Source organism: Phyllobates terribilis, unplaced genomic scaffold (genome assembly GCF_046119375.1).
Source record: "Phyllobates terribilis strain yellow unplaced genomic scaffold, ASM4611937v1 Scaffold_3__8_contigs__length_932513732, whole genome shotgun sequence".
NCBI lineage: Eukaryota > Metazoa > Chordata > Amphibia > Anura > Dendrobatidae > Phyllobates > Phyllobates terribilis.
Genome location: NW_027362763.1, coordinates 450,723,580 through 451,877,012, shown reverse-complemented (window position 1 = coordinate 451,877,012; position 1,153,433 = coordinate 450,723,580). Strand labels below are relative to the sequence as shown.

Below are 1,153,433 nucleotides of genomic sequence, written 5' to 3'. Positions count from 1 at the left end.
GTCGTTTCCTGCCTCCACTAGTTCGGGGACCGGTCTCCCCCTTTGGCCTGACCCCTCCACGCAGGTGGATTCGGGCGTGCGGTGGCGACTCGCCCGTCCGCACCCCTGGGATCCCTTCATTCCTCGTTCCTGGAGCCTTCTCCGCTCCTCTTCCTTCCTTCTCCCTCTTGCAGGCCTGGGCCTCTGTTACTAGGCCCGCCTCCGGAGCAGAGCTCATGCAGAGCCCCTGCTCCCTGCCACTTCTGCTCAGACTTCTCTGCACTGAACTAAGATGGTGCCCACCTTTTATACTCCCTTCTCAATGCACCCAGGAACTGCTTCCTCCCTGCTCCTGCACTGCAGGGTTCCCCTTCCTCAGTGTTCCCTCCCCCCACTCCAGCCAGGGACAGGGACTGTCGTGCCCATCTCAGGGGCATATTGGTCGCCCTGCCCCACGGCAATGTGGTGTAATGCATGCAGGTGTCGGGTCCTGATCCACACTCCATCCTTATCTGAGAGTGAGATATCACACCTCTGGGTGAGGTGCAATACGTCTGTAGCAACTGAGCCCTCGGTGCTACAGTTCCATTTATCTTCAGCCTAGGTGACGTATTGTGATACAGGGCCGTGATTTTGGCTATAAAAGGGTCCCCTAGACCCCTACCCCAAGCTTTTTAAGAGAATCATATATGGCGTGCCAGGAGACTCTATGGAATGCTTTCTCAGCATCCAACGAGAGTATCTACTTACAAATTTTTAACTGCATCTAGCCCAGGAAATACTTTGTGCCTAGTAGCAGTGTCTGCTAGTCAGCGGATTATCCCGGCTGTTAAGCAAGCTACACCACCTGTAGTTTGGACACTTAATTTTTTCAAAGGAAATGCTTCGGGACCACGGGATACTTAGTGAAGAGAATCAGGAGGCACCCCAAGGCATAGGGGCTGGGACTGGCACTAGGATGCCTTGCGGTGGACAGCCGAGCTCGATCCTTATAAAAGCTTTTTAACTGCAGCAGCTTTAGTGGACGCTACTGGAGCTGGAATTACGCGGCTGCTGGCATGAGACTTGCCCTCCAATAGATCCTTGTAAATGGATTTAAAGTGTATTCATTCAAATTAGAGGGACAATTTAAATTAAAAAGCTTAGAGCTGCCTCCACCACAGGGGGGCTCTCTCGACCCACCAGCGGACAGGCACCAGTATTGGGAGAGGGGGGCTGGCCGTCAGGGTTCACCGCGGCTCTGGCACAAACCCGGCGACACGGAGGTGGCACGGGCAGGAGCGGACTGGCCGTCTCGGCTTCTCACTTTTTGGATTTTAGAAGGGCATGACATGCCTATATCTGTGTCTCCCCCTCCTTTTACTCCTCCACCTCTTTTCTTTTCGCATGACTATATGTACTTGTCACTTTTCCATGTGTTAGTTGTGTCTTCTGAGCAGTTTGTCAGCTTTTGGACACCTTTGAAGGTGTTTTCTATGTGTTTCTATGTGTTTTTGTTTGCCTGCCATTGGTTTTAACGGTGTTCGAAGGTGTTCGACGAACAGTTCGACGAACAGTTCGGCGAACACACGGGTGTTCGACGAACCGAACCGAACTCGAACACTACGGGGGTGGCTCAACACTAATCTTGACGTTCCTTTGTCTACAGAGAGCAACATAATCAAGAAGTTTACAACCCATGGCACTGTAGCTAAACTCACTGGACGTGGACGGCAGAGAAAAATTGATGTAAACTTGCAATGCTGGATAGTCCGGATAGTGGATAAGCAGCCTCAATCATATTTAATAGAAATTCAAGCTGTCATGCAGGCTCAGGGTGTATCAGTTTCAGTGCAAACTATCCATCAAAATTTGAATTAAATGAGATGCTATAGCAGGAGACCCAGGAGGACCTCACTGCTGACACAGAAACGTAAAAAAGCAAGACTGCAGTTTGCCAAAATGTAAATGAGTAAGCTAAAATCCTTTTGGGAAATCGTCTTTTAGACAGATTAGACCAAGATAGAGCTTTTAAGTAAAGCATTTCATTCTACTGTTTACTGAAAACAGAATGAGGCCTACAAAGAAAAGAACACAGCGCCTACAGTCAGATATGGTGGAGGTTCAAAGATGTTTTGGAGTTGTTTTGTTATCTCTGGCATTAAGTACCTTGTCTGAGTGCAAGGCATCATGAAATCTGAAGATTATCAAAGTATTTTGGGTTACAATATAGTGCCCAGTGTCAGAAAGTTGAGTTTACGTTCTAGGTCATGGGTTTTCCAGCAGGGCAATGACTTCAAACATTCTTCAAGAAGCACCCAGAAATGGATGGAAACAAAGCGCTGGAGAGTTCTGAAGTGGCCAGCAATGACTCCGGGTCCCATTGAACGCCTGTGGAGAGATCTTAAAATTGCTGTTGGAAGAAGGCACCCTTAAAATATAAGAGACCTGGAGCTGTTTACAAAAGAAGAGTTGTCCAAAATTCCAGTTGAGAGGTGTAACAAGCTTGTTGATGGTTATAGGAAGCAATTGATTGAAGGTATTTATTCCAAAGGGTGTACAACCAAATATTAAGTTGAGGGTGCCAACAATTTTGTCTGGCCAATTTATGGGGTTTTGTGTGAAATTATGTTCATTTTGCCTTTTATTTCTTTTTTCTTGAGTTGTTCCAATATACACAAAGGAAATAAAAATGTGTATAACAAAACATGTGTGATTGCAATTATTTTCTGGGAGAAATACTTCATTTTCTGGAACAATTTCAAAGATGCCAACACTTTTGGCTATGACTGTAAACCAGTCCTATAGTGGTGGGTACATACCATATTTACTATGGTTTAAATTACCAACTTAAAGTTGCAATTATAATTTTTATTTACTTGGACTGATTGTTAATATTGGTTTACCTCCAAAACAATCACACTCACTAGACCCCAAACAATTACGGTAGAGTTGGCAATTGGATGGGCTCTCGCACACAAATTTGCATCACTGTCAGGTCCCCCTAACAGCGGGTGGATACTCCTGGTGACCAGAAGCAGAAAGAATGCATGCACTTGGGAGTGGAGTGATTCTGGTACCCGATCTGTGTATGAAGCTGCAGTGCAATGCAGCCGGAACGGTGAGGGACCTGACAGTGACACAGATCTCTGTGTAAGAGCCAATCCACCATCAGCACTTGCCAACTCTAATTGTTCTGGGGTCTGGTAAGTGCATTTTTTTTGCATTGATCAATATTAAAGGTGCTGTCCACCACTTAGACAACCCTTTCTCATTCTTCATGTTTAGTCCCATTAAAATAAAAACACCTATACTCTCCTCCTATGCTGGCGTCATTCTAGTGGTGTCAGCACTCGCATTACCTGAGCTCATGTGTGGTTGTGATGCCACAGGAGCCCTGCTCCAAATCATCACCGGCTTCACTGTTCCCGCCAGTATTGCGGCATATGGAAAATTTCACTGTCTCCTATGAACGTCAGCCAGGGATTAATTTCACAGGAGTGCCGTCATGGCAATACATCGGCGTCATGGGATTGCATGGCGGGCATGCCGATAAGCGGTTAGAACGGAGCGACCCCCTGCCGACACAATGTAAATGCTACTGTTACAGATTGAGAGCAGCTGTTAGAGGCAGGTGATGGCTTGTGAGCCCATATCAAAGTCAGCGAGCCTGTACCAACGTCATATGGCATACAGAGTATGCTCAGCAAACCTCTTAGAAGTGGGCAGCTCAGGAGACTGGACTATGACTTTCTACTGCATCCACACTGCGCTGTGTACATTTTCCTGAGATTCGCATTTCAAACTTGTTTTTGGAGTCTCAGGACTACATCTCCCACTGATCTGCTCAAAATTAATGTGCCTAAAACTAGAAAAAAAATCTCCCAAAATTTTAGTTACACTTTAAAGTGCTTTTACACTGCGGCCGATAATCAAAAGCCGAATATCGGCCGCTCTAAGCTGGATATCAATCACTCGATACATAAATAAAATGTTTTGCTGTGTGATGAAATGATTTTTATGCATGCTTAAATATTTCCATTCTCTGCAGCACATCATCCTGTCTAAACATTTGCTGCCGAGAACAATGCTATTCCTATGCGCACAGGACGATCCTGTTACCGATCGTTCTGGGTACATGAAAGTTTTGTCACAGCCTGTCTAAACAGGTTATTAAACAACTGCCGGTCGGCTTCATATAGCAGATCAGCGTTTGTATAAAGGCTGAAATTGGTCAATGTAAATGCTCCCTTACATCCAGGTACTTTATAGATGACATCTTCTCTGATTGGAATACTGCTCATTCTTTCTTATTAATCTGGTCGTAGCGCCGTGATGATTTTTCACAGCGTGAACATGCCTCTGCAGATTTCTATCTTCCCCAGTCTTCTGCAGCACATTTTGATATGGTGCTCATAAAAATAGCAGCGTCATTATAATATTCCTGAATAAAAATAACCACCCATTCGCAGGCCTAAATAAGCTGTGTGTTGTGCCCCTGAACAAATAATTGCCCTTCACTGCACTCCCTGCATAAAAAATGACCCCCACATTGTCACTCTTATTCTACATAGTGTCTACACTGTACCCTCTAGTGTTGAGCCACACCCCGTAGTGTTCGAGTCGAACACCCGTGTGTTCGTCGAACTGTTCGTCGAACACCTTCGAACACCGTTAAAACCAATGGCAGGCAAACAAAAACACATAGAAACACATAGAAAACACCTTCAAAGGTGTCCAAAAGCTGGCAAACTGCTCAGAAGACACAACTAACACATGGAAAAGTGACAAGTACATATAGTCATGCGAAAAGAAAAGAGGTGGAGGAGTAAAAGGAGGGGGAGACACAGATATAGGCATGTCATGCCCTTCTAAAATCCAAAAAGTGAGAAGCCGACACGGCTAGTCCGCTCCTGCCCGTGCCACCTCCGTGTCGCTGGGTTTGTGCCAGAGCCGCGGTGAACCCTGACGGCCAGCCCCCCTCTCCCAATACTGGTGCCTGTCCGCTGGTGGGTCGAGCGAGCCCCCCTGTGGTGGAAGCAGCTCTAAGCTTTTTAATTTAAATTGTCTCTCTAATTTGAATGAATACACTTTAAATCCATTTACAAGGATCTATTGGAGGGCAAGTCTCATGCCAGCAGCCGCGTAATTCCAGCTCCAGTAGCGTCCACTAAAGATGCTGCAGTTAAAAAGCTTTTATAAGGATCGAGCTCGGCTGTCCACCGCAAGGCATCATACTGCCAGTCCCAGCCCCTATGCCTTGGGGTGCCTCCTGATGCTCTTCACTGAGTATCCCGTGGTCCCGAAGCATTTCCTTTGAAAAAATTAAGTGTCCAAACTACAGGGGGTGTAGCTTGCTTAACAGCCGGGATAATCCGCTGACTAGCAGACACTGCTACTAGGCACAAAATATTTCCTGGGCTAGATGCAGTTAAAAATTTGTAATTAGATACTCTCGTTGGATGCTGAGAAAGCATTCCATAGAGTCTCCTGGCACGCCATATATGATTCTCTTAAAAGCTTGGGGTAGGGGTCAAGGGGACCCTTTTATAGCCAAAATCACGGCCCTGTATCGCAATACGTCACCTAGGCTGAAGATAAATGGAACTGTAGCACCGTGAGGGCTCGGTTGCTACAGAGGTATTGCACCTCACCCAGAGGTGTGATATCTCACTCTCAGGTAAGGATGGAGTGTGGATCAGGACCCGACACCTGCATGCATTACACCACATTGCCGTGGGGCAGGGCGACCAATATGCCCCTGAGATGGGCACGACAGTCCCTGTCCCTGGCTGGAGTGGGGGGAGGGAACACTGAGAAAGGGGAACCCTGTAATGCAGGAGCAGGGAGGAAGCAGTTTCTGGGTGCATTGAGAAGGGAGTATAAAAGTTGGGCACCATCTTAGTTCAGTGCAGAGAAGTCTGAGCAGAAGTGACAGGGAGCAGGGGCTCTGCATGAGCTCTGCTCCGGAGGCGGGCCTAGTAACAGAGGCCCAGGCCTGGAAGAGGGAGAAGGAAGGAAGAGGAGCAGAGAAGGCTCCAGGAACGAGGAACGAAGGGATCCCTGGGGTGCGGACGGGCGAGTCGCCACCGCACGCCCGAATCCACCTGCGTGAAGGGGTCAGGCCAAAGGTGGAGACCGGTCCCCAAAACTAGTGGAGGCAGGAAATGACCCTTAGCTAGAAACCGGAGGCTGTGACATTTTATGTGGCGCAGCCCCTTGCTACACCCGCTAGGAAGGCGCCACATAGGGTCAGGGAAACTGGCGCCAAGTTTACCAAGAGGAGGCCCGAGGCAGCCGGACAGAAGGGTTGGTAAGAAAGGCCAGACAAAGGACACACAAAGGGGGTCCTGTGAAGCGCTCCAAAGTTATCTGGGAGTTGTCTAAGCCCCTCACCTGGTGAGCACAGTACGACGTGGGCAGCCGTTACCTGCAGACGTGGTCTGGATAATAAGAACTGTGAGTAAAGGCCCTGGACTGCATCACTGACTCCGCGTCGTTACTGCTGCTGCCCTGCACCATCACCCCCATCCTCCGCATACACTGCCCTGAGGCTATACTCCTCCCGTGGGGAGTTATGCTACGCTCTGCTGCACCCACAACACCAGCCTCAGAGGTCTGCCCTGCAGCGGCGGTTCACTCTGACCGCAAACCACGGGTGGCGTAGTCGGACATTTAACATCAAAACCACATAAATAGTTCCGCCACTGGTTTGACTGCCCTGAGCCACGGAACCGGGTCGCCGCCACGGAGACTACAACCACCAGCATCCACCAAAAAGGGTCCGGCTCCGGGTGTCCCAAGGCCCAGGGGGTGCATCAGAACATTTTCATCACCTTTCACAATCACCAATGGGACAAGGCAGGGATGTCCTCTGTCCCCTCTCTTATACATCCTAGTGACGGAGCACCTGCTCTCATCAATTCGCCATAACCCCAATATTAGGTGGATTGAGGTGGGAGGCACCGAGTACAAGTGCTCTCTATTTGCTGATGATGTCCTAGTATATGTCACTCAATCACATATATCCATCCATGCTGTTATGGCTGAAATAGATCACTTTGTTACATGGTCAAATTTTAAAATCAATGCAGCGAAGTCTGAGGCCCTCGATCTCTCCCTCCCCAAATCCATACAGGATTCCATCCAGTCCAACTTTCCCTTTGCCTGGCCCTCACAGGGTATCAAATACTTAGGAATTCCTATTCATAGAGACCTCTCCCATCTATGTTATCTTAATTTTGACCCTTTATTGAACAACTCCATACAGACCACGGTTGGCAAGTTAGAACTGTAAAATTCACTACGTGAACCACTGGTGTTTTGTGGAAAAACACATGTACACTGTGTTCCAAATTATTATGCAAAAAGTGTTTAGGAGTGATAAGGGAAGAATTTGTTTGTTTGTCAGTTAAACTCATTGATGGTGATGTGTGTCAGGGCTCTTTATATCACTGTAAGCAATTGCAGACACCTGTGCTAATTAGTTTGGCAGGTGTGTCCAACGAATGGCAAGACTACTTAAGAAGGCTGTCCCACATTATTAAGCAGCCTACATTTTCTGCCAAAATGGGAAAGAAAAAGGATGTGTCGGCTGCTGAGAAGCAACAAATTGTGGAGTGTTTAGGTCAAGGCATGAATACAATCAACATTGTGCGATGATCAGGATGAAGTGTCTTGGCAATCAAGAAGTATGTAGCTGATTCACAGTACACACGTGTGCGTGCTGATAAGGGCAAATTGAGGACTCTTTCCTACAGGCAATTACGTCAGGTTAAAAGAGCAGCGGCAAAAAAGCCTTGTCATAGCAGCAGACAAGTTTTTGAAGCTGCTGGTGCTTCCAACGTCCCCCGAACAACAAGATGCAGGGTCCTTCAGAGGTTTGCAGCTGTGCATATGCCATCCTGTCGACCTACTCTATCCACTTCACACAAGCAGAAACGACTCCAGTGGCCCAAACATTACATGAAGACTGATTTCAAAACTGTTTTGTTCAGGGATGAGTGCCGTGCAACGCTCGATGGTCCAGATGGATGGAATGGAGGATGGCTGGTTGATGGACACCCTACGCAAACACGGCTACAGCGCCAACAAGGAGGAGGTGGAGTAATGTTTTGGGCTGGAATCATGGGGAGAGAGATTGTCGGCCCCTTTAGGATCCCTGAAGGGGTAAAGATGAACTCCATAATGTATGTGGACTTTCTCAAACAGCACTTCCTGCCATGGTTCAAGAAGAAGAACCGTGTATTCCACAGCAAGATCATTTTTATGCATGATAATGCACGATCTCATGCTGCACATAAAACATATGCATCTCTGGCTGATATGGGCATAAAAGTGGACAAACTTATGGTGTGACCCCCATGCTCCCCTGACCTCTACCCCATTCAGAACCTCTGGAGCATCATCAAAAGGAGTGTCTATGATGGCGGGAGGCAGTTCACATCTAAGCAACAGCTCTGGGAGGGTATTCTGTCCTCATGCAAAACAATTGAAGCAGAAACCATCCAAAACCTGACAAATTCAATGGACGAGAGAGTTCAGAAGCTCCTTTCGAACAAGGGGTCCTATGTGAAAATGTAACATCACGTAGAATAAAGTTTTGAGTTGAAAACTGTTTGATTTCAGTTTCTAATAACCTGCTAATGCTTATAATTTCAAAAATGACCATTTTTTTGGTCTTTATTAAAATGAAAAGGTTGATCGAAAAGTTTGGGGGATCTAAGAGTGTGGCAACCCAGTAGTCAGGATTACTTTGAATTCTGACAATATGAGGGTCATGTTGCAGGTAGTGCAGCAAGAAGGCACTTATGTGTCTTGCGCATCTCGGAGCCCCAAAAATATTTTCCGGGCTAGATGCAGCTAAAAATTATTATTAATTTTAAATCTGGTGGAGCTTAGTATAGATGGCCTAATAGAATCAGTACTGCACACTGCTACAAAGCCCAAATTATTTTCCAGCCAAGATACAGATAAACATGATTAGTAATTTTAAATCTGGTGGAGCTTATTATAGATAGCCTAATAGAATTAGTGCTGCACACTGCTACAAAGCCCAAATTATTTTCCAGCCAAGATACAGATAAACATGATTAGTAATTTGAAAGCTTAAAATAGTTGGTGAGGTGATTTTAACCAATCATCAAGCTTTTACTCTCCCCAGGATGACACAGGGGTATAAAAGTCGTTTCGGATCCATGATTTGTTCATCTTTATGAACGTGAGTCTGTCTACATTATCAATGGAGAGCCGCGTGTGCTTATCTGTCAGCACACCACCAGCAGCGCTGAACACACGTTTAGACAGAACGCTGGCTGCGGGGCATGACAAGATCTCCAAGGCGTAAGTGGCTAGCTCCGGCCATTTATCCAGATTGGAAGCCCAAAAAGAGCAAGGGTCCAGTGACACAGTCATGGCTTCAATATTTACTTGGAGATACTCCTGTACCATCGTCTCTAGGCGTTGACTATGTGTCAGACTTCTTGTCTCCTGTGGCCTTGCAAAGGATGGGCTAAAAAAGTGGTGAAATGATTCCGCAAAATTGATGTTACCAGCAGTTACTGTGATTCTGTTATGGTTTGAGTGCTGAACTCTCGACGGTCCAACGGTTGGCAAGTTGGAACTGTGAGATTCACTGAGTGCACCACTGGTGTTTTGTGGAAAAGCACATGTAAGATTCTGCAACAGTCTATTCTGATACTCCTGCATGCGTGCATCCCTTTCTATGGCAGGAATAATTTCTGCAAATTTACTTTTGTACCGGGGATCTAACAGTGTGGCAACCCAGTAGTCAGGATTATTTCTAATTCTCACAATTCGAGGGTCATGTTGCAGGTAGTGCAGCAAGAAGGCACTCATGTGTCTTGCGCATCCAGGAGCACCAAGTCCCTGTTGTGTTGGTGGCGAGGTAACAATCATGCTTCCTTCCTCTGTCCTCTCCCCCCAACCTCGCACAACAGAAATGTGATCAAGGTCTCCCTCATCTGATGAGTCTTCCATCAGTTCGTCCTCCACTTCTTCCTGGGCTCCTGCACCTTTCTCACTAGTTTGGCTGCTACCATGCGCCCTGGTAAAACCATCTCCCCCACCCTCACATGCCTGCCGCCTTGGTGCTGCCGACCGTCTGGACCTTGCAGATGTTAGCCCTTCCGCATACAACTCCTCCTCCTCTACTTCCTCCACCTCCTCTTGTGCCACCACCTGACTCCGAATTCTGTTTAACATGTGCTCCAGCATGTAAATCACCGGAATAGTCATGCTGATAATGGCATCGTCAGCACTAAACATCTTCGTCGCCACTTCAAAACTGTGCAGAAGGGTGCATAGGTCCCTGATCTGAGACCACTCCTCCAGCGTGATTTGCCCCACCTCTGGATCTCGTTGGCCCAGGCTATACATTAGAACGTTTTGCACCAGGGCTTGTCGGTGCTGCCACTGTCGCTGCAACATGTGCAGAGTTGAATTCCACCGGGTAGGCACATCGCATTTTAGCCGGTGAAGTGGCAGGCCCAACGACTTCTGTAGAGATGTAAGTCGCTGAGCTGCGGGATGCGAACGGCGGAAGTGAGCACACAGCGACCGTGCCCTCAGCAGAAGGCCACCTAGTCCGGGATAGTGGGCTAAAAATTGCTGGACAACCAGGTTCAACACGTGAGCCATACAAGGCACGTGTGTGACATTGCCCCGGCGAAGGGCCGCACCCAGGTTTGCAGCATTGTCGCACACGGCCTTCCCTGGTTTCAGGTCCAGTGGAGACAACCATTCATGAAATTGGTTCTCCAGAGCTGACCACAACTCCTCAGCTGTGTGAGTCACATTTCCCAGACATTTCAAAGTAAAAACCGCCTGCTGACGTTGAGCCCTACTGCCAGCATAGTAAGGAGGTGTGAAGGATCCCTTCTGTGCAGTTAGAAAGCTTGTGGCATGACCAGACAGGCTTTGGGTGCAGGTGAAGGACCGAGAGGAGGTTGAGGAGGCAGAAGCAGTGGAGGAACTTTGAGATAAAGAGGATTGACGCACAACTCGTGGGGACGGCAAGACTTGGACAGCAGCCCCTTGTCCTGCTGTCACCATAGTTACCCAGTGCGCAGTCAGCGACATGTAACGCCCCTGTCCATGCCTACTCGTCCAAGCGTCTGTGGTGAAATTCACCCTGTCACACACAGAGTTTCTCAAAGAAGCGGTGATGTTGTGTGCTACATGCTGGTGGAGCGCAGGCACACCTTTCTTTGAGAAGTAGTGCCGACTGGGCATCTGGTACTGGGGCACTGCGATGGACATAAGGTCTCAAAAATCCTCTGTGTCCACCAGGCGGAAAGGCAGCATTTCTGTAGCCAAGAGCTTGCAGATGGTGAAATTCAACCGCTTAGCTTTCTCATGGCTAGGAGAAAATAGTCTTTTACTTGTCCACATCTGAGGGACCGAGGGCTGGCTATTGTGCTTAGACGGGGTTGATAAGGGTGTCCCCGGCAAACTGCCGGTCTGTGAGGAAGATGCAGGCGGACATGTTAGGTTGCCTTAATCCAAAGGTGGTGCTATCGATGTCGGACAGCGCTCAACACCATCTGGTGTTACCACCTCCAAAGAAAATGATGACCTGCCAATCACGCTGGCTGTTGCGGGTAAAGAGGTGGCAGGTCTGCGCCCCAAAACAGGTGTGACTGCTGTCCCCCCAATCACAGAGGATGAAGAGGCCGCGGATGCACAAGATATGGCAGACGGTGGTTGGCTCGGCCGGCTAGGCCGCATTGTAGCACAGTGAGCTTCCCACTGCAACTTATGCTTCATGTCCATGTGCCGGTTCAAGCATGAAGTACTCAAACTATGTATTTTTTGGCCTCTACTTAGCTTTTGCTGACAAATGTTACAGATAACACGAGTTGGGTCATCTTTATCGATCTGAAAAAATGCCCAGGCTATGCAAGGGTTAGCACCCATGCGACCTGAAGAGCCACCACGACTTGTGGTGAGAGGCAGAGTTGTGTTTGAGGATGCAGTTGTTGACGTGCTTCCAGTACTACGTCTCTGTCCAGGAAGGAGCATCTTGACCTCGTCATCACTAGCATCCTCCTCTGCTGACCTCATCTCTTGGCTGACTGTGGGTTGACAGTAAGTGGGATCTCCAACCTCATCATCATCACCGTGTGCGTTATCACACCCGTCGTCCTCAGAGCCAACCTGTTCCTGCCCTGACAAAAAACTAAAGTTGTCGCTCCAATCAGGTATTTGAGTCTCATCATCATCTTCCTCATTGTCTCCACCAACAGGAGTTACAGTTTGGGAACGAGGGTCTACATTATGGTCAGAACCTTCTGCGTCTGGTCCTTGATCCGACTCATAAAGATTCTGGGCATCAGTGCAGATCATTTCCACGTCTGGATTCACAGAAGCGCTGGAGTCGACCTCTGATTCCCAGGCTATAGTATGAGTAAACAGCTCTGCAGACTCAACCATCTGTTCTACCTCATACTCAGATGGGCAGCTGGAGATTTGGGAGCTGTGAGGAAGCAAGTGCAATTGGGGTGACACCTTTGAGGACTGGAGTATTTGTGATGTTGAAGTTGATGTGGAGGAGAGCCCACTTAAAGGAACACTTGATATCCGTTGAAGCACCTGCAGTTTTTGTGCCTCATCTGGAATTTGTAGCGATTGGCGTGGCCGTAAGAAAGGTATCTTATCACATTGTCCGCTAAAAGAAGTAGACATTTTAGTTTGGCTGGAAGATGGTCTTTCTTCTGCAGATGCTACTGTGGCTTTAACACCTACCCCACGGACACAACCTTTTTCACCTTCCCAACACGCCTATTCCCCTTTCCACCAGCAGCAGGCCTTTTTCCACTCATTTTGGTGGTTAACTAATTCACAACTCTGGAGTTGTTTGCACAAAAAACAATGGATGGGAACCGAGCAGAGCTGAGTGGCCAAGCTGTGGTATTAGGCCAAAACTATTGGCTGGGTTAGATGCAGAAAAAAATTATATTCAATTTGCAACCTGATGGAGGTCAGTATAGATGGACTAATAGAGAAAGTCCCACACACTGCTACAAGGCCAAATATTTTTTCAGAGGTAGATGCAGAAAAAAATATATTCAGTTTGCAACCTGATGGAGGTCAGTATAGATGGACTAATAGAGAAAGTCCCACACTGCTAGAAGGCCAAATATTTTTTCAGAGCTAGATGCAGACAAAAAATTATTTTTAATTTGCAACCTGATGGAGGTCAGTATAGATGGACTAATAGAGAAAGTCCCACACACTGCTAGAAGGCCAAATATTTTTTCAGAGCTAGATGCAGACAAAAAATTATTTTTAATTTGCAACCTGATGGAGGTCAGTATAGATGGACTAACAGAGAAAGTCCCACACACTGCTAGAAGGCCAAATATTTTTTCAGAGCTAGATGCAGAAAAAAATTATATTCAGTTTGCAACCTGATGGAGGTCAGTATAGATGGACTAATAGAACAAGTCCCACACACAGCTAGAAGCCCAAATATTTTTTCAGAGGTAGATGGAGATAAAAATTATTTTTAATTTGCAACCTAATGGAGGTCAGTATAGATGGACTAATAGAGAAAGTCCCACACACTGCTAGAAGTCCAAATATTTTTTCAGAGCTAGATGCAGACAAAAAATTATTTTGAATTTGCAACGTGATGGAGGTCAGTATAGATGGACTAATAGAACAAGTCCCACACACTGCTAGAAGGCCAAATATTTTTTCAGAGCTAGATGCAGATAAAAATTATTTTTAATTTGCAACCTGATGGAGGTCAGTATAGATGGACTAATAGAGAAAGTCCCACACACTGCTAGAAGGCCAAATATTTTTTCAGAGCTAGATGCAGAAAAAAATAATATTCAGTTTGCAACCTGATGGAGGTCAGTATAGATGGACTAATAGAACAAGTCCCACACACAGCTAGAAGCCCAAATATTTTTTCAGAGGTAGATGCAGATAAAAATTAGTTTTAATTTGCAACCTGATGGAGGTCAGTATAGATGGACTAATAGAGAAAGTCCCACACACTGCTAGAAGGCCAAATATTTTTTCAGAGCTAGATGCAGACAAAAAATTATTTTGAATTTGCAACGTGATGAAGGTCAGTATAGATGGACTAATAGAACAAGTCCCACACACTGCTAGAAGGCCAAATATTTTTTCAGAGCTAGATGCAGAAAAAAATTATATTCAGTTTGCAACCTGATGGAGGTCAGTATAGATGGACTAATAGAACAAGTCCCACACACTGCTAGAAGCCCAAATATTTTTTCAGAGCTAGATGCAGAAAAAAATTATATTCAATTTGCAACCTGATGGAGGTCAGTATAGATGGACTAATAGAGAAAGTCTCACACACTGCTAGAAGGCCAAATATTTTTTCACAGCTAGATGCAGACAAAAAATTATTTTGAATTTGCAACGTGATGAAGGTCAGTATAGATGGACTAATAGAACAAGTCCCACACACTGCTAGAAGGCCAAATATTTTTTCAGAGCTAGATGCAGAAAAAAATTATATTCAGTTTGCAACCTGATGGAGGTCAGTATAGATGGACTAATAGAACAAGTCCCACACACTGCTAGAAGCCCAAATATTTTTTCAGAGCTAGATGCAGAAAAAAATTATATTCAATTTGCAACCTGATGGAGGTCAGTATAGATGGACTAATAGAGAAAGTCTCACACACTGCTAGAAGGCCAAATATTTTTTCACAGCTAGATGCAGACAAAAAATTATTTTGAATTTGCAACCTGATGGAGGTCAGTATAGGCGGACTAATAGAACAAGTCCCACACACTGCTAGAAGGCCAAATATTTTTTCAGAGCTAGATGCAGAAAAAAATTATATTCAGTTTGCAACCTGATGGAGGTCAGTATAGATGGACTAATAGAACAAGTCCCACACACAGCTAGAAGCCCAAATATTTTTTCAGAGGTAGATGCAGAAAAAAATTATATTCAGTTTGCAACCTGATGGAGGTCAGTATAGATGGACTAATAGAACAAGTCCCACACACAGATAGAAGCCCAAATATTTTTTCAGAGGTAGATGCAGAAAAAAAATATATTCAGTTTGCAACCTGATGGAGGTCAGTATAGATGGACTAATAGAGAAAGTCCCACACACTGCTAGAAGGCCAAATATTTTTTCAGAGCTAGATGCAGACAAAAAATTATTTTTAATTTGCAACCTGATGGAGGTCAGTATAGATGGACTAATAGAGAAAGTCCCACACACTGCTAGAAGCCCAAATATTTTTTCAGAGCTAGATGCAGAAAAAAATTATATTCAATTTGCAACCGGATGGAGGTCAGTATAGATGGACTAATAGAATGATGCTATGCCCAAAAGACTTTACTTCACTAGGTGCAGTAAAAAAATTGGTATTCTATACACAGGTGGTATATCTTGCAACACAGATAGGCTACTCCACTGACTAACACACTCTGCAATAGGCCAAAAAGGATTAGCTTTGCTAGATTCAGCCAAATGCTGTGAAAAAAATTTGCACAGCACTGGCACAGACCTGCCTGACAATAACTGATAGGAACTGATGTAACCTAGCCCTGAAAAGGACTGCAATTACAATTAGTCTTTACTCCCAACCTATCTATTTAAGAGCACAGACCTGCCTGATAAAAGTCGTAGGAAATGCTGTAACCTAGTCCTTAAAAGGACTGCAATCACAACTATTCCCTACTCCCAAGCTATCTGTAGATTTGTGCGAAAACTGGCTTGAAATTAACAAGGTATAGCGCACACAGCAACAGCAGTGCCGTCTAACACGCAGCTGCAGCAGTGAGAAAATGGTGGCGACGGGGAAAATGGCTTGGTCTTATAGGGCAAGGACATGTGACATACACTGCTAATGACACATGCCCTTGCTTGTGTGAAAAAAAGCACTTCGCTCCGTGTGTGTGCTGCTGATAGGCTGACAGATTGCACCTCCCCACTGTAAATGCGGGAAAGAGAAAAAAAAATGGAGATCTTCATTATTCCTGCAGAGATCCATCCCCTGCCCCTCCCCCCGCCCCGCTGTACACTCAAACTGCGTATTAACATTAATTTTCATCATTACTGAGAAAAAATCCAGTTATGATTTTGGTGCACGAACAGTTATCGAACATAACCTCGAACAGCCAAATTTTTATCAAATCGTTCGTGTTCGCCGAACGGCTCGAACACCGCCCAAAACAGCTCGAATTTGAGATTGGCGAACAGTTCGAGTCGAACAATGCTCATCTCTAGTCCCCTCCTACAAACTAATCCCACCTTTTATACTATGACCACCACCATAGTGTAAGGAAGCATGAACTACAACCACCACACTGTCCTCACTTATACGTTATACCCACCACACCTTAATTCCTTATGAACTATAACCTCCACATTGTTTCCCCCAATGCTGACTCACCACTATGCCTCCATTCCATATTGAGCCCCCTCTTCACACGGTCCTCCCACTCCATACCAAGCTTCCTCTTCACACTGTCCTTCTAATGCTGCCCTTTCTCCTTAATGATTGGCATAATGCCCCTTCTTCATAAACAGCCCCCATACTCTCCCATCTTCAGTCACAGGCTCCCCATACTTCCCAATCTTTACACCAAGTGCCAACATACTGCCCCAATTCCATACAGAGCCAGCCCCCATTCTGCCCCATCTCCATACTGTCTCTGTGGTGCTCTGGTGACATCTGTAGCATGAAGAGATGAACTCATCGCACTGCACGTTGGGTGGGGAGCTGATCCCAGAACTGCAGGTGCTCGTATCTTCATTTGTATTCACGTCTTTACTGACATGAATACAAATGAATGTCAGCAGACTGTGCACTGCCCCCCGCAATCCCCCCGGCACAAATGCCAATCCAGCTGAGGAGGGGGGAATTTTATTATTTTTTTTTACAATCCAATGCCGTCCCCTGTAACCCTGTGAGAGTGTGAAATGTGATAACAGCAGGAGAGCACTAGGACCCTGTGACTTTTGCCTGGCTGGGCTCAGAGGAGGGGCAGTGCTAGAAACTGTGTGTATTCTGAGAGCGTCTGATGTGTGAGTCTAGACAGGAAGTCTGTGAAAATAAGCTGCAAGAAGACGCTGTCTTTACACTCCTCCATGTGGAGATTGTTTATCCCTTTTTTTCTGCTTAAGGACAAGTCCTGAGCTGGGGAAGCTGTGTGGCTCTGTGGAGTTTTGTGGAGGTCCATGCTGAGTGGATTATAGACTTTGTGCTGAAGGAGTCACGTGTCGAGTGATGAAGGGACTGAATAATCCATTTCTGTGACGGAGCACGTGGATGGTGTACTGGATAACAGTGAGAGACTTTGGGAGGAAAGAAGGTTTCTGGTGCCATTTCCACTGAGAGGATATTGACAAGACTTTGTGAAGAGATCTTCCCAGACCTTAATCTGAGGCTACAGGACTAAAGTCCCCGGCGTGTGGGCTCGGCATCGGCCGACAAGACAAGGAATTTTTGCTGTTTTGTGAACTTTGTTTTTGTTTTGGCGCCAAAGTTTTCCGGGACTAGCTGCAGCTACCGTGATTCACAGGCCTGTGATAGACTGCATCTGAGGTTAACGGTACCATAACTTTAAGATATCCGGATAGCCTGATAATAAGGGTATAAGAGCAATTGTTATAGTTTCATGCATTATTATTGCTCATAGTGGTAGGATTGTATGCAGTGTGCCATCTCAGGGGGTCCCCATAAACCGCCCTCACTAGACTGACACGTTGTTTAGTTAAAATTGTTCCAGATCTCTAGAATAATTCACATAAGCTGGAAACCTTAAGATTGGCACATTGATTTCAGCTTTGGCTGATTGTGTGTATTTAATTGAGACAGTGTCCCAGGCAGAACCTGAGACTGAATCATGCAATACTGAGTTTTAGTATAATCCCTGTTTTAGTAAAGAAAGTGTTGTTTATTTCTGTCTCTGTCTCGGTTTGTGACACACTGGATCTCTCTCGGACCTCCGGTCATTACAACCCACTGCCCTTTTCGGCTGACCTATTGTGCTTAGTGAAAAATACGACCCTGATTACAATATCTTTCAACAATAGCAATAGCAGCCGCTCTAAAGCCTTAAAGCAGTCACTAGGGTGTCAAAACACCTTTACTTAGGGGTAAGTGTAGAACAGGTCTTGGATCTGTGATAACTGACAATACTATATGCGCCTTTGCACAGAAAATATGCCATTGTATGTATATAGGGTTGCTGCTCAAGTTATTGTTATTTTGCTGTTTGCATTACTTCAGTTTAGTTACTGTTAACTAGATTGACGACTTATTTGTGAGACTTCTATATGGCTTGATTCATTTTATTTATTCCTGTGGAGATAAGTAGTATTTATAGATATGTAAATGATTAGTGAATTTAGAAACTAAGACAGAAATAGAAAATTGACATATGTCACACTCACTAATTTGCATAATAGTTAATATGTTAAACCATGATCCTGATGTTGATATATATTTTTAAATAGGTAATATATTTCAAAACTTCTTAAAAAATGTTTTTATTTAAAAAAAACACAATAATTTTGTTTCAAGTAATAAAAACACTCACTCTATCTAAAATATTAGTTGTTACACTTTTCATCTACACTAATCAATTGTTACACTAAGGCAGGAGCGGACATACCATTGGTGCAACTTGTGCAGCTGCACTGGGGTCCAAGAGGTAAGGGGGCCAGTGGAATTGCATATTATGTTGAGCTACTGGACTGTAAAGGGCCCATTTACTGGTCTTGCACAGGGGACCTCTTCTGTGTCCATGCTTGTACTAAGATTATTGTTTATGCTAGGGTGTGTCCACATTGGACATTGGTGGCCATTAAAGAACCTCTGATTGGCTATATAGAAGCCAATTATTTAACAGTCTGTTTAGACAGGTAATTTCCATTTCCCGTACGCACTAAATGTTCTATAATCCTGCATTGTCATTGTTCTCGGTAGCACATATCCTGTTTACACAGGAAAATGTGTTGCCAAGAACGATGATTTATCAGCAAAAATAGTTTTTCACTTTTTCATTCGGTGATCGGCAAACTGATTACACTAGCCAATTATCAGGAAACGGGCTTCACCAGGAATGCTCATTTCCTGATGATCAGCCAGTGTAAATGCAGTCTTAGGCGGCATGCACACAATGCTTATGTGCTATGGGTGATTTTTTACAGTCAATTATAAACCAATGGTGCTGTTTGTTCACATTTTATAATAAGCCAAAAAAGGTGAAACTGGAGAGCATCTGCTTCTATAAGAGGCAAGCCACTTCTGTAATTCCACCGTAAAAAACACAAGAACTGTTTGTTTTCAGTCTGGCAGCAGTATGTGAATGTGGTCTTCTAAGTCAGCAAGAGCCTAGCTATGGGCATGTTGGGCCATTTGAACTGGTGTTGTATGAAGAGGAAATCAGACAGGTCAAAATGCTCTGACAAGGACATGATGCTCTGAATTATGTGTTTACTCTGTTATGTCTTTATTGTCTTTAGAAGTGCCCTCTGAATTGTAAAGTGCTGCGGAATAAGTTCGAAAAATAGAAAAAATAATTATTATTATTCTTCAGGCAAGAGAGAGGACCCCATTGACCAGAAGAGCTTACACTCTACAGGTGAGAGAGAGCACCCTGCTCACCATAAGATCTTACACTATACATGAGAAAGAAAGAGAGGACCCCTTTAACCATAAAAGCTTCCACTCTACAGGTGCATTCTAATCTCGCAGTTAAATCCGCATGTGTTCGGTGAACAATGTAAATTTACTGCATCTAATAACATTCTATTGTGGAAATTTCTGTAGCGGAGATTAACGTCTCCGCTACAGAATTTAACATGCTGCGGCTCGTAAACCTGCACCGTCGGTGAGTTTACATGGCATTAAATAGAAGCACACTGGGCATGGGATTTCTAGAAATCCCATCCACCATGCTCTTAATGTAGAAAGCAGCGTTTTGGATGCAGCACAAATGCGCTGCTTTTAAAACGCTGCTCTTCCAAATCGTGGGCACATAGCCTTAATCCATTCAGAATTTGTTTCTCCAGATAACCCAATTACATTTGTGGTCACCAGTTGGAGAATTATAACATAATACAGAATAATGCTGTCTGAAGAGCAAGATATCCAAAGCTTGGCTTGGCTATACAGCAGATAGGGCAGCCCACTCTAGTTATCATACTAATTTTTATATGGAACACAGCTGATGTTATATTAATTTGTTTGATTTAGATCTGAAAAATATATATATATGAGTATAGTTTGAAGTTAAAGTTATAAAGTTTAACTTTTTTAATTGCTACCATAATGTTACATTCTGTCTTAAATCTTCATTTCATTACACTGCCAACTAATTTCATCCCATGTTTTCCTCTTCCTTCCCAGAAATGTTCTTACTTCACCTTGTGTACTTTTAAATGCATTATTGTTAAGCATCTTAAATTTGGCAAGATTGCTAAAAATCTTTTGTTTAAATTGGTAATTAACTTTGGTATATCTAGCAGGTGCTACATTAAAATGAACTACTGAAGCATCGCCTAATTTTTTTGAGATCTGAGATGAACACAAATCTATCATTACATCTAACAAATCTCCACCTGAACATATTAGGACGTACGCCAGCAGAACATACTGTGAAAAAACACGTTCCTCTAGAGAGGAAACTTTCTCACCCTTACTTCTTTATCACATCTAATGATCCCTACGCCTGAACACTGTCACCCATCTGATATAAGTATTTCATGACATATTTCTCTTCTTAACCTTCTAGATAAGAAAGCCGTAAACATTTAAAATGACAAATTCTCCATGGATATTTTCAGACTTTCATCAATAGGAAAGAACTCTTTTACTGAAAGCTGGTCTTCAATACTTCAGGCTATTGTACTGATGATTTATGGTATACTAAATATCAGAATGTGTGGGGCAATTTTAATTAGCTTGAATGCAATATATATTTTTGACAAACATGTAATTTTTTATTTTTAAAGGGAATCTGTCCCCAGGTTTTTTTATTTTATCTGAGAGCAGCAAGATGTAGGGACAGAGGCCCTGATTCCATCAATCTGTTAGTTACTTGGCTACTGGGTGCAGTTTTGATAAAATCACCATTTTCTCTGCTGCAGATCTAGTGGTTCTAAAATGCTGAGCTCTGTATAACCCCGCCCACATCACTGATTGGTGGTTTTCTGCATACATTGTACATTGGTAGAAAGCTGTTAATCAGTGGTGTGATTGTGGTTGTACAGATATGACATGAGACAAGTAGTCCTCTAGTAATAATCTCCTGATGATAAAACAGTGATTTTATTGAAACTGCACCAAGTAGCTCAGCAGGTGACACATCACTGGAATCAGGGTCTCTGTTCTTACGTCATGCTGCTTTCATAATAAATAGCAAAAACCAGATTCCCTTTAAACCCTTACCGACGTGGTGCATATTAGTAGGAAGCTTATCACTGATGCCGCCCATCGGTGACCCCGTCACGTGATCGCGGGTCACAGATGGGTGGTTGTCATGTCTAGATTGCTATGAGTGCCACCCAGTGTTTGGCTCTCTTAGCAAGTAAGCATTTCTGCTACACAGAGGCGATCTGCTCATCGCCTGTGTGTAACAGAAATGATCAGATAACTGTACTTTGTAGTCTCCTATGGAGACTATTGAAGCATGCAGAAAGTGTAAAACAAATGTTTTTAAAAATATTAAAAAAATAAAAAAATATAAAAGTTTTAATCACCCCCCCCTTTCGCACCATTCAAAATAAAACAATAAAAAAAAAACACATACACATATTTGGTATTGCTGCGTTCATAATCGCCCGATCTATCAATATAAAAAAATTAATTCATCTGATCGGTAAACGGCGTAACGAGAAAAAAATTCTAAACGCCAGAATTACGTTTTTTAGGTTGCCACAACATTGTAATAAAATGCAATAACAGGTGATCAAAACGTCAGATCTACCCCAAAATGGTATCAATAAAATTTCAGCTCGGCGCGCAAAAAATAAGCCCTCCCTCGGCCCCAAATCCCGAAAAATGGAGATGCTACGGGTCAGTTTTAGCATTCAGTGAACATGATAAAAAAATAATAATAATAAAACAACTGTGGTATTGCACTTTTTTTGCAATTTCACCGCACTTGGAATTTTTTCCCATTTTCCAGTACATGATATGGTAAAGCCAGTGATGTCGTTCAAAAGTGCAACTCGTCCCGCAAAAATAAGCCCTCATATGGCCATATTGACGGAAAAATAAAAAAGTTTTGGCTCTAGGAACAAGGGGAGCAAAAAACAAAAACAGAAAATGCTTTGGTCATTAAGGGGTTAAATCATACATTTTTTTGTGTGTATAAGTGTGTGTGAGTATAGGTCGTATGTGTGTGTGTATAGGTCGTATTTAAGCTTGCATTGTTATAGACTATTTTTATATGCTACTGTTTTCCATCTGGCCCCACTTTTACCATCTATCAGCAGGTTAGCAAGAATAGGGATCACAGTATAACATGACTGCAGGATCAAACTGCAGTACACAAAAATTGCTTGTAGTTTGTAACCATATAGACTCATAGGTCTGTATTGGAGGCATAGAAAATGTAAAAAATTCATAACCTATACTATTTGCACAATTCCATTATATTTAAATAAGATGCAGTAGAGAAAATATTATGCTTACTGTACTCAAAATCTTTCGTACAATTTTTGCAATGCAATGGGTATATTTTACAGCTTTACATTGTAGAACACTTCTAGAAGCCGAATCTCTAGGGCAACTGGATTCGCAGAAATGAGCATGCCCAAAAAAGCAGAATTCCACTCCGACAAAATAATGAAGGCTGCAACCAAACAACAGTAGCTGATTGACTGCAGTGGTATAGTGACATTGTTTATATAATGTGACCGGCTTGAGACACAGAGTGGTGATTGAAGGAACAGTGCCAGTCAAAGAGGTATACAGTGACTGATAGGGGGTTGTCAAGTAGTCAACAATCTCCCATCAGTCAAGGCAATTTAGTCTTGACTGATTTTGCATGTTTTAAAAAAAATGCCATCAACAGAAACAAAAAATAACTTCATCAAATAAAGTAGTATGTGGTAATGTTTTACATTATCTAGCTTATGTAAAATATTATGAGCATAATAATAATTGCATGAATAAATCTAAACCAATTAAAGAGGATTTATCAAGTCAGAAAAAGTATTGACAAATTGTCAGGGTTTTCTAAGTGAAGTTGAAGGTAAATATCCTTGTACAGTGTCCATTTTAGGACATGATCAGATATCAAAATCAAACATCAGAATGATGTCAGTTTGAGGCTAAGTACCCTGTCCGACAAGTGATCCTGACAAGTGACTTTGATAAGTGACTTTTACAACTGTAATAATAATAAAAATAAATGGTACTGTTTGCTGATGGGACTTAAACCCAAAATTCTGCATCTAGAAAGCAGTGCACTAACCACTGAGGTATTAACTCAGTTGAAGAAACCTAGGAGTTATATTTGGCTATATGTTTTTCAGTGCAAACCTGATTGAAACTCATTGGGACTTATGCACAGACTGCAAGCAAGCCAAATTCAAATGATGTTTGATTTTGATGTGTGAGTCTGATGTGTGACTTTCTTCAAACATCAGAATCAGAATCACAATGACTTTTAGTCACCCTGAGTATTTTCATGGTTGATCTCATAAGACAAGAAAAACTGTAAGTCTCTATTACTTGACTAGATAGCTCAATGGTAAGGCATCAGCCTCTGAAACTGCAGTGTCATGGTTCAAATCCCATTAAGAGTTCTTGGGTGGATGGAAAGAAAAATTGACAATAAAGAAATTTTATCATTTGACCCCTTTAAGAAATTATGCAAATGTACAGTCACTTGGAATTAGATATATAGTAAATTAGTGCCTCCCAATTTACTTTGGCTATGTAAATTACCATGCAAATAGATAGGGTGTCTGAAACTCTTAACACGTCAGGATGACAATCAAAATGTCAGATATTAAAAGTAAAACACCCCTGTAGTTTGTGTCCTAAACAGGCATAATTAAAAAAAAATAATAATAATAACAATATTTCTATTGAGATTTAAACGATGACACTGTAGGTTCCAAGGCTGATGCCTTACCATTGAGCTAGCTAGTCAAGTGATAGTAGCTGGTAGCTTTTTTTGTCTTATGAGATCAACCATGAAAATATTCAGGGTGACTAAAAGTCATTGTGATTCGGATTCTGACGTTTGAAGAAAGTCACACATCAGACTCACACATCAAAATCAAACATCATTTGAATTTAGCTTGCTTGCAGTCTGTGCAATGAGTCCCAATGAGTTTCAATCAGGTTTGCACTAAAAATCATATAGCCAAATAGAACTGTTACATTTATTCAACTGAGTTAATAGCTCAGTGATTAGTGCACTAGTTTCTGGACACAGAATTTTGGGTTCAAGTCCCATCAGCGAACGGTGACTTTTTATTTATTATTACAGTTGTAAAAGTCACTTGTCAGAATCACTTGTCAGGATCACTTGTCAGAATCACTTGTCAGACAGGGCATTTAGCCTCAAACTGACATCATTCTGTTGTTTGATTTTGATATCTGATCATGTCCTAAAATGGACATTGTATCCTTGGCTGCCAGTCCTTTTTATGCAGTTCCTGAATACTCAGCTTCCATGCCAATAGATGGTCAGGAATTAGTGAACCTTGAAACATAATCTCTAATCTTTTCTGATTATTTTTCTGCAGTGCTGGCTGTAGAGATATATACATTTAAAGGGGATAAGGCAGCTCTCCTTACATGCTTGTTTTATACATACTTGCAATTATATTTATTATATTTATATTATATTTCAGAGAATCTTACCTTTTGTGCCATTTCTCTGATTTTCATCCCAAAAATGTATACATAAACTGATAATTGTTTTTACTATTCTCGTAGTCAGTAGAGTGTGCTTTTACACAATTTAACATTGTGAGCACTGACTCGACAATGACAGACTGTGTAGGAACAAAACATTTTCACAAGGGAAATGGTTATGCCTAGTGATGAGCGAACACTAAAATGCTCGGGTACTCGTTGCTCGGGTCGAGCAAATTGGAATACTCGGTTGCTCGACTCAAGCAACAAGCCCAATGTAAGTCTATGGGAAACTCGAGCATTTTCAGGTAGCTCCCCCTGGCGGTCTGCAGAGGGCCTAAAAATTGCCCAAATCGATGGGAACAGTGCTCAAATGACATGGGAACAGCATGGGTAAGACCCCTGGAAGCATCTCTGACTCCCAGATCACTGCTGTCAGCAACGTGGTCAGAGTATTACGCCATTTTTACGGACTCAAAATAAGACATACAAAAATGAAACCAAAATGTATTTTCCAGGGAAATATGTTAAGGAACATCCTTTCCAGGGTAATGACTTGTATACAAGGCAAAATAAATAGCCAAAAACAAAAATACTCCTCCACAACTTGGGCTATGTTCACACGTAGCGTTTTTCATGCATTTTTGCACTTTTGAATTGCTTTCAACCAAGACAAATGCATTCACCAGGAAATGTCATTTTAACATTTTACAACCTTATCTGGCCATGTGGTGTGTGACACATCATCAGACACATGCATACAGTGCTGAAAAGACATGGGAACAGCATGGGGAAGACCTCTGGAAGCATCTCTGACTCCCAGGTCACTGCCTAAAAGTGTGCCCATCATAAGTGATCCTTGGCGTATGCGAAGATGCCTCCCGCCATGTACCTGTCATTGCAGACTTGCAACAATCACCGGCCACGTCCTTGTTCCACTGCAGCGTTCAGTTGTACCTATCCCATTCCTTGGAATGCAAGAGCAAGTATGCAGGCAGCCACCCACAGGCTGCAATACTATACTGCCAAATTTCTGACAGCTGCTTGCACTTGAAATGTGGAATTTTAGGCTCGTGGAGGCAGAAGCTTTTCATAACCTCATGCCGGCGGCAGCCGGGTGTCCATAATCGGTCCCCAGTCGCCACTATATTTCCCGGTATCACCTCCGCCTTCCACAAGCACAGGTCCCACAACATTACACGTGCTCTCCCCAGTGCACTTACTGGGAAGGACTGCCTAATCACAAACTCGTGGACAGGTGAATGTGGCCAGGGACGGTACAGAGCCAGTTCACAACTTTTTTGGCTGAGAGTTGCATTTAGCTCGGAGAAAGGACTAGCATAGAGGGAAAACATATGTACCTTGCGTGTCATTTCTCCCAGGAAGTCCTGTAATTGAGCTTGTTGCAGAAGCAATGGCAGCCCGTCCAACATCAACTCGCACTTGTCGGTGGTGCTTTGAAACACACACACATCTTTCTTTGCGCATTTAATTTCTTGAATACAGAGTTGGACAATGGCCTGATCAGTAATGCGTTTTGAGAAATAACATGCATAAGCATGGCCGATCCACATTAAAAAAGCAGCCATAGAGTGTCCGGGAACCTTCCCCTACACTTTTCTTAGCCAGGGCTGCTTTTCGGCAGGTTTTAGACGGGCCCACCAGAGAACCGAAGACTCCTCCGGCGGGCCATGGCTTCTCCTTCAGGAGAGTTCATAGTGCCGAGGTGAGGCCATGATGATGATAGAGGCCACCATCTGCTTAGTTTTCTGTTACTTGCAATGCAAGTGCAAGTATGCAGCCAGCCATCCATCCACCCACAGGCCACAACACTAAATTGCCAGATTTCTGGGCAGCTCTTTGCACTTGAAATATGGCCTTTTAAGCTTGTGGAGGCGGAAGCTTTTCACAACCTCATGCCGGTGGCGGCCGGGTGTACATACTCAGTCCCCAGCCGCCACTATATTTCCCAGTATCACCTCCGCTTTCCACAAATATGAGTCCCACAACATTACCCGTGCCCTTCCCAGTGCACTTACTGGGAAGGACCGCCTAACCACAAACACGTGGACAGGTGAATGTGGCCAGGGACGGTACCGAGCCAGTCCACAACTTTTTTTGCTAAGAGTTGTAGTTAGCTCGGTGAAAGGACTGGCATAGAGGGAAACAGTATCTACCCTGCGTGTCATTTCTCCCAGGAAGTCCTCTAAAGCTGCTTGCACTTGAAATGTGGCCTGAACATTACTGCTGTTACTTTTCTGTGGGAATTTGCTTGCTCCCTACCAGCCTGGAATATTTCCAGCAAGCTATGGTACGACGCCATGGTATTAGCACTGACCCCAGTACCAGTAGCAAAGCCATCCCCAATCTCCTTCTCAGGAATTTTATTTGGTAGACTGAGTGGCTGCCCAAATACATTTTCTCACAAAGGAGCTGAAGATAGAGTGGCAGTAGGTGCAAGTTTCTCCAGCCTGTTAGATATTAGAGGGTGAACGGCAGCACATTGGATCAGTGGTTAGCACTGAAGCCTTGCCGAGCAGGGATCCTGGGTTCAAATCCCAGCAAGGAGAACATCTGCAAGGACTTTTTATGTTCTCCCTTTGTTTGCATGTGTTTCCTCCTCAGTAAAAAAGCAGCCATAGAGTGTCCAGGAACCTTCCCACACACTTTTCTTAGCCAGGACTGCTTCTCGGCAGGGTTGGACGGTGCCACCAGAGAATCCTCTGGTGTACCTTGGCTTCTACCTCAGGAGAGTTCATGATAGCGCTAACTTTTCAGTTGCTATGGGGCTCTTGAGCGGGTGAGAAAGGTTAGCCCTCAGAATCAAATCCTCTGGTTGGCACAATGTTTTTCAATCAGAAACAGCTTCTCAGTGGGAGTTGTATTTCACCACAGCCATATTCTTTAGCTCGGTGAAAGGACTGGCATAGAGGGAAACCGTATCTACCCCAGCTGTCATTTCTCCATCACCAGGTTCCGCCCATTGTCACACACGACCATGCCTAGTAGTAGTTTCAGCGGTGAGAGCCACAGATCAGGCTTCTGTGTTACAGCTTTCAACAACTTTGCAGCGCTGGGCGGTTTGTCAATTAAGCATTAAGCATGTTATCTTCAGCACAGCCTGTAGCCGCTTGGCCAAGGCAGTGCTGCAGTGCTGTCAGCTTGTGACTGATGTGGTCATTTCGGAGATGGAGGAGGAGGTACATGAGCTGAACAATGTGATTACATTGAGGTTAAATTGGTGACGCTGTTTTTTATATTAAAGAAAGATCCTATTGTTTTGTTTTTTTTATCTTATTTTTCAAGACAAATGCATTCACCGGGAAATTTCATTTTAACATTTTACAACCTTATCTGGCAATGTGGTGTGTGACACATCATCAGACACAACCTTTTTCATTTATGATGGAGGGACTCTGAAAGTCATAAATAGAGTTGAGCCACCCCCGTAGTGTTCGAGTTCGGTTAGTCGAACACCCGTATGTTCGCCGAACTGTTCGTCGAACTGTTCGTCGAACACCGTCGTACACGGTTAAAACCAATGGCAGGCAAACAAAAACACATAGAAACACATAGAACACACATAGAAAACACTTCAAAGGTGTCGAAAAGCTGACAAACTGCTCAGAAGACACAACTAACACATGGAAAAGTGACAAGTACATATAGTCATGCAAAAAGAAAAGAGGTTGAGGAGTAAAAGGAGTGGGGGACACAGCTATAGGCATGTCATGCCCTTCTAAAACCAAAAAAGTGCGAAGCTGACACGGCCAGTCCGTTCCTGCCAGTGTGACCTACGTGTCGCCGGGTTTGTGCCAGAGCTGCGGTGGACCCTGATGGCCAGCCCCCCTCCCAATACTGGTGCCTGTCCACTAGTGGGTCAAGCGAGCCCCCCTGCGGTGGAGGCAGGTCAAAGCTTCTTAATTTAAATTGTCTCTCTAATTTGAATGAGTACACTTTAAATCCTTTTACAAGGATCTATTGGAGGGCAAGTCTGATGCCAGCAGCCACGGGAATTACAGCTCCAGTAGCGTCCACTAAAGCTGCTGCAGTTAAAAAGCTTTTATAAGGATCAAGCTTGGCGGTGTACTTCAAGGCGTCCTACCGCCAGTCCCAGCCCCTGTGGCTTGGGGTGCCTCCCGATGATCTTCACTGAGTGTCCCGGGGGCCCGAACCATTTCCTTTGAAAAAAATTAAGTGGCCAAACTACAGGTGGTGTAGCTTGCTTAACAGCTAGGATAATCCGCTGACTAGCAGACACTGCTACTAGGCACAAAGTATTACCTGGGCTAGATGCAGTTAAAATTTGTAATTAGATACTCTCGTTGGATGCTGAGAAAGCATAAATAGAGTCTCCTGGCAATCCATATAGTATTCTCTTGAAAAGCTTGGGGTAGAGGTCTAGGGGACCCTTTTATAGACAAAATCACGGCCCTGTATCGCAATACGTCACCTAGGCTGAAGATAAATGGAACATTTTCATCACCATTCATAATCACCAATGGGACAAGGCAGGGATGTCCTCTGTCCCCTCTCTTATACATCCTAGTGACGGAGCACCTGCTCTCATCAATTCGCCATAACCCCAATATTAGGTGGATTGAGGTGGGAGGCACCGAGTACAAGTGCTCTGCATTTGCTGATGATGTCCTAGTATATATCACTCAATCACATATATCCATCCCTGCTGTTATGGCTGAAATAGATCACTTTGTTACATGGTCAAATTTTAAAATCAATGCAGCGAAGTCTGAGGCCCTCGATGTCTCCCTCCTCAAATCCATACAGGATTCCATCCAGTCCAACTTTCCCTTTGACTGGCCCTCACAGGGTACCAAATACTTAGGAATTCGTATTCATAGAGACCTCTCCCGTCTATGTTATCTTAATTTTGGGCCCTTCATTGAACAACTCCATACAGACCACGGTTGGCAAGTTAGAACTGTAAGATTCACTACGTGAACTACTGGTGTTTTGAGGAAAAGCACATGTACACTGTGTTCCAAATTATTATGCAAAAGGTGTTTAGGAGTGATAAGGGAAGAATTTTTTTGTTTGTCAGTTAAACTTATTGATGGTGATATGTGTCAGGGCTCTTTATATCACTGTAAGCAACTGCAGACACCTGTGCTAATTAGTTTGGCAGGTGTGCCAAATGAAAGGCAAGACTACTTAAGAAGGCTGTCCCACATTATTAAGCAGCCTACATTTTCTGCCAAAATGGGAAAGAAAAAGGATGTGTCAGCTGCTCAGAAGCAACAAATTGTGGAGTGTTTAGGTCAAGGCATGACTACAATCAACATTGCCAAGACACTTCATCCTGATCATCGCACAATCAAGAAGTATGTAGCTGATTCACAGTACACACGTGTGCGTGCTGATAAGGGAAAATTGAGGATTCTTTCCTACAGGCAATTACATCTGGTTAAAAGAGCAGCGGCAAAAAAGCCTTGTCATAGCAGCAGACAAGTTTTTGAAGCTGCTGGTGCCTCCAACTTCCCCCGAACAACAAGATGCAGGGTCGTTCAGAGGTTTGCAGCTGTGCGTATGCCATCCTGTCGACCTCCTCTATCCACTGTACACAAGCAGAAACGGCTCCAATGGGCCAAACAGTACATGAAGACTGACTTCAAAACTGTTTTGTTCACTGATGAGTGCCGTGCAACGCTCGATGGTCAAGATGGATGGAGTGGAGGATGGCTGGTTGATGGACACCCCATGCAAACACGGCTACGGCACCAACAAGGAGGAGGTGGAGTAATGTTTTGGGCTGGAATCATGGGGAGAGAGATTGTCGGCCCCTTTAGGATCCCTGAAGGGGTAAAGATGAACTCCATAATGTATGTGGAGTTTCTCAAACAGCACTTCCTGCCATGGTTCAAGAAGAAGAACCGTGTATTCCACAGCAAGATCATTTTCATGCATGATAATGCACCGTCTCATGCTGCACATATCACATCTGCATCTCTGGCTGATATGGGCATAAAAGGGGACAAACTTATGGTGTGACCCCCATGCTCCCCTGACCTCAACCCCATTGAGAACCTCTGGAGCATCATCAAAAGGAGTGTCTATGATGGCGAAAGGCAGTTCACATCTAAGCAACAGCTCTGGGAGGGTATTCTGTCCTCATGCAAAACAATTGAAGCAGAAACCATCCAAAACCTGACAAATTCAATGGACGAGAGAGTTCAGAAGCTCATTTCGAACAAGGGTCCTATGTGCAAATGTAACATCACCTAGAATAAAGTTTTGAGTTGAAAACTGTTTGATTTCAGGTTCTAATAACCTGCTAATGCTTATAATTTCAAAAATGACCATTTTTTTGTTCTTTATTAAAATGAAAAGGTTGATCGAAGAGTGTGGGGGATCTAAGAGTGTGGCAACCCAGTAGTCAGGATTATTTCGAATTCTGACAATCTGAGGGTCATGTTGCAGGTAGTGCAACAAGAAGGCACTCATGTGTCTTGCGCATCTAGGAGCCCCAAAATTATTTTCCGGGCTAGATGCAACTAAAAATTATTATTAATTTGAAAGCTGGTGGAGCTTAGTATAGATGGCCTAATAGAATCAGTACTGCAAACTGCTACAAGGCCCAAATTATTTTCCAGCCAAGGTACAGATAAACATGATTAGTAATTTTAAATCTGCTGGAGTTTAGCATAGATGGCCTAATAGATTCAATACTGCACACTGCTACAAGGCCCAAATTATTTTCCAGCCAAGATACAGAGAAACATGAGTAGTAATTTTAAATCTGGTGTAGTTTAGTATAGATGGCCTAATAGAATCAGTACTGCACACTGCTACAAGGCCCAAATTATTTTCCAGCCAAGATACAGATAAACATGATTAGTAATTTGAAAGCTTAAAACGGTTGGTGAGGTGATTTTAACAAATCATCAAGCTTTTACTCTCCCCAGGATGACACAGGGGTAGAAAAGTTCTTTCGGATCCATGATTTGTTCATCTTTATGAACGTGAGTCTGTCTACATTATCAGTGGAGAGCCGCGTGCGCTTATCTGTCAGCACACCACCAGCAGCGCTGAACACACGTTCAGACAGAACGCTGGCTGTGGGTCATGACAAGATCTCCAAGGCGTAAGTGGCGAGCTCCGGCCATTTATCCAGATTGGAAGCCCAAATAGAGCAAGGGTCCAGTGACACAGTCATGACTTCAATGTTTACTTGGAGATACTCCTGTACCATCGTCTCTAGGCGTTGACTATGTGTCAGACTTATTGTCTCCTGTGGCCTTGCAAAGGATGGGCTAAAAAAGTGGTGAAATGATTCCGCAAAATTGATGTTACCAAGAGATACTGTGTTACTGTTACGTTTTGAGTGCTGAACACTCGACGGTCCCATGGTTGTCAAGTTAGAACTGTGAGATTCACTATGTGCACCACTGGTGTTTTGTGGAAAAGCACATGTAAGATTCTGCAACAGTCTCTGCTGATACTCCTGCATGCGTGCATCCCTTTCTATGGCAGGAATAATTTCTGCAAATTTACTTTTGTACCGGGGATCTAACAGTGTGGCAACCCAGTAGTCAGGATTATTTCTAATTCTCACAATTCGAGGGTCATGTTGCAGGTAGTGCAGCAACAAGGCACTCATGTGTCTTGCGCATCCAGGAGCACCAAGTCCCTGTTGTGTTGGTGGCGAGGTAACAATCATGCTTCCTTCCTCTGCCCTCTCCCCCCAACCTCACACAACAGAAATGTGATCAAGGTCTCCCACATCTGATGAGTCTTCCATCATTTCGTCCTCCACTTCTTCCTGGGCTCCTGCACATTTCTCACTAGTTTGGCTGCTACCATGCGCCCTGGTAAAACCATCTCCCCCACCCTCACATGCCTGCCGCCTTGATGCTGCTGACCGTCTGGACCTTGCAGATGTTAGCCCTTCCGCATACAACTCCTCCTCCTCTACTTCCTCCACCGCCTCTTGTGCCACCACCTGACTCCGAATTCTGTTTAACATGTGCTCCAGCATGTAAATCACCGGAATAGTCATGCTGATAATGGCTTCGTCAGCACTAAACATCTTCGTCGTCATTTCAAAACTGTGCAGAAGGGTGCATAGGTCCCTGATCTGAGACCACTCCTCCAGCGTGATTTGCCCCACCTCTGGATCTCGTTGGCCCAGGGTATATGTCAGAACATATTGCACCAGGGCTTGTCGGTGCTGCCACAGTCGCTGCAACATGTGCAGAGTTGAATTCCACCGGGTAGGCACATCGCATTTTAGCCGGTGAAGTGGCAGGCCCAACGACTTCTGTAGAGATATAAGTCGCTGAGCTGCGGGATGCGAACGGCGGAAGTGAGCACAAAGCGACCGTGCCCTCTGCAGAAGGCCATCTAGTCCGGGATAGTGACCTAAAAATTGCTGGACAACCAGGTTCAACACGTGAGCCATACAAGGCACGTGTGTGACATTGCCCCGGTGAAGGGCTGCACCGAGGTTTACAGCATTGTCGCACACGGCCTTCCCTGGTTTCAGGTCCAGTGGAGACAACCATTCATGAAACTGGTTCTCCAGAGCTGACCACAACTCCTCAGCTGTGTGAATCACATTTCCCAGACATTTCAAAGTAAAAACCGCCTGATGACGTTGAGCCCTGCTGCCAGCATAGTAAGGAGGTGTGCAGGATCCCTTCTGCGCAGTTAGAAAGCTTGTGGCATGACCAGACAGGCTTTGTGTGCAGGTGGAGGACCAAGAGGATGTTGAGGAGGCAGAAGCAGCGGATAAAGAGGATTGACGCACAACTCGTGGGGACGGCAAGACTTGGACAGCAGCCCCTTGTCCTGCTGTCACCATAGTTACCCAGTGCTCATGTCAGCGACATGTAACGCCCCTGTCCTACTCGTCCAAGTGTCTGTGGTGAAATTCACCCTGTCACACACAGAGTTTTTCAAAGAAGCGGTGATGATGTGAGCGACATGCTGGTGGAGCGCAGGCACACCTTTCTTTGAGAAGTAGTGCCGACTGGGCATCTGGTACTGGGGCACTGCGACGGACGTAAGGTCTCGATAATCCTCTGTGTCCACCAGTCAGAAAGGCAGCATTTCTGTAGCCAAGAGCTTGCAGATGTTGAAATTCAACCTCTTAGCTTTCTCATGGCTAGGAGGAAATGGTCTTTTACTTGTCCACATCTGAGGGACCGAGGGCTGGCTGCTGTGCTTAGACGGGATTGAGAAGGGTGTCCCCGGCAAACTGCCGGTCTGTGAGGAAGATGCAGGCGGACATGTTAGGTTGCCTTGATCCAAAGGTGGTGCTATCGATGTCGGAGAGCGCTCAATACCAGCTGGTGTTTCCACCTCCAAATAAAATGATGTCCTGGCAATCATGCTGGCTGTTGTAGGTAAAGAGTTGGCAGGTCTGCGTCCCAAAACAGGTGTGACTGCTGTCCCCCCAGTCACAGAGGATGAAGAGGCCGCGGATGCACAAGATGTGGCAGACGGTGGTTGGCCCGGCCGGCTAGGCCGCATGGTAGCACAGTGAGCTTCCCACTGCAACTTATGCTTCATATCCATGTGCCGGTTCATGCATGAAGTACTCAAACTATGTATTTTTTGGCCTCTACTTAGCTTTCGCTGACAAATGTTACAGATAACACGAGTTGGGTCATCCTTATCGATCTGAAAAAATGCCCAGGCTATGCAAGGCTTAGCAGCCATGCGACCCGAAGAGCCACCACGACTTGTGGTCAGAGGCAGAGTTGTGTTTGAGGATGCAGTTGTTGACGTGCTTCCAGTACTACGTCTCTGTCCAGGAAGGCACAACCTGACCTCGTCGTCACTAGCATCCTCCTCCACCTCCTCTGCTGACCTCATTGACTGGCTGACTGTGGGTTAACAGTAAGTGGGATCTCCAACCTCGTCATCATCACCCTGTGTGTTATCACACCTGTCGTCCTCAGAGCCAACCTCTTCCTGCCCTGACAAAAAACTCAAGTTGTCGCTCCAATCAGGTATTTGAGTCTCATCATCATCTTCCTCATTGTCTCCACCAACAGGAGTTACAGTTTGGGAACGAGGGTCTACATTATGGTCAGAACCTTCTGCGTCTGTTACTGGATCCGACTCATAAAGATTCTGGGCATCAGAGCAGATCATTCCTCGTCTGGATTCATAGAAGCTCTGGAGCCGACCTCTGATTCCCAGGCTATAGTATGAGTAAACAGCTCTGCAGACTCAACCATCGGTTCTACCCCATACTCAGACGGGCAGCTGGAGATTTGGGAGCTGTGAGGAAGCAAGTGCGATTGGGGTGACACCTTTGAGGACTGGAGTATTTGTGATGTTGAAGCTGAGGTGGAGGAGAGCCCACTTAAAGGAGCACTTGATATCCGTTGAAGCACCTGCTGTTTTTGTGCCTCATCTGGAATTTGTAGCGATTGGCGTGGCTGTAAGAAAGGGATCTTATCACATTGTCCGCTAAAAGAAGTAGACATCTTAGTTTGGCTGGAAGATGGTCTTTCTTCTGCAGATGTTACTGTTGCTTTAACACCTACTCCATGGACACAACCTTTTTTTCCCTTCCAAACATGCCTATTCCCCTTTCCACCATCAGCAGGCCTTTTTCCACTCATTTTGGTGGTTAACTAATTGACAACTCTGGAGTTGTTTGCACAAAAAACAATGGATGGGAACCGAGCAGAGCTGAGTGGCCAAACTGTGGTATTAGCCCAAAAGTATTGGCTGGGTTAGATGCAGTAAAACTATTTTATTACATATACAGCTGGTGGAGCTTAGTATAGATGGACTAATAGAACAAGTCCCACACACTGCTAGAAGCCCAACATTTTTTTAAAGAGCTTGATGCAGAGAAAAATTATTTTTAATTTGCAACCTGGTGGAGGTTAGTATAGATGGACTAATAGAACAAGTCCCACACACTGCTACAAGCCCAAATTTTTTTTCAGAGCTAGATGCAAATAAAAATTATTTTTAATTTGCAACCTGGTGGAGGTTAGTATAGATGGACTAATAGACCAAGTCCCACACACTGCTACAAGCCCAAATTTTTTTTCAGAGCTAGATGCAGATAAAAATAATTTTTAATTTGCAACCTGGTGGAGGTTAGTATAGATGGACTAATAGAACAAGTCCCACACACTGCTACAAGCCCAAAAATATTCAGAGCTAGATGCAGATAAAAATTATTTTTAATTTGCAACCTGGTGGAGATTAGTATAGATGGACTAATAGAACAAGTCTCACACACTGCTACAAGCCCATTTTTTTTCAGAGCTAGATGGAGATAAAAAATTTTTTTTATTTGCAACCTGGTGGAGGTTAGTATAGATGGACTAATAGAACAAGTCCCACACACTGCTACAAGCCCAAATTTTTTTTCAGAGCTAGATGCAGTTAAAAATTATTTTTAATTTGCAACCTGGTGGAGGTTAGTATAGATGGACTAATATAACAAGTCCCACACACTACTACAAGCCCAAATTTTTTTTCAGAGCTAGATGCAGATACAAATTATTTTTAATTTGCAACCTGGTGGAGGTTAGTATAGATGGACTAATAGAACAAGTACCACACACTGCTACAAGCCCCAATTTTTTTATAGAGCTAGATGCAGATAAAATTATTTTTAATTTGCAACCTGGTGGAAGTTAGTATAGATGGAGTAATAGAACAAGTCCCACACACTGCTACAAGCCCAAATTTTTTTCAGAGCTAGATGCAGATAAAAATTATTTTTAATTTGCAACCTGGTGGAAGTTAGTATAGATGGACTAATAGACCAAGTCCCACAGACTGCTACAAGCCCAGATTTTTTTTCAGTGCTACATGCAGATAAAAATTATTTTTAATTTGCAAACTGGTGGAGGTTAGGATAGATGGACTAATAGAACAAGTCCCACACACTCCTACAAGCTCAAATTTTTTTTCAGAGCTAGATGCAGATAAAAATTATTTTTAATTTGCAACCTGGTGGAGGTTAGGATAGATGGACTAATAGAACAAGTCCCACACTGCTACAAGCCCAAATTTTTTTTCAGAGCTAGATGCGGATAAAAATTATTCTTAATTTGCAACCTGGTGGAGGTTAGTATAGATTGACTAATAGAACAAGTCCCACACACTGCTACAAGCCCCAATTTTTTTTTCAGAGCTAGATGCAGAAAAAAAATATTTTTAATTTGCAACCTGGTGGAGGTTAGTATAGATGTACTAATAGAACAAGTCCCACACACTGCCTCAAGCCCAAATTTTTTTTCTGAGCTAGATGCAGATAAAAATTATTTTTAATTTGCAACCTGTTGGAGGTTAGTATAGATTGACTAATAGATCAAGTCCCACACACTGCTACAAGCCCCAATTTTTTTTTCAGACCTAGATGCAGATATAAATTATTTTTTATTTGCAACCTGGTGGAGGTTAGTATAGATGGACTAATAGAATGATGTTATGCCCAAAAGGTTTTACTTGGCTAGGTGCAGTAAAAAAAATGTATTCTATACACAGGTGGTGTAGCTTGCAAAACAGATAGGCTACTCCACTGACTAACACACACTGCAAGAGGCCAAAAAGGATTTGCTTAGCTAGATTTAGCCAAATGCTGTGAAAAAAACTAGCACAGCACTGGCACAGACCTGCCTGGCAAAAAGTCCTAGGAAATGCTCTAACCTAGTCCTGAAAAGGACTGCAATTACAAGTAGACCCTACTCCCAACCTATCTATTTAAGATCACAGACCTGCCTGGCAAAAAGTCCTAGGAAATACTGTAACCTAGTCCTCAAAAGGACTGCAATCACAACTATTCCCTACTCCCAAGCTATCTGTAGATTTGTGCGAAAATTAGCTTGAAATGAACACTCAAAGTATAGCGCACACAGCAACAGCGGTGCCGTCTAACACGCAGATGCAGTAGTGAGAAAATGGTGGCTACATGGAAAATGGCTGGGTCTTATAGGACAAGGACATGTGACATACACTGCCATTGACACATGCCCTTGCTTGTGTGAAAAAAAGCAGTTCGCTCCGTGTGTGCACTGCTGATAGGCTGACAGATTGCACCTCCCCACTGTAAATGCGGGAAAGAGAAAAAAAAATGGAGATCTTCATTATTTATGCAGAGATCCATCCCCTGCCCCTCCCCCCGCCCCGCTGTACACTCAAACTGCGTATTAACATTCATTTTCAGCATTACTGAGAAAAAAATCCAGTTATGATTTTGGTGCACGACCAGTTATCGAACATTACCTCGAACAGAAGGATTTTTTTCAAATCGTTCGTGTTCGCCGAACGGCTCGAACACCGCCCAAAACAGCTCGAATTTGAGATTGGCGAACAGTTCGATTCGAACACCGCTCATCTCTAGTCATAAAGCCTATTCTTATAGGGACATCAGACGGCCCTTACTATTCTTAAAAGGCCAGCATTCGGCACTAGCTATTGTTAAAAAGCCATCAGCCGGCTATGCTTTGTTGTTTCCATTATTAACAAGTGGGTCTCCTATACTTTTATTGCATATACAGTGACTGCAAGGGCTGCCAAAAATTTGGACGTAACCCAATACCCCTTTGATGAGACATAGAGGAGGGTCTCAGTAAAACAAATGTTCCCATTATAAAGGAGCGGGTCTCCTATAGTGGTAATGCCCATGCTGTGACTGCAAGGGCTACCAAAATTTGTGAAAAACCCCACTAAGAATTTAAAGACACACAGAGCAGGACCACAGTAACAAGGTACGACATGTTCCCATTAGAAAGGAGAGGGTCTGCTACACAGTTATAAGGTATGCAGTGAGTCCAACGGCTGACCAATTTTAGGAAAAACACCACTAAGAATTTAATGACACATAGAGAAGGGCCACAGTAACAAGGTATGACATGTTCCCATTGGAAAGGAGAGGGTCTGCTATACAGTTATAGAGTATGCAGTGAGTCCAATGGCTGACCAATTTTAGGAAAAGCCCCACTAAGAATTTAAAAACACACAGAGCAGGGCCACAGTAACAAGTACGACATGTTCCCATTAGAAAGGAGAGGGTCTGCTATACAGTTATAGGGTATGCAGTGAGTCCAACGCCTGACCAATTTTAGGAAAAACGCCACTAAGAATTTAAAGACACATAGAGCAGGGCCACAGTAACAAGGTACGACATGTTCCCATTAGAAAGGAGAGGGTCTGCTATACATTTATAGGGTATGCAGTGAGTCCAACGGCTGACCAATTTTAGGAAAAACACCACTAAGAATTTAAAGACACATAGAGCAGGGCCACAGTAACAAGGTACGACATGTTCCCATTAGAAAGGAGAGGGTCTGCTATACAGTTATAGGGTATGCAGTGAGTCCAACGGCTGACCAATTTTGGGAAAAACCCCACTAAGAATTTAAAGACACACAGAGCAGGGCCACAGTAACGACAAATTCCCATTAGAAAGGAGAGTCTCCCATAGTGTTGGCCTATGCAGTGAATGCAAGGGCTGCCAAAAATTTGGAGGCACTTCAATGCCCCTTGGAAGAGACGTGGAGGAGGGCCTCATAAAAAAATGTTACCATTAGAAAGGAGCGGGCCTCCTACACTTGTAATGCCCATGCAAGTGTATGGGCTGACAAACACTTACCCCTGGGGGGTATACATGAACATACTGTTTAAAATTTTTTATTTGCGGGCATCATAAACACCCTTTAAAAAAATTATGTGGATGTTGCATCACGGACCACGGTCACCCTGGTGATATGGTGGTGGAGGATGAGGAGAAGGAGGAGGACAAGAGCAAATAGCCAAAATCAGGAAGCGTATACCCATGTGTGGGTGTGAAAAGGTGCATGGGAATACACCTCCCAAGAAAACATATTGGATTTGAGTTTATGTTACGCTGCTATCATTCGGTGGTGTTGAGAAGTCTGGCCCAATGCAGCCCCTGTTCAATTTTATAAGAGTCAGCCTGTCAGCATTTTCAGTTGACAGGCGGATTCGCTTATCAGTTATAATTCCACCAGCGGCACTAAAAACCGGCTCTGATAAAACGCTGGCGGCAGGCCAGGCAAGGACCTCCAAAGCATAGAGAGACAGTTCATTCCACGTATCCAGCTTGGATACCCAAAAGTTATAAGGCCCAGAGGAATCACGGAGGACGTTGCTACGGTCAGCAAGGTACTTTCTCTGCATCCTCCCAAACTTTGCACTCCTTGTGAGAGTACCCCGCATCTCAGGGCCTGTGCTATGGATGGGTCTGAGAAAACTCTCCCAGAACTTTGAAAGTGTTCTCCTGCCTCTGCTGGATTGAAGTTGTGTCTCTCTCGCCTGTACTCTTTGGTTGTCCAACAAAGTATGCCCTCTGCTGCCAGCGTTTTCAGATGGGAATTTTTTTAATAGTTCCGCAACAAGGGCCTTCTGGTACTGCCCCATTTTTGTAGACCTGTCCGCCTCAGGAATAAGAGATATAAAGTTCTCCTTGTAGCATGGGTATAGAAGTGTCACCAACCAGTAATAACTGTCACCCAAAATTTTGAGAACGCGAGGGTCATGGGAAAGGCAGCGTAACATAAACTCAGCTATGCGTGCCAGACTACTAACAGGCAAGACTTCCGTGTCCTCACCAAGAGGATGACTGACTATGCTCTCCTCCTCCTCCTCCTCTCTGTCCTCTGGCCATCCACACTGAACAGACGGTATGACCGCTGTGCAGGTAGTACCGTCTATAGTGCATGAAACAAGCTCCTGTCCTTCCTCCTCCTCCTCTTCCTCATTGTCACCCAATCCACATTGGGAAGAGATGAGGCTTGTCTGTGTGTAATCACCCTGCATGGCTCCTTGCTCCATCTCATCGTGCTCTGCCTGCAATGCATCCTCTTTGATTGTGAGCAGAGAGCGTTTCAGAAGACAGAAAAGCGGGATGGTGACGTTAATTATGGCATCATCGCCGCTCACTATCTTGGTGGAGTCCTCATAATTTTGGAGGATGGTACATATGTCTGACATCCATGTCCACTCCTGAGGTCTTATGTGTGGAGTCTGAACTGAATACTGACGGCCTTGTTGATGTTGGTACTCAACAACTGCCCTCTTCTGCTCACAAATCCTTCTCAACATCTGCAGTGTAGAGTTCCAATGCGTGGGGACATCACACATCAGTCTTTGAGCTGAAAGCTGCAAACGCTGCGGAAACACTGCAAGGGCGGCGGAAGCTGTAGCTGACTCTCTAAAATGAGCACACAGGCGGCGTACTTTAACAAGCAAATCCGGCAGCTCCGGGTAGGATTTGAGAAACCACTGAACCACGAGGTTAAGCACATGGGCCAGGCATGGTACGTGTGTGAGCTCGCCTCGCCTCAGAGCCGCCACCAGGTTCCGGCCATTGTCACACACGACCATGCCTGGCTGTAGGTTCAGCGGTGTGAGCCACAGATCTGACTGCTCTTTCAGAGCTGTCCACAACTCTTCAGCATTGTGCGGTTTTTCACCTAAGCATATTAGCTTCAGCACAGCCTGTTGCCGCTTGGCCGAGGCAGTGCTGCAGTGCTTCCAACTTGTGACTAATGTGGTCATTTCGGAGAAGGAGGCTGAAGAGAAGGAGGAGGCTGAGGAGGATGAAGTGTAGGAGTTGTAGACCGTGGGGGCAACCCTGATTGACCTAGGGCCCTCAATCCTTGGCGTCGGGAGGACGTGTTCCATCCCAAAGTCCGACTGGGTCCTGGCTTCCACTATGTTAACCCAGTGTGCCGTCAGCAAGATGTACCGTCCCTGCCCACAAGCACTTGTCCACGTGTCCGTGGTTAGGTGGACTTTTTCGGTAACTGCGTTGTTGAGAGCATGGCTAATGTTTTGGGACATGTGCTTGTGTAATGCAGGGAAGGCACATCGGGAGAAATAGTGGTGGCTGGGGACCGAGTACCGAGGGACGGCCGCCGCCATCAGGTTGCGGAATGCTTCCATCTCCACTGACCTAAAAGGCAACATTTCGAGCACAAGAAGTCGTGAAATGTGAGAATTTAGTAGTGTGGCCTGTGGGGCGTTGGCTGTATATTTGCGCTTGCGTTCCAAGGACTGGGGTATGGACAACTGAACACTGCACTTTGACAAGGACATGGACGTGCTTCCTGACGCTGCTACTTGAGAGTGTGCAACGACAGGTGCAGGGCAGGAGGCGTCTTCGCATGCACCATGGACAGGGGATTGGCTTGCATGTACAACAGCGGAAGAAGCAATGGTGCCACCCACAGACACTGATCCTGGACACTGGGGTTCGGCCCACAAAGTCAGGTGCTTTGTGCCATGTGCCTGATCATGCTGGTGGTGGTCAGGCTAGTTGTTTTGCGACCCCTGCTGATGCTGGCCTGGCAGGTGGTGCAAATGGCCTTTTTGGGGTTATCGGCAGAGTCTTTAAAAAACAACCAGACTCGGGAAGACCTAACAGTTGTACTGGCAACTTCCTTCATGTTGGTGTTACGGGGAACGGTAGCCTGCCTTCTGTCTGTGGCCACCACACTGCTTCTTCCTGCCTGTTGGGGTGCTCTGCCTCCCTCCCCCTGTGTGCTGCTGTCCTCGCTCTGCATGTCCTCCTGCCAGGTTGGGTCAGTTACTATATCATCCACCACCTCGTCTTCCACTTTCGCACCCTGGTCCTCCTCCTGACTTTCTGGCAACTGTGTCTCATCATCGTCCACCTCTTGTGACACTTTCCCACCGTCGCCTTCGTGTGACCGTGGCTGCTCAAATATTTGGGCATCGCTACACGTGATCTCCTCTTGCCCCTCTTCAAGTGGACCGGGCGAGAGGCCCGAATCTATAAATGTAAAAGTGAATAGCTCTTCAGAGTGTCCAAGTGTGGGATCAGTTGACTCTGGGTACTCGGCATGGTGGGAGGAAGGAGGATCAGGGTGAGGAATATGCGGTCCAGACTCACAGCTACTGAGACTTGACCGTGTGGAAGACAGGGTGGTGGCTAAGTGACTGGAAGCATTATCCGCTATTAAACCAACAACCTTTTGACACTGCTCTGGGTTCAATAGTGGTGTGCTGCAGTCCCTTAGAAATTGGGACAGGAAGGTCAGGCGAGAAGATGAGGATGTTTGTTGTGGCACAATTTCGGCTTGCCCACGGCCTTGTCATCGGCCTCTGCATGCACCATTACCATCACGTCCAGTTCCCCGTTCCTTGCCACGTGCCTTGCCCATTTTAAATGGAGGACAGTATCTTCCACGCTCACTGCAAATGACTGAGTTTGGAGTGAACTTATATGTGATCCGTGTGATGGAGAAAACAGAGTATTAAATACCTGGCCTGTAGGTAAGTAGTTTGACCAGCAAACTGCTGTGAATTGCTTCAATGACACACTAAAGGAAATTTTTAATGGAGGCCAGAAATGGCAGTAATTTCTGACAACGTATATGTGATCCGTTTGACGGAGAAAACACAGTTTTAAATACCTGGCCTGTAGGTAAGTAGTTTGAACAGAAAACTGCGGTGAATTGCTTCAATGACACACTAAAGGAAATTTTTAATGGAGGCCAGAAATGGCAGTATTTTCTGACAACGTATATGTGATCCGTTTGGCGGAGAAAACACAGTTTTAAACACCTGACTTGTAGGTAAGTAGTTTGAACAGCAAACTGCGGTGAATTGCTTCAATGACACACTAAAGGAAATTTTTAATGGAGCCCAGAAATAGCAGTATTTTCTGACAACGTATATGTGATCCGTTAGACGGAGAAAACACAGTTTTAGATAGCTGGATTTCTAGCTCTCTAATATGGAAAGGACCTGACTGTAGTCTGCATTGCCAACAAGCAAATGGCGCAGAAAAAATGGTGTTCTCTGGATTACTTTTTAAGCAAATAATGAGGATTAAGATCCAAAGAAAAGTATTCCTGACCCCAGAGACCTGGGCCTTTGTATAGAAATATCTAACAGCAGCAGAAGGCAGAATTGGAATGGAGCCTCTTGTGCTATATGCACTGCAGTCTGCTATGTACACTGCCTGCCTATACACCTTGTCTGCCTGATATCTCTGCAGATGGATTAGTCCTCAGAAGGACTGTTTGTTAAGATGGATATGTGTAATGCATGGTTTGTCTCCCTACACTACCTAATGCACAAGCAAATCTGTCCCTGACGCAGCAGCACCTCTCCCAAAACAAGCAAATGGCGCAGAAAAAATGGTGTTCTCTGGATTGCTTTTTAAGCAAATAATGAGGATTAAGATCCAAAGAAAAGTATTCCTGGCCCCTGAGACCTGGGCCTTTGTATAGAAATATCTAACAGCAGCAGAAGGCAGAATTGGAATGGAGCCTCTTGTGCTATATGAACTGCAGTCTGCTATATACACCGCCTGCCTATACACCCTGCCTGCCTGATATCTCTGCAGATGGATTAGTCCTCAGAAGGACTGTTTGTTAAGATGGATATGTGTAATGTATGGTTTTTCTCCCTACACTACCTAATACACAATCAAATCTCTCCCTGACACAGCAGCAGCTCTCCCTACACTGTCTGATCCGGAGTGACTGTGACGAGCATGGCGGTGCCAGGTCTGATATAGACCTGATGACGCTGTGCGGCCAGCCAATCACTGTAATGCCCACAACCAACATGGCTATGGCATTACAGTGCATGGCAGGCAATCCCTGCATGTTCATTGGCTCTCTAAAGAGCACCAAACATGCAGGGAGGGGACCCGAGTTCCCACCCGAGCAACCCAGAAATACTCGGCAAGCTCCGAGCATTTCCAGCAGTGAGAAGCTCGGGCGAGCACCGAGCAGTAGCGAGCATGCTTGCTCATCACTAGTTTTACCCTTTGTCAGGGAATATAAAAAAGGAATAACACAAGGCAGTATTTTAAAAAAAGATGTTCTAAAATTGTTATTGTACAGGGAAAAGTTATAGTTACTAAATCAGATTTGTAGAGGGAGCTGACGGATCACTTGAAAGTGGTTTCTTTTCTTTAGGTCCAAGTAACGGCAAGTAGCAAACAATGCCAGAGTAGCTATTATTGGCCATCTTAGCTCCAATTAACCCCTTAAGGACCGTGCCATTTTGTAAGCTAATGACGGGACCTAATTTTACAATTCTGACCAGTGTCACTTTATGAGGTAATAACTCTGAAAAGCTTCAACTTATTTCAGTGATTCTGAGACTGTTTTTTCATGACATTTTGCGCTTCATAATAGTTCCAAAATTTGCTCCATATATCTAGCGTTTATTTGTGAAAATATCGGAAATTTGGAGAAAATTTCACAATTTTCAAAATTTTAATTGTTAGGTAGTGTTGAGCAAGCACTAAAATGCTCGGGTGCTCGAAACTCGGGCCGAGCTCACCGTGATACTCGGGTGCTCGACCCGAGCAACGAGCCCAATGTTAGTCTATGGGAGACCCAAGCATTTTTGCGGCGGCACCCCCGGCAGTCTGTAGAAAGCCTAAAAAGTGCCCAAAATGATAGTGACAGTGCTCAAAAGACATGGGGACAGCATGGGCATCGCCCCAGGAAGCATTTCTGCCCCCCAGGTCACTGCTGTCAACAACGTGGACAGAGGTATTAAGCAACTTTTTCGGGCTCACAATAAAACGTTCAAAAACGAAACTGAAACGGTTTTCCTGTGAAATATGTTAAGGAACTTCCTTTCCAGGGTAAAGACTTGTGTATAAGGTAAAATAAATAACCCAAAACAAAAATACTCCTCCACACCTTGGGCTATGTTCACAAGTAGCATTTTTTATGCGTTTTTGTACTTTTTTATTGCTTTCAACCGTGACAAATGCATTCACCGGGAAATGTCATTTTAACATTTTACAACCTTATCTGGCCATATGCTGTGTGACACATGCACACAGTGCTGAAAAGACATGGGAACAGCATGGGGAAGACCCCTGGAAGCATCTCTGACACCCAGGTCACTGCCTAAAAGTGTGCCCATCATAAGTGATCCTTGCCGCATCAGAAAATGCAGACTTGCAACTATCCCAGTGCAAGTCCTTGTTCCAGGGCAGTGTTCAATTGTACCTACCCAATTCCTTGCAATCCAAGTGTAAGTGTGCAAACTGCCACCCACCCACCCCCAGGCTGCAATACCATACTGTTAGCTTGTACTTGAAATGGGGCCTTTTAGTTTGGAGGAGGCCGAAGCTAGCCACTACCTCATGGCTGCTTCGGCAGCGAGGTATCCATACTCAGTCCCCAGCCGCCAGGGGGCGGCCGGGTGTCCATACTCGGTTCCCAGCCGCCCCGCGGCCGGGTGTCCACACATGGTCCCCAGCCACCTGGGGGTGGCCGGATGTCCATAAACGGTCCCCAGCCGCCCCTATTTCTCCTGGGAACTTCCCCCACACTTTTCTTAGCCTGGCCTGCTTTAGGACAGCATTGGACGAGCCCACCAGAGAACCAGACTCCTCCGGTGGGCCCTGGCTTCTCCATCAGGGGAGTTGAGAGTGCCAAGGTGAGGAGCATGATGATGATGATAGAAGTTAGCATCTGCTTTGTTTTCTTGGAATGCAAGCGTAAGTGTGCAACCTGCCACCCACCCACCCCCAGGCTGCAATACCATACTGCTAGCTTGCACTTGAAATGGGGCCTTTTAGTTTGGAGGAGGCTGAAGCTGGCCACTACCTCATGGCTGCTTCGGCAGTGAAGTATCCATACTCAGTCCCCAGCCGCCCGGTGGCTGGGTGTCCACGCTCGGTTCCCAGCCGCCTGGGGACAGCCGGGTGTCCATACTCGGTCCCCAGCCGCCCCACGGCCAGGTGTCCACACACGGTCCCCAGCCACCCCTATTTCTCTTTGGAACTTCCCCCACACTTTTCTTAGCCTGGCCTGCTTTAGGGCATCATTGGACGAGCCCACCAGAGAACCAGACTCCTCCGGTGGGTCCTGGCTTCTCCATCAGGGGAGTTGAGAGTACCAAGGTGAGGAGCATGATGATGATGATAGAAGTTAGCGTCTGCTTTGTTTTCTTGGAATGCAAGCGCATGTATGTAGTAGCGGCTAGGCCTGAGGTGGTCAGCGTTTTGGCGCATATCCTACCTCCTCCGAGGATTGCTGGATGTTTTCCTGCTACTATCCCAGTTCTATGACTCCCGTTAAAACAATGCATACCAAAAATTTCGAGGCACTCCAATGCCCCTTGGAATAACATGGAGGTCAGAGGGCCTTAACTAAACCGTTTTTTCCATTTATAGCAACTGGGTCTCCTGTGCACTGTTGGCCTAAGCAGTGAAGGGAAGGCTTTCCAAAAATTATGAGGAACTGCAATGCCCCTTGAAACAAACGTGGATTACAGCATACTAAAAACCTTCTACCCATTATTGGGGAGTGGGTCTCCCTTAGTATTCGCCTATCCATTGAAAAGCAAAAGCTGACTAAAATTAGGAGAAAATGCAATGCCCGTTGGGAGAATGGTGGAGGTCGCAGAGGAATAAACAGACAATATCAATGCCCCTTGGAAAAGTGGTGGAGGTCGCAGTAGCTTAACAAGACGGTTTTAATGCCCCTTGGAAGAGACGTGGAGGTTGCAGTAGCTTAGCAAGACTGTTTTAATGCCCCTTGGAAGAATGGTGGAGGTCGCAGTGGAATAAAAAGACAATATCAATGCCCCTTGGAAAAGTGGTGGAGGTCGCAGTAGCTTAGCAAGACGGTTTTAATGCCCCTTGGAAGAGACGTGGAGGTCGCAGTAGCTTAACAAGATGGTTTTAATGCCCCTTGGAAGAATGGTGGAGGTCGCAGTGGAATAAAAAGACAATATCAATGCCCCTTGGAAAAGTGGTGGAGGTCGCAGTAGCTTAACAAGATTGTTTTAATGCCCCTGGGAAAAGTGGTGGAGGTCGCAGTAGCTTAACAAGATGGTTTTAATGCCCCTTGGAAGAGACGTGGAGGTCCCAGTGGAATAAAAAGACAATATCAATGCCCCTTGGAAAAGTGGTGGAGGTCGCAGTAGCTTAACAAGACGGTGGTTTTAATGCCCCTTGGAAGAGACGTGGAGGTTGCAGTAGCTTAACAAGACAGTTTTAATGCCCCTTGGAAGAATGGTGGAGGTCGCAGTGGAATAAAAAGACAATATCAATGCCCCTTGGATAAGTGGTGAAGGTCGCAGTTGCTTAACAAGACGGTTTTAATGCCCCTTGGAAGAGCCGTGGAGGTCGCAGTAGCTTAACAAGAAGGTTTTAAAGCCCCTTGGAAGAGACATGGAGCAACAGTTAGTGTTGAGCCATAGAACACATAGAAACACATAGAAAACACATAGAAAACACTTCAAAGGTGTCCAAAAGCTGAAAAACTGCTCAGAAGACACAACTGACACATGGAAAAGTGACAAGTACATATAGTCATGTGAAAAGAAAAGAGGTGGAGGAGTAAAAGGAGGGGGAGACACAGATATAGGCATGTCATGCCCTTATAAAATCAAGAAAGGCTGGAGTAAAAATCTAAAATCAGCCTACCAACACCCAGACGTCGTGACCAGAAAATTAAAAAAATAAATATCATTAGGTAGAATGGCGGCTCCATTCAGAACACTTTCCTTACAAGACGTAGTGGTATCCCCATTGTGAGTTGTGCCAAAAACGGAACCCAATACATTCGGACTAATCCACCATTTGTCATATCCAAGGGGCAGGTCCGTAAACGACAACATCGATGCGGAACCAAGTACAGTAGTATATACTGTACATCCTTTGACAAGGAAATCAGGCGGATCAAGAAGTTGGGAAGGGTCACCCTAATGGCCAAAACAGACATTGATGCAGCGTTCCGGTTACTTACTACCTGTGCCTCCGAATAGTGTCCACCTATTGGGCTGCTTCTGGGAAGAAGCATACTATATAGATCGCTGTTTGCCCATGGGGTGCTCCAAATCCTGCTCACTCTTTGAGCCGTTTAGTTGCTTCCTCGAATGGGTTGTAATGGACGTTTCTAAGGGGGCACATATTATCCATTACCTCGACAACTTCTTATGCCTGGGCCCAAAAGATTCGCCACAGTGTGAATACACGCGGTAGTCCACCTGTGAGAAGGAGAGAGCTGGAGGGAGAGAGGACACCATAGAGCCGAGGGGTTAGATGGAGAACGGAAGAAGGAAAGAGGGCGAGGGAGGTAAGGGAGTACAGTGGAAGGTCGACCTGAGCTCCCCCACGTTCCTGCTGAGCGGGGAACAGCCCTGGGAAGAAAAGCCGCTTGCGCATCCCTTTGAGGTTATGGGCGCGAGAAAGCAGAGGGACTACGCTGGAGTGCGAAGCCGACACGGCCAGTCCGTTCCTGCCCGTGTGATCTCCGTGTCGCCGGGTTTGTGCTAGAGCCGCGGTGGATCCTGATGGCCAGCCCCCCTCTCCCAATACTGGTGTCTGTCCGCTGGTGGGTTGAGCCCCCCCAGGGTGGGGGGGGGAGTAACATCTGCAGAAAAAAGACCATCTTCCAGCCAAACTAAGAAGTCTACTTCTTTTCGTGGACAATGTGATACGATCCCTTTCTTACAGACATGCCCATCGCTACAAATTCCAGATGAGGCACAAAAACAGCAGGTGCTTCAACGGATATCAAGTGCTCCTTCAAGTGGGCTCTCCTCCACCTCAACTTCAACATCACAAATACTCCAGTCCTCAGAGGTGTCACCCCAATCTCACTTGCTTCCTCACAGCTCCCAAGTCTACAGCTGCCCGTCTGAGTATGGGGTAACACAAATGGTTGAGTCTGCACAACTGTTTACTCATACTATAGCCTGGGAAACAGAGGTCTGCTCCAGAGCTTCTGTTAATCCAGATGAGGAAATGATCTGCACTGATGCCCAAAATCTTTATGAGTCGGATCCAGGACCAGATGAAGAAGGTTCTGAGCATAATGTAGACCCTCGTTCCCAAACTGTAACTCCTGTTGGTGGAGACAATGATGAAGACAATGATGAGACTCAAATACCTGATTGGAGCGACAACTTGACTTTTCGGTCAGGGTAGGAAGAGGTTGGCTCTGAGGACGACCGGTGTGAGAACACACAGGGTGATGATGACGAGGTTGGAGATCCCACTTACTGTCAACCCACAGTCAGCCAGTCAATGAGGTCAGCAGAGGAGGTGGAGGAGGATGTGACTAGCCCAGGTGATGGGAATGACTCGATACCCGGGCCTTTGCCTGGCCTTGGGGATGTCGCGGTGGTCGGCTCCCAGGCCCGTACCCTGGGGTCACTCTTTAAAAGGGTGGATAATTGTTAATTTTATAAGAGTTCGTGATGCCACCTGTGGTATCTGGTGAGAAGCACCAGCGCTGCAGCAATCCACTGAGGCCGGGGATAAGGCAGCTCGATGGTATAGCTCCCCACAGGTGGAGCTAGGCCTCAGAAAAGCGTATGCAGGGGGAATGCAGGACAGGCGAGACCCAGCTGGGTCAGAGCAAGAATGGGAACAGACACGGTAGTCACTTCAGTACCTTTTACTGGAGGAAATTCAGGCACATCCCGGAGCACTGTAGGGTGAAGGGTGCATATCAGGATCCTCCCCAATGAGCGGGTGTAGGGCTTCCTGTTTCTTGCCTCTGCATAGTAAGTTTCTCACCTGCCTGAAGCTAGGCCTAACTTTGTCTCTGTCCTGCGCTGGCTGACCTTGTGGTAGGGCCTTGTCTTGGAGTTCACACTCCCAGTATGCGGGGCCTAAGCATCTCCTGGCTCTGTTACTTATCAGCACCTTAGCGATCCTGGGACTTGTAGTTCTCCAGGCTTTCCGGTTATGCCTTACTGGGTCATAGAGATCCCGATAAGCTCGGATCTGGTGTCCGGTAAATTCTTTATGGGGTGAGCAGGTTAAGCTCCTCTGCCCCCTATGTACTAACTCTCCACTCGCCTTCGGCCTACTCGGGCCCTCACTAGGCTATACACATTAACGGCAGCTTGCCGCGCTTCACCGATCTTATGGCGCCGGCACACCTTAAGCTCTAATTGGGCTCCCTGAATCTAGCTAGCAGGAGCCTCGTGCTCCACTGCTGAACTATTAACTGAGTTCTCTAGACTAGACTGAGCTCCACTGCAGACTGACCTCTCTTAGGCTTCTCTACTGCAGGAACTCTTCAGAGGAACTGAACTGCCTAGCTCCACCTTCCCTATTTATATCCCTAACGGGCTCCCTCTGCTGGTCTGAGGTGGAAGGTGGAGATGTGTGAATGTTTATGGGGGCCTCTTGTGGAGGATTCCATCAATGGACTCTTTTAGGATCTGTGATACCAAGCGCAGCTGGGCGTCACAGATGCTATTGACGACGAGGTTAGGTTGCGCCTTCCTGGACAGAGACGGAGTACTGGAAGCACGTCAACAACTGCATCCTCAACCACAACTCTGCCTCTGACCACAAGTCGTAGTGGCTCTTCAGGTCGCATGGGCTCTAAGCTTTGCATAGCCTGGGCATTTTTTCAGATCGATAAGGATGACCCAAATCAAGTTATCTGTAATATTTGTCACCAAAAGCTAAGTAGAGGCCAAAGAATCCATAGTTTGAGTACTTCATACATGAACCGTCACATGGATATGAAGCATAAGTTGAAGTGGGAAGCTCACTGTACTACAATGCGGCCTAGCGGGCCGGGCCAACCACCGTCTGCCCTATCTTGTGTATCCGCGGCCTCTTCATCCTCTGTGACTGGGGGGACAGCAGTCACACATGTTTTTGGACGCAGACCTGCCACCACTTTACCCGCAACAGCCAGTGTGATTGGCAGGTCATCATTTCATTTGGAAGTGGAAACACCAGCTGGTGTTGAGCACTCTCCAGCATCGAGAGAACCACCTTTGGATCAAGGCAACCTAACTTTTCCCCCTGCATCTTCCTCACTGACCAGCAGTTTGCCAGGGACACCCTACTCAACCCCGTCTAAGCACAACAGCCAGCCCTCGGTCCCTCAGATGTGGACAAGTAAAAGACCATTTCCTCCTAGCCATGACAAAGCTAAGAGTTTGAATTTCACCATCTGCAAGCTGTTGGCTACAGAAATGCTGCCTTTCCGCCTGGTGGACACAGAGGATTTTTGAGACCTAATGTCCGTCGCAGTGCCCCAGTACCAGATGCCCAGTTGGCACTACTTCTCAAAGAAAGGTGTGCCTGTACTACACCAATATGTCGCACACAACATCACCACTTCTTTGAGAAACTCTGTGTGTGACAGGGTGCATTTCACCACAGACACTTGGATGAGTAGTCATGGACAGGGGCGTTACATGTCGCTGACTGGGCACTGGGTAACTATGGTGACAGCAGGACAAGGGGCTGCTGTCCAAGTCTTGCCGTCCCCACGAGTTGTACATCAATCCTCTTTATCTCGAAGTTCCTCCACTGCTTCTGCCTCCTCAACCTCCTCTCGGTCCTCCACCTGCACCCAAAGCCTGTCTGGTAATGCCACCCGCTTTCTAACTGCGCAGAAGGAATCCTGCTCACCTCCTTACTATGCTGGCAGCAGGGCTCAATGGCATCAGGCGGTGTTTACTTTGAAATGTCTGGGAAATGTAAGTCACACAGCTGAGGAGTTGTGGTCAGCTCTGGAGACCCAGTTTCATGAATAGTTGTCTCCACTGGACCTGCAACCAGGGAAGGCCGTGTGCGACAATGCTGCAAACCTCGGTGCAGCCCTTCGCCCGGCAATGTCACACACGTGCCTTGTATGGCTCACGTGTTGAACCTGGTTGTCCAGCAATTTTTAGCCCACTATCCCGGACTAGATGGCCTTCTGCAGAGGGCATGGTCGCTGTGTGCTCACTTCCGCCTTTCGCATCCCGCAGCTCAATGACTTACATCTCTACAGAAGTCGTTGGGCCTGCCAGTTCACTGGCTGAAATGCGATGTGCCGACACGGTGGAATTCAACTCTGCACATGTTGCAGCGACTGTGGCAGCACCGACAAGCCCTGGTGCAATACGTTCTGACGTATAGCCTGGGCCAACGAGATCCAGAGGTGGGGAAAATCACGCTGCAGGAGTGGTCTCAGATCAGGGACCTATGAAGTTGACGCGCCCCCTGGGCCGTGGGGTACCCGGAGCCGGGCCGGTAGACGCTGGGGGTTGTAGTCACTGTGGCGGTGACCCGGTCCGTGACCCAGGGCGGTCAATCCAAGGGTAATTTGTATATATGGGTTTTACAATGTCCGACTACGCCACCTGTGGAGTGCGGCCAAAGGGGCCGTTGCTGCGGAACAGTCCTCTGAAGCTGGTGGTTTTGCAGCAATAGTATTATTACTCCCCACAGGAAGAGTGTAGCTTCAGGGCAGTGTGGGTGGATGATGGTGGTTGTAGTGCAGGGAGTCAGTAATGAACACTGAGTCCGTGTGATGCAGTCACAAGATCTTTACTCACAGTTGTTGCCGTCCAGATTACAGGTACCAGAGCAATCTCCCTTCGTGCTGTGCGTACTCAGTGAGGGGCTCAGTGCACCCCCAGACAGCTCCGGAGTACTTAGCAGGACACCCTTCTGTGTGTCCTTTCTCTGGCCTTCTCCCTGCACCTTACACCCAGTGACACTTCTATCCGGTATCCTCGGGCCTTGGCGGGCGACGTGTGTTCCGTACCCTGGGTCCTATGTGGCTACCTTCTTAGTGAGACTGGTGTGGACTTTGGCCTGCAGTACATGAAATGCTGCAGCCTCCGGTTTCTAGATGAGCCTTGCTGTTTCTCCGCTAGTTGAGGGACCGGTTCCCCTTATCTGGGCTGACCCCTCAACCTCCTGGTAGCAGCGGGCGTACGGGTGGCCTTCTGCACGGCCCGTACCCCTAGGGTCCCTTCGGTTCCTGGAGCCTTCCTGCTCCCACTCCTCTCTTCTCTCCTTCAGTCCTGGGCCTCCCAGGCTAAGCCCGCCTCCGGAGCAGAGCTCATGCAGAGCCTCTGCTCCTGTCACTTCTCCTCCTCTGACTGGCTTGCTCTTTCTAAGATGGCTTCCTATTTATACTCTCCATGTCATGTGCTCCCCTAAGCTGCTTTCTCCACCCACACCCACTACATAGGACCCTCCCGCCAGCTAGGGACCTGGGACTGTGCTCTCCCTTAGGAGCAATCTCGCCCTACCCCCCACTGCGGGTATGTGTTGGATGCAGGTGTTAGGGTCCCGAGCCATACTCCTTCCTTACCTGAGTGTGAGATACCACACCTCTGGGTGAGATGCAGTACCTCTGTGGTGACTGAACCCTCAGGGGCGCCACACACCCTTCTGCACAGTTTTGAAATGGCGACGAAGATGTTTAGTGCTGACGATGCCATTATCAGCATGACTATCCCGGTGATTTACATTCTGGAGCACACGTTAAACAGAATTCAGAGTCAGGTGGTGGGACAAGAGGAGGTGGAGGAAGTAGAGGAGGAGTCGTATGCGGAAGGGATAACATCTCCAAGGTCCAGACGGTCGGCAGCACCAAGGCGGCAGGCATGGGAGGGTGGGGGAGAGGGATTAACCAGGGTGCATGGTAGCAGCCAAACTGTTGAGGAAGGTGCAGGAGCCGAGGAAGAAGTGGAGGATGAACTGGCGATGGGCATGTAAGACTCATCAGATGAGGGAGACCTTGATCACATTTCTGTTGTGTGAGGTTGGGGGGAGAGGGCAGAGAAAGGAAGCATGATTCTTACCTCGCTACCAACACAACAAGGACTTGGTCCTCCTGGATGCGCAAGACACATGAGTGCCTTCTTGCTGCACTACCTGCAACATGACCCTTGGATTGTCAGAATTCGAAGTAATCCCGACTACTGGGTTGCCACACTCTTAGATTCCCGGTACAAAAGTAAATTTGCAGAAATTATTCCTGCCATAGAAAGGGATTCACGCATGCAGGAGTTTCAGCAGAGGCTGTTACAGAATCTTACATGTGCTTTTCCACAAAACACCAGTGGTGCAAGTAGTGAATCTCACAGTTCTAACTTGCAAACCGTGGGACTGTCGATTCTTCATCATTCAAACCATAACAGTAACACAGTATCTGCTGGTAACAGCAATTTTGTGGAAACGTTTCACCACTTTTTTAGACCATCCTTTGCAAGGTGAAGCGTCGGCGTCCCTGCCTCCTGCTAGGCAGGGGCGCCGTTCCGCTCACCTCTCCGCTCCGTGCCCGGCAGCTTCCTCCCGCTCTGCTGGCAGCGCGCGCTGCTTCCCGGCCTCTGTGTTTAGGGCGCGTGCGCTCGCGCTCCCCTTCTCTTAAAGGGACCGCGTGCGTCGTCCTAAGGAGTCCCCGGCCAATGGCCGGAGGACCTCACCATATATAAGGCACCTCCTCCAAAATGGAGGTGCCCGAGCAATGTTGTTGCAAAGCCTTTCAACTCTGCTTCAGCCCTCAGGTCCCGTTACCAGATACCTGCCAGTTACCTGCCAGATCTCTGCTTGATACCTACCTGATTCCTGTCTATCTGCTTGCATTCCTGCGGTCTGACAGTCTGCCTTCCAACACCTGTCAGTCTGTCTATGGATCTGCCCGCCCGCTCACCTGGGAGCGCTCACCTGCTACCTGCCTGCTAGCCTACCTGGAGGCTCTGCCGTCACTTGCCGTGACCTCCTGCCTGTCCAGAGACTCCTGCCCGCTCACCTGGGAGCGCTCATCTGCTACCTGCCTGCTAGCCTACCTGGAGGCTCTGCCATCAGTTGCCGTGACCACCTGCCTTTTCAGAGACTCTTGCCCGCTCACCTGGGTGAGCTCACCTGCTACCTGCCTGCTAGCCTACCTGGAGGCTCTGCCGTCACTTGCCGTGACCACCTGCCTGTCCTGAGACTCCTGCCCGCTCACCTGGGAGCGCTCATCTGCTACCTGCCTGCTAGCCTATCTAGAGACTCTTTCCCTGCTGTCACTTGCCGTGACCACCTTCCTGTCTAGAGACTCTTATCCTGCTGTCACTTGCCGTGACCACCTGCCTGTCTAGAGACTTTTACCCTGCTGTCACTTGCCGTGACCATCCAGCCTGACAAGAGACTGTCCCCGTCACTTGCCGTGACCTCCTGCCCTTCTACCCAGAGACTGTCCCTGTCACTTGCCGTGACTACCTGCCCGCCTTCCCTGGGAGCCACCCGCTTCCTTACAAGGACTACCCCTTTGTATAGTTGCTCTGTGGTTCCACCTCCCAGACCCGTTACAGTTTGCTCGGGCCATGCAACCCGGTGGCACCCAAGCTCCCTCGCTCTCGGACCTATGTCATGAACTTTCCCGTCAGAGGTCCCAACAGGAGTCCATCCTGAGTCACCTGCGTAGTGTTAACTCCCGCCTGGACACACTGACTACCTCTTCGGGACCTGCTTCCAGTCGCACGACTCCTACCCCGGCAGCGGCCCTGCCCATCAATTCCATGGCATCTCTTCCCTGTCCTCGCCTCTCCGCCCCTCCTCGTTTTTGCGGAGATCCTGGTCAGGCACGGGGCTTCATTAACCTGTGCACTCTGCACTTCGAACTGTTGGCACACCAGTTTCCTACCGACCGAGCCAAAGTAGCCTTCATCATGTCCCATCTCACGGGGGAGGCGCTGGCTTGGCTAAATCCTCTATGGGAGAGAGGAGACCCCCTGGTATTCAACCTGCCAGCCTTTCTCACGGCTTTCCGGAATGTCTTCGACGAACCAGGACGGAAGACCTCATCAGCCTCATCTCTGCTACGCCTCCGCCAAGGAATTCTCACCGAGGGTCAATATCCCATACGGTTCCGTACCCTTGCTTCGGAGCTTGCCTGGGACAATGACGCCCTGGTGTCCGTCTTCTGGGAGGGTATGTCCGGCCGTATTAAAGATGAACTCGCCGGTCGGGACATTCCTACCACTCTCGACGACTTAATTACACTTGCCACCCTGATTGACATCCGGTTCCAGGAGCGCACCAAAGAGGCCACCCGTGAGAGGAGGTTTCCACGCCTTGCCCCTACCTTCCAGAGACCCGTCACTTCCTCCGTTACTCCCCTGGTGCACTCACCCGAGCCTATGCAGGTCGACCAGACCAAGATGGTCAAGACCCGTCAAGAATTACGCTGTGCCGAGGGGAGCTGCTTCTACTGTGGCAGTAAGGAGCACCGGATCCGTTCCTGCCCGGAGAGGTCGGGAAACGCCTGTGTCTAGGATCGCTCAGAGAGGTCGCCCTAGACAGAAATAAACCCTCTCCATCTCTAATGCTGTCGGTCTCTATCATCTGCGGGGAGAACCGTTATTTTGAAGTGGCTCAACTTGACTCTGGTGCTGCCGGAAATCTCATTTCTCAGTCCCTGGTAGAGAAATAGCGCATTCCCACCAAACCTCTGGCTGTACCCTTATCTGTCGCCGCCGTGGATGGGGGCCTCTTACCACATCCCATCCAACTCATCACCGAATCCATAACTCTGCAGGTGGGAATGCTGCACTCTGAGAGCATCTTCTTTCATGTTCTGCCTGGACTCTCTCACGCCCTCTTGCTAGGCCTACCTTGGCTTCAGAAACATGCACCCGTGCTTGATTGGCAGACCGGAGAAGTCCTTCGCTGGGGACAGGACTGCCATAAGGCTTGTTCAGTTCCCGTTCATCCTGTCCATCCTTCTCCTACACCAGCCAATCTACCCGGCCTACCGGTTCCCTATTGGTCTTATGCGGACGTCTTTAATAAAAAAGAAGCAGAAACATTACCCCCTCATAGACCATACGACTGCCCAATCGACCTGATACCCGCCGCTACTCCTCCCCTTGGGCGTATTTACCCTTTGTCCACTGCTGAGACCCGGTCCATGTCTGAATATATTGAGGAGAATCTGTCCCGGGGATTTATCCGGAAAACTACCTCCCCGGCGGGAGCAGGCTTCTTCTTCACCAAAAAGAAGGACGGCTCACTCCGTCCCTGTATAGACAATAGAGGCCTTAACCAGATCACGGTGAAAAATAAATACCCCCTTCCGCTCATTCCTGAATTATTTGACCGTGTAAGGGGGGCTAGAATCTTCACCAAGCTGGACCTCCGTGTGGCGTATAACCTGGTCCGTATCTGTCAGGGGGATGAATGGAAGACGGCATTCAACACCCGGGACGGCCACTATGAATACCTTGTAATGCCCTTCGGTCTCTGTAACGCTCCCGCCGTCTTTCAAGAGTTGGTCAATGACATCTTCCGTGGCCTTCTCTACTCCTGCGTGGTGGTGTACCTGGATGACATCTTGGTCTTCTCTCCGGATCTCCTCACTCACCGGAAGGACGTTCGTTAGGTTCTACTCAGGCTCAGGCAGAACCACCTCTACGCTAAATATGAGAAGTGCCTCTTTGAGCAGACCTCGCTTCCTTTTCTGGGCTACATAATCTCTCAGACCGGCCTACGAATGGATCCTGAGAAACTGTCTGCCATCCAGAAATGGCCCCGACCAGAGGGGTTGAAAGCTCTTCAGCGGTTCCTGGGCTTCGCCAACTACTACCGCCTCTTCATTCCGCACTTCTCTTTCCGGACTGCCCCTATCTCGGCGTTCACCGGTAAGGGCGCTAATCCCAGAGAATGGCCGCCCGAAGCAGAAGAAGCCTTCCTTTCCTTAAAACAAGCTTTTTCGTCCGCCCCTGTGCTGCATCGTCCAGACGGCAACAAACAATTCTTCCTAGAAGTCGACGCTTCCTCCTCCGGAGCCGGAGCGGTACTTACCCAAAAGTCGTCTTCCGGAAGAATGGTAACCTGCGGCTTCTTCTCCAAACTCTTCTCCTCTTCTGAGCGCAATTATTCTATAGGAGACCGAGAATTGTTGGCCATTAAGCTGGCACTGGAGGAGTGGCGTTACCTGCTCGAGGGGGCTCTTCACCCGGTAATAATTTACACGGACCACAAGAACTTGGCTTACCTCCAGAGTGCCCAGAGACTTATCCCGCGCCAAGCCCGGAGGTCCTTGTTCTTCGCCCGCTTTAATTTCATTCTTCATTTTCGCCCGGCTGACAAAAACATCAAAGCTGATGCCTTGTCCCGATCCTTTTTGGTCTCTGATCTTGAGGAGGAGCCTAAACACATCATCGACCAAGCCAAAGTAATGCAGGTGGCCCCCGTGAATTTAAATCGCCCTCCACCCGGTAAGACGTTCGTAACTGTACCTGATCGTGAGAAGGTTCTACACTGGGGACACTCGTACAAGCTAGCTGGCCACGCTGGTCAGAAAAAGACCCTCCAGCTTATTACCCGGCATTACTGGTGGCTTACCCTGCACAAGGACGTAATAGACTTTGTTTCTGCCTGTGTGTCCTGCGCCCGCAACAAGGTTCCGAGACATCTGACAGCCGGCCGTCTCCTTCCTCTTCCTGTACCTGCTGCCCCGTGGCAGCATATAGCTATGGACTTTATAACGGACCTCCCTGTCTCTGCCAGCTGTACGGTCTTTGGGTGGTCGCTGACCGCTTTTCCAAGATGGCTCACTTTATTCCCCTGCCGGGTCTCCCGTCTGCATCTGAGTTAGCTAAAGGCTTTATCCATCATGTCTTCCGTCTTCATGGTCTTCCTCTCCACATCGTATCCGACCGAGGGGTTCAGTTCACCTCTCGCTTTTGGCGAGCCATGTGTAAACTGCTGGGGGTCACCTTGGACTTTTCTTCTGCTTATCACCCACAGTCCAATGGCCAAGTAGAACGGATCAACCAAATTTTAACCAGTTTCCTCCGGCACTTTGTTAATGCTCACCATTCCGACTGGGTGGATCTTTTACCGTGGGCCGAATTTTCCTACAATAATCACGAGAGCGAATCTTCCTCCAAATCCCCGTTTTTTGTAGTCTTCGGTCAGCATCCTCGGATCCCGTTTCCCGTCTCCACCTCGGTGGACAATCCGGCTGCGGAATCTCTCGTTAACGAATTTTCCTCCATTTGGGAAAGTACCAGATCCGCACTTCTTCAGTCATCCGAGCGGATGAAAAAACAGGCTGACAAAAGACGTCTGGGTCCACCACAATTCCGTCCTGGAGATAAGGTCTGGCTCTCGTCCAAATATGTCCGGCTCAAGATTCCTTCCTACAAGTTAGGGCTTCGGTTCATCGGTCCACTGGAAGTTATCAAACAAATCAACACGGTGGCCTATAAATTGAAACTCCCGGCCAATTTGCGGATTCCTAACTCCTTCCATGTATCTCTACTCAAACCCGTGGTACTTAACTCTTTTTCCAAGTCTACAGGTACGCCTCCTGCTCCGGTTTCCGCTGAAAACGAGTTTGAGGTAGAGAACATTCTGGCCACCAAAAGGGTAAGAGGAAAGTCCTTTTTTCTAGTGGATTGGAAGGGGTTTGGTTCTGAGGAGAGAACATGGGAGCCCCGGGAGAACATCCATGCCCCTCTCATCCTTGATAAATTTCTATCTGGCCTAAAAAAGGGGGGCCTAAAGGGGGGGGTACTGTAGCGTCGGCGTCCCTGCCTCCTGCTAGGCAGGGATGCCGTTCCCCTCACCTCTCCACTCCGTGCCCGGCGGCTTCCTCCCGCTCTGCTGGCAGCGTGCGCTGCTTCCCGGCCTCTGTGCTTAGGGCGCGCGCGCGCGCTCCCCCTCTCTTACAGGGGCCGCGCGCGCCGTCCTAAGGAGTCCCCGGCCAATGGCCGGAGGACCTCACCATATATAAGGCACCTCCTCCAAAATGGAGGTGCCTGAGCAATGTTGTTGCAAAGTCTTTCAACTCTGCTTCAGCCCTCAGGTCCCGTTACCAGATACCTGCCAGTTACCTGCCAGATCTCTGCTTGATACCTACCTGATTCCTGTCTATCTGCTTGCATTCCTGAGGTCCGACAGTCTGCCTTCCAACACCTGTCAGTCTGTCTATTGATCTGCCCGCCAGCTCACCTGGGAGCGCTCACCTGCTACCTGCCTGCTAGCCTTCCTGGAGGCTCTGCCGTCACTTGCCGTGACTACCTGCCTGTCCAGAGACTCCTGCCCGCTCACCTGGGAGCGCTCATCTGCTACCTGCCTGCTAGCCAACCTGGAGGCTCTGCCGTCACTTGCCGTGACCAACTGCCTGTCCAGAGACTCTTGCCCGTTCACCTGGGAGCGCTCACCTGCTACCTGCTTGCTAGCCTATCTAGAGACTCTATCCCTGCTGTCACTTGCCGTGACCACCTGCCTGTCTAGAGACTCTTATCCTGCTGTCACTTGCCGTGACCACCTGCCTGTCTAGAGACTCTTACCCTGCTGTCACTTGCCGTGACCATCCGCCTGTCAAGAGACTGTCCCATTCACTTGCTGTGACCTCCTGCCCTTCTACCCAGAGACTGTCCCTGTCACTTGCCGTGACTACCTGCCCGCCTTCCCTGGGAGCCACCCGCTTCCTTACAAGGACTGCCCCTTTGTATAGTTGCTCTGAGGTTCCACCTCCCACACCCGTTACACAAGGCCACAGGAGACAAGTAGTCTGACACATAGTCAACGCCTAGAGAGGATGGTACAGGAGTATCTCCGTGAACATCGAAGCCATGACTGTGTCACTGGACCCTTGCTCATTTTGGGATTCCAATTTGGAAAAATGTCTGGAGCTCGCCACTCACACCTTGGAGATCTTGTCATGCCCTGCAGCCAGCGTTCTCTCTGGATGTGTGTTCAGCGCTGCTGGTGGTGTGCTGACAGATAAGCGCATGCGGCTGTCCACTGAGAATGTAGACAGACTCACGTTCATAAAGATGAACAAATCATGGATCCGCAAGGACTTTTCTACCCCTGTGTCATCCTGGGGAGACTAAAAGCTTGAGGATTTGGTAAAATCACCTCACCAACCGTTTTAAGCAACTCTGGGGCAATTGATGCCACTTAAGTGGTGTCTGTGCCACGATTTTTTTAAAAAATGGAGACTCTTTTTGGAGTCCCCTTGCTGTGCTTTACGTGACGTTGGCATCGTCAATTACTGGTGGGTTGGGTCGCCCCCCCTGGGTTGGGTCGCCCCCCCTGGGTTGGGTGGCCCCCCCCCTTTTAACTGTAAGAAACTACATACACTATGGCTTGGGGTAACACAGATGGTTGAGTCTGAAGAGGTGTTTACTCAGATGTCTGCTCCAAAGCTTCAGTGTCTGCTAGTCAGCGTAGAATTTTTAACTGCATCTAGCCTAGGCAATACTTTGGGCGTAGTAGCCCAGCTGCGAAGCAAGCTGCACCGCCTGTGTATCTAATAAGAATTTTTAAATGCATCTAGCCTGGGCAGACTGTGGGGACCCCCAACCAAACCCAGACGCTCAGCCCCCCTACCGCCCCCCTTTCCTTGACAATACAATAATGTAACTCTTACAACTGGATGGGTGAGGATCGGTCACAGCTTTATTAACTCTTTATACTCATTTCATTAGAAAGGCATTTTATTTCTAAAATAATTCAGCTTGTTGCAGCATGCCCTGGGTCTCCACACCGGCAAGTTGGCCAACAAGTGTAACTCTCCAACATGTCCTTTCTATTTCCAGGCCACAGAGGATCCTGCGTACTCGTATGCATGACTCTGACCCCCCATTCATCACTCTTAACGCTTGTTCCACTCGGTCCTGGAGTCCTGACAGGAATATGTCCAGTTCAATATCCATTAAGTGAACACCGTCGAGCCGTATGAGGCCTGCTTTATCTCCTTCCAGTTGTCGGTGTTGTATCACTACACCGTCTCTGTCTCTTCTAAAATTTGCCATCCGAATATTTATTACTTGCCTTCTCCGTTCGATGGCCGTGATGTCTCGCGCACCTTGCCATACCGCCATCGGCACAATCTCTGACCATACTATAGTTAGTTTTGTGAAAAATTCTCTGAAGCGCTCAGTGTCTAGTTTCATTATTGCCATTAGTTATGCGCTCTTGTGATGACCTAGGTCGCTTCCCCCGGCCTGTATAACTAAGATGACCGGACCTCTTGCCTCTCTCCCTACATTGAGTACCTGTGGCCATAGCATGCCTCTAATACCTCTCCAGTTGAAATATGTGTTATAAAACTCTAATTTCTTCCCGCCTGGGCGGACTTTCGCCCTTTTTTCTGCCCAATATATATATGAGTGGCCTATCACCCACACTGTTGGCTTAGCGTCACCTGTAAAAGAAACAAACCATGTTAGGATAACAAGTCCGGTCTTATGTATCTCGCCAAACACGTGGATCGCAAACTCCCTATCCTCTGAACTTCCGTTTCTGACAGTCCTGCTCTTGCTGCTTCCGTGGCCGCGCCTATGCGGAATGAGTGTGTCCCATACTCTTTGGGGTGGTTCCCTGCTGATGTTATGCATTTATTAAATATAGCTTGAAACTGGTATCTTGATAATGGCATTCCATCAATGTGTGATAGGAAGAAATTACTTTGTGATCTGATGGTTATATATGTTTTTACTATTGTTACCCGACTCAGTGTACCGCTTGTGGGTTGTAGAAGTACCCAAGTGCCCCAGCCCGCTGGAACCGTTTTCGATTGGTGTATGCATAGACGTATAGCATTATTGGCTATGACTACGTCCTGGTGTATTAAGCCTCCACTGGTGGTAGTTTTGGATTGAGGGACTAATTCGCTTATGCATAGCGCCCCGAAGAAGGCGATCGCAAATGCAGTAGACAGTAGTGTTGCTTCAAATTGTGAGAGTCATGTTAATGGTGCTAGGGATATGATGTGAGAAATCAGTTTTAGTGACATGGGACGGGACGTCTACAATCCTGACTTGGCTGACCCCTTTTACACCCTTTTATTGATTGTCTGATGATGAATCTCTTTGTCACATCTCCCCAATTCAGTAGTTGGAAGCGAAATGCTACTCCGGTCAGACACCGCTGCGCTGACGCCCCTGATATGCCCCTCATCATTAGCTGGTGGAGAAATTCTTTGGTGACTTGTAATCTGACTTGTTCACATTGGTCAATCCGTCTGCCTGCTACTAGTCGTGTCCACTGTTCCCATGCCTTACCGTATGCTTGCCACGTCGACAGGGCAACTGACGCTCTGAATAATGGCATCAACTATTCGCCTCTAGATCCTATAGGGAGGGTGGGCAACTGTTGCCCGATGGGTGGGCGTTGGGGAGGAGCTCTGTGAAAATCTGCCAATTGAATTGTGATAAAGCGTTAGCAGCAGCTTTAGACCCCTCAGCATCGTGGCTAGCGCGGACCCATACATTGTGTTTTAGGCACAGGAATGCTAGCCGGCATAGTAGGCCTAGCACTGGGAGAGACGATGATGCCATCTTATTAATGCAATGCGCTAGGCTGGTGTTTTTTGTTATGAAGCATATATTTTTGCTAGCCAGGCGCGCGCCCCATATTTCTATTGCTACCACTATTGGGAAGAAAAATAATTTTCCGGGCTAGATGCAGCTAAAAATTATTATTAATTTCAAAGCTGTTGGAGCTTGGTATAGATGGTCTAATACAATGAGTACCACACACTGCTACTATGCCCAAAATTATTTTCCAGGCAAGATGCAGCTAAAAATTATTAGTAATTTGAAAGCTGGTGGTGCCTAGTATAGATGGCCTAAAAGAATGAGTATCACACACTGCTAATATGCCAAAATTATTTTACAGGCTAGATGCAGCTAAAAATTATTATTAATTTCAAAACTGGTGGAGCTTGGTATAGATGCCCTAATACAATGAGTACCACACACTGCTACTATGCCCAAAATTATTTTCCATGCAAGATGCAGCTAAAAATTATTAGTAATTTAAAAGCTGGTGGAGCTTAGTATAGATGGCCTAATAGAATGAGTACCACACACTGCTAATATGCCCAAAATTATTTTACAGGCAAGATGCAGCTAAAAATTATTATTAATTTCAAAGCTGGTGGAGCTTGGTATAGATGGCCTAATAGATTGAGTACCACACACTGCTACAGGCCAAAAAGGTTTTACTTGGCTAGGTGCAGTAAAAAAATTGTATTACATACACAGGTGGTGTAGCTTGCAACACAGATAGGCTACTCCACTGACTAACACACACTGCAAGAGGCCCAAAAGGATTTGCTTAGCTAGATTTAGCCAAATGCTGTGAAAAACACTTGCACAGCACTAAAACAGACCTGCCTGGCAAAAAGTGATAGGAACTGATGTAACCTAGCCCTCAAAAGGGCTGGAATTACAACTAGTCACTACTCCCAACCTATCTGTCGATTTAAGAGCACAGACCTGCCTGCTAAAAGTGCTAGGAACTGCTGTAACCTAGCCCTCAAAAGGGCTGCAATTACAAACTAGTCCCTACTCCCTAAACGTTTCTGTCTACTTAAGAGAAAATTCGCTTGCAATTCAGTTACACAATATAGCGCTAACAGCAGCAGCAGTGCCGTCTAACACTCAGCTGCAGCAGTGAGAAAATGGTGGCGACGGGGAAAATGGCTGGGTCTTATAGGGCAAGGACATGTGACATACACAGCCAATGACACATGCCCTTTCTTGTGTGAAAAAAAGCACTTCGCTCCGTGTGTGCGCTGCTGATAGGCTTACAGACTGCACCTCCCCACTGTAAATGCGGGAAAGAGAAAAATAAATGGAGATCTTCATTATTTCTGCAGAGATCCATCCCATGCCCCTCCCCCCGCTGTACACTCAAACTGTGTATTAATCTTGATTATCAGCATTACTGTGAAAAAATCCAGTTACGATTTGGGTGCACGAACAGTTGTCGAACATAACCTCGAACTGCCGGATTTTTTTCAAATCATTCGGGTTCGTCGAATGGCTCGAACACCGCCCAAAACAGCTCGAATTTGAGATTGGCGAGCAGTTCGATTCGAACATCGCTCATCTCTAGTCGCAGTAGCTTAACAAGACGGTTTTAATGCCCCATGGAAAAGTGGTGGAGGTCGCAGTAGCTTAACAAGACGGTTTTAATGCCCCTTGGAAGAGACGTGGAGTTCAGAGTAGCTTGAAAAAACAGTTTTCATGCCCCTTACAAGAGCCATGCAGTACAGCATATTAAAAACAATATTCCCATTATTGGGGAGTGGGTCTCCCATAGTGTTATGATCTGCAACAAGAACTAAGGAAAGATAGGGGAAAGCTGTCCCTACAGTAAGACTAAGCTGAATCCCTACGATGTAGCGGGCTGCCTGTTCCTTGTAAACAAAGAAAATGACAGCACTTCCACTACAAGAAATAGGTGTGAACAGGTGCTTACTAAGAGGAGCTACCTCCATATACAATGAACAAATAATGTAGCACACTGTAACGCTGAGTATGTAAATATGAAATATAAAATATGAATAGCATAGCTGCTGTAGAAAATAGAAATACATGAGAAATTTTACAGCATGTAAATATGAAGTATGAAATATGAATAGCATTACTGCTGTAAAATATAGAAATAAATGAGAAATCTTAGCGCTTAAATTGGCCAATTCATGTGTACCTGACAGCCGTGGTAAGGCGTTTTTCGATGAGTTTACATACTCAGCCTTACAGTGTGCTACATTATTTGTTCATTGTACATGGAGGTAGCTCCTCTTAGTAAGCACCTGTTCACACCTATTTCTTGTAGTGGAAGTGCCGTCATTTTTTTTGTTACTAGATTTAAGCTTTGACTGAGTACTCCACCCCCATGCTGCAGGTGGTTTTAAATGCATCAGCAACTGACTTTCCCACAGATAAGCAGACGGAGGTCTCTTAGAGAGGTATTCACATGGTTAGGTCCTGACATCGAGAAACGCCTTACCGCGACTGTCAGGTACACATGAATTGGCCAATTTATGTGTTAAGATTTCTCATTTATTTCAATATTTTACAGCAGTAATGCTATTCATATTTCATACTTCATATTTACATGCGCTAAAATTTCTCATTTATTTCTATTTTCTACAGCAGCTATGCTATTCATATTTCATATTTACATACTCAGCGTTACAGTGTGCTACATTATTTGTTCATTGTTCCTTGTGAACAGACCCGCCTTAGTCCTCGGCTAGTCTGAACGAAGACCTATAGAAATAAGGGAGGGGTCCCTAAAAGATCTTAGGACTGGGACAAAAATGGGACACCACCTAAACAAAAATTGTTGTAGAACACAAAAGACAAACTGACAAAAAGTACTAGAGGTCCCAGAGGACCAAGCAAACTGACAGAGATAGGCACCGAAGCACCAGGCTAGCAAAACAGTCATGCCAAGAGAATGCAAAACAGTCATCAAAGCAAAAGGTGGCTACTTTGAAGAACCTAGAATATAAGACATATTTTCAGTTGTTTCACACTTTTTATTAAGTATATAATTCCACATGTGTTAATTCATAGTTTTGATGCCTTCAGTGTGAATGTACAATTTTCATAGTCATGAAAATACAGAAAAATCTTTAAATGAGAAGGTGTGTCCAAACCTTTGGTCTGTACTGTATATCACACAAAATAGTTAGTAAATAACATTTCCCACATGTCTACTTTATATCAGCACTATTTTGTAAACATATTTTTTTTAGGAAGTTAGAAGGGTTATAAGTTGATCAGCAATTTCCCATTTTTCCAACAAAATTTACAAACCATTTTTTTTAGGGACCACATCACATTTGAAGTGACTTTGGGGGACCTATATATGAAATAAAATACCCAAAAGTGGCACCATTCTTAAAACGGCACCCTTCAAAGTCCTCAAAACCACATTCAATAAGTGCATTACCCTCCTGGTGCTTCATATTAATTAATGCAATGTGGAAGGATAAAAGGAACATTTTACTTTTTTTCATGAAAGTTTTTATTTTGCCCTAAATTTTTTATTTTCACAAGGGTAATAGGAGAAAATGGACCTCAAAATTTGTTGTTCAATTTCTTTTGAGCACGCCGATACCCCATATGTGGGGGAAAACTACTATTTGGGCGCATGGCATGCCTCGGAATGGAAGGAGTGCCATTTGACTTTTGGAGCACTAAATTGGCTGGAATAATTTGCGAACGCCATGTTGCATTTGCAGAGCCCCTGATATGCCTAAACAGTGGAAACCCACCAAAAGTGACCCCATTTTGGAAACTTGAACCCTCAATGAATGTACCTAGATGTGCAGTGAGCACCTTGATCCCCAAAGTGTTTCACAGATGTTTATAAGGTAGAGCCGTGAAAATAAAAAAATAAAAAAAAAATTCCCTCAAATATGCTTTTTTATCCCCAAATTGGCATGGCGCAATTTTTTTTGCAATTTCTTATGAGTGTGCCAATATCCCATATATGATCGAAAACTACTTTTGAGGAACAATGCAAAGTTCAGAAGGTAAGAAGTGCCATATTGGACAGATTTTGCTGGAATGGTTTGAGGGTGCCATGGTACATTGGCCGATCCCAAGAGGTGCCAGAACAACTGAAACCCCCCAAAAGTGACATATCTACAAAATACACCTCTCAATGATTCCATCTAGGGATGCAGTGAGCCTATTGACACCACATATACCTCACAGAAATTTATTCCATTGGTGAAGAAATAATAATTAAATTTTTTACTACTAAAATGTTGTTTTAGCACCAAGTTTTTAATTTTTATAAGAGCTATTAGGAAAAAATGGACATCTCAGTTTATTTTTCAATTTCTCCTGATTGTACTAATACCCGTCATGTAATCAGGAATTTCTTTTGAGGCACAGCACAAAGCTCAGAAGTAGCACCATATTGAAGTGCATATTTTACTGTTATGGTTTGCGGGTGCCATGACCCACTGGAAGAGCCCTTGAGGTGCCAGAACAGCAGAAGCCCCTATAAGTGACTCCATTTTCCAAAGTACACCTCTCAATGAATTCATCTAGGGATGCAGTGATCATATTGACACCACGGGTGTGTCACAGAATTGTATTCCATTGGGAAGTGAAGAAAAAATAATAGAATTTTTGCTACAAAAATGTTGTTTTAGCCCCAGATTTTACATTTTCACATGGCAAAATGGGTACAAGGGTACAAATGGCACCAGAATTTTTCACACAATTTCTGATGAACGTGGCAATAGCCAATGAGTTACTGTACAGTACTGCTTAGCCACACGGCGAGACTCGGGGGACGGAGCACTGCTTGCCTCCTGGAGCACAGATTTTCCTAGAATAGTTTGCGAACTCCATATACAGAGCCCCTATGTGCTAGAGGAGCAGAATGCTCCCCTCAAGTGATCCCATTTTGGAAATTTTACCTTTGGCAAACATGCGGATGCTAAATGTGGTTTAGGTACACTGTGGGGCTCAAAAGGGAGGGGCACATTTGGATTTAGGAGCTCAGAATTTGTGGAATTTCTTTTGGGGGGGGGGGGTGAGGAACCATATGGCGTTTCCAGAGCCTTTGTGCTACCTGTAACATGGAAGCCCCCTATATTTCCATTGACAGATGATGGACCTGAGTGGGGGACTTTGCTTTTGTTGTGGAGTGATTTGAAACTTTCATTGGGAACATTTTACATAATGTTTGGGATAACATGTATGCTCTATGCTGAGCATTTACATTGGGGTTTAAAACTAAATCTCCTAATGATGTGATTCAGATGAAACCCCCGAGGGATTCATTCACTATAATGAGACAGCAGAGTTACTCTGGACTCTGTCTGGCCACTGTTCAGCGGTGTCCTTCTTTTCAGAAATGCACAAAATTGTGGTCGACTGCGCTTTTATTTACACCTATAAAGATGGACAGCGCCGGATCACAGGCCAGACAACGTCCACAGTGCCTCCATCTGCCTCATTATAGGGAACTTTCCATCAAGGGTTCCATCAGAATCACGTATTTCAGAGACTGAAATCCCGGTGTAAGCGCTCAGTGTAGAGTGCAGAATAGATGTGCGCAGAGCTTTACTGTGATGTCTGTGAGACAGAATGAAAAAAACTACAGCAGGTGAAGAATTGGTTTTATTTATTTAATTTTAAGCCTTTCATTGTGTGTTATAAGTGATTAGATGATTTTATTCTTTGGGCCTGTGCCAATACAGTTATAGAAGATTTATATAGTTTTTTTCTGTTTGGCTGCTGTCACACACTAAAAAACTAGTTTTTGCATCATCATATTTTGAAATCTATAATTTTTCTATATTTCTGCCAACAGAGTCATGTGAGGGTTTGTTTTTTGCTGGATGAGTTGACAATTTTATTGATATAATTTTCGCGCATAAGACATTTTTTGATCGCTTTCTATTTCGATTTTTGGGAGGCAGAATGAACATAAAACAGCAATTCAGAAGTTTTTTTTATGCCGTTCCGCGTGTTGTAAAATTGTTAAGGCAGCTTTATTGTTCGTATCAGTATGATTACAGCAATACCATATTTATGTAATTTTTTTTTTTGGGCTCTTTTACATAATAAAAACTTTTATCGAACAAAAAAATTATTTTTGCATCACTGAAAGCTATAACTTTTTAATTTTTCTCCTGATGGAGCTGTATGGTGGCTTGTTTTTTGAGGGACAAGAGGATGTTTTCAGCAATACCATTTTTAATTACATTCGTCTTTTTGATCGGGTTTTATTCCACTTTTTTTCCAGCGGTATAATGAAAAAAAAAAAATAATAATTTTATATATATATATATATATATATATATATATATATATATATACAGGTGCATCTCACAAAATTAGAATATCATCAAAAAGTTAATTTATTTCAGTTCTTCAATACAAAAAGTGAAACTCATATATTATATAGTCATTACAAACAGAGTGATCTATTTCAAGTGTTTATTTCTGTTACTGTTGATGATTATGGCCTACAGCCAATGAAAACACAAAGGTCATTATCTCAGTAAATTAGAATACTTTATAACAACAGCTTGAAAAATGTTTTTAAAATCTGAAATGTTTGCCTACTGAAATGTATGTTCAGTAAATGCACTCAATACTTGGTTGGGGCTCCTTTTCAATCAATTACTGCATCAATGTGGCATGGAGGCGATCAGCCTGTGGCACTGCTGAGGTGTTATGGAAGCCCAGGTTGCTTTGATAGCAGCCTTCAGCTTGTCTGCATTGTTGGGTCTGGTGTCTCTCATCTTCCTCTTGACAATACCAAGGTCAGGCGAGTTTGCTGGCCAATCAAGCACAGTGATACTGTTGTTTATAAACCAGGTATTGATACTTTTGGCAGTGTGAACAGGTGCCAAGTCCTGCTGGAGAATGAAATTTCCATCTCCAAACAGCTTGTCTGCAGAGGGAATGGCTATGTATATATATATATATATATATATATATATATATATATATATATATATATATAGATATAGATATATATATATATAGATATATAGATATATATATATATCTATATATATATATATATATATATACATATACAGTATATATATGTATATATATACATACAATATATATTTATTATTTTGTATATCTTTTAATATATTTACTATTTTTTTTTACTTTATTTTAACTTTTGTACTTAGTTACGTTATGGGACTTTCACTTTTTCACTTTTTTCCACAGGTATAATGCAATGACTGTGTCTGACCAAAAATAACATACTAAGAAATGCAAGGAAGGTACAGGTCCAAAAAGCCAACACCTGCAACAAGGTGCTGTATTGGTGTGGCATGTACGGATGTAAAATTTGATTAGTAAAATAGATGTGCTAAAAAATTGTAGAGGTAGAATATCTCTGTTAAATATCTGGATTTGATGGAATTTTCTTTTGTATTTAAAAAAACAATTATTCCTCCCTTCACAAACAGAATTGCACAAGAAATGTAACATTTTAGTTTCTTGTGAAAAGCAAGCACACCACCTCTGATACTTATTTCATATTCTTTTTATGTAAAAAAGTATTGTGCTGGCTTACTGGTTTCTAGCACATTAAGAATAAAGTAAATAATGTGTATTGTAATTCTATCCATTGAGTCAACCCACTATTCTAATTTTAAATAGAAGGACCAATGCATGTTTTTTAACAGGTGGTTAATTTTAACATGAAAAAATACCAAGGCAACCATTAAACCAGTTATGATTTTAATAGGGTATTAAGGAGCTGGATCAGTGCTATATGTTGTGTTTTTAATCCAGCTCCTCAGTTTTGCAATACAAATTGTGCAAAAAAAGGCTGGTGACAAACTAAATCCATTTTTACATCAGTTGTGAACAGATGAGGCACAGGAACACTGATTCTGAAGTCAAAAATACAGTTGAAACCAGAAGTTTACATCCACTACATAAAAAGACACATATGCATGTTTTTCTCAATATCTCACATGAAATCAGAATAAACCTTTCCTGTTTTAGGTCAATTAGGATTACCATAATCTTTAATATTTGCCAAATGCCAGAATAATGAGAGAGAGAATGTTTTAAGTCATTTTTATTACTTACTGCAAAGTCAAAAGTTTACATACACTAAGGTTACTATGCCTTTAAACAATTCTGAACTGCCCATATGATGATGTCATGTGTTTGGAAGCTTCTGATAGTTTTTTTGGCAACATCTGAGTTAATTAGAGACACACCTGTGGGTGTATTTTAATGCACACCTGAAACACACTACTTCTTTGTGTAGCATCAAGGGAAAGTCTAAGGAAATCAGCCAAGATATCAGGAAAAGAATTGTGGACTTGCACAAGTCTGGCTCATCCTTGTGTACAATTTCAAGATAACTGAAGGTGCCTCGTTCATCTGTACAAAAAATTATATGCAAGTACAAACAAGATGGGAATGTCCAGCCATCATACAGCTCAGGAAGGAGATGGGTTCTGCGGCCCAGAGATGAACATGCTTTGGTCTAATGAAATGTATGTAAACTTTGACTTTGCAGTAACTAATAAAATGCGTTAAAACATTTTCTTTCTCTCATTATTCTGGCATTTGGCAAATATTAAAAATTATGGTAATCCTAACTGACCTAAAATGGGAAAGGTTTATTCTAATTTCATGTGAGATATTGAGAAAAACATGCATGCGTGTCTTTTTATATAGTGTATGTAAACTTCTGATTTCAACTGTAAATTAATCCCACAGAACAAATTCATAAAATACAAAATTTTGTACATTTTTATTTTTGGACTTCATAGGAGTCCATGATTTTTTACTATGAATTGCAGTACATAGTGTAGTTTTGAGATAAACAAATTTAGTTGAGTGAAATTGAATAAGTTTTGACAATATGGATTTTTGGTAATTCACTTTGCACAGATTCAGCAAAAAGGAATGTGACATGCATTGAGCTCTGGCCTAAAGTAAGTGAGCCACCCTGGCCTGGATGCCACAAGTGTAATTAAAGCTGTGTCTGAGAGCAAGGGGGAGGTTCTCTGGTCAGGGGAACATTAGCATACAATGAATGCCTCCTGTCTCAGGCCAGTAGGGGGAGCAGGCTGCCCCTATAAAAGCTGGTACTGGGGGCAGGGTTAGAGGAAACTTGATGGCCTGTCTCAGGACTGAGACTTGTCCCAGAGCAGAGCAGGGACAGACAGTTGCACTGCACCTAAGAGGAAGTGTGGCAGGAGGAGAGCCACAAGCCAGAGACAAGAGGCGAAGCAAGCCTGTCTTGGCAGATAAGAGACTGACTTTACCAGACTTTGGTGTCTGAGGCTGGGAGGATTCTACATCCTCCAGCAGAGAACCAGTCCGCAGGGGACTGTATATTCCTTGGCCTAAGAAGCCTGGAGGCCCTGCCACAACCGAAGGGACCAGTAAAGCCGTACAAGGCTGGGAGCAGAAAGGAACCCACGTCGCAGGCCATACAGGCGAGAGTACACGGAAAGCTCGGAAACGTGGGCTGTTACCCTATAAGGAGGAGATAGCCAGAAGGAGCACAGAAAGCACGGTAGGCCTACACCCTCACCCTGACCAGGGCCAATTTCCCCGTTGCTCTCAGACATCCAGGTCCCCTCCTAGCTGGGACTGTTTGTGGGTCAGTTTACCTGTTCTAGTAAAGACCCTGGACTGCAACCTGTTGTCTGTGTGCTCCTTGCTCCTCCTGCACTATTAACACTGGGACTCTCACTACCATCACTCCCACCATCCATTATACTGCCTTGGGGCCGCACTCTTCCCGTGGGGAGTCACACCATCCCAGCTGCACACCTCATCAGCCCCAGCGGTCTGCCTTGCAGCGGCGGTACCTAATGACCGCAAATCCACGGGTGGCATAGTCGGACATTATCAGCAGAATGTAGCAGACTACCATTGGCCTGACCACCCTGAGCCACGGAACCGGGTCACCACTACTACCCCCATCGTCTCCCTATTGCCCGGATCCGAGTGCCCCACGGCCCAGGGGGCGAGTCATAAGCATGTCAAAGAAGTCGCAGTGGACAAAAAAGGACCAGACAGCAGTCAGTGTTTCTTGCTGCCCACCATCCTTAGGGCCTCTTCTACCAGCTGCGATCAGGCATCAGTAATAACTGTGTGTTGCACGTCCAAGATGTCATGACGTGCAACATGCAGTGACTTCCAAAGCCTTGTCGAGGCCAGAAATTCAGGCCTGGAGTCAATCTGGAGATACAGAGAAAGATGTGGCTCTGAGGACCAGACTGTGGCAGTGAGCACTAGAGGGGTCAAATATATGAGCGCTGAGGGGAGTATAAAGTTTTGCTGTTTTTATTATATCCAACATAGTAATGGACTTAAATTTTGGAGAATAACTTAGTTGAAAATCGTATTTACAGGAAAATCCATGTGATTTAGTGAATTAGAATTTTATCACATTGCTCATTTCTAGTGCTAGTGACCGTGTGGTCACAGGTTCTATTCCGTTAAGCAGGCTAAAAAATTAAAGTAAACAGTAGAACAAAAGCTTTAAAAAATATTAAAACATATAGAAAATATACTACATTTGAATTATCCCTCTTTTTCCCCACAGTAAACACCATAAAGAGAGACAAGATTGAAACCAAAATGATAAAAAGGTGTCACAAGAACCATTTTTCAATATGACAATGCCAGACCTACTGTGAGCAGCCTGTTTGGACTAAACATGTTAACAAGACCTGCAGTGTCTTTGTCCTTGTCTACCATCACATACATCTGGGACATCATTGGTCAGCAATTGCAAAGGGAGCGGCCAGTAGTGGATCTTGATCTGCCCAAGTGAAGCGCATTCCTACACCCATTAAAAGGAACCTGTAAGTAGGATCCAACCCTCCAAAGCCATCTAGATAGGCATGCAGATCATAGAAACTGAAAATAATGATACATTTATATTTGCGATCTGATGTTTTATGCCAGAGAAATCCACATTTCTCTTTTATGTAAATGAGCTGTTCAGAATTATGGGCCAGACACAGATCTGCATGAGAATATGCTTTCCGTGCTTCTTTTAAATGAAAAAGGGCTTTATCAGTGTGAGAAATATAGCTATCATAGAACAGTAGAACTAAACTTTGTCTCATAATAAGCACGTTAGCAGCTGCAGCTCTCACAGCTCTGTTGTATTGCAGCAATATTGAAACACTGGCTGCCTGTGAGATGGAAGCTGAAGCAATCAGAGGACAACTACAGATTGTGTTTAAAGTTATTCTATGTATGTCAGTTAGAATGATACACATTTATGCAGTGAGATCAGGAGTAGGGATGAGCGAAACCATGGATGTTTGGGTCCGTCAGGTTTGGCAGAACTTTATAAAAATGGTACCCGAACTTGATGCCGAACCCTAACCACATTCACGTGAATGGGGGTCCAGAACATCTAGTGGTTCCCACGCTGTCGTATATGTGACAGCGTGGGAAACACCGGCTCAGACCAGTGGTAATCTTACTGAAGTCACCGCTGGCCATGGCCACTGGGTATCGCAGACAGCTGTCGGTTCCCACACTGTCACACAAACGACAGTGTGTGAGCCAGCAGCTGTGACCGGTGGTGAAAAGGTTACTGATGGTCAAGGTCGTCTGATGACTACTACTGTCATCAGCAATGCCTGCTCTTGCAGCAAGAGCAGTTGACGCTGATGAAAGGATTCACCAGCCGGTGCTGGGCATAGTAAGAAATATGTCAGAGAGATATACAATTAGTGAAATGCATGTTTAGCTTACTGTTCATGTATTTAGCTAATGAATAAAGAAATAAAAAAAAATGGTGTGAGGTCCCCATTATTTTTAATACCCAGCTGAGAGAAATTAGACAGCTGGGGACTGGTGTTATTCTGGGAAGAGTCCAAAATCCGTGAAGCTTCCCAGGCTATTAATATCAGCCCCCAGTTATCTTTGTAGCCTTTACTAGTTAATAAATTGGGGGACCCCCAAAAAAATGATGTCAGGCCCCCCCTATTCCTAATAACAAGCAAAGGCTAAACAGACAGCTGCGGGCTGATATTAATAGGCTGGGAATAGGTCATGGATATAGACCCCCCACCAGAGTAATAACACCAGCCCTCAGCCATTTCAGAAATGACATATCCATTAGATGCACCAATTCTAACACTTACCCTCGGTTCTTCCCACTTGCCCTGGTGTGTCGGCAAGTGAGGTAATGGTTTTGGGGTTGATGTCAGCTGTGTAAAGTCTGCTGACATCAAGGCCAGGGGTTAGTAATGGAGAGGCGTCTATAAGACATCCCCATTCCTAACTTCATAATCAAAAACAATAAACACACACATACAGAAAAGTCCTTTATTCGTACAAAGCACTCACCGATCCTCTTTTACCCATTTTTTACCTTTAAAAAATAGAATAATCTAAAGGGGTCTGCTGTAAATCCATCCCAAGTCCCATGACAATTCTTGACTCTGCTACATCCTGATGCAGTGCTGAGCGGTGACATCAGTAATATGACCCCTTAGCTCGGCCACCGGAACACACTGACAGTAGTGTGTGAACCCGGCTGCTGTGACAAGCACTGACATCAGTCATGTTATCGCAGTTCAAAGCTGATGAACTGTGGTAACCTTACTATCGTCACTGCTTGCTATGATGCAGCCTTTCAACAAGCTTTATTAGACTTCTGGACCTGAACAGGAAGCCGAAAATACAGTAAGTAGTCCGTGTTTGGGGTCTGGTACCAAACACTAGGTGTTCGATACGAACATCGAACTTTCCAGTTCGAGTTCGCTCATCCCTAATCAGGAGAACAGAAAGTAGCCATTACACATAACACTTGTAACTCTCCTTTTTATTTAAAACAAGCTCTGGTGGCAGATTCTCAAGGAGATCAGTATCCGGCCCATAGATCTTAACAGCTTATTGACATATAAGAAAAATGTGGATTTCTCTTGAATAAGACATCCTACTAACAGATGCCATTTAATAACCTCTAACCTCATTGATAGCATGCAAAGGCATGTAAGAGCAAGTTTTTCTGCTTGCGGCACTCATACTTGATACTGAACAAAAGGAGATGTTTTGGAAACTGTTTCCAGTTTTTCATCATTTGCATATAATTAACCTGTCTATTAATCCTGTGATTTCCATAAATCCACAACTTTTCCTTCATGGTGCTGTAATTCAGTATTGAGAGTGTAGATTATCTGACAGTTTTCTGAAAACTATCACATACTATATTACATTACATTTTCTTTAATTCATTTTTTTAATACTTTTTAATTTAATACTATTCTTATTAAATGATAGAAGCACATGAGAATATTAGGAGTAAGAGTAAAATGATTTTGTGTGCGATCTTAAACTTGTGAAGCTGTTTCATATTGCACATCTGCTCCATTATTATGAAAATATTTCGATTTTTCAATAAAGCTTTTCATGTGATTTTTCCTACAGTAAGTAGTTAAATAAGGAGCCTGATTGTACAATTAGATCAGCATATTTTCCTTCCCATGTTTAAAGTGCTTATCATCTTTCATTGATGGAGTCATTGCACTGGAAAGCAATGTGCACACGAGTTGAAATTATTTGACAGATCTGTAATTTTATCAGCATTTTTCTAAATCTCAAAAACTGCAATCAGATGATTTGCCAAGGGTGCTGAGGCTTTCGGAAATGTTACTGTTTCCACCATCTGGCTTTGAATATATTGATTAAATAATTTACGTGAAAATAATTTTCCCTTTCTCAAACACGACATGCTTAGATTGAACATTAGTGATCTGAAGCAGAAGCCAGTGGATAATCATTAGCCTGTACTTTGCTACAATTTAAAAGTATATTACCTTTCTGGGTCTGTTCTATAGACCATTACAATGTTCATGAAGTATAGAAACAATTTGCATAAAATATGTTTCTGGTTGAGGGCGGTCTATGAGCAGATAGCTAATTTATCCTATATCATACCTACAACCCCTGGCAAAAATTATGGAATCAACGGGCTCGGAGGATGTTCTTTCAGTTGTTTAATGTTGCTGAAAAAAAGCAGATCACAGACATGGCACAAAACTAAAGTCATTTCAAATGGCAACTTTAGGGCTTTAAGAAACACTAAAAGAAATCAAGAAAAAAAATGTGGCACTCAGTAAGGGTAATTTTTTTTTCAGACCAAGCAGAGGGAAAAAATTATGGAATCACTCAATTCTGAGGAAAAAATTATGGAATCACCCTGTAAATTTTCATTTCCAAAACTAACACCCGCATCAAATTAGATCTGCTTGTTAGTCTGCATCTAAAAAGGAGTGATCACACCTTGGAGAGCTGTTGCACCAAGTGGACTGACATGAATCATGGCTCAACACGAGCGATGTCAACTGAAACATCAAGACCGGAAACTTAAAGCAATATGTCTCCAAAACAGGAAATGCACAACAAAACAAATGAGGAACAAATGGGAGGAAACTGGAGTCAATGTCTGTGACCGAACTGTAAGAAACCGCCTAAAGGAAATGGGATTTCCATACAGAAAAGCTAAACATAAGCCATCATTAACACCTAAACAGAAAAAAACAACGTTACAATGGGCTAAAGAAAAGCAATTGTGGACTGTGGATGACTGGATGAAAGTCATATTCAGTGATGAATCCCGAATCTGCATTGGGCAAGTGATGATGCTGGAACTTTTGTTTGGTGCAGTTCCAATGAGATTTATAAAGATGACTGCATGAAGAGAACATGAAAATTTCCCCAGTCATTGATGATATGGGGCTGCATGTCAAGTAAAGGCACTGGGGAGATGGCTGTCATTAAATCTTCAATAAATGCCCAAGTTTACATTGATATTTTGGACAGTTTTCTTATCCCATCAATTGAAAAGAAGATTGGGGATGATGACATCATTTTTCAAGATGACAATGCATCCTGCCATAGAGCAAAAACTGTAAAAACATTCCTTGAAAGAAGACACTAAAGGTCAATGTTGTAGCATCGGCGTCTCTGCCCCCTGACAGGCAGAGACGCTGTCCCCCTTACCGCCACGCTCCTGGCCCGGCGTCTTCCGGCTCTCCTGCTGCTGCTGGCGCGCGCAGCTTCCTGGGCACTGCGCTTAGGGCATGCGCGCGCTCCCTCCCTCTTAAAGGGGTCGCGCCGTGTTAGGAGGGCGGTTGCAGACAACTTTATTTAAATGGAACACAACCGACCCCGGGGTCCACAATGCAGCCAAATGGACTGCTACCGAACACTTTCCGGGTGGAAAGGAAAAGCGACAACTGAACAGATAACCCATTAATGTTAACAGCACACCGGACCGGGTAAAGCGGTACGCTCTATCTCCGTTAACTGCACGGAGGTGAGAGCGACAGGCGACGCACCTAACAATTATCTTAACGCTTCGTGTAAAGGCACACGGAAGGGTAAGACGGTTCGCACAATCTCCAAGAACCGCAGAGAGACGTGCGACCGTGGGAACAGCAGTAGCCCTGTCTTTGATACAGGTGCTACGCTATGGGGATTGGCGCTAAAGCGGTTCACACAATCTCCAAGAACCGCAGGGAGACGTGTGACCGGACTAGGAGCAGTAGCCCTGTCTTCGGTACAGGCGCTATGCTATAGCAGTTGGCGCTAGTATGTGGGTGTGATACCCGCCGGGTATTTGTGCACTCAGCCGGCGAGCTACCGGACGTGAGCAGACCCGCTCTATATGGCTACCTGCCTGCATAAAGCTATGGCTCTTAGAGGAGCCCAAGAGTTTCAGCGTGCACACCACAAACAACCAGCTCAAATGATCTGAGCGCGCCGCCATGTTTGTGGGCGGGTCTTTTAAAGATTAAGCCCTGCCCCACTGTCGCACCATTGGTGACGACACCCGTGACCAATCAGGCGGTGCCAGATCACCGGGTCAGGTGGGTGCCAAACCACCAATTATGACCCGCCAGGTCACGGACATGCTCAGAACGGCAAACTCTGGACTTAGACTCCGCAAGCACTGTCTCCATCTGCAACCCAGGCTTAACATTGTTAGGCACAACTACCTGGGAGATAAACAGTGCTCGCGGACCAGCTAGGCGTTGGAGCTGACGACGATGCTGAGCAGCATCAGCCCCAGCTGGACTGAAATGGGAAACCACAGAAGGTCCTGGACCTATTTCGAATCCAGCACCAGACCGACGCCTAATATTATCCCCCCCTCTAAAATCCCCCTCCACTTGACGCTCATTTTCCTCCATGAGCCGGGGGGCAAGAATGTGGTCCACCGGGTCACAGAAAGGATTCACGGAACTGTGACCCCTCTGGTGTACAGGGTACCCTTTTTTGGGGCGGGAAGCAGGATGGCGAGAAATGACAACTGGTTCTCCATGTGTGGGATCCCTCATGGGTGACAGAGAGACAGAACCCGCCGGTCTCTGGCAGAAAGATTTATCTCTCGCACAGACGGGACATGCGTTTACAAAGTCCTTGAAGTCATGGCGCCACCGGGGCCACCAATAGGACCGCTGAAGGGACTTAGTGGTACGTTTGATCCTCAGGTGAGCTCCTTTAGGGGCATGAGCCCAGGAGAGCACCATATTCTGTAGATTAGGTGAAACAAACGTCCTGCCCGACGGAACCGAGTTAGAGGACACTGCCGCCACCCTCTCTTCCTGAGAGTTCTTTACGACATAATCTGACAAGACCCGGGTCCTGGGGACAGACAAAGAATCTGTACCGGATGCCACAATGGTAGGGGGATCAGAGACTACCCTCCGGGTGACTTTGACCATACACTGTGATGCACAATTCTCACTCCAGGAAGAAATTCTCCCTGTATTCCAGTCAATGTGTGGAGCACGACAACGTAGCCAGGCGAGATCCAATAACACCTCGTCTAAACCACCGGGAATAATAAGAAATGAGATGACCTCCCGGTGGCCCTGAGGGAATGGCATGGTGAGGGGTATCGACTGGTGGGTGATTTGCGCGTCCAGGAGAGAACTATTGGCAACACTACTGTTCATTGGTCTGGAGATTAACTCAATAGGGATGGCGTGCCTCTGGGCAAATGCAGATGATAAAAAATTGCCCTCAGCACCAGAGTCCACCCACGCCTTGGCAGCAGTTGTAGATTTACCAAGGGACAATGTCACATCAAAAGATAATTTGGAGGAAGAAGTCCCAGACTTTAATACACCTCCTCCAACGGTGGTAAGACCTACTCGTTTTACCGACTGCCTGGAACCCTTATTTACGGGGTGCTCCAAGAGATGTGCGGGTCGGGAATGAGAGGAACTAGACTCAGTCCGGGATATATCCATAGCCTCAGGCTCCGGGTCGAGAGTCTTGGGTTTAAAGACACCTGGTGCCAACAGATGCTGAGGTCTGGCAACCTCCAGCTCTAACTTATGTTCAGCATGACGCAAGTCAATACAGTCAGCGAGAGATATTAACTCCTCCAGAGAGGTTCCAATCTCTCTGGTAGATAAGGCATCCTTAATATGCCCAGTCAGACCCCTCCAGAACACTGGGATAAGCGACCGCTCAGACCCATCCAGTTCAGCCGCTAGGGTTCTGAACTGGACGGCATAGTGACTGGCGGTGGCCGAACCCTGGACCAACGCAAGAAGCTTAAGAGCCGTATCATGCGTGACCTGAGGACCCAGGAAAACACTTTTTAGGGTCTTAAGGAAAAGACCCGCGTTTACTACCACCGGGTCGTTCCGCTCCCAGAGAGGAGTAGCCAACTCCAGAGCCCTGTGGGAAAGCAATGAGATCATATATCCCACTTTGGCTCTTTCGGAGGGGAACCGTGCCTCCATCATCTCCAAATGAATGGAGCATATGTTAATAAACCCCCTACAGAGTTTACTGTCCCCAGAAAATTTCTCCGGGAGAGCAAACTGGGGTAATGGGGAACTTGCAGTGGTTGCAGTATTCACCGCAGCTGAATTTATAATGTTGGCTGCTAGAGTAGCCGCCTGTGAAGCTACTGCAGTGATATCAGCAACTGGAGCAGTTTGTTCCAGAGTTCTAAGTCTGGCCTCCAGTTGCTGTACGTAACGCTGCAGTTGCTGGTTGTCGGCCATGTTCGGCAAGACCCTGGTGCTCAGATACTGTTAGGAGGGCGGTTGCAGACAACTTTATTTAAATGGAACGCAACCGACCCCGGGGTCCGCAATGCAACCAAATGGACTGCTGCTGAACACTTTCCAGGTGGAAAGGAAAAGCGACAACTGAACAGATAACCCGTCCGTGTTAACAGCACACCGGACCGGGTAAAGCGGTACGCTCTATCTCGGTTAACTGCACGGAGGAGAGAGCGACCGGCGACGCACCTAACAATTATCTTAACCCTTCGTGTAAAGGCACACGGAAGGGTAAGACGGTTCGCACAACCTCCAAGAACCGCAGGGAGACGTGCGACCGTGGGAACAGCAGTAGCCCTGTCTTTGATACAGGCGCTACGCTATGGGGATTGGCGCTAAAGCGGTTCACACAATCTCCAAGAACCACAGGGAGACGTGTGACCGGACTAGGAGCAGTAGCCCTGTCTTCGGTACAGGCGCTACGCTATAGCAGTCGGCGCTAGTATGTGGGTGTGATACCCGCCGGGTATTTGTGCACTCAGCCGGCGAGCTACCGGACTGAGCAGACCCGCTGTATATGGCTACCTGCCTGCATAAAGTTATGGCTCTTAGAGGAGCCCAAGAGTTTCAGCGTGAACACCACAAACAACCAGCTCAAATGATCTGAGCGCGCCGCCATGTTTGTGGGCGGGCCTTTTAAAGATTAAGCCCTGCCCCACTGTCTCACCATTGGTGACGACACCCGTGACCAATCAGGCGGTGTCAGATCACCGGGTCAGGTGGGTGCCAAACCACCAATCATGATCCGCCAGGTCACGGACTTGCTCAGAACGGCAAACTCTGGACTTAGACTCCGCAAGCACTGTCTCCCTCTGCAACCCAGGCTTAACATTGTTAGGCACAACTACCTGGGAGATAAACAATGCTCGCGAACCAGCTAGGCGTTGGGGCTGACGACGATGCTGAGCAGCATCAGCCCCAGCTGGACTGAAATGGGAGACCACAGAAGGTCCTGGACCCATTTCAAATCCAGCACCAGACCGACGCCTAACACGCCATCCTAAGGAGTCTCTGGCCAATGGAGGTGCCCATGCAAGGTTGTAGCTTTGTCCACTTACCTCTGCTACAGCCCTCAGGTCCCGCTGCTAGCCTGACTACCAGTCCAGTCTGTCAGTTGGACTACTACTCCAGCTCGACAGTCTGCCTACTGTCCAAACCCACCAGTCTGTCTATGGGCCAGGCTATCCTGCCTACTCGGAGAATGTACAAGTTACCTGCTGTGCCTACCAGCCAGCTTACCTGGAGGCTCCTGCCAGTTACCTGTGGTGTCTGCCAGTCCATCTACCTGGATAACCTGCCAACCAGCCTGCCATGCTCTTCTGCTGTACTGGTCAGTCCCTGCCTTCTTAGTCATGGGAGTCATCTGCTCTCATACAAGCACTGGTCCAGAGTATCACCTGGTCCCTCTGCTCGGTCCTACCATGGTTCACGGAGTCGATTGAGCCGCCGAGCGACCTTGGTCAGTCCGAGTTGATACCTAGTTACGCCCCTCTGGTCCCTCCTTGCACCGCAGCACAGAGGTACCACCACCTGGATCCGTAACAAATGTCATGGCCTGCAAATAATTTGGATCTCAATCCAGTTGAAAATCTTTGGTAGAAGTTGAAGAAAATGGTCCATGACAAAACTTCAACCTGCAAAGCTGATCTGGCAACAGCAATCAGAGAAAGTTGGAGCCAGGTTGATGAAGAGTACTGTTTGTCACTCATTAAGTCCATGCCTCAGAGACTGCAAGCTGTTATTAAAGCCAGTGGTGGTGCAACAAAATACTAGTGATGTATTGGAGTGTTCCTTTGTGTATTTGGTTTTCATGATTCCCTAATTTTTTCCTCAGAATTGAGTGATTCCATAATTTTTTCCATCTGATTGGTCTGAAAAAATTACCCTTACTGCTTACCACATTTTTAATTTTGATTTCTTTTAGTGTTTCTTAAAGCTCTAAAGTTGCCATTTGAAATGACTTTAGATTTGTGCCATGTCTGTGATCTGCTTTTTTTCAACAACATTAAACAACTGAATGAACATTCTCTGAGCTCGGTGATTCCATAATTTTTGCCAGGGGTTGTACAAGAAATGTGTATATGTTAGCAATAGTACCACTGCAAGAATAGTACTGTATAAGACTGAGATCACACGTTGCGTTTTTGCAGTAGTTTTTTTGCAGGGTTATTATGCAAATTAAAAGCTCCTTTTTACAGTACCAGCAAAAGCTGTGAGATTTCAGAAATCTAATTCACACACTTGTTTTTTCCCTGACTGAATTGGAAGACTGTTGTGTTTTTTAAATCTGCAGCATGTCAACTCTTTTAGCGTTTTTGCAACGTATTTGCAACATTTTTTCATCAATAGAAAGCAGTGAGTCAGTGCAAAAATGCAGCAATCATGCTGCTATCAGTTTTTGCTGTGTTTATGGTAAAAATAACGCAGGTACAGCAGGATGTGAAATCTATTTTTGCGATTTTCCCAAGTATAAACCATAATGTCTTGGCTTCTTTTTATGAGCATGGAAGTTCCAGACTTAAAGCGGTTGTCCACTACTAGAACAACCCCTTCTCACTCTGAATGTTTGCCCCCCGTTAAAATAAAAACACTTAAACTTACCTCCCGTGTCGGTGCCTTTCCAGTGGTGTCGGCACTTGCATTCCCGGGGCTCACGTGAGGTGTTATGACATGTGACGCCTGCGCCCAATCAGCGCTGGTGTCACTCTCCCTGCTTTCAGACATATGTAATTAAAAGGAAGTGAGAATAAGTGTCCTAGATGTGGACAACCCCTTTAAGTATTTTTTTTTATTGTAATGTAATTCGCACTATTTTTTTTAAAGCAATCCTTTTCTTTCTCCCCATTCTAACCATAGTTTAATTAAATTAGTGATATATTTTAAAGTAGACAATGCCCTACCAATTCATTTCCTCTTGCTTTCATGTTTGCAATTGTGTATTCTTTTATGCACTCATTAATGTTAGTTAACAACTGTGCTTCAGATTTTTTGCTCAGAATTGTCACTAGTAATAATATGTTATTATTATTAGTTATACACTGCTCAAAAAAATAAAGGGAACACTTAAACAACACAATGTAACTCCAAGTCAATAACACTTCTGTGAAATCTACCTGTCCAGTTATGAAGCAACACTGATTGTGAATCAATTTCTCCTGCTGTTGTGAAAATGGAACAGACAACTGGTAGAAATGATTGGCAATTAGCAAGATACCCGCTGTAAAGGAGTGGTTCTGCAGGTGGTGACCACAGACCATTTCTCTGTTCTCATCCTTTTTGGCTGTTGTTTTGGTCACTTTTTCATTTTGCCATTGCTCTCATCCCTAGAGGTACAGTAGCATGAGGTGGTGTCTACAGTATAACCAACAGAAGTTGCTCAGGTAGTGCAGTTCATGCAGGATGGCACATCAGTGCGAGCTGTAGCAAGAAGGGTAGCTGTGTCTGTCAGCACAGTATCTAGAGCATGGAGCAGATACCAGGAGATGTGGAGGGAGCCACAGGAGGGCAACAACCCAGCAGCAGGACCGTTACCTCCTCCTTTGTGCAAGGAGGAACTGGGGGAGCACTGCCAGAGCCCTGCAAAATGACCTCCAGCAGGCCACAAATGTGCATGAGTTGGCACAAATGGTTAGAAACCGACTCCATGAGGGTGGTATGAGGGCCCGACATCCACAGATGGGGGTTGTGCTCATTGCCCAACACTGTGCAGGACGTTTGGCATTTGCCACAGAACATCAGGATTGGCAAAGTCGACACTGGCGCCCTGTGCTCTTCACAGATGAAAGCAGGTTCAAACTGAGCACATGTGACAGATGTGACAGAGTCTGGAGACGCCATGGAGAGTGATCTGCTGCCTGCAACATCCTTCAGCTGACCGGTTTGGCAGTGGGTCAGCAATGGTGTGGGGTGGCATTTCTGTGGATGGCTGCACAGCCCTCCATGTGCTCGCCAGAGGTAGCCTGACTGCCATTAGGTACCGAGATAAGATCCTCAGACCCCTTGTGAGACCATATGCTGGTGCAGTTGGCCCTGGGTTCCTAATGCAGGACAATACCAGACCTCATGTGGCTGGAGTGTGTCAGCAGTTCCTGCAAGATGAAGGCATTGAAGCTATGGACTGGCCCGGCCGTTCCCCAGACCTGAATCCGATTGAGCACATCTGGGACATCATGTCTCGTTCCATCCACCAACGTCACGTTGCACCACAGACTGTCCAGGAGTTGGAGGATGCTTTAGTCCAGGTCTGGGAGGAGATCCCACAGGAGACCATCCTCATCCTCATCAGGAGCATGCCCAGGTGTTGTAGGGAGGTCAAACAGGCACGTGGAGGCCACACACAATACTGGGCCTCATTTTGACTTGTTTTAAGGACATTACATCAAAGTTGGATCAGCCTGTAGCGTGTTTTTCCACTTTAATTTTGGGGGTGACTCCAAATTCAGGCCTCCATTGGTTAATAAATTTGATTTCCGTTGATGATTTTTGTGTGATTTTGTTGTCAGCACATTCAACTTTGTACTGAACAAAGTATTCAATGAGAATATTTCATTCATTCAGATCTAGGATGTGTTATTTGAGTGTTCCCTTTATTTTTTGAGAAGTGTCCTATTATTAATGGTAATTAGGGATGATTGAACGTGCTCAGTGATACTTGGATATCACTCGAGCATCTGGGTGCTCGGCATTCGATGAGCATTGGTTGGTGTTCGGATTTGAAACTTGAATATCCACCCCGATTGCCAGTCACTGTAATGTCATAGCCATCTTGGTAGTGGCATTACTGCGATTGGCTGGCCACATGACCTCATCAGAGGTTACAAAAGGACAGGCACCGCCATGCTTGGCACACTGACATCATTGCACAGCTCAGTGACAGTTGTGATTGGAGGGTGAGAGCAGTTATCCAGTACTGTGTGTGTACAGTTTAACTAATCAGAGTCTTCTAGTGTTGATACTGGTGCTGATGATGAACATGATGATGATACTAAGGCCGGAGTCACACTACACGTAGACACAATCGTTCTGATTCTCAGTGCCGAGAGTTGCACGAGTGTTGTTTGTATGGTAATCCGTGTGCAATGCAATTGCAAATGCGATGATGCAATATTTTCTCGTATGACATCTGTATGGCCTCACATTTCCCACATATTTTTCCAATGTAACGTCAAATTTAAATTTAATTGGTCTGAAACTTATAGAAACCCAATGAACAAGGTTATACACTGGGTCCACAAGAAGTTTTGTCTTCAAATCTTTCACATGTACCCATGCTGGTGTTGTCCTGGTTTGCTTATAACATGTCTGACAGGCTTACCTTAAATACAACTGAGCGGGTTCTTTTACAATGGGTCTTGTCTCAACGGTTTGGGGAGCCATACCCAGTTATTGTTGATCCTAGGAGCACTTTTGATGCGATGGGTCACTAAAGGACATTTCCATTGTCTATATGTGGCTCTAAGCAGTCATCCTGACAAGTTTTATGGATAATGTTGGATTTACATCTCCACTTTTGATATTCTTTTGGAGGCCGTGAGACCAGGGATAACATTCAAGGATACAAAGATGCGCAAATGTATTTCACCAGAGGTGCATCTTTTACTTACATTACGGTATGTATTTATTACAAATGTTTGGATCTATTCATTGATGTTTTTAATGCACGTTCCACCCATACGTTGTTAGAAAATATTGTGTGATACTTTATTGCATCTTTATTGCCAAATAATTTTTGGTTTTGGTCATTATCACTCCCTGATGTCATTCCAAACTTTTGTATCCTTTAGCATGTATTTCTGATGTTTACTGGTGACCAAGTGGTTATGTTGTTTTTCTACTTTAATTTGCTTGATGCAAATTGTGATTATTATATATGTGAATGACATCATGTTGTGTATGCGTATTTATTTCATGCCACACAACTTTACAGCATTCTCACTGTTCAGACAAATTGTTGATTATTGTTATTTTGGACTACACTGTTAATGTTATGTGTGAAGATGTTATTTATATGTTTGTTAGCAATGTATCTTATTTTTCCAAAGGATAAGGTGAATTTATTATTTAAAACACATTTGTAAGTCTTTTTTCTAAGTTAATTTGCCACTTATAGGTTGTTATTATATTTTAGGTTTCTATCCACCGGTATATCCTATGCGGCACTTCATCTGGAATTTCTTCTTGGGAAATCTATCATCTCAAGAATTGTCATACAATTTGTACAGAAATCTAGTTCTGTAGCATCGGCGTCTCTGCTCCCTGACAAGCAGAGACGCTGTCCCCCTTACCGCCACGCTCCAGGCCCTGTGTCCTCTGGCCCTCCTGCTGCTGCCGGCGCGCACAGCTTCACGAGCACTGTGCTTAAGGCACGCGCGCTTTCCCTCCCTCTTAAAGGGGCCGCACGCGCCGTACTAAGGAGTCCCCAGCCAATGGCCGGAGGACCTCTCATATAAAAGGCACCTCCTCCAAAATGGAGGAGCCCATGCAAGGTTGTAGCTCTGTGTGCTAAACTCTGCTTCAGCCCTCAGGTCCCGCTGCTAGCCCCACTACCTGTCCAGTCCGCCAGCCTGACTACCAGTCCAGTCCGCCAGCCTGACTACCAGTCCAGTCCGCCAGTCTGTCTACCTGTGTCCGCCTGCCAAGTACACTCTCCAGCCCGACGGTCTGCCTACAGTCTTAATCCGCCAGTCTGTCTATGGGCCAGGCTTGTCTGCCTACCCGGAGAACGTACCAGTTACCTGCCGTGCCTACCATGAGCAGACCTCTCTTCAGTTCCTGGGCTATATTATCTCTAAGACTGGTCAACGGATGGACCCCGAGAAGGTCTCCGCCATCTTAAAGTGGCCCGACCGGAGGGGTTGAAGTCGATTCAGCGATTCCTGGGCTTCGCTAACTATTACTGCCTCTTCATCCCGCATTTCTCTTCCCGGACTGCACCCATCTCTGCGCTCACCTGTAAGGGTGCTAATCCTAAGGAATGGACGTCCGAAGCGGAGGAGGCCTTCCTCTCCTTAAAACAAGCCTTCTCTTCTGCCCTGGTGCTGCACCGTCCGGATTGCAACAAACAGTTCTTTCTGGAGGTTGATGCTTCCTCTTCCGGAGCCGGAGCGGTGCTCACCCAGAAATCTCCGCCCGGGAGAAAGGTAACCTGCGGCTTCTTCTCCAAGCTCTTCTCCTCGTCCAAGCGCAACTATTCCATATGAGATCGTGAACTGCTAGCCATCAAATTGGCGCTGGAGGAGCGGTGTTGCCTGCTAGAGGGGGCTTTGCACCCAGTGGTTATCTATACTGACCACAAAAACCTGGCATATCTACAAAATGCCCAAAGACTTAAACCGCGTCAGGCCTGGTGGTCTTTGTTCTTCACCCGTTTCAACTTTACCCTACATTACCGCCCTGTGGACAAGAACGTTAAAGCCGACGCTTTGTCCCGATCCTTCCTGTCTTCTTATCAAGAGGAGGAGCCTATGCATGTCATCGATCCCTCCAAAGTGATGAATGTGGCTCCCTTGGACCTGTTCCGTCTCCCACCCGGTAAGCCGTTTGTAGCGGTTTTGGATCGCAAGAAGGTTCTTCACTGGGGTCATTCATCTAAACTAGCCGGCCATGCTGGCCAGCGGAGGACCTTCCTGCTCATTACTACTGGTGGCTTTCCCTGCGCAAGGATGTTGTAGACTTCGTCATGGCCTGTTCATCCTGTGCCCGCAACAAGGTTCCCAGACGTCTTCCAGCCGGCCGTCTCCTGCCTCTTCCCGTACCTGCTGCCCCATGGCAACACATTGCTATGGACTTTATTACTGATCTCCCTGTTTCTGCCGTTTGTACTGTCATTTGGGTGGTCGCTGACCGCTTTTCTAAAATGGCATACTTTATCCCTCTGCCTCGTCTTCTGTCTGTATCTGTGCTGGCTAAGGACTTCATCCATCACATCTTTCGTCTCCATGGCCTACCCCTCCACATTGTGTCTGATCGAGGGGTCCAGTTCACTTGGCGCTTCTGGAGAGCTACGTGTAACCTGCTGGATGTCTCTCTGGATTTCTCCTCTGCTTATCATCCTCAGTCTAATGGCCAAGTGAAACGTATCAACCAGATATTTACCAGCTTCCTCTGGCACTTCGTCAACGCTCACCACACCGATTGGGAAGAGCTCCTACCATGGGCCGAGTTCTCCTATAATAACCATGAGAGCGAATCTTCTTCCAAGTCCCCATTCTTTGTGGTCTACGGTCAACACCCCCGGATTCCGTTTCCTGTCTCCGCTTCAGTAGACAATCCTGCCCTGAGTCTCTGGTCAGTGAGTTTTCCACCATTTGGGAGGACACTAGATCTGCACTTCTTCAATCCTCCGAGTACTGGCAACGTCCCTCGTGTTGGTGTTACTGGGAACGGTTGCCCGCCTTCTGTCTGCGGCCACCACACTGCTTCTTCCTGCCTGTTGGGGTACTCTGCCTCCCTCCCCCTGTGTGCTGCTGGCCTCACTCTGCATGTCGTCCTGCCATGTTGGGTTAGTTACTAGATCATCCATCACCTACTCCTCTTCCACTTGCGCACCACGATCCTCCTCCTCATTTCCTGGCAATTGTGTCTCGTCATCGTCCACCTCTTGTGACAAATTGCCAGCGTCAACTTCCTGTGGCCGTGGCTGTTCAAATATTTGGGCATCGCTACATGGGATTTCCTCTTCCACCACTTCAAGCAGAGCAGGCGAGGGGCACAAATCTGGAAATGGACCAGTGAACAGCTCTTCAGAGTATCCAAGTGTGGGATCAGTTGCTGTCTGATGACACTCGGCATGATGGGAGGAAGGAGCATCAGGGTGAGGAGGAGTATGCGGTCGAGACTCACGGCTACTAAGAGTCGACCGTGTGGAAGACAGGCCGGAGGTGGTGGTGCCCAGGTAACTGGAAGTATTATCTGCTATCCAATTAATAACCTGTTCACACTGATCAGTTCGCAATACTGGTGTTGTTCTGTGCTTCCCTAGTAATTCGGTCAAGAAGTGGGAGTGAGAAGATGTGGCTGTTGGTTGTGGCACATTTTCACCTTGGCCACGGCCCCGTCCTCTGCACGCACCATCACCAGAACGTCCAGTTCCACATCCCTTGCCATGCGCCTTGCCCATTGTAAAGAAAGAAAAATAGCTTACACTCGCACTATCAATGGAAGAAGGGTAATAAAAAGTAGAAGTGGAAAACCACAGTTCTATTTCTCTGGCCTATACCCGACTCTTTTAAACAATCTGAACAATCAGGGAGAAAATATTACTGTTTTTTAGTGTTGAGCCACCCCCGTAGTGTTCGAATTCGGTTCGGTTAGTCGAACACCCGTGTGTTCGCCGAACTGTTCGTCGAACTGTTCGTCGAACAACTTCGAACACCGTTAAAACCAATGGCAGGCAAACAAAAACACATAGAAACACATAGAAAACACCTTCAAAGGTGTCCAAAAGCTGACAAACTGCTCAGAAGACATAACTAACACATGGAAAAGTGACAAGTACATATAGTCATGCGAAAAGAAAAGAGGTGGAGGAGTAAAAGGAGGGGGAGACACAGATATAGGCATGTCATGCCCTTCTAAAATCCAAAAAGTGAGAAGCCGACACGGCCTGTCCGTTCCTGCCCGTGCAACCTCCGTGTCGCCGGGTTTGTGCCAGAGCCGCGGTGGACCCTGACGGCCAGCCCCCCTCTCCCAATACTGGTGCCTGTCCACTGGTGGGTCGAGCGAGCCCCCCTGTGGTGGAGGCAGCTCTTAGCTTTTTAATTTAAATTCATAGAATCATAGAATCATAGAATCATAGAATGGTAGAGTTGGAAGGGACCTCCTGGGTCATCTGGTCCAACCCCCTGCTCAAAGCAGGATTCACTAGATCATCTCAGACAGATGTCTGTCCAGCCTCTGTTTGAAGACGTCCATTGAAGGGGAACTCACCACCTCTCGTGGCAGCCTGTTCCACTCATTAATCACCCTAACTGTCAAAAAGTTTTTTCTAATATCTAATCTGTGTCTCCTCCCATTTAGTTTCATCCCATTGCTTCTAGTCTTTCCTTGTGCAAATGAGAATAAAGATGATCCTTCTACAATGTGACAGCCCTTGACATATTTGTAGACAGCTATTAAGTCTCCTCTCAGTCTTCTTTTTTGCAAGCTAAACATTCCCAAATCCTGCAACCGTTCCTCATAGGACATGGTTTGCAGACCAGTCACCATTCTGGTCGCTCTTCTCTGAACTTGCTCCAGTTTGTCGATGTCTTTTTTAAAATGTGGTGCCCAAAACTGTACACAGTATTCCAGATGAGGTCTGACCAAAGAGGAGTAAAGACCGATAATGACTTCACGTGATCTAGATTGTATGCTTCTGTTAATACATCCCAGAATTGTATTTGCCTTTTTTGCTGCTGCATCACACTGTTGTCTCTCTAATTTGAATGAATACACTTTAAATCCTTTTACAAGGATCTATTGGAGGGCAAGCCTCATGCCAGCAGCCGTGTAATTCCAGCTCCAGTAGTGTTCACTAAAGCTGCTGCAGTTAAAAAGCTTTTATAAGGATCGAGCTCGGCTGTCCACCGCAAGGCATCCTACTGCCAGTCCCAGCCCCTATGCCTTGGGGTGCCTCCTGATGCTCTTCACTGAGTATCCCGTGGTCCCGAAGCATTTCCTTTGAAAAAATTTAGTGTCCAAACTACAGGTGGTGTAGCTTGCTTAACAGCCGGGATAATCCACTGACTAGCAGACACTGCTACTAGGTATAAAGTATTTCCTGGGCTAGATGCAGTTAAAAATTTGTAATTAGATACTCTCGTTGGATGCTGAGAAAGCATTCCATAGAGTCTCCTGGCACGCCATATATTATTCTCTTAAAAAGCTTGGGGTAGGGGTCTAGGGGACGCTTTTATAGCCAAAATCACGGCCCTGTATCGCAATACGTCACCTAGGCTGAAGATAAATGGAACTGAGGGCTCGGTTGTTACAGAGGTATTGCACCTCACCCAGAGGTGTGATATCTCACTCTCAGGTAAGGATGGAGTGTGGATCAGGACCCGACACCTGCATTCACTACACCACATTGCCGTGGGGCAGGGCGACCAATATGCCCCTGAGATGGGCATGACAGTCCCTGTCCCTGGCTGGAGTGGGGGGAGGGAACACTGAGGAAGGGGAACCCTGTAGTGCAGGAGCAGGGAGGAAGCAGTTCCTGGGTGCATTGAGAAGGGAGTATAAAAGGTGGGCACCATCTTAGTTCAGTGCAGAGAAGTCTGAGCAGAAGTGACAGGGAGCAGGGGCTCTGCATGAGCTCTGCTCCGGAGGCGGGCCTAGTAACAGAGGCCCAGGCATGGAAGAGGGAGAAGGAAGGAAGAGGAGCAGAGAAGGCTCCAGGAACGAGGAAAGAAGGGATCCCAGGGGTGCGGACGGGCGAGTCGCCACCGCACGCCCGAATCCACCTGCGTGGAGGGGTCAGGCCAAAGGGGGAGACCGGTCCCCGAAACTAGTGGAGGCGGGAAATGACCCTCAGCTAGAAACCGGAGGCTGTGACATTTTAGGTGGCACAGCCCCTTGCTACACCCGCTAGGAAGGCAACACATAGGGTCAGGGAAACTGGCGCCAAGTTTACCAAGAGGAGGCCCGAGGCAGCCGGACAGAAGGGTTGGTAAGAAAGGCCAGACAAAGGACACACAAAGGGGGTCCTGTGAAGCGCTCCAAAGTTATCTGGGAGTTGTCTGAGCCCCTCACCTGGTGAGCACAGTACGACGTGGGCAGCCGTTACCTGCAGAAGTGGTCTGGATAATAAGAACTGTGAGTAAAGGCCCTGGACTGCATCACTGACTCCGTGTCGTTACTGCTGCTGCCCTGCACCATCACCCCCATCCTCCGCATACACTGCCTTGAGGCTATACTCCTCCCGTGGGGAGTTATGCTACGCTCTGCTGCACCCACAACACCAGCCTCAGCGGTCTGCCCTGCAGGGGCGGTTTACTCTGACCGCAATCCACGGGTGGCGTAGTCGGACATTTAAACATCAAAACCACATAAATAGTTCCGCCACTGGTTTGACCGCCCTGAGCCACGGAACCGGGTCGCCGCCACGGAGACTACAACCACAAGCATCCACCAAAAAGGGTCCGGCTCCGGGTGTCCCAAGGCCCAGGTGGCGCATCAGAACATTTTCATCACCTTTCATAGTCACCAATGGGACAAGGCAGGGATGTCCTCTGTCCCCTCTCTTATACATCCTAGTGACGGAGCACCTGCTCTCATAAATTCGCCATAACCCCAATATTAGGTGGATTGAGGTGGGAGGCACCGATTACAAGTGCTCTCTATTTGCTGATGATGTCCTAGTATATATCACTCAATCACATATATCCATCCCTGCTGTTATGGCTGAAATAGATCACTTTGTTACATGGTCAAATTTTAAAATCAATGCAGCGAAGTCTGAGGCCCTCGATGTCTCCCTCCCCAAATCCATACAGGATTCCATCCAGTCCAACTTTCCCTTTGCCTGGCCCTCACAGGGTATCAAATACTTGGGAATTCCTATTCATAGAGACCTCTCCCGTCTATGTTATCTTAATTTTGGGCCCTTTATTGAACAACTCCATACAGACCACGGTTGGCAAATTAGAACTGTAAGATTCACTACGTGAACCACTGGTGTTTTGTGGAAAAGCACATGTACACTGTGTTCCAAATTATTATGCAAAAAGTGTTTAGGAGTGATAAGGGAAAAATTTGTTTGTTTGTCAGTTAAACTCATTGATGGTGATGTGTGTCAGGGCTCTTTATATCACTGTAAGCAATTGCAGACACCTGTGCTAATTAGTTTGGCAGGTGTGTCCAATGAAAGGCAAGACTACTTAAGAAGGCTGTCCCACATTATTAAGCAGCCTACATTTTCTGCCAAAATGGGAAAGAAAAAGGATGTGTCGGCTGCTGAGAAGCAACAAATTGTGGAGTGTTTACGTCAAGGCATGACTACAATCAACATTGTGCGATGATCAGGATGAAGTGTCTTGGCAATCAAGAAGTATGTAGCTGATTCACAGTACACACATGTGCGTGCTGATAAGGGCAAATTGAGGACACTTTCCTACAGGCAATTACGTCAGGATAAAAGAGCAGCGGCAAAAAAGCCTTGTCATAGCAGCAGACAAGTTTTTGAAGCTGCTGGTGCCTCCAACGTCCCCCGAACAACAAGATGCAGAGTCCTTCAGAGGTTTGCAGCTGTGCGTATGCCATCCTGTCGACCTCCTCTATCCACTGCACACAAGCAGAAACGGCTCCAGTGGGCCAAACATTACATGAAGACTGATTTCAAAACTGTTTTGTTCACTGATGAGTGCCGTGCAACGCTCGATGGTCCAGATGGATGGAGTGGAGGATGGCTGGTTGATGGACACCCCACGCAAACACGGCTACAGCGCCAACAAGGAGGAGGTGGAGTAATGTTTTGGGCTGGAATCATGGGGAGAGAGATTGTCGGCCCCTTTAGGATCCCTGAAGGGGTAAAGATGAACTCCATAATGTATGTGGAGTTTCTCAAACAGCACTTCCTGCCATGGTTCAAGAAGAAGAACCGTGTATTCCACAGCAAGATCATTTTCATGCATGATAATGCACCATCTCATGCTGCACATAACACATCTGCATCTCTGGCTGATATGGGCATAAAAGGGGACAAACTTATGGTGTGACCCCCATGCTCCCCTGACCTCTACCCCATTCAGAACCTCTGGAGCATCATCAAAAGGAGTGTCTATGATGGCGGGAGGCAGTTCACATCTAAGCAACAGCTCTGGGAGGGTATTCTGTCCTCATTCAAAACAATTGAAGCAGAAACCATCCAAAACCTGACAAATTCAATGGAGGAGAGAGTTCAGAAGCTCCTTTCGAACAAGGGGTCCTATGTGCAAATGTAACATCACCTAGAATAAAGTTTTGAGTTGAAAACTGTTTGATTTCAGTTTCTAATAACCTGCTAATGCCTATAATTTCAAAAATGACCATTATTTTGGTCTTTATTAAAATGAAAAGGTTGATCGAAGAGTGTGGGGGATCTAAGAGTGTGGCAACCCAGTAGTCAGGATTATATCGAATTCTGACAATCTGAGGGTCATGTTGCAGGTAGTGCAGCAAGAAGGCACTTATGTGTCTTGCGCATCTCGGAGCCCCAAAATTATTTCCGGGCTAGATGCAGCTAAAAATTATTATTAATTTTAAATCTGGTGGAGCTTAGTATAGATGGCCTAATAGAATCAGTACTGCACACTGCTACAAAGCCCAAATTATTTTCCAACCAAGATACAGATAAACATGATTAGTAATTTTAAATCTGGTGGAGCTTAGTATAGATGGCCTAATAGAATCAGTACTGCACACTGCTACAAAGCCCAAATTACTTTCCAGCCAAGATACAGATAAACATTATTAGTAATTTTAAATCTGGTGGAGCTTAGTATAGATGGCCTAATAGAATCAGTACTGCACACTGCTACAAAGCCCAAATTATTTTCCAGCCAAGATACAGATAAACATGATTAGTCATTTGAAAGCTTAAAACGGTTGGTGAGGTGATTTTAAAAAATCATCAAGCTTTTACTCTCCCCAGGATGACACAGGGGTAGAAAAGTCGTTTCAGATCCATGATTTGTTCATCTTTATGAACGTGAGTGTGTCTACATTATCAGTGGAGAGCCGCGTGCGCTTATCTGTCAGCAGACCACGCATTCAGACAGAACACTGGCTGCGGGGCATGACAAGATCTCCAAGGCGTAAGTGGCTAGCTCCGGCCATTTATCCAGATTGGAAGCCCAAAAAGAGCAAAGGTCCAGTGACACAGTCATGGCTTCAATGTTTACTTGGAGATACTCCTGTACCATCGTCTCTAGGCGTTGACTATGTGTCAGACTTCTTGTCTCCTGTGGCCTTGCAAAGGATGGGCTAAAAAAGTGGTGAAATGATTCCGCAAAATTGATGTTACCAGCAGATACTGTGTTTCTGTTACGGTTTGAGTGCTGAACACTCGACGGTCCCACGGTAGGCAAGTTGGAACTGTGAGATTCACTACGTGCACCACTGGTGTTTTGTGGAAAAGCACATGTAAGATTCTGCAACAGTCTCTGCTGATACTCCTGCATGCGTACATCCCTTTCTATGGCAGGAATAATTTCTGCAAATTTACTTTTGTACCGGGGATCTAACAGTGTGGCAACCCAGTAGTCAGGATTATTTCTAATTCTCACAATTCGAGGGTCATGTTGCACGTAGTGCAGCAAGAAGGCACTCATATGTCTTGCACATCCAGGAGCACCAAGTCCCTGTTGTGTTGGTGGTGAGGTAACAATCATGCTTCCTTCCTCTGTCCTCTCCCCCCAACCTCGCACAACAGAAATGTGATCAAGGTCTCCCTCATCTGATGAGTCTTCCATCAGTTCGTCCTTCACTTCTTCCTGGGCTCCTGTACCTTCCTCACTAGATTGGCTGCTACCATGCGCCCTGGTAAAACCATCTCCCCCTGCCGCTGTGGTGCTGCCGACCGTCTGGACCTTGCAGATGTTAGCCCTTTCGAATACAACTCCTCCTCCTCTACTTCCTCCACTTCCTCTTGTGCCACCACCTGACTCCGAATTCTGTTTAACATGTGCTCCAGCATGTAAATCACCGGAATAGTCATGCTGATAATGGCATCGTCAGCACTAAACATCTTCGTCGCCATTTCAAAACTGTGCAGAAGGGTGCATAGGTCCCTGATCTGAGACCACTCCTCCAGCGTGATTTGCCCCACCTCTGGATCTCGTTGGCCCAGGCTATGCGTCAGAACGTATTGCACCAGGGCTTGTCGGAGCTGCCACAGTCGCTGCAACATGTGCAGAGTTGAATTCCACCGGGTAGGCACATCGCATTTTAGCCGGTGAAGTGGCAGGCCCAACGACTTCTGTAGAGATGTAAGTCGCTGAGCTGCGGGATGCGAACGGCGGAAGTGAGCTCACAGCGACCGTGCCCTCTGCAGAAGGCCATCTAGTCCGGGATAGTGGGCTAAAAATTTCTGGACAACCAGGTTCAACACGTGAGCCATACAAGGCACGTGTGTGACATTGCCCCGGCGAAGGGCCGCATCCAGGTTTGCAGCATTGTCGCACACGGCCTTCCCTGGTTTCAGGTCCAGTGGAGACAACCATTCATGAAATTGGTTCTCCAGAGCTGACCAAAACTCCTCAGCTGTGTGACTCACATTTCCCAGACATTTCAAAGTAAAAACTGCCTGATGAAGTTGAGCCCTACTGCCAGCATAGTAAGGAGGTGTGCAGGATCCCTTCTGCGCAGTTATAAAGCTTGTGGCATGACCAGACAGGCTTTGGGTGCAGGTGGAGGACCGAGAGGAGGTTGAGGAGGCAGAAGCAGTGGAGGAACTTTGAGATAAAGAGGATTGATGCACAACTCGTGGGGACGACAAGACTTGGACAGCAGCCCCTTGTCCTGCTGTCACCATAGTTACCCAGTGCCCAGTCAGCGACATGTAACGCCCCTGTCCATGCCTACTCGTCCAAGTGTCTGTGGTGAAATGCACCCTGTCACACACAGAGTTTCTCAAAGAAGCGGTGATGTTGTGTGCGACCTGCTGGTGGAGCGCAGGCACACCTTTCTTTGAGAAGTAGTGCCGAATGGGCATCTGGTACTGGGGCACTGCGACGGACATAAGATCTCGAAAATCCTCTGTGTCCACCAGGTGGAAAGGCAGCATTTCTGTAGCCAAGAGCTTGCAGATGGTGAAATTCAACCTCTTAGCTTTCTCATGACTAGGAGGAAATGGTCTTTTACTTGTCCACATCTGAGGGACCGAGGGCTGGCTGTTGTGCTTAGACGGGGTTGATAAGGGTGTCCCCGGCAAACTGCCGGTCTGTGAGAAAGATGCAGGCGGACATGTTAGGTTGCCTTGATCCAAAGGTGGTGCTATCGATGTCGGACAGCGCTCAACACCAGCTGGTGTTACCACCTTCAAAGAAAATGATGACCTGCCAATCACGCTGGCTGTTGCGGGTAAAGAGGTGGCAGGTCTGCGTCCCAAAACAGGTGTGACTGCTGTCCCCCCAGTCACAGAGGATGAAGAGGCCGCGGATGCACAAGATGTGGCAGACGGTGGTTGGCCCGACCGGCTAGGCCGCATTGTAGCACAGTGAGCTTTCCACTGCAACTTATGCTTCATGTCCATGTGCCGGTTCATGCATGAAGTACTCAAACTATGTATTTTTTGGCCTCTACTTATCTTTTGCTGACAAATGTTACAGATAACACGAGTTGGGTCATCTTTATCGATCTGAAAAAATGCCCAGGCTATGCAAGGCTTAGCACCCATGCGACCTGAAGAGCCACCACGACTTGTGGTGAGAGGCAGAGTTGTGTTTGAGGATGCAGTTGTTGACGTGCTTCCAGTACTACGTCTCTGTCCAGGAAGGCGCAACCTGACCTCGTCGTCACTAGCATTCTTCTCCACCTCCTCTGCTGACCTCATCTCTTGGCTGACTGTGGGTTGACAGTAAGTGGGATCTCCATCCTCATCATCATCACCCTGTGTGTTATCACACCCGTCGTCCTCAGAGCCAACCTGTTCCTGCCCTGACAAAAAACTAAAGTTGTCGCTCCAATCAGATATTTGAGTCTCATCATCGTCTTCCTCATTGTCTCCACCAACAGGAGTTACAGTTTGGGAATGAGGGTCTACATTATGGTCAGAACTTTCTGCGTCTGGTCCTGGATCCGACTCATAAAGATTCTGGGCATCAGTGCAAATCATTTCCTCGTCTGGATTCACAGAAGAACTGGAGCCGACCTCTGATTCCCAGGCTATAGTATGAGTAAACAGCTCTGCAGACTCAACCATCGGTTCTACCTCATACTCAGACGGGCAGCTGGAGATTTGGGAGCTGTGAGGAAGCAAGTGCGATTGGCATGACACCTCTGAGGACTGGAGTATTTGTGATGTTGAAGTTGATGTGGAGGAGAGCCGACTTAAAGGAGCACTTGATATCCGTTGAAGCACCTGCTGTTTTTGTGCCTCATCTGGAATTTGTAGCGATTGGCGTGGCCGTAAGAAAGGGATCTTATCACATTGTCCGCTAAAAGAAGTAGACATTTTAGTTTGGCTGGAAGATGGTCTTTCTTCTGCAGATGCTACTGTGGCTTTAACACCTACCCCACGGACACAACCTTTTTTCCCCTTCACAACATGCCTATTCCCCTTTCTACCAGCAGCAGGCCTTTTTCCACTCATTTTGGTGGTTAACTAATTCACAACTCTGGAGTTGTTTGCACAAAAAAACAATGGATGGTAACCGAGCAGAGCTGAGTGGCCAAACTGTGGTATTAGGCCAAAACTATTGGCTGGGTTAGATGCAGAAAAAAATTATATTCAATTTGCAACCTGATGGAGGTCAGTATAGATGGACTAATAGACCAAGTCCCACACACTGCTAGAAGCCCAAATATTTTTTCAGAGCTAGATGCAGAAAAAAATTATATTCAATTTGCAACCTGATGGAGGTCAGTATAGATGGAGTAATAGACCAAGTTCCACACACTCCTAGAAGACCAAATATTTTTTCAGAGCTAGATGCTGAAAAAAATTATTTTTAATTTGAAACCTGATGGAGGTCAGTATAGATGGACTAATAGACCAAGTCCCACACACAGCTAGAAGCCCAAATATTTTTTCAGAGCTAGATGCAGAAAAAAATTATATTCAATTTGCAACCTGATGGAGGTCAGTATAGATGGACTAAAAGACCAAGTCCCACACACTGCTAGAAGCCCAAATATTTTTTCACAGCTAGATGCAGAAAAAAATTATTTTTAATTTGCAACCTGATGGAGATCAGTATAGATGGACTAATAGACCAAGTCCCACACACTGCTAAAAGCCCAAATATTTTTTCACAGCTAGATGCAAAAAAAAATTATATTCAATTTGCAACCTGATGGAGGTCAGTATAGATGGACTAATAGACCAAGTCCCACACACAACTAGAAGCCCAAATATTTTTTCAGAACTAGATGCAGATAAAAATTATTTTTAATTTGCAACCTGAAGGAAGTCAGTATAGATCGACTAATAGAACAAGTTCCACACACTGCTAGAAGCCCAAATATTTTTTCAGAGCTAGATGCAGAAAAAAATTATATTCAATTTGCAACCTGATGGAGGTCAGTATACATGGAGTAATAGACCAAGTTCCACACACTCCTAGAAGACCAAATATTTTTTCAGAGCAAGATGCTGAAAAAAATTATTTTTAATTTGAAACCTGATGGAGGTCAGTATAGATGGACTAATAGACCAAGTCCCACACACAGCTAGAAGCCCAAATATTTTTTCAGAGCTAGATGCAGAAAAAAATTATATTCAATTTGCAACCTGATGGAGGTCAGTATAGATGGACTAAAAGAACAAGTCCCACACACTGCTAGAAGCCCAAATATTTTTTCAGAGCTAGATGCAGAAAAAAATTATATTCAATTTGCAACCTGATGGAGGTCAGTATAGATGGAGTAATAGACCAAGTTCCACACACTCCTAGAAGACCAAATATTTTTTCAGAGCTAGATGCTGAAAAAAATTATTTTTAATTTGAAACCTGATGGAGATCAGTATAGATGGACTAATAGACCAAGTCCCACACACAGCTAGAAGCCCAAATATTTTTTCAGAGCTAGATGCAGAAAAAAATTATATTCAATTTGCAACCTGATGGAGGTCAGTATAGATGGACTAAAAGAACAAGTCCCACACACTGCTAGAAGCCCAAATATTTTTTCAGAGCTAGATGCAGAAAAAAATTATTTTTAATTTGCAACCTGATGGAGGTCAGTATAGATGGACTAATAGACCAAGTCCCACACACTGCTAGAAGCCCAAAATATTTTTTCAGAGCTAGATGCAGAAAAAAATTATATTCAATTTGCAACCTGATGGAGGTCAGTATAGATGAACTAATAGACCAAGTCCCACACACAACTAGAAGCCCAAATATTTTTTCAGAACTAGATGCAGATAAAAATTATTTTTAATTTGCAACCTGAAGGAAGTCAGTATAGATGGACTAATAGAACAAGTTCCACACACTGCTAGAAGCCCAAATACTTTTTCAGAGCTAGGTGCAGAAAAAAATTATATTCAATTTGCAACCTGATGGAGGTCAGTATAGATGGACTAATAGACCAAGTCCCACACACTGCTAGAAGCCCAAATATTTTTTCAGAGCTAGATGCAGATAAAAATTATTTTTAATTTGCAGCCTGAAGGAGGTCAGTATAGATGGACTAATAGAACAAGTCCCACACACTGCTAGAAGCCCAAATATTTTTTCAGAGCTAGATGCAGAAAAAAATTATATTAAATTTGCAACCTGATGGAGGTCAGTATAGATGGACTAATAGACCAAGTCCCACACACTGCTAGAAGCCCAAATATTTTTTCAGAGCTAGATGCAGAAAAAAATTATATTCAATTTGCAACCTGATGGAGGTCAGTATAGATGGACTATTAGAACAAGTCCCACACACTGCTAGAAGCCCAAATATTTTTTCAGAACTAGATGCAGAAAAAAATGATATTCAATTTGCAACTTAATGGAGGTCAGTATAGATGGACTAATAGACCAAGTCCCACACACTGCTAGAAGCCCAAATATTTTTTCAGAGCTAGATGCAGATAAAAATTTTTTTTAATTTGCAACCTGAAGGAGGTCAGTATAGATGGACTAATAGACCAAGTCCCACACACTGCTAGAAGCCCAAATATTTTTTTAGAGTTAGATGCAGATAAAAATTATTTTTAATTTGCAACCTGATGGAGGTCAGCATAGATGGACTAATAGAACAAGTCCCACACACTGCTAGAAGCCCAAATATTTTTTCAGAGCTAGATGCAGAAAAAAATTATATTCAGTTTGCAACCTGATGGAGGTCAGTATAGATGGACTAAAAGACCGAGTCCCACACACTGCTAGAAGCCCAAATATTTTTTCAGAGCTAGATGCAGATAAAAATTATTTTTAATTTGCAACCTGATGGAGGTCAGTCTAGATGGACTAATAGAACAAGTTCCACACACTGCTAGAAGCTCAAATATTTTTTCAGAGCTAGATGCAGAAAAAAATTATATTCAATTTGCAACCTAATGTAGGTCAGTATAGATGGACTAATAGACCAAGTCCCACACACTGCTAGAAGCCCAAATATTTTTTCAGAGCTAGATGCAGATAAAAATTATTTTTAATTTGCAACCTGAAGGAGGTCAGTATAGATGGACTAATAGAACAAGTCCCACACACTGCTAGAAGCCCAAATATTTTTTCAGAGCTAGATGCAGAAAAAAATTATATTCAATTTGCAACCTGAAGGAGGTCAGTATAGATGGACTAATAGAACAAGTCCCACACACTGCTAGAAACCCAAATATTTTTTCAGAGCTAGATGCAGAAAAAAATTATATTCAATTTGCAACCTGATGGAGGTCAGTATAGATGGACTATTAGAACAAGTCCCACACACTGCTAGAAGCCCAAATATTTTTTCAGAGCTAGATGCAGAAAAAAATTATATTCAATTTGCAACCTAATGGAGGTCAGTATAGATGGACTAATAGACCAAGTCCCACACACTGCTAGAAGCCCAAATATTTTTTCAGAGGTAGATGCAGATAAAAATTATTTTTAATTTGCAACCTGAAGGAGGTCAGTATAGGTGGACTAATAGAACAAGTCCCACACACTGCTAGAAGCCCAAATATTTTTTCAGAGCTAGATGCTGAAAAAATTATATTCAATTTGCAACCTGGTGGAGGTCAGTATAGATGGACTAATAGACCAAGTCCCACACACTGCTTGAAGCCCAAATATTTTTTTAGAGCTAGATGCAGATAAAAATTATTTTTAATTTGCAACCTGATGGAGTTCAGTATAGATGGACTAATAGAACAAGTCCCACACACTGCTAGAAGCCCAAATATTTTTTCAGAGCTAGATGCAGAAAATTTATATTCAATTTGCAACCTGATGGAGGTCAGTATAGATGGACTAATAGACCAAGTCCCACACACTGCTAGAAGCCCAAATATTTTTTCAGAGCTAGATGCAGATAAAAATTATTTTTAATTTGCAACCTGATGGAGGTCAGTATAGATGGACTAATAAAACAAGTCCCACACACTGCTAGAAGCCCAAATATTTTTTCAGAGCTAGATGCAGAAAAAAATTATATTTAATTTGCAACCTGGTGGAGGTCAGTATAGGTGGACTAATAGAACAAGTCCCACACACTGCTAGAAGCCCAAATATTTTTTCAGAGCTAGATGCAGAAAAAAATTATTTTCAATTTGCAACCTGATGGAGGTCAGTATAGATGGACTAATAGAATGATGCTATGCCCAAAAGGTTTTACTTCACTAGGTGCAGTAAAAAAATTCGTATTCTATACACAGGTGGTGTAGCTTGCAACACAGATAGGCTACACCACTCACTAACACACTCTGCAATAGGCCAAAAAGGATTAGCTTTGCTAGATTTAGCCAAATGATGTGAAAAAAACACACACAGCAACAGCGGTGCCGTCTAACACGCAGCTGCAGCAGTGAGAAAATGGTGGCGACGGGGAAAATGGCTGGGTCTTATAGGGCAAGGACATGTGACATACACTGCCAATGACACATGCCGTTGCTTGTTTGAAAAATAGCACTTCCCTCCGTGTGTGCGCTGCTGATAGGCTGACAGGTTGCACCTCCCCACTGTAAATGCGGGAAAGAGAGAAAAAAATGGAGATCTTCATTATTCCTGCAGAGATCCATCCCCTGCCCCTCCCCCCGCCCCGCTTTACACTCAAACTGCGTATTAACATTAATTTTCATCATTACTGAGAAAAAATCCAGTTATGATTTTGGTGCACGAACAGTTATCGAACATAAACTCGAACAGCCGAATTTTTTTCAAATCGTTCGTGTTCGCCGAACGGCTCGAACACCGCCCAAAACAACTCGAATTTGAGATTGGCGAAAAGTTCGAGTCGAACAACGCTCATCTCTACTGTTTTTCTTTACGGAAAAAATACCCAAAGCTGAATAATAGAGATTTTTTACCGTGGAACAGCAAAACCACAGTTATAATATACTGGTGTATACCAGACTTTTTTAAATATATATATATTTGCGGCTGAACAGTGAGCGACACACTCAAACTGTTTTTTTTAGATACAAATGGCCCACAAGTGGATAATACAGAAGTTTGAACCGTGGAACTGCAAAACCACACTTGTATTTCTCGGGCCTACACCAGACTATTGTCAACAGATATATTTGTGTCTGAACAATCAGGAGACACTATTATTTATTTTTTAAGGCCAAAAATTGCGAAAAGCAGGATAATACAGAGATTTGACCCGTGGAACTGCAAAACCACACTTGTATTTCTCGGGCCTACACCAGACTATTTTCAACAGATATATTTGTGTCTGAACAATCAGGAGTCACTATTTATTTTTTACGGCAAAAAATGCCAAAAGCAGGATAATAGAGATTTTTTACCGTGGAACAGCAAAACCACAGTTATAATGTACTGGTGTATACCAGACTATTTTCAACAGATATATTTGTGTCTGAACAATCAGGAGACACTATTATTTATTTTTTACGGCAAAAAATGCCAAAAGCAGGATAATAGAGATTTTTTACCGTGGAACAGCAAAACCACAATTATAATTTACTGGTGTATATCAGACTATTTTCAACAGATATATTTGTATCTGAACAATCAGGAGACACTATTATTTATTTTTTATGGCAAAAAATGCCAAAAGCAGGATAATAGAGATTTTTTACCGTGGAACAGCAAAACTACAGTTATAATTTACTGGTGTGCGTATACCAGACTTTTTTAAATATATATACAGTATATTTGCGGCTGAACAGTGAGCGACACACTCAAACAGTTTTTTTTAGATACAAATGGCCCAAAAGTGGATAATACAGAGGTTTGAACTGTGGAATTGCAAAACCACACTTGTATTTCTCGGGCCTACACCAGACAATTTTCAACAGATATATTTGTGTCTGAACAATCAGGAGACACTATTTATTTTTTATGGCAAAAAATGCCAAAAGAAGGATAATAGAGATTTTTTACCGTGTAACAGCAAAACCACAGTTATAATTTACTGGTGTATACCAGACTTTTCTAAATATAAACTGTATATATTTGCGGCTGAACAGTGAGCGACACACTCAAACAGGTTTTTTTTAGATTCAAAAGGCCCAAAACTGGATAATACAGAGATTTCACCCGTCGAACTGCAAAACCACACTTCTATTTCTGTGGCCTATACCAGACTCTTTTCAACAGATATATTTGTGTCTGGAAAATCAGAGACACACTTTTTGATTTTTTTGTGGGGGGGGGACACCAATAGGTTAATAAGACAGGTATTTGTACAGTGTGAAGGAGGAAAAAAAAAAGAGGATTAAGATGAAAAAAAAGAATTTTTCCTGGCCCCCGAGACCTGGAGCTAAGTGCAGCAATTTCAGAAACAGGAGCACACAGGACTGTAATGCAGCATTTGCTGGTATAACCACTGCATCTCCCATACAGCCTGCCTGCCTACCTGCCTGCCTGATATCTGGGATGGATATTAGTCCTGAGAAGGACTGTTTGTTTGATCTGGCAGCCTTTACAGACCCTACACTAAATATTTTGCAGGATAAATCTCTCCCTAGCTCAGCAGCGCTGTCCCTACAGTGTCTAATCTGGAGCGACTGTGTCCAAGATGGCGGCGCCCGGTTTTAAATACTCGAGGTGACGATGTGCGGCCAGCCAATCACTGTAATGCCCACAAACAACATGGCTGTGGCATTACAGTGACTGGCTGGCAATCCCTGCATGTTCATTGGCTCTGTAAAGAGCGCCAAACATGCAGGGCGGAGACCCGAGCTCCCGCCCGAGTAACCCGGAAATGCTCGGTGCTCGCCGAACATCCCGAGTAGCGTGATGCTCGGGCGAGTACCGAGCAGTGTCGAGCATGCTCGCTCAACACTAATTGTTAGATCTGCATCTTAGCACACCTGCAGCAAGCAGCAAAATCCTCATCTCGCTGTCTATCAAAAAGGAAGGGATAGATAGATTACGTTACATTAAAGCATTGCACACACTCAAGATGTAGCAGAGTTGGTCAAGGTCTGCTGATATGAGTTTGTTGTCTGGCTTGTGCACTGCAACTTTTAACCTGAAAAAACAAGCTTTGGAAAAAAAAGAAAAAAAAATTCCCCAAAATGCAATTTAATATATGATACCCAGATAGGGGTTGTTTTAGATATGAAACTGAAAGCACCAGACAATACTCTTGAACTTTGGCAAAAGGTCAAAAAGCGAAAATCTAAAGTGGTTTCCACCTAGCAATGCACCCTCGCCTGTGCCATCCACCCATTGAGAACATAGGGACAAGGACACCCCTTAGAAAGACATGTTGTCAACCACTGAACATCTGAAAATCCACAAATCTGCAGTTTGTTGTAGCTGCAAGCCATGCATTAACTCCGTCTGTTTAGACATGCCCGCCCCCACTCCCCATGCTGTTCCCATGCGCCTCAAGACCATAGGAGGGTGGAGGACAACTTAATGAACGAAAGAGCAGCTGTCTTTCCTTTAGCACGGCTGTTCCTCACTTAACTGCAGATTCTTCTGAAGACTAAAATGGCCCTTGCGAGGCATCTAGATAAAGGCTAGGGACTCATTGTTACACACGCAGTGTTCCATTCCTTCATTCCAACCACTACCAGCTGCCTGGCTGGCTGAAATACACTTGGTTGCTCAGGTAGGCAGACATAGGCAGAAGTTTACACCTACAGCAAGCAGCAAAATCCTTGTCTCACCATCCATCAAAAAGGAAGGGACAAAAAGATTACATTACATTATATTAAAACAATGCACACACTCAAGATGTAGCAGAATTGCTTAAGCTCAGCTGAAATTACTATGTTGTCTGGCTTGCGCAATTTTTAACCTGAAAAGGCAAGCTTCGGAAAAAAAAGATAATGAAAATTTCCAAAAAATCCATATAATACAGTTGTGCTCAAAAGTTTACATACCCCAGCAGAATTTTTCCTTTCTTGGCCTTGTTTCAGAGAATATTAATGATAACAAAAAACTTTTTCTCCACTCATTGTTATTGGTTGGGTGAAGCCATTTAATGTCAAATGACTGTGTTTTCTCTTTTTAAATTTTAATGACAACCATAAAATTCCAAAGGACCCTGATCAAAAGTTCACATACCCTGGTGATTTTGTCCTCATAACATGCACAGAATTTAACACAAATGGGTTTGAATGGCTACTAAAGGTAACATCCTCTCCCGTGACCTGTTTGCTTGTAATCAGTGTGTGTGCATAAAAGCTGAGTGAGTTTCTGGGATCCAGACAAACTCTTGCATCTTTCATCCAGCCACTGATGTTTCTAGATTGTGAATCATGGGGAAAGCAAAAGAAATGTCAATGGATCTACGAGAAAAGTTAGTTGAACTGCATAACACAGGAAAGAGATACAAAAAATATCCAAGGAATTGATAATGCCAATTAGCAGTGTTCAAACTGTTATTAACAAATGGAAAATCAGGGGCTCTGTAAAAACCAAATCATGGTCAGGTAGACCAACAAAAATTTTGGCCACAACTGCCAGGAAAATTGTTCGGGATGCAAAGAAAGGCCCACAAATAACATCAGCTGAAATTCAGGACTCTCTGAAAACTAGCAGTGTGGCTGTTTCAAGATGCACAATAAGGAGCCGCTTGAAGAAAAATGGGCTGCATGGTCGAGTCACCAGAAGAAAGCTATTACTGCACAAATGCCACAAAGTATCTCACCTACAATACGCCAAACAGCACAGAGACAAGCCTCAAAACGTATGGTACAAGGTAATTTGGAGTGATGAGATCAAAATTGAACTTTTTGGCCACAACCATAAACGTTACATTTGGAGAGAGGTCAACAAGGCCTATGATGAAACGAACACCATACCTACAGTAAAGCATGGAGGTGATGTTTTGGGGATGTGTGAGCTACAAAGGCACAGGAAACTTGGTAAAAGTTGAAGGAAAGATGAATGCAGCACGTTATCAGCAAATACTCGAGGCAAATTTGCACTCATCAGTCCGGAAGCTGCGCATGGGACGTACTTGGACGTTCAAACATGACAACGATCCAAAACACAAGGCCAAGTTGACCTGTCATTGGCTACAGCAGAACAAATTGAAGGTTCTGGAGTGGCCATCTCAGTCTCCTGACCTCAAAATCATTGAGCCACTCTGGGGAGATCTCAAGCGCGCAGTTCATGCTAGACAGCCCAGGAATTTACAGGAACTGGAGGCTTTTTCCCAAAAAGAATGGGCAGCTTTACCATCTGAGAAATTAAAGAACCTCATCCACAACTACCACAAAAGATTTCAAGCTGTCATTGATGTTAGAGGGGGCAATAAACGGTATTAAGAACTCGGGTATGTGAACTTTTTATCAGGGTCATTTGGATGTTTTTGTTGTCATTAAAATTTAAAAAGAGAAAACACAGTAGTTTGACAATAAATGGCTTCACCCAACCAATAACCATGAGTGGAGAAAAAGTTTTTTTTGTTATCAATCATACTCTCTGAAACAAGGCCAAGAAAGGAAAAATTCTGCCAGGGTATGTAAACTTTTGAGCACAACTGTATTTGGTACCCAGATAGGGAACATGTAAGATATGAAACTGATAACAGCAGACAATACTCTTGATCTTTGGAAAATGGCCTAAAAGCGAAAATCTGAATTGGTTTTGGCCTAGCAACACACCCTCACCTGTGCCATCCACCCATTGTGGACATAGGGACAAAGCCTTAGAAAGATAAGTTGTGAAACACTAGACTCCTGAAAAACCACCAATCTGCAATTTGTTGAAGCTGCAAGCCACGCATTAACTCCGCCAGTTTTGACATACCCGCCTCCCCCCCATGCTGTTCCCATGCTCCTCAAGATCAGGAGAGGGAGGGAGGAGGACAAATTAATGAACAACCAGGTGTGAGTTTTTTTGCTACATCCAAAATGCTTCTTTCTAATGCTGCACTTGTTTTGTCAGTACATGCGGCTCCTTCGCATGTAATGACATTTCAATTGGTCAAAATTTGCAGCGGAAATAAGTCTCCACTACAGAAATTGACATTCTTCTGATGAGTTTATGCAAGCACAGTGGGCATGGTTTTTTTGTTATAAATGAAATAAAATGAAGAATTAAATAAAAAAAATGGCATGGGCTCCCGTGTCATTTTCATAACCAACAGAGAGAAAGACGACCACTGGGGGCTCATATTACTAGCCGGGGAAGGGGCCATTAGCCAAAGATGTTACCTGGCTATCAATAACAGCTCACAGCTGTTTGCTTAGCCTTTACTGGCTAAATTACAGGGGAACCCCAGAGAAAAATTGACGTGGGGTCCCCGTATAAAATATAACCAGCAAAGGCTAAACAGATAGCTGTGAGCTGATATTAATAACCAGGGAAGTGGCCATGGATCCTGGCCCCCTCCGAGGCTAATAATATCAGTCCTCAGCCGCCCCAGAAATGGCATATCCATAAGATGCGCCATGTAGTGCTGGAGAGTGGGGTAATAGGGTGGGTTTCATGTCAGCCTTGCATTGGCAGCTTACATGAAGCCCAGGTTAGTAATGGTGAGGCGTCTATAAGATGCTTCCATTACTAGCCCTGCAGTAAGGTTTATGATGCTTTTTAAATAAAACACGGCCAGAGCAAAGTCTTTTATTTAAATAAAATTTCACACGGTTTTAATAATTTATTTAACAATAAAAAATACAGTATACTCACCTAATGCCCAGTTCTCGAAGCCCTTTTTTCCTGTGAGAAACCAAAAATAAAAAACAACAATATCCCTCACCTGTCCACTGTCATGACGTAATCCCAGTATTCCACAGCGATCTGGGTCACTTCTAGAGCAGCCACATCAGCAATCACTGGTATGACTGATGTAGATGACAGCACTGTATGCACTGACAGGAGTGTAATCACTCCTGTCAGTGTATTGTGCTGCACTGCTGGGGCTGAGTTCACCAGAGTTCAAACAGCTGATGAGCAGCTGAGAGCTCCGGGACCTCACTTATGGCATCAGTGTTGCCTGTGAAAATTCTCACACAGCATTGGTGCCGTAAATGAGGTCACGGAGCTCTCAGCTGATTTTCAGCTGTTTGAACTCTGGTGACCTCAGTGCCAGCAGCTATTCGCTATACAGTGCAGCAGCGAGTGCTCTCCTGTCAGTGTATTGCCGGCTGCCTGATAGGATGGTCACATCTCCGGATGTGGCTGTGCTATCAGTGAGATCGTCGTGGGACACTCGCTATATATACTGCAGCGGACAGGTGAGGATTATGGTGGTTTATTATTTTACCTTTATTAAAGGGGACAATGGCTTTGGGGATTATGTGTAAGGTGAGTATATGGTGTTTTTTTATTTTTTATTTTTTATAGGGGACGAGACCATCAGACACAAGGTGTAGGTAAGTGGTAGGTGAGTATATTGTGTTTATTATTTTGATTTACATAATTATTTATTTAACTTTTTTTTTACTTTCACTGCGCAAGTGCCAGCTGATGAGAGATTACTCCTCCCATCAGTGGCACTTCCGTACAGTGACAGGAGGCGCCGGATGATAGGGGTAGTAGCCCCATCAGCTGGCACCTATGACCCGTGGTAAGCTTTTTGCTGCTGGTCACTGTCACAGCTGTGGTGGGATCATGGTGACTCCTGACAGTGTGATCCTGCAGTAGCGATCTTACAGCCCCTGTTTACCACGCTGTCAAGCTATGTTCGGGGTCCTGTTTGGGTTCGTGATCGGGTACCCGAACACGAACATCTTTTTGATGTTTGGGTTTGATCGCCGAACCCGAACATCAAAACATTCACTCATCTCTAGTCTCCATCTGCTGGGTTGGCTGTAGTTGAAGAGATGTCAGTCCTAATTATACTATTTCTACTCTGGTGAAATTAATGCCACTTTGGTGGTGTCAGCCCCTAATTTTTGGAAATGGGGAGACTCCTGGTTGGGTCTCCAGCTTCTGGGTTGGCTGTAGTGGAAGAGGTGTCGGTTCCCATTTTAGTAGTTCTACTCTACTGAAATTGATGCTACTTTGGTAGTGTCTGCCCCTAATGTTTGGAAATGTGAACACTCATTGTTGGGTCTCCTTCTGCTGTGTTGGCTGTAGTGGAAGAGGTGTCGGGTCCTCATTATACTAGTTCTACTCTACTGAAATTAATGTCACTTTGGTGTTGTAAGCCCCTAATTTTTGGAAATGTGAACACTCCTGGTTGGGTCGCCATCTGTTGGGTTGACTGTAGTGGAAGTGGTGTCAGTCCTAATTATACTATTTCTACTCTGGTGAAATTAATATCACTTTGGTGGTGTCAGCCCCTAATTTTTGGAAATGGCGAGACTCCAGTTTGGGTCTCCTTCATGTGTGTTGCCTGTAGCAGTAGGCCTCCAAGACTGGCAGACCTCCACTTTTTTTCAGTCAACTACCCATGTTACTATCCCTAAATTTTTATACCAATACTAATCTATGAAACTGATTTTTCTGCCATCTGAGTGTTGCTGAGCATAAAACCAGGTTGATTGCGGTGTGATGTTGCATGTGGTATCAGGGCTCCCAGCACAGCAGACCTACACCGATCTATCACCCACCTCGTCTTAATTTGAAGTTCAATTCAAAGCTGTAAATGTTGGCCAAGACCCTGATACCTCATGTATGGCCCATGGCTGATTGCTGCTGTGCCATTATAAAATTTGTACTGTGGGTCAATTGATGCTACTTTCCTTGTGTCTGCCCCTAATTTGATCTGTATTGGCAGCTTTTGGGTCTATTTGAAGGTGTTGTGTATGCGTTTGGTCTTGCCTCTGCCTTTGAATCCAATGAAGTTCGGTACGTTCAAACTTGAATGAACCGAACATTGAAAGGTTCGCTCATCTCTAATCTTAATCATCATTTTTTGAATATATATCATAGCGCTAATATTTTTTGTTCTTGACCAGAAGCTTGGTTGTTTCAAAAATGGCTCACAAAGGACATGATTTCAAGAAAAGGCACAGAAGAATAGCCTTACCAACTCCAGGTCAGATTACCAATACATTAGCAGGATGCAGCGGACCCACATGATAAAGGTGGGGGTCGCACAGGTGCAATATTCTGATAAAGAAACCACTCACAGACCTACCAACTCAAGGAGGGGGTGGTTGCAAAGTAATAAAATTGCACATAGATGAGGCTTGCATAGGGTGTCAGTCTCACAGATACATGTGATGCATAGTGTCTGACTTACAGCCTATTGATGACGCCCATACTATTAGATCAGGCGGGCTGCCCAGCACTATATAAGTGCACCCCACATGACAGACACCCCAAATCCCCCATCCAACATTAAAGAGCCTGGCTGCACCTTGCAAAAACATGGAAAAATGAGATGAAAAAAATGATGTATAAAATACATGAGATATTGGTCGATATTTTGTCCAAAATACGCAAGCTCGCAACCCATGTCAAGGATCCCCATACTTGCGAGTCACTTGTGAGTGTTTTTTCTTGAATTCATGTCCTTTGTGAGCCATTTTTATATTTAGGGACTCCCAAGAATTAGGACCCTTGACATGGGTTGCGAGCACAGGCTTGTTTATTTTATGGGAGAGGCTTGACGAGTGCTATGGCTCCTCAGAGATGATAGAAGAATTCCTATTTAAAAGTTTGGAATACTTTTCTAAAATCTCTAACAAAAGCTTTCACAAGTTAAGAGAATAGCGTGACCTCTTGGTAGAACTCCAAGTCGCCAAGTCTAACGGCAGTCTTCACATCCCTAGACACAGCCAGAGGTATCAAATCCATAATGCATAAGTTACCTTACAGTTTGCAAGAGAAATGAGTCAACCAGGGCTCAGATTTCAAACAAACGTGCTGTTCCCTCCATTCTGCTTTTTCATAGACTTTGTGAACCAGAAGGCTAAGATCAGGACTAATCCCAGCTTCAACCTTTCCAATGTAGATTCTGCCAACCCAAGAACAGGTCAGCCTGCTTCAGCCCATCAAAACAGAGACACACCTATCTCCATGCAGAAAATTAATGTGTCTTCTACAGATTCATCATAAAAGACCTGCAGTACAGCAAAAACTGAAGGTTCACTAATGAAAGACCCAATCAGGGAATGCCCCCTACATAAAATATCTCTTAAAAACTGTACAACCTTCCTCAAAGAGAACAGCTTATGCTGCAAGTGTTGTTCAACTACATTTCACTTATCTATAGACTGCAAAGCCAGTATTACTTGTTCGGAGTGTTGTAGCCAAGAGCACAATATAGTTCTACACTCAGGGCCAGTGGCACAGACTCCCTCACCCATAGACTGACCTACAGAGCATGGCGGGGAGGGAAAAGACAGTGCACCCCCTGAAGTGTCAACCCAGGGTTGTGGGAAGGTAATTTTAACAAATCCTGCTCGAAGATCTGTCTTGTTTCAGTTTACCCTATAAGCCACAGTGAAAAGGCTGTTAAGCTCTACGCTATCCTTGACAATCAAAGCAACAGATCTCTTGCCATCTCAGCTTTCTTCAACATCTTTAAAATCGAGGGACTTAGTTCATCCTACTCACTTAAAACATGCACAGGGATGATTGAAGAATCAGGGAGAAGGGCCACAAGTTATGAAATCGAATCCCTAAATGGGCAGACATCCTTACTCCTTCCTAAATTAATTGAGTGTAATTCGATCCCAAACAATAGAGAAGAGATCCCCACACCAAAAGCAGCTCACCATATCACTTTAGCACATATGAAAAACATCTGTAGTAATGTGGTCATCAAGATCTGCTCACTGTGGCTCCAAATCTAAACATATTTAATCCAGAAAAAAAGCATAATAGACGTGGCACTCCGATAGATGAAGATTAATGATTTTTTCTGTAGGATAGCAATATAAACAAAAACACAAATGTTTTGGTCTGTATTAGACCTTCATTGCATGCTCAAAACTGTGTCAGCTCCTTCAAGTTCGATGGTTTCCTCTGAACAGCAACCTTCAACTCTGACCACAGATTCTCAATTGGACTAAGATTTGGGCTTTGTCTAGGCCACTCCACAACATTTACACATTTCACCTTAAACTCTTTGAGTGTTGCTTTAGCAGTATGCTTTGGGTCATTGTCTTGTTAGAAGGTGACCTCCATCCCAGTCTCAAATCACTGACAGACTGAGACAGGTTTTGCTCAAGAATATCTCACACCATCCATCTAACCCTCGACTGGAACCATTGCAGCCTCTGTGGCCTTTCAGAAAAGGTATGTATATACTGACAGACCATATGACATTTAGATTGCACACATGTGGACTTCCTTTCACTAAGCATATGACTTATGAAGGCAATTGCTTGCACCATAAATATTTAGGTGTTTCATTGTAAAAGGGGTGAATACATATGTACATGCCAATTTTTAGTTATTTGGATCCCATAAATTTAATTTATGCCTATATTTTTCTCACTTCACTTCACCAACTTAGACTATTTAGTGCCAATGCATCACACACAAATCGGATTACAAAAATATTTAAACACAGGTTGTAATGTAACAAAACAGGTAAAAAGTAGTGATGAGCGAGCATGCTTGCCACTGGTCGGTACTCGCCCGAGCATCTCAGTACTCGAGATGCTCGGAGCTCGCCAAGTACTTTCGAGATGCTCGGGCGGGAGCTCGGTTCCCTGTCCTGCATGTTTGGCGCTATTTAGAGCACCAATCATGCAAGGATTGTCTGCCACTCACTGTAATGTCACAGTCATGGTGGTTGTGGCATTACAGTGATTGCCCAAATCGAAGGGAACAGTGATCACAGTGAAACATGCCTGCTATCCGCAGTGTCTCTGAAGGATGACAAGCTGGATGGCAGCGTTCTGCTACCATCCAGCCTGCCATCTCAATGCCGTCCCATCGTGGGAGAATTCTCCTGCTTAAGCGGTGACGTCATTTGCCGGCACCGCATGCGCAGGAGAATTCTCCCATGCTGTCAGTGACGTGCATGAGGTGAGCTGAGTTCATTGGACATGAACTCGGCTCATCTGGATGCCGTCACAGCCAGACACTGAGGAGCTTTACTGAGGAGCTTCTCAGTGTCTGCGGCATGGCAAGCTGGATGGCAGCCTTCTGCTGCGATCCAGCCTGTCATGTCAATGTAGCAGAGCTGAAGCCATCCTGGGAACCATGGAAAGGTAAGGATGAGGTTGGTTAATTATTTTACTTTTATTGCAGGAGATCGTTGGCTTCAGCTGGAATGGGCGTGACAGTAAGTAGAGTTTAATTTAGAACATTAAAGAATTGTGTCTTTATTTCAATTAAAGGACTTTATTCTGTGTGTTTGTGTTTTTTTTAACTTTCACTATGGGGTTAGTAATGGGGGTGTCTTATAGACGCCTCTCCATTACTAACCTGGGCTTGATGTCAGCTGGCATTATAAGCTGACATCAACCCCAACCCTATTACCCCACTGCCACCGCTACAGGGCAGTGGGAAGAGCGAGGCTAAGTGCCAGAATTGCCACATCCTATGGGGCCATTTCTGGGGCGGCTGACGACTGGTGTTTCTAACCTGGGAGGGTGCCAATATTTATGGCACCCTTCCTGGGCTATTAATATCAGCCCCCAGCTGTCTGCCTAGCCTCTGCTAGCTATTAAAATAGGGGGGACCCCACGTCATTTTTTTTTGGGATCCCCCATTTTAATAGCTAGTAAAGGCTAGGTATTCAGCTGGGGGCTGATGTTAGTAGCCTGGGAAGCTCCGTGGATATTACTCCCTTCCCAGGCTTCAAACATCTGCCCCAGCCATCTGCTTAACCTCCGCTAGAGACTAAAATTACGGGGAACCCCACGCCAATTTTTTTTTTTAATAAATCCTTTATTTTAACACTAAATGACAAGTACAGTAACCAACACTGTCACTGTACTTATTATATATGTGACTGACATATTTATATCTATCTTATCTATGTGTGATGCTTTATTCTTTCTGTTCTAAATTGTCGGGTACCGATGTATGCCACTGCTGAATTGCCGGCTGGCTTTTTTAAAGAGACAAAATCACTATTATTTTTTTTTAATAAATCCTTTATTTTAACACTAAATAACAAGTACAGTAACCAACACTGTCACTGTACTTATTATATATGTGACTGACATGTTTCTATCTATCTAATCTATGTGTGATGCTTTATTTGTTCTGTTCTAAATTGTCGGGTACCGGTGTATGCCGCTGATGAATTGCCGGCTGGCTTTTTTAAAGAGACGGGTGCATGAAAATCGGAGGGCACTAGTGTGTTCCAAGTGCTCTGCTATGTTTTTCATGCACCCTCCTATATACCCTGCCTGCCTGTCTGCCTATATATTCTGCCTGCCTGACGTTTAATTGAGCACTTTTCCCATCGATTTCGGCAATTTTTGACCTTCTGCAGACAACAGGGGGGGACCGCCAGAAAAATGCTCGAGCTTCCCATAGACTTACATTGGGCTCGTTGCTCGGGTTGAGCACCCGAGTATTCCAATGTGTTCGAACCGAGCTTCGAGCACCCAAGCATTTTAGTGCTCGCTCATCACTAGTAAAAAGCCAAGGGGGTGAATAATTTCACAAGACACTATAAATATACATGCAGCTCTGAAACAACTCTGCTGCATACACACAAACACAGCTCTCCTACATATACGGTGTTGGACTGGGGTATACTTGACTAACCAGTATAATTGATTCTGAGAGTCCACCTTCCATAGACACAATAACAATTATGTTGTGACATCACCTTTGGGACCTGCTCCTGACATCAGTTGCCATTGTATTAATTTTGCTAGCAGCACTGGTGATGAGAGAGACATTGGACCAGAAGCTCTGGCCAGCACCAGCTCCATACAGTCACTAAGACTAGGGTGGCTGGAACCTGTTTTGCTGTCCAGTCTAGCAGTGTGGACATGTGTGTTGTCCTGCTGGAGTAATCAACTACTTGCCATGGCCTGTTGGACAGCCCTACACCATGCTTTTACTCTCTAGTTGTAATTGAGTGGTTTATATCTCAAGATTTCAGCTTCTCATGCTGTAGTACTTTTTCCTGTTAAAGAACTTAGCCCTTTCCCTGACTACTCTTCTGTCTTATGAGTTTGTACCTTCATTGCATTCCTGGTTCTGAAACCGCTTCTTGATCACTCCACCCATTCTACACCAATAGACAACAGCTGACTCCATAGACCCAATCCAGGGGCCACTGTGTAAGTCCAGATCTCTGTAGAGGGGCAAGTGTAAAAGCCAGGGCAACCCCAAAATGGAGTGGCTTGTGCTAAGTATGGCCGTGGTAGATATTATTAGAGCTGCCAGGATACTAGAGATAGACCTATGTTATAAATGTTCAATATTAGTTGTGAATTATTACTGACCTAAATTAAGCTTTTATTTCAACTTTGCTCAGATATTTAATAAAGTAAATAATCTCACATAAATTCTAAATGTAAACAGCACTTTAAGCTCCTTTTACGCATGATTGCTACAGACAATCATTGAACTCAGCGGTCTAGTGCCAGCTACCTCAGCAGAGATAATTCTAAGGAGAGAGAAAATAAAAGCATCACCTGACAAGAAGACATTTACCATAGTTTACATGTTGTTGTGACTAGCCTGATATCATTACTCCAATCGCACAACAATTTGAAGCACTTTTATTATTTGGGCAGTTTGCTGCCAGCAGATCATTCCTAAAACAATTTAGAGCAGAGTCACTGGAGAAAATATTAACCACTTATAGCCACTCATGCCCTGTGTCAGTGACTACTGCCACTTATGGAATGATTTAAAGGGAATCCATCACCAGATTATTGGTATCTTATCAGAGAGCAGCATAATGTATGGGGAGAGACACTGATTCTATAGATGTATTACTTACTGGTCTGCATAGTGTAGTTTTCATAAAATCTGTTATATTCAGCAGGAAATTATTACTAGTGGATTATTTGGCCTGTTGCCAGGTAGTCCACTACCAGTGATTGGCAGTTTTCTGCTTATGCACAGTGTACACAGAAAGCTTACAATCAGTGGTGTGGGCGGGGTTATATAAAGCTCAGCATTCAGAGAACTGCTAGATCTATAGCAGAAAAAACAGCTATTTATCAAAACTGCAGCACAAGGTAAAAGTAAGGGATAAGTCACTGGAATCAGGATCTCTGTCCCTACACCATGCTGCTGTAAGATGAGGTAGCCAAAACCAGGTGACAGATTTCCTTTAATGTAGCTTTGCCTGGTATGTTACTGCAAGCTGATTGACTTGATGTATCTCACTTGTCAGGAATGACAAAGAAGTAGATTATTGTAGTACATTTAAAATCACTAGTTACAGATCTGGACTGGTGTTATTCACCTGATGAAGGAGCCATTCCAGCTCTGAAATAAAATATTCTGTTACAATACAAATGATGGTCCCACTAGATGAAAACCAGATGGGAATTCATGTTGTTGCAGAATTTTGTGGTAGACATGCTGGATAAGTGTGCCTTCATTTTGTAATGAATCAACAACAGTCCTAACACAATCTCACCTTCTCGTCCATGCTTCATGCTGGGCGCCACACATGTAGAAACCTTTTCTGCATCTCACAAAGACACAGTGATTGATATAAAAAATCACAAATTTTTACCTATCAGACTATAGAACAAATTTCAAATGATGTAATGTCTAGTCTTTGTGCTGCTTAGCCCTAACATGTCACTTCCTGTTCATGGCCCTCAGTAGTGGCTTCTTAGCAGAAATTTGACCATAAAGGCCTGCTTTGCGCTATCTCCTCTGGATAGTTGATGTTGAGATGTGTCTGCTGATTGATGTTGGTGAATCATTTCTGAGGGATGTTATCTGTTTGTTACCTGAAGTGCTGTCAGTTTTCATTTTCTGAGTCTGGAAACTCTAATGAACGTATCCTCTGCAGCAGAGGTCATTCTTCTTCTCCATTTGCTGGAGCGTACTCATGACTAGTGTTGAGCATTCCGATACTGTAATATCGGGTATCGGCCGATATTCGCGGTATCGGAATTCCGATACATAATTCCGATACTTTTACAATATCGGATACCGGAATCGGAAGTTCCCATAATGCCTGCGCTCTGCAGTGTCTGTGAAGGATGACAAGTTGGATGGCAGCGCGATCCAGCCTGTCATCAGAATGCCATCCCAGCGGGGGAGAATTCTCCTGATTGTTTAAAAGCCGGCGGGCGGTAAAAAGCCGCCGGCTTTTAAACAATCACACAGCCCCATACTGCTTCCCCGCAGCCTCCCACCCCGATCCTCCGCTCCCCTCGCCACCTCCCATCCCGATTGTAAGTTAGGACCGGGCGGGGAGCGCAGCTCCAAGGAGCGGGGAGTGAAGGACCCGGGCGGGGAAGCCGGCAGTGAAAAGACTTCACCGCCGGCTTTCCCGTTCTGTGCTGCGCTTTCCCGCCGGTTATTTCAAATGAACAGCTGAGGTATCAGCTGATGCCGATCAGCTGTTCATTTGAATTAGCCGCGGTGCCCTCAGAGGGTTCATGTGAGTTCATGCTTGACTGCATGAACTCACATGAACTTTCCCACGGCCGCACAGGTCAGCCTCACCTCCCAGACGATCAGACCGTCATGATTAGTGTGTGTGCGGGGTGTGTGTGCGGGGTGTGTGCGCGATGTTTGTGCGGGTGTACGCGGTGTCTGTGCGATGTGTGCGGGTGTGTGCGGTGTCTGTGCGGGTGTGTGCGTGCAGGCAGACATAGGCCGATGTGACACTACTACTCCCATCGGCCTATGTCTGTCCCCCGTCCACTCCTGCCAGCAGGATCAGCTCGATGGGAGCAGTAGTTCCCATCAGACTGATCCTGCTATTTAAATTGCCCTACTGTGTCCCCAATAAATTTTAAATACATGTCATTGGTGGCCAGTGGTTACCTAAAAGAAATTAGTTCATACATTACCTGTCCCCGCCGATCGCCACCTAAAATAAAGTAAAAAATAAAAAACTACACCTATACTCACCAAGACACCTAATTCCCCGAAGCCATCGATCTCCTGTAATAAAATATAAAATAATAAACCACAACCTTATCCTTACCCCTCCGTAGCAGTCCACGAGTGTCCCACGAAGATCTCCAGTTCAGAGCAGCCACATAGAATGTGACCGCTCTGAACCGCTGCCGCCGCTAGAATGACGGGGCCGTAAGGGTTCACCGGAGTTCAGGCAGCGCTGCTCCGGTTAGCTCCTTTACGGCCCTGCTGTATCGTGAGAAATTCCCACGGTACAGCAGTGCCGTAAAGGAGGTCTCCGGAGCTGCGCTGCCTGAATGCACTCCGGTGACCTCAGTCAGTGGCTCCCGCTGCCGGGAGCGGACGTGTTCCCGGCAGCGTGAGCTTACAGCAGCCATGCACAGCTGTCACCATCTCCAGATGTGACAGCTGTGCATGGGAGATCAGCGCAGGAACGTGGACAGGTAACTATTATTTTTAGTAAACTAAGAATTAAATAAAATTGTGTGTTTTATTTCAAATAAATTATTTTTTTCTGGGTGTAGTGTGTTTTTTCTTTTTAACACTTTGTAGGTTAGTAATGGGGGTGTCTTATAGACGCCCATCATTACTAACCTGGGCTTCATGGCAGCTGGCGCTGACATGAACCCCACCACTATTACCCCCTGCCACCGCACCAGGGCAGCGTGGAAGAGCGAGGCTAAGTGCCAGAGTTGGCGCATCCTATGGATGCGCCATTTCTGGGGCGGCTGACGACTGGTGTTTCTAGCCTGGGAGGGGGCCAATATTCATGGCACCCTTCCTGGGCTATTAATATCAGCCCCCAGCTGTCTGCCTAGCCTTTGCTAGCTATTAAAATAGGGGGGACCCCATGTCATTTTTTTGGGGGGGTCCCCCATTTTAATAGCTAGTAAAGGCTAGGTATTCAGCTGGGGGCTGATATTAGTAGCCTGGGAAGCTCCGTGGGTTTTACCCCCTTCCCAGGCTTCAAACATCTGCCCCAGCCGTCTGCTTAACCTCCGCTAGAGACTAAAATTATGGGGGATCCCACGCCATTTTTTTTTTAAATAAATCCATTATTTTAACACTAAATGACATTTGAGGAGTTAATAAAGATGCAGTCCCTAAATTATTATTTATTTTTTAATTAATTTTTCCCAAAACTTTTGACGTGGGCTTCGCCATATTTTTGTATGCCAGCCAGGTACAGCATCCAGCTTCTATGAACGCGCCATTTTCCGGGGCGGCTGCGGACTGCAATTTTCAGCGGGGGGCAGAAAGCTTGGGCCTCCCTGCGATGCAGATTCCATCCCCCAGCTGCCTAGTTGTACCTGGCTGGACACAAAAATAGGGAGAAGCTTCAAGTATTTTTTTTTTTTAATTATTTCATGAAATTCATGGAATAATTAAGAAAAAAAGGGCTTCCCTATATTGTTGTGTCCAACCAGGTACAAATAGGCAGCTGGTGGTTGGGGGCAGCCCGTTCCTGCCTGCTGTACCTGGCTGGACCCAAATATAGTGCAAAGCCCCACGTCAATTTTTTTTTAATTATTTCAGGAAATTCATGAAATAATTAAAAAAAAATTATGTGGGGCTTCGCCCTATATTTGTATCCAGTCAGGTACAGCAGGCAGGAACGGGCTGCCCCCAACCACCAGCTGCCTATTTGTACCTAGCCGGACACAACAATATAGGGAAGCCCTTTTTTTCTTAATTATTCCATGAATTTCATGAAATAATTAAAAAAAAAATACGTGGGGCTTCGCCCTATTTTTGTGTCCAGCCAGGTACAACAAGGCAGCTGGGGGCTGGAATCCGCAGCGCAGGGAGGCCCAAGCTTTCTGGGCCCCACCCGCTGCAAATTGCAGTCCGCAGCCGCCCCGGAAAATGGCGCGTTCATAGAAGCGCCATCTTCTGGCGCTGTACCCAACTCATCCAGGGCCCTGGTGCGGTGGCTCACTGGGTAATAAAGGGGTTAAGGCCAGCTTGGCATTATCAGCTGGCCCTAAGCCCGAAATTCATGGGGTCACGCCAATATTAGACATGACCACCATGAATTTCTAGTAAAGTATTTAAAAAAAACACAAACACCCAGAAAAAAGTCCTTTAATTGAAATAAAGACACAATTCTTTATTGTTCTAAATTAAACCATACTTACAGTCACGCCCATTCCAGCTGAAGCCAACGATCTCCTGCAATAAAAGTAAAATAATAAAGCAACATCATCCTTACCTTTCCATGGCTCCCACGACAGCTTCAGCTCTGCTACATCGAGATGACAGGCTGGACCGCAGCAGAACGCTGCCATCCAGCCTGTCATCCCGCAGACACTGAGAAGCGCAGGCATACTTCCACTCCTCAGTGTCTGGCTGTGACGGCATAAAGATGAGCCGAGGTCATGTCCAATGAACTCAGCTCACCTCATGTACGTCACTGACAGCGTGGGAGAATTCTCCTGCACTCAGCACTTCAGCGTGAGAATTTTCCCACGCTGTCAGTGACGTGCATGAGGTGAGCTGAGTTCATTGGACATGACCTCACCTCATGTATGTCACTGACAGCGTGGGAGAATGCTCACGCTGAAGCGCTGAGTGCAGGAGAATTTTCCCACGCTGTCAGTGACGTGCATGAGGTGAGCTGAGTTCATTGGACATGAACTCGGCTCATCTGGATGACGTCACAGCCAGACACTGAGGAGTGCAAGCATGCCTGCGCTTCTCAGTGTCTGCGGCATGGCAAGTTGGATGGCAGCGTTCTGCTGCGGTCCAGCCTGTCATCTCGATGTAGCAGAGCTGAAGCTGTCGTGGGAACCATGGAAAGGTAAGGATGAGGTTGCTTTATTATTTTACTTTTATTGCAGGAGATCGTTGGCTTCAGCTGGAATGGGCGTGATGGTAAGTATGGTTTAATTTAGAACAATAAAGAATTGTGTCTTTATTTCAATTAAAGGACTTTATTCTGGGTGTTTGTGTTTTCTTTTAACTTTGACTATGGGGTTAGTAATGGGGGTGTCTTATAGACGCCTCTCCATTACTAACCTGGGCTTGATGTCAGCTGGCATTATAAGCTGACATCAACCCCAACCCTATTACCCCCTGCCACCGCACCAGGGCAGCGTGGAAGAGCGAGGCTAAGTGCCAGAATTGGCGCATCCTATGGATGCGCCATTTCTGGGGCGGCTGACAGCTGGTGTTTCTAGCCTGGGAGGGGGCCAATATTCATGGCACCCTTCCTGGGCTATTAATATCAGCCCCCAGCTGTCTGCCTAGCCTGTGCTAGCTATTAAATTAGGGGGGACCCCACGTTATTTTTTTTGGGGGCGTTCCCCCATTTTAATAGCTAGTAAAGGCTAGGTATTCAGCTGGGGGCTGATATTAGTGGCCTTGGAAGGTCCGTGGGTATTACCCCCTTCCCAGGCTTCAAACATCTGCCCCAGCCGTCTGCTTAACCTCCGCTAGAGACTAAAATTAAGGGGAACCCCACGCCAATTTTTTTTTAAATAAATCCTTTATTTTAACACTAAATGACAAGTACAGTAATCAACACTGTCACTGTACTTCATATATATGTGACTGACATGTTTCTATCTATCTAATCTATGTGTGATTCTCTATTCTTTCTATTCTAAATTGTCGGGTACAGATGCTGAATTGCCGGCCGGCTTTCTTAAAGAGACGGTGCATGAAAACACTATTATTTTTTTAAATAAATCCTTTACACTAAATGACAAGTACAGTAAGCAACATTGTCACTGTACTTCATATATATGTGACTGACATGTTTCTATCTATCTAATCTATGTGTGAAGCTCTATTCTGTCTGTTATAAATTGTCGGGTACCGCTGCTGAATTGCCGGCCGGCTTTTTTAAAGAGACGGTGCACGAAAACACTAATATTTTTTTTAATAAATCCTTTACACTAAATGACAAGTACAGTAAGCAACACTGTCACTGTACTTCATATATATGTGACTGACATGTTTCTATCTATCTAATCTATGTGTGATTCTCTATTCTTTCTATTCTAAATTGTCGGGTACAGATGCTGAATTGCCGGCCGGCTTTCTTAAAGAGACGGTGCATGAAAACACTATTATTTTTTTAAATAAATCCTTTACACTAAATGACAAGTACAGTAAGCAACACTGTCACTGTACTTCATATATATGTGACTGACATGTTTCTATCTATCTAATCTATGTGTGAAGCTCTATTCTTTCTGTTGTAAATTGTCGGGTACCGGTGTATGCCGCTGATGAATTGCCGGCTTTTCATGTCATTCTACATTATTCTTAGTTGTTTTCCTTCATGTAGAATTAACCTACAAGGAAAGAAAGGGTTTATTTTCATTCCGATATTTGTGTCCCATTGACTTGCATTGGTTTCCGGTATCGGAATCGGCGATATCCGATACTTTTTGGGTATCGGCCCGATCCAATCCGATACGATATTTCCTGATATCGGAAGGTATCGCTCAACACTACTCATGACCTAAGAGTCATTTATAAAAACAGCCTAAAAGTATTTATAATTTATGAGAGATTTTTTTAATTTATTATATATGTGACCATTGTTGAAAAAATTGCTTGACTTAGGGCAGTAATAATTCAAAGCTAATGAGAGCCTGTTTCATAATCATTATTGATGGTTTAAATAACTGCACTTGATACCTTCAAGATTTTAGAAATTTTCCCAATTGACTGACCTACATGTCTTAATATAATGATGGACTGTTGTTTCTCTTAGTTGAGTGGTTGTTGTCATATTCTGATTTTGAAGAGCTATGGAAGAGGATTTAGCACTGAATGGAACTGGGTAACCTCTGCAAAACATACAGGATAGTTGAAAAACACTTACTGAAGGCCGTTGATTCCACGAATGACATCTTGATGAGTTATAATAACTGTCAATTGCAAGCCATTCTAGGTGATTACCTGATGAAGCTGCTTGAAAGACTGCTAAGTTGGAGTAAAGCTGTCATCAGAGTAAAATGGGTAGAACAAAATGAATATTATTATATTGATGAAGAAAGGAGTGTCTAAGAAGAGAAATGATATGTGTAGTACTAATCGATATGGGGACCTTAATTTTATACTCCTGATTTGCCCTCCCCTATTCTAATAAGAGATAAAGCTGTCCTTTCTATTCTTTCCCCTCTTACATCTAGGACTTGATGAGAAAAAAGAGAAAAGAATATTGAAAGTAAAATCATAGAATAGAATAGTTAATAAGAATTAACTCTTGGTTAGGTGGGAAATTGTAGTTTCCATTTAGAGGCAAGTTAATACCAATACCTGTTGTTGTGTTGTTTCTGGTTAACAAGCATCAATATGCATGAATACCATGATTATCTATATAATCAATTTGTAACTATGTCTATTGTTTTTTTTTCTTAATTCTTCTTTTTCCTATTCTCATTATTTGAAAAAAAGAAAATTGCACGTAAAGGGGTTTTGTTTAATAATTATGATGATTTAAAAAAAATGGGTACTGTGAAGAAGCTAACATTTAAATCACATTCTGGTTTGTTTCAAATGTGTTTGTTTACTCTTTGTTTCTATTTGTGTTCCTTCATGGTTTTGCTACTTTCCAGTAATTGGGCTTGCTCCCACTTGCAATGCAATCGGACGAGTGCAATCCGATAAAAAATTGGATTGCACTTAGCCGAATGTTAACTTATGGGTAGTGTTGAGCCACCCCCGTAGTGTTCAGGTTCAGTTCAGTTCGTCGAACACCGGCATGTTCGTCGAATGATTCGTCGAAGAGTTCATCGAACACCGTCGAACACCATTAAAACCAATGGCTGGCAAACAAATACACATAGAAGCACATAGAAAACACATAGAAAACACCTTCAAAGGTGTCCAAAAGCTGTCAAACTGCTCAGAACAGAATAGAATAGAATAGAATAGAGCATCACACATAGATTAGATAGATAGAAACACGTCAGTCACATATATAATAAGTACAGTGACAGTGTTGGTTACTGTACTTGTCATTTAGTGTTAAAATAAAGGATTTATTAAAAAAAAACTTGGCGTGGGGTTACCCGTAATTTTAGTCTCTAGCGGAGGTTAAGCAGGCAACTGGGGCAGATGTTTGAAGCATGGGAAGGGGGTAATACCCATGGAGCTTCCCAGGTTACTAATATCAGCCCCCAGCTGAATACCTGGCCATTGCTAGCTATTAAAATGGGGGACCCCCTATTTTAATAGCTAGCAAAGGCTAGGCAGACAGCTGGGGGCTGATATTAATAGCCCAGGAAGGGTGCCATAAATATTGGCACCCTCCCAGGCTAGAAACACCAGCCGTCAGCGGGGCCAAAAATGGCGCATCCATAGGATGTGCCAATTCTGGCACTTAGCCTCGCTCTTCCCACTGCCCTGTAGCGGTGGCAGTGGGGTAATAGGGTTGGGGTTGATGTCAGCTTATAATGCCAGCTGACATCAAGCCCAGGTTAGTAATGGAGAGGAGTCTATAAGACGCCCCCATTACTAACCCCATAGTCAAAGTTAAAAAAAACACAAACACCCTGAATAAAGTCCTTTAATTGAAATAAAGACACATTCCTTTAATGTTCTAAATTAAACCCTACTTACCGTATTGTCCATTCCAGCTGAAGCCAATGTCTTCTGCAATAAAAGTAAAATAATGAACCAACCTCATCCTTACCTTTCCATGGTTCCCAGGACGGCTTCAGCTCTGCTACATTGACAAGCCAGGCTGGATCGTAGCAGAACGCTGCCATGCTCGGGTGCTATCAGAGTATCTTCGGGTGCTAGAAAAATATGTTTGCGTCGCTGTGGCTGCATGTCTTGCGGCTGTTAGACAGCCGCATCACGTGAAAGTATTGCTTGTTTGTTAGATAATCCCTGCATGTGGTGAGGCTGTCTAACAACCGCAAGACATGCAGCCCCGGAGAGGCGAACATATTTTTTGAGCACGCCGAAGATACTCTGTTAGCACCCGAGCATGCACGGATAACATCTTATCCGAGCACGTTCGCGCAACACTAGTCCTCACATTTGCAAGACCCTACACTAAAATTTATAGCAAATTAAATTCTCCAAAAAATTCAAGAATTAATACCGCAAAAAAGGACAACAGTATTTACCTGGCCAGGTCACTTTTTTACTTTGTTATGTCTAGAACTATTCACAGTTTGTTGAGCTGGATCCTTTTTCTTCCTCTTTAAAAAATATATACCCTGTTTACATGTTCATGAGCAACAGGTATTCTTCTTTGCCAGGGAAATTCTATTATTAAATACAATGTCTAATGATGTTACAAAGTAACTACCAGTCAGTTCTCCATGGTAAGCAGGTTAGGCACACCATAAATATTTTATGGTTATTGCTTAGAATATATTCTGAGTAAAATACATCAGAGCTGTAGAAAAATGCATTTCATACTGTTTCTATTATATTTGTTTATTGTAGGAGATTTTTATCTAGAGGGTTCTTTTTAGTAAGATAAGAAATAATGTTTAATAAAACTAATACATCAACATTGTTGAAGTGTAACTGTGGTGTCACATAGGCCTCAAAACTGCTTGCTCAAGTGAACAATTGCTAATCATGGTAATCTATGTATAATTGTTGATTCTGACAAACAATGTAAGACCTGACAATGCAGCAATTCCCAGTGCACATTCAACTGTTGATTGGAGAAGAAAAACAACCCTTGCATGCAAATCATTGAGCTATGAGTTTTTATCTGTCTGCTGACACTACTAAAAAAGTCAATGTTCCATGGGAGATCAAGAATAGAGGACCCGGCATAAAAATATGAATAATTTATTAAACATACCTGGAAAACCAACTGTGAAATAACAACAAAGCTAAATTGGAAACTAGCCCATTAATGTTATGGTACATAAGAAATTCCAGAAAGTTAACAAATACGGTTTTATTACTTTTTTATGGTGAAAGATACTACTACTTGGATCTTCTATTTAAAAGAGCATTTGGACTGCAGATCAACTATAATGAGACAATATAAGCAGCTGTTGAGTTTTGCATAGGAAGTTGAGGTTTGACTATTTTGTCTTAAAGCACCACTCCAGTGTTTTTTTATTACAGCGCTAAAGTGGTGCTTCTAAAATAAGGTCCTTGACCCCCCCAGTCTTACCTGCGACCATCTTCACTTTCTATCGGCGCCACTCCTTTCGGTCTTCAGCAAGTTTTGACTAGCCAAATTGCTCCAGTGTTTGCTGGAGAGTGGCCGGAGGTCATTTTTCAATATAAGTCTATGAGAGCATTGTTCTGGCTCTCATAGACTTATACTGAGAGCTTGTAGCCGTTACTTCTTGTCAGTCAGGATTTGCAGTCACAAGGTGGTGCTGATACAAGGTGAAGTGCCAACGGGTAAGTATAAGACTACAGGAAGGGATCTTAGATAAGAAGCACCATTCAAGGGCTGAAAAAAAAAGAAAAACTCTGGAGTGGTGATTTAATAAAAGAATACTGTATGAACACCATTATGTCTATATATCCTATATAATATAATAATATATTGTAAAATATATTATATTTTTAATGATTAGTTAATGGACATAATGCACAAACAATGGCCAGTAATGTCCATAGCATCATATCCAAATGGATAGTATGTGTAGCTTTAATTATCTAAAACATTTCTGTATTAAATTAGATGTTAATTATCATTACATTACAATACTGTACACCTGCAGAAGGTTGTTATGGCAGGTAACATAATTATAGAATCAAAAAGCTAACTGTTTTGTGGTTTTATCGAGATAGATATTGATATTTGTGGCTGATTCTTAATTAAATATTCTGAATAATGCTTAAATTAAAGGAAAAATAATATTACGTGCACATAATGGATGTAATTTCTGTTTAACAATTATATTTGCTAGTATCCTTTTTCTCTTCATATGTCATCCTAAAGCTTTTACTTTGAATAGGTGTGACATGATGCATTGTCACTAAATAGAGGAAACATTGAAGAAATCTCTTTATACATTTAAATAGTCCCCATACCTCTAGATATTATATTTACATTAAAATTATTTATTTCATCGACAAAATATGGATTTGACAGTAACTGTGAGCCAATGAAGTCCAAAATACAATTCCTTCTAGTAGGCAATTGAAAGAACAGTATTTATTTTTGCCTACTACTTTTTTTATCGGACCTCAAATAACTTTCTAATTTTTTTCATCAACATAGCTAATTAAAATCGCCTTATTGCTCATGACGAGCTGTTTTGCATTCTACCATTTAGTTTACCATATAAAGTACTGAAAGAGGGGAAAAATTTTTTCGACTGTTAAATTGTTAAATAATGAAAAAACTGCCCATTATTGTTTGGGTTTTCATTTTTACACTGATATGCAAAACAACACAATAAAATCTATGAGCTGGAAATAACATACACATGAAATAGTATTTACTTTTTGTGCAATTGGTAGTAGTGACATACTGCTAAGCCACGTAAACCATTCATAGCAATTACTCAGTAATAAATTCTAAATATACCGAGTCATTAGGACATGTGTAGGTGTTAGCACCCTCCTGTTTGTTTTTTCCATCTTGTGTTTTGCGGTCACGTGACCATCTGCCTTTATATTCCACCTCCGCCCTCCTGGCTGTGCTGGACTTCAGTGTTTGACTGTTTCTCTAGCCTGGTGCTTCGGTGCCGTTCACTGTCAGTTCGCTTGGTCCTTCTGGGACCTCTAGTACCTTTTGTCTGTTTGTCTTTTTGTGTTCTGCAACAACTTCTCTGCTTAGGAGGTGTCCCATTTTGGTCCCAGTCCTTAGTTCTTTTAGGGACCCCTCCCTTAATGCTATACGTCTTCGTTCAGACTAGCCGAGGACTAAGGCGGGTCTGTTTGCTAGGAACAGGCAGCCTGCTACATCGTAGGGATTCAGCTTAGTCTTACTGTAGGGACAGCTTTCCCCTATCTTTCCTTAGTTCATGTTGCAGATCATAACAGTAAGTCCAGCCCAAAAAACTAAAAGGAAAGAAATTCGGGGATCAGTATGGTTTCCGTCCAGGATTTGGCTCAACGCCTGCAGGGATTGTCTCTGGAGGTGGCCGAGCTAGAGCAACACGTGAGTAGCTGTTCTGGAGCGCATTTTGTGGAACCCAACCCTACCTGATGTTTTTTATGGTAAACAGCAAGATTTTTTTTCCTTTAAAAATGCTTGTTTGTTATATTTTCGTTTGAGACCAAGGTCCTCTGGGAATGAATCACAGTGCATTGGTTTTATTATGTCACTTTTGCACAATGAACCACAGGGGTGGGCCTTTACTCTCCAACCTAATGATCCGTGTTTAAGGTCTGTTGAAGAATTTTTTTCTTCTATGGGGCTATTATATGATGATCCTGATCGAATCTCATCTGCGGAGGCAGAACTCAGGCGTTTGAATCAGGGGTTAGGTGATGTTGAAAATTATTGCACACACTTCAGGAGGTGCTTATTTCTTGCTGGTCTGAGTGAAAGGGTTAAGGATTTGCTAATTGCATTCTCTGCACCTGTGACTCTGCAGGATGCCATGCAATTAGCTGCTCATGTGGATAGGAGACTGAGATTTAGACAGAATGAGGTAAAGACTCCTGTAATGTCAGTTCCTAGTCCCCAGAAAATCTGCTCAGACGGCGGAGAACCGATGGAGGTTGGGGCGATGTCACTCTGCTCTCAGGAAAGAGATCAGAGGTTAGCCGAGGGATTGTGTCTTTATTGTGGTAAAGCTGTCCATTTGATTAAGTATTGTGAGCGTAGTTTAAGTAAAGAAAAAAAAAAGGTCAGTTACGCCCGTATAGCTTGTTTACGTTCTGCAGGAGTATTTCTTTCTGGTAGTACTACTTTGCAGGGAGATTTGATTGAATTTCAGGGATTTGTGGATTGTTGTTCAACACTTAATGTGATTGATAAAGGTTTTTTGGAAAACCTTAAATTGAAATCCAAACCTTTGTCATCACCTATTTCTGTGATTGCAATTGATAACACTCCCTTGAAACGTATTACTCACAAGGTTTCTGCATTTCCCCTCACTATCAATAGAGTTCACCAAGAAATTTTGGACTTGGTTGTTTTAGATAATTTACCCTCTCCAGGTGTTCTAGGATTGCCTTGGCTAAAACTGCACAATCCTTTACTGGACTGGTCTACTAATGTGATTAAGTCTTGGAGTCTGAAGTGCTATGATAAATGTTGTAATGGTCGCATTTCGGCTGTGGAAAAAGGGGAAATACCTGTACCTATTCAAGATTTTTTGGAGGTTTTTTTCGGAGGAGGAGTCGCAAGTTTTACCTCCTCATAGGGATTGATTGCGCCATTGAGATTTTTCGGGGAGCTACTCTTCCCAAGAGTCGCTTGTTTAATCTGACTATCCCTGAAAGAAAGTCTTTGGAGGAATACATACAGACTAGCCTGGCTGCTGGTCACATTAGACCTTCTAAATCGCCTGTTTGGATTTTTCTTTGTTAAAAAAAAGGACGGGGGTTTACGTCCATGTCTGGATTTTCGTGAAATTAATAAGATTACCGTACACAATTCCTACCCATTGCCGTTAATTCCTGACTTGTTTAACCAGTTAGTGGGGACCAAATGTTTCTCTAAAATTTATCTCCGGGCATGCAATTTGTTACGAGTGAAGGAGGGTGATGAATGGAAAACTGCTTTGAACACTCCGGTAGGTCATTTTGAGAATCTGGTGATGCCTTTTGGTCTTACCAATGCACCTGCATTTTTTCAGAACCTTATTAATGACATCCTGAGACCTTTGATTGGTAAGAATGTGGTTGTGTATCTGGATGACATTTTGATTTACTCACCAGATCTAGATTGGCAGAGTGTACATGAAGTTTTGCAGTTATTGAGTGATAATTCACTCTTTGCTAAGCTGGAGAAATGTGAGTTCGCTGTGCAGGAAAATAGTTTTTTCGGCTACATTATCTCCAGCGAGGGCTTTGAGATGGATCCGGTGAAGGTTCAGGCTGTGCAGGAATGCCTAGGCCTATTGGTTTGAAATCTATACAGAGATTTTTGGGTTTTGCCAATTATTACAGGAAATTCATTAAGAATTTTTCTATAATTGCTAAACCTCTAACCGATCTCACCAGGAAAGGTGCGAATACGGCCCAGTGGACTACTGAGGCCTTTGAAGTGTTTGAGTATCTCAAAGAGAGGTTCAGTTCTGCCCCTATCCTTATGCAGCCTGATGAGACCAAGCCTTTTTTGGTCGAGGTCGATGCTTCATTGGTGGGGGTTGGAGCAGTTTTGTCTCAGGAGAACAAGGGTGGAGTACATCCTTGTGCCTTCTTTTCGAAAAAAATTTCGGAAACCGAACTGAATTATGATGTTGGAAATCGGGAGTTGCTGGCTATTAAACTTGCGTTTGAATATTGGCGTCATTTTTTGGAGGGCGCTAGATTTCCTATTCAGGTTTTCACAGATCATAAGAATTTGATCTATCTGGATGCTGCCAAGCGCTTGAATGCCCGTCAAGCTAGGTGGGCACTTTTTTTTTCTCGGTTTCATTTTTCTGTTACCTATATCCCTGGTACTAAGAATGTTAAAGCCGATGCTTTATCTCGCAGCTTCTCTCCTACGGTCGGTGCCGAGGAGGAGGAGAGCATTTTACAGAAAGAAGTTGTGGTGGCGGCATTGGACTCCATTTTGGAGAATGGGATTCTGAAAGCTCAAGATGATGCTCCATCTAACACTCCCCATGGGAGGTTGTTCGTGTCTAGAGCCTTTAGGAGAGATTTGTTTGTGGAGTGTCATGAGTCTCGGTTGGCAGGTCATCCAGGAGACCCCTGGAGCAACTAGGGAAAGAGGGAGTGGAGATCCCTAGGTAGATCTTACAACACTCTGGCTCCCCTATCATCCCTAAATAGGTTCCTCACTTATTGGCGAGCAGCAAACCTAATCCCTACTGACCCTAGAGCTAGGCCCTAGGTAGGGAGGGGAAGGAGTGAGCACTAGTCAGCTCCACTACAACTAAAGACATACAACATAAACAGGCAAGGGATTACACTTAGCTTAGAGAAGACACCAGAGCGATCACAACAATGATCAAAAAGGAACTCCAAGAAGAAACTAGCCGACTGCTAGAACTCCAGGCCTGAATAGAGAAAAATACTTCTTTCACCGGCAACTCTTTGGAGACACTGAGGGTTTTTATATATCCAGCAAGGGTGTGTTAATTAGCAGCAGAAGGTGGGGATCACCGCTGGGTCCTAGTGAGAGAAGGATGATGCAAAGATCAAGAAGGTGTCTGCAAAGCCAAGTGCAGCGACCTTCTACAGCCGGATATAGAACGACTGTCTGTCAAACCTGATACACCCGTGACATTAGGTCAGTCAATTTTTGGGTTTGGAAAGGAGTCTACAAAATTGGCGAAGAAATTATTTAATCAAAAAGAAATGTTCAGGGATGAAGGGAAGTTTACCGTTAATTCCAACTCCCTTGCCCCATGGGCTTAAATTGTGAGACTGAACTATTTGCTTTCAAAAATATTTTTTGAACCTTGGGATAATTCCACCCTGATAGCTAGTCTAAAAGTAATTACAAAAGAAGAAGGCAGCACACCATTTTGGTAAGAATAGAAACATGTGTTTTAATACCCCATTTGGGGCTCATCAATGCTTCAGTTCAACTGAGAACCTTTTCCAAGCAGTGTACATGTGAAAAACAAGCTTCATATAGGTACATCTATTCCAATTCATTCACAACTGTGCATAATCACAGAGGTTTTCAATTTCAACAATATACAGTGGGTAAGGAAAGTATTCAGACCCCTTTACATTTTTCACTCTTTGTGTCATTGCAGCCATTTGGTAAATTCTAAAAAGTTATTTTTTTTTTCATTAATGTACACTCTACACCCCATCTTGACTGAAAAAAACAGAAATGTAGAAATTTTTGCAAATTTATTAAAAGAGAAAAAAAAGGTTTTTGTGCTCTGCACTGAGAAGCTCTGCAGAGTCTGCAGACAGATGAATTTCAACCCCACAAAATCAAAAGGTGGGCTACAAGGGCGTGCTTGCTTTATCACATTAGCAAGTGCAAAAATACAGGTGCATCTCACTAAATTAGCATATCATCAAAAAGTTAATTTATTTCAGTTATTCAATATAAAAAGTGAAATTAATATATTATATAGAGTCATTACAAACAGAGATTTATTTCAAGTGTTGATTTCTGTTAATATTGATGATTATGGCTTACAGCAAATGAAAACACAAAAGTCATTATCTCAGTAAATTAGAATACTTTATAACAACAGCTAGAAAAATGTTTTTAATATTCGAAATGCAGGCCTACTGAAATGTATGTTCAGTAAAAGCACTCAATACTTGGTCGGGGCTCCTTTTGCATCGATTACTGCATCAATGTGGTGTGGCATGGAGGTGATCACACTGTGGCACTGCTGAGGTGTTATGGAAGCCCAAGTTGCTTTGATAGCAGCCTTCAGCTCATCTGCATTGTTGGGTCTGGTCTCATCTTCCTCTTGACAATACCCCATAGATTCTCTATGGGGATCAGGTCAGGTGAGTTTGCTGGCCAATCAAGCACAGTGATACTGTTGTTTTTATACCAGGTATTTTTACTTTTGGCAGTAATTTTGCCAAGTCCTGCGGAGAATGAAATTTCCATCTCCAAAAAGCTTGTTGGCAGAGGGAAACATGAAGTGCTCTAGCATTTTCTGGTAGACGGCTGCGCTGAATTTGGTCTTGATAAAACACAGTGGACCTACACCAGCAGATGACATGGCTCCCCAAACCATCACTGATTGTGGAAACTTCACTCTAAACCTCAAGCAGCTTGGAATGTGTGCCTCTCCACTCTTCCTCCAGACTTTGGGACCTTTGTTTCCAAATGAAAATTGGAACTCTGGGACCTTGTGGAGTGTGTCAATGACTGCCTTCTGGACATCTGTCAAGTCAGCAGTCTTTCCCATGATTGTGGAGCCTACTGAAACAGACTAAGGGACCTTTTTAAAAGCTTAGGAAGCCTTTGCATGTGTTTTATGTTAATTAATGTAATTTACTGAGATAATGACTTTTGTGTTTCCATTGGCTGTAACCCATAATCATCAACATTAACAGAAATAAACACTTGAAATATATCACTCTTTTTGTAATGACTCTATATAACATATGAGTTTCACTTTTTGTATTGGAGAATTGAAATAAACCACCTATAGATTGAAGGTATACTCGTGCATACAGCATAATACAAGCAATACACAACTCTGTTTTATGGCATGGAAACTGCTGTTTCTGTCTGAATCTCAGTAATTGCACAAGAAAAAAAAATGTGCTGCAAGGACGATTTCACAAGTACACAGCAGAGGAGTTATCTACACTATCTGACTTCCAAACAAACAACCATCTATCTAACTAACATCGCTCATTACACAGGAGCAGGATGCAGGATCAGCGTCAATCACCGGAGGTGTGACATGCATAAAATGGCGCTGAGGGAACATGGCCACTTTTTATATAGAGAGGACATGTGATTTCAGCAGCCAATGGCAGAAGCACTTCTGTCTTGACAGTGTGGATTCTTCCCGCACTCTGATTAGCTAGCGGCGCTTTCCTCACTTAAAGTTACAGGGAAAAAAAAGAGCTATCAACAGCTTATCACTCATCTAACACGTCCCCAAGCTCATCATACACAAGTTGTATGCTAGCCAAACTGTTAAAAATGCTGTAGTTGTCTCGCAATCACGTTCCCGCACTTATTCGCCGAACTGTGCCGATTTTCCCGAATTTAAGAAAAAATGCTCGCCTTTCCGATCAAAAATGCAAATTTGCACATTCGTGTCGAACTTAAGTTTGAAGATTGGATTTCAAAAATATTCGCTCATCACTATTCCCTACTATTCATCAGTCTCCACACCCTCCATGCACACGATAACTGCACTTGATACTTTATTATTGCACTTTAACACACTGGCTGATGACCGGATCATGCAGCTCTATATGAAAATCCCTATTTATTATAATTGCTAGACCTGAAATAACAAGCACTTGGGTCTAGAAGTGAGATCAATCAGTAATTACTGTTGGCCAAAATGCGTACAATATGAGGGTCACTGGAAAGGCAGAGGTACAAAAACTCATCCATGTGTGCCCAACTAGGAACAGCCAAGTCTTCCCTGTCCTGACCAAGAGGATGACTGTCCATGCTCTCCTCCTCGTTCTCCCTTTCCTCAGGCCATCCACGCTGAACTGACGGTATGACAGTTTTGTGGGTAGTACTGTCTGTAGCGCAGGAAAACAGCTCCTAATCCTCCTCCTCCTACTTTTCCTCATTGTTACCCAATCCACATTGGGATGAGAGGAGGTTGGGCTATGTGGCATCACCCTGTATAGTTCCTTGATCCATCTCATCATGCTGTGCCTGCAATGCCTCCTCTTTGATTGTGAGCAGTGAGCGTTTCAGTAGACAGAAAAGTGGGATGGTGACGCTAATTATGGCATCATCGCCGCTCACCATCTTGGTGGAGTCCTCAAAGTTTTAGAGAACGGCACAGATGTCTGACATCCATGCCCACTCATCAGCTCTTATGTGCGGAGGCTGACCTGACTAACGACAGGCGTGTTGAAGCTGGTACTCAACAACTTCCCTCTGATGCTCACAAATCCTTCCCAACATCTGCAACGTTGAGTTCCAATGCGTGGTGACATCGCACACCAGTCGGTGAGCAGGAAGCTGCAAATGCTGCTGAAGCACTGCGAGGGTGGCGGAAGCTGTAGGTGACTTTCAAAAATGGGCACACATGCGGCATACTTTGACAAGCTCCTTAGGCAGATCCAGGTAGGTTTTGAGAAACCACTGAACCACAAGGTTGAGCACATGCACCAGGCATGGTACGTGTGCGAGCTCGCCTAGCTTTAGAGCTGCCACCAGGTTCCAGCCATTGCCACACATGACCATACCTGGCTGTAGGTCAGCAGCAGCTCTTTTACAGCTGTCCACAACTCTTCAGTGGTTTGCAGTTTGTCACCTAAGCATATTACCTTCAGCACAGCTTGTTGCCGCTTGGCAGAGGCATTACTGCAGTGTTTCCAGCTTGCGACTGATGTGGTCATTTTGGAGATGGATGCTGAAGAGGAGGAGGAGGAGGAGGTGCAGGAGCTGTAGAATGTGGGGGAAACCCTGATTGACCCAGGGCCCGCAATCCTCAGCATCGGGAGGACGTGTTCCGTCCCAAAGTCCAACTGGGTCCTAGCTTCCACTATGTTAACCCAGTGTGCCATCAGCGAGATGTACTGTCCATGCCCACAAGCACATGTCCACGTGTCCGTGGTTAGGTGGACTTTCCGGTAACTGCGTTGTTGAGGGCACAGCTAATATTGTGGTACACCGGTAGAAATAGTGGCGGCTGGGGACTGAGTACCGAGGGACAGCTGCCGCCATCAGGTTGCGGAAAGCTTCCATCTCCATGAGTCTAAAAGGCAACATTTTGAGTTCAAGCAGTCTGTGAGGCCTGTGGGGCGCTGGCTGCGTATTTGTGCTTGCGTTCCAAGGACTGGGGTAGGGACAACTGAATGATGCGCTGGTACAAGGATGTGGACGTGCTTGCTGATGGTGCTAGTTGAGAGTGTGCAACAACAGGTGTAGGGCAGGAGGAATCTTTGTATGCGCCATGGACAGACGATTGGCTTGCACGCAAAACAGCGGAAGAAGCAGTGGTGTCACGCGCAGACACTGTTCCTGGACCCTGGGGTTCGACCCAATTAGTCGGGTGTGTTGCTGCCATGTGCCTGATCATGCTGGTGGTGGTCAGGCTGCTAGTTTTGCTACCCCTGGTGATGCTGGCCTGGCAGGTGGTGCAAATGTCTTTTTGGGGTTATCGGCAGAGTCTTTAAAAAACAACCAGACTCAGGAAGACCTAACAGTTCTACTGGCAAGTTCCGCTGTGGTGACGTTACGGGGAACAGTTGCCCGACTTCTGTCAATGGCCACCGCACTGCTTCTTCCTGCCTGTTGTGGTGCTACGTCTCCCTCCCCCTATGTGCTGCTGTCCTCACTCTGTATGTCCCTCTGCCAGGTTGGGTCAGTTAATATATCATCCACCATCTCGTCTTCAACTTCCGCACCCTGGTCCTCCTGCTGACTTTCCGGCAATTGTGTTTCATCATCATCCACCTCTTGTGACAGTTTCCCATCGTCGCCTTCATGCGACTGTGGCTGCTCAAATATTTGGGCATCGCTACAAGCGATCTCCTCTTGCCCCGCTTCAAGTGAACTGGGCGAGAGGCCCGAATCTATAAATGGAAAAGTGAACAGCTCTTCGGAGTGTCCAAGTGTGAGATCAGTTGAGTCCGGACACTCGGCATGGTGGGAAGAAGGAGGATTAGGGTGAGGAATAAGCAGTCCAGACTCACGGCTAGTGAGACTTGACCGTGTGGACGACAGGGAGGTGGTGGCTAAGTGACTGGAAGCATTTTTTGCTATCCAACCAACAACCTTTTCACACTGCTCTGTGTTCAATAGTGGTGTTCTGCGGTCCCCTATTAATTGGAACAGGAAGGTCGAGCGAGAAGATGTGGGTGTTTGTTGTGGCACAATTTCAGCTCGCCACCGGCCTCGGCCTCTGCATGCACCATCATCACCATCACGTCCACTTCCCAGACCCTTGCCACGCGCCTTGCCCATTTTAAATGGAGGACAATATTTTCCACGTTCAGTACAAATGGCTGGATTGGAACCGCAGTGATATGTGATACGTGTGATGGAAAATCACAGTTTTAAATAGCTGGCCTGTAGGTAACTATTTTTAACAGTGACCTCATGTCAATAACTTCACTGACACACTGCAACAAAATTTCAATGGAGGCCAGAAATGGCAGAATTTTCAGTGCAATTATATGTGATCCGTGTGACGGACAAAGACAAACCACAGTTTTAAATAGCTGGCCTGTAGGTAACTTTTTTTAACAGTGACCTCGTGTCAATAACTTCGCTGACACACTGCAACAAAATTTCAATGGAGGCCATAAATGGCAGAATTTTTAGCACAATTATATGTGATCCATGTGACGGACAAACCACAGTTTTAAATAGCTGGTCTGTAGGTAACTATTTTTAACAGCGACCTCGTGTCAATAACTTCGCTGACACACTGCAACAAAATTTCAATGGAGGCAAGAAAAGGCAGAATTTTCAGCACAATTATATGGGATTCGTGTGACGGACAAACCACAGTTTTAAATAGATGAATTTTTAGCGCTGTAATATGGAAAGGATCTGGCTGTATTCTGCAGTGCCAACAAGCAAATGGAGCAGAAAAATTATGTTCTCTGGATTGCTTTTTAAGCAAATAATCAGGATTAAGATGCAAAAAAAATTTATTCCTGGCCCCTAATACCTGAGGCTATTTCTAGAAATATCTGTAACAGCACCAGCAGACAGAACTGGAATTAACCCTCTTGCTATATGCACTGCAGTCTGCCACATACTCTGCCTGCCCGCCTAGCACTGATATCTATGCCGCTGGATTAGTCCTCAGAAGTACTGTTAGTTGAGATGGATATGTGTATAATACAAGCAAATCTCTCCCTATCTTAGCAGCACCTCTCCCTACACTGCCTGATTCCAGAGAAGACTGTGATGAGCATGGCGGCGCCAGGTCTGATATAGACCTGATGATGCTGTGCGGCCAGTCAATCACTGTAGTGCCACAACCAACATGGCTGTGGCATTACAGTGTGTGGCAGACAATCCCTGCATGTTCATTGGCGCTCTAAAGAGTGCCAAACATGCAGGGAGGGGACCCGATCTCCCACCGAGCAACCCCGGAAATACTCGGCGAGCGCCGAGCACCTCGAGCAGGGAGATGCTCGGTTGAGCACCAAGCAGTAGTGAGCATGCTCGCTCATCACTACCAGTTATAAATGCAGCTGGATTAGTCCTTAGAAAAACTGTTAGTTCAGATGGATTTATATCTTGCTGTGGAATACCTATACCTAACTAATAAACCGTCAATTCTGTCCCTCACTCAGCAGCTCTTCTCCCTTCTCTGCCTGTCTGAAGGGTAGAATGCGATGAGCATAGGGTCACCAGGTCTTATATAGACCCGATGACGCTATGCGGCCAGCCAATCACTGTAATGCCACAATCAACATGGCTGCAACATTACAGTGAATGGCATGCAATCCATGCATGTTAATTGGCTGTCTAAAGCGCGCCAAACCTGTGGGGCGTGGACCCAGGCTCCCGCCTGAGCATCCTGGAAGTACTCGCTGAGCATCTCAAGCAGTGAGATGCTCAGGTGAGTACCGAGCAGTGGCGAGCATGCTCACTCATCACTAATAAATACTACTTGCATACTCCAGAGCAATTGTATGACATATACGGAAGGTAAAAATAATAATGCTAATCTGACAGTCTGATTATATGGCTAAAGTAGAAATATACACTAAAGAATTCATATGAAATAAGAGTGATATCATAGTGAATGTAATTAATTGAATAGTAATCTTCTTGATGATTAAGTAATTAATATGTAATGTATGGAGATATCCCTTTATATGGGAAGTCATATGAAACATTGGTCAAACAGATTAGACCTCTGCCTTTGTCACCACAATAGCATAGATTGATTCTGAGCAAATGGTTCAATGCCTTTATTCTATTTTTTCCCTTATAATACAATTCAATAGAGGGATAAATTCTTGCATACATTCTTTACTTAATGCAGGAGGAGAGACGAACGGAGTCCGTGTCCTACAGAGGCGCGGAGATTTAGGACGGTATGCGTCTGTCCAGGTGCAGTCTCCCTCTGACATGAGAGTAGTACTGACGCATATGGTCCACAGGAAAATGGAGGATACTTGAGATGCAAGAGGCATGATGCCTCTCCGGTGACCTGACATAACGGTGGACTACAGAATAAGGAAGCATGGGTAAAGGTAAGTTGGAACACTTAATGCACTAGCTGGGAATGTTTATTCTTTTCTACCTATCTGAAGATGGGACATTCTCATTTCCTCGAGAGTGACCTACTACATCGCTAACCGGCATTTAGTAATGGTATTGGCCAGCATAAGTAGATATGTGAAAATAAGTGTGACTGGCTGACACTTTTTGATGATGTCATTGAGCAAACCTTTAAAAAGTCAGACTGTCGGGCAGCCAGCCTACTATAGCCTCATTCCCCTGATGATGCCTTCGGATGAAACAAGTTAGGGAGGCAAATGGCTGGCTAGCTTAAAATAGCATGTGCTAGTGACTCGCCCCCTGGGCCATGGGGCACTCGGGACCGGACTTCAGGGCAATGCTGGGAGACGATGGGGGTAGTATTGGCGACCCGGTCCCGTGGCTCAGGGTGGTCAGACCAGTGGTAGTCTATGATGTGCTGTAAGTAATGTCCGACTACGCCACCCGTGGATTGCGGCTATTATGAACCACCGCTGCAAGGCAGACCGCTGAGGCTGATGGTGCTTGCAGCTGAGGTAGTGATTCTCCCCATGGGAAGAGTGCAGCCCCAGGGCAGTGTAGAGGATGGTGGGGGTGATGGTGCAGAGAGTCACAGTGCCATTAGTGCTGGAGGAGCAAGGAGTACACAGACAACGTACTGCAGTCCAATGGCTTTTACTCACAGTTCATATGCTCCGGGTCACTTCAGCGCAAGCAGTGACCACCCAAGCCATGCGGTGTCCACCAGGTGAGGGACTCGGTCAACCCCCAGGCACTTCAGGAGTATGGTTCAGAGCTCCTTCCTATACTTCCTTCGGCTCATGCCCCGCCAGTGACCAAGCTTTTGTCCAGCTCCCGCGGGTCTATGCGGGCAAACGTGGGCCCCATTTCCCGCTACCCTATATGGTATGCCTTCCTAGCAAGGTTTAGCAAGGGGTCGCACCAAGTGATGGCCGCGACCTCCGGTTCTTGGCTGAAGATTATTAGCTTCCACCAAATTGGGATCCGGTACCCTCTTCTTGCCTGACCCGTCACCCGATTCACGTTGGTCCTTAGGGTCCCTTCCACCTTCTTGTTCCTGAGTCCTTCTGTTTCTTGGCCACTTCTTTCCCTTCTCCTGTTCCTTCTCTTCTCCTCTGTTCCTTCTCTTCTCTGTCCCCGGCCTTTTCTCTAGGCCTGCCTCTGAGCAGAGCTCCTACAGAGCCTCTGCTCCCTGTCTTCTCCTCTGCATTCTCCACCGAACAGACCGACCCCGAACTGAACTTAACTGAACCCCGATCTAAGATGTTGCCCACCTTTTATACTTCCCTCTAGAACTTGAGCCCTGGTGACCAGAAACCAATGGGCTCCTACCTATGCTCAGGACTGCTCCTACATCACAGGGTTTTCCTCCCCCCTCCCCACTCCAGCCAGGGACATGGTCTGCCGTGCCTGCATTACTATTTAAATGGAAGCACCATTGAGCTGTCCCCCGGAAATGGGGTGTGTGTGCTGCATGCAGCTACCTGAGCCCTGGTCCATACTCCATCCTTACCCGGGAGTGGAATATCACACCTCTGGCAGAGGTGCAATACCTCTGTAGCGACCGAGCCCTCGGGGCGCTACATTCCCCCCCGGTAAAGCACAGCACGTCCTCGGGCTGGAACAGAGCAAAAACAATTAAGTACAGGACATGCAAAACTTTTTCAAAACTTTTCACATTAGAAAACGGACGACACAGTTCAATTCCCTTCATGGGAAACACTTTCCTCACTTGTTACACTATTGTAAAACACTTTGCTAATGCCTCCGGAACTCTTTTGTCATATGAACATTATAGAAAACTTTCACATTATTATTTAGCAGCATATAAAACTTTTTCTACATAAAACATTTGCAAGAAAAACATTTTCAAAACACATTCTTGAACTCTGGCCGCTGGGCAACTTGTGACCAGGTGTTCAATCATCTTTTAAGTGCAAAAACTTCAGTAAACTGTTAAACTTGAGGGACTCTCTGTCCCGAGGTAGACGTTGCAGTCTTGTTATAAAACCAGCAGGGGGCGCTTTAGGAAGCGCAACTATTACAGGGGATTGGCCGTTCCCAGTCCTCGGCCGGTTGGAAAGGGGAAATGGCTGCTCTCAGTCCTCAGCCAGGTAGGGGAAGGGGGATGGCTGTTCTCAGTCCCCAGCCAGACAAGGGATAAGGGGCAACTTTCAAACAGGTAACAGTCTCATAACAGTTCCTTTACCCTGACGGGCAACTATTTACACTTGTGCGCTGCCACTTTTCAGTAGCGGTGTCCTCCTTGCGCACCTTCCTCAGGATAGTCTTCAGACCCGTCCGGGCCCTCTAGGCTGTCCTCGTAGCCGTAGTGCCGCAGTTCATCCTCGGTAAGCCAGTGGACTTGGAGGGCGAACGGTCCTTTGGCACCCTTGTGCCGGGTATAGGTGACCACATCACCAGGGTATAGGTCACGTCCACGGTGTCCCTCTGGCAGATGGCTTTCGACGTCCCTGCGGGTCACAAAGACGTCACTGGCGGTTTCCGGGTCCCTTATAAAGCCCCAGCCATTCTCCATCTGGAACTTTATCACGGTCCCGGTGGCTTGGGGACCGCGGGCGGCTCGGGGGTCTTGATAGGCCTTGCGTTTCTGCTCGGCACTCTGGGCCTGAAGCCGCACCTCTCTAACTCGCCTCTCTCGCCGTTCCTGCTCAAAGGTCACCAGCTGCTGATGACAGGACTCCAGACGACGGGTTGCGTCTGCCCGGGTCTCCTGAGTGAACCCCATTAGGTTTTCGCCAGTGGGGTCCCACTCAAATTGGGCGTCCTCTAGTGGGGGCAGAGTGACTTCTACGGGCTCCGGAGCAGGTATCAGGGGCTCGCGCGGGGGCTGGGTCTTCCATGGTCGACCGCTGGCCAGCTCGGCCGGCCACAACAACGGCAGTCCATCCGGACCAGTGTGCTGGGCAAACAGGTCCGCGCCCAGCGGTGGTATAGCGGGGGGCCCCGGTTTGGGAGCAGCGCCCGGAGGCACTCCGCCTTGCAACCAGGCGGGGGTCTTCTGGTTGAGCCCGGTGGCGGCCCAGTCCAGGAGGGGGGCGCTGGTGGGGTAACGGCGCCAGGGTTCACTAGGCCTTGCGACCCGGCCGGTGACGCCTCCTTCTTCATTGCGCCCGAGGTTGGGGGGCGTGGCGCAGAGCGGGGCGTGGCCGCGGCTCCTGCTGCTTGAGGACTAGCCGGGAGTAGTGACGGCGCGGCAACAGGTACGGTGAGTGGGGTTTCGGGCTCTGCGATGGGAGGCTGGGGCAGGCTTGCAGCTGCTGGGCCTGGGGTGGTAACGTCCCCTTTACCTGCCTCAGTCCTCGTGGCTCCCTCCGCGCCGTCGTCTCCGGCCTTCACTCCTCCTTCACCGTCCTCAGAGGCAGGCGTACTCCAGGGTGCGGGTGATGCCTGCCGCTGGCGGGTTCCAGCCTGCCGGGCCAGTTCTTCTCTCCACCCGGCAAGCGCATCCCGCTGCGCCCGGACCATCCTCCGATCCAGGTCTTCCAGTGCAGCTTGCGCACGCTCCGGATCTCTGGGGAGCTGCGCCAGGATCTCCGCCAGGCTGCATGGCGGTTCAGCCTGCAGCAGGCTCCGGGTCAAGGTATTGGTGCTGCTGAATGCTTCCTCCATTCCCGGGTGCCGTCTGTCTAGACTGATCCAGACCGCGCCCTGCCCCACAGTTTTCTTCTCTTTCCGCCCCCATTAGGGGTGGTCTTGGGGCAAACTGCTGACAATCACTTTCAGGGGCAGCACTCCCACCTTGATGGACATCTCCACAGCCGCGCTCATGGCTGTTGGGGGTGGGCTCCTTCTTTGGCGCCATTCCGGTACCTGGCCCACGATGGGAGGTGGCTTCCTGTGGTCTTTTGGCGCGCACATTATGGCGCTCGTTTTTCTGGGGCGGGCGCCATCTTTAGTACAGTGAAACAGTCTCTTTTTAGGTGCGCAATACCCGTTTGTGGCGGGTTGGTCACGAATCCTGCCGACTACGCCAAAGCTGACTCGTCCCCTGGGCCGTGGGGCACTCGGGACCGGACTTCAGGGCAATGCTGGGAGACGATGGGGGTAGTAGTGGCGACCCGGTCCCGTGGCTCAGGGTGGTCAGACCAGTGGTAGTCTATGATGTGCTGTAAGTAACGTCCGACTACGCCACCCGTGGATTGCGGCTATTATGAACTGCCGCTGCAAGGCAGACCGCTGAGGCTGATGGTGTTTGCAGCTGAGGTAGTGTTACTCCCCACGGGAAGAGTGCAGCCCCAGGGCAGTGTAGAGGATGGTGGGGGTGATGGTGCAGAGAGTCCCAGTGCCGTTAGTGCTGGAGGAGCAAGGAGTACACAGACAACGTACTGCAGTCCAATGGCTTTTACTCACAGTTCATATGCTCCGGGTCACTTCAGTGCAAGCAGTGACCACCCAAGCCATGCGGTGTCCACTAGGTGAGGGACTCGGTCAACCCCCAGGCACTTCAGGAGTATGGTTCAGAGCTCCTTCCTATACTTCCTTCGGCTCATGCCCCGCCAGTGACTAAGCTTTTGTCCAGCTCCCGCGGGTCTATGCGGGCAAACGTGGGCCCCGTTTCCCGCTACCCTATATGGTATGCCTTCCTAGCAAGGTTTAGCAAGGGGTCACACCAAGTGATGGTCGCGACCTCCGGTTCTTGGCTGAAGATTATTAGCTTCCACCAAATTGGGATCCGGTACCCTCTTCTTGCCTGACCCGTCACCCGATTCACGTTGGTCCTTAGGGTCCCTTCCACCTTCTTGTTCCTGAGCCCTTCTGTTTCTTGGCCACTTCTTTCCCTTCTCCTGTTCCTTCTCTTCTCCTCTGTTCCTTCTCTTCTCTGGCCCCGGCCTTTTCTCTAGGCCTGCCTCTGAGCCAAGCTCCTACAGAGCCTCTGCTCCCTGTCTTCTCCTCTGCGTTCTCCACTGAACAGACCGACCCCGAACTTAACTGAACTGAACCCCGATCTAAGAAGGTGCCCACCTTTTATACTTCCCTCTAGAACTTGAGCCCAGGTGACGAGCAACCAATGGGCTCCTACCTACGCTCAGGAACCGTCCCCTTCTGCTCCTGCATCACAGGGCCCCCCCCCTCACCACTCCAACCAGGGACATGGTCTGTCGTGCCTGCATTACTATTTAAATGGGAGCACCATTGAGCTGTCCCCCGGAAATTGGGTGTGTGTGCTGCATGCAGCTACCTGAGCCCTGGTCCATACTCCATCCTTACCCCGGAGTGGAATATCACACCTCTGGCAGAGGTGCAATACCTCTGTAGCGACCGAGCCCTCAGGGCGCTACACTAGGAATGGTTAGCATGTGATATTGAATGGTTAAGCAGAGTAGCCGATACAATCAATCCTTAATCATATATCAGCAAGTTAGCTTGAACTGGGACACTTTCAATAAGAGGGAAGTAAATCCTATTGAAAGAGAGGGTTCAGTAAGATTGCTGCAAGAAGTGTTATTAGAAAGCCAATTCTGTTCTTGATATAAGCTAGCATAATGGTGAACTGTATATGCGAGTAGGCAGCATGAGTCAGACAATAATGAAATAAGAAGTTGGTGGATGCTAGGAACCTGAATGTACATGTGATAAGAGGAATACTAGTGCCCCCTCCTTACACTTTCCGCTACATATAGTCAGCATATATCCCTGTTCATATCATTAGTAAGCATAAGCACTTTATGTTTTTACTCACAGCAATTAAGTGAATACTAATACCATTCCATAGCAATATGTGTTTTTAAGGATTTTTGTTTAATGATAAAAATAAAAGTTATGCTTTATTAGGGTCTTTAATGAGGGATCTTTATTTGCCTATGACAATTTGTGTGTATAGTTAATTTCCTCATGCTGAACTATAACAGTAAAATTCTAGTGTTTAAAAACTTGGTTAGGCATACCACTACCACAGACACGGGTGCAGAGTACAAAAAAATTGGTTATAGGCACACTACTCCCACAGACACAGGTGCAAAGTAGAAAAAATTGGTTAGACACACTACTTCCACAAACAGAGGTGCAGAGTAGAAAAAAATTGGTTGTAGACACACTACTCTCACAGACAGAGGTACAAAGTAGAAAAAAATGGTTAGGCACACTACTCCCACAAACAGAGGTGCAGAGTAAATAAAAATTGGTTGTAGACACACTACTCTCACAGACACAGGTTCAAAGTAGAAAAAATTGGTTAGACACACTACTCCCACAAACAGAGGTGCAGAGTAGAAAAAATTGGTTGTAGGCACACTACTCTCACAGACACAGGTGCAAAGTATACACAGAAAGCCTTTTTTGAAAATTGCGCACACAAAAAAACCTAATACTGTCCCTCACTCCAGCTGCATCCTGTCCCTACACTAAGCAGAGTAGAATGGTTGCGGCAGCCGTGATCCAGCATTTACACAGTCACATGGTGTGCCCACCAATCACAGCCATGCCAATACTTCACATGACTGTGATGGGTCTGGAAGTGCCCACAGCCTAAAAGCTTGTTGATTGGCTGCACTGCAGCCTTTCAAAAAATGTTATTAGGCATCAGAATCTGAACAGTTAACCGGACTTCCGGTAAAAAGTCAGTGTTCAGGGTTCAGTATGGGACACTAGGTGTCCAGTATGAACCCCAAATTTTGCAGTTCGGGTTCGCTCATACCTAGAAAATACCAGTCACTCTATATGACAGCAGACTTCTGATTTCTCACAGCATACACAGTGCTTGCTGTCAGAATTCTCTGGTGCCGGTGATGGGAGTGGACAATTATGTGACTGCAAGCATGTGATTTGCATACTGACAGCCACATTTTACCCAGATGTTACTGGCCTCACACAATTCAGTTGTATTGAGCGAGGCTGCACATGTCTAGTAGTGTTGAGCGAACATGCTAGACACTGCTCGGTACTCGCCCGAGCATCATGCTACTTGGGATGTTCGGCGAGCACCGAGTATTTCCGGGTTACTCGGGCCGGAGCTTGGGTCTCCGCCCTGCATGTTTGGCGCTCTTTACAGAACCAATGAACATGCAGGGATTGCCAGCCAGTCACTGTAATGCTGCAGCCATGTTGGTTGAGGGCATTACAGTGATTGGCTGGCCGCACAGCGTCACCTCGAGTATTTAAAACCGGGCGCCGCCATCTTGGACACAGTCGCTCCGGATTAGACAGTGTAGGGACAGCGCTGCTGATTTAGGGAGAGATATAAACTGCGAAATAGTTAGTGTAGGGTCTGTAAAGGCTGCCAGAACAAACAAACAGTCCTTTTCAGGACTAATATCCATCCCAGATACCAGGCAGGCAGGCGGTATAGGAGACACAGTGGTTAAACCAGCAAACGCTGCATTACTGTCCTGTGTGCTCCTGTTGCTGAAATTGCTGGACTTAGCACCAGGTGTCGGGGGCCAGGAAAAATCCTTTTTTTTTCAACTAAATCCTCCTTTTTTTTTCCTCCTTCACACTGTACAAATACCCGTCTTATTAACCTTTTGGTGTGTCCCCCCCCCAAAAAAAAAGCGTGTCTCTGATTTTTCAGACACAAATATAACTGTTGAAAATAGTCTGGTGTAGGCTAGAGAAACAGAAGTGTTGTTTTGCACTTTCACGGTTCAAACCTCTGTATTATCCATTTTGGGCCATTTGTATATAAAAAAAAAACAGTTTGAGTGTGTCGCTCACTGTTCAGCCGCAAATATCTCTATTTAAAAAAGTCTGGTATACCCCAGTAAACAATAATTGTGGTTTTGCCATCCCACGGTAAAAAATCTCTATTATTCAGGTTTTGGTATATTTTCCGTAAAGAAAAACAGTAGTGTCTCCTGACTGTTGTGACACAAAAATATATCTGTTGAAAATAGTCTTGTGTAGGCCCGACATCCCAGTGTGGTTTCGCAGTTCCACGGGTCAAATCGCTGTACTATTCAGTTTTGGGCCTTTGGTATCTAAAAAAAAGAGCAGTTTGAGTGCGTCGCTCACTGTTCAGCCGCAAATATCTCTATTTAAAAAAGTGTGGTATACCCCAGTAAACAATAACTGTGGTTTTGCCATCCCACGGTAAAAAATCACTATTATTCAGCTTTTGGTAGTTTTTTCCGTAAAGAAAAACAGTAGTGTCTCCTGACTGTTGTGGCACAAAAATATATCTGTTGAAAATAGTCTTGTGTAGGCCCGACATCCCAGTGTGGTTTCGCAGTTCCATGGGTCAAATCGCTGTACTATCCAGTTTTGGGCCTTTGGTATCTAAAAAAAAGCAGTTTGAGTGTGTCGCTCACTGTTCAGCCGCAAATATCTCTATTTAAAAAAGTGTGGTATACCCCAGTAAACAATAACTGTGGTTTTCCTCTTCCACGGTTCTAATCTACTCTTTATTACCCTTTTTCCATTGATAGTGTGCGTGGCAAGGGACGTGGAAGTGGACGTTCTGGTGATGGTTCGTGCAGAGGATGGGGCCATGGCCAAGGTGAAAATGTGCCACAACCAACAGCCACATCTTCTCTCTCCCACTTCTTGACCGAATTACTAGGGAAGCACAGAACAACACCAGTATTGAGAACTGATCAGTGTGAACAGGTTATTAATTGGATAGCAGATAATACTTCCAGTTACCTGGGCACCACCACCTCCGGTCTGTCTTCCACACGGTCAACTCTTAGTAGCCGTGAGTCTCGACCGCATACTCCACCTCACGCTGATGCTCCTTCCTCCCACCATGCCGAGTGTCGTCAGACAGCAAGTGATCCCACACTTGGACACTCTGAAGAGCTGTTCACTGGTCCATTTCCATATTTGGGCCCCTCACCTGATACGCTTGAAGTGGTGGAAGAGGAGATCCCATGTTGTGATGCCCAAATATTTGAACAGCCACGGCCACAGGAAGTCCATGTTGGCAATCTGTCACAAGAGGTGGACGATGACGAGACACAATTGCCAGGAAGGCCAGCAGCACACAGGGGGAGGGAGGCAGAGTACCCCAACAGGCAGGAAGAAGCAGTTTGGTGGCCGCAGACAGAAGGCAGGCAAACGTTCCCCGTAACACCAACACGAGGGACGTTGCCAGTACAAGCCGTAGGTCTTCCAGAGTCTGGAATTTTTTTAAAGACTCTGCTGATAACCCCAAAAAGGCCATATGTTCCACCTGCCATGCCAGCATCAGCAGGGGTGACAAAACTACCAGCCTGACCACCACCAGCATGATCAGGCACATGGCAGCAAAGCATCCGACTTTGTGGGGCGAAACCCAGGGTCCAGGACCAGTGTCAGCGGGTGTCACCACTGCTTCTTCCACTGTTGTGCGTGCAATAGAACCCCCTGTTGTGTGTGCAAGGCAATCCCCTGTCCATACTGCATGTAAAGATGCCCCCTCTTCTCAGTCTTCACTTGTTATGGCAGTTTCTCAAGAAACAGCATCAACGTCCAAGTCCACGTCCCACCTCAGCGTTCAATTGTCCATATCCCAGACCTTTGAACGAAAGCGGAAATTTGCAGCTAACGCCCCACTGGCCACAGTCCTAAATTCGCACATTTCACGACTGCTTGCATTGGAAATGCTGCGTATTAGGCTGGTGGAGACGGAATCCTTCCGCAATCTTATGGCGGTGGCCATCCCTCGGTACTCGGTCCCCAGCCGACACTATTTTGCCCGGTGTGCCATCCCCGCACTACACAAGCACGTGTCCCAAAGCATCTGCCGTGCCCTCAACAACGCAGTTACTGGGAGAGTCCACCTGACAACGGACACGTGGACAAGTGCTTGTGGCCAGGGACGGTACATCTCTTTGACGGCACACTGGGTAAACATAGTGGAAGCCGGGACCCAGTTGGACCTTGGGACGGAACACATCCTCCCCACACCGAGGATTGCGGGTCCTATGTCAATCAGAGTTGCCCCCACAGTGTACAGCTCCTGCGCATCCTCTTCCTCCTCCTCCTCCTAATGTTCAGCCTCCATCTCAGATATCACCACATCAGTTGCAAGCTGGAAGCATTGCAGTACTGCCTCTGCCAAGCGGCAACAGGCTGTGCTGAAACTCATAAGCTTAGGTGATAAACCTCACACTGCTTGTGAGTTGTGGACAGCTGTGAAAGAGCAGGCAGATCTGTGGCTGAGACCGCTGAACCTACATCCAGGCATGGCCTGTGTGACAATGGCCGTAACCTGGTGGCGGCTCTGAGGCGAGGTGAGATCACACACGTACCATGCCTGGCTCATGTGCTTAACCTCGTGGTTCAGCGGTTTCTTAAATCGTACCCCAAGTTGCCAGATCTGCTCGTGCCTGTCAACTCATTTTCGCACTTCGGCTACAGCTTCCACCGCCCTTGCTGTGTTGCAGCAGCGTTTGCAGCTTCCGGCACACCGACTGGTGTGTGATGTCCCCACATGTTGGAACTCTACCCTCCACATGTTGCAAAGGATTTGTGAGCAAAAGAGAGCAGGTGTGGAGTACCAGCTGCAACAAGGCCGTCGATATTCAGGTCAGACTCCACACATAAGACCTAAGGAGTGGACCTGGATGTCTGACATATGTACCATCCTGACAAACTTTGAAGAGGCCACCAAGATGGTGAGTGGCGATGAAGCCATCATTAGTGTCAGCATCCCACTTGTCTGTCTTTTGCAACGCTCTCTGCAGAGATTTAAAGAGGAGGCATTGCAGCCAGAGTATGATGAGATCGATCAAGAAGCCGTAGCGGGCGATTACACACAGCCCAGCCTCATCTCATCCCAACGTGCATTGGGGGACAATGAGAGAGAGGAGGAGAAGGAGGAGGAGGAAGAACAGGAGCTGCTATCATGCGTTGTAGACGGTAGTACCTGTACAAGTGTCATACCGTCGGTTCAGCGTGGGTGGCCTGAGGACAGGGGGGAGGAGGAAGAGGAGGAGGAGGAGGAGAGCATGGTCAGTAGTCAACTTGGTGAGGACACGGAAATCTTGCCCGTTACCAGTCTAGCACGCATGGCTGACTTTATGTTACGCTGCCTTAACCGTGACCCTCGCGTTGTCAAAATGTTGGGTGACAGTCATTACTGGTTGGTGACACTTGTAGACCCCCGCTACAAGGAGAACTTTCACTCTCTTATTCCTGAGGTGGAGAGGTCTACAAAAATGGGGCAGTACCAGAAGGCCCTGCTGCAGAACTCTTAAAAAAATTCCCATCTGAACACGCTAGCGGCAGAGGTCACAGTTCGTTGCCCAACCAAGGCGTACAGGCGAGAGAGATGCAACTCCAATCCAGCAGAGGCAGGGGAACACTGTCAATGTACTGGGACAGTTTTCTGACACCCGCCCAGCTTACAGGCCCTGAGGCGCGGGGTACTCTCACAAGGAGTGGAAAGTTTCAAAAGATGGTGAGGGAGTACCTTGCCAACCGTACCAGCGTCCTCCGTGATTCCTCTGTGCCTTTTAATTATTGGGTATCCAAGCTGGACACTTGGAATGATCTCGCTCTGTATGACTTGGAGGTCCTGGCCTGCCCTGCCGCTAGCGTGTTATCGGAGCGTGTTTTTAGTGCCGCTGGGGGAATTATAACTGATAAGCGCACTCGCCTGTCAACTGAAAATGCTGACAAGCTGACCCTTATCAAAATGAACAAGGGCTCGATTGGGCCAGACTTCTCATCACCACCAAATGACAGCAGAGTAACATAAAGTCAAATCCACTATGTTATTTCGGGAGGAGTATTCACATGCACCGTTTCACACCCACACATGGGTATACGCTTCCTCGTTTCGGCTGTTTTATCATCTTCTCCTTATCCTCAGCCTCCACCACCACTATACAACCAGGGTGCCAGCATTGCAAGTTGCTCCGTCCTAATTTTTGGCAGCTTTTGCTTGCAAGGCATAAGCAAATACTATGGGAGACCCACTCCCCAATAATGGTACTTATGTTTGTAATATGCTGTACTGCATGGCTCTTGTAAGGGGCATTGCAAGTTGCTCCGTCCTAATTTTTGGCAGCTTTTGCTTGCAAGGCATAAGCAAATACTATGGGACACCCACTCCCCAATAATGGGACTTATGTTTGTAATATGCTGTACTGCATGGCTCTTGTAAGGGGCATTGCAAGTTGCTCCGTCCTAATTTTTGGCAGCTTTTGCTTGCAAGGCATAAGCAAATACTATGGGAAACCCACTCCCCAATAATGGGACTTATGTTTGTAATATGCTGTACTGCATGTGACGCGCCCCCTGGGCCGTGTGTACACGTGTGTGGGATACCCGGTGCCGGGACTCTGGGGTCTGTAGTCTCCGTGGCGGTGACCCGGTCCCGTGGCTCATGCTGGTCAAACCAGTGGCAGTCTTTCTTAGGTTTTGAGGTTAATTGTCCGACTGCTCCACCCGTGGATTGCGTTCAGGGAGTACCACCGCTGCGAGGCAGACCGCTGAGGCTGGTGTTGTGTGCGCAGCAGAGAATGGGATAGCTCCCCACGGGAGGAGTATACCCTCAGTGCAGTGAGTGTGGATGATGGGGGTGATGGTGCACGAGCGCAGCAGGAATGACTCAGAGTCTTTGCAGTGCAGTTCAGGGTCTTTACTGATGATTATAAGGTAGACCCTCCCAGGAGTACTGGCTAGCATAAGAGGCCTGGTCAGTCTGTGAGCAAGCAGGAGTTCCCCTGGCCAGGTGGAGTTGTAGGCCTCCCCGTCTGTCTGCACTCTTCCTGGCTACCTTGCTGTAAGCGGGTAGAAGTAGCCCACGTCCCTGAGTGTACCGTGTAGTGCTCACCCGTATGGCTGGTGACTTGGGGCCTTCTGTTAGCCTCCGCTCCACGACGGCGGTGCTGGTCCCTTGCTTGTGACTGAGCCTCCGGGCTTCTATGGCCAGAGGACCTGAAATACCCTGCCGGCTGGTTTCTGCTGCTGGATATATAAGTCCTCACAGCCTCGGACTCCTGTGTCCGGTTCCTATAGTCTTCTGCCAGGGCGAGCTCTGCTTAGCTTCCAGCCCCTGGTCTTTAGCTCCTAGCTCCTACAGAGCTCCTTGCTGTTACTTTCCCTTGCACTCACTCTGACTCTGACTGTTCTCACTCAACCCCGCCACAGGTCCTGTTTATAAGGGCAGAATTCTCCCCTCCCAGGACTGGGGCAGGAGGATGTTGCATGTTTAAGGGATCCTGACCAGGAAACCTCCCACTTGCTCTCCGACGTAATATCTCTATTACTGTGGTGACCAGACCCCTGGGGTGCCACACATGGCTCTTGTAAGGGGCATTGCAGTTCCTCATAATTTTTGGAAAGCCTTCCATTCACTGCTTAGGCCAACAGTGCACAGGAGACCCAGTTGCTATAAATGGAAAAAAAGGTTTAGTTAACACCCTCTGACCTCCATGTCATTTCCAAGGGGCATAGGAGAGCCTCGAAATTTTTGGTAGGCATTGCACTCACTGTATGCCCTATAACTGTGTAGCCGAACCGCTCCTTTTGTTACAGAAACATATCCTACAAGACATATCTGGTTGACTGGCCTGATATTGATGTGAATGGTCCCTGTTCCTCCTGCTCTTTCTCCTTAGCCACTACCTCATCCATCATTTATCACCTGAAGCTTTGTTTTAACGGGAGTCATAGAACTTGGATAGTAGCAGGAAAACATCCAGCAATCCTCGGAGGAGGTAGGATATGCGCCAAAACGCTGACCACCTCAGGCCTAGCAGCTACTACATACATGCGCTTGCATTACAACAAAACAAAGCAGATGCTAACTTCTATCATCCTCATCATGCTCCTCACCTTGGCAATCTCAACTCCCCTGATGGAGAAGCCAGGGCCCACCGGAGGAGTCTGATAGTCCGGTGGGCTCGGCCAATGCTGCCCTAAAGCAGGCCAGGCTAAGAAAAGTGTGGGAAAGGTTACCGGGACAAATAGGGGTGGCTGGGGACCAAGTATGGACACCCGGCCACCCCCTGGAGGCTGGGGAACAAACGGGGACTGAGTATGGATACCAGGCCGCTGACACAGCCATGGCGTGGTGGCCAGATTCCACTCCACATGCCTAAAAGGCCCAATTTAAAGTGCAAGCAAGCAAGCAGTATGGTATTGCAGCCTGGGGGTGGGTGGGTGGCAGGCTGCATACTTGCGCTTGCATTGCAAGGAATGGGAGAGGTACAATTGAACACTGCCCTGGGACAAGGACTTGAATGGGGATAGTTGCAAGTCTGCAATGACAGGTGCAAGGTGGGAGGCATCTTCGCATGTACCATGAACAGGGGTTTGGCATGCACACACTACAGCGGAATAGGCTCTCCTTCCCACTAAATGCACTGAGGAGGGCACAGGTAATGTTTTGGTATATGCGCTTAATCTTATGTATAAGGCACACCAGGACAAATAGGGGCGGCTGGGGACTGAGTATGGATACCTTGCTGCCGAAGCAGCCATGAGGTAGTGGCCAGCTTCGGCCTCCTCCAAACTAAAAGGCCCCATTTCAAGTGCAAGCTAGCAGTATGGAATTGCAGTCTGGGGGTGGGTGGGTGGCAGGCTGCACTCTTACACTTGCATTAAAAGAAAACATAGCAAATGCTAACTTCTGTCATCATCATCATGCTCCTCTCCTTGGCACTCTCAACTCCACCGATGGAGAAGTCAGGGCCCACCGGAGGAGTCTGGTTCTCTCGTGGGCTCGTCCAATGCTGCCTAAAGCAGGCCGGGCTAAGAAAAGTGTGTGGGGGGATGTTCCAAGGAGAAATAGGGGCGGCTGGGGACCATTTATGGACACCCGGATGCCCCCAGGCGGCTGGGGACCGTGTGTGGACACCCGGCCGTGGGGCGGCTGGGGACCGAGTATGGACACCCGGCCGCCGGGCGGCTGGGGACTGAGTATGGATTCCAGGCCGCCAACACAGCCATGACCTGGTGGCCAGATTCCGCCTCCACATGCCTAAAAGGCCCAATTTCAAGTTCAAGCAAGCAAGCAGTATGGTATTGCAGCCTGGGGGTGGGTGGGTGGCAGGCTGCATGCTTGCGCTTGTATTGCAAGGAATGGGGGAGGTACAATTGAACACTGCCCTGGGACTAGAACTTGCATGGGGATAGTTGCAAGTCTGCATCTTCTGATGCGGCAAGGATCACTTATGATGGGCACACTTTTAGACAGTGACCTGGGAGTCAGAGATGCTTCCAGGGGTCTTCCCCATGCTGTTCCCATGTCTTTTCAGCACTTTACGCATGTGTCACACAGCACATGGCCAGATAAGGTTGTAAAATGTTAAAATGACATTTCCCGGTGAATGCATTTGTCATAGTTGAAAGCAATACAAAAGTGCAAAAACGCATAAAAAATGCTACTTGTGAACATAGCCGAAGGTGTGGAGGAGTATTTTTGTTTTTGGTCATTTATTTTAACTTCTACACAAGTCTTTTCCCTGGAAAGGATGTTCCTTAACATATTTCACAGGAAAAAAGTTTCTCTTTCGTTCTTGAACGTTTTATTGTGAGCCCGTAAAAGTGGCTTAATACCTCTGACCACGTTGTTGACAGCAGTGACCTGGGGGTCAGAAATGCTTCCTGGGGCAATCCCCATGCTGTCCCCATGTCATTTGAGCATTGTCACTATCGTTTTGGGCACTTGTTAGGCTTTTAAAAGACTGCCGGGGGTGCCACCGCAAAAATGCTCGAGTCTCCCATAGACTAACATTGGGCTCGTTGCTCGGGTCGAGCACCCGAGTATCACGGCGAGCTCGGCCTGAGCTTCGAGCACCCGAGCATTTTAGTGCTCGCTCAACACTAATGTCTAGTCATCACGTGACTGTATGTATGGAAATCGCATACTTGCAGCCTGGCGCCCACCCATTCCCAGTGCTGGAAAATCCTAAAAGCACACAATGTGCATGAAGTAAGGATTCACAAGTCTGTAGGTACAGAGAGTGACTACTGACTTGAACCCCAAGCCTGGATAACCCCTTGAAATGTTGGGGATAATCCTCATTGAAATATTACTTATATGTTGTCTATTACTGTAAAAAATGTGTCAACTGTATGCAGTAAAACTGTTCTGTAATAATATCAATCTCACTTTTTAGTGACATTTCATATTTCCAGAGTTGGATTACTGTATCTATTCTCTGAAGAATACTAGAAATTCAGCTGGAAAGCTTGTTCATAAGCTGTGAACACCTTCTTAGTTTTATATTTACCTTGGTAGACTGATCAATGTTTCTGCTAAAAATGGAAAGACAAATATAAAATGGTACAATAAGCAGAGATGGCTTCTGTTATAACTCTCGATGCACTGCAGATATCAATTACTTTGACCTGTATGGACAAAATTTATTATAGTGTGACATAATTATATATTCACAGTAATAAAAGCTAATAAACTGGCAGTTTTTAGCCTGCAATTTCAAAAGCTTTTAGGTGATAGACTTGAACATACTTATTGAAGGAGAAGTGGGTAGCAGGCTTACTATCAATGATGGAATAACATTTATAAAACATAGCATTTGTATATGTAAAAAAAAGAACATTTGCACTTTTCTCAAAATTATATGGGTGAGAGCAAACGTGGCAGATGTTGTTGCCATTATTTCTGCCTCTTGCCTATTCATCTCTAAGGGAATTTTAGAAATCCATGTTGTTGCGGCAAAAAATAAAAAAAGTAAGCAAAAAAAAGAGATCAATAGAATTGTTGGCTGCGTAAATTTCTGCAAAAAAATCTCATTCATATAAATTCTCCATAATTTATGAAATTTCCTTTCCTTCTGAAGTATTAACTTGTGAGAAGGTTACAAGGTGGATGATTGCATGCTGGTTCACCTACAGAATTACGAATGTGTGATATCCATGAACCCTTGATATTTGTCCCGATTCTGTTGTCAGATTACCCAGGGCCAGGGGCTCCTTCCCTGTCCCTAATGTTAGGGGCTCTTTAGCTATCCCTGCTCCCCAGATTACTTCTGATGGTGAAGATGCTGGGGGCTACATATCCTGCTGAACTCCTGAATCAGCCCTATATTTATGTCCTCCTCCCCCTCACCCAGGGAATTGGGGAAGAATAGTGAATGTATATACACAAACCAGACAAACAAGAAAGGATGTACAGGGATAAATGAAAATATCAATCTTACAAATATGCACTCACAGACAACAGAGAGGAACATTGGGGAGAAAAGGAAGGGAAACTAAATAGCAGAGGATGAGTGTTTGGACACAGCTGAAACACCTAACAACAGTCATAGATAATCACTCTTAAGGCCTCTACCAACAACCGACTAATCTACTCCTCACCAGGCAGTAAAACACTTAAAATTACAGGGGGTCTAATCTATCAACTGGAAAGTTCTTCAATATGAGATCGGTGGGGGTCCGGCACCAGCACACCCACCTACAAGCTGAAAACTTCTCCAGCTAAGCAATGTAGGGGTGAAACACATCAGCCCCACACATTACTTAGTAGACAAGTACTGAGCTGTAGCTCTCATTGTAGTTAATGTACTGCAGTATTCAGGCAGCGGCCACCAAGTAATGTATGGGGTTGCTGTATATAGAAGGCAAATTGCTTAAACTAGGTGCACACTGCGTCTTTGCACCTAGCCTACAGTATAAATCTGGAAACTTTTCTAGACTCATACTGCAACGTTATCATGCCCATCCATTCACCAGACACAGGCTAAAAGTGTGTTTTTTTAGCCTCTATCTGTCCGGCATGCACATACAGTACAGACCAAAAGTTTGGACACACCTTGTCATTTAAAGACTTTTCTGTATTTTCATGACTATGAAAATTGTACATTCACACTGAAGGCATCAAAACTATGAATTAACACATGTGGAATTATATACTTAACAAAAAAGTGTGAAACAACTTAAAATATGCCTTATATTCTAGGTTCTTCAAAGTAGCCACCTTTTGCTTTGATGACTGCTTTGCACACTCTTGGCATTCTCTTGATGAGCTTCAAGAGGAAGTCACCGGAAATGGTTTTCACTTCACAGGTGTGCCCTGTCAGGTTTAATAAGTGGGATTTCTTGCCTTATAAATGGGGTTGGGACCATCAGTTGTGTTGTGCAGAAGTCTGGTGGATACACAGCTGATAGTCCTACTGATTAGACTGTTAGAATTTGCATTATGGCAAGAAAAAAGTAGCTAAGTAAAGAAAAACGAGTGGCCATCATTACTTTAAGAAATGAAAGTCAGTAGTCCGAAAAATTGGGCAAACTTTGAAAGTGTCCTCAAGTGCAGTTGCAAAAACCATCAAGCGCTACAAAGAAACTGGCTCACATGAGGACCGCCCCAGGAAAGGAAGACCAAGAGTCACCTCTGCTTCTGAGGATAAGTTTATCCGAGTCACCAGCCTCAGAAATCGCAGGTTGACAGCTGCTCAGATTAGAGACTAGGTCAATGCCACACAGAGTTCTAGCAGCAGAAACATCTCTACAACAACTGTTAAGAGGAGACTTTGTGCAGCAGGCCTTCATGGTAAAATAGCAGCTAGGAAACCACTGCTAAGGACAGGCAACAAGCAGAAGATACTTGTTTTGGCTAAAGAACAAAAGGAATGGACATTAGACCAGTGGAAATCTGAGCTTTGGTCTGAAGAGTCCAAATTTGAAATCTTTGGTTCTAACCACCGTGTCTTTGTGCTACTCAGAAAAGGTGAACGGATGGACTCTACATGCCTGGTTCCCACCGTGAAGCATGGAGGAGGAGGTGTGATCGGGTAGGGGTGCTTTGCTGGTGACACTGTTGGGGATTTATTCAAAATTGAAGGCATACTGAACCAGCATGGCTACCACAGCATCTTGCAGCGGCATGCTATTCCATCTGGTTTGCGTTTAGTTGGACTATCATTTATTTTTCAACAGGACAATGACAACAAACACACCTCCGGGCTGTGTAAGGGCTATTTGACCAAGGAGAGTGATGGGGTGCTACGCCATATGACCTGTGACCTGGCCTCCACTGTCACCAGACCTGAACCCAATCGAGATGGTTTGGGGTGAGCTGGACAGCAGAGTGATGGCAAAAGGGCCAACAAGAGCTAAGCATCTCTGGGAACTCCTTCAAGATTGTTGGAAGATTATTTCCGCTGACTACCTCTTGAGGCTCATCAAGAGAATGCCAAGAGTGTGTAAAGCAGTTATCAATGCAAAAGGTGACTACTTTGATGAACCTAGAATATTAGACATATTTTCAGTTGTTTCACACTTTTTTGTTAAGTATATAATTCCACATGTGTTAATTCACAGTTTTGATGCCTTCAGTGTGAATGTACAATTTTCATAGTTATGAAAATACAGAAAAATCTTTAAATGAGAAGGTGTGTCCAAACTTTTGGTCTGTACTGTAACTGCATAGCTAAGCATAGAAGACTAATTTCCTATACAGTGGGACACTGCAAAGAGTTTAATTTCATACAGTATATGTCTTTTTACAGTGGGTCCCTCTGATGTATGGATTCTTCAGGATCCATACTGACAGTGCACATTGCAGGACTCACACCTCCTGAGTCCTGAGCATATACACCCAACAGTGTTCACAAGCGCAGTGTTGACCTAGCCTTAGTTCAGGTCTCTGCAGGAGCAGTTTCAGCTGGTCATGGGAGTGTTGGACCCAGACCAATCTTATAATGAGATGAGTTATCAAATGTTAGGTCTTGAACAACACTTTTAACAATCTATGTGGCATAGGTCTCAGGAAGCACAAGCCGGGCACTTTGTGTTGGGAATAGTGTTGAACGATACCTTCCAATATCGGGAAATATCGGATCGGATTGGATCGGACCGATACCCAAAAAATATCGGATATCGCCGATTCCGATACAGGAAACCAATGCAAGTCAATGGGACACAAATATCGGAATGAAAATAAACCCTTTCTTTCCTTGTAGGTTAATTCTACATGAAGGAAAACAACTAAGAATAATGTAGAATGTATTACATGAAAAGCCGGCAATTCAGCAGTGGCATACACCGGTACCTGACAATTTAGAACAGAAAGAATAGAGCATCACACAAAGATTAGATAGATAGAAACATGTCAGTCACATATATAAGAAGTACAGTGACAGTGTTTCTTACTGTACTTGTCATTTAGTGTTAAAGGATTTATTTAAAAAAAAAATTGGCGTGGGGTTCCCCGTAATTTTAGTCTCTAGCGGAGGTTAAGCAGACGGCTGGGGCAGATGTTTGAAGCCTGGGAAGGGGGTAATACCCACGGAGCTTCCCAAGCTACTAATATCAGCCCCCAGCTGCATACCTAGCCTTTACTAGCTATTAAAATGGGGGACCCCCCAAAAAATGACGTGGGGTCCCCCCTATTTTAATAGCTAGAAAAGGCTAGGCTTCTCAGTGTCTGCGGCATGGCAAGCTGGATGGCAGCTTTCAGCTGCGATCCAGCCTGTCATATGAATGTAGCAGAGCTGGAGCCGTCGTGGGAACCATGGAAAGGTAAGGATGAGGTTGCTTTATTATTTTACTTTTATTGCAGAAGACATTGGCTTCAGCTGGAATGGGCGTGATGGTAAGTATGGTTTAATTTAGAACAATAAAGAATTGTGTGTTTATTTCAATTAAAGGACTTTATTCTGGGTGTTTGTGTTTTTTTTTTAACTTTGACTATGGGGTTAGTAATGGGGGTGTCTTATAGATGCCTCTCCATTACTAACCTGGGCTTGATGGCAGCTGGCATTATAAGCTGACATCAACCCCAACCCTATTACCCCACTGCCACCGCTACAGGGCAGTGGGAAGAGCAAGGCTAAGTGCCAGAATGGGGGCATCTTATGGATGCGCCATTTCTGGGGCGGCTGACGGCTGGTGTTTCTAGCCTGGGAAGGGGCCAATATTCATGCCACCCTTCCTGGGCTATTAATATCAGCCCCCAGCTGTCTGCCTAGCCTTTGCTTGCTATTAAAATAGGGGGGACCCCACGTCATTTTTTTGGGGGTCCTACATTTTAATAGCTAGTAAAGGCTAGGTATTCAGCTGGGGGCTGATATTAGTAGCCTGGGAAGCTCAGTGGGTATTACCCCCTTCCCAGGCTTCAAACATCTGCCCCAGCTGTCTGCTTAACCTCCGCTAGAGACTAAAATTACGGGGAACCCCACGCCAATTTTTTGTTTTAATAAATCATTTATTTTAACACTAAATGACAAGTACAGTAATCAACACTATCACTGTACTTCTTATATATGTGACTGACATGTTTCTATGTATCTAATCTATGTGTGACGCTCTGTTCTTTCTATTCTAAATTGTCGGGTACCGATGCTGAATTGCCGGCCGTTTTTTTTAAAGAGATGGTGCATGAAAACACTATTATTTTTTTTAATAAATCCTTTAACACTAAATGTCAAGTACAGTAAGCTGAGCGCTGCCATCCAGCTTGCCATCCTTCAGAGACACTGCAGAGCGCAGGCATTATGGGAACTTCCGATTCCTATATTCGATATTCTAAAAGTATCGGAACTCAGTATCGGAACTCCGATACTGCGATTATCGGTCGATACCCGATATTCCAGTATTGGAATGCTCAACACTAGTTGGGGACTAAAATGGCTATTAAACTAAAATTGCTATTTTCACTTTGCAACTTCCATTGCACACAAATTTCTAGAAAACATCATTGGCGTGAAAATAGTCACTAAACCCCTAGATGATTTTCCTGAATGTAATTTGCAATATATCATTATTTTTGTTGGATTTTGGCTGTTTTGGAAGCTTAGAGGTTCTCCAAAGAGTGTCCACAAACTAGTCCAGGAAACTCTGCTCTCTAAAAGTCAAATGGTACTCACTCTCTACTGTGCCCTGTCATGCACCCAACCAGAAGTGTATAAACACATATAGGGTATTTCTGAATTTGGAAAACATTGATTTATCCATTATAAAATTAAAATTTTGGGGCTAAAACAACATTTTTGTATTATAAAAAAATGTTTCATTTTTTCATCCCAATATTATAAAGTTCCGTGAAGAACCTGTGCATTCAATATACTCATTACACCCCTAGAAAAAATATTTGAGAGATGTAGTTTTCAAAAGGGTGTCACTTCTGGTGGGTTTATGCTAATTTCTAACAAAAAAAAACCTATGTTTAAAAATTGATGGTGATGTCAAGTCAAAATGTAGTAAATGTTATTTATTAACTATTTTGTGTGGTACAACCATCTGGTTTAAGGGCATAAAAATTCAAAGTTTGAAAATTGTTACATTTTCAATCTTTTTGTAAAATTTTAGATATTTTCATGAATGCAAATCTTATCGACTAAAATTTACCACTAACATGAAGTACAATTTGTCACGAAAAAGCAATCTTAGAATTGCCTGGGTACGTTGAAGAATTCTAGAGTTATTACCACATAAAGCAACACTGGTCAGAATTTAAAAATTTGGCCTAGTCGGGAAGGTGAAAACAGGCTTCGGGGTGAAGGGGTTAAAATAGAGGCAGCTGATTTGAGGGACAGATTTCTTAACTGTAGCTATCCTGTGGGTATTCTAACTCCAAGATAAATGCATTTGATAAAGAAAATGAAACTTTCTAGACATCCAAAAGTGAAAATTGTTGAGATGTGAAACTCACAGATACAAGGATCATTGGTACTTAATGAAGTATCTGTAATTAGGCATATATCAGATAAGTACTGAAATACACTTTAATTAATTGAGAGGAGGTAATTGGGAAATCCTCCTCCGACAAAAGGAGACAAACTGGATTTTTAGATTTGGCTCGCACCAACAAAATGAATTAAATGAGGTTCTTTACTATAACAGTTTTTTTTACAATCCTTAGCTTCAAAACCATTTTTATCTGATTCTTTATTTTTTCTAACTTTTTATCCAAGCTATCTAAAACACGGTTATTGTTTGCATCGTTTTAATACACTCTTTGGGAGACATATAGTACCATTTCAGACCTATAGTGACTGGGACACAAAGTGTTTCTATATTAAGGTTATAGCAGTTGTCATCCTTTACCTTGCTGGACAGCTCCTTAAGCTTTGTTGTCAATGAGCACTATGGATTGTTTACTGCTCATGTGTTAATTTGTTTCTGGCCTTTCAGGCATTCATGTAATTGTTAGTTTAAGTGGACGTTTGATTTGCTAATGATAAGAGAAAAGAGTCTGTGTGACAGTTTTTGAGCATTTAACACATGTGTGTTTTCATTAGTTAGAAGATGCCTTGGATTTTGTTCAGAGCACCACCATGGGATGGTCTGGTGGAGGAAGGGGTGTGTGATGCAATATTGATGCCTTCCCAACATGACTGTTGACTGATTATGACATGCATAACTTCAATTGGTTAATTTTGGGTGACAGCTTTGCAAAGCAATCAGTAAACCTGCTAGACAGAACTGCTAGACACGCAATCACGATGTGTTGCTTTATTATTGGCTAATCGGGTGTGTCCTAAAAAAAAGTCATGAAAGCAAGGTAGGACATTGCTGCATAATGATTCTATTCCTGTGGTGGATTCATTTCCAAGTTTAAGTTACTCCACCTCTATTTTAACTAAGAAAAGTTTGGCTTTCCTTTACACATAGGGAAGTGGTCTGATCAATATGATTGGTTACAAACACTATACTGGCATTTATTTATTTTCCTTCTAACTATAATGTATCAGGTTTTTGATCCTTGTTTTAATCTATTCAAAATAAAGATGATGTTCTTTTATTATTGTTTGGAACTCTTCATTTTTTCTGGGGTTAGTTGTCCCCAGGAAAATATGTTTGAATTGAGAAAAACATGCATATGTGTCTTTTTTAAAGTGTAGCTAAACTTCTGATTTCAACTGTATATATATATATATATATATATATGTATATACAGTACAGACCAAAAGTTTGGACACACCTTCTCATTTAAAGATTTTTCTGTATTTTCATGACTATGAAAATTGTACATTCACACTGAAGGCATCAAAACTATGAATTAACACATGTGGAATTATATACTTAACAAAAAAGTGTGAAACAACTAAAGATATGTCTTATATTCTAGGTTCTTCAAAGTAGCCACCTTTTGCTTTGATGACTGCTTTGCACAATCTTGGCATTATCTTGATGAGCTTCAAGAGGTAGTTACCGGAAATGGTCTTCCAACAATCTTTAAGGAGTTCCAAGAGATGCTTAGCACTTGTTGGCCATTTTGCCTTCACTCTGCAGTCCAGCTCACCCCAAACCATCTCGATTGGGTTCAGGTCTGGTGACTGTGGAGGCCAGGTCACCAGGCGTAGCACCCCATCACTCAACCTCTTGGTCAAATAGCCCTTACATAGCCTTGAGGTGTGTTTGGGTTCATTGTCCTGTTGAAAAATAAATGAGGGTCCATCTAAACGCAAACCGGATGGAATAGCATGCCGCTGCAAGATGCTGTTGTAGCCATGCTGGTTCAGTATGCCTTCAATTTTGAATAAATGCCCAACAGTGTCACCAGCAAAGCACCCCCACATCATCACACCTCCTCCTCCATGCTTCACTGTGGGAACCAGGCATGTAGAGTCCATCCATTCACCTTTTCTGCATCGCACAAAGACACGGTGGTTGCAACCAAAGATCTCAAATTTGGACTCATCAGACCAAAACTCAGATTTCCACTGGTCTAATGTGCATTCCTTGTGTTCCTTAGCCCAAACAAGTCTCTTCTGCTTGTTGCCTGTCATTAGCAGTGATTTCTTTGAAGCTATTTTACCATGAAGGCCTGCTGCACAAAGTCTCTTCTTAACAGTTGTTGTAGAGATGTGTCTGCTGCAAGAATTCTGTGTGGCATTGACCTGTTCTCTAATCTAAACTGCTGTTAACCTGCGATTTCTGAGGCTGGTGACTTGGATAAACTTATCCTCAGAAGCAGAGATGACTCTTGGTCTTCCCTTCCTGGGGCGGTACTCATGTGAGCCAGTTTCTTTGTAGCGCTTGATGGTTTTTGCAACTGCACTTGGGGACACTTTCAAAGTTTGCCCAATTTTTCAGACTGACTGACCTTCATTTTTAAAAGTAATGATGGCCACTTGTTTTTCTTTACTTAGCTGCTTTTTTCTTGCCATAATACAAATTCTAATAGTCTATTTAGTAGGACTATCAGCTGTGTATCCACTAGACTTCTGCACAACACAACTGATGGTCCCAACCCCATTTATAAGGCAAGAAATCCCATTTGTTAAACCTGACAGGGCACACCTGTGAAGTGAAAACCATTTCCGGTTACTACCTCTTGAAGCTCATCAAGAGAGTGCCAAGAGTGTGCAAAGCAGTCATCAAAGCAAAAGGTGGATACTTTGAAGAACCTAGAATATAAGACATATTTTCAGTTGTTTCACACTTTTTTGTTAAGTATATAATTCCACATGTGTTAATTCATAGTTTTGATGCCTTCAGTGTGAATGTACAATTTTCATAGTCATGAAAATACAGAAAAATCTTTAAATGAGAAGGTATGTCCAAACTTTTGGTCTGTAATGTATGTATACAATATATGAAACAATTTTATTACTGAGATTAATGCACAGTATTAAAATTAAGTTTTATGGGATTTTGTATTATTATTATTATTATTATTATTATTATCATTATTATTATTTATATAGCACCATTGATTCCATGGTGCTGTACATGAGAAATGAGTTTCATACAAAATACAGATATCGCTTACAGTAAATGAACTATCAATGATAGACGGGTACAGAGGGAAGAGACCCTGCCCTTGCTGGCTTACTTTCTAACGGATGATGGTGACGGAGACAGTAGGTTGGTAATTGCAGTAGCTCCAATGGTGTTGAGGTGGCAGCGTGGTCACTTCAGGTTGTAAGCTTTCTTGAAGAGATGGGTTTTCAGGTTCCATCTGAAGGATCCAAAGGTGGTTGCTAATCAAATGTGTTGGGGCACAGAATTCAAGAGGAAGTGGGATTTTCGGGAAAAGTCTTGGAGGTGATTGGGTGAGGAGTGAATAAGTGTGGAGGAGAGAAGGAGGTCTTGGTAGGACCGGAGATTGCGTGAGGGAAGATATCTGGAGATTAGTTCAGAGATGTATGGAGGAGAAAGGTTATGGATGGCTTTGTAGGTCAGTGTTAGTAGTTTGAACTGGATATGCTGGGGAATTGTGAGCCAGTGAAGGGATATGCAAAGGGGGGTAGCAGAGGAGTAGCGAGGAGAGAGATGAACTTGAGAAACGAATGGATTCTGGAAGTATTGTTGAGCTGGAAGCAACAGGAGTTGGCGAGAGCTTGGATCTGCAGTTTGAAGGACAGGGCAGTTTCGGGAGGGTTGTGAAGTAGGCCTGTTTAGCCAAGGTGAGAGCTGATTTGAATGCGAGCATTGCTTGTTTGAATGCGGTAAACTCATCTTGCGAATGTGTTTTCTTCCAACGCCACTCCACAACCCTGAACACTTGCTGAAGCTTTTTAGTGAGATTATTGTGACTGGGATGTCTATTGATTCGTCACACTCTGCCATGGACGAGAGGGGCAACCGAGTTAATAACTGATGCGAGAGTGGCATTATAGAAAGCAGTGGTGCTGTCTGTGTCGTGGAGTGAAGATATGAATGTCAGTGGTAGAATAGAGTCAGTGAGTTTGTTTGTCTAGATGTGTGAGGTTTCTGCACGGGGGCGCTAGTTGCTGGGCATGGGTGACAGGTGAGGAGGACAGGGATGAGAACATGAGTAGATGGTTGTCATATAGAGGGAGAGGGGAGGTTGTGAGTTTAGATAGGGAGAAGAGTCGGGTGAAGATAAGGTCCAATGTATGTCCATCTGTGTGAGTTGATGAGGAGGACTACTGAGTAAGTCCAAAAGATGAAGTAAGCGACAGGAGTTTGGAAGATGCTGACTGGTGAGTGTTAGTGGAAATGTTGAAATCACCCATGATGATGGTGGGAATGTCAGCAGAGAGAAAGTGAAGAAGCCACGTGGAGAATTGGTCAATAAAGTCAGTGATCAGGCGCGGAGGTCGGTATATGACGGCCACTTGAAGGTTGGAGGGAGAGTAGATGCGGACAAAGTGGACTTCAAAGGAAGGGAGGATGAGGAATGGTAAAGGTGGGATTGGGTTAAAGGTGCAGTTGGTAGAAAGGAGAAGACCCCCTTCTCCACCATGTCTGTTGCCAGGGCAAGGAGTGTGGGTGAAGTGGTGGCCACCATAACACAGCACAGCAGGGTAGGCAGTGTCGGAAGGTGTCAGCCATGTTTCAATGAGGCACAGAAAGGAGAAGTTACGAGAGGTAGAGAGGTCATGAGTGACATGGAGTTTATTGCAGACAGAGCGGGCGTTCCAGAGTGCTCCAGAGAGAGGGAGCAGAGGGGTGGGAGTCATGGTCACGGATTTTACATAGGAAAGGTTGCGGTAGTTTATATTCGATTAGGAGCGATAGGAGGGAGAATTAGTGGAAGGTATCAGCTGTGGGGGTCCAAGATTGGGAGATATGTCGCCAGCAGTGAGAAGAAGCAGGGAGAGGGAGAATAGGTGGGAGAAGGAGAGTGTCCGGCTTTTATGTTTGAGTGGGGTAGATCTGAGGTTGAGTAGCAGGTCTGCAGATGAGCTCAGGTAGAGAGGTAAGAGGGAGGGAGAAATTATTATTTGGTTAGAGGGTGCTGGGGTTGGGTATAGCGAAGGAGAGCTAGGATTAGTGGAGCAAAAACTGTAAGTAAACATGGTGAACGAGTAAGTGTAAGGAAAAAAGAGAAGCCAAGTACATTTAATAAATGGTTACTTGTACCCTCTGGTCATTTCTGGCCCATTTCCGGCCTATTTCAACTGCACACTTAAAAGCCAGACTTTGGAGACAGACCACGGTACCCTCCAAAGCTCTGCCTAATTGCTTCTACAATAGGACTCAACCAATCCATCCTTAGCTATACCCATGCATTTCTACAAATCTTTTGTGGTGTGATTCTCTCAGAAAGAATTAAAGCAAACTATTGACACAGGAAGTTCTGAAACATGTTTATGCTCATTAGTTAGTCATTATTCATGCATCACTCATTAAATAATATTATAGCACTGTATCATATTGTCATTGTGTAAAGTACAGCTTTTTACATACTTTTTTATACTGCTTAGGAGAAATCATTTTGAGTTGCCTAAGTGACATTTAATTTACAGATATTACACATAATATTAAATGAATTAGCCTAGAATTCTTTGGAGAACACAAGAGTAAACCTCCCACAGGCACATATTGAAATGTTTCCTTATTTGCTTTTAACAGAGCAGGTAACAATCTGTTCTTTTTCTTATTAAGATATAAATAGGATCATTCACATTTGAGGGAAGAATTCCCATTACCGCGAAATAAAACTGTCTAAGTATTTCAAGAGGAAATGAAAAAATGGAACACATACTGTATGTGTGAAGCATTGTTTTGCTTGTAAAATATATTTGACTTTAGGAGAGCAGATTAGTGTAGAAAGTAGCAACAAGCTAATGGTAGCAAATGATAGAAGGTTTGGAATAAATGCATAGAGCAAAGCTGAGCTTGAGTATACTGTATTATCAGATTCGATTTGGTTCCAATTAATTTGATCCAAATCGAAAGTGCTGAGATGGAGTTAGAACTGAAAGATATTACTACTGAATTAGCACTGGAAAATATTCCAAACTGCAAGACAAGATGAGTAGATGTCTGGTTAGAGAGTAGAGATGAGCGTTGTTCGACTCGAACTGTTTGCCAATCTCAAATTCGAGCAGTTTTGGGCGGTGTTCGAGCCGTTCGGCGAACACGAACGATTTGAAAAAAATTTGGCTGTTCGAGGTTATGTTCGATAACTGTTCGTGCACCAAAATCATAACTGGATTTTTTCTCAGTAATGATGAAAATTAATGTTAATACGCAGTTTGAGTGTACAGCGGGGCGGGGGGAGGTGCAGGGGATGGATCTCTGCAGGAATAATGAAGATCTCCATTTTTTTTTTCTCTTTCCCGCATTTACAGTGGGGAGGTGCAATCTGTCAGCCTATCAGCAGCGCACACACGGAGCGAAGTGCTTTTTTTCACACAAGCAAGGGCATGTGTCATTGGCAGTGTATGTCACATGTCCTTGCCCTATAAGACCCAGCCATTTTCCCCGTCGCCACCATTTTCTCACTGCTGCAGCTGCATGTTAGACGGCACCGCTGTTGCTGTGTGCGCTATACCTTGTTAATTTCAAGCCAATTTTCGCACAAATCTACAGATAGCTTGGCAGTAGGGAATAGTTGTGATTGCAGTCCTTTTAAAGACTAGGTTACAGCATTTCCTACGACTTTTATCAGGCAGGTCTGTGCTCTTAAATAAATAGGTTGTGGGAGTAAAGACTAATTGTAATTGCAGTCCTTTTCAGGACTAAGTTACATCAGTTCCTATCAGTTTTTGCCAGGCAGGTGTGTACCAGTGCTGTGCTAGTTTTTTTCACAGCATTTGGCTAAATCTAGCAAAGCTAATACTTTTTGGCATATTGCAGAGTGTGTTAGTCAGTGGAGTAGCCTATCTGTGTTGCAAGCTACATCACCTGTGTATAGAATACCAATTTTTTTACTGCACCTAGTGAAGTAAAACCTTTTGGGCATAGCATCATTCTATTAGTCCATCTATACTGACCTCCATAAGGTTGCAAATTGAATATAATTTTTTTCTGCATCTAGCTCTGAAAAAATATTTGGCCTTCTAGCTGTGTGTGGGACTTGTTCTATTAGTCCATCGATACTGACCTCCATCAGGTTGCAAACTGAATATAATTTTTTTCTGCATCTACCTCTGAAAAAATATTTGGGCTTCTAGCTGTGTGTGGGACTTGTTCTATTAGTCCATCTATACTGACCACCATCAGGTTGCAAATTGAATATAATTTTTTTCTGCATCTAGCTCTGAAAAAATATTTGGCCTTCTAGCAGTGTGTGGGACTTGTTCTATTAGTCCATCTATACTGACCTCCATCAGGTTGCAAATTAAAAATAATTTTTTGTCTGCATCTAGCTCTGAAAAAATATTTGGCCTTCTAGCAGTGTGTGGGACTTGTTCTATTAGTCCATCTATACTGACCTTCATCAGGTTGCAAATTCAAAATAATTTTTTGTCTGCATCTAGCTCTGAAAAAATATTTGGCCTTCTAGCAGTGTGTGGGACTTGTTCTATTAGTCCATCTATACTGACCTCCATCAGGTTGCAAACTGAATATAATTTTTTTCTGCATCTACCTCTGAAAAAATATTTGGGCTTCTAGCTGTGTGTGGGACTTGTTCTATTAGTCCATCTATACTGACCTCCATCAGGTTGCAAATTAAAAATAATTTTTATCTGCATTTAGCTCTGAAAAAATATTTGGCCTTCTAGCAGTGTGTGGGACTTGTTCTATTAGTCCATCGATACTGACCTCCATCAGGTTGCAAATTAAAAATAATTTTTTTCTGCATCTAGCTCTGAAAAAATATTTGGCCTTCTAGCAGTGTGTGGGACTTTTTCTATTAGTCCATCTATACTGACCTCCATCAGGTTGCAAACTGAATATAATTTTTTTCTGCATCTACCTCTGAAAAAATATTTGGCCTTCTATCAATGTGTGGGACTCATTGTATTAGGCCATCTATACCAAGCTCCACCAGCTTTTAAATTAATAATAATTTTTAGCTGCATCTAGCCCTGAAAATAATTTTTCTTCCCAATTGTGGTAGCAATAGAAATATGGGGGGCGCTCCTGGCGTACAAAAATATACGCTTCATAACAAAAAACACCAGCCTAGCGCACTGCATTAATAAGATGGCATCATCGTCTCTCCCAGTACTAGGCCTACTACACAGGCTAGCATTCCTGTGCCTAAAACACAATGTATGGGTCCGCGCTAGACACTATGCTGAGGGGTCTAAAGCTGCTGCTAACACTTTATAACAATTCAATTGGCAGATTTTCACAGAGCTCTTCCACAACGCCCACCCATCGGGCAACAGTTGCCCACCTTCCCTATGGGATCTAGTGGCGAATAGTTGATGCCATTAATCAGAGCATCAGTTGCCCCGTCGACGTGGCAAGCATACGGTAAGGCATGGGAAGAGTGGACACGACTAGTAGCAGGCAGACGGGTTGACCAATGTGAACAAGTCAGATCACAAGTCACCATAGAATTTCTCCACCAGCTAATGATGAGGGGCATATCAGGGGCGTCAGCGCAGCGGTGTTTGACCGGAGTAGCATTTCACTTCCAACTGCTGAATTGGGGAGATGTGACAAAGATTCATCATCAGACAATCCATAAAAGGGTGGAAAAGGGGTCAGCCAAGTCAGGAGTGTAGACGTCCCGTCCCGTGTCACTAAAACTGATTTCTCACATCATATCCCTAACACCATTAACATGACACTCACAATTTGAAGCAACACTACTGTCTACTGCATTTGCGATCGCCTTCTTCGGGGCGCTATGCATAAGCGAATTAGTCCCTCAATCCAAAATTACCACCAGTGGAGGCTTATTACACCAGGACGTAGTCATAGCCAATAATGCAATACGTCTACGCATACACAAATCAAAAACGGTTCCAGCGGGCAGGGGCACTTGGGTAATTCTACAACCCACAATCGGTACACTGAGTCGGGTAACAATAGTAAAACATATATAACCATCAGATCACAAAGTAATTTCTTCCTATCACACATTGATGGAACGCCATTATCAAGATACCAGTTCCAAGCTATATTTAATAAATGCATAACATCGGCAGGGAACCACCCCAAAGATTACGGGACACACTCATTCCACATAGGCGCGGCCACGGAAGCAGCAAGAGCAGGACTGTCAGAAACGGAAGTTCAGAGGATAGGGAGATGGCGATCCACGTGTTTGGCAAGATACATAAGACCGGACTTGTTATCCTAACGTGGTTTGTTTCTTTTACAGGTGATGCTAAGCCAACAGTGTGGGTGATAGGCCACTCGTATATATATTGGGCAGAAAAAAGGGCAAAAGTCCGCCCAGGCGGGAGGAAATTAGAGTTTCATAACACATATTTCAACTGGAGAGGTATTAGAGGCCTGCTATGGCCACAGGTACTAATGGAGGTAATCAAGGTAGGGAGAGAGGCAAGATGTCCGGTCATCTTAGTTATACAGGCCGGGGGAAACAACCTAGGTCATCACAAGAGCGCATAACTAATGGCAATAATGAAACTAGACACTGAGCGCTTCAGAGAATTTTTCACAAAACTAGCTATAGTATGGTCAGAGATTGTGCCGATAGCGGTATGGGAAGGTGCGCGAGACATCACGGACATCGAACGGACAAGGCGGGTAATAAATATTCGGATGGCAAAATTTAGAAGAGACAGAGGCGGTGTAGTGGTACGACACCGACAACTGGAAGGAGATAAAGCAGGCCTCATACGGCCCGACGGTGTTCACTTAATGGATATTGGACTAGACATATTCCTGTCAGGACTCCAGGATGGAGTGGAACAAGCGTTAAGAGTGATGGGTGGGGGTCAGAGTCCTGCATACGAGTACACAGGATCCTCCGTGGCCTGGAAATAGAAAGGACATGTTGGAGAGTTACACTTGTTGACCAAGTTGCCGGAGTGGATACCCAGGGCATGCTGCAACAAGCTGAATTATTTAAGAAATAAAATGCCTTTCTAATGGAATGAGTATAAAGAGTTAATAAAGCTGTGACCGATCCTCACCCATCCAGTTGCAAGAGTTACATTATTGTATTGTCAAGGAAAGGGGGGCGGTAGGGGGGCTGAGCGTCTGGGTTTGGTTGGGTGTCCCCACAGTCTGCCTAGGCTAGATGCATTTAAGAATTCTTATTAGATACACAGGCGGTGCAGCTTGCTTCACAGCTGGGCTACTACGCCCAAAGTATTGCCTAGGCTAGATGCAGTTAAAAATTGTATGCTGACTAGCAGACACTGAAGATTTGGAGCAGACCTCTAAGTAAACAGCTCTTCAGACTCAACCATCTGTGTTACCCCAAGCCATAGTGTATGTAGTTTCTTACAGTTAAAAGGGGGGGGGGAGCGACCCAACCCACCTGGAATTGACGATGCCAACGTCACGTAAGACACAGCAAGGGGACTCCAAAAGAATCTCCATTTTTTCCCAAAATTGTGGCACAGACACCACTTAACCCTAGAACGCATACCTGGGGCCTCGCAGTCCCGCCCTGTTAATTGTTTTCTATTTTCTGCAAGATTACTTTAGTTAGAATTTTTAAACTCTAGGTATTCTTCATGTATATAGTCGTTTGTCATTTGAGTTTGAGTTATTCCATGTTATTTGCACACGGGCTTTAAAGGCCCCAGGTATATGAAAGTGCAGATTTTTATGGTCATGCGTTCTAGGGTTAAGTGGCATCAATTGCCCCACAGTTGCTTAAAACGGTTGGTGAGGTGATATTACCAAATCCTCAAGCTTTTAGTCTCCCAAGGATAGCACAGGGTTAGAAAAGTCCTTGCGAATCCATGATTTGTTCAACTTTATGAACGTGAGTCTGTCTACATTCTCAGTGGACAGCCGCGTGCGCTTATCTGTCAGCACACCATCAGCAGCGCTGAACACACGTTCAGAGAGAACACTGGCTGCAGGGCATGACAAGATCTCCAAGGCGTGAGTGGCGAGCTCCGGCCATTTTTCCAGATTGGAATACCAAAATGAGCAAGGGTCCAGTTCACTTGGAGATACTCCGGCACCATCCTCTCTAGGCATTGACTATGTGTCAGACTTCTTGTCTCCTGTGGCCTTGCAAAGGATGGTCTAAAAAAGTGGTGAAACGATTCCACAAAATTGCTGTTACCAGCAGATACTGTGTTACTGTTACGGTTTGAGTGATGAAGACTCGACAGTCCCATGGTTGGCAAGTTAGAACTGTGAGATTCACTTCGTGCACCACTGGTGTTTTGTGGAAAAGCACATGTAAGATTCTGCAACAGCGTCTGCAGATACTCCTGCATGCGTCAATCTCTTTTTATGGCAGGAATTATTTTGGCAAATTTACTTTTGTACCGGGGATCTAAGAGTGTGGCAACCCAGGAGTCGGGATTACTTCGAATTCTGCAATCTGAGGGTCATGTTGCAGGTAGTGCAGCAAGAAGGCAGTCATGTGTCTTGCGCATGCAGGAGGACCAAGTCCTTGTTGTGTTGGTAGTGAGGTAAGAATCATGCTTCCTTCCTCTGCCCTCTCCCCCCAACCTCGCTCAACAGAAATGTGATCAAGGTCTCCCTCATCTGATGAGTCTTCCATGCCCATCGCCAGTTCATCCTCCACTTCTTCCTCGGCTCCTGCACCTTCCTCAACAGTTTGGCTGCTACCATGCGCCCTGGTTAATCCCTCTCCCCCACCCTCCCATGCCTGCCGCCTTGGTGCTGCCAACCGTCTGGACCTTGGAGATGTTATCCCTTCCGCATACGACTCCTCCTCTACTTCCTCCACCTCCTCTTGTCCCACCACCTGACTCTGAATTCTGTTTAATGTGTGCTCCAGCATGTAAATCACCGGAATAGTCATGCTGATAATGGCATCGTCGTCAGCACTAAACATCTTCGTCGCCATTTCAAAACTGTGCAGAAGGGTGTGTGGCGCCCCTGAGGGTTCAGTCGCCACAGAGTTATTGCATCTCACCCAGAGGTGTGGTATCTCACCCTCAGGTAAGGAAGGCGTATGGTTCGGGACCCTAACACCTGCATCCAACACATAACCGCAGTGGGGGTAGGGTGAGATTGCTCCTAAGGGAGAGCACAGTCCCAGGTCCCTAGCTGGTGGGAGGGTCCTATGTAATGGGTGCTTAGGGGAGCAGCTTAGGGGAGCACATGACAGGGAGAGTATAAATAGGAAGCCATCTTAGAAAGAGCAAGCCAGTCAGAGGAGGAAAAGTGACAGGAGCAGAGGCTTGGCATGAGCTCTGCTCCGGAGGCGGGCCTAGCCTGGGAGGCCCAGGACTGAAGGAGAGAAGAGAGGAGTGGGAGCAGGAAGGCTCCAGGAACCGAAGGGACCCTAGGGCTACGGGCCATGCAGAAGGCCACCCGTACGCCCGCTGCTACCAGGAGGTAGAGGGGTCAGGCCAGATAAGGGGAAGTGGTCCCTCAACTAGAGGAGAAACAGCAAGGCTCAACTAGAAACCGGAGGCTGCAGCATTTCATGTACTGCAGGCAAAAGTCCACACCAGTCTCACTAAGAAGGTAGCCACATAGAACCCAGGGGACGGAACACCAGTCGCCCGCCAAGGCCCGAGGATACCGGATAGAAGTGTCACTGGGTGTGAGGTGCAGGGAGAAGGCCAGAGAAAGGACACACAGAAGGGGGTCCTGCTAAGTACTCCGGAGCTATCTGGGGGTGGACTGAGCCCATCACTGAGTACGCACAGCACGACGGGTGAGATTGCTCTGCTACCTGTAATCTGGACTGCAACAACTGTGAGTAAAGATCTTGGGACTGCATCACACGGACTCTGTGTTCATTACTGACTCCCTGCACTACAACCACCATCATCCACCACACTGCCCTGAAGCTACACTCTTCCTGTGGTGAGTAATAATACCATTGCTGCAAAACCACCAGCTTCAGAGGACTGTTCCGCAGCGGCGGCCCCTTTGGCCGCACTCCACAGGTGGCGTAGTCGGACATTATAAAATCCATATATACAAATTACCGTTGGATTGACCGCCCTGGGTCATGGACCGGGTCACCGCCACAGTGACCAGAAACCCCAGCGTCTACCGGCCCGGCTCAGGGTACCCCATGGCCCAGGGGGCGTGTCAACTTCATAGGTCCCTGATCTGAGACCACTCCTGCAGCTTGATTTGCCCCACCTCTGGATCTCGTTGGCCCAGGCTATACGTCAGAACGTATTGCACCAGGGCTTGTCGGTGCTGCCACAGTCGCTGCAACATGTGCAGAGTTGAATTCCACCTTGTCGGCACATCGCATTTCAGCCGGTGAACTGGCAGGCCCAACGACTTCTGTAGAGATGTAAGTCGTTGAGCTGCGCGATGCGAACGGCGGAAGTGAGCACACAGCGACCGTGCCATCTGCAGAAGGCTATCTAGTCCGGGATAGTGGGCTAAAAATTGCTGGACAACCAGGTTCAACACGTGAGCCATACAAGGCACGTGTGTGACATTGCCCGGCGAAGGGCCGCACCCAGGTTTGCAGCATTGTCGCACACGGCCTTCCCTGGTTTCAGGTCCAGTGGAGACAACCATTCATGAAACTGGGTCTCCAGAGCTGACCACAAGTCCTCAGCTGTGTGACTCACATTTCCCAGACATTTCAAAGTAAACACTGATGCCGTTGAGCCCTGCTGCCAGCATAGTAAGGAGGTGTGCAGGATTTCTTCTGCGCAGTTAGAAAGCAGGTGGCATTACCAGACAGGCTTTGGGTGCAGGTGGAGGACCGAGAGGAGGTTGAGGAGGCAGAAGCAGTGGAGGAACTTCGAGATAAAGAGGATTGACGCAAAACTCGTGGGGACGGTAAGACTTGGACAGCAGCCCCTTGTCCTGCTGTCACCATAGTTACCCAGTGCCCAGTCAGCGACATGTAACGCCCCTGTCCATGCCTACTCGTCCAAGTGTCTGTGGTGAAATGCACCCTGTCACACACAGAGTTTCTCAAAGAAGCGGTGATGTTGTGTGCGACCTGCTGGTGGAGCGCAGGCACACCTTTCTTTGAGAAGTAGTGCCGACTGGGCATCTGGTACTGGGGCACTGCGACGGACATAAGGTCTCGAAAATCCACTGTGTCTTCCAGGCGGAAAGGCAGCATTTCTGTAGCCAACAGCTTGCAGATGGTGAAATTCAACCTCTTAGCTTTCTCATGGCTAGGAGGAAATGGTCTTTTACTTTTCCACATCTGAGGGACCGAGGGCTGGCTGTTGTGCTTTGACGGGGTTGAGTAGGGTGTCCCCGGCAAACTGTCGGTCTGTGAGGAAGATGCAGGCGGACATGTTAGGTTGCCTTGATCCCAAGGTGGTGCTCTCGATGTCAGAGAGCGCTCAACACCAGCAGGTGTTTCCACTTCCCAATGAACTGACGACCTGCCAATCACACTGGCTGTTGCAGGTAAAGAGGTGGCAGGTCTGCGTCCAAAAACATGTGTGACTGCTGTCCCCCCAGTCACAGAGGATGAAGAGGCCGCGGATGCACAAGATGGGGCAGACGGTGGTTGGCCCAGCCTGTTATGCCGCATTGTAGCACAGTGAGCTTCCCACTGCAACTTATGCTTCATATCCATGTGACGGTACATGCATGAAGTACTCAAACTATGGATTTTTTTGCCTCTACTTAGCTTTTGGTGACAAATATTACAGATAACACGAGTTGGGTCATCCTTATCGATCTGAATAAATGCCCAGGCTATGCAAGTCTTAAAGCCCATGCGACCTGAAGAGCCACTACGACTTGTGGTCAGAGTCAGAGTTGTGGTTGAGGATGTAGTTGTTGACGTGCTTCCAGTACTCCATCTCTGTCCAGGAAGGCGCAACCTAACCTCGTCGTCAATAGCATCTGTGACGCCCCGCTGCGCTTGGTATCACAGATCCTAGAAGAGTGTATTGATGGAATCCTCCACAAGAGGCCCCCTTAAACATTCACACATCTCCACCTTCCACCTCAGACCAGCAGAGGGAGCCCATTAGGGATATAAATAGGGAAGGAGGAGCTAGGCAGCACAGTTCCTCTGAAGAGTTCCTGCAGTAGAGAAGCCTAAGAGAGGTCAGTCTGCAGTGGAGCTCAGTCTAGTCTAGAGAACTCAGTTAATAGTTCAGCAGTGGAGCACAAGGCTCCTGCTAGCTAGATTCAGGGAGCCCAGATAGAGCTTAAGGTGTGCCGGCGCCATAAGATCCGTGAAGCGCGGCAAGCTGCCGTTAGTGTGTATAGCCTAGTGAGGGCCCGAGTAGACCGAAGGCGAGTGGCGAGTTAGTACATAAGGGGCAGAGGAGCTTAACCAGCTCACCCCGAAGCATTTACCGGACACCGGATCCAAGCTTACCGGGATCTCTATGACCCAGTAAGGCATAACCGGAATCCCTGGAGACCTACAAGTCCCAGGATCGCTAAGGTGCTGATACGTAACAGAGCCAGGAGACGCTTAGGCCCCGCATACTGGGAGCGTGAACTTCAAGAGAAGGCCCTACCACAAGGTGAGCCAGCGCAGGACAAAGACAAAGTTAGGCCTAGCTCCAGGCAGGTCAGAAACTTACTACGCAGAGGCAAGAAACAGGAGGCCCTACACCTGCTCATTGGGGAGGATCCTGATATGCACCCTTCACCCTACAATGCTCCGGGATGTGCCTGAATTTCCTCCAGTAAAAGGTACTGAAGTGACTACCGTGTCCTTTCCCCTTCTTGCTCTGACCCAGCTGGGTCTCGCCTGTCCTGCATTCCCCCTGCATAAGCTGCCCTGAGACCTAGCTCCACCTGTGGGGAGCTATACCATCGAGCTGCCTTACCATGGGCCTCAGTGGACTGCTGCAGCGCTGGTGCTTCTCACCAGATACCACAGGTTGCGTCACGAACTCTTATAAAATTAACAATTATCCCCCCTTTTAAAGAGTGACCCCAGGGTACGGGCCAGGGAGCCGACCACCGTGACATCCCCAAGGCCAGGCAAAGGCCCGGGTGACCTCATCGACTGGCTGACTGTGGGTTGACAGTAAGTGGGATCTCCAACCTTGTCATCATCACCCTGTGTGTTATCACACCCGTCGTCCTCAAATCCAACCTCTTCCTGCCCTGACCGAAAAGTCAAGTTGTCGCTCCAATCAGGTATTTGAGTCTCATCATCGTCTTCATCATTGTCTCCACCAACAGGAGTTACAGTTTGGGAACAAGGGTCTACATTATGCTCAGAACCTTCTTCATCTGGTCCTGGATCCGACTTATAAAGATTCTGGGCATCAGTGCAGATTATTTCCTCATCTGGATTAACAGAAGCTCTGGAGCAGACCTCCGTTTCCCAGGCTATAGTATGAGTAAACAGCTCTGCAGACTCAACCATCTGTGTTACCCCATACTCAGACGGGCAGCTGGAGACTTGGGAGCTGTGAGGAAGCAAGTGTGATTGGGGTGACACCTCTGAGGACTGGAGTATTTGTGATGTTGAAATTGAGGTGGAGGAGAGCCCACTTGAAGGAGCACTTGATATCCTCTGAAGCACCTGCTGTTTTTGTGCCTCATCTGGAATTTGTAGCGATGGGCGTGTCCGTAACAAAGGGATCGTATCACATTGTCCACGAAAAGAAGTCGACATGTTAGTTTGACTGGAAGATGGTCTTTCTTCTGCAGATGTTACTCCCCCCCCCACCGCGGGGGGGCTCGACCCACCAGCGGACAGGCACCAGTATTGGGAGAGGGGGGCTGGCCGTCAGGGTCCACCGCGGCTCTGGCACAAACCCGGCGACACGGAGGTGGCACGGGCAGGAACGGACTGGCCGTGTCGGCTTCTCACTTTTTGGATTTTAGAAGGGCATGACATGCCTATATCTGTGTCTCCCCCTCCTTTTACTCCTCCACCTCTTTTCTTTTCGCATGACTATATGTACTTGTCACTTTTCCATGTGTTAGTTATGTCTTCTGAGCAGTTTGTCAGCTTTTGGACACCTTTGAAGGTGTTTTCTATGTGTTTCTATGTGTTTTTGTTTGCCTGCCATTGGTTTTAACGGTGTTCGAAGGTGTTCGACGAACAGTTCGACGAACAGTTCGGCGAACACAAGGGTGTTCGACGAACCGAACCGAACTCGAACACTACGGGGGTGGCTCAACACTATTAGAAAGCTACCGTGTCAGGAGAGGAGGACAGTTAAATATAATATTATACTCTTTTTTTAACCCCCTACCTTGCCCTTAGCCCCTTCACCACTTGGCGATTTTCCGTTTTTGGTTTGGTTTTCTGCTCCCCTTCTTTCAATAGCTATAACTTTTTTATTTTCCCGTCAATATAGCTGCATTAGGGTTTTTGTTTTGCGGGACGAGTTGTACTTTGTACTTTTGAATGAGAAAGAGTTGTACTTTTCAATGACACCATTGATTTTACCATAAGCTGTACTAGAAAATGGAAAAAAAAATAAAAGTTAGTATGATATTAGTCAGCGACCAAGTGTGAATAGGTTTGAACAATACTAGAAAATGGAAAAAAAATTAAAAGTTAGTATGATATTAGTCAGCGACCAAGTGTGAATAGGTTTGAACAACACACAACTGACAAACTTTAACTGGAGTGTAATATTTGGCACGCTTCAAAAAATGTCAAGATTATAACCGCAGTAATACGGGATCACGTCTGATGACTACGGTTTTAGGCAGAAGCATTAGAGATATGGTATTGATCAGTGACTAAGTGTGAATAGGTTGAACAACACACAACTGGCAGACATTAATTGGAGTGTAATATTTGGAATGCTCCAAAAAATGTCACGATTATTACCGCAGTAATATGGGATCACGTCTGATGACCACGGTTTTAGGCAATGGTCTATTAGTATGATATTGGTCAGCGACCAATTGTAAATATGTTGAACAACACACAATAGCAGACTTCAACTGGAGTGCAATATTTGCCATGCTTCAAAAAATGTCACTATTATTACCGCAGTAATATGGGATCACATCTGATGACCTCAGTGACCTATTAGTATGATATTGGTCAGCTACCACGTGTGAATAGGTTTGAACAACACACAAGTGGCAGACTTTAAATGGAATGTAACATCTGGCACGCTCCCAAAAAATTCTGGATTATTAGTGCAGTAATATCAGATCCCATTTGATGACCATGGTTTTATGCAGTGGCGTTAGAGATATGGTAGTGGTCAGCGACTAACTGTGAATAGGTTGAACAACACACAACTGGCAGACTTTAACTGGAGTGTAATATTTGGCATGCTACGAAAACTGTCATGATTATTACAGCAGTAATATCGGATCATGTCTGATGATGGACAAGTTTCTCTGCTTCCACAATACAGCAATGTGAATAAAATAAAAAAAATCTGGCTGTATTCTGCTAACAAGCAAATGCAGCAGTAAAATGGTGTACTGTATTGCTTTTCAAGCAAGTAATCAGTATTAAGAGCAAAAAAAAATTTAGCACTGATAGCTAGGACTATGGATATCAGTAACAGCAGCAGATAGAACATGCAATGGACCCTATTCTGCTGTATACAGTGTCCACAAACTCTGCCTGCCTAACTTCTGCTATCACCTGTAATTAATATATGCATCTGAATTAGTCCTTAGAAGGACTGTTAGCTTAGATCTATATTACTGTGGAATACCTGACTAATCAACTGTCAATTCTCTCCCTCACTCTGCTGCAGCTTTCCCTACTCTGCCTGTCTGAAGGGTAGACTGACGAGCATAGGGTCACCGGGTCTGATAAAGACTCGATGACGCTATGCGGCCAGCCAATCATTGTAATGCCACATCCAACATGGCTGCGGCATTTGAGTGAGTGGCAATTCCTGCATGTTTATCTGCTGTTAAAACAGTGTCAAACATATGTGGCAGGGACTCAAGCTCCCGTCTGAACATCCCGGAAGCATACGTTGAGCGCCGAGCATCTTGATCAGTTAGATGCTCTGGTCAGAACCAAGCAGTTGCGAGCACACTCGCTCATCATTAATTATAATTAAAAGTGATACATATGTACTTGTGATATGAAAACATCAGTTGCATTCACTGTGAACTGTAAAATGATGGTAATTACAGTCACAATAATCTGATTAAGTTTCTTCAGCTTCAAAATTTTATTTTTTTTATGGACAGGTCAAAAAAGTACCCTATTTTTACGGACTGTGCTGGAATTTCTGGACAGTTGCCAACCCTGCTCCTACTTGCTCTGTCCTTTCTCTTCCATTCTTAACACTAGATAGACTACACATCCGCCATACTATATACAATAAAGCTCTTTCTAAATAATATACCAACTTTTCTCCCCTACTCACTTATCTCCCAAATAACTTACCCACCCACTTGAAAATCTGTCATAAAACAGAAACTACCGTTCGGGCTAGTAGCTGTCCCAAGTAGACTCTACTTAAACGTTCTACTCTCACCTAGATTGTGGTATGAAAGAAAAGATTAGCAGATAGTATAAAAGATAATCTTTATTTAATATAGTTTTATGATGAAACATTATTTTATGCAAAAAGACAGTTAATAGAGACATAAAGTATATGTGCACTAGAAGGTATTACATTCTATAGTGAAATAAATCAAATAAATTGCAAAGTAATCTCAGAAGTAGTTAATCAGCCCCAATGGTTATAAATAAGAAGTCGTCAATAAACATGAAAGATACAAGCAATGTACATACTGGCCTTGGACCCCTAAAATTTATACTGTCTGCTGGTCTTTTTCTTATATAGGGATAATACATTAATTCATCAACAGATTATTTCTATGGGTTATTGCTAATTTTTGGAGATGTACCAATAGACATTGGGTAAACCACCTAACTTCTCACTTCTTTTCCTTAAAGTCACCAGGTGTTTATATATCTTCTCAACATCTGGATACTTTGTAACCTAACTACCTCCTTACTGGACATTAATGAATTCAGCAACTTGATCTTATTCTAAACTTCCAAAGAACATGCAATCAATCCACATCCTCAACTGGACACAAGGGAATTTAATCTTATTCCTATTCCTATTCCAAGTGGGATTCCTAAGTGTAATTTATTTATCAAATTTCACCTATGTGCCGAACATCAGAGAATATATTTAACTTCCTATTCCTTATGAATGTCGGAAGCTTATTTTTTTTCTCTATCTGAGTAAAACATGCCTGCAGCCTATTAAGGTACACAGAATACAACTTTCTCCACCACCACTGAACATTTGTCTATCACACTACATGTCTAGATGTTAATAAGTGAGATAACTAAGTGAATAACACTGCCAGAAGCAAAAGAAAGTCCTCACTATATCACAGCATGTGATCCTAATCTTTATAACTCAGTGGCTGCCTACTACTATATACTGAGTACATACAGTACCAGTATATACCACTATATACTACCACTATATACAGTACTAGTATAAACCACAACGGTCCCGGTATACTTTCCCAATAGTACACTAAAGACACAAGAACTGCCACAAATAAGTGCAGCTTTAACCGGAAAGCATAAAACTCATAATTAAAAATATGATTTTATTAGGGTATACATATAAAAGATAAACAAAACATAAAAATTGCTAAAAAAGCAGGAACCCTTGAGTTCCCTACAAAGTAGCTCACTGAACCAAATAATGATAGTAATAAATCCAATGTTTAGGTAGGAGTATATCCCCTTACAAATAACAATCATAAGCAATGCAAATACATGTGCTCAAAATTCACATTAGTAATAGATCCTTAAAAATATAAAGTGCTAGTGCAAAATAGAGGACATTCATACCTAGCAAGGGCATATGTACTGAGAAATAGCATTAGTAATAAATCCTTAATTGTGTAAGGTGCTAGTGCGTATAGAGGATATTCATACGTAGTAAGTGTAAGATGCTAGTGCATATAGAGAATACTCATACATAAAAATAAGGTGACCAGGTAATAAGATTAGCTTAGACACAATGATAAGTCTTAATGCTTCAAAAGAAAGAAAGTTAAACATATAAGAAGAAGAAGCACTCGCGAAACGGCGTCGTCGGGGTGGTTCCCTACAAGCTCTCTCCTCTGGCAAGTAATATATCCTTACTCTTGGACATTCCATATACACTCTATATATACTTGTATTCTTATATGTTTAACTTTCTTTCTTTTGAAGCATTAAGACTTATCATTGTGTCTAAGCTAATCTTATTACCTGGTCACCTTATTTTTACGTATGAGTATTCTCTATATGCACTAGCATCTTACACAATTAAGGATTTATTACTAATGCTATTTCTCAGTACATATGCCCTTGCTAGGTATGAATGTCCTCTATTTTGCACTAGCACTTTATATTTTTAAGGATCTATTACTAATGTGAATTTTGAGCACATGTATTTGCATTGCTTATGATTGTTATTTGTAAGGGGATATACTCCTACCTAAACATTGGATTTATTACTATCATTATTTGGTTCAGTGAGCTATTTTGTAGGGAACTCAAGGGTTCCTGCTTTTTTAGCAATTTTTATGTTTTGTTTATCTTTTATATGTATACCCTAATAAAATCATATTTTTAATTATGAGTTTTATGCTTTCCGGTTAAAGCTGCACTTATTTGTGGCAGTTCTTGTGTCTTTATATACAGTACTAGTTGTCACCAGGGTATTAGTAAGAGCTTTTGTATTATGCATATGTGTCCTGTGTATAGCTTTTACACTGTGAAACACTTGATTTGTTGAGAGAAAGGCACAGAAGTAAGAAATGTTTCTCTGGTACAGACTGCAAGGAAATAACAATATCCTGAGTATACATTAAAAATCTACAATTTAGAAATGCTTTTCTTTTGTATTCCTTTCCCTAGAAAATGACTAGATAAATTAGAAAAGAAAGAAGACATAAAAAGATTCATAAACTTGAATGTGAAAGAGGTTAATTGCCAGTGTCCTAGCTCCCTCTTAATATTTGTATATGGAGCCTGTATTATACAGGGAAAATGGAGTTTGCATGCCTAAATGTAGAAGAGGGAGCTATAAAGGAGTCTTCATGCAGTAGTCTACCGAACCACTAACAACACTGGGTAGGATCTTTAAAAACAAGTGGGAATATCCCTTTTTTATTATTCATAGCACTAGCTAAAAAAAAAACAACTTTATTCAAATATTTTAATTTGCTGGCAACTGTCAGTGCAGTTCCTAACGAGGCAAGTGCACTCCCATTACTAAAACCTTCCAAAATATTACCCTTTAATGCTACGGGCAAGAATTTCATTTAAGTCACATTCAATTGTGCGTGTTTCAAATTTGTGTTCTATCAGTGATTTTTACGGATACCCATTATAGTCTATAGGGCTGCTTCCTTTTTTTTTTCCATACGTGAGAATCACTGATGAAACTCTGATGGTAAAAACTGGGATCCAAAATATTGATGACACTTCTACATTTTTTATGTACATGAAGAATCACAGATGTCTGAATGAGGCCTAAAACAAAGATCTCCACCTGTTATCAATCCCCCATCCAGGTGATGATAGGCAGAAATCTGTTGACAGATTCCTTTTAAAGATAGGAAATTTAGATTGTGAGCCTTAATGGGAACAGTGATGATAATATCTGCAAAAGTGCTGTGGAGTATAATATACGCTATATAACGGAGGCTTATTTGTTAGCACTGCAGCTTTGGGTTCAAATCCCACCAAGGGCAACATCTGCAAGGAGTTTGGATGTTCTCCCTTTGTTTGCGTGGGTTTCCTCCGGGTTCTCTGGTTTCTTCCCACACTCCAAAGACATACTGATAGGGAATCTAGATTGTGAGCCCAGATGGGGACAGCGATGATGTCTGTAAAGCACTATTGAATTAATGGTGCTATATAAGTGAGTAAAATAAATAAAATATATGTGGACAGATAGATATGAATAAAATAAAGAATTAAAAAAAAAAGTAATAAATATAGTCTTGACACATTTAGCTCCACATTGTAAACCATATGTGATCTAAATTGTAGTGCATAAAAACATAGAGATCAGACTTGTATATACAAGCTGTTTGGAGCTGTAAATGTCATTCTCCAGAAGGATTTGGCACTAGTGTTGAGCCACCCCCGTAGTGTTCGGGTTCGGTTCGGTTCGTCGAACACCGGGATGTTCGAGGAACTGTTCGTCGAACTGTTCGTCGAACACCTTAGAACACCGTCGAACACCGTTAAAACCAATGGCAGGCAAACAAAAACACATAGAAACACATAGAAAACACCTGCAAAGGTGTCAAAAAGCTGACAAACTGCTCAGAAGACACTCTGTTTAAAAAAGCCGGCCGGCAAATTCAGCAGCGGCATACACCGGTACCCGACAATTTAGACAAGAAGGAATAGAGCATCACACATAGATTAGATAGATAGAAACATGTCAGTCACACATATAAGAAGCACAGTGACAGTGTTGGTTACTGCATTTGTCATTTAGTGTAAAGGATTTATTAAAAAAAATATTAGTGTTTTCATGCACCGTCTCTTTAAAAAAGCCGGCCGGCAATTCAGCATCTGTACCCGACAATTTAGAACAGAAAGAATAGAGCTTCACACATAGATTAGATAGATAGAAACATGTCAGTCACATATATAATAAGTACAGTGATAGTGTTGCTTACTGTACTTGTCATTTAGTGTAAAGGATTTATTTAAAAAAATAATAGTGTTTTCATGCACTGTCTCTTTAAAAAAGCCGGCCGGCAATTCAGCAGCGGTACCCGACAATTTAGAACAGAAAGATAGAGCATCACACATAGATTAGATAGATAGAAACATGTCAGTCACATATATAATAAGTACAGTGACAGTGTTGGTTACTGTACTTGTCATTTAGTATTAAAATAAAGGATTTATTATTAAAAAAATTGGCGTGGGGTTCCCCTTAATTTTAGGCTCTAGCGGAGGTTAAGCAGACGGCTGGGGCAGATGTTTGAAGCCTGGGAAGGGGGTAATACCCACGGAGCTTCCCAGGCTACTAATATCAGCCCCCAGCTGAATACATAGCCTTTACTAGCTATTAAAATGGGGGACCCCCCCAAAAAAAATGACGTGGGGTCCCCCCTAATTTAATAGCTAGCAAAGGCTAGGCAGACAGCTGGGGGCTGATATTAATAGCCCAGGAAGGGAGCCATGAATATTGGCCCCCTCCCAGGCTAGAAACACCAGCCGTCAGCCGCCCCAGAAATGGCGCATTCATAGGATGCGCCAATTCTGGCACTTAGCCTCGCTCTTCCACGCTGCCCTGGTGCGGTGGCAGGGGGTAATAGGGTTGGGGTTGATGTCAGCTTATAATGCCAGCTGACATCAAGCCCAGGTTAGTAATGGAGAGGCGTCTATAAGACACCCCCATTACTAACCCCATAGTCAAAGTTAAAAAAAACACAAACACCCAGAATAAAGTCCTTTAATTGAAATAAAGACACAATCCTTTATTGTTCTAAATTAAACCATACCTACCATCACGCCCATTCCAGCTGAAGCCAACGATCTCCTGCAATAAAAGAAAAATAATAAAGCAACCTCATCCTTACCTTTCCATGGTTCCCACGACAGCTTCAGCTCTGCTACATCGAGATGACAGGCTGGACCGCAGCAGAACGCCGCCATCCAGCCTGTCATCCCGCAGACACTGAGAAGCGCAGGCTTGCTTGCGCTGCTCAGCGTCTCTCTGTGACGACATCCAGATGAGCCGAGTTAATGTCCAATGAACTCGGCTCACCTCATGCACGTCACTGACAGCGTGGGAAAATTCTCACGCTGAAGCGCTGATTGCAGGAGAATTTTCCCACGCTGTCAGTGACGTGCAGGAGGTGAGCTGAGTTCATTGGACATGAGCTCACCTCATGCACATCACTGACAGCGTGGGAGAATTCTCCTGCACTCAGCACTTCAGCGTGAGAATTTTCCCACGCTGTCAGTGACGTGCATGAGGTGAGCCGAGTTCATTGGACATGACCTCGGCTCATCTGGATGCCGTCACAGCGAGACAGTGAGGAGCGCAAGCAAGCCTGCGCTTCTCAGTGTCTGCGGCATGACAGGCTGGATGGCGGCGTTCTGCTGCGGTCCAGCCTGTCATCTCGATGTAGCAGAGCTGAAGCTGTCGTGGGAACCATGGAAAGGTAAGGATGAGGTTGGTTTATTATTTTTCTTTTATTGCAGGAGATCGTTGGCTTCAGCTGGAATGGGTGTGATGGTAAGTATGGTTTAATTTAGAACAATAAAGAATTGTGTCTTTATTTCAATTAAAGGACTTTATTCTGGGTGTTGTGTTTTTTTTAAATACTTTACTAGAAATTCATGGCGGTCATGTCTAATACTGGCGTGACCCCATGAATTTTGGGCTTGGGGCCAGCTGATAATACCAAGCTGGCCCTAACCCCTTTATTACCCAGTGAGCCACCGCACCAGGGCCCTGGATGAGTTGGGTACAGCGCCAGAAGATGGCGCTTCTATGAACGCGCCATTTTCCGGGGTGGCTGCGGACTGCAATTTGTAGCGGGGGGGGGCCCAGAAAGCTTGGGCCTCCCTGCGCTGCAGATTCCAGCCCCCAGCTGCCTAGTTGTACCTGGCTGGACACAAAAATAGGGCGAAGCCCCACGTACTTTTTTTTTAATTATTTCATGAATTTCATGAAATAATTAAGAAAAAAAGGCCTTCCCTATATTGTTGTGTCCGGCCAGGTACAAATAGGCAGCTGGTGGTTGGGGGCAGCCCGTTCCTGCCTGCTGTACCTGGCTGGACACAAATATAGTGCGAAGCCCCACTTCAATTTTTTTTAATTATTTCATGAATTTCATGAAATAATTAAGAAAAAAAGGCCTTCCCTATATTGTTGTGTCCGGCCAGGTACAAATAGGCAGCTGGTGGTTGGGGGCAGCCCGTTCCTGCCTGCTGTACCTGGCTGGACACAAATATAGTGCGAAGCCCCACTTCAATTTTTTTTAATTATTTCATGAAATTCATGAAATAATTAAGAAAAAAAGGGCTTCCCTATATTGTTGTGTCCGGCCAGGTACAAATAGGCAGCTGGTGGATGGGGGCAGCCCGTTCCTGCCTGCTGTACCTGGCTGGACACAAATATAGTGCGAAGCCCCACTTCAATTTTTTTAAATTATTTCAGGAAATTCATGAAATAATTAAAAAAAAATTGACGTGGGGCTTCGCACTATATTTGTGTCCAGCCAGGTACAGCAGGCAGGAACGGGCTGCCCCCAACCACCAGCTGCCTATTTGTACCTGGCCGGACACAACAATATAGGGAAGGCCTTTTTTTCTTAATTATTTCATGAAATTCATGAAATAATTAAAAAAAAAGTACGTGGGGCTTCGCCCTATTTTTGTGTCCAGCCAGGTACAACTAGGCAGCTGGGGGCTGGAATCTGCAGCGCAGGGAGGCCCAAGCTTTCTGGGCCCCCCCCCCGCTACAAATTGCAGTCCGCAGCCACCCCGGAAAATGGCGCGTTCATAGAAGCGCCATCTTCTGGCGCTGTACCCAACTCATCCAGGGCCCTGGTGCGGTGGCTCACTGGGTAATAAAGGGGTTAGGGCCAGCTTGGCATTATCAGCTGGCCCTAAGCCCGAAATTCATGGGGTCACGCCAATATTAGACATGACCACCATGAATTTCTAGTAAAGTATTTAAAAAAAACACAACACCCAGAAAAAAGTCCTTTAATTGAAATAAACACACAATTCTTTATTGTTCTAAATTAAACCATACTTACCATCACGCCCATTCCAGCTGAAGCCAACGATCTCCTGAAATAAAAGAAAAATAATAAAGCAACATCATCCTTACCTTTCCATGGTTCCCATGACAGCTTCAGCTCTGCTACATCGAGATGACAGGCTGGACCGCAGCAGAACGCTGCCATCCAGCCTCTCATCCCGCAGACACTGAGAAGCGCAGGCTTGCTTGCGCTCCACAGTGTCTCTCTGTGAGGGCATCCAGATGAGCCGAGTTAATGTCCAATGAACTCGGCTCACCTCATGCACGTCACTGACAGCGTGGGAAAATTCTCCTGCACTCAGCGCTTCAGCGTGGGAGAATTCTCACACTGAAGCGCTGAGTGCAGGAGAATTCTCCCACGCTGTCAGTGACGTGCAGGAGGTGAGCTGAGTTCATTGGACATGAGCTCACCTTATGCACGTCACTGACAGCGTGGGAGAATTCTCCTGCACTCACCGCTTCAGCGTGAGAATTTTCCCACGCTGTCAGTGACGTGCATGAGGTGAGCCGAGTTCATTGGACATGAACTCGGCTCATCTGGATGTCGTCACAGAGAGACGCTGAGCAGCGCAAGCAAGCCTGCGCTTCTCAGTGTCTGCGGGATGACAGGCTGGATGGCGGCGTTCTGCTGCGGTCCAGCCTGTCATCTCGATGTAGCAGAGCTGAAGCTGTCGTGGGAACCATGGAAAGGTAAGGATGAGGTTGCTTTATTATTTTTCTTTTATTGCAGGAGATCGTTGGCTTCAGCTGGAATGGGCGTGACAGTAAGTATGGTTTAATTTAGAACAATAAAGGATTGTGTCTTTATTTCAATTAAAGGACTTTATTCTGGGTGTTTGTGTTTTTTTTAACTTTGACTATGGGGTTAGTAATGGGGGTGTCTTATAGACGCCTCTCCATTACTAACCTGGGCTTGATGTCAGCTGGCATTATAAGCTGACATCAACCCCAACCCTATTACCCCCTGCCACCGCACCAGGGCAGCGTGGAAGAGCGAGGCTAAGTGCCAGAATTGGCGCATCCTATGAATGCGCCATTTCTGGGGCGGCTGACGGCTGGTGTTTCTAGCCTGGGAGGGGGCCAATATTCATGGCTCCCTTCCTGGGCTATTAATATCAGCCCCCAGCTGTCTGCCTAGCCTTTGCTAGCTATTAAATTAGGGGGGACCCCACGTCATTTTTTTTGGGGTGTCCCCCATTTTAATAGCTAGTAAAGGCTATGTATTCAGCTGGGGGCTGATATTAGTAGCCTGGGAAGCTCCGTGGGTATTACCCCCTTCCCAGGCTTCAAACATCTGCCCCAGCCGTCTGCTTAACCTCCGCTAGAGCCTAAAATTAAGGGGAACCCCACGCCAATTTTTTTAATAATAAATCCTTTATTTTAATACTAAATGACAAGTACAGTAACCAACACTATCACTGTACTTCATATATATGTGACTGACATGTTTCTATCTATCTAATCTATGTGTGAAGCTCTATTCTGTCTGTTATAAATTGTCGGGTACCGCTGCTGAATTGCCGGCCGGCTTTTTTAAAGAGACAGTGCATGAAAACACTATTATTTTTTTTGATAAATCCTTTACGCTAAATGACAAGTACAGTAAGCAACACTGTCACTGTACTTCGTATATATGTGGCTGACATGTTTCTATCTATCTAATCTATGTGTGAAGCTCTATTCTGTCTGTTATAAATTGTCGGGTACCGCTGCTGAATTGCCGGCCGGCTTTTTTAAAGAGACGGTGCATGAAAACACTATTATTTTTTTGATAAATCCTTTACGCTAAATGACAAGTACAGTAAGCAACACTTTCACTGTACTTCGTATATATGTGGCTGACATGTTTCTATCTATCTAATCTATGTGTGAAGCTCTATTCTTTCGGTTCTAAATTGTCGGGTACAGGTGTATGCCGCTGCTGAATTGCCGGCTTTTCATGTTTCACTGTTGGCACTGTTCCCATCGATTTGGGCAACCACTGTAATGCCACAACCACCATGGCTGTGGCATTACAGTGAGTGGCAGACCATCCCTGCATGATTACTGCTCTAAATAGCGCCAGACATGCAGGACACGCTTTTGGTGCACGAACAGTTATCGAACATAACCTCGAACAGCCGAATTTTTTGCAAATCGTTCGGGTTCGTCGAACAACTCGAACACCGCCCAAAACAGCTCGAATTTGAGATTGGCGAACAGTTCTAGTCGAACACCGCTCATCTCTATTTGGCACCTGTCCACACTGCCAAAAGTACCAATACCTGGTTTAAAAGAAACAGTATCACCGTGTTTGACTGGCCAGCAAACTCGCCTGACCTTAACCCCATAGAGAATCTATGGGGTATTGTCAAGAGGAAGATGAGAGACACCAGACCCAACAATGCAGACGACATGAAAGCTGCTATCAAAGCAACCTGAGCTGCCATAACACTTCAGCAGTGCCACAGGCTGATCGCCTCCATGCCACGCCGCATTGATGCAGTAATTGATGCAAAAGAAGCCCCGACCAAGTATTGAGTGCATTTACTGAACACACATTTCAGTAGGCCATTATTTTGGATATTAAAAACATTTTTCAAGCTGTTGTTATAAAGTATTCTAATTTACTGAGATAATGACTTTTGTATTTTCATTGGCTGTAAGCCATAATCATCAACATTAACAGACATAAACACTTGAAATAGATCAGTCTCTTTGTCATGACTCTATATAATATATGAGTTTCACTCTTTGTATTAAAGAAATTAAATTAACCTTTTGATGATATTCTAATTTAGTGAGATGCACCTGTAGAGCTATACATTATTCACATAGAAAGTTGTGTTTTTTTCTGTTCCTTTTATTGGCATTTATAGGCTTTAAACATTGTACAGCAAAGAAAACCTTTATGTATCTTGATTTATCCATGTATCTCTGATACACAAAATATATTTTTTTAAGTAGAAAAACACACAGATGAAAAATATTCTTAGAGATGTAAAGCAGATCAATCTATTTGCCTGTGTCTTCAGCCTTGCTGCATTCCAAAGCTTTTCTTATTACCATCCTCTTTGTGATACAAGAAACGCCTTGCTTTGGTGAACAGCTACAAGGCTCACTGCCTGCAGATTTGCTTGTCCATTCAGTACACAGTAGCAGGCACTGCTCTCTCCTGTCACTGTGAAGTACTAAGGTTACTAGCACTTCTAGCTGACACTGAGCTGCATGGTAATATTGACTATATTTAGAGCTGCTACAAAAAAAATATTTAACTTCTTTGGATAATGTTGGATAACAAAATGAATTTACCTCTTCCTTCCTGAGATATTCAACAGACTGGCAATTCCAATTTGCATGCTGTACTTCACATCTTACTCTCCGAAAGAAAGGTAGGTAGCAACATATGCTTTGGAATTTTTCAAAGACTCAGTGTTTAGAGTCTATCAGTTCTATATGTTCCTTTTTGTATTTTAGGTGAAATGATAATATATTCATGTAATGTAATAATAAATGGAATGAAAAGCATTTATATGTTTTATGCAAACAATGATTTTATGATATTTACAGAGAAAGACTGTAGATGTGATAAAAGTGTTTGAACTCATTTCCTTGTTGGTGTAGTTATAAGGGTTTCAAAAAGAAGTCGCTGAAAGGTATAAAAAACATTAGTTTCTGCATGACTTTCAGGTACACTGAATTGTTTCATCCTATGAAAGTATGTGTCAAAGGTGAATTAAATAGATAGATAGATAGATAGATAGACAGATAGATGGGCATATAGATAAATTGATCAAATAAGCTAATAAAAAAGCAATATCTACTTAAAGTGGAATTCCCTTGAAAAAAATTATAGTATTTAAGGGTCCTAAAAATAAAGTATTGTTAATGAAGTGCTGAAGTATTGCTTTCTGCTGAGACTATATTTGCTCAGAATTTGTCATTGGAGGAGCTATGACCTTGGAGAAGCTTTTTATTAGATAAGTGACGGCGTAGGTGTACTCTCCATTTATTGTAACACCATACTAATTAGAATGATTCAACTTAGATTGATTCTCTGCTCACGTCTTTTTGGCTAAATTAGACGTATACTACTGAATATTCCCTGATGTATGCTGCCTACTTTTCATTAAGCCCCTTTGCACTTAGGATATGACCAGATCATGGCTTTTTACCATACACTGAAGTACATTGAAATTTGCATATATATATTTATATTTTTTTTGTTGTGTAGGGAGTTACAATGAGAGGCAACGCAAGATGTATATCGTATAAAACATATACTGTCTTCTTCTATAAGAGAGATACGGACATACTCCCAACATATATCTCTGTTTTCAACATGAGAAGAGAATGTAGCTTTAGTTGCAATATGGAAGTAGCATTCGGACTGGATAAACATATCACACAAATAAATGGTTGCAGAAGGTCATTAAAATATTAAGCATTGTAACGGAAGATACTGGAGGGTACTGTAGGGAAAATATAGTATTGAAAGATTCCCAATATAATGGATCAGCAAAAATGTAATACATAGTCACACTAAGTCATCCAGAGCAGAAGTAGCTCTTTGTAGCATCTCTCCACTCTTTGTAATTGGGAGAGGTGTAAATCAGGACACTCCCATCGATGATGGTCATTTAATTTCAGGGGATAACTCTATTCAAAAGGCTTTTCCAGTTTAAGCACATAAAGGTTATAATTTTTTATGCACCTTTTGTATAATTTTCTCTTAGTCAAGATTTTTGCTAGAAACAAAATTTTTTGCTTCTACTGAATAAAAGTTTTCCAGGTCATGAAATTGATGTAGAGGTGCCTAACTCAATATCAAATAACCTAATAACAATTTCCATTCCTTCACCAACCACAAGACAATTAAATAAAAATTATTGGATCCCTAGCTGGTTCTTAAAGAAAAATCATATTGGTAACCATTAACATTTTGCTAATGAGCATGTTCAGATATATTTATATGTTGATATAGCAATAAGTGCCTGCAGTGCAAACCACCACTTGTTTAGGACCATGGTAAAACCTAACCTTTATGCCTCCCCAACACATTTAGCCGCAAACTGATGATTGGTTTTCTGAGCAATAAGAGTATCCGATAATTCAGCTACAGCTGTTATTGGTCACTTATATTTTCAACTGGATATTGCAAACTCCCTGCATCCAAATGAACTTATGATTAGTCAAAGCTGATGGGGAGGGGGTTTAGAAGTTAATTCATGACATACTGTAATAGCGTCCTGTGCTGTAGCCCTTGAAACCCCTTAAAGGAGTTGTCCGGTCAAAATTGATGTCTGCAGTCACTCTGTAATTTCATATGCTTGTACATCAAAAAAACTTTGTAAAAAACAAATTTTTGTGTTGACATATTCTGGGAGACATAACCTTTTTATTTTTCTGTTAATAGAGCTATATGAGTGCTTACTGTATGCAGGACAATTACCGTATTTTTCGGACTATAAGACGCACTGGACCATAAGACGCACCCCCAATTTTGGGGTGGAAAATAGGAAAAAAATATTTTTTTATAACATGGGGTCCGTCTTATAGTCTGATTAAGTATCTTTCCTGGGGGGTGGTAGAGCAGGAGGCAGGGTCCTTCAGGAAACCAGCCCAGCGGAAGTGGAGGAATGCTGCGGACCCTGGATACATGAAGCCGGTGCTCCAGCAGCTGTGAGTTGCGGTGATGGTGGAGCAGGATCGCAGGTCCCTCCGTTCCCTGCCTCAGGAACCCAGTGGCAGTAGAAAAGGTGAGATGCCAGGTGACTGGTTGGGGCCTGTGGACCGGCTGGGGCCTGTGGACTGGCCTGGGGCCCGTGGAATTGCCTGGGGCCTGTGGACTTTGCTGGGGCCTGTGGGCGGGCCTGGGGCCTGTGGACTTGCCTGGGGCCTGGACCTGTGAGTTGCATCCGGCGGTGAGGCAGAGGAGCCGGGGCCTCTGCCGGGCTGTGAGCAGTGTCCGGCGGTGTGGCAGAGCAGCGTATGCAGCTTCCGGTGGCCGAGGCCATCTTCCTGAGGCTGTGATCTACAGGAAAATGGCCGCCACAGCTCTGGGTCAGCTCCGGTGGCCACTTTCCCGTGGATCACGGCCTCGGGAAGATGGCCGCGGCCACCGGAAGCCGCACACGCTGCTCTGCCGCACCGCCGGACACCTCTCACAGCCCGGCAGAGGCCCCGGCTCCTCTGCTTCACCACCCGACACCAGCACAGGTACAGGCCCCGGCTCCAACTGCATCTCACCTGCGATCCCCGCTCTACCACCACCGGTAAAGTAACGTTCGGACCATAAGACGCACACCCCCATTTTCCATCCAAACTTTGGGGAAAAAAAGTGCGTCTTATGGTCCGAAAAATACGTTAGTAGTTTTCATGGGTATTATTTTGAGCATATATAACTTTTTAATTTCTTTTTATCGTTTGTGAGACAAGATGACATAAAAATAGCAATTCTGACATTGATTTTTTATAGTGTTCACTGTGTGGACTAAATAGAATTCTCATTTCATAGTTTGGGTCACTATGGACACAGTCATATAAAATATTTATCATTCGTGTATATTTTATTAGTTTTTACAATAAAATCCAATAAAAAAATAAAAATGTGTTTATTTTAAAACATAACTTCATTATTCTTTTATTACTTGGCTGTGTTAGTTTTTTTTGCAAAATGAACTGTAGTATTTATCAGTATCAATTTTCTATTCATGAGACTTTTCAATATATTTGCATTCATTATTGAAATGATCAAGCAAACTGATATTAAGTTTTGCGTATTATTATTTTGTTGTTGTTTTTTATGGTGTTTGGGTCATATGGACATGGGGTTACCAAATCTGTAAGTTTATTTACACTTTAATACTATAAAGTAATACCATGCCGGTGGAGGAGAATTCTTATCTTCAGGGTAGGTACACACTACTGTTTTCTCTCCGTCCGAGAAAAACAGTCCGATTTTCCTAAGTAGACTCTGATCAAAGTTTAAACTGAGTGGAATAAGTTTTTCTCAGAGGTGAAGAGAAAAAAAAAATCTCGACCTTCTCCATTATATGGAAAATTCAGACATGTGTATAGAATAACATAGGTACGAGTGCAATCCATGAAAACCACAGAGAGCACTTGTCCGATATTATTGGTCATGTGCACGAGCCCTTAACCACTTCGCCATGGTACTTCACCAAGTAATATCATGTCGGAGGAGGGAAATTCTTATCTTTTGGAGCACAAATTTGGCTTGAATAGAAAGCGAACATCATGTCAAATTACAGAACCATTGATGTGCCTAACCAGTGAAAAAACCTCACAAGTGACCCCATTTTTGAAACTACACCCCACAAAGAACTTATCTAGTAGTGTGCTGAGCACCTTGAACCCATAGGTGCTTCACAGAATTTTATAACACTGAGCCATGAAAATGAAAAAATATTTTTTTTCCCTAAATATGTTGTTTTACCTCCAAATGTTTCAATTTCACAAGTGGAACAGGAAAAAATGTTGAGTGATGTCTCTTGAGTATGCCTACATGTTTGGGTACATGGCAGGGCTCAGAGAAGGGGCACCAAATTAATTCTGGAGCTCGATTTTCACTGGCATAGATTGTGGATACCATGTCACATTTGAAGAGCCCATTACATGCCAAAACAGCAAAAACTCCACAACAGACATCATTTTGGAAACTACACCTCTTGAGCAATTAATATAGGGGTATAGTAAGCATTTTTAACCCTCAGGCAATGCTCAGAATTGTATAACATTGGGCTGAGTCAATGGAAAATTACTACTGATGGGCGAGCACTAAAATGCTCAGGTGCTCGATGCTTGGGTCGAGCACATTGGAATACTCGGGTGCTCGACCTGAGCAACGAGCCCAATGTAAGTCTATGGGAAACTTGAGCATTTTTTAGGTGGCTCCCCTTGGCGGTCTGCAGAGGGCCTAAAAATTGCCCAAATCGATGGGAACAGTGCTCAAATGACATGTGAACAGCATGGGGAAGATCCCTGAAGCATTTCTGACTCCCAGGTCACTGCTGTGAACAACGTTGTCAGAGGTATTACACCACTTTTAAGGACTCATAATAAAACATGCAAAAATGAAACCAAAATGGATTTTCCTGGGAAATATGTTAAGGAACATCCTTTCCAGGATAATGACTTGAATATAAAACAAAAAAAATAACCAAAAACAAAAATACTCCTACACACCTTGGGCTATGTTCACACTTAACGTTTTTGATGCGTTTTTGCACTTTTACATTGCTTTCAACAGTGACAAATACATTCACCAGGAAATGTCATTTTAACATTTTACAACCTTATCTGACCATGTGGTGTGTGAGATATCATCAGTCAAAATTTGTAAAGTGCTGCGGAATATGTTGGCGCTATAAAAATAAAAATTATTATTATTATTATCAGTCATATCGTGTTTCATTTATAAAGGAGGGACTCTGAAAGTCACAAGGCCTATTTTTATTGGGCCATCAGGCGGCCTTTACTATTTTTAAAGGGCCAGCAGTCGGCCCTCACTATTCTTATAGAGCCAACAGCCGGCTATTCTTTATTGCTCCCATTACTAAAGAGTGGGTCTCCTACACTGTTATTGCTTATGCAGTGAGTGGCAGGGCTGCCCAAAATTTGGACGCACCCCAATACCACTTTGAATATTTGGACGCACCCCAATACCCCTTTGAAGAGACTGAGAGGAGGGCCTCCTGAAAACAATGTTCCCATTTTTATGAAGTGCGTCTCCCATTGTGTTTGCCTATGCAGTGAATGAAAGGGTTGCCCAAAATTTGGAGGCACTCCAATGCCCCTTCGAAGAGACGTGGAGGTCAGAGGGCCTCCTGAAAACAATGTTCCCTTTATTAGGAAGTGGGTCTCCCATTGTGTTTGCCTATGAAGTAAATGCAAGGGTTGCCAAAAATTTGGAGGCACTGCAATGCCCCTTGGAAGAGACGTGGAGGTGAGAGGGCCTCCTGAAAACAATGTTCCCTTTATTAGGAAGTGGGTCTCCCATTGTCTTTGCCTATGCAGTGAAAACAAGGGTTGCCAAAAATTTGGTGGCACTCCAATGCCCCTTGGAAGAGACGTAGAGAGCCTCATGAAAAAATGTTCCCATTATTAGGAAGTGGGTCTCCCATAGTGTTTGCCTATGCCGTGAATGCAAGGGCTGCCAAAAATTTGGAGACACTCCAATGCCCCTTGGAAGAGATGTGGAGGAGGGCCTCATAAAAAATGTTCTCATTAGAAAGGAGCGGGTCTCCTATACTTGTAATGTCCATGCACTAAGTGTATGGGTTGACAAACATTTACCCCTGGGGGTATACATGAACATACTGTATAAAAAATTTATTTTACAGGCATCATAAACACCCTTTAAAAATATGATGTGGGTTTGCATCTCGGACCACGGTCACCCTGGTGATATGGTGGTGGTGGAGGATGAGGAGAAGGAGAAGGACAATAACAAATAGCCAAAATCAGGAAGCGTATACCCATGTGTGGGTGTGAAAAGGTGCATTGGAATACACCTCCCAAAAAAAGACACTGGATTTGAGTTTATGCTACGCTGCTATCATTTGGTGGTGTTGAGAAGTCTGGCTCAATGCAGCCCTTATTCATTTTTATAAAAGTTAGCCTGTCAGCATTTTCAGTTGACAGTCGGATGCGCTTCTCAGTTATAAATCCACCAGCGGCACTAAAAACCCGCTCTGATAAAGCGCTAGCGGCAGGGCAGGCCAGGACCTCCAAGGCGTAGAGAGCCAGTTCATTCCATGTATCCAGCTAGGATACCCAATAATGATAAGTCACAGAGGAATCATGGATGATGTTGGTACGGTCGGCATCTTCCCAAACTTTGCACTCCTTGTGAGAGTACCCCACGCCTCAGGCCCTGTGCGATGGGAGGGGCTGTAAAAATTCTCCCAGAACTTTGACAGTGTTCCCCTGCCTCTGCTGGATTGGAGTTGTGTTTCTATTGCCTGTACTCCTTGGTTGTCCAACGAACTGTGACCTCTGCCGCCAGCGTTTTCAGATGGGAATTTTTTTAACAGTTCCGCAACAAGGGCCTTCTGGTACCTCCACATTTTTGTACACCTGTCCGCCTCAAGAATAAGAGATAGAAAGTTCTCCTTGTAGCGTGGGTCTAGAGGTGTCATCAACCAGTAATGACTGTCAACCAAAATTTTGAAAACGCGAGGGTCATGGGAAAGGCATTGTAACATAAACTCAGCCATGCATGCCAGACTGCTAACAGGCAAGACTTCCATGTCCTCACCAAGAGGATTTCTGACCATGCTCTCTTCCTCCTCCTCCTCCTCTCTGTCCTCAGGTCATCCATGTTGGGATGAGATGAGGCTGGGCTGTGTGAAATCACCCTATATGGTTCCTTGCTCCATCTCATCGTGCTCCGTCTGCAATGCATACTCTTTGATTGCGAGCAGAGAGCGTTTCAGAAGACAGAAGCGGGATGGTTATGCTAATTATGGCGTCATCGCTGCTAACCATCTTGATGGAGTCCTCAAAGTTTTGGAGGATGGTACATATGTCTGACATCCATGTCCACTCCTGAGGTCTTATGTGTGGAGTCTGAACTGAATACCGATGGCCTTGATGATGCTGGTACTCAAACACTGCCCTCTTCTGCTCACAAATCCTTCCCAATATCTGCAGTGTAGAGTTACAACATCAAACACCAGTCTGTGGGCCGGAAGCTGCAAATGCTGCTAAAACACGGCAAGGGCGGCGGAAGATGTAGGTGACTTTCTAAAATGGACACACTGGCTGCGTATTTTAACAAGCAGATCCGGCAGCTCCAAGTAGGATGTGTTTGAGCTCGCGTCACCTCAAAGCCGCCACCAGGTTCCGGCCATTGTCACACATGACCATGCCTGGCTGTAGGTTCAGCGGTGTGAGCCACAGATCTGCCTGCTCTTTCAGAGCTGTCCACAACTCTTCAGCATTGTGTGGTTTGTCACCTAAGCATATTAGCTTCAACACAGCCTGCTGCCGCTTGGCCGAGGCAGTGCTGCAGTGCTTCCAGCTTGTGACTGATGTCGTCATTTCGGAGATGGCGACTGAAGAGGAGGAGGCTGAGGAGGATGAGGTGCAGGAGCTGTAGACTGTGGGGGCAACCCTGATTGACCTAGGGCCTGCAACCCTTGGTGTTGGGAGGACGTGTTTCGTCCCAAGGTCCAACTGGGTCCCAGCTTCCACTATGTTAACCCATTGTGCCATCAGCGAGATGTACCGTCCCAGGCCACAAGCATTTGTCCGTGGTTAGGTGGACTTTCCCGGTAACTGCGTTGTTGAGGACACGGCTAATGTTTTGGGACACGTGCTTGTGTAATGCGGGCGCACTGGGAGGAATAGTGGCGGCTGGGGACCGAGTACCAAGGGAAGTCCACCACTATCAGGTTGCAGAAAGCTTCCATCTCCACAAGCCTAAAGGCAACATTTTGAGCGCAAGCAGTCGTGAAATGTGGGAATTTATTAGTGTGGCCTGTGGGGCGTTGGCTGCGTATTTGCGATTGCGCTCCAAGGACTGGGGTATGGACAACTTAACAATGCACTGGGACAAGGACGTGGACATGCTTCCAGATGCTGCTACTTTAGAGTGTGCAATGACAGGAGCAGGTCAGGAGGCATCTTTGCTTGCACCATGGACAGGGGATTGGCTTGCATGCACAACAGCGGAAGAAGCAGTGGTGCCACCCGCAGACACTGTTCCTGGACCCTGGAGTTCGGCCTACAAAGTCGGGTGCTTTGCTGCCATGTACCTGATCATGTTGGTGGTGGTCAGGCTGGTAGTTTTGCCACCCCTGCTGATGCTGGCCTGGCTGGTGGTGCAAATAGCCTTTTTGGGGTTATCGGCAGAGTCTTTAAAAAACAACCAGACTCGGGAAGACCTAACAGTTGTACTGGCAACTCCATTTGTGTTGGTGTTAAGTGGAACGGTTGCCTGCCTTCTGTCTTCGACCACCACACTGCTTCTTCCTGCCTGTTGAGATGCTCTGCCTCCCTCCCCCTCTGTGCTTCTGTCCTCTCTCTGAATGTCCTCCTGCAAGGTTGGGCCAGTTACTATATCATCCGCCACCTCGTCTTCCACTTCCGCACCCTCCTGACTTTCTGACAATTGTGTCTCATCATCTTCCACCTTTTGTGACACTTTCCCACCGTCGCCTTCGTGTGACCGTGGCTGCTTAAATATTTGGCCATTGCTACATGCGATCTCCTCTTGCCCCGCTTCAAGTGGTCTGGGCAAGAGGCCCGAATCTATAAATGGAAAAGTGAACAGCTCTTGGGAGTGTCCAAGTGTGGGATCAATTGTCTCCGGGCACTCGGCATGGTGGGAGGAAGGAGGATCAGGGTGAGGAATATGCAGTCCAGACTCACGGCTACTGAGACTTGACTGTGTGGAAGACTGGGTGGTGGTGTCTAAGTGACTGGAAGCATTATCCACTATCCAACCAACAACCTTTTGACACTGCTCTGGGTTCAATAGTGGTGTGCTGCGGTCCCCTAGGAATTGGGACAGGAAGGTCGGGCGAGAAGATGTGGGTGTTTGTTGTGGCACAATTTCAGCTTGCCCACGACCTCGACCTCGGCCTCTGCATGCACCATCACCATCACGTCTAGTTCCCTGTCCCTTGCCAAGCGCCTTGCCCATTTTAAATGGAAGGCAATATTTTCCACGCTCACTACAAACGGCTGTATTTGGAGCAAAGTTATATGTAATCCGTGTGATGGAGAAACCACAGTTTTAAATTCCTGGCCTGTAGGTAACTATTTTGAAAAGCAAACCGTTGTCAAAAACTTTGCTGACACACTGAAAAAAAATTAGAATGGAGGCCAGAAATGAGTAGGTAACTATTTTGAACAGCAAACCGGTGCCAAAAACTTTGCTGACACACTGAAAAAAAATTAGAATGGAGGCCAGAAATGGCAGTATTTTCAGAAAACGTACATTTGACCCGTGTGACGGACAAGCCACAGTTTTAAATACCTGGCCTGTAGGTAACTATTTTAAATGGCAAACCAGTGTCAAAAACTTTGCTGACACACTGAAAAAAATTAGAATGGAGGCCAGAAATGGCAGAATTTTCAGCACAATTACATGCGATTCGTGTGACGGACAAACCACAGTTTTAAATACCTGGCCTGTAGGTAACTATTTTAAACAGCAAACCAGTGTCAAAAACTTTGCTGACACACTGAAAAAAATTAAAATGGAGGCCAGAAATGGCAGAATTTTCTGAAAACGTATATGTGATCCCTGTGATGGACAAACCACAGTTTTAAATACCTGGCCTGTAGGTAACTATTTTGAACAGCAATCCGGTGTCAAAAACTTTGCTGACACACTGAAAGAATATTAGAATGGAGGCCAGAAATGGCAGTATTTTCAGCGCAATTATATGTGATCCGTGTGACGGACAAACCACAGTTTTAAATAGCTGGATTTTTAGCACTGTAATATGGAAAGGACCTGGCTGTATTCTGCAGTGCCAACAAGCAAATGGCGCAGAAAAACTGCGTTCTCTGGTTTGCTTTTTAAGCAAATAAGGAGGATTAAAATGCAAAAAAAATTATTCCTGGCCCCTGAGACCTGGGTCTTTGTCTAGAAATGTCTAACAGCAGCAGAAGGCAGAACTGGAATGGAGCCTCTTGTGCCATATGCACTGCAGTCTGCTATATACACTAACTGCCAGCCTATATACACTGCCTGCCTGATATCTCTGCAGATGGATTAGTCCTCAGAAGGACTGTTTGTTGAGAAGGTTATGTGTAATGTACTTGTTTTCTCCCTACACTACCTAATACACAACCAAATCTCTCCCTAGCTCAGCAGCACCTCTCCCTACATTGCCTGATTGTGGAGTAGACTGACGAGCATGGCAGCGCCAGGTTTGATATAGACCTGATGACGCTGTGCGGCCAGCCAATCACTGTAATGCCACAACCAACATGGCTGCGGCTTTACAGTGAGTGAAAAGCAATCCCTGCATGTTGATTGACGCTCTAAAGAGCACCAAACATGCAGGGAGGGGTCTCGAACATTCGCCCGAGCATCTCGAAAGTACTCTGCGAGCTCCGAGAATCTCGAGTACTGAGATGCTCGGACGAGTACCGAGTGCTTGGGAGTATGCTCGCTCATCACTAAAAATTACTATTTTTTCCACTAAAATGTCGCTTTGGCCTCAAGTTTTCAATTTTCAAAAGTGATTATAGGAGAAAATGGACAGTACAATTTTTTACGGAATTTCTACTAAGTATGCCAAAACCCTATATGTAGTCAAAAACTCCTTTTGAGGAACAGTGCAAAGTTCAGAAGAGAAGGAGCTTCACAATGGAGTTCAGATTTTGCTGGAATGGCTTGAGCAAGCTGTTAGGTGTCAGTCTGGTGCTGGATTTAAATTGGGTCCAGGACTTTCTGTGGACACCCATTTCAGTCCAGCCAGGGCTGATGCTGCTCAGCATTGCCATCAGCCCCAATGCCTAGCTGGTCCGCGAGCACTGTTTGTCTCCCAGGTAGTTGTGCCTAGCAATGTTAAGCCTGGGTTGCAGAGGGAGACAGGGCTTGTGGAATCTAAGTCCAGGATTTGCCGCACTGAGCATGTCGTGACCTGGCGGATCATGATTGGTGGGTTGGCACCCACCTGACCCGATGACCTGGCACCGCCTGATTGGTCGACGGGTAACGTCACCAATGGCGCGTCGGTGGGCAGGGCTTAGTCTTTAAAAGGCCCGCCCACCAAGATGGCGACGCGCTCAGATCATTTGAGCTGGCTGTTTGTGGTGTGCACGCTTACTCTTGGGCTCCTCGTAGAGCCATAGCTTTAGTTAGGCAGGTTAGGAAAAGTAGGCAGGTAGCTTTGCCTTGCAGACTGGCTCTGACCAGGGGGTTCGCCTTACACCCCGAGCTGTCTGCAGTAGCCGTTCTCTCTGTTCCGCCTGTGAGCTATATAGAGCGGGTTTGCTCTGTCCGGTAGCACGCCGGCTGAGTGCTCGAATACCCGGCGGGAATCACACCCGCACGCTAGCGCCAACTCCTATAGCGTAGCGCCTGTATCGAAGACAGGGCTACTGCTTCTCCCACGGTCACATGTCTCCCTGTGGTTCTTGGAGATTGTGTGAACCGTTATACTAGCGCCAAACCCCATAGCGTAGCGCCTGTATCAAAGACAGGGCTACTGCTTCTCCCACGGTCGCACGTCTCCCTGCGGTTCTTGGAGATTGTGCGAACCGTCTTACCCTTCCGTGTGCATTAACACGAAGGGCTAAGATAGTTGATAGGTGCGTCGCCGGGCGCTCTCCCCCGTGCAATTAACGGAGATAGAGCATACCGCTTTACCCGTTCCTGTGTGAAGAAACACGGAAGGGTTTAACATTTAAGTTGTCGCTTGCCTTTCCACCCGGAAAGTGTTCGGCAGCAGTCCTCCAGGCTGCATCGCGGACCCCGGGGTCGGTTGCGTTCCATTAAACTAAAGTTGTCTGCAACCGCCCGCCTGTCACAAGCCATGTCACATTGGCAGAACCCGAGGTACCAGAAGAGCAGAACCTCTCCATAAGTGACCCCAATTTACAAACTATACTTTTCAATTAATTCATCTAGGGGTGCAGTGAGTGTATTGACACCACATTTAATTCACAGAATTTTATACCGTTGGGTGGTGAAGAAAGAATAATTACATTGTTACCACTAAAATGTTGTTTTAGACCCAGGTTTTATATATATATTTGTTGGTTTGAAATAAAAACAATATTTGCTTGCTACAGGTTTAGAAATTTGGTTGTTCAAAAATTGTCCATTGTTATACGAGTGTATAGCGTCAAACTTATTTTCTGCAAAATTGATTTGAAATAAAACCAAAAATTTGTCCTGCTACAGGCGTAGAAATTTGGGTGTTCCAAAACTGACGATTCTCATATATACTCTAGAACTTGGTTTGTGTGAAATTTTGTTGTTTTGAAATAAAAAGCCAAATTGGCCTCATACAGGTGTAGAAATTGTTGTTCAAAAATGTACTATTGTCATGTATGCTGTGGAACTTGGTTTGTGTGAAATTTCATTGGTTTGAAATTAAAAAGTAATCATTTGCATGAATAAAAATATAGTGGTGTGCATTAGAAATGAGTGAATAAATTTGAGTGGAATTGAATTCTCAAATTTTATAAATATCAACATTCGTCAAAATGCAGATTTTTTGTAATTTTCTTCTCCACGGACTCAACAAAATGGCAGCTGCAGGCAACCATTTTCTGTACCATCAAAGGCCATCAAAATATTAGTAATTAAAAGAAACCTTATACTCATCTCTCTGGCCCCTCCGCTACTCACTGCCACTCGTACAGTCATTGTCGCATCTTTGATGCTGAAATCTCCCAAGGCTTCTGAGTTTGCGGGCCATGATGTCACATTGTGTGATACTGTGTGTGTGCACAGAACCCTCTCTGACCCAGAAAACTTGGAAGCCTCGGCCTAGCGACTGAGGACCTGAGGATTTCAGCGCCACTGACACCAATGTTAAGATGCAACGAGGACCAGGCAAGTGGTGGTGAGGAGCGGAGGGCAGAATAGGTGAGCGGTGAGGTGGGCATATAGATTTTTATTATCTTTTGCATATTATTGTTATTATGCCCTGGGTTCTGGGGAGACCCCAGAGCATAATAATGGACATAAAATTTGGGGAGAATAACTTCTCAAATTGAATCCTACAGAAAAAAAAACATGAACAGGTGAATTAGAATTAGAACTAAATGTTCGCTATGGAAACATTTTAAGGAACATACTGGAATTGGATATAACCACTGAATGTAAATGTTTTTCTCACTGTGTGCATGTAAAATAAATATTGGTTGCAAATACTTTAATTCAGCTAAAATGTCTGTATTTTCTATGACCCTTCCCCCAAAGTACCATATAGTGTGCAGATACCTCTACCCAGGGTACTGATCTTAATTTATAGGTATAGCATTACTACTGCAATCTCTCTTCCTGTGTTGTCAGAAAGCACATGGACAATTTTGCCAGTCTCACTGCACAGGGTTAGATTACACGGTGTCAGTCACAAAAGATGCTTGCTTATGCAGAATACATCATTGCTTTCAGTAGATACTGCATACAGCTAAAGCCCAACATGGGCTTGAGGGATACCAGTGAACCTATCAATGAGTAAAATGACTTATTACATGGGTATAAATTGGCCAAGCAGGTGCTGCTATCTTGGAGAAAATACAGAGGAAAATGTAGTTTTCCAGCCTGAAATATCATTCATCTAAGAACCACCCACTATATGGAACAAGGAATTGTATTCATGTCAAACAGTGTGAACCTTTTTTTTATTCAATTGGCACTGTCTGGAAATTTTTCATTAACGCCCACAGTGTGGATTTTTTTTAACCTCCCATTCCCATAAAATAATAAATAAACAGAAACTGCTTTTCTAATAGACTTTTCTAGAAGAGATCCCTTTTCAGCAGTCACCTCGTTATCATAACAAGCAGGATTACAATGAGAGATAACAGAATTCAATATTCACAGTCTGTAGTGTCACATCTCACCTCTTCCCCCTTCCTGCATAATGCCATAGGCATGTCACTAAACACGAGAACATATATAGAAAACTCTCCCAAGGAAATAAAGTCCCCTATAATGTCTTGTGTTATATATACATGCATATGTTCACTGCATATATCTCCAAACAGGCAAGAGAGCAGCTTCCATAAATGTACAGAAAACAGAATACAGTAATCTGTAACAGAAATACAGATTATAAAAAAATATTAAAATTTGATTTCAATTAGTTTAAAAAATGTATGTGACTCCCTTGAAGAAAAAGAAATAAAAATATGTCTAAAAAGAGTATTGGATATTTTAAGAAATGTTTAGTAGGTTAGAGTAGAGTAGGGCCCTGCCAAAAGAATCTACCTTGTAATGGTGGCAGGCTTAAAAAATCTTTTTGGCCAAAACAAAAGCTGATGTCTATTTATGTGTGATTGGTGAGGATGTGGTACAGAAGGGGAGATTTTTCCAAGAGTGGGCGTTGGAACTGTGGAAGGATCGACGGGTGGAGGTGGAGTTGAGGCGGAGCTGGGGTGGAGCCTGGGCAGAGTCTCAGGAGGCATATGGGGCCCTGAAATTCCTGGTGGCAGCCCTGGGTACCATTCTTGTTTGTAGAACAACAGCTACAAAAATAACATTAACATTTTTAATGTCAGACTGAGAGCTGTAGTTTCATGTTGTACAAGCTTACATGGCAGGGGTTAACCTGAGTTTGCAATTCATCTTGGTACTCACTGGCATAACTTGAAGATCATGGACCCCAAAGCAAATATCTAACAAGGCCCCTAACTATCATAGATCTTTAGTATTGGTCTTCTCATATGAGACAAAGGGACCTTTTGGGCCATCTTGAGCTTCTTGGCCCCAAGTGCAACTATTACCTCAGTACACACTATAGTTATACCCCTGTTAGTTCTGCTCAGTTTTGAAGACATATTTATGCTTTGAGTTTTGTCTTGTTGCTATATTTATGCACTGTTGTGAGTTTTGGTACATTCGGCTTGATTCTGATACTGTGTTTGTATTGGCATAAAGATGAGAGGTTTGCTGCACAATTTTCCATCTTATGCACAGCTCATACATGTATAAAGTCCACATGTTTCTCCAGCACATCCTACACATATTTAATTGGATAAAAAATCTGGGAATTTATAGGTCAAGTCAACATCTTAAAATCTTTGTTTGTCGTTTGCCACCTACTATAATGATCTTCATATTTTGAACTTTAATAAATGCTATTGTATATGCAAAATGGAAAAAAAATATGAAAATTATCCTAAAAAATACATAACCAAGTTAAAATATAAAATAACATCCATTAAATAATAAGAAAACATTTACATTATTATCCTGTTTTAACTGTTGGTTTGATCCACTTTAACAACTTAACACTTTGCTTAGCAACAGCATTTTATTAAATTAGATACATAATTGCAAAAAAAACAATTTACTAGCATTGTTAGAGCTTGTTAGTATTCAGATGGAAATAGTCTGAAAGGGTGATAAAGAATGATCCCAATTAAAGGGAATCTTTCAGCAGGTTTTTGTAATCTGAAGACAGCAGGAGATAGAGGCCGAGACACAGAATTCAGGGATGTGTCACTTGTCAAAGTGCGTGCTGTTGTTTAGTAACTGTGAAGGATTTATCACTAATAGATTAACGTTGCCAGACTAGTCAGCAACTAAGCACTTCACTGTCTATGGACTTTGTACATGGAGAGCCTGGTGTGAGCAGGGTCAGCTCTGCTTAATTTTAAATAAAAAATCTCTGATTGTGTGAGAACGACTGCACTCAGTAGTCTAAGGCTGTGTGCCCACGATGCGCTTTTGAAGCGTTTCCGCAGCGGCAAAAATGCTGCTGAAACGCTTAAAAAACGCATGGTAGAAGGCCTGTCATGTCCCCCAATGATAATCCGCATGTGCTGTGCACATGCTGCGGAAATTTCCGCTGCGGATTATCATTGCGGAAAAAAACGCATCACTACCAATTATTTAGCGGAAGTGCTGCGTTTTCGCCGCCATTGACTTGCATTAGAACGCACCAATTCCGCAAGACTGCATCTGTACTTGCGTAATTGGCGCGTTCTAATGTGCGGATGGTACCCTGGTGTAGAGGAGAGGAGAGTCTCATCCACACCCAGGTACCATTAAAAAAGCTGTAAAAAAAGAATTAAATAAAAAATAAATATATACTTACCTTCTGGCGGCCCGTGCTGCGCTCCTCCTTGCTTCCCGGCACTTCGCGATGGAATGAAGGCCCTTCGCTGACGTCGGAGTCATGTGACGGGTCACGCGACGCTGATGTCGGCAGGTCCTTCCATCCACCTCTGCTGGCAGCCGGGACAGTGAAGCAAGACAGCGCGGGCCATCGGAGGGTAAGTATATATTTATTTTTTTTGTTTTTTGACATTCTCTCGGTCACACTATATAAATCCATGCCGTTTGCATGGATTTATATCGTGTGAACAAGTTGTCAAGCACTTTCCAAGTGATGCTAAAATCGCTTGGAAAGTGCTTGACAGCCCGCATGCGGAAATGCAAGTGAAGAACGCTTCACTTCCGCATGTCCCTGCCAGGAAAACGCATGTACAATCCGCATGCGTTTTTTTCTGCCATGGAGATGCAGAAACGCTCAGGAAAAAATCCTGAGCATTTCTGCATCGGGGGCACATAGCCTAAGTGATACATCCTTGGATTCAGGGTCTCTTTGCCTACATGATGCTGATCTCAGACGAAGTAGCAAAAACCTGCTGACAGACTCTCTTTAAACCATTATTCATACAAGGTTGTTGCCATCATCCACATATTAAACTGAAACTGTTTTTATGTCCATATTCTTAATCTATCACTGCTTTTGTACACTGCAGATACAGTTAGGTCCATATATATTTGGACAGAGACAACATTTTTCTAATTTTGGTTCTAGACATTACCACAATGAATTTTAAACAAAACAATTCAGATGCAGTTAAAGTTCAGACTTTCAGCTTTCATTTGAGGGTATCCACATTAAAATTGGATGAAGGGTTTAGGAGTTTCAGCTCCTTAACATGTGCATCATGAGACAGTAATCAACCAATGGCTGAGCAAAATAAAAAAAAAATGCTGTTCTACACTATACAATCTAATCAAAAGCATTGAATACTTTGAGAATGAAAGAATAGTTTATCTGCTACATACCTGTAAAGATGAGTTTTCAGAGCTCTGACATTTATACATGTTCTCTCCAGCTGTACTGAAAGTGATATAACTGTATAGACTAGTGTGGTAATAATTGTCTACTGATAAGATCACAGAAAACAACACCCTTTAGCACAAGGTAGCCCAAAGTAAAACAAACACATTTGTTAAACAGAATTTATTAGTGCTTTTTTCAGCATTACACTGTTATGTTCTGCAACTTAGAACTAAGGAATAGGAGGGAAAAGCTGTCCCTGCACTGAAACTCAGCTTTACCCTACACTGGGGTGGGTGCCCTATTCCTTATGTATAGCCCCACCGAATCTCCTGCACTGAGCTCAAACGAAGACCTGTAGGAAGGGGAAAAGGGGTCCCTAAAAGATCTAAGGACTGGGAGCAAAAGCAGGAGACCTCCTAACAGAAAAGCTAGTTGCAGAAACGAAAATTAAAGGAAACAAAACTGGTGGAACAAGAAGTCCCAGGATAACAATAGTCCAAAGCAAGAAGAACTAAACAAGGCTACTTAGCCAGAGCACGAGGGTTACAACATTGTTGTCCAGCAGGGAATGGGGGCCAGGTTCTAGCTAATAAAGAGTGCAGAGAAAAAGCAACCCAGCACCAGAAGAAAAGACTAGAAAAAAGCAAACCACAACAAGATGACCGATGGTAAAACAACATAGATTCAAACAGTACCTCCCCTTTTACGAGGATCCTCCGGACTCTCTAGGTCGAGCCTTACCAGGAAATCTCCTGTGAAAAGCCTTAATTAGCCTTGAGGCCGAGACATCCTCTGCCTTCACCCAGGAATTATCCTCGGGGCAGAAAGCTCTCCAGGACACAAGATACTGTAATCTTCCTCTATGCCACCTGGAATCTAAAATGCGAGAAATCTCAAATTCACCGTCCTCATCAACAGGAGGAACAGTAGGCTTATCAGGAGTGTGCGCCTTCTTAAGTAATGACACATGAAACACAGAATTAATCCTCCAGGACGAGGGAATGCCCAAGCTCACAGCTGCCGAGTTGACAATCTGAACAACTTTGAAAGGACCCACAAATTTAGGCCCCAGTTTTTTAGAAGAAATTTTTAAACGAAGATTCCTAGAGGACAACCAGACCATATCCCCAACAGCAAACAAGGACTCCTTTCTCTTTTTGCCAAAATACCTTTTTGATCTGTTAGCCTCTTTAAGGTTCAGGCGTATACTGGTCCAAACCCTCTTCAAATCCCCAGAAAAATTGTCCTCCTCTGGTACAGCAGCCCCAACTTTGGAAAATGGACCAAAAGATGGATACCTGCCAGTACAACAAAAAAAAAGGAGAACAACCAGCCGAGGAAGAAGTATGATTATTAAGGCCAAACTCCGCAAGTGGTAGAAATTCTGACCACATTTCCTGATTGTCTGCAACAAAACATCTCAAAAACTGCTCGACATCCGGGTTCTTCCATTCAGTTTGTCTATTGGACTCAGGATGATACCCCTACGAGAATGACAAATGAATTTCAATTTGTCACAAAAAGCACGCCAAAAGCGAGCTACAAACTGTGGTCCTCTATCGGAAACAATGTCCGTGGGAACACCATGGAGCCTGACTATCTCCTTCGCAAAAGCCTTAGCAAGAGTCTTGGTAACTTGTTGAACAGAACCAGATGACACATTTTACTAAACCGGTCCACAACAACCCAGATGACAGAAAAACCCTCCGATAAAGGCAGATCGGTGATAAAATCCATGGCAAGGTACGTCCACGGCCAACTAAGAACTTCCAAGGGGCATAGCAACCCCGCAGCCGGAGCGTGAGAGACCTTCGACCTAGCGCACACAGAACACTGATGCACCCACTTGATGACTTCCCTTTGCCATCCTGGCCACCAGAAACTCCGACCGATAGACTTCCTAGTTTCCGAAATCCCTGGGTGACCCGCCAACCGAGTCTCATGACATTCAACAAACAATGCTCTCATCAAGGCTCTAGGCAAAAACAATTTACCACACGGAGTGTTAGTTGGTACCGCACTCTGAGTTCCTAGGATGCTATTCTCCAATTCAGAATCCAATACGGCCACCACCACCCCTCTCTGCAAAATACACTCCTCCCTCTCAGCGTTCACCGCTGGAGAGAAACTATGAGACAAAGCATCAGCCTTAACATTCTTTGTCCCTGGGACAAAGGTTATGGAAAAATTTAACCGGGCAAAATACAGTGCCTACCTAGCCTGACAGGCATTCAAACATTTAGCTGCGTCCAGATAAATCAAATTCTTATGATCAGTGAAAACCTGTATAGGATGTCGAGCTCCCTCCCAAAAATGTCGCCAATGCTCGAACGCAAGTTTAATAGTCAACAACTCATGATTTCCAAGATCGTATTTGAGCTCTGTCTCTGGGAGCAAAAGCAGGAGACCTCCTAACAGAAAAGCTAATTGTAGAAATGAAAATTAAAGGAAACAAAACTGGTGGAACAAGAAGTCCCAGGATAACAATAGTCCAAAGCAAGAAGAACTAAACAAGGCTACTTAGCCAGAGCACAAGCGTTACAACACTGATGTCCAGCAGGGAATTGGGGCCAGGTGCTGGGTAATAAAGAGTGCAGAGATCACGTGACCAAGAAGCCCAGCACAAGAGGAAAAGACTAGAAACAAGCAAACCACAACAAGATGGCCGATGGTAAAACAACATAGATTCTAACATACACAGTAATAGAACTAGCTAACACAAGGAAAATAAGAAAATCTTTTCATTTACAATGTGAAATGTTGACAACTGAATTCAACTATTTCTATATGAACCGCAGGGTAAATAAGATACAGCTAAAACATTTTGCATATAACTATACTGGAAGCGAAGTCATCTGCTGTATCGTAATTTGAAAATGCATGTATGTGTAAATCTGCACGGACCAAAAGGACATAGATAAATTGATAAATAGTAGTAGATGCAATATATAGTCCAAAATGAGATTAGAACTCCTTTATTTTACTCAAAAAATGGCTGGAAATTAGTATAAAAGGCTATCGGTCATTTTTGACCAAACAGTACAAGTGTAAAAAAAACGTGAAGCAAAAAGTAAATTAAAAAAAAATACCCATAGTAAGAACCCCTCAAATGAAGAAAAGTCAATTAACCACAAGTTGAAGAACCACATAATGAATATTTTAAAAAATATCAGATTTCAAATTCGGTCATTTTTGACCGAACAGAAGAGCAGGGTTAATATATTGACTCCTCAGGGGTAATATACCAGATGACAAAGAAAATATTTCTCCAATAGCACAACAGTCACTAAGAAAAATTTCCATGGGCTCTACCTGCCCACTCAACCAATCATTATGCTGTCTTATTTAGTGGCAACATATTATACTGTTAGTACTAAACTACTGATTAGATATGTGGATCTACAGACTCATGTTTGGAAGTGTTAGGCTAACCAGTGTTTACCTAAGAAAAGTTTTAAAAAATGTTAAAAAATTAAAACACTAAAATATTTTCTACCCATATTATATCCCTTATAGCACAAAAGATCTTTAGTCCTGATCTGAAGTGAACCAAATTCAATTCAAATTTCACCAAATTCATTCAAATCCAGCAACTGGCTGCCATTTTGCTGGATTAATTTTAGAGCATGTAAGAAGTTTAAAAAATTGTGCTCTCCTTGCCCTGACCCTCATTTGAAGACATGTTGGTCCTCCCAAGAAGCTAGCTCCCTCCAGTCTGGCCTTATCTTCACAGAGGTCTGCAGTGCCTCTTGCACTCAGTAAATACAGAAAAGTACTGTGAAGACATAAGATCTAAGAGAGCATGTTTGAACCAATCTGACAAGTTTGAAATTTGGCAGATTTGCTAATCTCTAGTAGTTTGCAGTTTATGAATTGTCCATTTTCATGCAACTCTATGTAAATAAATAGGAATAGAAGTATGAGGAGGAGGAGGTAGACAACACTATTTTTTGGGGGGTTCTCTGAAAACAGGCAGTGTAATAATCTGTGATTTATTTCTCACCTGTAATTGGGTATGGGGGGTTCAAATATGCACGTGAGTCTTTGATACACAGTGTAACATCCCTGGCGGCGTGCTTGCATAGTGCACCACCTCCCACTATGCAAGACCGCAATCTTACCTGTCAGTCGTGCCTGTAAATCTTGCTCCAGTTCATGCTGTGTGCATGTCTCCTGACTGACTGCTTAGGGCGGTGGCCCGGTTACTTCCTGATTCTTATAGCTGCTGTGGGTGCACCCCTAATGCGTCTCCAGCCTATTGCTGTGAGTCACTGGATATTTAAACCCCCTCCACCCAGTAGGAGGTGCCTGAGCAACACTAACATTCAGTGTGCTCCTTGACTCTGAAGTTGCCAGGTCCAGCTCTGCTTCTTGTCTGTTTCCGCCATCTCTGGGGGCTGCATACCCAGACCTGTTATCTGTGACTTCTTGTCCGTTTCCACCATCTCTGGGGGCTGTATACCCAGGCCTGTTATCTCTGACTTCTAGTCTGTTTCGCCACTCTGGGAGCTGTATACCCAGGCTCGTTCTTGTATCTCATTGCAGTATCAGTTTCTGTCTGAACTGTATCCTAGCCTGTTTCCTGTTTTTCTCTATGTCCGTACCTTCCCTTTTCCTGCCGTATCTGAACCTGCACCTAACTCCAACTCGTTGTCTCTGTACTTCTATTTGTGAGTTTTGTGTCCACTCGCTACTTCATAGTAAGTACCTTGTGTGTATCTGGTTCTGCTTGTCCCTTTTCCCTTCCTCCTTATCCACCTCCTGTGTTCTAGCCATCTTCCTGCATTTTCCAGTCTGTTCCATGTGAACAGAGCCCTGTCCTCTCTGCCTGCACCATCAGCCCTGTTCTGCCCTGCCTTGTCCACCGCACCTGCGGTTTCGCTCCACTCTGTCTTACCCACCGCTCCGGCGGCTTCTCTCTGCTCTGACTTACCCTCCGCTCCGGCGGCTTCTCTCTGCTCTGCCTTGCTCACCGCACCAGCGGTTTCTCTATGCTCTGAGTTGCCCACCGCTCCGGCGGTTTCTCTTTGCTCCGACTTACCCACCGCCTCGGCGGTTTCTCTCTGCACTGACTTGCCCAACGCTCCAGCGGCTTCGCTCTGCTCTGCCTTACCCACCGCTCCGGCGGCTTCTCTCTGCTCTGCCTTGCCCACCGCTCCGGCGGTTCTGCTCTGCTCTGCCTTGTCCACCGCACCTGCAGTTTCTCTCTGCTCTGCCTTGTCCACCACTCCGGCGGTTCCGCTCTGCTCTGCCTTGCCCACCGCACCTGTGGTTTTCGCTTTACTCTGCTTGTCTACCGCATCTGCGGCTCTGTACCTGTCTCCCAGTCTGTACTGGACCCTATCCAGCCTGTGCTCCAACCTGCTAGTACCTCCCTGTCTGCACTCCAGCCGTGCTTGCCAGTATCTCCCTGTCTGCATACCAGCCATGCTTGCTAGTGCCCACCTGTCTGAATACCAGCCGTACTTGCCAGTACCCACCTGTCTGCATACCAGCTATACTTGCCAATACCCACCTGCCTGTATGCCAGTCTAACCTGCCTGTTCCTGCATTCCCCGGTGTGGGTCAACAACTGTGACCGGGGTCTGACCTGGAGTCACACCTGGTCCCTCTGCTCGGTTCCTCCTTGGTCCATGGAGTCGACTAAGCCACCGTGGGACCTTGGTCGGACCGGGTTGATACTTAGTTACGCCCTCCTGGCACTCCTCGGTTCATGGTACAGTGGGATCACTAATCACGCTCACGCCAGTCAGTCCGGGCGTGAGCGTAACAGTCTGCTCTGAAAAAGAAATCTATCTACGTTCGAAACGCGTTTGCGGTACCTACCATGGATTTTTACTATTTGTAGCTGTCTTGGAAATAAACTTGGATGCTTTCATCTATGAAGCTGGATTTTTTCTCCCTTTTGTCTGTTACATTGCCAAGTGGTTCCTTGGAATCCTTGCTTCAGGCGCCAGAAGTCCAGGTGAGCTGGTAATCTTTCTATTTTTGCATTTTTGGACTTTTTTACTGTGCACACCCGGTCATTCGGCTATTTATGCATGCATTAAATTTGCTTATATTTTTGGTAGTTGAAACATTACCTCATTTGAATTTTGAATGACATTTTTGTTCTTCCATTTTTTATTTCCATTGAAATGACTGAATTTGTTCGAGACAGAGTCCGAAAGGCTGCACAGGTGTTTGCCATGGACATTGGTGATGGTTCCTTCTCAAACAACATACATGCTGACTTTGACAAATTAGAGAAATTATTAACATCAGAAATGAAAGTATGGTGGGATCATACAACGCTTGAAAACTATACTGCAAAAAGTATGATAACTAGAGGTTTGCGGGTAAAAAAGATCCCTACCACCATTTATTCCTCTACTTTTGTAGAAGCTTGAAATCAGCAACTGTCGAATTGCTCATTGGAGCTCATGAAATTAGTTATTAAATAGGAGGAAACCAAAATGTCCAAACTCCAAGAGGAGATACATTCTATGGCAGGTCAATCTTATTGAATATGACACATTACTCCAAAGAATCTAAACCAACATTAATAAAATGAAGGATATTATTGTTGCTAGGAAAAGGAGCAAATTCCAAAGAGACAATAATGATTAGCTGAAAAAACAGGTGTATGAATGGGGGAGAAGGGAGAAATCTCCCAGACCACCTAAATCAATTTTAAAAAATGCTCCAGCCCAAAATAAATCCTCCCAAAGGCTTCATGTCAGCTTTAGTTCTTCGGATCCAGAGACCTCAGACAGCAATACCAATGATATTGAATCAAGCAATATGCAGGAGGATTTTTCCTATTATCGCCGAAAGAAAAATCGCACCAGAAACGCGACGGAGCGAAGCACTCAAAATTCCACAGGCATGGTAACCCACTGCAGGAAACTTTTTGAATAAAGAGCATTCATCTAATGTTTCCAAACTTGTTTCAATTAAATGTTTTGTCATATGGTTTGAACTTTGTGGCAGATAAAAAGTTCAATCTGTTAAATACCCTTACTGACATTAATAAATTTGTCAGAAATTTGACAGTGAAGAAATACTTTTTTTCAGAGGACTGCACTTGTGTCACCCAGGGGGAATATAGGGGACTCGGTCACGGCAGTCGGCTCCCAGGCCCGTACTCTGGGTCTCTCTTTAAAAAGGGGTTTTAGAATACTGTTTGTCTTGTGATGCCACCTGTAGTTTCCGGTAATGGTTACCGGCGCTGCTGCAGACCTCCGGGGGTGATGGGATGGCAGCTGGGATGTTCTTGCTCCCCACAGGCGGAGCAGGCCCCCGGGGCAGTGTAGGTGCAAATGGTGATGATTCTGGGGCTTGCAGTGCAAGAAAGATGGCTCAGCAGGAGTAACTGACAGAGACCGGAGATTCACTTCAGTACCTTTACTGCTGCGGATGTCAGGTACGGTCCAGGGTACTCGATAGGAAGGGTGCACTTCAGGACTTCTCCCCAGTGAGTGGGTATAAGGCCTCCTGGTCCGTGTCTCCCTTTCTCTAAGCTCCTGGCCAGCCTGCAACTGGGCCTAGCTTCTGTGTCGTGCTGTTCCTTCACCTGTCGCTTGTTAATAGGACCTTTTTCTGGCAACCACTATCACTGGACGCCGGGGCCTTCATGGTTCCTAGTCCTGTCAAGGGTTTAGCTTCAGGTCAACCAGGGATTTGTAGTCCTCCTGGTATGCCGGTGATCCCTACTGGGTATAAAGGACCCTGTAGGCGCGGACCCGGTGTCCGGTTCATGTCTTGTGGTGAGCCTATGATGCTCCTCTGCCCCCTGAACTTCTCTCTCCTCTCCTCGTTGCCTCCGGCCACACTCGGGGCCCTCAATACAGCAGAAAACGTGCTGCGTCTTCACTGCTCTCAGTGGCAGCACACTCTCTGACTAAACTAACTTCTAACTAACTGCCTGGCTCCACCCTCCATATATATATCCCTATGAGGGCTCTCTCTGGTGGTATGAGGTGGAAGGGTGGAGGTGTTTGTTTGTAGTGAGGGCCTCTTGTGGAGAAGTCCATCCATGCACCCCTATTGGGCCCTGTGGTACCTGTGAACAGCAGGGTGCCACATTCCTCCCTAGTACAATTCAGTACTCCTGGACTGAAGCATTTTGTAACAGGTTACAACAATAACAGTAATTATAATAACAATAACTATAATTAAGTTACAGTAAGCCCCGTAACCAGGTGTCCATTTCACCGATTAAAGTGCAAAATGAGTAACTTGAGGGACCCGCCTGAAAACCCTCAACATAGGCCCTGGGCGTGGCTACAGGGCATAAGTGATCCAGGTGTTGGACCATGTCTTCGGCCACGCCAAACGGGTTTTTGTTTGGTGGTCAAATAAGGGGGCATTTTTGATGAGTGCCACTATTAACAAAGACAGTCTTTGGCTGCTCACAGTCCTCAGCCTACAAGTTTTTGTACCCTTACGGGTAACTAAATGCACACATTAATTTCAATTTACACAATAAACAATAGGCAATACCCAACTGGGTAACTATTTATACTTTAGGCATTTGGTATTTTAATCCCTAAACCTGGCAGGGATTTGGCCTTGTGTGCTGCGTGTGGACCTTCGTAGCACTGGGGTGATACTGGTGTCTGTGCATGCACTCTCTGCTAACCTATCAGGTGTAAGTGCTGGTAGATTATAAAACTGCCTCAATTTCTCTATGGCACTGGCAAGTGTACTGATTACTGGGCCTTCAGGCTCTGCTTCAACGGGTGATTCTCCTCTGACTGGGGACTCTTCCTGTTCCTGAGCAGGCTCTTCTAGGGCGCTCACAGGTTCTTCTTGAGGTTGATAGAAGTGTATTACTGGTATAATAACTGCTCCATCAAGTTGAGGCCAGTCCGCAGGGAAATCTCCTAGAACTGTGTGAAGCACATCTTCCTTGGGTTCATCCGGTGCTACAGGAGGTACTTCTCCGTTGTCTTCAGTAGACCTGGGCACACCTTCAAGTGGTCTCTTGAGACTGTTGCGGTTGTCTTACCTCCATCCTTACTAATCAGGCAGGTTTTACTGTTGTCAAATCAGGAGTTTAGCACAGTGTAGGGCTCTCTTTCCCACTGGTCATCGAGCTTGTGACCTCTTCTTTTCCGCTTCAGCAATATATCTCCAGGTGCCAAGGGTTCTGCTGGTGCATGTTTATTGTACTGCTCTTCCAGTCTTTCCCTCACCTTCTTTAGACTGTCTTTGACACAGGCCTGTACCTTCCTGTACTGCTCTTGCTGACTTGTGTCCCAATCTTCAGTGGATGTATCTGCAGCAGGTTCTACCACTCCGAGTTCCAGGTCCATAGGCAATTTTACAGGTCTTGCTCTCGTGAGGTACGCTGGGATACAATTTGTAGAACTCACGGGTATGTGGTTATACAGGTCCACTAGGTCAGGTAGCTTTTCTGGCCACTGGTTCCTTTCTTCCAAGGGTAGGGTTTTCAACAGGTCTATAATGATGTTGTTCATTTTCTCGCACATACCGTTGGTTTGCGAATGATATGGCGTAGTCCGGATCTTCTTGCATTCATACAGGTGGCAGAATTCCTTGAATAGCTCAGCTTCGAAAGCAGGGCCTTGATCTGTGAGCACCTTTTCCGGATATCCATGGGGTCTGCAGAAGTAGGCTTGGAACATTCTTGCTGCAGTTTCTGCTGTCAGGTCCTTGACAGGGACTACCACCAGGAACCGGGAATAGTGATCCACCATGGTCAGGGCATAGGAGTAGCCTGATCTGCTGGGTGACAGTTTGACGTGATCCAGAGCGACAATCTCCAGGGGTTGGGTTGTTTTGATGGACTGCAAGGGTGCTTTCTGGCTGCAGTAGTCTTTCCTTCTGAGGCTACAGGGTCCACAATTCCGGCACCACCTTTCTATGGAACTCCGCATTCCAACCCAATAGAACCGGTCCTTCAGCAGGGTTTCCAGCTTCTTCCAGCCAAAGTGACCTGCTTGGTCGTGGTAGGCCTCTAACACCATCTGTATATCTGTCCTAGGTACAACAATCTGACTCACCATTTCATGGGTCTTGGGGTTGACATGCCTTCTGCACAGCTTCTCTATGTAGATGAACAGCCGGCTTCTCTCATTCCACAGGTGCTTGGGTTGTGGGGGCGCATCCTTCTCCAGGTGAGAACCTTCTTGGGTTATCAATCTTTTGATGAGGCTGACAACCGGGTCACTGTCCTGGGTCTCCTTCCAGCTGTGATGAGGTAGAGGGTTTGGCGTCCTACCATGACATGGCGTGTTGCTCGTGGACCATTCCATTTCTGTGGAAAGCTGGTAGTTCAATTTCTTCGAGATCATCCACTTCATCCTCGGTGTCCGACTGGTGAGGCATCCTTGACAAGGCATCAGCATTGGTATTTTTGTGACCCACCCGGGACTTGATTGTGAATTTATAATTCAACAACCTGGCTACCCAACGCTGTTCAATGGCTCCCAACCTGGCTGTCTCCAGGTGTGTCAAGGGATTATTGTCGGTAAAGGCTGTGAATTTGGTTGAGGCAAGGTAATGCTTGAATCTTTCAGTGATAGCCCAGACCAAGACCAGGAACTCCAGCTTGAAGGAACTGTAATTCTCCGGGTTCCTCTCAGTAGGGCGAAGCTTCCTACTGGCATACGCAATTACCTTTTCTCTGCCATTTTGCTTCTGGGACAACACAGCTCCCAGTCCCTCATTGCTGGCATCGGTGTACAACTGGAAAGACTGGCTGTAGTCAGGGTAAGCCAGGATTTCTTCACCAGTTAGGACTTCCTTCATTACTGCAAAGGATTCAGCCTGTTCCTTACCCCACTGGAATGGGGGATTTTTACCTCTCTTGGACTGTCCTACCAGGAGATCTTGTAAAGGTGCTGCCTTTTTGGTGTAATCCTTTATGAACCTCCTGTAGTACCCGACCAGTCCCAGAAACTGACGTACTTCCTTGATGTTTTTCGGTTCAGGCCACATCTGGATGGCAGTGACCTACTCTGGGTTCGGTTATACTCCCTCTGAGCTGACTATGTGTCCCAGGTACTGAACCTTCTGCTTGAGCAAGTGACATTTAGAAGGTTTTAGTTTCATCCCATGCCAGGACAATGCTTCAAATACCTCCGCCAGGTGCTTCAGATGATCTTCATACATCCTCGAGTACATGATAACGTCATCTAGGTACAGCAGCACTGTCTCAAAGTTCCGGTGACCTAATCAACACTCCATCAGCCTCTGGAACGTTCCAGGGGCGTTGCAGAGCCCAAACGGCATACTGTTGCACTCGCATAATCCCATCGGGGTAGTGAAGGCTGTCTTCTCCCGGTCTTCCTCAGCAACAGAGACTTGCCAGTACCCGCTAGTGAGATCCAATGTAGAGAAGTAATTGGCAGATTTTAGTGCAGCCAGGGATTCCACTATACGGGGCAAAGGGTATGCATCTTTATGTGTTATTCGATTAATTTGTCTATAATCTACACACATCCTCATGCTACCGTCCTTCTTTCTGACCAGGACCAGGGGAGCTGCCCAGGGGCTAGCGCTATCCCTTACTACCCCTGCCTTTTTCATGTCATGCAACATTTCCTTGGTTTTTTGGTAATGTGCTGGTGGTACGGGTCTGTAACGCTCCTTAATGGGTGGATGATTACCGGTGGGTATGTGGTGTTGTACCCCTTTAACTCTTCCAAAATCAAGTGGGTGCTTACTAAACACTTGTTCATATTCCTGAACCACTCTGTAGACACCGTGTTTTTTATGGACAGGAGTGGCGTCAGTTCCAACATGGGGCTGTTGACACCAATCCTCCAGCTGAGCTTCGGAGTCATTGTCCTCCACTGTTTCTGGTGGGGTCAAGGATTCCTCTGTGTGTATGGCATCATTATTCACAGTATACAATCTGGCAATGTAACTTCCTCCTCCCCACAATTTTGGAGACGTACAGGTACCCTTCCATTGCGTACATCAACTACCCCTCTAGCAGTTAGGACTGTAAGTCTGTGCTCTGAGCTAATGGGCTCCACTACCACCTGGTAGTTCTGACCCTTGAGACCTATTGATGCCCTTCACCAAATCAGCATTTCACGCATCGGGGGAATCACAATGGGTATCGGGTCTGTCACCTGTACATTACCAATCTCACCAACTGTTAGTTTTACCTGTTGCTAGTACATGAGGGCTCAAATTTCTTTCTGGAGCACCTTCCTCTGCCCTGGTTTGGCAGTGTTAGACATCTGGAGGAGTAAGAACAACACTTCTCCCAAACAGTTACCAACTACATTTGTACCAAGTATCATATACAAGTCTGTATCACCAGGGTTAGACTCCACTACAATCAGCCCTTGGTCCTTTAGTTCCGCTATCCCCACCTTCACTGTCACGTCCTTAACCCCTACTAGGTTAAGAGGAAGGCCGTTAGAGGCATACACAGAGACTTTCAGGGCTGGCGGGTGGAGTTCATCTATGGACCAGTACCTTTTGTAGAGGACATCAGGTATGATGGTTACCTGTGATCCTGTGTCCAGTAGTGCAGGTGTTGCTATTCCGTCCAGCATGATGGACAGGAAAGGCCTTCCTCCTACAAACTGGTGGTACCAGCTTGATGGGCCTGGTTGGTCTACTCCTGGGTGTCGGCCCTCGGCCCCAGGGTTTGCCCGTTTACAGGATAGTTCCGCGCGGTGTGGCCTGCCTTGTGGCAAAGGTAGCAGATGAAGTCCTGGAGTGCGTCGTTTGTCGTTAGTCCTCCCACGAGGTGGCGTTGTCCACCTACGGGGTGGTGTTGTCCTCCTTCTTCTCCTCATCCATGGGACACCTTCAGGACTGTCTGCGAGTAGGATCCTTCCTTCAAGCTCAGGCTCCGTCTGTAGCTGCAGGGTGCTCAGGACAGTGGCCAGGGTTTTACTTAGCTGACGCACTTCAGAGCGCAGGCTGTCCAGCTCGCTAGGGGGCACTGTTTGCATCTTTGTTTCAGCCGTTAATGAAGGAGCAGTGGGTGCTGCGGGCACTGGGGTGGCCCCACCCTGGCAACGCTGGATAGCAGTATCTGATGGTTCCAGGGGCTGCAGACCCTTAATAGCCATGTCCTTCAGGGCATCAAAGGTGGCATTTGGATGATATAAGGCCCACCACCGTACGGTTCTGCTCTCCTCCTGGGACATTAACCCCCGGATGAACTGTTCTGTCAGCATTTTGTCCTCACCATGTATGCTGGTTGGACTAACCTGTTTCAGGGCCCGCATGGCTTCCTGTAAGCGCTAGGCATAATCCCGGATACTGTCTTCAGGTTTCTGGGCACAGTGCGGTTTTCAAAGACAGTTTGCAGTGTCTTAAAGATAATGGATACTGATTCCTGGTCTGCGGCTGACCAGGTTTAACTACCCGCTCTGCAGCACCAGTCAATTGTCCCAACACAACAGCGGCTCTCTGTTTACCAGTCATTGAGTACATATCTAGTACACCGCATATTTTCCTTTTGAATCCAGACACCTGTACATTACCAATCTCACCAACTGTTAGTTTTACCTGTTGCTAGTACATGAGGGCTCGAATTTCTTTCTGGAGCACCTTCCTCTGCCCTGGTTTGGCAGTGTCAGACATCTGTTGGAGTAAGAACAACACTTCTCCCAAACAGTTACCAACTACATTTGTACCAAGTATCATATACAAGTCTGTATCACCAGGGTTAGACTCCACTACAATCAGCCCTTGGTCCTTAGTTCCGCTATCCCCACCTTCACTGTCACGTCCTTAACCCCTACTAGGTTAAGAGGAAGGCCGTTAGAGGCATACACAGAGACTTTCAGGCCTGGCGGGTGGAGTTCATCTATGGACCAGTACCTTTTGTAGAGGACATCAGGTATGATGGTTACCTGTGATCTTGTGTCCAGTAGTGCAGGTGTTGCTATTCCGTCCAGCATGATGGACAGGAAAGGCCTTCCTCCTACAAACTGGTGGTACCAGCTTGATGGGCCTGGTTGGTCTACTCCTGGGTGTCGGCTCTCGGCCCAAGGTTTGCCCGTTTACAGGATAGTTCCGCGCGGTGTGGCCTGCCTTGTGGCAAAGGTAGCAGATGAAGTCCTGGAGTGCGTCGTTTGTCGTTAGTCCTCCCACGAGGTGGCGTTGTCCACCTACGGGGTGGTGTTGTCCTCCTTCTCCTCATCCATGGGACATCTTCAGGACTGTCTGCGAGTAGGATCCTTCCTTCAAGCTCATGCTCCGTCTGTAGCTGCAGGGTGCTCAGGACAGTGGCCAGGGTTTTACTTAGCTGACGCACTTCAGAGCGCAGGCTGTCCAGCTCGCTAGGGGGCACTGTTTGCATCTTTGTTTCAGCCGTTAATGAAGGAGCAGTGGGTGCTGTGGGCACTGGGGTGGCCCCACCCTGGTAACGCTGGATAGCAGTATCTGATGGTTCCAGGGGCTGCAGACCCTTAATAGCCATGTCCTTCAGGGCATCAAAGGTGGCATTTGGATGATATAAGGCCCACCACCGTACGGTTCTGTTCTCCTCCTGGGACATTAACCCCCGGATGAACTGTTCTGTCAGCATTTTGTCCTCACCATGTATGCTGGTTGGACTAACCTGTTTCAGGGCCCGCATGGCTTCCTGTAAGCACTAGGCATAATCCCGGATACTGTCTTCAGGTTTCTGGGCACAGTGCAGTTTTCAAAGACAGTTTGCAGTGTCTTAAAGATAATGGATACTGATTCCTGGTCTGCGGCTGACCAGGTTTAACTACCCGCTCTGCAGCACCAGTCAATTGTCCCAGCACAACAGCGGCTCTCTGTTTACCAGTCATTGAGTACATATCTAGTACACCGCATATTTTCCTTTTGAATCCAGACAGGGTGTCTGGTTTGCCGTCATACTGGGGAAGCCATTTTGCTCCAATTATATACGGCAGGGCCATGGGTATCAACGGAGTCATGACCCCTGTTGGTGGGGCGGCCGCTCCAGCTTGAGCAGCGCCGGGCGCGAGTTGAGCATCAGGAGCGTTAACCGGTGCTCCGGCATTTTGCTGGTCGTCGGCCATGGTTACGCCCCCCTAGTAAACCGTAGCCTACCTCCTTTACTTTAATCGGGTAGGCCGCAGCCCCGCAGACGATGGTCTCCTTCCTGGACCTGACGCATCCTGGTGCTGCGTCAGAGCGCGAGGCAGGGCTTGAGCTTCGCGCGATTCCAACAGTCACGCCTCTCTGATTTCCACGTTTACACCCCTCTTCCCGCGCGGCGATGCGGTAATGGCGGCGATGTTCACCACAGTTAAAACACAGTTCAACGGGCACGAAATCCTGTTCATGACGCCAGGAAAGAGAGATGTGTCACCCAGGGGGAATATAGGGGACTCGGTACCCGGACCTTTTACCTTGTTTAGGAGGTCACGGCAGTCGGCTCCCGGGCCCGTACTCTGGGTCTCTCTTTAAAAAGGGGTTTTAGTTTACAGTTTGTCTTGTGACGCCACCTGTGGTTTCTGGTAATGGTTACCGGCGCTGCTGCAGACCTCCGGGGGTGATGGGATGGCAGCTGAGGTGTTCTTGCTCCCCACAGGCGGAGCGGGCCCCCGGGGCAGTGTAGGTGCAAATGGTGGTGATGCTGGGGCTTGCAGTGCAGAGATGGCGCAGCAGGAGTAACTGACAGAGACAGGAGATTCACTTCAGTACCTTTACTGCTGCGGATGTCAGGTACGGTCCAGGGTACTCGGTAGGAAGGGTGCACTTCAGGACTTCTCCCCAGTGAGTGGGTATAAGGCCTCCTGGTCCATGTCTCCCTCTCTCTAAGCTCCTGGCCAGCCTGCAACTGGGCCTAGCTTCTGTGTCGTGCTATCCTTCACCTGTCGCATGGTAGTAGGACCTTTTCTGGCAACCACTATCCCTGGACGCCAGGGCCTTCGTGGTTCCTAGTCCTGTCAAGGGTTTGGCTTCAGGTTGACCAGGGACTTGTAGTCCTCCTGGTATGCCGGTGATCCCTATTGGGTATAAAGAACCCTGTAGGCGCGGACCCGGTGTCCGGTTCGTGTCTTGGGGTAAGCCTATGATGCTCTTCTGCCCCTCAACAGCTCTCTCCTCTCCTCCTTGCCTCCAGCCACACTCGGGGCCCTCAATACAGCAGAAGACGTGCTGCATCTTCTCTTCTCTCAGTGGCAGCCCACTCTCTGACTAAACTAACTTCTAACTAACTGCCTGGCTCCACCCTCCATATATATATCCCTATGAGGGCTCCTTCTGGCGGTATGAGGTGTAAGGGTGGAGGTGTTTGTTTGTAGTGAGGGCCTCTTGTGGAGAAGTCCATCCATGCACCCCTATTTGGTCCTGTGGTACCTGTGAACAGCAGGGTGCCACACACTGAAGATACAAGGCCAAGTAATATCTTCCAACCTAATGAATATCGATTAATTGATTTTCAGGAACAACTATCTATCTTGCACTTACAGGAGCTGCAAGGAATTAACAATTGAAAGGTCATTCCCCCAAACTTTATAGGTTCCTCTGTAGACTCAGTCTAAGATTTCAATGACCCCTGACCACCCGAAAATGATTGTGTCTTTTTATGTCTGACGTAGACGGCAGTCCACTTGGATAGTTAGTGACATGGCCTCCTCCAGGAAAATTGGGGTCTCATACAGAGCAAAAGCATCCTTGACCCTCTCAGAAAGCCCCTGACTGAACTGACTAGAGAGCGTGGGGTCATTCCAGCTAGTATCTATAGACCACCTATGGAATTTGAAGCAATACTCTTCCACAGGCCGATCTCCTTGCTGCAGCTGACACCAGAGAAACACGGTTGGCGTCGTCATAGTTAAGACCCAGAGCCATAAAAAATTCCTCAACCATCTGAAGCGACTGAGAATCAGACTGGAGAGAAAATGTCCAAGCTTGACAGTCACCCTGGAGAAGAAAGATTACGTTACCCACTCGTTGATCCTCGGTACTGAGGAATGAGAATAATCTAAAATAAAGTTTGCAGGCTTCAATGAAAACCATAAACTTATCTCGACTCCCAGAGAACGTATCCGGCAAAGCGATCTTGGGCTCCACAAGGGTTTGCCCAGGAGCCACTGGTCCTAAGCCTGCAATCAATGGGCGCTGTAAAGCAAGTGTGCCACCTTCAGGCAGAGTTGTTGTAGCTGTCCTGCCAGAGCAGCGACAGGATCCATAATGGATCCAAAAAGGTGGGCCAGTGTTAATGTCACATAGTGACAAGGGACTATGGGCACTTACTCGATCCCTCGAACTAGGGGTGCCCTAGTCTATTTCAGTCCTCCAGATTACCCTAGATAGTGGAGATGTTCAGAGGAAGAGATCACGCTGCACCAGCTACACAGCAAACAAGTGAACAAGGTGCAAAAGTTTTGAGGTCGGTCCCGAGCCATTAAGTTGGCTGCTACTGCGCACTGCTTCCAGCCCTTAGCTGTTTCTCTGTCTATATTGCCTCCTTCTCCTACTCCACCTCCTCCACTGTATCCTCATCCTGTCAGAAAGTGCTGCCCACAGTGCACGCTTTTGGCATTCTCACTCTGCTGCTGGTCACCTGTCTGCGGTGCAGCGTCACTTCAGCCTCCCTGCTCCCCACCTCATATGCGACGTACCCACAAGGTAGTGAGGTGTAAATGTTCTTAACCTGAGCACCACATGCATGACGAGGCACCTGAATGCAAAGCATGAGCTGCTCCCTCTTTTGCTGCAGTCTCTGCCTTTTCCTCTCCTATTGCAAGCAACAGGGCCACCTGGCTCTCTACAAAGAGAGGATGTGAGAGCACCCCCAGTAGTAGTGTCACCAAGTATGTCCACACCATCCCATTAAAGCGTTCAGCTGTACATCCCCCAAACACTGGATCCCATATTTTACATGTGGCCTTACAAGTGATTTCTAAAGGGGTAACAATATGTTGAGTCATGGGAACCACAGTATGTTTTTCCCAGTCGCCTCTACTTTTCCAGGTGACCCATCCCCACCCTGCACGTGCATGTCACAGACAAAATCAGGTGTGCACTGCTCAAAGGCATCAGTGCAAAGGTCCACATAGCCACTAATACATGGACCAGTAAGTAAGGGCAAGGACATTATATCTCTCTATCTGTCCACTGGGTAAATGTTGTGGCAGCAGGGCTTTACCACAACAGAGAATAGCTGTGCTTTTTGGATGTTTCTTTGTCCATGTTGCTTCCTTCTCCTACTCTGTTTCCTCCAACGCCTCCTCATCTGGTCAGCATAACACCTTCACCACCAACTTCAGCACAGCCAGGGGTATACTACAGCAGGCTGCTCTGAAACTCATTTGTTTGTGGGAAAAATCTCATACCGTGCAGGAGCTGTGGATGGGGATCAAAAAACAGACAGATCTGTGGTTAGTGCCGACATATGTCAAGCCCGGTCTGGTCACAGACACGGTTGCAGATTAGAAAAAAAAAATTACGCACAGTACTCCAACAGAGGCTTTTTGGTGCAGTACGAACAAAGGCTTTTTGGCATAGCACACACAGCATTTTGGTAAAGTGCAAGCAGAGGCTTTTTGTCATAGTACACACAGAGGCTTTTCAGCACAGTACTCACAGAAGCTATTTGGCACAGTACTTCCACAGACTTTGGGTACAGTACAAACAGAGGCTTTTGGTACAGTATTCCAGGAGACTTTTTGGTACAGTACAAACAGAGGCTTTTTGGCACAGTACTCCCACAGACTTTTTGGCACAATACAAATCGAGGCTTTTTAGCACAGTACACAGATGTTTATTGGCACCGTACTTCCAAAGGCTTTTTGGTACAGCACAAACAAAGTCTTTTTGGCACTGTACCCCCAGAGGCTTTGGTATAATATGAACAAAGGCTTTTTGGCCCACAAATGGGAAAGAGACGACTGCATGCTTTAATTTTTTTTTAAACACACTACTCACAAAAAAGACGACTGCCCCCTGTTTCTGTACTTCCTCAGAGGGCGTGGTGACTGCTGGTCACCTGTTTACTTTCACTAAGTATGTCTTACTTAACCCTTTCCATGTGATGTTTGTACTTTTTATGTGTTGCTGAAAAAACCTCTGATGGTTGTTTATACTGTGACTTGTTATAGGTCACTTGATCTATGTTATTTAACTTTTTCTGCACACATTGTCTGTGGCTAATGGATTGTATGGGTTGGACTATGTGACCTATTATAGGTCCAATGTGAATTTGATACCAGCTGTGTCTCTATCTATTCCCTGCTGCCTCACATGCCCATGTTATGTCTTTTCACACATGTTATTTATACCTATGTGTTATTTCTTAAAAAATACATAAATAAAGCATTTATCTCTTTTAGTCAACATATGGTATTTTAATTATGTTATTTTGGGGGTTTGAAAATGCCTATGGTTTCTCTGGTTTATATATTATATTAAAAAGTCATCTGTTATTCTGTTATTAAAAAGGAAGGATTTATAAAAAAAAAAAATGTTAATTACAAAGTTGTGTGTTTGTACCCAAACTTTATAATTGTACCCGTTTACCAAGATGAGACTAGATTAAACAGGTTCACAATGCAATTTATATTAATGACCAATCTTTATTATTGGTCATTAAATACTGATTAAAGGTGATTTGATACCAAACAATCCCATCTATCAGTTGCTAGCATCTCCATTGGTGGCCGGATGCAAACAGTGAATTCATTCTACAGATCTATTTTATATGTAACAGCCTCTGCTATTTACTGCAGATAAACTCATTCGCTTGTAACGTAGAACTGATAACAGCAATTTTTGATATTGGATATGGTCCAGAGTCTTCTTAATCATTCTAATGCACATGCATGGTGGGTTGGGCCAATATCGTCATGACAGTGCTGTATATACAGTTATATGAAAAAGTTTGGGCACCCCTACTAATCTTAAGCTTAATATTTTATAAAAATTGGTGTTTTTGCAGCAGCTATTTCAGTTTGATATATGTAATAACTGTTGAAAACAGTAATGTTTCTGCCTTGAAATGAGGTTTATTGTACTAACAGAAAATGTGCAATCTGCATTCAAACAAAATTTGACAGGTGCATAAGTATGGCCACCCTTATTATTTTCTTGTTTTAAATACTCCTACCTACTTTTTACTGATTTACTAAAGCACTTTTTTTGGTTTTGTAACCTCATTGAGCTTTGAACTTCATAGCCAGGTGTATGCAATCATGAGAAAAGCTACTTAAAGTGGCCACTTGCAAGTTGTTCTCCTGTTTGAATCTCCTCTGAAGAGTGGCATCATGGGCTCCTCAAAACAACTGTCAAATGATCTGAAAACAAAGATTATTCAACATAGTTGTTCAGGGGAAGGATACAAAAAGCTGTCTCAGAGATTTAACCTGTCAGTTTCCACTGTGAGGAACATAGTAAGGAAATGGAAGAACACAGGGACAGTTCTTGTTAAGGCCAGAAGTGGCAGGCCAAGAAAAACATCAGAAAGGCAGAGAAGAAGAATAGTGAGATCAGTCAAGGACAATCCTCAGACCACCTCCAGAGAGCTGCAGCATCAACTTGCTGCGGATGGTGTCACTGTGCATCAGTCAACTATACAATACACTTTGCACAAGGAGAAGCTGTATGGGAGAGTGATGCGAAAGAAGCCGTTTCTGCAAGCATGCCACAAACAGAGTCGGCTGAGGTATGCAAAAGCACATTTGGAGAAGCCAATTTCTTTTTGGAAGGTCCTGTGGACTGATGAAACCAAGATTGAGTTGTTTGGTCATACAAAAAGGCGTTATGCATGGTAGCAAAAAAACACAGCATTCCAAGAAAAACACTTGCTACCCACAGTAAAATTTGGTGGAGATTCCATCATGCTTTGGGGCTGTGTGGCCAATGCCAGCACCGGGAATCTTGTTAAAGTTGAGGGACGCATGGATTCCACTCAGTATCAGCAGATTCTTGACAATAATGTTCAAGAATCAGTGACAAAGTTAAAGTTACGCAGGGGATGGATCTTTCAGTAAGACAATGATCCAAAACACCACTCCAAATCTACTCAGGCATTCATGCAGAAGAACAATTACAATGTTCTGGAATGGCCATCCCAGTCCCCAGACCTGAATATCATTGAACATCTGTGAGATCATTTGAAGATGGCTGTCCATGCTCGGCGACCATCAAACTTAACTGAACTGGAATTGTTTTGTAAAGAGGAATGGTCAAAAATACCTTCATCCAGTATCCAGGAAATCATTAAAAGCTACAGAAAGGAACTAGAGGCTGTTATATTTCCAAAAGGAGGATCTACTAAATATTAATGTCACTTTTCTGGTGAGGTCCCCATACTTATGCACCTGTCAAATTTTATTTGAATGCAGATTGCACATTTTCTGTTAGTACAATAAACCTCATTTCAAGGCAGAAACATTACTGTGTCCAACAGTTATTACATATATCAAACTGAAATAGCTGTGGCAAAAACACCAATTTTTATAAAACATTAAGCTTAAGATTAATAGGGGTGCCCAAACTTTTTCATATAACTGTAAATGACATCTCCAAGGTTTTCAGGACTTCACCTGTTTGCGGTTTCCAGTAACCCTGCTGCCTGTCAGTAATCTTCAGGACTTCACCTGTTTGTGGTTTCAAGTAACCTTGCTGCCTGTCAGTGGATGACTTGACTTGCTTATCTATGGTTTCCAGTAACCTTGCTACCTGACAGGCATCTTCAGGACTTCAGCTGTTTGTCTGCGGTTTCCAGCAATCTTGCTACCTAACAATGGAGGACTTTGCCTACTTGCCTGCAGTTTCCAGTATCGCTACCCACTTTCCTGTGGTTTCCGGGAAGTATTTCTGGCTGTCTGCAGCTTCCAAGGTATTCAGAATTTCTAGTTACTCTGGAGATCTGTCTGCTACCTGTCCCCTATCTTCTAGGATGTCTTCTACATGTCTTCCTGGCTATGTGCGACTTTCATGGTATTAGACTTTCTTGTTACTCTAGAGTTTTGTCTGCTGCCTGTTTGCAGTTCACATCTCCATGATGCTTCCTGCCTGCCTACATTCTTCAATAACTCTGCTATCTGTCCGAGGTCCTCAGTAACTCTGCAACCTGTTTGTGATTTCCAGGACTTTATTAAACTTTTAGTTTGCATTCTATATGTCCATGTTCTGCATGCTCCAGCTGGCTGTTGCACCAATGCCTGTGTACCAACCGAGACCTTGGGCTTAGAGGATCTACCTCACCATATAAGCCCGTTATGTGTAACAATTTATATGTATTATTACTATTTACTTACAACAAGGTATATGCACATTTAGTTTTTTTCTTGCATTTTGTCTGTAAAATGGTAACAGTGTGAACATGCTTCTACACATTGCTCGTATACTAACTTATGCTTTGGCTCATTTCTTTGGTTTTGCTTTATGGCTATACAGTAGGTCATTTTAAAGCTTTCATAAATCAGCAACCATAAATCCTTCTCTTCTGAAGTACTGGTTAATGTAAAGCTGAAATTATGAAACTGATACAGAGGATTCCATTTTCTTGAATGCATTATTTTTGCTTTGTATTCAATAAAAAGATAAACTTTACAGCCACATGAAGGAATATCATGGCAGTTGCCCACTTACTGGCAAATAACATTTAAAAAACAACAGGGCTCAGTAATGATCTATGACCTACTGTAAATCACCTATAATTACTAACTATAAGACGCACCTAGGTTTTAGAGGAGGAAAATAGAAAAAAAATTTTAAGCAAATAATGTGGTCATGATGCACTGTTAAGGGGGAGGGAGCCTGCTGCTGACACTGGTATAGGGGTAATGTCCCCCAATTCTGTTAATATCCCCCATCCTGGTATGGCCCCCTCATCCTGTTATATGTGGCCCTCATCCCCATCCCGATATGCATGGTACCCCTCATCCCCATCCTGGTATGCATGGCACACCTCATCCCAATCCTGGTATGTATGGCACCCCAATCCCCCATCCTGGTATGCATGGCACCCCAATCCCCCATCCTGGTATGCATGGCACCCCAATCTCCCATCCTGGTATGCATCGCACCCCCTGATCCCCATCAAACTGCACACAAAAAAGCAAACAATTATACTCATCTCCTCTCTGCTCCAGCGCTGCACCCCGCTCTGCTGCTGACACTCTCACAGTGTGAGCCACGCATGGCGTTACTGCCATGCACTCTCACACTGTGAGATGCTCTGCCGGAATAGTCACTGCTCCCCATGCCGGGACTGCATGCGTGGGGAGCAGTGACTTTTCTCACCTTAATAGCGTGCACAATGTCCCCTGCAGCGTGACTCCTGCAGCGGCTTGGCGATCATGTGTGCCCACTATTAAAGAGCATGAATATTCACTACAATCCATGGGATTGCGGGTACAGTATACACGCTATTAAGGAAAATTAATATCACTGCTCATGGGCACGGGGAACAGTGAATATTAATTTTCTTTAGTAGCTTGCACAGTGTAGGCTTCAGCAGGTGGCTGCTGCCTCCTCCTGTGCCCCGCTCATCCCCCCCACCACCCACAGCCATAGTATGTATACATATATATTCGGACTATAAGATGCACCAACTACTTTCCTCTAATATTGTGGAGGAAAAAACTGTGTCTTATAGTCCTAAAAATACGGTAATCTCTCTTTAGAATGCAATTATTAGGCAAATAGTTTTGAAGATAAAATTATTTTTAAAAAGACTCAGACTGGAAGAAAAAAACAAGAAATATTTACCCTCACTAAAGCCCTTACAGCACATCCTGTTCCCTTCTTAACAAACCATAAATCACTGGAGATGCCTGTTCAATAGTGTTGAGCATTCCGATACTGTAATATCGGGTATCGGCCGATATTCGCGGTATCGGAATTCCGATACTTAATTCCGATACTTTTACAATATCGGATACCGGAATCGGAAGTTCCCATAATGCCTGCGCTCTGCAGTGTCTGTGAAGGATGACAAGTTGGATGGCAGCGCGATCCAGCCTGTCATCAGAATGCCATCCCAGCGGGGGAGAATTCTCCTGATTGTTTAAAAGCCGGCGGGCGGTATAAAGCCGCCGGCTTTTAAACAATCACACAGCCCCATACTGCTTCCCCGCAGCCTCCCACCCCGATCCTCCGCTCCCCTCGCCACCTCCCATCCCGATCGTAAGTTAGGACCGGGCGGGGAGCGCAGCTCCAAGGAGCGGGGAGTGAAGGACCCGGGCAGGGAAGCCGGCAATGAAAAGACTTCACCGCCGGCTTTCCCGTTCTGTGCTGCGCTTTCCCGCCGGTTATTTCAAATGAACAGCTGAGGTATCAGCTGATGCCGATCAGCTGTTCATTTGAAGTCGCCGCGTTGCCCTCAGAGGGTTCATGTGAGTTCATGCTTGACTGCATGAACTCACATGAACTTTCCCACGGCCGCACAGGTCAGCCTCACCTCCCGGACCATCAGCCCGTCATGATTAGTGTGTGTGCGGGGTGTGTGTGCGGGGTGTGTGCGCGATGTTTGTGCGGGTGTGCGCTGTGTCTGTGCAATGTGTGCGGGTGTGTGCGTGCAGGCAGACATAGGCCGATGTGACACTACTACTCCCATCGGCCTATGTCTGTCCCCCGTCCACTCGTGCCAGCAGGATCAGCTCGATGGGAGCAGTAGTTCCCATCAGCCTGATCCTGCTATTTAAATTGCCCTACTGTGTCCCCAATAAATGTTAAATACATGTCATTGGTGGCCAGTGGTTACCTAAAAGAAATTAGTTCATACATTATCTGTCCCCGCCGATCGCCACCTAAAATAAAGTAAAAAATAAAAAACTACACCTATACTCACCTAGACACCTAATTCCCCGAAGCCATCGATCTCCTGTAATAAAATATAAAATAATAAACCACAACCTTACCCTTACCCCTCCGTAGCAGTCCACGAGTGTCCCACGAAGATCTCCAGTTCAGAGCAGCCACATAGAATGTGACCGCTCTGAACCGCTGCCGCCGCTAGAATGACGGGGCCGTAAGGGTTCACCGGAGTTCAGGCAGCGCTGCTCCGGTTAGCTCCTTTACGGCCCTGCTGTATCGTGGGAAATTCCCACGGTACAGCAGTGCCGTAAAGGAGGTCTCCGGAGCTGCGCTGCCTGAATGCACTCCGGTGACCTCAGTCAGTGGCTCCCGCTGCCGGGAGCGGACGTGTTCCCGGCAGCGTGAGCTTACAGCAGCCATGCACAGCTGTCACCATCTCCAGATGTGACAGCTGTGCATGGGAGATCAGCGCAGGAACGTGGACAGGTAACTATTATTTTTAGTAAACTAAGAATTAAATAAAATTGTGTGTTTTATTTCAAATAAATTATTTTTTTCTGGGTGTAGTGTGTTTTTTCTTTTTAACACTTTGTAGGTTAGTAATGGGGGTGTCTTATAGACGCCCATCATTACTAACCTGGGCTTCATGGCAGCTGGCGCTGACATGAACCCCACCACTATTACCCCCTGCCACCGCACCAGGGCAGCGTGGAAGAGCGAGGCTAAGTGCCAGAGTTGGCGCATCCTATGGATGCGCCATTTCTGGGGCGGCTGACGACTGGTGTTTCTAGCCTGGGAGGGGGCCAATATTCATGGCACCCTTCCTGGGCTATTAATATCAGCCCCCAGCTGTCTGCCTAGCCTTTGCTAGCTATTAAAATAGGGGGGACCCCACGTCATTTTTTTGGGGGGGGTCCCCCATTTTAATAGCTAGTAAAGGCTAGGTATTCAGCTGGGGGCTGATATTAGTAGCCTGGGAAGCTCCGTGGGTTTTACCCCCTTCCCAGGCTTCAAATATCTGCCCCAGCCGTCTGTTTAACCTCCGCTAGAGACTAAAATTATGGGGGATCCCACGCTATTTTTTTTTAAAATAAATCCATTATTTTAACACTAAATGACATTTGAGGAGTTAATAAAGATGCAGTCCCTAAATTATTATTTATTTTTTAATTAATTTTTCCCAAAACTTTTGACGTGGGCTTCACCATATTTTTGTATGCCAGCCAGGTACAGCATCCAGCTTCTATGAACGCGCCATTTTCCGCGGCGGCTGCGGACTGCAATTTTCAGCGGGGGGCAGAAAGCTTGGGCCTCCCTGCGCTGCAGATTCCATCCCCCAGCTGCCTAGTTGTACCTGGCTGGACACAAAAATAGGGAGAAGCTCCACGTTTTTTTTTTTTTAATTATTTCATGAAATTCATGGAATAATTAAGAAAAAAAGGGCTTCCCTATATTGTTGTGTCCAACCAGGTACAAATAGGCAGCTGGTGGTTGGGGGCAGCCCGTTCCTGCCTGCTGTACCTGGCTGGACCCAAATATAGTGCAAAGCCCCACGTCAATTTTTTTTTAATTATTTCAGGAAATTCATGAAATAATTAAAAAAAAATTATGTGGGGCTTCGCCCTATATTTGTGTCCAGTCAGGTACAGCAGGCAGGAACGGGCTGCCCCAACCACCAGCTGCCTATTTGTACTTAGCCGGACACAACAATATAGGGAAGCCCTTTTTTTCTTAATTATTTCATGAATTTCATGAAATAATTAAAAAAAAAAATACGTGGGGCTTCGCCCTATTTTTGTGTCCAGCCAGGTACAACAAGGCAGCTGGGGGCTGGAATCCGCAGCGCAGGGAGGCCCAAGCTTTCTGGGCCCCACCCGCTGCAAATTGCAGTCCGCAGCCGCCCCGGAAAATGGCGCGTTCATAGAAGCGCCATCTTCTGGCGCTGTACCCAACTCATCCAGGGCCCTGGTGCGGTGGCTCACTGGGTAATAAAGGGGTTAAGCCAGCTTGGCATTATCAGCTGGCTCTAAGCCCGAAATTCATGGGGTCACGCCAATATTAGACATGACCACCATGAATTTCTAGTAAAGTATTTAAAAAAACACAACACCCAGAAAAAAGTCCTTTAATTGAAATAAACACACAATTCTTTATTGTTCTAAATTAAACCATACTTACCATCACGCCCATTCCAGCTGAAGCCAACGATCTCCTGCAATAAAAGTAAAATAATAAAGCAACATCATCCTTACCTTTCCATGGCTCCCACGACAGCTTCAGCTCTGCTACATCGAGATGACAGGCTGGACCGCAGCAGAACGCTGCCATCCATCCTGTCATCCCGCAGACACTGAGAAGCGCAGGCATACTTCCACTCCTCAGTGTCTGGCTGTGACGGCATCCAGATGAGCCGAGGTCATGTCCAATGAACTCAGCTCACCTCATGTACGTCACTGACAGCGTGGGAAAATTCTCCTGCACTCAGCACTTCAGCGTGAGAATTTTCCCACGCTGTCAGTGACGTGCATGAGGTGAGCTGAGTTCATTGGACATGACCTCACCTCATGTATGTCACTGACAGCGTGGGAGAATTCTCACGCTGAAGCGCTGAGTGCAGGAGAATTTTCCCACGCTGTCAGTGACATGCATGAGGTGAGCTGAGTTCATTGGACATGAACTCGGCTCATCTGGATGACGTCACAGAGAGACACTGAGGAGCGCAAGCATGCCTGCGCTTCTCAGTGTCTGCGGGATGACAGGCTGGATGGCAGCGTTCTGCTGCGGTCCAGCCTGTCATCTCGATGTAGCAGAGCTGAAGCTGTCGTGGGAACCATGGAAAGGTAAGGATGAGGTTGCTTTATTATTTTACTTTTATTGCAGGAGATCGTTGGCTTCAGCCGGAATGGGCGTGATGGTAAGTATGGTTTAATTTAGAACAATAAAGAATTGTGTCTTTATTTCAATTAAAGGACTTTATTCTGGGTGTTTGTGTTTTCTTTTAACTTTGACTATGGGGTTAGTAATGGGGGTGTCTTATAGACGCCTCTCCATTACTAACCTGGGCTTGATGTCAGCTGGCATTATAAGCTGACATCAACCCCAACCCTATTACCCCCTGCCACCGCACCAGGGCAGCGTGGAAGAGCGAGGCTAAGTGCCAGAATTGGCGCATCCTATGGATGCGCCATTTCTGGGGCGGCTGATGGCTGGTGTTTCTAGCCTGGGAGGGGGCCAATATTCATGGCACCCTTCCTGGGCTATTAATATCAGCCCCCAGCTGTCTGCCTAGCCTGTGCTAGCTATTAAATTATGGGGGACCCCACGTTATTTTTTTGGGGGGGTTCCCCCATTTTAATAGCTAGTAAAGGCTAGGTATTCAGCTGGGGGCTGATATTAGTAGCCTGGGAAGCTCAGTGGGTATTACCCCCTTCCCAGGCTTCAAACATTTGCCCCAGCTGTCTGCTTAACCTCCGCTAGAGCCTAAAATTAAGGGGAACCCCACGCCAATTTTTTTTTAAATAAATCCATTATTTTAACAATAAATGACAAGTACAGTAAGCAACACTGTCACTGTACTTCATATATATGTGACTGACATGTTTCTATCTATCTAATCTATGTGTGATTCTCTATTCTTTCTATTCTAAATTGTCGGGTACAGATGCTGAATTGCCGGCCGGCTTTTTTAAAGAGACGGTGCATGAAAACACTATTATTTTTTTAAATAAATCCTTTACACTAAATGACAAGTACAGTAAGCAACACTGTCACTGTACTTCTTATATATGTGGCTGACATGTTTCTATCTATCTAATCTATGTGTGAAGCTCTATTCTGTCTGTTATAAATTGTCGGGTACCGCTGCTGAATTGCCGGCCGGCTTTTTTAAAGAGACGGTGCACGAAAACACTAATATTTTTTTTAATAAATCCTATACACTAAATGACAAGTACAGTAAGCAACACTGTCACTGTACTTCATATATATGTGACTGACATGTTTCTATCTATCTAATCTATGTGTGAAGCTCTATTCTTTCTGTTGTAAATTGTCGGGTACCGGTGTATGCCGCTGATGAATTGCCGGCTTTTCATGTCATTCTACATTATTCTTAGTTGTTTTACTTCATGTAGAATTAACCTACAAGGAAAGAAAGGGTTTATTTTCATTCCGATATTTGTGTCCCATTGACTTGCATTGGTTTCCGGTATCGGAATCGGCGATATCCGATACTTTTTGGGTATCGGCCCGATCCAATCCGATACGATATTTCCTGATATCGGAAGGTATCGCTCAACACTACTGTTCAACCAATAATTGGTCACAGTGGTGACTGAGATTGGGTGAGCAGGCACTTCATGCCTTTTCTGCTGTTTGGAGATGAGATCAGGAAGTAGAGACCAGCTAGGGTATGGTTAATTCGTGTATGAAAATTTGTATCATATATATGACGTAGCTTGTGAGTATTTTTTTTTTTTTTTAAATAAAATTTTGTACTTTATGTTGTAGGGTCCTAGACATATTGCACTGTGTTCTCATGATTTTGCCTACGAAAGAGATTCTTAGGTAGATTGTTTTTTGCTTCTGTAATCAGAACATCGATCAAACACAAGGACTGACAAATTTTCAAATGACAAATGAATGCCAATCTTTTTTTCTTTTTACTTTATGAGCTTAACAAATTTTAATTTTCTAATAGAATTATCAATTTAAATATGTTAAATGTATTTCTTAGCTTATTATGGTTAGGAAGGAATCAAATATGGAGTTGCAAACTCTTCAGTTGCCAATTCCATCAGATTTGCTGTTTGCTTGACTACTTCATCTTATATGTGTATACATTTAAAGTGTGGTGCTGGAAGGGGTTAACCAGTTCAGGACAGTGGCGTTTACTCCATTCCTAACCAGAATCATTTTCAGGTTTAATCGTACATGTGTTAAAGGCTCTAAAAATTTTCCTCATTCGGATATTCAAATAATTTTTGAAACTCTCTTTCATGATTCATGGAGCTTAGTATTTTTATTTTTGTCACCTTTTTTTACGACCACAAAGGACCACTAAAAGCATTTTAAACTGTCTTCCACTTTCCATAGAAAATATTTCTATATATTGGACATATTTATTTTTTACAGGATGGGGAGAGGAGGGCAGCGTTAGAAACAGAAATTTAGACTGGCAACATTCCCTTGTAACCAATGCTGACATATTAGCCGCAGTTACAGCAAATTCAAACTCCTGCCTGCATAGCAAAATGTCTGTGTCTCCCTACACCCAATCATCACATTATCAATGGGTCAGGAGAAGGAAGCATTATCAATGCTTACTATTCTGTATATACAAGCGCTAGTTCAAAGCTGTGTCTACAGCAATCAAGAATAGAATATATACTGTGGATACGAAAAGTATTCAGACCCCTTAAAATTTTTCACTCTTTGTTTCATTGCAGCCATTTGGTAAATTCTAAAAAGTTCATTTTTTTTCTCATTAAATTACACTCTGCACCCCATCTTGATTGAAAAAAAATAGAAATGTTGAAATTTTTGCTAATTTATTAAAAAAGAAAAACTGAAATATCACATGGTAATAAGTATTCAGACCCTTTGCTCAGTATTGAGTAGAAGCACCCTTTTGAGCTAGTACAGCCATGAGTCTTTTTGGGAATGATGCAACATGTTTTTCACACCTGGATTTGGGGATCCTCTTCCATTCTTCCATGCAGATCCTCTCCAGTTCCGTCTGGTTGGATGGTGAACGTTGGTGGACAGCCATTTTCAGGTCTCTCCAGAGATGCTCAATTGGGTTCAGGTCAGGGCTCTGGCTGGGCCAGTCAAGAATGGTCACAGAGTTGTTCTGAAGCCACTCCTTTGCTATTTTACCTGTGTGCTTAGGGTCATTGTCTTGTTGGAAGGTGAACCTTTGGCCAAGTCTGAGGTCCAGAGCACTCTGGAAGAGGTTTTCATCCAGGATATCTCTGTACTTGGCTGCTTTCATGTTTCCATCACTTGCAACCAGTCATCTTGTCCCTGCAGCTGAAAAACACCCTCATAGCATGATGTTGCCACCACCATGTTTCACTGTTGGGATTGTATTGGGCAGGTAATGGGCAGTGCCTGATTTTCTCCACACATGTCGCTTAGAATTATCACCAAAAAGTTCTATCTTCATTTCATCAGACCAGAGAATCTTATTTATCACAGTCTGGGAGTCCTTCATGTGTTTTTCAGCAAACTCTATGCGGGCTTTCATATGTCTTGCACTGAGAAGATTCCGTTGGGCCACTCTGCCATAAAGGCTCGACTGGTGGAGGGCTGCAGTGATAGTTGACTTTGTGGAACTTTCTCCCATCTCCATACTGCATCTCTGGAGCTCAGCCACAGTGATATTGGGGTTCTTCTTTACCTCTCTCACCAAGGCTCTTCTTCCACGATTGCTCAGTTTAGCTGGATGGCCAGGTCTAGGAAGACTTCTGGTGGTCCCAAATTCTTCCATTTAAGGATTATGGAGGCCATTGTGCTCTTAGGAACCTTGAGTAATGCAGAAATTCCTTGGTAACCTTGGCCAGATCTGTGCTTTGTCACAATTCTGTCTCTAGCTCCTTGGACAGATCCTTTGAGCTCATGATTCTCATTTGGTCTGACATGCACTGTGAGCTGTGAGGTCTTATACAGACAGGTGTGTGCCTTTCCAAATCAAGTCCTATCAATTTAATTAAACACAGCTGGACTCCAATGAAGGAGTAGAACCATCTCAAGGAGGATCACAAGGAAATGGACAGCATGCGACTTAAATATGAGTGTTTGAGCAAAGGGTCTGAATACTTATGACCATGTGATATTTCAGTTTTTCTTTTTTAACAAATTTGCAAAAATTTCTACATTTCTGTTTTTTTTTCAGTCAAGATGGGGTGCAGTGTGTACTTTAATGAGAAAAAAATGAACTTTTTAGAATTTACCAAATGGCTGCAATGAAAAAAAGAGTGAAAAATTTAAAGGGGTCTGAATACTTTCCGTACCCACTGTAAATGTTTATCTTGTTTCTGAAAAATATTTAGATTTGAGAGTCCTCAGTGGTTTATACCTTTTAATGGCTAACTGAAAAGATGGTAAAAGATTGCAAGCTTTCGAGACTACTCAGGTGTCTTCATCAGGCTAGTATAACCCAAAATCTGAAGAATCACATATTTATACACAATAGGGCACAGAAATAATGCAATAGATGAGACAGGTGATGAAAAGCAGAGCTATTACTATTGGAAAGATAAACATTTCTGGCTGTAAATATTTTAGCAGTTCATAGATATCAAGTCTTCTGTCTGGATCCCAGAAACTCACTCAGCTTTTATGCACATACGCTCATTACAAGCAAACAGGTCACAGGTGAGGATGTTACCTTTAGTAGCCATTCAAACCCATTTGTGTCAAATTCTGTGCATGTTATCAGGCCAAAATCATCAGGGTATGTGAACTTTTGATCAGGGTCATTTTGATGTTTATGGTTGTCATTAAGATTTAAAAAGAGAAAACACAGTAGTTTGACAATAAATGGCTTCACCCAACCAATAACCATGAGTGGAGAAAAACTTTTTTTGTTATCATTCATATTCTCTGAAACAAGGCCAAGAAAGGAAAAATTCTGCCGGGGTATGTAAACTTTTGAGCACAACTGTATGTGCATATTTTTAAAAATGTAGTAATCACAGCTTGCACCTCTTTTGCAGATAGTAAATGCTCATTAAAGTCTATGGAAAGTCTTCAAATTCAAAACAAGCTACTGTATATGTGATTCGTATTGCATCAGCATGTCATCCGTATTTCATTGTTTTGCATCAGTTTCATGGGAAGCTGACAGCTGGTCATGCTGTCCGAACCGCAGGCAGAATGAATTAGACACTAACTGCCTTATTGCAGTCATGTATGTTGTATACTGAAACACTGCAGCGTTTTAGAGAAAACATACTTTGAAGAGCAAATTGAGACTATAAATTTTAGATGACTAGTCCTAGGTAGGTGCCTGGTTACTTCTCCCTGTCCTGCTTCCCTAGACTAACAGGCCTGTCCCCAAGTCCTAATTCAGACACCATTGTTTTTTCAAGTACACAAAAAATGCTTTGTGTTATCAGTGTTTGGATCTGAGTATTCTCAGAGTTTCATCAGTCATTATTATCAGAGTGTCATCAGTGATTCATTAGTAGTGGCTCAGTGGTTAGCCCAGTTGCTTTGCAGCGCTGAGGTCCTGGGTTCAAATCCCATTAAGGACAACATGTGCATGGAATTTGTATGTTCTCCCCCTGTTTGTGTGGGTTTCCTCCATGGTATCCGGTTTCCTCCCACATTTCAAAGACATACAGATAGGGAATGTAGATTGTGAGTCCCAATCGGGACAGTGCCCATAATGTCTGTAAAGCGCTGTGGAATTAATGGCTCTATATAAGTGAGTAAAATAAATCAGTGTTTTTCATTTATGGATAAATAATTATATTATGGATAATAATTAATTACAAATACAAGTCTTTTTTGCTTTATTAATGCTATGAATAACCAAAAAGGAATGTTCCCATTTGTCTTAAATATCTTAGCCAGTGTTTTTAGTGGTGTGATAGGTGGACAACTGCAAACAGGCTCCTTTATTGCTCGTTCTTCTAGAATGAGTCATAAAAACTCCTGCATCCCTATGTAATTAAGGCTCTATATACAAAAACTGAGAATGAACTAGCTCTTTTATATTATACTAACCTCTTTTATATTACATAGCTTAAAAATGGAGGGGATAGCTATTAATTGGATTGTCTAGGGCGCCGTGTCCCAGAGAACTAGCACAGCATGAGAGAAGTCTTGGCAACAGAAGTGGGAGGTTTGAATTATGGAGGATGTTGCAGTTGCAGAAGGGAGAGCACAGATAGTGATAGACAGAGTTGAGGAAGGAGATCTATGTGTAATGCACACGCCCGGACTGACTTGCGTGTGCGTGTTTATGTAGTGATTCCACTGTGCCATGAACCGGAGAGTGCCTGGAGGGGCGTAACTAAGTATCTGCCCCCAAGGTCGCACGACGGCATATGACGCCAGTGCACCAGGGAGGAACCGAGCAGAGGAACCAGGGTCTACTCCAGGTCAGACTCCGGACACGGCTGTTGACCCACACCGGGGAATACAGGAACAGGCAGACTAGAGCGCAGGCTAGGTAGGGTCCAGTACAGACTGGGAGACAAATTCGAAACCGCAGACGCGGTGGACAGGGCAGAGCAAAGCGAAAACCGCAGACGCGGTGGACAGAGCTGAGCAAAGTGAAAACCGCAGACGCGGTGGACAGAGCTGAGCAAAGCGAAAACCGGAGACGCGGTGGACAGAGCTGAGCAAAGCGAAAACCGCAGACGCGGTGGACAGAGCTGAGCAAAGCGAAAACCGCAGATGCGGTGGACAGAGCTGAGCAAAGCGAAAACCGCAGACGCGGTGGACAGAGCTGAGCAAAGCGAAAACCGCAGATGCGGTGGACAGAGCTGAGCAAAGCGAAAACCGCAGACGCGGTGGACAGAGCTGAGCAAAGCGAAAACCGCAGACGCGGTGGACAGAGCTGAGCAAAGCGAAAACCGCAGACGCGGTGGACAGAGCTGAGCAAAGCGAAAACCGCAGACGCGGTGGACAGAGCTGAGCAAAGTGAAAACCGCAGACGCGGTGGACAGAGCTGAGCAAAGCGAAAACCGCAGACGCGGTGGACAGAGCTGAGCAAAGCAAAAACCGCAGACGCGGTGGACAGAGCTGAGCAAAGCGTAAACCGCAGACGCGGTGGACAGAGCTGAGCAAAGCGAAAACCGCAGACGCGGTGGACAGAGCTGAGCAAAGCGAAAACCGCAGACGCGGTGGACAGAGCTGAGCAAAGCGAAAACCGCAGACGCGGTGGACAGAGCTTAGCAAAACTAAAACCGCAGACGCGGTGGACAGAGCTGAGCAAAGCGAAAACCGCAGACGCGGTGGACAGAGCTGAGCAAAGCGAAAACCGCAGACGCGGTGGACAGAGCTGAGCAAAGCGAAAACCGCAGACGCGGTGGACAGAGCTTAGCAAAGCGAAAACCGCAGACGCGGTGGACAGAGCTGAGCAAAGCGAAAACCGCAGACGCGGTGGGGACAGGGCTGAGCAAAGCGAAACCGCAGACGCGGTGGGGACAGTCATCTGTTCACTCGGAACAGACTAGAAGGGAAAGGCAGAACCAGATACCCACAGGGTACTTGCAGAGAAGTAGTGAGTGGACCACAAACTCACAAACGGAAGTACAGTGACAACGAGCAGGAGTTAGGTACGAGTTCAGACTCTGCAGAAAAAGGGAAAGTACGGACATAGAGAAAAACAAAACAGGCTAGGAGAGTATTCAGACAAGAACAGACACAGCAGCAAGATACAGGAGCGGGTACACACAGGCCTGGAAATACAGCCTCCAGGATAGGCAGAAAACAACAGGCTAGAAGATAATACAGACAGGACACAGTTCAGACACGGGAACTGATGCCAAAGGCAGGAAACACAAACGGGACCTGGCATATCAGTGACCAAAGGCCAACTGACAGAACACAATGCTCAGGCAGGGATTCATTGGAGCAGCTGGGTTAAATACCAGATGACAGACAGCAATAGGCTGAGGACGCACAAGGGGTGTGCCTGCAGCAGGTACAAAAAGCAGGAAGTGATCGGGCGCCGCCCTTAAGCAGCAGACACAGAGGCAAACAGACAGCATGGAGGGAAGCCAGGCTAGCAGACTGGACTGGAGATCAAGTGCGCGCTCTTGCACAGTGGGAGATGGACCACTATGCAAGGACGCCGCCAGGTATGTTACACTATGGCAGTTGCAGATCTGTGGAGAACTTTGTGGATGAGAGGGATAAATTTATATTGTACTCTGAAAGTGATGGGCAACCAGTGGGCAATGACTGGCACAGGATAGAGGGATCTTTGTAGCGGCTATCCAAAAATGTGACCCTTGCTGTTGCATTCAGAATGGATTGGAGAGTAGAGAGTTTAGTAAGGGGGAGACCAATGAGTAGAGAGCTGCAGTAGTCCAGACGAGAATGAATAAGATCGACAGTAAGTCTTTTTGCGGTTTCAAAGGTGTAAAAAGATTGGATTTTGAATTGGATATAGGGAATAAAGTTCTGTGTCAAATATGACCCTATGAGAGCGAGCCTGCTGTTTGGGAGTTACGGTTGAACCACCCAAGGAAATTGCAATATATCGATTCAGTAGGTTAGTAGAGGGAGTAAACACGAGAAGTTCAGTATTGATCCTTTATATCCATGCTGTTGGTAATAAAAAGGAAATGTATCTGTGATTTTTCCATGGACACATGGTTCACAAAAAAACATGGATATGACTATATTGCATAGGTCTTTTATCTGTGAAAGATATAGATAGAACACATACTGTACATGCAACATGAGCGTCTGAATGAGCCTATGTATGCATATAGAGATTCACCCATATGTTAGCATATAAAATAGGGAGACACCTGTCAGTTTAGGGGAGTGGGCGGGGGAGAAGTCACCTGGGATTGGCTTCAGCGTAGTCATCCAAGACGCATTGCTTCCGGCTGGCTTTTTGAAGTGTGTTTGCTCTGAAATATTGCAATGCTTCAAAGTAAAGAGAGCAGCGCTGCAATAACACAGCCAGACTTTGATTCATTTTGCCGCTCGTTCTGGCAGCATGAATCTCCTGTCATGTTCCTAAGTGGCTATATTACTGTGTGTAATTCAATTTCTGCCTAGAAGACAACCCATCATTGTTCCTGATTTGTAAAACTAAAAAAATACTGATATTACAGTGATGGCATACTGATGAAACGTCATATATAGTACATCTGTGGTACAGATGTTTAGCTTACCAATATACTAATATGAAAACACCTATTCTGAAATTCAAAGACAAATGCTTTCCAAGTATACTTTAGCTTTCTAGTTTGCCTGTAAATATTTGACTTTTTCTCATTTGTGTTTTGCTGGTACAACAATAACGCAAGATATAATAAACCCTCTCAATTATAGCTCATGCATATTTTCCATTGAGAACATTTCTAAAATGAATCTCTGCAAACATTATGATACAGAAACTGCATCCCTCCCCTAGTGAATCATTTGTAATATAAGATAAAAGTAACGCTCAATAAAATTATGCAAGGAAATAAAACTCCTGCTCCTGCTCAAAATCTATCTACACATACTTTAACTTATTTTTAAAATCTAGTTGGACCTAGTTGAAGGGAAGAAAACTATAATTGGTTATATGAATTATTAGGCCACATAGATTAAATATTTTTTTTATATTAGAAGCCAGTACCAGTAGCAGCTATTTCTCCTAAGAAGCAACTTACACACATATAAAATATTAGCCTTCATATATACTGTATAGAGCCTCAACCTTTACATAACACATTTACAGAATAAATTCATGCTTATTGACTTACGAGTAATCTAAAGAATAAAGAACTCTACCAGACAAACTTTATAATCTTTAAACAAATTACAAGATTTTAGAATAAAAACTGCATTCATTATTAAATAGATTTTTTAGACCTGATGAGGTTAGTGCATTTACTATGAAGAGCCAATGACTGTATAATCCCAATATTAAAATGAGCATTTTAGCCGTCCAGCTATATATAGCGTGAGAGCGCTCTTATGTCCAAGTGTATTAAGTCACTGCCCACCCTGGCTGACTGACAGCGTGAACTAGGCAATGTGATATTTCACCAACAGGAGATAGCACATCAGTGTATCAACCAGGTTAAATTGAGTTTAAAAATAATCATACAATAACTATAAAACAATTCATACAATACCTGTAAAAGTAAGTATACCAGCCTCGTCAGGTCTAAAAGATTGATTTAATAATGTATGCACTTTTTATTGTGAAATCTATTGACAGATGAGCTTTAAAAGAGAAGACCTTTCTTGATACAGAAGATATTTTTTTATCTAAATACAGTAGGTCCTACTTTCTGTGCTGATTAATGTCTTAACATATAGTAGCTTTACAGAAGTTAGCAGGTAATTGTATTCTAGGGGTTAATTCTGCGCTGCCAGTACAGAAAATAGAAAAAAGAGAGGGGTCGCTCACTGGTCTATTCGGGTGCTCTGAAGAAAAAAGTAATCTCAATTGCAAATAGAACTTCGGCACTCCATACATGAAAATATAAGAAATATTGTATCTGGACTAATGTCACTTTGAAAAATGAAGGTTTTTTGCGCATAATTTGGCCAATTTATGTGTGCCCATCAACCACGGCAAGGTCACCTTCGTATCATGGGAAACTACGCTACACTACCACTGGATATGCCACTCTTGGGCTGTAAGCCTGTATGGACAATATGTCTCTGCTTGGGCTTTTAACCTACAATGTATAGGCTGGTAGAGCTAGTTAAAACCACCTGTGACTGAATGGGAGGGACACATGGTCAGAAAAAAGGCTGTCAAACTTCTAATAGTGTGAACACGTACCTGCTGCAATGCTCCAGGAGCGGGATCCCAAAAATGATTAATAGAAAAAAGAGAGGGGTAGCTCACTGGTCTATTCGGGTGCTCTGGAGAAAAAAGTAATCTCAATTGCAAAAAGAACTTCGGCACTCCATACATGAAAATATAAGAAATATTGTATCTGGACTAATGTCACTTTGAAAAATGAAGGTTTTTTGCGCATAATTTGGCCAATTTATGTGTGCCCATCAACCACGACAAGGTCACCTTCGTATGATGGGAAACTACGCTACGCTACCACTGGATATGCCACTCTTGGGCTGTAAGCCTGTATGGACAATGTGTCTCTGCTTGGGCTTTTAACCTACAATGTATGGGCTGGTAGAGCTAGTTAAAACCACCTGTGACTGAATGGGAGGGACACATGGTCAGAAAAAAGGCTGTCAAACTTCTAATAGTGTGAACACGTACCTGCTGCAATGCTCCAGGAGCGGGATCCCAAAAATGATTAATAGAAAAAAGAGAGGGGTCGCTCACTGGTCTATTCGGGTGCTCTGAAGAAAAAAGTAATCTCAATTGCAAAAAGAACTTCGGCACTCCATACATGAAAATATAAGAAATATTGTATCTGGACTAATGTCACTTTGAAAAATGAAGGTTTTTTGCGCATAATTTGGCCAATTTATGTGTGCCCATCAACCACGACAAGGTCACCTTCGTATGATGGGAATCTACGCTACACTACCACTGGATATGCCACTCTTGGGCTGTAAGCCTGTATGGACAATATGTCTCTGCTTGGGCTTTTAACCTACAATGTATGGGCTGGTAGAGCTAGTTAAAACCACCTGTGACTGAATGGGAGGGACACATGGTCAGAAAAAAGGCTGTCAAACTTCTAATAGTGTGAACACGTACCTGCTGCAATGCTCCAGGAGCGGGATCCCAAAAATGATTAATAGAAAAAAGAGAGGGGTCGCTCACTGGTCTATTCGGGTGCTCTGAAGAAAAAAGTAATCTCAATTGCAAAAAGAACTTCGGCACTCCATACATGAAAATATAAGAAATATTGTATCTGGACTAATGTCACTTTGAAAAATGAAGGTTTTTTGCGCATAATTTGGCCAATTTATGTGTGCCCATCAACCACGACAAGGTCACCTTCGTATGATGGGAAACTACGCTACACTACCACTGGATATGCCACTCTTGGGCTGTAAGCCTGTATGGACAATATGTCTCTGCTTGGGCTTTTAACCTACAATGTATGGGCTGGTAGAGCTAGTTAAAACCACCTGTGACTGAATGGGAGGGACACATGGTCATAAAAAAGGCTGTCAAACTTCTAATAGTGTGAACACGTACCTGCTGCAATGCTCCAGGAGCGGGATCCCAAAAATGATTAATAGAAAAAAGAAAGGGGTTGCTCACTGGTCTATTCGGGTGCTCTGAAGAAAAAAGTAATCTCAATTGCAAAAAGAACTTCGGCACTCCATACATGAAAATATAAGAAATATTGTATCTGGACTAATGTCACTTTGAAAAATGAAGGTTTTTTGCGCATAATTTGGCCAATTTATGTGTGCCCATCAACCACGACAAGGTCACCTTCGTATGATGGGAAACTACGCTACACTACCACTGGATATGCCACTCTTGGGCTGTAAGCCTGTATGGACAATATGTCTCTGCTTGGGCTTTTAACCTACAATGTATGGGCTGGTAGAGCTAGTTAAAACCACCTGTGACTGAATGGGAGGGACACATGGTCAGAAAAAAGGCTGTCAAACTTCTAATAGTGTGAACACGTACCTGCTGCAATGCTCCAGGAGCGGGATCCCAAAAATGATTAATAGAAAAAGGAGAGGGGTCGCTCACTGGTCTATTCGGGTGCTCTGAAGAAAAAAGTAATCTCAATTGCAAAAAGAACTTCGGCACTCCATACATGAAAATATAAGAAATATTGTATCTGGACTAATGTCACTTTGAAAAATGAAGGTTTTTTGCACATAATTTGGCCAATTTATGTGTGCCCATCAACCACGACAAGGTCACCTTCGTATGATGGGAAACTACGCTACACTACCACTGGATATGCCAATCTTGGGCTGTAAGCCTGTATGGACAATATGTCTCTGCTTGGGCTTTTAACCTACAATGTATGGGCTGGTAGAGCTAGTTAAAACCACCTGTGACTGAATGGGAGGGACACATGGTCAGAAAAAAGGCTGTCAAACTTCTAATAGTGTGAACACGTACCTGCTGCAATGCTCCAGGAGCGGGATCCCAAAAATGATTATAAGAAAAAAGAGAGGGGTCGCTCACTGGTCTATTCGGGTGCTCTGAAGAAAAAAGTAATCTCAATTGCAAAAAGAACTTCGGCACTCCATACATGAAAATATAAGAAATATTGTATCTGGACTAATGTCACTTTGAAAAATGAAGGTTTTTTGCGCATAATTTGGCCAATTTATGTGTGCCCATCAACCACGACAAGGTCACCTTCGTATGATGGGAAACTACGCTACACTACCACTGGATATGCCACTCTTGGGCTGTAAGCCTGTATGGACAATATGTCTCTGCTTGGGCTTTTAACCTACAATGTATCGCCTGGTAGAGGTAGTTAAAACCACCTGTGACTGAATGGGAGGGACACATGGTCAGAAAAAAGGCTGTCAAACTTCTAATAGTGTGAACACGTACCTGCTGCAATGCTCCAGGAGCGGGATCCCAAAAATGATTAATAGAAAAAAGAGAGGGGTCGCTCACTGGTCTATTCGGGTGCTCTGAAGAAAAAAGTAATCTCAATTGCAAAAAGAACTTCGGCACTCCATACATGAAAATATAAGAAATATTGTATCTGGACTAATGTCACTTTGAAAAATGAAGGTTTTTTGCGCATAATTTGGCCAATTTATGTGTGCCCATCAACCACGACAAGGTCACCTTCGTATGATGGGAAACTACGCTACACTACCACTGGATATGCCACTCTTGGGCTGTAAGCCTGTATGGACAGTACAGAAAATAGAACAGAACGATATCCAGGAATGCGGTTTATTAGTCAACGCGTTTCGAATTTCTAATCTTTCTCATCAGGACAAACCACAAAGACACTGTGTTCGATACATAAAATAATTGCTATATAATTTTGAACATATTTTAGTAGTCCTTTATGAATGTAAAGAAAAGTTTAGAAGATGTCAAAAATAGTCACATTTTCTTTTTTTAATATTTTTCCCCCCAAAAAAGAAAAAAAAAGTTATAAAAATTAGGCTCCATGCATCTCGTGTATGTACATCACGGCGGCACAACATTGTGTCCTTGCATGCACTTGTTCAGAACCCTCCTGGGCCTCATCAGAGCCGGAGGTCCTGACTGAGCGTGAGAGGCCCGGGGATTTCAGTGCGTGAGGCAAAGATCACAAGACTGGAAACGGACGTATGACAGTAAGGAGTGGAGTGACTGGGAAAATGAGAGGTGAGTATAAGTATTTTTTTTATTTCTTTAAATCTTATGTTTATTATGCTTTGGGGTGTGGAAAGACCCTGGAGTGTAATAAGGGACATTACAATTGCGGGAGAATAACTTCTCCACAAATCAAATTTTCTGGGAAAATCTGCGCAAACAAGTGAATTCAAATTTTGACTGATCCGCTCATCTCTACTCTAGATCCTTATCATACACATACAGTTACTGTAAACCAGGGAATTTAGAATTACTGCATGCCCTTTTTAAATTGAAATTAATAATAAAACAGTATGCTGTAAACTGCAAAGCTCTCTAATGATATGACTGCAGGCAACCAAAATGTATTTATCTTTTTGTCTATGCAGAGGACTGGAGCTCTGAATGTTGCACCTAAAAATCATTATTTGTTAAAAGTTAGAAACTAACTTCAAGCCATTACTATCCAAACACCTAATACATTTAAAGAAGCACCCCCATCAATTGTTTTACCATCTTAAAATACTGTAGTCATCATATTAAATGGCACTATGTACTTACATTTGCTAATTTGTCCCTTCTACCCAGTTAATTTTTCTCTTTCCATTATGTATATGAAATCACATGATTATAAAAAGACTAGCTAAGCTCTATAAAGAAACAAGAAGTATATTTTCCCTGCATGAATCAGCACTAGAACTATAATTCTACACACTGTAAAGTTTTTGGCAGTACCTATTATTTCCAGAAAAACTTCATGAAAAAAAGGGAAACAGAAGTTCAAAACATTTTTTCAAATATAAAGTGGAATATTTCTTGCATAATTAAATGATGAATCCTCTGTCATTTTAAGAAAGGGACACTGGAGGTTGCTGAAGTTCGGTCTAGGAATGTGCTGTTTGGAAACAGAGGGGTGATCTGTACTGTTGTTATATCATGCTTACTGCTACATGGAAAGCTATGTGTTGATTCCTGTGTATTATTGAGTATCAGGAATGGGAGGCTAAATAAATCAGCAACAGAGGTAAAATCAGTCTTCATTGGACGGCCGAGCTGTTAATCAAAACACCAACAGCTCAGTACACCCCTGCACCAGACTGGACACTGAGCTGTCAATCAAAGTACTGACAGCTTTAGCACGCTCATGTACCAGATTGGATAGCTGAGCCATCAGTAACTGCATCCTAGACCTAGGATGGAATCGTGACACAGCATCTCTATGACTTTGCCTAGAGATTTCTGTTACTAAAAATCAGACATAAGCACCTTCATAGAGACATTACCTTCATTAAAATAACTATTCTCAAGTCGTGCCTTGAGCAGCATACAGCTTTCCTGCCACCTTACTTTCTTGTTGCTGGGGTGGCCACTCCCCTTGAAAGACAGTTCTGGTTAGTTTCCTTCTACTGAACTTATGTTGCTGTGATGCATTAACATTATGTCAGTGCACTTATTCTGGATTCTACACTGTTATCACTTTATTTGCATGTAGAGATAACAATGCATTTAAACATAGCACTGAATAAAAGAACTACTCTGGAAAATGCAGATGTTGAGGGCTTTTGATTTTGAAGGACTGATAACAGGTTAGGAGCTGAGTGGGAGAGGAAAGGAGATGAAGAGCTATCTGCTGTTTAGAAGTCAAAGAGCTAGAGAGGGCTGATTGTGATTTTAGGAATTAACTCCTCAGCCTATAAAATAACTACTCAGCCAAGCTCTGGTGGTCGATCTCCTTGGCAACAAGCTGTACACTATGTAAGATGTAAGCTTTCATTGCAGGGCCAATTGCAAAATTTCTTATTTTCATTGCGTCTAACAAACTAAAGCATTTTAATAACATGACTATACTCCTTTAATTGATGCTCCTAAAAGCTTTTGTGATCATATGTAGTCACCACAATTCACTGCTGTCTCAAGTGTTTCAAACTGTACAAATGCACTATAATAATCAATGCAAGTAATGCTGCAGCAGTTTTTAAAAAAGCTTTAGGTTTCGAATTTCCTTTGAAGAATGGTACAATGATATTTCCAGGATTTCACATTGTGCAGCTGTTCAAATTAGTACTACTTAAATCTCCACACAATTCTGTTTCAATTTTACTTGAAATAAAGTATTTAATTCATGTGGGCTTGTATCTTTCTTTACTTCACACATTTTTTTTAAGTGAATTTGATATATATTCTGAGCAAGTGCCTTCCTGGGGCCCATAAAATCACCTTTTTGTCAGTGATAGTCAGTTGTAAGTATGGCCAGTTTCACAGATCAGTTTTTTCTCTCATACTTAAAAAATTGACTGTGTTTTTATTCCAGAGTGCTGGACTAATTTTTGGTCTGAGTCAATTGTATAATCTTTGTTGCAACCATTTTTTTTCGATAGGAAGAAAAAAGTTCTTAGCTTTTCTTACCCATTAAAAACAAAATGCACAGAGCATTTGTATAATATCTGCGTGCTGTCTATTTTTTCACGGCACCTTAACAGAAGAAACAAAACACAGGAGAAAATTCCAACCATTCAAGAAATTGAAATGTGACTTTCTTCCTCAGAGTGTGAAAGTTTTAAAAATGTTTTACATATTTTTTCACACTTGTTTCAATAGCGCAAGATTCTACTTCTACACCTCATATAAATACAGCAAACTGCTGTAGGTGCTGTTTTTTGGGACTAACCTAGCTTTTCTTGTTACATCCTTTTTGTAAAAGGGGGCTGTTATTTTTAAAAATAAAACCTATTTAAAAAAAAGTACATATATTACATTTTACATACCGGTTTTACTAATACAATTGCTCTGTGCTATTGCTGCACATTCTTTTTCAGACAGCACCTCCTTAGCAACATAGCTTTTGATGGGGGGAAATTAAAAAAAAGGTAGAACCCCTTAGTGACCACCAATTTGTCTTTATACTGACCTGAGATATAAGAGAATAGCATCCCCTGATGGGTGAAAATGAAGCAGCTTTAAACAGTACACTATAGCTGACACCCTTCTGCAACAGTCATGATCGGTGTTGGCATCGACCATGGCTTTTTCACCCCTTAGATGCTTCTGTCCATAGTGACTATGGCATCTAGATGGCAAACAGAGCATGGGGGCTCCCTCTTTAACCCCAATAGCACCCTAAGATCATAATTGAGTGGTCTTGATGGTTGCCATGGCAATTCACAGTCAAATAACGGTCTAAGAGTCTGCTAGCTATAGTGCCTGTTCAGAAGTTAGCAACATTTAGACAGTGAAAATTAAATTTTTCATACCTGTTGTACCACTTTGTATTAATTCCTGTAAAGCATCTGATGGATTAATAAACTTACTGACAGCAGTTTTGAATATATTGAGGTGTACTCTTTTTAAAATAATACCACTTTTGGGTTTTTCCCACTATATCGATCCCCCAAAATCATTTCACAATTGAAAAGGTCCCTAAAAAAATAGGTTTTGTAAATGTCCTTGAAAAAAATGAAAAATTGCTATTACAGTTTTAAACCTTCTAACATCCTAACGAAATAAAAGAATATTTCAGAAATGGTACTAATCTAAAGCAGACATAACATAAGTGGTGCTTATTAATTATTTTATGTGATATGACAATTTGAACTAAAGGCATAATCATTGATAGTTTGAATATTGCTAATTTTTGGACATTTTTGTCAAATTACTGATATTTTTATAAATAAATACAAAACATATTGGCCTAAATTCGCCATTAACATACAGTATAATGTGTCGCGAAAAAACAGTATCAAAATCACTGGGATATGTTTAAATATTCCAGAGATATTGCTACATGAAGTGACACGTCAGATTTGAAAATTTAGGCCTGGTCACTAAGGGGTTAACATTTTCAACTCCCATTTTACTAGTCCAGTTTAACAACCATAATGCACCACAACAATACTGTAGTCTTTTGCTGCATCTTCCTTTCTATATGTCCATTACATCTTCATCAAGAGGACTTAAAGGGATATTCCGATCTCCAAGATCCTATCCCAATATGTAGTAAGTGTAATAATAATAATATTAGCAAATACCTCCAATTAGAAATGTAGTATAGTTCTTCTGAACCGCTATGTCACTTACCCCATGTGCAGGGGTATTGCAGCAGCTTATGTACCCATGGAAATGACCATTCATAGTGACAGTTAGTTAGTTGTTAGTGGTAGTAACCATGGATACCTAAGCTACTGCAATGCCCTGCACATGGGGTAAGTGACATAGCAGATATTATGGACATGTGGTTGCATTATGATTTTGCGCAATCAATTGTGCTATACGTAGCGTTTTTGTTGATTCCACAATTTAAGGTTTTTCAAAGTGTAGTCAAAACACACGGAGTGTCTACTTACGTGACAACATGGGCCATTAAGACCAAAATTTTGGACACACCTTCTCATTTAAAGATTTTTCTGTATTTTCATGACTATGAAAATTGTACATTCACACTGAAGGCATCAAAACTATGAATTAACACATGTGGAATTATATACTTAACAAAAAAGTGTGAAACAACTGAAAATATGTCTTATATTCTAGGTTCTTTAAAGTAGCCACATTTTGCTTTGATGACTGCTTTGCACACTCTTGGCATTCTCTTGATGAGCTTCAAGAGGTAGTCACTGGAAATGGTCTTCCAACAATCTTGAAGGAGTTCCCAGAGATGCTTAGCACTTGTTGGTCCTTTTGCCTTCACTCTGCGGTCCAGCTCACCCCAAACCATCTCGATTGGGTTCAGGTCTGGTGACTGTGGAGGCCAGGTCATCTGGCATAGCACCCCATCACTCTCCTGCTTGGTCAAATAGCCCTTACAAAGCCTGGAGATGTGTTTGGTGTCATTGTCCTGTTGAAAAATAAATGATGGTCCAGCTAAACGCAAACCGGATGGAATAGCATGCCGCTGCAAGATGCTGTGGTAGCCATGCTGGTTCAGTATGCCTTTTGAATAAATCCCCAACAGTGTCACCAGCAAAGCACCCCCACACCATCACACCTCCTCCTCCATGCTTCACGGTGGGAGACAGTCATGTAGAGTCCATTTCACCTTTTCTGCGTCGCACAAAGACCTGGTGGTTGGAACCAAAGATCTCAAATTTGGACTCATCAGACCAAAGCACAGCTTTCCACTGGTCTAATGTCCATTCCTTGTGTTCTTTAGCCCAAACAAGTCTCTTCTGCTTGCTGCCTGTCCTTAGCAGTGGTTTCCTAGCAGCTATTTTACCATGAAGGCCTGCTGCACAAAGTCTCCTCTTAACAGTTGTTGAAGAGATGTGTCTACTGCTAGAACTCTGTGTGGCATTGACCTGATCTCTAATTTGAGCTGCTGTTAACCTGGGATTTCTGACACTGGTGACTCGGATAAACTTATCCTCAGAAGCAGAGGTGACTCTTGGTCTTCCTTTCCTGGGGCAGTACTCATGTGAGCCAGTTTCTTTGTAGCGCTTGATGGTTTTTGCAACTGCACTTGGGGACACTTTCAAAGTTTTCCCAATTTTTCGCACTGACTGACCTTCATTTCTTAAAGTAATGATGGCCACTCGTTTTTCTTTACTTAGCTGCTTTTTTCTTGCCATAATACAAATTCTAACAGTCTATTCAGTAGGACTATCAGCTGTGTATCCACCAGACGTCTGCAAAACAAAACTGATGGTCCCGACCCCATTTATAAGGCAAGAAATCCCACTTATTAAACCTGACAGGGCACACCTGTGAAGTGAAAACCATTTCCGGTGACCACCTCTTGAAGCTCATCAAGAGAATGCCAAGAGTGTGCAAAGCAGTCATCAAAGTAAAAGGTGGCTACTTTGAAGAACCTAGAATATAAGACATATTTTCAGTAGTTTCACACTTTTTTGTTAAGTATATAATTCCACATGTGTTAATTCATAGTTTTGATGCCTTCAGTGTGAATATACAATTTTCATAGTCATGAAAATACAGAAAAATCTTTAAATGAGAAAGTGTGTCCAAACTTTTGGTCTGTACTGTATATTTTTAAAATATTTAGAAAACCAAGTCAGAAAATTGTGACATGCATTTATATTCATGTCAATACTTTGTAGGACTACCTTCGCTGCAATTACTGTTACAAGCCTTCTGGGGTATGTCTCTACAAGCTTTGCATATCTAGAGGCTGACATTTTTGCCCATTCTTCTTTGCAAACTAGCTTTAGTTCAGAGAGATTGGATAGAGAGCATCTGTGAACAGCAATTTTCAATCTTGCCATACATTTTCAATGGGATTTAGGTCTAGACTTTGACTGGGCCATTAAAACACATGAAAATTCTTTGATCTAAACCATTCCATTGTAGCTCTGCCAGTATGTTTAGAGCCATTGTCTTGCTGGAAGGTGAACCAACACCCCCAATTGCAAGTCAATTGCAAGTCAATTGTAACCTCTAATAGGTTTTTCTCCAGGATTGCCCTGTATTTAGCTCCATCTAATTCCTATCAACTCTGATCAACTTCCCTGTCCATGCTGAAGAAAAGCATCCCCACACCATGATGCTGCCACCACACTATTTGACTTTTCAGGGTGATTTGCAGTGTTAGTTTTCATCTACACAATGCATTTTGCATTTAGACCAAAAAGTTACACTTTGGTCTCATCGTACCAAAGGACAGTCTTCCACACTCTATCTGTATCCCCTACATGACTTTTTGCAAACTACAAATGGGACTTCTTATGGCTTGCATTAAAAAATGGCTTTCTTCCTGCCTCTCTTCCAGTAAGAAAATTTGTGCAGTATATAACTAATAGCTGTCCTGTGGACAGATTCTCCCAAATGAGCTATGGATCTCTGCAGCTTCTCTAGAGCGGCCATGGGTCTCTTGACTGCTTCTCTAATTAGTGTTCTGTTTGCTTGTGACAAGGCCATGTCTTGGTAGGATTGCAGTTGTGCCATTCAATTTTTGGATTGAACAGTGCTGGGTCTGACAGTAAAAAGTGTGGAAAAGTTCACAGGGTATAAATACTTATTCATGGCATTGTACCTGAGTTTCACAGGCCCACTAGGCAGGCTCGGCGTCAGCACGCGGCACACCCGGGCAAGTGCCGGGGCCCTGGGCAGGCGGGGGCGCCCACTCACCGTCGGGCACCCCTGCACGCTATGGGACACGTGAGCAGTGCGGCGCGGTGCCGGTGCCAGTGCCCGCCACACCCCCCCGATTGCTCAGTGCCCCGGAAGCCGGCACAATACTTACCTCTCCGCAGCAGGTCTGGTGTCTTCCGCGGCTGCTGCACTGTGACGTCTCAGGTCAGAGGGTGCGCCGACGTCTTTACACCACGCTCTCTTCTGAGCCATCACAGGCAGCACAGAGCGGGAAGACGCCAGCGACGCTAAGGAGTCCGGAGCAGCGGCAGCAGGTGAGAAGTGAGGTGAGTATTTGATTTTTTTTTATGTATGGAGGCATGGGGCATTATATGGGGGGAGGGAACAAGTGACATCCTGCATGGGGCATTATATGGGGGGGTGAAGTGACATCCTGCATAAGGCATTATATGGGGGGCAACAAGTGACATCCTGCATGGGGCATTATATGGGGGGGGCAAGTGACATCCTCCATGGGGCATTATATGGGGGGGAAACAAGTGACATCCTGCATGGGGCATTATATGGGGGAGAGAGGTGACATCCTGCATGGAGCATTATATGGGGGGAGAGATGACATCCTGCATGGGGCATTATATGTGGGGAGGTGACATCCTTCATGGGGCATTATATGGGGGGAGAGGTGACATCCTGCATGGGGCATTATATGGGGGGAGAGGTGACATCCTGCATGGGACATTATATGGGGGGAGAAGTGACATCCTGCATGGGGCATTATATGGGGGGAGATGACATCCTGCATGGGGCATTATATGGGGGGGGGAGGTGACATCCTGCATGGGGCATTATATGGAGGGGAAGTAACATCCTGCATGGGGCATTATATGGGATGGGGGAAAGTGACATCCTGCATCTGGCATTATATGGGGGAGAGAGGAGACATCCTGCATGGGGCATTATATGGGGGGGTGACCTTCTGCATGGAGCATTATATGGGGGGGAGAGGTGACATCCTGCATGGGGCATTATATGGGGGAGAAGTGACATCCTGCATGGGGCATTATATGGGGGGGAGTGACATCCTGCATGGGGCATTATATGGGGGGAGTGACATCCTGCATGGGGCATTATGTGGGGGCACAGCCTGCATGGGGCATTATGTGAGGGCCAGTATCCTGTATGGAGCGTCATAAGGGGGCCAGTATCCTGTATTGAGCGTTATCTGGGGGCCAGTATCCTGTATAGAGTGTTATAAGGGGGCCAGTATCCTGTATGGAGCGCTATAAGGAGGCCAGTATCCTGTATGGAGCATTATATGGGGACCAGTATCCTGTATGGAGCGTTATATGGGGACCAGTATCCTGCATGGAGCGTTATATGGGGTCCATTATTCTGTATGGAGCAATATATGGGGCCCATAATACTGTATGGAGGACTATGTGATGCCCATAATACTGTATGGAGGACTCTAATGTCCAGTCTGCACTGTGCACTGCGAGGATTCGCCGGTTTCTGATCTATTGTAGAATTTACAATAGATATCCCTCATATAATGTAAGAAGTGAAATCTTCGGCATTGTACTATATATATATTTCTCTGTGGTATCTGTGCATCATGAATTGTGGTATGTGTTAAAGGGGCCCACTGAGAATATTTCGCCCACGGCCCACAAAAACCTAGGTGAATGTCTTAAGTGACAGCGATGCACTGCCTCAACTAGGACAGGTGGTGAAGTCTCCATGACTGTGATATGAATCGGCTTTTTGTCTGGTATGCTGTTACTGATGGCTCTGCCATCCATTCTGGTACAGGGACGTGCTGAAGCTGTCAGTACTTTGATTGAAAGCTCAGTGTCCAGTCTGGTGCAGGGGCATGCTGAACTGTCGGTGTTTTGATTGACAGCTCCAGGTGTTCATTGTCCCAGGTGATTGCCCGGCTACTTAGCTGGGCTGTTAGTCACAGACTTCTGCCAGATGTAGCTTCAGCTAAGTCCGGTTGGTTTTCAATGTGTCTAGTGTTTTGCTTAATCTTTTATTGCCTGACCTTGGACCTCATTCTGACCCTCCATCTGTTTAACCCATTTGCTCTGATCTGCTATCCTCCTGGTATTTTGACCTCAGACTGTTACCTGACTACACCTTTGTCTCTTCCCTTTGTTTATGATGTACTCTTCTGGATTTTGACCTCAGATTCCTTGACTATCCCAACTCATGGCTTGTCTGTGAGAAGTGACTCAGTGTCACATTACGTCTGGTCTATACATTTTTCTTTTTTGCTAATATGGATCCTGTTCACACACTTAGTGACCAGGAGGCAAATTTGATGCAGATGACTCAGGATCTGGCTAAGGAATGCAAAAGTCTCGAGTCATCACAACATCAGCTGCAGGGTCAGATAATTAATTTTATGAATGCTTCTTATAGCCCTCAACTGCTTGCAGTGGCTTTGACGTCAGTGCTCTCTGACGTACAGTTATAATCCAAAGAACCTGTAATTGTCCTACCTGATAAGTTTTCAGGACAGAAAGACCAGTTTAGGGTGTTCAGGGAGAGCTGTAAATTATTTTTTACCCTGCGTCCACAGTCGTCAGGGGATGAGATCCAGCAGGTGGGAATAATCATGTCCCTACTGAAAGGGGTCCTCAGACCTGAGCATTTTCCTTGTCCCCTCAAGCCCCAGAACGATCTTCTTTAGATGCCTTTTTCTTTAATTTTAGGTCAGATCTATGACAAACCCAACAGGATCCAGGTCGTTGAGGCTAAGATCATGAACCTGGCAGAGGGAGTCACACAGATGAGGACTACTGCACTGAGTTCCAGCAGTGGTGCACTGAAATTCTGTGGAACAATGCAGCTCTCAGGTGCCAGTTCCACAGAGGCCTTTCTAAAACAATTAAGGATGCACTGGTCCTTCATGATGCTTCTTGTTCTCTGGTGGAAATCATAACCGAGGCCATATGCTTGGACCGCAGAACCGTGAGAAACATGGTGAACAGCAGGCTGCCCGTTATACTTCCCCGGAGTAGGTCCATTTACTGGAGGTGGAGTGATTGGAGGTTAGAGTTGCCAGTCTTCATGTTGTGGAGAAAAAACATAGACAATATCTTGGGCTGTCTGTACTGTGGTCTCTTTGGACATTTTCTCAAGAATTGCCCAACTCATCCTCATGACAAGCAAACCATCAGGAGAACGTCTGAGTCTGGGTGAGGGCCAAGGAAGTCATCTAGAATCTCTGGTACCTTTTTATTCCTCTGTTAAAGTACTGATAAATATGGTATTATCCTTGAAGAACGAGGTGTTATCAACATTGGCGTTCATTGACTGTGGGACTGCTGCTAACTTTATTGATTCGGGACTGGTTCTGAAGTATTAGGGACAGTTAGTTTGGGAAAATCCATACAAATTTTCGCCATTGACAAGACACCGTTAGCCCAGAATTTGGTCAAGAGGGTAAAGGTATATTTCACTCTCCAACTGGAAGCACTCCACTCTGAATCCATCTCCTGTTTTCTTTTGGACAATTTATCTGCTGGATTGGTATTGGGGCTTCCATGGCAGCATATTCATAATCCTGTTATTGATTGGTGTCAGAAAGAGATTGTTAAATGAACCGCAAATTGTTTCAAGAAATGTCTAATGTCTATACATATATACTCTGCTAGACTGAAGGGTCTGCCGGGTTACCTGAAGGACTTCGGAGATGTGTTCTCGTAAAAAGACACAGAGGTACTACCTCCCCATCGTCCTAATGATTGTGCTATTAATCTTGTCCCTAACGCCAAATTACTTAAAGCTCATCTTTACCATTTGTCTGGGACAAAACTGACCGCCATGAAAGAATATGTTACCGAAAGTTTATGGAAGGATCGTATCAGCCCATCCTCCTCCCCTTTATCTGCCTGATTTTTCTTTGTAAAGAAGAAAGATGGGGGTCTCCGTCTTTGCCTTGATTCCTGAGAACTAAACAAAATCATGGTTAAAAATACTTACCCACTTTCACTCATCCCCAACCTACCGTATATAATCAGCTTCTGGGGTCCAGGAGGTTTTCTAAACTTGATCATAGATGGGCTTACAATTTGACACGCATCAGTGATGAGTGAAAAACAGCGTTCAAACATCTGAGGGTCTATTTGAAAATCTTGTCATGCCATTTGGGTTATCCAATGCACCTGCTGTTTTTCAAAATTATCTGAATTGTATTTTCTCTGATTGCATTGGAAGATATGTTGTGAGTTACCTGGATGATATCCTAATTTTCTCCTTGGACTCTCACCAGGAACATGTCTATGCTGTATTACAAAGGTTGAGGAAGAACTATTTTTTTTTTGCTAAATTAGAGAAATGTGTTTTTTCTGTTCAGGAAATGTTATTCTTGGGATTTATCTTGTCAGCAGAAGGGTTTAAGATGAGCTGCAGGCCATAATTGATTGGGAGAAAAGGGGAGTGGTGGCGCTAATAGGTAGAATTTTGATCTGTTGTAAGGGAGACAACTACCACAGTTGTCTAGTGGGTAGATAACAGATGAAAAATATACATATATATATAATTATATATAAACCTGCGCTAGTTTCAAAGTTTGTAAGGTATGCTTAATTCTAGGGTATAAAAGAGGAGATGTTGGCTGTATAAAATACGAATTTATTTAGAACAATAATAATCGGATAAAAAATATGTTGATAAGAGCAAAGGATAAATAGAGTTATAGGCAAATCCTGATGATCCTAAGTAAAGTGCTTTGTGCTTCTTAGTTTTGTAGTGGTTGGTTCCACATGGAGATAATATCCTATGGGAGGAAAGAAAGATAATAAATAAAAGTATTCTAGTGGGTGGCCTAATTGGGGGTGAAATTATAAGAAGATATTTACCTGAAAATTGGGGTTGGAGAGATATGATAGGTCAGTAGAGGATCAGTTTGAAGGATGATTCTGTTCTAAAAATCAAAGTAGATGTTTAGGATTTAGGTTCTTAATTCTTGAATTTATGGCGAGTATATTTACCTGAGTTGGTGGTAGAAGGATAATTTTTGGCCCAGTTTAGTGTTGGCATTCCCCTGGAGCTGTGGATAGTTGGATTAGCTTTTTTAGGGTCTCTGTTTAAATGATGAATTAGGAATATACCAGACTTGGAGGATAGGTGATGTACCTCTGTGGTTATGGTCCTATTCAGGGTGCAGGGAGATACAGAGAGGAGGGCGTACCTGGTAATGGGCATGTACCAGTTGGATACCTCTATCTTATGATCTTAAAGCTTTACAACATTTTTTGGGATTCACCAACTGTTATAGGAAATTTATCAAGTTTTTTTCTTAGATTGCTGAACCTCTTACTGATCTTACACATAATAGAGCGAAACCTCAAGGTTTGGTCGCCAGATACTATCAGGGCTTTCGAAAAATTAAAACATTGAATCAGCTAAACGGCTAACAAGAAAGTTTTTGTAGTCTTTGGAGCCACAGGATCTCAGGAGGATCAGTTGCTGTTGCTTCCCTGGATGATGGTACCTTTGAAGTAAGGGCAGTGACTCGAGACACTAGCAAACCAGCAGTTGCAAAGCTAAACGAGGCCGGAGCGGAGGTTGTGTCCATGGATCTGAACTATGAGAAGAGCCTGGAGACTGCACTGAGTGGGGTGTGTCTTTTGTGATCACCAACTTCTTGGAGCATTTCAGTGAGGAGAAAGAAGTCAATCTTAAAAGTACTGACAGCTTCAGCATGCCCCTGTACCGGATTTGACGACTGAGTCATCACTAACTGCATCCCAGACACACTGAGGGGTTGGACCGTTACACTTTCATTGACAGTCAATGGTTTTCTGTCTCACCTCTACACATCTTCTTCAACAGATATAACCACATCTCCTATAGCTGGGCTGTTACAAGCACAAGCATAGGGCTGTTACAAGCACAAGCATATGGGACAAAACCCATATGATAGATGAGTTGTTGCAATGCATCATGCAGCAAATCTCACACTGGATGGCTTCCCGTTATTGACTGCTATGCACTTTTATGAGAGACATTGTCGCTACTTTTGACAAGTGTACAGTAGCCAGAATGTATCTCACACTCCCTGCATGGCAGATGTCCTTAATTTAATTGTGTAAGATTTCTTAAATATAAGGTGTTGGCCAAGAAAGTGTTTGCTAATTTCAACCATTCTTCTGCGTAGAAACACACTTTCCAAACTTTAAAAAAGCAGAACGGTCAATCTGAGGGTCGCCTGATTTGTGAGGTCTCAATTTACTTAAATCTAATGTGGAATATGTTGTAGCATCTGTACGAGTAGTGTAAAGCAGTGACAGGCAATATAATGCAAATTCCAAATTGGAGAGTAGGTTATTTTGAGAGCTGCCATTGGCACCTAATGAGATATACTGCAGAAGTCCTTTGAAGAGACAAATAAATGTGTCACTAGGGACAACTGTTGCATCATCTACAGTATGTCATCCCCCGTAATATTTATCATGGAAAAAACACTCACCAGGATTTGACAAGGTCTGGAGGAAGAACAGTAACTTGTACCTGCTCATTGCCACACTTGGGCTTTAGAGAACCCTGAAGGTCTAAGTTACATGCAGTAGGATATTGAGGAGAGCAGCAGCTGGTAAATGTGAAGGAGAACATTGACTTATACCAAGCACAGTTAGGAGATGAGGCTTACAATCATATTAAAAATTATAATGACGACGCAGGCCATGAAGACCAAGTATCACAGTGGGTAAAGAGTGAACTAACAGGGCAATCATGTAAAGCTGTATGCTGAAATGCTTGCAGGTTGACAGGCATATTGTTACCATCAAGCAGAGAGTTGACCATTGGATATCAATGCTTCAGACCCTGACTATATTTACTCTATACTTTAGAGCTTCTGCAGCTGCCATTGCCACTGCCACTGGACAGCCACATCAACCACACATCCCATGCCTGACTATTGTGTTTTATAGTGCTATATTTTACTGCTGCTGCAGCCAGGACTGCCAGAGTTAGATATATACTGCCAGATACAGTATCTCCATGCCTGTCCCATATTATGCTACATTGCTGCCGCTGCCTGTGCTTGTTCAGTCCAGTGTGTTATATAACTATGAATATCAATATTAAGCCCCTCACTAACCTAGATTACCAGTAATATTAGGCAATACTAGGTATCACCCCCTTAACACTGCATGAGTAGTTGTTAATTAGCACTTCATGACAGATATATAAGGTATGTGATTGTGCGAAAACTACTTCTGTACAGATGTTGTCAGCTACACAAGTAAAACTGTGCACTCTGTTAACCCAATTGCCAGCCCAGCTGCGCAATTGCGGTGTACCAATGGATTTTATTGCAACTAGAGGATTCTTATCAATCTAATAAAGACAGGATAAGGGTATGCATAATCAATTCTTTATGGATAGCACTCCTGGATAAAAATTCAAGTGCTCAGTGGTAGGAATGGCTTACAACAATATTTTGATAAATATAAATACTTAGAGTGATTTGATTATGCAAGTAAGATGAGAGGCATATGTCTTTTAAATAAATGTATAATTGTGACACAGAAAACATAAAAAAAACATTTTGTTCCTCCCAGTCCTTGTTCACATTGGTATTCTCCAATAAATGAAGATGTATCAAATTGGTGAACAAAATTACATAGAAAATAAACATCTTTCTACCACTATAAATCAAAGATAAATGTCACATGAGCAGAACCAAAGTCAGCATTAATACATAAAGACCCGCTTAAAAGTAAAATATGAAAAATATAACATTAAGGTATACCTGAAAGAATCCCACATGTAACCATAAATACAGTCATTAGCTATATAATCAAAGAAGACAGACCACATTTCAAAACATATCAGAAAAATAAAGTAATAAAAAATATAATAAGCGTGGACACTGAAATAATATCAAAGATATAAATTGTAACAGAATAAATTAAATGGACAGAAAGGTTTAAAAAGGAACCAACGTAAAAATAAAATAAATAAAAATATAATAAAAGGTAGCTAGGTAAAAAGAAAAGTATAATAAAAGGCAGCAACGTAAAAAGAAAAGAGAAATAAGGATAATGAAATAAAGTACCTGACAATAAGACACAAGTCCAATAAACTTTCTTGATGCATTTGTACAGATGGATAGCAGGGGTACTATATCTTTTGAGCTTTTTAATAAACCAACACACCATAATTGTGTTTTATTATATAGTAGCAATCGTCCACGTAAGACCTAATATTCTCTTTTTCGTTCACAGATTCAAAGGATACAACATATTGTCAGTAACCCTGAAAGACGTGAACAACAATTTGATGAGTTGACTATCTTTTACTCACATAGGAGTTACCCACTAAAACTATATCATAGAGAGACAGATTGCCTGGAAACCCTAATCATTGCCTTGGAATATATCACCTTGTATAGCTTTTATTAATACTTAGTATCCACTTATGCCTGAGGTGACAGTGGTATGAGAGGAGAGCTTATAGAAGGCTTTACGTGTCACTGCTAAACTCAGCTGTGCTGTCCCTGCCCCACATGGACTGCTGGGACCTTATCTGAAAGCAGTTAGTCATCTGTGCTCTGCTCCAAGCACTTTCTAATCACGCACCAGGTTAGACCAGGAGACCAAGGTTGTTTGACATTATCCATCTCACACAGTGAGAAACCTGCTCTAAGCTATTGTGAAGACATGTTATTTTTATGCAGTGTGTTGCTGACTGCTTATAATTGGGCAACATCATGTAGGAGGAAGAAGTACATGTCTCATAACACCCACTTGGACTTAAAGAAGAACTCCCATCAAACTTTTTGTCCTCTTAATATATTGCAGTCATATTATATAGCACTATGCACTTACAATTTCTCTTTTTACCCTTCTACCAAGCAAATTCCTTTCTCTTCCATTAGGTCTTTGACATCACTTGATTAAAAACTGATTAGCTGAATCCTTATGTAGAAACAGGAAGTCAATTTTCCCTGTTTGAGTCATGAGTCACTGTAAAGGTCCCTCACAGTGGGAGGAGCGGAGCAGTTGGGTCTGGAGTTGAAGAGGGGAATGATAAATGCAGGGACACGAGGCTTCCTGTTTCCACACAGAGCAAAGAAAATAGAAGAACCTTGCTGGGTAGTAAGGCAAAATTAGCAATTGTAAGTACACAGTTCCATATAATATGATGAATGCAATATATTAAGAGGGTAAAAACTTTAATGGGAGTGATTTTTTAATGAAAATTAACTAATCAGGGATCAAATATTAATACCCACATTGGTTCTGTTCAAGTGACACATATATTTGATTTATAATGGTAGAAAGGTGTTTATTTTCTATAAAAATTTGTTCACCTATGATACGTGTTCATACAGAATACTAACGTGATCAAGGTCCAGGAGTACCAATTTATTCTTTTAAGTATTCTGTGTCAAGTTTATAGAATTATTTAAAAGATATGTTATTTTCATCCTATTTGCATACTAAACTCACTCTAAGTACAACTATAAGTGCCATTTTTATCTGCATAAGGTAATGTACTGCACTACATGAGTAGTGTAGTGTGTTACCTATGTGATCATATGAATGTTATGTTAAAGTCTCCTTGATGGATTAATAAATGTTGTAAAACAAACATGTGAAAAAAATGTTTACAAGTGTTTCAAAAAAGTAAAAATCCCTCCCCAAAATCCTAGTTTTCTAAATGTAATATGTTAATTCACAGTAAATTAATTCACAGTAAAACGATATCATTACCTATGCTGCATGGTAAATGCCAAAAGTAAAAGAATTGCTGTTTCTTAACTCCGCCTCAAAAAAAAGAAAGAAAAAGTGATCAATGAGTCATATTCATCTCAAAATTATATTAATACAAACTTATCACAGAGTGCTGTAAATGAAAACAATGAAAAAAAGTAATGGCTCTCAGAATATGATGGGAAAAAAAACAATTTCTTAAAAAGTTGATATTTTACCTGAACGGTGTTGGAAGAAAAAAGCATTAGGAGTAATGAATTTCAACATCCTTTGTTCTTGAAGGTGATAAGTGCTTTCGGAGGTGTCTGGCAACAGCTTACTTTTCATTAATAACACATGCAGACTAAAACCCAGTGTATATACAGTATGTATACAGCAGGGTTCACAATTTTTCCAGAGGGCCACATGAGAAACCATGACTGTTGTAGAGGGCCACATCAACTGGCCTAATTCTGCTTACTATTGTTTTATATTAATTTTCATCACTTAATATTGAGCAGAATTAAGAATGGTGACTGGCTGCTGCTGTTAATACATGTTATGATACATGACAAGGCTTATCGTAACGTGTATTCTTACCTATGGCAGCAAATCAATACCATATGATTCACTACTTTTTATAAAATGCATATAAATTAGTAAATCATACTGCTCCTGTTATGAAGTCATGGTACCTTGATCAACAGCTCCCAGCACAATAAAATGCCCCCACAGTCTCCACACACAGTATGATGTCCCCACATATTATGATGTCACCACACAGCCTCTCAAACAGTAATATGTCCTGTCAAACAGTATGATCTCCCCTCAAAGCCCCCTTCGCAGTATTACTATATGTCTACACAAAGTCTCACTACACAGTATTTTGTCTCCACACAGCCCCCTTACACAGTATCATGTCCCCACACAGCACCCCTGCAGTCTCCAAAACATTGGGAACCCCCTATAGTTCCAGTGACAGATGACGGACCTTAGTGGGGGCTGGTTTTGTACGGGTTATGTTAGGGTTCTTATTGGTAACATTTTTGGGTACATTTTTTGATTGATTTCAGTATAAGGCTGGGATCACATTACTGTGTTTTACGCTAAGCGCTTACTTTAGGGTTTTCATGTAAATCTTGCAAAAATATGATTTAGACAAAACCACATTTGTGTGCTAAAAAGATCCAGAAAAATATGAGACATCGCTGGAGCAGAGACCAGACGGAGTGCAAAGTGACTCCATCTGCTTCATACATGAGTAGTTTTGTCTGAATCACATTTTTTGGTATTTACATGGAAACCCTAACATAAAAATGCTCAGCGGAGAGCACAGGATAAATGTGAACCAAGCCATATCCCAATTTTTGGGAGGTACAATGAACAAATAGACAACAGTGCAAGAATAGTTCTTTTTTTTATTTTTGCGCTGTTCACCATGCAGTATAAGTGATAAGACAGCTTTATTTTTAGGGTCAGTGAGATTACAGCGATACCAGATTTATATTGGGGCTTTGTTTTGCTGCTATAACACAGTAAAAATGCTTTTTTAGAAAAAAAAAATAGTTTTTTCGTCGCCATATTCTGAGAGCTGTAACTTTTTTATTTTTTGGTGAACAGAGCTGCATTAGGGCTTATTTTTGTGTGACAAGTTGGACAGTTTTTAGGTGCAATTTTGAGGTACATAATGTTTTTATAGCTTTTTAATCAAATTTTTAAGACCCAAAAAACAGCAAATCGGTCACTGATTTTTTTTTCACTTTTCACCATGTGGTAAAGGGAATAAGACTGATTTATTCTTCGTGTCAGTATGATTAGAGCGATATTAGATTTATATAGTTTTTTATGCTTTGCTACTTTTACAGATTAACCCCTTTCTGACCCAAGGCGTACTAATACGTATCTGTGCCCTGGGCCTTATGGGCCAGATACGTATTAGTACGCCCTGGCGATTTCGCCCGCACAAAGGCTGTGCGGGTGCGATTGCCGCTGGGTTTCAGCTGATAGTACCAGGTGTCAGCTGTGACAATGTGCAAGGAGTGGTGCCGCACCGCTCCCAGCACATTAACCCCCAAAATGCTGCAATCGAAGTTGATCGCAGCATTCCGGGAGCAAGGGGATGTAAGCGCTGCTTACTTACCTCCTCTCCGGGGTCCCGCGCTGTCTCTGCCGGATCCTGGTGGTTGTCATGATGATCCAATGTTGTCATGATGACATCTGGGTCGCCAGGAGGCAGGAAGTTACTTTGGTCATGCTCAGTACGCGACCAAAGTAACTTCTGCATGCAGCGCTTACAGGCTGTATATAGCATAGAGATGCTGCTGCATCCCTATGCTATATAAGCAATCAGGCTGCAAAAAGTGAAAGTCCCATAGTGGAACATAGTGTACAAGTAAAGAAAAAAGTGGCAGAAAGTGAAAAAAAAAATTGTAAAAATATAAAAAAAAATGTAAAAAAATAATCCCACAAAAAATAAAAATATACTGTACCCATAAGTACATATTATTATGGAAAATATGTCCCACTTCAGTGAACACGGTAAAAAATAAAAAACAAAGCAAAAAACGATGCTTTGTCATCAAACAGAAAATGAAATAAAACGCGATCAAAAAGATGAATGTAAATAAAAATGGTACAGCTGAGAACGTCATCTTGTCACAAAAAATAAGCCGCTATACAGCTCCATCAGCTGAAAAATAAAAACGTTATAGCTCTCAGAATAAAGTGATACAAAAAATCTTTTTTTCTATAAAATATGGTAGTTTTTATTGTTTAAAAGCGCCAAAATATAAAAAACTATATAAATGCGGTACCGCTGTAAACGTACTGACCCAAAAAATAAAGCTGCCTTATGAATTTTACCACACGCAGAAAAAAAAAAACAGTTCCTGAATTGTTGTTTTTTGTTTACTCTGCCTCCCAAAAATCGGCATAGAAAGCGATCAAAAAAGTCACGTGCCCGAAAATGGTACCAATAAAAATGTCAACTTGTCCCGCAGAAAACAAGCCATCAGATGACTGTTGGCCGAAACATGGAAAAATTATAGCTCTCAAAATATGGCGATGCAAAAACTAGTCTTTGCAAAAAAAAGTTTTTCTTAGTGTGTGACAGCTGTCAATCGCAAAAATCCAATATGAATCTGGTAACGCTATAATCACACCAACCCGAAGAATAAAGTCATCTAATCACTTATACCACATGAGGACAGGTGTAAAAAATAAACTCTATGGTTAGGGTTTTGTTAGGGCTAGGGCTGTGCTAGGGTTAGGGTAAGGTTTTGGCTAGTGTTAGAGTTGGGCTAGGGTTAGGGTTGGACTAGGGTTAGTGTTGGGCTATGGTTGTGCTAGGGTTAAGGTTAGGGTTGGGCTAGGATTAGGCTTGTGCTAGGGTTAGGGTTGGACTAGGGTTAGGGTTGGGCTAGGGTTAGGGTTGGTCTAGGGTTGTGCTAGGGTTAGAATTAGGGTTAGACTAGGGTTAGGGTTGTGCTAGGGTTTGGGTTGGGCTAGGGTTAGGATTGGGCTAGGGTTGAGATTGGGCTAGGGTTGTGATTTTTTCAAAAGTAAAGAAAAAATGACAACGATATGGCCACAAGTGTTGAGTGCAAGTACTTGCTACTTGAGTTTGAATCGGGTGCTCGGGTATGCACAGAGTATCGCGGGTGCTCACGTGACATGCTCGAGTCTCCGCCCGATATATTTTGCAGCTGTTTTACAGCCAAAAACCTTGTTGGGATTGCCTGCCATGTATGAGCGATCTCCGCATGTTTTTTAGGTGTCTAATAACAGTGAGACATGTGGGACGGGGACTAGAGCATCCGCGATACATGGTGCATACCCGAGCACCTGATACAAACTCAAGTAGCGAGCACTTGCACTCAAGGCTAATGACAACTTATTTAATATGATGACCTAATCTTATCAAATTCTGTGTCGTACCTCTGGGTTCAAAATGTTCACCATACCCTTGATAAAATACTTGAGGGGTGTAGTTTACAAAATGGGGTCACATGTGGGGGGTTTCCACTGTTTATGCACATCAGGGGCTCTCCAAATGCGACATGGCGTCCGCTCTCGATTCCAGCCAATTTTGCATTCAAAAAGTCATACAGTTCTCCTTCCCTTCTGAACCCTGTCGAGTGCCCAAACAATGTATTTTCCCCACATATGGTGTATTAGCGTACTCAGGAGAAATTGCACAACAGTTTTTGTGATCCATTTTCTCCTCTTACCCTTGTGAAAATAAAAAATTTGGGGCTAAAAGATAATTTTTGTGGAAAAGGTTTGATTTTTTTATTTTCACGGCTCTACGTTATAAACTTCTGTGAAGCACCTGGGGGTTGAGGGTACTCACCACACATCCCCCTGAGGGGTCTAGTTTCCAAAATGGTGTAATTTGTGGGGGGTTTCCACTGTTTAGGCACATCAGGGGCTCCCCAAACGCGACATGGCATCCGCTATTTATTCAAGCAAATTTTACATTCAAAAAGTCACATCGCGCTTCTTCCCTTCTGAGTCCTGCGATGTGCCCAAAAAGTGTTTTTTCCCAACATATGGGGTATCTGCATGCTCAGGAGAAATTGCACAACAACTTTTGGCGTCCATTTTTTCCTGCTACCATTGCAAAAAAAAAAAAAAATCTGGGTCTAAAGTAACATTTTTGTGAAAAAAAGTTAAATGTTAATTTTTTTTCTTCCACATTCCAAAAATTCCTGTGAAGCACCTGAAGGGTTAATAAACGTCTTGAATGTGGTTTTGAGTACCTTGAGGAGTGTAGTTTTTAGAATGGTGTAACTTTAGGGTATTTTCTGTCATAAAGACCCCTCAAAGTCACTTCAAATATGATGTTGTTCCATAAAAAATGTTTTTGTAAACTTTGTTGGAAAAATGAGAAATCACTGGTCAACTTTTAACCCTTACAACTTCCTAACAAAAGAAACATTTTGCTTCCAAATTTTGCTGATGTAAAGTAAACATGTGGGAAATGTTATTTATTAACTATTTTGTGTGACATATCTATCTTAACGGCATGGAAATTTAAATTTTGAAAATTGCAAACTTTTCGCCAAATATCTGTTTTTTTCACAAATATACGCAAGTGATATCGAATAATCATGAAGCACAATATGTCTTGAAAAAATATTCTCAGAATCAGTGGGATCCGTTGAAGTGTTCCAGAGTTATTACCTCATAAAGTGACAGTGGTCAGAATTGTGAAAATTGGCCTGGTCATTAACGTGCAAACCACCTTGGGGGATAAAGGGGTTAAAAACAATATTTTACAAAAATGAATTTGTTTTTGCATCGCCATATTCTGAGAGCGGTAACTTTCTTATTTTTTTGCTGAATGAACAATATTAGGGTTTGTGTCTTTCGGGACAGTTTGGCGTTTTCATTTTGTGCCATTTTTTATTAACATAACTTTTTGATTGCTTTTTATTACATTTTTTGCGTGTCAGTGTAATTAAAAAGCGTCATTTTTTGGCGTGTTTTTATTTTTTTTTACAGTGTTCGCTGTATGGAATAAATAATGTGACATTTTTATATTTTGGGGCTCCGGACGCAGTGATGCCATCTACATGTATGTTTTTTTTGTTTATTTTTGTTTCAACACAAACGCTGCGTTTTTAGGGTCAAAACGTCTTTGCGTAATTTATGTGCACTTTTTTGTCTGTTTTCACTTTTTTATATATTTTATTTTACTTTTTTTCACTTAGTACATGTATAATTTTTACTTTGATCACTAGTCTCATGCATTCAGTGCATGATACCTGTCAGTGAGTCATTGACCTCGGGGTACAATGGCAATGATCCTGTTAAATGAGATCTTTTAACCCCCTTTTAATCACTTAGATACCATTGTCGCGATTGACAGAGGTCTTTATTGGGTTAAACCGATTGGTAACAAAACCAGCAGGGACGATACAGCAGGGTGTCAGCTGTCATATACAGCTGTCATTTGTGGGACATTAAAATTAGCACTGTGGAATAAGGCCCCATAATGACCGGCTACAAAGGCGTACTGGTAGTCGTTAATGGGTTAAATTTTTATTATTATGTCTAACACCTGCAGCAATATGTTTATATTTCCAATCCTTTAATTTTTCCAACATTTCGTACACCATTTTTTAATATCCCATCAAAACACTGTAAGGAAGACGTTGATAGAGTTATTTCAATTTATTTAATGTAATCAGCTACGCAATTTGTTTTTGTTGATGACTTCAAAAACGCTTTGTAAGCTCTAGGCAAAGAAATGATAGACAACATTATTGTTTGTTTATACAAACTAGTTGCATTTTACAAATTTAATGTGCGTTTATTTTCCCTTTTGTAAATGATATTCTAAAACTACACTCAAAGCATAAAAGTATTGGTGTTCATATATCATCCAGGTATATAACATGCATAGGGTTTCAAGATGCTGAAATATAAGGAATCATTTGGTGAGGTTATCGCATCATTTTGCTCAATACTGGCATATCCAGTGTGCTTTAGAGACCTTGAATGTTGTCCTTGATTCCACTAAAGGGCCTCATATCAAATTCAATGAGGAATAGTTTAAAGCAGTGGTCCCCCACCTTTCTGATCTTAAGAGCCACATTCAGCTCTGAGTGAGAGTCGTGAGCCACAACCAGCTCCCGCCCCCTCACAGTAGTGACAATCAGAGCCCCCATTACTGGTGTTAGGAAAACCAAAACCTTTCCACAGAAAGCACACTGAGGCAGGACAACAATATCCAATAGTTCCCACAATACCAACAGTCAGTATTTTTAAAATAAAGCACTCCCACCGCACTGTCAAATCCAGCTTCAAGCACCTCCTCTGACAGGTAGTATCTTCCTTTCGCCAGCTTACCATACTTACCTCTAAACCCCAAGACCAGTAAATATGAATCCAGATCTGCTCCTCTGTGCGAGGCTACTCAAAAAAGTCACCATCTGGAGACCTGCACTTCAAAGCTCTTTGCTAGACCTTGTGCTAATGAGCTAATCTGGCAAACAGCCGCGAGCCACACATCATGGGCCTACGAGTCACATGTTGGGGACCCCTGTTTTAAAGGATATGCATTTATACACACATTAGTGACCTGTCTGAAACATGACACAGGCCCATAAACCATTCTCTGTACTGCAATATTATATTTTCTGATTAATAGCCATCAATGCCTTTATTATATAAGCATCTAGCCCTTTTTAAAATGCTGATATAATGTAGCATTTTCATTTCTACCACTTGCATTAGGGAACCCCATAGTTTAAACTACTGTACCTGCTGTGACAGAGTCACTGGTGATGTATGTGAGGGGAGATATATTTCACTGCTGCTGTTAGCTTCAGTGAACTGAACCTAGAAGTTCTCTTCAGCATGTTAGGTGCTGAAGAGGTTAATCAGCCATTTTGGGTCAAGTTTTTTGTCAGTAGGTGTGAGATGGGCAGGACACCAACTCACCATATCTCCACCTCAAGGTTGTGGCTGGGGAAGTTAAATCTCCAAGCATCCAGTTTTTCGCTCTCTGGGGGTGGTTTGGAGAAGGAAGTCTATAAACTGTGTGTGTGGAAGCCAGATAGCTCCACAGAAGGACTTTGTGGTGAAACTTTATTGTGCTACCTGGGGAGGGGGGCGAAATCCCATTCATCAATAAACAGTACTATACTTAATCTTTTTGTTTTCCCGTTATCACTGAGAGGCTGTGTTTATTTTGTGGAACCCTGCCGTGGTTTATGCCGTGTATCAATAAACCAGTAGGAAGTTAACCCAAGAAGTGTTTCCTGTGTCTGCCTCTGTGTGAGCCGAGCGAGTTGCTTTACCATACTGTAAACAGCCTTTTCCTTTATGGATGTCTAAATCATCTTTCATATAAACATAATAAATGTCTTCTGGTCCTTTGTAAACTCCTATAAAAGTAAATTGTGTTAAAGTCCTATGCTTTGCATTGACTACACATAGATGTAATATCACTTACATGTATAAATGTAAGTAATCTTTCTTCTAAGCCAAACAAGCTCAACTTTTTTTTTCGTACAGGCCGAAACGGAATCCCACATTCAAGTTGTGGTATTGCAAGTGATTTAAGGAAAAGCGACATACTGCTGCGTCCAAAAGGCTTAAAAAAAATGAAAGACATACTCTTCTCATTGATTCCTCATTATTAGTGTTGAGCCACCTCCGTAGTGTTCGGGTTCGGTTCGGTTCGTCGAACACCGGGATGTTCGAGGAACTGTTCTTCGAACTGTTCGTGGAACACCTTAGAACACCATCGAACACCGTTAAAACCAATGGCAGGCAAACAAAAACACATAGAAAAAAACTTCAAAGGTGTCCAAAAGCTGACAAACTGCTCAGAAGACACTCTCTTTAAAAAAGTCGGCCGGCAAATTCAGCAGCGGCATACACCGGTACCCGACAATTTAGACAAGAAGGAATAGAGCATCACACATAGATTAGATAGATAGAAACATGTCAGTCACACATATAAGAAGCACAGTGACAGTGTTGGTTACTGCACTTGTCATTTAGTGTAAAGGATTTATTAAAAAAAATATTAGTGTTTTCATGCACCGTCTCTTTAAAAAAGCCGGCCGGCAATTCAGCAGCGGTACCCGACAATTTAGAACAGAAAGAATAGAGCTTCACACATAGATTAGATAGATAGAAACATGTCAGTCACATATATAATAAGTACAGTGACAGTGTTGCTTACTGTACTTGTCATTTAGTGTAAAGGATTTATTTAAAAAAATAATAGTGTTTTCAGGCACCGTCTCTTTAAAAAAGCCGGCCGGCAATTCAGCAGCGGTACCTCACAATTTAGAACAGAAAGATAGAGCATCACACATAGATTAGATAGATAGAAACATGTCAGTCAGATATATAATAAGTACAGTGATAGTGTTGGTTACTGTACTTGTCATTTAGTGTTAAAATAAAGGATTTATTAAAAAAAAAATTAGCGTGGGGTTCCCCGTAATTTTAGTCTCTAGCGGAGGTTAAGCAGACCGCTGGGGCAGATGTTTGAAGCCTGGGAAGGGGGTAATACCCACGGAGCAACCCATATCAGCCCCCAGCTGAATACCTAGCCTTTACTAGCTATTAAAATGGGGGACCCCCCAAAAAAATGACGTGCGGACACCCCCATTACTAACCCCATAGTGAAAGTTAAAAAAACACAAACACCCAGAATAAAGTCCTTTAATTGAAATAAACACACAATTCTTTATTGTTCTAAATTAAACCATACTTACCGTCATGCCCATTCCAGCTGAAGCCAACGATCTCCTGCAATAAAAATAAAATAATAAACCAACATCATCCTTACCTTTTGATGGTTCCGAGGACAGCTCCAGCTCTGCTACATCGAGATGACAGGCTGGACCGCAGCAGAACGCTGCCATCCAGCCTGTCAACCCGCAGACACTGAGAAGAGCAGGCTTGCTTGCGCTCCTCAGTGTCTCGCTGTGACGGCATCCAGATGAGCCGAGGTCATGTCCAATGAACTCGGCTCACCTCATGCACGTCACTGACAGCGTGGGAAAATTCTCACGCTGAAGCGCTGAGTGCATGAGAGTTCTCCCACGCTGTCAGTGACGTGCATGAGGTGAGCTCATGTCCAATGAACTCAGCTCACCTCATGCACATCACTGAAAGCGTGGGAAAATTCTCCTGCACTCAGCACTTCAGCGTGAGAATTTTCCCACGCTGTCAGTGACATGCATGAGGTGAGTTCATGTCCAATGATCTCAGCTCACCTCATGCACGTCACTGACAGCGTGGGAGAATTCTCACGCTGAAGCGCTGAGTGCAGGAGAATTTTCCCACGCTGTCAGTGACGTGCATGAGGTGAGCTGAGTTCATTGGACATGAGCTCACCTCATGCACGTCACTGACAGCGTGGGAGAATTCTCCTGCACTCAGCGCTTCAGCGTGAGAATTTTCCCACGCTGTCAGTGACGTGCATGAGGTGAGCCGAGTTCATTGGACATGACCTCGGCTCATTTGGATGCCGTCACAGAGAGACACTGAGGAGCGCAAGCAAGCCTGCGCTTCTCAGTGTCTGCGGGATGACAGGCTGGATGGCAGCGTTCTGCTGCGGTCCAGCCTGTCATCTCGATGTAGCAGAGCTGAAGCTGTCGTGGGAACCATGGAAAGGTAAGGATTATGTTGCTTTATTATTTTTCTTTTATTGCAGGGGATCGTTGGCTTCAGCTGGAATGGGCGTGATTGTAAGTATGGTTTAATTTAGAACAATAAAGAATTGTGTCTTTATTTCAATTAAAGGACTTTATTCTGGGTGTTTGTGTTTTTTTTTAACTTTGACTATGGGGTTAGTAATGGGGGTGTCTTATATGTCTGCTTCTCCATTACTAACCTGGGCTTGATGTCAGCTGGCATTATAAGCTGACATCAATCCCAGCCCTATTACCCCACTGCCACCGCTACAGGGCAGTGGGAAGAGCGAGGCTAAGTGCCAGAATTGGCGCATCCTATGGATGTGCCATTTCTGGGGCGGCTGATGGCTGGTGTTTCTAGCCTGGGAGGGGGCCAATATTCATGGCACCCTTCCTGGGCTATTAATATCAGCCCCCAACTGTCTGCCTGGCCTTTGCTAGCTATTAAAATAGGGGGGACCCCACGTCAATTTTTTGGGGGGTCCCCCATTTTAATAGCTAGTAAAGGCTAGGCATTCAGCTGGGGGCTGATATTAGTAGCCTGGGAAGCTCCGTGGGTATTATCCCTTTCCAGGCTTCAAACATCTGCCCCAGCTGTCTGCTTAACCTCCGCTAGAGCCTAAAATTACGGGGAACCCCACGCCAATTTTTTTTAAAATAAATCCTTTATTTTAACACTAAATGACAAGTACAGTAATCAACACTGTCACTGTACTTCATATATATGTGACTGACATGTTTCTATATATCTATGTGTGATGCTCTATTCCTTCCATTCTAAATTGTCGGGTACCGCTGCTGAATTGCCGGCCGGCTTTTTTAAAGAGACGGTGCATGAAAACACTAATATTTTTTTTAATAAATCCTTTACACTAAATGGCAAGTACAGTAATCAACACTGTCACTGTACTTCTTATATATGAGACTGACATGTTTCTATCTATCTAATCTATGTGTGATTCTCTATTCCTTCCATTCTAAATTGTCGGGTACCGCTGCTGAATTGCCGGCCGGCTTTTTTAAAGAGACGGTGCATGAAAACACTAATATATTTTTTTAATAAATCCTTTACACTAAATGACAAGTACAGTAAGCAACACTGTAACTGTACTTCTTATATATGTGACTGACATGTTTCTATCTATCTAATCTATATGTGAAGCTCTATTCTTTCGGTTCTAATTTGTCGGGTACCGGTGTACGCCGCTGCTGAATTGCCGGCTTTTCATGTTTCACTGTGAGCACAGTTCCCATCGATTTGGGCAATCACTCTAATGCCACAACCACCATGGCTGTGGCATTACAGTGAGTGGCAGACAATCCCTGCATGATTGGTGCTCTAAATAGCGCCAGACATGCAGGACACGCTTTTGGTGCACGAACAGTTATCGAACATAACCTCGAACAGCCGAATTTTTTGCAAATCGTTCGGGTTCGTCGAACAACTCGAACACCGCCCAAAACAGCTCGAATTTGAGATTGGCGAACAGTTCTAGTCGAACACCGCTCATCTCTACTCATTATTACCTTTTAGATACTTTCTGACACCCTATAATCTCTGTACTTTCTGCTCCATCCATGATATTCCAACAGGGATATGTGACCAATTCAGTCAGTCACTGGATGCTACATCCGGCATAACAACCTCTCTATCAGAAAAGCGACACAAGAAATGCTACATCTAACCTGACTAGTGTTGAGCGAGCACTAAAATGCTCGGGTGCTCGAAGCTCGGGTCGAGCTCGCCGTGATACTCGGGTGCTCGACCCGAGCAACGAGCCCAATGTTAGTCTATGGGAGACCCGAGCATTTTTGCGGCGGCACCCCCGGCAGTCTTTTAAAAGCTTAACAAGTGCCCAAAACGATAGTGACTGTGCTCAAATGACCTGGGGACAGCATGGGGATCACCCCAGGAAGCATTTCTGACCCCAGGTCACTGCTGTCAACAACGTGGTCAGAGGTATTAAGCCACTTTTAAGGGCTCACAATAAAACGTTCAAAAACGAAACTGAAACTGCTTTCCTGTGAAATATGTTAAGGAAGTTCCTTTCCAGGGTAAAGACTTGTGTATAAGGTAAAATAAATAACCAAAAAAAAAATACTCCTCCACACCTTGGGCTATGCTCACAAGTAGCATTTTTTATGCATTTTTGCACTTTTGTATTGCTTTCAACCGTGACAAATGCATTCACCGGGAAATGTCATTTTAACATTTTACAACCTTATGTGGCCATGTGCTGTGTGACACATGCATACAGTGCTGAAAAGACATGGGAACAGCATGGGGAAGACACCTGGAAGCATCTCTGACACCCAGGTCACTGCCTAAAAGTGTGCCCATCAGAAGTGATCCTTGCCGCATCAGAAGATGCAGACTTGCAACTATCCCCGTGCAAGTTCTTGTCCCAGGGCAGTGTTCAATTTTACCTCCCCCATTCCTTGCAATGCAAGCACAAATATGCAGCCAACCACCCACCCACCCCCAGGCTGCAATACCATACTGCTTGCTTGCACTTGAAATTGGGCCTTTTAGGCATGTGGAGGCGGAATCTGGCCACCACGTCATGGCTGCGTTGGTGGCCTGGTATCCATACTCAGTCCCCAGCCGTCCGGTGGCCGGGTGTCCATACTCGGTCCCCAGCCGCCCCGCGGTCGGGTGTCCACACACGGTCCCCAGCATCCTGGGGGCAGACGGGTGTCCATAAACGGTCCCCAGCCACCTCTATTTCTCCTGTCAACTTCCCCCCCACACACTTTTCTTAGCCCGGCCTGCTTTAGGGCAGCATTGGTTGAGCCCACCAGAGAACCAGACTCCTCCGGTGTGCCCTGGCTTCTCCATCAGGGAGTTGGGAGTGCCAAGGTGAGGACCATGATGATGATGATACAAGTTAGCATCTGCTTTGTTTTCTTGGAATGCAAGCATAAGTGTGCAGCCTGCCACCCACCCACCCCCAGGCTGCAATACCATACTGCTTGCTTGCTTGCACTTGAAATTGGGCCTTTAGGCATGTGGAGGCGGAATCTGGCCACCACGTCATGGCTGCGTTGGCGGCCTGGAATTCATACTCAGTCCCCAGGCGCCCGGCGGCCGGGTGTCCACACTCGGTCCCCAGCCGCCAGAGGGCGGCGGGGTGTCCATACTCGGTCCCCAGTCGCTCCGCGGCCGGGTGTCCACAAACGGTCCCCAGCCACCTGGGGGCAGCCGGGTATCCATAAATGGTCCCCAGCCGCCCCTATTTCTCCTGTCAACTTCCCCACACACACTTTTCTTAGCCTGGCCTGCTTTAGGGCAACATTTGACTAGACCACCAGAGAACCAGACTCCTCCGGTGGGCCCTGGCTTCTCCATCAGGGGAGCTGAGAGTGCCAAGGTGAGGACCATGATGATGATGATACAAGTTAGCATCTGCTTTGTTTTCTTGGAATGCAAGCGTAAGTGTGCAGCCTGCCACCCACCCACACCCAGGCTGCAATACCATACTGCTTGCTTGCTGGCACTTGAAATTGGGCCTTTTAGGCATGTGGAGGCCGAATCTGGCCACCACGTCATGGCTGCGTTGGCTGCCTGGAATCCATACTCAGTCCCCAGCCGCCGGGCGGCCGGGTGTCCACACTTGGTCCCCAGCCGCCAGGGGGTGGCCGGGTGTCCATAAACGGTCCCCAGCCGCCTGGGGGCAGCCGGGTGTCCATAAATGGTCCCCAGCCGCCCCTATTTCTCCTTGGAACATCCCCCCGCACACTTTTCTTAGCCTGGCCTGCTTTAGGGCAGCATTGGATGAGCCCACCAGAGAGCCAGACTCCTCCGGTGGGCCTTGGCTTCTCCATCAGGGGAGTTGAGAGTGCCAAGGTGAGGAGCATGATGATGATGATACAAGTTAGCATCTGCTTTGTTTTCTTGGAATGCAAGCATAAGTGTGCAGCCTGCCACCCACCCACCCCCAGGCTGCAATACCATACTGCTTGCTTGCACTTGAAATTGGGCCTTTTGGCATGTGGAGGCGGAATCTGGCCACCACGTCATGGCTGCGTTGGCGGCCTGGAATTCATACTCAGTCCCCAGGCGCCCGGTGGCCGGGTGTCCACACTCGGTCCCCAGCCGCCAGAGGGCGGCCGGGTGTCCATACTCGGTCCCCAGTCGCTCCGCGGCCGGGTGTCCACAAACGGTTCCCAGCCACCTGGGGGCAGCCGGGTGTCCATAAATGGTCCCCAGCCGCCCATATTTCTCCTGTCAACTTCCCCACACACACTTTTCTTAGCCCAGCCTGCTTTAGGGCAACATTTGACTAGACCACCAGAGAACCAGACTCCTCCGGTGGGCCCTGGCTTCTCCATCAGGGGAGTTGAGAGTGCCAAGGTGAGGACCATGATGATGATGATACAAGTTAGCATCTGCTTTGTTTTCTTGGAATGCAAGCGTAAGTGTGCAGCCTGCCACCCACCCACCCCCAGGCTGCAATACCATACTGCTTGCTTGCTGGCATTTGAAATTGGGCCTTTTAGGCATGTGGAGGCCGAATCTGGCCACCACGTCATGGCTGCGTTGGCTACTTGGAATCCATACTCAGTCCCCAGCCGCCGGGTTGCCGGGTGTCCACACTTGGTCCCCAGCCGCCAGGGGGTGGCCGGGTGTCCATAAACGGTCCCCAGCCACCCCTATTTCTCCTTGGAACATCCCCCCGCACACTTTTCTTAGCCCGGCCTGCTTTAGTGCAGCATTGGATGAGCCCACCAGAGACTCCTCCGGTGGGCCCTGGCTTCTCCATCAGGGGAGTTGAGAGTGCCAAGGTGAGGAGCATGATGATGATGATGATAGAAGTTAGCATCTGCTTTGTTTTCTTTTAATGCAAGCGTAAGTGTGCAGCCTGCCACCCACCCAGCCCCAGGCTGCAATGCCATACTGCTAGCTTGCACTTGAATTGGGGCCTTTTAGTTTGGAGGAGGCCGAAGCTGGCCACTACCTCATGGCTGCTTCGGCAGTGAGGTATCCATACTCAGTCCCCAACCGCCCATATTTGTCCCGGTGTGCCTTATACATAAGATCAAGCGCGCATACCAAAACATTACCTGTGCCCTCCCAAGTGCATTTAGTGGGAAGGACAGCCTATTCCGCTGTAGTGTGTGCATGCCAAACCCCTGTTCATGGTACATGCGAAGATGCCTCCCACCCTGCACCTGTCATTGCAGACTTGCAACTATCCCCTTTCAAGTCCTTGTCCCAGGGCAGTGTTCAATTGTACCTCTCCCATTCCTTGCAATGCAAGCACAAGTATGCAGCCTGCCACCCTCCCACCCACCCCCAGGCTGCAATACCATACTGCTTGCTTGCTTGCACTTGAAATTGGGCCTTTTAGGCATGTGGAGGTGGAATCTGGCCACCACGTCATGGCTGCGTTGGCGACCTGGTATCCATACTCAGTCCCCAGCTGGCGGCAGCCGGGTGTCCACACACAGTCCCCAGCTGCGTGGGGGCAGCCGGGTGTCCATAAACGGTCCCCAGCTGCCCCTGTTTCTCCTTGGAACATCCCCCCACACACTTTTCTTAGCCTGGACTGCTTTAGGGCAGCTTTGGACGAGCACACCAGAGAACCAGACTCCTCCGGTGGGCCCTGGCTTCTCCATCAGGGGAGTTGACAGTGCCAAAGTGAGGAGCATGATGATGATGATAGAAGTTAGCATCTGCTTTGTTTTCTTGAAATGCAAGCGCATGTATGTAGTAGCTGCTAGGCCTGAGGTGGTCAGCGTTTTGGCGCATATCCTACCTCCTCCGAGGATTGCTGGATGTTTTCCTGCTACTATCCCAGTTCTATGACTCCCGTAAAAAACAACGCTTCAGGTGATAAATGATGGATGAGGTAGTGGCAAAGGAGAAAGAGCAGGAGGAACAGGGACCATTCTCATCAATATCAGGCCAGTCAACCATATATGTCTTGTTGGATATGTTTCTGTAACAAAAGGAGCAGTTCGGCTACACAGTTATAGGGCATACAGTGAGTGCAATGCCTACCAAAAATTTTGAGGCACTCCAATGCCCCGTGGAAATGACATGGAGGTCAGAGGGCCTTAACTAAACCATTTTTCCATTTATAGCAACTGGGTCTCCTGTACACTATTGGCCTAAGCAGTGAATGGAAGGCATTCCAAAAATTATGAGGAACTGCAATGCCCCTTGAAACAGACGTGGATTTAGCATACTAAAAACCTTCTACCCATTATTGGGGAGTGGGTCTCCCTTAGTTTTCGCCTTTGCATTGAAAAGCAAAAGCTGACTAAAATTAGGAGGAAATGCAATGCCCGTTGGAAGAGTTGTGGAGGTTAGAGGTAATTAAAAACAACATTTCAATGCCCCTTGGAAGAGCTGTGGAGTTCAGAGTGGCTTAAGAAAATGCTTTTAATGCCCCTTTGAAGAGACGTGGAGGTAACAGTAGCTTAACAAGACGGTTTTAATGCCCCTCGGAAAAGATGTGGAGGTCCCAGTAGCTTAACAAGATGGTTTGAATGCCCCTTGGAAGAGACGTGGAGGTCTCAGTAGCTTAACAAGACGGTTTTAATGCCCCTCGGAATAGTGGTGGAGGTCGCAGTAGCTTAACAAAACGGTTTTAATGCCCCTTCCAAGAGCCATACAATACAGCATATTACAAACATTATTCCCATTATAGGGGAGTGGGTCTCCCATAGTATTTGCTTATGCCTTCCAAGAAAAAGCTGCCAAAAATTAGAACGGAGGAACTTGCAATGAACCTTACAAGAGCCATGCAGTACAGCATATTACAAACATTATTTCCATTATTGGGGAGTGTGTCTCCCATAGTCTTTGCTTATGCATTCCAAGAAAAAGCTGCGAAAAATTAGAACGGAGGAACTTGCAATGCCCCTTACAAGAGCCATGCAGTACAGCATATTACGAACATTATTCCCATTATTGGGGAGTGGGTCTCCTATAGTATTTGCTTATGCCTTCCAAGCAAAAGCTGCCAAAAATTAGGAGGAAATGCAATGCCCGTTCGAAGAGTCATGGAGGTTAGAGTTAATTAAAAACAACATTTGAATGCCCCTTGGAAGAGCTGTGGAGTTCAGAGTGGTTTAACAAGACGCTTTTAATGCCTCTTGGAAAAGTGGTGCAGGTCGCAGTAGCTTAACAAGATGGTTTGAATGCCCCTCGGAAAAGTGGTAGATGTTGCAGTAGCTTAACAAGACGCTTTTAATGCCCCTTCCAAGAGTCATACAGTACAGCATCTTAAAAATATTATTCCCATTATTGGGGAGTGGATCTCCCACAGTCTTTCCTTATGCCTTCCAAGCAAAAGCTGACAAAAATAAGGACGGAGGAACTTTCAATAATGGCAATACGGACCATGGTCACCCTGGTGGTATAGTGGTGGTGGAGGCTGAGGAGAAGGAGAAGAACATAAAACAGCCGAAATGAGGAAGCGTATACCCATGTGTGGGTGTGAAGCGGTGAATGTGAATGCACCTCTCAAAATAACACAGTGGATTTGACTTTATGTTACTCTGCTGTCATTTGGTGGTGATGAGAAGTCTGGCCCAATGCAGCCCTTGTTCATTTTGATAAGGGTCAGCTTGTCAGCATTGTCAGTTGACAGGCGAGTGCACTTATCAGTTATAATTCACCCAGCGGCACTAAAAACACGCTCCGATAACACGCTAGCGGCAGGGCAGGTCAGGACCTCCAAGGCATACAGAGTGAGTTCATTCCAAGTGTCCAGCTTGGATACCCAATAATTAAAAGGCACAGAGGAATCACGGAGGACGCTGGTACGGTCGGCAAGGTACTCCCTCACCATCTTTTGAAACTTTCCACTCCTTGTGAGAGTACCCTGCGCCTTAGGGCCTGTAAGCTGGTCGGGTCTCAGAAAACTGTCCCAGAATGTTGACAGTGTTCCCCTGCCTCTGCTGGATTGGATTTGCCTCTCTCTCGCTTGTACGCCTTGGTTGGTCAACGAACTGTGACCTCTGCCTCTAGCGTGTTCAGATGGAAATTTTTTTAACAGTTCTGCAGCAAGGGCCTTCTGGTACTGCCCCATTTTTGTAGACCTCTCCACCTCAGGAATAAGAGAGTGAAAGTTCTCCTTGTAGGGGGGGTCTAAAAGTGTCACCAACCAGTAATGACTGTCACCCAACATTTTGACAACTCGAGGGTTATGGTTAAGGCAGCGTAACATAAAGTCAGCCATGCGTGCCAGACTGGCCACCCACGCTGAACCGACGGTATGACAGTTGTACAGGTACTACCGTCTACAGCGCATGATACAAGCTCCTGTTATTTCTCCTCCTCCTCCTCTCCCTCATTGTCCCCCAATTCACGTTGGGATGCGATGAGGCTGGGCTGTGTGTAATCGACCGCTACGGCTTCTTGATCCATCTCATCATACTCTGGCTGCAATGCCTCCTCTTTAATTCTCTGCAGAGAGCGTTGCAAAAGACAGACAAGTGGAAAGCTGACGCTAATGATGGCGTCATCGCCACTCACCATCTTGGTGGACTCCTCAAAGTATGTCAAGATGGTACATATGTCAGACATCCAGGTCCACTCCTGAGGTCTTATGTGTGGAGTCTGACCTGAATATCGACAGCCTTATTGCAGCTGGTACTCCACAACTGCACTCTTCTGCTCACAAATCCTTTGCAACATGTGGAGGGTAGAGTTCCAACGTGTGGGGACATCACACACCAGTCGGTGTGACGGAAGCTGCAAATGCTGCTGCAACACAGCAAGGGCGGCGGAATCTGTAGCCGACTTGCGAAAATGAGCTGACAGGTGGCGTACTTTGACGAGCAGATCTGGCAACTCGGGGTGCGATTTAAGAAACCGCTGAACCACGAGGTTAAGCACATTAGCCAGGCATGGTACGTGTGTGATATCGCCTCACCTCAGAGCCGCCACCAGGTTACGGCCATTGTCACACACAACCATGCCTGGATGTAGGTTCAGTGGTCTCAGCCACAAATCAGCCTTCTCTTTCACAGCTGTCCACAACTCACAAGCAGTGTGAGTTTTCTCACCTAAGCTTATGAGTTTCAGCACAGCCTGTTGCTGCTTGGCGGAGGCAGTACTGCAGTGCTTCCAGCTTGTAACTGATGTGGTGATATCTGAGATGGAGGCTGAACATGAAGAGGAGGAGGAGGATGATGCACAGGAGCTGTACACTGTGGGGGCAACTCTGACTGACATAGGGCCCGCAATCCTCGGTGTGGGGAGGATGTGTTCCGTCCCAAGGTCCGACTGGGTCCCGGCTTCCACTATGTTTACCCAGTGTGCCTTCAGGGAGACATACTGTCCCTGGCCACAAGCACTTGTCCACGTGTCCATTGTCAGGTGGACTCTCTCAGTAACTGCATTGTTGAGGTCACGGCAGATGTTTTGGGACACGTGCTTGTGTAGTGTGTCGATGGCACACCGGCAAAATAGTGTCAGCTGGGGACCGAGTACCGAGGGACGGCCAGCACCATAAGGTTGCAGAAGGATTCCGTCTCCACCAGCCTAAAAGGCAGCATTTCCAATGCAAGCAGTCGTGAAATGTACGAATTTAGGACTGTGGACTGTGGGGCGCTAGCTGCGAATTTCCGCTTTCGTTCAAAGTTCTGGGATATAGACAAATGAACGCTGCAGTGGGACGTGGACGTTGATGCTGTTTCTTGAGAAACTGCCATAACAAGTGAAGACTGAGAGGAGGGGGCATCTTTGCATGCAGTATGGGCAGGGGATTGCCTTGCACACACAACAGGGGGTTCTATTGCACGCACAACAGGGGGAGAAGCAGTGGTTACACCCGCTGACACTGGGGTTCGCCCCACAAAGTTGGGTGCTTTGCTGCCATGTGCATGATCATGCTGGTGGTGGTCAGGCTGGTAGTTTTGTCACCCCTGCTGATGCTGGCATGGCAGGTGGTACAAATGGCCTTTTTGGGGTTATCAGCAGAGTCTTTAAAGAAATTCCAGACTCTGGAAGACCTACCGGTTGTACTGGCAACGTCCCTCGTGTTGGTGTTACGGGGAACTGTTGCCCGCCTTCTGTGTGCGGCCACCACACTGCTTCTTCCTGCATGTTGCGGTACTTTGCCTCCCTCACCCTGTGTGCTGGTGGCCTCGCTCTGCATGTCCTCCTGCCACTTTGGGTCAGTTACTAGATTATCCACCACCTCCTCCTCTTCCACTTGTGCGCCACGATCCTCCTCCTCACTTCCTGGCAATTGTGTCTCGTCATCGTCCACCTCTTGTGACAAATTGCCAGCATCGACTTCCTGTGGCCGTGGCTTTTCAAATATTTGGGCATCGTTACATGGGATCTCCTCTTCCACCACTTCAACCGGAGCAGGCGAGGGGCACAAATCTGGAAATGGACCAGTGAACAGCTCTTCAGAGTGTCCAAGTGTGGGATCAGTTGCTGTCTGACGACACTCGGCATGGTGGGAGGAAGGAGCATCAGGGTGAGGAGGAGTATGCGGTTGTGACTCATGGCTACTAAGAGTTGACCGTGTGGAAGACAGACCGGAGGTGGTGGTGCCCAGGTAACTGGAAGTATTATCTGCTATCCAATTAATAACCTGTTCACACTGATAAGTTCGCAACACTGGTGTTGTTCTGTGCTTCCCAAGTAATTCGGTCAAGAATTGGGAGCGAGAAGATGTGGCTGTTGGTTGTGGCACATTTTCACCTTGGCCACGGCCCCGTCCTCTGCACGCACGATCACCAGAACGTCCAGTTCCGCGTCCCTTGCCACATGCCTTGCCCATTGTAAAGGAAGTAAAATAGCTTACACTCGCACTATCAATGGAAAAAGGGTAATAAAAAGTAGATTAGAACCGTGGAAGAGGAAAACCACAGTTCTATTTCTCTGGCCTACACCCGACTCTTTTAAACAATCTGAACAATCAGGGAGAAACTATTACTGTTTTTCTTTACGGAAAAAATACCAAAAGCTGAATAATAGAGATTTTTTACAATGGAATGGCAAAACCACAGTTATTGTTTACTGGGGTATACCAGAAAATTTTAAATAGATATATTTGCGGCTGAACATTTGCAGCTGAATTTTTTTTAGGTAAAAATGTCCCAAAAGTGGATAATACAGAGATTTGACCCATGGAACTGCAAAACCACACTTGTATTTCTCGGGCCTACACCAGACTATTTTCAACAGATATATTTGTGTCTGAAAAATCAGGAGACACTATTATTTTTTTTTTACGGCAAAAAATGCCAAAAGCAGGATAATAGAGAGTTTTTACCGTGGAACAGCAAAACCACAGTTATAATTTACTGGTGTATACCAGACTATTTTCAACAGATATATTTGTGTCTGAACAATCAGGAGACACTACTACTGTTTTTCTTTACGGCAAAAAATGCCAAAAGCAGGATAATAGAGATTTTTTACCGTGGAACAGCAAAACCACAGTTATAATTTACTGGTGTATACCAGACTATTTTCAACAGATATATTTGTGTCTGAACAGTGAGCGACACACTCAAACTGTTTTTTTTTAGATACAAATGGCACAAAGCTGGATAATACAGAGGTTTGAACCGTGGAACTGCAAAACCACACTTCTATTTCTCTAGCCTACACCAGACTATATTCAACAGATATATTTGTGTCTGAAAAATCAGAGACACACTGTTTTTTGCGGGGGGGAGGGGGGGACACCAAAAGGTTAATAAGACGGGTATTTGTACAATGTGAAGGAGGAAAAAAAAAAGAGGATTTAGATGAAAAAAAAAAGGATTTTTCCTGGCCCCCGAGACCTGGAGCTAAGTCCAGAAATTTCAGCAACAGGTGCACACAGGACTGTAATGCAGCATTTGCTGGCATAACCACTGCTTCTCCTATACAGCCTGCCTGCCTGATATCTGGGATGGATATTAGTCCTGAGAAGGACTGTTTGTTTGATCTGGCTGCCTTTACAGACCCTACACTAACTATTTCGCAGGATATATCTCTCCTTAAATCAGTAGCGCTGTTCCTACACTGTCTGATCCGGAGCGACTGTGTCCAAGATGGCGGCGCCCGATTTTAAATACTCGAGGTGGCGCTGTGCGGCCAGCCAATCACTGTAATGCCCACAAACAACATGGCTGCGGCATTACAGTGACTGGCTGGAAATCCCTGCATGTTCTTTGGCTCTGTAAAGAGTGCTAAACAAGCATGGTGGAGACCCGAGCTCCCGCCCGAGTAACCCGGAAATGCTCATCCCGAGTAGCATGATGCTCGGGTGAGTACCGAGCAGTGTTGAGCATGCTCGCTCAACACTAAACCTGACATATTATATTGGGACAAAGTCTAGCAAGACATTTTTCACATGAAGAATGTATTTTGGGGCACATTCAGCAAAGCATAATATATGGACATGTGCTGTAACAATCAGACAACACACGAACTAATGTAATTCAATAGAGCTGATCAGATGACCACTTTATCTTCTGTATCTTGCATTCTCATTAGTATGACATTAGATTTTTGTGGATGCATTACATTTTTTAACATAGTAATCTCTATTCGATCATGTACATTTTCAAATGTTGATGTAGAAATAGGGATACCACACGGAAAGCACACAGACATAAATTACAGACCTACAAATAGAACACAGATGACATTAGGGATGAACATCGTTTGAGTTTTCTTGCTGAAAATAAGATGATTTTTCATACACTTGTCTGGTCTGGTCCTAGTCTTAAATTTCGAATGTTATTTTAAGGTCTCAAGCAAAAATACATGTATGTAAATGCATGCACGTATGTAAATGAATGCAAATACAAAATTAGATAATCCATACTGTATTCAATCTATGAGGATAGCAGTTTGACAAGATTAATCTGGGTCAAAGCAAATAATACATTAAAAAAGAATGAATGTCCCATGCTGAAAAAGTATTTGGAAATTTGAAAAGAATTAATTTGCAGGTATAAAATAAGGTCTTGTCCATGATATGAATGTAAACTTATTTACACAGTAAATTAGGAGAATAATGTAAATTAGATTTTTAACCCCTTTACAACACAAGGTGGTTTGCACATTAATGACCAGGCCAATTTTTACAATTCTGACCACTGTTACTTTATGAGGTAATTACTCTGGAACACTTCAACGGACCCCCTCTGATATTGTTTTTTCGTGACATATTGTACTTCATAATTGCGTTTATTTGTGAAAAAAATGGAAATTTGGCGAAAATTTTTAAAATTTTGAAATTTTTACAATTTTAATTTTTATTCCCTTAAATCAGAGAGATATGTCACACAAAATAGTTAATAAATAACATTTTCCACATGTCTACTTTACATCAGCACAATTGTGGAACCAACAATTTTTTTTATTAGGGAGCTATAAGAGTTAAAAGTTGACCAGCGATTTCTCATTTTTCCAACAAAGTTTACAAAACCATTTTTTTGGGACCACATCACATTTGAAGTCACTTTGAGGGGTCTTTATGACAGAAAATATCCAAATGTGACACCATTCTAAAAACTGCACCCCGCAAGATGCTCAAAACCACATTCAAGGACTTTATTAACCCTTCAGGTGCTTCACAGGAATTTTTGGAATGTGGAAGAAAAAAAATTAACATTTAACTTTTTTCACAAAAATGTTACTTTAGACCCAAATTTTTTTATTTTCGCAGGGGTAACAGGAAAAAATGGACCACAAAGTTTGTTGTGAAATTTCCCCTGAGCATGCAGATACCCCATATGTGGGAAAAAAACACTGTTTGGGCGCACGGCAGGGTTCAGAAGGGAAGGAGCACCATTTGACTTTTTGAATGTAAAATTTGCTTGAATAATTAGCGGACGCCATGTTGCGTTTTGGGAGCCCCTGATGTGCCTAAACAGTAGAAACCCCCCACAAGTGACACCATATTAGAAACTAGACCCCTCAGGGAACTTATCTAGATGTGTAGTGAGCACCTTGAACCCCCAGGTGCTTCACAGAAGTTTATAACATTGAGCCAGAAAAATAAAATTTTCATATTTTTCTCACAAAAATGTTTTTCAGCCCCCAATTTTGCATTTTCATAAGGGTAACAGGAGAAATTGCACCATGTAGTTTGTTGCGCAATTTCTCCTGAGTAAGCAGATACCCCATATTTGGGGGAAAACTACTGTTTGGGCGCACGGCAGGGTTCGGAAGGGAAGGAGCGTCATTTGACTTTTTGAATGTAAAATTTGCTTGAATAATTAGCGGGCGCCATGTTGCGTTTGGGAAGCCCCTGATGTGCCTAAAGAGTGGAAACCCCCCACAAGTGACACCATTTTGGAAACTAGATCCCTCAAGGAATTTATCAAGGGGTATAGTGAACATTTTGAGCCCAGAGGTACGACACAGAATTTGATAACATTAAGTCATCATATTGAATAAGTTGTCATTAGTCTTGAGCGCAAGTGCTCGCTACTTGAGTTTGCATCGGGTACTCGAGTGACATGCTTGAGTCCCCGCCAGCATGCTTCGCGGTTATTGGACACCCAAAAAAAAACATGCGTGAAACATATGGGGCGGAGACTCGAGCATGTCACTCTAGCACCCGCGATACTCAGTGCATACCCGAGCACCTGATGCAAACTCAAGTAGTGAACACTATTCACCATATCTTCATCTTTCTTTTTTTTTACTTTTGAAAAAAATCCCAACCCTAACCCTAGCGCAACCCTAACCCCAACCCCAACCCTAACCCTAACCCCAACCCTAACCTTAACACAACCTTAGCGCAACCCTAACCCTAGCCCAACCCTAGCCCAACCCTAACCCTGACCCAACCCCAACCCCAACCCTAGCTCAACCCTAACCCCAACCCTAGCTCAACCCTAACCCCAACCCTAACCCTAACCCTAGCACAACCTTAACCCTAGAGTTTATTTTTTACGCCATTCCTCGTGCAGTATAAGTGATTAGACGACTTTATTCTTCGGGTCGGTGCGATTACAGCGATACCAGAATCATATCGGGTTTTTAATGACTGACAGCTGTCACACACTAAAAGACGCATTTTTTTGTAAAATCTAGTTTTTGCATCGCCATATTTTGAGAACTATAATTTTTACATACTTTGGCCGACAGAGTCATGTGACAGCATGTTTTTTGCGGGATGAGTTGACATTTTTATTCTTGCCATTTTCAGGCATGTGACATTTTTTGATCGCTTTCTATTCCGATTTTTGGGAGGCAGAATAAACAAAAACCAACAATTCAAGAATTTTTTATTTTTTATTTTTTAATGCTGTTCTGCGTGTGGTAAAATTGATAAGGTAGCTTTATTCTTCGGGTCAGTACGTTTACAGCGGTACCACATTTATATTGTTTTTCTATGGTTTGGCGCTTTTACACAATAAAAGCTATTTTATAGAAAAAAATATTTTTTTTGCATCGCTTTATTCTGAGAGCTATAACTTTTTTATTTTTCAGCTGATGGAGCTGTATGGCAGCTTTTTTTTTGCGGGACAAGATGACGTTTTCAGCGGTACCATTTTTATTTATATTCGTCTTTTTGATCGCGTGTTATTCCATTTTTTTTTGGCTGTATGATGATAAAGCATTGTTTTTTGCTTAGTTTTTTTTTTTTTTTTTTACCGTGTTCACTGAAGGGGCTAACTAGTGTGACAGTTTTATAGGTCAGGTCGTTTCGGACGTGGCGATATCAAATATGTGTACTTTTATTGTTTTTTTTTTTCATAATAATAATATTTATTGATGGGTACATTATATTTTTATTTTTGGTGGATTATTTTTTTTAATTTTTTTATATATTTTTACAATTTTATTTTATTTTTTTTTCACCTTCTGACACTTTTTTTTACTTTTATACTTTGCCCCACTATGGGACTTTCATTTTTTTTATTCTGATTGCCTGCATAGCATAGGGATGGAGCACCATCCCTGTGCTATGCAGGCTGTCAGCGCTGCAGATGTAGAAGATACTTTGGTCATGCACTGCGCATGACCAAAATATCTTCCTGCTTTCTGGTGACCCGGATGTTGTCATGACGACATCGGGTCGTCATGGCAACATCCGGGAAGCTACGGCAGACATCGCTGGACGCCTGCAGGAGAGGTTAGTATCCCAATCACCTACCCTTGCCCCCAATGCTGCGATCGCTCCCAGCACGTAGCACCGGGTGTCAGCTGTGACAATCAGCTGACACCTGGCGGCATTCGCGCCCGCACAGCCTGTGTGCAGGCGCGATCGCAAAGACGTACTAATACGTATCAGGCTCTTAAAGCCCAGGGCGCAGATACATATTAGTACGTCTTGGGCTTTAAAGGGGTTAAAATAGATATATGGCATAAATGGCATAAATACTGTTTATAGCTGAATAGGAAAATTTCTTTACATATAACTGCAATTAATTTTCTGCAATTAGCTTATCTTTGACAATAAGGTACAGAATATGTCAAGTATTGGAAAAAAGTTAATTCAGAATAACCTAATGGCCATGAATGTTTATATTGTGCACAGTTAGAAGAAAGTGGAAAAAGTTGTAAACATGGTAGATTATATTGTTTTTTATGAATTTGATAAATAGTATTGTATTCCCCTTTTGACATCCTTTGAGGGGGTGAGATAGAAAAAAAGCGAGAGGGGTATTCCATGCTTAAGCAATGTACAACGTTATTTTTATATGGTTCACTATTTTATAATTGAAATAAGACACAAGTGCATCTAGTTTCACCTATAACCGAACATGTTGATACAGAAAAAGGCAAAACTTTATTTTCCCATATTAGGGGAGCTATACTTTCTGATTTCAAATGTGATATCCCTGGATCAACGTCCTATCCCAAAGTTCAGTACCCATGGATTGCATGGATTTATATAGTGTGACCAAGTTGACAAGCACTTTCCAAGTGATGCTAAAATCACTTGGAAAGCGCTTGACAAACCCGCATGCGGAAATGCATGTGAAGAACGCTTCACTTCCGCATGTTCCTGGCAGGAAAAACGCATGTACAATCCGCATGTACAATCCGCATGTACAATCCGCATGCGTTTTTTCTGCCAGGGAGATGCAGAAACGCTCAGGAAAAAATCCAGAGCATTTCTGTATCGTGGGCACATAGCCTGACATTGTTAGGATCAGTCTATAATTACCTTTTAGGCTATGTTCACACATTCAGCAGTTGGTCAGTATTTTACATCAGTATTTGTAAGTCAAAACCAGGAGTGGAACAATCAGAGGAAAAGTATAATAGAAACACGTCACCACTTCTGGATTTATCACCCACTCCTGGTTTTGGCTTACAAATACTGAGGTAAAAAACTCACCAAAAACTCAATGTGTGAACGTGGCCTAACCCTCAGGTAGGGGAAACTAGCAGAAACAAGTGAACTGACTTAGATACATCTATAGCACCTTGGTAAATGTTCAGGCATGTAAAAATACTTTCAAGTAATTAACAAATGCCTGTAAGCAAGCTCCCAAGCAAGGTAAAAAATTTAGGATTTATCAATTTGGATGAATCAGTACTTTCCATTTCCTTCAAATAGAATTCCTTATAATCCTAACCTGCATTTTGTATTTAAGTTCTATATTGGGAGAAATATTGTGAAGATAATGAGACATGTAAATGCTTATTACATGCTATTTCCAGTATCTTAGACTGCTGCAATTAGGTTTCTTAATGCTAGCTATTTTTAGCAGATAGTTCACATTCAATGTTTGATCCATGAGTTATGCATAAGAAAGTCATATACGGGCTTACCATGTCTATATTTTCACACATGTTTTCCATATTCGTGGGTGCCACTATTGTTGTAGACTTCCAACTTGGTAAATTTTTGCAGATTAAAGCAACACAAAAATTTACAAATGTCAAAAAAAAATTAAAATCCTCATGGCATGGTGTGAAAATTCACTGATTCATTAGTGAAATTTAAGACCAAGCCATTTGAATTAAAAATTTTTTTCTATTCCTTATGGAAAATCATTAATAAAGTATTATTATTGTTTTACTCACTTATATAGTGCAATTCCACAGCACCTTACAGACATTATGGGCACTGTCCCCATTGTGGCCCACATTCTAAATTCCCTATCAGTATGTCTTTGGAGTGTGGGAAGAAACCAGAGAAGCCCCACACAAACTCCTTGCAGATGTTGTCCTTGGTGGGATTTGAACCCAGGAATGTGGCACTGCAAGGCTACAGAGTTAACCACTGAGCCACCGTGCGGCCCATGTCTTTTTTATGAGATTTGTGGATGTACTGTTTTTCTTCAATCTGCAAAAACTTACCAAGTTGGATCCATGAGTATTTAAGGTTGTTGTTGATAAAATAAGAGACATAAGTGAACAACACAGCATTTATTAACCCTTTCATGACATCCGCCATACATGTTCTGTACTGCAGGAGGTGCGTCCCTGCAAATCGCTACATGTGTGACGATCAACCGGGCTCACGCCGAACGCTGGCACATTCAAAAGCAAGTGACAGCATTATGTGAGAGCTGACACCCTGCAGCAATGCCCACAATCAGTGCTAGCACCAATTGTGGGTGTTTAACCCCTCTGATGCTGCTGTCAATAGTAACAGCGACATTGATCAGGTTTCAGAGGGAGGGAGCTCCCTCTCTGCTCTGATCGGCACAATGCAATTGCAATTACATTGTGCTGATGGTCTTCATAGTGACCCCAAGCTGAAAGGTGGCCATGGGGTTACCCAGGTACCATGGCCTGTAAGTTCCTCCTCAGAGCAGGAGCAGACATGCCTTCTTCCTGTGTGTGATGCAAAGATTAACTGCCCTGCAATGGAAAAGTATTGCAGAGTAAGAAAAACAAACCACCATACAGCTCCATCAGCGGAAAAATAAAAAAGTTAAAAGTTATAGTGCTCAAAATAGAGAGATGCCAAAATATTTTTCTTTTATATAAAATAGTTTTTATTGTGTAAAAGCTGCCAAACATTAAAAAAATATAGAAATGTGGCATTGCTGTAATCGTACTGACCAAAAGAATAAAGCTGTCTTACCAATTCTACTACTTGGTGAACAGCATTGCTGGTTTTTGTTCATTCTGCCTCCCAAAAATCGGAATAGAAAGCTATCAAAATTTGTATGTAACCTAAAATGGTACCAATAAAAGCGCTAACTCACACTGCAAAAAACATGCCCTCACTTGCCTCTGTCGGCAGAAATACAGAAAAATTATAGCTTTAAAAAATGGCTATGCAAAAACATATTTTGCTAAAAAGAGCGTTTTTTAGTGTTTGATAGCAGCCAAACATAAAAAAATATCTAAAAATGGTATTGCTGTAACTACATTGACCCAAAAACAAAGCTGTCTTATCACTTATAACTCACAAGGAATGGCGTAAAAAAAATAAATAAAACTAATTCTTGACCTGCTGTTGATTTGTTCATTCTGCCTCCCAAAAATCACAATGAGGCTCAGCTCGCTTGTATCCTGATCGCTTAAATCAGGGTTACAATGTAAATCTAAAAAACGTGATTCAGACAGAACAACTGACGGAAAACTCCCTATTATGAGGCAGATGGAGACACCTTGGACTATGATGTGAAGGTGTCTGTCTTTTTAAGCTTGCATAAAAGTGCGTACAGCCACAGTTTTGTACACCTCTGAAAAGAAAGAAACCACTCAGCCTCATCAAAGTGAATGCATCCATTGGGGATTTCATCTAAATCACGTCATTTGGAGAATTAGATGGAAACGCCGATGTAAGTGCTCAGCATAAAGCACATGATAAATGTGATCCAAAATGTTATGTAAAATGTTCCCAATAAAAGCTTCAACTCAACCCACAAAAGAGCAAGTCCCCACTTGATGGAAATATAGGGGGCTTCCATGTAACTGGTAGCACAAAGGCTCTGGAAAAGCGCTATGGCTCCTTGCCCTACCCCCCCCCCCCCCCCCATAAAAGAAAATCAGTGAATTCTGCGTTCCCTAATCCAAATACAGTACAGACCAAAAGTTTGGAAACACCTTCTCTTTAAAGATTTTTCTGTATTTTCATGACTTTGAAAATTGTACATTCACACTGAAGGCATCAAAACTATGAATTAGCACATGTGGAATTATATACTTAACAAAAAAGTGTGAAACTACTGAAAATATGTCTTATATTCTAGGTTCTTCAAAGTAGCCACCTTTTGCTTTGATGACTGCTTTGCACACTCTTGGCATTCTCTTGATGAGCTTCAAGAGGTAGTCACCAGAAATGGTTTTCACTTCACAGGTGTGCCCTGTCAGGTTTAATAAGTGGGATTTCTTGCCTTATAAATGGGGTTGGGACCATCAGCTGTGTTGTGCAGAAGTCTGGTGGATACACAGCTGATAGTCCTACTGAATAGACTGTTAGAATTTGTATTATGGCAAGAAAAAAGCAGCTAAGTAAAGAAAAACAAGTGGCCATCAATATTTTAAGAAATGAAGGTTAGTCAGTGCGAAAAATTGAGCAAACTTTGAAAGTGTCCCCAAGTGCAGTTACAAAAACCATCAAGCACTACAAAGAAACTTGCTCACATGAGGACCGCCCCAGGAAAGGAAGACCAAGAGTCACCTCTGGTTCTGAGGATAAGTTTATCCGAGTCACCAGCCTCAGAAATCGCAGGTTAACAGCAGCTCAGATTAAAGACCAGGTCAATGCCACACAGAGTTCTAGCAGCAGACACATCTCTTCACCAACTGTAAAGAGGAGACTTTGTGCAGCAGGCCTTTATGGTAAAATAGCTGCTAGGAAACCACTGCGAAAGACAGGCAACAAGCAGAAGAGACTTGTTTGGGCTAAAGAACACAAGGAATGGACATTAGACCAGTGTAAATCTGAGCTTTGGTCTGATGAGTCCAAATTTGAGATCTTTGGTTCCAACCACCGTGTCTTTGTGCGATGCAGAAAAGGTGAACGGATGGACCCTTCATGCCTGGTTCCCACCATGAAGAATGGAAGAGGAGGTGTGATGGTGTGGGGGTGCTTTGCTGGTGACACTGTTGGGGATTTATTCAAAATTGAAGGCATACTGAACCAGCATGGCTACCACAGCATCTTGCAGTGGCTTGCTATTCCATCCGGTTTGCGTTTAGTTGGACCATCATTTATTTTTCAACAGGACAATGACCCCAAACACACCGTCAGGCTGTGTAAGGGATATTTGAACCAGAAGGAGAGTGATGGGGTGCTACGCCAGATGACCTGGCCTCCACAGTCACCAGACCTGAGCCCAATCGAGATGGTTTGGGGTGAGCTATATCTCAGAGTGAAAGCAAAAAGGCCAACAAGTGCTAAGCATCTCTTGGAACTCCTTCAAGATTGTTGGAAGACCATTTCCGGTGACTACCTCTTGAAGCTCATCAAGAGAATGCCAAGAGTGTGCAAAGCAGTCATCAAAGCAAAAAGTGGCTACTTTGAAGAATCTAGAATATAAGACATATTTTCAGTTGTTTCACACTTTTTTGTTAAGTATATAATTCTACATGTGTTAATTCATAGTTTTGATGCCCTCAGTGTGAATGTACAATTTTCATAGTCATGAAAATACAGAAAAATCTTTAAATGAGAAGGTGTGTCCAAACTTTTGGTCTGTACTGTACCTCCTCCCTTCTGAGTACTACACAGTGTACCTAAACGACATTTTAGCATCCACATGTTTGTTATCTTCTTTGTAGTGAGGAGAGCTCGCTTAATTTACGGGGGCCATGTCTCTATAAGCATGAGGTGGGAACAATGTATGGGCACTATAACATACTGGGCTCTACAACATACTGGGCACTGCAATGTACTGTAAGCTTACTACAGTGGCAGATTTGCAATTTTTACTCAACAAGATTCACTACTGCTTGTTTCAGTAAGGAACCAATTGCGTCAAAATCATCACTACAGTTGTAGATAAATACCCAGAGGGGTGTAATTTCCAAAATGGGGTCACTTGAGAGGGGAGGATCTGCTCTTCTGGTGTTTAGGCACTCTTTATATGGAGTCTGCAAACTATTCTATTATAATTTGTTTTCCAAGAGTTGAATAGCACTCCTTCCATTCCAAGACTCGCCGTATGGCTAAGCAGTACTATACAGCCACATATGGAGTATTACCATGTTCAGCAGAAATTGTGTGACAAACTTTGTTGCCATTAATACCAATTTCACGTGTGAAAATGTAAAATCTGGGTCTAAAACTAAATTATTGTGGCAAAATGTAATTATTATTTCTTTACCGCCCAATGGTATAAAATTCTGTGACACTCCCGTGGTGTCAAAATGATCACTGCACCCTTGGATGAATTCATTGAGAGATGTAGTTTGTAAAATGAGGTCACTTAAGTGGGTGGAATTCTGCTGTTCTGGCACGACAGGGGCTTTTTCAGTGTGACATAGCACCCTCAAACATAGCAAAATGTGCAACGCAATATGGTACTCCTTCCCTTCTGAGCTTTGCACTGTGCCTCAAAAGTAGTTTTTGACCACATATGGGGTATTGGCACACTCAGGAGAAATTGCGTAACAAATTGTAAAATTTATCTTAACCTCATCCTTATTGAAAATTGAAAACGTTGGGTCAAAGCAATATTTTAGTAGAAAAAAATGTAATTTTCCATTGACTCAGTCCAAAGTTAGACAATTATTTTCACACACCCCCAGACCTTAGAGCAGAAAAGGTGGAGATGTTGGTCTTCTCCTTTCATCTCAATGTGCTTTCCAGGTCTTCCCCCTTGTTTCCTCACTTATGTTTACTGCCTTAGAAGTCCATACCGTTAGACTCTTCAAACCCTTCTCCCTGCGAGTGATGGTTGTGTATTGCCTTCCAGGCTCCTCCCATCAGTTTCTGGATCACTTTGCCACTTGGCTTCCACACTTCCTATCATGTGATATTTCCACTCTAATCATGGGGGATTTTAACATCCCCATTGATGAGCTGCTCTCACCATCTGCCTCGCATCTTCTTTATTTAACTTCCTCCTTTTGCCCTTCACAGCTTACTAACTCTCCTTTACATGAAGACAGGAATACTCTGGACCTGGTCTTCTCATGACTCTGCTCGCTGCATGACTTTGCTAACTCCCCTCTCCCACTCTCTGACCACAACCTTCTTTACATTTCTGTCAAGAACGGTCTCAACACCCAAGACACCCCCACTTACCACATGCCATGAATACCCAGCAGCTTATGAACAATCTACAAATATCTTTAGCTCTCATCTCCTCCATCTCATGTCCAGACTCAGCATTGTCACATTGTAACAATACATTGCAGAGCACCCTGGATAAAGCAGCAGCTGCTACATGCTGAACAACCTGGCATAGATGGCAGCCCTGGCACACACTGCAAACATGTTTTTTCCAGCGCTGCTCAAGGTGTGCTGAGCATCTGTGGAAAAAAATCACTTTCAGCAGAAGACCTCATCCACTATAAGTTCATGCTTAAAACTTATAAACTGCTGTCCATCTGATTAAACAAGTCTACTTTACTACCCTTATCATATCTCTAGTCAACAATCCAAAACGACTCTTTGAAACCTTCCACTCCCTCCTGAGCCCTAAAGTACAGACCCCCATCACCAACCTAAGCGCTGATGATATGGCCACTTATTTTCTACAAAAAATCAATCATATTTGTCAAGACATTTTTGCACAATCCCTCAGAGCCTGGATCCCCTTCCCTTCTGCACCTCAAGTTCACTTTACATTTTCGAGCAAATCACAGAAGAAGAAGTGACCAGACTCCTCGCTTCTTCTCGCCCTACAACCTGCAGAAGTGACCCTATTCCCTCACATCTCTTTCAATCCCTCTCCTCAGCTATCACTACCCACCTAACTAAAATACTTTACTACTCTTTTTCTTCGGGTATCTTTCCCTCTTCATTCAAAATGCAATAATAACCCCTTTACTTAAAAATCCATCCCAGAACTACTGTGCTGCTAAATACAAACCGGTCTCTATTCTTCCTTTCATCTCATTGGAAGAAAACACATTTGCAAGATGACTTCACCGCACTCAAACAAGCCACACTCGCATTCAAATCAGCCCTCACCTCTGCTAAACAGGCCTGCTTTGCAACTCTTGTATCTTCTTTATCCCGCAACTTCAAACAGTTATTCAACACTTTTAACTCCCTCCTCTGCCCCCCACTGCACCTTTCGACCTCCCTCATCTTTGCTGAAGACTTTGCCACACACTTCAAAAATAAGATTGACCAAAAAAGGCAAGTCTTTATTGTTCGACCACCACAACCCCTTTGTATACCAGACCAATGCCCTTCCCCTATAACTTCCCTCTCCAATATCACTGAATGAGACCTTACTCATCTCCTTTCCAAATCACACCTCACCACTTGAGCACTTGACCCCATCTCATCCTAGCTACTTCCCTACCTCACCACCACAATTATCCCATCCCTAACCCATCTCTTCAATCTATCACTAACTTCTGGTACCTTCCCTTCTGCTTTCAAACATGCCCCAATCACGCCTATCCTCAAAAAGCCATCCCTCGACCCGACCGATATTGCCCCATATTGCTGCTCCCATTCTCTTCCAAACTCCTTCATGCTGAACTTTTCTCCCACCTTACATTTAACTCACTCTTTGACAACCTAAAATCTGGCTTCCACCCCCACCATTCCACTGAAACTGTCCTGACCAAAACTACTAATGACTTACTTTCAGCCAAAGCTACCAGACAATTCTCTATAGTTCTCTTTCTAGACCTGTCCTGTGCCTTTAACACAGTTGACCACTGCCTCCTACTACAGATCCCCTCTTTCTTTGGCGTCAAAGACCTTGACCTATCCTGGATCTCCTCATACCTTTCCAACCGCACATTTAGCGTTTCCCACACTACCTCCTCATCCTACCCTCTTTCTGGCATCCCTCAAGGCTCTGTCCTCGGACCCCTACTCTTCTCCATCTATACACTTGGCCTGGGAAAATTTATAAAGTCCCATGGCTTTCAGTATCACTAATACGCTGATGACACTCAGATCTACTTCTCTGGCCCAGACGTCAACTCTCTGCTGTCTAGAATCAGTGAGTGTCTATCAGCCATATCCTCCTTCTCCTCTTGCTTCCTCAAGCTCAATGTGACCAAATCTGAACTCATTATCTTTCCTCCATCTCGTGTATCTTCCCTACCTGATCTATTTATCACAATAAATGACATCATGCTTTCCCCTGTACCGTAAATCCGCTGCGTAGGAGTAACCCTTGACTCTGACCTGTCCTTCAAACCGCACATCCAAGCTCTCACCACAACCTGTCGCCTCCTGCTCAAAAATATCTCCAGAATCCATCCCTTTCCTCAAACCTCAATCTACTAAAATGCTTGTGCATACCATCATCATCTCCCGCCTCGACTACTGCAACATCTTCCTCTGTGGCCTATCTGCGAAAAATCTCGCACCTTTCCAGTCTGTCCTTAACTCTGCTGCTCTACTAAGCCATCTCTCTCCTAGCTACCCCTCCACTTCTCCCCTTTGCTAAATCCTTCATTGGCTCCCAATTGCCCAGAGTGTCCAGTTCAACACTGGCCTACGTAGCCATCCATAACTTGTCTCCTCCGAACATCTCAGAGCTAATCTTCTGATATCTTCCCTCAAGTAATCTTCAGTCCTCCAAAGTCCTCCTTCTCTCCAAAACACTTATTTGTTCCTCACTCAAACACCTCCAAAACTCTTCCCGAATATCCACCATCCTCTGGAATTTTGTGCGCCAACATGTCCAATTATCAACCACAGTCGGATTCTTCAGACGAAACCTGAAAACCCGTATCTTCAAAAAAGCTTACAGTCTGCAATGACCCCCGCTGCCTCCTCACCACCACCAGAGCTGCTGCAATGCCCGAACCTACTGTCTCTTTCCCCATCATCGTGTAGAATATAAGCCCACAAGGGAAGGGCCCTCTTCCTTCTGTACCAGTCTATCATTGTTAGTTTGTTTACTGTAAGTGATATCTGTATTTTGTATGTAACCCCTTCTCACTATGCTCCGCTCTATTGGCCACAATGACACCGTTCTCTCCTGGTTCTCCATCTAGAACTCTGACCGCTCTTTCACGATATCTTTTGCCGGTTCATTTTCCTCTAATCTTCCCCTTACTATCGGGTTTCTCAAGGATTAGTCCTAGGCCCCCTCCTCTTCTCCTTATATACTGCCCCTATTGGACAAACCATCAGCAGATTTTGTCTCCAGCATCATCTCTATGCTGATGACACCAAACTATGCACCTTTTCACGTGATATCACCCACACATTAATACAAAATACCAGGGATTGTCTGCCTGCTGTCTCTAATATCATGTCCTCCCTATTTCTGAAACTGAATCTCTCCAAAATAGAACTCCTTGTGTTTCCTCCCTCTACTAATCTATCTGTAACCGACTTTGCAATTTCCTTAGTTGAGGCAACCATAACTCCCAAGCAGCAAGCTCGCTGTTTTGGGGTTATATTTGACATAGAATTTTCATTTTATTCACCATATGCAATCACTCACTCTCTCTTGTCACCTGCATCTTTAAAACATCTCAAGAACTCAACCTTTTTCACCTTTGAAGCTGCAAAAACGGTTACTGTCCCTCTTATTCACTTTAGTCTGGACTAGAGATGAGCGTTGTTCGACTCTAACTGTTCGCCAATCTCAAATTCGAGCTGTTTTGGGCGGTGTTCGAGCCGTTCGGCGAACACGAACGATTGGAAAAAAATTCGGCTGTTCGAGGTTATGTTCAATAACTGTTCGTGCACCAAAATCATAACTGGATTTTTTCTCAGTAATGATAAAAATTAATGTTAATACGCAGTTTGAGTGTACAGCGGGGCGGGGGGAGGGGCAGGGGATGGATCTCTGCAGGAATAATGAAGATCTCCATTTTTTTTTCTCTTTCCCGCATTTACAGTGGGGAGGAGCAATCTGTCAACCTATCAGCAGCGCACACACGGAGCGAAGTGCTTTTTTTCACACAAGCAAGGGCATGTGTCATTGGCAGTGTATGTCACCTGTCCTTGCCCTATAAGACCCAGCCATTTTCCCCGTCGCCACCATTTTCTCACTGCTGCAGCTGCATGTTATACGGCACCGCTGTTGCTGTGTGCGCTATACCTTGTTAATTTCAAGCCAATTTTCGCACAAATCTACAGATAGCTTGGGAGTAGGGAATAGTTGTGATTGCTATCCTTTTAAGGACTAGGTTACAGCATTTCCTACGACTTTTATCAGGCAGGTCTGTGCTCTTAAATAGATAGGTTGGGAGTAAAGACTAATTGTAATTGCAGTCCTTTTCAGAACTAAGTTACATCAGTTCCTATCAGTTTTTGCCAGGCAGGTCTGTGCCAGTGCTGTGCAAGTTTTTTTCACAGCATTTGGCTAAATCTAGCAAAGCTAATCCTTTTTGGCCTATTGCAGAGTGTGTTAGTCAGTGGAGTAGCCTATCTGTGTTGCAAGCTACACCACCTGTGTAAAGAATACCAATTTTTTTACTGCACCTAGTGAAGTAAAACCTTTTGGGCATAGCATCATTCTATTAGTCCATCTATACTGACCTCCATCAGGTTGCAAATTAAAAATAATTTTTATCTGCATCTAGCTCTGAAAAAATAGTTGGGCTTCTAGCAGTGTGTGGGACTTGGTCTATTAGTCCAGCTATACTGACCTCCATCAGGTTGCAAATTAAAAATAATTTTTATCTGCATCTACCTCTGAAAAAATATTTGGGCTTCTAGCAGTGTGTGGGACTTGGTCTATTAGTCCATCTACAGTGCCTACAAGTAGTATTCAACCCCCTGCAGATTTAGCTGGTTGACACATGCGGAATTAACTTGGCATTGTGACATTTGTACTGTATATCAGCCTGGAAGTGGGAAATGCACTGCAGCAAATTTTTTTTTTTTTTTTTAAAAACGTTAAAAGTTAATTCAGAGTGTCATTTATTATTCAACCCCTCAAACCACAAGAATTCTGTTTGGTCCCCCTAAAGTATTAGGAAGTAGTTCAGGCACCAAGAATAATGAGCTTCACATGTGTGGATTAAAGATCTCTTTTGCCAGCCTTTTCTGACTATTTAAGACCCTCCCCAAACTTGTGAACAGCACTCAGACATGGTCAACATGGGAAAGACAAAGGAGCATTCCAAGGCCATCAGAGACAAGATCGTGGAGGGTCACAAGGCTGGCAAGGGGTACAAAACCCTTTCCAAGGAGTTGGGCCTACCTGTCTCCACTGTTGGGAGCATCATCCGTAAGTGGAAGGCTTATGGAACTACTGTTAGCCTTCCACGGCCTGGACAGCCTTTGAAAGTGTCCTCCCGTGCCGAGGCCAGGCTTGTCCGAAGAGTCAAGGCTAACCCAAGGACATCAAGGAAGGAGCTCCGGGAAGATCTCATGGCAGTGGGGACATTGGTTTCAGTCAATACCATAAGTAATATACTCCACCGCAATGGTCTCCGTTCCAGACGAGCCTGTATGGTACCTTTACTTTCAAAGCGTCATGTCAAGGCTCGTCTACAGTTTGCTCATGATCACTTGGAGGACTCTGAGACAGACTGGTTCAAGGTTCTATGGTCTGATGAGACCAAGATCGAGATCTTTGGTGCCAACCACACACGTGACGTTTGGAGACTGGATGGCACTGCATACGACCCCAAGAATACCATCCCTACAGTCAAGCATGGTGGTGGCAGCATCATGCTGTGGGGCTGTTTCTCAGCCAAGTGGCCTGGCCATCTGGTCCGCATCCATGTGAAGATGGATAGCACGGCCTACCTGGAGATTTTGGCCAAGAACCTCCGCTCCTCCATCAAGGATCTTAAGATGGGTCGTAATTTCATCTTTCAAGACAATGACCCAAAGCACACAGCCAAGAAAACCAAGGCCTGGTTCAAGAGGGAAAAAGTCAAGGTGTTGGAGTGGCCTAGTCAGTCTCCTGACCTTAACCCAATTGAAAACTTGTGGAAGGAGCTCAAGAATAAAATCCACATGAGACACCCAAAGAACCTAGATAACTTGGAGAAGATCTGCATGGAGGAGTAGGCCAAGATAACTCCACAGACCTGTGCCGGCCTGATCAGGTCTTATAAAAGACGATTATTAGCTGTAATTGCAAACAAGGGTTATTCCACAAAATATTAAACATAGGGGTTGTATAATAATTGACCCACACTTTTATGTTTAAAATTTAATAAAATTCAACTGAGCAACATAACTTTTTGGTTTGTAAGATTTATGCTTCTGTTCATAAAACCTACTCTCGTTTGCAGTTTGAAGGCTCTAACTTATTTGCATCTTATCAAGCCAGCTAAATCTGCAGGGGGTTGAATATTACTTGTAGGCACCGTATACTGACCTCCATCAGGTTGCAAATTGAATATAATTTTTTTCTGCATCTAGCTCTGAAAAAATATTTGGGCTTCTAGCCGTGTGTGGGACTTGGTCTATTAGTCCATCTATATTGACCTCCATCAGGTTGCAAATTGAATATAATTTTTTTCTGCATCTAGCTCTGAAAAAATATTTGGGCTTCTAGCAGTGTGTGGGACTTGTTCTATTAGTCCATCTATACTGACCTCCATCAGGTTGCAAATTGAATATAATTTTTTTCTGCATCTAGCTCTGAAAAAATATTTGGGCTTCTAGCAGTGTGTGGGACTTGTTCTAATAGTCCATCTATACTGACCTCCATCAGGTTGCAAATTGAATATAATTTTTTTCTGCATCTAGCTCTAAAAAAATATTTGGGCTTCTAGCAGTGTGTGGGACTTGGTCTATTAGTCCATCTATACTGACCTCCATCAGATTGCAAATTGAATATAATTTTTTTCTGCATCTAGCTCTGAAAAAATATTTGGGCTTCTAGCAGTGTGTGGGACTTGGTCTATTAGACCATCTATACTGACCTCCATCAGGTTGCAAATTGAATATAATTTTTTTCTGCATCTAGCTATGAAAAAATATTTGGGCTTCTAGCAGTGTGTGGGACTTGGTCTATTAGTCCATCTATACTGACCTCCATCAGGTTGCAAATTGAATATAATTTTTTTCTGCATCTAACCCAGCCAATAGTTTTGGCCTAATACCACAGTTTGGCCACTCAGCTCTGCTTGGTTCCCATCCATTGTTTTTATGTGCAAACAACTCCAGAGTTGTGAATTAGTTAACCACCAAAATGAGTGGAAAAAGGCCTGCTGCTGGTGGAAAGGGGAATAGGCGTGTTGGGAAGGGGAAAAAAGGTTGTGTCCGTGGGGTAGGTGTTAAAGCAACAGTAACATCTGCAGAAGAAAGACCATCTTCCAGCCAAACTAAAATGTCTACTTCTTTTAGAGGACAATGTGATAAGATCCCTTTCTTATGGCCACGCCAATCACTACAAATTCCAGATGAGGCACAAAAACAGCTGGTGCTTCAACGGATATCAAGTGCTCCTTTAAGTGTGCTCTCCTCCTCATCAACTTCAACATCACAAATACTGAAGTCCTCAGAGGTGTCACCCCAATCGCACTTGCTTCCTCACAGCTCCCAAATCTCCAGCTGCCCGTCTGAGTATGAGGTAGAACAGATGGTTGAGTCTGCAGAGCTGTTTACTCATACTATAGCCTGGGAATTACAGGCCGGCTCCAGCGCTTCTGTGAATCCAGACGAGGAAATGATTTGCACTGATGCCCAGAATCTTTATGAGTCGGATCCAGGACCAGACGCAGAAGGTTCTGACCATAATGTAGACCCTCATTCCCAAACTGTAACTCCTGTTGGTGGAGACAATGAGGAAGACGATGATGAGACTCAAATATCTGATTGGAGCGACAACTTTAGTTTTTTGTCAGGGCAGGAACAGGTTGGCTCTGAGGACGATGGGTGTGATAACACACAGGGTGATGATGATGAGGTTGGAGATCCCACTTACTGTCAACCCACAGTCAGCCAAGAGATGAGGTCAGCAGAGGAGGTGGATGAGAATGCTAGTGACGACGAGGTCAGGTTGTGCCTTCCTGGACAGATACGTAGTACTGGAAGCATGTCAACAACTGCATCCTCAAAAACAACTCTGCCTCTCACCACAAGTCGTGGTGGCTCTTCAGGTGGCATGGGTGCTATGCCTTGCATAGCCTGGGCATTTTTTCAGATCGATAAAGATGACCCAACTCGTGTTATCTGTAACATTTGTCAGCAAAAGCTAAGTAGAGGCCAAAAAATACATAGTTTGAGAACTTCATGCCTGAACCGGCACATGGACATGAAGCATAAGTTGCAGTGGGAAGCTCACTGTGCTACAATGCGGCCTAGCCGGCCGGGCCAACCACCATCTGCCACATCTTGTGCATCCGCGGCCTCTTCATCCTCTGTGACTGGGGGGACAGCAGTCAAACCTGTTTTGGGATGCAGACCTGCCACCTCTTTACCCGCAACAGCCAGCGTGATTGGCAGGTCATCATTTTCTTTGGAGGTGGTAACACCAGCTGGTGTTGAGTGCTGTCCGACATCGATATCACCACCTATGGATCAAGGCAACCTAACATGTCCGCCTGCATCTTCCTCACAGACCGGCAGTTTGCCGGGGACACCCTTATCAACCCCGTCTAAGCACAACAGCCAGCCCTCGGTCCCTCAGATGTGGACAAGTAAAAGACCATTTCCTCCTAGCCATGAGAAAGCTAAGAGGTTGAATTTCACCATCTGCAAGCTCTTGGCTACAGAAATGCTGCCTTTCCGCCTGGTGGACACAGAGGATTTTCGAGACCTTATGTCCGTCGCAGTGCCCCAGTACCAGATGCCCAGTCGGCACTACTTCTCAAAGAAAGGTGTGCCTGCGCTCCACCAGCATGTCGCACACAACATCACCGCTTCTTTGAGAAACTCTGTGTGTAACAGGGTGCATTTCACCAAAGACACTTGGACGAGTAGGCATGGACAGGGGCGTTACATGTCGCTGACTGGGCACTGGGTAACTATGGTGACAGCAGGACAAGGGGCTGTTGTCCAAGTCTTGCCGTCCCCACGAGTTGTGCGTCAATCCTCTTTATCTCAAAGTTCCTCCACTGCTTCTGCCTCCTCAACCTCCTCTCGGTCCTCCACCTGCACCCAAAGCCTGTCTGGTCATGCCACAAGCTATCTAACTGCGCAGAAGGGATCCTGCACACCTCCTTACTATGCTGGCAGTAGGGCTCAACGTCATCAGGCGGTTTTTACTTTGAAATGCCTGGGAAATGTGAGTCACACAGCTGAGGAGTTGTGGTCAGCTCTGGAGAACCAATTTCATGAATGGTTGTTTAAACTGGACCTGAAACCAGGGAAGGCCGTGTGTGACAATGCTGCAAACCTGGGTGCGGCCCTTCGCCGGGGCAATGTCACACATGTGCCTTGTATGGCTCACGTGTTGAACCTGGTTGTCCAGCAATTTTTAGCCCACTATCCCGGACTAGATGGCCTTCTGCAGAGGGCACGGTCGCTGTGTGCTCACTTCCGCCGTTCGCATCCCGCAGCTCAGCGACTTACATCTCTACAGAATTCGTTGGGCATGCCACTTCACCGGCTAAAATGCGATGTGCCTACCCGGTGGAATTCAACTCTGCACATGTTGCAGAGACTGTGGCAGCACCGACAAGCCCTAGTGCAATACGTTCTGACGTATAGCCTGGGCCAACGAGATCCAGAGGTGGGGCAGATCACGCTGGAGGAGTGGTCTCATATCAGGGACCTATGCACCCTTCTGCACAGTTTTGAAATGGCGACGAAGATGTTTAGTGCTGACGATGCCATTATCAGCATGACTATTCTGGTGATTTACATGCAGAAGCACATGTTAAACAAAATTCGGAGTCATGTGGTGGCACAAGAGGAAGTAGAGGAGGAGGAGTTGTATGCGGAAGGGCTAACATCTGCAAGGTCCAGACGGTCGGCAGCACCAAGGCGGCAGGCATGTGAGGGTTGGGGAGATGTTTGTTTTTTTAGCAGCCAAACTAGTGAGGAAGGTGCAGGAGCCCAGGAAGAAGTGGAGGACGAACTGATGGAAGACTCATCAGATGAGGGAGACCTTGATCACATTTCTGTTGTGCGAGGTTGGGGGGAGAGGACAGAGGAAGGAAGCATGATTGTTACCTCGCCATCAACACAACAGGGACTTGGTGCTCCTGGATGCGCAAGACACATGAGTGCCTTCTTGCTGCACTACCTGCAATATGACCCTCGAATTGTGAGAATTATAAATAATCCTGACTACTGGGTTGCCACACTGTTAGATCCCCGATACAAAAGTAAATTTGCAGAAATTATTCCTGCCATTGAAAGGGATGCACGCATGCAGGAGTATCAGCAGAGACTGTTGCAGAATCTTACATGTGCTTTTCCACAAAACACCAGTGGTGCACGTAGTGAATCTCACAGTTCCAACATGCCAACCGTGGGACCGTCGAGTGTTCAGCACTAAAACCGTAACAGAAACACAGTATCTGCTGGTAACATCAATTTTGCGGAATCATTTCACCACTTTTTTAGCCCATCCTTTGCAAGGCCACAGGAGACAAGAAGTTTGACACATAGTCAACGCCTAGTGACGATGGTACAGGAGTATCTCCAAGTAAACATTGAAGCCATGACTGTGTCACTGGACTCTTGCTCTTTTTGGGCTTCCAATCTGGATAAATGGCCGGAGCTAGCCACTTACGCCTTGGAGATCTTGTCATGCCCCGCAGCCAGCGTTCTGTCTGAACATGTGTTCAGCGCTGCTGGTGGTGTGCTGACAGATAAGCGCACGTGGCTCTCCACTGATAATGTAGACAGACTCACGTTCATAAAGATGAACAAATCATGGATCCGAAACGACTTTTCTACCCCTGTGTCATCCTGGGGAGAGTAAAAGCTTGATGATTGGTTAAAATCTCCTCACCAACCGTTTTAAGCTTTCAAATTACTAATCATGTTTATCTGTGTCTTGGCTGGATAATAATTTGGGCTTTGTAGCAGTGTGCAGTACTGATTCTATTAGGCCATCTATACTAAGCTCCACCAGATTTAAAATGACTAAACATGTTTATCTGTATCTTGGCTGGAAAATAATTTGGGCTTTGTAGCAGTGTGCAGTACTGATTCTATTAGGCCATCTATACTAAGCTCCACCAGATTTAAAATTAATAATAATTTTTAGCTGCATCTAGCCCAGAAAATAATTTTGGGGCTCCGAGATGCGCAAGACACATAAGTGCCTTCTTGCTGCACTACCTGCAACATGACCCTCAGATTGTCAGAATTCGAAGTAATCCTGACTACTGGGTTGCCACACTCTTAGATCCCCCACACTCTTCGATCAACCTTTTCATTTTAATAAAGACCAAAAAAATGGTCATTTTTGAAATTATAAGCATTAGCAGGTTATTAGAAACTGAAATCAAACACTTTTCAACTCAAAACTTTATTCTAGGTGATGTTACATTTGCACATAGGACCCCTTGTTTGAAAGGAGCTTCTGAACTCTCTCATCCATTGAATTTTTCAGGTTTTGGATGGTTTCTGCTTCAATTGTTTTGCATGAGGACAGAATACCCTCCCAGAGCTGTTGCTTATATGTGAACTGCCTCCCGCCATCATAGACACTCCTTTTGATGATGCTCCAGAGGTTCTGAATGGGGTAGAGGTCAGGGGAGCATGGGGGTCACACCATAAGTTTGTCCCCTTTTATGCCCACATCAGGAAGAGATGCAGATGTGTTATGTGCAGCATGAGACGGTGCATTATCATGCATGAAAAATGATCTTGCTGTGGAATACACGGTTCTTCTTCTTGAACCATGGCAGGAAGTGCTGTTTGAGAAACTCCACATACATTATGGAGTTCATCTTTACCCCTACAGGGATCCTAAAGGGGCCGACAATCTCTCTCCCCATGATTGCAGCCCAAAACATTACTCCACTTTCTCCTTATTGGCGCTGTAGCCGTGTTTGCGTGGGGTGTCCATCAACGAGCCATCCTCCACTCCATCCATCTGAACCATCGAGCGTTGCACGGCACTCATCCGTGAACAAAACAGTTTTGAAATCAGTCTTCATGTAATGTTTGGCCCACTGGAGCCATTTCTGCTCGTGTGCAGTGGATAGAGGAGGTCGACAGGATGGCATATGCATAGCTGCAAACCTCTGAAGGACCCTGCATCTTGTTGTTCGGGGGACTTTGGATTCACCAGCAGCTTCAAAAACTTGTCTGCTGCTACGACAAGGCTTTTTGCCGCTGCTCTTTTAACCTGACGTAATTGCCTGTAGGAAAGAGTCCTCAATTTGCCCTTATCAGCACGCACACATGTGTACTGTGAATCAACTACATACTTCTTGATTGCCAAGACACTTCATCCTGATCATCGCACAATGTTGATTGTAGTCATGCCTTGACCTAAACACTCTACAATTTGTTGCTTCTCAGCAGCCGACACATCCTTTTTCTTTCCCATTTTGGCAGAAAATGTAGGCTGCTTAATAATGTGGGACAGCCTTCTTAAGTAGTCTTGCCTTTCATTGGACACACCTGACAAACTAATTAGCACAGGTGTCTGCAATTGCTTACAGTGATATAAAGAGCCCTGACACACATCACCATCAATGAGTTTAACTGACAAACAAATTCTTCCCTTATCACTTCTAAACACTTTTTGCATAATAATTTGGAACACAGTGTACATGTGCTTTTCCACAAAACACCAGTGGTTCACATAGTGAATCTTACAGTTCTAACTTGCCAACCATGGTCTGTATGGAGTTGTTCAAAAAAGGGCCCAAAATTAAGATAACATAGACGAAAGAGGTCTCTATGAATAGGAATTCCTAAGTATTTGATACCCTATGAGGGCCAGGCAAAGGGAAAGTTGGACTGGATGGAATCCTGGATGGATTTGGGGAGGGAGACATCGAGGGCCTCAGACTTCGCTGCATTGATTTTAAAATTTGACCATGTAACAAAGTGAAATATATTAGGACATCATCAGCAAATAGAGAGCACTTGTACTCGGTGCCTCCCACCTCAATCCACCTAATATTGTGGTTATGGCGAATTGATGAGAGCAGATGCTCCGTCACTAGGATGTATAAGAGAGGGGACAGAGGACATCCCTGCCTTGTCCCATTGGTGATTATGAAAGGTGATGAAAATGCTCTGACGTGCCCCCTGGGCCTTGGGACACCCGGAGCCGGACCCTTTTTGGTGGATGCTGGTGGTTGTAGTCTCCGTGGCGGCGACCCAGTTCCGTGGCTCAGGGCGGTCAAACCAGTGGCAGAACTATTTATGTGGTTTTGATGTTTAAATGTCCGACTACGCCACCCGTGGATTGGGGTCAGAGTGAACCGCCGCTGCAGGGCAGACCGCTGAGGCTGGTGATGTGGGTGCAGCAGAGCGTAGCATAACTCCCCACGGGAGGAGTATAGCCTCAGGGCAGTGTATGCGGAGGATGGGGGTGATGGTGCAGGGCAGCAGCAGTAACGACACGGAGTCAGTGATGCAGTCCAGGGCCTTTACTCACAGTTCTTATTATCCAGACCACTTCTGCAGATAACGGCTGCCCACGTCATACTGTGCTCACCAGGTGAGGGGTTCAGACAACTCCCAGATAACTTTGGAGCGCTTCACAGGACCCCCTTTGTGTGTCCTTTGTCTGGCCTTTCTTACCAACCCTTCTGTCCGGCTGCCTCGGGCCCCCTCTTGGTAAACTTGGCGCCAGTTTCCCTGACCCTATGTGGTGCCTTCCTAGCGGGTGTAGCGAGGGGCTGAGCCACATAAAATGTCACAGCCTCCGGTTTCTAGCTGAGGGTCGTTTCCCACCTCCACTAGTTTCGGGGAGCGGTCTCCCCCTTTGGCCTGACCCCTCCACGCAGGTGGATTCGGGCGTGCGGTGGCGACTCGCCCGTCCGCACCCCTGGGATCCCTTCGTTCCTCGTTCCTGGAGCCTTCTCCGCTCCTCTTCCTTCCTTCTCCCTCTTCCAGGCCTGGGCCTCTGTTACTAGGCCCGCCTCCGGAGCAGACCTCATGCAGAGCCCCTGCTCCCTGTCACTTCTGCTCAGACTTCTCTGCACTGAACTAAGATGGTGCCCACCTTTTATACTCCCTTCCCAATGCACCCAGGAACTGCTTCCTCCCTGCTCCTGCACTACAGGGTTCCCCTTCCTCAGTGCTCCCTCCCCCCACTCCTTCCAGGAACAGGGACAGTCATGCCCATCTCAGGGGCATATTGGTCGCCCTGCCCCACGGCAATGTTTTGTAATGCATGCAGGTGTCGGGTCCTGATCCACACTCCATCCTTACCTGAGAGTGAGATATCACACCTCTGCGTGAGGTGCAATACCTCTGTAGCAACCGAGCCCTCAGGGTGCTACAGTTCCAATTATCTTCAGCCTAGGTGACGTATTGCGATACAGGGCCGTGATTTTGGCTATAAAAGGGTCCCCTAGACCCCTACCCCAAGCTTTTTAAGAGAATCATATATGGCGTGCCAGGAGACTCTATGGAATGCTTTCTCAGCATCCAACGAGAGTATCTAATTACAAATTTTTAACTGCATCTAGCCAATGAAATAGTTTGTGCCTTGTAGCAGTGTCTGCTAGTCAGCGGATTATCCCGGCTGTTAAGCAAGCTACACCACCTGTAGTTTGGACACTTAATATTTTCAATGGAAATGCTTCGGGACCACGGGATACTCAGTGAAGAGCATCAGGAGGCACCCCAAGGCATAGGGGCTGGGACTGGCAGTAGGATGCCTTGCGGTGGACAGCCGAGCTCGATCCTTATAAAAGCTTTTTAACTGCAGCAGCTTTAGTGGACGCTACTGGAGCTGGAATTACACGGCTGCTGGCATGAGACTTACCCTCCAATAGATCCTTGTAAAAGGATTTAAAGTGTATTCATTCAAATTAGAGAGATAATTTAAATTAAAAAGCTTAGAGCAGCCTCCACCACAGGGGGGCTCGCTCGACCCACCAGCGGACAGGCACCAGTATTGGGAGAAGGGGGCTGGCCGTCAGGGTCCACCGCAGCTCTGGCACAAACCCGGCGACACGGAGGTGGCACGGGCAGGAACGGACTGGCCGTGTCGGTTGTCACTTTTTGGATTTTAGAAGGGCATGACATGCCTATATCTGTGTCTCCCCCTCCTTTTACTCCTCCACCTCTTTTCTTTTCGCATGACTATATGTACTTGTCACTTTTCCATGTGTTAGTTATGTCTTCTGAGCAGTTTGTCAGCTTTTGGACTCCTTTGACGGTGTTTTCTATGTGTTTCTATGTGTTTTTGTTTGCCTGCCATTGGTTTTAACGGTGTTCGACGAACAGTTTGACGAACAGTTCGGCGAACACACGGGTGTTCGACGAACTGAACCGAACTCGAACACTACGGGGGTGGCTCAACACTAGTCTGGACTACTGCAACTCTCTTCTGATCCGTCTCCCTCTAACCAAACTCTATCCTCTCCAATCTCTCCTGAATGCAGCAGCTATCGCCGTATTTCTATCAATCCACTTCTCTGACGCTTCTACCCTGTGCCAGTCATTGCACTGGTTACTCACTCACTACAGAATACAACACAAACTCATCTCTCTCACCCACAAAGCTCTCCACAGTTCCGCACCACCGTATATCTCATCCCTCATTTCTGTTTAATGCCTGCTACGGGTGTGTCAGATGTGACAGACAGTCGCCCTGCAGTTGATTGCAGAAGATCTCTTCGTTTGGCATTACAGACACCTTCTTAGCTTTTTCACTCTAGGACCCAGCAGCTACCTCCTTCCTGCTAATTGACACCCTGGCCTTGGTGTTTTAATAGTTTCACTTTGCAGCAGGAAGGGACCGGTGATACTCACATGTTTCCTTGTGAATGCTTGGAGCTCTCAGACTGCTATCTTCCACTGCGATGCTAGGAGGATGCTTGGAGTTCTCTCTGAAGTCGGCTAAAGGTAAGCAACTTTCCCCCCGTGTTTGTCTCCCCTGTTGTTTTTAGTCATTAGTGGGGATCGACTAGTGTTCATCCCCCCTTCCTGTCCAGGGCCAAGTGCTACGGAAATACAGGGTTTAGGTTCACATTCAGTGATTGGTAAGGAATCAAAATAGGGATGTTAGTGGAGACAGGTTGATATCAGATCAGCTTAGGAGGTCTTCACTACCCCCATTCCCTAGAGTATTAGTTCCCTTTCCCCTTTCCCTTTGTGTTGCACTTAGTCTTTCACACACCTTGCGTGACATTATCACCGGTCGTGCACATTTAGGAAAAAAAAAAAAACAAACTGACACTTGGGTTTAATTGTGTGTTTTTTTTTTCGGGCATAGTTTTTTTTTTCTCATTGGTATGGGTTCAGTTGCAGAGCTCGCAGAGTGGCTGCGCAGTCTGTCTCTGGAGGTGAATGACCTCCGCTGTGAGGTTCAGCAACAGCATCAGTGGCTACAGGTCGCTAATATAGGGGTCTTTGCAGGTAGGCCTGTTCAGCCTGAACCCAAGGTTGCCCTCCCGGATAGGTTTTCAGGAGGTAGGGACAAGTTTTTTTTTATTTAAGGAGGCCTGCAAACTGTATTTTAAACTTAGTCCTTACTCCTTCGGAAGTGAGGAGCAACAAGTAGGAATTGTGATCTCTCTACCTCAGTCCTAGGCATTTTCTTTACTGCAGGATTTGATTTGTCTCCAGTCTGTAGAGAGGTTTTTCAGGGCTCTGGCTTTCATCTATGATGACCCTAACCAAGTCACCTTGGCTGAGTCTAGGCTATGTTGCCTTCAGCAGGGAAATCCATCAGTGGAGACGTACAGATCTGAATTCCATAGATGGGTAACGGATTCTAAATGGAATGACTCAGCCCTTAGAAGCCAATTTTGTGAGGGTCTTACTGAAAGATTGAAAGATGCCTTGGCAGTATACGAAACCCCTCAGTCCTTGGAGGCTGTCATGTCATTGGCCATACATCTTGATAGACACCTTCAGGATAGACGGGTGAGACCACCTTCTCCGGGGCCTTCTTGTCTGGGTTATGTACCTTTGCCAGGGGGGCAGTCTGGCGGTAAACCAGTAGTGTGGGAAGTGGAGAAACCCATGCAGTTAGGGGGTGCCTTTACATCATACATTTCACTGGAGATTCGCAAGGAAAAAGGTATATGTTCTTTTTGTGGGAAGAATTGACATTTTATTGGGACCCTTCCATCAATTCCTAAACAAAAGGAGACTCGATTAACTCTTGGTAGTCCAGAGTTGGATAAGCAAGGGGTGAATTTGTCGCCTACCTGCAGTTCCCGCTTTGTCCTGACAGCAGAGGTGCTACTAGAGAGCAAAATCGAGAACATTTCTGTGTTTGTTGACAGTGGAGCTGAAGTCAGCATGATTGATGCTGAGTTTGGGAAAACTCATGGTCTTGCCTGCTGTACTTTAGCTAAGCCTATTTCCATCTTCACCATCGACTCAGCGACACATGCACAGAAAGCATTTACTCAGATTGTACATTATGTAAAACTGAGGGTGGGGTCAGTTCATTGTGAAATAATCCCTTGCTATGTCCTGGACAGTCTTCCCACCCCAATTGTTTTGGGTCTTCCCCGACTGGTGAAACATAATCCGTTGGTAGATTGGCAAACAGGGGAGATTATTGAATGGGGAGATTACTGCCATGAGAACTGTTAAGATATTTCCCTTGCCTCTTCCCTTGTCTCTATGGAAATATTACCTGCTTTTCTCTCTGGTTTTGAGGACGTTTTTCCAAGAGTGGTGTCAGGATTTACCTCCTCATCGTGCATATGACTGTCCTATTAACCTGACCCCTGGAGCTAAAATACCGAAGTACAGACTGTATAATCTTTCTGGCCCTGAGAGACAAGCCATAAAGGATATCATTTTGGAAAGTCAGGAGAAGGGACACATTAGGCCTTCATCTTTGCCTGTGGAAGCAGGGTTCTTCTTTGTGAAGAAAAAAGATGGCGGTCTGCGTATCTGTTTAGATTTCCCGGAATTGAATCAAATTACCATCAGAGATCCATACCCTCTTCCACTGATTCCTGATTTTTTCAGCCAGGTTGTAGGAGCTAAGGTATTCTCCAAGTTGGATTTAAGGGGAGCTTACAATATGGTTAGAATCAGAGAAGGGGACGAATTGAAAACAGCGTTCAATACCCCTGAAGGGCATTTCGAGAGTCTGGTTATGCCTTTCGGTTTGACCAATGTACCTGCGGTGTTCCAGCATTTCATAAATTATATTTTCCATCATTTGGTGGGTTGATCTGTGGTGGTCGATCTAGACGATATTTTAATTTACTCACCTGATTTGGAGACACATCGGGGGCATGTTAAACAGGTGCTCCAGATATTAAGGGATAACAAACTTTATGCCAAACTAGAAAAATGTCTTTTCGCCATTCAGGGGGTGCAGTTTTTTGGGTACTTGTTGTCATCTTCAGGTTTTTGGATGGATCCGAAGAAGATCAGTGCAGTCCTTGATTGGGACCAATCCGAGAACCTGAGGGCTCTACAACATTTTCTGGGCTTTGCTAATTTTACCGGAAAGTTATTCAAAATTACTCAGTAATTGTGAAACCCCTTACTGACATGACTAAGAAGGGGTCTGATTTTTCCAAATAGTTGGATGCCTCCCTCCAGGCTTTTTCTTCCTGAAAGAATTATTTTGCCACTGCACCTATGCTCAGTCAACCTGATGTTCCCCAACCCCCTATTGGGGAAGTTGATGCGTCGGATGTGAAGGTTGGGGCTGTTTTGTCTCAGGGTCCATCCCCTGGTAAATGGCGTCCATGTGCCTTCTTTTTTAAATAATTGTCTTCGGCTGATAGAAATTAACGTGGGTAATAGGGAACTTTTGGCGATCAAATTGGCGTTCGAGGATTGGCGTCATTGGTTGGAGGGGGCTGTCCATCCTATTACTGTTATTGCTGACCATAAGAACCTGTCATATCTCCAGTCAGCTAAACGTCTCAACCATAGGCAAGCCAAATGGTCCTTGTTTTTTACTAGATTCAATTTTGTTGTCACTTTTCGTCCAGGGATCAAAAATGTCAAGGCTGATGCTTTGTGCCGGGAGCTTCCCTGGTGGTGGTGACCACAAGAACCCTGCCCTGATATTACAGAAGGGGGTAGTCATTTCGGCATTATATCCTGATCTGGAGGGTGAGGTGTTAGAGACTCAGGGGGACGCCCGTGCCTCTTGCCCTTCAAGAACGTATTTGTACCATCTAATCTGTGCTGCAAAGAAATTAAGGAGCATCATAAGATTGTGCTTGGTGGTCATCCAGGTGGTAAGCAACTGCAGACCTCTTCTCTCATCATTTTTGGTGGCTGGGGTTGCATCAGGATGTGATTGAACACATATCTGCTTGTAGTATTTGCGCGCTTTCTAAGGTTTCGCATACCCGTCCGTCTTGTACTCTTCTTGCGCTACTTATCCCTAGTAGGCCATGGAAACACTTGTCCATGGATTTTATTACTGACCTACCGGTTTCTGTAGGCAAAATGGTGGTTTTGGTGGTTGTAGATAGGCTCAGTAAAATGGTTCACTTCGTCGCATTACCTGCACTTCTAAATGCCAAAACACTTGCTCAGGTGTTCATGAATGAGATCGTGAAGCTTCACGGGGATCTCTCCGATGTGGTGTCAGATTGGTGGACCCAGTTTGTTTCCAAGTTCGGGAAGGCATTCTGTTCTCAACTGGAGGTGCAGCTGTCCTTTTCCTCTGCCTTCCACCCTCAGTCGAATGGACAGACCCAGCGCAATCTGAATTTTGAGACCTACCTCAAGTTTTTCATTTCCGAAAAACAGGAAGATTGGGCATCCTGCTTACCGCTGGTAGAATTTGACATTAATAATCATCGTCAAGAATCCACTGGCAGGTCACCGTTCTTTGGTGCATACAGTTACCATCCACAGTTTGGTACCTTTAGTGGGGGTGAAGCTTCAGGAGTTCCTGAGGAGGATCGTTTTTCTTCGTCGCTCTCCTCGGTGTGGCAGGGGGTTCTGAGTAATTTAAAGATCATGGGAGACAGGTATAAACGTATGGATGAAAATACTTGCCAGGTCCAGACCTTAATGTGAATGACTGTGTGGTTGTCTACCAGGAATATAAAATTGAAAGTTCCTTCTTGGAAGTTGGGACCTAGGTTTATTGGTCCCTATAAAATAACCGCCGTCATTAACCCAGCAGCGTTTCTTGTTGAGCTTCCTCAGGCCCTTAAGGTCCACAATGTTTTCCACAGGTCCTTACTCACGAAGTATGTGGAACCTCTTGAGCCCTCACCTCTGCACCTCTACCGCTGCACCCAGTAATAGTTGATGGTAATCTGGAGTTTCAGATTTCGAGGATTGTAGATTCTCGCCTCCAACGTCGTTCTCTACAATACTTGGTGCACTGAAAGAGTTATGGTTCAGAAGAGATGATGTGAGTTTCAGCATCAGACGTGATCGTGCTCAGGTAGGTTGGCTCATTTCACACCTCTTATCCTGAGAAACCTGGTCCTGAGTGTCCGGAGGCCACTCGTAAGGGGGGGGGGTACAGTCACAGGTGTGTCAGATATGACAGACAGTCGCCCTGCAGTTGGTTTCAGAAGATCTCTTCGTTTGGCATTACAGACACCTTCTTAGCTTTTTCATTCTAGGAACAAGCGGCTACCTCCTTCCTGCTAATTGACACCCCTGCCTGGGTATTTAAATAGTTTCACTTTGCAGCAGGAAGGGGCCGGTGATACTCACATGTTTGCTTGTGAATGCTTGGAGCTCTCAGACTGCTATCTCCCTCTGTGGTGCTAGGAGGATGCTTGGAGTTATCTCTCTGAAGTCTGCTAAAGCTAAGCTTCTTTCCCCCGTGTTTTTCTCCCTTGTTGTCTTTAGTCGTTAGTGGGGATCGACTAGCCAAAATTGCGCTCCATAATTCAATTGGCGCTCCTGCCCTTCCAAGCCCTGCTGTTTTCCCAAGCAGTAGTTTTCCACCACATGTGTGTACTCAGGACTAGAGAGGAGTGAACATGTTCGAAAAACGTTCACCAATTTCAAATTCGACAGGATTCGTGGTCAGAAATTATTGCTACTACAGTGTTTTTATAACTTTGGCTAGGATAGTAGTGCTGTATGATGAGCGGGGGGTATGTGTTTGATGAGGGGAGGGGGTGAAGAGAGGTCAGAGGAGCGGCGTGCTTGTAATCTTTTTTTTCTCTCCTAACTTTGTGTTCTAATTGCGACTAGCCAATCAGGGCACAGGAACCATCCACAATGTCCAGTCACGGCTTGTGCCTTTGGCTGCTGAAATCACATGTCCCTCTCTATATTAAGAGCGGACTTGTTTTTTTAGCGCCATTTTGTCAGTATAACAGGTCAGAGAGGATGCTCCTAACGCTGCTCCTGGATACTGAGAGATTTTAGCTAGTTAACTAGGCGGTTGCTTCTATGTCAGATAGCTTAGATAGCAAATGTCCTGTATGGCTGTGAAATCGACCTTCCAGCAGATTTTTTTTCTTGAGCTATTAGTGCGGTCCAGACAGATAGCAGGGCAGATTTCAGCATTGAACTTTGTTGTGCACTTCTATTATACTCCATGCATGAATAGACCTTTAAAAATCTAATTTTGCCTGCTACTAATGTGATACAGCACGCCATATCTCACCTTGTAATTTTCTGGCAGTGAAATTCAGCAGTATGCAGAGCTTGTGCAGAGTAAAAAAATCTATTTTTTCTGTTACTAACGTGATACAGCAGGGGAGATCTCAGTTTGAAATTGTTTGGAGCATATATTTTATTTAATACAGGCCTCATCCACAGTAAAAAAAAAATATTCTGTTACTAACGTGATACAGTAGGCCAGATGTCAGTTTGAAATTGTTTGGAGCATATATTCTATTATATACAGGCCTCATTCACAGTAAAAAAAAATAGTTCTTCTGTTAGTAATGTGATACAGCAGGCCAGATGTCAGTTTGAAATTTTTGGGTGCTGATATTGTTCTCCATACAGGGGTACACATGATAAAATCGATATTGGTTTTCTTACTACAGTGATACATACAGCAGACCACATTTCAGCTTGTAATTTACTGGTGCTGAGATTCTGGTGTATAGAGGAGTTATCCACAGTAAAAAAATCTAATTTCTTGTGTTACTAACGTGATACAGCAGGCAACATCTCCGCTTGTAATTTTTTGGTGATAATAATTTGCTCCATCCAGGGGTTCACATTATTAAATCAATATTTGCTGCTACTACAGTGTTACACAAACTAGGCCACATTTGAGCTTGTAATTCTTTGATGCTGATATTCTGCTCCATCCAAGGGTTCGCATTACTAAATCTCAATATTTGTTGTTACTACAGTGCTACACAAACTAGGCCACATTTGAGCTTTTAATTCTTTGATGCTGATATTCTGCTCCATTCAGGGGTTCACATTAGTAAATCTGCTGCTACTGCAGTGCTATGCAAACTAGGTCACAGCTGAGATTTAAAATCTTTGGTGTTGATATTCTTCTCCATATAGGGGTTGACATGATAAAATATAAATTTGTTCTGTTACTACCGTGCTACAAAAAGTAGGCCATATCTGAAGTTGTATTTTTTTTGCGCTGAAATTCTCCTGTATCCAAGGCTTGTCCACAGTAAATAATCACATTTTTTATGTTACAACCGTGCTGCATAAAGCAGGCCACATTTTATCCTTTAATCATTTTGTGCTAGTATTGTGCTCTAGCCAGGAGTGCACATTTCACAATATAAATTATTTGTGCTAATAGCATTGTCCTGAAACCATGTCACATTTAAGCATTGGACAGGGCTTGGAGCAGCATTTCTTGCTGAAAATTTGATCAGTAACTGGTAGATGAGTGACAGGTGTCGGCCTGGTGCTCTGAGAGCTCTGCCAAATTCAGGCAACACAAATGAAGGAGACCCAAATTGGAGACCAAACATTTCCAATAATAATGGGCAGATACCACTACAGTGGCATAAATTTTTATTTATTTATTTATTTTACTCACTTATAGAGTGCCAAAAATTTCACAGTGCTTTACAGACATTTACAGACATTAGTGGCACTGTCCTCATTAGGTCTCACAATCTAAACTTCCTATCAGTATGTCTTTGGAATGTCGTTAGAAAAATGAGTACCTGGAGAAAGCCACCGCAAACATGGGGAGAACAGACAAACTCCTTGCAGATGTTGACCTTGGTGGTGTTGGAACCCAGGACCCCAGTGCTGCAAGGCTCCTAATGTTTTTGCACTGATGCCTCAACTCTCCCGGGTTAGAAGTCTATCACTGCGATGCACACTGTTTGCCTTACTGCTGTCTTTGGGAAACCACTCTCAAGATTGTCTTCAAGTATGTCTTGATATTGCAGCATGATCGCGTCCCTTTCCAGGGTGGAAAGCAACTGGTAAAATTTACTTTTATACCGTGGATTGAACAGAGTGGCAACCCAGCAGTCAGCACTATTTCTAATCTTAACAATATGGGCAACAATCAAGTTGCAGATAGTGCTGCAAGAAGGCTGTCATGGGTTGGTCTCTTTCATGAGGTCCAAGATCATAGTGGGTTGGTGGCGGGATAACACTCAAGCTTGCTTCCTCCATCCCCTGCTGGCAACCACGGACAACAGAGAGGGAATCATTATCCTCCTCATCTCTTAACTGTTGCGCGGTCGTCACGTCCTCCTCCTCATCCTCTTCCATTTGTACCTCCCATGGCAACCACCTGTGGGACCACTATCTCCTCCCGCAGACTATTCAAAGTGTGCACCAGCATGTAGATGACCGGAATAGTGATATTGATAACAGCATAGTCAGCTCTAACCATCTTAGTAGCCATTTAGAAAATGTTCAGAAGGGTGCAGAGGTCCTTCATCTATGCTCACTCCGCAATTGTGATCTGCACCACATCAGTATTGCGTTTGTCCTGGCTATACGACATGACTTACTGCGTCAGGGATCATCGCTGCTGCCACAGTCACTGCAACATGTGCAGAGGTGATTTACACCATGTCAGCACATCGCATATCAACCGGTTAACTCTGCAGTGTCGCAAGTCGATGGCCCGTGGGTTGCGAATGGTGGAAGTGAGCACACAGACCATTGTTTCTGCAGCAGTACATCCAAACCTGGATAGTGGAGGAGAAATTGCTATACCATATGGTTGAGGACGTGCAAGGCACGTGTGCATAGGGCCGCCACGAGGTTCACATCTTTATCGCACACAGCCTTTCCTGGCTTCAGGTTCAGTTTAACCAACCATTGCTCAAACTCTCCATGGATAGATGTCCACAACTATTGATAAGTTTGACTGTGATATCTAAGGCATATTAATTGAAACTCTGCCTGCTTGCAGTGAGCCCTGACTGCGCAGTACGGAGGTGGGGGGATTCTATCTGCACTGTTGGAATGTTTGTCTCATTAAGGCAGAGGTTGAATGCACAGGTGGAGGCCCTAGAGGAAGTGGAGGAGGCAGAAGCCGTGGAGGAAGTGTTAGATACAGAGGTTTGTACAGCAAGTCTTGGGGATTCCAAGACTTGGTGTCTAGTGACACCTTGGTATCTAGTGCTTTAGTTCTCTATCCCCTGGTGTGTAGTAGTTTAGTTTTCCAACCATAGCTGTTTAGTTGTTTAGTTCTCCAACCCCTGTGGTCTGTTAGTTTGGTTCTCCATGTTCTGGTGTGTATTTGTTTCGTTCTCCAACCCTTGGTATTTAGTAGTTTAATTCTCCAACCCCTGTTTTCAAGTAGTTTAGTTCTGCATCTTCTGGTGGGTGGGGAGTGGTTTAGTTCTCCATCCCCAAGTGCCCTGCAAGCTTTGGGGATTCCAAGACTTGTGGAGCAGCCCATTCCCTGTGCGCCCTCACAGCCACCAGAGTCGCCTAGTGCCCAGTCAGTGAGATGGAAGACCCTTGCCATACTTGCTTGTCCGTGTCAGTGGTGAAATGCACCCTGTCAGACCTAGATTTTTTCAAGGAATGGGTAATGTTGTCTGCAACATGCTGGTGTAGTGCAGGCACAGCTTTCTTAGAGAAGTAATGGTGACTGTGCAACTGGTACTGGGGGACTGTGACGGCCATCAGCATTCAGAAGCCGTCTGTATCCACCAGGCAGAAAGGCAGCATTTCTGTGGCCAACAGATTGGAGATGTTTAAGTTCAAGTTCTTTGCTTTGGCATGTGTAGGAGGAAACAATCTTTTTGTAGCCACAACTGTTGGAATTGAGGGCTGGTTGCTGTGCTGAGAGTGAGTGGGGTAGGGTGAACACTATGAGAAAGGTGCAAACAGAGATGTTACGGTGGATTGAGAAAGATGGTGTGTTCTCGGTGTCTGAGATCAGTCAGAAACAGCAGGCATGCCCACTTACGTAACAGCTGACGGGCTCTCACTCTCCTCGACTGTAGCAGGTAAACAAGTGGAAGTTCTGCGGATGGAGACCTGTGTGAGAACACTTGCCACGGTAACAGAGGAGGAAGAATCAGAAGATACGGTTGATGGGACGGCTAGTGGTTGGCATTAGTCTGCATTTTAGCACAGTGAGATTCTCAGATTAACGCATGTTGATAGCACATGTGCCAATTTATGCATGTAGTAGTCAAAGTATTGCATTTTTTTACTCTATTCTGTAGTTTTTAATAAAGATGGCAGATAACTTGAGTTGTGTAATTTTTTGCAGTCTAAAAAATGTCTCAGGCTAGGCAACTGCAGACCCGCGAACGCTGCTGGCCACTGCCAGAGTTGGGGCTGAGAATGCAGTGCTTATTGTGGTTGCATAATTCTGTGTCTGTTCAGGAAGCCGCAACGTATCCTCCTCGTCTTCCTCCTCCTCCACCTCCTCTTCTGAGCTACTCACCTGCATGCCTCTGGGATCACACCAATTGGGATCTACAACATCACTGTCATCCTCTCTGTTCTCCCAATCCTCGCCCTGAGAGTCACCCTCCTCCTCTTCCTGCCCTGACAGCACAGTACAGTCTGCGTGCACCTCAGGTATCTGAGTCTCATCAGGATCACCTCCATCCCCAGGGGTTAACGTCTGGTGACGAGGGTTTGGATTCTGCTCGGACTCTAGTTCATCCGGCCCCGGATCTAACTGAAAAAAATTTTGAGTCTGTATATCTTTGGATCAGACCTCTGATGTCCGGAATAGAATGTGTGAACAGCTCTGCAGACTCGCCCATCCTATGGTTCCCCACAGTCAGTTGGGCAGTTGGAAAGTTGTGACATGGGAGAAAATGAGGGTAATTGGGGTGCCACCTCTGAGGACTGTACTAAGTGTAATATTAAGGTGGACAAAGAGGAGGAAAGGCCACTTGAGGCATCGCTTGCCATCTACTGGAGCACATGTTCTTTCTGGCCCTCATCTGCAAAGCTCACCGCTGTGCGGCTGACTAAGAAAGGGAGTGGAGTCCAGTAAAAGAAGTTGTAAAAATGCTGCACAATTTCTCACTGCAGCAAAACAAACCTACTCATCTTGCTTACCATACCTGTCTCACAACCCTAAACAGCTACTCAGTACTTTCAATTTTCTCCTTAATGTCCCCACAGCCGCTCCTCATAACTACTCAACTCTCCTCCAAAACCAGCTTCTCCGCCATCACGAAAGATCATCTTTACTCTCCAAATCACATCTCACCACCTATGAACTTGACCCAATACCGTTCTACCTCATTTCAAACCTTACCGCAATCTTCATCCCAAATCTAAACCACCTCTTCAACCTGTCACTAACAACTAGTGTCTTCCACTCACACTTCAAACATACATCAATCACACCCATCCTCTGTGTTTAGCTATCACCCCATCTCACTTCTCCCCTATGCCTCCAAACTACTGGAACAACATGTCTATTTTGAATTGTCCTCCCAACTCTCATTCTGCACCCTCTTTGACCGCTTACAATCTGGCTTTCTACCACAACATTCCACTGAAACTACCCTGACTAAAGTCGCAAACAACCTACTAACAGCCAAATCCAAGCTACACTAGTTTGTCGCCCTCCTCCTCCTTGACCTGACATCTGCCTTTGACACAGTGAACCATTCCCTCTTACTACAGACTTTCTGATCTCTTGGCATTACAGACTTGGCCCTTAGTTGGATGTCCTTATACCTAACAGACAGGACATTCAGTGTCCCCCACGCACACGTCATCTCTTCATCTCGCCCCCTATGTGTCGGTGTCCCCAAGGTTCAGTTCTAAGATCTATCTCTTCTCCATCTACACCTTCAGCCTGATACAGCTCATAGTCTCATGGCTTTCAGTATCACCTCTATGCTGATCACACACAGATCTTCCTCTCTGGACCTGACATCACCTCCTTACTAACCAGAATCCCACAATGCGCTATTTCATCTTTCTTCTCTGCTAGATTTCTAAAACTCAACATAGATAAAACCGAATTCATCATCTTTCCACCATCTCATTCATCCTCCCCAACTGACCTATCCATCAAAGTCAATGGCTACTCACTCTCCTAAGACCCGCAAGCTTGACTCCAAAATATCTCCGGGATCCGCACATTCCTCAACCATGAATCAACAAAAACACCAGTGCATGCCCTCATCATCTCAGTCCTTGACTATTGCAACCTCTTGATCTGTAGCCTCCCTTCTACCCATGTCACACCCCTCCAAACTATCCTAAACTGTGATGGCCTACTAATCCACCTGTCACCCCACTATTCCCCAACTTCTTTCTTCTGTCAATCCCTGTGCTAGCTACCCATTGCCCAGAGACTCCAGTTGAAAATGGCATACAAAGCCATCCAAAACCTGTCTCCTTCATACATCTGTGACCTAGTCTCCAGGTACTTACCTGCGCGCAACCTCCCATCCTCACAAGATCTCCTTATCTACTTCCCTCTTATCTCTCCTTGCCACAATCACATGCAAGATTTGTCCCATGCATCTCCCCTACTGTGGAACTCTCTACTCCAAAACATCAGACTCTCACCTACTAAGGAAATTTTCAAAAGGAAGCTGAAGACTCACCTCTGACAAACCTCACTTCACCATACCGATGCACGACCAGCTCTACCCTCACCTACTATATCCTCACCCATCCATTGTAGATTGTTTGTGAGCCCTCACGAGCAGGGTCCTCTCTCCTCCTGTATCAGTCAGTGACCCCTTTTCACATGTAAAGCGCCATGGAATAAATGCCGCTATAATAATAAATAATAATAATTATACTACTTGTACTGTGGATCAATTGATGTCACTTTCCTGGTGTCTGCCCCTAATTTGATCTATTTTGGCAGCTTTGGGGCTGTTTGAAGGTGTTGTGTATGCATTTGGTGTTGCCTCCCATTGAATCCAATGGGGACCGGTATGTTCGGGGAATTATTCGATAAATTATTCGGCAAACATTGGAAAGTTTGGTGAACTGGAACAAACCGAACATTGAAAGGTTAGCTCATTTCTACTCAGGACAAATAGCTAAACAAATTGCCTGGTCCATTTTCTCCTGTTACCATTGTAAAAATGAAAGATTTGGAGCTGAAGCAACAATTTTGCGGGAAAAATTTGTTTTTTTCATTTTCACGATGCAAGGTTATAAAATTCTGTGAAGCATATGTGAATCCAAGGTCCTCACTACACTTTTAGATAAGATCCTAGAGGGGTGTAGTTTCTAAAATGGGTTCAATTCTTTTGGATTTCCACTGTTTAAGCACATCAGAGTCTCCGCAAACGTTACATGGCGTCCTCTATTCCGTCAATTTTGCGCTACAAAAGTCAAATGGCTCTGCTGCCATTCTGAGCCCTGCAGTGAGCCCAAGAAGTAGTTTTCAAACACATATGGTATCAGCATACTCAGGAGAAATTGCACAACAAATTGTATGGTCAATTTTCTCCTGATACTCTTGTGAAAATGAAAAATTTGGGGCTGGAGCAACATGTTTGTGGGAATAATGTTTTTTACATTTTCTCGGCTAACGTTATAAAATATTTTGAAGCACGTGTGGATCACACCTCTAGGTAAATTCCTTGAGGGGGTATAGTTTCTAAAATGGGGTCACTTTTGGGGGTTTACCACTGTTTAGGCATGTTAGGGGCTCTGCAAATGCGACATGGCACCCGCCTTTCTATTCCAGTCAATTTTGCACTCCAAAAGTCAAATGGTGGTGCTTCCATTCTGAGCCCTGCCCTGCACGCAAACAGTGGTTTTCCATGACATGTGGGGTATTGGTGTACTCAGGAGAAATTGCACAACAAATTGTATGGTCAAATTTCTCCTGTTACCCTTGTTAAAATCACAGAATATTACAGCTGGAGGGGACATCCAGGGTCATCATGTCCAACCCCCCTCTACACTTTGACATCCCTTCAGATATTTGTAGAAAGATTTTAAATCTTCTCTTAACCTTCTTTTATGCAAGCTAAAAATGAAAAATTTGGAGCTAAAGCAACGTTTGTGGCAAAAATGTTTTTCATTTTCACGACTCAACATTATAAAATTATGTGAAGCACCTGTCACACCTTTAGGTAAATTCATTGAGGGTTGTAGTTTTCAAAATGGGGTCACTCGTGGAAGGTTTCCACTGTTTAGGCATATCAGGGGATTTGCAGACCAACATTGCATCCGCTATCTATTCCAGTCAATTTTGCGCTACAAAAGTCAATTGGGGCTCCTTCCCTTCCAAGCCCTGCTGTTCTCCAAAACAGTAATTTTCCTCCACATATCAGCATACTCAGGAGAAATTGCACAACAAAATGTATGGTTCATTTTCTCCTGTTACTTTTGTAAAAATGAAAAATTTGGGGCTAAATGAACATTTTTGTGAGAAAAATTAAATGATTAATTTTTTTCCTTCCATATTGCTTTAATTCCTGTGAAGCACCTAAAGGTTTAGCAAACTTCTTGAATATGGTTTTGAAAGCTATGTGGGGTGAAGATTTTGAAAATGGTGTCACTTTTGGGTAATTTCTGTCACAAAGGGCCCTCAAAGTTACTTCAAATGTGATGTGGTCCCTAAAAAATGGTTTTGAAAATTTTGTTGGAAAAATGAGAAATTGCTGATAAACTTTTAACCCAAACTTCCTAGCAAAAAAAATTGTTTAAAAAATGATGCTGAAAGTAGATGTGTGGTAAATGTTATGTATAAATTATTTTGTACTGCTTGACTAACTAATTTAAGGATATAAAAATTAGAAAGTTTGAAAATTGCAAACATTTTCAAAATAGTCACCAAAATTCTGTTATTTTCACAAATAAAAGCAAAAAAATTCAACCTAAATTTACCACTAGCATAAACTACAATGTGTCACAAAAAACAGTGTCAAAATCAATTGGATTCGTTTAAGCGTTCCAGAGTTATTACCACATAAAGTGATACTGATCAGAATTGTAAAATTTGGCCTGGTCAGGACGGTGAAAACAGGCTTCAGGATGAAGGAAAAAAGTAACTATTAAAGTTAAAGAGGTGGCCCGAAGGCAAAGTCATTTTAATTCTCAATCCCTATCTATTTAAAGACATAATCTAAACTATTTTTAATATTCATGCATTAAAAATTCCCTACCGTTCCCACACTATACTTTCTAATTGCTTTTCTATTCACTGGCGCAGCCCCTTCCCACTCCCTGAAATTAAGCATCATCAGTGACGTTCATTTCAGGGACTGAACTTTAAACTGCTCTGTCGCTGCATGCTGTGCATTGTGCAATGTGCACAATGACACCATGCTCTCTGTTGTTGACTCAGATCAGCAGTAATGAGCTGGCAACAGAGCGGCATCGAAATACCCGCCATACAGAGACAAGTGATGTCACTTGCAGGGGCACTTACTTATGTTCATTTTGTTTCGGTCTTAGGTTTTGTCTTTTTAATGCCCAGTATGAACATGTGCCTATATTTTGCATGCATACCGACATATACTCCAGTTAATTTTTTTCAGTTAAGTTTCAATAAAATTTGCATAAATCAATGGTATAGATAATTACTAGTGATGAGCGAACATGCTCGCCACTGTTCGGTACTCGCCCGAGCATCACTGTGCTCGACAAGCTCGGTGCTCGGCGAGTATTTCTGGATTGCTCGGGTGGGAACTCGGGTCCCTTCTCTGCATATTTGGAGCTCTTTAGAGAGCCAATGAAAATGCAGGGATTGCCTGCCATGCACTGTGATGCCGTAGCCATTTTGATTGTGGGCATTACAGTAAATGGCTAGACGGACAGCATCATCAGGTCTATATAAGACCTGGCGCCGCTATGTTCATCACAGTGTATCCCGGAATCAGGCAGAGTAGGGAGAGGTGCTGCTGCGTCAGGGAGAGATTTGCTTCTTTATAGTTAGTATAGGTATTCCACAACATATATATATATATATACTCAACTGAACTAACAGTCCTTCTGAGGACTAATCCAGCTGCATATGTTCAGTGGTGATAGCAGAAGTTAGGCAGGCATGATACAGCACAAGAGGGTCCATTGAACGTCCTGTTAGTATAGGTATTCCACAACATGTATATATATCCATCTGAAATAACAGTCCTTCTGAGGACCAATCTAACTGCATATAATCAGTGCTAGGCAGGCAAGCAGTGTATGTGGCAGACTGCAGTGTATGATACAGCACAAGAGGGTCCATTGAATGTCCTGTCTGCTGCTGCTGTAATAATTACAGATATTTGTAGACATAGCCCCAGATATCAGGGGCCAGGGCAATTTTTTTTTTTTTATCTTAATCCTGGTTATTTGCTTAAAAAGCAATCCAGAGTACACAATTTGTGCTCCATTTGCTTGTTCTCACTGCTGAATAAAGCCATATTTGTTTCATATTTCAGCAATAAAAATCCAGAAATATAAACTGAACATGGAAAATATTGGCCTCCTTTTCCATTCTGTTGCAGTGTGTCGGTCAAGCTATTCACACTAGATGTCTGTGTAGAATAGTACTAGTAAATTACAGGCCTGCTATTTAAAACAGTGGTTCTCTGTCAGACATATCACCTATAAGACTGTTCCAAAATCAGTCATTTCTTCATTTTCCATTCTGTTGCAGTGTGTCAGTCAAGTTATTCACACTAGGTCTCTGTGTGGAATAATATTATTACGTTACAGACCTGATATTTAAAATTGTGGTTCTCTATCAGACGTATCACATATAACTACGTTCCAATATCAGCCATTTCTCATGAACGTGGAAAATATTTTCCTCCATTAAAAATGGGCAAGGTGCGTGGCAAGGGACGGGGAAGTGGACGTGATGGTGATGGTGCATGCAGAGGCCGAGGACGTGGACGTGGGCAATCTGAAATTGTGCTACAACAAACACCCACATCTTGTTGTTCGACCATCCTGTCCCTATTACTAGGGGACCTGTAGTACACCACTATTGAACCCAGAGCAGTGTCAAAAAGTTGTTGGTTGGATAGCAGATAATGCATCCAGTAACTTTGCCACCACCCCCACCACCCTGTCTTCCTCACGGTCAATTCTCAGTAGCCATGAGTCAGGACCGCATATTCCTCACCCTGACCCTCCTTCCTCCCACCATGCCGAGTGCCCGGAGACAACTGATCCCACACTTGGACACTCAGAAGAGCTGTTCACTTTTCCATTTGTAGATTCGGGCCTCTCACCCGGCCAGCTTCAAGCAAGTCAAGAGGAGAACGCGTGTAGCGATGCCCAAAATATTGGAGCAGCCATGGTCACACGAAGGCGACGGTGGGAAAGTGCAATTGCTGTCGCAAGAGGTGAATAATGATGATGATGATGAGACACAATTGCCAGAAAATCAGGAGGAGGACCAGGGTGCAGAAGTGGAAGATGAGGTGATGGATGATATAGTAACTGACTCAACCTGGCAGGGGGACAGCAGCACACAGGGGGAGGGAGGCGTAGCTCCACAACAGGCAGGAAGAAGCAGTGTGGCCCCAAAAAGGCCATTTGCACCACCTGCCAGGCAAGCATCAGAGGGGGTAGTAAAACTAGCAACCTGACCACCACCAGCATGATCAGGCACATGGCAGCAAAGCACCTGACTAAGTGGGCCGAACCCCAGGATCCAGCAACACCCTCTGCATGTGACACCACTGCTTGTTCCACTCTTGTGCGTGCACGCCAAGCCCCTGTCCATGGGTCATGCCAATATGCCTCCTGCCCTGCACCTGTCGTTGAACACTCTCAACTAGCACCATCATCAAGCACGTCCACGTCCTTGACCCAGATTGCGGGCCCTGGGTCAATCAGAGTTGCCCCCACATTCTACAGCTTCTATACCTCCTCCTCCTCTTCAGCCTCCATCTCTAAAATGACCACATCAGTCACAAGCTGGAAGCACTGCCGTACTGCCTCAGCCAAGCGGTAACAGGCTGTGCTGAAGCTAATATGCTTAGGTGACAAACTACACAACGCTGAAGAGTTGTGGACAGCTATGAAAGAGCAGGCAGATCTGTGGCTGATATCACTGACCCTACAGCCAGGCATGGTCGTATGTGATAATGGCCGGAACCTGGTGGCGGCTCTGAGGTGAGGCGAGCTCACACACGTACCATGCCTGACCCATGTGCTTAACTTCGTGGTTCAGCCGTTTCTCAAAACCTACCCGGATCTGCCAGATCTGCTTGTCAAAGTACGCTGCCATTGTGCCCATTTTAGAAAGTCAGCTACAGCTTCCACCGCCCTTGCAGTACTTCAACAGCATTTGCAGCTTCAAGCTCGCTGACTGATCTGTGATGTCCCCACGAGTTGAAACTCTATATTGCAAATGTTGGGAAGGATTTGTAAGCAGAAGAGGGGAGTTGTTGACTACAAGCATCAACAAGGTCGTTGGTATTAAGGTCAGACTCCACACATAAATCCTCACGAGTGGACATGGATGTCAGATATATGTACCATCCTCCAAAACTTTGAGGACTTCGCCAAGATGTTCAGCGGTGATGGCGCATAAATAGCGTCATCATCCCGCTTCTCTGTCTTCTAAAATGCTCTCTGCTCGCAATTAAAGAGGATGCATTACAGGCAGAGCACTGTGAGATGGAGCAAGGAACCATACAGGGTGATTCCACGCAGCCTAGCCTCATCTCATCCCAATGTGGATTGGGTGACAATGAGGAAGAGGAGGAGGAGGAAGAACAGGAACTAGTATCCTGCGCTATAGACGGTGCACCCTGCACAACTGTCATATCGTCTGTTCAGCGTGGATGGCCTGAGGACAGGGAGGAGGAGGAAGAGAAGGAGGATGAGGAGGAGAGCATGGTCAGTTGTCCTCTTGGTGAGGTCACGTAAGTCTTGACTTTTTGCAGTCTGGCACACATTTCTAAGTTAATGTTACACTGTCTTTCCCGTGACCCTCACATTGTTCAAATTTTGGGTGACAGTCATTTTTGGTTGGTGACACTTCTACACTCACGCTACAAGGAGAACTTTTTGTCTCTTATTCTCGCGCAGAACTGGCCTAATAAAATGGGGCAGTACGAGAAGGCCCATGTTGCGGAATTATTAAAAAAATTCCCATCTTAAAATGCTGGCGGCCGAGGTCACAGTTCGTTGGACAACCAAGGAGTACAGGCGAGAGAGACACAAATACTTTCCCACAGAGGCAGAGGAACACTGTCAAAGTTCTGGGACAGTTTACTCAGACCCTCCTATCGCACAATCCCTGGTGCGTGGGGTACTCTCCCAAGGAGGGAAAAGTTGTGGAAGATGCTGAGGTAGTACCTTGCCGACCGTACTAACATCCACCATGCTTCTTCTGTGCCTCATAATTATTGGGTATCCAAGCTGGACACGTGGCATGAACTTGCTCTCTATGTCTTGGAGATCCTGGCCTGCCCTGCCGCTACCATTTTGTCAGAGCTGGTTTTTAGTGCCGCCGGCGGAATTATAACCGATAGGCGCATCCGCCTATCAACTGAAAATGCTGATAGGCTGACTCTTATAAAAATGAAGAAGGGTTGGATTGGGCCAGACGTCTGAACATCACCGAATGATAGCAGCGTAACATAAACTCAAATACAGTGTCTTTTTTTTAGGAGGTCTAACTCTATTCCTATACAGCTCTGTCTTCACCCCCGGACAAGGGTATACGCTTCCTGATTTTGTCTATTTGCTCTTGTCTAGTGTTGAGCGAATTTGTTCGGCATTTCAAATTTGGGTTCGTGTTCGGGATTCCGGCTTGTTTGCGTCAAAAAATCGGTTCCGCCCATGAACATTCCTGATTTGCCACACTGTCACGCAGATGTTATCTGAGGAATCTGCTCCAAAGACAGTGAGGGCATCAGGCATATGATCTTACATGGATATTGGGACCATAAAATTTTCACACCACTAATCTAATCTAATTAGGGACTCACTCTCTAAGATCAGTTTTGTTTATTTAAATGTCTATTTATTATGCCATGCACCTGCTTTTCTTTGCTTTTTTGTGTGCATATGTTTGTGTTTCTTCATACATCTTGTTATACCATGCCTGAAGAAGGGGCCTAAGTTGTCTCAAAAGCTTGCCTTGTAACATCATTTATTTTTTTTTGTTAGCCATTAAAAGATTTCATAACTACAAGATTATTTTGTTTTTCCCACTGAGAGCAATCTTTTTTCCTTCAGTGAAGACAGATTTCTACATTATCAAGGTAGAAGATGGTAGATGCTGATAACATTCTATGTAGAAGTGAAACGGAAGTAGGAGAGAGGAGCTCTGCCTTTAGCCACAGCATCCAGACCTCCCATACGATCTTATGAGTAGCAATTGTCCTTGAAAACCTGTCTTCACTGGATACAAATTTAACCCCAGAACTGAGAATTTTGAAAATGAATGATCAGTTCAGGAAGAAAAAGATGTAGATTTCTCTGAAAATATACATTACAACATACTCTTTATATGCAGAATTTCAATTTACTACAGTTCATCTTAAAACTAACATAGATGTGGTTAAAAGTAGATTTGTTTAATTACTACCCTAGAGGGTAGAAAAAAGCAATAAACTATTTTTATTGGATTATTGTATTAAATGTTTACTCAATATTTATATCTGACATTTTGTATCAAGCTTTTATCACAAATTAATAATATGAAATACTACTGTATTTGACTCATGTCTGAATAAGATACAATGTCTAAAATTTAGAATTTAAAATGATCAGGGACCGGTATTTTCAGTAAGAAAGACATTAGTGAATCTACACAGCTACGCCATAGTATAATGCTTCTTTAAAAAGTAGGCTACAATCTTCTCTGCTCTGTCTAATTTTACCATATTATTGTCATTATCTGAGATAAAAATGTGTCACTTGATAAAAGGATGTTTAAATGAGCAGATAAAGGCTTACTAATTTAAGAGGTGTATCACTGTGCTTCAAAAGAAAGTTTTCTGCAACAGCTAAAACATAAATGAAGCTATAACAGTGCACAGAAAGATTTGAATAAAAAGAAAAGATATACTCAATAAACTGGAAAAACATTTGTCAACAAACAAAACAATCTCAGTCTGAAGGTGACTATTGAAAATTATGTACTTTTTATAGCAAGGCTTTTGAAGAACAATTAAACAAATTTAGCAAATAGTAGCGAAAACTAAAAAAAGATAGACATTGTAAAAATTCAAAGGAAGATAAAACTATGATTAGAACAATATTCTTGTTGCTATTATGAATATTTTATAGTTACGAGTTATTATGGGCAGCATGGTGGCTCAGTGGTTAGTATTGCAGCACTGGGGTCCTGGGTTCAAATCCAACAAAGGACAACATCTGCAAGGAGTTTGTATGTTCTCCCCGTGTTTGCGTGGGTTTCCTCCGGCTTCTCCGGTTTCCTGCCACATTCCAAAGACATACTTATAGAAAATTTAGATTGTGAGCCCCAATGGGGACAGTGCCCATAATGTCTGTAAAGCGCTGTGGAATTATATAAGTGAGTAAAATATAATAAATTATAGATATCTGCCTTTAAGAGACGGTGATATTTTTTTTCTAGAGTGGTTCCCCATTAAGACAACTGCAGAGTAATGTAATTCAAACAATACAACTTTTACTTGAACACAGCATCTAATGCAGTTCCACATGAAAACTTTTTGGTTACTGTCACTATAAAAGTCATAATAAGCTACTTAGTTTCAGTTGTCTTATGGGCCACCGAATCTTAAAGCACAGTACCCACACTCACCAATGGTTCCCTCATCAAGCTGACTATTTCTACAGCCATAGCAGAACTTCTAGTACAGCTTACTACTACTGCATAGCTTACAGGGCTACAACAGAAAACCTCTAAGGCAATCTTTTACCTGACTAGACTCACTCATGCCACTATATATTAGTTCAACATTTTCTTCATGACACATGCTCCAAGCCCTGCAAGGTAGATGAATGACTTCCCTGTTAAGGCTTGCCTCCACTAGGCATAAACTCTTCTCCCAATTTACACACAGGTCCAACACCACAACTCGCATCCTCTAATACACCACCTTTAAAATTTCAGCTTCCAGTCTTCCCTGCCTCACAGCAAGGGGACACATTTCAAACTCTGCTAAGAAAGTATGTACAGTACAGACCAAAAGTTTGGACACACCTTCTCATTTAAAGATTTTTCTGTATTTTCATGACTATGAAAATTGTACATTCACACTGAAGGCTTCAAAACTATGAATTAACACATGTGGAATTATATACTTAACAAAAAAGTGTGAAACAACTGAAAATATGTCTTATATTCTAGGTTCTTCAAAGTAGCCACCTTTTGCTTTGATGACTATGTTTGAGGGTGCTATGTCACACTGAAAAAGCCCCTGTCGTGCCAGAACAGCAGAATTCCACCCCCTTCAGTGACCTCATGTTACAAACTACATCTCTCAATGAATTCATCCAAGGGTGCAGTGATCATTTTGACACCACGGGAGTGTCACAGAATTTTATACCATTGGGCGGTAAAGAAATAATAATTACATTTTGCCACAATAATTTAGTTTTAGACCCAGATTTTACATTTTCACACGTGAAATTGGTATTAATGGCAACAAAGTTTGTCACACAATTTCTGCTGAACATGGTAATACTCCATATGTGGCTGTATAGTACTGCTTAGCCATACGGCGAGTCTTGGAATGGAAGGAGTGCTATTCAACTCTTGGAAAACAAATTATAATAGAATAGTTTGCAGACTCCATATACAGAGTGCCTAAACACCAGAAGAGCAGATCCTCCCCTCTCAAGTGACCCCATTTTGGAAATTACACCCCTCTGGGTATTTATCTACAACTGTAGTGACGATTTTGACTCAATTGGTTCCTTACTGAAACAAGCAGTAGTGAATCTTGTTGTGTAAAAATTGCAAATCTGCCACTGTAGTGAGCTTACAGTACATTGCAGTGCCCAGTATGTTGTAGAGCCCAGTATGTTATAGTGCCCATACATTGTTCCCACCTCATGCTTATGGAGACATGACACCCGTAAATTAAGCGAGCTCTCCTCGCTACAAAGAAGATAACAAACATGTGGATGCTAAATGTCGTTTAGGTACACTGTGTAGTACTCAGAAGGGAGGAGGTACAGTACAGACCAAAAGTTTGGACACACCTTCTCATTTAAAGATTTTTCTGTATTTTCATGACTATGAAAATTGTACATTCACACTGAGGGCATCAAAACTATGAATTAACACATGTAGAATTATATACTTAACAAAAAAGTGTGAAACAACTGAAAATATGTCTTATATTCTAGATTCTTCAAAGTAGCCACTTTTTGCTTTGATGATTGCTTTGCACACTCTTGGCATTCTCTTGATGAACTTCAAGAGGTAGTCACCGGAAATAGTCTTCCAACAATCTTGAAGGAGTTCCCAGAGATGCTTAGCACTTGTGAAATACAAAAAAATATATATTATTGAGAGAATATAAAATATCAACATTAATGCAGTACCCATTTATTTTATTTAATATATATTAGGTATGTGGGTTTTGTATTATTGCTGATATTTTGTATTGATGGTGTTTTGAAGGAAAAGGGTGGTCAGTAACTGGTTACACCAAAATTTGTCTTTATTTTAGACTTCTCCATTGTTCAGTAACTTACCGTAGTTATTTGATACAAATAAAACATAAAACACTTCTATTTTTTAAGGCATTTTTATTTTGTTATTTTTTTTCCACATCTTCCAAAAACTTTTGTCCATATCATAACAAATAAGGAGGTGAGTAGTTCTTCAGATGAACTAGTACTTCACTCTTCTTAATCTTCACATACAGGTGCTTCTCACTAAATTAGAATATCATCAAAAGCTTAATTTATTTCAGTTCTTTAATACAAAAAGTGAAACTCATATATTATATAGAGTCATTACACACAGAGTGATCTATTTCAAGCGTTTATTTCTGTTAATGTTGATTATGGCTTACAGCCAAAGAAAATACAAAAGTCATTATCTCAGTAAATTAGAATACTTTATAACAGCTTGAAAAATGTTTTTAAAATCTGAAATGTTGGCCTACTGAAATGTTTGTTCAGTAAATGCACTCAATACTTGGTCAAGGCTCCTTTTGCATCAATTACTGCATCAATGTGGCATGGCATGGAGGCGATCAGCCTGTGGCACTGCTGAGGTGGTATGGAAGCCCAGGTTGCTTTGATAGCAGCCTTCAGCTCATCTGCATTGTTGGGTCTGGTGTCTCTCATCTTCCTCTAGACAATACCCCATAGAATCTCTATGGGGTTAAGGTCAGGCGAGTTTGCTGGCCCCTCAAGCACAGTGATACTGTTGTTTTTAAACCAGGTATTGGTACTTTTGGCAGTGTGGACAGGTGCCAAGTCCTGCTGGAGAATGAAATTTCCATCTCCAAAAAGCTTGTCGGCAGAGTGAAACATGAAGCACTCTAAAATTTCCTGGTAGACGGCTGCGCTGACTTTGGTCTTGATAAAACACAGTGAACCTACACCAGCAGATGACATGGCTCCCTAAACCATCACTGATTGTGGAAACTTCACACTAGACCTCAAGCAGCTTGGATTGTGTGCCTCTCCACTCTTCCTCCAGACTCTGGGACCTTGATTTCCAAATAAAAATTGGAACTCTTGGACCTTGTGGAGTGTGTCAATGACTGCCTTCTGCACATCTGTCAAGTCAGCAGTCTTCCTCATGATTGTGGAGCCTACTGAAACAGACTAAGGGACCTTTTTAAATGCTTAGAAAGCCTTTGCAGGTGTTTTCTGTTAATTATTTTAATTTACTGAGATAATGACTGTTGTGTTTTCATTGGCTGTGAGCCATAATCATCGACATTAACAGAAATAAACACTTGAAATAGATCATTCTGTTTGTAATGACTCTATATAATATATGAGTTTCACTTTTTGTATTGAAGAACTGAAATAAATTAACTTTTTGATGATATTCTAATTTAGTGAGATGCACCTGTACTTGTGATAGTCTGCAAAACAAGGCTAATTTTATATAATGTGTAAAATAACAGTAAATGAGTTAGCCTTAATATAGGCTCGAAGATGATCAGTGGTGATCATTGATGAAGTGATGGCTTTATTTGCATTATTTTATTTAAATTATGAAATAAAAGTTAAGCTTACGGTGCTAAATAGAATTCAGTTTTAGCGCAACCTTTAATATGAATAAGAGTTCTTAGGCAGAGAAGTACCCATTGCTTGTATGGTAGTCCAGGGAGGCTGTATGGCTCCTGACTAGAGATGAGCGAACATTTCAATGTTCGTTTCGAAAATGTTCGCCGAATATTTAGACATTCGCCGAATTTATTCGTCGATTAATCCGTCGAACATTACTGAACGCCATAGGATTCAATGGGGGTACAAAAAAAAAAGCATATGCAACACCTTCAATTGGGCCTGAAAGCTGCCAAAACACATCAAATAAGGGGTAGATAGCAGGAAAGTGCCATCAATTGACCCAGAGTACAAGTACTATAATTAGTATTACTATTACAGCTACATTTAGCGCATTACATGTGAAAAGGAGTCACCGACTGGTACAAGAGGAGAGAGGACCCTGCCCGCGAGGGCAAACAAATTATCTACAAGGGATGAGTGAGGGTACAGTAGGTCAGGGTACAGTTAGTCGTGTAGTGGTATGCTGGAGCGAGGCTTATCGCAGATTGTACGCTTGTCACAAGAAGTGGGTCTTCAGCTTCCTTTTCAAGCTTTTCACGGTAAACGACAGTCTGATGTGTTGGGGTACAGCGTTAGCACAGTAGGGGAGATGCACGGGACAAATCTGCTGAGAGCCTAAATCACGGAAAGCTTCCAGGAGCTCACAACTGAGCAGATTAATCCCTGCACCGATTAATATGAAGGCGAAAGACTTCTAATGAGTGCCGGAGTGAGAGGTATCAGACGCTGTGGTCTTCTGGCTCCTCTCTGTCCCGGTAAACCTGTGAGACCTTGCAAGCTTCAACACAATGTTCACAAGGTAGACAGCAGGGGTGGTCAGTCTCCTAGACAATAAGAACTCCTTTATGATGATAGAGGACAACATCTGCAAGTAGTTTGTATATTCTTCCCCTGTTTGCGGTGGATTTCCCAAGGTTCTCCGGTTACCTCCTCAGAAAAAATCAGCCATACAGGAGTGTTCACAGTTCAAAAAATTAGGGCCTGACACCACCATTTCCATGGCCAACAGATTGGAGATGGTGGAGTTCCACTTCTTAGCTTTGTCATGTGTGGGAGGAAACAATCTTTTACGTGACCACAACTGTGGGACCGAGAGCTGGCTGCAATGCTGAGAGAGGGCGGAGTACAGGGAAATGGACAAACTTCTGGACCGTGAGTGAGGTGCAGGCGCAGATGTTATGGTGGATTGAGAAACATGTGGTGTGCTTGGTGAAACAAACACAGCAGGCATGTCCGCTTCCGTTACAGCTGACGAGCTCGCACTCAGCCTGACTGGAGTGGGTAGAGAACCAGAAATTCTGTGGTGGGAGACTTGCGTGACAATACTTGGCATGGTAACAGAGGAGGAGGAAGGATCAGTGGATGTGGTTGATGAGGTGGCTGATGGTTGTTGAGGTCCACATTTTATCACAGTGAGATTGCCAGAGTAACGCATGTTGATTGCGCATGTGAAAGTTCATGCATATAGTAGTCAAATTAATGCACTTTCCCTCTACTGAGTTTTTTATCGCAAAGTTTGCAATTAACGTGAGCTGGCTCATCCTTTGTGGTCTCAAAAAAGGCCCAGGCTAGGCAACCCTTGCCACCCCTGAGAGCTGCAGACCCGTGACTTCTGCTGGTCACTGCCACAGTTGTCGCTAGGGATGCAGTGCTCCGGGTGCTTGCATCACTCCGTGTCTGCACCACAGGATGCAACCTAACCTCCTCGTCTTCCTCCTCCTCCACCTCCTCAGATGAGCTACTCAGCTGCGTGCCTCTGGGTTCACACCAAATTGGATGTACAACCTCATCATCATTAAATGTGTTATCCTATTACTTGCCCTCAGAGTCACCCTCCTCCTCTTCTTGCTCTGACAACACGTACAGCCGAGGGTCAGGAAGCTGCTCGTACCAACCCCTTTTTTTTTTGCTCCTCTATGGAGAACAATATCTGCCCCAAACAATTTTAAACGGAGATGTAGTCTGTTTTACTGTATATACCAATTTTGAGTATATCAGGTCTGTGTACCCCTGTGTGGAGAAGAATATCTGGACCAAAAAATTAATTTCACTAGAGTATAACTAGTATAACTATTGTAAAGGAGACCAAAACCTCTTCCCCTATAGCCAACCCAGTAGATGGAGATGCAATCAGGAGTGTTCACATTTGAAAACATTTGGGCCTTTCAGTACAGTTCAAATTTTCAGTACAGTAGAAATTGTAAAATTAGGAATAACACCTCTCCCACTACAGACAACCTAGGAGATGGAAACCTAACTTGGAGTGTTCATGTTTCCATAAATTAGTGCCTAGCACCAGAAAAGTGGCATCAATCTGAGTACAGTAGAAATTGTAGAATTAGGAACGACACCTCTTCCACTATAGCCAATCCAATGGATTGAGAGACCAAATCTGTATTCTCCACATTTCAAAAAATTAGGGCCTAAAGCCTGCAGCAACAGCAAGAGCAGGCACACAAGCCATAAAACAGACTGCAATTCCGCAAGATCAATGCAGCACACTAAAAACTACAACATTGCCTAGTCTGTTCAGTCTGGAATTGGGGTGCAAAAGTCCTTTGAGATCCATGACTTGTTCATTTTGATGAAAAAGTTAATTAGAAAGACTACAGCTGCAATGCACACTGTGTGCCTCACTGCTATCTTGGGGAAAAGCTTTCTTAAGGTTGCTTAAAAGCTTGTTTAGATACTCCAACATTAGCGGGACCCTTTCCAGGGCGGGAAGCAACTGCCAAAATTTACTTTTATATCGTGGATCTAACAGAGTGGCAACCCAGTAGTCAGCATTATTTTGAATCCTAACTATACAGGGATCATGTTGCAGCTAGTGATCAAGAAGGCACTCATATGTAAGGCTCTTCCAGCTGTTCCAAGGCTAGGCTCTATTGTTGGCTGCATAACACTGATGCTTGTTTCCTCAGTCCCCTCCTGCCAGCCACGTTCAACAGAGAGGGGATGATTATCCTCTTCATCTTCTGACTGTTGCTCGCCCTCATCACCTCTTCCTCCTCCATTTGTTCCTCGGCTCTTGCACCTTCACTAACAGTATGTCTGGAGTCACCAAACTCCCCCGATCTCAGGAATCCACCATCACTTGGCATCCGCCTGTGTGACGACAGTCTGGAACTTTCAGACATTCTTATCCCTTCCGCATCCTCCTCTTCTTCTAGGACAACCACCTCATGCTGCATGCTAATCAAAGTCTGCTCCAGCATGTAGATGACCGGAATATTGATGCTGATGACAGCATCATCAGTGCTAACTAATTTAGTAGCCATTTCAAAACTGTGCAGAAGGGTGCAGAGGTCCTTAATGTGCTCCCACTCCATAAATGTGATTTGCTTCACGTCCGTACTGCGTTGTCCCAGGCTATACAACAGGACATACTGCGTCAGGGCTCGTTGCTGCTGCCACAGTCGCTGCAACATGTGCAGAGTGGAATTCCACCACGTCGGCACATTGCATATAAACCTGGCATGGAGAAAGACCTCTGTATCTATGCAAGTTGATGACATGAGGGGTGCGAACAGCATAAGTGAGCACACAGTTTCCATACTTTCAGAAGCAGCTCATCCAGGCCGGGATAGTCCTGGTGAAATCGCTGAACCACCAGGTTGAGGACGTGAGCCATGCAAGGCACGTGTGTTAGCTTGCCTCAGCATAGGGCCGTCAACAGGTTCGCTCCGTTATTGCACACGGCCTTCCCTGGCTCCAGGTTCAGCGGAGACAGCCATTGCTGTAACTGAGCGTGGAGAGCTGTCCACAACTCTTCAGCTGTATGACTGCGATCTCCAAGGCATATTAATTTGAAGACTGCCTGATTGCGGTGAGCCCTGGCTGCGCAGTACAGAGGTGGTGTGGATTCGCTCTGCACAATTAGAACGCCTGTCTCATTAACATAGTAACATAGTAACATAGTTTTTAAGGTTGAAGGAAGACTAAGTCCATCTAGTTCAACCAATAGCCTAACATGTTGATCCAGAGGAAGGCAAAAAAGACCCATGTGGCAAACACTAAGCTCCACATTGGGAAAAAAATTCCTTCCTGACTCCATACGATAAGCAGACTAGTTCCCTGGATCAATGCCCTATCAAGGAATCTAGTATATATAACCTGGTGAATCACTCATTACAACATCATGCGGCAAAGAGTTCCATAGTCTCACTGCTCTTACAGTAAAGAATCCACGTCTGTGATTATGATTAAACCTTCTTTTCTCCAGACATAGAAGATGCCCCCTTGTCCCCGTCTCAGGCCTCAGAGTAAAAAGATCAGTAGAAAGGTCTTTGTACTGTCCCCTCATATACTTAGTAATAAGATCACCCCTAAGATTTCGTTTTTCCAAAATAAATATCCCCAAGTGTAATAACCTGTCTTGGTATTGCAGACCCCCAAGTCCTCTAATAACCTTGGTCACTCTTCTCTGCACCTGCTCTAGTTCAGCTATGTATTTCTTATACACCGGAGATCAGAACTGTACACAGTATTCTAAGTGTGGTCGCACTAGTGACTTGTATAGAGGTAAAATTATGTTCTCCTTATGAGCATCTATGCCTCTTTAAATGCATCCCATTATTTTATTTGCCTCTGCAGCAGCTGCCTGACACTGGCCACCAAACGTGAGCTTGTCGTCCACCAATACACCCAGGTCTTTTTCAGTTACAGTTTTGCCCAGTGTTTTACAATTAATCATATAATTATACATTTTATTTCCTCTGCCCAAGTGCATTACCTTACATTTATCCCCATTAAAGCACATTTGCCATTTATCAGCCCAAGCTTCTAGTTTACATAGATCTTCCTGTAATATAAAATTGTCCTCCTCTGTATTGATTACCCTGTTGAGTTTAGTGTCATCTGCAAATATAGAAATACTACTCTGTATGCCCCTTACAAGGTCATTAATAAATGTGTTAAAAATAAGCGGGCCCAATACTGACCCCTGTGGTACCCAACTGTTAACAGAGAACCAGTCAGAGTGTGTTCCATTAATAACCACCCTTTGTTTCCTATTACTGAGACAGTTCTTAACCCACATACATATATTTTCACCTATCCCCTTTGTTCTCATTTTATGTATCAACCTTTTGTGTGGAACCGTATCAAAAGCTTTTGAAAAGTCCATATACACAACATCCACTGCATTTCCTTGGTCCAGTTCGGAACTTTCCTCCTCATAAAAGCTGATCAGATTAGTTTGACAGGAACGGTCCCTTGTAAACCCATGTTGATATAGGGTCATGAGTTTATTCTTCTTCAGATACTCTAGTATAGTATCTCTTAGGAAACCCTCCAGGATTTTACACACAGATGAGGTTAAGCTTACTGGCCTATAATTTCCAAGTTTGTTTTTTGTCCCCTTTTTGAATATTGGCACCACATTTGCTGTATGCCAGTCCTGTGGTACAGACCCTGTTATTATTTAATTTTTAAAGATTAAAAATAATGGTCTTTCTATGACGTTACTTAATTCCTGCTGTACTCGCGGGTGTATCCCATCCGGGCCCGGGGATTTGTCAACTTTAATGATTTTTAGACGCCACCGTACTTCCTGCTGCAAGCAAAGTGACATTTAATGGAGAATTTTTGTCATCACTAATCATGTTTTATGTCATGCGATTTTCTTGTGTAAATACTGTTGAAAAAAAACATTTAGCATATTGGCTTTTTCCTCATCCTCATCCACCATTTCACCCAGACTATTTTTAAGGGGGTCAACACTATCATTTTTTAGCTTTTTACTATTTATGTAGTTAATGAATCTTTTGTGATTATTTTTACTTTGTCTGGCAATGAGTCTCTCTGTCTCAATTTTTGCTGCCTTGATTTGGTTTTTACAGAAGGCAGAGGTTGATTGCGCAGGTGGAGGTGTAGCACCCCGAGGGCTCGGCTGCTACAGGAGTATTGCACCTCAAACCAGAGGTGTGATATTCCACTCCCGGGTAAGGATGGTGTGTGGACCTGGACTCAGTAAGCTGCATGCACCACACACACCCCATTTCCGAGGGACAGCTCAACGGTGCTCCCACAGAAGTGCAGGCACAACAGCTTCTGTCCCTGGCTGGAGTGGGGAGGGGGAGGAAAACCTAGTGGTGTAGGAGCAGATAGGGGTGGGTCTCTGGGCATACGTAGGAGCCCATTGGTTGCTAGTCACCTGGGCTCGGGTGCTAGAGGGAGGTATATAAGGTGGGCACCATCTTAGAGAGTTGAGTTCAGTCCAGTCCAGTCAGGAGAAAGAAGAAGAAGTTGAGTCTGAAAGAAGTGACAGGGAGCAGAGCTGCGGCATGGGCTCTGCTCCACGGGCAGGCCTTGTCAGGAGGCCGGTGCCTGAGAGAGAGAGAGAGGAGAAGGAACAGCAAAGGAAGTAAGAAAGGAAACAAGGAACTGGAACACAGAGAAAGGCCCAGAGACACGAAGGCAGAAGGAACCCCAAAGGCCCAGGAGATTGCGGGTGAAGGGTTGGCAGAGCAGGGTACCGGGACCCAAATTGGTGGAGGCAACAGATTCCTCAGCCAAGGACCGGAGGTTGTGACCACATCTTGGTGCGACCCCTCACTACATCCACCAGGAAGGCATACCACGTAGGGTCAGGGAAATCAGAGATAGGTTTCGCCAAGAGAAGGCCCGAGGAAGATGGACAAAGGTGGGTCACTGGTGAGGACGGCCAGAGAAGGGAAGAGAAGGGAGCCCTGTGCCACGCTTTGGAGTTGCCTGGGAGTTGGTCGAGCCCCTTGCCTGGTGAACGCAGCTCAGGCTGTCCTTCATGAGCACAAGTGACCTGGATGAGAACTGTGAGTAAAGCATTGGAACCTGCACCACACGTCTCTGTGTTTCATCGCCGCACCAGTACCATTAGTACTGGGACGCACACACCATCACTCCCATCATCCACACTAGCTGCCCTGAGGCAATACTTCTCCCGTGGGGAGTTATCCCATACTCGGCTGCGCAAACAACATCAGTCTCAGCGGTCTGCAGCGCAGCGGCGGTCCCCACTGACCGCAATCCATGGGTGTCGTAGTCGGACATTTGTTATTACACTAAGACTGCCACTGAATTGACCACCCTGGGCATGGACCGGGTCAGCGCCGCGGAGACTACAATCCCCAGAAGCCCGGTTCCGGGTGCCCCTCGGCCCAGGGGGCGAGTCAGAGGCCCTAGAGGAAGTGAAGGAGGCAGAAACAGTGGAGGAAGTAGGAAATACAGAGGTTTGTTCTGCAAGCCTTGGGGATTCCAAGATTTGTGGAGCAGCCCCTTTCCCCGCCCGCCCGCACAGCCACCAGTCACCCAGTGCCCAGTCAGCGAGATGTAACGCCCTTGACCATACTTACTCGTCCAGGTGTCCCTGGTGAAATGCACCCTGGAAGACATATATTTAGTCAAGGAGCGGGTGATGTTGAGTGCGACATGCTGGTGTAGCGCAGGCACAGCTTTCTTACTGAAGTAATGGTGACTGGGCAACTGGTACTGGGGGACTGCGACGGCCATCAGCTATCAGAAACCGTCTGTATCTACCAGGCGGAAAGGCAGCATTTCCGTGGCCAACAGATTGGAGATGGTGGAGTTCAACCTCTTAGCTTTGTCATGTGTAGGATGAAACAATCTTTTACGTGACCACAACTGCGGGACCGAGGGCTGGCTGCTGTGCTGAGAGAGGATGGAGTACAGTGAAATGGACAAACTGGTCGACCGTGAGTGAGGTGCAGACGCAGATGAAAAGCAGGCATGTCCGCTTCAATTACAGCTGACCGGCTCTCACTCAGCCTGATGGGAGCGGGGAGAGAACAAGAAATTCTGCAGTGGGAGACCTGGCACAGTAACAGAGGAGGAGAAAGAAGCAGCGGATGCGGTTGATGGGGCAGCTGATGGTTGTTGAGGTCCGCTGGTCCGCATTTCAGCACGGTGAGATTCCCAGTGTAACACATGTTTTTTGTGCATGTGAAAGTTCATGCATGTAGTAGTCAAATTATTGCATTTTTTCCCTCTACTGAGTTTTTTATCACAAAGTTTGCAGATTACGTGAGTTGGCTCATCCTTTGCGGTGACAAAAAAGGCCCAGGCTAGGCAACCCTTGCCGCCCCTGCAAGCTGCAGACCCGTGACCGCTGCTGGCCACAGCAACAGTTGTGGCTAAGGATGCAGTGCTACTCATGCTCGCATCACTCCGTGTCTGCACCATAGGGCAAAAGGTAACCTCCTCGTCTTCCTCCTCCACCTCTTCAGATGAGCTACTCGGCTGAGTGACTCTGGGTTCACACCAAGTAGGATCTTAAACCTCATCATCATCCAATGTGTTATTCCATTCCTCACCCTCAGAGTGACCCTGCTCCTCTTGTTGCCCTGACAGCATAGTACAGGCCCCATGACCCTCAGGTATCTGAGTCTCATCAGGATCACCTTTCTCCCCGGTGGTTAATGTCTGGTGACGAGGGTCAGGAACCTGCTCACACCCTACTCCGTCCTGCCCCGAATCCAACCTAAAAAAAAATTGGGCATAGTTGGAGATGCTTTCCTGCTCTTCTTGACTATGTGAATATTTGGAGTACACTTCTGATGCCCATGGTATAGAATGGGTGAACAGTTCTACAGACTCACCCATCTGTGGAACTTGGACAGTTGTGCCTCAGGGGAAACAAGGGTAATTGGGGTGCCACCTCTGTGGATTGTACTGTGGGTGATGTTGAGGTGGAGGAAGAAGAGGAGAGGCCACTTGAAGCAGCGCTTGCCATCCATTTGAGCACCTGCTCCTTCTGGCCCTTAACAAGGTGTATCGCTGTGTGGATGCCAAAGACTGGGAGTGGAGTAGCCCGTCCACTAACAGAAGTTGTCAGTTGTCTTTGGATAGGACATGACGGTGTTGGTTCATGTCACGGGTGTGTCAGAGGTGACAGTCGCCCTGCAGTTGGTTGCAGGAGATCTCTACGTTTGGCATTACAGACATCTTGTTAGAGGTTGGCTGTCTCTAGGACCAAGGGGTTACCTCCCTCTGGCTAATTGGCTCCCTGCCATAGGTGTATTAATACCTGGTGTGTCTGCGAGGGAGGTGCCAGCAATATTCATTTCTACTTGTGAAGGCTTTAGCAAGAGCAGTACTTCATCCTCTCTGGAGCTTGAGGCCGTGTGCGCATTTGTTTGGAGTCTTCTAAAGCTAAGCAATTCCCCCCTGTTTGTCTACCCTTGTTGTCTATAGAGTTTAGTGCTCATCTCCTTCCTTCCCTAGCCTTAGCCATACGCCAGGGAAAGTCACGGTGAGGCACACGTGCGGTGATTGGTGAAGAGCCAATATAGGGATGGTAGTTGAGACATTGTGACACTAGACCAGACTAGGAGGTCCCCACTCCCCCCTTTCCCTAGTGTCTGGGCTCCCTTTCACTCTTCCCTCTTTGTTGTACTAAGTCTTTGTCACACCTTGCGTGACAGTGCACTAGTGCTTTCACTAAAATTACAACCTACCCTACGTATACCTTGAACACCAAGCCTACTTCCCCTTCCACCATGACCTCTCTTTTTCCTACTCATGTTGCTCAGATACTGTGGTAGGAGCACGCTATTAGCAAAACAAAATGAGATTTTTTCCTCTGCAACAGTTCTGCACACACCTGAATTTCAGCGGCACTAAATGTCAAGGTAAGATATGGCTTGCTGTATAACGTTAGGAACTGAACAAAGTATTTTTTTAGTGTGGATGAGGCCTGTATAACATAGGAGATATACTCCAAACTATTTCAAACTGAGATATCCCTGCTGTATAACGTTAGGAACTGAACAAAGTATTTTTTTAGTGTGGATGACGCCTGTATAACATACGAGATATTCTTCAAACTATTTCAAACTCAGATCTGGTGCTGTATCCTGTTAGGAACAGCAAAAAATAGATTTTTTTACTCTGCATAAGCTCGCAATACAGCTGAATTTCACCATCACTAAAAGGACTAGATGGCTTATAGCAGAGTGTAACACTGGACAGAAAAAAATATTTTTTGGACTCTGCCTAGCAACAGAAAAAATATTATTTTTACTCTGGAAACAGCTGAAGTTCACCGCCACTAACGTAGTATCTGACGTATAGCACGTATCACATTTGCGACACAAAAAAAACTTTTGTGGACTCTGCCTGCCAACAGAAAAAATGTATTGGTTTTACTGTGCATACAGCTGAAGTTCACCCACCAAAAAATGACAAACTGGGCTAACACAGCTTGCACTATCACATTAGCAAAAGAAAAAAAAAAAGATTTTGTGCTCTGCACTCAGAAGCTTTGCACTAACAAGCTCTGCAGACAGCTGAGTTTCAATCCCACAAAATGAAAAAGTGGCCTACAAGGGCTTGCTTGCTTTATCACATTAGCAAGTTCAAAAATAGATTGAAGGTTTACTCCTGCATGGAGCACAATACAAACGATGCACAACACTGTTCTATGGCATGGGCCCTGTTTTTTCTGTCAGAATCTCAGTAATTGCAAAAGAAAAAAAAAGTGCTGCAAGGTCGATTGAACAGGTACACAGCAGAGGACTTATCTACACTATCTGACTTTCAAACAAGCGCCCAACTTCCTAGCTAATATCTCTCAGTACACAGGTACACATTGAGCAGCGTCTGTCTCCAGCAGTGACATGGATAAAATGGCGCTGAGGGAACATGGCCGCTTTTTATATTTAGAGGACATGTGATTTCAGCAGCCAATTGCAGAAGCCCTTGTGTCTGGACAGTGTGGATGCTTCCTGCACTCTGATTGGCTAGTCGCGCTTTCCTAGCTTAAAGTTACCGCCTAGAGTACGAAAAAAAATTACAAGCTCACCACTGATCTGACCTGTTCTGAGCTATCACCAGCCCCCCACTCATCTACCATATACCCCCGCTCATCATACACAAGCACTATGCTAGCCAAACTGTTCAAAACACATTAGTTGCAATCACGTTCCCGCGTTTATTCGCCAAACGTTGCAGATTTTTCCAGAATTTAAGTAATTTTGCTTGCATTTCCGATTGCGAATCCGAACGTGCTATATTCTTGTCGAATTTAAGTTGTAAGTTTGGATTTCGAACAAATTCTCTCATCACTACTCCGGACAGACTATATAAGGTGTTATATAGGCTCCCTGAAGTGATGTATGTCCTGGGATATTCATCTTTAAAAGAAAATGCATACTGTATCCAATGAAGTGGTACTTTACTGACACCATTCATCTCTATAGAATTCCTATTACAGATGTAGACAAAACAGAACCATAATCCTGGCATAGGGCATACCTCAGTTCTCTATAACACATATACCTTGAATTATTACAGTATGTCTTACAAGAAAGCTAGCTTGGCTCCGAACGCAACATCCTACAATGAACTATTCAATAGTCACACTGCTTTTGTAATAAAAAAAATACATTTAAATGGAGTTTCAGCTTAAAAATTAAATAGTTTGCAAATACCAACATGTTTTGTATGCCTATAGTGACTCTGAACATTTTTGTTTGAGTCTTTATTTTAACATATTAAATTATTCAATATTATAATATATAAATTATGACGTTACTTATGTGCAAGAAATAATAAAGATTTATTTTACAAATGCAGCCCACTGTCTAGTATGTTTTACAGCTCATTTATTCTTATCTTTTTATATCGCTTGAGATATCAGTACTTTAGCATCCTCTCTTCCAAGATCTTATTTTAAGCTATCAATTCACTTTCTCCCTCAAAATTCTATTTTTCTTTGTACATAGAAGTAACAAATATCCTGAGGTAGTATTTTGATTAATATATCTCTGCAAGGTCAAGCTGTTCAAATGAAGCTACTTCAACAGTTTATGTGAAACTTTATAGAAACACTGATTCATAGCAGAAAATGATTTTGAATGTTGTTGTAAGTACATTTATACACATACAAAAAGATACACAAATGGAAAATGTGAACTTTACTATGGTGAGTCAGTGACAACATATTTTTGGAATTAATTTACATGAAAATCTAATGTAATCATAAGTATAGCACCTGTTATAGCACTGCGGTATTTCCTTCACTCATAAATCTTACACTGGGTCATGAGTTACTCTTGGTCATGAGTTATCTTTGTCCAATAAATAATATATAGCTTACTTATATGCTTTATTTAGGGACCTTGGTTGTAGAGATCTTGGCTCCAGGTCAGAAAGATAAAGATGAATGCATATACAAAATCATATGGCACAAAGAAATTAAGTAGCCCTTGATCACAATAGCTTTCTCCTGCTATCTTCTACATGAATAAAAACCCTCTTCACAGACATTACAATGTAAAATGCATAAAAAACATGAATACACAAAGTGTCCTCCTATATGTATGCAGACCATAAGGAAATGAGATGATCAGATGAAACATATTGGCATGCCAATGCCAGAATGTTCTACTGTGTGTTGAAATCAAACAGCAGGATTACTACAAAAGGTAGTTGCTTGGTTGAAAAGAACTTATAATAAATAGGACAGAGAAGGTAGGACTGAAATGCCTTTATGGTAGTTAGATTATTACTAGAGATGAGCGTTGTTCTACTCGAACTGTTCGCCAATCTCAAATTCGAGCTGTTTTGGGCGGTGTTCGAGCCGTTCGGCGAACACGAACAATTTGAGAAAAATTCGGCTGTTCGAGGTTATGTTCGATAACTGTTCGTGCACCAAAATCATAACTGGATTTTTTCTCAGTAATGATGAAAATTAATGTTAATACGCAGTTTGAGTGTACAGCGGGGTGGGGGGAGGGGCAGGGGATGGATCTCTGCAGGAACAATGAAGATCTCCATTTTTTTTTCTCTTTCCCGCATTTACAGTGGGGAGGTGCAATCTGTCAGCCTATCAGCAGCGCACACACGGAGCGAAGTGCTTTTTTTCACACAAGCAAGGGCATGTGTCATTGGCAGTGTATGTCACATGTTCTTGCCCTATAAGACCAAGCCATTTTCCCCGTCGCCACCATTTTCTCACTGCTGCAGCTGCGTGTTAGACGGCACCGCTGTTGCTGTGTGCGCTATACCTTGTTAATTTCAAGCCAATTTTCGCACAAATATACAGATAGCTTGGGAGTAGGGAATAGTTGTGATTGCAGTCCTTTTAAGGACTAGGTTACAGCATTTCCTACGACTTTTATCAGGGAGGTCTGTGCTCTTAAATAGATCGGTTGTGGGAGTAAAGACTAATTGTAATTGCAGTCCTTTTCAGGACTAGGTTACATGAGTTCCTATCAGTTTTTGCCAGGCAGGTCTGTGCCAGTGCTGTGCAAGTTTTTTTCACAGCATTTGGCTGAATCTAGCAAAGCTAATCCTTTTTGGCCTATTGCAGAGTGTGTTAGTCAGTGGAGTAGCCTATCTGTGTTGCAAGATATACCACCTGTGTATAGAATACCAATTTTTTTACTGCACCTAGTGAAGTAAAATCTTTTGGGCATAGCATCATTCTATTAGTCCATCTATACTGACCTCCATCAGGTTGCAAATTAAAACTAATTTTTATCTGCATCTACAGTACCTCTGAAAAAATATTTGGGCTTCTAGCAGTGTGTGGGACTTGTTCTATTAGTCCATCTATACTGACCTCCATCAGGTTGCAAACTGAATATATTTTTTTCTGCATCTACCTCTGAAAAAATATTTGGCCTTCTAGTAGTGTGTCGGACTTTCTCTATTAGTCCATCTATACTGACCTCCATCAGGTTGCAAATTAAAACTAATTTTTATCTGCATCTACATTTCCTCTGAAAAAATATTTGGGCTTCTAGCAGTGTGTGGGACTTGTTCTATTAGTCCATCTATACTGACCTCCATCAGGTTGCAAACTGAATATATTTTTTTCTGCATCTACCTCTGAAAAAATATTGGGCTTCTAGCTGTGTGTGGGTCTTGTTCTATTAATCCATCTATACTGACCTCCATCAGGTTGCAAACTGAATATAATTTTTTTCTGCATCTAGCTCTGAAAAAATATTTGGCCTTCTAGTAGTGTGTCGGACTTTCTCTATTAGTCCATCTATACTGACCTCCATCAGGTTGCAAATTAAAACTAATTTTTATCTGCATTTACAGTACCTCTGAAAAAATATTTGGGCTTCTAGCTGTGTGTGGGACTTGTTGTATTAGTCCATCTATACTGACCTCCATCAGGTTGCAAACTGAATATATTTTTTTCTGCATCTACCTCTGAAAAAATATTGGGCTTCTAGCTGTGTGTGGGTCTTGTTCTATTAATCCATCTATACTGACCTCCATCAGGTTGCAAACTGAATATAATTTTTTTCTGCATCTAGCTCTGAAAAAATATTTGGCCTTCTAGTAGTGTGTCGGACTTTCTCTATTAGTCCATCTATACTGACCTCCATCAGGTTGCAAATTAAAACTAATTTTTATCTGCATCTACAGTACCTCTGAAAAAATATTTGGGCTTCTAGCTGTGTGTGGGACTTGTTGTATTAGTCCATCTATACTGACCTCCATCAGGTTGCAAACTGAATATATTTTTTTCTGCATCTACCTCTGAAAAAATATTTGGCCTTCTAGTAGTGTGTCGGACTTTCTCTATTAGGCATCTTCCTCACAGACCGGCAGTTTGCCGGGGACACCCTTATCAACCCCGTCTAAGCACAATAGCCAGCCCTCGGTCCCTCAGATGTGGACAAGTAAAAGACCATTTCCTCCTAGCCATGAGAAAGCTAAGAGGTTGAATTTCACCATCTGCAAGCTCTTGGCTACAGAAATGCTGCCTTTCCTCCTGGTGGACACAGAGGATTTTCGAGACCTTATGTCCGTCGCAGTGCCCCAGTACCAGATGCCCAGTCGGCACTACTTCTCAAAGAAAGGTGTGCCTGCGCTCCACCAGCATGTCGCACACAACATCACCGCTTCTTTGAGAAACTCTGTGTGTGACAGGGTGCATTTCACCACAGACACTTGGACGAGTAGGCATGGACAGGGGCGTTACATGTCGCTGACTGGGCACTGGGTAACTATGGTGACAGCAGGACAAGGGGCTGCTGTCCAAGTCTTGCCGTCCCCACGAGTTGTGCGTCAATCCTCTTTATGTCAAAGTTCCTCCACTGCTTCTGCCTCCTCACCCTCCTCTTGGTCTTCCACCTGCACCCAAAGCCTGTCTGGTCATGCCACAAGCTTTCTAACTGCGCAGAAGGGATCCTGCACACCTCCTTACTATGCTGGCAGTAGGGCTCAACGTCATCAGGCGGTTTTTACATTGAAATGTCTGGGAAATGTGAGTCACACAGCTGAGGAGTTGTGGTCAGCTCTGGAGAACCAATTTCATGAATGGTTGTCTCCACTGGACCTGAAACCAGGGAAGGCCGTGTGCGACAATGCTGCAAACCTGGGTGCGGCCCTTCGCCGGGGCAATGTCACACACGTGCCTTGTATGGCTCACGTGTTGAACCTGGTTGTCCAGCAATTTTTAGCCCACTATCCCAGACTAGATGGCCTTCTGCAGAGGGCACGGTCGCTGTGTGCTCACTTCCGCCGTTCGCATCCCGCAGCTCAGCGACTTACATCTCTACAGAAGTCGTTGGGCCTGCCACTTCACCGGCTAAAATGCGATGTGCCTACCCGGTGGAATTCAACTCTGCACATGTTGCAGCGACTGTGGCAGCACCGACAAGCCCTGGTGCAATACGTTCTGACGTATAACCTGGGCCAACGAGATTCAGAGGTGGGGCAAATCACGCTGGAGGAGTGGTCTCAGATCAGGGACCTATGCACCCTTCTGCACAGTTTTGAAATGGCGACGAAGATGTTTAGTGCTGACGATGCCATTATCAGCATGACTATTCCGGTGATTTACATGCTGGAGCACATGTTAAACAGAATTCGGAGTCAGGTGGTGGCACAAGAGGAGGTGGAGGAAGTAGAGGAGGAGGAGTTGTATGCGGAAGGGCTAACATCTGCAAGGTCCAGAAGGTCGGCAGCACCAAGGCGGCAGGCATGTGAGGGTGGGGGAGATGGTTTTACCAGGGCGCATGGTAGCAGCCAAACTAGTGAGGAAGGTGCAGGAGCCCAGGAAGAAGTGGAGGACGAACTGATGGAAGACTCATCAGATGAGGGAGACCTTGATCACATTTCTGTTGTGCGAGGTTGGGGGGAGAGGACAGAGGAAGAAAGCATGATTGTTACCTCGCCACCAACACAACAGGGACTTGGTGCTCCTGGATGCGCAACACACATGAGTGCCTTCTTGCTGCACTACCTGCAACATGACCCTCGAATTGTGAGAATTAGAAATAATCCTGACTACTGGGTTGCCACACTGTTAGATCCCCGGTACAAAAGTAAATTTGCAGAAATTATTCCTGCCATAGAAAGGGATGCACGCATGCAGGAGTATCAGCAGAGACTGTTGCAGAATCTTACATGTGCTTTTCCACAAAATACCAGTGGTGCACGTAGTGAATCTCACAGTTCCAACTTGCCAACCGTGGGACCGTCAAGTGTTCAGCACTCAAACCGTAACAGAACCACAGTATCTGCTGGTAACATGAATTTTGCGGAATCATTTCACCACTTTTTTAGCCCATCCTTTGCAAGGCCACAGGAGACAAGAAGTCTGACACATAGTCAACGCCTAGAGACGATGGTACAGGAGTATCTCCAAGTAAACATTGAAGCCACGACTGTGTCACTGGACCCTTGCTCTTTTTGGGCTTCCAATCTGGATAAATGGCCGGAGCTAGCCACTTATGCCTTGGAGATCTTGTCATGCCCCGCAGCCAGCGTTCTGTCTGAACGTGTGTTCAGCGCTGCTGGTGGTGTGCTGACAGATAAGCGCACGCGGCTCTCCACTGATAATGTAGACAGACTCACGTTCATAAAGATGAACAAATCATGGATCCGAAACGACTTTTCTACCCCTGTGTCATCCTGGGGAGAGTAAAAGCTTGATGATTGGTTAAAATCACCCTACCAAACGTTTTAAGCTTTCAAATTACTAATCATGTTTATCTGTATCTTGACTGGAAAATAATTTGGGCTTTGTAGCAGTGTGCAGCACTGATCCTATTAGGCCATCTATAATAAGCTCCACCAGATTTAAAATTAAAAATAATTTTTAGCTGCATCTAGCCCGGAAAATAATTTTGGGGCTCCGAGATGCGCAAGACACATAAGTGCCTTCTTGCTGCACTACCTGCAGCATGACCCTCATATTGTCAGAATTCGAAGTAATCATGACTACTGGGTTGCCACACTCTTAGATCCCCCAAACTTTTCGATCAACCTTTTCATTTTAATAAAGACCAAAAAAATGGTCATTTTTGAAATTATAAGCATTAGCAGGTTGTTAGAAACTGAAATCAAACAGTTTTCAACTCAAAACTTTATTCTAGGTGATGTTACATTTTCACATAGGACCCCTTGTTCGAAAGGAGCTTCTGAACTCTCTCGTCCATTGAATTTGTCAGGTTTTGGATGGTTTCTGCTTCAATTGTTTTGCATGAGGACAGAATACCCTCCCAGAGCTGTTGCTTAGATGTGAACTGCCTCCCGCCATCATAGACACTCCTTTTAATGATGCTACAAAGGTTCTGAATGGGGTAGAGGTCAGGGGAGCATGGGGTCACACCATAAGTTTGTCCCCTTTTATGCCCATATCAGCCAGAGATGCAGATGTTTTATGTGCAGCATGAGATGGTGCATTATCATGCAGAAAAATGATCTTGCTGTGAAATACACGGTTCTTCTTCTTGAACCATGGCAGGAAGTGCTGTTTGAGAAAATCCACATACATTATGGAGTTCATCTTTAGCGCCTTCAGGGATCCTAAAGGGGCCGACAATCTCTCTCCCCATGATTCCAGCCCAAAACATTACTCCACCTCCTCCTTGTTGGCGCTGTAGCCGTGTTTGCGTGGGGTGTCCATCAACCAGCCATCCTCCACTCCATCCATCTGGACCATCGAGCGCTGCACGGCACTCATCCGTGAACACAACAGTTTTGAAATCAGTCTTCATGTAATGTTTGGCCCACTGGAGCCGTTTCTGCTTGTGTGAAGTGGATAGAGGAGGTCGACAGGATGGCGTATGCACAGCTGCAAACCTCTGAAGGACCCTGCATCTTGTTGTTCGGGGGACGTTGGAGGCACAAGCAGCTTCAAAAACTTGTCTGCTGCTATGACAAGGCTTTTTTGCCGCTGCTCTTTCAACCTGACGTAATTGCCTGTAGGAAAGAGTCCTCAATTTGCCCTTATCAGCACGCACACGTGTGTACTGTGAATCAGCTACATACTTCTTGATTGCCAAGACACTTCATCCTGATCATCGCACAATGTTGATTGTAGTCATGCCTTGACCTAAACACTCCACAATTTGTTGCTTCTCAGCAGCCGACACATCCTTTTTCTTTCCCATTTTTGCAGAAAATGTAGGCTGCTTAATAATGTGAGAGAGCCTTCTTAAGTAGTCTTGCCTTTCATTGGACACACCTGCCAAACTAATTAGCACAGGTGTCTGCAATTGCTTACAGTGATATAAAGAGCCCTGACACACATCACCATCAATGAGTTTAACTGACAAACAAACAAATTCTTCCCTTATCACTCCTAAACACTTTTTGCATAATAATTTGGAACGCGGTGTACATGTGCTTTTCCACAAAACACCAGCGGTTCACGTAGTGAATCTTACAGTTCTAACTTGCCAACCGTGGTCTGTATGGAATTGTTCAATAAAGGGCCCAAAATTAAGATAACATAGATGGGAGAGGTCTCTATGAATAGGAATTCCTAAGTATTTGATACCCTGTGAGGGCCAGGCAAAGGGAAAGTTGGACTGGATGGAATCCTATATGGATTTGGGGAGGGAGACATCGAGGGCCTCAGACTTCGCTGCATTGATTTTAAAATTTTACCATGTAACAAAGTGATCTATTTCAGCCATAACAGCATGGATGGATATATGTGATTGAGTGATATATACTAGGACATCATCAGCAAATAGAGAGCACTTGTACTCGGTGCCTCCCACCTCAATCCACCTAATATTGGGGTTATGGCGAATTGATGAGAGCAGGTGCTCCGTCACTAGGATGTATAAGAGAGGGGACAGAGGACATCCCTGCCTTGTCCCATTGGTGATTGTGAAAGGTGATGAAAATGTTCTGACGCACCCCCTGGGCCTTGGGACACCCGGAGCCGGACCCTTTTTGGTGGATGCTGGTGGTTGTAGTCTTCGTGGCGGCGACCCGGTTCCGTGGCTCAGGGCGGTCAAACCAGTGGCGGAACTATTTATGTGGTTTTGATGTTTAAATGTCCGACTACGCCACCCGTGGATTGCGGTCAGAGTGAACCGCCGCTACAGGGCAGACCGCTGAGGCTGGTGTTGTGGGTGCAGCAGAGCGTAGCATAACTCCCCACGGGAGGAGTATAGCCTCAGGGCAGTGTATGCGGAGGATGGGGGTGATGGTGCAGGGCAGCAGCAGTAACGACACGGAGTCAGTGATGCAGTCCAGGGCCTTTACTCACAGTTCTTATTATCCAGACCACGTCTGCAGGTAACGGCTGCCCACGTCGTACTGTGCTCACCAGGTGAGGGGCTCAGACAACTCCCAGATAACTTTGGAGCACTTCACAGGACCCCCTTTGTGTGTCCTTTGTCTGGCCTTTCTTACCAACACTTCTGTCCGGCTGCCTCGGGCCTCCTCTTGGTAAACTTGGCGCCAGTTTCCCTGACCCTATGTGGTGCCTTCCTAGCGGGTGTAGCGAGGGGCTGCGCCACATAAAATGTCAGAGCCTCCGGTTTCTAGCTGAGGGTCGTTTCCTGCCTCCACTAGTTCGGGGACCGGTCTCCCCCTTTGGCCTGACCCCTCCACGCAGGTGGATTCGGGCGTGCGGTGGCGACTCGCCCGTCCGCACCCCTGGGATCCCTTCATTCCTCGTTCCTGGAGCCTTCTCCGCTCCTCTTCCTTCCTTCTCCCTCTTCCAGGCCTGGGCCTCTGTTACTAGGCCCGCCTCCGGAGCAGAGCTCATGCAGAGCCCCTGCTCCCTGCGACTTCTGCTCAGACTTCTCTGCACTGAACTAAGATGGTGCCCACCTTTTATACTCCCTTCTCAATGCACCCAGGAACTGCTTCCTCCCTGCTCCTGCACTACAGGGTTCCCCTTCCTCAGTGTTCCCTCCCCCCACTCCAGCCAGGGACAGGGACTGTCGTGCCCATCTCAGGGGCATATTGGTCGCCCTGCCCCATGGCAATGTGGTGTAATGCATGCAGGTGTCGGGTCCTGATCCACACTCCATCCTTACCTGAGAGTGAGATATCACACTTCTGGGTGAGGTGCAATACGTCTGTAGCAACCGAGCCCTCATGGTGCTACAGTTCCATTTATCTTCAGCCTAGGTGACGTATTGCGATACAGGGCCGTGATTTTGGCTATAAAAGGGTCCCCTAGACCCCTACCCCAAGCTTTTTAAGAGAATCATATATGGCGTGCCAGGAGACTCTATGGAATGCTTTCTCAGCATCCAACGAGAGTATCTAATTACAAATTTTTAACTGCATCTAGCCCAGGAAATACTTTGTGCCTAGTAGCAGTGTCTGCTAGTCAGCGGATTATCCTGGCTGTTAAGCAAGCTACACCACCTGTAGTTTAGACACTTAATTTTTTCAAAGGAAATGCTTCGGGACCATGGGATACTCAGTGAAGAGCATCAGGAGGCACCCCAAGGCATAGGGGCTGGGACTGGCAGTAGGATGCCTTGCGGTGGACAGCCGAGCTCGATCCTTATAAAAGCTTTTTAACTGCAGCAGCTTTAGTGGACGCTACTGGAGCTGGAATTACGCGGCTGCTGGCATGAGACTTGCCCTCCAATAGATCCTTGTAAATGGATTTAAAGTGTATTCATTCAAATTAGAGAGACAATTTAAATTAAAAAGCTTAGAGCTGCCTCCATCACAGGGGGGCTCGCTCGACCCACCAGCGGACAGGCACCAGTATTGGGAGAGGGGGGCTGGCCATCAGGGTTCACCGCGGCTCTGGCACAAACCCGGCGACACGGAGGTGGCACGGGCAGGAGCGGACTGGCCGTGTCGGCTTCTCACTTTTTGGATTTTAGAAGGGCATGACATGCCTATATCTGTGTCTCCCCCTCCTTTTACTCCTCCACCTCTTTTATTTTCGCATGACTATATGTACTTGTCACTTTTCCATGTGTTAGTTGTGTCTTCTGAGCAGTTTGTCAGCTTTTGGACACCTTTGAAGGTGTTTTCTATGTGTTTCTATGTGTTTTTGTTTGCCTGCCATTGGTTTTAACGGTGTTCGAAGGTGTTCGACGAACAGTTCGACGAACAGTTCGGCGAACACACGGGTGTTCGACGAACCGAACCGAACTCGAACACTACGGGGGTGGCTCAACACTAATTATTACCAAATGTATGGAACAAGCATACTTCCTCTAATTATTATAATTAGTATACTGACTCAGTTCTGAAGAAAAGAATTCTGGCTTCTTCTCCTAGGAAAACGAAGAACACAATTGTGCTGAAATTTGAAGTAAACAAAATGATTGCAACTTTCACTTTACATAAACATCAGGGACCAAACATATACAGTATATATTGTTTCTGTTCCTTTTTGAAATATAAATTCCTTTTATCTGTTGACATTAAAATCAATTAGCGGAAAGCCAAATGACACATATACTATGTAAACAAAATGCACAAAAACCTTATACGGTGCCATCTAAGCTATAATTAATTCATTCTGCAGCTGAAGGTGAAATTATTTGTGCCTTAAACTAAATCAATGAAAATCCATGGTTTACTTGGTATGAAACTTGTCAGAATGAAAACAACAATGCCATGTAATAAATATAGTTCCTATCAAATAACACTTCAAACTACTTACGAAGTTGAGATCTCTACGAAGATGTCTTTGTGTTACATTTACTATCTCAAATAGCTCATCTCTGGTAAGTTGCCTGTTTACATGCTGTCAAAAATATTGAAATGGTAGACCACCTTGGAAAACCTGTATAAGCAGAAATCATACAAGATACTCTATATGCTTTAAAAGTTTCCAGTTTCCTTTTGCTTTATTTTTCTGTTCCTGAAAGTGCAATACTTATTTCTTTCTTGATGCAAAGGAAACTGCTTTACTTTCCTTTTATGTTGAGATATCATCAAGTCAGGTGCCGAAAAACATTTTATTATCCTTTGCACTGCTTTCTAAGCAACGTGGTTTTGGTCCTTGTTCTCCTGGGTCATCCACCGCATCCTTATTAGCATATTCACTTGAGCTGCAAAGCTACCCGAATGCTATACCTCTGTTCTTTTCCTCCCCACTTGTTCAATTCAGGCATTTGGTATACAGGCGATACAGCTTCACATACTGAAATAGCATTTGAACACTACTTAGGACAGACATTATAATACTATAGAGAAAATACACAAAATTTGAGCTTGGTTTAAATTGTTATACATGCAGCACATAAATGCATGTTTCACAATGGCCATGAATCAGAAAATCCTACAAGAAGCAAAAAACCCTACTGAAAATAAAAAAAAGCAAGTGCATTTAAATAAAATGGGGTTCATACTAATACTGTTTTTGATCAAAAATAGTATAAAAGCTTTCCCACCGCAACAAGGTGAACCCATTCGGGAAAGCCCTACACTGTCTAATATTAAAAACCTTAAAATTAACATGTGTCAAAGTTGACCTGTGTGTGAATAAGGGCAGACAAAGGACTGGGTCCCCTACATCCAGCCATTGGAACTTTCCAATCCTCTTTTTGAGTCCATTAAAATCTGCCTTTTTGATGTCCAATCTTAAAGTCTGAGTCCAGGTCTTCCTTCTCTTGTAATCCAAAATTTGAGAATAACATGATCGCTGCCTCCTAAATTCCCAGCCTCCTTTACTTCCTCAACCATTTCCTCCCTGTTGGTAAGAATTAGGTCCTAGATGACAGATTCTCTTGTTCTCTCTTTTACCTTTTGAAAGAAAAAGTTGTCCGAGAGAGAAGATAAATATTTTCTGAACTTTTTACTTTTACCTGAGAGAGATTTCCAACAAATGTCTGGATAGTTAAAATCTCACATGATCACTATATCATACTTTTTTTAGAACAAATGCATCTGATATACAAAGAGTTCATCCATATCTTCAGTCTGTCCAGGTGGCCTATAGTAAACACCTACAATAGTGTCCTTTCTGTTCTTCTCTCCTTACATTCTTACCCCAACTTTTCTACACAGCTACCATTCTCTGAAGCTTGGACCTCTGAGGAGATATATACTTTCATAGAATCATAGAATCATAGAATGGTAGAGTTGGAAGGGACCTCCTGGGTCATCTGGTCCAACCCCCTGCTCACAGCAGGATTCACTAGATCATCTCAGACAGATGTCTGTCCAGCCTCTGTTTGAAGACGTCCATTGAAGGGGAACTCACCACCTCTCGTGGCAGCCTGTTCCACTCATTAATCACCCTAACTGTCAAAAAGTTTTTTCTAATATCTAATCTGTGTCTCCTCCCATTTAGTTTCATCCCATTGCTTCTAGTCTTTCCTTGTGCAAATGAGAATAAAGATGATCCTTCTACAATGTAACAGCCCTTGACATATTTGTAGACAGCTATTAAGTCTCCTCTCAGTCTTCTTTTTTGCAAGCTAAACATTCCCAAATCCTGCAACCATTTCTCATAGGACATGGTTTGCAGACCAGTCACCATTCTGGTCGCTCTTCTCTGAACTTGCTCCAGTTTGTCTATGTCTTTTTTAAAATGTGGTGCCCAAAACTGTACACAGTATTCCAGATGAGGTCTGACCAAAGAGGAGTAAAGACCGATAATGACTTCACGTGATCTAGACTGTATGCTTCTGTTAATACATCCCAGAATTGTATTTGCCTTTTTTGCTGCTGCATCACACTGTTGACTCATGTTCAGTCTATGATCTATTAGTATACCTAAGTCTTTTTCACATGTACTGTTGCTTAGCTCTATTCCTCCCATTCTGTATATGCTTTTTTCATTTTTATTGCCCAGATGTAGTACTTTGCATTTTTCCCTGTTAAAAACCATTCTGTTGGTTGCTGCCCACTGCTCCAGTTTATTTAGGTCTTTTTGAATCCTCTCTCTCTCTTCTCTAGTATTAGCTATCCCTCCTAGCTTTGTGTCATCAGCAAATTTAATCAGTTTACCCTCAATTCCTTCATCTAAATCATTGATAAAGATGTTGAACAATACAGGTCCCAGGACAGAGCCCTGTGGTACCCCACTTGAGACATTCATCCAGCTGGATGTGAAGCCATTTACAACCACCCTTTGAGTCCGATCACTAAGCCAGTTATGAATCCACCTAACAGTTGCCTGGTCCAACTAACTTTCCTAACATACAATGCAACACCCCCTCCCCTCTTAACCCTGTTTCTTATAAATAAGTTGTAGCCTTCAAGGTTTGTATTCCAATCATGTATATCATCCCACCAAGTTCCAGTGATGCCTATGACATCATATCTCTCTTCCTGAGTTAACATCTCCAATTCTCCTTGTTTGATTCCCATGCTCTGTGCATTTGTAAAGACACATTTCTTTTTGTAGTCAGTTTCTCTTTCTCCTCTATTTTCATTTGGAATTTGTTGTCTTTGTTCTTTATTTCCATTTCTAATAGCAGGGTTCTAAAAATAATCCATTAACTGCATATTTTTTAATGGCCGTATATATTTCCATCCCATATTGCTCTAATGTAAAGCTCTTTTGATGAGTTTAGCAAGGCGTCTACAAAATATATGTTTTCCTGTTTTCATAAGATTCAACCCATCTGTAGCAAGGAGTCCATCATACAAGTATTTCACTCCATGTTCAAGAAACCTAAAATGTTGCTGATGGCTCCATCGACATTGTTCACCTGTAGAATCCTGTTCAATCTCCTTGTCCATGTCCATCCACTTTGTGGCAGTTTAAAGGAAATATATCAGCAGTTTTTTATACCTTATCTGAGAGCAGCATGATGTTGGCAAAGAAACCCTGAATCCAATGATGTATCACTTAGAACTGCTTCACACAGTAAACTAACACAATCAGAGTTTTTAGATTTAACATCAGACCCTGTATATACATTGTCTATAAACAGTGAGCTGCTTATAAGAAAAGGGGGCAGAGTCAAACTTGCAATTTCCCGCCAGCTAGTCACCCCAATGTTAATCACCAGGTGATAAAACCTGGTAAGTAAATAAAAGAACACAGTTTGTCATGTGATACATCATTGAATTCAGTTTTAACTGCTACCTCATGCTGTCCTCTGATTACATAGCAAAAGTCTGCTTACATATTCCCTTTAAATAATTTTAACCCATGAATGGCCAAGCCTGTTAAATTAATGGTGATGGGGGCTGATGAGTTGGTAGAGTGAACCTCCACCTTCAGTCAAATACTTTAAATGCTATGGGCACTAAGGTTTAATTGCTGTTATCGAAGGTGTGAAGACACGGGGGTCTCCTATGGGCAGAATACTACTCACAGCAACACAGGGTGAGGGTAAAACAGTGTGGAAATAATTTATTGAGCCACAAAACAGACAATAACATATAGAACAGTCCCAGGAAATACACAAGATGGTTCAAATTACAGAGTCTCACCCTTCCGCTGACCCACCAGGATTAGAGCAGCTGCGACTTCAAGGCTTCCAGGGCCAACTACCACAACCATGGGCACCCCGCTATGGGCGGACACCCAGAGAGAGGAGATAGTGGCAAGCTTAGGAAGCTGACAGTACATGGAGGTACGTAGCCGGTGACCTCATTGTCCCCACCTGAATTCTTCAAAATGTCACCGACGGTTTAGCGATGGTCAATGAAGCAGATCAGTTTTATTCCAGCTGAGGCCATGGTCCCTAAGCTAACATTCTGTAGAGTCACTTGGAACAGAGACATAGACCCCTTTATATGGTTCACAACTGTCCTTCAAGCCAACATCCACAGGTCAAGAAAAAGGGATGATGATATTAACTCGAATTGCCTGAGTATCCATAGTTTATCCCCAATGATGATTTGCAAACATTGTCCTATAACCCCCCAAACAATGCAAGTCAACATGGGTTGGTATAATGTGTAATCAACATATTAGCAAACAGTATTGTTTAATGACCCTGTGTCCCTGTCTTGCAAATATAACAGTAAAATAAACTACAGTAGCTGATATAAGAGGTAAATAACAGTTATCAATTTACAAAGACCAAGTCAACCTTCAAGAAAAGTTAACATCCAGACTCATGAATAATAGTTAATTATGTCTCTATGCCTACTGAATTTATGTCTGGCATAATTAAGAATAAATGCTGTGCCATCACAGAAGGGTATTCTAGTGATGGCAGCTGCAATTGGGGCCTGGATGTATATTACATTTTTGTATATTACATTATTTTGAGTACAGTGGGCAGCACTTGCAAGATCATCATGATGGACATATGGGTTCTATAAAGGGAACCTTTCATGCTATTAACCTGTAGATGTGAGGATAATTTGCAGGTTAATAGCATCACAAAAATGTCTGGTCGTCATGCTGATTTATTCCTCCTGGGAGCCCTCCAACCTTCAGCCACACAGGCATGTCGGCGTGGCGGCAGTCACCGCTCACAGCACTGTTTTTACCTATTGAACCTATCTATAGGATAGGGGATAACTTACTGATCATTATGGCTTCAAACTCTGGGACCTCCAATAAGTTGGTATATGCAACAGTTGTGAACTTCTTTGTTGATGTGAAGGAGGACTTTATGCTGATCTAACAGTAGATGGCGATGATGTGTAGTTTCCTTGTTTACTGTATTGTAAAAGAAAAAAGTCTCTCTTGTTTTTTCTGTTTTGTTCTTACTTCCTTGTGCAGTACTGTGTGACTGTGCGTTTTTTCCTTTACCTCATGTTCTGAGAAGTAAAAGCTTGTTATCCCATGTAATCTGCTCTGTGAAGTTTCTCCCGAAACTGTGGGGATCCAGAAGCTGTGCAACAGGTTATGGGCCCAGGCACCGAGGATCCCAGACACCCAGGGCACTGGAATTCACTGCAACACCCTGATGAATGCAGAAGAATTCTTCAGTACAATTCTCTCCAAACAAGTAAGACAAGTTAAAGATGACAAGTAGCACATAGCTAAAACTCACAGTAGCTAAGCTGAATAATGAGAATTATCAGTTATGGAAGTTCAAAGTAGAAATGTTATTGTCTAAAGATGATTTATGGGAAGTAATCACTACATATAGACCTGATGAGGATAATCAGACATGGGATAAGAAAAATAGACAAGCAAGAGCTACCATCAGTCTATTAGTGGATGATGCTCAAGACCTGAAACAGATATTACATTAGAGTTTATGAAGACCAGACTCATAGATGATAATCAAAGAAGGAAAGAACAAATGATTATTCTACAGAAAAAGATAATGGAAATGCTCATAAAGCTACAGAATCAAAAAAACCCTATAATAAAGAGACAAGAGAATGTTTCAGATGTTTCAGATGTAAGAAAAAAAAGACATTTAAAGAAAGACTGTACTATATGGAAAGCATAACAACAGAAATTACATCATAAAGAGAATACACAGAAGGTTAAAAGCACAATTTCTGATTCATGTGAAAATAATTGGAATGGCACATTTAAAGTGACTGATAAGAAATCATCGTTGGGTTGGTTTATTGACTCAGGAGCAACAAGTCACATGACAAGTAATAAAAATTTCTTTACTGAGCTTAATTTAAATAAGAAGGAAGCCATTTATCTTGCAGATGGAAGCAAAATAACTGCAGAAGGTGTTGGACAAGGAATGCTAAATTGTTCTAACAAGTGTTATATGTTCTAGGATTAGAAGGAGGATTGTTATCTGTAAAACGTCTAACAGCTAAAGGACTTACTGTAAAATTCACAGATGATGAGTGTACAATCCTAACAGGAAACAAGGTAATAACCAATGTCAAGGCAGATGAACAATTATATAATCTAGACACATTAATGGTACAGATGAAGTTGTGTACACATGATAACAAGAATTGAATTCACATGTGGCATAGACGTGTAGGACACAGACATCCTGAAAGTATAATGGAGCTACAAAGGAAAGAATTGACAAAGGATCTATTGATATCTGATTGCTCATTTACCGTAAGATGTGAATGTTGTATAAAATCCAAAGCCACAAGGATATCTATTCCTAAAGGAAGTGAAACGAAAAGCACAAGACCACTTGATTTGGTGCATACTGACGTATGTGGACCCATGAAAGTGACTACATCAGAAAGCAATAGCTATATGGTGACTTTTATAGATGACTACTCAAGATACAAAGTCACATACTTGATCAAGAACAAAAGCGAAGTTTTCAATAAACTAGTAGACTACGTGACAAAGTCAAATAACAAATTTCAGAGGAAGCCAATTGTCATTAGAAATGATAATGGAGGTGAATTCACAGGACACCAAATCGAAAACTACTTAAGAAAAAATGGTATATAGCATTAAAAGACTGTTCCTTACACACTTGAACAAAATGGAGCAGCAGAAAGGAAAAACATAACACTGAAATGATAAGGTGTATGCTGACAGATTCCAAACTGTCAGAGAAATATAGGGGTGAAGCAGCAATGACAGCTCCATATCTACAGAACCAACTTTTTTATAGAAAACTGAAAAAAGAAAAAAACCCATATGAACTGTGGCAAGGTATGAAGCCAAGTGTAAATCATTTAAGAGTTTTTGGTTGGAAAGTTTTTGTATTCATTCCAACAGAAAAACGTTCCAAACTTCAAAATAGGTCCATGGAACGATTATTTGTTGGATATAGTGAAAATTGCAAAGGATATAGAATCCTAGATCCCAAAATAGACAGAGTTATGGTGAGTAACAGTGTGACATTCATTGAGGATCTAAATGAAGACACTATAATTTCACTGAAAACAAAAAATGAGAAAAACAGCAATGATATAGCTGAAGGAATATCTGATGAAAAAGAAGTTGAAATTAATAAAAAACAGAATACTGAAAGTGAAGAGAAACAACTACAAACAGACACAGAACCAAGACGTTCAATAAGAGAAAACAAAGGAAAACCACCAATATGCCTTTCATACAAGGAAAGTGCAAGTAAAATTTATTAGCCTACCTCTTGGGAAGACATATCTCGACTTCCTGAAGAAGAAGCCTATAAATGGATAGAGGCAACAGAAATAGAAATAAAATCCATGCATGACTCAAAAACATGGACACTAACAGAATTACCAGGAGGAAGAAAAGCTATAGGATGTAAATGGGTTTTTAAAGTAAAGTACCGAACAGATGGCACAGCTGAACGATACCGAGCAAGACTCGTAGCTAAAGGTTATTCTCAAAAATATGGAGAAGACTATGATGAAACATTTGCTCCAGTTGTCAAACATACTACAATAAGAACTTTGTTTGCAGTTGCAGCAATGAAACAAATGGAACTGAAACATCTGGATGTAAAAACAGCATTTTTGAATGGAAGTTTAACAGAAGATATTTACATAGAACAACCTCCAGGATTCAAAGATAAAAGTAACCCAAACATGGTTTGCAAATTACAGAAAAGTATATACGGTTTAAAACAAGTTGCTAAAGTGTGGAATGATAAAATCACGGAGGTGCTCACAAACAAAAAATTTAAAAGAAGCAAAGCTGATCCTTGCCTGTACACAAAAAGACTAATGGACAGATGGATCTATGTACTCATATATGTTGATGACATTGTAGTTTGTTTGAAAAAGAAAGGGATAAAGAGGACATACTAAAAATTCTGAATCAACATTTCGAGATCAAAGACTTGGGAAATGTGAAACAGTACTTAGGAATACAGATAGAAAGAGAATAAGATGGAAGTTTCCTACTTAATCAAAATCACATGATTCAAGACATAACCGAAACATTTGGATTGAAGGATGTAAAGCCAGCAAAGTCTCCAATGGAAACTAATTATCTTAAAGAGATGAGTAGTGAGAAAAATGTGTTACCAAATAATGAAGAGTACAGAATGGAGATAGGAAAATTACTGTATCTAGCGACTGTTACAAGGCCAGACATTGCAGCAGCAGTAGGAATTCTGAGTAGAAAAGTCTCCAAGCCAAATAAAGCAGATTGGAATGTTGTGAAGAGAGAAATACGTTATTTGAAAGGAACCAGCAATGTTAAACTGAAACTGCCTACAAGTGATAAATGCATTTTAACTGGATACGTTGATGCAGATTGGGCTGGAGATCCAACTGACAGAAAATCTACCATTGGCTATCTTTCTTCCTCTCCTGGGGACCAATTAGTTGGACTAGTAAAAAACAATCAATAGTAACACTGTCGTGAACAGAAGTAGAATATGTTGCAGCAGCACATGCAAGTCAAGAAGTTCTATGGTTAACACAATTGCTAACTGACCTAGGACAAACACAGTTGGAACCAGCAAAAATAAATGAGGAAAATCATGGATGTCTTGTTCTTGCTCAGATGGAAAGAGTTAAACCAAGCACATTGATGTGAAGTATCATTTCTTGAGGGACCATCAGGAACAAGGAATCCTGAAATTAGAATATTGTCCAACTGAAGATATGACATCAGACATTTTCACAAAGACATTGAATGTTGAAAAACATCAGAGACTAATGAAGAAATTGGGTTTGACTGAATAAGTCCTAACTGTTGAGAAAGGGTGTTGGTATATGCAACAGTTGTGGACTTCTTTGGTTGTGTGAAGCAGGACTTTATGCTGATTTGACTGTAGATGGCAATGTTGTATAAAGTTTCCTTGTTTACTCTATTGTAAAAGAAAAAAGTCTCTCTTGTTTTTTCTGTTTTGTTCTTTCTTCCTGGTGCAGTACTGTGTGACTGTGCGTTTTTTCCTTTACCTCATGTTCTGAGAAGTAAAAGCTTGTTATCCCATGTAATCTGCTCTGTGAAGTTTCTACCGCAACTGTGGGGATCCAGAAGCTGTGCAACACAATGATCCTAAGAAGAGTCCTTATTCCCTGTCTGAATAGTGCAGAGATTAAGCATGAACAACACAAATTCAATCACAGTCTATGTGATTGCTGGAGATAACAGAGCCTCGTTCTTGGGATCTTGGGGATGCCAGTAGTCAGACCTTCAGCAATCAGAAAGTTATCACCTATACTTGGGATAGATAATTACTGACCTGGGTTTGTATATACTAATATTAAAAATGTAGTTTATTGTGTTGAAGCACAATGTATGAATGTTCTTCTATGTATGAATGTTTGAAAGCATTGAGCTTATTTTTTAAATGTGTTATGAACCTATCCTAAGCTAATAAACAAATTTAATTTATATTTAATCAATATACTATCCATACAGCTCTGGCAAAAATTAAGAGACCACTGCAACATTTTCATTTTCTCAGATTTTTCTCTTTATAGGTTTAATTTTGAGTAAAATGTACATTGTTGTTTTATTGTATAAACTACTGACAACATGTCTCCGAAATTCAAAGCTAAAAATTTTGTATTTATTTGCAGCAAATGATAAAGCGTCAAAATACTAAAAAAGAAACAGTGCTTTCAGACCTCAAATTACTCATGTTTTATCTCAGGAACAGTTCAGAAATCAATATTTGGTGGACTAACCATGATTTTTAATCACAGCTTTCATGCGTCTTGGCATGCTTTCCACCAGTCTTTCCATGCTTTCCAATAGAAAACTGTTCAGTGGTCTCTTAATTTTTGCCAGAGCTGTATGTTTCTACTATTGAATATTTCCAACTATGCAGAAGTTTGAAGTACATATGGTAAAAAAGCTCTAATTAATGTCACTAGTTAGAGCGAATCGCAGCACAGGTGTGGAGAAAACAGAGAACTTAATTTTTCCATCTTCTCCATTGACTCTGTGCAAGTACAATGGTGTATCAATATCCCACTCACACCCATAGACTTGAATAGGTGAGCGTGATCGGATTAGATACACTCACAGCATGCTGCAATTTTTTTTCTTAAGCCAAATCTGCCTGAGAAAATGAACATTACATTCTGAAGCTTTCCTTATTTCCCACAGTGATAGTTAAATAGTAAGCTGTTTTTAATATTCCTTCCAAATATGATATAAATATGCAAAATAAATCTGTGTTTCATAAAAATACTTCTCTGAGTGAAAACTGTCTAAAACACTATCCGAACACTTCGTATCTTTTATATCTAGTAGAATCATTGTGCAGCTTCAACTAAAGAGCACAGATGAGAGATTTCAGATCCATCAGCGTGTCACTGAGCAATCATCTGTGACATGTAAGTGTATACTTCTACATCTATTACAAGACATTTCAGCTGATTTTCTGACACACAGGTCACTCAGCATATAGCTGATGGCAGGATTTTCACATTTGTTCCTTGACAATTTAATATACTATTCCATATGTTACATCCTTTTTTAAGTGATGACATAATGCGTTTGTCAATCATGTCACACCACTGAAAACATGTTTGATGGAGATTTGAGGAAAATGCTAAGAAAGAAAATTGCTAATGATACAAATGCCTTTGTGTAGACAGGCTTGATTTTTCTATGCAAGCAACATATAGTTGTGATATGCTGTAGGTGCATTATACCAGAAAAGTCTTTTTAAAGGCATAACTTAGAGCTTTAACGAGTCAATGCAAAAATTGTAATTGAGAGGGGAGGCCTCCTCAATTGCAATTTATAATGCTGGTGTCTTTCTGTGATGGAGAAGGACCCTTAAAGGGGTTTTCCCATGAACAAAGTATATTTTAATTAATAGATCTTAGAATAAAAATACGTTTTGCAATTGAATTTGTTATGTGTTAAAAAAGATGTTCTTGTTCTGAGATAATCTTATAAATGTGGCCCTATGTATTGAATGTGTCTGATCATGCAGGAACATGGTCGGAAATACTACAGCTCCCGCGCAGGCAGTTTCTATTAACCCTGGGGTTAATAACACCAGGGTGCTCCCGATAATTACCTATCTTATGGCAGCTAAATGAATCTCTTAGAGTGGAAACATTATCGCATTGGAGTCTTTTATACTGACTGTCATAGAAGGTATGAGCAAAGAGGGGAAGAGAGTGGAACTTCTCAGTAGTAACTTGTGTTCTGTGTGTTGGTCTGATATTTTTAATATATTTTACAGGCCTGTTTTTCCTTCTTGTGTGGAAATGAATCTCTTTGGTGTGGATTATTACCAATGACTTGACTGAATCCAGTAGGCAAACAGCCATTATCTAAATTCATAACACCAATTGTTTTATGCTTTATTAGAGTCTGGAGGGTTTTTTTTTAAGGAAAAATCCTACAATTATTCTGAAATCCAAAATCTCTGAGCTTTTTAATTTTTTTTGTCACTAAATATAAATTCACTTTCCTTAAGTATACTTATGACTAGTGTTGAGCCACCCCCGTAGTGTTCGAGTTCGGTTCGGTTCGTCGAACACCCGTGTGTTCGCCGAACTGTTCGTCGAACTGTTCGTCGAACACCTTCGAACACCGTTAAAACCAATGGCAGGCAAACAAAAACACATAGAAACACATAGAAAACACCTTCAAAGGTGTCCAAAAGCTGACAAACTGCTCAGAAGACATAATTAACACATGGAAAAGTGACAAGTACATATAGTCATGCGAAAATAAAAGAGGTGGAGGAGTAAAAGGAGGGGGAGACACAGATATAGGCATGTCATGCCCTTCTAAAATCCAAAAAGTGAGAAGCCGACACGGCCAGTCCGCTCCTGCCCGTGCCACCTCCGTGTCGCCGGGTTTGTGCCAGAGCCGCGGTGAACCCTGACGGCCAGCCCCCCTCTCCCAATACTGGTGCCTGTCCGCTGGTGGGTCGAGCGAGCCCCCCTGTGGTGGAGGCAGCTCTAAGCTTTTTAATTTAAATTGTCTCTCTAATTTGAATGAATACACTTTAAATCCATTTACAAGGATCTATTGGAGGGCAAGTCTCATGCCAGCAGCCGCGGTAATTCCAGCTCCAGTAGCGTCCACTAAAGCTGCTGCAGTTAAAAAGCTTTTATAAGGATCGAGCTCGGCTGTCCACCGCAAGGCATCCTACTGCCAGTCCCAGCCCCTATGCCTTGGGGTGCCTCCTGATGCTCTTCACTAAGTATCCCATGGTCCCGAAGCATTTCCTTTGAAAAAATTAAGTGTCTAAACTACAGGTGGTGCAGCTTGCTTAACAGCCGGGATAATCCGCTCACTAACAGACACTGCTACTAGGCACAAAGTATTTCCTGGGCTAGATGCAGTTAAAAATTTGTAATTAGATACTCTCGTTGGATGCTGAGAAAGCATTCCATAGAGTCTCCTGGCACGCCATATATGATTCTCTTAAAAAGCTTGGGGTAGGGGTCTAGGGGACCCTTTTATAGCCAAAATCACGGCCCTGTATCGCAATACGTCACCTAGGCTGAAGATAAATGGAACTGTAGCACCCTGAGGGCTCGGTTGCTAAAGACGTATTGCACCTCACCCAGAGGTGTGATATCTCACTCTCAGGTAAGGATGGAGTGTGGATCAGGACCCGACACCTGCATGCATTACACCACATTGCCGTGGGGCAGGGCGACCAATATGCCCCTGAGATGGGCACGACAGTCCCTGTCCCTGGCTGGAGTGGGAGGAGGGAACACTGAGGAAGGGGAACCCTGTAGTGCAGGAGCAGGGAGGAAGCAGTTCCTGGGTGCATTGAGAAGGGAGTATAAAAGGTGGGCACCATCTTAGTTCAGTGCAGAGAAGTCTGAGCAGAAGTGGCAGGGAGCAGGGGCTCTGCATGAGCTCTGCTCCGGAGGCGGGCCTAGTAACAGAGGCCCAGGCCTGGAAGAGGGAGAAGGAAGGAAGAGGAGCGGAGAAGGCTCCAGGAACGAGGAATGAAGGGATCCCAGGGGTGCGGACGGGCGAGTCGCCACCGCACGCCCGAATCCACCTGCGTGGAGGGGTCAGGCCAAAGGGGGAGACCGGTCCCCGAACTAGTGGAGGCAGGAAATGACCCTCAGCTAGAAACCGGAGGCTCTGACATTTTATGTGGCGCAGCCCCTCGCTACACCCGCTAGGAAGGCACCACATAGGGTCAGGGAAACTGGCGCCAAGTTTACCAAGAGGAGGCCCGAGGCAGCCGGACAGAAGTGTTGGTAAGAAAGGCCAGACAAAGGACACACAAAGGGGGTCCTGTGAAGTGCTCCAAAGTTATCTGGGAGTTGTCTGAGCCCCTCACCTGGTGAGCACAGTACGACGTGGGCAGCCGTTACCTGCAGACGTGGTCTGGATAATAAGAACTGTGAGTAAAGGCCCTGAACTGCATCACTGACTCCGTGTCGTTACTGCTGCTGCCCTGCACCATCACCCCCATCCTCCGCATACACTGCCCTGAGGCTATACTCCTCCCGTGGGGAGTTATGCTACGCTCTGCTGCACCCACAACACCAGCCTCAGTGGTCTGCCCTGTAGCGGCGGTTCACTCTGACCGCAATCCACGGGTGGCGTAGTCGGACATTTAAACATGAAAACCACATAAATAGTTCCGCCACTGGTTTGACCGCCCTGAGCCACGGAACTGGGTCGCCGCCACGAAGACTACAACCACCAGCATCCACCAAAAAGGGTCCGGCTCCGGGTGTCCCAAGGCCCAGGGGGTGCGTCAGAACATTTTCATCACCTTTCACAATCACCAATGGGACAAGGCAGTGATGTCCTCTGTCCCCTCTCTTATACATCCTAGTGACGGAGCACCTGCTCTCATCAATTCGCCATAACCCCAATATTAGGTGGATTGAGGTGGGAGGCACCGAGTACAAGTGCTCTCTATTTGCTGATGATGTCCTAGTATATATCACTCAATCACATATATCCATCCATGCTGTTATGGCTGAAATAGATCACTTTGTTACATGGTAAAATTTTAAAATCAATGCAGCGAAGTCTGAGGCCCTCGATGTCTCCCTCCCCAAATCCATATAGGATTCCATCCAGTCCAACTTTCCCTTTGCCTGGCCCTCACAGGGTATCAAATACTTAGGAATTCCTATTCATAGAGACCTCTCCCATCTATGTTATCTTAATTTTAGGCCCTTTATTGAACAACTCCATACAGACCACGGTTGGCAAGTTAGAACTGTAAGATTCACTACGTGAACCACTGGTGTTTTGTGGAAAAGCACATGTACACTGCGTTCCAAATTATTATACAAAAAGTGTTTAGGAGTGATAAGGGAAGAATTTGTTTGTTTGTCAGTTAAACTCATTGATGGTGATGTGTGTCAGGGCTCTTTATATCACTGTAAGCAATTGCAGACACCTGTGCTAATTAGTTTGGCAGGTGTGTCCAATGAAAGGCAAGACTACTTAAGAAGGCTCTCTCACATTATTAAGCAGCCTACATTTTCTGCCAAAATGGGAAAGAAAAAGGATGTGTCGGCTGCTGAGAAGCAACAAATTGTGGAGTGTTTAGGTCAAGGCATGACTACAATCAACATTGTGCGATGATCAGGATGAAGTGTCTTGGCAATCAAGAAGTATGTAGCTGATTCACAGTACACACGTGTGCGTGCTGATAAGGGCAAATTGAGGACTCTTTCCTACAGGCAATTACGTCAGGTTGAAAGAGCAGCGGCAAAAAAGCCTTGTCATAGCAGCAGACAAGTTTTTGAAGCTGCTTGTGCCTCCAACGTCCCCCGAACAACAAGATGCAGGGTCCTTCAGAGGTTTGCAGCTGTGCATGCGAAATCCTGTCGACCTCCTCTATCCACTTCACACAAACAGAAACGGCTCCAGTGGGCCAAACATTACATGAAGACTGATTTCAAAACTGTTTTGTTCACGGATGAGTGCCGTGCAGTGCTCGATGGTCCAGATGGATGGAGTGGAGGATGGCTGGTTGATGGACACCCCACGCAAACACGGCTACAGCGCCAACAAGGAGGAGGTGGAGTAATGTTTTGGGCTGGAATCATGGGGAGAGAGATTGTCGGCCCCTTTAGGATCCCTGAAGGCGCTAAAGATGAACTCCATAATGTATGTGGATTTTCTCAAACAGCACTTCCTGCCATGGTTCAAGAAGAAGAACCGTGTATTTCACAGCAAGATCATTTTTCTGCATGATAATGCACCATCTCATGCTGCACATAAAACATCTGCATCTCTGGCTGATATGGGCATAAAAGGGGACAAACTTATGGTGTGACCCCCATGCTCCCCTGACCTCTACCCCATTCAGAACCTTTGGAGCATCATTAAAAGGAGTGTCTATGATGGCGGGAGGCAGTTCACATCTAAGCAACAGCTCTGGGAGGGTATTCTGTCCTCATGCAAAACAATTGAAGCAGAAACCATCCAAAACCTGACAAATTCAATGGACGAGAGAGTTCAGAAGCTCCTTTCGAACAAGGGGTCCTATGTGAAAATGTAACATCACCTAGAATAAAGTTTTGAGTTGAAAACTGTTTGATTTCAGTTTCTAACAACCTGCTAATGCTTATAATTTCAAAAATGACAATTTTTTTGGTCTTTATTAAAATGAAAAGGTTGATCGAAAAGTTTGGGGGATCTAAGAGTGTGGCAACCCAGTATTCATGATTACTTCGAATTCTGACAATATGAGGGTCATGCTGCAGGTAGTGCAGCAAGAAGGCACTTATGTGCCTTGCGCATCTCGGAGCCCCAAAATTATTTTCCGGGCTAGATGCAACTAAAAATTATTTTTAATTTTAAATCTGGTGAAGCTTTAGTATAGATGGCCTAATAGGATCAGTGCTGCACACTGCTACAAAGCCCAAATTATTTTCCAGTCAAGATACAGATAAACATGATTAGTAATTTGAAAGCTTAAAACGGTTGGTAGGGTGATTTTAACCAATCATCAAGCTTTTACTCTCCCCAGGATGACACAGGGGTAGAAAAGTCGTTTCGGATCCATGATTTGTTCATCTTTATGAACGTGAGTCTGTCTACATTATCAGTGGAGAGCCGCGTGCGCTTATCTGTCAGCACACCACCAGCAGCGCTGAACACACGTTCAGACAGAACGCTGGCTGCGGGGCATGACAAGATCTCCAAGGCGTAAGTGGCTAGCTCCGGCCATTTATCCAGATTGGAAGCCCAAAAAGAGCAAGGGTCCAGTGACACAGTCGTGGCTTCAATGTTTACTTGGAGATACTCCTGTACCATCGTCTCTAGGCGTTGACTATGTGTCAGACTTCTTGTCTCCTGTGGCCTTGCAAAGGATGGGCTAAAAAAGTGGTGAAATGATTCCGCAAAATTGATGTTACCAGCAGATACTGTGGTTCTGTTACGGTTTGAGTGCTGAACACTTGACGGTCCCACGGTTGGCAAGTTGGAACTGTGAGATTCACTACGTGCACCACTGGTATTTTGTGGAAAAGCACATGTAAGATTCTGCAACAGTCTCTGCTGATACTCCTGCATGCGTGCATCCCTTTCTATGGCAGGAATAATTTCTGCAAATTTACTTTTGTACCGGGGATCTAACAGTGTGGCAACCCAGTAGTCAGGATTATTTCTAATTCTCACAATTCGAGGGTCATGTTGCAGGTAGTGCAGCAAGAAGGCACTCATGTGTGTTGCGCATCCAGGAGCACCAAGTCCCTGTTGTGTTGGTGGCGAGGTAACAATCATGCTTCCTTCCTCTGTCCTCTCCCCCCAACCTCGCACAACAGAAATGTGATCAAGGTCTCCCTCATCTGATGAGTCTTCCATCAGTTCGTCCTCCACTTCTTCCTGGGCTCCTGCACCTTCCTCACTAGTTTGGCTGCTACCATGCGCCCTGGTAAAACCATCTCCCCCACCCTCACATGCCTGCCGCCTTGGTGCTGCCGACCGTCTGGACCGTCTGGACCTTGCAGATGTTAGCCCTTCCGCATACAACTCCTCCTCCTCTACTTCCTCCACCTCCTCTTGTGCCACCACCTGACTCCGAATTCTGTTTAACATGTGCTCCAGCATGTAAATCACCAGAATAGTCATGCTGATAATGGCATCGTCAGCACTAAACATCTTCGTCGCCATTTCAAAACTGTGCAGAAGGGTGCATAGGTCCCTGATCTGAGACCACTCCTCCAGCGTGATTTGCCCCACCTCTGAATCTCGTTGGCCCAGGCTATACGTCAGAACGTATTGCACCAGGGCTTGTCGGTGCTGCCACAGTCGCTGCAACATGTGCAGAGTTGAATTCCACCGGGTAGGCACATCGCATTTTAGCCGGTGAAGTGGCAGGCCCAACGACTTCTGTAGAGATTTAAGTCGCTGAGCTGCGGGATGCGAACGGCGGAAGTGAGCACACAGCGACCGTGCCCTCTGCAGAAGGCCATCTAGTCTGGGATAGTGGGCTAAGGTTCAACACGTGAGCCATACAAGGCACGTGTGTGACATTGCCCCGGCGAAGGGCCGCACCCAGGTTTGCAGCATTGTCGCACACGGCCTTCCCTGGTTTCAGGTCCAGTGGAGACAACCATTCATGAAATTGGTTCTCCAGAGCTGACCACAACTCCTCAGCTGTGTGACTCACATTTCCCAGACATTTCAATGTAAAAACCGCCTGATGACGTTGAGCCCTACTGCCAGCATAGTAAGGAGGTGTGCAGGATCCCTTCTGCGCAGTTAGAAAGCTTGTGGCATGACCAGACAGGCTTTGGGTGCAGGTGGAAGACCGAGAGGAGGTTGAGGAGGCAGAAGCAGTGGAGGAACTTTGACATAAAGAGGATTGACGCACAACTCGTGGGGACGGCAAGACTTGGACAGAAGCCCCTTGTCCTGCTGTCACCATAGTTACCCAGTGCCCAGTCAGCGACATGTAACGCCCCTGTCCATGCCTACTCGTCCAAGTGTCTGTGGTGAAATGCACCCTGTCACACACAGAGTTTCTCAAAGAAGCGGTGATGTTGTGTGCGACATGCTGGTGGAGCGCAGGCACACCTTTCTTTGAGAAGTAGTGCCGACTGGGCATCTGGTACTGGGGCACTGCGACGGACATAAGGTCTCGAAAATCCTCTGTGCCCACCAGGCGGAAAGGCAGCATTTCTGTAGCCAAGAGCTTGCAGATGGTGAAATTCAACCTCTTAGCTTTCTCATGGCTAGGAGGAAATGGTCTTTTACTTGTCCACATCTGAGGGACCGAGGGCTGGCTATTGTGCTTAGACGGGGTTGATAAGGGTGTCCCCGGCAAACTGCCGGTCTGTGAGGAAGATGCAGGCGGACATGTTAGGTTGCCTTGATCCAAAGGTGGTGCTATCGATGTCGGACAGCGCTCAACACCAGCTGGTGTTACCACCTCCAAAGAAAATGATGACCTGCCAATCACGCTGGCTGTTGCGGGTAAAGAGGTGGCAGGTCTGCGCCCCAAAACAGGTGTGACTGCTGTCCCCCCAGTCACAGAGGATGAAGAGGCCGCGGATGCACAAGATATGGCAGACGGTGATTGGCCCGGCCGGCTAGGCCGCATTGTAGCACACTGAGCTTCCCACTGCAACTTATGCTTCATGTCCATGTGCCGGTTCATGCATGAAGTACTCAAACTATGTATTTTTTGGCCTCTACTTAGCTTTTGCTGACAAATGTTACAGATAACACGAGTTGGGTCATCTTTATCGATCTGAAAAAATGCCCAGGCTATGCAAGGCTTAGCACCCATGCGACTTGAAGAGCCACCACGACTTGTGGTGAGAGGCAGAGTTGTGTTTGAGGATGCAGTTGTTGACGTGCTTCCAGTACTACGTCTCTGTCCAGGAAGGCGCAACCTGACCTCGTCGTCACTAGCATCTTCCTCCACCTCCTCTGCTGACCTCATCTCTTGGCTGACTGTGGGTTGACAGTAAGTGGGATTTCCGACCTCATCATCATCACCCTGTGCGTTATCACATCCGTCGTCCTCAGAGCCAACCTGTTCCTGCTCTGACAAAAAACTAAAGTTGTCGCTCCAATCAGGTATTTGAGTCTTATCATCGTCTTCCTCATTGTCTCCACCAACAGGAGTTACAGTTTGGGAATGAGGGTCTACATTATGGTCAGAACCTTCTGCGTCTGGTCCTGGATCCGACTCATAAAGATTCTGGGCATCAGTGCAGATCATTTCCTCGTCTGGATTCACAGAAGCGCTGGAGTCGACCTCTGATTCCCAGGCTATAGTATGAGTAAACAGCTCTGCAGACTCAACCATCTGTTCTACCTCATACTCAGACGGGCAGCTGGAGATTTGGGAGCTGTGAGGAAGCAAGTGCGATTTGGGTGACACCTTTGAGGACTGGAGTATTTGTGATGTTGAAGTTGATGTGGAGGAGAGCCCACTTAAAGGAGCACTTGATATCCGTTGAAGCACCTGCTGTTTTTGTGCCTCATCTGGAATTTGTAGCGATTGGCGTGGCCGTAAGAAAGGGATCTAATCACATTGTCCGCTAAAAGAAGTAGACATTTTAGTTTGGCTGGAAGATGGTCTTTCTTCTGCAGATGTTACTGTTGCTTTAACACCTACCCCACGGACACAACCTTTTTTCCCCTTCCCAACATGCCTATGCCCCTTTCCACCAGCAGCAGGCCTTTTTCCACTCATTTTGGTGGTTAACTAATTCACAACTCTGGAGTTGTTTGCACAAAAAAACAATGGATGGTAACCGAGCAGAGCTGAGTGGCCAAACTGTGGTATTAGGCCAAAACTATTGGCTGGGTTAGATGCAGAAAAAAATTATTTTGAATTTGCAACCTGATGGAGGTCAGTATAGATGGACTAATACAAATAGTCCCACACACTGCTAGAAGCCCAAATATTTTTTCAGAGGTACTGTAGATGCAGATAAAAATTATTTTTAATTTGCAACCTGATGGAGGTCAGTATAGATGGACTAATAGACCAAGTCCCACACACTGCTAGAAGCCCAAATATTTTTTCAGAGCTAGATGCAGATAAAAATTATTTTTAATTTGCAACCTGATGGAGGTCAGTATAGATGGACTAATAGACCAAGTCCCACACACCGCTAGATGCCCAACTATTTTTTCAGAGCTAGATGCAGAAAAAAATTATATTCAATTTGCAACCTGCTGGAGGTCAGTATAGAAGGACTAATAGAACAAGTCCCACACACTGCTAGAAGCCCAAATATTTTTTCAGAGCTAGATGCAGAAAAAAATTATTTTTAATTTGCAACCTGATGGAGGTCAGTATAGATGGACTAATAGACCAAGTCTCACACACCGCTAGAAGCCCAACTATTTTTTCAGAGCTAGATGCAGAAAAAAATTATATTCAATTTGCAACCTGCTGGAGGTCAGTATAGAAGGACTAATAGAACAAGTCCCACACACTGCTAGAAGCCCAAATATTTTTTCAGAGCTAAATGAAGAAAAAAATTACTTTTAATTTGCAACCTGATGGAGGTCAGTATAGATGGACTAATAGACCAATTCCCACACACTGCTAGAAGCCCAAATATTTTTTCAGAGCTAGATGCAGAAAAAAATTATTTTTAATTTGCAACCTGATGGAGGTCAGTATAGATGGACTAATAGACCAAGTCCCACACACTGCTAGAAGCCCAAATATTTTTTCAGAGCTAGATGCAGAAAAAAATTATTTTTAATTTGCAACCTGATGGAGGTCAGTATAGATGGACTAATAGACCAAGTCCCACACACTGCTAGAAGCCCAAATATTTTTTCAGAGCTAGATGCAGAAAAAAATTATTTTTAATTTGCAACCTGATGGAGGTCAGTATAGATGGACTAATAGACCAAGTCCCACACACCGCTAGAAGCCCAACTATTTTTTCAGAGCTAGATGCAGAAAAAAATTATATTCAATTTGCAACCTGCTGGAGGTCAGTATAGAAGGACTAATAGAACAAGTCCCACACACTGCTAGAAGCCCAAATATTTTTTCAGAGCTAAATGAAGAAAAAAATTATTTTTAATTTGCAACCTGATGGAGGTCAGTATAGATGGACTAATAGACCCAGTCCCACACACTGCTAGAAGCCCAAATATTTTTTCAGAGCTAGATGCAGAAAAAAATTATATTCAGTTTGCAACCTGATGGAGGTCAGTATAGATGGACTAATAGAATGATGCTATGCCCAAAAGATTTTACTTCACTAGGTGCAGTAAAAAAATTGGTATTCTATACACAGGTGTTATATCTTGCAACACAGATAGGCTACTCCACTGACTAACACACTCTGCAATATGCCAAAAAGGATTAGCTTTGCTAGATTCAGCCAAATGCTGTGAAAAAAACTTGCACAGCACTGGCACAGACCTGCCTGGCAAAAACTGATAGGAACTCATGTAACCTAGTCCTGAAAAGGACTCCAATTACAATTAGTCTTTACTCCCACAACCTATCTATTTAAGAGCACAGACCTCCCTGATAAAAGTCGTAGGAAATGCTGTAACCTAGTCCTTAAAAGGACTGCAATCACAACTATTCCCTACTCCCAAGCTATCTGTATATTTGTGCGAAAATTGGCTTGAAATTAACAAGGTATAGTGCACACAGCAACAGCGGTGCCGTCTAACACGCAGCTGCAGCAGTGAGAAAATGGTGGCGACGGGGAAAATGGCTTGGTCTTATAGGGCAAGGACATGTGACATACACTGCCAATGACACATGCCCTTGCTTGTGTGAAAAAAAGCACTTCGCTCCGTGTGTGCGCTGCTGATAGGCTGACAGATTGCACCTCCCCACTGCATATGCGGGAAAGAGAAAAAAAAATGGAGATCTTCATTGTTCCTGCAGAGATCCATCCCCTGCCCCTCCCCCCACCCCGCTGTACACTCAAACTGCGTATTAACATTAATTTTCATCATTACTGAGAAAAAATCCAGTTATGATTTTGGTGCACGAACACTTATCGAACATAACCTCGAACAGCCGAATTTTTCTCAAATTGTTCGTGTTCGCCGAACGGCTCGAACACCGCCCAAAACAGCTCGAATTTGAGATTGGCGAACAGTTCGAGTAGAACAACGCTCATCTCTACTTATGACTAGAGCCTCACCATAACAAATTAAAACATTTTCCATAGATTTCGCCAGGGTTTTTTCATCCAACTCCCTTCTTTTAAGTATTATTTGCCGCATGAATTCCTTACTACAATTGCCCAATCCTTCCCTCCACTTAGTGCAAAAGATGTCATCATTTTCAAAGTTTGCTTTTAGAGAAAAACGCAGTCCTGACCCTAAGAAAAAATATTAACAAACATAGATATAACACAAAACATAAAGTAAAAAAACAGTGTATCTAACCATTTTTTGATAATACATGGTGGCGATTTCAGCTGTCTTAAAGTAATACCAAAAGAACAGGTCCTGCACTCCCTTTGAAGGTTTAAAGATTTGTGCAGGAGAGAGATGTTATGGATTTTCCGCCTGGACTGTTTGACACTTAAAGGGTTAAATATCTCAGTAGAAAAAAATGTTTAATGGTTTATTTCTAGTGATGAGCGAGCACTAAATTGCTCGGGTACTCGTTGCTCGGGTCGAGCAAATTGGAATACTCGGGTACTCGAGCCCAATGTAAGTCTATGGGAAACTCGAGCATTTTTCAGGCGGCTCCCCCTGGCGGTCTGCAGAGGGCCTAAAAATTGCCCAAATCGAAAGGAACAGTGCTCAAATGACATGGGAACAGAATGGGGAAGACCCTTGGAAGCATTACTGACTCCCAGGTAACTGCTGTCAACAACGTTGTCAGAGTATTGCGCCACTTTTGCGGACTCACAATAAAACATACAAAAATGAAACCAAAATGGATTTTCCAGGGAAATATATTAAGGAACATCCTTTCCAGGGTAATGACTTGTATATAAGGCAAAATAAATAACCAAAACCAAAAATACTACTCCACATCTTGGGCAATGTTCACACGTAGCGTTTTTGATGCGTTTTTTCACTTTTGCATTGCTTTCAACCAAGACAAATGCATTCAATGGGAAATTTCATTATAACATTTTACAACCTTATCTGGCCATGTGGTAGGTGACACATTATCAGACACATGCATACAGTGCTGAAAAGACATGGGAACATCATGGGGAAGACGTATGGAAGCATTTCTGACTCCCAGGTCACTGCTTAAAAGTGTACCCATCATAAGTGATCCTTAGCGCATGCGAATATGCCTCCCGCCATGCTCCTGTTGTTGCAGACTTTCAACAATCACAGTCCACGTCCTTGTCCCAGTGCAGTGTTCAGTTGTCCCTACCCCATTCCTTGGAAAGCAAACGCAAGTATGCAGCCAGCCACCCACCCACTCACAGGCTGCAATACTATGCTGCCAATTTTTTGACAGCTGTTTACACTTGAAATGTGGCCTTTTAGGCTCGTGGGGGCGGAAGCTTTTCATAACCTCATGCGGGAGGCGGCCGGGTGTCCATACTCGGTCCCCAGCAGCCACTATTTCTCCCGGTGTCGTCTCCGCCTTCCACAAGCACGGGTCCCACAACATTACCCATGCCCTCCCCAGTGCACTTAATGGGTAGGACTGCCTAACCACAAACACTTGGACAGGTGAATGTGGCCAGGTATGGTAGGAAGCCAGTCCACAGCTTTTTTTGCTGAGAGTTGTATTTAGCTCGGTGAAAGGACTGGCATAGAGTGAAACCGTATCTACCATGGGTGTCATTTCTCCCAGAAAGTACTCTAATGCAGCTTGTTGCAGAAGCAATGGCAGCCCGTCCAACATAAACTCGCACTTGTCAGTGGTGCTTTGACGCAAAAACATCTTTCTTTGCGCATTTAATTTCATGAATACAGAGGTGGACAATGGCCTGATCTGCAATGCGATTTAAGAAATAACATGCATAAGCATGTCCGATCCACATTAAAAAAGCAGCCATAGACTGTCCAGGAACCTTCACCCACACTTTTCTTAGCCAGGGCTGCTCCTCGGCAGGGTTGGATAGGCCCAACAGAGAACCTGAGATTTCTCCGGTGGGCCCTGGCTTCTCCTTCAGGAGAGTTCATAGTGCCAAGGTGAGTCCATGATGATGATGGAGGCCACCATCTGCTTAGTTTTCTGTTACTTGAAATGCAAGCGCAAGTATGCAGCCAGCCAGCCACCCACCCACAGGCCGCAACTCTAAACTGCCAGATTTCTGGGCAGCTGCTTGCACTTGAAATATGGCCTTTTAGGCTCGTAGAGGCGGAAGTTTTTCACAACCTCATGCCGGTGGCGGTCGGGTGTCCATACTTGGTCCCCAGCCGCCACTGTTTCTCCCGGTGTTGTCTCCGCCTTCCACAAGCATGGGTCCCACAACATTACCCATGCCCTCTCCAGTGCACTTACTGGGAAGGACCGCCTAACCACAAACATGTGGACAGGTGAATGTGGCCAGAGACGGTACGGAGCCAGTCCACAGCTTTTTTTGATGAGAGTTGTATTTAGCTCTGTGAAAGGACTGGCATAGAGGGAAACCGTATCTACTCTGGGTGTCATTTCTCCGTCACCAGGTTCCGCCCATTGTCACACACGACCATGCCTGACAATATGTTCAGCGGTGAGAGCCACAGATCAGGCTGATGTGTTACAGCTTTCAACAACTCTGCAGCACTGGGCGGTTTGCCAATTAAGCATTAAGCATGTTATCTTCAGCACAGCCTGTTGCCGCTTGGCCAAGGCAGTGCTGCAGTGCTGTCAGCTTGGGATTGATGTGGTCATTTCGGAGATGGAGGAGGAGGTGCAGGAGCTGAACAATGTGATTACATTGAGGTTAAATTGGTGATGCTGTTTTTTATGCTAAAGAAAGATCCTATTGTTTTGTTTTTTTACGTTATTTTTTAAGATAACTGCATTAACCGGGAAATGTCATTTTAACATTTTACAACCTTATCTGGCAATGTGGTGTGTGACACATCAGCAGATACATCCTGTTTTATTTATGATGGAGGGACTCTGAAAGTCTATTTTTATAGGGCCATCAGACGGCCCTTACTATTCTTAAAAGGCCAGCAGTCGGCCCTCGCTATTGTTAGATAGCCATCAGCCGGCTATGCTTTGTTGTTCCCATTATTAACAAGTGGGTCTCCCATACTGTTATTGCGTATCCAGTGACTGCAAGGGCTGCCAAAAATTTGGACGCAACCCAATACCCCTTTGAAGAGACATAGAGGAGGGTCTCAGTAAAAAAAATGTTCCCATTATAAAGGAGCGGGTCTCCTATAGTGGTAATGCCCATGCTGTGACTGCAAGGGCTGCCAAAATTTGGGAAAAACCCCACTAAGAATTTAAAGACACATAGAGCAGGGCCACAGTAATGACAAATTCCCATAAGCAAGGAGAGAGTCTGCTATACAGTTATAGGGTATGCAGTGAGTCCAAAGGCTGACCAATTTTAGGAAAAACCCCACTAAGAATTTAAATACACACAGAGCAGGGCCACAGTAACAAGTATGACATGTTCCCATTAGAAAGGAGAGAGTCTGCTATACAGTTATAGGGTATACAGTGAGTACAAAGGCTGACCAATTTTAGGAAAAACCCCACTAAGAATTTAAAGACACAGAGCAGGGCCACAGTCATGACAAATTCCCATTAGCAAGGAGAGAGTCTGCTATACAGTTATAGGGTATGCAGTGAGTCCAAAGGCTAACCAATTTTAGGAAAAACCCCACTTAGATTTTAAAGACACACTTAGCAGGGCCACAGTAACGACAAATTCCCATTAGAAAGGAGAGAGTCTGCTATACAGTTATAGAGTATGCAGTGAGTCCAACGGCTGACCAATTTTAGGAAAAACCCCACTAAGAATTTAAAGACACATAAATCAGGGCCACAGTAACGACAAATTCCCATTAGAAAGGAGAGAGTCTCCCATAGTGTTGGCCTATGCAGTGAATGCAAAGGCTGCCAAAAATTTGGAGGCACTTCAATGCTCCTTGGAAGAGGCGTGGAGGAGGGCCTCATAAAAAAATGTTCCCATTAGAAAAGATCCGGCCTCCTATACTTGTAATGCCCATGCACTAAGTGTATGGGCTGACAAACCTTTACCCCTGGGGGGGTATACATGAACATACTGTATAAAAATTTTTTACAGGCATCATAAACACCCTTTAAAAAAATTATGTGGGTGTATCACGGACCACGGTCACCCTGGTGATATGGTGGTGGAGGATGAGGAGATGGAGGAGGACAAGAGCAAATAGCCAAAATCAGGAAGCATATACCCATGTCTGGGTGTGAAAAGGTGCATTGGAATACACCTCCCAAGAAAAGACACTGGATTTGAGTTTATGTTACGCTGCTATCATTCGGTGGTGTTCAGAAGTCTGTCCCAATCCAGCTCTTGTTCATTTTTATAAGAGTAGACCTGTCAGCATTTTCAGTTGACAGGCGGATGCGCTTATCAGTTATAATTCCACCAGCGGCACTTAAAACCCTCTCTGATAAAATGCTGGCGGCAGGGCAGGCCAGGACCTCAAAGGCTTAGAGAGCCAGTTCATTCCACGTATCCAGCTTGGATACCCAATAATTATAAGGCACAGAGGAATCACGGAGGACGCTGGTATGGTCAGCGAGGTACTCCCTCACCATCTTCCGAAACTTTGCCTGTGCGATGGGAGGGTCTGAGAAAACTCTCCCAGAACTTTGACAGTGTTCCCCTGCCTCTGCTGGATTGGAGTTGTGTCTCTCTCGCCTGCACTCCTTGGTTGTCCAACGAAGTGTGCCTTCTGCCGCCAGTGTTTTCAGATGGGAATTTTTTTAATAGTTCCGCAACAAGAGCCTTCTGGTACAGCCCCATTTTTGTAGACCTGTCCGCCTCAGGAATAAGAGATATAAAGTTCTCCTTGTAGCGTGGGTCTAGAAGAGTCACCAACTAGTAATTACTGTCACCCAAAATTTTGAGAACGCAAGGGTCATGGGAAAGGCAGCGTAACATAAACTCAGCCATGCGTGGCAGACTACTAACAGGCAAGACTTCCGTGTCCTCACCAAGAAGATGACTGACCATGCTCTCCTCCTCCTCCACCTCCTCTCTGTCCTCTGGTCATCCACGCTGAACAGACGGTATGACAGCTGTGCAGGTAGTACCGTCTGTAGTGCATGAAACTAGTTCCTGTCCTTCCTCCTCCTCCTCTTCCTCATTGTCACCCAATCCATGTTGGGATGAGATGAGGCTTGGCTGTGTGTAATCACCCTATATGGTTCCTTGCTCCATCTCATCGTGCTCCGCCTGCAATGCATCCTCTTTGATTGTGAGCAGAGAGTGTTTCAGAAGACAGAGAAGCGGGATAGTGACGCTAATTATGGCATCATCGCCGCTCACCATCTTGGTGGAGTCTTCAAAGTTTTGGAGGATGGTACATATGTCTGACATCCATGTCCACCCCTGAGGTCTTATGTGTGGAGTCTGAACTGAATATCGACGGCCTTGTTGATGCTGGTACTCAACAACTGCTCTCTTCTGCTCACAAATCCTTCCCAACATCTCCAGTGTAGAGTTCCAATGTGTGGGGACATCACACATCAGTCTGTGAGCCGGAAGCTGCAAACACTGCTGAAACACCGCAAGGGCGGTGGAAGCTGTAGCTGACTTTCTAAAATGGGCATACAGGCGGCATACTTTAACAAGCAGATCCGGCAGCTCAGGGTAGGATTTGAGAAACCGCTGAACCATGAGGTTAAGCACATGGGCCAGGCATGGTACGTGTGTGAGCTTTCCTCGACTCAGAGCCACCACCAGGTTCCGGCCATTGTCACACACGACCATGCCTGGCTGTAGGTTCAGCGGTGTGAGCCACTGATCTGCCTGCTCTTTCAGAGCTGTCCACAACTCTTCAGCATTGTGCGGTTTTTCACCTAAGCATTTTAGCTTCAGCACATCCTGTTGCCGCTTGGCCGAGGCTGTGCTGCAGTGCTTCCAGCTTGTGACTGATGTGGTCATTTCGGAGATGGAGGCTGGAGAGGAGGAGGAGACTGAGAAGGATGGAGTGCAGGAGCTGTAGACCGTGGGGTCAACCCTGGTTGACCTAGGGCCCACAATCCTTGGCGTTGGGAGGACGTGTTACGTCCCAAGGTCCGACTGGGTCCCGGCTTCCGCCGCCATCAGGTTGTGGAATGCTTCCATCTCCACGAGCCTAAAAGGCAACATTTCGAGCGCAAGCAGTCGTGAAATGTGAGAATTTAGTAATGTGGCCTGTGGGGCTGCATATTTGCGCTTGCGTTCCAAGGACTGGGGTATGGACAACTGAACGCTGCGCTGGGACAAGGACATGGACGTGCTTCCTGATGCTGCTACTTGAGAGTGTGCAACGACAGGTGCAGGGCAGGAGGCATCTTCGCATGCACCATGGACAGGGGATTGGCTTGCATGCACAACAGCGGAAGAAGCAATGGTGCCATCCGCAGACACTGTTCCTGGACCCTGGAGTTCGGGCCACAAAGTCGGGTGCTTTGCTGCCATGTTCCTGATCATGCTGGTGGTGGTCAGGCTGGTTGTTTTGCCACCCCTGCTGATGCTGGCCTGGCAGGTGGTGCAAATGGCCTTTTTGGGGTTATCGGCAGAGTCTTTAAAAAACAACCAGACTCGGGAAGACCTAACAGTTGTACTGGTAACTTCCTTTGTGTTGGTGTTACGGAGAACGGTTGTCTGTCTTCTGTCTGCGGCCACCACACTGCTTCTTCCTGCATGTTGGGGTGCTTTGCCTCCCTCTCCCTGTGTGCTGCTGTCCTCGCTCTGCATGTCCTCCTGCCAGGTTGGGTCAGTTACTATATCATCCACCACCTCGTCTTCCACTTCCACATCCTGGTCCTCCTCCTGACTTTCTGGCAATTGTGTCTCATCATCGTCCACCTCTTGTGACACTTTCCCACCGTCGCCTTTGTGTGACCGTGGCTGCTCAAATATTTGGGCATCGCTACACGCGATCTCCTTTTGCCCCGCTTCCAGTGGACCGGGCGAGAGACCCAAATCTATAAATGTAAAAGTGAACAGCTCTTCAGAGTGTCCAAGTGTGGGATCATTTGTGTCAGGCAAAAGGTATTTTTGCCCGAGTTTTAAAAAATGAGAGATGTTTTAAAAAGGAAAAAAAAACCCACCCCCTATCTGTTTGTAAGAGAAGACATAGAACTCACTTTTGCTTTTCCCCAAACCAGGAATTTTTATGACCCGCCATAAAACCTCAGTCCAGGGCAAGCACTGGAACAAACCGGAAAATCCCTCCAAAAAATCCCATTGCTTAATTGTACAAACGTTTTATGCCAATTTTAATCACGCACAGGTCTGACAGAAACATCGGAACCACGTTTTTTGAATGCTTACCTTTTTCCCATTACAATAGTATAACTTGCATAACTGAGGAATGACCGGGAACTGAGATAATGGATTCTGAGCATCATAGAGGTTTCATATTTAATATCTATCATCATGAATATTGGTGACGGTCAAGATGATGTCTCCCTCTTGGATGTGGGACCCCCCCACACCAAGATATGGAATCTGAAGGATTTTTTAGGTCTTCTGCAGCTGGGTGGGCTCGCAAAGCCGAGCCCCCTTATAAGGTAAATAAGGGGTGTTCCCCAGAGTTTTGGCTGCTTGCTAAAAACCAGATCGGCCATTTTTCAAGCCATTCCAACCAGGGACGCAGACGCATGCACTACACGCTGCGTGAAGGAATCAAGTCTAATTTCCGGGGAGCAGTCCCCCCCACAGAATCTGAGACCATCACCTTGTGAAGCAGGTTTTGCTATTACTTATCCCTTTTATTTTAATAACTGTTTATGCATACATGTAAATTGTCTCCTTTATAATATCTTGTATATATTTTGTAAACACTGCCCCCTTTTGGGAGTAAATCATTAATTATTTACCAGTTTCTTTCTTCTTGTCCTATGTCGAGTAAACACGTTCCTCACTCGCTAATTCACGTTACCTACCAGGTACCCGATCCACCTGTCAAGCGATCGGTGGTGGCAGTATACCAGTATTTATGTGATATTGTGGTTTGAGGGTGGCTGGTCGGAGGTATATATACGTTCCTGGAAGGAACTGGTGGTATATATACGTCCTGTCACATCACGTGCCGCAATAGTCGACATAAATTAGAGCAGCTGCACCCGTGCTTATCCTCTGTCAATACCGTGTTTGACCAGCAGGATAAGGGGGCGCCAGAGAGCTGCAAGGTCTGACCCAAGAGTGGGTGTCGTTTTCATGACAAATTGGTGGCAGCGGTGGGATCATAGGACATTAGTGATCTGGTTTGAGCAATCATTCCTCTCACTAAAAACTTGCACAAAAGTTTTGAAGATCGAACTCAGTGTTTATTAGATCTGAGACAATACTGTATGTGTAGCAGTTACCCCTACCCTTCTTCGATTTTTCTTTTCTATTTTTATTTTGGTGATCATGGTCGTAGTTGGGGAGTCCTGGTATCACCAGCAGAAAAAAGACACTCTTACTGGAATATGTATAATCAAAGGCATTGACCCCCACGGCAAAAGCAAAGAACAAATGATTTCTGAACTGTTACAAGATGCTGCAGAGCCCGTCCAACAGCAGAGCCCTGATGAGGGGGCGGCCAGCCAAGGCCCGGATGGCGCTGCTGCCGGGGTCCAACCGGTGATTGCCAGCCATACCCGCAACCAGGGTAGTGTGGACCCCCACCTGCAGATGGCCTTGGAGGAGCTCGCCACAGACGATCATGATGGACGACTGCAGCTGATCCTGAAATTCCAGGAGCGGGCTGAGCGACAAGCCCAAGCTGACCGAGAGGCTGCTGAGCGACAAGCTGACCGACAACACCAGCTGGAGCTAGCCCGGATTCAGAAGGAGTTGCCCTCTACGCAGACCCGTGAGTCCAACAGTGCCAGCTGCTTTAAACCTCGTCCTGAGCACTTCCCTGTGATGGAAAAGGATGGGGACTTGGACACATTTCTGCGAGGCTTTGAAAAGGCCTGCAGGCAGTATCAGCTGCCCATCGACCAATGGGCAAGATATTTGACTCCAAGGCTCCGAGGAAAAGCTTTGGAGGTGTTTGCTTCCCTCCCTCGAGAGCAGGATGGAGACTATGAGGCCGTCAGGCAGGCCCTGATAAAAAAGTACCAGCTGACTCCGGAGGTTTACCGGAAAGAATTCAGAACCCTCCAACGTGGACCACATGACACCTACCGTGATGTGGTAGACGGGCTCAGAACCAACTTTGAGCAGTGGATCCAAGGACTGTCAGCGGCCACCTTTGAGCAGTTAAAGGACCTGATGGTGAAAGACCAGTTCCTGCATCTGTGTCCGACTGAGGTACGGCAGTTCGTGATGGATCGGGAGCCACCTGATGCCAATAAAGCAGCGCAGATCGCAGACACCTACGAGGCCAACCGGAGACCAGAGGTGCGGAAGCCGGTCGTCGCCAGCTGGAAAGGGGGTAAGCCATCAACCACCATCCCTGCCCCTGCCAGCCGACCTTCCGGAGGCCTTTTTCCCGTTGCCAAGGCCCTGCCTGCATCCGATGCCCGCAGGTGTTATTCCTGCAACCAGACTGGTCATCTCAGCGCCACTTGCCCAGAGAAGCAGAGGAAGAACCCCCCATCCATGGCCCTAGGGCCTAATGCCTCAGTTCTTTTGGTGGGTGGGCCGGTTGGGAGGGCCTGTGAAATCTTTCAGTCTGTCAGGGTGGGGAACACTCTCACTGTAGGCCTCAAGGACACTGGGGCCGAACGAACCCTCATCCGACCCGAACTGGTGTCCCCTGAAGCGCTTATTCCAGGAAAGACCCTGACTGTCACTGGGATTGGGGGCGTCCGATGCCCCTTGCCCATGGCCCGGGTTTTTATTGATTGGGGTGCGGGGAGTGGGGTGAAGGAAGTGGGAGTATCCAAAAACCTACCTGCAAATGTTTTGTTGGGAACTGATTTGGGGAGGATGTTTGCTTATTATGTCCCTGACACCCCTCCCCGATCTGATACGGTTGGTAAGGTTAATGCTGATAATGTGAATGTCAATGCTTTACCTGATGATGATGATGATGATGATGATGATGATGATGTTGTATTGGAAGGTGCAGGAGAACTCAGCCATGTCACTCTGCGGGGTGATGTTGCTGAGGATCCCCTAGCAGGAGCAAAGGTCAGTGCCAAGGGTAATGGGGAGAGGCACGAGGACCATGGCGCAAGTGGTGCTGTGCCAGTGACCAGTGTCACAACAGATGGTGACCTGGCTGATAGTCGCTGCCCCATACGTAGCACTGTGCCTGAGGTAATGGAGGATGATGGAGAAGTAGTTCTCATGGCCTCGCAGGCTAATGAGACGGGGTTATTCCCCGGGGAGACGGCCTATATAGCCGCTGTTACCCGCAGTCAGAGTGCCCAGAACGCAAGTAACGCCCTGCCTTCTGGACCCTCCTCGGACAGAGGAATAACAGAATCAGTTATGGACCCAGAGCCGGTCCCAGAGGGTCCCAGTGAGGACGTGGCCTTAACCTCACTTCTGGCTTCCTCCAGCCAGGAGTTTCAGGCAGCTCTGCACTCAGATGCTAGCCTGGAGACGTTAAGGAGCCTCACAGAGAAACCCATCTCCGAGTCGGATAAGGAGAGGATATTCTGGGACCAAGGGAGGTTGTACCGGTAGACAGTTCCCTGTACACCCCAACAGGAGTGGCTGAGGGAAAGACAGCTGGTCGTCCCCTACCAATTCAGGGATGAGTTGTTGCGGATCGCCCATGAAATTCCACTCGCTGGACACTTGGGGGTCAGCAAAACCAAGGCCCGGCTGTCTCATCACTTTTATTGGCCCAAAATGAGGACAGATGTGGTGAACTACTGTCGATCCTGTACCACGTGTCAAAGAGTGGGAAAGTCAGGGCCGGCCCCCAAAGCCCCCCTGATCTCTTTGCCAGTGATAGAGGAGCCTTTCCAGAGGATTGCTGTGGACATTGTGGGACCACTGGCCATACCCAGCAGCTCTGGAAAACGATTCATCCTTACCGTGGTAGACTATGCTACCCGGTATCCGGAGGCAGTAGCCCTGTCCTCAATTAGGGCGGATAAGGTGGCGGACGCCCTCTTGGCCATCTTTTCGCGAGTAGGATTTCCCAGGGAGATGCTTACCGACCAGGGGACTCAGTTCATGTCACGCTTAATGGAGGCCCTATGTAAGAAAATGCAGGTGCAGCATCTGGTATCGAGTGCGTATCACCCACAGACCAATGGTTTGTGTGAGCGATTCAACGGTACCCTCAAACAGATGTTAAAAATGCTGGTTGAGACCCAGGGTCGCGACTGGGAGCGTTACCTCCCACACCTGCTATTTGCTTACAGAGAGGTTCCACAGGCCTCGACGGGGTTCTCCCCCTTTGAGCTCCTGTATGGCAGGCGTGTCCGAGGACCCCTTGGGTTGATAAGGGAATTCTGAGAAGAAGAGCCGAGCTCCCCAGGAGTGTCCATCGTGGAGTATGTCATGCGCTTCCGTGACAAGATGCAGACCTTGTCGCAGTTGGTGCATGACAACATGGCGCAAGCCCAGGCTGACCAGAAGCATTGGTACGACCAGAACGCCCGAGAACGGACCTACCAGGTGGGTCAGAAGGTGTGGGTGCTGGTCCCCGTACCAAAGGACAAGCTTCAGGCGGCCTGGGAAGGCCCGTACCTCATTCACCAACAGCTCAACCCGGTCACCTACGTGATCACACTTGACCACGAGCGGGGTAGGCGGAAGGCGTTTCACGTTAATATGATGAAGGCTCATCAAGAACGTGGAACCTGCGTCCTACCGGTCTGCAACCTGCCCGAGGATGGGGAGGATGACCCCCTCTTGGACATGCTCGCCCAAGCGAAGGCCAGCGGGTCCCTAGAGGATGTAGAGCTAAGCGACTTGCTATCCGCAGACCAGAGGTCTCAGATGCAAGCAGTGCTGAAACCCTTCCAAGCAGTGTTCACCAACCTGCCTGGCAGGACTGAAGTGGCGGTCCATGAAGTGGACACCGGGAATCATGCCCCACTCCGGCAGACAGCCTATCGAATCTCCGACGAGGTGCAGCATGTCATGCGCCAGGAGGTCGAGGAGATGCTGCAGTTGGGGGTGATTAAGCGGTCCAAGAGCGCGTGGGCCTCACCTGTAGTCCTGGTGCCTAAGAAGGACCGGACCACCTGGTTCTGTGTGGACTACAGGGGGCTCAACGCTATCACCGCCTCTGACGCACAACCAATGCCACGCATTGAGGAGCTGCTGGAGCGGTTAGCCAGCGCGAGCTATCTCTCCATTATGGATTTGAGTCGGGGATATTGGCAGATTCCCTTGAGCCCCGGGGCCCAGGAGAAGTCCGCCTTTATCACCCCCTTCGGATTGTATGAATCCACGGTCATGCCCTTCGGCATGAAAAATGCCCCTGCCAAGTTCCAGCGAATGGTCAACCACCTGCTCCAGGGACTGGAGAGGTACGCAGTGGTGTACCTGGATGACATTACCATCTTCAGTCCCACCTGGGAGGATCACCTCGAGCATCTGCAGCAGGTGCTCGGGCGCATTCACCAGGCGGGCTTGACCATCAAGCCGGGAAAGTGCCAGATGGGCATGAACGAGGCCCACTACCTGGGGCACCGGGTAGGTGGGGGTACTCTGAAGCCAGAGCCTGGGAAGGTGGACGCTATCGTGTCCTGGCCCACCCCCAGGACCAAGAAGCAGGTGCAGTCCTTCTTGGGCACCGCAGGGTACTATAGACGCTTTGTGCAGGACTATAGTAGCCTTGCGAAGCCCTTGACAGACCTCACCAGGAAGAGCCTATCCCATTCCGTCAAATGGACGGATGAATGCGAGGTGGCCTTTAGGGCTTTGAAGACTGCCCTGAGCAGCTCTCCTGTACTAAAGGCGGTCGACGGCACACGGCCACTCTTAGTACAGACCGACGCCAGTGAGTTTGGCCTCGGTGCTGTACTCAGCCAGGTCGACTCGGGGAACCAAGAACACCCCGTGTTGTACCTAAGCCGGAAACTGCTGCCGAGGGAAGTGGCCTATTCCACCATTGTATGGGCCCTCAACCGCTTACAGCCTTACTTGTACGGGCACCCCTTCACTGTCGTGACTGACCACAACCCCCTGAGTTGGCTGCACACCATGTCAGGTGCCAACGGAAGGTTGTTACGCTGGAGCCTCACCCTCCAGCAGTACGACTTTACCGTTCAACAACGCAAGGGCAGCGAGCATGGCAATGCCGATGGGTTGTCCCGGCGAGGGGAGCCTCCAGACATACGCTTGGAGGAGTACCAGAAGGTCCTACCTCCATAGCGCAGTCTAAAAGGGGGAGGTGTCAGGCAAAAGGTATTTTTGCCCGAGTTTTAAAAAATGAGAGATGTTTTAAAAAGGAAAAAAAAACCCACCCCCTATCTGTTTGTAAGAGAAGACATAGAACTCACTTTTGCTTTTCCCCAAACCAGGAATTTTTATGACCTGCCATAAAACCTCAGTCCAGGGCAAGCACTGGAACAAACCGGAAAATCCCTCCAAAAAATCCCATTGTTTAATTGTACAAACGTTTTATGCCAATTTTAATCACGCACAGGTCTGACAGAAACATCGGAACCACGTTTTTTGAATGCTTACCTTTTTCCCATTACAATAGTATAACTTGCATAACTGAGGAATGACCGGGAACTGAGATATTGGATTCTGAGCTTCTGAGCGTCATAGAGGTTTCATATTTAATATCTATCTTCATGAATATTGGTGACGGTCAAGATGATGTCTCCCTCTTGGATGTGGGACCCCCCACACCAAGATATGGAATCTGAAGGATTTTTTAGGTCTTCTGCAGCTGGGTGGGCTCGCAAAGCCGAGCCCCCTTGTAAGGTAAATAAGGGGTGTTCCCCAGAGTTTTGGCTGCTTGCTAAAAACCAGATCGGCCATTTTTCAAGCCTTTCCAACCAGGGACGCAGACGCATGCACTACACGCTGCGTGAAGGAATCAAGTCTAATTTCCGGGGAGCCGTCCCCCCCACAGAATCTGAGACCATCACCTTGTGAAGCAGGTTTTGCTATTACTTATCCCTTTTATTTTAATAACTGTTTATGCATACATGTAAATTGTCTCCTTTATAATATCTTGTATATATTTTGTAAACACTGCCCCCCTTTTGGGAGTAAATCATTAATTATTTACCAGTTTCTTTCTTCTTGTCCTATGTCGAGCAAACACGTTCCTCACTCGCTAATTCACGTTACCTACCAGGTACCCGATCCACCTGTCAAGCGATCGGTGGTGGCAGTATACCAGTATTTATGTGATATTGTGGTTTGAGGGTGGCTGGTCGGAGGTATATATACGTTCCTGGAAGGAACTGGTGGTATACATACGTCCTGTCACATCACGTGCCGCAATAGTCGACATAAATTAGAGCAGCTGCACCCGTGCTTATCCTCTGTCAATACCGTGTTTGACCAGCAGGATAAGGGGGCGCCAGAGAGCTGCAAGGTCTGACCCAAGAGTGGGTGTCGTTTTCATGACAATTTGTCTCTGGGTACTCGGCATGGTGGGAGTGACGCGCCCCCTGGTCCGTGGGGTACTCGGTGCCGGGCCGGTTGATGCTGGGGGATGTCACAGTGGCGTTGACCCGGTCCGTGACCCTGGGCGGTCAATAAAAGGGGATATTTACAGGAGATTTATAGTTTTTATATACAGTTTGTGACGCCACCTGTGGTATGCGGCTATATGGAGCCGCCGCTGCGGTGCTGAACCTCTGGAGCCGATGTTAGTGCATCAGAATAGGTTCAGCTCTCCACAGGCAGAGCTCAGCTCCAGGGCAGGAAGTAGTAATTTTATAGGTGTTGCAGTGCGGTGCAGTGCAGAGGATGGCGCAGTTAATAATCAGTCCACAACTTAATGGCGGTTTCCTCTTATCTTTACTTGCGGTGGTTAGGCTGACCGGGGCACGGGTACTAACTGGTAGTAGAGGTCTGGGCGGCCTGGAAGCAAGTTGGGAATCCACCTCGCCAGGTGAAGTTGGAGGCCTTCTCTTTGCGCTAATCTCTTTGGCCCTGCCGCTTATAGCTGTGCTGTGGCCCTCGTCCCTGAGTAAAACGTCTTTGTGCTCACCCGTATGGCAGGCAGCTCGGGCCTTCCTTATGTGTCGCTCCCACGTGGCAGTGCTGGGCCCTATGATGCTGCTGAGCCTGTGGGTGTCTGATGGGGCCAGGAGACCTGCAGTCTCCTGCCCTCCGGTTTCTGCTACTGGGCTTTCAGTGCCCCACAACCTTGGATTCCGGTGTCTGGTTCTTCTGCGCTTTCCTCTGGGTTGAACTGCCGTGCAGCTCCACTCACTAGGTCTTTCCTCGTCGACGTCCTGACTTCAACTCATATCTGCTCTCCTCAGACTAACTAACCCCACCTCCAGTTCCAGTTGCTAAGGGGAGGAGCTCCCCTTGCTGGTCTGGAGCCAGGAAAGTGTTGCATGCTAGCAAAACCTGCTTAGGGGACCCCTGCTTGCTTCCAGGCATGGCATCACCCGCTTGTGAGGGAGGCAATGCCACTGTGGCAACCGGACTCCTGGGGTGCCACAGGAGGAAGGAGGATCAGGGTGAGGAATATGCGGTCCAGACTCATGGCTACTGAGACTTGACCGTGTGTAAGACAGGGTGGTGGTGGTGGTGGCTAAGTGACTGGAAGCATTATCCGCTATCCAGCCAACAACCTTTTGATACTGCTCTGGGTTCAATAGTGGTGTGCTGTGGTCTCCTAGAAATTGGGACAGGAAGGTCAGGCGAGAAGATGTGGGTGTTTGTTGTGGCACAACTTCGGCTTGCCCACGGCCTTGTCCTCGGCCTCTGCATGCACCATTACCATAACGTCCAGTTCCCCGTCCCTTGCCACGTGCCTTACCCATTTTAAATGAAGGACAGTATCTTCCATGCTCACTACAAATGACTAAGTTTGGAGCGAACTTATATGTGATCCGTGTGATAGAGAAAACAGAGTTTTAAATACCTGGCCTGTAGGTAAGTAGTTTGAACAGCAAACTGTGGTGCATTGCTTCGATGACACACTAAAGGAAATTTTTAATGGAGGCCAGAAATGGCAGTATTTTCTGACAACGTATATGTGATCCGTTTGATGGAGAAAACAGAATTTTAAATACCTGGCCTGTAGTTAAATAGCTTGAACAGCAAACTGCGGTGAATTGCTTCAATGACACACTAAAGGAAATTTTTAATGGAGGCCAGAAATGGCAGTATTTTCTGACAACGTATATGTGATCCGTTTGATGGAGAAAACACAGTTTTAAATAGCTGGATTTCTAGGGCTCTAATATGGAAAGGACCTGGCTGTATTCTGCAGTGCCAATAAGCAAATGGAGCAGAAAAAAATGGTGTTCTCTGGATTGCTTTTTAAGCAAATGATGAGGATTAAGATCCAAAGAAAAGTATTCCTGGCCCTTGAAACCTGGGCCTTTGTATAGAAATATCTAACATCAGCAGAAGACAGAATTGGAATGGAGCCTCTTGTGCTATATGCACTGCAGTCTGCTATATACACTGCCTGCCTATACACGCTGCCTGCCTGATATCTCTGCAGATGGATTAGTCCTCAGAAGGACTGTTTGTTAAGATGGATATGTGTAATGTCTCCCTACACTACCTAATATACAAGCAAATCTGTCCCTGATGCAGCAGCACCTCTCCCAAAACAAGCAAATGGCGCAGAAAAACAGTTTTCTCTGGATTGCTTTTTAAGCAAATAAGGAGTATTAAGATCCAAAGAAAAGTATTTCTGGCCCCTGAAACCTGGGCCTTTGTATAGAAAGGTTTTTCTCCCTACACTACCTAATACATGATCAAATCTCTCCCTGACACAGCAGCAGCTCTCCCTACACTGTCTGTTCCGGAGAGACTGTGACGAGCATGGCGGCGCCAGGTCTGATATAGACCTGATGACACTGCCAGCCAATCACTGCAATGCCCACAACCAACATGGCTATGGCATTACAGTGCATGGCAGGCAATCCCTGCATGTTCATTGGCTCTCTAAAGAGCGCCAAACATGCAGGGAGGGGACCCGAGTTCCCGCCAGAGCAACCCGGAAATACTCGGTGAGCGCCGAGCATCTCGAGCAGTGAGAAGCTCGGGCGAGCACCGAGCAGTAGCGAGCATGCTCGCTCATCACTACTTAGCAGTAGTGCATAATGTTGTATAAAGAATGCTTCCTTACCACCACTGAAGAATCAGATACTGCCAGGTTTTAGGGAGGACAAAGTGATTGTTTATAGTGCAGGATTGCGCCTCGGCGTGCGTTTCGCCGCCAGGAGACCGGCTTTCTCAAGAGGCGATAAGGGAATAAGGAAAAGGACCGGATTTTATGTAAATCGACTGGCCACGTGACCGCCGCATGATGAGTCACGTGGTCATAATGGGAACTGCCCAGTAGGTGTATTACGCCACGCGCCCCTCTGGCCATCAAATACGCCACTCGTGTGCAGAGCCCGGTGGTTGTTGTCCGGCCATGATCCAAATGTGATGATGTGATGATGTGGAGGATGCACCACGGACATTAATGACAGCAGGAAAGTAGTAGCACAGAAGGAGACCAGGTGGATTACCACCTTGGACACAATGACTCCCCGGGGATTGAATGAATCGCTTAGTTTTTCCTCTTTTTTATAAATAAATTCTGCCTAGGACTGTATGAAACCACTGTCCTTCAATTTGATTCCTATCCTCTTTATGTGACATTCTTGCTCTTTGTAATGCGCCACTCGTGCATTTATGATCACCCTCTTCAATATATCTATGTTTTAGTGCTTTTTGCATTGTTTTTAATTTTATTGTTTTGTCATTTTAATCAACATAGGGTCTAAAGGCCCCGTCACACTAAGCAAGATTGCTAGCGAGATCGCTGCTGAGTCACAAGTTTTGTGACACAACAGCGACCTCAGTAGCGATTTCGCTACGTTTGACACATAGCAGCTACCAGGCCCCTGCTGTGAGATCGCTGGTCGTGTCGGAATGGTCTGGACATTTCTTTGATCGTTGAGGTCCCGCTGGGTAGCATGCATAGGTGTGTTTGACACCTTACCAACGACCTAGTTGACGACTCAGACACAGAAACACATAGGCGTGCATCGTTATACAGATCGTTACGGGTCGCCGCATCGTTGCTGGATCGTTGGGAAGATCTGACTGTTTGACATCTCACCAGCAACCCATAGCAACGCAGCAACGATCCCTGACAGGTCATATCATTGTCAGGATCGCTGTAGCGTCGCTTAGTGTGACGGGGCCTTAATCCGGTGATGGACCTTTTCTTCTTTCCCACTACTTTCCTGCTATCATTAATGTCCTCTGTTAGGAGTTGTGGCTCATTAGCAGCCTGCAGGAGCAGAGCTGCTAATTTGATTATGCCATTGGCCTCTTGTTTTTTAGTATTTAAATTAAGGCCGTGTGCGATAACGTTGCAAATCAGGTGGCGGCCCTATGCCGGGGAAACCTAACACACGTGCCTTGCATGGCCCAACCATGTGGTATAGCTTTATTTCTGCCATTATCCCAGCCTGGAAGCGCTGCTGCAGCAGAAACCATATTCGCTGTGTGCTCAGTTCTGCCGTTCGCAACCCGTGGTTAATCGACTTGCATCTCTACAGGGATCTTTCGGCCTACCGGTTAACCGGTTGATATGCAATGTGCCAACATGGTGGGATTCAACTCTGCAAATGTTGCAGCGACTGTGGCAGCAGCAACAAGATCTGGTGCATTATGTCATATAGCATGCTGGGGCCAACCCAGTACAGGCATAGTGCAAATCACAGTTGCGGAGTGGGCACAGATGAAGGACCTCTGCACCCTTCTGCACAGTTTTGAATTGGCTAGTAAGATGGTTAGCGCTGACGATGCCATCATCAGTATCACTGTTCCACTCATCTACGTCCTGAAACACACTTTGAATAGCCTGCGAGAGGAGGCGGTGGTCCCAGATGAAGAGGTGGAAGCAGAGCAGAATGAGGAAGTGACAACAATATCTCTAAGTTCCAGAGTGTTGTCACACAGGTAGGAGCCAATGGATGGTGAATTATAGCGATTGAGGGGGCTTATGGTACTAACAAATTGTTAGTAAAGGTGCAGAAGCCGAGGTAGAAATGGAGGAGGACGAGGAGGAAAGTGATAGCCGCACAAAAGTCAGGAGAGGAAGAGGATAATGATCCACTCTCTGCTGTCTGTGGTTGGCAGGAGGGGATGCAGAAAGCAAGGTTGAGTGTTACCGCTCCACCAGCACACCATGGACTTGAACCTCATGGGAAGCACCTGACACTTGAGCGCCTTCTTGCTGCACTATCTGCAACCTTATTGTTGCCCGTATTGTTAGGATTAGAAATAGTGCTGACTACTTGGTTGAAACTCTGCTTGATCCATGGTACAAGAGTAAATTTTGCCAGATGCTTCCCCCCATGGAAGGGGATGCACGCATGCTGGAGTATCGAAACACAGTTGTAGACAATCTTAAGAGTGGTTTTCCCCAAGATAGCAATGAGGCACACAGTGTGCATCACACTTCAAGACTTCCAACCCCGTGAACGTAGAGTCGTTAAAGCAAAAACGTTAGCAGCAACAGCTCTGTGGTCCTGGGTTCCAACCCCACCAAGGACAACACCTGCAAGGAGCTAGTATATTCTCCCCATGTTTGCATGGATTTCTTCTGAGTACTCCAGTTTCTTCCCACATGCCATAGACTTACTGATAGGAAATTTAGATTATCAGCCCCAATGGGGACAGTATCAATAATGTCTGTAAATGTCTGTAAAGCGCTGTGGAATTTATGGTGATGTTTGAGTAAAATAAATAAAATAAAAAATTTAACAATTTCTGTGAGTTGTTTCACTCCTTTTTTAGACCAGACCGTCCACCAGCACAACAGAGTACAAGTCTGACACGTAGTGAATGACTGGAGAAGATGGTGTAGGAATGAGTATCTCAAGGTCAATATCAATGCTATCAGGGGGGAGTTTGGACCCTTTTGAATTTTTTGTCTAGAAAAATGGAAGAGTGGACTGAGCTCGCGTATCACGCATTGAAAGTTTTATTATGGCCGGCAGCCAGCGTTCTCTCAGAACGTGTTTTCAGCACTGCTGGTGGTGTCCTGATGGATAAGCACATCCAGCTGTCCCCTGAAAGTGTAGACTGCCTTACTTTCTTCAAGATGAACAAGTCATGGATCTCCAATAACTTTTGCACTCCAGTCACAGCCTGGACAGACTAGGCGACGGTGTAGTTTTTAGTGTGCTGCATTGATCTCGCATTATTGCAGTCTGTGACGCCTTTGTCATGGCTTCAGTGCCTGCTGTTGCTACTGCTGCTGATGTTACTAATAGAGATGAGCGTTGTTCTACTCGAACTGTTCGCCAATCTCAAATTCGAGCTGTTTTGGGCGGTGTTCGAGCCGGTCGGCGAACACGAACAATTTGAGAAAAATTCGGCTGTTCGAGGTTATGTTCGATAACTGTTCGTGCACCAAAATCATAACTGGATTTTTTCTCAATAATGATGAAAATTAATGTTAATACGCAGTTTGAGTGTACAGCGGGGCGGGGGGAGGGGCAGGGGATGGATCTCTGCAGGAACAATGAAGATCTCCATTTTTTTTTCTCTTTCCCGCATTTGCAGTGGGGAGGTGCAATCTGTCAGCCTATCAGCAGCGCACACACGGAGCGAAGTGCTTTTTTTCACACAAGCAAGGGCATGTGTGATTGGCAGTGTATGTCACATGTCCTTGCCCTATAAGACCAAGCCATTTTCCCCGTCGCCACCATTTTCTCACTGCTGCAGTTGCGTGTTAGACGGCACCGCTGTTGCTGTGTGTGCTATACCTTGTTAATTTCAAGCCAATTTTCGCACAAATATACAGATAGCTTGGGAGTAGGGAATAGTTGTGATTGCAGTCCTTTTAAGGACTAGGTTACAGCATTTCCTACGACTTTTATCAGGGAGGTCTGTGCTCTTAAATAGATAGGTTGTGGGAGTAAAGACTAATTGTAATTGCAGTCCTTTTCAGGACTAGGTTACATCAGTTCCTATCAGTTTTTGCCAGGCAGGTCTGTGCCAGTGCTGTGCAAGTTTTTTTCACAGCATTTGGCTGAATCTAGCAAAGCTAATCCTTTTTGGCCTATTGCAGAGTGTGTTAGTCAGTGGAGTAGCCTATCTGTGTTGCAAGATATAACACCTGTGTATAGAATACCAATTTTTTTACTGCACCTAGTGAAGTAAAATCTTTTGGGCATAGCATCATTCTATTAGTCCATCTATACTGACCTCCATCAGGTTGCGAACTGAATATAATTTTTTTCTGCATCTAGCTCTGAAAAAATATTTGGGCTTCTAGCGGTGTGTGGGACTTGGTCTATTAGTCCATCTATACTGACCTCCATCAGGTTGCAAATTAAAAATAATTTTTTTCTGCATCTAGCTCTGAAAAAATATTTGGGCTTCTAGCAGTGTGTGGGACTTGGTCTATTAGTCCATCTATACTGACCTCCATCAGGTTGCAAATTAAAAATAATTTTTTTCTGCATCTAGCTCTGAAAAAATATTTGGGCTTCTAGCAGTGTGTGGGACTTGGTCTATTAGTCCATCTATACTGACCTCCATCAGGTTGCAAATTAAAAATAATTTTTTTCTGCATCTAGCTCTGAAAAAATATTTGGGCTTCTAGCGGTGTGTGGGACTTGGTCTATTAGTCCATCTATACTGACCTCCATCAGGTTGCAAATTAAAAATAATTTTTTTCTGCATCTAGCTCTGAAAAAATATTTGGGCTTCTAGCAGTGTGTGGGACTTGGTCTATTAGTCCATCTATACTGACCTCCATCAGGTTGCAAATTAAAAATAATTTTTTTCTGCATCTAGCTCTGAAAAAATATTTGGGCTTCTAGCGGTGTGTGGGACTTGGTCTATTAGTCCATCTATACTGACCCCCATCAGGTTGCAAATTAAAAATAATTTTTTTCTGCATCTAGCTCTGAAAAAATATTTGGGCTTCTAGCAGTGTGTGGGACTTGGTCTATTAGTCCATCTATACTGACCTCCATCAGGTTGCAAATTAAAAATAATTTTTTTCTTCATTTAGCTCTGAAAAAATATTTGGGCTTCTAGCAGTGTGTGGGACTTGTTCTATTAGTCCTTCTATACTGACCTCCAGCAGGTTGCAAATTGAATATAATTTTTTTCTGCATCTAGCTCTGAAAAAATAGTTGGGCTTCTAGCGGTGTGTGGGACTTGGTCTATTAGTCCATCTATACTGACCTCCATCAGGTTGCAAATTAAAAATAATTTTTTTCTGCATCTAGCTCTGAAAAAATATTTGGGCTTCTAGCAGTGTGTGGGACTTGGTCTATTAGTCCATCTATACTGACCTCCATCAGGTTGCAAATTAAAAATAATTTTTTTCTTCATTTATCTCTGAAAAAATATTTGAGCTTCTAGCAGCGTGTGGGACTTGTTCTATTAGTCCATCTATACTGACCTCCATCAGGTTGCAAATTAAAAATAATTTTTTTCTGCATCTAGCTCTGAAAAAATATTTGGGCTTCTAGCAGTGTGTGGGACTTGGTCTATTAGTCCATCTATACTGACCTCCATCAGGTTGCAAATTAAAAATAATTTTTTTCTGCATCTAGCTCTGAAAAAATATTTGGGCTTCTAGCAGTGTGTGGGACTTGGTCTATTAGTCCATCTATACTGACCTACATCAGGTTGCAAATTAAAAATAATTTTTTTCTGCATCTAGCTCTGAAAAAATATTTGGGCTTCTAGCGGTGTGTGGGACTTGGTCTATTAGTCCATCTATACTGACCTCCATCAGGTTGCAAATTAAAAATAATTTTTTTCTTCATCTAGCTCTGAAAAAAATTTGGGCTTCTAGCAGTGTGTGGGACTTGGTCTATTAGTCCATCTATACTGACCTCCATCAGGTTGCAAATTAAAAATAATTTTTTTCTGCATCTAGCTCTGAAAAAATATTTGGGCTTCTAGCAGTGTGTGGGACTTGGTCTATTAGTCCATCTATACTGACCTCCATCAGGTTGCAAATTAAAAATAATTTTTTTCTGCATCTAGCTCTGAAAAAATATTTGGGCTTCTAGCGGTGTGTGGGACTTGGTCTATTAGTCCATCTATACTGACCTCCATCAGGTTGCAAATTAAAAATAATTTTTTTCTGCATCTAGCTCTGAAAAAATATTTGGGCTTCTAGCAGTGTGTGGGACTTGGTCTATTAGTCCATCTATACTGACCTCCAGCAGGTTGCAAATTGAATATAATTTTTTTCTGCATCTAGCTCTGAAAAAATAGTTGGGCTTCTAGCGGTGTGTGGGACTTGGTCTATTAGTCCATCTATACTGACCTCCATCAGGTTGCAAATTAAAAATAATTTTTTTCTGCATCTAGCTCTGAAAAAATATTTGGGCTTCTAGCAGTGTGTGGGACTTGGTCTATTAGTCCATGTATACTGACCTCCATCAGGTTGCAAATTAAAAATAATTTTTTTCTTCATTTATCTCTGAAAAAATATTTGGGCTTCTAGCAGCGTGTGGGACTTGTTCTATTAGTCCATCTATACTGACCTCCATCAGGTTGCAAATTAAAAATAATTTTTTCTGCATCTAGCTCTGAAAAAATATTTGGGCTTCTAGCAGTGTGTGGGACTTGGTCTATTAGTCCATCTATACTGACCTCCATCAGGTTGCAAATTAAAAATAATTTTTTTCTGCATCTAGCTCTGAAAAAATATTTGGGCTTCTAGCAGTGTGTGGGACTTGGTCTATTAGTCCATCTATACTGACCTCCATCAGGTTGCAAAATTGAATAAAAAAATTTTCTGCATCTAGCTCTGAAAAAATATTTGGGCTTCTAGCGGTGTGTGGGACTTGGTCTATTAGTCCATCTATACTGACCTCCATCAGGTTGCAAATTAAAAATAATTTTTTTCTTCATTTAGCTCTGAAAAAATATTTGGGCTTCTAGCAGTGTGTGGGACTTGTTCTATTAGTCCTTCTATACTGACCTCCAGCAGGTTGCAAATTGAATATAATTTTTTTCTGCATCTAGCTCTGAAAAAATATTTGGGCTTCTAGCGGTGTGTGGGACTTGTTCTATTAGTCCATCTATACTGACCTCCATCAGGTTGCAAATTCAAAATAATTTTTTTCTGCATCTAACCCAGCCAATAGTTTTGGCCTAATACCACAGTTTGGCCACTCAGCTCTGCTCGGTTACCATCCATTGTTTTTTTGTGCAAACAACTCCAGAGTTGTGAATTAGTTAACCACCAAAATGAGTGGAAAAAGGCCTGCTGCTGGTGGAAAGGGGAATAGGCGTGTTGGGAAGGGGAAAAAAGGTTGTGTCCGTGGGGTAGGTGCAGAAGAAAGACCATCTTCCAGCCAAACTAAAATGTCTACTTCTTTTAGCGGACAATGTGATAAGATCCCTTTCTTACGGCCACGCCAATTGCTACAAATTTCAGATGAGGCACAAAAACAGCAGGTGCTTCAACGGATATCAAGTGCTCCTTTAAGTGGGCTCTCCTCCACATCAACTTCAACATCACAAATACTCCAGTCCTCAAAGGTGTCACCCAAATCGCACTTGCTTCCTCACAGCTCCCAAATCTCCAGCTGCCCGTCTGAGTATGAGGTAGAACAGATGGTTGAGTCTGCAGAGCTGTTTACTCATACTATAGCCTGGGAATCAGAGGTCGACTCCAGCGCTTCTGTGAATCCAGACGAGGAAATGATCTGCACTGATGCCCAGAATCTTTATGAGTCGGATCCAGGACCAGACGCAGAAGGTTCTGACCATAATGTAGACCCTCATTCCCAAACTGTAACTCCTGTTGGTGGAGACAATGAGGAAGACGATGATAAGACTCAAATACCTGATTGGAGCGACAACTTTAGTTTTTTGTCAGGGCAGGAACAGGTTGGCTCTGAGGACGACGGGTGTGATAACGCACAGGGTGATGATGATGAGGTCGGAGATCCCACTTACTGTCAACCCACAGTCAGCCAAGAGATGAGGTCAGCAGAGGAGGTGGAGGAAGATGCTAGTGACGACGAGGTCAGGTTGCGCCTTCCTGGACAGAGACGTAGTACTGGAAGCACGTCAACAACTGCATCCTCAAACACAACTCTGCCTCTCACCACAAGTCGTGGTGGCTCTTCAGGTCGCATGGGTGCTAAGCCTTGCATAGCCTGGGCATTTTTTCAGATCGATAAAGATGACCCAACTCGTGTTATCTGTAACATTTGTCAGCAAAAGCTAAGTAGAGGCCAAAAAATACATAGTTTGAGTACTTCATGCATGAACCGGCACATGGACATGAAGCATAAGTTGCAGTGGGAAGCTCAGTGTGCTACAATGCGGTCTAGCCGGCCGGGCCAACCACCGTCTGCCATATCTTGTGCATCCGCGGCCTCTTCATCCTCTGTGACTGGGGGGACAGCAGTCACACCTGTTTTGGGGCGCAGACCTGCCACCTCTTTACCCGCAACAGCCAGCGTGATTGGCAGGTCATCATTTTCTTTGGAGGTGGTAACACCAGCTGGTGTTGAGCGCTGTCCGACATCGATAGCACCACCTTTGGATCAAGGCAACCTAACATGTCCGCCTGCATCTTCCTCACAGACCGGCAGTTTGCCGGGGACACCCTTATCAACCCCGTCTAAGCACAATAGCCAGCCCTCGGTCCCTCAGATGTGGACAAGTAAAAGACCATTTCCTCCTAGCCATGAGAAAGCTAAGAGGTTGAATTTCACCATCTGCAAGCTCTTGGCTACAGAAATGCTGCCTTTCCGCCTGGTGGACACAGAGGATTTTCGAGACCTTATGTCCGTCGCAGTGCCCCAGTACCAGATGCCCATTCGGCACTACTTCTCAAAGAAAGGTGTGCCTGCGCTCCACCAGCATGTCGCACACAACATCACCGCTTCTTTGAGAAACTCTGTGTGTGACAGGGTGCATTTCACCACAGACACTTGGACGAGTAGGCATGGACAGGGGCGTTACATGTCGCTGACTGGGCACTGGGTAACTATGGTGACAGCAGGACAAGGGGCTTCTGTCCAAGTCTTGCCTTCCCCACGAGTTGTGCGTCAATCCTCTTTATGTCATTTTTCCACCACTGCTTCTGCCTCCTCAACCTCCTCTCGGTCTTCCACCTGCACCCAAAGCCTGTCTGGTCATGCCACAAGCTTTCTAACTGCGCAGAAGGGATCCTGCACACCTCCTTACTATGCTGGCAGTAGGGCTCAACGTCATCAGGCGGTTTTTACATTGAAATGTCTGGGAAATGTGAGTCACACAGCTGAGGAGTTGTGGTCAGCTCTGGAGAACCAATTTCATGAATGGTTGTCTCCACTGGACCTGAAACCAGGGAAGGCCGTGTGCGACAATGCTGCAAACCTGGGTGCGGCCCTTCGCCGGGGCAATGTCACACACGTGCCTTGTATGGCTCACGTGTTGAACCTGGTTGTCCAGCAATTTTTAGCCCACTATCCCAGACTAGATGGCCTTCTGCAGAGGGCACGGTCGCTGTGTGCTCACTTCCGCCGTTCGCATCCCGCAGCTCAGCGACTTACATCTCTACAGAAGTCGTTGGGCCTGCCACTTCACCGGCTAAAATGCGATGTGCCTACCCGGTGGAATTCAACTCTGCACATGTTGCAGCGACTGTGGCAGCACCGACAAGCCCTGGTGCAATACGTTCTGACGTATAGCCTGGGCCAACGAGATTCAGAGGTGGGGCAAATCACGCTGGAGGAGTGGTCTCAGATCAGGGACCTATGCACCCTTCTGCACAGTTTTGAAATGGCGACGAAGATGTTTAGTGCTGACGATGCCATTATCAGCATGACTATTCTGGTGATTTACATGCTGGAGCACATGTTAAACAGAATTCGGAGTCAGGTGGTGGCACAAGAGGAGGTGGAGGAAGTAGAGGAGGAGGAGTTGTATGCGGAAGGGCTAACATCTGCAAGGTCCAGACGGTCGGCAGCACCAAGGCGGCAGGCATGTGAGGGTGGGGGAGATGGTTTTACCAGGGCGCATAGTAGCAGCCAAACTAGTGAGGAAGGTGCGGAGCCCAGGAAGAAGTGGAGGACGAACTGATGGAAGACTCATCAGATGAGGGAGACCTTCATCACATTTCTGTTGTGCGAGGTTGGGGGGAGAGGACAGAGGAAGGAAGCATGATTGTTACCTCGCCACCAACACAACAGGGACTTGGTGCTCCTGGATGCGCAACACACATGAGTGCCTTCTTGCTGCACTACCTGCAACATGACCCTCGAATTGTGAGAATTAGAAATAATCCTGACTACTGGGTTGCCACACTGTTAGATCCCCGGTACAAAAGTAAATTTGCAGAAATTATTCCTGCCATAGAAAGGGATGCACGCATGCAGGAGTATCAGCAGAGACTGTTGCAGAATCTTACATGTGCTTTTCCACAAAATACCAGTGGTGCACGTAGTGAATCTCACAGTTCCAACTTGCCAACCGTGGGACCGTCAAGTGTTCAGCACTCAAACCGTGACAGAACCACAGTATCTGCTGGTAACATCAATTTTGCGGAATCATTTCACCACTTTTTTAGCCCATCCTTTGCAAGGCCACAGGAGACAAGAAGTCTGACACATAGTCAACGCCTAGAGACGATGGTACAGGAGTATCTCCAAGTAAACATTGAAGCCACGACTGTGTCACTGGACCCTTGCTCTTTTTGGGCTTCCAATCTGGATAAATGGCCGGAGCTAGCCACTTACGCCTTGGAGATCTTGTCATGCCCCGCAGCCAGCGTTCTGTCTGAACGTGTGTTCAGCGCTGCTGGTGGTGTGCTGACAGATAAGCGCACGCGGCTCTCCACTGATAATGTAGACAGACTCACGTTCATAAAGATGAACAAATCATGGATCCGAAACGACTTTTCTACCCCTGTGTCATCCTGGGGAGAGTAAAAGCTTGATGATTGGTTAAAATCTCCCTACCAACCGTTTTAAGCTTTCAAATTACTAATCATGTTTATCTGTATCTTGACTGGAAAATAATTTGGGCTTTGTAGCAGTGTGCAGCACTGATCCTATTAGGCCATCTATACTAAAGCTTCACCAGATTTAAAATTAAAAATAATTTTTAGCTGCATCTAGCCCGGAAAATAATTTTGGGGCTCCGAGATGCGCAAGGCACATAAGTGCCTTCTTGCTGCACTACCTGCAGCATGACCCTCATATTGTCAGAATTCGAAGTAATCATGACTACTGGGTTGCCACACTCTTAGATCCCCCAAACTTTTCGATCAACCTTTTCATTTTAATAAAGACCAAAAAAATGGTCATTTTTGAAATTATAAGCATTAGCAGGTTGTTAGAAACTGAAATCAAACAGTTTTCAACTCAAAACTTTATTCTAGGTGATGTTACATTTTCACATAGGACCCCTTGTTCGAAAGGAGCTTCTGAACTCTCTCGTCCATTGAATTTGTCAGGTTTTGGATGGTTTCTGCTTCAATTGTTTTGCATGAGGACAGAATACCCTCCCAGAGCTGTTGCTTAGATGTGAACTGCCTCCCGCCATCATAGACACTACTTTTAATGATGCTCCAAAGGTTCTGAATGGGGTAGAGGTCAGGGGAGCATGGGGGTCACACCATAAGTTTGTCCCCTTTTATGCCCATATCAGCCAGAGATGCAGATGTTTTATGTGCAGCATGAGATGGTGCATTATCATGCAGAAAAATGATCTTGCTGTGAAATACACGGTTCTTCTTCTTGAACCATGGCAGGAAGTGCTGTTTGAGAAAATCCACATACATTATGGAGTTCATCTTTAGCGCCTTCAGGGATCCTAAAGGGGCCGACAATCTCTCTCCCCATGATTCCAGCCCAAAACATTACTCCACCTCCTCCTTGTTGGCGCTGTAGCCGTGTTTGCGTGGGGTGTCCATCAACCAGCCATCCTCCACTCCATCCATCTGGACCATCGAGCGCTGCACGGCACTCATCCGTGAACAAAACAGTTTTGAAATCAGTCTTCATGTAATGTTTGGCCCACTGGAGCCGTTTCTGCTTGTGTGAAGTGGATAGAGGAGGTCGACAGGATGGCGCATGCACAGCTGCAAACCTCTGAAGGACCCTGCATCTTGTTGTTCGGGGGACGTTGGAGGCACAAGCAGCTTCAAAAACTTGTCTGCTGCTATGACAAGGCTTTTTTGCCGCTGCTCTTTCAACCTGACGTAATTGCCTGTAGGAAAGAGTCCTCAATTTGCCCTTATCAGCACGCACACGTGTGTACTGTGAATCAGCTACATACTTCTTGATTGCCAAGACACTTCATCCTGATCATCGCACAATGTTGATTGTAGTCATGCCTTGACCTAAACACTCCACAATTTGTTGCTTCTCAGCAGCCGACACATCCTTTTTCTTTCCCATTTTGGCAGAAAATGTAGGCTGCTTAATAATGTGAGAGAGCCTTCTTAAGTAGTCTTGCCTTTCATTGGACACACCTGCCAAACTAATTAGCACAGGTGTCTGCAATTGCTTACAGTGATATAAAGAGCCCTGACACACATCACCATCAATGAGTTTAACTGACAAACAAACAAATTCTTCCCTTATCACTCCTAAACACTTTTTGTATAATAATTTGGAACGCAGTGTACATGTGCTTTTCCACAAAACACCAGTGGTTCACGTAGTGAATCTTACAGTTCTAACTTGCCAACCGTGGTCTGTATGGAGTTGTTCAATAAAGGGCCCAAAATTAAGATAACATAGATGGGAGAGGTCTCTATGAATAGGAATTCCTAAGTATTTGATACCCTGTGAGGGCCAGGCAAAGGGAAAGTTGGACTGGATGGAATCCTATATGGATTTGGGGAGGGAGACATCGAGGGCCTCAGACTTCGCTGCATTGATTTTAAAATTTTACCATGTAACAAAGTGATCTATTTCAGCCATAACAGCATGGATGGATATATGTGATTGAGTGATATATACTAGGACATCATCAGCAAATAGAGAGCACTTGTACTCGGTGCCTCCCACCTCAATCCACCTAATATTGGGGTTATGGCGAATTAATGAGAGCAGGTGCTCCGTCACTAGGATGTATAAGAGAGGGGACAGAGGACATCACTGCCTTGTCCCATTGGTGATTGTGAAAGGTGATGAAAATGTTCTGACGCACCCCCTGGGCCTTGGGACACCCGGAGCCGGACCCTTTTTGGTGGATGCTGGTGGTTGTAGTCTTCATGGCGGCGACCCAGTTCCGTGGCTCAGGGCGGTCAAACCAGTGGCGGAACTATTTATGTGGTTTTCATGTTTAAATGTCCGACTACGCCACCCGTGGATTGCGGTCAGAGTGAACCGCCGCTACAGGGCAGACCACTGAGGCTGGTGTTGTGGGTGCAGCAGAGCGTAGCATAACTCCCCACGGGAGGAGTATAGCCTCAGGGCAGTGTATGCGGAGGATGGGGGTGATGGTGCAGGGCAGCAGCAGTAACGACACGGAGTCAGTGATGCAGTTCAGGGCCTTTACTCACAGTTCTTATTATCCAGACCACGTCTGCAGGTAACGGCTGCCCACGTCGTACTGTGCTCACCAGGTGAGGGGCTCAGACAACTCCCAGATAACTTTGGAGCACTTCACAGGACCCCCTTTGTGTGTCCTTTGTCTGGCCTTTCTTACCAACACTTCTGTCCGGCTGCCTCGGGCCTCCTCTTGGTAAACTTGGCGCCAGTTTCCCTGACCCTATGTGGTGCCTTCCTAGCGGGTGTAGCGAGGGGCTGCGCCACATAAAATGTCAGCGCCTCCGGTTTCTAGCTGAGGGTCGTTTCCTGCCTCCACTAGTTCGGGGACCGGTCTCCCCCTTTGGCCTGACCCCTCCACGCAGGTGGATTCGGGCGTGCGGTGGCGACTCGCCCGTCCGCACCCCTGGGATCCCTTCATTCCTCGTTCCTGGAGCCTTCTCCGCTCCTCTTCCTTCCTTCTCCCTCTTCCAGGCCTGGGCGTCTGTTACTAGGCCTGCCTCCGGAGCAGAGCTCATGCAGAGCCCCTGCTCCCTGCCACTTCTGCTCAGACTTCTCTGCACTGAACTAAGATGGTGCCCACCTTTTATACTCCCTTCTCAATGCACCCAGGAACTGCTTCCTCCCTGCTCCTGCACTACAGGGTTCCCCTTCCTCAGTGTTCCCTCCCCCCACTCCAGCCAGCGACAGGGACTGTCGTGCCCATCTCAGGGGCATATTGGTCGCCCTGCCCCACGGCAATGTGGTGTAATGCATGCAGGTGTCGGGTCCTGATCCACACTCCATCCTTACCTGAGAGTGAGATATCACACCTCTGGGTGAGGTGCAATACGTCTTTAGCAACCGAGCCCTCAGGGTGCTACAGTTCCATTTATCTTCAGCCTAGGTGACGTATTGCGATACAGGGCCGTGATTTTGGCTATAAAAGGGTCCCCTAGACCCCTACCCCAAGCTTTTTAAGAGAATCATATATGGCGTGCCAGGAGACTCTATGGAATGCTTTCTCAGCATCCAACGAGAGTATCTAATTACAAATTTTTAACTGCATCTAGCCCAGGAAATACTTTGTGCCTAGTAGCAGTGTCTGCTAGTAAGCGGATTATCCCGGCTGTTAAGCAAGCTGCACCACCTGTAGTTTAGACACTTAATTTTTTCAAAGGAAATGCTTCGGGACCATGGGATACTTAGTGAAGAGCATCAGGAGGCACCCCAAGGCATAGGGGCTGGGACTGGCAGTAGGATGCCTTGCGGTGGACAGCCGAGCTCGATCCTTATAAAAGCTTTTTAACTGCAGCAGCTTTAGTGGACGCTACTGGAGCTGGAATTACCGCGGCTGCTGGCATGAGACTTGCCCTCCAATAGATCCTTGTAAATGGATTTAAAGTGTATTCATTCAAATTAGAGAGACAATTTAAATTAAAAAGCTTAGAGCTGCCTCCACCACAGGGGGGCTCACTCGACCCACCAGCGGACAGGCACCAGTATTGGGAGAGGGGGGCTGGCCGTCAGGGTTCACCGCGGCTCTGGCACAAACCCGGCGACACGGAGGTGGCACGGGCAGGAGCGGACTGGCCGTGTCGGCTTCTCACTTTTTGGATTTTAGAAGGGCATGACATGCCTATATCTGTGTCTCCCCCTCCTTTTACTCCTCCACCTCTTTTATTTTCGCATGACTATATGTACTTGTCACTTTTCCATGTGTTAGTTATGTCTTCTGAGCAGTTTGTCAGCTTTTGGACACCTTTGAAGGTGTTTTCTATGTGTTTCTATGTGTTTTTGTTTGCCTGCCATTGGTTTTAACGGTGTTCGAAGGTGTTCGACGAACAGTTCGACGAACAGTTCGGCGAACACACGGGTGTTCGACGAACCGAACCGAACTCGAACACTACGGGGGTGGCTCAACACTAGTTACTAACAATTTTTTTACATATGGAGTCTCCAATTTGGGTCTCCATCTGGTCAGTTGCCTGTAGTGGAAGGGGTGTCAGAGCCCCATTATACTATTTCTAATCTGGGTACTCTGGGGAAATTGATAATGTCTTTAAAGCACTGTGGAATTAAAGGCGCTATATCAGTGAGTAAAATAAATGATTAAATAACAATTGCTGCCATATCTGCCCATAATTCCTTGAAATGTTTGGACTCCAAGTTGGGTCTCCTTCACGTGTGTTGCCTGAATTTGGCACAGGTCTCAGAGCACCAGACCTACACCTGTCACTCATCCACCTGTTACTCATCAAAATTGAAGGTAGAAATGCTGGTCCAAGCCCTGTCCCATGCTGAAATGTGGCCTGTAGTTTCAGGACCACGCTATTAGCAGAAACAATTTAGATTATGAAATCAGGACCCCTAGATGGAGCAGAATATCAGCAAAAAAAATAATTGAAAACTCAAATGTGGGCTACATTCTGTAGCACGGTATTAGCAGAAAAAAAAATAGATTTTCTAATGTGAACTCCTGGATGGAGCAGAATATCAGCACAAAAGAATTAAAAGCTCAGATATGGCCTGGTTTATGTAGCACTGTAGTACCTGACACAAATTTAGAATTTCTAATGTGAACTCCTGGATGGAGCATAAGTTCAGCAAAAAATAATTAAAAGCTCAAATGTGGCCTGGTTTATGTAGCACCGTAGTACCATACACAAATTTAGATTATTAATGTGAACTCCTGGATGGAGCAAAATATCAGAACAAAATAAATAAAAGCTCAAATGTGGCCTAATTTCTGTAGCACGGTAGTAACAGACACAAATTTAGATTTTCAAATGTGAACTCCTACCTGGCCAAAAAGATTACCAGCACCAAATTTTTCTATGCACAAATGTGGCCTTGTTGCAGCACGACGTTATTATAGAAAGAATTTAGATTTTCTAGTCTGAACTCCTGCCTGGCCAAAAAATTACCAGCACCAAATTTTTCTATGCACAAAACTGGTCTTGTTTCAATGCCATATTATTAGCAGAAAGAATTCAGATTTTCTAATGTGAACTCCTCCCTGGCTAAAAAAATGTACCAGCACCAAATCTTTCTATGCACAAATGTGGCCTTATTTCAGGACCAAGGTATTAGCAGAAAGAATTTAGAGTTTGAAAGGTGTACTCCTGCATAGAACACAATATCAGCACAATAGTGTTATATGCTGAGATGTGGTCTGGTGTCTGTCTGGACCACACTATTAGCAAAAACGATTGATCTGCTGGAAGGTCGTATTCCCAGCCGCACAGGATCCTATCAATCTAAACTAGCTGACTGACAAGAAACCGCCTAGCTAACTATCTCACTATCCAGTAGCAGCAGGAGAAACCTCTCTGAGCTGTTACACTGCCAAAATGGTGCCAAAACATTGCACACATTAAGTTAAGAAAAAAAAAAACTATTAACAGTCCGCAGCTCCTCTGACTTCTCTCCACCTCCTCCCCTCATCAAACACACTCCCCCCGCGTATGATACAGCACCACTATCCTAGTCAAAGTCCTAAAAATACTCTAGTGGAATTGTGATCATTTACCACACCTTGGCCGAATTTTGCCAATTTTGAGTAAAAACGCACAGGGGTCCGATCACGAATCCAAATGTGCAAAGCTTGTGCCGAATTTGAAATTGGCAAACATTTTCTGAACATGTTTGCTCATCTCTATTAGTGATGAGCAAGCCTGCAAACCACTGCTCGGTACTCGCCCAAGCATCACTGTACTCGACATTAGTTATGAGCGAACGTGCTCGCCACTGCTCGGTGCTCACCCGAGCATCACTGTGCTCGACGAGCTCGGCGAGTATTTCCGGGTTGCTCGGGCAGGAACTCTGGTTCCCTCCCTGCATGTTTGGCACTCTTTAGAGAGCCAATGTACATGCAGGGATTGCCTGCCACACACTGTGATGCCGTAGCCATGTTTGTTGTTGGCATTACAGTGATTGGCTGACCGTACAGCGTCATCAGGTCTATATAAGACCTGGCACCACTATGCTCGTCACAGTGTACCCCGGAATCAGGCAAAGTAGGGAGAGGTGCTGCTGCGTCACGGAGAGATTTGCTTCTTTATAGTTAGTATAGGTATTCCACAACATATATATATATATATCCAACTGAACTAACAGTCCTTCTGAGGACTAATCCAGCTGCATATATTCAGTGATGATAGCAGGAGTTAGGCAGGGAGGCAGGGCATGTGGCAGACTGCAGTGCATATAGTGCAAAAAGGGTCAATTGAGTGTCCTGATTGTATAGGTATTCCACAACACACACATATATATATATATATATATATATATTATATATATATATATATATATATATATATATATGTATATATACACACACAGTACAGACCAAAAGTTTGGACACATCTTCTCATTTAAAGATTTTTATGTATTTTAATGACTATGAAAATTGTACATTCACACTGAAGGCATCAAAACTATGAATTAACATATGTGGGATTATATAGTTAACAAAAAAAGTGTGAAACAACTGAAAATATGTCTTATATTCTAGGTTCTTCAAAGTAGACACCTTTTGCTTTGATGACTGCTTTGCACACTCTTGGCATTCTCTTGATGAGCTTCAAGAGGTAGTCACCGGAAATGGTTTTCACTTCACAGGTGTGCCTTGTCAGGTTTAATAAGTGGGATTTCTTGCCTTATAAATGGGGTTGGGACAATTCAGAAGTCAGGTGGATACACAGCTGATAGTCCTACTGAATAGACTGTTAGAATTTGTATTATGGCAAGAAAAAAGCAGCTAAGTAAAGAAAAATGAGTGGCCATCATTACTTTAAGAAATGAAGTTCAGTAAGTCTGAAAAATTGGGAAAACTTTAAACGTGTCCCCAAGTGCAGTTGCAAAAACCATCAAGCGCTACAAAGAAACTGGCTCACATGAGGAACGCCCCAGGAAAGGAAGACCAAGAGTCACCTCTGCTTCAGAGGATAAGTTTATCCAAGTCACCAGGCTCAGAAATCGCAGGTTAACAGCAGCTCAGAATAGAGACATGGTCAATGCCACACAGAGTTCTAGCAGCAGACACATCTCTTCAACAACTGCTAAGAGGAGACTTTATACAGCAGGCCTTCATGGTAATATAGCTGCTAGGAAACCACTACTAAGGACAGGCAACAAGCAGAAGAGACTTGCTTGGGCTTAAGAACACAAGCAATGGACATTAGACCAGTGGAAATCTGTGCTTTGGTGTGATGAGTCCAAATTTGAGACCTTTGGTTCCAACCACCGAGTCTTTGTGCGACGCAGAAAAGGTGAACGGATGGACTCTACATGCCTGGTTCCCACCGTGAAGCATGGAGGAGGTGTGATGGTGTGGGGGTGCTCTGCTGGTAATATTGTTGGGGATTTATTCAAATTTGAAGGCATTCTGAACCAGCATGACTACCACAGCATCTTGCAGCGGCATGCTATTCCATCCGGTTTGCGTTTAGTTGGACTATCATTTATTTTTCAATAGAACAATGACCCCAAACACACCTTCAGGCTGTATAAGGGCTATTTGACCAAGAAGGAGAGTGATGGGTTATTACGCCAGATGACCTGGCCTCCACAGTCACTAGACCTGAACCCAATCGAGATGGTTTGGGGTGAGCTGGACCGCAGAGTGAAAGCAAAAGGGCAAACAAGTGCTATGCATATCTGGGAATTCCTTCAAGATTTTTGGAAGACCATTTCCGGTGACTACCTCTTGAAGCTCATCAAGAGAATGCCAAGAGTGTGCAAAGCAGTCATCAAAGCAAAAGGTGTCTACTTTGAAGAACCTAGAATATAAGACATTCTTTCAGTTGTTTCACACGTTTTTGTTATGTATATGATTCCACATTTGTTAATTCAAAGTTTTGATGCCTTCAGTGTGAATGCACAACTTTCATAGTCATAAAAATACAGAAAAATCTTTTGGTCTGTAATGTATATTCATCTGAACTAACAGTCCTTCTGAGGACTAATCCAGCTGCATATAATCAGTGCTTAGACAGGCAGGCAGTGTATGTGGCAGACTGCAGTGTATGATACAGCACAAGAGGGTCCATTTAACGTCCTGTCTGCTGCTGCTGTAATAATTACAGTTATTTGTATCAGGGGCCTGGGCAAATTTTTTTTTATCTTAATCCTGGTTATTTGCTTAAAAAGCAATCCAGATTACACCAATTTTCTGTTCCATTTACTTGTTTTCACTGCAGAATAAAGCCAGCTCTGTTTCATAATTCAGTAATAAAAATCCAGAAATTTAAACTGAACATGGAAAATATTGGCCTCCTTTTCCATTCTGTTGCATTGTGTCAGTCAAGCCATTCACACTAGGTGTCTGTGAAGAATAGTATTAGCAAATTACAGGCCCGCTATTTAAAACCATGGTTCTCTGTCAGACATATAACCTATTTGAGTGTTCCAAAATCAGACATTTCTTCCATTTTCTTTTCACTGCAGTATGTCAGTCAAGCTATTTACACTAAGTCTCTGTGTAGAATAGTATTAGTAAATTACAGACCTGCTATTTAAAACCGTGGTTCTCTGTCAGACATATTACATATAACTGCATTCCAAAATCAGCCATTTCTCGTGAACGTTGAAAATATTGTCCTCCATTAAAAATGGGCAAGGTGCGTGGCAAGGGACAGGGAAATGGACGTGATGGTGCATGAAAAGGCTGAGGCCGAGGATGTGGCCGTGGGCAAGCTGAAATTGTGCCACAACAAACACCCACATCTAGTCACTCGCCCTTCCTGTCCCAGGGGACCGCAGTACACCACTATAGAACCCATAGCAGTGTCAAAAGGTTATTGGTTGGATAGCAGATAATGCTTCCAGTCAATTTGCCACAACCAACACCACCCTGTCTTCCACACGGTCAAGTCTCAGCAGCCGTGAGTCTGGACCGCATATTCTTCAACCTGATCCTCCTTCCTCCCACCATGCCGAGTGCCCGGAGACAACTGACCCCACACTTGGATACTCAAAAGAGCTGTTCACTTTTCCATTTGTAGATTCGGGCCTCTCGCCCGGCCAGCTTCAAGCGAGTCAAGAGGAGAACGCGTGTAGCGATGCCCAAATATTAGAGCAGCCATGGTCACATGAAGATGATGGTGGGAAAGTGCAATTACTGTGGCAAGAGGTAGATGATTATGAGACACAATTGCCAGAAAATCAGGAGGAGAATCTGGGTGCGGAGGTGGAAGACGGGGTGGTGGATGACATAGTAACTGTCCCAACCGGGTAGGGGGACATACAGAGCAAGGATAACAGCACACAGAGGGAGGGAGGTGAAGCACCACAACAGGCAGGAAGAAGCAGTGTTGTGGCCACAGACACAATGCGGGAAAGCGTTCCTCGTAATGCCAACACGACGGAAGTTGCCAATACAACTGTTAGGTCTTCCCGAGTCTGGTTATTTTTTAAAGACTCTGCAGATAACCCCAAAAAGGCCATTTGCACCACCTGCCAGGCCAGCATCAGCAGGGGTAGCAAAACTAGCAGCCTGACCACCACCAGCATGATCAGGCACATAGCAGCAAAGCACCCGACTAAGTGGGCCGAACCCCTCTCCATGGCGCATGCCAAGATGTATCCCACCCTGCACCTGTCATTGAACACTTTCAACTAACAACATCAGCAATCATGTCCACATCCTTGTCCCAGTCCTTGGAATGCAAGTGCAAATACACAGCCAACGCCTCACAGGCCACACTACTAAATTCATACATTTCGCGAATGCTTGCGCTTGAAATGTTGCCTTTTTGGCTCATGGAGATGGAAGCTTTCCGCAATCTGATGGTGGCGGCCGTTCCTCGGTACTCAGTCCCCAGCCACCACTATTTCTCCTTGTGTACCGTCCCCGCATTACATGAGCACGTGTCCCACAACATTAGACATGCCCTCAACAATGCAGTTACTGGGAAAGTCCACCTAACCACGGACATGTGGACAACTGCTTATGGGCAGGGATGGTACATCTCGCTGATGGAACACTGGGTTAATATAGTGGAAGCCAGGACCCAGTCGGACTTTGGGACGGAACACATCCTCCCGACGCCGAAGATTGCGGGCCCTGGGTAAATCAGGGTTTCCCCCACATTCTACAGTTCCTGCACCTCTTCCGCTTCTTCAACCTCCATCTCCGAAATGGCCACATCAGTCGCAAGCTGGAAGCACTGCAGCACTGCCTCGGCCAAGCAGCAACATGCTGTGCTGAAGCTAATATGCTTAGGTGACAAACCGCACAACGCTGAAGAGCTGTGGACAGCTCTGAAAGTGCAGGCAGATCTGTGGCTGACACCGCTGACCCTACAGCCAGGCATGGTCGTGTGTGACAATGGCCGAAACCTGGTGGCAGCTCTGAAGCGAGGCAAGCTCACACATGTACCATGCCATGGCAAAGTCATTCACAGCTTCTGCCACTCTTGCTGTGCTTCAGCAGCATTTGCAGCTTCCAGCTCACTGACTGGTCTGCGATGTCCCCACACTTTGAACCTCTACATTGCTGATGTTGGGAAGGATTTGTTAGCAGAAGAGGGCAGTTATTGACTACCAGCATCAACATGGCCGTCGGTATTCAGGTCAGACTCCACACATAAGACCTCAGGAGTGGACATGGATATCAGACATTTGTACCATCCTCCAAAACTTTGAGGACTCCACCAAGATGGTGAGCGGCGATGACGCCATAATTAGCATCACCATCCCTCTTCTCTGTCTTCTGAAACGCTCTCTGCTCACAATTAAAGAGGATGCATTGCAGGCGGAGCACAAAGAGATGGAGCAAGGAACCATACAGGATAATTCCACATTGCCTAGCACAACGTGGATTGGGTGACAATGAGAAAGAGGAAGAGGAAGAAAAGGAGCTAGTTTCCTGCGCTATATACGGTACTACCTGCACAAATGTCATATCGTCTATTCAACGTGGATGGCCTGAAGACAGGGAGGAGAAGGAAGAGGAGGAGGAGGACAGCATGGTCAGTTGTCCTATTGGTGAGGACACGAAAGGTTTGCCTCTTCGCAGTCTGGCACACATGGCTGAGTTTATGTTATGCTGCCTTTCCCGTGACCCTCGCTTTGTCCAAATTTTGGGTGACAGTCATTATTGGTTGGTGACACTTCTAGACCCACGCTACAAAGAGAACTTTCTGTCTCTTATTCCCATGCTGGACAGGCCAAATAAAATAGGGCAGTACAAGAAGGCCCTTGTTGCGGGATTATTAAAAAAAATTCCCATCTGAAAACGCTGGCAGCAGAGGTCACAGTTCATTGGAAAACCAAGGACTACAGGCGAGAGAGACACAAATGCAATCCAGCAGAGGCAGAGGAACACTGTCAAAGTTCTGGGACAGTTTTCTGAGCCCCTCCCATTGCATAAGCCCTGATGCGCCGGGTACTCTTCCAAGGAGGGAAAAGTTGTGTAAGATGGTGAGGGAGTACCTTGCCGACCGTACCCAAGTCCTCAGTGATTCCTGTGTGTCTTATAATTATTGGGTATCCAAGCTGGACACGTGGAATGAACTGGCTCTCTATGCCTTGGAGATCCTGGCCTGCCCAGCCACTAGTGTCAGAGTGGGTTTTTAGTGCCGCCGGTGGAATGATAACCAACAGGCGCATCCGCTTGTCAGCTGAAAATGCTGACAGGCTGACTCTTATAGAAATGAACAAGAGCTGGATTGGGCCAGACTTCTCAACACCACCGAATGATAGAAGCATAATATAAACTCAAATGCAGTGTCTTTTTTTGGGAGGTCTAACTCTATTCCCATGCAACTCTGTCTTCATACCCAGACATGGGTATACGTTTCCTGATTTTGTCTATTTGCTCTTGTCCTCCTCCTTCTCCACATCCTCTTCCTCCACCACCATATCACCAACATATGTACCATATCAAAATATCTACGTCTCTTGCAAGGGGCATTGTAGTTCCTCCAAAATTTTGGCAGCCTTTGCTTCACTGCATAGGCAAACAGTATGGGAGACCCACTTCCTAATAATGGGAACATTGTTTTGAGGAGGTCCTCTACCTCTACGTCTTTTGCAAGGGGCATTGGATTGCCTCCAAATGTTCAACAGCCATTGCAGTCACTGCAGAGGCAAACAGTATGGGAGACACTCTCCTTTCTAATGGCAATATGTCATTCTTGAGGCCCACCTCTATGTGTCTTTAAATTGTTAGTGGGGTTTTTCCTAAATTTTGGCAGCCATTGGACTCACACTGCATACCCTATAACTGAATAGCAGACCCTCTCCTTTCTAATGGGAACATGTCATACTCATCACTGTGGCCCAGCTGTATGTGTCTTTAAATTTTTAGTGGGGTTTTCCTAAATTTTTGCAGCCCTTGCAGTCACAGCATGGACATTACCACTATAGGAGACCCACTCCTTTAGAATGGGAACATTTTTTTACTGAGACCCTCCTCTATGTCTCTTCTATGGGGTATTGGGTTGCGTCCAAATTTTTAGCAGCCCTTGCAGTCACTGCATACACAATAACATTATAGGAGACCCACTCATTAATAATGGGAACAACAAAGCATAGCGGGCTGATAGCTCTCTAACAATAGCGAGGGCTGACTGCTGGCCCTTTAAGAATAGTAAGGGCTGCCTGATGGCCCTATAAAAATAGGCTTTGTGACTAGTGTTGAGCCACCCCCGTAGTGTTTGGGTTCGGTTCGGTTCGGTTCGTCGAACACCGGGATGTTCGAGGAACTGTTCGTCGAACTGTTCGTCGAACACTTTAGAACACCGTCGAACACCGTTAAAACCAATGGCAGGCAAAAAAAAACACATAGAAACACATAGAAAACACCTTCAAAGGTGTCCAAAAGCTGACAAGCTGCTCAGAAGACGCTCTCTTTAAAAAAGCCGGCCGGCAATTCAGCAGCGGCATACACCGGTACCCGACAATTTAGACAAGAAGGAATAGAGCCTCACACATAGATTAGATAGATAGAAACATGTCAGTCACACATATAAGAAGCACAGTGACAGTGTTGCTTACTGTACTTGTCATTTAGTGTAAAGGATTTATCAAAAAAAATAATAGTGTTTTCATGCACCGTCTCTTTAAAAAAGCCGGCCGGCAATTCAGCATCTGTACCCGACAATTTAGCATAGAAGGAATAAAGAATCACACATAGATTAGATAGATAGAAACATGTCAGTCACATATATAAGAAGTACAGTGACAGTGTTGATTACTGTACTTGTCATTTAGTGTAAAGGATTTATTTAAAAAAATAATAGTGTTTTCATGCACCGTCTCTTTAAAAAAGCCGGCCGGCAATTCAGCATCTGTACCCGACAATTTAGAATAGAAAGAATAGAGAATCACACATAGATTAGACGTGGATGGCCTGAAGACAGGGAGGAGAAGGAAGAGGAGGAGGAGGACAGCATGGTCAGTTGTCCTATTGGTGAGGACACGGAAGGTTTGCCTCTTCGCAGTCTGGCACACATGGCTGAGTTTATGTTATGCTGCCTTTCCCGTGACCCTCGCTTTGTCCAAATTTTGTTTGACAGTCATTATTGGTTGGTGACACTTCTAGACCCACGCTACAAAGAGAACTTTCTGTCTCTTATTCCCATGCTGGACAGGCCAAATAAAATAGGGCAGTACAAGAAGGCCCTTGTTGCGGGATTATTAAAAAAAATTCCCATCTGAAAACGCTGGCAGCAGAGGTCACAGTTCATTGGAAAACCAAGGACTACAGGCGAGAGAGACACAAATGCAATCCAGCAGAGGCAGAGGAACACTGTCAAAGTTCTGGGACAGTTTTCTGAGCCCCTCCCATTGCATAAGCCCTGATGCGCCGGGTACTCTTCCAAGGAGGGAAAAGTTGTGTAAGATGGTGAGGGAGTACCTTGCCGACCGTACCCAAGTCCTCAGTGATTCCTGTGTGTCTTATAATTATTGGGTATCCAAGCTGGACACGTGGAATGAACTGGCTCTCTATGCCTTGGAGATCCTGGCCTGCCCAGCCACTAGTGTCAGAGTGGGTTTTTAGTGCCGCCGGTGGAATGATAACCAACAGGCGCATCCGCTTGTCAGCTGAAAATGCTGACAGGCTGACTCTTATAGAAATGAACAAGAGCTGGATTGGGCCAGACTTCTCAACACCACCGAATGATAGAAGCATAATATAAACTCAAATGCAGTGTCTTTTTTTGGGAGGTCTAACTCTATTCCCATGCAACTCTTTCTTCATACCCAGACATGGGTATACGTTTCCTGATTTTGTCTATTTGCTCTTGTCCTCCTCTTTCTCCACATCCTCTTCCTCCACCACCATATCACCAACATATGTACCATATCAAAATATCTACGTCTCTTGCAAGGGGCATTGTAGTTCCTCCAAAATTTTGGCAGCCTTTGCTTCACTGCATAGGCAAACAGTATGGGAGACCCACTTCCTAATAATGGGAACATTGTTTTGAGGAGGTCCTCTACCTCTACGTCTTTTGCAAGGGGCATTGGATTGCCTCCAAATGTTCAACAGCCATTGCAGTCACTGCAGAGGCAAACAGTATGGGAGACACTCTCCTTTCTAATGGCAATATGTCATTCTTGAGGCCCACCTCTATGTGTCTTTAAATTGTTAGTGGGGTTTTTCCTAAATTTTGGCAGCCATTGGACTCACACTGCATACCCTATAACTGAATAGCAGACCCTCTCCTTTCTAATGGGAACATGTCATACTCATCACTGTGGCCCAGCTGTATGTGTCTTTAAATTTTTAGTGGGGTTTTCCTAAATTTTTGCAGCCCTTGCAGTCACAGCATGGACATTACCACTATAGGAGACCCACTCCTTTAGAATGGGAACATTTTTTTACTGAGACCCTCCTCTATGTCTCTTCTATGGGGTATTGGGTTGCGTCCAAATTTTTAGCAGCCCTTGCAGTCACTGCATACACAATAACATTATAGGAGACCCACTCATTAATAATGGGAACAACAAAGCATAGCGGGCTGATAGCTCTCTAACAATAGCGAGGGCTGACTGCTGGCCCTTTAAGAATAGTAAGGGCTGCCTGATGGCCCTATAAAAATAGGCTTTGTGACTAGTGTTGAGCCACCCCCGAAGTGTTTGGGTTCGGTTCGGTTCGTCGAACACCGGGATGTTCGAGGAACTGTTCGTCGAACTGTTCGTCGAACACTTTAGAACACCGTCGAACACCGTTAAAACCAATGGCAGGCAAACAAAAACACATAGAAACACATAGAAAACACCTTCAAAGGTGTCCAAAAGCTGACAAGCTGCTCAGAAGACGCTCTCTTTAAAAAAGCCGGCCGGCAATTCAGCAGCGGCATACACCGGTACCCGACAATTTAGACAAGAAGGAATAGAGCCTCACACATAGATTAGATAGATAGAAACATGTCAGTCACACATATAAGAAGCACAGTGACAGTGTTGCTTACTGTACTTGTCATTTAGTGTAAAGGATTTATCAAAAAAAATAATAGTGTTTTCATGCACCGTCTCTTTAAAAAAGCCGGCCGGCAATTCAGCATCTGTACCCGACAATTTAGCATAGAAGGAATAGAGAATCACACATAGATTAGATAGATAGAAACATGTCAGTCACATATATAAGAAGTACAGTGACAGTGTTGATTACTGTACTTGTCATTTAGTGTAAAGGATTTATTTAAAAAAATAATAGTGTTTTCATGCACCGTCTCTTTAAAAAAGCCGGCCGGCAATTCAGCATCTGTACCCGACAATTTAGAATAGAAGGAATAGAGAATCACACATAGATTAGATAGATAGAAACATGTCAGTCACATATATATGAAGTACAGTGACAGTGTTGATTACTGTACTTGTCATTTAATGTTAAAATAAAGGATTTATTAAAAAAAAAATGGGCGTGGGGTTCCCCATAATTTTAGTCTCTAGCGGAGGTTAAGCAGACGGCTGGGGCAGATGTTTGAAGCCTGGGAAGGGGGTAATACCCATGGAGCTCCCCAGGCTACTAATATGAGCCCCCAGCTGAATACCTAGCCTTTACTAGCTATTAAAATGGGGGACCCCCCCAAAAAATGACGTGGGGTCCCCCCTATTTTAATAGCTAGCAAAGGCTAGGCAGACAGCTGAGGGCTGATATTAATAGCCCAGGAAGGGTACCATGAATATTGGCCCCCTCCCAGGCTAGAAACACCAGCCGTCAGCCGCCCCAGAAATGGCGCATCCATAGGATGCGCCAATTCTGGCACTTAGCCTCGCTCTTCCACGCTGCCCTGGTGCGGTGGCAGGGGGTAATAGGGCTGGGGTTGATGTCAGCTTATAATGCCAGCTGACATCAAGCCCAGGTTAGTAATGGAGAGGCGTCTATAAGACGCCCCCATTACTAACCCCATAGTCAAAGTTAAAAAAAAAAACACAAACACCCAGAATAAAGTCCTTTAATTGAAATAAACACACAATTCTTTATTGTTCTAAATTAAACCATACTTACCACCACGCCCATTCCAGCTGAAGCCAACGATCTCCTGCAATAAAAGAAAAATAATAAATCAACCTCATCCTTACCTTTCCATGGTTCCCAGGATGGCTTCAGCTCTGCTACATCGAGATGACAGGCTGGACCGCAGCAGAAAGCTGCCATCCAGCCTGTCATCCCGCAGACAATGAGAAGCGCAGGCATGCTTGCGCTCCTCAGTGTCTCTCTGTGACGGCATAAAGATGAGCCGAGGTCATGTCCAATGAACTCAGCTCACCTCATGCACGTCACTGACAACGTGGGAGAATTCTCACGCTGTAGCGCTGAGTGCAGGAGAATTCTCCCACGCTGTCAGTGACATACATGAGGTGAGGTCATGTCCAATGAACTCAGCTCACCTCATGCACGTCACTGACAGCGTGGGAAAATTCTTACGCTGTAGCTCTGAGTGCAGGAGAATTCTCCCACGCTGTCAGTGACGTGCATGAGGTGAGCTGAGTTCATTGGACATGAGCTCACCTCATGTACGTCACTGACAGCGTGGGAGAATTCTCACGCTGAAGCGCTGAGTGCAGGAGAATTTTCCCACGCTGTCAGTGACGTGCATGAGGCTGATATTTAAATTTGGCGCACAAATCGGTGATTGGTTGCGGGCAGCGTCCGCGACCAATCAGCACGGTAGTGTTTAACTTTGGCGGCAAGATCAGTGATTGGTCGCGCGCCAAGACCGCGACCAATCACCGATTTGGGCGCCACATTTAAATATCGGCCGCGACCAATCAGCACAGCGTTGTTTAAATGTGGATCCAAGATCGGTGATTGGTCGCGGCCGATATTTAAATGTGGCGCCCAAATCGGTGATTGGTCGCGGTCTTGGCGCGCGACTAATCACTAATCTTGCCGCCAAAGTTAAACACTACCGTGCTGATTGGTCGCGGACGCTGCCCGCAACCAATCACCGATTTGTGCGCCAAATTTAAATATCCGACCAATCAGCACAGTAGTGTTTAACTTTGGCGGCAAGATCAGTGATTGGTCGCGGTCAAGACGGCGGCCAATCACCGATTTGTGCCGCACATTTAAATAGCGGCCGCGACCAATTGGATGTCAGCGCCGCTGCCTGTGCGGATACTTCCGCTGCGAGAACCCGGGACATGAGCGGGCGCTCGCAGCAGAAATATCCGGACCCGCAGCGCCGCTCCCCGGTCCTCCCTTCACACGCTAGCCGCTGATGTCCCCACAGTATCCGCATGGTGTTACAAAGGTCCGGACATTTGTGTTAACATTCGCTGATTGGTCGCTGGCGCTGCCCGCGACCAATCACCGATTTGGGAGCCAAATTTAAATATCAGCCGCGACCAATCACTGATTTGGGCGCCAAATTTAATTATCCTCCGCGACCAATCACCCATCTTGGCTCCACATTTAAACACCGCTGTACTGATTGGTCGCGGACGCTATTTAAATGTGGCGCCAAAATCGGTGATTGGTCGCGCCCAGCGTCGGCGACCAATCAGCACAGCGGTGTTTAAATGTGGAGCCAAGATTGGTGATTGGTTGCGGCCGATATTTAAATCTGGCGCCCAAATCGGTGATTGGTCGCGGGCAGCGCCCGCGACCAATCAGCGATTTTTAACACAAATGTGCGGATCTTTGTAACACTATGCGGATACTGTGGGGACATCAGCAGCTAGGGTGTCAAGGGAGGACCGGGGAGCGGCGCTGCGGGTCGGGATACTTCTGCTGCGAGCAGTCGCTCATCTCCCGGCTTCTCGCAACGGAAGTATCCGACCAGGCAGCGGCGCTCCCCGGTCCTCACCAATACGTTTAGCTGATTGGTCGCGCTCTCCGCACGCGACCAATCAGTGATCTTGGCGCTAAAGTTAAACACCGCTCTGCTGATTGGTCGCGGACGCTGCCCGAAACAAATCACCGATTTGGGCGCCACATTTAAATAGCGGCCACGACCAATCAGCGAGCTTGGCGCCAAATTTAAACAACGCTCTGCTAATTGGTCGCGGATGCCGGCCGCGACTAATCAGCATTATTGGCGCCAAATTTAAACACCGCTCTGCTGATTGATCGCGGTCGCCGTCCGCGACCAATCAGTAGTATTGGCGCCAAATTTAAACCCTGCTCGGCTGATTGGTCATGGTTGCCGGCCACGACCAATCAGCAGTATTGGCGCCAAATTTAAACCCCGCTCTGCTGATTGGTCACAGTTGCCTTCCGCGACCAATCAGCGATTTTGACGCCAAATTTAAACCCCGCTCTGCTGATTAGTCGCGGCCGGCGCTCACGACCAATCAGCAGAGCAGGGTTTAAATTTGGCGCCAATAATGCTGATTGGTCGCAATCGCCGGCCGCGACCAATCAACATTGTTGCCGTCAAATTTAAACACCGCTCTGCTGAATGGTCGAGGTCGTGACCAATCACCATTATTGGCGCCAAATTGAAACACCGCTTTGCTGATTGGTCGCAACCACAACCTATCAGCATTATTGGCGCAAAATTTAAACCCCGCTCTGCTGATTAGTCGCGACCGCCGGCCGTGACCAATCAGTGATATAGTCGCGAAATTTCAACACTGCTTTGCTGATTGGTCGCGGTTGCTGGCCGCGACCAGTCAGCGATTTTGGCGCCAAATTTAAACACCGCTCTGCTGATTGCGCCGGGTCTGCCGCATACATATTCTAGAATACCCGATGCGTTAGAATCGGGCCACCATCTAGTTTCATGAAATAATTAAAAAAAAACTTGACGTGGGGCTTCACACTATATTTGTGTCCAGCCAGGTACAGCAGGCAGGAACGGGCTGCCCCCAACCACCAGCTGACAATTTGTACCTGGCCGGACACAACAATATAGGGAAGCCCTTTTTTTCTTAATTATTTCATGAATTTCATGAAATAATTAAAAAAAAAAATACGTGGGGCTTCGCCCTATTTTTGTGTCCAGCCAGGTACAACTAGGCAGCTGGGGGCTGGAATCTGCAGCGCAGGGAGGCCCAAGCTTTCTGGGTCCCCCCAGCTGCAAATTGCAGTCCGCAGCCACCCCGGAAAATGGCGCGTTCATAGAAGCGCCATCTTCTGGCGCTGTACCCAACTCATCCAGGGCCCTGGTGCGGTGGCTCACTGGGTAATAAAGGGGTTAGGGCCAGCTTGGCATTATCAGCTGGCCCTAAGCCCGAAATTCATGGGGTCACGCCAATATTAGACATGACCACTATGAATTTCTAGTAAAGTATTTAAAAAAAACACAACACCCAGAAAAAAGTCCTTTAATTGAAATAAACACACAATTCTTTATTGTTCTAAATTAAACCATACTTACCGTCACGCCCATTCCAGCTGAAGCCAACGATCTCCTACAATAAAAGTAAAATAATAAAACAACCTCATCCTTACCTTTCCATGGTTCCCAGACAGCTTCAGCTCTGCTACATCGAGATGACAGGCTGGACCGTAGCAGAACGCTACCATCCAGCCTGTCATCCCGCAGACACTGAGAAGCGCAGGCATGCTTGCACTCCTCAGTGTCTCTCTGTGACGGCATCCAGATGAGCCGAGGTCATGTCCAATGAACTCAGCTCACCTCATGTACGTCACTGACAGCGTGGAAGAATTCTCCTGCACTCAGCGCTTCAGCGTGAGAATTCTCCCACGCTGTCAGTGACGTACATGAGGTCAGCTGAGTTCAATGGACATGAATGAGCTCACCTCATGCACGTCACTGACAGCGTGGGAAAATTCTCCTGCACTCAGCGCTTCAGCGTGAGAATTTTCCCACGCTGTCAGTGACGTGCATGAGGTGAGCTCATTCATGTCCAATGAACTCGACTCACCTCATGCACGTCACTGACAGCGTGGGAAAATTCTCACGCTGAAGCGCTGAGTGCAGGAGAATTCTCCCACGCTGTCAGTGACGTGCATGAGGTGAGCCGAGTTCATTGTCGGCTCATCTTTATGCCGTCACAGCGAGACACTGAGGAGCGCAAGCATGCCTGTGCTTCTCAGTGTCTGCGGGATGACAGGCTGGATGGCAGGCTGGATGGCAGCGTTCTGCTGCGGTCCAGCCTGTCATCTCAATGTAGCAGAGCTGAAGCTGTCCTGGGAACCATGGAAAGGTAAGGATGAGGTTGCTTTATTATTTTACTTTTATTGCAGGAGATCGTTGGCTTCAGCTGGAATGGGCGTGGTGGTAAGTATGGTTTAATTTAGAACAATAAAGGATTGTGTCTTTATTTCAATTAAAGGACTTTATTCTGGGTGTTTGTGTTTTCTTTTAACTTTGACTATGGGGTTAGTAATGGGGGTGTCTTATAGACGCCTCTCCATTACTAACCTGGGCTTGATGTCAGCTGGCATTATAAGCTGACATCAACCCTAGCCCTATTACCCCACTGCCACCGCACCAGGGCAGTGGGAAGAGCGAGGCTAAGTGCCAGAATTGGCGCATCCTATGGATTCGCCATTTCTGGGGCAGCTGACGGCTGGTGTTTCTAGCCTGGGAGGGGGCCAATATTCATGGCACCCTTCCTGGGCTATTAATATCAGCCCCCAGCTGTCTGCCTAGCCTTTGCTAGCTATTAAAATAGGGGGGACCCCACGTCATTTTTTGGGGGGGGGTCCCCCATTTTAATAGCTAGTAAAGGCTAGGTATTCAGCTGGGGGCTGATATTAGTAGCCTGGGAAACTCCGTGGGTATTACCCCCTTCCCAGGCTTCAAACATCTGCCCCAGCCGTCTGCTTAACCTCCGCTAGAGACTAAAATTACGGGGAACCCCACGCCAATTTTTTTTAAAATAAATCCTTTATTTTAACACTAAATGACAAGTATAGTAATCAACACTGTCACTGTACTTCATATATATGTGACTGACATGTTTCTATCTATCTAATCTATGTGTGATGCTCTATTCCTTCTATTCTAAATTGTCGGGTACAGATGCTGAAATGCCGGCCGACTTTTTTAAAGAGACAGTGCATGAAAACACTATTATTTTTTTTAATAAATCCTTTACACTAAATGACAAGTACAGTAAGCAACACTGTCACTGTACTTCATATATATGTGACTGACATGTTTCTATCTATCTAATCTATGTGTGATTCTCTATTCTTTCTATTCCAAATTGTCGGGTACAGATGCTGAAATGCCGGCCGACTTTTTTAAAGAGGCGGTGCATGAAAACACTATTATTTTTTTTAATAAATCCTTTACACTAAATGACAAGTACAGTAATCAACACTGTCACTGTACTTCATATATATGTGGCTGACATGTTTCTATCTATCTAATCTATGTGTGAAGCTCTATTCTTTCGGTTCTAAATTGTCGGGTACCGGTGTATGCCGCTGCTGAATTGCTGGCTTTTCATGTTTCACTGTTGGCACTGTTCCCATCGATTTGGGCAATCACTGTAATGCCACAACCACCATGGCTGTGGCATTACAGTGAGTGGCAGACAATCCCTGCATGATTGGTGCTCTAAATAGCACCAGACATGCAGGACAAGCTTTTGGTGTACGAACAGTTATCGAACATAACCTCGAACAGCCGAATTTTTTGCAAATCGTTCGGGTTCGTCGAACAACTCGAACACCGCCCAAAACAGCTCGAATTTGAGATTGGCGAACAGTTCTAGTCGAACACCGCTCATCTCTATTTGTGACTTTCAGAGTCCAACCATCATAAATGAAACAGGATGTGTCTGATGTTGTATCACACACCATATGGCCAGATAAGGTTGTAAAATGTTATAATGACATTTCCCGGTGAATGCATTTGTCTTGGTTTAAAGCAATGCAAAAGTGCAAAAACGCATCAAAAATGCTATGTGTGAAAATAGCCCAAGGTGTGGAGGAGCATTTTTGTTTGTGTAAATTTATTTTGCCTTGTATATAAGTCATTACCCTGGAAAGGATGTTCCTTACCATATTTCCCAGGAAAATCCATTTTGGTTTCGCTTTTGTATGTTTTACTGTGAGTAGAGATGAGCGTTGTTCTACTCGAACTGTTCGCCAATCTCAAATTCGAGCTGTTTTGGGCGGTGTTCGAGCCGTTCGGCGAACACGAACAATTTGAGAAAAATTCGGCTGTTCGAGGTTATGTTCGATAACTGTTCGTGCACCAAAATCATAACTGGATTTTTTCTCAGTAATGATGAAAATTAATGTTAATACGCAGTTTGAGTGTACAGCGGGGTGGGGGGAGGGGCAGGGGATGGATCTCTGCAGGAACAATGAAGATCTCCATTTTTTTTTCTCTTTCCCGCATTTGCAGTGGGGAGGTGCAATCTGTCAGCCTATCAGCAGCGCACACACGGAGCGAAGTGCTTTTTTTCACACAAGCAAGGGCATGTGTCATTGGCAGTGTATGTCACATGTCCTTGCCCTATAAGACCAAGCCATTTTCCCCGTCGCCACCATTTTCTCACTGCTGCAGCTGCGTGTTAGACGGCACCGCTGTTGCTGTGTGCGCTATACCTTGTTAATTTCAAGCCAATTTTCGCACAAATATACAGATAGCTTGGGAGTAGGGAATAGTTGTGATTGCAGTCCTTTTAAGGACTAGGTTACAGCATTTCCTACGACTTTTATCAGGGAGGTCTGTGCTCTTAAATAGATAGGTTGTGGGAGTAAAGACTAATTGTAATTGGAGTCCTTTTCAGGACTAGGTTACATGAGTTCCTATCAGTTTTTGCCAGGCAGGTCTGTGCTAGTGCTGTGCAAGTTTTTTTCACAGCATGTGGCTGAATCTAGCAAAGCTAATCCTTTTTGGCCTATTGCAGAGTGTGTTAGTCAGTGGAGTAGCCTATCTGTGTTGCAAGATATAACACCTGTGTATAGAATACCAATTTTTTTACTGCACCTAGTGAAGTAAAATCTTTTGGGCATAGCATCATTCTATTAGTCCATCTATACTGACCTCCATCAGGTTGCAAATTGAATATAATTTTTTTCTGCATCTAGCTCTGAAAAAATAGTTGGGCTTCTAGCGGTGTGTGGGACTTGGTCTATTAGTCCATCTATACTGACCTCCATCAGGTTGCAAATTAAAAATAATTTTTTTCTGCATCTAGCTCTGAAAAAATATTTGGGCTTCTAGCAGTGTGTGGGACTTGGTCTATTAGTCCATCTATACTGACCTCCATCAGGTTGCAAATTAAATATAATTTTTTTCTGCATCTAGCTCTGAAAAAATATTTGGGCTTCTAGCGGTGTGTGGGACTTGGTCTATTAGTCCATCTATACTGACCTCCATCAGGTTGCAAATTAAAAATAATTTTTTTCTGCATCTAGCTCTGAAAAAATATTTGGGCTTCTAGCAGTGTGTGGGACTTGGTCTATTAGTCCAACTATACTGACCTCCATCAGGTTGCAAATTAAAAATAATTTTTTTCTGCATCTAGCTCTGAAAAAATATTTGAGCTTCTAGCGGTGTGTGGGACTTGGTCTATTAGTCCATCTATACTGACCTCCATCAGGTTGCAAATTAAAAATAATTTTTTTCTGCATCTAGCTCTGAAAAAATATTTGGGCTTCTAGCAGTGTGTGGGACTTGGTCTATTAGTCCATCTATACTGACCTCCATCAGGTTGCAAATTAAAAATAATTTTTTTCTGCATCTAGCTCTGAAAAAATATTTGGGCTTCTAGCGGTGTGTGGGACTTGGTCTATTAGTCCATCTATACTGACCTCCATCAGGTTGCAAATTAAAAATAATTTTTTTCTGCATCTAGCTCTGAAAAAATATTTGGGCTTCTAGCAGTGTGTGGGACTTGGTCTATTAGTCCAACTATACTGACCTCCATCAGGTTGCAAATTAAAAATAATTTTTTTCTGCATCTAGCTCTGAAAAAATATTTGAGCTTCTAGCGGTGTGTGGGACTTGGTCTATTAGTCCATCTATACTGACCTCCATCAGGTTGCAAATTAAAAATAATTTTTTTCTGCATCTAGCTCTGAAAAAATATTTGGGCTTCTAGCAGTGTGTGGGACTTGGTCTATTAGTCCATCTATACTGACCTCCATCAGGTTGCAAATTAAAAATAATTTTTTTCTGCATCTAACCCAGCCAATAGTTTTGGCCTAATACCACAGTTTGGCCACTCAGCTCTGCTCGGTTACCATCCATTGTTTTTTTGTGCATACAACTCCAGAGTTGTGAATTAGTTAACCACCAAAATGAGTGGAAAAAGGCCTGCTGCTGGTGGAAAGGGGAATAGGCGTGTTGGAAAGGGGAGAAAAGGTTGTGTCCGTGGGGTAGGTGTTAAAGCAACAGTAACATCTGCAGAAGAAAGACCATCTTCCAGCCAAACTAAAATGTCTACTTCTTTTAGCGGACAATGTGATTAGATCCCTTTCTTACGGCCACGCCAATCGCTACAAATTCCAGATGAGGCACAAAAACAGCAGGTGCTTCAACGGATATCAAGTGCTCCTTTAAGTGGGCTCTCCTCCACATCAACTTCAACATCACAAATACTCCAGTCCTCAAAGGTGTCACCCAAATCGCACTTGCTTCCTCACAGCTCCCAAATCTCCAGCTGCCCGTCTGAGTATGAGGTAGAACAGATGGTTGAGTCTGCAGAGCTGTTTACTCATACTATAGCCTGGGAATCAGAGGTCGACTCCAGCGCTTCTGTGAATCCAGACGAGGAAATGATCTGCACTGATGCCCAGAATCTTTATGAGTCGCATCCAGGACCAGACGCAGAAGGTTCTGACCATAATGTAGACCCTCATTCCCAAACTGTAACTCCTGTTGGTGGAGACAATGAGGAAGACGATGATAAGACTCAAATACCTGATTGGAGCGACAACTTTAGTTTTTTGTCAGGGCAGGAACAGGTTGGCTCTGAGGACGACGGGTGTGATAACGCACAGGGTGATGATGATGAGGTCGGAGATCCCACTTACTGTCAACCCACAGTCAGCCAAGAGATGAGGTCAGCAGAGGAGGTGGAGGAAGATGCTAGTGACGACGAGGTCAGGTTGCGCCTTCCTGGACAGAGACGTAGTACTGGAAGCACGTCAACAACTGCATCCTCAAACACAACTCTGCCTCTCACCACAAGTCGTGGTGGCTCTTCAGGTCGCATGGGTGCTAAGCCTTGCATAGCCTGGGCATTTTTTCAGATCGATAAAGATGACCCAACTCGTGTTATCTGTAACATTTGTCAGCAAAAGCTAAGTAGAGGCCAAAAAATACATAGTTTGAGTACTTCATGCATGAACCGGCACATGGACATGAAGCATAAGTTGCAGTGGGAAGCTCAGTGTGCTACAATGCGGCCTAGCCGGCCGGGCCAATCACCGTCTGCCATATCTTGTGCATCCGCGGCCTCTTCATCCTCTGTGACTGGGGGGACAGCAGTCACACCTGTTTTGGGGCGCAGACCTGCCACCTCTTTACCCGCAACAGCCAGCGTGATTGGCAGGTCATCATTTTCTTTGGAGGTGGTAACACCAGCTGGTGTTGAGCGCTGTCCGACATCGATAGCACCACCTTTGGATCAAGTCAACCTAACATGTCCGCCTGCATCTTCCTCACAGACCGGCAGTTTGCCGGGGACACCCTTATCAACCCCATCTAAGCACAATAGCCAGCCCTCGGTCCCTCAGATGTGGACAAGTAAAAGACCATTTCCTCCTAGCCATGAGAAAGCTAAGAGGTTGAATTTCACCATCTGCAAGCTCTTGGCTACAGAAATGCTGCCTTTCCGCCTGGTGGACACAGAGGATTTTCGAGACCTTATGTCCGTCGCAGTGCCCCAGTACCAGATGCCCAGTCGGCACTACTTCTCAAAGAAAGGTGTGCCTGCGCTCCACCAGCATGTCGCACACAACATCACCGCTTCTTTGAGAAACTCTGTGTGTGACAGGGTGCATTTCACCACAGACACTTTGACGAGTAGGCATGGACAGGGGCGTTACATGTCGCTGACTGGGCACTGGGTAACTATGTTGACAGCAGGACAAGGGGCTGCTGTCCAAGTCTTGCCGTCCCCACGAGTTGTGCGTCAATCCTCTTTATGTCAAAGTTCCTCCACTGCTTCTGCCTCCTCAACCTCCTCTCGGTCTTCCACCTGCACCCAAAGCCTGTCTGGTCATGCCACAAGCTTTCTAACTGCGCAGAAGGGATCCTGCACACCTCCTTACTATGCTGGCAGTAGGGCTCAACGTCATCAGGCAGTTTTTACATTGAAATGTCTGGGAAATGTGAGTCACACAGCTGAGGAGTTGTGGTCAGCTCTGGAGAACCAATTTCATGAATGGTTGTCTCCACTGGACCTGAAACCAGGGAAGGCCGTGTGCGACAATGCTGCAAACCTGGGTGCGGCCCTTCGCCGGGGCAATGTCACACACGTGCCTTGTATGGCTCACGTGTTGAACCTGGTTGTCCAGCAATTTTTAGCCCACTATCCCAGACTAGATGGCCTTCTGCAGAGGGCACGGTCGCTGTGTGCTCACTTCCGCCGTTCGCATCCCGCAGCTCAGCGACTTACATCTCTACAGAAGTCGTTGGGCCTGCCACTTCACCGGCTAAAATGCGATGTGCCTACCCGGTGGAATTCAACTCTGCACATGTTGCAGTGACTGTGGCAGCACCGACAAGCCCTGGTGCAATACGTTCTGAAGTATAGCGTGGGCCAACGAGATTCAGAGGTGGGGCAAATCACGCTGGAGGAGTGGTCTCAGATCAGGGACCTATGCACCCTTCTGCACAGTTTTGAAATGGCGACGAAGATGTTTAGTGCTGACGATGCCATTATCAGCATGACTATTCCGGTGATTTACATGCTGGAGCACATGTTAAACAGAATTCGGAGTCAGGTGGTGGCACAAGAGGAGGTGGAGGAAGTAGAGGAGGAGGAGTTGTATGCGGAAGGGCTAACATCTGCAAGGTCCAGACGGTCGGCAGCACCAAGGCGGCAGGCATGTGAGGGTGGGGGAGATGGTTTTACTAGGGCGCATGGTAGCAGCCAAACTAGTGAGGAAGGTGCAGGAGCCCAGGAAGAAGTGGAGGACGAACTGATGGAAGACTCATCTGATGAGGGAGACCTTGATCACATTTCTGTTGTGCGAGGTTGGGGGGAGAGGACAGAGGAAGGAAGCATGATTGTTACCTCGCCACCAACACAACAGGGACTTGGTGCTCCTGGATGCGCAACACACATGAGTGCCTTCTTGCTGCACTACCTGCAGCATGACCCTCATATTGTCAGAATTCGAAGTAATCATGACTACTGGGTTGCCACACTCTTAGATCCCCCAAACTTTTCGATCAACCTTTTCATTTTAATAAAGACCAAAAAAATTGTCATTTTTGAAATTATAAGCATTAGCAGGTTGTTAGAAACTGAAATCAAACAGTTTTCAACTCAAAACTTTATTCTAGGTGATGTTACATTTTCACATAGGACCCCTTGTTCGAAAGGAGCTTCTGAACTCTCTCGTCCATTGAATTTGTCAGGTTTTGGATGGTTTCTGCTTCAATTGTTTTGCTTGAGGACAGAATACCCTCCCAGAGCTGTTGCTTAGATGTGAACTGCCTCCCGCCATCATAGACACTCCTTTTAATGATGCTCCAAAGGTTCTGAATGGGGTAGAGGTCAGGGGAGCATGGGGGTCACACCATAAGTTTGTCCCCTTTTATGCCCATATCAGCCAGAGATGCAGATGTTTTATGTGCAGCATGAGATGGTGCATTATCATGCAGAAAAATGATCTTGCTGTGAAATACACGGTTCTTCTTCTTGAACCATGGCAGGAAGTGCTGTTTGAGAAAATCCACATACATTATGGAGTTCATCTTTAGCGCCTTCAGGGATCCTAAAGGGGCCGACAATCTCTCTCCCCATGATTCCAGCCCAAAACATTACTCCACCTCCTCCTTGTTGGCGCTGTAGCCGTGTTTGCGTGGGGTGTCCATCAACCAGCCATCCTCCACTCCATCCATCTGGACCATCGAGCGCTGCACGGCACTAATCCATGAACAAAACAGTTTTGAAATCAGTCTTCATGTAATGTTTGGCCCACTGGAGCCGTTTCTGCTTGTGTGAAGTGGATAGAGGAGGTCGACAGGATGGCGCATGCACAGCTGCAAACCTCTGAAGGACCCTGCATCTTGTTGTTCGGGGGACGTTGGAGGCACAAGCAGCTTCAAAAACTTGTCTGCTGCTATGACAAGGCTTTTTTACCGCTGCTCTTTCAACCTGACGTAATTGCCTGTAGGAAAGAGTCCTCAATTTGCCCTTATCAGCACGCACACGTGTGTACTGTGAATCAGCTACATACTTCTTGATTGCCAAGACACTTCATCCTGATCATCGCACAATGTTGATTGTAGTCATGCCTTGACCTAAACACTCCACAATTTGTTGCTTCTCAGCAGCCGACACATCCTTTTTCTTTCCCATTTTGGCAGAAAATGTAGGCTGCTTAATAATGTGAGAGAGCCTTCTTAAGTAGTCTTGCCTTTCATTGGACACACCTGCCAAACTAATTAGCACAGGTGTCTGCAATTGCTTACAGTGATATAAAGAGCCCTGACACACATCACCATCAATGAGTTTAACTGACAAACAAACAAATTCTTCCCTTATCACTCCTAAACACTTTTTGTATAATAATTTGGAACGCAGTGTACATGTGCTTTTCCACAAAACACCAGTGGTTCACGTAGTGAATCTTACAGTTCTAACTTGCCAACCGTGGTCTGTATGGAGTTGTTCAATAAAGGGCCCAAAATTAAGATAACATAGATGGGAGAGGTCTCTATGAATAGGAATTCCTAAGTATTTGATACCCTGTGAGGGCCAGGCAAAGGGAAAGTTGGACTGGATGGAATCCTATATGGATTTGTGGAGGGAGACATCGAGGGCCTCAGACTTCGCTGCATTGATTTTAAAATTTTACCATGTAACAAAGTGATCTATTTCAGCCATAACAGCATGGATGGATATATGTGATTGAGTGATATATACTAGGACATCATCAGCAAATAGAGAGCATTTGTACTCGGTGCCTCCCACCTCAATCCACCTAATATTGGGGTTATGGCGAATTGATGAGAGCAGGTGCTCCGTCACTAGGATGTATAAGAGAGGGGACAGAGGACATCACTGCCTTGTCCCATTGGTGATTGTGAAAGGTGATGAAAATGTTCTGACGCACCCCCTGGGCCTTGGGACACCCGGAGCCGGACCCTTTTTGGTGGATGCTGGTGGTTGTAGTCTTCGTGGCGGCGACCCAGTTCCGTGGCTCAGGGCGGTCAAACCAGTGGCGGAACTATTTATGTGGTTTTCATGTTTAAATGTCCGACTACGCCACCCGTGGATTGCGGTCAGAGTGAACCGCCGCTACAGGGCAGACCACTGAGGCTGGTGTTGTGGGTGCAGCAGAGCATAGCATAACTCCCCACGGGAGGAGTATAGCCTCAGGGCAGTGTATGCGGAGGATGGGGGTGATGGTGCAGGGCAGCAGCAGTAACGACACGGAGTCAGTGATGCAGTTCAGGGCCTTTACTCACAGTTCTTATTATCCAGACCACGTCTGCAGGTAACGGCTGCCCACGTCGTACTGTGCTCACCAGGTGAGGGGCTCAGACAACTCCCAGATAACTTTGGAGCACTTCACAGGACCCCCTTTGTGTGTCCTTTGTCTGGCCTTTCTTACCAACACTTCTGTCCGGCAGCCTCGGGCCTCCTCTTGGTAAACTTGGCGCCAGTTTCCCTGACCCTATGTGGTGCCTTCCTAGCGGGTGTAGCGAGGGGCTGCGCCACATAAAATGTCAGAGCCTCCGGTTTCTAGCTGAGGGTCGTTTCCTGCCTCCACTAGTTCGGGGACCGGTCTCCCCCTTTGGCCTGACCCCTCCACGCAGGTGGATTCGGGCGTGCGGTGGCGACTCGCCCGTCCGCACCCCTGGGATCCCTTCATTCCTCGTTCCTGGAGCCTTCTCCGCTCCTCTTCCTTCCTTCTCCCTCTTCCAGGCCTGGGCCTCTGTTACTAGGCCCGCCTCCGGAGCAGAGCTCATGCAGAGCCCCTGCTCCCTGCTACTTCTGCTCAGACTTCTCTGCACTGAACTAAGATGGTGCCCACCTTTTATACTCCCTTCTCAATGCACCCAGGAACTGCTTCCTCCCTGCTCCTGCACTACAGGGTTCCCCTTCCTCAGTGTTCCCTCCCCCCACTCCAGCCAGGGACAGGGACTGTCGTGCCCATCTCAGGGGCATATTGGTCGCCCTGCCCCACGGCAATGTGGTGTAATGCATGCAGGTGTCGGGTCCTGATCCACACTCCATCCTTACCTGAGAGTGAGATATCACACCTCTGGGTGAGGTGCAATACGTCTGTAGCAACCGAGCCCTCAGGGTACTACAGTTCCATTTATCTTCAGCCTAGGTGACGTATTGCGATACAGGGCCGTGATTTTGGCTATAAAAGGGTCCCCTAGACCCCTACCCCAAGCTTTTTAAGAGAATCATATATGGCGTGCCAGGAGACTCTATGGAATGCTTTCTCAGCATCCAACGAGAGTATCTAATTACAAATTTTTAACTGCATCTAGCCCAGGAAATACTTTGTGCCTAGTAGCAGTGTCTGCTAGTGAGCGGATTATCCCGGCTGTTAAGCAAGCTGCACCACCTGTAGTTTAGACACTTAATTTTTTCAAAGGAAATGCTTCGGGACCATGGGATACTTCGTGAAGAGCATCAGGAGGCACCCCAAGGCATAGGGGCTGGGACTGGCAGTAGGATGCCTTGCGGTGGACAGCCGAGCTCGATCCTTATAAAAGCTTTTTAACTGCAGCAGCTTTAGTGGACGCTACTGGAGCTGGAATTACCGCCGCTGCTGGCATGAGACTTGCCCTCCAATAGATCCTTGTAAATGGATTTAAAGTGTATTCATTCAAATTAGAGAGACAATTTAAATTAAAAAGCTTAGAGCTGCCTCCACCACAGGGGGGCTCGCTCGACCCACCAGCGGACAGGGACCAGTATTGGGAGAGGGGGGCTGGCCGTCAGGGTTCACCACGGCTCTGGCACAAACCCGGCGACACGGACGTGGCACGGGCAGGAGCGAACTGGCCGTGTCGGCTTCTCACTTTTTGTATTTTAGAAGGGCATGACATGCCTATATCTGTGTCTCCCCCTCCTTTTACTCCTCCACCTCTTTTATTTTCGCATGACTATATGTACTTGTCACTTTTCCATGTGTTAGTTGTGTCTTCTGAGCAGTTTGTCAGCTTTTGGACACCTTTGAAGGTGTTTTCTATGTGTTTCTATGTGTTTTTGTTTGCCTGCCATTGGTTTTAACGGTGTTCGAAGGTGTTCGACGAACAGTTCGACGAACAGTTCGGCGAACACATGGGTGTTCGACGAACCGAACCGAACTCGAACACTACGGGGGTGGCTCAACACTAATTGTGAGTCCGTAAATACCTCTGACAAAATTGTTGACAGCATTGACCTGGGAGTCAGAAATGCTTTCATGGGTCTTCCCCATGCTGTTCCCATGTCACTTGAGCACTATTCCTATCGATTTTGACAATATTTAGGCCCTCTGCAGACCGCCGGGGTGAGCCGCTGGAAAAATGCTCCAGTTTCCTATAGACCTACATTGGGCTCGTTACTCAGACTGAGCACTCGAACATTCCAATTTGCTCGACTCGAACAATGAGTACCCGAGCATTTTACTGCTCGCTCATCACTACTCGACATGCTCAGCACTCGGCGAGTATTTCCGGGTTGCTCGGTTGTGAGCTCGGGTCCCCACCCTGCATGTTTGGTGCTCTTTAGAGAGCCAATGAACATGCAGTGATTATCTGTCATGCACTGTATAGCCATATCCATGTTGATTATGGCATTACAGTGATTGGCTGGCTGCATAGCGTCATCGGGTCTATACAAGACCTGGTGCCCCTATGCTCATAACAGTCTAACCCAGAAACAGGCAGAGTAGGGCAAGATGCTGCTGAACTACAGAATTGGTGGTGTAATAGTTAGATATAGGTATTCTACAGCAAGATATATATCCATCTGAACTAACAGTCCTTCTGAGGACTAATCCAGCTGCATATATACAGTGGTGAAGGTGATAGCAGGAGATTGTCAGGCAGGCAGGGTTTGTGGTAGTGTATACAGCACAAGAGGTTTCATTGCACTTTCTGTCTGATCCTGCTGTTACAGATATCTATAGACATAGCCCCAGATATCAGGGGACAGGGCTAATTTTTTTTTTTTATCTTAATCCTGATTGGATTGCTTAAAAAGCAAACCAGAGTACACCATTTTACTGCTCCATTTGCTTGTTAGTGCTGCAGAATACAGCCAGATCTTTTCCATCATCAAACGTGATCCCATATTACAGCGATAAAAATCCCAAAATTTGTAGTGAACGTGGAAAATATTGTCCTCCTTTTTGAGTTTGTAGCAGTGTGTCAGTGAAGCTATTTACACGTGATCACAGTGACAAATACTAAACTACAGGGCGGCTATTTATACCTGTGGGTATTCCTCAGACCTATCACATATAACTGCGGTACAAATCAAGCAATTTCTGTCCTCCATTTACAGTTTGTAGCATTGTGGCAGTGAAGGTATTCACACGTGGTCGCTGTCAAAAATAGGAAACTACAGGGCCGCTATTTAAAACTGTGGGTGTCCGTCAGACGTATCAAATTTAAATGTGGTACAAATCCAGCCAGTTCTGTCCTCCATTTAGAGTTTGTAGCAGTGTGTCAGTGAAGCTATTCACATGTGGTCACTGTGACAAATAGGAAACTACAGGGCTGCTATTTAAAACTGTGGGTGTTCTTCAGACGTATCATATAACTGCGGTACAAATCCAGCCATTTCTGTCCTCCATTTATAGTTTGCATCAATGTGTCCGTGAAGCTATTCACAAGTGGTCACTGGCAATAATAGGAAACTACAAGGCAGCTATTTAAAACCGTGGGTGTCCGTCAGGGTCAGATGTATCACATAATTGTGGTACAAATCCAGCCATTTCTGTCCTCTATATACAGTTTTGCATCAGTGTGTCAGTGAAGCTATTCACACGTCGTCGCTGTGACAAATAGGAAACTACAGGGCCGCTATTTAAAACCGTGGGTGTCCATCAGATTAATCACATAAAACTGCAGTACAAATCCAGCCATTTGTAGTGAATGTGAAAAATATTGAATGTGGAAAATATTGTCCTCCATTTACAGTTTGTAGCAGTGTGTCAGTGTACACCATTTTACTGCTCCATTTGCTTCTTCGCAGAATACAGCTAGATATTTTAATTGTATTCACATTACTGTATTGTAAAAGCAGAGAAACTTTTTTCAATGATTAGACATGATCCATATGACTGCCATGGTATAGAAATTTTGTGGAGCATGCCAAATATTCCACTCAATTTAAAGTCAGCCAGCTGTGTTCTGTTGAACCAATTGAAACTTGGTCGCTAACAAATACTATAATATTAGGCGACTGCCTGAAACCGTGGCCATCAGAAGTTATCCCATATGACTGCCCTAATAATCCAGCACTTTTTGGGAGCGTCTCAAATATTACACTCTATTTAAAGTATTGAAGTTGTGGGTTCAAACCTATTCACAGTTGGCTGCTGACATAGCATATCTGTTAACAATGTTGTCAGAGTATTACGCCACTTTTACGTACTAAAAAAAAACATACAAAAAACAAGGCAAAATGGAGAAAATGTTAAGATACATTCTTTCCAGGGTAATGACTTGTATATGAGGCCAAAGAAATACAAAAAAAAAATTATGGACTGTGGAAGACATTAATGCGACCAGAATTTACATTCATCTGGAGCTGATGATACCACCTAGCTGGGACTGGGACAAACAATGGGACACCTCCTATACAGAGAAGTAGTTGCAGAACACTAGAGATGAGCGGTGTTCAAATCGAACTGTTCGCCAATCTCAAATTCGAGCTGTTTTGGCGGTGTTCGAGCCGTTCGACGAACCCGAACGATTTGAAAAAAAAACGGCTGTTCGAGGTTATGTTCGATAACTGTTCGTGCACCCAAATCGTAACTGGATTTTTTCACAGTAATGCTGATAATCAATGTTAATACACAGTTTGAGTGTACAGTGGGGCAGGGGGAGGGGCATGGGATGGATCTCTGCAGAAATAATGAAGATCTCCATTTTTTTTCTCTTTCCCGCATTTACAGTGGGGAGGTGCAGTCTGTCAGCCTATCAGAAGCGTACACACGGAGCGAAGTGCTTTTTTCACACAAGCAAGGGCATGTGTCATTGGCTGTGTATGTCACATGTCCTTGCCCTATAAGACCCAGCCATTTTCCCCATCGCCACCATTTTCTCACTGCTGCAGCTGAGTGTTAGATGGCAGCAGTGTGTGGTACTCAATCTATTAGGCCATCTATACCAAGCTCCACCAGCTTTCAAATTAATAATAATTTTTAGCTGCATCTTGCCTGGAAAATAATTTTGGGCATAGTAGCAGTGTGTGGTACTCATTGTATTAGGCCATCTATACCAAGCTCCACCAGCTTTCAAATTAATAATAAGTTTTAGCTGCATCTTGCCTGGAAAATAATTTTGGGCTTAGTAGCAGTGTGTGGTACTCATTGTATTAGGCCATCTATACCAAGCCCCACCAGCTTTGAAATTAATAATAATTTTTAGCTGCATCTAGCCCGGAAAATAATTTTTCTTCTCAATAGTGGTAGCAATTGAAATATGGGGCGCGTGCCTGGCAAACAAAAATATATGCTTCATAACAAAAAACACCAGCCTAGCGCACTGCATTAATAAGATGGCATCATCGTCTCTTCCAGTGCTAATCCTTCTACGCCGGCTAGCATTCCTGTGCCTAAAACACATTGTATGGGTCCGAGCTAGCCACGATGCTGAGGGGTCTAATGCTGCAGCTAACGCTTTATCACAATTCAATTGGCAGATTTTCACAGAGCTCCTCCCCAATGCCCACCCATCGGGCAACAGTTGCCCACCCTCCCTATGAGATCTAATGGGGAATAGTTGATGCCATTAATCAGAGTGTCAGTTGCCCCGTCGATGTGGCAAACATACGGTAAGGCATGGGAAGAGTGGACACGACTAGTAGCAGGCAGACGGGTTGACCAATGTGAACAAGCCAGATTACAAGTCACCATAGAATTTCTCCACCAGCTAATGATGAGGGGCATATCAGGGGCGTCAGCGCAGCGGTGTCTGACCGGAGTAGCATTTCACTTCCAACTACTGAATTTGGGAGATGTGACAAAGAGATTCATCATCAGACAATCCATAAAAGGGTGGAAAAGGGGTCAGCCAACTCAGGAGTGTAGACATCTCGTCCCGTGTCACTAAAACTGATTTCTCACATCATATCCCTAATACCATTAACATGACACTCACAATTTGAAGCAACACTACTGTCTACTGCATTTGCGATCGCCTTCTTCGGGGCGCTATGCATAAGCAAATTAGTCCCTCAATCCAAAACTACCACCAGTGGAGGCTTATTACACCAGGACGTAGTCATAGCCAATAATGCAATACGTCTTCACATACGCCAATCGAAAATGGTTCCAGTGGGCAGGGGCACTTGGGTACTTCTACAACCCACAAACGGTACACTGAGTCAGGTAGCAATAGTAAAAACTTATATAACCATCAGATCACAAATTAATTTCTTCCTATCAGACATTGATGGAACGCCATTATCAAGATACCAGTTCCAAGCTATATTTAATAAATGCATAACATCGGCAGGGAACCACCCCAAAGATTACGGGACACACTCATTCCACATAGGCGCGGCCATGGAAGCAGCAAGAGCAGGACTGTCAGAAACGGAAGTTCAGAGGATAGGGAGATGGCGATCCACGTGTTTGGCGAGATACATAAGACCGGACTTGTTATCCTAACATGGTTTGTTTCTTTTACAGGTGACGCTAAGCCAACAGTGTGGGTGATAGGCCACTCGTATATATATTGGGCAGAAAAAAGGGTGAAAGTCCGCCCAGGCGGGAGAAAATTAGAGTTTCATAACACATATTTCAACTGGAGAGGTATTAGAGGGCTGCTATGGCCACAGGTACTAATGGAGGTAATCAAGGTAGGGAGGGAGGCAAGAGGTCCGGTCATCTTAGAAATACAGGCCGGGGGAAACAACCTAGGTCATCACAAGAGCACATAACTAATGGCAATAATGAAACTAGACACTGAGCGCTTAAGAGAATTTTTCACAAAACTAACTATAGTATGGTCAGAGATTGTGCCGATAGCGGTATGGCAAGGTGCGCGAGACATCATGGCCATCGAACGGACAAGGCGGGTAATAAATATTCGGATGGCAAAATTTAGAAGAGACAGAGGCTGTGTAGTGATACGACACCGACAACTGGAAGGAGAAAAAGCAGGCCTCATAAGGCCCGACGGTGTTCACTTAATGGATATTGGACTGGACATATTCCTGTCAGGACTCCAGGATGGAGTGGAACAAGCGTTAAGAGTGATGGGTGGGGGTCAGAGTCCTGCATACGAGTACGCAGGATCCTCCATGGCCTGGAAATAGAAAGGGCATGTTGGAGAGTTACACTTGCGGATCCATGATTTGTTCATCTTTATGAACGTGAGTCTGTCTACAATCTCAGTGGACAGCCGGTATCTGTCAGCACACCACCAGCAGCGCTGAACACACATTCAGAGAGAACGCTGGCTGCAGGGCATGACAAGATCTTCAAGGCGTGAGTGGATTGCTCCGGACATTTTTCCAGATTGGAATCCCAAAATGAGCAAGGGTCCAGTGACACAGTCATGGCTTCGATGTTCACTTGGAGATACTCCTGTACCATCCTCTCTAGGCGTTGACTATGTGTCAGACTTCTTGTCTCCTGTGGCCTTGCAAAGGATGGTCTAAAAAAGTGGTGAAATGATTCCACAAAATTGCTGTTACCATCAGATAATGTGTTACTGTTACAGTTTGAGTAATGAAGACTCAACAGTCCCACTGTTGGCAAGTAAGAACTGTGAGATTCACTACGTGCACCATTGGTGTTTTGTGGAAAAGCACATGCAAGATTCTGCAACAGCCTCTGCTGATACTCCTGCATGCATGAATCCCTTTCTATGGGAGGAATTATTTCGGCAAATTTACTTTTGTACCGGGGATCTAAGAGTGTGGCAACCCAGTAGTCGGGATTACTTCGAATTCTGACAATCAGAGGGTCATGTTGCAGGTAGTGCAGCAAGAAGGCACTCATGTGTCTTGCGCATCCAGGAGGACCAAGTCCTTGTTGTGTTGGTAGCGAGGTAAGAATCATGCTTCCTTCCTCTGCCCTCTCCCCACAACCTCGCACAACAGAAATGTGATCAAGGTCTCCCTCATCTGATGAGTCTTCCATGCTCATCGCCAGTTCATCCTCCACTTCTTCCTCGGCTCCTGCACCTTCGTCAACAGTTTGGCTGCTACCATGCGCCCTGGTTAATCCCTCTCCCCCACCCTCCCATGCCGGCCGCCTTGGTGCTGCCGACCGTCTGGACCTTGGAGATGTTATCCCTTCCGCATACGACTCCTCCTCTACTTCCTCCACCTCCTCTTGTCCCACCACCTGGCTCTGAATTCTGTTTAATATGTGCTTCAGCATGTAAATCACCAGAATAGTCATGCTGATAATGGGATCGTCATCAGCACTAAACATCTTCGTCGCCATTTCAAAACTGTGCAGAAGGGTGTGTGGTGCCCCTGAGGGTTCAGTCGCCACAGAGGTACTGCATCTCATCCAGAGGTGTGGTATCTCACCCTCAGTTAAGGAAGGAGTATGGCTCGGGACCCTAACACCTGCATCCAACACATACCCGCAGTGGGGATAGGGCGAGATTGCTCCTAAGGGAGAGCACAGTCCCTGGACACTAGCTGGCGGGAGGGTCCTATGTAGTTGGTGTGGGTGGAGAAAGCAGCTTAGGGGAGCACATGACATGGAGAGTATTAATAGGAAACCATCTTAGAAAGAGCAAGCCAGTCAGAGGAGGAGAAGTGACAGGAGCAGAGGCTCTGCATGAGCTCTGCTCCGGAGGCGGGCCTAGCCTGGGAGGCCCAGGACTGAAGGAGAGAAGAGGGAGTGAGAGCAGGAAGGCTCCAGGAACCGAAGGGACCCTAGGGGTATGGGCCGTGCAGAAGGCCACTCGTACGCCCGCTGCTACCAGGAGGTACAGGGGTCAGGCCAGATAAGGGGAACCGGTCCCTCAACTAGCGGAGAAACAGCAAGGCTCAACTAGAAACCGGAGGCTGCAGCATTTCATGTACTGCAGGCCAAAGTCCACAAAAGTCTCACCAAGAAGGTAGCCACATAGGACCCAGGGGACGGAACACACGTCGCCCGCCAAGGCCTGAGGATACCGGATAGAAGTGTCACTGGGTGTGAGGTGCAGGGAGAAGGCCAGAGAAAGGACACACAGAAGGGGGTCCTGCTAAGTTCTCCGGAGCTATCTAGGGGTGGACTGAGCCCCTCACTGAGTATGCACAGCACGACGGGGGAGATTGCTCTGGTACCTGTAATCTGGACTGCAACAACTGTGAGTAAAGATCTTGTGACTGCATCACACGGACTCTGTGTTCATTACTGACTCCCTGCACTACAACCACCATCATCCACCCACACTGCCCTGAAGCTACACTCTTCCTGTGGGGAGTAATACCATTGCTGCAAAACCACCAGCTTCAGAGGACTGTTCCGCAGCAGCAGCCCCTTTGGCCGCATTCCACAGGTGGCGTAGTCGGACATTCTAAAACCCATATAAACAAATTACCCTTGGATTGACCGCCCTGGGTCACGGACCGGGTCACCGCCACAGTGACTACAACCCCCAGCGTCTACCGGCCCGGCTCCGGGTACCCCACGGCCCAGGGGGTGCGTCAACTTCATAGGTCCCTGATCTGAGACCACTCCTCCAGCGTGATTTGCCCCACCTCTGGATCTCGTTGGCCCAGGCTATACGCCAGAACGTATTGCACCAGGGATTGTCGGTGCTGCCACAGTCGCTGCAACGTGTGCAGAGTTCAATTCCACCGTGTCGGCACTTCTCATTTCAGCCGGTGAACTGGCAGGCCCAATGACTTCTGTAGAGATGTAAGTCATTGAGCTGCGGGATGCGAACGGCGGAAGTGAGCACACAGCGACCGTGCCCTCTGCAGAAGGTCATCTAGTCCGGAATAGTGGGCTAAAAATTGCTGGACAACCAGGTTCAACACGTGAGCCATACAAGGCACATGTGTGACATTGCCCCAGCGAAGGGCCGCACCCAGGTTTGCAGCATTGTCACACACGGCCTTCCCTGGTTAGAGGTTCAGTGGAGACAACCATTTATGAAACTGGGTCTCCAGAGCTGACCACAACTGCTCAGCTGTGTGACTCACATTTCCCAGACATTTCAAAGTAAACACCGCCTGATGCCATTGAGCCCTGCTGCCAGCATAGTAAGGAGGTGTGCAGGATTCCTTCTGCGTAGTTAGAAAGTGGGTGGCATTACCAGACAGGCTTTGGGTGCAGGTGGAGGACCGAGAGGAGGTTGAGGAGGCAGAAGCAATGGAGGAACTTTGAGATAAAGAGGATTGACGCACAACTCGTGGGGACGGCAAGACTTGGACAGCAGCCCCTTGTCCTACTGTCACCATAGTTACCCAGTGCCCAGTCAGCGACATGTAACGCCCCTGTCCATGCCTACTCGTCCAAGTGTCTGTGGTGAAATGCACCCTGTCACACACAGAGTTTTTCAAAGAAGCGGTGATGTTGTGTGTGACATGCTGGTGTAGCGCAGGCACACCTTTCTTTGAGAAGTAGTGCCGACCTGGAATCTGGTACTGGGGCACTGCGACGGACATAAGGTCTCGAAAATCCTCTGTGTCCACCAGGCGGAAAGGCAGCATTTCAGTAGCCAACAGCTTGCAGATGGTGAAATTCAGCCTCTTAGCTTTTCATGGCTAGGAGGAAATGGTCTTTTACTTGTTCACATCTGAGGAACCGAGGGCTGGCTGTTGTGATTAGATGGGGTTGATAAGGGTGCCCCCGGCAAACTGCCGGTCTGTGAGGAAGATGTAGGCGGAAAAGTTAGGTTGCCTTGATCCAAAGGTGGTGCTCTTGATGTCGGAGAGCGCTCAACACCAGCTGGTGTTTCCACTTCCAAATGAAATGATGACCTGCCAATCACACTGGCTGTTGTGGCTAAAGAGGTGGCAGGTCTGCGTCCAAAACCATGTGTGACTGCTGTCCTCCCAGTCACAGAGGATGAAGAGGCTGCGGATGCACAAGATGGGACAGACGGTGGATGGCCCGGCCCGCTAGGCCGCATTGTAGCACAGTGAGCTTCCCACTGCAACTTATGCTTCATATCCATGTGACGGTTCATGCATGAAGTACTCAAACTATAGATTTTTTGGCCTCTACTTAGCTTTTGGTGACAAATATTACAGATAACACGAGTTGGGTCATCCTTATCGATCTGAAAAAATGCCCAGGCTATGCAAGGCTTAGACCCCATGCGACCTGAAGAGCCACCACGACTTGTGGTCAGAGGCAGAGTTGTGGTTGAGGATGCAGTTGTTGACGTGCTTCCAGTACTCCGTCTCTGTCCAGGAAGGCGCAACCTAACCTCGTCGTCAATAGCATCTGTGACGCCCAGCTGCGCTTGGTATCACAGATCCTAGAAGAGTGCATTGATGGAATCCTCCACAAGAGGCCCCCATAAACATTCACACATCTCCACCTTCCACCTCAGACCAGCAGAGGGAGCCCGTTAGGGATATAAATAGGGAAGGTGCAGCTAGGCAGTTCAGTTCAGCTAGGCGGGGCTCGACCCACCAGCGGACAGGCACCAGTATTGGGAGAGGGGGGCTGGCCGTCAGGGTCCACCACGGCTCTGGCACAAACCCGGCGACACGGAGGTCGCACGGGCAGGAAAGGACTGGCCGTGTCGGTTTCGCACTCCAGCGTAGTCCCTCTGCCCGCTCGCGCCCGTAACCTCAAAGGGATGCGCAAGCGGCTTTTCTTCCCAGGGCTGTTCCCCGCCCAGCAGGAACATGGGGGAGCCCAGGTTGGACTTCTACTGTACTCCCTTACCTCCCTCGCCCTCTTTCCTTCTTCTGTTCTCCATCTAACCCCTCGGCTCTGTGGTGTCCGCTCTCCCTCCAGCTCTCTCCTTCTCACAGGTGGACTACCACGTGTATTCACAGTGTGGCGAATCTTTTGGGCCCAGGCATAAAAAGTTGTCAAGGTAATGGATAATATGTGCCCGCTTAGAAACGTCCATTACAACCCATTCGAGGAAGCAACTAAATGCCTCAAATAGTGAGCAGGATCTGGAGCACCCCATGGGCAAACAGCGATCTATATAGTATGCTCCTTCCAAGAAGCAGCACAATAGGTGGACACTATTCGGAGGCACAGGTAGTAAGTAACCGGAACGCCGCATCGATGTCTGTTTTGGCCATTAGGGTGACCCTTCCCAACTTCTTGATCCTCCTGATTGCCTTGTCAAAGGATGTACAGTATATACTACTGTACTTGGTTCCGCGTCGATGTTGTCGTTTACTGACCTGCCCCTTGGATATGACAAATGGTGGATTAGTCCGAATGTATTGAGTTCCATTTTTGGCACAACTCACAACGGGGATACCACTACGTCTTGTAATGAAAGTGTTCTGAATGGAACTGCCATTCTACCTAAAGATATTTCTTTTTTTAATTTTCTTGTCACAACGTCTGGGTGTTGGTAGGCTGATTTTAGATTTTTACTCCAGCCTTTCTTGATTTTAGAAGGGCATGACATGCCTATATCTGTGTCTCCCCCTCCTTTTACTCCTCCACCTCTTTTCTTTTCGCATGACTATATGTACTTGTCACTTTTCCATGTGTTAGTTGTGTCTTCTGAGCAGTTTGTCAGCTTTTGGACACCTTTGAAGGTGTTTTCTATGTGTTTCTATGTGTTTTTGTTTGCCTGCCATTAGTTTTAACGGTGTTCGAAGGTGTTCGACGAACAGTTCGGCGAACATACGGGTGTTCGACGAACCGAACCAAACTCGAACACTACGGGGGTGGCTCAACACTACAGAACACAAAAAGACAAATTGACAAAAAGGTACTAGAGGTCCCAGAAGGACCAAGCGAACTGACAGAGAAAGGCACAGAAGCACCTGGCTCAAGAAACAGTCAAACACTGAAGTCCAGCACAGCCAAAAGGGCAGAGCTGGAATATAAAGGCAGATGGTCACGTGACCGCAAAACACAAGTTAGCAAAAAACAAACAGGAGGGTTCTAACAGTACCCCCTCTTTTATGAGGATCCTCTGGATCCTCAATGCCCAGGCCTATCCGGAAACCTCTTGTGGAAAGCTTTAACAAGCCTAGGAGCTGAGACATCATCCGTCCTTACCCAGAAGTTGTATTCGGGACTGAAACCCTTCCAGAAGATGAGATACTGTAATCTCCCTTTATGCCATCTAGAATTCAAGATACGAGAAATTTCATATTCGCCATCTTCCACCACAGGAGAAACTGTGACAGTGGCGTCCCTATCAGATACATCAGTCTTTTTCAACAAGGAAACATGAAACACAGGATTAATCTTCCCGGAAGTAGGGACATCCAACCTAACAGCAGACGGGTTAACAACCTGAAGCACTTTAAATGGACCCACAAACTTAGGACCCAGTTTTTTAGAGGGAATCCTCAACTGCAGGTTCTTCGAGGACAACCAAACCATGTCACCCACAGTAAACAAAACCTCCTTACGTTTCCTGTCAAAATACTTCTCGTTAGCCTCTTGAAGGTTGCAACGTACATTAGTCCAAACTCTCTCCAAATCACCGGAAAAATTCTCCTCCTCCGGCACCACCGACCCCAATTTGGAGAACAAACCAAAAGACGGAAGTCTCCCAGTACAACAAAAAAAAGGAGAACACCCAGCAGAGGAGGATGTATGATTGTTAAGAGCAAATTCTGCGAGAGGCAGAAACTCAGACCACACCTCTTGATTGTCTACCACAAAACAATGCAAAAACTGTTCAACATCCTGGTTCTTTCTTTCAGTCTGTCCACTAGACTGAGGATGATAACCAGACGAAAATGACAAATGGACTCCCAACCTGTCACAAAAAGCACGCCAAAAGCGAGCCACAAACTGAGGTCCTCTATCAGAAACAATATCTGTGGGAGCGCCATGGAGCTTGACAATCTCCTTAGCAAAATCCTTAGTGAGTGTCTTGGCGCAGGGCAACTTAATGAATGGAACCAAATGACACATCTTACTAAAACGGTCCACGACCACCCAGATGACAGTAAAACCCTCGGACACAGGAAGATCAATAATAAAATCCATTGTGAGATGAGTCCAAGGTGCACTAGGAACCTCCAGAGAGCAAAGCAACCCCGCAGCAGGAGTATGTGAAGCCTTTGACCTAGCACACACAGTATATTGACGCACCCACTTGATGACTTCCTTCTGCGATCCAGGCCACCAAAAACTGTGACTGATAAGTCTCTTAGTCTCTGAAATTCCTGGATGACCTGCCAACCGAGACTCATGACACGCCACAAACAAATATCTCCTAAAGGCTCTAGGCACGAACAACCTCCAATGGGGAGCATCATCTTGAGCTTTCAGAATCCCATTCTCCATCACGGAGTCCAATGCCGCCACCACTACTCCTTTCTGTAAAATGCTCTCCTCCTCCTCGGCACCGACCGTAGGAGAGAAGCTGCGAGATAAAGCATCGACTTTAACATTCTTAGTACCAGGGATATAGGTAACAGAAAAATGAAACCGAGAAAAAAAAAGTGGCCACCTAGCTTGATGGGCATTCATGCGCTTGGCAGCATCCAGATAGATCAAATTCTTATGATCTGTGAAAACCTGAATAGGAAATCTAGCACCTTCCAAAAAATGACGCCAATGTTCAAACGTGAGTTTAATAGCCAGCAACTCACGATTTCCAACATCATAATTCAGTTCAGTTTCCGAATTTTTTTTCGAAAATAAGGCACAAGGATTAACTCCACCCTTGTTCTCCTGAGACAAAACTGCTCCGACCCCCACCGATGAAGCATCGACCTCGGCCAAAAACGGCTTGGTCTCATCAGGCTGCATAAGGATAGGGACAGAACTGAACCTCTCTTTGAGATACTCAAATGCTTCAATAGCCTCAGTAGTCCACTGGGCCGAATTTGCACCTTTCCTGGTGAGATCGGTTAGAGGTTTAACAATTACAGAAAAATTCTTAATGAATTTCCTGTAATAATTGACAAAACCCAAAAATCTCTGTATAGATTTCAAACCAATAGGCCTAGGCCATTCCTGCACAGCCTGAACCTTCATCTCAAAGCCCTTGCTGGAGACAATGTAGCCCAAAAAACTAATTTTCTGCACAGCGAACTCGCATTTCTCCAGCTTAGCAAAGAGTAAATTATCTCTCAATAACTGCAAAACTTCACGTACACTCTGCCAATGGGACTCTAGATCTGTTGAATAAATCAAAATGTCATCCAAATACACAACCACATTCTTACCAATCAAACGTCTCAGGATGTCATTAATAAGGTTCTGAAAACATGCAGGTGCATTGGTAAGACCAAAGGCATCACCAGATTCTCAAAATGACCTACCGGAGTGTTAAAGGCAGTTTTCCATTCATCACCCTCCTTCACTCGTAACAAATTGTATGCCCCCCGGAGATCAATTTTAGAGAACCACTTGACCCCCACTAACGGGTTAAACAAGTCAGAAATTAACGGCAATGGGTAGGAATTGCGTACGGTAATCTTATTAATTTCACGAAAATCCAGACATGGACGTAAACCCCCATCCTTTTTTTTTAACAAAGAAAAATCCAACTGCCACAAGTGACTTAGAAGGTCTAATGTGACCAGCAGCCAGGCTAGTCTGTATGTATTCTTCCAAGGCTTTTCTTTCAGGAATAGTCAGATTAAACAAGCGACTCTTGGGAAGAGTAGCTCCCGGAACAAACTCAATGGTGCAATCATAATCCCTATGAGGAGGTAAAACTTGCGACTCCTCCTCCGAAAAAACCCTCCAAAAATCTTGGATAGGTACAGGTAATTCCCCTTTTTCCACCGCCGCAATGTGACCATTACAACATTTATCATAGCACTTCAGACTCCAAGACTTAATCACATTAGTAGACCAGTCCAGTAAAGGATTGTGCAGTTTTAACCAAGCCAATCCTAGAACAACCGGAGAGGGTAAATTATCTAAAACAACCAAGTCCAAAATTTCTTGGTGAACTCCATTGATAGTGAGGGGAAATGCAACAACCTTGTGAGTAATACATTTCAAAGGAGTGTTATCAATTGCTATCACAGAAATAGGTGATGACAAAGGTTTGGATTTCAATTTAAGGTTTTCCAAAAACCCTTTATCAATCACATTAAATGTTTTACCACAATCCACAAATACCTGAAATTCAATCAAATCTCCCGGCAAAGTAGTACTTCCAGAAAGAAATACTCATGCAGAGCATAAACAAGCTATACGGGCGTAACTGCCCTTTTTTTTTCTATACTTAAACGAAGCTCACAATACTTAATCAAATGGTCAGCTTTACCACAATAAAGACACAATCCCTCGGCGAACCCCCGGTCTCTTTCCTGAGAGCGGAGTGACATCGCCTCAACCTCCATCGGTTCTCCGCCATCTGAGCAGATTTTTAGGGGATTAAGAACTGACATTACTGGAGTCTTTACCTCATTCAGCCTGAACCTCAGCCTCCTGTCCACACGAACAGCTAATTGCATGGCATCCTGCAAAGTCTCAAGTGCAGGGAATGCAATTAGAAGATCCTGAACTCTTTTACTCAGACCAGCAAGAAATTAACATTTCAGTGCAGGATCATTCCATTTAACTTCTGAGGCCCATCTCCTAAAGTGTCTGCAATAATTTTCAACATCACCTGACCCCTGATTCAAACGTCTGAGTTCTGCCTCAGCAGATGAGATTAGATCAGGATCGTCATATAATAGCCCCATAGCAGAAAAAAATTCTTCAACAGACCTTAAACACGGATCATTAGGTTGGAGAGAAAAGGCCCACCCCTGTGGTTCATTGCGCAAAAGTGACATAATAAAACCAATGCGCTGTGATTCATTCCCAGAGGACCTTGGTCTCAAACAAAAATATAACAAACAAGCATTTTTAAAGGAAAAAAAATCTTGTTGTTTACCATAAAAACCATCAGGCAGTCCTACCTTGGGTTCGACAAAATACGCTCCAGAACAGCTACTCACGTGTTGCTGAATCTCGGCCACCTCCAGACTCAATCCCCGCAGGCGTTGAGCCAAACCCTGGATGGAAACCATACTGATCCCCAAATTTCTTTCCTTTTAGTTTTTTTTTGGCTGGACTTACTGTTATGATCTGCAACATGAACTAGGGAGAGATAGGGGAAAGCTGTCCCTACAGTAAGACTAAGCTGAATCCATACGATGTAGCGGGCTGCCTGTTCCTAGCAAACAGACCCGCCTTAGTCCTCGGCTAGTCTGATTGAAGGCCTATAGCATAAAGGGAGGGGTACCTAAAAGAACTAAGGACTGGGACAAACAATGGGACACCTCCTATACAGAGAAGTAGTTGCAGAACACAAAAAGACAAACTGACAAAAAGGTACTAGAGGTCCCAGAAGGACCAAGCGAACTGACAGAGAAAGGCACAGAAGCACCTGGCTAGAGAAACAGTCAAACACTGAAATCCAGCAAAGCCAAAAGGACGGAGCTGGAATATATAGGCAGATGGTCACGTGACCGCAAAACACAAGATGGAAAAAACAAACAGGAGGGTTCTAACAGTAAATGCATCTAACAGCATTATTAATAGGGAATAGAACAGATTTTACATTTTTTTGGGGCAGCAACAGCAGCACGCAGTATAAGGCGATAATACCTGGCTGGATTGCTGTAATATGCTATCCATACTGTGATACCTAGCCCGTAAACAAATTTCAGATAAGACATTTAATATTCTAGAATATATATATACTGTTATTGCATATACAACAATTTCAAGGGCTGCCAAAAATTAGGTCGCCCTTCAATACACATTTGAAGAGACGTAAAAATAAATAAATAAAAACATAGTAGGATCTTTGTTTAGTATAAAAACAAGACTCGCCAATGAAACCTCAATGTAATCACATTTTTCAGCTCCTGCACCTCCTCCTCCTCCTGTTCGGCCTCCATCTCTGAAATGACCTCATCAATCACAAGCTGGAAGCACTGCAGTACTGCCTTGGCCAAGGGGCAACATGCTGTGCTGTATATAATATGCTTAATGCTTAGGTGACAAACCACACATGGCTGCAGAGTTGTTGAAAGCTGTAACACAGCAGGTAGATCTGTGGCTCTCACTGCTGAACATACAGCCAGACATGGTCATGTGTGACAATGGGCAGAACCTGGTGGTGGAGAAATGACAGCCGGAGTAAATACGGTTTCCCTCTATGCCAGTCATTTCATCCGACCTAAAGAATATAGCTGTGGTGAAATACAACTCTCTCTGACAAGCAGCCCTGTCTAAGAAAAGTCAGTGTGAATGTTCCCGGACACTCTATGGCTGCTTTTTTACTGTGTATTGGACATGCTTATGCATGTAATTTCTTAAACCGCATTGCAGATCAGGCCATTGGCTAACTCTGTAGTGATTAAATTCAAGGCGTAAAGAAAGATCTTTGTCTGTGACCAAGCACCACCGATAAGTGTGAGCTGATGTTGGACGGGCTGCCATTGGTTATGCAACAAGCTGCATTTGAAGACTACCTGGGAGAAATGACAGCCGGAGTAGATACAGTTTCCCTCTATGCCAGTCCTTTCACCGAGCTAAAGAATATGGTTGTGGTCAAATACAACTCTCATCAAGAAGCAGTGTCAGACTGAAGAACATTGGGCCCACCAGAGGATTTGATTCTGAGGGTCCGCCTTTCTCCCCCGCTCAAGAGCCCCATAGCAGCTGCAAAGTTTGCACTATGATGAACTCTCCTGAAGGAGAAGCCAGGGCCCACCGGAGGAGTCTCTGGTGGGCCCATCCAACCCTGCCGAGAAGCATCCCTGGCTAAGAAAAAGTCTGTGGGAAGGTTCCCGGACACTCTATGGCTGCTTCTCTTGTGTGGTCTGCCTCCAGCAATCTATAAGATTGCAAACTATAAGATCCCTTCACTGGCTTCCCATTGCCCAGAGACTCTAGTTTTAAACCCTAACCATGACATGCAAAGCCATCCACAACCTGTCTCCTCCATATATCTGTGACCTAGTCTCCCGGTACATACCTGCATGCAACCTCTAATCCTTACAAGATCTCCTTCTCTACTCCTCTTCTCACAATCAATTACATTCAAGATTTTTCCCTTGCATCCCTTCTTCTCTTGAACTCTGTACTCTAACATTTTCATCTACTGTTGAAACCCTCAAAAGGCACCTGAAAACCCACCTGTTCTGAAAAGAGTACAACCTGCAGTAACCCTCGCTCCACCATACCGCCGCACGACCAGCTCTATCCTCACCTACTGCATCCTCACCCATCCCTTGTAGACTATGAGCCCTCACTGGCAGGGTCCTCTCCTATCCGGCACCAGTCTCTGTCACATTTTGATTCAAGATTATTGTAATTGTTTATGTGATGTATACCTCTTTTTCACATGTAAAGTGCCATGGCATAAATGGCGATAAAGTAATAATAATAATGTGGTCCAGACTCAAGGCTATTGAGACTGGACCATGTAGAAGACAGGGTGGTGCTAGTGGCAAACTTACTGGAAGCATTATCTGCTATCCAATTAATAACTTTTTCACACTGCTCTGGCTTATATAGTGGTGTTCCGCGGTCCCCTAGAAATTGGGACCGGAAGGTAGTTCGACATGATGTGGGTGTTTGTTGTGCTCCCTCAGCAGGCACAGTTTCATCCTGCCAACGGCCTCGGCCTCTGCGTGCACTATCACCATCACCATAGCATCCACTTCCCCGTCCCTTGCCACACACATTGCCCATTTTAAATGGAGTTTATTATTTGTCATGTTGTCACGTTGCCAAAAATGTCTGTATTATTACCGCAGTAATATAGGATCAGATGCTTCCAGGTGTCTTCCCCATGTTGTTCCCATTTATTTTCAGCACTATATGGATGTGTCTGATCAGGCGTTGCACACCACATAGGAAAATAAGGTAGTAAAATGTAAAAATTTACTGGGAAACGTATTTTTCACAGTTGAAAGCAATGCAAAAGTGCAAAAACCCATCAAAAACACTACGCGTGAACATAGCCCCAGGTGTAGAAGGGCATTTTTGTTTTTGTTTATTTATTTTGCTTTATATACAAGTCATTACCCTGGGAAAGATGTTCCTTAACATTCTTTCCAAGGAAAATCCATTTTGATTTAGTTTTTGTATGTTTTATTGTCAGTCCGTAAAAGTGGCATAATACTCTGACAACATTGTGGACAGCAGTGAGATGCTTCCATGGATCTTAACCATGCTGTTCCCATGTCATTTGAGCACTGTTCCTATCGATTTCGGCAATTTTTAGGCCCTCTGCAGACCTCTGGCATGGGGGCCGTTGGAAAAATGCTCGAGTTTCCCATAGACTTACATTTGGCTCGTTGCTCGGATCGAGCACTCAAGCATTCCAATTTGCTCGACTCGAGCAACGAGTACCCAAGCATTTTAGTGCTCGCTCATCACTAATCTCTATTCATAAGTACAACGATACCCTATATGTGGTTGAAAACTGCAGTTTGCATACATGGCAGGGCTCGGAATGGAAAGAGCGCCATTTGACTTTTGGAGCACAAAATTGGAAGGAGTAGATAGCGTAAGCCGGGTCACGTTTGCAGAGCCACTGATGTGCCTAAACAGTGGAAACCACCCACAATTGACCCCATTTTGGAAGTTACACCCCTCAAGGAACTTATCTATATGTGTAGTGAATACCTTGGACTGACAGGTGCTTCACAGAATTTAACGTTGAGCCGTGAAAATGAAAAAAAAATATTTTTCCCACAAATATGTTGCTTCAACCCCAAATTTTTATTTTTCACAATGGTAACAGGAGGAAATGATCCATAAAATTTGTTTTACAATTTGTCCTGACTATAGTGATACCCCATATATGGTGGAAAACTACTATTTGGGAACACGACAGGGCTTAGAAATGTAGGAGCGCTATTTGACTTTCAGAGTGCAAAATTGTCTGGAATAGATAGTGGATGCCATGTCACGTTTGCATAGCCTCTGATGTGCCTAAACAGTGGAAATCCCCCACAAGTGACCCTATTGTGGAAACTGAACCCCTCATGGAATTTATCTAGAGGTGTGGTGAGCATCTTCAACTCACAGGTGCTTCGCAGAATTTTAAAACATTGGACTATGAAAATTAAAAAGGCCATTTTTTCCCCAGAAATGTTGTTTTAGCTGCAAATTTTTAATTTTCACAAAAGTAACAGAAGAAAATGGACCCCAAATATTTGTTACGCAATGTATCCTGAGTATGGCAGTGCCCCATATTGTGATCATATTGACACCACACGTGTTTCACAAAATTGTATACCATTGAACGATGAAGAAAAAAAATGCATTTTTACCAGTATAATGTTGTTATAGCCCCAGATTTTACATTTTCACATGGAGAAATAGGTAAAAATGACCACATAATTTGTTGCACAATTTCTCATGACAGAGGCAATACCCCATATGTAGCTGTAAAGTACTGTTTGGCCGCACGGCGAGACTTGACAGAAAGAAGGGAAGGAGCTCTATTTGACTCTTGGAGAAAAAATTTTCTTAGAATCATTTACAAACTTCATATATAGAGACCCTAAGTGCCAGAAGAGCAGAATCCCCCTCAATTGACCCCAACTTGTAAATTACACCCCTCTGGGAATTTATCTACAGGTGTAGGGATGATTTTGATTCTACTGTTTTACAGAAATGAGCAGCAATGGATGTTGCTAAGTGAAAATGCAAATACGCCATTGCAGTGCCCAGTACATCGTAGTGCCCATACATTGTAGTGCTCGTACATTTAGTGCCCGTACATTGTAGTAACCGTACATTGTACCCAGCTTGTGCTTCTGGAGACACGCAGCCTGCAAATTAAGTGGGCTCTCCTTGCTACAGTAATGCCAAAGATGTGGAAGCTAACTGTGGTTTAGTCACACAATGGAGCTCAGGAGGAGGGGGGGCATTTGGATTTGGGAGTGCAGAATTCACTGGATTTCTTTTGCTGGGAGCCACGTCACTTTTCTAGAGCCTTTGTGCTACCAGTAAAGTTGATAGCCCCTATATTTTTGTTAACAGATGACAAACCTGAGTGGGGATTTTTTTTGGGGGGTTCAATAGAGGCTTTAATTGTGGCATTTTGGGGTACAGAACATTTTGGATCATATTTATTCTGTGCTCTATGCTGAGCACTTACATAATGGTTTCCATCTAAATCTACAAAATACGTGATTGGGATGAAATCCCTGAGGGATCCATTCACTAATGATGCAGGAGAGTTACTCTGGACTCCATCTAGCTTCTTTTTGGCAGTATACGGCAGTATATTGCAGTAAAACTGTGTCCAGCTGCGCTTTTATACACGCCTAAAAAGACGGACACTGCTGGATCATAGGCCAGATGGCGTTGACAGTGCCTCATTATAGGACATCTCCAGTCAGGGGTTCTGTCTGAATCACTTAATTCAGTGATTTAAAAGGAAACCCTGGAGGAAGCGCTCAGTGCAGAGCACAGGATAGATGTGAGTTGAGCCTTACTGCGATCAACAAACAAATCATCAGTAGTTCAAGAAATAGTTTTATTTATTTTTTACACCAGTCCACATGCAGAAAAAGTGATTAGACAACTTTATTCTTCGGGTCGGTGCAATTATGATACAAGTTTTATATAATTTTTTTATGTTTGGCTGCTGTCACACACTAAAAGACGCTTTTTTTTGAAAAATAAAGTTCTTTTGCATTACCATATTTTTGACAGCTATAATATTTCCATATTTCTGCTGACAGAGTCATGTGAGGGCTTGGTTTTACGGGAGGATTTGACGCTTTTATTGGTACTATTTTTGGGTACATAGAATTTTTTAATCGCTTTCTATTCCGATTTTTGTGAGGCAGGATGAACAAAAACCAGCAATAGTTTTTTTTTATTTAATGCCGTTCACTGTGTGGTAAAGATAATAAGACAGCTTTATTCTTCGGGTCAGTATGATTTCAGCGATACCACATTTATATAATTTTTTTAATGTTTTGGTGCTTCTACACAATCTATTTTATAGAAAAATATTGTTTTTGCATCGCTATAACTTTTTATTTTTCCACTTTTTTGCTGGACAAGATTACATTTTCAGCTATACCACTTTTATTTATATTGGTCTTTTTGCTCACGTTTTGTTTCACTTTTTTTCCAGTTGTATGATGAAAAATCATAGTTTTTTGCCACGTCTTTTTTAAATTTTCTTACAGTGTTCATTGAAGGGGTTAACTAGTGGGACAGTTTTAGGGTATGTGCACATGATCCAGAGCTGCTGCCGCTTTGACGCTGGGTGCTTGTGCAACATCAAACCGGCAGCTGCCAGATGTTAGAGCATAGCGGATGGGATTTCTACAAATCCCATGTCCACTATGCATCTCTGTGCACCTGCAAATCACCCGCGCAAACTGACATGCGGCACGTCTTTCAGACCCGCAGCATGTCAATTTCTCTTGCGGGTCCGCATGTGAACTTTCCCCATAGACTAACCTCTATGAGGAAAGTCTGCAGGTGGAAAAAAATGGCACCTGTCATTTGCATAATGAGCAGAAGCCGCTGGCGGCTATTCAGCAGCATCGGGCCGCAGGCTAGTACGCATCGTGGGCACTTACCCTTATAGGTCTGATCATTCCAGACGAGGTGATACCATGTGTGTGTACTTTATTTTATTTTTGCTTTTACATCATGCATTGCAATGCACCAGCATTGCAATTCAAGAGACCTGTGTGATTACACAGGCAGCTCTCTAGTTACACTATACCTGGTGCACCAGGAGGTCATTGTTTGACCTCCAGGTGCCATGATAATGATGGACTCCCTGGGGTGCTGATGGGAGTCAAAGAGGGAGCCCCCTCCAACTCACAACCTTCCAAATATCATGATCATTCTTGATTGTGGTATATGAAGGGTTCATGGACCAGAGGCCGTGCTGGCACCATCCCTGTCTCCTACTACAGGAGCTCGACTGATAGCCTCCCCGAGTTCCTGTGGTGATCGCACAAGGTACTGATATTCATCAATATACAGTATGTAAGGCGGCGGTGTTCACACCATGCAGTAACTGAGGCAGCGACCCAAAACAAGTCCAATATAAACAGCTTTTATTCAGCAACTCACGGGTAAACAGAAAGTCCTCCGGTTCGCAGTCGGGTTGACATGAGTCCATAAACAACGGTTGCCCGGGACAACGGCCGCGCCGGGCCGCTCAGAGCCTGACAGGTGCAGAGCCTTCCTAGGCAGTGGTTCAGCCACCCTCAATCCTGCTGAGCTTTCCTGCTGTGCTCCTAGCAGGTTGCAACATAGAACAACACTAATCCTTAGTGCAGGAGTTTTAAAGGACCTGTGGCAAGAGCCACTGGAAAACCCGGGTTGGAGGGAGGAGGCCGCCCCACTGCCTCCTGTGACCTCCTCCAAGAAATGAAGGCCCTGCCGGGTTTTACTTAATCTGCCTTAGCCAGGTAGTCTGACCAGGTCATTGCTCACCTTCATTCCTGCATTGCAGCCGCAGCTGTGTGTGTGACTGCAATGCACTCCAATGGGTTTAATAGGTCTCTGTACACATTCTGGGGGATATATAACGTCCCTTTTATACGATCCCGGTCACTGCCTCACATGTATGTTGATAATATAACATTTTAGTGGTAAAAATTTAATTTTTTATTTCCACATTAAGGTTATAAAATGTTGTTAGCAGCTGTTTTATCAAAATATTCATGACACTTCTAGATTAATCACTTTAGTGATGTAGTTTCTGTTTCTAAAATAGCTAACTTGTGGGGGTTTGCTCTTCTGGCACCTGATGGGCTCATCAAATGGCACCTACAATCTATTCAAACAAAATCTGCTTTCCAAAAGCTAAATGATGTTCCTTCTGTTTCTATGCCAACGATGTGTCCAAACAATAATGTATGTAAAAATAACCTTGGCACTCACTATTTTTACATAGCAATGGGTTCGGCCCCTACTTGAGCACCATTTGGCAGCAGTGCAGTGATTCTTTTGTATCAAACAATAATGTATAACCACATGAAGGGCATTAACGCATTCATTATATATTACATAACAAATTTAGGGTCAATTTTCTTTTATTGCTCCTTGTGAAGATGAAAAATTTGAGGCTAAATGTAATTTTTTAATTTGCCGGACCAATATCATAAAATTCTGTGAAGGACCTGTAGGTTCACAATGCTCCCATTCATTCCTAGATGAATTGGTTGAGGCGTCTAATTTCCAAAATGAAGTTCATATTTTTTTTGCTTTGGTACTTCAGGGACTCTACATGTACAATATGGTGTTCACAATCAACTTCAGCCAAATTTGTGCTCCAAAAATAAAATGCCGTTCTTTCCTTATCGAATGCTGTCATGTACCCAATCATTAGTTTTTGACACATATTGAGAAATACAATGATTAGGAGAAATTGCATAACAAATTTCTTGGTCTATTTTCTCCTATTATTCCTTATAAAAATTATTATTATTATTATTATTATTATTAATTTATAAAGCGCCATTGATTCCATGGCGCTGTACATAAGGGGTTACATACAAAATAAGAATATTACTACAGTAAACAGACTAACAAAGATAGACTGGTACGGAGGGAAGAGGACCCTGCCATTGCGGGCTTACATTCTACGGGAATGGGGAGGAGACAGTAGGTTGGGGGGGTTGCAGTAGTTGTAGCTTCGGCGTTGTTGAGGAGGCAGCGGGGTCATGGCAGGCTGTAAGCTTGTTTGAAGAGATGGGTTTTCTGGTTCCGTCTGAAGGATCCGGATGTGGTGGATAATCGGACGTGTTGAGGCACAGAATTCCAGAGGATGGGGGATATTTGGGAGAAATCTTGGAGGCGATTGCGTGAGGAACGGATAAGTGTGGAGGAGAGAATGAGGTCGTGGGAGGACCGGAGGTTACGTGAGGGAATATATCGGGAGATTAGTTCAGAGATGTACGGAGGAGAGAGGTTATGGATGGCTTCGTAGGTCAGTGTTAGTAGTTTGAACTGGATGCGCTGGGCAATTGGGAGCGATTTGCAAAGGGGCTTAGCAGAGGAGTAGCGAGGCGAGAGGTGAACGAGTCGTGCAGCAGAGTTGAGGATGAACTGGAGGGGTGCGAGAGTATCAGCAGGGAGGCCACAGAGGAGGATGTTGCAATAGTCGAGGCGAGAGATGATGAGGGCATGCACAAGCAGTTTAGTAGAGTTAGGGTTGAGGAAAGGACGGATTCTGGAAATATTTTTGAGCTGGAGGCGACAGGAGGTGGCGAGAGCTTGGATGTGGGGTTTGAAGGACAGGGCAGAGTCAAGGGTTACTCCGAGGTTGCGGATTGTCGGTACAGCAGAAAGAGTGATGTCATTTATTGTGATAGATAGATCAGGTGGGGAAGATATGCAAGATGGGGGAAAGATAATGAGTTCAGTTTTGTCCACATTGAGCTTGAGGTAGCAGGAGGAGAAGAAGGAGGATATGGCTGCTAGACATGCTGGGATTCTGGACAGCAGAGAGGTGACGTCTGGGCCAGAGAGGTAGATCTGGGTGTCATCAGCGTACAGATGGTACTGGAAGCCATAGGATTTTAAGAGCTGTCCCAGGCCAAGGGTATAGATTGAGAAGAGTAGTTGTCCTAGGACAGAGCCTTGAGGGACTCCAACAGAGAGGGAGTGGGGTGAGGAGGTAGCATGGGAGTGGGAGACGCTAAATGTGTGGTTAGAGAGGTATGAGGAGATCCAGAATAGGGCAAGGTCTTTGACGCCAATGGAAAAGAGGATCTGCAGTAGGAGGCAGTGGTCAACTGTATTGAAAGCAGAAGACAGGTCAAGTAGAAGGAGTACAGAGAATTGTCTGTTAGCTTTGGCTGTAAGTAAGTCATTGGTGATTTTGGTAAGGGCAGTTTCGGTGGAATTGTGGGGGCGGAAGCTGGATTGTCGGTTGTCGAAGAGAGAGTTAGATGAAAAGTGGGAGGAAAGTTCAGCGTGAACGTGTTGCTCAAGGAGTTTGGAGGCAAATGGGAGCAGCAATATGGGGCGATAGCTGGACAGGGCGGATGGGTCGAGGGATGGCTTTTTGAGGATGGACTTGATTGTGGCATGTTTGAAGGCAGCAGGGAAAGTACCAGAGGATAGTGATAGGTTGAAGAGGTGGGTTAGGGATGGGACGAGTGTGGAGGTGAGGTTACTATGTTACTATGATGCGAGAGTGGCATTGTAGAAAGCAGTGGCGCTGTCTGTGTCATGGAGTGAGGATATGGATGTCAGTGGTAGAACAGAGTCAGAGAGTGTATGAGTGTCTAGATGTGCAAGGTTTCTGCGGGGGTGTGCTAGCAGCTGAACATGGGTGACAGGTGAGGAGGACAGAGCTAAAAATGAGAAACTTTGGGCTTAAACAAAATTTACTGGAGAAAAACGTATTTTTTCATTTTCATGTCCTAATGTTATAAGGTTTGACAAAGCACCTGTGGATTCAAAATGCTCACCACGCCTCTAAATGAATTCCTTGGATGTATAGTTTCTAAAATGGTGTCACTTGTGATGGGTTTCTGCTGTTGTACCTCGGGGACTCTGTAAATGCCACATGATGAGCACAATCTATTCCAGCACAATTTGTATTCCAAAAATCAAATAGCGCTTCTTTGCTTCTGAGCTCTGCCATATACTTAATCAGCTGTTTTTGACCACATATTGGTTATTGCTACATTGAGGAAAAGTTGCGTAACACATTGTGTTCATTTTCTCTATTAACCCTTGTGAAAATTAAAACTTTAAAGCTAAAACAATTTTAGTGGAAAAAATATATTTTCATTTTTTTTTGTTCCACATTCAGTAAAACCAAAAAAGTTTTGAATAATTTAAAGTGTATAGTTTTTAAATTAATGTAATTTAGGGGTTTTCCGATATGTAGGCCCCTCAAATAGCTTAATAGTTCCATAAAAATTGGATTTCAAAATGCCCTTGTGAAAATGAAAAATTGTTGCTAAATTTAATTTTTTCTAACATCCTAACAAAATAAAAATCCATTTCAAAAATGAAAAAAGATATACTGAAAATGTTGCCAACTAACTAGTTTGTGTGGTATGACTAATTTAAGAGTATAAGGATTCAAAGTTAACAAATTGCTTACTTTTCAAAATTGTTTTTATACAAAACATATCAGTCTAAATTTACCACTAGCATCAAGGACAATGTGTAACAAAAAAATACTTCAGACTAATTGGGATATGTTGAAGTATTCCACAGTTATTACTACACAAAGTGATAAAATTCAGATTGAAAAACTGGGCTTGGTCATTAAGGTTAAAATTAGCTCAATAACTAAGGGCTAAAATCACACACAGTACTGAAAAAAAACCCTCCGCTCTACAAACTTATTGAAATAAATGCTATGGCATTTTAGTTTGCAGTATACAATAACAATTTTTCATTATTTGATTATTTGACAGGAACATCTGTTCATCAGTAGAACAAAACATATTTACCCTTCCCTATTACATTAATTAAAATATTCCCCGAAGATGGATATAGTGATCAAGAATTAGTAATGGGATGGTATGAAGAGGGAAAAAAATAATTACATTGTAAAATTGTATATTCAGAATGGAATGGAGCATATTGTGTGTTTCTTTTTAATTTCATTATATTCAAGTTTGTTGTAGTGAACTATTTGGGAATTTATGACTTAAAGAGGACCTCCCACTGGATTTCTTAAATTAAACCGAGTACCTCCTCTAATTGGTACTGCACTACTAATTCTGTTTTTTTCCTCTGTGCTCTTCTGTTCCAAAGTCATACCCTATAGCAAGGCCTTATTTGCCACTAGGTACTGGAAGGTCGGTGCCTAGGTCGGTAGGTTGCCGAGGAAGCACATGTTGGTTGTAACAAATTAACATATATTGTTTATGACAGCTACTGCTCCTAACCCCCCACCAGAGAAGTTATTTAAACAGTGTTTTTAATCAAGAATGGGTTTGACTCCCGGCACGCTCACACGCACTCCACCCCATTCACACGCATAGAGGGTAGGACAGTGGGCATTGGAATACAGGAAGCCATGATTTCTTGAAGTTTGTGTGATGGTTGCAAGGAGGTGGTATGGTAACACATATCAATATGTGTCTCCATCTTTTTTCTAGTTCAGTTACAATTAGAGAAAAGAGCTGTTGGAGACTACAAAGACTTAGCTGTTTGGAGGCTGCACTGTTTCAAACTGCTAATAGAGTCAGTGATTCTTGCTGTCTTCTGCCTAGGAGAGCTGATTAAAAGCGAGTCTTTCAGTACTTCTGGGATGCGGTGAGTGCAGGAGAATTTTCCCACGCTGTCAGTGACGTGCATGAGGTGAGCTGAGTTCATTGAACATGACCTCGGCTCATCTTTATGCCGTCACAGCCAGACACTGAGGAGCGCAAGCATGCCTGCGCTTCTCAGTGTCTGCGGCATGGCAAGCTGGATGGCAGCGTTCTGCTGCGGTGCAGCCTGTCATGTGAATGTAGCAGAGCTGAAGCTGTCGTGGGTACCATGGAAAGGTAAGGATGATGTTGCTTTATTATTTTACTTTTATTGCAGGAGATCGTTGGCTTCAGCTGGAATGGGCGTGATGGTAAGTATAGTTTAATTTAGAACAATAAAGAATTGTGTGTTTATTTCAATTAAAGGACTATATTCTGGGTGTTTTGTGTTTTTTTTTTAATTTTGGCTATGGGGTTAGCTATGGGGGTGTCTTATAGACGCCTCTCCATTACTAACCTGGGCTTGATGTCAGCAGGCATTATAAGCTGACATCAACCCCAGCCCTATTACCCCACTGCCACCACTACAGGGCAGTGGGAAGAGCGAGGCTAAGTGCCAGAATTGGCGCATCCTATGGGGGCGGCTGACGGCTGCTGTTTCTAGCCTGGGAGGGGGCCAATATTCATGGCACCCTTCCTGGGCTATTAATATCAGCTCCCAGCTGTCTGCCTAGCCTTTGCTAGCTATTAAAATAGGGGGGACCCCACATCATTTTTTGGGGGTCCCCCATTTTAATAGCTAGTAAAGGCTAGGTATTTAGCTGGGGGCTGATATTAGTAGCCTAGGAAGCTCCGTGGGTATTACCCCCTTCCCAGGCTTCAAACATCTGCCCCAGCCGTCTGCTTAACCTCCGCTAGAGACTAAAATTACGGGGAACCCCACGCCAATTTTTTTTTTAATAAATCCTTTATTTTAACACTAAATGACAAGTACAGAAATCAACACTATCACTGCTCTTCTTATATATGTGACTGACATGTTTCTATCTATCTAATCTATGTGTGATGCTCTATTCTTTCTGTTAGAAATTGTCGGGTACCGCTGCTGAATTGCCGGCCGGCTTTTTTAAAGAGACGGTGCATGAAAACACTATTATTTTTTTTAAGAAATCCTTTAACACTAAATGACAAGTACAGTAAGCAACACTGTCACTGTACTTCTTATATATGTGACTGACATGTTTCTATCTATCTATCTAATCTATGTGTGATGCTCTATTCCTTCTTGTCTAAATTGTCAGGTACCGGTGTATGCCGCTGCTGAATTGCTGGCCGGCCTTTTTAAAGAGAGTGTCTTCTGAGCAGTTTGTCAGCTTTTGAACACCTTTGAAGGTGTTTTCTATGTGTTTCTATGTGTTTTTGTTTGCCTGCCATTGGTTTTAACGGTGTTCAACGGTGTTCAACGGTGTTCTACGCTGTTCGATGAACCGAACCGAACCCGAACACTACAGGAGTGGCTCAACACTAGTTATCAGGTCTATATCAGACCTGGCACCGCTGTGCTCGTCACAGTCACTCCAGAATCAGGCAGAGTAGGGAGAGGTGCTGCTGCGTCAGGGAGAGATTTGCTTGTGTATTCGGTAGTGTAAGGAGAAAAATCATACATTACACATATCCATTTTAACAAACAGTCCTTTTGAGGACTAACTAATCCATCTGCAGAGATATCAGGCAGGCAGGGTGTATAGGCAGGCAGTGTAGATAGAAGACTGCAGTGCATATAGCACAAGAGGCTCCATTCCAATTCTACCTTCTGCTGCTGTTAGATATTTCTATACAAAAGCCCAGGACTCAGGGGCAAGGAATACTTTTTTTTGGATCTTAATCCTCATTATTTGTTTAAAAAGCAATCCAGAGAACACCGTTTTTCTGTGCCATTTGCTTGTTAGCACTGCAGAATACAGCCAGGTCCTTTCCAAATTACAGCGCTAGAAATCCAGCTACTTAAAACCGTGTTTTCTCCGTCACACGGATCACATGTACGTTTCCAGAAAATAATGCCATTTTTGGCCTCCATTCCAATTTTTTTTCACTGTGTCAGCGAAGTTTTTGACACCAGTTTGCTGTTCAAACTACTTACCTACAGGCCAGGTATTTAAAACTCAGTTTTTTCCGTCACACGGATCACATATACGTTGTCAGAAAATACTGCCATTTCTGGCCTCCATTACAAATTTCTTTCAGTGTGTCAGTGAAGCAATTCACACCAGTTTGCTGTTCAAACTAGTTACCTACAAGGCCAGGTATTTAAAACTCTGTTTTCTCTGTCACACGGATCACATATACGTTGTCAGAAAATACTGCCATTTCTGGCCTCCATTAAAAATTTCCTTTAGTGTGTCAGTGAAGCAATTCACACCAGTTTGCTGTTCAAACTAGTTACCTACAGTCCAGGTATCTAAAATTCTGTTTTCTCCGTCACACGGATCACATATACGTTTTCAGAAAATACAGCCATTTCTGGCCTCCATTAAAAATTTCCTTCAGTGTGTCAGTGAAGCAATTCACACCAGTTTGCTGTTCAAACTACTTACCTACAGGCCAGGTATTTAAAACTCTGTTTTCTCCGTCACACGGATTACATATAAGTTCACTCCAAACTCAGTCATTTGTAGTGAGCGTGGAAGATACTGTACACCATTTAAAATGGGCAAGGCACGGGGAACTGGACTTGATGGTGATGGTGCATGCAGAGGCCGAGGACAAGGCCGTGGGGAAGCTGAAATTGTGCCACAACAAACACCTACATCTTCTCGCCCGACCTTCCTATCCCAATTATTAGGGGACCGCAGCACATCACTATTGAACCCAGAGCAGTGTCAAAAGGTTGTTGGTTGGATAGCGCATAATGCTTCCAGTCACTTAGCCACCACCGCCACCCTGTCTTCCACACGGTCAAGTCTCAGTAGCCATGAGTCCGGACCACTTATTACTCACCTGATCCTCCTTCCTCCCTTCCTCCCACCATGCCGAGTGCCCAGAGACAACTGATCCCACACTTGGGCACTCTGAAGAGCTGTTCACTTATTCATTTATAGATTCGGGCCTCTCGCCCGGTCCACTTGAAGCGGGGCAAGAGGAGATCGCGTGTAGCGATGCCCAAATATTTGAGCAGTCATGATCACACAAAGGCGATGGAGGGAAAGTGTCACAAGAGGTGGACGATGATGAAACACAATTGCCAGGAAGTTAGGAGGAGGACCAGGGTGCGGAAGTGAAAGTCGAGGTGGTGGATGATATAGTAACCGACCCAACCTTTTGGAGGACATGCAGAGCAAGGACAGCAGAACACAATGGGAGGGAGGCAGAGCACCCCAACAGGCAGGAAGAAGCCGTGTGGTGGCTGCAGAAAGAAGGCAGGCAACCGTTCCCCATAACACCAACACAAAGGAAATTGCCAGTACAACTGTTAGGTCTTCCCGACTCTGGTTGTTTTTTAAAGACTCTGCCGATAACCCCAAAAAGGCCATTTGAACCACCTGCCAGGCCAGCATCAGCAGGGGTGGCAAAACGACCAGCCTGACCACCACCAGCATGATCAGGCACATTGCAGCAAAGTACCCGACTTTGTGGGCCGAACCCCAGGGTCCAGGAACAGTGTCTGCGGGAGGCACCATTGCTTCTTCCTCTGTTGTGCATGCAAGCCAATCCCCTTTCCACGGTGCATGCAAAGACGCCTCCTGCCCTGCACCTGTCATTGTACACTCTCAAGTAGCAGCATCAGGAAGCACGTCCATGTCCTTGTTCCAGCTCAGCGTTCAATTGTCCATACCCCAGTCCTTGGAACGCAAGCGCAAATATTCAGCCAACGCCCCACATGCCACACTACTAAATTCTCACATTTCACGACTGCTTGCGCTCGAAATGCTGACTTTTAGGCTAGTGGAGACGGAAGCATTGCGCAACCTGATGGTGGCGGCCGTCCCTCGGTACTCGGTCCCCAGCCGCCACTATTTCTCCCAGTGTGCCATCCCCGCATTACACAAGCACGTGTACCAAAACATTAGCCTTGCCCTCAACAACGCAGTTACCGGGAAAGTCCACCTAATCACGGACACGTGGACAAGTGCTTGTGGGCAACAGGCGGTGCTGAAGCTAATATGCTTAGGTGACAAACCGCACAATGCTGAAGAGTTGTGGACAGCTCTGAAAGAGCAGGCAGATCTGTGGATCACACCGCTGAACCTACAGCCAGGCATGGTTGTGTGTGACAATGGCCGGAACCTGGTAGCGGCTCTGAGGCGAGGCTAGCTCACACGTACCATGCCTGGCCCATGTGCTTTACCTCGTGGTTCAGAGGTTTCTCAAAACCTACCCGGAGCTGCTGGATCTGCTTGTTAAAGTATGCCACCTGTGTGCCCATTTTAGAAAGTCAGCCACAGCTTCCGCTGCGCTTGCCGTGTTTCAGCAGCGTTTGCAGCTTCCGGCTCACAGACTGGTGAGTGATGTCCCCACGTGTTGGAACTCTACACTACAGATGTTGGGAAGGATTTGTGAGCAGAAGAGGGCAGTTGTTGAGCACCAGCATCAACAAGGCCGTTGGTATTCAGTTCAGACTCCACACATAAGACCTCAGGAGTGGACATGGATGTCAGACATATGTACCATATGTACATATTTACCATATTTATCATCCTCCAAAACTTTGAGGACTCCACCAAGATAGTGAGCGGCGATGACGCCATAATTAGCGCCACCATCCCGCTTCTCTGTCTTCTGAAACGCTCTCTGCTCACGATCAAAGAGGATGAATTCAGGTGGAGCACGATGAGATGGAGCAAGGAACCAAACAGGGTGATTACACAAAGCCCAGCCTCATCTCATCCCAACGTGGATTGGGTGACAATAAGGAAGAGGAGGAGGAAGAGGAAGGACAGGAGCTAGTTTCATGCACTATAGACGGTACTACCTGCACAGCTGTCGTACCGTCTGTTCAGCGTGGATGGCCAGATGACAGAGAGGAGGAGGAAGAGGAGAGCATGGTCAGTCATCCTCTTGGTGAGGACACAGAAGTCTTGCCTGTTAGTAGTCTGGCACTCATGGCTGAGTTTATGTTACGCTGCCTTTCCCATGACCCTCGCGTTCTCAAAATTTTGGGTGACAGTCATTACTGGTTGGTGACACTTCTAGACCCACGCTACAAGGAGAACTTTATATCTCTTATTCCTGAGGCGGACAGGTCTACAAAAATGGAGCTGTATCAGAAGGCCCTTGTTGCGAAACTATTAAAAAAATTCCCACCTGAAAACACTGGCGGCACACTTCGTTGGACAACCAAGGAGTACAGGCGAGAGAGACACAACTCCAATCCAGCAGAGGCAGGGAAACACTGTCAAAGTTCTGGGAGAGTTTTCTCAGACCCTCCCATCGCACAGGCCCTGAAACGCGGGGTACTCTCACAAGGAGTGCAAAGTTTGAGAAGATGCTGAGGGAGTACCTTGCCGACCGTACCAACGTCCTCCGTGATTCTTCTGTGCCTTATAATTATTGGGCATCCAAGATGGATACGTGGAATGAACTGGCTCTCTATGCCTTGGAGGTCCTGGCCTGCCCTGCCGCCAGCGTTTTATCAGAACGGGATTTTAGTGCCGCTGGTGGAATTATAACTGATAAGTACATCCGCCTGTCAACTGAAAATGCTGACAGGCTGACTCTTATAAAAATGAACAATGGCTGGATTGGGCCAGACTTCTCAACACCACCGAATGATAGCAGCGTAACATGAACTCAAATCCAGTGCCTTTTCTTGGGAGGTGTATTCCCAAGCACCTTTTCACACCCAGACATGGATATACGCTTCCTGATTTTGGCTATTTGCTCTTGTCCTCCTCCTTCTCCTCATCCTCAACCACCATATCAGAAGGGCGACCGTGGTCAGTGATGCAACACCCACATAATTTTTTTAAAAGGGTGTTTATGATGCCTGTAAAAAAATTTTTTTATACAGTACGTTCATGTATACCCCCGGGGGTAAATGTTTGTCAGCCCATACACTTAGTGATTGGGCATTACAAGTATAGGAGGCCCGCTCCTTTCTAATGGGAACATTTTTTATGAGGCCCTCCTCCACGTCTCTTCCAAGGGGCATTGGAGTGCCTCCAAATTTTTGGCAACCCTTGAATTCACTGCATAGACCAACACTATGGGAGACCCACTTCCTAATAATGTGAACATTGTTTTGAGGAGGCCCTCTGACCTCCATGTCTCTTCCAAATTTTTTGGCAGCCATTGCATTCACTGCATAGAGCTGCCAAAATTGGAGACTCTCTCCTTTCTAATGGGAGTTTGTCGTTACTGTGGCCCTGCTCTATGTGTCTTTAATTTCTTAGTGGGAGTTTTCCTAAATTTGATCAGCCGTTGGCCTCACTGCATACCCTATAACTGTATTGCAGACCCTTTCCTATCTAATGGGAACATGTCGTACCTGTTACTGTGGCCCCGTTCTATGTGTCTTTAAATTCTTAGTGGGGTTTTTCCTAAATTTGGTCAGCCATTGGACTCACTGCATATCCTATAACTGTATAGCAGACTCTCTCCTTTCTAATGGGAACATGTCGTAGACATTACTGTGGCCCTGCTCTATGTGTCTTTCAGAGTCCCTCCATCATCAATGAAACAGGATGTGTCTGATGATGTGTCACACACCACATTGCCAAATAAGGTTGTAAAATGTTAAAATGCCATTTTCCGGTGAATGCATTTGCCATAAAAAATAACGCAAAAAAAAAAACAGTATGATCTTTCTTTAGTATAAAGACAGAGCCGCCAATGTAACCACAATGTAATCACATTGTTCAGTTCCTGCACCTCCTCCTCCATCGCCGAAATGACCACATCAGTCACAAGCTGAAAGCACTGCAGCACTGCCTTGGCCAAGCGGCAACAGGCTGTGCTGAAGATAACATGCTTAAAGCTTAGTTGGTGAACCATCCAGCGCTGTAGAGTTGTTGAAAGCTGTAACACAGCAGTTTGATCTGTGGCTCTCACTGCTGAACATACAGCCAGGCATGGTCATGTGTGACAATGAGCGGAAACTGGTGACGGAGAAATGACAGCCAGAGTAGATACGGTTTCCCTCTATGCCAGTCCTTTCACCGAGCTAAAGAATATGGCTGTGGTGAAATACAACTCCCACTGAGAAGCTGTTTCAGATTGAAAAACATTGTGCCCAACAGAGGATTTAATTCTGAGTGTTCACCTTTCTCCCCCGCTCAAGAGCCCCATAGCAGCTGCAAAGTTAGCGCTATCATGAACTCTCCTGAGGTAGAAGCCAGGGCATACCAGAGGATTCTCTGGTGGGACCGTCCAATCCAGCCGAGAAGCAGTCCTGGCTAAGAAAAGTGTGTGGGAAGGTTCCCGGACACTCTATGGCTGCTTTTTTTGCTGAGGTGGAAACCCACGCAAACATGGGGAGAACATACAAAGTCCTTGCAGATGTTGTCCTTGCTGGGATTTGAACCCAGGATCCCAGCGCTGTAAGGCTTCAGTGCTAACCACTGATCAAATGTGCTGCCATTCACCCTATAATATCTAACAGGCTAGAGAAACTTTCACCTACTTCCACTCTATCTTCAGCTCCTTTGTGAGAAACTAATGTATTTGGGCAGCCACTCAGTCTATCAAATAAAATTCCTGAGAACGAAATTGGGAATGGCTTTGCTACTGTTACTGGGGGCAGTGCTAATACCATGGCGTCATACCATAGTTTACTGGACATATTCCAGGCTGGTAGGAGGCAAGCAAATTCCCACAGAAAAGAACCAGCAGTAATGTTCAGGGACCCGCGCTTTTAGAAGGCGGAGACAACACCGGGAGAAATAGTGACGGCTAGGGGCCGAGTATGGACACGAGGCATGAGGCATGAGGTTGTGAAAAGCTTTCGCCTCCATGAGACTAAAAGGCCACATTTCAAGTGCAAGCAGCTGCCCAGAAATCTGGCAGTTTAGCATTGCAGCCTGTGGGTGGGTGACTGGCTGCATTCTTGCGCTTGCATTCCAAATAACAGAAAACTAAGCAGATGGTGGTCTCTATCATCATAATGGCCTCACCTTGGCACTATGAACACTCCTGAAGGAGAAGACCGGGCCCACCGGAGGAGTCTCCGGTTTTCTGGTGGGTCCGTCCAATCCTGCCGAGAAGCAGCCCTGGCTAAGAAAAATGTGTGGGAAGGTTCCCAGACACTCTATGGCTGTTTTTTTTAATGTGGATTGGATGTGCTTATGCATGTTATTTCTCAAACCGTATTGCAGATCAGGCCATTGCCCAACTCTGTTCTCATGAAATTAAATGCGCAAAGAAAGATGTTTGTGTGTCAAAGCACCACCGAGAAGTGCGAGTTGATGTTGGATGGGCTGTCATTGCTTCTGCAAAAGCTGCTTTAGAGGACTTCCTGGGAGAAATGTCACCCAGAGTAGATACAGTTTCCCTCTATGCCTGTCCTTTCACCGAGCTAAAGAATATGGCTGTGGTGAAATACAACTCTCAGCAACATAAGCTGTGGACTGGCTCCGTACCGTCCCTGGCCACATTTACCTGTCCACGTGTTTGAGGTTAGGCTGTCCTTCCCAGTAAGTGCACTGGGGAGGGCATGGGTAATGTTGTGGGACCCGTGCTTGTGGAAGGCGGAGACGATGCCAGGAGAAACAGTGGCGGCAGGGGACCGAGTATGGACACCTGGCCGCCGCCGGCATGAGGTTATGAAAAGCTTCCGCCTCCACGAGCCTAAAGGGCCACATTTCAAGTGAAAGCAGCTTTAGAGGACTCCCTGGGAGAAATGACAGCTGAGTAGATGTGGTTTCTCAAGTCTTTTCACCAAGCTAAAGAATATGGCTGTGGTGAAATACAATTCAGCAAAAAAAGCTGTGGACTACCTGCGTACCGTCCCTGTCCACATTCTCCTGTCCACGTGTTTGTGGATAGGCGGCCCTTCCCTGTAAGTGCACTGGGGAGGGCATGGGTAATGATGTGGGACCCATGCTTGTGGAAGGCGGAGACGATACCGGGACAAATAGTGGCAGCTGGGGACCGAGTATGGATACCCGGTCGCCGCCGCCATAAGATTGTGGACAGCTTCCGCCTCCACAAGCCTAAAAGGCCACATTTCAAGTGCAAGCAGCTGTCAAAAATTTGGCAGTATAGTATTGCAGCCTGTGGGTGGGTGGATGGCTGGCCGCATACTTGCGCTTGCATTCCAAGGAATGGGTTAGGGACAACTGAACGCTGCACTGGGACAAGGATGTGGACGGTGATTGTTGCAAGTCTGCAATGACAGGTGCATGGCGGGAGGCATCTTTGCATGCGCCAAGGATCACTTATGATGGGCACGCTTTTAGGCAGTGACTTGGGAGTCAGAGATGCTTCCAGAGGTCTTCCCCATGCTGTTCTGATGTCTTTTCAGCATTGTATGTATGTGTCTGATGATGTGTCACCCACCACATGGCCAGATAAGGTTGTAAAATGTTAAAATGACATTTCCTGGGGAATGCATTTGCCTTGGTTGAAAGCAATGCAAAAGTGCAGAAACGCAACAAAAACGCTACGTGTGAACATAGCTCAATGTGTGGAGGAGTATTATTGTTTTTGGTTATTTATTTTGCCTTATGTACAAGTCATTAGCCTGTAAAGGATGTTCCTTAACATATTTCCCAGGAAAATCCATTTTGGTTTTGTTTTCGTATGTTATTTTGTGAGTCCGTAAAAGTGGCGTAATTCTTTGACAACGTTGTTGACAGCAGTGATCTGGGAGACAGAGATGCTTCCAGGGGTCTTCCCCATGCTGTTCCCATGTCATTTGAGCACTGCTCCCATCGATTTGGGCAATTTTTAGGCCCTCTGCAGACCGCCGGTGGGAGCCGCCTGAAAAATGCTCGAGTTTCCCATAGACTTACATTGGGCTCGTTGCTTGGTCAGACCAAAAGGCATAACCAGACTATTGAAATTCCTTTCAGGGGTATTGAACGCAGTTTTCCATTCATCCCCCTTTCTGATTCTAATCTGATTCTAATCAGATTGTAGGCTCCCCTTAAATCCAACTTGGAGAATACTTTAGCTCCCACAACCTGGCTGAAAAATCTGAAATCAGAGGAAGAGAATATGGATCCCGGATGGTAATTTGATTTAATTCTCGGAAATCTAAACAGAGACGTAGACCGCCATCTTTTTTCTTCACAAAGAAGAACCCTTCCGCTACGGGCTTAGATGAGGGTCTGAAATGTCCCTTCTTCAGACTTTCCGCTGTGAAATCCTTCATGGCTTGTCTCTCAGGGCCAGAAAGATTATACACTCTGGACTTTGGTAGCTTAGCTCTGGGGGTCAGGTTAATAGGACAGTCATATGCACGATGAGGAGGCAAATCCTGACACCCCCTCTCAGAAAAAATGTCCTTAAAACCAGAAAAAAATGCAGGTACGGTCTCTGTAGTGACGGTAGAAAGGGAAATATTTAAACAGTTCTCATGGCAGTAATCTCCTTGCTCAATGATCTCTCTTGATTGCCAATCCACCAACGGATTATGTTTCACCAACCAGGGTAGACCCAGTACAACTGGAGTGGGAAGACCGTCCAGGACATAGCAAGGAATTATCTCACAATGGACCGATACCACCCTTAGTTTTACACCATGTACATTCTGAGTCAGAGCTCTCTGTGCAAGTGGCGCTGAGTCGATGGCTAAGATGTGAATGGGCTTAGCTAAAGTACAGCAAGCAAGACCATGAGTTCTCACAAACTCAGCATCTACCATGCTGACTCCAGCTCCACTGTCAACACAGAAATTTTCTTGGTTTTGCTCTCTAGCAACACCCCTGCTGTCAGGACAAACCTGGAACTGCAGGTTGACGATAAATGCACCCCTTGCTTATCCATTTTCAGACTACTTAGGTTAATCAAGTTTCCTATTGCTTAGGAATTGAAAGACAGGTTACAATAAAATGTCCCCTTTTTCCACAAAAAAACACATGCCTTTCTTTTTGCTTATCTCCCGGAAAATGTAAGATGCAGAGGCATCCCCTAACTGCATGGGTTCTTCCAACTCCCCCCAAAGGAGCATTACCCTGAAAAGAAGGCTCCGGAGAATGTGGTCTCACCAACCTAACCTAAAGGTGTCTATTAACACGTATAGCCAACCACATGGCAGCCACCAAGGACTCTGGTGTTTCATACACTGCCAAAGCAACTTTCAACTTTTCAGTAAGGCCCTGACAGAATTGGCTTCTAAGAGCTGGGTCATTCAATTTTGTATCAGTTGCCCATCTGCGGAATTCGGAGCTGTACGTCTCCACTGACTGATTACCCTGATGACGGCAACGCAACCTTGACTCAGCCAAGGAGATTCGGTCAGGGTAATCATAAATGAGGACTATAGCCCCGATAACCCCTCCAAAGACTGGAGACAAACCGAACCCTGCGGCAAAGAGAAAGCTCAGGATTGAGGATCTCCTTACAGGAGTGAGTTCACAATTCCCACTCGTTGCTCCTCATCTTCGGAGGAGTAAGGATGAAGTTTAAAATACAGTTTGCAAGCTTCCTTGAACATCAAAAACTTGTCCCTGCCTCCTGAATATCTGTCCGGGAGGCCAAGCTTGGGTTCAAGCTGGACCGGCCTACCTGCAGAGACCCCAAAATTAGGGACCTGGAGCCGCTGTTGCTGCTGCTGAACTTCATAGCGGAGGTCAGTCACCCCCAGAGACAGCCTGTGCAGCTGCTCTGAAAGCTCAGCAATGGGATCCATGAATCAACAAAAAGAACCACACCCAAAAAAACACACACACACAAAAAAAACACCTGTGTTTTTTTTTTTTCTTATATATGCACAGCCGGTGATAATGTCACGCACAGTGTGGGAAAGACTAAGTGCAACGTGAAGGGATGAGGGGAAGGAAGCCCATACAGTAGGGAAAGGGGGAGTAGGGACCACTAGGCAGATCTAATAACACCCTGCCTACCCTACCGTCCCTATATTGGTTCCACAACAATCGCCGAGCAGGAAACCTAAGCCCTGTATATCCCTAGAGCTAGGCCGTAGCTTGGGAGGGGGGGGTGAGCACTGGTCAGTCTCCACTATAAACTAAGGACAACAAGGGAGACAAACAAAGGGGGGAAAACTTAGCTTGAGAAGACACCAGAGGGATAACACCAAACATCCTCAAGGGCACCAGAGAGGAATCTAGCCGACTGCTATAGCGCCAAGCCTTCACAAGGTAAAATGAGAATATCACCGGTGACTCCCTGAAGCAGACTGAGAGTTTATAAACACCCAGACCAGGGTGTGTCAATCAGAGCAGGAGGGAGGTTGCCGCTGGGTCCAAAAGTCAGAAGGATTAAGAAGGCATCTTCAATGCCAAATGCAGAGACCTTCTGCAGCCAGATGCAGAGCGACTGTCTGTTACATCTGACACACCCGTGACACTGTCACACCAAATATTGATTTTATTAAGATATCTCTTTTGTTCAATTACTTTGCATTTTTTTAAGTGATAAAAATAAACTATTAACACTTCTATTTTTGAAAGCATTGTTATTTGCAGCATTTGTTTCACAGCCATGTGGAATAAAAAAGAAATACCTCACATAAAACATTACTGGGTGGCACTCATTCTTCAGCATCATTGCACAATTGAATTACCTGTGTACTATAAAGGTGCAGATTGAATTGACTATATAATTGGGGGGTTAGAGAGACGCAAATGGCTTCTTTCTTAGTGCCCTGCACAAATCAAGGTTTGTTTTTCTTTTCCAGGATGTATCAGCATCTTTTGTTAGTTTTAACAGCATGTCTGTTGGGAATCACTGGTGTAACTAGTGCAACTAGTGGTAGATAGTGTTGTTCTTCTTTATTTAAGCCTACAAGTACAATAGATCTGTCATCTTGACATTAAATCCCCTGCCCTGCAATGATAATGAAATGTCTTGGCTTTCCATACCGCTGTGTAAAGAACAATCCCTAAAATGTAGCTACAGAAAGTCAAAAGTACCAGTTTATTGTGTGTGCTTCAATGGCTGGAAGGTAGAATATTTTAGAAAATTTATATTGATAGATAGTAATATAAAAAAATCTCAGAATTATTTAAAAAGAATTACATTTTCTCATTCTACTTTCCTTTTAGGCTAACTATGAATATTTACTAAGGTGACAATCCAATCACTTATGGAAATGTTTATGATAAGAATTTTGTGCTTCATGCTTGAAGGAATGGCCAATAAAATACTTGTGAATGGAAACTTCTCAACGAGTGGTTCTTTCTGTAGAATGCACAAATAAAACTTCCCAAAATGTTGAAAAAATGCAATTCTTAATATACTTCCATTTAGTATATGACTGTAGTTGACTTGTCCATTCATATGAAGTGTCATCCCTATTGACAACACTTCATGACCCTTATCATTTTCGGGGGGTGAAGGAGGAATGGTGAATAATTTTAAAAGTTTTATTATTTTAACATCTTGTGCACCTTAACGTTATTTTCTAATTCCTAGAAATTCCCTCTTACAAAATTTTTCATGCATTTTCTTCCATGAGTACAATACATGTGCTATTTTGCGGTGCTCAAATCTAATCAATGGGGAAAGATGAAAGATACAGTGATTAGAGGGTAAGAGTTACAAATGATTTCTAGCAGATTATTTATTAGTTAATTCAGCAACAATTAAGTAGGTTCACAATAGTGCCGTATTACATTGACAATGCATGAGACTTTTTTTAAATGCAAATTTATTGGCCACTGGGAATAACTAGAGCTATTTTTTTAAAGAACTCAGATTGAATATGTATTTTATTGTTGCAGATCACAGTAGCATAATGAATGGAATCCAAATCACATCTTGGAATAGTACTGGAAACTTATCGAATGAATCGTGGACTATGAGAAATGAATATCATCTCATTAATACTGCAGAAACTGTTATTCTCCCTTCCTTTATTGGAATTATCTGTTCAACTGGATTAGTGGGAAACATTTTAGTATTGGTCACTATTATAAGGTAAGCAACAAAGATTGCTATGAAGCCAAGACATTTGTGTGCTATTAAAAATAATGTGCCAATATTAATGATTGAAAGTCAACTTATCAAATTTTCACAGGCATTTTCTTTAAATATCAAGTGCTGGGCTCCTAAACTACTAATATGAAAGTGAAATTTTGATCCTTGTAGCTAGAGATGATCTAACTGTTGTGTTGGATATTCAGATGTACCAAATAGTTTAATTAAAGGGGTTGTCCGGTCAAAACTTATAAGTCTGCAGTCACTCTGTGTGACTGTAGACTTATGAATCCCACCAGCGCACGCATTGTGCGCTGAAAGGATTCGTTGGTATGAGACCCGGGACCGGAGGGTATGTAAGCGTGATACAAACTCCGGGCCAGTGTGCTTGGCCTCACTCTCCATACACTTGTATTGAGTGAGGCCTCGCCTTCTAGTCAGACGTGCCCACTAGCCGTCATGTTGCTAGGCGGGGCGTGACCTTGCTCCTTACAAGTGTATGGAGCGAGGCGGCGCTGAATGGCCGGGGGTATGTATAACTTATACATACCCTCCGTTACCGGGTCTGAAACCGGTGAATCCCTGCAGGGCACTGTGCCTGCGCTGGGGGGATTCAAAAGTCTGCAGTCACACATAGTGACTGCTTACTTATCACTTTTAACCAGACAACCCCTTTAACTCCAAATCTCAATACAGCAAAGCATCTAATTGCCATGAAATGGATATAAAACACTGGGGGTCTCCTATGGCTATATAAATTCTCTCTCTTTTGAGATCTTTAATGCTCAAGTGACCTCAACCTATCTGTCTAGGTGAAAACAGATGATAGCTGATAGAAAACAACAGGATATTTAAGATCACACTGTGGTATCAGCCTTGTTAAGCTACTAACATTTTATAACCGTTCCAAAAAATATGCCTTTTTATTTTTTATATACAGGTGGGTGTATATAAAATGGCTGAAGTAGTACAACCCTTGGAAAAAATTATGGAATCACCGGGCTCGGAGGATGTTTATTCAGTTGTTTAATGTTGTTGAAAAAAAAGCAGATCACAGACATGGCACAAAACTAAAGTCATTTCAAATGGCAACTTTATGGCTTTAAGAAACACTAAAAGAAATCAAGAAAAAAAGTGTGGTACTCAGTAAGGGTAATTTTTTTCAGACCATGAAGAGGGAAAAAGTTATGGAATCACTCAATTCTGAGGAAAAAATTATGGAATCATTAAAAACAAACACACAAAAGAACACTCCAATACATTACTAGTATTTTGTTGCACCACCTCTGGCTTTAATAACAGCTTGCAGTCTCTGAGGCATGGACTTAATGAGTGACAAACAGTACTCTTCATCAATCTGGCTCCAACTTTCTCTGATTGCTGTTGCCAGATCTGCTTTGCAGGTTGGAGTCTTGTCATGGACCATTTTCTTCAACTTCCACCAAAGATTTTAAATTGGATTGAGATCCGGAATATTTGTAGGCCATGACATTGACCTTATGTCTCTTCTTTCAGGGAATGTTTTCACAGTTTTTTCTCTATGGCAGAAAGATGATGTCATCATCCCCAAACATCCTTTCAATTGATGGGATAAGAAAACTGTCCAAAATATCAATGTAAACTTGGGCATTTATTGAAGATGTAATGACAGCCATCTCCCCAGTGCCTTTACCTGACATTCAGCCCCATATCATCAATGACTGTGGAAATTTGCATGTTCTCTTCATGCAGTCATCTTGATAAAATCCTTGAGGGGTCTACTTTCCAAAATGGAGTCAATTGTGGGGGGTTTCCACTATTTAGGCATATTAGGGGCTCCCAAAAAGCAACATGGCGTTCGCTCTTGATTCCAGCCAATTTTGCGTTCAAAAAGTCACACAATGCTCCTTACATTCTGAACCCTTATGTTCGCCCAAAAAGTGTATTTTCCCAACATATTGGGTATTGGCATACTCAGGAGAAATTGCACAACAGTTTTTAGGTTCCATTTTGTCCTCTTACCCTTGTGAAAATAAAAAAATTGGAGATAAAAGATAATTTTTGTGGAAAAAGTTAGATTTTTTTATTTTCGCGGCTCCATGTTACAAACTTCTGTGAAGCACCTGGGGGTTAAGGGTGCTCACCGCACATCTAGATAAGTTCCCTGAGAGGTCTAGTATCCAAAATGGTGTCACTTATTGGGGGTTTCCACTGTTTAGGTGCATCAGGGGCTCTCCAAATGCAACATAGCATCCGTTAATTATTCAAACAAATTTTACATTCAGAAAGTCAAATTGCACTCTTTCCCTTCCGAACACTGCCGTGCGCCCAAGCAGTGTTTTTCCCCCACATATGGGGTATTAGTTTACTTAGGAGAGATTGCACAACAAGTTGCATGGTGCAATTTCTCCTATTACCCTTATGAAAATGCAAAACTGGGGGCTGAAAAACATTTTTTAGGGAAAAATGTGAAAATTTTATTTTCAAGGCGCCATGTTATAAACTTCTGTGAAGCATCTGGGGGTTCAAGGTGCTCACCACAGATCTAGATAAGTTCCCTGAGGGGTCTAGTTTCCAAAATGGTATTACTTGTGGGGGTTTTCACTGTTTAGGTACATCAGGGGCTCTCTAAACGCAACATGGCAACCGCTAATTATTCAAGCAAATTTTACACTCAAAAAGTCAAATGGCACTCCTTCCCTTCTGAGCCATGCCGTGCGCCCAAACAATGTTTTTTCCCCATTCATAGGGTATCTGCGTTCTCAGGGGAAATTGCACAACAAATTTTGGGGTCCATTTTTTCCTGCTACCCCTGCAAAAATAAAAAAATGTGTGTCTCATTTTTGAGAAAAAAGTTAAATGTTTAATTTTCCTTCCCCATTCCAAAAATTCCTGTGAAGCACCTGAATGGTTAATAAACTTCTTGAAGGTGGTTTTGAGCACCATGAGGGGTGCAGTTCTTATAAAGGGTATTTCCTGTCATAAAGGCCCCTCAAAGTCACTTCAAATGTGATGTGGTCCTTTAAAAAATGGTTTTGCAAATTTTGTTTTAAAAATGAGAAATCGCTGGTCAACTTTTAACCCTTATAGCTTCCTAATAAAAAAAAAGTTGGTTCCAAAATAGTGCTGACTAAAGTAGACATGTGGTAAGTGTTATTTATTGACTATTTTGTGAGATATATCTCTCTGATTTAAGGGCATAAAAATTCAAATTTTGAAAAATGCTAAATTTTCGAAATTTTCGCAAAATTTCCGATTTTTTCACAAATAAACGCATGTGATATCGAATTACTTTTACCATTATCATGAAGTACAATATGTCACGAAAAAACATTCTCAGAATCAGCAGGATCCGTTGAAGCGTTCCAGAGGTATTACCTCATAAAGTGACAGTGGTCAGATTGGTAAAAATTGGCCCAGTGCAAACCACTTTCGGGGGTAAAGGAGTTAAAAAAAATTAGCACTGTTTTGTGAGCTGTTTGATGTTTCTGTACCCTCTAAACAGCACATTTTCGCATCAGCAAAACAACTCTATCACTATAAAATACAGTGTGCAGCCAAGAGATGTGTTGGCTATGCAGTGGCGTGTCAGTTTTAGCAGCAATAGATGAGGATGATAATGGGGCTGATGACAAGGACAAGGCAGGTGCCTTGCAGGTGCTGAATGGTTAGGAAGATGATCACAAGGAGAATAATAAAAAATAATAAATCTTGAGCCTTCCTCATCCTTCTGGTCTGATTTCCCTATTGTAGGTGATGCCGTTTCATGTGCTGATGGAGTGATGTAGTTACATATGTGCCAAAATTTACCCAGATTATTTTCTAACAGACCAGCCTGCACACTGCAATGGATTGAATCTCTTGCAATGTGGAAAAGAATTCCTACACACTAGATGCCCGCACATAAGAGATACCATCACCTTGACCACCGCCCCAATTTTCAAGCATCACCTGCTTCAAAAATTTCTGCAGAACAAACAAATTTTGCCCCAGAGGATCTCCTAGCCACATGTTGGCTGTGCTGTGTGTCGCCAGAGCTAACACCCTTATCCACTGATGACATCACCTCTTCTGCACCCCTGTCTGGTTCTGAAATCTTGTCCACCACAAAATCATAATTACGGTTATCGCAGATTTGTTGACAGCTGCTTCTATGTAGGTAATGGCATGAACTCCTAGTCCACGCACCTACAATCACTGCCAGTGCCCCTACCTCCATTACTCACAGAGCCAGCAACACAGCTTGGCATTAGAATTTGGTCTTTCATCCCCTCTGGTCACATGTTTTCCGAATACAAAGGCTGACTGTTCATCTCTTCCAAAAAATTGAATGAAAGAATTTGTTCTGATATAGTTTCTTCCTTAGTCCCCAGGTTTCTGCTGTGCATTAGGTGACTACAGGGTAGAATAGATGAAGGTGTAATTGACAGAGTAGAAATTGCACTCTGCATGACATTAACTGTTCGGCAGCCGATAAAGTGGGATTTGCAGAACACTGATTGCAGCTGATGGTGCCACCCTTAGAGGCTACATGTAGCAGCAATGGACATGGTAGTGTGAGTGAAAAAAACATCTGTACCACAGCAGAAACCACTAGCAACACCCCAGCACTGCTTTTAACAACCAACCCAGGAGTATGATTTCCAAACATAGGTTACAATTGGTCTTCTTTGCCTTTGGCAGCCATATTAGGGGGGAGGAAATTAAGAGTGTAATGGAATATCTGCCTCATCACTAGTGTTGAGCATTCCGATACTGTAATATCGGGTATCGGCCGATATTCGCGGTATCGGAATTCCGATACTTAATTCCGATACTTTTACAATATCGGATACCGGAATCGGAAGTTCCCATAATGCCTGCGCTCTGCAGTGTCTGTGAAGGATGACAAGTTGGATGGCAGCGCGATCCAGTCTGTCATCAGAATGCCATCCCAGCGGGGGAGAATTCTCCTGATTGTTTAAAAGCCGGCGGGCGGTATAAAGCCGCCGGCTTTTAAACAATCACACAGCCCCATACTGCTTCCCCGCAGCCTCCCACCCCGATCCTCCGCTCCCCTCGCCACCTCCCATCCCGATCGTAAGTTAGGACCGGGCGGGGAGCGCAGCTCCAAGGAGCGGGGAGTGAAGGACCCGGGCGGGGAAGCCGGCAGTGAAAAGACTTCACCGCCGGCTTTCCCGTTCTGTGCTGCGCTTTCCCGCCGGTTATTTCAAATGAACAGCTGAGGTATCAGCTGATGCCGATCAGCTGTTCATTTGAATTAGCCGCGGTGCCCTCAGAGGGTTCATGTAAGTTCATGCTTGACTGCATGAACTTACATGAACTTTCCCACGGCCGCACAGGTCAGCCTCACCTCCCAGACGATCAGACCGTCATGATTAGTGTGTGTGCGGGGTGTGTGTGCGGGGTGTGTGCGCGATGTTTGTGCGGGTGTGCGCGGTGTCTGTGCGATGTGTGCGGGTGTGTGCGGTGTGTGTGCGGGTGTGTGCGTGCAGGCAGACATAGGCCGATGTGACACTACTACTCCCATCGGCATATGTCTGTCCCCCGTCCACTCCTGCCAGCAGGATCAGCTCGATGGGAGCAGTAGTTCCCATCAGACTGATCCTGCTATTTAAATTGCCCTACTGTGTCCCCAATAAATGTTAAATACATGTCATTGGTGGCCAGTGGTTACCTAAAAGAAATTAGTTCATACATTACCTGTCCCCGCCGATCGCCACCTAAAATAAAGTAAAAAATAAAAAACTACACCTATACTCACCAAGACACCTAATTCCCCGAAGCCATCGATCTCCTGTAATAAAATATAAAATAATAAACCACAACCTTATCCTTACCCCTCCGTAGCAGTCCACGAGTGTCCCACGAAGATCTCCAGTTCAGAGCAGCCACATAGAATGTGACCGCTCTGAACCGCTGCCGCCGCTAGAATGACGGGGCCGTAAGGGTTCACCGGAGTTCAGGCAGCGCTGCTCCGGTTAGCTCCTTTACGGCCCTGCTGTATCGTGAGAAATTCCCACGGTACAGCAGTGCCGTAAAGGAGGTCTCCGGAGCTGCGCTGCCTGAATGCACTCCGGTGACCTCAGTCAGTGGCTCCCGCTGCCGGGAGCGGACGTGTTCCCGGCAGCGTGAGCTTACAGCAGCCATGCACAGCTGTCACCATCTCCAGATGTGACACCTGTGCATGGGAGATCAGCGCAGGAACGTGGACAGGTAACTATTATTTTTAGTAAACTAAGAATTAAATAAAATTGTGTGTTTTATTTCAAATAAATTATTTTTTTCTGGGTGTAGTGTGTTTTTTCTTTTTAACACTTTGTAGGTTAGTAATGGGGGTGTCTTATAGACGCCCATCATTACTAACCTGGGCTTCATGGCAGCTGGCGCTGACATGAACCCCACCACTATTACCCCCTGCCACCGCACCAGGGCAGCGTGGAAGAGCGAGGCTAAGTGCCAGAATTGGCGCATCCTATGGATGTGCCATTTCTGGGGCGGCTGACGGCTGGTGTTTCTAGCCTGGGAGGGGGCCAATATTCATGGCACCCTTCCTGGGCTATTAATATCAGCCCCCAGCTGTCTGCCTAGCCTTTGCTAGCTATTAAAATAGGGGGGACCCCACGTCATTTTTTTGGGGGGGGGTCCCCATTTTAATAGCTAGTAAAGGCTAGGTATTCAGCTGGGGGCTGATATTAGTAGCCTGGGAAGCTCCGTGGGTTTTACCCCCTTCCCAGGCTTCAAACATCTGCCCCAGCCGTCTGCTTAACCTCCGCTAGAGACTAAAATTATGGGGGATCCCACGCCATTTTTTTTTAAAATAAATCCATTACTTTAACACTAAATGACATTTGAGGAGTTAATAAAGATGCAGTCCCTAAATTATTATTTATTTTTTAATTAATTTTTCCCAAAACTTTTGACGTGGGCTTCGCCATATTTTTGTATGCCAGCCAGGTACAGCATCCAGCTTCTATGAACGCGCCATTTTCCGGGGCGGCTGCGGACTGCAATTTTCAGCGGGGGGCAGAAAGCTTGGGCCTCCCTGCGCTGCAGATTCCATCCCCCAGCTGCCTAGTTGTACCTGGCTGGACACAAAAATAGGGAGAAGCTCCACGTTTTTTTTTTTTTAATTATTTCATGAAATTCATGGAATAATTAAGAAAAAAAGGGCTTCCCTATATTGTTGTGTCTAACCAGGTACAAATAGGCAGCTGGTGGTTGGGGGCAGCCCGTTCCTGCCTGCTGTACCTGGCTGGACCCAAATATAGTGCAAAGCCCCACGTCAATTTTTTTTTAATTATTTCAGGAAATTCATGAAATAATTAAAAAAAAATTATGTGGGGCTTCGCCCTATATTTGTGTCCAGTCAGGTACAGCAGGCAGGAACGGGCTGCCCCCAACCACCAGCTGCCTATTTGTACCTAGCCGGACACAACAATATAGGGAAGCCCTTTTTTTCTTAATTATTCCATGAATTTCCTGAAATAATTTAAAAAAAAAATACGTGGGGCTTCGCCCTATTTTTGTGTCCAGCCAGGTACAACAAGGCAGCTGGGGGCTGGAATCCGCAGCGCAGGGAGGCCCAAGCTTTCTGGGCCCCGCCCGCTGCAAATTGCAGTCCGCAGCCGCCCCGGAAAATGGCGCGTTCATAGAAGCGCCATCTTCTGGCGCTGTACCCAACTCATCCAGGGCCCTGGTGCGGTGGCTCACTGGGTAATAAAGGGGTTAAGGCCAGCTTGGCATTATCAGCTGGCCCTAAGCCCGAAATTCATGGGGTCACGCCAATATTAGACATGACCACCATGAATTTCTAGTAAAGTATTTAAAAAAAACACAAACACCCAGAAAAAAGTCCTTTAATTGAAATAAAGACACAATTCTTTATTGTTCTAAATTAAACCATACTTACAGTCACGCCCATTCCAGCTGAAGCCAACGATCTCCTGCAATAAAAGTAAAATAATAAAGCAACCTCATCCTTACCTTTCCATGGTTCCCAGGACAGCTTCAGCTCTGCTACATCGAGATGACAGGCTGGACCGCAGCAGAACGCTGCCATCCAGCCTGTCATCCCGCAGACACTGAGAAGCGCAGGCATGCTTGCGCTACTCAGTGTCTCGCTGTGACGGCATCCAGATGAGCCGAGGTCATGTCCAATGAACTCAGCTCACCTCATGCACGTCACTGACAGCGTGGGAAAATTCTCCTGCACTCAGCGTTTCAGCGTGAGAATTTTCCCACGCTGTCAGTGACGTGCATGAGGTGCGCCGAGTTCATTGGACATGACCTCACCTCATGCACGTCACTGACAGCGTGGGAAAATTCTCACGCTGAAGCGCTGAGTGCAGGAGAATTCTCCCACGCTGTCAGTGACGTACATGAGGTGAGCCGAGTTCATTGTCGGCTCATCTGGATGCCGTCACAGCCAGACACTGAGGAGTGGAAGTATGCCTGCGCTTCTCAGTGTCTGCGGTATGACAGGCTGGATGGCAGCGTTCTGCTGCGGTCCAGCCTGTCATCTCGATGTAGCAGAGCTGGAGCCGTCGTGGGAGCCATGGAAAGGTAAGGATGAGGTTGCTTTATTATTTTTCTTTTATTGCAGGAGATCGTTGGCTTCAGCTGGAATGGGCGTGATGGTAAGTATGGTTTAATTTAGAACAATAAAGAATTGTGTGTTTATTTCAATTAAAGGACTTTTTTCTGGGTGTTTGTGTTTTTTTTAAATACTTTACTAGAAATTCATGGTGGTCATGTCTAATATTGGCGTGACCCCATGAATTTCGGGCTTAGGGCCAGCTGATAATGCCAAGCTGGCCTTAACCCCTTTATTACCCAGTGAGCCACCGCACCAGGGCCCTGGATGAGTTGGGTACAGCGCCAGAAGATGGCGCTTCTATGAACGTGCCATTTTCCGGGGCGGCTGCGGACTGCAATTTGCAGCGGGTGGGGCCCAGAAAGCTTGGGCCTCCCTGCGCTGCAGATTCCAGCCCCCAGCTGCCTAGTTGTACCTGGCTGGACACAAAAATAGGGCGAAGCTCCACGTTTTTTTTTTTTAAATTCATGAAATTCATGGAATAATTAAGAAAAAAAGGGCTTCCCTATATTGTTGTGTCCGGCTAGGTACAAATAGACAGCTGGTGGTTGGGGGCAGCCCGTTCCTGCCTGCTGTACCTGAATGGACACAAATATAGGGCGAAGCCCCACATCAATTTTTTTTAATTATTTCATGAATTTCCTGAAATGATTTAAAAAAAATTGACGTGGGGCTTCGCACTATATTTGTGTCCAGTCAGGTACAGCAGGCAGGAACGGGCTGCCCCCAACCACCAGCTGCCTATTTGTACCTGGTTGGACACAACAATATAGGGAAGCCCTTTTTTTCTTAATTATTTCATGAATTTCATGAAATAATTAAAAAAAAATAATACGTGAAGCTTCTCCCTATTTTTGTGTCCAGCCAGGTACAACTAGGCAGCTGGGGGATGGAATCTGCAGCGCAGGGAGGCCCAAGCTTTCTGCCCCCCCCCCCCGCTGAAAATTGCATAGAAGCTGGATGCTGTACCTGGCTGGCATACAAAAATATGGCGAAGCCCATGTCAAAAGTTTTGGGAAAAATTAATTAAAAAATAAATAATAATTTAGGGACTGCATCTTTATTAACTCCTCAAATGTCATTTAGTGTTAAAATAAAGGATTTATTTTAAAAAAAATTGACGTGGGGCTTCGCCCTATATTTGTGTCCAGCCAGGTACAGCAGGCAGGAACAGGCTGCCCCCAACCACCAGCTGCCTATTTGTACCTGGCCGGACACAACAATATAGGGAAGCCCTTTTTTAAAAAAATTATTTCATGAAATAATTAAAAAAAAATTGACGTGGGGCTTCGCACTATATTTGTGTCCAGCCAGGTACAGCAGGCAGGAATGGGCTGCCCCCAACCACCAGCTGCCTATTTGTATCTGGTTGGACACAACAATATAGGGAAACCCTTTTTTTCTTAATTATTCCATGAATTTCATGAAATAATTTAAAAAAAAAATGCGTGGGGCTTCGCCCTATTTTTGTGCCCAGCCAGATACAACTAGGCAGCTGGGGGCTGGAATCCGCAGCGCAGGGAGACCCAAGCTTTCTGGGCCACCCACGCTGCAAATTGCAGTCCCCAGCCGCCCCAGAAAATGGCGCGTTCATAGAAGCGCCATCTTCTGGCGCTGTACCCAACTCATCCAGGGCCCTGGTGCGGTGGCTCACTGGGTAATAAAGGGGTTAAGGCCAGCTTGGCATTATCAGCTGGCCCTAAGCCCGAAATTCATGGTGTCACGCCAATATTAGACATGACCACCATGAATTTCTAGTAAAGTATTTAAAAAAACACAACACCCAGAAAAAAGTCCTTTAATTGAAATAAACACACAATTCTTTATTGTTCTAAATTAAACCATACTTACCATCACGCCCATTCCAGCTGAAGCCAACGATCTTCTGCAATAAAAGTAAAATAATAAAGCAACATCATCCTTACCTTTCCATGGCTCCCACGACAGCTTCAGCTCTGCTACATCGAGATGACAGGCTGGACCGCAGCAGAACACTGCCATCCATCCTGTCATCCCGCAGACACTGAGAAGCGCAGGCATACTTCCACTCCTCAGTGTCTGGCTGTGACGGCATCCAGATGAGCCGAGGTCATGTCCAATGAACTCAGCTCACCTCATGTACGTCACTGACAGCGTGGGAAAATTCTCCTGCACTCAGCACTTCAGCGTGAGAATTTTCCCACGCTGTCAGTGACGTGCATGAGGTGAGCTGAGTTCATTGGACATGACCTCACCTCATGTATGTCACTGACAGCGTGGGAGAATTCTCAAGCTGAAGCGCTGAGTGCAGGAGAATTTTCCCACGCTGTCAGTGACGTGCATGAGGTGAGCTGAGTTCATTGGACATGAACTCGGCTCATCTGGATGACGTCACAGAGAGACACTGAGGAGCGCAAGCATGCCTGCGCTTCTCAGTGTCTGCGGGATGACAGGCTGGATGGCAGCGTTCTGCTGCGGTCCAGCCTGTCATCTCGATGTAGCAGAGCTGAAGCTGTCGTGGGAACCATGGAAAGGTAAGGATGAGGTTGCTTTATTATTTTACTTTTATTGCAGGAGATCGTTGGCTTCAGCTGGAATGGGCGTGATGGTAAGTATGGTTTAATTTAGAACAATAAAGAATTGTGTCTTTATTTCAATTAAAGGACTTTATTCTGGGTGTTTGTGTTTTCTTTTAACTTTGACTATGGGGTTAGTAATGGGGGTGTCTTATAGACGCCTCTCCATTACTAACCTGGGCTTGATGTCAGCTGGCATTATAAGCTGACATCAACCCCAACCCTATTACCCCCTGCCACCGCACCAGGGCAGCGTGGAAGAGCGAGGCTAAGTGCCAGAATTGGCGCATCCTATGGATGCGCCATTTCTGGGGCGGCTGACGGCTGGTGTTTCTAGCCTGGGAGGGGGCCAATATTCATGGCACCCTTCCTGGGCTATTAATATCAGCCCCCAGCTGTCTGCCTAGCCTGTGCTAGCTATTAAATTAGGGGGGACCCCACGTTATTTTTTTGGGGGGGGTTCCCCCATTTTAATAGTTAGTAAAGGCTAGGTATTCAGCTGGGGGCTGATATTAGTAGCCTGGGAAGCTCCGTGGGTATTACCCCCTTCCCAGGCTTCAAACATTTGCCCCAGCTGTCTGCTTAACCTCCGCTAGAGCCTAAAATTAAGGGGAACCCCACGCCAATTTTTTTTTAAATAAATCCTTTATTTTAACACTAAATGACAAGTACAGTAATCAACACTGTCACTGTACTTCATATATATGTGACTGACATGTTTCTATCTATCTAATCTATGTGTGATTCTCTATTCTTTCTATTCTAAATTGTCGGGTACAGATGCTGAATTGCCGGCCGGCTTTCTTAAAGAGACGGTGCATGAAAACACTATTATTTTTTTAAATAAATCCTTTACACTAAATGACAAGTACAGTAAGCAACACTGTCACTGTACTTCATATATATGTGACTGACATGTTTCTATCTATCTAATCTATGTGTGAAGCTCTATTCTTTCTGTTGTAAATTGTCGGGTACCGGTGTATGCCGCTGATGAATTGCCGGCTTTTCATGTCATTCTACATTATTCTTAGTTGTTTTACTTCATGTAGAATTAACCTACAAGGAAAGAAAGGGTTTATTTTCATTCCGATATTTGTGTCCCATTGACTTGCATTGGTTTCCGGTATCGGAATCGGTGATATCCGATACTTTTTGGGTATCGGCCCGATCCAATCCGATACGATATTTCCTGATATCGGAAGGTATCGCTCAACACTACTCATCACTCATCTCAGTTTCAGCAGTGGTGTAATCTTTGACAGGAACACCATCATCATAAATCACTGCTCTGCACAGATCTCCTTCTCCACTGTCATAGCACTTCATATTGCACATTCTAGCAATAACATCAGTATTTGTTGTGCCTCAGTCCCCGAATGTACAGCACTTTGGGGAGCAAGAAAGATACTACAACAGAACAACTGATTCCTGTTAATTTAAATATGAACAGTCAGCTTTTTTTATTCAGAGGACATAGGGCCAGAGGGAATGAAGGACATAATTCTAAGGTCAACCCGTGTTGCTAGCTCTGTGAGCCATATAAATAGGGGCACTGACTGTCATGGTAGTAATAGCAATTTTAACCCAGGCAAATGTTAAGGTAGAAATTAAGTGAGGTGTTAAGTAGCTTAGTTCATTTCCCGCACAGAGGCAATGGTGAGCCGAATCAGGGATAATGATGATGATTATGATTCTGTGGTGGACAAGAACTGTGAACCAGATAAGGGCACAAAGGAATTCATGTATTTAAAAGAGAAAAGTGTTGGGCTCAGCCACACATGGCACAGGCAACATATGGGTAAAAGATTACCTTGGAAAAAAACTGCTTGTTGTGAATTCAGCTCTGGAGCAGAAGATGATACACAAGCTGTTGGTTTAGAAAGTGCAACAGCTCTTGAAAGGTCTCGTCATGGCGAGTTGTATTTGCAGGCATCTCATGTGGGAGAGTTCTTTTGATTGTAACTGCCTAATGATTCTTTGAAAGTCTGCAGGCTGTTCAGAAGTAAAATAAGCCATGTAATTTGACTATTTTTACTTGAAAGGGAAAAGACCTCCCGGTCCAAGAATTAATTAGACTGGATCAATATTGAATTAAGGAATATATAAAAGAAGGTTCAACAGAACAGTCTCTATTCCTTTTTTTTTTTTTTTTTATTTGTATAGAGGTTTTTTTTGTATATTTACAAAAAGCATGCTTTTTTAAAAAATAAATTATCTAGACTGATACTCAGCAATGTCTACTAAAACCATTTTTTTGCGGTTATTATCTACCTTCCTCTTGTCCATTGAGTGCTGCTCACTAGATTTTTAAAAAAAATATTTTTGTAAAATTGCAATTTCAAAATGTTGAGACACTGTGTAAAATGTAAAGAAAACAACAATACAATTATTTGTAAATCTCTTATATCCATATTTTATTCACAGCAGAACATAGAACACTTTAGAAGTTGAAAATTAGGCATTTTACCATTTCAATCATAAAAAGTAACTCATTTAAAAATTGATGGCAGCAATGCATCTTATAAAAGTTGATACAGGTCCATGTCTACCATTGTGTAGTATCCCCGCTTATTTATAACTGTCTGTAAATGTCTGGGATGTGAGGAGACCATTTTTTAGAGTTTTGAGAGAGGAATGTTGTTCCATTCTTTTCTAATGTAGGATTCTAGCTTCTTTGTTACATTTTTCGTTGCATAATGCATCAAATGCTTTCTATTGGTGAAATGTCTGGATTAGTGCAGAATTTGGACTGAGGACCCCACCAGCATGTTGGTCAGATGTATGGGCCCCTGTAATAACGTCCTCCATTCTGGCTACTATACTATAATAATGTCCCCCATCCTGTAATAATGTCTTGCATTCTGTAATTTCCACAGTCCTGGCCACCATCCTTGGCCCTTACTGTAGTAATGTCCACAATTCTGGCTCCTTCCAGAAATGATGTCCCTCTTCCTGGGCCCCTTCCTGTGATAATATTCCTCAACCTGGTGTTCTACTCAAACACATTTAAACACAAAAAATAAACGATTTTTCTTCTGTAAACACGCTCCCACAGTGACAATTGTCCTCTTACTGGACCACAGCCAGCACAATGGTGCAGGTGATGCATAGTAGTGATGTAATGCGTTACCCACAACGGGCACGCCAATGTCAGCTTCAGGCCACTGATTGGCCGGTGGCCACTATAGCTATTGCAGCTCAGGGATCTGGTGGCTCTCTGTGCCACAATACATCTGAATATGCATATCATCTCAACTCCTCACTTAGATTTTTTATGCTCTTATCAACTGTGCTGCTTTTCACTTTTTGCAACTCCAGGTCATCTTCTATAATCTCTTGTCCAAAATTTAATTTTATTTAATATAATTTTTCTTTCCTAGACTATTTTTTCCACAATCAACTATTAAATTAATTTGTTACTTAATTTGAATTAGTATAAAGGTTATTTTTGATACTGAACCCATTTAAATTTTATCCACTTTTAACATTAAACAACAGATGGCAGTAATCAAATATAACATAAGTTCGCTGAATTGCTATTATGGGAGCTACTACCACAGTGAGAAGCACATTGACAGAATAAAGACTAGTTGAATTTGCATCTGTATTCTTTTGAGAATTTTACATCTTAACAACTCTGTTTTGTTTGTATTAGATCACTCCAACTTAAAAAGGAATCAGTTCTGTGAGCAACACTATGTTTGGGAATTGCATGTTTTACATACGATCTTTAAGAAAGGAATCTTGGGCGAAAGATTAAGGGGTTTTCGCCGCAGAATATTTGACTCTTCTTTTTGTCAACAATACATTTAGTATTATCAACAATTTAACAATAATGCTCAGTCTAATTATCCTAAAATGATTTTATATATTGAAAAGGCATTTTATCTTATTGACAAACCAATTCAAAGCGCAAAGGTCAATGTGATATAATTTCCAGTCCCTAACACTTCTTGTGTGTAAGTATCGTCTGCAACTATAAGTTTGGACTGTTTGCATGCATGCTATGTCTAAGGAAGGGGAAGTCCTTACTCCCAGAAGCGCATTACAGGGACTTTTATTGTAATTTTCTACATATAATAAATACACTTTTGAAGCAAGCTATACTTCGAGGATCACTGGTGGAGTGCCAAATATCGGTATGTGTAAAAACCTCTTCAATTTGGATACAAAGACAATTGGACCCTGAGGGTAATGAGCAATCCAGGAAGGGGGTAAGTTGATGTGTATCTACTACCTCTTATACTGGAGTAAGCCACCATCAAACTTACCCGGATTTATGGTTGTACTCTGTCTCTGAGCCCTGGATATTTCTTTTTTTTTTTTTCATATCTTTATATTGATACATTTGTTTGTGGCTGGGCTTGGAAACTGCAGCTCATAATTATTCACTTGAATATGATTGCACTACAGTAACTTGCAGTACTTAAAGGAATAATCCCATCTCCAAGATCCTATCCCAATATGTAGTAGGTGTAATAATAATAATAATATTAATAATAATAACAATAATAATAATAATAATAATAATAATATTAGCAAATACATCCAATTAGAAAAGTATTATAGTTTTTCTGATTCGCTTTGTCTTTTTTCTCATGTGCAGGCTTTGCAGGACCTTAGGTATCCATGGTTACAACCACATATATAGTTACAGTTAGGTAACTAGTTGCTAGTCGTTGTAACCATGGGGATCTAAGGTCCTGCAATGCCTGCACATGAGCAAAGAGACATTGCGAATAAGAAAAACTATAATACTTTTCTAATTGGAGGTATTTGCTAATATTATTACATATACTACATACAGTACAGACCAAAAGTTTCGACACACCTTCTCATTTAAAGATTTTTCTGTATTTTCATGACTATGAAAATTGTACATTCACACTAAAGGCATCAAAACTATGAATTAACACATGTGGAAATATATACTTAGCAAAAAAGTGTGAAACGACTGAAAATATGTCTTATATTCTAGGTTCTTCAAAGTAGCCACCTTTTGCTTTGATGACTGCTTTGCACACTCTTGGCCTTTTCTTGATGAGCTTCAAGAGGTAGTCACCGGAAATGGTTTTCACTTCACAGGTGTGCCCTGTCAGGTTTAATAAGTGTGATTTCTTGCCTTATAAATGGGGTTGGGACCATCAGTTGTGTTGTGCTGAAGTCAGGTGGATACACAGCTGATAGTCCTACTGAATAGACTGTTAGAATTTGTATTATGGCAAGAAAAAAGCAGCTAAGTAAAGAAAAACGAGTGGCCATCATTACTTTAAGAAATGATGTTCAGTCAGTCCGAAAAAATTGGGCAAAATTTGAATGTGTCCCCAAGTGCAGTTGCAAAAACCATCAAGCGCTACAAAGAAACTGACTCACATGAGGACCGCCCCAGGAAAGGAAGACCAAGAGTCACCTCTGCTTCTGAGGATAAGTTTATCCGAGTCACCAGCCTCAGAAATCGCAGGTTAACAGCAGCTCAGATTAGAGACCAGGTCAATGCCACACAAGAGTCCTAGCAGCAGACACATCTCTTCAACAACTGTTAAGAGGAGACTTTGTGCAGCAGGCCTTCATGGTAAAATAGTTGCTAGGAAACCACTGATAATGACAGGCAACAAGCAGAAGAGACTTGTTTGGGCTAAAGAACACAAGGAATGGATATTAGACCAGTGGAAATCTGTGCTTTGGTCTGTTGAGTCCAAATTTGAGATCTTTGGTTCCAACTACTGTGTCTTTTCTGCAACGCAGAAAAGGTGAACGGATGGACTCTACATGCCTGGTTCCCACCATGAAGCATGGGGGAGGAGGTGTGATGGTGTGGGGGTGCTTTGCTGGTGACACTGTTGGGGATTTATTGAAAATTGAAGGCATACTGAACCAGCATGGCTACCACAGCATCTTGCAGCGGCATGCTATTCCATCCGGTTTGCAATTAGTTGGACGATCATTTATTTTTCAACAGGACAATGACCCCAAACACACCTTCAGGCTGTTTAAGGGCTATTTGACCAAGAAGGAGAGTGATGGGGTGCTACGCCAGATGACCTGGCCTCCACAGTCACCAGACCTGAACCCAATCGAGATGGTTTGGGGTGAGCTGGACCGCAGAGTGAAGGCAAAAGGGCCAACAAGTGCTAAGCATCTCTGGGAACTCCTTCAAGATTGTTGGAAGACCATTTCCGGTGACTACCTCTTGAAGCTCATCAAGAGAATGGCAAGAGTGTGCAAAGCAGTCATCAAAGCAAAACGTGGCTACTTTAAAGAACCTAGAATATAAGACATATTTTCAGTTGTTTCACACTTTTTTGTTAAGTATATAGTTCCACATGTGTTAATTCATAGTTTTGATGCCTTCAGTGTGAATGTACAATTTTCATAGTCATGAAAATACAGAAAAATCTTTAAATGAGAAGGTGTGTCCAAACTTTTGGTCTATACTGTATTGGGATAGGATCTTGAAGATGGGAATACCCCTTTAAGTATTAAAGTCATTTTTGGGTAAGACTAATTCATCTCTTGACATTCCTGCTTATTAAGTTCAAGTAAAGAATACTAAAAGAACTTGTAGAAAAAATAGCATTTATACTTTGAAATTGCAATCCATCTAAAAAATTAGATGTATATTCCAAACAAATCTACCCAATAAATGAAGTACATACAATATTCTAACAAAAAATCCAACAATGGTGAAAAATGTGGATTGATCTCACTATGGTTGTATCATTTGAAGTCGGTCTCCACCTCTACTGTCCTTTAAGCTAATCCAGAGAGGCCCTGAAAACATAAGGGCCACACTGTAACCATACTTTAAAAATGTATAGCATCTCATACCAATGTCCCCTACATTTGCTCCAATCCTCCATATAATTGTAATCCTTTAGATATGAGGAATATACATTAGTGTGCCCAGATACTGAACAGAAGTACATCTTTAAAGGTTTGCGATAATTACATACCATACAATGCTTTTAGTAGACTTCAACAATTATAGTGGATATAAAAAGTCTATACCACTGATAAAATAACAGGGTTTGTCATTAAAAATAATCATCATTCCAAGAAGAATCATTTTTGAACATTTTCAACCTTTAATGTTAGCAATAGTCTGTACAATTAAATTTCAAAGAAAACTGAAATCTTTTCAGAAGGAAAAAGAAAAATAAAGAAGTAAAATAATGTTTATTGCATTAATAGGTACACACTTAAACCAATACTTTGTTGAAGTAATCTTTGAATTTATGACAGCATCCAGTCTTTTTTGGGTAGGAGTCTATCAGCATGGCACATCTAGAATAGGCAAACTTTGCCCACTCTTCCATGCAGTAGAGCTAAAAAATCTGTTAGATTGCTTGGTAATCCAGAGTACAACCCTCTTAAGGCAAGCCACCGATTTAACAAAACACAAAAATAAGGCCAGACAGAAAACAGGGACACGCTCACACTTGTAGCTAAAGAAAAAAAATGTAAAAGTACTCAGAAATAAAAAATTATTAATTTTATTTAAAAAAAAAAATAAATTCTACTACAAACTGCAAAATACCTTTGCAAAATCAACAAACATGGAGCAAGAAATGATCAGTCGAAATTACAAAAATGAATTACTTTAATTCATTTGGTGATCACCCACCATAGAATATAAATTAAACTCGCTATACATAGCAATGTTACTTTGTCATATACACAAGTTCCAATCATTGAATAAAATATCACTAATTCACATACACATCAAGCAAGATTGACCTCCCATCCATCTGCAAAATGATACCACCCATAAAAAATATGTAAGAAAATTATGATTCAAGATTATATGAAGTTTCATAGGCAGGATATATGGAAAATTCATAAATAATCAAGATTGGTAAAAAATATATGTATATATACAGTAATTATACAAGATCCATAGGAGATACAGTGGGTACGGAAAGTATTCAGACCCCTTTAAATTTTTCACTCTTTGTTTCATTGCAGCCATTTGGTAAATTCTAAAAAGTTAATTTTTTTTCTCATTAAAGTACACTCTGCACCCCATCCTGACTGAAAAAAACAGAAATGTAGAAATATTTGCAAATTTATTAAAAAAGAAAAACTGAAATATCACATGGTCATATGTATTCAGACCCTTTGATCAGACACTCATATTTAAGTCACATGCTGTCCATTTCCTTGTGATCCTCCTTGAGATGGTTCTACTCCTTCATTGGAGTCCAGCTATGTTTAATTAAAATGATAGGACTTGATTTGGAAAGTCACACACCTGTCTATATAAGACCTTACAGCTCACAGTGCATATCAGACCAAATGAGAATCATGAGCTCAAAGGAACTGCCCAAGGAGCTCAGAGACAGAATTGTGGCAAGGCACAGATCTGACCAAGGTTACAAAAGAATTTCTGCATTACTCAAGGTTCCTAAGAGCACAGTGGCCTCCATAATACTTAAATGGAAGAAGTTTGGTACCACCAGAAGTGTTCCTAGACCTGGCAGTCCAGCCAAACAGAGCAATCATCGGAGATGTGCCTTGGTGAGAGAGGTAAAGAAGAACCCCAAGATCACTGTGGCTGAGCTCCAGAGATGCAGTAGGGAGATGGGAGAAAGTTCCACAAAGTCAACTATCACTGCAGCCCTCCACCAGTCGGGCCTTTATGGCAGAGTGGCCCAACGGAAGCCTCTCCTCAGTGCAAGACATATGAATGCCCGCATAAAGTTTGCTCAAAAACACATGAAGGACTCCCAGACTATGAGAAATAAGATTCGCTGGTCTGATTAGACAAAGATAGAACTTTTTGGTGATAATTCTAAGCGGTATGTGTGGAGAAAACCAGGCACTGCTCATCACCTGCCCAATACAATCCCAACAGTGAAACATGGTGGTTGCAGCATCATGTTATGGGGGTGTTTTTAAGCTGCAGGGACAGGATTACTGGTTGCAATTGAAGGAAACATGAATGTGGCCAAGTGCAGAGATATCCTGGATGAAAACCTCCTCCAGAGTACGGCACCAACTAATACTGCTTGTATACATTTTTTGATCAAAAATAGCTCACTAAGTACCCTATATTTAATATGCAACTTTGCTTTACATTTATATATAATGATGGTAGGGTATGAGATATATTTTTTGTCTTTTGCAGGTTTTGCTTCTTTTTGCTAGTGTGAACATGTTCCTATTTCTTGCATGTGTACCATCTTAGACCTCAGTTCACATTGCTTGAATGATCATCAGGAGACAAAGAAAATGCCCAGATTTGTGGTTCCTTATGCAATAGAGACATAATAATTCCTACACGCTGTAGTTCACGACCAGAAGATCTAGGTCTGAGCTGAAAATGCAACAAGCAAGCATTTTTCAATGAATAAAATCCTGTCATTTCCCTGAGAAACACTCAGGTAATCCTACCTTAGGTTCTTCATAGCGTTCTTCAGGGTATTTACTCATGTACTGCTGAAGATTGGCAACCTCCAGAGTCAGCCCTTGCAAGTGTTGAGCAAGCTCCTAGATGGTACACATACTAAAGAAAATCCAGGAAGAGGAGCGGAGAAGAAAAATAAACAAAAACAAAAAACAGCTTTTTTTTTTTTTTTTTAATGCGGTTGGACACACTGTTATGTACTGCAACTTAGAACTAAGGAATAGGAGGGAAAAGTTGTCCCTGCACTGAGACTCAGCTTTACCCTATGCTGGGGTGGGTGACCTATTTATTGTGAATAGCCCCACCGAAACTCCTGCACTGAACTCAAGCGAAGACCTGTCGGAAAGGAAAAGGGGTCCCTAAAAGATCTAAGGACTGAGAGCAAAAGCAGGAGACCTCTTAACAGAAAAGTTAGCTGCAGAAACAAAAATTAAAGGAAACAAAACTGGTGGAACAAGAAGTCCCAGGATAACAATAGTCAAAAGCAAGAAGAATTAAACCAGGCTACTTAGCCAGAGCATGAGCGTTACAACACTGATGTCCAGCAGGTAATGGGGGCCAGGTGCTGGGTAATAAAGAGTGCAGAGATTACGTGACCAAGAATCCCAGCACCAGAGGAAAAGACTAGAAGCCAGCAAACCACAGCAAGATGGCCGATAGTAAAACAACATAGATTCTAACATTTAGTTTCAAAAATGGGGTCACTTGTAAGGGGTTTCCACTGTATAGGCACATCAGGGGCTCTGCAAATGAGACCAGACATGGCATCTGCTATCTATTCCAGTACATTTTTCTCTCCAAAAGTCAATTGGTGTTGTTTCCCTTCCAAGCCTTGCCGTGCACCCAAACAGTTGTTTTCCACAACATATGAATCAAGAGAAATTACACGACAAATTGTATAGTCCATTTTCTCCTGTTACCCTTCTGAAAATGAAAAAGAAAGCAACATTTGTGTTGGAAAACATAACATTATAATTTTTTCCTTCCACGTTGCTTTAACTCCTATAAAGCACATAAAGGGTTAATAAACTTCTTGAATGTGATTTTGAGCACTTTGATACGTGCCATTGTTAAAATAGTTCCACTTTTTATGTATTATAAGTCACATAGACTCCTTAGTCACTTTAAATGTGATGTGGTTCCTAAAAAAATGGTTTTGAAAATAATGTAAAAATAAAAAAATGCTGATTAATTTTTAACCCTTCCTACTTTCTTACAAAAAAAATTATGTTTCAAAAATTATTCTGGTGTAAACATGTGGTAAATATTATTTTTTAACTGTTTTGTGTGGTGTAACTATCTGATTTAAAGACAAAGGCATAAACATTTAGAAATTTTATAATTTTTGTCACATTTTTTATATTTTCATAAATAATGCAAATCATATTGACCAAAATTTACCACTAAAATCAATTACAATGTGACACTGGTCAGAATTGTAAAATTTATCCTAGCCAGGAAGGTGAAGACAGGCTTGTGGATGAAGGAGTTAAGTGACTTCAAATACTCTATGCTCAATAATGTGAAATTAAAATATGCAAAATAATGGTATATCTATAAACTTATTACTTTTAATAATCTCTATATTGTCCTCATTACTATGTTATGAAAATATGCACTCAATTTAATTAATTGAGTACAAATGTGGACTTAATGTTCGCATAGACCAATTGAAACTTTAATGCTCTAGTTTTTAAACAACTTCAAAAGAGAAAGTTCATTCTCTGCCACCTGCTTCCTAAAAATAAGACCCTTTCTATTGCAAATTCAAACCCATAATAAATTACATGTAAGATGACTCACTATACTGAACTCTAGAAATAGACTAGTTGGGACTGACAGCAGCATTCTACATGCTATATTTCACACTGAACACTTACGTATAATGGAATGCAGATGTACGAGTGAAATGCAAATCTGATTTTCTGAAAAAAAGCATTCTACATTATTTAGAATATATCTTTTCAAAACAGTACATCAAATATCAGCCATAAAAGTACATTATTCATATATTACTTTCTTAGTTCACTCTTGGATCATGTGAGGGTTTTATCAAGCATTCATGCAAACTACTATATTTATTGTAATTTCTTCCCTTTAGTCCAGTAATAGTTTAGGTCTAAATGGCTAAAATAATTTGCAATAGAGATGATGCAAGCATCTGAAATTTTATGTCACTGGCTTCACACCAAATCTCAATTGTGAAGAAGTAGAAGATTTTTAAACTTGGTAGTAGTACATGACTTTTTCTAGTCTGACAGCTTCTGTGTGAATGTATGTGAATGTGTCTTATCTCCTACTTTTCCTATAAGGCTGGCCACCTAATGCACTTTTTCCTTCTCTTTTTGTGTTGCCAGCTAGGAAAATATATATGTATAACAATTTGTTTAAATAGTGTTTATAGGTAACAAATTCACTTACGTGCACTGGTCCAGGGGCAGCAAGGTGTGTCTGCTCTGACATTATAGGAGTCAGGCCAGCAGACTTCTGGTGTTATATAGTGAACTAGCTATTGAACCAGTTCTACGCTCGCGTGGTGAGCATTTTTATTGGTACATTTTTAATTTTTTTAATGGCGCCGGAGTCAGCACGTGTGCGCATACAGCGCTATCCTGCGCCATTTTTAAAGACACTGTCTGTGAATTCGCATATACAGTGTCTTCAATAAATTGACGCTGTAGTGCGGTTTGCACACGTGCTGACTCCGGCGCCTCACTGCATAGGAGCCTCCCTGAGCAATGTATGTATAATGTACTGAGAATACTGGGGAGTGTGCTCACTTACGCTGAGCGCTGTATGTATAACGTACTCACTTATGTTGAGCGCTGTATGTATAACAAACTGAGAATACAGGGGTGTACTCACACTGAGCGCTGTATGTATAATGTACTGAAAATACAGATGGGTGTACTCACTTACGCTGAAGGCTGTATGTATAACTTACTGAGAATGCTGGAGGGTGTACTCACTTATACTGAGCGCTATATGTATAATATGCTGAGAATACAGGGGGGTGTACCCACTTAGGCTGAACGCTGTATGTATAATGTTCTGAGAATACAGAGGGGTGTACTTCACTTACGCTGAGCGCTGTACATATAACGTACTGAGAATACAGGGGGTGTACTCACTTACGTCTTGCGCTGTATGTATAATGTACTTAGAATACAGGGGGGTGTACTCACTTACGCTGAGCGAAGTATGTATAACGTATTGAGAATAAAGCGGGTGTACTCACGCAGAGCGATGTATGTATAATGTACTGAGAATACAGAGGGTGTACTCACTTTCAGTGAGCTCTTTATGTATAACGTACTGAGAATACAGGGGGGTGTACTCACGCAGAGCACTGTATGTATAACATGCTGAGAATACAGGGGGTGTACTAACTTACTCTGAGCGCTGTATATATAACGTACTGAGAATACAGAGGGGTGTACTCACTTACGCTGAGCGCTACATGTATAACATACTGAGAATACAGGGGGTTGTACTCACGCTGAGCGCTGTCTATATAACGTACTGAGAATACAGGGGGTGTACTCACGCTGAACACTGTATATATAACGTACTGAGAAAACAGGAGGGTGTACTCACTTACCCTAAGCACTGTATGTTTAATGTACTGAGAATACAGGGGGGTGTACTCACTTACGCTGAGCGCTGTATATATAATGTACTGTGAATACAGGGAGGTGTACTCACTTACACAGAGCACTGTATATATAACATACTAAGAATACAGGGGGTGTACTCCCTTACGCTGAGCGCTGTACATATAACATACTGAGAATATCGGGGGGTGTACTCACTTACGCTGAGCGCTGTATATATAATGTACTGTGAATACAGGGAGGTGTACTCACTTACGCAGAGCACTGTATATATAACAAACTAAGAATACAGGGGGTATACTCCCTTACGCTGAGCACTGTATATATAACGTACTGAGAATACAGGGGGTGTACTCACTTACGCTGAGCGATGTCTATATAATGTACTGAGAATACAGGGGGGTGTACTCATTTACGCTGAGCGGTGTCTATATAATGTACTGAGAATACAGAGGGGAGTACTCACTTACGCTGAGCGCTGTATATATAACATACTGAGAATACAGGGGGGTGTACTCACTTATGCTGAGCGCTGTATATATAGTGTACTAATAATATGGGGTGTACTCACAAATTTGTATTTCTCTTTCTCTCGTCCTGGATATATTGTCGTCATGTTGCCCTTCTGAGCATGCTCAGTCTATAGCGACTTCGGACAGAAGGACACATCCCTGGTTATATTATAGACTAGCTATTGAACCCGTTCTATGCCCGGGTGGCGAGCATTTTTATTGGTATATGCTCCCCCCTCCTGTTACGTGCCGCCCCCATCCTGTCACGTGCAGCCCCATCCTGTTATGTGCAGGCCCCATCCTGTTATGTGCAGCTCCATCCTGTTATGTGCAGCCCCCATCCTGTTACGTGCAGCCCACATCCTGTTACGTGCAGCCCCCATCCTGCGCCCCCATCCTGTTATGTGAAGCCCCATCCTGTTATGTGCTACCCCCATCCTGTTACGTTCAGCCCCCATCCTGTTATGTGCAGCCCACATCCTGTTACGTGCAGCCCCCATTCTGCTATGTGCAGCCCCCATCCTGAGCCCCCCATCCTGTTAAGTGCAGCCCCCATCCTGCTATGTGCAGCCCCCATCCTGTTATGTGCTGCCCCCATCCTGTTATGTTCTGGCCCCATCCGGAGGCCGGGGCAGGAGTGTGGCTCCAGAGTACGTGTGTGCCCATACCGCGCTGTCCAGCGCCAATGTGTCTTCACTAAAATGGCGCTGGATGGCGCACTATGCGCATGCGCCGATCCCGACGCGGCACTTCTCCCCCGGACTCCGGCCAAAACAGAGGTAATGCGGCAACATTCCTTTGGGTCAGGTATGTACTTATGGAGCCGGAGCTCAAGATATACATTCAGTGTCTACGCATACCGCGATCTCCAGTGCCATTTACTACTCTTACCTGTAACGACTGGATGCATTCTTCTGTCTGGAGCCAGCCTGCGCAGGCGTGTCGCGCATATGCAGTCTATAGAGGCTTTGGACAGAAGGACACATCCCTGATTATATTATATATGTCCCCCAATTTTGTTAATATTCCCCATCCTGGTACACGGCACCCCTCCATCCCAATATGCATGGCACCCCTCCATCCCGGAGTGCATGGCACAGTACCATTCCTGGTATGCATGGCACCCCTCCATCCCGGTATGCATGGCACCCCTAATCCCCATACTGGTATGCAAGCCACCCTTCATCCTTATATGTAAAGCCCCCATCATCCTTATATGCAAGGCCTCCATCATCCTTATCCTGGTATGCCATTCCTCCCTCATCCCTATCCTGATATGCATGGCACCCCTCATCTTTATCCTGGTATGCATGGCACCCCTCATCCCCAATCCTGGTATGCATGACAGTCCTCATCCCTATTCGGGTATGCATGGCCCCCCTCATCCTTATCCTGGTATATATGGCACCGCTCAACCCCAATCCTGGTATGTATGGCACTCTTCATCCGTATCCTGGTATGCATGGTACCCCCTCATCCCCTATCCTGGTATGCATGGCACCCCTCATCCCCCAATCCTGGTATGTATGGCACCCCTCATCCCTATCCTGGTATGCATGGTACCCCCTCATCCCTATCCTGGTATGTAAGGCCCCCTCATCCCTATCATGGTATGTATGGCCCCTAATCCTTATCCAGGTAAGCATGGTACCTGTCATCCCCCAATCCCGGTATGTATTTCCCCTCAACCATATCCTGGTATACATGGCCTCCTCATCCCTATCCTGCTATGTTTGGCACCCCTCATCCGTATCCTGGTAAGCATGATACCCATCATCCCCCAATCCAGGTATGCATGGTACCCCTCATCCCCAATCCTGGTATGCATGGTACCCCCTCATCCCAAAACCTTGTATGCATGGTACCCCCTCATCCCCAATCCTGGCATGCATAGCCCCTCATCCCTATCCTGGTATGTATGGCAACCCTCATCCCTATCCTGCTATGTTTGGCACCCCTCATCATTATCCTGGTATGTATGGCCTCCTCATCCCCCAATCCTTGTATGCATGGCAATACTCATCCCCAATCATGGTATGCATGGCCCCTCATCCATATCCTGGTATATATGGCCCCCCTCATCCCTATCCTGGTATGTATGGCCCCTCATCCGCATCCTGGTATGCATGGCCCCTCATCCCTATACTGGTATGTATGGCACCTTCATCCCTATACTGGTATGCATGGTACCCCCTCATCCCCTATCCTGGTATGTAAGGCCCCTCATCCCTATCCTAGTAGGTATGGCACCCTCATAACTATCCTGGTATGTATGGCACCCTTCATCCCTATCCTGTTTATGCATATCCTGGTCATCCCCCAATCCTGGTATGCATGGCACCCCTCATCCCCAATCCTGGTATGCATGGTCCCTCATCCCTATACTGGTATGTATGGCCCCTTCATCCCTATCCTGGTATGCATGGTACCCCTTCATCCCCAATCCTGGTATGCAAGGCCCCTCATCCCTATCCTGGTAGGTATGGCACCCTCATAACTATCCTGGTATGTATGGCACCCCTGATCCCTATCCTGGTATGTATAACCTCCTCATCCCCCAATCCTGGTATGCATGGCACCCCTCATCCCCAATCCTGGTATGCATGGCCTCTCATCCGTATCCTGGTATGCATTGCCCCTCATCCCTATCCTGATATGTATGGCCCCCCTCATCCCTATCCTGGTATGTATGGCCTCCTCATCCCCTAATCCTAGTATGCATGGCAATTCTCATCCCCAATCCTGGTATGCACGGCCCCTCATCTGTATCCTGGTATGTATGGCCCCCTTCATCCCTATCCTGGTATGTATGGCCCCTCATCCCTATCCTGGTATGCATGGTACCTCCTCATTCCCAATCCAGTTATGCATGGTACCCCCTCATCCCCAATCCTGTTATGCATGGTAGCTAGTGACAGGCGAGCAGTAAAATGCTTGGGTGCTCGATGCTCAGGTCAAGCAAAATGAAATGCTCGGGTGCTCGACCTGAGCAACGAGCCCAATGTAAGTCTATGGGAAACTCGAGCATTTTTCAGACTGCTTCCCCCAGCGGTCTGCAAAGGACCTAAAAATTGCCCAAATCGATGGGAACAGTGCTCAAATGACATGGGAACAGCATGGGGACGACCCCTGGAAGCATTTATGATTCCAAGGTCACTGCTGTCAACAACGTTGTCAGTGGTATTACGCCACTTTTACGGACTCACAATAAAACATACAAAAATGAAACCAAAATGAATTTTCCTGGGAAATATGTGAAGGAACATCCTTTCCAGGGTAATGACTTGTATATAAGGCAAAATAAATACACAAAAACAAAAATACTCCTCCACATCTTGGGCTATGTTCACACATAGCGTTATTGATGCATTTTTACATGTTTGCAGTGTTTTCAACCAAGACAAATGCATTCACTGGTAAATTTAATTTTAACATTTTACAACCTTATCTGGTCATGTAGTGTGACACATCAATAGACATATCCTGTTTCATTTATGATGGAGGGACTCTGAAAGTCACAAAGCCTATTTTTATAGGGCCATCAGGCTGCCCTTACTATTCTTAAAGGGCCAGCAGTCGGCCCTCGCTTTTGATAGAGAGCCATCAGCCGGCTATGCTTTGTTGTTCCCTTTATTAACGAGTGGGTCTCCTATACTGTTATTGCGTATGCAGTGACTGCAAGGGCTGCCAAAGATTTGGAAGCACTCACATGCCCCTTGCAAGATTGTAGAGGTCATGAGAGTCAGCCAGTCAGCATTTTCAGTTGACAGGCGGATGCGCTTATCAGTTATAATTCCACCAGTGGCACTAAAAACCTGCTCAGACAAAACGCTAGCGGCAGGGCAGGCCAGGACCTTCAAGGTGTAGAGAGCCAGTTCATGCCACGTGTCCAGCTTGGATACCCAATAATTATAAGGCACAGAGGAATCACGGAGGATGTTGGTACGGTTGGCAAGGTATTCCCTCACCATCTTCTCAAACTTTGCACTCCTTGTGAGAATACACCACGCCTCAGGGCCTGTGCAATGGGAGGGTCTGAGGAAACTGTCCCAGAACTTTAAGTGTTCCCCTGCCTCTGCTGGATTGGAGTTGTGTCTCTCTCGCCAGTACTCCTTGGTTGTCCAACGAACTATGACCTCTGCCGCCAGTGTTTTCAGATGGGAGTATTTTCAATAATTCCGCAACAAGGGCCTACTGGTACTGCCTTATTTTAGTAGACCTGTCCTTCTCGGGAATAAAAGATAGAAAGTTGTTCTTGTAGTGTGGGTCTAGAAGTGTCACCAACCAGTGATGACTGTCACCCAAAATTTTGAGAATGCGAGGGTCAAGGGAAAGGCAGCATAACATAAATTCAGCCATGCGTGCCAGACTGCTAACAGGCAAGACTTCCGTGTACTCACCAAGAGGACGACTGACCATGCTCTCCTCCTCCTCCCTGTCCTAAGGCCATCCATGCTGTACAGACGGTATGACAGTTGTGCAGGTAGTACCGACAATAGCACCTGAAACTAGCTCCTCTTCCTCCTCTTCCTCCTCTTCCTCATTGTCACCCAATCCACATTGGGATGAGATGAGGCTGGGCTGTGTGTAATCACCCTGTATGGTTCCTTGCTCCATCTCATCGTGCTCTGCCTGCAATGCATCCTCTTTGATTGTGAGCAGAGAGCATTTCAGAAGACAGAGAAGCGGGATGGTGACGCTAATTATGGCATCATCGCCACTCACCATCTTGGTGGAGTCCTCAAAGTTTTGGAGGATGGTACATATGTCTGACATCCATGTCCACTCCTGAGGTCTTATGTGTGAAGTCTGAACTGAATACCGATGGCCTTGTTGATGCTGGTACTCAACAACTGCCCTCTTCTGCTCACAAATCCTTTCCAACTTTTGCAATGTAGAGTTCCAATGCTTGGGGACATCACACACCAGTCGGTGAGCTGGAAGCTGCAAATGCTGCTGAAACACGGCAAGGGCGGCGGAAGCTGTAGGAGAGTTACTAAAATGGGCACACTGGCGGCGTACATTGATAAGCAGATCCTGCAGCTCAGGGTAGGTTTTGAGAAACCACTGAACCACAAAGTTAAGCACATGGGCCAGGCATGGTACGTGTCGCCTCACCTCAGAGCCGCCACCAGGTTCCGGCCATTGTCACACACGACCATGCTTGGCTGTAGATTCAGTGGTGTCAGCCACAGATCTGCCCACTGTTTCAGAGCTGTCCACAGCTCTTCAGCGTTGTGTGGTTTGTCACCTAAGCATATTAGCTTCAGCACAGCCTGTTGCCGCTTGGCCAAGGCAATATTTCAGGGCTTCTAGCTTGCGACTGATGTGGTCATTTCGGAGTTGGATGCTGAAGAGGAGGAGGTGGAGGAGGTGCATGAGCTGTAGAATGTGGGGGCAACCCTGTTTGACCCAGGGTCGCAATCCTCAGTGTCGGGAGGACGTGTTCAGTCCCAAGGGGTGACTGGGTCCCAGCTTCCACTATGGTAACCCAGTGTGCCATCAGCGAGATGTACCGTCCCTGCCCACAAGCACTTGTCCACGTGTCCGTGGTTAGGTGGACTTTCCCAGTAACTGCGTTGTTGAGGGCACAGCGAATGTAGTGGGACACTTGCTCATGTAATGTGGGGACGGCACACCAGGAGAAATAGTGGCAGCTGGTGACCGAGTGCCGAGGGACGGCCTCCGCCATCAGGTTGCAAAAGCTTCCATCTCCACGAGCCTAAAAGGCAACATTTTGAGCGCAAGCAGTCGCGAAATGTATGAATTTAGTAGTGTGGCATTTGGGGTGTTGGTCGCGTATTTGCACTTGCCTGCCAAGCACTGGGGTAGGGATAACTGAATGCTGCGCTGGGACAAGGACGTGAACGTGCTTGCTGATGGTGCTAATTGAGAGTGTGCAACGACAGGTGCAAGGCAGGAGGCATCTTTGCATGCGCCATGGACAGAGGATTGGCTTGCACGCACAACACACAACAGCTAAAGAAGCAGTGGTGCCACATGCAGACACTGCTCCTGGACCCTGGCGTTCAGCCCACTTAGTCGGGTGATTTGCTGCCATGTGCCTGATCATGCTGATGGTGGTCAGTCTGGTAGTTTTGCTACCTCTGCTGATGCAGGCCTAGCAGGTGGTACGAATTGACTTTTTGGGGTTATCGGCCGAATCTTTAAAAAACAACCAGACTCCGCCTCGTCCTCTGCATGCACCATATCACCATCATGTCCACTTCCCTGTCCATTGCCACGCGCCTTGCCCATTTTAAATAGAGGACAATATTTTTAACAGCAACCTCGTGTCAATAACTTCACTGACACACTGCAACAAAATTTCAATGGAGGCCAGAAATGGCAGAATTCTCATCGCACTTATATGTGATCCGTGTGAAGGACAAACCACAGTTTTAAACAGCTGGCTTGTACGGAACTATTATTAACAGCGAACTGGTGTTAATAACTTCACAAACACACTGCAACAAAATTTAAATGGAGGCCAGAAATGGCAGAAATTTGAAGGCACTTATATGTGATCCATGTGACGGACAAACCACAGTTTTAAATAGCTTGCCTGTAGGTAACTATTTTAAAAGCGACCTCATGTCAATAACTTCACTGACACACTGCAACAAAATTTCAATGGAGGTCAGAAATGGCAGAATTTTCAGCACACTTAATTATGATCCATGTGACAGACAAACCACAGTTTAAATAGCTGGCCTGTTGGTAACTAATTTTAACAGCAACCTCATGTCAATAACTTCACTGACACTCTGCAACAAAATTTCAATGGAGGCCAGAAATGACAGAATTTTCATCGCACTTATATGTGATCCGTGTGACGGACAAACCACAGTTTTAAATAGCTGGCCTGTAGGTAACTATTTATAATAGCAACCTCATGTCAGGAACTTCACTGACACACTGCAACAAAATTTCAATGGAGGCCAGAAATGGCAGAATTTTCAGCACTTATATGTGATCCGTGTGACAGACAAACCACAGTTTTAAATAGCTCCCCTGTAGGTAGCTATTTTTAACAGCAACCTCATGTCAGCAACTTCACTGACACACTGCAACAAAATTTCAATGGAGTCCATAAATGGCAGAATTTTTATCGCACTTATATATGATCCGTGTGACAGACAAACCAGTTTTAAATAGCTGGCCTATAGGTAACTATTTTTAACAGTAACCTCATGTCAATAACTTTACTGACATACTGCAACAAAATTTCAATGGAGGCCAGAAATGGCAGAATTTTCAATGAACTTATATGTCATCCGTGTGACGGACAAACCATAGTTTTAAATAGCTGGCCTGTAGGTAACTATTTTTAACTGCGACATCGTGTCAATAACTTCATTGACACACTGCAACAAAATTTCAATGGAGGCCAGAAATGGCAGAATTTTCAGCACACTTATATGTGATCCGTGTGACGGACAAACCACTGTTTTAAATAGATGTTTTTTTAGCGCTGTAATATGGAAAGGATCTGGCTGTATTCTACAGTGAAAACAAGCAAATGGAGGAGAAAAACAGTATTCTCTGGATTGCTTATTAAGCAAATAATCAGGATTAAGATCCCAAAAAAATATTCCTGGCCCCTGATAACTGGGGCTATTTCTAGAAATATCTGTAAAAGCACCAGCCGCAGACAGAACTGGAATGGACCCTCTTGCTATATGCACTGCAGTCTGCCACATACACTGCCTGCCTAGCACTGATATCTATACAGCTGGATTAATCCTCATAAAGGACTGTTAGTTGAGATGGATATGTGAATATTATATGGTGGTATAGCTACACTAACTAAGAAACAAGCAATTCTCTCCCTAGCTCAGCAGCACCTATCCCTATACTGCCTGATTCCGGAGTAGACTGAGACAAACATGGCAGCACCAGGTCTGATATAAACCTGATGACGCTGTACGGCCAGCCAATCACTGTAATGCCACAACCAACATGGCTACGGCATTACAGTGTGTGGCAGACAATCCCTACATGTTCATTGGGGCTGTAAAGAGCGCCAAACATGCAGAAGGGGACCCAAGCTCCCAATGAGCAACAACGAAAATACCCGGCGAGCGACGAGCATCTCGAGCAGTGACATGCTCGGGCGAGCACCGAGCAGTAGCGAGCATGCTTGCTCATCACTAACGATAACCCATCATCCCCAATCCTGGTATGCATGGTACCCCCTTATCCCCAATCCTGGTATGCATGGTACCCCCTCATACCAAAAACTGGTGTGTATGGCCCCCCATCCCCAATCCTGGGATGTATGGCCCCCCTCATCTCCAATCCTGGCATGCATGGTACCCCTCATGCCCAATCCTGATATGTATGGCCCCTCATCCTTATCCTGGTATGCATGGCCCCTCATCCCTATTCTGGTATGCATGGCCCCTCATCCCTATCCTGGTATGTATGGTACCTCTCATCCCTATCCTAGTATGCATGGTACCCCTCATCCCTATCCTGGTAAGCATGGTAAACCTCATCCCCAATCCTGATAAGCATGGTCCCCCTCATCCCCATTCCTGGTATGTATAGCAATCCTCATCCTTATAATGGGATGGATGGTACCCCTCATCCCTATCCTGGTATGTATGGCCCCTCATCCCTATCCTAGTATGCATGGCCCCCCTCATCCCTATCCTGGTAAGCATAGTAACCCTCATCCCCAATACTGATAAGCATGGTACCCCTCATCCTCAATCCTGGTATGTATAGCAATCCTTATCCCTATCCTGGTATGTATGGCCCCCCTCATCCCCAATTATGGTATGCTTGGCCCCTCATCCCTATCTTAGTATGCATGGCCCCCCTCATCCCTATCCTGGTATGCATGGTACCCCCTCATCCCTATCCTGGTATGCATGGTACGCCTCATCCTCCAATCCTGGTATGCATAGCACCCCTCATCCCTATCCTGGTATGCATGGTATCCCCTTTTCCCTATCCTTGTATGTATAGCACACCTCATCCCTATCCTTGAATGTATGGCACCTCTCATCCCTATCCTGGCATGTATGGCCTCCTCTTCCCCCAATACTGGTATGCATGGCACCCCTCATCCCCAATCCTGGTATGCATGGCCCCTCATCCGTATCCTGGTATGCATGGTCCATCATCCCTATCCTGGTAGCCTCCTCATCTGGGTCCTGGTATGCATGGTAACCCTCATCCCAATCCTGGTATGCATGGAACCTCCTCACCCCCAAATCCTGGTATGCATGGTACCTCCCCATCCCCATTCCTGGTATGCATGGTGCTCCTTCATCCCCAATCCTGGTATGCATGCTACCCCCTCATCCGTATCCTGGTAAGCATGCTAGCCCTCATCCCCCAATCCTGGTATGCATGGTATCCCATCATCCCCAATCCTGGTATGCATGGAACCCCCTCATCCCCAATCTTGGTATGCATGGCCCCTCAACCCTATCCTGGTATGTATGGCACCCCTCATTCCTATCCTTGTATGTATGGCACCCCTCATCCCCAAATCCTGGTATGCATGGCACCCCTCATCCCCAATCCTGGAATGCATGCTACCCCCTCATCCGTATCCTGGTAAGCATGGTAGCCCTCATCCCCCAATCCTGGTATGCATGGTATCCCATCATCCCCAATCCTGGTATGCATGGAACCCCCTCATCCCCAATCTTGGTATGCATGGCCCCTCAACCCTATCCTGGTATGTATGGCACCCCTCATTCCTATCCTTGTATGTATGGCACCCCTCATCCCCAAATCCTGGTATGCATGGCACCCCTCATCCCCAATCCTGGAATGCATGGCCCCTCATCCATATCCTGGTATGCATGGTCCCCCGTCCCCCATCCTGGGATGTATGGCCCCCCTCATCTCCAATCCTGGCATGCATGGTACCCCTCATCCCCAATCCTGATATGTTTGGCCCCTCATCCTTATCCTGGTATGCATGGCCCCTCATCCCTATTCTGGTATGCATGGCCCCTCATCCCTATCCTGGTATGTATGGTACCTCTCATCCCTATCCTAGTATGCATGGTACCCCTCATCCCTATCCTGGTAAGCATGGTAAACCTCATCCCCAATCCTGATAAGCATGGTCCCCCTCATCCCCATTCCTGGTATGTATAGCAATCCTCATCCTTATAATGGGATGGATGGTACCCCTCATCCCTATCCTGGTATGTATGGCCCCTCATCCCTATCCTAGTATGCATGGCCCCCCTCATCCCTATCCTGGTAAGCATAGTAACCCTCATCCCCAATACTGATAAGCATGGTACCCCTCATCCTCAATCCTGGTATGTATAGCAATCCTTATCCCTATCCTGGTATGTATGGCCCCCCTCATCCCCAATTATGGTATGCTTGGCCCCTCATCCCTATCTTAGTATGCATGGCCCCCCTCATCCCTATCCTGGTATGCATGGTACCCCCTCATCCCTATCCTGGTATGCATGGTACGCCTCATCCTCCAATCCTGGTATGCATAGCACCCCTCATCCCTATCCTGGTATGCATGGTATCCCCTTTTCCCTATCCTTGTATGTATAGCACACCTCATCCCTATCCTTAAATGTATGGCACCTCTCATCCCTATCCTGGCATGTATGGCCTCCTCTTCCCCCAATACTGGTATGCATGGCACCCCTCATACCCAATCCTGGTATGCATGGCCCCTCATCCGTATCCTGGTAAGCATGGTAGCCCTCATCCCCCAATCCTGGTATGCATGGTATCCCATCATCCCCAATCCTGGTATGCATGGAACCCCCTCATCCCCAATCTTGGTATGCATGGCCCCTCAACCCTATCCTGGTATGTATGGCACCCCTCATTCCTATCCTTGTATGTATGGCACCCCTCATCCCCAAATCCTGGTATGCATGGCACCCCTCATCCCCAATCCTGGAATGCATGGCCCCTCATCCGTATCCTGGTATGCATGGTCCCTCATCCCTATCCTGGTATGTATGCCCCCCTCATCATTATCCTGGTATGTATGGCCCCTTATCTGTATCCTGGTATGCATGACCCCCTCATCCCTATCCTGGTTTGCATGGTGCCCCTCATTCCCCAATCCTGATATGCATGGCCCCTCATTCATATCCCGGTATGCATGGCCCCTCATCCCTATTCTGGCATGCATGTCCCCTCATCCCTCTCCTGGTAGGTACGGTACCCCTCATCCCTATCCTAGTATGCATGATACCCCTCATCCCTATCCTGGTAAGCATGGTAACCCTCATCTCCAATCCTGATAAGCATGGTACCCCTCATCCCCAATCCTGGTATGTATAGCAATCCTCATCCTTAAAATGGAATGGATGGTACCCCTCATCCCTATCCTGGTATGTATGGCCCCTCATCCCTATCCTAGTATGCATGGCCCCCCTCATCCCTATCCTGGTAAGCATAGTAACCCTCATCCCCAATACTGATAAGCATGGTACCCCTCATCCCCAATCCTGGTATGTATAGCAATCCTTATCCCTATCCTGGTATGTATGGCCCCCCTCATCCCCAATTATGGTATGCTTGGCCCCTCATCCCTATCTTAGTATGCATGGCCCCCTCATCCCTATCCTGGTATGCATGGTACCCCCTCATCCCTATCCTGGTATGCATGGTACCCCTCATCCTCCAATCCTGGTATGCATAGCACCCTTCATCCCTATCCTGGTATGCATGGTATCCCCTTTTCCCTATCCTTGTATGTATAGCACACCTCATCCCTATCCTTGAATGTATGGCACCTCTCATCCCTATCCTGGTATGTATGGCCTCCTCTTCCCCCAATACTGGTATGCATGGCACCCCTCATCCCCAATCCTGGTATGCATGGCCCCTCATCCATATCCTGGTATGCATGGTCCATCATCCCTATCCTGGTAGCCTCCTCATCTGGGTCCTGGTATGCATGGTAACCCTCATCCCAATCCTGGTATGCATGGAACCTCCTCACCCCCAAAACTGGTATGCATGGTACCTCCAGATCCCCATTCCTGGTATGCATGGTGCTCCTTCATCCCCAATCCTGGTATGCATGCTACCCCCTCAACCGTATCCTGGTAAGCATGGTAGCCCTCATCCCCCAATCCTGGTATGCATGGTATCCCATCATCCCCAATCCTGGTATGCATGGAACCCCCTCATCCCCAATCTTGGTATGCATGGCCCCTCAACCCTATCCTGGTATGTATGGCACCCCTCACTCCTATCCTTGTATGTATGGCACCCCTCATCCCCAAATCCTGGTATGCATGGCACCCCTCATCCCAAATCCTGGAATGCATGGCCCCTCATCCGTATCCTGGTATGCATGGTCCCTCATCCCTATCCTGGTATGTATGCCCCCCTCAACATTATCCTGGTATGTATGGCCCCTTATCTGTATCCTGGTATGCATGACCCCCTCATCCCTATCCTGGTTTGCATGGTGCCCCTCATCCCCCAATCCGGATATGCGTGGCCCCTCATTCATATCCCGGTATGCATGGCCCCTCATCCCTATTCTGGCATGCATGTCCCCTCATCCCTCTCCTGGTATGTACGGTACCCCTCATCCCTATCCTAGTATGCATGGTACCCCTCATCCCTATCCTGGTAAGCATGGTAACCCTCATCCCCAATCCTGATAAGCATGATACCCCTCATCCCCAATCCTGGTATGTATAGCAATCCTCATCCTTATAATGGAATGGATGGTACCCCTCATTACTATCTTGGTATGTATGGCCCCCCTCATCCCCAATTCTGGTATGCATGACCCCTCATCCCTATCCTAGTATGCATGGCCCCCCTCATCCCTATCCTGGTAAGCATAGTAACCCTCATCCCCAATCCTGATAAGCATGGTACCCCTCATCCCCAATCCTGGTATGTATAGCAATCCTCATCTCTATCCTGGTATGTATGGCCCCCCTCATCCCCAATTATGGTATGCATGGCCCCTTATCTGTATCCTGGTATGCATGACCCCCTCATCCCTATCCTGGTTTGCATGGTGCCCCTCATCCCCCAATCCTGATATGCATGGCCCCTCATTCATATCCCGGTATGCATGGCCCCTCATCCCTATTCTGGCATGCATGTCCCCTCATCCCTCTCCTGGTATGTACGGTACCCCTCATCCCTATCCTAGTATGCATGGTACCCCTCATCCCTATCCTGTTAAGCATGGTAACCCTCATCCCCAATCCTGATAAGCATGGTACCCCTCATCCCCAATCCTGGTATGTATAGCAATCCTCATCCTTATAATGTAATGGATGGTACCCCTCATCCCTATCCTGGTATGTATGGCCCCCCTCATCCCCAATTCTGGTATGCATGGCCCCTCATCCCTATCCTAGTATGCATGGCCCCCCTCATCCCTATCCTGGTATGCATGGTACCCCCTCATCCCTATCCTGGTATCCATGGTACTCCTCATCCTCCAATCCTGGTATGCATAGCACCCCTCATCCCTATCCTGGTATGCATGGTATCCCCTTTTCCCTATCCTTGTATGTATAGCACACCTCATCCCTATCCTTGAATGTATGGCACCTCTCATCCCTATCCTGGTATGTATGGCCTCCTCTTCCCCCAATACTGGTATGCATGGCACCCCTCATCCCCAATCCTGGTATGCATGGCCCCTCATCCGTATCCTGGTATGCATGGTCCATCATCCCTATCCTGGTAGCTTCCTCATCTGTGTCCTGGTATGCATGGTAACCCTCATCCCAATCCTGGTATGCATGGAACCTCCTCACCCCCATTCCTGGTATGCATGGTACCTCCCCATCCCCAATCCTGGTATGCATGCTACCCCCTCATCCGTATCCTGGTAAGCATGGTAGCCCTCATCCCCCAATCCTGGTATTCATGGTATCCCATCATCCCCAATCCTGGTATGCATGGAACCCCCTCATCCCCAATCTTGGTATGCATGGTCCCTCAACCCTATCCTGGTATGTATGGCACCCCTCATTCCTAACCTTGTATGTATGGCACCCCTCATCCCCAAATCCTGGTATGCATGGCACCCCTCATCCCCAATCCTGGAATACATGGCCCCTCATCCGTATCCTGGTATGCATGGTCCCTCATCCCTATCCTGGTATGTATGCCCCCCTCATCATTATCCTGGTATGTATGGCCCCTTATCTGTATCCTGGTATGCATGACCCCCTCATCCCTATCCTGGTTTGCATGGTGCCCCTCATCCACCAATCCTGATATGCATGGCCCCTCATTCATATCCCGGTATGCATGGCCCCTCATCCCTATTCTGGCATGCATGTCCCCTCATCCCTCTCCTGGTATGTACGGTACCCCTCATCCCTATCCTAGTATGCATGGTACCCCTCATCCCTATCCTGGTAAGCATGGTAACCCTCATCCCCAATCCTGATAAGCATGGTACCCCTCATCCCCAATCCTGGTATGTATAGCAATCCTCATTCTTATAATGGAATGGATGGTACCCCTCATCCCTATCCTGGTATGTATGGCCCCCCTCATCCCCAATTCTGGTATGCATGGCCCCTCATCCCTATCCTAGTATGCATGGCCCCCCTCATCCCTATCCTGGTAAGCATAGTACCCCTCATCCCCCAATCCAGGCATGTATGGCACCCTTTATCCCTATCCTAGTATGCATGATACCCCCTCATCCCTATCCTGGTATGTATGGCCCCATCCCTATCTTGGTATGCATGGCCCCTCCTCCGTATCCTGGTATGTATGACCTCCTCATTCCTATCCTGGTATGTATGGCACCTCATCTGTATCCTGGTAAGCATGGTACCCATCAACTCTATCCTGGTAAGCATGATACCCCTCATCCCCAATCCTGGTATGTATAGCAATCCTCATCCTTATAATGGAATGGATGGTACCCCTCATCCCTATCCTGGTATGTATGGCCCCCCTCATCCCCAATTCTGGTATGCATGGCCCCTCATCCCTATCCTAATGTGCATGGCCCCCCTCATCCCTATCCTGGTAAGCATAGTAACCCTCATCCCCAATCCTGATAAGCATGGTACCCCTCATCCCCAATCCTGGTATGTATAGCAATCCTCATCTCTATCCTGGTATGTATGGCCCCCCTCATCCCCAATTATGGTATGCATGGCCCCTTATCTGTATCCTGGTATGCATGACCCCCTCATCCCTATCCTGGTTTGCATGGTGCCCCTCATCCCCCAATCCTGATATGCATGGCCCCTCATTCATATCCCGGTATGCATGGCCCCTCATCCCTCTCCTGGTATGTACGGTACCCCTCATCCCTATCCTAGTATGCATGGTACCCCTCCTCCCTATCCTGGTAAGCATGGTAACCCTCATCCCCAATCCTGATAAGCATGGTACCCCTCCTCCCCAATCCTGGTATGTATAGCAATCCTCATCCTTATAATGGAATGGATGGTACCCCTCATCCCTATCCTGGTATGTATGGCCCCCCTCATCCCCAATTCTGGTATGCATGGCCCCTCATCCCTATACTAGTATGCATGGCCCCCCTCATCCCTATCCTGGTATGCATGGTACCCCCTCATCCCTATCCTGGTATCCATGGTACCCCTCATCCTCCAATCCTGGTATGCATAGCACCCCTCATCCCTATCCTGGTATGCATGGTATCCCCTTTTCCCTATCCTTGTATGTATAGCACACCTCATCCCTATCCTTGAATTTATGGCACCTCTCATCTGTATCCTGGTATGTATGGCCTCCTCTTCCCCCAATACTGGTATGCATGGCACCCCTCATCCCCAATCCTGGTATGCATGGCCCCTCATCCGTATCCTGGTATGCATGGTCCATCATCCCTATCCTGGTAGCCTCCTCATCTGGGTCCTGGTATGCATGGTAACCCTCATCCCAATCCTGGTATGCATGGAACCTCCTCACCCCCAATCCTGGTATGCATGGTACCTCCCCATCCCCATTCCTGGTATGCATGGTGCTCCTTCATCCCCAATCCTGGTATGCATGCTACCCCCTCATCCGTATCCTGGTAAGCATGGTAGCCCTTATCCCCCAATCCTGGTATGCATGGTATCCCATCATCCCCAATCCTGGTATGCATGGAACCCCCTCATCCCCAATCTTGGTATTTATGGCCCCTCAACCCTATCCTGGTATGTATGGCACCCCTCATTCCTATCCTTGTATGTATGGCACCCCTCATCCCCAAATCCTGGTATGCATGGCATCCCTCATCCCCAATCCTGGAATGCATGGCCCCTCATCCGTATCCTGGTATGCATGGTCCCTCATCCCTATCCTGGTATGTATGCCCCCCTCATCATTATCCTGGTATGTATGGCCCCTTATCTGTATCCTGGTATGCATGACCCCCTCATCCCTATCCTGGTTTGCATGGTGCCCCTCATCCCCCAATCCTGATATGCATGGCCCCTCATTCATATCCCAGTATGCATGGCCCCTCATCCCTATTCTGGCATGCATGTCGCCTCATCCCTCTCCTGGTATGTACGGTACCCCTCATCCCTATCCTAGTATGCATGGTACCCCTCATCCCTATCCTGGTAAGCATGGTAACCCTCATCCCCAATCCTGATGAGCATGGTACCCCTCATCCCCAATCCTGGTATGTATAGCAATCCTCATCCTTATAATGGAATGGATGGTACCCCTCATCCCTATCCTGGTATGTATGGCCCCCCTCATCCCCAATTCTGGTATGCATGGCCCCTCATCCCTATCCTAGTATGCATGGCCCCCCTCATCCCTATCCTGGTAAGCATAGTACCCCTCATCCCCCAATCCAGGCATGTATGGCACCCTTTATCCCTATCCTAGTATGCATGATACCCCCTCATCCCTATCCTGGTATGTATGGCCCCCATCCCTATCTTGGTATGCATGGCCCCTCCTCCGTATCCTGGTATGTATGACCTCCTCATTCCTATCCTGGTATGTATGGCACCTCATCTGTATCCTGGTAAGCATATTACCCATCAACTCTATCCTGGTAAGCATGGTACCCCTTATCCCACAATCCTGGTATGCATGGCACCCCCTCATCCCTATCATGGTATGCATGGTACCCCCTCATCCCTATATTGGTATGTATTGTCCCTCATCCCTATCCTGGTAAGCATGGGACCCCTCATCCCCCTATCCTGATATGTATGGCCCCTCACCCTTATCCTGGTATTTATGGCCTCCTCATCCCTATCCTGGTATGTATGGCCCCTCATCCATATCCTGGTATGTATGGCCTCCTCATCCCTATCAGAGTAAGTATGGTACCACTCATCCCTAGCCTGGTAAGCATGGTACCCCTCATCTGTATCCTGGTATGCAAGGTATTCATTATCCCCCAATCCTGGTATGCATGGCCTCTCATCCCCATCACACTGCACACACACAAAAATCAAACACTTCTACTCACCTTTCTTCCCTCTGCTCCATCCCGTTCTGACGGAGGTCGAGGGAGGAGTGTGGTGCCGGAGTTCGCAAGTTCCCATACCGCGCTGTCCAGCACCATTTTGTTGAAGACGCACTGCAAATGTGTCTTCAGTACAACAATGACGCCGGATAGCGCGCTATGCGCATGCGCCGATTTTGACGCCAAAGTCCTCCCCCAGCCTCTGGCCAGAACAGAGGCGCCCCGGCAACACTCCTCCGGGTCAGGTAAGTATGTTCTTATAGCGCCAGAGATCGCGGTGTGCGTTCAGTGACTATGCATACCGCGATCTCTGGCACCATACACTCCTCTTACCTGTAACGGCAGGTTGCTGTCTTCTATCTGGAGCCAGCCTGCGCAGGTGCGTCGCGCTTGCGCAGTCTATAAAGGCTTTGGACAAAGAGACGCATCCCTTTTTGTATTATAGATGCTGCAAAGAATTGTGGGAGTTTTCATGCGTATAAAAGGTCACAATTAACAGCATTCAGTGTGGATAGTTTTGAGGTCTTGTTTTGTGATCATGGTAAATGGAGTTACAACAGCCTGATGTCAAAGACTTACTGTAGGTTGAGCAAAATGTGGATTTTTACTTAATGTTACTTTGTTTTGCTGAAGAAAAGGACTTAAAATAAATGTTTTTGGAATTTTTGCATTTATCAAAGACTGTCATCTTTAATGGTCTCTAATAGTGCGCACAAAGACCGCAGAGCGGCAGCAGCAGGAGCCGCGCCGCGGCTACAGTGTGCACACTATTAAGGAGAATGAATGGTCACTACTCCCCACACACACAGTCCCGGCGTGGGAGGCAGTGACTATTCCGGCACAGCATCTCATAGTGTGAGGGCGCATGGCAGTTACGCCATGTGCGGCTCACACAGTGAGATCCTTGTTGGCAGCAGAGCAGGACACAGCGCTGGAGGAGAGAGGAGGTGAGTATAATTGTTTATTTTTTGTGTGCAGCATGATAGGGATCATGGGGTGCCAAGCATACCAGGATGGAGGGGTGCCAAGCATACCAGGAAGAAGGATAAAAGGGCCATACATACCAGGAGGAGGGATGAAGGGTGCCATACATACTAGGAGCCGCGCTGCAAGTACAGTGTGCGTGCTATTAAGGAAAATGAATATTCACTGCTCTCCACGCCCATGGGTTTGGGGAGCAGTGAATATTTATTTTCTTTAGCAGCGGGCAAATTGTAGGATGCAGCAGCGGGCTACTGTCTCCTGTGCCCTGCTCCTCCGCCGCGGCAGCTCCCCCCACAACCCCCACCACCAACAGCCACAGTATATATATACATATATATATATATATATATATATATATATATATCGGACTAACCTCTGCAGCAATACTGGCAGTGCTCATACATATATTTTGAAGAGATAACCTCTGGATATGATGCTGAGCACATGCACTCAACTTCATTGGTCAACCATGGTGAGGTTTGTTCTGAATGGAACCTGTCTTGTTAAACCACTGTATGCTCTTGGCCACCATGCTACAACTCAGTTCCAGGATGTTGGCAATCTTCTTATAGCCTAGACCATCTTCATGTAGGGCAAAAATAATTTTTTTAATAATATGATTAAAATAAAAGCTTAATTTAAACAATTGGTCATTTTCTGATGGCACATTCCCTTCAATGTTTCAAAATGGTTAGCGTTATGCCACCTGAATGATTAATTTATTTGGGTTATAGTTATGAAATCTCATTTGTGGTCAAGGTTAGCAATGTATTTACAATGAAAAGGCACTACATGTCATTCAGGTTAGGCTTGAAGGATATAAACATGGTACATATGTAATGAAATGTAAAAAAAAAACACAGCATTTACAGACACTTTTTTTTTGGGGAGGGGTGTTAAGTGTTTGCCCCTCATCAGTGCAAATCAGGAGGAGTCCACTTCTTTGACCCGTTTTGTAAATTTTTATAACAAAAAATCTTACATTTTGTTAAAACAACTAATGTAAAATAAATTTAGAAAAATATCTAAAAGATTAGTGATGAGCGAGCACTAAAATGCTCGGGTGATCGATGCTCGGGTTGAGCAAATTGAAATGCTCGGGTGCTCGACCCGAGCAACGAGCCCAATGTAAGTCTATGGGAAACTCGAGCATTTTTCCGGAGGCTCCCCCGGAGGTATGTAGGGGGCATAAAAATTACCCAAATCGAGGAGAACAGTGCTGAAATGACATGGGAACAGCATGGGGAAGACCCCTGGAAGCAGCTCTGACTCCCAATTCACTGCTGTGAACAATGTTGTCAGAGTATTAAGCCACTTTTACGACCTCACAATAAAACATACAAAAACGAAACCGAAATGGATTTTCCTGGGAAAAATGTTAAGGAACATCCTTTCCAGGGTAATGACTTGTATATATGGCAAAATAAATAACCAAAAACAGAAATGTTCCTCCACACCTTGGGCTATATTCACACCTAGTGATTTTGATGCGTTTTTGCACTTTTGCATTGCTTTCAACGGTGAAAAATGCATTTAACAGAAAATGTCATTTTAACATTTTACTACCTTATTTGCCCATGTAGTGTGTGAGACATGATCAGACCCATCCTGTTTCATTTATGAAGGAGGGACTCTGAAAGTCACAAAGCCTATTTTTATAGGGCCATCAGGCGGCCCTTAGTATTGTTAAAGGGTCAGCAGTCGGCCCTCTCTATTGTTAGAGGGCCATCAGCCGGCTATGCTTTGTTGTTCCCATTATTAAGGAGCTGGTCTCCTATACTGTTATTCCTTATGCAGTGACTTCAAGGGCTGCCAAAAATTAAGAAGCACCCCAATACCCCTTTGAAAAGACGTAGAGAAGGGACTCCGAAAACAAAATGTTCCCATTATAAAGGAGTGGGTCTCCTATACTTTTATTGCGTATGCAGTGAGTGGCAGGGCTTCCAAAAACTTGGACGCACTCCAATACCCCTTTGAAGAGACATATAGGAGGGCATCAGTAACAAAATGTTCCTATTATAAAGGAGCGGTTCTGCTACACAGTTATTGCGAATGCAGTGACTGCAACAGCTGCCTAAATTTTGGAAAAACCACAATACCAATTTAAAGACACATAGAGGAGGGCCTCAGTAACAAAATGTTCCCATTATAAAGGAGCAGTTCTGCTATACAGTTACTGCGTATGCAGTGACTGCAAGGGCTGCCTAAGTTTTGGAAAAAAAAATAATACCAATATAAAGACACATATAGGAGGGCCTCAGTAACAAAATGTTCCAATTATAAAAGAGCGATTTTGCTATACAGTTATTGCGTATTGCAAACACTTCAGCCAACATAGTAAGAATCACGGGTAGGTGGTGTGGAAGAAGCACAGCTCACACCCCATAGCCGTGAAGTATTGCCTACTCAAAGATATGTTATAAGTTATAAGTTATAGTTTATAAGTTATTGCGTATGCAGTGAATGCAACAGCTGCCTAAATTTTGGAAAAACCCCAATACCAATTTAAAGACACATAGAGGAGGGCCTCAGTAAAAAAAAAAATTCTCATTATAAAGGAGCGGGTCTCCTATACTGGTATTGCCTATGCAGTGAATGCAAGGGTTGCCAAAAATTTGGACGCATCCCAATACCCCTTTGAAGAGACATACAGGAGGGCCTAAGTAAAAAAATGTTCCCATTATTAGGAAGTGGGTTTCCTATACTGTTATTGCCTATGCAGTGAATGCAAGGGCTTCCAAGAATTTGGACCCATCCCAATACCCCTTTGAAGAGACATACAGGAGGGTCTCAGTAAAAAAAAATATGTTTCCATTATAAAGGAGTGTGTCTCCTATAGTGGTGATGCCCATGCAGTGAATGCAAGGGCTGGCAAAAAATTGGACGCACTCCAATACCCCTTTGAAGAGATGTAGAGGAGGTCCTCATTCAATATTTTTTTACCATTGTTAAGGAGTGGCTCTCCTATACTGGTAATGCCTTGCACTAAGTGCATAGGCTGAAAATCATTTACCCCTGGGGGTATACATGAACATTCTGTGTATCCTCACCCATCCCCTGTAGACTGTGAGCCCTCGCGGGCAGGGTCCTCGCTCCTCCTGTACTTGTCGCTGACTCGTTTTGTTAAGATTATGTAAATGTTTTTGCTATGTATACCCCTATCACATGTAAAGCGCCATGGAATAAATAGCGCTATAATAATAAGTAATAATAATAATAATAATAATATCATACAGAATGTTAGAGGTAGGCCTCTAAAAAAAATTCCTATGGGCATCATAAAAACCCTTAAATAAATTAAGTGGGTGTTGCATCACGGTCACCCTGGTGATATGGTGGTGGAGGATGAGAAGAAGGAGGAAGATAACAGAAAATAGACAAAATCAGGAAGCATACACCCACGTCTGTGTGTGAAGAGGTGCATGGGAATACACTAGAGATGAGCGTTGTTCGACTCGAACTGTTTGCCAATCTCAAATTCGAGCTGTTTTGGGCGGTGTTCGAGCCGTTCGGCGAACACGAACGATTTGAGAAAAATTCGGCTGTTCGAGGTTATGTTCGATAACTGTTCGTGCACCAAAATCATACCTGGATTTTTTCTCAGTAATGATGAAAATTAATGTTAATACGCAGTTTGAGTGTACAGCGGGGTGGGGGGAGGGGCAGGGGATGGATCTCTGCAGGAATAATGAAGATCTCCATTTTTTTTTCTCTTTCCCGCATTTACAGTGGGGAGGTGCAATCTGTCAGCCAATCAGCAGCGCACACACGGAGCGAAGTGCTTTTTTTCACACAAGCAAGGGCATGTGTGATTGGCAGTGTATGTCACATGTCCTTGCCCTATAAGACCAAGCCATTTTCCCCGTCGCCACCATTTTCTCACTGCTGCAGCTGCATGTTAGACGGCACCGCTGTTGCTGTGTGCGCTATACCTTGTTAATTTCAAGCCAATTTTCGCACAAATCTACAGATAGCTTGGGAGTAGGGAATAGTTGTGATTGCAGTCCTTTTAAGGACTAGGTTACAGCATTTCCTACGACTTTTATCAGGCAGGTCTGTGCTCTTAAATAGATAGATTGTGGGAATAAAGACTAATTGTAATTGCAGTCCTTTTCAGGACTAGGTTACATCAGTTCCTATCAATTTTTGCCAGGCAGGTATGTGCCAGTTCTGTGCAAGTTTTTTTCACAGCATTTGGCTGAATCTAGCAAAGCTAATCCTTTTTGGCCTATTGCAGAGTGTGTTAGTCAGTGGAGTAGCCTATCTGTGTTGCAAGATATACCACCTGTGTATAGAATACCAATTTTTTTAATGCACCTAGTGAAGTAAAATCTTTTGGGCATAGCATCATTCTATAAGTCCATCTATACTGACCTCCATCAGGTTGCAAATTGAATATAATTTTTTTCTGCATCTAGCTCTGAAAAAATATTTGGGCTTCTAGCAATGTGTGGGACTTGTTCTATTAGTCCATCTATACTGACCTCCATCAGGTTGCAAACTGAATATAATTTTTTTCTGCATCTAGCTCTGAAAAAATATTTGGCCTTCTAGCAGTGTGTGGGACTTGTTCTATTAGTCCATGTATACTGACCTCCATCACGCTGCAAATTCAAAATAATTTTTTGTCTGCATCTAGCTCTGAAAAAATATTTGGCCTTCTAGCAGTGTGTGGGACTTTCTCTATTAGTCCATCTATACTGACCTCCATCAGGTTGCAAATTAAAAATAATTTTTTGTCTGCATCTAGCTCTGAAAAAATATTTGGCCTTCTAGCAGTGTGTGGGACTTTCTCTATTAGTCCATCTATACGGACCTCCATCAGGTTGCAAATTCAAAATTATTTTTTGTCTGCATCTAGCTCTGAAAAAATATTTGGCCTTCTAGCAGTGTGTGGGACTTTCTCTATTAGTCCATCTATACTGACCTCCATCAGGCTGCAAATTAAAAATAATTTTTATCTGCATCTACCTCTGAAAAAATATTTGGCCTTCTAGCTGTGTGTGGGACTTGTTCTATTAGTCCATCTATACTGACCTCCATCAGGTTGCAAACTGAATATATTTTTTTTCTGCATCTAGCTCTGAAAAAATATTTGGCCTTCTAGCAGTGTGTGGGACTTTCTCTATTAGTCCATCTATACTGACCTCCATCAGGTTGCAAATTAAAAATAATTTATGTCTGCATTTACCTCTGAAAAAATATTTTTTCCTTCTAGCAGTGTGTGGGACTTTCTCTATTAGTCCATCTATACTGACCTCCATCAGGTTGCAAACTGAATATAATTTTTTTCTGCATCTAGCTCTGAAAAAATATTTGGCCTTCTAGCAGTGTGTGGGACTTTCTCTATTAGTCCATCTATACTGACCTCCATCAGGCTGCAAATTAAAAATAATTTTTATCTGCATCTACCTCTGAAAAAATATTTGGGCTTCTAGCTGTGTGTGGGACTTGTTCTATTAGTCCATCTATACTGACCTCCATCAGGTTGCAAACTGAATATAATTTTTTTCTGCATCTAGATCTGAAAAAATATTTGGCCTTCTAGCAGTGTGTGGGACTTTCTCTATTAGTCCAACTATACTGACCTCCATCACGCTGCAAATTCAAAATAATTTTTTGTCTGCATCTAGCTCTGAAAAAATATTTGGCCTTCTAGCAGTGTGTGGGACTTTCTCTATTAGTCCATCTATACTGACCTCCATCAGGTTGCAAATTAAAAATAATTTTTTGTCTGCATCTAGCTCTGAAAAAATATTTGGCCTTCTAGCAGTGTGTGGGACTTTCTCTATTAGTCCATCTATACGGACCTCCATCAGGTTGCAAATTCAAAATAATTTTTTGTCTGCATCTAGCTCTGAAAAAATATTTGGCCTTCTATCAGTGTGTGGGACTTTCTCTATTAGTCCATCTATACTGACCTCCATCAGGCTGCAAATTAAAAATAATTTTTATCTGCATCTACCTCTGAAAAAATATTTGGCCTTCTAGCTGTGTGTGGGACTTGTTCTATTAGTCCATCTATACTGACCTCCATCAGGTTGCAAACTGAATATATTTTTTTTCTGCATCTAGCTCTGAAAAAATATTTGGCCTTCTATCAGTGTGTGGGACTTTCTCTATTAGTCCATCTATACTGACCTCCATCAGGTTGCAAATTAAAAATAATTTATGTCTGCATTTAGCTCTGAAAAAATATTTTTTCCTTCTAGCAGTGTGTGGGACTTTCTCTATTAGTCCATCTATACTGACCTCCATCAGGTTGCAAACTGAATATAATTTTTTTCTGCATCTAGCTCTGAAAAAATATTTGGCCTTCTAGCAGTGTGTGGGACTTTCTCTATTAGTCCATCTATACTGACCTCCATCAGGCTGCAAATTAAAAATAATTTTTATCTGCATCTACCTCTGAAAAAATATTTGGGCTTCTAGCTGTGTGTGGGACTTGTTCTATTAGTCCATCTATACTGACCTCCATCAGGTTGCAAACTGAATATAATTTTTTTCTGCATCTAGATCTGAAAAAATATTTGGCCTTCTAGCAGTGTGTGGGACTTTCTCTATTAGTCCATTTATACTGACCTCCATCAGGTTGCAAATTAAAAATAATTTTTATCTGCATCTACCTCTGAAAAAATATTTGGCATTCTAGCAGTGTGTGGGACTTTCTCTATTAGTCCATCTATACTGACCTCCATCAGGTTGCAAACTGAATATATTTTTTTTCTGCATCTACCTCTGAAAAAATATTGGGCTTCTAACAGTGTGTGGGACTTTCTCTATTAGTCCAACTATACTGACCTCCATCACGCTGCAAATTCAAAATAATTTTTTGTCTGCATCTAGCTCTGAAAAAATATTTGGCCTTCTAGCAGTGTGTGGGACTTTCTCTATTAGTCCATCTATACTGACCTCCATCAGGTTGCAAATTAAAAATAATTTTTATCTGCATCTACCTCTGAAAAAATATTTGGGCTTCTAGCTGTGTGTGGGACTTGTTCTATTAGTCCATCTATACTGACCTCCATCAGGTTGCAAACTGAATATAATTTTTTTCTGCATCTAGCTCTGAAAAAATATTTGGCCTTCTAGCAGTGTGTGGGACTTTCTCTATTAATCCATCTATACTGACCTCCATCAGGTTGCAAATTAAAATTAATTTTTATCTGCATCTAGCTCTGAAAAAATATTTGGCCTTCTAGCAGTGTGTGGGACTTTCTCTATTAGTCCATCTATACTGACCTTCATCAGGTTGCAAATTAAAAATATTTTTTTGTCTGCATCTAGCTCTGAAAAAATATTTTACCTTCTAGCAGTGTGTGGGACTTTCTCTATTAGTCCATCTATACTGACCTCCATCAGGTTGCAAATTAAAAATAATTTTTTGTCTGCATCTAGCTCTGAAAAAATATTTGGCCTTCTAGCAGTGTGTGGGACTTTCTCTATTAGTCCATCTATACTGACCTCCATCAGGCTGCAAATTAAAAATAATTTTTATCTGCATCTACCTCTGAAAAAATATTTGGCCTTCTAGCTGTGTGTGGGACTTGTTCTATTAGTCCATCTATACTGACCTCCATCAGGTTGCAAACTGAATATAATTTTTTTCTGCATCTAGCTCTGAAAAAATATTTGGCCTTCTAGCAGTGTGTGGGACTTTCTCTATTAGTCCATCTATACTGACCTCCATCAGGTTGCAAACTGAATATATTTTTTTTCTGCATCTACCTCTGAAAAAATATTTGGGCTTCTAGCTGTGTGTAGGACTTGTTCTATTAGTCCATCTATACTGACCTCCATCAGGTTGCAAACTGAATACAATTTTTTTCTGCATCTACCTCTGAAAAAATATATGGGCTTCTAGCTGTGTTTGGGACTTGTTCTATTAGTCCATCTATACTGACTTCCATCAGGTTGCAAATTGAATATAATTTTTTTCTGCATCTAACCCAGCCAATAGTTTTGGCCTAATACCACAGTTTGGCCACTCAGCTCTGCTCGGTTCCCATCCATTGTTTTTTTGTGCAAACAACTCCAGAGTTTTGAATTAGTTAACCACCAAAATGAGTGGAAAAAGGCCTGCTGCTGGTGGAAAGGGGAATAGGCGTGTTGGGAAGGGGAAAAAAGGTTGTGTCCGTGGGGTAGGTGTTAAAGCAACAGTAACATCTGCAGAAGAAAGACCATCTTCCAGCCAAACTAAAATGTCTACTTCTTTTAGCGGACAATGTGATAAGATCCCTTTCTTACGGCCACGGCAATCGCTACAAATTCCAGATGAGGCACAAAAACAGCAGGTGCTTCAACGGATATCAAGTGCTCCTTTAAGTGGGCTCTCCTCCACATCAACTTCAACATCACAAATACTCCAGTCCTCAAAGGTGTCACCCCAATCGCACTTGCTTCCTCACAGCTCCCAAATCTCCAGCTGCCCGTCTGAGTATGAGGTAGAACAGATGGTTGAGTCTGCAGAGCTGTTTACTCATACTATAGCCTGGGAATCAGAGGTCGACTCCAGCGCTTCTGTGAATCCAGACGAGGAAATGATCTGCACTGATGCCCAGAATATTTATGAGTCGGATCCAGGACCAGACGCAGAAGGTTCTGACCATAATGTAGACCCTCATTCCCAAACTGTAACTCCTGTTGGTAGAGACAATGAGGAAGACGATGATGAGACTCAAATACCTGATTGGAGCGACAACTTTAGTTTTTTGTCAGGGCAGGAACAGGTTGGCTCTGAGGACGACGGGTGTGATAACGCACAGGGTGATGATGATGAGGTTGGAGATCCCACTTACTGTCAACCCACAGTCAGCCAAGAGATGAGGTCAGCAGAGGAGGTGGAGGAAGATGCTAGTGACGACGAGGTCAGGTTGCGCCTTCCTGGACATAGACGTAGTACTGGAAGCACGTCAACAACTGCATCCTCAAACACAACTCTGCCTCTCACCGCAAGTCATGGTGGCTCTTCAGGTCGCATGGGTGCTAAGCCTTGCATAGCCTGGGCATTTTTTCAGATTGATAAAGATGACCCAACTCGTGTTATCTGTAACATTTGTCAGCAAAAGCTAAGTAGAGGCCAAAAAATACATAGTTTGAGTACTTCATGCATGAACCGGCACATGGACATGAAGCATAAGTTGCAGTGGGAAGCTCAGTGTGCTACAATGCGGCCTAGCCGGCCGGGCCAACCACCGTCTGCCATATCTTGTGCATCCGCGGCCTCTTCATCCTCTGTGACTGGGGGGACAGCAGTCAAACCTGTTTTGGGGCGCAGACTTGCCACCTCTTTACCCGCAACAGCCAGCGTGATTGGCAGGTCATCATTTTCTTTGGAGGTGGTAACACCAGCTGGTGTTGAGCGCTGTCCGACATCGATAGCACCACCTTTGGATCAAGGCAACCTAACATGTCCGCCTGCATCTTCCTCACAGACCGGCAGTTTGCCGGGGACACCCTTATCAACCCCGTCTAAGCACAATAGCCAGCCCTCGGTCCCTCAGATGTGGACAAGTAAAAGAACATTTCCTCCTAGCCATGAGAAAGCTAAGAGGTTGAATTTCACCATCTGCAAGATCTTGGCTACAGAAATGCTGCCTTTCCGCCTGGTGGACACAGAGGATTTTCGAGACCTTATGTCCGTCGCAGTGCCCCAGTACCAGATGCCCAGTCGGCACTACTTCTCAAAGAAAGGTGTGCCTGCGCTCCACCAGCATGTCGCACACAACATCACCGCTTCTTTGAGAAACTCTGTGTGTGACAGGGTGCATTTCACCACAGACACTTGGACCAGTAGGCATGGACAGGGGCGTTACATGTCGCTGACTGGGCACTGGGTAACTATGATGGTGACAGCAGGACAAGGGGCTGCTGTCCAAGTCTTGCTGTCCCCACGAGTTGTGCGTCAATCCTCTTTATGTCAAAGTTCCTCCCCTGCTTCTGCCTCCTCAACCTCCTCTCTGTCTTCCACCTGCACCCAAAACCTGTCTGGTCATGCCACAAGCTTTCTAACTGCGCAGAAGGGATCCTGCACACCTCCTTACTATGCTGGCAGTAGGGCTCAACGTCATCAGGCGGTTTTTACTTTGAAATGTCTGGGAAATGTGAGTCACACAGCTGAGGAGTTGTGGTCAGCTCTGGAGAACCAATTTCATGAATGGTTGTCTCCACTGGACCTGAAACCAGGGAAGGCCGTGTGCGACAATGCTGCAAACCTGGGTGCGGCCCTTCGCCGGGGCAATGTCACACACGTGCCTTGTATGGCTCATGTGTTGAACCTGGTTGTCCAGCAATTTTTAGCCCACTATCCCAGACTAGATGGCCTTCTGCAGAGGGCACGGTCGCTGTGTGCTCACTTCCGCCGTTCGCATCCCGCAGCTCAGCGACTTACATCTCTACAGAAGTCGTTGGGCCTGCCACTTCACCGGCTAAAATGCGATGTGCCTACCCGGTGGAATTCAACTCTGCACATGTTGCAGCGACTGTGGCAGCACCGACAAGCCCTGGTGCAATATGTTTTGACGTATAGCCTGGGCCAACGAGATCCAGAGGTGGGGCAAATCACGCTGGAGGAGTGGTCTCAGATCAGGGACCTATGCACCCTTCTGCACAGTTTTGAAATGGCGACGAAGATGTTTAGTGCTGACGATGCCATTATCAGCATGACTATTCCGGTGATTTACATGCTGGAGCACATGTTAAACAGAATTCGGAGTCAGGTGGTGGCACAAGAGGAGGTGGAGGAAGTAGAGGAGGAGGAGTTGTATGCGGAAGGGCTAACATCTGCAAGGTCCAGACGGTCGGCAGCACCAAGGCGGCAGGCATGTGAGGGTGGGGGAGATGGTTTTACCAGGGCGCATGGTAGCAGCCAAACTAGTGAGGAAGGTGCAGGAGCCCAGGAAGAAGTGGAGGACGAACTGATGGAAGCCTCATCAGATGAGGGAGACCTTGATCACATTTCTGTTGTGCGAGGTTGGGGGGAGAGGACAGAGGAAGGAAGCATGATTGTTACCTCGCCACCAACACAACAGGGACTTGGTGCTCCTGGATGCACAACACACATGAGTGCCTTCTTGCTGCACTACCTGCAACATGACCCTCGAATTGTGAGAATTAGAAATAATCCTGACTACTGGGTTGCCACACTGTTAGATCCCCGGTACAAAAGTAAATTTGCAGAAATTATTCCTGCCATAGAAAGGGATGCACGCATGCAGGAGTATCAGCAGAGACTGTTGCAGAATCTTACATGTGCTTTTCCACAAAACACCAGTGGTGCACGTAGTGAATCTCACAGTTCCAACTTGCCAACCGTGGGACCGTCAAGTGTTCAGCACTCAAACTGTAACAGAACCACAGTATCTGCTGGTAACATTAATTTTGCGGAATCATTTCACCACTTTTTTAGCCCATCCTTTGCAAGGCCACAGGAGACAAGAAGTCTGACACATAGTCAACGCCTAGAGACGATGGTACAGGAGTATCTCCAAGTAAACATTGAAGCCATGACTGTGTCACTGGACCCTTGCTCTTTTTGGGCTTCCAATCTGGATAAATGGCCAGAGCTAGCCTCTTACGCCTTGGAGATCTTGTCATGCCCCGCAGCCAGCGTTCTGTCTGAACGTGTGTTCAGCGCTGCTGGTGGTGTGCTGACAGATAAGCGCACGCGGCTCTCCACTGATAATGTAGACAGACTCACGTTCATAAAGATGAACAAATCATGGATCCGAAACGACTTTTCTACCCCTGTGTCATCCTGGGGAGAGTAAAAGCTTGATGATTGGTTAAAATCACCCTACCAACCGTTTTAAGCTTTCAAATTACTAATCATGTTTATCTGTATCTTGGCTGGAAAATAATTTGGGCTTTGTAGCAGTGTGCAGCACTGATTCTATTAGGCCATCTATAATAAGCTCCACCAGATTTAAAATTACTAATCATGTTTATCTGGATCTTGACTGGAAAATAATTTGGGCTTTGTAGCAGTGTGCAGCACTGATCCTATTAGGCCATCTATACTAAGCTCCACCAGATTTAAAATTAATAATAATTTTTAGCTGCATCTAGCCCGGAAAATAATTTTGGGGCTCCGAGATGCGCAAGACACATAAGTGCCTTCTTGTTGCACTACCTGCAACATGACCCTCATATTGTCAGAATTCGAAGTAATCATGACTACTGGGTTGCCACACTCTTAGATCCCCCAAACTTTTCGATCAACCTTTTCATTTTAATAAAGACCAAAAAAATGGTCATTTTTGAAATTATAAGCATTAGCAGGTTATTAGAAACTGAAATCAAACAGTTTTCAACTCAAAACTTTATTCTAGGTGATGTTACATTTTCACATAGGACCCCTTGTTCGAAAGGAGCTTCTGAACTCTCTTGTCCATTGAATTTGTCAGGTTTTGGATGGTTTCTGCTTCAATTGTTCTGCATGAGGACAGAATACCCTCCCAGAGCTGTTGCTTAGATGTGAACTGCCTCCCGCCATCATAGACACTCCTTTTGATGATGCTCCAGAGGTTCTGAATGGGGTAGAGGTCAGGGGAGCATGGGGGTCATACCATAAGTTTGTCCCCTTTTATGCCCAAATCAGCCAGAGATGCAGATGTTTTATGTGCAGCATGAGATGGTGCATTATCATGCAAAAAAATGATCTTGCTGTGAAATACACGGTTCTTCTTCTTGAACCATGGCAGGAAGTGCTGTTTGAGAAAATCCACATACATTATGGAGTTCATCTTTAGCGCCTTCAGGGATCCTAAAGGGGACGACAATCTCTCTCCCCATGACTCCAGCCCAAAACATTACTCCACCTCCTCCTTGTTGGCGCTGTAGCCGTGTTTGCGTGGGGTGTCCATCAACCAGCCATCCTCCACTCCATCCATCTGGACCATCGTGCGCTGCATGGCACTCATCCGTGAACAAAACAGTTTTGAAATCAGTCTTCATGTAATGTTTGGCCCACTGGAGCCGTTTCTGCTTGTGTGAAGTGGATAGAGGAGGTCGACAGGATGGCGTATGCACAGCTGCAAACCTCTGAAGGACCCTGCATCTTGTTGTTCGGGGGACGTTGGAGGCACCAGCAGCTTCAAAAACTTGTCTGCTGCTATGACAAGGCTTTTTTGCCGCTGCTCTTTTAACCTGACATAATTGCCTGTAGGAAAGAGTCCTCAATTTGCCCTTATCAGCACGCACACGTGTGTACTGTGAATCAGCTACATACTTCTTGATTGCCAAGACACTTCATCCTGATCATCGCACAATGTTGATTGTAGTCATGCCTTGACCTAAACACTCCACAATTTGTTGCTTCTCAGCAGCCGACACATCCTTTTTCTTTCCCATTTTGGCAGAAAATGTAGGCTGCTTAATAATGTGAGACAGCCTTCTTAAGTAGTCTTGCCTTTCATTGGACACACCTGCCAAACTAATTAGCACAGGTGTCTGCAATTGCTTAAAGTGATATAAAGAGCCCTGACACACATCACCATCAATGAGTTTAACTGACAAACAAACAAATTCTTCCCTTATCACTCCTAAACACTTTTTGCATAATAATTTGGAACACAGTGTACATGTGCTTTTCCACAAAACACCAGTGGTTCACGTAGTGAATCTTACAGTTCTAACTTGCCAACCGTGGTCTGTATGGAGTTGTTCAATAAAGGGCCCAAAATTAAGATAACATAGATGGGAGAGGTCTCTATGAATAGGAATTCCTAAGTATTTGATACCCTGTGAGGGCCAGGCAAAGGGAAAGTTGGACTGGATGGAATCCTATATGGATTTGGGGAGGGAGACATCGAGGGTCTCAGACTTCGCTGCATTGATTTTAAAATTTGACCATGTAACAAAGTGATCTATTTCAGCCATAACAGCATGGATGGATATATGTGATTGAGTGATATATACTAGGACATCATCAGCAAATAGAGAGCACTTGTACTCGGTGCCTCCCACCTCAATCCACCTAATATTGGGGTTATGGCGAATTGATGAGAGCAGGTGCTCCGTCACTAGGATGTATAAGAGAGGGGACAGAGGACATCCCTGCCTTGTCCCATTGGTGATTGTGAAAGGTGATGAAAATGTTCTGATGCACCCCCTGGGCCTTGGGACACCCGGAGCCGGACCCTTTTTGGTGGATGCTGGTGGTTGTAGTCTTCGTGGCGGCGACCCGGTTTCGTGGCTCAGGGTGGTCAAACCAGTGGCGGAACTATTTATGTGGTTTTGATGTTTAAATGTCCGACTACGCCACCCGTGGATTGCGGTCAGAGTGAACCGCCGCTGCAGGGCAGACCGCTGAGGCTGGTGTTGTGGGTGCAGCAGAGCGTAGCATAACTCCCCACGGGAGGAGTATAGCCTCAGGGCAGTGTATGCGGAGGATGGGGGTGATGGTGCAGGGCAGCAGCAGTAACGACACGGAGTCAGTGATGCAGTCCAGGGCCTTTACTCACAGTTCTTATTATCCAGACCACGTCTGCAGGTAACGGCTGCCCACGTCGTACTGTGCTCACCAGGTGAGGGGCTCAGACAACTCCCAGATAACTTTGGAGCGCTTCACAGGACCCCCTTTGTGTGTCCTTTGTCTGGCCTTTCTTACCAACCCTTCTGTCCGGCTGCCTCGGGCCTCCTCTTGGTAAACTTGGCGCCAGTTTCCCTGACCCTATGTGGTGCCTTCCTAGCGGGTGTAGCGAGGGGCTGCGCCACATAAAATGTCACAGCCTCCGGTTTCTAGCTGAGGGTCGTTTCCTGCCTCCACTAGTTTCGGGGACCGGTCTCCTCCTTTGGCCTGACCCCTCCATGCAGGTGGATTCGGGCGTGCGGTGGCGACTCGCCCGTCCGCACCCCTGGGATCCCTTCATTCCTCGTTCCTGGAGCCTTCTCCGCTCCTCTTCCTTCCTTCTCCCTCTTCCAGGCCTGGGCCTCTGTTACTAGGCCCGCCTCCGGAGCAGAGCTCATGCAGAGCCCCTGCTCCCTGCCACTTCTGCTCAGACTTCTCTGCACTGAACTAAGATGGTGCCCACCTTTTATACTGCCTTCTCAATACACCCAGGAACTGCTTCCTCCCTGCTCCTGCACTACAGGGTTCCCCTTCCTCAGTGTTCCCTCTCCCCACTCCAGCCAGGGACAGGGACTGTCGTGCCCATCTCAGAGGCATATTGGTCGCCCTGCCCCACGGCAATGTGGTGTAATGCATGCAGGTGTCGGGTCCTGATCCACACTCCATCCTTACCTGAGAGTGAGATATCACACCTCTGGGTGAGGTGCAATACCTCTGTAGCAACCGAGCCCTCAGGGTGCTACAGTTCCATTTATCTTCAGCCTAGGTGACGTATTGTGATACAGGGCCGTGATTTTGGCTATAAAAGGGTCCCCTAGACCCCTACCCCAAGCTTTTTAAGAGAATCATATATGGCATGCCAGGAGACTCTATGGAATGCTTTCTCAGCATCCAACGAGAGTATCTAATTACAAATTTTTAACTGCATCTAGCCCAGGAAATTCTTTGTGCCTAGTAGCAGTGTCTGCTAGTTAGCGGATTATCCTGGCTGTTAAGCAAGCTACACCACCTGTAGTTTGGACACTTAATTTTTTCAAAGGAAATGCTTCGGGACCACGGGATATTCAGTGAAGAGCATCAGGAGGCACCCCAAGGCATAGGGGCTGGGACTGGCAGTAGGATGCCTTGCGGTGGACAGCTGAGCCTGATCCTTATAAAAGCTTTTTAACTGCAGCAGCTTTAGTGGACGCTACTGGAGCTGGAATTACGCGGCTGCTGGCATGAGACTTGCCCTCCAATAGATCCTTGTAAATGGATTTAAAGTGTATTCATTCAAATTAGAGAGACAATTTAAATTAAAAAGCTTAGAGCTGCCTCCACCACAGGGGGGCTCGCTCGACCCACCAGCGGACAGGCACCAGTATTGGGAGAGGGGGGCTGGCCATCAGGGTTCACCGCGGCTCTGGCACAAACCCGGCGACACGGAGGTGGCACGGGCAGGAGCGGACTGGCCGTGTTGGCTTCTCTTTTTGGATTTTAGAAGGGCATGACATGCCTATTTCTGTGTCTCCCCCTCCTTTTACTCCTCCACCTCTTTTCTTTTCGCATGACTATATGTACTTGTCACTTTTCCATGTGTTAGTTATGTCTTCTGAGCAGTTTGTCAGCTATTGGACACCTTTGAAGGTGTTTTCTATGTGTTTCTATGTGTTTTTGTTTGCCTGCCATTGGTTTTAACGGTGTTCGAAGGTGCTCGACGAACAGTTCGACGAACAGTTCGGCGAACACACGGGTGTTCGACGAACCGAACCGAACTCGAACACTACGGGGGTGGCTCAACACTACTAATTATATAATCCTCTGTGTTCTGAATGAACTGAGGCTGATTATTTGAACCGTATATACTTGGGACTTGGCATTTTTGAGGTGTGGTATGCATGCATACACGGCTATTAGCTGGTGATGGTATTCAGAAGACCCAGTGTTCAATATACGGCTTTTTGGTCTTGTCGAATAAATTTTAATATATATCAATTAAACGTTATATTTAACTACTTTGTCTTTATATAGCATCCCTTCTCTGCACTTCGTTACTGGCAACATTTTCTGGTGAATGTAAACTTAGGAGATCCAGATCTTTATCTTAAAGGTTTACCTTGCTGGGTAATCTCCATTTGTATACTTACAGTAAATTGTTTTGCTTTCCCTCCCAGCATCTTTTCCTTTTATCACTGATAGATTCTTGCAAGGTCATTTTGTTCCTTTTATTTTTGGTTCTCCTTAACTTTCACCCCTCCACCTTAATTGAATGTGCCTTCGTTCCTCACCTTGGGTTCTCATATCTCTCCTCACACTTTCCTTTCCTCTTGTTGGTAGCGTGTTGCTGCCCCCCCTCAGGTACAAGAAATCCCTCGACGGCCTTTTAGGGAGCCAGGTCCGAGGTGGTGGTTTTTACTTGTGCGGTCAGGGCCTTTCTAGTCTGTACAGGGACCAGTTGGGTGTAGGTGCCACTTTTCCCTGGTGTGAGTGTGAACACATTCATAACACTATAGCCAGCCCGTTAGTGCGTTCTGAGGAGTCAACATGGACCCAGTAAACGCTTTGGCCACAGAACTGCAGACTTTATTCCTGGAGGTTGCGAATATCAAGCAACACCAATAGCTCGCAGGTTCTCCTGTTATGAAGGACTCAGGCCTGCAGAGCATCATGATCAAGGCCAAGTAAAGTTGCCGGATTGCTTTAGTGGGGACAGTTTTCAACTTTTTCTGCCTCGAGTAAATTATACTTTCGCCTATGTCCTGTACCCCTGGGTCCGAGAATCAATAAGTAGGCATAGTTTTGTCTTTACTTCATGGAGATCCACAGAATTGGGTATTCTCTTTGCCTAGGGATTCCCCAATGTTTTCCTCTGTATGGACATTTTTCTTGGCTCTTGTCCTCATTCATGATGACCTAGACAACTTTGCTCTGGGTGAATCCAAGATCTGTAAGTTGATTCAGGGAGGCCATAAAGCTGAGGACTACTGCTCAGAATGTATCTGCTGGGCAATAGAGACCTCCTGGATTGACCCCACTCTTTGGAGTCAGTTATGCCAGGGACTTTCAGATCAAATTAAGGATATGCTGATCTACAGTTCCTGGTCACAGTCCCTGGAGGAGGCTTTGACTCTTGCTGTTCATTTAGATATAGACACCTGAGATCTAGAGATATGCTTAAAGGCTTTTAAGTGGCATACTTACTTTCAGGTGAAACTTGGGATCCTATGAAAATTAGTGCTTGGAGAGATCCCAGGTGTCCCTAGAGACTAAGTCTGTTTTCTTATTTACTTCTGCATTTGTGGATTCAGGTTCTGCCTTTAATATAATTGATCATGATTTCACTTTAAACTGTGGTTATGTTTTCTATACTCACAGTCTTTCCATTCCAGTTTCCGCAATTAATAACTCTCCTCTTTCACAAAGTCACGTTACCATGAAGGTAGAGAATTTATGTAGGAAAGTTGGAGTGTTAGATATTGAATCAATTTCATTCGTGGTTTTTCCTTCTCCACCTGCAAAGTTAGTGTTAGGCTTGACATGGCTAGTTAAGCACAATCCTGTAATCAACTGGGAGACTCAAGAGATCAGGTCATGGAGTGAATCTTGTTTTACTGGATGTCTATGAAGGTCTTTGGCTTCCATGAATAAGACTTACCTTCCAGAATTCATGCAGGACTTCATTGAGGTTTTTTTATGAAGCTGAGTGTGATGTTCTTCCGCTGCATCTGCATAGGTCATGTGAATGTGCTATTGACTTCATACCAGGAGCTAAGATGCTTAAAACTCGTTTGTTTATCTTTTCTCTTCCAGAGAGGGAGGCTTTAAAAGAATATATTGAAAAGAGTCTTGCTGAGTGTCACATATGGCCATCCACCTCTCCAGTTGCCGTGGGGTTCTTTTTTGATAAGAAAAAGATTAGGGTTGTGTCTGTCCTTGGATTTTAGAGAGAATAAAAAAAAATCACAGCACGCACTCCTTACCCTTTCACCCTTATACCTGATCTTTTTAACCATTTATCTGGAGCTAAATGGTTTTCTAAACTTGACTTAAGAGGGACATATAACATTATAACGTCAGGGTGACGAAGAGAAGAAAACATTCAATACACCTGAAGGTCATTTTCAAAATTTGTTGATGCCATCTTTTAAAATTTCATAAATTAATTTTTTCCCCCTGGTGGGTAGATATGTGGTAATTTATCTGGTTGACGTATTGATTTACTTGTGTGCTCAAGAAGAGTATCGTGAGTATAGTTCACTTATTTGCTAAAGTAGAGAAATGTTAATTTGAAGCACATCAGGTCCAGTTCTTAGGATATTTGGTTTCTGCATCAGGGATTTGCATGGATCCTGCTAATGTGCAAGCAGTCCTTGATTGGGTCCAGCCAAGTAACTTAAAAGCATTTCAGAGATTTCTTGGTTTTGCAACTTTTTTTGGGAAGTTCATTAAGAATTTTTTTGGTCATAGTCAGTCCTTTAACTGACATGACCAGGAAGGAAACAGATTTTTCTTTATGGTTAGCCGAGGCGGTAAATGGTTTTTCGGCTCTCAAGACAGCTTTCTCTAAGGCTCCTATTCTCATCCAACCTGAAATTGATCAGCCTTTCTTTGTCAAGGTAGATACTATTGTCATAAGAGCTGTGGATATCTTCATTCTTGTGCTTTTTTCCCTGAAGTTCTCTCAAGTTGAGTCTAATTACGATATAGGTGACCAAGAGCTTCTGGCAGTTAAGAAAGCCTTTGAGGAATGAATACATTGGTTGGAGGGGGCAGTACATAAGGTTACTGTATTTCCAGATCATAAGAACCTGTTGTATATTGACGATGCTACGTGCTTAAACACCAGACAGGCTCACTGGGCCCTTTTTTTGCCCGGTTTGATTTTGTTGTTACTTATATCCCCAGATCTAAGAATATCAACGGGCTGACACTTTGTCCCATTGTTTTGTCCAAGAGATGAGGGAAGAATATTTTGTCAAGATTCTTAGTAAGGGGGTGGTGGTTGATTCTCTGGAGATAAATCTCAGGCAGAGCATTTAGGATGCCCATGACAGTGCCCCGGAAGGTTTACCTATGAACAAATATTATGCACCTCCCTCTTTATGCAAAAATGTTCTTAATGAAGTACATGATTTCATTTTAGCTGAGCATTTGTGTTTGTCTGCCGCTTGGAGGTCTCTTTCTAGGTCCTTTTGGTGTCAGAATGTTCACAGGGATATTAAAGAGTATGCCCTCTTTTTTTTTCACATGTTCAATTCCTTTTCTCTAAGTAATTTCTCAATATTACACATACAATGGGTGAAATAAGTATTGAACACGTCACCAATTTTTGAAGTAAATATATTTCTAAAGGTGCAATTTAAATGAAATTCTTACCAGATGTTGGTAATATAACCCATCAAATCCACACAGTTAAAGAAATAAAACCATAGATGTCCATAAATTGTTATGTGGAATAATGAGAAATCACACAGGGAAAAGTATTGAAGACACGAAGAAAGAGAGGTGGAAAAAGCCTTGGACAGTCATGGTACCAGCAGAAATATATCAATAATTAGAAAGCAATCCTGCCACTTAGTGAAAAATAACATCAACTGGTTCAACTGATGGCCTATTGTCAAGATTATCACAGCCTGGGAAGGTCACGCCAAACCACCAGCTGTGATCTCTTCAGCGAACAGCTCTCTGCTGCTCCCAATCATCCGGACAATTACACGATTGGCCGACGATCAATGTAGGAAGCAGCAGGCTGTTTGCATTAACAGGCTAGTTATTGGAAAACTAACAGTGCGCGTATGATATATACACTTCCGGATTCCAACACATGGAATATATGTATATACCCCCGTACGATCACTACTAACTTCACGATAACCCAAGAAAGATTATTAGCTGACACCACCAGTGGGGTATTTACTGGCTGACTGGATGCCTGATTCTGGTAGTGCATGGCTTCGGGGTACAGTTTACAGAACACAAGGAACAGAATTATTAAAGTTTATATTTAATCCAGAATGATAGGCAGTGTTTATAAAAGTATACAAATTTTTTTACAATGGGGACAAAACAATACAGAATATACAGCTGCACAAAATTAAAGGATAAATCAAGAAAATTACTAGACCTGTCTTCACATATATGGCTTCAGGTATATGGAGGGAGGCTTCTCCAGAAAAATGGACAGAACCTACAGTGAACTGTGCCTAAAAGTTGGAATTTGCCTTTTATTAGCTCCTAAGTTACACCCACACCGCCTCCCATCCTTATTCCTGCAGGGTTGGACTTTTCAATTTCAGAAAATGATGATATTCCCTAAATTGACTATATCTTTGCTTCGGAACATCGCATGTGCTTGATATCAACTTCATCTTTTGTATCATGATTTTAACTTTACATAGAGACCAAGTACGCCAGGTGTAGGCTTGTGTATCAGCTCTTTATTCAATTGACATGATTCTGGTCAGCGTGCAGTGACTTGAAATGGTGCTTTGTATTCGCCACTTCATCACGTTTCCAAAAATATGATTTTCCTATCTATTGGATCGACGCAGTTCATGCAAATCTCTCTTCTTATTTTTCTGGTGAGCAGACAAAGAGAATCCCAAATGTTTCTAAATCTCGATCATAAATCGAATACATATTCCTGAATCCCTCACATCTGTTCAGACCCTCACAATAGCTGTTTTGCACCTCCTGCACTTCAACAGAACCCATTGAAGTGCAGGAGGTGCGAAGCGGCCGTTTTCCGACATGTGCTCCATAGACTCCCCTGCATCCATGTTTTAAACGTGATACAAAAAGAAGCATTTTTTATATTGGATGGTGAGTGCCATATTTTTTCTACTTTCATGGACAAATGTGTAATTGTTTTTTCTTCTGGGTAGGCACTCGAGATCCCCAGGGTCCGGTATAGTTGACTATCCCTGGAAGTATAATTAGACTGGCAACAGGTGCAACAGTGATGCTGGTCTCTTCACCTTGTCCATTGCTTATACAGAATTATCAGAAGATTTATCCAAGAGCAAAGGATCACTATTGGAGAACTGCAGAAAGACCTAGAATCAGCAGGTACAATTGTTTGAAAGAAAACTATATAAGAAATGTACTCTGGCCTATATGTACGCTCACCACTCAAGACTCCATTGCTGAACAAAAAGCATGTTCAAGGGCATTTAAAGTTGGCTCAACAACATTTAGACAAGCCTGTGAAATAATGGGAGAATATAGTATGGTCAATGGGACCAAAATTTAACATTTTAAATGCCATATTACACACCATGCTTGGAGGTCAAAAGGCACTGCATATCACCCCAAAAACACCATATCAACAGTGAAGTTTGGAGGTGAGAACATCATGGAGTGGGGTTGTTTTTCAGCATATGGCACTGGCAAACTTCATTTGATTGAAGTAAGGATGAATGGAAAAATGTATCAAGACATTCTTGATAAAAAGCTGCTGCCATCTACCAGGATGATGAAAATGAAACAAGGGTTGATATTTCAGCAAGACAATGATCCAAAACACACAGTCAAGGAAACTCTCAATTGTTTTTTTGAGAAAGAAAACAAAGGTGCTAGAATAACCCAGCCAATAGAAAATGGTCCAGCCAATAGAAAATGTATGGAAGGAACTAAAGCTTATAATTCATTAATTCATAGAAGGAGCCCACAGAACCTTCAGGATTTGAGGAGAGTTTGTGTGGAAGAATGGGCAAAAATCACACCTGAGCAATGCATGGACTTGTTTCTCCATAAACGAGGCACCTTGAAGCTATTATCACCAGCAAAGGCTTTTGTACTAAATATTATATTTCAGTAAGCATGTACAATACTTTTTTCCTGTGTCATTTCTCATTATTACACATAACTTAATTTATGGACATCCGATGGGTTGTTAAGGACACCTGGTGAGAATTTCATGTCAATAACACCTTTAGAAATATATTTACTTAGAAAATCGGTGACATGTTCAATACTTATTTCACCCACTGTAATTAAATTATGGACATCTATGGTTTGATTTCTTTACTAGTGTTGACTGGATGGGTTATTACCGACATCTGGTGAGAATTTCATGTCAATAGCACCTTTAGAAATATATTTACTTAGAAAATTGGTGACATGTTCAATACTTATTTCACCCACTGTAACTTAAATTATGGACATGTATGGTTTGATTTCTTTACTTGTGTTGATTGGATGGGTTATCCAAATGCGCAAATACCGGGAGAACATGCAAACTCCTTGTAGATGTTGTCCTGACATTTGAACCCAGGACCCCAGTGCTGCAAAGCAACAATGCTAACCACTGAGCCACTGTGCTGCCCTAATCTTTTGCTATCTTTATTTCATTAATTAATACCTCCCTCATGAAGGCCTTCATGCCATCCCTTACCACATTTATGGGTGCCAAGCTCAAATTGGTAGAAAAGAATTCTAACATTGTTACAGTTAATCATTTTAAGCCAAAACAAATTGAGCTTACAAGCCAGAAAAAAAGCTAGCCCCTTTTCGGGTCTACTTTTGTCAAAAAGAAGAGAGGAGACTGTTCTGATAGAGATCCAGGGGAATATTCAATGTCAGTAAGCACCGGAACCATGTGAGAATTACATAGTAACAGGTCAATTCTAGATAGAGATTGATAAGTTTATAAGGCACAAAAGAAAACCCTTGAATTAGGAAACATCTCCTTGCAAATATTAACAAGGCCCAACTCATTAAAAAAGTGACCAAAAGGAGATATAGAGTGGCTTCACCCCCCGGAAATTTGCCTCTAAAAGGGTTACAAATATTATTAAAGTCTACCATAATTATAGGAATATCTTGCCAATCTGATAGTTTCACTGATATTTTTTTAGAGGGATGTTTGAGTATGGAGGAGGAACATACACTAACACAATCGAGAATTCAAAATGATTAAGCAAACCTACCCTCATATTCTCTAAAGGAGTCAATGCATGTAAATGGAATATTTTTATGCACGATAAGGCTAACACCTCTGGAGTAATTGGAATGTAAAGAGTGCTGGCTAAAACCCATCCAGGACCTGTGCATTACATTTATGGAATCATTTGTCAAAGGTATCTCCTGAAGCCGTATTATCACTGGGTTGATCTTATACTCAAAAATTGCATTCTTTTGGAACTATCCGTCAAACCTTGTATATTCCAGGACATGAGCTTAATTTTTACATCCATTTTCATAAACAATAAATAAAAGAAAATATCCCTGTTAGTATCACATATTCCAAAATTGTAACCCTTAAAGAGAGCCAAAAGCTAGTATCACTCTCACCCACAAAGCACTCTATGATTCAGCACCACTCTACATCTCCTCCCTCATCTCAGTCTACCACCCTAGCCATGCCCTCCGTAGTGCTAATGACTTAAAACTGAAATCCTCAATAATCTGAGCCTAAAATTTCTGTCTCCAAGACTTCTCGCATGCTGCGCCAATTCTTAGGAACGCACGACCCAGGACAATTTGATTAATTTGCAATACCTATAGTTTTAAGCGTTTCTTAAAAAAGCATTTCTTTAGACTGGTTTATCACCCCACCTCACTTATATAACTATCCCCGTTTTGCCCATACAAAATTTTCTTCAAAATCATGACCCTCATAGCATCTGTTCACACACTACACCCTTCTTGCACTTAATAACCCTCTGTGTCTTTACTTGTACACCTACTTGCTGGTGACCAGTTCATGCAGCGTTATGTGCATACCCTATTTAGTATATTATGGCTGGACCTTACAATATAAGCACATTTTACCATTTACCTTTCATGTCGCCTCTATTTCCTCATAGACTTTAAGCTTGCAAGCAGGGCCCTCACTCCTTTTGGTATCTGAGTTATGTGTTATTCTGTAATGTCTTTATTGACTGTACAATTCCCCTCTAAAATTGTAAGGTGCTGCAGATAATGTTGGTCCTATAAAAATAAAAATGATTATTATTATAGTAGTCAGATTGGCCTGTCAATGTGATCAATGTGGAGTTTCATTTATTAACTGCATTCAGCACATCCAATAATGAAGGGGACCCTCCTAAGGAAATTTCACCATGGACGCACCCCTTAGTCCTGGGGTCAGCCCTGCATTACTGTGCTCTTGGGATGTTGATGTCATTGCAGGAGGCTCATCTTCCTCCTCATCCTCTTTGGCTAATGCAGAGAAATGAGACTCATTTGGGTACATTCTATTGATCTCTACGTACCAATCATTGATCTCTGACTCTTTGGGCTGTGAGTGTGTGCTCTGTGAGCATATTGCTCCAGTTTGGCAGCTGTATCCCCTCCTATATCTCTCTGCCTCCTGCCAGAGGATGTGCAGTCATCATCTTGACTGTGACAGCGCCACTCCGCCTTCTCTCTGCCAACCTTCCTGCTCTGAATCATCTCACCACTGCAGCCTAGAAAATGCACCCCCAGCCTCTGGATAAGTATCATTCTGCCCAAAATCGTGCCACAGGATTGTCTTATCAGGATGACTGCAATTGGACCTTACCGTGGACATGTCCTCGCCACATGCATGCTGGGCCACATCCTTACAACAATGTTTAGTTAGTGGTACATGTTAAAGTATCATCCACATGAATGCTCAAGGTTACCTTTAGATGATACTTACCCGCTACCAAAACTATAAAAAGGACTATGGTTGTCCTATACCTTCCCACACTGTAAAAACTATTCAGGAATGATTTGAAGACTATACTGTAACAAATAATTTAAGAGGTTTACTTCGCCTATACATTTCCCAAATATCAATCCCATTGAGCCTATGTTGATATTTGCGATTGAGTCTAGTTCTCGAAAAATCCACGTTTTCTTATATGCACATGAGATGTTAAGATCTATGGGCCGGACACAGATCTCCCTGAGAATCTGATTGCAGAGCTTATTTTAAATGAGAGGGGGCAATTAATAGAGTGAACCAAGTAATGATTGACATTTTGGCCTCATATTCACACACAGCTCTGTAGTGAGATCAGAGCTAGCACAATATAGCACAGCTAACACAATATAGCAAGAGTGAACAATAGGCGAGTATAATTTTTTTAACCTTTTCATGGCCCTTTAAGCTTCAGAAAAATGGTGGCAAGCGTTGGTGAATGTGGATTTTTGTAATATTTTAGTTGAATTGAAACTTGAAATTATTCACTCATCTCTAATTAGTTGCATAAAAAAAAACAATGCACAGTTGAAAGCATGATTATAGTTCAACTATTATTTAAACTATATATCCACTTCTGCATCCTCCTGTTTATTGTGGCAATAAGTTAAACCTCCCTGACACTGTTGGTTATCTCCTACCTTTTACTAAGTATGTCCTATTTAGCTTAACCTATGTGATATTTGCATTATTGTGTGTTGGAATGTATGACTTTTGGTCGTTTGCACTGACTTTACATAGATCATATGACTAATGTTACTGTGACTTTTTCAAAACACATGTTACTGTTACCAATGAATTGTATTGGTTAAGCTATGTGACTTCATATGTTGTAGGCTTGGTTTAAAATTGATACCAACTGTGTCTCTATCTACCCTCTGTTGCTACACCTACCCATGTTATGTCTCGTATTATATGGAACTTATACAATATGTGTCTTCTTGAATACATTTAATAAATTATGAAGTCTTTTTTTACTAGGGCGATATGTTGTGCGTGCATGCCAATGCCCTGTAAATGGCGCATGCAAACCTGCCTCCCACCCTGCACCTGTCTTTGCAAACTTGCAACCACCACCATCATCAACCAAACCACATCCTTGTCCCAGTGCAGCGTTCCCAGTCCTTTGAACACAAGCGCAAATACGCAGCCAACCAACCACAGGCCACACTACTAAACTTCCACATTTCAAGATTGCTTGCACTTGAAATGTTGCCTTTTAGGCACATGGAGATGGAATCTTTCCACAACCTGAAGGTGGCACCGTCCCTCGGTACTCGGTCCCCACTGGGTTAACATAGTGGACCCTGGGACGGCACACGTCCTCCCGATGCCGAGGATTTCGGGCCCTGGGTCAATCAATATTGCCCTGATAATCTACAGCTCCTGTACCTCCTCCTCCTCCTTTTCAGCCTCCATCTCCGAAATGACCACATTGGTCGGAAGCTGGAAGCACTGCAGCACTGTGTTGGCCAAGCGGCGACCGGCACTGCAGAAAATAATATGTTAGGTGACAAACCACACACCGCTGAAGAGATGTTGACAGCTCTAAAAGAGCAGGCAGATCTGTGGCTGTCACCCCTGAACCTACAGCCAGGCATGAATGTGTGTGACAATGGCCGGAACCTGGTGTGTGCTCTGAAGCGAGGCGAGCTCACACACGTACTATGCCTGGCCTATGTGCTCAACCTAGTGGTTCAGAAGTTTCTCAAAACCTACCCGGATCTGCCTGATCTGCTTGTCTAAGTATGCCACGTGTGTGCCCCTTTTAGAAAGTCAGCTACAGCTTCCGCTGCCCTTGCCGTGCTCCAGCAGCATTTGCAGGTTCCAGCACACCGACTGGTGTGCGATGTCCCCACAAGGATTTGTGAGTAGCACAGGCCGGTTGTTCAGTACCTGCTTCAAAACAAAAATTGGTATTCAGGTCAGCCTCCGCACATAAGAGCTCAGGAGTGGGCATAGATGTTAGACATCTGTGGCGTCCTCCAAAACTTTGAGGACTCCACCAAGATGGGGAGCGGCGATAATGCCATAATTAGCATCACCATTCACTTCACTGGGTACTGAAACGCTCACTGCTCACAATTAAAGAGGAAGAATTGCAGGTGGAACATGATAAGATGGAGCAAGGAAAAATACAGGGTGATTACACACAGCCCAGCCTCATCTCATCCCAATGTGGATTGGGTGACAATGAGGAAGAGGAGGAGGATGAGGAAGAACAGGAGCTATTTTCCTGCGCTGTAGACTGTGCTACCCATACAACTAACATACCGTCTGTTCAGCGTGGATGGCCTGAGGAGAGGGAGAACAAGGACAGGGAGGAGGATGAGGAGGAGAGCATTGGCAGTCGTCCTCTTGGTGAGGACACAGAAGTCTTGCCTGTTAGCAGTCTGGCTGAGTTTATGTTACACTGCCTTTCCCATGACCCTCGCATTGTCCAAATTTTGGGTGACAGTCATAACTGGTTGGTGACACTTCTAGACCCACGCTTCAAGGAGAACTTTCTATCTCTCATTCCTGTAGCAGAGATGTCTACTAAAATGGTGCAGCACCAGAAGGCCCTTGTTGCGGAATTATTAAAAAAATTCCCATCTGAAAACGCTGGCGATAGAGGGCACAGTTCATTAGAACACCAAGGAGTGCAGGCGAGAGAGACACAAATACGATCCAGCAGAGGCAGGGGAACACTGCCAAAGGTGTGGAACCATTTTCTCAGACCCTCCCCTTGCATAGGCCCTGATGCGTGGGGTACTCTCACAAGAAGGGATAATTTTTCGAAGATGCTGAAGGAGTACCTTGCTGACCGTACCAAAGTCCTCCGTGATTCCTCTATGCCTTATAATTATTGGATATCTAAGCGGGACATGTGGCATGAACTGGTTCTCTTCACCTTGGAGGTCCTTGCCTGCCTTGCCGCTAGCGTTTTGTCAGAGTGGGTTTTCAGTGCGGGCGGGGGCATTATAACTCATAGGCGCATCCACCTATCAACTGAAAATGCTGACAGGCTGACTCTTATAAAAATGAACAAAGGCTGGATTGGGCCAGACTTCTCAACACCACCAGATGATAGCAGCAGAACATAAACTCAAATCCAGTCGCTTCTTTTGGGAGGTGTATTCTAGTGTTGAGCCACCCCCGTAGTGTTCGAGTTCGGTTCGGTTCGTCGAACACCCGTGTGTTCGCCGAACTGTTCGTCGAACTGTTCGTCGAGCACCTTCGAACACCGTTAAAACCAATGGCAGGCAAACAAAAACACATAGAAACACATAGAAAACACCTTCAAAGGTGTCCAAAAGCTGACAAACTGTTCAGAAGACATAACTAACACATGGAAAAGTGACAAGTACATAAAGTCATGCGAAAAGAAAAGAGGTGGAGGAGTAAAAGGAGGGGGAGACACATAAATAGGCATGTCATGCCCTTCTAAAATCCAAAAAGCGAGAAGCCGACACGGCCAGTCCGCTCCTGCCCGTGCCACCTCCGTGTCGCCGGGTTTGTGCCAGAGCCGCGGTGAACCCTGACGGCCAGCCCCCCTCTCCCAATACTGGTGCCTGTCCGCTGGTGGGTCGAGCGAGCCCCCCTGTGGTGGAGGCAGCTCTAAGCTTTTTAATTTAAATTGTCTCTCTAATTTGAATGAATACACTTTAAATCCATTTACAAGGATCTATTGGAGGGCAAGTCTCATGCCAGCAGCCGCGTAATTCCAGCTCCAGTAGCGTCCACTAAAGCTGCTGCAGTTAAAAAGCTTTTTTAAGGATCGAGCTCGGCTGTCCACCGCAAGGCATCCTACTGCCAGTCCCAGCCCCTATGCCTTGGGGTGCCTCCTGATGCTCTTCACTGAGTATCCAGTGGTCCTGAAGCATTTCCTTTGAAAAAATTAAGTGCCCAAACTACAGGTGGTGTAGCTTGCTTAACAGCCGGGATAATCCGCTGACTAGCAGACACTGCTACTAGGCACAAAGTATTTCCTGGGCTAGATGCAGTTAAAAATTTGTAATTAGATACTCTCGTTGGATGCTGAGAAAGAATTCCATAGAGTCTCCTGGCACGCCATATATTATTCTCTTAAAAAGTTTGGGGTAGGGGTCTAGGGGACCCTTTTATAGCCAAAATCACGGCCCTGTATCGCAATACGCCACCTAGGCTGAAGATAAATGGAACTGTAGCACCCTGAGGGCTCGGTTGCTACAGAGGTATTGCACCTCACCCAGAGGTGTGATATCTCACTCTCAGGTAAGGATGGAGTGTGGATCAGGACCCGATACCTGCATGCATTACACCACATTGCCGCGGGGCAGGGCGACCAATATGCCCCTGAGATGGGCACGACAGTCCCTGTCCCTGGCTGGAGTAGGGGGAGGGAACACTGAGGAACGGTAACCCTGTAGTGCAGGAGCAGGGAGGAAGCAGTTCCTGAGTGCATTGAGAAGGGAGTATAAAAGGTGGGCACCATCTTAGTTCAGTGCAGAGAAGTCTGAGCAGAAGTGACAGGGAGCAAGGGCTCTGCATGAGCTCTGCTCCGGAATCGGGCCTAGTAACAGAGGCCCAGGCCTGGAAGAGGGAGAAGGAAGGAAGAGGAGCGGAGAAGGCTCCAGGAACGAGGAACGAAGGGATCCCAGGGGTGCGGACGGGCGAGTCGCCACCGCACGCCCGAATCCACCTGCGTGGAGGGGTCAGGCCAAAGGGGGAGACCGGTCCCCGAAACTAGTGGAGGCGGGAAACGACCCTCAGCTAGAAACCGGAGGCTGTGACATTTTATGTGGTGCAGCCCCTCGCTACACCCGCTAGGAAGGCACCACATAGGGTCAGGGAAACTGGCGCCAAGTTTACCAAGAGGAGGCCCGAGGCAGCCGGACAGAAGGGTTGGTAAGAAAGGCCAGACAAAGGACACACAAAGGGGGTCCTGTGAAGCGCTCCAAAGTTATCTGGGAGTTGTCTGAGCCCCTCACATGGTGAGCACAGTACGACGTGGGCAGCCGTTACCTGCAGACGTGGTCTGGATAATAAGAACTGTGAGTAAAGGCCCTGGACTGCATCACTGACTCCGTGTCGTTACTGCTGCTGCCCTGCACCATCACCCCCATCCTTCGCATACACTGCCCTGAGGCTATACTCCTCCCGTGGGGAGTTATGCTACGCCCTGCTGCACCCACAACACCAGCCTCAGCGGTCTGCCCTGCAGCGGCGGTTCACTCTGACCGCAATCCACGGGTGGCGTAGTCGGACATTTAAACATCAAAACCACATAAATAGTTCCGCCACTGGTTTGACCGCCCTGAGCCAGGGAAGGGTCGCCGCCACGGAGACTACAACCACCAGCATCCACCAAAAAGGGTCCGGCTCCGGGTGTCCCAAGGCCTAGGGGGCGCGTCAGAACATTTTCATCACCTTTCATAATCACCAATGGGACAAGGCAGGGATGTCCTCTGTCCCCTCTCTTATACATCCTAGTGACGGAGCACCTGCTCTCATCAATTTGCCTTAACCCCAATATTAGGTGGATTGAGGTGGGGGGCACCGAGTACAAGTGCTCTCTATTTGCTGATGATGTCCTAGTATATATCACTCAATCACATATATCCATCCCTGCTGTTATGGCTGAAATAGATCACTTTGTTACATGGTCAAATTTTAAAATCAATGCAGCGAAGTCTGAGGCCCTCGATGTCTCCCTCCCCAAATCCATACAGGATTCCATCCAGTCCAACTTTCCCTTTGCCTGGCCCTCACAGGGTATCAAATACTTAGGATTCCTATTCATAGAGACCTCTCCCATCTATGTTATCTTAATTTTGGGCCCTTTGTTGAACAACTCCATACAGACCACGGTTGGCAAGTTAGAACTGTAAGATTCACTACGTGAACCACTGGTGTTTTGTGGAAAAGCACATGTACACTGTGTTCCAAATTATTATGCAAAAAGTGTTTAGGAGTGATAAGGGAAGAATTTGTTTGTCAGTTAAACTCATTGATGGTGATGTGTGTCAGGGCTCTTTATATCACTGTAAGCAATTGCAGACACCTGTGCTAATTAGTTTGGCAGGTGTGTCCAATGAAAGGCAAGACTACTTAAGAAGGCTGTCCCACATTATTAAGCAGCCTCCATTTTCTGCCAAAATGGGAAAGAAAAAGGATGTGTCGGCTGCTGAGAAGCAACAAATTGTGGAGTGTTTAGGTCAAGGCATGACTACAATCAACATTGTGCGATGATCAGGATGAAGTGTCTTGGCAATCAAGAAGTATGTAGCTGATTCACAGTACACACGTGTGCGTGCTGATAAGGGCAAATTGAGGACTCTTTCCTACAGGCAATTACGTCAGGTTAAAAGAGCAGCGGCAAAAAAGCCTTGTCATAGCAGCAGACAAGTTTTTGAAGCTGCTGTTTCCTCCAACGTCCCCCGAACAAAAAGATGCAGGGTCCTTCAGAGGTTTGCAGCTGTGCATACGCCATCCTGTCGACCTCCTCTATCCACTTCACACAAGCAGAAAAGGCTCCAGTGGGCCAAACATTACATGAAGACTGATTTCAAAACAGTTTTGTTCACGGATGAGTGCCGTGCAACGCTCGATGGTCCAGATGGATGGAGTGGAGGATGGCTGGTTGATGGACACCCCACGCAAACACGGCTACAGCGCCAACAAGGAGGAGGTGGAGTAATGTTTTGGGCTGTAATCATGGGGAGAGAGATTGTCGGCCCCTTTAGGATCCCTGAAGGGGTAAAGATGAACTCCATAATGTATGTGGAGTTTCTCAAACAGCGCTTCCTGCCATGGTTCAAGAAGAAGAACCGTGTATTCCACAGCAAGATCATTTTTATGCATGATATTGCACCGTCTCATGCTGCACATAACACATCTGCATCTCTGGCTGATATGGGCATAAAAGGGGACAAACTTATGGTGTGACCCCCATGCTCCCGTGACCTCTACCCCATTCAGAACCTCTGGAGCATCATCAAAAGGAGTGTCTATAATGGCGGGAGGCAGTTCACATCTAAGCAACAGCTCTGGGAGGGTATTCTGTCCTCATGAAAAACAATTGAAGCAGAAACCATCCAAAACCTGACAAATTCAATGGACGAGAGAGTTCAGAAGCTCCTTTCGAACAAGGGGTCGTATGTGCAAAGGTAACATCACCTATAATAAAGTTTTGAGTTGAAAACTGTTTGATTTCAGTTTCTAATAACCTGCTAATGCTTATAATTTCAAAAATGATCATTTTTTTGGTCTTTATTAAAATGAAAAGGTTGATCGAAGAGTGTGGGGGATCTAAGAGTGTGGCAACCCAGTAGTCAGGATTACTTCAAATTCTGACAATCTGAAGGTCATGTTGCAGGTAGTGCAGCAAGAAGGCACTTATGTGTCTTGCGCATCTCGGAGCCCCAAAATTATTTTCCGGGCTAGATGCAGCTAAAAATTATTATTAATTTTAAATCTGGTGGAGCTTAGTATAGATGGCCTAATAGAATCAGTACTGCACACTGCTACAAAGCCCAAATTATTTTCCAGCCAAGATACAGATAAACATGATTAGTAATTTTAAATGTGGTGGAGCTTAGTATAGATGGCCTAATAGAATCAGTACTGCACACTGCTACAAAGCCCAAATAATTTTCCAGCCAAGATACAGATAAACATGATTAGTAATTTGAAAGCTTAAAATGGATGGTGAGGTGATTTTAACCAATCATCAAGCTTTTACTCTCCCCAGGATGACACAGGGGTAGAAAAGTCATTTCGGATCCATGATTTGTTCATCTTTATAAACGTGAGTCTGTCTACATTATCAGTGGAGAGCCGCGTGCGCTTATCTGTCAGCACACCACCAGCAGCGCTGAACACACGTTCAGACAGAACGCTGGCTGCGGGGCATGACAAGATCTCCAAGGCGTAAGTGGCTAGCTCCGGCCATTTATCCAGATTGGAAGCCCAAAAAGAGCAAGGGTCCAGTGACACAGTCATGGCTTCAATGTTTACTTGGAGATACTCCTGTACCATCGTCTTTAGGCGTTGACTATGTGTCAGACTTCTTGTCTCCTGTGGCCTTGCAAAGGATGGGCTAAAAAAGTGGTGAAATGATTCCGCAAAATTGATGTTACCAGCAGATACTGTGTTTCTGTTACGGTTTGAGTGCTGAGCACTCGACGGTCCCACGGTTGGCAAGTTGGAACTGTGAGATTCACTGCGTGCACCACTGGTGTTTTGTGGAAAAGCACATGTAAGATTCTGCAACAGTCTCTGCTGATACTCCTGCATGCGTGCATCCCTTTCTATGGCAGGAATAATTTCTGCAAATTTACTTTTGTACCGGGGATCTAACAGTGTGGCAACCCAGTAGTCAGGATTATTTCAAATTCTCACAGTTCGAGGGTCATGTTGCAGGTAGTGCAGCAAGAAGGCACTCATGTGTGTTGCGCATCCAGGAGCACCAAGTCCCTGTTGTATTGGTGGCGAGGTAACAATCATGCTTCCTTCCTCTGTCCTCTCCCCCCAACCTCGCACAACAGAAATGTGATCAAGGTCTCTCTCATCTGATGAGTCTTCCATCAGTTCGTCCTCCACTTTTTCCTGGGCTCCTGCACCTTCCTCACTAGTTTGGCTGCTACCATGCGCCCTGGTAAAACCATCTCCCCCACCCTCACATGCCTGCCGCCTTGGTGCTGCCGACCGTCTGGACCTTGCAGATGTTAGCCCTTCCGCATACAACTCCTCCTCCTCTACTTCCTCCACCTCCTCTTGTGCCACCACCTGACTCCGAATTCTGTTTAACATGTGCTCCAGCATGTAAATCACCGGAATAGTCATGCTGATAATGGCATCGTCAGCACTAAACATCTTCGTCGCCATTTCAAAACTGTGCAGAAGGGTGCATAGGTCCCTGATCTGAGACCACTCCTCCAGCGTGATTTGCCCCACCTCTGGATCTCGTTGGCCCAGGCTATATGTCAGAACGTATTGCACCAGGGCTTGTCGGTGATGCCACAGTCGCTGCAACATGTGCAGAGTTGAATTCCACTGGGTAGGCACATCGCATTTTAGCCGGTGAAGTGGCAGGCCCAACGACTTCTGTAGAGATGTAAGTCGCTGAGCTGCGGGATGCGAACGGCGGAAGTGAGCACACAGCGACCGTGCCCTCTGCAGAAGGCCATCTAGTCCAGGATAGTGGGCTAAAAATTGCTGGACAACCAGGTTCAACACGTGAGCCATACAAGGCACGTGAGTGACATTGCCCCGGCGAAGGGCCGCACCCAGGTTTGCAGCATTGTCGCATACGGCCTTCCCTGGTTTCAGGTCCAGTGGAGACATCCATTCATGAAATTTGTTCTCCAGAGCTGACCACAACTCCTCAGCTGTGTGACTCACATTTCCCAGACATTTCAAAGTAAAAACCACCTGATGACGTTGAGCCCAACTGCCAGCATAGTAAGGAGGTGTGCAGGATCCCTTCTGCGCAGTTAGAAAGCTTGTGGCATGACCAGACAGGCTTTGGGTGCAGGTGGAGGACCGAGAGGAGGTTGAGGAGGCAGAAGCAGTGGAGGAACTTTGAGATAAAGAGGATTGACGCACAACTCGTGGGGACAGCAAGACTTGGACAGCAGCCCCTTGTCCTGCTGTCACCATAGTTACCCAGTGCCCTGTCAGCGACATGTAACGCCCCTGTCCATGCCTACTCATCCAAGTGTCTGTGGTGAAATGCACCCTGTCACACACAGAGTTTCTCAAAGAAGCGGTGATGTTGTGTGCGACATGCTGGTGGAGCGCAGGCACACCTTTCTTTGAGCAGTAGTGCCGACTGGGCATCTGGTACTGGGGCACTGCGAAAGATATAAGGTCTCGAAAATCCTCTGTGTCCACCAGGCGGAAAGGCAGCATTTCTGTAGCCAAGAGCTTGCAGATGGTGAAATTCAACCTCTTAGCTTTCTCATGGCTAGGAGGAAATTGTCTTTTACTTGTCCACATCTGAGGGACCGAGGGCTGGCTATTGTGCTTAGACTGGGTTGATAAGGGTGCCCCCGGCAAACTGCCGGTCTGTGAGGAAGATGCAGGCGGACATGTTAGGTTGCCTTGATCCAAAGGTGGTGCTATCGATGTCGGACAGCGCTCAACACCAGCTGGTGTTACCACCTCCAAAGAAAATGATGACCTGCCAATCACGCTGGCTGTTGCGGGTAAAGAGGTGGCAGGTCTTCGCCCCAAAACAAGTGTGAATGCTGTACCCCAAGTCACAGAGGATGAAGAGGCCGCGGATGCACAAGATAAGGCAGACGGTGGTTGGCCCGGCCGGCTAGGCCGCATTGTAGCACAGTGAGCTTCCCACTGCAACTTATGTTTCATATCCATGTGCCGGTTCATGCATGAAGTACTCAAAATATGTATTTTTGGCCTCTACTTAGCTTTTGCTGACAAATGTTACAGATAACACGAGTTGGGTCATCTTTATCGATCTGAAAAAATGCCCAGGCTATGCAAGGCTTAGCACCCATGCGACCTGAAGAGCCACCACGACTTGTGGTGAGAGGCAGAGTTGTGTTTGAGGATGCAGTTGTTGACGTGCTTCCAGTACTACGTCTCTGTCCAGGAAGGCGCAACCTGACCTCGTCGTCACTAGCATTCTCCTCCACCTCCTCTGCTGACCTCATCTCTTGGCTGACTGTGGGTTGACAGTAAGTGGGATCTCCAACCTCATCATCATCACCCTGTGCGTTATCACACCCGTCGTCCTCAGAGCCAACCTGTTCCAGCCCTGACAAAAAACTAAAGTTGTCGCTCTAATCAGGTATTTGAGTCTCATCATCGTCTTCCTCATTGTCTCCACCAACAGGAGTTACAGTTTGGGAATGAGGGTCTACATTATGGTCAGAACCTTCAGCGTCTGGTCCTGGATCCGACTCAAAAAGATTCTGGGCATCAGTGCAGATCATTTCCTCGTCTGGATTCACAGAAGCTCTGCAGACTCAACCTTCTGTTCTACCTCATACTCAGACGAGCAGTTGGAGATTTGGGAGCTGTGAGGAAGCAAGTGCGATTGGGGTGACACCTTTGAGGACTGGAGTATTTGTGATGTTGAAGTTGATGTGGAGGAGAGCCCACTTAAAGAACGCTTGTTATCCGTTGAAGCACCTGCTGTTTATGTGCCTCATCTGGAATTTGTAGCGATTGGCGTGGCCATAAGAAAGGGATCTTATCACATTGTCCGCTAAAAGAAGTAGACATTTTAGTTTGGCTGGAAGATGGTCTTTCTTCTGCAGATGTTACTGTTGCTTTAACACCTACCCCACGGACACAACCTTTTTTCCCCTTTCCAACATGCCTATTCCCCTGTCCACCAGCAGCAGGCCTTTTTCCACTCATTTTGGTGGTTAACTAATTCACAACTCTGGAGTTGTTTGCACAAAAAAACAATGGATGGGAACCGAGCAGAGCTGAGTGGCCAAACTGTGGTATTAGGCCAAAACTATTGGCTGGGTTAGATGCAGAAAAAAATTATATTCAATTTGCAACCTGATGGAGGTCAGTATAGATGGACTAATAGAAGAAGTCCCACACACAGCTAGAAGCCCAAATATTTTTTCAGAGGTAGATGCAGAAAAAAATTATATTCAGTTTGCAACCTGATGGAGGTCAGTATAGATGGACTAATAGAACAAGTCCCACGCACAGCTAGAAGCCCAAATATTTTTTCAGAGGTAGATAAAGAAAAAAATTATATTCAGTTTGCAACCTGATGGAGGTCAGTATAGATGGACTAATAGAACAAGTCCCACACACTGCTAGAAGGCCAAATATTTTTTCAGAGCTAGATACAGACAAAAAAATATTTTGAATTTGCAACCTGATGGAGGTCAGTATAGATGGACTAGTAGAACAACTCCCACACACTGCTAGAAGGACAAATATTTTTTCAGAGCTAGATGCAGAAAAAAATTATATTCAATTTGCAACCTGATGGAGGTCAGTATAGATGGACTAATAGACCAAGTCCCACACACTGCTAGAAGGCCTAATATTTTTTCAGAGCTAGATGCAGACAAAAAAATATTTTTAATTTGCAACCTGATGGAGGTCAGTATAGATGGACTGATAGAACAAGTCCCACACACTGCTAGAAGCCCAAATATTTTCTCAGAGGTAGATGCAGAAAAAAATTATATTCAGTTTGCAACCTGATGGAGGTCAGTATAGATGGACTAATAAAACAAGTCCCACACACTGCTAGAAGCCCAAATATTTTTTCCGAGGTAAATGCAGAAAAAAATTATATTCAGTTTGCAACCTGATGGAGGTCAGTATAGATGGACTAATAAAACAAGTCCCACACACTGCTAGAAGCCCAAATATTTTTTCAGAGCTAGATGGAGAAAAAAATTATATTCAATTTGCAACCTGATGGAGGTCAGTATAGATGGACTAATAAAACAAGTCCCACATACTGCTAGAAGGCAAAATATTTTTTCAGAGCTAGATGCAGATAAAAATGATTTTTAATTTGCAACCTGATGGAGGTAAGTATAGATGGACTAATAAAACAAGTCCCATACACTGCTAGAAGGCCAAATATTTTTTCAGAGGTAGATGCAGAAAAAAATTATATTCAGTTTGCAACCTGATGGAGGTCAATATAGATGGACTAATAAAACAAGTCCCACACACTGCTAGAAGCCCAAATATTTTTTCAGAGGTAGATGCAGAAAAAAATTATATTCAGTTTGCAGCCTGATGGAGGTCAGTATAGATGGACTAATAGAACAAGTCCCACACACTGCTAGAAGGACAAATATTTTTTCAGAGCTAGATGCAGAAAAAAATTATATTCAATTTGCAACCTGATGGAGGTCAGTATAGATGGACTAGTAGAACAAGTCCCACACACTGCTAGAAGGCTAAATATTTTTTCAGAGCTAGGTGCAACAAAAAATTATTTTTAATTTGCAACCTGATGGAGGTCAGTATAGATGGACTAATAGAACAAGTCCCACACACTGCTAGAAGCCCAAATATTTTTTCAGAGGTAGATGCAGAAAAAAATTATATTCAGTTTGCAACCTGATGGAGGTCAGTATAGATGGACTAATAGAACAAGTCCCACACACTTCTAGAAGGCCAAATATTTTTTCAGAGCTAGATGCAGACAAAAAATTATTTTGAATTTGCAACCTGATGGAGGTCAGTATAGATGGACTAATAGAACAAGTCCCACACACTGCTAGAAGACCAAATATTTTTTCAGAGCTGGATGCAGATAAAAATTATTTTTAATTTGCAACCTGATGGAGGTCAGTATAGATGGACTAATAGAACAAGTCCCACACACTGCTAGAAGCCCAAATATTTTTTCAGAGCTAGATGCAGATAAAAATACTTTTTAATTTGCAACCTGATGGAGGTCAGTATAGATGGACTAGTAGAACAAGTCCCACACACTGCTAGATGGCCAAATATTTTTTCAGAGCTAGATGCAGACAAAAAAATATTTTTAATTTGCAACCTGATGGAGGTCAGTATATATGGACTAATAGACCAAGTCCCACACACTGCTAGAAGGCCAAATATTTTTTCAGAGCTAGATGCAGACAAAAAAATATTTTTAATTTGCAACCTGATGGAGGTCAGTATAGATGGAATAATAGAACAAGTCCCACACACTGCTAGAAGCCCAAATATTTTTTCAGAGCTAGATGCAGACTTAAAATTATTTTGAATTTGCAACCTGATGGAGGTCAGTATAGATGGACTAGTAGAACAAGTCCCACACACTGCTAGAAGGACAAATATTTTTTCAGAGCTAGATGCAGAAAAAAATTATATTCAATTTGCAACCTTATGGATGTCAGTATAGATGGACTAATAGATTGATGCTATGCCCAAAAGGTTTTACTTCACTAGGTGCAGTAAAAAAATTGGTATTCTATACACAGGTGGTGTATCTTGCAACACAGATAGGCTACTCCACTGACTAACACACTCTGCAATAGGCCAAAAAGGATTAGCTTTGCTATATTCAGCCACATGCTGTGAAAAAAACTTGCACAGCACTGGCACAGACCTGCCTGGCAAAAACTGATAGGAACTGATGTAACTTAGTCCTGAAAAGGACTGCAATTTCAATTAGTCTTTACTCCCACAACCTATCTATTTAAGAGCACAGACCAGCCTGATAAAAGTCGTAGGAAATGCTGTAACCTAGTCCTTAAAAGGACTGCAATCACAACTATTCCCTACTCCCAAGCTATCTGTAGATTTGTTCGAAAATTGGCTTGAAATTAACAAGGTATAGCGCACACAGCAACAGCGGTGCCGTCTAACACGCAGCTGCAGCAGTGAGAAAATGGTGGCGACGGGGAAAATGGCTGGGTCTTATAGGGCAAGGATATGTGACATACACTGCCAATGACACATGCCCTTGCTTGTGTGAAAAAAAGCACTTCGCTCCGTGTGTGCGCTGCTGATAGGCTGACAGATTGCACCTCCCCACTGTAAATGCGGGAAAGAAAAAAAAAAATGGAGATCTTCATTATTCCTGCAGAGATCCATCCCCTGCCCCTCCCCCCACCCCGCTGTACACTCAAACTGCGTATTAACATTAATTTTCATCATTACTGAGAAAAAATCCAGTTATGATTTTGGTGCACGAACAGTTATCGAACATAAACTCGAACAGCCGAATTTTTCTCAAATCGTTCGTGTTCGCCGAACGGCTCGAACACCGCCCAAAACAGCTCGAATTTGAGATTGGCGAACAGTTCGAGTCGAACAACGCTCATCTCTAATAATTAGGTGTTAACCCTTATTGATCCTGGTTGACATTTGTACTAACAATTCTAAAGATATACTGTAAAAATGCTCAAAGGGGTATATAATATGTCATAATTATATTCAACAACTGAGCACATATAATTCCTGCAGCTAATCTCACAGGAGTGTATATAATATGTTCAAAAACCTTAGGTATGTAAAGAAATCCCACATGCCCTTTATACAAAAAGGTACTGTGGACTACGTCAGGGAAAATTATCAAAGCCTCATTGCGACATTCTTAGGTTTATTGCTATAAAAAACATAATGAAACAGTCTCACCCAGTCCTATAGTGTATCATGGCTTGATTCATGCTGGTCTAATGTCATCCTTCTATATTTCAACACCAAGGAATAATGGAGGTATCCTGCTCCCAACGCGTTTCCTCCCAAATAGATTCATCAGGGGAGACTAAAAAGGGACTGAAGGTCTACACCATTAGTATCAGCCATTATCCTCCTCTCTCTGGTTACATTCAGAAGACCCAGAGTTCCAACACTCACTACCTATACAGAGTCTCCTTTAAAATCATCCGCGCTATCACCATGCCGCTACGTCACATCCGGTCACGTGGGCTGGTATATCCGGTATTTGGAATGCATCCACCTCAAGCTGGAACGCATACAGCATCTCACAGATGTCACATCCGGTGACATCATCCCCATATCCTGTTGCTGGAATGCATGTATGCATAAATGAAGCGCATATTGAGCACCACACTGGCACTTCACGAGTACAGAACTGCCCATCCAAATCTGGAGCTTGCAAAATGGCGGTTGGGGAGGGAGGACAGACCAGGCAATCCACCCCAAAAGTCAAAAGAAAGGGGGATATATATTAATATACCTCCTCACCTCCACTCAATCATATCTGCCATATTAATTATCACACAGCAAATATTAGGTATCAGGAACAACTTATTCATAGCACATCAACTTTTTAAGAAAAAAGGAAACAACCATCGCCCCACCCCTTAAGGGTTATGCATGGCCTCCCACCATAGACTATCTTGACCAGACAGCTAAGCTGGCAAAAATAGAAGGAAAAAATGCTCCTTCCCACATATATTTGTCCACATCAGAAACAATTTAAAACCTGAACCCCAAGGTCCAGCATCTGAAGTAGAGGATAGAAACGGGCAGAAAAAAAAAAGATATAGAACAGACAGATCAAAAAAAGTAAATTTTGAGGGACCCTGGCGAAATGGAAGGCACTGTTATTGTAAGGCCTAAAAATGGATAGAAAGGGTGCACACTGCATCTCAACTACACAGAATCTAGGCCTCTCTCCCTGCCTAACAGTGGAGGTTGGCACCCTAAAACCTGTGCAGTGGCGCCCCCACTCAACGGCGGCTGTCCCTACACTCCTTTCCCTAAATAGTCCTTCATCCTATAGAAAACATTTATATGAGACTTGTTCATTGAGTCCACTAGGTGCCAGTGTACGTAGATAATGTATCCATTTGGCCTCTCTTTGGAGTAGAGCTCTATCCCAATCACCACCTCTCTGTGGAATCTTGACCTTATCAATACCTATAAACCTAACGCAATCAACTTTACTCTCATGCATGATGTTGACATGTTTGGCTAGGGGTGCGTCCTTTTTATTAACAATGTCACGTAAATGTTCACCTATATGCTTCCTGAGTTCTCTTTTCGTTTTACCCACATATTCGATGTTGCACTGGCATATGGCCTTGTAGATAATCCCTTTTAATCTGCAGTTGATGAAGGAATTAATGTGATATATTTCACCAGTCACCTTGCTCTCAAACGTTTTACTTTGTGTAATCACCTTACATGCTACACAACCACTACATCTAAAGCATCCCTTGACAGTGGATCTAAGCCAGTCGGTACCTGCTTTACAAACGTAGTGGATATGTACAAGCCTATCACGGAGGGATCTACCCCTTCGGTATGTAATCTGTGGGGTGGAATTGACATAACTCCATATATATGCATCCATCTGAAGAATCTTCCAATGTCTCTGGAGAATTTTTCTGACTTCATGTACCTTATTAGAATAAGTAGTAATCAATCTACATGTGTCAATCTCCTCCTGATCCTGTGGGTATGGGTAAAGAAGAGTAGTGCGATCCTTCGCCAGGGTTACCTCATAGGCCTTAGACAAAACTTTTTTAGGGTATCCTCTTTCAATGAATCTATCCCGTAATTCAGAAGCCTGCTGATCAAAAACCGCATCATCTGAACAGTTTCTACGGACTCTCAAAAACTGGCCCTTTGGAATCCCTTTTTTCAAGGGCAAGGGGTGATTGCTCTCCCATTTCAATAATGAATTTGTGGCTGTTTTTTTACCGTATGTACGAGTAGAAGTACTACCGCCCTCTTTCTTACACAACAAAATGTCCAGAAATGGTAAGGTATTAATACCCATCTCACAGGTAAACCGTAGATTAAGACTGTTTTTATTGAGCGCCCTCACAAAAGTATCAAATTGTTCAGAGTCTCCCTTCCAGAAAATTAGGATATCGTCGATATACCGTATCCATAGGGATATTCTCTCACTACCTTAAACAGGATATTCCCCAAACACAACCGTTTCCTCCCACCAGCCCAGGTAAAGATTGGCGTACGATGGGGCGCAAGGACTCCCCATCGCTGTCCCCCTGAGCTGGTGGAAGTACTCATTGTCAAACAAAAAAATATTTCTGTTCAGGCAAAACTCAACAGATTTCATAATGAACTTATTGTGGTTGGCAAATTGATGGCCTCTGCTGCGCAGGAAGTAGTCGACCGCCTCCAAACCCTGTTCATGGGGAATAGATGAATATAAGGATTCTACATCAATACTATCCAGCATTATGTTAGGATCCACAGATGTACCATCCAATTTTCTCAATAGGTCACTGGTATCCCTAATGTATGAATTATGGCCAATAACAAATGGTCTCAAGATTTTGTCCAGATAAACACCCAAATTTTGGGTAAGACTGTCCACCCCTGCCACTAAATCATCCTTTCAAAGGATTCGTCCCCTTATGCACCTTAGGGAGGCTATAGAAAGTGGTGATTATAGGGAATTTAGGGCAGATAAAATCAAATTTAATAACCCCACTTGTCAGGTGCTCCGATGCAAGCAATTTCAAATTGTCCATATATTCACCAGTAGGATTACCCTTCAGGACCCTATAGCAGTCTTTATCGCGCAAAAGATTCAGACACATTTGATGGTAATTTTTAGAATCCATCACCACAACATTGCCCCCTTTATCTGAGGGCTTAATACTTATTGGCTGATCCCCTTCCAGATTGCATAAAGCCTCCATCTCAAGTTTTGTCAGATTATATTTAGATCTAGTTTTTAGCCCTTCTAAGGTGGTCAAGTCTCTTGTGACAAGATCCAGAAACACATCAATGGGGCCAATATCAGCCTGTGGTGGCAGCATATTAGTGCTTTTCAAATGTAGATCAGTAAAGGGACCCCTGCCCTCCAAGTTAGGGTCTGGTAAACTCAAATCAAAAAGAGTTCTGATGTCAATCAGTAAATCATCTGATACCCCCAGATCAGAGCAAGTTAGTTTGTTCATACGGACAAAATGTTTCCTCCATTTAACCTTACGGATAAACAGGTTCACATCCTTCACTGCATCAAATGATTTATAATCAGTTGTCGGTACAAAAGTAAGCCCCTTACTTAGAACCCCCATCTCAGGTGCGTTAAGGGTTTTGGAAGAGAGATTAATAACCTGCAGGTTATTTACAGGCCCTGTGGGTTGGATAGATTGAAACGACTCCTGAGTGGATAACCCTCTTCTAAAAAATGCCCCCTAACTGGGGACCTCCTGTTGTTGTTCCTATTTCTATTGCCTCTGCCCCTTTGTCTTCCCCTCTGTGATTTATATGTAGTCTCGGGGTTGGAGGCTTCCGTATCTGTGGACGAAATATCAGTCTCTTGATACCTGGAACCCCTATATGTTGGAAAATGATATGCTTTGTTCTCTTTAAATTCTTGGAGATCTCTCACAATGCATTTATGTTTATGTTCTTTTAAATGGTACTGAAATTTCCCCAGAGTGTTCTGTAGGGTAGTCTCCTTGGATGCAAAGTCAGGTTCAGAAGCAAATTTCTTTGTAATCTCTGTGTTTTAAGAGAGTCGTTCAGGGCTGTAAGTGTCTGCTTTTCTTCTTCCAAAAGCAACCTCATGAATTTCAAAGAACTTTCTGTTGCTTCCCTCTCCCACCTGTTTAATAGATTAGGGTTCTTATATTTAAAGGAGGGTTGGAGCGAAATTCTCAAATGTCTGGGAACAATCCCTGCCTTTAGATAGCTTTCTAGAGTTTATACCTCCCACCATGACGTGGTTTGATCTTTAAATGCTTTCGTGAGATCCTTGAAAGCCGCAGTGAAAGATGGAGTGTATTTTTTTTGGACAAATATATGATCGGAGAAAACCTCCCTGGCCTTTGTTGCCCAGCTGCTAGTATCCACACCCGTGGTTAGGAAACCTGCCATACCCAAGATTCAAAATAGTAGAAAGCTATCGGGGATAACCACCAAAGTAGTCAAATTGTATAAGCAAAGTAGTTAAAATATAAGGTTTAATAGATATATATTAAAATTTATTCGCCAAGACCAAAAAGCCGTATATTGAACTCTGGGTCTTCTGAATACCATCACCACAATAACATGTATGCATAAATGAAGCGCATATTGAGCACCACACTGGCGCTTCACGAGTACAGGTTTTTGAACATATTACATACACTCCTGTGAGATTAGCTGCAGGAATTATATGTGCTCAGTTGTTGAGGCTTTGATCATTTTCCCTGACGTAGTCCACAGTACCTTTTTGTATAAAGGGCATGTGGGATTTCTTTACATACCTAAGGTTTTTGAACATATTATATACACTCCTGTGAGATTAGCTGCAGGAATTATATGTGCTCGGTTGTTGAATATAATTATGACATATTATGTACCCCTTTAAGCATATTTACGGTATCTTTTTAGAATTGTTACTACAAATGTCAACCAGGGTCAATAAGGGTTAAGACCTAATTATATAATCCTCTGTGTTCTGAACGAACTGAGGCTGATTATTTGAACCCTATATACTTGGGACTTGGCATTTTTGAGGTGTGGTATGCATGCATGCATTGCTATTAGCTGGTGATGGTATTCTGAAGACCCAGAGTTCAATATACGGCTTTTTAGTCTTGTCGAATACATTTTAATATATATCTATTAAACGTTATATTTTAACTACTTTGCTTATATAATTTTACTATTTTGGTGGTTATGCCCGATAGCTTTCTACTATACTATATAAAGACCCACCCAGAACGTGATAGGGCAAACCAAAATGGGAAAATGGAAAACACCTGGAAAGGAGAAAACCAAGAAGGGATAATAAGGACATAATAAGGACAAAGGAACAATCAACATTTGCACAGGGAAGGAAAAGAGCCATTGCTCAACATGCAGAAGATTCAACTATGAAGCAACAGGTCACTGGATTGAATCCCCAAACCGAGCTATGACAGTGCCGCACAACAAACATCTTATGATAGGTAAAAACAGTGACCTTTCAACCTTATTTTTGCAAAACATACTGATGGCATTGATTACAGAAGATTTTCTAAACCACTGAAGATTCCAGTGAGCACTATTGGGGCCATAATCCAGAAGTAACATAATTTTACCATAAAACAACCACGGCCAGGTTCTCTTTGCAAGATTTCAGACAGAGGAGAGAAAATAATTATCAGAATATATATATATATATCAATTGAGAGATGTGGAGGGTAATGAAATCACCCGGACTCCTGGGATATTTCAGATTCTACATAGCTTTTACTCTAATTTGTATTCTTCTAGGGTTAATAGCTTACAGAAAGATTTGTCAAATTATTATTTTTTGGGATAGGCCTCCCCTCTAAGGGGGATATGGATAGGAATTTTCTGGACTGGCCGATTTCCCTAGAAGAAATCCAATAAACTGTGAGGAAAATGTCAAATGATTAGGCCCCAGGATCAGATGGCCTTCCAATAGAAATTTATAAGCATTTTGCGGTGAATTATTGATGAACTAATTAGAAATGATTAATAATACATTCTTGTCTGGGGAGCTCCCAAAGTCTTTATATGAGGCGATAATTGCTGTTCTGCCTAAGGAGGTGATAGACAAAGAACTACCTGATTCTTACAGACCTAAAACACAATTGTCGTCAAATGTTACGGTTCTTGCTAAAATCCTTTCAACTCAAGTGAGCACTGTTATTGATATTAATCCACCCTGGTCAGGCAGGATTTATGCCCTCAAAATCAACAGGTAAAAACCTGGTTAGGTTTTTTTAAATTTACAAGCGGCTCAAACAGATCCCAGTCATAAAGCTATTTTATCCGTAGATGCTACAAAAGCATTTGATAGTGTGAAGTGGGGCTATATTTGGGCTGTACTAAAATGAATGGGTTCTGGCCTTAATTTAATCAAGTGGAGTAACTTTCTACATAGGGCCCCAACCACTAAGATAAGAGCAAATGGCGATTTATCTGAAAGTCTTTATAGGTGACCTAGAGAACTAGAGAAGGCTGTCTGATATCACATCTTCTATTTGCTCTAAGGCTGTGTGCCCACGATGCGTTTCTAATGCGTTTTTGCAGCTGCGGAAACGCATTAAAAACACATGGTAGAAGGGCAGCAATGTTCCCCAATGATAATCCGCATGTGCTGTGCACATGCTGCGGAAATTTCCACTGCGGATTATCATTGCGGAAAAAAACGCAGCACTACCAATTATTTTGCGGAAGTGCTGCGTTTTCGCCGCCATTGACTTGCATTAGAACGCGCCAATTCCGCAAGACTGCATCTGTACTTGCGTAATTGGCGCGTTCTAATGTGCGGATGGTACCCCGGTGTAGAGGAGAGGAGAGCCTCATCCACACCCAGGTACCATTAAAAAATCTGTAAAAAAAAGAATAAAATAAAAAATAAATGTATACTTACCTTCCGGCGGCCCGCGCTGCGCTCCTGCTTGCTTCCCGGCACTTTGCAGTGAATTGAAGGTCCTGCGCTGACGTCAGAGTCATGTGACGGGTCACGCGACGCTGACGTCGGCAGGTCTTTCAATTCACCGCTGCTGGCAGCCGGGACCGAGCGAAACAAGCCAGCGCGGGCCATCGGAGGGTTAGCATATATTTATTTTTTTATTTTTAACCACTCTCTCGGTCACACTATATAAATCCATGCCGTTTGCATGGATTTATATAGTGTGACCTAGTTGTCACAAGCACTTTCCAAGTGATGCTAATCCGCATGCAGAAATGTCAGTGAATAACGCTCCATTTCCGCACGTCCCTGGCAGGAAAACGCATGTACAATCCGCATGTACAATCCACATGTACAATCCGCATGCGCTTTTTTCTGCCAGGGAGATGCAAAAACGCTCAGGAAAAAATCCTGAGCATTTCTGCATCGTGGGCACATAGTTGAACCCCTAGCTTGTGTTATTAGATAACATTCCGGGTTTTAGGGTTGTAAATATGGAGATAAAGAGGAACAAATTGCTCTTTATGCAGATGACCGGATACTTATTTTCAACATCATAAATAATTCACTTCCTATTATTATGGAGATTATGGAGAGGTGCAGCATTTTCTCAGAAATAACCATAAACTGGTAAAAATTTGCTCTGCTTCCCCTGGAGGATAGAGATTTTTTTTTATACATTTCAATAAATTATTTTTACATCTTTATTACAAAAGAGACAAAGGATTATATCCCTTTAAATTTGACCCCCTTGGTGACCAGGTCCAGAAATAAAGTTTTAGTGTGAGGGAAATTGCAACTCTCAGCTTTGGGGAGAAGAAATCTTATAAACCGGTGCCTTATGCCCTGCATTCTTTAAGTCTTACTGATACTGATTAAGGGCAAGGGCACACAACTGTAGATTTTCTCATCTGAGAGAATCGCATCACATATGCAAAACACACTATGATCAGAGTTTGATCAGAGTGTCAGCATAGTTTGATCCAATTCTTTCTGATTATAGAATCGAAACACACTGCGAGGAGAAGATGAAAAATTTTTTTGAATGTTCTCCATTGTGCCAGGGAGGAGAAATTTGACTGCACTCAGATATCATGGTAAAATTTCTTTGATATCACTTGCGTTTATTTGTGAAAAAAGTGGAAATTTGGTGAAAATGTTGAAATTTTTTATCCCCTTAAATCAGAGAGATATGTCACACAAAAGAGTTAATAAATAACATTTCCCACATGTCTACTTTACATCAGCACAATTTTGGAACCAAATTTTTTTTTTATTAGGGGGCTATAAGGGTTAAAATTGACAAGCGATTTCTCATTTTTCCAACAAAATTTACAAAACCATTTTTTAGGGACCACATCACAGTTGAAGTCACTTTGAGGGGTCTTTATGACAGAAAATACCCAAAAGTGACACCATTCTAAAAACTGCACCCCTCAAGGTGCTCAAAACCACATTCAAGAACTTTATTAACCCTTCAGGTGTTTCACAGGAATTTTTGGACTGTGGAAGAAGAAAAATAACATTTAACTTTTTTCACAAAAATGTTACTTTAGACCCAATTTTTTTTATTTTCGCAGGGGTAACAGGAAAAAATGGACCACAAAATTTGTTGTGCAAATTCCCCTGAGCACGCAGAGACCCCATACATGGGAAAAAAACACTGTTTGGACGCACGACAGGGCTCGGAAGAGAAGGAGCGCCATTTGACTTTTTCATTGTAAAATTTGCTTGAATAATTAGCTGATGCCATGTTGCATTTGGCGAGCCCCTGATGTGCCTAAATAGTGGAAACCCCCCACAAGTGACACCATTTTGGAAACTAGACCCCTCAGGGAACTTATCTAGATGTGTGGTGAGCACCTTAAACCCCCAGGTGCTTCACAGAAGTTTAGAACATTGAGCAGTAAAAATAAAATTTTCACATTTTTGCAATAAAATGTTTTTCAGCCTTCAATTTTGCATTTTCATAAGGGTAACAGGAGAAATTGCACCACGCAATTTGTTGTGCAATTCCTCCTGAGCACGCCGATACCCCATATGTAGGGGAAAACCACTGTTTGGGTGCACGGCAGGGCTCAGAAGAGAAGGAGCGCCATTTGACTTTTTGAATGTAAAATTTGCTTGAATAATTAGCGGACGCCATGTTGCATTTGGAGAGCCCCTGATGTGCCTAAACAGTGAAAAAAACCCACAAGTGACACCTTTTGGAAACTAGACCCCTCAGGGTACTTATCTAGTTGTGTGGTGAGCAGCCTGGATCCCCAAGTGCTTTACAGAAGTTTATAACTTGTAGCCGTGAAAATAAAAAAATCTAACTTTTTCCACAAAAATTATGTTTTAGCCCAATTTTTTTATTTTCACAAGGGTAAGAGGAGAAAATGGACCCCAAACATTGTTGTGCAAATTCTCCTGAGTACGCCAATACCCCATATGTGGGGAAAATACACTGAATGGGCGCACGGCAGAACTTGGAAGGGAAGGAGCACTGTGTGACTTTTTGAACGCAAAATTGGCTGGAATTGAGAGCGGATGCCATGTCGCGTTTGGAGAGCCCCTGATGTGCATAAATAGTGAAAACCCCCCACAAGTGACCCCATTTTGGAAACTACACCCCTCAAGAATTTTATCAAGGGGTATAGTGAACATTTTGAACCCAGAGGTACAGCACAAAATTTGATAACATCAGGTCATCATATTGAATAAGTTGTCATTAGTCTTGAGTGCAAGTGCTTTCTACTTGAGTTTGCATTGGGTACTCGGGTATGCACCATGTATCGCGCATGCTCGAGTGAAATGCTCGAGTCCCTGCTCGCATGTTTCACGGTTATTAGACGCCCAAAAAAAAACATGCGGGGATCGCTCGGGCATGGCAAGCAATCCCCGCAAGTTTTTTTTGGCCACGAATCATATGGGGCGGAGACTCAAGCATGTCACTTGAGCACCCGCGATACTCAGTGCATACAAGAGCATCCGATGCAAACTCAAGCAGCGAGCACTTGCGCTCAACACTAGTCGCCATATCGTCTTTTTTTTTTTACTTTTGAAAAAAATCCCAACCCTAACCCCAACCCTAATACAACCCTAGCCCAACCCAAATCCCAACCCCAACCCTAACCCTAGCTCAAACCTAACCCCAACCCCAGCCCAACTCTAACCCCAACCCTAACCCTAGCCCAACCCTAACCCCAGCCCTACCCTAACCCTAGCCCAACCCTAGCCCAACCCTAACCCCATTGCTAACCCTAACCCCAGCCCAACCCTAACCCTAACCCTAGACCAACCCTAACCCTAGCCCAACCCTAACCCTAACTCCCAGCCTTAACCCAAGAGTTTATTTTTTACGTCATTCGTCGTGCGGTATAAGTGATTAGAAGACTTTATTCTTCGGGTCGGTGCTATTACAACGATACCAGAATCATATCAGTTGTTTTTGATTGACAGCTGTCACACACTAAAAGACGCCATATTTTGAGAGCTATAATTTTTCCAGATTTTGGCCGACAGAGTCATATGACGGCTTGTTTTTTGCAGATGAGTTGACGTTTTTATTGGTACCTTTTTCAGGCACGTGACATTTTTTGATTGCTTTCTATTCCGATTTTTGGGAGGCAGAATAAACAAAATCCAGCAATTCCGGAATTGTTTTTATGTGTTTTTTTTATGCTATTCTGCATGTGGTAAAATTGATAAATCTTACAGCAAAGAAAGTGAAAAACCTGCACCACCTGCAAGCAGCTGCAATAGTCAGTGCAAAGCTGAACATGTACAATGCAGACACCTAAATTGGACTTGGTAACATTTCAGGTGCAAAAGCTCATAAAAAAAGTTTAAACAGTCCAAAATAACCATAAGAAAGAAAAATGAGCTGCATTTACCAGTCCTTAAAAGCAATATCTTTATTCCATAAGGATAAAAGGTCCGGCAAGCAGGGAGAGCGGGGAAGAAAAAAGCAGACAACAGCTGTTTCGCGTGAAAACGCTTCTACAGACCTTTTAAGGACTGGTGAGTGCAGCTTATTTTTCTTTCTTATGGTAAAATTGATAAGGCAGCTTTATTCTTCGGGTCAGTACGTTTACAACAGTACCACATTTATACTGTTTTTCTAGGTTTTGGCGCTTTTACACAATAAAAGCTATTTTGTAGAAAAAAATATTTTTTTGCATCGCTTTATTCTGAGAGCTCTAACTTTTATATTTTTTGACTGATGAAGTTGTATCGTGGCTTGTTTTTTGCAGGACAAGATGACGTTTTCAGCGGTATCATTTTTATTTATATTTGTCTTTTTGATCGCATGTTGTTCCATTTTTTGTTTGGCGGAATGATGATAAAGCATTGTTTTTTGCTTTGTTTTTTATTTATTTTTTTATCGTGTTCACTAAAGGGGTTAACTAGTGGGATAGTTTTATAGGTGAGGTCGTTCCGGACGCGGCGATGACAAATATGTGTACTTTTTTTGTTTTTTTTGTTTTATTTCTTAATAATATTTATTGATGGGTACAATATATTTTTATTTTTGATGGATTTTATTATTTTTTTTAATATTTTTCAAATTTTTTTTTTTAAAGTTTTTAACACTTTTTGGACTTTTATTCTGTGACCCACAATAGGACTTTCACTTTTTTTATTCTGATCGCCTGTATAGCATAGGGATGGAGCACCATCCCTGTGCTACACAGGCTGTCAGCGCTGCAGATGCAGAAGATTCTTTGGTCATGCACTGCGCATGACCAAAATATCTTCCTGCTGTCTGGTGACTCGGATGTTGTCATGGCAACATCCGGGAAGCTGCAGCAGACAGCGCTGGAGGCCGGGAGAGGAGGTGAGTATTGCGATCACCTCCCCTTGCCCCCGCAAAGCTGCGATCGACTTCGATCGCAGCATTGAGGGGGTTAATGTGCTGGGAGAAGTGCGGGACCACTCCCTACACATAGCACTGGGTGTCAGCTGTGACTATCAGCTGACACCCGGCGGCGATCGCCCCGCACAGCTTGTGTGTAGGCTCGATTGCCATATGACCTAATAGTACGTCATTGATCCAATCGGCCCAAGTCACCATGACATACTATTAGGTCACACATCAGAAAGGGGTTAATATATAATTCTCTGTTATTAAAGATCCTTGGAGATCCTATGGCATTAGTTAAAGAAACCATCAAAGTTTTTTAGCCTCTTAATATATTGTAATTATCATAATATATGGCACTGTGTACTTACAATTGCTCATTTTGCCTTTCTACCCAGCAAATTATTTTCTTTTCTCTGCTGTATGTAGAAACAGGAAGTCCCTTGTCCCTGCAGAAATCATTCCTCTCTTCAACTCCTGACCCAGCTTCTCTGTTCCTCTACCCTGCCATAGACTTTTGCAGTGACTCATGACTTGTGCAGACAAAATTGACCTCCTTTTTCTATATAGAAGGATTCAGCTAGTCTGTTTTTAGTCATGTAATGTCATAGACCTAATGTCATAGCAAAAGAATTATCTGGGTAGAAGGGCAAAATGAGCAATTGTAAGAAAACAGTGCCATATGATTTGTTGACTGAAATATATTAAGAGGATAAAATTTTTGTTGGGAGTGCTTCTTTAAATCTAGTTGGGAGAGAGATGTGATATATATTACTCCCAAAGAGTGGGAGGACATATTGGAGTCATCAGGAAAAATGTTGATAATTATGGCACAAAGAAGATTTCAATTATTTCTCATACATAGATTATACAAAACCCCAAAACCACTATATAGGATGGGCCTGCGAATGGATTAAGGTTGAACACCCTGCATGGAGGAAGGTGCGGATTTAGTCCATATGTTTTGGTCATGCTCTCATTTACAGTAGCTGGACTGTGAGAAGTTGTGGACAGATTGATCTCAGAGGTTTTCAGCATCCAAATTCTCCTTAATACCAAATCTTGTGTGTTAGACTATGTTGGAGATATTGGAGGATCAACATCATTACAATTGGCTATAGCCAAAATAATGCATCAAACCAGAAAGTCTATCGCTAAACACTAGCTGACGAATACTGCTTCCTCAATAGATGAGGTTGTGAGTTTTCTGAATTTTAATGGATAAAAAGATATACATCAAAAGGGAGGCTACTGCTAAATTTGGGAAACAATGGATGAATTGGATGAGGTGCCCAACAATAGTGTTGGAGGCATTTGCAGGTGATGTTATTTTCAGTTTACTTGTCCTTTAATAGCTGTATACTATTTCATCTGTAAGAAACTTTATTAGTTTGCTACTTTCTCTTTCTGCATGATTTAGATATTATACTATATTGTTGTTTTTATTATGCACATCTGGGGGTGGGCAGAGAGGGTAAGTGGGGGAAGTTGGGGATTAAATGTTTAGGTATTAATACTTAATACCTAATAATTAATATAAAGAAAAATCATTGTTGCAGACCAAGTATAATATTTAATGTAGTGTCGTTCTCTAATGGCAGTTACTTCTTTCCATTGGATAATGCGCCCATATTACTGTAAACAAGTACGCAGATGCAACGGCACAGAAGATGAAGACTCCAGAACCAGAACCAAGTGATTATTTATTTACAACAAACAATTTAAGTGAACAGAAAAGAAATGTCTAAAGGTTTAATGATTTACCAGAAACATTAAATTAGTTCACATTACTGGTTGTTATTATTATAGGTATATAAACAGTATCTTTGTTTCACAACACAGTTTTAAATCACAAAGCTAACTAACTAATATAGCAAACAATATTTCTACTGATACCTTAGTCTGTGGTATGTTAAAGTCCGTGGGGTAGTCATCACTGTCGTCACCTAAACACTAAATCTGTCATGGTAGTCACTGTAACAGGCCTCAATGGAAATAATCTCTACTTCTCTATTTCTTTGTTAGGCTGCAATTCTATCACCATAATATACTGATGAGTCACTTCACCAATGTGTCATTCCGGCTACCTCCATCTCCTACAGCACAGGTCCTCTTTGTATCATTGACCTAGGTCTCCATATTTCAGCTCACCGGGTAATCCCGATCTTCAACAGCTCACTGGATTGTCCATTTCCCTTTAAGAAGGCTTCCTGCACTTCGGGCTCACACGACCACCCATGCTTTTTTGAAGGCCTCCTACCTTTAACTAGTCACAAGGTCTTCCGTTCCTTCAAGGAGGCTTCCTGCCTTTAACTAGGCTTCTTCTTAGTCTGGGCCAGAGATCTCATCCTACTGTTCTCAACCCTCTTGGATTTGGCTGTAAGCCAGTTCATTAGATTTTACCCCCTTTAAACATTTTTTTCATGTGAGATGAACTGTGGCAAAGGTGTCTATCAGATGTCCTATCTCTATTGAACTGAACAACATGCATGCTCCAAGAATACAGGTTTATGTAACAGTTGGGTGATATGGCTGTCAGTCACAGCATTTTCTGAGATTTATAGTTCATATCAAAGATAAAACTCTCTGATGGGAAATGAAAGAAAGCCTAAGCTAGCACAATGCCAGTGAGTTTGTCACGCAGAATTTATTTGATCTGCTAGTTCTTTTGTTCCACACAATGTTTATTTCTCAATATATATGATTCAGTCCATGCCAGCAGTGTTTATTCATTTTTTTTACTTCGAAAAAGTTTTTATTTACCCTTTACTTATTTATATTAATCCTAGTTCAAATGTTTAGTAGTCAATAAGAGGTAAAAAGATGCATATATTTGTCATTTACATATCTATAAAGTCCTTTGCAATACATTTATGTTGTAAATTAAAGTAAGAGATAAAGACAATAAAACATTAAAAAACAAACAATGGCAGAATTGCAGTTTATCATATTTTGAAGATATGACTGTTACGCTCATCTGGTGAGGTGAATCCAAAAAGCCACTAGTCAGAGTGAACGCATGGACCTGCGTTGTCACAGCAGGCTGTCAGGCATGTGGTTGCGATGAGGACTAGGAAAACAGGAAATGTGGACAATAGACAAACTGTCAATGCAGGAAACACTGGAAGCCACAGAAGAAGGATGACCCAAGTAGGAAGATGGCAGATCTGAAGTAAGTACACAGCTGTAAGTAATGCGAACAGTCTCCAATAACAATTCAGGATGTTCACATCAGGTAGTGGTTAACCGCTTAACAACCGCCGATACGTCTTTTAACGGCGGTCATTAAGGGGCCTAATTACTCACTGCCATTTTTTAACGACACTGAAGAATAAGTGAATAGCGCCGCCCTGCGGCTGAACTTCCCACAGGTGACCGCTGTACATAACAGCTGACACCCTGCGGTATCGGTCCATGGCCGTTTTGAAACCAATCGGGGCTGATTAAGCCATTAAATAACGCTGTCAATCGTGAGGTTGAAAGGTATGAGGTTAAAAGGGGGTTAAAAGACCCCTGATGGCAGGATCAACTCCCGCAATAGTAATTGCGAGTGACGATCATGGTACCATGGTACCGTATGGTGAACATCGTAAAAAAAAAATTATAAAAAAATTTTGCTTTTTCATCATACTGACACACATAAACATGAATAAAAAGCAATAAAAAAAAGTCATAGATAGAAAAAAAATTACACAAATGAAAACGCCAAACCATTCCACAAAAATAAGGCCCTAATATGGCTCATTTGACAAAAAAAATAAAAGTTACAGTTCTCAGAATATGGCAACGAAAAAGCTTTTTTTTAATGAAAAAAAGCATTTTTACTGCGTGATGGCAGTAAAACAAAAAATATACATAAATCTGGTATCGCTGTAATCACACCTACCCAAAGAATAAATCTGCCTTATCACTTATACTGCACAGGGAACCACTCAAAAAGAACTGTTCTTGCTCTGTTGTCTATTTGTCCATTCTGCCTCCCAAAAATCGGAATAAACCTCGGCTCACAGTTATCCTACACTCTCCGCTTAGTGCTTAGAACATAAATCCCCAAATTCACGATTCAAACAAAACCCCCCATGGAACCTCTCACTTGTGAGGCACATTGAGTCATTTTGGACTCTGGTCTCTGTTCTGACGGTGTACCTTTTTTACGCATCTTTTTAATGCACAATGAGTTAGGGGTTTTGTCTGCAACATTTTGGGATGCACAGAAGTGTGGTCGACCACAGATCTGTGCACCCCAAAATGTTACAGACAAAAACCCAACTCATCCCACACAAAACCAGCCCCCACTCAGGTCCATCATCTGTCATTGGCAATATAGGGTGTTCCCATATCACTGGAAGAACAAAGACTCTGGAAAAGCAACACGGCTCCTGATACCCCCTTAGATAAAATCAAGTGAAATCTGTGCTCCCAAATCAAAATGGCCCCTTCTTTGGAGCTCCAGTGTGCCTAAATCACAGTAAGTGGCCTCATGGTTGGCATTATTGTAGTGGAGAGAGAGCACTTAACAATTTACGGAGTGTGTGTCGCCAGAATCACAGGCTGGGCACAATGTATGGGTGCGCTACACAGTATAGAAGCAAAATGTGTGGGTGCTAAATTGGCAGATTTATAATTCTCCAGAAAAAAATCAAGGTGTGGAAGTTACAAAATAGTTGCTGCAGCTGTAGATGAATTCATTGAGAGGTGCAATTTCTGACAAAGTGACAATGGAGTCACTTTTTTTTCTGCTGTTCTGGCAACTTAGGGGCTCTGCAAATGTTGCCCACAAACTATTTCAGCAAAATCTGTTCTCTAAAAGCCAAATAGCACTCCTTTCTTCTCAGCCCTGACGTGTGGCCTAACAGTAGTTTCTGACAACATATGGGGCATTACCACATTTGGCAGAATTTGTGTAATAAATTGTGAGGTCCAGTTTCACCTCTAACCCTTATGTAACTGACAAATTTGCAGCAAATAAAAAAAATTACAAGTAAAATATTATATTTCCATGTCCTAATGTTCTAAAATTCTGTGAGGCACCTGTAGGTTCAATATACTCACTACACCCCCAGATAAAATCCTTAAGCAGGAGGTTTCCAATATAAGGTCAGTTGGGGGGATTCTGCTGTTCAGGGGCTCAGCTAATGGAGCCCAGAATTTATTCAAACGGAATCTGCGTACTAAAATCCAAGTAGTGCTCCTACCCATCCAATTCCTGACATGTGCTCAAACAGCAGTGAACTTATCGGGTACTGCCACATTCGGTAAAAATTGCATATTAAATTATCTATTTAACATTACCATTTTCTCCTATTACCCCTCATGGAAATTATAAATTTTGTTCTAAAACAGTATTTTAGTGGAAAAAATGTAATGTTTTGCTTTCACATCTAAATGTTGTAAAGTTGTGTGAATCACCTGTAGGTTAAAATGTTCAGTACACCCCTAGATGAATTCCTTGAGGAATCTATTTTGTAAAATGGGGTTACCTGGGGGTGGGGGTTTCTGCTGTTTTGGCATGTCAGGGGCTCTGCAAATGCGACTTGGCATTCACAAGCTATTCCAGACAAATATATGCTTCAAAAATCAAATAGCGCTCTTTCCATTCTGAGCCCTGCAATGTGCCCAAACAGAAGTTTTTCACCACATATGGGGTATTATCGCATTCAGGAGAAATTGCGTAACAAACTATAGGGTCTGTTTTCTTCTATTATCGATTAATAAAAATACAAATTTGGGGCTAGATTTAGAGATAAAATTTAAATGTATTTTTTTTTTCATTCCACTTAGCATCAATTCCAATGGAGCACCTGAAGGGTTAAAAATTTTCCTGACAGCAGTTTTGAAGTATTTGAGGAGTGCGGTTTTTAAAATGTTATCACTTTTGGGAAGTTTCAAAAATATAGGCTCCTCAAAGTCTGTCTAAATATGAATAGCTCCCTAGAGAAGCAGGTTTTTGTAAATTTCTTGAAAAAATGAGAAATTGCTGCTAAACTTTTAACCCCTCTAACATCTGAACAAAATAAAATGATGTTTGAAAAATGATACAGATGTAAAGTAGACATGTGGTAAATGTTATTTATTAATTATTTTGTACAACATGACTAACTGGTTTAAGGGTATCAAAATTGAAAGTTTGAAAATGTAAAATTTTTTAAAATTGGGTCCATCGCTAAGGGATTAAACGGCAATAGGTGAAGTGCAGGCATTGCAAGTAGATTTCAATAATAGTTCAAGAAGCATACAGCAAGGGATGAGGTAACCTGCTGGAATGATGAAGAGTTCAAAGGGGGAGGTTGTCAAAAATTGTTCTAATTAACTAATGGTGGCCAGTCAAGCAAATTGCAGCCGAATACCATATTGGTGCTCCAACTGATGTGCTCCAACTGAATTCTCAAAAGGTCTATAAGAGCAGATGAAATGACCAGTCTGAGCAACTGTTCCTATCTAAGAGAAACAGAAAGGCAAATTAATCCATATTTTTGTTGCACCATGCTGATGGAGAATTCTGCATTTGCTATAAGCAACATGAATTGACAAAATCTTCCTATCAGGTGTTTGCAAATCAGCATGGTGGAGCTGGCATTACGAGAGGTGGAGAATGGCAGAGGTGGCAACTGTGAGAAGCTATACTATCCACATTGGCCAATAGTACTGTAGAATGATTAAAATGCCTAGTGGAATCTATCCCACCACAAATTGCTGTGGTTCTGAAGATGAAAGAAGGTTAATGTTCTTCTAGATTTAAGTTTCCAATAAAGTGGTGATTAACTGTATGTACAACAAGAACATATACAATTTGTTCCACAAAAACCAAGCATGGAAATGGCTACATAGCTGTAAAAACAAAAAATATGGATGCCGAAATGTGGGAAAGCAAAAATTCCCTTGGCTGTTAAAAAAGTTCTTCATCAAATTTCTCCATACTAAAGTAATACAAACACTAGGAAGTACACTTAATTTTTTTTTAAATATATAACTTTTGTGTTGCAGATCTACTTACCATTGTCAAAAAAATGTACTTTATTTTTTATTCATATGAAGTTACAAGTGATTATTGGTGTCTGTCCTGTAGCTTATGTCAGTAAGATCTCCAAATATGTCTCATCCTATATTGATTGATAATGCCTGTATAGGCTGTTCTCCTTGGCTATAAAATCCTTTGCCTGTGTCAGATGTTCCTTGTATGGCTCATGTGTGGCGCCCCTGAGGCTTCGGTCGCCACAGAGGTACTGCATCTCACCCAGAGGTGTGGTATCTCACTCTCAGGTAAGGAAGGAGTACAGCTCAGGACCCTAACACCTGCATCCAACACATACCCGCAGTGGGGGTAGGGCGAGATTGCTCCTAAGGGAGAGCACAGTCCCGGGTCCCTAGCTGAGGGGAGGAACTATGTAGTAGGTGTGGGTGGAGGAAGTAGCTTAGGGGAGCACATGAGAGGAAGGTATAAATAGAGAAGCCATCTTGTTTAGTGAGATCAGAACAGTGAGCAGTGAGTGAGAACAGTCTACAGTGAGAGGAGTGGAGCAGGGCTCTGCAGGAGCTCTGCTCAGGCAGAGGGCCTGAGGAGAGGCCCAGGACTGAAGAAAGAGGAGAGGGAGCAGGAAGGGCTCCAGGAATGGAAGAAGGGACCCCAGGGGTACGGGCAGTGCTGGAGGCCACCTGTATGTCCGAATCTACCGGGAGGTGGAGGGGTCAAGCCACACAAAGGGGACCGGTCCCTCAACTAGCAGAGAACTTTATGACTCAACTAGAAACCGCAGGCTGCAGTATTTCAAGTCCTGCAGCCAACAGTCCATATCAGTCTCACCAAGAAGGTAGCTATAGAGGACCCAGGGGACGGAACAGACGTCGCCCGACAAGGCCCGCAGGTGCCGGATTGGAACACTTGGTATGAGGTGCAAGGAGACGGCCAGAGAAAGGACACAGAAGTACTCCGGAGATACATGAGGGTGGACTGAACCCCTCCCTGAGTAAGCGCAGCACGACGAGGGAAGTTACACTGGTACCTGTAACTTGGACTGCAATAACCGTGAGTAAAGACCCTGAGGACTGCACCCCCTGTCTCTGTGATTATTATCTGCACCATCACCCCCGCACTTCAAATCCCATCACAACCTATTACATCTACACTGCCCTGGATCTAAGCTCTACCTGTGGAGAGCCACACTATCCCTGCTGCAGTAACATCAGCTCCGGAAGACCTGTTCCGCAGCGGCGGCTCCCTTAGCCGCATACCACAGGTGGCGTCACGAACATTGTACATAATTCCCCTGTAAATAATCCCCTATTGAATGACCACCCTGGGTCACGGACCGGGTCGCCGCCACTGTGACATCTCCCATAGCAACGACCGGCACGGCACCGAGTACCCCACGGCCCAGGGGGCGCGTCACATGCACAGTACTTAACTGGTTTGAGACTGTCCAAAAAGCCCTGTATCCTTTGCTATTCTTTTTAACTCTGCAAATGATTTTCTTGTAGCATTTTTTGGATATTAATAATGGGTAATTAGTGGTGATTTATTGAATATTGGCTGTTTATTTTTATTGGGAATTAGAGCAGATTTGGAATCATTGTTGGAAACTGATCAAATGCAAATTTGGGCATACCATATATGTGACTTTAACTTATGCAATACATATAATAAAATTCCTGAAAAATAGCTTGCAGTATGTTATTCTGTAGGACTAGTTAATATTACAAATAACATTATCTTTAGTACAGGTAAAATATATATCTTTTTACCGTGTACATCTAATGTGGTGTACTTAATTACATGTAGCAAATGTCCAACTGAAGGTCATTGGACAGGGCAAAAACTTAGAACAATAATGAATTCTCATCGCCACACAATAAAAGAAAAAAAGAATAGATCTATCTGTTGCCAAAAATGTTTGTATCCCTGATCACAGCTCCATGGATATGAAATTATTGGTATTAAAAGTTAACTTCAAATCTCAGAGAGACAGGAGAGTCTGGGAATATACTCATGACAACCTTTGACACACTCAGTGCAGGAATGTGTCGCATGGATTTATGTGGAATGTGCTCCTCTGACCATGTGTGGGCATCACAATCATGAACTAGAACTCAATCACACTCCTTATTTATGAACTGGTCCAATATTTACAGCCACAACTGTTTATCCCTCTCCTATAATGATAGTTCTACTTCAAGTCACTTGTCTAATCTATTGACCCCAAAAATAATTGATGTTGGGCACCCCTATAACTAATAACCAGAAAAGGCTAGTCAGACAGCTGCGGGCTGATATTAATAGCCTAGGAAGGAGCCATGGATATAGGCCCTCTGCAAGGCTAAAAACATGAGCTCTCAGCCACCATAGTGCATTCCCCTGCTCTTCCCTCTTGCCCTAGTGCAGTGGCAAATGGGGTAATAGGGTTGAGGTTGATGTCAGCTTTGTATTGGTGTTGAGGGAGGGCAATAACCCTTCACGGTTGACCAAGTGAGTGTCAAATTATTATGTTTATTGCGCAATCCACAGAAAACCAAAGGGAGGCAATGCGTGCTCTGTCTTGGGAGGATTTAAAGAATCTCTGATCCCGTTTATTTTGCTTAGCATTTTATATTGTTTTGAGTTTATTAATGTCCAATCATCTACTGCCGTACTACAGGCTTGAACCAATGTTAGTACAATTATTATGGAAACACATATATGGTCATATTATCATCGTTAGTTCGAAGCACTATGGAAATTTTACAAGGTCAATCCTGGCCTAAACTAGTTAGATAACAGGAGCGGAGTGTCTGACAAAATACAAAATGTTCTTGTGAGAAAAAGTTTGTGGGAAAGATGCATGTGAACAGAAGAAAAGAATGTATGTTATGCAAGGAGTGATAATAACATGATTTTAAAGCAAGCAGACAAAATGTAGTTGCTGTAGCATGAGTATCAATATGTCCTTTACATTCCCCCCTAAAAATTATGTTATTATCAACAATAGAGGTGGGTGCTATCCCACGGTCATTCTTTGAGCCTGAGGGACATTGGTCTTCACTCAATTAGTGCCCTTGTTACCAATTGAGGCTGTCGCGGCATGTCCATCCCACCTTGTTAGTTGATATAATCATAAAGCTCTGATCTTCAGACGTGAGGTTTGTTGGGGCATGCTGGTAAAGGTCATCATTCCCTTGTCATCCAGGTCCTCAATGCTGGTTACATCTGAGAGGTCTGTGTATAGTAACACTGGATGTTGGTTGACAGTGTCCTCCTTGCTCTCTGATGACTGGCAGGCTTTCCTCATGCAAAATGGGATACAATAAAAGACTAGTTTTAGTAAAACATATATTAACAAGATGCAAGCAGCAATATGCAACACTCCTTGCAATATTCCAGCAATCCATCCATCAAACCCTTTAAACCAATTAGCAGGATTCAAAAAGGAAAATGCATCAGACCACCAATTGTCTTTGGTCAATTCGTTATTAGAGATGAGCGGTGTTCGACTAGAACTGTTCGCCAATCTCAAATTCGAGCTGTTTTGGGCGGTGTTCGAGTTGTTCGACGAACCCGAACGATTTGCAAAAAATTCGGCTGTTCGAGGTTATGTTCGATAACTGTTCGTGCACCAAAAGCGTGTCCTGCATGTCTGGCGCTATTTAGAGCACCAATCATGCAGGGATTGTCTGCCACTCACTGTAATGCCACAGCCACGGTGGTTGTGGCATTACAGTGATTGCCCAAATCGATGGGAACAGTGCCAAAAGTGAAACATGAAAAGCCGGCAATTCAGCAGCGGCATACACCTGTACCCGACAATTTAAAACCGAAAGAATAGAGCTTCACACATAGATTAGATAGATATAAACATGTCAGCCACATATATACGAAGTACAGTGAAAGTGCTGCTTACTGTACTTGTCATTTAGCGTAAAGGATTTATCAAAAAAAATAATAGTGTTTTCATTTCTCCGTCTCTTTAAAAAAGCCGGCCGGCAATTCAGCAGCGGTACCCGACAATTTAGAATAGAAGGAATAGAGAATCACACATAGATTAGATAGATAGAAACATGTCAGTCACATATATAAGAAGTGCAGTGACAGTGTTGATTACTGTACTTGTCATTTAGTGTAAAGGATTTATTTAAAAAAATAATAGTGTTTTCATGCACTGTCTCTTTAAAAAAGCCGGCCGGCAATTCAGCAGCGGTACCCGACAATTTATAACAGACAGAATAGAGCATCATACATAGATTAGATAGATAGAAACATGTCAGCCACATATATACGAAGTACAGTGACAGTGTTGCTTACTGTACTTGTCATTTAGCGTAAAGGATTTATCAAAAAAAATAATAGTGTTTTCATGCACCGTCTCTTTAAAAAAGCCGGCCGGCAATTCAGCAGCGGTACCCGACAATTTAGAACAGACAGAATAGAGCTTCACACATAGATTAGATAGATAGAAACATGTCAGTCACATATATATGAAGTACAGTGATAGTGTTGGTTACTGTACTTGTCATTTAGTATTAAAATAAAGGATTTATTATTAAAAAAATTGGCGTGGGGTTCCCCTTAATTTTAGGCTCTAGCGGAGGTTAAGCAGACGGCTGGGGCAGATGTTTGAAGCCTGGGAAGGGGGTAATACCCACGGAGCTTCCCAGGCTACTAATATCAGCCCCCAGCTGAATACATAGCCTTTACTAGCTATTAAAATGGGGGACCCCCCCAAAAAAATGACGTGGGTCCCCCCTAATTTAATAGCTAGCAAAGGCTAGGCAGACAGCTGGGGGCTGATATTAATAGCCCAGGAAGGGAGCCATGAATATTGGCCCCCTCCCAGGCTAGAAACACCAGCCGTCAGCCGCCCCAGAAATGGCGCATTCATAGGATGCGCCAATTCTGGCACTTAGCCTCGCTCTTCCGCGCTGCCCTGGTGCGGTGGCAGGGGGTAATAGGGTTGGGGTTGATGTCAGCTTATAATGCCAGCTGACATCAAGCCCAGGTTAGTAATGGAGAGGCGTCTATAAGACACCCCCATTACTAACCCCATAGTCAAAGTTAAAAAAAACACAAACACCCAGAATAAAGTCCTTTAATTGAAATAAAGACACAATCCTTTATTGTTCTAAATTAAACCATACTTACCGTCACGCCCATTCCAGCTGAAGCCAACGATCTCCTGCAATAAAAGAAAAATAAAAAGCAACCTCATCCTTACCTTTCCATGGTTCCCACGACAGCTTCAGCTCTGCTACATCGAGATGACAGGCTGGACCGCAGCAGAACGCTGCCATCCAGCCTCTCATCCCGCAGACACTGAGAAGCGTAGGCTTGCTTGCGCTGCTCAGCGTCTCTCTGTGACGACATCCAGATGAGCCGAGTTCATGTCCAATGAACTCGGCTCACCTCATGCACGTCACTGACAGCTTGGGAAAATTCTCAAGCTGAAGCGGTGAGTGCAGGAGAATTCTCCCACGCTGTCAGTGACGTGCATAAGGTGAGCTCATGTCCAATGAACTCAGCTCACCTCCTGCACGTCACTGACAGCGTGGGAGAATTCTCCTGCACTCAGCGCTTCAGCGTGAGAATTCTCCCGCTGAAGCGCTGAGTGCAGGAGAATTTTCCCACGCTGTCAGTGACGTGCATAAGGTGAGCTCATGTCCAATGAACTCAGCTCACCTCCTGCACGTCACTGACAGCGTGGGAGAATTCTCCTGCACTCAGCGCTTCAGTGTGAGAATTCTCCCACGCTGAAGCGCTGAGTGCAGGAGAATTTTCCCACGCTGTCAGTGACGTGCATGAGGTGAGCCGAGTTCATTGGACATTAACTCGGCTCATCTGGATGCCCTCACAGAGAGACACTGTGGAGCGCAAGCAAGCCTGCGCTTCTCAGTGTCTGCGGGATGACAGGCTGGATGGCAGCGTTCTGCTGCGGTCCAGCCTGTCATCTTGATGTAGCAGAGCTGAAGCTGTCATGGGAACCATGGAAAGGTAAGGATGATGTTGCTTTATTATTTTTCTTTTATTTCAGGAGATCGTTGGCTTCAGCTGGAATGGGCGTGACGGTAAGTATGGTTTAATTTAGAACAATAAAGAATTGTGTGTTTATTTCAATTAAAGGACTTTTTTCTGGGTGTTGTGTTTTTTTTAAATACTTTACTAGAAATTCATGGTGGTCATGTCTAATATTGGCGTGACCCCATGAATTTCGGGCTTAGGGCCAGCTGATAATGCCAAGCTGGCCCTAACCCCTTTATTACCCAGTGAGCCACCGCATCAGGGCCCTGGATGAGTTGGGTACAGCGCCAGAAGATGGCGCTTCTATGAACGCGCCATTTTCCGGGGTGGCTGCGGACTGCAATTTGCAGCGGGGGTGGCCCAGAAAGCTTGGGCCTCCCTGCGCTGCGGATTCCAGCCCCCAGCTGCCTAGTTGTACCTGGCTGGACACAAAAACAGGGCGAAGCCCCACGTCAATTTTCTTTAAATTATTTCATGAAATAATTAAGAAAAAAAGGGCTTCCCTATATTGTTGTGTCCGGCCAGGTACAAATAGGCAGCTGGTGGTTGGGGGCAGCCCGTTCCTGCCTGCTGTACCTGGCTGGACACAAATATAGTGCGAAGCCCCACGTCAATTTTTTTTAAATTATTTCATGAATTTCCTGAAATAATTTAAAAAAATTTAAGTGGGGCTTCGCACTATATTTGTGTCCAGCCAGGTACAGCAGGCAGGAACGGGCTGCCCCCAACCACCAGCTGCCTATTTGTACCTGGCCGGACACAACAATATAGGGAAGGCCTTTTTTTCTTAATTATTTCATGAATTTCATGAAATAATTAAAAAAAAAGTACGTGGGGCTTCGCCCTATTTTTGTGTCCAGCCAGGTACAACTAGGCAGCTGGGGGCTGGAATCTGCAGCGCAGGGAGGCCCAAGCTTTCTGGGCCCCCCCCCCGCTACAAATTGCAGTCCGCAGCCACCCCGGAAAATGGCGCGTTCATAGAAGCGCCATCTTCTGGCGCTGTACCCAACTCATCCAGGGCCCTGGTGCGGTGGCTCACTGGGTAATAAAGGGGTTAGGGCCAGCTTGGTATTATCAGCTGGCCCCAAGCCCAAAATTCATGGGGTCACGCCAGTATTAGACATGACCGCCATGAATTTCTAGTAAAGTATTTAAAAAAAACACAACACCCAGAATAAAGTCCTTTAATTGAAATAAAGACACAATTCTTTATTGTTCTAAATTAAACCATACTTACCATCACACCCATTCCAGCTGAAGCCAACGATCTCCTGCAATAAAAGAAAAATAATAAACCAACCTCATCCTTACCTTTCCATGGTTCCCACGACAGCTTCAGCTCTGCTACATCGAGATGACTGGCTGGACCGCAGCAGAACGCTGCCATCCAGCCTGTCATCCCGCAGACACTGAGAAGCGCAGGCATGCTTGCGCTCCTCACTGTCTCGCTGTGACGGCATCCAGATGAGCCGAGGTCATGTCCAATGAACTCAGCTCACCTCCTGCACGTCACTGACAGCGTGGGAAAATTCTCCTGCAATCAGCGCTTCAGCGTGAGAATTTTCCCACGCTGTCAGTGACGTGCATGAGGTGAGCCGAGTTCATTGGACATGAACTCGGCTCATCTGGATGTCGTCACAGAGAGACGCTGAGCAGCGCAAGCAAGCCTGCGCTTCTCAGTGTCTGCGGGATGACAGGCTGGATGGCAGCGTTCTGCTGCGGTCCAGCCTGTCATCTCGATGTACCAGAGCTGAAGCTGTCGTGGGAACCATGGAAAGGTAAGGATGAGGTTGCTTTATTATTTTTCTTTTATTGCAGGAGATCGTTGGCTTCAGCTGGAATGGGCGTGATGGTAAGTATGGTTTAATTTAGAACAATAAAAGATTGTGTCTTTATTTCAATTAAAGGACTTTATTCTGGGTGTTTGTGTTTTTTTTAACTTTGACAATGGGGTTAGTAATGGGGGTGTCTTATAAACGCCTCTCCATTACTAACCTGGGCTTGATGTCAGCTGGCATTATAAGCTGACATCAACCCCAACCCTATTACCCCCTGCCACCGCACCAGGGCAGCGTGGAAGAGCGAGGCTAAGTGCCAGAATTGGCTCATCCTATGAATGCGCCATTTCTGGGGCGGCTGACGGCTGGTGTTTCTAGCCTGGGAGGGGGCCAATATTCATGGCTCCCTTCCTGGGCTATTAATATCAGCCCCCAGCTGTCTGCCTAGCCTTTGCTAGCTATTAAATTAGGGGGGACCCCACGTCATTTTTTTGGGGGGGTCCCCCATTTTAATAGCTAGTAAAGGCTATGTATTCAGCTGGGGGCTGATATTAGTAGCCTGGGAAGCTCCGTGGGTATTACCCCCTTCCCAGGCTTCAAACATCTGCCCCAGCCGTCTGCTTAACCTCCGCTAGAGACTAAAATTAAGGGGAACCCCACGCCAATTTTTTTAATAATAAATCCTTTATTTTAATACTAAATGACAAGTACAGTAACCAACAATATCACTGTACTTCATATATATGTGACTGACATGTTTCTATCTATCTAATCTATGTGTGATGCTCTATCTTTCTGTTCTAAATTGTCGGGTACCGCTGCTGAATTGCCGGCCGGCTTTTTTAAAGAGACAGTGCATGAAAACACTATTATTTTTTTAAATAAATCCTTTACACTAAATGACAAGTACAGTAAGCAACACTATCACTGTACTTATTATATATGTGACTGACATGTTTCTATCTATCTAATCTATGTGTGAAGCTCTATTCTTTCTGTTCTAAATTGTCGGGTACAGATGCTGAATTGCCGGCCGGCTTTCTTAAAGAGACGGTGCATGAAAACACTAATATTTTTTTTAATAAATCCTTTACACTAAATGACAAGTGCAGTAACCAACACTGTCACTGTGCTTCTTATATGTGTGACTGACATGTTTCTATCTATCTAATCTATGTGTGATGCTCTATTCCTTCTTGTCTAAATTGTCGGGTACCGGTGTATGCCGCTGCTGAATTTGCCGGCCGGCTTTTTTAAAGAGAGTGTCTTCTGAGCAGTTTGTCAGCTTTTGGACACCTTTGCAGGTGTTTTCTATGTGTTTCTATGTGTTTTTGTTTGCCTGCCATTGGTTTTAACGGTGTTCGACGGTGTTCTAAGGTGTTCGACGAACAGTTCGACGAACAGTTCCTCGAACATCCCGGTGTTCGACGAACCGAACCGAACCCGAACACTACGGGGGTGGCTCAACACTATTCGTTATGTTTGTTATACTCTTCCCTGAGTTTCCTAATGTCTTCAATTTTAGTCTTTAACCATATGGTACAGTCGGGGTCAATATAGTGACAACAGGCTGGGCCTATAACCTGACACATCCCTCCTTGAGCTGCTGTCAAATAGTCCAGCACTAAAGTATGTTGATTGGCCACTATGAAAAGCTGATTCTGCACCGCAACAGTAGTATTAATTACTTCCAAAATATTCCAAATCTGGTCATCTAAGTAATCAGTGACTTCCACTAATTTGTCCCACATTTGTGTTACCATAGGGTAGAGGAAGACAGTACTGGCTATCTTATTGGGTATACTCATTTGTACTAAATGAGGTCTTCCTGATGGGCGTGGGGTGTTTTCTTTAGCACGTTTATAGATGGCATGAAGAGGGATGGCTCTCATATCTACTTTACTATGGGGAATAAGATAAGTGGCTGGAGTTAGCCGGGCCAACGTACAAGTCCCCCCTACTCAAACTGGGAGCCATTTGTATGCATTATTCCCACAGACCCGATATGTGGCTGATGGCAGGTCCCATAAAGCAGAGTGCTGTAATACTAATTTATGTACCAAATCGATAAAAACTGTGTTATTTGATAACATACACCATGAAGGCATTTGTCCCAGGGGGCTACAATATCCAACATTCGGATTGCCACATGTTGGATCACTAGACTTATATTCAGAAAATTAATGTTTTACTGCTGTTGCGGTTGTCAGGAGCACTTGATATGGTCCGTCATACAGTGGTTCTAGTCCATGTTTCCGAACAAGCTTCTTCACATACACATAAGCTCCAGGCTTGAGGGTATGACAACCTTCTGCATCAGCTGGATCTGGAATAGAAGATGATACTAACGCATGGGTGTTAGTTAAGGCTTTGGCAAGCTGAATTACATATTGCACAACATAATCTGTTTCATCTGTTAATTGTTGTGGGGTAAATCTAGCTATAGCTGGTTGTGACCCAAATAGTATCTCATAGGGTGACAGTTTGTGTTTCCCTATGGGGGTGGTGCGTATGTGATATAGTGCAATGGGAAGGAGCTCAGGCCACTGGGCCGTAGTCTCCTGCATCATTTTGGTTAACTGCCTTTTCAGTGTGCCATTCAATCTCTCCACCTTGCCGCTTGACTGTGGATGATAAGGAGTATGCAGCGCCACTGTTGATCCGATCATGGTAAGTATTTCTTGATATACACATGAGGAAAAGGCTGGTCCTTGATCACTTTCGATAACTTCTGTGACTCCATACCGGCAAACAACTTCAGAGATCAGCTTCTTGGCGGTAGTCTTGGCAGTCATGTTTGGAACGGCGAATGCTTCTGGCCAACTGGAAAACATATCCACTACCACTAAGCAGTATTCATAGCGTCCTGCTTTAGGGAGAGTGCTGTGATCAACTTGCAATCGTTGGAACGGATACTCTGGTTTGGCAAGGTGTTTTGCCGATGCATTCTGTAATCTACCTGGGTTGCAGGTTTGGCATTAGAGATGAGCGTTGTTCTACTCGAACTGTTCGCCAATCTCAAATTCGAGCTGTTTTGGGCGGTGTTCGAGCCGGTCGGCGAACACGAACAATTTGAGAAAAATTCGGCTGTTCGAGGTTATGTTCGATAACTGTTCGTGCACCAAAATCATAACTGGATTTTTTCTCAGTAATGATGAAAATTAATGTTAATACGCAGTTTGAGTGTACAGCGGGGCGGGGGGAGGGGCAGGGGATGGATCTCTGCAGGAACAATGAAGATCTCCATTTTTTTTTCTCTTTCCCGCATTTGCAGTGGGGAGGTGCAATCTGTCAGCCTATCAGCAGCGCACACACGGAGCGAAGTGCTTTTTTTCACACAAGCAAGGGCATGTGTGATTGGCAGTGTATGTCACATGTCCTTGCCCTATAAGACCAAGCCATTTTCCCCGTCGCCACCATTTTCTCACTGCTGCAGCTGCGTGTTAGACGGCACCGCTGTTGCTGTGTGTGCTATACCTTGTTAATTTCAAGCCAATTTTCGCACAAATATACAGATAGCTTGGGAGTAGGGAATAGTTGTGATTGCAGTCCTTTTAAGGACTAGGTTACAGCATTTCCTACGACTTTTATCAGGGAGGTCTGTGCTCTTAAATAGATAGGTTGTGGGAGTAAAGACTAATTGTAATTGGAGTCCTTTTCAGGACTAGGTTACATGAGTTCCTATCAGTTTTTGCCAGGCAGGTCTGTGCCAGTGCTGTGCAAGTTTTTTTCACAGCATTTGGCTGAATCTAGCAAAGCTAATCCTTTTTGGCCTATTGCAGAGTGTGTTAGTCAGTGGAGTAGCCTATCTGTGTTGCAAGATATAACACCTGTGTATAGAATACCAATTTTTTTACTGCACCTAGTGAAGTAAAATCTTTTGGGCATAGCATCATTCTATTAGTCCATCTATACTGACCTCCATCAGGTTGCAAACTGAATATAATTTTTTTCTGCATCTAGCTCTAAAAAAATATTTGGGCTTTTAGCGGTGTGTGGGACTTGGTCTATTAGTTCATCTATACTGACCTCCATCAGGTTGCAAATTAAAAATAATTTTTTTCTGCATCTACCTCTGAAAAAATATTTGGGCTTCTAGCAGTGTGTGGGACTTGGTCTATTAGTCCATCTATACTGACCTACATCAGGTTGCAAATTAAAAATAATTTTTTTCTGCATCTAGCTCTGAAAAAATATTTGGGCTTCTAGCGGTGTGTGGGACTTGGTCTATTAGTCCATCTATACTGACCTCCATCAGGTTGCAAATTAAAAATAATTTTTTTCTGCATCTAGCTCTGAAAAAATATTTGGGCTTCTAGCGGTGTGTGGGACTTGGTCTATTAGTCCATCTATACTGACCTCCATCAGGTTGCAAATTAAAAATAATTTTTTTCTGCATCTAGCTCTGAAAAAATATTTGGGCTTCTAGCAGTGTGTGGGACTTGGTCTATTAGTCCATCTATACTGACCTCCATCAGGTTGCAAATTAAAAATAATTTTTTTCTGCATCTAGCTCTGAAAAAATATTTGGGCTTCTAGCAGTGTGTGGGACTTGGTCTATTAGTCCATCTATACTGACCTCCATCAGGTTGCAAATTAAAAATAATTTTTTTCTGCATCTAGCTCTGAAAAAATATTTGGGCTTCTAGCGGTGTGTGGGACTTGGTCTATTAGTCCATCTATACTGACCTCCATCAGGTTGCAAATTAAAAATAATTTTTTTCTGCATCTAGCTCTGAAAAAATATTTGGGCTTCTAGCAGTGTGTGGGACTTGGTCTATTAGTCCATCTATACTGACCTACATCAGGTTGCAAATTAAAAATAATTTTTTTCTGCATCTAGCTCTGAAAAAATATTTGGGCTTCTAGCGGTGTGTGGGACTTGGTCTATTAGTCCATCTATACTGACCTCCATCAGGTTGCAAATTAAAAATAATTTTTTTCTGCATCTAGCTCTGAAAAAATATTTGGGCTTCTAGCAGTGTGTGGGACTTGGTCTATTAGTCCATCTATACTGACCTACATCAGGTTGCAAATTAAAAATAATTTTTTTCTGCATCTAGCTCTGAAAAAATATTTGGGCTTCTAGCGGTGTGTGGGACTTGGTCTATTAGTCCATCTATACTGACCTCCATCAGGTTGCAAATTAAAAATAATTTTTTTCTGCATCTAGCTCTGAAAAAATATTTGGGCTTCTGGCAGTGTGTGGGACTTGGTCTATTAGTCCATCTATACTGACCTCCATCAGGTTGCAAATTAAAAATAATTTTTTTCTGCATCTAGCTCTGAAAAAATATTTGGGCTTCTAGCAGTGTGTGGGACTTGGTCTATTAGTCCATCTATACTGACCTCCATCAGGTTACAAATTAAAAATAATTTTTTTCTGCATCTAGCTCTGAAAAAATATTTGGGCTTCTAGCGGTGTGTGGGACTTGGTCTATTAGTCCATCTATACTGACCTCCATCAGGTTGCAAATTAAAACTAATTTTTTTCTGCATCTAGCTCTGAAAAAATATTTGGGCTTCTAGCAGTGTGTGGGACTTGGTCTATTAGTCCATCTATACTGACCTCCATCAGGTTGCAAATTAAAAATAATTTTTTTCTGCATCTAGCTCTGAAAAAATATTTGGGCTTCTAGCAGTGTGTGGGACTTGGTCTATTAGTCCATCTATACTGACCTCCATCAGGTTGCAAATTAAAAATAATTTTTTTCTTCATTTATCTCTGAAAAAATATTTGGGCTTCTAGCAGCGTGTGGGACTTGTTCTATTAGTCCATCTATACTGACCTCCATCAGGTTGCAAATTAAAAATAATTTTTTTCTGCATCTAGCTCTGAAAAAATATTTGGGCTTCTAGCAGTGTGTGGGACTTGGTCTATTAGTCCATCTATACTGACCTCCATCAGGTTGCAAATTAAAAATAATTTTTTTCTGCATCTAGCTCTGAAAAAATATTTGGGCTTCTAGCAGTGTGTGGGACTTGGTCTATTAGTCCATCTATACTGACCTCCATCAGGTTGCAAATTGAATAAAAAAAATTTCTGCATCTAGCTCTGAAAAAATATTTGGGCTTCTAGCGGTGTGTGGGACTTGGTCTATTAGTCCATCTATACTGACCTACATCAGGTTGCAAATTAAAAATAATTTTTTTCTGCATCTAGCTCTGAAAAAATATTTGGGCTTCTAGCGGTGTGTGGGACTTGGTCTATTAGTCCATCTATACTGACCTCCATCAGGTTGCAAATTAAAAATAATTTTTTTCTGCATCTAGCTCTGAAAAAATATTTGGGCTTCTAGCGGTGTGTGGGACTTGGTCTATTAGTCCATCTATACTGACCTCCATCAGGTTGCAAATTAAAAATAATTTTTTTCTGCATCTAGCTCTGAAAAAATATTTGGGCTTCTAGCAGTGTGTGGGACTTGGTCTATTAGTCCATCTATACTGACCTCCATCAGGTTGCAAATTAAAAATAATTTTTTTCTGCATCTAGCTCTGAAAAAATATTTGGGCTTCTAGCAGTGTGTGGGACTTGGTCTATTAGTCCATCTATACTGACCTCCATCAGGTTGCAAATTAAAAATAATTTTTTTCTGCATCTAGCTCTGAAAAAATATTTTGGCTTCTAGCGGTGTGTGGGACTTGGTCTATTAGTCCATCTATACTGACCTCCATCAGGTTGCAAATTAAAAATAATTTTTTTCTGCATCTAGCTCTGAAAAAATATTTGGGCTTCTAGCAGTGTGTGGGACTTGGTCTATTAGTCCATCTATACTGACCTACATCAGGTTGCAAATTAAAAATAATTTTTTTCTGCATCTAGCTCTGAAAAAATATTTGGGCTTCTAGCGGTGTGTGGGACTTGGTCTATTAGTCCATCTATACTGACCTCCATCAGGTTGCAAATTAAAAATAATTTTTTTCTGCATCTAGCTCTGAAAAAATATTTGGGCTTCTAGCAGTGTGTGGGACTTGGTCTATTAGTCCATCTATACTGACCTCCATCAGGTTGCAAATTAAAAATAATTTTTTTCTGCATCTAGCTCTGAAAAAATATTTGGGCTTCTAGCAGTGTGTGGGACTTGGTCTATTAGTCCATCTATACTGACCTCCATCAGGTTGCAAATTAAAAATAATTTTTTTCTGCATCTAGCTCTGAAAAAATATTTGGGCTTCTAGCGGTGTGTGGGACTTGGTCTATTAGTCCATCTATACTGACCTCCATCAGGTTGCAAATTAAAACTAATTTTTTTCTGCATCTAGCTCTGAAAAAATATTTGGTCTTCTAGCAGTGTGTGGGACTTGGTCTATTAGTCCATCTATACTGACCTCCATCAGGTTGCAAATTAAAAATAATTTTTTTCTGCATCTAGCTCTGAAAAAATATTTGGGCTTCTAGCAGTGTGTGGGACTTGGTCTATTAGTCCATCTATACTGACCTCCATCAGGTTGCAAATTAAAAATAATTTTTTTCTTCATTTAACTCTGAAAAAATATTTGGGCTTCTAGCAGCGTGTGGGACTTGTTCTATTAGTCCATCTATACTGACCTCCATCAGGTTGCAAATTAAAAATAATTTTTTTCTGCATCTAGCTCTGAAAAAATATTTGGGCTTCTAGCAGTGTGTGGGACTTGGTCTATTAGTCCATCTATACTGACCTCCATCAGGTTGCAAATTAAAAATAATTTTTTTCTGCATCTAGCTCTGAAAAAATATTTGGGCTTCTAGCAGTGTGTGGGACTTGGTCTATTAGTCCATCTATACTGACCTCCATCAGGTTGCAAATTGAATAAAAAAAATTTCTGCATCTAGCTCTGAAAAAATATTTGGGCTTCTAGCGGTGTGTGGGACTTGGTCTATTAGTCCATCTATACTGACCTCCATCAGGTTGCAAATTAAAAATAATTTTTTTCTGCATCTAGCTCTGAAAAAATATTTGGGCTTCTAGCAGTGTGTGGGACTTGGTCTATTAGTCCATCTATACTGACCTCCATCAGGTTGCAAATTAAAAATAATTTTTTTCTGCATCTAGCTCTGAAAAAATATTTGGGCTTCTAGCAGTGTGTGGGACTTGGTCTATTAGTCCATCTATACTGACCTCCATCAGGTTGCAAATTAAAAATAATTTTTTTCTTCATTTATCTCTGAAAAAATATTTGGGCTTCTAGCAGCGTGTGGGACTTGGTCTATTAGTCCATCTATACTGACCTCCATCAGGTTGCAAATTAAAAATAATTTTTTTCTTCATTTATCTCTGAAAAAATATTTGGGCTTCTAGCAGCGTGTGGGACTTGGTCTATTAGTCCATCTATACTGACCTCCATCAGGTTGCAAATTAAAAATAATTTTTTTCTGCATCTAGCTCTGAAAAAATATTTGGGCTTCTAGCAGTGTGTGGGACTTGGTCTATTAGTCCATCTATACTGACCTCCATCAGGTTGCAAATTAAAAATAATTTTTTTCTTCATTTAACTCTGAAAAAATATTTGGGCTTCTAGCAGCGTGTGGGACTTGTTCTATTAGTCCATCTATACTGACCTCCATCAGGTTGCAAATTAAAAATAATTTTTTTCTGCATCTAGCTCTGAAAAAATATTTGGGCTTCTAGCAGTGTGTGGGACTTGGTCTATTAGTCCATCTATACTGACCTCCATCAGGTTGCAAATTAAAAATAATTTTTTTCTGCATCTAGCTCTGAAAAAATATTTGGGCTTCTAGCAGTGTGTGGGACTTGGTCTATTAGTCCATCTATACTGACCTCCATCAGGTTGCAAATTGAATAAAAAAAATTTCTGCATCTAGCTCTGAAAAAATATTTGGGCTTCTAGCGGTGTGTGGGACTTGGTCTATTAGTCCATCTATACTGACCTCCATCAGGTTGCAAATTAAAAATAATTTTTTTCTGCATCTAGCTCTGAAAAAATATTTGGGCTTCTAGCAGTGTGTGGGACTTGGTCTATTAGTCCATCTATACTGACCTCCATCAGGTTGCAAATTGAATAAAAAAAATTTCTGCATCTAGCTCTGAAAAAATATTTGGGCTTCTAGCGGTGTGTGGGACTTGGTCTATTAGTCCATCTATACTGACCTACATCAGGTTGCAAATTAAAAATAATTTTTTTCTGCATCTAGCTCTGAAAAAATATTTGGGCTTCTAGCGGTGTGTGGGACTTGGTCTATTAGTCCATCTATACTGACCTCCATCAGGTTGCAAATTAAAAATAATTTTTTTCTGCATCTAGCTCTGAAAAAATATTTGGGCTTCTAGCGGTGTGTGGTACTTGGTCTATTAGTCCATCTATACTGACCTCCATCAGGTTGCAAATTAAAAATAATTTTTTTCTGCATCTAGCTCTGAAAAAATATTTGGGCTTCTAGCAGTGTGTGGGACTTGGTCTATTAGTCCATCTATACTGACCTCCATCAGGTTGCAAATTAAAAATAATTTTTTTCTGCATCTAGCTCTGAAAAAATATTTGGGCTTCTAGCAGTGTGTGGGACTTGGTCTATTAGTCCATCTATACTGACCTCCATCAGGTTACAAATTAAAAATAATTTTTTTCTGCATCTAGCTCTGAAAAAATATTTGGGCTTCTAGCGGTGTGTGGGACTTGGTCTATTAGTCCATCTATACTGACCTCCATCAGGTTGCAAATTAAAACTAATTTTTTTCTGCATCTAGCTCTGAAAAAATATTTGGGCTTCTAGCAGTGTGTGGGACTTGGTCTATTAGTCCATCTATACTGACCTCCATCAGGTTGCAAATTAAAAATAATTTTTTTCTGCATCTAGCTCTGAAAAAATATTTGGGCTTCTAGCAGTGTGTGGGACTTGGTCTATTAGTCCATCTATACTGACCTCCATCAGGTTGCAAATTAAAAATAATTTTTTTCTTCATTTATCTCTGAAAAAATATTTGGGCTTCTAGCAGCGTGTGGGACTTGTTCTATTAGTCCATCTATACTGACCTCCATCAGGTTGCAAATTAAAAATAATTTTTTTCTGCATCTAGCTCTGAAAAAATATTTGGGCTTCTAGCAGTGTGTGGGACTTGGTCTATTAGTCCATCTATACTGACCTCCATCAGGTTGCAAATTAAAAATAATTTTTTTCTGCATCTAGCTCTGAAAAAATATTTGGGCTTCTAGCAGTGTGTGGGACTTGGTCTATTAGTCCATCTATACTGACCTCCATCAGGTTGCAAATTGAATAAAAAAAATTTCTGCATCTAGCTCTGAAAAAATATTTGGGCTTCTAGCGGTGTGTGGGACTTGGTCTATTAGTCCATCTATACTGACCTACATCAGGTTGCAAATTAAAAATAATTTTTTTCTGCATCTAGCTCTGAAAAAATATTTGGGCTTCTAGCGGTGTGTGGGACTTGGTCTATTAGTCCATCTATACTGACCTCCATCAGGTTGCAAATTAAAAATAATTTTTTTCTGCATCTAGCTCTGAAAAAATATTTGGGCTTCTAGCGGTGTGTGGGACTTGGTCTATTAGTCCATCTATACTGACCTCCATCAGGTTGCAAATTAAAAATAATTTTTTTCTGCATCTAGCTCTGAAAAAATATTTGGGCTTCTAGCAGTGTGTGGGACTTGGTCTATTAGTCCATCTATACTGACCTCCATCAGGTTGCAAATTAAAAATAATTTTTTTCTGCATCTAGCTCTGAAAAAATATTTGGGCTTCTAGCAGTGTGTGGGACTTGGTCTATTAGTCCATCTATACTGACCTCCATCAGGTTGCAAATTAAAAATAATTTTTTTCTGCATCTAGCTCTGAAAAAATATTTTGGCTTCTAGCGGTGTGTGGGACTTGGTCTATTAGTCCATCTATACTGACCTCCATCAGGTTGCAAATTAAAAATAATTTTTTTCTGCATCTAGCTCTGAAAAAATATTTGGGCTTCTAGCAGTGTGTGGGACTTGGTCTATTAGTCCATCTATACTGACCTACATCAGGTTGCAAATTAAAAATAATTTTTTTCTGCATCTAGCTCTGAAAAAATATTTGGGCTTCTAGCGGTGTGTGGGACTTGGTCTATTAGTCCATCTATACTGACCTCCATCAGGTTGCAAATTAAAAATAATTTTTTTCTGCATCTAGCTCTGAAAAAATATTTGGGCTTCTAGCAGTGTGTGGGACTTGGTCTATTAGTCCATCTATACTGACCTCCATCAGGTTGCAAATTAAAAATAATTTTTTTCTGCATCTAGCTCTGAAAAAATATTTGGGCTTCTAGCAGTGTGTGGGACTTGGTCTATTAGTCCATCTATACTGACCTCCATCAGGTTGCAAATTAAAAATAATTTTTTTCTGCATCTAGCTCTGAAAAAATATTTGGGCTTTTAGCGGTGTGTGGGACTTGGTCTATTAGTCCATCTATACTGACCTCCATCAGGTTGCAAATTAAAACTAATTTTTTTCTGCATCTAGCTCTGAAAAAATATTTGGTCTTCTAGCAGTGTGTGGGACTTGGTCTATTAGTCCATCTATACTGACCTCCATCAGGTTGCAAATTAAAAATAATTTTTTTCTGCATCTAGCTCTGAAAAAATATTTGGGCTTCTAGCAGTGTGTGGGACTTGGTCTATTAGTCCATCTATACTGACCTCCATCAGGTTGCAAATTAAAAATAATTTTTTTCTTCATTTAACTCTGAAAAAATATTTGGGCTTCTAGCAGCGTGTGGGACTTGTTCTATTAGTCCATCTATACTGACCTCCATCAGGTTGCAAATTAAAAATAATTTTTTTCTGCATCTAGCTCTGAAAAAATATTTGGGCTTCTAGCAGTGTGTGGGACTTGGTCTATTAGTCCATCTATACTGACCTCCATCAGGTTGCAAATTAAAAATAATTTTTTTCTGCATCTAGCTCTGAAAAAATATTTGGGCTTCTAGCAGTGTGTGGGACTTGGTCTATTAGTCCATCTATACTGACCTCCATCAGGTTGCAAATTGAATAAAAAAAATTTCTGCATCTAGCTCTGAAAAAATATTTGGGCTTCTAGCGGTGTGTGGGACTTGGTCTATTAGTCCATCTATACTGACCTCCATCAGGTTGCAAATTAAAAATAATTTTTTTCTGCATCTAGCTCTGAAAAAATATTTGGGCTTCTAGCAGTGTGTGGGACTTGGTCTATTAGTCCATCTATACTGACCTCCATCAGGTTGCAAATTAAAAATAATTTTTTTCTGCATCTAGCTCTGAAAAAATATTTGGGCTTCTAGCAGTGTGTGGGACTTGGTCTATTAGTCCATCTATACTGACCTCCATCAGGTTGCAAATTAAAAATAATTTTTTTCTTCATTTATCTCTGAAAAAATATTTGGGCTTCTAGCAGCGTGTGGGACTTGGTCTATTAGTCCATCTATACTGACCTCCATCAGGTTGCAAATTAAAAATAATTTTTTTCTTCATTTATCTCTGAAAAAATATTTGGGCTTCTAGCAGCGTGTGGGACTTGGTCTATTAGTCCATCTATACTGACCTCCATCAGGTTGCAAATTAAAAATAATTTTTTTCTGCATCTAGCTCTGAAAAAATATTTGGGCTTCTAGCAGTGTGTGGGACTTGGTCTATTAGTCCATCTATACTGACCTCCATCAGGTTGCAAATTAAAAATAATTTTTTTCTTCATTTAACTCTGAAAAAATATTTGGGCTTCTAGCAGCGTGTGGGACTTGTTCTATTAGTCCATCTATACTGACCTCCATCAGGTTGCAAATTAAAAATAATTTTTTTCTGCATCTAGCTCTGAAAAAATATTTGGGCTTCTAGCAGTGTGTGGGACTTGGTCTATTAGTCCATCTATACTGACCTCCATCAGGTTGCAAATTAAAAATAATTTTTTTCTGCATCTAGCTCTGAAAAAATATTTGGGCTTCTAGCAGTGTGTGGGACTTGGTCTATTAGTCCATCTATACTGACCTCCATCAGGTTGCAAATTGAATAAAAAAAATTTCTGCATCTAGCTCTGAAAAAATATTTGGGCTTCTAGCGGTGTGTGGGACTTGGTCTATTAGTCCATCTATACTGACCTCCATCAGGTTGCAAATTAAAAATAATTTTTTTCTGCATCTAGCTCTGAAAAAATATTTGGGCTTCTAGCAGTGTGTGGGACTTGGTCTATTAGTCCATCTATACTGACCTCCATCAGGTTGCAAATTGAATAAAAAAAATTTCTGCATCTAGCTCTGAAAAAATATTTGGGCTTCTAGCGGTGTGTGGGACTTGGTCTATTAGTCCATCTATACTGACCTACATCAGGTTGCAAATTAAAAATAATTTTTTTCTGCATCTAGCTCTGAAAAAATATTTGGGCTTCTAGCGGTGTGTGGGACTTGGTCTATTAGTCCATCTATACTGACCTCCATCAGGTTGCAAATTAAAAATAATTTTTTTCTGCATCTAGCTCTGAAAAAATATTTGGGCTTCTAGCGGTGTGTGGGACTTGGTCTATTAGTCCATCTATACTGACCTCCATCAGGTTGCAAATTAAAAATAATTTTTTTCTGCATCTAGCTCTGAAAAAATATTTGGGCTTCTAGCAGTGTGTGGGACTTGGTCTATTAGTCCATCTATACTGACCTCCATCAGGTTGCAAATTAAAAATAATTTTTTTCTGCATCTAGCTCTGAAAAAATATTTGGGCTTCTAGCAGTGTGTGGGACTTGGTCTATTAGTCCATCTATACTGACCTCCATCAGGTTGCAAATTAAAAATAATTTTTTTCTGCATCTAGCTCTGAAAAAATATTTTGGCTTCTAGCGGTGTGTGGGACTTGGTCTATTAGTCCATCTATACTGACCTCCATCAGGTTGCAAATTAAAAATAATTTTTTTCTGCATCTAGCTCTGAAAAAATATTTGGGCTTCTAGCAGTGTGTGGGACTTGGTCTATTAGTCCATCTATACTGACCTACATCAGGTTGCAAATTAAAAATAATTTTTTTCTGCATCTAGCTCTGAAAAAATATTTGGGCTTCTAGCGGTGTGTGGGACTTGGTCTATTAGTCCATCTATACTGACCTCCATCAGGTTGCAAATTAAAAATAATTTTTTTCTGCATCTAGCTCTGAAAAAATATTTGGGCTTTTAGCAGTGTGTGGGACTTGGTCTATTAGTCCATCTATACTGACCTCCATCAGGTTGCAAATTAAAAATAATTTTTTTCTGCATCTAGCTCTGAAAAAATATTTGGGCTTCTAGCAGTGTGTGGGACTTGGTCTATTAGTCCATCTATACTGACCTCCATCAGGTTGCAAATTAAAAATAATTTTTTTCTGCATCTAGCTCTGAAAAAATATTTGGGCTTCTAGCGGTGTGTGGGACTTGGTCTATTAGTCCATCTATACTGACCTCCATCAGGTTGCAAATTAAAACTAATTTTTTTCTGCATCTAGCTCTGAAAAAATATTTGGTCTTCTAGCAGTGTGTGGGACTTGGTCTATTAGTCCATCTATACTGACCTCCATCAGGTTGCAAATTAAAAATAATTTTTTTCTGCATCTAGCTCTGAAAAAATATTTGGGCTTCTAGCAGTGTGTGGGACTTGGTCTATTAGTCCATCTATACTGACCTCCATCAGGTTGCAAATTAAAAATAATTTTTTTCTTCATTTAACTCTGAAAAAATATTTGGGCTTCTAGCAGCGTGTGGGACTTGTTCTATTAGTCCATCTATACTGACCTCCATCAGGTTGCAAATTAAAAATAATTTTTTTCTGCATCTAGCTCTGAAAAAATATTTGGGCTTCTAGCAGTGTGTGGGACTTGGTCTATTAGTCCATCTATACTGACCTCCATCAGGTTGCAAATTAAAAATAATTTTTTTCTGCATCTAGCTCTGAAAAAATATTTGGGCTTCTAGCAGTGTGTGGGACTTGGTCTATTAGTCCATCTATACTGACCTCCATCAGGTTGCAAATTGAATAAAAAAAATTTCTGCATCTAGCTCTGAAAAAATATTTGGGCTTCTAGCGGTGTGTGGGACTTGGTCTATTAGTCCATCTATACTGACCTCCATCAGGTTGCAAATTAAAAATAATTTTTTTCTGCATCTAGCTCTGAAAAAATATTTGGGCTTCTAGCAGTGTGTGGGACTTGGTCTATTAGTCCATCTATACTGACCTCCATCAGGTTGCAAATTAAAAATAATTTTTTTCTGCATCTAGCTCTGAAAAAATATTTGGGCTTCTAGCAGTGTGTGGGACTTGGTCTATTAGTCCATCTATACTGACCTCCATCAGGTTGCAAATTAAAAATAATTTTTTTCTTCATTTATCTCTGAAAAAATATTTGGGCTTCTAGCAGCGTGTGGGACTTGTTCTATTAGTCCATCTATACTGACCTCCATCAGGTTGCAAATTAAAAATAATTTTTTTCTGCATCTAGCTCTGAAAAAATATTTGGGCTTCTAGCAGTGTGTGGGACTTGGTCTATTAGTCCATCTATACTGACCTCCATCAGGTTGCAAATTAAAAATAATTTTTTTCTGCATCTAGCTCTGAAAAAATATTTGGGCTTCTAGCAGTGTGTGGGACTTGGTCTATTAGTCCATCTATACTGACCTCCATCAGGTTGCAAATTGAATAAAAAAAATTTCTGCATCTAGCTCTGAAAAAATATTTGGGCTTCTAGCGGTGTGTGGGACTTGGTCTATTAGTCCATCTATACTGACCTCCATCAGGTTGCAAATTAAAAATAATTTTTTTCTGCATCTAGCTCTGAAAAAATATTTGGGCTTCTAGCAGTGTGTGGGACTTGGTCTATTAGTCCATCTATACTGACCTCCATCAGGTTGCAAATTAAAAATAATTTTTTTCTGCATCTAGCTCTGAAAAAATATTTGGGCTTCTAGCAGTGTGTGGGACTTGGTCTATTAGTCCATCTATACTGACCTCCATCAGGTTGCAAATTAAAAATAATTTTTTTCTTCATTTATCTCTGAAAAAATATTTGGGCTTCTAGCAGCGTGTGGGACTTGTTCTATTAGTCCATCTATACTGACCTCCATCAGGTTGCAAATTAAAAATAATTTTTTTCTGCATCTAGCTCTGAAAAAATATTTGGGCTTCTAGCAGTGTGTGGGACTTGGTCTATTAGTCCATCTATACTGACCTCCATCAGGTTGCAAATTAAAAATAATTTTTTTCTGCATCTAGCTCTGAAAAAATATTTGGGCTTCTAGCAGTGTGTGGGACTTGGTCTATTAGTCCATCTATACTGACCTCCATCAGGTTGCAAATTGAATAAAAAAATTTTCTGCATCTAGCTCTGAAAAAATATTTGGGCTTCTAGCGGTGTGTGGGACTTGGTCTATTAGTCCATCTATACTGACCTCCATCAGGTTGCAAATTAAAAATATTTTTTTTCTGCATCTAACCCAGCCAATAGTTTTGGCCTAATACCACAGTTTGGCCACTCAGCTCTGCTCGGTTACCATCCATTGTTTTTTTGTGCAAACAACTCCAGAGTTGTGAATTAGTTAACCACCAAAATGAGTGGAAAAAGGCCTGCTGCTGGTGGAAAGGGGAATAGGCGTGTTGGGAAGGGGAAAAAAGGTTGTGTCCGTGGGGTAGGTGCAGAAGAAAGACCATCTTCCAGCCAAACTAAAATGTCTACTTCTTTTAGCGGACAATGTGATAAGATCCCTTTCTTACGGCCACGCCAATCGCTACAAATTCCAGATGAGGCACAAAAACAGCAGGTGCTTCAACGGATATCAAGTGCTCCTTTAAGTGGGCTCTCCTCCACATCAACTTCAACATCACAAATACTCCAGTCCTCAAAGGTGTCACCCAAATCGCACTTGCTTCCTCACAGCTCCCAAATCTCCAGCTGCCCGTCTGAGTGTGAGGTAGAACAGATGGATGAGTCTGCAGAGCTGTTTACTCATACTATAGCCTGGGAATCAGAGGTCGACTCCAGCGCTTCTGTGAATCCAGACGAGGAAATGATCTGCACTGATGCCCAGAATCTTTATGAGTCGGATCCAGGACCAGACGCAGAAGGTTCTGACCATAATGTAGACCCTCATTCCCAAACTGTAACTCCTGTTGGTGGAGACAATGAGGAAGACGATGATAAGATTCAAATACCTGATTGGAGCGACAACTTTAGTTTTTTGTCAGGGCAGGAACAGGTTGGCTCTGAGGACGACGGGTGTGATAACGCACAGGGTGATGATGATGAGGTCGGAGATCCCACTTACTGTCAACCCACAGTCAGCCAAGAGATGAGGTCAGCAGAGGAGGTGGAGGAAGATGCTAGTGACGACGAGGTCAGGTTGCGCCTTCCTGGACAGAGACGTAGTACTGGAAGCACGTCAACAACTGCATCCTCAAACACAACTCTGCCTCTCACCACAAGTCGTGGTGGCTCTTCAGGTCGCATGGGTGCTAAGCCTTGCATAGCCTGGGCATTTTTTCAGATCGATAAAGATGACCCAACTCGTGTTATCTGTAACATTTGTCAGCAAAAGCTAAGTAGAGGCCAAAAAATACATAGTTTGAGTACTTCATGCATGAACCGGCACATGGACATGAAGCATAAGTTGCAGTGGGAAGCTCAGTGTGCTACAATGCGGACTAGCCGGCCGGGCCAATCACCGTCTGCCATATCTTGTGCATCCGCGGCCTCTTCATTCTCTGTGACTGGGGGGACAGCAGTCACACCTGTTTTGGGGCGCAGACCTGCCACCTCTTTACCCGCAACAGCCAGCGTGATTGGCAGGTCATCATTTTCTTTGGAGGTGGTAACACCAGCTGGTGTTGAGCGCTGTCCGACATTGATAGCACCACCTTTGGATCAAGGCAACCTAACATGTCCGCCTGCATCTTCCTCACAGACCGGCAGTTTGCCGGGGACACCCTTATCAACCCCGTCTAAGCACAATAGCCAGCCCTCGGTCCCTCAGATGTGGACAAGTAAAAGACCATTTCCTCCTAGCCATGAGAAAGCTAAGAGGTTGAATTTCACCATCTGCAAGCTCTTGGCTACAGAAATGCTGCCTTTCCGCCTGGTGGACACAGAGGATTTTCGAGACCTTATGTCCGTCGCAGTGCCCCAGTACCAGATGCCCAGTCGGCACTACTTCTCAAAGAAAGGTGTGCCTGCGCTCCACCAGCATGTCGCACACAACATCACCGCTTCTTTGAGAAACTCTGTGTGTGACAGGGTGCATTTCACCACAGACACTTGGACGAGTAGGCATGGACAGGGGCGTTACATGTCGCTGACAGGGCACTGGGTAACTATGGTGACAGCAGGACAAGGGGCTGCTGTCCAAGTCTTGCCGTCCCCACGAGTTGTGCGTCAATCCTCTTTATGTCAAAGTTCCTCCACTGCTTCTGCCTCCTCAACCTCCTCTCGGTCTTCCACCTGCACCCAAAGCCTGTCTGGTCATGCCACAAGCTTTCTAACTGCGCAGAAGGGATCCTGCACACCTCCTTACTATGCTGGCAGTAGGGCTCAACGTCATCAGGCGGTTTTTACATTGAAATGTCTGGGAAATGTGAGTCACACAGCTGAGGAGTTGTGGTCAGCTCTGGAGAACCAATTTCATGAATGGTTGTCTCCACTGGACCTGAAACCAGGGAAGGCCGTGTGCGACAATGCTGCAAACCTGGGTGCGGCCCTTCGCCGGGGCAATGTCACACACGTGCCTTGTATGGCTCACGTGTTGAACCTGGTTGTCCAGCAATTTTTAGCCCACTATCCCAGACTAGATGGCCTTCTGCAGAGGGCACGGTCGCTGTGTGCTCACTTCCGCCGTTCGCATCCCGCAGCTCAGCGACTTACATCTCTACAGAAGTCGTTGGGCCTGCCACTTCACCGGCTAAAATGCGATGTGCCTACCCGGTGGAATTCAACTCTGCACATGTTGCAGCGAGTGTGTCAGCACCGACAAGCCCTGGTGCAATACGTTCTGACGTATAGCCTGGGCCAACGAGATTCAGAGGTGGGGCAAATCACGCTGGAGGAGTGGTCTCAGATCAGGGACCTATGCACCCTTCTGCACAGTTTTGAAATGGCGACGAAGATGTTTAGTGCTGACGATGCCATTATCAGCATGACTATTCCGGTGATTTACATGCTGGAGCACATGTTAAACAGAATTCGGAGTCAGGTGGTGGCACAAGAGGAGGTGGAGGAAGTAGAGGAGGAGGAGTTGTATGCGGAAGGGCTAACATCTGCAAGGTCCAGACGGTCGGCAGCACCAAGGCGGCAGGCATGTGAGGGTGGGGGAGATGGTTTTACCAGGGCGCATGGTAGCAGCCAAACTAGTGAGGAAGGTGCAGGAGCCCAGGAAGAAGTGGAGGACGAACTGATGGAAGACTCATCAGATGAGGGAGACCTTGATCACATTTCTGTTGTGCGAGGTTGGGGGGAGAGGACAGAGGAAGGAAGCATGATTGTTACCTCGCCACCAACACAACAGGGACTTGGTGCTCCTGGATGCGCAACACACATGAGTGCCTTCTTGCTGCACTACCTGCAACATGACCCTCGAATTGTGAGAATTAGAAATAATCCTGACTACTGGGTTGCCACACTGTTAGATCCCCGGTACAAAAGTAAATTTGCAGAAATTATTTCTGCCATAGAAAGGGATGCACGCATGCAGGAGTATCAGCAGAGACTGTTGCAGAATCTTACATGTGCTTTTCCACAAAATACCAGTGGTGCACGTAGTGAATCTCACAGTTCCAACTTGCCAACCGTGGGACCGTCAAGTGTTCAGCACTCAAACCGTAACAGAACCACAGTATCTGCTGGTAACATCAATTTTGCGGAATCATTTCACCACTTTTTTAGCCCATCCTTTGCAAGGCCACAGGAGACAAGAAGTCTGACACATAGTCAACGCCTAGAGACGATGGTACAGGAGTATCTCCAAGTAAACATTGAAGCCACGACTGTGTCACTGGACCCTTGCTCTTTTTGGGCTTCCAATCTGGATAAATGGCCGGAGCTAGCCACTTACGCCTTGGAGATCTTGTCATGCCCCGCAGCCAGCGTTCTGTCTGAACGTGTGTTCAGCGCTGCTGGTGGTGTGCTGACAGATAAGCGCACGCGGCTCTCCACTGATAATGTAGACAGACTCACGTTCATAAAGATGAACAAATCATGGATCCGAAACGACTTTTCTACCCCTGTGTCATCCTGGGGAGAGTAAAAGCTTGATGATTGGTTAAAATCACCCTACCAACGGTTTTAAGCTTTCAAATTACTAATCATGTTTATCTGTATCTTGACTGGAAAATAATTTGGGCTTTGTAGCAGTGTGCAGCACTGATCCTATTAGGCCATCTATACTAAAGCTTCACCAGATTTAAAATTAAAAATAATTTTTAGCTGCATCTAACCCGGAAAATAATTTTGGGGCTCCGAGATGCGCAAGGCACATAAGTGCCTTCTTGCTGCACTACCTGCAGCATGACCCTCATATTGTCAGAATTCGAAGTAATCATGACTACTGGGTTGCCACACTCTTAGATCCCCCAAACTTTTCGATCAACCTTTTCATTTTAATAAAGACCAAAAAAATGGTCATTTTTGAAATTATAAGCATTAGCAGGTTGTTAGAAACTGAAATCAAACAGTTTTCAACTCAAAACTTTATTCTAGGTGATGTTACATTTTCACATAGGACCCCTTGTTCGAAAGGAGCTTCTGAACTCTCTCGTCCATTGAATTTGTCAGGTTTTGGATGGTTTCTGCTTCAATTGTTTTGCATGAGGACAGAATACCCTCCCAGAGCTGTTGCTTAGATGTGAACTGCCTCCCGCCATCATAGACACTCCTTTTAATGATGCTCCAAAGGTTCTGAATGGGGTAGAGGTCAGGGGAGCATGGGGGTCACACCATAAGTTTGTCCCCTTTTATGCCCATATCAGCCAGAGATGCAGATGTTTTATGTGCAGCATGAGATGGTGCATTATCATGCAGAAAAATGATCTTGCTGTGAAATACACGGTTCTTCTTCTTGAACCATGGCAGGAAGTGCTGTTTGAGAAAATCCACATACATTATGGAGTTCATCTTTAGCGCCTTCAGGGATCCTAAAGGGGCCGACAATCTCTCTCCCCATGATTCCAGCCCAAAACATTACTCCACCTCCTCCTTGTTGGCGCTGTAGCCATGTTTGCGTGGGGTGTCCATCAACCAGCCATCCTCCACTCCATCCATCTGGACCATCGAGCGCTGCACGGCACTCATCCGTGAACAAAACAGTTTTGAAATCAGTCTTCATGTAATGTTTGGCCCACTGGAGCCGTTTCTGCTTGTGTGAAGTGGATAGAGGAGGTCGACAGGATGGCGCATGCACAGCTGCAAACCTCTGAAGGACCCTGCATCTTGTTGTTCGGGGGACGTTGGAGGCACAAGCAGCTTCAAAAACTTGTCTGCTGCTATGACAAGGCTTTTTTGCCGCTGCTCTTTCAACCTGACGTAATTGCCTGTAGGAAAGAGTCCTCAATTTGCCCTTATCAGCACGCACACGTGTGTACTGTGAATCAGCTACATACTTCTTGATTGCCAGGACACTTCATCCTGATCATCGCACAATGTTGATTGTAGTCATGCCTTGACCTAAACACTCCACAATTTGTTGCTTCTCAGCAGCCGACACATCCTTTTTCTTTCCCATTTTGGCAGAAAATGTAGGCTGCTTAATAATGTGAGAGAGCCTTCTTAAGTAGTCTTGCCTTTCATTGGACACACCTGCCAAACTAATTAGCACAGGTGTCTGCAATTGCTTACAGTGATATAAAGAGCCCTGACACACATCACTATCAATGAGTTTAACTGACAAACAAATTCTTCCCTTATCACTCCTAAACACTTTTTGTATAATAATTTGGAACGCAGTGTACATGTGCTTTTCCACAAAACACCAGTGGTTCACGTAGTGAATCTTACAGTTCTAACTTGCCAACCGTGGTCTGTATGGAGTTGTTCAATAAAGGGCCCAAAATTAAGATAACATAGATGGGAGAGGTCTCTATGAATAGGAATTCCTAAGTATTTGATACCCTGTGAGGGCCAGGCAAAGGGAAAGTTGGACTGGATGGAATCCTATATGGATTTGGGGAGGGAGACATCGAGGGCCTCAGACTTCGCTGCATTGATTTTAAAATTTTACCATGTAACAAAGTGATCTATTTCAGCCATAACAGCATGGATGGATATATGTGATTGAGTGATATATACTAGGACATCATCAGCAAATAGAGAGCACTTGTACTCGGTGCCTCCCACCTCAATCCACCTAATATTGGGGTTATGGCGAATTGATGAGAGCAGGTGCTCCGTCACTAGGATGTATAAGAGAGGGGACAGAGCACATCACTGCCTTGTCCCATTGGTGATTGTGAAAGGTGATGAAAATGTTCTGGCGCACCCCCTGGGCCTTGGGACACCCGGAGCCGGACCCTTTTTGGTGGATGCTGGTGGTTGTAGTCTTAGTGGCGGCGACCCGGTTCCGTGGCTCAGGGCGGTCAAACCAGTGGCGGAACTATTTATGTGGTTTTCATGTTTAAATGTCCGACTACGCCACCCGTGGATTGCGGTCAGAGTGAACCGCCGCTACAGGGCAGACCACTGAGGCTGGTGTTGTGGGTGCAGCAGAGCGTAGCATAACTCCCCACGGGAGGAGTATAGCCTCAGGGCAGTGTATGCGGAGGATGGGGGTGATGGTGCAGGGCAGCAGCAGTAACGACACAGAGTCAGTGATGCAGTTCAGGGCCTTTACTCACAGTTCTTATTATCCAGACCACGTCTGCAGGTAACGGCTGCCCACGTCGTACTGTGCTCACCAGGTGAGGGGCTCAGACAACTCCCAGATAACTTTGGAGCACTTCACAGGACCCCCTTTGTGTGTCCTTTGTCTGGCCTTTCTTACCAACACTTCTGTCCGGCTGCCTCGGGCCTCCTCTTGGTAAACTTGGCGCCAGTTTCCCTGACCCTATGTGGTGCCTTCCTAGCGGGTGTAGCGAGGGGCTGCGCCACATAAAATGTCAGAGCCTCCGGTTTCTAGCTGAGGGTCGTTTCCTGCCTCCACTAGTTCGGGGACCGGTCTCCCCCTTTGGCCTGACCCCTCCACGCAGGTGGATTCGGGCGTGCGGTGGCGACTCGCCCGTCCGCACCCCTGGGATCCCTTCATTCCTCGTTCCTGGAGCCTTCTCCGCTCCTCTTCCTTCCTTCTCCCTCTTCCAGGCCTGGGCCTCTGTTACTAGGCCCGCCTCCGGAGCAGAGCTCATGCAGAGCCCCTGCTCCCTGCCACTTCTGCTCAGACTTCTCTACACTGAACTAAGATGGTGCCCACCTTTTATACTCCCTTCTCAATGCACCCAGGAACTGCTTCCTCCCTGCTCCTGCACTACAGGGTTCCCCTTCCTCAGTGTTCCCTCCCCCCACTCCAGCCAGGGACAGGGACTGTCGTGCCCATCTCAGGGGCATATTGGTCGCCCTGCCCCACGGCAATGTGGTGTAATGCATGCAGGTGTCGGGTCCTGATCCACACTCCATCCTTACCTGAGAGTGAGATATCACACCTCTGGGTGAGGTGCAATACGTCTTTAGCAACCGAGCCCTCAGGGTGCTACAGTTCCATTTATCTTCAGCCTAGGTGACGTATTGCGATACAGGGCCGTGATTTTGGCTATAAAAGGGTCCCCTAGACCCCTACCCCAAGCTTTTTAAGAGAATCATATATGGCGTGCCAGGAGACTCTATGGAATGCTTTCTCAGCATCCAACGAGAGTATCTAATTACAAATTTTTAACTGCATCTAGCCCAGGAAATACTTTGTGCCTAGTAGCAGTGTCTGCTAGTAAGCGGATTATCCCGGCTGTTAAGCAAGCTGCACCACCTGTAGTTTAGACACTTAATTTTTTCAAAGGAAATGCTTCGGGACCATGGGATACTTAGTGAAGAGCATCAGGAGGCACCCCAAGGCATAGGGGCTGGGACTGGCAGTAGGATGCCTTGCGGTGGACAGCCGAGCTCGATCCTTATAAAAGCTTTTTAACTGCAGCAGCTTTAGTGGACGCTACTGGAGCTGGAATTACCGCGGCTGCTGGCATGAGACTTGCCCTCCAATAGATCCTTGTAAATGGATTTAAAGTGTATTCATTCAAATTAGAGAGACAATTTAAATTAAAAAGCTTAGAGCTGCCTCCACCACAGGGGGGCTCGCTCGACCCACCAGCGGACAGGCACCAGTATTGGGAGAGGGGGGCTGGCCGTCAGGGTTCACCGCGGCTCTGGCACAAACCCGGCGACACGGAGGTGGCACGGGCAGGAGCGGACTGGCCGTGTCGGCTTCTCACTTTTTGGATTTTAGAAGGGCATGACATGCCTATATCTGTGTCTCCCCCTCCTTTTACTCCTCCACCTCTTTTATTTTCGCATGACTATATGTACTTGTCACTTTTCCATGTGTTAGTTATGTCTTCTGAGCAGTTTGTCAGCTTTTGGACACCTTTGAAGGTGTTTTCTATGTGTTTCTATGTGTTTTTGTTTGCCTGCCATTGGTTTTAACGGTGTTCGAAGGTGTTCGACGAACAGTTCGACGAACAGTTCGGCGAACACACGGGTGTTCGACGAACCGAACCGAACTCGAACACTACGGGGGTGGCTCAACACTATTTGGCATATTGTGCAACCTTTGATCTGTGCACTCAACACGGTGGAAATTCCTGGAGCCCAATACAGCTTCTGTACCAGTAGCAAAGCTTGATTCTTCCCTCGATGTACCGGTCCATGGGATCAGGCCGCGACGGCTGGATATAGAAGTCGAGGCAAACAATACAGTTGTTCCTTCTTCTATAGCTCATCTATCAACTTAGCACCCACCTCCTTCCACGACTGGCTTTCTTCTTTAGAGACTTTTTGCTGCGTGGAGCGTAGCTTTGTGATTGGAGGGACCGGTTGATGCTCTTCTGCACGTTGATCCTGGGTTGGCACAGAATGTAGCTGTTTGGCCTGTTGCCACGTAACAGCCATGGACATGGATGTCGGAAGAAGAGCTGCTCGCTTAGCATTGAGATCAGCAAGTGCATTACCTCTTGCTTCAGGGGTATCTGGTCGGGTATGAGCTTTTACCGTTATGACAGCCAACTGTCTTGGTAGTTGTACCGCTTCCATCAATTGTCTAACGCTTTCAGCATTTTTCACTGGAGAACCTGCAGTCGTGACGAAGTCTCTCCTTGCCCAGATTTCCCCAAAATCATGTGCAATCCCGAATGCGTATCTCGAGTCAGTAAATATATTCACACGTTTTCCTTTGGCCTGTATCTTCATCTGTATCTTCAGCTGTGACAGCATATCCAGTATGAAACCTGCCAGAGGTGTCAGCATATCTGGATCCATCCATATATAACGTAAGTTCTGGGTCATCCAAGGGTACTTCCCCCACTAGAACAAGTGGAGTTGACTCCACAGTAATTTGTTCCGGACAATCATGCGGTGGAGCCTCTTTCCCCTCTCCTTCAGGTGCTGGTAGCAGGGTGACTGGGTTGATGGTGGTGCACCGGTGTAATTCCACATTTTCTGGCAACCGGGTCCAGATGCGCTGAGTAATAACCGACTGGGCACTGCTTTGTACAGTGTTTCTGCATGAGTACTCCGGCTGCATGTCCTCCTGTCTCAGAGACATACAAATGGAAAGTTTGAGCATAGTCCGGGTTTCCAAGGGCAGGGGCTGTCATTATCCTTGACTTTAGTTGCTCAAAGGCTGGTTGCAGCTGTTCTTAGTGGTCTTTGCTGTTTACATCAGCCAGAGTGTCTTCTTTTAATGCATCATATAGGGGCTGCATCAGACGTGAGGCGTCTGGGATCCATTGTCTGCAATATGTACATAGTCCGAGGAACCGTTGCAGCTCTATGGGATCTTTTGGGAATGGTAGGGCATAGATCGCCGTCTTCCTTTCTTCTGTAAGATGTCTGGCACCCTGAGTAAGGCAGTGGCCTAAGAAGACCACTTGACCGAGGCAGAACTGAAGTCTCGAGGCTGAGACTCAACAATTCAGTTTTGCTAGATGCTTGAGGAGGCTAACACTGGCCCTGATGGACACTTGCTCCATGGGGGCCCACAAAACAAGATCATCCACGTATTGTAAAAGTACTACCTCAGAGTTGTCCAGCTGCCACGGCAGCAGACAGCTAGACATGTTCTTTGCAAACTGATTAGGGCTATTCTGTGCACCCTGTGGCATCACCGTCCAAGTTATTTGCCTGCCCTGATATGTAAATGCAAACAGAAACTGACAGTCTTTGTGTAGTGGAATGCTAATAAAAAAAAACTAAAACGTTTGCTAAATCAATTACTGTAAACCAGACAACGTGTATGTGCATCTATTAGAAACTTAAGGATATATGACCATCTAGAAAATTACTTTACATCACCATATTTTAGCCCTAATGTCAAAATCGACATAAATATGTGCTGTTGAGGGTAGTGGATTGATCAGCCAACTTATCCTGAGCCCATATTTTAGGGGCTTGACAGAAGTTAACCCCACTTTCATACGTATTGGTGTCAAATGCTCTGTCACACACTGATCATGATGATCTTCCTCATACACATTCTGGGTGTAGTGTGTATTGCTGCCTGTATTCCGGGTGAGCCAAGATGGCCGCCACCAGAAGCAAGCATACTACAGGAAGGGTGCACCAATATGGCTGCCACCAAAGGGACATCTGGTCAGAGGCCGGAGGTGATGCAATGGGTGTAGTAACATGGCCGCTGCAGGAAGGGTTGGAACTTTGGGCGGACATAGGTATAACAGAAGAGGATGGGGCACTAGGAGTGGCTTTGGTAGTAACGAGGGGTGGGCCTTCTGGACCCTGGATGGGGTGCGTGACATGCAACACAATAATCTGCTGACAATGGATTCTGCTGGCCACAATTAGAACATTCCCAACAATTCATTACTCCGCCATTATCGGAGAGCAGTATCTTTGTAATACACATAACATAGCATCTTTCCCTTATTGCCTGTATTTTCTTCCTCCATTCACCCTTTTTTTTTTTTTGACAAATTCTCTGCTGTTCCGTATCAAGCCAAGGCCGTTTTGCTATGCTAGCAGCTGTAACTGGGCGCTTATCTGGCAGCGCGCATATTTCAGTTAACCATTTAAGTTCCTCCACATATCCACATACTTTTTCCTTCTGTCAACAAACTCAGCGCAACCCTTTTTTCACATGCATTCACTTTATTTTTCAACAATCCATTATTTCTTCCTTGCTGCATTTAACATCTTCTACTGTAATTTACAGTACAACCCACACACGTTACTCTTTTGGTTTTCTCTACATGTATAACAAACTGACATGATAGCTGTCCGGCTCTTGTAGCCATCACCTCTCCTTCTCTTAACGGACCATGGTCATGGATGTAATAATTAGATGCAGCTTGTATTGTAGGTCCCCCAATACAACATATCTCTGCAGCTAGCCCCCACCCATGCTGCAGTTTCACATTTGCTGCGCTTACAATGATCCCAACTTGCTGTTGTGGTATACTCCCCATGCCTATTCTCAGTATAGTGGAGAATTCCGAAGGACCATTCAGTAAAACAGACGCCACCTCCTGATACTCGTGTCCATGTTCTATTTCCCCAGTTTGGGAGAGGGTGAATAGGGAAGAGTTCAGAGGACCCTGGGTCTCTCTGAATGGAGTATGGACCATGGCAGGGGCAGGTGGGGGTAGTGATTTATAATACCCCCCCGTCAGCGTTAAGTAATGGGCAGGTTGGTGCTACAACACCGGATTTACTTGCTCCATAATTATAGCACGTCTTGCGCCATCCTGGATTAGTGACCCAACACACATTACAGAGCCAACCGTCTGGGTTATATGATGGTGGCTGGCTCTCAGTGGTAAGTGTAGGGTATTTAATCTCCTTAGGTAAAAATTGCTCAGTTTCCGGATTGAGGGGCCTGGGTACTGCTACATTTGTGGGGGTAGGGGATGCTTCTTTAAGGGTTCGGAGTTGGTTTGTGGACACATAAGTTGGGAAGGGGAATGTACTTCCGCCTCTATTTTTTTCCCATCAGCTTCATTTTGTAACACAAAACAGTCAGTCTTCGTTACAGGGCTAGATAATTTTCCCTTCTTTACATAAAAATAATTGAAATTACCAGGCTTCATCTCCTCCACTATTTCTACATATCCTTCATCACAAATCTCATGTGCGACTTTCCTGAACTTCTTAGTGTCTTCCAACAATCCACAGTCAACTAATCTACCCCTTTGCTGCCGGATGTCTTCATCCCACAACACAGGCTGAAGCCTCCCCTCCACAGGAAAATTTAACACCTTAAACACTTTTGGTGCATTCTTAAAAGATCTTTTCCCTTCTCGACCGATCATGATATTCATCACATCCTCCCCCTCCTGCAGGGGAGACAAATTTTTTCTGCTCCACGGAAACATTGATTAATCACTACAACTGACAAAAAAATCCTTAATTTGTGCACAGCACGAGTCCGGACCTCAGCTGCTGTTTCACTGACTTTATTTCACCCCTTCCCATCGGGGAGTCTCGAACGGCCAGATGAAAGGAGGAGAGCTCTTGCCTGCAGCTCTCGGGACACTAGATATACATATATCTGGGTGCGTGCCCTACCCAATCTTCGATCACTTGCCGTGACCGAACCTAACAGTGTTCAGTCTCCTAAGGATTTTTGTCAGAAGTTGAGAAAGATTCACACAATATTCACTTGTCAATCCGAGGTGATACTGCTTTGAAAGTAAATAATATCAGACCCCTAATGCGACTACACCCCTTATAGTCTCACCTTTGACTATATCCAACCAAGACGTCCGGAGATACTGCAAACAACCACACACCATGTGGAAACCACACCAAACGGTCAGTGTCACTAGTAAAGAACTTGTGCACTTACCGTGGCTTTTTGTGGGGGATGATCAGTCCCAATTCCAGTGGGGGAGGCTGAAAGCAGGTCTCTCTTTGTGGACGTCCAGAGGTGGAGCGGCGTCCCTGGTTAGGGATCTGAGTCACGGCACCAGCTGTTGAGGGAGGGCAATAACCCTTCACGGTTGACCAAGTGAGTGTCAAATTATTATGTTGATTGCGCAATCCAAAGAAAACCAAAGGGAGGCAATGCGTGCTCTGTATTGGGAGGATTCAAAGAATCTCTGATCCCGTTTATTTTGCTTAGCATTTTATATTGTTTTGAGTTTATTAATGTCCAATCATCTACTGCCGTACTACAGGCTTGAACCAATGTTAGCACAATTATTATGGAAACACATATATGGTCATATTATCATCGTTAGTTCGAAGCACTATGGAAATTTTACAATGTCAATCCTGGCCTAAACTAGTTAGATAACAGGAGCGGAGTGTCTGACAAAATACAAAATGTTCTTGTGAGAAAAATTTTGTGGGAAAGATGCATGTGAACAGAAGAAAAGAAGGAAAGAATGTATGTTATGCAAGGAGTGATAATAACATGATTTTGAAGCAAGCAGACAAAATGGAGTTGCTCTAGCATGAGTATCAATATGTCCTTTACATTGGCAACTGACATCAAGTCCAGGGGTTATTAATAGAGAGGCGTCTATAAGACGCTCCTAATATAAGTCCCATTATCAAATTGTTAAATAAAACACAACACAGAATAAAATATTTTATTTGAAATAATGACACTGACTCCTTTATTTAATCTACATTTATCAAAAAGTCATATACTTACAATAACGCCCATTCCACTGAACCCCATGTCTCCCGTAAAAAAACAGAAAATAATAAACAACAAAAATACTCACTTAACGCCCATTCCATTTGAAGCCATTTTCACTTGTAAAAAATCCAAAATAAAAAGCAACCATATCCCTCACCGATCCAAAGTGATGAAATAATCCAGAGTGTCCCACAAAGATCTGGGTCAGTTGTAGAGCAGTCACATCAGCAGTCACTGATAAGACTGCTCTACAGGGCAGCCGGCTATACACTAACAGGAGTGTAATCACTCTAATGTCAGTGTTTAGCACTGAGCTGCCATGAGATAGGTCACAGAGGTTCAATCAGTTGATGTGTCTTTTATATTTAATTGAATACTTATTTATTAAGTTTAACTTTTTTTTTACTTGGAGCACAGGTGCCCAGCTGATGAGAGACTACTCCTCCCAACAGCGGCATCTGCGCTCGCTGTTTACGGTGACAGCAGGTGCCAGCTAAAGGGGGTAGTAGTCTCCACAGCAGGCGCTTGTGACCTTTCGTTAGCTTTTTACTGCAGGTCACAGTCATAGGTGTGGGATCACGCTGACATCTGACAGCATGATCCCACAGAACTCTGACCCACGATAACAATGCCAATCATACCTCTGTTTACTGCGCTGTCACGCAGATGACAGTGCAAGAAACCACGGTTGTTCGAGGACCCATTCGGGTTTGTGTTCGAGATCAGGTGCCAGAACTCAAAGGGGTAAAGTCTACGAACCCGAATATCAAAAGGTTCGCTCATCATTACTATTCAAATTTTAATATTTTATTATCTTAATTAGTGCCATAACTAGTCTTGAGCGATACCTTCCGATAACGGGAAATATTGGATCGGATTGGATCGGACCGATACCCAAAAAATATCGGATATCGCCGATTCCGATACCGGAAACCAATGCAAGTCAATGGGACACAAATATCGGAATGAAAATAAACCCTTTCTTTCCTTGTAGGTTAATTCTACATGAAGGAAAACAACTAAGAATAATGTAGAATGTATTACATGAAAAGCCAGCAATTCAGCAGGCATACACCGGTACCCGACAATTTAGAACAGAAATAATAGAGCATCACACATAGATTAGATAGATAGAAACATGTCAGTCACATATATCACAAGTACAGTGACAGTGTTGCTTACTGTACTTGTCATTTAGTGTTAAAGTATTTATTTAAAAAAATAATAGTGTTTTCATGCACCGTCTCTTTAAAAAAGCCGGCCGGCAATTCAGCATTCTCCCACGCTGGGATGGCATTGAGATGGCAGGCTGGATCGCAGCTGAACGCTGCCATCCAGCTTGTTATCCTTCAGAGACACTGCAGAGCGCAAGCATGCCTGCGCTCTGCAGTGTCTATGAAGGATGGCATGCTGGATGGCAGCGCTCAGCTGCGATCCAGCCTGTCATCTCAATGCCATCCCAGCGTGGGAGAATTCTCCTGCTCAAGCGCTGAGCGCAGGAAAATTCTCCCACGCTGTCAGTGACATGCATGAGGTGAGCTGAGTTCATTGGACATGAGCTCACCTCATGCACGTCTCTAATAGCGTGGGAAAATTCTCCGGCGCTCAGCGCTTCAGCAGGAGAATTCTCTCACGCTCACTGCAAGCGCAGGAGGATTTTCCAACGCTGTCAGTGACATGCATGAGGTGAGCTGAGTTCATTGGACATGACCTCGGCTCATCTGGATGCCGTCACAGCCAGACACTGCAGAGCGCAAGCATGCCTGCGCTTCTCAGTGTCTGCGGCATGGCAAGCTGGATGGCTGCTTTCGGCTGCGATCCAGCCTGTCATGTGAATGTAGCAGAGCTGGAGCCGTCGTGGGAACCATGGAAAGGTAAGGATGATGTTGGTTTATTATTTTACTTTTATTGCAGAAGACATTGGCTTCAGCTGGAATGGGCGTGATGGTAAGTATGGTTTAATTTAGAACATTAAAAAATTGTGTGTTTATTTCAATTAAAGGACTTTATTCTGGGTGTTGTGTTTTTTTAAATACTTTACTAGAAATTCAAGGTGGTCATGTCTAATATTGGCGTGACCCCATGAATTTCGGGCTTATTGCCAGCTGATAATGCCATGCTGGCCCTAACCACTTTATTACCCAGTGAGCCACTGCACCAGGGCCCTGGATGAGTTGGGTACAGCGCCAGAAGATGGCGCTTCTATGAACGCGCCATTTTCTGGGGTGGCTGCGGACTGCAATTTGCAGCGGGGGGGACCCAAAAAGCTTGGGTCTCCCTGCGCAGCAGATTCCAGCGAGGCTAAGTGCCAGAATTGGCGCATCCTATGGATGCGCCATTTCTGGGGCGGCTGACGGCTGGTGTTTCTAGCCTGGGAGGGGGCCAATATTCATGGCACCCTTTCTGGGCTATTAATATCAGCCCCCAGCTGTCTGCCTAGCCTTTGCTAGCTATTAAAATGGGGGGGAACCCACGTCATTTTTTTTGGGGTCCCCCATTTTAATAGCTAGTAAAGGCTAGGTATTCAGCTGGGGGCTGATATTAGTAGCCCGGGAAGCTCTGTGGGTATTACCCCCTTCCCAGGCTTCAAACATCTGCCCCAGCCGTCTGCTTAACCTCCGCTAGAGACTAAAATTACGGGGAACCCCACGCCTATTTTTTTTTTAATAAATCCTTTATTTTAACACTAAATGACAAGTACAGTTTTCAACACTATCACTGTACTTCTTATATATGTGACTGACATGTTTCTATGTTTTTAATCTATGTGTGATGCTCTATTCTTTCTATTCTAAATTGTCGGGTACCGATGCTGTATTGCCGGCCGGCTTTTTTAAAGAGACGGTGCATGAAAACACTATTATTTTTTTTAATAAATCCTTTAACACTAAATGACAAGTACAGTAAGCTGAGCACTGCCATCCAGCTTGTTATCCTTCAGAGACACTGCAGAGCGCAGGCATTATGGGAACTTCCGATTCCTGTATTCGATATTCTAAAAGTATCGGAACTCAGTATCGGAACTACGATTCCGCGAATATCGGTCGATACCCGATATTTCAGTATCGGAATGCTCAACACTAGCCATAACACAAAGATCATTTCCAGATTAGCAGTTTGTAGTATTGAGTCAATTACTTTATTATTTAGAAATGGCTCCATATAAATAGTTTCAAAGGATAGAGGGTAAAAGTAGGAATACAGAAATAAGATTAATGATGAGAAAACATTGAAGAAAAAGCAATATACATAAATATATAAAGCATGTACATTATTTATATGTTAACATTCAACTGGTGAGGTGGGGTTTTTGTCACGCAACTGGTGATTTGGGGTTTCCTATACCCCATTGTTTAGAAATCTTTTATTTTTACAGAAAATGCAAAGATCACGTTTGTTTTAATCGTTTTCTTATTGGCGATTGATTGCACATAAGTATAACAAATTTTTGACACCCACAAATGGATGGAAGCTAGTGAGACACGTATCGTCAAACCAGCAATTTTCAATGAATGGCAGCCGAACAAAAATTCCCTGGGGTGTGGCATACCCCACCTCACCAGTTGAGGGTTAAATTAAAGGGCATTGTCGCTGTGTGCCATAAGACTAGAAATTACAGTATAGAATATGTTGAATTACAAGACTGTGTCCAAAATAGAATTATTGCTAAGAGAATAGTTTCTTACCAAGTAAATCTCAGGAGGAAAATAAAATCAATGCTTTCACTGTTATATTTCAAATGAAATATCCTACAGCTGATAACCAAAGATACTAACATTGTTAGAATATGAAGCTAAAAGAAAAGGATTTTCTACAAGTGTAGAATACTGAAAATCAACCTAGATGCCTAGAGATATATACTTTTAATCGACCTGGATCAAGGTCAGGAAACAGAATTACTTTTTAAGACAAATTCATTCAGGATTTTACTCTTCCTGCTTCTACCTTTTAGCATATGGAACTGTCTGATAATAAATGAAATAGGAATTCACGCAGAAAAATGGTCAATTTTTCCTAATTTAAAGTAGTCTGGCAAATATGGACTAAAATTGTAAAATCCATTCTATGGTAATATGAAAGGATTTTCAAGTTTGATATTATGTACAGTATTGATTTAAAGGGAACCTGTCAAGTGAAAAAAAAGCTATTAGCCTGCAGTTATTGGGTTAATCTGCAGGTTAATAGCATTTTGAACCCGTCGGGCGCCTGAACTTAAACCCCAGCCGCCGGGAGGAAATTAACTTTATTCCCCCGGCAGTGTTCGGGTTTCAGTTGCAGGGTTGGTGCCAGCAAGGGTTTCGGACACGACTCTGTGTATACAGAGCAGCGGCTGTAACCATGCGCCCTGGAACTGACTGATAGCTTGCTCATCATTAGGTCTGGTTGTTAGCCAGTGCTGGGGGTGCGGTTACAACCGCCGTTCTCTATGCAAAGAGGGGTAACAAAACCCACGCCTTAACTGAGGGCTTATTTTTTGTGGATGATTTGTATTTTTGAATGACATCATTCATTTTATGACGTGATGTACTGGAAAGCAGGAAAAAAATTCCAAGTGCGAGGAAATTGCGAAAAAAAATGCAATTTCAAATTGTTTTTTTTTATTCACCATGTTCACTAAACAGTAAAAATGTCTTGGCAATATGATTCTCCAGGTCAGTATTATTACCTGGAAACCAAACATGCATATTTTTTTTTATTTAGGTGGCAAAAAAAAACTTTGGAAATTTGTACATAATTTTTTTTTTGCTTGTGTCGCCATTTTCCTAGACATGTAACGTTTAGTGATGAGTGAACGTGCTTGTCACTGCTCGGTACTTGCCCGAGCATCTCACTGCTCGAGATGCTCGGTGCTCTGCGAGTATTTCCGGGGTTGCTCGGGGCCCTCCCTGCATGTTTGGTGCTCTTTAGCGAGCCAATGAACATGCAGGGATTGCCTGCCGTGCACTGTTTGCAGTAGCCATGTTGGTTGTGGCATTACAATGATTGGCTGGGCACATAGCATCATCAGGTCTATATTAGACCTGGCGCCGCCATGCTCATCACAGTCTACCCCGGAAACAGGCAGTGTAGGGAGAGATGCTGCTGAGCTAGGGAGAGATTTGCTTGTTTATTAGTTAGTGTAGGCATACCACAACTTCTATATATATCCATCTGAACTAACAGTCCTTCTGAGGACTAATTCAGCTGCATCTATTCAGTGGTGACAGCAGGAGTTAGGCAGGCAGGCAGTGTATGTGGCAGACTGCAGTGCATACAGCACAAGAGGCTCCTTTCCAGTTCTGTCTGCTGCTGCTGTTACAGATATTTCTAGAAATAGCCCCAGGTATCAGGGGCCAGTGATAACTATTTTTTATTCTAATCCGGATTATTTGCTTTAAAGCAATCCAGAGAACACTGTTTTTCTGCTCCATTTGTTTGTTGTCACTACAGAATACAGCCAGATCCTTTCCATATTACAGCGATAAAAATCCTGGAATTTGTAGTGAACGTGGAAAATATTGGCCTCCATTTAAATTTTGTTGCAGTGTGTTAGTAAAATTATTGACACCAGGTTGCTGTGAAAAATACTAATTTACAGGCCAGCTATGTAAAACTGTGGTTTTCTATTACATGTATCACATATAAATTCGCTCCAAATTCAACCATTTCTGGCCTCCATTTAAATTTTGTTGCAGTGTGTCAGTGAAGTTATTGACACGAGGTTGCTGTGAAAAATAGTAACCTACAGGCCAGCTATTTAAAACTGTGGTTTTCTGTCACGCGTATCACATATACGTGTGTTCCAAATTCAGACATTTCAGGCCTCCATTTAAATTTTGTTGCAGTGTGTTAGTGAAGTTATTGACACCAGGTCGCTGTGAAAAATAGTAACCTACAGGCCAGCTATTTAAAACTGTGGTTTTCTGTCACACATATCACATATAAGTTCGCTCAAAATTCAGCCACTTCTGGCCTCCATTGAAATTTTGATGCAGTGTGTCAGTGAAGTTATTAACACGAGGTCCCTGTGAAGAATAGTAACCTACAGGTCAACTTTTTAAAACTGTGGATTCCGTCACATGTATCACATATAAGTTCGCTCCAAATTCAGCCATTTTTGGCCTCCATTTAAATTTTGTTACAGTGTGTCAGTGAAGTTATTGACATGAGGTTGCTGTGAAAAAGAGTAACCTACAGGACAGCTATTTAAAACTGTGCTTTTCCCTCACACGTATCACATATCACTGCGGTTCAAATCTAGCCATTTGTCATGAACGTGGAAAATATAGTCCTCCATTTAAAATGGGCAAGGCTCACGGCAAGGGACGGGGAAGTGGATGTGATGGTGCATGCAGACGACGTGGCCGAGGTCATGGGCAAGCTGAAATTGTGCCACAACAAACACCCACATCTTCTCAGTCGACCTTCCATTCCCAATTAATAGGGGGCCGCAGAACACCACTATTGAGCACAGAGCAGTGTGAAAAGGTTATTGGTTGCTTAGCAACTAATGCTTCCAGTCACTTAGCCACCACAACCACCCTGTCTTCCACACGGTCAAATCTCAGTAGCCGTGAGTCTGGACTGCATATTACTCACCCTGATCCTCCTTCCTCCCACCATGCCAAGTGCCCAGAGACAACTGATCCCACACTTGGACACTCAGAAGAGCTGTTCACTTTTCCATTTATAGATTCAGGCCTCTCGCCTGGTCCACTTGAAGAGAGGCAAGAGGAGATCGCATGTAGTGATGCCCAAATATTTGAGCAGCCACGGTCACGCGAAGGTGACGATGGGAAACTGTCACAAGACGTCACAAGAAAGTCAGGAGGAGGACCAGGGTGCGGAAGTGGAAGATGAGGTGGTGGACGATGAAGTCAATGACCCAACCTGGCAAGTTGACATGTAGAGCGAGGGCTGCTTCACACAGGTGGAGGGAGGCATAGCACCACAACAGGCAAGAACAAGCAGTGTGGTGGCCACAGATAGAAGACAGGCAATCATTCCCCGCAGCATCAACACAACGGAAATTGCCAGTGCAACTGTTAGGTACAACTGTTAGGTCTTCCCGAGTCTGGTTGTTTTTTAAAGACTCTGCCGATAAATCCAAAAAGGCAATTTGCACCATCTACCAGGCCAGCATCAGCAGAGGTAGCAAAACTAGCAGCCTGACCACCACCAGCATGATCAGGCACATGGCAGCAAAGCACCCAACTAAGTGGGCCGAACCCCAAGGTCCAGCAACAGTGTCTGCGGGTGACAGCACTGATTGTTCCGCTGTTGTGCGTGCACGCCAATCCCCAGGCCATGGCACATGCCAAGATGTCTCCTGCCCTGCACCTGTCGTTGAACACTCTCAACTAGCACCATCAGCAAGCACGCCCACGTCCTTGTCCCAGTGCAGCGTTCAGTTGTCCCTACCCCAGTCCTTTGAAAGCAAGCGCAACTACGGAGCTAATGCCCCACAGGCCACACTACTAAATTCACACATTTTTCAAATACTTGCGCTCGAAATGTTGCCTTTTAGGCTCTTGGAGACGAAAGCTTTCTGCAACCTGATGACGGCAGCGATCCCTTGGTACTCGGTCCCCACACTACACAAGCACGTGTCCCACAACATTAGCCTTGCCCTCAACAACGCAGTTACTGGAAAGGTTCAGCTAACCACTATGGGCAGGGACGGTACATCTCGCTGATGGCACACTGGGTTAACATAGTGGAAGCCGGGACCCAGTCGGATCTTGGGACGGAACACGTCCTCCCAACGCCGAGGATTGCGGGCCCTAGGTCAATCAGGGTTGTCCCCACATTCTACAGCTCCTGCATCTCCTCCTGCTCTTCAGCCTCCATCGCTGAAATGACCACATCAGTCAAAAGCTGGAAGCAATGCAGCACTGCCTCGGTCAAGTGGCAACATGCTGTGCTGAAGCTAATATGCTTAGGTGAAAAGACGCACAATGCTGAAGAGTTGTGGACAGCTCTGAAAAGGCAGGCTGATCTGTGGCTGACACCGAGGAATCTATAGCCAGGCATGGTCGTGTGTGACAAAGGCTGGAACCTGGTGGCAACTCTGAGGTGAGGTAAGCTCACACACGTACCATGCCTGGCCCATGTGTTTAATCTCGTGGTTCAGCGGTTTCTCAAACCTACCGGAATCTGCCAGATCTGCTTGTCAAAGTATGCCACCTGTGTGCCAATTTTAGAAAGTCAGCTACAGCTTCCACCACCCTTGCCGTGCTTCAGCAGCATATGCAGCTTCCGGCTCACTGACGGGTGTGTGATGTTCCCACGCATTGGAACTTTACACTGCAGATGTTGGGAAGGATTTGTGAGCTAAGGAGCGCAGTTATTGACTACCAGCATCAACAAGGCAGTCGGTATTCAGGTCAGACTCCACACATAAGACCTCAGGAGTGAACATGGATGTCAGACATCTGTACCATCCTCCAAATCTTTGAGGACTCCACCAAGATGGTGAGTGGCGATGATGTCATAATTATAGCGTCACCATCCTGCTTTTCTGTCTTCTGAAACGCTCTCTGCTGTCAATTAAAAAGGATGCATTGCAGGCAGAGCACGATGAGATGGAGCAAGGAACCATACAGGATGATTACACACAGCCCAGCCTCATCTCATCCCAACGTGGATTGGGTGACAATGAGGAAAAGGAGGAGGAAGAGGAAAAACAGGAGATAGTTTCCTACGCTATAGACGGTACTACCTGCACAACTGTCATACCGTCTGTTCAATGTGGATGGCCTGAGGACAGGGAGAAGGAGGAAGAGGAGGAGGATGAGGAGGAGAGCATGGTTAGTTGTCCTCTTGGTGAGGACACGGAAGTCTTGCCTCTTTGCAGTCTGCCACACATGACTGAGTTTATGTTACGCTGCCTTTCCCGTGACCCTCACATTGTCCAAATTTTGAATGACAGTCATTACTGGTTGGTGACACTTCTAGACTCACGCTATAGGGAGAACTTTATGTCTCTTATTTTCTTTCAGGACAGGCCTAATACAATGGTGCAGTACGAGAAGGCCCTTGTTGCGGAATTATTCAAAAAATTCCCATCTGAAAACGCTGGCGGCAGAGGTCACAGTTCGTTAGACAATCAAGAGAGCCACAAATGCAATCCAACAGAGGCAGGGGAACACTGTCAAAGTTCTGGGACAATTTTCTCAGACCCTCCCATTGCACGGGCCCTTAGGCACAGGGTACTCTCACAAGGAGTGCAAAGTATCAGAAGATGGTAAGGGAGTACCTTGCCGACCGTACCAACATCTTCCGTGATTCCTCTGTGCCTTTTTATTATTGGGTATCTAAGTTGGACACGTGGCATGAACTGGCTCTCTATGCCTTGGAGGTCCTGGCCTGCCCTGCCGCTAGCATCTTGTCAGAGCTGTTTTTTAGTGCCGTCGGTGGAATTATAACCTATAGGCGCATCCACCTGTCAACTGAAAATGCTGACAGGCTGACTCTTATAAAAATGAACATGGGCTGGATTGGGCCAGACTTCTCAACACCACCGAATGATAGCAGCGTAACATAATCTCAAATACAGTGTTTTTTTGGGGGGAGGTCTAGCTCTATTCCCATGCACCTCTGTCTTCACACCCAGACATGGGTATACGCTTCCAGATTTTGCCTATTTGCTCTTATCCTCGTCCTTCTCTGCATGCTCATCCTCCACCACCATATCACTACCATATGTACCATATCAACGTCTACATCTCTTGCAAGGGGCATTGGAGTTCCTCCAAACTTTTGGCAGCCGTTGCTTCACTGCATAGGCAAACACTATGGGAGATCCACTTACTAATAATGGGAACATTGTTTGTAGGGGGCTCTCTGACCTATACGTCTCTTGCAAGGGGCATTGGAGTTCCTCCAAATTTTTGGCAGCCGTTGCTTCACTGCATAGGTAAACACTATGTGAGACCCACTTCCTAATAATGGGATCATTGTTTTTAGGAGGCTCTCTGACATTTATGTCTCTTGCAAGGGGCATTGGAGTTCCTCCAAATTTTTGGCTGCCGTTGCTTCACTGCATAAGCAAACAGTGTGGGAGACCCTCTCCTTTCTAATGGGAATATGTCATTACTGTGGCCCTGCTCTATGTGTCTTTAAATTGTTAGTTGGATTTTTCCTAAATTTTAGCAGCCGTTGGACTCACTGCATACCCTATAACTGTATAGCACACCCGCTCCTTTGTAATGGAAACATGTCATTACTGTGGCCCTGCTCTATGTGTCTTTAAATTGTTACTGGGGCTTTTCCAAAATTTTGTCAGCCCTTGCATTCACAGCATGGGCATTACCATTATAGAAGACCCGCTCCTTTATAATGGAAATTTTTTTTTTACTGAGACCCTCCTCTATGTCTCTTCAAAGGTGTATTGGGTTGTGTCCAATTTTTTGACAGGCCTTTCAGTCACTGTGTATGCAATAACAGTATAGGAGACCCACTCGTTAATAATGGGAACAACAAAGCATAGCCGGCTGATGGCTCTCTAACAATAACGAGGGCCGACTGCTGGCCCTTTAAGTATAGTAAGGGTCGCTCGATGGCCCTATAAAAATAGGTTTTGTGACTTTCAGAGTCCCTCCATCATAAATCAAACAGGATGTGTCTGATGATGTGTCACACACCACATGGCCAGATAAGGTTGTAAAATGTTAAAATGGCATTTCCCGGTGAATGCATTTGTCTTAACAAAAAGCGTAAATAAAAAAAACACAGTAGGATCTTTCTTTAGGATAAAAAACAGAGTCGCCAATGTAACCTCAATGTAATCACATTGTTCAGCTCCTGCACCTCCTCCTCCAGTTCGGCCTCCATATCCAAAATGACCACATCAGTCACAAGCTGAAAGCACTGCTGCACTGCCTTGGCCAAGCGGCAATAGACTGTGCTGAAGATAACATGCTTAATGCTTCGATAACAAACCACCCACCTCTGCAGAGTTGCTGAAAGCTATAACACAGCAGCTTGATCCGTGGCTCTCACCGCTGAACATACAGACAGGCATGGTCGTGTGTGACAATGGTCGGAACCTGGTGATGGAGAAATGACAACCAGAGTAGATACGGTTTCCCTCTATGCCAGTCCTTTCACCGAGCTAAAGAATATGGCTGTGGTGAAATACAACTCCCACTGAAAAGCAGTTTCAAACTGAAAAACATTGGACCCACCAGAGGATTTGATTCTGAGGGCTCACCTTTCTCCCCCACTCAAGAGCCCCATAGCCGCTGCAAAGTTTGCGCTATCATGAACTCTCCTCACAGAGAAGCCAGGGCCCAACCGACCATTCTCTGGTGGGACTGTCTAATCCTGCCGAGAAGCAGTCCTGGTAAGAAAAGTGTGTGGGACGGTTTTAGGACACTCTATGACTTCTTTTTTACTGAGATGGAAACCCACGCAAACACTGGGTGAACATACAAAATCCTTGCAGATGTTGTCCTTGCTGGGATTTCAACCCAGGATCCCAGCGCTGCAAGGCTTCAGTGCTAACCACTGAGCCAATGTGCTGCCGTTCACACTCTGATCTCTAACAGGCTGGAGAAACTTGCACCTACAGCCACTTTATCTTCAGCTCCTTTGTGAAAAATGAATGTATTTGGGCAGTCACTCAGTCTACCAAATAGAATTCCTGAGAAGGGAATTGGGGACGGCTTCGCTACTGGTACTGGGGGCAGTGCTAATACCATGGCATCATACCATAGTTCACTGGAAATATTACAGGCTGGTAGGAGAAAAGCAGATTCCCACCGAAAAGTACCAGCAGTAATCTTCAGGTACCCTTGCTTGTGGAAGGCGAAAACGATACCGGGAGAAATAGTGGCAGCTTGGGACCGAGTATGGACATTCAGCCACCGTCGGCATGAGGTTGTGAAAAGCTTTGGTCTCCACGAGCCTAAAAGGCCACATTTCAAGTGCAAGCAGCTTTAGAGGACTTCCTGGGAGAAATGACAGCTGGAGTAGATACGGGTTCCCAAGTCCTTTCACCAAGCTAAAGAGTAAGGCTGTGGTGAATTACAACTCTCAGCAAAAAAAGCTGTGGACTGGCTCCATACCGTCCCTGGCCACATTCACTTTACCACGTGTTTGTGGTTAGGCGGTCCTTCCCAGTAAGTCCACTGGGGAGAGCACGGGTAATGTTGTTGGACCCGTGCTTGTGGAAGGCAGAGACGACATCTGGAGAAATAATGGCGTCTGAGGACCGAGTATGGAAACCCGGCAGCCACCACCATGAGGCCTCCAAGGCCACATTTCAAGTGCAAGCAGCTGTCAAAAATGTGGCAGTATAGTATTGCAGTCTGTGGGTGGGTGGCTGGCTGCATACTTGCACATGCATTTCAAGGATTGGGGTAGGTATAACTGAACGCTGCACTGGGACAAGGACATGGATGATGATTGTTTCAAGTCTGCAACGACAGGTGCATGGCGGGAGGCATCTTCTCATGCGCTGAGGATCACTTATGATGGGTACACTTTTAGGCAGTGACCTGGGAGTCAGAGATGCTTCCAGGGGTCCTCCCCATGTCTGATAATGTGTCACACACCACATAGCCAAATAATGTTGTAAAATGTTAAACTAACATTTACCAGTGAATGCATTTGGCTTGGTTGAAAGCAATGCAAAGCTGCAAAAACGCATCAAAAACGCTACGTGTGAACATAGCCCAAGGTGAGGAGGAACATGTTTTTTTGGTTATTTATTTTGCCTTATATACAAGTCATTACCCTGGTCAGGATGTTCTTTAATATATTTCCCAGGAAAATCCATTTTGGTTTGTGTTTTTGCATGTTTTATTGTGAGTCCGTAAAAGTAGCATAATAACTCAGACAACATCATTCACAGCAGTGACCTGGGAGTTAGAAATGCTTCCAGGGGTCTTCCCTTGCTGTTCCTACGTTATTTGAGCACTGATTTCTGCAAATTCTAGGCCCTCTGCGGACCGCCGGGGGCGCCGTCGGCAAAATGCTTCAGTTTCCCATAGACTTACATTGGGCTCGTTGCTCAGGTCGAGCACCCGTGCATTTCAATTTGCTCGACCCGAGCAACGAGCACCCCAGCATTTTAGTGCTCGTCCATCACTAGTAATGTTTTAAATTTTTGGTCGATGGAACTGTGTGAGGGTTCATTTTTACACCCAGATCTGAAATTTCTATTGATATTATTCTAGAGTAGATGCAATGTTTTGATCTCCTCTTATTGCATTTTTTTTGCAGTGTTGTGGCGTCCAAAAAAAATGTAATTCTGTTGTTTTAGATATTTTTTTCATTACACTATTTACCAACCGGGTTAACTCCTTTTATATTTTGATATATTGGACCTTAGAAATGTAATGATACCAAATATGTTTAATTTAATTTTTTTTTTTACTTCTGTGTTTTAAATGGGGCCGAGTAATCTCGAACTTATCTATCTGGAATATTTCAAAGAAAAATATACTTGGCTGCAATCACGCAGCCAGGGTCTAATTCCTGCTCCCTGCAGTTTGGACAGCATGAATCACATGACAGGTTCCATTTAAAGGTTTTTTTTTCAACTGCATGTAAAAAAATGCCTTTTTTCTCCTATGAGCATTATTATGTTCAATGTGCTTATCTATGTATTTTTGCGTCATGTGAGGAGATTCTTCCCTCTTTTTTTCTGCTAGACAAATTTTATTCTTTATTGCTGAATAAAGAAAATCAGATGTAAAATTGTGTTACTTAACACTGAATTCTTATTTTACCAGCCTATCTCAACTGTAACTATAATATGAACACCAAATCAACACTATATCATGCAAGTCATGAAAAGTTTTTGTTTCATTTTTCTATGTCTTCTTTTATTACAGATCTAGAAGAAAAACAATACCTGACATCTACATCTGTAATCTAGCTGTGGCAGATCTTGTTCACATCATTGGGATGCCATTTCTCATCCATCAGTGGGCACGAGGAGGAGAATGGGTGTTCGGAAGTCCTCTTTGTACTATAATTACATCTCTGGATACCTGCAACCAATTTGCCTGCACAGCCATTATGACAGCAATGAGCTTAGACAGGTAAACAAATAATTCATCATCTGAACATTACATTTGAATCAAAATTTGGAATATATAATAAAAAATGCAAGGTTAAAAGAAAAATTGGAAAAATATTCAGAAGACAAGGTGATGGTAGGAAGGAGAGCAAAACTAGCAAGAAATTGGAGGATCCAATAGTAATTCCACTTAGTTAAAAGCATATACAATAAATGAAAAGTGTTTAAAGGACATGACAATAATAAATTAGATACAAAAATATTGTGACCAATGAAAGGGACATATGCAATGAAATATTAAGCAAAAAATATAGAAAAAATAGATTTTTGTATCGATGATCTTTTTTTGACTTCTAGGAATAGCACTTTTAAAGCTATTATTATGCATTATGGATATTACTACTGTCTAATACAGTGTAATATAAATGTATATGCCATAAATGTTTGATCTTTAATGGCCCTGAGCCCTGTTTATTAAAAGAAAAACCTAGATGAGAAAAACAATCACTTGGTTGCCTTTTTGTTGGCACCTATTATTAAAATGTATGGCATTTCAATTAGTTGTATAGATAAACAGTTAAAGGGTGTTTCCCTTCTTCACAATTGGGTATTGTCAAATAACAATTGTAGATACAAGCTGTTTTGCATTTTATTACAATTTTTAGCCATACTTGAGATATTAACACTTTTACCACCTTTCATAAACAGCTGAGAAATTTAATAAACAGTAAATTGCAAAAATACTTGTTTTAACAAGGACTATCTGACAATAGTAGTCCATGAAGATAAGAGAAACCTTTTAAGAAACCTCTACAGGAGATCAAGTAAAATATGTAAAAACTGAATTGCATAATGAAGCTCAGTAAGGCTGTGTGCCCACGATGTGTTTTTTAAGCGTTTCCGCAGCAGCAAAAATTCTGCATAAATGCATGATAGAAGACCTGCCATGGTCCCCAATGATAATCCGCATGTGCTGTGCACATGCTGCGGAAATTTCCGGTGCGGATTATCATTGCGGAAAAAAACGCAACACTACCAATTATTTTGCCGAAGCGCTGCGTTTTCGCCGCCATTTACTTGCATTGGAAGGCTTGGATTCCGCATCACTGCATATGTAGATGCGGAATCCAGGCGTTTCAATGTGTGGATGGTACCTGGGTGTGGATGACAGGAGACTCTCCTCCGGACCCGGGTACCATAGAACCTGTAGAAAAAAGAATAAAATAAAAAATATACATTATACTTACCTTCTGATGGCCCCCGGTCTCCTTGTCTTTCCTTGCAGACAGATCGCAGTGTAGTGTACCGCGATCTGCTGGCAAGCCAGGATGGAGCGAAGCAAGACTCCGGGGGCCATCAGAAGGTAAGTATAGATTTATTTTTTAACTTTTAAAATTCTTTCGGTCACACTATATAAATCCATGCCGTTTGCATGGATTTATATAGTGTGACCAAGTTGTCAAGAACTTTCCAAGCGATGCTAAAATCGCTTGGAAAGCGCTTGACAACCCGCATGCGGAAATGCCAGTGAAGAATGCTTCACTTCCGCATGTCCCTGGCAGGAAAACGCATGTACAATCTGCATGTACAATCCACATGCGTTTTTTCTGCCAGGGAGATGCAGAAACGCTCAGGAAAAAATCTGGAGCTTTTCTGCATCGTGGGCACATAGCCTAACACTGTTTAATTGTTTGTTTCTTCTACTGGACCTTTCAAAACAAGAACATGTAAAATAAATAGAGAGACAGAGGGAACTAAACTAAACTGACTAAAATATCACTATTTAACCAGCTATGTGTTAGGATGTACCTACCATTCTGACGTATTCAGAAAATAGTCAGAAAATAGAGCTGTACGCATCTGTAATATGGTATTTTAGAGAAAAAATACAATAGTGGACACTAATGCTTAAAAATGCATAGTACATTTAGCGGAGCTTTCTGTGCAGAGTTAACCCCTTAATGACCATCAATATATTTTTTTATTGGCTTGAGATATAAGAGACTAGCATCCGCCGACAGGTAACATTCCTGCAACTCTCAGCTGTACACTATAGCTGCCAACTTGCTTCATCAGTGTTGGCACTGACCATGGCCATTTAATCCCTTAGATCAGGGGTGAGGAATCTTTGGCCTGCCAAGGGCCATTTTGATATTTACACCATCCTTTGGGGGCCTTGCAAATTGTGCGCTAACTCCAACAAAGTACATCCTGATGCTTGCACTAGTGTCAGGATATAATCTTTCATTGCATGCCCCTCTGCGTTCAGTAGTGAATACTGCATGCTCATGCTCACAGAGCAAGAACAAATTAATGGTCTGGCGGCCATCAAAATTTAGTTGAAGACTCGAGCACTGCGGTCCCAGGGAATCTGCCCGAGGGCCAGATAAAATGTTCCTGAGGCCATAAACGGCCTGTGGGCCTGAGGTTCCCCCACCCCTGTCTTAGATGCTGCTGTCAATAGTGACTAGAGCATTTAAATGGATAACAGTGTGTGGGGGCTCCCACTTTGACCTCATGGGCACCCTAAGATTATGATTGTGCAGTCTTGATGTTTGCCAGGGCAATTCACGGCCAAAAATGGCCTTAGAGTCTGCCGGTTATATGGCCAGTTCAGAAGTTAGCAACATTTAGGTGGTAAAAATTATTTTTTTCACTCATGTCATGCCACTTTGCATGAACTCTTGAAATTCACCTGAAGGGTTAATAAACTACCTGAAAGCAATTTTAAATATGTTGACTAAAGCTGTTTTTAAAATGGTATCACTTTTTCCAATATATAGTACTCCCAAAGTCACTTCACAACAGAATAGGTCCTTAAAAAAATAATTTCGTAAAACGTAACATCTCACCTGTAGCACTTTCTACTAATTAATGTCAGCATTTAAGGTACCCTCCCTTCTGCTTGACACACATTTACACCAAGTCTAAGAACGTGTTTGACATTCAAAACACGTCTGTCAGTAACTATTTATAACCCTTTGTTCCCCCACTTCTTCCAGTATGGATTATAGTTCCACATACCTATAAATATGTACCAGGACATTTACTGTTTTTATAATATGAATTTGAAATAAAGAAATCATCTTTTTTTACCTTGACGTTGCGTCCTGGGAGCTGAATCAATTTCTCCTTCTTGATTTCTGTGTGCCCTGTTGGGTGAATAATAATGATTAGTTTTCATACATGAAGAAAGCGAGGTGGCACACCGATGTAATAGAATCTTCTTTTATTCCATTTCCATTAAAAATGCAGGGAAGCGGCACCTTTTGCAGACGACGGTCGTTTCGCGTGTCTATCACGCTTCCACGAGTCCAGGCTTCATGCCACCTCGCTTTCTTCATGTATGAATTGTGACTTACTTTGTTTCTGGAGGGAGTTGCGCCCGATGGTAAGATTGATTGCTCCAGCTGACAATGTCGAGCTTCTGGAGTCTCTGCACAAGGACTGAGTCGCTGCAGTGCTGGTTGCATGTGCATTTGTAATAATGATTAGTGCCAAATAGAAACAAGGATACCCTCACTTTGTCTCCCATTTTGGAGAAAATAGGAAGGTATCATGAATAGTGTTGAGCGAACATGCTCGACACTGCTCAGTACTCGCCCGAGCATCACGCTACTCGGGATGTTCGGCGAGCACCGAGTATTTCCAGGTTACTCGGGCGGGAGCTCAGGTCTCCGCCCTGCATGTTTGGAACTCCTTACAGAGCCAATGAACATGCAGGGATTGCCAGCCAGTCACTGTAATACCGCAGCCATGTTGGTTGTGGGCATTACATTGATTGGCTGGCCGCACAGGGAGAGATATATACTGTGAAATAGTTAGTGCATGGTCTGTAAAGGATGCCAGATCAAACAAACAGTCCTTCTCAGGACTAATATCCATCCCAGATATCAGGCAGGCAGGCTGTATAGGAGACGCAGTGGTTATACCAGCAAACGCTGCATTACAGTCCTGTGTGCTCCTGTTGCTGAAATTGCTGGACTTAGCTCCAGGTCTCGGGGGCCAGGAAAAATCCTTTTTTTTTCATCTAAATCCTTTTTTTTTTCCTCCTTCACACTGTACAAATACCCGTCTTATTAACCTTTTGGTGTCCCCCTCCCCCCCCCAACAAAAAAAAGTGTGTCTGTGACAGTTCAGACACAAATATATCTGTTTAAAAAAGTCTGGTGTAGGCCAGAGAAACAGAAGTGTGGTTTTGATGTTCCACGGTTCAAACCTCTGTATTATCCACTTTTGGGCCATTTGTACCTAAAAAAAAACAGTTTGAGTGTGTCGCTCACTGTTCAGCCACAAATATATATATTTAAAAAAATTTGGTATACACCAGTAAATTATAACTGCGGTTTTGCTGTTCCACGGTAAAAAATCTCTATTATCCTGCTTTTGGCATTTTTTGCCGTAAAAAAAAAACTGTAATAGTGTCTCCCTGATTGTTCAGACACAAATATATCTGTTTAAAATAGTCTGGTGTAGGCCAGAGAAACAGAAGTGTGGTTTTGCAGTTCCACAGTTCAAACCTCTGTATTATCCACTTTTGGGCCATTTGTATCTAAAAAAAACAGTTTTTAGTGTGTCGCTCACTGTTCAGCCGCAAATATATATATTTAAAAAAGTCTGGTATACACCAGTAAATTATAACTGTGGTTTTGCCATCCCACAGTAAAAAAATCTCTATTATCCAGCTTTTGGTATTTTTTCCATAAAGAAAAACAGTAATAGTTTCTCCCTGATTGTTCAGATTGTTTAAAAGAGTCGGGTGTAGCCCAGAGAAATAGAACTGTGGTTTTCCTCTTCCACAGTTCTAATCTACTTTTTATTACCCTTTTTCCATTGATAGTGCGAGTGTAAGCTATTTTACTTCCTTTACAATGGGCAAGGCGTGTGGCAAGGGACGTGGAACTGGAAGTTCTGGTGATGGTGCGTGCAGAGGACGGGGCCGTGGCCAAGGTGAAAATGTGCCACAACCAACAGCCACATCTTCTCACTCCCACTTCTTGACCGAATTACTAGGGAAGCACAGAACAACACCAGTATTGCGTACTGATCAGTGTGAACAGGTTATTAATTGGATAGCAGATAATACTTCCAGTTACCTGGGCACCAACACCTCCAGTCTGTCTTCCACACGGTCAAATCTTAGTAGCCGTGAGTCTCGACCGCATACTCCTCCTGACCCTGATGCTCCTTCCTCCCACCATGCCGAGTGTCATCAGACAGCAACTGATCCCACACTTGGACACTCTGAAGAGCTGTTCACTGGTCCATTTCCATATTTGTGCCCCTCACCTGCTCCGCTTGAAATGGTGGAAGAGGAGATCCCATGTAGCGATGCCCAAATATTTGAACAGCCACAGGAAGTCGACGCTGGCAATTTGTCACAAGAGGTGGACGATGACGAGACACAATTGCCAGGAAGTAAGGAGGAGGATCGTGGTGCACAAGTGGAAGAGTAGGAGGTTGTGGATGATCTAGTAACTGACCCAACGTGGCAGGAGGACATGCAGAGCGAGGCCAGCAGCACACAGTGTGAGGGAGGCAGAGTACCTGAACAGGCATGAAGAAGCAGTGTGGTGGCTGCACACAGAAGGCAGGCAACAGTTCCCCGTAACATCAACATGAGGGACGTTGCCAGTACAACCTGTAGGTCTTCCAGTGTCTGGAATTTTTTTAAAGACTCTGCTGATAACCCCAAAAAGGCCATTTGTACCACCTGCCATGCCAGCATAAGCAGGGGTGACAAAACTACCAATCAGCCTGACCACCACCAGCATGATCAGGCACATGGCAGCAAAGCACCCGACTTTGTGGGGCGAATCCCAGGGTCCACGATGAATGTCAGCAGTAGTGTTGAGCCACCCCCGTAGTGTTCGGGTTCGGTTTGGTTCGTCTAACACCGGGATGTTCGAGGAACTGTTTGTCGAACTGTTCGTCGAACACCTTAGAACACCATCGAACACCGTTAAAACCAATGGCAGGCAAACAAAAACACTTAGAAACACATAGAAAACACCTTCAAAGGTGTCCAGAAGCTGACAAACTGCTCAGAAGACGCTCTCTTTAAAAAAGCCGGCCGGCAATTCATCAGCGGCATACACCGGTACCCGACAATTTAGACAAGAAGGAATAGAGCATCACACATAGATTAGATAGATAGAAACATGTCAGTCACATATATATGAAGTACAGTGACAGTGTTGGTTACTGTACTTGTCATTTAGTGTAAATGATTTATTTAAAAAAATATTAGTCTTTGCATGCACCGTCTCTTTAAAAAAGCCGGCCGGCTATTCAGCAGCGGTACCCGACAATTTACAACAGAAAGAATAGAGCTTCACACATAGATTAGATAGATAGAAACATGTCAGTCACATATATATGAAGTACAGTGACAGTGTTGGTGACTGTACTTGTCATTTAGTGTTAAAATAAAGGAGTTATTATAAAAAATTGGCGTGGGGTTCCCCATAATTTTAGTCTCTAGCGGAGGTTAAGCAGACGGCTGGGGCAGATGTTTGAAGCCTGGGAAGGGGGTAATACCCACAGAGCTTCCCAGGATACTAATATCAGCCCCCAGCTGAATACCTAGCCTTTACTAGCTATTAAAATGGGGGACCACCCCCAAAAAATTACGTGGGGTCCCCCCTATTTTAATAGCTAGCAAAGGCTAGGCAGAAAGCTGGGGGCTGATACTAATAGCCCAGGAAGGGTGCCATGAATATTGGCCCCCTCCCAGGCTACAAACACCAGCCGTCAGCCGCCCCAGAAATGGCGCATCCATAGGATGCGCCAATTCTGGCACTTAGCCTCGCTCTTCCCACTGCCCTGTAGCAGTGGCAGTGGGGTAATAGGGTTGGGGTTGATGTCAGCTTATAATGCCAGCTGACATCAAGCCCAGGTTAGTAATGGAGAGGTGTCTATAAGACACCCCCATTACTAACCCCATAGTGAAAGCTAAAAAAAACACAAACACCCAGAATAAAGTCCTTTAATTGAAATAAAGACACAATTCTTTATTGTTCTAAATTAAACCCTACTTACCGTATCGCCCATTCCAGCTGAAGAAAACGATCTCCTGCAATAAAAGAAAAATAATAAAGCAACATCATCCTTACCTTTCCATGGTTCCCATGACAGCTTCAGCTCTGCTACATCGAGATGACAGGCTGGACCGCAGCAGAACACTGCCATCCAGCTTGCCATGCGGCAGGCACTGAGAAGCGCAGGCATGCTTGCGCTCCTCAGTGTCTCGCTGTGACGGCATCCAGATGAGCCGAGGTCATGTCCAATGAACTCGGCTCACCTCATGTACGTCACTGACAGCGTGGGAAAATTCTCCTGCACTCAGCGCTTCAGTGTGAGAATTCTCCCACGCTGTCAGTGACGTGCATGAGGTGAGCTCATGTCCAATGAACTCAGCTCACTTCATGCACGTCATTGACAGCGTGGGAAAATTCTCCTGCACTCAGCGCTTCAGCGTGAGAATTTTCCCTCGCTGTCAGTGACGTGCATGAGGTGAGTTCATATCCAATGATCTCAGCTCACCTCATGCACGTCACTGACAGCGTGGGAGAATTCTCACGCTGAAGCGCTGAGTGCAGGAGAATTCTGCCACGCTGTCAGTGACGTGCATGAGGTGAGCCGAGTTCATTGGACATGACCTCGGCTCATCTGGATGCCGTCACAGCCAGACACTGCAGAGCGCAAGCATGCCTGCGCTTCTCAGTGTCTGCGGGATGACAGGCTGGATGGCAGCTATCTGCTGCGGTCCAGCCTGTCATCTCGATGTAGCAGAGCTGAAGCTGTCGTGGGAACCATGGAAAGGTAAGGATGATGTTGATTTATTATTTTTCTTTTATTGCAGGAGATCGTTGGCTTCAGCTGGAATGGGCATGATGGTGAGTATGGTTTAATTTAGAACAATAAAAAATTGTGTGTTTATTTCAATTAAAGGACTTTATTCTGGGTGTTGTGTTTTTTTTTAAATACTTTACTAGAAATTCATGGCGGTCATGTCTAATATTGGCGTGACCCCATGAATTTCGGGCTTAGGGCCAGCTGATAATACCAAGCTGGCCCTAACCCCTTTATTACCCAGTGAGCCACCGCACCAGGGCCCTGGATGAGTTGGGTACAGCGCCAGAAGATGGCGCTTCTATGAACGTGCCATTTTTCGGGGTGGCTGCGGACTGCAAGTTGCAGTGGGGGGGGGGGGGGGGGCCAGAAAGCTTGGGCCTCCCTGCGCTGCAGATTCCAGCCCCGAGCTGCCTAGTTGTACCAGGCTGGACACAAAAATAGGGCGAAGCCCCAAGTATTTTTTTTTTAATTATTTCATGAAATTCATGAAATAATTAAGAAAAAAAGGCCTTCCCTATATTGTTGTGTCCGGCCAGGTACAAATAGGCAGCTGGTAGTTGGGGGAAGCCCGTTCCTGCCTGCTGTACCTGGCTGGACACAAATATAGTGCGAAGCCCCACGTCAATTTTTTTAGATTATTTCAGGAAATTCATGAAATAATTAAAAAAAAAATTGACGTAGGGCTTCGCACTATATTTGTGTCCAGCCAGGTACAGCAGGCAGGAACGGGCTGCCCCCAACCACCAGCTGCCTATTTGTACCTGGCCGGACACAACAATATAGGGAAGCCCTTTTTTTTTTTAATTATTTCATGAAATAATTAAAAAAAAATTGACGTAGGGCTTCGCACTATATTTGTGTCCAGCCAGGTACAGCAGGCAGGAACGAGCTGCCCCCAACCACCAGCTGCCTATTTGTACCTGGCCGGACACAACAATATAGGGAAGGCCTTTTTTTTTAATTATTTCATGAAATAATTAAAAAAAAATTGATGTGGGGCTTCGCACTATATTTGTGTCCAGCCAGGTACAGCAGGCAGGAACGGGCTGCCCCCAACCACCAGCTGCCTATTTGTACCTGGACGGACACAACAATATAGGGAAGCCCTTTTTTTTTTAAATTATTTCATGAAATAATTTTAAAAAAATTGACGTGGGGCTTCGCACTATATTTGTGTCCAGCCAGGTACAACAGGCAAGAACGGGCTGCCCCCAACCAACAGCTGCCTATTCGTACCTGGCCGGACACAACAATATAGGGAAGCCCTTTTTTTTTTAATTATTTCATGAAATAATTAAAAAAAAATTGACGTGGGGCTTCGCACTATATTTGTGTCCAGCCAGGTACAGCAGGCAGGAACGGGCTGCCCCCAACCACCAGCTGCCTATTTGTACCTGGCCGGACACAACAATATAGGGAAGCCCTTTTTTTTAATTATTTCATGAAATAATTTAAAAAAAATTGACGTGGGACTACGCACTAAATTTGTGTCCAGCCAGGTACAGCAGGTAGGAACGGGCTGCCCCCAACCACGAGCTGCCTATTTGTACCTGGCCGGACACAACAATATAGGGAAGCCCTTTTTTTTTTTAATTATTTCATGAAATAATTAAAAAAAAATTGACGTAGGGCTTCGCACTATATTTGTGTCCAGCCAGGTACAGCAGGCAGGAACGGGCTGCCCCCAACCACCAGCTGCCTATTTGTACCTGGCCGGACACAACAATATAGGGAATAGTGTTGAGCCACCCCCGTAGTGTTCGAGTTCGGTTCGTCGAACACCCGTGTGTTCGCCGAACTGTTCGTCGAACACCTTCGAACACCGTTAAAACCAATGGCAGGTAAACAAAAACACATAGAAACACATAGAAAACACCTTCAAAGGTGTCCAAAAGCTGACAAACTGCTCAGAAGACACAACTAACACATGAAAAAGTGACAAGTACATATAGTCATGCGAAAAGAAAAGAGGTGGAGGAGTAAAAGGAGGGGTAGACACAAATATAGGCATGTCATGCCCTTCTAAAATCCAAAAAGTGAGAAGCCGACACGTTCAGTCCGCTCCTGCCCGTGCCACCTCCGTGTCGCTGGGTTTGTGCCAGAGCCGCGGTGAACCCTGACGGCCAGCCCCCCTCTCCCAATACTGGTGCCTGTCCGCTGGTGGGTCGAGCGAGCCCCCCTGTGGTGGAGGCAGCTCTAAGCTTTTTAATTTAAATTGTCTCTCTAATTTGAATGAATACACTTTAAATCCATTTACAAGGATCTATTGGAGGGCAAGTCTCATGCCAGCAGCCGCGTAATTCCAGCTCCAGTAGCGTCCACTAAAGCTGCTGCAGTTAAAAAGCTTTTATAAGGATCGAGCTCGGCTGTCCACCGCAAGGCATCCTACTGCCAGTCCCAGCCCCTATGCCTTGGGGTGCCTCCTGATGCTCTTCACTGAGTATCCCGTGGTCCCGAAGCATTTCCTTTGAAAAAATTAAGTGTCCAAACTACAGGTGGTTTAGCTTGCTTAACAGCCGGGATAATCCGCTGACTAGCAGACACTGCTACTAGGCACAAAGTATTTACTGGGCTAGATGCAGTTAAAAATTTATAATTAGATACTCTCGTTGGATGCTGAGAAAGCATTCCATAGAGTCTCCTGGCACGCCATATATGATTCTCTTAAAAAGCTTGGGGTAGGGGTCTAGGGGACATTTTATAGCCAAAATCATGGCCCTGTATCACAATACATCACCTAGGCTGAAGATAAATGGAACTGTAGCACCCTGAGGGCTCGGTTGCTACAGAGGTATTGCACCTCACCCAGAGGTGTGATATCTCACTCTCAGGTAAGGATGGAGTGTGGATCAGGACCCGACACCTGCATGCATTACACCACATTGCCGTGGGGCAGGGCGACCAATATGCCTCTGAGATGGGCACGACAGTCCCTGTCCCTGGCTGGAGTGGGGGGAGGGAACACTGAGGAAGTGGAACCCTGTAGTGCAGGAGCAGGGAGGAAGCAGTTCCTGGGTGCATTGAGAAGGGAGTATAAAAGGTGGGCACCATCTTAGTTCAGTGCAGAGAAGTCTGAGCAGAAGTGGCAGGGAGCAGGGGCTCTGCATGAGCTCTGCTCCGGAGGTGGGCCTAGTAACAGAGGCCCAGGCCTGGAAGAGGGAGAAGGAAGGAAGAGGAGCGGAGAAGGCTCCAGGAACGAGGAATGAAGGGATCCCAGGGGTGCGGACGGGCGAGTCGCCACCGCACGCCCGAATTCACCTGCGTGGAGGGGTCAGGCCAAAGGGGGAGACCGGTCCCCGAAACTAGTGGAGGCAGGAAACGACCGTCAGCTTGAAACCGGAGGCTCTGACATTTTATGTGGCGCAGCCCCTCGCTACACCCGCTAGGAAGGCACCACATAGGGTCAGGGAAACTGGCGCCAAGTTTACCAAGAGGAGGCCCGAGGCAGCCGGACAGAAGGGTTGGTAAGAAAGGCCAGACAAAGGACACACAAAGGGGGTCCTGTGGAGTGCTCCAAAGTTATCTGGGAGTTGTCTGAGCCCCTCACTTGGTGAGCACAGTACGAGGTGGGCAGCCGTTACCTGCAGACGTGGTCTGGATAATAAGAACTGTGAGTAAAGGCCCTGGACTGCATCACTGACTCCGTGTTGTTACTGCTGCTGCCCTGCACCATCACCCCCATCCTCCGCATACACTGCCCTGAGGCTATACTCCTCCCGTGGGGAGTTATGCTACGCTCTGCTGCACCCACAACACCAGCCTCAGCGGTCTGCCCTGCAGCGGCGGTTCACTCTGACCGCAATCCACGGGTGGCGTAGTCGGACATTTAAACATCAAAACCACATAAATAATTCCGCCACTGGTTTGACCACCCTGAGCCACGGAACCGGGTCGCCGCCACGAAGACTACAACCACCAGCATCCACCAAAAAGGGTCCGGCTCCGGGTGTCCCAAGGCCAAGGGGGTGCATCAGAACATTTTCATCACCTTTCACAATCACCAATGGGACAAGGCAGGGATGTCCTCTGTCCCCTCTCTTATACATCCTAGTGACGGAGCACCTGCTCTCATCAATTCGCCATAACCCCAATATTAGGTGGATTGAGGTGGGAGGCACCGAGTACAAGTGCTCTCTATTTGCTGATGATGTCCTAGTATATATCACTCAATCACATATATCCATCCATGCTGTTATGGCTGAAATAGATCACTTTGTTACATGGTCAAATTTTAAAATCAATGCAGCGAAGTCTGAGGCCCTCGATGTCTCCCTCCCCAAATCCATATAGGATTCCATCCAGTCCAACTTTCCCTTTGCCTGGCCCTCACAGGGTATCAAATACTTAGGAATTCCTATTCATAGAGACCTCTCCCATCTATGTTATCTTAATTTTGGGCCCTTTATTGAACAACTCCAGACCACGGTTGGCAAGTTAGAACTGTAAGATTCACTACGTGAACCACTGGTGTTTTGTGGAAAAGCACATGTACACTGTGTTCCAAATTATTATGCAAAAAGTGTTTAGGAGTGATAAGGGAAGAATTTGTTTGTTTGTCAGTTAAACTCATTGATGGTGATGTGTGTCAGGGCTCTTTATATCACTGTAAGCAATTGCAGACACCTGTGCTAATTAGTTTGGCAGGTGTGTCCAATGAAAGGCAAGACTACTTAAGAAGGCTGTCTCACATTATTAAGCAGCCTACATTTTCTGCCAAAATGGGAAAGAAAAAGGATGTGTCGGCTGCTGAGAAGCAACAAATTGTGGAGTGTTTAGGTCAAGGCATGACTACAATCAACATTGTGCGATGATCAGGATGAAGTGTCTTGGCAATCAAGAAGTATGTAGCTGATTCACAGTACACACGTGTGCGTGCTGATAAGTCAAATTGAGGACTCTTTCCTACAGGCAATCACGTCAGGTTAAAAGAGCAGCGGCAAAAAAGCCTTGTCATAGCAGCAGACAAGTTTTTGAAGCTGCTGGTGCCTCCAACGTCCCCCGAACAAAAAGATGCAGGGTCCTTCAGAGGTTTGCAGCTGTGCATACGCCATCCTGTCGACCTCCTCTATCCACTTCACACAAGCAGAAATGGCTCCAGTGGGCTAAACATTACATGAAGACTGATTTCAAAACTGTTTTGTTCACGGATGAGTGCCGTGCAGTGCTCGATGGTCCAGATGGATGGAGTGGAGGATGGCTGGTTGATGGACACCCCACGCAAACACAGCTACAGCGCCAACAAGGAGGAGGTGGAGTAATGTTTTGGGCTGGAATCATGGGGAGAGAGATTGTCGGCCCCTTTAGGATCCCTGAAGGCGCTAAAGATGAACTCCATAATGTATGTGGATTTTCTCAAACAGCACTTCCTGCCATGGTTCAAGAAGAAGAACCGTGTATTTCACAGCAAGATCATTTTTTTGCATGATAATGCACCATCTCATGCTGCACATAAAACATCTGCATCTCTGGCTGATATGGGCATAAAAGGGGACAAACTTATGGTGTGACCCCCATGCTCCCCTGACCTCTACCCCATTCAGAACCTCTGGAGCATCATCAAAAGGAGTGTCTATGATGGCGGGAGGCAGTTCACATCTAAGCAACAGCTCTGGGAGGGTATTCTGTCCTCATGCTAAACAATTGAAGCAGAAACCATCCAAAACCTGACAAATTTAATGGACGAGAGAGTTCAGAAGCTCCTTTCGAACAAGGGGTCCTATGTGAAAATGTAACATCACCTAGAATAAAGTTTTGAGTTGAAAACTGTTTGATTTCAGTTTCTAATAACCTGCTAATGCTTATAATTTCAAAAATGACCATTTTTTTGGTCTTTATTAAAATGAAAAGGTTGATCGAAAAGTTTGGGGGATCTAAGAGTGTGGCAACCCAGTAGTCATGATTACTTCGAATTCTGACAATATGAGGGTCATGTTGCAGGTAGTGCAGCAAGAAGGCACTTATGTGTCTTGCGCATCTCGGAGCCCCAAAATTATTTTCCGGGCTAGATGCAGCTAAAAATTATTATTAATTTTAAATCTGGTGGAGCTTAGTATAGATGGCCTAATAGGATCAGTGCTGCACACTGCTACAAAGCCCAAATTATTTTCCAGCCAAGATACAGATAAACATGATTAGTAATTTTAAATCTGGTGGAGCTTATTATAGATGGCCTAATAGAATCAGTGCTGCACACTGCTACAAAGCCCAAATTATTTTCCAGCCAAGATACAGATAAACATGATTAGTAATTTGAAAGCTTAAAACGGTTGGTAGGGTGATTTTAACCAATCATCAAGCTTTTACTCTCCCCAGGATGACACAGGGGTAGAAAAGTCGTTTCGGATCCATGATTTGTTCATCTTTATGAACGTGAGTTTGTCTACATTATCAGTGGAGAGCCGCGTGCGCTTATCTGTCAGCACACCACCAGCAGCGCTGAACACACGTTCAGACAGAACGCTGGCTGCGGGGCATGACAAGATCTCCAAGGCGTAAGTGGCTAGCTCCGGCCATTTATCCAGATTGGAAGCCCAAAAAGAGCAAGGGTCCAGTGACACAGTCATGGTTTCAATGTTTACTTGGAGATACTCCTGTACCATCGTCTCTAGGCGTTGACTATGTGTCAGACTTCTTGTCTCCTATGGCCTTGCAAAGGATGGGCTAAAAAAGTGGTGAAATGATTCTGCAAAATTGATGTTACCAGCAGATACTGTGGTTCTGTTACGGTTTGAGTGCTGAACACTTGACGGTCCCACGGTTGGCAAGTTGGAACTGTGAGATTCACTACGTGCACCACTGGTGTTTTGTGGAAAAGCACAAGTAAGATTCTGCAACAGTCTCTGCTGATACTCCTGCATGCGTGCATCCCTTTCTATGGCAGGAATAATTTTGGCAAATTTACTTTTGTACCGGGGATCTAACAGTGTGGCAACCCAGTAGTCAGGATTATTTCTAATTCTCACAATTCGAGGGTCATGTTGCAGGTAGTGCAGCAAGAAGGCACTCATGTGTGTTGCGCATCCAGGAGCACCAAGTCCCTGTTGTGTTGGTGGCGAGGTAACAATCATGCTTCCTTCCTCTGTCCTCTCCCCCCAACCTTGCACAACAGAAATGTGATCAAGGTCTCCCTCATCTGATGAGTCTTCCATCAGTTCGTCCTCCACTTCTTCCTGGGCTCCTGCACCTTCCTCACTAGTTTGGCTGCTACCATGCGCCCTGGTAAAACCATCTCCCCCACCCTCACATGCCTGCCGCCTTGGTGCTGCCGACCGTCTGGACCTTGCAGATGTTAGCCCTTCCGCATACAACTCCTCCTCCTCTACTTCCTCCACCTCCTCTTGTGCCACCACCTGACTCCGAATTCTGTTTAACATGTGCTCCAGCATGTAAATCACCGGAATAGTCATGCTGATAATGGCATCGTCAGCACTAAACATCTTCGTCGCCATTTCAAAACTGTGCAGAAGGGTGCATAGGTCCCTGATCTGAGACCACTCCTCCAGCGTGATTTGCCCCACCTCTGGATCTCGTTGGCCCAGGCCATACGTCAGAACGTATTGCACCAGGGCTTGTCGGTGCTGACACACTCGCTGCAACATGTGCAGAGTTGAATTCCACCGGGTAGGCACATCGCATTTTAGCCGGTGAAGTGGCAGGCCCAACGACTTCTGTAGAGATGTAAGTCGCTGAGCTGCGGGATGCGAACGGCGGAAGTGAGCACACAGCGACCGTGCCCTCTGCAGAAGGCCATCTAGTCTGGGATAGTGGGCTAAAAATTGCTGGACAACCAGGTTCAACACGTGAGCCATACAAGGCACGTGTGTGACATTGCCCCGGCGAAGGGCCGCACCCAGGTTTGCAGCATTGTCGCACACGGCCTTCCCTGGTTTCAGGTCCAGTGGAGACAACCATTCATGAAATTGGTTCTCCAGAGCTGACCACAACTCCTCAGCTGTGTGACTCACATTTCCCAGACATTTCAAAGTAAAAACCGCCTGATGACGTTGAGCCCTACTGCCAGCATAGTAAGGAGGTGTGCAGGATCCCTTCTGCGCAGTTAGAAAGCTTGTGGCATGACCAGACAGGCTTTGGGTGCAGGTGGAAGACCGAGAGGAGGTTGAGGAGGCAGAAGCAGTGGAGGAACTTTGACATAAAGAGGATTGACGCACAACTCGTGGGGACGGCAAGACTTGGACAGCAGCCCCTTGTCCTGTTGTCACCATAGTTACCCAGTGCCCAGTCAGCGACATGTAACGCCCCTGTCCATGCCTACTCGTCCAAGTGTCTGTGGTGAAATGCACCCTGTCACACGCAGAGTTTCTCAAAGAAGCGGGGATGTTGTGTGCGACATGCTGGTGGAGCGCAGGCACACCTTTCTTTGAGAAGTAGTGCCGACTGGGCATCTGGTACTGGGGCACTGCAACGGACATAAGGTCTCGAAAATCCTCTGTGTCCACCAGGCGGAAAGGCAGCATTTCTGTAGCCAAGAGCTTGCAGATGGTGAAATTCAACCTCTTAGCTTTCTCATGGCTAGGAGGAAATGGTCTTTTACTTGTCCACATCTGAGGGACCGAGGGCTGGCTATTGTGCTTAGACGGGGTTGATAAGGGTGTCCCCGGCAAACTGCCGGTCTGTGAGGAAGATGCAGGCGGACATGTTAGGTTGCCTTGATCCAAAGGTGGTGCTATCAATGTCGGACAGCGCTCAACACCAGCTGGTGTTACCACCTCCAAAGAAAATGATGACCTGCCAATCACGCTGGCTGTTGCGGGTAAAGAGGTGGCAGGTCTGCGCCTCAAAAACAGGTGTGACTGCTGTCCCCCCAGTCACAGAGGATGAAGAGGCCGCGGATGCACAAGATATGGCAGACGGTGGTTGGCCCGGCCGGCTAGGCCGCATTGTAGCACACTGAGCTTCCCACTGCAACTTATGCTTCATGTCCATGTGCCGGTTCATGCATGAAGTACTCAAACTATGTATTTTTTGGCCTCTACTTAGCTTTTGCTGACAAATGTTACAGATAACACGAGTTGGGTCATCTTTATCGATCTGAAAAGATGCCCAGGCTATGCAAGGCTTAGCACCCATGCGACCTGAAGAGCCACCACGACTTGTGGTGAGAGGCAGAGTTGTGTTTGAGGATGCAGTTGTTGACGTGCTTCCAGTACTACGTCTCTGTCCAGGAAGGCGCAACCTGACCTCGTCGTCACTAGCATCTTCCTCCACCTCCTCTGCTGACCTCATCTCTTGGCTGACTGTGGGTTGACAGTAAGTGGGATCTCCAACCTCATCATCATCACCCTGTGCGTTATCACACCCGTCGTCCTCAGAGCCAACCTGTTCCTGCCCTGACAAAAAACTAAAGTTGTCGCTCCAATCAGGTATTTGAGTCTCATCATCGTCTTCCTCATTGTCTCCACCAACAGGAGTTACAGTTTGGGAATGAGGGTCTACATTATGGTCAGAACCTTCTGCGTCTGGTCCTGGATCCGACTCATAAAGATTCTGGGCATCAGTGCAGATCATTTCCTCGTCTGGATTCACAGAAGCGTTGGAGTCGACCTCTGATTCCCAGGCTATAGTATGAGTAAACAGCTCTGCAGACTCAACCATCTGTTCTACCTCATACTCAGACGGGCAGCTGGAGATTTGGGAGCTGTGAGGAAGCAAGTGCGATTGGGGTGACACCTTTGAGGACTGGAGTATTTGTGATGTTGAAGTTGATGTGGAGGAGAGCCCACTTAAAGGAGCACTTGATATCCGTTGAAGCACCTGCTGTTTTTGTGCCTCATCTGGAATTTGTAGCGATTGGCGTTGCCGTAAGAAAGGGATCTTATCACATTGTCCGCTAAAAGAAGTAGACATTTTAGTTTGGCTGGAAGATGGTCTTTCTTCTGCAGATGTTACTGTTGCTTTAACACCTACCCCACGGACACAACCTTTTTTCCCCTTCCCAACACGCCTATTCCCCTTTCCACCAGCAGCAGGCCTTTTTCCACTCATTTTGGTGGTTAACTAATTCACAACTCTGGAGTTGTTTGCACAAAAAAACAATGAATGGGAACCGAGCAGAGCTGAGTGGCCAAACTGTGGTATTAGGCCAAAACTATTGGCTTGGTTAGATGGAGAAAAAAATTATATTCGATTTGCAACCTGATAGAGGTCAGTATAGATGGACTAATAGAACAAGTCCCACACACAGCTAGAAGCCCAAATATTTTTTCAGAGGTAGATGCAGAAAAAATATTTATTCAGTTTGCAACCTGATGGAGGTCAGTATAGATGGACTAATAGAGAAAGTCCCACACACTGCTGGAAGGCCAAATATTTTTTCAGAGCTAGATGCAGACAAAAAATTATTTTGAATTTGCAACCTGATGGAGGTCAGTATAGGTGGACTAATAGAACAAGTCCCACACACTGCTAGAAGGCCAAATATTTTTTCAGAGCTAGATGCAGAAAAAAATTATATTCAGTTTGCAACCTAATGGAGATCAGTGTAGATGGATTAATAGAACAAGTCCCACAAACAGCTAGAAGCCCAATATTTTTTCAGAGGTAGATGCAGAAAAAAAAATATTTTTAATTTGCAACCTGATGGAGGTCAGTATAGATAAACTAATAGAGAAAGTCCCACACACTGCTAGAAGGCCAAATATTTTTTCAGAGCTAGATGCAGAAAAAAATTATATTCAGTTTGCAACGTGATGGAGGTCAGTATAGATGGACTAATAGAACAAGTCCCACACACAGCTAGAAGCCTAAATATTTTTTCAGAGGTAGATGCAGATAAAAATTATTTTTAATTTGCAACCTGATGGAGGTCAGTATAGATGGACTAATAGAGAAAGTCCCACACACTGCTAGAAGGCCAAATATTTTTTCAGAGCTAGATGCAGATAAAAATTATTTTTAATTTGCAACCTGATGGAGGTCAGTATAGATGGACTAATAGAGAAAGTCCCACACACTACTAGAAGGCCAAATATTTTTTCAGAGCTAGATGCAGAAAAAAATTATATTCAGTTTGCAACCTGATGGAGGTCAGTATAGATGGACTAATAGAACAAGTCCCACACACAGCTAGAAGCCCAAATATTTTTTCAGAGGTAGATGCAGATAAAAATTATTTTTAATTTGCAACCTGATGGAGGTCAGTATAGATGGACTAATAGAGAAAGTCCCACACAATGCTAGAAGGCCAAATATTTTTTCAGAGCTAGATGCAGAAAAAAATTATATTCAGTTTGCAACCTGATGGAGGTCAGTATAGATGGACTAATAGAACAAGTCCCACACACAGCTAGAAGCCCAAATATTTTTTCAGAGGTAGATGCAGAAAAAAATTATATTCAGTTTGAAAGCTGATGGAGGTCAGTATAGATGGACTAGTAGAACAAGTCCCACACACTGCTAGAAGCCCAAATATTTTTTCAGAGCTAGATGCAGAAAAAAATTATATTCAATTTGCAACCTGATGGAGGTCAGTATAGATGGACTAATAGAATGATGCTATGCCCAAAAGATTTTACTTCACTAGGTGCAGTAAAAAAATTGGTATTCTATACACAGGTGGTATATCTTGCAACACAGATAGGCTACTCCACTGACTAACACACTCTGCAATAGGCCAAAAAGGATTAGCTTTGCTAGATTCAGCCAAATGCTGTGAAAAAAACTTGCACAGCACTGGCACAGACCTGCCTAGCAAAAACTGATAGGAACTGATGTAACCTAGTCCTGAAAAGGACTGCAATTACAATTAGTCTTTACTTCCACAATCTATCTATTTAAGAGCACAGACCTGCCTGATAAAAGTCGTAGAAAATGCTGTAACCTAGTCCTTAAAAGGACTGCAATCACAACTATTCCCTACTCCCAAGCTATCTGTAGATTTGTGCGAAAATTGGCTTGAAATTAACAAGGTATAGCACACACAGCAACAGCGGTGCCGTCTAACATGCAGCTGCAGCAGTGAGAAAATGGTGGCGACGGGGAAAATGGCTTGGTCTTATAGGGCAAGGACATGTGACATACACTGTCAATGACACATGCCCTTGCTTGTGTGAAAAACAGCAGTTCGCTCCGTGTGTGCGCTGCTGATAGGCTGACAGACTGCACCTCCCCACTGCAAATGCGGGAAAGAGAAAAAAAAATGGAGATCTTCATTATTCCTGCAGAGATCCATCCCCTGCCCCTCCCCCCACCCCGCTGTACACTCAAACTGCGTATTAACATTAATTTTCATCATTACTGAGAAAAATCCAGTTATGATTTTGGTGCAGGAACAGTTATCGAACATAACCTCGAACAGCCGAATTTTTCTCAAATCGTTCGTGTTCGCCGAACGGCTCGAACACCGCCCAAAACAGCTCGAATTTGAGAATGGCGAACAGTTCGAGTAGAACAACGCTCATCTCTAGAGCTGAGTTCATTGGACATCAGCACACCTCATGCACGTCACTGACAGCGTGGGAGAATTCTCACACTGAAGCGCTGAGTGCAGGAGAATTTTCCCACGCGGTCAGTGACGTACATGAGGTGAGCCGAGTTCATTGGACATGACCTCGGCTCATCTGGATGCCGTCACAGTGAGACACTGAGGAGTGCAAGCATGCCTGCGCTTCTCAGTGTCTGCGGCATGGCAAGCTGGATGGCAGCGTTCTGCTGTAGTCCAGCCTGTCATCTCGATGTAGCAGAGCTAAAGCTGTCATGGGAACCATGGAACGGTAAGGATGAGGTTGCTTTATTATTTTTCTTTTATTGAAGGAGATCGTTGGCTTCAGCTGGAATGGGCGTGATGGTGAGTATGGTTTAATTTAGAACAATAAAAAATTGTGTGTTTATTTCAATTAAAGGACTTTATTCTGGGTGTTTGTGTTTTTTTTAACTTTCACTATGGGGTTAGTAATGGGGGTGTCTTATAGACGCCTCTCCATTACTAACCTGGGCTTGATGTCAGCTGGCATTATAAGCTGACATCAACCCCAACCCTATTACCCCACTGCCACCGCTACAGGGCAGTGGGAAGAGCGAGGCTAAGTGCCAGAATTGGCGCATCCTATGGATGCGCCATTTCTGGGGCGGCTGACGGCTGGTGTTTGTAGCCTGGGAGGGGGCCAATATTCATGGCATCCTTCCTGGGCTATTAATATCAGCCCCCAGCTGTCTGCCTAGCCTTTGCTAGCTATTAAAATAGGGGGGACCCCACGTCATTTTTTTGGGGGGGTCCCCCATTTTAATAGCTAGTAAAGGCTAGGTATTCATCTGGGGGCTGATATTAATATCCTGGGAAGCTCTGTGGGTATTACCCCCTTCCCAGGCTTCAAACATCTGCCCCAGCCGTCTGCTTAACCTCCGCTAGAGACTAAAATTACGGGGACCCCCACGGCAATTTTTTTTTTTATAAATCCTTTATTTTAACACTAAATGACAAGTACAGTAATCAACTCTGTCACTGTACTTCTTATATATGTGACTGACATGTTTCTATCTATCTAATCTATGTGTGATTCTCTATTCATTCTATTCTAAATTGTCGGGTTCTGATGCTGAATAGCTGGCCGGCTTTTTTAAAGAGACGGTGTATGAAAACACTATTATTTTTTTTAATAAATCCTTTACACTAAATGACAAGTACAGTAAGCAACACTGTCACTGTACTTCATATATATGTGACTGACATGTTTCTATCTATCTAATCTATGTGTGATTCTCTATTCTTTCTGTTCTAATTTGTCGGGTAACGGTGTATGCCGCTGCTGAATTGACGGCCTTTCATGTTTCACTGTGAGCACTGTTCCCATCGATTTGGGCAATCACTGTAATGCCACAACCACCATGGCTGTGGCATTACTGTGAGTAGCAGACAATCCCTGCATGATTGGTACTCTAAATAGCGCCAGACATGCAGGACACGCTTTTGGTGCACGAACAGTTATCGAACATAACCTCGAACAGCCGAATTTTTTGCAAATCTTTCCGGTTCGTCGAACAACTCGAACACCGCCCAAAACAGCTCGAATTTGAGATTGGCGAACAGTTCTAGTCGAACACCGCTCATCTCTAGTCAGCGGGTGTCACCACTGCTTCTTCCGCTGTTGTGCGTGCAATAGAACCCCCTGTTGTGTGTGGAAGGCAATCCCATACTGCATGCAAAGATGCCCCCTCCTTTCAGTCTTCACTTGTTATGTCAGTTTCTCAAGAAACAGCATCGACGTCCAAGTCCACGTACCACCGCTGCGTTCAATTGTCCATATCCCAGACCTTTGAATGAAAGCGGAAATTCGCAGCTAACGCCCCACAGGCCACAGTCCTAAATTCGCACATTTCATGACTGCTTGGTTGGAAATGCTGCCTTTTAAGCTGGTGGAGACGGAATCCATCCGCAACCTTATGGCGGTGGTCGTCCCTCGGTACTCGGTCCCCAGCCGACACTATTTTGCCTGGTGTGCCATCCCCGCACTACACAAGCACGTGTCCCAAAACATATGCTGTGCCCTCAACAACGCAGTTACAGGGAGAGTCCACCTGACAACGGACACGTGGACAAGTGCTTGTGGCCAGGGACGGTACATCTCCCTTACAGCACACTGGGTAAACATAATGGAAGCTGGGACCCAGTCGGACCTTCTGACGGAACACATCCTCCCCACACTGAGGATTGCGGGCCCCATGTCAGTCAGAGTTGCCCCACAGTGTACAGCTCCTGCGCATCCTCCTCCTCCTCCTCCTCATGTTCAGCCTCCATCTCAGATATCACCACATCAGTTACAAGCTGGAAGCACTGCAGTACTGTCTCCGCCAAGCGGCAACAGGCTGAGCTGAAACTCATAAGCTTAGATGAGAAACCTCACACTGCTTGTGAGTTGTGGACAGCTGTGAAAGAGCAGGCAGATCTGTGGCTGACACCGCTGAACCTACATCCAGGCATGGTCGTGTGTGACAATGGCCGTAACCTGGTGGCGGCTCTGAGGCGATGCGAGATCTCACATGTACCATGCCTGGCTCATGTGCTTAACCTCGTGGTTCAGCGGTTTCTTAAATCATACCCCGAGTTGCCAGATCTGCTCTTCAAAGTACGCAAACTGTCAGCTCATTTTCGGAAGTCGGCTACAGCTTCCGCCGCCCTTGCTGTGTTGCAGCACCATTTGCAGCTTCCGTCACACCGACTGGTGTGTGATGTCCCCACATGTTGGAACTCTACCCTCCACATGTTGCAAAGCATTTGTGAGCAGAAGAGAGCAGTTGTGGACAACCAGCTGCAACAAGGCCGTCGATATTCAGGTCAGACTCCATACATAAGACCTCAGGAGTGGACCTGGATTGCTGACATATGTACCATCTTGACAAACTTTAAGGAGTCCACCAAGATGGTGAGTGGCGATGACGCCATCATTAGCGTCAGCATCCCACTTGTCTGTCTTTTGCAACGCTCTCTGCAGAGAATTAAATAGAAGGCATTGCAGCCAGAGTATGATGAGATGGATCAGGAGGAGGAGGAGGAGGAACAGGAGGAGGAGGAACAGGAGGAGGAGGAGGAACAGGAGGAGGAGGAACAGGAGAAGGAGGAGGAATAGAAGGAGGAGGAGGAGGAACAGGAGGAGGAACAGAAGGAGGAACAGGAGGAGGAAGTGGAGGAACAGGGGGAGGAGGAGGAGGAACAGGAGAAGGAGAAGGAACAGGAGGAGGAACAGGAGGAGGAGGATTGAGAGGAGGAGGAGGAGGAACAGGAGGAGGAAGAGGAGGAACAGGAGGAAGAGGAGAAATAGGAAGAGGAGGAAAAGGAGGAGGAGGAACTGGAGGAGGAGGAGGAACAGGAGGAGGAGGAGGAGGAGGAGGAGGAGGAACAGGAGTAGGAGGAGAAGGAGGAACAGGAGGAGGAAGAGGAGGAACAGGAGGAGGAGGAGAAGGAGGAAGAGGAGGAACAGGAGGAGGAGGAACAGGAAGATGAACAGGATGAGGAGGAGGAACAGGAGGAGGAGGAGGAACAGGAGGAGGATTAGGAACAGGAGGAGGAACAGGAGGAAGAGGAGGAGGAACAGGAGGATGAACAGGAGGAGGAGGAGGAGGAACAGGAGGAGGAACAGGAGTAGGAGGAGGAGGAACAGGAGGAGGAGGAGGAACAGAAGTAGGAGGAACAGGAGGAGGAGGAACAGGAGAAGGAGGAGGAACAGAAGGAGGAGGAGGAAAAGGAGGAGGAACAGGAGGAGGAACAGAAGGAGGAACAGGAGGAGGAAGAGGAGGAACAGGGGGAGGAGGAAGAGGAACAGGAGGAGGAGAAGGAACAGGAGGAGGAGGAGGAATGAGAGGAGGAGGAGGACAGGAGGAGGAAGAGGAGGAACAGGAGGAGGAGGAAAAATAGGAGGAGGAGGAAAAGGAGGAGGAGGAACAGGAGGAGGAGGAGGAACAGGAGGAGGAGGAACAGGAGGAGGAGGAGGAAGAGGAGGAGGAGGAACAGGAGTAGGAGGAGAAGGAGGAACAGGAGGAGGAAGAGGAGGAACAGGAGGAGGAAGAGGAGGAACAGGAGGAGGAGGAGGAGGAGAAGGAGGAACAGGAGGAGGAAGAGGAGGAACAGGAGGAGGAGGAGGAGGAACAGGAGGAGGAGGAGGAACAGGAGGAGGAACAGGAGGATGAGGAGGAGGAAAAGGAGGATGAACAGGAGGAGGAGGAGGAACAGGAGGAGGTGAAGGAACAGGAGGAGAAGGAGGAACAGGAGGAGGAGGAACAGGAGGAGGAGGAACAGGAGGAGGAACAGGAGGAGGAGGAGGAACAGGAGGATGAACAGGAGGAGGAGGAGGAGGAACAGGAGGAGGAACAGGAGTAGGAGGAGGAGGAACAGGAGGAGGAGGAGGAGTAACAGGAGGAGGAAGAGAAGGAACAGGAGGAGGAGGAGGAATAGGAGGAGGAGGAACAGGAGGAGCGACAGGAGGAGGAACAGGAGGAGGAGGAGGAACAGGAGATGGAACAGGAGGAGGAGAAACAGGAGGAGGAGTAACAGAAGGAGGAGGAGGAACAGGAGGAGTAGGAGGAACAGGAGGAGGAACAGCAGGGGGAACAGGAGGAGGAGGAACAGGAGGATGAACAGGAGGAGGAGGAGGAACAAAAGGAGGAGGAACAGGAGTAGGAGGAGGAACAGGAGGAGGAGGAGGAGGAACAGGAGGAGGAGGAGGAACAGGAGGAGGAACAGGAGGAGGAGGAGGAGGAACAGGAGGAGGAAGAGGAGGAACAGGAGGAGGAGGAATAGGATGAGGAGGAACTAGAGGAGGAGGAGGAGGAGGAACAGGAGAAGGAGGAGGAACAGGAGGAAGAGGAGGAGGAACAGGAGGAGGAGGAGGAAGAGGAAGAGGAGGAACAGGAGGAGGAGGAACAGGAGATGGAACAGGAGGAGGAGGAACAGGAGGAGGAGGAGGAACAGGAGGAAGAGGAGGAGGAACAGGAGGAGGAGGAGGAACAGGAAGAGGAAGAGGAGGAACAGGAGGAGGAGGAGGAATAGAAGGAGGAGGAGGAATAGGAGGAGGAGGAACAGGAGGAGGAGGAACAGGAGGAGGAAGAGAAACAGGAGGAGGAGGAGGAACAGGAGAAGGAGGAAAAGGAACAGTAGGAGGAGGAGGAGGAAGAACAGGAGCTGGTATCATGCACTGTAGACGGTAGTACCTGTACAAATTTCATACCGTCGATTCAGCGTGGGTGGCCTGAGGACAGGGGGGAGGAGGAGGAGAGCATGGTCAGTCATCATCTTGGTGAGGACACGGAAGTCTTGCCCGTTACCAGTCTGGCACGCATGGCTGACTTTATGTTATGCTGCCTTAACCGTGACCCTCGCGTTGTCATAATGTTGGGTGACAGTTATTACTGGTTGGTGACACTTTTAGACCCCCCACTACAAGGAGAACTTTCACTCTCTTATTCCTGAGGTGGAGAGGTCTACAAAAATGGGGCAGTACCAGAAGTTCCTTGATGCAGAACTGTTAAAAAAATTCCCATCTGAACACCCTAGCGGCAGAGGTCACAGTTCGTTGCCCAACCAAGGCGTACATGCGAGAGAGACGAAACTCCAATCCAGCAGAGGCAGGGGAACACTGCCAACGTTCTGGGACAGTTTTCTCAGACCCTCCCTTCGGACAGACCCTGAGGCGCGGGGTACTCTCACAAGAAGTGGAAAGTTTCAAAAGATGGTGAGGGAGTACCTTGCCGACCGTACCAGCATCTTCCGTGATTCCTCTGTGCCTTTTAATTATTGGGTATCCAAGCTGGACACTGGGAATCAACTCGTTCTGTACACCTTGGAGCCTGTTTTTAGTGCCGCTGGGGGAATTATAACTGACAATGCTGACAAGCTGACCCTTATCAAAATGAACAAGGGCTGGATTGGGCCGGACTTCTTAGCACCACCAAAATGACAGCAGAGTAACATAAAGTCAAATCCACTGTGTTATTTCTGGAGGTGTATTCACATGCACCGCTTCACACCCACACACGGGTATACGCTTCCTCATTTTGGCTGTTTTTTGCTCTTCTCCTTATCCTCAGCCTCCACCACCACTATACCACCATGGTGACCGTGGTCCGTGTTGCCATTATTGAAAGTTCCTCCATACTTATTTTTGTCAGCTTTTGCTTGGAAGGCATAAGCAAAGACTTTGGGAGACCCACTCCCCAATAATGGGAATAATGTTTGTAATATGCTGTACTGCATGGCTCTTGTAAGGTGCATTGCAAGTTCCTCCGTCCTAATTTTTGGCAGCTTTTGCTTGGAAGGAATAGGCAAAGACTATGGGAGACCCACTCCCCAATAATGGGAATAATGTTTGTAATATGCTGTACTGCATGGCTCTTGTAAGGTGCATTGCAAGTTCCTCCGTCCTAATTTTTGGCAGCTTTGGCTTGGAAGGAATAGGCAAAGACTATGGGAGACCCACTCCCCAATAATGGGAATAATGTTTGTAATATGCTGTACTGCATGGCTCTTGTAAGGGGCATTGCAAGTTCCTCCGTCCTAATTTTTGGCAGCTTTTGCTTGGAAGGCATAGGCAAAGACTATGGGAAACCCACTCCTCAATAATGGGAATAATGTTTGTAATATACTGCACTGCATGGCTCTTGTAAGGGGCATTGTAAATTCCTCCATCCTAATTTTTGGCTGCTTTTGCTTGGAAGGCATAGGCAAAGACTATGGGAGACCCATTCCCCAATAATGGGAATAATGTTTGTAATATGCATTAAAATCGTCTTGTTAAGCTACTGGGACCTCCACGTCTCTTCCGAGGGGCATTAAAACCGTCTTGTTAAGCTAATGGGCCCTCCACGTCTCTTCCGAGGGGCATTAAAACCGTCTTGTTAAGCTACTGTGACCTCCATCACTTTTCCAAGGGGCAAGATACTGTGACCTCCACGTCTCTTCTGAGGGGCATTAAACCTGTCTTGTTAAGCTACTTTGACCTCCACCACTTTTCCAAGGGGCATTAAAACCATCTTGTTAAGCTACTGCGACCTCCACGTCTCTTCCGAGGTGCATTAAAACCGTCTTGTTAAGCTACTGCGACCTCCACGTCTCTTCCGAGGGGCATTAAATCCGTCTTGTTAAGCTGCTGTGACCTCCTCGTCTCTTCCCAGGGGCATTAAAACCGTCTTGTTAAGCTACTGGGACCTCCACGTCTCTTCCGCGGGGCATTAAAACCATCTTGTAAAGATACTGTGACCTCCACCACTTTTCCAAGGGGCATTAAAACCGTCTTGTTAAGCTACTGTGACCTCCACCACTTTTCCAAGGGGCATTAAAACTGTCTTGTTAAGCTTCTGGGACCTCCACCACTTTTCCAAGGGGCATTAAAACCATCTTGTTAAGCTACTGCGACCTCCACCACTTTTCCAAGGGGCATTAAAACCGTCTTGTTAAGCTACTGCGACCTCCACGTCTCTTCCGAGGGGCATTAAAACCGTATTTTTTGGCTACTGGGACCTCCACGTCTCTTCCGAGGGGCATTAAAACTGTCTAGTTAAGCTACTGCGACCTCCACGACTCTTCCAACGGGCATTGCATTTCCTCCTAATTTTAATCAGGTTTTGCTTTTCAATGCATAGGCGAACACTAAAGGAGACCCACTCCCCAATAATGGGTAGAAGGTTTTTACTACCCTTTAATCCACGTCTGTTTCAAGGGGCATTGCAGTTCCTCATAATTTTTGGAAAGCCTTCCATTCACTGCTTAGGCCAACAGTGCACAGGAGACCCAGTTGCTATAAATGGAAAAAATGGTTTAGTTAAGGTCCTCTGACCTCCATGTCACTTCCAAGGGGCATTGGAGTGCCTCTAAATTTTTGGTAGGCATTGCACTCACTGTATGCCCTATAACTGTGTAGCCGAACCGCTTCTTTTGGTACAGAAACATATCCTACAAGACATGTGTGGATGACTGGCCTGATATTGATGTGAATGGTCCCTGTTCCTCCTGCTCTTTCTCCTTTGCCACCACCTCATCCATCATTTATCACCTGAAGCTTTGTTTTAACGGGAGTCATAGAACTGGGATAGTAGCAGGAAAACATCCAGCAATCATTGGAGGAGGTAGGATATGAGCCAAAACGCTGACCACCTCAGGCCTAGCCGCTACTACATACATGCGCTTGCATTCCAAGAAAAAAAGCAGATGCTAACTTCTATCGTCATCATGCTCCTCATCTTGGCACTCTCAACTCCCCTGATGGAGAAGCCAGGGCCCACCAGAGGAGTCTTGTTCTCTCGTGGGCTCGTCCAATGCTGCCCTAAAGCAGGCCAGGCTAAGAAAAGTGTGGGGAAGGTTACTGGGACAAATAGTGGTGGCTGGGGACTGAGTATGGAGACCTCGCTGCCGAAGCAGCCATGAGGTAGTGGCCAGCTTCAGCCTCCTCCTATCTGAAAGGCCCCATTTCAAGTGCAAGCTAGCAGTATGGTATTGCAGCCTGTGGGTGGGTGGGTGACAGGCTGCATATTTGCACTTGCATTGAAAGGAATGGGGAAGGAACAACTGAACACTGCCCTGGGTCAAGGACTTGCACGGGGATAGTTGCAAGTCTGCATCTTCTGATGTGGCAAGGATCACTTCTGATGGGCATACTTTTAGGTAGTGACCTGGGTGTCAGAGATGCTTCCAGGGGTCTTCCCTATGCTGTTCCCATGTCTTTTCAGCACTGTATGCATGTGTCACACAGCACATGGCCAGAAAAGATTATAAAATGTTAAAATTACATTTCCCGGTGAATGCATTTGTCACAGTTGAAAGCAATACAAAAGTGCAAAAACGCATAAAAAATGCTACTTGTGAACATAACCAAAAAAAAAAATACTCCTCCACACCTTGGGCTATTTATTTTACCTTATACACAAGTCTTTACCCTGGAAAGGAACTTCCTTAACATATTTCACAGGAAAGCAGTTTCAGTTTCGTTTTTGAATGTTTTATTGGGAGCCCTCAAAAGTGGCTTAATACCTCTGATCACGTTGTTGACAGCAGTGACCTGGGGGTCAGAAATGCTTCCTGGGGCGATCCCCATGCTGTCCCCATGTCATTTGAGCACTCTCACTATTGTTTTGGGCACTTGTTAGGCTTTTAAAAGACTGCCGGGGGTGCCGCCGCAAAAATGCTCGGGTCTCCCATAGACTAACATTGGGCTCGTTGCTCGGGACGAGCACCCGAGTATCACGGCGAGCTCAGCCCGAGCTTCGAGCACCCGAGCATTTTAGTGCTCGCTCAACACTAATCATGAAGCTTAAAAAGTTGTGATAGAGAAAACCCGAGGTCACTTTTCGATTCAGAAGCCGAAAGTTAGTGAACATCAAGTGTCAAATCTAAATCAATGAAAATTGTGTTCTCCAGTATTAATGCTAAAAAAAATATTTGTGGGGTAAAAAGTAAACAATATTTTCATCAGTAATGCAAAGAATTCTCTTCAGGCAAAAGGGCATACTGTCAATAAAAAGAGGCATCTGAGTAATTGCTGCTTTGCAGTAATAAGAATATTCCTTATATTGCTAACTGACATTTTTTTAATCATTGTGAAGGTCAAACATAAAATGTTATGCTATCTTGTTCAGAAAAATGACAGAAAATGAGTTGCAGAACAAAAACCACAGTGAGCTATATTTATATATTTAAGTCTGCCCTGACACTGATTTGCAGGATGTATTGCAAGACACTTTTCAGCATTGTTGTGAAACATGATACCCTCAGACACTGCAAAAGGTCATGCTGTTGCTTATAATTACATTTTACAGTGACAGTTTTATCTAAATTAATCTGATACTCATTAGATGGTCACTGTCATTTCAATGAACTGCATTAATGAACAGTACAGGCGAATGTAACAAACTTTGTAGTTTATCTTATCGGAAAAATAAGCTTACAGTCACTTTTTCCAACCTTCTTGTCTCCTGAACTCACCATTTACTCTGAAAAGCAACTGAAATACATCTTGATCAAAGCAAGTTTGACTGCCAGGTAACTGAGGCGTCAGGTTACATATTCTATTATACTTTATGGAGAGTGGAGGGTGTGTATGAGAGTATTCAGCACTCAGCACAGTGAGAGATAGGCAGACAGGGGCAGATCAAACTGTAACTTTCTTCCTTCCCTACAGTGCTAGATTCACAGCAACACAGCTAAGTACTGCTGAATAATGACTTCCATGCTGCTGTTGCTGCTTTGCTCTGTATGCTACAGAGAAATAAGGGCAGGAATCCATCTCTCTATGTGCTGTGCTGTGCATAGGAGGCATCATAGCAGCTAGCCTCCAACTTTCAACTCAGAAGTAACTGAAAATTAGAGCTAGAGCCTACAGAGGGAAAAATGGAGAAAAATGTAGGATACAAGTCCAATAATGCCCAGAAAAAGTGTTACTCCTCATGCACACACACATAACAGCCTATTCTGAAAAGTTATCTGAAATATCAGGCACGTTTTAAAGTTTTCATGTTGTGGCAAATCTATTTTTTCCCTCTAAAACCTAGAATTAGGGTAATTACAATTGTAGTATCTGGTAACTGTAATTTAACTGGGCTTTATTAAAATAATGCACGATCCTTACCATCACTACAAGCTATCCATCATTCTCTTGGTATTACAATAAAGGATTTATGTTTAGGGAACACATTTAAAGGTTAGGTAAAGGTTTTTTTTACTCATTGTTGTGAAATGAGTAATTACATGACACTTGCCATAATAACCATATGATTGATAGGCAGTCAGTACAGTTAAACAAAAGTTCTCAATGTGTTAACACAGCTTCTTATGCAAAATCTTTGGAAAAGAGCACTCCTACATGTGCTATGAAGTATAAAATTACTGTATGTGAATTATTTTATACTGCTTAGCGTGAAATTTACTGCAATTATCCTGTTTTAACTTGCAGTTCATAATGATAATTCTCATAGGTAAGCAATTCCCATGATTGCCACCATTGTAGGGAAAAACTTTGTTCCACTTGACTACTTGTTTCATTCCCTGTATGAAAGTAGTCCAAACACTATTATTATTTATTTAGGCTGAAGCTGTCATCTTGTAAAAGTTTACTTGTATGACCTGGCTGATACCTTTGTATCCATTTTACAAGACACATTTTAATAAATCTTTCCATCTTATACAGTGTCCCTTGTGCCTAAACAGTTGGAACATTTTCAGGTAGCAATTATGATATTACATTTCACAGTAAGTGCATATTGTACAACAGAAATACTTACCACTCCAGTTTTAGCTATTATCAACATATTACTTTTGTCCATAATCTCGGAAATATTCAGTTTTGTACCCAGAAGTAATTTGGTCCCGCCTCAGCATTCATTCTTGATATTAATAATTTGGAATTATTAGTTTGATTCAGATATATAGTGCTATGTTTTTAAAATATTTATCTACAATATTTAGTAAAATCCCTATAATATGCCATGGCAGTTTAATTAGGACAAAATAATAAAGAACCCAGCCAATAACCAGAACTAAGTGACTGAAGCTACTGGGAAGAAATTGAGGCCACTTCCCTTTTTTTCATTTGAATACGGCTATGCTAAAATATTATGATACCACATTGGTAACTGTACAAAGAGGACCTTCAGGTACTTGTGCTTTGCACCGGTAAGTATCCTTAAGACCTATTGATATGGTGTCTATGTAATTTTTAAAAAAATATTATGATGTAGATATTACATACTTATATACAGTAACATAGTGGTTTAAAAAGTTCACTTTTATTTACTTACAAACCCAAGTTGATTGACCGGTAAAACACTAAACCACACAGAACAATTTACTATAGAGAGTATTTCATTTCTAGCATTTCAAAGGATCAATATTCTACATTAAAGTGAGAAATATTGAATATTTAGTTTTTTAAGATAGATATCAAACCTTTAATAAATGTGAATCCATACTTACGCCTTTACCAATTCCTGCAGGGACAGGTTTCATATCCAGGTCATATGGGAAAGTTTCAAATACAATTACCCTTCCTTTGACTACAAACTGTGACTGTTCTTTGATCTTAAAAATGAGTAACTTATCACAATGTTTTTTTCAAGCTATGATAATCTGTAAGATGTCATAGCTGCAGGACATTATGGGGAGGCTCGCAATGCAAAATTATGTTATCCTGCTCTTTGATGCTTCACTTGTGCAGTGTGGAAAATGTGCAGGGCAAAATATGAATTCCAATATGGCGCTTCTTCCCTTCTGAGCTTTTCACTGTGCCTCAAAAGTAGTTTTCAACCACATATGGGGTATCGACTTACTCATGAGAAATTGAACAACATATTTTGGGGTCCATTTTTTCCTGTTATTATTGTGAAAATGAAAATATTGGGGGCTAAAACAACATTTTTGTGGGAAGAATATACTTTTTTCATTTTTACAGATCCACGTTGTAAAATTCCGTGACACACCTGTGGGTTCAAGGTGCTCACCACACATCTAAATAAATTCCTTAAATGGTCTAGATTCCAAAATGGGGTCACTTGGTGGGGTTTCAACTGTTTCGGCACATCAGGGACTCTCCAAACACGATATGAAGCCCGCAGGCCATTCCATCAAAGTCTGCGTTTAAAAATATCACTCCTTCCTTTCTGAGCCCTGCCATGCACTTAAAAAATAGTTTTCCCCACACATATGGGGCATCTGCATGCTTAGGAGAAACTGCACAACACATTTTGTGGTCCATTTTCTCCTGTTACCCCTTTGAAAATAAAAAATGTGGGGCTAAAAAACATTTTTGTGGGAAAAACTGGATTTTTTTATTTTCACGGCTCCATGTTATAAACTTCTGTGAAGCAGCAACATGACAGTTGTGCAGGTAGTACCATCTATAGCGCAGGAAACTAGCTCCTGTTCTTCCTCCCCCTCCTCTTCCTCATTGTCACCCAATCCACATAGGGATGAGATGAGGCTGGGCTATGTGGAATCACCCTGTGTGGTTTCTTGCTCCATCCCATCGTGCTCTGCCTGCAATGCATCCTCTTTAATTGTGAGCAGAGAGCGTTTCAGAAGACAGAAAAGCGGGATGGTGATGCTAATTATGGCATCCTCGCCGCTCACCATCTTGGTGGAGTCCTCAAACTTTTGGAGAAAGGTACAGATGTCTAACATCCATGTCCACTCCTGAGGTCTTATGTGCGGAGTCTGACCTGAATATCGACAGCCGTGTTGAGGCTGGTATTCAACAACTGCCATCTTCTGCTGACATATCCTTCTCAACTTCTGCAATGTAGAGTACCAATGCATAGGGACATCGCACCCCAGTCGGTGAGCTGAAATCTGCAAACGGTACGTGTGTGAGCTCGTCTCGCTTCAGAGCCACCACCAGGTTCCAGCCATTGTCACACATGATCATGCCTGGCTATAGTGTCAGTGGTGTCAGTCACAGATCTGCCTGCTCTTCCAGAGCTGTCCACAACTCTTCAGCATTGTGCGTTTTTTCACCTAAGCATATTAGCTTCAACACAGCCTGTTGCCGCTTGGATGAGGCAGTGCTGCAGCGCTTCCAGATTTTCACTGATGTGGTCATTTCGGAAATGGAAGCTGAAGAGGAGGAGGAGGTGCGGGAACTGTAGAAAGTGGGGGCAACCTCGATTGACCCTGGGCCCGCAATCCTTGATGTCGGGAGGACGTGTTCCGTCCCAAGGTCTGACTGGGTCCTGGCTTCCACTATATTAACCCAGTGTGAAACACGTGCTTGTGTAATGCGGGAATGACACACTGGGAAAAATATTGGCGGCTAGGGACCAAGTACCGAGTGATGGCCTCCGCCAACAGGCATGAAAAGCTTCTGTCTCCACAAGCCTAAAAGATAACATTTTGAGCGCAAGCATTCGCGAAATGTGTGAATTTAGTAGTGTGGCTTGTGGGGTGTTGGCTGCTTATTTGCGCTTATTTTCCAAGGACTGGGGTAGGGACAACTGAATGCAGTGCTGGAACAATGACGTGGACGTGCTTGCTGATGGTGCTAGTTGAGAGTGTGCAATGACAGGTGCAGGACGGGAGGCATCTTCACATGCGCCATGGACCGTGGATTGACGTGTGCACACAACAGCGAAAGAAGCAATGGTGTCAACCGAAGACACTGTTTCTGGACCCTGGGATTCTGCCCACTTAGTTGGATGCTGCTATGTGCCTGATCATGCTGGTAATGGTCAGGCTGTTAGTTTTGCTACTCCTGCTGATGCTGGCCTGGCAGGTGGTGCAAATGGCCTTTTTGGGGTTATCTGCAGAGTCTTTAAAAAACAACCAGACTCGGGAAGACCAAACAGTTGTACTAGCAACCTCTGTCGTGTTGGTGTTACGGGGAACGCTTCCCCGCTTTGTGTCTGCTGTTCTCGCTCTGCATGTCCCCCTGCCAGGTTGGTTCAATTACTATATAATCCAACACCTCGTCTTCCACTTCCGCACCCTGGTCCTCCTCCTGACTTTCTGGCAATTGTGTCTCATCATCATCCACCTCTTGCGACAGTAATTGCACTTTCCCACCATTGCCTTTGTGTAACCGTGGCTGCTCAAATATTTGGGCATCACTACACGCGTTCTCCTCTTGACCCGCTTGAAGCGGGTAGTGAGAGGCCCGAATCTATAAATGGAAAAGTGAACAGCTATTCTGAGTGTCCAAGTATGGGATCAGTTGTCTCCGAGCACTCGGCATGGTGAGAGGAAAGAGGATCAGGGTGAGGAATATGCGGTCCAGACTAATGGCTACTGAGACTTGACCGTGTGGAATTCAGGGTGGTGATGGTGGTGGCAAAGTGACTGGAAGCATTATCTGCTATCCAGACAACAACCTTTTGACACTCTTTGTTCAATAGTGGTGTTCTGCGGCCCCCTAGCAATTGGGACAGGAAGGTCGAGCAACAAGATGTGGGTGTTTGCTGTGGCACAATTTCAGCTTGCCCACGGCCTCAGCCTTTGCATGCACCATCACATCCACTTCCCCATCCCTTGCCATGCACCTTGACCATTTTAAAGGATAATATTTTCCATGTTCACTACAAATGGCTGGATTTGAACCGCAGTTATATGTGATACGTCTGACGGACAACCACGGTTTTAAATAGCGGGCCTGTAGGTTACTATTCTTCACAGCGACCTCATGTGAATAGCTTCACTAACACACTGCAACAAAATGTAAATGGAGGCCAGAAATGGCTGAATTTGGACCACAGTTTTATGTGATACGTCTGTCGAACAACCACGGTTTTAAATAGCAGGCCTGTACTTTACTAATACTATTCTTCACAGCGATCTTGTGTGAATAGCTTCACTGACACACTGCAACAAAATATAAATCGAGGCGCTGAATTTGGGCCGCAGTTATATGTGATACTTCTTATGGACAATCACAGTTTTAAATAGCGGGCCTGTAGGTTACTATTCTTCACAGCGACCACGAGTGAATAGCTTCACTGACACACTGCAACAAACTGTAAATGGTGGCCAATATTTTTCATGTTCACTACAATAGTCTGGATTTTTATCGCTGTAATATGGAAAAGATCTGGCTGTATTCTGCAGTGTTATCAAGTAAATAGAGCAGAAAAAATGGTGTACTCTGCATTGCTTTTTAAGCAAATAAACATGATTAAAATAAAAAAAATTAGCCCTGGCCTCTGATACCTGGGGCTATGCTTACCAATATCTGTAACAGCAGGATCAGTCAGAACGTGCAATGGACCCTCTTGTGCTGTGCACACTGTCTGCCACAAACCCTGCCTGCCTTGCGTTTTAAGTTAATAACCAGGATTAAGAAAAAAAAAATTAGCCCTGGCCCCTGATATCTGGGGCTATGTCTGCAAATATCTGTCACAGCAGGATGAGTCAAAACGTACAATGGACCCTCTTGTGATGTATGCACTGCAGTCTGCCACAAACCCTGCCTGCCTGCCTAACTCCTGCTATCACCACTGAATATATGCATCTGGATTAGTCCTCAGAAGGACTGTTAGTTCAAATGGATATATAGTTATGCTGTGGAATACTTTTACTAACTATAAACAAACAAATCTCTCCCTGACTCAGCAGCAGCTCTCCCAACACTGCCTGTTTCCGGGGTAGACTGTGACGAGCCTAGAGTCACAAGGTCTTAAATAGACCCGATGATACCATGCGGCCAGCCAATCACTGTGATGCCACAACCAACATGGCTACGGCATTACAGTGCGTAGCAAGCTATCCCTGCATGTTCATTGGCTCTCTAAAGAGCTCCAAACATGCAGGGCGGGGACCCGAGCCCCCGCCCGAGCAACCCGGAAATACTCACCGAGCACCGAGCTTGTCGAGCACACTGATGCTCAGGTGAGTACCGAGTAGTGGCGAGCACATTCGCTCATCACTACTGCTGATATATTCCCCTAAGTGTTTCTTTTATGTCCATTTTTATATAGTGTTTTAATGTATTTATGTTTGAAAGTTTTTGTTTCTATATATGTATTCGTTAATCTGGAAATAGAGCGCATTGATGCTTGCAGGCTGGGCTAGAGAAAGCGTTAGTGACCACAAAATGGCCGTCATCTGCTTTACACCCTTTTACTCTCCCCTGTGCAGATGTAATCTTCTATATGCGATTTAACATTAGAGAAGATTTTTTGCCATTTGGCGAGTGCCACATTTTTTTTCCCACCTTTTCTTGTTATTTGATTTATACTTTTATATGGAAATGCAGAGCATCAGCATTACTGATGAATTTTATGCTATAGCTTTTATTTTATGGACTCTATGAACACTTGAGAGCATTGCTGATAGCGTTCCTCTTTTGCATATTTTTCACTGCAATGTTCTCACTTTCTTCAGATGAACCTTGGACTTCCAAAGGAAGCGATAGCACAGCAGTCCAATAGGAACCGCCGAATGGCTGCAGTGCTAATGTGGCATAACAATGTTACGCAGGCTTCTGGAAGCCTTGCGCTGACCAGCATTGGTTCGGGAGCTACATGGTGATTTTAGTTTATATTGCGGAATATAAAATTTAAGAAGGTTAAATTTCAGAAGGGTTTGCCTTAGTAGTGGACAACCCCTTAATAGTGAAAAAGCAACAACACACTGTCCCCTCCTTAATTGGAGGCTGATCCACTGTAACAAGCCAAGCAGATGTGTAAAAATGACATAGTTCGAAATGCAATTAAAGATGTTCAATACTGTGAGAAATTGACAGAGTAAACTAGGAAGCAACATTATTTTTTATTATGAGATGATTACATTTATATGACTGTGGAAACACTTTGACAAGTCATTCTAGTTGTTATCATTCTCTATTAGCTTTGATAATGGAAGGCAATTTGTTTTACAAAGACAATACACTTCATGTGTCAATTAAGTCACTTTGTTCTTCATAACATTTTCAAATTGAGAGCATACAAATCAGAAGGTGGCAAAACTTGAACATAAATTTTGACATAAATTCACACAACAGATATAGAAACAAGCAGCCCCACATTTCACGGAAATAACAGGCTTTTAGACTTGCCTATAAAACCTATGGAATCAGTGCCCTCCTGTCGCTGCCCAAGATTATTTCTGGCATTTTTTTTATTTAGAAAAAATAGATGAAAGAGAAGTTATACAGAACATAAAAGAAGAAGATGCAACTGACTCAAAAAGTAACAAATTTGTTCTTGCTTTTTTGTGCCCTTTAGAAATACTTTTCTCAAGAAGCAAAAATAGTACTTATACTACTAAATATTATACCTTGAAGTAATTTTACAGGGAGTATTGGCTTATTTACTCAAAAAGTATTGTAATTGTATTGGAATTATAACATTTATTATTGCATCACCTAATTGTAACTTGTTCATTTCAACTGTATGAAAGTGATACTTACAATCTTTATGCAAACATATTTAAAAATTATGTCTCATACATTTCAATACTGCAGCCATCTTTAATAGCACTGACAGAAGCTTGGTGCTCCATGGTTTATTAATAGTAATGAGTGAGCACTAAAATGCTCAGGTACTCGTTTCTTGGGTCGAGCAAATTGGAATGCTCGAGTAGTCGGTCAGAATAACGAGCACAATGTAAGTCTATGGGAAACTCGAGCATTTTTCCGGAGTCTCCCCCCGGGGGTCTGCAGAGGGCCTAAAAATTGCCCAAATTGTTGGGAACAGTGCTCATATGACATGGGAACAGCATAGGGAAGACCCCTGGAAGAATTTCTGACTCCCAGGTCACTGCTGTCAACAATGTTGTCAGAGGTATTACGCCACTTTTACGGACTCACAATAAAACATACAAAAATGAAACCAAAATGGATTTTCCTGGGAAATATGTTAAGGAACATCCTTTCCAGGGTAATGACTTGTATATAAAGCAAAATAAAAAAACAAAAACAAAAATACTCCTCCACACCTTGGGCTATGTTCACACGTAGCGTTTTTGATGCATTTTTGCACTTTTGCATTGCTTTCAATGGTGAAAAATACATTCACCAGTAAATGTCATTTTAACATTTTACAACCTTATCTGGCCAAGTGGTGTGTGAAACATCATCAGATGTATTTTCATTTATGAAGGAGGGATTGTGAAAGTCCCAAACACTATTTTTACAGCCTTACTATTCTTAAAGGGCCAGCAGTCGGCTATGCTTTGTTGTTCCCATTATTAAAGGGGTTGTCCACTACTTTAGATTTCCCCCTCAATGTATCCCCCCGGGGCCCCTAAGACTTTTTGTATATACCTTCCGTTGCAAATAATGCCTGTGAGTGGTGCTATCACTGGCCGCTCACAGGCATCACGTGACCCCTGGCTGCAGCCGGATCTGACATCTGCTGATCTCACGACAAGTGCTGGCAGCAGCCAGGGGTCTTTGTCTTCCTGGCTCCACGGTGGATGCCAGGCTGTGGGCGGGGTTACCCCTCGTGTCACATCCGGCATCCACCGCGCGCTCTGCATCTCCCCATTCATTGGGAAAGTGCGTGGTAGATGCTGGGTGTGACGCGGGGGTAACCCTGCCCACAACCCAGCAGCCACCGCGGGAACCCCAGCGCTGAGTCACGCCTCACTTGTTGTAATGTCAGTGCGGGTTTACGTGATGCCTGTGAGCGGCCACTGATAACGCCTCTCACAGGCATCATCTGCAATAGAAGGTATTTACAAAAAGTCTTAATGGCCCCTGGGGGATACATTGGGGGAATAATATAAAGTCTTGACAAACAAGGAAAGGGAGAAGGGGAGAAAAAAATCAGCTCACCCGATCATTAACAGCTGGAGGCTCTGTGTGAGTTGATCCGACAGCGGAATAGCCCTGGTTCCAGGCACTCTTTTAGAACAGGAAAAAGAAATGTGGTGCTCCAGCGGATCTTCGATAAAATTAAGCTTTTATTGGGAACATATAAAAGCAGCCATGTCACAAGGACAATTCACGGGATACAAAGAACAAGACATGATAGTCCCAACGCGTTTCAGCTAAGTATTAGCCTTAATCATGGGATAAAGTCACTGTGGGACATAATGGTATATATAGCTATGCATACAAACATGGCTCCACCTAAACACAGATGGTAAATAATTAATTAATTACTAGGTAGGAGTTGAATTAAAAGTGACAAGCCAGTAGAACAAAATACAAAATAAAACAAATATATTTCACTGACACTACAAAAGAAAAACAGTTGTACAGAGTATATATATATGAATCATGAAACAGTACAATCTGAAAAAAGTACGAGAGTTACCTTAAATGAATAGAATTATTTAAGAAATCTGGTATTGATTTTCTACTACAACATTATCGATTCTGATTGAGAATTAGTATGAATAACTTCTCTTTGAAAATAAATATTTCATAAATTTAGCTATAAGCATATACATTTCTTTGTAATAATAGAGTCTCATCTTCATACCAAATTCTCCCCCAGAGATATATGGAATATCAGGAAAAAAAAAAAGGGAAAAAAAGGAAATATTGTTTTAAAATTTTTATGTTACGCTGATATCATTCGGTAGTGTTGAGAAGTCTGGCCCAATCCAGCCCTTGTTAATTTTTATAAGAGTCAGCCTGTCAGCATTTTCAGTTGACAGGCGGATGTGCCTATCGGTTATAATTCCACCGGCGGCACTAAGAACCCACTTTGACAACACACTAGCGGCAGGGCAGGCCAGGATCTCCAAGGCAAAGAAAGCCAGTTCATGCCACGTGTCCAACTTGGATACTCAATAATTTTTAGGCACAGAGGAATCATGGAGAACTTTGGTATGGTCGGCAATATACTCCCTCATCATCTTCCAAAACTTTTACCTCCTTGTGAGAGTACCCCGCGCCTCAGGACCTGTGCGATGGGAGGGTCTGAGAAAACTGTCCCAGAACTTTGACAGTGTTCCCCCACCTAGGTAGGTAGGAGAATTCTCTGCAGACCTGATAGTAGCTCCAATAGATGCATCTCAGAAAAGGACAAAGGCCAGCTAAATCATAATGACAAAAGTAATAACTTAGGAATCTTCAACTTATCAGATCACAATTTAACTAAAGATGAAGCCCTACTACTTGAATGGGGTTTATCCTTTAGTCCTAACTCTCCAACCAATTTTTTCTCCCTTTATCTTGATCTTAATAATTTTTTTTTAGAAAACTTACTAAACAACGACATTTTCTGTTGGAAGAGAGGAGAAAAAAGTTTACCACTCCATCCCAACAAAACCCTCCTCATATAGGTAATCCAGATATCGAACCTGAACATGTAGATGTATCTGGACATTCGAGTAAATTTTACCCGTTACATCATAAAGGTTCCCATATTGAAACATTCCAACAACTCATCCTAAAAGACATTCGGTCTTTTGAGCATTTGAAAATTAGGGACAATTTGAGCCCCGGAGAGAGACGAGCTGTCACTTGACTTAGGGACAACCAGAATATTATTATCAAGAGTGCGGACAAAGGGGCTGGTGTAATACTGATGAATAGAGGTTGATATCTTGGGGAGGGACGAAGGATCTTGAATGATCAGGAGTATCATGAAATGTTGCCTCATGATCCCTCTATTTCCATTTTCTTGAGATACAAAGAACTTGTGAAAACAGCATATGCCAATGGCCTCTTAAACAAAAAAGAGAAGAAGTTCCTGGATATAACACAATTCAGGGTTTCCTTCTTTTATTTCCTCCCCAAGATACATAAAAGCCCTACTACCCCCCCCCAGCCGTCCAATAATCTCAGGAATTGGTTCCATCACCAGTAATCTTTCCCATTATGTTGACCTTTTCCTTCAAAAATATGTTCTCAAACTTGACTCGTATCTAAGAGACTCTTCCCAATTGATCAAACTTTTAAGAAGTCTCCCCCCATGAACAATTGTCTTATCCTGACTCTTGATGTCACTGTATAGTAACATATCCCTTGATTTGGGGTTAAAAGCAGTCGATCACTATTTGATGACAGATAATAATATTCAAATAGAACAAAAGAATTTCCTTAAGACGTCATTTATGTTCATAATGAACAATAATGTGTTCACATTTGAAGGGTTGGTCTACCACCAGTTGAGGGGCTGTGCGATGGGGACGAGATTCGCCCCGAGTTACGCCAATCTGTTTATGGGGGTATTTGAGTCTGTCTTCATCGCACAGTTCCCTATGGCGGCGAAACATGTGGTCTTTTATCGTCATTATATAGATGATCTATTCTTCCTGTGGAGGGGTACAAGCGAGAGTGCACTTAAATTTGTTGATAAGCTTAACTCCAACTCCTGGGGCCTATCCTTTACAGCAACCATTTCTGAAACTGCCCTCTAATTTCTGGACCTAATGGTACAGTTTGACACTATGGGAAGACTCCTGACGCAGCCACGCAGGCGAAACGCACGTTGAGGCGTGCTATCAGTCCCCCGTTGGCTGTGCCTGCACACCGCATATTCAACATGTCTCAAGGTAATGTTGTCAGTACCATTATTATGTATCGTCCATAGCCTTTATGACATTTTCATACGCATATTGTGTTGCTTCAAGTGTGATCATTTCCGGCTGCCTAGCGATACCAAGGGGCTCTGTTATATACCACTGATTTGTGGTTCACATATGCCAGGTGACTCATTGACGTTATCATTGATGGCATTATAGCCTTATCTCAGCCTTGCTAGGATACCACTGTTCTGATTTCCACAGCATTGATCATTTAATCAACTACAGTTACATGATATTTGTACTACCTGACCTTAGTTAGTCTCAATGCAATTCTTCTTTTTCATATATACGTATGTCACATACTTATGCGGTTGTTGTCTGGGCCGGCCTATAGGGGATTAGTCTCCTTCTTTTGCTTCCCTTCATCTGCTTTATCTAGTCGTGCTTCTCACCGTAACCACTTTTTACTAGAAGTAATTTTATACTACTTGTCTGATACTTGTTCTATTGTAGGTCTAATAAAACGTACAATTATTTAATGGCTTTTTTCTCTGGCTGCCTCTTTTCGGGATTTGGTGTCCATTATTTGGCTTGCATTTTTCCCATACAATCCCCCTTTTCTTGGTACTATGGGAAGACTGTTCACGTCAACTTTTTTTAAACTGGTGGATGTAAACAGTTATCTGAGGTTTGATAGTGGACATCTCCCAAAATGGATCACCAATGTCCCTTATGGACAATATTGGAGGGTCCGAAAAAATTGCACTAGAGATTCTGAATTTCTGGTAGAATCAAAAATATTGAGGAAACGGTTTATACAGACAGGCTACCCTAAAAGACTGCTAAATGATGCTTTCTCCAGGACCAGAGTACTGACTCAGGACATCTGCATTGACAGGATAGAATCATCTACGGGTAAAAATAAAGCGTTCTCGGAAATGGCTAGGTGGAGTATGGTCACCACATTTAGTCAATCCAGAGTTACCGTTCAAAATATTCTGAATAAATTTTGGTTCATTTTAAAGGGGGAACCAATTTTAGGGCCATGTATACCCAACAAACCAAGAATCATCTATAGAAAGAGTAAAAACCTACTAAGTTTAATTGCACCAAGTAATACATCTTTGAAGTCAAAAACACAGTTATCACAGGACAGTTCCTGTTTGGGTTGCCATTCCTGTAACACGCCAAAATGTTTGTGTTCCAAAACTATTCAAAATGGTACCCAAAATATGTTTTCATCACAAACTACAGGAAAAAATTTTTCTATTAAACATGATGTGAATTGTCAATCAACACATGTAATTTACTTATTGGAATGTACATGTGACGTCCAATATGTGGGCCGGACGATAAAAACTATGCATGCACGCCTTAATTAACATAGACATAATATACGAATAGATTATCAACTACATAGTGTATCCAAAAATTTTAGTATTGTCCATCAAAAGGATCCAAAATTTATGAGGCTCACTATTCGTGATAAGCTCGCTACTAGTCGGTGCTCGCCCAAGCATCTCACTACTCGAGATGCTCGTCGCTCGCCGAGTATTTCCGGGGTTGCTCGGCGGGAACTCGGGTCCCCTCCCTGCATGTTTGGCATTCTTTCTGGCCTCCATTAAAAATTTCTTTTAGTGTGTCATTGAAGAAATTCACAGCAGTGTGATGTTCAAACTACTTACCTACAGGCCAGGTATTTAAAACTCTTTTATCTCCATCACACAGATCACATATACGTTGTCAGAAAATACTGCCATTTCTGGCCTCCATTACAAATTTCTTTCAGTGTGCCAGTGAAGCAATTCACAGCAGTGTGCTGTTCAAACTACTTAACTACAGACCAGGTATTTAAAACTCTGTTTTCTCCGTCACACGGATCACATATTCGTTGTCAGAAAATACTGCCATTTCTGGCCTCCATTAAAAATTTCCTTTAGTGTGTCAGTGAAGCAATTCACACCAGTTTGCTGTTCAAACTACTTACCTACAGGGCAGGTATTTAAAACTCTGTTTTCTCGGTCACACGGATCACATATACGTTGTCAGAAAATACTGCCATTTCTGGCCTCCATTAAAAATTTCCTTTAGTGTGTCAGTGAAGCAATTCACACCAGTTTGCTGTTCAAACTACATAGATATTTAAAACTCTGTCTTCTCCGTCACACGGATCACATATAAGTTCGCTCCAAACTCAGTCATTTGTAGTGAGCGTGGAAGATACTGTCCTCCTAAAATGGGCAAGGCACGTGGCAAGGGACGGGGAACTGGACGTGATGGTAATCGTGCATGCAGAGGCCAAGGACAAGGCCGTGGGGAAGCTGAAATTGTGCCACAACAAGCACCCACATCTTCTCGCCTGACCTTCCTGTCACAATTTCTAGGGGACCGCAGCACACCACTATTGAACCCAGAGCAGTGTCAAAAGGTTGTTGGTTGGATAGCGGATAATACTTTCAGTCACTTAGCCACCACCACCACCCTGTCTTCCACACGGTCAAGTTTCAGTAGTCGTGAGTCTGGACCGCATATTCCTCACCCTGATCCTCCTTCCTCCCACCATGCAGAGTGCCCAGAGACAACTGATCCCACACTTGGACACTCTGAAGAGCTGTTCACTTTTCCATTAATAGATTCGGGCCTCTCGCTCAGTCCACTTGAAGCGGGGCAAAAGGAGATCGCGAGTAGCAATGCCCAAATATTTGAGCAGCCACGGTCACACAAAGGCGACGGTGGTAAAGTGTCATAAGAGATGGACGATGATGAGACATAATTGCCAGAAAGTCAGGAGGAGGACCAGGGTGCGAAAGTGGAAGATGAGGTGGTGGATGATATAGTAACTGACCCAACCTGGCAGGAGGACATGCATAGCGAGGACATCAGTACACAGGGGGAGGGAGGCAGGGCACCCCAACAGGCAGGAAGAAGCAGTGTGGAGACAGAAGGCAGGCTACCACTCCCCGTAACAGCAACACAAAGGAAGTTGCCAGTACAACTGTTAGGTCTTCCCGAGTTTGGTTGTTTTTTAAAGACTCTGCCGATAACCCCAAAAAGGCCATTTGCATCACCTGCCAGGCCAGCATCAGCAGGGGTGGCAAAACGACCAACCTGACGACCACCAGCATGATCAGGCACATGGCAGCAAAGCACCTGACTTTGTGGGCCGAACCCCAGGGTCCAGGAACAGTGTCTGCAGGTGGCATCATTGCTTCTTCCACTGTTGTGCATGCAAGCCAATCCCCTGTCCATAGTGCATGCGAAGATGCCTCCTGCCCTGCTCCTGTTGTTGCGCACTCTCATGTAGCAGCATCAGGAAGCACGTCCATGTCTTTGTCCCAGTGCAGCGATCAGTTGTCCATACCCCAGTCCTTGGAATGCAAGCGCAAATATGCAGCCAACGCCCCACAGGCCACACTACTAAATTCTCACATTTCACGACTTCTTGCGCTCAAAATGTTGCCTTTTAGGCTTGTGGAGACGGAAGCATTCCGCAACCTGATGGCGGCGGCCGTCCCTCGTTACTCGGTCCCCAGCCGCCACTATTTCTCCCGGTGTGCCGTCCCCACATTACACAAGCACGTGCCGCAAAACATTAGCTGTACCCTAAACAACGCAGTAACCGGGAAAGTCCACCTACCTACGGACACGTGGACAAGTGATTGTGGGCAGGGACGGTAGATCTCGCTGACGGCACACTGGGTTAACATAGTGGGAGCCGGGACCCAGTCGGACTTTGGAATGGAACACGTCCTTCCGATGCCAAGGATTGGGAACCCTAGGTCAGTCAGGGTTGCCCCCACGGTCTACAGCTCCTGCACCTCATCCTCCTCTTCCTCTTCAGCCTCCATCTCCAAAATGACCACATTAGTCACAAACTGGAAGCACTTCAGCACTGCCTCGGCCAAGTGGAAACAGGCTGTGCTGAAGCTATTATGCTTAGGTGACAAACCGCACAATGCTAAAGAGTTGTGGACAGCTCTGAAAGAGCAGGCAGATATGTGGCTCACACCGCTGAATCTACAGCCTTCTCAAAATTTTGGGTGACAGTCATTACTGGTTGGTTACAATTCTAGACCCACGCTACAAGGAGAACTTTATACCTCTTATTCCTGAGGCAGACAGGTCTACAAAAATGAATAAGTACCAGAAGGCCCTTGTTGTGGAACTATTAAAAAAATGACACCTGAAAATGCTGGCAGCAGAGGGCACACTTCGTTGGACAACCAATGAGTACAGGCGAGAGAGACACAACTCCAATCCAGCAGAGGCAGGGGAACACTGTCAAATTTCTGGGAGATTTTTCTCAGACCCTCCCTTCGCACAGGCCCTGAGGCGCGGGGTACTCTCACACGGAGTGAAAAGTTTGGGAAGATGCTGAGGGACTACCTTGCCGACCGTACCAACTTCCTCAGTGATTCCTCTGTGACTTATAATTATTCGGTATCCAAGCTGGATATGTGGAATGAACTGGCTCTCTATGCCTTGGAGGTCCTGGCCTGCCCTGCTGCCAGCGTTTTATCAGAGCAGGTTTTTAGTGCCGCTGGTGGAATTATAACTGATAAGCGCATCCGCCTGTCAACTGAAAATGCTGACAGGCTGACTCTTATAAAAATGAACAAGGGCTGTATTGGGCCAGACTTCTCAACACCTCCGAATGATAGCAGCGTAGCATAAATTCAAATCCAGTGTCTTTTCTTGGGAGGTGTATTCTAGTGTTGAGCCACCCCCGTAGTGTTCGAGTTCGGTTCGGTTCGTCGAACACCCGTGTGTTCGCCGAACTGTTCGTCGAACTGTTCGTCGAACACCTTCGAACACCGTTAAAACCAATGGCAGGCAAACAAAAACACATAGAAACACATAGAAAACACCTTCAAAGGTGTCCAAAAGCTGACAAACTGCTCAGAAGACACAACTAACACATGGAAAAGTGACAAGTACATATAGTCATGCGAAAAGAAAAGAGGTGGAGGAGTAAAAGGAGGGGGAGACACAGATATAGGCATGTCATGCCCTTCTAAAATCCAAAAAGTGAGAAGCCGACACGTTCAGTCCGCTCCTGCCCGTGCCACCTCCGTGTCGCCGGGTTTATGCCAGAGCCGCGGTGAACCCTGACGGCCAGCCCCCCTCTCCCAATACTGGTGCCTGTCCGCTGTTGGGTCGAGCGAGCCCTCCTGTGGTGGAGGCAGCTCTAAGCTTTTTAATTTAAATTGTCTCTCTAATTTGAATGAATACACTTTAAATCCATTTACAAGGATCTATTGGAGGGCAAGTCTCATGCCAGCAGCCGCGTAATTCCAGCTCCAGTAGCGTCCACTAAAGCTGCTGCAGTTAAAAAGCTTTTATAAGGATCGAGCTCGGCTGTCCACCGCAAGGCATCCTACTGCCAGTCCCAGCCCCTATGCCTTGGGGTGCCTCCTGATGCTCTTCACTGAGTATCCCGTGGTCCCGAAACATTTCCTTTGAAAAAATTAAGTGTCCAAACTACAGGTGGTATAGCTTGCTTAACAGCCGGGATAATCCGCTGACTAGCAGACACTGCTACTGGGCACAAAGTATTTCCTGGGCTAGATGCAGTTAAAAATTTGTAATTAGATACTCTCGTTGGATGCTGAGAAAGCATTCCATAGAGTCTCCTGGCACGCCATATATGATTCTCTTAAAAAGCTTGGGGTAGGGGTCTAGGGGACCCTTTTATAGCCAAAATCACGGCCCTGTATCACAATACGTCACCTAGGCTGAAGATAAATGGAACTGTAGCACCCTGAGGGCTCGGTTGCTACAGAGGTATTGCACCTCACCCAGAGGTGTGATATCTCACTCTCAGGTAAGGATGGAGTGTGGATCAGGACCCAACACCTGCATGCATTACACCACATTGTCGTGGGGCAGGGCGACCAATATGCCTCTGAGATGGGCACGACAGTCCCTGTCCCTGGCTGGAGTGGGGGGAGGGAACACTGAGGAAGGGGAACCCTGTAGTGCAGGAGCAGGGAGGAAGCAGTTCCTGGGTACATTGAGAAGGGAGTATAAAAGGTGGGCACCATCTTAGTTCAGTGCAGAGAAGTCTGAGCAGAAGTGGCAGGGAGCAGGGGCTCTGCATGAGCTCTGCTCCGGAGGCTGGCCTAGTAACAGAGGCTCAGGCCTGGAAGAGGGAGAAGCAAGGAAGAGGAGCGGAGAAGGCTCCAGGAACGAGGAATGAAGGGATCCCAGGGGTGCGGATGGGCGAGTCGCCACCGCACGCCCGAATCCACCTGCGTGGAGGGGTCAGGCCAAAGGGGGAGACCGGTCCCCAAAACTAGTGGAGGCAGGAAACGACCCTCAGCTAGAAACCGGAGGCTGTGACATTTTATGTGGCGCAGCCCCTCGCTACACCCGCTTGGAAGGCACCACATAGGGTCAGGGAAACTGGCGCCAAGTTTACCAAGAGGAGGCCCGAAGCAGCCGGACAGAAGGGTTGGTAAGAAAGGACAGACAAAGGACACACAAAGGGGGTCCTGTGAAGCGCTCCAAAGTTATCTGGGAGTTGTCTGAGCCCCTCACCTGGTGAGCACAGTACGACGTGGGCAGCCGTTACCTGCAGACGTGGTCTGGATAATAAGAACTGTGAGTAAAGGCACTGGACTGCATCACTGACTCCGTGTCGTTACTGCTGCTGCCCTGCACCATCACCCCCATCCTCCGCATACACTGCCCTGAGGCTATACTCCTCCCGTGGGGAGTTATGCTACGCTCTGCTGCACCCACAACACCAGCCTCAGCGGTCTGCCCTGCAGCGGCGGTTCACTCTGACCGCAATCCACGGGTGGCGTAGTCGGACATTTAAACATCAAAACCACATAAATAGTTCCGCCACTGGTTTGACCACCCTGAGCCACGGAACCGGGTCGCCGCCACGAAGACTCCAACCACCAGCATCCACCAAAAAGGGTCCGGCTCAGGGTGTCCCAAGGCCCAGGGGGTGCATCAGAACATTTTCATCACCTTTCACAATCACCAATGGGACAAGGCAGGGATGTCCTCTGTCCCCTCTCTTATACATCCTAGTGACGGAGCACCTGCTCTCATCAATTCGCCATAACCCCAATATTAGGTGGATTGAGGTGGGAGGCACCGAGTACAAGTGCTCTCTATTTGCTGATGATGTCCTAGTATATATCACTCAATCACATATATCCATCCATGCTGTTATGGCTGAAATAGATCACTTTGTTACATGGTCAAATTTTAAAATCAATGCAGCGAAGTCTGAGGTCCTCGATGTCTCCCTCCCCAAATCCATATAGGATTCCATCTAGTCCAACTTTCCCTCTGCCTGGCCCTCACAGGGTATCAAATACTTAGGAATTCCTATTCATAGAGACCTCTCCCATCTATGTTATCTTAATTTTGGGCCCTTTATTGAACAACTCCATACAGACCACGGTTGGCAAGTTAGAACTGTAAGATTCACTACGTGAACCACTGGTGTTTTGTGGAAAAGCACATGTACACTGTGTTCCAAATTATTATGCAAAAAGTGTTTAGGAGTGATAAGGGAAGAATTTGTTTGTTTGTCAGTTAAACTCATTGATGGTGATGTGTGTCAGGGCTCTTTATATCACTGTAAGCAATTGCAGACACCTGTGCTAATTAGTTTGGCAGGTGTGTCCAATGAAAGGCAAGACTACTTAAGAAGGCTGTCTCACATTATTAAGCAGCCTACATTTTCTGCCAAAATGGGAAAGAAAAAGGATGTGTCGGCTGCTGAGAAGCAACAAATTGTGGAGTGTTTAGGTCAAGGCATGACTACAATCAACATTGTGCGATGATTAGGATGAAGTGTCTTGGCAATCAAGAAGTATGTAGCGGATTCACAGTACACACGTGATAAGGGCAAATTGAGGACTCTTTCCTAAAGGCAATTACGTCAGGTTAAAAGAGCAGTGGCAAAAAAGCCTTGTCATAGCAGCAGACAAGTTTTTGAAGCTGCTGGTGCCTCCAACGTCCCCCGAACAACAAGATGCAGGGTCCTTCAGAGGTTTGCAGCTGTGCATACGCCATCCTCTCGACCTCCTCTATCCACTTCACACAAGCAGAAACGGCTCCAGTGGGCTAAACATTACATGAAGACTGATTTCAAAACTGTTATGTTCACGGATGAGTGCCGTCCAGCTCTCGATGGTCCAGATGGATGGAGTGGAGGATGGCTGGTTGATGGACACCCCACGCAAACACGGCTACAGCGCCAACAAGGAGGAGGTGGAGTAATGTTTTGGGCTGGAATCATGGGGAGAGAGATTGTCGGCCCCTTTAGGATCCCTGAAGGCGCTAAAGATGAACTCCATAATGTATGTGGATTTTCTCAAACAGCACTTCCTGCCATGGTTCAAGAAGAAGAACCGTGTATTTCACAGCAAGATCATTTTTTTGCCTGATAATGCACCATCTCATGCTACACATAAAACATCTGCATCTCTGGCTGATATGGGCATAAAAGGGGACAAACTTATGGTGTGACCCCCATGCTCCCCTGACCTCTACCCCATTCAGAACCTCTGGAGCATCATCAAAAGGAGTGTCTATGATGGCGGGAGGCTGTTCACATCTAAGCAACAGCTCTGGGAGGGTATTCTGTCCTCATGCAAAACAATTGAAGCAGAAACCATCCAAAACCTGACAAATTCAATGGACGAGAGAGTTCAGAAGCTCCTTTCGAACAAGGGGTCCTATGTGAAAATGTAACATCACCTAGAATAAAGTTTTGAGTTGAAAACTGTTTGATTTCAGTTTCTAATTACCTGCTAATGCTTATAATTTCAAAAATTACAATTTTTTTGGTCTTTATTAAAATGAAAAGGTTGATCGAAAAGTTTGGGGGATCTAAGAGTGTGGCAACCCAGTAGTCATGATTACTTCGAATTCTGACAATATGAGGGTCATGTTGCAGGTAGTGCAGCAAGAAGGCACTTATGTGTCTTGCGCATCTCGGAGCCCCAAAATTATTTTCCGGGCTAGATGCAGCTAAAAATTATTATTAATTTTAAATCTGGTGGAGCTTAGTATAGATGGCCTAATAGGATCAGTGCTGCACACTGCTACAAAGCCCAAATTATTTTCCAGCCAAGATACAGATAAACATGATAAGTAATTTTAAATCTGGTGGAGCTTATTATAGATGGCCTAATAGAATCAGTGCTGCACACTGCTACAAAGCCCAAATTATTTTCCAGCCAAGATACAGATAAACATGATTAGTAATTTGAAAGCTTAAAACGGTTGGTAGGGTGATTTTAACCAATCATCAAGCTTTTACTCTCCCCAGGATGACACAGGGGTAGAAAAGTCGTTTCGGATCCATGATTTGTTCATCTTTATAAACGTGAGTCTGTCTACATTATCAGTGGAGAGCCGCGTGCGCTTATCTGTCAGCACACCACCAGCAGCGCTGAACACACGTTCAGACAGAACGCTGGCTGCGGGGCATGACAAGATCTCCAAGGCGTAGGTGGCTAGCTCCGGCCATTTATCCAGATTGGAAGCCCAAAAAGAGCAAGGGTCCAGTGAGACAGTCATGGCTTCAATGTTTACTTGGAGATACTCCTGTACCATCGTCTCTAGGCGTTGACTATGTGTCAGACTTCTTGTCTCCTGTGGCCTTGCAAAGGATGGGCTAAAAAAGTGGTGAAATGATTCCGCAAAATTGATGTTACCAGCAGATACTGTGGTTCTGTTACGGTTTGAGTGCTGAACACTTGACGGTCCCACGGTTGGCAAGTTGGAACTGTGAGATTCACTACGTGCACCACTGGTGTTTTGTGGAATAGCACATGTAAGATTCTGCAACAGTCTCTGCTGATACTCCTGCATGTGTGCATCCCTTTCTATGGCAGGAATAATTTCGGCAAATTTACTTTTGTACCGGGGATCTAACAGTGTGGCAACCCAGTAGTCAGGATTATTTCTAATTCTCACAATTCGAGGGTCATGTTGCAGGTAGTGCAGCAAGAAGGCACTCATGTGTGTTGCGCATCCAGGAGCACCAAGTCCCTGTTGTGTTGGTGGCGAGGTAACAATCATGCTTCCTTCCTCTGTCCTCTCCCCCCAACCTCGCACAACAGAAATGTGATCAAGGTCTCCCTCATCTGATGAGTCTTCCATTAGTTCGTCCTCCACTTCTTCCTGGGCTCCTGCACCTTCCTCACTAGTTTGGCTGCTACCATGCGCCCTGGTAAAACCATCTCCCCCACCCTCACATGCCTGCCTCCTTGGTGCTGCCGAACGTCTGGACCTTGCAGATGTTAGCCCTTCCGCATACAACTCCTCCTCCTCTACTTCCTCCACCTCCTCTTGTGCCACCACCTGACTCCGAATTCTGTTTAACATGTGCTCCAGCATGTAAATCACCGGAATAGTCATGCTGATAATGGCATCGTCAGCACTAAACATCTTCGTCGCCATTTCAAAACTGTGCAGAAGGGTGCATAGGTCCCTGATCTGAGGCCATTCCTCCAGCGTGATTTGCCCCACCTCTAGATCTCGTTGGCCCAGGCTATACATCAGAACGTATTGCACCAGGGCTTGTCGGTGTCGCCACAGTCGCTGAAACATGTGCAGAGTTGAATTCCACCGGGTAGGCACATCGCATTTTAGCCGGTGAAGTGGCAGGCCCAACGACTTCTGTAGAGATGTAAGTCGCTGAGCTGCGGGATGCGAACGGCGGAAGTGAGCACACAGCGACCGTGCCCTCTGCAGAAGGCCATCTAGTCTGGGATAGTGAGCTAAAAATTGCTGGACAACCAGGTTCAACACGTGAGCCATACAAGGCACGTGTGTGACATTGCCCCGGCGAAGGGCCGCACCCAGGTTTGCAGCATTGTCGCACACGGCCTTCCCTGGTTTCAGGTCCAGTGGAGACAACCATTCATGAAATTGGTTCTCCAGAGCTGACCACAACTCCTCAGCTGTGTGACTCACATTTCCCAGACATTTCAAAGTAAAAACCGCCTGATGACGTTGAGCCCTACTGCCAGCATAGTAAGGAGGTGTGCAGGATCACTTCTGCGCAGTTAGAAAGCTTGTGGCATGACCAGACAGGCTTTGGGTGCAGGTGGAAGACCGAGAGGAGGTTGAGGAGGCAGAAGCAGTGGAGGAACTTTGACATAAAGAGGATTGACGCACAACTCATGGGGACGGCAAGACTTGGACAGCAGCCCCTTGTCCTGCTGTCACCATAGTTACCCAGTGCCCAGTCAGCGACATGTAACGCCCCTGTCCATGCCTACTCGTCCAAGTGTCTGTGGTGAAATGCACCCTGTCACACACAGAGTTTCTCAAAGAAGCGGTGATGTTGTGTGCGACATGCTGGTGGAGCGCAGGCACACCTTTCTTTGAGAAGTAGTGCCGACTGGGCATCTGGTACTAGGATGAAGAGGCCGCGGATGCACAAGATATGGCAGACGGCCGTTGGCCCAGCCGGCTAGGCCGCATTGTAGCACACTGAGCTTCCCACTGCAACTTATGCTTCATGTCCATGTGCCGGTTCATGCATGAAGTACTCAAACTATGTATTTTTTGGCCTCTACTTAGCTTTTGCTGACAAATGTTACAGATAACACGAGTTGGGTCATCTTTATCGATCTGAAAAAATGCCCAGGCTATGCAAGGCTTAGCACCCATGCGACCTGAAGAGCCACCACGACTTGTGGTGAGAGGCAGAGTTGTGTTTGAGGATGCAGTTGTTGACGTGCTTCCAGTACTACGTCTCTGTCCAGGAAGGCGCAACCTGACCTCGTCGTCACTAGAATCTTCCTCCACCTCCTCTGCTGACCTCATCTCTTGGCTGACTGTGGGTTGACAGTAAGTGGGATCTCCAACCTCATCATCATCACCCTGTGCGTTATCACACCCGTCGTCCTCAGAGCCAACCTGTTCCTGCCCTGATAAAAAACCTAAAGTTGTCGCTCCAATCAGGTATTTGAGTCTCATCATCGTCTTCCTCATTGTCTCCACCAACAGGAGTTACAGTTTGGGAATGAGGGTCTACATTATGGTCAGAACCTTCTGCGTCTGGTCCTGGATCCGACTCATAAAGATTCTGGGCATCAGTGCAGATCATTTCCTCGTCTGGATTCACAGAAGCGCTGGAGTCGACCTCTGATTCCCAGGCTATAGTATGAGTAAACAGCTCTGCAGACTCAACCATCTGTTCTACCTCATACTCAGATGGGCAGCTGGAGATTTGGGAGCTGTGAGGAAGCAAGTGCGATTGGGGTGACACCTTTGAGGACTGGAGTATTTGTGATGTTGAAGTTGATGTGGAGGAGAGCCCACTTAAAGGAGCACTTGATATCCGTTGAAGCACCTGCTGTTTTTGTGCCTCATCTGGAATTTGTAGCGATTGGCGTGGCTGTAAGAAAGGGATCTTATCACATTGTCCGCTAAAAGAAGTAGACATTTTAGTTTGGCTGGAAGATGGTCTTTCTTCTGCAGATGTTACTGTTGCTTTAACACCTACCCCACGGACACAACCTTTTTTCCCCTTCCCAACACGCCTATTCCCCTTTCCACCAGCAGCAGGCCTTTTTCCACTCATTTTGGTGGTTAACTAATTCACAACTCTGGAGTTGTTTGCACAAAAATACAATGGATGGGAACCGAGCAGAGCTGAGTGGCCAAACTGTGGTATTAGGTCAAAACTATTGGCTGGGTTAGATGCAGAAAAAAATTATATTCGATTTGCAACCTGATGGAGGTCAGTATAGATGGACTAATAGAACAAGTCCCACACACAGCTAGAAGCCCAAATATTTTTTCAGAGGTAGATGCAGATAAAAATTATTTTTAATTTGCAACCTGATGGAGGTCAGTATAGATGGACTAATAGAGAAAGTCCCACACACTGCTAGAAGGCCAAATATTTTTTCAGAGCTAGATGCAGAAAAAAATTATATTCAGTTTGCAACCTGATGGAGGTCAATATGGATGGACTAATAGAACAAGTCCCACACACAGATAGAAGCCCAAATATTTTTTCAGAGGTAGATGCAGATAAAAATTATGTTTAATTTGCAACCTGATGGAGGTCAGTATAGATGGACTAATAGAGAAAGTCCCACACACTGCTAGAAGGCCAAATATTTTTTCAGAGCTAGATGCTGAAAAAAATTATATTCAGTTTGCAACCTGATGGAGGTCAGTATAGATGGACTAATAGAGAAAGTCCCACACACTGCTAGAAGGCCAAATATTTTTTCAGAGCTAGATGCAGAAAAAAATTATATTCAGTTTGCAACCTGATGGAGGTCAGTATAGATGGACTAATAGAACAAGTCCCACACACAGCTAGAAGCCCAAATATTTTTTCAGAGGTAGATGCAGATAAAAATTATTTTTAATTTGCAACCTGATGGAGGTCAGTATAGATGGACTAATAGAGAAAGTCCCACACACTGCTAGAAGGCCAAATATTTTTTCAGAGCTAGATGCAGAAAAAAATTATATTCAGTTTGCAACCTGATGGAGGTCAGTATAGATGGACTAATAGAACAAGTCCCACACACTGCTAGAAGCCCAAATATTTTTTCAGAGCTAGATGCAGAAAAAAATTATATTCAATTTGCAACCTGATGGAGGTCAGTATAGATGGACTAATAGAATGATGCTATGCCCAAAAGATTTTACTTCACTAGGTGCAGTAAAAAAATTGGTATTCTATACACAGGTGGTATATCTTGCAACACAGATAGGCTACTCCACTGACTAACACACTCTGCAATAGGCCAAAAAGGATTAGCTTTGCTAGATTAACCAAATGCTGTGAAAAAAACTTGCACAGCACTGGCACAGACCTGCCTGGCAAAACTGATAGGAACTGATGTAACCTAGTCCTGAAAAGGACTGCAATTACAATTAGTCTTTACTCCCACAATCTATCTATTTAAGAGCACAGACCTGCCTGATAAAAGTCGTAGGAAATGCTGTAACCTAGTCCTTAAAAGGACTGCAATCACAACTATTCCCTACTCCCAAGCTATCTGTAGATTTGTGCGAAAATTGGCTTGAAATTAACAAGGTATAGCGCACACAGCAACAGCGGTGCCGTCTAACACGCAGCTATAGCAGTGAGAAAATGGTGGCGACGGGGAAAATGGCTTGGTCTTATAGGGCAAGGACATGTGACATACACTGCCAATGACACATGCCCTTGCTTGTGTGAAAAACAGCAGTTCGCTCCGTGTGTGCGCTGCTGATAGGCTGACAGACTGCACCTCCCCACTGCAAATGCGGGAAAGAGAAAAAAAAATGGAGATCTTCATTATTCCTGCAGAGATCCATCCCCTGCCCCTCCCCCCACCCCGCTGTACACTCAAACTGCGTATTAACATTAATTTTCATCATTACTGAGAAAAAATCCAGTTATGATTTTGGTGCACGAACAGTTATCGAACATAACCTCGAACAGCCGAATTTTTCTCAAATCGTTCGTGTTCGCCGAACGGCTCGAACACCGCCCAAAACAGCTCGAATTTGAGATTGGCGAACAGTTCGAGAAGAACAACGCTCATCTCTAGTGTATTCCCATGTACCTTTTCACACCCACACATGGGTATAAGCTTCATGATTTTGGCTATTTGCTCTTGTCCTCCTCCATCTCCTCATCCTACACTACCATATCACCAGGGTGACCGGGGTCCATGATGCAACACCAACATAATTTTTTTTAAGGGTGTTTAATGCCCTTAAAAAAATGTTTTTATAAAAATTTATACAGTATGTTCATGTGTACCCCCCAGGGGTAAATGTTTGTCAGCCCATACACTTAGTGCATGGGCATTACAAGTTTAGGAGGCCCTCTCCTTTCTAATGGGAACATTTTCTTATGACGCCTTCCTCCATGTCTCTTCCAAGGGGCATTGAAGTGGCTCCAAATTTTTAGCAGCCCTTGCATTCACTGCATAGGGCAATACTATGGGAGACTCTCTCCTTTCTAATGGGAATTTGTCGTTACTGTGGTCCTGGTCTATGTGTCTTCAAATTCTTACTGGGGCTTTTCCTAAAATTGTTCAGCCGTTGGACTCACTGCATACCCTATAACTGTATAGCAGACCCTCTCCTTTCTAATGGGAACATGTCGTACTTGTTACTGTGGCCCTGCTCTGTGTGTCTTTAAATTTTTAGTGGGTTTTTTCCTATAATTGGTCAGCCTTTGGACTCATTGCATACCCTATAACTGTATAGCAGACTCTCTCCTTTCTTATGGGAATTTGTCATTACTGTGGCCCTGCTCTATGTGTCTTTAAATCCTTAGTGGGGTTTTTCCTAAAATTGGTCAGCCATTTGACTCACTGCATACCCAATAACTGTGTAGCAGACTCTATCCTTCCTAATGGGAGTTTGTCATTACTGTGGCCCTGCTCTGTGTATCTTTAAATTCTTAGTGGGGCTTTTCCTAAAATTGTTCAGCCGTTGGACTCACTGCATACCCTATAACTGTATAGCAGACTCTTTCCTTTATTATGGGAATTTGTCGTTACTGTGGCCCTTCTCTATGTGTCTTTAAATTCTTAGTGGGGTTTTTCATAAAATTGGTTAGCCGTTGGACTCACTGCATACCCTATAACTGTTTAGCAGACTCTCTCCTTTCTAATGGGAATTTGTCGTTACTGCGGCCCTGCTCTATGTGTCTTTAATTTCTTAGTGGGGTTTTTCCTAAAATTGGTACGTTTGGGTATTTTCTGTCATATAGACCCCTCAAAGTCACTTCAAATATGATGTGGTCCCTAAAAAAATGGTTTTGTAAATTTTGTTGTAAAAATGAGAAATCACTGGTCAACTTTTAACTAGTGATGAGCGAGCACTAAAATGCTCGGGTGCTTGAAGCTCGGGTTGAGCACATTGGAATACTCGGGTGCTCGACCCGAGCAACGGGCCCAATGTAGGTCTATGGGAAACTCGAGCATTTTTATGGTGGTCCCCCCCGGCGATCTGCAGAAGGTCAAAAATTGCACAAATCGATGGGAACGGTGCTCAATTAAACGTCAGGCAGGCAGAATATATAGGCAGACAGGCAGGCAGGGTATATAGGAGGGTGCATGAAAAACATAGCAGGGCACTTGGAACACACTAGTGCCCTCCGATTTTCATGCACCCGTCTTTTTAAAAAAGCCGGCCGGCAATTCATCAGCGACATACACCGGTACCCGAAAATTTAGAAATGAAAGAATAGAGCATGACACATAGATTAGATGGATAGAAACATGTCAGTCACATATATAAGTACAGTGACAGTGTTGGTTACTGTACTTGTTATTTAGTGTTAAAATAAGGGATTTATTTAAAAAAAATAAGAGTGTTTTTGTCTCTTTAAAAAAGCCGGCCGGCAATTCATCAGCAGCATACACCGGTACCAGACAATTTAGAACAGAAAAAATAGAGCATCACACATAGATTAGATAGATAGAAACATGTCAGTCACATATATAATAAGTACAGCGATAGTGTTGATTACTGTACTTGTCATTTAGTGTTAAAATAAAGGATTTATTTAAAAAAAAATTGGCGTGGGGTTCCCCGTAATTTTAGTCTCTAGTGGATGCGCCAATTCTGGCACTTAGCCTCGCTCTTCCCACTACCCTGTAGCGGTGGCAGTGGGGTAATAGGGCTGGGGTTGATGTCAGCTTATAATGCCAGCTGACATCAAGCCCAGGTTAGTAATGGAGAGGCATCTATAAGACACCCCCATTACTAACCCCAAAGTCAAAGTTTAAAAAAACACAAACACCCAGAATAAAGTCTTTAATTGAAATAAACACACAATTCTTTAATGTTCTAAATTAAACCATACTTATCATCACGCCCATTCCAGCTGAAGCCAACGATTTCCTGCAAGAAAAATAAAATAATAAAGCAACCTCATCCTTACCTTTCCATGGCTCCCAGGACAGCTTCAGCTCTGCTACATTCACATGACAGGATGGATCGCAGCCGAAAGCTGCCATCCAGCTTGCCATGCCGCAGACACTGAGAAGCGCAGGCATGCTTGCGCTCCTCAGTGTCTGGCTGTGATGGCATCCAGCTGAGCCGAGTTCATGTCCACTGAACTCAGCTCACCTCATGCACGTCACTGACAGAGTTGGAAAATTCTCCTGCGCTTGCTGTGAGCGTGAGAGAATTTTCCTGCACTCACCATATGCGCAGGAAAATTCTCCCACGCTGTCAGTGACGTGTATGAGGTGAGCTAAGCTCATTGGACATGAATTCGGCTCATCTGGATGCCGTCACAGCCAGACACTGAGGAGCGCAAGCATGCCTGCGCTTCTCAGTGTCTGCGGCATGGCAAGCTGGATGGCAGCTTTCGGCTGCGATCCAGCCTGTCATGTAAATGTAGCAGAGCTGAAGCTGTCCTGGGAACCATGGAAAGGTAAGAATGAGGTTGCTTTATTATTTTATTTTTATTGCAGGAGATCGTTGGCTTCAGCTGGAATGGGCGTGATGGTAAGTATGGTTTAATTTAGAACATTAAAGTATTGTGTGTTTATTTCAGTTAAAGGAATTTATTCTGGGTGTTTGTGGTTTTTTTAACTTTGACTATGGGGTTAGTAATGGGGGTATCTTATAGACACCTCTCCATTACTAACCTGGGCTTGATGTCAGCTGGCATTATAAGCTGACATCAACCCCAGCCCTATTACCCCACTGCCACCGCTACAGTTCAATGGGAAGAGCGAGGCTATGTGCCAGAATTGGCGCATCCTATGGATGCGCCATTTCTGGGGCGGCTGACGGCTGGTGTTTCTAGCCTGGGAGGGGGCCAATATTCATGGCACCCTTCCTGGGCTATTAATATCAGCCCCCAGCTGTCTGCCTACCATTTGCTAACGATTAAAAAGGGGGACACCACGTCATTTTTTTGGGGGGTCCCACATTTTAATAGCTAGTAAAGGCTAGGTATTCAGCTATGGGCTGATATTAGTAGTCTGGGAAGCACTGTGGGTATTACCCCCTTGCCAGGCTTCAAACATCTGCCCCAGCCATCTACTTAACCTCCGCTAGAGACTAAAATTACGGGGAACCCCACGCCAATTTTTTTTTCAGAAATCCTTTATTTTAACACTAAATGACAAGTACAGTAATCAACACTATCACTGTACTTACTATATATGTGACTGACATGTTTCTATCTATCTAATCTATGTGTGATGCTCTATTTTTTCTTTTCTAAATTGTCGGGTACCGATGTATGCCGCTGATGAATTGCCGGCCGCCTTTTTTAAAGAGACGGGTGCGTGAAAACACTATTATTATTTTTTTAATAAATCCTTTATTTTAACACTAAATAACAAGTACAGTAACCAACACTGTCACTGTACTTATTATATATGTGACTGGCATGTTTCTATCTATCTAATCTATGTGTGATGCTCTATTCTTTCTGTTCTAAATTGTCGGGTACCAGTGTATGCCGCTGCTGAATTGCCGGCTTTTCATGTTTCACTGTGAGCACTGTTCCCATCGATTTGGGCAACCACTGTAATGCCACAACCACCATGGCTGCGGCATTACAGTGAGTGGCAGACAATCCCTGCATGATTAGTGCTCTAAAATGCAACAAACATGCAGGACGGGGACCGGAGCTCCCGCCCGAGCATCTCGAAAGTACTCGGTGAGCTCCGAGCATCTCGAGTACTGAGATGCTCAGGCGAGTACCGAGCAGTGGCGAGCATGCTCGCTCATCACTACTTTTAACCCTTCTAACTTTGTAACAATAAAAAATGTTGTTTCCAACATTGTGCTGATGTAAAGTAGACATGTGGGAAAAGTTATTTATTAACTATTTTGTGTGACATATATCTCTGATTTGAGGGCATGTAAATTCAAAATTTAAAAATTGTCTATATTTTCACCAAATTTCCATTTTTTCACAAATAAACGCAAGTCATATCGAATAAATTTTACCACTATCATGAAGTACAATATGTCACAAAAAAACAATCTCAGAATCTGTGAAATCCGTTGAAGCATTTTAGAGTTCTTACCTCATAAAGTGAAAGTGGTCAGAATTGAACAAAATGGCCTGGTCAGGAAGGTGAAAACAGGCTTGGGGTGAAGGGGTTAAGCAAATAACCAGGGTTAAGATTAAAAAAAATTTGCCATGGCCCCTGATTAGAGATGAGCGTTGTTCTACTCGAACTGTTCGCCAATCTCAAATTCGAGCTGTTTTGGGTGGTGTTCGAGCCGTTTGGCGAACACGAACGATTTGAGAAAAATTCGGCTGTTCGAGGTTATGTTCGATAACTGTTCGTGCACCAAAATCATAACTGGATTTTTTCTCAGTAATGATGAAAATTAATGTTAATACGCAGTTTGAGTGTACAGCGGGGTGGGGGGAGGGGCAGGGGATGGATCTCTGCAGGAATAATGAAGATCTCCATTTTTTTTTCTCTTTCCCGCATTTGCAGTGGGGAGGTGCAGCCTATCAGCAGCGCACACACGGAGCGAACTGCTGTTTTTCACACAAGCAAGGGCATGTGTCATTGGCAGTGTATGTCACATGTCCTTGCCCTATAAGACCAAGCCATTTTCCCCGTCGCCACCATTTTCTCACTGCTGCAGCTGCGTGTTAGACGGCACCGCTGTTGCTGTGTGCGCTATACCTTGTTAATTTCAAGCCAATTTTCGCACAAATCTACAGATAGCTTGGGAGTAGGGAATAGTTGTGATTGCAGTCCTTTTAAGGACTAGGTTACAGCATTTCCTACGACTTTTATCAGGCAGGTCTGTGCTCTTAAATAGATAGATTGTGGGAGTAAAGACTAATTGTAATTGCAGTCCTTTTCAGGACCAGGTTACATCAGTTCCTATCAGTTTTTGCCAGGCAGGTCTGTGCCAGTGCTGTGCAAGTTTTTTTCACAGCATTTGGCTGAATCTAGCAAAGCTAATCCTTTTTGGCCTATTGCAGAGTGTGTTATTCAGTGGAGTAGCCTATCTGTGTTGCAAGATATACCACCTGTGTATAGAATACCAATTTTTTTACTGCACCTAGTGAAGTAAAATCTTTTGGGCATAGCATCATTCTATTAGTCCATCCATACTGACCTCCATCAGGTTGCAAATTGAATATAATTTTTTTCTGCATCTAGCTCTGAAAAAATATTTGGGCTTCTAGCAGTGTGTGGGACTTGTTCTATTAGTCCATGTATACTGACCTCCATCAGGTTGCAAACTGAATATAATTTTTTTCTGCATCTAGCTATGAAAAAATATTTGGCCTTCTAGCAGTGTGTGGGACTTGTTCTATTAGTCCATCTATACTGACCTCCATCAGGTTGCAAATTAAAAATAATTTTTATCTGCATCTAGCTCTGAAAAAATATTTGACCTTCTAGCAGTGTGTGGGACTTTCTCTATTAGTACATCTATACTGACCTCCATCAGGTTGCAAATTAAAAATAATTTTTATCTGCATCTACCTCTGAAAAAATATTTGGGCTTCTAGCTGTGTGTGGGACTTGTTCTATTAGTCCATCTATACTGACCTCCATCAGGTTGCAAACTGAATATAATTTTTTTCTACATCTAGCTCTGAAAAAATATTTGGCCTTCTAGCAGTGTGTGGGACTTTCTCTATTAGTCCATCTATACTGACCTCCATCAGGTTGCAAATTAAAAATAATTTTTATCTGCATCTACCTCTGAAAAAATATTTGGGCTTCTAGCTGTGTGTGGGACTTGTTCTATTAGTCCATCTATACTGACCTCCATCAGGTTGCAAACTGAATATAATTTTTTTCTGCATCCAGCTCTGAAAAAATATTTTGCCTTCTAGCAGTGTGTGGGACTTGTTCTATTAGTCCATCTATACTGACCTCCATCAGGTTGCAAACTGAATATAATTTTTTTCTGCATCTAGCTCTGAAAAAATATTTGGCCTTCTAACATTGTGTGGGACTTTCTCTATTAGTCCATCTATACTGACCTCCATCAGGTTGCAAATTAAAAATAATTTTTATCTGCATCTAGCTCTGAAAAAATATTTGGCCTTCTAGCAGTGTGTGGGACTTTCTCTATTAGTCCATCTATACTGACCTCCATCAGGTTGCAAATTAAAAATAATTTTTATCTGCATCTACCTCTGAAAAAATATTTGGGCTTCTAGCTGTGTGTGGGACTTGTTCTATTAGTCCATCTATACTGACCTCCATCAGGTTGCAAACTGAGTATAATTTTTTTCTGCATCTAGCTCTGAAAAAATATTTGGCCTTCTAGCAATGTGTGGGACTTTCTCTATTAGTCCATCTATACTGACCTCCATCAGGTTGCAAATTAAAAATAATTTTTATCTGCATCTACCTCTGAAAAAATATTTGGGCTTCTAGCTGTGTGTGGGACTTGTTCTATTAGTCCATCTATACTGACCTCCATCAGGTTGCAAATCGAATATAATTTTTTTCTGCATCCCAGCCAATAGTTTTGGCCTAATACCACAGTTTGGCCACTCAGTTTTGCTCGGTTCCCATCCATTGTTTTTTTGTGCAAACAACTCCAGAGTTGTGAATTAGTTAACCACCAAAATGAGTGGAAAAAGGCCTGCTGCTGGTGGAAAGGGGAATAGGCGTGTTGGGAAGGGGAAAAAAGGTTGTGTCCGTGGGGTAGGTGTTAAAGCAACAGTAACATCTGCAGAAGAAAGACCATCTTCCAGCCAAACTAAAATGTCTACTTCTTTTAGCGGACAATGTGATAAGATCCCTTTCTTACGGCCACGCCAATCGCTACAAGTTCCAGATGAGGCACAAAAACAGCAGGTGCTTCATCGGATATCAAGTGCTCCTTTAAGTGGGCTCTCCTCCAAATCAACTTCAACATCACAAATACTCCAGTCCTCAAAGGTGTCACCCCAATTGCACTTGCTTCCTCACAGCTCCCAAATCTCCAGCTGCCCATCTGAGTATGAGGTAGAACAGATGGTTGAGTCTGCAGAGCTGTTTACTCATACTATAGCCTGGGAATCAGAGGTCGACTCCAGCGCTTCTGTGAATCCAGACGAGGAAATGATCTGCACTGATGCCCAGAATCTTTATGAGTCGGATCCAGGACCAGACGCAGAAGGTTCTGACCATAATGTAGACCCTCATTCCCAAACTGTAACTCCTGTTGGTGGAGACAATGAGGAAGACGATGATAAGACTCAAATACCTGATTGGAGCGACAACTTTAGTTTTTTGTCAGGGCAGGAACAGGTTGGCTCTGAGGACGACGGGTGTGATAACGCACAGGGTGATGATGATGAGGTTGGAGATCTCACTTACTGTCAACCCACAGTCAGCCAAGAGATGAGGTCAGCAGAGGAGGTGGAGGAAGATGCTAGTGACGACGAGGTCAGGTTGCGCCTTCCTGGACAGAGACGTAGTACTGGAAGCACGTCAACAACTGCATCCTCAAACACAACTCTGCCTCTCACCACAAGTCGTGGTGGCTCTTCAGGTCGCATGGGTGCTAAGCCTTGCATAGCCTGGGCATTTTTTCAGATCGATAAAGATGACCCAACTCGTGTTATCTGTAACATTTGTCAGCAAAAGCTAAGTAGAGGCCAAAAAATACATAGCTTGAGTACTTCTTGCATGATCCGGCACATGGACATGAAGCATAAGTTGCAGTGGGAAGCTCAGTGTGCTACAATGCGGCCTAGCCGGTCGGGCCAACCACCGTCTGCCATATCTTGTGCATCCGCGGCCTCTTCATCCTCTGTGACTGGGGGGACAGCAGTCACACCTGTTTTGGGGCGTAGACCTGCCATCTCTTTACCCGCAACAGCCAGCGTGATTGGCAGGTCATCATTTTCTTTGGAGGTGGTAACACCAGCTGGTGTTGAGCGCTGTCCGACATCGATAGCACCACCTTTGGATCAAGGCAACCTAACATGTCCGCCTGCATCTTCCTCACAGACCGGCAGTTTGCCGGGGACACCCTTATCAACCCCGTCTAAGCACAATAGCCAGCCCTCGGTCCCTCAGATGTGGACAAGTAAAAGACCATTTCCTCCTAGCCATGAGAAAGCTAAAAGGTTGAATTTCACCAGCTGCAAGCTCTTGGCTACAGAAATGCTGCCTTTCCGCCTGGTGGAGACAGAAGATTTTCGAGACCTTATGTCCGTCGCAGTGCCCCAGTACCAGATGCCCATTCGGCACTACTTCTCAAAGAAAGGTGTGCCTGCGCTCCACCAGCATGTCGCACACAACATCACCGCTTCTTTGAGAAACTCTGTGTGTGACAGGGTGCATTTCATCACAGACACTTGGACGAGTAGGCATGGACAGGGGCGTTACATGTCGCTGACTGGGCACTGGGTAACTATGGTGACAGCAAGACAAGGGGCTGCTGTCCAAGTCTTGCCGTCCCCACGAGTTGTGCGTCAATCCTCTTTATGTCAAAGTTCCTCCACTGCTTCTGCCTCCTCAACCTCCTCTCGGTCTTCCACCTGCACCCAAAGCCTGTCTGGTCATGCCACAAGCTTTCTAACTGCGCAGAAGGGATCCTGAACACCTCCTTACTATGCTGGCAGTAGGGCTCAACGTCATCAGGCGGTTTTTACTTTGAAATGTCTGGGAAATGTGAGTCACACAGCTGAGGAGTTGTGGTCAGCTCTGGAGAACCAATTTCATGAATGGTTGTCTCCACTGGACCTGAAACCAGGGAAGGCCGTGTGCGACAATGCTGCAAACCTGGGTGCGGCCCTTCGCCGGGGCAATGTCACACACGTGCCTTGTATGGCTCACGTGTTGAACCTGGTTGTCCAGCAATTTTTAGCCCACTATGCCAGACTAGATGGCCTTCTGCAGAGGGCACGGTCGCTGTGTGCTCACTTCCGCCGTTCGCATCCCGCAGCTCAGCGACTTACATCTCTACAGAAGTCGTTGGGCCTGCCACTTCACCGGCTAAAATGCGATGTGCCTACCCGGTGGAATTCAACTCTGCACATGTTGCAGCGACTGTGGCAGCACCGACAAGCCCTGGTGCAATACGTTCTGACGTATAGCCTGGGCCAACGAGATCCAGAGGTGGGGCAAATCACGCTGGAGGAGTGGTCTCAGATCAGGGACCTATGCACCCTTCTGCACAGTTTTGAAATGGCGACGAAGATGTTTAGTGCTGACGATGCCATTATCAGCATGACTATTCCGGTGATTTACATGCTGGAGCACATGTTAAACAGAATTCGGAGTCAGGTAGTGGCACAAGAGGAGGTGGAGGAAGTAGAGGAGGAGGAGTTGTATGCGGAAGGGCTAACATCTGCAAGGTCCAGACGGTCGGCAGCACCAAGGCGGCAGGCATGGGAGGGTGGGGGAGATGGTTTTACCAGGGCGCATGGTAGCAGCCAAACTAGTGAGGAAGGTGCAGGAGCCCAGGAAGAAGTGGAGGACAAACTGATGGAAGACTCATCAGATGAGGGAGACCTTGATCACATTTCTGTTGTGCGCGGTTGGGGGGAGAGGACAGAGGAAGGAAGCATGATTGTTACCTCGCCACCAACACAACAGGGACTTGGTGCTCCTGGATGCGCAACACACATGAGTGCCTTCTTGCTGCACTACCTGCAACATGACCCTCGAATTGTGAGAATTAGAAATAATCCTGACTACTGGGTTGCCACACTGTTAGATCCCCGGTACAAAAGTAAATTTGCCGAAATTATTCCTGCCATAGAAAGGGATGCACGCATGCAGAAGTATCAGCAGAGACTGTTGCAGAATCTTACATGTGCTTTTCCACAAAACACCAGTGGTGCACGTAGTGAATCTCACAGTTCCAACTAGCCAACCGTGGGACCGTCAAGTGTTCCGCACTCAAACCGTAACAGAACCACAGTATCTGCTGGTAACATCAATTTTGCGGAATCATTTCACCACTTTTTTAGCCCATCCTTTGCAAGGCCACAGGAGACAAGAAGTCTGACACATAGTCAACGCCTAGAGACGATGGTACAGGAGTATCTCCAAGTAAACATTGAAGCCATGACTGTGTCACTGGACCCTTGCTCTTTTTGGGCTTCCAATCTGGATAAATGGCTGGAGCTAGCCACTTACGCCTTGGAGATCTTGTCATGCCCCGCAGCCAGCGTTCTGTCTGAACGTGTGTTCAGCGCTGCTGGTGGTGTGCTGACAGATAAGCGCACGCGGCTTTCCACTGATAATGTAGACAGACTCACGTTCATAAAGATGAACAAATCATGGATCCGAAACGACTTTTCTACCCCTGTGTCATCCTGGGGAGAGTAAAAGCTTGATGATTGGTTAAAATCACCCTACCAACCGTTTTAAGCTTTCAAATTACTAATCATGTTTATCTGTATCTTGGCTGGAAAATAATTTGGGCTTTGTAGCAGTGTGCAGCACTGATTCTATTAGGCCATCTATAATAAGCTCCACCAGATTTAAAATTACTTATCATGTTTATCTGTATCTTGGCTGGAAAATAATTTGGGCTTTGTAGCAGTGTGCAGCACTGATCCTATTAGGCCATCTATACTAAGCTCCACCAGATTTAAAATTAATAATAATTTTTAGCTGCATCTAGCCCGGAAAATAATTTTGGGGCTCCCAGATGCACAAGACACATAAGTGCCTTCTTGCTGCACTACCTGCAACATGACCCTCATATTGTCAGAATTCGAAGTAATCATGACTACTGTTTTGCCACACTCTTAGATCCCCCAAACTTTTCGATCAACCTTTTCATTTTAATAAAGACCAAAAAAATTGTCATTTTTGAAATTATAAGCATTAGCAGGTTATTAGAAACTGAAATCAAACAGTTTTCAACTCAAAACTTTATTCTAGGTGATGTTACATTTTCACATAGGACCCCTTGTTCGAAAGGAGCTTCTGAACTCTCTCGTCCATTGAATTTGTCAGGTTTTGGATGGTTTCTGCTTCAATTGTTTTGCATGAGGACAGAATACCCTCCCAGAGCTGTTGCTTAGATGTGAACTGCCTCCCGCCATCATAGACACTCCTTTTGATGATGCTCCAGAGGTTCTGAATGGGGTAGAGGTCAGGGGAGCATGGGGGTCACACCATAAGTTTGTCCCCTTTTATGCCCATATCAGCCAGAGATGCAGATGTTTTATATGCAGCATGAGATGGTGCATTATCATGCAAAAAAATGATCTTGCTGTGAAATACACGGTTCTTCTTGAACCATGGCAGGAAGTGCTGTTTGAGAAAATCCACATACATTATGGAGTTCATCTTTAGCGCCTTCAGGGATCCTAAAGGGGCCGACAATCTCTCTCCCCATGATTCCAGCCCAAAACATTACTCCACCTCCTCCTTGTTGGCGCTGTAGCCGTGTTTGCGTGGGGTGTCCATCAACCAGCCATCCTCCACTCCATCCATCTGGACCATCGAGCGCTGCATGGCACTCATCCGTGAACAAAACAGTTTTGAAATCAGTCTTCATGTAATGTTTAGCCCACTGGAGCCATTTCTGCTTGTGTGAAGTGGATAGAGGAGGTCGACAGGATGGCGTATGCACAGCTGCAAACCTCTGAAGTACCCTGCATCTTGTTGTTCGGGGGACGTTGGAGGCACCAGCAGCTTCAAAAACTTGTCTGCTGCTATGACAAGGCTTTTTTGCCGCTGCTCTTTTAACCTGACCTAATTGCTTGTAGGAAAGAGTCCTCAATTTGCCCTTATCAGCACGCACACGTGTGTACTGTGAATCAGCTACATACTTCTTGATTGCCAAGACACTTCATCCTGATCATCGCACAATGTTGATTGTAGTCATGCCTTGACCTAAACACTCCACAATTTGTTGCTTCTCAGCAGCCGACACATCCTTTTTCTTTCCCATTTTGGCAGAAAATGTAGGCTGCTTAATAATTTGAGACAGTCTTCTTAAGTAGTCTTGCCTTTCATTGGACACACCTGCCAAACTAATTAGCACAGGTGTCTGCAATTGCTTACAGTGATATAAAGAGCCCTGACACACATCACCATCAATGAGTTTAACTGACAAACAAACAAATTCTTCCCTTATCACTCCTAAACACTTTTTGCATAATAATTTGGAACACAGTGTACATGTGCTTTTCCACAAAACACCAGTGGTTCACGTAGTGAATCTTACTGTTCTAACTTGCCAACCGTGGTCTGTATAGAGTTGTTCAATAAAGGGCCCAAAATTAAGATAACATAGATGGGAGAGGTCTCTATGAATAGGAATTCCTAAGTATTTGATACCCTGTGAGGGCCAGGCAAAGGGAAAGTTGGACTGGATGGAATCCTATATGGATTTGGGGAGGGAGACATCGAGGGCCTCAGACTTAGCTGCATTGATTTTAAAATTTGACCATGTAACAAAGTGATCTATTTCAGCCATAACAGCATGGATGGATATATGTGATTGAGTGATATATACTAGGACATCATCAGCAAATAGAGAGCACTTGTACTCGGTGCCTCCCACCTCAATCCACCTAATATTGGGGTTATGGCGAATTGATGAGAGCAGGTGCTCCGTCACTAGGATGTATAAGAGAGGGGACAGAGGACATCCCTGCCTTGTCCCATTGGTGATTGTGAAAGGTGATGAAAATGTTCTGATGCACCCCCTGGGCCTTGGTACACCCGGAGCCGGACCCTTTTTGGTGGATGCTGGTGGTTGTAGTCTTCGTGGCGGCGACCCGGTTCCGTGGCTCAGGGTGGTCAAACCAGTGGCGGAACTATTTATGTGGTTTTGATGTTTAAATGTCCGACTACGCCACCCGTGGATTGCGGTCAGAGTGAACCGCCGCTGCAGGGCAGACCGCTGAGGCTGGTGTTGTGGGTGCAGCAGAGCGTAGCATAACTCCCCACGGGAGGAGTATAGCCTCAGGGCAGTGTATGCGGAGGATGGGGGTGATGGTGCAGGGCAGCAGCAGTAACGACACGGAGTCAGTGATGCAGTCCAGGGCCTTTACTCACAGTTCTTATTATCCAGACCACGTCTGCAGGTAACGGCTGCCCACGTCGTACTGTGCTCACCAGGTGAGGGGCTCAGACAACTCCCAGATAACTTTGGAGCGCTTCACAGGACCCCCTTTGTGTGTCCTTTGTCTGGCCTTTCTTACCAACCCTTCTGTCCGGCTGCCTCGGGCCTCCTCTTGGTAAACTTGGTGCCAGTTTCCCTGACCCTATGTGGTGCCTTCCTAGCGGGTGTAGCGAGGGGCTGCGCCACATAAAATGTCACAGCCTCCGGTTTCTAGCTGAGGGTCGTTTCCTGCCTCCACTAGTTTCGGGGACCGGTCTCCCCCTTTGGCCTGACCCCTCCACGCAGGTGGATTCAGGCGTGCGGTGGCGACTCGCCCGTCCGCACCCCTGGGATCCCTTCATTCCTCGTTCCTGGAGCCTTCTCCGCTCCTCTTCCTTCCTTCTCCCTCTTCCAGGCCTGGGCCTCTGTTATTAGTCCCGCCTCCGGAGCAGAGCTCATGCAGAGCCCCTGCTCCCTGCCACTTCTGCTCAGACTTCTCTGCACTGAACTAAGATGGTGCCCACCTTTTATACTCCCTTCTCAAAGCACCCAGGAACTGCTTCCTCACTGCTCCTGCACTACAGGGTTCCCCTTCCTCAGTGTTCCCTCCCCCCACTCCAGCCAGGGACAGGGACTGTCGTGCCCATCTCAGAGGCATATTGGTCGGCCTGTCCCACGGTAATGTGGTGTAATGCATGCAGGTGTCGGGTCCTGATCCACACTCCATCCTTACCTGAGAGTGAGATATCACACCTCTGGGTGAGGTGCAATACCTCTGTAGCAACCAAGCCCTCAGGGTGCTACAGTTCCATTTATCTTCAGCCTAGGTGACGTATTGTGATACAGGGCCGTGATTTTGGCTATAAAAGGGTCCCCTAGACCCCTACCCCAAGCTTTTTAAGAGAATCATATATGGCGTGCCAGGAGACTCTATGGAATGCTTTCTCAGCATCCAACGAGAGTATCTAATTACAAATTTTTAACTGCATCTAGCCCAGGAAATACTTTGTGCCTAGTAGCAGTGTCTGCTAGTCAGCGGATTATCCCGGCTGTTAAGCAAGCTACACCACCTGTAGTTTGGACACTTAATTTTTTCAAAGGAAATGCTTCGGGACCACGGGATACTCAGTGAAGAGCATCAGGAGGCACCCCAAGGCATAGGGGCTGGGACTGGCAGTAGGATGCCTTGCGGTGGACAGCCGAGCTCGATCCTTATAAAAGCTTTTTAACTGCAGCAGCTTTAGTGGACGCTACTGGAGCTGGAATTACGCGGCTGCTGGCATGAGACTTGCCCTCCAATAGATCCTTGTAAATGGATTTAAAGTGTATTCATTCAAATTAGAGAGACAATTTAAATTAAAAAGCTTAGAGCTGCCTCCACCACAGGGGGGCTTGCTCGACCCACCAGCGGACAGGCACCAGTATTGGGAGAGGGGGGGCTGGCTGTCAGGGTTCACCGCGGCTCTGGCACAAACCTGGCGACACGGAGGTGGCACGGGCAGGAGCGGACTGAACGTGTCGGCTTCTCACTTTTTGGATTTTAGAAGGGCATGACATGCCTATATCTGTGTCTCCCCCTCCTTTTACTCCTCCACCTCTTTTCTTTTCGCATGACTATATGTACTTGTCACTTTTCCATGTGTTAGTTGTGTCTTCTGAGCAGTTTGTCAGCTTTTGGACACCTTTGAAGGTGTTTTCTATGTGTTTCTATGTGTTTTTGTTTGCCTGCCATTGGTTTTAACGGTGTTCGAAGGTGTTCGACGAACAGTTCGACGAACAGTTCGGCGAACACACGGGTGTTCAACGAACCGAACCGAACTCGAACACTACGGGGGTGGCTCAACACTACCCCTGATATCTGGAGCTATGTCTACAAATATCAGTAATTATTACAGCAGCAGCAGATGGGATGTTCAATGGACCCTCTTGAGCTATATGCACTGCAGTCTGCCACATACACTGCCTGCCTGCCTAACTCCTGCTTAGCACTGATTATATGCAGCTGGATTAGTCCTCAGAAGGACTGTTAGCTCAGATGGATATATATACAGTGCATTGTGAAAGTATTTGGCCCCCTTCAACTTTTCTACCTTTTGCCACATTTCTGGCTTCAAACATAAAGATATAAAATTCTAATTTTGGGGGGAAGAATCAAAAACAAGTGGGACATAATCGTGAAGTGGAACGAAATTTATTGGATATTTTAAACTTTTTTAACAAATTAAAAACTGAAAAGTGGGGCTTGCAATATTATTCGGCCCCTTTACTTTCAGTGCAGCAAACTCACTCCAGAAGTTCAGCTAGGATCTCTGAATGATCCAATGTTGTCCTAAATAACTGGTAATGATAAATAGAATCCACCTGTGTGTAATCAAGTCTCCGTATAAATGCACCTGCTCTGTGATAGTCTCAGGGTTCTGTTTCAAGTGCAGAGAGCATCATGAAGACCAAAGAACACACCAGGCAGGTCCAAGATACTGTTGTGGCAAAGTTTAAAGCTGGATTTGGATGCAAAAAGATTTCCCAAGTTTTAAACATCTCAAGGAGCACTGTGCAAGCGATCATATTGAAATGGAAGGAGTATCAGACCACTGCAAATCTACCAAGACCTAACCGTCCCTCTAAACTTTCATCTCAAACAAGGAGAAGACTGATCAGAGATGCAGCCAAAAGGCCCATGATCACTCTGCATGAACTGCAGAGATCTACATCTGAGGTGGGAGAGTCTGTCCATAGGACAACAATCAGTCGTACACTGCACAAATCTGGCCTTTAAGGAAGAGTAGCAAGAAGAAAGCCATTTCTCAAAGATATCCATAAAAAGTCTCATTTGAAGTTTGCCCAAGACACCTGGGAGACACACCAAACATGTGGAATAAGGTGCTCTGGTCACATGAAACCAAAATCAAACTTTTTGGCCACAATGCAAAACGATGTGTTTGGCATAAAAGCAACACAGCTAATCACCCTCAAAACACCATCCCCACTGTCAAACATGGTGGTGGTAGAATCATAGTTTGGGCCTGCTTTTCTTCAGCAGGGACAGGGAAGATGGTTAAAATTGATGGAAAGATGGACAGAGCCAAATAAAGGACCATTCTGGAAGAAAACCTGTTGGAGTCTGCAAAATACCTGAGACTGGGATGGAGATTTATCTTCCAACAAGACAATGATCCCAAACATAAAGCAAAATCTACAATGGAATGGTTCAAAAATAAACGTATCCAGGAGTTGGAATGGCCAAGTCAAAGTCCAGACCTGATTCCAATCGAGAATCTGTGGAAAGAGCTGAAAACTGCTGTTCACAAACGCCCTCCATCCAACCTCAATGAGCTCGAGTTGTTTTGCAAGGAAGAATGGGCAAGAATTTCCACCTGTCGATGTGCAAAACTGATAGAGACATACCCCAAGTGACTTGCAGCTGTAATCACAGCAAAAGGTGGCGCTACAAAGTATTAACACATGGGGGCCGAATAATATTGCACTCCCCACTTTTCAATTTTTAATTTGTTAAAAAAGTTTAAAATATCCAATAAATTTCGTTCCACTTCACAATTGTGTCCCACTTGTTGTTGATTCTTCCCCAAAAAATTAGAATTTTATATCTTTATGTTTGAAGCCAGAAATGTGGCAAAAAGTAGAAAAGTTCAAGGGGGCCAAATACTTTCACAATGCACTGTATATGCTGTGGAATACCTATGCTAACTAAAAACAAGCAAATCTCGCCATGACTCAGCAGCACCTCTCCCTACTCTGCCTGTTTCCTGGGTAGACTGTGATGAGCATAGCAGCTCCAGGTCTTATATAGACCTGATGACGCTGTGCGGCCAGCCAGTCACTGTAATGCCACAACCAACATGGCTACAGCATTACAGTGCGTGGCAGACAATGCCTGCATGTTCATTGGCTCTCTAAAGGGCATAAAACATGTAGGGAGGGGACCCAAGTTCCCGCCTGAGCAACCCGGAAATACTCGCCGAGCTTGTCGAGCACCGTGATGCTCAGGCGAGTGCCAAGCAGTGGCAAGCACGTTTGCTCGTCACTATTTATTAACAAAATCTGCAATCTTTCCCAGATTTTACTTTGTTACATTGTGCAAAACATGACTGCATCTTTCTTCCACCTTCTTATCCACAACATTTAGAAACAACCCTAACAGAAAATCATACATCTACAGAATAAGACTCATTGCTCTTCGAAATATTTATATGGATATATTAATTAAAGATGAGTGAATTGCTTTGATGTGAATAAAATTCTCCTTGAATTTCAGAAGAAAAGTTTTTACAATTCAATTCTCTCGAATCCTGTAAAATGTCAGTCCCTTAGGATACTGACGCTTGGCAGTGTGCTTATGCTCATTCATTTAATGTGTCAATTGTTTTTCAAGTGCAGTTATTCTTAAAATATACATTTATACACAGTTTAACGCACTGTTGCACCCTTCTTTGATTGCACAGAAATTATCGTATAGCATATAACTATGTGGAACATTTATAGTTACTGTATAATGCTTACTGTATAGAAAATAACTTTCCTGTGCGTATAAATACCGTACTTTTAAAAAGTCACACATATTTTTACATGAAGATGCCTGCAAATAGGCACAGACATAATGATATATATTACACACAAATAATAACGCCCATGTATAGAGCTGTGCAATGTGTATTGTAGGGATGTTACTTACTTGTGTGCGTCGGGAGGCAAACAGGAGGCATTTTCACTTCAAATGTTCACAACGGTTTATTTGCTTCATAAACCTGTCAAAACAAAATGCAAACAACCTTTAGTGCAGGCAAAATTAAAAGAAAACAGTCCTTTAAGCAAAGTCTCTGGTAAACCGGACTTGGGGTCACACAGGCTGGTAAGCATCCAGCACACAGCTCAGTTTGGAGACAACATACAGGAGGCTTTCTCCTTCCAAACACAGACCATGTGCCAAACAACAGCGTCCATTATATACAGTGGATATGGAAAGTATTCAGACCCCTTTAAATTTTTCACTCTTTGTTTCATTACAGCCATTTGGTAAATTCTAAAAAGTTCATTTTTTTTCTAATTAAAGTACACTCTGCACCCCATCTTGACTGAAAAAAAACAGAAATGTTGAAATTTTTGCAAATTTATTAAAAAAGAAAAATTGAAATATCACATGGTCATAAGTATTCAGACCCTTTGCTCAGACACTCATATTTTAGTCACATGCTATCCATTTCCTTGTGATTCTCCTTGAGATGGTTCTACTCCTTCATTGGAGTCCAGCTGTATTTAATTAAACTGATAGGACTTGATTTGGAAACACACACACCTGTCTATATAAAACCTCACAGCTCACAGTGCATGTAAGACCAAATGAGAATCATGAGCTCAAAGGAACTGCCCAAGGAGCTCAGAGACAGAATTGTGGTAAGGCACAGATCTGACCAAGGTTACAAAAGAATTTCTGCAGTACTCAAGGTTCCTAAGCGCACAGTGGCCTCCATAATCCTTAATCCTGGCCGTAGAGGCAAACTGAATATGGCCCAACGGAAGTCTCTCCTCAGTGCAAGACATATGAAAGCCCACATAGAGTTTGCTGAAAAACACATGAAGGTCTCCCAGACTATGAGAAATAAGATTCTCTGGTCTGATGAGATGAAGATAGAACTTTTTGGTGATAATTCTAAGCGCCATTTGTGGAGAAAACCAGGCACTGCTCATCACCTGCCCAATAAAATCCCAACAGTGAAACATGATGGTGGCAGCATCATGCTATGGGGGTGTTTTTCAGCTGTAGGGACAGGATGACTGGTTGCAAATAAAGGAAACATGAAAGCAGCCAAGTACAGAGATATCCTGGATGAAAACCTCTTCCAAAGTGCTCTGGACTTCAGACTTGGCCGAAGGTTCACCTTCCAACAAGACAATGACCCTAAGCACACAGCTAAAATAACAAAGGAGTTGCTTCTTAACAACTCTGTGACCATTCTTGACTAGCTCAGCCAGAGCCCTGACCTAAACCCAATTGAGCATCTCTGGAGAGACCTGAAAATAGCTGTCCACCACCGTTCACCATCCAACCTGTCGGAACTGGAGAGGATTTGCAAGGAAGAATGGCACAGGATCACCAAATCCAGGTGTGAAAAAACTTGTTGCATCATTCCCAAGAAGACTCATGCCTGTGCTAGCTCAAAAGGGTGCTTCTACTCAATACTGCGCAAAGGGTCTGAATACTTATGACCATGTGATATTTAAGTTTTTCATTTTTAATAAATTTGCAAAAATTTCTACATTTCTGTTTTTTTTCAGTCAAGATGGTGTTCACGATTAGTGTTGAGCCACCCCCGTAGTGTTCGGGTTCGGTTCGGTTCGTCGAACACCGGGATGTTCGAGGAACTGTTCGTCGAACTGTTCGTCGAACACCTTAGAACACCGTCGAACACCGTTAAAACCAATGGCAGGCAAACAAAAACACATAGAAACACATAGAAAACACCTGCAAAGGTGTCCAAAAGCTGACAAACTGCTCAGAAGACGCTCTCTTTAAAAAAGCCGGCCGGCAAATTCAGCAGCGGCATACACCGGTGCCCGACAATTTAGACAAGAAGGAATAGAGCATCACACATAGATTAGATAGATAGAAACATGTCAGTCACACATATAAGAAGCACAGTGACAGTGTTGGTTACTGCACTTGTCATTTAGTGTAAAGGATTTATTAAAAAAAATATTAGTGTTTTCATGCACTGTCTCTTTAAAAAAGCCGGCCGGCAATTCAGCATCTGTACCCGACAATTTATAACAGACAGAATAGAGCTTCACACATAGATTAGATAGATAGAAACATGTCAGTCACATATATAATAAGTACAGTGACAGTGTTGCTTACTGTACTTGTCATTTAGTGTAAAGGATTTATTTAAAAAAATAATAGTGTTTTCATGCACTGTCTCTTTAAAAAAGCCGGCCGGCAATTCAGCAGCAGTACCCCACAATTTAGAACAGAAAGATAGAGCATCACACATAGATTAGATAGATAGAAACATGTCAGTCACATTTATAATAAGTACAGTGACAGTGTTGGTTACTGTACTTGTCATTTAGTGTTAAAATAAAGGATTTATTAAAATAAAAATTGGCGTGGGATCCCCCATAATTTTAGGCTCTAGCGGAGGTTAAGCAGACGGCTGGGGCAGATGTTTGAAGCCTCGGAAGGGGGTAATACCCACGGAGCTTCCCAGTCTACTAATATCAGCCCCCAGCTGAATACTTAGCCTTTACTAGCTATTAAAATGGGGGACCCCCCCAAAAAAATGACGTGGGGTCCCCCCTATTTTAATAGCTAGCAAAGGCTAGGCAGACAGCTGGGGGCTGATATTAATAGCTCAGGAAGGGTGCCATGAATATTGGCCCCCTCCCAGGCTAGAAACACCAGCCGTCAGCCGCCCCAGAAATGGCGCATCCATAGGATGCGCCAATTCTGGCACTTAGCCTCGCTCTTCCCACTGCCCTGTAGCGGTGGCAGTGGGGTAATAGGGCTGGGGTTGATGTCAGCTTATAATGCCAGCTGACATCAAGCCCAGGTTAGTAATGGAGAGGCGTCTATAAGACACACCCATTACTAACCCCATAGTCAAAGTTAAAAAAAAACACAAACACCCAGAATAAAGTCCTTTAATTGAAAATAAAGACACAATTCTTTATTGTTCTAAATTAAACCATACTTACAATCACGCCCATTCCAGCTGAAGCCAACGATCCCCTGCAATAAAAGAAAAATAATAAAGCAACATAATCCTTACCTTCCCATGTTTCCCACGACAGCTTCAGCTCTGCTACATCGAGATGACAGGCTTGACCGCAGCAGAAAGCTGCCATCCAGCCTGTCATCCCGCAGACACTGAGAAGCGCAGGCATGCTTGCACTCCTCAGTGTCTGGCTGTGATGGCATCCAGATGAGCCGAGGTCATGTCCAATGAACTCGGCTCACCTCATGCACGTCACTGACAGCGTGGGAAAATTCTCACGCTGAAGCGCTGAGTGCAGGAGAATTTTCCCACGCTGTCAGTGACGTGCATAAGGTGAGCTCATGTCCAATGAACTCAGCTCACCTCCTGCACGTCACTGACAGGCTAGGCATTCAGCTGGTGGCTGATATTAGTAGCCTGGGAAGCTCCGTGGGTATTACCCCTTCCCAGGCTTCAAACATCTGCCCCAGCCGTCTGCTTAACCTCCGCTAGAGACTAAAATTATGGGGGATCCCAAGCCAATTTTTTTTTAAATAAATCCTTTATTTTAACACTAAATGACAAGTACAGTAATCAACACTGTCACTGTACTTCATATATATGTGACTGACATGTTTCTATCTATCTAATCTATGTGTGATGCTCTATTGCTTCCATTCTAAATTGTCGGGTACAGATGCTGAAATGCCGGCCGGCTTTTTTAAAGAGACGGTGCATGAAAACACTATTATTTTTTTTAATAAATCCTTTACACTAAATGGCAAGTACAGTAATCAACACTGTCACTGTACTTCTTATATATGTGACTGACATGTTTCTATCTATCTAATCTATGTGTGATTCTCTATTCCTTCTATTCTAAATTGTCGGGTACCGCTGCTGAATTGCCGGCCGGCTTTTTTAAAGAGACGGTGCATGAAAACACTAATATTTTTTTTTATAAATCCTTTACACTAAATGACAAGTACAGTAATCAACACTGTCACTGTACTTCTTTTATATGTGACTGACATGTTTCTATCTATCTAATCTATGTGTGATGCTCTATTCTTTCGGTTCTAAATTGTCGGGTACCGGTGTACCGCTGCTGAATTGCCGGCTTTTCATGTTTCACTGTGAGCACAGTTCCCATCGATTTAGGCAATCACTCTAATGCCACAACCACCATGGCTGTGGCATTACAGTGAGTGGCAGACAATCCCTGCATGATTGGTGCTCTAAATAGCGCCAGACATGCAGGACACGCTTTTGGTGCACGAACAGTTATCGAACATAACCTCGAACAGCCGAATTTTTTGCAAATCCTTCGGGTTCGTCGAACAACTCGAACACCGCCCAAAACAGCTCGAATTTGAGATTGGCGAACAGTTCTAGTCGAACACCGCTCATCTCTATTCACGATCCTCTTCTAAATCAGTGCAACATGCTCGATGATGCTTCTGTGGGGAGTGACTTCAGCTTCCCAGGTTTCCTTGGCTATATCCAGGAGACCTGATGGATGTCAGCCATACAAAAGTTTGAATGGTGAGAACCCTGTAGAGGCCTGTGGAACCTCTCAGATGGAGAACAACAGATACGGGAGGTGACAGTCCAAGTCTCTACCATCCTTTTCTATGGCCTTCCTTAGCTTACTCTTTAGCGTTTTATTAAACCTTTCCACTAGGCCATCTGTCTGAGGATGGTATACTGAAGTCCTCAGTTGGGAGATTTGCAAGACCTTGCATAACTCCCTCATCACCTTACTCATAAAAGGTGTTCCCTGGTCGGTCAGGATCTCCCTTGGTAAATCTGTCCATGAAAAAATGTAGACCAATTCGCGGGCTATACTCTTTGCGGAGGCGTTTCTCAGTGGAATTGCTTCTGGATAGTGTGTGGCATAGTCCAGGATGACCAAGATATATTTGTGCCCACGAGCAGATTTGACCAGGGGACCAACCAAGTCCATTGCAATTCCCTCGAATGGCACTTCAATAATGGGCAATGGCACGAGGGGACTTTGAAAGTGAGAGGTGGGGACCGTTAACTGGTACGTAGGGCAGGACCTGCAATATTTTAATATTTCCTGGTGACATCCGGGCCAATAGAACCTCAGCATAATCCATTTCTGTGTTTTTCCACCCCTAGATTCCCTCCAAGATATACGAATGGGCCATGTCCAACACCTTCTGTCTATAGTGACCGGGCACTATTAACTGTTCTACCAGCTCTTCCCTCACCTTTATCACCCGGTACAGCAATTCCCCACTTATCATAAAATAGGGAAACCTGGTGTCAGCTCCTGGCTCCTGTGCCACCACATTTATGACCGTGACATTATTGAAGGCTTCCTTCACAGTTAGGTCCCTATGTTAGGCAGGCCACAAATTCTCACTGGTCACCCCTAACTCTGGAATGTCAGACTCAGGGGACCCTACCTCCTCATCCCCCACAAGGACGCAAAAGGGAAACCCGTCTGACTCTGGGTGTGGTGATACTTCTTCAGGGATACCTGGTTTATTAACCGCGCCAGCGAACCCTGAACCCTTCCCCCACAGATCCCAAAATAAACAAAAGTCCTAGCCTATAATGATAGGGTGCAGCAAGTCTTGAATGACGCCGACCTCGTTGGGCTCAGTACCGTGGGCCATTTCAATGTCCACTCTGGCCATAGGATAGTCCTTTGCATCGCCATGAATGCACCGTACGCCAACTTTTTCCCCCGGGATCAGTTGGAGAGGAAGAATGGCCCTCACAAGGGACACCAGACTCCCGGAGTCTAGCAGTGCTGTTACATGCTGCCCATTCACCTTCATGGGACACGCTTGTGGCCCCTCGCTGGGTGGACAGTTCACACTGCAGGCCCGATACGCGTAAAATGAACAGCGACGTCCTATACTGCAGTCCATCTGCTCGGGGGTCAGAGGACAATGGGCTGCTATATGGCTTAGGGGGTGGCCCCTCCAGCAGATCACATCACCCGTAGGGACCTTGGGCACCACCTCCCCCGCACCTTTGGACCTTGGATGACCCACCCCCTTTTGGGCCTCCGTCCCCTGTGTGGACCCCCAGTATAGAGTGGGCTGCCTTCCCAAGAAACCTTCAACCCCTTGGTATCTCTCGACCAGTCCGACCAGTTCATCCAGTATTCCGGGGATCACCCTGGGCAACCCAAGTCTGTATGGGCCTCCTTCAGCCAACAATTATCTAATGTTTAGGGGGCCAATGACCATAATTGTTTCATGGGCAATGTTCTGGATGCTGCTGTCGTGTTGTGTGGAGTGGGGAAGGAACACCAGAAGTCATTTGCTTTTCTCAGGATATCAGGAGGACACCATCAACATAAACTATAAACACAACTATTTTTGTTTATAGAACAGATAAAACCATATAGTATAATTATGTTGTTCCCTATTCCACACATTGTACTGCAGTACAAATGCTGTTATGTCAAATAATATTTCCAGTCCATGTGATGTTAGCTAAGCAAATGTGTGGCCCTTGCAACTATATAATCATATGGCTTAGAAATATTTTAGATTATTCATTATGTTATGCTGCCAGGCATTGAATATTGGATTATTCATCCAAACAATATCCAGATATGTTTTGTTTTTATATCCACATATAATTGCTGTAGTTAATACTAGTTTTATAAAGCACAGTATTATTATGTCTCCTCATTATATCATTATCTTTTCTGAGACATTCTTGTAAAATAGATGGTGATTCGTATAGCAGCCCTGAGTTGATGATTGTATATTCCATTAAAGTTACTTGTATGGTCATCCCTTGATGTTAATGGCACTATTTTTCACAAAGCTGCTCTGTACATGTATCCAATATAAAGCCAAGCCGATAAGTCTCTATTCCTGAATGCTCTTGGTACACTCTGCCTTGATGCTCATTGGATAATTTGCGTGTGGATCATGCTTTGTACGTGTGCTAGATACACTGCTCATGTGCTAGATACACTATGCTTTTTTGACCGATCAGTTCTGTGCACATGCATGTCAGTTGGAGGTGGATTCCGCAGTTCATTAGCAGGAATAGGAGTCTGAATTAGGATTCATTTTTATGCTGAGTTTATCCCCCTATATTTGAATCAGTATATCTAAAGTCTAATCAGACTATCCTGATCGACACATTTCAAGATGATACTCATCCTCTTTCTCAAAAGCAAATGATGTGTCTTTCAAACCCCCCCCCCTCTTTATATCACTTGAAAACTTGATTAGCTTATTTATATAGGATCAATTAACCTCAAAATGAATTCTATTGCACAAAATTACTTTGATAGTTTTTTCAATGAAATATCACCATACATTTTTTTCCATTAATCTTTCATTAAAGCACGACTCCAGTGTTTTTTTCCATTTCAGAGCTGCAGTGATGCCACTAATGTAAGTTCCCTTACACTAGTATTATACTCACCATCTGCTGTCTTCAGCTCTTCCTGATGCTGCCATATTGTGACCGCAACTTCTTATTGACAGGAAGTCAGAGGTAATGGACACAAGCTCTAAATGTAAGCGTTCTGGCTTTGTTCTGGCTTTCATAGACTTACATTGAGTTGTGACCTCAGGCTTGGTTATTATAATACTGGGGGCAGGGAACTTAGGTTTGTAACACCACTCCAGTGCGGAAATAAAAAATGTTGGAGTGATGCTTTAATACAATACTGAGACACCGATATGGATATAACTATATTACAATGTTCTTCTAATATTATTATTTGACCTTAAGCTCTTCACTACATGGCGAATATCCACTTTTTAATTTTTGTTTTTTCCTCCCCTTCTTCCAAGAGCCATAACTTTTTCAATTTTCTGGCCATACAGACATGAGGGCTTGTTTTTGCTGGACGAGTTGTACTTTTGAATGAAACTATTCATTTTATCATATAGTGTACTGGAAAACAAGAAAAAAAGTGCTTCAAATTGCAAAAAAGTGCAATTCAACAATTGTTTTTTTTTTTGTTTTTTTTTTATTTACCATGTTCCCTATATGGTAAAACTGACTTGCCAATATGATTCCCCAGGTCAGTAGGAATATGTAGATACCAAACATTCAATGTTGTTTTTTTTATTTAGGTGGTAAAAAAAAATTGCAAATTTGTAAAAAAATTTAATATTTTGCTTTTGTTGCAATTTTTCGAGACCTGTAACATTTTCATTTTTCATGATATGAGACTGCGTGAGGGCTTATTTTTTACTCCCTGGGCTGATGTTTTTAATTATACCATTTTGGGGTAAATACAATGTTTTGATTGCCTCTTATTGCAATGTAATTCTGTCATTTTGATTTTTTTTTCTCATTATGCTGTTTATTGATTGGATTAATTTATTTTATATTTTGATAGATTGGACATTTCTGAATACAGAAATAGCAAATATTTATTTTTAATGGGGCAAAAGGGGAGTGATTTGAACTTTTGATTTTTTTTTCATATTTTTTACATTTATTATTGTCTTTAATAGTCCCCTTAGGAGACTTGAAGCTGCGATCGTCTCATCGCATGTGCTATACATAGCAATGCTTCAGCACTGCTGTGTATAGCAGAAATCACAGTCTTCTATGAATGCCGGAGTCTTCACAGGGACTTGTAATGACAGACACGGGGGTCATGAGCAGACCCCCGGCTATCATGACTACCCATCAGCGCCCAGCGATCACATGACAGGGGTACCGATGGGCTTGATATATTATGCACTCCCGGTCAGCACGTGTTTAATCCAGCTGTCAGAGCCAACACTAGGCTTTTAGAGGCACTTGATGGCTGATTAAATCAGCCATCAAGTGCATGGAAGGATATAGGATCTACGTGTGAACCCACATCAAAGGCAGGGACATTACCTTTGACGCACATGTATGTCAAAAGTAGTGAAGGTGTTAAGGACATGCTTATATGCGGCCTTTAGGGAACAGCATTTCTTAATTTCTTTTTTTATCATGGTTTTCCAGAAGCCTTAATAATTTGAATTGTTTTGCTGGCTTATCTGTACATGGAAAGAAAAAAAAACACCGCAATTCTGCAGTTGTTTTTTGTCATTTTAATTTTTATGGTTCACATGCTGCACAAATACGATAAATGATCAACTTTATTCTGCTGGTCTCCCTAATTATGGCCAAACCAAGTACGTGTAAAAAATGTTAGGTTTTATTACTTTTGTACATCAATGCATTGTTTTTGTGCTACCATATTCTGAGAGCCATATGTTTTACAATTTTTGCTTGATAGAACTTTATTAGTGATGAGCGAGCACTAAAATGCTCGGGTACTCGTTGCTCGGGTCGAGCAAATTGGAATACTCAGGTGCTCGACCAGAGCAACGAGCCCAATGTAAATCTATGGCAAACTCGAGCATTTTTCAGCGGGCTCCCACCGGCGGTCTGCAGAGGGCCTAAAAATTGCCCAAATCGATGGGAACAGTGCTCAAATGACATGGGAACAGCATGGGGAAGACCCCTGGAAGCATCTCTGACTCCCAGATCACTGCTGTCAGCAACGTGGTCAGAGTATTACGCCACTTTTATGAACTCACAATAAAACATACAAAAAGGAACCCAAAATGGATTTTCCTGGGAAATATGTTAAGGAACATCCTTTCCAGGGTAATGACTGGTATATAAGGCAAAATAAATAACCAAAAACAAAAATACCCCTCGACAAATTGGGTATGTTCACACGTAGTGTTTTTGATGTGTTTTTGCACTTTTGAATTGCTTTCAACCAAGAGAAATGCATTCACCAGGAAATTTCATTTTAACATTTTACAATCTTATCAGGCCATGTGGTGTGTGACACATCATCAGACACATGCATACAGTGCTGAAAAGACATGGGAACAGCATGTGAAGACCTCTGGAAGCATCTCTGACTCCCAGGTCACTGCCTAAAGGTGTGCCCATCAAAAGTGATCCTTTGTGCATGCAAAGATGCCTCCCGCCATGCACCTGTCATTGCAGACTTGCAACAATCACCATCCACGTCCTTGTCTCACTGCAGCGTTCAGTTGTCCCTACCCCATCCCTTGGAATGCAAGCGCAAGTATGCAGGCAGCCATCCACCCACCCAGAGGCTGCAATACTATACTGCCAAATTTTTGACAGCTGCTTGCACTTGAAATGTGGCCTTTTAGGCTCGTGGAGGCGGAAACTGTTCACAACCTCATGCCGACGGCAGCCGGGTGTCCATACTGGTCCCCAGCCGCCATTATATTTCCCGGTATCGCCTCCGTCTTCCACAAGCACGGGTCCCATAACATTACCCGTGCCCTCCCCAGTGCACTTACTGGGAAGGACCGCCTAACCACAAACACGTGGACAGGTGAATGTGGCCAGGGACGGTACGGAGCCAGTCCACAACTTTTTTTGCTAAGAGTTGTATTTAGCTCGGTGAAAGGACTGGCATAGAGGGAAACCGTATGTACCCTGCGTGTCATTTCTCCAAGGAAGTCCTGTAATTGAGCTTGTTGCAGAAGCAATGGCAGCTCGCACTTGTTGGTGGTGCTTTGACACACACACACACATCTTTCTTTGCGCATTTAATTTCTTGAATACAGAGTTGGACAATGGCCTGATCTGTAATGCGTTTTGAGAAATAACATGCATAAGCATGGCCGATCCACATTAAAAAAGCAGCCCTAGAGAGTCCGGGAACCTTCCCCCACACTTTTCTTAGCCAGCTTTTCGGCAGGGTTGGACGGGTCTACCAGAGAACCGTACGACAAGTTCCCATTAGAAAGGAGAGAGTCTACTATATAGTTATAGGGTATGCAGTGAGTCCAACGGCTGACCAATTTTAGGAAAAACCCCACTAAGAATTAAAAGACACATGGAGCAGAGCCACAGTAACAAAGTATGACATGTTCCCATTAGAAAGGAGAGGGTCTGCTATACAGTTATAGGGTATGCAGTGAGTCCAATGGCTGACCAATTTTAGGAAAAACCCCACTAAGAATTTAAAGACACATGGAGCAGGGCCACAGTAACAAGGTACGACATTTTCCCATTAGAAAGGAGAGAGTCTGCTATACAGTTATAGGGTATGCAGTGAGTCCAACGGCTGACGAATTTTAGGAAAAAACCCACTAAGAATTTAAAGACACACAGAGCAGGGCCACAGTAACAACAAATTCCCATTAGAAAGGAGAGAGTCTCCCATAGTGTTGGCCTATGCAGTGAATGCAAGAGCTGCCAAAAATTTGGAGGCACTTCAATGCCCCTTGGAAGAGACATGGATGAGGGCCTCATAAAAAAATGTTCCCATTAAAAAGGAGCGGGCCTCCTATACTTGCAATGCACATGCACTAAATGTATGGGCTGACAAACATTTATCCCTGGGGGGTATACATGAACATACTGTACAAAAAAATGTTTTCACGGGCATCATAAACACCCTTTAAAAAAGTTATGTGGGTGTTACATCACGGACTACGGTCACCCTGGTGATATGGTGCTGGAGGATGAGGAGAAGGAGGACACTTTATTTACAATATTTATTAGTCCCAGAGGGGGACTTGGATATACGTTTTTATAATGACATAGGTAATACTCTGCACTGCTTATGTAGTGCAGTGCAATATGTAGTCTGTCAGTATTGACTGATAGGCAACTTATCAGACCCTGCCTGTGGCAAGATCTGAAAGGCTAAAATATATGGCAGACACAGAAGTCATTGACCGCCGTTTCCATAGCAATCTATCAAGACTCCGCAATAGTGCTGCTGTGGCACTGATGATCTGACAGTTGAAGCTAGTATTTTAGGTAGATTGTTAATAACACCCTCCACATTTAACCCTTTTACAACCTTTGACGTATATTTACATCAAAGGTCGTGTACTTGCCTTTGAAGTGAGCTCACACGCCGTGCCCCATCTTTCTTTGCACATGATCACGTTGCTATATGCAACAGTTGTGGACTTCTTTGTTTGTGTGAAGGGGGACTTTATGCTGATCTGACAGTAGATGGTAATGTTGTGTAAAGTTTCCTTGTTTACTTTATTGTAAAAGAAAAAAGTCTCTCTTGTTTTTTGTGTTTTGTTCTTACTTCCTGGTGCAGTACTGTGTGACTGTGCGTTTTTTCCTTTACCTCATGTTCTGAGAAGTAAAAGCTTGTTATCCCATGTAATCTGCTCTGTGAAGTTTCTACTGCAACTGTGGGGATCCAGAAACTGTGCAACAGGTTATGGGCCCAGGCACCGAGGACCCCAAGCACTGAGGACCCCAGACACCCAGGACACCGTAACTCTCAGCAAGACCCTGGTGAATGCAGAAGAATTCTTCAGTACAATTCTCTCCAAACAAGTAAGACAAGTTAAAGATGGCAAGTAGCACAGAGCTATAACTCACAGTAGCTAAGCTGAATAATGAGAATTATTAGTTAAGGAAGTTCAAAGTAGAAATGTTATTGTCTAAAGATGATTTATGGGAAGTAATCACTACAGACAGACCTGATGAGGATAATCAGACATGGGATAAGAAAAATAGACAAACAAGAGCTACAATCAGCCTATTAGTGGATTATGCTCAATTAATCCACATAAGGAATGAGGATACAGCAAAGGGAATGTGGGATGCTCTAAGAAAGCTACATGAAAGACCCAGCTTAAATCACAAGTTATTTCTTCTAAGAAAGCTTTACAGTGTGAGACTAAGTGCAGACAATGACATGCAGAAGCATATATTCTCTATTATGGAAGTAATATCACAGCTGATATCTTGGTGAAGAGATTAAGGAAAGCCATGTAGCAGCAATATTATTGTGCAGTTTACCGGATTCATATACTGCTTTGATAAATGCACTAGAAACAAGACCTGAAACAGACATTACATTACAGTTTGTGAAGACCAGACTCATAGATGAATATCAAAGAAGGAGAGAACAAACAAATGATTCTTCTACTGAAAAAAGATAATGGAAATGCTCTTAAAGCTACAGAATCAAAAAGACCCTATAATAAAGAGACAAGAGAATGTTTCAGATGTAAGAAAAAAAGGACATTTAAAGAAAGACTGTACTATATGGAAAGCAAAACAACAGAAATTACATCATAAAGAGAATACACACAAGGTGAAAAACACAATTTCTGATTCATGTGAAAATAATTGGAGTGGCACATTTAAAGTGACTAATAAGAAATCATAGTTGGGTTGGTTTACTGACTCAGGAGCAACAAGTCACATGACAAGTAATAAAAATTTCTTTACTGAACTTAATTTAATTAAGAAGGAAGCCATTTATCTTGCAGATGGAAGCAAAATAACTGCAGAAGGTGTTGGACATAGAATGCTAAACTGTTCTAACAAGTTTTGGCATAATTCAAAAATACTTGTACAGGATGTGTTATATGTTCCAGGATTAGAATGAAGATTGTTATCTGTAAAATGTCTAACAGCTAAAGGACTTAGTGTAAAATTGAAAGATGATGAGTGTACAATCCTAGCAGGAAACAAGGTAATAACCAATGTCAAGGCAGATGAACAATTATATCATCTAGACACATTAAAGGAACAGATGAAGTTGTGTACACATGATCATAAGAATTGTATTCACATGTGGAATAGACATCTAGGACACAGACAAACTGAAAGTATAATGGAGCTACAAAGGAAAGAATTGACAAAGGATCTATTGATATCTGACTGCTCAATTACTGTAAGATGTGAATGTTGTATAAAATCAAAAGCCACAAGGATATCTATTCCTAAAGAGAATGAAACGAAAAGCACAAGACTACTTGATTTGGTGCATACTGACGTATGTGAACCCATGAAAGCGACTACATCAGGAGGCAATAGATATATGGTGACTTTTATAGATGACTACTCAAGATACACAGTCACATACTTGATCAAGAACAAAAGCAAAGTTTTCAATAAACTAGTTGACTACGTGACAAAGTCAAATAACAAATTTCAGAGGAAGCCAAATGTCATTAGAAGTGATAATGAAGGTGAATTCACAGGACACCAAATAGAAAACTACTTAAGAAAAAATGGTATAGAGGATCAAAAGACTGTTCCTTACACACCTGAACAAAATGGAGTAGCAGTAAGGAAAAACAGAACTCTGACTGAAATGATAAGGTGTATGCTGACAGATTCCAAACTATCAGAGAAATATTGGGGTGAAGCAGCAATGACAGCTACATATCTACAGAACCAACTTTTTTCTAGAAAAATGAAAAAAAACATATCAAGTCAAAACTAAAAAAAAAGCAGTATTACACATAACTTAACTTAATTTATGGACATATATGATTTGATTTCTTTGCTTGTGTAGCTTGGATGGGTTGTTACCAACATCTGGTGAGAATTTGATGTCAATAGCACCTTTAGAAATATATTTACGGTGACTTGTTTAATACTTACTTCATCCGTTGTACATATAAAAAGCAAATAAAAAATGTATTAAAAAAAATGTTGGTGGGTACTGCTCTTGAATATCAGAACATAAATGTAGATAGTCTTCCATGTGACTTGAAGCAGTGTGCATCATTTCATAAATCCTTCAGCTTGTTATTTCGTACACAGGATGGATGATTGCCTTCACCCAAACTTTTTGTGCTACCATGAGTCTAAGCAAGACTAACCCATAAAATTTGTTGGTTTTATTTAAAATTAGGCACATGAGGATGGAACTAATTAGGTAGGAGGACTATACCCCTTTAAAGTCAAAGCTAGTAAAGCAAAAAATGGGATGAAATAATAACTTTTATTGATAAGTTTAAAAGAAACTATTCAAATAACCATGGGCAAAGTGAATGGTGAAAATATAGTAAAAACAAGCAGCATAAATTACTAGGTATCTATTTCCGTCTTATCCCAATAGGTATGTAGATCAACCTTATATAGGCACCAAAAATGGGGTTCTACTTTCGGGTAAATGGATTACTCTTTAGTTAAATAGGTAAACAACCAGACTGCTTTAGGGAAGAGAAACAAGCCACATACCTAGAGAAACAATTTTTAGGTTAATATTTGTTCTTTACCATGTTCATCTAGAGAGCAACATTAAAGTTCATATCACTCAAATCAATTCTCATGCACAGTATATGTATATATAACAAGTCTGTGGTGATCCCACCTATCGTTCTAGAGATCTAGAGATACTGAATGCTGGCATATAATATGACAGTTACCTCATTTTATAATCACTGCGCTATGCTCTGGCGGTCACATGGTGTTCGTCTTGTGTGACGTCACATCTGTATCGTGGACCGCATATCCGGGACTTGGAGGACATGTCCAGGTCTTGAGTCATGCAGCATCAGTGGTGAGATGCACACGTCACTTCTGATGCAAGCGCCAGCATGCCTGGCTTATTAGCATATAGGACATCACCCAGTTTACCGGGGGAGGAAAAATACTCAAAGCAAAACAAGACTTCCTCATATCGCTAGGGGAGTGTCTTTATGATGAAAACCTTGCCAAGTGTGTTGTTCAGACACTATTTAAAGTTGAACTCACGTAAGTAAATTAACAAGCCAATATCAAGAAGTGACCACAATAGTTTTGGTGATCCATAACTCTGGGCCGCTCAATCAATGCCAAGTATTGTACAGGAGTAATATTTAAGGAATTATAATATAAAGCCAGGGAATACAATAGAGGTATATGATCATAAAAGGTCCAAGAGTGTCTCCACGTGCCATGAATGGTAACACTAGAAACGATATTAGATATGATATGAAACATAAACAAATAAAGCTCCATAGGAGTTATAAGGGAGAAAAATATGCATGAATCCCCATACTTGCAACACAACAAATATGAATATACTGTAGGTGATTTTAGAAGTAAGACTGGGGGTAGAAGGGTGGGTGGGTGTGATATTCTATAAGGTGAACTAGATGCCCCTAAACACAAGCTAGCCTGCTGACTGTACCCTTCCTCACCATAGGGGTTGGCACCCTATAAATGTAAAAGAAAGTATTTTTTAAACTTACCACTAAAAGTTATTTTTAATGCTATTTTGAGGATGAAACTATGAGATATGAAATCATTATTGTCTTCATGTTTTTATGAAACTTTTTTAGGATATTACTTAGTTTGGATAATAATTATGATAATGCTTATCTATCTGACTAAATTATATTTATCACATATATATCAGAAAACATATTTATCACAGTTGTTTCTCCAATACATCTCCCATAGGTTATAGATGTGGAAACACAACTATAGATAAATTGATGGGGTCAGTAAATCAAACTTCTAAATTCTATATTTTTCCACACTTTGACTCCACTTCCAGCTCTGACTTTAACTTTTCAGAAATAGCTCATGTCATGTGTAATAGTTAGTAATAACAAATGTACTTATTTAAATAGTAAATAAAGGCCTTAAAGTGGTAATTCAGTACATAAAATGTCCTTTAAAGATATCTGTGTTTATATCCTAACTTTTTTAATTAGTTGATTATGCCTACACTTCTCACTATCTAGCTAATCCCTAAATGTGTTTTTTTTACTTTGCTTCCTGTCACGTTTCGTTTGAGAGGCATCTCAAACAGAACATAACAGGATGCTAGGGCTGCACTCACTTCCCCGTAGTGCATATAGATGCTCCTTGAACAGGACATCATCAGGGTGGAGCGATGCAGTTACTTACTACAGTATCTTAAATAGCAGCCCTCTGAAAACATACTGGATTCATGGTGATTAACACTGTGGGAGAAGTGAGTGCAGTGCTAGCACTCTACTTCTATCTGTGCCACCACATCTTCTAACTGTGAAACAAGACATTTTCAGGGAGTGGAGATAGAAGCAATGAGTCATACCAGCGATGCCTCACAACTTTTTGCACTGCCCTCACACAAATCGTTATCGGGTGGGCTCTGGTGTCACTCACTGCTTCTGTCACTGCCTCTTGATGACTATTCATTTGGTGGTGGTGCTAGAAGCTGTGAATCAGCGCTGGTGTCACTCAATGCCACTATCTCAACCCCAGATGATGTCACAGTTAGAAGATGCAGTGGTGGAGACAGAAGCAGAGTGGCAGGACTGCGCTTACTTCCCCCGCAGCATTTATTACTATAGATCCAGGACATCTTCAGAAGGTGGAGATGCAAAAGCCTGTAGCAAGTAACTGCAGTGCTGCCCCCGATAATGTCCTGTTCCAGGAGGGATGATAGACACTGCAGTAAAGTGATTGCAGCCCCTGCCTCCTGTGACTTCCTGTTGGAGACTCCTCTCAAACAAATGTCACAGCAAGTGAAGTACAACAAAAACTCATTGAGGGGCTAGCTGGTTAAGGAGAAGTGTAGGGTATGTTATAATAAAGCTAATTGCAAAAGTGGTTATTTAGATAGATATTTTGAAAATACATATTAGGAACAAACCTTTAAATTGATACTTATGTTTTAAACGTCTAACTTTCCTAAATTTCTAATAAAAATAAGTATGCAAGCTATGCATTTAATAAATCATCTGCACAATATTATTAATATATAACATTTAATATTATAATTTTGAAAATACAGTTGAAGTCAATACATTTTCCATCCCAGGTCATGGGAGCAAGGCTATTTTCTAAAAGGTTTCAATGATTCATCTGAACGTATTATTATTAGTGTTGAGCGAGCACTAAAATGTTCGGGTGCTCAAAGCTCGGGCCGAGCTCACCGTGATGCCCAAAACGATAGTGACAGTGCTCAAATGACATGGGGACAGCATGGGGACTGCCCCAGGAAGCATTTCTGACCCCCAGGTCACTGCTGTCAACAACGTGGTCAGAGGTATTAAGCCACTTTTAAGGGCTCACAATAAAACGTTCAAAAACTAAACTGAAACTTTTTTCCTGTGAAATATGTTAAGGAATATCCTTTCCAGGGTAAAGACTTGTGTATAAGGTAAAATAAATAACCAAAAATAAAAATACTCCTCCACACCTTTGGCTATGTTCACAAGTAGCATTTTTTATGCGTTTTTGCACTTTTGTATTGCTTTCAACCGTGACAAATGCATTCACCGGGAAATATCATTTTAACATTTTACAACCTTATCTGGCCATGTGCTGTGTGACACATGCATACAGTGCTGAAAATACATGGGAACAGCATGGGGAAGACAAATGGAAGCATCTCTGACACCCAGGTTACTGCCTAAAAGTGTGCCCATCAGAAGTGATCCTTGCCGCATCATAAGATGCAGACTTGCAACTATTACCATTCAAGTCCTTGTCCCAGGACAGTGTTCAATTGTACCTCCCCCATTCCTTGCAATTCAAGCGCAAGTATGCAGCCTGCCACCCACCCACCCCCAGGCTGCAATACCATACTGCTTGCTTGCTTGCACTTGAAATTGGGCCTTTTAGGCATGTGGAGGCGGAATCTGGCCACCACTTCATGGCTGCGTCAGCGGCCTGGTATCCATACTCAGTCCCCAGCCGCGTGGGGGCCGGGTGTCCACGCTTGGTCCCCAGCCGCCAGGAGGTGGCCGGGTGTCCATACTCGGTCCCCAGCCGCCTGGGGGTGGCCGGGTGTCCATAAACGGTCCCCAGCCGCCCCTATTTGTCCCGGTATGCCTTATACACGAGTGAGCATACCAAAACATTACCTGTGCCCTCCCCAGTGCATTTAGTGGGAAGGACAGCCTATCCACAAACAAGTGGACAAGCGAACGTGGCCAGAGATGGTCTATCTCACTGACACCTTCACACTGGGTTAATATTGTGGAAGCTGGGACACAGCTGGACACTGGGATGCAACACGTCCTCCAGACATAGAGGATTGCGGGTCCTGGGTCAATCAGGCATCAACACAAAGTTCAGAAGGTTGACAGCAGCTGTGGTCAGCCTCCTACACAACGAGTCAATTATTCATGATCATGAGGCCATCCATCTCCTCAGCTTTCTGTTCCTTGGAATGCAAGCGCATGTATGTAGTAGCGGCTAGGCCTGAGGTGGTCAGCGTTTTGGCGCATATCCTACCTCCTCAGAGGATTGCTGGATGTTTTCCTGCTACTATCCCAGTTCTATGAGTCCCGTTAAAAAAAAGCTTCAGGTGATGAATGATGGATGAGGTGGTGGCAAAGGAGAAAGAGCAGGAGGAACAGGGACGATTCACATCAATATAAGGGCAGTCAACCACACATGTCTTGTAGGATTTGTTTCTGTACCAAAAGGAGCGGTTCGGCTACACAGTTATAGGGCATACAGTGAGTGCAATGCCTACCAAAAATTTTGAGGCACTCCAATGCCCCTTGGAAGTGACATGGAGGTCAGAGGGCCTTAACTAAACCGTTTTTTCCATTTATAGCAACTTGGTCTCCTGTACACTGTTGGCCTAAGCAGTGAATGGAAGGCTTTCCAAAAATTATGAGGAACTGCAATGCCCTTTGAAACAGACGTGGATTACAGCATACTAAAAACCTTCTACCCATTATTGGTGAGTTGGTCTCCCTTAATGTTCACCTATGCATTGAAAAGCAAAAGCTGACTAAAATTAGGAGGAAATGCAATGCCCGTTGGAAGAGTCGTGGAGGTTAGAGGTAATTAAAAACAACATTTCAATGCCCCTTGGAAGAGCTGTGGAGTTCAGAGTGGTTTAACAAGATGGTTTTAATGCCCCTTGGAAGAGACGTGGAGTTCAGAGTGGTTTAACAAGACGGTTTTAATATCCCTTGGAAGAGACGTGGAGGTCCCAGTGGAATAAAAAGACAATATCAATGCCCCTTGGAAGAGTGGTGGAGGTCCCAGTGGAATAAAAAGACAATATCAATGCCCCTTGGAAGAGTGGTGGAGGTTGCAGTGGAATAAAAATACAACATCAATGCCCCTTGGAAGAGACGTGGAGGTCACAGTAGCTTAACAAGATGGTTTTAATGCCCCTTGGAAGAGACGTGGAGTTCAGAGTGGTTTAACAAGACGGTTTTAATGCCCCTTGGAAGAGACGTGGAGGTCCCAGTGGAATAAAAAGACAATATCAATGCCCCTTGGAAGAGTGGTGGAGGTTGCAGTGGAATAAATAGACAATATCAATGACCCTTGGAAGAGTGGTGGAAGTCGCAGTGGAATAAAAAGACAATATCAATGACCATTGGAAGAGACATATAGGTCACAGTAGCTTAACAAGACGATTTTAATGCCCCTTACAAGAGCCATGCAGTACAGCATATTAAAACATTATTCCCATTATTGGGGAGTGGTTCTCCCATAGTCTTTGCCTTTGACTTCCAAGCAAAAGCTGCCAAAAATTAGGACGGAAGAACTTGCAATGCCCCTTACAAGAGCCATGCAGTACAGCATATTAAAAACATTATTCCCATTATTGGGGAGTGGGTCACTCATAGTCTTTGCCTATGCCTTCCAAGCAAAAGCTGCCAAAAATTAGTACGGAGGAACTTGCAATGCTGGCAACACGGACCACAGTCACCCTGGTGGTATAGTGGTGGTGGAGGCTGAGGATAAGGTGAAGAGCAAAAAACAGTCGAAATGACAAAGTGTATACCCATGTGTGGGTGTGAAGCGGTGCATGGGAATACACCTCTCGAAATAACACAGTGGATTTGACTTTGTTACTCTGCTGTCATTAGGTGGTGATGAGAAGTCTGGCCCAATCCAGCCCTTGTTCATTTTGATAAGGGTCAGCTTGTCAGCATTGTCAGTTGACAGGCGAGTGCGCTTATCAGTTATAATTCACCCAGCAGCACTAAAAACACGCTCCGATAATATGCTAGCGGCTGGGCAAGCCAGGACCTCCAAGGCATACAGAGCGAGTTAATTCCATGTGTCCAGCTTGGATACCCAATAATTAAAAGGCACAGAGGAATCACGGAGGACGCTGGAACGGTCGACAAGGTACTCCCTCACCATCTTTTGAAACTTTCCACTCCTTGTGAGAGTATCCCACGCCTCAGTGCCTGTAAGCTGGGCAGGTCTCAGAAAACTGTCCCAGAACGTTGACAGTGTTCCACTGCCTCTGCTGGATTGGGGTTGCGTCTCTCTCGCCTGTACGCCTTGGTTGGGCAACGAAGTGTGACCTTTGCCACTAGCGTTTTCAGATGGGAATTGTTTTAACAGTTCTGCAGCAAGGGCCTTCTGGTACTGCCCCATTTTTGTAGACCTCTTCACCTCAGGAATAAGAGAGTGAAAGTTCTCCTTGTAGCGGGGGTCTAAAAGTGTCACCAACCAGTAATGACTGTCACCCAACATTTTGACAATGCGAGAGTCACAGTTAAGGCAGCGTAACATAAAGTCAGCAATGCGTGCCAGACTGATAATGGGCAAGACTTCCGTGTCCTCACCAAGATGACGACTGACCACGCTCTCCTCCTCCTCCTCCTCCTTCCCCATGTCCTCAGGCCACCCATGCTGAACCGACGGTATGACAGTTGTACAGGTACTACCGTCTACAGCGCATGATACCTGCTCCTGTTCTTCATCCTCCTCCTCCTCTCCGGAATTGTCCCCCAATGCACGTTGGGATGAGATGAGTCTGGGCTGTGTGTAATCGCCCGCTACGGCTTCTTGATCCATCTCCTCATACTCTGGCTGCAATGCCTCCTCTTTAATTCTCTGCAGAGAGCATTGCAAAAGACAGACAAGTGGGATGCTGACGCTAATGATGGCGTCATCGCCACTCACCATCTTGGTGGACTCCTCAAAATTTGTCAGGATGGTACATAAGTCAGACATCCAGGTCCACTCCTGAGGTCTTATGTGTGGAGTCTGACCTGAATATCAATGGCCTTGTTGCAGCTGGTAATCCAAAACTGCTCTCTTCTGCTCACAAATCCTTTGCAACATGTGGAGGGTAGAGTTCCAACTTGTGGGGACATCACACACCAGTCGGTGTGCCGGAAGCTGCAAATGCTGCAGCAACACAGCAAGGGCAGCGGAAGCTGTAGCCGACTTCCGAAAATGAGCTGACAGGCAGCATACTTTGACGAGCAGATCTGGCAACTCGGGGTACGATTTAAGAAACTGCTGAACCACGAGGTTAAGCACATGAGCCAGGCATGGTACGTGTGTGATCTCGCCTTGCCTCAGAGCCGCCACCAGGTTACGGCCATTGTCACACACGACCATACCTGGATGTAGGTTCAGCGGTCTCAGCCACAGATCTGCCTGCTCTTTCACAGCTGTCCACAACTCACAAGCAGTGTGAGGTTTATCACCTAAGCTTACGAGTTTCAGCACAGCCTGTTGCCGCTTGGCTGAGGCAGTACTGCAGTGCTTCCAGCTTGTAACTGATGTGTTGATATCTGAGATGGAGGCTGAACATGAAGAGGAGGAGGAGGATGATGCGCAGGAGCTGTACACTGTGGGGGCAACTCTGACTGACATAGGGCCCACAATCCTCGGTGTGGGGAGGATGTGTTCTGTCCCAAGGTTCGACTGGGTCCCAGCTTCCACTATGTTTACCCAGTGTGCAGTCAGGGAGATGTACCGTCCCTGGCCCCAAGCACTTGTCCACGTGTCCGTTGTCAGGAGGACTCTCCCAGTAACTGCGTTGTTGAGGGCACGGCAGATGTTTTGGGACACGTGCTTGTGTAGTGCAGGGATGGCACACCGGGCAAAATAGAGTTGGCTGGGGACCGAGTACCGAGGGACGGCCACCGCCATAAGTTTGCGGAAGAATTCCGTCTCCAGCAGTCTAAAAGGCAGCATTTCCAAAGCAAGCAGTTGTGAAATGTGCAAATTTAGGACTGTGGCCTGTGGGGCGTTGGCTGCGAACTTGCGCTTTCGTTCAAAGGTCTGGGATATGGACAATTGAACGCTGCGGTGGGACGTGGACATGGACGTTGATGCTGTTTCTTGAGAAACTGCCATAACAAGTGAAGACTGAGAGGAGGGGGCATATTTGCATGCAGTATGGACAGGAGGTTGCCTTGCACGCACAACAGGGGGTTCTCTTATATGCACAACAGCGAAAGAAGCAGTGGTGACACCCGCTGACACTGGTCATGGACCCTGGGGTTCGCCCCACAGTCGGGTACTTTGCTGACATGTGCCTGATCATGCTGGTGGTGGTCAGGCTGGTAGTTTTGTCACCCCTGCTGATGCTGGCCTGGCAGGTGGTACAAATGGCCTTTTTGGGGTTATCAGCAGAGTCTTTAAAAAAAATCCAGACTCTGGAAGACCTACCGGTTGTACTGGCAATGTCCCTAGTGTTGGTGTTATAGGGATCGGTTGCCCGACTTCTGTCTGCGGCCACCACACTGCTTCTTCTTGCCTGTTGGGGTACTTTGCCTCCCTCCCCCTGTGTGCTGCTGGCCTTGCTCTGCGTGTCCTCCTGCCACGTTGGGTCAGTTACTAGATCCTCCACCACCTCCTCCTCTTCCACTTCCGTACCACGGTCCTCCTTCTCACTTCGTGGCAATTGTGTCATCGTCCACCTCATGTGACAAATTTCTAGCGCCGCCTTCCTGTGGCCGTGGCTGTTCAAATATTTGGCCATCGCTACATGGGATCTTCTCTTCCACCACTTCAAGCGGAGCAGGCGTCGGGCCCAAATATGGAAATGGACCAGTGAACAGCTCTTCAGAGTGTCCAACTGTGGGATCAGTTCCTGTCTGACGACACTCGGCATGGTGGGAGGAAGGAGCATCAGGGTGAGGAGGAGTATGCAGTCGAGACTCACGGCTACTAACTGTTAGAACCTTGCTCTTAGGTTTTTTCCTTTGCTGGTCACATGACCTTGTTGGCCTATTTAATCCTGCTCCGCCCTTCTGGCTTTGCTGGACTTCATTGTATAACTACTTGCTAGCTAGCCTGTGCTCTGTATCTAACTCTGTTAGTTTGCTTGGTCTACGGACCTCTTTGTTCTATATATTTTGTTTGTTCGTCTGTCTGCTACTATTTCTGTTAGGAGGTGTCCCATTTTCCTCCCAGTCCTTAGTACTTGTAGGGATTCCTTCCCCACATCTATAGGTCTCCGTACAGACTAGCTTAGGACTTTAGCAGGTCTGATCGCAGGATCAGGTCCCCTGTTACATCGTAGGGATTAAGCTGAGTTCTATCGTAGGGACAGATCTCCTCTCTTTCCTTAGCTCTGGTAGCAGAACATAACAGTAAGTCCAGCCTGCAAATTCTCTAAGGAAAGATTTTTCTGTTCCATCATGGTGTCGGTTCAGGATTTGGCTCATCGCCTGCAGGGACTCTCTCTGGAGGTGGCCGAGCTCCGTCAGCACGTGAGTAACTGTCCTGGAGCACATTTCTTGGAGCCTAAGGTATGTTTGCCGGATTTATTTTTTGGTGAACACCGAGAATTTTTTTCATTTAAAAATGCTTGCTTATTGTATTTTCGTTTGAGACCCAAGTCCTCTGGGGATGAATCCCAGCGCATAGGGTTCATAATGTCACTTTTGCGCAAAGAGCCTCAGGAGTGGGCCTTTTCTTTGCAACCTAGTGATACATGCTTCAGATCAGTGGATAGTTTTTTTTCTGCTTTGGGACTGTTGTATGATGATCCTGACCGTGTCTCATCAGCTGAGACTGAGTTGAGGCGTTTGAGACAGGGATCAGGAAATGTGGAAAAATATTGTACTCATTTCCGTCGTTGGTCTACTCAAACAGGGTGGAACGATTCTGCTCTGAAAAGTCTATTTCTTGCTGGGCTCAATGAAAGGGTTAAAGACCTGCTAATTGCTTATCCTACACCTGAAGATTTGCAACCGGCTATGCAATTAGCTATACGGGTGGATAGGAGACTGCGTGCAAGGGTTAATGAGAGCAAATCCTCTGCTATGTCAGTTTCTGGTTATGAGAATGTGTGTACTAACAGTGGTAAACCGATGGAGATTGGATCGGTGGCACCTCGCTCTCAAGAAAAAGACCGTAGATTTTCTGAAGGCTTGTGTTTCTATTGCGGAAAATCTGGTCATTTGATTAAAGGCTGTGAACTTCGTATGAAGAAAGAAAAAAAAATGGTCAGTCATGCCCGTATTGCCTGTTTAAATTCCAAGGGTGTATTTTTAGCTGCTTCCACGATTGCTCAGGAAAAATTAATGGAATTTCGGGTGTTTGTTGATTGTGGGTCTACTCTGAATGTAATTGATGGGGGATTCTTGGAAAGACTCAATTTAAAACCCGAACCTTTATCATCCCCCATTGCTGTGGTTTCTGTGGATGGTTCCCCTTTGAAGAATATTACTCTCAAGGTCTGTGAATTTCCTCTCACTATTAATGGTGTTCACCATGAGAAATTGGATTTGGTAGTTTTGAATAACTTGCCTTCTCCAGTAATATTGGGATTGCCCTGGTTAAAATTTCACAATCCTGTACTGGATTGGTCTACCAGTGAAATTAAATCCTGGAGCCATAAATGTTATGACAAGTGTTGTAACGGGCGTATTGCAGCTTTGGGTAGGGGAGAATTGCCTGTTCCTATTCAGGATTTTTGGAGAGTTTTTTCTGAGAAGGAATCGCAGGTTTTGCCTCCCCATAGAGACTATGATTGTGCTATTGAATTTGTCCCTGGAGCGACTCTTCCTAAAAGTCGTTTATTTAACCTTACTATTCCTGAGAGGAAGGCTTTGGAGGAATACATACAGACAAGTTTGGCCGCCGGTCACATTAGGCCCTCTAAGTCTCCTGTGGCGGTTGGATTTTTTTTTGTAAAAAAAAAGGACGGCGGTTTACGTCCTTGTCTGGATTTTCGTGAGATTAACAAAATTACTGTACGCAATCCTTACCCACTGCCATTGATTCCTGATCTGTTTAACCAGTTAATGGGGGCCAAGTGGTTCTCTAAAATTGACCTTAAGGGGGCATACAATCTGTTGCGCATGAAGGAGGGTGACGAATGGAAGACTGCTTTTAACACTCCTGTAGGTCATTTTGAGAATCTGGTTATGCCCTTTGGTCTTACTAATGCTCCTGCATTTTTTCAGAATCTTATTAATGACATCCTTAGACCTTTGATCGGCAAAAATGTGGTTGTGTATTTGGATGACATTTTGATTTATTCGCCGGATCTGGAGTCTCATTGGCGGAGCGTACGTGAGGTATTACAGTTATTAATGGACAATTCGCTTTTTGCTAAGCTGGAGAAATGTGAGTTCGCTGTACAGAGAATTAGTTTTTTGGGCTACATTATCTCCAGCGAAGGTTTTGAGATGGACCCGGTTAAAGTTCAAGCTGTACAGGAATGGCCTAGGCCTATTGGTTTGAAATCGATACAGAGGTTTTTAGGTTTCGCCAATTATTACAGAAAATTCATAAAAAAAAATTCTAGTATTGTCAAACCTCTGACCGATCTCACCAGGAAAGGTGCTGATGCGGTTCAGTGGTCTTCTGAGGTCATTGAAGCTTTTGTGTATCTCAAGGAGAGGTTCACCTCTGCTCCCATCCTTATGCAGCCTGATGTGGCTAAGCCGTTTTTGGTTGAGGTTGATGCTTCCTCTGTGGGGGTTGGCGCAGTATTGTCTCAGGATAACGGGGATGGATTACATCCCTGTGCCTTTTTTTCAAAAAATTTTTCGGAGACTGAACTGAATTACGATATTGGTAATCGGGAATTATTGGCTATTAAACTCGCATTTGAACACTGGCGCCACTTCTTGGAAGGTGCGGAATTTCCCGTTCAGGTTCTTACGGATCATAAAAATCTGATATATCTTGATGCTGCCAAGCGCCTGAATGCCCGTCAGGCTAGGTGGGCACTGTTTTTTTCGCGGTTTAATTTCTCCGTTACTTACATCCCTGGTACTAAGAATGTTAAGGCGGATGCCTTGTCTCGCAGTTTTTCTCCCATAGTCGGTGTTGAGAAAGAGGAGAACATTTTACAAGAAGGTGTTGTGATAGCTGCTTTGGACTCCGTTTTGGAAGATGAGATTCTTAAAGCACAGGAGAATGCCCCATCTAACACTCCTCATGGGAGGTTGTTTGTGCCTGGGACCTTTAGGAGAGATTTGTTTGTTGAGTGTCACGAATCTCGGTTGGCAGGTCATCCCGGAATCTCTGAGACCAAGAGACTGGTGGGTCGCAGTTTTTGGTGGCCTGGATGGCAGAAGGAAGTCATTAAGTGGGTGCGTCAATGTACTATATGTGCTAGATCTAAGTCCTCACATACTCCTGCTGCGGGGTTGCTTTGTCCTTTGGAGGTTCCCAGTGCTCCTTGGACACATTTGGCTATGGACTTTATAACTGACCTTCCCCCCTCTGAGGGTTTTACTGTCATCTGGGTGGTCGTGGACCGTTTTAGCAAGATGTGTCACTTGGTTCCCTTCGTCAAACTGCCCTGCGCTAAAACTCTCGCTAAGGCCTTTGTCAAGGAAATTGTCAGACTTCATGGCGTTCCTACTGACATTGTTTCTGATAGGGGACCTCAGTTCGTGGCTCGTTTGTGGCGTGCCTTTTGTGACAGGTTGGGAGTTCATTTGTCGTTCTCGTCCGGATATCATCCTGAATCTAATGGCCAGACAGAAAGGAAAAACCAGGATGTTGAGCAGTTCTTGCGTTGTTTTGTGGCAGACAATCAAGAGGGGTGGTCTGAGTTTCTGCCACTTGCTGAATTTGCTCTGAACAATCATACATCTTCTTCTGCTGGTTGTTCGCCTTTTTTTTGTTGTTCTGGGAGACATCCGTCGTTTGGGTCGTTCTCCAAGTTGGGATCTGCCGTGCCTGAGGAGGAGAATTTTTCCGGTGATTTGGAGAGAGTTTGGACGGATGTGTGTGGTAATCTTCAGGAGGCCAACAGAAAATCTAAAGACTACTTTGATAGGAAACGACAGGAGGTTTTGTTCGCTGTTGGAGACATGGTTTGGTTGTCCTCTAGGAATCTGCGGTTGAGGATTCCTTCTAAGAAATTGGGTTCCAAGTTTGTAGGGCCCTTTAAGGTGCTTCAGGTTGTCAACCAATCTGCTGTTAGGTTGGAGGTTCCTACCTCCTGGAGAATTAATCCGGTATTTCATGTCTCTCTGTTGAAAAAAGCTGTTGTATCGGATTGTGACGCCTCTGCCTCTGTTCCTCCGGTGGTGGAGGACGGGGAATATGAAATTTCTCGCATCCTTAACTCTAGACGGTATAGAGGTAGTTTGCAGTATCTTGTGGCCTGGAAAGGTTTCGGACCCGAGGATAACTCTTGGGTGAGGTCGGATGATGTTTCCGCGTCCAGACTTATCAGAGCGTTTCACAGGAGATTTCCTGATAAGCCTGGTCCTAGGGGATCCGGAGGATCCTCTTAGAAGGGGGGGTACTGTTAGAACCTTGCTCTTAGGTTTTTTCCTTTGCTGGTCACATGACCTTGTTGGCCTATTTAATCCTGCTCCGCCCTTCTGGCTTTGCTGGACTTCATTGTATAACTACTTTCTAGCTAGCCTGTGCTCTGTATCTAACTCTGTTAGTTTGCTTGGTCTACGGACCTCTTTGTTCTATATATTTTGTTTGTTCGTCTGTCTGCTACTATTTCTGTTAGGAGGTGTCCCATTTTCCTCCCAGTCATTAGTACTTGTAGGGATTCCTTCCCCACATCTATAGGTCTCCGTACAGACTAGCTTAGGACTTTAGCAGGTCTGATCGCAGGATCAGGTCCCCTGTTACATCGTAGGGATTAAGCTGAGTTCTATCGTAGGGACAGATCTCCTCTCTTTCCTTAGCTCTGGTAGCAGAACATAACACTAACACTTGACTGTGTGGAAGACAGACCGGAGGTGGTGGTGCCCAGGTGACTGGAAGTATTATCTGCTATCCAATTAATAACCTGTTCACACTGGTCAGTTTGCAATAGTTGTGCTGTTGTGTGCTTCCCTAGTAATTCGGTCCAGAACTGGGAGCGAGAAGATGTGGCTGTTGGTTGTGGCACATTTTCACCATGGCCACGGCCCCGTCCTCTGCACACACCATCACTAGAACGTCCAGTTCCACGTCCCTTGCCACGTGCCTTGCCCATTGTAAATGAAGTAAAATAGCTTACACTCGCACTATCAATGGCAAAAGGGTAATTAAAAGGAGATTTGAACCGTGGAAGAGGAAAACCACAGTTCTATTTCTCTGGCCTACACCAGAATCTTTTAAACAGATATATTTGTGTCGGAATAGTAAGCGAGACACTCAAACTGTTTTTCTTATGGAAAAAAGGAAAAAAAGTTGATAATACAGAGATTTGAAACGTGGAACTGCAAAACCACAGTTCTAGTTATCTGGCCTACACCAGACTCTTTTAAACATATATATTTGTGTCTGAACACTCACAGACACACTCAATTTTTTTTTTTGGGGGGGGGGGATACCAAAAGGTTAATAAGACGGGTATTTGTACAGTATGACTGAGAAAAAAAAAAAAAAAGAGGATTTAGTAGAAAAAAAAAAGGATTTTTCCTGGCCACTGAGATTTGGGGCTAAGTCTAGCAATTTGAAAAGCACCACACAGGACTGTAATGCAGTGTTTGTTGGTATAACCACTGCGTCTCCTATACAGCCTGCCTGCCTGCCTGCCTGATATCTGGGATGGATATTAGTCCTGAGAAGGACTGTTTGTTTGATTTTGCAGGCTTTAGAGACCCTACACTGCCTATTTCACAGTAGAAATTTCTCCCTAGCTCAGCAGCACTCTCCCTAAACCGTCTGATCCTGAGCGAATGAGTCCAAGATGGCGGCGCCCGGTTTTAAATACTCAAGGTGACGCTGTGTGGCCAGCCAATCACTGTAATGCCCACAACCAACATAACTGCAGCATTACAGTGACTGGCTGGCAATCCCTGCATGTTCATTGGCTCTATAAAGAGCGCCAAACGTGCAGGGAGGAGACCCGAGCTCCTGCCCGAGTAGCCCGAAAATGCTTGGTGCTCGCCGAACATCCCGAGTAGTGAGATGCTCGGGCGAGTACCGAGCAGTGTCGAGCATGCTCGCTCAACACTAATTATTATTATTATTTATTTTTATAGCGCTATTTATTCCATGGCGCTTTACATGTGAAAAGGGTATACAAAGCACAAGCAATTACAATCATTTTGAACAATACAAATCAGTGACTAGTACATGAGGAGAGAGGACCCAGCCCGCGAGGGCTCACAATCTACAAGGGATTGGTGAGCATACAGTAGGTTGGGGTAGAGCTGGTCGTGCGATGGAGCGGTGGTTACTGCAGGTTGTACACCTGTCAGAAGAGGTGGGTCTTTAGGTTCTTTTTGAACATATCCACGGTATGCGAGAGTCTGTTGTGTTGGGGTAGAGAGTTCCAGAGTAGGGGGGAAGCACGGGAGAAATCTTGTATGCGATTGTGGGAAGAGGAGATAAGAGGGGAGAAGAGCAGGAGATCTTGTAAGTATCGGAGGATGCGTGCAGATAAATACCGGGAGACTAGGTCACAGATATAAGGAGTAGATAGGTTGTGTATGGCTTTGTATGCCATGGTTAGGGTTTTGAAGTGGAGCCTTTGGGCAATGGGGAGCCAGTGAAGGGATTGATAGAGTGAAGAGGCCAGGGAATAGCGGGGGGCAGGTGGATTAGAAAGGCAGCAGAGTTTAGGATAGATTTGAGGGGTGCGAGAGTGTAAGAGGGGAGGCCACAGAGCAGGAGGTTACAGTGGTCAAGGCGGGAGATGATGAGAGCGTGCACAAGTGTTTTTGCAGATTTGTGGTTGAGTAATGTGCGGAACCGGGAGATATTTCTGAGTCGGAGTCGGTAGGAAGTGGAAAGGGCTTGGATATGTGGTTTGAAGGAGAGATTAGAGTCCAGGGTTACCCTGAGTCAGCGAGCTTGCGGGACAGGGGAGAGTGAGCAGCCACTGACTTTGATGGATAGGTCAGATGGGGGGGTTGAGTGAGACAGTGGAAAGATGATGAATTCTGTTTTATCTATGTTAAGTTTTAGAAATCTGTCAGAGAAAAAGGATGAAATAGCGAACAGTCATTGTGGCATTCTGGTTAGTATGGAGGAGATATTGGGTTCTGAGAGGTAGATCTATGTGTTATAAGCATAGAGGTGATACTGAAAGCCTTGGAACTCTATGAACTGTCCGAGGCCAAAGGTGTAGATTGAGAAGAGCAGGGGTCCTAGGACTGAACCTTGTGGGACACCGACAGATAGGGGGCGAGATGAGGAATTGGTGTGTCAGTGGGAGACACTTAAAGTCCGGTCTGTTAGGTATGAGGAGATCCAAGATAGGGCCAAGTCTGTGATGCCGAGAGATGAGAGAGTCTGTAGTAAGAGGGATTGGTCCACTGTGTCAAAGGCAGATGATAGGTCGAGGAGGAGGACAGAGTTGTGTTGCTTGGATTTGGCGGTTAGTAGGTCATTGGTGACTTTAGTCAGGGCAGTTTCAGTGGAATGATGCGGTCAGAAGCCAGATTGTAAGCAATCACAAAGGGAGCATGAGGCGAGGTGGGAGGACAGTTCAAGGTGGACGTGTTGTTCCAGTAGTTTTGAGGCATAGGGGAAATTTGTATGGGGCGATAGCTAGTCAGAGAGGAGGGGTCAAGGGAGGGCTTTTTGAGGATGGGTGTGTAATCAAGGCATGCTTGAAGCATGAGGGGAAGACACCAGTTGTGACAGGTTGAAAAGGTGGGTTAGGGTTGGGATGAAAACTGTGGTGAGGTTAGGGATGAGGTGGGACGGGATTGGGTCAAATTCGTAGGTGGTGAGGTGTGATTTGGAGAGTAAAGAGGAAACTTGATCTTCCGTAATGGTGGAGAAGCTGGTTTTGGAGGAGGAGGGTTCAGTAGATATGAGAAGTGGGGACTTTAGGTGAAAGCTTTGCCTGATGGTGTCAATCTTCTGCTTGAAGAATGAGGCAAAGTCTTCGGCTGAGAAGAGAGGCGAGGGAGGAAGCGCTGAGAGGCGGAGGAGAGAATTGAAATTGTTTAATAGCTGTTTAGGGTTGTGAGACAGGGGGGATATGAGAGAGAAGTATGTTTTTTTTGCTGCAGTGAGTGTAAGTTTAAAAAAAAAACATTTGGATATCACACCACCATTGTTACATGTATTGAATTGATTAGTATATGTTATCATTATGTTTTAGTAGTAGTTTCTTTTTATGTTACAGATATATGGCTCTTGTCCAGCCTTTTCGTCTTACAAGCTTGAGGACAATATCAAAGACAATCCGTGTTAACATATTTCTGTGGGCAGCATCTTTTGTAGTTGTGTTTCCTGTCTGGGTCTATTCTAAGGTTATCCAGTTCAAAGATGGGTTGGAAAGTTGTGCATTCGATCTCACAACCCCAAATGATGTTCTCTGGTAAGTATGAGACCATTTATTCAGCCTTTTCTAATGTTTAATGCATTTTAAGTGTGATACTGTTTTGTATTTACACATTTTTCAAGAATAATTATCTTCATATAAAATGACAAATGAATTTCCTAAACATTAACCTTTTAAAACAAGCTGCATAAAAAGATATGTTAAACTACATGAATCTCTGCAGTTTGTGACTTTTCTTTATATTTTTTTAAATAAAAATAATGAAACTTGGGGCGTTTGATTTCTTTTTGTCCTATTTTCCCTAAGCTTGCATAATATCTTTTAATGGTACTGAGCTAGATAAAAAATAAACTGTGGCTCTAGTTTAATAGTTAAACCTAGAAAATCATGCAGCAAAAGTCTCACTGGAGAGCAATAAACTTAAGTGCTGGCACCTTGAATAAAACTAATTTACACGGTTAGAGAATGCAAAATGTAACAACTTTTCAATTAGAACATGTTTTTAAAAATACCTTAGTCTAACTATTGCTTTTACAAACTTATTAGAGAATAGAAGAAAGGCTATTCCAGAGAATACCAGACAATAGAAGAAAGAAAGAAATTCCAGCAAGAGAAACTCCTGCTACATGACTTTGATAAATTAGAATGGCCCCTTAAGGAGAACATTTCACTAGTTTTAGCATATAAACACGTCATATCATAGAATAGTGGCAGCAAAAATGTCATTTTTATTTCTTAATTTCTCATCTCCATTGATGAGATATTAGCTTGTAAAGTGATTTTCTAATCTAATTTTTGCTAAGACCAAAGGGTAATCAGCAGAAATTAGCCTCTGCATACAGTTACTTTTTCCCCCTGCAGGACATTGATCAATCATAAGCAGGATGCATGCAGGAGGGGGCAGGGAAATACCCCCCCCCCCCCAAGAGAATGTCAGACTTGGCTTCCTCTATGTGAGATATATAATGACATACAGCTCTGAGCTCACAGATCTCACAGCTGACATTTACTATGATTAGAAGACGAGGACGACAGTAAAGCAAAGCTGTGTGTCATTACAAACACCTCTTGCAGCTCTTATCTCACAGCAGTCAGTGTGGGTGGTGGTGGAGTAGAGCAGAACTGAAAGCTCTGTGAGAGGAGAGCTGCAAGAGATGTTTTTAATGACACATAGCTTTGCTCTACTCCCCACCCCCAATACTGACTACTGTGAGATGAGAGCTGCAGATGCAGGTGTTTGTAATCACACACAATTTGGTCTACACCCCTTCCCTCGTGACGCCTCCTGTTTATGATTGGTCAATTTCATTCAGGAGAAAAAATAACTACACTCAGAATCGAATCAATGCTAATGCCTCCTTGAGCTCACCATGGGAATAGAGAAAGAATCTGCTTATATAATTGGAGACACCATTCCAACTGCTAAACAAAAGTGTAGTGTACTAACAAGAATAAAAGAAAACACTAATAGTTTGATAAAAAAAATATCAAAACAACAGTACACATCAGAAACCATTGTTTCTGAATTAAATCAATGCTAATGCCTCCTTGGTTAGAATCTAATCTTTACAAGATTATTATTATTATTATTTATTATTATAGCACCATATATTCCATGGCACTTTACATGTGAAAAAGGGGTATACATAGCAAAACAATTACAATAATCTTGAACACAATGTGACAGCGACTGGTACAAGAGGAGCGAGGACCCTGCCCGCGAGGGTTCACAATCTAGAAGGGATGGGTGAGGATACAGTAGGTGAGGCTAGAGCTGGTCATGCAGCGGTATGGGGGAGCGAGGGTTACTGCAGGTTGTAGGCTTGTCGGAAGAGGTGGGTCTTCAGGTTCCAGAGTAGGGGGGAAGCACGGGACAAATCTTGTATGCGATTGTGGGAGGAGGAGATAAGAGGGGAGTAGAGAAGAAAATCTTGTGAAGATCGGAGGTTGCGTGCGGGTATGTAACGGGAGACTAGGTCAGACATATATGGAGGAGACAGGTTGTGAATGGCTTTGTATGCAATGGTTAGGGTTTTGAACTGGAGTCTCTGAGCAATGAGGAGCCAGTGAAGAGATTGACAGAGAGGAGAGGCCGGGGAATAGCCGGGAGACAGGTGGATTAGTCGGGCAGCAGAGTTTAGGATGGATTGGAGGGGTGTGAGAGTGTTGGAAGGGAGGCCATAGAGCAGGAGGTTGCAGTAGTCAAGGCAGGAGATGATGGGGGCGTGCACTAATGTTTTTGCAGATTCATGGGTGATGAATGTGCGGATCCGGGAGATATTATTGAGTTGGAATCAGCAGGAAGTGGAAAGGGCTTGGATATGTGGTTTGAAGGAGAGTTCAGAGTCCAGGGTTACCCCAAGGCAGCGAGCTTGAGGGACTGGGGAGAGTGGACAGATATTGACATTGATAGATAGGTCAGTTGGGGGGGTTGAATGAGATGGCGGAAAGATGGTGAATTCTGTTTTGTCCATGTTAAGTTTTAGAAATCTAGCAGAGAAGAAGGATGAAATAGCAGACAGACATTGTGGGATTTTGGTTAGTAAGGAGGTGATATCGGGTCCAGAGAGGTAGATCGGTGTGTCATCAGCATAGAGGTGATAATGAAATCCGTGAGACTCTATGAGCTCTCCCAGGCCTAAGATGTAGATGGAGAAGAGTGGGGGTCCTAGAACTGAACCTTGGGGGACACCGACAGATAGGTGGCGAGATGAGGAGGTGGTGTGTCAATGGGAGACACTGAATGTCCTGTCTGTTAGGTATGAGGAGATCCAGGATAGGGCCAAGTCTGTGATTCCGAGAGATGGGAGACTCTATAGTGAGAGGGAATGGTCCACTGTGTCGAGGACAGATGACAGATCCAGGAGCAGGAGAACAGAGTAGTGTCGCTTGGATTTGGCAGTTAGTAGGTCGTTGGTGACTTTAGTCAGTGCAGTTTCAGTAGAATGGTGCGGTCGGAAACTAGATTGTAGGCGGTCGAAGAGGGAGCAGGAGGAGAGGTGGGAGGACAGCTCAGAATGGACGTGCTATTCCAGTAGTTTTGAGGCATAGGGGAGAAGTGATATGGGGCGATAGCTAGTCAGAGAGGATGGGTCAAGATAATATCTCCGCAACACAGATGAAAAATTAAAAAATAAGAAGAATATTTTATTCTGCTCTGCAGCCACTATTCCACGGTGTGGCCAGTTTAACATGCTAAAACTGATGAAAAGTCATTTTTAATGAATAGATACAGTACAATAGGACTGTATAATAATATGTTTAACTTATCCTATTCCATAACATGCTGCCTGGGGATCAAACTACATGTTCAAACTGATAAATTTACAAATATACTGTATTATAAGATTTATATATAATTTCAGTATTGTTAGGTTCCTGAATCATATTGTAGCTGATTGATCCTCATTTCTACATGAAAAAAAAGTAACCCTTTTTCTGAAAATGTTTATATTTCATCTTCCAACTTCGGCCCTGTTCTGTTTCTGTTACAGATGACATTTATAGCTGGCTATACATATGAAATAAAATTAACCCAACAGATTAATATTAATATGATTAGCAGTCAATTTCATACACATATGGGTTTGCAGACCTTGGCAGATATTCCAAGAAAGAAAGATGGGACATGTTGGATTTCAAAATGCATGACCTTTGTTCCAGCAGGGAATAAGGCTCTTCCATGTAAGTCTGGCACTGACTTATTCCTCTCTCCTGCAAAAATAAGCAGTCATACTCAATGGCCAACAGTTAAATAATGTACAGTACAGACCAAAAGTTTGGACACACCTTCTCATTTAAAGATTTTTCTGTATTTTCATGACTATGAAAATTGTACATTCACACTGACAGCATCAAAACTATGAATTAACACATGTGGAATTATATACTTAACAAAAAAGTGTGAAACAACTGAAAATATGTCTTATATTCTAGGTTCTTCAAAGTAGCCACCTTTTGCTTTGATGACTGCTTTGCACACTCTTGGCATTCTCTTGATGAGCTTCAAGAGGTAGTCACCGGAAATGGTTTTCACTTCACAGGTGTGCCCTGTCAGGTTTAATAAGTGGGATTTCTTGCCCTATTAATGGGGTTGGGACCATCAGTTGTGCTGTGCAGAAGTCAGGTGGATACACAGCTGATAGTCCTACTGAATAGACTGTTAGAATTTGTATTAAGGCAAAAAAAGCAGCTAAGTAAAGAAAAACGAGTGGGCATCATTACTTTAAGAAATGAAGGTCAGTCAGTATGAAAAATTGGGCAAACTTTGAAAGTGTCCCCAAATGCAGTTGCAAAAACCATCAAGCACTATAAAGAAACTGGCTCACATGAGGACCGCCCCAGGAAAGGAAGACCCAAAGTCACCTCTGCTTTTGAGGATAAGTCTATCCGAGTCACCAGCCTCAGAAATTGCAGGTTAACAGCAGCTCAGATTAGAGACCAGGTCAATGCCACACAGAGTTCTAGCAGCAGACACATCTCTACAACAACTGTTAAGAGGAGACTTTGTGCAACAGACCTTCATGGTAAAAGAGCTGTTAGGAAACCACTGCTAAGGACAGGCAACAAGCAGAAGAGACTTGTTGAGCTAAAGAACACAAGGAATGGACATTAGACCAGTGGAAATCTGTGCTTTGGTCTGATGAGTCCAAATTTGAGATCTTTGGTTCCAACCACCGTATCTTTGTGTGACGCAGAAAAGGTGAACGGATGGACTCTACATGCCTGGTTCCCATCGTGAAGCATGGAGGAGGAGGTGTGAAGGTGTGGGGGTGCTTTGCTGGTGACACTGTTGGGGATTTATTCAAAATTGAAGGCATACTGAACCAGCATGGCTACCACAGCATCTTTCAGCGGCATGCTATTCCATCAGGTTTGCGTTTAGTTGGACCATCATTTATTTTTCAACAGGACAATGACCCCAAACACACCTCCAGGCTGTGTAAGGGCTATTTGACCAAGAAGGAGAGTGATGGGGTACAACGCCAGATGACCTGGCCTCCACAGTCACCAGACCTGAACCCAATCGAGATGGTTTTGGGTGAGCTGGACCGCAGAGTGAAGGCAAAAGGGCCAACAAGTGCTAACCATCTCTGGGAACTCATTCAAGATTGTTGGAAGACCATTTCCGGTGACTACCTCTTGAAGCTCATCAAGAGAATGCCAAGAGTGTGCAAAGCAGTCATCAAAGCAAAAGGTGGCTACTTTGAAGAACCTAGAATATAAGACATATTTTCAGTTGTTTCACACTTTTTTGTTAACCCATTACATGCCAAATTAGCAATTTTCATTTTTTGTTTTTTTTGGACCTAATTAGAAAATCTTAGTTGCTAGAAGCAAAAATTTAGGCGTCCCAAAAAAAGGACATTGGTAGATAATGGGTTAAGTATATATTTCCACATGTGTTAATTCATAGTTTTGAGGCTTTCCGTGTGAATGTACAATTTTCATTGTCATGAAAATTCAGAAAAATCTTTAAATGAGAAGGATTGTCCAAACTTTTGGTCTGTACTGTATATTTAGGATTTTACAGTATTGCTGACAGTGTAATTCCATTCTATCAAGTTTAAAGCCACTCGAAGGTGGAGTTTTACTTTCACGCATAACAGAAGTGAATGCCATTCTGTGTTCTTTTACTATTTTGTTTTTCAGGTATACGCTGTACTTGACAATCACAACATTCTTCTTTCCTTTACCACTAATAGTAGCCTGCTACATATTAATTTTGTGTTACACATGGGAGATGTATCATCAAAACAAGACAGCAGGACGGTATGTTAAAACTGTTCATGAATTTACATTTTCATTTTCTCTAAATATCTATTTATTATGCAAAAAATAGTGAGCTGCTGGGTTAGCCAAAAATTATCTATAAAATGCAAATGGGTTATTCCCAAAATCACAAATTGGGTCTTGTAATTATGTAAATATTCATTTTTGTCAATATAGCTTATTTTGAAATATGCCCTATTTTTCACATTTCACACCCCTACACTCTAGTTATGCCCAAAGAGGCTTTACTTATCCAGCTGTCATTAGATCAAGGCCAGCCTTAGGGGATACCAAAAAGGGCTCTCATTCCTTTACAATCCCAAACCTGAACAGAGAATGCCATTCCTACATTATCAGTGCCATTTCTGAGGTTAGACATACACCAGGACCGTTGCTGACATTATGGTCATGTAATTTCCTCCGCCCTTTTGGATTCTGGAGTAACCAGAGAGGTGATAGCCTAAAATATTAATAGAGCTCACCATATGACTAGAGCAAGAATTCACTAATATTATTGGAGACGCCATTCCAACTGCTAAAAAAAAAGTGTGGTCTACACACGACAATGAAAGAAAACACTAAGAGTTTGATCAAAAATGGCAAAACGACAGTAAACACCAGAAACCATTGTTTCCAGATGTATACAATTTTATATCATGACAAAAATGTAAACAAAATTGTGAAAGAGGGTTAAGGGTGTGTAACAAGCAAAGTATTTAGGTAATTTTTATCCTCATAGTATGCACTGAGATCAGAGATAAGAGGCTCAATAAGCTGTGAGTCAACTTCAAGTCAAATTTTCTAAAATTCGCAGGTCCCGGTAAATTTGAAATAGGCAATTCAATTCATGAGAATGAGGAAAAAAATGTCCAGTGCTGTTTCACACACTGCTGAACATCGCATCAGCTAGAGAGAAAGCTCATGACATCAGGAACATTCTGGCAGGCTTATGATTGGGCAAAGTAACTTACACACCTATGTGGCACACGCCCTTGTGCAACATTTCTTTCAATAATTTATCCATTGGATAGAGATGATGCTATGGACAGGAAAGTTTCCTCTCTGCACTGCCAAAGCATAGAACCCATGGTTTACCAAGAAAACCTTCCACTTCCACTAGTATGAATTGCTGACACCTGACAGGAAGATTGTCAATTCATATTACTAACAACAAATTCTGAACTTTTTATTATTAAGGTGCAAAAAAAAAATCAGGATTAATCTAACAGAGCAATATTTTTATGGTGTACTCTTTTGCTCACTGGAGTCTTGATGTTTCTCTTAGATTTGCTCTTATAGCCCTTACATGCATTCAGACATATTAACTGGAGCACAAACATTGCATTTAACTGCAATTTGCTTTCCTCAGCAGCACTTGTTTATCAGAACAACTCTTTACATTTTCCTCTGATCCCATTAGTCGACTGGATCCATACTTCCACAAAATCTTATTTGTCTGGAAGATGTTTCCTTACTTACATAATTCTCAATATATTCTTCTTGACACCATTCCATTTGACAACACTATAATATTTCAAATACTGGTCCAGACTAATCTAGCACTGATGACCATACCTCATTTGAAGTCTCTCATACCATTCAATTTTTCTATTAAAATGTGAAGTCACACCATACCTCAAATCATTTTATCCAGTTCTCCAGGGGCATGCATTTCATTTCCATACTCGGAAACGTGAATCAACAAAGAGCAGGTGTCTCTAATAAAGTAGATATTTAGTGTATAGTAGGATTAAATTAAAATCTTATCTCTGGAATACAATAAACAAAAATTCTGCTATAAATATTTTTTTTACATTTTTTATGATCTTTAAAGGGGTTGTCTCGTGACCAAAGTACATTTTAATCAATACATTTTGGAATAATAGCAAGCTTCACAATTGTATGTGTTATAAAATGATCCTGAGCTTACATTATCTTTTAAATGTGCCCCTGTTATGTACGGTGTAACCCCATTACAACATCCACCATACATGTACGGAGCTGCGGGAGGTGCGCTCCCGTACACCACCGTACATTTACGGCGTGACAAAGACATCTGGCTGTGTTACATTTGAAGACCCCGTGTATAGTGTAACAGAATCACTGGTGTTATATGCGAGGGGTGGTATACAGTACAGACCAGAAGTTTGGACACACCTTCTCATTTAAAGATTTTTCTGTATTTTCTTAACTATGAAAATTGTACATTCACACTGAAGGCATGAAAACAATACATTAACACATCCCACAGGAGACCATCGGCAACCTCATCAGGAGCATGCCCAGGCATTGTAGAGAGGGCATACAGGTGCATGGAGGCCACACACAATACTGAGCCTCATTTTCACTTGTTTTAAGGACATTACAAAGCTGGATCAGCCTGTAGTGTGTTTTTCCACTTTAATTTTGGGGGTGACTCCAAATCCAGGCCTCCATTGGTTAATAAATTTGATTTCCATTGATGATTTTTGTGTGATTTTTTTGTCAGCACATTCAACTTTGTACAGAACAAAGTATTCAATGAGAATATTTAATTCATTCAGATCTAGGATGTGTTATTTGAGTGTTCCCTTTATTTTTTGAGCAGCGTATACAGTACAGACCAAAAGTTTGAACACACCTTCTCATTTCTCATTTAAAGATTTTTCTGTATTTTCATGACTATGAAAATTGTACATTCACACTGAAGGCATCAAAACTATGAATTAACACATGTGGAATTATATACTTAACAAAAAAGTGTGAAACAACTGAAAATATGTCTTCTATTCTTGGTTTTTCAAAGTAGCCACCTTTTGCTTTGATGACTGCTTTGCACACTCTTGGCATTCTCTTGATGAGCTTCAAGAGGTAGTCACTGGAAATGGTCTTCCAACAATCTTGAAGGAGTTCCCAGAGATGCTTAGCACTTGTTGGCCCTTTTGTCTTCACTCTGCGGTCCAGCTCACCCCAAACCATCTCGATTGGGTTCAGGTCTGGTGACTGTGGAGGCCAGGTCATCTGGCGTAGCACCCCATCACTCTCCTTCTTGGACAAATAGCCCTTACACAGCCTGGAGGTGTGTTTGGGGTCATTGTCCTGTTGAAAAATAAATGATGGTCCAACTAAACACAAACCGGATGGAATAGCATGCCGCTGCAAGATGCTGTGGTAACCATGCTGGTTCAGTATGCCTTCAATTTTGAATAAATCCCCAACAGTGTCACCAGCAAAGCACCCCAACACCATCACACCTCCTATTCCATTCTTCACGGTGGGAACCAGGCATGTAGAGTCCATCCGTTCACCTTTTCTGCGTCGCACAAAGACACGGTGGTTGAAACCAAAGATCTCAAATTTCGACTCATCAGACAAAAGCACAGATTTCCACTGGTCTAATGTCCATTCTTCTGCTTGTTGCCTGTCCTTAGCAGTGGTTTCCTAGCAGCTATTTCACCATGAAGGCCTGCTGCACAAAGTCTCCTCTTAACAGTTGTGGAAGAGATGTGTCTGCTGCTAGAATTCTGTGTGGCATTTACCTGGTCTCTAGTCTGAGCTGCTGTTAACCTGCAATTTCTGAGGCTGGTGACTCGGATAAACTTATCCTCAGAAGCAGAGGTGACTTTTGGTCTTCCTTTCCTGGGGCGGTCAACATGTGAGCCAGTTTCTTTGTAGTGCTTGATGGTTTTTGCAACTGCATTTAGGGACACTTTCAAAGTTTGCCCAATTTTTCGTACTGACTGACCTTCATTTCTTAAAGTAATGATGGCCACTCGTTTTTCTTTACTTAGCTGCTTTTTTCTTGCCATAATACAAATTCTAACAGTCTATTCAGTAGGACTATCAGCTGTGTATCCACCAGACTTCTGCACAACACAACTGATGGTCCCAACCCCATTAATAAGGCAAGAAATCCCACTTATTAAACCTGACAGGGCACACCTGTGAAGTGAAAACCATTTCCGGTGACTACCTCTTGAAGCTCATCAAGAGAATGCCAAGAGTGTGCAAAGCAGTCATCAAAGCAAAAGATGGCTACTTTGAAGAACCAAGAATATAAGACATATTTTCAGTTGTTTCACACTTTTTTGTTAAGTATATAATTCCACATGTGTTAATTCATAGTTTTGATGCCTTCAGTGTGAATGTACAATTTTCATAGTCATGAAAATACAGAAAAATCTTTAAATGAGAAGGTGTGTCCAAACTTTTGGTCTGTACTATATGTCACTCTGGCTGCTAGCCTTTGTGAACTGAAACCTACAAACTTTCCTCAAGCATGTTATATGTTGGGGGTTAATTCACCTAAATAGTTTGGTTTTATGTGAATGGCATAGAGGGTGGGAATTCATACACCCTACCTCACCTCAGGGTGTGACTGAGCAAGCTTAAATGCTCAGTCACTATTTTTTTTCTGCTGTTGTGTTTGGAGAGGCAAGGTCTCCAGACTGGACAGCATTGGCTCAGGAAGGAGCAGAAGGCTGGGCTACAACCTGTGTGGGCGAACACCACACTCCTATGGACTGTGCTATTGTTTATCTTTTGTTTTGTTGTTTTGCCAGTAAGGACGTGTTTATTTTGCTGGAACTGCAGGGCTTCATGCTATACAATAAAGGCTGCAGAGAAAACCCGGTTCCTGAGTCTACTTCCAAAAGCGGTGAGTTGTCTTACCACAGTTGGTGCGAGAGTATGTACAAGATTCCAGGAACACGTGTGCCTCATACAGAGACTGATGGATGTCCTGGGTGAAGGCTGCCAGCCAGCAGGAGACATCTGGCAGCATGGAAAAGCTAATTAAGCAACTAGTGCAGAGTCAGCAGAGCATGCAGCAGCATCGGCAGAGCCAACAGACCATGCAGCAGAGCCAGCAGAGCATGCAACAGCCGCACCGTGAGCAGCTACAGCAGCATCAAGAGATCACTAAGCTGCTGATGCTACAGGTTCAGCTCCTGAAACAGCAGCAACAGGATCAGCATCATCAACAGCAGCAGAAGATCGAGCTACTTGCAGAGGCGATCCGTGGCAAGGCGATAATTCCGACAAGTTCAGGTGATGACACATACACCAGGAAGACGGTAAGGAGAGCATTACAGAAAATGAACCCGGGGAATGATGTTGAGGCATTCCTGACTGTTTTTGGGAGTGTGGCGGAATGGGAGAGATTGCCGCTGGAGCAGTGGGCAGAGTTTCTGGTGCCATATTAGACCGGGGAGCCGCAGAAGGCCTATTACGTTCTGACTTTACAGAACGCAAAGGAATATGCCAAATTAAAAACTGAGATATTGGCACGCTCCGAAGTGACTATGTCTGTCAAAGTGCAAAGGGTACCCCACTGGGCGTAAGCTGGCTTACAGATGTTCGACTTGCTACATCTAGTCCAGAAGTGGCTGAAGCCAGAGTCTTCCCCTCCTGCCCAGATGGTTGAGCATGTGGTGATGGACAGGTTCATCCATTCCCTACCCAGGCTGGTGCAGGCCTGGATTGCCCAGAGTGACCCTCAGAACGCGGACGACCTGATGGGCCTGGCAGAGAGGTACCAAGTGGTCGAAAAATCCCTAGGGAAACCCGACATAGTCACCTCCCCATACTGGTGTGCCAAAAAGGGGGCAGGTTCACCATGGAAGGGTTTCAGAGCCACAACTGCAGGGCGTCCCACTTTCACTGAAGGTGCTGCAAGGACTGTTGTTAAGGATGTGATCTGTTGGCGGTGTCACAATCCAGGACACGCAACCGCCCAGTGTCATATGTCTGCTGAGCCATTGGATTGCAGCCTAGGCAGACGATGTTGATATTATGCTTACCCAGCCTGCAGTGTGGACTGACAATCCGGCGAGGGGCCACAGGCGTGTGTCATATCTGTTAATGGAGTGATGGTCCTGAGTCTGTTGGACTCCGGAAGTCTGGCAACCTTAATCAGTGCCACCCTTCCCCACCAGCTGATCCCTACCAAATCTGTGGGCATCCGCTGCATACATGGGGATGCCAAGAACTACCCGGTGGCCAGAGTGAGTCATAACACACTGTGGCACTCAATCCCACGAAGTCGGGTGGTCAAGGACCTGATACATCCTGTCATATTGGGGCACAATTTTCCCTTGTTCTGGGACTTGTGGGGGAAGAGATCCAGACTGAGTCACATGGACAAAAGCCAGGACCCGAGAGAAATACCCCGGTTGACATCAGAAGTGGAAGAGTTCCCTCTGTGTGTCCTTGCTGGCGATGAGGACGAGACTGTGACCGAGGTGGCTGACCTCCCTGAATTAGAGGTGCACGGAGAGAACTTTGGGTCAGGTCAAGTTCGGGATTTGACCTTGAAAGGGGCGTGGGACAATGTTACTGTTTGTAATGGTGTTGCTCAAGAGCCGGGGGTGGACAACAGGTACCCACACTTTGCAGTTCTGGGGGAGCTATTATACCCAGTGACTAAACTAAAAGAGGTAGTGGAACAGCTGTTAGTTCCAGGGTCATACCGTCAGAGAGTATTAGACATGGCCCATTCACATATTCTGGGGGGACACCTAGGGGTTGAGAAAACCCAGGAGAGAAAAATGAGGAGGTTCTATTGGCCAGGATGTTACCGGGAAATCTTAAACTATTGTAGGTCCTGCCCCACCTGCCAGATAACCACGCCCACCTCCCACTTCTGTGGTCCCTTAGTTCCACTACCTGTGATCCAGGTTCCCTTTGAGAGGATTGCCATGGACCTCATGGGTCCCTTTGTTAAATCAGCCCGGGGCCATCAATTAGTGATGAGCGAGTACCGTAATATTTGGAATCGCTATACTCGTAACAAGTACTTTGTAATAATCATGTGTTCGTTCTGAATAGCGAGTATAATGTAAGTCAATGGGAAATGCGAGTAATTTTCTGCTGGACCCTACAAAGGGGTCTGGGGCCTGAGAAAAAGGCTGAAATGGATGGGAAAGTGATGAAACATAATGAGAAGAGCCTGGAGAATGTGCCTGCATGCATTTCTGACTCACATATGGTTTCTGGGAATAAGTTTGTCGCAGTATAATGCCACTTTTACAGACACACAAGAACAGCTACCAAATCTAACCTAAATTGCATTTAACAGGCCAAAAAGGTTAAGAAACAGTTTTTCCTGCACAATCACTTGTATATAAGGCTAAATAAACCAGAGACACCAAAAAAATATCCCTTTTAGCCTTTGTTCACACATACTGTTGTGGCTTATTTTCACCTTTTACAATTGGGAAGGCCCTGACTTATACATTTTGTAGGTTCCTCTGTCATACATAATTTTTAGTTCGCTATTCCCCAGCACTTTACAAGCACAGTTAGAAAGTACAAGTAGGTATGTTGATCTTTGACCTGAGAGGCCTCAGGTGGCTCTGTAACATGTGTTTTGGAGGGACAGCTGTTACTTAAACATTTGGGCGGTCCCTCTATCATTGACACTCAGATAGTGGAATACATATTCAATAGCATTTTACAATGTACCCACTGTAGCGTTGGGCTGGACCCTTCTCCTCCTCCTCCCCCATCACCATGTTATACTGCGGCCCTAAATTCAATTGTTCAGAGGCCCTGCAGTAGGCAAGAAAGCTGTGTTTTGTGAGAGCCCTCATGTGGCCCTGTAACATACATTTTGAAGTGCCCTCCTCTAAAAATTTTGGAGGTCCCTCTGGTCTACAATACTTTTGGTGAGTGCCCTCACTTATTCATGTTGTAGTGCCCTCACTCTATTATTTAACTCATTTAATGGCAGAGACTAAAGATAAAAAGGCTAAGAGACATGAAGAACTAGAAGGTAGCAGTGAGTGCGGCCTGTGATCCTCTGGTATGGCTGAACTCTGTGAACCGGATAAATAAAGCTGCACTAGTCAACTGGATGATGAGCTCAAATATATCACTTGTGCAAGTCAAAGGACAAAGGATATATGGTACCCCTCTCCAGGATGGGTTGGAGAAGCTTCTCCAAATGGCTCAGAGATTTTGATTGTTAATATTCCCCAGATTATATAGGAAGAGAAGACTTCTTGATACTGCACTACTTGGACCAGTGTATAATGTGCATAGTGTGATGAACCTGTAATACGCTGCTTGAGGGACTTGAAGGGTACGCGGCTGCGTACTTGGACGATATTGCAGTCTTCAGTCCCACTTGGGAGGATCACCTAGAGCACCTGCGGCAGGTGCTCGGTCGGATCCACCGGGCAGGCTTGACCATCAAGCCGGAAAAGTGCCAGCTGGGCATGAGTGAGGTCCTCTACCTGGGTCACCGGGTAGGCGGGGGGGTTCTGAAGCCAGAACCGGGGAAAGTGGATGCCATCGCATCCTGGCCCACTCCTAGGACCAAAAAGCAGGTGATGTCCTTCTTGGGGACCGCCGGGTACTATAGGAGGTTCGTCCCACACTATAGCACCCTGGCCAAGCCCCTGACGGACCTCACCAAGAAGAAGCTGCCCGTCGCAGTCGACTGGACAGTCGCCTGCGAGACAGCTTTCGGGGCACTCAAGGCCGCCCTAAGTAGCTCCCCTGTACTGCAAGCTGCCGACTTCGACCGGCCGTTTGTGGTACAGACCGACGCCAGTGACTTTGGCCTCGGTGCTGTGCTAAGTCAGGTCAACACGACAGGCCAGGAACATCCTGTCTTGTACCTGAGCAGGAAGCTACTGCCCCGGGAGGTGGCTTACTCCACGGTGGAAAAAGAATGCCTGGCAATTGTATGGGCCCTGCAGCGTCTGCAGCCCTACTTGTACGGGAGCCATTTCACCGTGGAGACGGACCACAACCCCCTCAGCTGGTTACACACGGTCTCTGGGTCGAATGGCAGGTTGCTACGCTGGAGCCTCGCTCTCCAGCAGTACCACTTCTCCATTCGCCACAGAAGAGGCCGTGACCACGGTAACGCTGACGGGTTATCCCGGCAAGGGGAGGGTGCAGAAGGACGCACGGGGGAACACAGGAATGTGCTACCCCCTCGCGCCATCGTATAGGGGGAGGTGTGATGAACCTGTAGCCGCCATCTTGGTAATGATAAATCATATCCAGGGATGGCCACACTTCAGCAGCCCCCACCCTTGGGACCTTCTGTTAAAACGTCAACTAGATAGTTTCCCCCCATCCAGGCTCCTGTAAGATAAGAAGCCTACTTAACACTTGAATGCTAGGAGCTTCAAAGACTTCGAGAGGAAACACAGCCAGCAGGGGGGGGTGCTTCGTCTATCTGTACCTGACCATTTGTCCCATAGGACTAGTTTCTTTGTCTGTCACAAGCATGGAGGCATAAGATATAGAAACATGAATAGTACACGCATGTTGCGTGGGATGGGCCAATAAAAAAATATCACGGCGTCCCGGAGCCATTGCGCACACAAGCCTCCGCGGTAGACGTTTGTACGTGCTCTGGAAGCCAAGATATAGCGCGGAGCCATTCCTGAGGACCGTATGGTATCATAATTGATATCAAAAGGTCGGTTACGGCGGCCCGAATCCATGGGAACCCCTGGGGGTATCATGAGACCATCCCAGAAGAAGTTATTGGGTTCCATAGAATTTGGGCTTCTGATCGAAGTTAGACCTGAGGGTGGAGACTGAGCCAGCTGACCTCACCAGCAGTGGGCGGGACGGGGCAGGTAAGATAGCAGGACAGACAAGAGACAAGTCAGTCTTGACCCAAGAGTGGTGTGCTGAACATCTGAGCACCAGCTGAGGCCACCAAGGGGAGGAGCAGTTTGACCATGCGGTGGTAGGCCTCAGCCTGTAACAAAGAACCGTGCCTGCGATCGCAGAATCCTCTCCCTGCGTCACAAGAAAATCAAGAAACCGGTAACTGATATGCTGTGGTGATTCTGTGTGTTGTATTCCATTGTTGTATAATTTAGCCTGACCTTATACCTGTGTATATTTAGTTGTATATCGTGTATCTAGTGTATTATTATAATCAATTACCTCAAGTAATTGTGGGCCTGCCTTTTATTCTGCATAACGAACGCATGTCCGTGTGAGCTCGGCTCAAGCCAAAACGCTACCCAGGGTTGGTTCCTGACCCGATATAGGCCCATTCACGGACTGGGCGTATATCTAAAATAGGGACTGGTGGCAGCATACCAACTGGGGATTGGGGAAGGCTGGTAGTGACGGTCGGAGGTTCAGATATATATATTCCTGGCGCGGCCAAGGAAGATATATATACCGCCCTCACTACAGAGGGCCCCGATACCCAGTAGGTTACAGGACAGTCTCCCTGGCGACCGCTTATCCTAGGTGCAGTTCCTTGACTGACCTGAGAGGTAAGGGGGCGCCAGAGAGCTGCACCCACCGGCCGGCTTTCATCACACATAGTATTTCCAAAAATTACTCCTGGGGGCTGTGTCTTAGGCGCAGGGAGATTCCATGACGCAGGGAGTACTGTAGTAGTTGTGGCCCTCAATTCAAGCTTTCAGAGGGCCATCAGTCGGTCATCAACAGTCAGTGTAAATTTCTATTGAATATGTATCCCCTATCTCAGTCACAATGTGGCATAACCTGTGACAAGGGCCTCCAATGACAAATATTAGTTTGGTAGGACCACTGTACATTCCAGATTTGTCCACTGCACAATGTGCATAGGGTTTGTAAAAATGAGCCCTATGGCTGAGTCATGGTTGATGTAGGTAGCCACCATTCCAAGGGCATCCAATCACAAATAGTAGTTAGGCTGGAGTAGGAATACTGTCCTGGTTTGTTCACTGCACAATGTGCATAGGGTTTGTAAAAATTAGCCCTATGGGTTGAGTCATAGTTGACACAGTAAGCCACCATCCCAAGGGCCTCCAATCACAAATAGTAGTTAGGCTGGAGTAGGAATATTGTCCTAGTTTGTCCAGTGCACAATGTGCATAAGTTTTGTAAAAATTAGCCCTATGGGCTGAGTCATGGTTGACGTAGGTAGCCACCATCCCAAGGGCCTCCAATCACAAATAGTAGTTAGGCTGGAGTAGGAATACTGTCCCGGTTTTTGTACTGCACAATGGGCATAGGGTTTTTAAAAATCAGTCCTATGGGCTGAGTTATGGTTGATGAAGGAAGGAAACGGGTTTTTATGGGAAGGGGATGACGTTAACAGTAGTGTTGAGCCACCCCCGTAGTGTTCGGGTTCGGTTCGGTTCGTCGAACACCGGGATGTTCGAGGAACTGTTCGTCGAACTGTTCGTCGAACACCTTAGAACACCGTCGAACACCGTTAAAACCAATGGCAGGCAAACAAAAACACATAGAAACACATAGAAAACACCTGCAAAGGTGTCCAAAAGCTGACAAACTGCTCAGAAGACACTCTGTTTAAAAAAGCCGGCCGGCAAATTCAGCAGCGGCATACACCGGTACCCGACAATTTAGACAAGAAGGAATAGAGCATCACACATAGATTAGATAGATAGAAACATGTCAGTCACACATATAAGAAGCACAGTGACAGTGTTGGTTACTGCATTTGTCATTTAGTGTAAAGGATTTATTAAAAAAAATATTAGTGTTTTCATGCACCGTCTCTTTAAAAAAGCCGGCCGGCAATTCAGCATCTGTACCCGACAATTTAGAACAGAAAGAATAGAGCTTCACACATAGATTAGATAGATAGAAACATGTCAGTCACATATATAATAAGTACAGTGATAGTGTTGCTTACTGTACTTGTCATTTAGTGTAAAGGATTTATTTAAAAAAATAATAGTGTTTTCATGCACTGTCTCTTTAAAAAAGCCGGCCGGCAATTCAGCAGCGGTACCCGACAATTTAGAACAGAAAGATAGAGCATCACACATAGATTAGATAGATAGAAACATGTCAGTCACATATATATGAAGTACAGTGATAGTGTTGGTTACTGTACTTGTCATTTAGTATTAAAATAAAGGATTTATTATTAAAAAAATTGGCGTGAGGTTCCCCTTAATTTTAGGCTCTAGCGGAGGTTAAGCAGACGGCTGGGGCAGATGTTTGAAGCCTGGGAAGGGGGTAATACCCACGGAGCTTCCCAGGCTACTAATATCAGCCCCCAGCTGAATACATAGCCTTTACTAGCTATTAAAATGGGGGACCCCCCAAAAAAAATGACGTGGGGTCCCCCCTAATTTAATAGCTAGCAAAGGCTAGGCAGACAGCTGGGGGCTGATATTAATAGCCCAGGAAGGGAGCCATGAATATTGGCCCCCTCCCAGGCTAGAAACACCAGCCGTCAGCCGCCCCAGAAATGGCGCATTCATAGGATGCGCCAATTCTGGCACTTAGCCTCGCTCTTCCACGCTGCCCTGGTGCGGTGGCAGGGGGTAATAGGGTTGGGGTTGATGTCAGCTTATAATGCCAGCTGACATCAAGCCCAGGTTAGTAATGGAGAGGCGTCTATAAGACACCCCCATTACTAACCCCATAGTCAAAGTTAAAAAAAACACAAACACCCAGAATAAAGTCCTTTAATTGAAATAAAGACACAATCCTTTATTGTTCTAAATTAAACCACACCTACCATCACGCCCATTCCAGCTGAAGCCAACGATCTCCTGCAATAAAAGAAAAATAATAAAGCAACCTCATCCTTACCTTTCCATGGTTCCCACGACAGCTTCAGCTCTGCTACATCGAGATGACAGGCTGGACCGCAGCAGAACGCCGCCATCCAGCCTGTCATCCCGCAGACACTGAGAAGTGCAGGCTTGCTTGCGCTGCTCAGCGTCTCTCTGTGACGACATCCAGATGAGCCGAGTTCATGTCCAATGAACTCGGCTCACCTCATGCACGTCACTGACAGCGTGGGAAAATTCCCACGCTGAAGCGCTGATTGCAGGAGAATTTTCCCACGCTGTCAGTGACGTGCAGGAGGTGAGCTGAGTTCATTGGACATGAGCTCACCTCATGCACATCACTGACAGCGTGGGAGAATTCTCCTGCACTCAGCACTTCAGCGTGAGAATTTTCCCACGCTGTCAGTGACGTGCATGAGGTGAGCCGAGTTCATTGGACATGACCTCGGCTCATCTGGATGCCGTCACAGCGAGACAGTGAGGAGCGCAAGCATGCCTGCGCTTCTCAGTGTCTGCGGGATGACAGACTGGATGGCAGCGTTCTGCTGCGGTCCAGCCAGTCATCTCGATGTAGCAGAGCTGAAGCTGTCGTGGGAACCATGGAAAGGTAAGGATGAGGTTGGTTTATTATTTTTCTTTTATTGCAGGAGATCGTTGGCTTCAGCTGGAATGGGTGTGATGGTAAGTATGGTTTAATTTAGAACAATAAAGAATTGTGTCTTTATTTCAATTAAAGGACTTTATTCTGGGTGTTGTGTTTTTTTTAAATACTTTACTAGAAATTCATGGCGGTCATGTCTAATACTGGCGTGACCCCATGAATTTTGGGCTTGGGGCCAGCTGATAATACCAAGCTGGCCCTAACCCCTATATTACCCAGTGAGCCACCGCACCAGGGCCCTGGATGAGTTGGGTACAGCGCCAGAAGATGGCGCTTCTATGAACGCGCCATTTTCCGGGGTGGCTGCGGACTGCAATTTGTAGCGGGGGGGGCCCAGAAAGCTTGGGCCTCCCTGCGCTGCAGATTCCAGCCCCCAGCTGCCTAGTTGTACCTGGCTGGACACAAAAATAGGGCGAAGCCCCACGTACTTTTTTTTTAATTATTTCATGAATTTCATGAAATAATTAAGCAAAAAAGGCCTTCCCTATATTGTTGTGTCCGGCCAGGTACAAATAGGCAGCTGGTGGTTGGGGGCAGCCCGTTCCTGCCTGCTGTACCTGGCTGGACACAAATATAGTGCGAAGCCCCACTTCAATTTTTTTTAATTATTTCATGAAATAATTAAGAAAAAAAGGGCTTCCCTATATTGTTGTGTCCGGCCAGGTACAAATAGGCAGCTGGTGGTTGGGGGCAGCCCGTTCCTGCCTGCTGTACCTGGCTGGACACAAATATAGTGCGAAGCCCCACTTCAATTTTTTTAAATTATTTCAGGAAATTCATGAAATAATTTAAAAAAAATTGACGTGGGGCTTCGCACTATATTTGTGTCCAGCCAGGTACAGCAGGCAGGAACGGGCTGCCCCCAACCACCAGCTGCCTATTTGTACCTGGCCGGACACAACAATATAGGGAAGCCCTTTTTTTCTTAATTATTTCATGAAATAATTTAAAGAAAATTGACGTGGGGCTTCGCCCTGTTTTTGTGTCCAGCCAGGTACAACTAGGCAGCTGGGGGCTGGAATCCGCAGCGCAGGGAGGCCCAAGCTTTCTGGGCCACCCCCGCTGCAAATTGCAGTCCGCAGCCACCCCGGAAAATGGCGCGTTCATAGAAGCGCCATCTTCTGGCGCTGTACCCAACTCATCCAGGGCCCTGATGCGGTGGCTCACTGGGTAATAAAGGGGTTAGGGAGAGCTTGGCATTATCAGCTGGCCCTAAGCCCGAAATTCATGGGGTCACGCCAATATTAGACATGACCACCATGAATTTCTAGTAAAGTATTTAAAAAAAACACAACACCCAGAAAAAAGTCCTTTAATTGAAATAAACACACAATTCTTTATTGTTCTAAATTAAACCATACTTACCATCACGCCCATTCCAGCTGAAGCCAACGATCTCCTGAAATAAAAGAAAAAAAATAAAGCAACATCATCCTTACCTTTCCATGGTTCCCATGACAGCTTCAGCTCTGCTACATCGAGATGACAGGCTGGACCGCAGCAGAACGCTGCCATCCAGCCTGTCATCCCGCAGACACTGAGAAGCGCAGGCTTGCTTGCGCTCCACAGTGTCTCTCTGTGAGGGCATCCAGATGAGCCGAGTTAATGTCCAATGAACTCGGCTCACCTCATGCACGTCACTGACAGCGTGGGAAAATTCTCCTGCACTCAGCGCTTCAGCGTGGGAGAATTCTCACACTGAAGCGCTGAGTGCAGGAGAATTCTCCCACGCTGTCAGTGACGTGCAGGAGGTGAGCTGAGTTCATTGGACATGAGCTCACCTTATGCACGTCACTGACAGCGTGGGAAAATTCTCCTGCACTCAGCGCTTCAGCGGGAGAATTCTCACGCTGAAGCGCTGAGTGCAGGAGAATTCTCCCACGCTGTCAGTGACGTGCATAAGGTGAGCTCATGTCCAATGAACTCAGCTCACCTCATGCACGTCACTGACAGCGTGGGAGAATTCTCCTGCACTCACCGCTTCAGCTTGAGAATTTTCCCACGCTGTCAGTGACGTGCATGAGGTGAGCCGAGTTCATTGGACATGAACTCGGCTCATCTGGATGTCGTCACAGAGAGACGCTGAGCAGCGCAAGCAAGCCTGCGCTTCTCAGTGTCTGCGGGATGAGAGGCTGGATGGCAGCGTTCTGCTGCGGTCCAGCCTGTCATCTCGATGTAGCAGAGCTGAAGCTGTCGTGGGAACCATGGAAAGGTAAGGATGAGGTTGCTTTATTATTTTTCTTTTATTGCAGGAGATCGTTGGCTTCAGCTGGAATGGGCGTGACGGTAAGTATGGTTTAATTTAGAACAATAAAGGATTGTGTCTTTATTTCAATTAAAGGACTTTATTCTGGGTGTTTGTGTTTTTTTTAACTTTGACTATGGGGTTAGTAATGGGGGTGTCTTATAGACGCCTCTCCATTACTAACCTGGGCTTGATGTCAGCTGGCATTATAAGCTGACATCAACCCCAACCCTATTACCCCCTGCCACCGCACCAGGGCAGCGTGGAAGAGCGAGGCTAAGTGCCAGAATTGGCGCATCCTATGAATGCGCCATTTCTGGGGCGGCTGACGGCTGGTGTTTCTAGCCTGGGAGGGGGCCAATATTCATGGCTCCCTTCCTGGGCTATTAATATCAGCCCCCAGCTGTCTGCCTAGCCTTTGCTAGCTATTAAATTAGGGGGGACCCCACGTCATTTCTTTTGGGGGGTCCCCCATTTTAATAGCTAGTAAAGGCTATGTATTCAGCTGGGGGCTGATATTAGTAGCCTGGGAAGCTCCGTGGGTATTACCCCCTTCCCAGGCTTCAAACATCTGCCCCAGCCGTCTGCTTAACCTCCGCTAGAGCCTAAAATTAAGGGGAACCCCACGCCAATTTTTTTAATAATAAATCCTTTATTTTAATACTAAATGACAAGTACAGTAACCAACACTATCACTGTACTTCATATATATGTGACTGACATGTTTCTATCTATCTAATCTATGTGTGAAGCTCTATTCTGTCTGTTATAAATTGTCGGGTACCGCTGCTGAATTGCCGGCCGGCTTTTTTAAAGAGACGGTGCATGAAAACACTATTATTTTTTTTGATAAATCCTTTACGCTAAATGACAAGTACAGTAAGCAACACTGTCACTGTACTTCGTATATATGTGGCTGACATGTTTCTATCTATCTAATCTATGTATGATGCTCTATTCTGTCTGTTATAAATTGTCGGGTACCGCTGCTGAATTGCTGGCCGGCTTTTTTAAAGAGACGGTGCATGAAAACACTATTATTTTTTTAAATAAATCCTTTACACTAAATGACAAGTACAGTAATCAACACTGTCACTGCACTTCTTATATATGTGACTGACATGTTTCTATCTATCTAATCTATGTGTGAAGCTCTATTCTGTCTGTTATAAATTGTCGGGTACCGCTGCTGAATTGCCGGCCGGCTTTTTTAAAGAGACGGTGCATGAAAACACTATTATTTTTTTTGATAAATCCTTTACGCTAAATGACAAGTACAGTAAGCAGCACTTTCACTGTACTTCGTATATATGTGGCTGACATGTTTATATCTATCTAATCTATGTGTGAAGCTCTATTCTTTCGGTTCTAAATTGTCGGGTACAGGTGTATGCCGCTGCTGAATTGCCGGCTTTTCATGTTTCACTGTTGGCACTGTTCCCATCGATTTGGGCAATCACTGTAATGCCACAACCACCATGGCTGTGGCATTACAGTGAGTGGCAGACAATCCCTGCATGATTGGTGCTCTAAATAGCGCCAGACATGCAGGACACGCTTTTGGTGCATGAACAGTTATCGAACATAACCTCGAACAGCCGAATTTTTTGCAAATCGTTCGGGTTCGTCGAACAACTCGAACACCGCCCAAAACAGCTCGAATTTGAGATTGGCGAACAGTTCGAGTAGAACAACGCTCATCTCTAGTTAACAGCAGTAGCATGAATCTGCATTTTTGGTGTATTTAGGTTGGCTTGCTGTCAACTGGAGGGATAACAAACTGTGGAGATATCCAGTCCTTGTTGAATTTAATCAGAGTAAGTCTGTCTGCATTTTCCGTGGAGAGGTGTGTGCGCCTATTAGTGATGATTGCCCCAGCGGAACTGAAAAGACGCTCAGACACCACACTAGCAGCCGGGCAGGCCAGCACCTCCAAGGCATATAAGGAGAGGTCGGGCCAAGTGTTCAGCTTAGACACCCAATGATTAAAGGGTACTGAAGCATCAGAAAGGATGCACGTATGGTCATTTAACTACCCCTTCTGCAACTATATCCCTCTTTGGCATTGTTATAGGCACAGATAGCCCTTGCTGTTGTGCTGGTTTATTGAAAATTGCCCAATTTGTGCACATTTTCCCTCCACCTCTGTAGAAGCTGGTGTTCGTGTCTCTCCCCATTATCCCTTGGTGTTGAAAAGAGCCATTACCTCTGCCACCAGCATTGTCTGAGGGTGATGTTTTCAGCAACTGATCTACCACGCCCTCTCAAACGATTCCATTGTAAAACTCTTTAGTGACTCCAAAAGGAGGAAATTTCTCCTTGTACCGTGGATCGAGAAAGATGGCCAACCAGTATAGGTTGTTGGATAAAATATGTATCATGCGGGGGTTTTGCCACAGACACCTACACATGAACTGTGCCATGTGGGCAAAGCTGCAAAAAGGCAAATGTTCTGTGTCCCCAACGGCAGAAAAAGTACCCATCCTCTCCTCACGCTGATTCACCTCCTCCTTCTCCACCTCCTCGTCCTCCTCCCCATTCCATCCAGCCTGGACAGACATGAAGCTTGGGTTGAGTGTCCCCTCTGTAGCATTACGAGTCCCTTTGGTAGAACAGAAAAACAAGTCTTCTCCCTCCTCATCCTCTTCATCTTCCTCCTCATCACCCATTGTTGCCTCAGAATATTGGCTGGGCTGGGTAGTAACACCCATTGGGAAATATGGCTCCATACCAACATGCTGGTCACTCAAAGCTTCCTCTTTGAGATTATGCAGTGATTGTTTCAAGAGACACAGCAGCGGGATGGTTAAGCTGATAATAGCCTGATCACCCCTCACAAGGTTGGTGCAGTACTCAAAGTTCTCAAGAACCTCACAAATGTCAGCAATCCACACCCACTCGACAGTTGTTATGTGTGGTGACTGACTCTCAGTCTGACTGGCATGCTGAAGTTGGTATTCAGCTACTGCCCTCTGCTGTTCACTAATCCTCGCCAACATATGATAGGTGGAGTTCCACAGCGTGAGCAGGTGGAAAAATGAGTCGATGACTTGGCAAATTCAGCAAAAGCGGTAGAGGAATGGCGGAAATGGGTACTAATATGGTTCACCTTCTCAAGTAGGTACGGCAAGTTATGGTATGTTTTCAGAAATTTCTGAAGAATTAGGTTCAGCACGTGAGCAGCCATGCATGGCACGTATAACAGCTTTCCGACCTTTAAAGTCGCCACCAGGTTACGCCCATTATCGCAGATGACCTGACCTGGTTGGAGGTGAAGCGGGAGAGCCACTGATCGGTCTGTTGTTTTAAAGCTTGCCACTCCCCTGTTGCAGTGTGTGCTTTCTGACCTAAACATATCAGCTTCGGCAGATCATGTTGCCGTTTTGCCGATGCGCTGCTGCACAGGTCCCAGCTTGGCAGTGATGGGGAGGGTAATTCAGCAGAGGATGAGGAGCAGGAGGGGGGGGGGAGAAGAAGTGCCCCCCCCCAAAATAAGAAAGTGGATGTGGTTGATATTTGTTGTGTGTGAGCAACCGCAGTTGTGGGTAGAAGGTATGAGCGCCTGCTTCCTGAAAAGCAGATTCTGAAGGACATAGCTCAGGCAACATGGCATTGGTTTTACCCGCAGACACAGATTTGGTACCCTGGTGTTCCGCCCACCTACTTGGGTACTTGGCTGCCTTGTGATTTCGCATACTGGTGGTGCTTAGGTTTCCTTTGCCCTGGCCTCTGCTCAACTTGGTATGGCAGATGCTACAGACTACAATGTTTTTCTTTGAATGACTTTTAGAAAAAAATTCCACACTGCAGCTGAACGCCCCCTTGCCCTGACTTGGCACACAGCAGGGGTGCTCTTGGGAACAGTTGACCCAGTTCTCACTCTGGGAGAACCACGACCCCTTGGTGCCTGTGTTGGTGCTACATATCCATCTTCCTCTTTGTTGCTGTCATGGCTATGCGTGCCAATGGTCCAGGTCGGATCAGTGGACTCATCATCGACCACCTCATCTTCCATCTCATCCTCCTTCCCAGTTGACATGTAGGCTGACCTGATGGCAACTGTGTCTCATCATCATCAGCCTCCACCTCTTGAGACAGTAAATGAAGTTCCGCCAAGTGAATTTCTTCTGGCCGTAGGTCATCAAATACTTGAGCATCAATGCACGCCACCTCCTCTTTCCCTCTTCAATGCTGCACGGCGATAGGCCAGAGTCAACCAAAGGATACGTACCAAACAGATCCTCGGAGTGGCAAAGCTTGGGGTCATATGTCTCCTGTGACTGATAATGGTGGGAGGAAGGAGAACCAGCTTCAGGATTGGATGGGCCAGCCTTCTGTGTATCCACAGTAGACTGTGTAGTCATGGAAGATTTGTTTTGCTTGACAAATGCTATCCAAGACAGAATCTGCTCTCACTCTTCTGGCTTCCACACACGTTTACGTTCCAGACCGGGAAATTTTTCCAGGAACTTAGTGGATGCATCAAGCTTCTTCTGACCTGACCCAGACTGAATGCCTTCTCGCGTACCACTGACAACACCACGTCCCTTAGCAACAGTTTTTTTGGGCATTTTAGGTTTTGTTGACAGATTTTCAAATATTGATGGCACAAGCCAAGCTAGCTGTCACAGCCAAAATAGTGGTTAAAATGGGCTGGTGCGTGCTTTGTAGCAGGCAGTAGGAAATATTCGGACTACTGCTTTGTGCAGGGCTCTCAATAATTTTGTAAGTGGACTAATATGGACAGAAGACAGGCTGACATCCCAAAATAGTGGTTAAAATGAGCTGGTGTGTGCTTTGTAGCAGGCAGTAGGAAATGTTTGGACTACTGCTTTGTGCAGGGCTCTCAATAATTTTTTAAGTGGACTAATAAGGCCAGAAGGCAGACTGACACCTCAAAATAGTGGTTAAAATGGCCTGGTGCGTGCTTTGTAGCAGACAGTAGGAAATGTTTGGACTACTGCTTTGTGCAGGGCACTCAATGATTTTTTAAGTGGACTAATAAGACCAGAAGGCAGGCTGACACCCCAAAATGGTGGTTAAAATGGCCTGGTACGTGATTTGTAGCAGGCAGTAGAAGATGTTTGGATGACTGCTTTGTGCAGGGCACTCAATGATTTTTTTTAAGTGGACTAATATGGACAGAAGGCAGGCTAACACCTCAAAATAGTGGTTAAAATGGCCTGGTGTGTGATTTGTAGCAGGCTGTAGGAAATGCTTGAACTACTGCTTTGTGCAGGGCACTCAATGATTTTTTAAGTGGACACATATGGACAGAAGGCAGGCTGACACCCCAAGATACTGGTTAAAATGGGCTGGTGCGTGCTCTGTAGCAGGCAGTAGGAAAAGTTTGGACTACTGCTTTGTGCAGGGTACTCAATGATTTATTTAAATGGACAAATAAGGCCAGAAGGCAGGCTGACATCCAAAAATAGTGGTTAAAATTCGCTGGTGCGTGCTTTGTAGCAGGCAGTAGGAAATGTTTGGACTACTGCTTTGCGTAGGGCACAAAACGTTTTTTTAAGTGGATTAATATGGGCAGAAGGCAGGCTGACTCCCCAAAATAGTGGTTGAAATGGCCTGGTGCGTGCTTGGTAGCAGGCAGTAGGAAATGTTTGGGCTACTGCTTTGCGTAGGGCACCAAACGCCTTTTTAAGTGGACCAATGTGGACAGCAGGAGCCAGGCTCTGACCCCTAAAACAGCAGGACCAGTGCTTAAAAAAAAAAGGCAGCACAAAATGCTACTTCTGTGTGTACTGGAAAAATATTGGTTTGCCTCTGACAAGAGCTGTTTTAAGATGGACACTGGAAGAACACTTTATCCTCTCCCTATCTAATACACATTTTGGAAACTAGACCCCCCAAGGCACCTATCTAGATGCATAGTGAGCACTTGGAACCCCCAGGTGCTTCACAAATTGATTTGTAAAAATGAAAAAGTGAAAAAAAAACACTTTTTCATTTTTATGAATCAATGTGTGAAGCACCTGGGGGTTCCAAGTGCTCACTATGCATCTAGATAGGTGCCATGGGGGGTCTAGTTTCCAAAATTGGGTCACTTGTGGGGGAGCTCCAATGTTTGGGCACACAGGGGCTCTCCAAACGCAACATGTTGTCCGCTAACAATTTGAGCCGACAATTTGTTAGCGGATACCATGTTGCATTTGAAGAGTCCCTGTGTGTCCAAACATTGGAGCTCCCCCACAAGTGACCCCATTTTGGAAACTAGACCCCCCAAGGCACCTATCTAGATGCATAGTGAGCACTAGGAACCCCCAGGTGCTTCACAAATTGATTCATAAAAATGAAAAAGTGGGTTTTTTTTCACTTTTTCGTTTTTACGAATCAATTTGTGAAGCACTTGGGGGTTCCAAGTGCTCACTATGCATCTAGATAGGTGCCTTGGGGGGTCTAGTTTCCAAAATGGGGTCACTTGTAGGGGAGCTCCAATGTTTGGGCACACAGGGGCTCTCCAAACGCAACATGGTGTCCGCTAACAATTAAAGCCGACAATTTGTTAGCGGATACCATGTTGCATTTGAAGAGTCCCTGTGTGCCCAAACATTGGAGCTCCTCCACAAGTGACCCCATTTTGGAAACTAGACCCCCAAAGGCACCTATCTAGATGCATAGTGAGCACTTGAAACCCCCAGGTGCTTCACAAATTGATTCATAAAAATGAAAAAGTGTTTTTTTTTTCACATTTTCATTTTTACGAATCAATTTGTGAAGCACCTGGGGGCTCCAAGTGCTCACTATGCATCTAGATTGGTGCCTTGGGAGGTCTAGTTTCCAAAATTGGGTCACTTGTGGGGGAGCTCCAATGTTTGGGCACACAGGGGCTCTCCAAACGCAACATGGTGTCCGCTAATTATTCAAGCAAATTTTACAATCAAAAAGTCAAATGGCGCTCCTTCCCTTCCGAGCCCTGCCGTGCGCCCAAACAGTGTTTTTTCCCCACATATGGGGTATCTGCGTGCCCAGGGTAAAATGCACAACAAATCTTGGGGTCCATTTTTTTGGTACCCCTGTGAAAATAAAAAAAATTGAGCCTAAAGTAACATTTTTGTGAAAAGTTAAATGTTCATTTTTTTCTTCCACATTCCAAAAATTCCTGTGAAGCACCTGAAGGGTTAATAAAGTTATTGAATGTGGTTTTGAGCACCTTGAGGGGTGCAGTTTTTAGAATGGTGTCACTTTGGGGTATTTTCTGTCATAAAGACCTCTCAAAGTGACTTCAAATGTGATGTGGTCCCTAAAAAAATGGTTTTGTAAATTTTGTTGGAAAAATGAGAAATCGCTGGTCAACTTTTAACCCTTATAGCTCCCTAACAAAAAAAAATTTTGGTTCCAAAATTGTGCTGATGTAAAGTAGACATGTGGGAAATGTTATTTATTAACTATTTTGGGTGACATATCTCTCTGATTTAAGGGCATAAAAATTAAAATTTAGAAAATTGCAAAACTTTCAAAATTTTCACCAAATTTCCATTTTTTTCACAAATAAACTCAAGTGATATTGAAGAAGTTTTACCACATACATGAAGTACAATATGTCACGAAAAAACATTCTCAGAATCAGGGGGATCAGTTGAAGCGTTCAAGAGTAATTACCTCATAAAGTGACAGTGGTCAGAATTGTAAAAATTGGCCTGGTCATTAACGTGCAAACCACCCTCGGGGGTAAAGGGGTTAAGAAAGACACTTCAGAGATTGGCCTGGAAGCCGTCCTCTCTCAAGAGATAAATGGGGAAGATCAACTTATTCTCTATCTGAGCCGGAAGCTCTCGTCCTGTGAGAAGAATGACGCAATAGTAGAAAAAGAGTGTTTAGCGATAAAATGGGCCGTAGATACACTAAGATATTACCTACTAGGCCGGAAGTTTAAATTGCTGTCAGGCCATGCCCTTTTGAGATGGTTGAGGGAAAAGAGGAGTAAAAATGGCAGGGTAACTAGATGGTTCTTAGGTCTTCAGGACTTTAATTTTCACGTGGAGCATAGGCCCGGGAACTTACACGGGAACACTGATGCCCTCTCTAGAATTCCCTGCCTGGTGTCTGAAGGTGCCCAAACCCCGGCTTTGGGCAGAGGGGAGGAATATGTGACAGAGTCACTGGTGTTATATGTGATGGGAGGTATGTGTCACTCCGGCTGCTAGCCTGTGTGAACTGAAACCTACAAACTTTCTTCCAGCATGTTATATGTTGGGGGTTAATTCACATAAAGGGTGTGGTTTTATGTGACTGGACAGCTATAGCTCAGTATGGAGCTGAAGACTGGACTACAACCTGTGTGGGCAAACCCCACACTCCTAAGGGCTGTGCTATTATTTATCATTTGTTTTGTTGTTTTGCCAGTAAGGCCGTGTTTATTTTGCTGGAGCTGCAAGGCTTTATGCCATACAATAAAGCCTGCATAGAAAACCCGGTTCCTGAGTCTACTTCTGAAAGTGGCCGAGTGAGTCGTCTTACCACATTAGGTTCCTTCAGACTTCAAATGAGAAACAGTTGGGTCTGAAGGAACCTATTCACGGGGTCTTCAAATGTAACACAGTCAGGTGCCTTTGTTGTAGGTCTATTACGCACTACTTTTATGTCCACAAGTATAATGAAAATTACCCAATAAGGAGTTTTTTCACATGCCAATCTAGCTTAGTCATCTATCTAATACATTGTCCTTGTAAAAAGCAATACAAAGGGAGAACAGTTCAGCCCCTACACAAAAGACTGAACAGTAGAGATGAGCGGTGTTCGACTAGAACTGTTCGCCAATCTCAAATTCGAGCTGTTTTGGGCGGTGTTCGAGTTGTTCCACGAACCCGAACGATTTGCAAAAAATTCGGCTGTTCGAGGTTATGTTCGATAACTGTTCGTGCACCAAAAGCGTGTCCTGCATGTCTGGCGCTATTTAGAGCACCAATCATGCAGGGATTGTCTGCCACTCACTGTAATGCCACAGCCATGGTGGTTGTGGCATTACAGTGGTTGCCCAAATCGATGGGAACAGTGCCAACAGTGAAACATGAAAAGCCGGCAATTCAGCAGCGGCATACACCTGTACCCGACAATTTAGAACCGAAAGAATAGAGCTTCACACATAGATTAGATAGATAGAAACATGTCAGCCACATATATACGAAGTACAGTGAAAGTGTTGCTTACTGTACTTGTCATTTAGCGTAAAGGATTTATCAAAAAAAATAATAGTGTTTTCATGCACTGTCTCTTTAAAAAAGCCGGCCGGCAATTCAGCAGCGGTACCCGACAATTTATAACAGACAGAATAGAGCTTCACACATAGATTAGATAGATAGAAACATGTCAGTCACATATATATGAAGTACAGTGATAGTGTTGGTTACTGTACTTGTCATTTAGTATTAAAATAAAGGATTTATTATTAAAAAAATTGGCGTGGGGTTCCCCTTAATTTTAGGCTCTAGCGGAGGTTAAGCAGACGGCTGGGGCAGATGTTTGAAGCCTGGGAAGGGGGTAATACCCACGGAGCTTCCCAGGCTACTAATATCAGCCCCCAGCTGAATACATAGCCTTTACTAGCTATTAAAATGGGGGACCCCCCCAAAAAAATGACGTGGGGTCCCCCCTAATTTAATAGCTAGCAAAGGCTAGGCAGACAGCTGGGGGCTGATATTAATAGCCCAGGAAGGGAGCCATGAATATTGGCCCCCTCCCAGGCTAGAAACACCAGCCGTCAGCCGCCCCAGAAATGGCGCATTCATAGGATGCGCCAATTCTGGCACTTAGCCTCGCTCTTCCACGCTGCCCTGGTGCGGTGGCAGGGGGTAATAGGGTTGGGGTTGATGTCAGCTTATAATGCCAGCTGACATCAAGCCCAGGTTAGTAATGGAGAGGCGTCTATAAGACACCCCCATTACTAACCCCATAGTCAAAGTTAAAAAAAACACAAACACCCAGAATAAAGTCCTTTAATTGAAATAAAGACACAATCCTTTATTGTTCTAAATTAAACCATACTTACTGTCACGCCCATTCCAGCTGAAGCCAACGATCTCCTGCAATAAAAGAAAAATAATAAAGCAACCTCATCCTTACCTTTCCATGGTTCCCACGACAGCTTCAGCTCTGCTACATCGAGATGACAGGCTGGACCGCAGCAGAACGCTGCCATCCAGCCTCTCATCCCGCAGACACTGAGAAGCGCAGGCTTGCTTGCGCTGCTCAGCGTCTCTCTGTGACGACATCCAGATGAGCCGAGTTCATGTCCAATGAACTCGGCTCACCTCATGCACGTCACTGACAGCGTGGGAAAATTCTCACGCTGAAGCGGTGAGTGCAGGAGAATTCTCCCACGCTGTCAGTGACGTGCATAAGGTGAGCTCATGTCCAATGAACTCAGCTCACCTCCTGCACTTCACTGACAGCGTGGGAGAATTCTCCTGCACTCAGCGCTTCAGCGTGAGAATTCTCCCACGCTGAAGCGCTGAGTGCAGGAGAATTTTCCCACGCTGTCAGTGACGTGCATAAGGTGAGCTCATGTCCAATGAACTCAGCTCACCTCCTGCACGTCACTGACAGCGTGGGAGAATTCTCCTGCACTCAGCGCTTCAGTGTGAGAATTCTCCCACGCTGAAGCGCTGAGTGCAGGAGAATTTTCCCACGCTGTCAGAGACGTGCATGAGGTGAGCCGAGTTCATTGGACATTAACTCGGCTCATCTGGATGCCGTCACAGAGAGACACTGTGGAGCGCAAGCAAGCCTGCGCTTCTCAGTGTCTGCGGGATGAGAGGCTGGATGGCAGCGTTCTGCTGCGGTCCAGCCTGTCATCTCGATGTAGCAGAGCTGAAGCTGTCCTGGGAACCATGGAAAGGTAAGGATGAGGTTGCTTTATTATTTTTCTTTTATTTCAGGAGATCGTTGGCTTCAGCTGGAATGGGCGTGATGGTAAGTATGGTTTAATTTAGAACAATAAAGAATTGTGTGTTTATTTCAATTAAAGGACTTTTTTCTGGGTGTTGTGTTTTTTTTAAATACTTTACTAGAAATTCATGGTGGTCATGTCTAATATTGGCGTGACCCCATGAATTTCGGGCTTAGGGCCAGCTGATAATGCCAAGCTGGCCCTAACCCCTTTATTACCCAGTGAGCCACCGCACCAGGGCCCTGGATGAGTTGGGTACAGCGCCAGAAGATGGCGCTTCTATGAACGCGCCATTTTCCGGGGTGGCTGCGGACTGCAATTTGTAGCGGGGGGGGGCCCAGAAAGCTTGGGCCTCCCTGCGCTGCAGATTCCAGCCCCCAGCTGCCTAGTTGTACCTGGCTGGACACAAAAATAGGGCGAAGCCCCACGTACTTTTTTTTTAATTATTTCATGAATTTCATGAAATAATTAAGAAATAAAGGCCTTCCCTATATTGTTGTGTCCGGCCAGGTACAAATAGGCAGCTGGTGGTTGGGGGCAGCCCGTTCCTGCCTGCTGTACCTGGCTGGACACAAATATAGTGCGAAGCCCCACGTCAATTTTTTTTAAATTATTTCATGAATTTCCTGAAATAATTTAAAAAAATTGAAGTGGGGCTTCGCACTATATTTGTGTCCAGCCAGGTACAGCAGGCAGGAACGGGCTGCCCCCATCCACCAGCTGCCTATTTGTACCTGGCCGGACACAACAATATAGGGAAGCCCTTTTTTTCTTAATTATTTCATGAATTTCATGAAATAATTAAAAAAAATTGAAGTGGAGCTTCGCACTATATTTGTGTCCAGCCAGGTACAGCAGGCAGGAACGGGCTGCCCCCAACCACCAGCTGCCTATTTGTACCTGGCCGGACACAACAATATAGGGAAGGCCTTTTTTTCTTAATTATTTCATGAAATTCATGAAATAATTAAAAAAAAAGTACGTGGGGCTTCGCCCTATTTTTGTGTCCAGCCAGGTACAACTAGGCAGCTGGGGGCTGGAATCTGCAGCGCAGGGAGGCCCAAGCTTTCTGGGCCCCCCCCCGCTACAAATTGCAGTCCGCAGCCACCCCGGAAAATGGCGCGTTCATAGAAGCGCCATCTTCTGGCGCTGTACCCAACTCATCCAGGGCCCTGGTGCGGTGGCTCACTGGGTAATAAAGGGGTTAGGGCCAGCTTGGTATTATCAGCTGGCCCCAAGCCCGAAATTCATGGGGTCACGCCAGTATTAGACATGACCGCCATGAATTTCTAGTAAAGTATTTAAAAAAAACACAACACCCAGAATAAAGTCCTTTAATTGAAATAAAGACACAATTCTTTATTGTTCTAAATTAAACCATACTTACCATCACACCCATTCCAGCTGAAGCCAACGATCTCCTGCAATAAAAGAAAAATAATAAACCAACCTCATCCTTACCTTTCCATGGTTCCCACGACAGCTTCAGCTCTGCTACATCGAGATGACTGGCTGGACCGCAGCAGAACGCTGCCATCCAGTCTGTCATCCCGCAGACACTGAGAAGCGCAGGCATGCTTGCGCTCCTCACTGTCTCGCTGTGACGGCATCCAGATGAGCCGAGGTCATGTCCAATGAACTCGGCTCACCTCATGCACGTTACTGACAGCGTGGGAAAATTCTCACGCTGAAGTGCTGAGTGCAGGAGAATTCTCCCACGCTGTCAGTGATGTGCATGAGGTGAGCTCATGTCCAATGAACTCAGCTCACCTCCTGCACGTCACTGACAGCGTGGGAAAATTCTCCTGCAATCAGCGCTTCAGCGTGAGAATTTTCCCACGCTGTCAGTGACGTGCATGAGGTGAGCCGAGTTCATTGGACATGAACTCGGCTCATCTGGATGTCGTCACAGAGAGACGCTGAGCAGCGCAAGCAAGCCTGCGCTTCTCAGTGTCTGCGGGATGAGAGGCTGGATGGCAGCGTTCTGCTGCGGTCCAGCCTGTCATCTCGATGTAGCAGAGCTGAAGCTGTCGTGGGAACCATGGAAAGGTAAGGATGAGGTTGCTTTATTATTTTTCTTTTATTTCAGGAGATCGTTGGCTTCAGCTGGAATGGGCGTGATGGTAGGTATGGTTTAATTTAGAACAATAAAGGATTGTGTCTTTATTTCAATTAAAGGACTTTATTCTGGGTGTTTGTGTTTTTTTTAACTTTGACTATGGGGTTAGTAATGGGGGTGTCTTATAGACGCCTCTCCATTACTAACCTGGGCTTGATGTCAGCTGGCATTATAAGCTGACATCAACCCCAACCCTATTACCCCCTGCCACCGCACCAGGGCAGCGTGGAAGAGCGAGGCTAAGTGCCAGAATTGGCGCATCCTATGAATGCGCCATTTCTGGGGCGGCTGACGGCTGGTGTTTCTAGCCTGGGAGGGGGCCAATATTCATGGCTCCCTTCCTGGGCTATTAATATCAGCCCCCAGCTGTCTGCCTAGCCTTTGCTAGCTATTAAATTAGGGGGGACCACACGTCATTTTTTTTGGGGGGTCCCCCATTTTAATAGCTAGTAAAGGCTAGGTATTCAGCTGGGGGCTGATATTAGTAGCCTGGGAAGCTCCGTGGGTATTACCCCCTTCCCAGGCTTCAAACATCTGCCCCAGCCGTCTGCTTAACCTCCGCTAGAGCCTAAAATTAAGGGGAACCCCACGCCAATTTTTTTAATAATAAATCCTTTATTTTAATACTAAATGACAAGTACAGTAACCAACACTATCACTGTACTTCATATATATGTGACTGACATGTTTCTATCTATCTAATCTATGTGTGATGCTCTATCTTTCTGTTCTAAATTGTCGGGTACCGCTGCTGAATTGCCGGCCGGCTTTTTTAAAGAGACAGTGCATGAAAACACTATTATTTTTTTAAATAAATCCTTTACACTAAATGACAAGTACAGTAAGCAACACTGTCACTGTACTTCATATATATGTGACTGACATGTTTCTATCTATCTAATCTATGTGTGAAGCTCTATTCTTTCTGTTCTAAATTGTCGGGTACAGATGCTGAATTGCCGGCCGGCTTTTTTAAAGAGACGGTGCATGAAAACACTAATATTTTTTTTAATAAATCCTTTACACTAAATGACAAATGCAGTAACCAACACTGTCACTGTGCTTCTTATATGTGTGACTGACATGTTTCTATCTATCTAATCTATGTGTGATGCTCTATTCCTTCTTGTCTAAATTGTCGGGTACCGGTGTATGCCGCTGCTGAATTTGCCGGCCGGCTTTTTTAAACAGAGTGTCTTCTGAGCAGTTTGTCAGCTTTTGGACACCTTTGCAGGTGTTTTCTATGTGTTTCTATGTGTTTTTGTTTGCCTGCCATTGGTTTTAACGGTGTTCGACGGTGTTCTAAGGTGTTCGACGAACAGTTCGACGAACAGTTCCTCGAACATCCCGGTGTTCGACGAACCGAACCGAACCCGAACACTACGGGGGTGGCTCAACACTACTGAACAGTCATAGGTCCAACATTAGTAAAGTTTTTTTGCACCACTGTCTATCCCGACTTTGTGCAGTAGCTCATAATAAAGATTATAGAACCCCAAAAATGACTCCTTTACTCCTATTGAAAATATACCGAGTGATAATGTAAATTGAATCTACAAAATAGAAAATAATTGTAATGTATTTTTAATTGAAAAAAAACATTCATTAGTTTTAGATAGCCCCAAATTACTTTTATATATATTATATTTACTTAATTTAAAAAAAAAATTTAAAATGTTTAAGAAAAAAAAAAAATACCGTATGTTTTAGACTATAAGACGCACCGGACCATAAGACGCACCTAGGTTTTAGAGGAGGAAAATAAAAAAATAAAAATTTAAGCAAATAATGTGGTCATGATGCACTTTTAAGGGGGAGGAGGTCTTCTGCTGACACTGGTATAGGGGTAATGTCCCCCAATTCTGACAATATCCCCCATCCTGGTATATATGCCCCCCCCCCTTCCTTTTATACGTGGTCCCCATCCCCATCCTGGTATGCATGGCACCCCTCATCCTTATCCTGGTATGCATGGCACCCCTCATACCTATCCTGACATGCATGGCACCCCTCATCCCTGTCCTGGTATGCAAGGTACCCCTCATCCCTCTCCTGGTATGCATGGCGCCCCTAATCCCTATACTGGTATGCATGGCACCCCTCATCCCTGTCCTGGTATGCATGGCACCCCTCATCCCTGACCTGGTATGTATGGCACCAATCATCCCTATCCTGGTATGCATGGCACCCCTCATCCCTGTCCTGGTATGCATGGCACCCCTCATCCCTGTCCTGGTATGCATGGCACCCTTCATCCCTGTCCTGGTATGCATGGCACCGCTCATCCCTGACCAGGTATGCATGGCACCCCTAATCCCTGTCCTGGTATGCATGGCACCCCTCATCCCAGTCCTGGTATGCATGGCACCCCTCATCCCTGTCCTGGTATGCATGGAACCCCTAATCCCTGTCCTGGTATGCATGGCACCTCTAATCCCTGTCCTGGTATGCATGGCACCCCTAATCCCTGTCCTGGTATGCTTGGCACCCCTAATCCCTGTCCTGGTATGCATGGCACCCCTAAACCCTGTCCTAGTATGCATGGTCCCCCTAATCCCCATCATGCTGCACATTAAAAAAAAATAAACACTCCTACTCACCTTTCTTCTCTTCTCCAGCACTACGTCCGGTCTGCCTGCACTGATCTCTTCATGTGAGCCGCGCATGACGTCACTGCCATGCACGGCTCACAAGGAGAGATCAGCTTCTGGAATTCACTGCTCCCCACGCCGGGTCTGTGTGCGCGGGGAGCAGTGACTTCACTGTCCTTCATAGCTGGCACACAGCGGAGCCACGCTGCGGCTGCTGCTGCTGCCAGCTATCTCCTGTGCCCGCTCATTAAAGGGCATGAATATTCACCCCCTCCCCACGCCCATGGGCGTGGAGAGAGGTTGAATATTCATGCCCTTTAACAGCGGGCACAGGAGATAGCCAGCAGCAGCTGCAGCCGCAGCGCGGCTACACTGTATACCGCTATTAAGGAGCATGAATATTCAATGCTCCCCACGCCCATTGGGCGTGGGGAGCAGAGAATATTCATTTTCTTTAGCAGCGGTGACAGTATAGGTGGCTGCTGCCTCCTGTGCCCCGCTGCTCCACCAATACCGTTCCCCCCACACCACACATAAATATACACCATCCCCAACATTCGGACTATAAGACGCACCCCCCATTTTCCTCCAAAATTTTGGAGGAAAAAAGTGTGTCATATAGTCTGAAAAATACGGTAAATAAAAAAAATGAATAAAAAAAAAATAAAAAAAAATAAAAAAAAAATCTATATATATATATACACTGCTCAAAAAAATAAAGGGAACACTGAAACAACAGAATATAACTCCATGTAAATAAAACTTCTGTGAAATCAAACTGTCCACTTAGGAAGCAACAGTGATTGACAATCAATTTCACATGCTGTTGTGCAAATGGAATAGACAATAGATGGAAATTATTGGCAATTATCAAGACACACTCAAAAAAGGAGGGGCTTTCTGCAGATGGGGACCACAGACCACATCTCAGAACCAATGCTTTCTGGCTGATGCTTTGGTCACTTTTGAATGTTGGTTGTGCTTTCACACTCGAGGTAGCATGAGACGAACTCTACAACCCACAGAAGATTCTCAGGTAGTGCAGCTCATCCAGGATGGCACATCAATGCGAGCTGTGGCAATAAGGTTTGCTGTGTCTGTCAGCGTAGTGTCCAGAGGCTGGAGGCGCTACCAGAAGACAGGCCAGTACACCAGGAGATGTGGAGGGGGCCGTAGGAGGGCAACAACCCAGCAGCAGTACTGCTACCTCCGCCTTTGTGCAAGGAGGAACAGGAGGAGCACTGCCAGAGCCGTGCAAAATGACCTCCAGCAGGCCACAAATGTGCATGTGTCTGCACAAACGGTTAGAAACCAACTCCATGAGGATGGTATGAGAGCCCAACGTCCACAGATGGGGGTTGTGCTCACAGCCCAACACCATGCTGGATGCTTGGCATTTGCCACAGAACACCAGGATTGGCAAAGTCGCCACTGCTCTTCACAGATGAAAACAGGCTCACACTGAGCACATGTGACAGATATGACAGAGTCTGGAGACGCCGAGGAGAGTGAACTGCTGCCTGCAACATCCTTCAGCATGACCGGTTTGGCAGTGGGTCAGTAATTGTGTGGGGTGGCATTTCTTTGGAGGGCCGTACAGCCCTCCTTGTGCTCACCAGAGGTAGCCTGACTGCCATTAGGTACCGAGATGAGATCCTCATACCCCTTGTGAGACCATATGCTGGTGCAGTTGGTCTTGGGTTCCTCCTAATGCAGGACAATGCCAGACCTCATGTGGCTGGAGTGTGTCAGCAGTTCCTGCAAGATGAAGGCATTGAAGCTATGGACTGGCCCGCCCGTTCCCCAGACCTGAATCCAATTGAGCACATCTGGGACATCATGTCTCGCTCCATCCACCAAAGTCACGTTGTACCACAGACTGTCCAGGAGTTGGCGGATGCTTTAGTTCAGGTCTGGGAGGAGGTCCCACAGGAGACCATACGCAACCTCATCAGGAGCATGCCCAGGCATTGTAGGGAGGTCATAAAGGCACGTGGAGGCCACATACAATACTGAGCCTCATTTTGACTTGTTTTAAGGACATTACATCAAAGCCCGTGGTGTGTTTTTCCACTTTAATTTTGGGGGTGAGTCCAAATCCAGGCCTCCCTTGGTTAATAAATTTGATTTCCATTGATGATTTTTGTGTGATTTTGTTGTCAGAACAATCAACTTTGTACAGAACAAAGTATTCAATGAGAATACTTCATTCATTCAGATCTAGGATGTGTTATTTGAGTGTTCCCTTTATTTTCTTGAGCAGTGTATATATATATATATATATATATATATATATGTATATATATATATATATATATATATATATATATGTGTGTTTTTTATTATCACCATACGGCCACCATTAATCCACTCCTTCTCTCGGGTTACTCAAGGAAAAGGCATATCCCTTCAATTATCAGCCCGCTAAATGTTATCCCCTTTCATAATAGTTAACGCTTTTGCAACCCTGGGATTTTCCGTTTTTCATTTTCTTTTTTTGCTCCCCTTATTTTTGGGTCAATATGGCCGTGTGAGGGCTTAGTTTTTCAGGGACGAGTTGTACTTTTGAACAACATTACTGGTTTTACCATATCGTGTACGGGAAAACAGGACAAAAATTCCAAGTGCGGTGAAATTGCAAAAAAAGTGCAATACCACAGATGTTTTTTTTTTTTTTTTTACCATGTTCATTGAATGCTAAAACTGACCTGCCATTATTATTCTCCAGGTCATTACGAGTTCGTAGACATGAAACATGTATAGGTTCTTTTTTATTTAAGTGGTGAAAAAAAATTCCAAAATTTGCTTAAAAAAAAAAAAATGGCGCCATTTTCCAAGACCTGTAGCGTCTCCATTTTTTGACATCTGAGGCCGGGTTAGGGCTTATTTTTTGTGCGCCAAGCTGAAGTTTTTATTGATACCATTTTGGGCTACATTCAATGTTTTGATCGCTCGTTATTGCATTTTATTGCAATTTCACGGCGACCAAAAAACATAATTCTGGCGTTTAGAATTTTTCTCGTTACGCCGTTTACCGATCGGATTAAATCTTTTTTTTATATTGATATATCGGGCGATTCTGAGTGCGGTGATACCAAATATGTGTTTTTTTTTTTAATATTTCATTTTGAATGGGGCGAAAGGGGGGTGATTTAAACTGTTATATTATTTTAATTATTTTAATATTTTTAAAACCATTTTTTTTCACTTTTTGCTTGCTTCTATAGTCTCCATAAGAGACTAGAAGCAGCACTTGTCTGATCGCCTCTGCTACATAAAGGTGATCAGCAGATCACCTCTGTATAGCAGAAATGCTCCTGTGCTTTGGGCGCCGACCACTAGGTGGCGCTGATAGCGATCAGCTCATGACAACCACTGGAGTCTGCTGCAGACCCAGGGTTGTCATGACCACCCATTGGTGACCCGCGATCACGTGACGGGGTCACCGATGGGTGGGGTAAGTGACGCGCTTCCGGCACAGCGCTGTTAAATGCCGCTGTTAGAGATTGACAGTGGCATTTAACATGTTAACAGCCGCGGGTGGATTGCGATTCCACCCTCGGCTGTTGCGGGCACATGTCAGCTGTAATAATCAGCTGACTTGTGCCCGGTTCAGTGCGGCCTCAGCGCTGGAGCCCTCACTGAACCAGGGGTTACAGCCTGGTGCGTACTAATACATCCCAGGCTGTAAAGGGGTTAACATTGTCACATGCAGGACATTGCGTGTGGGTGAGCAGTAGCAATGATCAGCTCCCCAGTCATTTCTGTTGTCTAACCTTGATATAGATCTCTTCATTTTAATCAATTGTTGATAATTAAATGATCAACACTAAATTCAGATAAACTATATATTTAACTCCCTACTAATTTTGTTATCCCCATTTACATTAGTTAGTAATTTTCTGCCTGTAGTATAATGCCTGGGGGTGAAGGTTAATAATGATCACTCTCACCTAAAACTATTCCCATGATATAATTATAATACTGATTTAGACCTTCAGTAATGACTAAGAACAATACATTCAAACAGGGGCAGTTGTTCTCATAGACACTTACCCTTTTCTTTGGTTCTTCTGACAGGTCTGGCAGGTCCCTAAATGTTATTGAACATGTGGTCTTCTTTGTGGTCCAGGTATGCTGCTGATTCGGTCTCCTGTTCATTTGGCTAGATGTTAGTTGAGCGGTTCCCACGCTATTGAACTCAGTAACCTCACTCTCTGAGTTCAGCACTGAGGGGATTTACATTCCCAGGGCCTCCCTTTGATGTAGCTGATGACTCATGTGTTTGCTTCTCAGGAAGTAAATAAATCAAGAACTACAAACTCAAAATACTATTTATTCAAACAGTTGTCTTTTTTAACTTTTAACTTTTTTAACTTTAACTTTAATGGAAACACTTTCTAATAAAATATAGAATAAATTACTAATTTTTTTAATAAAATCAACATAAAATAGTCATAAAATAGTTTAGAATTATTCGCTATTTATCATACTTTTTTTTTAAACATACATTAATATATGAGTAATAATTTATTAAAATAATTAATCAAATAATTATTATTTTAGCTGTCAGGCCATTTGAACACTTTTCATTAGTCCACTGACACACTTTATCAATCACATTGATGTATTGCCTGACATGCAACAAGTCACTGTGTTCCTTTTCTTCTTTTCTCCCCCATTAATCACTAGTATTGTATCCTATTGAGCGCATCACTTTTACACTGACATTTTTTTGAGCATTTATTTCATTATTATTTATATATTTTTTTATTTATTTTGTCTCCAGCACATTCAAGCATATGCTTAATTTACTTATTTTTTTGTTAGAATATATATATGTAATTGTGTAGTCTAAGATGATCTGTTTTGACATGTGACTGTATACAGAGATGTGACCGTATGCAACCCTCTCTCTGCTCTTGGCGCCCTATTTTATTTTTTTTTATATTTATACCATGTATTTTTGCGCTTTTTTTATGTATGGTTGTCCTGAAGAATGGAGTCGGTGGACTTTGAAACGCGTTGACAATAAACCTACATTTTTACCTTACTACTGGTTTGTCGTGAACCCAGTGAGCACAGAATATCAATAAAAACATCCCCAAAAAACAGGCCCTGGAGACATTGTAAATGCCATCTGGCCTATCATCCAGGGGTGTCTGTTTTTTTTTAAGTGTGCATAACAGCGTGGTTGACCACAGTTTTGTGCACATTTAAAAAGTACACCACTGAACAAAGGTAAATCTTCTGCCTCATTATAGTGAATGAATCCCTTGGGGGTTTCATCTGAATCACGTCATTCAGAGATTTAGATGGAAACCCCGATTTAAGTTTTCAGCATAGAGCGCCGGATAAATGTGATCCAAAATGTTATGTAAAATGTTACCAATAAAGGTTTCAACTCAATCCACAAAAAAGCAAGTTCATACACAGCTCTGTCTTCCATCAATGGAAATATAGGGGGCTTCCACATTACTGGCAGCACAAAGGCTCTGGTAAAGCACTATGGTTCTTCGCCTTCAAAAGAGATCCAGTGAATTCTGGGCTACCAAATCCAAATTCCCCCAATAATTCTAAGCCCCACAGTGTGCCTAAATCGCAGTTAGCATCCACATTTGGCATTTCTGTAGTGATCAGAGCACGCTTAATTTATGGGGTCCATGTCTCCAGAAGCACAAGCTGGGCACAATGTATGGGTACTACAATGTATAGGCACTACAATGTATGGGCACTACAAAGGCAGATTTGCAATTTTCACTTGGCAACATCCACTGCTGCTTGTTTCTGGCAAACACTCATACAGTCAAAATCATCACTGCACCTGTAGATAAATTCCCAGAGGTGTGTAATTTCCCAAAATTGAGGGGATTCTGCTCTTCTGGCACATAGGGGCTTTGCATATGGAGTCTGCAAACTATTCTCTAAAATTCTATAACACACATGTCATGTCAGTGTGGTCACTGCACCCCTAGATTACTTAATTGAGAGCTGTAATTGGTAAAAAAAAGGTCACTTATGGGGGCCTTCTGCTGTTCTGTCACCTCAGGGACTCTGCCAATGTGACACGGCATCCTCAAACCATTCCAGCAAAATGTGCACTACAATATGGCACTCCTTGAGCTTTGCACTGTGCCACAAAAGTAATTTTTGACCACATATGAGGTATTGGCATACTAGGGAGAAATTTTATAGCATATTTTGTTTTCCTTTTTCTCCTATTATCCTTTTTGAAAATTGAAAACTCGGGGCCAGAGTAAAATTTTCGTGGAAAAAATGTAAAATTCCATTGACTCTGCCCAATGTTATACAATTCTGTGAATCGCCTGAGGGTTAAAAATGCTCACTACAAAAATAGATGAATTCCACAAGAGCTGTAGTTTCCAAAATGGGGTCACTTGTGAAGATTTCTGCTGTTTTGCCTTGTCAGGGGCTCTTCAAATGTGACATGCCATCCCCAATCTGTTCCAGACAAAAATTGAGCTCCAGAATTCAATTGGCTCTCCTTCCCTTCCGAGCCTTGCCTTGTGATAATCACAAAAAGCTTTATGAGTAACACATAGTCCTAAAAGTAATAATTTGCAGTAATTTTCTCCGCTCACATGCACCCGCTTGATGCGGCGCTGCACATCATCTAACACACCTGGAAGTTAATCAAACACCGTGGGGTATATATACTAGCATACAAAGATGATATACTGTACATGGGCCCCCTGAGGAAGCCTACGCAAAATGTGCATCGGGGCATTTTGACATACGTGGCAGATCCATTTATTACTGGGTGAGCACTTGTTTAACCACATGTTGTGTTTATCACGGGTCTTATCCTTATGGTCAATTAGTGACACAAGACTTATACATATGCACTATGCCATTTTTCTTTCCATATGGATAAATCAGATTTCTGATAGCATCACTATCCCTGCAAATTAGTACTTTTAGGACTATGTGTTACTCATGAAGCTTTTTGTGATTATCTTAAGGGACATCATAATCCCAAGTATTCTACAACATATACAGTACAGACCAAAAGTTTGGACACACCTTCTCATTTAAAGATTTTTCTGTATTTTCATGACTATGAAAATTGTACATTCACACTGAAGGCATCAAAACTATGAATTAACTTTTTTGTTAAGTATATAATTCCACATGTGTTAATTCATAGTTTTGATGCCTTCAGTGTGAATGTACAATTTTCATAGTCATGAAAATACAGAAAAATCTTTAAATGAGAAATGAGAAGGTGTGTTCAAACTTTTGGTCTGTACTGTATACGCTGCTCAAAAAATAAAGGGAACACTCAAATAACACATCCTAGATCTGAATGAATTAAATATTCTCATTGAATACTTTGTTCTGTACAAAGTTGAATGTGCTGACAAAAAAATCACACAAAAATCATCAATGGAAATCAAATTTATTAACCAATGGAGGCCTGGATTTGGAGTCACCCCCAAAATTAAAGTGGAAAAACACACTACAGGCTGATCCAGCTTTGTAATGTCCTTAAAACAAGTGAAAATGAGGCTCAGTATTGTGTGTGGCCTCCATGCACCTGTATGCCCTCTCTACAATGCCTGGGCATGCTCCTGATGAGGTTGCCGATGGTCTCCTGTGGGATCTCCTTCCAGACCTGGACTAAAGCATCTGCCAACTCCTGTACAGTCTGTGGTGCAACGTGACGTTGGTGGATGGAACGAGACATGATGTCCCAGATGTGCTCAATCGGATTCAGGTTTAGGGAACGGGTGGGCCAGTCTATAGCTTCAATGCTTTCATCTTGCAGGAACTGCTGACACACTCCAGCCACATGAGGTCTGGCATTGTCCTGCATTAGGAGGAACCCAGGGCCAAGCACACCAGCATATGGTCTCATAAGGGGTCTGAGGATCTCATCTCGGTACCTAATGGCAGTCAGGCTACCTCTGGCGAGCACATGGAGGGCTGTGCGGCCCTCCAAAGAAATGCCACCCCACACCATTACTGACCCACTGCCAAACCGGTCATGCTGAAGGATGTTGCAGGCAGCAGTTCACTCTCCTCGGCGTCTCCAGACTCTGTCATATCTGTCACATGTGCTCAGTGTGAGCCTGCTTTCATCTGTGAAGAGCAGTGGCGACTTTGCCAATCCTGGTGTTCTGTGGCAAATGCCAAGCATCCAGCATGGTGTTGGGCTGTGAGCACAACCCCCATCTGTGGACGTTGGGCTCTCATACCATCCTCATGGAGTTGGTTTCTAACCATTTGTGCCAGACTCTGTCACATCTGTCACATGTGCTCAGTGTGAACCTGCTTTCATCTGTGAAGAGCACAGGGTGCCAGTGGTGACTTTGCCAATCCTGGTGTTCTGTGGCAAATGCCAAGTGTCCTGCATGGTGTTGGGCTGTGAGCACAACCCCCATCTGTGGATGTCGGACCCTCAGACCACCCTCATGGAGTCGGTTTCTAACCATTTGTGCATACACATGCACATTCGTGGCCTTCTGGAGGTCATTTTGCAGGGCTCTGACAGTGCTCCTACTGTTCCTCCTTGCACAAAGGCGAAGGTAGCGGTCCTGCTGCTGGGTTGTTGACCTCCTACAGCCCCCTCCGAGTCTCCTGGTGTACTGGCCTGTTTCCTGGTAGCGCTTCCAGCCTATGGACACTACGCTGACAGACACAGCAAACCTTCTTGCCACAGCTCACATTGATGTGCCATCCTGTATGAGCTGCACTACCTGAGCAACTTCTGTGGGTTGTAGATTCCATCTCATGCTACCACAGGTGTGAAAGCACAACCAACATTCAAAAGTGACCAAAACATCAGCCAGAAAGCATTGGTACTGAGATGTGGTCTGTGGTCCCCACCTGCAGAACCACTCCTTTATTGAGTGTGTCTTGATAATTGCCAATAATTTCCATCTATTGTCTATTCTATTTGCACAACAGCATGTGAAATTGTTTGTCAATCAGTGTTGCTTCCTAAGTGGACAATTTGATTTCACAGAAGTTTGATTTACTTAGAGTTATATTCTGTTTTTTAAGTGTTCCCTTTATTTTTTTGAGCAGTGTATATATCCATCTGAACTAACAGTCCTTCTGAGGACTAACCCAGCTGCATATATTCAGTGGTAATAGCAGGAGTCAGGCAGGCAGGCAGTTTATGTGGCAGAATGCAGTTCATGATACAGCACAAGAGATTCCATTGAATGTCCTGTTAGTATAGGTATTCCACAACATAAATATATATATATATATATATATATATATATACAGTGCCTACAAGTAGTATTCAACCCCCTGCAGATTTAGCTGGTTGACACATGCGGAATTAACTTGGCATTGTGACATTTGTACTGTAGATCAGCCTGGAAGTGGGAAATGCACTGCAGCAAATTTATTTATTTTTTTATTTATTTATTTTTTTTTAAACGTTAAAAGTTAATTCAGAGTGTCATTTATTATTCAACCCCTCAAACCACAAGAATTCTGTTTGGTCCCCCTAATGTATTAAGAAGTAGTTCAGGCACCAAGAATAATGAGCTTCACATGTGTGGATTAAAGATTAGAGATGAGCGTTGTTCTACTCGAACTGTTCGCCAATCTCAAATTCGAGCTGTTTTGGGCGGTGTTTGAGCCGTTCGGCGAACACGAACAATTTGAGAAAAATTCGGCTCGAGGTTATGTTCGATAACTGTTCATGCACCAAAATCATAACTGGATTTTTTCTCAGTAATGATGAAAATTAATGGTAATACGCAGTTTGAGTGTACAGCGGGGTGGGGGGAGGGGCAGGGGATGGATCTCTGCAGGAACAATGAAGATCTCCATTTTTTTTTCTCTTTCCCGCATTTGCAGTGGGGAGGTGCATTCTGTCAGCCTATCAGCAGCGCACACACGGAGCGAAGTGCTTTTTTTCACACAAGCAAGGGCATGTGTCATTGGCAGTGTATGTCACATGTCCTTGCCCTATAAGACCAAGCCATTTTCCCCGTCGCCACCATTTTCTCACTGCTGCAGCTGCGTGTTAGACGGCACCGCTGTTGCTGTGTGCGCTATACCTTGTTAATTTCAAGCAAATTTTCGCACAAATCTACAGATAGCTTGGGAGTAGGGAATAGTTGTGATTGCAGTCCTTTTAAGGACTAGGTTACAGCATTTCCTACGACTTTTATCAGGCAGGTCTGTGCTCTTAAATAGATACATTGTGGGAGTAAAGACTAATTGTAATTGGAGTCCTTTTCAGGACTAGGTTACATCAGTTCCTATCAGTTTTTGCCAGGCAGGTCTGTGCCAGTGCTGTGCAAGTTTTTTTCACAGCATTTGGCTGAATGTAGCAAAGCTAATCCTTTTTGGCCTATTGCAGAGTGTGTTAGTCAGTGGAGTAGCCTATCTGTGTTGCAAGATATACCACCTGTGTATAGAATACCAATTTTTTTACTGCACCTAGTGAAGTAAAATCTTTTGGGCATAGAATCATTCTATTAGTCCATCTATACTGACCTCCATCAGGTTGCAAATTGAATATAATTTTTTTCTGCATCTAGCTCTGAAAAAATATTGGGCTTCTAGCTGTGTGTGGGACTTGTTCTATTAATCCATCTATACAGACCTCCATCAGGTTGCAAACTGAATATATTTTTTTCTGCATCTACCTCTGAAAAAATATTGGGCTTCTAGCTGTGTGTGGGACTTGTTCTATTAATCCATCTATACAGACCTCCATCAGGTTGCAAACTGAATATATTTTTTTCTGCATCTACCTCTGAAAAAATATTGGGCTTCTAGCTGTGTGTGGGACTTGTTCTATTAATCCATCTATACAGACCTCCATCAGGTTGCAAACTGAATATATTTTTTTCTGCATCTACCTCTGAAAAAATATTGGGCTTCTAGCTGTGTGTGGGACTTGTTCTATTAATCCATCTATACAGACCTCCATCAGGTTGCAAACTGAATATATTTTTTTCTGCATCTACCTCTGAAAAAATATTGGGCTTCTAGCTGTGTGTGGGACTTGTTCTATTAATCCATCTATACAGACCTCCATCAGGTTGCAAACTGAATATATTTTTTTCTGCATCTACCTCTGAAAAAATATTGGGCTTCTAGCTGTGTGTGGGACTTGTTCTATTAATCCATCTATACAGACCTCCATCAGGTTGCAAACTGAATATATTTTTTTCTGCATCTACCTCTGAAAAAATATTGGGCTTCTAGCTGTGTGTGGGACTTGTTCTATTAATCCATCTATACAGACCTCCATCAGGTTGCAAACTGAATATATTTTTTTCTGCATCTACCTCTGAAAAAATATTGGGCTTCTAGCTGTGTGTGGTACTTGTTCTATTAATCCATCTATACTGACCTCCATCAGGTTGCAAACTGAATATATTTTTTTCTGCATCTACCTCTGAAAAAATATTGGGCTTCTAGCTGTGTGTGGGACTTGTTCTATTAATCCATCTATACAGACCTCCATCAGGTTGCAAATTGAATATAATTTTTTTCTGCATCTAACCCAGCCAATAGTTTTGGCCTAATACCACAGTTTGGCCACTCAGCTCTGCTCGGTTCCCATCCATTGTTTTTTTTTGCAATCAACTCCAGAGTTGTGAATTAGTTAACCACCAAAATGAGTGGAAAAAGGCCTGCTGCTGGTGGAAAGGGGAATAGGCGTGTTGGGAAGGGGAAAAAAGTTTGTGTCCGTGTGGTAGGTGTTAAAGCAACAGTAGAGGAGGTGGACGAAGATGCTAGTGACGACTAGGTCAGGTTGCGCCTTCCTGGACAGAGACGTAGTACTGGAAGCACGTCAACAACTGCATCCTCAAACACAACTCTGCCTCTCACCACAAGTCGTGGTGGCTCTTCAGTTCGCATGGGTGCTAAGCCTTGCATAGCCTGGGCATTTTTTCAGATCGATAAAGATGACCCAACTCGTGTTATCTGTAACATTTGTCAGCAAAAGCTAAGTAGAGGCCAAAAAATACATAGTTTGAGTACTTCATGCATGAACCGGCACATGGACATGAAGCATAAGTTGCAGTGGGGAGCTCAGTGTGCTACAATGCGGCCTAGCCAGCCGGGCCAACCACCGTCTGCCATATCTTGTGCATCCGCGGCCTCTTCATCCTCTGTGACTGGGGGGACAGCAGTCACACCTGTTTTGGGGCGCAGACCTGCCACCTCTTTACCCGCAACAGCCAGCGTGATTGGCAGGTCATCATTTTCTTTGGAGGTGGAAACACCAGCTGGTGTTGAGCGCTGTCCGACATCGATAGCACCACCTTTGGATCAAGGCAACCTAACATGTCCGCCTGCATCTTCCTCACAGACCGGCAGTTTGCCGGGGACACCCTTATCAACCCCGTCTAAGCACAGTAGCCAGCCCTCGGTCCTTCAGATGTGGACAAGTAAAAGACCATTTCCTCCTAGCCATGAGAAAGCTAAGAGGTTGAATTTCACCATCTGCAAGCTCTTGGCTACAGAAATGCTGCCTTTCCGCCTGGTGGACACAGAGGATTTTCGAGACCTTATGTCCGTCGCAGTGCCCCAGTACCAGATGCCCAGTCGGCACTACTTCTCAAAGAAAGGTGTGCCTGCGCTCCACCAGCATGTCGCACACAACATCACCGCTTCTTTGAGAAACTCTGTGTGTGACAGGGTGCATTTCACCACAGACACTTGGACGAGTAGGCATGGACAGGGGCGTTACATGTCGCTGACTGGGCACTGGGTAACTATGGTGACAGCAGGACAAGGGGCTGCTGTCCAAGTCTTGCCGTCCCCACGAGTTGTGCGTCAATCCTCTTTATTTCAAAGTTCCTCCACTGCTTCTGCCTCCTCAACCTCCTCTCGGTCTTCCACCTGCACCCAAAGCCTGTCTGGTCATGCCACAAGCTTTCTAACTGCGCAGAAGGGATCCTGCACACCTCCTTACTATGCTGGCAGTAGGGCTCAACGTCATCAGGCGGTTTTTACATTGAAATGTCTGGGAAATGTGAGTCACACAGCTGAGGAGTTGTGGTCAGCTCTGGAGAACCAATTTCATGAATGGTTGTCTCCACTGGACCTGAAACCAGGGAAGGCCGTGTGCGACAATGCTGCAAACCTGGGTGCGGCCCTTCGCCGGGGCAATGTCACACACGTGCCTTGTATGGCTCACGTGTTGAACCTGGTTGTCCAGCAATTTTTAGCCCACTATCCCAGACTAGATGGCCTTCTGCAGAGGGCACGGTCGCTGTATGCTCACTTCCGCCGTTCACATCCCGCAGCTCAGCGACTTACATCTCTACAGAAGTCGTTGGGCCTGCCACTTCACCGGCTAAAATGCGATGTGCCTACCCGCTGGAATTCAACTCTGCACATGTTGCAGCGACTGTGGCAGCAACGACAAGCCCTGGTGCAATACGTTCTGACGTATAGCCTGGGCCAACGAGATTCAGAGGTGGGGCAAATCACGCTGGAGGAGTGGTCTCAGATCAGGGACCTATGCACCCTTCTGCACAGTTTTGAAATGGCGACGAAGATGTTTAGTGCTGACGATGCTATTATCAGCCTGACTATTCCGGTGATTTACATGCCGGAGCACATGTTAAACAGAATTCGGAGTCAGGTGGTGGCACAAGAGGAGGTGGAGGAAGTAGAGGAGGAGGAGTTGAGTGCGGAAGGGCTAACATCTGCAAGGTACAGACGGTCGGCAGCACCAAGGCGGCAGGCATGTGAGGGTGGGGGAGATGGTTTTACCAGGGCGCATGGTAGCAGCCAAACTAGTGAGGAAGGTGCAGGAGCCGAGGAAGAAGTGGAGGACGAACTGATGGAAGACTCATCAGATGAGGGAGACCTTGATCACATTTCTGTTGTGCGAGGTTGGGGGGAGAGGACAGAGGAAGGAAGCATGATTGTTACCTCGCCACCAACACAACAGGGACTTGGTGCTCCTGGATGCGCAACACACATGAGTGCCTTCTTGCTGCACTACCTGCAACATGACCCTCGAATTGTGAGAATTAGAAATAATCCTGACTACTGGGTTGCCACACTGTTAGATCCCCGGTACAAAAGTAAATTTGCAGAAATTATTCCTGCCATAGAAAGGGATGCACGCATGCAGGAGTATCAGCAGAGACTGTTGCAGAATCTTACATGTGCTTTTCCACAAAATACCAGTGGTGCACGTAGTGAATCTCACAGTTCCAACTTGCCAACCGTGGGACCGTCAAGTGTTCAGCACTCAAACCGTAACAGAACCACAGTATCTGCTGGTAACATCAATTTTGCGGAATCCTTTCACCACTTTTTTAGCCCATCCTTTGCAAGGCCACAGGAGACAAGAAGTCTGACACATAGTCAACACCTAGAGACGATGGTACAGGAGTATCTCCAAGTAAACATTGAAGCCACGACTGTGTCACTGAACCCTTGCTCTTTTTGGGCTTCCAATCTGGATAAATGGCCGGAGCTAGCCACTTACGCCTTGGAGATCTTGTCATGCCCCGCAGCCAGCGTTCTGTCTGAACGTGTGTTCAGCGCTGCTGGTGGTGTGCTGACAGATAAGCGCACGCGGCTCTCCACTGATAATGTAGACAGAGTCACGTTCATAAAGATGAACAAATCATGGATCCGAAAAGACTTTTCTACCCCTGTGTCATCCTGGGGAGAGTAAAAGCTTGATGATTGGTTAAAATCACCCTACCAACTGTTTTAAGCTTTCAAATTACTAATCATGTTTATCTGTATCTTGGCTGGAAAATAATTTGGGCTTTGTAGCAGTGTGCAGCACTGATTCTATTAGGCCATCTATAATAAGCTCCACCAGATTTAAAATTACTAATCATGTTTATCTGTATCTTGACTGGAAAATAATTTGGGCTTTGTAACAGTGTGCAGCACTGATCCTATTAGGCCATCTATACTAAAGCTTCACCAGATTTAAAATTAATAATAATTTTTGCCTGCATCTAGCCCGGAAAATAATTTTGGGGCTCCGAGATGCGCAAGACACATAAGTGCCTTCTTGCTGCACTACCTGCAGCATGACCCTCATATTGTCAGAATTCGAAGTAATCATGACTACTGGGTTGATACACTCTTACATCCCCCAAACTTTTCGATCAACCTTTTCATTTTAATAAAGACCAAAAAAATGGTCATTTTTGAAATTATAAGCATTAGCAGGTTGTTAGAAACTGAAATCAAACAGTTTTCAACTCAAAACTTTATTCTAGGTGATGTTACATTTTCACATAGGACCCCTTGTTCGAAAGGAGCTTCTGAACTCTCTCGTCCATTGAATTTGTCAGGTTTTGGATGGTTTCTGCTTCAATTGTTTTGCATGAGGACAGAATACCCTCCCAGAGCTGTTGCTTAGATGTGAACTGCCTTCCGCCATCATAGACACTCCTTTTAATGATGCTCCAAAGGTTCTGAATGGGGTACAGGTCAGGGGAGCATGGGAGTCACACCATAAGTTTGTCCCCTTTTATGCCCATATCAGCCAGAGATGCAGATGTTTTATGTGCAGCATGAGATGGTGCATTATCATGCAGAAAAATGATCTTGCTGTGAAATACACGGTTCTTCTTCTTGAACCATGGCAGGAAGTGCTGTTTGAGAAAATCCACATACATTATGCAGTTCATCTTTAGCGCCTTCAGGGATCCTAAAGGGGCCGACAATCTCTCTCCCCATGATTCCAGCCCAAAACATTACTCCACCTCCTCCTTGTTGGCGCTGTAGCCGTGTTTGCGTGGGGTGTCCATCAACCAGCCATCCTCCACTCCATCCATCTGGACCATCGAGCGCTGCACGTCACTCATCCGTGAACAAAACAGTTTTGAAATCAGTCTTCATGTAATGTTTTGCCCACTGGAGCCGTTTCTGCTTGTGTGAAGTGGATAGAGGAGGTCGACAGGATGGCGTATGCACAGCTGCAAACCTCTGAAGGACCCTGCATCTTGTTGTTCGGGGGACGTTGGAGGCACAAGCAGCTTCAAAAACTTGTCTGCTGCTATGACAAGGCTTTTTTGCCGCTGCTCTTTTAACCTGACGTAATTGCCTGTAGGAAAGAGTCCTCAATTTGCCCTTATCAGCACGCACACGTGTGTACTGTGAATCAGCTACATACTTCTTGATTGCCAAGACACTTCATCCTGATCATCGCACAATGTTGATTGTAGTCATGCCTTGACCTAAACACTCCACAATTTGTTGCTTCTCAGCAGCCGACACATCCTTTTTCTTTCCCATTTTGGCAGAAAATGTAGGCTGCTTAATAATGTGAGACAGCCTTCTTAAGTAGTCTTGCCTTTCATTGGACACACCTGCCAAACTAATTAGCACAGGTGTCTGCAATTGCTTACAGTGATATAAAGAGCCCTGACACACATCACCATCAATGAGTTTAACTGACAAACAAACAAATTCTTCCCTTATCACTCCTAAACACTTTTTGTATAATAATTTGGAACGCAGTGTACATGTGCTTTTCCACAAAACACCAGTGGTTCACGTAGTGAATCTTACAGTTCTAACTTGCCAACCGTGGTCTGTATGGAGTTGTTCAATAAAGGGCCCAAAATTAAGATAAATTAGATGGGAGAGGTCTCTATGAATAGGAATTCCTAAGTATTTGATACCCTGTGAGGGCCAGGCAAAGGGAAAGTTGGACTGGATGGAATCCTATATGGATTTGGGGAGGGAGACATCGAGGGCCTCAGACTTCGCTGCATTGATTTTAAAATTTGACCATGTAACAAAGTGATCTATTTCAGCCATAACAGCATGGATGGATATATGTGATTGAGTGATATATACTAGGACATCAGCAGCAAATAGAGAGCACTTGTACTCGGTGCCTCCCACCTCAATCCACCTAATATTGGGGTTATGGCGAATTGATGAGAGCAGGTGCTCCGTCACTAGGATGTATAAGAGAGGGGACAGAGGACATCCCTGCCTTGTCCCATTGGTGATTGTGAAAGGTGATGAAAATGTTCTGATGCACCCCCTGGGCCTTGGGACACCCGGAGCCGGACCCTTTTTGGTGGATGCTGGTGGTTGTAGTCTTCGTGGCGGCGACCCGGTTCCGTGGCTCAGGGTGGTCAAACCAGTGGCGGAACTATTTATGTGGTTTTGATGTTTAAATGTCCGACTACGCCACCCGTGGATTGCGGTCAGAGTGAACCGCCGCTGCAGGGCAGACCGCTGAGGCTGGTGTTGTGGGTGCAGCAGAGCGTAGCATAACTCCCCACGGGAGGAGTATAGCCTCAGGGCAGTGTATGCGGAGGATGGGGGTGATGGTGCAGGGCAGCAGCAGTAACGACACGGAGTCAGTGATGCAGTCCAGGGCCTTTACTCACAGTTCTTATTATCCAGACCACGTCTGCAGGTAACGGCTGCCCACGTCGTACTGTGCTCACCAGGTGAGGGGCTCAGACAACTCCCAGATAACTTTGGAGCGCTTCACAGGACCCCCTTTGTGTGTCCTTTGTCTGGCCTTTCTTACCAACCCTTCTGTCCGGCTGCCTCGGGCCTCCTCTTGGTAAACTTGGCGCCAGTTTCCCTGACCCTATGTGGTGCCTTCCTAGCGGGTGTAGCGAGGGGCTGCGCCACATAAAATGTCACAGCCTCCGGTTTCTAGCTGAGGGTCGTTTCCTGCCTCCACTAGTTTCGGGGACCGGTCTCCCCCTTTGGCCTGACCCCTCCACGCAGGTGGATTCGGGCGTGCGGTGGCGACTCGCCCATCCGCACCCCTGGGATCCCTTCATTCCTCGTTCCTGGAGCCTTCTCCGCTCCTCTTCCTTCCTTCTCCCTCTTCCAGGCCTGGGCCTCTGTTACTAGGCCCGCCTCCGGAGCAGAGCTCATGCAGAGCCCCTGCTCCCTGCCACTTCTGCTCAGACTTCTCTGCACTGAACTAAGATGGTGCCCACCTTTTATACTCCCTTCTCAATGCACCCAGGAACTGCTTCCTCCCTGCTCCTGCACTACAGGGTTCCCCTTCCTCAGTGTTCCCTCCCCCCACTCCAGCCAGGGACAGGGACTGTCGTGCCCATCTCAGAGGCATATTGGTCACCCTGCCCCACGGCAATGTGGTGTAATGCATGCAGGTGTCGGGTCCTGATCCACACTCCATCCTTACCTGAGAGTGAGATATCACACCTCTGGGTGAGGTGCAATACCTCTGTAGCAACCGAGCCCTCAGGGTGCTACAGTTCCATTTATCTTCAGCCTAGGTGACGTATTGTGATACAGGGCCGTGATTTTGGCTATAAAAGGGTCCCCTAGACCCCTACCCCAAGCTTTTTAAGAGAATCATATATGGCGTGCCAGGAAACTCTATAGAATGCTTTCTCAGCATCCAACGAGAGTATCTAATTACAAATTTTTAACTGCATCTAGCCCAGGAAATACTTTGTGCCTAGTAGCAGTGTCTGCTATTCAGCGGATTATCCCGGCTGTTAAGCAAGCTACACCACCTGTAGTTTAGACACTTAATTTTTTCAAAGGAAATGCTTCGGGACCATGGGATACTCAGTGAAGAGCATCAGGAGGCACCCCAAGGCATAGGGGCTGGGACTGGCAGTAGGATGCCTTGCGGTGGACAGCCGAGCTCGATCCTTATAAAAGCTTTTTAACTGCAGCAGCTTTAGTGGACACTACTGGAGCTGGAATTACGCGGCTGCTGGCATGAGACTTGCCCTCCAATAGATCCTTGTAAATGGATTTAAAGTGTATTCATTCAAATTAGAGAGACAATTTAAATTAAAAACCACCACAGGGGGGCTCGCTCGACCCACCAGCGGACAGGCACCAGTATTGGGAGAGGGGGGCTGGCCATCAGGGTTCACCGCGGCTCTGGCACAAACCCGGCGACACGGAGGTGGCACGGGCAGGAGCGGACTGGCCGTGTCGGCTTCTCACTTTTTGGATTTTAGAAGGGCATGACATGCCTATATCTGTGTCTCCCCCTCCTTTTACTCCTCCACCTCTTTTATTTTCGCATGACTATATGTACTTGTCACTTTTCCATGTGTTAGTTATGTCTTCTGAGCAGTTTGTCAGCTTTTGGACACCTTTGAAGGTGTTTTCTATGTGTTTCTATGTGTTTTTGTTTGCCTGCCATTGGTTTTAACGGTGTTCGAAGGTGTTCGACGAACCGAACCGAACTCGAACACTACGGGGGTGGCTCAACACTATTAAAGATCTCTTTTGCCAGCCTTTTCTGACTATTTAAGACCCTCCCCAAACTTGTGAACAGCACTCAGACATGGTCAACATGGGAAAGACAAAGGAGCATTCCAAGGCCATCAGAGACAAGATCGTGGAGGGTCACAAGGCTGGAAAAGGGTACAAAACCCTTTCCAAGGAGTTGGGCCTACCTGTCTCCACTGTTGGGAGCATCATCCGTAAGTGGAAGGCTTATGGAACTACTGTTAGCCTTCCACGGCCTGGACAGCATTTGAAAGTGTCCTCCCGTGCCGAGGCCAGGCTTGTCCGAAGAGTCAAGGCTAACCCAAGGACAACAAGGAAGGAGCTCCGGGAAGATCTCATGGCAGTGGGGACATTGGTTTCAGTCAATACCATAAGTAACGTACTCCACCGCAATGGTCTCCGTTCCAGACGAGCCCGTAAGGTACCTTTACTATCAAAGCGTCATGTCAAGGCTCGTCTATAGTTTGCTCATGATCACTTGGAGGACTCTGAGACAGACTGGTTCAAGGTTCTATGGTCTGATGAGACCAAGATCGAGATCTTTGGTGCCAACCACACACGTGACGTTTGGAGACTGGATGGCACTGCATACGACCCCAAGAATACCATCCCTACAGTCAAGCATGGTGGTGGCAGCATCATGCTGTGGGGCTGTTTCTCAGCCAAGGGGCCTGGCCATCTGGTCCGCATCCATGGGAAGATGGATAGCACGGCCTACCTGGAGATTTTGGCCAAGAAGCTCCGCTCCTCCATCAAGGATGTTAAAATGGGTCGTAATTTCATCTTCCAACAAGACAACGACCCAAAGCACACAGCCAAGAAAACCAAGGCCTGGTTCAAGAGGGAAAAAGTCAAGGTGTTGGAGTGGCCTAGTCAGTCTCCTGACCTTAACCCAATTGAAAACTTGTGGAAGGAGCTCAAGAATAAAGTCCACATGAGACACCCAAAGAACCTAGATAACTTGGAGAAGATCTGCATGGAGGAGTGGGCCAAGATAACTCCACAGACCAGTGCCGGCCTGATCAGGTCTTATAAAAGACGATTATTAGCTGTAATTGCAAACAAGGGTTATTCCACAAAATATTAAACATAGGGGTTGTATAATAATTGACCCACACTTTTATGTTTAAAATTTAATAAAATTCAACTGAGCAACATAACTTTTTGGTTTGTAAGATTTATGCTTCTGTTCATAAAACCGACTCTCGTTTGCAGTTTGAAGGCTCTAACTTATGTGCATCTTATCAAACCAGCTAAATCTGCAGGGGGTTGAATACTACTTGTATGCACTGTATATATATATCCATCTGAACTAACAGTCCTTCTGATGACTAATCCAGCTGCATAAAATCAGTGCTAGGCAGACAGGCAGTGTATATGGCAAACTGCAGTGTATGATACAGCACAAAAGGGTCCATTGAATGTCCTGTCTGCTGCTGTAATGATTACAGATATTTGTAGACATAGCCCCAGATATCAGGGGCCAGGGCAAAATTTTTTTTTTCTTCTTAATCCTGGTCATTTGCTTAAAAAGCAATCCAGAGTACACCATTTTTCTGCTCCATTAGCTTGTTCTCACTGCAGAATAAAGCCAGATCTGTTCCATATTTCAGCGATAATCCAGAAATTTAAACTGAACGTGGAAAATATTGGCCTCCTTTTCCATTTTGTTCAGTGTGTCGGTCAAGCTATTCACACTAGGTGTCTGTGAAGAATAGTATTAGCAAATTACAGGCCTGCTATTTAAAACAGTTGTTCTGTCAGACATAACACCTATAAGACTGTTCCAAAATCAGCCATTTCTTCCATTTTCATTCTGTTGCAGCGTGTAGGTCAAGTTATTCACACTAGGTGTGTGAAGAATAGTTTTAGTAAATTACAGACCTGCTATTTAAAACATGGCTCTCTGTCAGACATTTCACCTATAAGACTGTTCCAAAATCAGACATTTCTTCCATTTCCATTCTGTTGCAATGTGTCGGTCAAGCTATTCACACTAGGTGTCTGTGTAGAATAATATTAGTAAATTACAGGCCTGCTATTTAAAATTGTGGTTCTCTGTCTGACGCATCACATATAACTGCGTTTCAAAATCAGCCATTTCTTGTGAACGTGGAAAATATTGTCCTCCGTTAAAAATGGGCAAGGGACGGGGAAGTGGACGTGATGGTGTTGTTGCATGCGGAGGACGAGGCCGAGGACATGGCCGTGGGCAAGCTGAAATTGTGCCACAACAAACACCCACATGTTGTCTCTCGACCTTCCTGTCCTAATTACTAGGGGATCGAAGAACACCACTATTGAACACAGAGCAGTGTCAAAAGGTTGTTGTTTGGATAGCGGATAATGCTTCCAGTCACTTTGCCGCCACCACCCTCTCTTCCAAACGGTCAAGTCAAAATAGCCGTGAGTCTGGACCGCATATTACTCACCCTGATCCACCTTCCTCTCACCATTCCGAGTGCCCAGAGACAACTGATCCCACACTTGGGCACTCAGAAGATCTGTTCACTTTCCCATTTGTAGATTTGGGCCTCTCGCCTGGCCAGCTTCAAGTGAGTCAAGAGGAGAATGTGTGTAGCGATGCCCAAATATTGGAGCAGCCACGGTCACATGAAGGCGATGGTGGGAAAGTGCATTTACTGAGGTGGATGATGATGATGAGACCCAATTGCCAAATGTCAGAAGGAGGATCAGGGTGCGGAAGTGGAATACAAGTGGTGGATGATATAGTAACTGACCCAAACTGGCAGAGGGACATGCAGAGCGAGGACAGCAGCACACAGGTGGAGGGAGGCGTAGCACCACAACAGGCATGAAGAAGCAGTGTGGTGGCCGCAGACACTTGGCGGGAAAGCGCTCCTCGTAAAACCAACACGACGGAAGTTGCCAGTACAACTGTCAGCTCTTTTAGAGTCTGGTTATTTTTTAAATACTCTGCAGATAAACCCCAAAAAGGCCATTTGCGCCACCTGCCAGGCCAGCATCAGCAGGGGTAGCAAAACTAGCAGCATGACCACCACCAGCATGATCAGGCACATGGCAGCAAAGCACCCGATTAAGTGGGCTAAACCCAAGGGTCCAGCAACTGTGTCTGCGGGAGACACAACTGCTTGTTCTGCTGTTGTGCATGCACGCCACTCCCCTGTTCATGGCACATGCCACATGCCAAGATGCCTCCCGCCCTGCACCTGTCGTTGAACACTCTCAACTAGCACCGTCAGCAAGCATGTCCATGTCCTTGTCCCAGCGCAGCGTTCAGTTGTCCCTATCCCAGTTCTTGGAACGGAAGCGCAAATACACAGCCAACGCCCCACAAGCCACACTACTACGTTCACACATTTCGCGAATGCTTCTGCTCGAAATGTTGCCTTTTAGGCTCGTGGAGATGGAAGTTTTTCACAACCTGGTGGTGGCAGCCGTCCCTAGGTTCCCAGCCACCACTATTTCTCCCGATGTGCCATCCCAGCATTACGCGAGCATGTGTCCCACAACATTAGATGTGCCCTCAACAACGCAGTTACTGGGAAAGTCCACCAAACCAACGACATGTTTACAAGTGCGGGCAGGGACGGTATATCTTGCTGATGTCACACTGGGTTAATATAGTGGAAACCGGGACCCAGTCGGACATTGGGACAGAACATGCCCTCTGAGTATTGTGGGCCCTGGGTCAATCAGGGTTGCCCCCACAGTCTACAGCTCCTGCACCTCCTCCTCTTCAGCCTCCATCTCCGAAATGACCACATCAGTCACAAGCTGGAAGCACTGCAGAGCTGCCTCGGCCAAGCGGCAACAGGCTGTGCTGAAGCTAATATTCTTGCCTGACAAACCGCACAATGCTGAAGAGTTGTGGACAGCTCTGAAAGAGTAGGCAGATCTGTGGCTCACATCGCTTACCCGACAGTCAGGCATGGTTGTGTGTGACAATGGCCGGAACCTGGTGGCGGCTCTGAGGCGAGGCGAGCTCACACACGTATTATGCCTGGCCCATGTGCTTAACCTCGTGGTTCAGTGGTTTCTCAAAACCTACCCGGATCTGATAGATCTGCTTCTCAAAATACGCCACCTGTGTGCCCATATTAGAAAGTCACCTACGGCTTCCACTGCCCTTGCCGTGCTTCAGCATTGTTGGCAGCTTAAAGCTCACCGACTGATCTGCGATGTCCCCACGCATTGGATCTCTACATTGCAGATGTTGTGAAGGATTTGTGAGAAGAGAGCAGTTGTTGACTACCAGCATCAACAAGGCTATCGGCATTCAGGTTAGACTCCACACATAAAACCTCAGGAGTGGACATGAATGTCAGATATATGTATTATCCTCCAAAACTTTGAAGACTCCAGCAAGATGGTGAGCGGTGATGATGCCATAATTAGCGTCACCATCCCGCTTCTCTGTCTTCTGAAATGCTCTCTGCTCATAATGAAAGAGGATTCATTGCAAGCAGAACACGATGAGATAGAGCAAGGAAACATACAGGGTGCTTCCACACAGCCCAGCCTCATTTCATCCCAACGTGGATTGAGTGACAATGAGGAAGATGTGGAGGAGGAGGAAGAACAGGAGCAAGTTTCCTGTGCTATAGATGGTACTAACTGCACAACGCTTATACCTTCTGTTCAGCATGAATGGCCTGAGGACAGGGAGGAGGAGAAAGAGGAGGAGCATGTGGAGGAGAGCACGGTCAGTTGTCCTCTTGGTGAGGACACGGAAGTCTTGCCTCTTTGCAGTCTGGCATACATGGCTGAGTTTATGTTATTCTGCCTTTCACGTGACCCTCGCGTTATCCAAATTTTGGGTGACAGTCTTTATTGGTTGGTGACACTTCTAGACTCATGCTAAAAGGAGAACTTTCTGTCTCTTATTCCCACACAGGACAAGCCTAATAAAATGGGGAAGTATGAGAAGGCCCTTGTTGCGGAATTATTCAAAAAATTCTCATCTGAAAAGACTGGTGGCAGAGGTCACAGTTCGTTGGACAACCAAAGAGTTCAGGCGAGAGACACACAAATGCCATCCAGCAGAGGCAGAGGAACGCTGTCAAAGTTCTGGGACAGTTTACTCATCCCCTCTCATCGCACAAACCCTGATGCGCGGGGTACAGTCCCAAAGAGGGAAAAGTTATGGAAGATGGTGAGGGAGTACCTTGCCGACCATACCAACGTCCTCTGTGATTCCTCTGTGCCTTATAATTATTGGGTATCCAAACTGGACACATGACCTGAGCTGGCTCTGTACATCTTGGAGGTCCTGGCCTGCCCTGCCGCTAGCGTTTTGTCAGAGCGGGTTTTTAGTCGCTGGTGGAATTATAATTGATATGTGCATCTGCCTGTCAACTGAAAATGCTGACAAGCTGACTCTTATCAAAATGAACAAGGGTTGGATTGGGCCAGACTTCTCAACACTACCGAATGATAGCAGCGTAACATAGACTCAAATACAGTGTCTTTTTTTTGGGATGTCTAACTCTATTCCAATGCACCTCTGTCTTAACACCTAGACATGGGTATATGCTTCTTGATTTTGTCTATTATGCTCCTGTCCTCCTCCTTCTCCACATCCTCATCCTCCACCGCCATATCACCACCATATATACCATATCAACATATTTTCGTCTCTTGCAAGGGACTTTGGAGTTCCTCCAATTTTTTGGCACTCGTTGCTTCACTGCATAGGCAAACAGTATGGGAGACCCACTTCCTAATAATGGGAAAAAATTTTCAGGAGGCTCTCTGACCTCTACGTTTCTTGCAAGGGGCATTGGAGTTCCTCCAAAGTTTTGGCAGCTGTTGCTTCACTGCATAGGCAAACAGTATGGGAGACCCACTTCCTAATAATGGGAACATTGTTTTCAGGAGGCCCTCCGACCTCTACGTCTCTTGCAAGTGGCATTGGAGTGTCTCGAAATTTTTGACAGCCATTGCAGTCACTGCATAGGCAAACAGTATAGGAGACCCTCTCCTTTCTAATGGGATCATGTCGTTACTGAGGCCCACCTCTATGTGTCTTTAAACTGTTAGTGGGGTTTTTCCTAAATTTTGGCAGTCGTTGGACTCACTGCATACCCTATAATTAATAGCACACCCTATCCTTTCTAATGGGAACATATCGTATTCATTACTGTGGTCCACCTGTATGTGTCTTTAAATTGCTAGTGGGGTTTTTCCTACATTTTGGCAGCCGTTGGACTCACTGCATACCCTATAACTGAATAGCAGACCCTCTCCATTCTAATGGGAACATGTCGTTACTGTGGCCCAGCTTTATGTGTCTTTAAATTGTTAGTGGGGTTTTTCCTAAATTTTGGCAGCTATTGCACTCACTGCATACCCTATAACTGTATAGCAGACACTCTCCTTTCTCATGGGAACATGTCATTACTGTGGCCTAGCTCTATGTGTCTTTAAATTGTTAGTGGGGTTTTTCCCAAATGTTGGCAGCCCTTGCAGTCACAGCATGGGCATTACCACTATAGGAGACCCGCTCCTTTATAATGGGAATATTTTTTTTACTGAGACCCTCCTCTATGCCTCTTCAAAGGGTTATTGGATTGCGTCCAAAATTTTGGCAGCCCTTGCAGTCACTGCATATGCAATAACAGTAAAGGAGACACACTCGTTAATAATGGGTACAACAAAGCATAGCCGACTGATGGCTCTCTAACAATAGCGAGGGCCAACTGCTGGCCCTTTATGAATGGTAAGGCTGTAAAAATAGTGTTTGTGACTTTCACAATCCCTCCTTCATAAATGAAACAGGATGTGTCTGATGATGTTTCACACACCACATGGCCAGATGAGGTTGTAAAACATTAAAATGACATTTCCCAGTGAATGCACTTGTCTTGGATGATCAAAAATGCTACGTGTGAACATAGCCCAAGGTGTGGAGGAGCATTTTTGTTTTTGGTTATTTATTTTGCCTTATATACAAGTCATTATCCTGGAAAGGATGTTCCTTAACATATTTCCCAGGAAAATCCATTTTGGTTTCGTTTTTGTATGTTTCATTGTGAGTCCGTAAAAGTGGCGCAATACCTCTGACAATGTTGTTAACAGCAGTGACCTGGGAGTCAGAAATGCTTCCAGGGGTCTTCCCCATGGTGTTCCCATGCCATTTGTTCCCATCGATTTGGGCAATTTGTAGGCCCTCCCTCTGCAGACCACCGGGGGAGCCGCTAGAAAAATGCTCGAGACATTCCAATTTGCTCGAACAACGAGTACCCGAGCATTTTAGTGCTTGCTCATAACTAGTCTTCACCTCATAACTATCCATGTGTGTTACAGTATACTACTAATACGGTTTTAAATGTATTTCTATTACATTTATATTTTTTATATGAATTATATTTCAAACTTTCTCTTTTTTTACTGGGGATTATTGTTTCCGTCTCCTCTTTTTTGCATTGTTCTATAGCTTTGGGAGCTTCCCTTATGATTACCCTATACTCTTATCTATGGCGCCAGTATATTGCTTAATAAAAAAAACTGATGACAGGTTCCCTTTAATTTCTGTGAAGCACATAAAGGGTTAATAAACTTCTTGAATGTGGTTTTGAGCACTTTGAGTGGTGCATTTTCTAATATGGTGTCACTTTTTGGTATTTTTTGGCATATAGGCCCCTCAAAGTTACTTCAAACGTGGTGTGGTCCCTAAACGGTTTTGTAAATTTTGTTGGAAAAATGAGAACTTCTGATAAGCTTTTAACAGTTTTTACTTCTTGACAAAATAAAATGTATGCTTCAAAAATGATGCAGATGTAAAGAAGACATAAGGTAAATGTTATTCTTAAATTATTTTGTACTGCATGACCTACGGGTTTAAGGATATGAAAAGTGAAAGTTTGAAAATTGTGAAATTTTCTACATTTTTCCCCAAATTTAGATATTTTCACAAATAAACACAAAAACCTTCGACCTAAATTTAACACTATCACAAAGTACAATGTGTCACGAAAAAACAGAAACACTGGGATTCGTTGAAGTGTTCCAGAGTTATTACCCCATAAAGTGACACTGATCAGAAATGTAAAATTTGGCCTTGTCAGGAAGGTGAAAATAAGCTTTGTGGTGAAGGGGGTAATGGCTGTGTCCAATTATGTAATCTAAGAGAAGCATGATGTAGTGGCAGAGACCCTGATTCTAATGATGCGTCACTTACTGGTCTGATTCGCAGGAAAGTTATATTCTGCAAATTGAATGTTCCTTTTTATGCTCTGGGGTAGAGATAAGAATATCAACTTCAAGTCAATTTCCAAATTTATCACCCTGCAATTCAATTTTATTTGCAGTGATCGGCTAAAAAACACTAATGACTCAGAGAGCATGCTATTGGAATCATGTGCATAATGCCCTGCAGCTATCACATCTGATGTTCTAGTGCAGCAATTCAGGGAGGCTATCATAGGCAGTATATAAAAGATGGTGGAGCAACATTTTACGCTTATAGTGTATCATCTAGCAACATATTTTTTTTAGGGAAAAAGTAGAATTCTCCAATGATGAAGCAAGGTAAGTATTAAAACTTCTCATTTATTGCCACATTAAAAAGATTACGGCAACCTCATATCACAAGCTATGTGTTTTGGCTAGAAAGCCTCTCTCATGGTCTACAAAACTACTGGTGAGCCACCATTAAACACTCTTCAATATAAGCCACATGTTGTTCACCAGCCAATGAAAAAAAGACATGCATCTGATTACTGCACCTGATAAAATAGATACATGTTTAATACGGATGAGCGAGCATACTCATCTCTGCTCATTACTCGCCCGAGCATCACTGTGCTTGAGATGCTTGTTATTCGGTGAGTATTTTTTTACAGCTCAGGCGGAAGCTCGAGTCCTCGCCCCCCATATTTGGTGTTTTTGACAGCCAATAAACATACGAAGATTGCCTGCCAGTCACTGTAACGCCGTAGCCATGTTGGTAGTGACATTACACTGATTGGCTGGCCGCATAGCGTCATTGGGTCTATATAAGACCTGGGACCCTATGCTCCTCACAGTCTACCCCGGAAACAGGCTTATAGACAGCGATTCTACACCACATTTATTTGTTTTATCTGCAACAACAGATTGAATTGAATTTTTTCAGCATCTAAAAATTCTACGCTATTTAAACTGCGCCAGTTGTGCATTCAAAACTTAAGTCCAGATTTGGTCGGTAACAAGCAGCATTGCTATTGCACTGTAACAAGTTGATCTGCTGTGGGCAAATTTTACTATGCTAAAAATACTGCAGTTTTCTCAGCATCTAAAAATTCTACTCTATTTAAATTGTGGCAGTTGTGCGATCAAAACGTAAATCCAGACTTGGCCGGTAACCATTAGCATCACTATATTGCTATTGCACTATAACAAGTCCATTCGAGGTGGTCAAATTTTGCTTCGATAAAAATGCTGCACAGTTTTATCAGCATCAAAAAATTCTACGCTATTTAACCTGCTGAAGTGTGTGTTTAAAACTTAAATCCAGACTTGGCCTGTAACCAGTAGCATTGCTATATTACTATTGCACTGTAACAAGTTGATCTGAGGTGGGCAAATTTTACTGTGCTAAAAATACAGTTTTCTCAACATCTAAAAATTCTACTCTATTTAAAAGGTGTCAGTTGTGCATTCAAAACATAAATTCAGACTTGGCTGGTAACGAGTAGCATCACTATATTGCTATTGCATTATAATGTTAATCTGAGGTGGTCAAATTTTACTTTGATAAAAACACGTAACAGTTTTTTCAGCATCAAAAAATTCTACACTATTTAAACTGCGGCAGTTGTGCATTCAATGGTAAATCCAGACTTGACCAGTAACCAGTAGCATCGCTATACTTCTATTGCACTGTAAGAAGTTGATCTGAGGTGGGCAAATTTTACTGCTCTAAAAATATTGCAATCTTCTCAGCATCTAAAAATTCTACTCTATTTAAACTGCGCCAGATGTGCATTCAAAACGTAAATCCAGATTTGGCTGGTAAACAGTAGCATCGCTATATTGCTATTGCACTGTAACAAGTTGATCTGAAATGGGCAAATTTTACTGCACAAAAATACTGTACAGCTTTCTCAGCAGGGAAATATTATACGTACTTTGAAATGGGCAAGGTGTGTCATAAGGGACGGGGAAGTGGACGTAATGCCGATGGAGAGCGCAGAGTCCAAAGCCATGGACAAGGTGAAACTGTGCCTACTGCGGGAGCACAGCAAACACACACATCATCTCAAACTAGCATCCTGTCACACTTCTTAGGGGGGGGGCAGAACACCACTATTGAAGCTAGAGCAGTGTGAATATATAATATATAATATTATAATGCTTCCAATCAGTTTGCCAGCAGGTGGGCAAATTTTACTGTGCTAAAAATACAGTTTTCTCAACATTCAAAAATTCTACTCTATTTAACCCCTTAGCGACCGCCGTAATGCATTTTCACAGCGGCAGTTAAGGGTGCTTATTTCTCAGCGCTGTGAAAATGCATTGCTGAGGAATAAGGCTGTAGCGCCCCCCAGAGTCGGAAATTCTCTCGGAAATCAGTGACCAGGGGTAGCTGAGACTCTGGAGAATATGATCAGGGCCGTTTTTTCCGGTCCCCTGTCACGTGATCGTCACTATTCACCGAATAGCGGCAATCACAAAAAAAAGTGTGCCTGCGGTTTACATTAATTTCTCTCTCCTCTGACATGATATACATATCAGAGGAGGGAGAAATGAAGCCCCCCGGTACCTCCGCCATCCTCCGACCTCCCCCTGATGGTCCCCCGGCAAAGGGGAATTTTCCCTATTGGTTCATATTAATCACCGCGATAAACAATATCACAGTGATCAAAATAAAAATAAAAATCAAACCCCCTCTTTTATTTAGGTAAATAAAAATTCTAAAATAAAAAAAACATTTTTCGTCAGGGTTAGGGTTAGCCCAGGGTTAGCGTTAGGGTTTGGGTTAGCCCAGGGTTAGGGTTAGGGTTAGCCCAGTGTTAGGGTTAACCCAGGGATAGGGTTAGGGTTAGCCCAGGGTAAGGGTTAGCCTAGGGTTAGCCCAGGTTTAGGGTTAGGGTTACGGTTAGGATTCAGGCTAGGGTTAAGGTTAGGATTTTTTCAAAAGTAAAGAAAAAAACTGATGATGATATGGCGACTAGTGTTGAGCGCAAGTGCTCACTACTTGAGTTTGCATCGGGTGCTTGGGTATGCACTGAGTATCGCGGGTGCTCGAGTGACATGCTCGAGTCCTTGCCCCACATGTTTTGCGGTTGTTACACAGTCAAAAAAACATGCGGCGATTTCCTGCCATACACGAGCGATCCTAGTATGTTTTTTTTGGGTGTCTAACAACCGTGAAACATGTGGGGCGGGGACTATATGTCACTTGAGCACCCGCGATACATGGTGCATATCCGAGCACCCAATGCAAACTCAAGTAGCGAGCACTTGCGCTAAAGACTAATGACAACTTATTCAACATGATGACCTAATGTTATCAAATTCTGTCTCATACCTCTGAGTTCAAAATGTTCACTATACCCCTTGATAAAATCCTTGAGGGGTGTAGTTTCCAAAATTGGTTAACTTGTGGTGGGTTTCCACTGTTTAGGCACATCAGGGGTTCCCCAAACGCAACATGGCGTTCGCTAATTATTCAAGCAAATTTTACATTTAAAAAGTGAAATGGTGCTCCTTCCCTTCCGAGCCCTGCCATGCGCCCAAACAGTGGTTTTCCTCCAAATATGGGGTATGTGCTTACTCAGGAGAAATTGCACAGCAAATTATGTGGTGCAATTTCTCCTGTTACCCTTATGAAAATGCAAAATTGGGGGCTGAAAAACATTTTTGTGGGAAAAATGTGAAAATTTTATTTTTACGGCTCAATGTTATAATTTTATAAACTTCTGTGAAGCACATCTAAATAAGTTCTCTGAGGGGTCTAGTTTCGAAAGTGGAGTCACTTGTGGTGGGTTTCCACTGTTTCTCAGGAGAAATTGCACAACAAATTTTGTGGCCTATTTTCTCTTTCTACCCTAGAGAAAATTAAAAATTTGGGGCCTGAAGTAACATTTTTGTGAAAAAAAGTTAAATGTTCATTTTTTCCTTCCACGTTGTTTCAGTTCCTGCAAAGCACGTGAAGGGTTAATAAACTTTTTGAATGTGGTTTTGAGCACTTTGAGGGGTGCAGATTTTAGAATGGTGTCACTTTTGGGTATATTCTGTCATATAGACCCCTCAAAGTCATTTCAAATGTGATGTGGTCCCTAAAAAAATGGTTTTGTAAATTTTGTTGGAAAAATGAGAAATCGCTGGTCGTCAACTTTTAACCCTTATAGCTTCCTAACAAAAAGACATTTTGGTTTCAAAATTGTGCTGATGTAAAGTAGACATGTGGGAAATGTTATGTATTACATATTTTGTGTGACATACACTACCGTTCAAAAATTTGGGGTATTTTAGACATTTCATTATTTTTGAAAGAAAAGCACATTTTGTTTCAATGAAGCTAACATTAAATAAATCAGAAATTCACTCTATACATTGTTAATGTGGTAAATGACGATTCTAGCTACTTAGGTTTATAGAGGCCCATTTCCAACAACCACCACTCCAGTGTTTTAATGGTACATTGTGTTTGCTAACTGTGTAAGAAGGCTAATGGATGTTTAGAAAACCCTAGAAAACCCTTGCACAAGTATGTTAGCCCAGCTGAAAATGGTTTGGCTGATTTGAGAAGCTATAAAATTGACCTTCCTTTGAGCTTGTTGAGAATCTGGAGCATCACATTTGTTTGTTCTATGAAACTCTCAAAATGGCCAGAAAAAGAGAACTTTCATGTGAAACTCGACAGTCCATTCTTGTTAATAGAAATGAAGGCTATTCCATGCGAGAAATTGCCGAGAAACTGAAGCTTTCCTACAACAGTGTGTACTACTCCATTCATAGGAGAGCACAAACAGGCTCTAACCAGAGTAAAAAGAGAAGTGGGAGGCCCGGCTGCACAACTGAGCAACAAGACAAGTACATTAGAGTCTCTAGTTTGAGAAATCAACGCCTCACAGCTCCTCAACTGGCAGCTTCATTAAATAGTACACGCAAAACGCCAGTGTCAACGTCTACAGTGAAGAGGTGACTCCAGGATGCTGGCCTTCAGAGCAAAGTGGCAAAGAAAAAGCAATATCTGAGACTGGCTAATAAAAGGAAAAGATTAATATGGGCAAAACAATACAGACATTGGACAGAGGAAGATTGGAAAAAGTTTTATGGATGGACGAATCAAAGTTTGAGGTGTTTGGATCACACAGAACAACATTTGTGAGATGCAGAACAACTGAAAAGAAGCTGGAAGAGTGCCTGACGCCATCTGTCAAGCATGGTGGAGGTAATGTGATGGTCTGGGGTTGCTTTGGTGCTGGTAAAGAGGGAGATTTGTACAAGGTAAATGGGATTTTGAATAAGGAAGGCTATCACTCCATTTTGCAACGCCATGCCATATCCTGTACAGCTTGATTGGAGCCAATTTCATCCTACAACAGGACAATGACCCAAAGCACACCTCCAAATTATGCATTAACTATTTAGGGAAGAAGCAGGCAGCTGGTATTCTATCTGTAATGGAGTGGCCCGCACAATCACCAGATCTCAACCCCATTGAGCTGTTGTGGGAGCAGCTTGACCGTATGGTAAGCAAAATTGCCCATCAAGCCATTCCAACTTGTGGGAGAGGCTTCATGAAGCATGGGGTGAAATTTCTCAAGATTACCTCAGCAAATTAACAGCTAGAATGCCAAAGGTCTGCAATGCTGTAATTGCTGCAAAGGGAGCATTCTTTGATGAAAGCAAAGTTTGAAGGAGAAAATTATTCTGTCAAGTAAAAATCATTATTTCTAACCTTGTCAATGTCTGGACTATATTTTCTATTCATTTTGCAACTCATTTGATAAATAAAAATATGAGTTTTCATGGAAAACACAAAATTGTCTGGGTGACCCCAAACTTTTGAACGGTAGTGTATCTCTCTGATTTAAGGGCATTAAAATTCAAAGTTTGAAAATTGCTAAATTTTCAAAATTTTCATCAAATTTCCATTTTTTTCACAAATAAGCACAAGTCATATCGAAGAAATTGTACCACTATCATGAAGTACAATATGTCATGAAAAAAAACAATCTTGGAATAAGTGGGATCCGTTAAAGCGTTCCAGAGTTATTACCTCATAAAGTGACAGTGGTCTGAATTGTAAAATTTGGATTGGTCATTAAAAGGTTGAAAGGTTTACAAGATCCTGAAAGGAAAAAGTCGTAGAGGACAGATTGGACTCATATAGTTTAGTGTCATCCTTGTACTCTTAAAAAAAGTTACATTTCAAGAAAAGGTTTCTTGCTAGTTTGTTGATGTCCAGTATAGTCTGGAACACATTAAATTTATTGGTAGGCGAGAAACCTAAACCTTTATAAAGTAGGGAAATCTGTGCAGTGGGAAGAATATAGCTGGACAAGTTCCAGACAGAGTAAGCTGTTTTCATTCATTGAGGATATCTTCTTGCTTTTATGTTTCTTACCTGCTCTTCTGCGCCATTTTTTGATTGTGATTTATAACATGTCTCAGACCCAGATCTCTGTGAAAAATTATCTGCATTGCCAGTAAAAGTGTCCAAATTATCTTCAAATGTGTGGGAGGAAGAGGATCCTATAGAAGAATTGGAGCTGACAAAGCTGACTCTCCTCTGTTTTTGAGAATAGATTTGTTGTGTTTCCATGTATAAACTTGATTGTTAGCAAAATCCATCATGTCCCATTGGAATTTGGATTTTTTTGAAGTTGCAATCATATTCTATATTTTTTCCCCTCTAAAATTTGCTGGCATAGAAAGGGTCTACAGAGAATCATTTTGGATCTAGTTGAACACTAGTACTCCTAGAACTGGCTGGTGATTAACATGTGACTTATAACCAACAGTATTTAATGGTGGCTCACCAGCAGTTTTCTAGACCATGAGTTAAGCTTTCTAGTCAAAACGTGTAGGTTTAGCATGTGATATGAAGTTGCCATAATAAATAAATGTGAAGTTTTACTACTTACCTTGCTTCATCGCTGGAGGATTCTTCTTTTTCCCTGTGGCTTCTGCAGCTGTGACCTGGGCAGCTCAGTGCGATGTCTCCATTGTGATTTTCCCAACAGCAGACTGGATGAGCTGACTCTATCTTCCCCCCCTCCTTCCTTATGTGGCAATTCCGATATTTTTTTATGTAATTTTTGTTTCTTCTGGCGACTTGACCATGCAGCCCATTTTTCTTCACATGCCTCCTTATTGTGCATCTTGAAACAGCCACACTGCTAGTTTTCAGAGAGTCCTGAATTTCAGCTGATGTTATTTGTGGGTTTTTCTTTGCATCGGGAACAATTTTCTTCGCAGTTGTGGCCAAAATTTTGTTGGTCTACCTGACGGTGGTTTGGTTTTTAAGAGCCCCTGATCTTCCATTTGTTAATCACAGTTTGAACGCTGCTGACTGACATTATCAATTCCTTGGATATCTTTTTGCATCCCTTTCTTGTGTTATGCAGTACAACTAGCTTTTTCCATAGATCCATTGACAATTCTTTTGCTTTCCCCATGACTCACAATCCAGAAACGTCAGTGGCTGGATGAAAGATGCAAGAGTCTGTCTGGACCCCAGAAACTCACTCAGCTTTTATGTACACACAATGATTACAAGCAAAAAGGTCACAGGTGAGGAAGTTACCTTTAGTAGCCATTCAAACACATTTGTGTCAAATTCTGTACATGTTATCATTCCAAAATCACCAGGGTATGTGAACTTTTGATCAGAGTCATTTGGATGTTTTTGGTTGTCATTAAGATTTAAAAAGAGAAAACACAGTAGTTTGACAATAAATGGCTTCACCCAACCAATTACCATGAGTGGAGAAAAAGTTTTTTTGATATCATTCATATTCTCTGAAACAAGGCCAAGAAAGGAAAAGTTCTGCAGGGGTATGTAAACTTTTGAGTACAACTGTACTTGGCACTAGCCAACATTGGGGGTGGGAGCTAGAGGAGATAAAAGGGGAATCACTTCCAGATTGGGCAGTTAGTTAAAGTGTTTGTTGAAGGCAAGGTCAAGTTCAAGTTGCAATGGTCTGGAAGCACCATGTACAAAACTTTCTGGCTGTATGAGGTTGTACAAAACTCCCTGCGGACATTCCTGCAATGTCCTAATCCTACGGCTCAATACACATTGTCAGGCAATCCCTGTATGTGTCACATTTTCTAATAGCCGCAACACATGCAGCCGCGTCAGATGAAACCTAGATGCCTAGCACGCCGTAACTACTCAGCGAGTCGCCGAGCGTGCTCATTTAAAGGGTTAAATGAGCACGCTCGCTCATCACTAACTGGGACACAATATTTTTGTAATGTGGCAGGGCATTATGGAGCAGCAGCACGCCCACGGCTACCATCCTGGGCACCTTACATGGAGTCCTAACTTTAAGGATAAAGGAATTTTGGGTAACTGTCAAGATGAGTTTAAAACAAAAATATCTATAAAATAAAAAAGGATTATTTTTTTCACAACTGTTTTATTTGCTCAATTTTAATAATAAAATGCACCACAAAAACACTGCTGTTATTGCCTCAAGTTACTTTTCATATGTGTACCTACCAAGCAACTAGGCATTTTGTGCTATGTTTTTTAGTAGATGGGGATAATAGTGTTTTTACTTTATTAATACTAAACATTATACACATGTTTTCCTTTTTGCATACCACAACTATACTGTGTGTGTGTTTGCAGAATTTGTAGGTGGTGTTCCTGCCTCATGGCATTTTTTGCTATGTGGTTCTTTTTGGGTAGGGGAAATTAATCTGCTTTAACCAAAAATTTGCAAACAAATTATTACATTTGGAAATGAGAAGATAAGGCAAAATTCTAATTTTCCTGTTCGCACTGATTTTCCTGGGAAATTCGATTCGCAGAGAAAATATTGTCCATGAATTAAATGTCCCTTATTATGCACTGAGGTCTTTTGAAACCCCAGAGCAAAATAAAGGTAATATGTTAAAAATATGAAAAATACTTTTGCTCACCTTACCGCTCAACACTCCAGCCACTCCACTGCTCATCGTCACCCGTCTGGTCCTCATCTCATCTTCTTATCACCAATGCAAATGCTCAATTCCCAGGCCTCTTAACGCTGGGCCGGGACTTCTGGGACTGATAAGGCCTGGCACAGTTCTACGCAAGCACAGCTAAGGTCACAGAGAGGAGTGAATGGGTCAGAGAAGTGAGAGGTAATGTGAATGTAAATATTTATTTTTTATTTTTTAACATTTTTATGGTCCTTAACGGCTGCCACTTTAATGAATCCATGCAAAAGCGATTTACAAAAAAATCTGTATTTTGGGGAATTTGGATTTTTGTAATATTCAAATGGAACTTAATTTCACTGTAATATTTTCGCTCATCATTAATTACAGTAAATAGAGATAGTCCAGATGGTGGATAAGCAGCCCTGAACAAGTTCCAAAGAAATTCAAGCTGTTTTTCAGGGTCAGGGTGCATTAGTGTCAGCACAAACTATCTGTCGACATTTGAATGAAATCAAATGCTATGGCAGGAGACCCAGGAAGACCTGACTGTTGACACAGAGACATAAAAACGCTAGACTGCATTTTGCCAAAATGTACTTGAGTAAGCCAAAATCCTTCTTGGAAAGCATCTTGTGGACAGATGAGACCAAGATAGAGCTTTTTGGTAAAGAATATCATTCTACTGTTTACAGATCAATTGAGACCTACAAAGAAAAGAACACAGCGCCTACAGTCAAATGTGGTTGAGATTCAAAGATGTTTTGTGATTGTTTTGCTGCCTCTGGCCCTGGGTGCCTTGTCTGTGTGCAAGGCATTATGAAATCTGAAGATTACTAAAGGATTTTGGGTCGCAATGTAGTGCCCAGTGTTAGAAAGCTAGATTTGTGTCCTAGGTCATGGGCCTTCCAGCAGGACAATGACCATAAACATACTTCAAGAAGCACCCAGAAATGGATGGAAACAAAGCGCTGGAGAGTTCTGAAATGGACAGCAATGAGTCCGGATCTAAATCTCATTGAACACCTGTGGAGAGATCTTAAAATTGCTGTTGGGAGAGGGCACCTTTCAAATGTGAGAGACCTGGAGCAATTTGCAAAAGAAGAGCGGTCCAAAATTCCAGTTGAGAGGTGCAAGAAGCTTGTTGATGGTTATTGGAAGTGATAGATTGCAGTTATTTATACCAAAGGGTGTGCAACCAAATATTAAGTTGAAAGTGCCAACAATTTTGTCCGGCCCATTTTGGAGTTTTATGTGAAATTATGTTCAATTTGCCTTTTTTTTCTCAGTTTTTCTGTGTTGTTCCAAAACATACAAAGAAAATAAACGTGTCTAACAAAACATTTGTAATTGCAATAATTTTCTGGGTGAAATACTTCATTTTCTGGAACAGTTTCAAATGTGCCAACACTTTTGGCCTTGTATATGTTACATTGTAGGCCAAGCCTCCATTTTTACTTGATGGTATTAAAAGTTAGATTTTAACTGATCTAATACATATCTAATTCTTGCTGATTTATACTTCTATTGATTTGGCTCCATTACTCTCCCTTTCCTCATAAGGGCTTGTTTTTTGCACTCCAATAATAACCCTACAAATGTAAAAAATAATTGTACAAAGTTTGAGAAACAAATGATGCTTCCATCAGGAGAACTTTTCACTAATGTTTTAGAGATATGAGCATAAGCATCAATTGGAGCTTATGTTTATTGAATTTACCATTAAAAATAAAAGTGACTGACAAATTGTATTTTATTACTACTCTAGAATATTTCCGCATTATAACCTTGTAACTAGGATACAACACACCTCACAATTCTATAGCTATTCAGTAAGATGAATGGCATAACAAACTGAATATTATGGCAGCATTTTTGCATAAATCCATCTAATTTATGCAAATATAGAGTACTGAATAGGTGAGAGAGAAGTCTAAATGTTTGGAATGAGCATGTAAAATCTCACCAATTGTCTCATTTTACACTGATTCTAAACTAGAAGCAATTAATTTTACATTTAACTTCTACATTCAGGTTTCTGCTGTTACATGAGCATGTTGCCATGTAGAAGCTTTTGTGAGGGCGTCATACAAAAATCTTGATAATGGAACCTGAAGAGCTAAATTATTTCTTATAGTTGGTTTACTATAGTGCTTTAATAGCAGGTAAAGCAAACAGCTACACAATAAATACTTAAATAAAGAAATGGGTTTTAGACTATTGTCTCATTGTTGTGCCATGCTCCTGATTTTGGAGTATCAGTTTGTTCGCATACTCTAAAACCTATAAATTATTTATTGAGCGATATATACACCAAATCCCTTTATCACACCTGGTATACTAGATAGAAATATGCATCCTTATTTGATATAGCAGAATGGAACTTATAGCCACCTAATCAACGGAAACAATACAAAGACTAATAATTTTATTGAGGGCATTTGCGTCTTATTTTTAACTATATTTTATTTGTTAGCATGAAGAACAATCTAATATTCTTTGTTTAAAGGAACAACAAAAACAAAAAAGAATAGAAAAAAAATAAAGAGTTTGAACACTTCCTCCCTTAACTCCTTCACCCCAAGTCTGTTTTCACCTTCGTAAACCAGGAAAAATGTTACAATTTTGACCAGCATCACTTTATGAGATAATAACTCTGAAATGCTTCAACATATCCCAGTGATTCTAAGATTATTTTTTTCAAGACATGTTGTACTTCATGTTAGTGGTAAATTATGGTCAATATGATTTGGGTTTATTTATGAAAATCTAAAAAATTTTACAAAAAATATATAGGTGGCACTAGAGTTTTAGTTCTCTTCCTCTCTGAAGAGACAATTTGCATATTTCCCAGAGGAGCATTGCGGCTTAAAAGTCTCCTCATCTTCCATGCATAACATGTCACTCTCCGCAAGGAGAAACATTACCCCTTGGATAGAGATTTCTGACGCCTCTCACCCAGCCAAACCATATCTCATACTCTGCACTGACAAGGTGTAGTACCCTGAAACACAGTGTCTACAAATTGACATTACGGTTCTGGCTTTTATCCTAAGTCATATGACAAGGCTCGTTAAATGGTCGATATTGACTTTTAGGATTGCTACTTCCTATATGTGGCACTAGAGTTCTAGTCCTCTTTCTTTCTGGAGAGACAATTTGCATATTTCCCAGAAGAGCATGGCGGCTTAAAAGCCTCCTCACCTTGACATGCTTAACATATCACTCTCCACAAGCAGAAACGTTACCCCTTGGATAGAGATTTACACAGAAACTCCAGTGTAAGTGCTTAAAGTAGAGCGCAGGGAAATGCAAGCCGAGCCTTACAGCGATCTTTGGGAGGCAAAATGAACAAATTAACAGCAGGTCAAGAATTTGTTCTATTTATTTTTTACACTGTTCCTCGTGCGGTATAAGTGATTAGACAACTTTATTCTTCATATTAGCGCAATTAGAGTGATACCAGATTTATATTGGGTTTTTAGGTTATGCTACAATTACACTATAAAAAATGCTTTTTTTTTGCAAAAAATGTCTTTGCTGCACAAAATTTTGAGACATATACTTTTTCTCTATTTCTGCTGACAAAATCTCAGTGAGGAATTGTATTTTGCTGGATGAGTTGACATTTTAATGGGTACCATTTTCGGTCACATAATATTTTTTGATCGCTTTCTATTCCAATTTTTGGAAGGCAGAATAAACAAAAAACAGTAATTCAGGAATTGCTTTTTTTCTTTCATGCCATTCACTGTGTGGTATAAGTGATAAGGAAGCTTTACTCTTCGGATCAATATGATTACAGTGATACCATATATATAATTTTTTTATGATTTGCCACATTTACAAAATAAAAACAATTTTTTTAGAAAAAATAGTTATTTTTGCATCGCTATATATTTAAGCTGAGCTTCCGGCAGCGATTGTGTGGGCACAGCTCCTATGCCCCTTACTATCTCCATGACGTAACTGTATTCTTTATGGATCGACATTTGAGAGCAGCATAACATATGTACTGAGCCCAGATTATAATGCTGTGTCCTTTAATAAACTCAGGTTCTAGGTTTGATAAAACACTGTTTTATCTGCTGCAGCTCTGTTAGTCACATAGTTACATAGTTACATAGTTTATAAGGCCGAAAAAAGACAAGCGTCCATCCAGTTCAGCCTATTTCTTGTGCACTGCAGCTATTCCGCAGCGTTGATACAGGGGAAGGCAACAAAAAACCATGCGGTATAGGCCAATTTACATCATTGAGGAAAAATTCACTTCCCGACACCAATCTGGCAGTCAGATTAAATCCCTGGATTAATTAACTATCACTAAGCATAAGATGTAATTTTATTGTTCTCAAGAAAGGCGTCCAGGCCTCTCTTGAACTCATTAAGTGAGTTGGACATCACCACTTCCTCTCCCAGAGAGTTCCAGAGTCTCACGGCTCTGACCGTAAAGAATCCCCTTCTATGCTGGTGCAGGAACCTCCTTTCCTCCAGACGCATAGTGTGCCCCCTTGTCTTTGTCACCATCCTTGGTATAAACAGGTCATAGGAGAGATCTCTGTACTGCTCCCTGATGTATTTATACATGTTTATGAGGTCTCCCCTAAGCCTTCTCTTTTCCAACGTAAATAGGCCTAATTTTGACAACCTCTCTGGGTATTCTAGTCTCTCCATTCCCTTTATTACCTTAGTCACCCTCCTTTGTACCCTCTCTAGCTCCAATATGTCTTTCCTGAGCACCGGAGCCCAGAACTGTGCACAATATTCTAAGTGCGGCCTTAACAGCGCTTTATACAGAGGAAGAACAATGTTTTCATCATATGCCCCTATTCCTCTTCTGATGCATACCATGACTCTATTTGCCTTCGCAGCTGCTGCCTGACACTGGGCACTCCAATTTAATTTGCTATTTACCAAGACGCCCAGGTCCTTCTCCATGTCAGATTTCCCCAACGGTTTCCCATTTAATATGTATGGGTGACTGCTGTTTTTCTTTCCCATGTGCATGACCTTACATTTATCAGCATTGAACCCCATTTGCCATTTTTTGGCCCAACTCCCCAATTTATCTAAATCCTCCTGTAGCTGTGCCCTATCCTCATCTGTATTAACTACTTTACAAAGTTTAGTATCATCTGCAAATATTGCTATTTTACTCTGCAACCCTTCCACTAGATCATTAATAAATATATTAAATAATATAGGGCTCAAGACAGACCCTTGAGGCACCCCGCTAGTAACCCTGACACACCCTGAGCTTACTCCATTGATAACCACCCTCTGCTTTCTATCACTCAGCCAGCTATTTACCCACTTCCACACATTATCCCCCAGACCAAGCATTCTCATTTTATAAACCAACCTTTTGTGTGGCACGGTATCAAACGCTTTGGAGAAGTCAAGGTATACAACATCCACTGACTCTCCCCGGTCCAGCTGTGAGCTCACCTCCTCGTAGAAGGCCATCAGGTTTGTTTGGCAGGAGCGATCCCTCATGAATCCATGTTGATATGGAGTTAGACAGTTATTATCATTAAGATATTCTACAATAGCATCTCTAAGAAATCCTTCAAACAATTTACCCACAACAGACGTTAAGCTGACTGGTCTATAGTTCCCAGGGTCACTTTTAGACCCCTTTTTGAATATTGGTACCACATTTGCTTGGCGCCAGTCTAGTGGGACAGTCCCTGTCCATAAAGAGTGCTTGAATATAAGATACAGCGGCCTGTCTATCACATTACTTAATTCTTTTAGTACCCGGGGGTGTATGCTATCTGGGTCTGGTGACTTGTCTATTTTGATATTATTTAGGCGTTTCTGAACTTCCTCCTGGGTTAGGTGGGTGATATTTAGCAGAGGATTTACTTTATTACTCTGCATTTCCTCCGATAAATTGTTTTCTTTTGTGAAAACAGTGGAGAAGAAGCTATTGAGTAGGTTTGCTTTACCCTCATCGCCCTCTATGATTTTACCCAGGTTATTTTTCAATGGGCCAACTACATTAGTTTTAATCCTTTTACTGTTTATATAGTTAAAGAACAGTTTGGGATTCGTTTTACTTTCCTTGGCAATTAGTCTCTCTGTCTCCTCTTTTGCTATTCTTATTTGTTTCTTACAGATTTTGTTTTTTTCCCTATAAGATATTAGCGCTTCCTCGCTGCCTTCTTGTTTAAGTTTACCGAAAGCCCTTTTTTTGTTTTTAATTGCCCTCTTGACTTCCTTATTTAGCCACATTGGCTTCCTCCTATTCCTAGCCCATTTATTCCCATAAGGTATGTACCTTCTACAGTGACTATGTAGTCAACACAATAATACTCTCCTTCCTTCATATATATTCTTGTGCGCTGGCTATCTTTGCCTTATCATTGATTTTCAAAAAGATGTCAATCAGTAATGCAGACTGAGCTCATATTTAGAGGACTTGAATATCATGAGAAAATAAAACAGTGATATCATCAAAACTACAGCAGGAAGCTCAGAAACTCCACTGGAATCAAGGTCTCTGTCCCTATTATATCTTTCTTTCATATAAAGAAACATTATCTAGGCTACAGATTCTCTTTAAGGGCTTGCTCACTAGAGATGAGCGTTGTTCGACTCGAACTGTTCGCCAATCTCAAATTCGAGCTGTTTTGGGCGGTGTTCGAGCCGTTCGGCGAACACGAACGATTTGAGAAAAATTCGGCTGTTCGAGGTTATGTTCGATAACTGTTCGTGCACCAAAATCATAACTGGATTTTTTCTCAGTAATGATGAAAATTAATGTAAATACGCAGTTTGAGTGTACAGCGGGGTGGGGGGAGGGGCAGGGGATGGATCTCTGCAGGAATAATGAAGATCTCCATTTTTTTTTCTCTTTCCCGCATTTGCAGTGGGGAGGTGCAATCTGTCAGCCTATCAGCAGCGCACACACGGAGCGAAGTGCTTTTTTTCACACAAGCAAGGGCATGTGTCATTGGCAGTGTATGTCACATGTCCTTGCCCTATAAGACCAAGCCATTTTCCCCGTCGCCACCATTTTCTCACTGCTGCAGCTGCGTGTTAGACGGCACCGCTGTTGCTGTGTGCGCTATACCTTGTTCATTTCAAGCCAATTTTCGCACAAATCTACAGATAGCTTGGGAGTAGGGAATAGTTGTGATTGCAGTCCTTTTAAGGACTAGCTTACAGCATTTCCTACGACTTTTATCAGGCAGGTCTGTGCTCTTAAATTGATAGATTGTGGGAGTAAAGATTAATTGTAACTGCAGTCCTTTTCAGGACTAGGTTACATCAGTTCCTATCAGTTTTTGCCAGGCAGGTCTGTGCCAGTGCTGTGCAAGTTTTTTTCACAGCATTTGGCTGAATCTAGCAAAGCTAATCCTTTTTGGCCTATTGCAGAGTGTGTTAGTCAGTGGAGTAGCCTATCTGTGTTGCAAGATATACCACCTGTGTATAGAATACCAATTTTTTTACTGCACCTAGTTAAGTAAAATCTTTTGGGCGTAGCATCATTCTATTAGTCCATCTATACTGACCTCCATCAGGTTGCAAATTGAATATAATTTTTTTCTGCATCTAGCTCTGAAAAAATATTTGGGTTTCTAGCAGTGTGTGGGACTTGTTCTATCAGTCCATCTATACTGACCTCCATCAGGTTGCAAACTGAATATAATTTTTTTCTGCATCTAGCTCTGAAAAAATATTTGGCCTTCTAGCAGTGTGTGGGACTTGTTCTATTAGTCCATCTATACTGACCTCCATCACGCTGCAAATTCAAAATAATTTTTTGTCTGCATCTAGCTCTGAAAAAATATTTGGCCTTCTAGCAGTGTTTGGGACTTTCTCTATTAGTCCATCTATACTGACCTCCATCAGGTTGCAAATTAAAAATTATTTTTATCTGCATCTACCTCTGAAAAAATATTTGGCCTTCTAGCTGTGTGTGGGACTTGTTCTATTAGTCGATCTATACTGACTTCCATCAGTTTGCAAACTGAATATAATTTTTTTCCGCATCTAGCTCTGAAAAAATATTTGGCCTTCTAGCAGTGTGTGGGACTTTCTCTATTAGTCCATCTATACTGACCTCCATCAGGTTGCAAATTAAAAATAATTTTTATCTGCATCTAGCTCTGAAAAAATATTTGGCCTTCTAGCAGTGTGTGGGACTTTCTCTATTAGTCCATCTATACTGACCTCCATCAGGTTGCAAATTAAAAATAATTTTTTGTCTGCATCTAGCTCTGAAAAAATATTTGGCCTTCTAGCAGTGTGTGGGACTTTCTCTATTGGTTCATCTATACTGACCTCCATCAGGTTGCAAATTCAAAATAATTTTTTGTCTGCATCTAGCTCTGAAAAAATATTTGGCCTTCTAGCAGTGTGTGGGACTTTCTCTATTAGTCCATCTATACTGACCTCCATCAGGCTGCAAATTAAAAATAAATTTTATCTGCATCTACCTCTGAAAAAATATTTGGCCTTCTAGCTGTGTGTGGGACTTTCTCTATTAGTCCATCTATACTGACCTCCATCAGGTTGCAAATTAAAAATAATTTTTTGTCTGCATCTAGCTCTGAAAAAATATTTGGCCTTCTAGCAGTGTGTGGGACTTTCTCTATTAGTCCATCTATACTGACCTCCATCAGGTTGCAAACTGAATATATTTTTTTTCTGCATCTACCTCTGAAAAAATATTGGGCTTCTAGCTGTGTGTGGGACTTGTTCTATTAATCCATCTATACAGAACTCCATCAGGTTGCAAACTGAATATAATTTTTTTCTGCATCTACCTCTGAAAAAATATTTCTGCTTCTAGCTGTGTGTGGGACTTGTTCTATTAATCCATCTATACAGACCTCCATCAGGTTGCAAACTGAATATAATTTTTTTCTGCATCTACCTCTGAAAAAATATTTGACCTTCTAGCAGTGTGTGGGACTTTCTCTATTAGTCCATCTATACTGACCTCCATCAGGTTGCAAATTAAAAATAATTTATATCTGCATCTAGCTCTGAAAAAATATTTGGCCTTCTAGCAGTGTGTGGGACTTTCTCTATTAGTCCATCTATACTGAACTCCATCAGGTTGCAAATTAAAAATAATTTTTTGTCTGCATCTAGCTCTGAAAAAATATTTGGCCTTCTAGCAGTGTGTGGGACTTTCTCTATTAGTCCATCTATACTGACCTCCATCAGGTTGCAAACTGAATATATTTTTTTTCTGCATCTACCTCTGAAAAAATATTGGGCTTCTAGCTGTGTGTGGGACTTGTTCTATTAATCCATCTATACAGAACTCCATCAGGTTGCAAACTGAATATAATTTTTTTCTGCATCTGCCTCTGAAAAAATATTTCGGCTTCTAGCTGTGTGTGGGACTTGTTCTATTAATCCATCTATACAGACCTCCATCAGGTTGCAAACTGAATATAATTTTTTTCTGCATCTACCTCTGAAAAAATATTTGGGCTTCTAGCTGTGTGTGGGACTTGTTCTATTAGTCCATCTATACTGACCTCCATCAGGTTGCAAACTGAATATAATTTTTTTCTGCATCTAGCTCTGAAAAAATATTTGGCCTTCTAGCAGTGTGTGGGACTTTCTCTATTAGTCCATCTATACTGATCTCCATCAGGTTGCAAATTCAAAATAATTTTTTGTCTGCATCTAGCTCTGAAAAAATATTTGGCCTTCTAGCAGTGTGTGGGACTTTCTCTATTAGTCCATCTATACTGACCTCCATCAGGCTGCAAATTAAAAATAATTTTTATCTGCATTTACCTCTTAAAAAATTTTTGGCCTTCTAGCAGTGTGTGGGACTTGTTCTATTAGTCCATCTATAGTGACCTCCATCAGGTTGCAAACTGAATATAATTTTTTTCTGCATCTAGCTCTGAAAAAATATTTGGCCTTCTAGCAGTGTGTGGGACTTTCTCTATTAGTCCATCTATACTGACCTCCATCAGGTTGCAGATTAAAAATAATTTATATCTGCATCTAGCTCTGAAAAAATATTTGGCGTTCTAGCAGTGTGTGGGACTTTCTCTATTAGTCCATCTATACTGACCTCCATCAGGTTGCAAACTGAATATATTTTTTTTCTGCATTTACCTCTGAAAAAATATTTGGGCTTCTAGCTGTGTGTAGGACTTGTTCTATTAGTCCATCTATACTGACCTCCATCAGGTTGCAAACTGAATACAATTTTTTTCTGCATCTACCTCTGAAAAAATATTTGGCCTTCTAGCAGTGTGTGGGACTTTCTCTATTAGTCCATCTATACTGACCTCCATCAGGTTGCAAATTAAAAATAATTTTTTGTCTGCATCTAGCTCTGAAAAAATATTTGGCCTTCTAGCAGTGTGTGGGACTTTCTCTATTAGTCCATCTATACTGACATCCATCAGGTTGCAAATTCAAAATAATTTTTTGTCTGCATCTAGCTCTGAAAAAATATTTGGCCTTCTAGCAGTGTGTGGGACTTTCTCTATTAGTCCATCTATACTGACCTCCATCAGGCTGCAAATTAAAAATAATTTTTTTCTGCATCTACCTCTTAAAATTTTTTTGGCCTTCTAGCTGTGTGTGGGACTTGTTCTATTAGTCCATCTATACTGACCTCCATCAGGTTGCAAACTGAATATAATTTTTTTCTGCATCTAGCTCTGAAAAAATATTTGGCCTTCTAGCAGTGTGTGGGACTTTCTCTATTAGTCCATCTATACTGACCTCCATCAGGTTGCAAATTAAAAATAATTTATATCTGCATCTAGCTCTGAAAAAATATTTCGCCTTCTAGCACTGTGTGGGACTTTCTCTATTAGTCCATCTATACTGACCTCCATCAGGTTGCAAACTGAATATATTTTTTTTCTGCATCTACCTCTGAAAAAATATTTGGGCTTCTAGCTGTGTGTGGGACTTGTTCTATTAGTCCATGTATACTGACCTCCATCTGGTTGCAAACTGAATACAATTTTTTTCTGCATCTACCTCTGAAAAAATATTTGGGCTTCTAGCTGTGTGTGGGACATGTTCTATTAGTCCATCTATACTGACCTCCATCAGGTTGCAAATTGAGTATAATTTTTTTCTGCATCTAACCCAGCCAATAGTTTTGGCCTAATACCACAGTTTGGCCACTCAGCTCTGCTCGGTTCCCATCCATTGTTTTTTTGTGCAAACAACTCCAGAGTTGTGAATTAGTTAACCACCAAAATGAGTGGAAAAAGGCCTGCTGCTGGTGGAAAGGGGAATAGGCGTGTTGGGAAGAGGAAAAAAGGTTGTGTCCGTGGGGTAGGTGTTAAAGCAACAGTAACATCTGCAGAAGAAAGACCATCTTCCAGCCAAACTAAAATGTCTACTTCTTTTAGCGGACAATGTGATAAGATCCCTTTCTTACGGCCACGCCAATCGCTACAAATTCCAGATGAGGCACAAAAACAGCAGGTGCTTCAACGGATATCAAGTGCTCCTTTAAGTGGGCTCTCCTCCACATCAACTTCAACATCACAAATACTCCAGTCCTCAAAGGTGTCACCCCAATCACACTTGCTTCCTCACAGCTCCCAAATCTCCAGCTGCCCGTCTGAGTATGAGGTAGAACAGATGGTTGAGTCTGCAGAGCTGTTTACTCATACTATAGCCTGGGAATCAGAGGTCGACTCCAGCGCTTCTGTGAATCTAGACGAGGAAATGATCTGCACTGATGCCCAGAATCTTTATGAGTCGGATCCAGGACCAGACGCAGAAGGTTCTGACCATAATGTAGACCCTCATTCCCAAACTGTAACTCCTGTTGGTGGAGACAATGAGGAAGACGATGATGAGACTCAAATACCTGATTGGAGCGACAACTTTAGTTTTTTGCCAGGGCAGGAACAGGTTGGCTCTGAGGACGACGGGTGTGATAACGCACAGGGTGATGTTGATGAGGTTGGAGATCCCACTTACTGTCAACCCACAGTCAGCCAAGAGATGAGGTCAGCAGAGGAGGTGGAGGAAGATGCTAGTGACGACGAGGTCAGGTTGCGCCTTCCTGGACAGAGACGTAGTACTGGAAGTACGTCAACAACTGCATCCTCAAACACAACTCTGCCTCTCACCACAAGTCGTGGTGGCTCTTCAGGTCGCATGGGTGCTAAGCCTTGCATAGCCTGGGCATTTTTTCAGATCGATAAAGATGACCCAACTCGTGTTATCTGTAACATTTGTCAGCAAAAGCTAAGTAGAGGCCAAAAAATACATAGTTTGAGTACTTCATGCATGAACCGGCACATGGACATGAAGCATAAGTTGCAGTGGGAAGCTCAGTGTGCTACAATGTGGCCTAGCCGGCCGGGCCAACCGCCGTCTGCCATATCTTGTGCATCCGCGGCCTCTTCATCCTCTGTGACTGGGGGGACAGCAGTCACACCTGTTTTGGGGCGCAGACCTGCCACCTCTTTACCCGCAACAGCCAGCGTGATTGGCAGGTCATCCTTTTCTTTGGAGGTGGTAACACCAGCTGGTGTTGAGCGCTGTCCGACATCGATAGCACCACCTTTGGATCAGGGCAACCTAACATGTCCGCCTGCATCTTCCTCACAGACCGGCAGTTTGCCGGGGACACCCTTATCAACCCCGTCTAAGCACAATAGCCAGCCCTCGGTCCCTCAGATGTGGACAAGTAAAAGACCATTTCCTCCTAGCCATGAGAAAGCTAAGAGGTTGAATTTCACCATCTGCAAGTTCTTGGCTACAGAAATGCTGCCTTTCCGCCTGGTGGACACAGAGTATTTTCGAGACCTTATGTCCGTCGCAGTGCCCCAGTACCAGATGCCCAGTCGGCACTACTTCTCAAAGAAAGGTGTGCCTGCGCTCCACCAGCATGTCGCACACAACATCACCGCTTCTTTGAGAAACTCTGTGTGTGACAGGGTGCATTTCACCACAGACACTTGGACGAGTAGGCATGGACAGGGGCGTTACATGTCGCTGACTGGGCACTGGGTAACTATGGTGACAGCAGGACAAGGGGCTGCTGTCCAAGTCTTGCCGTCCCCACGAGTTGTGCGTCAATCCTCTTTATGTCAAAGTTCCTCCACTGCTTCTGCCTCCTCAACCTCCTCTCGGTCTTCCACCTGCACCCAAAGCCTGTCTGGTCATGCCACAAGCTTTCTAACTGCGCAGAAGTGATCCTGCACACCTCCTTACTATGCTGGCAGTAGGGCTCAACGTCATCAGGCGGTTTTTACTTTGAAATGTCTGGGAAATGTGAGTCACACAGCTGAGGAGTTGTGGTCAGCTCTGGAGAACCAATTTCATGAATGGTTGTCTCCACTGGACCTGAAACCAGGGAAGGCCGTGTGCGACAATGCTGCAAACCTGGGTGCGGCCCTTCGCCGGGGCAATGTCACACACGTGCCTTGTATGGCTCACGTGTTGAACCTGGTTGTCCAACAATTTTTAGCCCACTATCCCAGACTAGATGGCCTTCTGCAGAGGGCACGGTTGCTGTGTGCTCACTTCCGCCGTTCGCATCCCGCAGCTCAGCGACTTACATCTCTACAGAAGTCGTTGGGCCTGCCACTTCACCGGCTAAAATGCGATGTGCCTACCCGGTGGAATTCAACTCTGCACATGTTGCAGCGACTGTGGCAGCAACGACAAGCCCTGGTGCAATACGTTCTGACGTATAGCCTGGGCCAACGAGATCCAGAGGTGGGGCAAATCACGCTGGAGGAGTGGTCTCAGATCAGGGACCTATGCACCCTTCTGCACAGTTTTGAAATGGCGACGAAGATGTTTAGTGCTGACGATGCCATTATCAGCATGACTATTCCGGTGATTTACATGCTGGAGCACATGTTAAACAGAATTCGGAGTCAGGTGGTGGCACAAGAGGAGGTGGAGGAAGTAGAGGAGGAGGAGTTGTATGCGGAAGGGCTAACATCTGCAAGGTCCAGACGGTCGGCAGCACCAAGGCAGCAGGTATGTGAGGGTGGGGGAGATGGTTTTACCAGGGCGCATGGTAGCAGCCAAACTAGTGAGGAAGGTGCAGGAGCCCAGGAAGAAGTGGAGAACGAACTGATGGAAGACTCATCAGTTGAGGGAGACCTTGATCACATTTCTGTTGTGCGAGGTTGGGGGGAGAGGACAGAGGAAGGAAGCATGATTGTTACCTCGCCACCAACACAACAGGGACTTGGTGCTCCTGGATGCGCAACACACATGAGTGCCTTCTTGCTGCACTACCTGCAACATGACCCTCGAATTGTGAGAATTAGAAATAATCCTGACTACTGGGTTGCCACACTGTTAGATCCCCGGTACAAAAGTAAATTTGCAGAAATTATTCCTGCCGTAGAAAGGGATGCACGCATGCAGGAGTATCAGCAGAGACTGTTGCAGAATCTTACATGTGCTTTTCCACAAAACACCAGTGGTACACGTAGTGAATCTCACACTTCCAACTTGCCAACCGTGAGACCGTCAAGTGTTCAGCACTCAAACCGTAACAGAACCACAGTATCTGCTGGTAACATCAATTTTGCGGAATCATTTCACCACTTTTTTAGCCCATCCTTTGCAAGGCCACAGGAGACAAGAAGTCTGACACATAGTCAACGCCTAGAGACGATGGTACAGGAGTATCTCCAAGTAAACATTGAAGCCATGACTGTGTCACTGGACCCTTGCTCTTTTTGGGCTTCCAATCTGGATAAATGGCCGGAGCTAGCCACTTACGCCTTGGAGATCTTGTCATGCCCCGCAGCCAGCGTTCTGTCTGAACGTGTGTTCAGCGCTGCTGGTGGTGTGCTGACAGATAATCGCACGCGGCTCTCCACTGATAATGTAGACAGACTCACGTTCATAAAGATGAACAAATCATGGATCCGAAACGACTTTTCTACCCCTGTGTCATCCTGGGGAGAGTAAAAGCTTGATGACTGGTTAAAATCACCCTACCAACCGTTTTAAGCTTTCAAATTACTAATCATGTTTATCTGTATCTTGGCTGGAAAATAATTTGGGCTTTGTAGCAGTGTGCAGCACTGATTCTATTAGGCCATCTATAATAAGCTCCACCAGATTTAAAATTACTAATCATGTTTATCTGTATCTTGACTGGAAAATAATTTGGGCTTTGAAGCAGTGTGCAGCACTGATCCTATTAGGCCATCTATACTAAGCTCCACCAGATTTAAAATTAATAATAATTTTTAGCTGCATCTAGCCCGGAAAATAATTTTGGGGCTCCGAGATGCGCAAGACACATAAGTGCCTTCTTGCTGCACTACCTGCAACATGACCCTCATATTGTCAGAATTCGAAGTAATCATGACTACTGGGTTGCCACACTCTTAGATCCCCCAAACTTTTCGATCAGCCTTTTCATTTTAATAAAGACCAAAAAAATGGTCATTTTTGAAATTATAAGCATTAGCAGGTTATTAGAAACTGAAATCAAACAGTTTTCAACTCAAAACTTTATTCTAGGTGATGTTACATTTTCACATAGGACCCCTTGTTCGAAAGGAGCTTCTGAACTCTCTCGTCCATTGAATTTGTCAGGTTTTGGATGGTTTCTGCTTCAATTGTTTTGCATGAAGACAGAATACCCTCCCAGAGCTGTTGCTTAGATGTGAACTGCCTCCCGCCATCATAGACACTCCTTTTGATGATGCTCCAGAGGTTCTGAATGGGGTAGAGGTCAGGGGAGCATGGGGGTCACACCATAAGTTTGTCCCCTTTTATGCCCATATCAGCCAGAGATGCAGATGTTTTATGTGCAGCATGAGATGGTGCATTATCATGCAAAAAAATGTTCTTGCTGTGAAATACACGGTTCTTCTTCTTGAACCATGGCAGGAAGTGCTGTTTGAGAAAATCCACATACATTATGGAGTTCATCTTTAGCGCCTTCAGGGATCCTAAAGGGGCCGACAATCTCTCTCCCCATGATTCCAGCCCAAAACATTACTCCACCTCCTCCTTGTTGGCGCTGTAGCCGTGTTTGCGTGGGGTGTCCATCAACCAGCCATCCTCCACTCCATCCATCTGGACCATCGAGCGCTGCACGGCACTCATCCGTGAACAAAACAGTTTTGAAATCAGTCTTCATGTAATGTTTGGCCCACTGGAGCCGTTTCTGCTTGTGTGAAGTGGATAGAGGAGGTCGACAGGATGGCGTATGCACAGCTGCAAACCTCTGAAGGACCCTGCATCTTGTTGTTCGGGGGACGTTGGAGGCACCAGCAGCTTCAAAAACTTGTCTGCTGCTATGACAAGGCTTTTTTGCCGCTGCTCTTTTAACCTGACGTAATTGCCTGTAGGAAAGAGTCCTCAATTTGCCCTTATCAGCACGCACACGTGTGTACTGTAAATCAGCTACATACTTCTTGATTGCCAAGACACTTCATCCTGATCATCGCACAATGTTGATTGTAGTCATGCCTTGACCTAAACACTCCACAATTTGTTGCTTCTCAGCAGCCGACACATCCTTTTTCTTTCCCATTTTGGCAGAAAATGTAGGCTGCTTAATAATGTGAGACAGCCTTCTTAAGTAGTCTTGCCTTTCATTGGACACACCTGCCAAACTAATTAGCACAGGTGTCTGCAATTGCTTACAGTGATATAAAGAGCCCTGACACACATCACCATCAATGAGTTTAACTGACAAACAAACAAATTCTTCCCTTATCACTCCTAAACACTTTTTGCATAATAATTTGGAACACAGTGTACATGTGCTTTCCACAAAACACCAGTGGTTCACGTAGTGAATCTTACAGTTCTAACTTGCCAACCGTGGTCTGTATGGAGTTGTTCAATAAAGGGCCCAAAATTAAGATAACATAGATGGGAGAGGTCTCTGTGAATAGGAATTCCTAAGTATTTGATACCCTGTGAGGGCCAGGCAAAGGGAAAGTTGGACTGGATGGAATCCTATATGGATTTGGGGAGGGAGACATCGAGGGCCTCAGACTTCGCTGCATTGATTTTAAAATTTGACCATGTAACAAAGTGATCTATTTCAGCCATAACAGCATGGATGGATATATGTGATTGAGTGATATATACTAGGACATCATCAGCAAATAGAGAGCACTTGTACTCAGTGCCTCCCACCTCAATCCACCTAATATTGGGATTATGGCGAATTGATGAGAGCAGGTGCTCCGTCACTAGGATGTATAAGAGAGGGGACAGAGGACATCCCTGCCTTGTCCCAATGGTGATTGTGAAAGGTGATGAACATGTTCTGATGCACCCCCTGGGCCTTGGGACACCCGGAGCCGGACCCTTTTTGGTGGATGCTGGTGGTTGTAGTCTTCGTGGCGGTGACCCGGTTCCGTGGCTCAGGGTGGTCAAACCAGTGGCGGAACTATTTATGTGGTTTTGATGTTTAAATGTCCGACTACGCCACCCGTGGATTGCGGTCAGAGTGAACCGCCGCTGTAGGGCAGACCGCTGAGGCTGGTGTTGTGGGTGCAGCAGAGCGTAGCATAACTCCCCACGGGAGGAGTATAGCCTCAGGGCAGTGTATGCGGAGGATGGGGGTGATGGTGCAGGGCAGCAGCAGTAACGACACGGAGTCAGTGATGCAGTCCAGGGCCTTTACTCACAGTTCTTATTATCCAGACCACGTCTGCAGGTAACGGCTGCCCACGTCGTACTGTGCTCACCAGGTGAGGGGCTCAGACAACTCCCAGATAACTTTGGAGCGCTTCACAGGACCCCCTTTGTGTGTCCTTTGTCTGGCCTTTCTTACCAACCCTTCTGTCCGGCTTCCTCGGGCCTCCTCTTGGTAAACTTGGCGCCAGTTTCCCTGACCCTATGTGGTGCCTTCCTAGCGGGTGTAGCGAGGGGCTGTGCCACATAAAATGTCACAGCCTCTGGTTTCTAGCTGAGGGTCGTTTCCTGCCTCCACTAGTTTCGGGGAACGGTCTCCCCCTTTGGCCTGACCCCTCCACGCAGGTGGATTCGGGCGTGCGGTGGCGACTCGCCCGTCCGAAGCCCCTGGGATCCCTTCATTCCTCGTTCCTGGAGCCTTCTCCGCTCCTCTTCCTTCCTTCTCCCTCTTCCAGGCCTGGGCCTCTGTTACTAGGCCCGCCTCCGGAGCAGAGCTCATGCAGAGCCCCTGCTCCCTGCCACTTCTGCTCAGACTTCTCTGCACTGAACTAAGATGGTGCCCACCTTTTATACTCCCTTCTCAATGCACCCAGGAACTGCTTCCTCCCTGCTCCTGCACTACAGGGTTCCCCTTCCTCAGTGTTCCCTCCCCCCACTCCAGCCAGGGACAGGGACTGTCGTGCCCATCTCAGAAGCATATTGGTTGCCCTGCCCCACGGCAATGTGGTGTAATGCATGCAGGTGTCGGGTCCTGATCCACACTCCATCCTTACCTGAGAGTGAGATATCACACCTCTGGGTGAGGTGCAATACCTCTGTAGCAACCGAGCCCTCAGGGTGCTACAGTTCCATTTATCTTCAGCCTAGGTGACGTATTGTGATACAGGGCCGTGATTTTGGCTATAAAAGGGTCCCCTAGACCCCTACCCCAAGCTTTTTAAGAGAATCATATATGGCGTGCCAGGAGACTCTATGAAATGCTTTCTCAGCATCCAACGAGAGTATCTAATTACAAATTTTTAACTGCATATAGCCCAGGAAATACTTTGTGCCTAGTAGCAGTGTCTGCTAGTCAGCGGATTATCCCGGCTGTTAAGCAAGCTACACCACCTGTAGTTTGGACACTTAATTTTTTCAAAGGAAATGCTTCGGGACCACGGGATACTCAGTGAAGAGCATCAGGAGGAACCCAAAAGGCATAGGGGCTGGGACTGGCAGTAGGATGCCTTGCGGTGGACAGCCGAGCTCGATCCTTATAAAAGCTTTTTAACTGCAGCAGCTTTAGTGGACGCTACTGGAGCTGGAATTACACGGCTGCTGGCATGAGACTTGCCCTCCAATAGATCCTTGTAAATGGATTTAAAGTGTATTCATTCAAATTAGAGAGACAATTTAAATTAAAAAGCTTAGAGCTGCCTCCACCACAGGGGGGCTCGCTCGACCCACCAGCGGACAGGCACCAGTATTGGGAGAGGGGGGTTGGCCGTCAGGGTTCACCGCGGCTCTGGCACAAACCCGGCGACACGGAGGTGGCATGGGCAGGAGCGGACTGAACGTGTCGGCTTCTCACTTTTTGTATTTTAGAAGGGCATGACATGTCTATATCTGTGTCTCCCCCCCCTTTTACTCCTCCACCTCTTTTCTTTTCGCATGACTATATGTACTTTTCACTTTTCCATGTGTTAGTTGTGTCTTCTGAGCAGTTTGTCAGCTTTTGGACACCTTTGAAGGTGTTTTCTATGTGTTTCTATGTGTTTTTGTTTGCCTGCCATTGGTTTTAACGGTGTTCGAAGGTGTTCGACGAACAGTTCGACGAACAGTTCGGCGAACACACGGGTGTTCGACGAACCGAACCGAACTCGAACACTACGGGGGTGGCTCAACACTATTGCTCACATTGGCGTAGACTCATATGCGAAAGAATCAACCAATTTTGCTAATGACACCCAATTCAAATTCTGTCAGAGTTTGAGCCGGGTATCTGGAAAGTCAGATTCGATTCTCTCACATGAAAGAATCAGAGCATAGGCGTGGAGAAGACAGGGAACTTAATATCTCCATTTTCTCCATTGTCTGTGTAGGCATTAATCGGACTGCACTCGGATGACTTATATAGGTGCAAATGGTCCAATTGTAGGAGACACTTGCAGCATGCTGTGATCTTCTTTCCATGCCGAATCTGCATGAGAAAAAAAATCACAGATCTGTACTACCCCATTGTATAACATGGGGCCGAGTGCTATCCGATAAAACATACATTAGTGTGAGCATGCCCTAAAACTGAGAAAAATAGCTTAAAACATTTTAGAGGAACGGCGGGAATGGTAGATTTATAAAACCAGTCTTATATGTCAATCTAAATGCATTGGAGTAAAATTCGCCAAATTTTCTAAAAGGTGCGCATATCCCTTCAAAGGGGTTTTCCCACGAACAAAAGCTCATTTTAACCAATAGATTTTGGCATAATAATAACTTCCACAATTGGATGTGTTTAAATAAAATGTTCCTGTGCTGAGATAATCTTATAAATGTGCCCCTGCTGTGTACTGTGTAATGGCTGTGTCTGACCGTACAGGAACATGGTAAACACATACCACAGCTCCTGGGCAGGGGAGGATGGAAAAGAGTATTACAGACATTACAGCAGAGGATCGCAAATGATTCTTTCTTTGAAGTAAAACATTGTTGAAAAACAGTCTGTGAAATGTTTTACCTCACAAAAAGAATCAGCTGTGATCCTGTGCTGTCCTGTCTGTATATTCTCTTTTGCTTCCCCTCCTGCCCAGGAGCTGTGATATGATCAGACCATGTTCCGTACACGGTCAAACCCAAACATTACACAGGGGAACATTTATAAGATTATCTCAGCACAGAAAATTTTAACTTAAACACATCCTATTGTGGAACTTATTATTATTCCAAGATCTATTGATTAAAATGAACTTTCATTCGTGGGAAAATCCCTTTAAGCTTTTGGTGCATTTTGAGCTGTTCTCATCTACTTCTACTATAAAGTTTATATTTCAGCTAAAATTTGCAACATTTTCTGTTAGAGATGAGCAAATTTGTTAAAAAACATTTGAATTCTCATTGAATTTAAAAAAAAAAATTGGAATTTCCAGAATCTTAAAGTATTTTAATCTTCTCTGAGCAAATTCAGTAAATTGATGGCCACCAATTTGCTGAACCTCAGAGGGCCAGCAAAAGCATTTAAAAAAATGAATTACTGCTCACCTACCCTATCACCCTCAGTCTGCTATCTGGTCCTTAGCATCTATTCTGTTCATCTTCATCTATTGAGCACATCCTCTTCAACCTGCTTCATGCTGCAGCGGGGTTTCTAATACCGACTTGACCTCTGACATCACTCTGCAACTTGCTGTTGCGGCACGTCATGATATCATACATACATAGTGCCAACCACTGCCAACTACCATGATGTACTGGAAGTTCCTGAACGTATCTTCACCCATACACTTTGCGATACGTCACTTTTGGTTTAAGGACCGAATATTACGCATCACTACTACATATGCTCTCACCATATGCCGTAGACATCACAGGCATATCTTTCCTGGCGACAGATGTCGCAACTAACTCTCCATTGCTGCAGACTTTGCTGGTATCTGCTTTTCTATGCTAAACGGTGATATTCATAACTATTTTTTTCTATAGAACATGGGCTTTATTGTAATTCACAGAATGGGGCTATCTTAGTGCACATTTGATCTGATGTTTCCATATCTAGTCTTCTCTTTGTTTCCTTTTTATATGTAGTAATAATAATAATAATAATAATCTTTATTTTTTTTTATATAGTGCTAATGTAGCACCCTGAGGATTCGGCTGCTACAGGGGTATTGCACCTCAACCCAGAGGTGTGATATTCCACTCCCGGGTAAGGATGGAGTGTGGAGCTGAGCTCAGTTAGCTGCATGCACTACACACATCCCATTTCCGAGGAGCAGACCAACGGTACTCCCACTTAGAAATGTGCAGGTACAACAGTGTCTGTTCCTGGCTGGAGTGGGAGGGGGGTGGAATATCCCAGTAGTGTAGGGGCAGATAGGGGGAGCAGCCTGGGTAAAGATAGGAGCTCATTGGGTGCTGGTCACCTGAGCTCACACATAGAGGGAGTATTTAAGGTGGGCACCATCTAAGATCAGGGTCAGTCAGTCAGCCACAGTCAGTCAGTCAGTCTGTGAGAAGTCAGTGAGACATCAGACTTAGCAGAGGAGCAGAGCAGCCCCAGAGAGAGTGAGAGAGGAGAGCCAGAAAGACCCAGAGGGGAAGACAGAAGGAGCTCTGAGAACCCAAGTACAACCCTAGGGTGAAGAGTTGGCAACAGGGTACCGGATCCCAAACTGGTGGGGGCTAAAGCATACCTCAGCCAGAGACCGGAGGCCGTGGGCAGGATCTGCCACGGCCACCCACCACATCCACCCTGAAGGCAAACCACGTGTAGGGTCAGGGAACCCAAGGCCAAGGGTCTCCCAACAGAAGGCCCGAGGGAGCTGGACCTAGGTGGATCCCTGGTGGGGACGGCCAGAAGAAAGGACAAGAAGGAGGGCTCAGGGACACGCTCCGGACTTGCTTGGGGGTTGGCTGAATCCAGGACCTGGTGGACGCAGCACGGCTCGGGTGGTCACTCAAGGCCGGAGTGACCGGAATATCTGCAGTAAGTAAACACCCTGAACTGCACAACCCGACTCTGTCTTTAATTATCATCTACGCTGCACCACCACAACCCCCATCCTCTGCACCTGACCCCCTGAGGCCATACCCCTCCCGTTGGGGGTTATACTATCTAAAGCTGCACCAACACCATCAGCCTCAGCGGACCCTGCTGCAGCGGCGGCCGTAGTGACCGCAATCCAACGGGTGGCGTAGTCGACATAACGAACTTTGTAACATCTGTAGGACTGCCACATACTCTGAGCTTGACACCCTGGGCACGGACCGGGTCACAGCCACTCGGAGACTACAACCCCCATCTGATCCGGCTCTGGGTATTCCCCTAAAGAATATGGCCCAGGGGGCGCGTCAACTTTGGCGTAGTCGGCAGGATTACGTGCCCGCAACACCCGGGTACTGCGTGCCTGAAGAAAAGAACAAGTTTACCTCAAAAAGAAGTCTCCTGCCGGTCCCGGAGGGTCCCCGCCATCGGACTACATCACAGATCGATTCCCGCCGGTTGTCCGCCATTAACAGCTTTTTACCGCCATCTGCAGAGTTTCCCGCCACTGGGAGACGATTCCCGCCATTTCCAAAGGTTTCCCGCCTTGTCAGAGCGGACGCCATTATGGGCGTGCCAGAGGATGGCAAGAGGCCGCCTCCCATCGTGGGCCAGGACCGAAAATGGCGCCAAAAGTGGAAACCGCCCCCACCAACGGAGACTGTGATGCTAGAGGTGTCTGTCAGCGTGAAAGAACTGCCCCTGGAGCTGACAATCACCAAGTGGCCCCGGGACCGCCCTCGAAGTGGGAGGACTGAGAAGAGGAGAGCAAAGATGGGTGTCGCCTGGAGCAGTCTGGAGAGAGCGCACCCGGAGACAAGAAGCCTGGAGCTGAGTCCAGAAGAAGCTTACCCGGAGATGGAAGAAGAGCAGAGCAGCACCGGCCCGCTGGCCAGGAGCCTGCTGGAGACAACGGAAGGAGAGCAGAGCAGCACCGACCCGTTGGTCAGGAGCCTGCTAGAAGCAACGACCCCACTAGGCCTAGTGGAGGTCTTGGCACAGCTCCCCCGAGATCGGGAGTGTGCACAGACTGCGCTGGAGGGCCTTGCACGGAGGATGGCCCGGGTGCAGCGAGAGATGTTGGCGGAGTGGAGCCGAGAGATGGCCCAGCAGACAAGAACCCGTCAGCGGAGCACGCCACCCGAGACGAGGAGACAGACCGCCTCTGAGGATGGCGCAGGAGGACTGAAGGCCGGAGACGGCGCCGAGAAGGGAGCCGAACGGATGGAGGCAGGTAAAGGGGACGTCTATACCCCAAACCGGGAAACCGCGTACCTGCCCCAGCTCCCCGTCGCAGAGCCCGAAGTATCCCCTGCCGTGCCCATCGCTGCAACGTCACCGCCGCAGACTAGGCCTGAAACGGGAGCCGCGACCCCTGTGACGTCATACGCCTCGACCCCGAGCGTGACCAAGCAGGAAGTACCATCGGCCTGGTCGCAAGGCCTAGTACCCCCGGGCGCCGCAATACCAACAGCGCCCCCTACCTCCGCGGAGCCACCGGCCTGGTCGCAGGGCCAAGTAGCCCAGGGCGCCGCCGTCCTTACGGTGCCCTTTACTTTCCAGGTGCCCCAGGCCTGGCCGCAAGGCCTGGGCAACCCGGGCGCCACCACCACCGCGCCCATAAAACCAAGAGTGCCACATCTGGGAGAAGATCTGTTCGCCCAACATACGTGCCCGGATGGGCAGCCCTTTATATGGCCACCGGAGTTTCACCATCCCCGACTCCGGAAAGAGAGACCCCTAGACGAACCCCTGATCCCGGCTCCAAAGCCCGTAAAGAGGATCTCGCCCCCGCTAGCAGAAGCGCAGTTTGAGTGGGACCCCACCGGAGAAGACCTCATGGGGTTCACTCAGGAGACTCGGGCAGCCGCAGCGGAGCGTGCAGAGTGCTGCCGCCAGCAGCTCGAGGTCTTTGAGAGGGAGCGGAGAGAGAGGCGGGTCCGGGAACAACAAGCCCAAATAAAGAGCGCGGAGCAGAAGAGCCGGGCCAGGAGGAATCCCCGTGCAGCTCATGGTCCCCCTTCCACCGGGACTGTGATCAAGTTCAATATGCAGCACGGGTGGGGCTTCATCCGAGATCACCGCACCCCAGGCGACGTCTTCGTGACAAGAAGAGACGTTGAGTCCCACCTACCAGAGGGACACAGAGGACGTGACCTGTATATAGGGGACGAGGTCACCTTCACCCGGCACAAGTGTGCCAAAGGACCCTACGCCCTCCATGTGCATCGCCTGACGGAGGAGGAGCTGCGGTGTGAAGAGGAGCAAGAGGACCCGGACGGGTCTGAAACTGAAACTGTCCACAAAGAAAGAGCAGGAGGACGCCGTCGTTGAGTACGGTAGTGAAGAGACTGTATATAGTTACCGTAAGGGTACCAAAAACTGTTGCTGCTATTATAGTCCCCGTTGGGACCAGCGAAGTGAACTGTTACCCGTATTTCCCTTAATCCCTCTGACCGAGGACTGAGAGCGGTCATCCCTTTCCTAATACCTGGCCGAGGACTGAGAGCGGCCATATCCCCTTGTATATAGTTGCGCTTCCTAAAGCGCCCCCTACCGGTTTTATAGGAAAACCATTTTTCTAGAGAAACTGTTGCACTTTTCCCGGGCACACGTTGCACAGTGTCCGGAGGAGGAGCTAGAAGCAAGAGAAGTCTACGAGAATGTTATTTATGAAAAAATTTTTTATTGCTGATATATATGTTTTATATGTTTTTATTATGTTGTTTATGCAAAAATTGTATGTTTTGGTGTTGTTTTATATCTTACAGCCCGAGGACGTGCTGTGATTTACCAGGGGGGAATGTAGCACCCTGAGGATTCGGCTGCTACAGGGGTATTGCACCTCAACCCAGAGGTGTGATATTCCACTCCCGGGTAAGGATGGAGTGTGGAGCTGAGCTCAGTTAGCTGCATGCACTACACACATCCCATTTCCGAGGAGCAGACCAACGGTACTCCCACTTAGAAATGTGCAGGTACAACAGTGTCTGTTCCTGGCTGGAGTGGGAGGGGGGTGGAATATCCCAGTAGTGTAGGGGCAGATAGGGGGAGCAGCCTGGGTAAAGATAGGAGCTCATTGGGTGCTGGTCACCTGAGCTCACACATAGAGGGAGTATTTAAGGTGGGCACCATCTAAGATCAGGGTCAGTCAGTCAGCCACAGTCAGTCAGTCAGTCTGTGAGAAGTCAGTGAGACATCAGACTTAGCAGAGGAGCAGAGCAGCCCCAGAGAGAGTGAGAGAGGAGAGCCAGAAAGACCCAGAGGGGAAGACAGAAGGAGCTCTGAGAACCCAAGTACAACCCTAGGGTGAAGAGTTGGCAACAGGGTACCGGATCCCAAACTGGTGGGGGCTAAAGCATACCTCAGCCAGAGACCGGAGGCCGTGGGCAGGATCTGCCACGGCCACCCACCACATCCACCCTGAAGGCAAACCACGTGTAGGGTCAGGGAACCCAAGGCCAAGGGTCTCCCAACAGAAGGCCCGAGGGAGCTGGACCTAGGTGGATCCCTGGTGGGGACGGCCAGAAGAAAGGACAAGAAGGAGGGCTCAGGGACACGCTCCGGACTTGCTTGGGGGTTGGCTGAATCCAGGACCTGGTGGACGCAGCACGGCTCGGGTGGTCACTCAAGGCCGGAGTGACCGGAATATCTGCAGTAAGTAAACACCCTGAACTGCACAACCCGACTCTGTCTTTAATTATCATCTACGCTGCACCACCACAACCCCCATCCTCTGCACCTGACCCCCTGAGGCCATACCCCTCCCGTTGGGGGTTATACTATCTAAAGCTGCACCAACACCATCAGCCTCAGCGGACCCTGCTGCAGCGGCGGCCGTAGTGACCGCAATCCAACGGGTGGCGTAGTCGACATAACGAACTTTGTAACATCTGTAGGACTGCCACATACTCTGAGCTTGACACCCTGGGCACGGACCGGGTCACAGCCACTCGGAGACTACAACCCCCATCTGATCCGGCTCCGGGTATTCCCCTAAAGAATATGGCCCAGGGGGCGCGTCAACTTTGGCGTAGTCGGCAGGATTACGTGCCCGCAACACCCGGGTACTGCGTGCCTGAAGAAAAGAACAAGTTTACCTCAAAAAGAAGTCTCCTGCCGGTCCCGGAGGGTCCCCGCCATCGGACTACATCACAGATCGATTCCCGCCGGTTGTCCGCCATTAACAGCTTTTTACCGCCATCTGCAGAGTTTCCCGCCACTGGGAGACGATTCCCGCCATTTCCAAAGGTTTCCCGCCTTGTCAGAGCGGACGCCATTATGGGCGTGCCAGAGGATGGCAAGAGGCCGCCTCCCATCGTGGGCCAGGACCGAAAATGGCGCCAAAAGTGGAAACCGCCCCCACCAACGGAGACTGTGATGCTAGAGGTGTCTGTCAGCGTGAAAGAACTGCCCCTGGAGCTGACAATCACCAAGTGGCCCCGGGACCGCCCTCGAAGTGGGAGGACTGAGAAGAGGAGAGCAAAGATGGGTGTCGCCTGGAGCAGTCTGGAGAGAGCGCACCCGGAGACAAGAAGCCTGGAGCTGAGTCCAGAAGAAGCTTACCCGGAGATGGAAGAAGAGCAGAGCAGCACCGGCCCGCTGGCCAGGAGCCTGCTGGAGACAACGGAAGGAGAGCAGAGCAGCACCGACCCGTTGGTCAGGAGCCTGCTAGAAGCAACGACCCCACTAGGCCTAGTGGAGGTCTTGGCACAGCTCCCCCGAGATCGGGAGTGTGCACAGACTGCGCTGGAGGGCCTCGCACGGAGGATGGCCCGGGTGCAGCGAGAGATGTTGGCGGAGTGGAGCCGAGAGATGGCCCAGCAGACAAGAACCCGTCAGCGGAGCACGCCACCCGAGACGAGGAGACAGACCGCCTCTGAGGATGGCGCAGGAGGACTGAAGGCCGGAGACGGCGCCGAGAAGGGAGCCGAACGGATGGAGGCAGGTAAAGGGGACGTCTATACCCCAAACCGGGAAACCGCGTACCTGCCCCAGCTCCCCGTCGCAGAGCCCGAAGTATCCCCTGCCGTGCCCATCGCTGCAACGTCACCGCCGCAGACTAGGCCTGAAACGGGAGCCGCGACCCCTGTGACGTCATACGCCTCGACCCCGAGCGTGACCAAGCAGGAAGTACCATCGGCCTGGTCGCAAGGCCTAGTACCCCCGGGCGCCGCAATACCAACAGCGCCCCCTACCTCCGCGGAGCCACTGGCCTGGTCGCAGGGCCAAGTAGCCCAGGGCGCCGCCGTCCTTACGGTGCCCTTTACTTTCCAGGTGCCCCAGGCCTGGCCGCAAGGCCTGGGCAACCCGGGCGCCACCACCACCGCGCCCATAAAACCAAGAGTGCCACATCTGGGAGAAGATCTGTTCGCCCAACATACGTGCCCGGATGGGCAGCCCTTTATATGGCCACCGGAGTTTCACCATCCCCGACTCCGGAAAGAGAGACCCCTAGACGAACCCCTGATCCCGGCTCCAAAGCCCGTAAAGAGGATCTCGCCCCCGCTAGCAGAAGCGCAGTTTGAGTGGGACCCCACCGGAGAAGACCTCATGGGGTTCACTCAGGAGACTCGGGCAGCCGCAGCGGAGCGTGCAGAGTGCTGCCGCCAGCAGCTCGAGGTCTTTGAGAGGGAGCGGAGAGAGAGGCGGGTCCGGGAACAACAAGCCCAAATAAAGAGCGCGGAGCAGAAGAGCCGGGCCAGGAGGAATCCCCGTGCAGCTCATGGTCCCCCTTCCACCGGGACTGTGATCAAGTTCAATATGCAGCACGGGTGGGGCTTCATCCGAGATCACCGCACCCCAGGCGACGTCTTCGTGACAAGAAGAGACGTTGAGTCCCACCTACCAGAGGGACACAGAGGACGTGACCTGTATATAGGGGACGAGGTCACCTTCACCCGGCACAAGTGTGCCAAAGGACCCTACGCCCTCCATGTGCATCGCCTGACGGAGGAGGAGCTGCGGTGTGAAGAGGAGCAAGAGGACCCGGACGGGTCTGAAACTGAAACTGTCCACAAAGAAAGAGCAGGAGGACGCCGTCGTTGAGTACGGTAGTGAAGAGACTGTATATAGTTACCGTAAGGGTACCAAAAACTGTTGCTGCTATTATAGTCCCCGTTGGGACCAGCGAAGTGAACTGTTACCCGTATTTCCCTTAATCCCTCTGACCGAGGACTGAGAGCGGTCATCCCTTTCCTAATACCTGGCCGAGGACTGAGAGCGGCCATATCCCCTTGTATATAGTTGCGCTTCCTAAAGCGCCCCCTACCGGTTTTATAGGAAAACCATTTTTCTAGAGAAACTGTTGCACTTTTCCCGGGCACACGTTGCACAGTGTCCGGAGGAGGAGCTAGAAGCAAGAGAAGTCTACGAGAATGTTATTTATGAAAAAATTTTTTATTGCTGATATATATGTTTTATATGTTTTTATTATGTTGTTTATGCAAAAATTGTATGTTTTGGTGTTGTTTTATATCTTACAGCCCGAGGACGTGCTGTGATTTACCAGGGGGGAATGTAGCACCCTGAGGATTCGGCTGCTACAGGGGTATTGCACCTCAACCCAGAGGTGTGATATTCCACTCCCGGGTAAGGATGGAGTGTGGAGCTGAGCTCAGTTAGCTGCATGCACTACACACATCCCATTTCCGAGGAGCAGACCAACGGTACTCCCACTTAGAAATGTGCAGGTACAACAGTGTCTGTTCCTGGCTGGAGTGGGAGGGGGGTGGAATATCCCAGTAGTGTAGGGGCAGATAGGGGGAGCAGCCTGGGTAAAGATAGGAGCTCATTGGGTGCTGGTCACCTGAGCTCACACATAGAGGGAGTATTTAAGGTGGGCACCATCTAAGATCAGGGTCAGTCAGTCAGCCACAGTCAGTCAGTCAGTCTGTGAGAAGTCAGTGAGACATCAGACTTAGCAGAGGAGCAGAGCAGCCCCAGAGAGAGTGAGAGAGGAGAGCCAGAAAGACCCAGAGGGGAAGACAGAAGGAGCTCTGAGAACCCAAGTACAACCCTAGGGTGAAGAGTTGGCAACAGGGTACCGGATCCCAAACTGGTGGGGGCTAAAGCATACCTCAGCCAGAGACCGGAGGCCGTGGGCAGGATCTGCCACGGCCACCCACCACATCCACCCTGAAGGCAAACCACGTGTAGGGTCAGGGAACCCAAGGCCAAGGGTCTCCCAACAGAAGGCCCGAGGGAGCTGGACCTAGGTGGATCCCTGGTGGGGACGGCCAGAAGAAAGGACAAGAAGGAGGGCTCAGGGACACGCTCCGGACTTGCTTGGGGGTTGGCTGAATCCAGGACCTGGTGGACGCAGCACGGCTCGGGTGGTCACTCAAGGCCGGAGTGACCGGAATATCTGCAGTAAGTAAACACCCTGAACTGCACAACCCGACTCTGTCTTTAATTATCATCTACGCTGCACCACCACAACCCCCATCCTCTGCACCTGACCCCCTGAGGCCATACCCCTCCCGTTGGGGGTTATACTATCTAAAGCTGCACCAACACCATCAGCCTCAGCGGACCCTGCTGCAGCGGCGGCCGTAGTGACCGCAATCCAACGGGTGGCGTAGTCGACATAACGAACTTTGTAACATCTGTAGGACTGCCACATACTCTGAGCTTGACACCCTGGGCACGGACCGGGTCACAGCCACTCGGAGACTACAACCCCCATCTGATCCGGCTCCGGGTATTCCCCTAAAGAATATGGCCCAGGGGGCGCGTCACTAACATATTCCGCAGCACTTTACATAAATAATCATCACTGTCCCCATTGGGGCTCACAATCTAAATTCCCTATCAGTATGTCTTTGGAGTGTGGGAGGAAACTGGAGAACCTGGAGGAAACCCACGCAAACACGGGAAGAACATACAAACTCCTTGCAGATGTTGTCCTTGGTGGGATTTGATCCCAGGACCCCAGTGCTGCAAAGCTGTAGTGCTAACCACTGCATATGTACTGTATTATACTCCCAGATGTTCTCATATGTACTGGCATTCAACACATTATGTGAAGTCATTAGACTGGAATACTCATCACGTGTCTATTATTTTAATTTTCAGGTCATGATATATGGTTCTTTTTGGAACGCTACATGAATTATCACACGACTTGAATGAATCAGAATGAATATACTGATGCACATTATTTGGTTATATTTTGTTAAACAACATGTAAATTTATTTTTGTGTCATTTGTATGATATATTCTGGTAGTTTCTTATATCTAAATTAATTTAATTTCCATAGTGAATATCTGATAAGTATTGGTGAGCCCGAAACATAATTTCATCTATACACAGTTCATGTATCAAATACAGTAAACCACATTATTTTAAGTGCCGGATTCCTGCTTTTTATAGACTTAGGGTTGAGACGCTCTTCGTGCACCACAAGACTGGTGGAGTGATGTACTTCTTCTACTAAAGGTGCTAAATAAAGATTCATCCTCCATTAAAAAGGTTGTATGGGACTTTGCTTATTGTTCTCTATGGTGCTAAGAACTTACAGGCAGGTAGTTACTAACAATATGCCTCTTCTCTCCGATCTCTGCTGGCTCAGAGCAGTCACGGTCCGCTCCTGATGTCAATTCTGTGGATTCTGGTGATATCACAACAGCAGATCAGATCATTCTTTTCTGCTTAGCTCTTCATTGACGATGCCATGCTGACTGACAGCCAGCCCCTCTGTTGCCTAACTGCGGGAGCTGGGCATCAGTCGGCATGACATCCGCAGTGACTCCCTGTCAACAGAACAGACCGGAAGAGGAAGAGTTGCTCTGTTGACGTGAGGTCCATGACTGCTCTGAGCTGGCAGAGATTGTCACTGGGCAGAACAGGCAGATAGTTAGCTACTACCTACTTTAAGTTATTAGTACCAAAGGGAAAAATAAGCAAAATCCTGGACAGCCCCTTTAACTTCAATTTCCCTTTAGAAATCTATGCATATATCCATTCTAGCCAAATTAACTGGTAAAGTTTAATGTGCCACACTCACTTTGAGCAGAAAAAACCTTCATAAAGAAAATAAATTATTTGAATTAATCCCTTCGTGATGGAGTCAATTTTGACCTTAATGACAAGGCCAAATTTTTCAAATCGGACCTGTGTCATTTCATGTGGTAACAACTCTGGAGTGCTTCAACTTATTCCAGTGATTCTGAGATTGTTTTTTCTTGATACATTGTACTTTATGTTAGTGTTAAATATAGGTCAATATGTTTTGTGTTTATTTGTGAAAATATCTAAATTTTGGCAAAAATTTTATATGCAAATTGCCTCTTCAGAGAAAAAGAGGACTTGAACTCTATGGCTCCACTTATTGGAAGCAGCAATCCTACAAGTCACAATCAACCCTTTAATGAGTAGTGCAATATGACTTAGGATAAAAGCCAAATCAGAATCTCAATTTGCAGACATGGTGTTTCGGGCTGTTGGCCCTCGTCAATGCAAACTATGAGAAATGATTTGGCTAGATGAGAGGCTCTGGACTGAGATCTAAGGGGTAACGTTTCTCCTTGTGGAGAGAAGCCATAAATTTTAAAATATTCGTAATTTTCAAACTTTGAACTTTTTAAACCAGTTATTCATGCTGTACAAAATATTTAATAAATAACAAACTGCAGCTGTCAGTCAGGTTTTGACTCAAAATGTGCTCATTCCAATATAAGAACTACACTGCCTGTGAAGTTTCACAGTAAGTTACCCAGCCTCACCAGATCCATTTTACTAACAGATCTTACAGATTTATTTCATAATGTATGAAGCTGTTACTTTGAAATGTGAAGACAGATCCAGTTTAACCCCTTAATGACCACCAATATGCATTAAAATGGTGACTGTTAAGGCTATTTAATCCTGATCAACATTTTAAAATGCCGATTGAAAATAAGTAAATAGCGCCCGCCCTTGAAATTCCTGCTGGTGATAGCTGTACATGACGGCTGACATCCCATTTAATAAACAACATTTCCCATATGCCTACTTCACATCTGCATTATTTTTTAAATTCCATTTTATTTTATTAGGACAATTTGTCATTTCTTTTCCAATAAATTTACAAAACCTGTTTCTTTAGGGACTTATTCAGAATTAAATGGACTTTATAATTCATCTAGTGGTGTACATAGCAATTTTAGCAGGCCACCATACCCTGGGGTTATCAGATTACCTTAGGGTACCATGGCAACGATCAGCACCCACAGGTGGTCAATCCTGTCAAAGAGAGTCTCTTAATCTCCTTTCAACCACTTAGATGCCGTCACAATTGACAGTGGTAGTTAAGGAGTTAATGGGTCCTGATCAGTTCCAAAACCAGCCGGGCCAATGTCACAGGATGTCTGCCGTCATGTGCAGCTATCACCAGCAGGAATTTCACGGCGCGGGCGCTATTTACTTATTTCCGATTGCCGTTTTAAAATGGTGATCAGGTTTACCCCCTTAACAGCCACCGTTTTAATGCATATTGGTGGTCATAAAGGGGTTAAGCTGGATCTGTCTTCAGATTTCAAAGTAAAAGCTTCATGCATTATTGAATAAATCTGTAAGATCTGTTAGTTTAATGGATCTGGTGAGGCTGGGTTACTAACTGTGAAAATTCACAGGCAGTATAGTTCTAATATTGGAATGAGCAAATTTGGAGTCAAAACCTGACTGACAGCTGCAGTTTATACTGAACCAGTGTCAGGTTTCAACAACAACAGAGAGGAGGGTCAGAAGAAGTTATCGGGCTACGTGGGTGGAGATGGATTTTAAACTTTCCAAATGAATTTTATTACAACTATTCTGACATGGATTTTCACAGTAACTTTTTCACTATAAGTATACCAGCCCCATTAGGGCTAAAAGATGTATTTAATTTTGCGTGCATTTTAGCACTGTGGTAAGACGACTCACTCGGCTGCTTCAAGAGGTAGACGCAGGAATGTTTTCGTCTGCAGGTTTATTTAAAACTGCATAAAGCACTGCAGATTCAACAAAATAATCATGGCCATGCTGGCATAATGGCAAAACAACCGATAAATGAAAAACACAGTCCATAGCACTGTGGTAAGACGACTCACTCGCCCGCTTAGGTTGCAGGACACTTCAGCTCCTCCTGAAGTTCCACACAGTCTGGAAACTTCCTTCTCCAAACACACAACAGACAGAAAAAAAACTCAACTTTAACTTCTCCAGCCACACCCTTGAGGTGGAGATATGGTGAGTAGGCATCCTGCTCATCTCACACAGGACTCGACCAAAAATGGCACCCGGGCATTCTTACCCTTTTTATCCCTTAACAATCTCAAAGGGGCATTGTCTGACACAAGTTTAAACTTCAAGCTTAGTAGGTAATATAGCGTGTCGATGGCCCATTTTATGGCAAAACACTCTTTCCCTATTATAGCGTAGTTTTTCTCCCAGGACGAGAGCTTCCGGCACAGATACAGAATGAGATTTTCCTCCTCATTTATCTCTTGGGACAGAACAGCTCCTAGGCCAACTTCTGAAGCGTCTGTCTGGACCACGAACTCTTTACTAAAGTCCAGGGCGATCAGGACCGGCAGCTTACACAGTGCCAGCTTCAGCTGTTGGAATGCCATCCCGGCTTCATCTGTCCATTTGTCCATCGTTGATTTGGTGCCTTTGAGAAGATCCGTAAGTGTTGCAGCCATCATGGCAAAATTTGGGATAAACCACCTGTAATATCCCACAATTCCAAGAAACGCTCTCACTTGCTTCTTGGAGAGAAGGTGCGGCCAGTTTTGAATTGCCTTGACCTTATTTACTTGTGGCTTAATTTCGCCTCTCCCAACGATATAGCCTAAGTACTTAGCCTCTTCGTTCCCAATGGTACATTTTTTGGCTTTATAGCAAACCCTGCCTTCCTCAGAGCATCCAGAATCGCCTGTACCTTTGGTACATGACTAGCCCAGTCTGGGCTAAAGACTACAATGTCATCATGGTCGACTGCAACATACTTCTTATGTGAGGCTAGGATCCAATCCATTGCCCTCTGGAAGGTGGTTGGGGCACCCTGAAGTCCAAAAGGCATTCTAGTATATTGGAAACACCCATCAGGTGTTGAGAAAGCTGTCTTCTCTTTGGCTCTCTGGGACATGGGGATCTGACAGTAGCCCTTCGTCAGGTCAAGGGTAGTAATGTACCTCACAGGTCCAACTCTCTCAATGAGTTCATCGAGGTGGGGCATCGGGTATGCGTCACTCTTGAATACTTCATTCAGCCTGCAGTAGTCATTACAAAATCTCCACTACCCATCGGGTTTTGCCTTTTGATTCCTCTATCACGCCGAGGTCTAGCATCCTCTTCACCTCATGGCGTGCTTCAGGAATCTGATAGGGCTTAAGGTTTACCCTAACAGGCGCTTCTGTCAGTATGTCATGCTAGACCACCTGCGTACACCCCAGTAACTCCAAGAACAGGTCACGGTTCTGTTGCAGCAGCTCTCTACACTGTTGCTTCTGGGCCAGCGATACAGTCTCTACTATCGTGATGTTCTCCACTTTGGCTTTGGGACAGTCTCCCAAGCAAGAAGTCCCCAGGGTTTCCCGATCTCGCTGTGGCTTGAGCAAGTTCACATGATATACTTGGTGCGGCTTTCTTCAGCCAGGCAGGTGGTCTTTGTAATTCACTTCGCTGAGTTTCTTCACCATCTCATACGGGCCTTGCCACTTGGCCAGTAATTTGCTCTCGACCATGGAAATAAGCACCAGAACGCGATCCCCATGCTCAAACTGCCCTAGCCTCACTTATCGGTTATACACCTTTTCCTGTGCTTCCTGTGCCTGGAGGAGATGCGCCTTCACGATGGGCATCACTTTCGCCATTCCCTCCTGCAACTGGGTGACGTGCTCGATCATGTTCCGTTGAGGCGTGACCTCAGCCTCCCAGGTTTCCTTGGCGATGTCTAGGAGTCCTTGTGGATGCCGACCATACACAGGAGCTTGAATGGAGAGAAGCCCATACTTCTCAATGACCTTCCTGAGCATCACCTTTAAGGTCTTGTTAAAGCACTCCACTAGGCCATCCATCTCTGATGGTAAACTGAGGTATGCAACTATGCAATCTGGAGGACCTTACTCAGTTCTTTCATCACTTTGCTCATGAAGGGGGTTCCCTGGTCTGTCAAAATCTCCTTTGGCAGACAAGTCCTGGCAAAAATATGGACCAGTTCCTGGGCTATACTTTTCCTTGACGAGTTCCTTACTGACACTGCTTCTGGGTACCAGATCGCATAGTCCATGACAAAAAGGATGTATTGGTGCCCCGTGCTGATTTAACTAAGGGACCCACTAGGTCCATAGCAGCCGCAGTGAAATATATCTCCCCTCACATACATCACCAGTGACTGTCACAACATAAATTATGCTTTCAACTTTTTTGAACCAGAGAAAATTCCCTAAGTGGTTATACGTAGGCCTTGAATAATCAAAACTGGTGTTATTCACACCAGCCTGGATGAAGTAGTGGGGTTGAGTTAGAGGCGCGTGATTCATTAAGAGAATCAGGAGTAGAGATGAGCGGTGTTCGACTCGAACTGTTCGCCAATCTCAAATTCGAGCTGTTTTGGGCGGTGTTCGAGTCATTCGACGAACGCAAACGATTTGCAAAAAATTCGACTGTTCGAGGTTATGTTCGATAACTGTTCGTGCACCAAAAGCGTAACTGGATTTTTTCACATCATTTTTTCACATCATTTTTCACATCAGCAAGCAAAAAAGGAAAGAGCACCCAGAAACACCCAGAAGCGACAAGAAAAAGGACAGCCAAGAAGGGAAGAAGAGTGGTGGTGGTGGGAGACTCACTACTGAGAGGAACAGAAGCAGCTATCTGCAGACCGGACATAACCGCAAGAGAAGTATGCTGCCTCCCAGGGGCCAAGATCAAGGATGTTACCGATAGGATACCGAAGCTCATCAGTTCCAAGGATGTCCACCCATTTCTTCTGATACATGTTGGCACCAATGACACGGCAAAGAAGGACCTACAGACAATCTGCAAGGACTTTGAAGCATTGGGGAAGAAAGTAAAAGAACTGGATGCGCAGGTAGTTTTTTCTTCTATCCTTCCAGTAGACGGGCATGGCGTCAGGAGATGGAACAGGATCCTTGATGTGAACAACTGGCTGAGACGATGGTGCAGACAACAAGGATTTGGATTCCTGGACCACGGTGTGAATTACCTCTATGACGGACTCCTTGCCAGAGACGGACTACACCTCAACAAACCAGGGAAACACACATTCGCCAGGAGACTCGCAACACTCATCAGGAGGGCGTTAAACTAGAAGAAGAGGGGATGGGAAGAAAAACGCCAGACACGAACATGCAACTAGAGAACATACTAATGAAAGATATGAAGTGCGACAAAGAAGGTCCAAGACAAGATACTTGGAAGGGAGGTAAGAAAATATCTAATACTATCCACAGGGAGAAGATTGGAACAAAACAAAATCGTGTAAACTGCGTGCTAGCAAATGCCAGAAGCCTGACAAACAAGATGGATGAACTGGAAGCAGAAATATCTACAGGTAACTATGACATAGTGGGAATAACCGAGACATGGTTAGATGAAAGCTATGACTGGGCAGTTAACTTACAGGGTTACAATCTGTTTAGAAGGGATCGAAGAAATCGGAAAGGGGGTGGAGTCTGTCTATATGTAAAGACGTGTCTAAAGCCTACAATACGGGAGGATGTATGGGAGGGAAATGAGGCGGTCGAGTCCTTATGGGTGGAGATACATGGGGCAAAAACAATAATAAAATTATCATAGGAGTCTGTTATAAACCACCAAATATAGCAGAAGCCACGGAAAGTCTATTAATGAGACAAATAGACGAAGTAGCAAAAAATAACGAGGTGCTTATTATGGGGGACTTCAACTACCCCGATATAGACTGGGAAACCGAAAGCTGTAGATCTCAGAAAGGAAACAGGTTTCTGTCAATTATCAAAGACAATTATTTGTCACAACTTGTGCAGGAACCAACTAGAGGGACGGCCCTTTTAGACTTAATATTAACTAACAGGCCAGACAGAATAACTGAGGTGCAGGTCGGGGGGCACCTGGGAAATAGTGACCACAACATTATACAATTCCACATGTGCTTCAGTAGGGTGCCCAGCAAGGGAGTCACAAAAACACTGAACTTCAGGAGGGCAAAGTTTGATCAGCTAAGAGATGCCCTTCACCTTATAGACTGGGATAGTATCTTCAGTAATAGGAGCACGGATAGAAAATGGGAAATTTTCAAAACAGTCCTACATAGTCACTGTAGAAGGTACATACCTTATGGGAATAAAAGGGCTAGGAATAGGAGGAAGCCAATGTGGCTAAATAAGGAAGTCAAGAGGGCAATTAAAAACAAAAAAAGGGCTTTCGGTAAACTTAAACAAGAAGGCAGCGAGGAAGCGCTAATATCTTATAGGGAAAAAAACAAAATCTGTAAGAAACAAATAAGAATAGCAAAAGAGGAGACAGAGAGACTAATTGCCAAGGAAAGTAAAACGAATCCCAAACTGTTCTTTAACTATATAAACAGTAAAAGGATTAAAACTGATGGAGTTGGCCCATTGAAAAATAACCTGGGTAAAATCATAGAGGGCGATGAGGGTAAAGCAAACCTACTCAATAGCTTCTTCTCCACTGTTTTCACAAAAGAAAACAATTTATCGGAGGAAATGCAGAGTGATCAAGTAAACCCTCCACTAAATATCACCCACCTAACACAGGAGGAAGTTCAGAAACGCCTAAATAATATCAAAATAGACAAGTCACCAGGCCCAGATGGCATACACCCCCGGGTACTAAAAGAATTAAGTAATGTGATAGACAGGCCGCTGTATCTTATATTCAAGCACTCTTTATGGACAGGGACTGTCCCACTAGACTGGCGCCAAGCAAATGTGGTACCAATATTCAAAAAGGGGTCTAAAAGTGACCCTGGGAACTATAGACCAGTCAGCTTAACGTCTGTTGTGGGTAAATTGTTTGAAGGATTTCTTAGAGATGCTATTGTAGAATATCTTAATGATAATAACTGTCTAACTCCATATCAACATGGATTCATGAGGGATCGCTCCTGCCAAACAAACCTGATGGCCTTCTACGAGGAGGTGAGCTCACAGCTGGACCGGGGAGAGTCAGTGGATGTTGTATACCTTGACTTCTCCAAAGCGTTTGATACCGTGCCACACAAAAGGTTGGTATATAAAATGAGAATGCTTGGTCTGGGGGATAATGTGTGCAAGTGCGTAAATAGCTGGCTGAGTGATAGAAAGCAGAGGGTGGTTATCAATGGAGTAAGCTCAGGGGGTGTCAGGGTTACTAGCGGGGTGCCTCAAGGGTCTGTCTTGGGCCCTATATTATTTAATATATTTATTAATGATCTAGTGGAAGGGTTGCATAGTAAAATAGCAATATTTGCAGATGATACTAAACTTTGTAAAGTAGTTAATACAGATGAGGACAGGGCACAGCTAAAGGAGGATTTAGATAAATTGGGGAGTTGGGCCAAAAAATGGCAAATGGGGTTCAATGCCGATAAATGTAAGGTCATGCACATGGGAAAGAAAAACAGCAGTCACCCATACATATTAAATGGGAAACCGTTGGGGAAATCTGACATGGAGAAGGACCTGGGCGTCTTGGTTAATAGCAAATTAAATTGAAGTGCCCAGTGTCAGGCAGCAGCTGCGAAGGCAAATAGAGTCATGGCATGCATCAGAAGAGGAATAGGGGCATATGATGAGAACATTGTTCTTCCTCTGTATAAAGCGCTGGTAATGCCGAACTTAGAATATTGTGCACAGTTCTGGGCTCCGGTGCTCAGGAAAGACATATTGGAGCTAGAGAGGGTACAAAGGAGGGCGACTAAGGTAATAAAGGGAATGGAGGGACTAGAATACCCAGAGAGGTTGTCAAAATTAGGCCTATTTACATTGGAAAAGAGAAGGCTTAGGGGAGACCTCATAAACATGTATAAATACATCAGGGGGCAGTACAGAGATCTCTCCCATGACCTGTTTATACCAAGGATGGTGACAAAGACGAGGGGGCACACTATGCGTCTGGAGGAAAGGAGGTTCCTGCACCAGCATAGAAGGGGATTCTTTACGGTCAGAGCCGTGAGACTCTGGAACTCTCTGGGAGAGGAAGTGGTGATGTCCAACTCACTTAAAGAGTTCAAGAGAGGCCTGGATGCCTTTCTTGAGAACAATAAAATTACATCTTATGCTTAGTGATAGTTAATTAATCCAGGGATTTAATCTTACTGCCAGATTGGTGTCGGGAAGTGAATTTTTCCTCAATGATGTAAATTGGCCTATACCTCATGGTTTTTGTTGCCTTCCCCTGGATCAACGCTGCGGAATAGCTGCAGTGCACAAGAAATAGGCTGAACTGGATGGACGCTTGTCTTTTTTTTTTTTTTCGGCCTTATAAACTATGTAAATATGTAACTATGTAACTATGCAGGGATTGTCTGCCACTCACTGTAATGCCACAGCCATGGTGGTTGTGGCATTACAGTGGTTGCCCAAATCGATGGGAACAGTGCTCACAGTGAAACATGAAAAGCCGGCAATTCATCAGCGGCATACACCGGTACCCGACAATTTAGAACAAAAAGAATAGAGCATCACAAATCGATTAGATAGCTAGAAACATGTCAGTCACTTATATAAGAAGTACAGTGACAGTGTTGGTTACTGTACTTGTCATATATTGTTAAAGGATTTATTAAAAAAAATAATAGTGTTTTCATGCACCATCTCTTTAAAAAAGCCGGCCGGCAATTCATCATCGGTACCCGACAATTTAGAACAGAAAGAATAGAGAATCACACATAGATTAGATAGATAGAAACATGTCAGTCACATATATAATAAGTACAGTGATAGTGTTGATTACTGTACTTGTCATTTAGTGTTAAAATAAAGGATTTATTAAAAAAAAAATTGGCGTGGGGTTCCCTGTAATTTTAGTCTCTAGCGGTATTTAAGCAGACGGCTGGGGCAGATGTTTGAAGCCTGGGAAGGGGGTAATAGCCACGGAGCTTCCCAGGCTACTAATATCAGCCCCCAGCTGAATACCTAGCCTTTACTAGCTTTTAAAATGGGGGATCCCCCCCCCCTATTTTAATAGCTAGCAAAGGCTAGGCAGACAGCTGGGGGCTGATATTAATAGCCTGGGAAGGGTTCCATGAATATTGGCCCCCTCCCAGGCTAGAAACACCAGCCGTCAGCCGCCCCAGAAATGGCGCATCCATAGGATGCGCCAATTCTGGCACTTAGCCTCGCTCTTCCCACTGCCCTGTAGCGGTGGCAGTGGGGTAATAGGGCTGGGGTTGATGCTGGGGTTGATGCCATTACTAACCCCATAGTCAAAGTTAAAAAAAAAACCACAAACACCCAGAATAAAGTCCTTTAATTGAAATAAACACACAATTCTTTATTGTTCTAAATTAAACCATACTTATCATCACGCCCATTCCAGCTTAAGCCAACGATCTCCTGCAATAAATATATAATAATAAACCAACATCATCCTTACCTTTCCATCCTATGGATGCGCCATTTCTGGGGTGGCTGACGGCTGGTGTTTCTAGCCTGGGAGGGGGCCAATATTCATGGAACCTTTCCTGGTCTATTAATATCAGCCCCCAGCTGTCTGCCTAGCCTTTGCTAGCTATTAAAATAGTGGGGACCCTACGTCATTTCTTGGGGGGGGGTCCCCCATTTTAATAGCTATTAAAGGCAAGGTATTCAGCTGGGGGCTGATATTAGTAGCCTGGGAAGCTCCTTGGCTATTACCCCCTTCCCAGGCTTCAAACATCTGCCCCAGCCGTCTGCTTAACCTCCGCTAGAGACTAAAATTACGGGGAACCCCATGCCAAATTTTTTTTTTAATAAATCCTTTATTTTAACACTAAATGACAAGTACAGTAATCAACACTATCACTGTACTTCTTATATATGTGACTGACATGTTTCTATCTATCTAATCTATGTGTGATGCTCTATTCTTTCTGTTCTAAATTGTCGGGTACCGATGCTGAATTGCCGGCCGGCTTTTTTAAAGAGAGTGTCTTCTGAGCAGTTTGTCAGCTCTTGGAAACCTTTGAAGGTGTTTTCTATGTGTTTTTAATTGCCTGCCATTGGTGTTAACGGTGTTCGATGGTGTTCGACAGTGTTCTAAGGTGTTCGACGAACAGTTCCATGAACATCCCGGTGTTCGAAAAACCGAACCAAATCCGAACACTACGGGGGTGGCTCAACACTAATCAGGAGTATCGTAAAAGTGATGTGCGCCTCCTTGCGTTCATACCAGAAATGTTACTCCAGTAAGGGTACGTCACAAGTCGGCATGAAATAGATAAGTAGACGTCGCCCGTAGACGTCGCCCTGTCTCGTCCCCTGTCCTAGCTCCACCCATTTTGGCAAAGCTCGCATGAAAATGCGAAAAGTTGCAAATTTTTTTCCCCAACCTCATGTTGTGAAAACATTGAGAGTTTTCAAAGTGTTTTACTTCAGATTTCAGAAAACTACTTGATGAATTGTGACAAGACTTTTGTTTTTAGTTTTAAGTGCCGCATGATGAAACTTTCATTTATAGGATTACATTTCAAATATTAAAGTTGTGAAACTTAATCTTTAAAAAGTTAGATATAAAAACTCATCACTGAGTAAGCAAAAAATCTATTCTAAGACCATTTGATAAAAGTAGAAAATTGCTCATTTATGTGATCTCACCATTTAAATTCCTCCTTTGTTATTGCAAAAGGGGTCAGGTAACAGGAAATTGAAAAGCCTAATATGGAAACGTTATAACAAATTGGTTAAATTGGTTTGCATTGAAGTGTTCAGCATTACATTTTTAAGAAAACGGTAAAGGATCATGTCATGGCAATTTGAAATTGAACTTAAGAGCCATGAAACTTGGAAAAAAAAATAATTGCAAAAAGAGTGCAGTAGACAGATCTGTGTTTCTGTTATTTAAACCTCTGCAATATAAATACATTTATGTCTTTATAAAGAAGTCTACAAAAAATAATTTCAGTGTATTTTGACACTCAAATATTTACTGCTGGTAAATCATTCAGGTCAAAATATATTTGTCTGTTTTATGAGGATAACAAAGCAGATTTCAAATAAACTTGTGTCAGATCCTGTACTGTCTGAGGTTAATAATCCCTCTGGAATAAACTCTACAACGGACAGATCTTAAACAAAAAAGAGAAAAACTTCGAAACACATCCTAATTAGAAGACATGTAAACTTTTATTTAGCAAAATATAGAATATAGGAAAAAACACATATGGATCACACACAAATATATAAAAACAATGAAAAAAGAGCTTGGAGACAAGACTGGCGTTCTCTTCATTATTGTATAGAGATAAATCAAATGAGAATACACTGGGGACAAGATACGGCAGATCATAGGGGACAGTGTGCATGTCTATGCTGGATAATTAATTTAAATTCTCGAACTCATTAAGTATCATGTCACATATATGACTGCTCAATATTAATACTCTAAGACAACAGTAGATATCATAGGAATTTCCATATCTTAGACAATAATTTGCCTTAGATTAGTCACCACAATAGTACTCTGTATATGGAGGTGTCATAATTGCACCCTATGTGCCCATAGAAATACATAATTGCAGAGGATATTTAAACTTGCATGTATACCCAGTCTCTGTAAAGAATAGTAAAGGAGTTGTGCACCATAAATATGCATAATGTGATCAAAGGAGATCACATACTTACAGCAATTGGGGAGTCACGCCACTTGCTCCTGCTCTGCCCTACGCGCGTTTCGGCTGGGATTGCCTTGGTCAGGGGGTGGAGAATAGGAGAGGTGCAAGAAATTAAAAAGAACCAGCAACCAATGAGATGTGGAGGTGTGTAGGTAAGCAACCAATAAGCGCGGAGTGGGCGTGGTGTGACGCATGTCCGTCACCGCCCCACCGCCGCAGCCACGGCAACCGCGTCATGTGATCCCCGGAAACACAGCCACGTGAAGAACCACGTGACAGTGCATCCGAGGACCACACACAGATACGGCCAGCGAAGAAGCGGAGGCAGGCAGCGGGGACATGAGTGCCGCCCACTCCGCACCTAATGGACACCTGGGGGTAATCAATCATCACGGAGATGGAATATTCATATCAGAAAAATAGATAGTCAAACTGATATTATACTATGTGGAGCACATATTCATGACAGGAAGGAGAGATGGAATATAATTAATTAAAACAGTGATTTTTATGTATGACCATATACATGTCTCATGAGCTAACGTCAACTTCTCAAATTGCTGCAATGTAAAAATACCCATAAAGGATACATATATATATATATATATACATGTTGTTCTATGATATAATTAATCATGCATAATAGCAATAGTAATATGCATATATATATATATATATATATATATATATATATATATATATACACACATATGTATACACATACATATACATATATACACACACACATATATGGAGCTTGATAATCCAATCTACAGCAGCAATTACGGTCTTCAGCCCCAAAACACTCACATCATTCATCCTCTATATCAGCAAGAACAAGGATTGAAAAATAAGATGTATTAGTCATATACATAATAGGATATGTTAAATAACACTGCACAAAAATCAATTTACAATATTAAAAACATCTTCCATATGATAAAGATCACACGACATAAAATGTCAAGACAATTAATGCGCATACACATATATTAATCAGCAGAAAAATACGTGATGATCCCGACCCTCGAGTTAGGACATGTTCTGACCTAGCGTCCACAATGGGTGAAAGAGTGATTCACATGAGAAACTAGAATAAAGAAATACATGTAAATAAAAAACCAAAACACCACTTAAAACATAATAAAAATAGTGATAGGGTGACTAGAGAAATGGCACATAGCTGATATTCTCATTTAAGCCTAATGGTTGCAAGGTCTTAAGTAACCAAATCCATCGGCTTTCCTTTTAGGCCAATCTTTGACTGATATTGCCACCCCTAATATTACCGATAATCATGTCTATGCCACGAACCTTGAATTTGGATGCGTCACAGCCATGATATAATTTAAAATGCTTCGGTATTGTTTTGAGTGCAGCAATATCAGTCTCCAAGGCAGCAGCCTCTATGCCCAGTACGTGCTCCCGTACTCTTATTTTTAAAAATCTGGTGGTCAATCCAATGTAGATTTTTGGACATGGACATGTGGCATAGTAGACTACTGCCTTAGAGACACAATTAATTGATTTAGTGATGGAATAAATTTTGGTTCCTTCTGAATTAGTAAAAGAATCAGCACATTCAACATTTGCACATGCTAAGCATTTGCCACATGGTGAACATCCATGGGCTGGCACTGACCTACTCAGAAAATTAGGGGGGGCAATGAATTGATAATGACTTCTTGTCAAGTGATCACGGAGATTTTTGGCCTTTTTAAAGGTGATTTGTGGTTTGGACGGTAAATAATTGGACAAAACAGGATCCGCCAATAAAATTGGCCAGGATTTGGTAAGGGTCTCTCGGACTCTTGATGCTCCTGAGTTGTATGTGGTAATAAAGCGTATGATATTATTATTTTTAACTGGTTTAGTGGTGTATAAAGAATCATGACGTTTAGTATACTTGGCTCGATGGTAAGCCTTTTTCAAGACTCGATGGCTGTAGCCTCTTTCTTTAAATCTAGTCATGAGAATTTGTGACTGTATCCTAAATTCGGTTTCAGAGGAGCAGAGTCTTCTTAATCTAAGAAATTGTCCTATAGGAATTGCGTTGATCATGTGTCTCGGATGTGCCGATGATGCGTGTAGGAGCGAATTCACCGCAGAAGGTTTGCGGTAAATAGTACTTTGAAGTGTGTCGTTCTCATCACGTATAACTTTCACATCTAAGAACTCTACACTTGAAGTGCTGGCTTGATAGGTTAAATGAATATTACAATTATTTTCATTTAATTCATTCATAAAGGACTGTAGAGTTTCCAAAGAGCCCTGCCAGATCAGAAAGATGTATCGATGTACCGCGTCAAAAAAAGGACGCGGTCCATCAATGTCAGCCGATCTGACTTTAAAAGGTCTCTTTCCCACAGCCCCAGGAACAGGTTAGCGTAAGATGGGGCGAAAGGGGCCCCCACTGCTGTTCCCTGGAGCTGTAGGAAATATGACCCTTTAAATACAAAAAAAATTATGAGAAAGACTGAATTCAAGTAATTCCAAGATGAAGGAAATCATAATCTCAGAATGGTTGGCTGTCTGTAAAAAGAACCGGGTTGCTTTAATTCCATCTGCATGACGTATATTCGTGTACAACGATTCTACGTCACATGTTACTAATAGTGTGTCTGGTCCTATGTACAGTTCTTCGATTTTCTTAAGGAAATCCCCAGTGTCTTTAATGAAAGATGGAAGGCATTGCACAAGTGGTTGTAATTTAGTATCAATAAATTTTCCTGCATTTTCAAGATAGTTGCCACACCCAGATAATATCGGTCTCCCTGGTGGACATTTACTATCTTTATGGATTTTGGGTAATAAATAAAGTGTTGGAATGGTTGGTTCCAACACTTTCAATGCAGAACATAATTTTTGTGAAATTGTCCCATCCTCTTTTGCCCTCTGTAAAGATTTATCATATTTTTTGTGAAAATTAGTCAACGGATTAAAGGTAAGTTTTTTATAGGTAATCTCGTTGTTCAGCTGTTTAAATGCTTCTTTTTAATAACTAGATTTAGGCCAAATCACTACATTGCCACCCTTGTCTGCCTGCTTAATCTCCACATCCTTTAATGACTTTAATTTCTTCAAGGATTCTCTTTCTTTTCTGGTGAGATTATCATGTGAAAATTTTTTGGGCACTTTTTCTAGATCTTTAGAGACTATCTGTATGAATAAATCAATATTAGAGCAGGCAGACAAGGGTGGGAATTTCTTGGATTTAGGTATAATTGAAGAGGGAATTATATTACCTTCACCCATTTCACTCTCTTTCTCCAGATCTTCCAAGTCCCTCAGTGCTTTGCGTTCTGTTTCTGTGGGAAATATATCATGTAAAGTTTTGTCATGAAAATAATTTTTAAACTGAAGTTTACGTGCGAAAATATTCAAGTCTTTGATAGCAGTGAAAGTATCAAAGGTCGCACATGGTGCAAATGTTAATCCTTTTGATAATACACTGAGGTCAGAATCCGAGAGGAAATGGGTGCTGAGGTTAATTACCTTGGGATTCCTTTTGGCCGTATCTGGAAAATGATCAAGGCTCCGCTTATAGGGATGTTGGCGTGTAGAGTAGTTATGTCTTGATCGCCCCCCATATCCAGATTGTACAGATGAAGCTGATGACACAGATCCCTCAACATTGGATGCCACAGATGAGATAGATAAAGATCTATTCAATCTTACATGGAAGAAAGGTCTCCTCCATCTATAAACTGTCTTCATCTGCAAGTCTTTCAAATCTCTACTGAATTTTCCCAGATGATTGTCTTGAATGGTTTTAACAAGTGTTTCCACCTGTTTCTCCATATCTCTATTCAGAGTCTGGAGGTCTTCAGCGGTTAACATAGATCTAGCCTTCACATACAATTCCTCTAATTGCTTGTCAAGGTCAATTAATGTGTTTGTGTTAAGTCCAATTAAAAGTTCCATAAATTTCCTAGAGGCCTGGTTACATGTTTCTTCCCATGCGTTAGTGAATGTTTCATCACTGATAGGGAATGATGGCATAACTTTAATCCGCAGGCCTCTAGGGATTAAATTCTTACGTAAATAATTGTCCAAGATTGTTTTATCCCACCATATTCTCGTCCTCTTAAATAAGAGTGGTTTAATGGAATCAGCCAATGTGCCAATTCCCCGGTCGCCTTCACTATGGGCTGTGGATCTATCGTTTCCAAAAATTTGATCAATTTTACCAAGCCAGACCTGTTCACTGGCCTTAAAGTTCATTGTTCCAATAGCAAACCTGTGTAGAACACAGCAAAAAATTTCCAATAGTTAACAATTTGGAACATTTGGGGTAGTTTAATCGTGAAAGTAAATAAAACCCCATACTATGACTTATTTGTCAATGAAAAAGGACTACCGAAGTGTATATATGCCAAGAATTAAGCAAAAAAGAGAAAAACTTCGAAACACCTCCTAATTAGAAGACATGTAAACTTTTTTTTAGCAAAATATAGAATATAGGAAAAAACACATATGGATCACATACAAATATATAAAAACAATGAAAAAAAAGCTTGGAGACAAGACTGGCGTTCTCTTCATTATTGTATAGAGATAAATCAAATGAGAATACACTGGGGACACAGATACGGCAGATCATAGGGGACAGTGTGCATGTCTATGCTGGATAATTAATTTAAATTCTCGAACTCATTAAGTATCATGTCACATATCTGACTGCTCAATATTAATACTCTAAGACAACAGTAGATATCATAGGAATTTCCATATCTTAGACAATAAATTGCCTTAGATTAGTCACCACAATAGTACTCTGTATATGGAGGTGTCATAATTGCACCATATGTGCCCATAGAAATACATAATTGCAGAGGATATTTAAACTTGCACGTATACCCAGTCACTGTAAAGAATAGTAAAGGAGTTGTGCACCATAAATATGCACAATGTGATCAAAGGAGATCACATACTTACAGCAATTGGGGAGTCACACCACTTGCTCCTGCTCTGGCCTACGCGTGTTTCAGCTGGGATTGCCTTCGTCAGGGGGTGGAGAATAGGAGAGGTGCAAGGAATTTAAAAGAACCAGCAACCAATGAGATGTGGAGGTGTGTAGGTAAGCAACCAATAAGCGCGGAGTGGACTCTACAGTCCTTTACGAATGAATTAAATGAAAATAATTGTAATGTTCATTTAACCTATCAAGCCAGCACTTCAAGTGTAGAGTTCTTAGATGTGAAAGTTATACGTGATGAGAACGACACACTTCAAAGTACTATTTACCGCAAACCATCTGCGGTGAATTCGCTCCTACGCGCATCATCGGCACATCCGAGACACATGATCAACGCAATTCCTATAGCACAATTTCTTAGATTAAGAAGACTCTGCTCCTCTGAAACCGAATTTATGATACAGTCACAAATTCTCATGACTAGATTTAAAGAAAGAGGCTACAGCCATCGAGCCTTGAAAAAGGCTTACCATCGAGCCAAGTATAATAAGCGTCATGATTCTTTATACACCACTAAACCAGTTAAAAATAATAATATCATACGCTTTATTACCACATACAACTCAGGAGCATCAAGAGTCCGAGAGGCCCTTACCAAATCCTGGCCAATTTTATTGGCGGATCCTGTTTTGTCCAATTATTTACCGTCCAAACCACAAATCACCTTTAAAAAGGCCAAAAATCTCCGTGATCACTTGACAAGAAGTCATTATCAATACATTGCCCCCCCTAATTTTTTGAGTAGGTCAGTGCCAGCCCATGGATGTTCACTATGTGGCAAATGCTTAGCATGTGCAAATGTTGAATGTGCTGATTCTTTTACTACTTCAGAAGGAACCAAAATTTATTCCATCACTAAATCAATTACTTGTGTCTCTAAGGCAGTAGTCTACTATGCCACATGTCCATGTCCAAATATCTACATTGGATTGACCACCAGATTTTTAAAAATAAGAGTACGGGAGTACGTACTGGGCATAGAGGCTGCTGCCTTGGAGACTGATATTGCTGCACTCAAAACAATACCGAAGCATTTTAAATTATATCATGGCTGTGACGCATCCAAATTCAAGGTTCGTGGCATAGACATGATTATCGGTAATATTAGGGGTGGCAATATCAGTCAAAGATTGGCCAAAAGGAAAGCCGATGGATTTGGTTACTTAAGACCTTGCAACCATTAGGCTTAAATGAGAATATCAGCTATGTGCCATTTCTCTAGTCGCCCTATCACTATTTTTATTATGTTTTAAGTGGTGTTTTGGTTTTTTATTTACATGTATTTCTTTATTCTAGTTTCTCATGTGAATCACTCTTTCACCCATTGTGGACGCTAGGTCAGAACATGTCCTAACTCGAGGGTCGGGATCATCACGTATTTTTCTGCTGATTAATATATGTGTATGCGCATTAATTGTCTTGACATATTATGTCGTGTGATCTTTATCATATGGAAGATGTTTTTTATATTGTAAATTGATTTTTGTGCAGTGTTATTTAACATATCCTATTATGTATATGACTAATACATCTTATTTTTCAATACTTGCTCTTGCTGATATACAGGATGAATGATGTGAGTGTTTTGGGGCTGAAGACCGTAATTGCTGCTGTAGATTGGATTATCAAGCTCCATATATGTGTGTGTGTATATATGTATATGTATGTGTATACATATGTGTGTATATATATACATATATATATAAGCATATTATTATTGCTATTATGCATGATTAATTATATCATAGAACTACATGTATATATATATATATATATGTATCCTTTATGGGTATTTTTACATTGCAGCAATTTGAGAAGTTGACGTTAGCTTATGAGACATGTATATAGTCATACATAAAAATCACTGTTTTAATTAATTATATTCCATCTCTCCTTCCTGTCATGAATATGTGCTCCACATTGTATAATATCAGTTTGACTATCTATTTTTCTGATATGAATATTCCATCTCCGTGATGATTGATTACCCCCAGGTGTCCATTAGGTGCGGAGTGGGCGGCACCTATGTCCTCGCTGCTTGCCTCCGCTTCTTCGCTGGCCGTATCTGTGTGTGGTCCTCGGATGCAATGTCACGTGGTTCTTCACATAGCTGTGTTTCCGGGGATCACGTGACGCGGTTGCCGTGGATGCGGCGGTGGGGCGGTGACGGACATGCGTCACACCACGCCCACTCCGCGCTTATTGGTTGCTTACCTACACACCTCCACATCTCATTGGTTGCTGGTTCTTTTTAATTCCTTGCACCTCTCCTATTCTCCACCCCCTGACGAAGGCAATCCCAGCCGAAACACGCGTAGGGCAGAGCAGGAGCAAGTGGCGTGACTCCCCAGTTGCTGTAAGTATGTGATCTCCTTTGATCACATTATGCATATTTATGGTGCACAACTCCTTTACTATTCTTTACAGTGACTGGGTATACATGCAAGTTTAAATATCCTCTGCAATTATGTATTTCTATGGGCACATATGGTGCAATTATGACACCTCCATATACAGAGTACTATTGTGGTGACTAATCTAAGGCAATTTATTGTCTAAGATATGGAAATTCCTATGGTATCTACAGTTGTCTTAGAGTATTAATATTGAGCAGTAGTGTTGAGCCACCCCCGTAGTGTTCGAGTTTGGTTCGGTTCGTCGAACACCCGTGTGTTCGCCGAACTGTTCGTCGAACTGTTCGTCGAACACCTTCGAACACCGTTAAAACCAATGGCAGGCAAACAAAAACACATAGAAACACATAGAAAACACCTTCAAAGGTGTCCAAAAGCTGACAAACTGCTCAGAAGACACAACTAACACATGGAAAAGTGACAAGTACATATAGTCATGAGAAAAGAAAAGAGGTGGAGGAGTAAAAGGAGGGGAAGACACAGATATAGGCATGTCATGCCCTTCTAAAATCCAAAAAGTGAGAAGCCGACACGTTCAGTCCGCTCCTGCCCGTGCCACCTCCGTGTCGCCGGGTTTGTGCCAGAGCCGCGGTGAACCCTGACGGCCAGCCCCCCTCTCCCAATACTGGTGCCTGTCTGCTGGTGGGTCGAGCGAGCCCCCTGTGGTGGAGGCAGCTCTAAGCTTTTTAATTTAAATTGTCTCTCTAATTTGAATGAATACACTTTAAATCCATTTACAAGGATCTATTGGAGGGCAAGTCTCATGCCAGCAGCCGCGTAATTCCAGCTCCAGTAGCGTCCACTAAAGCTGCTGCAGTTAAAAAGCTTTTATAAGGATCGAGCTCGGCTGTCCACCGCAAGGCATCCTACTGCCAGTCCCAGCCCCTATGCCTTGGGGTGCCTCCTGATGCTCTTCACTGAGTATCCCGTGGTCCCGAAGCATTTCCTTTGAAAAAATTAAGTGTCCAAACTACAGGTGGTGTAGCTTGCTTAACAGCCGGGATAATCCGCTGACTAGCAGACACTGCTACTAGGCACAAAGTATTTCCTGGGCTAGATGCAGTTAAAAATTTGTAATTAGATACTCTCGTTGGATGCTGAGAAAGCATTCCATAGAGTCTCCTGGCACGCCATATATGATTCTCTTAAAAAGCTTGGGGTAGGGGTCTAGGGGACCCTTTTATAGCCAAAATCACGGCCCTGTATCGCAATACGTCACCTAGGCTGAAGATAAATGGAACTGTAGCACCCTGAGGGCTCGGTTGCTACAGAGGTATTGCACCTCACCCAGAGGTGTGATATCTCACTCTCAGGTAAGGATGGAGTGTGGATCAGGACCCGACACCTGCATGCATTACACCACATTGCCGTGGGGCAGGGCGACCAATATGCCCCTGAGATGGGCACGACAGTCCCTGTCCCTGGCTGGAGCGGGGGGAGGGAACACTGAGGAAGGGGAACCCTGTAGTGCAGGAGCAGGGAGGAAGCAGTTCCTGGATGCATTGAGAAGGGAGTATAAAAGGTGGGCACCATCTTAGTTCAGTGTAGAGAAGTCTGAGCAGAAGTGGCAGGGAGCAGGGGCTCTGCATGAGCTCTGCTCCGGAGGCGGGCCTAGTAACAGAGGCCCAGGCCTGGAAGAGGGAGAAGGAAGGAAGAGGAGCAGAGAAGGCTCCAGAAATGAGGAACGAAGGGATCCCAGGGGTGCGGACGGGCGAGTCGCCACCGCACGCCCGAATCCACCTGCATGGAGGGGTCAGGCCAAAGGGGGAGACCGGTCCCCGAAACTAGTGTAGGCAGGAAACGACCCTCAGCTAGAAACCGGAGGCTGTGACTTTTTATGTGGCGCAGCCCCTCGCTACACCCGCTAGGAGGGCAGCACATAGGGTCAGGGAAACTGGCGCCAAGTTTACCAAGAGGAGGCCCGAGGCAGCCGGACAGAAGGGTTGGTAAGAAAGGCCAGAGAAAGGACACACAAAGGGGGTCCTGTGAAGCGCTCCAAAGTTATCTGGAAGTTGTCTGAGCCCCTCACCTGGTGAGCACAGTACGACGTGGGCAACCGTTACCTGCAGACGTGGTCTGGATAATAAGAACTGTGAGTAAAGGCCCTTGACTGCATCACTGACTCCGTGTCGTTACTGCTGCTGCCCTGCACCATCACCCCCATCCTCCGGATACACTGCCCCGAGGCTATACTCCTCCCGTGGGGAGTTATGCTACGCTCTGCTGTACCCACAACACCAGCCTCAGCGGTCTGCCCTGCAGCGGCGGTTCACTCTGACCGCAATCCACGGGTGGCGTAGTCGGACATTTAAACATCAAAACCACATAAATAGTTCCGCCACTGGTTTGACCACCCTGAGTCACGGAACCGGGTCGCCGCCACGAAGACTACAACCACCAGCATCCACCAAAAAGGGTCCGGCTCCGGGTGTCCCAAGGCCCAGGGGGTGCATCAGAACATTTTCATCACCTTTCACAATCACCAATGGGACAAGGCAGGGATGTCCTCTGTCCCCTCTCTTATACATCCTAGTGACGGAACACCTGCTCTCATCAATTCGCCATAACTCCAATATTAGGTGGATTGAGGTGGGAAGCACCGAGTACAAGTGCTCTTTATTTGCTGATGATGTACTAGAATATATCACTCAATCACATATATCCATCCATGCTGTTATGGCTGAAATAGATCACTTTGTTACATGGTCAAATTTTAAAATCAATGCAGCGAAGTCTGAGGCCCTCGATGTCTCCCTCCCCAAATCCATATAGGATTCCATCCAGTCCAACTTTCCCTTTGCCTGGCCCTCACAGGGTATCAAATACTTAGGAATTCCTATTCATAGAGACCTCTCCCATCTATGTTATCTTAATTTTGGGCCCTTTATTGAACAACTCCATACAGACCACGGTTGGCAAGTTAGAACTGTAAGATTCACTACGTGAACCACTGGTGTTTTGTGGAAAAGCACATGTACACTGTGTTCCAAATTATTATGCAAAAAGTGTTTAGGAGTGATAAGGGAAGAATTTGTTTGTTTGTCAGTTAAACTCATTGATGGTGATGTGTGTCAGGGCTCTTTATATCACTGTAAGCAATTGCAGACACCTGTGCTAATTAGTTTGGCAGGTGTGTCCAATGAAAGGCAAGACTACTTAAGAAGGCTGTCTCACATTATTAAGCAGCCTACATTTTCTGCCAAAATGGGGAAGAAAAAGGATGTGTCGGCTGCTGAGAAGCAACAAATTGTGGAGTGTTTAGGTCAAGGCATGACTACAATCAACATTGTGCGATGATCAGGATGAAGTGTCTTGGCAATCAAGAAGTATGTAGCTGATTCACAGTACACACGTGTGCGTGCTGATAAGGGCAAATTGAGGACTCTTTCCTACAGGCAATTAGGTCAGGTTAAAAGAGCAGCGGCAAAAAAGCCTTGTCATAGCAGCAGACAAGTTTTTGAAGCTGCTGGTGCCTCCAACGTCCCCCGAACAACAAGATGCAGGGTCCTTCAGAGGTTTGCAGCTGTGCATATGCCATCCTGTCGACCTCCTCTATCCACTTCACACAAGCAGAAACGGCTCCAGTGGGCCAAACATTACATGAAGACTGATTTCAAAACTGTTTTGTTCACGGATGAGTGCCGTGCAGCGTTCGATGGTCCAGATGGATGGAGTGGAGGATGGCTGGTTGATGGACACCCCACGCAAACACGGCTACAGCGCCAACAAGGAGGAGGTGGAGTAATGTTTTGGGCTGGAATCATGGGGAGAGAGATTGTCGGCCCCTTTAGGATCCCTGAAGGCGCTAAAGATGAACTCCATAATGTATGTGGATTTTCTCAAACAGCACTTCCTGCCATGGTTCAAGAAGAAGAACCGTGTATTTCACAGCAAGAACATTTTTTTGCATGATAATGCACCATCTCATGCTGCACATAAAACATCTGCATCTCTGGCTGATATGGGCATAAAAGGGGACAAACTTATGGTGTGACCCCCATGCTCCCCTGACCTCTACCCCATTCAGAACCTCTGGAGCATCATCAAAAGGAGTGTCTATGATGGCGGGAGGCAGTTCACATCTAAGCAACAGCTCTGGGAGGGTATTCTGTCCTCATGCAAAACAATTGAAGCAGAAACCATCCAAAACCTGACAAATTCAATGGACGAGAGAGTTCAGAAGCTCCTTTCGAACAAGGGGTCCTATGTGAAAATGTAACATCACCTAGAATAAAGTTTTGAGTTGAAAACTGTTTGATTTCAGTTTCTAATAACCTGCTAATGCTTATAATTTCAAAAATGACCATTTTTTTGGTCTTTATTAAAATGAAAAGGTTGATCGAAAAGTTTGGGGGATCTAAGAGTGTGGCAACCCAGTAGTCATGATTACTTCGAATTCTGACAATATGAGGGTCATGTTGCAGGTAGTGCAGCAAGAAGGCACTTATGTGTCTTGCGCATCTCGGAACCCCAAAATTATTTTCCGGGCTAGATGCAGCCAAAAATTATTATTAATTTTAAATCTGGTGGAGCTTAGTATAGATGGGCTAATAGGATCAGTGCTGCACACTGCTACAAAGCCCAAATTATTTTCCAGTCAAGATACAGATAAACATGATTAGTAATTTGAAAGCTTAAAACGGTTGGTAGGGTGATTTTAATCAATCATCAAGCTTTTCCTCTCCCCAGGATGACACAGGGGTAGAAAATTCGTTTCGGATCCATGATTTGTTCATCTTTATGAACGTGAGTCTGTCTACATTATCAGTGGAGAGTCGCGTGCGCTTATCTGTCAGCACACCACCAGCAGCGCTGACCACACGTTCAGACAGAACGCTGGCTGCGGGGCATGACAAGATCTCCAAGGCGTAAGTGGCTAGCTCCGGCCATTTATCCATACTGGAAGCCCAAAAAGAGCAAGGGTCCAGTGACACAGTCATGGCTTCAATGTTTACTTGGAGATACTCCTGTACCATCATCTCTAGGCGTTGACTATGTGTCAGACTTCTTGTCTCCTGTGGCCTTGCAAAGGATGGGCTAAAAAAGTGGTGAAATGATTCCGCAAAATTGATGTTACCAGCAGATACTGTGGTTCTGTTACGGTTTGAGTGCTGAACACTTGACGGTCCCACGGTTGGCAAGTTGGAACTGTGAGATTCACTACGTGCACCACTGGTGTTTTGTGGTAAAGCACATGTAAGATTCTGCAACAGTCTCTGCTGATACTCCTGCATGCGTGCATCCCTTTCTATGGCAGGAATAATTTCTGCAAATTTACTTTTGTACCGGGGATCTAACAGTGTGGCAACCCAGCAGTCAGGATTATTTCTAATTCTCACAATTCGAGGGTCATGTTGCAGGTAGTGCTTTAAGAAGGCACTCATGTGTGTTGCGCATCCAGGAGCACCAAGTCCCTGTTGTGTTGGTGGCGAGGTAACAATCATGCTTCCTTCCTCTGTCCTCTCCCCCCAACCTCGCACAACAGAAATGTGATCAAGGTCTCCCTCATCTGATGAGTCTTCCATCAGTTCATCCTCCACTTCTTCCTGGGCTCCTGCACCTTCCTCACTAGTTTGGCTGCTACCATGCGCCCTGGTAAAACCATCTCCCCCACACTCACATGCCTGCCGCCTTGGTGCTGCCGACCGTCTGGACCTTGCAGATGTTAGCCCTTCCGCATACAACTCCTCCTCCTCTACTTCCTCCACCTCCTCTTGTGCCACCACCTGACTCTGAATTCTGTTTAACATGTGCTCCAGCATGTAAATCACCGGAATAGTCATGCTGATAATGGCATCGTCAGCACTAAACATCTTCGTCGCCATTTCAAAACTGTGCAGAAGGGTGCATAGGTCCCTGATCTGAGACCACTCCTCCAGCGTGATTTGCCCCACCTCCGGATCTCGTTGGCCCAGGCTATACGTCAGAACGTATTGCACCAGGGCTTGTCGGTGCTGCCACAGTCGCTGCAACATGTGCAGAGTTGAATTCCACCGGGTAGGCACATCGCATTTTAGCCGGTGAAGTGGCAGGCCCAACGACTTCTGTAGAGATGTAAGTCGCTGAGCTGCGGGATGCGAACGGCGGAAGTGAGCACACAGCGACCGTGCCCTCTGCAGAAGGCCATCTAGTCTGGGATAGTGGGCTAAAAATTGCTGGACAACCAGGTTCAACACGTGAGCCATACAAGGCACGTGTGTGACATTGCCCCGGCGAAGGGCCACACCAAGGTTTGCAGCATTGTCGCACACGGCCTTCCCTGGTTTCAGGTCCAGTGGAGACAACCATTCATGAAATTGGTTCTCCAGAGCTGACCACAACTCCTCAGCTGTGTGACTCACATTTCCCAGACATTTCAAAGTAAAAACCGCCTGATGACGTTGAGCCCTACTGCCAGCATAGTAAGGAGGTGTGCAGGATCCCTTCTGCGCAGTTAGAAAGCTTGTCGCATGACCAGACAGGCTTTGGGTGCAGGTGGAAGACCGAGAGGAGGTTGAAGAGGCAGAAGCAGTGGAGGAACTTTGACATAAAGAGGATTGACGCACAACTCGTGGGGACGGCAAGACTTGGACAGCAGCCCCTTGTCCTGCTGTCACCATAGTTACCCAGTGCCCAGTCAGCGACATGTAACGCCCCTGTCCATGCCTACTCGTCCAAGTGTCTGTGGTGAAATGCACCCTGTCACACACAGAGTTTCTCAAAGAAGCGGTGATGTTGTGTGCGACATGCTGGTGGAGCGCAGGCACACCTTTCTTTGAGAAGTAGGGCCGACTGGGCATCTGATACTGGGGCACTGCGACGGACTTAAGGTCTCGAAAATCCTCTGTGTCCACCAGGTGGAAAGGCAGCATTTCTGTAGCCAAGAGCTTGCAGATGGTGAAATTCAACCTCTTAGCTTTCTCATGGCTAGGAGGAAATGGTCTTTTACTTGTCCACATCTGAGGGACCGAGGGCTGGCTATTGTGCTTAGACGGGGTTGATAAGGGTGTCCCCGGCAAACTGCCGGTCTGTGAGGAAGATGCAGGCGGACATGTTAGATTGCCTTGATCCAAAGGTGGTGCTATCGATGTCGGACAGCGCTCAACACCAGCTGGTGTTACCACCTCCAAAGAAAATGATGACCTGCCAATCACGCTGGCTGTTGCGGGTAAAGAGGTGGCAGGTCTGCGCCCCAAAACAGGTGTGACTGCTGTCCCCCCAGTCACAGAGGATGAAGAGGCCGCGGATGCACAAGATATGGCAGACGGTGGTTGGCCGGGCCGGCTAGGCCGCATTGTAGCACACTGAGCTTCCCACTGCAACTTATGCTTCATGTCCATGTGCCGGTTCATGCATGAAGTACTCAAACTATGTATTTTTTGGCCTCTACTTAGCTTTTGCTGACAAATGTTACAGATAACACGAGTTGGGTCATCTTTATCGATCTGAAAAAATGCCCAGGCTATGCAAGGCTTAGCACCCATGCGACCTGAAGAGCCACCACTACTTGTGGTGAGAGGCAGAGTTGTGTTTGAGGATGCAGTTGTTGACGTGCTTCCAGTACTACGTCTCTGTCCAGGAAGGCGCAACCTGACCTCGTCGTCACTAGCATCTTCTTCCACCTCCTCTGCTGACCTCATCTCTTGGCTGACTGTGGGTTGACAGTAAGTGGGATCTCCAACCTCATCATCATCACCCTGTGCGTTATCACACCCGTCGTCCTCAGAGCCAACCTGTTCCTGCCCTGACAAAAAACTAAAGTTGTCGCTCCAATCAGGTATTTGAGTCTCATCATCGTCTTCCTCATTATCTCCACCAACAGGAGTTACAGTTTGGGAATGAGGGTCTACATTATGGTCAGAATCTTCTGCGTCTGGTCCTGGATCCGATTCATAAAGATTCTGGGCATCAGTGCAGATCATTTCCTCGTCTGGATTCACAGAAGCGCTGGAGTCGACCTCTGATTCCCAGGCTATAGTATGAGTAAACAGCTCTGCACACTCAACCATCTGTTCTACCTCATACTCAGACGGGCAGCTGGAGATTTGGGAGCTGTGAGGAAGCAAGTGCAATTGGGGTGACACCTTTGAGGACTGGAGTATTTGTGATGTTGAAGTTGATGTGGAGGAGAGCCCACTTAAAGGAGCACTTGATATCCGTTGAAGCACCTGCTGTTTTTGTGCCTCATCTGGAATTTGTAGCGATTGGCGTGGCCATAAGAAAGGGATCTTATCACATTGTCCGCTAAAAGAAGTAGACATTTTAGTTTGGCTGGAAGATGGTCTTTCTTCTGCAGATGTTACTGTTGCTTTAACACCTACCCCACGGACACAACCTTTTTTCCCCTTCCCAACATGCCTATTCCCCTTTCCACCAGCAGCAGGCCTTTTTCCACTCATTTTGGTGGTTAACTAATTCACAACTCTGGAGTTGTTTGCACAAAAAAACAATGGATGAGAACCGAGCAGAGCTGAGTGGCCAAACTGTGGTATTAGGCCAAAACTATTGGCTGGGTTAGATGCAGAAAAAAATTATATTCAATTTGCAACCTGATGGAGGTCAGTATAGATGGACTAATAGAGAAAGTCCCACACACAGCTAGAAGCCCAAATATTTTTTCAGAGGTAGATGCAGAAAAAAAATATATTCAGTTTGCAACCTGATGGAGGTCAGTATAGATGGACTAATAGAGAAAGTCCCACACACTGCTAGAAGGCCAAATATTTTTTCAGAGCTAGATGCAGACAAAAAATTATTTTTAATTTGCAACCTGATGGAGGTCAGTATAGATGGACTAATAGAGAAAGTCCCACACACTGCTAGAAGGCCAAATATTTTTTCAGAGCTGGATGCAGATAAAAATTATTTTTAATTTGCAACCTGATGGAGGTCAGTATAGATGTACTAATAGAGAAAGTCCCACACACTGCTAGAAGGCCAAATATTTTTTCAGAGCTAGATGCAGAAAAAAATTATATTCAGTTTGCAACCTGATGGAGGTCAGTATAGATGGACTAATAGAACAAGTCCCACACACAGCTAGAAGCCCAAATATTTTTTCAGAGGTAGATGCAGATAAAAATTATTTTTAATTTGCAACCTGATGGAGGTCAGTATAGATGGACTAATAGAGAAAGTCCCACACACTGCTAGAAGGCCAAATATTTTTTCAGAGCTAGATGCAGACAAAAAATTATTTTCAGTTTGCAACCTGATGGAGGTCAGTATAGATGGACTAATAGAACAAGTCCCACACACTGCTAGAAGCCCAAATATTTTTTCAGAGGTAGATGCAGAAAAAAATTATATTCAGTTTGCAACCTGATGGAGGTCTGTATAGATGGATTAATAGAACAAGTCCCACACACAGCTAGAAGCCCAAATATTTTTTCAGAGGTAGATGCAGAAAAAAAATATATTCAGTTTGCAACCTCATGGAGGTCAGTATAGATGGACTAATAGAGAAAGTCCCACACACTGCTAGTAGTCCAAATATTTTTTCAGAGCTAGATGCAGACAAAAAAATATTTTTAATTTGCAACCTGATGGAGGTCAGTATAGATGGACTAATAGAGAAAGTCCCACACACTGCTAGAAGGCCAAATATTTTTTCAGAGCTGTATGCAGATAAAAATTATTTTTAATTTGCAACCTGATGGAGGTCAGTATAGATGGACTAATAGAGAAAGTCCCACACACTGCTAGAAGGCCAAATATTTTTTCAGAGCTAGATGCAGACAAAAAATTATTTTCAGTTTGCAACCTGATGGAGGTCAGTATAGATGGACTAATAGAACAAGTCCGACACACAGCTAGAAGCCCAAATATTTTTTCAGAGGTAGATGCAGAAAAAAATTATATTCAGTTTGCAACCTGATGGAGGTCTGTATAGATGGATTAATAGAACAAGTCCCACACACAGCTAGAAGCCCAATATTTTTTCAGAGGTAGATGCAGAAAAAAAATATATTCAGTTTGCAACCTGATGGAGGTCAGTATAGATGGACAAATAGAGAAAGTCCCACACACTGCTAGAAGGCCAAATATTTTTTCAGAGCTAGATGCAGACAAAAAATTATTTTTAATTTGCAACCTGATGGAGGTCAGTATAGGTGGACTAATAGAGAAAGTCACACACACTGCTAGAAGGCCAAATATTTTTTCAGAGCTGGATGCAGATAAAAATTATTTTTAATTTGCAACCTGATGGAGGTCAGTATAGATGGACTAATAGAGAAAGTCCCACACACTGCTAGAAGGCCAAATATTTTTTCAGAGCTGGATGCAGATAAAAATTATTTTTAATTTGCAACCTGATGGAGGTCAGTATAGATGGACTAATAGAGAAAGTCCCACACACTGCTAGAAGGCAAAATATTTTTTCAGAGCTATATGCAGAAAAAAATTATATTCAGTTTGCAACCTGATGGAGGTCAGTATAGATGGACTAATAGAACAAGTCCCACACACAGCTAGAAGCCCAAATATTTTTTCAGAGCTAGATGCAGACAAAAAATTATTTTCAGTTTGCAACCTGATGGAGGTCAGTATAGATGGACTAATAGAACAAGTCCCACACACAGCTAGAAGCCCAAATATTTTTTCAGAGGTAGATGCAGAAAAAAATTATATTCAGTTTGCAACCTGATGGAGGTCTGTATAGATGGATTAAGAGAACAAGTCCCACACACAGCTAGAAGCCCAATATTTTTTCAGAAGTAGATGCAGAAAAAAAATATATTCAGTTTGCAACCTGATGGAGGTCAGTATAGATGGACTAATAGAACAATTCCCACACACTGCTAGAAGCCCAAATATTTTTTCAGAGGTAGATGCAGAAAAAAATTATATTCAGTTTGCAACCTGATGGAGGTCAGTATAGATGAACTAATAGAACAAGTCCCACACACTGCTAGAAGCCCAAATATTTTTTCAGAGCTAGATGCAGAAAAAAATTATATTCAATTTGCAACCTGATGGAGGTCAGTATAGATGGACTAATAGAATGATGCTATGCCCAAAAGATTTTACTTCACTAGGTGCAGTAAAAAAATTGGTATTCTATACACAGGTGGTATATCTTGCAACACAGATAGGCTACTCCACTGACTAACACACTCTGCAATAGGCCAAAAAGGATTAGCTTTGCTAGATTCAGCCAAATGCTGTGAAAAAAACTTGCACAGCACTGGCACAGACCTGCCTGGCAAAAACTGATAGGAACTGATGTAACCTAGTCCTGAAAAGGACTGCAATTACAATTAGTCTTTACTTCCACAATCTATCTATTTAAGAGCACAGACCTGCCTGATAAAAGTCGTAGGAAATGCTGTAACCTAGTCCTTAAAAGGACTGCAATCACAACTATTCCCTACTCCCAAGCTATCTGTAGATTTGTGCGAAAATTGGCTTGAAATTAACAAGCTATAGCGCACACAGCAACAGCGGTGCCGTCTAACACGCAGCTGCAGCAGTGAGAAAATGGTGTCGACGGGGAAAATGGCTTGGTCTTATAGGGCAAGGACATGTGACATACACTTCCAATGACACATGCCCTTGCTTGTGTGAAAAAAGCACTTCGCTCCGTGTGTGCGCTGCTGATAGGCTGACAGATTGCACCTCCCCACTGTAAATGCGGGAAAGAGAAAAAAAAATGGAGATTTTCATTATTCCTGCAGAGATCCATACCCTGCCCCTCCCCCCACCCCGCTGTACACTCAAACTGCGTATTAACATTAATTTTCATCATTACTAAGAAAAAATCCAGTTATGATTTTGGTGCACGAACAGTTATCGAACATAACCTCGAACAGCCGAATTTTTCTCAAATCGTTCGTGTTCGCCGAACGGCTCGAACACCGCCCAAAACAGCTCGAATTTGAGATTGGCGAACAGTTCGAGTAGAACAACGCTCATCTCTATTGAGCAGTCATATATGTGACATGATACTTAATGAGTTCGAGAATTTAAATTAATTATCCAGCATAGACATGCACAGTCCCCTATGATCTGCCGTATCTGTGTCCCCAGTGTATTCTCATTTGATTTATCTCTATACAATAATGAAGAGAGCGCCAGTCTTGTCTCCAAGCTCTTTTTTCATTGTTTTTATATATTTGTGTGTGATCCATATGTGTTTTTTCCTATATTCTATATTTTGCTAAATAAAAGTTTACATGTCTTCTAATTAGGACGTGTTTTGAAGTTTTTCTCTTTTTTTGTTTAATTCTTGGCATATTTACACTTCGGTAGTCCTTTTTCATTGACAAATAAGTCATAGTATGGGGTTTTATTTACTTTCACGATTAAACTACCCCAAATGTTCCATATTGTTAACTGACGGACAGATCTTGCATATTAATGTAGATCTACATAACAAGGATAGCAAGAATGCATTATCAGTAGTGCTTTTTTTCACCCTCCTGAGCAGATCAGAATACTATCAGAACGCCGCATGGTTACATAAGGAAACAATTAAGAGGCTGAATGATATTAGAAAGGGCATGCTTTTTTTTCTGATCTACCTTTTTACCTTTCTTAAATTTTGGTACCACATCTACTATCCTCCAATTCTGTGGCCCTGTTACAAGAGAGTCTAAGAAAATGAGATTCAGCGGTTTGTCAATTACTGAGCTCAATTCCCTCAGTATCCGTGGAGGAATACCATCTGGGCTGGAGGATTTGTCAATGTTTAATTTGCTCAGACGCTGGCGAAATTCTTTTTGTGTTAAACTAGTTATATCAGGTGGTGAACTTTGATTTTTGCCCTGTTGAAAGATCCCTGGAACAAACGGTTTGTTGGTGAACATGGATGAAAAGTGCCTGTTTAATAGCTCAACCTTTTCTTTGTCCTTTATAATTATCTTTTTTTATCGTCTTTTAAGGTGCCGATACCTTCTGATTTTTTCTATTTAGCATTGATGTATGTATAAAAATTTTGGGGATATATTTCAATGTGGCTGGCGATTTTTTGCTCTGTAGATAATTTTGCTAGCTTGATTTATTTTTTACATTTCATATTTAGGTCTTTATACTCCTGAAATGCTATTTCTGTATTCTCTGCCTTCAAGATTTTGAATGCCCTTTGTTTTGCCGTATTAAACTTCGTACTATCTTATTTATCCATAATGGTTTCTTTTTTTTCCTGGACATTTTATTACCAGAGGGTATAAATTTTCTACAGGATTCTAGTGGTATTTCTTTAAACATGTCCCATTTACGTTCGGTATCCCCATTAACATGACATGGTCCCAGTCTACACGATTAAGCTCTTCCCTTAATTTGTTGAAATCAGCTTTCCTAAAGTTCCAGGTTTTTGTATTTCCTTTTTGAAATGTTTTATTGAATATTACATTGAAACATATCATATTATGGTCACTGTTTTCCAAATGCTCTTGACCTGTAGATCTGAAATTGTATCTGGTCTATTTGACAGCACCAGTTCCAGCAGAGTATCTCCCCTGGTTGGTTCATCTACCAGCTGAGAGAGGTAATTGTCCTGAACTGTGGATAAGAACTTGCAGCTTTTAGCACAACTGGAAGATTCTATGTCCCATTGAATATCTGGATAGTTAGAATCCTTCATAATATGGACCCTATTATTATTTGCTGCCTTTTTAATTTGTTGCAGCATTTCATCCTCTACCAGTTTAGCTATATTATGAGGCTTGTAATAAACTTCAATTAAAAGCTTTCCATTGTGGCCATCCCCATGTACATTAACACAGACTGACTATACATTGTTGTAGCTCCCCCCAATGTTGTCATTGACTTCAGGTTTTAAGTTGGATCTTATGAAAATACACACCCCTCCACCCTTTTTGTCTTTCCTGTCCTTTCTAAATGTTGTATATCCTTTCACGTTTGTCACCCAGTCAGAGCTTTCTTTTGGCCAGGTTTCCGTAATGCCTTCCACATCATATTCTGCGACTGACACAAAAGTCTCCAGTTCATTCATTTTGTTTGCAACACTTCTTGCTTTTGCCAGCAGACATTTAGTACTATCAGCACATTTGTGACTCCTACTCAGCTCCCTACTTTCCTTGCGTATCCCAGCCCCCCTACATCCTCAATAACCCCTGCTATACCACTCTGTCTACTCTATCTATCCCGTTATTAGCACAAATACCCTTTCTCCCCCCCCTGATCCTAGTTTAAAAGCTCCTCCAGTTGAAAAGGACAGACATAAGAAAGTGAATACATGGTTATCAGATAGTGGAAGTGATGAGGGTTTATAAGATTAGATAGAGAACAGAGGTGGGATCTCGAGTATGTCTGTCATTTTGACTGAATGGGAAGGCCCATTGTGTGAGACCAAAAGTTAAATGAGTGACAATAGTTTTTGAGGCTGCAGCCTGGTGGGTGTCAATGGGGATGTTGAAATCACTTATGACGACAGTGGGAGTGTCAGCAGAGAGAAAGTATCGACATGGTTGATAAAGACAGTGGCAAGGCTGTAGCTCAGTACATAACAGCCACATTGAGGTTGGTGGAAGAGATATGGACCAAGTGAACTTCAAAAGAGGGGAAGTTAAGGGAGTGTAGTCATAAGATTGGGATGATAATGCAGTTGTTAGAAATTGAATGCCAACTACTTCACCATGTTTATTGCCAGGACAAGCAGTGTGGTTCAAGTGACGGCCGCTACAACATTACGCAGCAGGGGATGCTGTGTCAGAGGGAGTCATCCATGTTTCATTTGCATGCAGGAAGGATAGATTGTGAGAAATAAAGAGGTTATGAATAACATGAATTTTGTTACAGATGGACCATGCATTCCATAGTGTTTCAGTAAGAGGGAGTGGTGGAACAGGGTCAGACAAGTGGGTTTTAAATTAGAGAGGCTTCTAGGAGTTTGAATTGCGATAGGAAGGAGACATATTAGGTATTAGCTGAGGAGGTCCAAGATTGGGAGATATATCACCAGCAGTAAGAAGAAGCAGAAAGAATGAGAGTAGGTGGAAAAAGGAGAGGGAATTGCTTTTGCCATTGTTTTAAAAGGAAAGATTTAAAGTTTAGGAGCAGTTTAGGAGCAGGTCAGCAGATGTGGTCAGTTGAGGGGGTCAAAGGGAAGGAGACATAAATATTTGTATGCTATTTAGGCTTGAGGATAGCAAAGAACATTGAGGACTTGGAGAGTGCATCCACTAAATGCATCAACTAATGCCTCAGCGTTCTTGCCTATATATAAATATCCATGCTCACTAAAATGACTTGGTGGAATTAGGAATAAATCACACTGCCCATTCCTATGTGTGTGGTGTGCTTCAATATGGCCATTGAATGCAGCAAGAACTAGTGTGAATAGAAGGCATGGTGGAGCCAACATCATGCTGCACATCACTGTGCAGCACTTTGATGTGGGTGAACAAAGCAGCAAAAAAACAAAGAACTACAATCGCAATACTCAGGGGAGCAATGGGAATAAAATAGGAAGAAAAATTGGTCACCTTTGATCTGGTGACAGGTCCTCTTTAAGGCTACTCCATAATTCAGGATAGCTGCAAGGTAAATAATAAAATGTGTTGTATATTCACTTTATTTTTTGCACATTAATTCTACATGCATCATGTAAGAATAGGTTCAAGTCATGGGTTAAAACAGCTATTGTGCCTCTCTCTCACTAGGACATGCCCTGTACCTATTATCTACTCAATTATTTGTGTCATATAGTCTATTCTTCCATGTATAGCAATCAAATCTCTTCTTGCATTGCCTTATGAGGACATGAAAAATGATGACTAGATTCTGATTGGTTGTCATGTTCAAAATTACACACACACACACTACATATACATATTGACTTTGTTCTTGAGTCAATATATCCTGAGTTTTGTAATGTCAGATGACCAGCAATGAAAAAAACATGATTTTCGATACTCTGTGGGGAAAGGTCTATGCTATGCAGTGTATATATAAGGTCTGTAATTTTTATCATAGGTACACTTCAACTGTGAGAGACAGAATCTTAAAAAAAAATCCAGAAAATCACATTGTATGATTTTTACATAATTTGCATTTTATTGCATGAAATAACTATTTGATCACCTAGCAACCAGCAAGAATTCTGGCTCTCACAGACCTGTTAGTTTTTCATTAAGAATCCCTCCTATTCTGCACTTATTACCTGTATTAATTGCACCTGTTTGAACTCGTTACCTGTATAAAAGACACCTGTCCACACACTCAATCAATCACACGCCAACCTCTCCACCATGGCCAAGACCAAAGAGCTGTCTAAGGCCACCAAGGACAAAAATGACAGACCTCTTCATTCTTTGTAGGTGGGAAAATCGGCAGTGGATCAAATACTTATTTTCCCCACTGTGTGTACATATATATGTATACACATACACACACACTGTGTAGCATAGACATTTCCCCACAGAGTATCAAAAATCGTGTTTTTTTCATTGCAGGGCATCGAACTTTACAAACCTCAGGATATATTGACACAAGAACAAACGTAAGTATTAACACATTTGTATATGTAGCGTGTATGTGTGTAATTTTGAACATGACAACCAATCAGAATCTAGTTTTCATTTTTCATGTCCTCAATGCAAGAAGAGATTTGATTGCTATATATGGAAGAATAGACTATATGACACAAATATATATATATATATATATATATATATATATACACACACACATATACACACATACAGTATATAGATATACTGTACACATATATACATACATCCAGGTGCTTCTCACAAAATTTGAATATCATCAAAAAGATAATTTATTTCAGTTCTTCAATCCAAAAAGTGAAAAATATATTATATAGAGTCATTATAAACAGAGTGATCTATTTCAAGTGTTTATTTCTGTTAATGTAGATGATTATGGCTTACAGCCAACGAAAACACAAAATTTCCAACCAAGCTTTAACTTCCTGGCTGATGTCTTGAGATGTTTCTTCAGTATTGCCACATAATCTATTTTTCTCATGATGCCATCTATTTTGTGAAGTGTACCAGTCCCTCATGTAGCAAAACAACCCCACAACATGATGCTGCCACCCCCGTGTTTCACAGTTGGGATAGTGTTATTAGGCTTACAAGATTCTCTCTTTTTCCTCCAAATGTAACAATGGTCATTATGCCTAGAAAGTTCAATTTTAGTTTCACCAGACCACAGGACATGACTCCAAAAATTAAGGTCTGTGTTCCTGTGTGCATTAGAAAACATTAATCTGGCTTTTTATGTTTCTTTTGGAGTAATGGCTTCTTCCTGGCAGAGTGGCCTTTCAGCCCATGTTGATACAGTACTCGTTTCACTGTGGATATTGACACAGTCTTACCAGCTTCCGTCAACATCTTTACAAGGTCTTTTGCTTTTGTCCTTTGGTTGATATGCACATGTCGGACCAAAGCGCGTTCACCTCTGGGACGCAGAACCCGTCTCCTTCCTGAGCGGTATGATGGCTGAACATTCCCATCTTGTTTATACTTGTGTATAATTGTTTGTACAGATGAACGAGGCACCTTCAGGTATCGTGAAATTATACCCAAGGATGAACCAGACTTGTGCAAGTCCTCAATTCTTTTCCTGATATCTTGGCTGATTTCTTTAGACTTTCCCATGATGCTACACAAAGAAGCAGTGTGTTTCAGGTGTGCAATAAAATACATCCACAGGTGTGTCACTTACTATGATGTTGCCAAAAAACCTATCAGAAGCTTCCAAACACTTGACATCATCATATGGGTAGTCCAGAATTGTTTAAAGGCATAGTAATTTTAGTGTATGTAAACTTTTGACTTTGCAGTAAGTAATAAAAATGCCTTAAAACATTCTCTCTCTCTCTTATTATTCTGGCATTTGTCAAATAATAAAAATGATGGTAATCTTAATTGACCTAAAATGGGAAAGGTTTATTCTGATTTCATGTCAGACATTGAGAAAAACATGCATATGTGTCTTTTTATATAGTGTATATAAACTTCTAGTTTCAACTGTATGTGTGGTCACCTTTCCTTAATGATGTAAATTTCAGACTCTCAAGCATTTTGTATAACAGGTGAAATTGCATTGAATTTGATTTGTTGCAAATTGGGGTCCTTAATAGTGATGAGCGAGCACTAAAATGATCGGGTACTCACTGTTCGAGTTGAGGAAATTGGAATGCTCGAGTGCTCGGTCCGAGTAACAAGCCCAATGTAACTCTATGGGAACCTTGAGCATTCTTCCGGCGGCTCCCCCTGGCGGTCTGCAGAGTGCCTAAAAATTGCCAAAATCGATGGGAACAGTGCTCAAATTACATTGGAACAGCATGGGGAAGACCCCTACAAGCATTTCTGACTACGAGGTAAATGCTGTCAACAATATTGTCAGAGGTATTACGCCACTTTCATGGACTCACAATAAAACATACAAAAACAAAATCAAAATGGATTTTTCTAGGAAAAATGTTAAGGAACATCCTTTCCAGGGTAATGACTTGTACATAAGGCAAAATAAATAACCAAAAACAAAAATGCTCCTCCACACCTTGGGCTATGTTCACACGTAGCGTTTTTGCACTTTTGCATTGCTTTCAACCAAGACTAATGCATTCACTAGGAAATGTAATTTTAACATTTTACAACCTTGTCTGGACATGTGGTGTGTGACACATCATCAGACACATCCTGTTTCATTTATGATGGAGGGACTTTGAAAGTCACAAAGACTATTTTAATAGGGCCATCAGATGGCCCTTACAACTCTTAAAGGGCCAGCAGTTGGCCCTCGCTATTGTTAGAGAGCCATCAGCCGGCTATGCTTTGTTGTTCCCATTATTATCGAGTGGGTCTCCTATACTGTTATTACGTATGCAGTGACTGCAAGACAGCCAAAAATTTGGACGCAACCCAATACCTCTTTGAAGAGACATAGAGGAGGGTGTCAGTAAAAAATAATGTTCCCATTATAAAGGAGCGGGTCTCCTATAGTGGTAATGCCCATGCTGTGACTGCAAGGGCTGCCAAAATTTGGGAAAACCCCACTAACAATTTAAAGAAACATAGAGCTGGGCGACAGAAATGAGTACAACATGTTCCCATTAGAATGGAGGGGGTCTGTTATACAGTTACAGGGTATGCAGTGAGTAAAAAGGCTGCCTAAATTTGGGAAAAACCCCACTAACAATTTAACACTAGAACTACCGCTTGTTTCATAATACCTATAACTACCATTAGGGGTCATTTCGACCCCCATTCAAAAGTACTGACTCTGGAGTAAAAATAACTTTTTTTTCCAACAAATTAAAGAACATTTATTTTAACTTAGTAGGAACAGTGTTAAGATCAAGTACAGCAGTTTAAACGCATTTTCCTTTTACATGGTCATAGCATGCAGTGTCCAACAGTTAACACAAACAGTACTTTCTTCTACTTTCCCAGTGCATTTTCCACAAACTGGTTTGTTACAGCCAGTGCAAGTTTTAATTGTTTTGTTTTCGTTGCATCTTCCAACTCCACATTTTCGACGCTTGCGGATTTCTTGTCCTTTTGTTTGTGGTTCAGACATTGCGGATGATGGGCCACTTCTTGATTTCAAATAATTCTTGTGAAGGTCTAATGCCAGCTGAAGAATGAACGCCCGTCTGCTAATTTGACTAATTTGAGTATTGTTGCGTTTATAGCTGCTAAATCAAGTACATTGCAAAACACCTGAACAGGCCATCGGCGGCTTCCAGATTTTGTGGTGTACTTTCGAACCATCTGGTCTACTGTGTCCACTCCAACATTTGTTTTATTGTAAAATTTTACCGTTTCCGTTTTTTTTTTCTTGTTTCCAACTGCTACATCTGGGTGAAGACTACTGAGCAAAATGACATTCTTATTTGGTTTTCCTTGGTAAACTGTAAGAGTGATGTCACTATTCTTCATCAGAGTAGTCTCATATGTATTTGTTCGTAGTTTTTTTGCAAAAGATGGAATCTCTTTTCTTGCACGGTTCATCATTCCCACAATGCTTGTTCTCTTGGCTTTCAGTGTATTGGCAAGTTTCAATGAAGTGCAAAAATTATCTGTAGTAACATTTCTTCCCTTGTTCAAAAATGGATCCATTAGTTTGAGAACAATGTGTTGTGCAAGAGACCGATCAGCCGGTCGTTGTTCATCTTTTCCCAAATATGGAAACCCGTTGCAGAGGTATTTGGATTCTACGTCAGCTACCAGCCAGAATTTTATTCCAAATTTGTCCGGCTTATTGGCTATATATTGGGTGAAAGGACATCTTGATTTAGTTGGAAAAAGCAGTTCATCAACTGTCAGGTTTTGTCCAGGTTTGTAACACAGTATACAATTTCCAATGAAGCGATTCCACACTTCAAAAAATAAAGCAAACTTGTCATTCTTCAATGTATCAGATCGGGTGGATTTGATGTCAAATCGTACAAATCGCATCAATTCTTCGAACCTACATCTCGGCATAGTGCCTTGAATGAAGCGAGGACCCCAAGTACTTGACCACAAGGTTTTTACAGAAAGACCATTTGCATTATATGCGCCCCTCGCATATAATATTGCAGTAAATGCATCAAGCTCGATTAGAGAAACTGTCCATGCATCATCTTCAAGTTTCTGACGAGCCTCCATTTCTGTACACTTTTTTATGTGGCGAAGTATAGGTTCATCAATTAGCAACCTCCATGCACTTGATACATTCCCATTGATGATCTCCCGTTTGGCATAAGGGGTGGGTCCAGCTGTTTCTCGTAGAATGTTTTGTTGGGACAGTTGGCCAGTAGATGCAGAAGCAATTGGGACAACTTCCCACACAGTTCCATAGCGACAAGTCTCTTTATAACCCACAGCAGGTGGAATGTCCACTGTACCTTTCTTTCTCCCTCCGTATCCAAAATATTCTTCCTCTACCTCTCCGCAATTGTGGTGTGGCCGTACATCTTGTTGACATAGTAGGACGTCCATCATCCTCTCCAGAATCTTCGGCATCGTCAATTATATCACTGTTACTGCTTGAATCTGATTCTTCGGAAATATCATGAGGAACATATTCTTCATCAGAATCTGAGTCTATTTGTTCCTGATTTTCTTCTTCTGACTCATTTTCAGATAAATTCTGAAGACATTTCAAAATTTCATCACTTGTCAGACCCCTCTGCTTACTCATGCTTCAAATATATGTTGCAAAAAGGGACCTGTAAGATCGCAGAAGTAATAAAACGACACTGTACAAACATGCAGAGTTGTAGCTTCAACTGTAATGTTTGCTACTGAAGTGCAGACAGAAATCGCTAGAAGAGACATGGATCAAACATGTTCAGACAAGTTTAGACAAAACAAAATGCTGAATCATCCCTGATATGCAAAGACACAATTACACTCTACAACTAGGGAGAAGCACTGTGATTTTCTGTACTCTGTAATATTATTTGACTTGCCTACTACTACTTTTATGTATGGAGTCAAATTGACCCCTTCAGTACTTATAGGTATGAATTGTAAAATCCGGGCCCCTGAAAAAATTACAATTCATTTTTGTGTCCTAAAATATACACTACCATGAATAAATAAAAGTCACAAAAACTCAGAACTCATTTGTTAAAATTTTAGAAATTATAGGAAAAATAAATAGCAAAAGGGTCAAAATGACCCCTCCGGTTGTTCTAGTATTAAAGACTCATACAGCTGGGCCTCAGTAACGATATATTCCCATTAGAAAGGAGAGAGTCTCCCATGCTGTTAGCCTATGCAGTAAAGCAACAGCGGCCAAAAATTTGGAGGAACTTCAATGTCCCTTACAAGAGACGTAGAGGTCGGTGAGCCTCCTAAAAACAATGTTCCCATTATTAGGAAGGGGGTCTCCCATACTGTTTGCCTATGCAGTGAAGCAACTGCGGCCAAAAATTTGGAGGAACTTCAATATCCCGTACAAGAGACGTAGATACTTTATGTTGATATGGTACATGTGGTGATATGGTGGTGGAGGATGAGGATGCGGACAATTCTGTCTCATCATCATCATCATCCACTTCTTGCGACAGTAATTGCACTTTCCCACTGTCGCCTTCATGTGATCGTGGCTGCTCCAATATTTGGCCATCGCTACACGCGTTCTCCTCTTGAGTCTCTTAAAGCTCGCCGGGCGAGAGGCCCGAATCTACAAATGGAAAAGTGAACAGCTCTTCTGAGTGTCCAAGTGTGGGATCAGTTGTCTCCGGGCACTCGACATGGTGGGAGGAAGGAGGATCAGGGTGAGGAATATGTGGTCCATACTCACTGCTACTGAGACCTGACCATGTGGAAGACAGGGTGGTGGTGGCTAAGTGACTGGAAGCATTATCTGCTATCCAACCAACAAACTTTTGACACTCCTCTGGGTTCAATAGTGGTCTACTGTGGTCCCCTAGTAATTGGGACAGGAAGGTAGAGTGACAAGATGTGGGTGTTTGTTGTTGCACAATTTTAGCTTGCCCACGGCCACATCTTTGGCCTCTGCATGCATTATCACCATCACGTCCACTTCCCCATCCCTTGCCGATTTTTAATGGAGGACAATATTATCCACGTTCACGAGAAATGGCTGATTTTGGAACGCAGTTATATGTGATACGTCTGACAGAGAATCACAATTTTAAATAGCAGGCCTGTAATTTACTAATATTATTCCACACAGAGACCTACCGTTAATAGCTTGACCGACACACAGCAACGGAATGAAAATGGAAGAAATGTCTGATTTTGGAACAGTCTTATAGGTGATATGTCTGACAGAGAAACACGGTTTTAAATAGCAGGCCTGTAATTTACTAACACTATTCTACACAGAGACCTAGTGTGAATAGCTTGACCGACACACTGCAACAGAATGGAAAAGGAAGCCAATATTTTCCACGTTCAGTTTAAATTTCTGGATTTTTATCGCTGAAATATGGAACAGATCTGGATTTATTCTGCAGTGAGAACAAGAAAATGGAGCAGAAAAATGGTGTACTCTGGATTGCTTTTGAAGCAAATAACAAGGATTAAGATGAAAAAAAAATTTGCCCTGGCCCCTGATATCTGGGACTTTGTCTACAAATATCTATAATTATTAAAGCAGTAGCAGACAGGACGTTCAATGGACTCTCTTGTGCTGTATCATACGCTTCAGTCTTCCACATACACTGCCTGCAGGCCTAGCACTGATTATATGCAGCTGGAATAGTCCTCAGAAGGACTGTTATTTCAGACGGATATGTATATATGTTGTGGAGTACCTATACTAACTATAAAGATGCAAATCTCTCCCTGATGCAGCAGCACCCCTCCCTACTCTGCCTGATTCCAGGGTAGACTATGACGAGCATAGTGGCGCCAGATCTTATATAGACCTGTTGATGCTGTGTGGCCAGACAATCACTGTAATACCACAACCAACATGGCTACGGCATTACAGTGCATGGCAGGCAATCCCTGCATGTTCATTGGCTCTCTAAAGAGTTCCAAACATGCAGGGAGGGGACCCAAGTTCCCGCCTGAGCAACCCGAAAATACTTGCCGAGCGCCAAGCACTGTGATGCTCTGGCGAGTACCAAGCAGTGGCGAGCACGTTTGCTCATCACTAGTCCTTAATGGGGTACTGCCATCTCCAAAATCCTTCCCCAATATATAGTAGGTGTAATAATAATAATATTAGCAAATATCTCCAATTACAAATGTAGTATAGTATTTTTGATTTGCTGTGTCTCTTTCGTAATGTAAAGGCATTACAGGACCTGAGGTATCCATGGTTACGTTCACTGATAAAGTGAAAGTTAGTTAGCTAGCTGCTAGTGGTCGTAACTGTGGATACCTAAGGTCCTGTATTGCCTGCACATGAGGTAAGTGGCATAGCGAATCAGAAAAACTATACTACATTTCTAATTGAAGATATTTGCTAATATTATTATTATTACACCTACTACATATTGGGAAAGGACCTTGGAGATGGGAATACCCCTTTAACTATATTCGATTGAAGGAAAAGGTGCCCACATCTATATAAAAAATTGTCACTATACAAGTTATAGAATTATTGTTGCTGGGTTTTGCTATTTCTGTAACTGTCATTTTTTATGGGTGTCATTTATTTACTGCTTTCAGAGGCCCACATCTTGGACATCTCAGCTGAGATGAGAATAAACCATTATAAGGAAAAAACATTAAAAATCAATAGGATCACCACCCCTGAGCATCCTAAGCCTTCTCTAGGCATGCAGGTCCCAGAAAATTTAATAAAATGACACCTTGATAACTGCAATCCAATGTCATATTCCCGAGAAATCCAATTTTTTTTTAAATCTGTAACTGAGATGTTAAGATCTTTGGGATAGACATAGATCTTCCTGAGAATCTGCTTCCAGAGCTTATTTTAAATGAAATGAGACATGTAACTAACACAAAACAGTAGAATAGAACTTTGTCTTCATACAAAACATTGTTTGCTTCTCTCTGAGCTCTGCTGTATTGTAACAATATTACACCCTATCTGCCTGTGAGATGGAGGCTGAAGCTGAGAGGGACATGCAGATGTGTCAGTTAGGGCTTATACTCGTCTGCAAGAAAACCAGACAAGTGCAACTGACAAAATATTGGATTAATGTTTCCATGGACACCTTTTGTAAGGATCTACAAGAAAGAAAACAACGAAAATTTACCTGGGATGCAGAAGATTACTTAATCAACAAAGTATATAAGTGGCGAGACCCGATGTTTGGACATGGCACAAACTTTAAATATAATTATCATAGCGGCAATCACTCCTCTGACTCGAGTAGTGATTTTTCTGACTCATGAAATAATCAGCGTCCATTTTCCAGGAGAGGAAGAGGACGAGATTTTTTAAGAAAATGAGCCATTAATGGTCACAAGGTCAAAGGTACCGAGGACTTACTAGTAATAAATATATCTTCTAAGACTTTACAACCTGCACAGATGCAAGTCTTGCAGAAAGATCTGTCCTATAGTATCATGTCTAAATTGAATTGTTTTCAGCTTGATTTAGATCTGAATCGATTCTTTTGGAATATAAGGCTAAAAACACATTTTTGTACTTTACCATTGCCTGTATCTAAGATATGTAATGTTGGACCCAGTAAATGCTTAAAATTGGTTGATTTAGGCTTAAGAACTAAGAGTGTTTTTACAATCCCTAAGATTTATCATCCCGTTGAAACATTTAGTTTTGGTTTTGTCATGAATGATATTGATTCTTTGATGAATAAAATGTCAGGATGGTTTTTTACTCATGTTAAATTATTAAGTAATTTAACATAACAGAGAGAAGCCCTGAATACTTTACAAGATTATAAGTCCAATGAAATTAAACTGGCCGATAAAGGGGGTCCATTGTTGTAATGGACTGGGATAAATATTTAGGGGAGATACTGAGACCACTGTCCGATTTGGATTATATGCCTTTGAGTCATAACTAGAGATGAGCGGTGTTCGACTAGAACTGTTCGCCAATCTCAAATTCGAGCTGTTTTGGGCGGTGTTCGAGTTGTTCGATGAACCCGAACGATTTGCAAAAAATTCGGCTGTTCGAGGTTATGTTCGATAACTGTTCGTGCACCAAAAGCGTGTCCTGCATGTCTGGCGCTATTTAGAGCACCAATCATGCAGGGATTGTCTGCCACTCACTGTAATGCCACAGCCATGGTGGTTGTGGCATTACAGTGATTGCCCAAATCGATGGGAACAGTGCCAACAGTGAAACATGAAAAGCCGGCAATTCAGCAGCGGCATACACCTGTACCCGACAATTTAGAACCGAAAGAATAGAGCTTCACACATAGATTAGATAGATATAAACATGTCAGCCACATATATACGAAGTACAGTGAAAGTGCTGCTTACTGTACTTGTCATTTAGCGTAAAGGATTTATCAAAAAAAATAATAGTGTTTTCATGCACCGTCTCTTTAAAAAAGCCGGCCGGCAATTCAGCAGCGGTACCCGACAATTTAGAATAGAAAGAATAGAGAATCACACATAGATTAGATAGATAGAAACATGTCAGTCACATATATATGAAGTACAGTGACAGTGCTGCTTACTGTACTTGTCATTTAGCGTAAAGGATTTATCAAAAAAAATAATAGTGTTTTCATGCACCGTCTCTTTAAAAAAGCCGGCCGGCAATTCAGCAGCGGTACCCGACAATTTGTAACAGACAGAATAGAGCTTCACACATAGATTAGATAGATAGAAACATGTCAGTCACATATATATGAAGTACAGTGATAGTGTTGGTTACTGTACTTGTCATTTAGTATTAAAACAAAGGATTTATTATTAAAAAAATTGGCGTGGGGTTCCCCTTAATTTTAGGCTCTAGCGGAGGTTAAGCAGACGGCTGGGGCAGATGTTTGAAGCCTGGGAAGGGGGTAATACCCATGGAGCTTCCCAGGCTACTAATATCAGCCCCCAGCTGAATACATAGCCTTTACTAGCTATTAAAATGGGGGACCCCCCAAAAAAATGACGTAGGGGCCCCCCTAATTTAATAGCTAGCAAAGGCTAGGCAGACAGCTGGGGGCTGATATTAATAGCCCAGGAAGGGAGCCATGAATATTGGCCCCCTCCCAGGCTAGAAACACCAGCCGTCAGCCGCCCCAGAAATGGCGCATTCATAGGATGCGCCAATTCTGGCACTTAGCCTCGCTCTTCCACGCTGCCCTGGTGCGGTGGCAGGGGGTAATAGGGTTGGGGTTGATGTCAGCTTATAATGCCAGCTGACATCAAGCCCAGGTTAGTAATGGAGAGGCGTCTATAAGACACCCCCATTACTAACCCCATAGTCAAAGTTAAAAAAAACACAAACACCCAGAATAAAGGCCTTTAATTGAAATAAAGACACAATCCTTTATTGTTCTAAATTAAACCATACTTACCGTCACGCCCATTCCAGCTGAAGCCAACGATCTCCTGCAATAAAAGAAAAATAATAAAGCAACCTCATCCTTACCTTTCCATGGTTCCCACGACAGCTTCAGCTCTGCTACATCGAGATGACAGGCTGGACCGCAGCAGAACGCTGCCATCCAGCCTCTCATCCCGCAGACACTGAGAAGCGCAGGCTTGCTTGCGCTGCTCAGCGTCTCTCTGTGACGACATCCAGATGAGCCGAGTTCATGTCCAATGAACTCGGCTCACCTCATGCACGTCACTGACAGCGTGGGAAAATTCTCACGCTGAAGCGGTGAGTGCAGGAGAATTCTCCCACGCTGTCAGTGACGTGCATAAGGTGAGCTCATGTCCAATGAACTCAGCTCACCTCCTGCACGTCACTGACAGCGTGGGAGAATTCTCCTGCACTCAGCGCTTCAGCGTGAGAATTCTCCCACGCTGAAGCGCTGAGTGCAGGAGAATTTTCCCATGCTGTCAGTGACGTGCATAAGGTGAGCTCATGTCCAATGAACTCAGCTCACCTCCTGCACGTCACTGACAGCGTGGGAGAATTCTCCTGCACTCAGCGCTTCAGTGTGAGAATTCTCCCACGCTGAAGCGCTGAGTGCAGGAGAATTTTCCCACGCTGTCAGTGACATGCATGAGGTGAGCCGAGTTCATTGGACATTAACTCGGCTCATCTGGATGCCCTCACAGAGAGACACTGTGGAGCGCAAGCAAGCCTGCGCTTCTCAGTGTCTGCGGGATGACAGGCTGGATGGCAGCGTTCTGCTGCGGTCCAGCCTGTCATCTCGATGTAGCAGAGCTGAAGCTGTCATGGGAACCATGGAAAGGTAAGGATGATGTTGCTTTATTATTTTTCTTTTATTTCAGGAGATCATTGGCTTCAGCTGGAATGGGCGTGATGGTAAGTATAGTTTAATTTAGAACAATAAAGAATTGTGTGTTTATTTCAATTAAAGGACTTTTTTCTGGGTGTTGTGTTTTTTTTAAATACTTTACTAGAAATTCATGGTGGTCATGTCTAATATTGGCGTGACCCCATGAATTTCGGGCTTAGGGCCAGCTGATAATGCCAAGCTGGCCCTAACCCCTTTATTACCCAGTGAGCCACCGCATCAGGGCCCTGGATGAGTTGGGTACAGCGCCAGAAGATGGCGCTTCTATGAACGCGCCATTTTCCGGGGTGGCTGCGGACTGCAATTTGCAGCGGGGGTGGCCCAGAAAGCTTGGGCCTCCCTGCGCTGCGGATTCCAGCCCCCAGCTGCCTAGTTGTACCTGGCTGGACACAAAAACAGGGCGAAGCCCCACGTCAATTTTCTTTAAATTATTTCATGAAATAATTAAGAAAAAAAGGGCTTCCCTATATTGTTGTGTCCGGCCAGGTACAAATAGGCAGCTGGTGGTTGGGGGCAGCCCGTTCCTGCCTGCTGTACCTGGCTGGACACAAATATAGTGCGAAGCCCCACGTCAATTTTTTTTTAATTATTTCATGAATTTCCTGAAATAATTTAAAAAAATTGAAGTGGGGCTTCGCACTATATTTGTGTCCAGCCAGGTACAGCAGGCAGGAACGGGCTGCCCCCATCCACCAGCTGCCTATTTGTACCTGGCCGGACACAACAATATAGGGAAGCCCTTTTTTTCTTAATTATTTCATGAATTTCATGAAATAATTAAAAAAAAAGTACGTGGGGCTTCGCCCTATTTTTGTGTCCAGCCAGGTACAACTAGGCAGCTGGGGGCTGGAATCTGCAGCGCAGGGAGGCCCAAGCTTTCTGGGCCCCCCCCCCGCTACAAATTGCAGTCCGCAGCCACCCCGGAAAATGGCGCGTTCATAGAAGCGCCATCTTCTGGCGCTGTACCCAACTCATCCAGGGCCCTGGTGCGGTGGCTCACTGGGTAATAAAGGGGTTAGGGCCAGCTTGGTATTATCAGCTGGCCCCAAGCCCAAAATTCATGGGGTCACGCCAGTATTAGACATGACCGCCATAAATTTCTAGTAAAGTATTTAAAAAAAACACAACACCCAGAATAAAGTCCTTTAATTGAAATAAAGACACAATTCTTTATTGTTCTAAATTAAACCATACTTACCATCACACCCATTCCAGCTGAAGCCAACGATCTCCTGCAATAAAAGAAAAATAATAAACCAACCTCATCCTTACCTTTCCATGGTTCCCACGACAGCTTCAGCTCTGCTACATCGAGATGACTGGCTGGACCGCAGCAGAACGCTGCCATCCAGTCTGTCATCCCGCAGACACTGAGAAGCGCAGGCATGCTTGCGCTCCTCACTGTCTCGCTGTGACGGCATCCAGATGAGCCGAGGTCATGTCCAATGAACTCGGCTCACCTCATGCACGTCACTGACAGCGTGGGAAAATTCTCACGCTGAAGTGCTGAGTGCAGGAGAATTCTCCCACGCTGTCAGTGATGTGCATGAGGTGAGCTCATGTCCAATGAACTCAGCTCACCTCCTGCACGTCACTGACAGCATGGGAAAATTCTCCTGCAATCAGCGCTTCAGCGTGAGAATTTTCCCACGCTGTCAGTGACGTGCATGAGGTGAGCCGAGTTCATTGGACATGAATTCGGCTCATCTGGATGTCGTCACAGAGAGACGCTGAGCAGCGCAAGCAAGCCTGCGCTTCTCAGTGTCTGCGGGATGACAGGCTGGATGGCGGCGTTCTGCTGCGGTCCAGCCTGTCATCTCGATGTAGCAGAGCTGAAGCTGTCGTGGGAACCATGGAAAGGTAAGGATGAGGTTGCTTTATTATTTTTCTTTTATTGCAGGAGATCGTTGGCTTCAGCTGGAATGGGCGTGATGGTAAGTATGGTTTAATTTAGAACAATAAAGGATTGTGTCTTTATTTCAATTAAAGGACTTTATTGTGGGTGTTTGTGTTTTTTTTAACTTTGACTATGGGGTTAGTAATGGGGGTGTCTTATAGACGCCTCTCCATTACTAACCTGGGCTTGATGTCAGCTGGCATTATAAGCTGACATCAACCCCAACCCTATTACCCCCTGCCACCGCACCAGGGCAGCGTGGAAGAGCGAGGCTAAGTGCCAGAATTGGCGCATCCTATGAATGCGCCATTTCTGGGGCGGCTGACGGCTGGTGTTTCTAGCCTGGGAGGGGGCCAATATTCATGGCTCCCTTCCTGGGCTATTAATATCAGCCCCCAGCTGTCTGCCTAGCCTTTGCTAGCTATTAAATTAGGGGGGACCCCACGTCATTTTTTTTGGGGGGTCCCCCATTTTAATAGCTAGTAAAGGCTATGTATTCAGCTGGGGGCTGATATTAGTAGCCTGGGAAGCTCCGTGGGTATTACCCCCTTCCCAGGCTTCAAACATCTGCCCCAGCCGTCTGCTTAACCTCCGCTAGAGCCTAAAATTAAGGGGAACCCCACGCCAATTTTTTTAATAATAAATCCTTTATTTTAATACTAAATGACAAGTACAGTAACCAACACTATCACTGTACTTCATATATATGTGACTGACATGTTTCTATCTATCTAATCTATGTGTGATGCTCTATCTTTCTGTTCTAAATTGTCGGGTACCGCTGCTGAATTGCCGGCCGGCTTTTTTAAAGAGACAGTGCATGAAAACACTATTATTTTTTTAAATAAATCCTTTACACTAAATGACAAGTACAGTAAGCAACACTATCACTGTACTTATTATATATGTGACTGACATGTTTCTATCTATCTAATCTATGTGTGAAGCTCTATTCTTTCTGTTCTAAATTGTCGGGTACAGATGCTGAATTGCCGGCCGGCTTTTTTAAAGAGACGGTGCATGAAAACACTAATATTTTTTTTAATAAATCCTTTACACTAAATGACAAGTGCAGTAACCAACACTGTCACTGTGCTTCTTATATGTGTGACTGACATGTTTCTATCTATCTAATCTATGTGTGATGCTCTATTCCTTCTTGTCTAAATTGTCGGGTACCGGTGTATGCCGCTGCTGAATTTGCCGGCCGGCTTTTTTAAACAGAGTGTCTTCTGAGCAGTTTGTCAGCTTTTGGACACCTTTGCAGGTGTTTTCTATGTGTTTCTATGTGTTTTTGTTTGCCTGCCATTGGTTTTAACGGTGTTCGACGGTGTTCTAAGGTGTTCGACGAACAGTTCGACGAACAGTTCCTCGAACATCCCGGTGTTCGACGAACCGAACCGAACCCGAACACTACGGGGGTGGCTCAACACTAGTCATAACCCTCTAAAAGAATTCCAAACAAGGATCCTCAGAATAGTTGAGAAATACAAATCTGGGGAGGTTATATATAATAAATTGGCAGAGAATTTGATTAAGGAGGACCCAATTAGTATTTTATATACTACAGAAGGTCCACAAGACTCTGGTGGGCCCTCCAGGGAGACCGATCGTGGCTTCCACGGATTCGGCTTTGTCACCAATGTCGGTTACACTGGATTGTATTTTGATCCCTTTAACAAAGAGTAGTAAGTCATTTTACTTGATATTGGGGATTTTTTACAGAAAAAAAAAAAACATTAATGATATCTCTTCTGATGCCATTATTGCCACGATTGACGTTGTACTCCATAGAACAACATAAGGGATTAAAAGCGGTGAAATGGCTCTTGGAAATGAATCATTTCTCGGAAATACAGAGGGATTTTGTTATCGAGCTTTTGGAGTTAGTTCTACAACCCCTGGCAAAAATTATGGAATCACTGGGCTCGGAGGATGTTCATTCAGTTGTTTAATGTTGTTGAAAAAAAGCAGAGCACAGACAGGGCACAAAACTAAAGTAATTTCAAATGACAACTTTAGAGCTTTAAGAAACACTAAAAGAAATCAAGATTAAAAATGTGGTACTCAGTAAGGGTAATTTTTTTCAGACCAAGCAGAGGGAAAAAATTATGGAATCACTCAATTCTGAGGAAAAAAATATGGAATCATGAAAAACAAACACACAAAAAACACTCCAATACATCACTAGTATTTTGTTGCACCACCTCTGGCTGTAATAACAGCTTGCAGTCTCTGAGGCATGGACTTAATGAGTGACAAACAGTACTCTTCATCAATCTGGCTCCAACTTTCTCTGATTGCTGTTGCCAGATCAGCTTTGCAGGTTGGAGCCTTGTCATGGACCAGTTTCTTCAACTTCCACCAAAGATTTTCAATTGGATTGAGATCCGGACTATTTGCAGGCCATGACATTGACCTTATGTGTCTTCTTTCAAGGAATGTTTTCACAGTTTTTGCTCTATGGCAGGATGCATTATCATCTTGAAAAATGATGTCATCATCCCCAAACATCCTTTCAATTGATGGGATAAGAAAACTGTCCAAAATATCAATGTAAACTTGGGCATTTTTTGAAGATATAATGACAGTCATCTCCTCAGTGCCTTTACCTGACATGCAGCCCCATATCATCAATGACTGTGGAAATTTGCATGTTCTCTTCATGCAGTCATCTTTATAAATCTCATTGGAGCGGCACCAAACAAAAGTTCCAGCATCACCACCTTGCCTAATGCAGATTCACGATTCATCACTGAATATGACTTTCATCCAGTCATCCACAGTCCACGATTGCTTTTCCTTAGCCCATTGTAACCTTGCTTTTTTCTGTTTAGGTGTTAATGATGGCTTATGTTTAGCTTTTCTGTATGTAAATCCCATTTCCTTTCGTCGGTTTCTTACAGTTCGGTCACAGACATTGACTCCAGTTTCCTCCCATTCGTTCCTCATTTGTTTTGTTGTGCATTTCCTGTTTTGGAGACATATTGCTTTAAGTTTCTGGTCTTGACTCTTTGATGTCTTCCTTGATCTACCAGTTTGTTTGCCTTTAACAACCTTCCCATGTTGTTTGTATTTGGTCCAGATTTTAGACACAGCTGACTGTGAACAACCAACATCTTTTGCAACATTGCATGATGATTTACCTTCTTTTAAGAGTTTGATAATCCTCTCCTTTGTTTTAATTGACATCTCTCGTGTTGGAGCCATGATTCATGTCAGTCCACTTGGTGTAACAGCTCTCCAAGGTGTGATCACTCCTTTTTAGATGCAGACTAACAAGCAGATCTAATTTGATGCAGGTGTTAGTTTTGGAAATGAAAATTGACAGGGTGATTCCATAATTTTTTCCTCAGAATTTAGTGATTCCATAATTTTTTCCATTGATTACCACATTTTTAATTTTGATTTCTTTTAGTGCTTCTTAAAGCCCTAAAGTTGCCATTTGAAATGACTTTAGTTTTGCGCCATGTCTGTGAACTGCTTTTTTTCAACAACATTAAACAACTGAATGAACATCCTCCGAGGCCGGTGATTCCATAATTTTTGCCAGGGGTTGTATATGAAAATAATTTCTTATTTCAGGATACATTTTACCAACAAAGAAGGAACACTGCGATGGGTGCTAATGTGGCCTTCCCATACGCAAATACATTTATGACATTTTTTGAAGAATATTGTGTTTACAATCATCATCTATTCAGGACCCACATTAAAACATGGCTCAGATTCAGAGATGATATTTTTTGCATATGGGAGGGGCCACATGAAACAGTGTTAATTTTTTACAATTACTGAAATAGTCCATTAGAGGAATTGCAATTCATTATTTCATATGATTTAAAGCGCAAGAACTTTTTCGACACTATGGTGATCAAAAATGAGATTGGAGGTTTGAGATTGATTTGTATAAGAAAAACATGGACAAAAACAGTGTATTGCATTTTAATAGCGCACATCCCTATTCCCTGAAAAGAGCGATCCCAAAATAGCAATTTCAGAGAATTGCCAGAATTGTATTCAATCCTTCTACTTGTACACAGCGACTTTCAAAGATGCAGTTTAATTTTCATTCTAGGGGTTATCCACTACATTTCTTGAATAAACATATAGGTGATGCGGCAATTGAAAAAAATCCCCATACAAAAGAAATCACCCACAAACCATTTGTGAGAGATTATCATCTGGTTAATTTAAAGGTGGATCAAATAGTGAAAAAACATTGGTATATTCTTGGACAGGTGTACCCCGATGTTATGGAGTTCAGTACATCATCTTTAGTTTGTAATAAAAAACTACCTTGTATCAAAGATAGACTGGTACGTTCTGATGTTGGAAGTAATGTGAAAATTCCCAGATAAACTTTCTTTTCAGCAAAAAAATAATAAGACTTTCCCCTGTTTGAACTGTGCACAATGTAATAACATGATTAAGGGAGAATATTTCAATCATCCCCGTACTGGTAAATGATTTTACATTAAAGGTTTTTTTACATGCATATCAACCAATGTAATTTACTTGATTAAATGCCCATGCAGATCTCTATACATCGGGGAGACAACACAGCAGGTCGGCACAAACATCAATTATCACAAATCGACCATCATATGTGGTGATGTCATATTACCTCTCACATCCCATTTTAAGGAGAAAGGACATTCTGTTGCACAACTTAAATACCAAGTATTAGAACAGGTTAGTGTCCCTAGGAGAAAAGGTAACATCAAAGAATCCTCCTCTGTAGAGAGGCTTATTGCCTTATTGGATTTTCACCCTTAATATTTTGTCTCCAAATGGTATTAATAAAGATTATGAGATCAGTCGTATAATGTAATCTGGATCTAGATGATTTAATTTTCCTTGCTGAACCTTGCATTTTTTTTTTTCTAGACACCCCATATGTATTGATTATTCCTTCTCATTATGGAATCATATACCATGCGAGTGGATATTTACTTATTTCTTCTTATCATGTTATATGGAGATTAGTAATGAGAAAGCACTAAAATGCTCGGGTACTCATTGCTTGGGTCGAGCAAATTGGAATGCTCGGGTGCTCAACCTGAGCAATGAGCCCAATGTAAGTCAATGGGAAACTCAAGCATTTTCCTGGCGGTCACCCACCCCCCTGAGATCTGGAGGGGGCCTAAAAATTGCCCAATTCGATGAGAACAGTACTCAAATGACATGGGAACAGCATGGGGAAGACCCCTAGAAGCATCTCTGACTCCCAGGTCGCTGCTGTGAACAATGTTGTCAGAGGTATTACACCACTTTTACGGACTCACAATAAAACTTTCAAAACCTAAACCAAAATGGATTTTCCTGGAAAAAATGTTAAGGAACATTCTTTCCTGGGTAATGACTTGTATATAAGGCAAAATAAATAAAAAAAGAAAAATGCTCCTCCACACCTTGGGCTATGTTCACACATAGCGTTTTTGATGCATTTTTGAACTTTTGCATTGCTTTCAACTGTGAAAAACACATTCACCAGTAAATGTAATTTAAGCATTTTACTACCTTATCTGCCCATGTGGTGTGTGAGACATAATCAGACACATCCTGTTTCATTTATGAAGGAGGGACTCTGAAAATCACAAAGCCTATTGTTATGGGACCATCAGGCGGCCCTTACTGTTGTTAAAGGGCCAGCAGTTTGCCCTCACTAATGTTAGAGGGTCATCAGCCGGCTATGCTTTGTTGTTCCCATTATTAAGGAGCGGGTCTCCTATACTGTTATAGCGTATGCAGTGACTTCAAGGCCTGCCCAAAATTTGGAAAAACACCAATACCCCTTTGAAAGACATAGAGGGCTTGATTTAAAAAAAAAAAATCCCATTATTAAGGAGCTGGACTCCTATAGTGTTATAGCGTATGCAGTAACTCTAAGGTCTGTCCAAAATTTGGAAAAACCCCCATACACCTTTGAAGACACATAGAGGGCCTGATTTAAAAAAAATGATCCCATTATTAAGGAGCGGGTCTCCTATAGTGTTATAGCGTATGCATTAACTCTAAGGTCTGTCCAAAAATTGGAAAAACCCCAATACCCCATTGAAAGACATAGAGGGCCTGATTTTAAAAAAAATAATTTCCCATTATTTAGGAGCGGGTCTCCTATAGTGTTATATCATATGCAGTAACTCTAAGGTCTGGCCAAAATTTGGAAAAACCCCAATATACATTAGAAAGACACATAGAGGGCCTGATTTAAAAAAAATAATTTCCCATTATTATAAAGCGGGTCTCCTATAGTGTTATAGCGTGTGCAGAAATTCTAAGGTCTGTCCAAAATTTGGAAAACCCCCAATACACTTTTGAAGACACATAGAGGGCCTGATTTAAAAAAAAATCCTATTATTAAAGAGCGGGTCTCCTATACTGTTATTGTATATGCAGTGACTGAAAGGGCTGCCTAAATTTTGGAAGCACCCCAATACTCCTTTCAAGAGACTTACGGAGGGCCTCAGTAAAGAAAATGTTCCCATTATAAAGGAGTGGGTCTCCTATACTGGTAATGCCCATGCAGTGACTGCAAGGGCTGCCAAAAAGTAGGACACACTCCAATACCCCTTTGAAGAGATGCAGAGAAGGTCCCTCATTAAAAAAAATTGTTACCATTGTTAAGGAATTGGTCTCCTATACTGGTAATGCCCATGACCTAAGTGCATGGGCAGAGAAACATTTACCCCTGGGGGGTATATATGAACAGAACATACTGTATAACATACAGAATGTTAGAAGTAGGCCTCTAAAAAAATTTCCTATGAGCATCATAAACAGCCTTACACAAAATTTATGTGGGTATTGAATCACAGTCACCCTGGTGATATGGTGGTGGAGGATGTGGAGAAGGAAGACAACAGAAAATAGCCAACATCAGGAAGCGTATACCCATGTCTGGGTGTGAAGAGGTACATGCTTGCTTGCTTGTTTTTTTTGGTAGTGCATTGAGCTGTAGGGTGGATTGCTGCTAAAAGGGGGAAAAAAAAAACTCTTTAAATCTTTTTCCTTAGTGAGTGTGAACGAGCTGAGTGTGACCGGAGCGTAAGTGCAAACGGAAGTAAGTGTGTGACTTGTTTTTCAGTGAAGAGGTATTTGGGAATCCTGCAAAAAAATAGCTGTGTGAATTGCTGTGAGTTGTTGAATTGTGAACTTCTGAGTGCTTTTCTACCTGTTTAGTTTTACTGGGCTTTTTAAAACCTATTTTCTCTCTACAGTTTTACAGTCTCTTATTTTACTACCTGTGTATTTAAGGGTTAACTACATTGTATTTAAATCCTGAGGTGTAGCTATACTCACAAGGGGTTAATTAAGGGTGAGGGGTCATAATTAAGGGTTTATAAGGGGCAGCTGGTTGGGACATCCAGTGCTTTGGTAGTGCATTGAGCTATAGGGTGGATTGCTGCTAAAAGGGGGGGGGGAAGAAACCTCTTTAAATCTTCTTCCTTAGCGAGTATGAACGAGCTGAGTGTGACCGGAGTGTAAGTGCAAAAAGAAGTAAGTGTGTGACTTGTTTTTCAGTGTGGAAGGGAGGAATTTGGACTGAATTGCTGTCTGGTTTTATTAATTCTTTACATTTCTTTTACCTAACATTTCTGTCTAGTGCAATCCCCATTAGGAAATGAGCTCCATTATTGATAATGCTATCCAGTGTACATCTTGCCACATGTATGCAATACTTCAACAGCCAGTCGTGGATGCATACTGCTGTGTGAGATATGTGCACGTTGTGCGTTTGGAAGCTCAGGGACTGGATCTAAATGAGCAGCTGGCAACACTGAGATCCAATGACAATGTGGAAAGGAGTCTGCTGCTCACTGAGCAGCTGCTCACCGGGGTAGATGTGGTGGAGGGTGGTAGTAGGGAGCTGCAGGACAGTGAGGCAGCTAGCTGGGTGACAGTTAGAAGGGGGGGGGGTAAAGGTAAGAGTGCCAGAGAGGCTAGTCCTGATCTGGCACACCCCAATAAGTTTGCAAAGTTGGCAGATGAGGGGGGTGTTGGTACAGGGGTAGCACTGCTGCAGCAAGGCAGGTCCTCTGAAAGACAGAGGAGTGTCAGCTCCTGTATGGGGGGAAATAGGAGAGCAGGGCAGGCCAGGCAGGTGCTGGTGGTGGGGGACTTAATTATTAGGGGAACAGATAGGGCAATCTGTCATAAAGAGAGGGATCGTCGAACAGTGTGCTGTCTACCTGGCGCTCGAGTCTGGCACATCGCTGATCGAGTTGACAGATTACTGGGAGGGGCTGGTGAGGACCCAGTGGTCTTGGTGCACATTGGCACAAATGACAAAGTTAGAGGTAGGTGGAAGGTCCTTAAAGATGATTTCAGGGAATTAGGCTTCAAGCTTAAAGCAAGGACCTCCAAGGTGGTATTCTCTGAAATACTACCTGTACCACGTGCCACGCCAGAGAGGCAACAGATTAGGGAGATAAATAAGTGGCTCAGGAACTGGTGTAGGAAGGAGGGGTTTGGGTTCCTGGAGAACTAGGCTGACTTCTCAGTTGGCTACAGATTCTACGTTAGGGACGGGCTGCACCTCAATGGGGAGGGTGCAGCTGTGCTGGGGGAGAATGGCTAGAAGGTTGGAGGAGTGTTTAAACTAGGGTTTGGGGGGAGGGTATTCATTTTATAGGTGGGGAAGATAGTGCAGATAGTGACCTGGGCACAAATAAAGAAATTGGGGGTGGGGTTAGAAGAGTCAATATAGTAAGAAGGAATAGAGGTACAGAGAGATACATAAAATGCATGTACACTAATGCCAGAAGCCTCACCAACAAAATGGAGGAATTAGAATTAATTTTGTTGGAAAATAATTATGACATGGTGGGGATATCTGAGACATGGCTGGATGAGAGCCATGACTGGGCAGTTAATTTACAGGGCTATAGTCTGTTCAGAAGTGACCGCACAAACAAGCGATGGGGGGTGTGTGTTTATATGTAAAATCATCCTTAAAACCCATCTTGCGTGAGAATATATGTGAATCTAATGAAAATGTAGAGTCCCTGTGGGTGGAGATAAGGGGAGGGGGGAAAAATAATAAATTATTGATAGGGGTTTGTTTTAAGTCTCCAAAAATAATGGAATCAATGGAAAATATCCTCATAAAGCAAATAGATGAAGCAGCAACTCAAGTAGAAATCATTATTATGAAATACAGTGGGGAACAGAAACCTGTAGTTCAAGCAAAGGTAATAGGTTTTTGACAACTCTGAGAGACAATTATCTTTCACAACTGGTTCAGGACCCAACAAGAAGGGGGGCACTGCTGGGCCTAATATTAACCAACAGGCCAGACCGCATGTCAAATATACGAGTTGGGGGTCACTTGGGTAATAGTGATCACAAAATAATAAGTTTTCATTTATCCTTTAATAAGATGTGTAGTAGATGGGTTACAAGGACACTAAACTTCAGGAAGGCAAATGTCAAACGGTTGAGAGATGAACTTAGCGCAATAAACTGGGACGATATCCTGAGACATAAAACTACACAAAGCAAATGGGAGACATTTATTAGCATCCTGAATAGGACCTGTGCACAATATATACCCTATGGGAATAAACATGCTAGAAATAGGAGGAAACCACTATGGCTAATTAGAGCTGTAAGGGGCGTAATAAGTGACAAAAAAAAGCATTTAGAGAACTAAAGCAAGTAGGTAGTGATGAGGCATTAAATAAATACAGAAAATGAAATAAATTCTGTAAAAACTAAATCAAAGCAGCAAAGATTGAGACAGAGAGACTCATAACCAGAGAAAGTAAAAATAATCCCAAAATATTCTTTAACTACATAAATAGTAAAAAACTAAAAAATGATAGTGTTCGCCCTTAAAAATAGTCTGGGTGAAATGGTGGATGAGGATGAGGAAAAAGTCAATATGCTAAATGATTTTGTTTTCAACAGTATTTACACAAGAAAATCGCATGACAGAAAACATGATTAGTGATGACAAAAATTCTCATTAAATGTCACTTGCTTAACCCAGCAGGAAGTACAGCGGTGTCTAAAAATCACTAAAGTTGACAAATCCCCGAGCCGGATGGGATACACCCGCAAGTACTGCAGGAATTAAGTAACGTCATTGATAGACCATTGTTTTTAATCTTTAAAGATTCCATAATAACAGCATCTGTACCACAGGACTGGCGTATAGCAAATGTGGTGCCAATATTTAAAAAGGGGACAAAAACCGAACTTGAAAATTATAGGCCAGTAAGCTTAAACTCTACTGTGGGTAAAATCCTGGAGGCTTAGAGATGCTATACTAGAGTATCTGAAGAAGAATAACCTCATGACCCAATATCAACATGGGTTTACGAGGGACCGTTCTTGTCAAACTAATCTGATCAGCTTTTATGAGGAGGCAAGTTCCGAACTGGACCAAGGAAATGCAGTGGATGTTGTGCATGTGGACTTTTCAAAATCTTTTGATACAGTTCCACACAAAAGGTTTATACATAAAATGAAAACAATGGGGATAGGGGAAAATATATGTATGTGGGTTAAGAACTGGCTCAGTGATAGGAAGCAAAGGGTGGTTATTAATGGAATGCACTCAGACTGGGTCACAGTTAACAGTGGGGTACCACAGGGGTGAGTATTGGGCCCGCCTCTTTTTAACATATTTATTAATGACCTTGTAGGGGGCATACAGTGTATTATTTTACTATTTGCAGATGACACTAAATTCTGCAGGGTAATCAATACAGAGGAGGACAATTTTATATTACAGGATGATCTATGTAAACTAGCAGCTTGGGCTAATAAATGGCAAATGAGCTTTAATGGGGATAAATGTAAGGCAATGCACTTGGGCAGAGGAAATAAAACGTATAATTATATGCTTAATTGAAAAACACTGGGCAAAACTGTCACTGAAAAAGACCTGGGTGTATTGGTGGACGACAAGCTTACGTTTGGTGGCAAGTGTCAGGCAGCTGCTGCAAAGGCAAATAAAATAATGGGATGCATTAAAAGAGGCATAGATGCTCATGAGGAGAACATAATTTTACCTCTCTACAAGTCACTAGTGCAACCATACTTAGAATACTGTGTACAGTTCTGCTCTCAGGTGTATAAGAGAGACATAGCTGAACTACAGCGGGTGCAGAGAAGAGCGACCAAGGTTATTAGAGGACTGGGGGGTCAGCAATACCAAGACAGGTTATTACACTTGGGGTTATTTACTTTGGAAAAATGAGGGCTTAGGGGTGATCTTATATGAGGGGACAGTGCAAAGACCTTTCTACTGAACTTTTTACGCTGAGGCCTGAGACGGGGACAAGGGGGCATCTTCTACGTCTGGAGGAAAGAAGGTTTAATCATAAACATAGACGCGGATTCTTTACTGTAAGAGCAGTGAGACTATGGAACTCTCTGCCGCATGATGTAATGAGTGATTCACTACTAAAATTTAAGAAGGGATGCATGCCTTTCTTGAAAAGTATAATATTACAGGTTATATATTCTAGATTCATTGATAGGGCGTGATCCAGGGAACTAGTCTGATTGTCGTATGGAGTCATCTAGGATGGCACATCAATGCAAGCTGTGGCAAGAAGGTTTGCTGTGTCTGTCAGCGTAGTGTCCAGAGGCTGGAGGCGCTACCAGGAGACAGGCCAGTACGCCAGGAGACGTGGAGGGGACCGTAGAAGGGCAACAACTCAGCACAAGGACTGCTACCTCCGCCTTTGTGCAAGGAGGAACAGGAGGAGCACTGCCAGAGCCCTGCAAAATGACATCCAGCAGGCCACAAATGTGCATGTGTCTGCACAAACGGTTAGAAACCGACTCCATGAGGGTGGTGTGAGGGCCCGACATCCACAGATGGGGGTTGTGTTCACAGCCCAACACCGTGCAGGATGCTTGGCATTTGCCACAGAACACCAGGATTGGCAAAGTAGCCACTGGCGCCCTTTGCTCTTCACAGATGAAAGTAGGTTTACACAGAGCACATGTGACAGACGTGACAGAGTCTGGAGACACCATGGAGAATGATCTGCTGCCTGTAACATATTTCAGCATGACCGGTTAGGCAGTGGGTTAGTAATGGTGTGGGGTGGCATTTCTTTGGAGGGCCGCACAGCCCTCCATGTGCTCGCCAGAGGTAGCCTGACTGACATTAGGTACCGAGATGAGATCCTCAGACCCCTTGTGAGACCATATGCTGGTGCGGTTGGCCCTGGGTTCCTCCTAATGCAGGACCGTGCCAGATCTCATGTGGCAGGAGTGTGTCAGCAGTTCCTGCAAGATGAAGGCATTGAAGCTATGGACTGGCCCGCCCTTTCCCCAGACCTGAATCCGATTGAGCACATCTGGGACATCATGTCTCACTCCATCCACCAGCGTCACATTGCACCACAGACTGTCCAGGAGTTGGCGGATGCTTTAGTCCAGGTCTGGGAGGAGATCCCACAGGAGACCTCATCAGGAGCATGTAGGGAGGTCATACAGGCACGTGGAGGCCACACACAATACTGATCCTCATTTTAACTTGTTTTAAGGACATTACATAAAAGTTGGATCAGCCTGTAGTGTGTTTTTCCACTTTACTTTAGGGGTGACTCCAAATCCGGGCCTCTATTGGTTAATAAATTTGATTTCCATTGATGATTTTTGTGTGATTTTGTTGTCAGCACATTCAACTTTGTACAGAACAAAGGATTCAATGAGAATATTTCATTCATTCAGATCTAGGATGTGTTATTTGAGTGTTACCTTTATATTTTTGAGCAGTGTATGTTACTATGTTAGTATGTTACATGGGAATAGCCCTCCCAAAAAAAGCCACTGGATTTGACTTTATGTTCCGCTGCTATCATCAGGTTGTGTTGAGAAGTCTGGCCAAATCCAGCCCTTGTTCATTTTTATAAGAGTAAACCTGTCAGCCTTTTCAGTTGACAGGTAGGTGTGCCTATCAGATATAATGGCCTTAGGGCACAAAAACCCGCTCTAACAAATCCCTAGCGGCAGGGCAGGCAAGGACCTTCAAGGCGTAGAGAGCCAGTTCTTGCCAAGTGTCCATCTTGGATACCCAATAATTATAAGACACAGAGGAGTCATGGAGGACTTTGGTATGGTCTGCAAGGTAGTCCTTCAGCATATTCCAAAACTTTTCCTTCTTTGTCAGAATACCTCATGTACCAGGGCCTGGGAGATGGGAGGGTCTGAGAAAACTGTCCCACACCTTTGACAGTGTTCCCCTGCCTTTGCTGCATGGTATTTGTGTCTCCCGTGCCTGCACTTCTTGGTTGTCCAAGGAACTGTGACCTTTGCCGCCAGTGTTTTCAGATGGGAATTTTTTTAATAATTCCGCAACAAAAGCCTTCTGGTACTGCAACATTTTACTTGACCTCTCCGCCACTGAAATAAGAGATAGAAATTTCTCCTTGTAGCATGGGTCTAGAAGTGTCACCAACCAGTAATGACAGTCACCCAAAATTTGGAGACCACGATGGTCACAGGAAATGCAGCAGAACATAAAGTCAGCCATGTGTGCCAGACTGCCACCAGCCAAGTCTTCCCTGTCCTGAACAAGAGGACGACTATCCATTCTCTTCTCCTCCTCTTTCTCCCTTTCCTCAGGCCATCCACGCAGAACAGATGATATGACAGTTGTGTGGGTAGTGCCGTCTATAGCGCAGGAAACCAACTCATGTTCCTCCTCATCCTCTTCCGCCTCCTCCCCAATAGCACCCAATCCACGTTGGGATGAGATGAGGCTGGGCTGTGTGGTTCCTTGCTCTATCTCATCGTGCTGAGCCTGCAATGTATCCTCTTTAATTGTGAGCAGCGAGCGTTTCAGAAGATAGAGAAGCGGGATGATGAAGCTAATTATGGCAACATCGCAGCTCACCATCTTGGTGGACTCCTCAAAGTTTTGGAAGATGACACAGATGTCTGACATTCATGCCCACTCCTCAGTTCTTATGTGCAGAGGCTGACCTGAATACCGACAGGCGTGTTGAAGCTGGTATTCAAAACTGCCCTCTACTGCTCACAACTCCTTCCCAACATCTGCAAGGTTGAGTTCAAATGCATGGTGACATCACACAGCAGTAGGTGAGCTGGGAGCTGCAAACGCTGCTGAAACACGGCGAGGGTGACGGAAGCTGAAGGTGGCTTTCTGAAATTGGCACACAGGTGGCATACTTTGATAAGCAGATCAGGCAGATCCGGGTAGGTTTTGAGAAACAGCTGAACCCCTAGGTTGAGCACATGGGCCAGGCATGGTACATGTGTGGGGTTGCCTAGCTTCAGAGCCGCTACCAGATTTTGGCCATTGTCACACACAACCATGCCTGGCTTTAGGTTCAGTGGTGACATGCCTGCTCTGTTATAGCTGTCAACAACTCTTCAGAGGTGTGCGGTTTGTCCCCTAAGCATATTAGCTTCAGCAGTGCCTGTTGCCGCTTGGCTAAGGCAGTGCTGCAGTGCTTCCAGCTTCCGACTGACATTTAGGAGATGGAGGCTGAGGAAGCTGAGGAGGAGGAGGTGCAGGAGCTGTAGAATGTGGGGGCAACCCTAATTGACTAGTATAGTATAGTATTGTATTTGTTACCGACTAAGTGTGAATAGGTTTACCAAAACACCGATGGCTGACTTTAAATGGAGTAGAATATTTGGCACACTCCACAAAATGTCTGAATTATTACCGCAGTAATATGCAATCACGTGTGACAACCACGGTTTTAGGCTGTGGCCTTGTAGTATAGTATTGGTCAGTGATCAAGTTTGAATAGGTTTACCAAAATATAGATGGCTGACTTTAAATGGAGTGGAATATTTGTCAGACTCCAAAAAAAAGTCTGAATTATTTCCACAATAATATGCGATCACGTGTGACGATCACAGGTTTAGGCTGTGGCCTTGTAGTATAGTATTGGTCAGCAACCAAGTGTGAATAGGTTCAATGAAACACAGATGGATAACTTTAAGTGGAGTGGAATATTTGGCATGCTCCAAAAAATGTCACGATTATTACCGCAGTAATATGCGATCAAGTGTGACAACCACGGTTTTAGGCTGTGGCCTTGTAATATAGTATTGGTCAGTGACAAAGTGTGAATAGGTTTACCAAAGCATAGATGGATGACTTTAAATGGAGTGGAATATTTGGCACACTCCACAAAATGTCTGAATTATTTCCACAATAATATGCGATCACGTGTGACGACCACGGTTTTAGGCTGTGGCCTTGTAGTATAGTATTGGTCAGCAACCAAGTATGAATTAGTTCAGAAAGCACAGATTGCTAACCTTAAATGGAGTGGAATATAATGAACACTCCACAAAATGCCTGAATTATTATCGCAGTAATATCCGATCACGTGTGACGACCATGGTTTTAGGCTGTGGCCTTGTAGTATAGTATTGGTCAGCAACCAAGTGTGAATAGGTTCAATAAAACACAGATGGCTAAAGCCCCCATCTCACATAGCGAGATCGCTAGCGAGATCGCTGCTGAGTCACGGTTTTGGTGACGCAACAGCGACCTCACCAGCGATGTCGCTATGTGTGACACTTTGCAGCGATGAGGCCCCTGCTGTGAAGTCGCTGATTGCTGCAAAATGTCCTGGACCATTTTTTGGTCTTTGCCCTCCCGCTGGTCAGCACACATCGCTGTGTGCGACAAGCGGGACCAGCGATCAGGCTGGTAACCATGATAAACAGCAGGTTACTAGGGGCACACGCGCACTTAGTAACCCGCTGTTTATCATGGCTACCACTCTGCTACGGTGAGCGGTAACCTCCCGCTCACCATAACAGAGTGGTAACCATGATAAACAGCGGGTTACTAGGTGCGCGTGTGCCCCTAGTAACCTGCTGTTTATCATGGTTACCAGCCTGCTCCTGCTTCAGCAGGCTGGTAACCAGGAGCAGGACATCGTGGAAAGATTCTTTCCAAGATATCGCTGCTCCCCTGATCGCTGGTGAGCCTGCCTGTTTGACTGCTCACCAGCGATCACATAGCGACGCAGCAACGATCCCTGACAGGTCGTATCGTTGTCGGGATCGCTGTAACGTCGCTAAGTGTGACGGGGCCTTAACTTTAAATGGAGTGGAATATTTGGCATGCTCCAAAAAATGTCACGATTATTACCACAGTAATATGCTATCAAGTGTGACAACCACGGTTTTAGGCTGTGGCCTTGTAGTATAGTATTGGTCAGTGACCAAGTGTGAATAGGTTTACCAAAACATAGATGGCTGACTTTAAATGGAGTGGAATATTTGGAACACTCCACAAAATGCCTGAATTATTATCGCAGTAATATGCGATCATGCGTGACGACCACGGTTTTAGGCTATGGCCTTGTAGTATAGTATTGGTCAGCAACCAAGTGTGAATTAGTTCAATAAAACACAGATTGCTAACCTTAAATGGAGTGGAATATTTGGAACACTCCACAAAATGTCTGAATTATTATCGCAGTAATATGCGATCACATGTGACGAGAATGGTTTTAGGTTGTGGTCTTTTAGTATAGTATTGGTCAGCAACAAAGTGTGAATAGGTTCAATAAAACACAGATGGCTATCTTTAAATGGAGTGGAATATTTGGCATGCTCCAAAAAATGTCACGATTATTACCGCAGTAATATGCGATCAAGTGTGATGACCACGGTTTTAGGCTGGGGCCTTGTAGTATAGTATTGCTCTGTGACCAAGTGTGAATAGGTTTACCAAAACATAGATGGCTGACTTTAAATGGAGTGGAATATTTGGAACACTCCACAAAATGTCTGAATTATTTCCACAATAATATCCGATCACGTGTGACGACCACGGTTTTAGGCTGTAGCCTTGGGCATGCTCCAAAAATGTCACTATTATTACCGCAGTAATATGCGATCACATGTAATGTGATGTTAAAGTTTCTCCGCTTACACAGTACAGCAATGTGAATAAAATAAAATAAAATAAATCTGCCTGTATTCTACTAAGAAGCAAATGGAGCAGTAAAATTGAGTACTGTATTGCTTTTTAAGCAAATAATCAGGATTAAGAGCAAAAGAAAATAGCCCTGATATGTCAGGCTATGTACAGTACAGACCAAAAGTTTGGACATATCTTCTCATTTAAAGATTTTTCTGTATTTTCATGACTATGAAAATTGTACATTCACACTGAAGGCATCAAAACTATGAATTAACACATGTGGAATTATATACTGCTAGAAAACCACTGCTAAGGACAGGCAACAAGCAGAAGAGACTTGTGTTGGCTAAAGAACACAAGGAATGGACATTAGACCAGTGGCAATCTGTGCTTTGGTCTGATGAGTCCAAATTTGAGATCTTTGGTTCCAACCACCGTGTTTTTGCGTGACGCAGAAAAGGTGAAAGGATGGATTCTACATGCCTGGTTCCCACCGTGAAGCATGGAGGAGGAGGTGTGATGGTGTGGGGTTGCTTTGCTGGTGACACTGTTGGGGATTTATTCAAAATTGAAGGCATACTGAAGCAGCATAGCTACCACAGCATCTTGCAGCGGCATGCTATTCCATCCGGTTTGCGTTTAGTTGGACCATCATTTATTTTCAACAGGACAATGACCCCAAACACACCTCCAGGCTGTGCATGGGCTGTTTGACAAAGAAGGAGAGTGATGGAGTGCTACGCCAGATGACCTGGCCTCCATAGTCACCAGACCTGAACCCAATTGAGATGGTTTGGTGTGAGCTGGACCGCAGAGTGAAGGCAAAAGGGCCAACAAGTGCTCAGCATCTCTGGGAACTCCTTCAAGATTGTTGGAAGACCATTTCCGGTGACTATCTCTTGAAGCTCATCAAGAGAATGCCAAGAGTGTGCAAAGCAGTCATCAAAGCAAAAGGTGGCTACGTTGAAGAACCTAGAATATAAGACATATTTTCAGTTTTTTCACACTTTTTTGTTAAGTATATAATTCCACATGTGTTAATTCATAGTTTTGATGCCTTCAGTGTGAATGTACAATTTTCATAGTCATGAAAATACAGAAAAATCTTTAAATGAGAAGGTGTGTCCAAACTTTTGGTTTGTACTGTAGATATGTAACAGCAACAGCAGACAGAATGTGCACAGAACGTGCAATAAACCTTATTATGCTGTATACACTACCACAAACGCTGCCTAACTCCTGCTATCACCAGTAATAGATACCGCTGGTTTAGTCCTCAGAAGGACTGTTAGTTCAGATGGGTATATATTAGTGTTGACCGAGCACTAAAATGCTCGGGTGCTCGAAGCTCGGGCCGAGCTCACCGTGATACTCGGGTGCTCGACCCGAGCAACGAGCCAAATGTTAGTCTCTTGGAGACCCGAGCATTTTTGCGGCGGCACCCCCGGCAGTCTGTAGAAAGCCAAACAAGTTCCCAAAACGATAGTGATAGTGCTCAAAAGACATGGGGGCAGCATGGGGATCGCCTCAGGAAACATTTCTGACACCCAGGTCACTGCTGTCAACAACGTGGTCAGAGGTATTTAGCCACTTTTACAGGCTCACAGTAAAACGTTCAAAAACTAAACTGAAACAGTTTTCCTGTGAAATATGTTAAGGAACATCCTTTCCATTGTAAAGACTTCTGTATAAGGTAAAATAAATAACCAAAAACAAAAATACTCCTCTACACCTTGGGCTATGCTCACAAGTAGCATTTTTCATGCGTTTTTGCACTTTCGTATTGCTTTCAACTGTGACAAATGCATTCACCAGGAAATGTCATTTTAACATTTTACAACCTTATCTGGCCATGTGCTGTGTGACACATGCATACAGTGCTGAAAAGACATGGGAACAGCATGGGGAAGACCCCTGGAAGCATCTCTGACTCCCAGGTCACAGCCTAAAAGTGTGCCCATCAGAAGTGATCCTTGCCGCATCAGATGATGCAGACTTGCAACTATCCCCATGCAAGTCCTTGTCCCAGGGCAGTGTTCAATAGTACCTCCCCCATTCCTTGCAATGCAAGCGCAAATATGCAGCCAACCACCTACCCACCCGCAGGCTGCAATACCACACTGCTATCTTTCACTTGAAATGGGGCCTTTTAGTTTGGAGGAGGCCGAAGCTGGCCACTACCTCATGGCTGCTTCGGCAGCGAGGTATCCATACTCAGTTCCCAGCCGCCCGGCGGCCGGGTGTCCACGCTCGGTCCCCAGCCACCGGGGGGCGGCCGGGTGTCCATACTTGGTCCCCAGCCGCCCCGCGGCCGGGTGTCCACACACGGTCCCCTGCTGCCTGGGGGCGGCCGGGTGTCCATAAAAGGTCCCCAGCCGCCCCTGTTTCTCCTGTCACCTTCCCACACACTTTTCTTAGCTTGGCCTGCTTTAGGGCAGCTTTGGACGAGCCCACCAGAGAACCAGACTCCTCCGGTGGGCCCTGGCTTCTCCATCAGGGGAGTTGAGAGTGCCAAGGTGAGGAGCATGATGATGATGATAGAAGTTAGCATCTGCTTTGTTTTCTTGGAATGCAAGTGCATGTATGTAGTAGCGGCTAGGCCTGAGGTGGTCAGCGTTTTGGCGCATATCCTACCTCCTCCCAGGATTGCTGGATGTTTCCCTGTTACTATCCCAGTTCTATGACTCCCGTTAAAACAAAGCTTCAGGTGATAAATGATGGATGAGGTGGTGGCAAAGGAGAAAGAGCAGGAGGAACAGGGACCATTCACATCAATATCAGGCCAGTCAACCACACATGTCTTGTAGGATATGTTTCTGTAACAAAAGGAGCGGTTCGGCTACACAGTTATAGGGCATACAGTGAGTGTAATGCCTACCAAAAATTTCGAGGCACTCCAATGCCCCTTTGAAGTGACATGAAGGTCAGAGGGCCTTAACTAAACCGTTTTTTCCATTTATAGCAACTGGGTCTCCTGTACACTGTTGGCCTAAGCAGTGAATGGAAGGCTTTCCAAAAATTATGAGGAACTGCAATGCCCCTTGAAACAGACGTGGATTACAGCGTACTAAAAACCTTCTACCCATTATTGGGGAGTGGGTCTCCCTTAGTTTTCGCCTTTGCATTGAAAAGCAAAAGCTGACTAAAAATAGAAGGAAATGCAATGCCCGTTGGAAGAGTCGTGGAGGTTACAGGTAATTAAAAACAACATTTCAATGCCCCTTGAAAGAGCTGTGGAGTTCAGAGTGGTTTAAGAAGACGCTTTTAATGCCCCTTTGAAGAGACGTGGAGGTCACAGTAGCTTAACAAGACGGTTTTAATGCACCTTGGAAAAGTGGTGGAGGTCACAGTAGCTTAACAAGACGGTTTTAATGCCCCTTGGAAAAGTGGTGGAGGTCACAGTAGCTTAACAAGACGGTTTGAATGCCCCTCGGAAGAGACGTGGAGGTCGCAGTAGCTTAACAAGATGGTTTTAATGCCCCTTGGAAAAGAGGTCGAGGTCACAGTAGCTTAACAAGACAGTTTGAATGCCCCTTAGAAAAGTGGTGGAGGTCGCAGTAGCTTAACAAGACGGTTTTAATGCCCCTTACAAGAACCATACAGTACAGCATCTTAAAAACATTGTCCCCATTATTGGGGAGTGGGTCTCCCATACCCTTTGCTTATGCCTTCCAAGCAAAAGCTGCCAAAAATAAGGACAGAGGAATAGTGTTGAGCCACCCCCGTAGTGTTCGAGTTCGGTTCGGTTCGTCGAACACCCGTGTGTTCGCCGAACTGTTCGTCGAACTGTTCGTCGAACACCTTCGAACACCGTTAAAACCAATGGCAAACAAATAAAAACACATAGAAACACATAGAAAACACCTTCAAAGGTGTCCAAAAGCTGACAAACTGCTCAGAAGACATAACTAACACATGGAAAAGTGACAAGTACATATAGTCATGCGAAAATAAAAGAGGTGGAGGAGTAAAAGGAGGGGGAGACACAGATATAGGCATGTCATGCCCTTCTAAAATTCAAAAAGTGAGAAGTCGACACGGCCAGTCCGCTCCTGCCCGTGCCACCTCCGTGTCGCCGGGTTTGTGCCAGAGCCGCGGTGAACCCTGATGGCCAGCCCCCCTCTCCCAATACTGGTGCCTGTCCGCTGGTGGGTCGAGCGAGCCCCCCTGTGGTGGAGGCAGCTCTAAGCTTTTTAATTTAAATTGTCTCTCTAATTTGAATGAATACACTTTAAATCCATTTACAAGGATCTATTGGAGGGCAAGTCTCATGCCAGCAGCCGCGTAATTCCAGCTCCAGTAGCGTCCACTAAAGCTGCAGCAGTTAAAAAGCTTTTATAAGGATCGAGCTCGGCTGTCCACCGCAAGGCATCCTACTGCCAGTCCCAGCCCCTATGCCTTGGGGTGCCTCCTGATGCTCTTCACTGAGTATCCCATGGTCCCGAAGCATTTCCTTTGAAAAAATTTAGTGTCTAAACTACAGGTGGTGTAGCTTGCTTAACAGCCGGGATAATCCGCTGACTAGCAGATACTGCTACTAGGCACAAAGTATTTCCTGGGCTAGATGCAGTTAAAAATTTGTAATTAGATACTCTCGTTGGATGCTGAGAAAGCATTCCATAGAGTCTCCTGGCACGCCATATATGATTCTCTTAAAAAGCTTGGGGTAGGGGTCTAGGGGACCCTTTTATAGCCAAAATCACGGCCCTGTATCACAATACGTCACCTAGGCTGAAGATAAATGGAACTGTAGCACCCTGAGGGCTCGGTTGCTACAGAGGTATTGCACCTCACCCAGAGGTGTGATATCTCACTCTCAGGTAAGGATGGAGTGTGGATCAGGACCCGACACCTGCATGCATTACACCACATTGCCGTGGGGCAGGGCGACCAATATGCCTCTGAGATGGGCACGACAGTCCCTGTCCCTGGCTGGAGTGGGGGGAGGGAACACTGAGGAAGGGGAACCCTGCAGTGCAGGAGCAGGGAGGAAGCAGTTCCTGGGTGCATTGAGAAGGGAGTATAAAAGGTGGGCACCATCTTAGTTCAGTGCAGAGAAGTCTGAGCAGAAGTGGCAGGGAGCAGGGGCTCTGCATGAGCTCTGCTCCGGAGGCGGGCCTAGTAACAGAGGCCCAGGCCTGGAAGAGGGAGAAGGAAGGAAGAGGAGCGGAGAAGGCTCCAGGAACGAGGAATGAAGGGATCCCAGGGGTGCGGACGGGCGAGTCGCCACCGCACGCCCGAATCCACCTGCGTGGAGGGGTCAGGCCAAAGGGGGAGACCGGTCCCCGAAACTAGTGGAGGCAGGAAATGACCCTCAGCTAGAAACCGGAGGCTGTGACATTTTATGTGGCGCAGCCCCTCGCTACACCCGCTAGGAAGGCACCACATAGGGTCAGGGAAACTGGCGCCAAGTTTACCAAGAGGAGGCCCGAGGCAGCCGGACAGAAGGGTTGATAAGAAAGGCCAGACAAAGGACACACAAAGGGGGTCCTGTGAAGCGCTCCAAAGTTATCTGGGAGTTGTCTGAGCCCCTCACCTGGTGAGCACATTACGACGTGGGCAGCCGTTACCTGCAGACGTGGTCTGGATAATAAGAACTGTGAGTAAAGGCCCTGGACTGCATCACTGACTCCGTGTCGTTACTGCTGCTGCCCTGCACCATCATCCCCATCCTCCGCATACACTGCCCTGAGGCTATACTCCTCCCGTGGGGAGTTATGCTACGCTCTGCTGCACCCACAACACCAGCCTCAGCGGTCTGCCCTGCAGCGGCGGTTCACTCTGACCGCAATCCACGGGTGGCGTAGTCGGACATTTAAACATCAAAACCACATAAATAGTTCCGCCACTGGTTTGACCACCCTGAGCCACGGAACCGGGTCGCCGCCACGAAGACTACAACCACCAGCATCCACCAAAAAGGGTCCGGCTCCGGGTGTCCCAAGGCCCAGGGGGTGCATCAGAACATTTTCATCACCTTTCACAATCACCAATGGGACAAGGCAGGGATGTCCTCTGTCCCCTCTCTTATACATCCTAGTGACGGAGCACCTGCTCTCATCAATTCGCCATAACCCCAATATTATGTGGATTGAGGTGGGAGGCACCGAGTACAAGTGCTCTCTATTTGCTGATGATGTCCTAGTATATATCACTCAATCACATATATCCATCCATGCTGTTATGGCTGAAATAGATCACTTTGTTACATGGTCAAATTTTAAAATCAATGCAGCGAAGTCTGAGGCCCTCGATGTCTCCCTCCCCAAATCCATATAGGATTCCATCCAGTCCAACTTTCCCTTTGCCTGGCCCTCACAGGGTATCAAATACTTAGGAATTCCTATTCATAGAGACCTCTCCCATCTATGTTATCTTAATTTTGGGCCCTTTATTGAACAACTCCATACAGACCACGGTTGGCAAGTTAGAACTGTAAGATTCACTACGTGAACCACTGGTGTTTTGTGGAAAAGCACATGTACACTGCGTTCCAAATTATTATGCAAAAAGTGTTTAGGAGTGATAAGGGAAGAATTTGTTTGTTTGTCAGTTAAACTCATTGATGGTGATGTGTGTCAGGGCTCTTTATATCACTGTAAGCAATTGCAGACACCTGTGCTAATTAGTTTGGCAGGTGTGTCCAATGAAAGGCAAGACTACTTAAGAAGGTTGTCTCACATTATTAAGCAGCCTACATTTTCTGCCAAAATGGGAAAGAAAAAGGATGTGTCGGCTGCTGAGAAGCAACAAATTGTGGAGTGTTTAGGTCAAGGCATGACTACAATCAACATTGTGCGATGATCAGGATGAAGTGTCTTGGCAATCAAGAAGTATGTAGCTGATTCACAGTACACACGTGTGCGTGCTGATAAGGGCAAATTGAGGACTCTTTCCTACAGGCAATTACGTCAGGTTGAAAGAGCAGCGGCAAAAAAGCCTTGTCATAGCAGCAGACAAGTTTTTGAAGCTGCTTGTGCCTCCAACGTCCCCCGAACAACAAGATGCAGGGTCCTTCAGAGGTTTGCAGCTGTGCATGTGCCATCCTGTCGACCTCCTCTATTCACTTCACACAAGCAGAAACCGCTCCAGTGGGCCAAACATTACATGAAGACTGATTTCAAAACTGTTTTGTTCACGGATGAGTGCCGTGCAGCGCTCGATGGTCCAGATGGATGGAGTGGAGGATGGCTGGTTGATGGACACCCCACGCAAACACGGCTACAGCGCCAACAATGAGGAGGTGGAGTATATGGGCATAAAAGGGGACAAACTTATGGTGTGACCCCCATGCTCCCCTGACCTGTACCCCAATCAGAACCTTTGGAGCATCATTAAAAGGAGTGTCTATGATGGCGGGAGGCAGTTCACATCTAAGCAACAGCTCTGGGAGGGTATTCTGTCCTCATGCAAAACAATTGAAGCAGAAACCATCCAAAACCTGACAAATTCAATGGCCGAGAGAGTTCAGAAGCTCCTTTCGAACAAGGGGTCCTATGTGAAAATGTAACATCACCTAGAATAAAGTTTTGAGTTGAAAACTGTTTGATTTCAGTTTCTAACAACCTGCTAATGCTTATAATTTCAAAAATGACCATTTTTTTGGTCTTTATTAAAATGAAAAGGTTGATCGAAAAGTTTGGGGGATCTAAGAGTGTGGCAACCCAGTAGTCATGATTGCTTCGAATTCTGACAATATGAGGGTCATGCTGCAGGTAGTGCAGCAAGAAGGCACTTATGTGTCTTGCGCATCTCGGAGCCCCAAAATTATTTTCCGGGCTAGATGCAGCTAAAAATCATTATTAATTTTAAATCTGGTGAAGCTTTAGTATAGATGGCCTAATAGGATCAGTGCTGCACACTGCTACAAAGCCCAAATTATTTTCCAGTCAAGATAGAGATAAGCATGATTAGTAATTTTAAATCTGGTGGAGCTTATTATAGATGGCCTAATAGAATCAGTGCTGCACACTGCTACAAAGCCCAAATTATTTTCCAGCCAAGATACAGATAAACATGATTAGTAATTTGAAAGCTTAAAACGGTTGGTAGGGTGATTTTAACCAATCATCAAGCTTTTACTCTCCCCAGGATGACACAGGGGTAGAAAAGTCGTTTCGGATCCATGATTTGTTCATCTTTATGAACGTGAGTCTGTCTACATTATCAGTGGAGAGCCGCGTGCGCTTATCTGTCAGCACACCACCAGCAGCGCTGAACACACGTTCAGACAGAACGCTGGCTGCGGGACATGACAAGATCTCCAAGGCGTAAGTGGCTAGCTCCGGCCATTTATCCAGATTGGAAGCCCAAAAAGAGCAAGGGTCCAGTGACACAGTCGTGGCTTCAATGTTTACTTGGAGATACTCCTGTATCATCGTCTCTAGGCGTTGACTATGTGTCAGACTTCTTGTCTCCTGTGGCCTTGAAAAGGATGGGCTAAAAAAGTGGTGAAATGATTCCGCAAAATTGATGTTACCAGCAGATACTGTGGTTCTGTTACGGTTTGAGTGCTGAACACTTGACGGTCCCACGGTTGGCAAGTTGGAACTGTGAGATTCACTACGTGCACCACTGGTATTTTGTGGAAAAGCACATGTAAGATTCTGCAACAGTCTCTGCTGATACTCCTGCATGCGTGCATCCCTTTCTATGGCAGGAATAATTTCTGCAAATTTACTTTTGTACCGGGGATCTAACAGTGTGGCAACCCAGTAGTCAGGATTATTTCTAATTCTCACAATTCGAGGGTCATGTTGCAGGTAGTGCAGCAAGAAGGCACTCATGTGTGCTGCGCATCCAGGAGCACCAAGTCCCTGTTGTGTTGGTGGCGAGGTAACAATCATGCTTCCTTCCTCTGTCCTCTCCCCCCAACCTCGCACAACAGAAATGTGATCAAGGTCTCCCTCATCTGATGAGTCTTCCATCAGTTCGTCCTCCACTTCTTCCTGGGCTCCTGCACCTTCCTCACTAGTTTGGCTGCTACCATGCGCCCTGGTAAAACCATCTCCCCCACCCTCACATGCCTGCCGCCTTGGTGCTGCCGACCGTCTGGACCTTGCAGATGTTAGCCCTTCCGCATACAACTCCTCCTCCTCTACTTCCTCCACCTCCTCTTGTGCCACCACCTGACTCCGAATTCTGTTTAACATGTGCTCCAGCATGTAAATCACCGGAATATTCATGCTGATAATGGCATCGTCAGCACTAAACATCTTCGTCGCCATTTCAAAACTGTGCAGAAGCGTGCATAGGTCCCTGATCTGAGACCACTCCTCCAGCGTGATTTGCCCCACCTCTGAATCTCGTTGGCCCAGGCTATACGTCAGAACGTATTGCACCAGGGCTTGTCGGTGCTGCCACAGTCGCTGCAACATGTGCAGAGTTGAATTCCACCGGGTAGGCACATCGCATTTTAGCCGGTGAAGTGGCAGGCCCAACGACTTCTGTAGAGATGTAAGTCGCTGAGCTGCGGGATGCGAACGGCGGAAGTGAGCACACAGCGACCGTGCCCTCTGCAGAAGGCCATCTAGTCTGGGATAGTGGGCTAAAAATTGCTGGACAACCAGGTTCAACACGTGAGCCATACAAGGCACGTGTGTGACATTGCCCCGGCGAAGGGCCGCACCCAGGTTTGCAGCATTGTCGCACACGGCCTTCCCTGGTTTCAGGTCCAGTGGAGACAACCATTCATGAAATTGGTTCTCCAGAGCTGACCACAACTCCTCAGCTGTGTGACTCACATTTCCCAGACATTTCAATGTAAAAACCGCCAGATGACGTTGAGCCCTACTGCCAGCATAGTAAGGAGGTGTGCAGGATCCATTCTGCGCAGTTAGAAAGCTTGTGGCATGACCAGACAGGCTTTGGGTACAGGTGGAAGACCGAGAGGAGGTTGAGGAGGCAGAAGCAGTGGAGGAACTTTGACATAAAGAGGATTGACGCACAACTCGTGGGGACGGCAAGACTTGGACAGCAGCCCCTTTTCCTGCTGTCACCATAGTTACCCAGTGCCCAGTCAGCGACATGTAACGCCCCTGTCCATGCCTACTCGTCCAAGTGTCTGTGGTGAAATGCACCCTGTCACACACAGAGTTTCTCAAAGAAGCGGTGATGTTGTGTGCGACATGCTGGTGGAGCGCAGGCACACCTTTCTTTGAGAAGTAGTGCCGACTGGGCATCTGGTACTGGGGCACTGCGACGGACATAAGGTCTCGAAAATCCTCTGTGTCCACCAGGCGGAAAGGCAGCATTTCTGTAGCCAAGAGCTTGCAGATGGTGAAATTCAACCTCTTAGCTTTCTCATGGCTAGGAGGAAATGGTCTTTTACTTGTCCACATCTGAGGGACCGAGGGCTGGCTATTGTGCTTAGACGGGGTTGATAAGGGTGTCCCCGGCAAACTGCCGGTCTGTGAGGAAGATGCAGGCGGACATGTTAGGTTGCCTTGATCCAAAGGTGGTGCTATCGATGTCGGACAGCGCTCAACACCAGCTGGTGTTACCACCTCCAAAGAAAATGATGACCTGCCAATCACGCTGGCTGTTGCGGGTAAAGAGGTGGCAGGTCTGCGCCCCAAAACAGGTGTGACTGCTGTCCCCCCAGTCACAGAGGATGAAGAGGCCGCGGATGCACAAGATATGGCAGACGGTGGTTGGCCCGGCCGGCTAGGCCGCATTGTAGCACACTGAGCTTCCCACTGCAAGTTATGTTTCATGTCCATGTGCCGGTTCATGCATGAAGCACTCAAACTATGTATTTTTTGGCCTCTACTTAGCTTTTGCTGACAAATGTTACAGATAACACGAGTTGGGTCATCTTTATCGATCTGAAAAAATGCCCAGGCTATGCAAGGCTTAGCACCCATGCGACCTGAAGAGCCACCATGACTTGTGGTGAGAGGCAGAGTTGTGTTTGAGGATGCAGTTGTTGACGTGCTTCCAGTACTACGTCTCTGTCCAGGAAGGCGCAACCTGACCTCGTCGTCACTAGCATCTTCCTCCACCTCCTCTGCTGACCTCATCTCTTGGCTGACTGTGGGTTGACAGTAAGTGGGATCTCCAACCTCATCATCATCACCCTGTGCGTTATCACACCCGTCGTCCTCAGAGCCAACCTGTTCCTGCCCTGACAAAAAACTAAAGTTGTCGCTCCAATCAGGTATTTGAGTCTTATTATCGTCTTCCTCATTGTCTCCACCAACAGGAGTTACAGTTTGGGAATGAGGGTCTACATTATGGTCAGAACCTTCTGCGTCTGGTCCTGGATCCGACTCATAAAGATTCTGGGCATCAGTGCAGATCATTTCCTCGTCTGGATTCACAGAAGCGCTGGAGTCGACCTCTGATTCCCAGGCTATAGTATGAGTAAACAGCTCTGCAGACTCAACCATCTGTTCTACCTCATACTCAGACGGGCAGCTGGAGATTTGGGAGCTGTGAGGAAGCAAGTGCGATTGGGGTGACACCTTTGAGGACTGGAGTATTTGTGATGTTGAAGTTGATGTGGAGGAGAGCCCACTTAAAGGAGCACTTGATATCCGTTGAAGCACCTGCTGTTTTTGTGCCTCATCTGGAATTTGTAGCGATTGGCGTGGCCGTAAGAAAGGGATCTTATCACATTGTCCGCTAAAAGAAGTAGACATTTTAGTTTGGCTGGAAGATGGTCTTACTTCTGCAGATGTTACTGTTGCTTTAACACCTACCCCACGAACACAACCTTTTTTCCCCTTCCCAACACGCCTATTCCCCTTTCCACCAGCAGCAGGCCTTTTTCCACTCATTTTGGTGGTTAACTAATTCACAACTCTGGAGTTGTTTGCACAAAAAAACAATGGATGGGAACCGAGCAGAGCTGAGTGGCCAAACTGTGGTATTAGGCCAAAACTATTGGCTGGGTTAGATGCAGAAAAAAATTATATTCAATTTTCAACCTGATGGAGGTCTGTATAGATGGATTAATAGAACAAGTCCCACACACAGCTAGAAGCCCAATATTTTTTCAGAGGTAGATGCAGAAAAAAATATATTCAGTTTGCAACCTGATGGAGGTCTGTATAGATGGATTAATAGAACAAGTCCCACACACAGCTAGAAGCCCAATATTTTTTCAGAGGTAGATGCAGAAAAAAATATATTCAGTTTGCAACCTGATGGAGGTCTGTATAGATGGATTATTAGAACAAGTCCCACACACTGCTAGAAGCTCAATATTTTTTCAGAGGTAGATGCAGAAAAAAATATATTCAGTTTGCAACCTGATGGAGGTCTGTATAGATGGATTAATAGAACAAGTCCCACACACAGCTAGAAGCCCAATATTTTTTCAGAGCTAGATGCAGAAAAAAATATATTCAGTTTGCAACCTGATGGAGGTCTGTATAGATGGATTAATAGAACAAGTCCCACACACAGCTAGAAGCCCAATATTTTTTCAGAGGTAGATGCAGAAAAAAATATATTCAGTTTGCAACCTGATGGAGGTCTGTATAGATGGATTAATAGAACAAGTCCCACACACAGCTAGAAGCCCAATATTTTTTCAGAGGTAGATGCAGAAAAAAATATATTCAGTTTGCAACCTGATGGAGGTCAGTATAGATGGACTAATACAACAAGTCCCACACACAGCCAGAAGCCCAATATTTTTTCAGAGGTAGATGCAGAAAAAAAATATATTCAGTTTGCAACCTGATGGAGGTCTGTATAGATGGATTAATAGAACAAGTCCCACACACAGCTAGAAGCCCAATATTTTTTTAGAGCTAGATGCAGAAAAAAATATATTCAGTTTGCAACCTGATGGAGGTCTGTATAGATGGATTAATAGAATAAGTCCCACACACAGCTAGAAGCCTAATATTTTTTCAGAGGTAGATGCAGAAAAAAATATATTCAGTTTGCAACCTGATGGAGGTCTGTATAGATGGATTAATAGAACAAGTCCCACACACAGCTAGAAGCCCAATATTTTTTCAGAGGTAGATGCAGAAAAAAATATATTCAGTTTGCAACCTGATGGAGGTCTGTATAGATGGATTAATAGAACAAGTCCCACACACAGCTAGAAGCCCAATATTTTTTCAGAGGTAGATGCAGAAAAAAATATATTCAGTTTGCAACCTGATGGAGGTCTGTATAGATGGATTAATAGAACAAGTCCCACACACAGCTAGAAGCCCAATATTTTTTCAGAGGTAGATGCAGAAAAAAATATATTCAGTTTGCAACCTGATGGAGGTCTGTATAGATGGATTAATAGAACAAGTCCCACACACAGCTAGAAGCCCAATATTTTTTCAGAGCTAGATGCAGAAAAAAATATATTCAGTTTGCAACCTGATGGAGGTCTGTATAGATGGATTAATAGAACAAGTCCCACACACAGCTAGAAGCCCAATATTTTTTCAGAGGTAGATGCAGAAAAAAATATATTCAGTTTGCAACCTGATGGAGGTCTGTATAGATGGATTAATAGAACAAGTCCCACACACAGCTAGAAGCCCAATATTTTTTCAGAGGTAGATGCAGAAAAAAATATATTCAGTTTGCAACCTGATGGAGGTCTGTATAGATGGATTAATAGAACAAGTCCCACACACAGCTAGAAGCCCAATATTTTTTCAGAGGTAGATGCAGAAAAAAATATATTCAGTTTGCAACCTGATGGAGGTCAGTATAGATGGACTAATAGAACAAGTCCCACACACAGCTAGAAGCCCAATATTTTTTCCGAGCTAGATGCAGAAAAAAATATATTCAGTTTGCAACCTGATGGAGGTCTGTATAGATGGATTACTAGAACAAGTCCCACACACAGCTAGAAGCCCAATATTTTTTCAGAGGTAGATGCAGAAAAAAATATATTCAGTTTGCAACCTGATGGAGGTCTGTATAGATGGATTAATAGAACAAGTCCCACACACAGCTAGAAGCCCAATATTTTTTCAGAGCTAGATGCAGAAATAAATTATATTCAATTTGCAACCTGATGGAGGTCAGTATAGATGGACTAATAGAATGATGCTATGCCCAAAAGATTTTACTTCACTAGGTGCAGTAAAAAAATTGGTATTCTATACACAGGTGGTATATCTTGCAACACAGATAGGCTACTCCACTGACTAACACACTCTGCAATAGGCCAAAAAGGATTAGCTTTGCTACATACAGCCAAATGCTGTGAAAAAAACTTGCACAGCACTGGCACAGACCTGCCTGGCAAAAACTGATAGGAACTGATGTAACCTAGTCCTGAAAAGGACTCCAATTACAATTAGTCTTTACTCCCACAATCTATCTATTTAAGAGCACAGACCTGCCTGATAAAAGTCGTAGGAAATGCTGTAACCTAGTCCTTAAAAGGACTGCAATCACAACTATTCCCTACTCCCAAGCTATCTGTAGATTTGTGCGAAAATTGGCTTGAAATTAACAAGGTATAGCGCACACAGCAACAGCGGTGCCGTCTAACACGCAGCTGCAGCAGTGAGAAAATGGTGGCGACGGGGAAAATGGCTTGGTCTTATAGGGCAAGGACATGTGACATACACTGCCAATGACACATGCCCTTGCTTGTGTGAAAAAAAGCACTTCGCTCCGTGTGTGCGCTGCTGATAGGCTGACAGATTGCACCTCCCCACTGCAAATGCGGGAAAGAGAAAAAAAAATGGAGATCTTCATTGCTCCTGCAGAGATCCATCCCCTGCCCCTCCCCCCACCCCGCTGTACACTCAAACTGCGTATTAACATTAATTTTCATCATTACTGAGAAAAAATCCAGTTATGATTTTGGTGCACGAACAGTTATCGAACATAACCTCGAACAGCCGAATTTTTCTCAAATTGTTCGTGTTCGCCGAACGGCTCAAACACCGCCCAAAACAGCTCGAATTTGAGATTGGCGAACAGTTCGAGTAGAACAACGCTCATCTCTACAGAGGAACTTGCAATGCCCCTTACAAGAGCCATGCAGTACAGCATATTACAAACATTCCCATTATTGGAGAGTGGGTCTCCCATAGTCTTTGCTTATGCCTTCCAAGCAAAAGCTTCCAAAAATTAGGACGGATGAACTTGCAATGCCCCTTACAAGGGCCATGCAGTACAGCATATTACAAACAATATTCCCATTATTGGGGAGTGGGTCTCCCATAGTCTTTGCTCATGCCTTAGAAGGAAAAGCTGCCAAAAATTAGGAGGAAATGCAATGCCCGTTTGAAGAGTCGTGGAGGTTAGAGTTAATTAAAAACAACATTTCAATGCCCCTTGGAAGAGCTGTGGAGTTCAGAGTGGTTTAACAAGACGCTTTTAATGCCCCTCGGAAGAGACGTGGAGGTCGCAGTAGCTTAACAAGACAGTTTTAATGCCCCTTTAAAAAGTGGTGGAACTCGCAGTAGCTTAACAAGACAGTTTTAATGCCCCTCAGAAGAGACGTGGAGGTCACAGTAGCTTAACAAGATGGTTTTAATGCCCCTCGGAAGAGACGTGGAGGTCACAGTAGCTTAACAAGATGGTTTTAATGCCCCTTACAAGAGCCATACAGTACAGCATCTTAAATATATTATTCCCATTATTGGGGAGTGGGTCTCCCACAGTATTTGCTTATGCCTTCCAAGCAAAAGCTGCCAAAAATAAGGACGGAGGAACTTTCAATAATGGCAACATGGACCATGGTCACTCTGGTGGTATAGTGGTGGTGTAGGCTGAGGATAAGGAGAAGAACATAAAACAGCCGAAATGAGGAAGCGTATACCCATGTGTGGGAGTGAAGCGGTGCATATGAATACACCTCCCAAAATAACACAGTGGATTTGACGTTATGTTACTCAGCTGTCATTTGGTGGTGATGAGAAGTCTGGCCCAATCCAGCCCTTGTTCATTTTGATAAGGGTCAGCTTGTCAGCATTGTCAGTTGACAGGCGAGTGCGCTTATCAGCTATAATTCCCCCAGCGGCACTAAAAACACGCTCCGATAACACGCTAGCGGCAGGGCAGGCCAGGACCTCCAAGGTGTACAGAGCGAGTTCATTCCAAGTGTCCAGCTTGGATACCCAATAATTAAAAGGCACAGAGGAATCACGGAGGACACTGGTATGGTCAACAAGATACTCCCTCACCATCTTTTGAAACTTTCCACTCCTTGTGAGAGTACCCCGCGCCTCAGGGTCTGTACGAAGGGAGGGTCTGAGAAAACTATCCCAGAACGTTGACAGTGTTCCCCTGCCTCTGCTGGATTGGAGTTGCGTCTCTCTCGCATGTACGCCTTGGTTGGGCAATGAACTGTGACCTCTGCCGCTAGCGTGTTCAGATGGGAATTTTTTTAACAGTTCTGTAGCAAGGGCCTTCTGGTACTGCCCCATTTTTGTAGACCTCTCCACCTCAGGAATAAGAGAGTGAATGTTCTCCTTGTAGCGGGGGTCTAAAAGTGTCACCAACCAGTAATGACTGTCACCCAACATTTTGACAACGAGAGGGTCACGGTTAAGGCAGCGTAACATAAAGTCAGCCATGCGTGCCAGACTGGTAACGGGCAAGACTTCCGTGTCCTCACCAAGATGACGACTGACCATGCTCTCCTCCTCCTTTCCCCTGTCCTCAGGCCACCCACACTGAACCGATGGTATGACAGTTGTACAGGTACTACCATCTACAGAACATGATACCAGCTTCTGCTCTTCCACCTCCTCCTCCTCCTCTCCCTCATTGTCCCCCAATGCACGTTGGGATGAGATGAGTCTGGGCTGTGTGTAAACGACCGCTACGGCTTCTTAATCCATCTCATCATACTCTGGCTGCAATGCCTCCTCTTTAATTCTCTGCAGAGAGCGTTGCAAAAGACAGACAAGTAGAATGCTGACGCTTATGATGGCATCATCACCACTCACCATCTTGGTGGACTCCTCAAAGTTTGTCAAGATGGTACATATGTCAGACTTCCAGGTTCACTCCTGAGGTCTTATGTGTGGAGTCTGACCTGAATATCGACGGCCTTGTTGCAGCTGGTACTCCACAACTGCTATCTTCTGCTCACAAATCCATTGCAACATGTGGAGGGTATAGTTCCAACGTGTGGGGACATCACACACCAGTCGGTGTGCCGGAAGCTGCAAACGCTGCTGCAACACAGCAAGGGAGGCGGAAGCTGTAGCCGACTTGCGAAAATGAGCTGACAGGCGGCGTACTTTGACGAGCATATCTGGTAACTCGGGGTACGATTTAAGAAACCACTGAACCACGAGGTTAAGCACATGAGCCAGGCATGGTACGTGTGTGATCTCACCTCGCCTCAGAGCCGCCACCAGGTTACGGCCATTGTCACACACGACCATGCCTGGATGTAGGTTCAGCGGTCTCAGCCCCAGATCTGCCTGCTCTTTTACAGCTGTCCACAACTTACAAGCAATGTGAGGTTTCTCACCTAAGCTTATGAGTTTCAGCACAGCCTGTTGCCGCTTGGCAGAGGCAGTACTGCAGTGCTTCCAGCTTGTAACTGATGTGGTGATATCTGAGATGGAGGCTGAACATGAGGAGGAGGAGGAGGATGATGCGCAGGAGCTGTACACTGTGGGGGCAACTCTGGCTGACATAGGGCCCGCAATCCGCGGTGTGGGGAGGATGTGTTCCATCCCAAGGTCCGACTGGGTCCTGGCTTCCACTATGTTTACCCAGTGTGCCGTCAGTGAGATGTACCGTCCCAGGCCACAAGCACTTGTTCACGTGTCCGTTGTCAGCTGGACTCTCCCAGTAACTGTGTTGTGGAGGGCATGGCAGATGTTTTTGGACACGTGCTTGTGTAATGCGGGGATGGCACACCAGGCAAAATAGTGTCGGCTGGGGACCGAGTACCAAGGGACGGCCACCGCCATAAGGTTACGGAAGGATTCCGTCTCCACCAGCCTAAAAGGCAGCATTTCCAATGCAAGCAGTCGTGGAATGTGCGAATTTAGGACTGTGGCCTGTGGGGCGTTGGCTGCGAATTTACGCTTTCATTTAAAGGTCTGGGATATGGACAATGGAACGCTGCGGTGGGACGTGGACGTTGATGCTGCTTCTTGAGAAACTGCCATAACAAGTGAAGACTGAGAGGAGGGGGCATCTTTGCATGCAGTATGGATAGGGGATTGCCTTGCATACACAACAGGGGGTTCTATTGCATGCATAACAGCGGAAGAAGCAATGGTGACACACTCTGACACTGGTCATGGACCCTGGGGTTCACCCCACAAAGTCGGGTGCTTTGCTGCCATGTGTCTGATCATGCTGGTGGTGGTCAGGCTGGTAGTTTTGTCACCCCTGCTGATGCTGGCATGGCAGGTGGTACAAATGGCCTTTTTGGGGTTATCAGCAGAGTCTTTAAAAAAAATTACAGACTCTGGAAGACCTACCGGTTTTACAGGCAACGTCCCTCGTGTTGGTGTTACGGGGAACTGTTGCCCGCCTTCTGTGAGCGGCCACCACACTGCTTCTTCCTGCCTGTTGGGGTACTCTGCCTCCCTCACCCTGTGTGCTGCTGGCCTCGCTCTGCATGTCCTCCTGCCACGTTGGGTCAGTTACTAGATCATCCACCACCTCCGCCTCTTCCACTTGCGCACAACGATCCTCCTCCTCACTTCCTGGCAATTGTGTCTCGTCATCGTCCACCTCTTGTGACAAATTGCCAGCATTGACTTCCTGTGGCCGTGGCTGTTCAAATATTTGGGCATCGCTACATGGGATCTCCTCTTCCACCACTTCAAGCAGAGCAGGCGAGGGGCACAAATCTGGAAATGGACCAGTGAACAGCTCTTCAGAGTGTCCAAGTGTGGGATCAGTTGCTGTCTGACAACACTCGGCATGGTGGGAGGAAGGAGCATCAGGGTGAGGAGGAGTATGCGGTCGAGACTCACTGCTACTAAGATTTGACCATGAGGTGGTGTTGCCCAGGTAACTGGAAGTATTATCTGCTATCCAATTAATAACCTGTTCACACTGATCAGGTCGCAATACTGGTGTTGTTCTGTGCTTCCTTGGTAATTTGGTCAAGAACTGGGAGTGAGAAGATGTGGCTGTTGGTTGTGGCACATTTTCACCTTGGCCACGGCCCCGTCCTCTGCACGCACCATCACCAGAACGTCTAGTTCCACGTCTCTTGCCACGCGCCTTGCCCATTGTGAGGCTAAGTGCCCACGTTGCGGAACTGAATCATATTTTTTACGCTTCTCCCTGGCGGGAAAATCGCATGTGGATTTTACATGCGGTTTTCCCACCAGGTAGAAGCGTTTGTGAGGCGTCTTTGCAGCGTCTTTGCATGCATTTCCGCATGCGGGTTATCAAGCACTTCTCCAAGTGATTTAAGCATCACTTGGAAAAGTGCTTGACAACTTGTTCACACTATATAAATCCATGCAACCGGCATCGCTTTATTCTGAGAGCTATAACTTTTTTATTTTTCGGCTCATGGAGCTGTATGGCAGCTTTATGTTTGCACAACAAGATGACGTTTTCAGCGGTACCATTTTTATTTCCATTTTGCTTTTTGATCGCATTTTTTTCCACTTTTTGTTTGGCGATATGATGAAAAAGCATAGTTTTTTGCTCCATTTTTTATTTATTTTTATTACGGTTTGCACAGAAGGAGTTAATTAGTGTGACAGTTTTTTAGATCGGGTTGTTTCGGACGTGGCGATACCAAATATGTGTACTTTTTTGGTTTTTGCATAAATATACGGATTTATTGGTTTAATATTTTATTTATTTATTTTTATTTATTTTGTGATTTTTTTTAAAAGTTTGAAAACATTTATTTGACTTTTTTTTACATTTTTACTTAGTCCCTGTATGGGACATTAATTTTTATTTTTCTAATCACTGATTTCATCCAATGTAATAGACATGTATTGCATTGGATGAGATCTTTGCTGACAGTTTTACACTGTCTGTCTCCTGCTAGAGTTCAGCTGCAGGCTGAGCGAGCCTAGCAGGACACCATATATGGCAGATCTGGAGGTGGTCAAGTGACCTCCAGCTGCCATAACAACGGCAAGTCCTGGAAGGCATCAGGGGGCATATAGATGGCGGCATATAGAAAATAGGAAAGGGTTAACATCATTGGGACCTGATCCAATCAGGTCCCGATGATGTCCCCTGTCAGAGCTATCGCTCTGCACTGGAACCGCAGAGCTTGCAGGACCCTGGGGGTCCTGAGGGCTGCGGGACCACCCACAGTTTTTAAACGTCGGCGCTGCACAGAGCCCAGGCAGAGCCGATGTTTATGTACAGTGGGCGGTCCTGAACCGGTTAAACAGATATATTTGTGTCTGAACAATCAGGAGACACTATTACTGTTTTTCTTTACGGAAAAAATACCAAAAGCTGGATAATAGAGTTTTTTTACCGAGGAACGGCAAAACCACAGTTATAATTTACTGGTGTATACCAGACTCTTTGAAACAGATATATTTGTGTCTGAACAATCAGGAGACACTAGTAATGTTTTTCTTTACGGCAAAAAATGCCAAAAGCAGGATAATACAGAGATTTGACCCGTGGAACTGCAAAACCACACTTCTATTTCTCGGGCCTACACCAGACTCTTTTAAACATATATATTTGTGTCTGAACAACCAGGAGACACTATTACTGTTTTTCTTTACGGAAAAAATGCAAAAAGCAGGATAATACAGAGGTTTGACCAGTGGAACTGCAAAACCACACTTCTATTTCTCAGGCCTACACCAGACTCTTTTAAACAGATATATTTGTGTCTGAACAATCAGGAGACACTATTACTATTTTTCTTTACGGCAAAAAAATGCCAAAAGCTGGATAATAGAGATTTTTTACCATGGAATGGCAAAACCACAGTTATAATTTACTGGTGTATACCAGACTATTTTAAACAGATATATTTGTGTCTGAGCAATCAGGAGACACTATTACTTTTTTTCTTTACGGAAAAAATACCAAAAGCAGGATAATAGAGATTTTTTACCGTGGAACGGCAAAACCACAGTTATAATTTACTGGTGTATACCAGACTTTTTTAAATAGATATATTTGTGACTGAACAGTGAGCGACACACTCAAACTGTTTTTTTTAGGTAAAAATGGCCCAAAAGTGGATAATACAGAGATTTGACCTGTGGAACTGCAAAACTACACCAGACTCTTTTAAACAGATATATTTGTGTCTGAACTGTCACAGACACACTTTTTTTTGGGGGGGTGGACACCAAAAGGTTAATAAGACAGGTATTTGTACAGTGTGAAGGAGGAAAAAAAAAAAGAGGATTTAGATGAAAAAAAAGGATTTTTCCTGGCCCCCCAGGACCTCGAGCTAAGTCCAGAAATTTCAGCAACAGGAGCACACAGGACTGTAATGTAGCGTTTGCTTTTATAACAACTGCGTCTCCTATACAGCCTGCCTGCCTGCCTGATATCTGGGATGGATATTAGTCCTGAGAAGGACTGTTTGTTTGATTTGGCAGCCTTTACAGACCCTACACTAACTATTTCGCAGTATATATCTCTCCCTAAATCAGCAGCGCTGTCCCTACACTGTCTGATCCCTGCCGTCTGTGCCCGGTTTTAAATACTCGAGGTGACGCTGTGCGGCCAGCCAATTAATGTAATGCCCACAACCAACATGGCTGTGGCATTACAGTGACTGGCTGGCAATCCCTGCATGTTCATTGGCTCTGTAAAGAGCGCCAAACATGCAGGGCGGAGACCCGAGCTCCCGCCCGAGTAACCCGGAAATGCTCGATGCTCGCCGAACATCCCGAGTAGCGTGATGCTCGGGCGAGTACCGAGCAGTGTCGAGCATGCTCGCTCAACACTAGTATATATATTTATGTTGTGGAATATCTATACTAACTAACAAACAAGCAAATCTCTCCCTCACTCAGTAGCAGCCCTACCTGCTCTGCCTGTTTCCGGGGTACACTGTGACGAGTATAGGGTCACCAGGTCTTATACAGACCTGAAAACGCTGTGCGGCCAGCCAATCACTGTAATTCCACAATCAACATGGCTACAGCATTACAGTGAGTGGCAGGCAATCCCTGCTTGTTCATTGGCCCTCTAAAGAGCGCCAAACATGCAGGGAGGGGACCCGAGCATCCCGGAAATTCTCGAGGAGCGCTGAGCATCTCTGGCGAGTACAGAGGAGTGACGAGCATGCTTGCTCATCACTAATGGATATTTTTTTAAATCAAGTATATAGGAAAATATAGATTAAATATTGATATTTTTAATAGAGATGCATGTAGTCTCTTTTTTCTATAATTGCTTGTTATGAAAATGACTTGAAGATTAATATTAATTAATATGCAAAAAATAATAATGTAAAGTAATATAGAATAAATAAGAGTTGGAAATTAGTAGTGTACTTTATGGTAAAATTAAATATATATATGGAATCTATGAAAATTGAATCATTAGATAAGCATTGCCTTCTTTATCAACAAAGAACAGTGTTTCCAACATTACCTGAAAATGCTGAAGATGGTTTATTGCTGATGACCAATATACAAAATAAAAAGGACACATTCCCTTTCTATTACAACAATCAATGGAAATATTAATTTTATTTTATAATGAGGAAAACTGCAAACATGCTATAAGCAGGAATTACACGGATTAAAGCAAAGAAATATCCTTTATAGTGCATAGTCTGCTCCCACAAACCAAATTGATTTTTCAACCAAGAATTTTGATTTCTATTTTCAGTAATAAACTCATAACAGCATGGTAGATAAGAACTGACCAGCTCATATACCAGATGTGGCTCACCGTGACGTTTTCATGCTCATTAATATAACCAAACACTAAAATGTGTGATTTTTGTCAATCAGTCCTTAAACTAATTTGGCTATAACCCATAGTCGACCTTCTTCATCTATTTGCATGAAGCATTGCTAAAAATGACTGCAGCTTGCTCATGCTTTTTATTCATTTTGTTTTAAAGGGCAGTGAAAACCAAATAGGAAAATCTTACATATATAATTGAAATAAAATATGCAAATCATAAGTAGTTTACATAATGAGGTTAACAAGGTGCACATTTCAGAATAGGCTTCACAAAGTAATCATTATAATGTAAACATGCAAAATGCTAGAGACTAAAACTAAGTAAGCTCATGTTCAGAAAAAGTTTGAAAACTATTGGAGCTTTGATAATCAGCATCAGCAGAAGTCAGGCTGCAGATTAGAGACACAATAGCAAATCATTTGTAATAGAATTTGATTTATCTACAGCCCAAATAGGCACATCAGAATAGCTACCTTTGTGAAAAAGGGAAACAATTACCAATCATTAAACTATTCATTGTTTTCATCAAAATATTAAGATTGTTCTGGGCCTCTAGCATCTAAAGGTCATGGATAGAGATGAGGAGATCTATAATATAACCAGGGATGTTTCCTTCTGTCCGAAGCCTATATAGACAGAGCATGCTCAGTGTGGCACCATGACGACAATATGTCCAGGACGAGAGAGAGAGAGAAAGAGAGACAAATTAATGAGTACACCCCATATTATCAGTACAATTGATATATAGCAGTCAGCATAAGTGAGTACACCTCCTTGTATTCTCAGTACGTTATATTCAGCGCACAGCATGAGTACACTCCCCTGTATTCTTAGTACATTATACATACAGCACTCAGCATAAGTGAGTACACCCCCCAATATTCTCAGTACGTTATACATACAGCGCTCAGCATAAGTGAGTACACCCCCTGTATTATCAGTACATTATACATGCAGCGCTCAGCATAAGTGAGTACACCCCCCTGTATTCTCAGTACGTTATACATACAGTGCTCAGTGTGAGTACACCCCCTGTATTCTCAGTACAGTATATATACAGCGCTCAGCATAAGTGAGTACACCCCCCTGTATTCTCAGCACGTTATACATACAGCACTCAGTATAAGTGAGCACACCCCCTGTATTCTCAGCACAGTATATATACAGCGCTCAGCATAAGTGAGTACACCCCCTGTATTCTCAGTACGTTATACATACAGCGCTCAGCGCGAGTACACCCCCCTGTATTCTCAGTATGTTATATATACAGCCCTCAGCGTAAGTGAGCACACCCCCCTGTATTCTAGGTATGTTATATATACAGCGCTCAGGATAAGTGAGTACACCCCCTGTATTCTCAGTACGTTATACATACAGCGCTCAGCGTGAGTACACCCCTGTATTCTCAGTACGTTACATCTACAGCGCTCAACATAAGTGAGTACACCCCCTGTATTCTCAGTACGTTATACATACAGCGCTCAGCGTGAGTACACCCCTGTATTCTCAGTACGTTACATCTACAGCTCTCAACATAAGTGAGTACACCCCCCTGTATTCTCAGTACGTTATACATACAGTGCTCAGTGTGAGTACACCCCCTGTATTCTCAGTACAGTATATATACAGCGCTCAGCATAAGTGAGTACACCCCCCTGTATTCTCAGCACATTATACATACAGCGCTCAGCGTAAGTGAGCACACCCCCTGTATTCTCAGAACAGTATATATACAGCACTCAGCATAAGTGAGTACACCCCCCTGTATTCTCAGCACGTTATACATACAGCGCTCAGCGTAAGTGAGCACCCCCCCTGTATTCTCAGTACAGTATATATACAGCGCTCAGCATAAGTGAGTACACCCCCCTGTATTCTCAGCACGTTATACATACAGCACTCAGTATAAGTGAGCACACCCCCTGTATTCTCAGCACAGTATATATACAGCGCTCAGCATAAGTGAGTACACCCCCTGTATTCTCAGTACGTTATACATACAGCGCTCAGCGCGAGTACACCCCCCTGTATTCTCAGTATGTTATATATACAGCGCTCAGAGTAAGTGAGCACCCCCCCCTGTATTCTAGGTATGTTATATATACAGCGCTCAGGATAAGTGAGTACACCCCCTGTATTCTCAGTACGTTATACATACAGCGCTCAGCGTGAGTACACCCCTGTATTCTCAGTACGTTACATCTACAGCGCTCAACATAAGTGAGTACATCCCCTGTATTCTCAGTACGCTATACATACAGCGCTCAGCGTGAGTACACCCCTGTATTCTCAGTACGTTACATCTACAGCTCTCAACATAAGTGAGTACACCCCCCTGTATTCTCAGTACGTTATATATACAGCGCTCTGCATAAGTGAGTACACTCCCTGTATTCTCAGTACGTTATACATACAGCGCTCAGCATAAGTCAGTACACCCCCCTGTATTCTCAGTACAAAATACATACAGCGCTCAGCGTGAGTACACCCCCTGTATTCTCAGTACAGTATATATACAGCGCTCAGCATAAGTGAGTACACCCCCTGTATTCTCAGTACGTTACACATACAGTGCTCAGCGTAAGTGAGTACACTCCCCTGTATTCTCAGTACAGTATATATACAGCGCTCAGCATAAGTGAATACACCCCCTGTATTCTCAGTACGTTATACATACAGCGCTCAGCGTAAGTGAGTACCCCCCCTGTATTCTCAGTATGTTACATCTACAGCGCTCAACATAAGTGAGTACACCCCCCTGTATTCTCAGTGCGCTATATATACAACACAGCGTAAGTGAGTACACCTTCTTGTTTTCTTAGTACATCTTATACTGTATATGCTGGACGCATCCACCAAAGCAGGGATGAGTGGCGCTTGCGCAGTGAGGCGCCGGAGTCAGTACATGTGCAAACCGCACTACGGTGCCATTTTATTGAAGGCACTGTATATGCGAATTCACAGACAGTGTCCTTAAAAAATGGTGCAGGATAGCGCTGTATGCGCACATGCTGACTTTGTCGCCATTAATAAAATTAAAAATGTACCAATAAAAATGCTTGAAACTCGGGCGTAGAATGGGTTCAATAGCTAGTCTTATACAGTACATATATATACAGTATATATACAGCGCTCAGCATAAGTGAGTACACCCCCCTGTATTCTCAGTACGTTATACATACAGTGCTCAGCGTAAGTGAGTACACTCCCTTGTATTCTCAGTACAGTATATATACAGCGCTCAGCATAAGTGAGTACACCCCCTGTATTCTCAGGACGTTATACATAGAGCGCTCAGCATAAGTGAGTACACCCCCTGTATTCTCAGTACGTTACATCTACAGCACTCAACATAAGTGAGTACATCCCCTGTATTCTCAGTACGCTAAACATAAAGCGCTCAGCGTAAGTGAGTACACACCTGTAATGCTGTAATGTCAGTACGTTATACACACAGCGCTCAGCGTAAGCGAGTACACTCCCCTGTATTCTGTTATGATCTGCTACAAGAACTAAGGAAAGATAAGAAAACTGTCCCTACAATAGGACTAAGCTGATTCCCTACGATGCAGCGGGCAACCTGTTCCTTGTGAACAGACCCGCCTTCGTCCTCAGCTAGTCTGAACGCAGACCTATAGATATAAGGGAGGGGTCCCTAAAAGTACAAAGGACTGGGACAAAATTGGACACCTCCTAGCAGAAGTTGTACCGGAGCAAATAGACAAACAGACAAAAATACTTAGAGGTCCAAGGACCAAGCAAACTATAGAGATAGGTACAAAGCACCTGGCTAGATTAAGAGTCAAAGTAACACTGTAGTCCAGCAAAGCCAGAAGGGTGGAGCTGGAATAAATAGGCAGCAGGTCAAGTGACCACAAAATAGAAAAAAACTAACAGCAGGGTTCTAACAGTACCCCCTCTTCTATGAGGATCCTATGGATCCTCCAGGCCCAGGCCTAACAGGAAACCTCCTGTGAAATGCTCTGATAAGTCTGTCTATGAGCAGAGACATCATCTGCCCTTACCAAGGAGTTATCCTCAGGAACGAAACCTTTCCAAGCGACGAGATACTGCAATCTCCCTCTATGCCTTCTGGAATTCAGGATACGAGAAATTTCATATTCACCGTCTTCCACCACCGGAGGAACTGCGACAGTGGCATCCCTATCCGATACATCAGCTTTTTTCAACAAGGAAACATGACACACCGGATTAATCTTCCAGGAGGAGGGAACCTCCAACCTAACAGCAGACTGGTTAACCACCTGAAGCACATTAAATGGTCCCACAAACTTCAGACGCAATTTCTTAGAAGGAATCCCCAAACGCAGATTCTTTGAGGACAACCAAACCATGTCACCAACCGTAAACAAAACCTCTTGACATTTCCTGTTAAAATACTTCTTAGACTTTTTGTTAGCCTCTTGAAGGTTACAACGTACATTAGTCCAAACTCTCTCCAAATCACCAAAAAAATTCTCCTCCTCCGGCACAGCCAACACCAATTTGGAGAACGAACCAAATGACGGATGTCTCCCAGTACAACAAAAAAACGGAGAACACCCAGCAGAAGAGGATGTGTGGTTGTTAAGAGCAAATTCAGCAAGTGGCAGAAACTCAGACCACCCCTCTTGATTGTCTGCCACAAAACAACGCAAAAACTGCTCAACATCCTGGTTCTTTCTTTCTGTCTGTCCATTAGACTCAGGATGATACCCAGATGAAAATGACAAATGGATTCCCAATCTGTCACAAAAAGCACGCCAAAAACGAGCCACAAACTGAGGTCCCCTATCATAAACAATGTCGGTGGGAACGCCCTGGAGTCTGACAATTTCCTTGACAAAGGCCTTAGCGAGTGTCTTAGCGAAGGGTAGTTTAATGAAAGGAACCAAGTGACACATCTTGCTAAAACGGTCCACGACCACCCAGATGACCGTGAAACCTTCAGAGGGGGGAAGGTCAGTAATAAAGTCCATAGCCAGATGTGTCCAAGGTGCACTAGGAACCTCCAGAGGGCATAGCAACCCCGCAGCAGGAGCATGCGAAGACTTAGATCTAGCACACACAGTACATTGACGCACCAACTTAATGACTTCCTTCTGCCATCCAGGCCACCAAAAACTGCGACCCACAAGTCTCTTGGTCTCAGAAATTTTTTTTGAAAAAAAGGCACAGGGATGTACTCCATCCTTGCTTTCCTGAGACAACACCGCACCGACCCCCACAGAAGAAGCATCAACCTCAACCAAAAACGGCTTAGTCACATCAGGCTGCATAAGGATGGGAGCAGAGGTGAACCTCTCCTTTAGAAACACAAACGCTTCAATGGCCTCAGTAGTCCACTGAACCGCATTAGCACCTTTCCTAGTGAGATCGGTCAGCGGTTTGACAATAATATAATTTTTTTTTATGAATTTTGTGTAATAATTGGTGAAACCCAAAAACCTCTGTATCGATTTCAAACCAATAGGCCTAGGCCATTCCTGCACAGCTTGAACTTTAACTGGGTCCATCTCAAAACCTTCACTGGAGATAATGTAACCCAAAAAACTAATTCTCTGTACAACGAACTCACATTTCTCTAGCTTAGCAAAAAGCGAATTGTCCATTAATAACTGTAAAACCTCAAGTACGCTCCGCCAATGAGACTCCAGATCAGGCGAATAAACCAGAATGTCATCCAAATACACAACCACATTTTTGCTGATCAAAGGTCTAAGGATGTCATTAATAAGATTCTGAAAAAATGCTGGAGCATTGGTAAGACCAAAAGGCATAACCAGATTCTCAAAATGACCCACAGGAGTGTTAAAAGCAGTCTTCCATTCATCACCCTCCTTCATGCGCAACAAATTGTATGCCCCCCGGAGATCAATTTTAGAGAACCACTTGGCCCCCACTAGCTGGTTAAACAAATCAGGAATCAATGGCAGTGGGTAAGGATTGCGTACAGTAATTTTATTAATCTCACGAAAGTCCAGACAAGGACGTAAACCGCCATCTTTTTTTTTAACAAAAAAAAATCCAACAGCCACAGGAGACTTAGAAGGCCTAATGTGACCGGCGGCCAAGCTTGTCTGTATGTATTCCTCCAAAGCCTTTCTCTCAGGAATAGTAAGATTAAATAAACGACTTTTCGGAAGAGTCGCTCCAGGGACAAATTCAATGGTACAATCATAGTCTATATGGGGAGGCAAAATATGTGACTCCTCCTCAGAAAAAACTCTCCAAAAATCCTGAATAGGTACAGGTAATTCCCCTTTTTCCACCGCAGCAATACGTCCGTTACAACACTTGTCATAACATTTAGGGCTCCAGGACTTAATTTCATTGGTAGACCAATCCAGTACAGGATTATGCAATTTTAACCAGGGCAACCCCAATATTACTGGAGAAGGCAAATTATTCAATACTACCAAATCCAAATTCTCTTGATGAACACCATTAATAGTGAGGGGAAACTCACAGACCTTGTGAGTAACACTCTTCAAGGGAGAGCCATCAACAGAAACCACAGCAATAGGGGATGACAAAGGTTTAGGTTTTAATGTAAGTTTTTCCAAGAATCCCCCATCAATCAAATTCAGAGTAGAACCACAATCCACAAATACCCGAAATTCAATTAATTCGTCCTGAGCAGCGGTAGTAGCAGATAGGAATACTCCCTTAGTATTTAAACAGGCTATACGTGCATAACTGACCATTTTTTTTTCTTTGTTCATACGAAGCACACAGTTCTTAATAAAATGACCAGAATTTCCACAATAGAAGCACAAACCTTCAGAAAGCCTGCGGTCTTTTTCCTGAGAGCAGGGTGTCATTGCCCCTATCTCCATCGGCTCTCCTTTGTCAGCACAGACCCTCTCAAGACTCGGAGCTGACATAGCAGAGGATTTGCTCTCATTAACCCTTGCACGCAGTCTTCTGTCCACCCGTATAGATAATTGCATAGCCTCCAGCAAGTTTCCAGGTGTGGGATAAGCAATCAGCAAATCTTTAACCCTTTCACCTAGCCCCACAAGAAACAAACTTTTCAAAGCTGAATAGTTCCACCCCACCTGGGCAGACCACCGACGGAAGTGAGAACAATATTTTTCCACATTACCTGATCCCTGCCTCAAACGTCTCAATTCAGACTCAGCAGATGAGACACGATCAGGATCATCGTACAACAAACCCAAAGCAGAAAAAAAACTATCCACTGATCTAAAGCACGGATCACTAGGTTGGAGAGAAAAAGCCCATCCCTGAGGATCCTTGCACAAAAGTGACATTATGAACCCTATGCGCTGTGATTCATCACCAGAGGATCCGGGTCTTAAACGAAAATACAATAAACAAGCATTTTTAAAAGAAAAAAAATCTTGTTGTTCACCAAAAAATAGATCAGGCAGACGTACCTTTGGCTCCTCAAAATGTGCTCCAGAACAGCTACTCACGTGTTGTTGGAGCTCGGCCACCTCCAGAGAGAGTCCCTGCAAGCGTTGAGCCAAATCTTGAACCGAGACCATGATGGAAACTGGAGGTCTTTCCTTAGAGAAATTTTTTGGGCTGGACTTACTGTTATGATCTGCTACAAGCACTAAGGAAAGACAGGAGATCTGTCCCTACAATAGAACTAAACTGGATCCCTACGATGTAACGGGGAACCTGATCCTGCGATCAGACCCGCTAAAGTCCTCGGCTAGTCTGTACGAAGACCTATAGATGCAAGGGAGGGATCCCTACAAGAACTAGGGACTGGGATAAAGTTGGACACCTCCTAGCAGAAATTGTAGCAGTAAAAGACAAACACACAACATAGAACATAGAGGTCAGAAGACCTAGCAAAACTAACAGAGAAAGGTAACAGAGTACCAAGCTAGCCCAAGAGTAGAAAATACAATGAAGTCCAGCAAGGCCAGGAGGGCGGAGCCGGATTAAATAGGCAAAAATGGTCATGTGACCAGCAAACTAGAAAAAACCTAACAGGAGAGTTCTAACACGCTCCAGGACAGCTACTCACGTGTTGCTGGAGCTCGGTCGCCTCAAGAGACAATCCCTGTAGGCGTTGAGCCAATTCCTGAACAGACACCATGCTGATCTCCAGATCTCGTTCCTTAGGATTTTTTTTTTTATTTTGGGCTGGACTTACTGTTATAATCTGCTACAAGAACTAAGGAAAGATAGGAAAACTGTCCCTACAATAGGACTAAGCTGATTCCCTACGATGCAGCGGGCAACAGACCTTGTGAACAGACCCGCCTTCATCCTCAGCTAGTCTGAACCCAGACCTATAGATATAAGGGAGGGGTCCCTAAAAGTACAAAGGACTGGGACAAAATTGGACATCTCCTAGCAGAAGTTGTAGCGGAGCAAAAAGACAAACAGACAAAAATACTTAGAGGTCCAAGGACCAAGCAAACTGTAGAGATAGGTAAAAAGCACCTGGCTAGATTAAGAGTCAAAGTAACACTGTAGTACAGCAAAGCCAGAAGGGTGGAGCTGGAATAAATAGGCAGCAGGTCAAGTGACCACAAAATAGAAAAAAACTAACAGGAGGGTTCTAACATATTCTCAGTACAGTATATATACAGCGCTCAGCATAAGTGAGTACACCCCCTGTATTCTCAGTATGTTATACATACAGCGCTCAGCGTAAGTGAGCACACCCCCTGTATTCTCAGTACGCTACATCTACAGCGCTCAACATAAGTGAGTACACCCTCTGTATTCTCAGTACGCTATACATACAGCGCTCAGTGTAAGTGAGTACACCCCCTGTATTCTCAGTACGTTATACATACAGTGCTTAGCATAAGTGAGTATACCCCTCTGTATTCTCAGTATGTTATATATACAGCGTTCAGCATAAGTGAGTAAACCCACCGTATTTTCAGTATGCTATATATACAGCGTTCAGTGTAAGTGAGTACAGCCCCCATTATTCTCAGTACATTATATACTGTATTCAGCACTCAACGTCAGTGAGTACACCCCGATGTATTTGCAGTACATTATAAATACATCGCTCAGCATAAGTGAGTACACCCCCATGTATTCTCAGTACGTTATAGACACAGTGCTTAGTATAAGTGAGTACACCCCCTGTATTCTCAGTAAGTTATACATACAGCGCTCAGCGTCAGCTAGTACACCACCCTGTATTCTCAGTATGTTATATGTACAGCTCTCAGCGTAAGTGAGTACACCACCCTGTATTCTCAGTACATCTTATATATGCTGGACGCGTCCTTTCATCCGAAGCTGGGATGGGAGGCGCCTGCGTAGTGAGGCGCCGGAGTCAGCACATGTGCATACCTCACTATGGCGCCATTTTATTGAAGGCATTGTATATGCGAATTTCGCAGACAATGTTTTTGAAAGAAATGGTGCAGGATACGACGGTATACGCACGTGCTGACTACGGCACCATTAATAAAATTAAAAATGTACCAATAAAAATGCTCGCCACCTGGGCATAGAACGGGTTCAATAGCTAGTCTATAATATAACCATGGATGTGTCCTTCTGTCCGAAGCCTTTATAGACTGAGCCTGCTCAGAATGGTGCCATGACGACAATATGTCCAGGACGAGAGAGAGAAAGAAAGAGAAAGACAAATTTGTGAGTACACCCCCATATTATCAGTACATTAGACATACAGCGCTCAGCATAAGTGAGTACACCCCCCCTGTATTCTCAGTACGTTATACATACAGCGCTCAGCGTAAGTGAGTACACCCCCATATTATTAGTACATTATATATACAGCACTCAGCATAAGTGAATACACCCCCTGTATTCTCATTAAGTTATACTTACAGTGCTCAGCGTAAATGAGTACACCCCCTCTATTCTCAGTACATTACACATACAACACTCAACGTAAGTGAGTACACCCCCATGTATTTTCAGTTATTACATTCAGGGCTCAGCATGAGTACACTCTCCTATATTCTTAGTACGTTATATATACAGCGCTCAGCATAAGTGAGTACACCCCCCAGTATTCTCAGTATGTCATACATACAGCACCCAGCATAAGTGAGTACACCACTTGTATACTCAGTAAATTATACATACAGTGCTCAGCATAAGTGAGTACACTCCCCTGTGTTCTCAGCACATTATACATACAGTGCTCAGCGTATGTGAGTACACCCCCTTGTATTCTCAGTATGTTATACATACAGCACTCAGCATAAGTGAGTACACCACCTGTATTCTCAGTAAATTATACATACAGTGCTCAGTGTAAGTGAGTACACCACGTGTATTCTCAGTACGTTATACATACAGCTCTCAGTGTGAGTACACCCCCTGTATTCTTAGTACGTTATATATACAGCGCTCAGCGTAAGTAAGTACACCCCCTGTATTCTCAGTACGTTATATATACAGCGCTCAGCATAAGTGAATACACCACCTTGTATTCTCAGTAAATTATACATACAGCGCTCAGCGTGAGTACATCTCCTGTATTCTCAGTATGTTATGTAGTGCCGGCGGGACGCTGTTCCCCTCACCGCTCTGCTCCGTGCCCGGCGTCCCTCTCCCGCTCTGCTGGCAGCGCGCGCTCCTTCCCGGCCACTGTGCTTAGGGCGCGCGCGCCCTCCCTCTCTCTTAAAGGGGCCGCGCGCGCCGTCCTAAGGAGTCCCCGGCCAATGGCCGGAGGACTTTACCATATATAAGGCACCTCCTCCAAAATGGAGGTGCCCGAGCAATGTTGTTGCACCGTTCTACTCTGCTTCAGCCCTCAGGTCCCGTTGCCAGTTACCTGCCAGTTACCTGCCAGATTCCTGCCAGCTTGCTGTCCTAAATTGCCTCGGAGCTGGCCTGGGATAACGACGCTCTGGTTTCCGTCTTCTGGGAGGGTCTGTCCGGCCGTATTAAAGATGAACTTGCCGGTCGGGACATTCCTACCACTCTCGATGACTTAATAACTCTTGCCACCCGGATTGACCTACGATTCCAGGAGCGTGCCAGAGAGGTCACCCGTGAGAGGAGGTTACCACGTCTAGCTCCTACTTTTCAGAAACCCGTCACTCCTTCTGTCTCTAACCAGGTACACCCTCCTGAGCCTATGCAGGTCGACCAGACCAAGATGGTCAAGACCCGTCAGGACTTAAGCCGTGCCGAGGGGACCTGCTTCTACTGTGGCAGTAAGGAGCACCGGATCCGTGCCTGCCCGGAGAGGTCGGGAAACGCCTGTGTCTAGGTTCGCTCAGAGAGGTCCACCTAGACAAGAATAAATCCTCTCCATCCCTGCTGTTGTCAGTTTCAATCGTCTACGGGGAGAACCGTTATTTCGAACTAGCCCAACTGGACTCTGGAGCAGCCGGGAATCTTATTTCACAGTCCCTGGTAGAGAAATACCGCATCCCCACCAAACCTCTGGCTGTACCCTTGTCTGTTGCTGCCGTGGATGGGGGGCTCTTACCACGCCCCATCCAACTCATCACCGAATCCATTACTCTGCAGGTGGGAATGCTGCATTCTGAAAGTATCTCCTTCCATGTTCTGCCTGGACTCTCTCACGCCCTCTTGCTAGGCCTACCTTGGCTCCAGAAACATGCACCCGTTCTTGACTGGCAGACCGGAGAAGTCCTTCGCTGGGGACAGGGCTGCCATAAGACCTGTCTGGTTCCCGTTCATCCCGTCCGTCCTTCTCCTACCCCAGCTAATCTACCTGGACTTCCGATTCCTTATTGGTCTTATGCTGATGTCTTTAATAAAAAGGAGGCAGAGACACTACCCCCTCATAGACCATACGACTGTCCTATCGACCTGTTACCTGGTACTTCTCCTCCCCGTGGGCGTATTTATCCATTATCCGCTGCTGAGACCCGGTCGATGTCCGAATATATTGAGGAGAATCTGGCCAGGGGATTCATCCGGAAATCTACCTCCCCGGCGGGAGCAGGCTTCTTTTTCGTCAAAAAGAAGGACGGCTCTCTCCGTCCCTGTATAGACTATAGAGGCCTTAACCAGATCACGGTGAAGAATAAGTACCCCCTTCCGCTCATTCCGGAGTTATTTGATCGTCTGAGGGGGGCTAGAATCTTCACCAAACTGGACCTCCGTGGGGCGTACAACCTGGTTCGTATCCGTCAGGGGGATGAATGGAAGACGGCATTCAACACCCGGGACGGCCACTATGAATATCTGGTAATGCCCTTTGGCCTCTGTAACGCTCCTGCCGTCTTTCAAGAGTTGGTCAATGACATCTTCCGGGACCTTCTCTACTCCTGCGTAGTGGTGTACCTGGACGACATCTTGGTCTTCTCTCCGGATCTCCAGACTCACCGGAGGGATGTTCGTCAGGTCCTGCTCAGGCTCAGGCAGAACCATCTCTACGCTAAATATGAGAAGTGCCTCTTTGAGCAGACCTCGCTTCCGTTTCTGGGCTACATTATCTCTCAGACCGGCCTACAAATGGATCCTGAGAAACTGTCTGCCATCGAGAAATGGCCCCGACCAGAGGGGTTGAAGGCTATTCAATGGTTCCTGGGCTTCGCCAACTATTACCGCCTCTTCATCCCGCACTTCTCTTCCCGGACTGCCCCAATTTCCGCGCTCACCCGCAAGGGTACTAATCCCAAAGAGTGGCCGCCCGAAGCAGAGGAGGCCTTTCTTTCCCTAAAACAGGCCTTCTCTTCCGCCCCGGTGCTGCATCGCCCGGACGGCAATAAGCAGTTCTTCCTGGAAGTTGACGCCTCCTCCTCTGGAGCCGGAGCGGTACTTACTCAAAAATCATCTTCCGGGAGAATGGTAACTTGTGGCTTCTTCTCCAAACTCTTCTCCTCTTCTGAGCGCAACTATTCCATAGGAGACCGAGAGTTATTGGCCATCAAGCTGGCGTTGGAGGAGTGGCGTTACCTACTCGAGGGGGCTCTTCATCCGGTAATAATTTACACTGACCACAAGAACTTGGCTTACCTCCAGCATGCCCAGAGACTTAACCCGCGCCAAGCCCGGTGGTCCTTGTTTTTTGCTCGCTTTGATTTTGTTCTTCATTTTCGCCCGGCTGACAAAAACGTCAAAGCAGACGCCTTGTCCCGATCCTTTCTGGTGTCCGATCTCGAGGAAGAACCTAAACATATCATCGATCCCGCCAGAGTAATGCAGGTGGCTCCCGTGAGTCTAAATCGTCTCCCTCCCGGTAAGACGTTTGTTTCAGTACCTGATCGGGAGAAGATCCTACACTGGGGCCATTCGTCTAAACTAGCTGGCCACGCCGGTCAGAAAAAGACCCTCCAGCTTATTGCCCGGCACTATTGGTGGCCTACCCTGCACAAGGACATAATAGACTTTGTTTCTGCCTGTGTGTCCTGCGCCCGCAACAAAGTCCCGAGACATCTGCCAGCCGGACGCCTCCTTCCGCTTCCTGTACCTGCTGCCCCCTGGCAGCATATAGCAATGGACTTTATAACTGATCTCCCCGTCTCTGCCGGTTGTACGGTCATTTGGGTGGTCGCTGACCGCTTTTCCAAGATGGCTCACTTTATTCCCCTGCCAGGCCTTCCGTCTGCACCCGAGCTGGCTAAAGACTTTATCCGCCACATCTTCCGTCTTCATGGCCTGCCCCTCCACATCGTGTCGGATCGTGGGGTACAGTTCACCTCACGTTTCTGGAGAGCCACTTGTAAACTACTAGACGTCACCCTGGACTTCTCTTCCGCTTACCACCCACAGTCCAATGGTCAAGTGGAGCGGATCAATCAGAACCTGACCAGTTACCTCCGGCACTTCGTTAATGCCCACCATTCTGACTGGGTGGATCTCCTACCATGGGCCGAGTTCTCTTATAATAATCACGAGAGCGAATCCTCCTCCAAATCCCCGTTTTTTGTAGTCTTTGGTCAGCATCCTCGGATTCCTTTTCCTGTCTCCACCTCTGTGGACAACCCGGCTGCGGAATCTCTCGTTAGCAAATTTTCCTCCATATGGGAGAGTACCCGGTCCTCACTCCTTCTGTCATCCGAGCGTATGAAAAGACACGCTGACAAAAAACGCCTGGATCCGCCACAATTTCGTCCAGGAGATAAAGTCTGGCTCTCATCTAAATATGTTCGACTCAAGATACCTTCTTACAAGTTAGGGCCTCGGTTCATCGGTCCTCTGGAGGTCATCAGTCAGATCAACCCGGTGGCCTATAAATTGAAACTCCCGGCCAACTTACGGATCCCTAACTCCTTCCATGTATCTCTCCTCAAACCCGTGGTGCTTAACTCTTTTTCCAAGTCTACAGGTACGCCTCCTGCTCCGGTTTCTGCTGAGGACGAGTTTGAGGTAGAGAACATTCTTGCCACCAAAAGGGTAAGAGGAAAGACCTTTTTTCTGGTAGATTGGAAGGGGTTTGGTCCTGAGGAGAGAACGTGGGAGCCCCGGGAGAACATCCATGCCCCTCTCATCCTAGCTAAATTTCTATCTGGCCTAAAAAAGGGGGGCCTAAAGGGGGGGGTACTGTAGTGCCAGTGTCCCTGCCCTCTGCTAGGCAGGGACGCTGTTCCCCTCACCGCTCTGCTCCGTGCCCGGCGTCCCTCTCCCGCTCTGCTGGCAGCGCGCGCTCCTTCCCGGCCACTGTGCTTAGGGCGCGCGCGCCCTCCCTCTCTCTTAAAGGGGCCGCGCGCGCCGTCCTAAGGAGTCCCCGGCCAATGGCCGGAGGACTTTACCATATATAAGGCACCTCCTCCAAAATGGAGGTGCCCGAGCAATGTTGTTGCACCGTTCTACTCTGCTTCAGCCCTCAGGTCCCGTTGCCAGTTACCTGCCAGTTACCTGCCAGATTCCTGCCAGCTTGCTGTCCTAATCCTGCCTGATTTCCTGTTACCTGCCTGCCTGCCTGAGGTCCGACGGTCTGCCTTACAACTCCGGTCAGTCTGTCTAAGGACCAACTTGCCCGCTCACCTGGGAGCGCACATCAGCTACCTGCCTGCTTGCCTGAGGTCCGACGGTCTGCCTTACAACTCCGGTCAGTCTGTCTATGGACCAGCTTGCCCGCTCACCTGGGAGCGCTTCTCCGCTACCTGCCTGCTTGCCTGCCCGGAGGCTCCGCTGTCACGTGCTGTGACCACCAGCTATTCCAGACTCTTGCCCGCTCACCTGGGAGCGCTTCTCCGCTACCTGCCTGCTTGGCTGCCCGGAGGTTCCGCTGTCACGTGCTGGGACCACCAGCTATTCCAGAGACTCTTGCCCGCTCACCTGGGAGCGCTTCTCCGCTACCTGCCTGCTTGCCTACCTGGAGGCTCCGCCGTCACGTGCTGTTACCACCTGCTATTCCAGAGACTCTCGCTTGCTCACCTGGGAGCACACATCCTCCATCTGCCTTGCTAGCCTACCTGGAGGTGCAGCCATCACAGGTCGTACCTACCCTTTACCTAGAGACTGCCCCGGTCACTTGCCGTGACCTCCTGCCCGTTCTTCCAGAGACTGCCCCGGTCACTTGCCGTGACCTCCAGCCCGTTCTTCCAGAGACTGCCCTGATCACTTGCCGTGACCTCCTGCCCGTACACCCAGAGACTGTCCCGGTCACCTGCTGTGACTGCCTGCCTGGTCGCCACCCGCTCCCTTACAAGGACCGCTCCCTTGTATAGTAGCCCAGAGGTTCCGCCTCCCAGACCCGTTACATGTTATACATACAGTTCTCAGCGTAAGTGAGTACACCCCCCTGTATTCTCAGTACGTTATACATACAGCACTCAGCGTAAGTGAGTACATCCCCCTGTATTCTCAGTACGTTATGCATACAGCGCTCAGCGTAAGTGAGTACACCCTCTGAATTCTCTTTACGCTATATATACACAGTGCTCAGCGGAAGCGAGTATACCCCCGATATTCTCAGTACGTTATATATACAATACTCAGCGTGAGTACACCTTCCTGTATTCTCAGTACGTTATATATACAACACTCAGCGTAAGTGAGTACACCTTCCTGTATTCTCAGTACATCTTGTATATGCTGGACGCATCCTTCTGTTCAAAGCCGGGATGAGTGGAGCTTGCGCATTGAGGCCCCGGAGTCACTATGTTTGCAAACCGCACCATGGTGCCATTTTATTGAAGACACTGTATATGCGAATTCACAGACAGTGTCCTTAAAAAATGGTGCAGGATAGCGCTGTATGCGCACATGCTGACTTTGGCGCCATTAATAAAATTAAAAATGTACCAATAAAAATGCTTGCCACTCAGGCGTAGAATGGGTTCAATAGCTAGTCTTTTATAACTGAAGCTCGTTAGGTTCCCCAAATTTTCTCTCAAAATTTGATTAACTTCACTGCAAATTGCAATAAAGCTATTAATGACAATAAAGCTACTGAAAAGCCATTAACTGTACGATACATTGAGCGAGAGAGACCAAATTAGCACTGAGAGGTTTAATATTACCATCCTTGTTTAACGTGTGTAAAGAATAAGAATAAAAAAGATTGTTCTTTAAAGGATCCTGTAACTAGGTTTTCTTGATATAAAGAATGGCCAGCCCCGTAAGCCATCTGTTACATACTAGAATGTAGTATACAGTACAGACCAAAATTTTGGACACACCTTCTCATTTAAAGATTTTTCTGTATTTTCATGACTATGAAAATTGTACATTCACACTGAAGGCATCAAAACTATGAAGAAACACATGTGGAATTATATACTTTAAAAAAAAAGTATGAAACAACTGAAAATATGTCTTATATTCAAGGTTCTTCAAAGTAGCCACCTTTTGCTTTGATGACTGCTTTATTTTACACACTCTTTTCATTCTCTTGATGTGTCCAAACTTTTGGTCTGTACTGTATATGTCCCTAATCCGTTCTGCAAGACATAAAAAATTGGTTTTAATATACCCATCGATGGTGCGGGCCAGTTCGATGGTCATCCATTTTCTTTATCTGGCACCTCCTCTCTTCTTACCATTGCCATCCTCCTCCCTGCTTCATTTGATTGACGCCACCATGCTCCAGCACAGGAGTACTTCTTTCTGGCCTGTCAAGGGCATAGCAGAGTATTGTAGTGTGTGTGTTCCGGCTTTACCTACAAGGTCATCGTCGCTCATTGGTCTTTCTCTGCCCGTGTGCATTACAGTACTTTACTCTGCTGTAGGCAGGGCAGAGAGGAGTGCACCTGCACAGGAGCGCGTTCGGAGGTGCCGGATCAAGACCAGAGACACACATCAGACTGGAGTGCACCTATAAATATAGGAAAAGCTATTTTTATAACTTGCAGAGCGGATTGGGGGCATAAATACAGCATTCTAGTATTCTGTAACAGATGCTGGATGTCCTTTATATGGGGAAAACCTGATTTTTTTATTTTTATTTATTTTATTCACTTATATAGCACCATTAATTCCACAGCGCTTCACAGACAATATCAGCACTGTCCCCATTGGGGCTCACAATCTAAATTCCCTATCAATATGTCTTTGGAGTGTGGGAGGAAACTGCAGAGCCCAGAAGAAACCCACGCAAACACATGGAGAACATACAAACTCCATGCAGATGTTGTCCATGGTGGTATTTGAACCCAGGACCCCAGTACTGCAAGACTGCGGTGCTAACCATTGAGCTGCCGTGCTGCCCCAGGTTACCTTTAAGGTGTTGTTACTGTTATATATCATAAATAAATCAATTTGACACTAGATAAGTACAGCACTTCCGTATATCACTTCAATCTTTGGATTATTACACACAGACTCAGACAACTACTTCCATTTTCAATGTGGTTTAGTACACCACAATCAGATTAGGCCTTTCTGTATCCCTGTTTGAGTTTTGCGCTCTGAACTTCTATCACTACAAGATATAAGCCCAAAATGGTGCTCCCTGACTGGCTCCCATCTTTTATACTGGCTGTGATAGCCCCTTGATCAGCTGCGCTACAACTATGTGATGTCTTATATGCTGTGAATTGAGGGGTAGCCCACGTTGCCACGTAACACAGCTTTAGCCCACTCGCTGATGCTTCAACAATTTATGAAATGGTACCAGACATCTTTTTCTTTTAAAATCTTTGTCAATTGAATTTCAAAACATTCAAATTCACGTGGACTTGCAAATTTCAGGAAATTCGACTCGAAGTTGGTCTTCTGCGAATCAATCCACTAATCTCCCATGATAAACTTGGGTTATTTAAAAAAAATGTTTTTCGAAGTCACTTATTACTTACATTCTTTTGCATGCCCTGCACTAAACATGAGTACTTTTTGGGCGAGGCCCTCACGGGTAAATATCTATAACCCAGCTAACTTGACAACTCCAAATTACTGTTCAAAATAGAGTTCTCTGATAAAATATGTAAATACCTTGAGATAACCTTTGACTCCATCTTGTCCTTAAAGAGAACCTGTCAGTTGCTTAAATAAATTGAAATAAATACCTTGTAAAAATTCCTGCGCTCACCTAAATCTGGCACTGTTTGCTTTTTAGCAAACTAAAATTTTCAACCTCTCCCTCTCATCTGGTATCTTTCCCTCTTCTTTTAAACATGCCAGCATACATCCATTACTTAAAAAACCATCCCTTGACCAGAACTGCACTGCCAACTACAGACCTGTTTCCAATCTTCCCTTTATCTCTAAACTCCTGGAACGCCTGGTCCATTCCCATCTAATCAGCTATCTTTCAGACAATTCTCTTCTTGACCCTTTACAATCTGGTTTCCGCTCTTTACTTTCTACTGAAACTGCCCTCACTAAAGTCTCTAATGATCTACTAACAGCTAAATCTAATGGTCAGTATTCCCTGCTGATTCTCCTGGATCTCTCTGCAGCATTCGACACTGTGGATCACCAGTTCCTCCTCACTATGCTCCGCACTATTGGCCTCAAGGACACTGTTCTCTCCTGGTTCTCCTCCTATTTCTCTGACCGCTCCTTCTCTGTGTCATTCGCTGGCTCCTCCTCCTCTCTCCTTCCCCTTACTGTCAGGGTTCCTCAAGGATCAGTCCTAGGCCCCCTTCTTTTCTCCTTATACAGTGCTCCCATTGGACAAACAATCAGTAGATTCGGTTTTCAGTACCATCTCTATGCTGATGACACCCAATTATACACCTCTGCTCCGGACATCACCCCTGTATTACTACAAAAGACCAGTGATTGTCTTTCTGCTGTCTCTAACATTATGTCCTCCCTCTGCCTAAAACTGAATCTGTCAAAAACTGAATTCCTCGTCTTTCCTCCCTCCACTAACCTACCTGTGCCCGATATTGCCATTTCCGTTTGTGGCTCAACCATTACTCCCCAGCAACAAGCCCGCTGTCTTGGGGTCATTTTTGATTCAGATCTTTCTTTCACTCCTCACATCAAATCACTCGCTCGTTCATGTCATCTACACCTCAAAAACATCTCAAGAATCATGACTTTTCTCATCTTTGACTCAGCAAAAACTCTTACCGTAGCTATTATTCATTCCCGTCTGGACTACTGCAATGCTCTACTTATCGGGCTCCTTCTTACTAAACTCTCCCCTCTCCAATCCGTCCTTAATGCAGCAGCCAGGATCATATTCCTCGCCAACCGCTACTCCGATGCCTCTTCCCTGTGCCAGTCATTGCATTGGTTACCCATCCAATATAGAATTCAATTTAAACTTATCACGCTTACCCACAAAGTGCTCCATGCTTCAGTACCCCCCTACATCTCCTCCCTTGTCTCAGTCTACCACCCTACACGTGCCCTCCGTTCTGCCTGTGACTTAAAACTAAAATCCTCCATAATCCGAACTTCCCACTCCCGTCTCCAAGATTTCTCGCGTGCTGCGCCAATTCTTTGGAATGCACTACCCAGGACAATTCGATTAATTCCCAATACCCACAGTTTCAAGCGGACCCTAAAAACCCATTTCTTTAGGCTGGCGTATCGCCTCCACACCTGTCCATCCCAGTTGTCCGTCCCAGTTTTCCCCCATATTAAAATCTTCTTCAATTTCAGGTTCATACCAACCATGTACTTAATAGCCTCAGTCAGGACTGTACACATACTGGAAGGACACCAGTCCATGTATTATTTATTCTATTTAGAATATTAAGGCTGCATTATACAATATATGTACATTCTACCTTTTGTGTCTCCCCCATTTCCTCATAGACTGTAAGCTTGCGAGCAGGGACCTCACTCCTTTCGATATGAGATATGCTTATTTTGTATTGTCTGTATAAGTCCCCCTTAAAATTTGTAAAGTGCTGCGGAATATGTTGGCGCTATAAAAATAAACATTATTATTATTATTATTTTATCCCTGTGTAGCTCCATTGCAAGAATATTCACATTTGTTACTTTTGGATTTCAATATAAAAAATCTCAATTTGCAGTTCAATTGGACATTTCTAAAGAGTTTTCTCTGATGGAGTGCGTTTTTATCACTCCCATTCATATGCTACCAATCACAGCACTGCTGCTGATCTAGCAATCTCTCAGTCTCAGAGGCTACTTAGCTGTGATTAGCCATATCTGTGAGGGAAGACAGAAAGCACATGCCCCCAGATAAGACTCTGAAGAAATTACCAGCTGAACTGCAAAACAGAAATTTCACATAGTGTGCCTCAGAAGAAAGAAAAATGAATGTCTCTGCAATGGATCAAAGTAAAGCAAAACGTAAATCAGCCTTAGAATCAGGGGATATCTGTTTTTTTTCTTTACAAGGTATTTAATTTTTTGAGCAGACAGGTCCACTTTATATCATATATTTATGTTTCACTTGCCACCTTCTAACTGGAAAACATTTCACCAATCAACTCCTTGCTCAACTTTGAATCAACAAAATTGTTAGTGCATGGCCTTAGTGTTCACCATTCTTCTCTGTGGCCTCCCACTTAGCACTCTTGCACCTTTCCAACCCTTCCTTAATGGAGTATTCTCAAGTTTGGAAGTTATCCCTTATTTAGGTTGTCTTTGGCACTCCTATATGAATGAATGGAGCTAGAGTGCATATGAAGGACCACTGTTGCATTCACATGGGGCTCTTCAGAGATCCGGATCTCGGAATAGCTGTGGTTAAACTGCTGGGACCCCTACAAATTTCCAAAATTGGGCTCTGAAGAGCTCCATGTTAATAGGGTGGTTGTCAGTCATGTGTTCTGTTGCACCATTCATTCTTATGTGAGTGCCAAAGATCAGTCGAGCTCATCTCAACTATCTCTAACAGACCATTTAAAAATGAATTGAGCAGCAGTGCATTTGATGAACCACGACGCCACTCACTCAAAGTACTTCAGAGCCCCAGTTCTTGGAATCTGTGAAGGTTTATCTAGTTGTACCGCCAACTATCCTGACCCTCATGTGAATGAAGCGATGGTTCATCATCCACGCTCTAAGATGCGCAGGGCGGTAGTCATGGTCGAGGGGTTGATGTTTCTCTTCACCTTGGCACCCTTGGACTGGGGGGCCTGCAATACCAACACAGGTTATTACACTTGGGGTTATTTACAGTGGAAAAACGAAGGCTTAGGGGTGATCTTAATACTATGTACAAGTATATGAGGGGACAGTACAAAGACCTTTCTACTGATAATTTTACTCTGAGGCCAGAGACTGGGACAAGGGGGCATCTTCTACGTCTGGAGGAAAGAAGGTTATATCATAATCACAGACGGGGATTCTTTACATTAAGAGCAGTGAGACTATGGAACTCTCTGCCGCATGATGTTATAATGAGTGATTCACTATTAAAATTTAAGAACGGCATGGATGCCTTTCTTGAAAAGTATAATATTACAGGTTATATATACTAGATTCCTTGATAGGGCGTTGATCCAGGGAACTAGTCTGATTGTCGTATGGAGTCAGGAAGGAATTTTTTTCCCCAATGTGGAGCTTAGTGTTTGCCACATGGTTTTTTTTTGCCTTCCTCTGGATCAACATGTTAGGCTATGGGTTGAACTAGATGGACTTAGTCTTCCTTCAACCTTAAAAACTATGTTACTATGATACTATGTTACACTACAAATAAACGGTGCCCCAGTTCCCATATGCTGTGGGTGTAGTGCAGTTCACTCATGCTTTGACCACAGTCCTCTGCTGTCTCCATGATCTCGGATGCAGGAACAGGCGCACATTCAATAGGGGACACCCGGTTCATTTTAACATTTAACAGTTTACTTGACAGTTGATGTACATCAGATTGCATCATACAGTTTGAGGCCCAGCACCCTCCATCACTTACTTCCTTAACACAGTACTTTTCACTCCAGTTCTCACGTTCAGCACAGATTACCCCTACGCTTATCCTTTTGTCAGCCCCAGGGTTTCCCGTCCGGCTCCGCAGTATTCCCAAAGTCCACTATGTTTCCCTCACATGGCTCCACGCCCATTTTTCACTGTACGAAAGGGTTGTCAGTGTTCTCTATAGCCCTCAACTTGAGCCTTAGGCTCCGGACATTGCAGGAATTTCTGTATGGAGTTTTGTGCAACTTCATACCGCCTGAACGTCTTTGCCCAAACTGTGCTTCAGCCCACTGCACCTTAAACTAGCCCTAGCAACTGTCACCAATGAACTCTCCTCACTAACTGACTAAACCAGCAAGTGGTTGTCTTTTACTGGCCCTATCCCCTCCCACTTTGGGTTGGACCAATTATTTTAACTGTCTGTTTAATCTGTCTCCCCCAGCAGTCTTGTTGCTGGGCAAACTTCACCTTTCATCTACATAAGTACAGTCACTATCTCCTAACAGTATGCACAAGCATATTACAATTACAATGCCTATCACTATCTATTCTGTCCCACTTTTGTGAACTACAGTTCCTTTAAGTTGCACACTGCTGTCCCTATGTCAGGCTCCAAGTCCCTGAAGAAAAGTTCATGTATAGAATAGGGAAGAGTCCACAGGGGGAAATGGGAAAGAGTCCATGTGGCAGTGAAAACACTCCACAGGGACCACAAGGGTTTCGGACTCTTTACAGTTTACAGTCCTTCAATCCAGAAGGGGGATGCACAAACATGAGCAATCCAAAATAGGGAAGGGAACACAAAAACTCCTCTGCCTTTTTTGGCCAACACCGAGAGTTTCGGTCAATACTGGGTCTTCTGCCCTCAGGAACGCAGAACAGTTCCAATCTCTCTCATGTGCAACGAGCACACCTGGGACATTACAGGACAGACCCTTCACTGCTGGCCACCATGCCTTATATTGCGGCCGTTATCTTTTTGGAGGGTTGTTAAGTACTCACTGGCCATGTCACAATTAGGGACTTCAGCTATTCCGCCCTTCCGCCAGGCCTCGGCCACAGCAACATAGTCGCTTCTGCCTTGACGTCCGGCTCCTGACTCGGGACCTCTGGTGGTACCTCCGGTTTCTTCAATCCTCCCAGCCACACCTCCGTTCTGCCTTGGCTCGCTGCAACGAGAAGGGTTTCTTTTTCTTCCTCCTCACCCACAATGGGTGGTCTTCTGCGTACAGGCCACTACCCAGCCCAGACAGATTTTTGTACCATTTTGCTGTTATGACGCCCACGATGGGTGGAGCTTTTGTCAGCCTCCACGACATCATCCGCCATCTTGGGACTTCTAATGGCTGCCATCTTAACCATTTCAGGGGTTCCTCCACTCTCTTTACGCAAGGACCCTGAATCCTGCCAACTACGCCAAGTTGTAAGGTGAGCAGGGCGGTAGTCATAGTTGAGGGTCGGATATAAATTGTGCCCCAGTTTCCATGTGCTGTGGGTGTAGTGCAATTCCTTCTTTCAGCCCAAGGGTTTCCCAATCCAGCTCCACAGTATTCCCAAAGTCCACTATGTTTCCCTCACACAGTTCAATGCCCATCTTCCACTGTACAAAAGGGTTGTTGGTGCTCTCCATAGCAAAAACAGCAAAGGGTAGTAAAACCCCAAAAGTCTCAAGACCCCATAATTATAATTTGGAGTAGCAAGGGTAGTTATAAAACATAACCTTTAATCAAACAGTTAATAATATTATGCAACACTTGTTAAAAAGATTTAGGACCTTACAGGGTCAGTGTGACAGTGCAACAGTGTCTAGGAATGATATAAGGTAATGCACAGAAATACATGATTGCACTGTTGTATACAAAGAGGACGGAAATAGGACTCCACCTGAATTGGGTGAAAATTTGTGGAGCTATATCCTCGTCCAGAGAATAAATACTGATACGGACCAAACAAGAGCCAATAGGCAGTAACATCAACCATCAATATGCATCTATTTGGAAAAGCTAGACAAGGAATGTATTATGCAATCCCAAAGGCTCAGTATATAAAGACCATGTGCATATCGATAATAGACAGAAATATATACACAATGTGTGCTAAACCATTAGGCAAGACACACATAAGGAATCACTCCAATGGTGAATAAGACATAAAATATATAAAAAACAGAACGTCCTCACCCGGTGTTGAATTCTCTGTGGTAGTTTGTCACGGAGTTGCCTCAGGGAAGGGAGCAGTCATCAGTGGGCAAAAGAGAACACAGCGGCATGTCAGTGAAGGCATCTGATTCTGCCCCTATTTTGCCTTAAAAAGGGATACTGCACTGCCCTGTTGCCCCTTTGCTCCCTCCCTGACAAGGGCAGTCCTCAGCTACCACTATAATCAACAGACCCTGCACTTGTCCTTAAAATGCCTCTCATGCATCCCGACGCGTTTCATCCTTCTCAGGAATCATCAGGGGACATACACACATGACAGAGCATGGTTATATGCTATTCTGCTGTAATAAGAGCCAACCTATTCTCCACTGCATACTCAAAGGGAATGCAGAGTGGAGTATAGCCTTAGCCCCCGACTTGAGCCTTAGGCTCCGGACATTGCAGGAACGGCCATAGGGAGTTTTGTGCAATCTCATTATTATTATTATTATTATTTTATTATTTATTTATATAGCGCCATTGATTCCATGGTGCTGTAAATAAGGAGGAGTTGCATAGCAAATAGAGATATCACTTACAGTAAACAAATTAACAATGATAGACTGGTACAGAGGGAAGAGGACCCTGTCCTCGTGGGCTTACATTCTACAGGAATGGGGAAGGAGACAGTAGGTTCGGGGGTTGCGGTAGCTCCATTGTTGTTGACCTCATACTGCCAGAACATCTACTCTTTGCCCACATCATGCTTCAGCCCACTGCACCTTGGACTAGACCTAGCAACTGTCACCAACGAACTCTCCTCACTAACTGACTAAACCAGTAAGTGGTTGCCTTTTACTGGCCCTAATCCCTCCCACTTTGGGCTGGACCAATCATTTTAACTGTCTCTTTACTTTGTCTCCCCAGCAGACTTGTTGCTGGCCCAATTTCACCTTTCACCTACTTAAGTAGTCACTATCTCCTGCACTAAGCATATTACACTTACAATGTTTATCACTATCTACTCTGTCCTATTTGTCAATACTCTGGGTCCTAAATCCTAACCTATATCTTATCCTATGCTTACTCTGCACTAAATATGAAGCATTGCTTATACATTATACTTTCATTCTTTACCTTACCTTACCTTTACCTTACCCAGACACTGTATATTACCATAACACAATACATGGCAATTCTCAACATATCACTTCTTACAGTATAAATTACTACTCATGCCAGGCATTACCTTTACAGTAGTTATACATTACTTACATTACATTTCACATGTTACCATAAAATGCAATAAAACTGCATGTCAATATTCACACCACTTGATGTCTTCAGGGGCAGGTGCATGACAGTCTCTGTCACACCCTTACAGCATTGTCCTTCCATTCATTCTTGGGAATGGGAATGTTCAAGATCAGCCAAGTGCAGCTTAGCTATCTTCAGCAGTTCAGTAAATAATTATCAGCAGTGCGCTTGATTGACTACTGCAGCACTAACACAAGACTCTTCAAAGTCCTCATTCTCGGGATTTGGTGGGGGTCCCAGCAGTATCCAAAGGATAGGTGTACTTGTGAATACCCCATTAAATCTGCTGCCTGAATAATCCGCCTTGTCTCTCATTATTAATCTGCCTCTTTTTTTTTTCCAATTTGTTCACTAAAATGTATTTGGGGGAAAGTTAATTTTTCTCAAATTTTATAAAGACTTTATTTTCCAGATAATGTATTTTTCACAATTCAATTTCAGTCTATTCAGCGAAAAGTGGGTACCGCTTTGTTAAAACATGGATGGACAGCAAAAAGAAAAAAAAAAAGACACATCTCATTTGTCCCACCACCCTCTCAGCCTGTTATCCATTCCTCTGCACCTCTTCTGTTTGTTTTCCCCTGTTGTATGCATCCTCTTCAGTCTGTTACAGTCTGGGCCAGGGCTTTAGCATGACTGAGTTTTATAAATGACCGCAATTTAATAATAATATTTATTACTTTGGCTATGAACCATTTTCCTAAAAGTTCCTTATTTTCTCCAAAGGGACATTTAGATCTCCTCCTGTAGCAGTACCTCGTAACTGCTACTTCACTGCTACTTCTGCATCCCCTATAGATATCTATGTGACGCAATTTTGAAAAATATCATTTCATTATTGTTTATATTATGCAATTATATAATGTACCTTTTTTTTATTTTTCAGCTACAACAACAGTTTACCCAGACAAAGAGTTCTACGACTGACCAAGATGGTGCTTGTATTGGTGGGAGTTTTCATTGTCAGTGCAGCCCCCTACCATGTGATTCAGATTGTAAACCTTCAGATCTCTCAACCCACAATCATTTTTTATGTCAGCTACTATTGCTCCATTTGCCTCAGCTATGCCAGCAGTGGTATCAATCCTTTCCTTTATGTACTGCTTAGTGGAAACTTCCGCAAAAGACTTTCTGAATGTACAAAAACTAAAATGAAAATCTCAGAACGTGAGCTGAATAATTTTGATAATACATTGAAATCAAGTTTTTAGGTATTATTATTAAAGTAAATATAATTGTAATGAATGTATTTATTACATTAAAGGGGTTTTCGGAGCTATAGACAAATTACACATAAAGAGATTGCAGATTACCGAATTAAGGCAGTGTGTTATATGCACAGTATCACGATTCCCCTGCATTCTAAACGTGAATGGGCATTCATGTGATCATAAGTACATGAATTGCATAACAACAGTCTCCTGCCTACTAGATTCACATTTGATTCTTATCTTTTTGTTCTATTTAAGCAATCCAATGAGAATTTAGTTGGAATCTGTCTGCAAACATACAAATCGCCCTCTGATAACTGTGGATTCAATTTACTGTCACTGTTCCCCTGTATTCCCAGCAGGAGTAAGCAGTCACGTGACAGTTGAGTATCTAATTTACATAGCTGTAGCCACAAACTGACTAGATTCTCATAAATTTTCTATTGAGAGAAATTAATGAGAATTCTAGCTGGCAACATGACCGCAACTATGCAAGCACACACTTGCGGTCACATGACTACTCATGGGGCAATACAGGAAATCGTGACAGTCTGCACATTGCACACTGTCACAATTTGGTAGGCATCAAGAGTTACTGCAGAAATTTGTCTAGACCCTGAAAACCCCATTAATTATTATGTACTCCTACCGCAGGATTCTGCCTCTCAGAGGTCTTGTATTATTATTTCATAGCACACATTAGATTGTTATCAAAGCAAAACACACAGCATATATCATGAATGTGACGCGCCCCCTGGGCCTGTGCGGTGCAGGGGGATACCCGGAGCCGGATCGCTGGGGGTTGTAGTCCTCCGTGGCGGTGACCCGGTCCGTGCCCAGGGCGGTCAAACCAGTGGCAGTCTATAGGTAAGAACAATGTCCGACTACGCCACCCGTGGATTGCGGTCAGTGGGGACCGCCGCTGCGCTGCCGACCGCTGAGGCTGATGTTGTTTGCACAGCCGAGTATGGGATAACTCCCCACGGGAGAAGTATTGCCTCAGGGCAGCTAAGGTGGATGATGGGAGTGATGGTGTGAGCGTCCCAGTAGTAATGGTGCTGGTGCGGCACGGAATCACAGAGACGTGTGGTGCAGTTCAGGGCCTTTACTGATGGTATAAAGCAGACCCTCCCGGGAGTATTGGTTAGCAGTAGGGGCCTGGTCAGTCTGTGAGCAAGCAGGATCTCCCCTGGCCAGGTGGAGTTGTAGGCCTCCCCGACTATCTGCACTCTTTCCTGGCTACCTTGCTCTATGCGGGTAGAAGTAGCCCACGTCCCTGAGTATACCGTGTGGTGCTCACCCGTATGGCCGGTGACTTGGGGCCTTCCGTCAGCCTTCGCTTCACGATGGCGGTGCTGGTCCCTTGCTTGTGACCGTGCCTTCGGGTTTCTAAGGCCAGAGGATATGGAATCCCCTGCCGGTTGGATTCTGCTGCTGGACCTGGATGTCCCCACAGCCTCGGACTCCGTGTCCGGTATTAGTGTCTTCAGCCAAGGCGAGCTCTCTAGCTTCCAGCCTCTGGCACTCGCTCCTGCTCCTACAGAGCTCCTGTTGTCACTTTCCCTCTCCAGGCTCTGACTACTCAATCCCGCCCCAGACCCAGTTTATAAGGGCAGATTCCTCCCCTCCCAGGTCTGGGTGGGCCGTGTTGCATGCTTAGGGCTCCTGACCAGAGAAACCTCCCACTTGCTCTCAGACATAATATCTCTATTACTGTGGCAACCAGACCCCTGGGGTGTCACAAATGTATTAAAGCTATGCCCAAAACTGAACTGCATTTAGAGAGTCTAAATACATACAATATAATCTAAGGTGAGTATCTTTGCAAATACATTGCCCTATTAATCTTGCACTTAACCTGAATTACAGCCTGCATCATGCCCTTTAATCTGCATTCACAATTCTGTTGGTTAGTATTAAAAATAGTTGACAACTGTAGCTTGGCAGACACACACAGAATGAAAGGAACAGAACATGCTCTGTTCAGAAATTGAGCCCATCAGGAAGGTTGGGGTGTTTCAGATATGCATCCAATAGAAAGCTAATTTGAAGCACCTATGTTCAAATGCAAAATTTGTAACAGGACCCCTGTAATATCATGTGCCATTTATTAAAAAGGTTTCTTCTGTGTATAAAATATTGATTATGTTGCTATTATGAAAAGTAATATCTGATTTTCCCACACTACAGTTATATAAACTAAATTGTATTCAATGTAAAACTTAAATGGTCGCTTTTTAAGTAACTGATGTAGACATTTTCAAAAGTATAATATAGTTCTCATTACCAAAAATGTTTTTAAAGAGTTGGGGCAGAATTATTTCCTGCTTCTTACACAGCCCCTCCTGCTTTTTTATTCCCCTGATGCACTTTTCTTAACATTGCCCCTTTCTTTAGGTGGCGTGCTGCTTTAGATGTAGACATGGTTTCCTGCAAATTTTCACAGGTTGTGGTTTTGCAATATTTTGTCAATAAAGACATCAGTTTGTCTGGGTTTAGGTAGGAATGTGACCAGTAACCAAAAAGATTGAGGACTCTGAGTAGTATGTGTTTGTGAATAGTCTTAGCTATGGCACCATGTTAATTTATTTGATTCTGGTATTGTATGCATGTACTGAGCTTAGCCCTGATACTGTATTTATATTTATTAACTCTTCCTTGTTCTGTTAACATCATTTATTGTGCTAAAACCATATTTATCAACTGAGCTTTTGAGATTAGTTCTGCTGGCTTATTTATATAATGAGCTTTGTTCTGACACAATATTAATGAACTGAGCTGGGTTCTGGTACTAAATTTATGTCATGAGCTTGGTTCTTGTACCTAATTGTTGTTGTATCATCTGTACTGTATTTGGTTATGTACCAAATGTGAATATTTCTGGCATAGTACTTATTTCTCAGCTTGGTTTTGATGCTAAATTCACTTTGCTTAGTTCTTACAAAGTGTTTATTCACTATTCTTGGAGATAATGCTGTATTTATTTACTCTGCATATAGTACCATATTTATTTACTAAGCTGCGTTCTCAAACTATATTATTTAGTAAGCTTGGTTAAGGTAAATTTATTTACTGTGTCAAGTTCTGATACTGTATCTATCCAATGGAATGTTTTTCAATATTATAAAAGCACTACCATGTTCTGTATATTTTTTATTAAATATGTGTATATGTGCATGTAATGTAGTGTGAATGTATTAACATACTCAACTCTGTTTTCTCTGGTGTCCTGATTCGCTTCTGAGTGACAATGACATCACTCAAATGAGGTGAAGAACGCCGCTGGACATCAGAGACAGAGGTAGGTGAGTATATTAATACACTCGCACTAAATTACATGCACATATACACATTTAATAAAAAAATATACATGGGTGTGCTTCTTTAATGAGCTTAGTTTTGTAGTTTTGGTACTGTATTTCTGAACATCCCTTATTACGGGCACTGTTTTTATATTTTGTACTTGGTCTATCTATCTATTATTATTATTATGTTATTGATCTGGTAGTTTATTTACTAATTGTGCTTAGTTCTAGTACAGTATATATGCACTGATCTTAGTTTGGACACTATACTTATTCACTGTGCTTTGTCCTGAGAGAATAATTATGCATTGAACTTCTGGTTCTGTATTCGTGTATTGAACTAAGCGTTGGTAATATATTTATTCATTGAGCTTGGTTTTAGTACTATATTTACTGTGCTTATTTCTAAGAATGCATTTATTTACTGAGCTTAGTTCTGATACTGTACTTATATTCTAAGATGAGTATTGGTACTCTATTTATTCACTGAGCTTGGTTGTCATGTTGTATTTAGTGTGTTTTGTTTGACATTATACCTGTATTTAAGTAACAAACTAACAATAGCACAGTATTTATTCACTGAGCTTGGTTCTTATACTGTGTTTACTATGAGTTGTTCTGACATTATACTTAATATACTGAGCATAGTTCCTGTTCTGTATTTAAGTAACAAACTGACCCTGATACTGTATTTGCTGAGCTTGGCTCTGGTACTGTATTTAGTCTATAGTCAGGAAAATACAGAAACATCTTTAAATGAGAAGGTGTGTCCAAACTTTTGGTCTGTACTGTATATCTATACCTAATTGGTATTACTCCAATAAAGGACATGTAGACCAATGTGATGAGGACTAACGAAGCAAAGCAAAATATATTGAAAGGGGAGAAGAACAAAAAACTTTGAAAAACGTCCCAGGTCATAAAGTTACAAAATTTTATTGGTGAAAATAAATAGATAATGTGAATCACAAACTCAGACACAAAGAATTTTAAAACAATAGAAGAGCACCAATGAGGAGCTAGAAGCACATCTGTCAATTAGAAAAATAATAAGCTGCCGAAGAAAGATATGTTCTGTAAAGAAATAATGGAGCATTCGGCTAGAGTAAAAAATGCTCAAAAGGTAAGTCATAAGTAGTCAATTGAAGATGTAATCAATTGAAATTGCTATCCTGTGAAAATTTCAATATAACAACATGTGCCCAGGACAGCAAGTAGGTATCAAGAAATAATGGAGCGTTTGGCTAGGGTAAACATGCTCAAAAGGTAAGTCATGAGAGGTCAATTCAAGATGTAATGAATTGGAATTCCTGCCTGATGCAAATTTCAATATAACGACATGTGTCCAGGACAGCAAGTAGATATTACCATGACACCTCAACTATAAACCGGAATATTTACATAGATGGGAAGAGTTCCAAATGGCTATTTAATAAGAGCGGCACAAATCATAGAAGCATACTTACAACCACAGTGGTTATGGACGTGCTCCTCACTAGTGCTCGTTGGCAACTAGAACCCCAAACTAAAGCCCTTAAAACTTAACTTTTATTAAAGCATATAGCTCTTGTAAGGAAAGTGAGTATTAAAATATTAGCATAGATACAGGCAGTAGAGTAAAGTCAGATATTGTAATCTGCAATATTGCTTGTTACACGAATATGGTTATCTAACTAAGTCTCATTCTCATACATTAGTGGCCGCAGACCACCTATCTCATGTGCCTTATTATAAAATCCAAAATTAAGCCTCCCCGACATGTTTCGCCTAACTGGCGTCATCAGGGGACAGAGGCTTAATGGCCTGATGATGCCAGTTAGGCGAAACATGTCGGGGAGGCTTTAATTTTGGATCTGCGGCCACTAATGTATGAGAATGAGAATTAGTTAGATAACCATATTCGTGTAACAAGCAATATTGCAGATTACAATAGTTAAGTTTTAAGGGCTTCAGTTTGAGGTTCTAGTTGCCAACAGGCAAAATGTTGTTAATGTCAATACCCCTACGCTGTCTTGAGTTGTATAGTGTTGTGTCCTCACTAGTGCTCGACCCTTTGAAATTGCAAACAGCTGATCGCTCGGGGAATCAGGTGTTGAACCACCACTGATCAAATATTGACGTCCTATCTGTGGTAGATCGCTCACTCAGCTGCAAACTGTTATGTTCTGCAACTTAGAACTAAGGAATAGGAGGGAAAATCTGTCCCTGCACTGAGACTCATCTTAACCCTACGCTGGGGTGGGTGCCCTATTCCTTATGAATAGCCCCACCGAAACTCCTGCACTGAACTCAAACGAAGACCTGTAGGAAGGGGAAAGGGGTCCATAAAAGATCTAAGGGCTGGGAGCAAAAGCAGGAGACCTCCTAACAGAAAAGTTAATTGCAGAAACGAAGATTAAAGGGAACAAAACTGGTGGAACAAGAAGTCCCAGGATAACAATTGTCCAAAGCACAAAGAACTAAACAAGGCTACTTAGCCAGAGCACAAGCGTAACAACACTGATGTCCAGCGGGGAATGGGAGCCAGGTGCTGGGTAATAAAGAGTGCAGAGATCACGTGACCAAGAAACCCAGCACCAGAGGAACAGACTAGAAGCCAGCAAACCACAACAAGATGGCCGATAGTAAAACAAAATAGATTCTAACACAAATGGAGGTAGACACAGGTAGGCTGTCTCTTTAAATCTTTGTTGGTTTATTATAGTGTGGCATAAATCAACAGTCAGCCCATTAAAATAGACACAGCCCACTGGGCAAAACAGGAAGAGCAAATCAAAAATGGTAATAAAAAGAACACAGTCCTTGTAGTAGCAGGAATATGCCTGCTGAGAGTTCAGAAACTCCACATGGTTCAGGAACAAACAAACACAAGCTCCCTTCTGGAGCTAACTTTTAAAGACACTGAAATCTGAATGCCTCAGCTGGCTGAGTATTTAAACCCCCCAGACCACACACTGAGGTTCAGATAAGGTGAATGGCCTTCCGCCCTTCACAATGGCCATTCACAAAAAACACTCCCTTTTACAAATGGACTTAACCCCTCTAAGCAAATATCATGCTGGAGAAAACGTAATGGTTTTAATTCACTGAAGCTAATGGCCTCAGGGAAACATACCTCCCCTCCAGGACTGTACCAGTAACTTTGTCATATATCCCCCTCGCCTGCCCAAAGCCAGGGGTTTTGGCACCTTCACTCGCTAAACAGGGAAGTCTGGACAGAGCATCTGTATTACTGTGTAGTTTCATGGGCCTGTGCTCTACATGAAAATTAAAGTCTTGAAGCGCTGGAAACCACCTCGTCAACCAGGCATTCTTCCCCCTCCTTTCCCTCATCCATCTCAGAGGCGCATGATAGGAAACTAACCTGAACTTTCAGCCTAACAGGTAGTATCTTAAAGTCTCAACTGTCCATTTGATGGCCAGGCACTCCTTCTCTATGATGGCATAGTTCTTTTCACAGGAGGAGAGTTTCCTATTCAGGAATAGGACCTCAGAGGCATCAGTCTGAACCACAAACTCCTTAGTGAAGTCAGGCGCTACCAAGACTGGCTATTTACATTGGGTGAGCTTTAACTTCTGGTATGCCATCTCCGCTTCAGGGGACCACTTGGCCATCGATTTCTTTGTGCCCTTAAGAAGATCAGTCAGGGGGTGGCTATCGCCAATAATACCCCACAATTCCTAGAAATGCCCTAACTTGCGTCTTGGAGTTCGGTTGCGGACAATTTTGGATAGCCTCCACCTTATTTACTTGCGGCTTTATTTTGTCCCTTCCGATGATGTAGCCCAAGTATTTTTCATCTTCTTTCCCCATGTAGCACTTCTTTTGGTTTATCATAAACCCTGCCTTTCTTAGCGCATCCAGTACCGCCTGGTTTTTCTGTAATTGACTTCGCCAATCTGGGCTGAATATTACAATGTCATCCAGCTAAGCTGCTGCGTACTTCTTGTGAGAGACTAGGATCCGGTCCATGGCCCTCTGGAAGGTAGTTGGGACTCCCTGCAGACCAAATGGCATCCTGGTTTACTGAAAGCACCCGTCAGGAGTAGAGAACGCCATCTTCTCCTTGACACTTGAGGACAAGAGAATCTGTTAGTAGCCTTTTGTTAGGTCCAGGTTGGTGATATATCTGGCTGACCTTAGCCTCTCAATAAGCTCATCGATGCGGGGCATCAGATACATATCGAATTTTGACACCTCATTCTGCTTCCTGTAGTCATTACAGTACCACCATTCTCCATCCGGCTTCGGCACCAGCACAATGAGTCTGGACCAGCCGCTCTTTGACTCCTAGATGACGCCCAGGCTCAACATTCTCCTCACCTCTTTGGAGATCACCTCGCGGCGGGCTTCATGAATCCGATATGGCCTTTGATTCATCCTCAAATGCAACTCTGTCAAGATTTCATGTTCGACCACCTGCATACAACCTGGCAGCTCTGAGAACAGGTTACGGTTCTGCTGAAGCAGCTCTCAGCACTGTTGCTTCTGAGCCAGTGATAGTCAGTGATTTCTGCCACTGTGACATCCTTAACCTAGGCTTCTGGATGGGTCCCCAGGCACATAGCTTCTCCTGGCTCCCAAACCAAGGTTTGAGCAGGTTAACATGGTACACCTGATACAGCTTCCTTCTTCCTGGTTGGTTGAGCTTTGTAGTTGACCTCACTCAACTTCTCGACCACCTCGTATGGCCCCTGCCACTTGGCCAGGAATTTGCTGTCCACCGTGAGGATCAACAGCAACACATGTTCCCAAGGGTTAAATTGTCTCAGTATCATCGACCGATTGTAGACCCTTGCCTGGGCCTCTTGGGCTTGAAGGCTGCTTTCGCTTACAATCGGCATCTTCCTTGCGATCTGTTCTTGTATCTGGGCCACATGCTCGATGATGCTATGGTGAGGTGTTACCTCGGCTTCCCAGGTCTCCTTTGCAATATCCAACAGTCCTCGAGGGTGCCGTCCATAAAGCAGCTCGAAGGGTGAGAACCCCCGTAGAGGCCTAGGGAGCTTCTTTAATGGAGAATAGCAGGTAGGGGAGTAGGAAATCCCAGTCTTGGCCATCCATCTCCATGACCTTTTAAAGCATGGACTTCAGGGTCTTATTTGAACCTCTTCACCAGGCTGTCCGTCTGCAGATGTTACATAGTTACATAGTTACATAGTTACATAGTTAGTAAAGCCGAATAAAGACTTGCGTCCATCAAGTTCGACCTGTTAGTTCTGTAATTGCTAAAGTTGATCCAGAGGAGGGCAAAAACCCCAAATGATTTAGCCAATCTTCACCTGAGGAAAAATTCCCTCCCGACTCTGAAACCAGCAGTCAGAATAAATCCCTGTATCAACCTACTATTTTATTTTATTTTTAAGTATACGCTGAAATCTGCCTGGTATCTAGAAATGCATCCAGTCCCTGCTTGAACTGGTGTAGTGAATCCGACATTACCGTCTCCTCACTCAGTGAATTCCATATTCTCACTGCTCTTACCGTAAAGAACCCCTTCCTATGCTGGTGCTGAAACCTTTTCTCTTCCAGTCTTAGTGAATGCCCTCTTGTTACCGTAATATCCCTCCTTTTGAACAAATCCCGGGCAAGGTCTCTATACTGTCCCCTAACATATTTGTACACATTTATTATGTCCCCCCTCAACCTTCTCTTTTCCAGGCTGAATAGTCCTAGTTTTGCCAACCTCTCTGGGTATTGCAGTCCCTCCATTCCCCTTATTAATTTTGTTGCCCTCCTTTGTACCTTTTCAAGCTCGTTTATATCCTTTCTATATATTGGGGCCCATAACTGAGCACAGTATTCCAAGTGTGGTCTGACCAGAGCTTTGTACAGTGGAAGAACAATGTTCTCCTCCTTTGCAGCTATACCTCTTCTGATACATCCCATTACCCTGTTTGCCCTTACAGCAGCGGCCTGACTTTGGGCACTCCAATTTAGTTTGCTATCAATCAAGATGCCCAAGTCCTTCTCCATCTCTGAATTCCCCAATGATTTCCCATTCAGTGAGTACTGGTGACTTCCATTTTTCCTTCCCATATGTATGACCTTACATTTCTCCTCGTTAAACCTCATTTGCCATTTAATGCTCCACCTACCCAGCTTATCCAAATCCCTCTGTAGGTCTGCACTGTCCTCTTTTGTATTAATTGTTTTACATAACTTTGTGTCATCTGCAAATATTGATATTTTACTATTTATCCCGTTGACTATGTCGTTAATAAAGATATTAAATAACATTGGGCCTAGTACAGACCCCTGTGGTACCCCACTAGTGACGCTTACCCAATCTGAGTATATTCCATTTATAACCACCCTCTGCCTTCTATCCTTTAGCCAGTTAGCTACCCACTTGCAGACATTTTCCCCCAGCCCCATCATTCTCATTTTGTATACCAACCTATTATGTGGCACGCTATCGAACGCTTTTGAGAAGTCGAGATACACGACATCCACTGACGTCCTGAGTTGTGTAATCTGGAGAGCCTGATACAACTCTCTCATCACCCTCGACATGAAAGGAGTTCCTTGGTTTGTCAGGATCTTCTTTGGCAGGCCCGTCCAGGAAAATATATGTATCAGCTCTCAGGCTATACTCCTGGCAGAGGAGTTTCTCAAGGGTATCACCTTGGGGTACCGTGTTGCATAGTCCAGCACCACTAGGATGTATTGGTGACCCATGGTGGTCTTAACTAAGGGCCCTACAAGGTCAATGGCAATTTGGTCAAACGGGACCTCTATAATTGGTAACAGGACCAGGGTATTCCGGAAGTGGGACACGGGAGCAGTTAACTGACACGTAGGACAGGACCGACAATGGTTGACCACCTCCCAGTGACACCCACGCCAGTAAAATCTTTGAAGGACCCACTCTTGGGTTTTGTCTTTACCCAGATGCCCACCCAAGACATGAGAATGGGCTAGGTCTAGTACTCTAAACCTATAGGGCCCTGGTACCAACAGCTGTTCTAACACTTCCCCTCTCTGTTTAGTAACCTGATATTGCAAATCCTCATTGACTGAAAAATAAGGAAACCTGGTGTTAGCCCCCTGCTCCTGGGCAACCCCATTTGTCACTGTCACATTGTCCCATGCCTCTTTCAAAGTAAGATCCTGCATTTGTGCAGTACCTAAATTCCCCACAGAAACCACCAGTTAAGGAATCTCATCCACATGGGTCCCTGTCTCATCCTCGTTGCCAGCAAGGACACACAGGGGGAATGCATCTGCCTCTGGCTGTAATGGGGATTCTTTGTGGATGAATCGGCTTTGGTCTGAGCATGTGGGCACCCCCGCCTTACCACACAAGTCCCAGAACAGCAGAAAGTCCCGCCCGATTATAACCGGGTGTAACCAGTCTGTGACTACCCTGACCTCATGGGACTCAGTACCATGGTTCATTTTTACAGTCATTTTGGCAATGGGGTAGTCCTTGGTGTCTCCATGAATACAGTGGATGCCCATGTGTTTCCCTGGGATCAACTGGTGGGGACGTGTGGCCCTTACCAGCATCACCAAACTCCCTGAGTCCAAAAGTCCCGACACCAGTACCCCATTTATGGTCACAGGACATGACTGTTGCCCCTCACCGGGCTGATAGTCCACACTGCAGGTGGGATAGGCATAGTATGAGCAGTGTCTTTTTATGCTGCAGTTCATCTGCTCGGAGAACATAGGACACCAGGCGGCTATATTTCCAGGACTGTGACACCTCCAGGAGATCAAGACTTTCCCAGTTGCTTTTGGCAGACCCTCAGCAACCCCTTGGCACCTCGGACTCCCCCCAGTGGTGGCTCTAATACTCCTCTTTTGGGACTCGGGCTCCCTTTGGTTTCCTCAGTATGGGGATGCAGCACCACCCGGCATCCTTAGGGTTCTCTCGACCACCTGGTATCTTTGTACAGGGCCGACCAGGTCATCCGCATTCTGGGGGTCTCCCTGTGCAACCCAAGTCTGTACGGGCCTAAGAAGGGAGTGAAGAAATCTGTCCATCACCACCCGTTCTTCCATCTGGGCTGGGGTGGAGGACTCTGGCTGAAACCACTTCTGCACAAGATAGAAGAGATCGAACATTTGGGAGCGAGGTGGTTTATCACCACAATAAGCCCAGAGGTGAACCCTTTGGGCTCTGACTGACATAGTCACACCAGCACGTGCCAGTATTTCATTTTCAAGTTTAACATACTCTTGGGCATCATGCAAGGCCAGGTCATATTAAGCCTTCTGGGGCTCACCAGTCAGATAGGGGGCCAGCACCTCCGACAACCGCTTCTCCCACTCTGCCACCCACTTAAACATAGTCAAAAATGCTTCCACATCATTCCCCTGGGTCATTTTTTTGCATGGCTCATCTTACCGTTTTATGGATGTACGAGTCATCACCTGGAGTTGGGGGAGGAGCTTCTGGCCTCGCACGAACTGCCTCGGCGAGCAGTTCCATCTACTGCTCTTGTTTCAGAGCTGTTCTTTTTGGTTCTGCTGCTGTTGGTGGATCTGTTGCAATAACAGCTTGCTTGTCACCTGCTGAGCTTTCACCAGGTGCTTTATCAGGTCCTCCATGTTGGTTATTGTTGTCTAATGGGGATCTTGCCCGCCGTCTCCACCACCTGTGGTACATCTCTCACTCAGCTGCACACGGAGGTTGACACATGTACTCTTTAAATCTTTTGTTGGTTTATTATAGTGTGGAATAAACCAACAGTTAGTGCATTAAAATAAACACAGCCTGCTGGGCAAAACAGGAAAAGCAAATCAAAAATGGTAACACAAAGAACACAGTCCTTGTAGTAGCAGGGATCCACGTGCTGAGAGTTCAGTAACCCCACATGGATCAGGAACAAACAAACACAAGATCCCTTCTGGAGCTAACTTTTCCAGACACTGAACTCTGAATTCCTCAGCTGGCCGAGTATTTAAACCCCCCCAGACCACACCCTGAGGTGGAGATATGGTGAATGGCCTCCTGCCCTTCATAATGGCCATTCACAAAAACCACTCCATTTTACAAATGGACTTAACCCGTCTCAGCAAATAACATGCTGGAGAAAACGTAATGGTTTTAGTTCACTGAAGCTAATAGCCTGAGGGAAACATACCTCCCCTCCAGCATTTTACCAGTGACTTTGTCACATATCCCATGGATAAGTCATCAGAATCTGAGCACTGGACAACCTCTCTAATGAAAATACATATGCTTGAATGTTGAATGGTAGAATGGCACACTATGTTAGTGATGCAGTGCACCATGTGATAGTAAATTAATGCATAATGGTGTGCTATTAAAAGACATATATACACTGCTCAAAAAAATAAAGGGAACACTGAAATAACACATCCTAGATCTGAGTGAATGAAATATTCCCATTGAATACTTTATTCTGTACAAAGTTGAATGTGCTGACAACAAAATCACACAAAAATCATCAATTGCAATCAAATTTATTAACCAATGGAGGCCTGGATCCTGGATTTGGAGTCACCCCCAAAATTAAAGTGGAAAAACACACTACAAGCTGATCCAACTTTGATGTAATGTCCTTAAAACAAGTCAAAATGAGGCTCAGTATTGTGTGTGGCCTCCATGTGCCTGTATGACCTCCCTATAATGCCTGGGCATGCTCCTGATGAGGTTGCTGATGGTCTCCTGTGGAATCTCCTCCCTGACCTGGACTAAAGCATCCTCCAACTCCTGGACAGTCTGTGTTGCAACGTGACGTTGGTGGAAGGAGCAAGACATGATGTCCCAGATGTTCTTAATCGGATTCAAGTCTGGGGAATGGGTGGGCCCGTCCATAGCTTTAATGCCTTCATCTTGTAGGAACTGCTGACACACTCCAGCCACATGAGGTCTGGCATTGTCCTGCATTAGGAGGAACCCAGGGCCAACCGCACCAGCATATGGTCTCACAAGGGGTCTGAGGATCTCATCTCGGTACTTAATAGCAGTCAGGCTACCTCTGGCAAGCACATGGATGGCTGTGCGACCCTCCAAAAAAATGCCACCCCACACCATTACTGACCCACTGCCAAACCTGTCATGCTGAAGTATGTTGCAGGCAGCAGATCACTCTCCACGGCGTCTCCAGACTCTGTCACGTCTGTCACTTGTGCTCAGTGTGAATCTGCTTACATCTGTGAAGAGCATAGGGCGCCAGTGGCGACTTTGCCAATCCTGCTGTTCCGTGGCAAATGCCAAGCGTCCTGCACGGTGTTGGTCTGTGAGCACAACCCCCATCTGTGGACGTCGGGCCCTCATACCACCCTCATGGAGTCAGTTTCTAACCGTTTTTGCAGACACATGCACATTTGTGGCCTGCTGGAGGTCATTTTGCAGGGCTCTGGCGGTGATCCTCCTGTTCCTCTTTGCACAAAGATGGAGGTAGCGGTCCTGCTGTTGCCCTCCTATGGTCCCCTCAACACACACACATATATATATATATATATGTATATATATATATATATATACTGTATATATACATATACACATATATATATATATACACACACACACACATATATATACATATATATAATGTATATGTATATACACTGATGTGTGTGTATATATATATATATATATATATATATATATATATATATATATATATATATATATATATATATATACAGTGCTGGCACCCCTGAAATTCTGTCAGATAATACTCAGTTTCTTCCTGAAAATGATTGCAATCACAAATTCTTTGGTATTATTCTCTTCATTTAATTTGATTGCAAGGAAAAAACACAAAAGAGAATGAAGCAAAAATCAAATCATTGATCATTTCAAACAAAACTCCAAAAAAGGGCCAGACAAAAGTATTGGCACCCTCAGCCTAACACTTGGTTGCACAACCTTTAGCCAAAATAACTGCGAACAACGGCTTCCGGTAACCATCAATGAGTTTCTTACAATGCTCTGCTGGAATTGTAGACCATTCTTCTTTGGCACACTGCTCCAGGTCCCTGATATTTGAAGGGTGCCTTCTCCAAACTGCCATTTTGAGATCTCTCCACAGGTGTTCTATGGGATTCAGGTCTGGACTCATTGCTGGCCACATTAGAAGTCTCCAGTGCTTTCTCTAAAACCATTTTATAGTGCTTTTGGAAGTGTGTTTTGGGTCATTGTCCTGCTGGAAGACCCATGACCTCGGAGGGAGACCCAGCTTTCTCACACTGGGCCCTACATTATGTTGTAAAATTTGTTGGTAGTCTTCAGACTTCATAATGACATGCACACGGTCAAGCAGTCCAGTGCCAGAGGCAGCAAAGCTACCCCAAAACATGAGGGAACCTCCACCATGTTTGACTGTAGGGACCGTGTTCTTTTCTTTGAATGCCTCTTTTTTTTTCCTGTACACTCTATGTTGATGCTTTTTGCCAAAAAGCTCTACTTTTGTTTCATCTGACCAGAGAAGATTCTTCCAAAACGTTTTAGGCTTTCTCAGGTAAGTTTGGCAAACTCCAGCCTGGCTTTTTTATGTCTCGGGGTAAGAAGTGGGGTCTTCCTGGGTATCCTACCATACAGTTCCTTTTCATTCAGATGCCGATGGATAGTACGGGTTGACACTGTTGTACCCTCGGACTGCAGGGCAGCTTGAACTTGTTTGGATGTTAGTCGAGGTTCTTTATCCACCATCCGCACAATCTTGCATTGAAATCTCTCGTCAATTTTTCATTTCCGTCCATATCTAGGGAGGTTAGCCACAGTGCCATGGGCATTAAACTTCTTGATGACACTGCGCACGGAAGACACAGGAACATTCAGGTCTTTGGAAATAGACTTGTAGCCTTGAGATTGCTCATGCTTCCTCACAATTTGGTTTCTCAAGTCCTCAGACAGTTCTTTGGTTTTCTTTCTTTTCTCCATGCTCAATGTGGTACACACAAGGACACAGGACAGAGGTTGAGTCAACTTTAATCCATGTTAACTGGCTGCAAGTGTGATTTAGTTATTGCCAACACCTGTTAGGTGCCACAGGTAAGTTACAGGTGCTGTTAATTACACGAATTAGAGAAGCATCACATGATTTTTCAAAGGGTGCCAATACTTTTGTCCACCCCCTTTTTTAGGTTTGGTGTGGAATTATATCCAATTTGGCTTTAGGACAATTCTTTTTGTGTTTTTTTTCATTGAAGACAAGTTAAATGAAGAAAATAATACCAAAGAATTTGTGATTGCAATCATTTTCAGGAAGAAACTAAGTATTATCTGACAGAATTGCAGGGGTGCCAATACTTTTGGCCAGCACTGTATATATATATATATATATATATATATATATATATATATATATACAGTCTATGTTATGTATGTGTGTATGTATGTGTGTGTATTTCTGTATATCCAGTATATACATCCAAAGAAACACTCCCATCAAAGTTATTCCAATATTCCGCAGCGCTTTACAATTCAGAGGCTCATATACAATAATCATAAGTAACAAAGTTAAAGATAACAGCATAATTAAAGTAAAAATAAAGACAACTCTGCTGGTAAGAGCTTACAATCTACAATGAGGTGGGCATGACACAAAGTACAGGTGCTTAATTACAATGATGGTCCAGCCATCTTGAGGGAAAGGGGCATAAATAAAGAGTGCATGAGCTAGTCATCAGCCAATATTTGTAGTGGTTTTGGGTGCGGTGGAGTTTGATGGAGAATTATGTTCAGGGAAATAGTGAAAAAGCTATATTTAAAAAGGACTTTGATTAGAGAATATGATAGGCCGCCATAAACAGATGTGTTTTTAGGGAGCACCTAAAACTGTGTAAGTTGTGATTCATCCTAATTTCTTGGGATAGAGCATTCCAAAGAATAAGTGCAGCTTGGGAGAAGTCTTGGAGCAGGAAGTGGGAGATACAAATTAGTGTGGATGTTAGTCGAAAGTTGCTTGCAGAGTGTCGAGAACGGGTAAGCTGATAAACAGAAATGAGGAGGAGATGTAGGGGGTGCCACACTTTTAATATATTGCAGTCATCATATTATATATCACTATGTACTTACAGTTGCTTATTTTGCCTTTCTACCCAGCTAATTCTTCTCTTTTCTCTGCTCTATGTAGAAGCAAGAAATTGCTTGTCCCTGCATTTTTCATCCCCCCCCTTTTCAACTCCTGACCCAGCTGCTCCCTCCCCCCCCTCCTCCCTGCCAAGGACTTTTGCAGTGACTGATGAGTCATACAGGGAAAATTGACCTCCGGTTTCTACATAGACCTTAGCAGGATTCAGCTAATCAGTTTTTAGTAACGTGATATCATAGATCTAATGGAAAACAGAAGAATTATCTGCGTAGAAAGGTAAAATGAGCAATTGTAAGTACATAGTGCTGTATAATATAATGATTGCAATAAATTAAGAGGATAAAAATGTTGATGGGAGTGCCTCTTAAATATATACAAATAGATGCAGCTTTCAATAAGAATCATTAACTTGTCAGACAGTGTGCTACTGTGTCACTTTTAAATTAATATATCGGTACACTCTCTTATATCCTAAAGTAGTTCTCTAGGAATAGAAAAATCTGCTTTCTTCTAAAAACAGTGCCACACCGGTGCATTCACTGTGACTAGTATTGCAGCTTAGCCCTATTGTAGTAAACTGGGCTAAGCTGTGATTCAATCAAAGCCCAGCCCTGTCTGCAGCCCCTAAACCTATGTTCCTAATTAGCAAAATAGTAAATGTAACTTGGGGCCAATTTAGAGGTTGTAACTCAGGTTTAGTACAAGCTAAAGCTTTGTTTGCACTTAGTTTTTTTGTTCCATTTTTCTGTTAAGTAATAAAAACAAAAATGCAGAATGTTTTATGAAGAACAGATGCAAACTGAAGCAGAAAATCCCCATTGACAATAGTAGGATCCATTTGGTTTTCATTGTGTGCCCATTTTTTCAAATGTAACAAAAAGTGCCCTACACTTTTTGTTCTCTGCAAAAAAACTTAAGCAAAGCAGAAACCAGATGAATCCCTAAACCATGGCAGTGAAACAGCTCTTAAAGGGAACCTGTCATGTCAGTTGGAGCGTGTAAACTGCCCCCAGGTTGTTGTTAGTGATGCAATATGCATCCCTAACATGCTTTTGCACTAAAATCGGTGCTGTAATCTTTTGTAAAAATCACTTTATGTACTTATATCTTACCTGCTGGTTTAGTCATAGCGGTGTTCCTTTCCTTATTCAGTCCGGCTTGTCCCGCCCACTCAATTTGAATTGCCCCCGGTGTGTGCCGACATCATATGAATAGGCTTGCTGTGGTCACTCTGATGCTGTGACCCTCGCTTGCGCTATGCGTATTCAACGGCCGCGCGGCATCACTAACAACAACCTGGGGGCAGTTTACACGCTCCAACTGACATGATAGGTTCCCTTTAACAATGTATTTGCAAAGTTATTCAGCTTCAACATTATATGTAAAATATAAAATAGTTTTCAAAGGTGAAAAGTATCTCAGTAATAAAGTTCTGCCAAAACTCATGTTGTTTGATAAATTAAATCTGAATTCTATTTTGGTACTTTTTTCTTCACAGTTTCTACATGGACATGTTCTCTAAAGTGCGGAGACTGATTTGTAAATATCATCAGAAGTGTCCAACCTTTTTCTTTGTGTAGAAAGGCTAATAATTGTATCTGTATCTTGTATCTACTGCTTTATTAATTATAAATGAAACTCTTAAGAATCATTCATGAAAGATAGAAATAAAAATACACATGAAAGCTGTTTCTTTCAACATATAAAGAGTTGCAAGTAAAAGTAGATGAGACAAGTGTCCTAATGCATCAGAGACATTATTTTTGTCACACACTATATTATTAGAGGAATATTGTGATTAATTAACCTGTAAATCATCAATTTTTCATTTCATAAAGTGGACATTTTCAACAATCATTTGAAAGTCTATTCATTATAAACAAATTAATATTAGACTGCCGCCTTTAAATATTATGCTCATTATATTGTTACCATACTTAACACTAGAGATGAGCAGAATGCTTTGCGCAACCCCAGTCCACAGTACAGGTGATGACATGCCAGCGCAGCAAATAATAAGATGAGCATGAGATCCCGGAAATGTATGAAATTCACGAGGCCCCACTCCATGGCCAGAGTGCACAGAGTGAACACCAGGCTGGCAAATTAAGCACCGTACCGAAGAACTTGTAAGGTCAGAAAATTTGAGCAGCTCATGCCAGGGCCAGAGTGCATTGACTTGGAACATGGACTGGGGTTGCTTGAAGCGATCCGCTCATCTCAACTCAGCAATAAGTTAGTTTGCTTATGATCAAGTAAAGATTTGTACAGAACTAAAGGGTTCTTATATTCCTATGAGAAAATCATTGCTTTTACTAGAACCAAGGTTAATATTGAGGCCATTTGTCTCAGTGAGGGCATCACATTGTATACAACAGAACATAGCATGGTTTAAAGCCTTATTTAAACATAAACTAGTGGTCTAGATTTGTGCCCATTTTTCTCTTTCTAATTATTATATCTAACTATTTAATTAGCTTGTTTTGCTTAGTTTTAAACTTTTGCACACTGTCATGTGTTAAGCCTGTAAGCATATAAACATTCAGGAGGAATTCAGATTCTCCAGAATCTGAATTGTTTGTAAGGCTATGTGCCCACGTAGCAGATTTGATGCAGAGCGTTTTTGCCTCTCTCTAGCAGAAAAAAATGCATGCAGATTTACATGTGTTTTTTCTGCCAGAAAGAAGCGTTTTTTCAGCGTTTTTTCATGCGTTTTCGCATGCGTTTTTTCAAGCAGTTTTCCAAGCGATTTTGAGCATCACTTGGAAAAGTGCTTGACAAGTTGGTCACACAATATAAATCCATGCAACCGGCAAGGATTTATATAGTGTGACCAAGTAATAGTTAAAAAAAGAATAAGAATGGTAAAAAAAAAAAAAAAAGATTATACTCACCTTCCGGTGTCTTCCCGGTGTCATCTCTGCTGTGTCCGGTCTCTTGCAATGCTCGCAGTGGTGTGAAGGACCTGCGGTGACGTCATGGCAGGTCCTTCACAACAGCACGAGCATTGCAAGAGACCGGACGGCGTGGACAAAACACCGGCAGGACATCGGAAGGTGAGTATAAACTGTATTTTTTATTTTAAATTCTTTTTTTTTACAGATTCTATGGTACCCAGGTCTGGAGGAGAGTCTCCTGTCCTCCACACCCGGGTACCATCTGCACATTAGAACGTGCCAATTATGCAAGTACAGATGCAGTCTTGCGGAATTGGTACGTTCTAATGCAAGTCAATGGCGGCGATTACGCTGCGTGTCTGCAAAATTAATGGACATGCTGCGTATTTTTGAGCACAGCATAAACGCTGCAGGAAAATATGCAGCATGGGCATTGAAAGTGCGGAATTGCATTGGAGACCATGGGGAAAGGTTTACCAAGTGTTTCCCAAGTGTTTACGCTGCGTAAATTCCGCAGCGTAAACACTTGAAAAACGCATCGTGGGCACACAGCCTCATTCTATTCACTTGAATCCAGCTAGCTACTATTTTGCTGGATTCTTTTGAGTGTCGACAGTCCTGCTGCCACAACTTCGGTCTTTGCTTCAGATCTTCTGCCTTCAAGTCTTAGGATCTTCAGCCTCTGATCTGAAGGTTGGTAGGTATGAAGTGAAGACAAGAAGATGGGGCATGGAGCTGCAGTGGCAGGACAGGTGATGGGCAGACCTGGGACAGGTGAGTATGTATAGTCTTTTATTGTTTTTTTTAACCCCTTCCATCTAATCCATGTATTATTCTTTATAGTTTAGAGAAACCTAAAATCATAATGAATGTATTTTTAGGAGACTATTGATTTGTGAATATTCGTTTCTGACCAAATAATATTTTTTAGCCAATATGGATGAATCAAACCTGAAAGCCATTTTTTTATTTTTAAAACTCACTGCGGTCGAATAATAATACAAACAATTTCATCAGCGATCTCTGTCTCTGTGTACCTAAACATAGTGGAATGGTGGCCGACTTTCAACAAACAGAATGAAGATCGGCTATGACCAACCACCTATCCTGATCATGAACACAACAATTGAAATCTAAATAAATTAGTTCATTATTTGTTAATGAAAATTAGCTCATAATCAATAGGCAATGCATTTAATGTGACAACATAAGCATTGGTAATCTTTCAAATTTAAAAATAGACTCTAAGAATAGACAATAATATTCAATAATACTCTCATAAATCCACATTTTTAAACTCTATTTCTTTATCACTCAATGTCAATTATTTTAATTTTAGATTGAAAAAGAGCTAATCAAACTTATCAAGTGAAGTAGGTCTACAAATTCTAGAGTACATTCACAACTGAAAATTGCAAACGTTCTTTGGTTAAAGTGTTTCTGTGCGACAAAAGTTTCTGCCGTTGTATAAGCAAGTATCTGTATTATAACTGATACATCCCTTTAATATATAATAATAATACCACAATTCACAATCTATTTGTATATGTTGTGAAAAGTTTTCTATTAACAATGAACATTAGGAAGAAAAGTAATGTTTCACTTTGTTGCACTGAAAAGAAATAATAAAAATGGCCTTAAAACCCTGTGGGTGTGCTTTTTTTTCATTAAAGTTGGAATTACATTTGATTATTTGCGTTTGTGCAGAGATTTTATCTGACATTGCTTCCCTGTGTAAAAGTCCTTTATCTGTATTTAGTTTGGAAATAAATATCTGATGCCATGAACATTCTATTTCTCTTCGACACGCATTGTTCCTGTTTTTGAGTGGGAGGTTGTGCTGGTTTTGCTTTTTTGTTGAAAAAAACATTCTTCTCGTCTTTACAATAAATGAGTAATATGTAAGACTGTGCACTGGCATAAAGAGTGCTCACTAGCAGTGCTTAAACCTAATGACCTTGGACAAACATTTTCTCTAATGAGAAAGATAATTTATCAAGAACATTTCTGCATAAAGTACGAGGTGACGGACTGTACTGAATGTTTTGTGACTGTGTACAATGACAAGTAACATTTATTTTTAAAGATTAATACAGAAGCAAATATGTCCTCAACTATGTACTTTATTGTTATGTATCTCATATATACTGTACTATCTTTCACATTATTCTTCTTACATTACATTTCATTACAAACGTGAAGTAATCATACTGCCAGCACATTGATGGAATATAAAAACAAAGGGCTGATTGATCAAGACTGGCATTGTTCATTACTTGAGTCAGACGCTCCTGATTCATGAAGAGGTGCACGCCTCCATGCACTCCACCACAGAAATTTCAATCCAATCAGATAAATCTCTGTAACAGCAGTTCAGTGGTGTCTGCAGTAAGAAAAAACATGATCAACTACCTCTTTTTTACGAATAATGGTTCTTAGCTCACATCTGGGAAAGGAACAGGTCCGGTGCTATGCTACTCCGGTCGCAAACACTGCCATTGTCCTGACCCCGGAGGCGAAGCTACTACGTGTGCAGGGAAATGGTCCCAATCTTGTGGAGAGTCACGTTCTGGTGTTGTGGGATGTGTGAGTACGCAGGATGCTGTTGTGTCTGGTACTGAGCAGTGGTGAGATTATGTTCAATCTGCTGCTGAAGCTAGCAAGGAGTAGCTTTCTGGGGATTTTTAGGAGGTAATCAACACCTGATCATCAGCCGGGCTATATAATCTTGCTCCCTGCTCAGTCCTTTGCTGTTTTTTGAAGTTCCCTATGTGCTTGGTGGTGAGTGGTGGTGCTAGAATTAGGTTTTGCTATATTTTCAGGGGTTTTCTTGTTTTCTCTTTTGGTTTCTCTTTCTGGGGCTCTTGCAGATGTACTCACCTGGTCCTCGACTAGGCACCAGCTGCGTCACCTGGGAAGGGCTCTGCCAAAGTCCCCCTTCCATTTACTGAGAGCTGGGTGAAGAGTATTCCTAGCCCTCAAGGGCCCGCCTAGCTGGGCAGCTTGTGCCAAGTTTGTTTGTGGCTGCGCACAGATCAACATAATAAAAGTTTACCAAACTTTTCCAACCGGAAGTGGGTTATTTTCAAGATGGACGTCGAAAACCTTCAAAATCGGACAGAGTCTTATAACTTTCTTATTTCTAAGAGTACAACAATTATTTATTCATAAAACTTATGGTTTTTATGGTCAATGAATTCATTTAAACTTACAAATTTTAACTATGGCGGCCCTTACAATTCTTAGATGGCCAGCGGTCGTCCCTCACTATTGTTAGAGGGCCGTCAGCCGGCTATGCTTTATTGTTCCCATAATTAAGGAGACAGTCTCCTATACTGTTATTGTATATGAAGTGACTGCAAGGGCTGCTATAAATTTAGACATTTCTCAATACTCCTTTGAAGAGACATAGAGGAGGGCCGCAGTAAAAAAAAATGTTCCCATTATAAATGAGTGGATCTCCTATTCTGTTATTGTGTATGCAGTAACTGCAAGGGCTGACAAAAATTTGGACGCACTCCAATACTCCTTTGAAGAGATGTAGAGGAGAGCCTCATTAAAAAAATGGTTCCCATTACTAAGGAGTGGGTCTCCTATAGTGGTAATGCCCATGCAGTGACTGCAAGGGCTGCCAAAAATTTGGACGTGTGCCAATACCCCTTTAAAGAGACATAGAGGAGGTCCTCATTAAAAAAAATAGTTTCCATTATTAAGGAGTGGGTCTCCTATACTGGTAAACATTTACCACTGGGGGATATATATGAACATACTGTATAACATACAGAATGTTAGAGGTAGGCCTCCAATAAAATTTCCTATGGGCATCATAAATACACTTGAAAAAATTATGTGGGTGTTGCATGATGGTCATCCTGTTGATATGTTGGTGAAGGATGAGGCGAAGGAGGAGGGTGACATAAAATAGACAAAATCAGGAAGCGTATACCCATGTCTGGGTGTGAAAAGGTGCATGGGAATAGAGTTAGACCTCCCTAAAAAAAGACATTGGATTTGACTTTATGTTCCGTTGATATCATTCGGTGATTTTGAAAAGTGTGGCCCAATCCAGCCCTTGTTCATTTTAATATGTGGCAGCCTGTCAGCATTTTCAGTTGACAGGCGGATGCACCTATCAGTTATAATTTCCCCTGCGGCACTAAAAACCCGCTCTGACAAAATGCTAGCGCAGGGCAGGCCAGGACCTCCAAGGCGTAGAGTGCCAGTACATGCCACGTGTCCAGCTTGGATACCCAATAATCATAAGGCACAGAGGAATCAGGGAGGATCTTGGTACTGTCAGCAAGGTACTCCTTCAGCATCTTCCAAAACTTTTCCCTCCTTGCCAGATTACCCCGCACATCAGGGCTTGGGCACTAGGAGTGTCTGAGAAAACTGTCCCACATCTTTTACAGTGTTCCCCTGCCTCTGCTGCATTGTATTTGTATCTCCCTCACCTGTACTCCTTGTTTGTCCAACAAACTGTGACCTTTGCCTCCAGTGTTTTCAGATGGGAATTTTTTTAATAATTTTTTAACAGGGCCTTCTGTTACTGCAACATTTTATAAGACCTCTCCGCCACGGTAGAGGTAGTGTAGGTCTATAAGAGTGACCAACCAGTAATTACTGTTGCCCAAAATGCATACAACGCAAGGGTCATTGGAAAGGCAGCGGAGCATAAAGTCAGTCATGTGTGCCAGACTGTTAACAGACAAGACTTCCCTGTCCTGACCAAGAGGACAACTGTCCATGCTCTCCTTTTCATCCTCCTCCTCATCCTCCTCCTCTTTCTCTCTTTCCTCAGGCCATCCATGCTGAACAAACGTGGTTTGTTCTGTTGTGTGGGTAGTACCATCTGAAACACAGGAAAATAGCTCCTGTTCTTCCTCCTCCTAATCCTTTTCCTCCTCCTCATTATCACCCAATCCTCATTGAGATGAGATGAGGCTGGGCTGTGTGACATCACCGTGAATAGTTCCTTGCTCCATCTCATCGTGCTCAGCCTGCAATGCATTCTCTTTAATTGTAAGCAGCGAGCATTTCAGAAGACCGAGAAGCGGGATTGAGAAACTAATTATGGCATCATCGCCGCTCACCATTTTGGTGGAGTCCTGAAAGTTTTGGAGGATGGCACAAATATCAGACATCCATGCCCACTCATCAGCTCTTATGTGCGGAGGCTTACATGAATACCGACGGGCATGTTGAAGCTGGTACAACAAGTGCCCTCTGCTGCTCACAAATCCTTCCTAACATATGCAACGTTGAGTTCCAATGTGTGGTGACATCGCACACCAATCAGTAAGCTGGAAGCTGCAAACACTGCTAAAGCACAGAGAGGGTGGTGGAAGCTGTAAGTGATGTTCTGAGATGGCGCACCCATGGCGTACTTTCACAAGGAGCACAGGCAGATCCGGGTAGGTTTTGAGAAACCACTGAACTACTAGGTTGAGTACTTGGGCCAGGCATGATACGTGTGCGAGTTTGCCAAGCTTCAGAGCCGCCACCAGGTTCTCGCCATTGTCACACACGACCATGCCTGGCTGTAGGTTCAGCGGTGACAGCCACACATCTGCCTGCTTGTGGTGTGCGGTTTGTCATGTAAGCACATTAGCTTCAGCACAGCTTGTTGCCGCTTTACTGAGGCAGTGCTGCAGTGCTTGAGACTGATGTGGTCATTTCAGAGATGGAGACTGAAAAGGAAGAGGAGGAGGTGCAGGAGCTGTGTAATTTGGGGGCAACCCTGATTGACCCAGGGCCCGCAATCCTCAGTGTCGGGAGGAAGGGTTCCTTCCCAGGGTCTGACTGTGTCCAAGCTTCCACTATATTAACCCAATGTGCCGTCAGCCAGATGTACAGTTCCTGCCCACAAGCACTTATCCATGTGTCCGTGGTTAGGTGGATCTTCCCAGTAACTGCATTGTTGAGGGCATGGGAAATGTTCTGGGACACTTCCCTGTGTAATGCGGGGATGGCACACCGGGAGAATTAGTGGCAGTTGGAGACCGAGTACCGAGCGATGGCCGCCATCATGAGGTTGTGGAAAGATGCCATCTCCACGAGCCTAAAAGGCAACATTTCAAGTGCAAACATTCGAGAAATATGACAGTTTAGTCCTGTGGATTGTGGGTGGTTGACTGCGTATTTGCACTTGCATTCAAAGGACTGAGGTAGGGACAACTGAATGCTGTGCTGGGAAAAAGACGTGGACATGGTTGCTGATGGTGGTGGTTGCAAGTGTGCAATGACAGATGCAAGGTTGGAGGCATCTTCGCCTGCGCCATGGACAGGGGATTGGTGTGCACGCACAACAGTGGAACAGGCAGTTGTGTAACTCGAATACACTGTTTCTGGACCCTGGCATTTGGCCCAACTAGTCGGGTGGTATGCTGTCATGTGCCTGAGCATGCTGGTGGTGGTCAGGCTGGTAGTTTTGATGCGCCTGCTGATGCTGGCATGGCAGATGTTGCAAATGGCCTTTTTGAGGTTAACTGGACAATCTTTAAAACAAAGCCTGACTCGGGAAGACCTAACAGTTAGACTGGCAACTTCCCTCTTGTTTGTGTTCCGGGGAATAGTTGCCCTTGTGTCTGTGGTCACCCCACTGCTTGTTCCTGCCTGTTTTGATGCTACGCCTCCCTCCCCTTCTGTGCTGCTGTCCTCGCTATGCATGTCAACTGGCCAAGTTGGGTCAGTTACATCATCTTCCACCACCTCGCCTTCCCCGTATGCACCCTGGGCCTCCTCCTGACTTTCTAGCAATTGTGTTTCATCATCATCCACCTCTTATGACAGTAATTGCACTTTCCCACTGTCGCCTTCATATGACCCTGGCTGCTCAAATATTTGGGCATCACTACATGCAATCTCCTCTTGCCCCACTTGAAGCAGACAGGGCGAGAGGCGCGAATCTATGAATGGAAAAGTGAACAGCTCTTCAGAGTGTCCAAGTGTAGGATCACTTTTGTCCGGGCACTCGGGAGGAAGGAGGATCAGAGTGAGGAATATGTGGTCCTGACTCACAGCCACTAAGACTGGACCATGTGGCAGACTGGCTGGTGGTGGTGGCAAACCGACTGGAAGCATTATCTGCTATCCAACCAACAACCTTTGCACACTGCTGTGGCTTCAATAGTAGTGTTCCGCGGCCCCCTATAAAGTGAGACAGGAAGGTAGGGTGACTTGATTTGGGTACTTCTTATGCACCATCAGCAGGCAAAATTTCAGCTAGCCCATGGTCTCAGCCTCTGCGTGCACCATCACCATCATGTCCACTTCCCTGTCCCTTGCCAAATGTCTTGCCCATTGTAAATTGAGTATAATGTTTTCTCACACTCCCCAAAATGTCAAGAATATTACCGCAGTAATATCGGATCACATCTGATGACCACAGTTTTAGGCAGTGGCCTTATAGTATGGTATTGGTCGGCAACCAAGTGTAAATAGGTTGAAAAACACACTACTGGCAAACTTTCAATGGAGTATAATATTTGTCACGCTCCCTAGAATGTCATATTTATTACTGCAATAATATCGGATCACGTCTGATGACCACGGTTTTAGGCCGTGGCCTTGTAGCATGGTATTGGTCAGCGACCAAGTGTGAATAATTTGAAAAACACATAACTGGCGAACTTTAAATAGTGTATAATATTTGCCATGTTCCCCAAAGCGTCCCGATTATTACCCCAGTAATATTGTATCACGTCTCATAACTAAAGTTTTAGGCAGTGGCCTTGGTTAGCGACCAAATGTGAATAGGTTGAACAACACACAACTGGCAGACGTTAAATGAAGTATAATATTTGGCATGCTCCCCAAAATGTCACGATTATTACCTCAGTAATATCGTATCACATCTGATGACCACGGTTTTAGGCAGTGGCCTTATAGTATACAACTCCTGGCAAAAATTATGGAATCACTGGGCTCGGAGGATGTTGATTCAGTTGTTTAATATTGTTGAAAAAAAGCAGATCACAGACATGGCACAAAACTAAAGTCATTTCAAAAGGCAACTTTAGGGCTTTAAGAAACACTAAAAGAAATCAAGATAAAAAATGTGCTACTCAGGGTAATTTTTTTCAGACCAAGCAAAGGTAAAAAAATAAGGAATCACTCAATTCTGAGGAAAAAAATTATGGAATCATGAAAAACAAACACACAAAAGAACACTCCAATACATCACTAGTATTTTTTTGCACCACTTCTGGCTTTAATAACAGCTTGTATTCTCTGAGGCATGGACATAATGAGTGACAAACAGTACTATTCATCAATCTGGCTCCAACTTTCTCTGATTGCTGTTGCCAGATCAGCTTTGCAGGTTGGAGCCTTGTCATGGACCATTTTCTTCAGCTTCCACCAAAGATTTTCAATTGGATTGAGATCCGGACTATTTGCAGGCCATGATATTGACCTTATGTGCCTTCTTTCAAGGAATGCTTTCACCGTTTTTGCTCTATGGCAGGATGCATTATCATCTTTAAAAATTATGTCATCATCCCCAAACATCCTTTCAATTGATGGGATAAGAAAACTGTCCAAAATATCAATGTAAACTTGGGCATTTATTGAAGATGTAATGGCAGCCATCTTCCCAGTGCCTTTACCTGACATGCAGCCCCATATCATCAATGACTGTGGAAATGTGCATGTTCTCTTCATGCAGTCATCTTTATAAATCTCATTGGAATGGCACTAAACAAAAGTTCCAGCATCATCACCTTGCCTAATGCAGACTCGTGATTCATCACTGAATATGACTTTCATCCAGTCATCCACAGTCCACGATTGCTTTTCCTTAGCCCATTGTAACCTTGTTTTTTTCTGTTTAGGTGTTAATGATGGCTTATTTTAAGCTTTTCTGTATGTAAATCCCATTTCCTTTAGGTGGTTTCTTACAATTTGGTCACAGACAGTGACTCCAGTTTCCTCCCATTTGTTCCTCATTTGTTTTGTTGTGCATTTCCTGTTTTGGAGACATATTGCTTTAAGTTTACGGTCTTGACGCTTTGATGTCTTCCTTGGTCTACCAGTATGTTTGCCTTTAACAACCTTCCCATGTTGTTTGTATTTGGTCCAGATTTTAGACACAGCTGACTGTGAACTACCAACATCTTTTGCAACATTGCAGGATGATTTACCTTCTTGTAAGAGTTTGATAATCCTCTCCTTTGTTTCAATTGACATCTCTCGTGTTGGAGCCATGATTCATGTCAGTCCACTTGGTGCAACAGCTCTCCAAGGTGTGAACACTCCTTTTTAGATGCAGACTAACGAGCAGATCTAATTTGATGCAGGTGTTAGTTTTGGAAATGAAAATTTACAGGGTGATTCCATATTTTTTTCCTCAGAATTGAGTGATTCCATAATTTTTTCCCTTTGCTTGCCTGAAAAAAATTACCCTTACCGAGTACCACATTTTTAATCTTGATTTCTTTTAGTGTTTCTTAAAGCACTAAAGTTGCCATTTGAAATGACTTTAGTTTTGTGCCATGTCTGTGATCTGCTTTTTTTCAACAACATTAAACAACTGAATGAACATCCTCCGAGCCCGGTGATTCCATAATTTTTGCCAGGGGTTGTAGTATTGGTCAGCGACCACGTGTGAATAGGTTTGAACAACACCCAACTGGCAGACTTTCAACGGAGTATAATATTTGTCATGTTCCCAATAAATTTCAGGATTGTTACCGCAGTAATATCAGATCACGTCTGATGACCACGGTTTTAGGCAGTGGCCTAATAGTATGGTATTGGTCAGCGGCCAAGTGTAAATAGGTTTTAACAACACAACTGGCAGACTTTCAGTGGAGTATTATATTTGGCACATTCCCAATAAATGTCAGGATTATTACAGCAGAAACACTGGATCACGTCTGATGACCACGGTTTAAGGCAGTGGCCTTGTAGTATGGTATTAGTCAGCGAACAAATGTGAATAGGTTGAGCAACACACAACTGGCAGACTTTAAATGGAGTAAAATATTTGGCACGCTTCCCAAAATGTCCTGAATATTAACGCAATAATATCAAATCACATCTGATGACCTCAGTTTTAGGCAGTGGCCTTGTAGTATGGTATTGGTCAGTGACCAATTGTGAATGGGTTGAACAACACACAACTTGCTGACTTTAAACGGAGTATAATTTGTGGCACACTCCAAAAATGTCCCGATTATTACCGCAGTAATATCAGATCACATATGATGGACAAGTTTTTCTGCTTCCACAATACAGCAATGTGAGTAAAATCAAACAAATCTGGTTGAATGCTGCTAACAAGCAAATGGAGCAGTACAAATTGTGTATTATATTGCTTTTCAAGCAAATAATCAAGTTTAAAAGCAAAAACAATATTAGTCCTGATTAGTGTTGAGCCACCCCCGTAGTGTTCAGGTTCGGTTCGGTTCGTCGAACACCAGGATGTTCGAGGAACTGTTCGTCGAACTGTTCGTCGAACACCTTAGAACACCGTCGAACACCGTTAAAACCAATGGCAAGCAAACAAAAACACATAGAAACACATAGAAAACACCTGCAAAGGTGTCCAAAAGCTGACAAACTGCTCAGAAGACACTCTCTTTAAAAAAGCCGGCCGGCAAATTCAGCAGCGGCATACACCGGTACCCGACAATTTAGACAAGAAGGAATAGAGCATCACACATAGATTAGATAGATAGAAACATGTCAGTCACACATATAAGAAGCACAGTGACAGTGTTGGTTACTGCACTTGTCATTTAGTGTAAAGGATTTATTAAAAAAAATATTAGTGTTTTCATGCACCGTCTCTTTAAAAAAGCCGGCCGGCAATTCAGCATCTGTACCCGACAATTTAGAACAGAAAGAATAGAGCTTCACACATAGATTAGATAGATAGAAACATGTCAGTCACATATATAATAAGTACAGTGATAGTGTTGCTTACTGTACTTGTCATTTAGTGTAAAGGATTTATTTAAAAAAATAATAGTGTTTTCATGCACTGTCTCTTTAAAAAAGCCGGCCGGCAATTCAGCAGCGGTACCCGACAATTTAGAACAGAAAGATAGAGCATCACACATAGATTAGATAGATAGAAACATGTCAGTCACATATATATGAAGTACAGTGATAGTGTTGGTTACTGTACTTGTCATTTAGTATTAAAATAAAGGATTTATTATTAAAAAAATTGGCGTGGGGTTCCCCTTAATTTTAGGCTCTAGCGGCGGTTAAGCAGACGGCTGGGGCAGATGTTTGAAGCCTGGGAAGGGGGTAATACCCACGGAGCTTCCCAGGCTACTAATATCAGCCTCCAGCTGAATACATAGCCTTTACTAGCTATTAAAATGGGGGACCCCCCAAAAAAAATGACGTGGGGTCCCCCCTAATTTAATAGCTAGCAAAGGCTAGGCAGACAGCTGGGGGCTGATATTAATAGCCCAGGAAGGGAGCCATGAATATTGGCCCCCTCCCAGGCTAGAAACACCAGCCGTCAGCCGCCCCAGAAATGGCGCATTCATAGGATGCGCCAATTCTGGCACTTAGCCTCGCTCTTCCACGCTGCCCTGGTGCGGTGGCAGGGGGTAATAGGGTTGGGGTTGATGTCAGCTTATAATGCCAGCTGACATCAAGCCCAGGTTAGTAATGGAGAGGCGTCTATAAGACACCCCCATTACTAACCCCATAGTCAAAGTTAAAAAAAACACAAACACCCAGAATAAAGTCCTTTAATTGAAATAAAGACACAATCCTTTATTGTTCTAAATTAAACCATACTTACCATCACGCCCATTCCAGCTGAAGCCAACGATCTCCTGCAATAAAAGAAAAATAATAAAGCAACCTCATCCTTACCTTTCCATGGTTCCCACGACAGCTTCAGCTCTGCTACATCGAGATGACAGGCTGGACCGCAGCAGAACGCTGCCATCCAGCCTGTCATCCCGCAGACACTGAGAAGCGCAGGCTTGCTTGCGCTGCTCAGCGTCTCTCTGTGACGACATCCAGATGAGCCGAGTTCATGTCCAATGAACTCGGCTCACCTCATGCACGTCACTGACAGCGTGGGAAAATTCTCACGCTGAAGCGCTGATTGCAGGAGAATTTTCCCACGCTGTCAGTGACGTGCAGGAGGTGAGCTGAGTTCATTGGACATGAGCTCACCTCATGCACATCACTGACAGCGTGGGAGTATTCTCCTGCACTCAGCACTTCAGCGTGAGAATTTTCCCACGCTGTCAGTGACGTGCATGAGGTGAGCCGAGTTCATTGGACATGACCTCGGCTCATCTGGATGCCGTCACAGCGAGACAGTGAGGAGCGCAAGCATGCCTGCGCTTCTCAGTGTCTGCGGGATGACAGACTGGATGGCAGCGTTCTGCTGCGGTCCAGCCAGTCATCTCGATGTAGCAGAGCTGAAGCTGTCGTGGGAACCATGGAAAGGTAAGGATGAGGTTGGTTTATTATTTTTCTTTTATTGCAGGAGATCGTTGGCTTCAGCTGGAATGGGTGTGATGGTAAGTATGGTTTAATTTAGAACAATAAAGAATTGTGTCTTTATTTCAATTAAAGGACTTTTTCTGGGTGTTGTGTTTTTTTTAAATACTTTACTAGAAATTCATGGCGGTCATGTCTAATACTGGCGTGACCCCATGAATTTTGGGCTTGGGGCCAGCTGATAATACCAAGCTGGCCCTAACCCCTTTATTACCCAGTGAGCCACCGCACCAGGGCCCTGGATGAGTTGGGTACAGCGCCAGAAGATGGCGCTTCTATGAACGCGCCATTTTCCGGGGTGGCTGCGGACTGCAATTTGTAGCGGGGGGGGGGCCCAGAAAGCTTGGGCCTCCCTGCGCTGCAGATTCCAGCCCCCAGCTGCCTAGTTGTACCTGGCTGGACACAAAAATAGGGCGAAGCCCCACGTACTTTTTTTTTAATTATTTCATGAAATTCATGAAATAATTAAGAAAAAAAGGGCTTCCCTATATTGTTGTGTCCGGCCAGGTACAAATAGGCAGCTGGTGGATGGGGGCAGCCCGTTCCTGCCTGCTGTACCTGGCTGGACACAAATATAGTGCGAAGCCCCACTTCAATTTTTTTTAATTATTTCATGAAATTCATGAAATAATTAAGAAAAAAAGGGCTTCCCTATATTGTTGTGTCCGGCCAGGTACAAATAGGCAGCTGGTGGATGGGGGCAGCCCGTTCCTGCCTGCTGTACCTGGCTGGACACAAATATAGTGCGAAGCCCCACTTCAATTTTTTTAAATTATTTCAGGAAATTCATGAAATAATTTAAAAAAAATTGACGTGGGGCTTCGCACTATATTTGTGTCCAGCCAGGTACAGCAGGCAGGAACGGGCTGCCCCCAACCACCAGCTGCCTATTTGTACCTGGCCGGACACAACAATATAGGGAAGCCCTTTTTTTCTTAATTATTTCATGAAATAATTTAAAGAAAATTGACGTGGGGCTTCGCCCTGTTTTTGTGTCCAGCCAGGTACAACTAGGCAGCTGGGGGCTGGAATCCGCAGCGCAGGGAGGCCCAAGCTTTCTGGGCCACCCCCGCTGCAAATTGCAGTCCGCAGCCACCCCGGAAAATGGCGCGTTCATAGAAGCGCCATCTTCTGGCGCTGTACCCAACTCATCCAGGGCCCTGATGCGGTGGCTCACTGGGTAATAAAGGGGTTAGGGCCAGCTTGGCATTATCAGCTGGCCCTAAGCCCGAAATTCATGGGGTCACGCCAATATTAGACATGACCACCATGAATTTCTAGTAAAGTATTTAAAAAAAACACAACACCCAGAAAAAAGTCCTTTAATTGAAATAAACACACAATTCTTTATTGTTCTAAATTAAACCATACTTACCATCACGCCCATTCCAGCTGAAGCCAACGATCTCCTGAAATAAAAGAAAAATAATAAAGCAACATCATCCTTACCTTTCCATGGTTCCCATGACAGCTTCAGCTCTGCTACATCGAGATGACAGGCTGGACCGCAGCAGAACGCTGCCATCCTGCCTGTCATCCCGCAGACACTGAGAAGCGCAGGCTTGCTTGCGCTCCACAGTGTCTCTCTGTGAGGGCATCCAGATGAGCCGAGTTCATGTCCAATGACCTCGGCTCACCTCATGCACGTCACTGACAGCGTGGGAAAATTCTCCTGCACTCACCGCTTCAGCGTGGGAGAATTCTCACACTGAAGCGCTGAGTGCAGGAGAATTCTCCCACGCTGTCAGTGACGTGCAGGAGGTGAGCTGAGTTCATTGGACATGAGCTCACCTTATGCACGTCACTGACAGCGTGGGAAAATTCTCCTGCACTCAGCGCTTCAGCGGGAGAATTCTCACGCTGAAGCGCTGAGTGCAGGAGAATTTTCCCACGCTGTCAGTGACGTGCATGAGGTGAGCCGAGTTCATTGGACATGAACTCGGCTCATCTGGATGTCGTCACAGAGAGACGCTGAGCAGCGCAAGTAAGCCTGCGCTTCTCAGTGTCTGCGGGATGAGAGGCTGGATGGCAGCGTTCTGCTGCGGTCCAGCCTGTCATCTCGATGTAGCAGAGCTGAAGCTGTCGTGGGAACCATGGAAAGGTAAGGATGAGGTTGCTTTATTATTTTTCTTTTATTGCAGGAGATCGTTGGCTTCAGCTGGAATGGGCGTGACGGTAAGTATGGTTTAATTTAGAACAATAAAGGATTGTGTCTTTATTTCAATTAAAGGACTTTATTCTGGGTGTTTGTGTTTTTTTTAACTTTGACTATGGGGTTAGTAATGGGGGTGTCTTATAGACGCCTCTCCATTACTAACCTGGGCTTGATGTCAGCTGGCATTATAAGCTGACATCAACCCCAACCCTATTACCCCCTGCCACCGCACCAGGGCAGCGTGGAAGAGCGAGGCTAAGTGCCAGAATTGGCGCATCCTATGAATGCGCCATTTCTGGGGCGGCTGACGGCTGGTGTTTCTAGCCTGGGAGGGGGCCAATATTCATGGCTCCCTTCCTGGGCTATTAATATCAGCCCCCAGCTGTCTGCCTAGCCTTTGCTAGCTATTAAATTAGGGGGGACCCCACGTCATTTTTTTGGGGGGGTCCCCCATTTTAATAGCTAGTAAAGGCTATGTATTCAGCTGGGGGCTGATATTAGTAGCCTGGGAAGCTCCGTGGGTATTACCCCCTTCCCAGGCTTCAAACATCTGCCCCAGCCGTCTGCTTAACCTCCGCTAGAGCCTAAAATTAAGGGGAACCCCACGCCAATTTTTTTAATAATAAATCCTTTATTTTAATACTAAATGACAAGTACAGTAACCAACACTATCACTGTACTTCATATATATGTGACTGACATGTTTCTATCTATCTAATCTATGTGTGAAGCTCTATTCTGTCTGTTATAAATTGTCGGGTACAGATGCTGAATTGCCGGCCGGCTTTTTTAAAGAGACGGTGCATGAAAACACTATTATTTTTTTTGATAAATCCTTTACGCTAAATGACAAGTACAGTAAGCAACACTGTCACTGTACTTCGTATATATGTGGCTGACATGTTTCTATCTATCTAATCTATGTATGATGCTCTATTCTGTCTGTTATAAATTGTCGGGTACCGCTGCTGAATTGCCGGCCGGCTTTTTTAAAGAGACGGTGCATGAAAACACTGTTATTTTTTTTGATAAATCCTTTACGCTAAATGACAAGTACAGTAAGCAGCACTTTCACTGTACTTCGTATATATGTGGCTGACATGTTTATATCTATCTAATCTATGTGTGAAGCTCTATTCTTTCGGTTCTAAATTGTCGGGTACCGGTGTATGCCGCTGCTGAATTGCCGGCTTTTCATGTTTCACTGTTGGCACTGTTCCCATCGATTTGGGCAATCACTGTAATGCCACAACCACCATGGCTGTGGCATTACAGTGAGTGGCAGACAATCCCTGCATGATTGGTGCTCTAAATAGCGCCAGACATGCAGGACACGCTTTTGGTGCACGAACAGTTATCGAACATAACCTCGAACAGCCGAATTTTTTGCAAATCGTTCGGGTTCGTCGAACAACTCGAACACCGCCCAAAACAGCTCGAATTTGAGATTGGCGAACAGTTCTAGTCGAACACCGCTCATCTCTAGTCCTGATATCTAGGGCTATGGATATCAGAAACAGCAGCAGGCAGGACGTGCAATGGACCCTATTCTACTCTTTACACTCTCCACAAACTCTGCCTGCCTAACTCCTGCTATCACCAGGATTGATATGCATCTAGATTAGTCCTTAGAAGGACTGTTAGTTGAGATGTTTATATTTATATATATTATAAATATTATATATATACTATATAAACCACCAATTCTCTCCCTAGTACAGGAGCACCTCTCCCTGCTCTGCCTGTCTGAAGTGTAGACTGTGGCGAGCATAGGGTCACCAGGTCTTATATAAACCCGATGACGATATGCGGCCAGCCAATCACTGTAATTCCACAACCAACATGGCTGTGGCATTTCAGTGAGTGGCAGTCAATCCCCGCATGTTTATTCACTATCTAAACAGCGCGAGTACCAAGCAGTAGCGAGCACGCTCAATTATCACTACTCATTACCTTTGAAAAATGAGTCTAGTAAGCCACAGCTAGTGGCATTCTTTTCAAATCGGTGCAGTTTACAATTTCCAAAAATTATGAGCAGACACCTCCAACGTGGCATCACTTTCACCAGAGTAGAAGTAGTATAATGGGGACCGCACCTCTTACACTACAGCCAGCCCAGCAGATGGAGACTAAATCAGGAGTCCTCAAATTTCCAAAAATTAGGCGCACACACCACTAAAAGTGGCATCAATTTAACCAGAGTAGAAATAGTATAAAGGGGACCGATATCTCTTCCACTACAGCCAACCCAGAAGATGGAGACACCAAAAATTAGGAGCAGACACCACCAAAGTGGTATCAATTTCACCAGAGTAAAAATAGTATAATGGGGACTGACACCTCTTACAACTACAGCCAACCCAGCAGATGGAAACCCAACCAGGAGTCTACACATTTAGAAAAAAATGTGTTAACATCTGCAGCAGCAGCAATAGCAGGCAAAGAAGCCATGACAAAGATGTCACAGACTGCAATTACGTGAGATCAATTCAGTACACTAAAAACTACACCATCACCTAGTCTGTACAGTCTGCGATTGGGGTGCAAAAGTCCTTGGATATCCATGACTTGTTCACCTTGATGAAGGTTAGGCGGTCAACACTTTCAAGGAACAGCTGGCTGCGCTTATCCATCAGAACACCACCAGCAGCGCTGAAGACACGTTCTGAGAGAACCCAGGCTGCCAGGCATGATAAAACCTCCATAACATGACAAGCAAACTCAGGCAATTCATCCATTTTTGAAGACCAAAATGTAAAAGGTCCAAACCCTCCATGATGGTATTGATATTGAGCTCGAGATACTCCTACACCATCCTCTTCAGTCGTTCACGATGTGTCAGACTTGTACTCTGTTGTGCTGGTGCACGAACTGGTGTGAAAAATGTGTGAAAGGACTCACAGAAATTACTTCTGCCACCTGCACTGCTGCTGCTGCTAATGGTATTGCATTGACGAATTGACATTCCTGAGGTTGGAAGTCTAGAACTGTGATGCACACTGTGTGCCTCACTGCTGCATTGGAGAAAACCCCTCTTAAGGTTGTGTAAAAGTGTGTTTCGATACTCCAGCATGCTCAGGTCCCTTTCCATCTGACAAAATTTACTCTTATAACATAGATCTAACAGAGTGATAAACCAGTAGTCAGCACTATTTCAAATCCTAACTAGCTCATATATCAGGCTCTTCCATGAGGTCCAAGCCCATGCTGTGTTGATGGCTTGGTAACATTGATGCTTGTTTCCTCCGTCCTCTCCCGCCAATCACAAACAACAGAGAGGGGGTGATTATACTCTTCATTTCCTGACTGTTGCTTACTCATCACCTCTTCATCTTCCATTTGTTCCTCGGCTCCTGCACCTTCGCTAACAGCTTTTCTGGTATCACCAGCCCCCCTTGATTGCTGTAATCCACCATCACTTGGCACCCACCTGTGTGACGACAGTGTGGAACTTAGAGACATTGTTAACCCTTCCGCATCCTCCTTTGCCTCCTCCTCATCCTCTGGGACCACCACCTCCTCCCACAGGCTATTCAAAGACAGCTCCAGCATGAAGATGATCGGAATAGTGATGCTGATGTTGGCTTCGTCAGCGCTAACCATCTTAGTAGCCATTTCAAAACTGTGCAGAATGGTGCAGAGGTCCTTAATCTGTACCCATTCCGCAAACATGATTTGCACCACTTCCATATTGCATTGGCCCAGGCTATACAACACGAGATACTGCATTAGGGCTCATTGCTGCCGCCACAGTCGCTGCAACATGTGCAGAGTGGAATTCCACCTTGTTGGCACATCGCAGATACACCGGTTAACTGGCACGGACTAAGACCTCTGTATCAATGCAAGTCGATGACCTGAGGGATGTGAACGGTGGAAGTGAGCACACAGCTTTCGTGATCTCTGCAGCAGCGCACCCAGGCCAGAATAGTGGCAGAGAAATTTCTGTACCACCGGGTTGAGGATGTAAGCCGCGAAAGGTAAATATTTGAGCTTGCCCCGGCATAGGGCCGCCATCAGGTTCACACTATTATCACATACGGCCTTCCCTGGCTCTAGGCTCAGCAGAGACAGCCATTGATCAAACTTGGCCTGCATAGCTGCCCACAGCTGCATGACTGTGATCTTCAAGGCATATTCATTTTAACACTGCCTGATTGCGGTAATCCCTGGCTGTTGAGTATGTAGGTGGTGGGGATTCGCTGTGCACTGTTGGAACGCGTGTCTCATTAAGGCAGAGGTTGAGGGCGCAGGTGGAGGCCCTAGAGGAGGGGGAGGAGGCAGAAGCAGTGGAGAAAGTGTTAAATGCAGAGATTTGTCCCTTAAGCCTTGGGGATTCCAAGACTTGTGGAGCAGCCCCTTCCCCGCCTGCCCCTACAGCCACCAGAGTCACCCAGTGCACAGTCAGTGAGATGTAATACCCCCGGCCATCAGCTTTTGGAAACCGTCTGTATCCACGAGGAGGAAAGACAGCATTTCCATGATCAACAGATTGGAGATGGTGCAGTTCAACCTCTTAGTTTTGTCATATGTAGGAGGAAAAAATCTTTTACGTGACCACAACTGTGGGAAAGAGGGCTGGCTGCTCTACTGTGAGAGGGCGATGTAGGGTGAACACAACAAACTGCTGGACCTTGATTGAGGTGCAGGCGGAGATGTCACGGTGGATTGAGAAATATGTGGTGTGTAGTGATGAGCATCTCACTGCTCGACATGCTTGGTAATCACCGAGTATTTCCGGGGTTGCTCGGCAGGATTGCGGGTCTCCTCCCTGCATGTTTGCCGCTCTTTACAGAGCCAATGAACATGCAGGGAATGCCTGCCACTCACTGTAATGCCATAGCCATGTTGGTTGTGGCATTAGAGTGATTGGCTGGCCGCACAGCTTCATCAGGTCTGTATCAGACCTGGCGGCGCCATGCTCGTCACAGTCACTCCGGAATCAGACAGTGTAGGGAGAGGTGCTGCTGAGCTAGGGAGAGATTTGCTTGTTTCTAGTTAGTGTAGGTGTACCAAACTATATTAGAGACACATACCATCTCAACAAACAGTCCTTCTGAGGACTAATCCATCTGCAGAGATAGCAGGCAGGCAGTGTATATAGGCAGGCAGGGTATATAGCAGACTGCAGTGCACATAGGACAAGAGGTTCCATTCCAGTAGTGTCTGCTGCTGCAGCTGTTAGATATTTTTAGAAATGGGCCCAGGTCTCAGGGGCCAGGAATAATTTTTTTTTGGATCTTAATCCTTATTGCTTGCTTAAAAAGAAATCCCGAGAACACAGTTTTTCTGCGCCATTTGCTTGTTGGCACTGCAGAATACAGCCAGGTCTTTTCCATATTACAGCGCTAAAAATCCAGCTATTTAAAACTGTGGTTTGTCCATCACAAGGATCACATATAATTGCACTGAAAATACTGCCATTTCTGACCTCCATTACAAATTTTTATAGTGTATCAGTGAAGCAATTGACACCAAATTACTGTTCAAAATAGTTATCTACAGGCCAGGTATTTAAAACTGTGTTTTCTCCGTCACACGGATCACATATACGTTTTCAGAAGATACTGCCATTTCTTGCCTCCATTAAATTTTTTTTTCAGTGTCTCAGCAAAGTTTTTGACACCAGTTTGCTGCTTAAAATAGTTACCTACATGCCAGGTATTTAAAACTGTGCTTTTTCTGTCACACGGATCACATATGCGTTTTCAGAAAATACTGCCATTTCTGGCCTCCATTAAATTTTTTTTTCAGTGTGTCAGTAAAGCAATTGACACCGGTTTGCTGTTCAAAATAGTTACCTACAGGCCTGGTATTTAAAACTGTGTTTTCTCCATCACACGGATCACATATACGTTTTCAGAAAATACTGCCATTTCTGGCTCCATTAAAAATTTGTTTCAGTGTGTCAGTGAAGCAATTTACACCAGATTGCTGTTCAAAATAGTTACCTACAGGCAAGGTATTTAAAACTGTTTTCTCCATCACATGGATCACATATACGTTTTCAGAAAATACTGCCATTTCTGGCCTCCATTAATAATTTGTTTCAGTGTGTCAGTGAAGCAATTGACACCAGATTGCTGTTCAAAATAGTTACCTACAGGTCAGGTATTTAAAACTGTGGTTTGTTCGTCACATGGATCACATATAAGTCCAAATTCAGTCATTTGTTGTGAGCATGGTAGATATTGTCCTTCACTTAAAATAGGCAAGGCACGTGGCAAGGGACAGGGAACTGGACGTGATGTTTATGATGGTGCATGCAGTGGCCGAGGCTGTGGGCAAGCTGAAATTGTGCCACAACAAACACCTACATCTTCTCGCTCGACCTTCCTGCCCCAATGAATAGGGGACCGCAGAACACCACTATTGAACACAGAGCAGTGTCAATAGGTTATTGGTTGGATAGCAGATAATGCTTTCAGTCACTTAGCCACCACCACCACCTTTTCTTCCACATGGTCAAGTCTCAGTAGCTGTGAGCCTGGACCGTATATTCCTCAAACTGAATCTCCTTCTTCCCACCAAACTGAGTGCCCAGAGACAACTGATCCCACACTTGGACACTCCGAAGAGCTGTTCACTTTCCCATTTATAGATTAGGGCCTCTCGCCCGGTCCACTTGAAGCTGGGCAAGAGGAGTTCGCATATAGCAATGCCCAAATATTTGAGCAGCCACGGTCACATGAAGGTGACGGTGAGAAAGTGTCACAAGAGGTGGACGATAATGAGACACAATTGACAGAAAGTCAGGAGGAGGACCAGAGTGCGGAAGTGGAAGACGAGTTGGTGGATGATATAGTAAATGACCCAACCTGGCAGGAGGACATGCAAAACGAGGACAGCAGCACACAGGGGGAGGGTATTCAGAGCATCCCAACAGGCAGGAAGAAGCAGTGTGGTGGCCGCGGAAAGAATGCAGGCAACCGTTGTCCGTAACACCAACATGAAGGAAGTTGCCAGTACAACTGTTAGGTCTTCCTGAGTCTGGTTGTTTTTTAAAGACTCTGCCGATAACCCCAAGAAGGCCATTTGCACCACCTGACAGGCCAGCATCAGCAGGAGTGGCAAAACGACCAGCCTGACCACCACCAGCAGGTTCAGGCACAATGCAGCAAAGCACCAGACTTTGTGCGCCGAACCAAAGGGTCCAGGAACAGTGTCTGCGAGTGGTACCATTGCTTCTTCCGCTGTTGTGCATGCAAGCCAATCCCCTGTCCATGGTGCATGGAAAGATGCCTCCTGCCCTGCACCTGTCGTTGCACACTATCAACTAGCAGCATCAGGAAGCACATCCACGTCCTTGTCCCAGCGCAGCGTTCAGTTGTCCATACCCCAGTCCTTGGAATGTAAGCGCAAATAGGCAGGTAACGCCCAACAGGCCACAATACTAAATTCTCACATTTCACGACTGCTTGCGCTCAAAATGTTGCCTTGTAGGCTCGTGGAAATGGAAGCATTTCGCAATCTGATGGCGGCGGCAGTCCCTCGGTACTCAGTCCCCAGCTGCCATAATTTCTCCCGGAGTGCTGTCCCCGCATTACACAAGCACGTGTCACAAAACATTAGCCGTGTCCTCAACAACGCAGTTACCGGGAAAGTCCACCTAACCATGGACACATGGACAAGTGCTTGGGGGCAGGGACGGTGCATCTCGCTGACGGCACACTGGGTTAACATAGTGGAAGCCGGGACCCAGTTCGACCTTGGGATGGAAAACGACCTCCCGACGCCAAGGATTGCGGACCCTAGGTCAGTCAGGGTTGCCCGCAATCACACTGCTGAACCTACAGCCAGGATCGGTCATGTGTGACATTGGCTGGAACCTTGTGGCGGCTCTGAGGCGAGGCTAGCTCACACACGTACCATGCCTGGCCCATGTGCTTAACCTCGTGGTTCAGCGGTTTCTCAAACCATACCCGGAGCTGCCGAATCTGCTTGTTAAAGTATGCCGCCTGTGTGACCATTTTAGAAAGTCACCTACAGCTTCTGCCGCCCTTGCCGTGTTTCAGCAGCATTTGCAGCTTCCGGCTCACAGACTGGCATGTGATGTTCGCACGCGTTGGAACTCTACACTGCAGATGTTGGGAAGGATTTGTGAGCAGAAGAGGGCAGTTGGTGACTACCAGCATCAACAAGGCCGTCGGTATTCAGGTCAGACTTCACATAAAAGACCTCAGGAGTGGACATGGATTTCAGACATATGTACCATCTTCCAAAACTTTGAGGACTCCACCAAGATGGTGAGCGGCGATGACGCCATAATTAGTGTCACCATCCCGCTTCTCTGTCTTCTGAAACGCTCTCTGCTCACAATCAAAGAGGATGCACTGCAGGCAGAGCACGATGAGATGGAGCAAGGAACCATACAGGTTGATTACATACAGCCCAGCCTCATCTCATCCCAACGTGGATTGGGTGACAATGAGGAAGAGGAGGAGGAGGAGGAAGAACAGGAGCTAGTTTCATGCGCTATAGACGGTAATACCTGCACAACTGTCATACCATCTGTTCAGCGTGAATGGCCAGAGGACAGAGAAGAGGAGGAGGAAGAGGAGAGCATGATCAGTCATCCTCTTGGTGAGGACAAGGAAGTCTTGCCTGTTAGCAGTCTGGCACGCATGGCTGAGTTTATGTTACGCTGCCTTTCCCTTGATCCTCTCGTTCTCAAAATTTTGGGTGACAGCCATTACTGGTTGGTGACACTTCTAGACCCATGCTACAAGGTGAACTTTATATCTTTTATTCCTGAGGAGGACAGGTCTACAAAAATGGGGCAGTACCAGAAGGCCCATGTTGCGGAACTATTAAAAAAAATTCCCATCTAAAAAAACGCTGGCGGCAGAGGTCACAGTTCATTGGACAACCAAGGAGTACAAGCGAAAGAGACACAAATGCAATCCAGCTGAGGCAGGGGAACACTGTCAAAGTTCTGGGACAGTTTTCTTAGACCCTCACATCGCACAGTCCCTGAGGTGAGGGGTACTCTTACAAGGAGTGCAAAGTTTGGGAATATGCTGAGGGAGTACCTTGCCGACCGTACCAACGTCCTCTGTGATTCCTCTTTGCCTTTTAGTTATTGGGTTTCCAAGCTGGATACATGGAATGAACTGGCTCTCTATGCCTGAAAATGCTGACAGGCTGACTCTTACAAAAAAGAACAAGGGCTGGATTGGGCCAGACTTCTCAACACCACAGAATGATAGCAGCATAACATAACCTCAAATCCAGTGTCTTTTTTTGGGAGTTGTATTCCCATGCACCTCTTCACACCCACACATGAGTATACGCTTCCTAATTTTGGCTATTTGCTCTTGTCCTCCTCCTTCTCCTCATCCTCATCCTCCACCACCATGTCACCAGGGTGACCATGGTCCGTGATGCAACACCCACATAATTTTTTTAAAGAGTGTTTATGATGCCCGTAAAAAAATGTTTTTAAACAGTATGTTCATGTATACCCCCCAGGGGTAAAGGTTTGTCAGCCCATACACTTAGTGCATGTGCATTACAAGTATAGGCGACCTGCTCCTTTCTAATAAGCACATTTTTTTATGAGGCCCTCTAAGTCTCTTCTAAGGGGCATTGGAGTGCCTCCCAATTTTTGGCAGCCCTTGCATTCAATGCATAGGCCAACACTATGGGAGATCCTCTGCTTTCTAATGGGAATTTGTCGTTACTGTGGCCCTGCTCTATGTGTCTTTAATTTCTTAGCGGGGTTTTTCCTAAATTTGGTCAGCCATTGGACTCACTGCATACCCTATAACTGTATAGCAGACCATCTCTTTTCTAATGGGAACATGTTGTACTTGTTATTGTGGCCCTGCTTTATGTGTCTTTAAATTCTTAGTGGGGTTTTTCCTAAAATTGGTGAGTAGTGTTGAGCCACCCCCGTAGTGTTCGAGTTCGGTTCGGTTCGTCGAACACCCGTGTGTTCGCCGAACTGTTCGTCGAACTGTTCGTCGAACACCTTCGAACACGTTAAAACCAATGGCAGGCAAACAAAAACACATAGAAACACATAGAAAACACCTTCAAAGGTGTCCAAAAGCTGACAAACTGCTCAGAAGACACAACTAACACATGGAAAAGTGACAAGTACATATAGTCATGCGAAAAGAAAAGAGGTGGAGGAGTAAAAGGAGGGGGAGACACAGATATAGGCATGTCATGCCCTTCTAAAATCCAAAAAGTGAGAAGCCGACACGTTCAGTCCGCTCCTGCCCGTGCCACCTCCGTGTCGCCGGGTTTGTGCCAGAGCCGCGGTGAACCCTGACGGCCAGCCCCCCTCTCCCAATACTGGTGCCTGTCCGCTGGTGGGTCGAGCGAGCCCCCCTGTGGTGAAGGCAGCTCTAAACTTTTTAATTTAAATTGTCTCTCTAATTTGAATGAATACACTTTAAATCCATTTACAAGGATCTATTGGAGGGCAAGTCTCATGCCAGCAGCCACGTAATTCCAGCTCCAGTAGCGTCCACTAAAGCTGCTGCAGTTAAAAAGCTTTTATAAGGATCGAGCTCGGCTGTCCCCTGCAAGGCATCCTACTGCCAGTCCCAGCCCCTATGCCTTGGGGTGCCTCCTGATGCTCTTCACTGAGTTTCCCGTGGTCCCGAAGCATTTCCTTTGAAAAAATTAAGTGTCCAAACTACAGGTGGTGTAGCTTGCTTAACAGCCGGGATAATCCGCTGACTAGCAGACACTGCTACTAGGCACAAAGTATTTCCTGGGCTAGATGCAGTTAAAAATTTGTAATTAGATACTCTCGTTGGATGCTGAGAAAGCATTCCATAGAGTCTCCTGGCACGCCATATATGATTCTCATAAAAAGCTTGGGGTAGGGGTCTAGGGGACCCTTTTATAGCCAAAATCACGGCCCTGTATCACAATACGTCACCTAGGCTGAAGATAAATGGAACTGTAGCACCCTGAGGGCTCGGTTGCTACAGAGGTATTGCACCTCACCCAGAGGTGTGATATCTCACTCTCAGGTAAGGATGGAGTGATGATCAGGACCCGACACCTGCATGCATTACACCACATTGCCGTGGGGCAGGGTGACCAATATGCCTCTGAGATGGGCACGACAGTCCCTGTCCCTGGCTGGAGTGGGGGGAGGGAACACTGAGAAAGGGGAACCCTGTAGTGCAGGAGCAGGGAGGAAGCAGTTTCTGGGTGCATTGAGAAGGGAGTATAAAAGGTGGGCACCATCTTAGTTCAGTGCAGAGAAGTCTGAGCAGAAGTGGCAGGGAGCAGGGGCTCTGCATGAGCTCTGCTCCGGAGGCGGGCCTAGTAACAGAGGCCCAGGCCTGGAAGAGGGAGAAGGAAGGAAGAGGAGCGGAGAAGGCTCCAGGAACGAGGAATGAAGGGATCCCAGGGCTGCGGACGGGCGAGTCGCCACCGCACACCCGAATCCATCTGCGTGGAGGGGTCAGGCCAAAGGGGGAGACCGGTCCCCGAAACTAGTGGAGGCAGGAAACGACCCTCAGCTAGAAACCGGAGGCTGTGACATTTTATGTGGCGCAGCCCCTCGCTACACCCGCTAGGAAGGCACCACATAGGGTCAGGGAAACTGGCGCCAAGTTTACCAAGAGGAGGCCCGAGGCAGCCGGACAGAAGGGTTGGTAAGAAAGGCAAGACAAAGGACATACAAAGGGGGTCCTGTGAAGCGCTCCAAAGTTATCTGGGAGTTGTCTGAGCCCCTCACCTGGTGAGCACAGTACGACGTGGGCAGCCGTTACCTGCAGACGTGGTCTGGATAATAAGAACTGTGAGTAAAGGCCCTGGACTGCATCACTGACTCCGTGTCGTTACTGCTGCTGCCCTGCACCATCACCCCCATCCTCCGCATACACTGCCCTGAGGCTATACTCCTACTACGCTCTGCTGCACCCACAACACCAGCCTCAGCGGTCTGCCCTGCAGCGGCGGTTCACTCTGACCGCAATCCACGGGTGGCGTAGTCGGACATTTAAACATCAAAACCACATAAATAGTTCCACCACTGGTTTGACCACCCTGAGCCACGGAACCGGGTCGCCGCCACAAAGACTACAACCACCAGCATCCACCAAAAAGGGTCCGGCTCCGGGTGTCCCAAGGCCCAGGGGGTGCATCAGAACATTTTCATCACCTTTCACAATCACCATTGGGACAAGGCAGGGATGTCCTCTGTCCCCTCTCTTATACATCCTAGTGACGGAGCACCTGCTCTCATCAATTCGCCATAATCCCAATATTAGGTGGATTGAGGTGGGAGGCACCGAGTACAAGTGCTCTCTATTTGCTGATGATGTCCTAGTATATATCACTCAATCACATATATCCATCCATGCTGTTATGGCTGAAATAGATCACTTTGTTACATGGTCAAATTTTAAAATCAATGCAGCGAAGTCTGAGGCCCTCGATGTCTCCCTCCCCAAATCCATATAGGATTCCATCCAGTCCAACTTTCCCTTTGCATGGCCCTCACAGGGTATCAAATAGTTAGGAATTCCTATTCATAGAGACCTCTCCCATCTATGTTATCTTAATTTTGGGCCCTTTATTGAACAACTCCATACAGACCACGGTTGGCAAGTTAGAACTGTAAGATTCACTACGTGAACCACTGGTGTTTTGTGGAAAAGCACATGTACACTGTATTCCAAATTATTATGCAAAAAGTGTTTAGGAGTGATAAGGGAATAATTTGTTTGTTTGTCAGTTAAACTCATTGATGGTGATGTGTGTCAGGGCTCTTTATATCACTGTAAGCAATTGCAGACACCTGTGCTAATTAGTTTGGCAGGTGTGTCCAATGAAAGGCAAGACTACTTAAGAAGGCTGTCTCACATTATTAAGCAGCCTACATTTTCTGCCAAAATGGGAAAGAAAAAGGATGTGTCGGCTGCTGAGAAGCAACAAATTGTGGAGTGTTTAGGTCAAAGCATGACTACAATCAACATTGTGCGATGATCAGGATGAAGTGTCTTGGCAATCAAGAAGTATGTAGCTGATTCACAGTACACACGTGTGCGTGCTGATAAGGGCAAATTGAGGACTCTTTCCTACAGGCAATTACGTCAGGTTAAAAGAGCAGCGGCAAAAAAGCCTTGTCATAGCAGCAGACAAGTTTTTGAAGCTGCTGGTGCCTCCAACGTCCCCCGAACAACAACATGCAGGGTCCTTCAGAGGTTTGCAGCTGTGCATACGCCATCCTGTCGACCTCCTCTATCCACTTCACACAAGCAGAAACGGCTCCAGTGGGCCAAACATTACATGAAGACTGATTTCAAAACTGTTTTATTCACGGATGAGTGCCATGCAGCGCTCGATGGTCCAGATGGATGGAGTGGAGGATGGCTGGTTGATGGACACCCCACGCAAACACGGCTACAGCGCCAACAAGGAGGAGGTGGAGTAATGTTTTGGCTGGAATCATGGGGAGAGAGATTGTCGGCCCCTTTAGCATCCCTGAAGGCGCTAAAGATGAACTCCAAAATGTATGTGGATTTTCTCAAACAGCACTTCCTGCCATGGTTCAAGAAGAAGAACCGTGTATTTCACAGCAAGATCATTTTTCTGCATGATAATGCACCATCTCATGCTGCACATAAAACATCTGCATCTCTGGCTGATATGGGCATAAAAGGGGACAAACTTATGGTGTGACTCCCATGCTCCCCTGACCTCTACCCCATTCAGAACCTCTGGAGCATCATCAAAAGGAGTGTCTATGATGGCGGGAGGCAGTTCACATCTAAGCAACAGCTCTGGGAGGGTATTCTGTCCTCATGCAAAACAATTGAAGCAGAAACCATCCAAAACCTGACAAATTCAATGGACGAGAGAGTTCAGAAGCTCCTTTCGAACAAGGGGTCCTATGTGAAAATGTAACATCACCTAGAATAAAGTTTTGAGTTGAAAACTGTTTGATTTCAGTTTCTAATAACCTGCTAATGCTTATAATTTCAAAAATGACCATTTTTTTGGTCTTTATTAAAATGAAAAGTTTAATCGAAAAGTTTGGGGGATCTAAGAGTGTGGCAACCCAGTAGTCATGATTACTTCGAATTCTGACAATATGAGGGTCATGTTGCAGGTAGTGCAGCAAGAAGGCACTTATGTGTCTTGCGCATCTCGGAGCCCCAAAATTATTTTCCGGGCTAGATGCAGCTAAAAATTATTATTAATTTTAAATCTGGTGGAGCTTAGTATAGATGGCCTAATAGGATCAGTGCTGCACACTGCTACAAAGCCCAAATTATTTTCCAGTCAAGATACAAATAAACATGATTAGTAATTTTAAATCTGGTGGAGCTTATTATAGATGGCCTAATAGAATCAGTGCTGCACACTGCTACAAAGCCCAAATTATTTTCCAGCCAAGATACAGATAAACATGATTAGTAATTTGAAAGCTTAAAACGGTTGGTAGGGTGATTTTAACCAATCATCAAGCTTTTACTCTCCCCAGGATGACACAGGGGTAGAAAAGTCGTTTCGGATCCATGATTTGTTCATCTTTATGAACGTGAGTCTGTCTACATTATCAGTGGAGAGCCGCGTGCGCTTATCTGTCAGCACACCACCAGCAGCGCTGAACACACGTTCAGACAGAACGCTGGCTGCGGGGCATGACAAGATCTCCAAGGCGTAAGTGGCTAGCTCCGGCCATTTATCCAGATTGGAAGCCCAAAAAGAGCAAGGGTCCAGTGACACAGTCATGGCTTCAATGTTTACTTGGAGATACTCCTGTACCATCGTCTCTAGGCGTTGACTATGTGTCAGACTTCTTGTCTCCTGTGGCCTTGCAAAGGATGGGCTAAAAAAGTGGTGAAATTATTCCGCAAAATTGATGTTACCAGCAGATACTGTGGTTCTGTTACGGTTTGAGTGCTGAACACTTGACGGTCCCACGGTTGGCAAGTTGGAACTGTGAGATTCACTATGTGCACCACTGGTGTTTTGTGGAAAAGCACATGTAAGATTCTGCAACAGTCTCTGCTGATACTCCTGCATGCGTGCATCCCTTTCTATGGCAGGAATAATTTCTGCAAATTTACTTTTGTACCGGGGATCTAACAGTATGGCAACCCAGTAGTCAGGATTATTTCTAATTCTCACAATTCGAGGGTCATGTTGCAGGTAGTGCAGCAAGAAGGCACTCATGTGTGTTGCGCATCCAGGAGCACCAAGTCCCTGTTGTGTTGGTGGCGAGGTAACAATCATGCTTCCTTCCTCTGTCCTCTCCCCCCAACCTCGCACAAGAGAAATGTGATCAAGGTCTCCCTCATTTGATGAGTCATCCATCAGTTCGTCCTCCACTTCTTCCTGGGCTCCTGCACCTTCCTCACTAGTTTGGCTGCTACCATGCGCCCTGGTAAAACCATCTCCCCCACCCTCACATGCCTGCCGCCTTGGTGCTGCCGACCGTCTGGACCTTGCAGATGTTAGCCCTTCCGCATACAATTCCTCCTCCTCTACTTCCTCCACCTCCTCTTGTGCCACCACCTGACTCAGAATTCTGTTTAACATGTGCTCCAGCATGTAAATCACCGGAATAGTCATGCTGATAATGGCATCGTCAGCACTAAACATCTTCGTCACCATTTCAAAACTGTGCAGGAGGGTGCATAGGTCCCTGATCTGAGACCACTCCTCCAGCGTGATTTGCCCCACCTCTGGATCTCGTTGGCCCAGGCTATACGTCAGAACGTATTGCACCAGGGCTTGTCGGTGCTGCCACAGTCGCTGCAACATGTGCAGAGTTGAATTCCACCGGGTAGGCACATCGCATTTTAGCCGGTGAAGTGGCAGGCCCAACAACTTCTGTAGAGATGTAAGTCGCTGAGCTGCGGGATGCGAACGGCGGAAGTGAGCACACAGTGACCGTGCCCTCTGCAGAAGGCCATCTAGTCCAGGATAGTGGGCTAAAAATTGCTGGACAACCAGGTTCAACACGTGAGCCATACAAGGCACGTGTGTGACATTGCCCCGGCGAAGGGCCGCACCCAGGTTTGCAGCATTGTCGCACACAGCCTTCCTTGGTTTCAGGTCCAGTGGAGACAACCATTCATGAAATTGGTTCTGCAGAGCTGACCACAACTCCTCAGCTGTGTGACTCACACTTCCAAGACATTTCAAAGTAAAAACCGCCTGATGACGTTGAGCCCTACTGCCAGCATAGTAAGGAGGTGTGCAGGATCCCTTCTGCGCAGTTAGAAAGCTTGTGGCATGACCAGACAGGCTTTGGGTGCAGGTGGAAGACCGAGAGGAGGTTGAGGAGGCAGAAGCAGTGGAGGAACTTTGACATAAAGAGGATTGACGCACAACTCGTGGGGACGGCAAGACTTGGACAGCAGCCCCTTGTCCTGCTGTCACCATAGTTACCCAGTGCCCAGTCAGCGATATGTAACGCCCCTGTCCATGCCTACTCGTCCAAGTGTCTGTGGTGAAATGCACCCTGTCACACACAGAGTTTCTCAAAGAAGTGGTGATGTTGTGTGCGACATGCTGGTGGAGCGCAGGCACACCTTTCTTTGAGAAGTAGTGCCGACTGGGCATCTGGTACTGGGGCACTGCGACGGACATAAGGTCTCGAAAATCCTCTGTGTCCACCAGGCGGAAAGGCAGCATTTCTGTAGCCAAGAGCTTGCAGATGGTGAAATTCAACCTCTTAGCTTTCTCATGGCTAGGAGGAAATGGTCTTTTACTTGTCCACATCTGAGGGACCGAGGGCTGGCTATTGTGCTTAGACGGGGTTGATAAGGGTGTCCCCGGCAAACTGCCGGTCTGTGAGGAAGATGCAGGCGGACATGTTAGGTTGCCTTGATCCAAAGGTGGTGCTATCGATGTCGGACAGCGCTCAACACCAGCTGGTGTTACCACCTCCAAAGAAAGTGATGACCTGCCAATCACGCTGGCTGTTGCGGGTAAAGAGGTGACAGGTCTGCGCCCCAAAACAGGTGTGACTGCTGTCCCCCCAGTCACAGAGGATGAAGAGGCCACGGATGCACAAGATATGGCAGACGGTGGTTGGCCCGGCCGGCTAGGCCGCATTGTAGCACACTGAGCTTCCCACTGCAACTTATGCTTCCTGTCCATGTGCCGGTACATGCATGAAGTACTCAAACTATGTATTTTTTGGCCTCTACTTAGCTTTTGCTGACAAATGTTACAGATAACACGAGTTGGGTCATCTTTATCGATCTGAAAAAATGCCCAGGCTATGCAAGGCTTAGCACCCATGCGACCTGAAGAGCCACCACTACTTGTGGTGAGAGGCAGAGTTGTGTTTGAGGATGCAGTTGTTGACGTGCTTCCAGTACTACGTCTCTGTCCAGGAAGGCGCAACCTGACCTCGTCGTCACTAGCATCTTCCTCCACCTCCTCTGCTGACCTCATCTCTTGGCTGACTGTGGGTTGACAGTAAGTGGGATCTCCAACCTCATCATCATCACCCTGTGCGTTATCACACCCGTCGTCCTCAGAGCCAACCTGTTCCTGCCCTGACAAAAACTAAAGTTGTCGCTCCAATCAGGTATTTGAGTCTCATCATTGTCTTCCTCATTGTCTCCACCAACAGGAGTTACAGTTTGGGAATGAGGGTCTACATTATGGTCAGAACCTTCTGCGTCTGGTCCTGGATCCGACTCATAAAGATTCTGGGCATCAGTGCAGATCATTTCCTCGTGTGGATTCACAGAAGCGCTGGAGTCGACCTCTGATTCCCAGGCTATAGTATGAGTAAACAGCTCTGCAGACTCAACCATCTGTTCTACCTCATACTCAGACGGGCAGCTGGAGATTTGGGAGCTGTGAGGAAGCAAGTGCGATTGGGGTGACACCTTTGAGGACTGGAGTATTTGTGATGTTGAAGTTGATGTGGAGGAGAGCCCACTTAAAGGAGCACTTGATATCCGTTGAAGCACCTGCTGTTTTTGTGCCTCATCTGGAATTTATAGCGATTGGCGTGGCCGTAAGAAAGGGATCTTATCACATTGTCCGCTAAAAGAAGTAGACATTTTAGTTTGGCTGGAAGATGGTCTTTCTTCTGCAGATGTTACTGTTGCTTTAACACCTACCCCACGGACACAACCTTTTTTCCCCTTCCCAACACGCCTATTCCCCTTTCCACCAGCAGCAGGCCTTTTTCCACTCATTTTGGTGGTTAACTAATTCACAACTCTGGAGTTGTTTGCACAAAAAAACAATGGATGGGAACCGAGCAGAGCGGAGTGGCCAAACTGTGGTATTAGGCCAAAACTATTGGCTGGGTTAGATGCAGAAAAAAATTATATTCAATTTGCAACCTGATGGAGGTCAGTATAGATGGACTAATAGAACAAGTCTCACACACAGCTAGAAGCCCAAATATTTTTTCAGAGGTAGATGCAGAAAAAAATTGTATTCAGTTTGCAACCTGATGGAGGTCAGTATAGATGGACTAATAGAACAAGTCCTACACACAGCTAGAAGCCCAAATATTTTTTCAGAGGTAGATGCAGAAAAAAAATATATTCAGTTTGCAACCTGATGGAGGTCAGTATAGATGGACTAATAGAGAAAGTCTCACACACTGCTAGAAGGCCAAATATTTTTTCAGAGCTAGTTGCAGACAAAAAAATATTTTTAATTTGCAACCTGATGGAGGTCAGTATAGATGGACTAATAGAGAAAGTCCCACACACTGCTAGAAGGCCAAATATTTTTTCAGAGCTAGATGCAGACAACAAATTATTTTGAATTTGCAACCTGATGGAGGTCAGTATAGATGGACTAATAGAGAAAGTCCCACACACTGCTAGAAGGCCAAATATTTTTTCAGAGCTAGATGCAGACAAAAAATTATTTTTAATTTGCAACCTGATGGAGGTCAGTATAGATGGACTAATAGAGAAAGTCCCACACACTGCTAGAAGGCCAAATATTTTTTCAGAGCTAGATGCAGACAAAAAATTATTTTGAATTTGCAGCGTGATGGAGGTCAGTATAGATGGACTAATAGAGAAAGTCCCACACACTGCTAGAAGCCCAATATTTTTTCAGAGGTAGATGCAGAAAAAAAATATTTTCAGTTTGCAACCTGATGGAGGTCAGTATAGATGGACTAATAGAGAAATCCCACACACTGCTAGAAGGCCAAATATTTTTTTCAGAGCTAGATTCAGACAAAAAATTATTTTTAATTTGCAACCTGATGGAGGTCAGTATAGATGGACTAATAGAGAAAGTCCCACACACTGCTAGAAGGCCAAATATTTTTTCAGAGCTAGATGCAGATATAAATTATTTTTAATTTGCAACCTGATGGAGGTCAGTATAGATGGACTAATAGAGAAAGTCCCACACACTGCTAGAAGGCCAAATATTTTTTCAGAGCTAGATGCAGAAAAAAATTATATTCAGTTTGCAACCTGATGGAGGTCAGTATAGATGGACTAATAGAACAAGTCCCACACAATGCTAGAAGCCCAAATATTTTTTCAGAGCTAGATGCAGAAAAAAATTATATTCAATTTGCAACCTGATGGAGGTCAGTATAGATGGACTAATAGAATGATGCTATGCCCAAAAGATTTTACTTCACTAGGTGCAGTAAAAAAATTGGTATTCTATACACAGGTGGTATATCTTGCAACACAGATAGGCTACTCCACTGACTAACACACTCTGCAATAGGCCACAAAGGATTAGCTTTGCTAGATTCAGCCAAATGCTGTGAAACAAACTTGCACAGCACTGGCACAGACCTGCCTGGCAAAAACTGATAGGAACTGATGTAACCTAGTCCTGAAAAGGACTGCAATTACAATTAGTCTTTACTCCCACAATCTATCTATTTAAGAGCACAGACCTGCCTGATAAAAGTCGTAGGAAATGCTGTAACCTAGTCCTTAAAAGGACTGCAATCACAACTATTCCCTACTCCCAAGCTATCTGTAGATTTGTGCGAAAATTGGCTTGAAATTAACAAGGTATAGTGCACACAGCAACAGCGGTGCCGTCTAACACGCAGCTGCAGCAGTGAGAAAATGGTGGCGACGGGGAAAATGGCTTGGTCTTATTGGGCAAGGACATGTGACTTACACTGCCAATGACACATGCCCTTCCTTGTGTGAAAAAAAGCACTTCGCTCCGTGTGTGCGCTGCTGATAGGCTGACAGATTGCACCTCCCCACTGTAAATGCGGGAAAGAGAAAAAAAAATGGAGATCTTCATTATTCCTGCAGAGATCCATCCCCTGCCCCTCCCCCCACCCCGCTGTACACTCAAACTGCGTATTAACATTAATTTTCATCATTATTGAGAAAAATCCAGTTATGATTTTGGTGCACGAACAGTTATCGAACATAACCTCGAACAGCCGAATTTTTCTCAAATCGTTCGTGTTCGCCGAACGGCTCGAACACCGCCCAAAACAGCTCGAATTTGAGATTGGCGAACAGTTCGAGTCGAACAACGCTCATCTCTATTGGTGAGCCATTGGACTCACTGCATACCCTATAACTGTATAGCAGACTCTCTCCTTTCTAATGGGAACATGTTGTACTTGTTTCTGTGGCCCTACTCTATGTGTCTTTAAATTCTTACTGGGGTTTTCCTAAAATTGCGGAGCCGTTGGACTCACTGCATACCCTACAACTGTATAGCAGACCCTCTCCTTTCTAATGGGAACATGTCATACTTGTTACTGTGGCCCTGCTCTATGTGTCTTTAAATTCTTAGTGGGGTTTTTCCTAAAATTGGTCAGCCGTTGGACTCACTGCATACCCTATAACTGTATAGCAGACCTTCTCCTTTCTAATGGGAATATGTCGTACTTGTTACTGTGGCCCTGCTCTATGTGTCTTTAAATTCTTAGTGGGGCTTGTCCTAAAATTAGTCAGCCGTTGGACTCACTGCATACCCTATAACTGTATACCAGACTCTCTCCTATCTAATGGGAATTTGTCGTTACTGTGGCCCTGCTCTGTGTGTCTTTAAATTCTTAGTGGGGTTTTTCCTAAAATTGGTCAGCCGTTGGACTCACTGCATACCCTATAACTGTATAGCAGACTCTCTCCTTTCTAATGGGAATTTGTCGTTACTGTGGCCCTGCTCTATGTGTCTTTAAATTCTTAGTGGGGTTTTTCCTAAAATTGGTCAGCTGTTGGACTCATTGCATATCCTATAACTTTATAGTAGACCCTCTCCTTTCTAATGGGAACATGTTGTACTTGTTACTGTGGCCCTGCTCTATGTGTCTTTAAATTCTTAGTGGGGTTTTTCCTAAAATTGGTCAGCCATTGGACTCACTGCATACCTTATAACTGTATAGCAGACTCTCTCCTTTCTAATGGGATAATGTTGTTACTGCAGCCCTGCTCCGTGTGTCTTTAAATTCTTAGTGGGGTTTTTCCCAAATTTTGGCAGCCCTTGTAGTCCCAGCATGGGCATTACCACTATAGGAGACCAGCTCCTTTATAATGGGAACATTTTTTAAACTGAGACCCTCCTCTATGTTTCTTCAAAGGGATATTGGGTTGCGTCCAAATTTTTGGCAGAAACTAATGTTTTTGGTAAGCCACTCAGTCTACCAAATAAAATTCCTGAGAAGGAACTTGGGGATGGCTTCGCTACTGGTACTGGGGGCAGTGCTAATACCATGGCGTCGTACCATAGTTTACTGGAAATATTCCAGGCTGGTAGGAGGCAAGCAAATTCCCACAGAAAAGTACCAGCAGTAATGTTCAGGGACTTGCGCTTGTAGAAGGCGGAGACAACACCGGGAGAAATAGTGACGGCTGGGGACCGAGTATGGACATGAGGCATGAGGTTGTGAAAAGCTTCCGCCTCCATGAGCGTAAAAGGCTACATTTCAAGTGCAAGCAGCTGCCCAGAAATCTGGCAGTTTAGTATTGTGGCCAGTGGGTGGGTGGGTGTTTGGCTGGCTGCATACTTGCGCTTGCATTCCAAGTAACAGAATACTAAGCCGATGATGGTCTCTATCATCATCATGGCCTCACCTCGGCACAATGAACTCTCCTGAAGGAGAAGCCAGGAACCACCGGAGGAGTCTCTGGTTTTCTGGTGGGTCCGTCCATCCCTGCCGAGAAGCAGCCCTGGCTAAGAAAAGTGTGGGGGAAGGTTCCCGGACATTCTATGGCTGCTTTTTTAATGTTGATCGGACGTACTTATGCATGTTAATTCTCAAACCGCATTGCAGATCAGGCCATTGCCCAACTCTGTAGTCATGAAATTAAATGCGCAAAGAAAGATGTTTGTGTGTCAAAGCACCACCGACAAGTGCAAGTTGATGTTGGATGGGCTGCAATTGCTTCTTCCATTGCTTCTGCAACAAGCTGCATTAGAGGACTTCCTGGGAGAAATGACTCGCAGAGTAGGTACAGTTTCCCTCTATGCCAGTCCTTTCACCGAGCTAAATACAACTCTCAGCAAAAAAAGCTGTGGACTGGCTCCATACCATCCCTGGCCACATTCACTTGTCCACGTATTTGTGGTTAGGCAGTCCTTCCCAGTAAGACCACATTCCAAGTGAAAGCAGCTTTAGAGGACTTCCTGAGAGAAATGTCAGCTGGGTAGATGTGGTTTCCCAAGTCCTTTCACCAAGCTAAAGAATATGGCTGTGGTGAAATACAACTCAGCAAAAAAACCTGTGGACTGGCTCCCTACCGTCCCTGGCCACATTCACTTGACCACGTGTTTGTCGTTAGGCAGTCCTTCCCAGTAAGTGCACTGGGGAGGGCACGGGTAATGTTGTGGGACCCGTGCTTGTGGAAGGCGGAGACGATACCGGGAGAAATGGTGGTGGCTGGGGACCGAGTGTGGATACCCGGTCGCCACTGCCATAAGATTGTGGACAGCTTCCGCTTCCACGAGCCTGAAAGGCCACATTTCAAGTGCAAGCAGCTGTCAAAAATTTGGCAGTATAGTATTGCAGCCTGTGGGTGGGGGGTGGCTGGCTGCATACTTGCGCTTGCATTCCAAGGAATGGGGTAGGGACAACTGAACGCTGCACTGGGACAAGGACGTGGATGGTGATTGTTGCAAGTCTGCAACGACAGGTGCATGGCGGGAGGCATCTTTGCATGCGCCAAGGATCACTTATGATGGGCACCTTTTTAGGCAGTGACCTGGGAGTCAGAGATGCTTCCAGAGGTCTTCCCCATGCTGTTCCCATGTCTTTTCAGCACAGTATGCTTGTGTCTGCTGATGTGTCACACACCACATGGCCAGATAAGGTCGCAAAATGTTAAAATGACATTTCCCAGTGAATGCATTTGTCTTGGTTGAAAGCAATGCAAAAGTGCAAAAACGCATAAAAAAACGCTACGTGTAAACATATCCCGAGGTGTGGAGGAGTATTTTTGTTTTTGGTTATTTATTTTGCCTTATATACAAGTCATTACCCTGGAAAGGATGTTCCTTAACATATTTCCCAGGAAAATTCATTTTGGTTTAGTTTTTGTATGTTATATTGTGAGTCCGTAAAAGTGGCATCATACTTTGACAATGTTATTGACAGCAGTGACCTGGGAGTCAGAAATGCTTCCAGGGTCTTCCCCATGCTGTTCCCATGTCATTTGAGCACTGTTCCTGTCGATTTGGGCAATATTTAGAAACTGCAGACCGCCGGGGGGAGCCGCCTGAAAAAAACTCGAGTTTCCCATAGACTTACATTGGGCTCGTTGCTCGGGTCGAGCACCCGAGTATTCCAATTTGCTCGACCCGAGCAACGAGTACCCGAGCATTTTAATGCTCGCTCATCACTAATGAAGACAGCAGTCGCATTGTGTCCTATGTGATGTCATCTGGCGTAGCACCCCATCACTCTCATTCTAGGTCAAATAGCGCTTACACAGCCTGGAGGTGTGTTTAAGGTCATTGTCCTGTTGAAAAATAAATAATGGTCCAACTAAACGCAAACCGGATGGAATAGCATGCCGCTGCAAGATGCTGTGGTAGCCATGCTGGTTCATTATGCCTTCAATTTTGAATAAATCCCCAACAGTGTCACCAGCAAAGCACCCCCACACCATCACACCTCCTCCTCCATGCTTCACGGTGGGAACCAGGCATGTAGAGTCCATCCGTTCACCTTTTCTGCGTCGCACAAAGACACAGCGGTTGGAACCAAAGATCTCAAATTTGGACTCATCAGACCAAAGCACAGATTTCCACTGGTCTAATGTCCATTCCTTGTGTTCTTTAGCCCAAACAAGTCTCAAGTCTCTTCTGCTTGTTGCCTGTCCTTAGCAGTGGTTTCCTAGCAGCTATTTTACCATGAAGGCCTGCTGCACAAAGTCTCCTCTTAACTAGAGATGAGCGGTGTTCGACTAGAACTGTTCGCCAATCTCAAATTCGAGCTGTTTTGGGCGGTGTTCGAGTTGTTCGACGAACCCGAACGATTTGCAAAAAATTCGGCTGTTCGAGGTTATGTTCGATAACTGTTCGTGCACCAAAAGCGTGTCCTGCATGTCTGGCGCTATTTAGAGCACCAATCATGCAGGGATTGTCTGCCACTCACTGTAATGCCACAGCCATGGTGGTCGTGGCATTACAGTGATTGCCCAAATCGATGGGAACAGTGCCAACAGTGAAACATGAAAAGCCGGCAATTCAGCAGCGGCATACACCGGTACCCGACAATTTAGAACCGAAAGAATAGAGCTTCACACATAGATTAGATAGATAGAAACATGTCAGTCACACATATAAGAAGCACAGTGACAGTGTTGCTTACTGTACTCGTCATTTAGTGTAAAGGATTTATCAAAAAAAATAATAGTGTTTTCATGCACCGTCTCTTTAAAAAAGCCGGCCGGCAATTCAGCAGCGGTACCCGACAATTTATAACAGACAGAATAGAGCTTCACACATAGATTAGATAGATAGAAACATGTCAGTCACATGTATATGAAGTACAGTGACAGTGTTGATTACTGTACTTGTCATTTAGTGTTAAAATAAAGGATTTATTTAAAAAAAAATTGGCGTGGGGATCCCCATAATTTTAGGCTCTAGCGGAGGTTAAGCAGACAGCTGGGGCAGATGTTTGAAGCCTGGGAAGGGGGTAATACCCACGGAGCTTCCCAGGCTACTAATATCAGCCCCCAGCAGAATACCTAGCCTTTACTAGCTATTAAAATGGGGGACCCCCCAAAAAAATGACGTGGGGTCCCCCCTATTTTAATAGCTAGCAAAGGCTAGGCAGACAGCTGGGGGCTGATATTAATAGCCCAGGAAGGGTTCCATGAATATTGGCCCCCTCCCAGGCTAGAAACACCAGCCGTCAGCCACCCCAGAAATGGCACATCCTTAGGATGCGCCAATTCTGGCACTTAGCCTCGCTCTTCCCACTGCCCTGTAGCGGTGGCAGTGCGGTAATAGGGTTGGGGTTGATGTCAGCTTATAATGCCAGCTGACATCAAGCCCAGGTTAGTAATGGAGAGGCGTCTATAAGACACCCCCATTACTAACCCCATAGTCAAAGTTAAAAGAAAACACAAACACCCAGAATAAAGTCCTTTAATTGAAATAAAGACACATTCCTTTATTGTTCTAAATTAAACCATACTTACCGTCACGCCCATTCCAGCTGAAGCCAACGATCTCCTGCAATAAAAGAAAAATAATAAAGCAACCTCATCCTTACCTTTCCATGGTTCCCACGACAGCTTCAGCTCTGCTACATCGAGATAACAGGCTGGACCGCAGCAGAACGCTGCCATCCAGCCTGTCATCCCGCAGACACTGAGAAGCGCAGGCATGCTTGCGCTCTGCAGTGTCTGGCTGTGACGGCATAAAGATGAGACGAGTTCATGTCCAATGAACTCGGCGCACCTCATGCACGTCACTGACAGCGTGGGAGAATTCTCCTGCACTCAGCACTTCAGCGTGAGAATTCTCCTACGCTGTCAGTGACGTACATGAGGTCAGCTGAGTTCATTGGACATGAATGAGCTCACCTCATGCACGTCACTGACAGCGTGGGAGAATTCTCACGCTGTAGCGCTGAGTGCAGGAGAATTTTCCCACGCTGTCAGTGACGTACATGAGGTGAGCCGAGTTCATTGTCGGCTCATCTGGATGCCGTCACAGTCAGACGCTGAGTAGCGGAAGCATTCCTGCGCTTCTCAGTGTCTGCGGGATGACAGGCTGGATGGCAGCGTTCTGCTGCGGTCCAGCCTGTCATCTCGATGTAGCAGAGCTGAAGCTGTCGTGGGAACCATGGAAAGGTAAGGATGAGGTTGCTTTATTATTTTTCTTTTATTGCAGGAGATCGTTGGCTTCAGCTGGAATGGGCGTGACGGTAAGTATGGTTTAATTTAGAACAATAAAGAATTGTGTGTTTATTTCAATTAAAGGACTTTATTCTAGGTGTTGTGTTTTTTTAAATACTTTACTAGAAATTCATGGTGGTCATGTCTAATATTGGCGTGACCCCATGAATTTCGGGCTTAGGGCCAGCTGATAATGCCAAGCTGGCCTTAACCCCTTTATTACCCAGTGAGCCACCGCACCAGGGCCCTGGATGAGTTGGGTACAGCGCCAGAAGATGGCGCTTCTATGAACGCGCCATTTTCTGGGGCGGCTGCGGACTGCAATTTGCAGCGGGTGGGGCACAGAAAGCTTGGGCCTCCCTGCGCTGCGGATTCCAGCTCCCAGCTGCCTAGTTGTACCTGGCTGGGCACAAAAATAGGGCGAAGCCCCACGTATTTTTTTTTTTAATTATTTCATGAAATTCATGGAATAATTAAGAAAAAAAGGGCTTCCCTATATTGTTGTGTCCAACCAGGTACAAATAGGCAGCTGGTGGTTGGGGGCAGCCCGTCCCTGCCTGCTGTACCTGACTGGACACAAATATAGGGCAAAGCCCTACGTCAATTTTTTTAAATTATTTCAGGAAATTCATGAAATAATGAAAAAAAAATTGATGTGGGGCTTCGCCCTATATTTGTGTCCAGTCAGGTACAGCAGGCAGGAACGGGCTGCTCCCAACCACCAGCTGCCTATTTGTACCTAGCCGGACACAACAATATAGGGAAGCCCTTTTTTTCTTAATTATTCCATGAATTTCATGAATTTAAAAAAAAAATACGTGGAGCTTCGCCCTATTTTTGTGTCCAGCCAGGTACAACTAGGCAGCTGGGGGCTGGAATCTGCAGCGCAGGGAGGCCCAAGCTTTCTGGGCCCCACCCGCTGCAAATTGCAGTCCGCAGCCGCCCCGGAAAATGGCGCGTTCATAGAAGCGCCATCTTCTGGCGCTGTACCCAACTCATCCAGGGCCCTGGTGCGGTGGCTCACTGGGTAATAAAGGGGTTAAGGCCAGCTTGGCATTATCAGCTGGCCCTAAGCCCGAAATTCATGGGGTCACGCCAATATTAGACATGACCACCATGAATTTCTAGTAAAGTATTTAAAAAAAACACAAACACCCAGAAAAAAAGTCCTTTAATTGAAATAAACACACAATTCTTTATTGTTCTAAATTAAACCATACTTACCGCCACGCCCATTCCAGCTGAAGCCAATGATCTCCTGCAATAAAAGTAAAATAATAAAGCAACATCATCCTTACCTTTCCATGGCTCCCACGACAGCTTCAGCTCTGCTACATCGAGATGACAGGCTGGACTGCAGCAGAACGCTGCCATCCAGCCTGTCATCCCGCAGACACTGAGAAGCGCAGGCATGCTTGCGCTACTCAGTGTCTGGCTGTGACGGCATCCAGATGAGCCGAGGTCATGTCCAATGAACTCGGCTCTCCTCATGCACGTCACTGACAGCGTGGGAAAATTCTCACGCTGAAGCGCTGAGTGCAGGAGAATTTTCCCACGCTGTCAGTGACGTACATGAGGTGAGCCGAGTTCATTGTCGGCTCATCTGGATGCCGTCACAGTCAGACGCTGAGTAGCGGAAGCATTCCTGCGCTTCTCAGTGTCTGCGGGATGACAGGCTGGATGGCAGCGTTCTGCTGCGGTCCAGCCTGTCATCTCGATGTAGCAGAGCTGAAGCTGTCCTGGGAACCATGGAAAGGTAAGGATGAGGTTGCTTTATTATTTTTCTTTTATTGCAGGAGATCGTTGGCTTCAGCTGGAATGGGCGTGATGGTAAGTATGGTTTAATTGAGAACAATAAAGAATTGTGTCTTTATTTCAATTAAAGGACTTTATTCTGGGTGTTTGTGTTTTTTTTTTAACTTTGACTATGGGGTTAGTAATGGGGGTGTCTTATAGACGCCTCTCCATTACTAACCTGGGCTTGATGTCAGCTGGCATTATAAGCTGACATCAACCCCAACCCTATTACCCCCTGCCACCGCACCAGGGCAGCGTGGAAGAGCGAGGCTAAGTGCCAGAATTGGCGCATCCTATGGATGCGCCATTTCTGGGGCGGCTGAGGGCTGGTGTTTCTAGCCTGGGAGGGGGCCAATATTCATGGCTCCCTTCCTGGGCTATTAATATCAGCCCCCAGCTGTCTGCCTAGCCTTTGCTAGCTATTAAATTAGGGGGGACCCCACGTCATTTTTTTTGGGGGGGTCCTCCATTTTAATAGCTAGTAAAGGCTAGGTATTCAGCTGGGGGCTGATATTAGTAGCCTGGGAAGCTCCGTGGGTATTACCCCCTTCCCAGGCTTCAAACATCTGCCCCAGCTGTCTGCTTAACCTCCGCTAGAGACTAAAATTACGGGGAACCCCACGCCAATTTTTTTTAATAATAAATCCTTTATTTTAATACTAAATGACAAGTACAGTAACCAACACTATCACTGTACTTATTATATATGTGACTGACATGTTTCTATCTATCTAATCTATGTGTGAAGCTCTATTCTGTCTGTTATAAATTGTCGGGTACAGATGCTGAATTGCCGGCCGGCTTTTTTAAAGAGACGGTGCATGAAAACACTATTATTTTTTTTAATAAATCCTTTGCAGTAAATGACAAGTACAGTAAGCAACACTGTCACAGTACTTCATATATATGTGACTGACATGTTTCTATCTATCTAATCTATGTGTGAAGCTCTATTCTGTCTGTTATAAATTGTCGGGTACCGCTGCTGAATTGCCGGCCGGCTTTTTTAAAGAGACGGTGCACGAAAACACTATTATATTTTTTAATAAATCCTTTACACTAAATGACAAGTACAGTAAGCAACACTGTCACTGTACTTCATATATATGTGACTGACATGTTTCTATCTATCTAATCTATGTGTGATGCTCTATTCCTTCATGTCTAAATTGTCGGGTACCGGTGTATGCCGCTGCTGAATTGCCGGCCGGCTTTTTTAAAGAAAGCGTCTTCTGAGCAGTTTGTGAGCTTTTGGACACCTTTGAAGGTGTTTTCTATGTGTTCCTATGTGTTTTTGTTTGCCTGCCATTGGTTTTAACGGTGTTCGACGGTGTTCTAAGGTGTTCGACGAACAGTTCGACGAACAGTTCCTCGAACATCCCGGTGTTCGACGAACCGAACCGAACCCGAACACTACGGGGGTGGCTCAACACTACTCTTAACAGTTGTTGAAGAGATGTGTCTGCTGCTAGAACTCTGTGTGGCATTGACCTGGTCTCTAATCTGAGCTGCTGTTAACCTGCAATTTCTGAGGCTGGTGACTCGGATAAACTTATCCTTAGAAGCAAAGGTGACTCTTTGTCTTCCTTTCCTGGGGCGGTCCTCATGTGAGCCTGTTTCTTTGTAGCGCTTGATGGTTTTTGCAACTGCACTTGGGGACACTTTCAAAGTTTTCCAAATTTTTCGGACTGACTGACCTTCATTTCTTAAAGTAATGATGGCCACTCGTTTTTCTTTACTTAGCTGCTTTTTTCTTGCCATAATACGAATTCTAACAGTCTATTCAGTAGGACTATCAGCTGTGTATCCACCAGACTTCTGCACAACACAGCTGATGGTCCCAACCCCATTTATAAGGCAAGAAATCTCACTTATTAAACCGGAAAGGGCACACCTGTGAAGTGAAAATCATTTCCGGTGACAACCTCTTGAAGCTCATCAAGAGAATGCCAAGAGTGTGCAAAGCAGTCATCAAAGCAAAAGGTGGCTACTTTGAAGAACCTAGAATATAAGACATATTTTCAGTTGTTTCACACTTTTTTGTTAAGTATATAATTCCACATGTGTTAATTCATAGTTTTGATGCCTTCAGTGTGAATGTACAATTTTCATAGTCATGAAAATACAGAAAAATCTTTAAATGAGAAGGTGTGTCCAAAATTTTGGTCTGTACAGTATATGCTATAGCCCAAGTGTCTCCTATGTAATGTATATGCTCCAGCCCCAGTGTCTCCTATGTAATATATATCCTCCAGCCCCAGTGTATCCTATGTGATGTATATGATCCAGCCCCAGTGTCTCTTGTAAATGTATATGCACCAAACTCAGTGTCTCCTATGTGCTCTATATACACCAGCCACAGTGACTATTATGTGCTGTATATGCACTAGCCCCAGTGTTTCTTATGTGATGTATATGCACCAGCCCCTGTGTCTCCTATGTGATGTATATGCTTCAGTCCCAGTGTCTCCTATTTGATGTATATGCTCCAGCCCGTGTCTCTTGTATGATGCATAATCACTAGACTCAGTGTCTCCTATGTGCCCTATATAAACCAGCCGCAGTGTTTTTTATGTGATGTATATGCACCAGCTCAATTGTCTCCTATGTTATTTAAATACACCAGTTCCAGTGTCTCCTATGTGATATGTATGTGGCGCCCCTGAGGGTTCGGTCGCCACAGAGGTATTGCATCTCAACCAGAGGTGTGGTACCTCACTCTCAGGTAAGGAAGGAGTATGGCTCAGGATCCTAACACCAGCATTCACTACACCACATTTCCGGGGGACAGGGCGAGATTGCTCCTACTGGAGAGCACAGTCCCTGGTCCCTGGCTGGAGAGGGGGGAACCACCTAGAGAGGGGGAACTATGTAGTTGATGGGGTGGAGGACGTAGATCCTGGAAGCACTGGAGTAGGAGCATATAAAAGGGTATTGAACCATATAGAAGCAGCCAGTCAGAGGAGGAGAAGTGAAGGAGCAGGGGCTCTGTAGGAGCTCTGCTCCAGGGGCGGGCCTAGCCTGAGAGGCCCAAGCCTGAGAGGCCCAAGCCTGAGAGGAGAGAGAGGAGCAAGGAAAGGCTCCAGGGACAGAGGAGAAGGGACCCTATGGGTACGGGCCGTGCAGAAGGCCACCCGTACGCCCGCTGCTACCAGGAGGTAGAGGGGTCAGGCCAGATAAGGGGAACCGGTCCCTCAACTAGCGGAGAAACAGCAAGGCTCAACTAGAAACCGGAGGCTGCAGTATTTCATGTGCTGTAAGCCGAAGTCCACACCAGTCTCACTAAGAAGGTAGCCACATAGGACCCAGGGGACGGAACACACGTCGCCCACCAAGGCCCGGATAGAAGTGTCACTGGGTGTGAGGTGCAGGGAGAAGGCCAGAGAAAGGACACACAGAAGGGGGTCCTGCTAAATACTCCAGAGATACCTGAGGGTGGACTGAGCCCCTCACTGAGCACACGCAGCAAGACGTGGGAAGTTACTTGGACGTCTGGACGTCTGTAACTTGAACTGCAACAATTGTGAGTAAAGACCCTGGGACTGCACTATCTTGTCTCTGTGTTCATTACTGACTCCCTGCACTACAACCACCATCATCCACTCACACTGCCCTGAAGCTACACTCTACCTGTGGGGAGTTATACCATTATTGCTGCAAAACTACCAGCTTCAGAGACCTGTTCTGCAGCGGCGGCCCCGTTTAGCCGCACTCCACAGGTGGCGTAGTCGGACTCTTTAATAAAAACCCATATACAATTCCCCTTGGTTTGACCGCCCTGGGTCACGGACCGGGTCACCGCCACAGTGACTACAACCCCCAGCGTCTACCGGCCCGGCTCCGGGTACCCCACGGCTTAGGGGGCATGTCATGTACACACCAGCCCCAGTGTCTCCTATGTTACATATATAAACCAGTACCAGTGTCTCCTATGTGAATAATATACCCCAGCCCCAGTGTCTCCTATGTGATGTATATTTACCAGCATCAGTGTCTTCTGTGTGATGTATGTATATCCTCCAGTCTCTGTATATCCCAGGTGAGTCTTGACAGCAGCCTTGGTGTCGACTGTGCTTCAGGTTTGAGTAGAAACATCATCAATACCGTCTATCATCACAGCCTCATCAAAGTTAAGCAGTTCCAACAATCACATTAGGGATGAGCTAATTAATTGTTTGACCAAATATAGCAGGCTAATTATCGAGTTGATAATTTTGTACAGTTCGCGAAAAGGTACCCACCCATGACGTAGGACATAAATTCCACTTAACTTCCTTATTCATATTAAGTATTTGTCTCCTGCCAATTTATTTATTCATAAAGCATAAACATAACAAACATAAACATAACCATACTGCATAATCCTAAACAGGAAACTGCTGTGCACCTAAACAGAAAACTGTTCTGCAATATGCAGGATAGCTCTCTCCACATGAATCCTGCAAGATATGTTGGAAGCACATAAAACACCCTTTTTCATCTTGATATGAGCCTTATATTTATTCCAGAAAGGCTCATTCCGATGTCAGTTCTTCATGTATGAATACTATCCATGTTGTTCACAGATAGAACTCATACCTATGACAATCTTTGGGGCTATTCACATATCCTATTTGTTTGTCGGATCGTGTGGACCATGCAAAATCATGGAGACATGTAAGATATTAACCGAAGTGTCAGACAAAAATTGCCAATGCAAGTCTATGGGTTTGTGAAAAAATTGGACAGCACTGGTTGATGGGTGAAGCTGGAGAAACATTTTTCTTTCTCATCCAAGGAAAATGGATGAAACTTGGAACAAACTCTGATGACATTTGTGTGGGCATCAGTTGGACAAATGAATCAAAAATTTTGATAACTTTGATTGAGACAGATCATTATGACCCAAATTCAGTGCTTTTTAAATATTGTTTAGGCAGCCCAGGAATCACTGTGCACCATCGAACCTGGGTGAACCATGTGTCGATTAATAGAAAGCAGGATTTTAGAACTTTTATCATGAACAACTTCCATATATCCAATAGCTAGTGCTGTTGCCTTGTCCACAAACACAAAAGCCTATATTTCACAATTTGGGGCATGTATACCATCCAGGCAATGGTGACTTGTCTATTTTAGTGTTGGTGCTGCAGTTACTGCTGGGTTAAGCAAATGACATTTAATGGAGTCTTCCTGTCTCAATCTTTACTACCTTTTTATTTTTGACGCAATATATTTTTCTTTCTATAATTGTTCAATACGTTGTCACTACCATCTTGAAGCAGTACACTAAAAGCTTTCTATTTGTCATTAAACGTGCCTCATTCAGCTCCATTTAGCCACTGACACAGTGTTTGTTTTTCTATTTCTAACTTGTTTATTCCTATAAGGTATTTAATGTTCACAAGACTTATTCAGGATAGTTATAAAAGTGTCCAATTTTCTTGGTGTATTTTTATTTTTGAGGACATTTTCTCAGATTATAGAAACAAGATCATCTCTTAGCTGAGGAAAATAAGCCTTAATAATCTCTTGTGTTTTTGTAGCCCCTCCACTAAACATACGAGTAATGTATAAATGAAAATGTAATATTTTTGTAGTCATTATTATATAAGTTACCCCCAACCTGAACATTTGATTTTCTGCTTGATCTGTTCATTAAAATTAGATATAGAAGTGCCATTTCTCCCTCTTTTTGGGCCTAGCACTACAAGTGAGAGATTATTTTCAAAAACTTTTTCTTTTTGATGAGTCTGCTCCCCAAATTTATATTAGGTTAGTTAAGTCTCCCATATAATTACTTCTAATTACTTAAAGGGAATCTGTCAGTAGGATCAACCCTCATAAGCCGTCTGTATGGGCATATAGGTCATAAACATTTGCATAAAATGATACCTTGATATCTGATGTCCTATTCCACAAAAATCCACATTTTTCTTAATGTGTAAATGAGCTGTTAAGATCTATGAGCTGAACATTAATCTCCCTGAGAATCGGCCTTCAGAGCTTATTTTAAATGATGTGTAATGTTATATGTAATGGCTGACAGTCTGCTCTCCTGATCTACATATCTCTCACTAGTGATGCCCCCTTTAATTTAAAATAAGCTCTGAAGGTAGATTCTCGAAGGCATCTTAACAGCTCATTTACATATTTAAAAAATGTGGATTTTTCTAGAATAAGACATTGGATTGTAGATATCAATGTATCTTTTTATTTAGTTTCCTATGACCTACAGTACATGTCCATATAAATATCAAAGTAAGCTACATGTCCATATAGGCGGCTTAGGATGGTTGATCCTACTGATTCCCTTTAACTGCTTCACGACCTTAGACATATCCATACGTCCAGGTTGGGAAGCACATCTCAACCTGGACATATGGATACAACATATGGATACGCAGTTTAGGGCGCACAGGAGCTGTGCGTGCGCAATCGCCAACGGGTGTTCAGCTAACATAACAGCTGACACCTAGCAATCACTGCTAGGTGTGGTGCTCACACCGCTCCCAGCAGTTTAACCCCCTAAATGCTGTGTCCACTCTGATCGACATCCCTATGATGTCATCGCGAGGGCCTGATTGTTGCCATGGTGACCTGATATCATTATGACGACATCCGGTCACAAGGGCTAGCAAGCTTTTAAGATTATGAGAAGTGCATGATCTAACAAGCTTGTGTCAGTGCAGCACTGACAGTTAAAAAGCATAGCAATGCTCCTGTATTGCTATGCTTTATAACTGCGATCAAAGCTGTGAAAGTCCTATAGTGAGACTAAGTAAAAAAGCAAAAAAAAAGTTAAAGAAATTGTAAAAATATTTAAAAAAAATCACAAAATAATAATAATAAAGATATCTATAATATAACGGTAGATGTGTCCGTCTGTCCGAAGCCTCTATCAGTCAGGCCAGAGACAGAAGAAAACATCAGCTGTTATAGGTGAGAGGGAGGAAGACAAGGATGAATCACTGTGGTGCCGGAGATCACGGTATGTGGAAGTGCTGACCGCATACCGCTATCTCGGGCTCCATTAGGACATATACATCGATCTCCAGCAAGTCTGGAGGAGGAGTGTGGCGCCGGAGTTCATGCCTGTGCATAACGCGATCTCCGGTGCAATAACAGGATGGGGGCGAAGGATGGGGGAAGCACATAACAGGATGGGGGCGCAGGAAAGGGGCAGCACATATCAGGCTGGAGGAGCTGGATGGGGGCAGCAGATAACAGGATGGGGGCAGAACATAATAGGATGGGGAAGCACATGGGGGCGCGGGATGGGGGCAGCGCATAGCATGATGGGGGCGCAGAATGGGGCCAGCACATAACAAGATGGGGTAGCAGGATGTGGGAGCATATATCAGGATGGGAGTCCATATACCAATAAAAATGCTCGCCACCCAGGCATAGAACAGGTTCCATAGCTAGTGCAGAAATATATATATATTGTACACTTAAATAAGTATTTTTATGAAAATAAAGTACACATATTTGGTATAAAAAATTTGGTAAAAAATATTTGGTAAAATAACCAGGCAAAAAACTATCCTTTTTCATCATACTCATGAACAAAAAGTGGAATAAAGCGTGACAAAAGAAAACGAATGTAAGTAATAATGGTATCACTGAAAATATCATCTTGTCCCGCCAAAAACAAGCTGCCACACAGTGCTATTAGTGGAAATTTCCAAAACACTTGAGCGGTATTCTGCTCTTCTAGCACTTAGGGGCTCTGTATATGGAGTCTGCAAACTATTCTAGGAAAATCTGCACTCCAGGAGGCAAATAGAGCTCAGACACTCCCCAGTCTCGCTGTATAGCTACGTAGTACTTTACTGTCACGTATGGGGTATTGCCACGTTCAGAAAAAATTGTGTGACAAATCTTGGTGCCATATTTACCCATTTCCCTTGTTAAAATGTAAAATCAGGGGGCAAAACAAAATTTTTGTGGTAAAAATGTAATTATTCTTTCTTCACCGTACAATTGTCTAAATTTCTGTGAGGCACATGTGGTGTCATAGATGTACTAATTAAAGGGTGTATTTTGTAAAATGATGTCACTTTTGGGGGGGATGTTTCTGCTGTTCTGGCACCACATGGGCTCTGCCAATGTGATATAGCAACCTCAAACCATCCCAGCAAAATCTGAACTCCAATATGGTGCTTCTTCCCTTACGAGCTTTGCACTATGCCTCAAAAGTAGTTTTTGACCACATATGGGGTATTGGTATAAAAATTGCACAACAGATTATAAGGTGCAATTTCTCCTGTTATTCTTGTAAATATAAAAGATTGAGGCTAAAGAACATTTTTGTGGGAAAAATTAGATTTCTTTCTTTCACAGTTCAACGTTTTAAACTTCTGTGAAAACCTGGGGAGTTCAAGGTGCTCACTACACATCTAAATACATTCCTTGGGGGATCTAGTTTCCAAAATGGGGTCACTTGTGAGGGGTTTTGACTGTCTAGGAACATCAGGAACTCTCCAAAAGCGACATGGAGTCCTCTTATGATTCCAGCAAATTTTGCTTTCAAAAAGTCAAATCGCGCTCCTTCTCTTCGAAGCTCTGTCATGTGCCCAAACAGTAGTTTTCCTCCATAAATTGGGTATTGACGTTCTAAGGAGAAATTGCACAACAAATTGTACAGTGCATTTTCTTTTTCTACCCTTGTTAAAATGCAAAATTAGGAGCTAAAAAACATTTTTGTGGAAAAAAAATATTTTTTTATTTTCATGGCTCTACGTTATAAACTTCTGTGAAGCACCTGGGGGCTCAAGGTGTGTCACTTGTGGACATTTCCATTGTTTAGGCACATCAAGGGCTCTCTAAACGCAACATGGAGTCCGCTAATGATTACAGCCAATTTTGCACTCAAAAAGTGAAACAGTGGTCCTTCCCTGCCATGCACCCAAACAGGAGTTTTCACCCACATTTGCGGTATCAGAGGGCTCAGGAGAAATTTCACAACCAATTTAATGGTCCATTTTCTTCTTTTATCCTTGTGAAAATAAAAAAATTTGGGTCTAAAGTAACATTTTTGTAAAAAAAAAATGTTAATTTTTTCCTTCTACATTGCTTCAGGTCCTGTGAAGAACCTGAAAGGTTAATAAACTTCTTGAATGTGGTTTTGAGTACATTGAAAGGTGCAGTTTTTAGAATAGTGTCAAGTTTGGGTATTTTCTGACATATTCACCCCTCAAAGTCACTTCAAATGTGATGTGGTCCCTAAATAAAGTGGTTTTGTAAATTTTGTTGGAAAAATTAGAAGTTGATTGTCAACTTTTAACCCTTCTAACTTCCTAACAAAAAAAATATCTTTCAAAAATTGGGCTGATATAAAGTAGACACGTGGGAAATGTTATTTATTTTCTATTTTGGGTGACATAACTCTGGTTTAAGGGCATAAAAATTAAAATGTTGCAAATTGCAAAATTTTCAATGTCTTCGCCAAATTTCCGTTTTTTTTTTCACAAATAAACGTAAGTCATATCGAAGAAATATGTCTCGAAAAAACTATCTCAGAATGAGTGGGATTGTTTCAGCGTTCCAGAGTTATTACCACATAAAGTGACACTGGTCAGAATTGTAAAATTTGGCCTGGTCATAAAGGTGAACACAGACTTGAGGGTGAAGGAGTTAAACTTGATTTGCTACCTTTTCTATTTATTTCATGAGTAGATATCCGGCTTTTTCCATTATACATGGAGACCTGTAATACAGGATGGGCCATTTATATGGATACACCTAAATTAAATGGGAATGGTTGGTGATATCAACTTCCTGTTTGTGGCACATTAGTATATGGGAGGGGGAAAACTTTTCAAGATGGGTGGTGACCATGGCGGCCATTTTGAAGTTGGCCATTTTGGATCCAACTTTATTTTTTTCAGTGGGAAGAGGGTCATGTGACACATCAAACTTATTGAGAATTTCATAATAAAAACAATGGTGTGCTTGGTTTTAACGTAACTTTATTCTTTCATGAGTTTTTTGCAAGTTTATGACCACTTATAAAATGTGTTCAAAGTGCTGCCCATTGAGTTGGATTGTCAATGCAACCCTCTTCTTCTACTCTTGACACACTGATAGCAACACCGCAAAAGAAATGCTAGCACAGGCTTCCAGTATCCGTTGTTTCCTATGGATGCGCCATTTCTGGGGCGGCTGAGGGCTGCTCTTTCTAGCCTGGGAGGGGGCCAATATTCATGGCTCCTTCCTAGGCTATTAATATCAGCCCCCAGCTGTCTGCATAGCCTTTGCTAGCTGTTAAAATAGGGGGACCCCACATCAAATCTTTTTGGGGGTCCCCCATTTTAATAGCCAGTAAAGGCTAAGTATACTACTGGGGGCTGACATTAGTAGCCTGGGAAGCTCCATGGGTATTACCCCCTTCCCAGGCTAAAAACATCAGCATCAGCTGTCCGCTTTCCCTCTGCTGGTTAATAAAATTACGGGAGAACCCACGCCATTTTTTTCTCCAGAAATTTACTCAATTATTATTAAACTACATGAATAGTAAGGTACAAACGCAAAGAACAGATTATATATCTCACATATTTATATCTAACTATTATCTATCTATTATCTATATTTCTAGCTATCTATAAATCTATCTATCTATTTATCTATCTATATATTATCTATTCATATATCTATATAACAGCTGAATACTTAGTCTTTACTGGCTTATTAAAATGGGGGAACCCCCCAAAAATTTTGACGTTGGGTCCCCCCATTTTAACAGCCAGAAAAGGCTAGACAGATAGATGGGGGCTGATATTAATAGCCTATGAATACTGGCCCCCTCCGAGGCTAGAAACAGCAGCCCTCAGCCACCCCAGATATGGCGCATCCATGGTTGCTACATCTGGATGGCAGCCTGGATTGTAGCTCAACGCGACCATCCAGCCTGCCATCCTGCAGAGACACTGAGGAGCACAAGCAGGCTTGCGCTCCTCAGTGACTCGCACTGCCGTCAATGAGCTAACCTGAGTACGTGTTACACGAACTCAGTTCAACTCATTGACGTCAGCGCAATCGTGGGAAAATACTCACTGCACATGCGCTGACCTCATTTGCCCGCAATGAGCATCAGTGTACTGCCGGCTGCTGAACAGAGCGGTCACATTTTACAATGTAACCTTTCTATTCATGGGATCATTGTGGGACCCTCGATATTTGGACTGCGGCGGACAGGTGAGGATGAGGTTGCTTTAATATTTTACCTTTATTATTACATGTGATCATGGGCTTTGGGGATTAGTTGTAAGGTGAGTATATGGTGTTTTTTAATTTTTGCAGGGGCTGAGAACATCGGGGACAAGTTGCAGATGAGTATAATGTGTTTTTTTTATTAATTTTAACATTTTTTTTACTTTCAGCACAGGCATACAGTGGTGGCCCCTGCAATTCAGTCAGATAATACTCAGTTTTTTCCTGAAAATGATTGCAATCACAAATTCTTTGGTATTATTATCTTCATTTAATTTGTCTTCAATGAAAAAACACAAAAAGAATTGTCCTAAAGCCAAATTGGATACAATTCCACACCAAACCTAAAAAAGTATTGGCACTGTTTGAAAAATCATGTGATGCTTCCCTAATTCGTGTAATTAACTGCACCTGTAACTTACCTGTGGCACCTAACAGGTGTTGGCAATAAATAAATCACACTTGCAGCCAGTTAACATGGATTAAAGTTGACACAACCTCTGTCCTGTGTCCTTGTGTGTACCACATTGAGCATGGAGAAAAGAAAGAAGACCAAAGAACTGTCTGAGGACTTGAGAAACCAAATTGTGAGGAAGCAAGAGCAATCTGAAAGCTACAAGTCCATCTCCAAAGACCTGAATGTTCCTGTGTCTTCCGTGGGCAGTGTCATCAAGAAGTTTAAAGCCCATGGCACTGTGGCTAACCTCCCTAGATGTGGACGGAAAAGAAAAATTGACGAGAGATTTCAACGCAAGATTGTGCGGATGGTGGATAAAGAACCTCGACTAACATCCAAACAAGTTCAAGCTGCCATGCAGTCCGAGGGTACAACAGTGTCAACCCGTACTATCCGTCGGCGTCTGAATGAAAAGGGACTGTATAGTAGGATACCCAGGAAGACCCCACTTCTTACCCCGAGACATAAAAAAGCCAGGCTGGAGTTTGCCAAAACTTACCTGAGAAATCCTAAAACGTTTTGGAAGAATGTTCTCTGGTCAGATGAGACAAAAGTAGAGCTTTTTGGGAAAAAGCATCAACATAGAGTGTACAGGAAAAAAAAGAGGCATTCAAAGAAAAGAACACGGTCCCTAAAGTCAAACATGGCGGAGGTTCCCTGATGTTTTGGGGTTGCGTTGCTGCCTCTGGCACTGGACTGCTTGACCATGTGCATGGCATTATGAAGTCTGAAGACCACCAGCAAATTTTGCAGCATAATGTAGGGCCCAGTGTGAGAAAGCTGGGTCTCCCTCAGAGGTCATGGGTATTCCAGCAGGACAATGACCCAAAACACACTTCCAAAAGCACTATAAAATGGTTTGAGAGAAATCACTGGAGACTTCTAAGGTGGCCAGCAATGAGTCCAGACCTGAATCCCAAAATGGCAGTTTGGAGAAGGCACCCTTCAAATATCAGGGACCTGGATCAGTTTGCCATAGAAGAATGGTCTACAATTCCAGCAGAGCATTGTAAGAAACTCATTGATGGTTACCGGAAGCGGTTGTTCGCAGTTATTTTGGCTAAAGGTTGTGCAACCAAGTATTAGGCTGAGAGTGCCAATACTTTTGTCTGGCCCATTTTTATAGTTTTGTGTGAAATGATCAATGATTTGATTTTTGCTTTCTCTTTTGTGTTTTTTCCTTGCAAGCAAATTAAATGAAGATAATAATACCAAAGAATTTGTGATTGCAATCATTTTCAGGAAGAAACTGAGTATTATCTGACAGAATTGCAGGGGTACCAATACTTTTGGCCACCACTGTAGCTGAAACTTTAATGAAATACATATTAAAAAATACATACAATAATAAGAAAAACAAGGCACACCACAGATGAAAAAAGTGGTGGGATGCATGGACCCATAATGTGTATAAGCTAACATCTGTGTCATCCAGATAGCTAGCATAAATATATCATTGGTAGTGTTGAGCGATACCTTCCAATATCGGGAAATATCGGATCGGATTGGATCGGACCGATACCCAAAAAGTATCGGATATCGCCGATTCCGATACCGGAAACCAATGCAAGTCAATGGGACACAAATATCGGAATAAAAATAAACCCTTTCTTTCCTTGTAGGGTAATTCTTCATGAAGGAAAACAACTAAGAATAATGTAGAAGTATTACGCGAAAAGCCGGCAATTCAGCAGCGTCATACACCGCTACCCGACAATTTACAACTGAAAGAATAGAACATCACACATAGATTAGATATATAGAAACATATCAGTCACATATATATGAAGTACAGTGACAGTGTTGCTTACTGTACTTGTCATTTACGATGCATGAAAACACTATTATTTTTTTAAATAAATCCTTTACACTAAATGACAAGTACAGTAAGCAACACTGTCACTGTACATCATATATATGTGACTGACATGTTTCTATCTATCTAATCTATGTGTGATTCTCTATTCTTTCTATTCTAAATTGTCGGGTACCACTGCTGAATTGCCGGCCGGCTTTTTTTAAGAGACGGTGCATGAAAACACTATTATTTTTTTTAATAAATCCTTTACACTAAATGACAAGTATAGTAAGCAACACTGTCACTGTACTTCTTATATATGTGACTGACATGTTTCTATCTATCTAATCTATGTGTGATGCTCTATTCTTTCAGTTGTAAATTGTCGGGTACCGGTGTATACCGCTGCTGAATTGCCGGCCGGCTTTTTTAAAGAGACGGTGCATGAAAACACTATTATTTTTTTTAATAAATCCGTTACACTAAATGACAAGTATAGTAAGCAACACTGTCACTGTACTTCTTATATATGTGACTGACATGTTTCTATCTATCTAATCTATGTGTGATGCTCTATTCTTTCAGTTGTAAATTGTCGGGTACCGGTGTATACCGCTGCTGAATTGCCGGCCGGCTTTTTTAAAGAGACGGTGCATGAAAACACTATTATTTTTTTTAATAAATCCTTTACACTATATGACAAGTATAGTAAGCAACACTGTCACTGTACTTCTTATATATGTGACTGACATGTTTCTATCTATCTAATCTATGTGTGATTCTCTATTCTTTCTATTCTAAATTGTCGGGTACTGCTGCTGAATTGCCGGCCGGCTTTTTTAAAGAGACGGTGCATGAAAACACTATTATTTTTTTTAATAAATCCTTTACATTAAATGACAAGTACAGTAAGCAACACTGTCACTGTACTTCTTATATATGTGACTGACATGTTTCTATCTATCTAATCTATGTGTGATGCTCTATTCTTTCAGTTGTAAATTTTCGGGTACCGGTGTATACCGCTGCTGAGTTGCCGGCCGGCTTTTTTAAAGAGACGGTGCATGAAAACACTATTATTTTTTTTAATAAATCCTTTACACTAAATGACAAGTATAGTAAGCAACACTGTCACTGTACTTCTTATATATGTGACTGACATGTTTCTATCTATCTAATCTATGTGTGATGCTCTATTCTTTCAGTTGTAAATTGTCGGGTACCGGTGTATACCGCTGCTGAATTGCCAGCCGGCTTTTTTAAAGAGAGGTGCATGAAAACACTATTATTTTTTTAAGTAAATCCTTTAACACTAAATGACAAGTACAGTAAGCTGAGCGCTGCCATCCAGCTTGTCATCCTTCAGAGACACTGCAGAGCGCAGGCATTATGGGAACTTCCAAGTCCGGTATTCGATATTCTAAAAGTATCGGAACTCAGTATCGGAACTCCGATACCGCGAATATCAGTCGATACCCGATATTTCAGTATTGGAATGCTCAACACTATTCTTTGGTAATCAATACAAAACACAACATTAAATACCTCGAGCAACAGAGAAAAAATATATATAGATACTTGTCACGGAGAATAATAACAGACCTTAAATATGTAAATTAATAATTAGCAAATAACCTCTGTTGGTCCATTACAATTACATATACAAATATATCAATGCTCAAAGGGACTGTAAACAAAACTGAGATATAACCATAGTTACCATAAGCGCCGCTGATGGGAGGAGTAATCTCTTATCAGCGACGCTTGTGCAGTGAAAGTGAAAGTAGAAAAAAAAGTTAAAATAAATACATTTATAGTTGATGACCGCAGTGGCTATTTTGACAATGTAATGTAGTAAAGAGGAATAATATTTATGAAAATGATATAGAAGATTAAAAGTATAAAGAAAATAGATAAAAAGGAAAAACTCTTAAAGAAATAAATTAAAAAAATAATATTTAAAAAAATTATGAAGGTGAAATTCGTAAAGAAAAGTGGATAAGTAGATTTTTATTGCAAGAAGAGGTTTTGTGTGTGAAATAGCTCAATAAAAACTGGTGGAGGATGGAACATTGAAAATGATATACATGAGAAGTGTAGTAAATGACTATGACATACTCTTATGCTGCACTTATAACCTGCACAGATATCCAGTGAGTAAAGTAGCTAATGATGAAGGAGCATGTGACCAGACCAGTCCCTCAGCCTCATAGGAAAGCAACTTGTCCATGTGAGGTATTTTTCTTTTGTAGGAGACTGATTAACAAGTCTGACCACCTGCTCTCCCAACAGCCATTTTATGGACTGCATAGATGTGCAGTCTGTGAGAAACTCTGCACTAATCAGAACTGGGGAGAGATTTGTCATACTTATATAATAGTAAGTGTACACAAAATCATGTCCCCAAAACATCTGGTAAAATAAAGTAAAGAAGTCAATCCATTTAAATCATTCCGCAGCCAGCGATAGACAGTGCAACAAACAGGTTATACGAGAAGGCAAACGGTGTAAATATTTTAATGAAACCCAATTACATTGATTACTTTTTAGCCCCAAAGGTGGACAACCCCTTTAAGGAATATTATGAGCCTAAATATATTTTTAAAATACATTGTTATGTATAAACAAAAGTTATAATCTTACATTTAGCAATCAATTAGTCATCACATACTTCTAAGTAAATTGAAAAGCAAGGTTAGCACAGATGACATATGAGGCTACAATATTAATTGGTTTTCATAGCAACTAATGAAATTTGCAAATATTGTAACCTTAGAAAATAAGTCTATGAAAAACTACTGTAATAAGGAGATTACTGAAAAAGAATAAGACAAATAACACAGAGCAACAAAACTTATCATACAATCATATAAAGTCACCTTAAATATCTGTTAAACGAATAATCATTAGGCCGACATCTGTCCCAATTACCCAATACACAAGAATACTCAACTCAGCCAAGGGACTCATTCAGGCTCCTTAACAGTACAAAGTTGAAAAACAAAATTAACTGGAGAGCTCAGTCAGTCTAAAGCAGGTAAAAATCAGTAAAGTATATGTATTTATACACAGAGGCTGGTTGTCAAATTTTAGCAGGGGGGGGAAGCACAATGAGAGAATCAGGAAGAGAGGCTAGTTGGAACATGACCGTAAGTATGAAAATCACATATGAGTTGTCATGTGATGACAGTTGGACCAAGTAAACAGAGCCGAATTAAGGCAGTGAGTTCATTACATGCTTTTAGGATTTGGCATGCTACAGTGCTAAATTTTATAATTAATACTCCTAACATAAATACAGATGTAGTAATCCTTAAGTAGTCAGATAGAAAAATACTTTATTATCATAGCCATATATTACATTATCTGACAAGTTATGGATTGCTACATGTGTACAGCATCAGAACTAATAGCAGCACTAACATACATCACCAGAATCACCAAAAGTACAGAAAAACATAATCAGAACCAGCATCAGTACAGAAATACATCACTAGAACAACAATCAGCACATGAATACAGCCCCAGAGCCACTGCTAATACATGAACACAGCACTAGAACCACCATCAGTACATGAATATATCACCAAGATTAGTACAGCAATACATATAAATGTATATATGATTATATTACATGAATTTACCATTCCCAGAAAATCCTTAACAATGGTAAGGAAATAATGTTAGGTGTTGGTACTAGCAATCATCAGACCATGGACCATAGAGGAACCACTGTACAGACAAGATATACTCAGTATCAAAAATTAAGATTTACACCCAGATACCTTATAGGTGACATCTTCTCTAACCGGAGTCATTGTCTTTCTTTTCTTCTCTATTTAGTCAAGACCTGAAAACTAACAGTGTCATCAAAATGCTTCAGAACAAAAATACCTGCTCATACTGTGCCCCTGAATAATTGCCCCTCGCTGTGCTCCCTGCACAAATTATGATCCTCAAAATGTCCCTTCTATAGTACATGGCCTCCACCCTGTCATCTCCAATAAAATATTGCCTACACACTGTTCAACCTTATGAATTATAACCACCACACGGTACATACAGGGGTGTGAAAAAGTGTTTGCCCTTTCCTGATTTCTTATTCTTTTGCATGTTTGTCACACTTAAATGTTTCAGATCACAAAACAAATTTAAATATTAGACACAAATAACATAAGTAAGCACAAAATGCAGTTTTTAAATGAGAATCTTTATTACTAAGGGAAAAAAAATCCAAACCAACAGGGACCTGTGTGAAAAAGTGATTGCCCCCCCCCTTAAAAAAATAAATTAACTGTGGTTTATCATGTCTTTAGGAAGCTGAGTTCAATTTCCCTAGCCACACACAGGCCTGATTACTGCCACACCTGTTCTCAATCAAGAAATCACTTAAATGGGACCTGCCTGACAAAGTCAAGTATACCAAAAGATCCTCAAAAGCTAGACATCATACTGGGATCCAAAAAAATTTAGCAACAAATGAGAAGCAAAGTAATTGAGATCTATCAGTCGGGAAATAGTTATAAAGCCATTTCTAAAGCTTTGGGACTCCAGCAAACCACAGTGAGAGCCATTATCCACAAATGGCGAAAACATGGAATAGTGGTGAACCTTCCAAGGCGTGGCCGGCCGACCAAAATTACCATAAAAGCACAGCGGTGACTCATCCAAGAGGTCACAAAAGGCCCCACAACAACATCCAAAAAACTGCAGGCCTCACTTTCCTCAGAAGGTCAGTGTTTATGACTCCACCATTAGAAAGAAAGTGGGCAAAAATGGCATGCTTGGCAAAGTTCCAAGACGAAAACCACTGCTAAGCAAAAAGAACATAAAGGCTTCTCTCAGTTTTGCTAGAAAACATCTGGATGATCTCCAAGACCTTTGGAAGAATACTCTGTGGACTGACAAGACAGAAGTTGAAGTTTTTGGAAGGTGTATGACCTATTACATCTGGCGTAGAAGTAACACACAATTTCAGAAAAGGAACATCATGCCAACAGTAAAATATGGTGGTGGTAGTGTGATGGTCTGAGGCTGTTTTGCTGCTTCAGGACCTGGAAGACTTGCTGTGGTGAATGGAACCATGAATTCTGCTGTCTAGCAAATAATCCTGAAGGACAATGTCCTTCCATTTGTAGGTGACCTCAAGCTGAAGCGCACTTGGGTTATGCAGCAGGGTTATGGAGTGGCATAGTCAAAGTCCTAACCTTAATCCGATTGAAATGCTGAGGCATGACCTTAAAAAGGCGGTTCATGCTCAGAAACCCTCCAATGTGGCAGAATTACAACAATTTTGCAAGGTTAAGTGGGCCAAAATTCTTCCAGAGCGTTGTAAAAGACTCATTGCCGGTTATCGCAAACGCTTGACTGCAGTTGTTGCTGCTAAGGGTTGCCCAACTAGTTATTACGTTTAAGGGGCAATTACTTTTTCATGTTTGGATTTCATTTCCCTTAATAATAAATACCCTCATTTAAAAAATGCATTTTGTGTTTACTTGTGCTATCTTTGTCTAATATTTAAATTTGTTTTGTGATCTGAAACATTTAAGTGTGGCAAACATGCAGAAGAAAAAGAAATCAGGAAGGGTGCAAACACTTTTTCTTTCACTCCACTGTATATTAAAGGGTTAATCTGGGACTTTTTTTTGGCTAAAGAGCTAAGAAAGTACAAGCAGGTAGTTGCTAACTACTAGTGATGAGCGAATGTTTGAAAAATGATCGTAAGTTTCAAATTTGGCACAAATATGGCACATTTGGATTCGTGATCGGAAACACATGCATTTTTTATTAAAATTGGCAAAAATCGGTAAAATTTGGTGAAAAAGTGGGGGAAATTATTGCGTTGCTACCAAGGTATTTTTAACACTTTGTCTAGCGTAGTGGAGGTGTATGATGAGTGGGGGGATGTGTTTGATGAGGGAAGGTGCTGGGGAGAGCTGACAGGAGCACAGAGCAGCGCCGAGCTTTTAATCTTTTTTTTCTTTTTTTCCTAACTTTATGTGTGCAAATTGCAGCTAGCCTATCAGGGCGCAGGAGGCATCCCCACTGTCCAGACAAGAGGGCTTGTGCCATTGGCTGCTGAAATCACTTGTCCTCTCTATATAAAGAGCGGACATGTTGTGTTAGTGCCATTTTCTGATTAAAGCAGGCCACAGAGGCTGCTTCTGATACCGCTCCTGCATGCTGAGAGATTTCAGCTAGTTAGATAGGCGGTTGCTTCTAAGTCAGATAGTTTAGATCATTATTGTCCTATGTGGCTGTAAAAACGACCTTCCAGCAGATTTTTTTTTTGTGCCATTACTGAGGTTCATACAAGGACAGCATGACACGTGTCATAGAAGTCTGTTGTGCACTGCTTCTTTTGTTCTCCATGTACCTTTAAAAATCTAATTTTTGTCATTTGCTAACATGATACAGCAAGCCATAGTAGTCCACCTTGTCCTTTTCTGGTGATGAAATTCAGCTGTATGCAGAGTAGAAATGTGACGCAGCACGCTATAAGCCACCTTCTCATTTTGTGGCGTTGAAATTCAGCTGTGTGGTGACTGAGTAGAAAAACAATTTTTTTCAGTTGCTAATAAGAGTAAAAAAAAAATCTATTTTTTTCTGTGAGAAATGTACTGCAGCACGCCATAAGTCACCTAGTCATTTTGTGGCAATGAAATTCAGCTGTGTGGTGACTGAGTAAAAAAACAATTTTTTTTCAGTTTGCTAACAAAAGTAAAAAAAAACTATTTTTTTCAGTTTGTTAACAAGAGTACAAAAATATATCTTTTTTGTGAGAAATGTGACGCAGCATGTCATAAGCCACCTTGTCATTTTGTGGCGTTGAAATTCAGCTGTTTTTGGAGTAGAACAATTTATTTTTTTCTGTGACAAATGTGATTCAGCAGGCTAGATCTGAGTTTGAAATTGTTTGGAACATATCTTCTCTGTTATACAGTCCTCATCCACTTTAAAAAATAAATTTCTTCTGTTACTAATGTGATAAAGTAGGGGATATCTCAGTTTAAAATAGTTTGGAGCATATCTTCTATGTTATACAGGCCTCATCCACACTAAAAAATTAATTTCTTCTCTTACTAAAGTGATACAGTAGGGGACATCTCAGTGTGCCAAGGGAGGGTGGATTACTGCTATCGAGGGGGGCTGGTGATACCAGACAAACTGTTAGTGAAGGTGGAAGTGCCGAGGAACAAATGGAGGAGAAATAGGTGATGGACAAGCAGCTGTCAGGAGATGAAGAGGATAATCATCCCCTCTCTGTTGTTTGTAGTTTGCAGATGGGACGGAGGAAACAAGAGTCAGAGTTACCCAGCCACCAACACAGCATGAGCTTGGACCTCATGGAAGACCCAACATATGAGTATGTTCTTGCTCCGCTATCTGCAACATGATCCCCGTATAGTTATGATTCAAAATAGTGCTGACTACTGGGTTGCCACTCTGTCAGATACATGTTATAAGAGTAAATTTTGCCAGATGCTTCCTGTCCTGGAAAGGGATCCGCAAATGCTGGAGTATCGAAACACGCTTTTACGCAACCTTAAGATAGGTTTTCCCCAAGCCAACAGTGAGGCACACAGAGTTCATTGCAGCTCTACACTTCCAACCTCTGGCACGTCAATTCGTCAATGCCAAAATATTAGCAGCAGTAGTGTAAATGGCAGAAGCAATTTCTGTGAGTCCTTTCACACATTTTTTAGACCAGCTCTTGCACTTGCACAACAGAGTACAAGTCTGACAAGGGGTGAAAAACTGGAGAGGATGGTGCACTCCTGATTGAGTCTCCATCTGCTGGGTTGGCTGTAGTGGAAGAGGTTTTGGTTCCTAATTCTACAATTTCTACTGTAGTGAAATTAATGCCATTTTTCAGGTGTCTGCCACTAATTTTTGGAAATGTGGAGAATACTGATTGGGTCTCCATCTATTGGATTTGACTGTAGTGGAAGATGTTTCTGTCTCCATTAAACTACTTCTACTCTGGTGAAATTGATGCCAGTTTGCTGGTGTCTGCCACTAATTTTTGGAAATGTGGAGAATCCTGATTGGGTTTCAATCTATTGGGTTTGGCTGTAGTGGAAGAGGTTTCTGTCTCCATTATACTACTTCTACTCTAGTGAAATTGATGCCACTTTGTTGGTGTTAGGCCCTAATTTAGGGAAACGTGAACACACCTGGTTAGGTCTTAATCTCCTGGGTTGGTCGTAGTTGAAGAGGTTTTGGTTTCCATCCATTTGAATAGTTATACTGTAGTGAAATTAATTATTTGGTGCAGATATTCTTGTCCACAAAGGGGTACACAAGCATGTTAAACTCAAAATTGGTTTTCAATAAACAACCATCAGCCTCCACGAGCCTAAAAGGCAACATTTGAAGTGCAAGTAGCTGTCCAGAAATGTTTCAGTTTAGTATTGCAGCCTGTGGGTGGGTGGCTGGCTGCATACTTGCACTTGCATTCCAAGTAACAGAAAACTAAGGAAATGGATGGCCTCATCATCATCATAACCTGCAAGGTTTGCACTATGAACTCTCCTGATGGAGAAGCCAGGGCCCACCGGAGCAGTCTCTGGTTCAATGTTGGGCCCATCCAACCCTGCCAAGAAGCAGCCCTGGCAAAGAAAGGTCAGTGGGAAGGTTCCCAGACACTCTATGTGTGCTTTTTTACTGTGGCCAGGCTCCAGTGAGATGTACCGTGCCTTGCCACATTCACTTGTCCACATGTTTGTGGTTAGGCGGTCCTTCCCACTAAGTGCACTGGGGAGGGCACAGGTAATGTTCTGGGACCCGTGCTTGTGGAAGGCAAGGACAACATCGGGAGAAATAGTGGCGCCTGCGGACTGAGTGTGGAGACATGGTCGCCGCCACCGCTGACATGAGGTTGTGAAAAGCTTCCACGTCCATGAGCCTAAGAGACAACAAGTGCAAACAGCTGTCCACAAATATGGCAATTTAGTATTGTGGCCTCTGCGTGGACCATAGAAGCCTGCCAAGAAGCAGTCCTGGCTAAGAAAAGTCTGTGGGAAGGTTCCTGTACATTCTATGGCTGCTTTTTTACTGTAGACTGGCTCCAGCAATCCATAAGATCCATAAGATTGCTATCTGTAAGATCCCTTCACTGGCTCCCAATTGACCAGCATATCCAGTTCAAACTACTAACACTGACGTACAAAGCCATCCATAACCTTTCTTCTTCATACATCTCCCGATATATTCCCTTACGTAATCTCCGGTCCTCCCAAGACCTCCTTCTCTCCACACTCATTTGTTCGTCATCCAATCGCTTTCAATACATCTACCAAATATCCCCTATCCTCTGGAATTCTGTGCCAAAACACATCTGATTAGCCACCACATTTGGATTCTTCAGACACAACCTGAAAACCCATCCCTTCAAGACAGCCTACAGCCTGCCAGTGCCTCGCTGCCACCTCAACACCACTGGAGCTAATGCAACTCCACAACCTACTGTCTCCTTCCCCACTATCCTGTAGAATGTAAGGCCACAAGAGCAGAGTCTATAAGATTTCAGATGCAATATGGCACCTTGGCAAAGCCCAGTTATGTTCTCCCTCTGATATCTAACAATAACAAACAGGTCATGCTGGAGAAACTTGAACCTACTGCCACTCAGTGTCTCCAGCTCCTTTGTGAGAAACTAATGTTTGCTCAGCCAGTCTACCAAATAAAATTCCTGAGGTACAGAAATTGTGGATGGCTTTGCTTCTGGTGCTGGGTGCTAATACCAAACCGTGGCGTGCCATTCACTGGATATTCCTGGCTGGTTGGAGATAAGCTCATTCTCACAGAAAAGTACCAGGAAGCTAAGGAGATGATGGCCTATCATCATGAAGGAGTTTGCTTGTTGTCTAGTAGTCTGGCTTTTATATTAAAGATCCTGCTCATTTTTATAGTTTTAAGTGAGCACGTAAAGATCGTGGATTCTTCAGCAGTGCTTCCAGGCAAGGATAGTGGCAGAGAAATTGCTGTACCATCAGGTTGATGATGCAAGCTATGCAAAGCACTTGTCTGAGTTTGCCCCAGCATAGGGCCGCCACCAGGTTTGCACTGTTATCGCACAATGACTTCCCTTGCTCCAGGTTCAGGGGAGACAGCCATTGCTCCTACTCGGCCTGGAGAGCTGTCCACAGCTCTTCAGCTGTATGAATGCGATCTCCATGGCATATTAATTTTAACACTGCCTGATTGCGGTGAGCCCTGGCAGCGCAGTACGGAGGTGGAAGGGATTCTCTCTGCACTTTTGGAATGTATGTCTCATTAAGGTAGAGGTTGAGGGCGCATGTGGAGGCCCTAGAGGAGGTGGAGGATGCAGAAACACTGAAGAAAGCATTAGATACAGAGGTTTGTCCCACAAGCCTTGGGGATTCCAACACTTGCTGTCTAGTGACACCTTTGTGTCTAGTGGTTTAGTTCTCTATCCCCTGGTGTGTAGTGGTTTAGTTCTCCAACCTTAGCTGTTTAGTAGGTTAGTTTTCCAACCCTTGTTGTCTTATTAGTTTAGTTCTCCAACCCCTGTTTTCTATTAGTTTAGTTCTCCATGTTCTCGTGTGTATTTGTTTCTTTCTCCAAACTTAGCTGTTTAGAGGTTTCTTTTTCCAACCCCTGTTGTATATTAGTTTAGTTCTCCATGTTCTCGTGTGTATTTATTTATTTATTTCTCCAACCCATCCATGCCCACCCCCAGGGGTTAACGTCTGGTGACGAGGGATTGGATTCTTCTCAGACCCTACTTCGTCCGGGCCAGGAGCAACTGAAAAACATTTTGGTCATCGCTCCACATGCTTTCCCCTTCTTGAGTCTGTGAAGCTTTGGATCAGACCTCTGATGCCCCGGAACAGAATATGTGAACAGCTCTGCAGACTCGCCCATTTGTTTTTCCCCACAGTGAGTTGGCCAGTTGGAGAGTTGTGACATGGGTGAAAACAAGGGTAATTAGGGTGGAACCTCTGAGGACTGTACTGTGTGTGATGTTAAGGTGCAGAGGAAGAGGAGCAGAGGCCAATTGATGCAGCGCTTGTCATCTACTGGACATGTTTTTCCTGTCCCTCATGACGCTGTGCAACTGTCAAAGAAAGGGAGTGGAGTCCAGTAACAGAAGTTTTAAAAATGCTCACTGCAGCAAAACAAACCTGATTTTCATCTCTCTTATCATACGTGTCTCACAACCCTAAACAGCTATTCAGTACTTTCAAGTCCTTACTCTGTCCACCACATCCCCCTCCCTCTCCACTCCTCTCATCTAAGCTGAAGACTTAGCCTCATTCTTCAAGCAGAAGATTGACAACATAGGACAAAGCTTTTGCTTAAAGTTTCAACAGTCCCTTCTCATAACGACTCAACTCCCCTCCTCCAAAACCAGCTTCTCCGCCATCACGGAAGATCATCTTTACTCTCCAAATCACATTTCACCATCTATGAACGTGACCCAATACCATCCCACTTCATTCCAAACCATACTACAGCCTTCATCCCAGGCCTAACCCTCCTCTTCAACCTGTCATTAACAACTGGCATCTTCCCCTCATGATTCAAACATACCTCAATCACACCCATCTTCCAAAAGCCCTCCCTTGACCCATCCTATGTTTAGCTATCGCCCCATCTCACTTCTCCCCTATGCCTCCAAACTACTGGATCAACACATCTATTTTGAACTGTCCTCCCACCTCTCCTCCTGCTCCCTCTTTGACCTCTTACAATCTGGCTTTCTACCTCACCATTCCACTGAAACTGCCCTGACAAAAGTCACCAATGACCTACTAACTGCCAAATCCAAGCAAGACTACTCTGTCCTCCTCCTCCTAGACCGGTCATCTGCCTTCGGCACAGTAGACCATACCCTCTTACTACAGACTCTCATCTCTCGGCATCACAGACTTGGCCCTGTCTTGGATCTTTTCATACCTAACCGACAGGACATTCAGTGTCTCCCACTCACACACCACCACCTCATTTCACCCCCTATGTGTCGGTGTCCTCCAAGGTTCAGTTCTAGGACCCAGGCTCTCCTCCATCTACACCTTCGGCCTTGGACAGCTCATAGTCTCAAGGCTTTCAGTGTCACCTCTATGCTGGTGATACACAGATCTATCTCTCTGGACTTGATATCACCTAATTATTAACCAGAATCCCACAATGTGTTTCCTGTATTTCATCTTTCTACTCTGCTAGGTTTGTAAAAATTAACACGGATAGAACAGAATGCATCATCTTTCCACCATCTCATTCATCCCCCCCAACTGACCTATCCATCAAAGTGAACTGCTGCCCACTCTCCCCAGTCCCGCAAGCTTGACTATGATCTGTCCTTCAAAAGTCAGAGCCCTTTCCACTTGCTGCTGACTCCAACTCCAAAGTATATTGGGGTTCTGCACATTCCTCAATCATGAATATAGAAAAACACCAGTGCACGCCCTCATCATCTCTCGCCTCAACTACTACAAGCTCCTGCTCTGTGGCCTCCCTTCTACCACTCTCGCATCCCTCCAATTTATCCTAAACTGTTCTTGCTGATTAATCCACCTGTCACCCCGCTATCCCCTGGCTTCTCCCCTCTGTCAATCCCTGCGCTAGCTCCCTGTTGCCCACAGACTCCAGTTGAAAAGCCTAACTTTGGCATACCAAGCCATCGATTACCTGTCTCCTCCATATATCTGTGACCTAGTTTCCCTGTACTAGTTACCTGCTTGCTACCTCACATCCTCCCAAGATATCCTTCTCTACTCCCCTCTTATCTCTTCTTGCCACGATCGCATACAAGATTTTTCCTGTGCATCTCCCCTACTGTTTAACTCTGCACCCCAACACATCAGACTGTCACCTACCCTGGAAACCTTAAAAAGGAAGCTGAAGACCCACCTCTTGTGACAAGCGTACAATCTGCGGTAACCCTCGCTCCAGCATACTGCTGCACGACTAGCTGTACCCTTACCTATTGTACCCTCACCCATCTCTTGTACATTGTTTGTGCATCCTCACGGTCAGGGTATATGCTTTTTTTTTGTCCCCCCATTGAATCCTATGGCATTCGGTAATGTTCAATGAACATTCAACAAATAAATTCGGAGAATGTCTAAATATTTGGCGAGCATTTCCAAACCGAACATTGAAATGTTTTCTCATCTCTAGTCTCCATCAATTGAGTTGGCTGTAGTGAAAGAGGTGTCGGTCCCCATTATACTATTTCTACTCTACTGAAATTGATGCTACTTTGGTGGTGTCAGGCCCTAATTTTTGGAAATGTGGAGAATCCTGATTGAGTCTCCACCTGCTGTGTTGCCTGTAGTGGAAAAAGTGTCGGTCCCCAATATACTATTTCTACTCTGGTGAAATTGATGCCACCTTGGTGGTGTCAACCCCTAATTTTTTAAAATTCGAAGACTCCTGATTGGGTCTCCATCTGCAAGGTTAGCTGTAGTGGAAGAAGTGTCTGTCCCCATTATACTAGTTCTACTCTACTGAAATTGATACCACTTCGGTGGTGTCAGGCCCTAATTTAGGGAAATGTGAACACTCATAGTTGAGCCTCCATCTGTTGGGTTGGCTGTAATGGAAGAAGTGTCAGTCTCCATCATACTAGTTCTACTCTACTGAAATTGATGCCACTTAGGTGGTGTCAAGCCCTAATTTAGGGAAATTTGAACACTCCAGGTTGGGTCTCCATCTGCTGGGTTGGCTCTTGTGGAAGAAGTGTCGATCCCCATTATACTAGTTCTTCTATAGTGAAATTGTTGCCACTTTGGCGATGTCAGCCTCCAATTTTTGGAAATGTGGAGACTCCTGATTGGGTCTCCATCTGCTGGATTGGCTGTTGTGGAAGAGGTGCCAGTCCCCATTATAATAGTTATACTCAAGTGAAATTAATTCTTTGGTGCAGATATTGTTTTCACAGGTGTACACATGATAAGGTTGAAATTGGTTTTCTTACTAACGCGGTATATAAAGCAGGCTACATTTCATCTTTTAATTCTTTGGTGCAAATATAGTTCTCCATACAGGGGTAAACAAATAGTGATGGGCGAACCTGTGACTGTTCGGGTTCGGCTAATTGAGCCGAACGCTGAACAGTTTATTAAAAAGTTTGGGTTCGGGTACCAGAACAGTACCCGAACCCAAACACGGACCCCATACATGTGAACATGTGAGCTGAAGATACCTGGTTTTGGGCGCTGTCATTTGCGTGACAGTGCAGGAAAAACAGGCTCTGATCGGTGGTACATGGTTACCGTGGTCAGAGCCCTGTGGCATCATGATGACAGGTGTCATCATGATCCCACAGGTGTGACAGTTACCCGCCACAAAAAAGCTTACCGCGGGTCATGGGAGCTGTAGTCTTTCATCTGTCGGCGCCTGTGCTGAAATTAAAAATTTTTTTTTAAAATTAATAAAAAAAATCTGCAAATAAAACACATTATACTCACCTACACCTTGTCCCCGATGTAATAAAGGTAAAATAATAAACCAACCTTATCCTCACCTGTCCGTCGTAGTCCAAATATCGAAGGTCCCATGATGATCTCATGAATAGAACAGCCACATTATGAAATGTGACCGCTTTATTCAGCTTTATTCAATAACTAAGCTCAGCTTATGGACGACATTGTGAGTCACTGAGGCGCATGTATGGTTGCGCTCCTCAGGGTCTCTGCAGGATGGCAGGCTGGATGGTCGCGTCCAGCTACAATCCAGCCTGCTATCTAGCTGTAGCAGATCTGAACATGTCGTGGGACAAACTGAGTCTATTCTTCATGTCAGAAAGGTAAGGATGAGGTTGGTTTATTATTTTATTTTTATTGCAGGGGACACTGGCTTCAGGTGGATGGGCGTGATGGTAAGTAGAGTTTAATTAAGAATAATAAAGGAGTCAGTGTCTATATTTCAAATAAAATATTTTATTCACGGTGTGGGTGGTTTTATTTCACATTTTACTTCCACTATGGGATTAGTAATGGGGGCGTCCTCTAGACGCCTCTCCATTACTAACCTGGGCTTGATGTCAGCTTGCAATACGAGCCGGCATCAACCTCAAGCCTATAACCCCACTTCCACCGCTACAGGGCAGTGGGCAGGGCGAGGCTAAGTTCCAGAATTGGTGCATTCTAAAGGCTAAGTATTCAGCTGGGGGCTGATATTAGTAGCCTGGGAATCTCCGTCGGTATTACCCCCTTCCCAGGCTAAAAACATCAGCCCCAGCTGTTTGCTTTCCCTCTGTTCGTTACTAAAATTACTGGGGACCCCATGCCATTTTGTTTTCAGAAATGTTATCATTTATTAATAAATTACATGAACAGTAAGGTACAAACGCAAAGCGCTGATTATTAGTGATGAGCGAACGTGCTCACCACTACTCGGTACTCGCCCGAGCATCACGGTGCTCTACAAGCTCGGCGCTCGGCGAGTATTTCCGGGAAGCTCGGGTCCCCTCCCTGCATGTTTGGCACTCTTTAGAGAGCCAATCAACATGCAGGGATTGTCTGCCACACACTGTAATGCCGCAGCCATGTTGTATGTGGCATTACAGTGATTGGCTGGCCGCACTCCGCCATCAGGTCTATATCAGACCTGGCGCCACCATGCTCGTCACAGTCACTCTGGAATCAGACAGTGTAGGGAGACCTGCTGTTGAGCTAGGGAGAGATTTGCTTGTTTCTAGTTAGTGTAGGCATAATAGACTATATTAGAGACACATATTCATCTCAACTAACAGTCCTTCTGAGGACTAATCCAGCTGCAGAGATATCAGTGCTAGGCAGGCAGGCAGGGTAAATAGCAGACTGCAGTGCACATAGCAAGAGGCTCCATTCCAGTTCTGTCTGCTAGTGCTTTAACAGATATTTATAGAAATAGACCCAGGTATCAGGGACCAGGAATCATTTTTTTTATCTTAATTGAGATTATTTGCTTAAAAAGCAAACCAGAGAACACAGTATATCTGTGCCATTTGCTTGTTGGCGCTGCAGAATACAGCCTTGTCCTTTTCATATTACAGCACTAAAAATCCAGCTATTTAAAACTGTGGTTTGTCCGTCAAACAGATCATATATAATTGCGCTGAAAATATTGCCATTTCTGGCCTCCATTTAAATTTTGTTGCAGTGTAAAAGTGAGGAAGGCTGTAACCTTCCCCTGGGACTGAAGTAGTTAGAATTACATATCCCCATAGTTAGGCACTCTCTGAACTGCTATTAGGTCAAGTTACAGGGTTAATTTCAGTGGCGCAATCAGTGGAGTAAGGGGGAAACATAGTGACATGGATAGACATTGGGCATGTCTAGAGGTTAGATATAATTTCTTGTGGGGCTGCAGTACTTTTTATCAGCCACAAGATGCCGCTGCTGGGCACAGTTGTCAGGGAGAGGCAAGGCAGTTGCTAAGCAGATGGCTTAGTGGGTGGAGCCTCTGGATGTGCTAAAAATAGCTGCAGCCATTATTTTTGAGTCAGTTGAAGCCCTGTAAGGGATGTGACAGGAACTCTTACGTGCGCACGTCCAGGGAAGTTGGCTGCTAGGGTAGACGGGGGCTCTCTACCCTCAGACAGTGAATCTGTAGTGTGAATATCTCCTCATCCATGAATCCCATTAGCCAGCCGGAGAAACTCAGCCAAGGTATTGAGGACCCAGGGCACTTCTAGTCTGCAGGTAGCCGAGGAAAATAGGACTCCAGGATAAGCCGTGAGGGAGAAAAAGGATCTGGGCACACTGTCACTGGTGAGGAACTATCTCTTAGGCTAAGGAATAGAAACAGAGAGATGCTTCACCTAAAGAGGGCACCAGGGCTGAAGATGATTTTAGCACCTGTATGGGAGACAAGAACCTTTTGGGCCTTATCCAATCTACCAGACTGTAAATATTGTAATTACTCCTTTCCCCCAAGTAAAACCCCAGTTATGGTTAATAACTTTGTGTCCTCTGAAATGGTTACTGTCCTGGTCCCAGAAGAGAAATGTCTGGAGACAGCCGCGACCGGATGGTGTGAAGTAAGTGAAGAATGTCACATGCACAGCCACACATCGGAGGGAGGACACGAATTGTATGTAAGGTGCCAAAGCGAGCAGGGGCCACAACTCATCCACAACTACCTCACTGTGGCACCTTACAGCAGCATGTCAGTGAACTGATTGACACGAGGTCGACGCTGTTAAAAATAGTTACCTACAGGCCAGCTATTTAAAACTGTGGTTTGTCCGTCACACAGATTACATATAATTGCGCTGAAAATTCTGCCATTTCTGGCCTGCATTAAAATTTTGTTTCAGTGTGTCAGTGAAGCTATTGATTGCTCTAAAATTTCCTGGTAGATGGCTGCGCTGACTTTGGTCTTGATAAAACACAGTGGACCTATACCAGCAGATGACATGGCTCCCCAAACAATCACTGATTGTAGAAACTTCACACTAGACCTCAAGAAGCTTGGATTGTGTGCCTCTCCACTCTTCCTCCAGAATCTGAGACCTTGAATTCCAAATTAAATGCAAAATTTACTTTAATCTGAAAACAACACCTTGGACCTCTGAGCAACAGTCCAGGTCTTTTTCTCCTTGGCCCAGTTAAGACGCTTCTGCCGTTGTCTATTGGTCATGAGTGGCTTGACACAAGGAATGAGACACTTGTAGCCCATGTTCTGGATACAGTATGTTCAGTAAATGCACTCAATACTTGATCGGGGCGCCTTTGGCATCAATTACTGCATCATGGCGTGGCATGGAGACGATCAGCCTGTGGCACTGCTGAGGTGTTCTGGAAGCCCAGGTTGCTTTGATAGCAGCCTTCAGCTCATCTGCATTGTTTGGTCTGGTGTCTCTCATCTTCCTCTTGACAATACGCCATAGATTCACTATGGGGTTAAGGTCAAGCGAGTTTGCTGGATAATCAAGCACAGTGATACTGTTGTTTTTAAACCAGGTATTGGTCTTTTCGCAGTGTGGACAGGTGTCAAGTCTTGCTGGAGAATGAAATTTCCATCTCAAAAATGCTTATCAGCAGAGGAAAGCATGAAGTGCTCTAAAATTTCCTGGTAGACGAGTGCGCTGACTTTGGTCTTGATAAAACACAGTGGACCTACACCAGCAGATGACATGGCTCCCAAAACCATCATTGATTGTTAAATTTCACATTAGACCTCAAGCATCTTGGATTGTGTACCTCTCCACTTGTCCTCCAGACTCTAGAACCTTGATTTCCAAATGAAAATTTGAATTCTGGAACATTGTGGAGTATGTTAATGACTGCCTTCTGGACATCTGTCAAGTCAGCAGTCTTCCCCAGTCTTCACGCAAATGACAGCACGGGGAACACCCAAACCCGAACAGTTACACAGACTTCCTGAGGAAGTCTGTGTTTGGGTTCCCTTCCGAACAGTAGGTGTTCGATATGGATCTCGAACTTCAGTGTTCAGGATCGCCCATCACTAGTAAACATTGATGATGAGGGAGCACTAAATGTGCTCAACTTAGTGGTTCAGCGGTTTCTCAAAACCTACACAGATCTGCCAGAGCTGCTTGTGAAAGTACGTCGCATGTGTGCCCTTTTCAGAAAGTCAGCTACAGCGTTTACGCCACCCTGGAAGTGCTTCAGCAGCACTTGCAGGTTCCAGATCACTGACTGGTGTTCAATGTCACCGTACATTGGAAATCAGTGTTGCAGATGTTGGGAAGGATTTGTGAGCAGCAGAGGGCAGTTGTTGAGTACCAGTTGTAACATGCCTGCTGGAATTTAGGTCACTCTCCGCACATAAGAGCTGATGAGTGGGCATGGATGTCTGACATCTGTGTCATCCTCCAAAATTTTGATGACTCCACCAAGATGGTGGGCAGCAATGACGCTATAATTAGCGTCACCATCCCATTTCTCTGTCTACGGAAACACTCGCTACTCACAATTAAAGAGGGTGCATTGCAGGCGGAGCAAGGAACTACACAAGGAGATGCTACACAGCCCAGCGTCATCTCATTTCAATGCGGAATAGGTGATGAGGAGGAGGTGGATAAGGAGGAGAACATGGACAATCATCTTCTTGGTGAGGACAGGGAAGTCTTGACGGTCTTAGAAGTCTTGATACCCCTCTTTGAGTCTGTGGGAAAGCTGTATGACTTTTGCTTAATGATGACCTTCAGTGGCCTAAACCGTGGCTTTGCTTATGCACGTTATTTCTCAAAACACATTGCAAATCAGGCCATTGCCCAACTCTGCAGTCATGAAATTCAAAGCGTAAAGATTAGTGATGAGCGAGTATGTTCTGTTAACCCTTTCGCCGAGTATGCTCGGGCGAGCACTGAGCAGTTACAGCTGCTCGGTGTTATGTTTAAATCACTCCCGTGTGCATGATTTGCAACTGTTTGACAGCTTTAATACATGTGAGGAATGTGTAAGATATAGACATTCCTCACATGTATTAAAACTGTCAAACAGTCGCAAATCATGCACACGGGAGTGATTCAAACATATCACTGAGTAGCCTGAAGATACTCGGTGCTCACCCGAGCATACTCGGCAAAAGGGTTAACAGAACATACTTGCTCATCATTAGTAAAGATATTTGTGTGTTTAAGCACCACCGAGAAGTGTGAGCTGATGTTGGATGGGCTGCCATTGCTTATGGAATCATCTGCATTAGAGGACTTCCTGGGTGAAATGACAGCCGGAGTAGATACAGTTTCCCTCTATGCCAGTCCTTTCATCGAGCTAAGCAATATGGCTGTGGTGAAATACAACTCTCACCGAGAATCAGCCCTGGCTAAGAAAAGTCTGTGTGAAGATTTCCGGACACTCTATGGTTGCTTTTTTGCTGTGGACTGGTTCCAGCAATTTATAAGACTTAAGATGCAATCTGGCACCTTGTTGAAGCCCAATTCTGTTCTCCCTCTGACATCTAACTGTCACGGGTGTGTTAGGTTTGACAGACAGTCATACAGGATCCGACTGTAGAAGGTTGCTGCATTTGCAAACATCTTCCTGATCCTTTCATTACCCTTCTCTCTCTAGGACCCAGCGGTGATCTTCACCTTGCTTGGGGAATATACTTTTAGGACCCAGCCGTGATCCTCACCTTCTGCTGCTAATTACCACACACTTGCTGGATCCTTAAGTACACTCAGTTTCTCCAGAGAGTTGCTGGTGATAGAGTTTCCTCTTCTATTCAGTCCTGGAATTCTAGAAGTTGGCTAGAATTTCCTTGGAGTTATTTTAGTGGATTGTAGCCATGTTCTCTCCGGTGTCATATTAAAGTGTATTCCCTTGTATGTTTCCCTGGTTTGCACTTTTGTTTGTAGTGGGGCTGACTAGTGCTTACCCCTTCCCCTACCCACCCTAGGGTCTAGCTCTAGGGTCAGCTAAGGCTAAGGTATCCAGCTCAGCGATAGGTGCGGAACCTATGTAGGGTCAATAGGGGAGTGAGGGAATCGTTAGATCTGCTTAGGGGTCTCCACTCTCCCTTATCCCAAGTTGTAGTGCTCCCTCCCCAGTTTCTGTCATTATATGCTGGGTTCTCCCCATGCCTAGCATGACACTAACAAACAGGTCAAGCTGGAGAAACTTGCACCGACTGCCACTCAGTGTCTTCTGCTCCTTTGTGAGAAACTAGTGTTTGAGCAGCCAGTCTACCAACTAAAATTCCTGAGACATGGAAATTGTGGTTGGCTTCTCTTATGGTACTGGGTGCTAATACCAAACCATTGCATGCCATAATTCACTGGATATTCCTGGCTGGTTGGAGACAAGCTCATTTCCTCAGAAAAGTACCAGCAAGCTAAGGAGATGATGGCCTCTATCATCATGAAGGAGTTAGTTGATTGTCTAGGAGACCGACTATTGCTGCTGTCTACTAGAGATGAGCGTTGTTCGACTAGAACTGTTCGCCAATCTCAAATTCGAGCTGTTTTGGGCGGTGTTCGAGTTGTTCGACGAACCCGAACGATTTGCAAAAAATTCGGCTGTTCGAGGTTATGTTCGATAACTGTTCGTGCACCAAAAGCGTGTCCTGCATGTCTGGCGCTATTTAGAGCACCAATCATGCAGGGATTGTCTGCCACTCACTGTAATACCACAGCCATGGTGGTTGTGGCATTAGAGTGGTTGCCCAAATCGATGAGAACTGTGCTCACAGTGAAACATGAAAAGCCGGCAATTCAGCAGCCTCATACACCGGTACCCGACAAATTAGAACCGAAGGAATAGAGCTTCACACATAGATTAGATAGATAGAAACATGTCAGTCACATATATAAGAAGTACAGTGACAGTGTTGATTACTGTACTTGTCATTTAGTGTAAAGGATTTATTAAAAAAAATAATAGTGTTTTCATGCACCATCTCTTTAAAAAAGCCGGCCGGCAATTCAGCAGCGGTACCCGACAATTTAGAATGGAAGGAATAGAGCATCACACATAGATTAGATAGATAGAAACATGTCAGTCACATATATAATAAGTACAGTGATAGTGTTGATTACTATACTTGTCATTTAGTGTTAAAATAAAGGATTTATTTAAAAAAAAATTGGCGTGGGGTTCCCCGTAATTTTAGTCTCTAGCGGAGGTTAAGCAGACGGCTGGGGCAGATGTTTGAAGCCTGGGAAGGGGGTAATACCCATGGAGCTTCCCAGGCTACTAATATCAGCCCCCAGCTGAATGCCTAGCCTTTACTAGCTATTAAAATGGGAGACCCCCCAAAAAATTGACGTGGGGTCCCCCCTATTTTAATAGCTAGTAAAGGCTAGGCAGACAGCTGGGGGCTGATATTAATAGCTCAGAAAGGGTGCCATGAATATTGGCCCCCTCCCAGGCTAGAAACACCAGCCGTCAGCCGCCCCAGAAATGGCACATCCATAGGATGCGCCAATTCTGGCACTTAGTCTCGCTCTTCCCACTGCCCTGTAGCGGTGGCAGTGGGGTAATAGAGTTGGGGTTGATGTCAGCTTATAATGCCAGCTGACATCAAGCCCAGGTTAGTAATGGAGAGGCGTCTATAAGACACCCCCATTACTAACCCCATAGTGAAAGTTAAAAATAAAACACAAACACCCAGAATAAAGTCCTTTAATTGAAATAAAGACACAATTCTTTATTGTTCTAAATTAAACCATACTTACAATCACGCCCATTCCAGCTGAAGCCAACGATCTCCTGCAATAAAAGAAAAATAATAAAGCAACATCATCCTTACCTTTCCATGGTTCCCATGACAGCTTCAGCTCTGCTACATCGAGATGACAGGCTGGACCGCAGCAGAACGCTGCCATCCAGCCTGTCATCCCGCAGACACTGAGAAGAGCAGGCTTGCTTGCGCTCCTCAGTGTCTCGCTGTGACGGCATCCAGATGAGCCGAGGTCATGTCCAATGAACTCGGCTCACCTCATGCACGTCACTGACAGCGTGGGAAAATTCTCACGTTGAAGTGCTGAGTACAGGAGAATTCTCCCACGCTGTCAGTGACGTGCATGAGGTGAGCTCATGTCCAATGAACTCAGCTCACCTCATGCACCTCACTGACAGCGTGGGAAAATTCTCCTGCACTCAGCGCTTCAGCGTGAGAATTCTCCCACGCTGTAAGTGACGTGCATGAGGTGAGCTGAGATCATTGGACATGAACTCACCTCATGCACGTCACTGACAGCGCTTCAGCGTGAGAATTTTCCCACGCTGTCAGTGATGTGCATGAGGTGAGTTCATGTCCAATAATCTCAGCTCACCTCATGCACGTCACTGACAGCGTGGGAAAATTCTCCTGCACTCAGCGCTTCAGCGTGAGAATTCTCCCACGCTGAAGCGCTGAGTGCAGGAGAATTTTCCCATGCTGTCAGTGACGTGCATGAGGTGCGCCGAGTTCATTGGACATGACCTCGGCTCATCTGGATGCCGTCACAGCGAGACACTGAGGAGCGCAAGCATGCCTGCTCTTCGCAGTGTCTGTGAGTTGACAGGCTGGATGGCAGCGTTCTGCTGCGGTCCAGCCTGTCATCTCGATGTAGCAGAGCTGGAGCTGTCCTGGGAACCATCGAAAGGTAAGGATGATGTTGGTTTATTATTTTATTTTTATTACAGGAGAGCGTTGGCTTTAACTGGAATGGGCGTGACGGTAAGTATGGTTTAATTTAGAACAATAAAGAATTGTGTGTTTATTTCAATTAAAGGACTTTATTCTGGGTGTTTGTGTTTTTTTTAACTTTCACTATAGGTTTAGTAATGGGGGTGTCTTATAGACGCCTCTCCATTACTAACCTGGGCTTGATGTCAGCTGGCATTATAAGCTGACATCAACCCCAGCCCTATTACCCCACTGCCACCGCTACAGGGCATTGGGAAGAGCGAGGCTAAGTGCCAGTATTGGCGCATCCTATGGATGCGCCATTTCTGGGGCGGCTGACGGCTGGTGTTTCTAGCCTGGGAGGGGGCCAATATTCATGGCACCCTTCCTGGGCTATTAATATCAGCCCCCAGCTGTCTGCCTAGCCTTTGCTAGCTATTAAAATAGGGGGGACCCCACGTCATTTTTTTTGGGGGGTCCCCCATTTTAATAGCTAGTAAAGGCTAAGTATTCAGCTGGGGGCTGATATTAGTAGCCTGGGAAGCTCCGTGGGTATTACCCCCTTCCCAGGCTTCAAACATCTGCCCCAGCCGTCTGCTTAACCTCCGCTAGAGACTAAAATTACGGGGAACCCCACGCCAATTTTTATTTTAATAAATCCTTTATTTTAACACTAAATGACAAGTACAGTAACCAACACTGTCACTGTACTTCTTATCTATGTGACTGACATGTTGCTATCTATCTAATCTATGTGTGATGCTCTATCTTTCTGTTCTAAATTGTCGGGTACAGAGGCTGAATTGCCGACCGGCTTTTTTAAAGAGACAGTGCATGAAAACACTATAATTTTTTTAAATAAATCCTTTACACTAAATGACAAGTACAGTAAGCAACACTGTCACTGTACTTATTATATATGTGACTGACATGTTTCTATCTATCTAATCTATGGGTGAAGCTCTATTCCTTCTTGTCTAAATTGTCGGGTACCGGTGTATGCCGCTGCTGAATTTTCCGGCCCGCTTTTTTAAAGAGAGTGTCTTCTGAGCAGTTTGTCAGCTTTTGGACACCTTTGCAGGTGTTTTCTATGTGTTTCTATGTGTTTTTGTTTGCCTGCCATTGGTTTTAACGGTGTTCGACGGTGTTCTAAGGTGTTCGACGAACAGTTCGACGAACAGTTCCTCGAACATCCCGGTGTTCGACGAACCGAACCGAATCCGAACACTACGGGGGTGGCTCAACACTACTGTCTACCTTGTGAACATTGTGTTGAAGCTTGCAAGGTGTCACGGGTTTACCGTGACAAAGGGGAGCCAGAAGACTGCAGCGTCTGATTCCTCCCACTCCTGCACTCATTAGAAGCCTTTCGCCTTCATATTAATTGGAGCACGTTTATTTTAGCAGTGCAGGGGTTAATCTGCTCAGTTGTGAGCTCATAGAAGCTTACATTCATTTAGACTCTCAGCTGTCCAGTGTTAGCCACTCCCCACTCCTATATTTACTGGGCTTTGGCAGGCTATTATTGCCAGTGCTGTCTTAGGCTGCATGGTGCTAGGAGTGTGGAGGAGAGTTGTTTTCTGAGAAGTTGTTTGGAGGATTAATACTAAGACTGTTGTGTAGTTTAGGTTGTGTGTAATTATTTTCTTCTCCTATTTGGTTTTTCCCCATCCTCCTTTCCCCGGTGTTAACCTCTATTGTTTGTGTGCATATATTTGTATGATTGGTATTTTCCTTTAGCCCTGTTTGTATTGCCTTGTTAGTCTGGTTGGTGTACTACCATACATTACTACTCCCCTCTTCCCTGGGTGGGGGAAAGAAACAGACTGAGGGTGGATTGAAAAGCTCACACAAGGTACATGGCCCCGGCACCTTTACCTTCAGAAGTAATCCAGGGAACAGGGTCATTCAGGGCGCCCCTAGCATTAGGACAGGGATGGAGCCCCTGGCCCCGGAATACCCGACAACAGAGTCGTGACACAAGGATTAAGAAGTTACATTGGCGAGTCTAGTTTTTATACTGTTATCGCACAATGCGTTCCCTTGCTCCAGGTTCAGTGTAGACAGCCATTGCTCAAACTCAGCATGGATAGCTTCCCACAACTCTTTATTAGTTTGACTGCGATATCCAATGCATATTAATTGATTAATTGATTGCAGTGAGCCCTGGCTGCACAGTACCAAGATGGGGGGATTCTATCTGCACTGTTGGATCATGTGTTTCATTAAGTCAGAGGTTGTGGGTGCAGGTGGAGGCCCTAGAGGAGGTGGAAGAGGTATGAACACTGGATGAAGTATTAGATACAGAGGTTTGTCCCTCAAGCCTTGGGAATTCCAACACTTGCTGTCTAGTGACACCTTGGTGTCTAGTGGTTTAGTTCTCCTTTCCCTAGTGTGTAGTAGTTTAGTTCTCCAACCCTAGCTGTTTAGTAGTTTAGTTTTCCAACCCCTGTTGTCTATTAGTTTAGTTCTCTGTGCACTGGTGTGTAATTGTTTCATTCTCCAATCCTAGCTGTTTAGTAGTTTAGAACTCCAACCCCTGTTGTTTATTAGTTTGGTTCTCCATATTCTGGTGTTTATTTGTTTCATTCTCCAACCCTAAGTGTTTAGTACTTTAGTTTTTCAATGCATGTTGTCTAGCAGTTTAGTTCTCCATGTTCTGGTGGGTAGTGGTTTAGTTCTCCATCTCCAAGAGCCCTGCAAGCCTTGGGGGTTCCAAGACTTGTGGAGCAGCCCATTCCCCACCTGCCCCCACAGCCAATAGAGTCATCGAGTGTCCAGTCAGTGAGGTGTAATGCCCCTGGCCATGCTTGCTTGTCCAGGTGTCAGTGGTGAAATGCACCCCGTCAGACCTAGATTTTTTCAAGGAACAGGTTATGTTGTCTGCAACATGCTGGTGTAGCGTAGGCACAGCTTTCTTAGAGAAGTAATGGCAACTGGGCAATTGGTACTGGGGGACTGCGACGGCCATCAGCTTTCGGAAACCATCTGTATCCACTAGACGGAAAGGCAGCATTTCCGTGTCCAACAGATTGGAGATGGTGAAGTTCAAGCTCTTTTCTTTGGCATGTGTAGGAGTAAACAATCTTTTACATGACCACAACTGTGGGATTGAGGGTTGGCTGCTGTGCTGAGAGAGGGTGGAGTAGGGTGAATACGACAAGCTACTGGACTGTGAGAGAGGTTCAGACGGAGATGTTATAGTGAATTGAGAAAGATGGGGTGTGCTCGGTGTGCTCGGCAGACAAAAACAGCAGGCATGTCCACTTCCGTAACAGCTGACGAGCTCTCACTCTTCCCGACTTTAGCGGGTAAACAAGTGGAGATTCTGCGGCCAGAGACCTGTGTGAGTACACTTGCCATGGAGGCAGAAGCAGAATATGAGGTTGATGGAGCAGCCAATGGTTTTCCAGGGCCCATTAGTCTGCATTTTAGCACAGTGAGATTCCCAGATTAACGCATGATGATCACAAAGGTGCCAGCTCATGCATGTAGTAGTTAAATTATTGCATTTTTTTTACTCTACTCTGTCATTTTTAGAAAAGTTGGCAGATAACGTGAGTTGTCTCATTTTTTGAGGTCTCAAAATAGATCCAGGCTAGGCAACTGCAGACCTGCGAATGCTGCTGACCACTGCCAGAGTTGGGGCTGAGGATGCAGTGCTTGTCATGGTTGCATAACTCTGTGTCTGTGCGGGAAACCGTAATGTAACCTCCTCGACTTCCTCCTCCGCCACCTCCTCTGCTGAGCTACTAGCTGCATGCCACTGGGTTCACACCAAGTGGGATCTACAACCTCATTGTCATCCTCTCTGTTCTCCCACTCCTTGCCCTGAGAGTCACACTCCTCCTCTTCCTGCCCTGAAAGCGCAGTACAGTTCGCGTGCACCTCAAGTATCTGAGTCTTATCAGGATCACCTCCACCCTCAGGGGTTAACATCTGGTGACAAGGGTTTGGATTCTGCTCAGACCCTACTTCATGCAATCCCGGATTAACTGAAAAAATGTTGGCCATCACTGCACATGCTTTCCCCCTCTTGAGTCTGTGAAACTTTGGATCAGACCTCTGATGCCCCAGACTATAAAGTGTAAACAGCTCTACACACTCGCTCATCTGTGGTTCCCTATAGTCAGTTGCACGGTTGGAGAGTTGTGACGTGGGAGAAAACAAGGGTAATTGGGGTGCCACCTGTGAGGACTGTACTGTGCGCGATGTTAAGGTAGAGGAAGAGGAGCAGAGGCCACTTGATGCAGCGCTTGTCATCTACTGAAGCATATGAGTGGCTGCCCACTCTACCCAGTCCTGCAAGCTTGACTCTTATTTGTCCTTCAGGTGTCAGGTCCAAGCCCTTTCCACTTTCTGCTGACTCCAACTCCAAAATATCTCTGGGATTCGCACATTCCTCAACCATGAATCTACAAAAACACTAGTGCACGCCCTCATCATCTCCCACCTTGACTACTGCAATCTCCTGTTCTGTGTCCTTCCTTCTACCTCTCTCGCACCCCTCCAATCTATCCTAAACTGTGCTGGCTGACTAATCCACCTGTCATCCCGCTATTCCTCAGATTCTCCCCTCTTTCAATCCCTGAGCTGGCTCCCTGTTGCCAAGAGACTCTAGTTGAAAAGCCTAACTTTGGCATACCAAGCCATCCAAAACCTGTCTCCTCCATACATCTGTGACCTAGTATTCCTGTATTTACCTGCGTGTAACCTCCCATCCTTCCAAGATCTCCTTCTCTACTTCCCTCTTATCTCTTCTTGCCACAATCGCATGCAAGATTTGTCCCGTGCATCTCCCCTACTGATGAACTCTGTACCCCAACACATCAGACTGTCACCTACCGTGTGTGACATGCAGAAGTAGTGCTGTTGCTTTAAAAGAATCCAGCAACTAGAGAGGTTAACACAGTCATATGAGACAGGGAGTGTTTTAGCAGAGCCCCAGGGACATTGTGGGGGATTTGTTATTGTAGTCTGGCTGAAGCCGAAGAGAAAGGTGGTGTGTTATCTGGATCTGACAGAAGGCAACTGAACAGGATTCAGATCAAGAGAGAGACTAAACACGAGTCAGATAAACTCCCTGAACTAACAGTGCAGAGTGTTATCGGGCAGGAAGATAAGCACTGGAAGGAATCTCCCTCATCAAACCCTCCCCCCCTCCATCTCCATGCAGAATAAATAATGCTGTGTACTATTGAGTCCTTGTGAAGGAAAAGCCTTTGGTTGTGTATGCATAGAAGTGTACTGCTAAGACATCTAATCTATGCTGAATTATGCTACTGAAGAGACTGTAATACTGTGCCTTGTGAAGAAACTACTGTATTGTTACTGGAGCCAGTTGCTGAAGAAACTCAGACTGTACTGTAATGAATATTGTTGCTGTAATATTCCTGAATTGCACTGGCCATGCTTCAGATTAAATTCCACTGTTTAACTGTTAAAAATGACACTTGTCAGATATGTCTGGTCATCAATTGAATTTATTATGTGCCTGAGAGAAGCTGCATCCTATGGTCACCCTGAGTAACGGTTCCCCCAGGATTCCAAAGAATTCATGAAACCCGTCTCGCCCTATCTGAACCTAGCGGCGTGTGTGTAACATTGGTGGCCCGTACGGGGAGTCCTGAGTGGGAATTAGTGTGTACAGGGAGAAGAGAAAAAGTGTCTGGAAAAACACAGAAGCACAGCACCTCAACTCAACTCTGCTACACCAGTTAAAGGGAACCTGCTCAAAAGAAAACTCACTAGCAGCAATGGATGTGGAAAGACAATTGGACAGACTTAGTGATCTGTTTCTTCAGTTAACCTGTGAATAATTGAGAACAGTAGCAGAACATATAAAGATGTCAGAAGAACAGATTTCTAAAGCACACAACCGCAGGAAACTGTTAGCTGCCATTAATGCAAAAATGGATGAGCTGGGGGAGAAAGAAGCTGAAGACATCATGGGAACGTTACTCCAGGAGCTAACACAGTTTCTAACCAGGTTGAAGTTGGAGGATGGAGGGACGGCACCAATTACCAAAAGCGGGAATCTCCATCCGCAGACTGAACTACAGGAATTGATAGAACAATTCAAAGCCCTAAAAAGAGCCCTGCAGGAATCGACCAAAATCTCTGAACGTGGGACAGGCTAAGACAGAACCTTTAACCTGCTCAGGTTAGATAAATCAGGAAGACAGTCCTCTCTAACACCACAAATCACCATAAGGAAAGAATTCAAGATACTGGGACAGATTGGAGAGTATGATTGAGAATAACCTCGGCACTCAAGAGTTCAATTGTGAATATTTTTAATGCAGTCCTTAAAATAACAAACGTTTCGGTCAATCTGACCTTTATTAGTGATGAGCGAGCACTAAAATGCTCAGGTACTCGTTGTTCGGGTCGAGCAAATTGGAATACTCGAGTGCGCGACCCGAGCAATGAGCCCAATGCAAGTCTATGGGAAACTCGAGTATTTTTCAGGCAGCTCCTCCCGGCGATCTGCAGAGGGCCTAAAAATTGCCCAAATCGACAGGAACAGTGCTCAAATGACATGTGAACGGCATGGGGAAGACCCCTGGAAGCATTTCTGACTCCCAGGTCACTGCTGTCAACAACGTTGTCAGAGTATTATGCCACTTTTACAGACTCAGAATAAAACATACAAAAATGAAACCTGGGAAATATGTTAAGGAACATCCTTTTCAGGGTAATGACTTGTATATAAGGCAAAATAAATAACCAAAACCAAAAATACTCCTCCAGACCTTGGGCTATGTTCACACTTAGCGTTTTTGATGCGTTTTTGCACTTTTGCATTGCTTTCAACCAAGACAAATGCATTCACTGGGAAATGTCATTTTAACATTTTACAACCTTATCTGGCCATGTGGTGTGTGACACAACATCAGACACATGCATACAGTGCTGAAAAGACATGGGAATAGCATTGGGAAGACCTCTGGAAGCATCTCTGACTCCCAGGTCACAGCCTAAAAGAGTGCCCATCATAAGTGATCCTTGGCACATGCGAAGTTGCCTCCCGCCATCCATCTGTCATTGCAGACTTGCAACAATCACCGTCCACGTCCTTGTCCCAGTGCAGCGTTCAGTTGTCCCTACCCCATTCCATGGAATGCAAGCGCAAGTATGCAGCCAGCCAGCCAGCCACCCACCCACAGGCTGCAATACTATACTGCCAAATTTTTGACAGCTGCTTACACTTGAAATGTGTCCTTTTAGGCTCGTGGAGGCGTAAGCGGTCCACAATCTTATGGCGGCAGCGACCAGGTATCCATACTCGGCCCCTAACTACCACTATTTCTCCCAGTATCGTCACAATATTACCCGTGCCCTCCCCAATGCACTTACTGGGAAGGACCGCCTAACCACAAACACATGGTCAAGTGAATGTGGCCAGGGATGATACGGAGCCAGTCCACAGCTTTTTTTGTTTAGAGTTGTATTTAGCTCGGTGAAAGGACTGGCATAAAGGGAAACACTCCACCTACTACTCCACCTGTCATTTCTCCCAGGAATTCCTCTAATGCAGCTTGTTGCAGAAGCAATGGCAGCCCATCCAACATCAATTTGCACTTGTCGGTGGTGCTTTGACACACAAACATCTTTCTTTGCTCATTTAATATCAGGACTACAGAGTTGGGCAATGGCCTGATCTGCAATGCAGTTTGAGAAATGACATGCATAAGCACGTCTGATCCACATTAAAAAAGCAGCCAAAGAGTGTCCGGGAACCTTCCCCCACACTTTTCTTAGCCAGGGCTGCTTCTTGGCAGGGATGGACGGACCCACCTGAAAACCGGAGACTCCTCTAGTGGGCGCTGACTTCTCCTTCAGGAGAGTTCATAGTGCCGAGGTGAGGCCATGATGATGATAGAGACCACCATCTGCTTAGTTTTCTGTTACTTGGAATGCAAGCGCAAGTATGCAGCCAGCCACTCACCCACCCACAGGCCGCAATACTAAACTGCCAGATTTCTGGGCAGCTGCTTGCACTTGAAATGTGGCCTTTTAGGCTCGTGGAGGCAGAAGCTTTTCATAACTTCATTCCGGCGGAGGCCGGGTGTCCATACTCGGTCCCCTGCCGCCACTATTTCTCCCAATATCATCTCCGCTTTCCACAAGCACGGGTCCCACAACGTTACCCGTGCCCTCCCCAGTGCACTTACTGGGAAGGACCGCCTAACAACAAACACATGGACAGGTGAATGTGGCCAGGGACGGTACAGAACAAGTCCACAGCTTTTTTGCTGAAAGTTGTATTTAGCTCGTTGAAAGGACTGGCATAGAGGGAAACCGTATCTACTCTGGATGTCTTTTCTCCCAGGAAGTCCTTTAATGCAGCTTGTTGCAGAAGCAATGGCAGCCCATCCAACCTCAACTTGCACTTGTTGGTTGTGCTTTGACACACAAACATCTTTCTTTGCGCATTTAATTTCATGACTACAGAGTTGGGCAATGGTCTGATCTGCAATGCGGTTTGAGAAATAACATGCATAAGCACGTCTGATCCACATTAAAAAAGCAGCCATAGAGTGTCCGGGAACCTTCCCCCACACTCTTCTTAGCCAGGGCTGCTTCTTGGAAGGGTTGGACTGTCCCACCAGAGAATCCTCTGGTGTGCCCTGGCTTCTACCTCAGGAGAGTTCATGATAGTGCTAACTATGCAGCTACTATGGGGCTCTTGAGCGGGTGAGAAAGGTTAGCCCTCAGAATCAAATCCTCTAGTGGGCACAATGTTTTTCAATCTGAAACAGCTTCTCAGTGGGAGTTGTATTTCACCACAGCCATATTCTTTAGCTCGGTGAAAGGGCTGGCATAGAGGGAAACCTTATCTACCCCGGCTGTCATTTCTCCGTCACCAGGTTTCGCCCATTGTCACACACGACCATGCCTGGCTGAATGTTCAGCGGTGAGAGCCACAGATCAGGTTGCTGTGTTACAGCTTTCAACAACTCTGCAGCGCTGGGCGGTTTGTCAATTAAGTATTAAGCATGTTATCTTCAGCAAAGCCTGTTGCCGCTTGGCCAAGGCAGTGCTGCAGTCCTGTCAGCTAGTGACTGATGTGATCATTTCGGAGATGGAGGAGGAGGTGCATGAGCTGAACAATGTGATAACATTGAAGTTAAATTGGTGACGCTGTTTTTTATGCTAAAGAAAGATCCTATTGTTTTGTTTTTTTAAACGCTATTTTTTAAGACAAATGCATTCACCGGGAAATGTAATTTTAACATTTTACAACCTTATCTGGCAATGTGGTGTGTGACACATCATCAGACACATCCTTTTTTATTTATGATGGAGGGTCTCTGAAAGTCATAAAGCCTATTTTTACAGGGACATCAGATGGCCCTTACTATTCTTAAAAGGCCAGCAGTCGGCAGTAGCTATTGTTAGAGAGCCATCAGCCGGAAATGCTTTGTTGTTCCCATTATTAACAAGGCAGTCTCCTATACTGTTATTGCGTATCCAGTGACTGCAAGGGCTGCCAAAAATTTGGATCAAACCCAATGCCTCTTTAAAGAGACAGAGGAGAGTCGCAGTAAAAAAAGGTCCCATTATAAAGAAGCAGGTCTCCTATAGTGGTAAAGCCCATGCTGTGACAGCAAGTGCTGCCAAAATTTGTTAAAAACCCCACTAAGAATTTAAAAACACATAGAGCAGGGCCTCAGTAACAAGGTATGACATGCTCCCTTTAGAAAGGAGAGGGTCTGCTATACAGTTATAGGGTATGCAGTGAGTCCAACGGCTGACCAATTTTAGGAAAAACCCCACTAAGAATTTAAAGACACATAGAGCAGGGCCACAGTAACAAGGTACAACATGTTCCCATTAGAAAGGAGAGGGTCTGCTATACAGTTATAGGGTATGCAGTGAGTCCAACGGCTGACCAATTTTAGGAAAAACCCCACTAAGAATATAAAGACACACGGAGCAGGACCACAGTAATAAGGTACAACATGTTCCCTTTAGAAAAGAGAGGGTCTGCTATACAGTTATAGGGTATGCAGTGAGTCCAACGGCTGACCAATTTTAGGAAAAAACTCACTAAGAATTTAAAGACACACAAAGCAGGGCCACAGTAACGACAAATTCCCATTAGAAAGGAGAGAGTCTCCCATAGTGTTGGCCTATGCAGTGAATGAAGAGACGTGGAGGTGGGCCTCATGAAAAAATGTTCCCATTAGAAAGGAGCGGGCCTCCTATACTTGGAATGCTCATGCACTACGTGTATGGGCTCACAAACATTTACCCCTGGGGGGTATACATGAACATACTGTATAAAAAAAAATTTTCACGGGCATCATAAACACCCTTTAAAAAAATTATGTGGGTGTTGCATTACGGACCACGGTCACCCTGGTGATATGGTGGTGGAGGGTGAGGAGAAGGAGGAGGACAAGAGCAAATAGACAAGATCAGGAAGCGTATACCCATTTGTGGGTGTGAGAAGGTACATGGGAATACACCTCCCAAGAAAAGACACTGGATTTGAGTTTATGTTATGCTGCTATCACTCGGTGGTGTTGAGAAGTCTGGCCCAATGCAGCCCTTGTTCATTTTTAAAAGAGTCAGCCTGTCAGTATTTTCAGTTGACAGGCGGATGCGCTAATCAGTTATAATTCCACCAGCGGCACTAAAAACCCGCTCTGATAAAACGCTGGCGGCAGGGCAGGCCAGGACCTCCAGGGCATAGAGAGCCAGTTCATTCCACGTATCCAGCTTGGATACCCAATAATTATAAGGCACAGAGGAATCACGGAGGACGTTGGTACGGTCGGCAAGGTACTCCCTCAGCATCTTCCCAAACTTTGCACTCCTTGTGAGAGTACCCCGCGCCTCAGGGCCTGTGCGATGTGAGGGTCTGAGAAAAGTCTCCCAGAACTTTGACAGTGTTCCCCTGCCTCTGCTGGATTGAAGTTGGGTCTCTCTCACCTGTACTCCTTGGTTGTCCAACGAAGTGTGCCCTCTGCCGCCAGCGTTTTCAGATGGGAATTTTTTTAATAGTTCCACAACAAGGGCCTTCTGGTACTGCCCCATTTTTGTAGACCTGTCCGCCTCAGGAATAAGAGATATAAAGTTCTCCTTGTAGCATGGCTCTAGAAGTGTCACCAGCCAGTAATGACTGTCACTCAAAATTTTGAGAACGCGAGGGTCATGGGAAAGGCAGCATAACATATACTCAGCCATGCGTGCCAGACTACTAACAGGCAAGACTTCTGTGTCCTCACCAAGAGGATGACTGACCATGCTCTCCTCCTCCTCCTCCTCTCTGTCCTCTGGCCATCCATGCTGAACAGACGGTATGATAGCTGTGCAGGTAGTAGCGTCTATAGTGCATGAAACTAGCTCCTGTCCTTCCTCTTCCTCCTCCTCTTCCTCATTGTCATCCAATCCACATTGGGATGAGATGAGGCTTGGCTGTGTATAATCACCCTGTATGGTTCCTTGCTCCATCTCATCGTGCGGGCAGCCAATCACTGTAATGCCCACAACTAACATGGCTACGGCATTACTGTGCATGGCAGGCAATCCCTGCATGTTCATTGGCTCTCTAAAGAGCGCCAAACATGCAGGAAGGGGACCCGAGTTCCCGCCCGAGCAACCCGGAAATACTCGCCGAGCATCTCGAGCAGTGAGATGCTCGGGTGAGCACAGAGCAGTAGCGAGCATGCTCGCTCATCACTAATGCTCTTTGATTGTGAGCAGAGAGCGTTTCAGAAGACATAGAAGTGGGATGGTGACGCTAATTATGGCGTCATCGCCGCTCACCATCTTGGTGGAGTCCTCAAAGTTTTGGAGGATGGTACATATGTCTGACATCCATGTCCACTCCTGAGGTCTTATGTGTGGAGTCTGAACTGAATACCGACGGCCTTGTTGATGCTGGTACTCAAAAACTGCCCTCTTCTGCTCACAAATCCTTCCCAACATCTGCAGTCTTGAGTTCCAAGGCGTGGGGACATCACACACCAGTCTGTGAGCTGGAAGCTGCAAATGCTGCTGAAACACTGCAAGGGCGGCGGAATCTGTAGCTGACTTTCTAAAATGGGCACACAGGTGGCGTACTTTAACAAGCAGATCTGGCAGCTCCGGGTAGGATTTGAGAAACCACTGAACCATGAGGTTAAGCACATGGGCCAGGCATGGTACTTGTGTGAGCTCGCCTCGCCTCAAAGCCGCCACCAGGTTCCGGCCATTGTCACACACGACCATGCCTGGCTGTAGGTTCAGCGGTGTGAGCCACAGATCTTTTCAGAGCTGTCCACAACTCTTCAGCATTATGCGTTTTTTCACCTAAGCATATTAGCTTCAGCACAGCCTGAGGAGGAGGCTGAGGAGGATGAAGTGCAGGAGCTGTAGACCGTGGGGGCAACCCTGATTAACCTAGGGCCCGCAATCCTTGGCGTCGGGAGGACATGTTCCGTCCCAAGGTCCGACTGGGTCCCGGCTTCCACTATGTTAACCCAGTGTGCCGTCAGCGAGATGTACCGTCCCTCCCCACAAGCACTTGTCCACGTGTCCGTGGTTAGTTGGACTTTATCGGTAACTGCATTGTTGAGAGCACGGCTAAAGTTTTGGGACACGGGCTTGTGTAATGCGGGGACGGCACACTGGAAGAAATAGTGGTGGCTGGGGACCGAGTACCGAGGGACGGCCGAAGCCATCAGGTTGCGGAATGCTTCCGTCTCCAAAAGCCTAAAAGGCAACATTTCGAGCGCAAGCAGTCGTGAAATGTGAGAATTTAGTAGTATGGCCTGTGGGGCGTTGGCTGCATATTTGTGCTGGCGTTCCAAGGACTGGGGTATGGACAACTGAACGCTCCGCTGGGACAAGGACATGGACGTACTTCCTGATGCTGCTACTTTAGAGTGCGCAACGACAGGTGCAGGGCAGTAGGCGTCTTCACATGCAACATGGACAGGGGATTGAATTGCATGCACAACAGCGGAAGAAGCAATGGTGCCAGCGGCAGACACTGTATCTGGACACTGGGGTTCGGCCCACAAAGTTGGGTGCTTTGCTGCAATGTGCCTGATCATGCTGGTGGTGGTCAGGCTGGTCGTTGTGCCACCCCTGCTGATGCTGGCCTGGCAGGTGGTGCAAATGGCCTTTTTGGGGTTATCGGCAGAGTCTTTAAAAAACAACCAGTCTCGGGAAAATCTAACAGTTGTGCTGACAACTTGGAGCGAACTTATATGTGATAGAGAAAACAGAGTTTTAAATACCTGGCCTGTAGGTAAGTAGTTTGAACAGCAAACTGCGGTGAATTGCTTCAATGACACACTAAAGGAAATTTCTAATGGACTCCAGAAATGGCAGTATTTTATGACAACGTATATGTGATCCGTTTGATGGAGAAAACACAATTTTAAATAGCTGGATTTCCAGCGCTCTAATATGGAAAGGACCTGGCTGTATTCTGCAGTGCCAACAAGCAAATGGCACAGAAAAGATGGTGTTCAATGGATTGCTTTTTAAGCCAATAATGAGGATTAAGATCCAAAGAAAAGTATTCCTGGCCCCTGAGACCTGGGCCTTTGTATAGAAATATCTAACAGCAGCAGAAGGCAGAATTGGAATGGAGCCTCTTGTGCTATATGCACTGTAGTCTGCTATATACACCGCCTGCCTATACACCCTGCCTGCCTGATATCTCTGCACATAGATTAGTCCTCAGAAGGACTCTTTGTTAAGATGAATATGTGTAATGTATGGTTTTTCTCCCTACACTACCTAATAAACGATCAAATCTCTCCCTGACACAGCAGCTGCTCTCCCTAAACTGTCTGATCCGGAGTGACTGTGATGAGCATGGCGGCGCCACGTCTGATATAGACCTGATGACGTGTGCGGGCAGCCAATCACTGTAATGCCCACAACTAACATGGCTACGGCATTACAGTGCATGGCAGGCAATCCCTGCATGTTCATTGGCTCTCTAAAGAGCGCCAAACATGCAGGAAGGGGACCCGAGTTCCCGCCCGAGCAACCCGGAAATACTCGCCGAGCGCCGAGCATCTCGAGCAGTGAGATGCTCGGGTGAGCACAGAGCAGTAGCGAGCATGCTCGCTCATCACTAATGCTCTTTGATTGTGAGCAGAGAGTGTTTCAGAAGACAGAGAAGTGGGATGGTGACGCTAATTATGGCGTCATCGCCGCTCACAATCTTGGTGGAGTCCTCAAAGTTTTGGAGGATGGTACATATGTCTGACATCCATGTCCATTCCTGAGGTCTTATGTGTGAAGTCTGAACTGAATACCAACGGCCTTGTTGATGCTGGTACTCAACAACTGCCCTCTTCTGCTCACAAATGCTTGCCAACATCTGCGGTGAAGAGTTGCAAGGCGTGGAGACATCACACACCAGTCTGTGAGCCGGAAGCTGCAAATGCTGCTGAAACACTGCAAGGGCGGCGGAAGCTGTAGGTGACTTTCTAAAATGGGCACACAGGCGGATTATTGTAACAAGCAGATCTGGCAGCTCCGGGTAGGATTTGAGAAACCGCTGAACCATGAGGTTAAGTACATGGGCCAGGCATGGTACGTGTGTAAGCTCGCCTCGCGTCAGAGCCGCCACCAGATTCCGGCCATTGTCTCACGACCATGCCTGTCTGTAGGTTCAGCGGTTTGAGCCACAGATCTGACTGCTCTTTCAGAGCTGTCCACAACTCTTCAGCATTGTGCGGTTTGTTGCCTAAGCATATTAGCTTCAATGCAGCCTGTTGCCGCTTGGCCGAGGCAGTGCTGCAGTGCTTCCAGCTGGGGGCTGAAGAGGGGGAGGAGGCTGAGGAGGATGAGGTTCAGGAGCTGTAGAATGTGGGGGCAACCATGATTGACCTAGGCCCAAAATCCTTGGCTTCAGGAGGATGTGTTCCGTCCCAAGGTCCGACTGGGTCCCGGCTTCCACTATGTTAACTCAGTGTGCTGTTAGCGAGATGTACTGTCCCTGCCCACAAGCACTTGTCCACGTGTCCGTGGTTAGGTGGAATTTCCCAGTAACTGTGTTGTTGAGGGCACGGCTAGTGTTTTGGGACGCATGCTTGAGTAATGCGGGAACAGCACACCAGGAGAAATAGTGGTGGCTGGGGACCGAGCACCGAGGGATGGCTACCAGCCATCTGGTTGCGGAATGCTTTTATTTCCATGAGCCTAAAAGGCAACATTTTGAGTGCAAGCAATTGCAAAATGTGGGAATTTAGTAGTGTGGCCTGTGGGGCATTGGCTGCGTATTTGAGCTTGCGTTCAAAGGACTGGGGTATGGACAACTTAACGCTGCGCTGGGACAAGGACGTGAACATGCTTCCTGATGCTGCTAGTTGAGAGTGTGCAACGACAGGTGCAAGGGTAGGAGGCATCGTTGCATGCATCATGGACAGGGGATTGGCTTGCATGCTCAACAGCGGAAGAAGCAGTGGTGCCACCGGCAGACACTGTTCCTGGACCCTGAGGTTCGGCCCACAAAGTCGGGTGCTTTGCTTCCATGTGCCTGATCATACTAGTTGTGGTCATGCTGGCAGTTTTGCTACCCCTGCTGATGCTGGCCTGGCAGGTAGTGTAAATGGCCTTTTTGGAGTTATCGGCAGAGTCTTTAAAAAGCAACCAGACTCGGGAAGACTTAACAGTTGTACTGGCAACTTCCTTCGTGTTGGTCTTACGGGGAATGGTTGCCTTCCGTCTGCGGCCACCACATTGCTTCTTCCAGCCTGTTGGGGTGCTCTGCCTCCCTCCCCCCTGTGTGCTGCTGTCCTCTCTCTGCATGTCCTCCTGCCAGGTTGGGTCAGTTACTATATCATCCACCACCTTGTCTTCCACTTCCGCACCTTGGTCCTCCTCCTGACTTTCTGGCAATTGTGTCTCATCATCGTCCACCTCTTGTGACACTTTCCCACCGTCACCTTCATGTGACCGTGGCTGCTCAAATATTTTGGCATCACAACATGCGATCTCCTCTTGCTCCGCTTCAAGTGGACCGGGCGAGAGGCCCGAATCTATAAATGTAAAAGTGAACAGATCTTCTGAGTGTCCAAGTGTGGAATTCGTTGTCTCTGGGCACTCTACATGGTGGGAGGAAGGAGGATCAGGGAGAGGAATATGCGGTCCAGACTCACGGCTACTGAGACTTGACCGTTTGGAAGACAGGATGGTGGTGGTGGTGGCTAAGTGAATAGAAGCATTATTTGTTATCCAACCAATAACCTTTTCACACTGCTCTGTTTTCAATAGTGGTGTGCTGTGGTCCACTAGGAATTTGGACAGGAAGGTCAGGCGAAAAGATGTGGGTGTTTGTTGTGGCACAATTTCAGCTTGTCCACAGCCTTGGCCTCTGCATGCACCATCACCATCAACATCACGTCCAGTTCCCCATTCCTTGCCACGTGCCTTGCCCATTTTAAATGGAGGACCATATCTTCCACCCTCACTACAAATTGCTGAATTTGTGATCCGTGTGACAGACAAACCACAGCTTTAAACAGCTGGCCTGTAGGTAACTATTTTGAACAGCAAACCGGTCTCAATAGCTTCACTGACACACTGAAACAAATTTTTATTGGAGGCCAGAAATGGCAATATTTTCAGCGCAATTATATGTTATCCATGTGAGGGACAAACCACAGTTTTAAATAGCTGGATTTTTAGCACTGTAATATGGAAAGGACCTGGCTGTATTCTGCAATGCCAACGAGCAAATGGTGCAGAAAAACGGTGTTCTCTGGATTTTTAAGCAATTAATGAGGATTAAGATCCAAAAACAAATTATTCCTGACCCCTGAGACCTGGGCCTATGTCTTGAAATATCTAACAGCAGCAGCAGACAAAACTGGAATGGAGCCTCTTGTGCTATATGCACTGCAGTCTGCTATATACACTGCCTGCCTGCCTGCCTATATACACTGCCTGCCTGATACATCTCTGCAGATGGATTAGTCCTCTGAAGGACTGTTCGTTGAGATGGATATGTGTCTCCAATATAGTTTGGTATACAGTACCTACACTAACTAGAAACAAGCAAATCTCTCCCTAGCTCAGCCGCACCTCACTGTCTGATTCCAGAGTGACTGTGACAAGCACAGCGGCGCCAGGTCTGATATAGACCTGATGATGCTGTGCGGCAAGCCAATCAAATGACCCCATTTTGGAAATCACACCCCTCTGGAAAATTTATCTACAGGTGTAGTGACGATATTGACTCTAGTAGTGGATGTTGCTGAGTGAAAATTGCAAATCTGCCATTGTACAGTAATACCCGTGCAATGCCCAGTATATTGTAGTGTTCAGTACATTGTAGTGCCCATATATTGTGCCCAGCTCGTGCTTCTGGAAACATGAACCCTGCAAGTTATGTGTGCTCTCAATGCTACAGAAATGCCAAACATGTGAATGGTAAATGTGGTTTAGGCTCAGTGTGGGGATCAGAAGGGACAGGGGCATTTGGATTTGGGAGTGCAGAATTTGCTGAATTTCTTTTGGCAGGTGAGGAGCCATAGTGTTTTTCAGAGCCCAGTAACGTGGAAGAAGCCCCCTGTTTTTATGTTAATCGATGACGGATCTGAGTGGGGACTTACCTTTTTGTGGATTGAGTTGAAGCTTTTGTTGGGAAAATTTTGCATAACATTTTGGATCATGTTTATCTTGCGCTCTACGCTGAGCACTTAAATCGGGGTTTACAATTAAATGTTCGAATGACATGATTCAGATGAAACCCTCAAGGGATCAATTTAACAAAATGAGGCAGCAGAGTTACTATAGACTCTGTATGGCCTATGTCCAGTGGTGTCCTTCTTTTCAGAGATGCACAAATTAGTGGCTGACAGTGCTTTTATGCTTGCTTAGAAAGACATACACCACCGAATCATATGATAGTCAGAGTCCAAAGTGTCTCCATCTATCTTATTATAGGCACCATCACTGTAATGCATTATACCTGTCAGTGCTGCACTGATAGAAGCCTCTTAGACAATGATCCGGGCATGTTTAACAGGCTTGCTGTAGCTGGTTGACCGGCTGTCATCATAATGACCTCGGGTTGCCACTGCAACGATCGGGTCTTTGGCAATGACTTTATGGGGGTGCCCATTGAAAAGGAGACCCCTCCCTCTCCCAGCCTTCTAAATGCTGAGATTAATATCAGTGCGGGCACAACTCCTAGCAGTGGCAGCGATGTCTTGACTTTAACTTAAGTTTAGCTCCCTGTGGCGATCACACGGCAGTGCTCCTGTATCTCGCATGAATACCATGACGTACCCATACGTCAAAGGTCAGTAACCAGTATCCGACCATGATGTATGGGTATGTCAAAGGTCATGAAGGGGTGAAAGTAGTAATATTACTGTCGGAGGCCGAGACAAATAAGGAAACTCACCTCTGTGGTCTGCAGCAAACCCTCCAGCTGTTTGGGAGATGCAATATTTCAATAATAAAATGATAGGGCCGCTATATAGTATGGGCTTAAAAGGTGTAAAGGTGATATTATTGTAATATATACAGAATATATCAAAATCACTGTGGATTATTGTGCTCAAGGAGAAATATAAAAATCTTTATCAGATACTCACTAATACAACCCCTAGCAAAAATTATGGAATCACCAGGCTCGGAGAATGTTCTTTCAGTTGTTTAATGTTGTTGAAAAAAAGCAGATCACAGACATGGCACAAAACTAAAGTAATTTAAAATGGCAACTTTAGAGCTTTAAGAAACACGAAAAGAAATCAAGATTAAAAATGTGGTACTCAGTATGGGTAATTTTTTCCAGACCAAGCAGAGGGAAAAAAATATGGAATCACTCAATTCTGAGGAAAAAATTATAGAATCACCCTGTAAATTTTCATTTCCAAAACTAACACCTGCATCAAATTAGATCTGCTCGTTAGTCTGCATCTAAAAAGGAGTGATCACACCCTGGAGAGCTGTTGCATCAAGTGGACTGACATGAATCATGGCTCCAACATGAGAGATGTCAATTGAAACAAAGGAGAGGATTATCAAACTCTTAAAAGAAGGTTTTACGCAATGTTGCAAAAGATGTTGGTTGTTAACAGTCAACTGTGTCTAAAATCTGGACCAAATGCAAACAACATGGGAAGGTTGTTAAAGGCAAACATACTGGTAGACCAAGGAAGACATCAAAGCGTCAAGACTGGAAACTTAAAGCAATATGTCTCCGAAACAGGAAATGCACAACAAAACAAATGTGGAACGAATGGGAGGAAACTGGAGTCAATGTCTGTGACCGAACTGTAAGAAACCACCTAAAGAAAATGGGATTTACATACAGAAAAGCTAAACATAAGCCATCATTAACACCTAAACAGAAAAAATCAAGGTTACAATGGGCTAAGCAAAAGCAATCATGGACTGTAGATGACTGGATGAAAGTCGTATTCAGTGATGAATCGCAAATCTGCATTGGGCAAGGTGATGAAGCTGGAACTTTTGTTTGGTGCAGTTCCAATGAGATTTATAAAGATGACTGCATGAAGAGAACATGCAAATTTCCATAGTCATTGATGATATGGGGCTGCATGTCAGGTAAAGGCACTGGGGAGATGGCTGTCATTGCTTGTTCAATAAATGCCCAAGTTTACATTTATATTTTGGACAGTTTTCTTATCCCATCAATTGAAAGGATGTTTGGGGATGATGACATCATTTTTCAGGATGATAATGCATCCTGCCATAGAGCAAAAACTGTGAAAATATTCTTGAAAGAAGACACATAAGGTCAATGTCATGGCCTGTAAATAGTCCAGATCTCAATCCAATTGAAAATCTTTGGTGGAAGTTGAAGAAAATGGCCCATGACAAGGTTCCAACCTGCAAAGCATATCTGGCAACAGCAATCAGAGAAAGTTGGAGCCAGATTGATGAAGAGTACTGTTTGTCACTCATTAAGTCCATGCCTCAGAGACTGCAAGCTGTTATTAAAGCCAGAGGTGGTGCAACAAAATACTAGTGATGTATTGGAGTGTTCTTTTGTGTGTTTGTTAGTGTTGAGCGATACCTTCCGATATCAGGAAATATTGGATCGGATTGGATCGGACCGATACCCAAAAAATATCGGATATCGCCGATTCCGATACCGGAAACCAATGCAAGACAATGGGACACAAATATCAGAATGACAATAAAGCCTTTCTTTCCTTGTAGGTTAATTCTACATGAATGAAAACAACTAAGAATAATGTAGAATGTATTGGGGGAGGTGGGGGAGACAATAAAGGCATAGAGGTTTGGCCCAATCAAATGGAATAGCAGGAATTAATATTTTTTTTAAGACGTTCTGAGTTACAAAAATATTGACTATGTTAAGTTTTTTTATATTTTGTCAGATATTTATGTTTCACTACTTCCATGCTCTTCACCTTCTTTTTTACTCCTCCCACACTTTCTCCTTCATCATCCTGAGCATCAGCATCTTTTTCATCAACTTCTTCATCTTCTTCTTCTTCACCTTCTTCGTATTATTCTTTTTTTTTACATTCTTCATATTCTTCTTATTCAACTATTATTCTTCTTCATATTCTACTTCTTCATCTTCTTCATATTCTTCTTCTTCATCATTTTCTTATTTGTGACAGGCATTCCTGTAGTTGTTATCTATAAAAGTTTGAAGATTACACTTTTCGTTCTGCCTGTCACAAAAGATTTACAACAGGATTTGTCCGCGTTCAGTTTGGCCTGCAGCAGCAGGTCTTTTCCAGGGGCACCACGAGGAGGAACGGACTCACCCACATACACTGCTTAGTCTTCTTCTGCTTATAATCTAGATAATATCTTTTGCTCTGATTTTTAGTTTTATGCTTAATTTTCTTCTGCTTTTTGTTCTGCAGCTTCTTGTTCTTCTGCTTCTTGGTTTTCTGTCTCTTGTTCTCCTGTATCTTGGTGGTTGTCTTCTTGTTCTTTGTCCTCTTGGTCATCTTCTTCAGGGTCATCTTCTTGGTCTTCTTCGGGGTAGTCTTCAGCGTCATCGTCTTCAGGGACGTCGTCTTCAGGGTCCTCGTCTTCTTCGGGGTGGTCTTCAGGGTCCTCACCTTCAGGGTCGTCATCTTCGGGGTCCTTGTCTTCTTCGGGGTGGTCTTCAGGGTCGTCGTCTTCAGGGTCGTCGTCTTCGGGGTCCTTGTCTTCTTCAGGGTGGTCTTCAGGGTCCTCGTCTTCAGGGTCGTCGTCTTTGGGGTCCTTGTCTTCTTTGGGGTGGTCTTCAGGGTCCTCGTCTTCAGGGTCGTCATCTTCGGGGTCCTCGTGTTCTTCGGGGTGGTCTTCAGGGTCCTCGTCTTCAGGGTCGTCGTCAGGGAGATCCAGAGTGATTACCAAAAACCATTTCAAAAAGCTTGAACTTGGAAATGTAGCAGAAGGGACAAGAAGGCTGAGGAACTGCCGAGAACCAGCTGACGGTACTGGAACCCGGATGGGTAGCAGAAGGTACTAGAGCCAATGGAACTACTGAGGACCAGCTGATGGTACTGGAACCCGGTTACAAAACAGGAGGTACCTGTGCCAGAAAGCACTACCAAGGACCAGCAGATGTTGGTGGAACTTGGATACCGAGAAGGAGGCACCTAAGCCAAAGGCACTGCCGAGAACCAGCTGACGGTACTGGAACCCGGATAGGTAGCAGAAGGTATAAGAGCCAATGTAACTACCGAGGACCAGCTGACGGTACTGGAACCCGGTTACTAAGCAGGAGGTACCTGTGCCAGAAAGCACTACCAAGGACCAGCAGACGTTGGTGGAACTTGGATACCGAAAAGGAGGCACCTAAGTCAAAGGTGCTGCCAAGAACCAGCTGATGGTACTGGAACCTGGATGGGTAGCAGAAGGTACACATGAAAATAAAAGTTGCAAGGCAGCGAGCCGGCCTGAGTTACCGAAACCCACAGTCCTACAGGGGGTGCTTGTCCTATTGGCACTATGGAACCAGCCTTCATTGCCAGATCCCACAGCCCACATAGGAGTCACCTAAACTGCAGGCAGCATAGAGTCGGCTAACCCGACCGCAACATGACAGGACAATGTATAGGAGGCAAAGTGACGTTGACACTACCCGGAAACAGCTGGCGTGCTGGAACCAGGCTGGGCAGAAGGGAGTACCCGTGCCAAAAACACTGCAGGGAAACAGCTGGCGGGGCGTATTTGGAGCAAGGTGTCATTTTTAATTCTGTAGTAGTAATGAGAATCTGGACAGAGCAGGAGAATTTGCCGGACACACAGCTAGGGATCAGCTGACGTTACTGAACCCCAATAACACGGCAGCAAGTGTTGACTGTGCAGACAGCACTTCTGAGCAGCAACTGGCAGTGTTGGAGCTCAGGGATAATACTGAAAACAGAGAAGAGCGAGAGGTATAATTGGAGCAAGTTTTAAATTAGTAGTAGAGTGGATGTGGACAGAGCAGGAGAATTTGCCGGACACACAGCAGGGGATCAGCTGACGTTACTGAACACCAATAACACTGAACCAAGCGTTGACTGTGCAGACGGCACTTCTGAGCAGCAACTGGCGGTGTTGGAGCCCAGGGATTACAGTTCAGGTGGTAGAAACATGAACACAACAGGAGACCTGGATACTGTTGCCAACCAATTATTTATTCTGGAAGAGGACTGGCAAATTCATGCGAGATCCAGGCCTTGTTCATTTTCAGAAAAGTAAGCCGGTCAATGTTATCGGAGGATAGTCGCATGCGACGGTCTGTTAGTACTCCACCTGCGGCACTAAAGACGGGTTCCGATAATACACTAGCAGCAGGGCAAGCCAGCACCTCCAATGGATACTGGCTAAGCTCTGGCCATGTATCCAGCTTAGAGACCCAAAACTTGAAAGGGGAAGAGCCGTCTGGGAGTACACTGAGAGGGCAAGACATGTAGTCTGTCACCATCTGACGGAAACGTTGCCTCCTGCTGACTGGAGCCGTCTGTGATGGTGTAGACATTTGTGGCAGGGACACAAAACTTTGCCACATTTGGGCCATACTGGTCTTGTCTTGTGCTGAGGCCATGCTTCTGCTCCCTCTTTGTGCAGAGCTTCCTCCACTGCCTCGATGCACTGAGATGCTTTGTAAAGCACTAGCAGCACTGCTCTCGGGTGGAATGGAGAACATGATGGAATGCACCAGTGCGTCTTGGTACTCCCGCATATTACGCTCCCGGTTCAACGGTGTTATGAGGCTTTGTAAGTTGTCCCGGTAGCGAGGATCTAGGAGGGTGGACACCCAATAATCAGCCGTGTTGAGAATGTGGGCAATGCGGCGGTCGTTTCTCAGGCACGGCAGCATGAAATCAACCATGTGCTGCAGACTGCCAACTGGCCAAGAAACGCTGTCCCCTGCTTGAGGCGTGATCTCTGCCTGCTCTGCATCACCCCACCCTCGCTCTAGATACTGACTACTAGAGCATTGTGTATCTCCCTCATCTGGACAGATGTCTTCCACCTCCATTGACTCCTCCTCATCCTCCTCACAAAGTGTCCCCTACCTAGGCCTTTGTGAAGAACCACGTTGCACAGACAGTACAGAAGCCGATGGCATTTGTGACTCCTCATCCTCTTCCTCTTCCAAAACCTCGTCCCTTAGTGCTTGCAGTGTTTTTTCAAGCAGGCAGATAAGGGGGATAGTCATGCTGACTAGTGCATCATCTGCACTCGCCATCCGCGTGGAATAATCGATGGCAAATGTCCTTCATAGAGGCCCACTCAGTGGTGGTGAAGTGTGAACGGCGCGCACTGCGACTTGTTTGCGCCTGCTGCAGCTGGTACTCCATTACTGCTGCCTGCTGCTCACACAACCTCTCCAACATATGTAACGTTGAATTCCACCTGGTGGGTAGGTCACATATGATGTGATGTTCCGGAAGACGTAATTGGCGCTGCAGAACTGCAATGCGCGATCTTGCGTTGCTGGAACGCCGCAAGTGTGCGCACACTATGCGGACTTTGTGCAGCAGTGCATCAAGATCCGGATAGTCCCTCAAAAAACTCTGCACAACCAAGTTGAGCACATGTGCCAGACATGGGATGTGAGTGAGGTTGCCTAGGCCCAGAGCTGCCACCAGATTTCAGTCATTGTCACACACTACCATGCCTGGCTGGAGATTCGCTGGCACAAACCACATGTCACTCTGCTGCTTGATGGCATTCCAGAGCTCTTGCGCTGTGTGGCTTCGATTCCCCAAAGAAATTTATTTTAATACGGCCTGTTGACATTTGGCCACGGCTGTGCTCATATCGGTCGTAACAGGTAACCGTTCACGGGTCGATGTGGAGGTAGACCGTGACGGCTCCTGCAGCGCTGATTCAGAGGAACTGGAGTATGAGGAGGAGTCAATGTGTACAGACTGGATTCCTTCAATCCTTGGAGTTGGCAGAACACGTACATCGCCACTTTCAAGATCTGTACCCGGCTCCACAACATTTACCCAATGGGCAGTGAGGGAAAGGTATCGTCCCTGTCCATGCTTACTGGTCCACGCATCGGTGGTCAGGTGGACATTGCTACTGATGGCGTTTTGTAGCGCATGTTTAATTTTTCCCTCCACATGCTGTTGCAGGGCAGGGACAGCTTGCCTGCTGAAATAAAAGCGGCTGGGCACGTTGTATTGTGGGACTGCCAATGCCATCAAGTTACGGAAAGTGTCAGTCTCCACCAGCCTGAATGATAGCATTTCAAGGGCCAGTAGTTTTGCAATGCCAGCATTCAGAGCCTGTTCTCGGGGGTGGTTTGCCGAGTATGGGCGCCTTTTCTACCATGCCTGTGCTAACGATGGCTGTAGACTGGCCTGGGAGTGTGAGGATGACAGGGAACGTGGTGCTGTGGGTGGAATGACACTGTGTCTCTGTACAACAGTGCCAGAGGTTCATCCATGGCGATCCTGTGAGGAAGCCGAACCAGCTGTGTGTGAGCTGGAGGAAGAGGCTACAACATGAGCTGAAGAGGTGGTAGGTGGCGCTGTAGGTTGGCCTAGGTCTTCAGTGTGTCTTTGTAACTCCACCACGTGCTTGGTCCGCACATGTTTCCACATATTTGTGGTATTGAGGCTGCTGACACTTTTCCCTCTTTTCACCTTCTGATTACACAGCTTGCATTTCACAAAGCAAAAGTCATCTGCAACTGTGTCAAAAAAGGACCAGGCACTGCAAGTCTTGGGAGCGCCCGCTTTGGGTTTTGGAAGAGCCATGCTCCTAATGGGTGCCGAAGTGGAGGCTACAGGCAACCAAGTCTGCCCCCTCCCTCTCCCTCCTTTTTGGGCTCTTCGGGGAATCTCTTCCTCAGAGCTGCTCCCACCACCTTCCTGTCCCTCACGCCATGATGGGTCAAGGACCTCATCATCTACACCACCCTCTTCAAACAACTGCTTCTCCCGGGTAGTCTCGACAGCACAGTACGCACCAGAAAGTAGCACCTGAGTCTCATCATCAGATGTGTACTGAGGTGTGCTGCTGACTCTAGGCACTGGCCCACCCGCCTCTTCTGATTCAGAGAGTCAAAACGGTTACGCATCACTGCATACTACCTCTTCTTCAAATTCTCGAATTCTGCTTGGCTGGCCCCCTCTTTCCAAACCAAGAGATTCAGAGAACAGAAGTAGAGATGGCTCCTGTCCAGGGCTCTCTGACTGCCTGGGCAATTTGGCAGGTGGTGAAGAGACAGATGGGTGCTCTTCAGTGCTCAGGACCTGAGAGGATCTGGAACTAATTGAAGTCGATGCGTTAGCTGCCATCCATCCGACAATGGCTTCAATTTGGTCTCCTGCAGCAGTGGGGTACGGCTAGCTTCTACAAAGCTGCGCATAAAGGACTGTTCCCTGGTAAAACTGGGGGATGCTGAGTCACTGGTGCCCGCAGCACGCACAGAATCCCCAAGTCCTCTCCCTGCAGGCACAGAATCCTCACGTCCTCTCCCTGCAGAAACTCCACGCCCATGACCACGACCACATGCCTAACTCCCTGCCTTCTTCATCTTGGTAGACTGATAAAGATAGACAGAAAAGTACTAAGGGCTTAGTGTGCTTATTCTTGAACAGCTGCTAACAGGTATAAGAAACACTAATTTTATAAAGTGTGGACTAGACTTTAATATGAGCTAATGTGGCCTACACAACTGTAAAGTGGAGTGTTTGGTGAACTTTATTTAGGTTTTTTTGTCACAAAAAGACACTGGATGTGCCCAAAGATGTAATACCGATAGTATCACAAACTTTTTGCAGCTATTACAATGCAGGAAGGTAACCTACAATGCAATAGATGAGGCTACAAAAAATAGGCTAATACTAATCTGGCTGGGGCTGCAGGGCACAAGGCTGCAGAAAGGCTCCTCTATCTACTCCTATATAGTGTGTTTGGAACCAATCTAGCTAGATACGGATGGAACCACCACACTAATAGGAGAAATTAGGAAAAATGATCAATTAGCAAAAAAGAACAATGTATGAGGCAGTGATGCACACTGAGCGCACTACAACCAGACGTGGCTGAAGCACACACTACAGCATGAGCTGCACTCACACACAGATACCTTGCAGACAGCCGTGAACAGTGCAGATGCAGAGCACTGTGCACTAGTGCTGCAAGGCAAAATAAAACTTCTCCATCTACTCCTATATAGTGTGTTTGGAACCAATCTAGCTTGATACGGATGGAACCACCACACTAATAGGAGAAATCAGGAAAAATGATCAATTAGCAAAAAAGGACAATGTATGAGGCAGTGACGCATGCTGAGCGCACTACAACCTGACGTGGCTGAAGCACACACTACAGCGTGAGCTGCACTCACACACAGAGACCTTGCAGACAGCCGTGAACAGCACAGAGAACTGTGCACTAGCGCTGCAAGGCACAGCGGTTTATAAAGTAGCTTGGGTAAAGCAGAATAGAGCAAATAGGTAGCTAAAACTGTCCCTCAGAACAGCAGCGTCCTATCCCTAACTGAATTCACAGCAGAGTGAGCTCAAAATGGCGGCGGCGGCTTTTATAGTGCATCATGACATCATTTCAGCAGCCAATCACAGCCATGCCATTAGTTAACATGCCTACATGCCTAACAGGATGTGCCCACACTTCTTAGGATCCTCACTGGCTGAATAAAATGAAACTGGCTCATTGCATTATGGGAACTTCCGATTCCGGTATCCGATATTCTAAAAGTATCGGAACTAAGTATCGGAATTCCTATACCGCAAATATCGGCCGATACCCGATATTTCAGTATCGGAATGCTGAACACTAGTGGTTTTTTTTCATGATTCCATAATTTTTTCCTCAGAATTGAGTGATTCCATAATTTTTTTCCTCTGCTTGGTCTGAAAAAAATTATCCTTACTGATTACTAGAGATGAGCGTTGTTCTACTCGAACTGTTCGCCAATCTCAAATTCGAGCTGTTTTGGGCGGTGTTCGAGCCGGTCGGCGAACACGAACAATTTGAGAAAAATTCGGCTGTTCGAGGTTATGTTCGATAACTGTTCGTGCACCAAAATCATAACTGGATTTTTTCTCAGTAATGATGAAAATTAATGTTAATACGCAGTTTGAGTGTACAGCGGGGCGGGGGGAGGGGCAGGGGATGGATCTCTGCAGGAACAATGAAGATCTCCATTTTTTTTTCTCTTTCCCGCATTTGCAGTGGGGAGGTGCAATCTGTCAGCCTATCAGCAGCGCACACACGGAGCGAAGTGCTTTTTTTCACACAAGCAAGGGCATGTGTGATTGGCAGTGTATGTCACATGTCCTTGCCCTATAAGACCAAGCCATTTTCCCCGTCGCCACCATTTTCTCACTGCTGCAGCTGCGTGTTAGACGGCACCGCTGTTGCTGTGTGCGCTATACCTTGTTAATTTCAAGCCAATTTTTGCACAAATATACAGATAGCTTGGGAGTAGGGAATAGTTGTGATTGCAGTCCTTTTAAGGACTAGGTTACAGCATTTCCTACGACTTTTATCAAGCAGGTCTGTGCTCTTAAATAGATAGATTGTGGGAGTAAAGACTAATTGTAATTGGAGTCCTTTTCAGGACTAGGTTACATCAGTTCCTATCAGTTTTTGCCAGGCAGGTCTGTGCCAGTGCTGTGCAAGTTTTTTTCACAGCATTTGGCTGAATCTAGCAAAGCTAATCCTTATTGGCCTATTGCAGAGTGTGTTAGTCAGTGGAGTAGCCTATCTGTGTTGCAAGATATACCACCTGTGTATAGAATACCAATTTTTTTACTGCACCTAGTGAAGTAAAATCTTTTGGGCATAGCATCATTCTATTAGTCCATCTATACTGACCTCCATCAGGTTGCAAACTGAATATAATTTTTTTCTGCATCTAGCTCTGAAAAAATATTTGGGCTTCTAGCAGTGTGTGGGACTTGGTCTATTAGTCCATCTATACTGACCTCCATCAGGTTGCAAATTAAAAATAATTTTTTTCTTCATTTAGCTCTGAAAAAATATTTGGGCTTCTAGCAGTGTGTGGGACTTGTTCTATTAGTCCTTCTATACTGACCTCCAGCAGGTTGCAAATTGAATATAATTTTTTTCTGCATCTAGCTCTGAAAAAATATTTGGGCTTCTAGCGGTGTGTGGGACTTGGTCTATTAGTCCATCTATACTGACCTCCATCAGGTTGCAAATTAAAAATAATTTTTTTCTGCATCTAGCTCTGAAAAAATATTTGGGCTTCTAGCAGTGTGTGGGACTTGGTCTATTAGTCCATCTATACTGACCTCCATCAGGTTGCAAATTAAAAATAATTTTTTTCTTCATTTATCTCTGAAAAAATATTTGGGCTTCTAGCAGCGTGTGGGACTTGTTCTATTAGTCCATCTATACTGACCTCCATCAGGTTGCAAATTAAAAATAATTTTTTTCTGCATCTAGCTCTGAAAAAATATTTGGGCTTCTAGCAGTGTGTGGGACTTGGTCTATTAGTCCATCTATACTGACCTCCATCAGGTTGCAAATTAAAAATAATTTTTTTCTGCATCTAGCTCTGAAAAAATATTTGGCCTTCTAGCAGTGTGTGGGACTTGGTCTATTAGTCCATCTATACTGACCTCCATCAGGTTGCAAATTGAATAAAAAAAATTTCTGCATCTAGCTCTGAAAAAATATTTGGGCTTCTAGCGGTGTGTGGGACTTGGTCTATTAGTCCATCTATACTGACCTCCATCAGGTTGCAAATTAAAAATAATTTTTTTCTGCATCTAGCTCTGAAAAAATATTTGGGCTTCTAGCAGTGTGTGGGACTTGGTCTATTAGTCCATCTATACTGACCTCCATCAGGTTGCAAATTAAAAATAATTTTTTTCTTCATTTATCTCTGAAAAAATATTTGGGCTTCTAGCAGCGTGTGGGACTTGTTCTATTAGTCCATCTATACTGACCTCCATCAGGTTGCAAATTAAAAATAATTTTTTTCTGCATCTAGCTCTGAAAAAATATTTGGGCTTCTAGCAGTGTGTGGGACTTGGTCTATTAGTCCATCTATACTGACCTCCATCAGGTTGCAAATTAAAAATAATTTTTTTCTTCATTTAGCTCTGAAAAAATATTTGGGCTTCTAGCAGTGTGTGGGACTTGTTCTATTAGTCCTTCTATACTGACCTCCAGCAGGTTGCAAATTGAATATAATTTTTTTCTGCATCTAGCTCTGAAAAAATATTTGGGCTTCTAGCAGTGTGTGGGACTTGGTCTATTAGTCCATCTATACTGACCTCCATCAGGTTGCAAATTGAATAAAAAAATTTTCTGCATCTAGCTCTGAAAAAATATTTGGGCTTCTAGCGGTGTGTGGGACTTGGTCTATTAGTCCATCTATACTGACCTCCATCAGGTTGCAAATTAAAAATAATTTTTTTCTGCATCTAACCCAGCCAATAGTTTTGGCCTAATACCACAGTTTGGCCACTCAGCTCTGCTCGGTTACCATCCATTGTTTTTTTGTGCAAACAACTCCAGAGTTGTGAATTAATTAACCACCAAAATGAGTGGAAAAAGGCCTGCTGCTGGTGGAAAGGGGAATAGGCGTGTTGGGAAGGGGAAAAAAGGTTGTGTCCGTGGGGTAGGTGCAGAAGAAAGACCTTCTTCCAGCCAAACTAAAATGTCTACTTCTTTTAGCGGACAATGTGATAAGATCCCTTTCTTACGGCCACGCCAATCGCTACAAATTCCAGATGAGGCACAAAAACAGCAGGTGCTTCAATGGATATCAAGTGCTCCTTTAAGTGGGCTCTCCTCCACATCAACTTCAACATCACAAATACTCCAGTCCTCAAAGGTGTCACCCAAATCGCACTTGCTTCCTCACAGCTCCCAAATCTCCAGCTGCCGTCTGAGTATGAGGTAGAACAGATGGTTGAGTCTGCAGAGCTGTTTACTCATACTATAGCCTGGGAATCAGAGGTCGACTCCAGCGCTTCTGTGAATCCAGACGAGGAAATGATCTGCACTGATGCCCAGAATCTTTATGAGTCGGATCCAGGACCAGACGCAGAAGGTTCTGACCATAATGTAGACCCTCATTCCCAAACTGTAACTCCTGTTGGTGGAGACAATGAGGAAGACGATGATAAGACTCAAATACCTGATTGGAGCGACAACTTTAGTTTTTTGTCATGGAAGGAACAGGTTGGCTCTGAGGACGACGGGTGTGATAACGCACAGGGTGATGATGATGAGGTCGGAGATCCCACTTACTGTCAACCCACAGTCAGCCAAGAGATGAGGTCAGCAGAGGAGGTGGAGGAAGATGCTAGTGACGACGAGGTCAGGTTGCGCCTTCCTGGACAGAGACGTAGTACTGGAAGCACGTCAACAACTGCATCCTCAAACACAACTCTGCCTCTCACCACAAGTCGTGGTGGCTCTTCAGGTCGCATGGGTGCTAAGCCTTGCATAGCCTGGGCATTTTTTCAGATCGATAAAGATGACCCAACTCGTGTTATCTGTAACATTTGTCAGCAAAAGCTAAGTAGAGGCCAAAAAATACATAGTTTGAGTACTTCATGCATGAACCGGCACATGGACATGAAGCATAAGTTGCAGTGGGAAGCTCAGTGTGCTACAATGCGGCCTAGCCGGCCGGGCCAACCACCGTCTGCCATATCTTGTGCATCCGCGGCCTCTTCATCCTCTGTGACTGGGGGGACAGCAGTCACACCTGTTTTGGGGCGCAGACCTGCCACCTCTTTACCCGCAACAGCCAGCGTGATTGGCAGGTCATCATTTTCTTTGGAGGTGGTAACACCAGCTGGTCTTGAGCGCTGTCCGACATCGATAGCACCACCTTTGGATCAAGGCAACCTAACATGTCCGCCTGCATCTTCCTCACAGACCGGCAGTTTGCCGGGGACACCCTTATCAACCCCGTCTAAGCACAATAGCCAGCCCTCGGTCCCTCAGATGTGGACAAGTAAAAGACCATTTCCTCCTAGCCATGAGAAAGCTAAGAGGTTGAATTTCACCATCTGCAAGCTGTTGGCTACAGAAATGCTGCCTTTCCGCCTGGTGGACACAGAGGATTTTCGAGACCTTATGTCCGTCGCAGTGCCCCAGTACCAGATGCCCAGTCGGCACTACTTCTCAAAGAAAGGTGTGCCTGCGCTCCACCAGCATGTCGCACACAACATCACCGCTTCTTTGAGAAACTCTGTGTGTGACAGGGTGCATTTCACCACAGACACTTGGACGAGTAGGCATGGACAGGGGCGTTACATGTCGCTGACTGGGCACTGGGTAACTATGGTGACAGCAGGACAAGGGGCTGCTGTCCAAGTCTTGCCGTCCCCACGAGTTGTGCGTCAATCCTCTTTATGTCAAAGTTCCTCCACTGCTTCTGCCTCCTCAACCTCCTCTCTGTCTTCCACCTGCACCCAAAGCCTGTCTGGTCATGCCACAAGCTTTCTAACTGCGCAGAAGGGATCCTGCACACCTCCTTACTATGCTGGCAGTAGGGCTCAACGTCATCAGGCGGTTTTTACATTGAAATGTCTGGGAAATGTGAGTCACACAGCTGAGGAGTTGTGGTCAGCTCTGGAGAACCAATTTCATGAATGGTTGTCTCCACTGGACCTGAAACCAGGGAAGGCCGTGTGCGACAATGCTGCAAACCTGGGTGCGGCCCTTCGCCGGGGCAATGTCACACACGTGCCTTGTATGGCTCACGTGTTGAACCTGGTTGTCCAGCAATTTTTAGCCCACTATCCCAGACTAGATGGCCTTCTGCAGAGGGCACGGTCGCTGTGTGCTCACTTCCGCCGTTTGCATCCCGCAGCTCAGCGACTTACATCTCTACAGAAGTCGTTGGGCCTGCCACTTCACCGGCTAAAATGCGATGTGCCTACCCGGTGGAATTCAACTCTGCACATGTTGCAGCGACTGTGGCAGCACCGACAAGCCCTGGTGCAATACATTCTGACGTATAGCCTGGGCCAACGAGATTCAGAGGTGGGGCAAATCACTCTGGAGGAGTGGTCTCAGATCAGGGACCTATGCACCCTTCTGCACAGTTTTGAAATGGCGACGAAGATGTTTAGTGCTGACGATGCCATTATCAGCATGACTATACCGGTGATTTACATGCTGGAGCACATGTTAAACAGAATTCGGAGTCAGGTGGTGGCACAAGAGGAGGTGGAGGAAGTAGAGGAGGAGGAGTTGTATGCGGAAGGGCTAACATCTGCAAGGTCCAGACGGTCGGCAGCACCAAGGCGGCAGGCATGTGAGGGTGGGGGAGATGATTTTACCAGGGCGCATGGTAGCAGCCAAACTAGTGAGGAAGGTGCAGGAGCCCAGGAAGAAGTGGAGGACGAACTGATGGAAGACTCATCAGATGAGGGAGACCTTGATCACATTTCTGTTGTGCGAGGTTGGGGGGAGAGGACAGAGGAAGGAAGCATGATTGTTACCTCGCCACCAACACAACAGGGACTTGGTGCTCCTGGATGCGCAACACACATGAGTGCCTTCTTGCTGCACTACCTGCAACATGACCCTCGAATTGTGAGAATTAGAAATAATCCTGACTACTGGGTTGCCACACTGTTACATCCCCGGTACAAAAGTAAATTTGCAGAAATTATTCCTGCCATAGAAAGGGATGCACGCATGCAGGAGTATCAGCAGAGACTGTTGCAGAATCTTACATGTGCTTTTCCACAAAATACCAGTGGTGCACGTAGTGAATCTCACAGTTCCAACTTGCCAACCGTGGGACCGTCAAGTGTTCAGCACTCAAACCGTAACAGAACCACAGTATCTGCTGGTAACATCAATTTTGCGGAATCATTTCACCACTTTTTTAGCCCATCCTTTGGAAGGCCACAGGAGACAAGAAGTCTGACACATAGTCAACGCCTAGAGACGATGGTACAGGAGTATCTCCAAGTAAACATTGAAGCCACGACTGTGTCACTGGACCCTTGCTCTTTTTGGGCTTCCAATCTGGATAAATGGCCGGAGCTAGCCACTTACGCCTTGGAGATCTTGTCATGCCCCGCAGCCAGCGTTCTGTCTGAACGTGTGTTCAGCGCTGCTGGTGGTGTGCTGACAGATAAGCGCACGCGGCTCTCCACTGATAATGTAGACAGACTCACGTTCATAAAGATGAACAAATCATGGATCCGAAACGACTTTTCTACCCCTGTGTCATCCTGGGGAGAGTAAAAGCTTGATGATTGGTTAAAATCACCCTACCAACCGTTTTAAGCTTTCAAATTACTAATCATGTTTATCTGTATCTTGACTGGAAAATAATTTGGGCTTTATAGCAGTGTGGAGCACTGATCCTATTAGGCCATCTATAATAAGCTTCACCAGATTTAAAATTAAAAATAATTTTTAGCTGCATCTAGCCCGGAAAATAATTTTGGGGCTCCGAGATGCGCAAGACACACAAGTGCCTTCTTGCTGCACTACCTGCAGCATGACCCTCATATTGTCAGAATTCGAAGTAATCATGACTACTGGGTTGCCACACTCTTAGATCCCCCAAACTTTTCGATCAACCTTTTCATTTTAATAAAGACCAAAAAAATGGTCATTTTTGAAATTATAAGCATTAGCAGGTTGTTAGAAACTGAAATCAAACAGTTTTCAACTCAAAATTTTATTCTAGGTGATGTTACATTTTCACATTGGACCCCTTGTTCGAAAGGAGCTTCTGAACTCTCTCGTCCATTGAATTTGTCAGGTTTTGGATGGTTTCTGCTTCAATTGTTTTGCATGAGGACAGAATACCCTCCCAGAGCTGTTGCTTAGATGTGAACTGCCTCCCGCCATCATAGACACTCCTTTTAATGATGCTCCAAAGGTTCTGAATGGGGTAGAGGTCAGGGGAGCATGGGGGTCACACCATAAGTTTGTCCCCTTTTATGCCCATATCAGCCAGAGATGCAGATGTTTTATGTGCAGCATGAGATGGTGCATTATCATGCAGAAAAATGATCTTGCTGTGAAATACACGGTTCTTCTTCTTGAACCATGGCAGGAAGTGCTGTTTGAGAAAATCCACATACATTATGGAGTTCATCTTTAGCGCCTTCAGGGATCCTAAAGGGGCCGACAATCTCTCTCCCCATGATTCCAGCCCAAAACATTACTCCACCTCCTCCTTGTTGGCGCTGTAGCCGTGTTTGCGTGGGGTGTCCATCAACCAGCCATCCTCCACTCCATTCATCTGGACCATCGAGCGCTGCACGGCACTCATCCGTGAACAAAACAGTTTTGAAATCTGTCTTCATGTAATGTTTGGCCCACTGGAGCCGTTTCTGCTTGTGTGAAGTGGATAGAGGAGGTCGACAGGATGGCGTATGCACAGCTGCAAACCTCTGAAGGACCCTGCATCTTGTTGCTCGGGGGACGTTGGAGGCACAAGCAGCTTCAAAAATTTGTCTGCTGCTATGACAAGGCTTTTTTGCCGCTGCTCTTTCAACCGGACGTAATTGCCTGTAGGAAAGAGTCCTCAATTTGCCCTTATCAGCACGCACACGTGTGTACTGTGAATCAGCTACATACTTCTTGATTGCCAAGACACGTCATCCTGATCATCGCACAATGTTGATTGTAGTCATGCCTTGACCTAAACACTCCACAATTTGTTGCTTCTCAGCAGCCGACACATCCTTTTTCTTTCCCATTTTGGCAGAAAATGTAGGCTGCTTAATAATGTGAGAGAGCCTTCTTAAGTAGTCTTGCCTTTCATTGGACACACCTGCCAAACTAATTAGCACAGGTGTCTGCAATTGCTTTCAGTGATATAAAGAGCCCTGACACACATCACCATCAATGAGTTTAACTGACAAACAAACAAATTCTTCCCTTATCACTCCTAAACACTTTTTGCATAATAATTTGAAACGCGGTGTACATGTGCTTTTCCACAAAACACCAGTGGTTCACGTAGTGAATCTTACAGTTCTAACTTGCCAACCGTGGTCTGTATGGAATTGTTCAATAAAGGGCCCAAAATTAAGATAACATAGATGGGAGAGGTCTCTATGAATAGGAATTCCTAAGTATTTGATACCCTGTGAGGGCCAGGCAAAGGGAAAGTTGGACTGGATGGAATCCTATATGGATTTAGGGAGGGAGACATCGAGGGCCTCAGACTTCGCTGCATTGATTTTAAAATTTTACCATGTAACAAAGTGATCTATTTCAGCCATAACAGCAGGGATGGATATATGTGATTGAGTGATATATACTAGGACATCATCAGCAAATAGAGAGCACTTGTACTCGGTGCCTCCCACCTCAATCCACCTAATATTGGGGTTATGGCGAATTGATGAGAGCAGGTGCTCCGTCACTAGGATGTATAAGAGAGGGGACAGAGGACATCCCTGCCTTGTCCCATTGGTGATTGTGAAAGGTGATGAAAATGTTCTGACGCACCCCCTGGGCCTTGGGACACCCGGAGCCGGACCCTTTTTGGTGGATGCTGGTGGTTGTAGTCTTCGTGGCGGCGATCCGGTTCCGTGGCTCAGGGCGGTCAAACCAGTGGCGGAACTATTTATGTGGTTTTGATGTTTAAATGTCCGACTACGCCACCCGTGGATTGCGGTCAGAGTGAACCGCCGCTACAGGGCAGACCGCTAAGGCTGGTGTTGTGGGTGCAGCAGAGCGTAGCATAACTCCCCACGGGAGGAGTATAGCCTCAGGGCAGTGTATGCGGAGGATGGGGGTGATGGTGCAGGGCAGCAGCAGTAACGACACGGAGTCAGTGATGCAGTTCAGGGCCTTTACTCACAGTTCTTATTATCCAGACCACGTCTGCAGGTAACGGCTGCCCACGTCGTACTGTGCTCACCAGGTGAGGGGCTCAGACAACTCCCAGATAACTTTGGAGCGCTTCACAGGACCCCCTTTGTGTGTCCTTTGTCTGGCCTTTCTTACCAACACTTCTGTCCGGCTGCCTCGGGCCTCCTCTTGGTAAACTTGGCGCCAGTTTCCCTGACCCTATGTGGTGCCTTCCTAGCGGGTGGAGCAAGGGGCTGCGCCACATAAAATGTCAGAGCCTCCGGTTTCTAGCTGAGGGTCGTTTCCTGCCTCCACTAGTTCGGGGACCGGTCTCCCCCTTTGGCCTGACCCCTCCACGCAGGTGGATTCGGGCGTGCGGTGGCGACTCGCCCGTCCGCACCCCTGGGATCCCTTCATTCCTCGTTCCTGGAGCCTTCTCCGCTCCTCTTCCTTCCTTCTCCCTCTTGCAGGCCTGGGCCTCTGTTACTAGGCCCGCCTCCGGAGCAGAGCTCATACAGAGCCCCTGCTCCCTGCCACTTCTGCTCAGACTTCTCTGCACTGAACTAAGATGGTGCCCACCTTTTATACTCCCTTCTCAATGCACCCAGGAACTGCTTCCTCCCTGCTCCTGCACTGCAGGGTTCCCCTTCCTCAGTGTTCCCTCCCCCCACTCCAGCCAGGGACAGGGACTGTCGTGCCCATCTCAGGGGCATATTGGTCGCCCTGCCCCACGGCAATGTGGTGTAATGCATGCAGGTGTCAGGTCCTGATCCACACTCCATCCTTATCTGAGAGTGAGATATCACACCTCTGGGTGAGGTGCAATACGTCTGTAGCAACCGAGCCCTCGGTGCTACAGTTCCATTTATCTTCAGCCTAGGTGACGTATTGTGATACAGGGCCGTGATTTTGGCTATAAAAGGGTCCCCTAGACCCCTACCCCAAGCTTTTTAAGAGAATCATATATGGCGTGCCAGGAGACTCTATGGAATGCTTTCTCAGCATCCAACGAGAGTATCTACTTACAAATTTTTAACTGCATCTAGCCCAGGAAATACTTTGTGCCTAGTAGCAGTGTCTGCTAGTCAGCGGATTATCCCGGCTGTTAAGCAAGCTACACCACCTGTAGTTTGGACACTTAATTTTTTCAAAGGAAATGCTTCGGGACCACGGGATACTCAGTGAAGAGCATCAGGAGGCACCCCAAGGCATGGGGGCTGGGACTGGCACTAGGATGCCTTGCGGTGGACAGCCGAGCTCGATCCTTATAAAAGCTTTTTAACTGCAGCAGCTTTTGTGGACGCTACTGGAGCTGGAATTACGCGGCTGCTGGCATGAGACTTGCCCTCCAATAGATCCTTGTAAATGGATTTAAAGTGTATTCATTCAAATTAGAGGGACAATTTAAATTAAAAAGCTTAGAGCTGCCTCCACCACAGGGGGGCTCTCTCGACCCACCAGCGGACAGGCACCAGTATTGGGAGAGGGGGGCTGGCCGTCAGGGTTCACCGCGGCTCTGGCACAAACCCGGCGACACGGAGGTGGCACGGGCAGGAGCGGACTGGCCGTCTCGGCTTCTCACTTTTTGGATTTTAGAAGGGCATGACATGCCTATATCTGTGTCTCCCCCTCCTTTTACTCCTCCACCTCTTTTCTTTTCGCATGACTATATGTACTTGTCACTTTTCCATGTGTTAGTTGTGTCTTCTGAGCAGTTTGTCAGCTTTTGGACACCTTTGAAGGTGTTTTCTATGTGTTTCTATGTGTTTTTGTTTGCCTGCCATTGGTTTTAACGGTGTTCGAAGGTGTTCGATGAACAGTTCGACGAACAGTTCGGCGAACACACGGGTGTTCGACGAACCGAACCGAACTCGAACACTACGGGGGTGGCTCAACCCTACTGATTACCACATTTTTTTCTTGATTTCTTTTAGTGTTTCTTAAAGCCTAAAGTTGCCATTTGAAATGACTTTAGTTTTGAGCCATGTCTGTGATCTGCTTTTTTTCAACAACATTAAACAACTTAATGAACATCCCTTGAGCCCAGTGATTCCATAATTGTTGCCATGGGGTTGTACAGGGACAAAAAAAAAGGGACTGTAATGCACACGCCCGGACTGACTGGCGTGTGCGTGTTTATGTAGTGATTCCACTGTGCCATGAACCGGAGAGTGCCTGGAGGGGCGTAACTAAGTATCTGCCCGATCCGACCAAGGTCGCACGACGGCATACAACGCCAGTGCACCAGGGAGGAACCGAGCAGAGGAACCAGGGTCTACTCCAGGTCAGACTCCGGACACGGCTGTTGACCCACACCGGGGAATACAGGAACAGGCAGACTAGAGCACAAGCTGGGTAGGGTCCAGTACAGACTGGGAGACAAATTCGAAACCGCAGACACGGTAGACAGAGCTGAGCAAAGCGAAAACCGCAGACGCGGTGGACAGAGCTGAGCAAAGCGAAAACCGCAGACGCGGTGGACAGAGCTGAGCAAAGCGAAAACCGCAGACGCGGTGGACAGAGCTGAGCAAAGCGAAAACCGCAGACGCGGTGGACAGAGCTGAGCAAAGCGAAAACCGCAGACGCGGTGGACAGAGCTGAGCAAAGCGAAAACCGCAGACGCGGTGGACAGAGCTGAGCAAAGCGAAAACCGCAGACGCGGTGGACAGAGGTGAGCAAACCGAAAACCGCAGACGCGGTGGACAGAGCTGAGCAAAGCGAAAACCGCAGACGCGGTGGACAGAGCTGAGCAAAGCGAAAACCGCAAACGCGGTGGACAGAGCTGAGCAAAGCGAAAACCGCAGACGCGGTGGACAGAGCTGAGCAAAGCGAAAACCGCAGACGCGGTGGACAGAGCTGAGCAAAGCGAAAACCGCAGACGCGGTGGACAGAGCTGAGCAAGGCGAAAACCGCAAACGCGGTGGACAGAGCTGAGCAAAGCGAAAACCGCAGACGCGGCGGACAGAGCTGAGCAAAGCGAAAACCGCAGATGCGGCGGACAGAGCTGAGCAAAGCGAAAACGCAGACGCGGCGGAAAGAGCTGAGAAAGGCGAAAACCGCAGACGCGGCGGACAGAGCTGAGCAAGGCGAAAACCGCAGACGCGGCGGACAGAGCTGAGCAAGGCGAAAACCGCAGACGCGGTGGACAGAGCTGAGCAAGGCGAAAACCGCAGACGCGGTGGACAGAGCAGAGCAAAGCGAAAACCGCAGACGCGGAAGGAACAGGGCTCTGTTCACACGGAACAGACTAGAAGGGAAAGGCAGAACCAGATACCCACAGGGTACTTACAGAGAAGTAGCGAGTGGACCACAAACTCACAAACGGAAGTACAGTGACAACGAGCAGGAGTAGGTACGAGTTCAGACTCTGCAGAAAAAGGAAAGGAATAGACATAGAGAAAAAACAGGTAAAAGATAGGAGAGAGTTCAGACTGGAACTGAGTGTACGGAGGAGACCGACACTGCAGCGGGATACAGGAGCGGGTCTGGGAATACGGCCCCCAGAGAGGCGGGACGAACAGGCAAGGAGCGTGTTCAGACTGGCCTGGAAATACAGCCTCCAGGAAGGCGGAACGAACAGGCAAGGAACGAGTACAGACTGCAGGTTAAGGTACACAGATAGGACACAGTACAAACATGGGAACAGATACTGCAAGACAGGTAACATAGACAGGACCTGGCATGTCAGAGACAAAAGCCAACTGACAGGGCAAGATGCTCAGGCATGGGTTAATGGGGCAGCTGGTTTAAATACCAGGTGACAGACAGCAATAGGCTGAGGACGCACAAAGGGTGTGCCTGCAGCAGGTACAAAAAGCAGGAAGTGATCGGGCGCCGCCCATAAGCAGCAGACACAGAAGCAAACAGACAGCATGGAGGGAAGCCAGAGAGACACCCTGGACTGGAGATCAAGTGCGCGCTCTTGCACAGTGGGAGATGGACCACTATGCAAGGACGCCGCCAGGTATGTTACAGGGACCCTGACAGTTTGTCTACATGGTCCTAAGAAATTTTTGATGGCAGTTTTGGGTGGCATCCTAGCTGCTGAAATTTCATGTTTAGTAAAAAAAAAGTATAAAAAAACCTATGCTGCTAATTCTTGTTCCAGGTTTCTTATCCTCACTTCCCTTTTCTCTTATATGTAGTATGACAGTCCTTTGGTTACTTCTCTCTCTAATTGGGCTGATCGCCAAGTTAATTATGTGACAGAGGACCGAGTGTAAACAGTACTCCTTGTTCTTTTCAAAAACAGTTGGTCAACCTTGCTCTGCATTTAGCTGTGACAAATACATAGCTAAAAATATAGTTACAGTATACCTATACATGATAAATATAGTAACTAAACAACCAAAATAAACTGTGGTGCTATACATCTCTTAAAATGTATGCATTTTATTTTATATAGAGGAAACATATTTTCAATCATAAGTGCAAATAAATACATTTTAAGTAAAAAACAAATGCAATTCTAATTTTAAATTCTAGAATTCAAATTCGAAACAAAAAATATCAATGCCATAAAAAATTAAAGAGCAAAATATTAGTAAATACAGCATAATAGAACAAAAAATATAAAGCATATAGATTGATTAAATCATCACAATTCTAAAAAGATCAGTTTAGAGTAGAGATAAGCCAATAAATTTGATGCAAATGGAATTTGTGTTTAATTTTTAGAATTTTGCTAAACCTGGGAAATTTAAAAAAAAAATTGTAATTTGCTTAGCTTTATTTGCCTAAAATTACTGCCACCATTGTACACTTTGCAGAAGATTGCATTGTCTCCAGAATGCTTATATGACGTTTGGGCACCCACACCAGTTTCCCATAATGCCTACTAGCTATCACATTACTTGGTATAGCACAGCCAATCAGGAAAGACTATCATAGCCTGTATAAAAGCAGATGAAAGGAATGCAGCAGCTATTTTGTGTTGAATCTGGATAGTGAGAGTATATCACACCACACAGATTAGCCATAAAGTTAGAGAGAAAAAGCCATAACAATGAACAAATTATGTGTGACGGCACAACAGTGGTAAAGATTACTGTGCAGTGTGTGAAAATATGAGAATAATACAGGGATTCATTATTTAGGAAGGGAGAGAGAGATAGGTGATCTGACTGAGCTGTAGTGATTGATCAGTGTCGTTATTGTGCAGCTGCTGCACTCCAATTACAGTTTTTCTTTTTCATTCTGTTTAATTTTGTATTACTTATGCAGAAACTGGACACCAAAAATTACCTGTGTAACTGACTCACAAAGTGTGCATAACACAGAACAGATTTTTTGTACATCTTGTTTTAATAGACTAATTTGAAATACAGTCACAAAACGTGTAATTGCAATAGTTTACTGGGAGAAATACTTCATTTTCTGGAACAATTTCAAGGGTGTCAACACTTTTGGCCATGACTGTACATATATTCTACACCATTACTGCAGCCTCTTGCTGCTCTTGTTTTTTAAGCGTGCTTTGTACCTACCATTTCTTGGTCAGTTCTTATTAGGAAGAGGGGATTGTGTTAAAACAAAACAAAGGAGACGTGTAAAATTTATATGCATTTGACAGTGAGATTGCCTACCTCACATTTACCTAAAATGTACAAGTCACTAATCACTGTTTTTAATTCTGCAAATGTTATATCAAAATTGTGGCCCGTTTCGGCTGCTGTTTTTTGCTTGTTGCATATACCTTGCATTCTTGGTCATAACCACAGGTCAGAATTGAACAATCCGAAAAGATAGATTGCAGTGGTACTTGTCATAAAATCCAACTTTATCTCTTCAACATGAACAAGTAAAAAGAGGAAAAGACTGGTGGACTTACATGGCCAACTCCAGATTCCATGTATTCATACTTTATAAAGGCCTTATGAGGTCAGAATTGTCCTCCCTTGCCTTCTGCAAGAGAGTTTGTATGGAAGAAGCGCATGGCGTTATGGACTTCATTGTACATCACTCATCACAGTCACAGCAGGATGATGTTACCACTGACAATGACACTATTAGTTTTAATCAGTGTACTTCAGATTTCTCCACTGCCACTACCATAATAGTTAAAAAAATGTTGTTGTGATCTTTAATTTCTTCCAATCTCAACATCTCTGTCTCTGTCTTTTTTGATCCCTAGTCGACTAATCCACAGCAATCCTTGTGCTAAGAAAGATACTTCACACAAATATTTGCTTCAGACTGATGTACCTGATGCTTCCTAATTCAAACTTGCAGCTGACCAATTGTTTGCTGTTAGCATGACAAAATCTGGTGCTGTTCACACTACAATACTGCTGAAACAGTGTATAATATTTTCTCTTCAAGCAAGTATTCAGTTTGCCTGTTCATCATTTCTGCAGGCAGTTAAACACTTGTTTGCTAATTACCCACGTATCTGCCATTGACCATCTATTTCCTGATAGCATATAACTCTGCCATTAACCATTTGTTTGCTGCAACTACTAGACTGACTTTACTTCTTTAGCTCCTGTGTATATCCACACTCCTGGATTTGTAACTTCTGTAGTATGCTCTACTTGTTTGCCTACCATCCTGAATACTATGCTGTGCTGGTCATTGCTGATATAGGTGCTGTCCAGTAAATCCTGTCTGCTGTTCCTGCCATCTCCTTTTGTCTATATTCCTTACAATGACCTACAGCTTACAGTAGAGAATCCACCTCACTATGTGAGCCCATACTTAGAACATGGATTCCAAAGGTGCTGTGAGGCAATGGGAGGTTGTCCAGGCTATGATCCCTCAGAACACATGAATGCACTGCCTCAAACTCCTGAAGTTATACTCCAGGCACCATAAATATATATAAATCCATTTGCTTGACCTCGAACTACAGCACTTTCTTTGTGGATGAGTATGGAATGCACGCTGCATTTGTATTAAACTCCAATGTTATTCATTACCTATTTATTTCTCACTTCTCAAGCTATGTTATGCCAGTCTTCTCTTCACCCCACTACCTGCCCTGGCAATAAACATGGTGGAGGAGTTGGCATTTTCCTGTCTGATAACTGCTACTTTAACTCAATCCCACCACTACTCTCTCATTCCCTCACTTCTTTTGAAGTGCACATTTTCCATATCTACCCTTCTTCCAACCTATAAGTGACGGCCATATGACAATCCATGCGCTCTTCCACAGGCACTATTGACAACTTAACCAGTTGGCTTTTACATTTTGTCTGTGATGAAATTCCCTTCATCATGGGTGAATTCAAAATTCCCATTAATATCCACCAGCAGGGGCGTACATAGAAATCATGGGACCCCATAGCAGAAGCTTTGATTGGGCCCCCCCCCCCACAAAAAATAAATAAACAAATATTTGTATATATCACAAAAGAGCAGATCTCACAACTTTCCAGCCTTTGCCTAGCAATTTTGCTCCTGCTGAAGTCATAGAATACTCTTTCATTGCCCCCATAAAGTATGATGCCAATAAAAATGCCCCCCAAACACAGTATGATACCCCCATGGTGCATTCTTTCTCATTACCCTCCACATGCACAGTATAATGACTCTATTTTACCCCACTTCAACTCCCAAGGAAAAGTATGGTGACCCTAACAAAGTATGATCCCCCAACTATGACTCCCACACAGCCCTCCATACAGTATAATGGGCCTATATACAGTATAATGGGCCTATATACAGTATAATGGCCCGCACTAGCCCTCCAAACAGTATAATGGCCCACACACAGCCCTCCAAACGGTATGATGGACCCCACACAAACCTTCACACAGTATAATTGATTTCATACAGTATAATGACCCCCCACATAGCCCTCAAAATATTATAATGGTCCCACATAGCCTTCCACATAGTATAATACGCCACCCATAATCCTCCATATAGTATAATGAACTTCCCATGGTTCTCCATAGAATATAACGCACTCCCCATAGTCCGCCATATAGCATAATGCACCCCATAGTCCTCCATACAGTATAATGCACTACCCGTAGTCCTCCATAGAATATAATGCACTCTCCATAGTCCGCCATACAGTATAATGCACTCCCACAATCCTCCCTACAGTATAATGCACTCCCCATAGTCCTCCATAAAATATAATGCACTCTCCATAGTCCTCCATACAGTAAATTACACACCCCATAGGGTAAAATGCAGCCCCCATATAGTATAATGCACCCCACAGTCCTGCAGTATTATGGGCTCCATGTACTTACTGATTTTAAAATACTGTATATTTTAAATAAGCCGACCCGAGTATAAGTCGAGGTACCTAATTTTACCACAAAAAATGGGAAAACTTATTGACACGAGTATAAGCCTAGGGTGGGATATGCAGCAGCTACTGGTAAATTTCCCCATCCTGGTATGCATTGCTCCCTCATCTCCAATCCTGGTATGTATGGCCCCCTCATTCCAAATCCTGGTATGTAAGGCCCCCTCATCCCCAATCCTAGCATGCATGGCCCCTTCATCCCCAATCCTGGTATGCAAGGCGCCCTCATCCCCAATTCTGGTATGCATGGCCTCCTCATCCCCCAATCCTGGAATGTATGGCACACCTCATCCCCCTGTCCTGGTATGCATGGCCTCATCATCCCCAATCCTGGTATGTATGGCCCCTCATCCCCAATCCTGGTATGCATGGGACCCTCATCCCCCAATCTTAGTATGCATGCCCCTCTCATCCCCCAATCCTGGTATGTATGACACCCCTCATCCCCCAATCCTGGTATGCATGGCACCCTCATCCCCCAATCCTGGTATGCATGGCCCCCTCATCTCCCAATCCTGGTATGCATGGCTTCCTCATCCCCAAATCCTGTTATGCATGGCCTCCTCATCCCCCAATCCTGGTATGTATGGCACCCGTAATTCCCCAATCCTGCTATGTATGGACTCCTCATCCCCCAATCCTGGTATGTATGGCCTTCTCATCCCCAATTCTGGTATGCATGGCCTCCTCATCCCCAATCCTGATATGTATGGTCACCTCATCCCCCAATCCTGATATGTATGGTCTCCTCATCCCCCAATTCTGGTATGTAAGGCACCCCTCATTCCCCAATTCTGCTTTGTATGGCACCCGTCATTTCCCAATCCTGGTATATATGGACTCCTCATCCACAATGCTGGTATGTATGGCATTCTCATCCACAATCCTGGTATTCATGGCCTCCTCATCCCCCAATTCTGGTATGTATGGTCTCCTCATCCCCCAATCCTGGTATGTATGGCCTCCTCATCCCCGAATCCTGGTATGTATGGCACCCCTCATCCCCCAATCCTGGTATGTATGGCTTCCTCATCCCCCAATCCTGGTATGCATGGCCTCCTCATCCCCCAATCCTGTTATGTATGGCCTCCTCATCCCCCAATCCTGGTATGCATGGCCTCCTCATCCCACAATCCTGGTATATATGGCCTCCTCATCCCCAATCCTGGTATGTATGGCACCCTCATCTCCATCCTGGTATGTATGGCACCCCTCATCCCCAAATTCTGGTATGAATAGTACCCCTCATCCCCCAATCCTGGTATGCATGGCCTCCTCATACCCCAATCCAGGTATGTATGGCACCCTCATCTCCATCCTGGTATGTATGGCACTCCTCATCCCCCAATTCTGGTATGTATGGCACCCCTCATTACTAGAGATGAGCGTTGTTCGACTCGAACTGTTTGCCAATCTTAAATTCGAGCTGTTTTGGGCGGTGTTCGAGCCGTTTGGCGAACACGAACGATTTGAGAAAAATTCGGCTGTTCGAGGTTATGTTCGATAACTGTTCGTGCACCAAAATCATAACTGGATTTTTTCTCAGTAATGATGAAAATTAATGTTAATACGCAGTTTGAGTGTACAGCGGGGCGGGGGGGGGGGCAGGGGATGGATCTCTGCAGGAATATTGAAGATCTCCATTTTTTTTTCTCTTTCCCGCATTTACAGTGGGGAGGTGCAATCTGTCAGCCTATCAGCAGCGCACACACGGAGCGAAGTGCTTTTTTTCACACAAGCAAGGGCATGTGTCATTGGCAGTGTATGTCACATGTTCTTGCCCTATAAGACCAAGCCATTTTCCCCATCGCCACCATTTTCTCACTGCTGCAGCTGCATGTTAGACGGCACCGCTGTTGCTGTGTGCGCTATACCTTGTTAATTTCAAGCCAATTTTCGCACAAATCTACAGATAGCTTGGGAGTAGGGAATAGTTGTGATTGCAGTCCTTTTAAGGACTAGGTTACAGCATTTCCTACGACTTTTATCAGGCAGGTCTGTGCTCTTAAATAGATAGGTTGTGGGAGTAAAGACTAATTGTAATTGCAGTCCTTTTCAGGACTAGGTTACATCAGTTCCTATCAGTTTTTGCCAGGCAGGTCTGTGCCAGTGCTGTGCAAGTTTTTTTCACAGCATTTGGCTGAATCTAGCAAAGCTAATCCTCTTTGGCCTATTGCAGACTGTGTTAGTCAGTGGAGTAGCCTATCTGTGTTGCAAGATATACCACCTGTGTATAGAATACCAATTTTTTTACTGCACCTAGTGAAGTAAAATCTTTTGGGCATAGCATCATTCTATTATTCCATCTATACTGACCTCCATCAGGTTGCAAACTGAATATATTTTTTTTTCTGCATCTACCTCTGAAAAAATATTTGGGCTTCTAGCTGTGTGTGGGACTTTATCTATTAGTCCATCTATACTGACCTCCATCAGGTTGCAAACTGAATATAATTTTTTTCTGCATCTACCTCTGAAAAAATATTTGGGCTTCAAGCAGTGTGTGGGACTTGTTCTATTAGTCCACATATACTGACCTCCATCAGGTTGCAAATTAAAAATAATTTTTTGTCTGCATCTAGCTCTGAAAAAATATTTGGCCTTCTAGCAGTGTGTGGGACTTTCTCTATTAGTCCATCTATACTGACCTCCATCAGGTTGCAAACTGAATATAATTTTTTTCTGCATCTAGCTCTGAAAAAATATTTGGCCTTCTAGCAGGGTGTGGGACTTATTCTATTAGTACATCTATACTGACCTACATCACGTTGCAAATTCAAAATAATTTTTTGTCTGCATCTAGCTCTGAAAAAATATTTGGCCTTCTAGCAGTGTGTGGGACTTGTTCTATTAGTCCATCTATACTGACCTCCATCAGGTTGCAAATTAAAAATAATTTTTATCTGCATCTACCTCTGAAAAAATATTTGGGCTTCTAGCTGTGTGTGGGACTTGTTCTATTAGTCCATCTATACTGACCTCCATCTGGTTGCAAACTGAATATAATTTTTTTCTGCATCTAGCTCTGAAAAAATATTTGGCCTTCTAGCAGTGTGTGGGACTTTCTCTATTAGTCCATCTATACTGACCTCGATCAGGTTGCAAATTAAAAATAATTTTTATCTGCATCTAGCTCTGAAAAAATATTTGGCCTTCTAGCAGTGTGTGGGACTTGTTCTATTAGTCCATCTATACTGACCTCCATCAGGTTGAAAATTCAAAATAATTTTTTGTCTGCATCTAGCTCTGAAAAAATATTTGGCCTTCTAGCAGTGTTTGGGACTTTCTCTATTAGTCCATCTATACTGACCTCCATCAGGTTGCAAATTAAAAATAATTTTTATCTGCATCTACCTCTGAAAAAATATTTGGGCTTCTAGCTGTGTGTGGGACTTGTTCTATTAGTCCATCTATACTGACCTCCATCAGGTTGCAAACTGAATATAATTTTTTCTGCATCTACCTCTGAAAAAATATTTGGGCTTCTAGCTGTGTGTGGGACTTGTTCTATTAGTCCATCTATACTGACCTCCATCAGATTGCAAACTGAATATAATTTTTTTCTGCATCTAGCTCTGAAAAAATATTTGACCTTCTAGCAGTGTGTGGGACTTGTTCTATTAGTCCACCTATACTGACCTCCATCAGGTTGCAAATTCAAAATAATTTTTTGTCTGCATCTAGCTCTGAAAAAATATTTGGCCTTCTAGCAGTGTGTGGGACTTTCTCTATTAGTCCATCTATACTTACCTTCATCAGGTTGCAAATTGAATATAATTTTTTTCTGCATATAGCTCTGAAAAAATATTTGGGCTTCTAGCTGTGTGTGGGACTTGTTCTATTAGTCCATCTATACTGACCTCCATCAGGTTGCAAACTGAATATAATTTTTTTCTGCATCTAGCTCTGAAAAAATATTTGGCCTTCTAGCAGTATGTGGGATTTGTTCTATTAGTCCATCTATACTGACCTCCATCACGTTGCAAATTCAAAATAATTTTTTGTCTGCATCTAGCTCTGAAAAAATATTTGGCCTTCTAGCAGTGTGTGGGACTTTCTCTATTAGTCCATCTATACTGACCTCCAACAGGTTGCAAATTAAAAATAATTTTTATCTGCATCTACCTCTGAAAAAATATTTGGGCTTCTAGCTGTGTGTGGGACTTGTTCTATTAGTCCATGTATACTGACCTCCGTCAGGTTGCAAACTGAATATAATTTTTTTCTGCATCTAGCTCTGAAAAAATATTTGGCCTTCTAACAGTGTGTGAGACTTTCTCTATTAGTCCATCTATACTGACCTCCATCAGGTTGCAAATTAAAAATAATTTTTTGTCTGCATCTAGCTCTGAAAAAATATTTGGCCTTCTAGCAGTTTGTGGGACTTTCTCTATTAGTCCATCTATGCTGACCTCCATCAGGTTGCAAACTGAATATATTTTTTTTCTGCATATAGCTCTGAAAAAATATTTGGGCTTCTAGCTGTGTGTGGGACTTGGTCTTTCTTCTGCAGATGTTAATGTTGCTTTAACACCTACCCCACGGACACAACCTTTTTTCCCCTTCCCAACATGCCTATTCCCCTTTCCACCAGCAGCAGGCATTTTTCCACTCATTTTGGTGGTTAACTAATTCACAACTCTGGAGTTGTTTGCACAAAAAAACAATGGATGGGAACCGAGCAGAGCTGAGTGGCCACACTGTGGTATTAGGCCAAAACTATTGGCTGGGTTAGATGCAGAAAAAAATTATATTCAATTTGCAACCTGATGGAGGTCAGTATAGATGGACTAATAGAACATCTTCCAGCCAAACTAAAATGTCTACTTCTTTTAGCGGACAATGTGATAAGATCCCATTCTTACGGCCACCCCAATAGCTACAAATTACAGATGAGGCACAAAAACAGCAGGTGCTTCAACGGATATCAAGTGCTCCTTTAAGTGGGCTCTCCTCCACATCAACTTCAACATCACAAATACTCCAGTCCTCAAAGGTGTCACCCCAATCGCACTTGCTTCCTCACAGCTCCCAAATCTCCAGCTGCCCGTCTGAGTATGAGGTAGAACAGATGGTTGAGTCTGCAGAGCTGTTTACTCGTACTATAGCCTGGGAATCAGAGGTCGACTCCAGCGCTTCTGTGAATCCAGACGAGGAAATGATCTGCACTGATGCCCAGAATCTTTATGAGTCGGATCCAGAACCAGACGCAGAAGGTTCTGACCATAATGTAGACCCTCATTCCCAAACTGTAACTCCTGTTGGTGGAGACAATGAGGAAGACGATGATGACACTCAAAGACCTGATTGGAGCGACAACTTTAGTTTTTTGTCAGGGCAGGAACAGGTTGGCTCTGAGGACGACGGGTGTGATAATGCACAGGGTGATGATGATGAGGTTGGAGATCCCACTTACTGTCAACCCACAGTCAGCCAAGAGATGAGGTCAGCAGAGGAGGTGGAGGAGGATGCTAGTGACGACGAGGTCAGGTTGCGCCTTCCTGGACAGAGACGTAGTACTGGAAGCACGTCAACAACTGCATCTTCAAACACAACTCTGCCTCTCACCACAAGTCGTGGTGGCTCTTCAGGTCGCATGGGTGCTAAGCCTTGCATAGCCTGGGCATTTTTTCAGATCGATAAAGATGACCCAACTCGTGTTATCTGTAACATTTTTCAGCAAAACCTAAGTAGAGGCCAAAAAATACATAGTTTGAGTACTTCATGCATGAACCGGCACATGGACATGAAGCATAAGTTGCAGTGGGAAGCTCAGTGTGCTACAATGCGGCCTAGCCGGCCGGGCCAACCGCCGTCTGCCATATCTTGTGCATCCGCGGCCTCTTCATCCTCTGTGACTGGGGGGACAGCAGTCACACCTGTTTTGGGACGCAGACCTGCCACCTCTTTACCCGCAACAGCCAGCGTGATTGGCAGGTCATCATTTTCTTTGGAGGTGGAAACACCAGCTGGTGTTGAGCGCTGTCCGACATCGATAGCACCACCTTTGGATCAAGGCAGCCTAACATGTCCGCCTGCATCTTCCTCACAGACAGGCAGTTTGCCGGGGACACCCTTATCAACCCCGTCTAAGCACAATAGCCAGCCCTCGGTTCCTCAGATGTGGACAAGTAAAAGACCATTTCCTCCTAGCCATGAGAAAGCTAAGAAGTTTAATTTCACCATCTGCAAGCTCTTGGCTACAGAAATGCTGCCTTTCCGCCTGGTGGACACAGAGGATTTTCGAGACCTTATGTCCGTCGCAGTGCCCCAGTACCAGATGCCCAGTCGGCACTACTTCTCAAAGAAAGGTGTGCCTGCGCTGCACCAGCATGTCGCACACAACATCACCGCTTCTTTGAGAAACTCTGTGTGTGACAGGGTGCATTTCACCACAGACACTTGGACAAGTAGGCATGGACAGGGGCGTTACATGTCGCTGACTGGGCACTGGGTAACTATGGTGACAGCAGGACAAGGGGCTGCTGTCCAAGTCTTGCCGTCCCCACGAGTTGTGCGTCAATCCTCTTTATCTCAAAGTTCCTCCACTGCTTCTGCCTCCTCAACCTCCTCTCGGTCCTCCACCTGCACCCAAAGCCTGTCTGGTCATGTCACAAGCTTTCTAACTGCGCAGAAGGGATCCTGCACACCTCCTTACTATGCTGGCAGTAGGGCTCAACGTCATCAGGCGGTTTTTACTTTGAAATGTCTGGGAAATGTGAGTCACACAGCTGAGGAGTTGTGGTCAGCTCTGCAGAACCAATTTCATGAATGGTTGTCTCCACTGGACATGAAACCAGGGAAGGCCGTGTGCGACAATGCTGCAAACCTGGGTGCGGCCCTTCGCCGGGGCAATGTCACACACGTGCCTTGTATGGCTCACGTGTTGAACCTGGTTGTCCAGCAATTTTTAGCCCACTATCCCAGACTAGATGGCCTTCTGCAGAGGGCACGTTCGCTGTGTGCTCACTTCCGCCGTTCGCATCCCGCAGCTCAGCGACTTACATCTCTACAGAAGTCGTTGGGCCTGCCACTTCACCGGCTAAAATGCGATGTGCCTACCCGGTGGAATTCAACTCTGCACATGTTGCAGCGACTGTGGCAGCACCGACAAGCCCTGGTGCAATACGTTGTGACGTATAGCCTGGGCCAACAAGATCCAGAGGTGGGGCAAATCACGCTGGAGGAGTGGTCTCAGATCAGGGACCTATGCACCCTTCTGCACAGTTTTGAAATGGCGACGAAGATGTTTAGTGCTGACGATGCCATTATCAGCATGACTATTCCGGTGATTTACATGCTGGAGCACATGTTAAACGGAATTCGGAGTCAGGTGGTGGCACAAGAGGAGGTGGAGGAAGTAGAGGAGGAGGAGTTGTATGCGGAAGGCTAACATCTGCAAGGTCCAGACGGTCGGCAGCACCAAGGCAGCAGGCATGTGAGGGTGGGGGAGATGGTTTTACCAGGGCGCATGGTAGCAGCCAAACTAGTGAGGAAGGTGCAGGAGCCCAGGAAGAAGTGGAGGACGAACTGATGGAAGACTCATCAGATGAGGGAGACCTTGATCACATTTCTGTTGTGCGAGGTTGGGGGGAGAGGACAGAGGAATGAAGCATGATTGTTACCTCGCCACCAACACAACAGGAACTTGGTGCTCCTGGATGTGCAACACACATGAGTGCCTTCTTGCTGCACTACCTGCAACATGACCCTCGAATTGTGAGAATTAGAAATAATCCTGACTACTGGGTTGCCACACTGTTAGATCCCCGGTACAAAAGTAAATTTGCAGAAATGATTCCTGCCATAGAAAGGGATGCACACATGCAGGAGTATCAGCAGAGACTGTTGCAGAATCTTACCTGTGCTTTTCCACAAAACACCAGTGGTGCACGTAGTGAATCTCACAGTTCCAACTTGCCAACCGTGGGACCGTCGAGTGTTCAGCACTCAAACCGTAACAGAACCACAATATCTGCTGGTAACATCAATTTTGCGGAATCATTTCACCACTTTTTTAGCCCATCCTTTGCAAGGCCACAGGAGACAAGAAGTCTGACACATAGTCAACGCCTAGAGACGATGGTACAGGAGTATCTCCAAGTAAACATTGAAGCCATGACTGTGTCACTGGACCCTTGCTCTTTTTGGGCTTCCAATCTGGATAAATGGCCGGAGCTAGCCACTTACGCCTTGGAGATCTTGTCATGCCCCGCAGCCAGGGTTCTGTCTGAACGTGTGTTCAGCGCTGCTGGTGGTGTGCTGACAGATAAGCGCATGCGGCTCTCCACTGATAATGTAGACAGACTCACATTCATAAAGATGAACAAATCATGGATCCGAAACGACTTTTCTACCCCTGTGTCATCCTGGGGAGAGTAAAAGCTTGATGATTGGTTAAAATCACCTCACCAACCGTTTTAAGCTTTCAAATTACTAATCATGCTTATCTGTATCTTGGCTGGAAAATAATTTGGGCTTTGTAGCAGTGTGCAGCACTGATTCTATTAGGCCATCTATAATAAGCTCCACCAGACTTAAAATTACTAATCATGTTTATCTGTATCTTGGCTGGAAAATAATTTGGGCTTTGTAGCAGTGTGCAGTACTGATTCTATTAGGCCATCTATACTAAGCTCCAGCAGATTTAAAATTACTAATCATGTTTATCTGTACCTTGGCTGGAAAATAATTTGGGCTTTGTAGCAGTGTGCAGCACTGATTCTATTAATCCATCTATACTAAGCTCCACCAGATTTAAAATTAATAATAATTTTTAGCTGCATCTAGCCCGGAAAATAATTTTGGGGCTCTGAGATGCACAAGACACATAAGTGCCTTCTTGCTGCACTACCTGCAACATAACCCTCATATTGTCAGAATTCGAAGTAATCCTGACTACTGGGTTGCCACACTCTTAGATCCCCCAAACTTTTCGATCAACCTTTTCATTATAATAAAGACCAAAAAATGGTCATTTTTGAAATTATAAGCATTAGCAGTTTATTAGAAACTGAAATCAAACAGTTTTCAATTCAAAACTTTATTCTAGGTGATGTTACATTTTCACATTGGACCCCTTGTTCGAAAGGAGCTTCTGAACTCTCTCGTCCATTGAATTTGTCAGGTTTTGGATGGTTTCTGCTTCAATTGTTTTGCATGAGGACAGAATACCCTCCCAGAGCTGTTGCTTAGATGTGAACTGCCTCCCGCCATCATAGACACTCCTTTTGATGATGCTCCAGAGGTTCTGAATGGGGTAGAGGTCAGGGGAGCATGGGGGTCACACCATAAGTTTGTCCCCTTTTATGCCCATATCAGCCAGAGATGCAGATGTTTTATGTGCAGCATGAGATGGTGCATTATCATGCATAAAAATGATCTTGCTGTGGAATACACGGTTCTTCTTCTTGAACCATGGCAGGAAGTGCTGTTTGAGAAACTCCACATACATTATGGAGTTCATCTTTACCCCTTCAGGGATCCTAAATGGGCCGACAATCTCTCTCCCCATGATTCCAGCCCAAATCATTACTCCACCTCCTCCTTGTTGGCGCTGTAGCCGTGTTTGCGTGGGGTGTCCATCAACCAGCTATCCTCCACTCCATCCATCTGGACCATCGAGTGTTGCACGGCACTCATCCGTGAACAAAACAGTTTTGAAATCAGTCTTCATGTAATGTTTGGCCCACTGGAGCCATTTCTGCTTGTGTGAAGTGGATAGAGGAGGTCGACAGGATGGCGTATGCACAGCTGCAAACATCTGAAGGACCCTGCATCTTGTTGTTCGGGGGACGTTGGAGGCACCAGCAGCTTCAAAAAATTGTCTGCTGCTATGACAAGGCTTTTTTGCCGCTGCTCTTTTAACCTGACGTAATTGCCTGTAGGAAAGAGTCCTCAATTTGCCCTTATCAGCACGCACACGTGTGTACTGTGAATCAGCTACATACTTCTTGATTGCCAAGACACTTCATCCTGATCATCGCACAATGTTGATTGCAGTCATGCCTTGACCTAAACACTCCACAATTTGTTGCTTCTCAGCAGCCAACACATCCTTTTTCTTTCCCATTTTGGCAGAAAATGTAGGCTGCTTAATAATGTGGGACAGCCTTCTTAAGTAGTCTTGCCTTTCATTGGACACACCTGCCAAACTAATTAGCACAGGTGTCTACTATTGCTTACAGTGATATAAAGAGCCCTGACACACATCACCATCAATGAGTTTAACTGACAAACAAATTCTTCCCTTATCACTCCTAAACACTTTTTGCATAATAATTTGGAACACAGTGTACATGTGCTTTTCCACAAAACACCAGTGGTTCACGTAGTGAATCTTACAGTTCTAACTTGCCAACCGTGGTCTGTATGGAGTTGTTCAATAAAGGGCCCAAAATTAAGATAACATAGATAGGAGAGGTCTCTATGAATAGGAATTCCTAAGTATTTGATACCCTGTGAGGGCCAGGCAAAGGGACAGTTGGACTGGATGGAATCCTGTATGGATTTGGGGAGGGAGACAACGAGGGCCTCAGACTTCGCTGCATTGATTTTAAAATTTGACCATGTAACAAAGTGATCTATTTCAGCCATAACAGCAGGGATGGATATATGTGATTGAGTGATATATACTAGGACATCATCAGCAAATAGAGAGCACTTGTACTCGGTGCCTCCCACCTCAATCCACCTAATATTGGGGTTATGGCGAATTGATGAGAGCAGGTGCTCCGTCACTAGGATGTATAAGAGAGGGGACAGAGGACATCCCTGCATTGTCCCATTGGTGATTGTGAAAGGTGATGAAAATGTTCTGATGCACCCCCTGGGCCTTGGGACACCCGGAGCCGGACCCTTTTTGGTGGATGCTGGTGGTTGTAGTCTCCGTGGCGGCGACCCGGTACCGTGGCTCAGGGCGGTCAAACCAGTGGCGGAACTATTTATGTGGTTTTGATGTTTAAATGTCCGACTACGCCTCCCGTGGATTGCCAGAGTGAACCGCCGCTGCAGGGCAGACCGCTGAGGCTGGTGTTGTGGGTGCAGCAGAGCGTAGCATAACTCCCCACGGGAGGAGTATAGCCTCAGGGCAGTGTATGCGGAGGATTGGGGTGATGGTGCAGGGCAGCAGCATTAACGACACGGAGTCAGTGATGCAGTCCAGGGCCTTTACTCACAGTTCTTATTATCCAGACCACGTCTGCAGGTAACGGCTTCCCACGTCGTACTGTGCTCACCAGGTGAGGGGCTCAGACAACTCCCAGATAACTTTGGAGCGCTTCACAGGACCCCCTTTGTGTGTCCTTTGTCTGGCCTTTCTTACCAACCCTTCTGTCCGGCTGCCTCGGGCCTCCTCTTGGTAAACTTGGCGCCAGTTTCCCTGACCCTATGTGGTGCCTTCCTAGCGGGTGTAGCGAGGGGCTGCGCCACATAAAATGTCACAGCCTCCGGTTTCTAGCTGAGGGTCGTTTCCTGCCTCCACTAGTTTCGGGGACCAGTCTCCCCCTTTGGCCTGACCCCTCCACGCAGGTGGATTCGGGCGTGCGGTGGCGACTCGCCCGTCCGCACCCCTGGGATTCCTTCGTTCCTCGTTCCTGGAGCCGTCTCCGCTCCTCTTCCTTCCTTCTCCCTCTTCCAGGCCTGGGCCTCTGTTACTAGGCCCGCCTCCGGAGCAGAGCTCATGCAGAGCCCCTGCTCCCTGTCACTTCTGCTCAGACTTCTCTACACTGAACTAAGATGGTGCCCACCTTTTATACTCCCTTCTCAATGCACCCAGGAACTGCTTCCTCCCTGCTCCTGCACTACAGGGTTCCCCTTCCTCAGTGTTCCCTCCCCCCACTCCAGCCAGGGACAGGGACTGTCGTGCCCTTCTCAGGGGCATATTGGTCGCGCTGCCCCACGGCAATGTGGTGTAATGCATGCAGGTGTCGGGTCCTGATCCACACTCCATCCTTACCTGAGAGTGAGATATCACACCTCTGGGTGAGGTGCAATACCTCTGTAGCAACCGAGCCCTCAGGGTGCTACAGTTCCATTTATCTTCAGCCTAGGTGACGTATTGCGATACAGGGCTGTGATTTTGGCTATAAAAGGGTCCCCTAGACCACTACCCCAAGCTTTTCAAGAGAATCATATATGGCGTGCCAGGAGACTCTATGGAATGCTTTCTCAGCATCCAACGAGAGTATCTAATTAAAAATTTTTAACTGCATCTAGCCCAGGAAATACTTTGTGCCTAGTAGCAGTGTCTGCTAGTCAGTGGATTATCCCGGCTGTTAAGCAAGCTACACCACCTGTAGTTTGGACACTTAATTTTTTCAAAGGAAATGCTTCGGGACCACGGGATACTCAGTGAAGAGCATCAGGAGGCACCCCAAGGCATAGGGGCTGGGACTGGCATTAGGATGCCTTGCGGTGGACAGCCGAGCTCGATCCTTATAAAAGCTTTTTAACTGCAGCAGCTTTAGTGGACGCTACTGGAGCTGGAATTACGCGGCTGCTGGCATGAGACTTGCCCTCCAATAGATCCTTGTAAATGGATTTAAAGTGTATTCATTCAAATTAGAGAGACAATTTAAATTAAAAAGCTTAGAGCTGCCTCCACCACAGGGGGGCTCCCTCGACCCACCAGCGGACAGGCACCAGTATTGGGAGAGGGGAGCTGGCCGTCAGGGTTCACTGCGGCTCTGGCACAAACCCGGCGACACGGAGGAGACACGGGCAGGAGCGGACTGGCCGTGTCGGCTTCTCACTTTTTGGATTTTAGAAGGGCATGACATGCCTATATCTGTGTCTCCCCCTCCTTTTACTCCTCCACCTCTTTTCTTTTCGCATGACTATATGTACTTGTCACTTTTCCATGTGTTAGTTGTGTCTTCTGAGCAGTTTGTCAGCTTTTGGACACCTTTGAAGGTGTTTTCTATGTGTTTCTATGTGTTTTTGTTTGCCTGCCATTGGTTTTAACGGTGTTCGAAGGTGTTCGACGAACAGTTCGGCGAACACACGGGTGTTCGACGAACCGAACCGAACTCGAACACTAGGGGGGTGGCTCAACAATACTCATTACCCAATCCTGGTATGTATGTTCTCCTCATCCCCCAATCCTGGTATGTATGGCCTCCTCATCCCCCAATCCTGATATGTATGGCACCTCCTCATCTTCCAATCCTGGTATGTATGGCCTCCTCATACCAAATCCTGGTATGTATGGCACCCTCATCTCCATCCTGGTATGTATGGCACCCCTCATCCCCAAATTCTGGTATGTATGGTACCCCTCATCCCCCAATCCTGGTATGCATGGCCTCCTCATCCCCCAGTCCTGGTACGTGTGGCACCCTCATCTCCATCCTGGTATGTATGGCACCCCTCATCCCTCAATTCTGGTATGTATGGCACCCCTCATTACCCAATCCTGGTATGTATGGTCTCCTCATCCCCCAATCCTGGTATGTATGCCCTCCTCATCCCCCAATCCTGGTATGTATGGCACCTCTCATTCCCCAATCCTGGTATGCATGGCCTCCTCATCCTCCAATCCTGGTATGCATGGCCTCCCCATCCCACAATCCTGGTATGTATGGTCTCCTCATCCTCCAATCCTGGTATGCATGGCCTCCTCATCCCCAATCCTGGTATGCATGGCCTCCTCCTCCCCCAATCCTGGTAAGCATGGCTCCTCATCCCCCAATTCTGGTATGCATGGCCTCCTCATCCTCCAATCCTGGTATCTATGGCATTCTCATCCACAATCCTGGTATGCATGGCCTCCTCATCCCCCAATCCTGGTATGCATGGTCTCCTCATCCCCCAATCCTGATATGTATGGTCTCCTCATCCCCCAATCCTGGTATGCATGGCCTCCTCATCCCACAATCCTGGTATGTATGGTCTCCTCATCCTCAAATCCTGGTATGTATGGCACCCTCATCTCCATCTTGGTATGTATGGCACCCCTCATCCACAAATCCTGGTATGTATATCACCCTCATCTCCATCCTGGTATGTATGGCACCCCTCATCCCCCAATTCTGGTATGTATGGCACCCCTCATTACCCAATCCTGGTATGTATGGTCTCCTCATCCCCCTATCATGGTATGCATGGCCTCCTCATCCCCCAATCCTGGTATGCATGGCCTCCTCTTCCCCCAGTCCTGGTATGCATGGCCACCCCATCCCACAATCCTGGTATGTATGGTCTCCTCATCCTCCAATCCTGGTATGCATGGCCTCCTCATCCCCAATCCTGGTATGCATGGCCTCCTCCTCCCCAATCCTGGTAAGCATGGCTCCTCATCCCCCAATTCTGGTATGCATGGCTTCCTCATCCTCCAATCCTGGTATGTATGGCACCCTTCATTCCTCAATCCTGGTATGCATGGTCTCCTCATCCCCCAATCCTGCTAGTATGGCCCCCTCATCCGCAATCCTGGAATGCATGGCCTCCTCATCCCCCAATCCTGGTATGTATGGCCCCCTCAACCCCCAATTCTGGTATGGATGGCCCCATCACTGCACACATAAAAAAATAAACACTTATACTCACCTTCCTTCCTCACCTCTGCTCCAGCACTGCATCCTGTTTTGGTGCAGCAGTTCATGTCAGCATCTGAGCAGCGCACGGCGTCACTGCCATGTGCTATCAAACGCTAATGTGAGCAACCGGAATATTCACTCCTCTCCACACTGGGACTATGTGCATGGAGAGGAGTGAAAATGCATTCTCTTTAGTAGCGGGCACTGTCAGCAGGAGCTGTGGCTCAGCACTCCAACGTGTCCGCTACGAAAGAAAATGAATATTCCCTCTTCTCCATGCCCATGGGAGAGGAGAAGAGGGAAAATTAATTTCCCTTTAGCAATGGGCACACGTGGTAGCTGCAACAGCTGCCTAAAGAGTGTTCCTCGCTCATCCGCCGCAGCAACCCCCCCCCACTATCCACCAATGGAATTTCTATATACTCGAGTATATACCCGAGTATAAGCCGATTGGGTCTTTTTCAGCACAAAAAATGTGCTGAAAAACTCGGCTTATAATTGAGTATATATGTAAATACAATACTCACCTATCCTCCTCGATCCCCCACTGTTTCGGGGCCCCCCCAGCTCATGAGCCCCATAGCTATCGCGTGGCCTGCCGTCATTGGTGGTATGCCACTTCCCACCAGCGAGCAGCTCCAAACTCTTGTCACTTACTTCATCCTTTGGTCTCAAACAATAGTTCTCCATAGCCACCAATACAGATGGACATATATTAGATCTCATTCATCTTTACAAACTCCCCTGTCCTCCTATCCAACTATCAGCTACTCATATTCTTATTACTAGTGATAGTAGAGCACTAAAATGCTCAGGTGCTCAATGTTCGGGTCGAGTAAATTGGAATGCTCGGGTGCTCGACCCGAGCAACAAGCCCAATGAAAGTCTATGGAAAACTCGAGCATTTTTCAGGCGGCTCCCCTCGGCAGTCTGCAGAGGGACTAAAAATTGCCCAAATCGATGGGAACAGTGCTCAAATTACATTGGAACAGCATGGGGGAAGACCCCTGCAAGCATTTATGACTCCCAGGTCACTGCTGTCAACAACGTTGTCAGAGGTAGTACGCCACTTTTACGGATTCACAATAAAACATACAAAAAAGAAACCTAAATGGATTTTCCTGGGTAATGAATGGTATATAAGGCAAAATAAACATACTAAAGCAAAAATGCTCCTCCACACTTTGGGCTATGTTCACACGTAGCGTTTTTGATGCGTTTTTGCACTTTTGCATTGCTTTTAATCAAGACAAATGCATTCACTGGGAAATGTCATTTTAACATTTTACAACCTTATCTGGCCATGTGGTGTGTGACACATCATCAGACACATCCTGTTTCATCTATTATGGAGGGACTCTGAAAGTAACAAAGCCTATTTTTATAGGGCTATCAGGCAGACCTTACTATTCTTAAAGGGGCAGCAGTCGGCCCTCGCTATTGTTAGAGAGCCATCAGCAGGCTATGCATTGTTGTTCCCATTATTAACGAGTAGGTCTCCTATACTGTTATTGCATATGCAGTGACTGCAAGGGCTGCCAAAAATCTGGAGGCATTCCAATGCCCCTTGGAAGAGACGTAGAGGCCAGAGAGCCTCCTAAAAACAATGTTCCCATTATGAAGAAGTGGGTCTCCCATAGTGTTTGCCTATGCAGTGAATGCAAAAGCTGCCCAAAATTTGGAGGCACTCCAATGCCCCGTGCAAGACACGTAGAGGTTAGAGAGCATCCTAAAAACAATATTTCCTTTATTAGGAAGTGGGTCTCCCATATTATTTGCCTATGCAGTGAATGCAAAAGCTGCAAAAATTTGGAGGCACTCCAATGCCCCTTGGAAGAGACATAGAGGTTGGAGAGCCTCCTAAAAACAATGTTCCCATTATTGGGAAGTGGGTCTCCCATAGTGTTTGCCTATGCAGTGAATGCAAAAGCTGCCAAAAATTTGGAGGCACTCCAATGCCCCTTGCAATACACGTAGAGGAGGTGATATGGTAGATATGGTGGTGAATGATATGGTGATGGAGGATGAGTAGAAGGAGGAGTACAAGACAAAATAGACAAAATCAGGAAGTGTATACCGATGTCTGGGTGTGAAGACAGAGGTGCATGGGAATAGAATTAGACCTCCAAAAAAAGACACTGTTTTAGAGTTTAGGTAACGCTGCTATCATTTGGTGGTGTTGAGAAGTCTGGCCCAATCCAGCCCTTGTTCATTTTTATAAGAGTCAGCCTGTCAGCATTTTCAGTTGACAGGCGGATGCGCCTATCGGCTATAATTCCACCGGCGGCACTATAAACCCGCTCTGATAAAACACTAGTGGCAGGGCAGCCCAGGACCTCCAAGGCGTAGAGAGCCAGTTCATTCCACGTGTCCAGCTTGGATACCCAGTAATTATAAGGCACAGAGGAATCTCGGAGGACGTTGGTACGGTCGGCAAGATACTCCCTAAGCATCTTCCCAAACTTTGCACTCCTTGTAAGAGTACCCCACGCCTCAGGGCCTGTAAGATGGGAGGGTCTGAGAAAACTCACCCAGAACTTTGACAGTGTTCCCCTGCCTCTGCTGGATTGGAGTTGTGTCTCTCTCGCTTGTACTCTTTGTTTGTCCAATGAACTGTGACCTCTGCTGCCAGAGTGTTCAGATGGGAATTTTTTTTAATAATTCCGCAACAAGGGCTTTCTGGTAATGCCCCATTTTAGTAGACCTGTCCACCTCGCGAATAAGAGATATAAAGTTCTCCTTGTAATGTGGGTCTAGAAGTGTCACCAACCACTAATGACTGTCACCCAAAATTTGGAGAACGCAAGGGTCACGGGACTCAGCCATGCATGCCAGACTGCTAACAGGCAAGACTTCCATGTCGTCAACAAGAGGATGACTGATCATGCTCTCCTCCTGCTCCCTGTCCTCAGGCCATCCATGCTGAACAGACAATATGACAGTTGTGCAGGTAGTACCGACTATAGCGCATGAAACTAGCTCTTCCTCCTCCTTTTCCTCATTGTCACCCAATCCACGTTGGAAAGAGATGAGGCTGGACTGTGTGTAATCAGTCTGTAAGGTTCCTTGCTCTAGCTCATCGTGCTCCCCTGCAATGCTTCCTCTTTGATTGTGAACAGAAAACATTTCCGAAGACAGAGAAGCGGGATGGTGACACTAATTATGGTGTCATCACCGTTCACCATCTTGGTGGAGTCCTCAAAGTTTTGAAGGATAGTACATATGTCTGACATCCATGTCCACTACTGAGGTCTTATGTGTGGAGTCTGAACTGAATACCAATGGCCTTGTTGATGCTGGTAGTCAACAACTGCCCTCTTCTGCTCACAAATCCTTCCCAACATCTGCAATGTAGAGTTCCAACGCGTGGGGACAGCACACACCAGTCGGTGAGCTGGAAGCTGCAAACGCTGCTGAAACACGGCAAGGGTGGAGGAAGCTGTTGGTAACTTTCTAAAATGGGCACAAAGGCGGCACACTTTAACAAGCAGATCTGGCAGCTCCGGGTAGGTTTTAAGAAACCACTTAACTATGAGATTAAGCACATGGGCCAGGCATGGTACGTGTGTGAGCTTGCCTCGCCTCAAAGCCGCCACCAGGTTCCGTTCATTGTCACACATGACAATGCCTGGCTGTAGGTTCAGTAATGTCAGCCACAGATAGACTTTCAGAGCTGTCCACAACTTTTCAGCATTGTGTGGTTTGTCACCTAAGCATATTAGCTTCAGCACAGCCTGTTGCCGCTTGGTCGAGGCAATGTTTTCAGTTTGCGACTGATGTGGTCATTTCGAAGATGGATGCTGAAGAGGAGGAGGAGGTGCAGGAGCTGTAAAATGTGGGGGCAACCCTGATTGACCTAGGGCCCGCAATCCTTGGTGTCGGGAGGATGTGTTCCGTCCCAAGGTCCGGTTGGGTCCCCTCTTCCACTATGTACCCAGTGTGCCGTCAGCGAGATGTACAGTCCCTGCCCACAAGCACTTGTCTACGTGTCCGTGGTTAGGTGGACTTTTCCAGTAACTGTGTTGTTGAGGGCATGGCTAATGTTGTGGGACATGTGCTCGTGTAATGCAGGGACGGCACACCAGGAGAAATAGTGTTGGCTGGGGACCAAGTACCGAGAGTCGGCCACCGCCATCAGGTTGTGGAAAGCTTCCGCCTCCACAAGCCTAGAAGGCAAGATTTTGAGCACAATTAGTCGCGAAATGTGGGAATTTAGTAGTGTGGCCTGTGGGGTGTTGGCTGCGTATTTGCACTTGAGCTACAAGGACTAGTGTAGGGACAACTGAACGCTACGCTGGGACAAGAACGTGGATTTGCTTGCTGGTAGTGATAGTTAAGAGTGTGCAATGACAGGTGCAGGGCTGGAGGCATCTTTACATGCGCCATGGGCAGAGGATTGACTTGCACTCACAACAGCGGAAGAAGCAGTGGTGCCACCCGCAGACACTGTTCCTGGACCCTGGGGTTCAGCCCACTTAGTCAGATGCTTTGCTTTCATATGCCTAATCATGGTAGTCATGGAGGTCTGGATGGTAGTTTTGCTTCCACTGCTGATGCTGGCCTGACAGGTGGTGCAAATGGCCTTTTTGGGGTTATTGCCAGGGTCTTTAAAAAACAACCAGACTCAGGAAGACCTAACAGTTGTACTGGTAACTTCCGTCATGTTGATGTTGTGGGGAACTTTTGCTCGCCTTCTGTCTGCGGCCACCACACTTCTTCTTCCTGCCTGTTGTGGTGCTACGCCTCCCTCCCCCTTTGTGCTGCTGTCCTCGCTCTGTATGTCCCCCTGCCAGGTTGGGTCAGTTACTATATCACCCACCACCTACTGCTCAAATATTTGGGCATCGCTACATGCGATTTCCTCTTGCCACGCTTCAAGTGGACCAGGCAAGAGGCCTGAATCTATGAATGGAAACGTGAACAGCTCTTCGGAGTGTCCAAGTTTGGGATCAGTTGTCTCTGGGCACTCGGCATGGTGGGAGGAAGGAGGATCAGGGTGAGAAATATGCGGTCCAGACTCACGGCTACTGAAACTTGACCGTGTGGAAGACAGGGTGTTGGTGGTGGCTAAGTGACTGGAAGCATTATCTGCTATCCAACCAATAACCTTTTAACACTGCTCTGTGTTCAGTAGTGGTGTTCTGCCGTCCCCTATTAACTGGGACAGGAAGGTCGAGCGAGAAGATATTGGTGTTTGTTGTGGCACTATTTCAGCTAGCCCACGGCCTTGACCTCGTCCTCTGCATGCACCATCATCACAATCACGTCCACTTCCCTGTCCCTTGCCACGCGCCTTGCTCATTTTAAATGAAGGACAATATTTTCCACATTCACTCCAAATGGCTGGATTTAAACCACGGTGATATGTGATACGTGTGATGGAAAACCACCGTTTATATAGCTGGCCTGTAGATTACTATTTTTCACAGCGACCTCGTGTCAATAACTTCACTGACACACCGCAACAAAATTTCAATGGAGGCCAGAAATGGCTGAATTTGGAGCGCACTTATGTGTGATCTGTGTGACGGAAAACCACAGTATTAAATAGCTGGCCTGTAGATAACTATTTTGAACAGTGATCTCGTGTCAATAACTTCACTGACACACTGCAGCAAAATTTCAGTGGAGGCCAGAAATGGCTGAATTTTCAGCGCACTTATATGTTATCCATGTGATGGACAAACCACAGTTTTAAATAGCTGGCCTGTAGGTAACTATTTTTAACAGCGACCTCGTGTCAATAACTTTGCTGACACACTGCAACAAAATTTCAGTGGAGGCCAGAAATGGCAGAATTTTCAGCGCACTTATATGTGATCCATGTGATGGACAAACCACAGTTTTAATTAGCTGGCCTGTAGGTAACTATTTTTAACAGCGACCTTGTGTCAATAACTTTGCTGACATACTGCAACAAAATTTCAATGGAGGCTAGAAATGGCAGAATTTGGAGAGCACTTATATGTGATCTGTGTGACAGAAAACCATAGTTTTAAATAGATGGATTTTTAGCGCTGTAATATGGAAAGGACCTGGCTGTGTTCTGCACTGCCAACAAGCAAATGGAGCAGAAACACGATGCTCTCTGGATTGCTTTTTAAGCAAATAATTAGGATTAAGATCCAAAAAAAAATTATTTCTGGCCCCTCGTACCTAGGGCTATTTCTAGAAATATCTGTAAAAGCAACAGCAGACAGAACTGGAATGGACCATTTTGCAATATGCACTGAAGTCTGCCACATACACTGCCTGCATGCCTAGCACTGATATCTATGCAGCTGGATTAGTCCTCAGATGGACTGTTAGTTGAGATTGATATGTGTCTCTAATATAGATTGGTACACCTACACTAACTAAGAAACAAGCAAATCTCTCCCTAGCTCAGCAGCGCCTCTCCCTACATTGCCTGATTCCAGATTAGACTGTGACGAGCATGGCGGCGCTAGGTCTGATATAGACCTGAAAGACACTGTGCGGCCATCCAATCACTGTAATGCCACAACCAACATGGCTGCGGCATTACAATGAGTGGCAGACAATCCCTGCATGTTCATTGGCTCTCTTAAGAATGCCAAACATGCAGGTAGGGGACCCGAGCTCCCGCCGAGCAACGCCAGAAATACTCGGCGAGCGCAGACCGTCTCCACTTATTACTGTTCTCTTCAACTGTTTCTAAAGTCCAACAATTAGCACACCAAACCCACAGAAGCTTTTCAAGCCTAGAAATTCATACTCTTTCTCTTTTACCGTCATCCACTATATCTTTACTCCATGACATAGACACAGACATCTTTTTCTATAATGCCACACTCACATCAGCTACAGATTGTCACACCTATCTTTCATAGCAGAATAAAAGCATCAAGAGACAACCTTGGTACATCAACCTCACAAAAAAGCTTTATCAAGCATCCAGGGCTGCACAGTGGCGCTAGAAGAAAACATTCTCAAAAGGAGGGTTTATCACATTCAATCAAGCAAAAAAACAAAAAGGAACAGGAAAAGAAAACAAAAGTTAGACAAACACAATGTTGTTTTAAATAAATAGAGAATGTGCATTTGAAAACTCATCTCAATGGCAACATTTTGAATTGAAAACTGACCAGTTCACCTTAACAGCTAAGGCCCCGAATATTCAAAAGATTTCAGCTTGTGTCAGGACTTTGCATAGCTTTTTGCACCTCTCTTTCTTCATGTGTTCAATACTTTTCCTCTTTGTATTATTGCTATGATTTGACTTATTTGCCTCTCTGGATTGGGTGTGTTGTTACTTACATCTGGTGAGAATTTTATGTCACCCGCTGTATACATTATATATATACATATATATATATGTATATATATATATATATATATATATATATATATCTATCAATCATCCTTAAGGGGGTTGTCTTGTCTAAAATGATAAGCTTGCAGTCACTCTGGTTTCTTCTCTGGGGAAATTGATGCCACTTTAGTGGTATCTGCCCCTAATTTTTTTAAATGTAGATGTAGCGCCCCGAGGGCTCGGTCGCTACAGAGGTATTGCACCTGTGCCAGAGGTGTAATATTCCACTCCCGGGTAAGGATGGAGTATGGGCCAGGGCTCAGGTAGCTGCATGCAGCACACACACCCCATTTCCGAGGGACAGCTCAACGGTGCTCCCATTAGACAGTAAAGCAGGCACAACAGAATCTGTCCCTGGCTGGAGTGGGGAGGGGGGAGGAAAACCCGGTGATGTAGGAGCAGGAGGGAACGGTTCCTGAGCATAGGTAGGAGCCCATTGGTTGCTGGTCACCTGTTCTCATGTTCTAGAGGGAGGTATATAAGGTGGGCACCATTTTAGTTCTGGGGAAGTACAGAGAGAAGAGAAGACAGGGAGCAGAGGCTCTGTAGGAGCTCTGCTCAGAGGCAGGCCTAGAGAAAAGGCCAGTGCCTGAGAGAAGAAGGAATGGAGGAGAAGAGAAAGAACAGGAAAGGGAAAGAAGTGGCCAAGAAACAGAAGGGCTCAGGAACAAGAAGGTGGAAAGGACCCTAAGGACCAACGTGAATTGGGTGACGGGTCAGGCAAGAAGAGGGTACCGGATCCCGATTTGGTGGAAGCTAATAATCTTCAGCCAAGAACCGGAGGTCGCAACCATCACTTGGTGCGACCCCTTGCTAAACCTTGCTGGAAGGCATACCATATAGGGTAGCGGGAAACGGGGCCCACGTATGTCTGCATAGACCCACGGGAGCTGGACAAAAGCTTGGTCACTGGCGGGGTATGAGCTGAAAGAAGGATAGGAAGGAGCACTGAACCATACTCCTGAAGTGCCTAGGGGTTGACTGAGTCCCTCACCTCGTGGACACCGTACGGCTTGGGTGGTCACTGTTTGCGCTGAAGTGACCCGGAGCATATGAACTGTGAGTAAAAGCCATTGGACTGCAGTACGTTGTCTGCGTATTCCTTGCCCCTCCAGCACTAACGGCACTGGGACTCTCTGCACCATCACCCCCACCATCTTCTACACTGCCCAGAGGCTACACTCCTCCCGTGGGGAGTTGTACTATTCCCTGCTGCACCCACAACACCAGCCTCAGCGGTCTGCTCTGCAGCGGCGGTTCACTCTGACCGCAATCCACGGGTGGCGTAGTCGGACATTACTTAAAACACATCATAGACTACCACTGGTCTGACCACCCTGAGCCATGGGACCGGGTCGCCACAACTACTCCCAGCATTGCCCTGAAGACTGGTCCCGAGTGCCCCACGGCCCAGGGGGTGAGTCATAGACACTTCAAGTGGGGTCTCATCATGTGTGTTGACTGTAGCAGTAGGGCTCCCAGATCGGCAGGCCTGCACTACCTTTCAGTCAACTGCCTGTGGTACTATCCTTACATTTTTCCACCAATAGTAGTCTATAAAACTGATCTTTGTGCCACCTGAGTGTGGCGGCGCAGAAAAGCAGTTTGAGCTGTTGCATGAGGTATCAGGGGTCCCAGCACAGCAGGCCTACACCGGTCCATCACCCACCTTGTCTTAAATTGAACTTAAATTCAAATTTGTAAATGCTGGCCCAGACCCTTACTATCCTTACATTTTTCTAACAATAGTAGTCTACGTAGTCTACAAAACTGATGTTTGTGCCACCTGAGTGTGGCTGAGCATAAAAAGAGCTTGAGCTGTTGCATGTGGTACCAGGGCTTCCATCACAGCTGTCACGGGTGTGCCAGAGGTGACAGACAGTCGCCCTGCAGTTGGTTGAAGGAGATCTCTATGTTTGACATTACAGACATCTTCTCAGAGGCTGGCTGTCTATAGGACCCAGCGGCTACCTCCCTCTGGCTAATTAGCTCCCTGGCCTAAGTGTATAAATACCTGGTGTGTCTGAGAGGGAGGTGCCGGTGATATTCATTATTATTTGTGAGGCTTTAGAAGGAACAGTACTTCGTCCTCTCTGGAGCTTGAGGCCGTGTGCGCATTTCTCTGGAGTCATCTGAAGCTAAGCAATCCCCCCCTGTTTGCCTACCCTTGTTGTCTATAGAGTTTAGTGGAGATCGACTAGTGCTCATCTCTTCCCTTCCCTAGCCTTAGTCATACGCCAGGAAAAGTCAGGGCGAGGCATGCGTGCGGTGATTGGTGAAGAGCCAATATAAGGATGGTAGTTGAGATAGGTTGACACTAGACCAGACTAGGAGGTCTCCACTCCCTCCTTGACCTAGTGTTTTGACTCCCTTTCCCTCTTCCCGCTGTATTGCACTAGTCTTTCCCACACCCTGCGTGACATTATCGCTGGCTGACCACGTTTTGGAAAGGAAAAAAAAAAACAGACAATTTGTTTGTTTCTTTTCTTCGTGTGTTTTTGGGTGTGGATCTTTTTTTTTTCCTTTCTTCCTTGGTATGGATTCAGTTGAAGAGCTCGCAGAGCAGTTCCGCATCTGTCTCTGGAGGTGAATGACCTCTGTTGTGAGGTTCAGCAGCAGTTCCAGGTCGCCAGTGTTGGGGTCTCTGCAAGTAGGCCTGTCCAGCCTGAACCCAAGGTTGCCTTCCCGGACAGGTTTTCAGGAGGTAGGGACAAGTTTTTTGTATTTTAGGAGGCATGCAAATTCGTCCATTCTCCTCTGGTAATGAGGAGCAACGGGTTGGTATTGTGATCTCTCTTTGGAAGAGATCCTTTGTAGAAGCATCATCTTTATTCTCATTTGCACAAGGAAAGACTAGAAGCAATGGGATGAATCTAAATGGGAGGAGACACAGATTAGATATTAGAAAAAACTTTTGGACAGTTAGGGTGATTAATGAGTGGAACAGGCTGCCACGAGAGGTGGTGAGTTCCTCTTCAATGGACGTCTTCAAACAGAGGCTGGACAGACATCTGTCTCTGAGATGATTTAGTGAATCCTGCTTTGAGCAGGGGGTTGGACCAGATGACCCAGGAGGTCCCTTCCAACTCTACCATTCTATGATTCTATGATTCTATGATCCTCAGTCAAGGGTGTTTTCGTTTCCGCAGTAATAAGTTTGTCTCCAGTCTCTGGAGGGGTTTTTCAGGGCTCTGGCCCTCATCTATGATGGCCCTGACCGAGTCTAAATGGCTGAGTCTAGGCTACGTTGCCTTCAGTAGGGGAATCGGTCAGTGGAAACGTACAGTTCGGAATTCCGTAGATGGACAACGGATTTCAAATGGAATGACTTAGCCCTTAGAAGTCAATTTTGTGAGTGGTTTACTGAAAGGTTGAAAGATGTCTTGGCAGTATAATAAACCCCTCAGTCCTTGGAAGCTGCTATGTCGTTGGCCATACGTCTTGATAGACGCCTTTGCGATAGACTGGTGAGACCACCTTCTCCAGGGTCTTCTCGGGGTTGTGTACCTCTGCCGGTGGAGCGGTCTGGGGTTCAATCAGTACTGGGGAAGGTGGAAGAACCCATGCAGGTAGGGGGTGTCTCAACATTATTCATCTCCCCAGAGATTTGCAAGAAAAAAGGCATATGTTTCTTTGTGGGAAAAAGGGACATTTTATTGGGACCTGTCCTTCAATTCATAAACAAAAAAAGACTCTATTAACTCTCGGTAGTCTGGAGTTGGATAAACAAGGGGTGCATTTGTGGCCAAATTGCAGTTCCCGCTTTGTCCTGACAGCGGAGGTGGTGCTAGATAGCAAAACCGAGAAAAATTCTGTGTTTGTTAACAGTGGAGCCGGAGTCAGCATGGTTGAGGCTGAGTTTGTGAAAACTCATGGTCTTGTTTGCTGTACTTTAGCTGAACCTATTTCCATCTTTGCTATTGACTTGGCGCCAGTTGCATAATGTAAAACTGAGGGTGGGGTCAGTTCATTGTGAAATAATGCCTTGCTATGTTCTGCACAATCTTCCCACACCAATTGTCTTGGGTATACCTTGGCTTGTTAAACATAATCCATTGGTAGATTGGAAAGCCGGGGAGATTATTGAATGGGGAGATTACTGCCATGAGAACTGTTTAGATATTTCCCTTGCTATTGTCTTTACGGAAATATTACCTGCTTTTCTGTCTAGTTTTAAGGACGTTTTCTCTGAGAGCGGTGTCAGAATTTGCCTACTCATCGTGCTTATGACTGTCCTATTAATCTGACCCCTGGAGCTAAACTACCGAAGTCCAGACCGTATAATGTTTCTGGCCCTAAGAGAAAAGCCATGAAGGATTTCATTGCGGAAAGTCTGGAGAAGGGACATACCAGACCCTCATCTTCGCCCATAGCAGCAGGGTTCTTCTTTGTAAAGAAAAAAGATGGCGATCTATGTCTCTGTTTAGATTTCCAGGAATTAAATAAAATTACCATCTGTGATCCATACCCTCTTCCTCTGATTCCTAATCAGCCAGGTTGTGGGAGCTAAGGTGTTCTCAAAGTTGGATATAAGGGGAGCTTACAACCTGGTTAGAATCAGAGAAGGGGACGAATGGGAGACAGCGTTCAATACCCCGGAAGGACATTTCGAGAGTCTGGTTATGCCTTTTGGTATGACCAATGCACCTGCTGTATTCCAGCATTTCATAAATGATATTTTCCATCATTTGGTGGGGAGGTTTGTGGTGGTCTATCTGGATGATATTTTGGTTTACTCATCTGATTTTGAGACTCATCGGGGGCATGTTAAGAAGGTGCTCCAGATATTAAGGGACAACAAACTTTATGCCAAACTAGAAAAATGTGTTTTAGCTGTTCAGGAGGTGCAGTTTTTGGGGTACTTGTTGTCATCTTCAGTTTTTCAGATGGATCCAGAGAAGATCTGTGGAGCCCTTGACTGGGAATGTCCCGAGAACCTAAAGGCTCTACAACATTTTCTGGACTTTATTAATTTTTACCGGAAATTCATGCAAAATTACTCTGTTATAGTGAAACCCCTTACTGACATGACTAAAAAGGAGTCTGTTTTTTCCAAATGGTCGGATGCTTCCCTCCAGGTTTTTTCTTCCTTAAAGAATCATTTTGCCACTGCACCTATACTCAGTCAACACGATGTTTCTCAACCCTTTATTGTGGAGATTGATGCATCGGTTATCGGGGTTGGGGCTGTGTTTTCTCAGGGTTCGTCCCCTGGTAAATGGCGTCCATGCGCCTTCTTTTCTAAAAAATTGTCTTCGGCTGAGAGAAATTATGACGTGGGTAATAGGGAACTTTTGGCGATCAAATTAGCATTCGAGGAATGGTGCAGTGTGTCGGTCAAGCTATTCACACTAGGTGTCTGTGAAAGATAGTATTAGCAAATTACAGGTCTGCTATTTAAAGCTGTGGTTCTCTGTCAGACATAACACCTATATGAGTGTTCCAAAATCAGACATTTCTTCCATTTTCAATCCGTTGCAGTGTGTCGGTAAAGCTATTCACAGTAGGTCTCTGTGTAGAATAATATTAGTAAATTACAGGCCTACTATTTAAACCGTTGTTCTCTGTCAGACATATCACCTATAAGACTACTCAAAAAGTATACATTTCTTCCATTTTCATTCTGTTGCAGTGTGTCGATGAAGCTATTCACACTAGGTCTCTATATAGAATAATATTAGTAAATTACAGGCCTACTATTTAAAACCGTAGTTCTCTATCAGACATATCACCTATAAGACTGTTCAAAAATCAGAAATTTCTTCGATTTTCATTCCGTTGCAGTGTGTCGGTGAAGCTATTCACATTAGGTGTCTGTGAAGCATAGTATTAGCAAATTACAGACCTGCTATTTAAAGCTGCGGTTATCTGTCAGACATAACACCTATAAGAGTGTTCCAAAATCAGACATTTCTTCCATTATCAATCCGTTGCAGTGTGTCGGAGAAGCTATTCACACTAGGACTCTGTGTAGAATAATATTAGTAAATTACAGGCCTACTATTTAAAACTGTGGTTTTCTGTCAGACCTATCATCTATAAGACTGTTCAAAGATTAGACATTTCTTGCATTTTTATTCCGTTGCAGTGTGTCGGTGAATCTCTTCACTCTAGGTCTCTATGTAGAATAATATTAGTAAATTACAGGCCTACTATTTAAAATCGTGGTTCTCTGTCAGACATATCACCTATAGGACTATTCAAAAATCATACATTTCTCCCATTTTCATTTTGTTGCAGTGTGTCAGTGAAGCTATTCACACTAGGTCTCTGTGTAGAATAATATTAGTAAATTACAGGCCTGCTATTTAAAACTGTGGTTCTCTGTCAGATATATCACCTATAAGACTGTTCAAAAATCAGACATTTCTTCCATTTTCATTCAAATACAGTGTGTTGGTCAAGCTATTCACATTAGGTGTCTGTGAAGAATAGTATTAGCAAATTACTGGCCTGTTTTCAATCCGTTGCAGTGTGTGTGTAGTAAATTACAGGCCTACTATTTAAAACCGTGGTTCTCTGTCAGACATAACATCTGTAAGAGTATTCCAAAATCAGACATTTCTTGCATTTTCATTTTGTTGCAGTGTGTCGGTCAAGCTATTCACACTAGGTGTCTGTGAAGAATAGTATTAGCAAATTAGAGACCTGCTATTTAAAATTGTGATTCTCTGTCAGACGTATCACATATAACTGCATTCCAAAATCAGCTATTTGTCGTGAACGTGGAAAATATTGTACTCCATTAAAAATGGGCAAGGAGCGTGGCAAGGGATGGGGAAGTGGACGTGAGGGTGCATGCAGAAGGAGAGGCCGAGGACGTGGCAGTGGGCAAGCTGAAATTGTGCCACAACAAACAACCTCATCTTGTCGCTCGACCTTCCTGTCCCAATTAATAGGGAACCGCAGAACACCACTATTGAACACAGAGCAGTGACATAAGGTTATTGGTTGGATAGCAGATAATGCTTCCAGTCACTTAGCCACCACCGCCACCACCCTGTCTTCCACACGGTCAAGTCTCAGTAGCTGTGAGTCTGGACCGCATATTCCTCACCCTGATCCTCCTTCCACCCACTATGCCGAGTGCCTGTAGACAACTGATCCTACACTTGGACATTCAGAAGAGCTGTCCACTTTTCCATTTGTAGATTCGGGCCTCTCACCCGGCCAGCTTCAAGTGAGTCAAGAGGAGAACGCGTGTAGCGATGCCCAAATATTGGAACAGCCATGGTCACACAAAGGCAACAGTGGGAAAGTGCAATTACTGTCGCAAGAGGTGGATGACGATGATGACACAATTGCCAGAAAGTCAGGAGGAGGACCAGGGTGCGGAAGTGGAAGACGAGGTGGTGGATGACACAGTAACTAACCCAACCTGGTAGGGGGACATACAGAGCAAGGACAGCAGCACACAGGGGGAGGGAGGTGAAGCACTAAAAAAGGCAGGAAGAAGCAGCGTGGTCGCTGCAGACGCAAGGCGGGAAAGCATTCCTAATAGCGCCAACACGACGGAAGTTGCCAGGACAACTGTTAGGTCTTTCCGAGTCTGGTTAATTTGTAAAGAAGCTGCAGATAACCCCAAAAAGGCCATTTGCACCACTTGCCAGACCAGCATCAGCAGGGTAGCAAAACTAGCAGCCTGTCTACCACCAGCATGATCAGGCACATGGCAGCAAAGCAGCCGACTAAGTGGGCCGAACCCCAGGGTCCAGAAACAGTGTCTGCAGGTGACACTACTGCTTGTTCCACTGTTGTGCATGCACACCAATCCCCTGTCTCCCGCCCCGCACCTGTAGTTGCACACTCTCAACTAGCACCATCAGCAAGCACGTCCATGTACTTGTCCCAGCGCAGCGTTGAGTTGTCCCTGCCTCAGTCCAAGGGCAAATACGCAGCTAACGCCCCACAGGTCACACTGCTAAATTCACACATTTATTGAATGCTTTCACTCAAAATGTTGCCTTTTAGGCTTGCAGAGATGGAAGCTTTCCGCGGCCTGATGGCGGCGACCGTCCCTCAGTACTCGGTCCCCAGCCGCCACTATTTCTCCCGGTGTGTCATCCCCGCATTACACAAGCACGTGTCCGACAACATTAGACTTGCCCTCAACAAAGCAGTTACAGGGAAAGTCCACCTAACCACGGACAGGTGGACAACTGCTTGTGGGCAGGGACGGTAAATCGCGCTGACAGCACATTGGATTAATATAGTGGAAGTCGGGACCCATATTTTGCAGCTCCTGTACCTCCTCCTCCTCTTCAGCCTCCATCTCTGAAATGACCATATCAGTCACAAGCTGGAAGCACTGCAGCACTGCCTCGGCCTTGCGGCAATAGGCTGTGCTGAAGCTAATATGCTTAGGTGATAAACCGCACAATGCTGAAGAGTTGTGGACAGCTCTGAAGCAGCATGCAGATCTGTGGCTGACACCGCTGAATCTACAGCCAGGCATGGTCATGTGACAATGGCTGGAACCTGGTGGCGGCTCTGAGGCAAGGCAAGCTCACACACGTACCATGACTGGCCCATGTGCCTAATCTCATGTTTCAGCGGTTTATCAAATCCTACCCGGATTTGTCGGATCTGCTTGTCAAAGTATGCCGCCTGTGTGCCCATTTTAGAAAGTCAGATACATCTTCCGTCGCCCTTGTCGTTCTTCAGCAGCGTTTACAGCTTCCAGCTCACCGACTGACCTGCGATGTCCCCACGCGTTGGACCTTTACATTGCAGATGTTGGGATGGATTTGTGAGCAGAAGAGGGCAGTTGTTGACTACCAGCATCAACAAGGCCGCCAGTATTCAGGTCAGACTCCACACATAAGACTTCAGGAGTGGACATGGATGTCAAACATATGTACCATCCTCCAAAACTTTGAGGACGCCACCAAGATGGTGAGCGGTGATGATGCCATAATTAGCATCACCATCCCACATCTCTGTCTGCTGAAACACTCTCTACTCTCAATTAAAGAGGATGCATTGCAGGCAGAGCACAATGAGATGGAGCAATTTTGGGTGACAGTCATTACTGGTTGGTGACACTTCTAGACCCACACTACAAGGAGAACTTTCTGTCTCTTATTCACTTGCAGGACAGGCCTAATACAATGGTGCAGTATGAGAAGGTCCTTGTTGTGGAATTATTAAAAAAATTCCCATCTGAAAACGCTGGCGGCAGAGGTGACAGTTTGTTGGACAACCAAGGAGTACAGGCGAGAGAGACACAAATGCATTCGAGCAGAGGCAGAGGAACACTGTCAACGTTCTGGGACAGTTCTCTCAGACCACAGCATCGCACAAGCTCTGATATGCGGGGTACTCTGTCAAAGAATGAAAAGTTGTGGAACACGGTGAGATAGTACCTTGCCGATCGTACCAACATCCTCCGTGATTCCTCTGTGTCTTATAATTATTGGGTATCCAAGCTGGACACATGGCATGAACTGGATCTCTACGCCTTGGAGGTCCAGGCTTGCCCTGCCGCTAGTGTTTTGTCAGAGCATGTTTTAAGTGTCTCCAGTGGAATTATAACCGATAGGCGCATCCGCCTGTCAACTGAAAATGCTGACAGGCTGACTCTTATAAAAATGAACAAGGGCTGGATTGGGCCAGACTTCTCAACACACCGAATGATAGAAGCGTAACATAAACTCAAATACAGTGTCATTTTTTGGGAGGTCTAGCTCTATTCCCATGCACCTCTGTCTTCACACCCAGACATGGGTATACGCTTCCTGATTTTGTCTATTTTTTCTTGTCCTCCTCATTCTCCGCATCCTCATCCTCCACCAACATATCACCATATGATATGTACCATATCAACATATCTACGTCTCTTGAAATGGTTCCTCCAAATTTTTGGCAGCCGTTGCTTCACTGCATAGGCAAACAGTATGGGAGACACACTTCCTAATAATGGGAGCATTTTTTGCAGGAAGCCCTCTGACCTCTATGTCTCTTGCAAGGGGCATTGGAGTTCCTCCAAAGTTGTGGCAGCCATTGCTTCACTGCATAGGCAAACACTATGGGAGACACACTTCCTATTAACGGGAGCATTTTTTGTAGGAGGCCCTCCAACCTCTACGTCTCTTTCAAGGGGCATTGGAGTTCCACCAAATTTTTGGCAGCCGTTGCTTCACTGCATAGGCAAACAGTATTGGAGACACACTTCCTAATAACGGGTGCATTTTTTGCAGGAGGCCCTCCGACCTGTACGAATCTCTTGCGAGGGGCATGGGAGTTCCTCCAAATTTTTGGCAGCCGTTGCACTAACTGCATATTCAATAACAGTATGGGAGACCCACTCGTTAATAATGGGAACAACAAAGCATAGCCGGCTGATGGCTCTCTAACAATAGTGAGGGCTGACTGCTGGCCCTTTAAGAATAGTAAGGGCCGCCTGATGGCCCTATAAAAATAGACTTGGTGACTTTCAGAGTCCACCCATCATAAATGAAACAGTATGTGTCTATTGATGTGTCACACACCACATGGCCAGATAAGGTTGTAAAATGTTAAATTGTCATTTCCTGGTGAATGCATTTGTCTTGGTTGAAAGCAATGCAAAAGTGCAAAAAAGCATTAAAAACCCTACAAGTGAACATAGCCCAAGGTGTGGAGGAGCATTTTTGTTTTTGCTTATTCATTTAGCCTTATGCACAAGTAATTACCCTGGAAAGGATATTCCTTAACATACTTCTCAGGAAAATCCATTTTGGTTTTGTTTTTGTATGTTTTATTGTGAGTCCGTAAAAGTGGCGTAATAACTCTCGCAATGTTGTTGATAGCAGAGACCTGGGAGTCAAAAATGCTTCCAGGGGTCTTCCCCATGCTGTCGCCATGTCTTTTGAGCTCTGTTCCCATCGATTTGGGTAATTTTTAGGCCCTCTGCAGACCGCCGGGTGGAGAAGCCGGAAAAATACTTGAGTTTCCTAGACTTACTGTTAGGGGGACGGTTTCAACAACTTTATTAAAATGATATGCAACTGAACCCCGGGGTCCGCGATGCAGCCATGAAGACTGCGGCCGAACACCCACCGGATAAGAGTGTAAAACAACCAACTTAAGAGTGTAAATCCCTCCAGTGTTACAACACACCAGGACGGGAAAAGGGGTTCGCACTATCTCCGTTAACTACACGAGAGATGTGCCACAAATAATCGTAGTCATAGCCCTGTTAACTGCACAGAGGCTACACAGCAGGCGCTAGGAAGTGTGTGTGACTCACGCCGGCATGTACGTGCTCCAGCCAGTGTGGGACCAGACTGTGGAGTAACTCTCTACGTGGCTAATAGGCGGTGCCAGGGATCCGGAGCCCGTAGTCTGCTCGAGGTGTATAGCAACCTCCTTGCTGGAGCCAGACTACCAAACGGGAACTACCTGCCTCCCCCAGCTAAGTCTGCCTAAGCCCTGCTAAACCTGTCTAAGTGACCTGTGCTAATCAGCCGAGCGAACTCTGGCATCGGCATGTCACGGAGAGAGCAGCTAGAGAGCACGTGGAGCCAAAAAGCAAACGGTGCACACAGGAACACAACCTAAACTCAATGATCACAGCACACCGCCATGCTTGTGGGCGGGCTATTTAAAGACTAAGCCCTGCCCACCATCACATTATTAGTCGCACTACTGATGACGTCACCCACGACCAATCAGGCGGTGCCAGGCCACCGGATCAGCTGATACCCAAACCACCAATCACGGTCCACCATGTCACGGGCATGCTAAGTGGAGTGCATCCTGGACTTGGACTGTAGCAGCCCTGTTCCCCTCCGCAACCTATGCTTAACACTACTAGGAAAAAAGACCCAAGAGACAGCCTGTACATCTCGTGCACTAGCTAGGCATTGGCACTGATGGCGATGCTAAGCAGCATCTGCCCTGGCTGGACCAGAGTGGGAAACCACAAAATCCACTGATGACTCTGACCCAATTTCAGGTCCAGCAACCGTCCGACGCCTAACACTTACATTTGGCTCATTACTCGGTCAGAGCACTCGAGCATTCCAATTTACTCAACTCAAACAAGGAGTATCTGAGCATTTTAGTGCTCGCTCATCACTAGCCATTAATAATCATCATCAAGAATCCACTGGCAGGTCACCGTTCTTCGGTTCATACGGTTACCACCTACAGTTTGGTACCTTTAGATGGGGAGGAGCTTTAGGAGTTCCTGAGGAGGAACAGTTTGCTTCCTCGCTCTCCTCGGTATGTCAGGGTGTGCTGAGTAATTTAAAGATCATGAGAGACAGGTATAAACGTATGGCTGACAGAAAACGCTTGCCAGGTCCGGACCTGAATGTGAATGACTTTATGTGGTTGTCTACCAGAAATATAAGATTTAAAGTTCCTTCTTGAAAGCTGAGACCTAGGTTTATTGGTCTCTATAAAATAACCACCGTCATTAACCCAGCAGCGTTTCATCTTGAACTTCCTCAGGCCCTTAAAGTTCACAACGTGTTCCATAGGTCCTTACTTTAAAAATATGTGGATCCTCTTGAGCCCTCGCCTCTACCACCACCCCCAGAAATGGTTGATGGTAATCTGGAGATTACCATCACCCATTGATGGTAATAACAGATTTTGAGGATTGTAGATTCTCGTCTCCGATGTCGTTCTCTACAAAACTTGGTGCACTGGAAAGTCTATGGTCCAGAGAAGAGGATGTGGGTTTCAGTATCAGAGATGAATGATTCCAGATTGGTTCTCTCATTCCACACATCTTTTCCTGAGAAACCTGGTCCTGAGTGTCTGGAGGCCACTCGTTGAGGGGGGTTATTGTAACGGGTGTGTCAGAGGTGACAGACAGTCGCCCTGCAGTTGGTTAGAGGCTGGCTGTCTATAGGACCCAGCGGCTACCTCCCTCTGGCTAATTAGCTCCTGGCCTGGGTATATAAATACCTGGTGTGTCTGAGATGGAGGTGCCAGCAATATTCATTACTACTTATGAGGCTTTGGCAGGAGAAGTACTTTGCCCTCTCTGGAGCTTGAGGCCATATGCGCATTTGTCTGGAGTCGTTTAAAGCTAAGCAATTCCTGTTTGTCTACCCTTTTTTCCTATACAGTTTAGCGGAGATTGGCTAGTTCTCATCTCTTCCCATCCTTAGCCTTAGCCATATGCCAGGAAAAGTCAGGGCGAGGCACGCATGCGGCGAATGGTGAAGTAGTGTTGAGCGAGCATGCTCGACACTGCTCAGTACTCGCTCAAGCATCTCACTACTCGGGATGTTCGGCGAGCACCGAGTATTTCCAGGTTACTCATTGCTTGTGGGCATTACAGTGATTGGCTGGCCGCACAGTGTCAATTCGAGTATTTAAAGCCGGGCCCCGCCATCTTGGACACAGTCGCTCCGGATCAGACGGTGTAGGGAGAGTGCTGCTGAGTTAGGGAGAGATTTATACTGCGAAATAGGTAGTGTAGGGTCTCTAAAGCCTGCAAAATCAAACAAACAGTCCTTCTCAGGAATAATATCCATCCCAGATATCAGGCAGGCAGGCTGTATAGGAGACGCAGTGGTTATACCAACAAACACTGCATTACAGTCCTGTGTGCTGCTTCTCAAATTGCTAGACTTAGCCCCAGGTCTCAGGGGCAAGGAAAAATCCTTTTTTTCTCATCTAAATCCTCTTTTTTTTTTTTGTCCTCAGTCAGACTGTACAAATACCCGTCTCATTAACCTTTTGGTATTCCCCCCCCCCAAAAAAAAAATTGAGTGTGTCTGTGTGTGTTCAGACACAAATATATCTGTTTAAAAGAATCTGGTATAGGCCAGATAACTAGAACTGTGGTTTTGCAGTTCCACAGTTCAAATCTCTGTATTATCCACTTTTTTGCCTTTTTTCCATAAAAAAAAACATTTTGATTGTCTAGCTGACTGTTCAGACACAAATATATCTGTTTAAAAGATTCTGGTGTAGGCAAGATAAATAGAACTGAGGTTTTCCTCTTCCACGGTTCAAATCTGGGTGTAATCCACATTTTTGCATAAAAAAAAAACATTTTGAGTGTCTCGCTGACTGTTCAAACACAAATATTTCTGTTTAAAAGATTCTGGTGTAGGCCAGAGAACTAGAACTGTGGTTTTCCCCTTCCACGGTACAAATCTCCTTTATATTACCCTTTTGCCATTGATAGTGTGACTGTAAGCTATTTTACTTCATTTACAATGGACAAGGCGCGTGGCAAGGGACGTGGATGATGGTGATGGTGCGTGCAGAGGACAGGGCCATGGCCAAGGTGAAAATGTGCCTCAACCAACAGCCACATCTTCTCACTCCCAGTTCTTGACCGAATTAGTAGGGAAGCATACAACAGCACCACTATTGCGAACTGATCAGTGTGAACAGGTTATTTATTGGATAGCAGATAATACTTCCAGTCACCTGGGCACCCCCACGTCCGGTCTGTCTTCCACATGGTCAAGTAGCCGTGAGTCTCGACTGCATACTCCTCCTCAACATGATGCTACTTCCTCCCACCATGCCGAGTGTCGTCAGACAGCAACTGATCCCACAGTTGGACACTCTGAAGAGCTGTTCACTGGTCCATTTCTATATTTGGGCCCCTCGCCTGCTCCGCTTGAAGTGGTGGAAGAGGAAATCCGATGTAGCGATGGCCAAATATTTGAACAGCCACGGCTAAAGGAAAGCAACGCTGGCAATTTGTCACAAGAGGTGGATGATGACGAGACACAATTGCCACGAAGTGAGGAGGAGGACCGTGGTGCGGAAGTGGAAGAGGAGGAGGTGGTGGATGATCTAGTAACTGACCCAATGTGGCAGGAGGACACGCAGAACAAGGCCAGCAGCACGCAGGGGGAGGGAGGCAGAATACCCCAACAGGCAGGAAGAAGCAGTGTGGTGGCCGCAGACAGAAGGCGGGCAACCGTTCCCCGTAACACCAAGAGGAGGGACGTTACCAGTACAACCGGTAGGTCTTCCAGAGTCTGGAATTTTTTTAAAGACTCTGCTGATAACCCCAAAAAGGCAATTTGTACTACCTGCCAGGCCAGCATCAGCAGGGGTGACAAAACTACCAGCCTGACCACCACCAGCATGATCAGGCACATGTCAGCAAAGCACACGACTTTGTAGGGCAAACCCCAGGGTCCACGACCAGTGTCAGCGGGTGTCACCACTGCTTCTTCCGCTGTTGTGCGTGCAAGGCAATCCACTGTCCATACTGCATGCAAAGATGCCCCCTCCTCTCTGTCTTCACTTGTTATGGCAGTTTCTGAAGAAACAGCGTCAACGTCCACATCCGCGTCCCACCGCATCGTTAAATTGTCCATATCCCAGACCTTTGAACGAAAGCGCAAATTCGCAGCTAATGCCCCACAGGCCACAGTCCTAAATTCGCACATTTTATGACTGCTTGCATTGGAAATGCTGCCTTTTAGGCTGGTGGAGACGGAATCCTTTCGCAACCTTATGGCGGTGGCCGTTCCTCGGTACTCGGTCCCCAGTCAATACTATTTTGCCCGGTGTGCCATCCCCGCACTACACAAGCACGTGTCCCAAAACATCTGCCATGCCCTCAACAATGCAGTTACTGGGAGAGTCCACCTGACAACGAACACGTGGACAAGTGCTTGTGGCCAGGGACGGTACTTACCCCTGACAGCACACTGGGTAAACATAGTGGAAGCCGGGACCCAGCTGGAACTTGGGACGGAACATGTCCTCCCGACGCCGAGGATTGCGGGCCCTATGTCAGTCAGAGTTGCCCCCACAGTGTACCGCTCCTGCGCAACATCCTCCTCCTCCTCCTCATGTTCAGCCTCTCAGATATCACATCAGTTACAAGCTGGAAGCTGAATTTCAGCCAAGCCGCAACAGGCTGTGCTGAAATTCATAAGCTTAGGTGATAAACCTCACACTGCTTGTGAGCTGTGGACAGCTGTGAACGAGCAGGTAGTTCTGTAGCTGAGACCGCTGAACCTACATCCAGGCATGGTTGTGTGTGACAATGGCCGTAACCTGGTGGCGGCTCTGAGGCGAGGTGAGATCACACACGTACCATGCCTGGCTCATGTGCATAACCTCGTGGTTCAGCGGTTTCTTAAATCGCACCCTGAGATGCCAGATCTGCTCGTCAAAGTACGCCACCTGTCAGCTCATTTTCGGAAGTAGGCTACAGCTTCCGTCGCCCTTGCTGTGTTGCAGCAGCGTTTGCAGCTTCTGGCACACCGACTGGTGTATGATGTCCCCACATGTTGGAAATCTACCCTCCACATGTTGCAATGGATTTGTGAGCAGAAGAGAACAGTTGTGGAGTACCAGCTGCAACAAGGCCATCGATATTTAGGTCAGACTCCACACATAAGACCTCAAGAGTGGACCTGGATGTCTGACATATGTACCATCCTGACAAACTTTGAGGAGTCCACCAAGATGGTGAGTGGCGATGACACCATCATTAGCGTCAGCATCCCACTTGTCTGTCTTTTGCAACGCTCTCTGCAGAGAATTAAAGAGGAGGCATTGCAGCCAGAGTATGATGAGATGGATCAAGAAGCTGTAGCGGACGATTACACACAGCCCAGCTTCATCTCATCCCAAAGTGCATTGGGGGACAATGAGGGAGAGGAGGAGGAGGAAGAACAGGAGCTTGTATCATGCGCTGTACATGGTAGTACCTGTACAACAGTCATACCTTCGGTTCAGCGTGGGTGGCCTGAGGACAGGAGGGAGGAGGAGGAGGAGGAAAACATGGTCAGTCGTCATCTTGGTGAGGACACGGAAGTCTTGCCCTTTACCAGTCTGGCACACATGGCTGACTTTATGTTATGCTGCTTTAACCGTGACCCTCGCGTTGTCAAAACAGTCATTACTGGTTGGTGACACTTTTAGACCCCGCTACAAGGAGAACTTTCACTCTCTTATTCCTGAGGTGGAGAGGTCTTCAAAAATGGGGCAGTACCAGAAGGCCCTTGCTGCAGAACTGTAAAAAAAATTCCTATCTGAACACGCTAGCGGCAGAGGTCACAGTTCGTAGACCAACCAAGGCATACTGGCAAGAGAGACGCAACTCCAATCCAGCAGAGACAGGGAAACACTGTCAACGTTCTGGGACATTGTTCTGAGACCCCCCCAGCTTACAGGCCCTGAGGCGCGGGGTACTCTCACAAGGAGGGGAAAATTTCAAAACATGGTGAGGGACTACCTTGCCGACCGTACCAGCATCCTCCGTGATTCCTCTGTGCCTTTTAATTATTGGGTATCCAAGCTGGACACTTGGAATGAACTCGCTCTGTACGCCTTGGAGGTCCTGGCCTGCCCTGCCGCTAGCGTGTTATCGGAGCGTGTTTTCAGTGCCGCTGGGGTAATAATAACTGATAAGCGCACTCGCCTGTCAACTGACAATGCTGACAAGCTGACCCTTATCAAAATGAACAAGGGCTGGATTGGGTCAGACTTTTCATCACCACCAAATGACAGCAGAGTAACAAACACAAATCCACTGTTATTTTGGGAGGTATAATCCCATGCATCGCTTCACTCTGACACATGGGTATACGCTTCCTCATTTCGGCTGTTTTTTGCTCTTCTCCTTCTCCTCAGCCTCCACCACCACTATACCACCAGGGTGAGCGTGGTCCATGTTGCCAGCATTACAAGTTCCTCAATCCTAATTTTTGGCAGCTTTTGCTTGGAAGGCATAGGCAAAGACTATGGGAGACCCACTCCCCAATAATGGGAATAATGTTTTTAAAATGCTGTACTGCATGGCTCTTGTAAGGGACATTAAAACCGTCTTGTTAAGATACAGTGACCTCCACGTCTCTTCCAAGGGGCATTTAAACCGTCTTGTTAACCCACTCTAACCTCCACGTCTCTTCCAAGGGGCATTAAAACCATCTTGCTAAACCACTCTGACCTCCACGTCTCTTCCAAGGGGCATTAAAACCATCTTGTTAAGCTCCTGTGACCTCCACGTCTCTTCCAAGGGGCATTAAAACAGTCTTGTTAAACCACTCTGAACTCTGCGTCTCTTCCAAGGACCATTAAAACCGTCTTGTTAAGCTACTGTGACCTCCACGTCTTTTCCAAGGGGCATTAAAACCGTCTTGTTAAACCACTCTGAACTCCACGTCTCTTCCAAGGGGCATTAAAACTGTCTTGTTAAACCACTCTGACCTCCACGTCTCTTCCAAGGGGCATTAAAACCATCTTGTTAAGCTACTTTGACCTCCACGTCTCTTCCAAGGTGCATTAAAACTATCTTGTTAAACCACTCTGAACTCCACGTCTCTTCCAAGGGGCATTAAAACTGTCTTGTTAAACCACTCTGAACTCCACGTCGCTTCCAAGGGGCATTAAAATCATCTTGTTAAGCTACTGTGACCTCCACATCTCTTCCAAGGGGCATTAAAACCGTCTTGTTAAACCACTCTGACCTTCACGTATCTTCCAAGGGGCATTAAAACCGTCTTGTTAAACCACTCTGAACTCCACAGCTCTTCCAAGGGGCATTGTTGTTTTTAATTAACTCTAATCTCCAGGACTCTTCCAACGGGCATTGCATTTCCTCCTAATTTTAGTCAGCTTTTGCTTTTCAATGCATTGGCGAACACTAAGGTAGACCCACTCCCCAATAATGGGTAGAAGGTTTTTAGTACGCTGTAATCCACGTCTGTTTCAAGGGGCATTGCAGTTCCTCGTAATTTTTGGAAAGCCTTCCATTCACTGCTTAGGCCAACAGTATACAGGAGACCCAGTTGCTATAAATGGAAAAAACGGTTTAGTTAAGGCCCTCTGACCTCCATGTCACTTCCAAGGGGCATTGTAGTGCCTCGAAATTTTTGGTAGGCATTGCACTCACTGTATGCCCTATAACTATGTAGCTGAACCGCTCCTTTTGGTGCAGAAATATATCCTACAAGACATGTGTGGTTGACTGTCCTGATATTGATGTGAATGGTCCCTGTTCCTCCTGCTCTCTATCCTTTGCCACCACCTCATCCATCATTCATCACCTGAAGCTTTGTTTTAATGGGAGTCATAGAACTGGGATAGTAGCAGGAAAACATCCAGAAATCCTCGGAGGAGGTAGGATATACGCCAAAATGCTGACCACCTCAGGCCTAGCCGCTACTACATACATGGGCTTGCATTCCATGGAACAGAAAGCTAAGGAGATGGATGGCCTCATGATCATGAATAATTTACTCCTTGTATAGGAGGCCGACCTCTGCTGCTGTGTACCTTCTAAACTTTGTGTTGAAGCCTGATTGACCCAGGACCCGCAATCCTCTATGTCTGGAGGACGTGTTC

General features: G+C 44.6%; 1 protein-coding gene across 1 annotated transcript; it reads left to right on the top strand.

The window, feature by feature from the left end:
• The first annotated feature begins 194,212 nt into the window (after positions 1 to 194,212).
• On the top strand, positions 194,213 to 970,403 carry MCHR2 (melanin concentrating hormone receptor 2). The gene is made up of 6 exons (XM_073673176.1): positions 194,213 to 194,517; positions 489,045 to 489,240; positions 642,483 to 642,692; positions 749,490 to 749,684; positions 755,301 to 755,420; positions 969,058 to 970,403. Exons 2-6 carry the CDS (start codon positions 489,059 to 489,061, stop codon positions 969,380 to 969,382), a joined length of 1,032 nt encoding a protein of 343 aa, XP_073529277.1. The 5' UTR covers positions 194,213 to 194,517; positions 489,045 to 489,058; the 3' UTR covers positions 969,383 to 970,403.
• The last annotated feature ends 183,030 nt before the right edge of the window (positions 970,404 to 1,153,433 follow it).

Bases quoted from the DNA above. Each gene is read 5' to 3' on its own strand.
- MCHR2 (XM_073673176.1), top strand. From the start codon at position 489,059: ATGAATGGAATCCAAATCACATCTTGGAATAGTACTGGAAACTTATCG. The intron at 489,241-642,482 runs GTAAGCAACAAA...CTTTTATTACAG, and splicing joins GTATTGGTCACTATTATAAG to ATCTAGAAGAAAAACAATAC. The intron at 749,685-755,300 runs GTAAGTATGAGA...TTTGTTTTTCAG, and splicing joins ACCCCAAATGATGTTCTCTG to GTATACGCTGTACTTGACAA.